General features: G+C 52.6%; 302 protein-coding genes across 302 annotated transcripts; 152 read left to right on the forward strand and 150 right to left on the reverse strand.

The window, feature by feature from the left end:
- Positions 1-10,519: 10,519 nt before the first annotated feature.
- CGGC5_v008661 (uncharacterized protein) lies at positions 10,520-14,315 on the reverse strand (the record flags this gene model as incomplete). The annotated part of the gene is made up of 5 exons (XM_066152048.1): positions 10,520-10,956; positions 11,013-13,668; positions 13,972-14,056; positions 14,111-14,135; positions 14,294-14,315. 5 exons carry the CDS (start codon positions 14,313-14,315, stop codon positions 10,520-10,522), a joined length of 3,225 nt encoding a protein of 1,074 aa, XP_066008437.1.
- Positions 14,316-14,799: 484 nt separating this feature from the next.
- CGGC5_v008662 (Uncharacterized protein) lies at positions 14,800-15,510 on the forward strand (the record flags this gene model as incomplete). The annotated part of the gene is made up of 1 exon (XM_032027818.1): positions 14,800-15,510. The coding sequence occupies one exon, from the start codon at positions 14,800-14,802 to the stop codon at positions 15,508-15,510; it is 711 nt and encodes a 236-aa protein (XP_031875827.1).
- Positions 15,511-16,698: 1,188 nt separating this feature from the next.
- On the forward strand, positions 16,699-18,505 carry CGGC5_v008663 (uncharacterized protein; the record flags this gene model as incomplete). Its single annotated transcript, XM_032027820.1, has 4 exons — positions 16,699-17,024; positions 17,088-17,151; positions 17,204-18,369; positions 18,421-18,505. The coding sequence occupies 4 exons, from the start codon at positions 16,699-16,701 to the stop codon at positions 18,503-18,505; spliced, it is 1,641 nt and encodes a 546-aa protein (XP_031875830.1).
- Positions 18,506-18,959: 454 nt separating this feature from the next.
- On the reverse strand, positions 18,960-21,706 carry OPT8 (Oligopeptide transporter 8; the record flags this gene model as incomplete). Its single annotated transcript, XM_032027821.1, has 7 exons — positions 18,960-19,298; positions 19,375-19,664; positions 19,717-19,894; positions 19,943-20,206; positions 20,268-20,549; positions 20,605-21,282; positions 21,353-21,706. The coding sequence occupies 7 exons, from the start codon at positions 21,704-21,706 to the stop codon at positions 18,960-18,962; spliced, it is 2,385 nt and encodes a 794-aa protein (XP_031875836.1).
- Positions 21,707-23,104: 1,398 nt separating this feature from the next.
- CGGC5_v008665 (uncharacterized protein) lies at positions 23,105-23,546 on the reverse strand (the record flags this gene model as incomplete). Its single annotated transcript, XM_032027822.1, has 3 exons — positions 23,105-23,109; positions 23,179-23,415; positions 23,507-23,546. 3 exons carry the CDS (start codon positions 23,544-23,546, stop codon positions 23,105-23,107), a joined length of 282 nt encoding a protein of 93 aa, XP_031875835.1.
- Positions 23,547-26,762: 3,216 nt separating this feature from the next.
- On the reverse strand, positions 26,763-28,115 carry CGGC5_v008666 (uncharacterized protein; the record flags this gene model as incomplete). Its single annotated transcript, XM_066152049.1, has 5 exons — positions 26,763-26,996; positions 27,056-27,142; positions 27,505-27,737; positions 27,794-27,965; positions 28,020-28,115. The coding sequence occupies 5 exons, from the start codon at positions 28,113-28,115 to the stop codon at positions 26,763-26,765; spliced, it is 822 nt and encodes a 273-aa protein (XP_066008485.1).
- A 457-nt stretch (positions 28,116-28,572) lies between these two features.
- Positions 28,573-29,950, reverse strand: SMP1 (Subtilisin-like proteinase Mp1; the record flags this gene model as incomplete). Its single annotated transcript, XM_066152050.1, has 4 exons — positions 28,573-29,027; positions 29,080-29,179; positions 29,232-29,606; positions 29,660-29,950. The coding sequence occupies 4 exons, from the start codon at positions 29,948-29,950 to the stop codon at positions 28,573-28,575; spliced, it is 1,221 nt and encodes a 406-aa protein (XP_066008484.1).
- Positions 29,951-30,440: 490 nt separating this feature from the next.
- On the reverse strand, positions 30,441-32,196 carry GIT1-2 (Glycerophosphoinositol permease 1; the record flags this gene model as incomplete). Its single annotated transcript, XM_032027826.1, has 4 exons — positions 30,441-30,695; positions 30,755-30,860; positions 30,924-31,898; positions 31,976-32,196. 4 exons carry the CDS (start codon positions 32,194-32,196, stop codon positions 30,441-30,443), a joined length of 1,557 nt encoding a protein of 518 aa, XP_031875829.1.
- Positions 32,197-32,834: 638 nt separating this feature from the next.
- Positions 32,835-34,357, forward strand: CGGC5_v008669 (putative peptidase; the record flags this gene model as incomplete). The annotated part of the gene is made up of 3 exons (XM_032027827.1): positions 32,835-33,094; positions 33,151-34,109; positions 34,164-34,357. 3 exons carry the CDS (start codon positions 32,835-32,837, stop codon positions 34,355-34,357), a joined length of 1,413 nt encoding a protein of 470 aa, XP_031875832.1.
- A 3,482-nt stretch (positions 34,358-37,839) lies between these two features.
- pdiA-0 (Protein disulfide-isomerase) lies at positions 37,840-39,155 on the reverse strand (the record flags this gene model as incomplete). The annotated part of the gene is made up of 7 exons (XM_032027828.1): positions 37,840-38,193; positions 38,246-38,356; positions 38,471-38,603; positions 38,657-38,845; positions 38,906-38,913; positions 38,974-38,981; positions 39,035-39,155. 7 exons carry the CDS (start codon positions 39,153-39,155, stop codon positions 37,840-37,842), a joined length of 924 nt encoding a protein of 307 aa, XP_031875831.1.
- Positions 39,156-39,554: 399 nt separating this feature from the next.
- Positions 39,555-40,396, forward strand: P4H10 (putative prolyl 4-hydroxylase 10; the record flags this gene model as incomplete). Its single annotated transcript, XM_032027829.1, has 2 exons — positions 39,555-39,757; positions 39,817-40,396. 2 exons carry the CDS (start codon positions 39,555-39,557, stop codon positions 40,394-40,396), a joined length of 783 nt encoding a protein of 260 aa, XP_031875828.1.
- Positions 40,397-44,283: 3,887 nt separating this feature from the next.
- Positions 44,284-45,892, forward strand: CGGC5_v008672 (uncharacterized protein; the record flags this gene model as incomplete). Its single annotated transcript, XM_032027831.1, has 2 exons — positions 44,284-45,261; positions 45,317-45,892. The coding sequence occupies 2 exons, from the start codon at positions 44,284-44,286 to the stop codon at positions 45,890-45,892; spliced, it is 1,554 nt and encodes a 517-aa protein (XP_031875843.1).
- Positions 45,893-46,942: 1,050 nt separating this feature from the next.
- On the reverse strand, positions 46,943-48,159 carry RFC3 (Replication factor C subunit 3; the record flags this gene model as incomplete). Its single annotated transcript, XM_032027832.1, has 2 exons — positions 46,943-47,337; positions 47,385-48,159. The coding sequence occupies 2 exons, from the start codon at positions 48,157-48,159 to the stop codon at positions 46,943-46,945; spliced, it is 1,170 nt and encodes a 389-aa protein (XP_031875824.1).
- A 1,208-nt stretch (positions 48,160-49,367) lies between these two features.
- On the forward strand, positions 49,368-50,236 carry CGGC5_v008674 (uncharacterized protein; the record flags this gene model as incomplete). The annotated part of the gene is made up of 3 exons (XM_032027833.1): positions 49,368-49,581; positions 49,738-49,914; positions 49,998-50,236. 3 exons carry the CDS (start codon positions 49,368-49,370, stop codon positions 50,234-50,236), a joined length of 630 nt encoding a protein of 209 aa, XP_031875826.1.
- A 193-nt stretch (positions 50,237-50,429) lies between these two features.
- On the reverse strand, positions 50,430-51,960 carry CGGC5_v008675 (uncharacterized protein; the record flags this gene model as incomplete). The annotated part of the gene is made up of 2 exons (XM_032027834.2): positions 50,430-51,537; positions 51,593-51,960. 2 exons carry the CDS (start codon positions 51,958-51,960, stop codon positions 50,430-50,432), a joined length of 1,476 nt encoding a protein of 491 aa, XP_031875825.2.
- A 5,907-nt stretch (positions 51,961-57,867) lies between these two features.
- Positions 57,868-59,798, forward strand: CGGC5_v008676 (Transcriptional regulatory protein moc3; the record flags this gene model as incomplete). Its single annotated transcript, XM_032027838.1, has 4 exons — positions 57,868-58,860; positions 58,912-59,658; positions 59,716-59,728; positions 59,794-59,798. 4 exons carry the CDS (start codon positions 57,868-57,870, stop codon positions 59,796-59,798), a joined length of 1,758 nt encoding a protein of 585 aa, XP_031875845.1.
- An 84-nt stretch (positions 59,799-59,882) lies between these two features.
- On the reverse strand, positions 59,883-61,622 carry CGGC5_v008677 (putative secreted lipase; the record flags this gene model as incomplete). The annotated part of the gene is made up of 1 exon (XM_032027839.1): positions 59,883-61,622. The coding sequence occupies one exon, from the start codon at positions 61,620-61,622 to the stop codon at positions 59,883-59,885; it is 1,740 nt and encodes a 579-aa protein (XP_031875844.1).
- A 1,180-nt stretch (positions 61,623-62,802) lies between these two features.
- Positions 62,803-64,477, reverse strand: CGGC5_v008678 (uncharacterized protein; the record flags this gene model as incomplete). The annotated part of the gene is made up of 3 exons (XM_032027840.1): positions 62,846-62,862; positions 62,909-64,344; positions 64,464-64,477. The coding sequence occupies 3 exons, from the start codon at positions 64,475-64,477 to the stop codon at positions 62,846-62,848; spliced, it is 1,467 nt and encodes a 488-aa protein (XP_031875837.1).
- Positions 64,478-65,803: 1,326 nt separating this feature from the next.
- On the forward strand, positions 65,804-66,585 carry ARC18 (Actin-related protein 2/3 complex subunit 3; the record flags this gene model as incomplete). The annotated part of the gene is made up of 3 exons (XM_032027842.1): positions 65,804-65,809; positions 65,951-66,346; positions 66,406-66,585. The coding sequence occupies 3 exons, from the start codon at positions 65,804-65,806 to the stop codon at positions 66,583-66,585; spliced, it is 582 nt and encodes a 193-aa protein (XP_031875820.1).
- A 248-nt stretch (positions 66,586-66,833) lies between these two features.
- trm6 (tRNA (adenine(58)-N(1))-methyltransferase non-catalytic subunit trm6) lies at positions 66,834-68,739 on the reverse strand (the record flags this gene model as incomplete). Its single annotated transcript, XM_032027844.1, has 2 exons — positions 66,834-68,598; positions 68,654-68,739. The coding sequence occupies 2 exons, from the start codon at positions 68,737-68,739 to the stop codon at positions 66,834-66,836; spliced, it is 1,851 nt and encodes a 616-aa protein (XP_031875839.1).
- Positions 68,740-69,165: 426 nt separating this feature from the next.
- Positions 69,166-71,376, reverse strand: FMO2 (Dimethylaniline monooxygenase [N-oxide-forming] 2; the record flags this gene model as incomplete). Its single annotated transcript, XM_066152051.1, has 5 exons — positions 69,166-69,323; positions 69,387-69,791; positions 69,846-70,239; positions 70,572-71,084; positions 71,203-71,376. The coding sequence occupies 5 exons, from the start codon at positions 71,374-71,376 to the stop codon at positions 69,166-69,168; spliced, it is 1,644 nt and encodes a 547-aa protein (XP_066008414.1).
- A 1,315-nt stretch (positions 71,377-72,691) lies between these two features.
- Positions 72,692-73,231, reverse strand: CGGC5_v008682 (uncharacterized protein; the record flags this gene model as incomplete). Its single annotated transcript, XM_032027846.1, has 1 exon — positions 72,692-73,231. One exon carries the CDS (start codon positions 73,229-73,231, stop codon positions 72,692-72,694), a length of 540 nt encoding a protein of 179 aa, XP_031875841.1.
- A 4,485-nt stretch (positions 73,232-77,716) lies between these two features.
- Positions 77,717-79,710, reverse strand: pho-4-3 (Phosphate-repressible phosphate permease pho-4; the record flags this gene model as incomplete). Its single annotated transcript, XM_032035008.1, has 3 exons — positions 77,717-78,000; positions 78,053-79,504; positions 79,632-79,710. The coding sequence occupies 3 exons, from the start codon at positions 79,708-79,710 to the stop codon at positions 77,717-77,719; spliced, it is 1,815 nt and encodes a 604-aa protein (XP_031886197.1).
- A 3,133-nt stretch (positions 79,711-82,843) lies between these two features.
- sirQ-4 (Short chain dehydrogenase sirQ) lies at positions 82,844-84,455 on the forward strand (the record flags this gene model as incomplete). The annotated part of the gene is made up of 4 exons (XM_032035007.2): positions 82,844-82,942; positions 83,092-83,134; positions 83,213-83,488; positions 83,545-84,455. 4 exons carry the CDS (start codon positions 82,844-82,846, stop codon positions 84,453-84,455), a joined length of 1,329 nt encoding a protein of 442 aa, XP_031886190.2.
- Positions 84,456-86,633: 2,178 nt separating this feature from the next.
- gluP-1 (Glucose/galactose transporter) lies at positions 86,634-88,377 on the forward strand (the record flags this gene model as incomplete). The annotated part of the gene is made up of 5 exons (XM_032035006.1): positions 86,634-86,778; positions 86,842-86,929; positions 87,094-87,663; positions 87,723-88,054; positions 88,112-88,377. 5 exons carry the CDS (start codon positions 86,634-86,636, stop codon positions 88,375-88,377), a joined length of 1,401 nt encoding a protein of 466 aa, XP_031886189.1.
- Positions 88,378-95,164: 6,787 nt separating this feature from the next.
- Positions 95,165-96,100, forward strand: CGGC5_v008686 (putative oxidoreductase; the record flags this gene model as incomplete). Its single annotated transcript, XM_032035003.1, has 1 exon — positions 95,165-96,100. One exon carries the CDS (start codon positions 95,165-95,167, stop codon positions 96,098-96,100), a length of 936 nt encoding a protein of 311 aa, XP_031886194.1.
- Positions 96,101-96,924: 824 nt separating this feature from the next.
- On the reverse strand, positions 96,925-98,079 carry bcpA-2 (Carboxyvinyl-carboxyphosphonate phosphorylmutase; the record flags this gene model as incomplete). Its single annotated transcript, XM_032035002.2, has 3 exons — positions 96,925-97,475; positions 97,535-97,590; positions 97,646-98,079. The coding sequence occupies 3 exons, from the start codon at positions 98,077-98,079 to the stop codon at positions 96,925-96,927; spliced, it is 1,041 nt and encodes a 346-aa protein (XP_031886193.1).
- Positions 98,080-101,696: 3,617 nt separating this feature from the next.
- On the forward strand, positions 101,697-102,855 carry CGGC5_v008688 (putative transporter; the record flags this gene model as incomplete). The annotated part of the gene is made up of 3 exons (XM_032035001.1): positions 101,697-101,887; positions 101,935-102,068; positions 102,113-102,855. 3 exons carry the CDS (start codon positions 101,697-101,699, stop codon positions 102,853-102,855), a joined length of 1,068 nt encoding a protein of 355 aa, XP_031886196.1.
- A 1,363-nt stretch (positions 102,856-104,218) lies between these two features.
- On the reverse strand, positions 104,219-105,250 carry CGGC5_v008689 (uncharacterized protein; the record flags this gene model as incomplete). Its single annotated transcript, XM_066152052.1, has 5 exons — positions 104,219-104,292; positions 104,328-104,626; positions 104,684-104,910; positions 104,974-105,090; positions 105,194-105,250. 5 exons carry the CDS (start codon positions 105,248-105,250, stop codon positions 104,219-104,221), a joined length of 774 nt encoding a protein of 257 aa, XP_066008335.1.
- Positions 105,251-107,032: 1,782 nt separating this feature from the next.
- Positions 107,033-107,725, forward strand: taf10 (Transcription initiation factor TFIID subunit 10; the record flags this gene model as incomplete). Its single annotated transcript, XM_032034998.1, has 2 exons — positions 107,033-107,257; positions 107,318-107,725. The coding sequence occupies 2 exons, from the start codon at positions 107,033-107,035 to the stop codon at positions 107,723-107,725; spliced, it is 633 nt and encodes a 210-aa protein (XP_031885921.1).
- A 315-nt stretch (positions 107,726-108,040) lies between these two features.
- Positions 108,041-108,493, reverse strand: CGGC5_v008691 (mitochondrial 37S ribosomal protein uS19m; the record flags this gene model as incomplete). Its single annotated transcript, XM_032034997.1, has 4 exons — positions 108,041-108,074; positions 108,132-108,311; positions 108,376-108,391; positions 108,451-108,493. 4 exons carry the CDS (start codon positions 108,491-108,493, stop codon positions 108,041-108,043), a joined length of 273 nt encoding a protein of 90 aa, XP_031885907.1.
- Positions 108,494-110,153: 1,660 nt separating this feature from the next.
- On the forward strand, positions 110,154-111,430 carry eglB (putative endo-beta-1,4-glucanase B; the record flags this gene model as incomplete). The annotated part of the gene is made up of 6 exons (XM_032034996.1): positions 110,154-110,354; positions 110,403-110,449; positions 110,500-110,566; positions 110,620-110,642; positions 110,694-111,274; positions 111,327-111,430. The coding sequence occupies 6 exons, from the start codon at positions 110,154-110,156 to the stop codon at positions 111,428-111,430; spliced, it is 1,023 nt and encodes a 340-aa protein (XP_031886107.1).
- A 1,224-nt stretch (positions 111,431-112,654) lies between these two features.
- Positions 112,655-113,394, forward strand: PHO88 (SRP-independent targeting protein 3; the record flags this gene model as incomplete). The annotated part of the gene is made up of 3 exons (XM_032034995.1): positions 112,655-112,671; positions 112,780-112,940; positions 113,000-113,394. 3 exons carry the CDS (start codon positions 112,655-112,657, stop codon positions 113,392-113,394), a joined length of 573 nt encoding a protein of 190 aa, XP_031885923.1.
- A 446-nt stretch (positions 113,395-113,840) lies between these two features.
- Positions 113,841-115,069, forward strand: rhp14 (DNA repair protein rad14; the record flags this gene model as incomplete). Its single annotated transcript, XM_032034994.1, has 2 exons — positions 113,841-113,927; positions 113,996-115,069. The coding sequence occupies 2 exons, from the start codon at positions 113,841-113,843 to the stop codon at positions 115,067-115,069; spliced, it is 1,161 nt and encodes a 386-aa protein (XP_031885924.1).
- Positions 115,070-115,543: 474 nt separating this feature from the next.
- pro11 (Striatin Pro11) lies at positions 115,544-118,211 on the reverse strand (the record flags this gene model as incomplete). Its single annotated transcript, XM_032034993.1, has 4 exons — positions 115,544-115,803; positions 115,853-117,715; positions 117,769-118,041; positions 118,115-118,211. 4 exons carry the CDS (start codon positions 118,209-118,211, stop codon positions 115,544-115,546), a joined length of 2,493 nt encoding a protein of 830 aa, XP_031885925.1.
- A 1,715-nt stretch (positions 118,212-119,926) lies between these two features.
- CGGC5_v008696 (Uncharacterized protein) lies at positions 119,927-124,769 on the reverse strand (the record flags this gene model as incomplete). The annotated part of the gene is made up of 2 exons (XM_032034992.1): positions 119,927-120,109; positions 120,165-124,769. 2 exons carry the CDS (start codon positions 124,767-124,769, stop codon positions 119,927-119,929), a joined length of 4,788 nt encoding a protein of 1,595 aa, XP_031886108.1.
- A 1,498-nt stretch (positions 124,770-126,267) lies between these two features.
- On the forward strand, positions 126,268-127,472 carry CGGC5_v008697 (Uncharacterized protein; the record flags this gene model as incomplete). The annotated part of the gene is made up of 5 exons (XM_032034991.2): positions 126,268-126,284; positions 126,342-126,761; positions 126,887-126,920; positions 127,389-127,399; positions 127,466-127,472. 5 exons carry the CDS (start codon positions 126,268-126,270, stop codon positions 127,470-127,472), a joined length of 489 nt encoding a protein of 162 aa, XP_031885927.2.
- A 7,271-nt stretch (positions 127,473-134,743) lies between these two features.
- Positions 134,744-135,634, forward strand: MNN4-1 (Protein MNN4; the record flags this gene model as incomplete). The annotated part of the gene is made up of 2 exons (XM_032034990.1): positions 134,744-135,504; positions 135,580-135,634. The coding sequence occupies 2 exons, from the start codon at positions 134,744-134,746 to the stop codon at positions 135,632-135,634; spliced, it is 816 nt and encodes a 271-aa protein (XP_031886109.1).
- A 642-nt stretch (positions 135,635-136,276) lies between these two features.
- CGGC5_v008699 (Ubiquitin and WLM domain-containing metalloprotease) lies at positions 136,277-137,317 on the reverse strand (the record flags this gene model as incomplete). Its single annotated transcript, XM_032034989.1, has 1 exon — positions 136,277-137,317. One exon carries the CDS (start codon positions 137,315-137,317, stop codon positions 136,277-136,279), a length of 1,041 nt encoding a protein of 346 aa, XP_031885928.1.
- Positions 137,318-138,480: 1,163 nt separating this feature from the next.
- On the forward strand, positions 138,481-139,332 carry erd2 (ER lumen protein-retaining receptor; the record flags this gene model as incomplete). Its single annotated transcript, XM_032034987.1, has 4 exons — positions 138,481-138,505; positions 138,591-138,649; positions 138,708-138,774; positions 138,839-139,332. 4 exons carry the CDS (start codon positions 138,481-138,483, stop codon positions 139,330-139,332), a joined length of 645 nt encoding a protein of 214 aa, XP_031885934.1.
- Positions 139,333-141,213: 1,881 nt separating this feature from the next.
- CGGC5_v008701 (uncharacterized protein) lies at positions 141,214-142,690 on the forward strand (the record flags this gene model as incomplete). The annotated part of the gene is made up of 2 exons (XM_066152053.1): positions 141,214-141,807; positions 141,866-142,690. 2 exons carry the CDS (start codon positions 141,214-141,216, stop codon positions 142,688-142,690), a joined length of 1,419 nt encoding a protein of 472 aa, XP_066008498.1.
- Positions 142,691-143,115: 425 nt separating this feature from the next.
- On the reverse strand, positions 143,116-144,146 carry CGGC5_v008702 (uncharacterized protein; the record flags this gene model as incomplete). The annotated part of the gene is made up of 2 exons (XM_066152054.1): positions 143,372-143,553; positions 143,609-144,146. The coding sequence occupies 2 exons, from the start codon at positions 144,144-144,146 to the stop codon at positions 143,372-143,374; spliced, it is 720 nt and encodes a 239-aa protein (XP_066008499.1).
- A 1,779-nt stretch (positions 144,147-145,925) lies between these two features.
- Positions 145,926-146,237, reverse strand: CGGC5_v008703 (uncharacterized protein; the record flags this gene model as incomplete). Its single annotated transcript, XM_032034984.1, has 2 exons — positions 145,926-146,148; positions 146,203-146,237. 2 exons carry the CDS (start codon positions 146,235-146,237, stop codon positions 145,926-145,928), a joined length of 258 nt encoding a protein of 85 aa, XP_031886084.1.
- A 3,213-nt stretch (positions 146,238-149,450) lies between these two features.
- Positions 149,451-151,658, forward strand: AGD3 (ADP-ribosylation factor GTPase-activating protein AGD3; the record flags this gene model as incomplete). Its single annotated transcript, XM_032034983.1, has 2 exons — positions 149,451-149,620; positions 149,678-151,658. The coding sequence occupies 2 exons, from the start codon at positions 149,451-149,453 to the stop codon at positions 151,656-151,658; spliced, it is 2,151 nt and encodes a 716-aa protein (XP_031885956.1).
- Positions 151,659-152,396: 738 nt separating this feature from the next.
- pelE (putative pectin lyase E) lies at positions 152,397-153,759 on the reverse strand (the record flags this gene model as incomplete). The annotated part of the gene is made up of 4 exons (XM_032034982.1): positions 152,397-152,765; positions 152,820-153,164; positions 153,213-153,546; positions 153,620-153,759. 4 exons carry the CDS (start codon positions 153,757-153,759, stop codon positions 152,397-152,399), a joined length of 1,188 nt encoding a protein of 395 aa, XP_031885955.1.
- A 2,214-nt stretch (positions 153,760-155,973) lies between these two features.
- On the reverse strand, positions 155,974-157,860 carry prlL-27 (MFS transporter prlL; the record flags this gene model as incomplete). Its single annotated transcript, XM_032034981.1, has 9 exons — positions 155,974-156,263; positions 156,315-156,503; positions 156,554-156,588; positions 156,653-156,937; positions 156,992-157,167; positions 157,221-157,372; positions 157,432-157,552; positions 157,612-157,644; positions 157,696-157,860. 9 exons carry the CDS (start codon positions 157,858-157,860, stop codon positions 155,974-155,976), a joined length of 1,446 nt encoding a protein of 481 aa, XP_031885954.1.
- A 637-nt stretch (positions 157,861-158,497) lies between these two features.
- On the forward strand, positions 158,498-160,014 carry TAD1 (Trans-aconitate decarboxylase 1; the record flags this gene model as incomplete). The annotated part of the gene is made up of 3 exons (XM_032034980.1): positions 158,498-158,795; positions 158,858-159,366; positions 159,424-160,014. The coding sequence occupies 3 exons, from the start codon at positions 158,498-158,500 to the stop codon at positions 160,012-160,014; spliced, it is 1,398 nt and encodes a 465-aa protein (XP_031885951.1).
- A 688-nt stretch (positions 160,015-160,702) lies between these two features.
- CGGC5_v008708 (Transcriptional activator protein acu-15) lies at positions 160,703-163,060 on the forward strand (the record flags this gene model as incomplete). The annotated part of the gene is made up of 6 exons (XM_032034979.1): positions 160,703-160,749; positions 160,801-160,815; positions 160,909-160,942; positions 161,016-161,089; positions 161,143-162,099; positions 162,151-163,060. The coding sequence occupies 6 exons, from the start codon at positions 160,703-160,705 to the stop codon at positions 163,058-163,060; spliced, it is 2,037 nt and encodes a 678-aa protein (XP_031886076.1).
- Positions 163,061-163,666: 606 nt separating this feature from the next.
- Positions 163,667-166,332, reverse strand: CGGC5_v008709 (uncharacterized protein; the record flags this gene model as incomplete). The annotated part of the gene is made up of 5 exons (XM_032034974.2): positions 163,667-163,997; positions 164,050-164,127; positions 164,468-164,476; positions 164,530-166,058; positions 166,273-166,332. 5 exons carry the CDS (start codon positions 166,330-166,332, stop codon positions 163,667-163,669), a joined length of 2,007 nt encoding a protein of 668 aa, XP_031886090.2.
- A 1,087-nt stretch (positions 166,333-167,419) lies between these two features.
- Positions 167,420-168,069, forward strand: CGGC5_v008710 (uncharacterized protein; the record flags this gene model as incomplete). Its single annotated transcript, XM_066152055.1, has 2 exons — positions 167,420-167,433; positions 167,484-168,069. 2 exons carry the CDS (start codon positions 167,420-167,422, stop codon positions 168,067-168,069), a joined length of 600 nt encoding a protein of 199 aa, XP_066008486.1.
- Positions 168,070-168,289: 220 nt separating this feature from the next.
- On the reverse strand, positions 168,290-170,223 carry LEU4-1 (2-isopropylmalate synthase; the record flags this gene model as incomplete). The annotated part of the gene is made up of 4 exons (XM_032034972.2): positions 168,290-168,394; positions 168,448-169,974; positions 170,028-170,132; positions 170,218-170,223. 4 exons carry the CDS (start codon positions 170,221-170,223, stop codon positions 168,290-168,292), a joined length of 1,743 nt encoding a protein of 580 aa, XP_031885931.2.
- Positions 170,224-171,177: 954 nt separating this feature from the next.
- ustD-1 (Cysteine desulfurase-like protein ustD) lies at positions 171,178-172,649 on the reverse strand (the record flags this gene model as incomplete). Its single annotated transcript, XM_032034971.1, has 5 exons — positions 171,178-171,233; positions 171,303-171,786; positions 171,873-172,285; positions 172,345-172,478; positions 172,534-172,649. 5 exons carry the CDS (start codon positions 172,647-172,649, stop codon positions 171,178-171,180), a joined length of 1,203 nt encoding a protein of 400 aa, XP_031886110.1.
- A 206-nt stretch (positions 172,650-172,855) lies between these two features.
- On the forward strand, positions 172,856-173,210 carry CGGC5_v008713 (uncharacterized protein; the record flags this gene model as incomplete). Its single annotated transcript, XM_032034970.1, has 2 exons — positions 172,856-173,134; positions 173,202-173,210. The coding sequence occupies 2 exons, from the start codon at positions 172,856-172,858 to the stop codon at positions 173,208-173,210; spliced, it is 288 nt and encodes a 95-aa protein (XP_031885972.1).
- A 2,054-nt stretch (positions 173,211-175,264) lies between these two features.
- acoC-1 (putative aconitate hydratase) lies at positions 175,265-177,584 on the forward strand (the record flags this gene model as incomplete). The annotated part of the gene is made up of 5 exons (XM_032034968.1): positions 175,265-175,384; positions 175,437-176,520; positions 176,585-176,907; positions 176,974-177,151; positions 177,229-177,584. 5 exons carry the CDS (start codon positions 175,265-175,267, stop codon positions 177,582-177,584), a joined length of 2,061 nt encoding a protein of 686 aa, XP_031885971.1.
- A 94-nt stretch (positions 177,585-177,678) lies between these two features.
- On the reverse strand, positions 177,679-178,810 carry CGGC5_v008715 (Glycerol 2-dehydrogenase; the record flags this gene model as incomplete). Its single annotated transcript, XM_032034967.1, has 4 exons — positions 177,679-178,039; positions 178,087-178,624; positions 178,676-178,714; positions 178,768-178,810. The coding sequence occupies 4 exons, from the start codon at positions 178,808-178,810 to the stop codon at positions 177,679-177,681; spliced, it is 981 nt and encodes a 326-aa protein (XP_031886051.1).
- A 516-nt stretch (positions 178,811-179,326) lies between these two features.
- CGGC5_v008716 (uncharacterized protein) lies at positions 179,327-180,153 on the reverse strand (the record flags this gene model as incomplete). The annotated part of the gene is made up of 2 exons (XM_032034966.2): positions 179,327-179,924; positions 179,996-180,153. The coding sequence occupies 2 exons, from the start codon at positions 180,151-180,153 to the stop codon at positions 179,327-179,329; spliced, it is 756 nt and encodes a 251-aa protein (XP_031885922.2).
- A 2,290-nt stretch (positions 180,154-182,443) lies between these two features.
- Positions 182,444-184,191, reverse strand: CGGC5_v008717 (Efflux pump FUS6; the record flags this gene model as incomplete). The annotated part of the gene is made up of 3 exons (XM_032034963.1): positions 182,444-183,529; positions 183,576-183,897; positions 183,953-184,191. The coding sequence occupies 3 exons, from the start codon at positions 184,189-184,191 to the stop codon at positions 182,444-182,446; spliced, it is 1,647 nt and encodes a 548-aa protein (XP_031885920.1).
- A 1,783-nt stretch (positions 184,192-185,974) lies between these two features.
- Positions 185,975-190,002, reverse strand: RDR1-1 (RNA-dependent RNA polymerase 1; the record flags this gene model as incomplete). The annotated part of the gene is made up of 3 exons (XM_032034961.1): positions 185,975-186,587; positions 186,640-186,960; positions 187,010-190,002. 3 exons carry the CDS (start codon positions 190,000-190,002, stop codon positions 185,975-185,977), a joined length of 3,927 nt encoding a protein of 1,308 aa, XP_031886096.1.
- A 1,685-nt stretch (positions 190,003-191,687) lies between these two features.
- On the forward strand, positions 191,688-193,301 carry catD-1 (3-oxoadipate enol-lactonase 2; the record flags this gene model as incomplete). Its single annotated transcript, XM_032034960.1, has 1 exon — positions 191,688-193,301. The coding sequence occupies one exon, from the start codon at positions 191,688-191,690 to the stop codon at positions 193,299-193,301; it is 1,614 nt and encodes a 537-aa protein (XP_031886095.1).
- A 2,206-nt stretch (positions 193,302-195,507) lies between these two features.
- On the forward strand, positions 195,508-196,419 carry cel61b-1 (Endoglucanase-7; the record flags this gene model as incomplete). The annotated part of the gene is made up of 1 exon (XM_032034959.1): positions 195,508-196,419. One exon carries the CDS (start codon positions 195,508-195,510, stop codon positions 196,417-196,419), a length of 912 nt encoding a protein of 303 aa, XP_031886097.1.
- Positions 196,420-197,696: 1,277 nt separating this feature from the next.
- Positions 197,697-199,006, reverse strand: CGGC5_v008721 (uncharacterized protein; the record flags this gene model as incomplete). Its single annotated transcript, XM_032034958.1, has 2 exons — positions 197,697-198,743; positions 198,797-199,006. 2 exons carry the CDS (start codon positions 199,004-199,006, stop codon positions 197,697-197,699), a joined length of 1,257 nt encoding a protein of 418 aa, XP_031886131.1.
- A 503-nt stretch (positions 199,007-199,509) lies between these two features.
- Positions 199,510-201,054, forward strand: CGGC5_v008722 (Bypass of stop codon protein 6; the record flags this gene model as incomplete). Its single annotated transcript, XM_032034957.1, has 3 exons — positions 199,510-199,761; positions 199,814-199,828; positions 199,882-201,054. 3 exons carry the CDS (start codon positions 199,510-199,512, stop codon positions 201,052-201,054), a joined length of 1,440 nt encoding a protein of 479 aa, XP_031886092.1.
- Positions 201,055-201,773: 719 nt separating this feature from the next.
- Positions 201,774-203,125, forward strand: CGGC5_v008723 (uncharacterized protein; the record flags this gene model as incomplete). Its single annotated transcript, XM_032034956.1, has 2 exons — positions 201,774-202,590; positions 202,647-203,125. 2 exons carry the CDS (start codon positions 201,774-201,776, stop codon positions 203,123-203,125), a joined length of 1,296 nt encoding a protein of 431 aa, XP_031886091.1.
- A 2,159-nt stretch (positions 203,126-205,284) lies between these two features.
- CGGC5_v008724 (uncharacterized protein) lies at positions 205,285-205,642 on the forward strand (the record flags this gene model as incomplete). The annotated part of the gene is made up of 2 exons (XM_032034955.1): positions 205,285-205,328; positions 205,390-205,642. The coding sequence occupies 2 exons, from the start codon at positions 205,285-205,287 to the stop codon at positions 205,640-205,642; spliced, it is 297 nt and encodes a 98-aa protein (XP_031886094.1).
- A 3,850-nt stretch (positions 205,643-209,492) lies between these two features.
- On the forward strand, positions 209,493-210,232 carry CGGC5_v008725 (Protein CAP22; the record flags this gene model as incomplete). The annotated part of the gene is made up of 2 exons (XM_032034954.1): positions 209,493-209,796; positions 209,856-210,232. The coding sequence occupies 2 exons, from the start codon at positions 209,493-209,495 to the stop codon at positions 210,230-210,232; spliced, it is 681 nt and encodes a 226-aa protein (XP_031886093.1).
- Positions 210,233-210,630: 398 nt separating this feature from the next.
- On the reverse strand, positions 210,631-212,442 carry ght2-1 (High-affinity glucose transporter ght2; the record flags this gene model as incomplete). Its single annotated transcript, XM_032034952.1, has 5 exons — positions 210,631-211,177; positions 211,268-211,644; positions 211,712-211,846; positions 211,896-212,146; positions 212,205-212,442. The coding sequence occupies 5 exons, from the start codon at positions 212,440-212,442 to the stop codon at positions 210,631-210,633; spliced, it is 1,548 nt and encodes a 515-aa protein (XP_031886073.1).
- Positions 212,443-213,482: 1,040 nt separating this feature from the next.
- On the forward strand, positions 213,483-215,442 carry CGGC5_v008727 (putative sulfatase; the record flags this gene model as incomplete). The annotated part of the gene is made up of 6 exons (XM_032034951.1): positions 213,483-213,693; positions 213,745-213,886; positions 213,951-214,303; positions 214,352-214,668; positions 214,727-214,823; positions 214,886-215,442. The coding sequence occupies 6 exons, from the start codon at positions 213,483-213,485 to the stop codon at positions 215,440-215,442; spliced, it is 1,677 nt and encodes a 558-aa protein (XP_031886074.1).
- Positions 215,443-216,021: 579 nt separating this feature from the next.
- CGGC5_v008728 (uncharacterized protein) lies at positions 216,022-216,336 on the reverse strand (the record flags this gene model as incomplete). Its single annotated transcript, XM_032034950.1, has 1 exon — positions 216,022-216,336. The coding sequence occupies one exon, from the start codon at positions 216,334-216,336 to the stop codon at positions 216,022-216,024; it is 315 nt and encodes a 104-aa protein (XP_031886115.1).
- Positions 216,337-217,029: 693 nt separating this feature from the next.
- Positions 217,030-218,727, reverse strand: CGGC5_v008729 (uncharacterized protein; the record flags this gene model as incomplete). The annotated part of the gene is made up of 1 exon (XM_032034949.1): positions 217,030-218,727. One exon carries the CDS (start codon positions 218,725-218,727, stop codon positions 217,030-217,032), a length of 1,698 nt encoding a protein of 565 aa, XP_031886116.1.
- Positions 218,728-220,200: 1,473 nt separating this feature from the next.
- CGGC5_v008730 (uncharacterized protein) lies at positions 220,201-221,528 on the reverse strand (the record flags this gene model as incomplete). The annotated part of the gene is made up of 6 exons (XM_066152056.1): positions 220,201-220,533; positions 220,614-220,689; positions 220,751-220,796; positions 220,946-221,006; positions 221,057-221,368; positions 221,424-221,528. 6 exons carry the CDS (start codon positions 221,526-221,528, stop codon positions 220,201-220,203), a joined length of 933 nt encoding a protein of 310 aa, XP_066008555.1.
- Positions 221,529-222,906: 1,378 nt separating this feature from the next.
- On the reverse strand, positions 222,907-224,403 carry fap2-3 (L-saccharopine oxidase; the record flags this gene model as incomplete). Its single annotated transcript, XM_032034947.1, has 2 exons — positions 222,907-224,162; positions 224,217-224,403. 2 exons carry the CDS (start codon positions 224,401-224,403, stop codon positions 222,907-222,909), a joined length of 1,443 nt encoding a protein of 480 aa, XP_031886118.1.
- Positions 224,404-225,321: 918 nt separating this feature from the next.
- On the forward strand, positions 225,322-227,205 carry CGGC5_v008732 (putative MFS-type transporter; the record flags this gene model as incomplete). Its single annotated transcript, XM_032034946.1, has 5 exons — positions 225,322-225,382; positions 225,447-225,511; positions 225,589-225,659; positions 225,718-226,894; positions 226,957-227,205. The coding sequence occupies 5 exons, from the start codon at positions 225,322-225,324 to the stop codon at positions 227,203-227,205; spliced, it is 1,623 nt and encodes a 540-aa protein (XP_031886111.1).
- Positions 227,206-234,689: 7,484 nt separating this feature from the next.
- Positions 234,690-236,102, reverse strand: CGGC5_v008733 (uncharacterized protein; the record flags this gene model as incomplete). The annotated part of the gene is made up of 1 exon (XM_032034943.2): positions 234,690-235,799. The coding sequence occupies one exon, from the start codon at positions 235,797-235,799 to the stop codon at positions 234,690-234,692; it is 1,110 nt and encodes a 369-aa protein (XP_031886114.2).
- Positions 236,103-236,853: 751 nt separating this feature from the next.
- On the reverse strand, positions 236,854-237,900 carry CGGC5_v008734 (Oxidoreductase BOA17; the record flags this gene model as incomplete). The annotated part of the gene is made up of 3 exons (XM_032034941.1): positions 236,854-237,317; positions 237,373-237,554; positions 237,611-237,900. 3 exons carry the CDS (start codon positions 237,898-237,900, stop codon positions 236,854-236,856), a joined length of 936 nt encoding a protein of 311 aa, XP_031885905.1.
- A 720-nt stretch (positions 237,901-238,620) lies between these two features.
- epoA-3 (putative epoxide hydrolase) lies at positions 238,621-239,470 on the reverse strand (the record flags this gene model as incomplete). The annotated part of the gene is made up of 4 exons (XM_066152057.1): positions 238,621-238,716; positions 238,767-239,052; positions 239,120-239,309; positions 239,365-239,470. 4 exons carry the CDS (start codon positions 239,468-239,470, stop codon positions 238,621-238,623), a joined length of 678 nt encoding a protein of 225 aa, XP_066008352.1.
- Positions 239,471-240,688: 1,218 nt separating this feature from the next.
- eqxH-0 (Cytochrome P450 monooxygenase eqxH) lies at positions 240,689-242,552 on the forward strand (the record flags this gene model as incomplete). The annotated part of the gene is made up of 5 exons (XM_032034940.1): positions 240,689-241,196; positions 241,266-241,334; positions 241,383-241,765; positions 241,825-242,038; positions 242,101-242,552. 5 exons carry the CDS (start codon positions 240,689-240,691, stop codon positions 242,550-242,552), a joined length of 1,626 nt encoding a protein of 541 aa, XP_031885904.1.
- A 1,017-nt stretch (positions 242,553-243,569) lies between these two features.
- Positions 243,570-244,670, forward strand: CGGC5_v008737 (uncharacterized protein; the record flags this gene model as incomplete). The annotated part of the gene is made up of 3 exons (XM_032034939.1): positions 243,570-243,852; positions 243,909-244,026; positions 244,076-244,670. 3 exons carry the CDS (start codon positions 243,570-243,572, stop codon positions 244,668-244,670), a joined length of 996 nt encoding a protein of 331 aa, XP_031885899.1.
- A 1,563-nt stretch (positions 244,671-246,233) lies between these two features.
- On the forward strand, positions 246,234-247,652 carry CGGC5_v008738 (uncharacterized protein; the record flags this gene model as incomplete). The annotated part of the gene is made up of 5 exons (XM_032034938.1): positions 246,234-246,428; positions 246,481-246,517; positions 246,572-246,639; positions 246,695-247,062; positions 247,112-247,652. 5 exons carry the CDS (start codon positions 246,234-246,236, stop codon positions 247,650-247,652), a joined length of 1,209 nt encoding a protein of 402 aa, XP_031885898.1.
- A 693-nt stretch (positions 247,653-248,345) lies between these two features.
- Positions 248,346-249,664, forward strand: CGGC5_v008739 (putative FAD synthase; the record flags this gene model as incomplete). Its single annotated transcript, XM_032034937.1, has 6 exons — positions 248,346-248,581; positions 248,651-248,691; positions 248,832-249,224; positions 249,323-249,336; positions 249,431-249,475; positions 249,527-249,664. 6 exons carry the CDS (start codon positions 248,346-248,348, stop codon positions 249,662-249,664), a joined length of 867 nt encoding a protein of 288 aa, XP_031885897.1.
- Positions 249,665-250,364: 700 nt separating this feature from the next.
- Positions 250,365-252,334, reverse strand: PTR2-1 (Peptide transporter PTR2; the record flags this gene model as incomplete). The annotated part of the gene is made up of 4 exons (XM_032034936.1): positions 250,365-250,764; positions 250,821-251,617; positions 251,674-252,272; positions 252,331-252,334. The coding sequence occupies 4 exons, from the start codon at positions 252,332-252,334 to the stop codon at positions 250,365-250,367; spliced, it is 1,800 nt and encodes a 599-aa protein (XP_031885896.1).
- Positions 252,335-255,477: 3,143 nt separating this feature from the next.
- LAP1-3 (Leucine aminopeptidase 1) lies at positions 255,478-256,887 on the reverse strand (the record flags this gene model as incomplete). The annotated part of the gene is made up of 5 exons (XM_032034935.1): positions 255,478-255,561; positions 255,616-255,680; positions 255,731-256,329; positions 256,395-256,567; positions 256,678-256,887. The coding sequence occupies 5 exons, from the start codon at positions 256,885-256,887 to the stop codon at positions 255,478-255,480; spliced, it is 1,131 nt and encodes a 376-aa protein (XP_031885903.1).
- A 1,127-nt stretch (positions 256,888-258,014) lies between these two features.
- CGGC5_v008742 (uncharacterized protein) lies at positions 258,015-258,371 on the reverse strand (the record flags this gene model as incomplete). Its single annotated transcript, XM_032034934.1, has 2 exons — positions 258,015-258,283; positions 258,338-258,371. 2 exons carry the CDS (start codon positions 258,369-258,371, stop codon positions 258,015-258,017), a joined length of 303 nt encoding a protein of 100 aa, XP_031885902.1.
- Positions 258,372-259,100: 729 nt separating this feature from the next.
- Positions 259,101-261,642, reverse strand: TDA9 (putative transcription factor TDA9; the record flags this gene model as incomplete). The annotated part of the gene is made up of 4 exons (XM_032034933.1): positions 259,101-259,402; positions 259,460-260,857; positions 260,917-261,483; positions 261,543-261,642. The coding sequence occupies 4 exons, from the start codon at positions 261,640-261,642 to the stop codon at positions 259,101-259,103; spliced, it is 2,367 nt and encodes a 788-aa protein (XP_031885901.1).
- Positions 261,643-262,670: 1,028 nt separating this feature from the next.
- CGGC5_v008744 (Arylacetonitrilase) lies at positions 262,671-263,769 on the forward strand (the record flags this gene model as incomplete). Its single annotated transcript, XM_032034932.1, has 3 exons — positions 262,671-262,840; positions 262,901-263,352; positions 263,411-263,769. 3 exons carry the CDS (start codon positions 262,671-262,673, stop codon positions 263,767-263,769), a joined length of 981 nt encoding a protein of 326 aa, XP_031885900.1.
- A 178-nt stretch (positions 263,770-263,947) lies between these two features.
- Positions 263,948-265,853, reverse strand: CGGC5_v008745 (Protein FMP42; the record flags this gene model as incomplete). The annotated part of the gene is made up of 3 exons (XM_032034930.1): positions 263,948-264,260; positions 264,319-265,558; positions 265,616-265,853. 3 exons carry the CDS (start codon positions 265,851-265,853, stop codon positions 263,948-263,950), a joined length of 1,791 nt encoding a protein of 596 aa, XP_031886052.1.
- A 399-nt stretch (positions 265,854-266,252) lies between these two features.
- atB-4 (Efflux pump atB) lies at positions 266,253-267,377 on the reverse strand (the record flags this gene model as incomplete). Its single annotated transcript, XM_032034929.2, has 1 exon — positions 266,253-267,377. The coding sequence occupies one exon, from the start codon at positions 267,375-267,377 to the stop codon at positions 266,253-266,255; it is 1,125 nt and encodes a 374-aa protein (XP_031886053.2).
- Positions 267,378-268,852: 1,475 nt separating this feature from the next.
- Positions 268,853-269,959, forward strand: fsr4-2 (Trans-enoyl reductase fsr4; the record flags this gene model as incomplete). The annotated part of the gene is made up of 2 exons (XM_032034928.1): positions 268,853-269,195; positions 269,256-269,959. The coding sequence occupies 2 exons, from the start codon at positions 268,853-268,855 to the stop codon at positions 269,957-269,959; spliced, it is 1,047 nt and encodes a 348-aa protein (XP_031886054.1).
- A 180-nt stretch (positions 269,960-270,139) lies between these two features.
- DEP4-3 (FAD-dependent monooxygenase DEP4) lies at positions 270,140-272,180 on the reverse strand (the record flags this gene model as incomplete). The annotated part of the gene is made up of 4 exons (XM_032034927.1): positions 270,140-271,239; positions 271,292-271,366; positions 271,420-272,028; positions 272,147-272,180. The coding sequence occupies 4 exons, from the start codon at positions 272,178-272,180 to the stop codon at positions 270,140-270,142; spliced, it is 1,818 nt and encodes a 605-aa protein (XP_031886055.1).
- A 1,516-nt stretch (positions 272,181-273,696) lies between these two features.
- CGGC5_v008749 (uncharacterized protein) lies at positions 273,697-275,345 on the forward strand (the record flags this gene model as incomplete). The annotated part of the gene is made up of 6 exons (XM_032034926.1): positions 273,697-273,900; positions 273,956-274,083; positions 274,138-274,237; positions 274,290-274,431; positions 274,490-274,698; positions 274,755-275,345. 6 exons carry the CDS (start codon positions 273,697-273,699, stop codon positions 275,343-275,345), a joined length of 1,374 nt encoding a protein of 457 aa, XP_031886067.1.
- A 1,083-nt stretch (positions 275,346-276,428) lies between these two features.
- DSK1 (Diatom spindle kinesin-1) lies at positions 276,429-278,446 on the forward strand (the record flags this gene model as incomplete). The annotated part of the gene is made up of 4 exons (XM_032034925.1): positions 276,429-276,704; positions 276,758-277,022; positions 277,082-277,752; positions 277,802-278,446. The coding sequence occupies 4 exons, from the start codon at positions 276,429-276,431 to the stop codon at positions 278,444-278,446; spliced, it is 1,857 nt and encodes a 618-aa protein (XP_031886068.1).
- A 511-nt stretch (positions 278,447-278,957) lies between these two features.
- CGGC5_v008751 (uncharacterized protein) lies at positions 278,958-280,940 on the forward strand (the record flags this gene model as incomplete). The annotated part of the gene is made up of 1 exon (XM_032034924.1): positions 278,958-280,940. The coding sequence occupies one exon, from the start codon at positions 278,958-278,960 to the stop codon at positions 280,938-280,940; it is 1,983 nt and encodes a 660-aa protein (XP_031886071.1).
- An 80-nt stretch (positions 280,941-281,020) lies between these two features.
- Positions 281,021-282,550, reverse strand: maoN-4 (Monoamine oxidase N; the record flags this gene model as incomplete). Its single annotated transcript, XM_032034923.1, has 2 exons — positions 281,021-282,429; positions 282,475-282,550. The coding sequence occupies 2 exons, from the start codon at positions 282,548-282,550 to the stop codon at positions 281,021-281,023; spliced, it is 1,485 nt and encodes a 494-aa protein (XP_031886072.1).
- Positions 282,551-283,136: 586 nt separating this feature from the next.
- CGGC5_v008753 (uncharacterized protein) lies at positions 283,137-283,758 on the reverse strand (the record flags this gene model as incomplete). The annotated part of the gene is made up of 2 exons (XM_032034922.1): positions 283,137-283,599; positions 283,655-283,758. The coding sequence occupies 2 exons, from the start codon at positions 283,756-283,758 to the stop codon at positions 283,137-283,139; spliced, it is 567 nt and encodes a 188-aa protein (XP_031886069.1).
- Positions 283,759-284,569: 811 nt separating this feature from the next.
- mus-23 (Double-strand break repair protein mus-23) lies at positions 284,570-286,834 on the forward strand (the record flags this gene model as incomplete). Its single annotated transcript, XM_032034921.1, has 4 exons — positions 284,570-284,585; positions 284,634-284,761; positions 284,817-285,906; positions 285,957-286,834. The coding sequence occupies 4 exons, from the start codon at positions 284,570-284,572 to the stop codon at positions 286,832-286,834; spliced, it is 2,112 nt and encodes a 703-aa protein (XP_031886070.1).
- A 506-nt stretch (positions 286,835-287,340) lies between these two features.
- actA (actin) lies at positions 287,341-288,773 on the forward strand (the record flags this gene model as incomplete). The annotated part of the gene is made up of 6 exons (XM_032034919.1): positions 287,341-287,372; positions 287,428-287,483; positions 287,538-287,602; positions 287,661-287,872; positions 287,933-288,494; positions 288,546-288,773. The coding sequence occupies 6 exons, from the start codon at positions 287,341-287,343 to the stop codon at positions 288,771-288,773; spliced, it is 1,155 nt and encodes a 384-aa protein (XP_031885888.1).
- A 355-nt stretch (positions 288,774-289,128) lies between these two features.
- CGGC5_v008756 (uncharacterized protein) lies at positions 289,129-291,106 on the reverse strand (the record flags this gene model as incomplete). Its single annotated transcript, XM_032034918.1, has 2 exons — positions 289,129-289,608; positions 289,661-291,106. The coding sequence occupies 2 exons, from the start codon at positions 291,104-291,106 to the stop codon at positions 289,129-289,131; spliced, it is 1,926 nt and encodes a 641-aa protein (XP_031885887.1).
- A 4,397-nt stretch (positions 291,107-295,503) lies between these two features.
- hH2Az (Histone H2A.Z) lies at positions 295,504-296,346 on the forward strand (the record flags this gene model as incomplete). Its single annotated transcript, XM_032034917.1, has 3 exons — positions 295,504-295,608; positions 295,950-296,081; positions 296,158-296,346. 3 exons carry the CDS (start codon positions 295,504-295,506, stop codon positions 296,344-296,346), a joined length of 426 nt encoding a protein of 141 aa, XP_031886078.1.
- A 690-nt stretch (positions 296,347-297,036) lies between these two features.
- On the reverse strand, positions 297,037-297,456 carry CGGC5_v008758 (uncharacterized protein; the record flags this gene model as incomplete). Its single annotated transcript, XM_032034916.1, has 1 exon — positions 297,037-297,456. The coding sequence occupies one exon, from the start codon at positions 297,454-297,456 to the stop codon at positions 297,037-297,039; it is 420 nt and encodes a 139-aa protein (XP_031886077.1).
- Positions 297,457-299,779: 2,323 nt separating this feature from the next.
- Positions 299,780-301,727, reverse strand: cip2 (RNA-binding post-transcriptional regulator cip2; the record flags this gene model as incomplete). Its single annotated transcript, XM_032034915.1, has 4 exons — positions 299,780-299,829; positions 299,884-300,744; positions 300,796-301,318; positions 301,377-301,727. 4 exons carry the CDS (start codon positions 301,725-301,727, stop codon positions 299,780-299,782), a joined length of 1,785 nt encoding a protein of 594 aa, XP_031886080.1.
- An 11,688-nt stretch (positions 301,728-313,415) lies between these two features.
- Positions 313,416-314,926, reverse strand: asaE-13 (MFS transporter asaE; the record flags this gene model as incomplete). The annotated part of the gene is made up of 4 exons (XM_032034913.1): positions 313,416-313,987; positions 314,040-314,243; positions 314,294-314,667; positions 314,736-314,926. 4 exons carry the CDS (start codon positions 314,924-314,926, stop codon positions 313,416-313,418), a joined length of 1,341 nt encoding a protein of 446 aa, XP_031886082.1.
- Positions 314,927-316,317: 1,391 nt separating this feature from the next.
- CGGC5_v008761 (uncharacterized protein) lies at positions 316,318-317,363 on the reverse strand (the record flags this gene model as incomplete). The annotated part of the gene is made up of 3 exons (XM_032034912.1): positions 316,318-316,683; positions 316,745-316,921; positions 316,998-317,363. The coding sequence occupies 3 exons, from the start codon at positions 317,361-317,363 to the stop codon at positions 316,318-316,320; spliced, it is 909 nt and encodes a 302-aa protein (XP_031886081.1).
- A 631-nt stretch (positions 317,364-317,994) lies between these two features.
- CGGC5_v008762 (Heterokaryon incompatibility protein 6, OR allele) lies at positions 317,995-320,064 on the reverse strand (the record flags this gene model as incomplete). The annotated part of the gene is made up of 1 exon (XM_032034911.2): positions 317,995-320,064. One exon carries the CDS (start codon positions 320,062-320,064, stop codon positions 317,995-317,997), a length of 2,070 nt encoding a protein of 689 aa, XP_031886083.2.
- Positions 320,065-320,674: 610 nt separating this feature from the next.
- Positions 320,675-322,343, reverse strand: Anapc10 (Anaphase-promoting complex subunit 10; the record flags this gene model as incomplete). The annotated part of the gene is made up of 4 exons (XM_032034910.1): positions 320,675-320,791; positions 320,845-321,235; positions 321,294-321,660; positions 322,148-322,343. The coding sequence occupies 4 exons, from the start codon at positions 322,341-322,343 to the stop codon at positions 320,675-320,677; spliced, it is 1,071 nt and encodes a 356-aa protein (XP_031886087.1).
- A 321-nt stretch (positions 322,344-322,664) lies between these two features.
- CGGC5_v008764 (uncharacterized protein) lies at positions 322,665-323,345 on the forward strand (the record flags this gene model as incomplete). The annotated part of the gene is made up of 5 exons (XM_066152058.1): positions 322,665-322,695; positions 322,773-322,833; positions 322,926-322,949; positions 323,164-323,223; positions 323,291-323,345. 5 exons carry the CDS (start codon positions 322,665-322,667, stop codon positions 323,343-323,345), a joined length of 231 nt encoding a protein of 76 aa, XP_066008483.1.
- Positions 323,346-323,404: 59 nt separating this feature from the next.
- CGGC5_v008765 (uncharacterized protein) lies at positions 323,405-323,956 on the forward strand (the record flags this gene model as incomplete). Its single annotated transcript, XM_032034907.1, has 4 exons — positions 323,405-323,485; positions 323,538-323,713; positions 323,796-323,826; positions 323,879-323,956. The coding sequence occupies 4 exons, from the start codon at positions 323,405-323,407 to the stop codon at positions 323,954-323,956; spliced, it is 366 nt and encodes a 121-aa protein (XP_031886066.1).
- Positions 323,957-324,612: 656 nt separating this feature from the next.
- On the reverse strand, positions 324,613-326,651 carry nop58 (Nucleolar protein 58; the record flags this gene model as incomplete). The annotated part of the gene is made up of 3 exons (XM_032034906.1): positions 324,613-326,314; positions 326,457-326,546; positions 326,617-326,651. The coding sequence occupies 3 exons, from the start codon at positions 326,649-326,651 to the stop codon at positions 324,613-324,615; spliced, it is 1,827 nt and encodes a 608-aa protein (XP_031886065.1).
- Positions 326,652-327,112: 461 nt separating this feature from the next.
- On the forward strand, positions 327,113-328,368 carry vma-6 (V-type proton ATPase subunit d; the record flags this gene model as incomplete). Its single annotated transcript, XM_032034905.1, has 4 exons — positions 327,113-327,144; positions 327,203-327,291; positions 327,342-328,234; positions 328,285-328,368. 4 exons carry the CDS (start codon positions 327,113-327,115, stop codon positions 328,366-328,368), a joined length of 1,098 nt encoding a protein of 365 aa, XP_031885942.1.
- A 191-nt stretch (positions 328,369-328,559) lies between these two features.
- Positions 328,560-329,585, reverse strand: rpsO (mitochondrial 37S ribosomal protein uS15m; the record flags this gene model as incomplete). Its single annotated transcript, XM_032034904.1, has 2 exons — positions 328,560-329,476; positions 329,540-329,585. 2 exons carry the CDS (start codon positions 329,583-329,585, stop codon positions 328,560-328,562), a joined length of 963 nt encoding a protein of 320 aa, XP_031885941.1.
- A 338-nt stretch (positions 329,586-329,923) lies between these two features.
- On the forward strand, positions 329,924-331,031 carry RPS0 (40S ribosomal protein uS2; the record flags this gene model as incomplete). The annotated part of the gene is made up of 3 exons (XM_032034903.1): positions 329,924-330,093; positions 330,235-330,683; positions 330,757-331,031. The coding sequence occupies 3 exons, from the start codon at positions 329,924-329,926 to the stop codon at positions 331,029-331,031; spliced, it is 894 nt and encodes a 297-aa protein (XP_031885940.1).
- Positions 331,032-332,561: 1,530 nt separating this feature from the next.
- Positions 332,562-338,180, reverse strand: LTE1 (Guanine nucleotide exchange factor LTE1; the record flags this gene model as incomplete). The annotated part of the gene is made up of 2 exons (XM_032034902.1): positions 332,562-337,605; positions 337,738-338,180. 2 exons carry the CDS (start codon positions 338,178-338,180, stop codon positions 332,562-332,564), a joined length of 5,487 nt encoding a protein of 1,828 aa, XP_031885939.1.
- An 11,864-nt stretch (positions 338,181-350,044) lies between these two features.
- Positions 350,045-352,432, reverse strand: sec18 (Vesicular-fusion protein sec18; the record flags this gene model as incomplete). The annotated part of the gene is made up of 3 exons (XM_032034900.1): positions 350,045-351,420; positions 351,473-352,317; positions 352,380-352,432. 3 exons carry the CDS (start codon positions 352,430-352,432, stop codon positions 350,045-350,047), a joined length of 2,274 nt encoding a protein of 757 aa, XP_031885937.1.
- Positions 352,433-353,246: 814 nt separating this feature from the next.
- On the forward strand, positions 353,247-354,482 carry CGGC5_v008772 (Uncharacterized protein; the record flags this gene model as incomplete). The annotated part of the gene is made up of 2 exons (XM_032034899.1): positions 353,247-353,254; positions 353,306-354,482. 2 exons carry the CDS (start codon positions 353,247-353,249, stop codon positions 354,480-354,482), a joined length of 1,185 nt encoding a protein of 394 aa, XP_031885936.1.
- A 131-nt stretch (positions 354,483-354,613) lies between these two features.
- On the reverse strand, positions 354,614-356,492 carry CGGC5_v008773 (FAD-linked oxidoreductase ZEB1; the record flags this gene model as incomplete). The annotated part of the gene is made up of 2 exons (XM_032034898.1): positions 354,614-355,958; positions 356,011-356,492. The coding sequence occupies 2 exons, from the start codon at positions 356,490-356,492 to the stop codon at positions 354,614-354,616; spliced, it is 1,827 nt and encodes a 608-aa protein (XP_031885935.1).
- A 932-nt stretch (positions 356,493-357,424) lies between these two features.
- CGGC5_v008774 (uncharacterized protein) lies at positions 357,425-357,946 on the forward strand (the record flags this gene model as incomplete). The annotated part of the gene is made up of 1 exon (XM_032034896.1): positions 357,425-357,946. One exon carries the CDS (start codon positions 357,425-357,427, stop codon positions 357,944-357,946), a length of 522 nt encoding a protein of 173 aa, XP_031885889.1.
- Positions 357,947-358,528: 582 nt separating this feature from the next.
- Positions 358,529-361,274, forward strand: UGT80B1-4 (Sterol 3-beta-glucosyltransferase UGT80B1; the record flags this gene model as incomplete). The annotated part of the gene is made up of 6 exons (XM_032034895.1): positions 358,529-358,613; positions 358,667-359,297; positions 359,347-359,507; positions 359,555-359,918; positions 359,972-360,322; positions 360,377-361,274. 6 exons carry the CDS (start codon positions 358,529-358,531, stop codon positions 361,272-361,274), a joined length of 2,490 nt encoding a protein of 829 aa, XP_031885890.1.
- A 3,093-nt stretch (positions 361,275-364,367) lies between these two features.
- MIMI_R614 (putative band 7 family protein R614) lies at positions 364,368-365,647 on the forward strand (the record flags this gene model as incomplete). The annotated part of the gene is made up of 4 exons (XM_032034894.1): positions 364,368-364,605; positions 364,661-365,244; positions 365,303-365,534; positions 365,634-365,647. 4 exons carry the CDS (start codon positions 364,368-364,370, stop codon positions 365,645-365,647), a joined length of 1,068 nt encoding a protein of 355 aa, XP_031885882.1.
- Positions 365,648-366,639: 992 nt separating this feature from the next.
- CGGC5_v008777 (uncharacterized protein) lies at positions 366,640-367,251 on the reverse strand (the record flags this gene model as incomplete). Its single annotated transcript, XM_032034893.1, has 1 exon — positions 366,640-367,251. The coding sequence occupies one exon, from the start codon at positions 367,249-367,251 to the stop codon at positions 366,640-366,642; it is 612 nt and encodes a 203-aa protein (XP_031886086.1).
- A 778-nt stretch (positions 367,252-368,029) lies between these two features.
- Positions 368,030-368,800, forward strand: CGGC5_v008778 (uncharacterized protein; the record flags this gene model as incomplete). Its single annotated transcript, XM_032034892.1, has 1 exon — positions 368,030-368,800. The coding sequence occupies one exon, from the start codon at positions 368,030-368,032 to the stop codon at positions 368,798-368,800; it is 771 nt and encodes a 256-aa protein (XP_031885891.1).
- Positions 368,801-370,299: 1,499 nt separating this feature from the next.
- On the reverse strand, positions 370,300-371,301 carry KXD1 (Biogenesis of lysosome-related organelles complex 1 subunit KXD1; the record flags this gene model as incomplete). The annotated part of the gene is made up of 3 exons (XM_032034891.1): positions 370,300-370,381; positions 370,660-370,812; positions 370,973-371,301. 3 exons carry the CDS (start codon positions 371,299-371,301, stop codon positions 370,300-370,302), a joined length of 564 nt encoding a protein of 187 aa, XP_031885892.1.
- A 7,480-nt stretch (positions 371,302-378,781) lies between these two features.
- ptp4 (CTP-dependent diacylglycerol kinase 1) lies at positions 378,782-379,990 on the reverse strand (the record flags this gene model as incomplete). Its single annotated transcript, XM_032034890.1, has 1 exon — positions 378,782-379,990. One exon carries the CDS (start codon positions 379,988-379,990, stop codon positions 378,782-378,784), a length of 1,209 nt encoding a protein of 402 aa, XP_031885883.1.
- Positions 379,991-381,584: 1,594 nt separating this feature from the next.
- On the forward strand, positions 381,585-383,583 carry SPB4 (ATP-dependent rRNA helicase SPB4; the record flags this gene model as incomplete). The annotated part of the gene is made up of 3 exons (XM_032034889.1): positions 381,585-381,649; positions 381,704-381,806; positions 381,856-383,583. 3 exons carry the CDS (start codon positions 381,585-381,587, stop codon positions 383,581-383,583), a joined length of 1,896 nt encoding a protein of 631 aa, XP_031885884.1.
- A 1,229-nt stretch (positions 383,584-384,812) lies between these two features.
- CGGC5_v008782 (uncharacterized protein) lies at positions 384,813-385,094 on the forward strand (the record flags this gene model as incomplete). Its single annotated transcript, XM_032034888.1, has 2 exons — positions 384,813-384,870; positions 384,925-385,094. 2 exons carry the CDS (start codon positions 384,813-384,815, stop codon positions 385,092-385,094), a joined length of 228 nt encoding a protein of 75 aa, XP_031885893.1.
- A 4-nt stretch (positions 385,095-385,098) lies between these two features.
- Positions 385,099-385,709, reverse strand: CGGC5_v008783 (uncharacterized protein; the record flags this gene model as incomplete). The annotated part of the gene is made up of 2 exons (XM_032034887.1): positions 385,099-385,101; positions 385,155-385,709. 2 exons carry the CDS (start codon positions 385,707-385,709, stop codon positions 385,099-385,101), a joined length of 558 nt encoding a protein of 185 aa, XP_031885953.1.
- Positions 385,710-386,590: 881 nt separating this feature from the next.
- Positions 386,591-388,088, reverse strand: CGGC5_v008784 (uncharacterized protein; the record flags this gene model as incomplete). The annotated part of the gene is made up of 7 exons (XM_066152059.1): positions 386,591-386,629; positions 386,712-387,008; positions 387,174-387,312; positions 387,407-387,439; positions 387,493-387,567; positions 387,699-387,902; positions 387,952-388,088. 7 exons carry the CDS (start codon positions 388,086-388,088, stop codon positions 386,591-386,593), a joined length of 924 nt encoding a protein of 307 aa, XP_066008473.1.
- A 1,056-nt stretch (positions 388,089-389,144) lies between these two features.
- CGGC5_v008785 (uncharacterized protein) lies at positions 389,145-389,539 on the forward strand (the record flags this gene model as incomplete). The annotated part of the gene is made up of 2 exons (XM_066152060.1): positions 389,145-389,259; positions 389,313-389,539. 2 exons carry the CDS (start codon positions 389,145-389,147, stop codon positions 389,537-389,539), a joined length of 342 nt encoding a protein of 113 aa, XP_066008474.1.
- Positions 389,540-389,906: 367 nt separating this feature from the next.
- Positions 389,907-390,530, forward strand: HUB1 (Ubiquitin-like modifier HUB1; the record flags this gene model as incomplete). Its single annotated transcript, XM_032034885.1, has 1 exon — positions 389,907-390,530. The coding sequence occupies one exon, from the start codon at positions 389,907-389,909 to the stop codon at positions 390,528-390,530; it is 624 nt and encodes a 207-aa protein (XP_031885944.1).
- An 851-nt stretch (positions 390,531-391,381) lies between these two features.
- Positions 391,382-391,822, forward strand: ogt (Methylated-DNA--protein-cysteine methyltransferase; the record flags this gene model as incomplete). The annotated part of the gene is made up of 1 exon (XM_032034884.1): positions 391,382-391,822. One exon carries the CDS (start codon positions 391,382-391,384, stop codon positions 391,820-391,822), a length of 441 nt encoding a protein of 146 aa, XP_031885943.1.
- Positions 391,823-392,449: 627 nt separating this feature from the next.
- On the forward strand, positions 392,450-393,070 carry CGGC5_v008788 (uncharacterized protein; the record flags this gene model as incomplete). Its single annotated transcript, XM_032034883.1, has 1 exon — positions 392,450-393,070. The coding sequence occupies one exon, from the start codon at positions 392,450-392,452 to the stop codon at positions 393,068-393,070; it is 621 nt and encodes a 206-aa protein (XP_031885946.1).
- A 618-nt stretch (positions 393,071-393,688) lies between these two features.
- On the forward strand, positions 393,689-394,109 carry CGGC5_v008789 (uncharacterized protein; the record flags this gene model as incomplete). The annotated part of the gene is made up of 2 exons (XM_032034882.1): positions 393,689-393,857; positions 393,928-394,109. 2 exons carry the CDS (start codon positions 393,689-393,691, stop codon positions 394,107-394,109), a joined length of 351 nt encoding a protein of 116 aa, XP_031885945.1.
- A 2,204-nt stretch (positions 394,110-396,313) lies between these two features.
- Positions 396,314-398,150, forward strand: CGGC5_v008790 (FAD-linked oxidoreductase ZEB1; the record flags this gene model as incomplete). The annotated part of the gene is made up of 3 exons (XM_032034881.1): positions 396,314-396,576; positions 396,636-396,836; positions 396,896-398,150. 3 exons carry the CDS (start codon positions 396,314-396,316, stop codon positions 398,148-398,150), a joined length of 1,719 nt encoding a protein of 572 aa, XP_031885948.1.
- A 297-nt stretch (positions 398,151-398,447) lies between these two features.
- On the reverse strand, positions 398,448-400,221 carry BOT1-2 (Cytochrome P450 monooxygenase BOT1; the record flags this gene model as incomplete). The annotated part of the gene is made up of 6 exons (XM_066152061.1): positions 398,448-398,598; positions 398,655-398,818; positions 398,874-399,142; positions 399,210-399,372; positions 399,426-399,949; positions 400,050-400,221. The coding sequence occupies 6 exons, from the start codon at positions 400,219-400,221 to the stop codon at positions 398,448-398,450; spliced, it is 1,443 nt and encodes a 480-aa protein (XP_066008332.1).
- Positions 400,222-402,777: 2,556 nt separating this feature from the next.
- CGGC5_v008792 (uncharacterized protein) lies at positions 402,778-404,356 on the reverse strand (the record flags this gene model as incomplete). The annotated part of the gene is made up of 5 exons (XM_032034879.1): positions 402,778-402,996; positions 403,048-403,448; positions 403,500-404,028; positions 404,089-404,116; positions 404,178-404,356. 5 exons carry the CDS (start codon positions 404,354-404,356, stop codon positions 402,778-402,780), a joined length of 1,356 nt encoding a protein of 451 aa, XP_031885950.1.
- Positions 404,357-405,659: 1,303 nt separating this feature from the next.
- wip1 (Inner kinetochore subunit wip1) lies at positions 405,660-406,063 on the reverse strand (the record flags this gene model as incomplete). The annotated part of the gene is made up of 4 exons (XM_032034878.1): positions 405,660-405,686; positions 405,750-405,831; positions 405,884-405,915; positions 405,968-406,063. The coding sequence occupies 4 exons, from the start codon at positions 406,061-406,063 to the stop codon at positions 405,660-405,662; spliced, it is 237 nt and encodes a 78-aa protein (XP_031885949.1).
- A 336-nt stretch (positions 406,064-406,399) lies between these two features.
- PFDN4 (Prefoldin subunit 4) lies at positions 406,400-406,985 on the forward strand (the record flags this gene model as incomplete). The annotated part of the gene is made up of 4 exons (XM_032034876.1): positions 406,400-406,417; positions 406,476-406,607; positions 406,666-406,733; positions 406,793-406,985. 4 exons carry the CDS (start codon positions 406,400-406,402, stop codon positions 406,983-406,985), a joined length of 411 nt encoding a protein of 136 aa, XP_031886129.1.
- An 817-nt stretch (positions 406,986-407,802) lies between these two features.
- On the forward strand, positions 407,803-409,701 carry mrr1-3 (Citrinin biosynthesis cluster MFS transporter mrr1; the record flags this gene model as incomplete). Its single annotated transcript, XM_032034875.1, has 5 exons — positions 407,803-407,860; positions 407,909-408,105; positions 408,154-408,315; positions 408,369-408,620; positions 408,673-409,701. 5 exons carry the CDS (start codon positions 407,803-407,805, stop codon positions 409,699-409,701), a joined length of 1,698 nt encoding a protein of 565 aa, XP_031886130.1.
- Positions 409,702-410,834: 1,133 nt separating this feature from the next.
- Positions 410,835-412,037, reverse strand: CGGC5_v008796 (uncharacterized protein; the record flags this gene model as incomplete). Its single annotated transcript, XM_032034874.1, has 1 exon — positions 410,835-412,037. The coding sequence occupies one exon, from the start codon at positions 412,035-412,037 to the stop codon at positions 410,835-410,837; it is 1,203 nt and encodes a 400-aa protein (XP_031886124.1).
- An 11,777-nt stretch (positions 412,038-423,814) lies between these two features.
- Positions 423,815-425,974, reverse strand: CGGC5_v008797 (uncharacterized protein; the record flags this gene model as incomplete). The annotated part of the gene is made up of 4 exons (XM_066152062.1): positions 423,815-424,000; positions 424,074-425,452; positions 425,519-425,921; positions 425,972-425,974. The coding sequence occupies 4 exons, from the start codon at positions 425,972-425,974 to the stop codon at positions 423,815-423,817; spliced, it is 1,971 nt and encodes a 656-aa protein (XP_066008331.1).
- A 796-nt stretch (positions 425,975-426,770) lies between these two features.
- On the forward strand, positions 426,771-427,621 carry CGGC5_v008798 (uncharacterized protein; the record flags this gene model as incomplete). Its single annotated transcript, XM_032034872.1, has 2 exons — positions 426,771-427,068; positions 427,125-427,621. 2 exons carry the CDS (start codon positions 426,771-426,773, stop codon positions 427,619-427,621), a joined length of 795 nt encoding a protein of 264 aa, XP_031886123.1.
- Positions 427,622-427,757: 136 nt separating this feature from the next.
- Positions 427,758-428,366, reverse strand: CGGC5_v008799 (uncharacterized protein; the record flags this gene model as incomplete). Its single annotated transcript, XM_032034871.1, has 2 exons — positions 427,758-428,012; positions 428,070-428,366. 2 exons carry the CDS (start codon positions 428,364-428,366, stop codon positions 427,758-427,760), a joined length of 552 nt encoding a protein of 183 aa, XP_031886127.1.
- Positions 428,367-428,715: 349 nt separating this feature from the next.
- On the reverse strand, positions 428,716-430,199 carry KTXA-4 (Killer toxin subunits alpha/beta; the record flags this gene model as incomplete). Its single annotated transcript, XM_066152063.1, has 8 exons — positions 428,716-428,863; positions 428,922-429,183; positions 429,245-429,368; positions 429,420-429,445; positions 429,500-429,587; positions 429,642-429,916; positions 429,976-430,119; positions 430,175-430,199. 8 exons carry the CDS (start codon positions 430,197-430,199, stop codon positions 428,716-428,718), a joined length of 1,092 nt encoding a protein of 363 aa, XP_066008350.1.
- A 1,300-nt stretch (positions 430,200-431,499) lies between these two features.
- On the forward strand, positions 431,500-432,725 carry CGGC5_v008801 (uncharacterized protein; the record flags this gene model as incomplete). The annotated part of the gene is made up of 2 exons (XM_032034869.1): positions 431,500-432,069; positions 432,141-432,725. The coding sequence occupies 2 exons, from the start codon at positions 431,500-431,502 to the stop codon at positions 432,723-432,725; spliced, it is 1,155 nt and encodes a 384-aa protein (XP_031886125.1).
- Positions 432,726-433,351: 626 nt separating this feature from the next.
- LIP-2 (Lipase) lies at positions 433,352-435,109 on the reverse strand (the record flags this gene model as incomplete). Its single annotated transcript, XM_032034868.2, has 4 exons — positions 433,352-433,520; positions 433,572-434,331; positions 434,383-434,782; positions 434,837-435,109. The coding sequence occupies 4 exons, from the start codon at positions 435,107-435,109 to the stop codon at positions 433,352-433,354; spliced, it is 1,602 nt and encodes a 533-aa protein (XP_031886126.2).
- Positions 435,110-436,425: 1,316 nt separating this feature from the next.
- Positions 436,426-438,474, forward strand: CGGC5_v008803 (LysM domain-containing protein; the record flags this gene model as incomplete). The annotated part of the gene is made up of 6 exons (XM_066152064.1): positions 436,426-436,988; positions 437,047-437,296; positions 437,350-437,831; positions 437,886-438,129; positions 438,198-438,289; positions 438,348-438,474. The coding sequence occupies 6 exons, from the start codon at positions 436,426-436,428 to the stop codon at positions 438,472-438,474; spliced, it is 1,758 nt and encodes a 585-aa protein (XP_066008394.1).
- A 39-nt stretch (positions 438,475-438,513) lies between these two features.
- CGGC5_v008804 (uncharacterized protein) lies at positions 438,514-439,283 on the reverse strand (the record flags this gene model as incomplete). The annotated part of the gene is made up of 2 exons (XM_032034865.1): positions 438,514-439,201; positions 439,255-439,283. 2 exons carry the CDS (start codon positions 439,281-439,283, stop codon positions 438,514-438,516), a joined length of 717 nt encoding a protein of 238 aa, XP_031885963.1.
- Positions 439,284-439,981: 698 nt separating this feature from the next.
- Positions 439,982-440,509, forward strand: CGGC5_v008805 (uncharacterized protein; the record flags this gene model as incomplete). The annotated part of the gene is made up of 3 exons (XM_066152065.1): positions 439,982-440,020; positions 440,168-440,322; positions 440,386-440,509. 3 exons carry the CDS (start codon positions 439,982-439,984, stop codon positions 440,507-440,509), a joined length of 318 nt encoding a protein of 105 aa, XP_066008393.1.
- Positions 440,510-440,697: 188 nt separating this feature from the next.
- On the forward strand, positions 440,698-442,636 carry eaf3-1 (Chromatin modification-related protein eaf3; the record flags this gene model as incomplete). Its single annotated transcript, XM_032034863.1, has 2 exons — positions 440,698-441,096; positions 441,695-442,636. The coding sequence occupies 2 exons, from the start codon at positions 440,698-440,700 to the stop codon at positions 442,634-442,636; spliced, it is 1,341 nt and encodes a 446-aa protein (XP_031885966.1).
- A 249-nt stretch (positions 442,637-442,885) lies between these two features.
- On the forward strand, positions 442,886-444,005 carry eaf3-0 (Chromatin modification-related protein eaf3; the record flags this gene model as incomplete). The annotated part of the gene is made up of 4 exons (XM_032034862.1): positions 442,886-443,215; positions 443,345-443,616; positions 443,669-443,784; positions 443,833-444,005. 4 exons carry the CDS (start codon positions 442,886-442,888, stop codon positions 444,003-444,005), a joined length of 891 nt encoding a protein of 296 aa, XP_031886179.1.
- A 665-nt stretch (positions 444,006-444,670) lies between these two features.
- On the reverse strand, positions 444,671-445,198 carry CGGC5_v008808 (mitochondrial 54S ribosomal protein uL30m; the record flags this gene model as incomplete). Its single annotated transcript, XM_032034861.1, has 2 exons — positions 444,671-445,037; positions 445,098-445,198. The coding sequence occupies 2 exons, from the start codon at positions 445,196-445,198 to the stop codon at positions 444,671-444,673; spliced, it is 468 nt and encodes a 155-aa protein (XP_031885965.1).
- A 1,099-nt stretch (positions 445,199-446,297) lies between these two features.
- CGGC5_v008809 (putative ATP-citrate synthase subunit 1) lies at positions 446,298-448,352 on the reverse strand (the record flags this gene model as incomplete). The annotated part of the gene is made up of 2 exons (XM_032034860.1): positions 446,298-447,827; positions 447,885-448,352. 2 exons carry the CDS (start codon positions 448,350-448,352, stop codon positions 446,298-446,300), a joined length of 1,998 nt encoding a protein of 665 aa, XP_031886180.1.
- Positions 448,353-454,109: 5,757 nt separating this feature from the next.
- CGGC5_v008810 (putative ATP-citrate synthase subunit 2) lies at positions 454,110-456,050 on the forward strand (the record flags this gene model as incomplete). Its single annotated transcript, XM_032034858.1, has 2 exons — positions 454,110-454,550; positions 455,022-456,050. The coding sequence occupies 2 exons, from the start codon at positions 454,110-454,112 to the stop codon at positions 456,048-456,050; spliced, it is 1,470 nt and encodes a 489-aa protein (XP_031885969.1).
- A 5,921-nt stretch (positions 456,051-461,971) lies between these two features.
- On the forward strand, positions 461,972-463,684 carry gel2 (1,3-beta-glucanosyltransferase gel2; the record flags this gene model as incomplete). The annotated part of the gene is made up of 2 exons (XM_032034857.1): positions 461,972-461,977; positions 462,248-463,684. The coding sequence occupies 2 exons, from the start codon at positions 461,972-461,974 to the stop codon at positions 463,682-463,684; spliced, it is 1,443 nt and encodes a 480-aa protein (XP_031885968.1).
- A 991-nt stretch (positions 463,685-464,675) lies between these two features.
- Positions 464,676-465,432, forward strand: CGGC5_v008812 (Guanylate kinase; the record flags this gene model as incomplete). Its single annotated transcript, XM_032034855.1, has 3 exons — positions 464,676-464,685; positions 464,793-465,112; positions 465,178-465,432. The coding sequence occupies 3 exons, from the start codon at positions 464,676-464,678 to the stop codon at positions 465,430-465,432; spliced, it is 585 nt and encodes a 194-aa protein (XP_031886140.1).
- Positions 465,433-466,145: 713 nt separating this feature from the next.
- CGGC5_v008813 (Septin-like protein spn2) lies at positions 466,146-467,324 on the reverse strand (the record flags this gene model as incomplete). The annotated part of the gene is made up of 3 exons (XM_032034854.1): positions 466,146-466,475; positions 466,534-467,096; positions 467,210-467,324. 3 exons carry the CDS (start codon positions 467,322-467,324, stop codon positions 466,146-466,148), a joined length of 1,008 nt encoding a protein of 335 aa, XP_031886141.1.
- Positions 467,325-468,071: 747 nt separating this feature from the next.
- CGGC5_v008814 (mitochondrial 54S ribosomal protein bL32m) lies at positions 468,072-468,524 on the forward strand (the record flags this gene model as incomplete). Its single annotated transcript, XM_032034853.1, has 2 exons — positions 468,072-468,420; positions 468,478-468,524. The coding sequence occupies 2 exons, from the start codon at positions 468,072-468,074 to the stop codon at positions 468,522-468,524; spliced, it is 396 nt and encodes a 131-aa protein (XP_031886136.1).
- Positions 468,525-469,155: 631 nt separating this feature from the next.
- On the forward strand, positions 469,156-469,877 carry CGGC5_v008815 (uncharacterized protein; the record flags this gene model as incomplete). The annotated part of the gene is made up of 2 exons (XM_066152066.1): positions 469,156-469,744; positions 469,819-469,877. The coding sequence occupies 2 exons, from the start codon at positions 469,156-469,158 to the stop codon at positions 469,875-469,877; spliced, it is 648 nt and encodes a 215-aa protein (XP_066008527.1).
- Positions 469,878-471,515: 1,638 nt separating this feature from the next.
- On the forward strand, positions 471,516-472,649 carry rec14 (Meiotic recombination protein rec14; the record flags this gene model as incomplete). The annotated part of the gene is made up of 4 exons (XM_032034851.1): positions 471,516-471,518; positions 471,569-471,605; positions 471,682-472,227; positions 472,279-472,649. The coding sequence occupies 4 exons, from the start codon at positions 471,516-471,518 to the stop codon at positions 472,647-472,649; spliced, it is 957 nt and encodes a 318-aa protein (XP_031886138.1).
- A 460-nt stretch (positions 472,650-473,109) lies between these two features.
- On the forward strand, positions 473,110-473,751 carry cdm1 (DNA polymerase delta subunit 4; the record flags this gene model as incomplete). Its single annotated transcript, XM_032034850.1, has 2 exons — positions 473,110-473,523; positions 473,578-473,751. The coding sequence occupies 2 exons, from the start codon at positions 473,110-473,112 to the stop codon at positions 473,749-473,751; spliced, it is 588 nt and encodes a 195-aa protein (XP_031886139.1).
- Positions 473,752-473,981: 230 nt separating this feature from the next.
- On the reverse strand, positions 473,982-475,135 carry CGGC5_v008818 (Queuosine salvage protein; the record flags this gene model as incomplete). The annotated part of the gene is made up of 2 exons (XM_032034849.1): positions 473,982-474,154; positions 474,208-475,135. 2 exons carry the CDS (start codon positions 475,133-475,135, stop codon positions 473,982-473,984), a joined length of 1,101 nt encoding a protein of 366 aa, XP_031886132.1.
- Positions 475,136-476,115: 980 nt separating this feature from the next.
- uba2 (Ubiquitin-activating enzyme E1-like) lies at positions 476,116-478,553 on the forward strand (the record flags this gene model as incomplete). The annotated part of the gene is made up of 5 exons (XM_032034848.2): positions 476,116-476,406; positions 476,563-476,733; positions 476,794-477,798; positions 477,854-478,200; positions 478,250-478,553. The coding sequence occupies 5 exons, from the start codon at positions 476,116-476,118 to the stop codon at positions 478,551-478,553; spliced, it is 2,118 nt and encodes a 705-aa protein (XP_031886133.2).
- Positions 478,554-478,618: 65 nt separating this feature from the next.
- On the reverse strand, positions 478,619-479,903 carry fabG-18 (3-oxoacyl-[acyl-carrier-protein] reductase FabG; the record flags this gene model as incomplete). The annotated part of the gene is made up of 5 exons (XM_066152067.1): positions 478,619-478,767; positions 478,872-478,964; positions 479,074-479,184; positions 479,267-479,444; positions 479,589-479,903. 5 exons carry the CDS (start codon positions 479,901-479,903, stop codon positions 478,619-478,621), a joined length of 846 nt encoding a protein of 281 aa, XP_066008342.1.
- Positions 479,904-481,839: 1,936 nt separating this feature from the next.
- Positions 481,840-483,870, forward strand: CGGC5_v008821 (Dihydrosphingosine 1-phosphate phosphatase; the record flags this gene model as incomplete). The annotated part of the gene is made up of 4 exons (XM_032034846.2): positions 481,840-482,053; positions 482,182-482,398; positions 482,455-483,713; positions 483,788-483,870. 4 exons carry the CDS (start codon positions 481,840-481,842, stop codon positions 483,868-483,870), a joined length of 1,773 nt encoding a protein of 590 aa, XP_031886135.2.
- A 930-nt stretch (positions 483,871-484,800) lies between these two features.
- Positions 484,801-485,460, forward strand: CGGC5_v008822 (uncharacterized protein; the record flags this gene model as incomplete). Its single annotated transcript, XM_066152068.1, has 4 exons — positions 484,801-484,828; positions 484,881-484,932; positions 485,210-485,215; positions 485,268-485,460. The coding sequence occupies 4 exons, from the start codon at positions 484,801-484,803 to the stop codon at positions 485,458-485,460; spliced, it is 279 nt and encodes a 92-aa protein (XP_066008343.1).
- Positions 485,461-486,913: 1,453 nt separating this feature from the next.
- Positions 486,914-491,920, forward strand: RPH1-1 (DNA damage-responsive transcriptional repressor RPH1; the record flags this gene model as incomplete). The annotated part of the gene is made up of 4 exons (XM_032034844.1): positions 486,914-487,249; positions 487,303-489,398; positions 489,447-491,040; positions 491,093-491,920. The coding sequence occupies 4 exons, from the start codon at positions 486,914-486,916 to the stop codon at positions 491,918-491,920; spliced, it is 4,854 nt and encodes a 1,617-aa protein (XP_031885974.1).
- Positions 491,921-497,309: 5,389 nt separating this feature from the next.
- CGGC5_v008824 (Aminopeptidase 2) lies at positions 497,310-501,026 on the reverse strand (the record flags this gene model as incomplete). Its single annotated transcript, XM_032034843.1, has 3 exons — positions 497,310-499,869; positions 499,958-500,161; positions 500,719-501,026. The coding sequence occupies 3 exons, from the start codon at positions 501,024-501,026 to the stop codon at positions 497,310-497,312; spliced, it is 3,072 nt and encodes a 1,023-aa protein (XP_031885973.1).
- Positions 501,027-501,735: 709 nt separating this feature from the next.
- TCP11L1 (T-complex protein 11-like protein 1) lies at positions 501,736-504,768 on the reverse strand (the record flags this gene model as incomplete). Its single annotated transcript, XM_032034842.1, has 2 exons — positions 501,736-503,640; positions 503,701-504,768. 2 exons carry the CDS (start codon positions 504,766-504,768, stop codon positions 501,736-501,738), a joined length of 2,973 nt encoding a protein of 990 aa, XP_031885979.1.
- Positions 504,769-509,997: 5,229 nt separating this feature from the next.
- Positions 509,998-512,944, reverse strand: pyp1 (Tyrosine-protein phosphatase 1; the record flags this gene model as incomplete). Its single annotated transcript, XM_032034840.1, has 2 exons — positions 509,998-511,032; positions 511,082-512,944. The coding sequence occupies 2 exons, from the start codon at positions 512,942-512,944 to the stop codon at positions 509,998-510,000; spliced, it is 2,898 nt and encodes a 965-aa protein (XP_031885981.1).
- A 14,082-nt stretch (positions 512,945-527,026) lies between these two features.
- On the reverse strand, positions 527,027-528,256 carry CGGC5_v008827 (26S proteasome regulatory subunit 8-like protein; the record flags this gene model as incomplete). The annotated part of the gene is made up of 2 exons (XM_032034838.1): positions 527,027-527,961; positions 528,022-528,256. The coding sequence occupies 2 exons, from the start codon at positions 528,254-528,256 to the stop codon at positions 527,027-527,029; spliced, it is 1,170 nt and encodes a 389-aa protein (XP_031885976.1).
- A 2,348-nt stretch (positions 528,257-530,604) lies between these two features.
- VNX1 (Low affinity vacuolar monovalent cation/H(+) antiporter) lies at positions 530,605-534,190 on the forward strand (the record flags this gene model as incomplete). The annotated part of the gene is made up of 3 exons (XM_032034837.1): positions 530,605-530,800; positions 530,911-533,711; positions 533,762-534,190. The coding sequence occupies 3 exons, from the start codon at positions 530,605-530,607 to the stop codon at positions 534,188-534,190; spliced, it is 3,426 nt and encodes a 1,141-aa protein (XP_031885975.1).
- Positions 534,191-535,097: 907 nt separating this feature from the next.
- atnG-11 (ABC transporter atnG) lies at positions 535,098-539,989 on the reverse strand (the record flags this gene model as incomplete). Its single annotated transcript, XM_066152069.1, has 13 exons — positions 535,098-535,290; positions 535,359-535,392; positions 535,480-536,648; positions 536,706-536,829; positions 536,909-537,217; positions 537,322-537,463; positions 537,524-538,084; positions 538,130-538,233; positions 538,290-538,523; positions 538,584-538,863; positions 538,918-539,135; positions 539,191-539,716; positions 539,783-539,989. The coding sequence occupies 13 exons, from the start codon at positions 539,987-539,989 to the stop codon at positions 535,098-535,100; spliced, it is 4,101 nt and encodes a 1,366-aa protein (XP_066008338.1).
- Positions 539,990-540,756: 767 nt separating this feature from the next.
- On the forward strand, positions 540,757-541,467 carry CGGC5_v008830 (uncharacterized protein; the record flags this gene model as incomplete). The annotated part of the gene is made up of 1 exon (XM_032034833.1): positions 540,757-541,467. One exon carries the CDS (start codon positions 540,757-540,759, stop codon positions 541,465-541,467), a length of 711 nt encoding a protein of 236 aa, XP_031886142.1.
- A 550-nt stretch (positions 541,468-542,017) lies between these two features.
- On the forward strand, positions 542,018-542,778 carry CGGC5_v008831 (uncharacterized protein; the record flags this gene model as incomplete). The annotated part of the gene is made up of 4 exons (XM_032034832.1): positions 542,018-542,081; positions 542,143-542,169; positions 542,267-542,496; positions 542,563-542,778. 4 exons carry the CDS (start codon positions 542,018-542,020, stop codon positions 542,776-542,778), a joined length of 537 nt encoding a protein of 178 aa, XP_031886143.1.
- Positions 542,779-545,158: 2,380 nt separating this feature from the next.
- ustM-1 (Methyltransferase ustM) lies at positions 545,159-546,154 on the reverse strand (the record flags this gene model as incomplete). Its single annotated transcript, XM_032034831.1, has 1 exon — positions 545,159-546,154. The coding sequence occupies one exon, from the start codon at positions 546,152-546,154 to the stop codon at positions 545,159-545,161; it is 996 nt and encodes a 331-aa protein (XP_031886149.1).
- A 537-nt stretch (positions 546,155-546,691) lies between these two features.
- Positions 546,692-548,456, forward strand: atnC-3 (MFS efflux pump atnC; the record flags this gene model as incomplete). Its single annotated transcript, XM_032034830.1, has 6 exons — positions 546,692-547,112; positions 547,175-547,301; positions 547,356-547,471; positions 547,516-547,802; positions 547,851-548,055; positions 548,113-548,456. 6 exons carry the CDS (start codon positions 546,692-546,694, stop codon positions 548,454-548,456), a joined length of 1,500 nt encoding a protein of 499 aa, XP_031885885.1.
- Positions 548,457-549,001: 545 nt separating this feature from the next.
- CGGC5_v008834 (uncharacterized protein) lies at positions 549,002-550,007 on the reverse strand (the record flags this gene model as incomplete). Its single annotated transcript, XM_032034829.1, has 2 exons — positions 549,002-549,666; positions 549,719-550,007. The coding sequence occupies 2 exons, from the start codon at positions 550,005-550,007 to the stop codon at positions 549,002-549,004; spliced, it is 954 nt and encodes a 317-aa protein (XP_031886147.1).
- A 1,084-nt stretch (positions 550,008-551,091) lies between these two features.
- Positions 551,092-551,691, forward strand: CGGC5_v008835 (uncharacterized protein; the record flags this gene model as incomplete). Its single annotated transcript, XM_032034828.1, has 1 exon — positions 551,092-551,691. One exon carries the CDS (start codon positions 551,092-551,094, stop codon positions 551,689-551,691), a length of 600 nt encoding a protein of 199 aa, XP_031886148.1.
- An 805-nt stretch (positions 551,692-552,496) lies between these two features.
- Positions 552,497-553,776, forward strand: ALD2-6 (Aldehyde reductase 2; the record flags this gene model as incomplete). The annotated part of the gene is made up of 4 exons (XM_032034827.1): positions 552,497-552,740; positions 552,804-553,169; positions 553,221-553,322; positions 553,400-553,776. The coding sequence occupies 4 exons, from the start codon at positions 552,497-552,499 to the stop codon at positions 553,774-553,776; spliced, it is 1,089 nt and encodes a 362-aa protein (XP_031886145.1).
- A 1,199-nt stretch (positions 553,777-554,975) lies between these two features.
- On the reverse strand, positions 554,976-557,838 carry CGGC5_v008837 (putative transcriptional regulatory protein; the record flags this gene model as incomplete). The annotated part of the gene is made up of 7 exons (XM_066152070.1): positions 554,976-555,996; positions 556,045-556,215; positions 556,269-556,900; positions 556,958-557,022; positions 557,080-557,369; positions 557,488-557,622; positions 557,756-557,838. 7 exons carry the CDS (start codon positions 557,836-557,838, stop codon positions 554,976-554,978), a joined length of 2,397 nt encoding a protein of 798 aa, XP_066008363.1.
- A 778-nt stretch (positions 557,839-558,616) lies between these two features.
- On the reverse strand, positions 558,617-559,481 carry CGGC5_v008838 (uncharacterized protein; the record flags this gene model as incomplete). Its single annotated transcript, XM_032034825.1, has 2 exons — positions 558,617-558,897; positions 558,971-559,481. 2 exons carry the CDS (start codon positions 559,479-559,481, stop codon positions 558,617-558,619), a joined length of 792 nt encoding a protein of 263 aa, XP_031886144.1.
- A 109-nt stretch (positions 559,482-559,590) lies between these two features.
- CGGC5_v008839 (Amino-acid acetyltransferase) lies at positions 559,591-560,148 on the reverse strand (the record flags this gene model as incomplete). Its single annotated transcript, XM_032034824.1, has 1 exon — positions 559,591-560,148. One exon carries the CDS (start codon positions 560,146-560,148, stop codon positions 559,591-559,593), a length of 558 nt encoding a protein of 185 aa, XP_031886119.1.
- Positions 560,149-560,738: 590 nt separating this feature from the next.
- CGGC5_v008840 (uncharacterized protein) lies at positions 560,739-561,470 on the reverse strand (the record flags this gene model as incomplete). Its single annotated transcript, XM_032034822.2, has 1 exon — positions 560,739-561,026. The coding sequence occupies one exon, from the start codon at positions 561,024-561,026 to the stop codon at positions 560,739-560,741; it is 288 nt and encodes a 95-aa protein (XP_031885983.2).
- A 945-nt stretch (positions 561,471-562,415) lies between these two features.
- gatA-0 (4-aminobutyrate aminotransferase) lies at positions 562,416-564,054 on the reverse strand (the record flags this gene model as incomplete). Its single annotated transcript, XM_032034821.1, has 5 exons — positions 562,416-562,462; positions 562,528-562,989; positions 563,047-563,741; positions 563,827-563,862; positions 563,915-564,054. The coding sequence occupies 5 exons, from the start codon at positions 564,052-564,054 to the stop codon at positions 562,416-562,418; spliced, it is 1,380 nt and encodes a 459-aa protein (XP_031885982.1).
- A 700-nt stretch (positions 564,055-564,754) lies between these two features.
- On the forward strand, positions 564,755-566,425 carry CGGC5_v008842 (putative succinate-semialdehyde dehydrogenase; the record flags this gene model as incomplete). Its single annotated transcript, XM_032034820.1, has 4 exons — positions 564,755-564,775; positions 564,858-564,945; positions 564,998-566,239; positions 566,301-566,425. 4 exons carry the CDS (start codon positions 564,755-564,757, stop codon positions 566,423-566,425), a joined length of 1,476 nt encoding a protein of 491 aa, XP_031885916.1.
- A 51-nt stretch (positions 566,426-566,476) lies between these two features.
- On the reverse strand, positions 566,477-567,514 carry CGGC5_v008843 (uncharacterized protein; the record flags this gene model as incomplete). The annotated part of the gene is made up of 2 exons (XM_032034819.1): positions 566,477-566,928; positions 567,007-567,514. 2 exons carry the CDS (start codon positions 567,512-567,514, stop codon positions 566,477-566,479), a joined length of 960 nt encoding a protein of 319 aa, XP_031885914.1.
- Positions 567,515-568,580: 1,066 nt separating this feature from the next.
- CGGC5_v008844 (uncharacterized protein) lies at positions 568,581-569,213 on the forward strand (the record flags this gene model as incomplete). Its single annotated transcript, XM_032034818.1, has 2 exons — positions 568,581-568,679; positions 568,785-569,213. 2 exons carry the CDS (start codon positions 568,581-568,583, stop codon positions 569,211-569,213), a joined length of 528 nt encoding a protein of 175 aa, XP_031885913.1.
- Positions 569,214-575,311: 6,098 nt separating this feature from the next.
- CGGC5_v008845 (putative transporter) lies at positions 575,312-577,089 on the forward strand (the record flags this gene model as incomplete). The annotated part of the gene is made up of 5 exons (XM_032034816.1): positions 575,312-575,486; positions 575,541-575,593; positions 575,646-575,697; positions 575,748-576,008; positions 576,128-577,089. 5 exons carry the CDS (start codon positions 575,312-575,314, stop codon positions 577,087-577,089), a joined length of 1,503 nt encoding a protein of 500 aa, XP_031886106.1.
- A 2,173-nt stretch (positions 577,090-579,262) lies between these two features.
- Positions 579,263-580,962, forward strand: PNLA (Pectin lyase; the record flags this gene model as incomplete). Its single annotated transcript, XM_032034815.1, has 7 exons — positions 579,263-579,567; positions 579,626-579,677; positions 579,726-579,848; positions 579,906-580,167; positions 580,235-580,286; positions 580,373-580,413; positions 580,655-580,962. 7 exons carry the CDS (start codon positions 579,263-579,265, stop codon positions 580,960-580,962), a joined length of 1,143 nt encoding a protein of 380 aa, XP_031885910.1.
- A 1,869-nt stretch (positions 580,963-582,831) lies between these two features.
- On the forward strand, positions 582,832-583,815 carry CGGC5_v008847 (uncharacterized protein; the record flags this gene model as incomplete). The annotated part of the gene is made up of 1 exon (XM_032034814.1): positions 582,832-583,815. One exon carries the CDS (start codon positions 582,832-582,834, stop codon positions 583,813-583,815), a length of 984 nt encoding a protein of 327 aa, XP_031885909.1.
- Positions 583,816-584,034: 219 nt separating this feature from the next.
- asaE-12 (MFS transporter asaE) lies at positions 584,035-585,401 on the reverse strand (the record flags this gene model as incomplete). The annotated part of the gene is made up of 3 exons (XM_032034813.1): positions 584,035-584,464; positions 584,520-585,094; positions 585,153-585,401. The coding sequence occupies 3 exons, from the start codon at positions 585,399-585,401 to the stop codon at positions 584,035-584,037; spliced, it is 1,254 nt and encodes a 417-aa protein (XP_031885908.1).
- A 603-nt stretch (positions 585,402-586,004) lies between these two features.
- Positions 586,005-587,414, reverse strand: CGGC5_v008849 (Uncharacterized protein; the record flags this gene model as incomplete). Its single annotated transcript, XM_032034811.1, has 2 exons — positions 586,005-586,491; positions 586,546-587,414. The coding sequence occupies 2 exons, from the start codon at positions 587,412-587,414 to the stop codon at positions 586,005-586,007; spliced, it is 1,356 nt and encodes a 451-aa protein (XP_031886158.1).
- Positions 587,415-587,972: 558 nt separating this feature from the next.
- dao1-0 (D-amino-acid oxidase) lies at positions 587,973-589,171 on the forward strand (the record flags this gene model as incomplete). The annotated part of the gene is made up of 3 exons (XM_032034810.1): positions 587,973-588,451; positions 588,506-589,042; positions 589,096-589,171. 3 exons carry the CDS (start codon positions 587,973-587,975, stop codon positions 589,169-589,171), a joined length of 1,092 nt encoding a protein of 363 aa, XP_031886159.1.
- Positions 589,172-589,695: 524 nt separating this feature from the next.
- On the forward strand, positions 589,696-590,662 carry CGGC5_v008851 (putative phosphoglycerate mutase; the record flags this gene model as incomplete). Its single annotated transcript, XM_032034809.1, has 2 exons — positions 589,696-590,022; positions 590,075-590,662. The coding sequence occupies 2 exons, from the start codon at positions 589,696-589,698 to the stop codon at positions 590,660-590,662; spliced, it is 915 nt and encodes a 304-aa protein (XP_031886098.1).
- A 402-nt stretch (positions 590,663-591,064) lies between these two features.
- het-6-1 (Heterokaryon incompatibility protein 6, OR allele) lies at positions 591,065-593,611 on the forward strand (the record flags this gene model as incomplete). Its single annotated transcript, XM_032034808.1, has 1 exon — positions 591,065-593,611. The coding sequence occupies one exon, from the start codon at positions 591,065-591,067 to the stop codon at positions 593,609-593,611; it is 2,547 nt and encodes an 848-aa protein (XP_031886099.1).
- Positions 593,612-594,514: 903 nt separating this feature from the next.
- Positions 594,515-596,319, forward strand: CYP7B1-1 (25-hydroxycholesterol 7-alpha-hydroxylase; the record flags this gene model as incomplete). Its single annotated transcript, XM_032034807.2, has 3 exons — positions 594,515-594,732; positions 594,817-595,266; positions 595,323-596,319. 3 exons carry the CDS (start codon positions 594,515-594,517, stop codon positions 596,317-596,319), a joined length of 1,665 nt encoding a protein of 554 aa, XP_031886100.2.
- A 1,183-nt stretch (positions 596,320-597,502) lies between these two features.
- On the reverse strand, positions 597,503-598,775 carry CGGC5_v008854 (uncharacterized protein; the record flags this gene model as incomplete). The annotated part of the gene is made up of 4 exons (XM_032034805.1): positions 597,503-597,897; positions 597,948-598,152; positions 598,203-598,610; positions 598,668-598,775. The coding sequence occupies 4 exons, from the start codon at positions 598,773-598,775 to the stop codon at positions 597,503-597,505; spliced, it is 1,116 nt and encodes a 371-aa protein (XP_031886102.1).
- A 1,284-nt stretch (positions 598,776-600,059) lies between these two features.
- CGGC5_v008855 (uncharacterized protein) lies at positions 600,060-600,319 on the forward strand (the record flags this gene model as incomplete). The annotated part of the gene is made up of 2 exons (XM_066152071.1): positions 600,060-600,182; positions 600,230-600,319. The coding sequence occupies 2 exons, from the start codon at positions 600,060-600,062 to the stop codon at positions 600,317-600,319; spliced, it is 213 nt and encodes a 70-aa protein (XP_066008540.1).
- Positions 600,320-600,613: 294 nt separating this feature from the next.
- Positions 600,614-602,257, reverse strand: stcS-0 (putative sterigmatocystin biosynthesis P450 monooxygenase stcS; the record flags this gene model as incomplete). Its single annotated transcript, XM_032034804.2, has 4 exons — positions 600,614-600,685; positions 600,746-601,761; positions 601,825-602,011; positions 602,069-602,257. 4 exons carry the CDS (start codon positions 602,255-602,257, stop codon positions 600,614-600,616), a joined length of 1,464 nt encoding a protein of 487 aa, XP_031886103.2.
- Positions 602,258-604,101: 1,844 nt separating this feature from the next.
- SAT3-0 (Short-chain dehydrogenase/reductase SAT3) lies at positions 604,102-605,092 on the reverse strand (the record flags this gene model as incomplete). The annotated part of the gene is made up of 3 exons (XM_032034803.1): positions 604,102-604,776; positions 604,844-604,944; positions 605,014-605,092. 3 exons carry the CDS (start codon positions 605,090-605,092, stop codon positions 604,102-604,104), a joined length of 855 nt encoding a protein of 284 aa, XP_031886104.1.
- Positions 605,093-605,541: 449 nt separating this feature from the next.
- On the reverse strand, positions 605,542-607,349 carry phacB-0 (3-hydroxyphenylacetate 6-hydroxylase; the record flags this gene model as incomplete). The annotated part of the gene is made up of 4 exons (XM_066152072.1): positions 605,542-605,882; positions 605,935-606,232; positions 606,315-607,106; positions 607,164-607,349. 4 exons carry the CDS (start codon positions 607,347-607,349, stop codon positions 605,542-605,544), a joined length of 1,617 nt encoding a protein of 538 aa, XP_066008569.1.
- Positions 607,350-609,120: 1,771 nt separating this feature from the next.
- On the reverse strand, positions 609,121-610,747 carry mtr-1 (N amino acid transport system protein; the record flags this gene model as incomplete). Its single annotated transcript, XM_032034799.1, has 5 exons — positions 609,121-609,543; positions 609,594-609,985; positions 610,038-610,229; positions 610,283-610,544; positions 610,604-610,747. The coding sequence occupies 5 exons, from the start codon at positions 610,745-610,747 to the stop codon at positions 609,121-609,123; spliced, it is 1,413 nt and encodes a 470-aa protein (XP_031886168.1).
- A 1,842-nt stretch (positions 610,748-612,589) lies between these two features.
- On the forward strand, positions 612,590-613,354 carry CGGC5_v008860 (putative oxidoreductase; the record flags this gene model as incomplete). The annotated part of the gene is made up of 1 exon (XM_032034798.1): positions 612,590-613,354. One exon carries the CDS (start codon positions 612,590-612,592, stop codon positions 613,352-613,354), a length of 765 nt encoding a protein of 254 aa, XP_031886024.1.
- Positions 613,355-613,506: 152 nt separating this feature from the next.
- Positions 613,507-614,861, reverse strand: CGGC5_v008861 (Satratoxin biosynthesis SC1 cluster protein 4; the record flags this gene model as incomplete). Its single annotated transcript, XM_066152073.1, has 5 exons — positions 613,507-613,874; positions 613,929-613,996; positions 614,051-614,421; positions 614,482-614,658; positions 614,715-614,861. 5 exons carry the CDS (start codon positions 614,859-614,861, stop codon positions 613,507-613,509), a joined length of 1,131 nt encoding a protein of 376 aa, XP_066008494.1.
- Positions 614,862-617,633: 2,772 nt separating this feature from the next.
- CGGC5_v008862 (uncharacterized protein) lies at positions 617,634-617,954 on the reverse strand (the record flags this gene model as incomplete). The annotated part of the gene is made up of 2 exons (XM_032034795.1): positions 617,634-617,761; positions 617,813-617,954. 2 exons carry the CDS (start codon positions 617,952-617,954, stop codon positions 617,634-617,636), a joined length of 270 nt encoding a protein of 89 aa, XP_031886162.1.
- Positions 617,955-620,060: 2,106 nt separating this feature from the next.
- On the reverse strand, positions 620,061-622,015 carry CGGC5_v008863 (Efflux pump FUS6; the record flags this gene model as incomplete). The annotated part of the gene is made up of 4 exons (XM_032034794.1): positions 620,061-620,155; positions 620,213-620,473; positions 620,548-621,724; positions 621,794-622,015. 4 exons carry the CDS (start codon positions 622,013-622,015, stop codon positions 620,061-620,063), a joined length of 1,755 nt encoding a protein of 584 aa, XP_031886163.1.
- A 1,149-nt stretch (positions 622,016-623,164) lies between these two features.
- CGGC5_v008864 (FAD-dependent monooxygenase OpS4) lies at positions 623,165-624,807 on the forward strand (the record flags this gene model as incomplete). Its single annotated transcript, XM_032034793.1, has 6 exons — positions 623,165-623,620; positions 623,674-623,954; positions 624,015-624,158; positions 624,213-624,322; positions 624,377-624,598; positions 624,665-624,807. 6 exons carry the CDS (start codon positions 623,165-623,167, stop codon positions 624,805-624,807), a joined length of 1,356 nt encoding a protein of 451 aa, XP_031886164.1.
- Positions 624,808-637,080: 12,273 nt separating this feature from the next.
- Positions 637,081-637,677, reverse strand: CGGC5_v008865 (uncharacterized protein; the record flags this gene model as incomplete). The annotated part of the gene is made up of 3 exons (XM_032019462.1): positions 637,081-637,166; positions 637,273-637,354; positions 637,405-637,677. 3 exons carry the CDS (start codon positions 637,675-637,677, stop codon positions 637,081-637,083), a joined length of 441 nt encoding a protein of 146 aa, XP_031883241.1.
- A 1,306-nt stretch (positions 637,678-638,983) lies between these two features.
- Positions 638,984-639,878, reverse strand: CGGC5_v008866 (Protein FDD123; the record flags this gene model as incomplete). Its single annotated transcript, XM_032019461.1, has 2 exons — positions 638,984-639,694; positions 639,750-639,878. 2 exons carry the CDS (start codon positions 639,876-639,878, stop codon positions 638,984-638,986), a joined length of 840 nt encoding a protein of 279 aa, XP_031883240.1.
- A 2,577-nt stretch (positions 639,879-642,455) lies between these two features.
- On the forward strand, positions 642,456-643,623 carry CGGC5_v008867 (uncharacterized protein; the record flags this gene model as incomplete). The annotated part of the gene is made up of 8 exons (XM_066152074.1): positions 642,456-642,459; positions 642,527-642,539; positions 642,637-642,641; positions 642,816-642,857; positions 643,017-643,075; positions 643,175-643,212; positions 643,281-643,418; positions 643,503-643,623. The coding sequence occupies 8 exons, from the start codon at positions 642,456-642,458 to the stop codon at positions 643,621-643,623; spliced, it is 420 nt and encodes a 139-aa protein (XP_066008435.1).
- A 22-nt stretch (positions 643,624-643,645) lies between these two features.
- CGGC5_v008868 (Uncharacterized protein) lies at positions 643,646-646,197 on the reverse strand (the record flags this gene model as incomplete). The annotated part of the gene is made up of 4 exons (XM_066152075.1): positions 643,646-643,684; positions 643,735-644,001; positions 644,054-645,843; positions 645,903-646,197. 4 exons carry the CDS (start codon positions 646,195-646,197, stop codon positions 643,646-643,648), a joined length of 2,391 nt encoding a protein of 796 aa, XP_066008487.1.
- A 3,356-nt stretch (positions 646,198-649,553) lies between these two features.
- On the forward strand, positions 649,554-650,623 carry preg (Nuc-1 negative regulatory protein preg; the record flags this gene model as incomplete). Its single annotated transcript, XM_032019459.1, has 2 exons — positions 649,554-650,023; positions 650,089-650,623. The coding sequence occupies 2 exons, from the start codon at positions 649,554-649,556 to the stop codon at positions 650,621-650,623; spliced, it is 1,005 nt and encodes a 334-aa protein (XP_031883245.1).
- Positions 650,624-651,102: 479 nt separating this feature from the next.
- CGGC5_v008870 (uncharacterized protein) lies at positions 651,103-651,739 on the forward strand (the record flags this gene model as incomplete). Its single annotated transcript, XM_032019457.1, has 2 exons — positions 651,103-651,620; positions 651,676-651,739. The coding sequence occupies 2 exons, from the start codon at positions 651,103-651,105 to the stop codon at positions 651,737-651,739; spliced, it is 582 nt and encodes a 193-aa protein (XP_031883343.1).
- A 755-nt stretch (positions 651,740-652,494) lies between these two features.
- CHZ1 (Histone H2A.Z-specific chaperone CHZ1) lies at positions 652,495-652,974 on the forward strand (the record flags this gene model as incomplete). Its single annotated transcript, XM_032019456.1, has 3 exons — positions 652,495-652,641; positions 652,704-652,716; positions 652,790-652,974. 3 exons carry the CDS (start codon positions 652,495-652,497, stop codon positions 652,972-652,974), a joined length of 345 nt encoding a protein of 114 aa, XP_031883344.1.
- A 1,622-nt stretch (positions 652,975-654,596) lies between these two features.
- BET1 (Protein transport protein BET1) lies at positions 654,597-655,603 on the forward strand (the record flags this gene model as incomplete). The annotated part of the gene is made up of 4 exons (XM_032019455.1): positions 654,597-654,607; positions 654,901-655,119; positions 655,198-655,291; positions 655,397-655,603. 4 exons carry the CDS (start codon positions 654,597-654,599, stop codon positions 655,601-655,603), a joined length of 531 nt encoding a protein of 176 aa, XP_031883348.1.
- Positions 655,604-656,413: 810 nt separating this feature from the next.
- On the reverse strand, positions 656,414-657,702 carry CGGC5_v008873 (uncharacterized protein; the record flags this gene model as incomplete). Its single annotated transcript, XM_032019454.1, has 2 exons — positions 656,414-657,586; positions 657,667-657,702. The coding sequence occupies 2 exons, from the start codon at positions 657,700-657,702 to the stop codon at positions 656,414-656,416; spliced, it is 1,209 nt and encodes a 402-aa protein (XP_031883349.1).
- An 8,201-nt stretch (positions 657,703-665,903) lies between these two features.
- CGGC5_v008874 (putative glutamate synthase) lies at positions 665,904-672,468 on the forward strand (the record flags this gene model as incomplete). The annotated part of the gene is made up of 5 exons (XM_032019452.1): positions 665,904-666,028; positions 666,083-666,136; positions 666,195-666,235; positions 666,289-672,268; positions 672,330-672,468. 5 exons carry the CDS (start codon positions 665,904-665,906, stop codon positions 672,466-672,468), a joined length of 6,339 nt encoding a protein of 2,112 aa, XP_031883351.1.
- Positions 672,469-677,882: 5,414 nt separating this feature from the next.
- Positions 677,883-680,407, forward strand: CGGC5_v008875 (uncharacterized protein; the record flags this gene model as incomplete). Its single annotated transcript, XM_032019450.1, has 6 exons — positions 677,883-677,987; positions 678,056-679,130; positions 679,181-679,362; positions 679,413-680,049; positions 680,119-680,257; positions 680,320-680,407. 6 exons carry the CDS (start codon positions 677,883-677,885, stop codon positions 680,405-680,407), a joined length of 2,226 nt encoding a protein of 741 aa, XP_031883346.1.
- Positions 680,408-680,790: 383 nt separating this feature from the next.
- On the reverse strand, positions 680,791-681,708 carry CGGC5_v008876 (9,11-endoperoxide prostaglandin H2 reductase; the record flags this gene model as incomplete). The annotated part of the gene is made up of 1 exon (XM_032019449.1): positions 680,791-681,708. The coding sequence occupies one exon, from the start codon at positions 681,706-681,708 to the stop codon at positions 680,791-680,793; it is 918 nt and encodes a 305-aa protein (XP_031883347.1).
- A 1,021-nt stretch (positions 681,709-682,729) lies between these two features.
- On the forward strand, positions 682,730-683,961 carry CGGC5_v008877 (D-xylose 1-dehydrogenase; the record flags this gene model as incomplete). Its single annotated transcript, XM_032019448.1, has 2 exons — positions 682,730-682,784; positions 682,844-683,961. The coding sequence occupies 2 exons, from the start codon at positions 682,730-682,732 to the stop codon at positions 683,959-683,961; spliced, it is 1,173 nt and encodes a 390-aa protein (XP_031883357.1).
- A 2,298-nt stretch (positions 683,962-686,259) lies between these two features.
- trm9 (tRNA (carboxymethyluridine(34)-5-O)-methyltransferase) lies at positions 686,260-687,264 on the forward strand (the record flags this gene model as incomplete). The annotated part of the gene is made up of 1 exon (XM_032019445.1): positions 686,260-687,264. The coding sequence occupies one exon, from the start codon at positions 686,260-686,262 to the stop codon at positions 687,262-687,264; it is 1,005 nt and encodes a 334-aa protein (XP_031883358.1).
- A 967-nt stretch (positions 687,265-688,231) lies between these two features.
- mybl1 (Myb-related protein A) lies at positions 688,232-689,256 on the reverse strand (the record flags this gene model as incomplete). Its single annotated transcript, XM_032019444.1, has 2 exons — positions 688,232-688,940; positions 689,027-689,256. The coding sequence occupies 2 exons, from the start codon at positions 689,254-689,256 to the stop codon at positions 688,232-688,234; spliced, it is 939 nt and encodes a 312-aa protein (XP_031883359.1).
- A 9,746-nt stretch (positions 689,257-699,002) lies between these two features.
- alp11 (Cell polarity protein alp11) lies at positions 699,003-699,998 on the forward strand (the record flags this gene model as incomplete). The annotated part of the gene is made up of 2 exons (XM_032019443.1): positions 699,003-699,236; positions 699,510-699,998. 2 exons carry the CDS (start codon positions 699,003-699,005, stop codon positions 699,996-699,998), a joined length of 723 nt encoding a protein of 240 aa, XP_031883365.1.
- Positions 699,999-705,922: 5,924 nt separating this feature from the next.
- On the forward strand, positions 705,923-707,586 carry SDIR1 (E3 ubiquitin-protein ligase SDIR1; the record flags this gene model as incomplete). The annotated part of the gene is made up of 3 exons (XM_032019441.1): positions 705,923-706,150; positions 706,222-707,201; positions 707,256-707,586. 3 exons carry the CDS (start codon positions 705,923-705,925, stop codon positions 707,584-707,586), a joined length of 1,539 nt encoding a protein of 512 aa, XP_031883363.1.
- Positions 707,587-714,726: 7,140 nt separating this feature from the next.
- CGGC5_v008882 (uncharacterized protein) lies at positions 714,727-716,394 on the forward strand (the record flags this gene model as incomplete). Its single annotated transcript, XM_032019440.1, has 8 exons — positions 714,727-714,841; positions 714,912-714,965; positions 715,031-715,203; positions 715,268-715,377; positions 715,429-715,556; positions 715,609-715,717; positions 715,772-715,842; positions 715,898-716,394. The coding sequence occupies 8 exons, from the start codon at positions 714,727-714,729 to the stop codon at positions 716,392-716,394; spliced, it is 1,257 nt and encodes a 418-aa protein (XP_031883364.1).
- Positions 716,395-723,568: 7,174 nt separating this feature from the next.
- Positions 723,569-724,738, reverse strand: asl1-4 (Alkali-sensitive linkage protein 1; the record flags this gene model as incomplete). The annotated part of the gene is made up of 1 exon (XM_032019438.1): positions 723,569-724,738. One exon carries the CDS (start codon positions 724,736-724,738, stop codon positions 723,569-723,571), a length of 1,170 nt encoding a protein of 389 aa, XP_031883242.1.
- A 5,877-nt stretch (positions 724,739-730,615) lies between these two features.
- On the forward strand, positions 730,616-732,446 carry CGGC5_v008884 (Sterol uptake control protein 2; the record flags this gene model as incomplete). The annotated part of the gene is made up of 7 exons (XM_066152076.1): positions 730,616-730,906; positions 730,962-731,048; positions 731,099-731,233; positions 731,288-731,792; positions 731,879-732,113; positions 732,310-732,335; positions 732,400-732,446. 7 exons carry the CDS (start codon positions 730,616-730,618, stop codon positions 732,444-732,446), a joined length of 1,326 nt encoding a protein of 441 aa, XP_066008426.1.
- Positions 732,447-735,035: 2,589 nt separating this feature from the next.
- On the reverse strand, positions 735,036-737,414 carry VTC3 (Vacuolar transporter chaperone 3; the record flags this gene model as incomplete). Its single annotated transcript, XM_032019434.1, has 2 exons — positions 735,036-735,128; positions 735,180-737,414. The coding sequence occupies 2 exons, from the start codon at positions 737,412-737,414 to the stop codon at positions 735,036-735,038; spliced, it is 2,328 nt and encodes a 775-aa protein (XP_031883248.1).
- Positions 737,415-738,178: 764 nt separating this feature from the next.
- Positions 738,179-740,303, reverse strand: CGGC5_v008886 (putative sugar kinase; the record flags this gene model as incomplete). Its single annotated transcript, XM_032019433.1, has 5 exons — positions 738,179-739,237; positions 739,289-739,861; positions 739,945-740,070; positions 740,149-740,164; positions 740,299-740,303. 5 exons carry the CDS (start codon positions 740,301-740,303, stop codon positions 738,179-738,181), a joined length of 1,779 nt encoding a protein of 592 aa, XP_031883247.1.
- A 3,090-nt stretch (positions 740,304-743,393) lies between these two features.
- On the reverse strand, positions 743,394-745,764 carry CGGC5_v008887 (Uncharacterized protein; the record flags this gene model as incomplete). The annotated part of the gene is made up of 6 exons (XM_032019432.1): positions 743,394-743,465; positions 743,524-743,862; positions 743,912-744,107; positions 744,157-744,998; positions 745,052-745,516; positions 745,597-745,764. The coding sequence occupies 6 exons, from the start codon at positions 745,762-745,764 to the stop codon at positions 743,394-743,396; spliced, it is 2,082 nt and encodes a 693-aa protein (XP_031883254.1).
- A 1,493-nt stretch (positions 745,765-747,257) lies between these two features.
- Positions 747,258-748,804, forward strand: CGGC5_v008888 (Succinate--CoA ligase [ADP-forming] subunit beta; the record flags this gene model as incomplete). The annotated part of the gene is made up of 4 exons (XM_032019431.2): positions 747,258-747,401; positions 747,490-748,639; positions 748,700-748,735; positions 748,800-748,804. 4 exons carry the CDS (start codon positions 747,258-747,260, stop codon positions 748,802-748,804), a joined length of 1,335 nt encoding a protein of 444 aa, XP_031883253.2.
- A 41-nt stretch (positions 748,805-748,845) lies between these two features.
- CGGC5_v008889 (uncharacterized protein) lies at positions 748,846-749,380 on the reverse strand (the record flags this gene model as incomplete). The annotated part of the gene is made up of 4 exons (XM_066152077.1): positions 748,846-748,916; positions 748,987-749,032; positions 749,179-749,287; positions 749,343-749,380. 4 exons carry the CDS (start codon positions 749,378-749,380, stop codon positions 748,846-748,848), a joined length of 264 nt encoding a protein of 87 aa, XP_066008439.1.
- Positions 749,381-751,102: 1,722 nt separating this feature from the next.
- CGGC5_v008890 (uncharacterized protein) lies at positions 751,103-752,817 on the forward strand (the record flags this gene model as incomplete). The annotated part of the gene is made up of 3 exons (XM_066152078.1): positions 751,103-751,133; positions 751,896-751,922; positions 751,979-752,817. The coding sequence occupies 3 exons, from the start codon at positions 751,103-751,105 to the stop codon at positions 752,815-752,817; spliced, it is 897 nt and encodes a 298-aa protein (XP_066008561.1).
- Positions 752,818-754,013: 1,196 nt separating this feature from the next.
- On the reverse strand, positions 754,014-754,977 carry rpl-15 (60S ribosomal protein eL15; the record flags this gene model as incomplete). Its single annotated transcript, XM_032019429.1, has 3 exons — positions 754,014-754,381; positions 754,513-754,669; positions 754,891-754,977. The coding sequence occupies 3 exons, from the start codon at positions 754,975-754,977 to the stop codon at positions 754,014-754,016; spliced, it is 612 nt and encodes a 203-aa protein (XP_031883255.1).
- A 1,166-nt stretch (positions 754,978-756,143) lies between these two features.
- On the reverse strand, positions 756,144-756,497 carry CGGC5_v008892 (uncharacterized protein; the record flags this gene model as incomplete). Its single annotated transcript, XM_032019428.1, has 1 exon — positions 756,144-756,497. The coding sequence occupies one exon, from the start codon at positions 756,495-756,497 to the stop codon at positions 756,144-756,146; it is 354 nt and encodes a 117-aa protein (XP_031883250.1).
- A 1,179-nt stretch (positions 756,498-757,676) lies between these two features.
- CGGC5_v008893 (Uncharacterized protein) lies at positions 757,677-760,463 on the reverse strand (the record flags this gene model as incomplete). Its single annotated transcript, XM_032019427.1, has 3 exons — positions 757,677-758,283; positions 758,335-759,004; positions 759,059-760,463. 3 exons carry the CDS (start codon positions 760,461-760,463, stop codon positions 757,677-757,679), a joined length of 2,682 nt encoding a protein of 893 aa, XP_031883249.1.
- Positions 760,464-760,566: 103 nt separating this feature from the next.
- On the reverse strand, positions 760,567-763,371 carry CGGC5_v008894 (uncharacterized protein; the record flags this gene model as incomplete). The annotated part of the gene is made up of 7 exons (XM_066152079.1): positions 760,567-760,679; positions 761,165-761,218; positions 761,575-761,752; positions 762,570-762,599; positions 762,655-762,700; positions 763,213-763,271; positions 763,333-763,371. The coding sequence occupies 7 exons, from the start codon at positions 763,369-763,371 to the stop codon at positions 760,567-760,569; spliced, it is 519 nt and encodes a 172-aa protein (XP_066008562.1).
- A 5,102-nt stretch (positions 763,372-768,473) lies between these two features.
- On the reverse strand, positions 768,474-769,469 carry CGGC5_v008895 (NifU-like protein; the record flags this gene model as incomplete). Its single annotated transcript, XM_032019425.1, has 2 exons — positions 768,474-768,593; positions 768,651-769,469. 2 exons carry the CDS (start codon positions 769,467-769,469, stop codon positions 768,474-768,476), a joined length of 939 nt encoding a protein of 312 aa, XP_031883251.1.
- Positions 769,470-770,658: 1,189 nt separating this feature from the next.
- CGGC5_v008896 (putative zinc-finger protein) lies at positions 770,659-771,687 on the forward strand (the record flags this gene model as incomplete). Its single annotated transcript, XM_032019423.1, has 2 exons — positions 770,659-771,068; positions 771,159-771,687. The coding sequence occupies 2 exons, from the start codon at positions 770,659-770,661 to the stop codon at positions 771,685-771,687; spliced, it is 939 nt and encodes a 312-aa protein (XP_031883395.1).
- Positions 771,688-771,848: 161 nt separating this feature from the next.
- CGGC5_v008897 (uncharacterized protein) lies at positions 771,849-772,934 on the reverse strand (the record flags this gene model as incomplete). Its single annotated transcript, XM_032019422.1, has 1 exon — positions 771,849-772,934. The coding sequence occupies one exon, from the start codon at positions 772,932-772,934 to the stop codon at positions 771,849-771,851; it is 1,086 nt and encodes a 361-aa protein (XP_031883355.1).
- Positions 772,935-779,798: 6,864 nt separating this feature from the next.
- Positions 779,799-780,642, forward strand: CGGC5_v008898 (uncharacterized protein; the record flags this gene model as incomplete). Its single annotated transcript, XM_066152080.1, has 3 exons — positions 779,799-779,811; positions 780,095-780,266; positions 780,510-780,642. 3 exons carry the CDS (start codon positions 779,799-779,801, stop codon positions 780,640-780,642), a joined length of 318 nt encoding a protein of 105 aa, XP_066008559.1.
- A 562-nt stretch (positions 780,643-781,204) lies between these two features.
- On the forward strand, positions 781,205-784,467 carry gefA-0 (Ras guanine nucleotide exchange factor A; the record flags this gene model as incomplete). The annotated part of the gene is made up of 6 exons (XM_066152081.1): positions 781,205-781,774; positions 781,852-782,197; positions 782,260-782,469; positions 782,525-782,716; positions 782,771-784,320; positions 784,378-784,467. The coding sequence occupies 6 exons, from the start codon at positions 781,205-781,207 to the stop codon at positions 784,465-784,467; spliced, it is 2,958 nt and encodes a 985-aa protein (XP_066008560.1).
- Positions 784,468-786,146: 1,679 nt separating this feature from the next.
- On the forward strand, positions 786,147-789,676 carry CGGC5_v008900 (Uncharacterized protein; the record flags this gene model as incomplete). The annotated part of the gene is made up of 7 exons (XM_032019420.1): positions 786,147-786,270; positions 786,332-786,370; positions 786,439-786,556; positions 786,611-786,707; positions 786,822-787,909; positions 787,966-789,210; positions 789,274-789,676. The coding sequence occupies 7 exons, from the start codon at positions 786,147-786,149 to the stop codon at positions 789,674-789,676; spliced, it is 3,114 nt and encodes a 1,037-aa protein (XP_031883353.1).
- Positions 789,677-791,263: 1,587 nt separating this feature from the next.
- Positions 791,264-792,441, reverse strand: CGGC5_v008901 (ATP synthase subunit 5; the record flags this gene model as incomplete). Its single annotated transcript, XM_032019419.1, has 4 exons — positions 791,264-791,377; positions 791,473-791,565; positions 791,782-792,096; positions 792,271-792,441. The coding sequence occupies 4 exons, from the start codon at positions 792,439-792,441 to the stop codon at positions 791,264-791,266; spliced, it is 693 nt and encodes a 230-aa protein (XP_031883391.1).
- A 682-nt stretch (positions 792,442-793,123) lies between these two features.
- Positions 793,124-794,127, reverse strand: mob1-1 (putative maintenance of ploidy protein mob1; the record flags this gene model as incomplete). Its single annotated transcript, XM_032019418.1, has 4 exons — positions 793,124-793,365; positions 793,419-793,646; positions 793,714-793,874; positions 794,102-794,127. 4 exons carry the CDS (start codon positions 794,125-794,127, stop codon positions 793,124-793,126), a joined length of 657 nt encoding a protein of 218 aa, XP_031883354.1.
- Positions 794,128-794,706: 579 nt separating this feature from the next.
- On the forward strand, positions 794,707-797,395 carry CGGC5_v008903 (uncharacterized protein; the record flags this gene model as incomplete). The annotated part of the gene is made up of 5 exons (XM_066152082.1): positions 794,707-794,777; positions 794,834-794,845; positions 795,065-795,122; positions 795,175-795,484; positions 795,540-797,395. The coding sequence occupies 5 exons, from the start codon at positions 794,707-794,709 to the stop codon at positions 797,393-797,395; spliced, it is 2,307 nt and encodes a 768-aa protein (XP_066008544.1).
- A 493-nt stretch (positions 797,396-797,888) lies between these two features.
- On the reverse strand, positions 797,889-798,567 carry lsm1 (U6 snRNA-associated Sm-like protein LSm1; the record flags this gene model as incomplete). Its single annotated transcript, XM_032019416.1, has 3 exons — positions 797,889-798,211; positions 798,275-798,343; positions 798,426-798,567. The coding sequence occupies 3 exons, from the start codon at positions 798,565-798,567 to the stop codon at positions 797,889-797,891; spliced, it is 534 nt and encodes a 177-aa protein (XP_031883393.1).
- A 1,437-nt stretch (positions 798,568-800,004) lies between these two features.
- Positions 800,005-800,603, reverse strand: aps1 (Diphosphoinositol polyphosphate phosphohydrolase aps1; the record flags this gene model as incomplete). Its single annotated transcript, XM_032019415.1, has 2 exons — positions 800,005-800,432; positions 800,546-800,603. 2 exons carry the CDS (start codon positions 800,601-800,603, stop codon positions 800,005-800,007), a joined length of 486 nt encoding a protein of 161 aa, XP_031883394.1.
- Positions 800,604-804,549: 3,946 nt separating this feature from the next.
- On the forward strand, positions 804,550-805,639 carry CGGC5_v008906 (uncharacterized protein; the record flags this gene model as incomplete). The annotated part of the gene is made up of 5 exons (XM_066152083.1): positions 804,550-804,563; positions 804,826-805,029; positions 805,232-805,300; positions 805,421-805,519; positions 805,615-805,639. The coding sequence occupies 5 exons, from the start codon at positions 804,550-804,552 to the stop codon at positions 805,637-805,639; spliced, it is 411 nt and encodes a 136-aa protein (XP_066008541.1).
- Positions 805,640-806,284: 645 nt separating this feature from the next.
- CGGC5_v008907 (Arginyl-tRNA--protein transferase 1) lies at positions 806,285-808,562 on the forward strand (the record flags this gene model as incomplete). Its single annotated transcript, XM_032019413.1, has 3 exons — positions 806,285-806,342; positions 806,970-807,017; positions 807,244-808,562. 3 exons carry the CDS (start codon positions 806,285-806,287, stop codon positions 808,560-808,562), a joined length of 1,425 nt encoding a protein of 474 aa, XP_031883413.1.
- Positions 808,563-809,854: 1,292 nt separating this feature from the next.
- RRP42 (Exosome complex component RRP42) lies at positions 809,855-811,014 on the forward strand (the record flags this gene model as incomplete). The annotated part of the gene is made up of 2 exons (XM_032019411.1): positions 809,855-810,319; positions 810,379-811,014. 2 exons carry the CDS (start codon positions 809,855-809,857, stop codon positions 811,012-811,014), a joined length of 1,101 nt encoding a protein of 366 aa, XP_031883278.1.
- Positions 811,015-811,236: 222 nt separating this feature from the next.
- CGGC5_v008909 (uncharacterized protein) lies at positions 811,237-812,044 on the reverse strand (the record flags this gene model as incomplete). The annotated part of the gene is made up of 2 exons (XM_032019410.1): positions 811,237-811,611; positions 811,673-812,044. The coding sequence occupies 2 exons, from the start codon at positions 812,042-812,044 to the stop codon at positions 811,237-811,239; spliced, it is 747 nt and encodes a 248-aa protein (XP_031883277.1).
- A 1,096-nt stretch (positions 812,045-813,140) lies between these two features.
- CGGC5_v008910 (Cytochrome c) lies at positions 813,141-814,083 on the forward strand (the record flags this gene model as incomplete). The annotated part of the gene is made up of 4 exons (XM_032019409.1): positions 813,141-813,150; positions 813,645-813,835; positions 813,894-813,988; positions 814,059-814,083. The coding sequence occupies 4 exons, from the start codon at positions 813,141-813,143 to the stop codon at positions 814,081-814,083; spliced, it is 321 nt and encodes a 106-aa protein (XP_031883286.1).
- A 757-nt stretch (positions 814,084-814,840) lies between these two features.
- CGGC5_v008911 (putative AAA domain-containing protein) lies at positions 814,841-817,256 on the reverse strand (the record flags this gene model as incomplete). Its single annotated transcript, XM_032019408.1, has 2 exons — positions 814,841-816,874; positions 816,951-817,256. 2 exons carry the CDS (start codon positions 817,254-817,256, stop codon positions 814,841-814,843), a joined length of 2,340 nt encoding a protein of 779 aa, XP_031883285.1.
- A 1,067-nt stretch (positions 817,257-818,323) lies between these two features.
- On the reverse strand, positions 818,324-822,006 carry xpo1 (Exportin-1; the record flags this gene model as incomplete). The annotated part of the gene is made up of 9 exons (XM_032019407.1): positions 818,324-818,561; positions 818,618-819,038; positions 819,087-819,935; positions 819,990-820,758; positions 820,809-821,518; positions 821,568-821,639; positions 821,696-821,768; positions 821,837-821,866; positions 821,941-822,006. The coding sequence occupies 9 exons, from the start codon at positions 822,004-822,006 to the stop codon at positions 818,324-818,326; spliced, it is 3,228 nt and encodes a 1,075-aa protein (XP_031883284.1).
- Positions 822,007-823,737: 1,731 nt separating this feature from the next.
- AGX1 (Alanine--glyoxylate aminotransferase 1) lies at positions 823,738-826,011 on the reverse strand (the record flags this gene model as incomplete). The annotated part of the gene is made up of 9 exons (XM_066152084.1): positions 823,738-823,821; positions 823,873-824,231; positions 824,284-824,909; positions 825,010-825,122; positions 825,185-825,355; positions 825,486-825,557; positions 825,621-825,634; positions 825,705-825,725; positions 825,987-826,011. The coding sequence occupies 9 exons, from the start codon at positions 826,009-826,011 to the stop codon at positions 823,738-823,740; spliced, it is 1,485 nt and encodes a 494-aa protein (XP_066008551.1).
- Positions 826,012-826,446: 435 nt separating this feature from the next.
- vps29 (Vacuolar protein sorting-associated protein 29) lies at positions 826,447-827,173 on the forward strand (the record flags this gene model as incomplete). Its single annotated transcript, XM_032019405.1, has 3 exons — positions 826,447-826,515; positions 826,585-826,995; positions 827,051-827,173. 3 exons carry the CDS (start codon positions 826,447-826,449, stop codon positions 827,171-827,173), a joined length of 603 nt encoding a protein of 200 aa, XP_031883282.1.
- Positions 827,174-827,506: 333 nt separating this feature from the next.
- Positions 827,507-829,816, reverse strand: sgo-1 (Shugoshin; the record flags this gene model as incomplete). Its single annotated transcript, XM_032019404.1, has 3 exons — positions 827,507-829,208; positions 829,267-829,711; positions 829,768-829,816. The coding sequence occupies 3 exons, from the start codon at positions 829,814-829,816 to the stop codon at positions 827,507-827,509; spliced, it is 2,196 nt and encodes a 731-aa protein (XP_031883281.1).
- A 454-nt stretch (positions 829,817-830,270) lies between these two features.
- Positions 830,271-830,830, forward strand: DAD2 (DASH complex subunit DAD2; the record flags this gene model as incomplete). Its single annotated transcript, XM_032019403.1, has 3 exons — positions 830,271-830,487; positions 830,550-830,609; positions 830,667-830,830. The coding sequence occupies 3 exons, from the start codon at positions 830,271-830,273 to the stop codon at positions 830,828-830,830; spliced, it is 441 nt and encodes a 146-aa protein (XP_031883280.1).
- A 1,168-nt stretch (positions 830,831-831,998) lies between these two features.
- CGGC5_v008917 (uncharacterized protein) lies at positions 831,999-834,297 on the forward strand (the record flags this gene model as incomplete). The annotated part of the gene is made up of 3 exons (XM_032019402.1): positions 831,999-832,503; positions 832,556-832,642; positions 832,823-834,297. 3 exons carry the CDS (start codon positions 831,999-832,001, stop codon positions 834,295-834,297), a joined length of 2,067 nt encoding a protein of 688 aa, XP_031883279.1.
- Positions 834,298-834,974: 677 nt separating this feature from the next.
- On the forward strand, positions 834,975-836,784 carry CGGC5_v008918 (Secreted lipase; the record flags this gene model as incomplete). Its single annotated transcript, XM_066152085.1, has 3 exons — positions 834,975-835,574; positions 835,639-835,669; positions 835,805-836,784. The coding sequence occupies 3 exons, from the start codon at positions 834,975-834,977 to the stop codon at positions 836,782-836,784; spliced, it is 1,611 nt and encodes a 536-aa protein (XP_066008497.1).
- A 668-nt stretch (positions 836,785-837,452) lies between these two features.
- On the reverse strand, positions 837,453-838,925 carry CGGC5_v008919 (putative serine-rich protein; the record flags this gene model as incomplete). Its single annotated transcript, XM_032019399.1, has 3 exons — positions 837,453-837,832; positions 837,887-838,671; positions 838,915-838,925. 3 exons carry the CDS (start codon positions 838,923-838,925, stop codon positions 837,453-837,455), a joined length of 1,176 nt encoding a protein of 391 aa, XP_031883382.1.
- A 2,317-nt stretch (positions 838,926-841,242) lies between these two features.
- CGGC5_v008920 (uncharacterized protein) lies at positions 841,243-841,720 on the forward strand (the record flags this gene model as incomplete). Its single annotated transcript, XM_066152086.1, has 2 exons — positions 841,243-841,390; positions 841,602-841,720. 2 exons carry the CDS (start codon positions 841,243-841,245, stop codon positions 841,718-841,720), a joined length of 267 nt encoding a protein of 88 aa, XP_066008449.1.
- A 2,984-nt stretch (positions 841,721-844,704) lies between these two features.
- CGGC5_v008921 (uncharacterized protein) lies at positions 844,705-848,140 on the reverse strand (the record flags this gene model as incomplete). The annotated part of the gene is made up of 7 exons (XM_032019397.2): positions 844,705-845,440; positions 845,496-846,847; positions 846,898-847,058; positions 847,122-847,149; positions 847,234-847,445; positions 847,938-848,032; positions 848,091-848,140. The coding sequence occupies 7 exons, from the start codon at positions 848,138-848,140 to the stop codon at positions 844,705-844,707; spliced, it is 2,634 nt and encodes an 877-aa protein (XP_031883385.2).
- A 2,738-nt stretch (positions 848,141-850,878) lies between these two features.
- SCS7 (Ceramide very long chain fatty acid hydroxylase SCS7) lies at positions 850,879-852,149 on the forward strand (the record flags this gene model as incomplete). The annotated part of the gene is made up of 2 exons (XM_032019396.1): positions 850,879-851,702; positions 851,759-852,149. The coding sequence occupies 2 exons, from the start codon at positions 850,879-850,881 to the stop codon at positions 852,147-852,149; spliced, it is 1,215 nt and encodes a 404-aa protein (XP_031883327.1).
- Positions 852,150-853,234: 1,085 nt separating this feature from the next.
- On the forward strand, positions 853,235-855,628 carry rsd1 (RNA-binding protein rsd1; the record flags this gene model as incomplete). Its single annotated transcript, XM_066152087.1, has 11 exons — positions 853,235-853,508; positions 853,564-853,745; positions 853,805-853,914; positions 853,964-854,275; positions 854,327-854,791; positions 854,843-855,072; positions 855,124-855,147; positions 855,201-855,312; positions 855,369-855,417; positions 855,481-855,507; positions 855,602-855,628. The coding sequence occupies 11 exons, from the start codon at positions 853,235-853,237 to the stop codon at positions 855,626-855,628; spliced, it is 1,812 nt and encodes a 603-aa protein (XP_066008452.1).
- A 1,600-nt stretch (positions 855,629-857,228) lies between these two features.
- On the forward strand, positions 857,229-859,701 carry CGGC5_v008924 (uncharacterized protein; the record flags this gene model as incomplete). The annotated part of the gene is made up of 3 exons (XM_032019394.1): positions 857,229-857,915; positions 858,078-858,512; positions 858,568-859,701. 3 exons carry the CDS (start codon positions 857,229-857,231, stop codon positions 859,699-859,701), a joined length of 2,256 nt encoding a protein of 751 aa, XP_031883388.1.
- Positions 859,702-859,737: 36 nt separating this feature from the next.
- Positions 859,738-860,509, forward strand: CGGC5_v008925 (uncharacterized protein; the record flags this gene model as incomplete). Its single annotated transcript, XM_032019393.1, has 2 exons — positions 859,738-859,987; positions 860,043-860,509. The coding sequence occupies 2 exons, from the start codon at positions 859,738-859,740 to the stop codon at positions 860,507-860,509; spliced, it is 717 nt and encodes a 238-aa protein (XP_031883389.1).
- A 1,314-nt stretch (positions 860,510-861,823) lies between these two features.
- Positions 861,824-862,687, reverse strand: prz1 (Transcriptional regulator prz1; the record flags this gene model as incomplete). Its single annotated transcript, XM_032019392.1, has 2 exons — positions 861,824-862,082; positions 862,140-862,687. 2 exons carry the CDS (start codon positions 862,685-862,687, stop codon positions 861,824-861,826), a joined length of 807 nt encoding a protein of 268 aa, XP_031883386.1.
- Positions 862,688-869,677: 6,990 nt separating this feature from the next.
- On the forward strand, positions 869,678-872,484 carry rad15 (General transcription and DNA repair factor IIH helicase subunit XPD; the record flags this gene model as incomplete). The annotated part of the gene is made up of 9 exons (XM_032019391.1): positions 869,678-869,694; positions 869,754-869,804; positions 869,863-869,882; positions 869,949-870,080; positions 870,128-870,381; positions 870,433-870,549; positions 870,599-870,929; positions 870,982-871,079; positions 871,129-872,484. 9 exons carry the CDS (start codon positions 869,678-869,680, stop codon positions 872,482-872,484), a joined length of 2,376 nt encoding a protein of 791 aa, XP_031883387.1.
- A 256-nt stretch (positions 872,485-872,740) lies between these two features.
- CGGC5_v008928 (putative phospholipase) lies at positions 872,741-874,884 on the reverse strand (the record flags this gene model as incomplete). The annotated part of the gene is made up of 2 exons (XM_032019389.1): positions 872,741-874,604; positions 874,664-874,884. 2 exons carry the CDS (start codon positions 874,882-874,884, stop codon positions 872,741-872,743), a joined length of 2,085 nt encoding a protein of 694 aa, XP_031883300.1.
- Positions 874,885-875,459: 575 nt separating this feature from the next.
- On the reverse strand, positions 875,460-875,880 carry CGGC5_v008929 (uncharacterized protein; the record flags this gene model as incomplete). The annotated part of the gene is made up of 3 exons (XM_066152088.1): positions 875,460-875,528; positions 875,605-875,738; positions 875,790-875,880. 3 exons carry the CDS (start codon positions 875,878-875,880, stop codon positions 875,460-875,462), a joined length of 294 nt encoding a protein of 97 aa, XP_066008377.1.
- A 4,418-nt stretch (positions 875,881-880,298) lies between these two features.
- PPS1 (Dual specificity protein phosphatase PPS1) lies at positions 880,299-882,431 on the forward strand (the record flags this gene model as incomplete). Its single annotated transcript, XM_032019388.1, has 2 exons — positions 880,299-882,072; positions 882,124-882,431. The coding sequence occupies 2 exons, from the start codon at positions 880,299-880,301 to the stop codon at positions 882,429-882,431; spliced, it is 2,082 nt and encodes a 693-aa protein (XP_031883268.1).
- Positions 882,432-883,355: 924 nt separating this feature from the next.
- ATG18 (Autophagy-related protein 18) lies at positions 883,356-884,940 on the reverse strand (the record flags this gene model as incomplete). Its single annotated transcript, XM_066152089.1, has 5 exons — positions 883,356-883,404; positions 883,460-883,750; positions 884,060-884,592; positions 884,642-884,796; positions 884,880-884,940. The coding sequence occupies 5 exons, from the start codon at positions 884,938-884,940 to the stop codon at positions 883,356-883,358; spliced, it is 1,089 nt and encodes a 362-aa protein (XP_066008513.1).
- Positions 884,941-886,191: 1,251 nt separating this feature from the next.
- Positions 886,192-889,726, forward strand: PPM2 (tRNA wybutosine-synthesizing protein 4; the record flags this gene model as incomplete). Its single annotated transcript, XM_066152090.1, has 10 exons — positions 886,192-886,251; positions 886,345-886,380; positions 886,437-886,621; positions 886,704-887,065; positions 887,119-887,629; positions 887,677-887,708; positions 888,133-888,140; positions 888,191-888,844; positions 888,914-889,204; positions 889,274-889,726. 10 exons carry the CDS (start codon positions 886,192-886,194, stop codon positions 889,724-889,726), a joined length of 2,592 nt encoding a protein of 863 aa, XP_066008512.1.
- A 37-nt stretch (positions 889,727-889,763) lies between these two features.
- CGGC5_v008933 (Bypass of stop codon protein 6) lies at positions 889,764-891,326 on the reverse strand (the record flags this gene model as incomplete). The annotated part of the gene is made up of 5 exons (XM_032019385.1): positions 889,764-890,268; positions 890,331-890,371; positions 890,420-891,007; positions 891,069-891,083; positions 891,147-891,326. The coding sequence occupies 5 exons, from the start codon at positions 891,324-891,326 to the stop codon at positions 889,764-889,766; spliced, it is 1,329 nt and encodes a 442-aa protein (XP_031883271.1).
- Positions 891,327-893,054: 1,728 nt separating this feature from the next.
- On the forward strand, positions 893,055-894,370 carry CGGC5_v008934 (uncharacterized protein; the record flags this gene model as incomplete). The annotated part of the gene is made up of 4 exons (XM_032019384.1): positions 893,055-893,067; positions 893,247-893,313; positions 893,362-893,392; positions 893,450-894,370. The coding sequence occupies 4 exons, from the start codon at positions 893,055-893,057 to the stop codon at positions 894,368-894,370; spliced, it is 1,032 nt and encodes a 343-aa protein (XP_031883270.1).
- Positions 894,371-894,880: 510 nt separating this feature from the next.
- On the reverse strand, positions 894,881-898,041 carry CGGC5_v008935 (uncharacterized protein; the record flags this gene model as incomplete). The annotated part of the gene is made up of 9 exons (XM_066152091.1): positions 894,881-895,588; positions 895,641-896,520; positions 896,568-897,060; positions 897,186-897,272; positions 897,354-897,455; positions 897,507-897,614; positions 897,725-897,758; positions 897,832-897,970; positions 898,037-898,041. 9 exons carry the CDS (start codon positions 898,039-898,041, stop codon positions 894,881-894,883), a joined length of 2,556 nt encoding a protein of 851 aa, XP_066008514.1.
- Positions 898,042-898,807: 766 nt separating this feature from the next.
- Positions 898,808-900,084, reverse strand: CGGC5_v008936 (uncharacterized protein; the record flags this gene model as incomplete). Its single annotated transcript, XM_066152092.1, has 5 exons — positions 898,808-899,324; positions 899,367-899,569; positions 899,623-899,772; positions 899,835-899,908; positions 899,979-900,084. 5 exons carry the CDS (start codon positions 900,082-900,084, stop codon positions 898,808-898,810), a joined length of 1,050 nt encoding a protein of 349 aa, XP_066008422.1.
- Positions 900,085-902,386: 2,302 nt separating this feature from the next.
- On the forward strand, positions 902,387-903,122 carry fmpF (Aromatic hydroxylase fmpF; the record flags this gene model as incomplete). The annotated part of the gene is made up of 2 exons (XM_032019380.2): positions 902,387-902,435; positions 902,488-903,122. 2 exons carry the CDS (start codon positions 902,387-902,389, stop codon positions 903,120-903,122), a joined length of 684 nt encoding a protein of 227 aa, XP_031883273.2.
- A 77-nt stretch (positions 903,123-903,199) lies between these two features.
- PHHY-3 (Phenol hydroxylase) lies at positions 903,200-904,469 on the forward strand (the record flags this gene model as incomplete). Its single annotated transcript, XM_066152093.1, has 2 exons — positions 903,200-903,457; positions 903,513-904,469. 2 exons carry the CDS (start codon positions 903,200-903,202, stop codon positions 904,467-904,469), a joined length of 1,215 nt encoding a protein of 404 aa, XP_066008421.1.
- A 475-nt stretch (positions 904,470-904,944) lies between these two features.
- On the forward strand, positions 904,945-908,761 carry ESD4 (Ubiquitin-like-specific protease ESD4; the record flags this gene model as incomplete). Its single annotated transcript, XM_032019378.1, has 5 exons — positions 904,945-904,982; positions 905,257-905,500; positions 905,635-906,228; positions 906,280-906,370; positions 906,423-908,761. The coding sequence occupies 5 exons, from the start codon at positions 904,945-904,947 to the stop codon at positions 908,759-908,761; spliced, it is 3,306 nt and encodes a 1,101-aa protein (XP_031883410.1).
- Positions 908,762-920,626: 11,865 nt separating this feature from the next.
- Positions 920,627-922,408, forward strand: CGGC5_v008940 (uncharacterized protein; the record flags this gene model as incomplete). Its single annotated transcript, XM_066152094.1, has 4 exons — positions 920,627-921,177; positions 921,235-921,442; positions 921,566-922,275; positions 922,345-922,408. The coding sequence occupies 4 exons, from the start codon at positions 920,627-920,629 to the stop codon at positions 922,406-922,408; spliced, it is 1,533 nt and encodes a 510-aa protein (XP_066008387.1).
- An 897-nt stretch (positions 922,409-923,305) lies between these two features.
- On the reverse strand, positions 923,306-929,261 carry CGGC5_v008941 (Glycerol-3-phosphate dehydrogenase; the record flags this gene model as incomplete). Its single annotated transcript, XM_032020331.2, has 11 exons — positions 923,306-923,448; positions 923,517-924,414; positions 924,473-925,547; positions 925,617-925,630; positions 925,672-925,701; positions 925,780-925,816; positions 926,286-926,623; positions 926,682-928,373; positions 928,433-928,939; positions 928,988-929,042; positions 929,095-929,261. 11 exons carry the CDS (start codon positions 929,259-929,261, stop codon positions 923,306-923,308), a joined length of 4,956 nt encoding a protein of 1,651 aa, XP_031882692.2.
- A 4,971-nt stretch (positions 929,262-934,232) lies between these two features.
- CIA1 (putative cytosolic iron-sulfur protein assembly protein 1) lies at positions 934,233-937,946 on the forward strand (the record flags this gene model as incomplete). The annotated part of the gene is made up of 5 exons (XM_066152095.1): positions 934,233-935,549; positions 936,051-936,184; positions 936,251-936,869; positions 936,983-937,360; positions 937,416-937,946. 5 exons carry the CDS (start codon positions 934,233-934,235, stop codon positions 937,944-937,946), a joined length of 2,979 nt encoding a protein of 992 aa, XP_066008386.1.
- Positions 937,947-938,294: 348 nt separating this feature from the next.
- Positions 938,295-939,061, reverse strand: CGGC5_v008943 (uncharacterized protein; the record flags this gene model as incomplete). The annotated part of the gene is made up of 2 exons (XM_032020334.2): positions 938,295-938,714; positions 938,768-939,061. The coding sequence occupies 2 exons, from the start codon at positions 939,059-939,061 to the stop codon at positions 938,295-938,297; spliced, it is 714 nt and encodes a 237-aa protein (XP_031882542.2).
- Positions 939,062-940,526: 1,465 nt separating this feature from the next.
- Positions 940,527-947,465, forward strand: TUBA (Tubulin alpha chain; the record flags this gene model as incomplete). Its single annotated transcript, XM_066152096.1, has 14 exons — positions 940,527-940,551; positions 940,733-940,773; positions 940,919-940,945; positions 941,008-941,083; positions 941,142-941,672; positions 941,729-942,152; positions 942,215-942,436; positions 943,243-943,271; positions 943,352-943,516; positions 943,597-943,748; positions 943,822-945,688; positions 945,732-945,782; positions 945,851-947,379; positions 947,436-947,465. The coding sequence occupies 14 exons, from the start codon at positions 940,527-940,529 to the stop codon at positions 947,463-947,465; spliced, it is 5,169 nt and encodes a 1,722-aa protein (XP_066008388.1).
- Positions 947,466-948,334: 869 nt separating this feature from the next.
- On the reverse strand, positions 948,335-952,222 carry PIRL (Pirin-like protein; the record flags this gene model as incomplete). The annotated part of the gene is made up of 4 exons (XM_032020338.2): positions 948,335-950,642; positions 950,852-950,875; positions 951,258-952,035; positions 952,096-952,222. The coding sequence occupies 4 exons, from the start codon at positions 952,220-952,222 to the stop codon at positions 948,335-948,337; spliced, it is 3,237 nt and encodes a 1,078-aa protein (XP_031882589.2).
- A 1,489-nt stretch (positions 952,223-953,711) lies between these two features.
- Positions 953,712-954,314, reverse strand: CGGC5_v008946 (uncharacterized protein; the record flags this gene model as incomplete). The annotated part of the gene is made up of 2 exons (XM_032020339.1): positions 953,712-954,203; positions 954,264-954,314. 2 exons carry the CDS (start codon positions 954,312-954,314, stop codon positions 953,712-953,714), a joined length of 543 nt encoding a protein of 180 aa, XP_031882640.1.
- Positions 954,315-957,415: 3,101 nt separating this feature from the next.
- CGGC5_v008947 (uncharacterized protein) lies at positions 957,416-957,756 on the forward strand (the record flags this gene model as incomplete). Its single annotated transcript, XM_066152097.1, has 2 exons — positions 957,416-957,517; positions 957,583-957,756. The coding sequence occupies 2 exons, from the start codon at positions 957,416-957,418 to the stop codon at positions 957,754-957,756; spliced, it is 276 nt and encodes a 91-aa protein (XP_066008502.1).
- A 4,160-nt stretch (positions 957,757-961,916) lies between these two features.
- DENND4A (C-myc promoter-binding protein) lies at positions 961,917-964,750 on the forward strand (the record flags this gene model as incomplete). Its single annotated transcript, XM_066152098.1, has 5 exons — positions 961,917-962,306; positions 962,365-963,621; positions 963,674-963,905; positions 963,964-964,001; positions 964,049-964,750. The coding sequence occupies 5 exons, from the start codon at positions 961,917-961,919 to the stop codon at positions 964,748-964,750; spliced, it is 2,619 nt and encodes an 872-aa protein (XP_066008389.1).
- Positions 964,751-965,581: 831 nt separating this feature from the next.
- Positions 965,582-967,108, forward strand: BCD1 (Box C/D snoRNA protein 1; the record flags this gene model as incomplete). The annotated part of the gene is made up of 1 exon (XM_032020341.1): positions 965,582-967,108. One exon carries the CDS (start codon positions 965,582-965,584, stop codon positions 967,106-967,108), a length of 1,527 nt encoding a protein of 508 aa, XP_031882590.1.
- Positions 967,109-967,763: 655 nt separating this feature from the next.
- On the reverse strand, positions 967,764-970,035 carry CGGC5_v008950 (GPI-anchored CFEM domain protein; the record flags this gene model as incomplete). Its single annotated transcript, XM_032020342.2, has 6 exons — positions 967,764-967,835; positions 967,889-968,415; positions 968,472-968,652; positions 968,861-968,981; positions 969,614-969,655; positions 969,971-970,035. 6 exons carry the CDS (start codon positions 970,033-970,035, stop codon positions 967,764-967,766), a joined length of 1,008 nt encoding a protein of 335 aa, XP_031882524.2.
- Positions 970,036-973,434: 3,399 nt separating this feature from the next.
- On the reverse strand, positions 973,435-976,295 carry rnr-1 (Ribonucleoside-diphosphate reductase large chain; the record flags this gene model as incomplete). Its single annotated transcript, XM_032020343.1, has 4 exons — positions 973,435-973,478; positions 973,529-976,004; positions 976,065-976,222; positions 976,277-976,295. 4 exons carry the CDS (start codon positions 976,293-976,295, stop codon positions 973,435-973,437), a joined length of 2,697 nt encoding a protein of 898 aa, XP_031882641.1.
- A 1,037-nt stretch (positions 976,296-977,332) lies between these two features.
- Positions 977,333-978,593, forward strand: CGGC5_v008952 (Deoxyribonuclease Tat-D; the record flags this gene model as incomplete). The annotated part of the gene is made up of 3 exons (XM_032020344.1): positions 977,333-977,383; positions 977,446-977,623; positions 977,680-978,593. 3 exons carry the CDS (start codon positions 977,333-977,335, stop codon positions 978,591-978,593), a joined length of 1,143 nt encoding a protein of 380 aa, XP_031882525.1.
- Positions 978,594-982,535: 3,942 nt separating this feature from the next.
- Positions 982,536-984,216, forward strand: cys-3 (Regulatory protein cys-3; the record flags this gene model as incomplete). Its single annotated transcript, XM_032020348.1, has 2 exons — positions 982,536-982,818; positions 983,672-984,216. The coding sequence occupies 2 exons, from the start codon at positions 982,536-982,538 to the stop codon at positions 984,214-984,216; spliced, it is 828 nt and encodes a 275-aa protein (XP_031882559.1).
- Positions 984,217-986,298: 2,082 nt separating this feature from the next.
- Positions 986,299-987,287, reverse strand: CGGC5_v008954 (uncharacterized protein; the record flags this gene model as incomplete). Its single annotated transcript, XM_032020350.1, has 2 exons — positions 986,299-987,176; positions 987,242-987,287. 2 exons carry the CDS (start codon positions 987,285-987,287, stop codon positions 986,299-986,301), a joined length of 924 nt encoding a protein of 307 aa, XP_031882557.1.
- A 2,013-nt stretch (positions 987,288-989,300) lies between these two features.
- On the forward strand, positions 989,301-991,365 carry aspC-2 (Aspartate aminotransferase; the record flags this gene model as incomplete). Its single annotated transcript, XM_032020351.1, has 8 exons — positions 989,301-989,385; positions 989,722-990,197; positions 990,252-990,615; positions 990,674-990,686; positions 990,743-990,866; positions 990,917-990,996; positions 991,056-991,286; positions 991,344-991,365. 8 exons carry the CDS (start codon positions 989,301-989,303, stop codon positions 991,363-991,365), a joined length of 1,395 nt encoding a protein of 464 aa, XP_031882556.1.
- A 622-nt stretch (positions 991,366-991,987) lies between these two features.
- On the reverse strand, positions 991,988-997,164 carry RPA190 (DNA-directed RNA polymerase I subunit RPA190; the record flags this gene model as incomplete). The annotated part of the gene is made up of 2 exons (XM_032020352.1): positions 991,988-996,920; positions 996,983-997,164. 2 exons carry the CDS (start codon positions 997,162-997,164, stop codon positions 991,988-991,990), a joined length of 5,115 nt encoding a protein of 1,704 aa, XP_031882563.1.
- A 647-nt stretch (positions 997,165-997,811) lies between these two features.
- On the forward strand, positions 997,812-999,188 carry prp3 (U4/U5/U6 small nuclear ribonucleoprotein prp3; the record flags this gene model as incomplete). Its single annotated transcript, XM_032020353.1, has 1 exon — positions 998,154-999,188. One exon carries the CDS (start codon positions 998,154-998,156, stop codon positions 999,186-999,188), a length of 1,035 nt encoding a protein of 344 aa, XP_031882562.1.
- A 680-nt stretch (positions 999,189-999,868) lies between these two features.
- On the reverse strand, positions 999,869-1,000,401 carry hh3 (histone H3; the record flags this gene model as incomplete). The annotated part of the gene is made up of 3 exons (XM_032020354.1): positions 999,869-1,000,066; positions 1,000,125-1,000,318; positions 1,000,383-1,000,401. The coding sequence occupies 3 exons, from the start codon at positions 1,000,399-1,000,401 to the stop codon at positions 999,869-999,871; spliced, it is 411 nt and encodes a 136-aa protein (XP_031882561.1).
- A 1,905-nt stretch (positions 1,000,402-1,002,306) lies between these two features.
- hH4-1-1 (Histone H4) lies at positions 1,002,307-1,002,744 on the forward strand (the record flags this gene model as incomplete). Its single annotated transcript, XM_032020355.1, has 3 exons — positions 1,002,307-1,002,316; positions 1,002,385-1,002,522; positions 1,002,581-1,002,744. The coding sequence occupies 3 exons, from the start codon at positions 1,002,307-1,002,309 to the stop codon at positions 1,002,742-1,002,744; spliced, it is 312 nt and encodes a 103-aa protein (XP_031882560.1).
- Positions 1,002,745-1,010,884: 8,140 nt separating this feature from the next.
- On the forward strand, positions 1,010,885-1,012,981 carry RPN4 (Transcriptional regulator RPN4; the record flags this gene model as incomplete). Its single annotated transcript, XM_032020357.2, has 3 exons — positions 1,010,885-1,011,208; positions 1,011,287-1,011,734; positions 1,011,801-1,012,981. 3 exons carry the CDS (start codon positions 1,010,885-1,010,887, stop codon positions 1,012,979-1,012,981), a joined length of 1,953 nt encoding a protein of 650 aa, XP_031882564.2.
- Positions 1,012,982-1,014,331: 1,350 nt separating this feature from the next.
- CGGC5_v008961 (Pentafunctional AROM polypeptide) lies at positions 1,014,332-1,019,134 on the reverse strand (the record flags this gene model as incomplete). Its single annotated transcript, XM_032020359.1, has 2 exons — positions 1,014,332-1,014,415; positions 1,014,485-1,019,134. 2 exons carry the CDS (start codon positions 1,019,132-1,019,134, stop codon positions 1,014,332-1,014,334), a joined length of 4,734 nt encoding a protein of 1,577 aa, XP_031882662.1.
- A 39,720-nt stretch (positions 1,019,135-1,058,854) lies between these two features.
- Positions 1,058,855-1,060,058, reverse strand: CGGC5_v008962 (PKS-NRPS hybrid synthetase; the record flags this gene model as incomplete). The annotated part of the gene is made up of 2 exons (XM_066152099.1): positions 1,058,855-1,059,002; positions 1,059,055-1,060,058. 2 exons carry the CDS (start codon positions 1,060,056-1,060,058, stop codon positions 1,058,855-1,058,857), a joined length of 1,152 nt encoding a protein of 383 aa, XP_066008404.1.
- Between the last annotated feature and the right edge of the window lie 1,099 nt (positions 1,060,059-1,061,157).

Below are 1,061,157 nucleotides of genomic sequence, written 5' to 3' on the forward strand. Positions count from 1 at the left end.
CCTCTGTCCCTAACCCTCTCCCTCTGTTGTAACCCTGACCTTTTATCTCTCTCCGACCTTCGTCTTAACCCTACCCCTAACTATCCCCTTCCGCTCTATATCCAATCTTTTTTCTTGAATCTATCCCAACCCCTCCCCTCTTGCTATAACCTTAACCTCTTATCTCTACTCTCTCTCTATCTCTTCTGTCTATATTCCATGTAAACTGTCCATTGAATCATTTCGCCTCCTTTCTTCTTATCTATTTTGCTTGCTTCTTTCTTCCTCATAACTCTTCTATCTGTTAATTTGTTCTTGCTTTTGTTTGCTGCTTCTCTTCTTTCCTTTTGACTGCTATTTCTATCTTCTATTGCTTTATTTATTTCCTTCCTTTGCGCCTCTCTTTATCCTCCTTGAACTGAACCTCTTCTTTAAACCTTTCCTTTCTATTGATTCTAAATAACCTTTATCTAAATTATCCCTAAATACTCTTGTTCTTTCTTTAATATTTCCTTTATATGTAAATATTACTGTTCTCTCTGCTCTATCTCTAACCTTTTTCTTTCTATCCATTTCTAACCCTTTTCCCCTATCTATCTCTATTCTACTTCTCTCCCCTTTATATTCAATTATAACCGTCTCTTTCTACTCTCTCCCTTTACTCTCCTAACCTTAACTTTCTATCTCTTATTTTCCTTATCTATCTCTAATCTTTCCCTCCACTCTATCCCTTCTCCGTTCCTCTACTCTTTAACCCTAACCCTTTGTTGCAATTTTCCTTCTCTGTCTCTATCCCCATCTGTTCCTGACTACTTCCTCTTGCTCTAACCTTAACCCTTTTTCTTTTTTATCTATTTCTGCCTGCTCCTCTCATAATAACTCTAACCTCATTTAAACTTTCCCTTGAACTTTTCTGTCTATATTAAATGTGAAATTGCAAATAAATAACGTAACCTGCTGAATAACTTATTTCTCTTACTCACCTCTTTATTTTAACTTCTCTATTTATTGATCTTTTTTCTTCCTTGCCTCTCTCTACTTTATTTCCTCTGTTCTAAAATTCCTTCTGGCTGGTAACTCTGAAACCCTCTTTTCTTATCTTTTATTCTCTCCCCCCCCCCCCCCCCCCCCCCCCCCTTCGCTATTTTTGCTACTCCTATCTTCTTATGGTTCTGATCTGCGGACTTCTTTATCTTTTAACGCATTCTATATAACCTCTGTTGTTAAAATCCTTTTATTTACTGTCGGATTTCTTTTCCTCTATTGCTACCTCTTAACCCTAACTTTTTCTCTTTGAATCTTTTGCTTATTTTACCTTATTACTCTACTTTTCCTTTTTTTATTGCTGCTTTGGTCCTTCTGATTCCCTCTGTTATTTTTCTTTCTTTATCTGTCTTTCGATATGAACCTATATGATCTCAAAATGCCTTGTACCTTTACTTATCTATCCTACTACTCTGATTATACACTATGTGCTATGGTATTATGGACACTTCTTAATACATAAACTATATCGTCTTTACTACTTATATCTCTAATGGTACCTGCTACTTACTAATTATTCTCATAATAACTATAATAACTTTGGAATATATATCGAAAACCATCTTGTATACTGCTATTGTTCTATCTTGACGTACTCTCTGGCTTGATATTACTTCCTCTGAACTTAATGTTGAATCATATTAAACTGGTTCTGTTTTTTTCTCTTGTTAATATGGCCTTACTAATGGATGATATGTCTATATATATGTTCTATATAACTTCGAACCTTTTAACTATTTCTTTCTTACTATTTCCTCTTATTACTCTTTTATACTATTCTGCCTTTGGCTTTAAACTGACGTTCCTTTTGCATTTCCTGGATGGTTATTATTGTTTTGGGGTCTATACCCTTATCATTGTATTATTTCATATCTAACCCTTGATTCTAATTAACCCTAATACATAACCCTAACTTTGGACGGTTAACTCCATCTGTTTTATCTTACCTTGCTACTTATACCATGTTTTTTATATGTGTGAATATCCCCCCTCTTCGCTTGTTGTTGTTCATATACCTCTGGCCTCATGCTATTTGATGCATCGTCTGTGTCTACTTTAAACCTCTTATCCTTACTTTTATGTTTCTTTTCCTTCATCTCTCTCTTTTCGTTTTGTTGTTTTTTTTCTTTCTCTTTTTTTTTTCTTCCTCCCGCATACCCTATGTACTACCCTATCCTCTTTAAAACTATTTGGTATAAATGCTTTATTCTCTCCCTTCTCCTTAATGGGTACGAACTAAATGCTATTTCACTTTGGGCAAATGCTTTGAACTTGACTGTGCACTATATTGCCCTGTTACTAACCTTAACCTTAATCTCTCTGCACTATCCCTAACCCTTTTCTTTCATCTGTCCCTAACTGTCTCCTTCTACTCTGACCCTAACCCTTTCCTTCCGTCCCTAACTATCTCTTTTTTGCTCTGACCCTACCCTTTTTCTTTCATTTATCCCTACCCCTCTCCCTCTACTATTATCCTAACCCTTTCGTCTCTACGTTTTCTTATCTAATCCTAACCTTGCTCTTTCCTCTGTCCCTAACCTTTTTCTTTTACCTGTCCCTAACCCTTTAAAATCTATCTGTCCCTAACTGTCTCTTTGTCCTCTGACCCTACCCCTTTCCTTTTGTCTATCCCTAACCTTTCTCTTTGATCTGTCCCCAACTTTTTTCTTTTATTTAACCTTAACCCTAAAAACTTTTGTATAACCCTACCCTTTTTGTCTTGTATAACCTTAACCTTTTGTCTTTACTTTCTCTCTTACCCCTCTATATATATAACTTGAACTTGTAAATAAATGTAAATTAATATGTTTCCCTCCTTCTCTATAAATTACTTTGCCTTCCTATCTCCCCGTCTTAACTATCCTATTTACTAACTTATCTTTATTTCTTTTCTTCTTATATTCTATATCACTCCTTACCCTAAACATACCTTATTATGCTTACCTCTTTTGTTTACTGTGGAATTGTGTTCCTTCTATTGCTACCTTTACTGTCTTACTACCTCTCTTCTTACTTTCTACTTACTTCACCCTATTCCTATTATTCTGCCTTTCTTTTCTGACTAACTTGTTATCTGACCTTAAAACTAACCTAAAACCCTAAAATCTTATGTCTATATGTTATACATATTGGTTTACCTTCTCTACTGCTTATCTGGACCTTTTGTACTATATCACTCTGGGTCTAAATTCCCTGGTCTCCTTACCTACTTACTATTTCTTTCTATATTATACCTCTTACTTTTCCTCTAACTCTCTCCTTCTGGCTGCTTCTTGACTGCTTATTCCCTCTGTTACTATCCCCTCTTTAACTCCCCTATAATATTAACCCTTATGGTGGTAAAATGCCTTATGCCCCATTGCATCTATCCTACTACTGTGATTGTGTGTAACCCTTGATGGCATTACGAATCACTTCTTGATACATGACCTGTATGTTATTTGCTGCTTGAACCCTGTAATAAAACCTGCATTCTGCTTATGTTTTATTGATTTATACTATAACCTTGAAATATATAAACCCTGATTATATCTTGAACTATACTCCTGTTATCTTATATTGACCTCCTCCTCCCCGCTTGACTTTGCTTTCTCTTAACTCTGTATGTAACTATATATGAACCGGCTCTTGTGTTTGTATTATGGATATTGCCTTACTAATGAATAAAACGTCTATCTATCTTATGTATCACTACGAACCTAAAAATTACATCTTTGTTATTGTTCTTCTTTTCTTTATTCTGGGATGCTTATCTCCTTTTGGCCCCCTGTTGAATATCCCTATTATATTTCCCGAATGATTATCATTACCTTGGCGTCTGTGTTGATACCCTTGTCGTTATTTATTCCATATGTAATCCTTAATCCTAACCATCTTTAACGAACAACTCTCACTTCGGACGGTTATCTCAATCTATCTTACCTTAACCTACTTATATTACGCTCTATTCCTGTATGAATCTTCCCTCTCTTTGCTCCTTTTTATTTACATGCCTCTGGCTTCGTATTGATATACCGTCTATATTTGCTTAAAACCTTCCATCTTTACCTTTGTGCTTTCGCTTCCCCCCCCTTTTCCCCCTTTTTTCTTTTCTCTTCTTCTCATGATTTCCTTATTTCTTCTTTCATTAACCCTAACCTTATATACCACCCGAACCTCTTCAAAACCATCTGGTATATATACTGTATCCTCTTCCTCCTCTGTGATATGCACGAACTGAATGCTGTTTCACCTTGTGGAAATGCTTCTAACCTGACTGTTTACTGTATTACCCTGTTATGTATGTATACCTTGTTTTCCTGCTCTTTTGACTTGACCTCCCCGCCCTTTCCCTGCCCTTTTTCTTTTAACTGTTACTAATCTTTTCCCTCCATCTATCCCGAACCTGTTTGTTTGATTTTATCTCTAACCCTAACTCTGTCCGCCCCTGCCTATTTCATTCTATGTGTCCCTAACCTTTTATTTCTCATCTATCCCTTACCTGTATTTCTATCTTCTTTCTCTACCCCTAACCCTAACCCTTTCTCTATCCCTAACCTTTTCCTTTCATCTGTCCCTAACCCTTTGCTTTTATCTACCCCTAACTATCTCCTTCTGCTCTATATCTTACCTTTTTCTTACATCTATCTCCACCCCTGTCCCCCCTGCCACCAACCTGACCTTTTATCTCTACCTTCTCCCCATCCCTCCTGCCTATATCGAACCTGAACTTGTCATTTAATCCCTTTTCCTCCTTCTTTGTTCCTTTTTTTGCTTAGCCTTATCCCTTTCCCCCTCTCAACTCCTCCACCTATTAACCTGTTTTTCTTTCTTCTTTTCTTTTTGATTTTATTTTTCCCTTTTCCTTTTTTTTGCTTTCCTTAACTCCTATCCCTATCTTCTAAACCATAAAACCGCCCCTCTCTCTGAAATATACTCCCTAACCCTAACACCTGCCTCTCTTGCTTCCATCCTATTCTCCTACTCTTATATGTCTTATGCGTTTTGCTGTGTAATTATGTCTGCGTAAACTATACTATTTACTTTGTCATCTTAACCACTTTATTTCTTCTCAACCTTTGCCCTCTTCCTTACTCTTTCCCTTATGTTCATTCTAAACCATCTTTATCCCTCTGGATTGACGCTAAATACGTCTGTTCTATCCTTAACGTTTTCTTCATATCTAACCCTAACTATCCCCTCTGCTCTATCCCTAACCTTTTCCCTTCATCTGTCCCTAACCTTGTTCTTTTCTCCGTCCTTAACCCTGTCCCTCTATTATAACCCTGACCTTCTATCTCTTCCTTCTGCATCTATCCCTAACCCTTTGCTTTTATCTTTCTTGAACCTTTGTCTTATCTCTACTTTTTCTCTAACTCTTCTGTCCATATTTGACGTGAACTTATCATGTAATCACTTTGCCTCCTTCTTTGTTTATTATTTTGCTTCCTTCCTTCCTCCTCTTAACTCTTCTACCTGTTAACCTGTTTTCGTTCTGCTTTTGTTTCTTTCTTTTCCTCTTCCATTTGACTGCTATTTCTATTTTCTATTGCTTTGTTTGTTTTGAACTTTTGCCCTTCTCCTCATGCTCCTTTGACTGAATCTCTTCCTTACTCTTTCCCTTATATTTATTATGAATCACCTTTCTCTGAATGAACGCTAAATACTTCTGTTCTATCTTTACCATTTCCTTCGTACTTGATCACTGCTATTTCCTCTGCTCTATTTTAACCTTTTTCTTTTTTCTTTTTTCTATCTAACCCTAACTAATATTTTCTTTATATTTAATTATCACTATTTCCTCTGCTCTATCTTAACCTTTTCCTTTTTCTTTTTTCTATCTAACCCTAAACCTTTTCCCTCTACCTATCCCGAATCCCTCTTCTCTTTATATTTAATTATAACTCTTTCCTCCTGCTCTCTCCCTCTACGCTTATAACCCTAACCTTTTGTTTCCAATCTTTCTCGTCTATCCCTGACCTCTCCTCTTATCTGTTCCTGACGACCTCTATCTGGATTAACGCTAAATACTTCTCTTCCATCTGTAACGTTTTCTTTCCATTTCATTCTCACCGTTCCCTCCGCTCCATCTCTACCCTTTTCCTCCTATCTATCCCTAACCGTTCCCCCCTATTTATCTCCTCTCCTGTCCTCTTTATATTGAATTGTGACTGTTTCCTTCTGCTCTCACCCTTAACCCCAAAAAAACCCTAACCTTTTGGCTCTCATCTTTCTTATGAATCCCTATCCTTTCTCTCTGCCCTATCCCTAACCTTTCTTCCCCATCTGTCCCTTCCCTATACCCCTCTCCTCTTCATATTCAATTATAACCCTAACCCTTCTGCTCCCCCCCTCTATTTTTATAACCCCAACCTTTTGTTTCTAATCTTTCCTATCTATCCCTAACCTTTTTCTTTTCTCTATCCCCTCCCCAATCCCTCTACTTTTTTAACCCTAACCATTTGTTTCTAATTTTCCTTGTCTATCTCTAACCTTTTCCTCTTACCTATTCCGACCTACTTCCTCCTGCCCCAACCTTAACCCTTTTCTTTTACCTATTTCTACCTACTCCTTCTATAACAACTCTAACCTTCCCTTTCTCCCTTTTGCTTAACTCTTCTGTCTGTATTCAAACGTGAACTTACGAATAAATAACCTAACCTGCTATATCACTTGCCTCTCTCACTCACCTCCTCATATTAACTTCTTTGTGAATTGATCTTTTTTGCTCCCTACCTCTCTCTACCTTATTTCCTCTCTTCTAAAATTCCTTCTGACCCGTAACTCTGAAACCTTCCCTTATCATCCCTTATTCTCTTCCCCCTCATCGCTATCTCTACTACTCCTGTATCATTATCGTCTTATCCCTAAACTCCGTTATCTTCCGACGCATTCTACATAACCTCTGTTGTCTTCATCCCTCTGTTCACCGTTGAATTTCCTCTCCTCTCTTAATATCTGCCTTCACCCTAAACTCTATTATTCCCCTCACTCCACTTGTCCTAAACTCTTTTGATTTGACTGGAACTCTTTGCCTACCCTTTCCCTTGTACTAACCCAAACCGACTCTCATCTGAATGAACCCTCCAAATTCGCCTCTTATCCTTGACCTTTTCTTCCCATCTATTCCCTACTATTCCCCTCTGTCCTGTCCCCACCCTTTTTCCTTCATCTATCCCTTCCCTTTTTCTTTTATCTGACCCTGACCCTTTTCTCTCACCTATCCCTAACCTTTTCAACCCTCTGTCCCGACCCGTCTCCCTCGTCTGTTCCTGACCATCTCCTCTAACCCTAAACCCCCACCTTTGTCTCTCCTCCATCCCCGACTCGCTCCTCCTGCGATAACCCCTACCTCCCCTCCCCTCTTTCTCTAACCCCCCCCTGTTTATGTTGGACTTGGACTTGTGAATAAATTACCTTACCCGCTGAATGAATCATTCCTCTCACTTACTTCCCCGTCTTACCTACCCTGGCAACTGAACCCTTTTGGTTTTTGTTTTTTCTGTTTTTTCTGTTTCTTTGTTTTGGCTTTTTTTTCTTTTCCCCTACTAACCCTCTCCATCTCCACATCCTTTCCTCCATCCCAAAACTCCTTCTGCCTGGCGACCCTGACCCGAAAAATATCCTTCATTCTCTCCCTCCTCCTCCCCTTCTTCTCCTCCCACTCTATCCTTGACCCTCTGCCCTGTTTTTCCATCTCATCCCTCAACCTCTACTCCTAATATCCTTGTTGGGCTGTTCAATGCCTTAACTTGCCCTTTCATCTGTCCCTAACTACCTTCTTTCGCCTGTCCCTAACCTTTTCTCTCATCTGTCCCTAACCTTTTGCTTCCATCTGTCCCTGAATATCTCTCTCTGCTCTGTCCCTAACTACCTTCTTTCGCCTGTCCCTAACCTTTTCTCTCATCTGTCCCTAATCTTTTCCCTCCATCTATCCCTAACCTTCTTTTTTATCTACCTCTAATTATCCCCTTCTGCCCTGCTCCTAACCTTTTTCTTTCATCTGCCCCTTCTCTCTCCCTCTACCGTCATAACCCTGACCTTCTGTTTCTTAATAACCCTAAAATCTATCCCTAACCCTTTCCTCTTATCTATCCCTGACTACCTCCTCCTGCTCTGACCTTGACCTGTTTCTTTTGTCCGTCTCTACCTGCCCCTCTTGCGATAATCCTACCCTTCTCTCTCTCTCCTCTTTCTTTAACTCTTCCGTCCATGTTGAACGTAAACTTCCCAATATATAACGTGACCTGCTATATGTAACTTCTTTGTCTTGCTCATCTCCTCGTCTTAACGGCTCTGTGTTTATTCATGACCCTAAAAACCTCCCTCTCTCCACTTGATTTCCTCCGTTCTAAAATCACTTCTGACTGGCTACTCTGAAACCTTCCTTCGTAACCCAAATTCTCTTCCCCCTCCTCGCTATCCCTGCTACTCCTATGTCATTATGGTCTTCATCTGTGGACTCCCTTATCTGCGTCGTCTTTATCCCTTCATTCACTGTTGAAATTCCTTTCTTCTGTTGCTACCTCCATCATCTCACTCCTTCTTTCTTAACTTTTTACCTGCTTCACCCTATTACTCTACCTTTTATTTAACCCTGGCTTATTATCCAACTGTGGAAATTGTGAACTGTACTTCCACCCTAACCCTAAAATCTTATACCGCTATTCTGGCTGTCCTGTATTATGTAACCTTGATATGTATCTCCTAACCCTTTTTACCTGCTTGGTCTCTCTTGCTCTGTTGGACCTCTTGCTCTCCCTCCTACTCTCTCCTTCTGCCTGCCTCTGGACTTTTCAACTCTCCCGTCAATCTTCTTTCTTCACCTCCTGTGTAACATTAAACCTTGTGATGTGGAAATGCCTTATACTTTGTTCTGCTTATCTTTCTACTGTTATTATATGCTGTGTGTCGTGGTATCATGAACCCTTCATCATATGTGGACTATATATTCTCTTTGCTGCCTGTGTTTTCTGATATAACCCTAACCTGCCTATCATTCTCTTAATAACTATCATAACCTTGAAATGCGCATCAAAAATCGACCTTTGAACTATACTATTATTATTCTATTTTGACGTCCTCTCTGGCTTGGTATTGCTTCTTCTGAACCTTATGTTAAATTATATATAAACTGATGTTGCTCTTTTCCTTTTCAATATCGCCTTACTGATGATTTTGTATACAACTGTGCATCTTTTGATAATATCCTAACCTAAATTTCCTCTTATTACTCTGTTATATTCAATCTTCTTTTGGCATTATACTGATGTCCCTGTTGTATTTCCCGGATGATTATGATTATCTTGGCTTTTGCGCTTATACGCTTATCGTTATGTGATTGTATATATAACTATACAATCTGACGATCTTCAATGTATAACCCTGACTTGGATGGTTATCTCCATCTATCCTACCTTAACTTACTTATACTACGTTCTATATATGTGTGGATGTTCTGTCTCTTTGCTCCTTCTTATTGGTATGCCTCTGCCCTCATTCTGTTTGATATATCGTCTGCATCTGCTCTCAACCTCCTATCCTCTACCTTTATGTCTCTCTCCTCTTTCTTTTCTCTTCTCCTTTTCATTTTGTTGTTTTTTCTTATACTCTATATATCTGGTATATATATACTGTGTCATCTTCCTTCTTTGTGATGTGGACGAACTGAATGCTTTTTAACCTTTGGAAAATGCTTTGAACCCGGCTGTGCACTTTATTGCCCTATTACGTACGTACACTACATTTTTCCGCTCTTTTGACTGACATCTCTGCGCTGTCCTTGACCCTTTTCTTCCATCTATCCCTAACCTTTTCCTTCGTCTATGACTCTGACCTTTTTCCCTTCTTTTAACCCTGCTCTATCTACTTACGCCTCATATATCTACTTATTGATAAATAAATCTCCCTCCTTCTTTACTAACTTGCTGTGTTTATTTCCGTTTCCTTACTGATTCCCCCGTCTCTTTACTAACTCTGAATTTCCTTATCCACACTCTCTCCTCTCTGTGAATCCCCGTTCTGCCTTATTGACTGAAATCTTCCTTCATCGCCCTCCATCGACCTCCATCGACCTTCATCGATCCCTATCGTCCTCTGTTGTCCTCTATCTTCTTTTCAACTTACTATCTATTTCTGATACTGGCCCCTGAAATATCTAACACTGCCTCTTTGCTATACTATGTTTGAATCCTTCCCCTGCTCCTCCGCTCCTCGTGACTTTCTATTCTACATCCCTTTTATATTTCTATCCCGCCCTTCGTATTCTTCCCTTCCTCACCTTTACTAACCCTGCTCCTCTGATTATCCTCTTCCTTCCCCTTACTAACCCTATGTCCCCTCCGTCACTCTTTGCTGTCTTCTTTCTGCCCTCACTTGTTATGCGAACTTATCCTGTGTGAAAACGTTTGATACTCCGTTTGCTATTCTGCTTCCCTGCTCTACTTCTCTACCCCTTACTGTCTAACTACAATACTCTTATATACTACCCTTACTCGCCCCGCCTTGCCCTGCCTGATCACCCCTCTGCTACGCCCTCCACTGCCCTCTGCCACAACTGACTCGTCAACCGGCACAACTTGCTTGACTGCACCCCTCCCCATTGGATCATCTGCCCTAACCACTTATATACCTCCTCCTCGCTCGATGCCCACTCCTCTAACCCGTCCGCCCTGCGCATCGCCCTCACCGTCTCCTCGTACACCCTCGACCCCACACCGATCGTTGCGACGGCGAACATCGCAACCATCATCCCTTGGTACTGGCATGAACCGCCCTCGACCTCCCTGAACCGCCCGCCGTCCTCGCCCAACGGCTCCCATCGCTGACACCAACCCTGCGGCAATCCGCAATGGAAACAACTGCTGAAATTCTCCATCCTCCGTCCGTCGAACATGGCCTCCTCCATCTGCCTCCTGTACTGCGCCGTCCACCCCCACGCCTGCTCCCCGCGGCCTGGGCAATCGTCCAACGTGTGCCCGTCGCTCTCTCTCCGGCGTATCCCGCAATACGTAACCGCCGCCGCCGCTGCCCCTCGAACTCCTCGTCCGCCGCCGTCGTCGCCGTCCGCCGCCGCTTGGTCGGTGCCCCGCCGCCCCGGTCCTCCGCCCCGAACCCCAACAACCGGTGCCACTGCCGGCTGACGGCCCGGAACCTGTCCCGCAACGCCGCCGTGCCGAACGGTGCCTCCTGGTACAACCGCCCGTATATCATCCCCGCCACGTGCGTGCCGTGCCCTGCCTGCAAATCCAATGCGCTGTCCTCGACCCCCACGTCGTCGTCGTCGTTGTCGTTGTTGTCGTTGTTTTTGTCGTCTGCCCGTCCGAACGCCTCGTTCAAATACCGGTTGGCGATGGCGACGGCCATGTGCCGCCACCCGCTGATGTTGATCTTGCTGCCGACCAACCGCTCGCTGTGCTGCTGCATGATCCGCCTTGCCTTGTCTGACGTCCACAACCGTTCGTCCGTCCACGGCGCCCGGCCGGGGGTGGCGTTGGCGCTCTCGTCTGTGATGGTGTTGTCACGGGCGTCGTCGTCCTCGGTGTTGTCACGGGCGTCGTTGTCCTTGGTGTTATTGCGGCGCTCGTCGCCCCTGGTGTTATCACGGCTCGCCTCGCCCGCCGCCCTGCCCCTTACAACCACGTCGTCCGCCCATAAAAATGCGCTCTTCCGGTCCGTCTGATGGATGATGCCTCCTACCTGCTGCCAAAACGGCAACACCAACCATAAATACCACACCAACAACTCGCCGACCTCGCGTGGCAGATACCGGTGTATCACCTTGGCTGTCCCCGTCTGGCGGTAATTCTTATGATACGACGTGACGAAACAAATCATGCCGTCGTGTGCAAACACGTTCCTGACCCCGCCGTTGGCCGTGTTGCTGTGTCTGATGCCTGCTAACTCGGGCGCCCGCGCCGGCTGCCCTGCCACCATGTGCATCAACATCCACAACCGCTCCCGGAACGATTCCAACGCTTGTCTGTATGCCTGCACCGTCCTCTCGCGGTATGGGTGGTGACTATTGCTGCGGTTGGACGTGGCCTCCTCCGTCCTCTCGCGGTACGGGTGTTGACTATGGCTGCGGTTGGACGTGCCCTCCTCCGCCTCTCCTGCTGCTGCCACTGCCGCCGCCGCCGCCGCCGTCCCTCGCGTCGGGTCTAACCACGCCCGCCGCCGTGCCTCCGACTCTGCGATGCGCCGTGCGATCCACCTCTTCCCCTTGCCCACCCACGCCTCGTTGCGGTCGTCGTGTAAAAACGAATACCCCGGCCGGTCCTGGCTGTGGTCGTCGTGCATGCTCTCCCACCTGATGGCGGGCAACGCTGCTGCCAACGCTGATCGGCCTCCATACCCATCGCCATGCTCATCGCCGTGCTCATTATCCCTATCCCCATCCCCGTCCACCACCGCCAACTGCGCCAACAACGACCGCGCCTCCTGCGCTACCCCGTGGAACATCTCGGCCAACTCGCACACCCGCACCCGCACCCGTCGGAACGATATCCGGTCGCCGCTCCAATCCACCATCCCCGGCGCCACCGTGTTGAACCGGATCTGCATCCCGTACGTGCGCGCGTCGTAAATCCAATTCATCACCCGGGGCTCGTCGTCCGGCCGCCCGGGCATCCGCGTCATGAACCGCCGCACCTTGTCGCGCACCAAATGGAACACGCTGCTGGCCTCCTCGTACGCCGCCTCGGCCCCTTTGGTCGCCGTCAACTCCGCCACCTCGTCCTGCCGCTCCAACCACGCCTGGTACACGACGAACATCTTGGCCACCTTGATCACGGCTGAATAATTCGTCGTGTACTCCGTCGCCTGGTGCCACCCGCCGTCCTCGCGGATGCCCAACACCGCCAACGCGCCGATCATCGCGCTCTCCTTCTGGCTCTGCTTGTACGGGTCCACGATGATGGCGATGATGGCGTCCAAACACATCCTCTCAACCTCCTCGACCTCCTCCGCCTGCGCGGCCTGCCTGCTGCCGACGTCCGCCTCGACACGGCTGGTGAACGCATCCCACAACGACCCCTGCCGCATGGTGAACCGGTACGGCGGCCGCTCGCGCTCCGGCCACTCGTCCATGCGGAACCATATGCTCACCATCTTACGCCAAACCTCCTTGTACCGCTGCCACGTGTCGTCCTCCATGCGGTTATCGAACGGCCGCACCGGCTTCTGGCCGATCTCCTTCCGCTCCGCCTCGAACAACGCGTCGTGCCCGACCTTGTGCGGTGCTGCTGTTGCGCGTGCCTTGTCGGCGACGCTGTTGAACACGGCCCACATATTTCGTAACGTCTCCTCGCCGTCCTCGATCGGTTGCGTGGCCTCCTGCAACTGCGTCCTGTTCAACCCTTCCAAATCCCTCGTCCACCCGACGCGGTATAACCACCCGTTCGGCTCCAACCTTTCGTCTACTATACTAACCTCCTCGCGCGCGTCGGCCTCGAACCGCTTCTCTTGGTTCTCATGCAACGCGACAAACCACGCCGTGTCGTCCGTCCCCGGCTCCGATGGCTCGCTTCGAACGGCTACCCCTAACCCCCGCCCGACCTCGAACCACCGGCTCCCGGCGCGCGATGGGAAAAACCGCTGGCACGGCACCTCCGTCGTCCACGGTAAATCCCTTGCTACCGTGGCCCTCTTACGCACATTGCCCCCCTTCTGCCAATCATTGTGCCATCCGTGCTCGGCCCGGCAATGCCTTTGGATGACTTGTGGCCGCCGGCACATATACGGACACTCTGCGCATCGTATGCCGTCCGCCTTCAGTGCCGCAATGTGTGGGATGGGTGGCGTGCTTGGGTCTGGATACTGTAATGTGGCTAAATCGGCTTGGGTGCGGACAATCCTTGGGATACTGCGGATGGCCTCTGCGATATGGGATCTGCTGGCGACGGGAATCTCTCGGTGATGTATCCTCAAATGTGACAATACTTCATCGGCAACCACGGCAAACTGGCATACCCTACAAATCACAACGGCATACTGGGGATTATGGACGAACGGCTCCATCCCAATGACTTGTGCTGGGGGATGAATAATGATGAATCTATTCTGCTGTTAATGGCTTGTTAAATGGCTTCCTCCTATGCTAAATACTAACATTACCTGCCTCCTGAAACTATTTACTTCTAACCTGTCTCTGCATCCTGCCCCCTTGAATCATCTTCTCCTGCTGGGTGGTGTGTTATCTGATTCGCTGGATGGCGCGCTCTTCCCAACTCGATGGGTCCGTGCGCGCCCAATCACCAACAACATCCCAATTTCCTCCTCATACGAAACCGACCTGTTCCTCCTTTTACATGCATCGAGTACCTTTGAAAATATACCTCTGACTGGATCTACATTATGGCTTTTGATGCATCCTACTTTCGTTTATTTTGGGGCTGAAAATCACTATGAACTCTACTACCCTATTTTCAATGAACCCTACCCTATGCCTTTGCGGACCCACTTTAATTTGGCTGGCCGTCTTGATGAACCCGACATCAGTTCATCGTGGACGTGATGTTAGGGTTAGGGTTAGGGTTAGGGTTTCATTTTGGAACGCGTCGAGATTTCAATTGATGGTGGAGACACTCAAGTCAATGCCAGCCAATCAGAGACCCTAGGGAACGTGTCGAGATTTCCAAGTCGGGCAGGGGGTGGCGGGTGGGGCTCCGGACGGGTCGGGCCAATGGCTGTACACGGATGGCCGTATCTCGACGCGTTCCGGCATGGAATAACTGAGTAAGAGGCCCAGAGTTTGCTGCGAAGAGCCTTAGTGTTATTCCCACGCAGATCAAGGCCATCATGGCGGCCACCTCTGTCAACGATCTGTTGAAGCGGCTGGAAGGAGCGCAGCATCTTATGCGCATCAACGACGACGTCTGGCCGACCATGTTTCGCTGTGCCAGCGTGTCCGTGGCCGAGTTCGAGCAGCTCAAGAAGATCACGAACATTGTCCGCCAGGGCCGGGTCATCAGCATTGGGCTTGATGAGGTCAAGTTCGACAACGGGAGCAGCTACCAGCCGCAGCCCGAAACCCTCTTTGTCGACTGCACGGCGGATGGACTGCAGAAGCGCGAGGCAATCCCCGTCTTCAATGGAAATCTGATCAAATTGCAGGCTGTCCGTGCCTGCCAGCAGGTCTTCAGCGCAGCCTTCATCGCCCATGTCGAGGCGGCTTACAGTGACGATGAGATGAAGAACAGGCTCCGCCGTCCAATTCCGCATCCGGATCAGGATTTCGACTGGTTGGTCATGACATGCCTGAATTTCGAGAACACCATGCGGTGGCACGCGCAGCCCGAAACCGTAAAGTGGCTTTGCCAGGCTCGTCTAGACTGGGTCGGGGCCATGTTAGCAACTGCCAGTACCGATGGTGACTCGGCGACAGACCAGGACCCGATGCAGGCTATGGCTCCGAAGATCTATGCCGCGTGCGAGAAGCTCAAGGATTTACTTGCTGAGCTCCCGCCGAAGGATGCGGAACGGGTCAAAGCGCAAACCATTGACGCGTAACTCTGGAAACGCTGAGAAGAACTCATGGCTTAGTTGATTTTCCGTCCGATCCTGTTGCCGCCTCTCTCATGCGGTGGGCAAACTCCTGACATCGGGATTGTGGACTATAGATACAGAAGAAGCATTAAAACATGAACCGAGTAACACGTACATAATTCTTCTCAGAATTGGCCAAACACCTCTCAGGTGGTTTGTAACAACCCGAGCTCACTGATTGTCTACTTCACCAGCTTGTATAGTATATCATGGTGGTGTTCACTTTTAAGGCCAAGGGGTTCAAACCTGTCATCTCACAGCAATGGTTGGGACCTCTAACACCTCTTGTTTCGGTCCGAGGTTCGGCTGGCTGGAGATTATTGAGAACAAGTCTGAGGGTCCCGCCATCGGCGACTCTCGATCCTGGGTTGAGCAGACTAAATCTCAAAGTACGACTATTATAGAGTTCCTGTGAGAGAAAGAGTTGTTTACAGGTTTGACCCTCATATATGCACTTCAACGTGGCTTAATTGACTTCTCACTATCTAGGAGAAAGATGGAGCAGATCATTCGCTTTGGGGGTTAAGTTTTGCCTCCACCCGTTGCGGGACTCTGAGACAAGAGACATACTTCTTCTTTGCCTACAGTGTATTATGGGCAGTGTTTTCTTTTCCTTTTTAGAGTCTTCTCTCTCGGCAAAGGCCACAGTGAAGACCGGTAAAAACCGGGTCCGGTCCGGTCGGAGGACAATCGTCGACATTCGTGCTTTCGCCGGGTTTGCCGTAGGAACCGCGGGCGGGGCACGGCTGATCGGCATCCCCACACTCTTCTTATCGGACGTCGGCGATCATACAATGCAGCCTCGCTCGGCAATTCTGCATCTATCATCACCTGACTCCCCGCACTGCTACCTAACAATGATACCGGATCTGCATAGTTACCAATGGAGTCAAATTGCGCGCGGGGAGATTTCCTGTAAACCGGCCATCCCCGGGACGTGATCATGCTGATCCAGAGCTGGCACCGGTCTTCGGCTGGTGGCTTCTAAACAAAGAACTTATCGGGGCTATAGTCAATAAGTCTGATAGTTCATAGGCTACTTATCGTGACAAGTACTACTTGATGTAAAAGCTGGCTTTCTGCTCCGTCTCGAGGTGCAGCGTTCACACGTTCAAACTCATTTTACGGAGGTAACGCAAACGACAACCCACCATGAATACCACATTGAAGAGTCTTCTTTCGTTTGGTCTGGTGGCCTGGTTTACTGCTGTGAAGCTAGCAGCTGCAGTCAAGCTATCGGATCACACTCAGGACCTGTTTGAAGAGTCGATGAACTTTCTGGACAAGATTTATGATCCTGCTGCTGGTTATCTTTACTTCTTCTACTTCCCGCTTGCCGCGGGCAAGCATGAAACCCGCTCCTCCGTCTGGTACGCAACAGGCCTTCTTCAGCGCAATGAGGGAGACGACGTGGAACAGGCCGTCAAGATCATTAAAAACGTCATCGCGGACCAGAAGAAAGTACCACAAGAACAATGGTAAGAGTGGCGGCGTGCTCCTTTCTGTATTCTGAGACTTGCTCATTGCTCCTTGCTGTCTAGGTATGGAGACTACACTGTATATCCCGAGGAACCAACTGTGGGATCCCCAGCATACCCTAAGAACGTATGTCTACTTTTTCGAAGCAACATCTCTTCGTCTGTTGACTTTATACCAGATCTTCAACTCCTGGGACCCAAATTGGCGAGGGTTCATCGGCAGTAACCTCATCGTCATTTATGAGGAGTTCAGGCACCTGATTTCCGAAGATATTCAGATGCTCATCCTCGAGAGCATGCGGAACAATACTGTTGGCGATAGTTATCGCGTCGGGGGCGTGGATGATGATGTCTTGTATCCATCTTACAGCAACCCAGCTCTTATGAGGGCTGTCGCTACTGGATGGACCGGCCGTATGCTCAACGACTCTAACATGACCGCAGCTGGAGAACTGTACGCTCGAGAAATTTTGGACCTTTTTGACCGCAACGACACGCTTTCTGAGTTCAATAGTCCAACATACGCAGGGGTCAGCCTCTACGCGCTAACAATGTGGACCAAGTACATGCCCGAATCGTCTCTCATGGGCCAGAACGGGGCACGCATGATTGAGGCAGTGTGGGAAACAATCGGAAACATGTACAACGCTAACCTTCGCAACATCGCGGGCCCATGGGATAGAACCTACGGGTTTGATATGAATCAATACGTCGCCATCCTCAACATATATATCTGGTCCCTCGTCGGCAAATCCCAAGCGCCTGGTATTGATCAGACCTGGAGCATGGCCCATGCTGACGATTTCGAGTACGCGCCGCTCATCTCTGTTCTGGCTCCATATCACGACGCACTCGTGCCAAAGTCCGTCATTCAAAAACTCGTGTCGTTTCCTGGAGAGCATATGTACGAGACCACGGCAATTTCCCCTCCTCACGACTTGACGCCTCGGAACGTTACAGCATGGCTTTCTGACAATGTCACCATTGGCGCTGAGTCATACGATGAGGATACTCTTGGTGGTCCCCGACAAGACTCTTTGCAGTGGTCACCTGCTGCAATTCAATGGGCACGAAATGACGGCAGCATCGGATACGTAGTCCTTCATGGGACTGAACAAGCGATGGAAGTGGAGGTTGGTCCAGGGCAGTTGACATTGGCTTACCCACGCGGCAATGCTTCAAGCATCTTTACGTTCATTGCCAGCTCCAACCCCATTGGCGGCAAACGTGATGTTCAAGGATTTGGGGATTTGGACGGTATTAATATTACCACCACTGGATCAGTTCTCCCAGATCCTGACATCAGTTTCTGTGGGCTCGTGGGCGGTACGTGCTCCATCATCCAGTAAGTAAACAAGGGTCTCCCATTTTGAAAGCATCATCTGACCAAGCACAGTGGCTTTGAGTTCTGGAACATTACCTACGCAATGCCTCCGAATGCTTCTGCAACTCCTTCCATCACATTCAACATCAATCCGTAGTTTGATACATAATTACAGAGCTGGCACACTGTACATAGACGTATTTGAAATTGACCAGCGGATACACTGGGCTAGGAGGCCCTGTTTCAGGATCAAGGCATCAGACAAGTCAGGTCCTTTCGACTTTTAGAGTTGTGTCATGAATTTTCATATTGAAGTGTCGTATGTGCACATTAACTTATCCATCAGTGTCGTTATAAGGGTTACGCGGCGTCATATTGCTAAGCCATGCTTCCAGTGATAGATAGCAAGGGCTACCCTACCATAGAAAGCCTCGGGGCTGATGGGGATTTATGTTTATAGTCACGTATTTACAGGCCCAACTGACATGTTATATCTTGGCCACACAGCAGGAGCCTATTAGACAGAGATGGGCGATGTATGGAACAAAAGTCCCCATAGCCTTGACCATCTTTGCCTAGTAGGTACCGATGCGTGTCCAAGAGATGCATACTTATTCCGATGACGGGCAAAGATCGTAGTAACCATCCGCATTGTTGCCCCACCACGTTGGGAAAGGCTTTGAAGAGCCTCCCGCCCCAAATACAGCAAATGACAGAATGAACAGAACAGTAAGGCTAGCGCCGTCCATTGCGCCAGTCACGAGATACGAGTAGTCTCTGAAAATTCGCGGGCGATAGTTCCTGAGATAGAACTGCGTGAAAAAGCCAGCGATGATTTGACTGAAGATGACGCAAGTCTGCGACTGATTATACGGAATGAATCCGGCATACTGGATGAACTGGGGAAAGTTGATCTCAGACAGCGAGAATCCACGGATTTTGGGGACGAACTGGTGCGTAGGTAAGCTCGTCAGTACTGTCTGTGACATGGGTGCCGATATCTCGGTGTCTTCTGGCATTACTCACGTGTACAACGAGCCTATGAACGGCAACAATGCCAAAACCGATTCCCAAGCCGATGGGCACCATTTCGTACTTGCCACCTATCTTGTACAGGTAATGCGCTAGCGCCCAGGAGGTTGCGTTGGTGTTGTATGACTGCATAGTCGCACCGCTCCAAGCGTTATTACCGTCGCTGTCGACAAGCAACTCCCGGTTACCGTTCACAATTGAAATCATGACAGCGTAGTTGATAAATCCGCCCAGTATAGTTCCATACACTTGGGTCAAGAACATAACGCGGGGAGGAATTTTAACTGTGGGAAACATCAGTGACACTGTCCACACATAAGTATTGTTGCGACTCACGATATTCGCCCATCTTCAAGTCATTCGACAGAGTGACGGCATTAGAAATCACGTTGTGCGACCAAGCCGCGAAATACATGTTTCCGATGGGACGTTCAGGCAGTAAAAGTCCAGCAAGCATCTTTGAGAGGTTGTTGGTCGCAATGCCATTACCATACCGAGAGTAGAGAATGGTACTCTAAGCACTTGTCAGCAACATGACTGCCACAATTTGAGTGCAACATACCAGAGGAGCAATAAAGATGCCCAGCAGCAACGCCACAATGTATGCCCATGCCGGAAGGGTGATATTCTGAGTTGTCACCACAACTATACCGAGGATGAAACTGAGAACAAGAACCACCACATACCACCACCACGGGGTCTCTTTGTAGTGCTTTGCCATGTGCGCATGATGCCTGTCGTCGTACCGTCCGCTTCGGGCGCTCTTATAAGCATTAACGACATCTCCGGCCCAGAACAGAAAGCAGTGAGCAATGAGAGCCCCAATCTACTAGTTATTAGCATCCTTCTAGATGGCTCGAACTTTCCCAGTCAACATTATGACTTACAGCAGCATTTGCCATGAACATTGCGTACGCAAAGCTACCTGTGAGCCTTGGAATGCCGTAAGTCGCCAACGCCTCCTTGTTGAGCACTCCACCAGTGAAAACCTTCGCGATTGGGTATGTCGATCCATCTTCAGACCTGAGACGAGTAGACATGAATGGCTGGGACTTCGCATCCCAGGCGTTGGAGTAGTAGATACCCAGCATCACAATAAAGCACACGAAATATCCGAGAGCCGCATGCGCCTGCAGCGCCAGAGGAAGGGAGGTATTGAAAGAGGTGATCTGGACCCAGTTAGAGATATGAATATGTTATAGCACAGGGAAAGTCTTCTCTTACGTATTGCCAGTCGAAGGATAGACTGAAAAGGCCAAGTCCTTCATTATTGATAGAACCGCCGAACAGGTTTGTCAAAGTAGCAGCTTTGGCACCAGTTGCGTGCATCGCGGCAAGGCAGGGAATTGAGACCGAGTTGAGCCAGGGCCAGATATACGCAGGCAAGAACTCATATGCAAACATGCCTGCAAAACTGTACCAGAACCACCTCAACGGTTTTGAATTCTTCAAGTCTTGCCAATGGAGTCCTTGAAGGGTCTTTACCGTAGGTAAAGTGCTCCAGTACACCGCATCAACATGCCATACAGCAATAGGTCGCATGATGCCGCAGATTCCGTAGCCAAAGAGTCCGATGGAAATGACGCTCAACACGACGGTCGCAGGGCTGAGAGGAAGGTCGTAGAAGAGGTCCTGAGCAGCGAACACGGTGATGCTAGCAGCAGCGTTGGACGCAGATGTTGCAGTAATGGCGCAAATGGCATGTTCCTTCAAGTTCCAAGGGCCATGGTTCAAGAATGAGACGGTCCGAATCCAGCGAGGAGGCGTTCCCTCCCCACCCTTCTCCCTCCACCGAGCTTCGAGCTTATCGCCTCGGGGGAGAAAGTTGGCCCATGCTTTGCCCATGAAATAGGCAATGAGAACGATGAAGGTTCCCGAGATGGTGACCTGGGTGGGTTTGAACTGGAACGAAGTAGCACTGTCAATACGTTTCGTCCACCGTCTTCAGAGGATATTGCACGACTAGACATACCGTGTAGATCTGACTCATGACAGCTTGAAAGGCCGACAAGCAAGTGGCCAGGAAGATGCTGCGAAATGTCAAAGAGGGTTGAAAGTCATCCCGGAGAGGCAACAGGTGCTGAGCAGCATCTGCTCCAGTTCTGATGATAACTTCTTCGCTGCCATTGTCCTTTTCATGACTACCACTCTCCGATTGGGGGGCCACAGCTTGAATTTCCGCTTCCAACTCTTTACCAGCAGCAGTATCATCAAAGCTGGCCTTCTCGTTGATGGCCGCGTGGTTTGGCACGGAGACAATCTTCCCTTCAACAGGGTTGAGAGCACCGGCGACGATGGTGTCACCAATTGGGTCTGGCGCTGGCATGGCTGCTGCGCCGAATCCTCCGAGGGACTGAGGCTCGAAAAGAATTTGAAAACCCCGCTATCTGGGGGAGCGAATGTAACCGTCTGATGTTCAGGAGAGTTGTGAGACCAAGATGATTCTCTAGTCGCATCGGCGACGGTCGAGTCTATAAAGGCTTTGAACCCCTTGCTGGTGGTTTCACAGACTACATGTACAGAGATGATACGGAACCTGTCGTTCTGGAACCTTTGTCTTGACAAGGTACAGACGTCTGGTGCGATAACTCGTCGAGCTGGGCGGCGACAGATGGTGCAATGGGAGGGGGGTGTTGTGCCATTGGATGTCTTGGGAGGTCCGCCCAGAATTGTCGGCGACACGTTGCGTTGGACAGGGGCGTCCGAGTTCCGACAGGGATCCTCATGCAAACCCAATGGCCCGGTAAATTGAAATGTCACTTCATAGACACACGAAGCTACACGCAATTAGGAAGGTGAATGTCTACGCGTACTGACGTGATAAGGAGTTTCCTGATGCAGGCTGTTCTTGTTGGTCGTTGATTTCCCTCTGCCCCAGCAAGTGGCGATGCGAAGCTGTTCCCACAATGCTCGAATCATATTCGGCGGCAATTCCAGGGTAAGTTACATGGTGGCACATACAAGCAAACGCCCAGCCGGGAAGGTTGTGCAGAAGCGTCGCCAAGGAAGTGTCGAGACCACCAGTCGAAGCTTTTCAGTGTGCTGGCCGACTTAGCGAGCCTCGGATTCGTGACGTGCCAATCACGAGTTGGGGACGAGGAACTTTTCGTCTCCTTGTCGATTAGTGTGGGGGTGGATCCTTAATCTGGACGAGTCGCAACAGCATCCTACACCTGACGTGCTCAGTCGTCAGCGGTCCGCATGTCTTCTGGGAAGATTTTTTTCGACTTTTACATCATTTCTTGTTCCTTTAGCAATCCCTTCAGTCGACTTGCCCGTGCACATCATAGGCAAAAGTTCCTCGCCAGTGGCGGAACTTGAGGGAATTGAGCGCAGTGGTTGCACACCCGCTTCATTTTGGGACAAGGGCTGAGCCGGAGTTCCGTCCTGGGAACACAACGCAAGAGATAAGCAATGTGATACCATAGCGATAAGGGCGGCTGGTGGGAAGAGGATGCCGAGAGATCCCGGGTCTCAGTGATCGGGACGTGGGGAGCATTGTAGCTGGAACTTTATCTCGGCCTCTCCCTCGGGGGCAGCCCAAAGTCGATTAGATCAGACGCCCAAATGGAATGGCAGCGCATTGCCAAGTTATCGGGGTCTTTTATCAAGCCGCACTGCGTTGATGGTCAGGTTGCTTCTGACTGAATGCCAGAGACTGGGCCAACGGAGTGTGTGACAAAGTCGTACGAACCATCTACGTATTTACGCCGTCACGCGTTGATCAAGCTGGCGCAGAGACATGTCAGTACTTCGAATGTCTGTTTTCAGTCCTGCGCCGGGCACCTTCGTACTCACGTGGAGGATAAGGCCCAGATATGCTAAGTAACGCGTGACCGTGGAGACTGGGGGCTGGAAGACGGGACACTGCCGTGCCCACAACCTGTGCAACGGTGCACTGATTGGGCCGCGGCACCTCCAGGTGAACCTGATAGCAGCAGTATCTTCTCTCGCTGAACATCGCCGCACTCAACGCAGTCAAGGGAATGAGAGAGGCCGCATCCGAAAAGGCTGGGGCTGGTAACTCCACCAAAGCTGAAGCAGCACATCAGCGTGTGAGGTCGAGAAGGGTCGTTGATGTTTGTCCACACACCTATGCCGAACAGTGGTTCGCTTACGTACGTACGTGGGCCCGCGAAGTAAGCACCTTGTATTTCCGAGACCATATTGGAACTGCGGGGTCTCGTCGTCGCATCGGGCGGCACCCTCCAGCGCGCTAATTAGTGCCGCAACCAAAGCGCCTGCATCCTGCTGTTTGTCTTTCAATTCTTGGGGGCCATTACTCAAATCGGGAAGAGTCAATCTTGAATCCTGTAGGTTATCAAAATTCGGTATCAAACGTCAGGGCACATTCTTTGAACGTTCTGTGTATTTCAACGGGATCCGCCTTTCCAACATGCAATGTTTTACCAGCGCCACATGCTTCCCTCCAGACATTCATTTTCCAGTGCATGCATCCCGCCTGAGTCATCAGATAACAAGCTGGTGCGTGGGGTCAATTCTCTATTTTTTGGGGAAGCGATTCTTGGGGTTGCCAGTTTCATCAGTGTTTTTCTTGACGTCCATGCCGCAGAAATTCAGCACAGTATATGGAACATTTGAACCCATCTTCCGGCTTGTCAGACACAGGACCGTTGCAGCTGCTTGTAGGCTCTGCGTCCTCGATTTTATGCACTACTCTATGTTTTCGGTATTTTTCCCAGCTATCTGCAAGTTGTGGGTCATTTCTCCGCTGGGCATGCGACTAGAATTGAATGTGTACCTTTCATTCTTGTTGATTTTCTTAAAACTACTCATTTTGCTAACCTTTATTTTTCAGCAATCCTTTGCGCGTATCTTTCCAGATCTCGTCTATGATTGGTGCTCTTCTTATACAACATTCCAGAAGGGCGAAGCCTTAGGTCTTACATAGTGTTCCCCTTTGTGTCCTGGGCCAGGGCCTCCAAATTTACCTCGTCAATATGCGTGGAGCTGGCCCCGCAAATGAGGCGTCTTTCATCGTCGCAAAGACGCTAGTTGAATTCGGCAAAGGGTTATATCAGACTGCAGTCCACGTTTGCATCCAGGCGGTGGTTGACCGGGATGACGTCGCCGTAGCTACAGGAGAGTTTTCTGCGAGCATGAATCTTGGTGGTGCTATTGGAACAAAGTACGTGACTTGCCAACCGTGATGGGGTACCCTTGGCCTGAGCTGTCCTCAGTATTTCCGGCCGGTGCCATTTGGCGTTCAAACCTTCTCACAAAATTTGAGAAATATCTCCCATCCACTTCCACATCCAAGGCAAGGTTCGTTCATCTTTGCGTATGTTCTCGTTGCACAGAAATTGGCCATCGGCACGACTGAGCGACAAGCAATCGACCTTGCATACAGAGAGACCCAGCAGCTGCTTGCTATTTCTGCTACATGCGCGCTAGCTCCGATGGTCATTATAATGTGGCTGGTCGAAAATATTGATTTAGTTCAGACGCAAGGATCGAGCGTACCGGAGTAGGCCAGGGACAAAGTCGAAAACGATAGGGGAGGTGACGTTGAAAGTGTCACTATTGAGGCTAACAAGACTTGCGGTGTTTAGATTTGTTTCTTCATAATTTGAGACGAGATTGAGTCTATACAAAGTGTCGTGATATACCATTCAGTCTTGTGCTGCAAAAGGCCAGTCCTCAAGGAACGTCGCTGAACCTCTACTTAATGAACATATAATGCTGGTGCCGCGACCCTCTCCGTTATGAATATGAGCGGCAAAGTACTTCAGCTTCCTAGATGCCTGAAGGCGTCTTTCCATAGTCAAAACGTTATCCACCATCTTTCGCCGCTGGTGACGATCTGCTATCTCTTTGTAATGACGATCGTCTTTACCTCGCTTTCTCCAGGGATCCCAATAGTAGCGCCACGCGTCTCCCGAAGCCTTCGTTCAACCACCGGATATTTCACCTTATCTTGAATCAGGTTGAGAAAAGCATCAGCTCCTCCCTCCAACGCGAACGTTCCTTCAGCAGGCGGGGTGAGGTTCGTTGTCCGCCGAAGACACATCACTGTCCTTGAGTCCGGAGAAAGAGGATATCCAATAGCAACGATCACTCCGTCGCTGAATGATTGTAGTATCAGGGAGAGGCGGCGATCCAGTGACTCGAGCGCGGTCAGAAAGACAGAGTTACCGTCCACGAGGTAGCTGCTACGAATTAGTCGTCTTTACGTTTTCGGCATTCTTCCCATCAACTTACAGGACTGGAACGCAAGGCTTGGCAAGGGTGGGCAAAGCTTGGACTCCGGTAGGTCCAATCTCGGGGATACCTAATTTGGATCGGATAATGCTCTCCCATAGCCGCGAGACTGTTTACATTCCATGATTCAGAGCAAATGTATGATCGATTAAACTCTGACTTAACATTGGATGCAGTCTGGATATTTTACTACTGAATCACCAAGTAATTTGGGATGACTGAAAAGTCTCAATCGTGCTTCTTTGAAGATGACCCTTCTCATTACCGAGGCACATGTGACTTATGCTTTTAGTGCGTAAGGATTCTGTATTCTTTCATGGCTTGAAGTGCACATTGCTGTTGTGCGCGATTACGGACGATACGGGCGACACGCCTAGGACAACACCGGCGCTGCCATCGACAGAAACCATGAGAATGATCGGGGTTAAATGAATTGCAGCACACCCACTTCGCAGTATGGTAATCCAGGCACAATTCTGGGGAGAAGTTTTGGAAAGTGGGACAGTGTAAGAATCGTCATGCCCCCGAAATCACAACAATCACCAGCGCCGCAGGTCCTGGATATCAATTGTACTTGCCTGTTAGCACGTGGTAAATAGTCTTTGCCACTCTATCATTGGCTAACGTCCGTTACCCTGCAATTAGTTGGGTCTCTTTTGACTTTCCCCTTCAGCAGTCCGTCATCCATCCCACTGGCAGCCATCTGTTGGGTGGGGGGCCCAAAGCGTGTCTAGCGTATCACCGCAATCCGCGTAAATGGCGTATCCCCAGCATCTAGATCTGGAATTGAGTGGGGTATCCGTACATAGTACCACCTCCGATGGACACTTGCTACAGACACGCCACCTTGCTCTTGCAGTTCTGCCAGCTATTTCCCCGCGTCTCTCCGTGTTCGCCTCTTCTGTGATTCAACTCCTGTTGAAGCCTGAACGAAGGATGTGTCAGTCCCATTAACGAAGTCATCTAATTCACACGAGCACGAGCACGAGCATCTGTTCCCCCAGAGTCTCAAGCCTCCCACATAATGTGTGTTTGACTAGAACGTCGCATAAAACTCCGGTCATCAACATCAAGGATGAAATTACGGTAGAAACTTGTCATTTACAATTTGAGTGCACAATAATAGTTTCAAGCTAGCGCGTTTCGATGCCATCATTAACTCAAGCACCGCGTAGGTACTCGCAAACCGGCTTTCCCCATCTGACAGCGCTTTTATACTTCCACATTCCTGGGCAGTTTCCTTTTTTCAGACCTTCAATTGCATCAGCAAGTGCAGAACCCATGCCCTCCGCCTTGATCTCTTTCAGGGGGTACAAGTATGTCTTGAAAGAAAAGAGAATGCTGTGTGACTTCGGGAGCCGGCTCAAAGTCTGCAATTCGCATCGCACAAATGCCTTTGCAATTGTTAGCTGGCTCATCTCATCCTCGGCCTCACAAGTCTTTCTATATCTACCTTTTCCGCATCAACATATTCTTCGGGATCCGCCTTGTATTCGCCGTGGATGTGGTTCCCTTTCGCATTATACAGACTTGTGTGAGTCTGAATTGTCCACTTGGGTTCTACTGCGTTAGCTTATACATTCTGAGCCTTTTTTGTGGCGAGATAGACTTTACATTGACACGTTTAACGCTCTCTCCAACTTTCAATTTTGTGAAGAAACGTTCCATGCTAGGTCCTATTTTTTCATACGCTGGAACAGTGGTGTGAATGGCATTCATATGTTTCCCAAGCTTCGAGGCAGGGTTCCACCCTGATGGGAAGCAGCACATGAATGCCACACACTGATGTCCACCAGGTGTTGGTTTCAGGATGAAAATGTCCTCTTCGACCGACGTGCCTACTGCACGTAGGGCAGCAAGTGTATCGATTGGGGTTTCGACTGAGTATTCATCTCGTGTTACCTGATTCCTGACAATGCTGCCGTTTTCCGCGAGTTCGAATAATGTGGGATATCGGGTGGGTAGGTATTCTGACATCAGGTAGCTGTACAGCTCTTGCACAGCATCCTGGCCGGATGGAATGTATCCATGAACTGTCTGGCCGTGTTTTTCGATGAGGGTTTTGCGAAGATTGATTCGTTCAAGATAGTCTTTGTCGATTGTGATAAGATCGGACGGCGTATCGGACTGCAGGGCTGTACTCAGAGCTGTCAGAACCAGTCTCGCCGGCATTCTTATGAATTACACGAACCCATGGTGATGTGATAAATTGGCTTGAAAGGTCTGAATTTCCTTGGTGATGCGGATTTCCAGTCGAAGTCTTCAAGCCGTTCCAAAGAGGCCTTAGTCGTTACGTTATGAGCGTGGTTCTCCGATTGTCTTATACCAGACTTGAGCTCGTTGGAAAGACGCCATTTCCTAATCTTCATGGTCGATGTCAGTCATGAATACAGGATGAGATATGAGCATAACCCTACCGTTGATGTAATCCAGGCAAAGAAACCAATGAAAAGTACAAGTGCTGCGGCTGGTGCCAGACTGAAACTGGCTTTGAACTCGTAGTTGAATGTCATTGTAGGTGGCGTATGGATTTGGCTGATGTATTTGTTGAGTATCTATGTCGACGACCAAGAAGCCCATCTTCTTTGGGGGTTCACTACTTTATATGGAAGCGAAAGAGCTGTAGTTGACCTCCCTGGGAGTGTGGGAGTGAATCTATTCAGTAGGACCCCACACCCCCCACCCCTTTTAGACCGGAGATGCACCCGTGTGACGGGTTATCAAGGCGGGGAAATGACACGACAAGACACCCGAAAGTCATCGAATCCAATCTTGTCTGGATCTAGACCAGAAAGTTCGGGGTTAGAGGTGAATTTCCTTCGGTGTTAAAGGAGTTGCACAGTCCGGTAGCGTTGAATTGTCTTTCCTCGTGATGCCCGCATGGCAGCGTGGGCTGGATCGTACGATGTACCTATTTTCTTTGCCTAAGATGGTTCACTAATGTCTCAGAGATTACCCTCGCCCTCTTTGCTACAAGCTTGCTTCGACTCCGTTGTATGCGAGCAGATTGGGCGTGTACTCCGGTACTCCATTAATGACGTCCGGCTTAGCCAGCTCCAAAATTCTGGCAGTCACTGCCTCAACAGACTCTAAGCCTCCTTCCAGGCTCTTCAGGTACAGCACCAGGCCAGAAACGTGGGGCGAGGCCATAGATGTGCCAGTCAACGCTACGTCTTTTCCTGCTTCTAATGAAAGCGAGTACACGTCAACTCCTGGAGCATATAAGTCAACTTTGGATCCGAAGTTGCTGTAGCTTAGAACAGTGTTGTTTGCAGCGCTAGCTGCGACCGTGATAGCACTGACTACTCCCGCAGGAGATACGCGGTTCACATCAACACCAGCGTTGCCGGCGGAGACAACTGACAAAATCCCCTGCTCAGATGCTGCGTGCACCAGGCTATCAAATGCGTAGTTGATTGGGCCGCCTTTTTTGGGGTCAGCTTATCCGAACCAAGTTTGCAGTCACATATGACTCACCCAGGCTCATATTGATAACTGACACTGCAGCACGACCAGGGATCGACGTGATGTTGTTCACAGCCCAAGAGAATCCATCCATAAAGTCCGACATGACACCCTGCAGATGTATGTGAGCCTCTGTGTCTCCGTCGTTCCACTTAGTTACTCACTCTACCAGGTGCAATTACTTTGACAGCAATGACACGCGCTTTCTTCGCAACTCCCCATGTCTTGGACGCAATAGTACCAGCAACATGCGTGCCATGGCCAGTGCTATCTTCGAAGGGGATGTCCGCGAATACAGTGTATCCTAGTTCGGCCCGCCCTTCAAAGTCGGGGTTGTCGATCCAGACACCGGTATCAATCACATACGCGAACGTACCTTCTCCTCCGTTTTCTTCGTGGCGATATTCGAATCCATCTCTAAGGTTGTCATTGGCATCAATGGGGGCCACGTGTGAAATAGTGCCCAAACCCCATGTCGCCTGCTGCTGGGACACAACATCAAACGGATAGATGGAAGTGTCTGGCTCCACACGCTCGACCTGTCACAGATGTCAAACATAATCCCACTATTCTCTTTTTTGACTTGACGTACGACTTCATCTGCTTGGATCTCCCTCAAGGTTTCTTCGTCGAAAGAACCCGTATAAGCGTGGAAAGAGCCGATACCAAAGGTCTTCTCAACTCCGACGAGGTCGCGGCGGGATAAATCCCGCTTGTTGTGGACTTCCTGCACCCATCTGAGATGGTTTTCAACAGCAGTCTCGGGTATACTCGTCTTCAGACTGATGATGTATTTATCTGGAATCACAATTTCTCGACCTGCCAAGATTTGGGCAAGGGCAAATGGAACGCCGTTCAAAAGAATAGAGAAATTGAACCTCATTTTGACGCAGCTGGTAATCTGAAATTGAAAGAAACTCCCTTTTCTGGCGGGAAATTTCACGTTTTATGCTCTGGCTTTGATCACGCAACAGCAATTGAAACTGATGGTTACCCGAGTCTATTTTCTTGGCTCTCGTATTTCTGGCTCGCTAACCCTCAATAGGTAGGTCAACAAGGATCATCGCAATGGGATCCTGACCGAATGGTACCTTGCCACGCCGCTTCACAAGATGCAATCACACAGCCAATCCACGTTGTCCAAGTGCCCCGGTCGGCCATCTCAACTTTTAAGGATAGAATCAGGACGCATTTCTCAATCTCTCGGACACGGGCCACACAGTAAATGTCGAGTGCTACGATTGTCAAACATATTTGAGCAGCAGCAGTAGAAAATTACCTCCCAGGCTCAGTAACTTAGCAAGCTCGGCCAGACAGACCTTTGGGTAACCATTAATTCAATCCCAGTTTTCATGGAACTGAGAAGCGCATTCTCAGGAGGCGGCCCTGTTCATAATTACTCCTGATGGATCTCGAGTAACCTCGTCACCCCACTGCGCCTCCCAGTTGTTCTCCTGCAGATATTTTTTCCAAGCCTCATCGTCATCGTTCAGCCGGCGAGACACGTCCGGAATAACAAACAGCGCGATTATGGCACCTAAAACAGCAAATCCTGAGCCAATTAAGAAAGCTACTTGGTTTCCTTTGGAGGGATCCGACGTGTAGGAGTTGAGAATGGCCGTAAATACCTTAGACGAGTCAGTTTGAGGAGCAAAGGCCACAATCTAGCGAGAAGAGACGAAGTTACCTGTGTCCCAATAGCCGCTCCAGCTTTTGAGAAAGCCGAAATAAGACCCATCATCTGTCCTCTGATGGACGTTGGAAAACACTCAGAAGCAGTCAAGACAACCGTACTGGGTAACTTGTTAGTCGAGCTTTTCCGCCGAATCTAGGCGACTCGTCCTCGTCTCACTTACCTTCCGGGTCCAACTTCGCCCAGCGTCAAGAAAATACCGTACAACACGACGAACAAGGGGAAGATGTTTTGAATAGGGTTCATCGCTCCACCAAGAACAAATCCAAGGATTGCCTGCAGTGTGAACCCCAAGGCCATAGTCTGACGTCGACCAATTTTGTCGGAGAGATATCCTCCGATAAAGGGACCGGGTACGTAAAAGCAGTTGATCACGACACCCCATCCAAGCGTTTTCACGAGGCTGTCACCGGCATTGGCTCGAGACATGATGGTAGAGCTGAAAATACCAAAAGGAATGCTGATCCAGTTGTATAGGAACCAGGTCGAAGCGGAGCCGATGAGAGGCCTCCAATACCTTTTCAAAGCCAGCCAGTAAGGTGTGCGCTGCTTACGCATTGCTGACTTGCGGTATGCTGTTGAAACGGCCATACGCATCCTGAACCAGAAAATGAGAAGCGGGGGTGCCATTCCGAGAGCAAAAGATGTTCGCCAGACGATGTCATACTTGGAAACTTGCTGACCAACACACAGTAAGAGAAGCAGGGGCACCAAAGCGCCCCAGATATATCCCAGACTGCTTGATAGATCCGCCAACATGGCGAACATGAAGCCTCGCCTCTTGCGATACTTGGCGTCTTCGTCTGTGGCTTCGGCTGCACCAGCGCCTGACACAGGATACTCTCCACCAGCACCAACGCCGGCTATACCGCGAGCCACAATCAACATCCAGAACATTCCAGTCGGGTTTGTTCCACTGGCCGCCGTGGAGAGCGTGATGCCCAGCACCAACAGAACTGTGGTTGCAACGGCGCCGGTCTTTCGTCCAAGTTGGTCAACTACCACGCCAAAAAGCAGCATGCCAACAATCATTCCGATGAGGAACGCATTTGACAGACGCTGGTAGATTGTGTCAGTTAATTCGTCGGGATATAGAATAGCGAGCAGCAGCTCCACATTGCCAATGACGGCGGCATTGCTGTAGAGACAACTGTTAGTTTCGGACGTCAAGAGGGATTAAGACTAGACATGACGAGAGTTCGGAAAGAGTCATACTATCCGTCAGAACCAATCGCCAAGCCAGAGAATAAGACCATAAGCCAGACAGAAACGGTGCTGTAATAGGTCTTCTCAGGCTCCTCCGTCATGATGTCTATTTCTCCTTTCCCCACGTTCGCAGCCGCCTTTGCATCATCGGTTGCAATCTTGTCGCTGCCCGCAAAAGTCGTCGGCACCTTTGCGGGCGCGTCGATGTCGTGTGTTGGTTCGGCGCTCATAATGCCGGTTCGCTGCAGTTCCACGGGCAAAACATAAGATTGATGGGCAAAACCGGGAGAGAAGAGGGTAACGACAATCCTCCCCAAACTCCGGCGGACCACCCATCCATTTTACTCATTACCACGGCTCGATATCTCACCCAACCCTCCGGACCGGGTTCCTCAGATCTTCGGCAAATAACAGGCAGCGATTGCATTCCTATCTGCTGGTCCGGTTCGGCGATGTAACCCGAGGGAAACACGCATCCGTTATCAACACCCTTGCGAATGATACGAGTTGGTCGCTGCAATTGTTGGTACCTGCTGCGTGGCTGGCATGACTCGTGTGGGGAACATTCCAAAGCCAGGAAATGATCCGCATCTGCTGCACCCCGGAGAGGGGTTGGTGCGCGAAGTCGGACAGCCCCCGACATCCGACCTCTCGGCAGTTCATCCTTCGTTGTCTCTGCATTTGCCTGTCATTTTCTCACTCGCGAAAAAATCAGAAAGACACAGATCCATTCGTCAGTTTGACTTGACAAATCTTACAATTGTCTGTTGAAGATACAAAACGACCGATGCCCAATCCAGAGAAGCATCCCAGAGGCGCTCCAGCCTTTCCGGCTCCGACGCCGCATCCAAAGGCGAGCCGCACCCGAATGGTTCCCCTTGTTGCGACTGCGCTCTTTCTTTTGGCTATCACCTTCTACAAATCTTCTTTATCCCACGTCAGCCAACAAACAGTCTTCCAAAAGGTTCAGCAGTGCGCCATCGACAACTTGAAGTCTGACTTGTCATTTCTCGACTCTGCTGTGCCCATTTCCAGCGACGAGTTCATTGAGCGACGGGATCGTCTCGCCAGGGCCTTAGCCGATACAGGTGTAGACGCCTTCGTACTTGAACCCGGCTACACTTTTCAGTAAGCTAGTCCGCCCTGTGAATCTAGCCTTTCTGTCCGTTCTGACGTTGGAAAAGATACTATGGCAATATTTCGCAGGTTGATTGGGAGCCATGGGAGCCTGAGGAGCGACCGTTTCTGATGTTGGTCTTGCCTCAGACCTCATCATCTGGTGAAGTCACTGCCAAAACAGCCTTTCTGTCCCCCCATTTCGAAGAGGGCCGAGTTCGCATGTTGGGAATTCCTTCTAGAGACGAGGATCTTGACATTGTGATCTGGGAAGAGCACTGGAATCCATATGATACACTACTTAAGTCGCGTCTCTTCGATGGCCACAAGGCCAAAGTCATGGTTGATGAGGAGATGCGTGATTACATCGTCCGTGGTCTGGGCTCCGTCGGATTTGAGACCGTCGGTCTGAACCCGGAAGTGGAGCTTGTGCGACAACAGAAGACTCCTGCAGAAGTAGAGCTGCTCCGCGCCGTCAACACCGGGACCGTGGTTGCGGTTAGGGCAATGCGGCCTTGCCTAGTTCCTGGTCTCACCGAAGATGAGGTAACCGAAATCCTGAACGATGCTCTTGTGTCCATCAACTTCCAACTCTTCTTTAACATTGTTTTGTTTGAAGAGCACGGAGCCTTACCCCATGGCGGCTTCGTCACTGGCTGGAAGACGTTGACGACCGAGAGCATGGTCGTCATTGATGTTGGCGCTCACTATTTGGGTTACAGCTCGGACATCTGTCGCAGTTTCTTCATTGACCCGCCCAAGATAGAAAGCCGCAGCATGATTAGCATGCTCCTGGGACTTCTCGGGAAGTCATCAACCATGCATACCTCTGAATTGACCTCCGAGCTCCGAGCGGAGAAGTTCAAGGTCTGGGACATTGTGTTGGAAGCACAGACTGCGGCTGCTGCTGCTTTCAAGCCGAACAACACGGCTGCCAGTGTTGACATTGCCGCGCGCACTGTTATTGAGGATGCAGGCTACGGTTACGGTTTTACTCACCGTCTGGGACATGGCATTGGTATCAAAGGTGAGTTTTCGTACCCGCCGCCGAGACCCACGTATGATTGCTAACGTTTCTTAGCCCACGAGTCCCCTTACTTGAATAAGTGGAACAACCAAATTTTGCTTCAGCCGGGCATGACCTTCACCAATGAGCCAGGCATCTACCTTGAGAACAGGTTTGGTGTAAGACATGAAGACATCTATCTCGTCAAAGAGTCTGGAGAAGCCGAACTACTCACAGGTCGCCGAGCTACAGGACCGTATGATCCGTAGCGTCTGTGCGGGTCTGAATGAGAAAGAAGGAAGGATATACACTTGAGACTTCCCTAGACAATAGATATTCTCTCAGTATGAGACAGATCAAAAGCGTCAAGTCCTGCCCCTGACTGCGGTGTAGAGAAGAATATCCCAACCCGGTAGAACTCTCCACTCACGAGCGTCGGGTAGACCACCAACCCATACGCCGTTCGATCCTTCTTTGCTATAGGTCTTAACGGCTGTTTTCCTTCAATGGGATGATGCACTCCACTCTGCTCACTGTGATCAATGCGGCATTCTATCCATTCGTCGCTCTCAGCATCGTCTTCACAGAACTCATTTGCCTTGGGCTCTTCGATCGTACTCCCAATGAGGATCAATCGAAGTCTTGAAGCCTCCACCCCCAAAGGAACCATTACGATATCATTTCGGAGACATTCAAAGTCCAACTGTATATCGATGGTGGTTGTTCCATCGCATTGAAGCCGGAAAATGCTTTCGTCGCACCACGCCGCCTGTTCCTGTGTCGTCGACATGCTGGATTTAAGAGAAAGCGATTTGGCGGTAATTTCCAATACGCCGTTGGATACTGCACCAAATTGATTGGGCCCGGATGGCGTAGCCTCGAAATGATGCAGATCATACTCTGGCTGACAGCGGGTGTGTGAAAACACAGCGTACTCTCCGACTTGATACATGGGGAAGGCAACTCCGTCGCACATGTGGGCAAGTCTGGCCCAGCTCCATGAGGGTCCCATGTAAGTCCTGAGGCTCAATAGCCCATCCAGCCAGACTCGGTCATCTGCTGCCTCAACGCGCATCCATACCAATGCCCGGTGGAGATCCCCTTTCCAGAGTCCTGCTACATATTCGTCACAAACTAGATCCTGGAATAGGCGAGCTGTACCCGCAAATGCTGGCAAAACGTCCGTTCCAACTGTCAGGGTTTTGGTCCGGTCCGTGTAAGAGGTGACAAGGCGGGAAGACCACCTATCATAAAGTTCAACGCGGTCATACTCCATATGCTTCGCTGATGGAAATTGAAATGTTTCGCTCCCAGCCCAGTGACGGCATTGCTTGGACACGTGAAATTCGGAGCAAGAGAAATGGATACTGCGCTTCCCGAATAGCAACATTCGTGTTGAAAGCACATTTTCCTGGAAGGTCCATCCTCTGTCGTCCCAGTTACTCTCTGCGACATCATAGTCCATTGACCAAGGGTCCAGACAGTGTCCTGTCTCGCGAATGACTGGCTGGTCAACTGCAAACGAGCCTGTGATGCTGGGATGAAGTCGGGATTGAAAAGGTAGAGTCATCTTTGCTCGTTTCTGCAGAAACCCTTGCCGGCAGCTGGCCGACCCTAACGCGCAGACAGTTACGTATGCATTGCGATAAATCTTGTCCATGATGGCGCACTGGATGGCCCAGTCGCTTCCAGCACCCTGTATGATACAGAGTGCGTCGACCCAGAGATATCTCAATCCAAGACCTCTGGTGACCATTATGGGGATTGAAATGGTGAGCTCCGAGAAATCAAAATTCTGAAGCCTTTGGGCCATGTTCGCCGTGGTCAGTTTTGCCTGAGCTAAGGCATCTTCTTTCTTTCCCCAACAGTAGCTCAGGGCCGCATATCTTCGGTCAAAGGTTTCGGGTCCCTGCCATATTTCCCTTTTTGGAATAATTTTGAGAGCATCATTGGAGACGTCTATGAGTCTGTCGGGAATGAAATGCTCTCGTGCCATGGGATGACAAACTTGTGTATGGTTTTCGCACAAGGAAAGCTTCTCTTCCATCCATTGAACGTATTCAGGATCCAGGTAAGAGATTGGGTCGCCAAGACTGAGCCATGAAGCAACGGGTTGTGCGCCTAGACTATCTACAAGGCCAGGGCATTAGTCTTCCTGCTTTTTCAATCCAGCGTCATGTTCAATAGTTACCCGATGATGTGTAGGTGGGAATTACTCTGCTAGACGTGATTCGAAAATCAACGGAAAGACTTTTTATCAAATTTGTGTAACTGGTCAATGTCTAACCATAAGAACTACGCCATTTCTTACTTTTGCTCTGGGAGTGAAAGTGGGCATTCATTACTAACGCCCGAAGCCAGCGTCTTGCAGCTCCAGGAGACAGGCCCCATGCGTAAGATAACGATGTCTTGACAAATCCTCTGATTTCATGCAACTCAAACATTCTTTCCGCACGAATCTCAGTGAGTGCGTCTTTAATCCAACGACAAATTGGGCAATAGAAACTTTGCAGACGAGCATGGAGTTGTTCGAGTGATGGCCAACTGATTTCGAAATGCCAGTTAATCGGAATCTCGAAAGATTCACACTCGCTGTCAAAGTCAAGATACTGTGACCCATCTGCTGCTACTGTTCCATGACTGCTGAGTTGGTCGTCGTTGAGAGGGATCGCCTGGCAGTGACTGCAGAGAATCGACATTGGAAGGATCATGTCATACCGGCATTGTTCCATTTTGACAGGCGGTTTGGTCTAAATCTTTCATGGTGACGGAGGGTAAAGATAACTTTTGGCCTTTTGCTCTGAAGCACTAAATGTTTGGATGAGTCAGATGGGAACTGTGCAGTAATTAGTCGCGACGACCTGTGCGTGAAGTGGCTTGATTAATCTAGCTATGAGCGCTAGGCGTAGCTAGCTATAAAGTAGTATAGCTAATCCCTTACGTAAAGATAGGATTTAGGCTAGGATTTAGGCCTTGGGCCTAGCTTAGTTAACTATTTTATACTCCCTTCTTAGCTAATACTTCTATGTTACGGTCAGCTATCCGACAGTAGGGTCTGCTAACAGAAGCTGGGGATTGACACGTTATAACAGTTCACTGAGGTCGTGGTCTGAGTCGTAGGTCGTAGGCTGATAGTAGATCGGTCGTCAGAGGCTAAGGTGATCAGTCTTAGGCTCAACAAGTAATTCGCAGTGAAGGTAAGCTGAGAGTATCCGTGAGGATGAATACTAAGTTGATTGCTGAAGAGCTATGGAAGTCTGACCATGAGCCAGGCTCAGGTCATACTATATACAAGTTCTGCACAGTATCTCCTGTGGTGGCTATGTAGGATATCCGTGCTATCCAACATATCCATGGATAGCTGGGATAGCGGACATATCCAACATATCCATCTTTGCCCTGTATCCGTGCTGTTCCCGAAGTCACGTGACCTGTACCATAGTTCTTCCTTCCCCGATGGTTCCTGGTTACACCTGTGTTACTGCTTACATATGTTCTGCGTTAGCCGCCGAGATGCCAGGCGGGGCTGTTCCAACGTGTCATGCCTGTCGGGTCGTAACAGTAACCTGCCACGCTGACGCCCCCACCTACTACGAACTTGAGTGGGCGACATGATCTGGTTCTGCCGAGGTTCGCATCGCAACGTATGGAAAACTAGTATGCTGTTATTCGACATCTCGAATTCTGTCTACTTCGTTGAGGCTTCCAGCTTAAATTATGGCCGGAGATATTTAGAGCTGGCAGCTAATGCCTACAATTCATTATGCACACTCTGGACCCCATCCTGCTCTGCCACTGGCGACTGACCATCCCAAGGCTGGACGTTGCCCTCGGAAATATCGACAATGAAACTTTCCACGCTTTTGGTGTCAAGTTTGCCAATGTACGGGAAAATCTGTCCAGTTTGGGAGTTCTGAAGCGCCAATGCTTCAGATACGTCTTTTGGAAGTCCTAGCCCTAATAGCATGTCGGAATACTCGCTAGAGTCCACAGTAACAAAGTTGAGGTACTCCCGAAAGTTTCTTGCGAGCTGTCTGATGTCGCTGGAATACTCTTCCCGTCGCTCGTGGTCAGAGGCAAAGAAGTATACAAGCGATTTGCCAGCCTGGTAGCAGTAAGAGCCCACTCAGATACATGTCTCGACTGTGAAAACTTACACTAAAGTGTTCCATCTCGTTCCTCCGCGTGAGCTGTGCCACGAGAGGCGTGGAGCACTGACGGATGAGCGACTGTAACGCATCAACTGCCGAAAGGTCGTTTGCATTGAACTGGAGGCTGTCAAGATTGTTATGGCAGCTCACGCTAGACGATGTATCTGAACCTTGCACCACACCAAATGAATATCGGTCATGGTAATGCTTTGCTAAATTGTCAAACCTTACTCGCAGACTGTCGTCGTTATTCGCCAGTCTGGCGACGAGAACAACATTGTCGCTCTTTGAGAAGTCACTTGCAGCATTTTGCGTGACATATGTGATTACTGGACGCGACAATCTCTTCACAAAAGCCGTGATACTGTCGGTAACCTTTAGCCATGAATCCCTCAGATTTCAAAATGGGACAAATACTCTTTAGTCCTGCGGGGCCCGCGGTATCTTTGCATGCTGCCGTCTTTAAGATACAGTCTGATGGCTGGGAAAGACGCTAGATCAGTCTCATCGCAGAGAGAATGGTCGTGGAGACAGTCGACTGCGATGGCGTTCGGGTGTTCTTGATGAACCTCTGCCCATTGGGGTTCGAGGCTGTCGCTTGCGGCGCTGCAATACGAATCAGTACAATGTGTTCGGCGTCGTCTTCCTGACAATGGCAGGCCATACCTTGAAGGCTAATGTAGATCAGAAAACGGGTTTCTGTAGTAGTTATCAAATCCAAGAGAAGAGCTCACTGCAACGACTGGGACAGGTCAGAACTCATGTTTGGGGCCAGATCAGGGATGATGCACTCACAAGCAACCAACGTGTCTTGGTTCCCCGTTAAGGCACTGCGAAACTCGTCCGCGGTCGCGAATTTCCAACAAGGCACGAGTTGTGCAGCGCCTAGCACCAAACCGACTGTGTTCAAAAACATTATAAAAGAATTGGATCCCGTGTCACCTCGTCAATGACTGAGAAGAGAATGAAAAACCAGACGACGTTGAAAAAGAGCTCGGGGGAGCTTCAGGTTCCAACGCGTTCCGGGGGATTACCCCAGTGCTTTGGGGGCCGCCGCCCCATAATCGCGCCGTTTTCACCCCTTGAGCCACGAAGATCAGACAAGGAAGCCCCTGAACTAGCCTCCGACTTGCTCAGAGAGTAAAGCCACCAGCCTGTGAACGCCAGCCCCAAAACACATTGAGTTTCATCAGCTCCTCCATCGGATCCGTCATCCGACTTTAGCTGTTGGCTTGAATGATTGATAAAAGGGATAACGTGAGACTCCCACTCCCGAACACCACTTTCCATATTCTGATACGTCGAAGTGAGCGAGATGGGGTTCCTAGCAGCAGCAAAAACGTTGGCCCTCGTGGCAGCACTGGCAACCCCAGTTGTCGGAGACGAGCAGAAGCCAATGACCAACTACCAATGCACTCATCCACCATACAAGATGCACATCGTCTCGAAATCGCCACTGGTCATTTACATCCCAGATTTCGTTACACCGGCCGAACGAAAACATCTCCTGGAGCTTGGGTGAGTGAACCGAGATATCTAATCCAATGCTTGCCTGCCAACCCGCTGACAATCCATAGAAGCGAGACCTTCACCCACTCCGGCGTCATCGACGCAGCCGGTGGAAAGACAACCCATCAAGTCCGCACCTCGCAGAGCACAGCTCTATGGCGAGATGATGTCGTTCGCTGTATCGAGGACCGTGCCATCGCGTTCCAAGGCTACAGCATGCCCAAGAGTCACATTGAACCCCTGCAACTAGTCAAGTATGGGCAGGGCCAGCGGTATCACTTCCACACCGACTGGTTCACAGATCCCAAGCACACCACGGCATATCAGGGCGGGAATCGGATATCGTCCTTCTTTGGATATGTCTCTGTTGTCAATGTGACGGGCGGGGGAACCAACTTCCCCATGTTAGATGCCCCTCACGACGAACGGTGGTGCGAATTTATCGACTGCGACGAGCCTTGGGAGAATGGGGTGACGTTCCGTCCGGTGGAAGGCAATTTTGTGTACTGGGAGAATCTTTTGTGGGATGGCACTGGAGACCAGCGAAATCTGCACGCCGGGCTGCCTGTGACCAGTGGGCAGAAGGTTGGCATGAACATTTGGACGCGACAGGCGCCTCTTAGCAAGGAACTCCGAGGAGAAGAATAACCGCAACCTGGTAAATAATTTCCATTTATGTATCCGTAATGGCAAGGAACCAAAATGTCATTCGTCGGGTGGCGGAGCAGAGTAAGATCATGTAAACAATCATCTCTAGTGAAAATAATAACTTGAACCTGGGGAGACCCCATTTCAAGCGTTGTTAACAGCGGCTTCTACTTTTGCGCTTGCACTTGTATGGAGGTTTCCGTAATTTGTGTGTTTCAACGGATGTACAGCTTCTACCACATCATCTCATCGGAGATCAGGAAGGAGCGTCTGGCGCGTAGGTAGAAGACACTTTCTGTAGAAGTTATCCACAATGCCCCGGACAAACCTCTATCAACAAAATCGTCACATAACTGCCTAACATCCTAAGGGAGTCCAAGCGATGACAACGAGAGCAACATGATAACATGGAGGCCAGGCGGTGCTGTTACCAAAACCAAAAGCGATTGCCGGCTTCAAGCGTAACAAGATTGGCCAACGTGCTGTATTTTAACACACAAGCTGCCTGGTGGCTCGAAACATTGTACCATGGCGGGAGAAGGAACAAACTAAGAAGAAGTTGAGAGACGTATCAATAGACGTGGGATGGCGTCGATGCGGGGTTATGCAACCCGAGCTGCTGGGAAGATGAGATGAACCTGGCAGCTCAAAACGGGAAGTTTCATGCAGGCGCATTAAGTCAAGCTAGAATTCTTTATCTAATGCGACGAGAGCGGCAATTTGTAGCTTGTTCCCTTCAAACAGCCACAGACATGCAGCTTAAGCAGCTGATGACAGAGTGTTGCGGCCCATGGTGGACCGGCCGGATTCTGAAATTTAATGAGGATAGTGGCAGCAGTACGCAAAGGAGCATTGAGTACGAGAGCGGATGAGCATTCTGATTGGCAACGAGTGGCGGGCGGGCTCGGGAGATGAGGTAGGACCCGAGTATGATGGCAATGGGGCGGCTTGAAGTCAAATAAAGTGAGATATCCGCGAGGGAAATTCGGGATTGAAACGGATGAATCGGCGTCGAGATTGGAGTCGTAGCCAGGCCGGGTGGCTGCGACGGGACGGCGGTCGACCAGGATGCTGGGTGATGAAGCGGCCGCGGAACCCGACTCAGGCGATGGGGAAACGGGGCCATCTGCATCAAAGACAAGTCTGGTGGACACATTTATGGGCTAGGAAGGTGGCTACGCGGTAACTAGGTAGTGGACATGAAAATGTGTCCGACAAGACTAGTCTGTGGTTGACATGCTCTTGGCTTGGGGATTGGAAGAAGAAGAGGTGCTCTGGACGTGGACAGCCAGAGATAGCAGAAGATGGCGGAATCCCGCAGCCGAGATCCAAAAATGGGGGGGGGGGAGGCGCCTTCCGCCCGGATTCGCGTGGCAAAGCAGGCTGGCGCAGAGCAGCTGAATGTCAGCTGCCAGCTCATGAGGCGGCAGACTGCGAAGCGACCCACTGCTATAAACGAGTTGTCAAGAGTTTGGATTATGTACTGCGTATCCATACTTCTTTTCCAAGGTTTTGGGCGCGAATGAAGACTGGAGTTTAGAGTTGATTGAGACAGGCGCGACGAATCTGTGGCAATTTCGCGGGTGCAGTCAGGATGAGGATAGGCGCATTTTCAGGGGCACTGAAGGCAGTTTCCTTTTCAGCAGGTGCGAACTCACAGAGTGGCGTCATGGTGGAGCGACAGGGACTCACTGCTGCACCTTCAAACCACCTAGTACTCAAGAGGTAACGAGGGAACATGGTTGACTACCTAGGCTAGAGGCTAGTACCTAAGCAAGATCATCCATAGTTGATGGGAAACTGGGAAAACGGCAGCAGCAGCAACAAGAAGCGAAACGAGAAAGAGAAAGCTAAAAAAGCTTGACTTCACTCGGGGACTTGTCGAGACTCTGTTTTTCTGGGCGCTTTGTAGCAGACATCCTGCCGTAGGGACCGTAGGTACGAATAGGCATGGGGGTTTCTCTCCTTTTGCCGTTTTCCATTTGCAGTGCAGTGCAGTGCAGCGTGATGTCGTTTGGCGCCGTTGGTCGGTCGGCTTGGCTTTCGGGAGGCTACAGATCAAAAGGAAGTTGGTGCGAGGATACGGCATGGAAACGCAAGGGGGGGCACAAAGGAGAGTCAAACGGCGCGGGCTTGGGTTGGGTTGGGTTGGGGCTACACGGCGTTGTGTAGCCGTTGGTGAAAGCAATGGAACGCTACAGAGTACACCTGTCGCGAATGCACATGCTCATCTTCTAGATTTTACGCAGTAGGTAGAGGGAGGGGTTCGTCTGACAGACGGTGCGGCGGCGCGCTTCTCCTTCTGCATCAGTCCCATTGTCCGGTCTGTCAAGTTGAGGCGAATTGCCAGCCTAGGTACCTTATGTTCCCTTACTTTGGGTGCCTGTGTCGTGTCGTATTGGCAGATTGCACCGTACTTGTACACTTTCCATCCATCGCGCCTGCCGTCTCGCCGTCTGTCCGTAATTAACCGAGCTCGCCTTACCGTCGCGAGCCAACCAAACGGCGCCAATCCAGCACAAGCACCGTCGCCCCTGTCGGTACGTACCTGCCAGGCGAAGGTCACAGTGGTCCTTCTTTTTCCATCGGGGTGTCCACATGCCCACAGTCCACAGTGCAGTGCCTTTCCCGCCCTGCTCGTGTTGGCAGTTTTAGGCCGCCAAGCTTCTCTGTGGCTTGCCCATTGGCCCATCCCGAGCATGGCTCTTTCCCTCCTTGATGCCAAGCGAGAGAAAACCGCATAGGAAGTGCAGGCACTTGAGATGGTCCCCACTTAAAAGTTAACATTGAATTCAAAGTTTCCCAAGCTCCTTTACCTCCAACACTGTGAGTATTCGTGGTGGGGGTCTCACTCTCACCTCTCACTCTCTCTCTACAGAGAGTCCTTGAGGCCTACATAGTAACGTCCGTGTATCAACCACGGAGCATCGACATCGTCAATTCTTGGCCCCCGGTCCCTGCCTGTTCCCATCAATGCGCGCGCCTGGCTCAACGCGTCAATGTGAAGCTGGATACCTACTTAGGTCCGTTTCGAAGGCAAACCCGAACGGACAGCGGGACCGAAGCATCCAGTACGGTGATATACCTGGGTAGGCAGCTGAAGCTAAACACTAAACCAAAGTATCCTGCCGTTTGGCCCGTCCACTCCCCCTTCTCAAGTTCTCCCTCTACACTCTACACATGCAGTGATAGCTCCCCACGCCATCCAAAACTCCAGTCCCGCCGCCCCGGTCCTTTTTATTCTAGCGCAGGCCTTGGCTTTGGTGGCTCTTTTTTCATCTCCAAGCGGCTGCCTGCCGTGCCTGCCTGCCTGCCATCCAAACCGTCTCAGTTCCTGCGTGTCATCCTCTTTTTCTCTTCCTTCGCTTCCGCCTCTTCGTCACTTTGGCTGGGTACCCTCTTCCTTGCTCACTCTCTCCCTCGCAAGCAAGGTTGGTTCAGCTCCAATCAATCCACTTGCGACGGCCCGTTTCCTCCTCCACGCATCTCGAGCTCGGCCGCACTCCTTGTCCGGGGCACCCTGTCTTCTTCTTGTCTCCGTCATCCATCCGTCCTCTCTTTTGGCTTTGCTGTTCTTTTTGCCCTCGACGTCCCTCGAACTTTCTCTTCCTCCTCTCCAACGTCCCTCTCCGATTGCGATCGCGCGCGCCACGAGTACGACCCGATACCTCACGCTCGCTGTCCGGCGCCATACATAGTACCTGCCGCGATACCTCCTGTCTCACGCAGCGCTTCCCGCGACCGACCGATCGACTTGCACCACCGACCTCCGTTGTGCCCGTCGTTCCCGTCGGTACACCGTCCTAGACCCTGGGCGACACAGACAGATCATGGGATTGACCCAAAGACGGCATGACGGTTTTGTAAATCCCATACTCGCATCCAAAATGTTATCCCGCCGTGCCCTCACCGTCCTGGCGCTCGTCACCGTCACCGCCGTCGTCTTCCTCATTTCCTCGCGGAGACTCGGCGCCGACTGGGCCATCGAGGGTCCCAACTACCATCCATTCCAACAAGGCCATGGCCCGCCTCCTCCACCAGGTCCGCCAGGAAGTTCACCAAGCGCCGGTCCCGGAGGGCGTCCTCCCCCACCCGGCCCGCCGCCTCCCGGAGGCAAGCCCGACAAGCCCAGCGCCGAAGATGACCGCCAAGCGCAGCACAACGTGACGAACCAAGACATCCCTTACCGTCCTCACGATCCCATCTGTGACACCTTCCCCGACACGAGCAACATTCTCGTCATCATGAAAACGGGCGCTACCGAGTCCTTCGACAAGGTTCCGACTCAGCTCATGACAATGCTCAAGTGCTTGCCCGAGTTCTTCATCTTCTCCGACCTCGACCAGACCATCGCCAACTACCACATCCGTGACAGTCTCGACAGCGTCCTGCCAGAGGCCATGGACGGCAACAAGGACTTTGACCTCTACCGCCGCCAGAAGGCCTGCCAAGCCGACCAGCAGAGCTGCAACAAGCTTGCCGTGTCCAAGGATGAGGGATGGAACCTCGACAAGTACAAGAACGTCCACATCGCCGAGAAGACATATCACATGCGCCCCAACTACGACTGGTACGTCTACATCGACGCCGACACCTACGTCCTGTGGCCCACGCTTGTTCAGTGGCTTAAGAAGCTCAACCCCGAGAACAAGCACTATCTCGGCAGTGTGACTATGATTCGCAACTTCATCTTTGGCCACGGTGGCTCCGGCTACATCATCTCTCAGGCTGCCCATCGCGACATGATTGCTGGCAAGGAAAAGGTCGGAAACCAGTGGGACGTCCGCGCCAGTAAGGAGTGCTGTGGTGACTACATCTTCGCCCTCGCCATGAAGGAAAACGCGGACGTGGACGTTCATAATGTGGTAAGTATTGACTTCCCGGTTTCAAGCGCGCGCGCAACCTTCTAACCCGTCGCAGTGGCCCACGATCAACGGCGAGAAGCCCTTCACGCTCCCCTACGGACCGACGCACTGGTGCCACCCCATCGTCACAATGCACCACATGAACGCCGAGGAGATTTCGACCTTTTGGGAATTCGAACACGAGCGCTACGCCGACCCAAGCCTGCCGAGTCCGCCCCCTGTCATGCGCATCAAGGACATTTACCACCGATTCTTCGCCCCGAAGATGATCCCCGAGCGCGCCGATTGGGACAACCTTGCCGACGATCGATTCTACCTCGACGAGGCAGCCAACAAGCACGACGATACACAGCTTAGCCGTGCCAAGCTGGACGACCTGTCGCCCGAAGAGAAGGAAGCGCACAAGTCCTTTGGCCAATGCCGCAAGGCATGCGAAGCCGATCAGAACTGCTTCTCCTTCCAATACAGGGACGGCGTCTGCGGCTTCAGCTGGGCCTTCAAGCTTGGCCACCCTGTCCGGAAAGAATCCCAGGAGGAGAAGCGCCGCATGTCCGGCTGGGACGTTCGCAAGATCAACTCCTGGATCGAGAAGCAAGGCGAGTGCGGACCCGTCAAGTGGCCCGATGTCTGAGAGATCAAAACTCGACGAACGAGACGTACGCCGATTGTCGCCGGAGATCATTCGTGAGGTTCGACGACGATGGGCTCAGATTGGCAGATTCGAGAGACGACTGCGAAGTTACGACTGCCATCCAAGGCTTGAGACGTGACGTATGTTTCACGTGGGTCCCTATACCATGTCTCAGGGCGCCAATGTCTTGGATACACCAAAGCGGACTGTCTTGGAAACGGCAGGGGGAAAGAAAACGGTTTCTTCCCCAATTCTGAATTTCCCTGGTCTCGCATTACGGTTTCCGTCAAAGAAACCGATCGACGACGAAAAAAAAAGCCACCCGGCTCGGCATATAGAATTTCCCAGCCCAAGCGTGTGTGTATGTGTGTTTTATTTTCTGTATGTACAACTATTACGAAGACGGCGGCAAGAGTTCTTGGAAATGCTCTGGCGTTCACATTGGAAAGACTTTTGTTTTTATTGGAGACGGTGTCTTTGGCTAGCAGACTGGAGCAGGGAGGGGGCCGGGTTCGTTCAGCTGGGCGCCAGACGCCGATGCTCCTGATAGAAAAGCTCTTTTGGGTACCGATTTACTATCTTACGTACATATATTCCGATTCGCATATCATATCCTCATTCTACCATGTCCTTCCTTTCTGCGTGCGTGCGTGCTGCCTGTCGTTCGACTTGACGTGTGAGCTCTCCCTGCTGACCGGCAAAGAGCGAAGGTTTCAGATGGCAACCGGCGACTTTCTTGACTCAGGCCTTGAGACACTAGACAAGGCGGCCGCGACCGAGATGGTACAACCTTGCACACGACTCTCTGCTCGCCCGCTGTTGACTCTGAAACGACGGTTCATCCGGCATTCTGTGTGCTATTTCTGGCTTCCGCTGGCTGGAATGCTGATCACTAGGAAAGAAGTTGCGGGGGTTTGATGCGGCACTGATTCAATCTGAGAAAGAATGACGACGGAACGAACGCAATCATGGTGGTGATCATAACATCATGAATTATCTATTCCTTGTTTTGCTTTTTTCTTCCTGTCTCCATCCCTGTAATATTTGGCCTTATTTGCTCATCAACTCTGCGCCGCTGCGAATGACGCCGACCACGGCACCCGTCTGCACGGCTTCGCTGCCTCCACCCGCAACGCGGTGCTCAATGTCCGCCAGCCCGTCAAGCCACTTGATCATCACCTCTGGCTTGACCTCCAACGTGGCCAGCTGCTCCGAAACCGCCGTGATAATGTCCGCCAGCGCCAGGCCCCGCGACACCTTGAGCGAGTTGATGGTCGTCAAACAAGTAGTCACGTCGGTTGTGCTCAGGAGGGTGTCGAGGATCTCTTGGATGGCATCGGGCTGCGGGGCGGCGATGCAGTTGTATATCGTCTCGGTCGTGATTGTCTCTCTGACGATCTCGCTGTCGGGGACCTTGGGCTCGTCCTTGGTCCGGAGTGGTGTACCTTGACATGTTAGCTTGCGAAGGATACCGTTGCACGCTACTGCTTACTTGATGCATGGCAGGCCTGAAGCACGTTCAGCGCCCGTCTCATGTCTCCTTTGCTCAGCTTTACCAGCGCCTCTGTCGCCTCGGACATGATTTTGACGTGCTCCTCCTCAATGACCTTGTCCACCAGCACCCTGATATCCCGCTCCTTCAACGGGCTGAACCTGAACCGCGTGCATCGCGACAGCAGCGCGGGCGACAGCTTGTGGGAGTAGTTTGCGATGATGCAGAACCGCGTGTTGACCGTGTACTTTTCCATGATGCGGCGAAGAGCCATCTGGGCCGTGTTGGTCATGGCGTCGGCTTCATCGAGGATGATGAGCTTGTACGACGCCATGCCGCCGGCCTTGGCGGCGGGGCCGAGGGTGAAGATCTGCTTTGTCGAGGCAAAAGTCTTGATCTGCTCGCGCACGACGTCGATACCACGGTCGTCGGAGGCGTTAAGCTCGAGGACCATCTGGCGCATGTTCTCGGCGCCGTAGATGCGTCGGGCGAGGGCGAGGATCGTGGAGGTCTTGCCCGTTCCCGGGGGCCCGTAGAGGAGGAGGTGGGGGAGGCGGTTGGAGTCCACAAACTTGTTTATCGTGGCGAGGATGTCTTGGTGGCCCGAGACGTCGTTCAGGTTGACCGGACGGTACTTTTCGACCCAAGGCAAGCTGTCTTCGGCTTCGACGGGGAGGTTGGCGGCGCTGCGTTTGCCCTGCTTGGCGTCGGACGAGAAGGTGATGTCTTTGGACGCCGGAGCGTCGACGTCCATTTCATCTTCGTAGTCGGACATGGCGACAATTTGAGATGGAAGATGGTCAATTTGGAGGTCCGGGGGTGTCGAGCGAGTACAGCAAAGGAGACCACCGTACCTACGGACGTAGCTGGGCGATTTGGTGCGTGATGCAATTGAAGCATGAGACGCGTTGCGACGCGTTAGGGAATTGGCGCGCACGTGACCACTTAAAGTGCTGGTCCCACCTACCACGACCGTGCGCGCGCTTGAGTAAACACCATACTATTCGCACTGTCATGGGCACTTTGCACAGCATCATGTCACGTCAAGCGCAGTTTCAGTCGCCCAAGGCATACTTCACGTCATTGTCCACCTGTGGAATCGCTCATCGGCGTTCCAAGTGTACAACTCTTCCTTCATTATATCTCAAGACTTTAGGACAAAATACTGGTGTCAAATGTGTGGACATATGGAACTACGTGCTTTCTGGCATGTTGAAGCTCTTCCTGCTTACCTAAACTTCCGCATGTTTGAAACCTAGGGGGTGCCGTGGTTGAGTTGGAAGACATGCTAGTGCTATATCATGAGTAGCGGTCTCACCAGCGGGATTTCGATAGTCATTCATCAGAGAGCTCACAGTTCCACGTCGTAATCCTCATTACGTAAACGATGTATGAACATCGGAGAGACAATGCCACGGGACGTTTACGAGTTCCCCCACTTTGAGGTATGGATGCCATTGCTCTTCACCCCTTCAAGAATCTCACCTCATACCCCATCCTGTAGGATTGAAGCTCGGCACCAGCGGACAGGTGCAGCTTCCTTTTTCGCAATGCTCGTATCCTCAACACTCAATTGAATAGTTCGGTTGAACGCGGACCGAGTAAGAGCCGTTCATAGCTTGCTTGTAGTTGGGGGGACCTAGGCCAAGGTGTCACGATGTCACATCCGCCACAAAGTTACCACTCAAGGCCCATTGAACCCTGTAAAACCAAGGCTTTGGTCCCTCAATTGTGTAAATGGCGGAGTCGGGCTCGGCCTCGCAGAACCCCTGGCCGACGGGACACCAAATATTCAAAGGGAAAAAAGTTTATGTCAACTCCCGCCCATCCTCCCACCGCCTTTCATCTCATTTCTCCCACCCGAACCGTCTCACTGCTTATACACAGTTCGCTCGCACCTCGAAAACCGAGGGTCTTACTCGTCAACTCCTCGTCCCATCTCATTCTTGCTTTCCACGCCATCCGCGGTAACCTCAGATTACAATGGCCACTCCCGTAGTAGAGGCTGCCCGGATTCAGGACGCGCCCGCGCTCGCCGAATTATTCCTCAAGTCTTTCAATGATGAGTTTTTCCAGACCCTGTTTCCTCAAAATGAGTTTGGACGAGACTACATGACCAAGGCGTATGAGATGTTCATGCGTTCCAAAGAGAACCATAGCCAAGAGGGTCAAGTCTACGTGATAAGAAACGATGAAGGTACGCGGATCTACGGGATATCCACTTGCCCCATCTCCGAATCCCGCTCCCGCTCCCGCTTCCTTCCCGCAACCCACCCCGCAAACGCGGGAGACTGGGGATGCCGAGTGCCCGCCAACAGGTACATCTCCAAAGACTGACAGCAGTCCGTCACAGGTGAAGTCGTCGCATCGTCCCTTGTGTGGATTATCCGTCCCGAGGACAACGGAACCTGGTCCTGGCGGAAGCGCTGGCCTGCCGCGAATGCAGGCCAGAAGGATGAGCTTCTCGATCAATTCTTCACCGACATGGCCCTTCAACATGACCAGAACATGGGAAAAGACGCACACGTCTGTAAGTTCATGAAACTCACCCCACACCTCACCCCACACATTCAGTTCAAACAGGGTATGAATGCTAATGACAAGGACCGGTAGACTTTGAATTGATCATGACGGACCCTGCTCACAAGCGGAGAGGTTGTGCTCTCGCACTCCTCCAACACGCCTCCGAAATTGCGGATCAGCTGGGTTATCGGATGTACCTCGACTCCGACCAGGATGTCGTGCCGCTCTACGAACGCGTCGGGTATGTTGTTCGCGGCAGTGCGGGCAAGGCTTCACTCATGGTTCCTATGGTGAGACCAGCGAAAGTACAAGTTTCTGCACAAGCATAGATCGACTCCGGAATCCGCGTGGCTGTTTTCCGTAAACCATTCTGTTCTGAGCTATGTGCCAAAGTGCCCGGCGTGTAGCTCCCCACACGGAGGGTACGTTCTGTGGCTAGTATACATCAGACGGAAGCCCAAACGGACTTCGATTTCATTCGCTCGCTATCGCTCCAATGCTTCGCTTTTCTCTTTGGACTTTTCATCTCAAGTCTACATTTTTCATCGCCTCCTTCTCGTTTCCATACGGAGGCGAGGCACCCCAGTACTGCTGGACTCGCTGATCCGGCCGGGAGTTGTTATACCCCTGGCCCGTCTCCATTGAAGAGTACATGGACGGCCTCATAGGGCGTCGGGGAGTCCTCCCGTCATCCATCTGAACATAGAAGTCCGTAATGTCCGGATACATCGTGGGCTCACGCTCAGGACGTGGAGGCGGTGGTCGGAAGGCGTCGATGAGTGTTTGCCGCCTAGTGATTCTCCTGGGTCTCTCCGGGAGAGGCGTCTGTCCTGGACGTGACCCATTCTCCGAGTCGCCGCCAGCCACCACGGTGGCATCATCCGAAGAGCCGTCTTTAAGGTCCTTCTTTTCGTCCTCCTCCTTCTTGGCTGCGAAGAAAATTGCGAACACCATCTCCATGTCTTCCGGGCCCTTCCTCTCGCGCATGATTTGATGTGGAACATCAAGATCATCGATGAGGCGCTCGATCTCTTCAACAGAGTAGTTGCCCTTGTCTCTGTCGCCGGAATAGTCTCCTGGTCCACTGGCACCGTTCGGAACATGAAATCGTAGGTCAACTCTGCCGAATGCATATACAGCCACAACAAGCAGCTCGAATAAGAAGCCCGTCGTGTAGAAGACCGCCTTGCCATAGATGACACTGTCCGTTCCAGGCGGCTCCTTGTTAACCAAAGCATAAACACGAATGGCATGTCCAGCCATCAGGAGAAATGAGCCACAGAAAAGCAATGCGACCTTGACACGCATCGATCCTGTACCAAACTTTTCCGGTTCGGGTCCCGGGATACAAAGACATCCTGCTACCACAATCACCGGAAAGGCGGCAAGGAACATGTTGTATCCAGACCCGAACTTGATCAGATCATCTGTCGCTTCAAGCCGATCAAGATTGCCAACGCTAAAGAAGCTGATGATCAAGTTGACGCCATTGAATAGGATGAAGACTGGCACAGAAAATAGCAACAGTAGGAACGTCTGGCTAGCTGCAGTACACCATCCCGCTTTTGGGTGTATGGAACGGAGCAGGCGCTGGGCAAAAAAGATGTTTACTGCAAAGAGCAGCGCAGCACTAACATTTTGTTAGTCATATTCTCACTCATCTCAGTGACAAAGTGAGTACTCACCCGCCGTTCTCGGTGATCAGCGCCACAAGAATGACACCACGTGTTGTGACAATTGACCATGTAATTCGAAAAATACAGGTCACAGTCCGGAGCATACAAAAATCGAAAATGATATCCGAGATCAAAAACTTATGTCCTCGCTTCGCGTTAGCTCTGTAGATGCTGATATGGACATATGCCCCTAGCATGAACAGAAGCATGAACATGATTGTGACAGGGAGGTCAAGATTCTTTGTTGGTACGCCACCCGGGAAAGCTCCGTTGGCTGGATCAGGAGGTCCCATTGGAGGACCTCCAGCAGGCGGGCCAGCCTGAGCCTGCGGATTCGGCGGCGGCCCTCCACCTCTTCCTGAACCAGGGCTGCTCATGACGGGAGCGAGCACCGGAGGTGGGGGGGTTTGGTTTATTAGGGTAGTCGCTGGAGGCGAGGATGACTCTTGAGCAGGAGGAGGGACAAGTCCAGGCGCCGGAGGAGGTTGAGGTACTGGTGATGCAGCTGCGAGCTGAGGAGTTGTCTTTGGAGTTACTGAGGACTGTGACAAAAGAATAGGCGCTGCTATTGAATCGGGATTGGCGGCAAGAGGGACTGCATTAGGAGGTCGAGGAGGTGATGGTGGCTCTTTTGGGGGCGGCGGTGGTACTGGAGGAGGAGGAGGAGGAGGCGGAGGTTGTTGTGTTTGTGTGACAGTTACGATGGCGGGCGGAAGTGTCTTTACCGTCGTATAGATGATGTAGTTTGTTTCGACGATGACTTGCGGAGGTTGGTTCTGCACAGCAGGTAACGGTGCACCATTAGGGCTAGAACCAGCTACTGTTGCTACGGCCGGCGCGACGAAGGCTCTCGAGGTTGCTGGTGAAAGTGCAGCTGGAATCAATGCAGGTCTGGATGTCGATGCGTCTGCTGGTCTTGCACCTTGCTGAGCAAGATTAAACCCTTGTGCGAGGAAAGGGGACACAGCAGATAATAACTCGGCAATGCCAGCCATGGTTGCGTGTAATACGAGACGTTCCCGTCCGTAGTTCCCGTTCGGTTGCCTGAATCAGGGATGCGGAAGAACGGCTGGATTGTGGAGACAGTCGGAGTTGGGATCGATGGGAAAGGAAGGAGGATTGCAGAAGCAAAACAAGAACGGACAGGCAGGGTCTCAGGTGAGAGAATATGGAACCCAGTGTCTATGTGCCGGTATGCGTGTTCCTAATGGTCGATGGTAACTGAACCCGGTGCTGCATGGCGCCTCATCTGTGATGACGAAGTGAATGCACCAAAGCAGTAAGCGGGTCCTCCTCGTAGTAGTAGACAGGTCCAGCTGAAAGGGCTCAAAAGGAGGTAGGTAGTGATGGAAGAGAATTCGGTCGACCGGACTGGCAAAAGTGCGATGGGTATACCGGAATGGGTAGAGTAGTCGTGGGGCTGAAGCCAGGCGAATACGGATCGTTGTAGGGCTGTTGAGGCTGTAAGGCTATGACGACAGCACGTATGTCGTAAATGGGACCTGTATTTGCTTGATCTGAGTTGATTGACTGGCAATTTTCTCAGCGTGCTCGCTTGTGGAAGCAATAAATCGTTACTGATGAGGCTTTGGATTGGAGTCGTTTCGTTAGCTAGTGGTGCTCTTGTTCGTTTTCTTTTTTGTCCAAAACTGCAAAAATGTAGACTGGCGCAAAGTGCCAGTGACACCCTTATTAGAGCCATTTCGATCCCATCTCATCAGCCTTTTGGCGCTCCATCCTTCTCCCTCTTCTCTTCATCCCACCCTCTCGCAGACCCATCGATGCCACTCAAGTACGACGATGGAACAGCGCCTCAGCGGCGGGCCGGTATTAGGAGTAGAAGTTGACTCTAGACTTTCCGCCGAGTTTCCCACTGAGGCAGGTCGAAGGAGGAGGTTCGGCGCCAAACCGTTTCAGGAGCCGTTGGGGAACGTCGAACCATTTCCACTTCGGGAGCAGAGGCGCGGGCTCCAGCCTCTTCTAATCGCAACGACTTGCCACCAAAGGGGTAATCAGCTCAAAAGCTCACTTTTCATCCCGTCTTTGCTGAACTGTCGTGTGCTTGTCCTGCCTGTCGCCGGGCTGTCTCTGCATGTGTCCTGGCTGTCTGGGGCGTCTGTTCGCACCCATGGAGGTTGCGAGCCAATGCGACCCATTCTGACGGGACTGTCAGCCTGATGCGGTAAGTTGCTGTCATTTTGACTCGAGTCCACAACGGTCGTCTCCCCTATTGTCAAAAGAGTCTCGGATAGTGCGAGGAATGCGAGCCCGATCATTGCGGCTGTTGCGGCTGATGTCCTGTCTACGGCCCGTCTTCTTGGGTACGATCTATCTTCCGTTCCACCGTGTGGCTCCTCTCTGGTGGCTCCCGATTCTCCCCATCATCCACCTGTTGTGGTAATCGTAAGCAGATGGCCAGTGTTTCGATCCATTTAGACGCCCGACATGCAATGCGATTCGCCTTTCAGAGAGCCAGCAGCTCCACGATCTAAGCAGGGAATGGACTCAAAGCTATGAGCTTCGCCTACACCCTCCAAAAACCACCACGCAAGGTGTGTTGATTGATAGGGAGAAAAACTACTGAAGCAGGAGCCAATCTTGCAGAAACGTCTTGCCATGTTGTCCGAGCTCTCTGGGGCCAATTGCGTAATGTGCATCTACTGCAGGCACGAACGCTGCCCTGCATACTTGTCAAGGACTGGCGATGATCCCGAAGCCATGAATGATGAATCGAATCCCGCTGTCTGAGACTTTTCAAAGGCGGGGTTGGATCTTTCTTTGGCCGCGGATATCGGATTTGCTTCTCGGCCGTTGCATACGTCTTTTACTCTGTTACCTCAGCCGCATCATGCGTCGGTCTCGGTGAACAATTATCTCCCACCGGAAGTGAACACACCTGTAAACATCCACTGGCGATGAGAATCACAACACCATGCCTGCGGCGATCTGCTTCTCGCTAGCTTCAAGCTTAAATCACGCCGCGTGTAGGATCGCAAGGTGGCCATTGCACCTTGTGCTGCAAGGCCCGCGCATATGCCGGGAGAGGGTGGGATTGCTGCCACTCCGTAATATGATCGCCCATTAAGGCCCCCTGATCCTGACGCGGATCGGCCCAATACCTCTCTACCAACGCTTTCGGTTTCGCACTACGATACTTGAAAGTGTTGTACAAGACATCAGATTTCTCTTCGGATTTTGGAACATCTTTGACATCTCCGCACAAACTCCTGTCAGCCCTCCTGGGCGGCCCGTGGAGGGGTTCACAGAATGATCTGGGGAAGCGGTGAGGACTTGTAACCCGAGCCAGGTATAGAGTTAGAGTGCCTAAGTGATACACATGCCATGCGAGGGGGACAGCCAGAGCCAAACTATGGCCCATTCATCGGAAGCAATCGGACTCAGGTTATCCTGGCAATAGCCCACATTCCGACAAGACCTCTGGGAACTCCTGCGGCAGAAAAACACCTGGACAGACCCGTCTAAGGTTACCCCGGACAATGGAGAAGAAACGTCAGGGTCCGACATCTGCCATCAGCGTGGCTTGCTCCCGCTGTCGAGTCCACTTCTCGAGTCCGAATTCCGCTTTTACGTACGCCTGAGACAGTCAGCCCCGGACTGATGTAAGGCGGAGCGGGTTTCGAAAGATTGCGCAGCTGAGGCTGCCTCGAACCGGCCGAACATCTATCCAGTGGAGACGGAATGACTTCAACACATATGTCGTTGGGAACGAGTATGAGGATCCAGCGGGCCGGGAAAACTGCTGAACCTGGAGGCCTTGCGTACTGACGAGGCTCACTAACAGCATCCTAGGCATATCATGTAGTTTGGATTGACATGTTCAGTCTTTCTCCCCGACCTTGTGTTCAGAAGGGCAGATCGCGTCGAACCCTGATCCTGGTATCTGGTCTCAGAAGGCACCACACCATCACCATAATTGACATGGGTAATGGCCTTCCGGCAGATCCCGCACAAAGGCAGGAATAGCCACAGCCACGCTTGTTTCCAGACTTGGTGATTCATTCGAGACTGTATCCAACACTATGCTTCCCTTCTGAGCGAAAAGGACGAGTCGCGATAGCTTCAGCGATTTATCAAATGTTTTGGGACAACAACCCGAGCGGTAAGTCACAAACATTTGTGTCTTGGAAGACGCAGCGTTGACCGGCCTGGCCATTTCGTAGCTATCCTACAATACTAGTACGAAATTACATGCTTTGAAAGATCATTTCGACGCATTATCTCAAGACGTCCAAGATGGTACGCGATTTGTCCAGTATCCTTTCGATGCGTTGGTCACAGCCGGTGTGATCACTGGATGTGTCCATTCTTTGTACAATGCGATACCGAGTTGGAGCCTACGGATTTTCCGATGCCAAAGACGGCAGTGGCATCTGCCTGCAAACGAAATCCTGAAGCGGAATTGGTATCGCTAGTCTCGAAGAGTCGGCTTTTTCAGTTGCTCACCACGGGGTGAACTTTGTGGCATCCACCGCAGACTGAGAAGGGATTCGGGATTCTCGGATTGTCCTCGCAGAATTATTCTGCCTGACAAGCCCGGCAACTGTTTTTCTGGTTATCTGTGCCGAGACCGAGTAGGTTATGTATCTTGTCATGTCTGTCAGTTCTTGTGGGTTCGAACGCGTCAACAAACAGCACCATCAGATGAATCGGCGAAACCGACAGCAACTGACTCTGACTTTAAGGAAGTTCCGTCATCTCACGTAAGTACGCAGTCTGAAGGTCTGAGAATATGACCACTGCCGCTCCTGCCTCGGGCCAACCCGAAAATGCCGAATAACATCCCGAACACGTGAAGCCGTATTCGGCCGCCGACCAGCATTAAACGCAGAGCATCTCATCATCTTTTTCTCCCATCGCCGCCGTTGGGCGAAAATCTTATTCGGGATGCGAACGCTTCATCGCGACTAACGAGACGAAAGATGATTGCCGTTCTAGGCCGGCAGCTGCACGAGCTTAACCCCGATGGGTGGTTTTGGCCCAAGAGACGGCCAAAGACTGAGCGCTTCAGTCTTGAACATAAGACAAAAGGACTGGGCACCTGAGCTACTAATGCGGCAGCCGTTAGCTCTATTGTCGGCGCGTCACTAGTGATTTGTGACACACAAACTGCCAAGTCTGTTGAGAAACGAGTTGCTGACAGCCGGCACGCTAATCCTACGACACTTGTGGAGGGAAGCACAGGAATAGGACGGAACTTCCCTCTAATGTCCCCCCTGCGAAGATCTTCAAATCAAAAATAAAACGTCACCTTCCTAGAATCCATAGAATTGGGAATAACACGTTCCGCTCCCAGCGTGATTCCAGAGAATAAGTGCCGCTCGTCCGCCGTTCCAAACCGGAAGGCTTCTAGAAAGCGTCCATACGAAAGGCGCCTTTCCTAAAACGGTGGTCTGTTGCGTTGGTTAATAGGTGACCAGGTTTCAGAAACACCTATCGTCTTCGCATGGAATTCCGGTTTCACGCTCTCAGTTAGGAGCGACGCTTGGGCTTACCGTTTCGTCTGATGTTCCTCTCTCGCATCTTGTCAACAACAATTCGCACTCGCAATGACCGCCGACGGGGACGTATGCCGAACTGCGTTGACAGCTTCCCAACCCAAGGTTCGACAGGCCGGGTTCGACGGCACGCCGAACAGACATGAGGTGGGCTCATCTGCCATAGCCTCCCTTCATGTCCCCTCCCCCCTTCATCCGCCAGCACATCATTCAGTTGTATGCTTTGATCGAGCTGTCTTCTGCTCCTCCTACACCTCAAGCTTCTCCAATTCTCCCCCAACCATGACTCGCAACGTCATCGCAGGTGCCATGTAACCCGGCGATGTCTCTCTCAATCAGCAGAATACCACCAACAAAACAAGCGGGGCAGTGGTTTTAGAGTTGAAACATATCATCGTTCACTTGCGGCTTCTTCCATCTTCTTCTGCCCACGAGGGGGACAGATCCGCCGGTTCCCACGCAGTCCACAGCTACAAGCGTCCTCGGCCGCTCTGACACATGTCTGGCCCTGGGTACCCATTTTCCTTTTATTGCCGTAGGGAAGCACGTCCGCCTCCTTATTCCTCCCAGAATTTCCTACTTTGATAGGGGTTTCGCCCACATGACACACGGTCTGTCAAAACTAAACCAGCACACGTCGACCGGCATTGGAAAGTTGGGGCCACTGCACAGAAGACTTTCCATCTTCCTCAACCCCACGCGCGAAGACGGACACAGAGACGCGCGTTACCACGGTACCATTGCATACTGCATCGCCCAAACAGAAACATGGTCAACACGGGACACCCGAGCAGGGCATGCAAGCTCTGCCGAGCGAGGAGAATCAAATGTGACGAGACCAAGCCGTTTTGCTTGAAGTGCGCAAAATCAAAGAGAGTGTGTCCTGGGTATCGCGACGCATTCGAGATCAATCTCCGCGATGAGACGCAATCAACTATTCGAAAAGCCAAGTCGGCAGCTTTGAGGAAAGCCATAAGGGAAGGACGCGCAACGGAACAGGACGCGGAGAATGAAAGTCCAAGTCACAGCCAGAGTCAGAGCCAGATCCAGAGCCAGAGCAAGGCGAAGGTACAGGAATGGACGCCGCCGGCACCACCACCGCCTCGAAAACAGCAAATTGTCGCCATCCCCGAAGACGACTGGTTCGACCGACACTCTATGTCTTCGGGGTCTTCCGACGTATCACCATCCATGTCCTACGCGTCTTCGCTTTCGTACATCAGTAACCAGGCACCAGATACGTTTGTGTCTTTCAAGGAATTGGAAGGTGGGACTTATGGGATGCCGCAAACGTTGCAGACACCGCTCGACCAACAGGCTACCTGCTTCTTCCTCGCGAACTACGTGCTCGCGCCTCCGACTGGTGTGGGCAGAGGAATCCTCACATTCGTGCTCCCGTTGTTGAATATCCCGAGTTACCAGTATTCTCCGCTACAATCGGCATTTTCCGCAGTGTCAATGGCAGCTTTGGCAGGAAGACCAAATTCGAGACGACTATTTTCGATGGCACATCTCCATTACAGCAAAGCACTCGAAGATTTGACGCGAGCAATGCAAGACAAGGTTGCTGTGAGACAAGACACGACTCTTGCGTCTGCAATCTTGCTTGCGTTTTATGAAGGTCTGGTGTCAGACGACGTGGAAATGTCGGGATTCAAGAAGCACATCTCGGGAGCAACAGCTATTGTGAAGCTCCGCGGACCTCAGCAGACAGCGACTGGGGTGGGGTTGAGCATGTTTGAATTTGTGCGAGCCACATCGGTAGGTTCTCTTACGTGAAAAGCTTTATGCCCCTTTTGCTGACACACTCAGGTCCGACAATACACATTCTTTGCAAACATTTCGCTGGAAGATTTGACGTGGTGGGCGCGGCAAGCAGTCTGCGATACCGTCGGTCACCAGGCTCTCGTCTTGAACCTCCAGACTACAATGATTCGTGCGGAAGCCGACAGTCTGCTGAAAGGCGCGAGGACAACCGACAAAATCGACAAAGCTCTGAAGCTGCTCCAACGAGCTCGGAAAATGGACGACGAACTAGGGATGTGGTTCGACAAGTGTCCGCCAGCTTGGAGAAAGGGCATCTCGGGCTCCGCGATTGACGTGCCTGATGACAAGATTGGCCTTGTTTCAGCGTTCCCCGGGCCTATTTACGATTATCCTAACGTTTGGGCTGCAGGAAAGCACATCAACACCCACGTCTCTAGGTTGCTGCTTAACCAAGTCATCGTTCGTTGCATCGCGTGGGTATGCGCACCGAGCGATCACACCTTGACCAAGGAGTACATCGACGCCAATAAGATTGGCAAGGAGCAAGTCGCAGACATCATCTCGAGCACACCGTACTTCTTCGGGTGGACGGGTGATGCCCTCAGCACCCCGTATTTTCCCTGTGGGACGTCAGAGATGCCCAAGGGTCTAGCCGGCATCTCTTGTATGTGGCCACTTTTGGCAACTGGTTCGAGCCGATTTGCCACCAGAAGGCAGCGCATGTACGTCAAGGCCCGTCTTGCAAAGATTGCAGAAGAGATGGGCATCCGCCAAGCCGATGTTTTTTCAAAGGTAAGAATCACGGGTTTCCCCCAAAGTTTGCTGTGACAAGCCAGCTAACAAAAACAGCAAATTATGCTAGGTGCGCCGGAACCAGACCCAGCCAACAGTTACTGCCCTGACACTTATCTTCATTTACGTACATAGCTTAGCGTTGAAGAATCATACCCCTTTTGCGATGTGAATGGGCTTCGTTCTTTTCTAGACCACTATTTTGCTGTCCACGGCTGGGATTTTCATAGCGTCCACCGAGGCAAGGTTGTTGAGTTGTCCCGGAAGTGCAGCGATGCCATGTCATTGTAGATAAGATTGAAGCTGTCGCCACGGAAGTCATCTTTCAAGTACTGCGTGCGATCGCTGAAGAACCAAAGAAGCTGGTGATCCTCGCTCCACTCTGGCCACTTCGCGTAGCCGCCTGTGCCGATGTTGGGATCCTGATTGTACAGAAAGTTGAGATAGTACGTCCTCGTACTTTGCCTCGCAAACGTCGGCAATACCCCGAGAAAAACCTGCACGATGTCCGACGCGTGAAAAGTGCCTAGAAGAGGAGTTCCGTAGCTGTAGCTATTGAGATACGACCAAACCGGAACAGAAGGATATCTTGTCTTGGCTGCGTACAAACACGAGCGTCGAGCTAGTGTAAATACGAGATCGCCCAGAATGGCCGCTCTTCGTTTGAATCCAGGGTAGATTTCGTTCAGGATACCTGTTCTGAACGGACTCCCCGACGAAATCCGGCGATCGTAGGTGCTGACAAGGGTATTTAATTGGTCTCTAGACGCGTTGTGGAAGTAAAGATCGGACAAGTAGTCGACTAGTTGGGAAGTTGTCGCGACTGTAGGCTGAAATAGGGCAAAAAGCGTGCCCTCATCCTCTTGGTTCCCGATGATCATGGGCACAGCCGCGTACCGCCCATCCCTAGCCAGAATGTCGGGACTATCTCTTAGAACGACACCATCCGGTCTTGGGACGTATGCGGAGGCGAGCGATTCGAACGACAGAATACTCGGTACAGAAGCAGCCGCTTTCAGGAAAGTTTCGTAGCTAACGGATCGAAGACACTCCAGTGTATTGACAAAATCAGAACAACCAGCAGCTCGCGCCACAGTATCGTAGACAAGCTGCCCTTTGGGGCAATCAACAGGGTCTGCTGGGACAACACTTCCGGAGTTCATGATTGCTCCACGAAACAACGGTCGTCCATTGTACTTGTTATCGCCATCGTACAGGGCCATCTGATCGAACACCGAAATTGCGCCGGCTGATTCGCCCCAGATAGTCACTCTGTCTGGATCACCCCCGAACGCATCGATATTAGTCGCGAGCCATTCCAGAGCCATCCGTTGATCCAGAAGCCCGAGATTCACGGCGCCGTCCTGGAGGATTTCTCTTCCGGGAAGAAAGCCGAAGCCTCCTAGACGATAGTTGACCCCAACGAACACGAAGGGCTGCTTCAAGTCGATCGCATCGCGAACAAAGCTAGCGCTGTTATAAGAAGCTGTCGATCCAAATTCGAAGCCTCCTCCAAAGATCCAGAACATTACGGGCAACTTAGAGTTTGGTGTAGTACCGGCTGGTCGTTGGACGGTCACCGTCAGACAGTCTTCCTGGCCGGTGATGGGCTGGAATATCGGAAGCGTGAGCAGCGATCCGAGGGCATCGAGGATGATATTGCGACTGTCGGTAGAGAGCACAAACTGTGGACAGGCGGCAGCGGTACCAGACGCGTCGAACGTCCCTAAAGAGCCGTTGAGCCTCTGAGGGGGCTTCAGCCGTAGCGGACCGATGGGCGGCTTGGCGTAGGGAATACCGGCAAATGTCTCAACAGAGCCAAACGTTCGTCCACGAAAAATGCCAGCCCCGGTATCGACGGCAGGTTGGGCAGCGCGTGGACTGTGTTTGTAGTTCTCGGGGTTGGCCGCAACCAGGGGCGAAAGCACAAAAGATGCCAGTATCAACATAGAGAAAGACTTCATCCTGGCGGCAGGTTGCAAGGGTAGCTAGAGATGGACAGGTGTCGCGATGTTGGATTTGGAGAGGAAACGTGCCGTATTTGAGCAAAGCAAAGGGCCAAGTATTCCAACAGAAGAAACATCATCGTCGGTCGTGGGTCGAGGAGCGGTCTCCCTCTCAAGGCCGCTGGTTCCCCGACCGCATAAGACATTGTCTTGTAGAGACAGCGTTGCAATGGTGCTTCCGCCCGCTGATTCGGCCACGGCTACTAAGGGCAAGCGCGGCGGGGGGTGAGGCTCAACTGGAGTAGTCTCGCGAAAGACAAGCACGTGAAGGGATCAAGTCCAATCGGCGGGCCGCTGATCGTGTGCCTCCCGAAGAATAAGAAAGCGCCTAGCGTGGGTGACGGCGCTGTCATCTTGTGATTTGCAGATCTGACAGGCGACTGGCTGCGCTCACACACCACCGCGGACAGCTGTGCAGTGCGGCCATGCATGTCGGGAAGACTGCGTGACCCACGAGGCGCATTTGTGCCGATTTGCGTCGTATCCTGACATCTCCAAACCCTGTCCCCCGGCGCTATTGCTTGAGGGCGCGGAACGGGCTAAGAGAACACTGAGATGTGATCAAACTTGAGCCAGATCTGGTCCCAAAGACAGGAACGCAGGCAGACGTTGCTCCAGCGGGAGCCGAGGGGGGACGATGCCGAATGCCCTTTTGGGACATGTGGGTGGCAGGCAGACACGGAGGCCGACTGCCTGGAAGGGGGCCGACGCCATGTCGCATACGGGAAAGCGCATGTCGGTACGCTGGATTCTGGTAAGGTAAGTGCACACAACGCACGAGGTTATTCACGGCTGTCCTGTCTAAGGGGGTTTTCAACTGTCATCGCAAAGTTTGTGTTATTGAATGCCAAGCGGCCGAGCACTTCTTCCAAGAGGATACCGAATCCTTTCCTCCCATCTGCCTGCGCACGTCTCGAAAAGCAAAACCACCATGACGCTAGCCGTAGCTGAATGCCCGATGCCTCTTCATCCGTCTATCCCAAACACAAGTTTGAATCGTAACCCTCATCAATGTACTGTACTGTTTTCCCACAACTCCGATTGCTGAATGAGCCAAATGTCCGTATCTTCGACCGGTTGCTGACCCTCAGCACTGGAGAAAATGCCATGCTCCATCTTTAAACGCCTCGTGGCTTCGTTATGCAGAGATCAAATTGCCGCCATGCAACGTCTCTAGACGACTACTCCCACCTGCCCGCTTTCCTCGTCAACTAAACATCTCCGTTTCCCACTGAGAGGCATACCGTCGGGTGCCTCTTCCTCGAAGCTGCCGTTAAACACTTCGGCGAGGGCTTCGCGATCTCGGCGTCGCTTAAGCTTGTCGCTGCTCTGTTCCGCTTCTTCCTCCCATGTCTCCATGTTGTCCTCGTCAAAGTGTCCCACAATGTCTTGCCCAAGAACCTTGCCCAGCCGCTCCTTGAGTCCCAAAATTGGCCAGACTGGCACTCTGGTGTACTCGATGCGAATACCGCCGCCCTCGTTGGCCGCCTCCCCCATCCTCTCAGCAAGCGTCTTGCCAGCCCCGGCGCTGGGGTTCTTGGTTGGCTCGTGGAACTTGCGCAGCAGCTCCGCTGTCACCACACCCTTGTACACAATGAACTCGGATGCATCGTTGTCGTTGGTCAAGATGTGAACCGTGACGTCGTGGAACTCTGGCTCTCCAAGCCCCAGAGACAGGGGCTTTGAGGGGAACCATTTATTCGCAGTAGGCTTGGGCTCTCCATAGAAGCGCCGCTGCGCCAGGGCAAGAATGATACCGACCAAAAGAGGATCGTGGTTCGGGTTGGGGGGGATGAACATCTTGGATCGCAGTTGTTGCAAACGCTCGACTGGTCCGTTGTACGCACGGTTGGGGCCGGGTATCACGCGATACATGTTACGCCGTGTTGCGGCAACCGACGCTTTGCCGATGTAAGCCAGAACTGGCTGAGTGAAAGGCGGTTGCTGGCTGGCATTTCCACTGCCGGCTCCGTTGCTGCCGTTCGTGCCTGTAGGGACACCGAAAGACTCGGCAGGACGCGTCGATGCTGATTCGAATGAGGCGATTGAGCCGCTACGCGACGGTGTCGCGTCCCAAGCCACTTGCACGCGGCAAGTATCACGATAGACCAGACCACCAAAATAATGGTGGAGGTCGAGCTGTGTCCTGGCGCGGGACAGCTTGCCGGGATAAAGGGTCGAAATGACGGTGCGTATCGAGTTGGTGTAGAAGGTTCTGTTGGATCCAGGGGCCAGCATGTTGGTGAGCTCGCGGCTCAAGGTTGTTGCCGCTGGAGAAGGCTTCATATGGCATCTTGAGGGCGAGACGGGGGTGCCGCGCGGTGACTGAGGGGGAACTGGAGTATTGGAAGGAGGAAGCTCGACGAATCGCGCATCGAGAAGGCGAACGTGCAAGTCGGTCCAGCAGATGGGGCGCACGAACAGAGAGATGCCGGCGTGTTCCCACATGAGATCGTAGAGGGAACCTTCGTCAGGACTGTAGACGCGACATGTTCGTTTGCGCTTCGCAGGCGCGGTCATGGTCGGAATGGGACTTGAGGAGGGAGGGGTGGCGTGGATGGGTTCTGGCGACGACATTGTCGAAACAGTCGGCGCGCTGCTGGGGAGATCCATCTTGGCGATGGGTAAATCGGCGGTGTTGCGCAGGTGTCCGAGGAAGCTGCTTCTATTGAACACTGATCTTTTCGCTTGTTAGCATACTAGTAAACGCAGAAAGGAGGGTTGTTGCAAGGGATGATAAAAACAACAGCGGCGAGTAGGAAAGGACGGCGGCGACAACAATGGAAAGGATAGTCTTACTCTAAAATGAGCATCGGTGTGTGGCGCACTCCCTTTCGTTCTTTTCGGGGCACTTGGGGGCCCTCTGTGCCTCTTGGGGGATCCCACGTTGGACGCGACTGTGGATGGTGGTTGTGGGTGATTGACGGGGCAGAAGCCGGGGGTTTAGTCGGCGGAACAGGGTGCGCGACGCGGTTTTTTGAGAGTCGCAGTGGGAAAGCGAAAGAGAAAAGAGGAGTCGATCCGCAAATGGTCGGAGAATACCCGTCTTGTATGCGACGTGACCAAGGTATTTGAGTAGCGTCGGTATGCGTCGCAAATCTGTTGAGATCGACGATGCGTTTGAAGCCGGCGCCGCAAAAAAGAAATTCTCGCAATCCGGGGTGGTGCTTCGCTCGGAGAGAAGAGGGGAGCGCACGACGGAGAGAGCAAGGGCGGGAGAAAGAGAAAAGAGGCGATGCGATCGATGCGCTGGTTGATGTGTGACGGAGTTGGTGGAGCTGAGGCGGTTGATGGGGGCTGAAGGTGGAATAACAGGGAAGCGGAATCCAGAGAAGGGGAAAGGGTTGATCGTGGGAGCAGTGACTGCTGAAACGCGGGATGCACGAGTCAAATAACAATCAATGGTGACCACGACTGACCACGACCACGTCAATCGCTCTTGCTGTTCCAGTTTGTGGGCGGTACAGAGTACGAATCCAGATTGAAGAAAAACTGGGAATGGCAGGAAGCACCTGGAGGTGAGGGTGCCAGTGGTGCCTGCCTGCCAAAAGCGCCCCCGAAAACGGGCCAGACTTGCCCTCTACAACGGTAGGAGACCTTGTTGGTGGTGACGGTGACAGCGTTGTCACCGCTTTGCTTGCAGCTACGCCCCGCTCCGCTGCAAGCACTGCTGGACGGGCAGCGAAAGGGCGCGACTTGCCACCCTGCCGCCAACAACCTGACACGCCGGATGAGCGAAGTCATGTGATCCCAGGCACCAGCCCCCTCGCTTAGATGGTGGCCGGTGCCTTGGCCCGTGAGGTGGCCCGTGTGGCGTCTGCTGACAGGGAGCAGCCTGAGTCATCATCAAGCGACAGTCCCGTGACTTATAAGTCACGTGATAGATATACAGCTGCGCCACCTCCCCCACGACTGATGGCTGAAGCAGTGAACAGTGTGAGGAAGCTGAGGTCAATGCACCGCTGGCGGTGCAGTGAGTGTGAGAGCACAGGTGCGGTGGACGTCAGTCAAGCCCCACCATTCCTCCATCGGCCGCTGCTTCGTGCCTCAGTTGACGTCTCCCCATATTGCGCCCAACCAACCATCACGACCAGCTTCATTCCCGACCTGACCAATCTCCTGGTCACGAAGCTGTCAAAATGCCGGTATGTCCAATGATCCTCCAACTGCCATCAAGCTCAAGCATGGTGGATGAAACGACACCGCTCCCCCATCATCCATCGATTGCTAGCTTGCTTGGAGCTCGGTCCCGGGCATGAACCGAAGCTGACGATACACCCATCCAGGCCTACAACTCCATGTTCAATGCCGACCCCAATGTCCCTCGATTAATAGGCAACTTTCCTCTGCTGCCGCTGCGAACAAAGACCCGCGGTCCTGCCTACACCCTCCCCTTCCCGAACCCTCCTCTGCCCGCCAACGAGTCTCCCGACCCGGACAGCGAGAGCTACGACATCCTCGACGAGGTCCTCGCCCTCTTCCGCGCCAACACCTTCTTCCGCAACTTCGAGATTCAGGGCCCCGCCGACCGTCTGCTTGTCTACGGAATCTGGTTCGTCAGTGACTGCCTGACCAAGATCAAGCCGAGCGCCGGTGTCCGCGATGCTACCAAGGATGTCCTGAACCTCGCCCTCGACACCAATTTTGCCATTCCGGGCGACCCGGCCTTTCCCCTCAACCAGGTGCGACGCACTGCTAACATGACCCACTCCCGCTTCGTCCACTGACAACTCACCGCTAGATGTACGAGCCTCCCCGCGACAGACAGGACGCCGAGCAGCTCCGACAGTACATGTCCCAGGTCCGTCAGGAGCTGGCGGCGCGCTTACTGGCGAGGGTCTTTGACGAGGGCGGTGATGGAAAGCCGAGCAAGTGGTGGCTGAGCTTCACCAAGAGAAAGTTCATGGGCAAGGCGCTGTAAAGAGACTGTTCAATATCAAAAAGTCCCAGGGGGATGACGACCATCAGGAAGAACTCATTTTACGTGTTTGACTTTGGAGCGACCGGGCCAAAGATGATGCCATTATACTCTTACGGCTCTGAAAGCCTCAATGGAGATGCCAGGGTATCTGTATGCAAGCTGCTATGTTTTCCCTGTTCGCCCCGCATCCACCGTGTTGCGTGTATTCTGTACTCCACGTAACCGTCACATTCTCGAGCCATGTCCCTCTATGCCTCAGTCTTTCTTCTCTTGAACTTTCCGCGGGCCTCGACCTTGCCCTCCGCTGGCACCGCCTTCCAGCCTGTAAACACGTAGCCCTCCGCTCCGCCACGACCCATCATCAACGGATGCGTACGCCCAGGGAGCACCTGCCAGCGCTTCGCGCGACTCGTCTGCACGTTGGCGCCCAGAAGTAGAGTCGGGTTGATCGGGAAGTCATCAGAGCCCTCCCAGCGCTCCAGCTCCTGAAGAGACTTGCCAACCGCCTCCGCAGGGGGGTTTGACGACCAACCCGCACGACGTGCGATGCTAAAGCAGTCGGCGAGCTCGGTCAAGGGCTCAATGCTCTGCGAGTATATCGCAATGGGAGCTCCGCCGGCCAAGAGGGGCAGAGTGTGGCGCAAGACGGAGACAATGTCCATCGTGGTAGCGATCACCAGGCCGGAGAAGCCGCCCGCACGTGTAGAGTCGACAATGTAGCGAGTGCGAGCCCAGCGTCTACGCTTGCGGTGGTAGTTTCCTCGGCGGTTAGCCTTCCAGGAGTGAAGCACCTCGTCAGAGACATCGGGGGGCGGCGTGGAATATGTGACGTCCTCCTCGGGCTCCAGCAACTGCAGCCAGGAGATGGGGAGCAAGTTGGTGGCCAGGGGGTGAAGGGGGTGCGGTGGGTTCGGATTTGTGCTGTCGAAGTTGTAGTACTTGAGGAGGGCGAGGTTCGGTTGGCTGTTGGGGTGGATGAGGGTCAGGGTGTTTGTCGGAGCGAAGATAGACTCGAAGTCGTCGCGGCGGGGCGGGTGCCTCTTGCGAGGAGCTTGTTGCTTCTGCTCCTCCCCATTGTTGACCGCAGATGCGTCGGGCATGGCCTCGTCGGGCTTCGCAGTGTCCACAGGGGCAGCATCTGCGCTCGTCTGCTCCGTATTTGTCGTGGTCTCTGCGGGCTTGTCTGCGGGTACGTTGGCGTCGGCGTCGGCGCCCTCCTTCTTCTCCTTGGAATTCTCGTCCTCTTCAGTTTCGCTCTGGTGCAAGATCCCCATCCTCTCAGCCATAGCAGCGGTAACAAGACCAGCAGTGTCATCCACCACGAGCCACCGGCCACAGATTTCTGACTTGTCCAGCATACCGGAGCCGTCAGCCGTCACCATTTCTGGCTTGTCTGTGGGAGGAAGCCCGCCGAAGTGGACGTTAGCCCAGCAGCCCAGCAGTCCCATCATCTCCTCTCTCATCTCAAGAACCTTGCCGGCATCCTTCTCCTCCAGCAACCACTTGCCCAGTGTCAAGGTGTCCAGCGGCTGTATCGTGAAGCGGCGGATGTACTTCTTCGTTTTCAAAAGCTTATACTTGGCCAGGGAGAACGACGTCTTCTGGTCAATGGCGGTATGCGACAAGAGCAGCTTCGCAATGATGTCCTTGCCGGCGTCGGTGTTGCCCTGCTTCAGCTGCTCAATCTCCTCGGTGGTCAAGGTCTGACGGGCAGTTTCGTCGATGATCTCGCGGCGGGATCGGGCGACGACATCGCCGCTCTCGTTATCAACGACGGCAAACTCGGCGCCGTCTGGGGCGGCGATCACGTTCTCGAGGTTGACGCCATCTTCTTCGGCAGGCTCTGCGGTCGTGTCGGCGAGGGCGTCGGCGTGGATCTCGCTCGGGGGAACAACTCGCAGTCTGCTGTAAGACTCGCCTTCGCGCTTGTCTTGAATCTCGTAGGTGAGGTGGTAAGGTCGATCAATTACGAGGTTTGTCGGGAAGGAGCCGAGTTTGCCCAGGGAGATGGTCCTGGAGGCCATTAGCTGAGGTCGGAGACGAGAGAGGCGGAAAGCTGAGGACGAACGTGTTCGGGACGATCTGCAAGACCTTTGTATCTTCCGATAAAAGTTTTATGGACACCCATTGGTTTGGCTTCACGAGGGAGTACATGATTGCGACACAGGTTCACCAGGCGAGGTGGTGGTGTTGGTGGTTCAGCCGACGGAAGCCTTTGCGAAAAGGAAAAAAAAAAAAAAAAAGTTGGTTGGGGTGAAGCGCCAATTGGGCTTATCGTTATCGGGAAAATCAGCAGAGGCCAATCGAAAGTTAGCAGTTCGTCCTTGTCACTCAGGTACCCCGCGCGGGGCAATTCTAGTGAGTGCGCCGCTGGAACCTGATGGGAGCCCCTGAACTAACACCCACCTACCTTACCTGGGCATCACCTACGATCGTCCGAACTGTCACACTTCACTTCAGACGCCGCCACGAAACGGACATGCAATGTTATTTATCAAGAGCATGTGTTTAATGCCCGGCTGTTTAACGAATTACGAGCGTCAGCATGATGGCATGCGCCGGTTCATTGGTCAATCCAACTCAATCATCGCCTTCGCGTCTGGGAACGTTTCCGGAACCCAAGACAACCTTCGCCCTTTCTTCCATGCCCATCAGCCGGAGAACGCCAGCGATCATGTGCAGAACAATCGTCAAAACTCCAAGAACAATTATCGGGAGCAATGTGTAGGTTGTGAAGACTAAGAGAGCAATAAGTTAGTGAAAAAATCAACACGAACGATGAGTCCGTCAGGATGACTTACACACTCCGCCTCCGGTCTGCTTCACCACATCGAACAGCTCTCCGCGCATGATGTCGAGAGCTCCCTTCTCCCACTTCCACGGACCAACAAGACGAAACTTGCTGTTAAAGTTGGATCCCATGGCCCATGTCAAGAACGCCTTGAAACCCTGGCGTCTCATGAAAGTGAACGTTGGGGCGGCACCCATATCGAGGGCAAGCTGGTACGCGTACGATTCCTGCTCAACTCCGTGCTTGGTCTTGAAGAAATCATGCCCGCCTCGTGCTTTGAGTGCATAGTCGATTTCGTAGTGAGCTACAGAATCCGCGTATTCAGAAGGCGAGGGAATCTGCTGCTGATACTTGTGACGAAGGAGATTGAAGACCCAAAGCTGTGCTTGCAACTCTGCGAGCGGGGGTATGGCGCCTGCATTCAAGTAAGCATCTTTTCGGGGCCTACGATGATTCCAGGATGACTTACCTATTCCAGGCCGTACAAACCCAATGAAGCCAGCCGTGACATCCCCACGTCTCCATATGCCACGAATGTTCAAATCATCTGGTTTCGGGTAGCCCTCCCCTAAGAAAATAAAGCGGCGAACATATCCTGTAGCGAGCACAAGCAGGTCCGGTCGCAACACCTTCGAAGTCGCTTCCTTCTGATCGAGTCTTTCACTGCGGGGAAAGATTGCAGTCCCGGATTTTGTGAACGAGATGGGCCAAGGTGCGGTCATAATCTTTCTTCCCCCGGTATCCTTCAGCTCAACATTCATCACAAATGCTCGAATGCGGGAGAGAAGGTCTGTTGCGCGATGACCTTCATTAAGATATGGGAGTGCGCGATCTGACTTGACAAGAAACACTAGTACAGTCAGCTGAGTTGTTAGGAGCTTCCGCTGGAGTAAACTCACGAGAATCGGCGTTATTCCGGTCTCCTTCTATTTGGCCAACCCATTGGTCAGGACCTGCGAGGGTCCCCCCCGATATGAAATGAAGAAATTTCAACGTCTTGTCATACAAGACCCATGGCAGTTGAGAATGCTGTAGTCTCTCTGGCAGGTATGCTGTATCAAGTACGCTGGCGATGGCCGTGTCTACTGGCTTCTGATAAGGAGCTGGTTTCACAACCCTCATCACTATCGGGATTGGCAGTACCTGGCAAAGTAAGCCAAATGAACAACTCTGCTTTTGGTTGCATGTTACGTACCTTCTTGGCGCAGTAAAACCCATCTTTGTGGCACATCACCACCTCCCTAGCGTTGGAGGTGACGGCCAAGTGAGCCAGATCCATGGCAGTCTCGCCCGCTCCCAGAATCATCACTGATGTGTTTTTGCCAAATTGACGTCCGCTCTTGACTTCCGAAGAATGGAGTACAGACGACACGTTTTCCAAGCCCTCGATGGCAGGTATCGACGGGATATTGTTCAAACCAGAACAGATAGCGACTGCGTCACAGTCCCAAGACAGCTCTTCAGGCCTGGGTTCGTTATCACCGCCAGACCTTCTGTCAACATGACGCTTGTAGAAGACTCTGTGGTTGCCCTGAGTAAGTCGTAACACTTGAACAATCTCAGTCTGCGTCTCGATCAAGTCCCAGAGTCCGAATTTCGTGCAGTACGCTTCAAGATAGCGCACATACTCTTCCATAGGAAGAAAATCTGGAAGCTCCTTGGCGACTCTGAAGTCCGAAAATGCCGTCAGATACTTGGACGAAACCATCTGTCTCCAAAGTCAGCCTATTGTGTGATTGATCCATACTCTCTCCGATGACGGGCGTCGCAATAGAATGAACCAAAGCTTGATATAAGGAGGTCAGAGTGACATATCATATACATACTTCTGCATCCTCGTATACCTTGTGTCTATACACGCCTCCTATGCTTTTCTCCCGCTCGAAGATCCGAATTTCAATCTCAGGCACGCCGAAATATTGCTTGGCCTGGCTTAGGTACTTGGCAGTAACAAGACCAGACGCACCGGCGCCTATGATGGCAACTTTCATCGACTTCATGCTGAGGATAGTCTACCGTTGAAAAAATATTGTTTTGGCGAAGAGATCTGCTTGCTGTGACTCTTGCTACTATTCAGATTTTCAAAGGTCAGGGGGCTGTGGTCGGGTAGTTGGACCAACAAGCACCAGAACAAAGCCTAATTATGTTGATGTTCCAGAATAGAACAGCCAATCAGAATGTGCAAGACCAGAAAGAATGATCGTTTGGTTGTCTCTTGGAATGGAAGCAGGGCGCTGTCAGCTCAGTAATATAGAACACCAGATGTTCCCGTGGTCGCAGAAAAATCTCGGTATTGATCGGTGCCTGGATGTTGTTCAGCGGTCATGTGGCGCGGATGGGCATACCCGGCTAAGAAACCCGATTGTATTGGGGGCCGAGGGGGCCATTCTTGGAGCGGATCTTACGGGGGGCAGAGGTAAGGAAAATTTGACATAAAAGACTTTCAGCAGAGTGATACATAATCAGCGGTGTGGTTTACACACAAAGATAGGGCGACCACGGTGTGGTACCAGACCTAAGAGAGGCCATTTCATTCATCGTGAACAGCTCCGTATGTTCGGTGATGAGGATAAGTGCCCGGCTTTGAGATAGAAATTTGGGACTCCACAAGAGACAATACCGCAGGCCTACTACAGCTCCAAGTGCCTCATTTCCGGGCGAATAAATGAGACACTATGCCCCTTACTCGAATGGTATGCTATCGAAATGTGTATGAAGGATCTGGGCTTACTACCATAGCGAATGACTCCTGCCTCTTACTTGCAAGCAGGGCTGACAGTAGCTGAACTTGATAATGTGCCAAGGTGGCGGAGCCAGCCCCCAACTGAATTCCGAGGTTTCGGTGAAGAGTTCAGTTGCGTAATTAGATTTCGGGCGAAGCTGAACCAACTTCTGGCCATGATTGGTCCGTCACATATTGCACTCAATCGGGCGCGGGAACAGCCAAAATGCTGTGAGTTCCTTTCCGACCTGTCATATCTCGATCATATTATGCATGTTTGCTGGAGTGGCGATGGCGACTCTCACAACGCGTAGTAAACAACGAAATGATTTCTGCATGGGTGCGAATTTCGCAGCGATTTGGGTTTACTGTGTGACGGATAATCGTTTGGCGGGTGTTACATCCTGTAGGGAAAACGCACTTTCATCCCTAGGACAACTCGTACCACAGAATGGCATATCATGACATATTCTTTGTTACTCTTCATACACTTAGACGTAAATCTGTTACTTGATGGCATTATATATGTTGTAATGACAGCCTGCAGTTGCGTGTAGAACATCCGACGATGCAACCAAATTGATATCATTGTATTATGCCGATGCTCTCCGTCTCTTTTCCTCATTCAACCTCTCTATTTCCTCCCTCGGCCACCGCAGAAAGTCTGCAAACTCTGGACCCAAGTACAAAGCGACCCCATGAAGAATGTGACTGGCCCAGCCATCCATGTACCATAGCCAGTCCAGTGTCTTGAGGAGAACAACGAAATGCGCCAAGATCAGAAGCGCGACGTGTTTCTTCTCCTTGAGACATTCCACAAACTCGTCCTCCATGCGATAAACCCACGCAATGATAATTTCCATCTTTCCATCAAAGGCATGTCGTGGCTTTTGCGCGGTGCCAAAGGTTTTGGCAAAGCACTCGGACAGACCGGTCACCACCTTCTCGTAAATCCGTGAGTTCTGGTCATTAGTCACAGCTATTAGGTCGGAGATCCTGCGTACAGCCGGTCCCCACTCGACAAGTCTCTCTGTCATCTTCTCTGCGGGTGGCTCCTCCTCAGGTTGCTCTGTCGGCATTGGTCCCAGGACACCAGCGAATATGGCATGGAAACCAATCGTTTCCACAACCATCCTAACTCCCCGCAAAAGTTCAAACCATGCTACTTCTGCGCCATCGGATATAATGAGAAGATGACCTGGGCTTGGCCGTTGTGCAAAACTATACGAGCAGACCAGTGTTGAGGCTATATACAGCGCCCCGGCATTCTCTGTGTTCAAGTTGGGTAGAATATCCATGATTTGGCGAAGACCGATAGAGTAATGCCCATCAGCAATTAATTCGAAACGAGCTGCTTCATCAGACCTTTGTCGCGCTAGGTGTAACGCAGACACTGCTAGCAGCAAATGCAGGACGCAGTGATTGCTGAACGCCAGGCGTGGTACCTTTTCTCGCCAGAGACGAAAATCACCAGGACAAAGATCATCCGAAGTCATATAGTGATGCTGCAGTTCCATATCATCAACTGTCCACATCCACATCGGACTTGGTAATGTTGGCGGGCAGTCTGTAGTGAGGGGCAAGTCGCAGGGCGTCGACCCCAAGCTCATGATATCTGGCAATTCTGAGTCGGCAACGCTAGAGTATGGAGGACTCGGCCCTTGAAGAACCGGGTCCCAGTTCTTGCGAGGGCGACCCCTTTTCCTCGGCTGGAGAGCAGCGTTTGCTTCGGGTGTTGTTTCTGGTATTGAATGAGGGTCCGGTTGAGTAGCGACAAGCGCGAACTCGCACGTAATGAGTGCTTTCAAGCACTGCCCGCATCTAGGTTTGACTTCGTCACACTACATGTATGTGAAGGTCAGGAAATGGTCAAAAAATATAAAGTGAAAAAAAAAAAAAAAAAAAAAAAAAAAAAAGAATTCCCCTTCCGCGGAGGATGTGTGCTTACCTTGATTCTTCTTCTTTTACAACTTTTGCAGCCGTTTCGTGATTTTTTGTGGGATCTCCTCTTCGCGACGTGACATGTCGTGCATGTGCAGCCCGGGTCGCCATGTTTTGGATTTGAGGCGCTGGTTTCGCTCATTTCAACTACTCAATATTGCAAAGATTTCTCAAGTTCGTATTGACATGGAAGAACGACACTTACTGCGCTGGTGGGCAGCAGGCAAGGAGAAAGACGGCGGTTGAAGAAACGACCTCATGGCAAAGCGGCGGTTGGCGCCGCTAAATAAGGCTCAACAGGCCTCTAGCTTCCCCTGAACGGCACTGCCACATGTGGTGCCAAACATGCCAAACAGGGTAGTCCCCACTGTGGAGGCGGCGGTTGGCCGCAATCGAACTTCGGCTCAGTGGGTGACTCTTCCACTAACAAATGCAACTTCGTTTTTGTTGAAGAGGTGCCATGCGGCCACAGAGACTTCCAGTGATGTATCCTTCTGCTGCATTGGAAATCAGTTCAACATCTGCCTCTCAAAGCAGGACAGACCTGTAGACTCTAGTCATATCGCTGGTTTGGCTGTTCCTTGTTTCAATGAGGACTGGGCCCAGTGAGTTCTGTTCGCTCTGTACGGATGTCGCGTTAAGAGTGTCGACGAAGCTCGGGAATAGCGATGACTGTGGGGTGAGGCAGATGACAATTCGGATCCACAGACTCCGAGCCATCGACCAGACCATTCGGCTTGACAAACTCCAGACGAGCTAGAAAAGAGAAGAGAAAGAAGTATTTATGTTCAGAAACAACTCTTCACTCATTGAAGAAAGTACCGTGAGATGCTCATGTCTGTAGCCTCCGTCTGCGGCGGGTCGTGCTGGAGCCTAGGCGCCTAGCGCATTCTTCTGGGGGAGAGCTGCGTAAACGAATGAAGCGTGAGAGATTTTCGTATTAATACGAAAATACGTCATGGCCTGGGTCCATCAATAACACACCCAGCCAAGCACGATCTTTCTTAACGAAAAGGCTTTGCGGTCTTCTATTACTCTCTTTCTTTATCAAACTAACACACTACCCCCTGTGCCCCTCCCGGAACTGACTATCCTTCACCCTGATAATAAGCAAGCATTCAATCCCCTTGATGCACGTACCCCGGCGGAACCCCACTGAGGCCTTGTACCGATGATTCAGTATTCAACTGCCGTAGTCGATCTGAACGTCTCGCAGAAACCATTTACATTCCTTGCATTTTCATACTGTCTCCCTGAGACTGGTAGCCTTCAGTAACAGGTGCGTATTGGGTTCGGCCTATCACCTCATTCTCATGCTGAATCAGGACGCAGCAAGGGCACCAGTACGCCGTACAGCAGTCGCCACACTCGCTGCCGTCGATTCCAAACTGCTGACGGATGTCGGTTCGCTTGCTCATAAGATATCTTTCATTTGGAAAAGAGAAGTTAGCAGCTGGTCAAGGCTTGCTCGGCATGTGGAAACCCGCAAATCTAACGGGAGGAGTCTGGGAAACGGGCATTACTTACAACCAGCCAAACCCAATAGAGCCTAGAGCGGATATCATAAAACATTCTCCATTGAGAGGTGAGTAGTTTGTTAGGTTGGGATCTCTCATGCGTTCGGATGTCTTTCCGAAAACTGCGCGCCAGGGTTCACGTCAGTACATTACATTGATGGACCCAACTGCGTTGAAGTCTACTGACCCAAGCATGGCAACCACGTGGCCATCATGCAAGTGCCGCATGGGGAACAATCCATGAGACTGCCGTTCCACTCTCGTTGCGCCATGATGCTCTTGCAGAAGAAGGATTCTGGTTGTATGGATGCGTGCCGCGTGTGGAGCCTGGCGTAGTTGGTACAGCACGACCGTAAGGTAGGTCTTGGAAAGAAGTCCGGGTAAAGATATGGAAACAAGTATAGATCGACTAAGAGGTGGTTTCGATTGTCAAATGAGTGAATTGGAACATAAAGGAGTGGCAGTCTGGAGCGACAGAGTTCGCTGGCTTGTGTCAGCGTCGACCTCCTTTATACGCTTGCTGGCCTCCGGCGAAAATTGACGATTCCGTCGAAGAACTCAAGCTTCTCGGTCAGTACGCATTGATATTACCTGGTTTTCAATTCTTTTTCCAATCAGCTTCTTGAAATGTCATCTTTGCGGAGTATCTACCAGGGTGTGTATCGCGGAAAGGGTACGATCAGTATCAAAAAGACCGTATCGAATACGAATTATTATGTCAGCAAAGTTTCGACCCTCAACACCACGACTCCTTTTGGACACTTGAGATAATCAATAGCCCGTGGAGGACATATTTTGCTTGAGCTAATTTAATTGAAACTCTTGTATTCAGGACTATGTATCTTCGAGTTCAAGAATTGCGTCACCTGCGCCGATGAATGCCACCGAGCCACCATCCGTTGGTACTGATGCCTCTGATGAAGACATAGCGACTGAGGTATGTTACTGTCGACCTCAGACGCTTGCCTCCATTGACTTTTCAATTTTGTATTACTTTGGAAGCGGAGGTAGGATTTCGATTCCCTTTAGACTGCAAAACTTCCAACAGGTATCAAGGCGATCTTCAAGACAGGAAACCAGGTGAAGCACGTGTGGGGATTACGCGAACATTCTTCCGTCATTCTTAACTACAATATTACGGCTTTGACACTCTAAATAGAGGCACTGGGTTCAATGGTAGGACGAATGTTCTGACTTCCTGTCAGTCCACGAGTGAAAAATGGACGCATCGCGTGTCTTCAACCCTCAGCGCAGGACGTACTTGTCGTGGTAATGTCGTGCCAAGAATTGCTGTCTCCCGAAGAGACATAGATCACGCGATCAAATGCCAATTGCGTCAACTGCCGCATACCGCCGAGAGAAGAACCCCCCAGAAGCTATATCTTTGATGTTCTTGGCAGTCTGATGCAAGAGCTTGGCAACTTCAGCTGGCAGGTGTCACCGTGTGAAGCCGTGACGCTGGCATAGCCACGACGAAAGCTTGGCGCTGAGCAATGCCTCCGAACAAGAACCATCCAACGTCCAATTGCATTTCAAAATGCTACTGACAGCTCTGCGGTTAGTTGCAGCGGTCCGAATCTAAGTTTGCCAAGCTTGTGCTATCTTGATTAAGATATCATTCCGGATGATGTGCACCACGATGCTCCCGGTGTTTCTTTAGTAGCATGGGCTGCGGTGCCAATGTTTCAAGTCAATCGGAGGAGTATCCAAACATCGACGCATCCTCAACAGCCAACGAAATGTCTTTTTGTTTTCTTGGCTGATTCTATTTCTATCTAAAATAAGTAAGCGACTGTTGCACCTGGCTTCACCAAGGCAGCTATCTACGGTTCATTCAGAGGCGCCGGAGTGAACGAAGTGTCGTGGGACGGCCCGTGTAGTAGCGCTAGCACCATGTGCAGTGGATCATGACCGGATCCATCACCGGAGAAGGGGGACTGCGTATATCACTTCTTCATATTCACTTCGCCAAGCACTTGGCCGTTGTCAATGTGACGATTCTTTGTCATTATTCTTCTGTTTGATGCTAGCGACATACTGCCATCCTGTCTATGCTATGCCAAATCCCCTTTTTGATGTACATTAAATCTAGTAAAACGTTGCGACGACACATGAGTCAAGTAAAGGTATTCCCTATAGTTGGGAATGGGTATAGTGCATTTAGAAGTGAGGAGCGTTGAGGAAAAGACCCATGAGGACACCACCAAGGGTACCAGCAACGGGGATGGTCATGATCCAGGAGAAGACCAAGAGGCCGACACGCTGGAAGTTGACGGCCTTGAGGGTGCCGTTGCAAAGACCAACACCGACGGTAGCTCCAGTAATGCACATGGAGGTGGAGACAGGCAGGGAAAACTGAGAGAAGACGAGGACGGTGATGGCGGCACCCATCTCCATGGAGCTGCCACGACTGGGGGAGTGGTAGGTAATCTTGTTGCCCATGACTGCTTCTTGTTAGTGAATGGTTCGAATATAGTGCTTGAATCGGTAGCTTACCCTTCATGATGTTGTAACCGTAGGTGATGAGACCGAGAGAGATAGTGGCAGAGAGGACAGCAAGCTGCCATACGGGGACGGGAGCCTTGGCGGCAGCGGCGTTACCAGTGCTCCAGGCAGAGTAGATGACAGCCCAGGGACCGACGGAGTTACCGATATCGTTGGCACCGTGGGCGAAAGAGGCAGTGCAGGCAGTGATGATCTGGACGAAAGAGTAGGTGTGCTCGACCTCGTTGGGGTACTTCTTGGCGGCGCCGTAGACGCGCTTCATGCGCTCACCCTCGGGAGTACCGGCAATACCAGTCTGGGCAGCGTGGATGTCGTAGTGGAGACCGTAGAGAGCACCGACAGTGATCATGGCGGGAATGCGCTTGAGCATAATCTTCATGTTGTGGAACTCGTAGATCTGGCCGGGGCCCATAGGGTTGTCGCGGAGGAGGCGCATGGCCCAGCCGAGAGGACCACGCTTCTTGAGGAGCTTTGCGTGCAGCTTGGCCTCACCTTCAGCCTGGAGTTGCTTGTAGGAAGGTCCCTGACCAATCTCAGCGGCGGCCAAAGACTTCTCGTGGGGGATGGAGGTCTCCTTGCTCTCCTTGAGAGGCTCGTCGCCAGAGTCGGAGGCCTGGGAAGACTCGTTGTGGCGGGGAAGCTGCTCGTCCTCCTCGTCCTCCTGGACGACGGCGTAGTTGGGAACCTTGGCCTGCTCAGCGTCGGCGGGAGCTGGGCGCTTGAACAGAAGGGGGCCCTGGATGAAGTGGTACCACTTGATGGTGTAGTCCTTCTTGATAACCTTGGCGTGGACGAAGGGGACGAAGAAGAGAGCGGCCATGACAGCGAGACCACCGCCGGTTCCCATTGTGACGGCGGCAACGTACCAAGAGGGCTTCTTGTTCAAGCCCAGGTTGGGAGATCCCTTGTAGACGATGGAAAGCGTGCAGACGGTACCGGCGATGAGGAAGAAGAAGGGCGAGGTGTAGACAGCCCAAGGGACCGGGTTCTTGCGGACGTGGACCACGAGCTTGATGAGCATGAAGATGATGGCACCGAAACATCCCGAGATGGCGGGAGCCATGCCCAGACCAGCGAAGATGGCACCGAGACCCTTTCCGTTGTTCCATCCCCATTGGACCTTGTCGGCGCCAGCGGTAGCAACACCGACACCAGCAACGGCGGAAATCAAGGAGTAGGTGGAGGAGACGTGGGCGGAGTGTCGCGTGCACCACATGACCCAGGAAGAAGCAGCGGCGAGGGCGCAGGTGAAGGCGAGCATCTGGACACCGGCATTGTCGTTGAAGGCGGAGTTGGGGATGATGCCGTTCTTAATGGTCTCGGCAGTACGGGCACCGACGGTGATGGCTCCTAGCATCTCGAAGATGGTGCCGAAGATCATGGCCTGTCTGTAGGTAATGGATCGCGACGACACACTGGTCGCCCAAGCGTTCGCAACATCGTCTGAAGGTTCATGCGAGTCAGCCTTTGAAAGTCTATCTCATCGCGTGCAGATCGGTGATGGAGGGGCACTGAGGCCACCTTCCGTTGCACAAGCAACTTGACCAGCCGGATCGGAGTTGTTACTTACTAGCACCGTTGTTGTATGCGTCAAGCATGGCAAAAAAAGTGCCAATGGCAAAGACATAGGTGTACTGATCGAGCGCCATTGTGACTGACTGCCGCTTGGCTGTGGCTTTGCGAGCAGAAGTGTTGTTGGTCTCGAGGAATGAGGGGAAGGGGGCGCTTGCTGAGGGACAGGACAGACATACAAGGCGATTACGATGAGGGACGAGCGCACACGATAGACCTTATATGTGTCTGCTTGGCGGATGCTGGTTTACCGCAGAACGAGGGCGTGGCGGCCATCAGCGGATGCAGAGACCAAACTCTGACTCCAAAGACTCTGCCCACACCCCATGCCCATGCCCCGCCCCATGTCTCTCCAGGTTCAGTTGCTGAACCATGTTCCCCTCTTCGTCTCGAGTTCTCAACTGCGGTATTCGTAAAGAGACGCCTCTCCCACATGGTTGTCCGTGGTCGATGAACCAGACCCGATGGACGGATGGCAGACTGGACGGGATGGATGCATCAAGGATGATAGATGGGGTTAGCGTGCCAAGATGTCGGTATCCCTAGCATACTAGTTCGGATCCACCCAGCAAGCTTTATTTGGGCGAAGAATCTCATCCCGCAAAGATTGGGGGCATCTGGAGTTGGCGAATCATGAGTCGTTGCCCCTCCACGTGTGGCATCTCTTCGCTACAGTTGTTTGACTTGGTCTCAACCCCCCTGCTCGTCGAGGAGCATATTAAGAGAGCGCCAAGCCCTCCTGGTCTTGGCTTGTTCGTCTCTGCTTGTTGCTACGCCGTCCTGTTGCTGATGTTGCACACGACTCTTCTGCTCAAAGTATGAGAAACAGCGTTACCACCGACGAAAGACCCCACGCACGCCTCCTCCGACCGACGCTCGACCTACCGATAAGGGTTTGCCTCTCCGGTCCTTTTGAGGCTTTCTCGTTTCTCCGTATCCACCAACATGAAATGTTTCTCCTTTGGATCGCAGCTAGGCCCTTCCTGAACGGGGTTTTCCCTTCCCACTCAGCCACTGTCGCCCAATACCCCTCCGATCAACGCTTAGCCCGGTGTCTCTCTTGACCACCCGGAATGCGTGTCCCAAGCACGTTGCGAAAAGTCTGTCGCCATACCTGCGCAAACAACTCTTGGCGCCTCGGTGCCCGGTTTGGTATAGCCCCGTAGTATGACCAACGACCGACGCCTCGACTCAGCAGAATAGGCAAACCCGGTGTCCGTATTGGCTGGCCGACGTTGCGATGCATTCTAGCTGAGGCCAAGAATGCCCAATCGTGACCGAGGACGCATGAGTTGTTCGGTTTGACAAATCCTTCGTCAGTGAGCTGATTTCCGCGAAATCCACGACCCGACTCGGTCCCATATGGAGAAAAAGCTGCCCGCCCGCAATGTCGCGGCCAAAGTGAACTATGGAGTAAAGCGTTGTCGCTCCAAGCCCATGACTAGTCTACCGCGGCAGGCCGGAGAGCTCCTAATTGCTCCGGCCCTCTGGGACACGTTATGGTTACATCCTGGTTCACGTCCATTTGCCTCCATTCGAAGCTGTCACACGTGTTTTTACCCTCATCTTCCACAAGGGCACAGTGACACCCGGCGAATTCTCTTCAGAATGCCATGCATTGACGTTGATAATTGCGACTCTCCAATATCCAATTTACGACTGACGTTGCAGAGACGATGAAAATAACACATCGCCAAGTCGGGTACGCGATGCCAGGACGCACCCAAGCCTCTCGAACCCGCCGATCGGGGCTGAAGGAACGAAATACATGCCACAGCAGTGGGAAAGGCCTGGCAAGGCTTGCTACAGGCTGCCAATCGAACCAAGCTTTCCGCCTCCCTGATGACAAGAATCTCGGCGCTCCAGTGTCAGGCGAAGATGGATGTGATGGCTGCATGCCGCAGTATTGGCAAAGCTTGACGCCTTCCAGCCGTGTCCAGACTCCCTGGAGATGACACGGCAAGTTCTCGGCGACCCGAGTTTTCGGATTGAAGTCCACACGCCATCCGTGACAATTTTCCTCTTCTTCCCCTCTGGGTCCAGGTCCAACCAAGACCGCGCCGTCTCCGAACCGCGTGCTAGACGGCCAAGACTCCGACGCCCACCCTCCCGGCTGGCCCGCCCACACCCGTTCGCCGCGACCGAACCCACGTGCTCGCTTCGTAGGCCAGGAGAGACCGCACCCGTTCGCGAGGCCAAGCCGGCTCATTTTGGCTGGGCGATGCCTCGGCGATGGCCCTGCAAGGGGGTTGCAAGCCGGCCCTGGCTTGGCTCAACAGCGCAATCGTCTGCAGCAGCGGCACGCCACATTCGCCTGCTCGCCTGCCAGATGAAGCGCGTGTCGAACAATCTCACGCGCTATTGGATCTTTTGACAATGGTGGCATTGGCCGTGGGCCAGCCTAGAAGCCTTTTCGAATCTTCTTCGTCCGCACAGCTGGGGTGCTGCATTGCTGTCTGCATCTGCGAGTTGCATCCGCTGTTGAGACACGTTCTGTTGCCCGACTTGGCGAGCATGACTGATGTTCATGTAAGTTTATCGCCACCCCGGATACGAGTGGTGTCCTGAAGGCTTCCCGATAGAGTTCGTAAGTATGTAGTATGGTTCCTTGGAGCCTTGGCATTCCTTCATAATGCTGTTGTTGGCCACCACTTTCGTAGACTGCTTCTCAACGGCGGGCGCAAGAATGGGAACTCTTTGATCCTCAAGAGACACCTGAACATGAGGAAAGCAACTGCCAATACCTGTATCTACAGACTGGGATAACGCTTGCTGCGGTCGAACACCACACGTGACGTCGCACCGCTTTTGACACCTACGTGCCCCCCAGAGAGGAACAAGGTTGCAGTAGTTCAAGACACATGGATCAGAGGGTCCCTGTGAGACCAAAGCAACATCGACATGCGAACCAGCTGCGGAGACCCAGTACGTGTTGCCGCTGTGCATATCAAGCACCCACAGGCATGGTCACCGCCAGCCGGGACCCGGCAGCCCGGCAGGGTTGTCCGTCCGGTCTGCCATGGTGGGTCGCCCATGCCGATGAGCCGACAGCTGGACCGCCTAGCGGCAGACCTATCTCTATGTTTGTTTCCACTTCGACTCTTTGAATACATGATTCGAAAGGCCGGGGTTCGTGCAGATGTGGCAGGCCAGTGATGCACCACTTGGGTGGGAATGCCTGCTTCGAATTCGACAACCGAGTACTTCGAAATGGGGCTTGTCAAGGCAGCACCTACCGTAGCAAGTATGCTCGTCACTGCACCCAGATGCATGCCCATTTTGCGGAGCGAGCAAGTTGGTGCCTTGTGTGTGAGTACATGTAGCTTCTCCGTGAAGCACGGCGAAAGATGTGGGGCGCGCGGGGAGGTTTCCCGGCCCGGAAAACCACTTCCCCCGCCGCAGCGGCCGTGACGGGTTCGGACCGTTTGTCTCTTGGCACGGCTCACGGTTTCCGGTAGCCAACGGTCGCGGGAAAAGAAAAAGGGTGTTTGGATAAATCAGGTCTGTTGCGCACTCTCCTCAAGACTTCTCAAGAGGTCCTTATGTAGGCGATTTATTTGACCCATCCCACAATGACAGGAAAGAAAACAGCACTTGTGTTTGGAGCCAGCGGCGTCTCCGGCTGGTCATTTGTCAACGAGATTCTCCATGACTACCCCACTACCGGCGTCTGGGACGGCTGCATCGCACTCACGAATAGGCCACTTGATCTCGAAAAGACGCTATGGCCCAAAGATGAGAGATTGTCTGTCGTCTCCGGCGTTGACTTGCTGGGAGGGGATCAAGATGAGTTGAATAAGATAATGAAGCAGAAGGTCAAAGGCATTGAGATGGTTACCCATGTTTTCTACCTAGGTGCGTTAACCAGAGTCTGCGATGGAGATATGGGAATACTCACAGACAACCGGTAGCTTACAAGGCTCACACGGACTGCAATTATGAGGCCGAGTATCACGAGAATATTGACATGTTCAAGAGGGCTGTCATCGCTGTAGATGGCCTCTCCCCGGCACTTGAGTTCGTCGTTCTACAGACAGGTTCCAAGGCCTACGGCTGTCACCTCCTTCGTAATCGACCAAGCAACATGGTTCCTCCAATGAAGGAGACGCTACCGCGAATGAGCCCGCCGCATGATGCAGGCCTCTTCTACTACCCGCAGCTGGATTGGATCGCCGAATATGCCAGCGACAGGTCTTGGTCGTGGTGCGAAACGAGACCCGATATTGTCGTCGGATTCGTCCCCAACGGCAACTGGTACTCTCTTGGGACCGTCTTGGGCATCTTCTTCAGCTTGTATCGCTACATCCATGGTGCCGGCGCTGAGTGTCCCTTTCCTGGATCCGAGGATAGCTGGAACGCGCTGAGTGTAGATGCTTCGGCGGACATGATTGCGAGGCAGACACTTCATTTGTCAACCACGGCCGCCGGGTCCATCAAGAAAGGGGATGCTTTCAACGTCGGCGATGCGAAAAGGGCGTCGTGCTGGCGAGAGAAATGGCCAGTGCTGTGCGAATATTTCGAGTTGAAAGGCGTAAAGAGCAAGCAGGACAACCCTATTGAGGTGCGCAAGTTCATCCGGGAAAACATATCGAGGTGGGATGAGCTGGAGACCAAGCATGGGCTTGAAAAGGGGCATGCCGACAATCCCATGATCTACCCCGGATTTGAGTACTTTCTCCTGACGCAGTTCGACACGGACCGGCAGTTTGACATGTCGAAAATGTACAGCACCGGCTTTGGCGAAGAGCGATCGACAATCGAGGCTTGGGGGAAGGTGTTTGATCGGATGAGGGTGGCCAGAATCATCCCGTCGGCGTTCTGAGCATCATGTCTGGTTGAAGGCGTGGGAGAAGACACGCGGCGCATTGATGACGCGACCACGACCTCTGTACTGGTATCCCCCATTTTTTGACCCTGAATTTCAATCAAAAGAGAGGATTCACCCTTTTACAACATCGTTGTAGAACTCATCGCAAGACAAGAGTCTTGGCCGATATGAAGCGTGCGCCCGATGCGGTATTTTCGACGTCCTTCGGTGACGGTTTGGGGAAAAGGGGTGCGCACCCTAGGCTGTCACGCCCAGTGTGCTCAAATTGACCAGCTTTTCACTGCGGCAATGATTCGAAACGCGCTGGATATCACTACGGCGCTAGCCATCGCCACTGCTTGTCAGATCTTGGCATCAGAGAGCTGTGTTGGTGCCAAGGAGACGCGATGGCTTCTCGTTGGTCATCGAGCGGCCGTCGCCGAAGTCAGCCTTGGCATAAAGAATCAGTGAACAGATGGAAGCAGCTGAGAGCAGCTGGCGATCTGGAGAGCAGGGATTGAGTCGCATTCAACGTGAGCGGCCGCCCACTTTCGCGCGCGCTGCGAGTCATGGCGCAAACTCCCGTCCGATCTCCAACGGCTTCGCGTTCGGCAGTTCATCCTCAGTCCGCTCAGGTCATATGGCTGTCCATGCTTGGCAAATTGACAAAAAAGATACCACAGAGTACTGTGAAAGGCTTAATTGATGATAAGATGCAGAATTTTCCTCACACTTTGGGAACTGGGTTCTACGGTCCGCATTCGCGCTGATTGCGAATGTGAGTGAAGGTTTGGCTGACGCGCAATCCACTATTGATTCTGCGCCCGAGACAAGTCTCAAAGGTAAGCTGTTGGCGCTGAGCTTGTCTTGCACTCATTTGCATGTTAGACCGGATCGCGATGTAAGTGGTCTTACGTCGGCTCGGTGAGACCCAGTCATCAGAGCCGGGCAGTAGGTTGAGCGCATAGCAGAGCATGCTAATTCTGTGGCATCAACACCTGACGATCGTCTACCTATGCTGTCACATGGATACTCAGATCTGTCAAACAAACATTCCAGCCTCTCGGGTCTTCTCCAATCTGACACATCGCGAATGCGACGATGTCAGACATGGACTTGGAGATGGTAGAGGGGAGTCTATTTTTGATGTGCTTGACTCCTCACGACGCGTTTCGCCAGAACCGGGGATCGGCATCGAGCACAAGCCTGCAGGTTGTCTCTGAAGTGCGGTATTCATTGGACCAGACCAGGGCACAACATCTACAGAGACGAATCAAACGTGATGGAAGAGGAGCAAACATCGAAGACTGCTGCAAGTGATGTCACCTTCTTCCCCAGACCTGGCGCGCGAGTCCTTCAGTTGCCCATGGCCGGACTGCTACGCGAACCGTGTGTCCGCCTTCGGGCCAACATTGTGTCGAGCCCCGGACTGTTCAAACCAGACCCCAGGAACTGCCGCTGATATCGCCCAATCATTGCCTTGAGGACTCGGCTCTGTTCCCACTCTCACTCACATGATGCCCGACCATCTTTGTCTTTCATCCGGGGGAATTCCAACTTTGGGCTTTCTGAATGGACATGCCAAGGATGCCATGCGAACTTCAAGGTCTCCAGAGATCCACCTCGTCTCTCTCAACTGGCTCCCCCAACCTTCACCCCGCACTTGAACCGAGATGGATGGGGGCACAACCAGCTTCCCCGGCGACTCAGAATCCGCCGTGTCCACCCCCGCAATCCTCTCCAAACACCCGTTACCCCAGACAGGCGCAACCGACTGCCTGTCCGTCGCCATTGACCTGAAGTTGTATGCGGGTTTTGCCCCCTTTGCGAGGGTTTGCTAGCCATGGCAAGCAAGGGGGGTGGACGTGTTCGTCAGCTTAGCGAATCGGCGCATGGGAGAATAAGGCTCGAAACGACCGAGAGTATGGCCGCCTCGACCTTTTATAAGCTTTCATCTGACCCGGTTCCCCTCGTTCCAGAAAACTTCAGCTCTGTCCAACGTGCGTTAAGACCCGAGCACCAACAAAAGCCCGAGCGACCAACGGCTGCTAGCGTCCGATTCCCGTGTCTCGCCCAGAGGCTCTGACACTACTGCAACTACAATCACCAACGTGCGACCGTCGTCGCTGTCTTATCCCGCATCCAGAGACAAGCCTGCCTTAGAACAACGCCGTCTCCCATCGACCGTCCGCGATGGGCGTAAAAGAATTCCTCAAGAAGCGGTCCCTGCGCCAAAAGGACAATGTGCGGACGAACGCGGCCGAGCTGACTCTGAAGGAGTCGCTCTTCCCCATCTTCTTGGTCACCATCCTGTTCTTCCTATGGGGCTTTTCCTATGGTACGAGTTCATTGTCATTCGACCCAGTCTTGGCTCGTACGATAGCTGACATTATTTGGACAGGCTTACTTGACACTCTGAACAAGCATTTCCAGGTTACACTTGGCATCACTAGGGCCAGATCGTCCGGCTTGCAAGCCGCTTACTTCGGGTACGTCCATCCGCACGCGAATTCCCGCATCTTTGGGCTCGGTACCACTTGGCAGTTCGCCAATCTCCCACACTACCTCGCCGCATGCCCGAAAGCGGCACGAAAGCTCGCCAAGTTTCTAGACAATGTTCAAGAGCTACCATGTACTGACTCTGCCTCCACAGTGCCTACCTCCTCGCCAGTTTGGGTCATGCAGCCTGGATTTTGAGACACTGGGGCTACAAGGCCACCTTTGTGTTCGGCTTGTTCCTCTATGGACTCGGCGCCGTCATCGCGATACCATGCATCATCGCAAAGAGCTTTGGTGGCTTCTGCGCCGCCATCTTCATCATCGGCAATGGTCTGGGATCCCTCGAGACGGCCGCAAACCCGTACATCACTGTGTGTGGCCCGCCGAAGCATAGCGAAATCCGAATCAATATCTCCCAAGCCTTCAACGGTATCGGCACCGTTGTGGCCCCCGTCATGGGATCATACGTCTTTTTTAACTTCGACGACGAACGTGCTTTATCGAACGTCCAATGGGTCTACCTTGCAATTGCCGTCTTCGTTTGGTCTCTAGCCATCGTCTTTTGGTTCTCCCACATCCCTGAGATCACTGATGCCGACATGGAGTTCCAAGCCTCCGAGACTCACGCCAACACCGATGTCAAGCCCTTCCGCAAGCAGTACCGCCTCTTCCATGCATCCTTCGCTCAGTTCTGCTACACCGGTGCTCAGGTTGCTATTGCTGGGTGAGCTTCTTCATCCCTTTGTACCATTGTGTTTGTCACCGCTGCTGACATCTTCTTAGCTTCTTTATCAACTATGTGACTGAGCGCCGAGCGGACACTGATGATGCGTTGGGTGCCAAGTTTCTGGCTGGTGCCCAAGCAGCTTTTGCAGTCGGACGTTTCGTCGGTGTCGGTATCATGCACTACCTCAAACCTCGCTTGGTCTTCATCGGCTTTCTCACCTGCTGTGTGATCTTCATCGCCCCCTCAATCACACAACACGGTAACACCGGTATGGCGATGCTTTACATTGTTCTCTTCTTCGAGTCAATCTGCTTCCCAACCATTGTGGCTCTGGGTATGAGAGGTCTTGGCAGACACTCGAAGCGAGGCAGTGGCTTCATCATTGCTGGTAAGTGACTTGTTTTATTCCTCACAAATGCACTAGGCTCTGACCCTTCTCTCACAGGTGTATCCGGTGGTGCAGTTGTCCCTCCTTTGCTTGGTGTTGTGGGCGATCACAAGGGCATGGGAATTGCCATGGTCATCCCCCTCATCTTTTTCGTCCTAGCATGGAGTTATGCTTTCGCCGTCAACTTCATTCCCGCCTACCGAAATGTCGTCGATGCTTTCACAGAGACCGAAGTCGGCATCCGACCCGTCGAGGAGGAGAAAGGAGGAATTGAGGCCATCGAGGAAAAGCAGACCAAGAACGCCACCCCCACGTTGCCGTGAATACGACTCGGAGACTGGAAGAAGGGGCTTGAAACAGACAAGATGATTGCCGGAGCAGTGTACTTTATTACCGAGATACCACTTGATTTTGAATTGAAGATCTGAAGAACATTTTGTCTAGGGAGGTTAGGAACGTCTGACGTTAGGACAAAGTGTCCCACCAATCGGCAATTACGTCAAAAGATTTAATTAGCATGGACAGATACCAGCTGCTGTAATTCGGAGTGGCCTCTTGGGAATGGCACTACCAAATGCTATGGTGATCATTTCTGTTACCCCGTTGCAAAGGCTGCATACAACTGGGAAACGCGCTCAATTCTTTTGATATAAACCGGTAGGTTGCGGTAAAGTTTTCAGGAAGCATATAATTTTTCATGACTAAGTTCCATGATGTTCTAAGACGATAGAGACTGTTGATATCATACTTAAACTGGGGCTAAAACAGAGAGGTGCGGTGTGATGTGGACTATATGTTGCCCTCACTTCCTTGATACTAGAGGCTGAAATGCTACTGTACCATCGCATTTGGTGAAGTTTTCATTCTCCTTCTACCATGATCAGTATGGTCATATTCGGCTGCAATACTCTGTGCAATACTTGAGAAAGCCGTACCACGGCCGCAGGACAATCAGGGTTCTGATGGGGTTTCATTGGGCGTAGCCGTGGTACAAGCCTTGTGAAGATCCTCTGAACCCGATCTCTTCTGAGTCATGCGATAGACTTGACATCGTAAGCTGTGGGCAGTTTCTGGGTAATTTGATATGTTAATCTCTGTAAATGCTGTAGAAATCCAGCAACCAGCTGTCGCCTGTCCATATAATCGGTCTACGAGGGCGATCATGCTGGATGCCCGACTGTCGCCGAACCAAGGCATTTCCGAGGTTTATGGGACATCTGCGATGAATCTATCGAAGAACTCAAAGGAAAAGTCATTATTCCAGAGAACATCAGGTTTATCCCATCAGCTGCCACATGACGCCAGAAACCCCCTGTGCGGAGTAAAACAAAATCAACGTATACGACGATACACTAAATTACTTTTTGACCTAATCAGAAAATTCATTTTCCCTAGATTTGGGGTAAAACTGGAGCTGCATTCGAGCCGTGTCTTTTGGCGTCATGTGGCATCCAATGGGATAGCCGTAGCGTCAGCTTTTCCAGAATATCCTCAACGCACCTTGAGAAAGACCTGCTCACCTGAGAAGCATTTATTTGCAAAGCAGTTGGTTATTGTTGAATGCATTCGACCCATTCTTGACGAAAAGTCACATTCTCGGCACAGGAAACTACGGCGCGGCTCATTGTGTCTTGCTAATGGCTCTTGCTGGTGTCATAGCAATGGAAGGTACCAGAGGTAAAGATCCGTGAATACTTACTATGGCTCTTTCTGTCAAATAACTACGACTGGTACTTCACTCTCTGGACTGATGCAAGTGTACCCAGCCAAATTTTGCTACTGATATTCAATAAATGCACTCTTCCAGGTCGAATCCTTTGCCAACACGCACAAATGAGAAAGCCTCCCCCAAACGCATGTCCTTCAAAGTCAACAGCCTATGGGTTTGTTTTGGGTCAAGATGGCGGCGCTGTTTGAGTTGAAATGGTGCTTCGGAACTCTTTGACCATCCACTAGCTCCAGTCTCCGGCCATGACGTCCCCGACCGCCGACGCCAGCCAACCTCTTTCGGAGCCGGCACCCCCACCCCCGGCCGAGCTCGGGCTCACGATCGACCAACTTTTCTGCCTGAAGGCTCCTAGGTCCACAGCCAAACGAACAACGTCGGCGCCCGACCAGATAAGAATTCCGCCACTCGCTTCTGCAGCAGCGGCGGGCCCGTGGCCGAAAGAAGAAAAGCCCCCAGGCCTTCCAGAACGCCTCGGCACCGCGGCCAGTGCCGAGTGCGGCGGGGGCACCAAGTCAACCACTTCCAAGATTTTCGAGACTTGAGGTCCCACCGGCGGCGTCACGATCCGCGCTGCGGCCCTCCTGCGAAAAACCAGGAATACGGTTGCCGCCGCAAAACCGCCGACGCGGCGAGTTTAGCGAGCTCGGTAGCCGCTGCGTATCGATCGGATCGTGATCGTCAGTACCAAGCTGGTTGACTCTGCTGTCAAAGGAGAAAAAACTGGTCTCGGGAACAGGTGTTTGCAGATCGATGTCACGGAGGATTTTGTTGGACAAGAATTGGCATTTTGAATCGTTGGGTCCCAAAACTGCAACCTGGTCGTTAAATCGACCTCAATTCTTTGGCATCACGACGGTCTTATCAGAACATGCCGATTTACTTGACGCAAAAGGGACCCCCCGAGATGTTGTTGATACAAAGCAATGCAGCAACAGTTCCGCTTCTCATCGGTGTTGAGTATTGACGTCATAGCCTTATCTACCTTGAATAACTCGCCCGCGGTGAAACCATTGACAAAAATCGTACTTTGTGACAGAGACTGGTACCAGTGGTTGCCAGACAATCACTGTGGAATCCTGTCTTGTTGGTGATGTACACAGTTGTAGATACTGCAAGAGGTTGTAGTTGCTTATTCATCCAAATACCAACCCAGATGTTCGGTTCGCAGCCGCTGTAGCATTATCGTGAGGCTTTCTTTGGGACCACTTATCCACACGATGTGGAGGTGGAGTTTTTCAACGACATGCGATGGCTGCGCGGCTACGAGGCCTTCGAAAAGAAGACGACTGATGCTCAGATATGCGAAATATTCAGTGATTTAAGTCTTTGGAGCAGCCTGTTCATTCTGAAACTCTCTAGCGTCGAACTTTGTGTTCTCCAGCAACAAGGCCAAAAAACACCGAGATGGCCGTTTAACGGTCTTGAAGCTGATAGTATGGGAGGATGTCTATCAAGACATGAGTTCTGATGCTGTCGACGTCGCGGTTTTCCAAGGCTTTGTGTTTTGACGTGTCGATATTTCGCGAGAGGTTTTGCAGTCGTGACCCATAAATGAAGCCATCGTGAGTTTTTTGATCATTGTGGGGTGCGAAACATTCGCGCTTTCTGGGGTTCGCAAAATGCAACTATATCGCATGTAAGTCAAGCTCCATTCCAGCATCCCTTCTCAATTTGCAACTTCATCAAACCCTCAGTGATTCCGACCGAAAGACTTTTTCATCGTTCATCAGAATTTTACCCTCATGAGGCCTCCACGCCATTCTGCGGAATCTTCCTCTCCTCCGACTTTTGACGCGAAGGCCGTTGGGGATCGGTGCTGATCAACATCTACGACTCGTGGCGCGACATGCGCAAAAACGACTTGATGTTACTCTACCTCGCCATTTTCTATTGGGATGCTCTCATCGACGTCTGCCCTGACTCGTGCCACGTCGGGCGTTGATTGCAACAATTCAGCGTTATCTTGCGCAGCTATCTACGTGTACGGTGTCGGCCACGGCATTTGATGACGAGTATGTCCGAGCTCAATGGCATTGTTGAATGCGTTGTTTTTTTTTTTTTCCCTATATGCGCTTGTAAGATTGACGGGCGCAGTGCGTCTCACTTTGCGCAGACTCGGTTCCATTCTTAGGATCGATCTTCTTCCACCTGGCCGTTTCGCCATTATTCTCGGCTACCTCGCGGGAGTCTTTTTTTCCTATCCCAGCCTCCCGCAAGAAACCTGCCTCATTGCCTGATCCCGATGCATTAAGACGTAATCTTACCGCAGCAACTTAGCTGTCGGCGTGAAATCCCTCATGAAACCAAGTTTGACTCTGCAGCCTCTCCAGGGATGATATCCAGCAGAGTTTGAAATTTAGATCATCATCCAATGAAGACGGGCGCTGCAACGAGCAAGAGGTCCTGAGAGGAAAATCCATTATCAATGTTATGCTGGCAAGGTGGACCCTTTTGCCCCATTATCGGTGTGTGAAGGTCAACACACCGCCAATAGCACCGAGTCCTATTGGGATTTTTGGTCTTCATGCACCGTGCTGAGAGGCTGAAGGGTGAGGGACATTTTTTCACCTTGCATCGGGGCTCCACCAGAGATCTGCCCTCCAGTCTGTGTGTTGATACCTCCCTATCATTGATCCTTTCACGGCGAGACGGGGGTTCCTTTGGGACTCTTGGCCTTAGCGCCAGCCAGTCCCAGTCCACATTACGAGGCATTTACCCAGTAATAAACTGTGTTTCGAGTCCACAATCACGCCAGGCAGGCTGGCAGAACGAGAATGTGCCTTGTTGCCTTGGACGAGATAATAGTAAACTGGAGAACGCGTGGGTCGTTGATAGGGCCTTGTCTCAGGGTGCACAAGCACAAGCACAAGCACTGCACTGCAAGCGCAATCACGTAGATAGATGCCTCTTCAGGCAGATAGGGGTCGGTATCGATAGTCGCCAGCAGGGATCTCGGGAAGGCTCTGCTTGGCTGCTTGCGTTGCCTGCAAGGCGGCGGCGCGGCTTCCTTTCGCGGCTTTGAGAAGATGTACAGGAAAATCCGGATATCTCCTGCCGATCTACTGCCTCGACAAGTCGTAGGCGCGTCCAATTTGCTGGGCTGGTGGCTTGGCGCACATGTGAAAAAATTCTTTTCTGTTTTTCTTCTTCTTGTCTTTTTTTGGTTGACAGCGAACATCGATAGGGCTCGCAAACTTGGTCAATCAGGGTCTCTCTGCAGAGAACATCCTTTCTCAATCCTTCGTCTCATGCTTTAGAGCCATGCAGAAGACGGCAAACAGGGACATACCACCCAAGGCCTCACCGACCGTGGGCATGAACACGGACACGGCACACAGGGAACCGATAGCGATACGGATGCTGGACGGAACAGAGGCCGATAAGGCTCAAACTTCCAATGGCTGTCAAGCTGTTGCAAACGCACAGATTGTCGAGTTCCCAAGAGGCAGCCAAGTCGTCCACCTCTTCGCCCAGGCTGGAGGAACAGCGGGCCCTTCCGAACACTCCCGATAGGACATAGGGGTCCTGCAGGCTACATGCCTCCATTCCGCCCTACATCGGACCCTCCAATGACATCACGGCGTGGCCTGAAACCACGTTCCTGAGTTTCGCAGGGGTGGAAGGCCAATCAACGATGTGAAGCAGGGATCAAGAGTTTCCTGAAAGGCCCCAGCGTTGTAAACGCTAGAACAACTTTTCACCGTCTTCTCCATTTCCCGTTCAGTTCAACCAAGTCAGGGAACGTACACGGTACGGGCTGAGTGGGAGTTCTGCAACACGGTGACAGCCTGCTCATCCCAAGGAGATGCCGATTGGAGGTGTACATCATACATGTGATGGCAAACTCGCGACTCGCATCACAACCCGTCCCGCATCGCGCTTGCCATCCGTTCATACGCCATACGCGCAGAACACCATTTCCGGGAACTTCTCAGGCTTCAGTATCCAGTTTAAGATGGAGCTTGAGAAGCACCACGTTTTAAAAGATCCACCACCACTGTGAGGGCCTCCGCGGCCTGACGTCATGGGCAGATGGAGTGTTGCCGTCGCTAAGGGCGCTTCATTTCAGACACCTTACCCAGAAACCCCGTACAAAGTCCCTCATTTGCGGGTTGCACTCCGGAGGAGAAGGAGGAGGAGGTGGTGGTGGTGGTGGTGGTGGACAGCCACCACTTCTGCCTCGGGTTTTACGGAGACCATCTACCTACGAATACGCATGTCTTTAGCTATCGCAAACGGCGACGGCTGAAACGGCGCCAAAGTGGCTGTCTGTCTGTCTGCAATGTCTCTGCAATGTGTCCTCGGGAAAAATAGACCGAACAATGTTCCTGGCTAAGGCTCCAGTTTAATTCTAGAAAACTTCTCGCGTCCGACCGTTGCGAGTTATGATTGAATGACAGATTCACGCTAGAGGCTGAATATCAATCTATTTGCCACCACCCGAAAAAAGCGATGGGAAAAAATAGAGCAAGGCACAAATTGAGGCTCAACAACCAAGATCTTGGCTGTGCTGAACCATACTTCAGCCTCATAACGGGCATAACCAGGACACCATTTCGTCTGATACAGCGCCCGTGCCGGTATCGATAAGCCATGAATCGCCCTTGTCAGGCTAGGCGGGATTCGGGATGGTCCATGGAGACGGAGGTGAGGGCCTCAGTCTACGTAGTACGCAGGCGGCAGTACATACGAGCGCGCTTGGCCGCCAGCCTTCAGGTAGGTATGTATGCGGGCACACCCTGACTCGGTCGTTGTCCATCGGCTCAGCACCGGCGGAGACACGGCACGTCATCGGCCCATTGCACGGCGGAGCAACGGCCCAACGCCGGCGGAGAAGTTCTACGTCATTGGCTCCAGTTGTGTGCGGGTCAGAGACTGAGAAGACCCCGTTATCGCTGGTCTAACGGGGCCTCAAGACGGTTCAACCCAGTACCGTCGAGACAACGGACGGAGACCGACTGGGGAACCGCCGGCACCGACTCGAAAAACAACATCGAGATACCGTCTCAACACCAACGAGGTACAGACCCAAATTCTACGGGGCACTGTCCCCAGCCTCAACGGGGCATCAACCTGGTAGGGACGGGACATTTACGGCGGGTCCGCCGCAGGCGACAGCAAGACGCCATCGGTCCGAAAAAGGAAACAGGAGGCCATCCACTGTTGTTCTTCAAAGAGACATCGAAAAGGATAAAAAGGACGAGATGAATCTGCTTCAATGGGTCTTTTTTCGATCCAGCATCACACACCACTCCAATCCAATCTCATCACATTCAAATAGTCTTCTCCGCGCCTCTCAACAGCTTCATCTGATACCCATCTCTCTCCAACATCAACAACTTCGACACTTTCGATTTACACCACCACCACACACATTCAAAATGGCCGCCGTTGAGTTCGCTTCCCGCAAGCCTGAGCTTGGTATGGAGAAGGTTATCAACCCTCGCCGCCAGGACTCTGGATACGCCTCTCCCTGCGACTCTCCCCGCCTCACCGTCCAGCTTAACGATGGCAACGAGATCCCCCAGATTGCCCTTGGTGTCTACAAGGCCCCCAACGGCCAGGAGACTGAGGAGGCTGTCATCGCCGCCCTCGATGCCGGATACCGCCACATCGACTCTGCTGCCAGATACGCCAACGAGGAGGCTTGCGGCCGCGCCCTGAAGAAGTGGCTCCAGAAGACTGGCACTCCCCGCAGCGAGGTCTTCATCACCACCAAGCTCTGGGATGCTGACCACGGCTACGAGGCTACCTTCAACGCCCTCTGCGACTCCCTGAAGAAGTTCCAGCTCGACTACTTCGACCTCTACCTCATCCACTCCCCCTCTGACGACAAGGAGAAGCGCATTGCCTCCTGGAGAGCTCTTGAGACTGCCCAGCGCCTCGGCAAGGTCCGCTCCATTGGTGTCTCCAACTTCGGTGTCAACCACCTCGAGGAGCTTATGGCCGAGACCTCTGTTGTCCCCGCTGTCAACCAGATTGAGGTCCACCCCTTCCTCCAGCGCCAGGACCTCGTCGACGTCTGTCGCCAGCACGGCATCGCCATCGAGGCTTACTCTCCTCTCGCACGTGGCAACAAGCTTGAGGACCCCGTCATTGGCAAGCTTGCTGAGAAGTACGGCAAGACCCCCGCGCAGATCCTCCTCAACTGGAACGCCGCCAAGGGCAACATCGTCCTCCCCAAGTCTTTGACCGCCCACCGCATCAAGTCCAACTTCGAGTCTTTTGACTTCGAACTCTCCCCTGAGGACGTCCAGGTCATTGACAACCTTGAGGAGGGCTACATCACCGGCTCTCTCCACAAGACCGAGGACTAAATGCCTTGAATGGCATGTGCTTTGACGCACCCCTTTCGTTCGGCACCCCCACCGCTGGATCCTCCAGCAACATGAGCTTTCCTCCATCCTGAGAGGCTACGGAACAGCCTTTACGATTGCCGACGACGAGCATCGCACGTCGTCCACCCAGGACATGATAAGGAGTTGATTGCTACTGGCGCCATTGCGCCCTCTTCCCCCGCCGAAGAGCATTTATTTCGGAGTATGGGTTTGGTTTTGGGATATCATAGAGATTGCATAGATCTTTGTCTAGACTAGCGTGCTAGGCATCAGTCAGGCTTGTTCTGATACGAATTTACGTCTTCATCTTTTACAACTTGAGCTTCAATCGTGATAGTGAGTAATGTACAAAGTGACAAAACGACGAGATCCCGGGTGTCTTGATGCTGCAACGGTTTCCTTGGCTGTGAATGGGTCCACAGTGCATTCATGCCTTCTGCCTGGAGGATGGCTTGACGAAAACTGGGTCACCCCAAGGCTTCATGTCCTGTCGTCTGAAGTTTCTTCCTAGCTGACGTCGATCACGAATTAGAGTCGGGAAAGCCGCTAGTCAGTCAAAGGAGCACACCGCAATTTCAAGGTCAATCAGTAGCCCGGGCCGCCTTTTTGAAAACGAAATTGAAACGAAATTCTGAGGCTGAAGATCAGCTTCTCAAGAATCGCCGATTCCGTTAAGCTCGAAGCAGGCCGAGCGTAGATTTCGCTTGGCATTCCCATGTGTGATCTTCCATGAACACCGTTCGCGAACTTGTCCGGATTGATATCAAACTCAAACTGCGCTGATGTACACAAGCTGCCAAAAGCTAGTTCTTCCACTGATGTCCGTTGGCTCCGTTTGTTCTGCCATCGTATTGGTACCGTTCCTCCAGCTCAAAGTACTTGTTGAATCCAACACCGTCGCACACTTCCGCATAGGAAAGAACGGTTGGTGGTTTGCCGACGGTGAGGGAACCCTTGAGTGCCTCCAGTGTTTCCCGAATGCTTCTCAATTTGGCTGCGACGAGTGTCCATGGATATGCCACTCCGCAATATCCGAGTTCACCCAGTTCCTTCGCGGAAAGGTTCTCGGTCTTTCCGCCCTCAATGATGTTGGCGAAAAGGGGGAAGTCGAGATCCTTCCGCAGGCGCGCCATGGTCTCACGATCGGGAAGGGCCTCTACAAAGACAGCGTCGACTCCAATCTCGATTGCCTTCTTGGCCCTGGCAAGCGCCTCATCATACCCGAGAATGAGACTGTCGGTTCGAGCCATGATCCAGATATCCAATCCTTCGTTCCTTGCATCCACTGCAGCCTGCCATCGGGCGTATGCCTCACTTCTGGAGACCACACTTTTGCCAGCGGTGTGACCGCATCCTGGAACACTTAGCCCCAGTTCATCATCAAATCATCAAGGGGGTGCTGAAATATCTTACTCTTCGGCCAAGTCTGGTCCTCAATCATGATGCCGGCAGCTCCTGCTGTTGCGAAGCTATTCAGAGTAGGTTAGCCTGTATAGAGTACCATTTGGCTAGATGTCACTGTACCCTTCCACAGTTCTTTTGACGTTCATAGGACCGCCGTATCCAGTGTCGCCATCCACAAGAATCGGGACGCTGGTCACTCGTGCAACTTCTTGGACCTTCGCTGCGACCTCCTGGAATGCAATGTATCCTGTATCAGGCAGGCCAAAAGCAGAAGCCATGGCGTAGCCAGCAAGGAAGACAATGGGAAATCCGGCTTCCTCGCAAAGTCGAGAGCTGAGAGCATCGTAGCTGCAGACGTGTGCAACAATTTTGGAAGGGTCATCATGAGCTTCCTGCATAAGGGAGCGGAGCTTGGACGCCTGCAGGGATGGAATCCGTCCGCGCGAGCTGTCTAAGCTTATGGTTGCGCGGTCGCCGCTCTTCTTGACATTTGGCAGGCTGTTTGTCTCGAAGTGAAAGGGATAAGGGTTCGTGTTCACAATTGATTTGGACATGGTGTGTGAGTTCGAAATGCTTGAATAAGTGAAACTGAGTCTGTGAATGTTGGGCTGAATGTCCACCTGCCCATACCAAGTTCATCACAGAAACTGGCATCTTATATACACGATTACGATTGATGATGGGTCCTGTGCACCAAAAATAATGTCTTCCCCGTCCGATTTTCGGAGTAGTGACGCGCAAACTGTGAACTTCGGCAACGTGTTTCCCTAAGGTCTTTGTAGATGCCTCTTGGCCAGGCCATCGTCAGCGCCGCTTCGTGCGGGGATCCAAGCACGGATGGTGCTGCGCGGCGGGGCATGCAAGGGCGGACCGACGCGGATAGTCGCGGAGCGTCGCGGGCATGATTTTCCTCCTCATCACTTTCTTCAACTGATCGTCAACAACGTCGGCTTACTGCTAATTGCATAGACTGGATACTTGGGTGATTCCACGAGGTAAGATCAGTCCTAATGACCCACAGCTCCTGGTTGACTCAAGCAGGGCCCCCATAGACCGTCTTTCATATTCAGGATTGACACTCATGATGAATGATGGATCAAGCGCCGACCTTGGGGATGACTCGGCACCGCAGGAGTCCCCACGGTACAGACGGACATATGTCGCTTGTGATTCTTGCCGAGCTCGAAAAGTAAGATGCAACATGGGAGAGAAGCCGCCTTGCGCGAAGTGCAAACGAGAGCATCGCGACTGCCGATTTGACCGTCGCCCCAGAACCGCGAAACATAGAGATGTCCCGGCCTGGGCAGGATCAACAACATCGCAACGTTCAACGACATCACCGGCACAGCAGAGTTCATCCGACGTAACCCAAGCGGTATCCTCGGCAGCATTGACTCAAGCCAATGTTCGACCTCATCAGCAAGAGGTCTCTCCTGAAGACACTATTCCATCAACCGATCCTGATAACCACTCCATCGCATGGCCTCAGAGCTCCCTTCCAGACAGCAGGTCAATCTCTGACAGAGTCATGTCGAGTCTTGTGACGGGTTCTAATGATGCGCTCGACGTGTTGTCTGACGCGGCAAACTTGCTTCATCACAATACGGCATCACCTGCTTCTGGGCCACCCACACAAACAACTCTGGCCATGCAAGATGTCCCGGTCGCTGTTCCTGCGGCTAGGAGTCCAGGCTGCCAGAGCGGAGCGGGGTTCAACATAATAACTCTGTCGGAGCCGACTGATGCCATCCTGGACATGTGGGATAAATGCAGATTTGTCAGACAAGGCTGGTTTACCTCACAAGAGGCCGTCACATATGTTGATCTGTGAGACCATAAACTGCAATGAAGAAGATTGACCACTGATCCTGAATCCAGATTTTACAAATACCTGTCTCCGTGGTCACCAGTCGTCGTTGATCAGTATTGGAATCACGAAGCACACACCGCTCTCATATGTGAAGAGTCCATGCTTTGTTGCACAATATTGATGATCTCTTCACGATTCTTCATGCTCCCAGGCGCAGGCGGAGTATCTAGAAGCCACCTTATACACAACCGTCTTTGGCAGTATTGCGAGTCCCTGATAAAGCGAATCATACTCGGCCAGGAGAAAGTCTCATCTGCCAAAATGAGAATTATTGGAACTATTGAAAGTTTATTACTGATATCAGATTGGCATCCCCGCGCTGTACATTTCCCACCAGATACAGAGGGTTGGGATGCCGTGCTAGTCGACACCGAATATGATCGCCAAAATCGCAAGCGTACAAATAATGAAGAACCACTCCTCCGGTGGCGTAAAGATGTATTCGAGCCAGCAAAAAGAGCCAGTCGGATGTCTTGGATGCTTCTTGGCTTGGCGACAAATCTCGCATATGAGCTTGGGATTTTGTCCAGCGACCATCAAGGAGACGCGTCTGGCCTCAACATAGCTGAGCGTCGGAAATTTCGAGCTCAAAAGCTTCTTTACACCTACATGACACAGACAGCGACACGACTTGGCTATCAAACCGTGTTCCCAGAAAGCATTTCAATTGTAGTCGCCCGATCATCAATGCGACATATAGACGACGAGGCACAGGTTTCATGGAACACTCACATGGATGCGTACCTGGAGCTTACCCGGCTTTCGAAAGTGGCATCGACAATGTTCTTTCAATCCAAAAATCACCTGGAGGCTGTTCTTCAAAATGATAACTACCCCGATCTTCTGGAGCACTTTCTCGCCTCGCTGTCGACCTGGAATAATACGTTCGGGTCGACTCTGACAGGTTTGAAACCCCACTCCCAGCTGACCAAATCGCCTTCTATGTCTAACTAGTTTCGTAAGATACTCACGGACCTCTCAAAGACTCGCTGCTCATTGAATTGTACCATCTAAAAGCCTGCATTGGTTCTATTTCCATACAGGCAGTAGTAAAACGGGCAACTGTTTCGGGGTCAGTGCGGCCACATCAAGACGGTCTGGCTTCGTACATGACCGTCCAAGACGCGAAATTTTTGCAAGGTGTCCTTTCAGATAGCTGTCAGGTGCTAGAAATGGTAACCGAGAGACCATTCAGGGAACATCTGGCATACGCTCCTGCCCGTATCAGACTGAACGTAATTTCAGCATCTGTTTTTCTGCTAAAGGCTATCAGCCTTGGATCACCAGCAACAGACGTGGACGGAGCTCTGCGTGCGCTGGATCGGTGTACTTCTACCCTGAAGAACTATCCGCCAGACGACATGGACTTCGCGATGAGATACGCTGATCTTATTGAAAGACATGCGTCAAGTCTCCGTGGCACGCTGTCATCGATGTCTCAACCTTTGAGAGAAGGAAGAGGGCCGACCCAAGCCTTACCAGATGGTCATATGAGCAGTCTCTGCGGCGGACTGGATCTCACTACTTCTCATTCAGAGACGACAGCGACAACTGAAGCAGCATTACTGGATCAGTCTGGGTTTTGGCGAACGTGGCAATTTGACTCCAGCATAGCTCCATTTGGCGATACAGCTGATCAGTTATCCCACGGTTTCGATGTTGATTCTCTCAACTTCTTATGGAACCTGCCAGATATTAGCTCGTGAAGCAACTAAGGGTCCTGTCTTGCAACTTGAAGAATACTTTGCCCTAGTCAAGTCGCCTTGCCGCCGCTGTGTCCGGAATCTTGCCCAGTATCGAGAAGAGCAGTCAGAGAAAACAGAAGTCAGGTACCAGTCAATGCCAACGCCATTTTGATCCGTGTCGATCCGCATCGGACCTCATAGGTCCGTGTCAATCCGTGTCAATCCGTGTCAATCCGATGGGCCCCACACCGGCCTGATGGCTGCTCCCGTCATCCGTGTAAGGCCGGACTGAACCTCAAAGAGGACATTCGGCATATGCTATAATTCGTCTGCAACCGAGCTTATTGAACCATACTTTGTCCGGTCTAAACGACAATCAATCGAGCCAGCGACAGTGTCACTGGAGCCACGGACGCTAGCGGACGGAAACGTGCAGGATCTCTGGGGTAGTCTGGGGTAAATCTGGGGAAACCTAGCATGCGATTGTCATCATCAGCAAAGATTTGTACAAATAGTTCACTCGATCTTCCGAGATTTTCAACTGTTTCTTGTTCAGATCGCCTCCGATTTGGAAATTTGCACGTATGACCAACGAAACCCAAGGCGAATTCATGAAATGGCCCCTATCGAGCTCAAGGAAGATACGCCTGCTTGCGATCATGTTGAGAAAGGCGAAGGCCTTGGGCCAGTAGCCAGCAATATTGGCCATACTGGCACAGGTAAAAAAGTCGGTCCAGCAGAGATCAAGCTTGTGAGGCGCCTAGATTGGACCATTCTCCCTGTTCTTTGGGTCATGTATTGGTTCAAGTAAGCAATGTTAGGACCAACTAAAGCGCCGCGGCTGATAACTACAGCTACCTCGACCGGAATGCTATCACTGTCGCTAGGTTAGACGGAATGGAAGAAGAGCTCAACATGACATCGACGGAGTACCAGACCTGTGTCTCCATTCTTTTCGTGGGGTACATCTTAGGGCAGATTCCAAGCAGTAAGGCCTCCCTCACAAGCCATTCCTAAGTCTGACTTTTACAGATATGCTCATAACAAGGGTCCGTCCTTCCTGGTTTATGGGAGGAGCGATGGCTCTATGGGCCATCGTTAGCACCCTCACAGCAGTGACCAAGGACTACAAGGGTCTTCTTCTCACACGCTTCTTCTTGGGGATTACGGAAGCCCCCTTCTACCCAGGAGCTTTGTACATCCTCGCCATGTTCTACGATCGACAGGAAATCGCCACTCGAATTTCTATTTTGTTTAGTGCTAATATTTGCGGCACGGCTTTTGCGGGTCTCATCGCCATTGGAGTCTTCCAAATGGAACAACTAGCCGGCCTGTCTGGCTGGAGATGGTTATTTATCATCCAAGGAGTCATTACATTCGTCATTTCTATTGCCTCCATATTCATTCTACCGAACGAGCCCCTTAACACGCGATGGTTGTCTGAAGATGACCAAAGACTTGCGCATGCCCGGGTAGCGAGAGACACCGTCGAACTTGAAGATAACACGAGCACTTGGGCTGGCCTGCTCCAAGCGACACGCGACCCGCGTCTTTGGGTTCTTGTCTGTTGTCAACACTGCCACATGGCTGCAAGCAACTTCAAAAACTTCTTCCCCACGATAGTTGAAACTCTGGGCTTCGATAGGAACGTCACTCTCGCTCTTACTTGCCCACCTTATCTAATCTCTGGTGTTATATCAGTGATTTGGGCGGCTAGCTCTGGTGAGCTTCTTGCGTACTCTTTCTTCGGTTTTATTTGGTTAACAATGAATTAACAAACTTAGGGCGTTTCAACGAAAGAGTGTGGCATATCACGATCGCCAAAGCTATTGCGGTCTTCGGGTTTGTCCTGGCCTGCAGTACGCTTAATACCGGGGCTCGTTACTTCGCAATGTGCGCGTTCGCAACCGGAGTCTATGCCTGCAACAGCGTGATCCTGGGATGGGTATCGAGTACTTGTGGGCAAACGAGAGAAAAGAAAGCTGTGTCTCTTGCGTTGGTAAATACCATCGCCACAATCGGACCCATATACACTCCTGTAAGTACACATACACATTGTCTCAAGGTTGCGTCCCTCAGGCTTGGCTCACAATTCTGAAGTACCTTTGGCCGGCCTCAGACGAACCCAGATATACTACTGCTATGGCCTCAAGTGCTGCATTTTCTGCGGCAGCTGCGGCCTTAGCATGGCTTCTGAGACGGATGCTGATCAAAGAGAATCAAAAGGTACTGCGCTCAGGGACAAGCAATGTGTTACTGTATAGTTATTAGTATTATAGCGGGCTAGTTACAATCTCTTCAAAACCCGTCGTTCGTTGCTCAAATCCATCTTCCCTTTCCACAGCTCGTGTATCTTTTGCCTGTCCGTGTTGCAACCAATAGCATATTCAATTTCATTTCGTCTTTCATCCTTTCGTGGCTCATGTACCGGGATCCACGGCTCGGTTTAGAGTGTTGCAGGAAATGCGATGTGCCCGAGGAACCCGCTACCAATGTTTCTGATTTCTCTCTACGCCGTCCATCTTTTGCGATTGGGCTCTGCTTGGAAGGTCCGTGAACGATTTCACCTTGATGAGCCGATGAGGTGTGCAAGATACCGGTGTCGCAGGGGTTGATGCTGAGAAGACTCTCTCGACAGGGTGAGATGATGGATGAAGGCTGTCCGAAGTTGCCCGGGTCAAAGTCGGGATGAAGAAGGATCCTTTGCCAGCGGAAGAAGTGACATCGTCGGAGTACGATGAGACACGCCGTGGAGGCTGGTTCGGGGTAATGACCAGACTCGGTCGTCTTTGAGTCTTCTCTTGCCGTTCCTGGTCTTGTTCAGCTCTTGAGTCGGAAGCAAGGTTGTAATCAAACCGGGTGATTGGCGACGAAAGATCACCAACAAATGATCCCGTTCTGGCTTCCTTGGCTGCTTCGTCTCCAAGTTCAGCTTTCCCGACCGAACGATACCAGTTTGCAACGCCGTCGTGCCCCGTTGTGCTCGAATACGGCGTGGAGCCTTGCGAGTGACTTCTAATGCGCCCAATCGAATTGTTATGTACCTGTAGATGGGTTGAAGGTATCATGGCAGACATCCTCCGTCCCCGATCAAAACCAACTCTTCCGGTTGCCATATCCGCCTCTCCCAATTCGTCGTCAAAAAAACGGCTGGCAGCATGCTTCTTCGGGGACTCTGGTCGGGGTGGGAGGCTCAATGACCCAAAGGACGTCTGTGAAAAGCTTAGGGCTTGATTCATGTTCCCACAGTTATCCTCTGCAATCCTAGATGATAGAGTTTCGTCTTGGTCTGGTCTCCCGCTGGCTTGCACGCCTCCATGCTGGTCAGTTGTCTCGTAAGGATGCTTCCGTTCATCGATCTCCTCGTCGAACATGTCGAAGTAGATGTAAGGAACGTTGCGAGCTGCGATCTCCATTTTCTTTTCCGCCTCGGACCCGGGTAGTTCTTGGTGTGCCTTTCGAAGGGATGTTTTGATCATGCCCTCCAGCTTGTTAAGCTCCTGGAATAACCTCTCTTGAGAAATATTGGTTCTGAAGCTGAGAGCACTAATAAATCGTCAATTTGAAGAAACCAAAGATCTTGTTCGGAACTAAAATGCTTACATGGTTACCAACTGCAAAGTCATCTGAATAGCCCAGTTTGAATTGAAAATCTTGACCTTGTAGTCTTGAATCTCTTCCTTGTGGATACTCAGGATGAAATAAAGGTTTGTTTTTCTGAGAAGCGTTGCAAGCGAATTGCCTTCAGCGTCGAAATGTACGCTGAGTTTTCGGAGAAGCTGATCGAGACCAGCGATGTTGGACTTGCAGTGTGCTAAGGTGTCTCCAATCTGTCCCCATATGTTGTGATAAAAGTAAGAAAGTGACGGTACGTGTGTCTGACACTGCCTCACTGTCTTGTCCACGGACACAAGGAGTCCAGACAGCTTTTGGACCTCTTCGCAAGTCTCTGATAGTTTGATGTCCACATTCTTGACCTTTTTGGCCAGTCGAATCAACACAATAGCAGTCTGCAAAACGTCAGCAAGCATGAATCGAACAGCAAGCGGGTATTCCTATGCTCTGCCTCTCTTCGCAGACCAATGAACCGAAGGACATGGAGAAACCACTCACACTTCCAGCAGCTCCTGCTAGTGACGCTGCAGTCGCAGCAATCGATATGGGGTCCATTTCAGATGTAATGAAGACCGAAGAGGCATTGAAATGAACACTCCTCGTGAAAGCTCAGAGTCTGTCAAGAAGAAAGACACCATGCTTCTAGAAACGATCAGATATAAAGGATTCTGGAGAACGATGAGCTATTCTAGTGCTGGTATTGCGGCTATCTGAGAACATTCCAGATCAAGTTTAAGCATATTAGTCGGATCTTGGAATGGGTGGCTGGCAACGTTAACCGTTGGCGCCACTGGGCGCGTCATACCGCTGAGGCTGAAGCAGGAGCTGACATCGGATTGGGACCACCAAAATATAGACCTGTCCGATTTGGGACACTTCAGACGTCTAGCACGATTGAACTAGAAGGCTTACTTGGTTTCAGACCACGCGCCAGCACACCAAACGGTTGGATAATAGACTAAGTAAAGGAGATAGGTGTGACATGTCGAGGCCAATCTCTCTTGGTGCACCAACCACTCTTAGTCCCTTACTCCTGAGGTTGCTTTAGACTCGAAATAGTCGAACAGAAAGACGATAGTTCCTCCTTTTCCGGAAGGACAGCCTTGCCTTTTCACAGCATACTAGTGTTAGTCGATGCTCAAGTACAACCGCCATATTTTCGACCACAATTCTATTGTTACACCGAAAGCAGCCACCATAGCCCCTGCAAACGTATAATTGACCGTTTAACATGCGCCTAACTGAGTTCTTGTCTCTCTGGCCCCCTTTTCTTCCGGCTCGATCAATTTGTTTCAGTCACCACTAAGGTAGTTCAACGCTCTTCACAACCACGAAAGAACCCCTGATGAGCCAAAATAGAGTTCACCCCTGGGAAAAGATGCAGCCACGCCAGATCTCCCGTAGATCTTAGGGGAGGGCGCTAAGCCCTAGGCTCTATGTAGCGCTCGGAAGATTGTTCCGGTCCATGAGAGATAGCCTGTAACATTCTCAAACGAATTTCGCGTTTCCAGCACCCGACTCAACAACGTGGTTGGGACACGTGTTGACGGGCACATTCACGAGTTTTCTGTAGCTCTCCCAAATGATCAACGCCATTCAATCAAGCCCGGGCCGTAAGACGTGTTGTGTGTCGGGATGCAATTCAAGTATGTCCCGAGCATCCTTCCATCATTCTTGGCTTGCAAACTACCAGGTGCTTTGATAAAGTATTCTTACGAGTGCATAATGCTCAAGACACGCAGTCATAAATACTCAACCAGCCGAATTTAGCAATCATGGACACGAAGTAATCTAAACTTCAGATAAGGAATATCACACAGACGGGGAAAAATGGGACTGTACAGGCTCGAGTGCAATTTAAGCACTAACTCATTCGCTGCATGGCATTCTGCAGCGAACTTCCACACCTTTATTCAATATTAATGCTAAGAAAGTGCTCTGATTTGCGCAGTGGACGTATTCAATTCTTGGCCTCGAACTTTGTTGTCGGATTCTTGGTCCCTTAGCTTTTATAACCTCGCTTGATAACGCTCAACAATTTCGATCATTGCCTGGTGATGTTCACCGCTGGTGAGAAGCACCTTCTCGGTGAGCATGCAAGAAGAAGGTGAGGAACACTGAGAAGGTACACTAACTGGGGTTCCCCATATTTCAAGCTCGGACACAGTGCATTCCTGAGTCTAGCCACATTGCACGTGACCTGCGCCACAGCTCTCACCAGTGAGCGAAGCCCGTGCCACTCCATCTTACATCACCAGCCTCATCAGCCTCGCGGACGTCGCGCGTCAACCAGATCTCGAAGTCTCATCTAGAACCTCATCGTCGCAGATCGCAACAATGTCCACCAACGCCCCCGAAGCAAACGCAGAGCAGGCGCCGACCGCGCCCAACTCGCAAGAGGCTCCTGCCCCGGGCGCCGCTCCGGCTGGCGGTGCCCCGGCGGCAGCCCCAGCTGCTGCTGTTCCGGAGGCAGTCGCGCCTGGCCCCGAACCGAAGGCGATCACTCGTAAGGACATGTCTCTGCGCGAGTTCCTGACCAAGATGGACGACTACGCTCCCATTGTATGACTCCTCGCCTCCCAGACTCAACGACGCATTTGAAGCTAACTACGATGGTCACAGATTCCCGATGCGGTTACAAACTACTACATGACCAAGGCCGGCCTACCCCCTCCGCCGCAGACCGATCCCCGCCTCGCGCGCCTGCTCGCTCTGGCGACGCAAAAGTTCATCGCAGATATTGCCGCCGACGCGTACCAATACAGCCGCATCCGCGCGTCCAACTCCAACGCCAATAACCCCATGGGCAACCTCGGCGCCGCCGCCGGCTTCCCCATCCCCGGCCAGCCGACAGGCCCCGCTGGCGCAAAAGACCAGGGCCGCGGTGGCCCGTTGGGTATTCAGCGTCCCGGCTACGGTGGCGGCGGTCAAGGAGGCAGCCAGAACCGCACGGTGTTGACGATGGAGGACCTCGGTATGGCCGTGGGCGAGTACGGTGTCAATGTCAAGAGGAGCGAGTTCTACCGGTAGAGGAGTGGGCTTCAACGAAGGTTTCTTTCCGGACGGGTGTATACATATCAAGGCGTTGGATGGTTTGCTTCGGCGTCGAGGGGCCAGGGAACATGGCAAAATGACTTTACAGTTTCAGCGGGCAAGTCACGCACGACCAAGAAAGAATGATACAATAGAGCCCATTTGTATATGAAGCAAAGGGTCATCATCGGCACATGGCCTGGCATTTTGATGCTACAATGCATCGCTGGTATCTTGACAGTGTTGTACAAATGTCGGTCGTCATTTTCCTCCTCTCGCCAGAACATCCCCGGCTCCTCAGCAAACGTCCTCTTACAATCTGGACCAGATGAAGGGCTTTCTCGTACTAGACAGGCGCGCATTAGTTCCTGCTCAAGTCGTTTGCAATGTATGTGTCACTCACGGCGCGAATTCTCCAAGCTTGTGTCCTACCATATCCTCCGTAATGACCACATCGAGGAAATATCTTCCGTTGTAGACCTGAAACTTGAGGCCGACAAAGTTGGGCAGAATAGTGGCCGATCGAGCCTGCGTTCTGATGGGAGGGACCTTCTTGCCAGGTGCTGGGCGGACGATGGCGAGACTGTTCGCATCAAGGTTAGGATCGAGGGGTGTCGGCCGAGGGGTATCGCAAAGGGTTCTCTTACGGGACGATGTTCGGTCCTGGAGGCGCAGCTGTCAGTTCACCATTTCCACATCAATGCAAGATGATTGCGACTTACCCTTCCACACCGATCTCTTCAGGAGGGCCAACGTGGGTTGCATTTTGGCGGCTGATGACCCTGTCTTGGGTTGATGGCGCTGCTGCTCTTTGCGATTCAACCAACGCCTTGCTGCTGCGGCGCGCGGGAGGAACTTTCCGAGCTTCGAGAATTTGTCCGTGTCACGTGATGAGTGACCGTCGCGGTACATCACCGCTGCCGCCCCCAACGGAGACCCACTTCAAGTGCCGTCCCTCGTGCTGCTTGGTTCAACACATGGGCCTGCAGATTGTCACCGAATTCAAAGTCGAACGCAACAACAGAAGTTTTAGTCGCATCACAAGTTCACCTGATGTTCATTACATTTCCTCCTCATCGCACAAATGGCCGAGCTACTGCGGTATAGCTGCAGCACACAATGCGCTGAATGGATACCTACCGATCGTTTCAGACGGCCAGAGAACGCTGGACTCGGTCAACTTTGTTTCCTGTCACGAACTGATGAAACGACTCAATCATAGTTTGGACTTCACACAAGGCCCACCCTGCTCCCATTTGGAATGCGCAAGTCGGCCAGCGGGCTCAAAAAGAGAAAATCGCCTGTGCTGGGAGCTCGCAGTCAGCCCAATATGGCATCTTCCCCTTGTCTCATATCCGTAAACCAACGTCATGGACAGGCAAGAGATCACATTGTCTCCTATTCACCACGAGCCGTCTCCCAACTTCTATATGGATGCCAATTATCTTGCAACCGTGCTAGCATCATCCTCCCGGCCTCGCGGCTCAGTCTGGGCCTCTATGTGCTCCCACTTGATGATCAATGTGGGGAAAGTAGTCAAGCTGGCGATCCCTTAATTCCAGCCCACTATACCACGCGGAGGGAGATTCCCCGGCCATGTGAAACCAGCCCAACTTAATTCCCCCTTTGGACCAACATCAGTCCATCACTCAACTAAATCCTGTCGCCGGGAAACTCTGCCAAACATGTCATTGCTTGCGCCATAGTTGCTTCTGTCAGGCCGTCACGGTACTTGGCTTGCTCAAATTTGCTCAAGTGCCGCTGCTGTCACTCCAACAAATTGCTCCGACGCCAGATATATGTACTCAGATGGTTACGCAGACAGACTGCATGTAATCTAACCCCGACGTGACTAGACCACCACGACCCGAGCAGCCGCAATTCTCGGCATTCTCGGCACCAATAACCACAACGTGACAAACCAGGAATGATGCAAGGTCCAGAGGGAAAAGCGCCCTAGGAGGTCCAGGTCTCGAGATCTGCTCTTCCCTGCCGGGACTACCCCACACGGCACATCACCCATGCCAAGCAAGCTTAGCCGGAGGAGGCTCTCTCTCTCTCTCTCTCTCCCTCTCGTCTTTATGTTACAGGCACACTAGCCAGGTTCCCAAATTTTCCTGCAAATTGCGTGCCTTTTTGGCTCTATACATGGGACGGAGCAAGGGACTCCGTCACGATGGGCCATGGACGAAGGCAGCCAGCCCCCAAAGTTCGAACCACACCCCCTAAAACTGTAAACGAGACGAAAAAGAAGAGGGGAACGATGGGCCACGAGGACAGCCGAGTATAAAGCCTACGGTGCCTCTGGGCTGATCTGGGGTGGTGGTCTTGGCTTTCTGGATCTCATCCGACCTTTACCTTCTTTTCTTAGTCTGAACCCCATTTTTTTGAGCTTCTTCCAAATTTCCATTCTTTCTTCGACAACATGAAGTTTTCCAACTTGGCTCTCGGAGCTGCGTCCGTCGCGTCGGTCCTGGCGGCCCCCGTCGACGGCTCTGCCAAGACGAAGCGTGCCGGCAAATTCACCTTCACCGGTGTCAACGAGTCTGGTGGCGAGTTCGGCCAGGCCAACCTGCCTGGACAGCTGGGCAAGGACTACACATGGCCCAACAAGACGGCTATTGATGTGAGTATTTGTGGTGAACGAGGTGAAGCAGGAGGCTGACTGAGAAAGACCCTGAGGGCGGCTGGCCTCAACACCTTCCGCATTGGAACTATGATGTAAGTGTCAGAGATGGGCTGTGAAGTTCCTGCTTATTGACATGCAATAGGGAGCGCATCATTCCTGACAAGTTGACGGGCACCATCAACGAGACCTACTTCTCTGGTCTTGAGGACGTAAGTGTTGCTCGTTGTCATTCAAACACCAGCGTAAGCTAACCCAGCCACAGCTCGTCAAGGACGTTACCTCGAAGTGAGCACCGAAAAGATTCTCGACCGAATCACAGCGAACTGACAATTTCAGGGGCTCCTACGCCGTCATCGATCCTCACAATTACGGCCGCTACTACGGCAACATCATCACCAGCAGCGCCGACTTTGGTGCCTGGTGGAAGACCGTTGCCGCTCGTTTCAAGGACAACGAAAAGGTCATCTTCGACACCAACAACGAGTACCACGACATGGACAACACGCTGGTTCATGACCTGAACCAGGCCGCCATCACCAACATCCGTGCTGCGGGTGCCACGACCCAAAACATCTGGATCGAGGGTAACTCGTACTCTGGTGCTTGGCACTGGATCGAGAGCGGCTCCGGCGACGCTCTCAAGAACCTGACTGATCCTTCCGATGCCACCGGCAAGAAGCTCTTCTACGAGATGCACCAGTACCTCGACACGGACGGCTCCGGCACCAACGAGGCTTGCGTCAGCACCACCATCGGTGCTGAGCGTCTCGCCGTTGCTACCAAGTGGCTCAAGGACAACAACAAGCAGGGTGTTCTCGGCGAGATCGGCGCTGGTGCCAACGACCAGTGCGTCACTGCCGTCAAGGGTGCCATCCAGCACCTTTCGGACAACTCGGACGTCTGGAAGGGTGCTCTCTGTAAGTTTCCAACCTCCTGACCTCCTTTTTTCACGATTCTAACCTTGAGAAGGGTGGGCTGCCGGCCCTTGGTGGGCTGACTACATGTACTCTATGGAGCCTACAACTGGTAAGGCTTTCGTCACATACCTTCCGGTTCTCAAGACATTTGCTTGAGACCGATCGCGATATTCGGATGTGGGGCCGTATTCGGCCGGCAGAGAGAGGGGCCGTGCCCCGTGCCCCGTGCGCCCGATATGTATGTTTTAGATGCATATCTACCATGGAAGCGCATAAGGTACTGGGCGCGTTCCCTCTGAATCAGTTTCAATGGTAGATATTTTCTCAAGAGGGGCAAACCCTGTGTACATATCTGGAATATGAAGGCATCCAATCTTGCCATTGAAGTGCAGCCACTTTGCCAACATGACAGACGATTGAAGGGACCAACCAACGCCAAAGCAGGCAACTGAATGCATGACCAAATTTAAGGTGCGAGATGAGGCACGGTGGAAGCTGTCTTGAACAGGCAGGTGGGTGGGTATCTGACAGGATTCCCCACGTTGCAATCAATGAACGTGTCCTCATCGCGTGCCTGAACTTTGGATCCTGGGTGTCGCCTCACCAACATGGAAGACTGAGAACCGCGGTACAGGGACCGGAGTTTTGGAGATGGGGGTGTGGCGTTGGTTCATCGGCCAGACGGACGATTCAAGCCACCGAGACACATGTCACGAAGACAGATGGTAGCGAGCCAACGGAGATTCTAGCCTAGCTCGCATGGCCCAAAGCCTGGCGTCTTTAGAGATCCATGGTTTGTTGCATCGAATGCGCCTGCGGTTAACATAGTGTATTCTCCGTTTGTGTAGGCAACCAACATACCGCGCAACAAGAGGCGACATGAGCCTCACTGCAACCCCTGCAGCTAGGCACCTTATGTGTCCTGAAGAAAGACGATGGTAGAAGGCTACAGAATCCCCAGGGCAGCGCTGAAAATTGTGCAATTCGCAATTCGCCATCCCGCTGGACCCCGAACTCTGGGCCAGACCTAAAGACCTAGCTGGGCACAGGTACCCTGAGCGGCCTCTCACCTCTGCAACCAAGCGCAAGCCGCGAATCGGACCGCGCTAAAAAAGCAGCCGGCCAGCAAGGCTCTCCACTAAAGCACCTCTCCACCTCCACCTAACCCAGCCGTTTCGACCACCTCACCCTCAGGGCTCTCTCTGCTGCCAGTACAAAAACTCGCAACCTCCACGTTCGCGCCTCTCGCACCCGACCTCATCCAACCAGCCAGCCACCCTCCTCCGTCTCTCTACATCAACCCTCGTTGCATCTGCAGAGGTCTCGGTTCAACTTCGTCCCTTTCGTCAATTCCAGGAGTCAATCGTCAACACCGCCAAAATGGTCAGCCCTCAGATGTGCGTTTGCCTGTCCCCTCCAAGGCCTCCCGCGCCGCGTCGCATGCAGACCCTGCGCGGAGGCAAAAAGGAAGCCATCACAAGATGCCAAAGCTAACAATGCCACAGCACCAACCTGATCATCATGCTCGGCATGGTCCAGGTCTCGCGCAAGGTCCCCTTCGATGACCCGAACGTCCTGAACATGTGCCGTGCCGGCTACATTGCCAGCAACGTCCTGATCGCCATCCTGTACCTCTACGTTCAGGCCCAGATCAACAAGAAGAAGGGTTCGTTGCCTCCCGTTTGCCGATGCCACCCACAAACCACTGACACAGCTCCTTGACAGACCTCACCACCCTCAAGTACGTCGAGCCCGCCCCAATGGGCTCCTCTGAGGAGGGCAAGCTCGTCACCACCACCATCCACGCCTACGACTCGACCCAGCTCCGCCAGGCCTTCCGCTCCCAGGCCATGGGCATCGCCATGATGGCCTTCATGCACATCTACATGAAGTACACCAACCCCCTCCTCATCCAGTCCATCATCCCCCTCAAGTCCGCCCTCGAGAGCAACCTCGTCAAGATCCACGTCTTCGGCCAGCCCGCCTCCGGCGACCTCAAGCGTCCCTTCAAGGCCCCCGCCGGCATCATGCAGGGTCTGCAGTCCGGCCCCGCCCAGAGCGACAAGAAGGCTGTCGAGGCCGCCGAGCGTTCCGGCCGTGGTGGTGCCAAGGAGGAGTAAACTGGTTACTACAAGCGGAGGGGGAAAACTGTGTGTGTTGGGATACAGGGTACTTTTTGCGTTGGCGCAATGCGCTTGCTTTTCGCCTGTTGCTGGGAATAGAGCCGCAAAACAGCTCACGGCATCCGTGTAGATGATAGTCCGAGATACTGCACATTAATCGCAACAATCCGTTGACCAACCCTTCCTTTCCCTTTCATCCTGCCGTAGCTACCCAGTAGTTTCTTTAGCGCATGTGGGTGGCAACCGCAGCTGCCGTCGGTGAGCTCGGTCAGCGCGGAAACGGCACGTGCGTTCGCGCTTCAATTGGTGACATAATCGACCCTGAGAACTTGCCCCTCCAAGATTCACGTTTCCCATCTTCAACACCCGCGTCTCACCACCACCGTCGCACAGCAGAAGCTCCCAGATACCCGAACCCGTTTCCTCATATTCTACCACCAAAAATGGAGCGACCCAAGACTCCTCCGGGGAATCCAAGGCCCGCTGTGCCTGCCGGAACACCCCCAACGCCAGCTGCAACTCGTCGCATGGTGCGTCGCCCTCTTACACCAATCTCCGTTGTCATTGTTGCCGCAAATATCACTAACTCCCAAATCAGGAAGAATCCCGTCTGAAATCAAAAGCCCTCCGCGACCGCCGCGAAGTCGAAGCACCCTCCGCCCCGGTCCCTACAACCTCGTCAGGCTTCATCGCAACAGACACAGTCCACATCACCAAGGCCGGCGCAGCAGCAGGCACCGGCGGCGGCGCGGGGACAAAACGCCCGCACTCTTCCATCTCGACGACGACAGCGTCCGAGACGAACCGCGATGCCCGCGACACCACCGCCCTGCGCCCGGCGCGCAACTTTGCCAAGTTCGTCGATTACAACATGTCCGCCATGACGGACACCAAAGGCGGTTTCCTCACGGCCGAGGACGACCCGCACAACACCGCCCTCGTCCCCAAGGTCAAACCGGGCGGGCCGCCGACGGAGGAGAAGCCGAAGGGCATGTCGAGCCAGGAGTGGGAGCGCCTGCAGCTCCTCCGGAAATTGCGCAGGCAAAAGGCCGGGCCGTTCGAGCCCGGGCTAAGCGTCCTCGCCGACGACGCCACGCGGAAAAAGTGCCGCGAGTGCTCCTCGGTTGAGATCGACTGGGTGTGGGACGAGGTGTTTGGGATACAGGTCTGCCACGCCTGCAAGGAGTCCATCCCGGACAAGTACTCCCTCCTCACCAAGACGGAGTGCAAGGAGGACTACCTCCTGACGGACGAGGAGCTCAAGGACGCGGACCTGCTGCCGCACCTGTCGAGGCCGAACCCGCACAAGTCGCACTGGCACGACATGATGCTGTTCCTGCGCTTCCAGGTGGAAGAGTACGCCTTCAATACGAAGTGGGGTTCGGCGGAGAAGCTGGACGCCGAGTTTGAGAAGCGGGAGGCGGACAAGAAGCGGCGGAAAGAGGCGAAGTTCCGGGACAAGCTGAATGACTTGAAGAGGAAAACGAGGACGGAGGCCATCCGGCGACAGCAAGCCACGCAAGCAGCCGGCGCCGGACCGAGGAAGTTTGGCGATTCCGTTGGTGGCGGGAAACACGTTCACGAATGGGGACGGGCGGTTGAGAACGAGGACGGGATGACGGTGAAGAAATGCAACGGCTGCGGGATGGAGGTTGAGGAGCTAGAATTCTAGCACCTTGTCTTTAGCTCCCAAGTCTTTAATTTTTCCGTAACAGCCAGTTTTCTCGAAGCCAAATAATACCCAGTCAATCATCTTCTCATTTATGGTAATTATATGTACGTCCCAACGATCAACATCAAAAGAAAAGTCACGACAGGCATAGCGGAGGGTATCGACAGTTATAATGAACAATGCCCCAGTACAATATTACAACAGGACGGCTGGCACCACAGTCACGCCCGTATCCTGTCCCCGTGCTTCTCAAAGGCGCCCCAGCCCACTGCCGGCCGCCCAGAGCTCACTCGTTTCCTCATGCTAAACGTCCTCGTTCCCAATCATCCCATTCGTCTGTCTTTCTTGCCAGGGTCTTGCATCAGAAGTCAAGCTCCGAGAGCATCCGCATCCGCATCCGACCCAAAGATAACGACGCCATTCAACGGACGCTATGCTGCTGTATATTTTTCTCCGTTTCTTCGTATACGCCGTCTACCGTGCAAACACCTTCACAACACCATCGCCGCCACCGCTGACAACCCACTTGCCGTCCTGGCTCCAGACCACGGAGCAAACTCCCTCGCCGCGCATGATGCGGTGGCTCGTAATCTCCTGCGTGCAGGATCGCTTCTCAAGACTCCAGAACCGCAGGGAGGCGTCGTGGCCGGCGCTGATGAGCTCACGGCCGTCTGGACTGAGAGAAAGGCTCGAGATCGATGCAGGGTGAGCGAGCATGTTGTACGTACATTGCCCTGACTTCATTAGCAAGTAGCCTTCTTCACAGGATCCGCCAGGACTTACCGCTGTTTGCATCAAAGAATCGCACGAACCGATCTTCGTGTCCAGAGATGATGACACCCTCGACGCCAGATCCCGCCATCGACCTGCCGCCTCCCGTAGGCCCGCCACCAGCACCACTGTCCTCTTCAGACATGCCGCTCTGGGGCTGCTCCAGGCCGACAGTGGTTGCCACAACAGCATTGACGCTCGTGTTGAACGTTCCGTCGTACGTCTCCAAGCTATCCATGGTTCCCGTCTGTTCACCTGTCCTGGTGTCGTAAACAAGAATTGCCGCGTCAGAGTAAGAAACGACGAATGATTCGCCATTAGGGCCAAGGGGTGTGATGCAAGTCGGGGTACCCGTGGCTCCCTCGGGTCTCTTGATGTTGTGCACCATAGTGTGGTTAAATGGGGAGTTGGTAGCCATGTTGGGCTGCGGAGTGCTCGAGAAAGCGCTGCCAGAGCTCATAGAATTGCCGCGAACACGACCTCTGCTACCCGTAGGCCCAGCCCTGTTCGTGCCTGGCTGAGGACTAGTCAGCTGAGGCGGTGCGCTGACCGCCCAGAGACGGACAGTTCCATCCGCACCTCCAGACACCAACATGATGCGATCAGGACTACCGTATTGGTTGTTCTGTCCAAAGACTGAGCCTAGAGTCGTAGGCAACACGCACAAGGCCCACACGGCATCAGTGTGTCCCTCGAGAGTCGCCTTCGGGTCGACCCTGCCACGCTCCCAGACTCTGATGGTGGCATCTTGGCCGCCAGAGAAGATCCAGCCATCACCTTGGGCGCGCCCGCCAGTCGAGAAGTTGGGGGATGGAGACCAGGATGTCAGACAGAGGACCGCTCCATTGTGACCACGGTGAGAAAAGTTGGCTGTTACATCGAGGTCAGAGGCGGCGTTGGTTTGGCCATGGCCGTCGACGCGGGGGATGTGGAAACGCTTGATCATGCCGTCGTCGCCTGCGGTGCAGATTTCAGGCTCACCAGGACTGCCGCCGCCGGAGAAGATGACCGTCCGCACGGTGTCGAGATGGCCTCGCAGACCGAAACGCAGCTTGAAGTTGCCCGTCTCCGCCTTCTGGGCGGCTGCGTTCAACGAAAGTTCGTGATCGGCACTGCGCCTCCTTGACATAGAGCCTTTGCGGCGATGAGATGCTGGCCCGCGGTTAGGCGACTTGGGAAGGTTATCTGCCGTAGGAAAAGCGTCCGTATCAGGTCGGTTGGTCAGTTGCTGTAGGGGCTGCGATGAATTTGACTCGGGGAACGCGCCCTCAGGGAACTCCCATCCGTCGGTCTCAGGGGCAGGTCGGCTAGTTTGCTGAGGCTCGTCTGTTGGTTCGACACTATTGACCGACTCAACGGCGTGGCTAGGCCGCTGCTGCAGGTTGTCGTCCAGCATACGGGCAGTCACGGACATGGGCTGCGGCCACTCGTTTCCGGCTGCGTACATGACGGGAGGAGCAGGCTCGGGGTTCGGAGGCGGCATTTGTTGCGGCGGCTGTTCGGCCGGCCTCATGGGGAGGCTCGTCGGCTGGCTTCTTTGCATAGGGGGCGCGTGATTAGGGGCGGGGGGTGGCCGATTGGCCTCGCGGACATGGTTCTGCGGCACGAGGGAAGAAGAAGCGAATGGGAAGGGCGGCTCCTGGAAGGGCTTGCCACCGGGAACACCGAAAGGCTCGCCCTCACGAAGATCTTCAAGAAGCGGCAGCGGCGGCGATTCGCGAGGAGGCAAAGGGTTGGCTGGAGTGATCATCAGGTAGGTGAATTCTGCTTGGCACTGATCCAGGAACGACTTGAGGTCGGCGCGCTGCGACTCGTCATCGCCCTTCTCGACATCGATTTCGTTGCCGTCGGCGTTGGTGGGCTTCTTGTTCGAGGCTGCGAGCACCTGTAAGCAAGTCTTTGATCCATATTGCGCATCCCGAACTCACGTCGAAGCTTCTCCTGGATCATGGCGGCGCGATCCTTCTCGGCCTTTGCAGCTTCCTCGGCTTTGGATCCTCCCTTGAGCTGCGCGGACTGATCCTTGACCTTCTTCTCGAGAATTGTGACGTATTTCTTGAGGGCCTTCTGGGTGGCATCGGCCCGTCGTGCCTGGCCTTCGAGGGCGGCTATCCTGGCCTTCATCTCCTGGCGCTCAATCTCCCACGCATTCCTGTCGCGTTCGTGACGGTGCCATTCGGTTTGGAGGAAGCGCATGACGCCTGTTTGAGGGTTGTGGTCAGCGGACGCATGCTCTCAACTCAGTGCCTAGGTAGGTCGGCGATGATAACGTACCCTGTAGCGTATACTCGGTCGCATGAGGCTGGCCAGAGCCGTTGCCCTGCATGGCGCCGCCCATCTCGTTTCCTCCAGGTCCCATGCCGTTTCCCATGTTCGTCCCCATGCCCGAGACCACCTGCCAGCTCATACGCGCGCAAGGGAAACTGGTCCCCAGCTAGCAGCTCAGCACTGCCGGCAGACGTCGATGTGGAAGGGTGTTTGATGGGTGTGGGTGATGATGGAGCTCGATCGAGGTCCTTCTTTGCTGGGCTCCCGCTGTTGCGGCCGCGCCTTTGATGTGCAAAGAAATAGAGACAGAGAAAGTGGTGATGTGTTGTCTATGGCATCTGCCGGGCGGGAAATGAACGGCGGCGACTGGTCGGGGTTTCGATGCTGGCGTGGGCTCGGTCGGCCGTCGTCGTCGTTCGTTCCTTCGTGTCGGCGTGTCGTCGTTGGCGAGTTCGTCAATTCCAAACCCCCCAAACCTGGCAGGATGGATGGTGGTTGAGAACCTGAGGTGGGTGTGGTGGCAGTCGAGTCGGAGCTGCGGCCCCCCTGGTCAATTGGAGCTTTCCGCTGTCCTGCTCCTGTCGCGTCGGTCAGGTCCAGTAGAAAGTATCTAGGTACCACCTCAGTCACCTAGTCAGTGGAGGGCTCTTGACACTGAACACTCTGCTCCACGCAATTGGCCCAGTGCTGTTGGGGTTTCTCAGGATCGTGGCAGACGTCGTGGGATCGCAGCTGCTCGCTTCAGATCAAGTCGAACGAAGAAAGCACACGGCCAAGGAAGAGGTCACACCAAGGAGGAAGCTATGCGCGGGAATGGGTGGCCGCAGAGATTTCGTCGATAAGTCGCGTTTTGGTGGCTTTTTCGCAGCGCAGACAGACACAAGCAAGAGAGACAGGCAGGCAGGGCTGAGTGAGGTACCGTACCTAGATAGGTGATCACTCCCGTCCAAAGTCAAGTCAGCGCTGTCACGCTGTACAACTGCACTGCACTGGCTGCCCTGCACTGCACTGTCCGTTTGTGACTGAGCTCCCCCAACCTGCGTTGCCGCCAATTTTTGGCCCAATCAGACGGAATTTGCACAACACTCACACCCTCAGGCATCAACATCAGCAAGGTTCCACCCTCTATTCAAGGGCACAGGCCACATTGCCTGAAGATTAGCTAATGTGCCTCCTTTATCTCTTATCGCAGCATTTGTGCAGCGTTGCATATCTTACCTACAGTACCTAGGTATGTCGACATTGTGCAGACCGTTGTGCATCATCCAAGAACCCAAATAGCCACAACACAAGGCACCGAGTAAGCTTCGCACTTGTTCATATCAACTGAAATCGTTCCTATCTAAGACGGCTATTCCCCCTGAATGGAACATCCAAACCCAAGAATAGTTATGGGCTGGCGTCCAAACGCACCCCCCTAATCTACACCCAAGCCATCTGACGGCACTTATTATAACTAAGGAAAAAAAGAGAAAAAAAGGAAAATTGGACTTTTATCCGCCCGGCCAGAGATCGATCAAAGCCCAAGCGACTCCATTCGCATGCCCATATCACGCCGCCCGACGAAACGCAACTCAATGAAACCAACCCCATTCTCCAAAGCCAAGCAGGGAAACGCGGCCACGAATGCACTCACTGCCCGACTGCCCTGCCTCTGGTATCATGTCTGCCGCCATCCCAAGCCCTATCCCCCCAACAATGTCGGCCCCGCATAGCAGCGAGGCCATCCTGCAGTGTATGATGTCGAAATGTCCTATGTACTTGATATCGTCATGTCGTCAAAGGCTCAATGCCAGAAATATGTCATCCTCCATCCCTTTAAGCGTAGTGAGGCTCGTCTTGGCAAGCGTCCATGACGCGCTTGGCGTTGTTGATGATCTGCGACAGGTTCTTGAGCACCGGGTCATTGCCGGCACTGCTGCTGATGCGAACGAAGAGCTGCTCCACACGAGCCACCAGCATACCCATAATCTTAGGTGTAACTGCGCGGGCATCCTCATCCTGGATCGTTGTTAGCATTCGCGAAACTATAAAGGTATTGTGGGTGGATGCCTACCATGTTGCCAAGAGATACCTGCAGGCTGTGAACAACCATCTCAAGCCAGGCAATTCTCTCGCGAGTGCATGACTCAAGATTCAAGCTGACGGTGGCAGTCACCGTCAAGAGAACCAAGTGAGGCAAGTTGCGGACAAACTCGGGACTATACTTCGACATGTACTTCTCAAACACCTCCTGCTCGCGGCCAGACTGCATCCAGCGGACAACAGCCTCCTCAGCTCTGCCTTCCTTCATTGACTGGTTGACAACAGCAATGCGAGCCTGCAGGTCCGCGTCATATCCAGAATCAGGCTTCGCAACAGTCAAAGCCTGCGAGTGACCGTAGCCCATGGACTGGTGCGAGGCGCGGTCGGGGCTTTGGACGTTGCTGTAGACCTGGCTTTGAGCTTGGCTATGAGCTTGGCTGTGGGCCTGGCTTGGAACCTGGCTAACGACAGATGGGGCGTACGAGGGAGCGGCGTGGTGATGGGGCACCTGCGCCTGCTGCTGGGCCTGCTGCTGCTGGGCCTGCTGTTGCTGTTGCTGTTGCTGCTGGGCCTGGGCCTGGGCGCGAATGATCTGCTGCTGAGATACGATGTGCTGCTGGAGCTTGACAAACTCGTTCTGGTACTGTTCCTGAGTAGCCGCCATGCTGGAGACCGTGCCCATGAGCTGAGTGACCACGTTGGTGAGCTGGTCAATCTTCTTAGTCTCGGCAAGGCGCTGGGCGTTGATGGCCTCCATCTCGGTGCGGTGCTGCTTCTGAAGCTCGCCAGCGACGCGCTGGCAAGCCTGGACAGCCATGTTGGTGAAGGACGGGCCGAGGCGGGCGGTCAACGTGTTGACAACCTCCTGCTGAACATTGGCTGCGACGGTCGATCCGACCCTGTCAGAGATGGCCTTCACAAAGTCGCCGTTCTGCAGCGCGTGCTGGGTCGCGGAAGGAAGGGCCTTATGAATCTCCTTCTGAACAGAGTGGGAGACCTGAGCATTCATGCTCTTGGAGAATTGGTCAGATACCGCCTTGGAGGCGACATCGGAAATGGCAGGAATGACGGCAGTGCTGAACTGCTCGTTGATGAGAGCGTGGAGCACCTTCTGGGTGTTCTCGTTCAGGACGTCAGACACCATGTTGAGGAGTTGACTCTGGCGCTCGGTGAAGTCAGCTTCGCGAGCACGAAGGCCATCCTCAATGCGGTTGTGCAGGGTCTTGAAGGATGTGTTGAGAAGACCGTTGAGACTGTTCTGCAGACGAGACTCCATGCTGCTGATTGCAGATTCAACCGACTCTTGCGTGATGGCGTTGGAAGATTGCTGCTGCTTGTCCTTCGAGTTGTTGTTGGAAGAACCGACGCGAGGAGATCCGTTGGATTGCGGGTCTGTAGAGGCGGCAGCAGCAGCAGCCGCGGCGGCGGCAGCGGCCTTCTTCTTACGGCTCTTGCGTTCCTGCTTCTCTTCCTTCACAGGCGGCACAGGAGCCGGCGTCTCCTCGTCCTTGGCCTCGGCCTTCGCGATCTTGACTGGGGTAACGGATTCGGGACCGCGGCGGGGGGTACCATCGTCCTGGGAAGGCGTGGTCTGGAGCAGAGATTCCTTGGCAATGTTACGGGCCGAAGGATGACCACCGTCGTTGTTCTGGTGGGAAGGCTCGGCGGGCTGAGCGGCAGGAGGCTTAAGCTTGGAGATGGTGACAACACCAGCTTCAACAGCATCGACAGGAGCCAGGACCTTGTTGTCTTTGGACCATCCGAGTTCAGCCTGCTTGATGAGAAGGCAGGCAACACCCTTGGAGTGCATGGCGTAGAGCTCGAAAAGGGTCGGCTCGTCGGTCTCTTGGCTCATGGCAGGGTTGCACAAAATGTCGAGACTGCGAAGAATGCCCCGGTTCGCAAACGAGTACTCACGCACGCCACTAATAACAGCAGTAGAGTCGGGTTGCGGGATGGAGGCATCCTGGGCCACCAGGCGCTGAATGTACTCAACCTGCGACACGCTCTTGAGGTTGTACTTAGGAGCCGAAAGATGCGCAAAGTAGATCGAGTTGCGGGTCGGGTGGCCGATGACCAGCATGCCAGTGGGAGGGTGGTACATGACACTGCAGACAGCGTCTGACTCCTTGCTGTGCGGCAGGTTGAACTCCTGGACCGGCTTACCGAGAGCAAGATCCCAAAGCTGCAGGGTGTGGTTCTGCTTCATGCCGATGATCATGTAGCGCAGGGCGCAACGCTTCTGGTAGGGGCGGAGCTTATCGACCAAGAGAACCGAGGTAGGCCACGCCTTCTCACCCTCAGGAGTGCTAGTCAGAGTCATGAGAGGCTCCTTGATCTCGAGCGAGGTATGCGCGGGCAAGGGCCAACGCGCGTCGCTCCCCTCCTCAGCGGCAGTGAGGTCGCGAACGTCCCAGAACTTGACGCGACCAGACTTGTCAAGAGACACTATCACGCTGTCATCCTGACTGAACGTGAAGTCTTTACCGGCCTTACCGGTATTGATCTTCAACGAGCATTGCTTGGCCAGCTTCTCTGTGTCGACGACGCGGTCATGACCAGGCTTGAAGAGGTTGTTCTGCATGATGTAGGTGGGCCAGATGATGTTGATCGACTTGCCGCGGCCAACAGCGAAGAACTCAGGGTGGATGGTCGAGGTGCGGGCGCGGGTCTTGAGGACACCACCAGGGGCGTCACCACCTTCGTGGGAAGCCATGGGGGGGAGAGCAAAGCCATACTGCTCGGGGTGGGCGTCTTCAATGTGGTCCTTCTCGCCACTCTTGATCTGAACCCAGTAGACGGTGCCGCTAATGCCAGTACCGATGATGGCCTCGCGGTGAGTGCCACTGTGGTCAGCGGGCGTAACCGACATGGCGACGTTGAAGATGCGATCCTTGGTGTCGGTAAAGATCTTTGCATCCTTGCCGTCGTCCTGTCGGATGACACGGAGACCTCCGGCCTTGGACATACCGTAGGCCATGTAGCTCTCCGTCGCGGTGTACAGGTTGCGATCGATCTGGTCGAATTCCTTCTTGAGACGAGCAATGTCCATGATGGCCTCGTCGCGGAACTGGGGACGGGGCTCGGTGGCACCATCCTGCAGGCCAATTGAGATCCAAGGCTTCATGGGAAAGTTGAAGACCTTGACGGGCGAGGGAGTTTCCTCCTCAATCACCACGATCTCATCCTGGTCGGCGCTCTCCCAGCTGTCGGCGACGGCGTGCGCAGCAGCCTCCTCGACAATCTCGCGAACCTCTTCGGCGACCTCGGCAGAGACGACCTTCTCGAGGAGATGTCTGTTCTCCTCGCGGTCCAGCTCCTTCTTGATGGCCTGGGCAGCATGGTGGGCGCTCGCCTCGAACTCTCTCTCAGTCCGGGCGGTGTCCATGTCTTCCAGATCCTGCAGGTACTCGGGCCGCGACTGCTCTTCCTCAGCGCGGGCCAGAGCCTGCTGAGCCTCGAAATCCGCCTGCTCGGCGATGTCGTGAACAGCTTCCGACACGGTCTCTTTGTTCTTCTCCGCGGCGGGAATGCTTGCAAACGAGGCAGTTGAGCCGGGGGTGGGGTTAGCAAGTTTATCGGCGGGGGAAGAACCGTGGCCAAGGTTGTGGCGGGCACGCTCGGGGGAGGCGAGAGGGCTACGCTCGTTGTTGATACGCTTGGATTCGCTTCCGTGATGAGAGCTCGGAGAGTCGTGGGTCTTTTTCAGGATCTGGAAAGCCGGGCCTGCAGGTGACTGGCCAGCAGAATGAGGTGGGGCGATACCCGAGATGGAACCAGACTTGGGGGTGCGGTTCTGTGGCGAAGTGATGTGAGGCTCATCGAAGCTGCTGCTGGCATTGTTGTAGCCATATTGCTGCTGCTGGTGTTGAGGCTGCTGCTGCTGCGAGTGAACAGGCGGCAGATTGGCCTCCTGCGTCGAAGGATAGGAATAGGTGCTGAAATTGCCACTGGATTGGGCGTAGGTGTTGGGGTCGTATTCGAAGGAGGAATTTGAGGGCAGGTGCGACAGGCTGGGGGGAGCTTGTCCAGCCTCGGCGAGGACTCTCTGGAGAATGTTTTCACCGCCCTGAGGCAGAGGAGAACGAGTCGACTCGATCAAGAGCATGTCGTTCTGGCTAGGCTTGGGGCGGTTCAGCAGATTCAGCAGGTAGGCGCGGGTGTCATCGGGGGGCGATGCGGCGGCGCCGAAGTTCGCGAAGGAGCCGTTCTGGGAAGGCTCCGGTCGCGATTCTTCGCCATCGTGTGCTCCTTTCATCAGAGCGGCGAGCAGACCGGTCGGGTCGGCGGGGGCGCGAGCCGGTGCAACGATCTGGGTCGGGATGGACGAAGGCATCGTCTGCTGTTGCAGCTGCTGATGGTGCTGCTGAGGCGACTGCTGGTACTGATCCGGCTGATGCTGGTGCTGGATCTGCTGAGACTGCTGGGAAGACTGCGAGGCATGCTGCTGATGCTGCTGGTAGCTCGGAGGGTCCTGGCGAGGCTGAGGCTGCGACTGCGACTGTGACTGCGAAGCTTGGCCACCACCTCCGGCACCACTGAACTTGAGCAAGTTCAACAAGTTGGTGGTGCGATCGCCGTTTGAAGGCGCGCTGCCTCCGGGGGGCGTCGGAGCCGGGGGCATGGGCGACACCATGATGGCGTCTGGGGCGGGGAGGGGAGGGAAGGGATTAATTCGACGAGGGAAACGAAGGACAAGTGACGCGATGACCCTTCCGTCGTGACGCTGAATTGATGGTGGTTGATTGGAGATGTAGAGAGAGTTGAAGGGGATGGAGGAAAGGAAGGCGAAAAAGAGGATCTGAAAATAATTTTGGGACGGGATCGATGACTTGGGAGGCTGGAATCTCAGCCCAACCTAACACAACCCTGTAGCGCCAGCGAAGGTGGTGCAGGGGGGTGACGTGGTTGAATTGAATGGGAAAGACCTACCGCAGGTGCAGGTGCAGGTTGTCCAGGTCAGTGTCAGTCGGTGTAGGTGCGTGTGGTGGTGCGGAGGGAAGGAAGGGCCGATGGGGAGCACCTCAGGGCAGCAGCTTCCACGGGGTTTACCTTAGCTTTGGCAGGGCAGCTTTGGCGTATGGATTGGCGCGTCCGCGTGCTGAAGAGAGGGCCGTTCAGTGGGTGGTGCAGCACTGGTGCGGATTTGGGATTTGGGGGGGAAGCGATGGGAGGAGGTTCCTGGACCAGGGCAATGGAGCTCAGGCACGCTGGGGGGCTGCTGCTGAAGCTGCTGCTGAAGCTGCTGAAGGTTGATGAAGCTCCTACTCCAGTAGGTACGGATACCTCCCGGTCGCCGGAGAAATGCAGAGGTGCCTGGTGATGCCTGGCCATAGCTCATTAGCCCGGGCGCGCCTCAGGTAAGCAACGAGCACCTTCTGTGTTGGTTGGCCAGGGACACTGGACAGTGGACACTGCTTGGAGTGGAGATGGTGGATGCTGGAACACTGAACCAGAGAGACGTGGACCGTGCGCCTGCTCCAGTCACAGTTCAAGTGTCGTGGTGCAGAGCAAGGGCCCCCCCCCCCACTTCACATTCGAGACTTCCATTTTCTGCCCGCTTGCAGAATCCGAACATCACAGTGTCCAGTGTCCTGGTCGTCGTGTCTGACATAAGCAAGTCTCCGGTGGGCTGGCTACCTGGTGCTGGTGCTGGTGCTGGTCCAAGAACAACCGCAGCGCAGCGCAGCACAGCACAGCGCAACGCAACCGCACGCATACAGCCGAGTCCATGAACCCACGTACTTTGCTCCCCTCTGCCTTACATTCCACCAGCTGTTGACGGCGTCGCTACAAGGCAACCGGCCATTGTCTGACACACACGCAAAGACTTTTTCGCTCTGCCCACGGTTGCGATCGGCTGGCATCCGTGATATTCCCCTCCAGCCTGTCGAAACCCACGAGACTCCGTTCGGCACGATACCGCAAACCACGGCACGAGGACCAGGGCGCAGTCCCTTTGCCATTCGGACGTCACTCACACATCCTCCTCATCGAGAGTTTGCGCCCTTCAGAGCCGCCACTCCCCCGTCCCGTCCTGCCCTGAGGATTGCCGGCCGGAGAAACCCAGCGAAACAATCCCGTCAAGGGACCACAACCCACCCTCTTCTACGTCACCACCTCAACCCTCCACCATGTTCTGCTTGCGAAGGTAAATCATCCATATCTACCCAGTCGCAAAGTCATGTCTGCTAACAGCGCAATTCAGCTGGCTCCCGCTCCTCTTCATCCCGACCAACGCTTCTCCCGCTTTCATCTTCCTCTTCTTCATCTGCACCTACTTCCTCAACCGACCCTGCGTCTACTGCAGCTTCCTGCTTCTCATCCTCTTCCTCACCTCGTGTAACTGGTCCGACCGTTGCTTCTTCGACTTCAGCAGCAACTGGTTCCAGCCCCGCCCGCCGACCTCCCTCTCCACCTCCCCGATACCCGACATCGATCCGAACGCGAGCTTCAATGCCACTGTCGTCGAGGTGATCAACTCGACTGCCAGCGCCCTGGCCGGTGCTGCTGCCGAAGAGCTGGCACGTCAAAGACAGGAGTGGACCGGCTTGGGCATCGAGTGGCTGCGCAGTCTCCTGGGACGGAGGGAATGGCGGGTCGAGTGTCTAGATATCAACATCCGACTGTAAGCGTGAGAAGAGCAAGAGGGGGAGAGTGCGTGCAAAGACTTATGGGTTTCAATGAGTTCGCGCGTTTGAGGGCAATGCCACGGCCGTAATGGGGCGGCCTAAAACAAATGTGCAATACCAGGCGGGTTTCGGATGCATACTACGGCGTTGTCATGGTGCGTGTATTCTTTTTGTACTGGATAGAGCAGAGTGAAAGACATGCTCGGGGATGATTTCTCGGTATCGCTGTCGAGCCAGTGTTATCATCGTTTGAGTACACTTATGGCTCGAATGTACAAACAACAGGTCTTTGGATCATTGGCCGAGTATGGCTCCTATGGGCGAGTCCACGGGCAGCTGAAAGGGCTTTCTCGCAAATACAAGCAGGTTTTATACTATGCCGGATATGCTTGATAGCCGAGTGGTCTTCCTCTCGCCGTGTTCAATGCTTGTGTCTGCTTACCGCAACAGACCTTCTGACCGCGCGTCTCCCGACTCTACGACTTTTAAAGGGTTGACGCCGGTAGTACAAACGAGTATGGTCTTCATACTAGTCTTCATACTGCCTTCCTCTCGTCCTTTAGTGTGAGATGGCACTAGTCAAGGTGCCAGTGCGGCATGTATGAATCGTGCCCACGTACCAGGTGAACTTGATGTAAGGTATTACTCTGGGCGGAGGTTGCTCCGTAACTTCGAGATCACATTCGGCTGACCAGGCCAGACGGTGAAGTGAAATGAGGACAAACGACCTTCCTGCGTGGCTCTGACAGCTTCTCTACATACCCAACGTAGAAAATTGGTTACATTGCCGAAGGGCTCTTGGCCGTCCTCCGCCATATCCTAGCCCAGGTATCTCGTCACCATGTATACCTCACGAAGAGCGAGGTTTCAACTGTCTGGGTTTCTACGCCATCCCTCCATATTGCCTACACAAGTACAATTATCTCGCATGGCATCTTCATCGCAAACGTTGTGTTAAAGAGCTATTTTGTTGAAGTCATGTAAAAATGGATGTAAAAATGGAGATCCCGCGCCATCTTGGCTTATCTCCTTCAACGTATGTTACCTTAAATACGTCCGTAACTAAATTATACTGAACCGATGGCTTTGATAACCGTGGATTATAGCTGTAAATGATATGAAAAGGATCGCAGTAGGGATCTAGGTGAATTGTTGTGTTTATAAACCCATACATACCTACCCCAAAAACTCAAGCCAGTTCGGAAAGAGCAATCAAATCTTGTATCGTCTCCAACACCAAAGTATTTCGATCTCCTTGAAAGTTGTAAGAAGAACAAAGTCTAAACATGGTCAAAATGATCATGATAGGCATATCAACAACACATAATATGCTGAACTAGAAGTCGAAATGTGAGGTCATGGTTCTGCAGCCAAAGCGCCCCATGACATGTTCATGATGTTCGACATCCGTTCAAGGCAAGGCCATCACATTCTCGCCGTGACCAGCCTGTCGCATCACGTTGCCATGTATCCATTCAAGGTTAAGATACTGGGTCTCAAAGGGTCTTCCCAGACCCATTCTGATGCCGATATTCCGACAAGCTCGCGATCCCAGACATGGCCGCTGCAGGGGAAACAAGCTTCTGGAGACACGTCGCTTGCGTCTCCGCTCACGTGGGCTGTGCCGATACGCCGCGCAAACCCTCGCATGAAGATGAAGAGGGTCCTAAATCAGCCTCATTGACGACACGCCGAACCAAGATGACGGAAGAGGGGCCGAGGCCTGGAACAAGCCGGCCGGCACTTGACACAGAGAGACATCAAGTTCGGCACTCAATTAAAGTTTGGCCTCGTTCCCGCGACAGGAAGTGTCCCCCGTCCAGTCCCCGGCGTCTAGCCCGGCGCGGCATATCCTCTATGAGCTTGGAGGCCGGATAGCATGACCCTGTCCGAGAATTCTCATCACGGCCGTGGCGGTGACGAAGGAGCGGAATCGCATCAGACCCACTCGACATGCCCGGGTGCGGAATCGAGGCGGTGCGGCCGCTGCGGCGGCTGTGCCCGAACCCCGGAGTAGTCATCCCAGCCAGCCCTGCCCACATTACGGGCACACGAGCGTAACCGTAACGGGAACACCGGGCAATTAATATCGAACTGCGGATCTTCGCGGTGGTTAATTTTTGTTTAATACCGCGATGGTGATGCAATCGGGTTGTGGCGTCAAAGACCCGGGAGGTGGTGTAAACGTTTGACAGCGCTTGCGATACGTGCGCACCGGGCCTTGATTACCATGTTTGTCATGATTCGGGCGAGTGACGAGGAAGCCACGAAGCTTGTTCGCCCTGCTTAACCACTTTGACTGTGGCTGCCACGATCAGGCCATGCGTGAACGAATGCGTACACTCGACCAGTGCACCGGACCAAGAACGGTCTCGACGACAACGTGACAGAACCATATTCGGGCTTCTACCTATTGTCTCGCTTCGGGATATAGCTATGCTTGGCGGAGCTAGCCTTCGCCATGACCAGGTTGAGCAAGAGATGGAAATGTTTTGGGAATGATGGCCTTCTCTTTTGCTTCCAAGGTGTGGTGAATTGAGGACGTTTACCCCGGCTCTTGGAGACCACGGGCAGAGCCACGAGGACATCAACGCTTCCGGCGAATGTCTCGCGACGCACTTCCCACAACTCGGTTCAGCCAACCACGAGCTCATGGCTCTATTCTTATTCCAGTGCAATATGATAAGGTTCTCCTCCAAAGGTCATGATAATCCTGAACCTCTGACGACTGATGGGAAATCGTCAGATGGCGTCTGAAGGAAGGTCCAGGCACGGCTCTGTTTTCATCAGGCAGCCTATGATAGATGGCTGGCTGAAGGAATTGAAACCACTCCTTCAGAGAAAAGAGATATCACAGTCCTAAATGGATGCTTGCAGAAGACAATAAAGTTGTCTTTTGCTGGCCGTGGTTTAACCGCTGCCATTGGCCCTGTTCGGATCCAAACCTCGAAAGCCATGGGCCAGCCAAAGATAGTATGGAGCATTCTTGGCCAGAAATGACTGCATCTCGAAGGATTCCGCGGCGGTCGTTGAGACATTCCACTTTACGCCCGACGGTCAATATGCATCGGTCGTTATGGTTGTATCCGAACATCAGAGTCGATGCACGACTTGAGCCGGGAGAGCGGCAAGAAGCCAAGACAATGCCAATCTCCAGCCGCCAACCACACTGTTTCCCCAGCCTTTCCTCGCGAAAGGAAGGCCAACACGCGACAAGGCGATCATGTCGATAAGGTGCGGTGAGCGGGGTGGAAAGGTTGCCCAGCAGGCTGCAGCTTTTCGAGTTGGTTGCCCCCGTCATGTCATCACCGCGGTGTTGTTACCAATCCGCCGGTTCGGTGCCGAACATGCGAGAGGTTGCCATGTTGAGATGCAGACATCGCATAGCCTTTCCCAGCTCTCTCTCCCTCCGTGCTCGCTGGTGGCATTGCTAGATCTGAATTGCTGCAGCTAGCTTGCAGCGTAGCGGTGCCGACTTCCTTCAATTGCGTGGCCAGTGACGAGTACCGAACAGTGACATTAGGACCTGAAACCATGTGCCACGAATGCGTCTGCTGCTAGCCGCCAGAGATGCCATGTTGCCGTGGACCTAACGACTAGGAGTGCTGGGAGAGCGTCACAGAGGCGGTAGCTCAAGCCCTGGAAGGCAGCTTGGGGCCACCGAAGCAGCCCAGAGAGCACTGTGGCACAGCCTTTCTCGATGCTGAAAGCTCCGGCAGGGAGCGCTACCCCGGAGGCGGACGATGGGCGGGCGGAGCGGAAGCGCTGTGTCGCGCCACAGGTACCTGGTGGAAAGTCAATCTGAGGAGTGTCGAGTTATGCATCAAACAGAGAGGAGCGATGGGCAGAAGGGCAGAAAAAGAAGAGACAAGATTGCATCGGACGTGCGCCGACCTGGGGCCAGACAGCCGTTGTCCCAAAGAAGGATAAGGGGTGCAGGGGGTAAGGGAGCAGGGCCACGCGTCTCTGTGGGACTGTGCAGCAGCCAACGGCCAATGGCACGAAACGGAGGCTGACGCTGAGAACGCTGGGAAGCAGCTGTGCCGGGGTTTTGGGTTTGGTTTTGCTGCTGCTGGCCATCCCAATTCCGTTCCAAACTTCCATCAGGCGCTGGCTGGTTGTTCTGGCTGTCTCGACTTGGGACGATTCAATCAAGCGGTGCGGTTCGTCAGCGGCCACCTCCTGTCTCGGGCGCCCATTTCCAGACGTTGCAGAGCTGCAGAGCCGCCCGCCGATCGCCAAAGGGGGATGTTCCCTGGGAGAGTACGGAGCTTCGCCTGCGAGTCTCTCGGATGGGCGTACGAAGACACACACGCTGCGTTCGGATGTTGCAGCATGGGATGAAATTTCGCGATTCACGAGGTGGCTGACGGGAGAGATGCAAGATGACGAGCGGCTCGTATTGCAAGACTCTGTGCTGTGCGTACTATGTACGGTATCTTGTCTGTGGTGGCCTCTCGCGCATAGGTGTTCCATGGGCAGAGTCCGAGGATGACAGAAGGCCAAGCGGCGGAACGGAGTTTGCATACATCGGTGATGTTGGGGAGGTTGAATCCGTTCGGTATGGTCAGCCTGGCGACGGGATTCTGCCAGCAAGCGACGCCGAGGATGGCCAAGATGAGGCCCCGGCGCAGGGACTCGGCTCATTGGCCCGGAGGCACAATGGCTGGAGTTGTGAAGGCAGCGCCAAACGTGCCAAGCGGGCGGATTCGCTTTCCCAAGGCCGTGCCAGTTTGCCAATTTCTGGGAAATGGCGTCGAGCTGGCGCTGGCAGACCGGCACCGTAGCCGTAGCCGTAGCTGTAGCCGCTTTCTCGCAGTCTCTGTCTCTCCCCGCGTACGTATCATATCTTAACCCGTTAAGCAGATATGCAATCATCGGGAGTGATCTTCGCTGTCAACCTTGAATAAGTTGCTCGCTGTGCTGCTGAATGAGATGGGATGGGTCGGGATCATGGATCACGGCTGCAAATGAGATGACGGGCACGCGACAGTCGCCAGCGGACGATGGACGGTCGACGGTCGACGGTCGATGTCCCATTCGCTGGGCATGGAAAATGCGCCCGTCATCGATATCTTGTCGGTCGCGGGAGCGAATCTCTGTTGATTACGCCCAGATTGGCTCGCAGGTAGGCGACAGGGGCAGCTTCCATTTGATGGGGGCCGGCTTTGAGAATGGAACTTCCATTGGGAGGAAGGCTTGGTTCCATTGTGACGTTGACGCCAATCCATGGCCGTGGACCGTGGTGGTGTGTGGTGGTGGTGCTTGACCTTGACCTTGACCCTCGGGAGGCAGGTCGGGTGCTCTCCTGCCAATTTCGATATCGGGAGCACCGTAAAGTCCGGGACCGGATTGATGCATATTCTGTGATGACGCATACCTTTAAGGCCATTTGTCCCGCGTATTGCTTCTCTCGTCTGAAGACTCTTCCGCTGACTGACTGCGGCTGATTGAGAGTTTATTTGTACGGGCTATACATAACGCATCTGCATCTGCACTCTGCGCCTGCATACGCAACGAAGCAACAGCTGATATATCAGATGATTCTATGTTATTATTGGGACAGACATGATGGCCAGTCTAACGGCACCAGAGCTTAGGCTAAGAGGGTTCGGGTAGCTAGAGACAACGGCGGTGCATGGGAAGATCGGCACGATAGTGAGCGCCTCCCGGGAGACATGCATGTACTTGATAAGGCAAGGTGAGGTATTGTATATCGGTTAAGTGCAAGGTGTCTCTTAGGTCGGTGCTGACGCCGGAGCCACTCCTTATGCTGCCAAGACCGCTAGCGGCTTATGCGGCGACCGGGACCAAGAAACACCAAGGAAGGAGAGCACACGACCACGACACCCTCCCCCTGGCCCCGTCCACCTTGTACTATGTAATCCCCCTCCCCTGTCCAGCCTGCCGTCTGCAAGTGCGACTGTCCAGTGGCTGTTCAGTGGATGAAAGGGGCCTTTCCGAGCGCTGTAGGCGGGAACCCTGCGACCTCACGCGATCATCTAGCACCTATCGAACCTCTTCTCCTTCTCAACCTTGACTGAGGGCAGTGAGGTGACTCGGGTCCATGACGGTCAACTGTGAGCCACAGGAATATCAAAATCTGCCGTCTCCATCCCGCCCCTCCGAGGGCCGGCCAGTCCAGCCCCAAGCTTCTTTTTTGGTCGCCTCTTTTAATTAACTCTATGTTCCGTAAATGGGTGTTTATCCACCCCCCGCTGGAGACTCGTCACCTTTTGCAGTCGAAAGCGCGGCTTGTCACTGGCTCCCGTGCGCTGGTTCAAGGCTCAAAGACTAGGGCCTCCTTTTCCTGCACGGGATTACGTATGCCACTAATCATGGCACATACGCGCAGACGTTGGAGTCGATTTTTTTTTTCTTCCTCCCCTACTGGTGCAAGCCAAGGAATGTGGGAGTACGTCTGACGAGGAGTGACACTGGGGACATTGGGGACACGGGTGGCACCACAGCAGCGGTGCCCTCACCAGTCACCACGAATAGACTACTTTACTCTCTCTAGGTACCTTATTGCTGCGGACTGACTGACTGACTGACACTGACCCTTATTACGAATGGAGGTATCCATCTGTCGGGGCTGGTGACGGTGGTACGTAGGCGCGAGTACGTACCACAGTTTATCTGGCGGCGGGAGACTCCCTGTTCCGCCCTGCCCTTGTCTTGTTGCGTACCTTGGTCCGATGTCTGGGCTGTTCAGTCCGATGTCTTGTCCTGGCCGTCTCGTCTTGTTTGGCAGACAATGTTTCTTTGGAGAAGGGGTCTCTGTATGTGTGTGAAGGATCCAATGTTGGAAAAAGTGCCATTCACTGTCTGGGTGTTCAAGATGCAGAGAAAAAAGGAACGAGTCTTCGGAAAGAATGGATCAAAAAAAAAAAAAAAAAAAAAGACGGCCCAGATCTTGGCAAGGCAAACAGGGTCGCAACAAGTCAAGAACTACCTACTGGGTATCCGTAGGGTATGCATCTACTGCGTACGGATAGGTAAGGTATTGGTAGGTTACCTCTGTAAGAAGGCGGGCCTCGGGAAGCAGAGGCAAAGGAAGGAACGGTGGACGCTAAGGCAGGATGATGCGGCAACACCCACGACGTGCAACAGCCCAACGCCTCCTCCCCAGAAAACGCCTCTCTCCCGTCCCTCGCTGCAGACACACCTCTCGGCGAATCCCTCTCCACCCCCATTGGGACGGGAGTCTACGTCCACGTCGGGAGGAGCTGGAGACTGCCCTGGACGTGGAGTTGGGGACTGGCCTTGGCCTCACTCACTCACTCACTTACTCCATGTACTCCTCCTCGCCATCCCATCCCACATTTACATATCAGTCTCTGCCTCGCCCTGCCCGCGCTTCACACAAGTCTACTCCGGTTCCTCCTTCTGCCTCTACTACTTCTTGGCATTCACCTACTTCAACGTCCCAGTTTCCTAAAAGCCTGGACTTGACATCGTCTGGACATCCTCCACATCAGGGTCCTCCTCCATCTCCATCTCGTCTTTCCTATCATTCCACGGCAGTCACCGCCTCCGCTCCCGCTGTCGACGCTTACACCGAACCGCCCACTCACATCAACAACTTACATCGCCTCACCTCACCTCACCTCACCGGCCTTACGATACCCACAACATCGAGACCGCGTCTACTACAAACAACCTCCCGTGCTTTTCAGTTATTACTGCGCAGTGATACCCCTCGGCAAGTTTGGTTATCAGTCGCCTTTGGAACCGCCCTCCTTCTCGTCTTGGCTTTGGACCTACCTCCTACCTCCATCGTCTCCTATCCACTCGACGACTTCTTGGCACTGCGAACCCTCCCACCCAAAATTCGAACAGACCCAAAAATCCAACAAACGGTCTTTCCTGTTTCTTGGATTGGCAACTCTTTTTCTTAATCACCCGTTCACGAGGTCGACAATTTGCTCAGCAACTTCACCACTCAACAGAGCAATACATTTTCACAGCCGCCACGATGCGCTTCAGCTTCGCCCTCCCCATCGCCCTGTTGGGCCTTACTGCCACAGTCGCCGCGGCGCCCTCACAACAATCACCCAACGCGGCATCACCGCCAGTCGTCGCTAAGCGCGCAGACACCAAGTACTTCCACGAACCCTGCTGCGGCGAGGAGCTGGGCCACTACGACATCCGCTACTTCACCGAGGCTGTCCCCTACGACGAGCACCGCGTCGTCCTGCGCAACCTCATCCGCTCTTACCTCACCATCACCAAGAAGCTCAACATCGAGACATGGCTCGCCCACGGCACCCTGCTCGGCTGGTGGTGGAATGGTAAGATCATGCCCTGGGACTACGATCTCGATGTTCAGGTCTCTACTGCAACTCTCTACTGGCTTGGCCAGAACATGAACCGTACCGAGCACGAGTACGAGTGGACCGACGCCGAGGGCAACCCCCAGAAGGACCGCTACCTGCTTGACGTCAACCCCCACGGCACCGACAAGGACCGTGGCGACGGCCAGAACATCATCGACGCCCGCTGGATCAACATGGCCAACGGTGCTTTTGTCGACATCACCGGTTTGGCTGAGCGCGATCCCTCTGGCATGCCCGGCGTCTGGAGCTGCAAGAACTACCACCGCTACCGCACCACCGATCTCTTCCCCATGCGCGAGACTGAATTCGAGGGTGTTCCCGCCATCATTCCCTACAGCTTCGAGCGCATCCTCTCCGAGGAGTACGGTACCAAGAGTCTGGTCACTACTGAATGGCAAGGGTAAGTCAAGATCCGCGCTGAATTCCGTCCGCCTATTTAAGCTTCTTATGTGCCGCGACTAACAATTACTTGCAGACACAGGTGGGAACCTGAACAGAAGGAGTGGCTCAAGGTGCAGCGGTCCTCCTAGAAGGCGACGGCGGAAGACGTTGCGGATGATCTCGAGTGGTCAAAGTAAGGATCGTATTGGATTTGGATCAGCACAAGCGATGGCCGCGACTTGTCTTTTTACCACAAAAGCACATGGGCGTATTTTTTTTAACGGCAGCATTTTGCGTTTTGCACGCTTACATGCATTGGTGGCGTTCCGGACAAGGTATGGCATGGCATGAGATTAAGGTGTTCCAGGGTCAGGGATTTTTGACAGGGAGGACACTCGGGCATTACCTCCCTTTTTTTCTTCCTTTTGTCACATCATGAAGATGGAGAGTATCGCTACGATGAGCATCGCCCGTTGGGTAGATATGGCGCGCGGGCTGGTTGCCATATGAAATGGAACCATCCGCAAAGCCACTTGAGGAGTCGCATGTGCACACTAGATACCCAAAGATACCGAGGTGCCAAGGACCTCGAATTGAACATTTCACAAACACTTTTGAGATTTCGTGTTGGATCGTGGTGAGATTATCTTTCCTCGCTATGGAAACCCCAAGCCAGCCAGTACAGCGACATCATACATAATAATTACCAACGCCATCGCAATGCCCAAACCCGACAACCAAAACAACCTAGGCTAATGTGTGTAAATGCAGACCATGACCAAAAGTAGAACTCAAGGTGATGCTCCTGAATCCGGCTTTCCGCCATCCCTCCTTTCCATATTCATCTTTTTCAGGCGTTCCTCTGCGGCTCTGGCTAGAATCTCCCGTCGGCTCAAGCCCTTATTGTCAGCGGCGCTTCCGCCGACAACAAAGTCGCCTCCCTCCCAGCCCCCGTGGTCCTCGAAACCTTCCTCCTCGTCCTCTCCAGCCGCATAATAGGATGATGATTGCCCGACGGTCTGCCCGCCGTGCTTCCAGTCCGCGGCGTCAACTTCGCGCTCGATCTGATGGCACAGGTCCCAGAAGTTCCTGTCGTGGGGGCCGTGGACGTTGTGTGCCAGCTCATGGCACAGCGTCTTTCGAATCGTCTTGTAGTCTCTATATCCGTCATGCGCGTCCGTCCTCAGGCGCAGCTCAATAACTTCTCCCTGGTTCCGGTTCAGTCCTAGCAGTCTCGTCGTGCCCTCGTGGCTCGACTGCGTGTTTGATAGCGGCTCCATCTCCGTCAGCAGGCCGACGCTGAACTTGTGCTTCACCATCGAGGCGCGGATCCCCGGGTCCTCCTTCAGCTTCTCCAGAAGCGCCAGCGACCGCTCCGGGTTCGGCAGCCCCGCCAGCGGCCTCACGGACAGGAAGGTATACGTGCTGTGCGCCTGCGACCGCGCCTGGTCCCGCCTCCGCGACGGGCGATTCGCCCTCCGCGCGGCGCTGCGGGCGGCGTTGCGGCGTGCGGCGAACTCGGACGCGGCCTGCAGGGAGGCAACCTCCTTCGCCTCGACGCCCATGAGCATGATCTTCTTGCCCTGCAGGTCGGCGAGGGACATGTCGGGGTCCTTGAACGGGGGCTTCAGCAGGCCGAGCTTCGGGACGATGAACTTTTGGTTGGAGGCCGGGATTGAGAGGGCGTCTTCAACATCTTCGGAGAGGTGGGTGATGTTGCCGTCGCTGGGGAACTTGAAGGTGTGCGGGGTGTTGCGGTGGGTGAGGGTGATTGTGATGGCTTCGTCGGCGGAGTCGTCGAAGTCGGACTCGTCGCGATGGGGTTCGGCCATGGTGGGTGGGTTGGTGGTTTCTTGGAGCTGTCGTGTTTGAGAGGCGCTACCGCGTAGATCGGTGTATATGCAAGTATCTGATGATGCTGTGGGTAGATGCGACAAGGTTATGAAGATTGAGAGATGCGCTAGAGATATATACAAACGAGATGACTGCGTAGAATGTGCACGAAGGCGGCGTTGGGGGCGCAGGCGCAAACGCAGACGGTCACCGGTGAGGCCGTCTGGAGCGTATTCGCAGTGTTTGTAATTCAGGCAGCTTTGTAATACGTCACTCGCTGGCAGGTGGACTCCGGGCCTTCGGGCTGGACTTAGGGGTGGGTCCGAAGGCACGAAGGGTTCTTCTTTCCCGTCAGTGCTCTCTTCGGAAGCCAAGACACCGGGAAAGCTTCGGGTAATCCGAGAGATTACCTCAGCAAGGACGGGCAACGGAGCAGAGAGAAACAGGGACGGCGTCACTGCTTCCGCGAGGCCATGGCTCGGGCTCTCATTGGTTCCTGGCTTGCTGAGGTAAGTGACCAGGAGACAGCTAGCGAAGTGGACCTACCTATGTATCCTCGCGGAAGCGGCAACTGGCGGGAATGCACCATCACACTAGCACCCAAGCACCTGCAGCGCTGCAACACGGCTGCAGCTGTCTCACAATACATTAGCTAAGCCGAAACCAGGGACCTGCCTTAGGTAAAACAGCCAGCAGCCAGCCAAACAGGACGCGGCGTCGCTGTCAGTGCTTCGCTGCCACTGGTCGAGAGAAGGGAGGTGCCCAAGTGCCCTACCGGGTTGTGGCTTGGCCTGTCGGTTCCAGCTTCCAATGAGCGTGCAATCGCGTTCGTGTCCTTTCGACCTCCTGGAACCACGGTCCCAAAAAAATAGCTGCCAGCTCTGCCGCACACACTTGAAGCTCCCTCCCTGGACACATCTCAACGCCAACGCCAACGCCAACTCATCGATCGCGACGACAGACGACACCGGTCACCACCACGACCACGACGACAACAAACACCACCCATCCGCGCACTGCGAGTCTACGCCGCTCCGAGGCTGCACCTGCTTGACCACAATCCCCGCTGTTGAGGCAGCTTTAAGCTCCGATCCGACTCGACTGAAGCTCCCGTCTCCCGTCCACTGCGACCGATCCCGCCGCCCCCCGCCAAGCCGCGACGATGCTCAACCTCTTCCGTATTCTCGGTACGTGTAGCCTTCACCCTGCGCAGCGTGCCGAAGCATGTCTGCCCCGTCTTGCGATGGCTCTGTCGACTAACACTGCTTCCAGGGGACTTGTCCCACCTTGCCAGTATTGGCATCCTCCTCCACAAGATGGTTCAGCTGAACGTGAGTGTTTGCGATGCCAACAATGCCGTCACCCGAGCCTTATCTAATCCTTCGGCAGAGCTGTTCCGGTATTTCGTTCAAATCACAAGCTCTCTACCTTTTGGTTTACATCACCAGATACCTTGGTATGTCGACCCTCATCGTCCTATTGCCGCCCGACCTCACTTAGCTGACATCTTCCGTCAACAGATCTATTCTCAACCAGCAGCCTTTGGAACCTGGTCTTCAAGATTCTCTTCATTACCTCCCAAGGCTACATCGTCTACCTGATGACGACCGCCTACAAGCCCACCAACGACCCCAACCAAGACACGTTCCGCGTCCAGTACCTGCTTGGAGGCGCCGCCGCCCTGGCCATCGTCTTCCCTTACTACTACACCTTCTGGGAGATCCTCTGGGCCTTCTCCATCTGGCTCGAGGCCGTCGCCATCCTGCCCCAGCTCTTCATGCTCCAGCGTACTGGCGAGGCCGAGACCATCACTACCCACTACCTCGCTGCTCTCGGTATCTACCGTGCCCTGTACATCCCCAACTGGATGTACCGTTACTTCACAGAGGTGAATCACAAGGTCGACTGGATCGCCATCGTCGCCGGCATTATCCAGACCATCCTGTACTCTGACTTCTTCTGGATTTACTACACCAAGGTGATGAAGGGCAAGAAGTTCAAGCTGCCCGTCTAAAGTCTCTTTACCTACTCTTAAAAGAGTTTTATTCGTGCGTTACCCTCGCGTGGAAACTTCCGCGACGGGCGACGTGACGGAGCGGAGAGTCATGGGCTGCACTAAATACTCCGAGAAACATTGGAGACTCAGTGTTGGGCATGACCTGATTTCTTTTCGTCCAGTCTCATCAAACACAACACATCGGATTTCAGGCACACACATACAAAAAGTTGGCCAGGTGCTAGGTACGGGATATCCTCTCCGTGCAGGATGGATGCATGACAGGCGTTGGGAGATATGGTTAGTTTTGCATGGGGCGTGCCACGCAGCCAGTCAGTCACGCCACGTTTTTGGGTGTTGGTTGGATGGCTGATTCTTCTCACAGATCGACGGAGATCGTGGACGAACAGGAAGAAAGGCCGGGACACCACTGGTATGTAGATGGTCAATGTGAAGAACGTTTCCAAATCTCTTCAGCCCGCTTTCTCAAGAACGTTTCCGCCGTTCCCCCCCCCCCCCTCCTCATCGTATGCCAGCCGCCCGCACGCGCCATGGGGCGGTTACCGCGTGCTGCGATGACTCGTTCTTTTTCGGTTAGTTCGCCGGCTTCCGAAAATCTTGATCTTGTTCTTGGGTCGCCGACTGAGGTCGGTCCCTGCTCAGTATTTGTCTCTCGTCGTCATTTCCCAACTAGGAGGGAGGGGGAAAGGAAAAGAAGCAGACCCTGAAGGAACACCTCCCTTCTTTTGAGTTAGGAGCGATTCAGGAACAGACTCTGCAGAAATCTTGTCAGTTCCCCTGGAGTTCCTCCGGCTACCCCGACCTTCGTGGTTTTGCCCGCACGCCGGGCCCGAGTCAAGTGACGCCGGACAGGGATATGCGACACCAGGAGCACGAGAGGATCGACGCTGGTTAGAGGGGCAATCCCGCCATTGCAACACCCCTCCTTCAAGAGCCTCAACCTGACCAGGGATCCAGACCAACTTTGGCTTTTGAGACAATACCAAGCTCGGAACGCAACCGAATATTGATGCCGCGAGGGTATAGCAAACCACTCCCGTTCGGCAGGCATAAACTTTTCTGTCGTTTCTGTCAGCTTTCTGTTTCCAAAGCCCCTTGTGAAACCATCTGTGCATTAACCACTAACTCGAGCCTGGGCGTCTGACCGAATGAGAAGATGGGACGGTTCGCGGCGGGCCCAAATCTGATCTATGGGAAAGGATACCATTTCACTTCAACTCCACTCCTCTGAGAGCGTCCGAAAGGCAACCAACCGGGCAACGGGCAGTTACCAGCTTCTGGCCCAACCCCGTCCGTCTCCGCCCCCGTCCATCTGCCAATGAAGCCGACTGGATAGCGACGGGCGTGATATCGAAGCGGAGTCAACCGCACGGAAGGGGAGGGATGATGGGGTCAAACCAAAGAGGAATGGTGCCGTAGGGCGGCGACAAGAGTCGTGGGACTGGGGCACAATTAGGACGAAGCGGTCCATAACATGGGCGAGGGCCGCCGACTAGGGACGTTTCGCGGAACCTTTGACTCTTTTCTTGGATTGGTCTTTTTTTTTTGTGTTTTCCTCTTTCCTTTTGTTCGTTTCTTGTGTTGACGTGAATCCAGGAATTATACATCTTTTGTGTGTTGTGTGTTTTATTACCCGTGGAAGAATAGGGATAATATGGTTACAGCAAAGAGGAGGCATACATAATCCGACATGAAATCATGGTGAAGGCTTGCCTCCCACGAATACTACTACTATCTGCTTGGGTCTGCTTCGTGTTAGCGGCGGTAGCAAAGGCAGACGGGGCCAAAGGACGGTGGGCACGATGGGTCGACGCGGGGGATCATCAGTCACCGGCACAGCCTCACCGGAGGCGAGGGGGAGCAGGAAGACATATCATGATGGACCTCTTGGGGAGGCGGGATATGGAGCCTCCAACGGCGTCGGTGGACATCAACAAGCCCATACCCCTCGAAGACCGCGTCGTGCTGGCAGTACCCACGCCGGCCGCCCTCTTTGGGAGACAAGATAGCTTCAACCCTATCGACCAGATCAACCAGGCGTCTCGGTCCGCCCAGCAGGCCATCGCCTCGGCATCGCAGTCGGCGGCACAGGCTGTTCAACAAGCCAACGACCAGGTACGACAGGCCCAAGACAGACAACGACAGGCAGAAGAACAGGCAAGACAGGCCAACGACGCCGCCACGAGGGCGTCCATCTCGGCGAACAACGCCGTAGTACAGGCACAGGCAAGCGCGAGGGAGGGCATTGCCAACGCGCAGCAGCAGGCGAGGGAGAGTGCGAGCAGGGACATTGCGGCGAATCTGGCGTCTGTGACGAGCAGTGCGAACCAGCAGCTGGCGTCGCAGATTGCGAGCATTCAGGCGAGCGCGAGTATCAGTGCTGCCCAGGCCATTGCATCTGCTACAGCTTCTGCGAGTGCTGCTATTCAGAGTGCTCAGCAGCAAGCGCAACAGCAGATTCAAGCTGCCAGGGTACGTCTTTACAACTCACTCACACTTTGCATCACTTACACGACTAACACATGAACAGGACGACGCCAACTTGAGAGTCTCGCAAGCACAGGGAGCAGCCGTCTCAGTCACGCAAGCAGCACTCGCAGTTGTGGGCGCGATCATCGGCTCTTCACTTCTCACCATCTTGGGCTTCTACATCTGGACACGCTACCGCCGGGGCAAACGCAAGGAAGCAAAGGAGAGGGAGTTACGACGGGAAATCAGCTACCCGAAACAGAACACGCTCATGACGACAAACGCATTAGCGGCCAACAACGGCTATCCGCCAGACTTAAAACGTTCTATATCACCGACGAGGCCAGACACGGCACGGACGACGGGGTCGGGCGGGATGGGGTACGCGGTGAGTGACTTTGGCGACGGGGCACCAAATTTTTCGAGAACGACGACGTTCGTCAGTCAGTCGGCACCTCAGATGCAGACGATACAGCGAGAGCCGTCGGTGAGTCGAAAGCCAGTGGTGCCGCCGTCGCCGAGGAAACAACCGCCGTACTCTCTCTTCCCGCCAAAGTCGAGAGACGGACCGCCGAATACGGCTCTGCCTCCAACTCCAGCCCCAGCTCGAAATAGAGAGCAACAACAGGAGCAGCCACCGGGAACAGGGGGATCACAAGGACCTCCTCCGCCCTTTGCTTCGGCCACCAACACCAATCCGTTCGCTTCGACCAACAACGAGAAGCTGAGCAAGGTAGACGAGGAAGGCGAGCTTGTGGAGGGGAGCAAGGGCTGGTTGAGACGGACGCAGACCGTGAGCCCGTTTGGGGACCTGGTCGACAGCCCGACAGGGGAGAAGGGTTCGGACTGGCCATTTAGGAGGTCAGATTCGCCGCCTCCCAAGTGAACAGGGAGGGAGGCCGAGAGGAGGGGGAGGAGGAGGAAAACACGCCTTTGGACGACTACCTATGATTAATGCGCTCAAAAATAACGTTCACTCTTTTGTTCTACTATTACTCTTCATGTTATTAATTACTGTTCTACAAGGGGGCCTTATGACACCCGTTATCAACACCACCAGCTCAATATAATACACAATGTATTATGACCCTTTGACATTCATGCCATCCAACGACCCCGCCCTCCAACATGCCATCACGTCACAACCCGTTGCTGCATTAACCAACCCCAACCATCGCTGTCTTGTGTGCTCGAATAATAATAATTACATGTGCTTGCTCCCCGTCTGTTCGGAAGCGTGTCGTGTCTTGGAAGTCAAAAAAGAGAAAAAAAAAAAGGCTTGGCAGAGCATGCAGCAAGCAAAGTTTGGTCTCAAGTCCGAGGCCTCCTCCACAGTCCCGCCGCTACTGGAGCCTCTCCCCCGGCGCCGCAACCACCGCTTACACCACGAACGACGGCACCACACCCAGTACCGACCTGCTGGTGCTGGTGCTGTCGCAGGTTCCTCTTGTCGTCTGCTGGTGCCGCTGCTGCACGACAGCTGCCGACGACGCCGGTGCCCGATTTGGCTTTCTTGGAATCCCACAGACACCCGGCGGGCGACGAACTGGATTCTGTGTGCAGGGTGTTAGATGGGATCTCTCATGTTTGATCGACGGCCAGGGAGGAGGGGTTTTGGGAGGTTCATGGGTCCAGTCATGTTGGTGGTGGTGGTCCCCCGGCTTCCCACTCTCAACTGCTGAGACAGGCACATGGCCAAGGAAGAAGAAAGAAAACGTGAGAAGAGGGCGAGGGCGAGGGCGAGTGAGTCTTGACTCGTCGTCACCGTTAGGATGGTTTGAGGGGTGGGTGTTCGTGACTTTACCTCTTTGTTCTGAACCTTGCGGCGAACGACTGGACCCGAGGTCGAGTTTGCGGTCAAAGTCTAAGGAGATGCCCAGGATGGAGGGGAGGGCCGCGTCGATCTGCACGTCCTCGAGTTCACGTCGCATTCTCTCGACCTCGTCGTCGTCCGCACCACGGGATGCCGCCTTGAGCCGTATGATGGCGATTTGCTGTTGCAGTTGCATGGCGAGATGGCGATCCAGTTCGCTTGGCGGCGGCGACGACGTCACCGAGATGGCACCCCGGCGCCTGCTGGTGCGCCTTGAGGAAGTCTCCGGCGGGAGCGAGAAGGAGCGCGGGAGGTTGAAGTCGCGGTGGTTGCTTTGGGTTCGGAATAGCCTCTCGGTGTCTGGCCAGAGACCCTGCGGTCGCGGTTCATCTGGATGTGGTGATGGCGCCCAGAGCCATTTGAAGGCGGCCGATCCAGCGCGGCCTCTCTTGTTAGGGGGGCTGTGATAAAATTCGTCTTCTTCATCGTCCTCTGCGACGCGCTTTCTGCGCATTTTCATCTCGGTCATGGCGTCGCATTTGGTGGTGAAGCGTCCCCTTTTAATTGATCGGGTGATGATCCCTGTTGGCGGTGGTGACAATTCGCGTTGAGACAACAAGAATTAAGTTGCGGATATCACATTCTGCAAATCAACGAACGCGATAAAGCCCACTTCCACTCTCAAAATCCGATAAGAAAAGAGCCAGCCAGCCAGAGAGAAAGTTCAGGTGAATAAAGGCAACGTGGTGGAGAAAACGTGTGGACGTGTGGTGTCAATGTGAGAAGTGAGCAATGAGCAGCGAGCATAATGAACAGCAAAACACTGCAAGGAGCAGCAAGTGTCTCGGTCGAGTTGAGGTTCGTGCGCCGGCGGGGTCTAATTGAAATCGAAAGGAATGTCCCCTGCCTCACTCCGGCCACGGTCTGGCGCGAGCTCTCTCTCCTTTTCTCTCTTGTTCAATCAATCAATCACACCTCCGGATCAAGACTAACTCGCCCCAAACACCACCGCCGCTAACAAGATCTAGGGTCTCGCTGAAAGATGCATAAGAACAAGTGTGCGGCCTGACAGCAACAACGCATGATTCCGCTCGGAAAATACATGAGACCTGTCACTTCGGCACCTCGGGAGTAATGACTGGTGATATTGCTGCTGGTATAGTTCCCTGAATTCCCCCCTCCACTTCCTCCGCTCATTACATCCTCCGTCCCAATTCTGTTGCGGATGACAGTTTCAGCCGCGCCAAGCTATCGAGGCTCACACAGACATGAGGATTGCAACTGCCGGGACTAGTCTTCCGACTACGGGAGGTCCCGGTTGGGAACCAGGCGATTAAGACCCAGAACGAAGGGCCTGGTTTCACTTCCGTTTGTCCTCACTCGCGCGCTATTGGTTTGTTCTGGTCCAAGAAGCAGCCCTACATATACGACCCTCCCCGGTCGGATGTCAACCGGAATCAGGTGCGGGGCTCTCGAAATTGTTTCTTTGTCGTCAATGGGCATAATGAACTCGACGTGCCACCGACACGGCCGGTCCATGGTGTGGCCTGCTCAGTCGATCTTGGCCTGTGTTGGGAGGCCACTTGGTGTCATCTGCGTCTGAAGCTATTCCAAGATCTGCTCGAGTGATCGGCCGACGGGCAGAAAAAGCCATATGCGCGCATCGTCGTCTCATATACGTATGATCTCCGGATGACAGGTCGGAATTCGAGCGAAACGCTAGCTTTGAACCTTCTCGCCCTCTCATGCTGACGATTATGGAGTTGCTTGCGCATATAGCTATATCATGCAGCCGACCAGAATCGTCCACTTCCCACGTCAGACTTTAAAGCCGATGGGATGACTACCGCTTGCGATCTACTCGGCAATCTCGCATTGCTATCAATATGCAAGGCCGGCAGTGGAGCTTCTGTCAAGAATGGCCCGCCCCGCGATCGACTTGATGTCATCTCTTGTACCGTGGAACCCGTCTGTTCAGTTGCCATCTTAACTTGCGTCCAACTTCTTGTGGCTCGAGACTCACAGTGGGAAGGAGCAAGAGATTCCATTCAGGACAGAAGACTTGACGTTGCCGTTTCTAATTCCTTCACCCACTTAGAACTCAGACTTTGAAGACTCACTCAGTTGGCGAAGATGAGGACTACACCAACAACTGGCTTCAGCTATCATGCACGCAAGAGCCTCATAAGAAATAATTCTCAGAAAAGTATTCCATTGGGGTATCGGCCGACTATGCACGCGTCAAGGAAATATAATACAAGGTGGGTTGCACGTCTGAGGCTGCAAACTCAGGTGCATATGCTGTTCATCAACGACGACCACCACTGCTGGCACTGCTCCACTGTCGGTCCCACGCATCCATCTGGCCGGCCATTGACTGAGATGATCTGCCTGTAGGCTGCCCGGTGGCGTAGAATCTGTCCGAGGGGCTGGACGATGAAGCATAGTAGGTGTAGCGTGTCTGACTGGATGAGCTGCTCGATGTGCGCCCTCCAGTGTTGGAAGACATGCTGTACGATGACTGCTGGTGTCTAGTCGATGTCAGAAAGGGACGGCCCGTTTGAGGGTGTGACGTGGTTGCCTACCTAGAAGAAGAAGCGCCGTACTTGGATCCTGACATGATTACGAGAGGTGGAGTAGTGGTAGGGTATGTGGATTGATGTTGGTGCGGTCTAGTTTGGGTCGCTGAGAGCAGGGGTAATGATCGTGGTGATGGGTGTGTTGGTGAGGTCTGAGATTCAAGGCCGACTAATCGTGGGTCTTATACTCACCTGGACATGATGAAGGAGAGAAGGGTAGGCAGTTCGACAAACTAGAAAAAAACAAATACAATACCAGTATCTAACAACTCCGTTGCGAATTCCCTATGTTGGATCATCACAATGTGTGGGGTTAGGATTCAATGGCGGCGCTTAGGAACATGAAGTCGAAATATCGCGTGTGCGATGTACGCAGACAGAAGCTGTGTGGCGGCGTCCAGTATCGTGGTCAACTTGCTGTCACTTGACCAGCTAGCGCGTTGGAGTTAGGAACAAAATTGGGGCCCCGGGACATCAGATCTTCTCTCCTGGACTCTAAAGAATGCAGACGACCAAAAAATGTGGGAGAAAGGCGATATGGAAATGCGCTGTTGAGCGAAAATAACATCAATTGTAAAAAGACGTGGCCAAGTCAAGGGGAGTGAATCCCTGAAGACAGGAGCGCGCGAGTGCGCGTTTGGAGCTTGGATATGATGCGATATTCGCCACCTCACCTAGAAATTGACGATTGTGAGCAACACATGAAACAAACGCCGCCCGCGAATCTGCGCACGAGAGAGTATTGGCTTCTGCCCCATCAAATTGTGGCGGTGGCATAGAAGATTCGAAGGTGGGATGGAATGGGAAGAGAGACGGACGGCCGGGGTTAAACGGGCGGGAGCATCAGGGCGCGGCCTAGCGCCGGAGCGGGACGGGAATGCGGACGAGAGGATCCTCTCAGATCGTTTGTGAAGTCGAAGAAGAGTCGGAGGAGATTCTGCGCTAGACGTTCGTTCAAGGGCGGTCAAGGTGAGGGGTTCAATGGGTGAAAGCTTGACTTCGAGACTGTTCCTGGCTTGGCTCTGGATGCTTCCCATCTTCAGTGAGGAGCAGGTGTTGCCACTGAATCTGACGATGTCCTGCCCCTAAAGGCGGGTCATCCCCAGGCCCTGGCCCTGGCCAACACGTTGGAACTGGGAATTATTAGCCAACATGCGTGTTGGCTCGGATGGGTGCAGGACGGGGAACCGAATGGAGGCACAAGCAGCGGGGAGGCATCCAGCGGCTGCCAGTGGTGCATAGGTTCAATGATGGGGATGGATCAAGGCAAGGGAAGGGAGGGTGTGGCTGAGATGGAAATCTTTTCACTACCAAGGTATGAAATGGCTACCCGAGGCCGCCAACCATGGAATATGAGTGCTCTCACTACCAAAATCAAGCTGTCTTCCAAGTTGATGAAACGAAAATGCAGAACCAGTGGCTGTGGCTGGCGGTGCAGCGGAAGGATTGAGGGGCAGAAAGGCATGCATGTCACAAGAGGCAGGGCATGGGTGGTCTCTTCCGCATCTTCTGGTTGAAATTCTCTTCCCTCTTGACATCCTCGGGAAGATTTGCCGTCCCATCGAGTAGTTGAGGCCAACAACTCATTTTCTCTGTCAACCAAGTTGATATTGGGCATTGAAATTTACAAGATCACGAAGAGGCTTGGTTGTACATCGTCTATGTTGGCTACACGAGAAGTGGAAAATACCCTTGTCTGAGGCCGACTTGGTGTAGACTGACGTGTCAACAACGCTATTGAATAGAACAAGAAGACTGAAGAGAATAACTTCTCTCTGATAAAACGACGCAGCTCTTTGTAATATCCAAAAGTGACAATCTATTGTCGTTGTTTACTTCAAAATCCAACATGAGCTTAATCATCTCAGATGGAGATGCCGCCAGACATGGGTCAGGGTAAGACGGATACGTATCTCTCGGTCTGGCCCAGCACAATCGAGAACGAACAGCACGGCACAGCACGTCATTCCTCCCCCCTTCAACTGAACTGCTTGCACGGTGCGCCCGGAGGCCTTTGGGGACACTGCCACACAGCGATTCCCCTCCTTCGACTCTGCCTGACAGGGCTGTTTTCTGTGTTCTTCCACTCATGCATCATTCTCGCACTCTCCCGAGTGACAGCAGACAAGCTGCGCCCATATCGATTCCACTGCGGCCCAAACGGCAGACCTCCCGCTCATGGTTCGTTGTACGGCGTCCAGGATGAAGTCATTTCTTGCAGTCGAGTCTGCCCCAGCAGAAACAAAGACCGTCCTCGTTCTTTCGACTGTAGCCGATGTCCAAATTACCGATGTCGTCTTGACGAGGGGTTGTTGCTGATGCCTTGAATTGTGGACGCTGGCAAGGATGGCCAAATGCTGGTGCCTTGAGCTGAACACACCAAAGAGCAATCATCACTCACACTCTGCCGGCGGTTGCTTCGCTACGCGGATGGCTTCATCGGACATGCTGCTGCTTCGAGCGCACGTGAGGGAGCTTCTTCGCGCGCGAATGCCCTCAGCGGGAGCCGCTTTCTAGCCTTCTGCAATCCTTCGGCGAGCTTGTTCTAGCCGCTCCCTTGTTCTGTGTGCCATGGCTGCGATAGGTGGTCTTGAAGTCACGACCTCATGCTCGCCAAACCCCGTCAATATCTCACCCGTATTGCCCAGAGTAGTCAAGTCTGGCTGCTCCAAGGCACACAGCTGAGCCCCCGTCCCCTGCAACCCAGCCTACCGGCGGCACCACCATCATTCTTCCACTTGGGAGACATGGAGAAGCCATTGGAGCACCCGACTCCGCCAGACCACCTTCGAGACCTCCCCTCCAGGCTCCAAGTGCTGTGCAACTGCAGACCCCGGTCATCTCTGGGGGCCGGCCAGTCAGTCTTATCGTTATTGGCGAGCTTCCTGGGCTGCATCTCTAGGCTCTAGCTGCGTTCCATCCTTGCGCCGTGCCGGCTCCCGTCTTCTCCAGCCTGAGCCGCCCATACCTCCTCTCGCACCACGGCGCCACGGCGGCGCGCGCCAATGTTCAGCTCCATTGAATAGCCTGCTTATCCCCTCACTTCCCATCGCAGAAGTCCATTTCGAACGCTCTTGTTCGCCCGTCATGTATCTGTCCATTTCCTGAGCCTTTTGCTTCAATCTTTCCCTTGGCTCTTGATCCGAAGCGAATCTCAACGTCCATCCGGTTGATTTACCCTCAGACGCTCACTTACACACTCTACACTGTCCAACACCACAAGGCTGTGGCCGCCGGCCTCACACCAGAGCGCAATGTCGGAGTCTCCCTCCAGTTCCCACGCCACTCAGACCGGTCGCCCTTCGTTGTGGACCGAGTCGGCCGAGCGCAAGCTGGCTAGATTATACGTTTACACTACTCTTCCTCTCGTCAAGATTGTAGAAGTCGTCCACAAAGCGACCCCAGGGAACCGGGACTGTCCAGGGTATGCGCGCTGACATTGCTGTTGCGCCGGCGCTTATGCTGACATTTGAGCTCGTAGAAAGGATTCTGCCAACAAGAAATTGAATGCGATCCTCGACAAAGAACCACGATGGCTTCACCCCCGAACCCGAACCGATATGGACCGTCGCATTGGTGCTCTCGATAGTTCCCCCACACGCCAAGCGCCCCCAGAGGATGCTTTTTCGCCAGACTACACGCGCTCCGCCTCCTCCGGCTCCAGATCGCACTTGAGCGTTAACCCAGAATTCAAGGTCGAGGCCGGCAACAGTCCGAACGTGAATGACTTCCAGTCCTTTGACCACTCCCGCGCTTCGTCCGCCGGGTGGAACCCCGCCGCCCCCGGCCCGCTGCCGACCCTTATGACCCCCGAATACGCCTCCGTTGCGCCGCCCGAAGCCGGGGGCCTTCGCCGCTCAGGCACCATGCACACCCTGGGAGACGTTTTGTCCGAGTATTCGACCGGTTTCATCCGCCAGGTCAACAAGTTATTGAAGCGCTACACGATGCCCAGCAATACGATGCTCAACCAGTCGCCGATGGATGACGACCGCCCCGGCACCGCCGACTCGAACCCGGCTTCATGGATTTTTGAGTACGACGCGCCGCAAAGGAGATCAGAGACCGAAGCCAGACCACTTCCCGGCGATTTCCTCAGCCTCCATTACCGCCTTCATACTCAGGGTGCCTGCTTACCAGGCCTACCCGAACACGACACCAGATCTTGCTACTGCCATGTGAAGGATGAGCTTCCGGAAGAGGCCTGGGTATCAGACAGGGGACCGGAACCCTTTGCCCAGCAAGTCCTCATGTATGGCAGACCCTCGGATGGCAACTTTGCGCGCCGCGACGCCTTTGGCAACACCATCCTTCACCTACTCGCAGCCGGCAATGCCCCTCACACCCATCTCTCCCACGCCTTGAAGCAGGAGCTGTCGCCCAACCCATCGGCGGTCAACAGTGCTGGACAGACCTTTATGCACGTTCTAAATGATTCTTGGTTTTCGTCGCCTGCCAATGATCTCTACCAGCTCATCGTATTCCTTAAACAACAACACTTCGAGTTGTATACGTGCGACGTCTATGGCCGCAATTTCTGCCACCTCATCCACAACAAAGACCCGCGAATCATGAACCAGGACACCAAAAACGCTCTTCTGGCACTGCTAGATCCTTTGGAGTATTGCCGTCGCGATGCGTTCGGAAGCATTCCCGAAACCGCAATTCCAGGCCACCTCCGCCGAGCCTACACCTCCGCCATCGGCCAAGAAATGTCTCCTACATGGGACGCAAGCACCCAGCGACAACTTTCCTCACCCATCGAACAGCAGGCCAGTCTTCTTCGAACCGTCAATGAATCATATAAGAACCCTCGTGTACAAGACTCCCAAGGCCGCAACGGTCTCCACTGCCTCGCCGACGCCATCCTCAGCCAAGAATCCCTCCTTGCCAAGTTCCCCGGTGCCGTTTCCGTTGAGCAACAAGAGCAAACATCACCCGTCAGCCGCAAGCGCAAGCACAACAAGCCGATCCTCCAAAAATCCCTCTCCGACTCCTCCAAAGAGCGCCTCACGGCTCGCGAAGGCGTCGTCAGAGACCTCATTGAGCTCGACGTGGACCCGAACCACTACGACAAGTACGGCAACACGGTTCTCATGGCCTTCGTTGCGCAGCTGCCTGAAGATGACGACTACAAGAAACCCGTCGCAATCCTCGAGTTCCTCATCCAAGCCGGAGCCAACGTCAACGCGCGCAACCGGTCTGGGGAGACGGCGCTGCACATTGCCGTGCGCAAGGGGAAGAAGCTGGCTATGCGCACATTGACGCAGAACGGTGCCAACGTACAGGCCCGAGATGTTGAGGGTCGCAGCGTGCTGGATGTCGCTGATCGTATGGTCGCCTCTGGTAAGCGTGGCATTGACCACCCGCGATACGAGGCCTGCCATGCTTGGCTATCAGGTCAGGGCAAGGCGGTGCAAAACCCGTCAATACAGCAAGAGTGGGATTTCAAGGAGTCATGAGGTGGACGAAAGTGGATTGGTAGAGGTTTGGTATACATAAAAGTTGTGGCTTTGAGTTTTGGACTTGCTACTACCATCAGTTTATGGCGTTTGGATAAGTGAACGATTAGAGCGGATTTGCGCTTACATGGATACCCGGGGCCAGTGGTACTTTTCTCTTCTTTCTCAGGATTGCACGAATCTGGCTTTTTATTATGAGACCGCCTATTTTTCCTGTGCTATACTGACTACGTTTCCTGTGGCTATACTCTACCTTACCGTCGTCACTTCTATCATTGTCGCTTCTATCATTGTCGCTTCTATCATTGTCGCTTCTATCGTGGTCGCCGTTTCTATCATCGTCGTTATCGTCGTCGTCGTCGTCATCGTCGTCGCTATCATCGTCTCCGACAGGAGTATTTAAGTAGACAGGACATATAGCCGCGCAGAGACAGGAAAATTAGGCGGTCTCTTTATCATTGTAGTTTGAAACAAAGACAATCAACGCTAGCCCTTCAGCCGGAATGCCAGCATGCCGAAACTTGCTGCAAATGCTTCTCCAACAACATAATTGTGCATGAACCCTGACAGTTCAATAAAATGCAGGCTTGATTGAGTGAGTTTCAAGTTAGTGGAAGTTTAAAGACAGCGTATGTACATGGCCAGTATATACAGCGAATGTAAGTATGTTCATAGCCCCCCTGAAGGGCTTGCAGCCCCCAACGGGGGAACAGAGTCATCGAACGCCAGCAAGACAACTTAAGAGTTGGTGCTAGTCGTCTTTCCAACACCGGCGTTGGCCTTGACCTTGGCGGGGACATCGGCAACACCAATGTGGCCGATGAGGGAGGACTTGAAGGCGCTCAGCTTGGTGAGAGCCGTGGTGCTGGTAAGGGAAGTAATTGCGCCAGAGCCGCTCGCACGGTTCCACTCGCAAATGTATCCAAGGTAAGAAGTGCAGCGGGAAGCCTCGTCCACGGTGTTGACAACGTAGATCTGTCCACCATTTGTGGAGCTGGCTGGCGTGATGGGCGTGGTGACGGAGTCGAAATAATTACCCTCCAGCAAAACCCAGGTATTTCCATCGATATCAAATGAATGTCCTGCTACGGCGCTTACAAAGTTGTTCTTTTGCGCCCGGATTAGCGTTGTTCTTCATCAACATCCCTAGGGTTCACTTACGACTCCGTGGAAGTAATTCTCAGTCACACCGTTAGTTGTGCCCATGTGGGGCGCTCTGCCGGACAAATCGTGCAAATAGTTGCCAGCGAAAGTATAGTAATCCTTTGCTCCGATGAGAAGAAGGGTCCAGTAGTGCTTGCCGTTGCAGCCAGCAGACCAGGTAGTTTTGCCGTCGAACTCGTTGTTGGAGATAGTGACCTTGCCGGCAGCACCCCACCCTGAAACAATAAACTGACGACCGATGAGAGAAATCTTGCAATGATCAATCCAGATCCTGTCGGCGCCGTCGAGGGTGATGGCATCACCTCCCCAGACGTATTGAGGGTTCAGGTTCGTGATATGAACCTAGGTGTGTCAGTGCGGTTTGGAGACGAGAGCGCACATTGGACTTACGTTCTGGATGATAACGTTGCTGTTTCCACCACGAACACGCAGACCCTTGCCGATGATGACACCAGAAGTGCCAACACCGACAATGCTCTTGTTGCTGCCAACATCGATCGGGGTCCGGGCCGCGTTGTCATAGGTGCAGGAAACCCAGGTACCACTGGCAGCATCACAGGTATCCTGAATCCAGGCCTGGCCTGCAGACGTGCCGCCAGGACACTTCGTGGTCCGGTTGTCACTGCAGCACTGGGTGGATGTCGTGCCCTCGGTGTTGCGGAAGTCCCAGGTGCGGTTGATCATGATGACACGCGGCGTGCTGTCTGTGAGCCATGTCTTGAGCCTTGTCGCTGTTAGTAATCGTTCCTCGAAACACGAATATAGCATTTCTAGATTGGATTCGCTTCGTTACTCACTCAGCAAGAGAGGACGGGTACTGAGGAGTGGCAGAGCCACCACCAGTGGTGCCGGCAGCGAAGCCGAAGGGCTTGCCCTGGACCTGAGCGTTCGCCGCGCTCGCGAAAGCGGCAACGAGAGAGAGGAACGAGACCTTCATGATGTCTTGCCAACCAAAGACTGGCAGATACAGCGGCGGAAAGCTATTCACAGAAGAGAATGAAGACAAAGACCAGACTAAGGACGGTATTTGGATTTGCGTCGGGGAAACCCAGTCTTAAAAGGACATCTATGAAGCTAAAGGCCATGCAATTTCGTCCTCTCAACACCATGATGGTGGGGTGACACGAGGAGGCTTCATCCCGACCTGCCTGGGCAGCAGCTCACTTCTCAGAGCCCTCATCTCTCAGCAATATGCAACGGTTCGTGCCAAGCGGCGCTATAGGGCTGGGCCGGCATCTCACAAGCGGCTTTTTGTGAGTCTATTCCCACCAAACAAGGGGTGAATATAGGTCTGTCTGGCCGCCGAGGTCACCACATTGTTCACCGATGGAGTGGTCCCTGGATCTTGGGAACCTCCGTGTGATGGGAATATTTAGGCCCGCAGCCCCGGCTCTTTACCCCAGCCGTCGGAGACAACTCCATTGGCGGGCGGGTCCGGCTAGTCTTCCCTCATCCGGGAGTTGAAGGCCGGGGGATATTCCAGACAGGGGACTGTCAAGCGGGCCACTCGGTTTAGGTTGCTCTAAATGACACACTGGAAAGGCTGTTTTCTCCGCTTCATTCCCAATTGTAGCTCAGTCGCAAGGATTCAATCAAATGAAAGGAGCACGGGATTGGGAATCAACGACGCTGTTGGATGGAATTTCCCGCTGCTTGCACCTCGCTTTCGCTCTTGAGCAACCACGTTCCGTCCCAACTCGGGCAAACACTTCGCCGCCACCTGTCAAAAGAAGGTTAAGCTTAACGTTGGCCCTCTCGGCCGATCTCCGTCGGACCTGAAGCGATTCTAGTCCGAAGGTGGAGCAGCGAAGGATCGTCGCACAGGACCGGACACCGAACTGCCATATGAAAGCTACGGTGACAACGATCCGAACCTCGAAATGGTCAAATTTGGATCGATCAGGTGCATACGCCTGCAAGGGGATACGACAAGTGTCCAAGACGCATGTACTCCTAAGAAAGGCGTAATCAACCGTCATTATGAGAGCCTTCAACTGCCCCGGCATTCACCGGCCCTCACTCGCTCGCGTGGAGAAATTGTCGGTGGCTGTAGACAGCCGTACTTTCTGTGTTTTCTAGAGGACACGACATGGGCATGGCAGCGATTGATGACTGGAAATTTGAGGGGCTCTGTTGTGCCAGACGTGCAGAGCGCCAAGCCAACAAGCTTTGGTAGCGGACCACTTCCGAAGGCAAGTCATCTCCTCAAGCTTTTGAGTTCCAAGTGTACTTCATTATCATTCATTTGAATGCCAAAGTCAGAAATTGCTTGATCGGTGTTGCGGAAAACAAAATTGCGGCTGTTTGAGCTCGCGATCATAAGGAGGTCTCTACCCATGGAGTAAGCTTTATCGTCCCGTCTAACCATCTGGGAACACTCCAACAGGTACCTTCCTCTTTTTCAAGCCCACACGGACGGCTCCGGAGTCCTCTCGCCCGATACATGCGCGCCACTGTTTGCGCATAGATTGCAGATGCATCTGACAGCTACACTACCGGCTAGCTTGGTCGACTTAAGCTTCACATTATCCAGGTTCGGGATTTCTGTCAAGCGGGGGTGACAACCGACCATGCAGATCTAGCACCCCTTTTCGAAGTCCAGGCATGCACCTAGATATGGCCCGAGGTCGCATTTCAAAACCAATAAAGTGACTGCCGCACCAGTCAGATACACGGAAAAGCGAAGGTACGCGTAAACACTCAGGGGATAAATTGATTAAAACTTGAGGAAAATCATCGTCCAGCGCCACTGAGGGGAATTCTATATTCATATTTGAACTCAAGCCGCTATGCTACCATTTTTGGTATCTTGCCCGGTGATAACGGTTTGCACTTTCCCCAACCATTGACTTTAGGAAAGTGAAGTCGGGAGTGGCGTCGTCAGGCACACTATTATGCTTTTGTTGGACTGCTGGCTTGAATTAAATAGTTCGCCAACTTATCTTCCCAAGCAGTCATTGAAATCCATGGAAGTCTTTGACCGACCACCATAACTCTCGAATGCGGCGGTTATTCTTCTCATTCAAGCAATGAGTGATTAAACGAGTATCTACTCAGAAACCCAATATTTCAAAAGTCGTAACTCAACTGCAAGAGGAGGCACAGCGACATTAATTTCAAAGCCATTCCTCTGATGCTTCAGACCGAAATTCTAGTAGGCGTAAAGCTTGACGTTCTCATCCTCACTCTCCCGGATCTTTTTGTTGACCCGGATCAGCCATACGCGCATAGCCCAGGCGCACATGATGCTGGTAGCGGCAAAAGCGATCATGCTTGAGAAGCCCATCATGTACTTAGGCCCGTCAGAGCTGGGCCAAAGATAAGCACAGTAGATGTATGCGAGATTAGCAGTGACGTTGACCAGCGAATACGCCACGGCCTTTTTCTCAGGAGTTTGAGAAAGCGTGTTGCTGACCCAACCGAGGATTACAGAACCAACACCTGATACCAAGTCAGCGGTGAAATTCTGGAGGAAACCACACAATGACTTACTGTAAGCTCCCGTTGCGTAGAGAAAGGTGGCCGTGTAGCGAACGGCATTGTTCTGGCTGCCGCAGGTCATGGCAAAACCAACAATAGCCAGGCTTAGGCCAGCAGTAATGTGCCAAGTCCTCTCGTTGAACCTGCCGCTAGACCATGCAAAGGGAATTCCTAGAAAGCCAGATACGAAGTAAGGTGGCGCTATTGTTCGTCAGTCCCGTATTCCAACGCAACAGGACATAAAGGCTTACCTGTGAGCAGAAGAGCGGTAGTAGATCGGAAGCCCCTAGCAAAGGTGTTAGCATTATCTTCGTCAATAAAAAGCCTTTTTCCGGTGCCAGATAACTTACATGCTGCGGACGATGGTAGGGAAAAAGTTGTTGAAAGAGCACGCTGAAATGTGCAAGTTCTGCATGAGGCAAAAGAGCCAGGTCTTCGGATCCTTGCAAGCTTGCTTAAGACCCTCCCAGGTCGATCCTCTTTCTTGATGGCCAACAGTGTCACGACGGATGCGCTCAACGGCCAGCTTGCGCTCTTCCTCGGTAAGCCAGCGCGTCTCGGATGGGTCGTCGGGGAGAAGGAAGAAGCCAAAGATGGCCACCAAGGCAGTGACGGAGCCTTCGATGATGAAGAGCCTTCAAGCGTGCTGTCAGTATATGCTTTACCATGAATGGAGCGAAAACTCGTACCATTGCCATCCAGCAATTCCCTTGACCTTATCAAGTGTTGCGAATGTAGCAGCAGCGATCAGACCTGAGCAACCAGTGCTGACCACCTGGCCTGTGTAGAGAAGTGAAATTCGAGTCGCTAGCTCCTTTCGGGTGTAGAAGATCGACAACATGTACAGCGCGCCGGGGTAGAATGGCTATGTAGTTGTCAGTATGGACGAAATTTTGCTTCTTCCTGATAAATACTTACTGCTTCGACAAAACCAAGGAAGAACCGACATGCGACGAGCCCAGAATAATTCTTGACGCCTGCGGTAGCAGCAGAGATGGCCGCCCAGCCAATCATGCAGATTGACATGTACGCGGAAGGCTTCGTGCGAGTCAAGAACATGTTTGAAGGGACTGATCCTGGTCAGCTATGTCGCTGGTATCATTGACAATAGTCTTCGGTAGCGACTAACCTTGCATCAGAAGATAGCCGACAAAGAGGATGGAGATGGCAGTGTTGTATTCGACACCTTTGAGGTTGAGGTCCTCTTCGAGAGTGTTCAGACGAGCTTGGGGCAGGGCGTTTCGGTCGAGCTGTTGGGACGAATGTTAGCAGAATAGCCTAGTGGAACGGTATAGGACGATCGACATACGTAGTTCAAGAAGTACATGGCCCAGAGAATTGGCTTGCAGAATGTTAGCGCTAGATCGTCTGATAGTTGGGGTACCATACTCACCATAATTCTTCTGTCAAGCTTTCGGACAAGTGCTATTTCGACAGGATCGGTCTTCTCAGCTGCGCCAGAGTAATCTCCAGAGACAACAGCATCCCCCTTGACCGACTTTTCGTCATGTTCGATTTCAAGGGGGCCGCCAGGCTTATGGTCCAAAGTGGTCGACATAGTGACAAAGGCAGAGAGTCTCGGAGGCCAGATTCCTTGTCGATAAGAAAATGAGAGAACAAAACAGGCGAGCTGGTCTCTTGGAGAAAAATCAGAAGAAACCAAGGAGAGACATGGCCATAATTATACCTCCAGATATCTACCTGTCGAATCGAGCCCCGGGTTTGCGGGGATGGTTCGACCACACTAAGCACACTAACCCCCAGAACTCCAGATTCCCCGCAACGAGCTTATCCCACGTTTGCGGTGGGTGGCAGCAGACCCGGGGCTGGGGATCGTACGGGGCCAAGACCAGTTCGCCGGGCCTTGGCCCGTGCTACGCCGTTACGCCGCTACTCCGCTACTCCGTGTGTGGTTGGCCGCCGTGCTTATCCCGCCCTCCGGCCCCCCGTTATCGCGTTATCCCGTGCCCCACCGCGGGGTTCGGTGTAAGACCGGAGCTGGCAGAAGGATTCCGTCTTGGGAAAAAATAAAAGTGTTCGAGGGGAACACTTGAATGTCATTGGGACATTTGAACCGCCGCGTCCTTCCTCCTGAAAACGAACGAGTCTCTTGCCTGTTGGCTTTCTCCACAAACATCCCTTGTTGCAGAACCAACAGCAATACCAAGACCTTTATCTCAACTCAGTCCTTCACCATGTCCGCCGCTACTGTCTTCGACTCCACGTTGTTCGGCAACATCTTCGGTATCGAGGAGGCTCGTCAAGCATTCTCCGAGAGATCTTATGTTGCCAACCTGATCAAGGCCGAGTGCGCTCTGGCTGAGGCCGAGGAAGCTGAGGGCATCGTGCCCTCTGGTACGGCTACTGTTCTCAGAGAGCACTGCGATGTCTCCAAGATTGACTGGCAGTTGCTTGCCGCCCGCACTGAGATTGTTGGCTACCCAGTTCTTCCCTTGGTTGAGCAGATGTCAAAATGGGTGCCCGAGGAGACCTGTAAGTCGGCCAGTGAGCTCGGTTGGGTGTTGTATACGGGAGCTAACACAAAGTCTTCTCAGCCGGATACATCCACTGGGGTGCGACGACTCAAGATATCATGGACCTTGCCTCAGTTTTGCAGATGAAGCATGGTCTTGAGATCGTCGAGCGCCTCCTCCGCAAGGTCACCTCCACCCTCGAAAATATGTCCGCCGCCTACCGCGACGTGCCGATGGCCGGCAGAACCCACTTGCAGCACGCCCTTCCCATCACCTTTGGATATAAGTGCGCCGTCTGGCTTGCTGGCTTCCGCCGTCACGTCAAGCGTCTCGAGCAGATCAAGGAGAGCTGCCTCCTTGTTCAATTCGGCGGTGCTGCTGGAACTCTGGCTTCTTTGGGTACTTCTGACAGCGGCATCCGCGTGCGCAAGCGTTTGGCGACCATTCTTGAGCTTCAGGACCCGGTTATCACCTGGCACGTCGCGCGCGACACTGTTGCGGAGATCATCAACTACCTTGCCCTGGTTGGCGGCAGCTTGGGCAAGATTGCTCTTGACTTGATTGTCATGTCCTCAAATGAGCTGAACGAGGTATGTCTATCATGACGTCATTTTCGATAGGTTCCATACTGACATGACTCTCTCCAGGTTGCAGAGCCCTACGTTCCTCACCGTGGCGCGTCCTCCACCATGCCTCAGAAGCGCAACCCAATCTCCAGCGAGGTCATCCTCGCGCAGTCCAAGATTCTTCGTGCCCAGGCTGGTCTGGTACTGGACGGCATGGTCTCCGATTTTGAGAGAGCATCTGGCCCTTGGCACTTGGAATGGGCTGCCATTCCCACTGCATTCATCTCTATTGTTGGTTCTCTTCACCAGGCTGAGTTCGCTCTTTCTGGCCTGCAAGTCAACAAGGATGCCATGTTGGCCAACCTGAAGTCTACACGTGGGTTGATCGTCGCTGAAGCTGTGATGATGGACCTGGCTAAGTACACTGGTCGCCAAGAGGCACATGAGATTGTCTACAAGGCCTGTGTCGAGGCTCATGAGAACAGTATTTCCCTGCAAGAGGCTTTGGAGAAGTCATCACAAGTCACAGCACACCTTGCCTCAACGGATCTCTCCAAGCTGTGCGATCCCACCAAGTACTTGGGATGCTGTCAACTGATGCTTGACGAGCTCCTGGGACAGAAGACTGTTCAAGTCAATGGCAATGGCAACGCCACAAATGGCACACATTAGTTAGTGGAAGGGAGATTGAAAGTAAAAAAGTGAGCATCAATTCATGGCGAAAGCGTATACCAACATAGAATCCATATCCATCAGTTGTCTTATACCGTCCAACGGTGTTTACACCATAAACGTGTTCGCGTCTTGAGACCGACTTCTGCTACACAATTCATGGGCTAGAACTACATTTGAAATATATCGAGAAACGGTTTGGATTGTTTCATTCATCTATGAAAACCTCTGGTTTGGAAAGATAGTCTCGTCCTTACTTTTGGACGCCTAGCGTTGCATCTCACCCCCCCTGTATTTATCTACGTACGTGGCGATTCTCTCATGGTTCTTGGAAACGCTCAACAACTTCCTTGCACATAAATGCGAAGTTCTTTTCCACTAAACTTGGAGAGATGAAGAGTCCGTCTGGACTATGAAAAGGACTATTTTGACGTTGCTCAATGGGGAATGGCCCTCTTAGGCGGGATGTGCTGTGTTGGGTCACCCAGCGGCATGCAACTAACCGAGTCATGCGGGAACACCACTGCAGAATTTCCGCTGTGGGCGGCGCATCCTGAATCTTCTCCACAACATCGCATCACCATCGACAGCTCATGCGCGCGCGACTCCTCTCATGCACTGTCGCTGGCATCTGGGCTTGAAAGAGTTTGAGACTCCTTAGACTGATGATGTCGACGGCGCCGGTAGCATGAATGGACAGGAAACCCCGGGCGGAGCGCAGTCTGGACAAGTTTGGTGAGAACTCCGCCCCTTGAGAAATTTACCGTCTGCTGACTTGCACCGCAGTGACCGCTGTCGGCGGTATGTATTTCACCAACTGTTGGATGCGTCTTTGATCGAAAGAGCGCCCATGGGCAATGGAACCAAACCACTGACATATATTCACACTTACAGAAGAAAAATACGCTGCTATGGGGATGGCGAGAAGGTGAGCTATTCCCTCGGACTGCTGCAGCAACCCGAGAGCCATCTGCCGATTCAACTGACGTATCCACCTGCAGTGCACGCCCTGCACCGTGGGCGGTGTCGCCTGCGTGGTATCAACCAAGCTCAAGCGCAACCGAAAGAGAAAAAGGTAACCAACAAGAAGTCTCTCATAGCTGCAGATTTCAGCTAATGGCTTTCAAGTTACTACGAGAATGAAGTTGTTGATGAAAGACGGAGCGGGTCGGCTCCGGTGAGAACCCCCGACTCAGCGGCCGGCGTGGTGGACTCGGCTTTGAATCCAACAGAACCTTCACAATCGCGAATGGTCGGGCAATCCCAGTCAAGCGTTTTAGTATCGAAGGCCTCTGACAGGTCGACATCAACATGGCCACGTCGTGCAGACCTGGTATCAATCGCGAGGTCAAGACAGGGCCCTGAGCCTGTGATTGGCCACATGGGCCGACTGGTCTCCAACGATGATCAGATCGCCATGTTCGCAGGGTCTTCGACTGGGGTTCACTTCATCAGTCAAGCTGAACAACAGTTGCAAATGCTCCGGATACACACCGACACGTTTCCAAGCAGTGTGTACAGCCTATACTTACACAATATCTGGGGTAACCCGCCGAAAGACTCCGAGGCGCACTTGATTGGTGCGATGGTTGCTCAGTTCCCTCGCAACGCTGCCGACATCCTCGAGGCCACGATTGATCGCTGGACACCGCTTTATCCTATCGTACACAAGCATTCGACTTTGGAAGCATTTCACAGACTTCGAGATGATCCAGAGAATTGCGATCTCAGTATTCTGCACCAGGTTCTAGGGCTTCTGGCTTTGGGAACTCTGGGTCTTCCGGGGACTTGCACTCAGGCCCACGAGCACTTCCTATGCTTGTCTGAGAAATACTACCACATGTCTGCAACTCTGACGAGCAAGCTGCATGAGAGACCCTCGTTACCAACGCTCCAGGGACTAGAGATTGCTCAGATTTACCTCCAGCTTTCGTCCCGGTACTCAGTCGCATCTCAACTTGGTGGCATGGCAACACGCATGGCGCAGAATCTCGGACTTCATCGACACTCTCAGCGATTTAAATTCGATCCCTTAGAGACAGAGCTGCGACGCCGCGTCTGGTGGTGCCAGTACTCTCTCGACGCGTTGGTAGCCCTCTCCCACTCATCTTCGCCAATCGCTAACACCTCCGTCAGATTCTCGAGTGCCTACCATGGAATGCCGCGACTAATACGGGACCAGGATGTGGACGCCGATCTTCCTTCACGCGTAGACCATGATCAAGTATCACGCGAAAGTGTTGCCTTCCCTCTTCCGGGGGAGCGTTCACAGGTTGACACAGCCTTGTGCATGTTCAAACTGGCAGTCATTGTCGGAGAAGCTTTGGAAAAGCTGTACACGACAACTCGTCGACGTGGTGGCGTAGCCAAAATCACGCAGTTGCAGGCCGAGCTCACCATGTGGGAGCGAATGTTGGCGACTGAGAAACTGACCGATGCGGACGACGATGGGGGAGACCTGCTTCCGGCAGTCAACATCGACACGTTTGAAGTTGCCTTCCTGCGCGCCGCCTTCTGCAACGCAACGGTTCACATTCATCGACCAGCACTGGCTTTCACGACGTCTGATCCGCAGTTTTCGGTCTCTCTTATTGCTTGTGGCCGTGCCTCCGCGGAGCTCATCCGTCTGTTTGCGATAGGAATTGGCGACGAGACCACCCCTCGAAGACTGGACGCCGTCACCATCGCACACCTTTATCCAAATGGCATGCACATGCTTTGGCAAGCTGGCTTGACTATTCTCTTCGCAAGATGGAAGGGCCAGCCAATTACCACGGACGAAGAGGACGAGGATTTAGTCAGGACATGCGCGACGACCTTGCGCCACCTAAGAGCGGACGATGCCAACGGCTACATTACACAATGCGCCGACGTACTAGACATGCTCCAAACAAAGACATTCTCGTCGAAAGAAGCCCAGCCACCGGTGCTTGACCAGTTGCAATGGAATGTTTGGGACTGGCCGATGGCATCGGCGTTGGAGCTCGCAAACACACTCGACGCCATGCCGTTGGATCTCCAGTTCGAGCCTGGCTTGGGACTTTGAACGACCCGCCCAAGGATTATAATAACCTAATGTTCTGTTCAGACGCCCAAAATATACTCTGATGGTCATGTCAAGCCTTCAGCTGCCCATCTCGACTCGCTGCGGGCTGTCGGAGTTCGGCCCTAAACGGCCTAGTGTCGCCACGATCGCCAGCATTCAGCCCCTCGCATGCTACCTGCGTTTTCTTTAATCACATTGGTCTCTTATAGAGACGAACAAAGTGGCACGAAGATGGCGCTGAATCTTCCATTTGATATAGAGACCGCGACGGTTGAGGACCTTAGGTGCCCCTTGCGGAACACGATAGCCCTCCTGCCAACTCAAAACTCCAAGAATACCCAACATTCCCACCACATTGCGCCCGAACCCTCCATTTGACTGTCGAGACCAGTCCAAGGAACTCCCGCAGCAGAATCGCTGATCATGGTTCCACAGGAAAGCCCTCGAATACCATCGTCGGCACCCTTGACGATGGCTAGTCTCCTCTTACTGGCTCCCCTCACCTTGGCCGCAACCACCACAAGTGCACTCGCAAGGGTCAGCATCTTTTCGGGGTATCAAGACCTCGGGATTGCTTTGCAATGCGATTGCCAATCCATCGGGCTGCTACTGCAACACTGGGCTGGGTAGCTCTGCCACCTCATACATCTCATCGTGCGTCAGCAGGGGATGCAGCAAAGTCGAGAACTGGTCAGTCGATCTGATAAGCATGCTGGATCTGTACAAATCGTACTGCGCGACCGCCAACGGGCAAGCAGCCAACGCACTGGATGCGCCAGCAACTCTGACGAGCGAGCGAACGTCCTTGAAGACCACGGCTAGTAACGGCGCAGGTGCCTCGAGTAATAGGCAGGCAACGCAGACCTCGAGGCTCGGCTCGAGCAGCACGTCGTCTGCCGAAGCACAACAGCCATCGGCAGCGGCGGAGAGCGGAGGGCTGAGCCGGTCAGATATTGTCGCACTTGCCGCGAGCTTGGGCGTCGGAATACCTAGCCTGCTTATAGCTGGCTTGACGCTTTACTTCCAGATCAAGAAGAAGCGCAGAAAGGCTGTTGGTGAGAGCTATCCTTCAGCGGAGCACAGCATCGCGCATCATAATGTGCCCGGTGGACACATGCACGGGAGCATATTGCCTCCCATACCTCAAGCAGCTCATCCCAAAGCCTGGCATTAGCCATAACGAGTGAGCATACAGTGAACCAGGAAGGGTGGCAGAGTCCACAGTTGTGGGCTGGAGATGGAGGCTGCCCCGGTTGTGCCTCAAGCTAGGTCGGCGCTGGGAGAGGATAGATGTAAATATGTCTGCTCGAAGCTGTTTGTCGCTGTAGACCGTTCTAATGAAGGTGTGAGATGATTTCAACAACCAGAAAAAATGCAATGATGCTTGAAAGTTATGCAAGGTGATACAAGTGAAGCCTGGGTGAAAACTCAACAAGGGCGACGTGCAGCTCGGCTAAATTGGTACATACCAGTCAGCTCCTTTAATTGACAGCAAGCTCGTCGTCATGTCAGCGGCTTTTGGGATTCGGCAGTCCCGTCCAAGCCGTTCAAGACAGTCGGTAGCAAACTGGCGCGCATCGGGCGGCGTGATGGAGACTTCAGCGATGACTGACAGCGGCCAGATCAAGCAGCGGGCTGAAACAGAGAACCTTTCTTCGGCCGGCTCGAGATACTCACCGCAACTGGCGAGTACCTCGACCACGAGCGTTGACATGTTTCTCTTGGCGGACGTCTGAAGCTCCTCATAGTCGGTCTCGTCGTCAAGGTCAGGGCCCTGCTGGAGAATCTTGGAAGACTGCACCCAGACAAGATCATTAAGGAACATGCGGATGATCCGAAGTGCGTTCCAATATCGAAGAGCTCGCAGAGACGGGTACCGAAGCGAAATGCCCTTGTATGTCAAGCGTGAACTCTGCCCCGGAAGCCTCGCTGTAAACTTCCAGTCCTCTGCAACACCTTGGCCAACCCTCAAAGTTTCGATGTCCAGATCAAGTGCCTCCCATACTAGGTCTCGTCTGTTTTGGTCATGGACGCGCTCTATCCTTGACCTCAAACTAGCCACCCGGTCGACAATCGGAGCTGTCATGAGAAACGGATCGCTGAGATCCAGCATCGGCTTCGCACTCTCAAAAAGCTGCAGGAGTCGAGGAGGAACCGCTCTCTTGGTATGCGCACAGCTGGTGCGGATGTTGCCACTTGAGTGGAGGAAGAGAGTGCGCCCGAGAGGCGTCTCCAGCTGCTTGGGTCCACGCAGGCGGAGAAGCTCCACGGCCCCGACGGTGTGGGCGTTCCAGCTGTCGAGAGACTGCTGGCCTGTGAAGACAATTGCCTCGAAAAGGCCCAGTAGAAGAACGGCAGCGAGCGTTGAGTCCTGGACGGCAAGGTCTGTGGAACTGAGACATTTGTTGGTTTGGCAGAGTGCTTTGGCGTAGTGCATTCGCGCTTGCTTCATGAGATTCCCATCAGAGCACTTGAGGGCAAGGCTAGCGAAGGAGGCGGCCATTATGGCGGCCGAAATGGCATTTTGCTCATTCAACCCGTGGGGATACAGTTTAGGTAGGTACTCGAAAGGCGAAGATGCGATGTATTCGACCATGAAATATGTGCGGGCAAGGTCTTCGATAGGGGTTGAAACATTCCGATAACGAACTACAGATACATCAACCTCGGAGGAGGGATCTGCGGGCGATCTGAAAGCGGTATTCAACTTCCGAGCGGCATGGGGAGCGGCGCCGGCCGCTTTCGCCCCCGCCGCCGACGTCGACGCGACCGCCTCTGCATGTTGCCGTTGAGGAAGTTTCAGCTGAGAGGACGACGCATCCGCCGACGGCTGCGGCCGAACCTTGGCCTCGTGGCGCCTTCTCGGCTTCCGGTTCTGTACCTTCAAGGCGGCGTTCGCTGTCTCATCCCGAAATAAGAAGTCTGAAAGATCCCTGTAGCCGGGGCAGGTGATGTTCTTGCGGGAGCACTGAGTACATCCGGGCTGGATCCGATCACACTGCGGAACGGGAACGAAAAAGGAACAACGTTAGCCTTGGCCCCCTTTGCGTCTCTCGGTCGGTTATGTGCGAAGCGCGGCGATGCGCACTGCGGAAGTGGTGCGTTGCCACCATCGTAGGGCTGGCCTGACCGGTTGAAGCCCGAGGATACGAGCGGACCAGTAGGCGAAAGGGGGGGTTTGGACGGGAAATGATGGGGGATGGAGTACGAACCCGGAGTCTTCCCTTGCGACAGGGGTAGCACGCGTCTGATGGCCGGCCGGAGAAGACCATGATCGGGACCTGGCCAGACAATATAATCTGAGTTTGGGCAACTGGCCGTGGGGGACTGTGGTCCGCCGGTCGAAAGTCCCTCACCGATGAATGTTCTCCTTGACTCGGCGCGGGGACTGGAGATAATGTCGAAGCAGACAGACCAAATGGCGGTGCGTCAGTGCTTTCTTTCTTGTTGGTGGCTGTGTTTGGGGGCCGTTGCTACGCCGAAAAGCGTCGGAAGAACGGCGTTGGCTCCAACATCCCGGCTCTTTCACAACCTGGGTTCCACGTCGAGACGCCCACCCCATTTGGTTTAGTCTTGTATTTATGCAGAGCATTAATGAACATCTTGAGTCTTTGTGAACGAAGACCCACCCGTATTGCTCCATATTTCATCCTTGCAAACACGACTTTGAACAAATCATTCCAACCTCTCTACGGCGGTACGCGGGAGGCCTTCTTGGTGTCGTGAAGCCCACTACATTCGGCGAAGACTTCAGCTGAGCTGGGGTTGCTGAGAAGCACTTACACGGCAATGGTAGTGAATCGAGCCCCATTTGCTACGGTATCAAGATAGAGGATTTTTTTTTGCAATCAATCCCTCCACTTGCTTACGATTTCAGGTAATGGTCGGATATCAGTGCCGGTCGACTGTAGCGAGCGCGAGCGGCGGGGGCCTCTTCATCAGTCCTGCTCTGCGGTCTTTGGCTGCCTTGGCGTATAAAGACCAACATGACCTCTTCAATATGGTGGCTCAATATGACTCATAAAGCCTGTTGAAGCCAAACTAATCACTTTTCTTCTCTTGCTGACTTTCCCAAAATCTTGCACAATAATGGGTCGCCCTTTTGACGGTAGAGGAGGGGTCTCAGTAGTAGAGGTGGCTATCTACGGCCCAAGTCTATTACTCGCAGCCTACATTTCTTCCAAACTTGGGTTCAATCGCTCCGCTGGCTGGATATATACCGTCATATTCTGTATCGCTCGATTTCTTGGTTCAATCATTCACCTAGCCACGTACGACAACTCGTCTGTTGGCTTGATGCAAGCTGCGCTTATTCTCAATGGGGTTGATATTTCGCCACTACTTCTGGCAACGCTCGGAATGGTTTCCAGACTGTATTGACCCCGAACACCAAGAACGTCTCAGGAAGCTCACACCTTGACAGCTTTGACTGGGTGAAGGCAACCAGAGGTTCTTCACTCAATACTAAGCACTTCAGAATTATCCAGGCCGTATTATTTGTCGGCCTAATCCTAAGCATCGTTGGTGGCACGAGTATGAGCTACTCCTCAGACGGCACGTACCAGCCCCATGCCATCACGAAAGCATCTATACTGCTATACCTTGCTGGCTTCATTGCAATCACGGCTGTCATAGTCGTCTCCCGACAAGCCTTCACGCCCCTCAGCCAAGTCCCTCATATCGAGCGACGCTTGCTTGTCGCGATACTTTTGGCATGGCCTTTTCTATTGACTCGAATCATTTGTTCGATTCTGGGTACCTTTCTGCACAACAAGACGTTTTCTATGGTCAGGGGCGATCTGGGCGTCTACGTGACCATGGCTGTCCTTGAAGAATTTGTTGTTATCGGCATATTTCTGGCACTTGGGTTCTTCTTGGTGAGAAACAACTCTCCTGCGACAGGAGAAATTGCCAATCGTGCATGGAAGAGTCGGGCCGCGGATTCCGTGGAACCGGAACGCATCCAACATGGCGAAGAAGCCGAGCAAGGTATGCCTCTTCGGCTGTGAGAGCGTGGGCCAGTAGTTCGAAATGACAGAGTTCTGTCCCTTATCAAGTACCTTAATAGTGGACATGGTAGTATCGTCTAGATTCGTTGTTTCTAAGAAGTCGTGAGATTATAGTGTTTCAGAATTATCTATGTATTGTGACGGCTACCCGGGAAGTAGAAACTGATTGATGGAAGCATCATATAGAACCCGACTGATTTTGTAGCATACTATACTGGTTCTATGCTTTGGTAATGGTTTGCGGAGGTGCTGCCTTTGCATCCATCCTAGTCGCAGCCCCATGCTTCTTCAACGGAAGAGTTGACAACTTGCGGCGATGGAGGTGCTGCAAAATGAGTTAGCCTAGGCTTACAAGTCACAGATTGATACGATACATACCAAAGCCGCCGCAGCAACTGCCATTGCCTGCGCTGTACGTTGGTTGTTGTCGATGGAGTAGCCCCAAGCTGTCTGCTCCCCTTCAGTACATGTCGCCAATGCACAAGTTTTGCCTTGATCGAAATCGGACGTAAGCTGTTGCGTGTGACAGACTTCGGCACCCACGTCCATTCCCTTCATGAAATGAAGCCCCCTAATGACTGCGGACGCAATACTGCTGCCGGATCCATTGACCCGTATCGTCAAGCCGTCCGCTGGATAGACTGTTCCAGTAACGTTCTCGAGGGTTCCGTCACTAAAAACGCTGATATTGCCGGTACCGTGTCTTTCTGACGAAAGTGCGTAGCTGGCGATGAACAGGTTGATGACCTCCTGATGACTGATCTCCCGAGCCAGGGCTTCGCACATCATTTGTACACGGCGACCGAAGTCAATCTGAAGGTCGACAGGAAGATCGAGCCCCCATCGTCGGCTGAGAATCCAAGTGGCGGCTGCCTTGCCGCTCTGCGAGTTCACGCGGATAACTTGATCCATCGGAATACCTAGATCCAGCGGGTCGAGAGGAAGATAGGGGATGTCCCAAACCGGCTGTTCCCCCCTTTCGAAAGCTTCGTTCCGCCACGCAAGCCCTTTACGGATGATATTCTGGTGGCTGCCACTGAATGCTTGTAGGGCAAACTCACCAGCGTACGGTGCACGCTGGGAGATTGTCAGTCCAGTGAGTCTTTCAAACTTTTCTCTGATCTGTGGAAGATTTGAAAAGTCCAGGCCAGGGTGAATACCCCTCGAGAAGAAGTTCAAAGCCAGAGCAACAAGATCCACGTTTCCACAGCGTTCACCATTGCCAAAAAGGCAGCCCTCAACCATACCAGCGCCGGCTAGCATGCCCATTTCCGCCGTAGCAATTCCGCATCCACGATCATTATGGGGATGAAGCGATATTCTGATCTTTTTAGGCTCAGATAAGGAAGCCTGAAAAAGTTCGACCTGGTCTGCAAACACATTTGGCGTGGCTACCTCTGTGCTGGTGGCTAGGACGGCAACCAACGGATCCTCTTCAGTCGCCCCCCAGGCCTCTTTAACAGCCTCTGTGATCAACAACGCAAATTTGGGGTCAGCTTCGTTGTAAGCTTCAAGACCAAAGGCGAGAGTCCAGTGGGTGACGGAGGCAGATTCCGGATCATCTTTCGTGAGAGACCGTAAGAATCGAACTGATCTCACAGCCTGTTCTACAGCCTTCTCGCGAGTGAAACCTTGGTACTTTAGTTGTTTGTCGCTGGTGCATATGTATGTGCAGATTGCGGATCGCTTGGCTCCCCGTAAGGCTTCGACCGTACGGGCCAAGAAGTCTTCACGCGTCGGAGAGAGTCCTCTGATCCGAACGTCATCTGGTACCGCCCCAGGAGTCTCGATGAGACGGCGCGTGAAGTCGAATTCGATCTGGGAAGCCGCAGGAAAGCTTACTTCGATCTCCTTGTAGCCAATTGAGACGAGCATCTGAAAGTATTCCCACTTCTGCTCCACAGTCTGTTTGAACGGGTAAGCACCACTTCTAGAGTCAAACCAGGCGTACCGCGTACCAATGGGTTGATGAGAGATTGGTTACCATCTCGAAGGTCTGTAGACAGCCATATAGGCGGTCTTTTCAATACTCTGTTGGGCCATTTCCGGTTTGGATTTTCAAACTGCAAAAACCCAGCATACTTATTTTGGGGATCTGATAACCTCCGTGAGAGTGAGTGTCAATTCATGTCTTAGAGAGTGACGGACGTACATCTTGACAACTGATATTTGGCGTCTTAACGCAGTAGAACCTTCAATACAGAATGTTGTTGACGCAGAGCACCCACTAGACCGAGGCGACGATGGCGGTTTTGAAGAAGCAAGAGGAATCATAGTTGCCGGTCCCACATCTATATGTCGTAACATCATAAGCCCTGCAAACCTTCTTTGAAATGGAGCTGATTCAGTATCTGTTGCATTTCCACAATGGCCCTACTAGGAAAGTTCGGACTGTGCAGCGTCACAGTGTGATTAGACGTCTACCAAAACCACCGCCAATGAGAGGGCTTCCTGAGACTGAACCCCATGGCAAAACAGACTATGTAGTTGTCTTCTCGATGCTTTCTCAATTGTCCGGCCCCTCGGCACACCGTGGTCCTGGACAACGCGGATGAACCTGATCAAGTCCAGATGAAACCTTTCGGTTGGCATCGAGGTGTGGAGTTTTCTCACCATTAGATCTGTCTAGCCCAGTTGCATGACTGGTATTTTTGAACTCTATTTCGATTTTCTACGTGCCCAACCCCAATGAAGAACTACGAATGTATCGCAAGCTTTCGGACCTGGGATGTCCCAAACGAGAAAGCACCGAAGATCATGAGTCAGGTCACTTGGTTCGTCCTTGGAGGTTACAACGTTACCCCAGGTGTAAGCATCGTAGGTTGTTGTGTCTTGCCGCGTGGCGTTCCATTCTATCGGATAACACCTCGGACCGGTAGTTTGCCTCGACGAACGCAGTCTGACTGAGGCAGGTGATGATATTTGGTTGACCTCACCTTCGCTACCTGTTCTAGATGGGACCTAATCTGACTACCCCGAAAGTCTCCGCATGGGTGAGAATGCGCCGGTGATCGGCACTCCTGCCCCTCATTCTGATCCCGTAGCTTGCGTGCACATAGCCACGTGCATCCTCGTCTGCATGCGTAGCCCCATCATTCTCCGACTTCGTTAAATTGGACTCAAAACCTTATCCAGAACCCTGACAATTGCCTCAACCTCGTCCACTAATACGTCTTGGTGTAAGCTCTCTGGGAAGCATGTCTGCAAAAGACAATAATCACGATGTTACTCACCGGTGTTGTAGTGCACCAGGCTGACCCGCACTACACCATCATCGTCTAGACCAAGAGCCTTTTCAGCCAGTCTCTTGGAGAAGAAGTGACCCCAGCGAATTCCGATATTCGAGTGTGTTTCGACGGCCTCTACTACGCTCTGTGAGGATCTTCCCCTCACCGTGAAACTCACAGTCGGTAGTCGAACTGCGGCCTCAGATGAAGTTTCTCCACGGATGGAAATGTCTGGTCTTGAGTCGAGGTACTCAATGAGGCGCTTCTGAAGCTTTTCTTCGTGCTGGGTGATCTCATCCCATGTCTTCTTGGGGTTCTTCCCAAAATAAGCGACAAGGGGTATGATAGATTGCGTCAGCTCATAGCTGGCACCGGCGAGCTCCAGTTTATCCATCAAACTTGCAGATGGATTGAAATAATGTCCTAGCGGCTTCAGTTGTTCCTGGGCCTTGCGTGAACCGTATAAAAGGGAGATATGAGGCCCATAGACCTGATTTTCCACGTGTCAACTCATGTGATACTGATGCCAGATGCTTTCATTCTCTATCAATAATCTCATAGACTCGGGGAGCTCACCTTGTACCAAGAAAAGGCATAAAAGTCTGCGCCAAGTTCTTTTACGTCAATCGCCCGGTGTGGAGCGTAGGCAACGCCGTCCACGCAAAGAAGGGCACCGGGAATCTCGTGCACCGTATCGGCAATGGCTTTGATGTCATGAATGCTACCAAGAATATTACTAGCATGTGTACAGGCCACAAGGCGTGTCTTGGTAGTCAATAGACTTTGAAGGGTCTTGGTATCAAGCTTCGGGTTCGATCGATCAGCTGGCGACCACCACTTAATGTTCGCGCCAGCAATTTGGGCGTAGTGAAGCCATGGATCAATATTCGACTCATGGTCAATTTCAGAGATAATGACCTCATCGCCAGCTTCGAGCTTGATGGAAGCGGCGAGATTCCGCAAGACCTGAGTGGTGGATGCTCCAATCACTCGAAGTGAAGAAAACCTATTAGTTTTCAGTTTTCTTGGATGACAGCGCCGGTCTCACCAATTTCGTCAATGCCAGCATTGATGTACTGAGATGCGATCCGATAGGCCTCATCAAACTTGGCGGTTGATGTGCGCGATGTGCTGTACGTTGCTCCAAGCTGGACATTGTTGGTTATGAGATACTCTGAGATACTGATCATGGTAAGCTCTTACACGATAGCACGTCGTCGTCAGAGACATCAATTACCTGTGGGCAACACTGCCTAGCACTTGACTGCCACCAGCGTTATCGCCAAAGATCTGGTCCTTCTGCAAAGATGGGAATTGCTCCCTGGCCTTCTCGACCGAGAATACCGAATCCATGGCACTTGCAGTAGAAAAGTGGAATCCTCCAGTTCCTATCGTTGGCTCTGATCAGCGTTGCTATTGGGTGACGATGCTCACGAACATCCGGCGGGGACCTGATTGATGAAGTAATGGTGGACTGGGGTAGTGCCGACCCCTCTTGTTCACACCGGATCGGTCTGGAGCCTGCGTTTGTGCTGTCGCAGAACCCGCTCTGACCGCCAATGAACACCACAGCAGTGGCCGGCCTCGGCTATCTTCTAGCTGCATATGCAGAAAGATGGCGACCAAATGAACCTGTACACCCGAAGTTTCTTCTTATCGACACCTCACCCCTCATTAGCAGCTCCAACTACCCCTCACTCCTCAGTATCTCTGTGGATAATGAGGCCTTTCGGCTGACCTTGAAAGCATATCTCCTTTCAAGTCAGCTTCAGAATACTTCGCGTCTCGCCATCTTACAGTTAGCTTTTGTACTGAAGAAAAATATCTTATGGAGCAGCGTAAGTAGACAATAATCCATGCACAAGAAGATGCTTGCAGCTTCCATGTCTAACCTAGGAAATCTAGTCGTCGTAGTAGGAGGAGTCCCCGTTCGGGTTGCTCCAAACGGAGATAGTCCTGAAGCAATCGCATCTTTTGAAGGTCTCATACGAAGATTGAAAACGACTTCAGTTGTTGCTCAGATTCCTCGAGCAATAAGTGCGCCATCTCGACACGTTCGAATACTACTATCGGTCGACTTTGATGCAGTCTCTGGATGGTTAGGCACAGGACAGCACCCACGTAACTGCTTGGCAGACTATTCCTCAGGCTTCTTCGCAGGCCATGTTGGAGTGAGCCGTCTGATCCGTCTTTTCAAACGATTGGATGTTGCCGACAAGATGACTTGGTTCATTCCGGGTCATTCAATGGAGACATTTCCCGTGGAAACCCAGTTGATCATTGATTCTGGAGCAGAGGTCGCGTTACACGGCTATTGTCACGAAGACTGTACGAGACTAAGCACACAACAAGAGAAGGACATCTTTGAGAAGTGCATCAAACTTGCTCAATCTCTCACCGGAAAGAAGCCTGTTGGATACCGAGCGCCCCTCTATCGACTACGAGAAGAAACGATTGAGTTGCTCGAGAGTGAAGGCTTCTTATATGACTCTTCACTAAGCGGTCACGATTCTCAGCTATATCAACTCACAAAAGGGCCGTCACCAGTACCGGTAGACTATTCACGGCCTGCACAGACTTGGATGCGACCCTGTGCTTTGCCAGAGCCTTCCAAAGTCGTTGAGATCCCCGCCAACTGGTACATGGAGGATATGACACCCTTGCAGTATCTACCGAACGTGGAAAACTCGCATGGATACGTGCCGTCTCAGTCGATTGAGAGGATGTGGCAAGACAGATTCACTTGGCTTTGGAATCATGGACCGGACGGCGAAGGTCCTGCGGATTTCGTGTTTCCGTTAGTCTTGCATCCTGATACATCTGGAATGGCACACATTATTGGAACTATTGAGAGCATGGTGCTGTGGATGAAAGGTCATGGAACGCAAGTTGAGTTCGTCACCTATGAGACGGTAGCGAGATCATATTTGAGTCGAAAGGGGCATGCATGATAATATCTGGTGCCTCTCATGGAGTCATGGTGGATAGCAGTACAGTTGTTTCCTTGTGTCGAGAGGGAAAAAATGTAATCCGCAAAAACGTTAATAGACGACTAGACACTTCAACTGAGGGCTCACCGAGCTTCGAGATTGAACAAGGAGAAAGTAATACTTACTATGATCGGAACCCCACGTCAATTGTGTGGAACGCACGGATGAGACTGCGTCGTATTCGCCCTGACTTGCGCATCCCAGGCACCCCGGATGCATGTGTTGTAATACGGGCCGAAGCATTGGTCCAGCCCAGCAAGTTTAAACTTTGACATATGACCCCAACCACTGAAAAGGCACCGGCTGGCCACCCCAGAGAGCATTTCCCCGGAGCAGACGTGAAGAACGCTGTGGAAGTGGGCAGTTTCTAAGTTGAACCCTCACGATTTTCGTCGATCTACCTTAGACTTTGCCAGTGACCACCGCGAAGCATCCTACTCCACGATGGCCGCGAATAGCTTCCAAACGCGGCTCCTAGAAATACTGAAAGCAACCAGAAATGTTGGCATCAATGCTGGCTGGGCTCCAGCAGGTCCGAAATCCCGTGCTTCCTGGCGAACCATTGCGGAATCGACGGTGGAAAGACCAAGTTCCTTGTGCTGACTATAAGTAGACCAGGGTATCAATGCTCTCTCAACTCTATCGTCGCTCTCAAAGAAGCTGCTTGAAGATGGAAATCCTAAAGAAGCAGGCGCAATCCAAGAGGTTCTCACTATCGCCACGGGATCTCCTGACTACGGAGGCATGGGACTTTCAACGGACATGAACTTATCAGAAAAAGACATAGATGAGGTGGTACTTTTGGCATCCGCATGTAGGGACTCTCACCCCCCCGTTTTGTTATGTAGTGCCAAGAACGTGGTTGCTGTTCGGGTCGTACTGAGAATCGGATCTGTAGGGCTTGAGTCTCTCAACTCAGCCGAAAGGTGCGGTGGACCAATCGTGCCCTTGGTCAATAGGCCCGCTGGCCGCCGTCCTATGAACGTCACGGAGAAGATATTCGCCTTGCACGATGTAAATCTTCCAGGATGGGTACGCACTGGGGACACCATCAGGATTTCCGTTGACTGGGTCATGGCCAGTGAAGCAACTTGGCACGTAAGTTTGGGCGCTTAGTTTCGTGGAGCGCAACCCCGATAACGTATGACAGGGCATGCTTCAAGCGTACAACAAGCTTGGAGATCCTGGTATTTTCTCGAACTCCAGGTTTTGGCTTGCAGGCGATCATGTTGTTGATCCCAGGATTATGGACACACCGCTTGTCCAGAAGCTTGTTGGCCAGATGGACTTTGCAAGAAAGAGGTTCAAAATGACCGAGTTCCAAGGCCACAACTACACCATCATGCATACAGAGTTCTACCGCGAGCGTGCACAGCCTGGACAGATAATCATCGGTTCTGATTCTCATACCTGTAGTGCGGGCGCTGATGGATGTCTTGCTATTGGCCTAGGCGCCACCGAAGTCACGATGGCGCTCGTCACTGGCGAGATCTGGTTCAAGGTTCCAGAGGTTGTTGAAATTCGCCTGATCGGCAAACCACGACGAGGTGTAGGCGGGAAGGACATTATCCTATATATACTGCAACAACTCAAGCGCAACACCGTTGCGGCGGACAGAGTTGTAGAGTACACTGGGCCAGGATGTCGATGGCTGAGCCCCGACGCCCGCTTCGCTGTTGCTAACATGACAACTGAATTTGGTGGCATCACAGGCATCTTCCATGCGGATGAAGTAACCAAGCAGTTCATCGATTCCCGAAAGACGGCTCATCACAAGACCGCTTCTTACTACTTCAAGCCGGACGAAGGTTGTTCATACGCTGAGTCTCACATCATTGACATATCTCTGGCGCAGCCATTCGTGGCTCGATATCCTAGTCCCGATGACGTTGTGCCCGTGTCAGAGGTTGCAGGCACACATCTCGATGGCGTATTCATCGGCGCATGCACAACGGCGGAGGAAGATCTCATAATGGGAGCATTGGTTCTGCAAGCTGGTCTCGAGGCAGGAAAGCAGCCCGTTGCGGGAGGAAACCGCCGAGTGGTGCCGGGAAGCCGTCCTATCGCGGACTACTTGCGAAAGTCCGGACTCGCAGAGATCTATGAACGTGCTGGCTTCACCATCGGTGTTCCAGGATGCAGCTATTGCGTGGGTATGGGTGCGGATATGGCCCAGCCAGGTGAGGTCTGGTTGAGCAGCCAAAACCGCAACTTTGAAAACCGAATGGGGAAGGGTAAGTGGTTTTGAAACACGGATATGTCTTTTTGATATTTACTAGAACTGATGGTGTGTTATAGGGGCTGTTGGAAGTTTGGCTTCCGCCGCAACGGTCGCTGCGTCGTCCTTTGACATGGTCGTGACATCGCCGCAGGAGCTCATCGATCTTGTTCCAGATGAGCGATGGAACAGCATCAAAGGCAAAGGCTCACTTCCCGAGGGACCTCTCACCCAACCGCTCTGGGTCGAGCCACCTGGACAAGATGCCGAGAAACAAGAGGGCGCAGAAGATGAGCAGGAATTCAGACTGACTGACGCCAGAGCGGGAGACAATGGGGCAACAGGATCTGGCACTATTAAGAGCAAAGTCTTTCGACTGGGAGACTTCATTGACACTGATGCGGTACGTCTCTGACCCTGCTTTTAAGACAGATATCAGACACTGACGTTACTGACTGCCGCTTATCAGCTTGCCCCGGCCCAATATCTCCTTACATCAAAGAATAACGAAGAGTTAGGAAGCCACTGTCTTGAGCACACCACTCCAGAGTTCCGACAGAAGGTCAAAGAAGGTTACGAGGTGGTCGTCGCCGGCAAGGCGTTTGGGTGCGGATCTAGCCGCCAGGAGTCTGTTCAATCACTGCTAGGTTTGTCTATCTTTGACTGGATGCAACGCGCTTCTCGGCCTGGAGTAGTAAGGACCATGCTGAATATTTGACAACAGGTGCTGGGGTGAAGTGTGTTATAGCCCAGAGTTTTGCCTTCATCTACAGCAGGAATCAGCCATCTTTGGGACTATGGGGGTTCATCATCAATGATGCTCAATTTTACGAGAAGGCAAACATGGGAGCGGACATCGAGATTGATCTTGACCGCAATGTTGTGACAGTTGATGGGATGTCTTTCGATTTCCAGCTTTCTGAGCTAGAGAAAAAGCTGACCAAGATGGGCGGTATGACAAATGCATTCAACCAATTTGGACAGCGAATCTACGACGTCTTGACTGGGCGAAGCTCTAAGAATGGCAGTGTTCTCAAGGAACCTAAGGTTAAGGCCCCACAGGACGCTATGGCTTGGTAAACTGGAAAGAGTTTTGGACGCCACTTTGAATCGGTATTTTCCTGGATTTCCCAGCCTTTTGTCTATCCCCTCTAGCACTTAGTTAGATGATGATTTAGACCAACCAGTTTCCATTCTCGTCCTCGTATCCCATGTCAACGTAAGTCCAGCCCTGCTGAGTCATAACGCCATCGATGACCATGTGCTGGGACTCGATGTTGTTAGAGAATCTTTCCTTCCTGATCGTCTTGTGGGCGTCGTTGATCTTGTTCATCTCCTCATCGGTGAGCGTGACCAAGCGGATGTTCTCCTCAATGCGCGATTTGTTCGCGCTCTTCGGGATGATGCTAGTTCCACGTTGGACAGCCCAGGATAGCGATACAACGCCAGTGGAACAGTCATGCGCCTTTGCGATGCTGGTGAAGAGTTCGTGAGTGAGGATTTCATTCTGCGCGGATCGCGATCCGCCCAGGGTACTAATGAAGTTAGTAATCTCTGGTGCCGAAGGAGCTGACGGTCTCACCTCCAGCCCATCACATGAATGCCCTTCTCTTGGCAGTAAGGCACCAGCTTCAGGTTAGGGTTGAATGCGTGCATCTCCACTTGGTTTATGGCAGGCACAATCTTGGCCTCAGCCAGGAGCTCATCCATGACCTTCGGCATGAAGTTGCTAACGCCAATGGTCCTGCACTTCTCCCCAACCAGAGGCTCCATCAACTTCCAGGTCGCGATGAAGGTAGGGCTCTCCCACTTCTTGAGAACCTTCTTCTCAGGGGCGGGTGTGGTGGCCCACGGCCAGTGCATCAGGAACACATCGATGTAGTCGAGGCCGAGAGCATCGAGAGAGATCTGCAAAGCTGCCGCCGGGTCGTGGTGCCACTCTCCCCAGAACTTGGTCACCACAATGATCTCAGACCTAGGAACCCCACTGTTGCGAATGGCCTTGCCGACGACCTCCTCGACACCATAAAGCTGGGCAGTATCGATAAGGCGGTAGCCGACCTTGAGGGCGTGAATGATGGACTCTTCTAGGGCCTTGGCGTCATCCGTTCCTTGACTGCCTGTAGCATGTCAATCCATTGTGTTTAAACAAGCCAAGGCTTTTTACTTACCTTGCCAAGTTCCCAATCCAACGGCAGGGAATTCGAGTCCTAGGATTTGCCCTGTCAGTTCGGCAACCTTTCCCTGGTAAGAAGCAGCGCACCATTATTGAGCTTAAACGTCTTAGTGCAAATTGGCGGCGCCATAGTGTCGCTGTAGATCTGTGAAAATCGACAGGTGATCTTGTAGTTCCTGTAATCGGAATATTTCGCGAGGCGTCAAGAGGTGGTAGTGGTAGATCGGTGCGTCTGCTGTGCGACCTCTACTGCGGGGAAGCAACGTGTTTGGGTATGACGTCATTCGAGCTAACGAGCAGCTTGTGCTGTCATTGGCTTGCATACAATGAATTAGTGGTTTTCAACACTCATTGAAATTGAAAAGCGGCTGGTTCTAGGGGAGAAGATTTACCCAGGCTGTAGATCTAACATCTAACATACATATCCATATCGGAAACGAAGTCAAGGGTGCGGTGTTGCAACGGGGATAAGCGCGATACCATGGGACCAAGCACAGGCCCCCGCAGCATCACTTTTTTACATGCCTATGCACGTTGGTTCTTGGACCTTGCGACGGCTTCTCATATTATTTCATATTTTCTTCGGGAACATGAAATCATGCAAGATTCCTCAATGTTTCCTCGGCCGATAGTTTAGTTCTCCGCATTAGCAGGTCGGACCGATGCTGCTGTCGTGTTGGGCCGCGTAATCCAACCCCCAGAGCAGCCTCATGTCACCCAACATCGACTCGGCGCAGGCAAATCCCTTTCCTGCGATGTCTGAGACCACAACTTCCACCCTCTTCTGATATTCCACCTGCCTGACCTCCATTGCAACACCCATCAAAATTACCAAGTAGCACCATGACTCAAGACCTAGCATAGGAACTCTTTGCTCTAGCCTTTCGAGAACAAAGACACCATGTGCTTCAAGATCAGGCATGTCGTGCATATGCGGGAGGTGCTCGTCGATGAGTTTCCATGTTGGGTCCCAGAAGGTTCGGGTGAGTCCCATGAGGGCAAAATGGTAGAAGACCTCTCTCATGCAACCAAAATCGTTCCCTTCCACGTCGTCGCTTGCATCGTCTCTGCCTCGAAACATCTCCATCACGTCGATCACTCTACCAGAGCTTTCGACAACCTCCTTTCCAGATTTCAGCAAACCATAGCTGGCTAGAGCCTCCTTAAGCTCGTCCTCCGTTGCTTCAGATTCGGTTTGACGGTCTGCGATGATCTGACGCGCTTGTCTCACCCATTTTGTGGCTCTGTATTCAATTTTCCCAGGCTTAACAACCCTCCAATACTCAGATATGTTGTTTATGATAGTGAGGCTTACCTGTGGTGCAGTCGAGCAAAGTTCACGACGTATTTGCAGTAATGATGGAGGATCGCGGCATTTGCGCGGATATTGCTGGTAGCTGAGTCAATGTCTGCGAATGGTGAAGGATCGTAGAGGTCAACATCGACGAGATATGTGTCTTCAAATGAGATCATGGCGTGGTAGCCAGCCATAAGAGAATAGTTGATGAGAAGGCCCCTATCGAAATACAGATGAGGGCCTCGTCGCTCTTTCTTTAGTTGATCCTGTATTTTGTCCGATAACTTGCGCAATACTGCTTGGAAAAGGAGCCATGAACGGGCTACCATGGCCTGGAGTTGTTAGTTAAACCAATTTTCCACATCCTAGCGCCGGGATCTCTTGACTTGCCTCCATGTAAGCGAGGAGAATGCCAAATACCAGCGTCAGATGTTGATCATGGCACTCTGGCGATGTGAGGATATCCAAGAAATCATTCAACTTGTGACGGTCTGAGGCAGCCACCGCAGCTGCAGCCGCCTGCTTTTTGCTCACGTCTCCCTCTTTTTGAAATTCGAGAAGAATTTTGCCGATGGTCATGACAACGGCCCTCACGGGTATGGATGTTTCCAGGTATGTTCTCAGAAATGAGAGTGAAAACACATCGGTGAGGGGCGATGGCGAATCTCCGACGAACGCAAAGAAAGCAGTCGTGATTTCATGCGGCAAAGGTTCCAATGCACCCGGCGTGGTGTTGAGATCTCCAGGTGTTGTAATTTTTGAGCCAACCGTAGCTGGAGATGAATGGCTCATTGGCGACGCTGAGGTGGAAGACGACAACGATCTCTTCCGTTGACGCATCCGTCGACACTCGCACTATAAGTCTGGTAAGTATTCTTCGTGTAACAACGAGTCAGAATATGACTGACCATTGCCCATAGCTGGCGGCAAGATGGACATTGTCGAGCAGCCGCGGCCGCTTTGCGATCGCGAGGTCCGGTCGGCTTTCGTATCCTGTATCCATCCATGGCCATCCTCTTCTCGCTCCTCTGCAGCCCAGGAAGACGTTGAAGGCGCGCGCACTTAAAGATGAAGTGCGAAGACCGATCACGATCGGCCAATTTCCGGAGCTGTAGTCAAGTGCCGAGAAGGAGCAACTCGTATCGGCAGCTTTCCCTGTACGCCGTAGGTCACAGGTGTTCATGAGATCCGGTCGACTTTCGGCTCAGAGGACAGGGTTCTGGACGTTCACATCGGCGTGGAAACTCCACGTGTGCATGAATCTCATGTTACCCTCAAAGTTTCCAGGTTGTGAAAGTCAATTATCATTGGGCGATTTGCTGGCGAGGCACCATAGGACGGCATGAGGACAGGGCGTCCGGACGGCCAAACCAGAATGTGAACAGAGAGACAGAAAAGACGGGGAAGAGATGACTGGGAGGAGGTGCGACGAACAACTGATTTTGAGTTTAGGCCCCATTTGCCGGGCCGCACCACGGGGCGAATTGCTCTTCGAAACGAATAAGGACCCCCCGCTGCGTTTGAGTTTTGAGTAGGGTAATGTTTGCCCGATCCGTGCTGTGACGCAGAGCAATGAAGTTGCCAAGCAAGGGGCGTGCGCTTTTGCCTTTGTCTTTAGTTCGCTGATGATGGCACCGCCTGCCGACGAGTATGTGCAGCCGATCTCCACGCCTTCAGCCTCAATTGTGCATCAATGCCAACATTCAACCCTACAACCGGAAAAGGTAAATGCGTTTCCGTCGGACTCCCACAGTTCTCCGTGAAGGCACAATCGCGTATTTCGTTCAACAGCCCAACGCAACCTGATGCACCTTAGAATACCCACTCTGTGACAGCAACTTTAGACGACCTGACTCAGAACTCTGGGTAATGGGGCCATGGCCATATCGCGGAAATAAACCCCAAACAAGAGGATGTCCAAGGCCTTGGCTGAATAAGGGATGCCGGTGCTGTCACCGGCTTAGTTGCACGGTACTGCGCCGGGCAGATAGGTAGACAGGGAAGACAAACAGACAAAAGCGAAAATAAGCATAATCTGGTTTCTAGATCTGGCGGCGGGTCAAGGTTGGTGAGCCAATACATTAGTCGTGTTTACGAACACGGAGCAGCCCGTAGCGCACGTTGCAGACAGTAATGTCTTGCTGAAGCTGATTCTAGCCTAGAGTCACACGACTCATATCATTGTTCGCTCTGTATTGACCCGTCGGAGTGCTCCATGCGCCGAAGCTAAGTTATTGAAAGCTTTTCCGCGTAGGAACTGCGAGATCTTTGTGTTACGTTTGGGGTAATAGCTACCGTGGAACAGACTCAACTTCCATGTCATTATGAAGAAATGAATTCGCTCAGACCTTGCTCAGCGCCGTTGTGAAGCTCACGAAGCTTGTTACTCCGGTATACTGCAAAAGTCGCGCGACTGTTGCGACTTAGTCTAACCGGCCACCCTGGTAGCTTGGTTGGCAATGTCAACTAAACCGACACCACTCCTTTCTCCGTCTGGTCCCTCTCCTCAAGTCCAAACTCAGTCTCCAATTCCTTCCTCAACTTGACCTCTCGCTCAAGAAAGCTCAGCAAGAAGGCGAGCCCCGCAAACGAAAGCGCAATAAAAAAGACCTTACTCAAAGCTTCAGTGAAAACCTCAATAATCTGATCTCTGACGGGTGTAGAGAAAATCTCAACGAACACCTTCGTCGCGCTCGCATAAGCATCTCCATGTCTCAGCACATCCCTCGCCTCAGCGTCATCAACAATCTCAGCAAACTTGGCGGTGTAGGTGTTGAAGATGGCAGCTGGAATAGCTACACCCCAGATCTGACCAAAGCTCCGGATAAACGACCAGCTCGCTGTTGCTGCCGCCTGGTCCTTCTCTTCTAAGCTAGCTTGAAATGCCGGCAGTAGCGTGTTGAGGAGCATCCCTGACCCCAGCGCTGGCACAACTTGGACCAACACCCATGCCGCTGTGCCGCTGTGTCGGTCTAGCAGGGTCCAAACGCCGAAGCCGACTGCAAGGAGCGCAAAGCCAGAGATGTGGAGGGCTTTATATCTTCCCCAGCGGCTGAGTACCACCGCAGATACAGCAGCCCCTGGAATGGCAATAAGGCAAACCGGTAGTAGCTGCACGCCGGACCGTGCAGGGGTTGATAGCTTCACGGCTTGGAAGTAGAGAGGGAGAAAGAAGAATGCCCAGTATACCATTGCCGAGTTGAGAAAGGTCGTGGCATAGACCACAGCTGAGGTGCGGTTGGCAAACAGGCGGAGGGGCATCACTGGCTCTGGGACGATTCCGGATCCTTCGAAGACGCAGAAGACAGACAGACCCAGAAGACCGAGAATCAGGGGGACGATGACCTTGTAGGAAGACCAGGGATGGACGGAGCCTGCCCAAGTAAGAGCAATGAGAACAGATACTGCCGAGGCTATCAAAATGGCGTTGCCAATCACGTCGATCCGGCGAAGTTTGTTTCCAGTTGTAGAGGTCCTATCCCACTTCACGTGGAGGAAGAGGTAAAGAAGGACAAGTGAGAAGCCGCCAACAGGCAGGTTGATGTAGAATACCTGCGTGAGTTAGCATTTGCCACAGAAAGACCAGGGGAAATATGACCCATCTCCAAGACGTCTTCTGCACAATGATTCCGCCCACGAAGGGGCCTATCGCGGTTCCGATCCCGTAAGTGACCAGGATGATTGCAATATAATTTCCTCTGTCTCTAAGCGGCACAAGATCTGAGATGATGATGTCAACAATCATGTTGATACCCCCACTTCCGGCTCCCTGAATCGCTCGGCCAGCGATGAGCATCGCAGGGCCATTTGCACCGCCACAGATGCCGCTTCCTAAGGTGAAAAGAGCTACGATGGCAATGGTGAGATATCTGCGACCAAAGAGGTTCGAAAGTTGGCCGAAAAGCGGTTGTACTGCTGCGCTACGTCTCGGGAGATTAGATATGTGTTGGCATGAATACGACTGGAAAGGTTTACCTCGTGAGGAAGAATATGTTGGCGACCCAAACGTAGCTGCTTCCAAAGTTGAGCTTTTCGACAATTGTGGGCAGCGAGGTGACGATGACTGTATTCTCCAGCGATGCGAGAAGGGAGGTGAAGCACAGCGCAAACAAGATGGCCCAGAAACGGTAGTCTTTCTTGTATGAATCTGATGCATTCAACCCAGCTACCTCGGGGGTGTCACCGGATTTCTCGTCGATGTGAGGCTCTGTCATGTTGACGAACGTGCTAATAGTTTTGTGGATGTGGTTCTCTGTGTCAGCTGCTGTAAGCTTCGCCGGCGGTTCTAAATCTTGTGAGCTTAAAATAGTTCACAATGAGCTTTCGAAGAAGATGTGTTCTGTCGTTGCAAGGGACAGCAGTGAATATTTCACCTCTAGTACCCCTGAGTATTTAGCATGGTAGCTATGTTAGCTGGAGAGTTTTAATCCCCCGACCACGATGATCGGAGGCTTCTTGATGATCAGGTTGCTGACGGGCTTACGACACGATCCTTCGACAAGCAGTCGGAGGCTTTCGCCAAATGTCTTACGCTTTTCATCGGGGCCCTATTGGACGGTCTTATTACATCAGCCATTGGTCACAAAAAGGACCAAGTCAGACCCCGTCTGGGCCATCTCATATGAATTTCCTGTATAGTGAGAGAATGCACATCTTTGTTAGTTGTAAAACGACACTATTCAGAACTCGAAAACCTAAATATCACTCTACTTATATTTCCAACTAATGGGCCAATAATTATGATCGCTTAGCAATGCCTTATGACTACTGGGCTCCCTTTATTGCCCCTTGGGGCCCCGCGCCCAAAGCAGTAGCGAGATCTCTTAGGTATCGGCAGATACATGCACATGCTTCCATTTCCGGGGTTTGCGTTGGCCGCAAGATTGAGAAAGTCTCTGTTCACTGGTATCTAGAACCATAATATTCGTCAATCTCCAGAGCCGGCATAAAAGGGTTTGAACAGAACATGAAAATCCAAACATACCCTGGAGCCACCCTCATTACACACAGTGAAGAAACTACCGCGGCAGGGCGAAGCGTAGCAGGTGGAATTCCGCAGAACAAGTGTATGAGTTCCAAAATGGTGCTTGAAAGCGTCGACGAGCTGTTGGAGGATGCGGCGGTCCCCGCCCCCAGTGGATCTGCCGCAAACCCATTCGTCCAAGGGGATGTAGTCTTGTCTATTGACTAGTTCGAAGTCATTTCCACTTTTTTCCGAGGGAGACATGTACCCTTCGTAGCCTTGTCACTCCAAGTCTTCATGGTAGGATGAAGCGTCTTTTGCCAGACGACTGCCACGAATGAAGGCCGCTCTAATATTGACCCATGGCTGCGATGGCAAGAGAGAAGATTAACTTGACAAGCTTATGGAAGAGGTGGTCGTTATGAGAGACTAAGGAGATACTCCAGGCTAGAGAATATACCATGTTCAGCGATGTTATAGCTGTGGGCGTGCGTTGTGTAGAGCAGTTGAGTGGAAAATAGCCTTTCGGGTCTCCTTTGGAGTCTGGGGGAAGGGGAGAAAGACTGTTGTCGCCCACATTCATCACTTGCGGCGTCCGGTACTTTTATCAGTTTCTAGTCAATGGAGAGTGGTCATGTCCATGTGTCTTAATTACCTCGAAAGCCTGGCAAGTCCACCCAGAGCGAGGCACACCGACGGTCACACGAACCCGAGACGTCATGAGGCTTCAATTGAAATCTCACCCAGTGCGTGCCATATTGTCTACGTTGGCAGCTTCAGCCAATCAATGCCTCCTTTTAAATCTGTCTTACAACACCATGGAGGATGCCATACCCAGAAGTGGGCAGTGAACTGGCCAAGGAAGACAGACATTCATTCCCTCTACAATTGGTGGCAAGACATCGCACCACCGCGATTCGTCGTTGAACAGACCGAAAGGTCACTGACCTTGGCGCAAATACCTCCTCATTGAATTATGACAAAAGTTGAGTTTTCTCCCGAGGAGTGCCAGCAAGATAAGCACTTTTCCTTATTCAAAGATACTCGCTATATCCATAATTGGTATATTGTCCAACATCCACATCGAATCCGTTATAAGCGTACGACATCGTCGGCCCGGAGCTGACTCCAACGAATCCGCCGCCCGCACCCTCGTAGCCATTGCCTGGGGCAACCATTCTGCCTCCTCTTATACGGTTGACAAGCTCCGTAAGCTCCTTGAGCAGAACACTTGCCGCAATCACCTTGAAGCTCTGCAGTTGCTTCCCGTCCTCGAGCTCGAAGCCCTCGTTGGGCACCAGGCCCACCATCAGGCAGGAATATGACATCTCTAAAGCCTCCCTGTTTGGCGCGAGCATGCGGGTGACAGGATCGTCCGACAGAAACGAGTACTGGTTGCTACTGCTGCTGTTGTAGATTGAGGAGGCTTCCTGGTCCACGGCGCGGAGCTTGCGTCGCATTTGACCCACGAGCCATTCCGAAAGACGGTCGAATTCGGCCTTGAGCTTTTTGGAGTTGTCTTTCTGGCGCCTCGTTTGGGCACCAGCCTTGTTAAAGATAGACCCGCAAAAGACCTCAATCTCAGTCATTCGTTTCACGTGATTGTCGGAGTACGTGCTCATAGCTTGTATAACGGTATCCTCGTATCTTGGGGGGTTCTGTCAGCAAGCTTTGAGGGGAATTTGATCGGGGTGCATACACATCACGAAGCCTCTTGGCCTCGGCTTGCCTTGTTCTCCACGTCACCCTTCCACCAGTGTAACCGTATATCTTTCGTTCAATTAGCCCGATAAACTGATCCCAGACCGAAGGACCAGCTCTGGTCACAACTCGCTGGATATCCTCGGTCCAGATGTGCTTCTCATCGACGTTGCGGTAGAGAATGCCAAGGATTTTCTCTGACTTGTAGTATTGATGCGGCGGCAGCATGTCTTCGTCGTCCTCTTCCAGGGTTTCATTTTTACCGATGAACTCGATCTCGTTTCGGTCAAAAATATGTGCGGGTGGAGCAGGCGCCAGACTAGGTCTCTGTCAGCAATGGTCATAATCGGCAAGCAGCTCTTACTTACAAGTCGGGGCGAAATCTGGGAGCCTTGGGGATCTCTTTCGTATCGACGGGAATACCGGTCTTGGAAAAGTCGACGGCTGTCGAGTGCAGCCCAGCGAGCGTCAGGCAGTCGTTGCCCAGCGTACCATTTGGATCTTGATCAGACACGACCAGATGTCTCGTCGCGATCAGGCCCAAACAGTCTGACTGCATGAAATCGACAAACCAGTTGGCCATGTCTTCTCTCTCCACCGTCCTGCCGAGAGCCGCCGGAGTCACTCGCGGGTAGTCGGCAGCTTTGTAAGTGACCTTTGGCATGGCGTCCCGATCCCAGATAATGTTGTAAAGGTCTCCATCCAGATCGCCACCACTCAATTGGCTGGGCAAGTCTCGCCTGCCGAACTGACTGAAAGCTATGCAATTGCGCAAGTTTCGTAGCGGGTGCCCTGCGGGCGGCGTCCGCATCTTGACCAGCTGGATGTCGCCGGGATGCAAAGCTGGAGATCTTGTGACGAGTACAGGACCGTCTCTCAACGATCCATCAATGGAAGTCCTGCCAGGTCGTCGGTATGTATCGTAAGCGATGTACACCTCCCCTTCTCTCAAGAAGCCGGTCTCATCCATGACTCCGAAGACAGTCACGCCTTTCGGGACAGGGATTCTGGCTTTGTGTTTGAGTAACCGCAGTTCTTGAAGCACGACATTCTGGACTACTGTCCGCAGGAAGTCATCTCGTCGATAGTCGATGCCATATTTATCGAGGCTCTTGATAAAGGATGGTAGGAAGCAGTTTAGTCCGATGCCTTGCATATGCAAGAAGGTTCCGGTGTTGTAGGCGTCCGCTGTGACAGCTCGAAGTCGATCTAGTTCTGTCTTTTGTAACCGAAGGAAGAAGTCGTTGCGCACTCCCAAGTCTTCCAAGATCTTAATCATCTGGCGATTGAGGACCAGCTTCAGTGGCTTGGATGCTCCGCCGCAAATCTCGAGGTTCTCGGTATCCTGACTTGGAAATTTCTCCATGGACTCTCTCCTGATACACATGACACGGCCTGGAAGACGCGTATCAAGCGACAGCATTCCTTTTACGCCTCCCCACCGAATTTGAAGGCAGGTAGGGATGAGAGAGCCCCTCGGCAGACGGGGCCAGATCAGTTCGAGGGCTTCCCTGGAAATGGTGCCCACCCCGTCGCTGAAGACGCGGTCGTCGCCCCCAATGGAAGACTTAATGTCGGGAATATTCCAGGCGCTGATGTCGCTATCAGTGAGAGAGATGAAGGCAGGTGTCTCAGAAAAGGTCTGCCCAATCCTAGCGGCACACTTGGCCGGAATTTGAATGTGTTCGAAATCACCGAGGGACTTGATGATATGTCTGTAGAGCTGCATTTCTCCGCTGTCGTCGACGAAAGGGGCCATGAACCAAGCTGCGTGTGATCGGAGAGAAGAGTGTGAGAAGCCGAGGAACTGGTAGATTCGTCCAGCAACCTGAATTCCTTTGTTCAGTACATTCTTGTAGCGCTCGAAAACATCTTCGTAATTGACCCTCGGATTGAACCAGAGGTCGGTGCCGTCCTCGTCACAGAATTGCACTCTCATGAAGTAGTCTGTGTGGTTTCGGTGTTTGCGAAGGATGCGGTTGAGTGGTTCCATCTCGGGTCCGTGAAGAGTGACTCTCGTGGGTGTCACCATGGCTTTGAACACCCATGCGTGGTGATTGGACACATCCGGACCGTACAGGGTACTCCTGTAGTCACCCTCCGCCTGTATTCTTCTTTCCATCTCGAGGAGGAACTTCAGAATCTCATCTGGATCCAAGACGTTCGGATGTATGTCGTGAGTGGGGAACGGTAAACATTCTCGAGGCCCATCACGTAGGCTTTGAAGCGCCTGGTCAGATAGCGGGTCTGGCCGTTTCGCCTTCCTTGCCTGCCTGAAGAGAATCTCGATCTTGAGAAGCAAGTCATAGGCTACCCGGGGATGCAGGTAATTGTTCCAGACCAGAGACTGCATGAGAAAGAGGATGCGAAAGGGTAAGGCCGTCTCTGTTCCTAAATGTGTCAAGTGCTTGTAGAAAACATCCCATGAGCTTTGATATTCAAGCGTCCAATGAGCCGGGCGTCCATCGTAAGAAATTTGAAAGTGGACGATGCTGAAAAGTTGCCTGTTCTTCAGCGACATCATTTTGTGGTCAAAATCAGTATCGAGAACACTGAGTTGGTAAACTAGACATTTCCCAGCGTAACCGGCATTCAGTGGAGCATCTGGTATATCGGTGCAGCGTACGAACTGTTTGTGTTGAGGCGCCGGTCTCGAAAGGGTGAGTTGTGAAAATTGGTCTTCCAGCTTGACCTTGTTGCGGTAGAATTTGGGAGGTTCGGATAATATGAAGGTAAAAGTGCATGGGGATGAGGAATGAATTAATTCAAAGACAGAGGAATACGGAATCTCAACCTTGAAATCATTTGTGAACTTGATGATAATCATCCTTCTGCCGAATGATGCCACAGCTCCAATATCAAGGCGATACTGCTCAACAAAGGTCAGGGTTTTGGATCCGTTTCGAAAAGAATTGTGACCGCAAGCCAAATGTCTGACTGGAAATGCGATGGCTTCCTCAGCAGAGAGAGCATCGAGTCGATCCCGATCTTTGACTTTCTCCTGGAGACGATGATGCAGGCTCTTGAGCATGAAGGGGTCCGGCGCCTTGTTTCCTGCTTGGACGAATATGGGGGTGTTCATGAGATAGAGCCTGGCCCTCTCCTTGGGACCCTTTCTGGCTTTGGACGAGAAGCCGCGGCCGTCTGTTGTGGCTGGATCAGCGATGATCTGTTTGCCATAGCGTTTGAGAAAGAAGACGCCATCCTTCTGGTTTAAAAAGGTGACCCAGCCGACGTTTTTGTTGAGTTTGGAATTACACGTCCATGCAGTGATGCCCAGGGCATTCATGTAAGGTTTGAGCTGTTTCTCCAAGGTGCGATCCGTCAACTGCTGAGGGACGTTGGTCATGAAGACCTCCATGATGATAGATGGGTCGCGGCTTTCGACCGGACTGCAATGGATGAGATAGAATAGCGGTGATGAGGGAATCCCGTGAATCCTATGTTGTTGAGACCGTCAACTTGGATGTAAGCATTGGCAGAGCAGACAGCTCGTGGCTCAATTCGGCATGTTGACGGGCGACTGCATCTAAGACGGATGTCAGTCTTGGTCTGAGTAAGGGTTCCTCTCGAACAAGAGATAAGGTACCTTAACAAGATGATGACCTATACGGTATGAGTGATGTCCCGTAGCCAGTCACATGAAAGGCTCGTAGAGGGACGTAAGATAAGATTTCAATTAAATGGTCAGCAGGCTGGACGAGCGGAAGCTTTTCAGGTGTAAATGACGGCGCTTGCTTCTGTGGTGACGGACGCGAGCTGGCAAACGACCACCCGAGCAGCAAACAAGCTGGGATGAGGAGCAAACAATGCTCTTCTGCAGGCCAATGAAGATGCCACTCGAGACTAACGGGAGCCACCGGGCAGTTGGCAGGATGGGAGCTTGATGGTGCGTCCCTTGGTAAGGTACTTGGAGTAGCTTCCGTTCGCCGTGTCGGGTCGCGTGCGATTAGCGAGCAAAAAGTGTCCTCCCTGCTGGGTGAGTGGCCCCTCCCTCCAACCTCCAAGTGTGCCCCTCCGTTGCTTTGAGCTCCCGATTCGGATTAGCGCAGGCTGCTGCACTCTGTCGTTGATTGGCTTGAGAGGCACATCTCCTCCACATAGCGGGGGCTTTTATGGTCAATGATTGGACGGCCTCCAGCGGAAGCGAGGGGCTGTCATTGGTCGTCAATTTAGCAGGAGGGTGTTCCGGTGCTGAAGCTGAGACAGGAGAGAGCGTCCATTGTGGCGATGGTCCTACCTTCCGATCAGGTAGTCTCTAACGGGAAAGAGCTCTTTACACCGCCTTCTTCACTCAAGATCTAGGAAGGCATCTTTGCCCAGGCTTGATTCGACATTCTCGCACAAAACAATCCGAGCAGGAAGACGTCTACCCGGAATGGGTCGCAGCAGTGTGTTCTTCAATGGACACCAACTCAGAAATGGATACCATCTCGCTTTCTCCAACTGGTCGAATTGTGACTGAAATCGGACATCAATCCCTTTTGTCGTTTTCGCAATGCTCTAAGCACAATTCCCAGGATCGAAAACCGAGTCAACAGATCTTCATGCGACCGACATCGCTTGAGTTGCCCAGCAGGAAAAACCATCAATCGCGGTCGCAAGACCCAAGATGTCCTGGCAGAACACTTTTCCGCCTGCCTCCGATTATTTATCTCGACGATGCCGAGCAGCAATGCCCCTCCTCCGCGCGAATGCTACCTCTGCTACACGAATACCCCAACCAAGTCGATAAACAGCACAACGGACGGTGACAGTTCAGCGTCGTTGACCCCTCACCACCGCTGTAATCAACCCTTTATCCCTGCTGCCACTGGCTCGTTGCGCTGCGCGAGGTGCCGTGCCATCATCCCGAACCTACCGACCCTCCCCCAAATTGACCCCGCGTTCGTCATCTGCCCCGCCCACTGCCGAACAGCACCACCGAAGTCGCCGCTGAAGATTCCGGCTTGTTTTTCTCGGCACTCTCCCAAGCCTCACTCCTTTTTGCTCTCTCCTCAAACCACAATTGAGTCCCGGGAATCATAATCGAGGCATTGAGATACAATGGCGACCCCTGGAATGCTCTACGTTACTATGCAGCCGAAGCCTACCCTGGCTGAGGAGCAATTCCACGAGTGGTACAACAACGAGCACGGCCCGACTCGCCTGCGTATTCCCCAAATCTTCACCAACGGCTTGCGGTACCGCGCCAACGACGGCAAGGAGCCAACCTACCTCGCGAGCTACGACGTGACCGACATGTCTCACTTGGAGACACCTACATACACCACGCTCAGAGCAAACAGATCTTCGCGCGAGGCCGAGACCATTGGCCAGGTCGCTGTCACCAGATACTTCTTCGACCTGGTTATCGAGCGCAAGGCCCCCTCTTTCCGCCCCATTGAAGAGCTTTCCGATAAGGAGGCTGAGGGTCTCGAGCTGGTCGCTATCGAGACAAACCTCAACGACGAGGCTGCCGAGGAAGAGTTCAAGAAGTGGTACGAGGAGGAGCACATTGACATGTTGTCAAAGGTCCCCGGGTGGCTGAGGACGAGAGTCTTCAAGATCTCCACCCTTGGCGACGGTGCCGGTGCCAAGTCCACTTTCTTCGTACTCCACGACTACGCCCGCGAGAATGGACTCGGCGGCCCCGAGCACAAGGCCTCCACCGCTACGAAACGCGCCGGCGAGATTGTCAAATACGTCAAGGGCATGAACCGCCGTACCTACTCACTCTTTTACGTTTTCGGCCCCGCGCCCCGCGATCTGAATAACCTCAAGAAGCAATCAGACTCGGTGGCCATCTGGGCGGCACCTGATGGCAAGACCAACACCGTCCCCGGCAAGGACGGATCTATCAGCTCTTACATCACCGCGGAGGATAGCCTTGCTATTCCCTACAGACTCGAGGGCAACCCCGCGGACGATGCCCCTACCGTCGCGTTCTGCAACTCCTTGTTGACCTCGCTGCACATGTGGGATCCTGTCGTCGAGATCTTGAAGGAGAAGCGTCCGGACCTGCGTATCCTGCGTTATGATAGCCGTGGAAGGCACTCCATTCCCAGCCCGCCCGTGCCGGCAACACTGGATTTGCTTGCATCCGACCTTCGCACCGTTCTCGATGCTCTGCGTATTCCCAAGTTGCACGCCTTGATTGGTGTATCAATGGGAGGTGCGACCACGACGAGCTTTTCCCTCAAGTATCCCGAGCGTCTGGAGAAGTTCATCGCTTGTGATTTCAATGCCACATCAAGCGCTGCCAACACCCAGGCGTGGAAGGATCGCATTGCCGTAGCGGAGGAGGATAGTGGAGCTGGCATCGCCAAGCTGGCGCAGCAAACGGTGGGCCGTTGGTTCCATCCTGCGACGATGGAAAAGGAGAGTGTTGTTAAGGCCATGACTGACATGGTAGCCGCCAACGACGTGGCCGGATTCAGGTACAGCTGTCAGGCGCTGTGGGACTACGACCTCACGCCAGCCCTCGGTTCTTGCAAAGTTCCCGGCCTGTTGGTCGTCGGTGATGGCGATGCCAAGGGCGCACTCGTGAAGGCGATGGACGGCTTTAAGGGCACGATCGGTGAGAAGGGCGCAGAGTTGAAGATTGTGCCGAATGCTGGCCACCTTCCCATGTGGGAGAGCCCTGCCGCATTCTGGGAGGCTATCCAGGGATTCCTTTAGAAGATAACATAAGTTTCGCCGAATGAATCCTCGCTATGGCAGCAACGGAAAGTCAGTCGCCAAGAATGTTCTCGGTTTGTCGAATGTCGACAGGTTTGGCCGTCGACCAGAAGGGGGACGTGATGCAATCTCAATCTGCCGTGATACACCGGCCTCGAGCCGAACAAAGATGTTCCCTGAAGTCATGGTCCAGGCAACTCAGACCACACTCACCGCCATCGTCGTCAACTCGGCACATTGAACTGTCGAGGAGCTGTCCGTTCTCAGCAAACATGACTGCCAGGAAGGCTTGACGACGACTGAAGTCTATCCAAAACAGACGCTAACCCCGGAAAGGTCGATGCTGGGGTTGAGATTCGCGGCGCTGGACTGTGTAAGCGACGACAGCCCTGTCAATGCAGGTGGTCCCAGGGATTCCGCGCCGTGACGCCGTCTGCAGCGCTGCAGGAGGTGTGGCCTCCTGTGTCACGGGAGGAGGGGGAGACCCGACGGCCGCAGGATGGCCAGCGCGAGCGGCGGCGGTTCGTTGGTTGGTGCTGATTGTGAATGATTCAATGCTGACTGTTGGCGACCGTTTGTTCGACGGCCATGCAGGCCCGTTTCATCGAAAGTGCCCTCGGACGACGGGTTCTCGACGACGAGATGAATTCGCAGTTGCCAAAGTCTCGGCGCATGAAGAAGAATCGGTCTGGCGGCTGTCGTGTTCATCTCGACTATGAGATCGACGCAAGGAAATGCCCGAAACGAGATCACATATTGCTGGGCGCGCCATGGAAAGGGGAAGAAGAAAATTCAATAAAAACGTGGGCGGCAAATGTGGAGCAATAATCCAGGGGTGAATGGCGCCAGGAACCACACCTTAATCATGAGTTCGGATTCTCTTACGCTTCTGTCCAGCTGTCTGTCTTTGCGCTCGCTGACTGACTGGCTGGCTGTAGAGACAAGAGGGATCATGCATAATTGAGTCCCGGCATCATCACCACCTTCAAATAACGGCACGACATTAACCACAACTCAACGACCAAGGAAAGCCAGGCGCTAACGAGATAGCGACAGCATGGGGGGATATGCATATTCCGTCGGGACCTGGCTCCGAAAATTCAATTCCAATCAATCACGCACAGGCCGGCGGCTCTTGGGTGGAGCACGATGCACACGCACATCTTCTTATGATCTACCTTGCCTTATTAAGGGCGCCATGAGGGGCTGTTTCATGGCCCGCGCTACGTCTGAGATTCCGGTGTGTTGCTGTGCTCTGCTGGAAACGGCAAGTCTGCAAGTCATGAATCCCCACGCGTCCCACGCTTCACGCGACCGACGCTCTATCAGCGACTCTTTCAGACGCTTTGCTGATGCCCAGCCGGGCTCGAGACGCCTTTACGGGATCCCCTGCCGCTGGCCAGGCACCAGTTCTGGGCAAAGCCGTCTTCGCTTGCCAGGGGCATCGCCATCATCAGCCAACAACGCTTGCCAACACCGCCTGCCAACCAGGCCAACGACTCCATCATGACCGTCACCTTCCCTGTGCCGCAGGACCCCGGCTGCGATCCCGGCTGAAGCCCCTGGGCCAGATCAATGATCCTCCTTTCCATGATTTCCATAACGGCTGAGCAACCGGAATCGACCACGACGCTGGAGGCGGCTGGAGCTGGGCGCCACGCCGCAGCCCGGGTGGAACAGTCCATCTCATCTTTGCAAGACCGGTCACCCTTCCAAATCGGAGTACATCCGACGACGTCGATGGTCCCCCGGCCTTGACCGGGTGCCACCCCCCAAAATTCCACCACTCTGGTTTGCATATTGGTGTTTCGGTCTTATGAAGTTTCTTCCATCTCCACCCGTCTCTCCTCCAGAGGCTCCAGGGTGAGCGCGGCTCAGTCGTCGGTGTCTGCGAGTCTATCTTGGCAGCGGCAAAGAGGAAGAGAGAGGTGTTGTGGAAAGGGGTGCCCTTCAGTATGGCCGGTGGGATAAATACAGCGACGACGCCCTCGCTTTTACATCTGCTTTCCTCTTGTTCAGCATCCAACATTGCAAGGTCGCACACACTCTTTGGTTCTTATCACCTTCATTCTTTTCCAATCGTCTAACCGTCAGTTCTTCACTGTGTGAAGCTGGGACATTCTTTTGCAACACTTTACATCCACGAACAAGCTCATTCATTCCACTTCAACCTCCTTTTTCAGGACCCATCCTTCTTTCATCCAAAATGCCTTCCATCAAGAACACCGTCGCCCTTGCTGGCGCTTTCGCCGCTTCCGCTCTTGCCCACGGTACCGTCACCGGCTACGAGATGGACGGCGCCTACGTCCAGGGCTACAAGCTCGACTACTACTACCTCAAGCAGAACGGCGGAACTCCCCCTTCCATCGCCGCCTGGTCCGCTGAGAACCTCGACAACGGCTTCATCGCCCCCGACGCCTACGGCACCGTCGACATCAACTGCCACAAGAACGCCGCTCCCGGTGCCTCCTCCGCCAAGGTCGCTGCCGGCGGCACTGTCGACTTCCAGTGGTCTGCCTGGCCCGAGTCTCACATCGGTCCCGTCCTGACCTACGCCGCCAAGTGCGACGGCGCCTGCACCTCTGCCGACCCCGCCACCCTCAAGTGGGTCAAGATCGATGAGGCCGGTATCGACCTGGACACCCAGGAGTGGGCTGCCACCAAGCTCATCAAGAACAACAACACCTGGACCTCCACCATCCCCTCTGACCTCGCCGCTGGCAACTACGTTCTCCGTCACGAGATCATTGCTATGCACGGTGCTGGCTCTGAGAACGGTGCCCAGAACTACCCCCAGTGCGTCAACGTTGAGATCACTGGCTCTGGTACCTCCAACCCCGAGGGCACCCTCGGCACTGCTCTGTACAAGAGCACCGACGCCGGTATCCTCTTCAACCCCTACACCACCCTCACCAGCTACGAGATCCCCGGCCCTGCTCTGTTCGGCTCCGGCTCCAGCTCTGGCGGCGGCTCTGCCACCCCCACCACCCCCTCCAACGGCACCGCCTCTGCTGTCCCTACCGCTGCTGCTTCCGCTTCCGCTTCTGCTGCTGCTGATGCCGGCTGCGCCAAGAAGCTCCGCCGTCACGCCCGTGACCTCTTCCACGCCCGCCACTAAGCGGAGAATCGCAGCATTCGCGATCTGATGGAGAAGAAGGAAAACACACATCCAAACTTTTGAATGAGCCTTTGTTCGTTTCTCGACCATGTAAATAGATTATACCCGGTGTATATATCGCTGCAAGCACCCACACCTTTTTTAGCCGACCTCCTAGGCGCCCAGCACACCTTTTTTGTTGCTGGGTGCTAACAAGCTTTGCAATGTATCAACTGTTCAGTCAATATCTTCTCTACTTGCCTCTGTGATCGTGACTGTCAATGCTGTAATCGCAATATGCCTCTGTTGGCTACTCTCAGAGTGGGATGTCTTTTGTCTCCATCCACTCCGTGCCTTGTTTTGACTCGACATCGCGTTGAGTTCGTTCCATGGTGTTAATCCGGTGGCTGACTCGAAACTGTGAGACGAACTTGACGTGAGGGCGGGCGTCAGAATGCCGGCGGCATGGATGTGGTGGGTGGTTGCGGTCGACTTTAAGCATTTTTCAGCTCTCTTCCAAGTCATTGGAGTTGGAAAATGTTTCATGAAATAAGTCTGAGCAGCGAACAGAGTTTTTTTGGACGTTGCGTTGAGGAAGGGCGCCCATGTCGGTTGATATACTTGGCGGACGATGTTATGGAGTGGGGCCAGTCTGAGCAGATTTGAGGTCAAAAGAGCAGTCTAAAACGGAACAAACTGCCGCGGGACGATGGGTGCCGCGTGCGCCCACTTGATATTCTCCGTGGGATGCCGAGTTATATTGAGCGGGTAAATCGGCCGATGCGAATGAGTCGAATGAGTTCGATGAACGGATGATGATGGAATATTTTTATGAAGCCGAGTATACGATGGCATCGGGGTTCCAGACATGGACTTGATGGCCCTGTCGCTTGGTGTTTGCGGTTTGTTTGTTTCATCAACCGGCGGTTGGGGGCGGTTGAGGCTTTGGGCTCCAGATGCTTCGACAGCAACCTGATCACTCGAGTTCGGGTCCGTCAACGCTCTCCGCGCACTTTCCATGTGTTAAAAAAGAGCGTTCTAGGTATGATGATGTCCCTGAACTCCCTGCTCCTAAGAGGGGCCAAGGACGCGAATGTGTCGTCAACATTCCCCGCCTTTTCATGGGCCACGAAGCCGACTTTCCGGACACGTCGGATATCCCACCGGAACCTCATGATCTTCGGCACCACGCGTGGGGCTTCATGGGTTGAGACCTCAAGTGATTTCCACTAGGGTCCGACGCGCATTGATCGCCAGATTTGATCCATTGATTTTCAACATTTAATGAGGCGCGAAGTCTAAGTGCTTACGGCTGATGCCTCCGTGAGACGTCTTCTCATGATTTCGAGGCTGTCTCTAAGCTTTTCTGTCCGCAACAGCGAGTCATCCGCCACTTCCTTGAGTTGGCCATGCAGTATATCGCGCTGGTTATTAGACAAGATTGCTTGATGCGGCGATGTGCCCCACCTCGAAGTATCATGGTCTTGCAGGCCGAGAAGACGATCAGCTCTCTCCAAGAGACTGGTGATGATTTGGGTGAAGATGATGCCTTGGAGATGTCCATCACCAATCCAGAAGGACCCGAATTTGAGACCCTCAATTGGCGTCAGGGGATCCACGGCGAGCGATTCGAGTCTTTTGTGGATGTGGAGGGTGATCGACTCAAAGAGGGTGATGATTTGGACGAAGCAGCTTGTGATGACGAGAGCCAAAGGCGGACCTACGGCTTCGGGCGCGGACGTTGCGGTTGACGGACTCATGATGTCCGGCGATGGGAAACCTTCCGACGGAACGATCCAGCCTAGAGCGGTCGGCAGCCCGCCAGAGTTATCCCACGGCAGAGATGGAACAGCGTCTTGGCTTGGCAGGATGGCCAAGTCAACTGCCGTCTGTTTCAATGGCTTGGCCAGAGTCGAAAGAACAGTCACGAAGTCTTGGAAAATGACGAGAGCGAGCTCAGCCAGTGTGACAGAATCAACGCTGAGCACGGAATCGGGGTAGATGAAGGAGCACAGATCCATATGCTGCCGGTGGTTATCGACCTTGGACAGGTGCAAGTGGAGGTCGACGTTGACCTTGGACAGCCTAACGAATGCTTCGTGCTGTATTGTCGCATCCAGCTGTGACAGCGGACGTGCAGCTGTCGCTTGCGAGCCCGTGAAGTGGCCGCCGACGTCAACGGCGAAGTCCGTTTCATCCCATTCAAAGTCGCAAAGAAGGGGGTCAATTTGAACGTCGACACCAACTTCGGCCACCTCCTCTCCAAATCTCGCAGCCACTGACGGCGTGGTCTCCGCGATCGCATTTTCAGCCAACAACAGGTTGTCCCCGCGGAGACCCGCAGCCTCATCCCCATCCCCATCTCCATCTCCTTCGTCCGCCTCCTGCGCTGCCTTACGATCGCAGCCTCGGTCTCGGTCATTCGAAACATTGTTTCCCTGGTTTTTGGCGCGCGAGGGCCGGCCGATCCGCCGTTGCTGGCCGGCGACACAAGGGAACCCCAGTCGCGCGCACCGCGAACAGCGGGCTTCTTCTTCCGTGTCTTGGCGGGAGCATCGAAGCTTTTGTCGGCGACACCTCTCGCACGCTGACCGTTTTTGGTTCGCATGGCGGGCGATGGTCATATTTTTTCTTTCTTTTGTTCTTCCAAGAACAGAGAAGGTGCTTTGCTTTTCTGGGTCAGTGATGAACGTTGTGCACAGTCGTCTGTTGCAAGACGCGAACCGCTCGTAAGACGCATTCGGAGGCTTTCCCTCCTTGCTGTTGGGGGCCGTTCGGAGGCTTTTGGTGGTCAGACGGCGGGGTCATGCGTCGGCTCCGAGCCGGATCCGGGGCGTCCGCACGTCCGGCCGTGGTTCGTTTGGGTCATCCTCGGAATTTAATACACGAGCGGAGAATACTTGAAAACGCGGGCTGTCGCACCGTTCAAAGGCTAACGTGCTCGGCCTCAGCAAACCTTGATGTTGGTGTGGGAGAACGGGCGCCGCGGCTGCGCTCCCGGCAGGCCAATCCGGCAAAGGCGACCCCGCATCCGGCTGCTGTTGATAATGCATGGGATATTAGGATATATGGGTTCTTCTGATCTCATCAGGAACACCTCCTCAACAAGAAATGCGCGCTCCGCCACTCAAGTCGATATCTTCCTCCGACGTCGGGTTATCAGACCCGGTCAACCCTCCCAACCTATCGCGAACCCCCTCGTCGCTCAGTCTCATGGAGACGGACGAGAAGCGTCAACCCAGCTGGAGCCATGAACACGAGCCGGAACTTGAGAAATGGAACGGGACTCGGACGAACACCTTCCGATATGTCGCCACATTGTACAGCTTCATCGTGATGGGCATGAATGATGGAGCCGTCGGTGTAAGATTCCCTCCTAAACGCTTATCCGAGACCATCGCTGATGATATCACAGGCCTTGCTGCCATATGTGGGCTGAACATTTCGTCAAGATGCCGTTGAGCTTTGCTGATCCGGTGACAGATTGAGAGCTACTACGACGTTTCATACACGGTCGTTTCTCTCCTTTTCCTAGCACCATTTGTCGGCTACATCATTGCCGCTCTCACGAACAACTTCATCCATCATCAACTGGGCCAGAGAGGCATTGCGATCATCGGGCCAATAGCCCGAACCATCGGCTTCCTCCCCCTGGCCCTACACCCACCGTACCCAGTCCTGCCGTTCGCCTTGTTGGTGACAGGATATGGCAATGGCCTCGAGGACAGCGGCTGGAACGCCTGGATCGGCAACATGCAGAACTCGAACGAGCTACTCGGGTTCCTCCACGGCGCGTACGGGCTCGGTGCGACCGTTGGTCCCCTCATCGCCTCTGCCATGGTTGCAAGGGCCGACCTGGAGTGGTTCAACTTCTACTACGTCATGACAGCCATGACGGCCCTCACCTTCATCCTCACCTCGACTGCATTCTGGAAAGCCACGGGCAAGGTGCACCGTGAGAAACACTCTTCGTCGACGGACGGCGCCAACCACACGTCGACGGTAGCAGTGATCCGTAAACCGATCACATGGCTTCTCGCGTTCTACCTGCTCGCATACGTGGGCATAGAAGTCGCACTGGGCGGCTGGATCGTGACCTTTATGCTGCGCGTGCGGCACGCCGAGCCGTTCCTCGCCGGCATCACCACGGTGCTGTTCTGGCTCGGTTTGACGCTCGGTCGACTGGTACTGGGCTTCGTCACAGGTCGCGTGGGAGAGAAGCGGGCCATCGCCGTGTACGTCCTCCTGTCTATTGTCCTGCAGCTGCTGTATTGGCTCGTTCCGAACTTTGTCGCATCGGTCATCTTCGTGATGCTGCTCGGTTTCTTCCTCGGCCCGCTGTTCCCAGCAGCCATCGTCGCGGCCGCGAAGCTACTGCCGAGGGATAACCACGTCAGCGTCATCGGGTTTGCTGCAGCATTCGGCGGGGCTGGCGGTGCCATCATTCCGTTTGGCATCGGAGCCATTGCGAACAGCCGAGGAGTTTGGGTGCTTCAGCCCATCGCGTTGTCGGTGCTGATTGTCCTCTTTCTTTTATGGTTGTGTTTTCCGGGCGGTTACCGGAAGGGCGGGTTAGAAGAGGCGAGGAGAAATCGGGAACCCATTGGAAACGATTTTCGGGCTGCTGTGCGTTGGGTTAAGAATCTTGCATCGTGAGAGACGCATAGCATACCATCCTGTCGTTGTCCTCTCTTCTAATAGAACATTTTCGCGGATGACGCCCGTCGGTCCCATGCGATGCAGTCTATGCTATGAAATGTGGCAGGTCATGGCATGCAGCATTAGCAACCAGGAACTTGCATGCTGATGACGAGCGTCGGTGAGATGGGATATTGGTGAGGCAGGCGATGAGATGTAAAGGCGACGTGTGAGGCAGTAAGGTTCTTGTTGGGATTTCCCATATTCACCAAAGAGGCAGGCAAGGCAAGGCAGGTACGGACCTTACCCACCCGTCTGAGTTGTTCCTGCCTAATAAACTACACGTGGCGTGGCGGGTTCGCATTCACTTTGGGCAGTGACAACTCATTCGGGTTCCCGCTTTCCCTTTCCAGTCTGCCGGACTTCATCCAGAACCGAGATGCAACTTCCCGTCCGCAACGTCGGGTCGAGGTTCACAAGGTGCCGTTGACCTCTTACCTTCCTTTCATTTCCGCTCACCTCCTTGAGGTTCCTTCCTTACGGAGTCATCGAAGCAACCACAAAGCAGAGTCATTCACCGAGGTCAAGACCGAGATCTGGACCTGCATCACTGACGTTCGCTTTCCGGCCCGGCTCCCGACTACATCTTCCACGTCTGCCAACACCATTATTGTATCGCTCCATAAAGTCTTTCGCTGATTACCCAAAAGATTAATCGAGTCACGGAAGCGTCCAGCATGGCATTCGCTCTCAAGTTCGACATTCCGCTTTCTGTCCGCTCGTTCGCTCCGTTTCCCAAACTCCCCACCGAGATTCGACAGCAAATTTGGGAGCATGCCATCTTTGAGCCTGGAATGCAATACCTCCGCATCGATACGAAAGCCCGCTCTTTTGTATCCCACGGGTCCGTCGCCCTTGGCCCCCCGGACAGCGATGACGAGGATGACGACGTTCTACCCGACTTTTCCCAGGAGAGACGCCATGGCCCCCTTGTACCAGCAGCGTTGAAGCCTCGATTCGCGGCGCCTCGAGCCAACCTGTCCAACCACGTCTCCGTCAACCAAATTATGGCCACTCTTTCTGTCACCTGCTCCGAGGCAAGGTCCGTGGTTCAGCGTCTGGCCAGCCATCCAAGAACTCTGAAGCTTGATGACGGCCGTGTGGTATCTCTGGGTGCCGCAGACGATGTAGTTTTGTTGGAATACATTCCGTTGAAGTCAATGGGAGCCGGCTGTCGCTTGGCTCTGAATATCAGCTGCGACCAGCTCGCCAACATCCGTCGAGTCGCCGTCCAGTACTGTCCTCAGTGGGAAGGCGCGACATCAGGCTACTACTGTCGACTATGCGGGGAACATCACTTTGGCAGCCGTAAGAGAACGTATCCCCTTCACCTGTACGAATTCCTGGCTCGACACCTTCCAAATCTCGAGGCTTTCTACTTCGTTGACTACATGATCCTGCGGAAACCTCGACCGGAGGACGATGACGACTTCGATATCCCCATGGCTGATTGCGACGACCCTCAATCGTGCCCGCGCGAGAGTGCCAGCAAAAGTAAGGAAGCCTACCAGGTTATCTGAGGCAAGTTGCTGACGAGTCTGTCTTTGTAGGCACAGGCAGATTGAAGGCTGTTGATGACGGGTCACCTCGAAGGTACAAGAGCGCGCGTCACCTGTTTGAGGAAGTGGACGAGGATGACTGGGTTGTCAGGGATAAGGTTCTCGATACGCTGTCCTGGGTCCGTAAGAGATTCAACCAGTACGCCACACAAAGCAAGTTCAGCAAGCACAAACATCCCAGCAAGGTCCGCTTCGGCGTCTTAGCTTGTGAATGGATCAAGAACAAGGAGGAAAATTTGATCTATTCGACCACACGAACGGCGCAGAACAAAAGACGAAAGATATCGGAGCCGACCGAAGCGAGCCGCAGTCGACCACCCCGAGGGACTCTCTCGACACAACATACAGGAGGGCGACAGCTTGCAGCGAACTTGCCTGTGCCCCTTCCTGTGCCTATGCCCACGGAAGCAAGCTTCGTGTTCGGACAGATGATGGATTTTGATTTCAGTTTCGGTGTTCATCCTCAATAGCCTGTGGGAAGTGCTGGACGAATAAGAGGTGGCCACGATGGCAGGCGCGCTTTGAGGAGGAGACGAGTGGAGGCAGCTTCTCCTTATTGCCCTACAGTACAAAATCCATAGCGAACCATCGATATTGATGGCATTCCCGACCCCCTAGATACCAACACAGTAGTAATGATAATACATGATGAGCACTTGGATCTTAGGGCGCATACTGCAGTGGTGTGGCCAAGACAGCGTGCTTGATTCCTAGAGGTACGGGGCAGTGCAGAGCCGGTGGCAGCGGAGGATTTCCGTGACGTCATCAGCTGAAAGACATTGGTTGCATCATAATCTTCAGAATCATCGCTCGTCGTTTGGTTGCCTTGCCTTGCCTTGCCAGAACAGGCTGCGACAAAACTCCATGGGAAAGGGAAGTCATACGACAAAAGGTGAAAGGACTGCACATCTCGGACAGCCCAGGGACTTAAAGACCGGCCTAGATTGCGCTGTTCGGTCGATCCCAGGGCTTGGAGGCGAGGCATCCGACAGATTGGGATTGGCGCCCTCTGCCCTGATTTTGAAAGCAGATTTCGGGGTGCCATGCGCCCGCTAAGCACCCCTGCACACCCCCAAATGCTCTTCTCAGGGTCCATCCACGACTGAACCGGATGGTAGATTGGCGACTTTTGATCATGGGAATTTTGTCAATCCCCGATTTCTCGAGTGCGCGATTTCGAAAGCCTTCTTCGTCGGAAAACGAACTGGATGGCTGGTCCTTTTCTGGAATAGGCATCGTGTCAGGAGCCCAATTCCGCGATCCAATGCACGGCGCTGGCAATATCTCCCCAGTAGCAGCAACATCACCGTCGCAAACCCCTTTGGCTTAGCATGGAGCTACATCTGTTTTCTCATGGCCATGAGAAGCAACACTCAGTTGAAGAAAATCGAGCAGCATACGTCATTGCTCAACAAGCCGTATGTTCCACGAAATCATCGGACCCGAAGGCGCAAGGCAGTGAGATCAACCAACCATCAACAGCCAATGGCTGCCGTGTCGGCGCAGGGGGGGCTGATGCCCAGGGTCCAGCCCCCAGTCTGGACCCTTTTTCTCCAGGACCCTTCCATCCAATTCAGACCACCTTTTGGTTGCCTTACTGCTTCGTTGCGACACTGAAGTCCTCCTCTTGCCGGACACAGCTCCGGATTTAATTGAGAGATCTCCGTGACGTCAGCGTTCCCATTCTGCACGTTGCTTGGCGATTACGAGAGAAAGGCCTGGACGGGTCTTTTTACACATTGCAAGCCGGATCCCGCTGCGGTGTGGTGTCTCATCTGCAGCGAGCCGGAGCTTGGTCCGCAGACACGCCGTTGTGGTTCCTCCATTAGGACGTGAGCGCAAGGGGCCGAGTCAGCTGTTGCAGTAACACTGCAGACCATTCATGGCATTCTCAGATTCCCTACCCCAGACAATCAAAATCGAAAAGTCCAGACCACAAGGGAGGGTGTAGATCTTTGTGAGATTCCCGGAGTTGTAGGGGCGGGTGACTGCTGAGTCCACGCTGTCGACGCCTCGCAGACTCAATTGAAGGGGCCGTGAAGCGAGTTCTTGTTGTCTGAGATAGGCCGCGACCCGTTCAACGGCTGTTCAAAGTGGAAGATTGCCTTGCCGGAGATCGTTGACATGGAGCCCGGCGCACGCAACGGCCTAGAACACGGCATCACGTCACTTGCTGAGAAAGCCACGATGTTCATCCCCCACGCCAACTCTGGCGGTGGTTGTCGATGGCAGGAGGCGTACCTTTAGCGCAAGGCTCCCTCCAAGTCCTCGGGTTTGGCTTTCTACCCACCATGAACAGCAGGTCCATCTATGCCTCTCTCGTCCGGGTGCGATGCTGATGACGTTTAAATACACCAACCCATCCTCTTTGGCTCGATCGTCGCGAACGATGGAGTTCAAGCTCATCGTGCATCTTCTTCAGTAAGTATCGCGAACGCCCTTGACATTACGGTGCTGGATCCTCCCTTGTCTTCCCTCCAGCTCGGTGCACGACAACCGGAACACTGTGAAGGTATTGAACCGGAAGACCCACTGTTCCCGGGGTCCACTCATTGGATGCCGCCGGCACCGCCCAGACGAACCACTGCTTCCCCCGAGCCCTACCCGAACAGGGTATGAAGCCATCAGCATGCCCACCTCATCAACAGCTGCAGTCTGCGGCTTCAATCAAAGGTTTGTACATCGCCACCTGTAGACAATGTTTGAGAGCGATTAGCTAACACTTGCCCCACAGGTCCGTTGAAGAACAGCCAACATCCCCGCCGCTCACTCCGACACGGCCGGAGGAACGCCCCGCAATTCCCGTCATGTCGGATCCGGCGTACTCCATCGGTCGGTTCTTGGGCTCACCAGCCTCACAGCAGCATGCTAGGTCACCGCTTTCCCAAGTGGCTACATCACCCACCACAACAGACGATGCCGAAAAAGCTGGTCGCGTCCGCATGGCGGGTATCCTGGCAGGAATTGGATTTCCAGCGTCGGATTGACAGATAATGAGGCGAAAGATGGTGCGCATCGAATGGGAAATCACACATCTGCATCTGCACGTGGTCTTGATTGCTTACCATAGAAATACATCACTTACTTTGGCAAACCTTCCGCAGTGCGCATGATGTACTGCATCATCTGCCTCGTCCTTCGCAGACGCGAGCTCGTGACGTCAATATGCTCTCATGTGCTTCGCTGCGTGAGGTGCTGCTCGAGAGGCGAGAGGCGAGACTGGATGATTCTTGGTCAGCAGCGGCGACGAAGCCTTGCCTTTGCATATCGGTCTTGGCCCCCTGGGAGTGATGTGGGAGAGGAGAAGAGAAGATCTCAGCGTGATGCGCACCTCAACGAAGACACTGGGGTCCTGCCGTCATACTCATAAGACGATGTACACGAATTGCTTTCAGCAGAACGGCTGACTTGATCATGTGCAGAACAAGATGAGCAGAAAATGGCAAATAATTCCTCAGTTACACGGCACCCAGCCCCATCAAAACCCGGAGGCAAATCACCGGACCTCTCCTCCTACGCTCCGGAAATACGCCGTGCACTACAAAGTCGCAATGACATTCTTCTTGGGGAACCGGTAATAGGCAGGTGATGCTAAAACTGCAGAAGCAACAGCACGGGCTGCCCTGACATGTTTCGACGCCGTGCAATCTCGGCGCGCAGACCGAGCCACACCTTTCCCCCTCCTCGTTCCCCTGGCAGGATTTGCCGCTAGAGGTTGGCCTCCCGGAGACGGTTGGTTGGGGGCACGGGCCGCTAGTTCGCGCGTTTTCTTTCGATGAGAGAGAAGACGATCTCATCGCTGTCGGATGTGAAGAGTTCCTGCAGAAAGTGCGTCAAGACCTGTTTTTTCTTGGCACTCTGGAGGTTTGGCCGGATGTTTCCTTGTCTTCATCCCTAGTCTTGTGGCCCTGAGATGCACATGGTGCATGGTCCAACTCTGAGCGCGCCGAGCTCTTTCTGCTGCTGCTGCTGTTCTGTTTCTGCAACCCCGTTGGTGAGGCACCATAGCGAACAGGAAAACAGCTCGCTTTCTCATAACACAAACGAGAGGCCCAAGAAACACACTTCTCGGCTTAACACATCCCTGTCGCCCCTCTCTGGTTCAAACGCGGGGTACAGCTTGCAGAGACACAATGCTTGGATTTCGGTTGATGTTTTGTGCTGCACAACGTCCTCCTGCATAAGCTCCTGTTTGGGGCTTTTAACCCTCACGAGCATGCACATCATGACATGCTCAGCCACAGCTTGCGAAGCATCTGCAGATATTGATGCGGACTCAGGGTTTGGATCGCCTGGCAGGCTTCACTGCAAGGCGGAAGAACCAGGCGCGTGGGAATGACTTTCGACCCCTTGCATCGTTGTCCGCAATCCTGGTCGCGAGAGTTGAGATGGCTGGAAGCTTGGGGCAGAAGGGATTTACCCGTCGACAAGGTACGTGATGGTTGGACCTTGGACGAACTCGCCATCAATGCCGTTAATGCATGCCTGCCCCTGGCCCCAGCTTTCAAATATTTTAGTACTCACGGCATGAACCCGTCTTTCGGAGACTGCAACTTTGCCCATGTGTCCGATGAGAACACGATGGCGGGATCCAAATAACATTGAGAGGTCTTCAGCTAAGAAGCTGCTCGGTCTCTTGATAACCGAGGTGGACGGACGAGAGAACTAGATCCCGGCCAGGGTCTTGGCTGGTCGAATTATCACGGCTAAACCGAGGTCTTGACAAATTGGTGGCGCCGGGCTAGAACTTGAATCGAAGCTTCTTGGGGGTTGGTCCATTGAGGGTGGCGTTCACGACGGACGCTACTAATTAAGAGTTGCCTAGGCAATCATCCGCCATGTTTCTCCGTGGCCAAGACTTAGTCTTAGTCTCAGCGGGAAGCTTGGAGAACACGAGAAGTCCCAACTCTTATTCTGCGATCACGATTCAAAAAAGAGATATGATGATTACTCAGTCAAAGGATGCAGTTCCTGTGGCCTTGCGGCTTTGCGGTGACTCACGGGTCTGTCTCCGGGCAGGTGTTGCCACAATTCGCAATGCCAAGTGAGTAATTGAGCCACACTGAAATGCGTAGCACAGACTGTTGTTGTTTCCTAGGGCCATTCGAGGCTCGGGCTAGCTCGGGACAGTTAGTCGTCTTGAATCATGCTACGCCTCAACGGGTGCCACAGATCTGGAGAAAGCTCCTTGAATCACCAAATCAGCAACGGTAAGCCGGCAACTCGGTGTGACACAGGTCGTGAAGTGGTCAATATCTGCATGGCACAGAAGCAGATTCAACGGATGAATTGGGGAAACGCAGTGCAGTGTTGAGGAGAGAGCAGACCGCAATATGGTCCTCGCGCGCACGGCCCGGTGCTACGGCGGCATGTGAAACTCGACAGCGGCTTACTACGGGGAGATCGTCGGGACAATGGGGAGGCTTGAGAGCCGCAGCGCGGATGTCCAGACTGAACCTGGTGGTTGGAACTAAGCCGAGCTGCGGAGGGAAGGGGGAAGTGGGCAAGTGGACGTCCTACAGTCAGCGCCATGCGCATCTGAGGCTCTGAGCTTAGCAGGGTAATGCCGAGGGCGGGCGGTGGCCCAAACCTCGCTCCTACAACAGACCGAAGCTCCGGAGGGAGTAAGAGAGAGCGGCCCTGGAGAGAGTTGAGCGCTGGCAGCTGTCCCTCGTCATTTCCCGCAACCTTGTAGCGATAAAGTATGCTCTAGGGGCAGGATGCGGAACTAGACGTGGCCAAGGCCACCCACGTACTCCGTGCCTGTTGGTCGGATACCTTCTCCAGGGTAACGGAGCATTGCTCAACCCTTGAATTATCTTGATCCCTTTTTACCAAGGAGGATTTCAACATGGACCTCAGACGGTCACCCTCAAGATGAAGACCAAACAATCAGTCCCAGCACCATGCCGTGGTAGGCCTCTGGACGAGCAGGACAGGACTGGGATCAGGGCAATGCGCCGCAGAATCTCTTCTGCTAAACCACGCCGTGCGTTGATTCTCCCTCTCCCTGCATGGTACCTCGCTCTCCCAGAAATGGCTGGCGAAGACCCTCAAGTCCCTTAGCTTAGAGGACTCAAGATAGACTACCGGGCCACGCTAACAACAAGGTTTGAGCAAAGGCACTAGTCCATGTCGGTTCACGTGGAGAACAGAGGCGACAGACACGGTTGACAAGCGAGAAAGACGTTTCACGATGCTATGCTTCGACAAGACGCTGCCTACAGCTGCAGATGCTCTTGGGCCGTCCTGTGCTGCACTGCGCCCTGCGCCTAGAACGCTGCAAAAGGTACTTCTCTGCCCCAGGAACGAGACACTATGCTCCTCTTTTGGCTGAACACTTCGGGTTCCCGATAGCGTCAATGACTTCTCGGTCTGAGGCTTGGACAGCTCGGGGCCTCTGCCATGCAGCTTGGCTACGCCCACCACCACAGCCCTGCCTGTGACCGGAGAACCTCTGTCTGCTTCCTTCCCCCATCAGTGCCACTCTTCGTCTTGTCATGGCACAAGCTGCCGGCTGTTTCGACGCCTAGGGGCCTCCCGTGTGATGCCGAAGCGGATCTCCGGCCCTGCAGTGTGGGAAGAGGAGGAGCAGAAGGAGCACCGTTCACGCAGGGCATGAACTGTTGACACCCAGAACATAAATATCCTATCACGATCCCGTCTCTACCCATCTTCTCTCTCACCTCATCACGCACCATCAGCTTCACTTCGCCTTCGACAGCTAGTCTCTCGCCCTTTACAACTCTTAGCAGCCTCGGCTCATTTCAACGCTCGCTCAGCATTTCCAACTTGTTCAACACCCTTCACCTCAACAACAACCCCCCAACCTTCAAAATGCAGGCCAAGATCGTCGCCCTCTCCGCCATTGCCGCGGTTGTCAACGCTGACCTCCGCCTCAACACCAACGACATCCCCTCCGACTGCACTGCCATCTGCCGCCCCATCCGCGACCTTGGCAACATCTGCACTGTCAACTTCATCCCCGGCCAGACCAACAACAACAGCGACCAGCTTCAGGATGAGCTCGACGCCCAGTGCGTCTGCACCAACAGCTCTTTCGATGTCAAGAACCTGGCTGCTCAGTGCTCTTCTTGCATGAACCAGAAGGTTGCCAGCGACCAGCAGCGCAGCCTTGAGGGTGAGCATTTTGAACATCTTCGCAAGCTTGTACACATATACTGACTCTTTCCATCACAGGTATCAACTCCATCATGAGCCAGTGCGGCTTCCAGTCCACTTCCTACGCCTCCTCCGCTACCTCTTCCGCCAACACCGTCATTGTCTTGGCCACCCGCCTGACTGCCAGCTCTCAGCTGACCACCACCATCGGCGGCGGTGCCACTCCCGCTCCTACCTCCGAGCGCTCCCGCACCTCCGAGGCTCGCACCACCACCTTCCTCACCTCCAACGGTGGCGGCTTCCCTTCCATCGCCACCTCCACCATCGGCGGTGGCCGCGAGACTGGCTCCCCCAACGCCGCTGCTGGCGTCGTTGCCCCCGGCAGCAACAGCGTCCTCGGCGCTGCTGGCCTTGCCGTTGCTGGCGCCTTCGCCCTCGGCGCTTTCATGCTCTAAACGCCTTGCCTGGCTGGGTCTTTGCCTACAAAGCGGTATACAATACACATATGCATGATTGGATGACTTGTTAAGATAGTGCGCTGCGATACACCGGGTAAAAGTGGAGGATAATGGTAGTCTGATTTAGTCTTATGATGTTACGGTTGATGCTTTGGAGTATTGAGGAAAGCGTCACTCCCTTGGTAGTTGGATCTGGCCTGTGTGGAAACATCTCTATACCGTTTAGGGAAGATTGCTATTGGATAGACGCCTTAATCAAACTGGTTTTGACTTATAAACACTTGCCTCCTGATTGATATGTGACTGAAATTTCATAAGTGATTTGCGAAAGTTATCTCATAGGTGATTGGCAAAAGCCATCTAGGCTAGGGATTCCTCCTCAAGGATTGTATGGATTAGTCCTTTCTTCCCACATGGAGGGCCGCGACAACATCTGACCCGGTCTCTACATCCTGCTTATGACTGCTGACGTGTGCATCCACCCGTGACAAGTCCATCTTTTGAAATTTTCGCAAAGGAACTTCCATTTCAAACAGCGTATCAATTTCCTCAAGCGTCCGGCCCTTGCACTCCGGGACGCACAAATAGACAAACACCAGAGACAGAAAACCGATACTGCCGAAGATCAGACCGACCTTTGACCCAAGGTTTGCATATGGTGCGTTCAGAAGATATGGCAGCGTAAACGCGATGGTGAACTGCATTACAATGTTGACCACGCTGGCGGTGCGATACGTGATATCACGAAGACGCATGCTCGGAATCTCGGCAGATAGGACGTGCGAAGTGGGCGCCCATCCCAGGGTGAAGCCAGTGGTCATGACAATCATCATGGCGACGATGGCAGACTTGACGGGAACGCTCGGGTTTTGGGTGAGTCCGAGACCACCCATGGCGAACAGACCGGCCGTCTGAATCGATCCGCCGAAGAAGATGACATTCCTGCGATGTTGGTGTCCGCGTCAGCCAATCGGTCTTGCAACTATCTGGGAGAATCCTTGCGGGGCGCAGCAGATGAGAGCACAAACTTACCTCCGTCCCATCTTGTCCAGCAAGACCATTGCGCACAGGCACATGAAGATGTTGATGATTGATGTAATGATCGTTACGGTGAAGGGGTTGATGAAGCCGAGTTGTTTGACAAAGATGGCGCCGTATACGCTGGCGAAGATGGAGCCTGTTGCCTGCATGAAGAAGTTGACGCCGATGACGGACATGGTGCGCTTGGTCATTTGCTTTCCATGGAACATGTCCTTGAATTTGCCCTTCTCGACTTCTCTGTCTATCCCGGCGCGAATGTGGGCCATTTCAGCGGCGATCTCGTCTTCGGTAAACTTGCCTTCGCGGAGGCGAGTGAGGGCGATGAGGGCTTCTTCGTTTCGACCTTGCATAGCAAGCCATCTGGGAGACTGGAGACGAGTAAGGTCAGCATTCCACTGGCTGCGAGACTCTAAAACGGGGGGTGGGGGCACACACCTCTGGGACGAACCAAATGCCAGCTATCACTATCAGCGGCACCAGATAGAAGAGTCCATATGGGATCAGGTACGCGGCCGACGAGTTCAGACTACCCACTCCCCGCGCAACAACATTGACGACCAAGCCCCCAACCTATCCACGTCAGTATTGTGTCCGTTCAATTTTGAGAACGAATACGTACTGCAAGACTTAGTTGGTATGTCCCGACGACAAACCCGCGGGCGCACTGGGGTGTGATCTCGGATTGGTAGATGGGTACCACGGCTAGCTCCATTCCGATGTAGATGTATGCCAGGATGCGAGCTGCCAGTATCTGATCTCGGCTCTTGGACGTCATGATGACCGTTGTCGCGATGCAAGACCATACGCTCATGGAGAACATGCACATGCGTCTGCCGAACCGTTTGCTTACGGAGCTTCCGATCAAGATGCCTATCAACATCCAGTGTCAATCTCAGCTTTGCCCCACACAGCCGCCAAATTCTCATACCTATCCCAAACCCAATGTAGGGCAAGCCTGCAAAGAGTGAGAGCCACCAGCTTTCCAGGTAGTACACCTTCTTCTGAGGGTTGTACCACCCAAACTGGCGTTCAAAGGCGTCCATGGCTTGGGTAGAGTTGAAGCCCTGTTGGTCGAAGCCGAAGTTGAACTGAGACACCGCGATCAACATGACCGTGGTGAACAATGACCTGTTGAAGGTCTTTCTCAACTTCAGATGGCCAAACATGATGAATGATTTTGCCGGAGAGATTGTCGTTGTCCAGCCCGGCTCAACTGCCTTACTCTCCGCGAGGAGTCGACCGAGCCGATTTTATACTGATCATCCCGCAGAGCTGGCATCTTACAACTTTCCGGGTTGCAATTGCGCCATAACGACTTCGATTGACGATTTGCCGGCCTCGAAGTCGAGAAAGTTGGATGCCGGAGAAGTTGACCCAGCATCAACGTGCGAAGTTGCGACTCGAGATGCCAAGCGAGCTGCCCTCGTGATGGGTCCGCGCCTCCACTAGTGTCAGGAGGAGGTCCTGGACTAAACCGAAATCGACATAGTGTCCGTGTCTCAGGGACATTTCTCCCCGTCCTTCCCCGTTGACACTGCCCGCCAGGAACGGGCAATGCTCAACCTTTGTCGAAGAATGATGGTTTACGCTTGCGGACAGTCAAAGAACACATTCGAATTTTCTATGGAGTAAGACATTCATCTGGGGACATTTCATTGGCAAGTTTGCGAGATTTGTGCTGGGCAAGACATGTTGTCTTTGATTTTCCCAGGGCCCCTAGGACGATGCTGATTGTCTGAATGTTGAATATGTGAAAGGCTTCTGAGCCACCCAAAGGTACGTCTCGACGGCATCTCAAGGGCAAACACAAGGATGATACAGCACGCTACATCACTGGTCACGATGTTGTTGCAGTTTCCACCCCCGGATCTCGGCGGATCTCGATTGTGGGGTTGATGCCACCACTTTTTGATCGTCAACGGGGAAGCACGGGGAGATAACTTTTGAATTACCCGCGGATTTGGAACGACTTGCGCAGACTCCATTTCCTTGCAGTTTCAGCCCCTCCAAAATCAGGAAAATAATTTCCAGATGAGAACTAGCAGTCATTGCGTCAGCTTAAAATGCGATTGCGACACGCTGTTTGGATTTGAATGTTCTAGTCGCCATTGATCTGGCCATGGTGAGAAGTTCTTGAGCAGCACCACCGCCAGTTCCCAACCCGCCATCTACTTACTCCGATTCTTGAACTCCCCGCACTTCCGAGATGACAAGCAAACGACCAAACTTCCTGGTCATCGTAGCCGATGACCTCGGGTTCTCTGATATCAGCCCCTATGGCGGAGAGATCAACACGCCCGTGTTGAAGAAACTATCGAAGGACGGCATTCGCATGACAAACTTTCACACGGCATCAGCATGTTCTCCCACTCGCTCAATGCTGTTCTCCGGAACCGACAATCACATCGCAGGACTCGGTGCGTTCTCAATTAGAGACTTCCCGACAATAAATGACTGACAGTGCGCAGGCCAAATGATGGAGCACATGCGGCATTTCGGCGACTACTTCAAGGACAAGCCCGGTTATGAGGGGTACCTGAATTGGAGAGTTGCAGCTCTGTCCGAGATTCTTCAAGACAATGGTTATCACACGATTATGTCTGGAAAATGGTTAGTGCGAACAAGCGTCAGTCGGTGCTGAAGACATCTGAATACATACTGATCAATGGCGTAGGCATCTCGGCTTGTCCAAAGAACTCGCCCCATGTAGCCGCGGGTTCACCAAGAGCTTTTCCTTTTTGCCCGGATCTGGGAATCACCACGCATACGAGCCTCAGCTTGATGACGACGAGTTTAAGATTCCATGTCTCAATACCGAAGGCCACTGGATGGACGGTGACAAGTTCATCAACCACAGAACGGACCTCCCTAAGGACTTTTACTCGACAAGGTATTTCACCGATCGCATGATAAAGTTCCTAGAAGAGAGGAATGAAAAGGAGAAAAAGGAGCCTTTCTTTGCCTACCTCCCATTCACTGCCCCTCATTGGCCCCTCCAAGCTCCTCGTGAGGTTGTCGAGAAGTATGGTAGGTTGAAGATCACCTTTCCCAGTTAATGGCTGCTAATGATCATAGCTGGAAAGTACGATGATGGCCCAGATGCTCTGACCCAACGGCGTTTGCAACGGCTCGTAGAGTTGGGCCTTGTGGACAAGGGCATCGAACACGCGCCCCCTACCGGCGTTTTGGGGAAGGATTGGAAGGACTTGTCGGACCTTGAGCGCAAGGAGTCAGCAAGGAAAATGGAAGTCTTTGCTGCGATGGTTGAGCTGATCGATGAGAATATTGGCCGCGTGATTGACCACCTCGAGTCCACTGGCGAACTCGACAACACGTTCGTGCTCTTCATGTCTGATAACGGAGCTGAAGGAGCGGCGCTGGAAGCAATTCCCGTAAGTCATTCAACATTCCCGCAAATTCGTCTTTTGATCACTCTGACAATTGTCGCAGATGATGGGCGGAGAAACAACTTTTGCCGGCGTGATTCAAAAGTACTACGACAACAGCCTTAATAACATCGGGGAGAAATCATCCTTCGCTTGGTACGGTGAGTGACGTGAACTTCCCTCAGCATCTTCCCCTCAAAAGCAGCGTCTAATGAGAACTAAGGAGCTCGATGGGCTTGCGCAGCGACCGCACCATCTAGAGGATCCAAGTGCTGGATTACCGAGGGCGGCATTCGATGCCCATGTCTCATCAGATACCCCCCTTTCCAAGCTAAGGAAGAAGCCATCACCCATCGTTTCACGACAGTCATGGACATTCTCCCTACCATCCTAGAAATGGCTCAAGTGCAGCATCCCGGAACCTCGTTCAGGGGCCGCGAAGTCGTCATACCCCGCGGCAAGTCCTGGGTGTCCCACCTGTCCTCCCCAGACTACTCCGCGGCCGACTCGACAGTGCATGGAGAGGTTGTTCATGTTCACGGTTGGGAGCTTTTCGGTCTTAGAGCCATTCGCGAGGGCAAGTGGAAGGCAGTCTGGCTCAACAAGCCCAGGGGAAAGGACGACTGGGAGCTGTATGACGTCGAGAAGGACCCGGCCGAGATGAACGATGTGTCAGACAAAGAGCCCGAAGTGATGCGACGGCTTGTCAATCACTGGGAGAGGTACTATGCGGAGACAGGGATGACCCAGACACCAGAGTTCCCCATCACTAAAGCTTAGCATACGGGTGAACATCAGACGACTCAGTTCAGATGAGTTCCGGATTGTGGGGTTTCCCCCTTCCAGCGTTTTGGTCCCTCGAGTTTACGGTCAGCGCCGAAGGGAAGGGGGGACTCTCTTCATGGACCATTAGAAGTGGCTCATTTGTGACAGATGTAACATCTGTAAAGAAGGAGTGTTTGAAGTATTCTTCCAGTCTACATTGAATCCAATGACGGCTTGCATCGCCGCACGTTTTCAAATCCATGCCAAGGACTCCGCATTGACCCTCATTATTTGCTTCGGTGAGGCCGTTGCCAAAAGAGCGAAAGAAGCACCGCGTACCCCATCCTCATTTTGTGACATGGGTCGCCAAGAAAGTCACTTTGATCATGAAGAAATGTCACGATTTGCACTGCGAATTGGTGCGTGGAAGTAATTTTCAATTTGTCGTGGGATATCTTGATGGGGGCCTTGCAATGCTGCCAACATGCGACGGTAATCGCGACCGATTTGTTGTTATGAGAAGACCGTCCAAAACGCCTCAACTCCGCTTGAAAAAGATGCCTGGAGATTCCGTGTGCCGCTCGAGAACAACCACTAGCAAACCCATTGCAGGCACGACTCCTCCGGCTTGGCGCAGACGCCGCAGGATGAGTTGCAGCAGGTCGTGCCGATAGGGCAGATGACGCTACCACACGCCTGGGACTCCTCCGATACGGTGCCGTTCGCCTGGCAAGCTACAGGCTTTTCGAGGCGGAAGTCAAAGACTTTGCAGTATGAGTTCTCAGGGCAGGTGACGCCTGAGCAGCGGTCCTCCGCCGGGGCGTCGGGGGTGCCGGAGGTTTGCGGAGCCGGGGCGGCAGAAGCGCCGAGGGCAGCGAGAGCGACGATGAAGGAGTGAATGAACATCATGTTGATGGATTGTTGTTGTGGGAAACGAGTGACTAAATGACTGACTGGTTGAGTTGGACTTTGGTTTAAAGAGAGTGAATGACCGATTGGAGTTGGGTGGCAAGCATCAACGACACTGATCAGTAAGGCGGGAGACCATTGGCCTTTATGGCTCAGAAAGGCCTTCGTAAGGCGCAGAGTTTGGAGCGACTCAGGTCCAGTGCCACTTGGCGGTTTGAGAGTAATTGCTAGGAGACGCCGTTGGCGCGCCCCAATAATATCATCAGGAGGGCCTAACTCTAAAACAACGTGAAAGACGGACTCTCGGACGACCGTATTACGGCCAGGGAATAGGGAACAGACCTTTTTGATGGGAGTCATGTGTAGTAATCACCGTGCGGCACGTTCGGGCGAAGATGATCAGCACGACTTGGCACATTTTCGTGGGCGATGATGGTTTTCAATTAGCTTCTAAGCAATTAATAGATTCATGCCTCAGGGGCTCCTTTAGAGTTTAACACTTTTCCCAATTACCAATTATTTCCCCCGCTAATTATAAGTTCACGTTCCTTAAGCGCCGATCCTATTAGTTCCCATTACCGCGGCCTCCCTTGTTTTCAATCTTTGTGTGGGGTACATCTGCCGGCCAAGCCACCCCCCGTCTCCTATTCTCCGGTGTTCGTCTTCCTTTTTGTCGAATAACTTGTTGACTGTTTACTGAGGAACAGCAGACAGGATTTCGTCGATCTTTCCCTGGACATCGCCGATAACTCCAGCGGTGGTGCGCTTGCCTGCGGTGAACTTGCCCTTCAACTCAGGGGTTTGGACAGCGGGCAGCTCGATGGTCTTGCTGATGGAAGGGACTTGAATGAGAGTGCTAAGCGGCAGGTCGATCGCGGTGCGGGCAGCAACGGGCACCAGCACGGGAACGGTTGCGGTGAAGGCAGGAACGTCAACACCGACAGCGACAACAGCGGGGGGGACCTCGGGGAGGGTGCCGCGAGCAGCCTTGATGGGCAGCCCAGTGCCTGCGGCGTTGCTCAAGACAGAAAGGGCAGAGCTGACAATAGGAAGCTCGACGGTGACGCTGGGAATGGTGACGCCAACGGTCGCGAGATCGCGAGAGTCGATGATGCTCTTCAAGACGGCCATGACAGTCTTGACAGCGGCGATGTCGACGGTGGTGCTGGGAACCTCAACTGGCAGCGCACGAGGAAGAAGCGAGGCCTTGATGTCGCCGACGACAGAGGCAACAGAGCTAACAATGGGGAGTGCGGCAGGAGTCTCGCGGGCGACAACGGGACCTTTGATGCCGCCAACAACCGAGCTGACGATGGAGAGCACCTCAGGAGTCTCGCGGGGAAGGACTCCGGCCTTGACACTGCTGAGAACCGAGCTGACGATGGGAAGGACCTCGGGAGTCTCACGAGGGACAGCCGCAGCCTTAATGCCGCTAACAGCCGAGCTGATGATTGGAAGGATCTCGGGAGTCTCGCGGGCAAAAACGGGAGCCTTGACACCGCTCAGAACCGAGCTCACAATGGGGAGCACCTCGGGAGTCTCGCGGGCAAAGATGCCGACCTTGACACCGCCAGCAACTGATGCAATAGAGCTGACAATAGGAAGCACATCGGGTGTCTGGCGAGGGATGATCGCGGCCTTGATGTCGCCGAAGACAGAGAGAACCGAGCTGACGACGGGAAGAGGCGTCAGGACCTCGCGAGCTGCAACGGAGGCCTTGATGTCGCCAAGAACAGAGAGAACACTGGTGGCTGCAGGAAGATCGAGCACCACATTCGCAGGCTGAGGCTCAGCGTTGCGGGCAGTGACGAGGCCACCCAGGGCTGAGATGATGCTGCTAATCGCTTGGAGATCTACGGACTGGGTGGGGATGACGGACTCGGGAATCTTGATGTTGCGGCGAGGCAGCTTGGGAACCTTTGGGTAGGGAATGGCGACGTCAGGGAGCTTGACAGACAGTGTCGGAGTGGAAACATTTGGGAGAACAGTCTTCGGTGGCTGGATCGCGTTGAGGTCGACTGGGAAGTCATCCTCGCGAGGAGCCAGTGCCGGAAGACCCGCGCCGGCGGTGGGCACGACGATGGGGGCGCTGACCGAGATCTCAAGGCCTTGCGGAGTGAGCTTGACCGGAAGGTCTCGTGCTACCTTCGGACCCTTCAACTCTACATTCGGCAAAGCCGGCTCGAGGATAAGGTCCTTGTTGATGTTGATCGGCGGGACAGTCGGGGCCGTGGGTTCAACCGTGGGGAATGCCGGAGGGGTGACATTGGGAGCGTGGACCTTCGGAACGTCGGGTTGGGGAGGCTGAACCGGAGTGAATTGAACAAGCTGAGGGGCTGCTGCGGCGCCAAGGGCGAGAGCAAGAGCGGTGATGCTGCGAATGGTAGACATTTTGAAGAGTTATAAAGGTATTGATTAAAATTAGGAATAAGAGGAGGTATTAGGAGTATTAAGTATTAATTAAGAGAGTAGAGGTGGTAGTAGTAATAGTAGTGAAGACCTGAGCTGGTTTGTTGCTGGTGAAGAAAAAAGAGCCCTTGAGAAGGGAATTCTCGTCCAATTTTATAACTGTTCCTCGTCGTGATTCTCACAATGAAGCTTAAGATATTCCCGTTGCAGGCAGCTTCAATGGCCGAAAACAGTCAATGTCTAGAAGTGAGCTTGACGTGATCACCAACTTCCAGCCCAGGCGTTTGTTCTATCACCAACTTGGCTGAAGCTGAAAGCTCAACAACCTTTGAGCTCTAAAACAGCTCCTCCCGGATGGCTGGGTCTGGTCCCGGAGATGGCTCACGGCCGAGACGGGAGGAGCACGCCAAGATCGCACATGGCCGTTGATGCTGGCTAGCCCACCAATCTGGAGTCCGTTTCCGAGACATGGCTCTGGACTTCTTTCTAGCAGATGGTCGGTAGATCCCGTTAGTAGTGGACGAGGCCTATAGCCGTGGCTTGCTTATGACGAAAGTGTAGTCAAATAGTCGCATGCAGCCATACCTTAAATTTCCTCATATTGCGCAAATCGGTTTCCAACTGTTTGAGAAAGTATCGCAATCATGTCTATGATAGAGTCCCTGTGCATTTTCGGTGATTTCCTTTGAACTCCTGGCAGAAAGGTCTTCTCTCGTGGACATCTCGTGGTGTGAGTGTGGCCTGCATGTTGCTGCCCGTTGTCGTGGAACGTGAGGTCAAACGTGGGAGTAAGCATTAGGACTGCCGATCACTCAGGAGAAAACCTTTTGATTTGCCGTCATTCTGAGGAAGCAGTGATCGACAGGACGTTCAACCGTATGCGTAAGTTCAGACCCTTGTTCCTTACTTGGCACCGCCTCCGAAGCGCCACTGACTGAGACAAGATGACCTAGATCAAGCCTTAGATCCCGCGGCGTCCAAGGGAGGGTTTTCTTCCGCCCATCTCCACACATCGGGTTTTCCCGCCGTCAAAGCAAGAAGATACCGTTCCCAGTATCCCGTCACAGGCTTCTGAGGTAAGACCTTTTCCAGAGACACAGCCCCACGGCGCTTATCAACAAGCACCCACCGCCATTGCCCGACCCTGTCCCCAACCGGACAGAGTTTTCCGTCGAACTCGCCCGTACCAAGATCCGACTCCCTGGGTCTGAAGCTTTTGATCTGATTTAGTTCGGAGGCGGTCAAGCCAGACCCGCGCTCTAGCTTCCAGAGCGCACTGCCGTCCGCCGCCCGGGTAAGGGGCTTGCAGTCCCAGATCTCTGCATCGTCAAGAGCAAGCCCTTGGCAGGCTAACCTGACGCGAACGCTGCTGTGGATTATTTGGTTGGTATTCAGCAGAGCCTCGCCGCTGTCTTGGTTTCTATCTGGGTCAGTACGCTTGAAGATTCCAGGATGTCAGATTGTGGTCCCGCCAATGGTTTGGAGGCGGCCGCCAGGGTCTCGCATTAGGCCTAGTCCCCAAGGTCGGGCAAGCTTCCAGAGATCTTCCTCGCTGCCTGCCGGATGAGAATCCTTGCCATTACGTTCAGCCGCATCGCGCTTCACACTGGAGATCTTCGCCGCACTGATCTCGGGCTTAGCCCATGGGAAGAACTTCTTCGCCGACAGCCATGAAACCCATGAGCCTTGAGGTACGCAAGAGAACGGATGACCTACAGAGTACCGAAGACCTTGATTGAAGATGGCCTCCATGCGGCGTGGGTCGAACTCAACGCCGACACTCGATAACTACCGTAGTCACACATCCCTGCGTATGTCAGCTGAATGTCTGCTCCACTCATTTCTCAATCACACAAAAAAGCACGTACAGGCGAGAGATATGTTGGGAATTTGCTGCTCGTGTCATCCGCCTCCAAAAGTGCTATGACTTTCGGGAAACCACACCTGTTCAAGATTTGTCTTGGTGTTGTCAAGCCTTTCCCAAAGAGCTGGCCTGAATGCATACCTGGGCTCATCAAGATGAAGGGCATGGAATGCATTCTCTACGTGATCTAAGATCTGAGTACTTGAGAGTTTCCATGTACATGAAGTCAGCAGAAGTCTCACGCTTAGTAAATGGGTAATTTATTGTTTGGAGGATCAGCATAAACCGATGACTGGCGCTGGGGAGATCCCCGGTGTTCCAACAGAATACACACACCGATCGCCTTGATTTTGATCTCCGTCGTACCATCTTGGTATTTGTGTCTAGTGTAGCCATTCTGTTGGTGTAAGCCACCATCTCGATTGCACTACTTTGGAGCACACCTACCTTTGTAAGCCACTCCTCATACTGCAGCTTTCGCTTCTTTTCCCACCCGCGCTTGGCTTTCACTTTCTCGCCGTCATATGGCAGAACCTGGGGATCCAGGAAGAGAGTGAGATCGCGATTCACGTCAGTCATGCTCTCATAATCTTCGAACACCGCGTAGAAGTGGCCTAGCCCCGATGGCGTCAGTAAGCTGACTGTAGCAATCATGTTGGCAACAGAGCGCGCAGTGAATGCCCCCCGAAGGAAGCCGATAAGGACTATATCGTCTCCGTCAACATAGTTGGCGCAGATGAAGTTGTCTTCTCTGATATTCTGGATGCTGGTCGTCAGAAGTGGAAACTTTTGATTCATAACGGAAAGGGCGTACCTGAGCAAGTCCAGTCCCCAGAAGGCCACCGGTGAACTTATCTACATAACTATCCGAACTCCCGACGCCTGGAATAATACATGATGATCTGGTGGGTGCCGTCATGGCAGGTTCTTCGGAGGACTCGTGAGATTCGCGTGACGTTGGATTGAGGCCCAGCCCTCTGTTTATTGCATGAGACTATCAAATCTAAATGGATTGAACGGCTCTTCTGGCTTACCCTTTCTTTCCCCGTGAGTCTATTCATTTTCCATCGGGGCAAATGATGAGCCGCTTGTGTGCTCCGTGTGTTGTCTGAGCCATTTTGGACGGGATGTACGGCTTTCTGACCGCGAGGCTTGATGAATGAGGATTCCTGGCGCAGTGAGGATTTGCCTCTCCATCGAGCTGATTTTATGTTTGGTGGCTCAGTGTTCAGGGATGCGTTATGGCCAGGAACGATTCAGCTTTCTGATGCCACATCACTAGTTGGGGTTGGTGGCTGCCTTCATGCAGGCAGCCGCATCACACACTACATCAGATGTAAGCATTTTGAGAAGTTGCGGTTTGGTTGAAGTCCCTTCCAAACAGCGCCATTTCACAAAAGTTATCCTCCCCGCTAAATGTATCTCTAACCCCCGCCCCCCTTACCGTCATCACATAGAAGGCGATAGTACCCACATTACGGTACAGAAACGTCCGTTGCTCGGAAGAATGCACGCGAAATACGCAATAAACTGTCGATTGTGTTCATATGGCGATCAAATTTGCACACACAGTCTGCTATACCATGCTGTATCCGAAGGGCGGGCTCTTGGCTTCGTATCCTTGTGGTCGTTCGTGAGCGGGTGCCGACTCAATCCAGCACGTCAATCTTGCAATACACGCTTCATTGAAGTAAATCAGAAACATTGCAGCCACTGCTGCTCTTCGTGAGTTAGTGCTTATGTTGCTCCCTTGCTGTGCCTCAGAAATGCTCTGCCTGCCAAACCCTGTAATTGTCCAGAGCTGAATGCGAAACCAGACCTGGACCACTGGAACAGAGAGGTCCACGGGGGCTAGTTGAGTTGAAACTTACGGCAATTCGCACTGCTCGTCATGTTGGATGCATCTTGGACGTGCACGACTATCATTATTGATTGTCCTCGTTGCGCTTGCTGTTGCCTATTCTTTATCTATCCATCATTTGTGTTATTTTGTCTTACTTTATATCATCTAGATAATTCAATGATATGTGAGCCAGAGATTGAAGAATACAGAATTCTGGAAGAGTTTTGCTTTCCGGACGGATACTTCTAGCTAACCGGGCGGGTAGTAGATGTATGACGATAGGGATAATACGACGAAGAAAATAACGACGACGACGACGACGATAATAATAGGGACAGAGAGAGGGACAGGAATAGCGACAAAGTGAATTGAGATCAAATTAACTCTCAGACCTATTATAGGTAGTTATCCGCCCGGATAGCAAGACTCTTCTGGAATTGGGTCCACCAAGTGCTCATAGCTTTGGCCCAGGAGGAGCAACACCTGGCGCCAGCTCTATGTTTTTAAGAGCACGACTACCACGAGAACCTTCCATGAGCTGGTTGACAGGCGTGTTGTCATCGTCTAGAGACCTCCATTTCCACGCCTTCACCGCCGGTCTGTCCAAACCCACTCCTTCAATAATGTCCACCACCCAGTTGCCAATTGTGGGCAGATATTTGAAGGCATGGCCGCTTCCAGCTGTGGCAACCATGAGGCCCTTCTTCTGGGACACTCGATCGATAATGAAATGGTTGTCAAATGAGTCAGTATACCAACACAAACGCGTTGCTAGGATGTCGATGCCTGATAACTCTTGAAGAAATTCGTTGATGAATCTTCGTATGACTTCGAGTGCCTGGGTAGGGATTTGACGGATTGTTTCATCTTCGGTCCATCGAGTAACTGGCATGCTGCGCTCTATGCCATCTGGTTGCATTCTCGGGTTGGTGTACTTAGTGCCGCGGTACCCAATTTTCAGTACACCATTCTCATCCACGGGGAAGCCGTACAGTCCGCCTTCTGCACCATCACCGATCTTGTATGACCAGGCTGGGAAGCGTGTAGGGGCAAAACGTCCACGAAGATGTTCTGGGACGCTCAACATGACGACAGACCCTGCAGTTGTCTCCGCAAGCCCATCTAGAGAAGGAACCAAGGTTGGAGTCCATCCGCCACTCGCAATGATCGTTAGGACAGCTTTATGTGACTTTCCATCCGTGGTGCGCACACCGATGATATCTGACCCCTGACCTTCCATCAAGGAATCCACCTTTCCAGCCGTTGGATCGAGAACAAGTCGAACACCAAGACGTTTTGCCTTATGCAAAGCAAAACGACAGGCTTTATCGGCCAAAGTAATACCGCCAGTGGTGTCCAGCACTCCCAGAAGGTTCTTGGAGAATGGGTGCATCATTGGAAGAAAGCCCCTTCTCGTTGCAGATTCCAAGTCCTGTGGACTGTTATTGACGAGTTGAGTATCTCCATGACCGGCCCTCTCCATGCTATCAATTGTCGCTTTGTCGGAGTCCGGCAAACCGTCGCCGTCGGTACACGAGAGATCGCCATTGTTGATCCAGAGGTCGTCCGTAGCGCTCATTCCCGGAGGCACAGCTTCTCCTCCTTGTCGAAGCTCTTCAGTCCAAGAGTTCCAACATTGAATTGCCTCAAAACTCAGGTTTTGGTAGATAGTCTGAGAGCCATAAGCGGAACGAATGATCTTGTTGATATCTAGAGTACAGGTTAACCAAGAAGAACGATCAAACGTATCCTCGCATATCTCACCTGCAGATGCAGCATCGCAGCCTTCGAAATAGGAATAATGAGTTTTTTCATACGGCTGTTTATCCAAGAGAGTGATGTTGGTGTATCCGCGCCCCGCTAGGTGGATAGAGGTACTGAGCCCAAAGATGCCAGCACCGACCACGACAACATGGTCGTCTTTGGCCAAAGGAGCGGTTTCAACAGACATAGTGTTCGTGTAGATCAGAACGAAAATCACGACATGGAAACGTCCATTAAATTCTTTGCAGGACATGAGCGTTTGTTATGAACTCGACCATCAGTCTTGATATCCTAGGGGATCATACCTATGACAATATCATCTGATTGATTGAACTTAGTCCGGTACCCACAGCGTCGAAGCGAAGCGGCAACATGTGGTGTTTTTGCCGATGCTTCCCCTACTGAACCTGCCACAAGTGACTCTTCTTGCAGTACTTGACCCGACTACTGCTCTTGAAGTGGGCACACTGGTCGTGACCGGTCGGGGGTCAGGACTGCCGCGCAACGTTCACGCATCGGAAATTGCGCCGGGAAGAACCGATGCACAAGACTAAGATCGCGGAATTCTATTGGTCGATGAAAACTGAACTGTCGTCCGAGTGCTCCATCATGATGCAGTATCTCCAATCCAAGCGTCATATTGCAACGAATCGGAAGCCGAGCTCGGGTACACCCGATAGCTACTTCGACTCTCCTCCAAGTGCCACCGGCCCGTCGGAAACATGTAACGAGATGTAGCGAACCTTCTACCTTTAGAGAGCGAGGATCAGCGTCACCCCGCGCTGTTCTGCGGGGCTAACATTCATCACAAGCGTTGCGATAGCGTCCGTCCGTCTTATCTCAATATTGACGGGGATGCCATCTTCTCTGACACAGGTTTCTTGGCGAGATATCATAATGCTTAATTCTACAACTGTCAGGCTGCTGATCATACCATGCATCGGGATATTTGTTTAAAGTCCGGCAATTACCCGTACAAAAGACTCATCCTCTTCGCTCCTTGGAGTTGACCTCGCCACACCACATCTAGAAACAACAAGTTATCAGACCTCTCGACATTCAGCAACCACAGCAGGGCATTATTGAGCAACTGTGTTACAGTCAAATGGCTTCTACTGAGGAACATGATGATCCCGCGTGGCCGCCCGGTACCGTACGACTGGAAGGTAAATCATCATCTTTCTTGTCGGTTCTAGACGTCCAGACAACAGACTAAAGCGTTTCCCCTAGAAGAAAGTGGCTCTATGGAGATCACTCCACAGCCGCTACCATCACGAGACCCTAACGACCCTCTGGTAAGTCGCCGCAGCTGAGTTCCACCTTACATTAGTTCAATCCCTGTTGACCCCTATATGACTTACCAAAATATCAGAATTGGCCCAGACCCTTGAAATATTGGAATTTTGGCCTGGCCGCCTTCTACACCTTGATGGTGTTTGCACTGTATGCTTGACATTCCCGGCTTTGACACGCTGCCGGCCCGCCACTAACAAAACCTTAGTATCGACGCGGCCACTCCGACTTGGGCTCCTATGCATGAGCAATTGGGCTTCAGCTACGACACTCTCAACACCAGCTATGCTGTAGGTTGTGGTGCTCTTGCCATAGGAGCTGTCATCTTGAATCCGTTCGCATTGAAGTATGGCCGGCGACCAGTCTACATCCTCAGCACAGCCATTCAGTTCGGTGTAACGATCTGGTCTGCACACCAGCAAACGGTGGCAGATTTGATGATGGTCAACATAATAAGCTGCTTCGTGGGCGCCCCCGCTGAAGTGGTTGTGCAAATGACCGTGGCCGACGTATTCTTCGTCAACCAGCGGGGCACCATGAATGCTTTGTTCTTTTGGTCAACTCGAATAGGGGCCTCACTCACGCCCTTGGCGGCTGGCTATGTGACAACGTCTCAAGGTTGGCGCTGGGTATGGTGGTGGATTGCCATCTTCTTTGGTTTGCTTTTGCTGGCCATGGTGTTTGGCTACGAGGAGACGAAGTTCATCTTGCCTCCAATTAGTGGCATTAGCCATTCTGATGGGGGTACAGGAAAAGTCGACGAGAACTCCAAAAGTCCTGACTTACATAGAAATGCTCCATCGAACAGGAGGACCAGCCTCAAGCCGAACGGCCAATCCATTGGCAACGAGATTCAACGTAAGAGCTACAGGCAGCGCCTGTCACTCACGACTTCATCACCCGGCTCATTTCGCACCTTTTCCCGTCATTGCTATCAACCATTTCAAATCTTGTTCTCGGTACCGGGCGTTTTGTACATGTCTCTCGTCTATGGTGCGATGATGATCTCATCCAACATTCTAGTCACAACAATGTCGAATTGGATGACGCGGGCACCATACAACTTCGATCCTGACCAAATAGGTTTGATGAGTCTGGCTCCCTTCACAGGGTCGACCCTGGGAACCTTACTTTGTGGTCCGCTCAGCGATTGGTGGATTCTGTTCGCTTCCAAACGCAATAAGGGAATCTATGAGCCAGAAATGCGACTCTGGGTTATGGCAGCATTTGCACCATTCGCGCCGATTGGCATTATATTGTTTGGTGTCGGGCTCAGCAACGGCTGGTCTTGGCCCGCCCTCGCTGTGAGCTATGCCATGTGCAGTTTCGGAACAGCTCCAGCAGGGACTATATCCTTGACGTACATAACAGATGCCCACACAGAAGTAAGCAAATTTCTTTCCTGCACGATGAGTGAAAACAACTGCTGACACACCCTACTTGCTAGATTGTTGGCGATGCTATGGTTGGAGTTACCTTCGTTCGGAACATATGCTCCTTCATCATCATCTTCGCTTTACCTCAGTGGATCGCTTCTTCAGGAGTTCAGACTGTGTACGTCACAATTGGCGTCTTAATCACTGCCATTCTGTTCGGAAGTGGGCTATTTATCGCCTTTGGGAAGAAGTGGAGGTTTCGCTTTCGCTTGATGTACCGTCACTTCGCCCGGAGACAGTTTGAGCCTCGAGCGCTGTGATATCCATGAATCTGTTTGGCATCATACCGAGACGTGTCGGCAAACTCAATGCGATGGGGACAGGTTCCTTTGAGGAGATATGAACCCAAATAAATGAGATCCACGGACACGATTGACCTTCAACTTTCGCCTACTAATTGCTACAAAGCGGAGGGATTCCACGTGGTTTCAATTCCTTATTTGCCCGCCTGGCGAAGTCAAAGTGCCGCGGTGGCCAGTGCTTAATGAATGCATGAACTCAGCTAAGAGCCGGATAAGCTAGCCGCCTATACGTGATCACAGCTAAGGCGCGACGGTGTCGGATGAACATTAGTTCTCGAAATTAAGGTTATCTGACACTTTAATTGAGTATTTACCGACTGCCATAACGAGCGTTGGCGTGACGTCCGGCCAATAGCAGCAGGACGAACCCCTGGAACTACTCTGATAAGCTTTGGCCCGTCAACTTCAGAATCAAAAGAGGGAGGTAGAATGCAACTGAATATGCACCAATCCTGACCTGCGGGCTTTCAGTCCATCTCGGCTCAGTCGGGATCTTCAGATACGAGAACTCTACTGCTAGTAATAGGGGCTTGTGCATTGGAAATGCGCTCACTCTCTTCTTGACGGGGCACCTGGTCCCGGAATGGGGGTCAATAGGAGTGAACTATATGTATTGAAGGTCTTTCCGAGCTGCATGTAACAGTTGCAGCTTCTGACCAGACTCTCGGGTCCAAACAACATCAGATTGTCGCGCACAAACACCATGGCGAGAACTTCTTGGCTGCTGCTCCTAAGCTCCCTCCTCACAGGGATTGCTTCAGGGGCTGAACTGAAGAAAACGTACATTGTCACGATGCGCGACACACAGGCAAGCGGCCTCCTCCGCAGGTCTCTCATTGACAATTCTTTACAATCTGTCTCTGCCGACCCTGCTTCGGTCATTTACACCTATGAACACACCATCAATGGGTATGCAGCCAAAATCACCGATGATCAAGCCAATGCGTTGAGGGCACAGCCAGATGTTCTCTCCGTCAGACCGGACAAGGTCTACCACCTCCACACCAGTCGTACTCCTGCGTTTCTAGGACTGCTTGACTTTGAAGCTTTGCTTGGTCGCAGCCCCGGCGTCGACACGGGCATGTATCTCGACGCGCGTGACGACGTGAACGGTACAAGCGCCGAGTCAAACTTGGTCGTCGGCATCTTTGACACTGGAGTCTGGCCTGAAAACCCAAGCTACAAGGACGACGGCATGCCTCCCGTTCCTTCCCGCTGGAAGGGCGAATGCGAGACTGGCCCAGACTTCCCGGCCACGAGCTGCAACAAGAAGCTTGTGGGCGCCAGGGCCTTCTACAAGGGATACGTTGCCGCTGTCACCAACGGAACTGGAGCTTTCAACTGGACTGGAGAATCTCAGTCTCCCAGGGATGACGACGGTCACGGAACCCACACTTCGACTACCTCTGCCGGCAATGAAGTCCCTAACGCCAGCTTGTTTGGACAAGCCTCCGGTACAGCTCGTGGCATGGCCAAGGATGCACGCATCGCCATGTATAAGGTTTGCTGGAAGGAGGGCTGTTTCGATTCTGATATTCTCTCGGCCTTCGACCAAGCGATCGCGGATGGAGTGAACGTCATGTCTTTGTCGCTGGGCCCCGACCAGCCAAGCTTCAACGAGGAGGAGGGTATCGTGGTTGGCAGCTATGCAGCCATGAAGAAGGGCATCTTTGTTGCCGTGTCGGCTGGAAACAGCGGCCCAGGACCCGGGACCGTCACGAACCTTGCCCCATGGGTTTTGAACGTCGCCGCCAGCACGCTGGACCGTGATTTCCCTGCCCACATCACACTTGGCAACGGCAAGAACTACACCGGCTTTTCTCTTTATAGCAACGGATCAGTGACAGACATCAAGCCGTTAGCCGACGGAGAGGTGCTTCCTCTGATTCACGGTAGTCAAGCGGGCAAAGGAAATGCCACAACAGCGTCACTCTGCCTGGCGGACAGTCTTGATCCTGCCAAGGTGGCCGGCAAGGCAGTTGTCTGCGTCAGGGGCCAGAACGGAAGGGCAGAGAAGGGCGGCGTTGTCAAATCTGCTGGAGGTCGTGCGATGGTACTTGTCAACTCCGAAACTGATGGCGATGGTACCATTGCTGATGCCCATATTCTTCCTGCTCTGCACCTTGGCTACTCAGACGGATCTGAAGTTGAAGCCTACGCAAAGACGGGCAATGGGACGGCAGTGATCGACTTTGAAGGTACCAGATTGGGTGTGCCGGCTCCTCTCATGGCATCTTTCAGCTCTAGAGGCCCTAACGTCGTGGTTCCCGGACTTCTCAAGCCGGATATCACTGGCCCAGGCGTCTCTATCCTGGCTGGGTGGTCTGGCACTGGTCCGACCGGACTTGACATTGACACAAGAAAGATTGACTGGAACGTGATTTCCGGTACAAGTATGAGTTGCCCGCATTTGTCTGGGATTGCTACTTTCATTCTTGCCCGGCGCCCTGAATGGAGCCCTGCAGCCATCCGGTCGGCCATCATGACTACTGCATACACCACGACGAAGGGCACTCAGTCTCCTCTTTTAGACTCTGCCAACGATAAGGCGGCCTCTGTCTTCGACTACGGAAGCGGCCACGTTGACCCCGTCGCAGCTCTGAACCCTGGCCTCATATACGACATTTCTCCGGATGACTACCTTGACTTTCTCTGTGCAGTCAACAGCACATCTGCCTTTACCAACGGCATCACAAGAAGCAACTTTACCTGCGCCTCCAACCAAACATACAGCGTCTACGACCTTAATTATCCTTCTTTCTCTGCCCTCTACGATAGTTCTACAAACGGGTCCTACACTGCCACGTTCAAGCGCACCGTTACCAACGTCGGAGGTGCTGGTACTTACAAGGTTGACGTCTCTCTCACTGACCCCGCACTGGTCAAGGTTGCTGTGACCCCTGAGACTCTCACTTTCAGCGAGGCGGGCGAGAAACAGAGCTTCGTCGTCTCCGCCACCTTGGGTTCATCGCCCGGTGCCGATGCTAAGTCTCAAGGAAGGCTTGTCTGGTCTGACGGGACACATGTGGTCGGAAGTTCGATGGCTTTCATTTGGGGGTAGTTGTACTTAGTGTCATGCTGAGTCAAGGACATTACCACGAGCTCGTGCTAGATTTAGTGTAGTCTGAACGCTGCAAGGCGCCAATTCAACGACCTGTGCCAAGTTAATAATCCCTGACATGGCGGCGAGATAAGGAAGATAGCACCAATCATGGCTCCAAATCCCTTATCAATGTATTGTGGATGACAGCGAATTGAGTCTCCCATTGCTGCGAAATATCTTCCTCCTCCAAAACCTCAGCGACCAACAGTCCTTCAGCCAGGATCCAGCTTTGAAAAGGTTGAACCCAAAACAAAAAAGCAAGTCTAGGCCAGTCAAGGGCCAAATGAATCTGACTATTGCGTACTCAGCTTGCGCAGCTTTTTGACTGGCCCCTCAGGCTAACCATTGCGCCAGATGAGCGATCGCCAAAGACGCCCAGCGCGTCCCCCGCGTCGAACACGCACCAGAGCCCAAGGAGCTTGCATCGGCTGTAAAGAAAGGAAACTGAAGGTAAACTCGATCAGGAATACTCTGCATCAGCATTTTCATCTGGATTTCCAGTGACTCAGATTACTAGTGCGATGACCAAGTGCCATCCTGCGCCAATTGCAGTCGTCTGGCCATTGGTAAGTCAAGTCCCCTGGACCGTCGATTTTTAGTGCATGCGAATGCTCAACAGCCGCTAGCATGTCTCGTGGAAGATTCCTCCACCAAGCGGCACCTCCCACGGAATTACGTTGAGACTTTAGAAGAGCGCATTCAGCTTCTGGAAGGCATGCTGCAACAGCAAGGTCAATCGTTTTCTGTGTCTGGGTTACCTTCCTCATCTGTCATCTCTGAGCAGTCTACGGATACTCAGAGCGGTAATCAGGGTGACCAGGATGATGCTGCTGATCTTGTTTCCAAGGCAGGCATCTTGAGTCTACATGCTTCCGGTGCCGAACCACAATACCTCGGTTCGTCGTCGATGTTTTCGTTGTCCCGGATAATTCACGCCTGCGTACGTCAGGTCGCACAGAGCAACCCTAATGACCATTTCGACTTACATACGGGTGAGATGAACTCGTCAGTATCACCGTGCCGGCTACCACGATACGAAGTGGGACTGCTATTGAGCAATGCTTATTTTGATAACGTTCATTTGCAATACCCATTCCTGCATGAACCTACTTTTAGGCAGTGGGAGAGAAATGCGGCGGGACTAGAGTCAAAGTCTCCGACTCCAAGCGAGCTGTTTTTCGTCAACATGGTGAGTGGTGTGGGACCAAATCATTGCATTGGCCTCTTCCCGTAGGCTGCATCACTAAGACTAGGCAGGTTTATGCTATTGGCGCGTTATTGAAGTCGAATCCCAAATTGCTCTCACAGGTCAGTCACCGATTCAAATGCGCCAACATCGCATAAATCTAAATAATATGCTGTTTTAGCAACTCTATGCCTCAGCACTATTGCACTTGGAAAGTGTGCTCTCACAGAAAACCCTTGAATCCATTCAGGCTTTGCTATGCTGTGCACTATTCTCTATCAGGTCTGCTACTGGCCCGTCAGTTTGGTCAGTTCACCAACAACCCTGGCCGGTCATAATCATGACTAAACCCTCTCAACAGGAATCTTTCAGGACTTGCTCTTCGCCAGTGCATTGAACTTGGCTATCACCGCAACGTCAAGAGGTTCCTTCTTCGGACCAACCTTCTGCGTTTAGAGTTGCGAAAGCGAGCCTTCTGGTGCGCATATCAGATGGACTGCGCTGCCTCCGTAAATCTTGGCCTCCCTCTCACTCTTCTAATCCAAGAGGTGGATGCCGAGGTGAGATCCCATAGATCTATGTGATACGTGTACTTTCTTACTGACCTGATAGCTTCCTCTTGATATCGACGATTCCGCGATAAGCGAAACAAAAATCCAAGGCACGCCGCGGATATCACCAAGTGGACCTTCCACCACCGTCTCGCATGCGCTCCACCAATTTGACATCAGATGCATCTGGGCGCGCATCTATGCTGTTTTCTTCTCCAATATCTCCATTGAAAACTCAGATAAAGATAAGCACCAAGCCCAAGTGCAGATGTTTCGCAGAGAACTCGATGATTGGATGGCACGTACGCCTCCAGAGCCGCGTCGAGCAACTGTTCCACTCACCGTGTTCTCCAACATGGAAGACTACAAGTTGACCTACTACGAAACTATTCTCTTTCTGTATCGCGGCCAGCTTACTGATAAAAATAATCAGGAAGACGATGTCTTTCTAGAGTGTGCTCAGGCAGCTGCAAGCATCTGCCAAGGCTGCAAACGCCTGTACATTGGCAAACCGATCAACTACACGTGGTCAACGCTACACCTTCTCTTTTTGGCAGGGTTGACCTACATGCACTGCCTTTGGACCTCTTCAGCCGTTCGAAGATCAATCAGAGTCGACAACGTTAGCAACATCTTCACGACTTGTACAATGCTCTTGGCTATCATGGCGGAGCGCTGGGAGGCTGCGGCACCATACCGAAACCTGTTCGAAGCGTTGTCTGCTAGAACTATGGCAATGGTGGTAGATCGGAATCAGGTTGACAGACCGGAGTTTCAGCCGTCTTCGTTGACCTCCAACGGCCCGAATGTGGAAGACATGGCAAATTGGGCGTCCCAAATTGCGGATGTCAATATGCCTGATGCATATGGGAGCCTTCTAAGTGGCATCATGGGCGACTTCAGCACAGAAGAGGAAGCAACCGAGTTTTATGATAGTCTTTGGAACTTCTGAAAGGAGTCTAGTCCCTTCAAGTCCTCTGCTTAGGTCCCAGAGTCGCTCTTTGGAACATCTACATCACAGAAGCGCAACATTGAGCCAACGGATGCTAGTTCTACTCGCCGTCTTTCTTTCGGCGATGACAACACTGCATGGAAGTAACTCGTGAGATTTGAGAAAATACAAGAATGAAGTTATGACTAGACGAGTTGCGGATCCGGGTGGTAAATACCTAGTTTTGGTGAGATTTTGCAACACCATCTGATCCAAATTCAAGAACCACTCTCGCGCGGGTTTGCATGCAAACTACTTTCAGTGTCTTCCGGGTTCACTGGCATCATGCATGTACCCAGGTGAGGTCGGTACGGCACCTGAGGTGCCTCGTAAATAGGCTTCAGGCGACCCACTCTGCTCTATCTGTAATTTCTTAGTGCGATCTCGGGGCGCTGAGTGGTCCGGCCAAGCCTTGGCTCACGACTCAGGGGCTTTAAAACCGAAAGAAGCCCAGCCCAACGCGGACGAGGTCGCTTTTTCTTCCACAACTCCACAATTGTTGGTCTGGTTAAAGAAATGTCGAATCCTACAGAATTGAGTGCATCGAGTAGCGCAAATCCGCCTACCAAGCTGGAGCTCGACTTAATACCCCATCAGCTGGAGATGAAGGATCCCGCAGACGATTGGACCGGGGTCTCATCAAGTAAAGAAAGGCGGAAGATACAAAATCGCCTTAACCAAAGGGCGCGTCGTTAGTGATCCCAAGGCTCTACGTAGATCGTCAACTTTGGTCGCTGACACTTTCCTTATGCGCACAGGAAGAAGAAAATTGAAAGAATTATGTAACAACTTAGAAAGTGGCGAAGGGGAGGGTGAGTCTTCAAGCTCACTCGATGGAGATGGAGGCTATGTGCTTCTTCCGTGTCCGAATAGGAGGGCCGAGATGATCATTCTCGCAAGAAGTGCCCAGACAAACTACTCGCTGGGAACCCCGCAACCAACCCAGCTCTATGCTCTTGTTGGCCTGAATCTACTGAATGCCTTGGCTAGAAACGCCCGGGTACTAGGATTCATCCCTCAATCTCTCTGCGAAGATCATTTCATTTCACCCTTCAACTTGGAGGGACCCAAGCTTCCTTGCGGCCCTCGGCAAGCATCATTGTGGCCTCCGTTCCTCCGACCCACGGAAGCCCAGTATCAAATAACTCACCACCCGTTCCTAGATCTGTTCCCAATTCCCTCGCTAAGGGAAAGTGCGATACGGGCTGAAGATCTTGGCTTCTTCGACGAGGACGAGTTCTGTGCCGATGTCTTTGGCGTTGGCCACAAGTCTAATGATGGCGATGAGCGACCTCGACTCTTGGTCTGGGGCGAGTCTTGGGACCCTCGGGGATGGGAGGCAAATGAAGCCTTCTTCAGAAAATGGGCATGGCTCATCCGCGGATGCCCTGAGATACTAGAAGGAACAAATTACTGGCGACAGAGGAGAGGAGAAAAGAAGTTGAACTTCGGACGGCTTGGGAGCTGACACGGTATGGCGATGAAATGAGATGTACGAAGGGTTTTACGTTAACTATATACATAGAAGTGATAGACTTGTCCTAGTCTGCATTGAATGGTAAACAGAAAGCGGACTATCAACTGCATCACTTTCCCAAGCATACTTGGCCTTTAGAAGGGCACAGCCGTGCCGTGCCAGAAAATATCACCAACAGCGTAGCGATCGGTGAAAGGCTTGACGTCTTCGTGGACGCAGGTCTTCTCAACGGGAACTCCTTCAAATCTCGCGGCGATCCAAGCAGCGATATCAGCCCTGGCAGCCTCCAAAACCTGACCGTGTCCCATATCCGGATACACGCGAGCATGTACTGGACTCTCAGGGAAGGTGGTGCATGTCTGGTTGAAGTCGTCCAATGTCAGGTTGGCCGGAGTGATTGTGTCTGTCGAGCCCTGGATAACAAGCATGGGAGCCGCAATAGCATGGGGCCCCTGACCGTTGTATCGGACGGCCCAGTCGTTTGTTGCGGGATGCGTAAGCCAACTAGTGTTCTTGTAAAGCTGATCAGGCGTAAAGCCACCGACAATGGCAAACCCTGTCTGGAAGCATGACTTATCCAGAGCTCCGAGTCTTTGCAGAGGAATCTCGCCGAGATAGTCCTCTACCTTGATCTGGTCTGGGTAGAGCCTTGAGAGAGACTGAAGGAAGTAGACGGAGAAGGGGTCCCGAGCGGCTTGGCCCTGAGCTCGTTCAAGCGTTGCTGGGATCAGCTTCTGGGGACGCAGGGCAGGGGCTGCCGCAACGGAACCGACGAACTCCCCGGCAGCCAAAAGGGCCTCTTGGTCAGGCATGGCCAAACGCTCGTTGGTTCGCCAAGCAGTCATTCCGCCTTCACTGTGGCCGTAAACCATCCACTTCTGGCTGAGAACATCTCCAAGACCCTTCCTCGCAGCAATGAGAGCATAGGCAACATCGGCAGCATGGAGGAATCCAGACTCGTACATAAATCCTTGGAGGATGTCGGACCCCTGACCAGCATAGTCCGGAGCAACAACAGCATATCCCGACTCGGCGAGAATGAATGGAGCCTTCCAGTCGTAGTAAAGACCCTTGTTGTTAGTGGGAGCGCAGAGTCTGCTGCGGCCTGCTGTTCCGTGCGTCCAGACAATGGTTCGCAGCTTGTTCTCCTCCGGCGTTCCCTGGGGTTTGGCAAACGGGTTGGTGAATGGTAAGAGAACCCAAGCCGAGGCCGGAATGGGCTTCCGATCGATATCTTCGGTCATGTACAGAACGCGTGAGAGCGATAGACTGGCCGGGAGTGTCCAATTGGAGGCCAGCTGAGCTGCAGGGACGTTCTCCCAGCGGAGAATATCTCCAGGTTTGGCTCCCGTGACGTTGGCAGGTGTCGAATAGAAAGGATTAGAGACAATGTCGCCGACCCAAAGTGCCGCTTCTGCTTCGTAGGTCGTCTGGATGGCAGTCTGGCATTCCGCGTCGCAGCTGGCCTGGCACTCGCTGTCGCATATAGGATCGAGGGCCATGGCAGCGCCAGCAAGGGCCGCCGATAGTGTGAATAGCAGATGCATGATGATAAGAACAACGAATGAATGAGATGGTTATCTGAATTTCAGATATGATGCTGAAGCGAGGATCGATGCTCATTATATACCTGTTGTACGAAAGGACTAACAGGGTCTTTTAGGGGGGCGAGGCCATAGTCTGCACGTCGTCCGTGACAGGTGTGAACCACGATCTGGTTCTCTATGGATCCAGAACTATTGGACGAAAACAGTCAGTTGAACTCTATTTTGACTGCTTGTTTGCAACCCATATGTTTATTGTGGTATTGATTATCAAGAAAGGGGTGATGGGTGGGTAGCATCTTCGGGGCGCATGTACCTTCCCAATCTGGTATAACTACCCGCCGATGGTTGTAGTTGAGGATCACTGCTGCGGGACCCTCGCGCATAGACTCTGTCATTTACTCAGATCTACTGCCAGAGAAGATGGACATGTAGAATCAGCTAACCGTAAGGATAACATTCGGAACCCTTCCGACGTGTTCCGAAACTCTTCAAGGCAGACGTCGCTCCAGCTGAACAATCGATGCTCTGTGGTGATGCGGATGTCCTGCGAGCAAGTAGGTATTGGAATCTTTTTGCGTACTTTACGTCCGGAAGCTCTGGGGCGTATCCCACCGGCATTGAAGCAAAGTGCAGTTCTCAGCGCACGTGATATTGATTAATCAAAAACAGCTATCATATGCCCCGGCGGTTCCTACTTAACAAAAGCTGAAATGCCAATTCCGTCACTCATTCCGAATCTCCCATTCGTGGCTTATTTGGCCAAGTTCATAATCGACATCTTTTCCAGGATATATTTGTTCGGGGTGGTATCCGCACCATCTTTTGTCGTGCTCAGGGCGACCTTCTCCCACTCATCGCACAGCCTGAGTTGTTCGTAGCACTTCTGTCTGACCACGGCCAACGCATCGAGGCCCAAGGGTACCCGAATAGGGAATGGCTTCCCCGCAGCCATACCCTCGCTTTTGACTACATCCCAAACAGCCGAAGGGAGCTTCTCGACGGTAGAAGGTATGCTTTCCGACATTTCCGGTGAGGAGAACTTTCCCATTATCTCCCCAAACAAGCCTTGATAGTCAGAGATGCTAGGTGCCCCTCCGAGACCCTCATCAGCCGCGGTCCTCGTCTGCCCGATGCCCGTCACGAAGGCTCCAGGCTCGAAAACAACGGCCCGCAGTCCCAAGTGGGCAGTTTCTCTTTGGAGATTCTCGGCAAAAACTTCGACAATCAGCCGTCTCGTGTACATTGATCAGAAACAATCTCTATGACTTACTAGAGAGGCCAGCTTTGGTGATACCATAATGGGTAAAGAACGGGAAGGTTTGCCAGCCCATTGCAGAGCCGATGAAGGCGAATGTACCGGCCTTCCTCTCTCTGAAATGAGGAAGCACGGCCTGCACAAGCCTAATTGCACCAATAAGATTGGTATCAAGCATCTTCTGGGTGAACGCGTCGCTGAGTAGAGTATCGGAGTCAACTTCACGTTACAATAAGGTCAAATAGGTACTTACTCTGCCTCTTCAATCGTCTGAGGAACTGAGATACCGGCATTATTGACAACGAAATCGATGTGACCGAAGACCTGGATGGCTTTTTCGATCCGTTCTTTCACAACAGCTAGTGGAGCAGTAGCATCCAGATCCAAAGGGAAAATGCTGCTCGACTTCTTGTCTGCGAGTCTGACGCTTGCGCTGCGCCCAGTTGCTATCACCCGGTCGCCTCGTGCGGCGAACTGCTCCATCATGGCAGCCCCCATGCCCGAGGTTGTCCCGGTGATCAGCCAAACCTTTGAGTCTGTCATATTGTTGTAGTTTTGGTAGGTATTATTTCCGGTTGGCTGGCTGATGCGGTGTCGTCTAGTTATCCGTTCTAGGGCTCGGACATTGAAGTTCTGATGCTGGTTTGGAATGGAATTGCATCAGTGAAGCAGAACAAGATGGCAATACATATATACACCCTGTGATTTATAATTCGGCACTTGGCACGGACCGAACCACCGATCTCAGCCGGTGGGATTGAGCTCGTCTGGGGCCGATTGGGGGTGGCCAAGGATCGCAGACCATTTTCGAACACTTCTTACAAATCTTACAGACATTTCCAAAAGGCGGTGAGAATATTAACGCGTTATCACTCTTAAGGGTCTAAAACGAGATAGACGGTTGCTCTGCCTCGGTGAGAGGGCGAAACAAATTGTCTTTTGCAACTTTTGCAACTTAATTGTGGGACTGCTGGTCTGTGGGGATGATTGTACACGAGCAGACGAGTACCATAAAATTCATTAGGTAGGTTAGGAGTTTGATGACCGCGAATGTTTTGAACATCTTTTAGTCTTTGTCTTCATCGTTTTAAGCACTTGTAAATGGCAGGCGTGATATGACATAGACAGGTTCTTGTACATAATTGAAGACTGCTTCCTTCGGACCTCAGGCACGACCATACCAAACATGAACAGATACTAGATAGTATTTCTAGCTAAGGGGTGTAGACTTTATGTATCTTAGGCAAAGCCTCTGAGGCTGCTTTACACGAAAATGCCCCTAGACCTTACCAGCTCAACAAATCTGAGCACATCGTCAAGGAAAATCTCAGGCTGCTCTAGAGCTGCAAAGTGCCCGCCCTAATCAAGATTTAGACCTATACACTAGCGTGACGTCATGTCTCTCTTACCTTGTCCTGTCTACTGTATTGGATTAAATTGGGATACACCTGATGTGCCCATGCCTTTGGCATGAGAACACACTCGAAGGGATATGCCGCATATCCGAACGGCTTTATTGTGGACTTGCTGATTGAAAGCGAGTCACCGGATGCTAGCACTGGGGCCAGGTGGCGATACGGATAAAGACTCCGTGGAAATGTTTCCGTCAACCAGTATAGTGTGGTGAGCTCGAGAATGGTTTGGATGCTTAGTCGGTGCAAGGGATCGGTCCAGTGGACGTATTTCTCACCAATCCTTCATGGCAATAATCAGCGGATGCTTCAGGTGGGATGGGCTTAAAGCCGCATAAAAAATGACTGACCAAGCTAGTAACGCAATTGGGCTCGACGCAATGCAGTGACCTATGGTTGCTGGTCTGAAACCGTGCTCGAAAACGTATGCAGAACCACTGAAAGCGAAGTTCTTCCCTCGTTCCATCTGCTCCCGTTCTTCCGAGGTTGGACTTTGGACAGTCGACAAATCGTCCCCAGGTTCGGGGCCTAAGAAGTTGACTGTGTGTGCATTAGTCCATGCCCATCTTGGTACTTCTTGGTTCTGTCTGTTTACGATGATACGCCTTGCATTCCTCGAATCTTGCGGACATCTGTCCAGCCAGATTGCTACCAACGTCGCCTCCCTGTGCGACGTACCCAGTACCAAAACCAAGCTCCATCATAAGTTGGTGCATCAGTCGCGGCGCTTGATCCAGAGTGAGTTCATTTTCCAGGTTGCCACTTGACGAAAGTCCGTAACCTGGTATCGAGGGCACGATAATGTGATAAGGAAGAGTTTCAGGAGTGAATCTTTGCGTGAGTAGTCGCAGCATTGGTCTGAATTCAAGGAAAGACCCAGGCCAACCGTGCATGAAGATAATCGGAACCGCATCATGCTTTTTTGAAAAGAGACCTACGAAGTGTATGGACACTGTACCATGGTCAGGGTCTTCGATGGGTATTCTGAAGTTGGGAAAAAGATTGATGTCGTTTTCGAATTGATGGAAGTTGAATTCGAGCCATTCATCTCTAGCCTCGATCATCCATCGGCGACTGAGGCCAAATTCAAGATCTTCTTGCCTGTTGTACCATGTTTCCGGGGCTATGGGACAAAGTCGAAGAAGCGTTGTAAGGATTTCGATTTGCAAATTGGAGATTTGAAAGTTGAACACTTCAGGCCTCTTGATGGCAAATGCCGGGACAACTCCAAACCCTGTATGCGACATGCCCGTCTGTGTCAAGTGCTCCTGGAACGACGACCTGGTGTTCTTTGACCTGGCTCTATCATATCAGACTGTGCGCAATTGGCAGTTTATCACTAGTTTGTGCCGTTTACTACCCCAGTTCGGCTACTATGCAGCGCTGCTTCATCGTGCGGTGGGTTTTCTCCGGTGGCTTACTTCCTCAGATCCATGCACCGGAGTCCTTCCAGCGGCCCGTGATGCATGTTTCGGTCTATCGAAGGAGCTGCCCGCGCCGGCAGTTGCTCCGCACTTGTCGGAGAAATCCTTGGTCTAGATGTCGGTTGGCTGCCGATCGAGGTTTTGGCTGAATCAGAACTTACGCAAGCTCACGATCTGCAAGCTTTGTCAGCGGGGACGGGCTTCTGAGTATGAGCGTAGCAAGTAGCCGGGGAAGATGCCTATTTCGGTATCGCATTCGGCGGAGCCCAGCGGCCGGACTCCGGTCTTTGCGGCGGCTGCATAGGGCGTAGAATACGACTCGACTTACAAGCGTATCGAATGAATCACTGTAGAGATTTTAGATAAAACGCTCAGTTAGTTCATTGAAAATAGGAGATTTAGAGCCCAGCCAGATTTACAACACGACTATTTCCTCTGCATCGCAACATTTGAACTCTTTGCCTGACACCTTACGGCCCCGAAAAGTTTACCAACATGAACTCTCGACCAACGTGGTGGGAGGAACTGAGGGTTGATATACCCTTTGCTGACCAGCCGGCCGTCTATATTCTGACTCTGGCAGTGTTGGTGTTTTTTGCGCGCGCCTTTGGTGACCAGAAGAGCAACCTGCCAGAGCTGAACCCTAAGAAGGCATTTGAATTCACCAACAGACGTCGGGTTTCCGAATTTTTCCCACGAAGTGCTGCACTGCTGGCTGAGGGAAGGTCTCGTTTCGGCAACAAACTTTATAAGGCGTACTGTGACTGGGGAGAGGTTATCGTACTGTCGCCTCAGCACATCGAAGAGCTTCGAAGTGATGCGCGACTGTCATTCCTTGTCCCAGCAAATGATGTATATCATATCTTCACAATGATGCCCGTCATTGATACGGTAGCTCACATGGACTCACAGGATACTCATGGGTATATCCCTGGCTTCGACGCTTTCTCGCTGGATGATAAGTTGGCCAAAATCGTCACGAAGTACTTAACCAAGGCTCTGAGTGGGTGGTTCAGGACTCGACAAATCACAATTTTGCAAGACTACTAACTAAAGTTGTCGTTGTTTACAGCCAAGCTCACGGCCCCAATTTCTCAGGAAGCAACGTTTGCGATGCGGGCAGTGTTGACAGACTCCCCAGGTACGATTGCCCTCCAATTTTGTAGCAGAAGCCAGCTAACCTTGTCAGAATGGCACGTTATGAGCCCCAAGGAAGACCTTGTTCGTGTTGTGTCGCAGATGTCTACAAGGATCTTCATGGGCGAGGAGCTCTGTAGGAATGAGGAATGGACAAAAGCATCCGGTGACTACACCATCACTGCCTTCAAAGCTACTGATAAAGTCAGAGCTTGGCCCCGACTCCTCAGGCCCATCGTTCACTGGGCCATGCCGGTTTGCCAGGACCTTCGGCAGCAGCTGGTCAAGGCCAATAATGCCCTCGAGCCTCACATCAAGAAGCGAAATGCCATCAAAGCTGCTGCTCTGGCCAAAGGACAGCCGAGCCCATTCGATGATCTGGTCGAGTGGTGGGAAACAGAGTACGGCCCATCCAATGAGCATGCCAGGCACCAGGTGAGTATCTCAGTTTAAAGAAGAGTAGCAGACTAGCAGACAACTAACCCTAAACCAAGCTCACACTAACTGTCGTTGCAATCCACACGACCTCTGATCTTCTTCAACAAACGATGATTGACATCGCCATGAATCCCGAAATATTAGCCCCCCTCCGAGAAGAGGTCATCACCGTCTTGGGATCTCAAGGATTGAAGAAGACGGCGTTGTACAACCTGAAGTTAATGGACAGTGTCATCAAGGAGTCTCAACGTATGAAGCCGGCACTACTAGGTAAGTCTCCGAGTGAACATGAAACTGCTTTCGAACGAAGGTTGCTGATAGATTTCATCAAGGACTCTGGAGTCGACAAGCACTTGCTGATGTCGAGCTTTCGGACGGCTTCGTGATCAAGAAGGGACAGAGGGTCCTTGGAGAAGGGACTCACATGTGGAATTCCGAGTATTGGAAGGATGCCGACAAGTTCGATGGCTATCGATTCTTGAGGCTGCGAGAGGCGGCGGAGGGTGAAAGGGATGAAGACAGCAAGACGGCGCACCTAGTGAGCACAAGTTCAAGGCATCTTGGATTCGGGCATGGTATTCACGCCTGTCCTGGTCGCTTCTTTGCCGCCAACGAGATCAAGATCGCCTTGTGCCATATCCTGCTCAAGTACGACTGGAAGCTTCCCGACGGCTTCCAGCCAAAGGCCACTACCTTTGGCATGTCAATCATTCCCGATCCGGCCACCAAGTTTCTCATCAGGCGACGGAAGGAGGAACTCGACCTGGACTCGCTTGAGTGTTAGATGACGCTCTTCAGGTTATTTATCTGCATGAAGCTTTTCGTCTCTTCTAGTTTCCCTTTTAGGCTCTCCTTTTCTTAAGGCTGTGTCTTGTTTTGCGCACTTTTCCACGGAACTTCGATTAGAAAGTAGATCAGGAGTGTTTCGTACAATAAAACTCCGCTCACTCTTGATACAAGTAGAGAATTCATGGGTGTATTGATAGACCAATTGAGCGATGGACGCTATCTGATGCTGATAACGGATACTGCTGCAGGTACGCGGGACTCCCGCACCTGTCAAGAATCAAATTCCATTCTCAACGCCAAAAGCCACCAATCGCAGAGTGCGGACTAGTAACTGACCCAGGTACCAGGTGCTTCGCTATTATGGGTGTGATTGGGTGGGCTGGACCGAGTCATCAAATAACGTTAGGCGGATGCGATCTCGCCATGAGGTAGCAAGAAGAGCAGAATTACGTGATGTGCGTTGGAGGTCATTGGCGCTTAAACCATGATTGCGCTGGCACGGCATGTGATGGCGGTTTTCTCCCTTGGGTGCGACCTTTCGCCCAAGTACCACAATCAAGGAAACAAGGTTGATGAGCGATTTCTCCAGATGCCAAACCCCACATGACATGGTGTGCCATGGGGTAAACTACCGGAAGAGTGCATCTTCCCCATACGCTAGTCCCGTTGACGGAGTCGATTACGCCGTTTGTGGAGTCGCCCATCCCCGCATCGCGAGAGAGCTCGGCAGGACGCTACCCCGACGGTGAACTAGAAGTCTAGCCGCGCCATAGAAATGCATTTCGTATATGAAGCTTCACGCCGGCTGACCTGAATTCTTCGGCGCAGTCAACTTGACTCGGCTCAAAGCCAATGCCAATATTGCCAAGGCCACAGAGCTCTGCGTGACTGCGAGACTACATCACCAAGACCGTGTGTATATAATGTCGATAATACCCAACAAATTGAGCATGACTCTTTTAATCTCTGACGAAGTGGAATCCGTGGACCCACCAGGCTGATTCGGTTCAAAATGCGCGTTCTCTCAATACTCACCGCCGTGGCCTCGGCCGCTCTCGTGGCAGCGAACCCTGTTCCCCGTCAGGCCACCAACTATGTTGGCTACCTTATTTCGACGTTCAGTGATGCCAACCCCAAGGTTCAATTTCACCTGTCAAACGGGAACAGCGCTTCGAGCTTCAAGTTCTTGAACAAGGGACAGCCAGTCCTCACTTCAACAGTCGGCACGAAGGCGGTCCGCGACGTGTTTCTGACGACCAATGCTGCTCGATCCGAATGGTACATCATTGCCACAGGTGAGTACTTCAATAGCACGCATTGCAAGAATGCAACTGATGGGTGGTGAACATAGATCTCGATATCAATGCCTCTGGCTTCAACTGGGACAAAGCCACGCGGACCGGCAGCCGTGGTATTGTTGTCTGGAAGTCGACTAACTTGGTTGACTGGTCTGCACCCACTCTGAGAATGTAAGTACTTCAGATGAAGTAATATAACCATTGCTCACACCTTTTTCAGCGTCGAAGCCGACACGGCTGGCATGGTTTGGGCGCCCTCTGCCGTCTGGGATGCCGACAAGGGCCACTGGTACGTCTTCTGGGCGTCTAGACACTACCGCTCAACCGACACCGGTCACACCGGCACCGCAACGCTTGATCGAATTCGCTACGCGGCCACGAAGGACTTTGTCACTTTCAGCGCCGCCCGAGACTACGTTGCCCTCGCCGACACCCCTCTCATTGACCAAGAGTTCCAGTATCTCGGCACACCTGGAAGCTTTGCTCGCTTCCTGAAGAACGAGACTACCAACCAAGTCTACCAGGAGGTTACCACCGGTGGTCTCTTTGGAACCTGGACGCGTATTCCGGGATATGTTCGGAACGAGAGCCCGCGTGAGGGCCCCGCAGCATTCGCGGACAACACGACGCCCGGCCTGTACCATCTCTTGCTCGACGATTACACACAATATGTGCCCTTCCAGACGAGCAACATCCAATCACCTAACTGGCAGGCTTCAAGTACCTCTGGGTTCCCAAGCGGATTGAAGCATGGATCAGTCACACCGTTAACGCAGACTGAGTGGAACGCGCTCAACTCTAGATTTCCCGCCTGAAAGAAAATAATATAAAGCGAAGACAGCTTGTATATATGAGCCATACAGAATGAATAATGAAAGAGCTATTTTCTCAAGAAAGCACTGGACCCAGTCCGATGGTGAACGGAGCATCTATCCTCTACTTCAACGAGAGCAAAGGCTCCTAGGCTAAAATGCCTGTCATTCCTGTCGAGTAAGAAACGCCAAGCGTGCTCTGTGGATTACCGGGCCTTGAATAACGGGCGATGATCTGTAGATCTTGTGAGCCATCGTCAACGTGTGAGAGGCAGCCCATCTCCATGTCATTGGGTGCGGGCGCTGACATATAACGTAGTTTTTGGTGCCGTTGATCTGCCGATTCCAGTATAGGCATTTCCGCCTCCTAGGTAAGGCCCCAGTTACGACATAATCGGACTTCTGTGTGGCGCATGTTCATTGTTGCCGGTGGCATACTTGGCCCCCTTTGAAAGCCATGGCTAGATCTTAGTGTGGGATCCGCAGCCACAGTCAGACTGTTGGTGCTTACGTTGAGTGGTTACCCAGGTCAACTCCGAAGCTATGATACTGGCTTGCACTTCCAGCACTCGTCCTTTTCAAAGTCATCCCTCAAACCATTGGATAGGAGAAGCTTTAAGATGTCCAGGTGTATTAGTTTTCATCGTCGTAAAGTCAATTTGAGCTGCTCAAATGGCTGCTATAGTAGCCGTATTTAAACAGCAATGATCGATAATTTTGCCCGAAACTGTCCCACTTGGATTCTGGCTAACCTTGCCACCGTTAGTAGCTCGAAAGAGACACTTGGTCGCCGCATGCTAATGGATGTGCCAGGCGATTTCGGGCAAATCGGAGTTGGCGCCATGAGCCGATAGTCCAGCCCCAACATCGATCCGGTGGGCCGGGTATCTGCTCCGGTAGACGGCTCAGGAGAACGAGATCGTTATGGAGTATCCTTTGGAGCACCATTGTCCCTTTGGCTCGAGGTTGAGCGCCCCTGCACATCAATCTGGGGCTAAGGTGTCTGCTCGGAAAGTTTGAGCTGGTCGAGTCTCGTGGTTGGCTGGTTCCTGTGCAACTGAACTTTTGACAGCAATGCCAAGTGTTTAGCGGCTTCTCAAATGCAAAATCTCGAATCAAGATCGAATTTTGCCCGTAAATATGACGCCCACCGATTCAGCTGCCCGTCCCTGATGGTGCTGGGATCGCTCGTGGCGTTTCCGCATGCGGTGAGACATACGATGCTCCCACGCCACGGGCAGAAAACTCGCTGAACACGGTCAAGTGCCTGATGACAGCCCCAGCCCCATGTTGTTCCAGATTTTCTTCTGCCCTCTTCATATACACGTGGTCGCGTCCTGCTCATGTCGCCGTTCAGCGGAGCACTTCCCCGGCTCCATCTTGCAGAAAGCACACAGTTTCGTCGCAGCCTGGCCGTCATCAACATCATTCGTGCGCAGCTTGCTGCACGGATTTCAAATCGGCTGCTTCCATATCTCCGCCTCAGACCTGTATTTGAAGGAGAGGGCTCGGGACGCATCGTTATTTCCACCAGGTAGTGGTGATTGGAGACGACACATGGCCACGATGCATAACGAGTCGGCAATCACGTCTGGCGACGGGACCCCGCCGTACACGGACGCCAGCCGAGCGAGCTGGCTCATTGTTTCGACTGCGGTATGCTTGTCGGTCACTTTGATGTTCGTCCTACTGCGGGTATACGTACGGGCAATAGTCATCAAGAGCTGGGGCGCCGACGATACTCTCGTTGTCATCTCATTTGTGAGTTTAGTCGATGGAATCGGAGTGAGCATAACCTCTGATAGGATCCCAGATACTTGCCATCTTGACTGGTGTTATTTTCTCCATATGTAAGTTTCGTTGAGATCTTTGCGGCAAGGATCATTGCTGATATCCATTGCAAGGCACGACCAAAGGACTTGGGATGCACATCTGGACCATCCCGATCGATGTTCAACAAGATGGCCGCAGGGTGAGATGATTGAAAGAGAGAACTCAAAGACTTTTACCCTAACATTCTGGGATAGATAACGATCGGGGCTACCTTGTGCTATAGCGCCACGTTCATTGCAGTCAAGATGGCAGTCCTGCTTCAGTTTCGACGGGTGTTCGCGGTACCGAAGTTTCGACTCGTCTGTAACATCATGTTCGGGTTTATCTGCTGCTTTGGAATCGCCGTAGTTGTGTCGTCCATCGTCATGGCAGCTCCAACTTGGAGGGGTGACACCTTTCAGGCAGAGAGATATGACCAATGCGCTTGGTGGCTGGCGACATCCTCCGTGCATCTGGCGACCGACGTCATCATCTTTTTGATGCCAATTCCAATGTTGCACAGACTGAAGCTCAGAGCAATGCTCAAAGTCGCGTTGATGGTGAGCTTCGGGCTTGGATTCATGTGAGTGAAGCTGGCACTGAGTGTTTGCGACAGAGCTGATGCGAAGCAGAACGACGGCGATCTCAATTGTGAGGATAGTGACAATCACGCACGTATTTACGGCGGATGTTACGTGGGATGTCATTCCAGCGCTGGTTTGGTCCCAGGTGGAGGTCTGCTGTGCCGTCATCTGCGTATGCATCCCAACTCTCCGCCCTCTACTACGCGTGATGGGTAGAAACACGGACAGCCAAAAGATCTCATACGAAAGCGGCACTCGACTCACTCGGAGGCCACTGAAGGCGACGACAACAGTCTCAAGCGAACAAACGATTACGAGCCCAGACTATCTGGATGTGATGGAGGTTGAGCCAAGGTCTAGGGTGGTTGAACATTCACCAGAAGGTGGCCTCATGGTCCGAACGGCGATCAGCCCGGCTTTGACAGCAGGAGGAGAGTCGGATGACGGGTCTGATGGGTTTGGTGAGGCGGATGAAGAGGTCGGCACGCCACTAAGCCCGCCGCCGAAGTCCTACTCCAGTCCGACGAGGAATCGATTTTCATTGCCTGAGACTCCGGAGGATGAGGAAAGTATTGGATCTCGAAGATGAGAATGGCAATGGATGGTGGTTGAGATTGCTTCTTAGCACGGCGTTTGGGGATACCAGGGCATCACAACACAGTAGGATGTGATGTGAAAACTCGTAATGAAAATCAATGCATAATACTCTGTGAAACTTTTGATGAGTTTGACGCGTTCGGGGTGATGACTTCATCCATGGATGTCTTAGAGACGCGTCTCAGGTCACCATCCTCCTCGGCAAACGGTGACACTTGTCCGTCTTTGGATGTTGAAAGCGGATGTTTGCTTTTGAAACATATGATTCATTGACGACTGAAAGGATTGGAGCGCGACTTCGCCTCCTTGATGAAGGGCGAGATGCAGGACAATGAGCCGACGCTGAAGAAAGAAGAAAAAGGAATGAATAATTGCCGAGTCAGGAACGGTTGGTCACGGCGTTACCTGCATTTTCGGGGTCTTTGGGCCGCTAGACCAAGTGGGGAATTTCACGTGCCGGACCTTCCCTCTTCCGGAAGGCGGTAGCCGCCTGATCCGGCAAAATGGGAAAGATGTCGCCCGCCGCACGTCCCCCGCCATCGCCGCCTCCGAGAGGACACCGAATGTCTTCCGTCTTATGCCTCCCCCGCCGCCGCCGCAAAAAGACACCACGCTCGACCTTTCTCCTCCCCCAGATACCCGTAATCGCGACGCGCATTCCTCTCGAGTATTGCCTGGAATCACCATGATTCACGCCCAAGGCCAGCACGCCGTCAGCGCTGCTCCCGCGGCCAACGGCTACCCCGCGAAACCCCACCTTTCCGAGTCGCCTCCCCGCTCCTTTCACGATGTCTGCGTCGAGCTCCGAGATAAGGTCGACGCTTTCCTGGCCGAGGACCCAAAGACAGATGTTCTGCGCAATGTACAGGAGCAGCTCCGCGTATCAATGGGCGTGGTAAACGAGGCGTTAGCGACCTACAGGTGTGTAACCCCCACCACGTGTGCCTCGGCACAGTCCGGGCAAGTTGCTGAGGCGCCGACGTGTGATAGTTTGGAACAGATCTCGCTCTCCTACAACGGAGGCAAGGACTGTAAGTGAATATATCCATTCGACGGGCCCTTCGCCTCAAATGCGCCGCTTTCGATGGCCCATTGCGGCGCATCGTCTCCCAAGTTTCCCGGTCGCAGGAAATCCTTTTCCGAATGGATGCTGACGTGTTCATGATCCCAGGTCTCGTCCTCCTTATCATGCTACTTGCCTGTCTTGCGCGTCGATTTCCCTCCTCTAAAACCAACGGTTCGAATGGCTCGAATGGCGCTGCGGATGCCAAGTCCTTCCCCGACGAATTCCAAGCCGTCTACATCGTTTCGAAGCACCCGTTCGCCGAGGTAGACGATTTTGTCGCCACGACTAGCTCAATATACCATTTGAATGTGAAGCGTTATGCAATGTCCATGAAGCAAGGACTGGAGGCTTATCTGGCAGACCGACCGAGCGTCAAGGCGATATTTGTTGGAACGAGGAGGACAGACCCGCACGGCGAGAAGCTGACACATTTCGACCCTACGGACTCGGGTTGGCCCGACTTCATGCGGGTGCACCCGGTGATTGATTGGCACTATGGTACGTCTCTTGTCCCCAGAATCCGGCTCTTCCGGATGTCGCAGACCTAGGGCGCATCGGCAGCCCACTTGGAGAAACAAAGCTAACCCGGTACGCAGCCGAAATCTGGGCAGTAAGTTTGATCTTAATCTAAGTTGATATGACGGGCCGACAACTTCGCTATCCGCTCCTCGGCCAAACCGAACGGCCGCTAATGACTTTCATAGTTTATCCGCCATTTGGGAATTCCGTACTGTCCACTATATGACCAGGTAAGTTCGGGACTCGAGCATGCTCTTGTCAGCACGCTTACTATATACCAGGGCTACACAAGTTTAGGCGGAACTCAAGATACCCATCCCAATCCTCAACTTAAGAAAGAAGGCCAGAATGGCGCGGGTTTCAGGCCTGCTTATGAGTTGACAGAAGACGACGAAGAAAGACTAGGCCGGGATAAATAGTGAAGAATACAGCGTCATGTTCTTCCTGTAAGTTGCGTCAAGAACATATATCTCAACACATATATCGCACAGCGACAATTTGTATAGACTTTTGAGCATAGATTTGCGGCGTTACCTCTCAATACTTCACTTCTCTCTGGGGTTGACTCCCCGTAAACCACCCTGTTCAAAGTCAATGGTCATTCAACTGAAAGCTTGGCGTCAAGTAAACTCAGTTAAAGCGGGAGCTTTAAGGCGGAAGGAAATGTTTCAAACGGCTTCTCCGGTGACGTCAGCGAGCAGCAATTTGTCGTGATTAGGTTCCCTAAGGTTATTGGTTTGGTTGACTGGATCCGGCGTGCGCTGAAATTATTGATAGTGCCCAGAAGTGCGACGACTCAAAACCCTGGTGCCAGTCGGCGGGGGTCGAGTCATTGCCAGGCAGTCGGTGAGATCAATATCTCAGCGTATGATTTGGTCTTGGCATTACCATACAGGATACGGAAGCACGATGCCTCAGGACACGGGAGCTTGAGAGGCTACACAATGCAGTATTCGGGTTCGCGCGCAATAGATCACTTGATAGGCAATGATGATGTAGATTTCCCTGTTCATTATTTCGTATTAACCAAGCGCAGGTGCGACGCTCGAATAGCTAACTCATAAGCATTGACGTGAGAGTTCTTCAACCGCCACAAAGCTGGACCTAGTCTCCAGATCCTCACTTCTCCTCCTTGTCGAGGCTCTTCTTCTCGATCGAGCTGGCGCTCTGGTAGTCCTCCTTGTACGTCATGAAGACCTCGTCGTTCATGTGACGGTGTCTAAACCAGAATACGACAGTCTGCACGGCCAGAGCGATTCCGGGAGCAGCCCAAGCCCACACCAAAGTCGGGTCAGCGATCGATGGAAGCAAGATCTGGCCCAGAGCACTGCTTAGCGCCGTCATGAAGAGGAAGAGGGCGACGACCGTCGAACGCATGTGCTCGGGAGCACGGGCGTAGGCCAGCTCGTACGCGGTGACGTTGACAAAGATCTCAGACATGGCGCCCAGAGCGACGTTGGGAATCTGCCACCAGATAGAAATGGGCGAGACGCCGTCGCAGTCGCTTGCGTAGTAGCCGCTGTCATATTGTGTTAGCAAAGTACTCGGCGAAGTGGGAAATACTTCAGGACTCACCAAGGGCTGGTCTCGTACACCTTCCATTGGACAATGGCACCGATGACGGACGAGATGGTGGCGAGGATGAAGCCAGTCGTCATGCGGCTGATGCGTCCATATTTGATACCCTTGCGCTTGAGGAAGGGGTAGACCACCTGCGCCATGAAAGGTGAGAAGACGATGATGACCAAGGGGTTGAAGTGGCTAAGCAGATCGTTGGGCGCACCATCAGAGGTCATGGCAGCTCCCTGGTTGCTCTGGACGTTGCCAACACCACCATCGTTCAGGTACCAAATAGGGATGTAGAGGAAGATCTGAACAGCTTCCCAGGTACGTCTCGCATCGTCGACGTCCTTCTCGGAGTAGCTGACGCGGAGGCTGGTCTCAGAGTAGATGGTGCTGGGCTGGACTTTGTGCCAGAAGTTCTTGGCCAAAATGTTGCCCTTGCTAGCCTTCAGCGCGGCGACAGTGATCTTGACAAAGCGGTTCAGGTCTGAACCCTGGGGCGGGAGCCTGACAGTGCGCTTATACGTAGCGGCCAACAAGACCGGAAGCAGGAAGTAGACGATTCCCGGGATGAGGTAAGCCAACCAGAAGCTGTGGTACTTCTCGATGTAGACGACAGCGATCGAGAAGAATGCGCCGACGTTGATGAAGGCGTAGAAGATAAGCATAATGTGGCTGATGGTCGTCTCGGGATCGACGATGACCTTCTCACCAGTCTTGAGAACCTTGGTGTACTCCTTCTGGTGCTTGTATTGGTCAATGACCGTTGGAGCCACGTTGGGCTTGAAGATACCGGCACCGATTGCAAGCTTCCCAAAGCCATTAGCTCCACGAACTGACGCCTTGTAGGTTACAAAGAACTTACCAGGAAGTAACTGATGAGGAAGGGAGCGACACCCCTGCCGGCTTGCAAAACGGCCGGAGCCGCGCCTCCAACCATGATGACGTGTGCTACACCACCAATGAAGACACCCCATCCGATAGCCTGGTATCTACCGATCTTGACATCTGCGATCCAGGCGCCGAAGATGGGGATGACATAGGCCAGGAAGGTGAACAAGAGACCAAGCGCCGAAGCAGTACGCAGACCGAGACCGAGAGCGCCAGCGTGAGAGTTGGGCTTGCTGGGGTCGATGGCACCTGTACCGGGTCCGCCCTCGGGGAGCGGAAACTGGAGGTAGTTGTTAAAGGCGGCCTTGACACCATAGAAGGAGGCTCGCTCGGCCATCTCAACGACACAGAGAGACCATGCGGTCAGAGGGATGGAGTCGTGGACCTTGCGCAGCGTCGAGCGCTCCTCCTCGGTCGGGAGTGGATAGGTCTCATAGTCGACGACGCTCGTTGCCTCGACGGAGTTGGTCTGGGCCTCCGGGTCGACTTTCTCTCGAGTCTTCTCGGGGTGAACGCCCTGGTCGGCGTCAGGTTCGACAACCTTCTGGACGTTGAGACCAACCACGTTCTCAGCTGTGAACTGCAGTGTCAGTGGGAAGCCGGACGACAGACGAATAACATCATGGCTTACACATGGTGTCAGACTTTCTATCTTGAGATTGTCAGTGAAGATAGCGAGAAAGAGCAAAAGTGAGTGAAGCGCACATCCAAGTCTCCGGGACTGCCTTTCAACCCCCTATATACAACAACCAACATTGCGCCAGCCGAGGTGCAGTGCGAGGCAGCCCCAGCCAGCGGGCTGGCCTGATCAACCCAGCAATGCCCAAATTCATCAACGGCAACTTTGCTCCCCCACGGAATCGATAACAACCCCGGACGACTCGAGACGAACACCGCGTACGATGCATCTCCTTTGGGAAGGGTTCCCTGGCTCGAGCGGCCAAGGCGGGGCCAAGGCGGGGCCAAGAGGCATCGCGAGCTTGGGAAAGCTTGTTGCGCCATTGCCATTTGATGGACCTCCCAACCCCTGGTCCCAGTAACCCCAACCTGAGCAGATAGCAGTGGGCGTGTTATCTTCCCCGTTGCCGACGTCTTCCATGATTCGGGAGAGATTGCGTGATAGGCAAAGTGGGCTCGCCTTCACCGTTGGACCAAAGAAATGCTCACTGCAATTTGTACGCAGACATCTTCGCCATAATCAGGCACAGGATGGGGCGCCCTGTGAAGCTTATTCTCAGGTTCTCTGAAAGCCAAGAAACACCATTCGGACCGGCCGTAAAGTCGCTGAAAAGTATGCCCATGACGATCTATCCCATGATGATGTCGCCGTTCTTCAGCCCACAAAACTTCCTGACATGAATAGATTTTAGCTAATAGCGCCCGTGGCATTTGAAAAAACGGGAAATGGCTGAACGCTAAGCTGTTCCAGATTGTCGTCGTGCTGTCAGGATGCAGGGCCGATTGACAATCCCCGCTCCCGCTCAATCTAGCGCGCTATTCACGGATGTTGCATCGGGATGTGGCTGGATGCTCCGTTTCATTGATAACAGCGCGTTCTCATCCTGGACTCTTGGCGATCTATCAACATTGCACTAGTGTATGCGTGATAAAGGCTTCGCAATCGCCTGCTCCCGATCTGCCAGTCTTGTGTCCGGCTTGTTACGCCGAAGAAAACTGATCTGCTAGAATGTCTAAGGTCTTCCCCCCGCCTGCCAAGTATAAGGCATCGGCCAACGGCGGGAAGGCGATCGACAGTAAAGTCTGAAGATCATTTGTCGTTGAGCCTTTGTCTGTATGTAAGGCGGTGCAGCTGAGAACTACGGTTTGTTCTAGAATGACCATAGAACCCTGCAACTGAATCCTTCCAGAATCCTTCGATCGGGCAAAGCACGCGACCGTAAATACCAGTGACTGCCACCTCGTGTTTTCTGCTGCCGCTTGACTATCAGCATGTCAATCTACACAAGCCTTGTAAGGATGTTGATGAATCACTATTAGATTAACTTAATATCGTTATTTAACGCTGAAGACAGCTTACCATTCACAAAGCTCTCCATCCTCCGGAGCTGACTTGAACCCAAAGTCCGATAAGGAACGTCAGCCAATAATTAGGCCGCGAGAGTCAAATACACCCATCAGTAGACCAATTTGATAAGCTTGAAGGATGGCGATAGTGGAGCTTGGGGGCCATGAATGGTGGCGAAGACATACCCGGCGCCGGAAGCACCGAAGTGCGCCTTTTGGTAGTCCGATTACGTGACGTGCTTCTCAGTCGTATAATGCTGATGTCCGGTCCGATGCAACTGAGACACTCATTTCGGACTTCACAAATACTGTGAACAGTCCTCGGTAGTGTTGGTGAATGGGCAATTCGATAACCGTTTTTGGGCGGGTCTTCCTGAGGGTTCCTAGGCAGACTCAACGGCAGCGGGAAATTGATTATGAATGTGTTGAACACGACTTCTTCATGTGTCCTGGTCTCAAATTGGCCACTCGATAATCCCGAGCAGGTCTGAACAGTCACAACGTTGATGTATGTACAAATACCGATTGACTCCTACGTGTACGTACGGCATTGATTCCACGCAAGGCGGCGAGAGGAGCACCCAAGATAAAAAGAGGTTCATGAACGCATACATTATCAGAAGCTTAAGCTTTTCGTAAGCTACTTTAATCTTCCTGCGCGATATTGATGTTTCCGCCGCGCCTCAAGTAGAGATGTTGTTGAAAACTGCAGAAATGCAGTCCGATATTGCACTTCACTTTTATTTAGAAATTTCACCGCCGCACATGCCGCCTCTACAGGAGGCTGTTTCTATGATATAAGGCCATCCTGACCCTCGATATTTCCCCGTCAGAGTCGTACCTCAGTCAGAAAGGTGCGCCTCCAGGCGGTAAACTGCGAAAAGTTAGAAGGGAAGAAGTTTGTATGATATAACCCTAAATTAACCTCAGACTGCCTGCTGAAGGTTGCAGATTACCGTTTGTTCAAGGCTTGTAAGGCGTTTTGAGAAGCAGGTTAAGGTTTTTTTTTTTTTTTTTTTGGTTCTTGTTTTTGGTCCACAATACATGTGGCTTCCGGTGACGCCCAGTACTTCCGTCGTTCATATCGTAGGAAGGCTTGTCGATTCTTGGCAGCAGAAATCCAAGATCAAGTTGCCCATTACCGCCCTACTGTGATGAGTTCAAGACGTATGCACCATCATCCCTCTTGAATTCAACACTGGGTCCAAGCCCTTGAGCTTACGACGAGTCAAAAGAGCATTCCTTGCTTTTGCCTCGGAAAACGAAGAACCTGAGAAACTACATGTGTATGACTCTGGAAGAAATTGCTTTCGTTGTCAAGGAAAGATTTCCTCAATTCCGTCAACAACACGCCCAGAGCAGTCTACATGTAATTGATGCCGCATGATAGGGGCACGAGATTCTGGGTAAACAGACTGTCTACCAACGTAGAGCATAATGCACATAGAATGCATGAAAAGGCAAAGATGTGTATGGGCATAAAAATGGCGTTAAATGACAAGACCAGAGGGCAACGCGTGAGGGTGGCTCGTGAATGTAATCAATCACGAAAACTGTGTTTGCGGTTAAATCAGAGCCTTTTGCCTCAACACAGCCGACGACGAAGCTTGGGCACCTCATTTTCACTGAAGATCACCTGTGATAAAGGGACTGTCTAGAACATCGACCGAATTCAATCAAAATAAACCGAGATGAAAGCGTATGTTCAATACTGAGTGGTAAATGTACATGCTGAATGCGTTCATCGTCGCATTTAGAGATAAGAAGCCTCCACCAAGAAGCCGACAGTAAGCTTGGAGTGACGCAGAACTGAGTTCCATTGGATGCTCTCGTATGTCTGTAACCGTACGTGTCAGTTGCGGATCTCAACCAATAGTGATTCATAACTCACGTCTCTGGAAGTGTGGATATTAGGGTTGGCAGTGCCGAAAGGCTCCTCGTTGACAAAGGCAGAAGCTGGGATTTGATTAGCTGCATTTCACTCCACAAACGCCTACAACACTTACGAAATCCGTTGGACCTAGCGCTAGCATGATCGGAACATCCGTAGCCGCAAGAGGAGCTAGCGGGTGTAGCACCGGTGTACTGAGTAGTAATAAGACGAACATAGGCCGTGAAGGCGGCGTCGACATAGTCGGTGTACACAGTAGCTTTACCACCGGGGGAGTAGCCAGTCATGTCCTGGTTCAGCATACCAAGAACACGCTTACCGGCAGACTTATAGTTAGAGAAGACACCAGCAGAGCCGAGAAGGCCACCCTCTTCTCCGGCGTAGAAGTGGAACTCGAGAGTGTTCTTGGGCTTGAAACCAGCAGCAACAAGCACGCGAAGGGCCTCGAGAACGACGACAGTGCCAGAGCCGTTATCATCAGCACCAGGGGAGCGAGCAGTCGAGGATCCAGCGGTAGAGTCCATGTGAGCTCCAACAATGACCAGATCGGAAGTAGTACCGGGGTACTTGACGATAATGGAAGGCTGGTTGAAAGAGTGGGTGAATCGAGACACGGTAATGGCAGAGTTGCCAGAAGCAATGCTCACAGCTTGGTTGTACAACCAGGTGGAAGCTTGAGTACCGGTCGTGGATCGGTAGTGACGGTTGTTGAAGCTTCAGGCACCGTTCATTAGTTTCGATTTGACATCCATACTCCAGTTTCTCTGCTTTTCACATACTCTGTCAAGGTCTTCAGCCAGGATTGAGGACCAGTGTTGCTCACGCGGCTGATGAGTGAGTTGGCCTCAGTGATATGGGTCAAAGTTGTGGGGTAGGTAACCGCCTGGCGGGCGGACAGCTTGGAGATCTGAACATCATCGGCGGTGGAGAGGGCGGCCAAGACTTCTTCGTCCTATGGTTTCATCAGCATTGCACGTCAAGTGAGACTACGTCGGAAAGACTATGTTTGAAGAATCATCGTCGCGCAGCCCGTTGTAAAAAATGACCAGCCAGTTGACGTACAGTGATATCGGTGATGTCGATGAAGCCAATCCCCTTTGAGGTGTACTTCTCGAACTTCTCGTCCTCAGTAACCCATGTGCCAGCGTCCTCTTCGGATGTCTTGATCAGCCTCAAGTCGGCCTTGTCCGCAACGGGGGCCTCGGTGGCAGGGGCGGCAGCCACCAAACCGAATGAGGCCGCGGTGAGAGCGAGGGTTGCAATGAAGCGCATCTTGTCTGTTCTTGAGCGTGCTCGACGTCGAGTATTGAAGGGCGGCGACAGTGAAGAGGCATTGCTAACTTCGTCTTTCTAGGGAATGCCAGCAAGCCTATATACCCTTCTGTGTTGGCCACAAGTCTGTGGCGTCGAACGACTGATTCACCCAAACTTTCCATAATGGTGCGGGGATTCAACGGCTCCATCGTCGGATGGTCCCGCCAGTGATCACCGCGATATTCCCCAGCTGCCAGATGAGGAATCTCGATTAGTCTCCGACGTTGCAACGCTTAGTAGCGCGCTCTGGGCAAACATCGGCATGGTGGCATTTGGCCGGAGCGAGGAGAAACATAGGGCAGGAGACGAGTTGTTTTTAAGCTTAAACGGGTCGCCAAGTGAACAAGCAACTTCTAGCTTCCAGATTCAGCATAGGCTCGGCTGTTCGTCATTTAAAGCTAAAAGACCGGCCAATGGAAAACTACTTCTCACGTACCTCATTGCTTTCTAGGGTACATCTGTGTCAAGTAACGAGGACGTCGTAAGATTTCAATCAAGTAACACAGACCCGAGAATTACAAAATGCCGCCTCGATTTAGGAAGTTCCCTCACAAGCTTGGCATGCCCTTCTCAACCTCAAACAGCAGTAGCGACTTGGCGGTTCGGCTCGCTTAGGGCCCATTCAGTTGTCAACTGCCTAAAATGTAATGCCGCTTATTATTGGTGGTACGGAGTACGAGCCAGTGCGACGGGGAGGGGGTTGAAAAGTTCCGCCATGCACTCAAGGCTCGGGCGAAGTAGCTAATAAACCTCGACAGGACATGAACGTTACCGGGTGTCTCCTAATCAGCGAGGTGTTTAACCCGCCGCCCGAGTATGAAGTATGAAGATGTGGCATTTCCGGAATGATATCCAGGTACTCATGACTGATGTATGCGTCCGATACTCTGTTAAGTAAGCTTCATATTGAGCGCTAATCACATGCCGGGGGTATTCTTCAATGGTTTCAACTGATTGTGTACTTTGGGCTTTATTGTTTTCGGTTGCTAAACCAAGGTTGTTGTGGCTTTCCTGCGTGGAGCTTCGCCTTCTCATGGCTCGACAGTGCGAAATCCACCAGCGGCCCTAGTTTCTGCATTTCCAGCTTAGAAACCTTGCTTCTTGGCTTGGGCCTGAGCAGCAGCAATGGTTGCAGCGGCGTTGGGGTCGTCGAAACCGCAGCCATTCTTGCCGTTCTGGAACTGCGCCGCCTCAGCGGAGCACACGCCGACACCGCTGGCGTTCGCGCAGCACGCGGAAGAGCAGTCGGCGTCACTGACGCATCCGCCCGTGATGAACTGAGAGCCGTCACCCTTGCCAACTTTGCTCGCACCAGCGTTGTTAGGCTTGATCTGCGCGAAGGCCGTCATGGCGACTGCATCGAGTTAGCTGTTGTTTCCTGAAGATGGTATAGACTGAGTGCACTCACGAGCGAGAGTGGTGAAGAGAGTGATGCGGACCATTTTCGCGGTAGTTGAGTGAAAGTTATTTAATAGTTGAAAATGATTGAATAGTAATAAGAAATATAATGACACCAGGTCGAAGAAGCGAAAGAGTTTGCACAGCAAAGTGAATGTTTGGAATTGTCGCGAAGTTGTCAGTGAAGGACTAGATGACAACATTGAAAACTCCGAGGATGTCAACACTTAAATACCTAGTAACCCGACATTCTCTGCCAAATTCAAAGTCGCAGCAGCTGTGGGATGCCGTTCTTTGGATGGGCCGGCGTGTTTTTCGCGGCTTTCGGTGAACTTGATACAGACCCGTATGACAGGAACCATAATTCTCGAGGCAATGCCGGGCTCACTGAAACTCGCCTCGGAAAAAGTCAAAGCTCTGGTCGAATCATGGTCACTTTTCGACGATCTTCTCCACGATGCATCTGATTCGGATGATGGCAGCTGCCATCCGAACGGGTTGGTCGGCCACTTGCGGTTTGATCGTCGTCTGATCCATGTTTGGCCCACGAATGTCAATGCAGAGACATCAGTTGCACCAGCTGTTCATCGGAAGACTAGATATAGGGATGGAAGGATCAGTATGATTCCCTTTTTATTAAGATCAACTAATGATCTACATAAGCTCGTCCTCTCGTCGTCCCATATCCTTCCGGATTGCTTGGCAACTTCATAGGTGCTTCGGCTTGGTCAATCCTGGTCTCGGTCGATCCAGTGCCGCGGAATAACCTGCGACTAATTCGAAACCGCACGACTAAAGCGGCCTGTCGAAGTCGAACTGTCCGGTCCGGAAATTCCGTCTAGCAATTTGGAGTACTCGTGGAGGCTTTCGCCAACGATCCTCATGATGGGCCAAGCGCTGTTGCATCTCTGGAACATTTTTGCGAATAACTTGATGACCATATTGCCAAGAAACCTCAAAGAATGCGCTGTTATCGGGCTATCAGGACTTTGGAGAGTGTCCTGTATTTCGTCGACGGAGGACAGTGCTTCATTTACGATGAATTCTAACCATCTGATTATTTGCCTTTCCTTGACTGAATCCAAGTGTTAGTGCCAGCGGGCTATTTGTCGCTGCATGAAATTCAACTTACAATGCATACTTCCAACATCGGGGCCATCGGCGAGTACCAAGAGCCACTTGCTGAGAAACACGGCTGCCTCAAATGAGCAAAAGCTATGTTGCAGGCTCCAGAAGAACGCTTGGCAATTGGCCAGGTAGTCAATGCCGAGCTGAACCGGTATGTTCAGGGCATGAACGGCGTGTAGGAGGGCAAACACAAGGCGTAGGCCACGTTCAGGTGGCCGAGCTTCAAATGCAGCTGCTGCGATAGATTGAGGGTCCCCAGAATAGATCTGTCTCTTGTTCCCAAGATCAAAGTGTAGGCGAATGTGAGCTAGCCCTAGCAAAGATGTTGCTGTCCAAGACAACGAGCCTTTGGTATTCCGGATGTCCAGGACGGATTCTGGAGCCTTGTACCACTGCTCTCGCCATCTATGCAGTGAAAGTTCAAACTTCGCTACTTCATGTGGAGACAGTCCTGGTCCTTGAGGATCTAGGCAAAGCTGTCGAGTCACGATGAGGCGCTGAAGAAGCGCGTGCATCAGGACAAAATTGCCGAACGGGGAGGTGGCTGGAATTTTCCCCGTATGGTTGTGAATCAGTGGAACAAACCCCTCTTGAAACGAGATCACCGGCGTTGCCTTAGAGCGAGCTTCACGCCACCTGGAAGGTCCCGGTGCTAGCCATTCATCGCAGGTCACTGGCAATCTGAGAAAGATCTCATTACCAAGCAGAACAGGCGGTACGTTGAACACTAGGCTTTGGAGGTTCAAAAAGCAAAAGGACGCCAGCTTCACCCTTCTGTCTGACTCGGTTTTTGCCCATATATGCCAGTCGTTACCATCGTTCGCAAGCGTCTCCGTCAATACGCTCTCACGGATGCATCTTGCCAGGAGGCTTTGGTACTCGAACGACTCCCGGACAAGACTTCGATCCTGCTGCCATGTTGCGAAAGTAGCGAGCAACAGTATACCCTTGATGCTCTCCATGCGGGCGCTTGGCGACTGGCAGTCTGTTCCTGTGTTGGCAGCTGCGAGGAACGATTCCTGATCGACAGCAGGAGCTGCTGGCTGGACGGAAAACTGCCCGGATTTGAGCCGGTGCAGTATAATTGCCCTTCCTGCACGGTATAGTGCAGCACCATTGCGAGACTCGTAGCGAAACTGCGCACCGATCGCCATCATAGCTAGCACCAGCTCTGGTGAGTCTTGATACTTGGTGACGCAGAAAGTGGGCATATGAATGAAAGGGTGGTGATTGCTGTAACCATCCACGAAACCGGCGATGTATCTTGACATAGATAGTCTCGAGGGCAGTCTAAAGGATTCAAGACAGGATGCGTAAGACCTGAGATACTCTTGAAACACAAGTCTTTGAGGCTCGCTGACTTTCCAGGGTTGTGATATGGGCTTCAGTTCACAGAAATCGTCTAGTTGAATCAAGCATGTAAGAATATGGTATCTGCAGAGAGGTGAAACTTTAGCCTACCCTCTCCTGTATCGCCATCCGGAATGCATTTACACAAATGCTCCGCAAGCGGCTCTTCTAAATTCGACCCTGAATTTGGAATCTCATTGTTCTCTTGTTGGCCGGGCTCACCAGTCGAGGCATTCTCCGTGGCCGACGACAGCCCTGCCGGCACGTGGTCGCCAGGGCCAAAGAAATCAAATCCGTATTCGAAGTCAAGTCCCACAGAATCGAAGAAATCGGATATGTCGAGCATGGCTTCCATAGGAGAAGGAGGGTTCAGAAGCTCGGCGTTGGCAATGAATGTGCTTGACCCGGTCGGTGTTGGAACTGGCAGCATGCGACTAGGTGGGTTGTTGGTGATGGTGCTGCGCTGGGGCTCGCTGTGCGAACTGGTGCTTGAATCATCGCCGCCGGGAAGCCAGACACCCGCGGTGCTCAGGTTGAGAGCCGAATCTAAAGGCGATGCGGGAGTCACCATATAAGTTCCAGGCACAGCAGAGTGGTAGAGTCGCTCATGTCTAGTGAGTAAGTCACGTCTTGCAAACGACTGACCGCAGTGACAGCCATACGGCTTCTCTTTGGTGTCTACGGCAGGTTCCTACGTTAATTCGGGTGAAAGGCAATAGAGTAAATAGAGCGCTCACGTGTTCGCAAATGTCGCCGTAAGTGCTCGCCTCTCACAAAGGTACGATGACAAATGTGGCATATCTTCGAAACATAGGGTCGTCCAGCTTCTGGTGGCATGGTGATGTGGTTGAACTGTTCAGTTGACTGTTTAGGTTCGAGCGACTGCTATCGAAGCTTCACTAGACAGAAATGCTTCACGGAGAAAACTCCTCACAGATTTCTCAGGGTGTCTGAGAGAATGATGAATCGCTATTACTAATCAACGCTAGAATGATTCAAGCAACTGGAACCTGGAAATAATTGCATGTACTTCCTCATCGTTCGAGCTCCCACTGCCCAGCCCGGGCTCTGGGTGCCCGCCCGTGCTGCGTGCATACAAAGTCTAGAGTCCAAGTCAGCACCTAACCTTCATTCAGTCACGAGGATAAAAGACTTCCTAAAGATGGCCTCATATCTAAGTTTTTGAAAGGCTACTCTTGGTCTTATATCAAGCATCAGGACATGGAAACATACTGCCGTCGAAGGAGAGGGTTTGAGCTGCTGAACATGCCTCCGAATACGCGTGCTAGTGGATGTGCCCTATGGTCCCCAACCTGTTTCGGGGCTGTTGGAGACCTCCACAGTGGAGTTGGAGTACCCCAACTCTTGCATGACCCGACGCCAATTGAATCTGGGGCCGATCTTGGTTGGGGACCAGGCTGTAGGCTAGGGTTCATTTCAGCTCACAGGGGATGCATTGGGATCGGGGTTTGAACCAAACCCGACCCGCAACTCCAGTAGGTTCTGACGTGTAGTCATTCACAGTTTCTTCAAACATGCTTATAATTCTTATCGTTTTTTATTTCAGAGTGGCGATCGCCGGGATGGTTGGTAATCTCCAAGCATTCGAATGTGTTATCTGCATCAGAATGGCTCAGTCGAGTGGGAACATGTCAAGTTCTGAAGCTCTTATCACTAACGGGGGCGTGGCGATGGAGCTTTGGGTCACAACTCGACATCAACAGGGAGATAAGAGATGTACTGTTCTATGAGCTTTGAAAGTATAAAATGCCAGGCCTTGTGGAATGTTGAGATCAACTCAAAGAGCCTCAAACTCATAGCTATTTCACACACCGTATCAATCCTGAAACTTCTTTCTGCTGAAAATGTCCGTCAAGCCCATTCGCGTCGCCGCCGTTCAGGCCGAAGGCTGCTACTTTGATTTGGAAGCTGCAGTCGAGAAGACATGCAAGCTCATAGAGGAAGCTGCTGGTAAAGGCTGCGACTTGATTGCCTTTCCTGAAGTCTGGATCCCGAACTATCCAGGATGGATCTGGTGAGCCATTTCAACACAATATCATTCCTGTGTCTACGTAGTGCTGAACGGATGCAACAGGCAGAGACCCATTGACTTTGACATGGTCAAGGAGTACATGAAGTCCTCCCTCAAACGAGACGGTCCAGAGATGGCTAGAATCTGTGCTTGCGCAGGCAAGAACAAAATTGCCGTTATGTTGGGATACTCGGAGAATGCAAATCATTCCTTGTACCTATCTCAATCTTTCATCGGCAAAGATGGAGAGATCAAAATGAACCGCCGCAAGATCAAGCCTACCCATGTCGAGCGAACCTTGTACGGTGACGGCAGCGGTGCTTCTCTTCGCAATGTTGTCGAAGAGCCTGGCATCGGCAAGGTCGGTGCCTTATCTTGCTGGGAACACTCTCAGCCTTTACTGCGCTACCACACTTACTCTCAGGGCGAGGAAATTCATGTGGCTGCTTGGCCCCCCATGAACTACTTCAACTCCTTCCCCGAGGGCTCGGCTCTTTGGTCTCAGTGCCGCGAAGGTATGTGCCTCAAGAACATTTATACCAACCTGAATCAGGCATCAACAATTTGTCATAGGGGCCCGCAACCTCTCCACTACACACGCCATCGAAGGTAACTGCTTCGTCGTTTTATCGTCTTCCTTTTACACCCAGACTGGCGTGGATCGCCAGAAGCTCGGCGATGGAAAGCTCTACCACATCGGCGGTGGCGGCTGCGCTTGCATCATCGCACCCGATGGTCGGAAGCTCACGGAGGATCTCGGGGAGGAAGAAGAGGGTCTTGTGATTGCCGACATTGATCTGGATGAAATCATGAAAGTCAAGGCTATGCTAGATGTTCACGGACACTACAGCCGACCCGATCTCTTGTGGTTGGGCGTAGACTCGCGCGAGAAGAAACAGGTTCGCAGGGAGGCTGAGCTGCTTGACGCTTGAGGGAGTCGGTAACCCCTAAATGATGGGTTGAGATGAACATGTTTAAATTGGCTGGTATGGTCATCAAATGAGTTCTGGTCTTACAAAGTACTAGGCGTCTATGGAAATTGCTCTGTCCAACCTTTTGTTCTCCACAATCTAGCAATGGCCTCTTTACCTGTGATACGAAAATGTGCCGTTATTCCCGGATTCCATAATCTTGTCCCGCAGTTGACAGCAATCTTTGCCTCTCCTCCATAGCATCCAAGGCAGGCTTTTCCTCCTTCACGAACGTCCGTCCCTTAATGGCCACAAACACGGTCAGAATGAGACCGACTACAGTACCTGCAGCGCCAAGAGTAATGTTGACGGGCGTTGGATCACCACCCAATGGGCCATGAGTGAGGGCATCGAGGCCGGATTGGGAGAAATTGATCAACCCAGAAACGCATACGATGGTGCCATAGATGCGGCCAAAGGTAGCGAAGCCAAAAACCTTCGTTGCGTAGTCGCTAAGCCTTGTAAGTGCCTCTGTCTATTTGTAAATAAGGAATTGTGCTCTGTACTTACGAAATAGCTGAGTAGTAGAGAGGTCGAAATACGACAAAAACGACAATAGTCGCATAGCCCGCCCATACGAACGGAAGGCAATTGAGAAGACCGATCGCCACAATGAGAACAGTCAAAACCCCAAATGTTGTGGGCACGCTAAGATTGTTGAGGAGAAAGCCGATGAACGGAGTTGACACCAGTCCTCCAACAGGCAGAGCGATGTCGAAGAAGTGATTGATTGCATCGGCTTCAACTTCAGAGCCCAGCATGAAGCGGTATTGAGCGCGGATGGTTGCGATGAAGTAGTTCATTCTCAACATCTGCACGATCGTCAAAAGGAGAATGAGAATGAACCATGGACTCTGAATCTGCTTGTGGGCAGGAACCCCGTGAAGTACACCCCATACACCACTCGCCTCTTGTCGCTCCTCATTGACTTTGACGCGCTCCTCACGAGCTTGTGCATCGCCGGCGACCTCTTCAATCTGGTCCAACTTGGACAGTCGCCGCTCGGCTCTGGCGCTTCGGACCTTTCTCAGCGCTCTGTCGTCGGAAATCTCGTTATCCGAGTCGTGGGCATCGCGTGTTTCATCTTGTGCCTTCTCAATTTTCTCTTCCAATTGCGTCATGGTATGATAAGATCGGGCTGGCATGTAGGCAATCTCAGCAATCAAGATGAGGACGGGGATGGCAATATATGCGTAGAAGAACTTTTCGAGGGACAGCTGTCCGTTAGTCGCGTCATACACCATCTGATAGATGAGGAAGACGGCAGCGGACGCGTCAAAAGCTCCGGTGACAAGGGCAATGATGAGCCCACTATACTTTGGGAATGCGTTGGCCAACTGAAAGCTGGAAACGAAAACAAATGTTCCGCCCAAAGCCAGGAAGATGTTGCCAAGGAAGTAACCATCGAAGTAGCCTTCAAAGTTGTGGGAGGCGGCCATCAGAACGCAACCAATGGTGAGGCAGATGGAGGATAGGATCCAGCAGGTCCGTCGACCGTAGCGATCAAGAACTGAACCAGCCAGAAGAGACGACACGTTGGCAGTGACAGATGCGACGACAAAGAAGAGATTGAGGCGCAAGTCCTGCTCCGTGCAGGGAATATACTCGCCGTCATCGGCAGTAATTAGGTCGTTGGCATCGCAAAGGTCGCTGTAGACTCCTTCGGCAATCAGAATGGGCTTGAGGGCAGCAAAGCCGAAGACGATGCCTGCAGCTAGCCAACACGCAACGATGCCAGTGGCCACCTGTGCTACACCGTGTTAGCGGCTTCACGTAAAACGGACCGAGCCTTTGGCACAGCGCTTACCCCATCTCTTTGCGTTGGAGACTTTGTATGCTGCAATGGGCTTTTCGACGTGAGTCTGCTCAACAGGTGCAAAGCTCAAGCGTCGCCATTGCGGATCATTGTTGTTGATGAGGCTGTCAGTCGACAAGGGTTGGAGTGTGCCGAAGACGGCCTCACTATCACCGGATTGGTCGGGCTGTTCTGCAGGACGTTCGTAGTCGAAGCCTTCGGCTTGGGTGACGTGCTGCGCGAGCGACATTGGCAGAACCTAGGCGGTTTGAAGGGACGGGCTGAAGGGACGGGCTGAAGGGACATGAACACGTAGGTCAGAGAGCATCCGGCACTCATGAAAGAGTGGAAGATTCAGTCAAGCAGAAGAGTATTTATTGCCATCGAGGAGTATCCTTGTGATTACATCGATTCGAACGCTCATGCATTTGCAACGTCCCCTGTCGTGCAACGCGCACACCGCCAGCGGGATACCGTGTCTGTGACGTAACCAAGCGTTAATGTTGAGGGGGGGCTGGCTAGTTCGACATTTCCAGCAAATTCCAAACTTCGGAGCTTGGGCCCATCGTCGCGGCTGTCGGAGCGGGGCGCCTCCGGGTCCCATCCCGTATCCGGCGCCGAGGAGTGGATCGCAACTCCGGATTCTGCTTCACTGATTCAATTTGCTGGCAAATCGACTCTTCGCCCGGATTGTCTCGCCATATCCGACAAGAATCCAAGGACCTGCGGTAAGCAATAGGCCGATCCCACCGAGCAGGCTAGATGCCGGTCCGTACCCGAGATTGGTGTACATCTGTACTGTAACAAGCGGGAAGATGCCGCCCAGGCAATTTCTGCAAAATGATTGTGCCGCCAAAGCAGAGCTAGCGTAAGCGTGGTAACTGTCCGCTAGATAGTTGAAAACAGCCAAGTAGATGGAGAATATCCCCAGAGTTGAGATGCCGAGGCCGATAGCCGGGACGATCCAGTGGACCTGCTCTCGAGCCGTCCAGCCCAAGATGAAGAGGCCGATCGGTAGACAGATACTCTCAACGCAACTAAAGTAGAGTCTTCTTTCTGGTCTGTCCAATGGAATCTTGGGATTGGATATCGTGTTCAACCAGCGTTCCTGGTATATGCTGATCGGAGTGGCGATGAGCGATGCGATACACGAACTTGTGAAGATGGTGTTAGCAGTTGAGAGATCGAAACCATAGACCGTAGTGAAGATGAGGGGAACCGCGGCAAAGCCAAGATACAGGATTGACCAGCTGAACGCTGCCCAGAGTGAGAAAAAGAAGACGATTGGCTCAGTGAAGAGCAGCACGAAGGGAAGGGTCATGGAAGCAGCAATCATCTGGCCGATTGATCCTCTTCCTTCATCGCCCTGGGTGCGCCACTTGATCTGTCGGGATAAAACGGTATGCTCTTCTCCGCTGATTGTCACCTCAAATCCGGACACCGATTCGGCTTCTGCCTTGTACCATTGGTTTAAAACGTCTGCTTTTCGTCGGAGCAGGACATTTTGTCGGGTTTCTGGCAGGAATAGGAGGAATGCTAGTGCATTGAGTGCATTGACAATGACTTGAACCCAGAATATCCATCTCCAATTCAGATACTGGACGATGAACCCGCAGAATAGGGGACCCAAGCCCGTCCCGAAAAGCGCTCCACCAGAAAAAACGGCCATGGGTGCATTGCGCTCATGAGGTCTGTAGATATCCGAAATCACGCCTCCGATCATGCTGGAGTATGTCGAGCTGCCCACGCCGGCGATGAAGCGCGCAACTAGCATCCTAGCTCAAAATGCAGTTAGATATCATAGATCCATCTGCGACGTCAAGAATTCCTTCAACATGCAAGACTTACCCTCCATACGACTGGGTAATGGCGCTACAAATTTGGCAGATGACAAACAGGGTACCAGTGAGCGTAAAAACCAGCTTCCTACCCCATATTTCGGACAAAGGTGCTAGTATCATGGGTGTTATGGCGAAACCCAGCGTAAAAGTCGTGATACCAACTGCGGCCGCTGTTTGACTGATGCCCCATTCCGCGGCAAGGGCATCCTTCGCAGAAGCGTAAGAGCTCGCCGCTACTGACGCGAATGCGGTAGCAACGCACAATAAACATAGCACAGAAATCTTTCGTAGTCTGCTCCAAGCTTCTGGCGATCTGAATTGGTCGTTTACATGGGTTGGAGGGGGGAGTCGGTGAAGGCATGTGCCATCCGTAGAAGCCCTAAAGGGGACCGGCAAAGTTGCGTCGAATGTGGCGTCCAACTCAAGACCGTTGATAAGTGGTTTGGAAACCGCTTCAGCTGTTTCGTACGAGTTTTCGCCAGGCATGGCTGTAATTTGTGCACATAAGACCAAAGAGAGGTCCCGGTTTTGGTCAAGAGGACACTAGAAAGGCTTTGTATCGGCTGAAAGGCGAAGTTAAGAAACGAAGTTCGGATGGGAAGATTCGAAAGTCTAGAATCGTCTACTTAGAGGAGTCGTGTTATTGAAAAGGAGTATTCTATTGTGCCTCTAGGTAATGGATTGACATTAGTCAGTCTCTGCGATGACACCATCGGTGCTGAATTTATCACCTTGGGGTAGATGGCCTCGCTTTCGCTTTTTTTAAAAAAAAAGTATTTGAGAAATCGAGATAAAGTGCAAATTATCGTCGATAATAGATTTAGGCGTGATCACTCGGACAAGACATCAATCTTCTCGGGTGTATGGAGATGGATCTGCAAATCAAGGAGAGGCAAGAGATGTGGGACCAACGTCTCCAAGTCTCCAACTCCTGCATATGTCCCCGACCCGAGCAGCCCCACGTTGAGCTGAACCCATGGGGACTGTTTGTAAGCGAAAACCCATTCAAGTTTGCTTTGGCCAGATGGTCACTGGTGTCTGGTGACACATTACAAGAAATGTTGTTGACGGGTGCTGTCTTTCGAGTGCCTTTCATCCATGAGCGGGAAGGTTCGAGCAAGTCTACCCGCAACATTTCGTCGGCAATACTTCAACTAGCTCGAGCGGACAGATTTTGGAACTTATAGCCATAACTCAGGATGAACCAAGCGCCCGAAATCTATCCCCAAGAATCAAGGATAAGGGTAAGTAATACACTGGCTTCCCATCGTTGAGAGCTGATATATATATGGGAAACGGCGCATTCGGAGTCGGAAAGATATTGCAGGTCTCTCAGTAAGATATTGCAGGTCTCTCATTAGAGAACTTAAGATCAAACCACCCAAGCTCCTTTGGAATCACGGAAAAAATGAAAGAGGCATTGATTGACAACACTCTTCGGGTCAAAGTTCACGATGTGCCCATTCCAACCCCTGGTTCTGGCCAGCTTTTGATACGGACAATTGTATCTGGAACCAACCCCAAGGACTGGAAAATGGCTAAACTTTGGGCCCCTCAAGCTTCACCTAGTAACTACGGTGATGACATTGCCGGCTACGTCGAGGCTGTCGGTGAGGGTGTATCAGGCTTCAGCAAGGGCGATCGCATGGCTGCTTTCCACGAAATGGGCGCACGGCATGGAAGTTACGCTGAATATTCAATTGCATGGGCTGACTCCGCTTTCCATATACCAGCCCACATCACTTTCGAAGGTGAGAGTGTAGAAGTTATATAACATCACCGACCCAGGGTCTAATAACATTGGATGACAGAAGCCGCAACAATTCCTCTGACTGCAATGACAGCTGCTCTAGGGCTCTACCAGAGACTCGGATTGCCACTGCCCTGGAGTACAACCACTGAACCACTACCATTGATCATTTATGGAGGTGCCACGGCCGTCGGATCATTTGCAATCAAGCTTGCAGCTCTCTCGAATATTCACCCTATTATTGCTTTTGCAGGCAATGGTACTTCTTATGTGAATACCTTACTCGACAAATCTAAGGGTGACACGGCGATCGACTATCGTCAAGGGGAAGCTCACACGCTGGAGAAAATCAAGGAAGCTGCCGGCGACTATCCGATCATCTACGCCCTTGACACCGTGTCTGAATTGAATACGATTCGAATGATTGATCGAGCGCTCGCACCCGGCAAAGGCAAAATCGCGAATCTTCTACCAAGTTCGCCTAAGAACGAGTTGTCTTCGGAGTTAATATTTACGATGGTAGGGACTATACACGCATCCAAGTCTACCAAATCTTGGCCAGCCCTCGGTGACAGAGAATTTGGAACACTGTTTTTCTCGTTTTTTGGGCGGGGGCTGCAAGAAGGCTGGTTCCATGGGCATCCCTACGAAGTGCGGACTGGAGGATTAAATGCCTTGGGGCAGGTTCTCAGAGATCTCGAGGCGGGCAAAAATTCGGCGAAGAAGTACTTGCTGAAAATTGCAGAAACCAAGGGCGTTATGTGATGGGCTTGGCTGGCTCATGACGAGATTCACGGTCACAAGTCTTTTTGTTTTTCTTTTTTTCAAGTAAAGATTCAGGGTTCAATGAGACTGCCTGTATTTTCCCATATACCAAAGCTCATTACACATCATTCCAAGATCCCACGATCAACAAAAGAAAGTTGCCCGGCACTAGCCACAAAATCAAGAGGCAGCCATCACAGCCTTTTGACTTCCGTACTTGCTCTCCCACTCATCGTTGACTTCACGATAGTCTTCGGGAGCGTATGGGTCATACCACTCAGCCAAGAACCCCTTCTTACGCCAGGGCGTAAGTCCCAAATCCTGCTGCAGCAAGTCAAGATATGGAACCGCATCGAAGACAAAGCTGGGGCATTTGTTGGAGCCCCAGTCGGTAGGGTAGCGCCAGTATCCGTACCGGTTCATGACAACAGTATCATACTTCAACTTCTGCATTGCGGCATCGTCGCCAACCGCTGCTGCAGGGTCTTTCGCCAGACGACCAGAGAAATAGGCGCTGATCCACAGACCCTGCATGTGTGCGGTGATCACATTGCTGAAGTTGCTGACCATGCCTACGAAGGCTGTATCACGACTTCGCAAGAAGCGTTCCGAGGCTGGGACGATAAAGTTGTGAAGCATGTATGGCGTGAGGGACTTATAAGGCGTGACCTCGTCTTCGCTGTCGATGCCCTTCATGTCAGTCATGGGGGTGTAGTCCTTGTTCCAGACCGGCTGGTTCTTCAGTCTTGGGAAACGCTCCAAGATTTCTTTGTCGGCCAACTCGATGAGATCTTTCTGGCCGGCCAGATCCTCACGTGGGGCATTGTCGATGGGTGTGTGAGGGATGCCGAGATCTTTCTCAATACCTTCAGGGAGGAACTTGATCGGCGGGACATGTTTCCAGCCAGTGTGAGCCAGCAGTGCGTCGGCGTCAAGCTCAGTCCCGTCCGAAAGATGGACCTTTCCAGGACTGAGATGATCAAGCTCACCGACATAAACCTTCACTGTACCATCCCTGATAAAGTCGAAGAAGTTCGTGTCGTAGTTGAGAATACTGAAACTGGTTGAAGTGAACATTGCTTCGGTCCATGGCTTGAGCTTAGCAGTATCTGGATGAGAGTCGTACTCCATTAGCGTCTTGGCGTCATCGCCGAGTACTTTCCAGAAGCCGTCAACGATAGTTCGTCCAGCCGCAGTACCGTGGAAGAAATTTCGAATGCCAGTGTAACCATCAGCATTTCCCCATACACAAGGGCTGAACCATGTCAACATCCGCGTATCTGTAGAAGCACGTTAAACTTGAGGTGTCTGAGAGGTCGTCAAAAAGCTTACTAGCAAGCTTCTCAAGCCACTTCTTGAGCGGTGTAACGAATGGAGGAGCCATCCAACACGGACCATGACCCTTGGCTACAACCGCAGTCAGCGATGAGAACAAGATGGAATGCATAATGACGACTCACATCGGACAATCCAATTCACCTTGACGCCTGCTGTTGCATAAGCATATGCAGCATCCCAAGCGAACTTTGTTGAACCAAAGATCGTGACAGTCTTCGCCGTTGTGAGAGTGTCAGCGTTCTTTTGGAAGTCCTTGCCATGGAAGATCTTGCCGCCGAACGACTCCTGGCCCTCAAAGTGAGGCAGCCATGGCTCAGATGTGAGCCCCGTCGCAATGATGAGGTGGCGAGCAAACACTTTTGACTCCTCTCCGCTCGCGTTCGACACAGTCAGAATCCATCCACCTTCGACCGTCTCCTGATGCTCAGCGGTAAGCACCTTGTGGCTGGAACGAATTTTGTCGGCAATGCGAAACTTTTCCGCATAGGCTTTGATGTACTTGTTGACCGTTTCCCCGGGAATATGCTGACGAGGGTGGATGTTGAAAGTCTCACTGTCCATGGGGAAATCAGGATACTCAAACATCCCCCATAGGTTATTGCTCTTCAGCCCAGGATACAGGCGACTTTCAGCCCATGTACCGCCAAGCGAGGGCTGGGAGTCGAAGACGACGAGCGAGGCTTCTGGCTGCGTGCAGTGAAACTGCTTCGCGGCACCCAAGCCATACCATCCTGCGGTGTTCTGTCAGCATCCCACGTCTTTGTGCGCGGTTTTCCGTGTCTCAGTGCCCTCAACATCTTCTAGAATGTCTCGGTAGCGTTGAGATTGACACGAGGGTCTGAGACCTACCGGCTCCCACAACGACGCAATCAAACTTCTCCATCTTTTCGGCAATGGATCAGCTTTCTCGAGAAAGACGAATTGCCGGATGACAGAAAGAGTAAGCAATCGGTCGGAGAAGTCATCCTGATGAATCTCTGCTTACTCTCTGTGCTTACTTTCTGTCAAGGGTGCGGAAGGATTTCGAGGTGCATCTGGCTAAATTAGAATGAGACGACCGCGGAAGCGGCATACCGGGGCCCCATGGCATGCTGATCTCCTCCCTTTGGAAGGTGAGCTGCTCTGCAAGACCTGGACACTTCCCATTTCGGCGTGGCGACAGGGTCTGCAGCCCCTGATCTCGACAGATGTTCGTGCCTTGGCCGCAAACCACTTTAATAAACTTCCAAAATACCAACCCCGGGTCCACCACCAACAGACGACATCTTCATCCCAATCCTGCCCGAACGCGTTGTCAAATTTGCTTACCGTTGCATCGGGGCGTTACTTATTGACTAGTCAGCGCGGGAAATCTGTCGGGGCTATCCGGGCGTTTCCTCAAGGTTCCCCGCGGCCGCAATCGTGATTGGATGTTGTCCCACGGGGTTACCTGCATTGAGGATCCAATAAACACGAGTGACCAATGATAACCTTTGTTCTCAGCAGTGTTACTATGAACAGGGTGTGAATATGTTGGCGCCAACAGACAGTCGTTCGCATGTCACCTTGAAGAGTCGAATGCTACCCTTCGATATGACGGCCGGCACTGAGCGAGTCATTCTGTAGGGCAATGGTTCGGGAAATGGCGACAAAATTGTGTCCAACGGGCACTTGTGTCCTGCGGATACATTTATTCAGAGGCAACTTTACCGAAAAGACAGCAGGTTGGAACTCTGCACATTTATTTACTTTCCACAATACGGCCCCTGAGCCCGACGGGCTCGTACTTCTCTTTTCTGGGGTGAGCTACGCTGACCGGTGTCATTTCCCCCCTTTGGGGCAATGATCCAACAGATGTTTCGTTTCTGGAAACCTTAAGAAAGACTTCCTTGGTGAGCACTCATCGAATTGAGCGAGAATTGAATGAGATGGCATGACATTTTGTGATCGCGATGCTTGGTGAGACTTGATTTGGATTAGACGGTAATGGCATTACGACCTCGGTGAAGTAGTACCAAATGGTTGCAATTCCCTAGCCGTCTTTCAGCCCGTATTCACTTACAACTCATCCGTCACCATGGCTTCGGATTCGCGCCCCTCTTGCCCGCCCGTCAACGACTCAGGCACAGACATCTCAAACGCCGTTCCAGGGTTAACTCCGCTAAATCAATGGCAGGGTGCCGGTGATGATGGACCTTGGAACCCCATGACAGTGGATCGACAGAACTCTTTGGGGCTGACATGCGTTGATCGAGAGCGCATTCGGACTCCGGTAGGAGCTGGGTTGCGCTCAGAACATTGTACAAATTGAAGACCCCGGAAGCCAACATCCTCGCCTGGAGTTTCTCTTTGGTGGTTTTGCTTTCTTAGTCTTTCGTTTGGTTCGTACACAAGTCGGTCGTTAATCATCCCTATTCAACATGTCCGACGCTGCAGCAATGGATCCCGCCGCGGCGGCGGCGGCTGCTGCTGCTGCCGCGGCAGCCATGAAGTCCTTCACGATTGAGGCGTGGACGCTTCTGGCTGTTGGCGTTCTCTTCACCATTCTCAGAACCTATGCCAGAGTAAGGGCAGTCGGTTTCAAAGGCCTCCAAGCTGACGACTACCTGGTTTGGGTCGGAGTGGTCAGTTTCTCCATCTCTTAGACTTTCGCTTACCCGCTGACTCCGAGATGGCCAGATCTTTTATGTCATAGAGACGGTCCTTGCACATTCTGTTGGTGCCATCGCGAAGGGCATGGCTAACAATGGCATTACTGACGAGCAACGGGCCGCACTCTCGCCAGATAGCGAGGAGTATCGCCTCAGGTAGGATGTCCTGCCCCACACGAGTATCGTTCTTGGCTAATGATCTTTGTGAAGGGTAATCGGCTCTATCATCCAAATCTGTGGATGGTCTAGTTATTCCGTTCTGTTGTGGTCACTGAAGGCCTCGTTGCTGGTATTCTACATCAGGTTAACAGTACGTTTACTCGCGTCTTCTTGCATACAAGTGATTTTCTAACATTTCATAGGCTGGTCTGGGAAAAGCCTTTAGGATGCGTATCTATGTCGGCTTTGGTTTCCTTATTGTTAGCTGGATCGTTGTCGTTGCAAACCTTTTCTTAGCGTGTCGACCCTTTCACAAGAACTGGCAGATTTACCCGGACCCCGGTAGTAAGTCATTGTCTTCCCGCGATGACATGTTGCCGTCTTGCTGACTTGCGCTATGTAGATGTCTGCCAGCCAGCAATTTCCAACCAGGTCGTCTGGGTCTACCTTTCATTCAATGTCTCGACGGACCTTTACCTGTTGTCGATTCCCCTTCCTATGCTTTGGCAGGCCAAGCTAAAGCCCCTGAAGAAATGGGGTCTGCTCTTTCTCTTCAGCGGTGGCCTCTTCGTCATTGTCTGCGCCACCCTTCGATGCGTTCTGATTGTGACTGTAAGTCGTTGCCCCCTGTCTGCGTTGGCAAATGCTGATCTTGGTCCCCTTTTCAGGATCCCCAAAATGGAGCACAACTTGCCGGCTCGTGGGCTGTTCGAGAAACCTTCGTCGCTGTCATTACAGCCAACCTGCCTATGGTCTTCTCGATCGTCAAGCAGTGGCTGACCCCGGTCTTCGGCTCCCTCATCACCTCGATACGTTCGTCGCAAAGACAGACCGAGAACACCCCAAGAGACGTGCGCACCTTTGGCGCCGGCAGCAATCAGAGCTGGCGCGGGCGCGGTCCTCCTTCAGCATTCCCGATCACCAACATCACCTTCAACGAAAGCGAGGAGCGCATGGTCAATGAGATCAAGATGCAAGACGTCAAGGCTTGGGGGGACCCGTACGCCGACGGAAGGCCGCCCACCAGGTCCCACAGCATGAGCAGAAGTGCGAGCACCGCCAGCAGGCATAGAAACGGCAATATCAGGAAGGATATCGAGGTCGCCATCACCACCGAGGTCCGCGAGCTGAAGCCTGATGCGAACGGCAACATCAAGAGCGTGTCGCCTCGAAGCTTTTCGTTTGCCAGAGGCCCGAAGAGGAACTCGAAGAGAGCATCGGCGCACAGCGCGGTGTTTGATGCTAATAACAGGATTTAATGGCCTAATTTTGTATGAGTAAATATGTAGAGTACCAAATAACAAATCGTGCGCAAGCAAGCTCGCTCCATTTCCCACATGAATGTTGTATTCTTGAACTTGATGAGTCAACTAGAGTCGGAAGCTATCACAACATAGGGCTCCGTCATACTCAAAAAAAGATAAGGTATTTTCGCGTGAATGAGTTCACACTGCATCTCCAAGAGGGGCAACGGAGCTTCGTTCGGGAAATTTTGCTTGTTTTTTGGGTCTAAGCAGATCCATAAGGGGGCATTGACGGTTGCCTGGGTTGCTCGGCCGAATTGAATGTTATGAATCGCGGGTTTTCCAGCGACTTGTAGACGTTACAAAACCTTTAAGCTTGTGTTTGATGGGAAGATGAGGAACTCGGTTGGTTTATTATGGCTACCTAGAACAGGCAGCCAAATTTCAGAGACATGCACACACAAACACGTGTGTCAACTGAGATTCCAGGCGTCCAGAAGATAGATAGATGTCTGACAGACGGCCTGCCTTGTGTGAACTGTCAGTTACCACTTTAGCGGCGTGTCCCAGTAAGCTGGGCGCCGAATGCATGGTTATCGACATCCCTGTCGGCGGTGTCCAGGCACCTATCGGCTGCGCTTCTTGCATGAAGTGGGCAACACGTTTGGTGAATAACTTTGCGGCCTCACTGAAGATGCTGTTTCACCGCGACTTCAAAATGTCTGTCTAGTTGCCTGGTGGACTAGTTAGGCATCCATTTGACGACAATCGTGTGTGATTTCTGTTCACCTCATGTTATCGATGTCAGTATGCACAACGCGTGGAGGACCTCTGTGCCAAACTGGACTCGCGGTATTTTGGAAGTGGAGGTACCCCCGCCCAGCGCCGTATCATGCCGGAAGAGGCAAGAACACGACCGCTGCAGCTATCTGAGGTGGGTCCCGTCGCCGTTCAGCGCTCCTGCTTCACGGCATCTCACTGACGGGAACAATTTCTTTCAAATACAAGACCGCGTCGCTTTGCAAACGAAGCAGAGAACGGAATCAGGCACAGAATTCTACATCATTGCGGTTTTTGTCTGAATTTTCTTCCCGAATCATGGACGAATACCACACCAAGCACACCCCCTGGTTCCAGGCCTCCGTTGAGGCCTTCGCGGCCAAAGCGGCCAAGGAAGACCTGGCCCGCGCCGATGATCCGAATATCACACCGAACCCGGACATGATTGTCGCCGCCCGGCTCCGACCCATGCTCGAGGACGAGGTCTCTGCCGGTCTCATTCGTGGTGTCTTTACGCGCGACAACACAGACGGAGCTGTCGATATCCACCAGATCCGAAAGCATATCAAGCCTCTTGGCCCTCCCACCCTGATCGTGAGAAGCAATCAACCCTCCTACAGTTTGAACAGCAATACTAATGGAAACAGACAACTTCGGTTGCCTTGGACCGCGCATATGGGCCGGAGGATACGTCCAAGAAGATCTACCAAGATTTGGTGGAACCCCTCGTCCCATGGGCCTGGAGCGGCGGTGTTAGTACCATGTTCGCCTACGGCCAGACAGGTTCGGGCAAGACCTTCACCGTCAGCGCCATTGAGAAGCTGGTCGCTCAGTCTCTGATGCGAGGAAATCTCGATGGCGAACGCAAGGTATACGCCTGCATCATCGAGCTGGCAGGCAATCGCGCCTTTGGTAAGGGCCTCTCCAATACGCAGCAGCAGTTCGATCACCACTAAACATAACATCCCCAGATCTACTCAATTCGCGCAAGCCTATTTCCGTCCTGGAAGACTCTTTCGGTGTTACCCAGCTGGCGGGTGCGCAGGAGTTTGAGGTGACCGAAGCGAGCACCCTGCTCGATCTGATCGAGAAAGCGGCAACTTACCGACGAACGGCAGCGACCGAGAAGAACGATGCATCGTCTCGATCTCACGCAATCTGTCGCATGCGCATCGAGAATCCCGCCATGCCCGCTGCCGAAGACGGGCTGCTGTACCTCGTCGACCTGGCCGGTTCGGAAGCTGCTAGAGACAGGGCTAACCACACAGCCGACCGGATGAAGGAAGCTCGCGAGATCAACACCAGTCTGTCCGTCCTGAAGGATTGCATTCGGGGCAGAGCGACGGTAGATGCAGCATCCTTGACGGGGAAGCCCAAGAAGCCAACACACATCCCCTTCCGCCAGAGCTCCCTCACCAAGATCCTCAAGCACGTCTTTGATCCCACCAGCCGTCGTAGCTGCAAGACCGTGGTCATGGCATGCGTCAACCCCTGTCTCCCGGACTGTCCCGCCGGCAAGAACACGCTCAAGTACGCCGAGATGCTGAGGGTCCTCTTGCCCAAAGCTAAGCCTTGGCCGTATGACTCGGATGTGCCCTTTACATGGAACAACAATCAGCTGAAGAAATGGATCGGTGAAAATGTGAGCAGTCCCTCTCTGTCCTTGGTCGCAGCGTTCTAATATCCAGCAGTCTGGGGCCCCTGCCATTTCGAGTGATCTCCTTGCACCGTCTGAGACGGGCGCTCAACTCCTCCGTCTTCCCACCCCAGAATTTCTCACTCGCTGCCTCAAGACTCCGGAAGTCACGCCGGATCAAGCCCGCGCTTTCCAAGCAAAGTTTTGGCGTCTTCACATAGACTCTCAAAAGTCGTCCGCTAAAAAGGTTGACACAGCTGGTGAAGAGGCGCCGCTGACCAAGGCTGAAGAAACCATCTCGAGGAACCAGAAGCTTGCTTCCAGTGCTGACCTCGACCCGAGTGCCGCAAAGTTGCCTTTTAAAGAGCGCATCCGTCCTGGTATGGTCGTTCGCTGGAATCCACCTGCTGGTTTCTCGGGTACCCTGCCCGGGTTGAACATGGTCGTCATCCTGTGCCCCCAGTTGGCCGCGGGGTCCAACGCCCGAGATCTTGACGGCAATCAGGTTAATGGAGAGATAGCCGATGTACAGGAGTCCAACGGCACGAAATATTTGTGTGCAATGGTTCTTCCTGGTTTCATGGCCGATTCCTACGAGATCAGCATGTGGCGTCAGGTGGTCGTAGACGTTGAACAAATGGAGGCCGAGGTGCTGCTGGAGTACGACTCGGCGACGAGATATTGTCATGTAACACTCTAAGTGATATAAAGACAAATTCCAATCTTACAGAGGTTAGAAACAGAAGTTGTAGCGATAAAAGTTGCCTTTTTGCCTATGGAGACCACTTCTTATCTCAAAGCAGTATCAGCGCTGCAACTCGGCATAGCAATTTTGATGTTGCGAAAATGAAATAAATATCGAAAATCTCGTTTGAATTTGGTGAGCAGATTCGAAACGAAGACCAAAACTTCCGCTGGCGTCGCCCAAGACATTCTCGTATTACATACGAGAATGTTACGCGGAAGGCGCGGAGGCAGCGCCGCAGCGATTCCCTTGACTTCGGTACGCTTTTGCCGTTTTCTCTCGTATATATTCCGACATGTCCTCTTAAACTCATTGCATTGCAGTGGTCGATCATTTGTTCAATCAAGATATTGAGCATCACCAGCGACGATTGAGCTTTCTCTGGACCCGTCACCGGCGCGCTTCCCAACCCCATCGTATTGTCGTATTCGCGGCCTTTTAATCTCTTCTTCAAACATCAACAACCATGGACCAGATATCTGGCTGCGAATACAGAAGTATATTGACCAAAGACTCTATCAACCCGATCTACGGCTGTCCCGTCGTCGACCGTGAGTCTCACCATACCTCGCCAGCAGCTCATATTCGAATCGCTGGGCATCTCGAGAATACGCGTATCCGGTTCAATTTCTACTTTCCACCAAAAGAGTTTTGGGATGGGAGATTCTTTCAGCTTGTCTTCCCTACCCAGTCAGAACACGCCACCCCCGAGACCATTGGCTTCGCATTAGCCAGCCGTGCCTATGCCGTCCAAGTTACTGGCGCACGTGGCTTCGAGGCAGAGGCTGCTGCTGCTGAGCTTTCGAGGGTAATCGCCAGAAGGTACTATGATGAACCTTTGCGTCGCATCTATGGCTACATCTACGGTGGAAGTGGCGGCTCTTTTCAAGTCATTGGTGCCATGGAGCGATCCAGGGGAATCTGGGACGGTGCTGTTCCTTTCGTCCAGGCGGTGCCGATTTCTGCCCCCAACAACCCCTCAATCAGAGCGATGGCTGGATTAGTTCTCCGGGAGAAGGCTGGCGACATTCAGAAAGCATTGAGACCCGGTGGCAGCGGCGATGTTCTTGCTGCACTTGACTCCGTCGAGAAAGATGTCCTTATCGAGGTGACAAGACTCGGGATCCCACTCGACACCTTCGAGGACTTTGCGGCAGCAACAGACGCATCAACATTAGCTCTTTTAACGAATCCAATTGTTAATATGTTAGATCCAACCTATGCAAACGATTTCTGGTCGAAAAAGGGGTATCTTGGCACCGAGCCGAGTCCCCTCGGGGATGTCTTCAGAAGGGCGCGGGTCAGCTTTGAAGCCACCGTCCGACATGTCACAGTTGACCTGGCAGGGGTTCCCATCAAAATTCATTTGCAAACTGTGCCCCCCTCATCTGCTACTCTTGACGAGTACTGGTACGACTTCACAGTCTATTCCTCGAGCAACGCCGTCCTTGGTATCTTGACGGGGACCTTCAACGTCATCACCAAGATGGCTACATTCGACCTCAAACTTGTGGGTCAAAACGACACTTCTCTTCTCAAATGTCTCTCCAGAGGAACGATACTCAATATCGATAACAGCCGATCGCTGGCAATGCGGGCCTACTATCGGTACCAAGTCCCTGAGCGGCCTGGTTTCTACGGATTTGACCATCTGCGTGGACTCAAGGGATCTTCGATATACCCCAGACGGACAGTGGATGTCTCTGCACGTCTCGCGGAAGGTGCCTCGGACTCAACTCACGACGGTGATATCAAAGGCAAAATCATTGTTGTCCAAAACCTGGCCGACAGCGATGCTTTTCCTTGGCACGCCGACTGGTACAGGGGCCAAGTCAAGCAAGTTCTGGGCGATCAGTTCGACAACGACTACCGACTTTGGTTCAACGAGAATTCCGAGCATGACTATGAAGGACCCAAAGACAGTCGAAGGTCACTGGTAGTGCCGTATCGCGGAATGGTTCAACAAGCACTGCGAGACTTGAGTGACTGGGTCGAGAAGGGGGTTCAGCCGCCGAATTCTACGTCTTACAACGTGGGCGAAGACAACTCGATTCAGATACCATCAGCCGCATATGAGCGAGGGGGCATTCAGCCCACGGTCAGCTTGACTGTTGAGGGCAAACAAAAGTTCGAAGCAAGGGTTGGACAGGCCGTCAACTTCCAAGCCAGCGTCGAAGTCCCTCCTGGGGCCGGAAAGGTGGTCTTCGTAGAGTGGGACTTTTTCGGAAAAGGGCGATTCACATATGGTCACCTCGGCGTTCCAAGCTCGAAGGTCCACGTCAATACCGCATTTGCCTACAATACCCCGGGTACCTTCATTGTTGGTCTACGGGTAACATCACAACGTGAAGGTGATCTCAGAACACCATACACAAAGATCATGAACCTGGCCCGTGTCTCGGTGGATGTAGTGCGGCCTCCAGAAATCGCAAACGCATTTCGATTATAGATTAAGAAGCATTGAATACTCAATACATATGTTAGACACTATTCCTTGTATCTGTGTCTGGAAATCGAAAAAGAAGTCATCTACTCGTTCAAATGCTGCAAAACCTCCCTTGTGACACGATAAGAGCTCTCGAAAGCACCAGAGATAAACCCTCGCCACCCGTCAGCAAAGTCGGAACCACAGAAATAGACCCTGCCATGCGGCCTGTGAGCCTCTTCATAATACTTTCTGAGAAATCCGGCCTTCCTCACAGGCATGATTCCCCCTGCAAGAGGATCCTCTGACCACAGGTGAGCTCTGGCAGACGTAAGTGTCAGCCCCTGAGGATGCAACGTCTCAATCAGACGCAACTTCTCCTCGTCAGAGTCCAGCTTGTGTCCAGGATGGGTAAGGAATGTGAGCAGCGGCTCGCCGTTCCTCGTGCCGTCGGCGAAAGCACTGGCAAAAGGCAGACTTCCGCCGTCGCATATGATGTTGTAACCGCCGGGAAGACTTGTCGAAGTTGTGGCAAGAAGCTTGCCCATCTTGGTCGGCACGACGCCTTCCTTAAACGCAGCTTGGCGCAAGAGAGACAGTGGCGGGTTGAACTCGGTTCTCGAGAGGATGGTCATCGGGATGGTTGTGATGATGGCTTTAGAGTTGAACTCCTTCCCAGACTCTAGCGTCACACTCACGCCGTACGGCTCATCCGTTTGAGAGATGGACTTGACCAGCGAGGAGAAGATCCGATGGCCTTTGAAATCATTCAGGATAGCCAGAGCTAGTGAAGTTGTGCCCTTGCTGAGCTTGTACCTCATGATTGCATCTTCGGTCGTCTTCGGATCGAAGCTGCAAAGAGCATACGTATAGAGCACCGCCGAGAATGCCGCGTCGTTCGAAGGTATCCCGAAGAAAGAAGACGCGTGGGCCTCGATCATAATCCGTTCCTCTTGTGATAAGTCCGTCATCTGAGCAACTCTGTCCTTGATGCTAAGCTCATCGATTTGCGAATACAGCGTGTTGTTCCGCATGCTGCTCCGTGTATCGAATGGGAAAGGGATGACGGTGCGGCCGCCTTTCCCATCGACATCTAACAGTCGTGCCATAAGCATCTCAATCTTGGCGAGAGTCTTGTTCGCCTCTTGTGAGCTTCGCGAGATAACTGGGTCAGTGGCGTTTGCTTTTGAGTAGATGGTACACCCTTCCGGGACAGCATTGGTTTCAATAAAGTCATCGAGACCGTATCGCTGAACTTCTGCAAAGACGTGTGGTTGTTGCCAGTGGATCCAAGTCCCGCCCATCTCGTACGACTCTCCTCTTTCGCTGTGTGCGGTCCACGTGCGACCACCAATGCGATCGCGAGCCTCGACGAGCAAGACACTCTTGCCAGCAAAGGCAAGATCCCGGGCTGCTGATAAGCCTGCGAAACCAGCTCCAATAACGATTACATCGTATTTGTCGGATAGTTCGCCGTGTGGGGTGGATGAGACGACAGCTGGAGTTCGAAGACCTACTCTTTGTTAGTGGGAGCACAACAAAAGTCCAGGATACACACCATATGAGAACCCAGATTGGGGGGTCCAGACGAACCCATCGCGAGAGCGAGACATTTCGGCAGTTTTGTCGATCATTTTGGCGAGAAGCTGATCAAGATGGCTACTTGGTCTGATAACCAGTGATATGACCAAGGATGGTGAGCGGACTTATGATGTGTAAATTATGATTCCAGACTACCGGCTGGCCGTTCGGTTTAAATAAACCAGCAGTGTCCTCAATAAAACGAAGAAATTCGCCGTCTGCGCGTGCCGTCCGAAATGTCCAAGCACTTGAACTTCACATCGCCACGACCTCGGTAGCGTCTGCCCGTGACGTCCCCGTTGCATAGTTGTCGGCTCCCACGCGGGATGCGCCCCTTTTGGAGACAAGCTTGCGGCTCACCACGATAATCTTTTAAGCATGTTGGGGAAGATGTCCCGCATCCCATGTCAAAAGAGCTTAACTCAACGTCTGTGGCTGTAGCGGAGGCGAGCTGTCAAGGCGTTGCATCTAGCGGTACGACCGGCCTCCGAAAGACCGCATTGGCATCAGATGACGGAGATTCTTGTGGAAGATATGTCCGCCTTTATTTAGTCATATTTCATAGGCACCAAAGCACTGTCCCTTACATATCAATATCTACGTCTCAACTCAAATCCCCAAGTTGTATGCTCGCGCACGTCACAAAGACGACGGCTGGGGCATGCCTGGCGTAGCATTGTACGAGATACGGCCAGCTGGAAGAAAGAACAACGCAACAAGAGCCCCCTTTCTGACCTCGGGGTAGTGGTGCGTCCCGGGACCTGGCGACGTCCAGCCTGCGCCCTGCCAACCTTGCATGCCCTTCAGCTCGGCGGTGGCGTCGAGCTGAATAACGCAGTTGATCTCCCCGTAAGGATGAGCATGGTACTGCCCAGTGTACTCTTCCTTACTCTCCATGTAGACAGTCGTGATACTAAAGTATCGCGTTTCCTCTGAGGGGAGAGCTATCTTGCCACGTCGGTACTTTGGCCCGTCGATCTCTGTCTGGGCCACCCAACCCTCCACTAGGCCCTGCTTTATATAGGTGCAGAAATCTTCATAAAACTTATTTCCCGGGCCATATTCTCTGTTCAGTCTCTCTTCTAGATCTTTCCCAGGTGTCCTATCATAAAGTTTCAGTTCTTGACGTCTAAGCGGCAGATGTCGTGATGACTAACAAGTCCTGCACTTCACTTAGGAATTCTCGGCATCGAGAGACGAATTTCTCGGCCGTAGGCCATGCAGAAAGGTCGAGGACGATGGCACTATCGGTCTTGTTCATTGCAGCGTATTGGGAAGAGGTTCAACAAGAGGGGCTCGGCATTGGGCACTAGATGCTGCCGGTATTTAAGGTCGGGATGAAGATGCGGGGAAAAGATCAACCCGTCAGATCTAAGAACAGCCACTGGCTTTGGTCGCATGACAAAGTAGCTGATGATTCTCAAAAATTTTCAGTTATTTGCCGATCGAAAGAAGCTTCATAAAGAAAAAGAATGATATTTACGAAAGTATTCAACGAGGGACTCGGTGAAGACATGGCTAACACGCCCTCTGTCGGCCAGTATCAGACCCCTTCCCGCTGTACCTTAGGTTATTGAAGCCAGTTCAGCGAAGATGGTTCGCAGCAGCCGTGCCTTAAAGTGGACTTGCTTCTATCCGTACAAATTCGCTTTGCCATTTTCCAGGCAAGATCAGCGTGACGTGCATCTAAGGTATGGTTAGTAAAAGGCTCTGGAAAGAAGCCGAGTGGAGGTGTTCGTGGCTCCGTCCCTCGAGTATCCAGGTCACCTTTGAGGGTCTCGCAGGCAGCTGCCCCCCAACACTGTGGAGGTCCAGGTGCACCCCGCCTGCTTCAGTGCACGAGCCACCTGGGAGCTCCCCACCACACGTGCCTACGAGGTGCAGCTTTGGGCAGTTTCGCGTCGCTGCCTGCTGCTGTGGCGCGCTCTGAGTTGCTCCACGCGACGACCACTTAAGCTGCTCCGTCAAGGTGCTGCTGTTTTGCGAACACACCTTCGTCGTCTCACAGCTTTTCCCAGCATCGCTAAGCAGACTCTCAATTGACAAGACTGGCTGTCGGTCTGCTCGCCAAGATGCCCGAATTTACAGGTATGCTCTACCGGTAGCCCCTTACAGCCGTTTGCTGACCCCATGCAGAGGCGGACACCATCCGCATCCTGGTTGCGACGGACAACCATGTCGGCTACGAAGAGCGCGATCCGATCCGAAAAGACGACAGCTGGAAGACGTTCGACGAGATCCTGAACATTGCCAAGGCCCAAGATGTACGCAAGCTTGCCTGACTACTACCGAGACTCGGCCCGCTAACCTGTATCGCAGGTCGACATGGTCCTCCTTGGCGGTGACCTGTTCCACGACAACAAGCCTTCGCGAAAGTCCATGTACCAGGTCATGCGCAGTCTGCGAAAGAACTGTCTCGGCATGAAACCTTGCGAGCTCGAGTTCCTCAGCGACGCGAACGAAGTTTTCGAGGGCGCATTCCCCAACGTCAACTACGAAGACCCCGATATCAACATCTCCATTCCCGTCTTCTCCATCCACGGCAACCACGACGACCCAAGCGGCGAGGGTCACTACTGCTCTCTGGACCTTCTCCAGGTAGCCGGTCTCGTCAACTACTTTGGTCGTATTGCAGAGGCCGACAATATCGAGGCGAAACCAGTCATGCTGCAGAAGGGTCAAACCAAGCTGGCCCTCTACGGACTGAGCAATGTGCGCGACGAGCGCATGTTCCGTACCTTCAGAGACAACAAGGTCAAGTGGTATCGCCCGGATATCCAGGAGGGGGACTGGTTCAACCTTCTTACCGTACATCAAAACCACCACGCCCACACCGCCACCTCATACCTCCCCGAGACCGTCCTGCCCAACTGGTTGGATCTTGTTGTCTGGGGCCACGAGCACGAGTGTCTCATCGATCCCTCGCAGAATCCCGAAACTGGTTTCCATGTCATGCAGCCTGGCTCTTCCGTCGCCACGTCGCTAGTACCAGGCGAGGCCGTCCCGAAGCATGTCGCCATCCTGAATGTATCTGGAAAGGAATTCAAGGTGGAGAAAGTTCCCCTCAAAACCGTCCGTCCTTTCATCACAAGGGAGATCGTCCTTTCCAGTGATTCGCGCTTTAAGGGTCTGCACGCCAAGAAGGACAACCGTCAAGAACTCACCAAGAGACTTATGGTGGTCGTCGAGGAGATGATTCAGGAGGCAAACGAGGATTGGGCTGCCATCCAGGAGGACGAAGAGGAAGAACCTCCGTTGCCTTTGATCCGTCTCAAGGTGGAGTACACCGCCCCGGAGGGTGGTAAATACGACTGCGAGAACCCACAGCGATTTTCCAACCGATTTATTGGCAAGGTTGCCAATACCAATGACGTCGTCTACTTCCACCGGAAGAAGGCCGGTGCCTCCAGTAAGTGTAGTTTACCCACGGATCACCAGATACAAGCTGACATTCCAAAGAACGCAACGCCGAGACAGATATCCCCGAGATGCTGGAAGAAGCCCTAGGATTGGACACAATCAAAGTAGAGGCCCTGGTTCAAGAGTTCCTAGCGGCGCAGTCCCTGAAGATTTTGCCTACGGCTCCTTTTGGAGACGCTGTCAACCAGTTCGTCAACAAAGACGACAAGCACGCAATGGAAGAGTTCGTTAGCGAGTCACTGGCTGGCCAGGTCAAGCAAATGCTTAGCCTCGACTCCGACGACGAGGACTATGACAAGCACATGGAGATGTACAGATCCAAGCTTGAGGAGCAGTTCTCCAAGGGACTGTTGAAGGAGCGTTCGAAGCGGAAGATCAAGCCCAAGCCAGACGACTGGGATTCTGATATGGACGGTCATTGGGAAGATCAGCCTGGCGTCATTGAGACAGAGACGGTCTCAGAGCCCGCTACGGCTAAGGTGAGATCGAGACGGGCGCAGACACAGGACGACGACGACATGATGGACCTGGAAGATGAGCCAGTTGCCCGTCAACCTGCGAAGCGTGGGGCAGCCGCTCGTACAACAAAGGCTGCTGCACCGAAGAAGGCCCCGGCGAAGAAGGCGGCGCCGGCAAAGAAGGCACCCGCCAGAGGCCGCAAAAAGCCCTTGTTTGAGGAGGAGGATGAAGAGGAAGAGGATGTGGTGATGGACGATGATGACTTTGAGGAAGTACCCGCCCCCACGCGCGGTAAGAGATCGCAACCGGCACGCGCAGCACCCAAGACGACGAGCCAGACGAAACTCAATTTTTCTCAGGCTGCTGCTTCGCAGAAGGCGGTGGAGATTAGCGACGACGAGATTTCCGAGGACGACGCTTTTGAGCCTGCTCCTACTACCCGGTCCAGACGGAGATGAGAAGATGCGCTAGAGCGAGACTCTTTGTCCCTACAGAGCTACAAAGCATGTGTAATAGGCCCTGAAAAGTTCATGATGTTTAGCTAGTCGGGCGGAGTCAGGGAGCGGCGTTTTGCTTTGACTAACCTCATGATTAAGAAGAATCAAGATACCACGCTTATGAGACGACTGGCATTTCCTTCCATATTGAAGTTGTGAGATGTAAGTCCGAGTACAAACCGCCTGAGGATCCCAAAGCATGCGCAAATTTGCTTATTCCAAAGCCTGACGTCAGGCCCGTCTGCATTTAATCCCGATTGCCCAACCTTTCTTTTTTTTGCTTGTCAGCTCGAAGCAAGCAAACAAACCTGTTGTGTGCTCCTGCATGAACGCCTAGCCTCCGCTGTCAGGCGGCACAAACTTAGCAAGCAGTGGAAGCTGAGATCTTGGCGCATATAAACCCGAGGATTCCCCTTGAGCTAGGTTCAGCTCGGTCTTACATCGATTGACTACACCTCTTTTGCAGGATGGGCGTGCCGGCGGTCGTAGTCGATAACGGGTATGTGCGATTCGGAGAGTATATGTATTTGAGGGCAGGCTCTGACTCTTGCTAGGTCCGGCTTCATCAAGGCTGGGTTCGGAGGCGATCAACATCCTTCAACCATATTTCGTAACTTTCCCATGGCAACATGTCTCCGTTGACTTCACTTCTGACATGTATCAGCGAGCGCCATTCAATATCCCACCAGGTCACCATTAGACGTGCAGCTTAACACTAGTGGATGGCAAGTACGTCAAATATTCCATTTCAGGGCCACTTGATACGAAAGAACCTAACATGGGCAAGTCAATCTACAACATCGGCCATGCAGTCAACCCAGATCCACCCATACCGGAATTCCAGCGTATCCGTCGACCTCTCGATCCATACGGCATGATCCAGACATGGGACGACATGGACAAGATATGGAGACACACTTACAAGGAAATCGGCGCTAACCCGTCGTCGCACCCGGTGGTTATGACCGAGCCGGGAGTCCACGCTCCCAAAGACCAACGGTTCCCAACACCCCACCCCTCCTCCCGGTCCGTTCTGCTGTGAATGTCTAACACGGCTAGCCTCCGCCAAACAACCTACGTCTTTGAAAGCCTCCACGCCCCCTCCTACTTCACCACAACCCCCGCCCTCCTATCTTCCTACGCCGCCAACCTGCCGACGGCCCTCGTGGTCGACTCAGGCCACACCGCGACCTCGATCCTCCCGGTCCGCGACTTCACCCCTCTCCACGCCCTCGCCCGGCGCTGCGAGGTCGCGGGCCAGGCGGTCGACGACTGGCTCGCGCACACGCTCCGCGCCGACGAGCACGTCCACTTCCCGTCCAACGGCGCCGCCGACGACTTTGTCCGGCTGGGCAAGTTCGAGCGCGTGCGCGTGGCGATGGACTTTGAGAAGGAGTACGTCGAGTGGGCCCTGCGCGCGCCCGACGACGAGAAGAGGTGGACGCTGCCGGACGGGAAGAGCGTGGTCCCCGGGCGGCCGGTGGAGATGATGGCGGGCGAGGTGATGTTCAACCACGCCATCTTGGGGCTCGATGTGCCCGAGTTCTACGCCGGGGTCTGTTCGAGCGTGGCGAACGCTGGGGAGGAGTTGGGAGGCACGCTGTTGAGGAACGTATTGCTGGTGAGTGTGCGCATCGACGCGTTGTTGGAGGAATCGCTGACGTAGATGTAGGCGGGTGGAAACACCATGATACCAGGCTACGGCGAGCGGCTTAAGAAGGAGCTGGGGAGGATGCTCCCGAAAGCCAAGGTTAACATCATTTCACCGCGCAACAGAATTTACTCCGCTTGGATAGGGGGCTCCATCGTCAGTCAGCTTTCCACGTTCAAAAACATGTGTATTTCTAGAGAGGAGTACGACGAGACGGGTCCTGAGGTGGTCAACAGGAAATGTCTCTAAATAAATTCTTTCTTTCAATTCGCCTCAATCTGCTGAGGCGCATCGTATCATGCTGCATCGTTTCATTACCAGCGCCGGTGTCGTGCTGTGAGATCCGACAGGCTGCTGTGGGTGTAGGTATCGTTAACAAGGGAAAGGAAATTTCAAGCACGCTTCCTTCCCCCGAGTCAGTTTCCTACGCCATGTTGAGCCCGTCGATATTCCTGGTGAAAAATAAAATGAAGAAAAAGTCTTTCCGTCCAAAGCACGCCCACCCATTACGCTTCTTGTATGAAACTCATTCGATATCGATGCGCCTTTCCGGTTTGAAACTCCCAATATCCGCCAAGCCCACCATTCTTTCCTTTCGTTTCGTCTAAATCATCATCGTAAGTTGCTGCTGTTGTCGCTGGTGGTTCCGCTCGGCGAGGATGCGTTTGATACGCCGGCGGCCGGTGTTGAAGAAATGGTACTGTGCGGGGTATTCCTGTTCGATGCTCTGGGGGTAGGTCCAATACACGAGTCCCGCGAGGACGAAGCTGAGCGCCTTCGTGATGGGCGTGGAGCGGGGTTTGTTTCTGGCAAAGTGTCGCCATTCGCATGCGAGAATGAGGTTGCCCAGCACGTTGAGCAGGCGGAAGAACATGTTGAGGACCACAAAGACCAAGGTGACGGTGACGCGTCTATCCTCGAGGCCCTTGAAATTCTCCTCGTTGAGGTTGATGAAGACGTAAAGAGGCATGCACCAGAGCCCGAGAATCGCGGCTTCGAGAATCAGAGATAGGTGGTATGTGCGCTTGTGCTCTCCTCTCGTGATGAGGAGCGCCAAGCACCACCATAATAGAATAAAGTTGACCTACGAGTGTTAGTGAGAGCGTTTCAAAATCAAGGGAGGCCGTGACACTCACAATAGAGGGCGCTAGAACCAACACTTTGTCCTTGAAATATCTCCAGCAGAGAGCGCCGGCGACGACGCCAAGGCAAAGCTGAATCCATCCCAATACAAAGTAAACCAAGAGCACGTTGTTGTAGTGCTCGTAGCAGCCCTTGTGGAACTCCGGCTGGTTCGGCGCGGAGGCATTAGTAACGGGATAGCCGCACCATCGGCAGATCCACACGCTGGCGTAGTTTCCCAGAGCAACCTTCTTTCCAACAGAAAGTTCGTTCTTTTGATAGGCGCAGTCGACACACTTGCTGGCAAGCGGATAGCGCGGGTGGTTGTAATCGGCCCATAGCAAACTGCCACGGGTGGGGTCGTACTTGAGACAGACGTAGCAGTGCGCAAGCAGAGCCAGGCGAAATTGCTCGCCGAAAAGGTCGCGGATAGTCTGTTTGGTGAGGAAGTTACGGTAAAAGCGACACGTGCGGCGCAGGTTTTCCAGTTCTCCGAACTCAAGGTGGTCGATGATGAGAAGCTGCAGCTCCGGGGGCAAGTCCATCAGACTGTTGCCCGTCTTGGGCCCGAGGATCCGTGAGCGCCGACGGGACAGCCGGGGGTCGAGGGAGGCCACTTTTTCAATGACTGAGTCGCGCCGGGAGCGGGACGTGCGGGGCCGGGCGCTCTGGGATCGGAGGGATACGGCATCCTTTTCTCTGGTGTGAAGTGATCGCGAAGATCGCTCAAGATCCAGCGGCAGCGGGGAGTTCAGTGGCGATGGTAGGTATTGACCGGAGGGCGAGGGTCCTGCAGATAGGTTGAGAGGCTGAGGAACGGGTGAGTTCGGGTGGACTTGAGGCGCAAACGAGATGGCAGACGGGATGAATGAGGGCGAAGCTGGCGAGTGTACAATGGCTGGAGGCAGTGGTGACAGCGGGGACACGGGCTGCGACAGGTCTGCCGGTACGTTGAGAGTCTGGATATGAGTATTGCTGTTGTTCAACGTCTGGGCATTTGACATGGCCGAGACGGTAGACCCGGCAGACTGAGGTGGATGCGAGTGATCAGATGCATCGTGGGTGGGGGCTTGGGCTGAGGGGCCCAGGGTAAGGGTAAGAGTTGGGAGCACATGCTGCGAGTGAGCTGCCGTGTGAGGTGGAGGTGATGTTGGCTGGTGGTGCGGTGTGGTAGGTGTGAAAGGCGGCGGTGAAGCCAGCGGGACGGCCTCATAGTGGTTTTGAGAAGAAGCCGTCTGAACAGGAGGAGGAATCTGAGCCTCAAGATCGGGCTGCTGGCCGGTCGGTGCGTGGTGCGGTTCCTCGGCGCTGGTGGATGAAGCGGACAGAGATGGGGCCGACGAGGTGGGGGAGCTTTCAGATGATGATGGTTGTCCGTCACGGCGCACCTTGTTGCGCATGCCGCGGGCAGCGCGATTGATGCCTCTGCCGAAAGAGCGGACAACCTCGAAGGCATCCATAGTGCGCCCGGCACGGGACTGCGAATGTCTGGAAGGTATGTTCACGGGCGGGTGTCTGCTGCCGTGAACGGCACGGTTGGAAGGGCAGATCTGATCTGGCGCGGGCGGTTTGGCGACCGGGGATTCCCTCGTCACGGACGGTTGAAACTTGCTGGAACCCGGCGTGCTGCAGAGAAGCCGATGTGAAACGGGCTTCCAATCCGCACCGGAAATCCTAGGCGACAGTTGGGGCAATGTCGACTGAGGTGTGAGGTTGACAAGAGTGTAAAATACTGAGGATGCGTATGCGCATGTGCCTGCTTAATGCGTATGAGGAGGTGCGATGCCGTGTGTGTAAGGTGTATTGCGTTGTGTAAGGTGGGTTTGTCTCTTCTCTGCGTAGCGTCTTGTGTTGGCTTGTTGGTTGGTCTTAGCCCACGTCTGCAAAGGCAGCCTCGGTGGCTGTAAACCGGCAGGACATGATTCTGGTTCAAGAGAAAACGGAAGTGAAAGGTAAGGGAGGGGAAGGGTGGAAAAGGAGACGTAGTAATAAGGTAGGGAAGAAGACGAAGAAGCGCCCTTGCGGAGGAGACGGACGGCGGAGGAGACGGATGATCGGTGATGATCGATGGTGATGTGGTAGCCCGCCCAGACCGATGACAGGGACCTTTTTGCTTTCTTCTTTCACAACAACTTGGTGTGCGCTGTGGTCAGGTCAGGTCAGGTCAAGCAACCCGTGTGCCTACCGACAGGCCTCATTCGACGTAAAGCAGGGTTTCTGTCGATTGTCCCCTTGATTTTTTGGGGATTCCGTTCGCTTCGGTTCGGATGTATGTATGCCAGCAAAAGTCGATGGGGGGACTGGGGAGTCGAGCGAGGGGCAGACCAGACCGCAAAAGCAGAGCAAGCACACAAACGCACACTCGCGTCCAGTCTTCTCGAAAGTGGTCTCACCTTTTTAGGGGCGGCCTGCAAGTTTGCAACGAACGGGCTGGAATGAGCAACCGCCACGCAGCGATCGCAAGGGGGTTGGGACCGCCCAAGTGGTGGTAGTGCGTCTTGGTTGCCCGCGAGGGAGGAGAAGGGGACGAGACGAGAGGAGAGGAGAGGAGAGAGGGAGCCAGCGGTGTGACATGCACGATACCCGCCAATCGTATGACGACGCCGTGGCGGCTGAGGTACCACGTGGGTCGTTGCTCGCGGCTTCGAGGTGGGGTTGTGCCCGTGTGAGCTTCCCGTCCGGCGTCAGTGTGTTTGGGCGTCAACAAGCGTCAGGGTCGAGGGGACGCTTGTTGGCTGGTGTCTGCCTGGTTCCTGTTCCTGTTCCTGGAGCGAACGGAGGAGGTGGAGGAGTTGGAGTGAAATAATAACAAGGAGAGGGCAGAAGCTCTGGTAGATAAAAAGACCACACAGCCAAAATACCGCTTGCTTGATTCAAGCGTACCTTCAGTGTTGGTTCAGCAAGGTTCTCCCGTCAGGGTAAGTTGTGTTTGTGTGATAGTAGTGGAAGAAAGTAGATGGATGCACACTGGTCATGTCAACCATCTCATGTCCACAGCAGGCAGCCCTTTCAACCCAAGACCAAAGACGACGAGACTGTTCTGGTCTTAAGAGTCCACGCAAGTAGAGGCAACGCCAAGCCAGGAGGCCTTCCTGCATGGTGCACCACTTTGAGGGTGCTCAGATCAGCCTCAGGCGGCATCAAAACGTGGCCAAGCATCTCCATGTCCATCTTTAGCAACTTTTGGCTGCTTGTTGCTGGCCACTCGTCTGCTGCTGCATGTTTCGAAAAACTAGGGGTTCCGCTCTCCCTGGGTCCCCGTCACCCATCATCCATGTGGCCTGCTGGCACGCTGGACGATGCCTCCCAAAAGGCTCTGGACCGCCCGTCTAGCTAGGGCTGTTGCAGGCCATTGCAGACCATGGCAGACTGCAGTGGTGGCTCGCATTGGCCAAGCCATCCCGGCTGTCGTCGAGGAACGTTTCAAGTGAGCTTGTCAACACCAGTGTCCAGCTTGCTGTGCAGCGAGTATTCGTAGTCGACCACCGAACGCGCAAGAAGCCATCCCCGCATTTCCGTCTGTCCTTTGCCTTCCATTCCCGCAAGCTTGTCGGCAGACAGCGAGGTAGAAGCTCCCGGAAGAAGCGTCCTGCCGCTGCTGCTGCTGCTTGACTAGGACCAATGACACGGAGAGCGCGGCCTCCAGCATTCCGGATCGCGGAAGGGTTGGCTGTGCCTGGTGTGGACATGCTGTGGTAGCCATCAATCAAGCTTTGTGAGCCGACGCGGCGGCTGCGTATCACACGAGGTTGTCTGGGCAAAGAGGAGATTGTATAGCTTGGCTAAATTGTGTTTCTGTTTCCAAAGTCGACTCAGCACGACGCGATGTAACCGGTGCATATGAGAGCTTCGCCAGAATGACTGTAAGTTGATGACTGATGAGATCACATGTTGGCCCGCGATGTGGCAGAGCCAAGGCAGAGGTCGACCAGCCAACCATTCGACAGGCAACGGCTGGTGAGGTGAGAGGTGAGGGTTCCATCGTCGTCTTTGCTGCGGTCGGTCCGCGCCATCAGCTGACTCAATCTAGGTTGGGCAAAGTTTCGAACTCGATCGGCAGCGCGTGATGATGCGCATTCAAAGTCAAGCTAGGAAGAGGGGACGGGAATTGATTGACGGGAGGGGACACCAGAGGGGGAAAGAAATGGGGGGCGGCGATGCACTGCACTGGACACTGGAGGAGGGGAAGATGTCACCTGGCACTTGGCCGCAGCTGGTCGACTTCCAGGAACAAGCACTTGGCACCTGCCCGGGCTGCGGCTTTCCAAGGAGACCAAGATCCAGTGTTGCCCATGACTGCCGAGCCCAGATTGGCTTGGGAGCCTTGGGAGCCTGGGGTACCTACACTGTAGGTTGCCGGCAAAAGTGTGGAGTCATCCGAACGGCCCGTGTGTTTACGGATAGGCACTTACATAAGACGAGAAGAGATCAAGCCACATCATGTGATCCGCGCCACACCACCAGCCTCGTGCGGGACGCTTGCCTTGGTCTGCGTTTTGCGTCGACACCAAGGCCAGCCTCAGCAACATCACTGTCGAGATGGCAACGCTCACGTCCTTGACCCGAGGCGGGCTGCATATGGTTGCAGACTGACGCAGACACCATTCACTCTATTCTCTGAGACTCTTTTCGCCGTCTCGCCCCAATGCAGCGGGCTGAGGCGAGGGCTGCTGCTGGCATCCGCCGCAGAGCCTCACCTTCAAGGTAGGTCAAGGTATGTGTCTCTCGACCGTTGTGTCCTCTCCTTGCTTCTACTTGGCTTGTTCGAGCTGAGTGAGCCCTTCTCTTTTGTCTGCTGCGACTTCGTCAACTCAGCGAGTTGCGGTTGCCAGAGCCGCCCCTTGGAGACACTGCAAGTGGCAGCCTCTTCCATGCGGCTCACCACCATCACCCGCACTCTCATCAGCCTCCACGCCTCTGCCCGCAGTGTCCACCTCGGCCATTGTGTTGGGTTGTGTGCAACGGACCGGGTTTACTTCGGGTGCCGTTGCATTCCGGCAATAACATTCTGTCAAGGAAGTCTGGGCACTTGCCGCTAGCGCCATAACATAGCCATCCACAGCTCAGCTCCCAGCAGCCAATCAGAGGACCGAAACACGAAAGCTCAGCAAACTCCCAAGCAAACTCTGCCCACCGTACCTTACCTTACACGGGGAAGAGCACCAGCCAGCCAGGCAGGCAGGCTTGGTTCAGCAAGGACGATAGCAGCAGCAGCAGCAGACGAGAAGGCAGCGACACCACCTGTTGGACCGTGGCAGGAAGCACTGGCCTCGCCTCGCCTCGCTTTGCCTTGCCATGGACGTCTACAGAACCACAGAGAGAGATTAGCACCCGAAGCACGACTGGAGGAGAAACCGACAAGAAAAAAAAAGGGCACTCGGGCACCAACCACACCGACTAGAACTCGAACCTGAAGAAGGTGCCCTGCGATTTTCCTGCAGCACCACGACCGCACTGCACCCGCACCCGCAACGCACCCGCACCTCTGCACCGCACCGCAGCAGCACCCACCGAAAAGCTCCCTCCCACTCACCACTCACCACTCACCACTCACCACTCGCCCTCCGCTCCCATTCGCCCCCCCTGTCCTTCCAAGTCCTGCCGTCACCGACGAACAACAACAATCACGGTCAGCCTTCTGCTAAATTTCTGCCACCTCCATCCACCTCCACCAAAGCTTCCCTCGACAACCCCTCCATCTACAACCACCACCCGAAACAGCTTCTTCGAGTAGAGCTCTTCTTTTTCCAACATTGCTTTCGATTCGCGCATCCCCACTTCGATCGAATCATCGATTTTATTCGCTTTTGAAAACCCTGTCGAATCTTTTCGCGCATCACTCGCATCACTATAAACAATGGCTGGCGGCAAGGGAAAGTCTGGCGGAAAGACATCTGGAGGCAAGGCCACCGCCGAGGCCCCCAAGAAGCAGCAGAGCCACTCTGCCCGCGCTGGGCTCCAGGTAAGTTTTGCGACCTGATGATGATGCGCCGCCTTTGCACGCCGATTCTGGGCCCCGATATCGATCATCGACCGACCACTCCTTTCCGACGCGTCCCAACGTCAATCCACGACAACCGCCTCTTTTATTCGTCGCTCTCGACCATACGGCGGCCTCTACCATCGACTTCTGCCGCGCGCCGCCGATTTTTCGTCGCCCACGCGGAGGCGGCATGATGGATACGGGAGCTGGTCGCGTGCACGATGCTTCGGGAGCTCAGACTCGACGGCGCAAACCCGGATGGCGCATCTGGCCATCATTCTGGCTGCGCAGCCTGCTGATCATAATCAAAAAAATTGCAGTTCCCCTGCGGTCGTGTCAAGCGTTTCTTGAAGGCCAACACGCAAAACAAGATGCGCGTTGGTGCCAAGGCAGCGGTCTACGTTACGGCCGTCCTCGAGTACCTGACTGCTGAAGTTCTCGAGCTTGCGGGCGTAAGTGCATCCTTCCCGACGTCCCGCGTTGACTCATCGCGGCGTCTGCCTAACGTGCAAACTAACACCGTGACAGAACGCCGCCAAGGACCTGAAGGTCAAGCGTATTACGCCCCGCCACCTTCAGCTCGCCATCCGCGGAGACGAGGAGCTCGACACCCTGATCCGCGCCACCATCGCTTTCGGTGGTGTTCTGCCACACATCAACCGCGCGCTTTTGCTCAAGGTTGAGCAGAAGAAGAAGGCCAAGGCCCTCGAGGCTTAAGAGATGGGAGACGAAGCACCAAGGCAAAGAGTTGTCATGATTTCCACCCTGCTCACTCCAATGTCTCTTGCAAACTGTTGGTATTCCCGGTTGTCTTATGTTTTTTCCTGGTAGTTTGGGGTGAGGTTGGTTTGAAGGGATGCTGTTCTGGCTTTCCTTATCCTGGTCAGGGACGACACTGTTGGAGAAAAATGTGCTCTGAATAACGTCTCGCAAGACGAGGCACACGCGACACAGCGTCTCGTGCGGGTGTTTTTGCGCTCGACGTATAATGGGCTACGATGCTTGACGGGGCCGTAGAGGAGCCGAGAGCGCCTCGTTCCCAAGGAATGAAGGGTACCTGCACACACACACGCACACTCACCCGGGGCCCGCGCAGATGCGCCCCGAATCTGGCACTCACATGTACAACAATTCAAGGTTCCTGTTTCGGTTCCTAAGAAGGCACGCGGATATGGCACTGGCTGATGGGCTTAGGTAGACGAATAAAAATTGTAATGGGGTGCACACTCATGATTGCAAACTCGGTGTGACTGACTGCTGCTTTTCCACTGCGTCTCTCCTGACGACTATCCGCGAATATCCTCATAGACCATGTCAACGTCTTCGTCCTCGGAAGCCGCTCCGTACCCACTGTCGTCATCCCACCAGTCCTCCCACTCTTGTCTCTCAGGCGCGTCTACATATACGTCAAACCCCAACCCTGAGTTTTTCGCCCTGATGAGCCCCAGCAAATCTGCTCTCCAGATAATCCGCTGCCGCGAAAACGCAATCCGCCTCCTCGACGCCCATTCTCAAGATCGACCTCGCGGCCTCCTCCATGGACGGTGAGTCCGGCGACAAAGCCAGCGGGCTAAGCGGCGAGACCTCACCACCGTCAACCACCGTGAATCGCTGCCACAACCCCGACCTGAGGTGGTGGCATTCGGAGGGATAGTCACAGTCGTCCCGACAGCTTCCCACGCGGTCGTATAGCCGCCTCTTGCGCTGCGCTTCCCGCTCACCCCAAGGCGGTTTCGTCTCTTGCCGCAAGGTGTCCTCCTCCTCTACTATGTGACGGAGTCGACGCCAGTCGCCCCACGCCGCCCAGCGCTCGTAGTCGAACTCCATGGCGCAGGGCCCGGCTCTGCTTCTGCGACGACTGCTGCTGTTGCTGCTTGGCTGGGGCGCAGGCGGGGTGGTGCACATTACGTGCCCGCAGTGGAGGCACCGGCGGGTGCAGGAGAGGCGGAAGGTTGCGTTGCAGATGTGGCAGCGCCAGATCCAGGCCTGGGGCGTTGGTGGTGGTGGCGGCGGCGGAGATGATGAGGCAGAGCGGGCGATGTTGATGCTGCTTTGGGAGCTCGTTGGTGAGATGGCCGTTAAGTCTCGTCGCTGAAGGATAGGCCCATCTGGAAGGGCTGTTCTTGCTTGCATATCGCTCCGCTCGATGGGGCGATGCTGGAGAAGTCGTGGTATCATCATGAGAGCCGGGAGATCTGGCTATTGGCAGAGCTTTGATCCAGCGAGGTCGTTGGTAGTTGAATTCCGCTGAAGGAGCTGACGTAGAAGAACCAAGCATCGGTTATCAAGAAGATGAAGATGTTATTCACCCCCTCCCGAGCTTGACAGGTGAATGAGTCCTCCCAAATGGGATGAGTGTCATACACATCCAGTGACTGTCGAACAAACCGAACGATCCAACCAAACCCGCTTGTCGTCGTCCATAGTCCATGACAGGATGAGAAAAACCAAACGTCTATTTAACCCACCGAGTTGTCACATCTCATCCTCACCCGATCAGAACACAGCATGGATTTCTTCCCACCTAGGCTCCGACACGTTGGTTCATCAAAGACATCCCTCACCGCCGAGGTGGTGCGAAACGTGCCCGGTTCAAAGACAGAATCTTTGTGTGGTTGAACATTGATACGTTTGGGGGCCGAGGAGGTCCGTCCACCCGTGGACGTTTAACAAAACGCCGTTAGGTCGAAGTACGGCGGCCGAGTACTCAGACCAGTCAGCCACCAGTCATCAGTGAGACAGCTTCGTTTCCAGAAAAGCAGCATACACATTCACTCATTCACTTATGACTAGGACCTCATGTATGAAATCAAACGCAGTATATTTGACAACGCGCAAAACGGCACAGCGGCCCAGTGTGTGCGGCTCTCCATACAATCATCCTCTGTCATCGTATTATCTCTCTCTCGCTCTCTGTGCCAATGCACATTACAAAACAGGTCTGGCCGTCCTCGCATTTCTGCCATCTCTCATCTCGTCTCTCCCATGTGTCTTCCGAAGACATCCACAAATGATCATTCGCTGATCTCGTCCTGTCATCCAACCTCGATGCTCGCAAATGCATATCAAAAAGATCCGACGGAAATAACAAAAAGCAGCAAACTCTGACAAGGTCCCTATGAAGACCCGAGTAAATAGAACACGACCAAGCAGCCCCAATGCAGCCTCAACGCCAATTTCCCAATCAAAGTTTCTCTTAGAGTGCCATCCCATAAGAGCCAGGCTCAGGCTGGGAGGCTCAGTCAAGTCTGAGAGAAGATCGATGGGGAAAAAATGGGACCCGAAATTGAAAACAGTAAAATGCCACATATGAGAAGAAACAACGCCCAGAATCAGATCAAACTTTTTTTCTTTTCTTCAATGACCCGCTCCTGGGTTTTTGGTACTTTGGGTAGAGGCTCAATCGAAAAGCTTGGCCGTGAGATGAGCCCATGAGAGGCTTGAAACATCCATCCTCAGTCGTCAATGGTGTGTGTGAAAATGATGCCGGACCGCGATATTAGGTGGGTATAGTCATGGTCGCCGAAGCATGGTCTCGTCATCCAAAAAACGGTTTTTGTCGAGCATGCTGGTACAGCTATCTAGACATAAAAAGGTCGTAACAGCGTATTCATCGTCAAAGGTGGTTCATATGCTTCCGCGCGCCATGAAAGGAGGTATGGCGGGGAAACAGGGAGAGGGGTATAGGGGACCGCCATGGGCGCCGTGCCATGTCGAAATGGTTGCCCATATCAAGTGTTTTTTTTCTTGTATCCAGGTTTCTTTTCCGTTCATCCTTCTCTGGTCGTGAAAACAGCGATGAGCCGAGGTTTCCGTTGCCGGGCGGGTGACGTGAATCCAACGAAGGATGCCGCCGCGACGTAGGAATCTTCTATCCACCAAATCCGAGACGGCCGAGCGAAACATCATGACGCTGCCAAAGGCTCGTGTCCAACAAATCATCATTATAAGCAGTATGGGTGGGAGAGTGTCCATAATGAAAGACAAATGGCATGAATAACACAGGGTTGCCGATAACCGAGCTGTGGGGGGGGGGCTGGGTGAACTCGTCGAATGTCGTTTGTAGTGGTCTATACGTCGCGAGTCATGAATCGTGTCCTCATTGTAGTGGTTGTCGTGGCAGTCTCGGCGAGGAAATTAGGGTTCTTGTCTAGTGGAATCGAGACGCGCTGCCAGCACGGGGAGCGTTGTCGGAGGAGTCTGTTGCTGTTTAGCCTCGAGCTCGTGTCAAGCATCACGGGCAGAAAAACTCACCGCTACCACGCTGCATGTGGCCGTTGGAGCGGTTGCGTCCGTTGAACCCGGCGGAGGGCTCCCACTCGGGGCCCCGAGGCTGTCTGTCAGGAGCGTTGCGGCTCGAGCCGTTGGCGCCAGGACGCTGGCTGCCAATAGCACCGGGAGTGCTGCGCGCCTGCGTGTGAGCTGAGGCGTCATAGGATCCCAGGTTCAAGCCACCGAGGGAGCTGAGCAGGCTGCTGTCGGTTCCAGGGGTGCCGACTGTGCCGGAAGTAGGAGTGAGGTTGGGGGTCGCGAGAGCGCCGGTCTGGTTGACACCGCCGTTGTAGTCGCCGAAGCGAGCACCCGGGTTGCCAGACTGGGGGATGTTGCCGATGCCGTTCATGGCCGTCAGGTAGCTCGAGGAAGACGCAGACGGGCTAGGGCTGAATGATCGCAGGTCGGCGAAGCTCTTGGCGGCACGCAGGTTGGCCAGGCCGCTGCCATCGGGGCTGCCGGGAAGCTCAAGGGTCGGGCCCTGACGGCCGATGGCATGGGAGTAGTTGGTGCTTGCGCTACGAGCCTCCCGATCAGCGGCGAAATCAAACGTGGCCGCTCTGCTCAGGCCCTTCTTGTGGTAATCCAATCCTACGGCAGGCAGATGGTTCTGGGTTGTGGGTGACGGCTGAGGACGCTTGAGAATGTGGATCTGTCGCGAATCGGCCTCTCCGATGGAGTTGTGCTCGAGTCCCATGTTGTGAGCCAAGATGTGAATCTGGCGACGCTGCTCAGGGGAGACGGAAGCAGGGAAGATGAGGATCTCCCGGCTACTGTCACGCTTGAACAGAGTGAGCTCGGTGTAGAACTCGAGCGTCTCAGGGTCGTTCAGGTTCACGTCTCCTGTCGCGACATTAGTGTGCGACACCGTATGGCTCGTGAGAGGCGACGTACCGAGCGCACTGCGGTTGCTGTTGCTGGACATGCTGTTCAACGTCTGGAGAGAAGGCTGCTGATGCAGCATGGGGGCGCGGTGCTGCTCCTCGAGCTGACCGCGTCGCTCCCTCTTTTCACGCTCGATGCGCTCGCGCTCGGCCTCGGGCAGCATCTTCTTGTACTCGACCCTGAGCTTCCGGCCGTGCACCTCCATGCCGTTCATGGCCTCAATGACAATCTTGGTATCCTCGGGCGACTGGAAGTTGGCAAAGGCCAAGCCACGGAAGACGCCATTGTCGAAGTGGTAGTTGAAGGCATAGGGTTGGGGAAGATGCATGTCCATCATGACGGCAGCGAGAGTCTCCTTGCGAACGGCGAAGGGAATGTTCTTGATTACAATCGCGGTGGGAATGAGCTGCTCCTCGGTCTGCGAGCTGGGTCGCATATCGGCGTGGCCGTCGTAACGCAGGCCGTTGGACATACCGCCGTTGAGGCTGGAGCCGTAAGAGTTCTGCATACCAAGGCCCTGATCGGTCCAATTCTACGAAATGTCAGATTACGTTGGGACGGATAGAGCGGCCGTGGTTGATGAAACTTACCGTAGGGAGAGCGGCACGGCGGTTTACGCTCCTCTGCCTGTTGGCACCGTTGATGGCACCGTTGACAGTCGCGACACCGCCGGCATTGTAACTCCAGGCCGCCTGGTTGTTGTCCAGCATGTATCCTCCCGGCATTCCGTTGGCAGACATCTGATCCATCGCTCTGGGGTTGTAACCGAGACGGTCGGAGGGGAAGAGGGCGGAAGAGCCCAGGCCATTGTCGAAGGGGCGCTGTGCCTGGCGGGGCAGGGACAAGCCGGACTGGAAGCTGCCGCCGTAGCCCCTCGATGAGCTCGGGGAGCGATTGGCGGGGGTTGAGTAGTCGAGATACATGTCGTGTTGCTGGCTCATTGTTGTCGTGATGGAGCTCTAGTCCCCGTGGTTGGCAGTTACTGGGGTGAGATCCAGCAACCGGCTCGTACCGTTGGGAGTGGAAAGGGAGAAAATTGCGGAAGTGGAGGGAGGGCGCAGGAGGGCTAGGGGCGGCAGCAGATGCAGAGCCCGCAAGCGAGAAAAGTGACGTGGAGGGGACGAGGTATGGTGGTGGTCGTCCTCTTGGTCTCCTTTTTCTTTCCCTTTCCTTGGGTCGTCTGGTGATGCAGCAGGTTGGGGATCACCGGATAGACGCCGTTTGATGCAACAAGAGGGAGAGAGAGGAGAAAAAATGGCCTCCAAGTCGCAACAAGGTTCTTCAGGGCGGCGGCGGCGGCCGTTCGTTTTCGATCCGTTCGGGTCGCTCTTGTTCGTGGGTAAAAAAGGGCCCCCCAAGAGTTGGGTCTCAAAAAATGGGAAGATGCAAGTAGCCGACAGTCGCACGCTGTGACGGGACAGAACTGGACCAGAACAAAATGCCGTGGCGGATGTTATGTAGGGGCGTGGGCGACGGAAGTAAAGGCACACACACAGGAGGGCGTGGGAGGGATTTGGAAGTGTGGTATGTGGCGGGCTGGGCTGCTACTGCTGCGGGACGGGCGCAGTCGGGCTGGTGCTTTTTTTTTTCTTGGTCCCTCTTCTCGCTCGCTCGTTTCTCCGCCGAAGACGCAGCGCAGGTTTTTTGTGTTTGGCAGTCAGTGCCGGTTGCCAGTGCCAGCAGGTGAGAGACTAGTCGCAATAGCAAAGTCGCAGTCGCAGACACGCGATCCAAGGGTGGTGCACCTTTTCGGACGGGGGGGAAGGGGGAGAGAGGGAGGGGGGAAGAGGATGTTGTAGGCGTGATGATTAGGACAGGCAGTGATGACGCCCGTTGTTGAGGCTGAAAATGCTCAATAAGATGTCGAGGATGAGAGGAGGGAGGGGAGGGAGGTTAATGAGGGAAAGGGAAAGGGCAGCAGGAGAGGGAAAAATTGTTGCAGCAAAAAAAAGAAGCTGGAGTGAGGAGGCTAAAAAGGGGAGCTTTTTTTTTTATTTTATTTTTTTAAACGGCAGTACTATGGTTCCCTCACCCACGACGATGGAACAAGAGTGGACAGCGGACGCAGCTGATGACTGGGGGCCCACCTTGGACGGGCCAGCCAACGGGGGTCCAGGAGAAGGGGTGTGGCAACGGCAGAAGGCGACGAGAAGACGAAGAGGGCACTGGGAGACAGGCAGGACAGGCCCCAAATCCAATCCCCCATGGAAGGTCAGCCAGGGGAGGGGGAGGGAGGGATCATTTGGGATGCGGACGGGTAAGACAGGGTATGGCGAGAAAGACGGTGGGCTTTTGGCAGACAGAAGGACGGGGCGGGGGGGCTACGGAAGGGAAATGGAAGGAAAGAAAGGACACTTTCGCTGAGAATGACAAGGGCTCCTTCTTCTTCATCTTCATCAGAGCAATGGAACCTCCACTAGAGGGGAGGGAAGGGGAGGGGGCCCAGGGAGCCCGGGGGGCCAGGGCCGGAACTGCCTGGCCTGGATGACTGACTGCCCAGCACAGCAGAAATACAGCGGTAAGAGAGGTGCTGGGCCTGGCGAATGCGGGCCGTCCATGTCCAGCATCAATCACCTCACCTCAGCCATGCCCTGTCATGGAATTCACAGAATGTCACCTTTGGGAGCCCTAGGTAGGTAAGGCACCTTGACAAGTATGTCAACGGCGCAGGACAGCGCAGCTAGATGGATAGAGGGCCTGGAGCATCCATCTCTTACAGTGTGCATGGACAGGAACGACAACCCGTGGCAGCACTGGCAGCGGGACCTACCAAGGTATCCTCCATCTACTTACTAGTCGATAGCACGGTATCTATGCTTGTGCGAAAGGCGATCTGAGGCGTGGGCGTGTGCGTGTCACTCCCGCCGACAGCTATCCAGAGGAACTGACTCCCGTCCAGTCTGTGCAGACCAAGGTACTCCGTAGCCACCTCAGGTACCCTTGATGAGGTATCAGAAGCACGGATGCTGTAGCAGTTGTATGATTTAATTCGTCTGGGCGCAGATGGCCTGCAGCAACTGCAGCAACAAGAACAACAAACCAAGCACCATCTTGCACCCGCCGTCCTCAGTTGGTCAGAGTATTGAAAATATTAGGAATTGGGGGTCCCGGAAGACCAGGACTTGCAACCAGTCGGATTGCACAGGCTCCAGTTCCCTCTCTCTTAGCTCAGTCCAGTGCGGTCAGTCATTGTCAGGGTTTGTTATTCGTGTGGACTGTGGACTCTGATGAACCTGTCGACGGGGGTTGGCTTTGGCTTTGGTCTGGCTCCGGCGCCGGTGCGGGTGCGGGTGCGACACCACGCAAGGTACTCTGGGTCTACTGTCTCTCTTTTTGCCTCTGCTTCTGCCCTAGGACCGTTGACCCGATGCGTGGATGAAAATGATGGGACGGAGAGTCAGGTGGCCATCCTCTCGAGACTCTCAAGAGGACCTAGGAAACGCGCATGCGGCTCACGCTGCCTGGGAGAAGAACGGCGATCAGCAGTCGGCTCCGCGATGAATGGATGCACCATGCAGATGCAGATACAGAAACGACTTCTTCCAGACTGGGATGGCAGCTCGCCAGCCGGCTGCATCGAACGGCGGGAAAGCAAGGTTTTGCGGTCGCCAGTACGTCGTATCTGCGCGTCCAGACTCTCTTACTCTGTGTCTGTCGGCCCTGTGTCGAGAAAAGAGAGTTGGGCTGTTGATGCGAGAAGGAGCCGCGAGTTGACGCTGGCACTGACTCTGTTGTCGCTAGCTTGGACGCCAACTGACTCTTTGATTTCTGCTGTTGTCGTCGTTGCTGTTGTTGGCTCGTCGTGGTTGCGTTGCCCTGTACAAGCCAAGTGCCTCGGCCAGGGTGCAAAGTAGCAGTGGCAGGTATGCACCTTGCGAATAGTAGGAAAGGAACTTTTACCGTGTTACCCAAGTACCTTACCCAGGGTAGGCAGGCCTCGTCAGGGAATACCCGTGTGCGGTGAGATAAGGCCGACTATCGAAACTGTTGTTGCCGGGTGGGCGGTGGGCGGCGGGAATAGGGAAGGGAAGGGCCGTCTCGTCTCGTGTCGTCTCGTGTCGTCTTGCCGCGTGCGAGCCTGCGAAGACTGTTTTGCCATGTGCCCGTAAATCTGTATGGAGGAGGGAGTATCCGTACCTTTCGGAGTAAGGTACTGAGGGTCTGAATACTTACTAAGATGAGGAGCGAGGCAAAAGAACGGTCAGCATTCTGCACCACCACCCATGGTTGTGGATGGACATGGCCGTGACCACCGCTCTTTGCTCTGCTTGCTCGGTGTCGCGTCTCCAGTAGTCTTCAAGGGTTTTCCAAATGCGCCCCATCGTCCATCGTCTCCGAGGAGGGCAAAGTAATAACCCGCAGGCAAGACCCGTAGGTGCTGGACCGTACCGTAGGCAAAATGCCATGTCCATGCCATGCCGGTCCCTTGTCGACGCCCATGCCAAAAGGCCCAGGCCAGAGCAGGGTACGACTCCAGAACCGTACCCGTAAAGTAGGTAATCCCTATATATAAAATTGGGTCCGTCTCTCCAGACTTTTTTTCCTTCTTTTTTTTTTCACATTCCTCTTTCCGTCCTCGCGACCATCCGCGGCCGGGTCACGAAATAATGTGGTCGGCTACGACGATGGTCCTGGACACCGCCGCTGGAGAAAGCCCACAGCCCACAGCGGGACGGGGATCCTCGACGGATATTTGAGCAGGAGCAGCAGGAGCTTTGGCTCTACAGACTGGAGACTGGAGTCTCTAGCAGCGTCTTTTACGGACACAGCAGGGGGGCAACGCATGGGCGACAGGCGACGGGCCTCGGGGCCGAGGGGAGAGGAGGCAAGACGTGGAGGTGATGAGAAAAGGGGCAAGTTGACTTGAGCAATGGAACGGAAGGAAAGTGGTGGCATGGTGCTCCATTTCCGTACCTTACTTACGAAGAAGTCAACCGTGGGTGGTCGTACACCAGAACCACGTAGGTATTTCGGGTATCGTCTTTTCTGACGGCAAACTTATTAAAAGTGGATGGCTTTGAGTGACTTGCGCCAGACACTGTAATAAACGGCGGGAGTTGGAATCGGAGAGGTGCGAATATGAGGAAATTACCAGGAAGCAGCGGATGCAGATGGAGATGGGCCTCGTTCAAACTTTGCTTTCCCACTTGCTGCAGCTTGATATTGTTTTGCGTCGCCCTACGTCCACTGCTGAGGCAACCTCGGTCACGGCAGGCATATCCTTCCACTTTCTGCAAGATCCATTTGAAAGTCGGGAAACAGGCAGTCGCAACTCGCATCGTCAATTCCTACCTTGTATGAAGCAAGGCACTTGCCCAGATAAGATAGGTAGTGTGGTCATGGCGAAGCGGAAGGAGGGACGGGAAGGTGGCACGGGGAAAGAAACAGACATGGCGCTAGCACAGTGTCAGCTGGACGGCGCCGGTTGTCACTGGCTGCTCCTGCGCACTGGCGCAGGGCTAACGACGCCAGGCGAATAAGAAAGAGCGTTGGCCCCAGTCTGTTCCTGCCTGTCACCAACAGAAAACCTCACCGATCACTCGCGCTCCTTGCTGCTTGCCTCCTCCCACCTCCAAACACTGAAGTAGGTAGTGGTAGTAGTCCGTCACCGTCCCGTGCGTTGCTGGGAAACACGCACAAATAATCCACCGCGCTTGCCGGATATGCTGGGCTGCATTGCCTTAGACATGGCAATCGCTGCTGGGAAGGCGCCATGACTAGCCTAGCACTGGGCCACCAGACAGGACAGTGCGGTCGCGGTTGCAACTGCCGCGAACTGACTGTGTCTTTCTTCCAGAATGCGAAGTTCCCGTCCGTGACTCTTGAGTTGACTGTTGACACCGCTAGCGTCCTTGAGGCTTGCCATCAGACGAACACATAATGACGGCCATGATTGCCCACCTGTTGACAGCAGTACTAATGCATCGAACCCCGTTGAAGCAGCTAGGTTTGCGCAAGATGGCGATCTGCTAGAACACCGTATCAACTCATTTCGCCGACAACATGCACCCCGTTCCGAATAGGGTTCCCGTGTTTCCAGTCGGCGTCAGGCCAAACAGATTGGCACTGCGGTTTGACGGCAACGAAACTGACTTTGATCGCATCCCATGTCTCTAACACAGTTACCAAAGCACTGTATAGCCAGCCAGCAGCCAATCACGACGGCCATGCTTGTGCCTGCATGAGAAGTGTATCCTGCGGTGAGTTGTGTTGTGCAGAAATGGAGGGAACCACGGCCGCGACCCCCAGACACATGATCGCCAGCCAATCGCAGCCGGGGAAATGCCGAGCCTCCCCACGTTGAAGCCGGTACTCACTCGCGACTCCAGCAGGGGCAGCCACCACCAGCGACCACCAACCACCAGTAAAGTGAATGCACCAATCCGAATCCATCTGGGGCAGCAGCGATGAGCGGCAGGTGCGAGACATTGCCATGTCGCCTGCCTTCACGCTTCCGACCTTTCAACTACGAATAGGTCGCTTAGGTAAGGCAGGTAAGATAAGTCAGCTTCTGTTCTGGACTTCCTCCTTGCCCGGGCTCGACACTTGCACTGCACTTTCGGGCAGGTTCCAGTTGGCTTCCATTCACCTCCGCGTCTTGTTCGTTCCTGGAGCAAACAAATACCCGGGCCTCGTGCATTCGTACTGGACGCACCTTAGCTGCCTCAATTTATGCTGCGGCACGCCAATCTCTTGGGTTGGTTCCATCTCTCCTGCACGCCCACGCAATCTCAATAAACACATCAAACATGCATGCGCATCCATTCCTCCACGATATGAAGACACTGCATCCACGTCTGAAGCTGTCACTGAGACATTGCCCCAAGAAGAACCCAGGGTACATCATCTACGGCTGCATGGACAGGCCCTTCGCGAGAAGCAACTTCAATGTCACCTTCTCACGGGCTGAAGCGCGCCGTCCTCCCCCCCAACTCACCGTGGCCGCCGTGGTCCATCGCCCACCTGGCCATCCGTCCGCCCTCCGCCATTTCCACCCGCCTTGTTCCCTGTCCGGTCCTGGACGCGGTTTCCTATTCGTACCAGACCCCTTTTCGGCACAGGCTCGCTTCCACCCTCGACTTCTTTTTCTCACCACAAACGTGCAAGCTGCCAAATATCAGGACATTGGCAGCACAAAGACTCCGCATCCCTCGCCCCCTTCCGTTTCACTAAAAGTGAGGAGCACACGGCTTGTCCGTCATGACGGGTCGATGAGATTGAGATTCGGATGCCTTGCGTTACCTGCCTCCATGTCTACTACCTACATACCACCATACGTACCTGGCCTAGGTACCACCCCGTCGCCGCCGCCCACCGATACCGATACCGCACCACATCGTTCGCAAGCCCATTGGCGATCCAGCACCTTGGTCGCGGAGTCGAATACGCGTGGCACGCTGGTCAAGGTTCTTGGACCCCGATTCCTGTTTCTTTTCTGTCTTGGGCTTCCACGGATAAGTGCTCGCACGCGCCGCACCGCCGAACCCACCGAAGATGGACATCCATGGATCACATCTGTCAATTGCCATTGCCATCCAAATCTGCTGATATTGCCCAACGAGAATCGACAAGGCAGATCTGTGGTCACGCAGCACTTCCGTGTGTCTGATACGGATCGCCGGGAACTTTTTTTTTTTTTTTTTTTTTTTTTTCTCCCTCGTCGCCTCACTCTACGCTGGTGTGACGACCCAACCCAAGCGCTGGGAAGCTAGCCGCTGTCACCTTCAAAAGCAACCATGAACAAGCAAAGAAGGCGACGATACGAATGGTTGAGTCGGTACCACCGCCACCTGGTAACTCACATTCTAGGTTGTCCTCGCACCAGAACCTGGCACTCCGGCCCTGACGTCTTCGGGCCGTCACGCTGGACCCAGATCTACACGCCTAGCATTCGCCGTTCCCTAAGCTGCCCCTAGCGGCCGTCGATTTCAAGGCAGGAGAAAACGTCTGACGGAGCGAGATCGACAAACGGATACAAACCCGGAGACGCTGGCTCTGCTCCACTGCTTCCAAAGTTCCATGCTACCGCCGTTGATTCCTTCGTAATCTTCTAGGGTTCAGGAACCCCTATTCTGGCCCCTGGAAGTCGCCGCGATAACTAGACAGGCTTGTTGAGGAGCCCCCTTTCCGCTGGATTAACGACTGGGTCTGCGAGGCTAGCAGCGCAATTTCCAACGCTTCGCTTGCTTTCAACGGCGGCAGGCCTTGCCTCCCTCAACCCTCCGAGTCTCCGACTGATCCAGAGATGCCGTCCTGTATAATCAATCGCATCCCAGCTAACCACGATCAGTACGCGATTAAGTCTGGCCTGAGCTTCCCGCGGCTTGAACTGTGCGTTGGATGGTGGGATGGAACACTGGGATGCACCGTCGCACAAATCGCCCACGCGCCATCGCGCGGCACTCACCTTTCATAAATGTGCCGGACCCTTGCGTCCCATGCTCCGCATCCCCGTCAAATATCCCTGCTCTTCACGAGATGCGAGATGGAGATGGAGCTTAATCTTACCCACCGACCGGTGCGCCGCCGCAGCAATGTCTCCGGAGCCACCCCGACTCGCTGGCTGATTGACCACTCTTATCATTGCCTTGCCTTCATCGACATTTGCGACCACTAACTCGAATCCGACAGGATCGTTGTATGGATTTCCGATTGGTTGTTCCTGTTGGCCACGAGATCCTGCGAAGAAATGTTGCGTCCTGTTCACAGTTGAGCTCGACGAATACACTTCAGCAAGGGTGTCATGGGTCACCAGTTCGCCCCCAAAACAGTCAGCTATGGTTGGGTCGCGCCCTCGATTGGGTAGTCCGGCAGCTAATGGCACAAGATGGCAAGTTGGCCCTGTCCAATGAGTTGCGCCGGCCGAGACGCAGCGGCTTCGCCAGGAGCCGGGTTGCTTACAACCGTTCCTAGATGGGTGTTGAAATCAAGCCCAATGGGCGTGTTTGCTTGCCTAGATGCGGCTATCTGCAAGCAAGAAAATATGCAACAACATCACCAAGAATCAGAAATGCGACGACACTCTCGGGGAGCGGCATGCCTCTTCGCTTCTTCGGACATCTTGCCAACAACAATTATTGCATCAAACGGCGCTTGCAAGCATTCATCCCGTTTTCACTCAACTCAGACATGCAGAACGCGTCTTTGTGTAAATGAACCTCCCTCTCAAGTTCCTCCACCCAAAGAGACTCTCATTCGTTCGATATTTTGTACCCAGGTTTCGAGACTTGGCTTGTCCAACATTCCACTCCAGCAATATTGCGCGCCGCTGACAATCACTGTCGTTTCTAAGCAGCTTGCCGTTTGATAGTCTCAAAATGGTTCCTCGAGCGAAGCGACCCATTTAGGCTGGTTCTCTGGACAAGCGCCTGATCATTGTCTCGGTCAAGGTCCTCCGTCACCGCTACCCAACCCCTACACTTACTGTCGTGAAGACCTGGCTTTTCTTTTATTGGGTCTTTAATAAGCTAGCCGCCCAGCGCTGGTCCTGGTCGAACATTTTCTGCAATGTTCCAGATCACTTCCTTGAGCGGAGCTCAAAAGGACATGATCGCTTCCAAACTACGTACCTCCTCCCCAAGATCGGTCGTAGCTACACCAGAGTCATTGTATAAATTTTCTGCCTTTGCGATCCTCTTTCGCCGATGCGAGTTGCAGAAGACATGGTCCGCTAGGATCGTAAGGCAACACAACGATGCAATGCCCCAGAACACAGGCATCCGGCGGGGCGGCACCGCTCTTTCTGTCAGGTCCGACGGAACTGGCACGAGGCGGTTCTCGAAGTCTCTGGAGTCGCCAGACGATCACTCTGCATTGGATAGCCCACGAGGAACAGGTGACCTCTTCATAGCATTTGCAGATCTGCGACGAGGTCCAGCGGCCTCTGGCGAAGTTGCGAGCTTCCCTCACCACGTGACCAATGTGACACGCGGAAGCGACCTACATATTCCGGTTATGCATGGCGGGAAGCAAACATAACATATGGGGCCGGCCTAGGGCCCATAACCACGGTTCGCTCGAAGCCTGGTGATCGATCCGGTATTACCTCCGGCGTGCGACGGACAGAACGCTACCTCAGACGTCTTGAAGCAAAATCCGGTCCGAGATTCCCAATACTCGCCTTCTCCGGAATCATGTTGCAGACGACAGGCCGTCGAGGCACTTCTCCAGCGGCGCAGAGCATGCCCCCCAGTGGTGGTCAAAATATCGTTCCGTTCAGGGATTGCAGATCGGTCATTCGGTAATTTGTGGCCGAGGCAACGTCAACCCCGAGATCATGCTTCTTATTCAGGGAGATGATGGCAGTTGGCTGCAAATTCCGAATAAGCAGTGTAATTGAGTATGTTCCAACGGCCTGGTGCCGGGGAGCCGGAATGCCCTCCACCTCCACCCCCTTGCGGGCCTTGGGTCTGAATCGCACGCTAGTGCCCAATACCTGTCGTTCCACGCACAATACTGGACGCTCCTTTGGGAATCACTTATGCTCAGTGGCATAAATCAAGCTTTATGGACATGATTCCTTGGAAATCCGACGCCTGATGATACGGCTCAGTATTTGGGATAGCCTTCAACCGACGATGGGTGAGATGCGTTGCGTCACCTCAAAATCTTCAGAGACGACCGTTTCCACATACACAATGGTCTCAGGCTAAAAATGGCAAAGCAGTTTCGTGGTAGCGAGTCTCGAGTATCTCGGCGAGCGCGCCGCCCTCTGCCGTCGTCGGATGACGATCGACCCCGAACCACGCCGTAAACTACGAGACTGCAAGCTTTTTTTTTTTTTTTTTAATACCCAGCACAGCGGCGCGAGAGAGTTCATTTCACGAGCCCCTCCCTTTTAAGGGTGACTCGCTTGTGCAGGGCACACATCTCCACTCCCACGCCCTCTTTCTTTGCGGTCTGCCTCGCCATCCGTTTTCCCGCGAAATGAGGATTCTGCGGCGCAGCGATGTCGCGAGGCTGGGCGACGCGGTGGCGATTATGGTTCTTGCAGAAGGACCGTGAGGGATCGGAGGGGGCTCCGGTGAGCTGCGGTGTATACCATAAGGGTGGGAAAGTGGTTGGTTCGAGGTTGGGAGCGGTGAAGAAACGCTTTTGCAAATCACCTCTGGTCGGCCCTTTTGGGGCCTTCGGCTGGGGGAATCCCTTGATGAAGTGATTTGTGAGTGATGAGAAATGTTTCGACGCTAGACGTAATTTTTGGACAACCAACATCTGTCCGGTAGACTAACTAGGCCGGTCCCTTCCCCCTTTCCAGGGCGGCAGGTGACGATGTGACTGCGCATTTTCCCAAAGACCGAAAGTTCTGAGCTTACGGGGTTCATCATTAGTCGGTTCCTCCGGTACCCATGTGACGACTGCTCGTTTCCCTCTGAAGTATCTGCAATGCAAACCATAGTCCAAAAGGTGCCAGAGCTGAGAAATACGAGGTAGTCCGAGATACTTGCCGAGAATCGCGTTGGTTGTCAGGAGGGAGAGCGTGGCAGTTTCACTTTCTCCTGAAAGTAGCTGTCACACGAAATGGCCATGAATACGCCCCTGAATCCCTCTTCAGCATTCGGACGCCCTGGTGATAGATGCCGCAGAGAGCTTTTGGGTTATCTAGCTTAGATCGACATAATGTGGTGTCATTATGACTCTCTTTCTGTGAGGCAGACGGTTCGAACGTTCGACTCTGAAATCACATTTGATGTTATATCAAGCCACGGTGATGAAGATTAAGTTTGCAACGTTGCTTCCCCATTTTAGGTCGCGACATGTCAGATCACAGCCTTTTCAAAACCTTATCTCTTACATGAGAGACATAGAGCTTTAAGGCCGATGACTGCCTTTTTCCTCCCTAAGCAAGCCTTGTGTCATTCGTCCATGAATCCTTCATCGCCGGCTCTTGTTGTAGCCGCGTGTGTGATATGACGTAGTTTTTGTTCAGCAGCCGATGTCTAGGTTTGTCCGGCGAGAACTCGATGGTCAGCCATAACGTCTTGAGAGCTGATAAAGTGTAAGAGATGGAGGCTCTGGGATGGGGAATGGCGGCCTTTGCGCAGTGTTTGACGACTTGTTGTAAGATTCAATCGTAACTTTGGCCCAATGTTGTCTTCGGATGCCTGGAATGACCACGTCCGCGATGAAGCGGTTTCTGTTCAAAACCCATCGTTTACCCAGCGTCATGACTTTCGTCTACTTGGTTTCAGGGGTATAAAATCATCACCTTGTCGTCATCGCCGTTGGAACATCGAAAAAGCCAGGTGTGTCTATTATGGAAGTCTTCTTTTGTAGGACGCTCGTCTCAAGGACCTGCTATTTTTCTGAAGTCGGTGAAGAAATTTCTCACCTTCAATCTTTCTAGAATCACTTTTGCTACTCCGAAACAGTTATTGTCCTCTGAGCTTAGAGAGGGCAGGTCGCCGATAGCGAGCTCACGGAAGCTCGGGCATTACCCCTGAAAGTGGGCAAGCCCGTTGGTACTGTCTTGACGGACACAGTGTAGAATAACACAAGTTCTTCCAGCTTCAGATGTTTGTTGATGTTTCTGTCGTCATTGTTTTCAAGCTCGATGCTGCATATTTCTTAGTCTTAAGAAGCCACTCGCGACCCAACGTCATTGCTGCAGACAGGGAGCGCTCAAAGCCTCAGCACTTCCCTCGCAAGACGGACCCTACTCTCAAATACTTTGAAAGGACCATCGAAATAACGGCCGCTAACATGAACCCACCAGCAAAGATCCAGGTCCCTTGAAACTCTCTTTGAACATCCGCAACCGAATCTCCCCGACGCTGTTGCGCAGCACCTCCGATGGGGTTACCGATCAGCGCTCCGATGCTCGCAATCGTGTACCCCATGCCCATCCTCGTCCCGTAGTCGGCCATGTCGTCCGTCAGGTTGGCAATCGTGGCCGGCGGCAACGAGACCATGCCCCCGGACACGAACCCGTAGACGACGGACACCGCGATCAGACCAGGCATGTCATGCGCGAAGCGCAGGAGAAATAAGACAACGGCAGATCCAAGGCAGCAGGGCATCATGATGCTGATACCGCCGTATTTGTCGGCAAGCCAGTTGGGCGCGAGACGCCCAAAGAGGCTGGCTGCGTTCATCGCACTGAGAATGTAGAAGGACGTGGACTCGTCGACGCCCAGGCGGATGGCATACGCATCCACGTAGAAGAAGGGGATGTACACGGAGCCGATCATCAGAGCGAAGGCTGGCATGAGTTAGGGATAGTCTTTAGGTGGGATCCTATGAGAGAGACCTACCGATGCAAAAGGTTACATAGGGAATGTCATGGAAATGCTTCAGTCGGAAGAGAGCACCGCGGCGCTTGCGGTTTGGCCGAAGACGCATTACGGCGATGCATACCAGGAGACTTGCCGTGACGATGAAGGCAAACACTCGGACGGCCCAAGGAAAGCCGCTAGAGGCGATGAGACGTCTTTCCATAATGGGATACACGATGCCAGCTAAATCAAAGTAAGACGACGAGTATCGCTAATGCCATGAGTGCACCTACCCAAGCTACTTCCTGTAGCCGCGATCCCCGTCGCGATCATCCTTCGCTTCTGGAAGTACAGCGGAATCACGGCAACGCAGGTCAATCCCAACAGCCCACTCCCGATTCCCACGCAGAAGGCCTGCGCCAGCAAAATCTGCCAGTACTTCGTACATAAGCTGAGCATGAATAGACCTAGGGACGTCATGGCGGTGCCGCAGACAAGGATGAAGCGGAGATATCCCGCGTCAAGCAGCCAGCCTGCGCAGACCCCGATCAGCATCATGAGGAAGATTTGGATAGATCCGATCCATGCAATCGTCGAAGGGTTCGTGTCGGGCAGGAGGTTCGTGGAGTAGTATGCCTGGAAGACGCCAAAAGAGTTGGAGAGACCCCTGATGTTGTCAGCGTACTTGAAAGGTGGTGTTGAAGCCGAATATGTATAGAGGGTTTGTTGTCTTACCATGTGTTGGCAAAAAGAATCCAACTTCCCAAGACTTGGAGCCAGGCGACGACACCGTGATCCATCTGAAGTTCCCCCGGATCATTCTTATCTGAGTTGTGGCTGCTAGTGTCAGATACTTTCTGTGCTTTCTCGCCGTCCACCATGACCGTGACGGTATCTATGTCTTCTTGATTTCTTAACACTGACATCTTGAGCCGGCTGATTTCGATGTTTCAGCAGAAAGAAGAACAAGAAGGTCTCAAATGAGTTTGGATAACGATCTCGTTTTATATTGTGTGATGATACAATAGGTAGCTATTTTCCGCCCAACCCCTCGCATGGGATTTTGAGCCGAGCATGGCATTTTCGAACCGAGAAGTCAGTCCGATGTGTCTCCACAACCAAAGTCCCCCAACAGTGGGCCAAGAATACAATGACAACATCACGATGACCATCGACTAACCAACGAGACACTGCATTGCCATGCTGCTCGCAGCTTATTGAATGGGGTCTGCTGCTTCCGCCGGCTGACTGGGGGCATGGAGCTCTACAAGGCGTGCTGTTCTGCACGATCCCACTGATACAGGCGAATAAACCTTCTTCTCTTTCAAACATTAAATCCCCTGCCGCCTGGTGAACTACCTAGAGCGATATGTACGACAGCTTACGGTCTTGTTCCGTCTAGCTGTTTTGTTTTCTGAGTGTAGAGCTTCTGAGAACCGTTAAGAAAGCCAAAAGACTTCCAGGGTCCTGTCTGTTTCGACGGGGGTGGAACCGCAGACCCCTGTACAGCCCGAAGGTTAGGGACTGAGGCAGGGGTTCGAATCCTACGAAGCCGTGAACTTTGAGACCCGATGCCGAATCGCTGGAATGCGATGCGCTTGTTCGATACGGTTAAGGGGATGAATTTCTTAAAAATATAATCTTAAACATAAATCAGTAGCAAGTCTACTTCATGTGATCAAATGAGTAAGAATAATTCGAGAGGGGAAAAAGGTTGAGATTTTAATAGATCAATCTTTCGGGAGGAATTGGAGTTCAGGAATGTCGGCTTCGGCTCCGGCTCGACGAATTGGGTCAATTTTCGGGAATGAGCAAAGCAAGACAAACAAACCTACCTGGAATGCAACAAAACCTTCTCGAAACCAAAAAAATATTGCACATATTCTGACTCACTCTGGACATCGCGCACTCGACATGCGGCATCAGACCTTCGAACCTCGTTCGGGCGGACGTGGCGCGATGGCTGTCAAGCTACGCATCATAGGCTGCCAAACGGCCTGTCACTCCAACAAATCAGCTGGGTCCAGTCGCCCGGCTAGCTCAATCGGTAGAGCGTGAGACTCTTAATCTCAAGGTTGTGGGTTCGACCCCCACGTCGGGCTCAATTCCCGTCCGCGATTGACATCCAGTTTCGTTTTTTGTTTTTTCCCCCTAGTATCTTTTTGGTCCATCTTTGTTTGTTGAACTTGAATTACACGATGCTTCCTGCTACCACTTGTGCGGTTTGACTTGCTCTGTACCTGTAGGCGTGGTCCGATGCTACATTTTCAATCAGTAGCCCCTACTAACATCGCCCTCACTAATTCGTTCGAGGACGCTACCCATTTCCACCCATCATCCTCTCAACAGCTTCACTTAGTGTCGTCTTTCCTCGTTGAACTCTTGCACCTTCCACAATCTCCTCGACCGCAACCCCGCCAGGCAAGAAGCTTCTCGTCATCTCCACAAACATGCCGGCCATTGGGGGCCGGAAGATCTCGCCAAAGAACTCCTCCAGCTGAACGCCCTCGATCAGCTTCGCCTCGACGCCGGTTCCTATCCTCCCCTCGAAAACCTTTCGCACGTCTTCCGTCGAATACGTGTCCGGTCCGTGGAGATCGAAGACGTAGGGATTTTCGCCGAGGGGAGATCCGGCCGCGAGCGCTTGCGCAGCGCAAGTCTTGCCGATGTCGTATACCGAGACCTGTAAGAAGATCATCAGCAACCATCAAATCAACCTTGGTGTATAAACCACGCTCACTCACCATGGGTATTTTGTATTCCGCAGGCGATATAACGGAGTGGAAGTAGTGCTTCTCGCTTTTGGCAGTCTCTAGCGCCGCCGCCCAGTTCTCCATAAAGTACGCGCATCTCACGAACACAACCTCCGGCGCGGAGCCAACAAGTGCCTGTTCAGCTTCGTAATTTGTTTTTATCTCGCCCTACACTCGCATCTTAGCAAAAATAGGCCCCTATCGCCCCAGTATCTTCCTGCTGCTCGTTCAGATCCCAGCTTACCGTGCCGTGTTCTAGCTGCGCCCCCACGCTTGAGATGTATACCAACCGCTTGACCGTGTCCCCAGCCATGCCAATGGCATACTTGACATTCGCCGCCATCTCTCGCGCTCTGGTCAACGGTTTCGATTCGGAATATGATGGCGGCGTGATGGTCACCACTGCGTCTGCTCCGGAAAACTTGAGACTCCCAACATTCGCGACATCGCCTTTGACAGCCCTGAACCGGGGATGCTCCCTGAATTCGGTTGGCACTCTTCCTGTATCCCGATAGACCCCTGTCACTGTCGGTTCCGATGGATCTTCCAACAACGCTCGTATCGTGGCTTGCCCAGTCTTGGGCGATGCGGGGACGACGACGATCTGCATCGTGCGCACTTTGTTTCTCTGCCTTCGGTTGTGATGTGACGGGAAGAACACGCCGGCGTCTCATCGGCCATATATCGCCCAATCTCCGAAATAAGCTCTACGGGAACTTCAAGATGGATATATATAAAAGATACAAGCTACTAAAATGACATCATGGGCCACGGTCTAGACGTGGCCGGGCGGCCCCGCATCGCAGTCCGTCGATGCGTCAGTGGCTGCGTTATGTTTCACGCTTAAAGCTTCACCAAAGGGCGTCTGCTTCATTGCCCAGTTTTCCTGTCAGCTGAGCCCGAAGCATGAACTTCGACTGCGTTCGAGACTCCTCCTCCACCTGCCAAAGCATGGTGGAGGGGCGACATCGGGGAATTTTCCCCCTCTGCTCGCCGGTTCCATGTGTCGTCCCAACTTCTCGACCTATCAAGCAACATATTTCGCGGCAGAGGCCCAAGCTCTTGCAATCTTGGCCAGAGCAACTTCGGCCCTTCCCGGCGCCGGATTCAGCGAGCTGTTGCTGTGTTACTCAACGCCCGCAGAGGGCTAGGCCGAGGGTCTGACTTGCCTCAACTCGCAGCAAAATCGTTCCGATATCGTCTTCCATCCAGCAGAGAATGTGTCTCTCTGCGAACGAGTGTCAATGAAACTCAAAAGTCACAGTCCGAGGACCGCCTCGGTTGTGCTTCACATTATCCGTGATTTTCCCCCAAATAAGCTCATCATCATTGACATAGCAACTTCCCACAAGAAGATGGTGATTCTCCCTTCGGCGTACAACAAAAGGCATGCGACCTCCAAACAACACAATGACCTCGTCCCCGGGTCGCATCATCTTGGGGCCGATCCCTACGCGCCCGTCTCGAGTCACAAAGACGCGGCGGTGGTTGGCAGCAACAGCGACCCCTACCAAGAAGCTCACAAGTTTTCTGTCGCGCTCGGGGTCTCCGAACGACTCTTGCACGGCTCCAGACTCGGCCAAGAAGGTTGTAAAGGCCAGGAAGTTCTCAGCAAGATCTTTGACCAGTGTATCCTGCTTTATTTCTTCGACCGACCCAAACAGGCTTTGGTCCAAGGCCATGGAGAACCCGCCATATTGCATCATCGAGGAGTAGTTGGATCCGATGGATGCCCCAAAGAAACTGCCCAAGACTGCCTTGCAAAACGCCATGTCGAGCAAACTTCCGTCGCGGTATAATGTTCCCCTCCTGGGATTGATGGGCAAGCCGTAGAGGTCAAACCAAGCCTTGATAACGGCAAACCCTGCGAGCCTTGACCCGGAAACAAACTCAAATACGTCGCTCATCCTGTCCACGACGTCCACATGGTATCCATCGACAGAGAGGACCCGTGGTCGCACTGGCTCAGCTACCGCGGGAATATCGTGCAGATCGGCCAGGTATGGATCAGTCCGGCCTTTCGAGTAGAACCCAGTAAAGAAGACTCCTCTGAAGACGAGACATGTTCTTTCCTCGAACCATTTGGGTACCCAAGACGGGTACTCTCCCGTCCCAGGCTCCTCGTTGTGCGAAACATGGTCAAGGACGTCCAGCACCCGCGGTGTCTTGCGGAGGAGAAACCTGGCCAAGTCGCAGTAGACCTCTACCGTCTCTCGCTTGTAGTCCGGCATCAGCGCATTGGGCGTGCCGAAAGTGCCTTGGGGGTGGAATTCGTTGATGAAATCAGATATTCGCTTCAACCCGCGACGGACCAGGCAGCCGCGCCAGCTCACCTGGCCACTCGCTGTCGCTGTCAAAGCCAGTATAGGATTGATCCCCTCGTCGCAGATTCCGAGCAAGGAAAATATCCTGTCGCGGTCATCAGTCGCCTGAAAGGTTCGTGTGAGTTCCAGAAGGTGCAGAAAGCCGCCCAGAGAACCTTGCACCTCTGTCTGATACACTGGATGATTGGGCTGCCGGACCATTAAGATGTTGTTCCATAGCTCCCATGGCGCGTTGACCGCCACTTCTTGTTTTAATTGTACGAGAAACAAGGATGATGCGATCAGGTCGAAAAACGACATCTCCAAATCCTCAATCTTGGCTATGGCCCAGGACGATGCCACAATCTCTTGAATGCACCAGCAGCGAGTGAAGTATGGCCGTTGGAATACCTCATCCAAATTCGTCATGGCAGACTCAGGGATATCTTCCATCATGCTAGAGACTAGAGCATGAAGAGTATCCGAGTCAGGCGGAGCACTATCCGCGCCGCTGCGAGCCGGGTCTGTGTATTCTCTGAGTCTAGCAATCCTCTCCGCAGCTTGCAATGCTTCATGAGTTCCACTAGTCTTGAGACCCAGCCAAACAACGACACGGGCGGCATGCTTGTAGACTAGCCTCATGTATTGAACCTGACGAGCGCGCTCGTCTAGGTTCGACTGGTCAATGCAGAGAGCATCAACCCAGAGACGCCGAGCCTGGTTCGGGAAACGCAGTGACCGTAACGCATCTTCGAGGTTTGGTTTGATGGGTAATGGATGGCCGTCGAGCCAGATGTAGTCTCTCGGTTGTTCTGTCGGCTTGCCCCATGTGTAGGACAAGGCTTCGTAGGGAGGAGCTTGCTCGATGTGGACAAGCTCTAGATGCGCCTCGAAAGGGTCTTCAGCTGACCCTGGTTTGAGCAACAGTAGCCGTGTGAAAGGCGGTGGACGATTTTGCTCAGCAACAGGTGGCAGAGGCTGATAACGATACGGCCCATCTTGGTCCATCATCGCAGGGTGTTGAGTATTGCAGACTTCGGTGCTTCGGATTAGAGTGTTCCAGGGATCAGCCTCGCGTCCGCCATTTCAAAGGCTGTGATGCGAGTAACTCCATCACCACATCACGTGGGCTTTGTTGTCGCAACCCAGTCTCGGTGTCAGACACGGGTTAATTTGTCCGGATCTGCAGGGATCACGATGAATGCAGAGAGTAAACCTGCCACACCAAAACTCAGCCGCTCGCGCTAAGCTCTCTGCATGCTGCTGCAACCTGCGGGGGTCGACCAGTCGTTGAACGCCGCCAAGACCATGGAGCAGGAATAGGATTCAACCTATCATATTGAGTAATCAGTGAATGAGTATAGATTCACATCATCGTGGTGGTGCGTGACTTGAACCGTCCGACGTTCGATCCTGACCTGCACCTCCCCATCCAACGCCTGATTCTCATCCGGTTCTTTTCCGTGTCCGATTTGGGTATCATTACAGTAAAACAAGAACTGATGCTACTAATATCCGTCACACTCGCATTTTCTCGTTCGTGAAATTCGTAAACCAGGCTTCCGGCACGACTCTCCTTTGTAATTTCAGGAGGCGGGGCTGCCGCGTGTCCCATCGCTCATCGAATCTCAGGCTCTTTCATGAAGTCGGGAATAGGAAGGCCAGCTTCAAGTACAGAGATGTCCCAGGGGTCGGCTGGCCTTTCATCCGCAGCAACATCCTCCATGGTGAGGTCCTTCGCATGAACTTGTCAGCAGGGCGATCTATAATGAGATTAATCATACTCACGCTGTGTACAGAGACGTTGTTAGAGTCCCGTTCCCGTTCGACATTCGCGCCATCTGTGTCCGCTGCGTAGATTTTGATAGAACGGAGATGCGTGTCTTTGCCGTTCTGGTGGTTCTCGAGTATCTGCATCTGGAACACATACGACACCAGGGTGTTGCCGTCAGGACCACCGCCGGAGCCAGCGATGGGAACCAGCTGCCATCCTGAAGGTGCTGACAGATCCATAGTGGCGAATTGAATGAGATTGTTCTCGCTGGTTCCTGACTTGAAGATGATCTTGGTGGGCGTGTAGGACTCGTCCTCGTTGTAGTCCACGTAGAAGCGGATGTCTCTGATGCCGACACGCTTGATGAAGTAGACGGTCAATTTGTGGGGCTGAGGCCCGTCGGATCTGCAAGCAGTCAGTCTCGTGCTGCCCTTGCCAAAACATTGTGTAGAGAGAGACAAACTGCCAGTAACTCTTAAGGCTGTCATGCCGGAGCTGATCAACGCCATTCCCCTGCTTGTGGCTGCTGACGGTGAACTTCCCCAGGTTTGAGATCTCCTTCAGACCGGCAGCAACAGGATCGAACTCGGGTTCTTCTTCTTGCTGGTCGATGTGATTCTCGCCGTCTTCGACACTGGTATCCTCGGCGGAGATGTCACCGAGGTCTTCCAGAGGACCGCTGCCGCCCTCTTCATCCGAGTACTCGGGAATCTGTGCATTTCGTAGATACTCTTCCATGCTTGCATCTGCTCTCATAGCAGCCCAATTGACGCGTTGTGGGGGGAATGCCTCGCCGTCATCAGAGGCGTCGTCGTCTGCATGCGAGCCACCTGGGTTGAGAGATGAGTCAGCAGCAGGGCCAATCTAATGCGTGGGTGAGGTGAAGATAAATTCGGATGTTGAAACAGGGACAGCTGCGTGACTGGGTTCTTGCTTGTTGAATCGTCCGAAACCGATGAAAGGGTCGCGTCAAAAGGTGCAGCTGGTTTGCAGTTGCCAGTCACTGCCCGTTTGTTTCTTTCCACCAGAAAGTAAGGTAGGTGTTTCCCAAGCTAGGTAGGTAGGTACCTATTGGAGGCGGTAGAGCAAAGTCAACCTCGCCTGCCGTTTTCAAGGCAGACCGCCATGCAGCGAAACCGTTGCCAGACGACGAGACAAAGACGTGGCGCTAGTTTTATGACGCCGATGAGGGAGGTACCCCTGGGCTGGTTACCTTACCTCAAGGTACGCGCTGCGGTCGCTGCTGGCGCGGTGGCAAAGACGACCCTGTTTCTGTCTTGCTGCATTGATTGGACACAATGAAACTGCCAGACCTACCATTTGGGCCGTGATTTCTGGTCGCCCTGCGATCATAATAATCGTTCATCCACTGTTCCTGACGCCCGGAGTCGAGGCCCAGGGAGCTCCGTCCGCTGCCGAAATCCTCAGCCCCTCCTGGAGAAGCATGAAGCGTTGGCCTGTTCAGAGTGGCACTCACGTTCGACCTCCTCTGGCCATCCATACCGCTGACCATTGCGAATGATGAATGCAGGGACTGATCGGGGTGCCAAATGTGATCTGAAATGGCGCTGTGATGGTGAGAGCACCAGCGACGGGCACTCCGTGGGGCCAACCAGAGTCACGTGCTCGCTTGTCGGTGAGGGATTGCTCACCGAGACATCGTCAACAGTACAGCAGTAGGCCATGGCATATTACAAGGTACAAAGCGTAACATTAGTCTGAGCGAGGTGACTTAGTGTCCCTTTGACTTCTTTAGATAGTCTTAGGGTTGCATGCGTTGACATACTTCGCAGGGTGGCTAGACTTGTCCCAGGTTGCAACATCCAAGTTCCAGATGTCGAGCAAGTTGACGGACCTCGGAGAGGGTTGGTTAAGGATATCCAAGAACACTCTAGCCAAGATTGACTGATTGGTGGAGTTGTTCTTAGCTAACAAGCTGCAGTTCAGCTGAAAGCCTCATTTGCTTCTTGTGTGGTCCAGGCCCAACTTTACCCCGACCCCGTGTAAGCCATCTATCCCGGTCTTGATGAACCAGCAGCACCTCCTTCCAATTCCGTCTCGCAATATCGAGAGGCTAATGCAACCCCTCTCTCAGGTTACTCAATCTATGGTACAAGAAGTATGTGAATTGCCTCAAACCAGCGACCTCAGCAAGGCTGCACCTGTCTAGGTCTGAGTCGTTGCCCAATCTGCCCATGGCCCGATCGACTAAGTTAACCAATGACAACATTTCGATTCACTCCAAGCAGTTAGCTGGAGTCACATCTGGTCTCAATGCCCGGGACTTTTGGCCTGCAGCCCTGGTGTCAATGGTGGCAAGGTGCATGTTCCAGTTACTACACGGCTCCAGAGCGGCACTTACAACATACAGACGATGGACGTAAGACCAGGCGGTTTGTACATTCCAGATGGCGTGTTAAGGGCGTGAGGGTTCATGTTGATAACAGTATCATTCGCCAGCTCTCGCAGAGGCTACCTGCTCGAAATCTATAAAAGCCAGTGCATTTCCTTCTAGGAAGCCTTCGTCATTCATCAACTCAGACTCCTTTCATGTAAACCTTAACATATATCACCATGAAGGCGTCTTTCCTCTTCTCAGCTCTACTCATATCCAGCGCTCTCGGAGCCATCGACGACTATTGCACCGACAGCAATGTAAGCGGGTTGAAATCGAGCCCGTTGTCTTTCTAACTCTGACACTCCCCAGGGCAACGTCGGGACCTGTCAAAAAACGTCGAAGTGCAACTCCCTCAATGGGCTCACTGTGAACAACAAATGCCCCAACGATCCAGCCAATGTCAAGTGCTGTCTCTATCCCGACTGCAAAACCGAAAGCGGCATCTGCAAGAAGGACAGTCTCTCCTGCCCCGGCGGCTACGTTACGTATGTGGACAGCGCCCTCTCTCTGTCGTTTTAAAAAATCATCAACTCTAAATGGAAACCTGCTAACCTCACGCTTTTGCAGTGGCGAGTGTCCAGGCAAGGCACACTACCGCGTAAGTCATTAGCTGCATCTCATCCGCGCCCATCTGTCTGACGTGACAACAGTGCTGCAAATGGGCCCAGAAGCCACCGATTTGTACCAGGGCAGACAAGGGCCGCCGCTGCATTCCCGTCGGATCATGAACAGAGAGTTGACACGGTTATGCAAGGGAAAACTTTGGGTTATCGTATCGAATTGACTACTTCTGCTGGTGTATCTTGATAGCTTCTGCGCATGTGAAGGGATGCGCTGCAACGTTGCCATCGGCGGTGATTCATGTTTCAACAGACGATCTTGCCACTGCCAGTCGACAGGTCGAAAGGATTGGATACCTATGTCTCAAGAAACACACATGTCTTAGCATGTGAGCCACGTTGGTGGACCTCGACTTCCATGGTGTAGTGGATGCCGCGGTGAGTATTGGGCTCTGCTCCGAAGAGCTGTTCATCTTCCTCGAAACAAAAATCGAAATAAACCATGGGGAGCGTGGTAGATCTCGGAGTGTAGTCGAGGGTTTGGTGCGCGATGTGCGCGCTGTACATGTCACGGGGGTTGGTTCACAGGACACGACGCGGGACGTCGGTCAAGCGAGCAATTACATTGCATTTTTCCTGCCAGTAAAAAGAGAAACTATGCCCATCCAATGATCAGACCATATAAAACCCCCAGGTCCATCCCATAACGCCGGCCAGAGAGATCAAGGTATCATACAGCGCATTGAAGAAGATTTTGATCCACATGAGGCCCAAGGTGCCGTCTATGAATAAGAAATGCGACGCCGCTTCTGCTTGGTCCCTTCCTAAGCACCAAGAGAGCTGCGCTTCTTCTTCAGCTTCTTCTCCTTCTTGGGCGTCTCGTCGTCCTCGTGCTTGCGCTTCTTCTTGCTCTCCTTGACTGGCGTCGCGTCGGCCTCCTCGCCGTCCTTGCGCAGCTTCTTGAGCTCCTTCTTGCTGAAGACGACGGGAGAGCCGTCCTCGCCGAGCTGGACGTCGCCGCGCTCGAACTTGCGCTTGAACTTGGACACGCTGATGCCGGCCTCCTCGGCCAGACGTTCGTAGTCCTTTTCGCTGAGCTTCGCGGGGGTGCCCTTGACGGTCTTGCTCTCCTTGACGGGGGTCTCGGCCGCGGCGATGGAGACGCGCTTCTTCTCCTTCTTCTCCTTCTTCTTGTCCTTTTTGCTCTTCTTCTCCTCTTCGCTCGCGTCGTTCATCTCCTCATCCTCGTCTTCGCTGTCGGCATCCTTCATCTCCTCGTCAACGACCTGGATAAGCTTGCCGTTGGTCTCGACACCATCGGCGTCGGCGTTGTACTTGCGGCTCTCCTTCAGGCTGAAGCCACCAGGGGCGGTGAGCTGACCGTCTGGGCCGACACCGACACCCTTGGGCAGGAGAGGCTTGCCCTCCAGTTTGCGGAGGAGGTTCTCGAGCTTGATGCGGTTGGTGAGGCCGAGGATGCTTCTCTCCTCCTCATCGTCCTGGTTCTCGGTATCGCCGAGGGCATCGACACGAAGACCGAGAGCAGTCTTGGCGGCGAGCGAACGGGCAATCTTTCCCTTGTTCTTGCCGGTGGCCTGGCCGACGAGGGAGGAGTGGTAGATGATACCGTACTTGGGTGTGTCGTGCTTGGTCTTCAGCGCACGGAACAGGGCCTTCTCGGCACCGAAAATCTGGATGGTGGAGGAGGGAGCCTTGGCCAGGTTGATGAGGGAACCGGCGTGGGCAATCAGACGGGCACCGACGAGGTAGCCGACCAGAGCGGTCAGGTTGGGAGCGAGAGCGCGCATACGGGTCTCAAGGTAGTTGGATAGCTGAGCGCGGTACTCGGAGTAGGTAATGGTCTGCTGGGCCAACAGTTGGATGTTGTCCAAATCTTCAGGGGTGATCTCAGTTCCCATGGAAATCTCTGCAGCAGTCTTGACAGGGCCCTCGAGCTCCTCGGGGAGGATGTCGGAGAGGTCGGTCTCCGCGAAGTTTTGACGCATGCCAACAGCGACAACGAGACGAGCGTAGACGAGGTTGTCGTTGAGGATCTTGGCCAACTCGGGGAAGTGCCAGCCGTACCATTCCTTCGTGCGCATGGCGTAGACGTTCAGCTCCTTGTCGAGGTCGTCCACCAGCTTGATAGCCTGAACAACCATCGCGTCGACCTTGTCGGCGGAGAACTTGAGCTTGTGGCGGGAGATGGAGTGGGACAGACCGAGGGCCATGCGGTCCATGGTCTCGGTGGTGAGGCCAGGCACCAAAGAAGACATGTTCTCACGAACAGCACGGAAGAGGTCCAGGGTGACGGCGTCGGAAACGGCCTGAATGTTCAACTCGGGGAGCTTTCCGATCGCAGTACCGAGCTTAATGTCGGCAACAGCGAGCGAGGCCTTCTTCTCGTCCTTGATCTCCTTGAGCAGGTTGGCGAGCAATGGGGGGACGCGACCCTCCTTGAGACCAGCGGCTTCCTCGACGGCGACGGCGGAGCTATCGAACTTGACGAAGGACTTGAGCTTGAGCCTATGCGACGGTCAGCTTTGCGTCCTTGTTTCGTGGTTATGCAGCCGTCTTCGCGGTCTCCAGCCCAGAGCTGCACCGCGAGGCGCGCCTTGGCTGGTCGGCGAGGGACGGTTAGCCATTGGCTTTTGTGGACGCGACTTACATCTCATTGATCTTCTCCGAAGAGGTAGGACCAGAAGTGAGCTCATCGCGCTTCAGGAGCTTCTTGTCAGCAGCCTTGAACAGACCGTAGCTGTGTCTCGTGTTAGCTCGCGGGTGTCCAACGCCATCTTTTTTTCTTGTTCTTGTTGTAGAAAACTTACCCTGCCGGCGTTTCGGCGAGAACGAAGAGAGACATTGTGAAATATTGTCGGATCCCTTCCAAGCAAGCCGTACAGATCCCTCGGGTAAAATCCTCCGCGCGTGGGTGTAAATGTTGTTGTCCGCGGAGGCAGGCTCGAGAAGCGAGTTGATGGGTTAGGAAATATTTTTTTTCTGAACCAAGCTCCACCTAATTTTTTTCCACGGCGGAACTGGGCGCCCCCACTCTAGACCAATTGGCAAGTGGGATGGCTCGGAGCGCGTAAAAACCGTTTCGCCGACTGGCTGAATGCGGTGGGCCCGTGCGCCACTCTCTGCACGGTAATGATGGGGACTGGGACGCCAGGCTGGGACCTGAATGCTACGAGTGCAGTGTTTGGCCGAGTCCTAAGCGTAATATCCACGACCGCAGCTGTCTCCGTTTGCGCCTCCACAACACCGGCGTCACCTCTACAGCTCTCTTGCATCGAGCATCAGCAAGCAATATCCAACGTCAAGATGGAGGGTCTTTTCTTCAACGTCAACAGCGGGTAGGTCACCAGCAGACCATTGCGTGTGGCGTTGCGCTCGTCGCTGATCATCATGCAGCTTCCTCGAGGGCATCGTCCGTGGCTACAGAAATGGCCTCCTTACAAGCTCCAGCTACAGCAACTTGACCCAGTGCGAGACCATCGATGGTCAGTATCATTACACCATCTGACGCGATGACATTCTGACTCGTTTCCAGACCTCAAGCTGCAGCTTGGCCCTGCCTACGGCGACTTCCTCGGCAACCTCCCTCCCAACCCCTCGACGTCAGCCCTGGCCGCGAAGACGACCGACAAGCTCGTCTCCGAGTTCCGTTATGTTCGAGCCAACGCTATCGGCACTCTTGCCAAGTTCATGGACTACCTCACCTACGGCTACATGATCGACAACGTCGCCCTGTTGATTACCGGCACCCTTCACGAGCGAGATACCCGTGAGCTTCTCGAGAGATGCCATCCCCTTGGCTGGTTCGAGACCATGCCCGTCCTGTGCGTCGCAACCAACATCGAGGAGCTGTACAACAGTGTCTTGATCGAGACGCCTCTTGCCGCCTACTTCAAGGGCAGTCTTAGCCACCAGGATCTCGACGAGCTCAACATCGAGATTGTCCGCAACACTCTGTACAAGAACTACCTCGAGGACTTCTACAACTTTGTCAACACGCACCCTGAGATGTCCGGCTCGCCCACTTCCGAGATCATGTCCGAAATCCTCGAGTTCGAGGCCGATCGCCGTGCCATTAACATCACCCTCAACTCCTTCGGTACCGAGCTGAACAAGTCCGACCGTAAGAAGCTCTACCCCAGCTTCGGCAAGCTGTACCCGGAGGGCACCTTGATGCTCTCTAGAGCAGATGACTTCGAAGGCGTCCGCCTGGCTGTTGATGGTGTCTCGGACTACAAGAGCTTCTTCGAGGCCGCCGGTCTTGGTGGTGGCCCCTCTGGACCCGGCAACATGGGTGGCGGCTCCAGCGCCGATGGCAGGAGCTTGGAGGATATGTTCTACCAGAAGGAGATGGAAATTTCCAAGAGCGCCTTCACCAGACAATTCACCTTTGCCATTGTTTACGCCTGGGTGAGGCTTCGTGAGCAGGTAAGATCTTCCGGTTACTTTCATCTAGAACCTCAACTGACGTACTACAGGAAATCCGAAACATTACTTGGATCGCTGAGTGCATAGCCCAGAACCAGAAGGACCGGATCGGCAACTACATCAGCGTTTTCTGAGTTTGGTGTTTCCAACTGTTCTGTTAAGTTTTGTAGAATACCAGTGTTTCATCGTTTCAATGGCAGGTTCATCACGGCGCAAGGAGGCAGCTCAGGTTCATGACGGGGAGATCAGCATCTGTACCGATCGCTATATTGTACATAGAGGACAATTACAAGTCTGAGTTTTACAAGTCTTCTATCTTCATTCCCTAGAAGCTGATCTGCTCCTGCCAGGTTGCTGGTGACAGACCCAGCTTCTCCAGCATGCTTGTCCACCTCTCACTGCCTCTCTCCTTCTTCTCCATGTACCTCATCAACCTCTGCCTCCGGTGGCACAGCACTCTCAAATTCCTCTTGTTGTGCTTGTCCTTGTATCCGCGGTTCTGGCCCAGCTCCTTGGCCAGCTTCCTGATCTTGGCCGTCAGGATCGCAATCTGCACCTCTGAGCTTCCCGTGTCGGGCCCGGCTCTCTCGGGCTTCGGGGGAGCGTTGGGGTCGGCGAGGGCCGACTTTGGCTTCTGTCTCAGGACCTTGTCGGTGTTGTGACGTCCAAACTCTTCCACGCATCTCTTGATGTTACTGTGCAGAAGGATCTTGGAGTTGGCGTTCTCCAGAGAGAGAATGCGGTTCAGAATCTCCACCACCTTGGCATGGTTCTTCTCGTGCTCCTGCTCCGCCTGTTGCTCTCTGATGGGGTCTGCCATCTCGGGGTTGTCGCTCTTCAACGGCTTCGTGAGGGTGTACGCCTTCTGTATCACTTGTTCCAGTTCGTCGCGGGTGACCAGGTGGTTGAGGAGTCCCGGTGTTGTCGGAAGCGCATGGCCTTCGGCGATGATTTTGCCCTTTCCGTCCTTGATATCGGGTGTCTTGGGCGCTTGGCCGGCCGAGTCGAACGATTCGACAAAGGGAGATGGGATGCCGTGGATCGGGTCGCCCCAGTTCGCGTCCTTCTCCGCCTGGATCTCAGCCTGCCTCTTCACGTTGGCGGCCTTGCGCTGCTGCGCCTGCTGGTATCGGTACGGGTCTGACTTCGCCTTGCGCTTCCGCTCTCTCAGTGAGAGGTTTGCGGTTTGGACGACGGGGAGGAAGCTTGGGGTTGCTGGCCTCACAGCTGGGCGCAGGCACACTATCTCGAGCAATTAGCCGTTGGTTCACTTCCTTCACACCTTCAATCGTAGCTGGAGCTTACGGCTAAGGGTGCCTAGCCGTTGCAGGCTCTGTAATCTGGGAGGCATGGCGGCGACAGTTCCCCTTCAACACGATCATCGGCGTGGAGGGTCGCCATAAAATTTCCAGCCTCAATGGCCCCGTCTTCCAATCGCTCGAAAAGGGTGGGGCCACAATCCACGTTCGGCCTAGCGCTTCCCGTCACGTGCGGCATGAAGCAGCTGCGACCCCAAGTCCGGCTAGTCCCGGTTCGGCTAGCGCGGTCAGGGCAGGCGAACGCGCACACTTCTCTGAATATTGCCTGGAACTTTTTTCCTCACGAGAAGCTCTTGATCGAAAATACTCCTCCATCACCACCAAGTCGCCCCTCGTCACCCCCGTGGAAGATCGACCCAAATCGCCCAAGATGGCTCCCGCTAACCTGCCCTCGGTCTTCAATGCCACTTCCCAGGACATTGAGATGCTGCTTGCAGCTCAAGCCCACCTGGGAAGCAAGAACCTCCAGACTCACATGGAGCCCTACCTCTGGAAGACCCGCGCCGACGGTGTCAACGTGATCAACGTTGGCAAGACCTGGTAAGAAGAAACCGATCCGAAACGACGAGCTTGCGGCGCAGGAGGGAAAATTATACACCAAAATCTTTTTCTTCGCCTGTTTGCGCGCGCATCAGCAGCGATTTTGCAGCAATTCGCTGACTTTTTTGCGCCAACCTACAGGGAGAAGATTGTCCTGGCCGCCCGCATCATCGCCGCCATTGACAACCCGGCCGACATTTGCGTCATCTCCGCCCGTCCCTACGGCCAGCGCGCTGTCCTCAAGTTCGCTTCCCACACCGGTGCCGTCGCCATCGCCGGTCGCTTCACCCCCGGTTCCTTCACCAACTACATCACCCGTTCCTTCAAGGAGCCCCGCCTGATTATCGTCACCGACCCCCGCACCGACGCCCAGGCTATCAAGGAGGCCAGCTACGTCAACATCCCCGTCATCGCCCTCTGCGACACCGACTCTCCCACCGAGTACGTCGACGTTGCCATCCCCACCAACAACAAGGGCCGTCACTCCATCGGTCTCGTCTGGTGGATGCTCGCCCGTGAGGTCCTCCGCCTCCGCGGCACCATCTACAACCGCGAGACCCCCTGGGACGTCATGGTCGATCTGTACTTCTGTATGTGTTTCCCGCTCCTTATGGCAGAGGTGCTGGACAATGGCTAACCGAGTGCGCGCTTGCGCCGTAACAGACCGCGACCCTGAGGCCGAGGCTGAGGACAAGGTTGAGGAGGAGAAGCTCCCCGGTGTTGAGGAGGAGGGCCCCGCCGCCATCGAGTCCGGCTTCCCCGCCGCCGGTGGTGACTGGGACGCTGCCCCTGCTGCCGCTGGCTTCACCGGTGCCCCCGCCGCCACCAACTGGGACGGTGCTGAGGGTGACTGGGCTGCCGCTGGCGCCGCCGGCACTGCTGGCGACTGGGCCGGCGAGGCCTCCGCCGCTGCTGCTCCCAAGGAGTCTCAGTGGTAAACTTCCTGATATTGCGGTGTCGGTCAGGTAGTGGACCAAACGAGAGAGGCTTCGGACATTGACAAACCAACAAAAAGACAAAACGAACACGAGAAAAAGATCCCTCCCATGAGCGTGGGATTGAAAAAAAGCGATTCGTCAAAACACTTGCAAAAATGGTCGGCGGGAAAACACAGCAATGGTCATGGAAAAATGGTAGATACGTCTTCCCGGAGTTGTTTATGATTGCTGGTAGCATCTTGGGGCAAAGGGTTCAAACTCGGCCGCACTAATGAGGGAAAGATACTCGAACCAAATCCGTGATATAGTCTATACTCTGGATTGTGCATGTATTGGGGGAGAGGGAAAGCCCTGTGGGCCCAGTAGGGGTGGACTTGATCGTTATCCCGCCCTTTTACTCTTTGAGGCTTCTGGTTGATGAAGAACTCGCATTGCAAAATACCACAACCGTCGTTGGTCTCTCACCTGCGCTTCCACACGTGTTTGAGTGGTGACGTGACCTCGGTGTCCTGCATGGACTGTCTTGAATGCCCATGTCCTGTCATCCATCTGCTGTTGCCTGTAAGCCATCTCAGTGCCGGTATAGGCATGCCAAACATTCATTCCATTGCATCGATCGTAAGAGTCTGCCGGGAAACAAAAAGATCAGACCAAAATCTGCCGATCTGGCAGAACGAGTTTTCCCAGCCCTTGGTTTGTCAAGCGGCATCTTGAAATCCGTTCCCAACCAAGACGGCTTAAAGGCAGCGGAAAGGCGAGCCCAAGGCGACTAGTCGTCTATGCTGGTCATCTCCTCGGTAGTCATCTCCTTAGTCGAGTTTCATGACTGGATAGTTGTGGAAGTAGCAATGGTTGATGGCGGGTGGTAACCGGATCACTTCACAGGCGTAGGACCTGCAGGAGCCACCAGAAGAGTCACGAATGGGAGTAGCATTATTCAATTTTCGAAACATTTCTCTGATTTACTCGCCTAGAGTATAAATCTAACATGCAAGGGGGTATTGAACGTTCGTTGCTCAAGAGACAAAGCCCTGAGCCTAGGAAGCCCGACATGTCCGTTCCGTCCCAAAAGTCCCATTTCCTAACAACTCCTGGTGCTTGCCTGATCGCTCGCTCGCTCGCTCAAATGACGCTGAGTTGGGGTATAGACAGCCATAAGTATCTATGTGCATGTTGGGCCTACCATGGCCACCTCTTGTTTCATCCTCCATTCCGAGCCGTGTATGCTCTTGATATCTTGTTAAAATTAACAGTACAGGGTATATTTCCACTACCTCGAGGATGCCACCTCGAGTAGGGTCGTGTAGAACGACGATCGCCGAAAGAAGCCTTAAACGAATGTGTAGTTTGGGTATGTGCTTGTTGTACAGGTTTGGGGAAGGAAACGTCAGCGAAGGTCGTGATCCGTAAGAAGCACATGTACAAAATCCGGGTATCTTTCGATGGTCGTAATTGCCTTATAGGCTCCGTCATTGTGAAAATGACGTAATTAAGTAATAGATGCCGCGAGCAGTGCCAATGTTGGTTGGCCTACTCTAGGCGGTGAGAGTGTTTGCGAATCTCTTCATCGCTCAAAGCACTCATCCAGAGGCAGCGCTCAGTGATGCCCTCAACAGGCTGGAATTCGTATAGGGTACTGGCCTCCAGTAGCCTAAGTAATGTCTTGACAATGGTAGCCGAGTACCTGCACCTCTCAAAGTTGACCAGAGGGGCGGTTGTCGGCGAGCTAGCAATCTCAGACGGCCGCTGCGCGTTGAATAGAAGATCATGGGTGTAGATGCCGACGAATGGGATGCAGCCATCGTCGGAGCCTCCCTCCATCTCCGCACGCAAGTTGTAGAAGTTTCGTGTAGGGGAGATGAGACCCTCGAGTTCTTGCAAAGTTTTCATATCGTAAGGCGGTACCATGGCCCAAGTCCTCGTCAACCGCGACACCTCCATCGACGTGAGAGCAATGGTGATTTGGCTCATGGTCGCAAAGTTGCGGTAGCGGCGGCAGTGAGCTGCGATGTGAATGAACTTGATGATACAGCGCGCCCGCTCTTCAATGTTCTGGGTTAGCACAATCTCGCTGCAGGCCCACTTGACCATGATGTTGAAGCGAGCGATGACTACTTCAACGCCATGAGCATCTGTGTTCCGGAGAAAGTCAACCCAAGACCTGGAGTCATTGTTGGTTGCGTTCTTCCAGCCCATCTCGATGAGCTCTTTCCAGTCGATCTCGTTCAGAGCGTCCTTTTCAATGAGAGTGAACTGCTGGGCCAAGATCTCTGAATCGAAGGCGAGGATGAAGGGCAGATGCACCGAGAATCTCAATGACGACTCTCGCTCTTCCTCGGGTATCTTTGGCTGCCCGCGCAAGGCCTCCCTCGTACCAGTGGGATCAGCGGGGGAGTTGAGGTACAAAGCATCAGTCGGAGTTGCGTCAGGAGTTAGCGGCAGGGGCTTCCGTTGGAAGACTTGACTCTCGCGAAGCTCCGGGATCATGGCAGCTTCAGGCGACATACGAAGAGCCTGGACGAGTGTCATTGGCGGCGAGGGAGGATTTTGGCTGTCTACAGGGCTAACGACTGATTCTCGCAGAGGACGAGGGTCGAACTCAAAAATCGAGGCGCTGCGATGTGACTTGGGCGCCTGCGGCTTCGGTGCCACGAATTCGTCTGCTTCGACAACCTCTGCCGAAAGCTCGGAAGATAAGTCGGAAACATTGTCGTCCTCTCCATCGCTGTCGTCTTCCAGGAATGACTGCTCGCTCGGCGGCGCCTTTGTGTCACCTGACTTGATCTTCTCCATACTCTCTGTCTTACGCACGAACTCGTAGGACGAATGATGAGATCCAGTGTCTTCCATGGGACGAGGTGTCACAGCCGGCGTGATATCGTCGTCTGGTCCCTGGAGAATGGACATATTGGTCCATTCGCGAACGCTTGCCTTGCTCTGGCCGTCATCTGAGAAATCTCGTTCCAAAAGGGGGATCGAACAATACGATCCTCCCGACTTTTCGGACAGGAATGAGCCTGTTTCTGTGGGCGGTCGTTGAGGAATATCAAGGAAACTTGCATGTGCATCGGGTCCCTCTTGATGCTGGTGAGTCGGGATCGCATCTCCAGGCAAGACATGCAAGTGCCGGTTTTGTCTGCCCTGCTTGGGTGATCCTTCCATATCGTTCTTTGCCACCATCTCTGCGATCATACCTGGAAGAGGGGTGTTGGCGGGTTCCATGGACAGCTTGAATGTCCTCTTCTCGTACTTGCCCTCCAGCTTAAGTAGAGCCGACTCAACTCCGCCGTCATCGTCAGCATCGTCTGGAATTTGTGCCAACTTTTGTGCCTCCGCCTCGAAAGACGGACGCATGATTGGTTTAGACGAGTGCGTGCTGAACAGAGAAACTTGACGTTTGGCCGACGGCTCTGCCAGGGCCCCGAGCGAGAAAGTTTCCGCGTTGTCCTGGTGGGAAAACTCGCTAGAAACGACATCGACAAAGGCACTGGTATCATGGTTCGAGCTTTGCAGATAGGAGCTTCGCATAGACTCTGAGTATGTCGTGAGGGAACCAACAGACCGCGACTTACGCAGTGGGAAGGCGTCCAAATCGCCGACATTGTTTACAGCTCGCAGGTCACCGCCGGGGCGTCGTCTCAGAATGCGGAGAGGTTCAGGCACAGGACTGGGCTCGTCCTCGTCAGAAACCGAGTTCTCCGAGTAAGTCGTCGCATCGAAGCTCTTCACTGTCGAGCGTGGGTTGAAAGCACTTCCGAAAGAGGCAGCACGTCGGGGAATTGTGGCAGAATCGAGGGAGCGATTGGTCCTGCTCGACTTTTGACGAATATGCCTCTTCGCGGATCTTCTGAGAGTGGGACGCCTTGAAATCGGTCCCACAGTGTCTGATGCGGGACGATCAGTGTCTACAGAGGGACGTGCCTGACTATCGCCCAGCGTTGCCAAGTCAGGAACGAATGGCGGTAAGGGGTCGGCAGATAGAGACGGTCTTATGACATGCTGATTAAGAAGATATGAAGACCGTCTAGGGGTACCCATCAGATGTCCGGGCGGCGTGTTCGGCGGTGTCGGATCAGCTGCAGGCGGCATGAAAGAATCGGCAAAGGCCTCCACGGAATCATTGACTGGAATTGCTCCATGCATTGCGGGAAGAGGGCTGGTCACCGTGTCGTCGACGATGACAATCGACTTGCTCCCGGTGGTAATGGCCATGTCGCTGACAGGTCTAAGGGTGTCATTGTCGTGGATGCTGCTGCCAAAGGCCGACGTGATATGGGCCGCGGAGTAATCCAGGGCTCCATCAGGAAGTGCACTATGCAGCGCTCCGATGGTCGGATTGAGATAGCCGCGTCGTTCAGCATCTGCCGCAGCCTCCACCGCGGCGTCTTCCCGAACAGCCTTCTTGAAGTCCTCCACAATCTCTGCACCCAATAGGTCGAGTCGAACAGGGGGCCGGGTGCCATTCAGTCGCGGTTGAGCTTGCGGGACGATGGCGGTCCCAGGGAGCCGGTTAGTGGTGGCTCCACGGGGTCCAATGGGCGAAATGTTGATGAAGTTGCCTTGGGTTGGGGAGACGTTCTGTCCTCGCGTGCTGAGCGCACGTCGTACGCTGCCGATCAGCTTCCTCATACCTTGTCCCGACATCGCCGATGCGGTGCTTCTGTGCTCAGGGGGCACTTGGAATAGGGTGGTCTGTCGCTGGTTTTCGCCACTAAGGCTAGGAGACATCATCTCAACGTACGGCTGGCCAGGAGGCATCAAGTTTCCCCTGACAAGGCTGCCAGCAAAAGGCAGCGACATGAGAAACTCGGTCTCCTGGTATATCGTCTTCTCCGCTGCATGCTGCTTTTCTCTAAGAGAATCAGTCAGGCTTCCGCTCCTCTTGTGTCCGTGGCTGGGCCTGACGCGCTTCCCGACCAGAGCTCTTGGTGTCGTTGCTACCGGACCAGCACTCGAGTAGACGGAGCTGCATGGCGCTACTGGGTGAGCACCCAATGTAGTATTGCCAGCCGGCTGAGCTCCTCGTGTGGTCTTACCAGGAAACGAGCAGGAAATGACGTCCATGCTCACAATACTAGTGGGTGATGCTGCTTGCGTCCTGTCAAATTCCTGGACATTTTGGTTTTCCGGCGTAGAGGGTCTCTCCAAAATGGGTTGAGAGTCCCCAAAGTGTCCAGCGCGGGAAACGTCTGCATAGAAGCTGGCTTGCTCCTTGTCCTCTATAATAGGGACGAAGAGAGAATCTAGCTGAGGAGCAGCACCGTCTTGCTCCCAAAATGAAGGGTCCAGGCTGGCGTTCCGATGACCCGCAATGCCACCCGGGGCGATGGGTACGTTCGGGCCCAGGGAGGAATCGAACTCAGGACCATCCCAAAACTGTGCGCACACACGTCGCCAGCACTTCTTCAGCTCCGCGAGAATCTTCAGTTGAACCTTTCGTCCTCGCGGATCGGTGGAAAGCTCATCAACCATATCGTTCAGCAAGTTGCAGAAAGTCACTCGAAGAGCATACTCGATGACAAAGTCGTCGATGAAGTAGTTGAGGATCCAGTGGCGCATTGCCACGAAGGTGCGAACTCGCACAACCATGCCGATCTCATCATCTCGGCCCAGTGCCCATCTTAGTCGAGCAAGCAACATCCTGAGCAAGTCGGCCGGCTCCAGAAAGGCCCGGTACGTGAGAAAGAAGTCGGATATAAGCTCATAGTCGAGGAAGCTGGGCGAAGTGATTTCAGCCACTAGACGGGGTGGCGTTGCAGCGGTCACGGCACCTGTAGACGGCGAGTAGCGAACCAAAGATCGGTCGTCGCATGCCGGCTTGAAAGTGAGAGCATCGAACATGGCCGGTTCAATGACCAGATGAGTGGACAGGTAGGTCGAGCGGATGGGGGGCAACCGGGGCGTTGTCATGGGAGCTGGACTGAAGGATACGGCCGGCCCCGTAGATTCCAAGGGTGGCAGTCGTATTTGAGGAATCGAAATGGGGGTGGGCTTCCTGGAAGAAAACGACTCTGGTATTCTCGGGGTAAGTTCGCCCGTGGGAGTTCGATGAAGGAAGGAAACGTTGCTCGAGCGGGGAAACTCTTCTGTCGGCGCATAACTCGATCCTCTGAAGAAAGCCGTGCCTCTAGCAGTAAACCGTGGGTTGCCCAATTTCCAGCTTGGAATCTCGATGTCTAGCAGAGGAATGTCGGGAGCGTCCAGATCCTCGGTGGTTTTTGATCGCTTCTCCTCTCCTGGTTTGGAAATGATGATTTTGAAGCCCTCGGCCTCGGAGTTCCTGCTCGTCGCGCCATCATGTGCCGTCGAGTCGGAATGTGCACGTCTATGCTGAGAAGGCCGTGGGGCGTGACTAGGGAAAAAGCGTTTGTTGTTCACCGTTGGGGGAGATGCGGCGGTTGCAGGCGTTGCGGGAGTAGGTGGCGTGGCTGTCCACTGGCTGAGATGAAGATCAGTTGCGTCTTGTTGTCTCTGCTTTTCGGTCAAGGCATCAAGGCCGGCTGTCCCAGGTGGCGTTATGGGAAAAACAAAATTTGGCTGAGGAAACCTCTGGTTGGCGGGCCGGACTGTCGGTCTGTATGTTGTCAGTACGTTTCCGGTCGAAATGCGAGATTACGCCCAGGTCCCATCATTCCTGCCGCGGCGTGCGGGACCAAATAAACAACGGTCACCGCAACCAGCAAAACAAACGCCAGGGGAAGCCCACCTCAAGTATATCCGTCCATTGTTCCCCACGTTGGCAACGGTAAACTGCCTTCCTTCCCGACCAGCGGAGCCTCCATCAGGGGTGATGTCGAACTTGTTGTCGTCGGCCGAACTGTCGGCCCTCAAACGGCGAGCGGGTGACTGATTCAGATTCCATTCTTCCGACTTCTTCTCAGTCACGGGGACCAATGGCTTCGCCGAGGCGCCTGGCATGCGCATCTTGCTGGTCCATTTCCCCCCGGTAATAGCGCCAGAACCTTCCTTTCCGCCAGCTGACTTGGGCGGCTTTCCAAACCTCGCGCTGCTGAAAATGGGACTTCTCGGACTCAGAGGGCTCTGGGGAGGCTGATCGCGATGGGTAGAGCGGGGAGAGTGAGGCGACTGGGGAGAGCGCACGCTGAAGCCGCGTCCAGTTGGCGAGGACAGCGGTTCGTTGGCCTCCATGGCCGCGGCCGGTATCGCGATGATGATTTACAGCTGCGAACAGCAGGTATTGCTCGCTGAAGTGACTAGTCGCAGAGGTGTTTTGGTCAGCATAACGGTGAGAACAAGGGTAGAATGTCGACGGAATGTGACGATGGGCCAGGCGGCGTAGAAAAAGGGTAGTAGATTGGAGGGAAGTCAAAGCGAAGGGCGGGTTTGTTTGCGTCAAGGCTCCAGGCTCTAGGCTCCAGACTCCGGACGACCGAGACGGGTTTTGAGCAGTGGTTCGAGACTTGATCCAAGGGCCCTCACGGGTCCGTGGTGTCCCAAGACCCGAGAGGCGAGTTTAGAGTAGAGGTGGAACGTGGAGGCAGACACAGACGGCGATAGGGAAAGATGGGATCAGGGCGGGTGTGGTGGTAACTCACGTTTTGACGCCATAAAGAAGCAACAACAGCGGCGAGATGGCAGGAGATACGCAAAGCAAAGCTCAAAGGCTGCAGGAGCAGAAACCGAGACCAAGACCAAGACCCAAGCACAGGCGTCCAACGGGCATAGTCCACCTCAGAGTAAGGTACCTTGAAGTCGGTCGGTGGAGGGCTGAGGGTTGAGGGCTGATGGGCGCCGGGGAATGGTGGTGCGCTTCGACAGTGACTGGAGGATGCAGATGCTGATGCAGATGGATGCAGATGCAAATGGGCGGGCTCGATCGCGCAACGGCCGTCGGTCTATCGGGTTCGTCGGGTGCTGCTGCTGAAGGTTGGATATTCGAGGGATTCGGAGAAGCAGATTTGAGGCTGGAAGGAAGGAGGAAATGAATTAGGATGCCACAGAAGAGTAAATTGGGTGAGGGAGGGTAAGGTAGGTGAGGCAGACCAACAAGCAATTCGGAATTGGAGGGAAGGGCAGAAGAATAAGCCAGGAATAAGGTAAGGTAAGGTACCTGTGTACAACGGGAAATGGGCAAGTCCAAGTTCAGCGCGAGGGTGGTGGTCCGTGGGCCTGGCCTGTTGGATGGGACTTGGGACTGCCCTGTCTTGCACTCGCACTTGCCTAGGTACCTACCGCAGGAGACCTGCAGCAGTGTGTGCTGCCCACTGCCCTGGAGAAGACTTGACTCTGAGGTGCCCGTTGTGAGGTTCCGTACCTAGGTAGGTAGGTACGTACGTACCGCCGACTGATTGCCAGGCCCAAGGTGCCCTGTTCCCTGTTCCTTGCCCTTGTTCCCCCACTGGCGGGTTCGGTGTCTCTCTGTCAGGCGGGAGATCAAGGACAGGGAACAGGAATAAGAAGATGCGGCGGAGGAGGTCTTGGGAGGCTGGAGGAGCTGATCAATGGGGTGGTCAATGGCATAATGTGATGGTTGGAAACAGCGTGTAATATTCCTTCTACTATTGCTCAATGCGCTGAGAGAAGCAACCGGATGATTGAGGTGGGAGGAACATGATCCGGGCGGGATGAATTGGTGCAGACACCACGGGGAGACCTGAGCAGGAGGAAGCAGGAGCCAGCCCGGGAGCCAGGAGCAACAACAAAGTGAGTTGAACATCAGCACAGGGAGCCGCTGGACTATCTAGGTACCTACGCAGTAAAGACAGGGTGGGAAACAGTCAGGACGGTGCGAACGGGGAACCCGGTGGACCCTCCCATCCATGGCAAGTGCGCTGCTCTTGCCCTTGCCCTTGCTCTTGCTCTTAATTGTGCCTATTTGGATTCAGCGGAAAGAACGTCAGATCTGAGGTGGTCTGGTCTGGTCTGGTCTGGAGCAGGAACTGCAGGTGCGCCTCCTAACGGCGGGCAGCAGCGGTTCGCGTGGTTGCTTGGTTGCCCAGTGGGCCACCGTGGTTAGCGGCTGCTAAATTGCACTCGAAGAACGGCACACCAGGTACGTACTCTGTCGGGCTGACCTTTTCGGACCCCACCAGCTAATTTTCCAAGCGTTGTGGCTGGTCGGCCACTGGTCCTGGGATGCCGAGCAGGGGCCAACAACGAGGCACCGCCAACGGGGAGGGGCCAGCCACCCTGTTCGGTGCTGAGAGTTTTGCTAGCGACGTACCGCGCGCACGGTTAGGGCCCCCGTGGCTCCAGTCTTGTGTTTGCAGGGGCTTGCGGTAGGTACAAAGATACACGGCAAGGATACTTGGCACTTGTACCTTCCACCATTTCCCCTTGGCCTGCAATGTTCCTGCTCCAGTTAGGTGACTCCTTCACAGTCATCCATCGCCGACTGGACGAGGTTACCATCACCACCATCACCACCACCACCACCACCAACGCACCAATCCAAAAAGACTACCGATGCAGACGCAGATGCAGTAACTACAACCTAGTTATGCCGTCTGACAAACCACATGGCATCGATGGCATGCACGACCACCACCTATTGCGTATTGCTTACCTTAAGTACGGATGCACCTTCTTTACAGGCCCTTTAACCTTGATTCTTACGATGCCGCTGCCGCCGTCGCCGCTGCCTCTTGTACGGGGATGAAGATGAAATCGGATCCGAGAAAGGAGAAACAAATCACGCGAGGTGCCTAGTCTGATCTAGGCCCATCATCTGAGGAAACAGCGACAATGCGCAATATGTGCACTGTTCGATGCCAGGCTTTGGACACCATCCCGTGACGAAATATCTCGCCCTGCCCCGAATGCTTCACCTTTTGCGAAATGCACTGTTCGGTGCCAGGCACCATGCCGACCGGGGTCCTCCAGAAACATCTGAAAAGAAGAAACGAGACGACAATGGCAGGCGGCTGATTGCCATCCTTCCACCTGTTCTCTGACGCAAGGAGTGTTTCCTGAGCCTGCCAATGGACCCCCAACGTCAACACCATCTGCAACCACACCATCAGTCGAGACTCGAGACCCTTCTTTTCGTCATTGCCTTCGCCCTCACTCTCCTTCGCCATCGCCCTCTCCTCTGCCATGGCCGCCACATCTTGGAATCTCCCATTGATGTCATCTTCTGCATCCAACCTCCCGGTCGCACGAAGCGAGGCGGCCGAGACCAAGCGAGACAAGAGGACGGCACAACCCCAGCATTTGACAGGGCAACCTCCAGATCCAGCACCCAGCCGATCAAAACTGGACGCCTCTTCGCTTCGCTCCCTTCACCAACACCAACCAATACACCAGTGCCCATGTCGCCATGCACCGCTCTCCCGGCCCTGTCTCTGTCTCACGCGAACCGACCGACGTCCTTTTCTCGCTGTCTCTTGCACCAAAATGGGGCTCAAGAACCTGCCCTGGGCCTCTGCAATTGAACCGCACTGAAACGCACACCACTCGTGCATCATCAAAAGCTCCTCCTTTCTCAACCAAAATGATCCATTCTGCGTCCGAGTCCTAATTAATCCACAGCAACAGACGCACATACCGCGGTCACCGTCCCCCAAAACCACGACCGTGTGTCAATCCACCTCGCTACGAGCCGCCGTGTTGCGCAATTGTCGTGGATGAATACCCTGCACCACGCCTAGACTGCTCGGTATTTACAGAGTACAAGTATTTCCTATTCGTGCCAGATTACAGCCATTGCTTCTGCTGCTGTGTGCCGAAATGGAGGGACGGCACAGAGGCACAGAAGAGGAAGACTCCGGATCACGATGCGCGTGAAACTCGCAGCATGCTGTAGCAACGCTACTCACCGGTCCTCTGCATTTGCCTGTGCCTCTGTCGTTCCCATGCACACTGCAGCGTCGTCAAGCCCTTCCCTGGCCAATCACCATCGCAATGTGCCCCTGGCCGTGATGGCTGCCCGCTTAACCGGCTCTGATTGACGGGCCACGCCGCCGCAAACAGCACAGATACGGGTACCTGAGATGGCTTCGACAGAAACCTCCCAGAACACTCACGGAATGTCCTCCAGTCAAGGATCTTGGTTAGGGCTGTGTGCCCAGAATCAGATGAAGGGGGGGCTCCAGAAAGGGGAAGGAGGCCTGCACGAGATGCACTCAGATCACATTGCCTGCAGCGCACACAACGCTCCTCTTGGTATTTGAGGTATCCAAGTATCTGCCGTCGTCATACCAAGTATTCGTACTCATCCTTCTGATGCGCGTCGCTTTGGTGCTATGCCACACCATTAGCAGGAACAAACAAAGCTCAACAATGGAAATCTGCCCGCGATTGCGGCTTCTCCGCAGAGAACTGTTCATCTGATGATGGACAGAAACGGGCTGGCGCCAGAGTCGCGCGCCAAAGATAATTAGCACGTATGCGATGTGAGCCATCTTCAGACGAGGCAATCGGGCATGGAGATCTGCAATCCCTCCCAGTACTTTGTCGCCGCTGCCACGAGTTTGTCGATCCATGATCACTCGCACAATACAAGGTTCTTTGGCTGGACCGGAATCCAAGACACGACGAACACTTGCAGATGAGACGCACAAAGGATTGCAGGGCTCGACGAATTTACCCCCTCAGTGTTTATCCCGAGGACGCACCCCGCCCTTCTGACACTGGTGATTCAAAAGGGCAAAAAGGGATGCTGAGCTACCCCTCAGGCACCCTGGACTGTCACTCCCAACCCGCGTGGCATCTGTCGGCCATCCACTGAGAGAGTCCGAAAGAAGGGACGGAAACACCCCGCAGACGCGCAGCAACGGGGTCGGCTAACAAACCTTTTCCCTGGTTTTCGGTCAATGATAACTGCAGTCTTGTCGACAACTTGACACACTGCAGAACACGACATCCACACCAGGGCACCATTGACATGGTGGTCTCAAACTCCAGTTGTCTTCCAAAGAAACCAATGGGCCACGACGAAGCTTCAATTGTTTGTCTCAGTGGGACTGACGACACCAACGCGTCGTCGGTCCAAACGTGCGTGGAGCTAAATAAGGAATGGCAGGGGTCATGGAAGGAGTTGGTCGCACCCACGACGTGTTCCAGAATACCTTTGAGCTTGGCCACGAGAATCCGTCGTCGATTTGTAGCGTGTCCTTTCACGACACAGGGCTCACAGCAGTGAGCAAAGCGCGTCTTGCAACTGGTTCACTGTTCGCCGGCTGTTGACGGGTCTCGAGAACGCAGTGCCCCCGCCTGCTGGGATTCCTTTAATATCACACTCTTAAATGACCAGAGACCAGGGTCGGAAATTGTTGCAGGGGTTGGCGACAACAGCCACTGGCAGCCACGCGAGAATCTCTTTTTCAGGTGGTCCCGTTCACCTTCACCGGGCTTGCCCTCCTCGTCATCCTTCCAGCTTCCCCGGCCTCTGGCCGTCCCAACCGCGGCGACCGGAGCGGAACACCAACCAACAACCCTGTGGCCTTGTGGGCTCGTTGCGAAAAAGCGTCTTTGCTGGGCTGACCGCTGAAGCTGCTGTACGTGACGGGCTTGAGATATGAAGACTTTGGATTCGAATTTCTCTGCTCTCCACCAGCGCCCGCCAGCGGACGCCAACAATCAACGGCTTCGCGCCATTGCAAATTCTGCGTTCCGGGAAGTGGATTAAGGCGGCGCCCGAATTTCGCACACTCCGACAAGACTGCTGACGTTCGCCACGCCTGTTGACGTCCAAATTTTGCCGTCTCAGACTGCACGGGTTTGCCAGCTGGGTCAACATTTGCTGCAGCATGCGTCGAAGAGGGTCGAAAAGAAATTCAGTCGTCTCCATCTAAGGGATCGGAGCCAAGGTTGCTTCCACCATCGACTGTTGTCAGTGCCATCAAGGCGTTGAGCACCTCGGCCCCGAAAGATCTTATTTTAGCAGCGTCTGCTAGCCGTTTGTTCATAGCTCGGTCTAGAAGCGCAATGAAGGGCACTACCGCCGTCCCGCTCCGCACTGCTGTAGCAACGCCATCGGTGCCAATGCCAACTTGAGTACGAGACTAAGAGGGTCTACAATTCTTTGCAGTCACTGCGGTACTCGACACCGATTTCCAGGAAAACGCCGGAGTTAAATCAGATACAAGTCGTAACTGGGCGGCGTGTTACCCGGTATTGAACCTCCGACTTCAACGGTCAAGAGGCGAGGAAAAGCAAGTTGCTGCAGGTCCCGGGGCTACGGCCAACAGCGACGTGCAAATAGAGTCGGTCGCAACTCTGTCATATGATCTCGCTACCGTGTCAAAAATATCACGCACATTATTTTCCCGGCACGTATGGGATTGCGATGCAGATAAGCCTAGAGCATCTGGCAGACTGTGCTAGTGACTCGCGCGAGAGCTTCGCGTTGCTGATCTCAATGCCCAACGCCCCAACCTGGAGAAAACACAGATGCTGCACAAGGATGAGGATCTCGTTTTTCTGGATCGCCTCTTGCATGCAGATATTTGCGATGATATGGCCCGAAGTGTTGGAGGCTGACCCTGACAGTGCCTTGTGGCGACCAATTCACTGGCTCGGATGTCTTCCAGAGACTCCAGCTGAGGTTTCCGCGAGTCAAGCATCATGAACATATGGAGAATGCTACATTCCGTTCAGCAGCTCTCGAATACAACTTTTCATGTATCTTGCTTGCATTGTCATCCATTTCATAACATCATTGCATAATCAAGAGAGCGATTGTCAATTTTTGATCGCCATACACTACGTCTTGAACCAACAACAACTGGGGTTCCGCCATCGACCGACTCACATCCCATAACCAGGATAGCGGGAACCATCACTAATTTCAATAGACTCATCGTTGCCTGGTTTGTCGCCAAGTCATCACATCTCATGTTGAAGCTTCATACGGCACAGATCCGGTCTTCCGCGGCCTCCAACGAGACGGACTTCGTTGCCAGGCCAAACATCCGTTGCTCGTCCCTACTAGACTCAGCAGGCTTCAAGTGCGTCTGCTCTCCGCTCAGTCATTGCACACAAAAAGGTTGAGCTGAAGGGCAAGGCAGGACCCTTGAAACCCGTAGCAAAAAAGCTGCGAACTGGTCGTTCCCCAAGGTTGAACCCCCCACCCGGAGGCTTCGGCATTGACCAGTGACTTCCATCCGGTCGCCTGGCGCCATCATGCCGTCTTTCGACTTCACATTGGCATCACAATCGTACTACGCGGCAGCGATAACCTCCTGGCTAATACAGGTGGCACATATTACCCCTCGACCCTGGGAACCAACCTTGATCCTGCTCCAAATCTGCACGTCGCAAACGAGTGTCACCCCGTCTCGATCCTCCGGCGAACATCAGCTCCGAAATCACCTCAGTCAGGTTCGTCGAAGTGATTCCTGCGGCACAGTGCTCTCTTGAAGCTGCCCTCGCTCAATCCTCGCTCGTCCAATTTCCGGATCCCGGAGCATTGGCCAACTGCCAAACCATCTTGTCACTCGGGTTTGAACGACATCAGGACTCCGCCTTCCCGGTATCCTGGATATGCCCTGGCGCTCGCCTACGAGCAGTGGCCCAATCTCATCTGTGAAGCCTGTCGGCAGGGGCAGCACCGACAGAAACCTATTTCTCAGGACCACAATTGCCGCAAGAACAAAGTACGCTCCGCTGAGTGATCCTGTCACTGGTGCGGCTTGCAACCACAAGTACTGGACGCGGGTCTTCGCGTTGCTTCCCTGACCAAAACATGGACAGAAATCCCTTGCCCAAAGCTTTCTCCTGCATGCTGCACACAAGTTGCTCCGTCTGCTGTCGCCCGTCGGTCACTATCCGAACGACAAGCGCGGCCGTACCGTTTCTTCAGCACTCCGACCCTACCACTGACTGACCAGTCGCTCTCACGGTGACATTCTCCATCCCGGCAGACTGCAGCTGAGTGGTAGCAACAGACGCAACACCCGCCCTCTGCGATGACAGGTGGGGGTATCGCGAAAGTATCAGCCAGCCGCGGGGTAAACGCACGTGTGAGCGAGAATGTGCTGATGCCAGTCACACAACCACACCGTCTTTCCTTTATCTCGTCCATCTAAGATCTTATATCAATCTCGAATATTGGTCCAGCGGCCCACCGTCGTGGCAACCGTGGCGGGAGAATGTGGCGGGCGGTCTTGTCTCTGCCCTGGTCACCGTTACAGCGAATGGCACGCAACAGCCACCGCGGAATGGAGGCCTTGCTAACCACGCGAGCCGAAGCATGGGATGCGTCAATCTGCCGCCCGCTGGATTGATTGGGGCCTATATGCCGCGTGCCTTGCTTTCTGTCTGTCTGTCAAGGACGGGTCCCCCGCCGCTGAAAACTCTAAACGAGACCTGTCAGGAAACTAATTCGGGGTTGCTGAAGGTCGAGCGGGTTGATATTGACACCTATATTCGCCGGCAGATCGCTTTAATAACGTCAAGGGCCGACGAGTCTATTCGAGACCCGGCCGGAGTCGACGACATTCGAGCAAATCACACAACTCGTTTCCGGCCGGCGGCGACGGCCTAAGCGGCGCATCCATCCATCTGCACGCGCGCTTTGACCCGGCCCTGCGCTGAACCCGCCTTGTCTCAACGGCCTGCTCATTGCCGGCATCACATATGCAAGGCCAGATGATTGCAGGTATGCTCACCAGAAGCGCTCCACCCTGTGGTAAGTCCTCGTGGTGGGCACAACCTGCATACGCCGTAATAAGAGCCGAAATCAAATAGATGGGGCGCGCTTCTGCGAGTCGACGACGTTGCGAAGACGGTTTAAGGTTGTCGTGTATGTTTCCCTAGTGTGATGGATTAGCCGCGAGTTGCACGCTTTTTACGGCTCACCGCTTGTGTGTCTTGCGCCCTTTCCCGGGCACTCAGAGGTCATGCTGGCGGCTGTTGCGGGTCTGCCGTGCATGAGCGATGGCACGCTTGCGTACTGGGACCTTCCGCTTGGGGTGCAAGGGTCCTGTCTAGACTCTGCGAAAACGGGGCTGTCGATGATCTCGACCTCATGGGAGAATGACTGGTTCAGATGCCGAGATGTTCGGATGCAAGATGCGGATAGTTGTTTGAGGTCTCGTCGTTGTTTCGAGTTCAAGGCGGGTCTCAGCATCGTCAGACCTCGCGATTGAATCTGGCCTGCTACCTTCATTCAAGTCTAGTCTAGCATGGTAGACTCAAAGGGCACCATTGATGTAACTCTTCTCACCGATGGGTTGTACTTCAGTAAGTACGGATAGAACACTACGATGCCGCGCAAGATGTAGAAACGACAATCGACCGTCAACTATCACAGCCAAAGATATGACTGACGTCTGTCGTCCTGTACCGCTTCTCGACTATCGGAGTGCTTATTCCTCAAGCCTATCTGCTGTGTCGTTGAAACAACACCGGAATTCGTTGGGTTATGGTGGAAATTGGACATTGATCATCGTGATGACCCCAGTCACCATGACGATGGCTCTTTCCACTGCTTTTTTGCCTTTTCCAATGAGAGCTTCTCTGTGTCATGCCCTTTTAAAGGCTGTCTGTTTGCAGCGTCGTATGAACTCGTCATGGAGACGAGTCCACAGGCTCGTGATACCAGCGCGAGATGTCAAACGTACTTATGGTTGTTGTGAAGGGCAACACTATGAACACCGAATGCCTGTATAATTACATAAGTCAGAAGGAACCAAAAAGGAAGCACCGCAAATGGGACGTTTTTCGAGATCACATTGGATCCTGTGGGACCGTCAGTTGCAGTCTCATGTGTCTTTGGCAAGCTAACCACATCGAGGTTCGCCTTCGGACAGGATTCCAGAAACCTGATGTGTTTTCCATCATCGCTATCTTATTCTCGACCGCATACGCGTCCATGACTGATAGAGCCAAGCGAGTGTGAATTGAGTCTATTCGAACAGGACAGTTCGCCACAGACATCTCCTTGGGCAACCTTTCTTTCTCCGGCTGGCCGTGTCCGTTCCAAAGTTCACGCAACTGGACGCCGTTATTGCTAGACTCTGGTTTGAGTCGGTATTGATCTTTTGTACTGATTACGGCTACCGGCATGACAACCTCAAGCCCTGGATGGATGACCACAAAGGGTTGGCTATACTCTCGGCACTCGACTAATAGGATACAGAGAATGTCCTATCGCTGTCTTTTCTATTTAAACCAGTCAGGAGCCTGTGTCTTTGCTGTAAGCCGGGAATCATGTAACAGGACTCTCCAATTCCGTTAAGGGCTATCGAGCAGGTCAATATCGGGCACTGTGACCAAGAGCCCTGTGGCAACTGAGCATGCTGACGCCGGACCTTTGTTTAGTTGGCTCTATCCTGAGGCTTTTCTGCGTCCTTATACGGGCGAATAGCCTGCCACGGATCACCGTCTAGCCGGTCTGATACTAATCAACGGAGCTTCCAGCCCTCAGGCGTCCTGTTCAACAATTCACGGCGCGGATCAAGGTCTAAACTCTACAGGCGAGAAGAGCGAGATATAGTTATATTGGTGTGAAGTCTCAAGGGGGGGTACTAGCGGCCCTTTGCTTCCATTTATATTGGTTCAGGGGGGCTAATTCGCCTCATATCTCCAGGCACGAGTTGTATCTGCACAGAGGACCCGATTCAACAGATCGGCCCCAGATTCTCCTACCAGGCAATGAACTGGTACTTGAGTAAATAATCGTGGCTAGCGTCGTGAATGTTCCAGCTGTTCGGGAAGGCATGATGTTGGCCAAAGAGCCGGTATGAGAGATCTGAGGCGTCTGTTGAAGGTTTGATTGACTTAGGACCTACATACCGGTAGACTTTCCTCCTGGCACGAGACTCAATGCTTCTGTCCGCCGTCTTCTCTCCCCTCGTATACGAAAGTGTACATCGCGTTAGGGCCTTTGCCTACGTGCTGTCTTTATAATAGACTGTGCTAATCTTCTCAGCCAGATTGTCGGTACTTTATCGCCCGCTATTCTCATCTCGTAGGCAGCTACGCCGAAAAAATGGCATTACACGAACTGGATGCTGACTCGTCGATATCTCATGTGTTTTTGCAGGAAGTAAGTGCTTTTCCCACCATTCCAAACTTCTACGGGGATAACTGTCTGAACTGGACTACTATTCGATAGGGGCCTTCGACACGCACTGGTAGTGTTCTTGTAAGAGGTCCCCGACCTTGACTTTCTGGTATGGGAGAGACACTATGAGTGTACATGATCCAACTGGTTTTAGATTCATTTGCGAGAAGAATAAGACCCAGAGCATAATGAGGGACTCGGAACGTCATACAACTGACGATGACAATTAGTTCACTATGTCATCTTCCTCGTTCAGCGGGGTTTGGCCATCCTTGAAAGACGACACAACCATAGCGATTTTGCTTTGGTTGAGGTTTCTGCTCATTGTAAAAATCAGGTAATTGTATGCCTAAAACGACTTGTTTCTTGTCTTGATACCTGAGCCACCACGATAGTAGTTCTGAGTATCATTGCTTCCAAGCCTGAGTCTCAAGACCATCTCTTCAACCAACTGCAGCATCCCATGTGGCCTGTAGCATGATGAACAGGCGGCCTCACGTCAAAGACACGTCATGGTTCGTAACTTGACATGATGAGACAAGACGACGGCGCTCTATCCTGTCTATAAACTTTGGAGCTATGAATAAAACAATGCTTATTAAGGGGCACTCTTATGTCCAACTTCAAAGCGCCACGTTCAATCCTTTTCATCGCTCCCCCTTTCTCCTTCCTTCACAGCAATTCTGGGTGTGCTATAATGCGTGCAGTTAGTCTATGAAAACAGAATGGAGATAGGGATGTTTACCGGGTAAAGTAGCACCGTGGAAGCGCAGTCGAAATGTAGCCTCGATGGTACTTCAACACCACTTCATTCAATGGCACAGACAGGTATGACTCCTCAATAGTCATCCCTCTTAAACGCAGGGGAGAGTTAGTATGGGTAAACATCGACGACATCACAAACTGAGATACGCAGAATGCCTGATTCACGGTGCTCCCTTGATTGGGAGCTTCGTCTTTGAAACTGGAAACATTAGGGTTCTTTTCCGCCCTCTCTATTTCTGTGTTTCTACTCTAACTCATAAACAACGAAACAGCCCTTTTACTGCGCGTCCAAAGCGTTGGAGGAAATGGCCGAAGAAAGTTTTGCGGCCAGACTGTCCAGCATGTTGATACCTTCCGATGCAGCCTCGATCTTCGATTCTTCGATTGACTCGAGGATAGTCTTGATACCCAGTCCAACCTTGTCTGACCTGGTATCGTTTTGCAGGTTGGAAATGAGTTGCTGGATGTCGCTCGAGTGGAACTTGCGAGTTTGTCCCATCACTTGTGCGAGCTCGCGGACGTCAGAGATGGCAGGTACAGGCACTTGACGACGGAAGTGCTTCAGGATACCCAAGTTTCCAAGGACGAAACGCTCCGACGTGGTGACCATAACGAGAATACGACGCCCCTTTGGTGGCTGAGTCTGGATCAGGGAGATGATTCGGTCCAAAATGGAGTTGGAGAAACGAGGTCCAATGGGGTTCCACTCGATCAACTGCTCAAAGTTGTCTAGAATGACGATACTCTTTTCTGACTTGTAAGCGTCCGTGAAAACCTTGGTCAGGTAATCCTTCTTTCCAAACTCGTCTCGGTAAGCGGTCAAATGCTGGGGAGAAACTAGCTTGACGAAGGGGAAGTCCGACATCGAGGCAGTGTGGGCTGCCAACGCAGTCTTTCCTGACTCGGGAGGACCGTGGAGAAGTACTGGTATCCTTGTGAGGACGTCTGACTCCTTGACGGTATCGATATAGCCCTTGATGGTGCGAATAATTGCCGGAATATTTTCGTTGTAGTGGAGAATGCCCATGGCCAAAGCATTAGACAGCTCATCCTCAGAAACGCCGTACGCAGGCCTCACTTCCGTCAAGGCGTTTTCGAAGTCTCCCATGGTAATCTTCATTGATGCGACGTCTCCCTTCATCTTGGCGCTGTTGCCGACTTCAGTGTGTCGGTTGAAGGCGAACGACGTCGCAGCCTTTACGACACCAGAAATCTCGGCACCAGAGTAGTTCTTTGTTTGGGCCGCCAGGGAATCGAGATTGACGTTGGGGTCCATAATGTTGTTGTCGCGCATCTTTGCTGTGTGAATCATGAAAATCTCCTTGCGGCCCTCCTCATTCGGCAAGCTGATCTCGAGCTGAACCTCCAGACGACCCGGACGCAGAAGAGCCTCGTCGATCATGTCCTTTCTGTTGGTCATACCGATGAGGAGAATGTTGTTAAGCTGGTCCACACCGTCGAGCTTGGTAAGAAGCTGGTTAACCACACTGTCACCAACGCCAGTGCCGCCTCCAGCGCCGGAACCTCTCTGTTTGCAGACAGCGTCCAACTCGTCGAAGATAATGATGTGAAGTCCACTCTGGTCACCCTTCTCCTTGTACTCCTTCTCGGCATCCGCAAACATCTTTCTGATGTTTTCTTCAGACTGACCGACTGTACTGTAGTCAGCACCATGATCAAACCACCAGAGTCAATCAAAACTCACCAAACTTGTTGAGAACTTCGGGACCGTTGATAATCTTTGGCTCGCGGGCGTTTAGCATCTTGCCGATTTGTCTGGCAATAAGCGTCTTTCCCGTTCCCGGGGGACCATACAGCAGGATACCCTTGACGTGCTGAATGCCAAGCTTCTGGACAAGAGCCGGAGGGAAGACGCGCGAAGCAAAAGCTCTGCGGAAAATGGTGGAGAACTCGTCATGAAGACCACCGATACCCATATCCTCAAACTTGAAGTCGGGGGAGATGATGGGCTCGGAATGCTGCTGGTGATCGGCAACCTCGAGCTTCATGGGAGAGTTGGAGTCCTTGAAGAGGCTCATCATGGTCTCCTGGGTGATGATTCCGCGAGCTCGGGGGTCGCTCGTGGTAATTGGGGCGTCGGCCTTGCTGCGGCCAGGCAGGGTAACGGACTTGACGGTCATCATGATCTTCCGGGACTCGATGTCTGCAAGGAAGGGCTGTCCCGGGGCCACAATAAAGCTGATGAACTGTTGGTAGACCAGGTTCTGGATGCGCTGGTAGTTGAACATGTAGTTGGGGTCGATCTTGGCAGAGGCCCAGGACAGCTCAAGGTCCATGGCCAGCAAGGGCGGAACACCTCGCTGGGCGGCATTGAAGGGTTCGGCATCGAAACGGTCGGTGAGAGCGATCTTCAGCCACTGCCTCTGGTGGTTGGAAAGACAAACGGCGCCAGACTCGATGTCGGGTCGGGGCCAGGCTCTGACAACGTACTCGGAGACGGATCGTCGGATGGGATCTTGGACGCGGAGGACTACGTCGCATTCGGCGACTTCTTTGCGGGGAGCAAAGTCTCTGTAGCTGACTCCGACGCTGTGGTTCCGGCAAACGTTAGTAGGGCCACCAAAGACAGAAGAGGCTTCCCGTGTACTCACACATTGGCGTAGATGAGCTCCTGCTCAGCTACCTTCTTCGGCACGAACGCCATGCTTCGTGCTGGCGGTGTCGATACTGGTCTGGGTGTGAGGGAAGGGTTGTCTGCTTGTTTTCTCGTCCTTCGTTGCCCGCGCAGTCGGAAGTCGTCAACGAAACGAACGAACGGGTGTTGTTATAGGATTGTCGAAGGATGTTGAGGTGTAGGAGTGGCGGAGTGCTTTATGTCCATCTGGTCCAGGTCCAACTTCGAACAGACGTCAGACACCCCCCCGGAAGGAGGGCCAATGACAGTCGCCGATGCGACGGGTCTGGCCAATGGGAAGGCGGGAATCATGGCTTCTTTGGAGAAAGGGTGGGGCCTGATGGAGGGATCGGTTGGGTAAGGTGAGAGATCTGTCTCTGGAAGGTACCTGCTGAAGGTTACGTGTACTGTGGCTGACTTCTGGTTTGTAGATGTGTTCAGTTTGCCTTCAAACACGTACTTCTTTCAATCGTGCTGCCTACTGAGAACATGTCGAACATATCCATTTGAGTTCCCTTGACGGTCTCTTTTTGCAGTGGTGGAACGTGTCCTCAGCGCACTGGAAAAGCTGGAACACGCGCATGTCACAGCGGTGTCTTCAGCTGGGCTGATGGGGGACGAGACGAAGCTTGAGTGGGGCAGCCGCAGCTGTGTCCCGTCCTGCAGCTGAATAACCCCACCAAGGCACTCAGGGACTGCCTGACTAATGCCGCCCAGCGCGCTAAGCCTGCCCTCTGTTACGCTGATCTGCCTGGACGTCACTGGAACGCCGTAGACAGCTTTGATTGATTCAATCTTCACAGCTGCACCATGTCATCTCATCGGACATAGGAAATATTTAATCATGCCTCTGTAAGCCGGCACATATCTCTCAAACCGATCGTATAAGCTAACTCTTTCTAGCCATTTGCTGGGTAAAAAGTCCTGGAACGTCTACAATACAGACAACATCGCCCGCGTCCGTCGCGATGAGGCCGCCGCAAAGGCCAAGGAGGAGGCTGAGGAGCAGCGCATGCAGGAGATCGATGCTGAGCGCCGTCTAGCTATCCTCCGCGGCGAGGTGCCACCCCCGTTGCCACCGGCTGAGGCCGATGACTCGGAGCCCAGAGCCAGAGACCGCGACGGGGAAGGCCGTCCCAGAGAGCGGAAGAAGCGCAAGCGCGCTGGTGAAGACGACACCGACTTCGAGTTACGCGTCGCGAAAGAGCGCTCCGATGTGGTGCAGGCAGCCAATGACACGCTGCGTAAGTCGATGAGCTCCGCGCCCATCGTCGACCGCATGGGGCACATTGACCTATTTGGTGAGGAGCGCAAGCAGGGCCGGCACCTCAAGAACGAAGAGGCCGAGAAGGAGGCCGCAAGGAAGAAGAAGGAGTTCGAGGACCAGTACACCATGCGCTTCTCCAATGCGGCAGGTAAGGACGGCCTGGGAGCTGCCTGGTACGCGAACTCTGGGTCGAGAGCGGAGCTCGCCGAGTCGGAACCACCAGGTAAAGATGCCTTTGGAAACGAGGACCCAGGGCGGAAGAAGCGGGATGCCGATAGGATCGTAGCTAGTGACCCACTGGCGATGATGAAAAGAGGTGCCGCCAAGGTCCGAGAGGTGAAGAAGGAGAGGCAGAAAGTCGAGGCCGAGCGGCAAAGGGATCTCGAACAGCTTCGTAGGGAGGAGAAGCGAAAGGAGAGGCACGAAAGGGAAAAGAGGGATCACAGAAGGCGCTCGGAGCGACAGGAGCGTGAGAGTAGCAGGGACGACAGGGAACATCGTCATCGCGGCAGGGAAAATGGCGACAGTGAACACCGTCAACGCGACCATCACAGATCCACGGGCGACCGCGACAAGCATCGTGGTGATGATCGTCACCGAGATGAGAGGAGCAGCAGACATGGCGAAGAAGGGAAAGGGCGCGAAAAGTCTCATCACAGAGATAGAAGCCGCGATGAGAGGGGCCACTCAAGACACAGGGAGCGACATGAGAAGGATTCAGCCTCCAGACGCCGTGACGACGGTCGAAGAAGAGACGATTCGACGGCAGGGGATGACAGGTCGAGAGATTACAAGAAACGAAGTGACGACTGAAGACGATACCGGCGTTGCTCGAAACTATTTCAATAACTTGTACACTGAAGCGAATTTATATACCCAGCACCAATCTCTATCGTTCAAGAGCAGCATCAGATTTGCCCAAGAAACATCATTCTTTGCAAAATTCAGGCCGTCTTGCAAAGCTTGCCGCTGTCGAGGTCGTACTTCCACGCGTCGCTCCCAACTCCAGCCAAAACGAAAAGGCTCTCCGTCGGATCATACTTGCGCTTGACCTCAAGAAGACGATCATAGCTTTCGCCGTAAAAGTCTTCTTTGAACTGACTATTGAACGCGTTGGCTTCGTTCATATAAGACCCCGAACCAGGCGCCCACTCCCTCCAAATAGGCTCCTTGGTCTCCTCCAACCACTTGGCCGCAACATCGAGCGCCTCCTGTGGCGAAGCGTTAGTGGTGTCAATTGACGCTCCATAACTCATCATGTGGATGTAGGTCGATCGCCACACGGGGTTCACGGCGCCGCGCATCTTCTCCGGCACGTTGCGCGGCCCGGAGCCACCCTGGAGCCCGATGACCATCATGCCTCCGCCCGTTGGGTTCTGAGTCTGCATAACCTGCTTCAAGTACGAGACCAAGGTGGGCTGCTCGATATCACTAAGGTGTTTGCGGCCCAGGAGGCGGCTGGTCATCAAGCTATAGGCTCCCGCCGCGCTGGACGCTCCGTTGACGGATTCGAAGAGGCTGATGAAGTCAGGCTGCACAGAGGGCTCGCCCAGCGTGACTGAGACGGAGCCATTGCCTCCTCCTGCAGCGAGCATACGGTCTCTGACGGGTTCTAGGAGTGAAGTCATCTTCTCGGCGGTGGTGTTGTACGCGAAGGATCCCAGCGAGCCCGAGACCTTATGCGTGACATTGGCGGCGAGCGAAGCGTTTGTCAGGGCATCGGTACTGAAGAGTGCGGACCCGGTCAAGCCCGCATCCATCAGATCAGGGATGCTCGCTAGGAGGACCGCGAAACTGCGCCAGGTCGCTTCCTTGGCGGCAGTGTCGTTCTTATCTGTGGATAGAGCGATGCTGAGGGAAACGACGTTGCCGGGAGGAGTGTGAGCCTTGAGGACGTACTCCGTAACGAGACCGTACTGACCGCCTCCGCCTCCGCGGACGGCGAAGAGGAGGTCCTGGTTCTGGGCGTCGTTGGCAACGAGAATCTGACCCTCTGTTGTAACCACACGAGCCTGCAGAATCTGGTCCGCCGCGAGTCCGAAGGTGCTGGAAAGGGGCCCGTGTCCGCCTCCTTGGATCTGGCCTCCCGTTCCTACGGACTCGACGGTGCCACCGACGAGAACCTTGTCGTACTTTGCCGCGCCGCGAGTGGCGGAACCCCAATTATTACCAGCGCCAACGATCATGGCGACTTCGGTAGTGTTGTCGGCGGGGTTTATCCACTCGGGTTGGAACTCGAGCTTGTTGAAGTTGGGAGTCCAGATAGACAGCGAGTAGGCGCCAGAAGAGCTATTCGTATCGTCAATAATAGTCTGCTAGAGATCAGAAGAGAGAGACGTACCGTCCGTTGAGGTCGTGGCCGGTTCCCTTGATCACGATGCGAATGTTCCGCTTGCTAGCCCAGCTCATGGCAGCCGCGACTTGCTCCTCCGTGGTGCCATTCACAACGTACTCTGGCAGACCACCCAGCTCGCAACCTTGGGCGGCTGAGTACCCCGTCGCCCCAGGAGGAAGACACGAGTTGTTGGCGTAAAGGGGGTAATCGATTGATTCGGGGAAGGCGGCGTGGAAATCAGAGCTCGCCCACCCCTTTTCGACATCTTCGCATGCCTCCGAGGAACCAAAGGGATTCCCAGAGTAACAGGAAGAAGCAACCGGGATAGTCTTGATGAGGGCACCGCTGATGGTGGTGTTCAGAGCAGCCCATTCGGCGTTGGACGGCCAAGCGGCATCCAACGGCGTGACCTTGCAGGATTGCTGCGCAGAAACACCGCCAACGGCAGACAAGAGTGTAAAGAACGAAACTACGGCAGAGCTTGCCATGGTTAATCTATCCCAAAGAAGTAAGGAGCGTGTGCTGTGCCTCTGTAAGGTAGTTCATGATTTCTAGTGACACATTTTATATTCCTAGACCTCGTCCGTTCCTGCACTGAATATTCGTATTCGAACCCGACGACTCTCGTTCGCTTAGCAATGAGGCTCAGCGGCTCTGGGGTAATAATCTCATACCGCCCCTCAGCTCAATCTCGTGCTCGATTCACAACACCGGGGTGACGTTTGCTGGGCTATGCTATAAACAATGGGGAAGCATGCCGAGGCTCCCTTTGGACCGGCATCGGTCTTTAAGTCACTAGGTAACAACACCAAGAGACTCGTATAAAAAATTCCAGGCGACCAAAACGGAATATTCTCCGTAAGTGTTTGGTTGAGTCCATCCGGGCGAGGGTCATCCGTAGTTGGGGTCCGTTCGGCAATGTCCCGGCAGATGCGAGCCACTCAACCATCCACCGCGCCAGCCATCTGCAGGAACCCTTGACTAAGATATGGATCTTTTCGAGACGACCATGCTTTTCGCAATGACATGAATAAAAAAGAGAGAGGCAAAAGGCTGAGGCTAAGCAGGGGCGGTGGGGACGAGACCGTCATCAGATACGACGAATATTCGTATTCAATACGAAAATTATGCGATTGGTTGGACTGCGCGAGTCGGAAGCCCCTGTTGACGACTTACACGTTCTCAGACGGCTGAAGACTCTTGCGATTGATTTTTCTTTACTTGTCCTTCTACACCTTCTTCTCCATCTTCTCCTTCTCCTCAAATTCAAAAACCTTCTTCTGGAAGGACTACCGAGGCCTAGCTCATCCTGCATCCACCTCCAGTCTCCTCCCCTGAAATCAACTCCCACATCCCCCACCAATACCACTACATCTTTTGCCATCCAACCACACAAAGTTCTTCCAAACAACAAAAAATCATGATCAGAGACTACTGGGACCTTGCAGGCCCCTTTGGCCTCGCAGTCCGCGCAACGCTCCGAATCCTCCAATTCATCCTCTCCATCGTCATCATCGGCCTCTACGCCGCGACCCTCGCCTCTTGGGATCAGTCCCCGGAAATCGGTCGCACGGATTGGATCTTTGCCCTCGTCCCGGCAGTCCTGTCGATTCTGACCTGCGCGTATCACGTTATTGCGACAGTCACTCACGCAGTCTGGTGCGTCTGGGACTTTGTCCTCGCCATCCTCTGGGCCGCACTCGCCGGCATTTCGGCCTCGGACGTCATAACAACAGGAGAAGGAAAAGAAGTCACCGGCGGAGCGAAATCAAGATTGACAGCGGGATCGTGGATCGCGGGCGTGCTTATGGTGTTGTACCTCTTCAACGCTGTTCACGGCTGCGCCTGGTGCTGCGCGTCTAGGAAGTTTACCAGGACAGTGCCGGAGAGGAACAAGACCAACTCGGAGGAGCTTCAGAGCAGAGACTCTCAGAATGCTTGAGATTTGAGTCATCATTGTAATACTAGATCCTGGAGTTTGGGACAGACTTTAGCCAGAAACGAGCGGAAGATAGACTCGGGCACCACGCAGCAGTAATAGATAGACTATGAAAAGGGGCGACTTCTTGAGTTCCCTAATACAATCATAATCGAAATTTTTCCAACAGCACAGTTGTGAATAGGGGTATTTTCGGGTGTTTGGAGGCACGGAGCGAAAATTTTCACGCCTCTATTCTGTCCGGGCAAACACAGCGACTCCAAACAGGCAACCCGCTCAACAAATGGGACACTTCTGGCAGAGCCACCACCTCAGCCTGGCAGGGTTGGGCCAACCAGACTCCACGGGCATCCCGAGCACCCCAGGGCTGCGTACTCAAGCGCGGATCTCGTATTTGTGACAGCCGCAGGCTAAGTAGAGCCGGCTTCCCTGCTTGTCAGGGCAGGGCGGCAGCTGTGTCGGCCCCTCTGTGGGCTGGCATGTCACCGTATGCTTAAGTATGGACATTGCCGCTGTCCTCCCACCCTCCATCCCTTCTCTGCCCTGGCAAACCTTCTCATACCAATCTCACACGTGATAGCCGCTATGGGCAACCAAGACAGAGAAACATTTGACTCTTCCCGGGCATCAAAGGCTTCAGCCTACGGCCTGGAGGACCTCTACATCGAAGGTAACGCTCATGACCCAGCCTGACCTTCTCCAAAAGAAAAACTAATCATCCAGATGAACCCTCAACATCCCAACCACCCCAAACACCACCCGCCTACACCCCGGAATACACCCCTCAAAAAATGTTTCCAATGCCCTTGAACATCGTGATCCAAGTGGTAGGATCCCGCGGCGACGTCCAGCCCTTCCTCGCTCTCGCCGCCACCCTCCTCAAATCAGGCCACCGCGTCCGCATCGCAACGCACCCCCAATTCTCCTCCTTCGTACTCGCCAACCCGAACCTCGAATTCTTCCCCGTGGGCGGCGACCCCGCCGACCTGATGGCCTATATGGTCGAGTCCCCTTCTCTGATCCCGAAAGTGTCCCAGATCCGCGCCGGCATCATCCAGCGGAAGCGCGACATGTACACCGAGATGCTCGACGGCTTCTGGCGCTCCTGCGTCCACCCGGACCCGCTGACCAACGTGCCCTTCGTGGCCGACGCCATCATCGCCAACCCGCCGAGCTTCGCGCATGTGCATTGTGCCCAGGCGCTCGGAATCCCGGTGCACCTGATGTTTACGATGCCGTGGAGCAGCACCAAGGCGTTTCCGCACCCGCTGGCGAACGTGGGGTACTCGAAGGAGGATAAGAAGAGCACAAACTTTGCGTCGTACGCTGCTGTGGAGTTCTTGACGTGGCAGGGGTGGGTTTGCGTGGCTTTCGATTATGTTCTGGCCGCTGACCATGGATAGATTGGGAGATTTGGTCAACGCGTGGAGAGTTGCATCACTAGGCTTGGAGCCGGTCCCCTCGACAGAAGGCCATCGCCTGCTGGAGGTTCTGCAAGTTCCGTTCACCTATTGCTGGTCGCCATCACTTGTTCCGAAACCCAGCGATTGGGGTTCGCACATAGGTTTGTCTGCCTTAGCTCGTACTGCCACTCAACTAACCGTCGCATAGACATCAGTGGCTTCTTTTTTCGAGATCCGGCACCGTATACACCAGACACAGACCTCGAAGCCTTCCTAAGGGCTGGCCCCCCGCCTATATACGTCGGATTCGGCAGCATCGTTGTTGGGGGAATTGAGGGCCTGATGACCATGGTTCTCAGCGCTATCAAGGCGACTGGCGTCAGAGCCATCATTTCGCGTGGATGGAGTAACTTGACGGGAGAAGAGTCTTCAGACGTGTTTTATGTGGGTGACTGTCCGCACGAGTGGCTCTTCCAGCAAGTTGCGGCGGTGGTTCATCACGGAGGGGCTGGCACCACAGCATGCGGTTTGCGATACGGGAAGCCGACGACCATCGTGCCGTTTTTTGGAGAGTGAGTAAGCCCTTGCTGAGATGACAACATCTAGACTGACATCTGAATCACAGTCAACCGTTCTGGGGCGCCGTCATAGCCAAGGCTGGCGCCGGCCCAGATCCGATTCCTTACCGTTCCCTCACCTCGCAGAAACTCATTCACGCGATTCGATACTGTCTATCCCCAGACGCCGTGACGGCCGCAAGGCAGCTCGCCGAGTCCATGGAGAAAGAGAACGGCGTGCAATCTGCAGTCGATTCGTTTCACAAGCACCTACCGCAGCCAAAGATGCAGTGCGACTTCTTCCCCGACCAGCCTGCGGCCCTCATGTACGGCAGGGGGAAGAAGCAGGTCAAGATGTGCCGGCCGATTGCTTCGATCTTGGTGAAGAATGGCAAGGTGGAGAGGAAGCAGCTCAAGTCGTGAGCATCGGCAATCCCCTTTTTGCAAGTTCTCCGCTGATATTTTCGGACCAGATACCGGTCGAAACCGACGAATATCGAGAACCAGAGATGGGACCCCCTGACGGCACTATCCGCGGCTTCAATCTCGACGATAGTCAAGATGGCCGGCGCCACGGCAGACATCATTGTCAAGCCGTTTGAAGAATACAAGCGAGGCAGCGAGTCTAATGATAAGCTGGCGGTGCCTGGTCGACCGTCGAACGGCGAGCTGGACAAAAAGGCCGAAGCCGATGCCGAAAATATTCGCAGACACAGTCAAGCACCGGCGTTCGCGATGCTTCCTCTGCCAGGCGTAGGCGTTCCAGAGGGCGGAGACCTCAAACCCATGAGTCGCCCGGCGTCATCCTCATCTCGAGGAGACAAGTCCTCCAGCAAGCCGGGGGCCATGGCAGTAGCAGCAGCGAACGGTGTTGGAAAGCTCGCGGGCAATGCGACGAAGGGTCTATTCGTGGACATCCCGCTCGCCGTCACGGAGGGTCTCAGAAATGTCCCAAACCTTTACGGAGATACCGTGAAGAAGCATGACGCTGTGGAGGACTTTCGCAGCGGGGTGTCCGTCGCCGGCAAGACCTTCTGTCACGACATGAAGGGCGGGTTTACGGACATCTTCGTGCACACTTACACTGGCAAAAAGGAGCAGGGCGCAGCCGGAGCCGTCAAGGGGTTGGGCAAGGGCGTCGTGAGCCTTGTCACGAAGAGCACGGCAGCCACGTTCGGCCTCGTGACCTACCCTGCTCAGGGGATTTACCGAAGCATATGGTCTGCCACGAACGACAAGACGCGAAGAAGCATCGAGGACGAGAAGCTACTGGAAGGTGATTGGATGGTGTCGATGAGCCCAACGTGGAAAATGGACCATGCCGCCATTGTCGAGGACTTTGACGGTCTACGTGGGGCGAGAGGCGGGTAATGTGTGTCCTGTCTGCCTTGTTGGTATTAGAAGGCTTCTCTTTCTTGGTAGCATCGGCGCTGGTAGGATTCAGGGGCACTGCAGTATGCAGCGCTAGGTTATCAGCAACTCAATTGCGATATTCTCCGACAACGTCATCATCATTCGAGCTTAGCTCCATATTTAATGCATTTCAGCGTTTCCAGAAAGATTCCTAGAAGGGTGAAACTCCTCTTATTTGGAACTTTGGTCGTGGCTTAGCCTAGTGATCCCCACGATCTGTGTGAGCGGCTCGGCCGAGATGGTGGAACGCGAGCCGGCAGGGTTGCGAGAGGGAACGTCAGTTGGAAGGCGCTGGTATTGGCCGCGGTCGTGGCCGTGGCCGTGTAAAAGATCCATGTGAGAGTGAGGATCTGCAGTGCCTGATGGAGATGGTGGAACTCCAGGCTTCAACGAGGTCCAGGATGACGGTGTTGTGTGGTTGGATGCGGAGGGGCGCAGGGGTGGCGGAACTGGAAGGCTTCTGGAAGGATTCGACGAGTGGGTTCCATGTGCTTGGCATCCGCTGCATCAGCTGATTGGAATTTGATGCGAAGAGAGCTCTCCCACGGGTACCTGTTCTTTTCGAGAGGGAAAGAACTCTAGAATTCTTCGAAAAGGTAATTCATTGCCACAGTGTCTGTAAAATTTGAGCCACGTGTCGACTGCGGAACTCAGAATGCCGTTTCGTGGACATCTTCAGTGACTGAAGCGGAGCCATGTGACCAAAACCCGGGGAGAACGTGTTGAGAACAGCATAACATAGATTAAGCCAGAATTGCATTTGGCACCATGTGGCACTCCTGATCGCCCTGGTGATCAGCCGGGATGTAGAATTGAGGCCCTTGAGAGATGATGTCAACAGCTGTTTGGTGTTGGAGATTGGGATTGTCAAAGACAAAAAGCCCTCTCCGAGGTCTGTCGGGCGCAAATATTGGCAGGCAGTGTCGGGTCACGCGTGTTGGCGTGCCGGCGAGACGCTACAGCCACATTCGGCAGTGTGGAGACCGGGCGCCGGCGAGCATTGGCCGACCCGGAGGCTGGTGGTCTCAATGGTGTTGCCTAAGAAGCTGGGCGCCGCAGCGGTCGGTAAGTAAAGCGGGGCGAGTAAGCGAGCCAAGAGACTTTGGAATTTGGCACAGTTGACGCTGGGAGCGTGGGAGCGAGTGTGAGGCGGATGCGGTCGGGAGGAGGCGCATTGCAGTAGTGAGGCTTTGGGGGATTGACAGTGAAGTCATCCATGCCGGTAGTCCTCGGAGTTGCGAGGAAGATTGACCATGGCATGGCATCTGGGCAGCCGAGAACGGCGCGGGGTTTGTCACGATGCCTTTGGAGCCGGGACGGAGCAAATGATGGCCGTAGGGTGGCATTCATTCTCGGCGTGTGGTTCCATGATATCATCCGATTTTGCCGTGCCCTCCCTTGGCGGAACTCGGCACCGAAAAGCAATGGTGATTGGCGGGTCGCATCGAGGAGGCGACAGGGCTCCGAATGTCATGACACAGAGATGAATGTTTTGTGAAACGTTTCCCGTTCGCAAAAGATGCTCTCCGATGATTGCGCAAATTGAGTAGAGACCCCTGGCAGGTACGTGGAGTCGAGATGGGATGGCGTTTGGATGTGGAGAGGCATGTCTGTCTGTTCCTCCCTGGCGGGTGACTGGCTCGCACGGGTTGTTGTGTAGCCAAGGCTGATTCGGATGGAATAAGCTAAAGTACCTCGCATTCGTTGTGATTTTGGTCGTCGATGGGGTCGTCGGGGTCGTGGTTGTCTAGGCAGCGAAGGATGAGCAGGGCTGAGCAGAAAATTGCCTCGCTCAAGATAATCGTGGCATGTGCCTTTTTCTTCTTTTTCCCACTAAGCCAACCAACACATTGGCCACAGCTAGGCGACCGTATTTCGTGATGGGCGCCACAGGCAGCTAAAGGTTGAAGGCAAATCTGCTCGGGTTGATCGGGCGCAGTGCTCGGTCTGCGGAAGAGACGAGCCGGAAGACACTGTCATTGATCAGTAAGACGGTCGATTGATGATTGGCGGCGGCACCAAAGTCAAGCCGTTGTATCGTCGTGATAAGGTATCGTCAATTTTGAGGCCCTTCCCCTCATGTCCGTGCCGAGTGGATGGCCTGCAGTGCGCAATGAAGCATCGCGGCTTCCCCAGAGCAAGGGGCAGCACGGGCCAGTCGCCCTACAGAAGTGAGAACTTCGGTGTTGGAATGGATTCGCAAAGTCTGACTCTGGTCGCAGTCGCAGGCATCGCTCCCATCGCGGGCTGTGTCTTGGATTTGGATGCTCACCTTGCTGATTCTCTCCACTGTCGGGCACTTTGGGGGTGGGCTCTGTAGCTCCCGGGCCTGCACCGTGGTCTCACAGTTCACTTTGTGGAATGAGCCCCGCAAGGTTAACGAGGGAGGTCCCACCCCAGGCCAACAGCACTAAGGTGCCTAGGTAGGTAACGTCTAGCTGGTATCCCTGCCAAACACACCACCTGCACGAGACCCCTGCTCCACTTTTGCCGGTTCCTTCTCCCTCCTTCCTCGCGCGCAGATGCAGCTGCCCATCAGCCTATCACCAGTGGCAATCGACGCTCAGTGTGACCAAAAAGACCAATGAGAACGATACTGGCGCAGTACGTACCGGCATTGCCTGTGGAAAAGGTAAGCTCTCCACACCCAAGAGGCAGCAGGCCCAAGACCCAAGAGACCAAAAGCTCCTGGGCGCAAACACAGCCCTCGTCCGCCCGATACCTTACCTTACCTTACCTTGAGGTGACACTCAAACCCCGGCACACGTTTCCCCATCTATGATCCTCCATTGTCACTCTCGCCCTAGTCGTGCCGTCTTCCATCCTCGAGACATCTGTTCCTCTGCCGTGACACATCTGCTACTTAAGACTCCCGTCCCCGTCTTCCCACATCCTTAAACCACTCCACACTCAATGGTTCAACGCTCCGATTCAATCCACGAAGCTTCCGACACCTCTCATCACAACCAAGCTTCATCATCTGATAACAACTCCGCACGCCGTCTGCTACAAGCAACCACTTCGTCCACCCGATCGCATTCCCCCGCCACAATGAGCGCTCCCACGCACAACCCCGAGCAGCACGAGAGCTCCTCCACCGGCAAGGGCCGCGCTCCCGACTACCAGGAACGCCATGGAGACACCACCAACGGCGGCAACAATGGCAACGTTGGATTCAAGGCCCACGGCGGCATGACCGTTCAACCTCCCACCAAGGAGGACCTCCAGCGCAGCTATGCCAGAATCGTCGAAAACGACGCCAACCCCAAGGGCTGGTACGGCACCATGAGTAAGCACCGCCCTCGTCGTCCAAATCTTTGCGCCTCATGCTAACAATCATTCAGTCAACGCTGTTGGTTCCTGCATCGGTACCATGGGAGCTATCCCCTGCTGCGTCGTCTGCCCGAACCCCTACAAGAACGTCCAGCAGGGTAACGTTGGTCTCGTTACCAAGTTTGGCAAGTTCTACAAGGCCGTCGACCCTGGTCTTGTCAAGGTCAACCCTCTCAGCGAGAAGCTCATCCAGGTCGATGTCAAGATTCAGACTGCCGAAGTCCCTCAGCAAACCTGTATGACCAAGGACAACGTCACCCTCCACCTGACCTCAGTCATCTACTACCACATTGTCGCTCCGCACCGAGCAGCCTTCGGCATCTCCAACGTCCGCCAGGCTCTGATGGAGCGCACCCAGACCACCCTTCGCCACGTCGTCGGTGCCCGCATCCTGCAGGATGTCATCGAGCGCCGCGAGGAGATTGCCCAGTCTATCGGAGAGATCATCGAGGATGTTGCTGCCGGGTGGGGTGTGCAGGTTGAGAGCATGCTTATCAAGGACATCATTTTCAGCCAGGAGTTGCAGGAATCGCTCTCCATGGCCGCTCAGAGCAAGCGTATTGGTGAGAGCAAGATCATTGCCGCCAAGGCCGAGGTAAGCTTCAGTCGAGAACCCTTTCCGCAATCCCGAACGTCACTAACACATCCTGCAGGTTGAATCCGCCAAGCTTATGCGCCAGGCCGCCGACATTCTGTCGTCCGCACCTGCCATGCAAATCCGCTACCTCGAGGCCATGCAGGCGATGGCCAAGTCTGCCAACAGCAAGGTCATTTTCCTGCCTGCTGCGAACCAGACCATGCCAGACATCCAGCAGGCCCTCGCCAAGAACACCACCGGCGAGTCGAGTGGCCATGGCGGTGACGCCAGCTACAATGACTTTGGAGGTCAGGACTCCGGCTTCCAGCAAGCCATCAACTCTCGTGTCATCGAAAACATTTGAGTTTGCCCCAGGTGCTGACTTGAGGTCGTCGTGTGTGGAACAGCTTGGTCCCATTGATTAAGCCGGCCCCTTTTCGGTTTCTGCGATGACACTCACCTACGGTGTCGACGACATGCTTTCTTGCGCTTTGACGTTTTCGACCCGATTGCTTTTGCTTTCCCAATACCCCTGCTTTCACGACATATACAACCCACAAAATCACACAAAAATACACGATGTACTTTTACGAAATTGGATGGCGGGGAGGACGTATGGCCTGTTCAGGAGACGATACCCAAGATCGGCATGACCAGGTTGGACAGGCTCGATATGTTTTGTAGAATACCCAACTCGTTCGCTTTGCGCTGGAGGACTTAATGGTAATGGCTCAGTAGTAATGAAACCATTTCATAAGCAATTTCCCCACATAAGCCTCATGTGTTGTGTGATGATGAAAGTCAACCAGCTTCATGCCCCCCTGTAGTATAAGTAAAGAGGTTACTCATCTTGCGTATAACACATTCCAATCAAATTTTCAAGTTTCTTGACAATAAATGGCAGTGTAACCGATGGCTCCTCTGCCTCGTTCTCGGCCTCATTGTGGTAGCTGCTCCACCCTAGGCCAACGTTCCCTTCGGTAGGTATCGCCAAAATGTCATCAACGTTGAACTGATTCCGGTGTTGCTGCCTAGTTGATAGGAAACAGAAATTTAGCAATCGCATGCTCCCACGTAGTGCTCATATGCTACTTTACATTCAACCTTGCGTTTCATACCTGCCACTTTCCTTGCCGAAAGATGTTGATAACGAAAAAGGAAGATATTGAGTAAGTAGATTAACAGAGCCTGTCCGGGCTCAGGATCTGACACTCCTAAGTGGGCATTTGCTCTAATGGTCTCAGAATATGTTCGAGCCAAAAAGATAAACGAGAAATCCGCCAATACGGTCGATAGCCTCCACATCAAACCTCGACATGAAGAAGAGGGGGGGAGCCCAACCTTGCTCTGCTCATCCCATCTGTATACTGTCTCTGCGCCACAACATTATGTCCAAACTCTTGCGCTGCCTCTTCAAGCCTCCTTCCACGGCAACAAAATCTCAACAGGCTTCATATCCTTCTCAACCATCTCGGCGACCTCCTTGGCCTCCAACCCCTTCAGCCCAGCCATGATCTCCTTGTACGTCCCCTCACTCAAGCCCTCTTTCCGATCGCAGTAGATGTCGACGCCCTCCTTCGTAAAGACGGTCGGCGCAAACCACGTAACAGCCCACCTCTCCGTCTCCCCTGCCGCCGTCTTCTTCTCCCCCCACCCGAGAACCTCCCAGTGGCTCCCCACAAAGAACAGCCACCCTTTGCCCCTCCAGTCCCACGCGCCCGTGTCGCCGCCGGGCCGGGACGCGGTGTCGACGCCCTTGACGGACTTGACGCCCGTCGAGGGGGTGCTCTTGTTGGACTCGTACTCGACCAGGTCGTCGATGCGCGCGGTGCCGTCGGGCTTCGCGGGGAGGGCGGCGTAGGTGATGCGCACGTTGCGGGCGTCGCGCCACATGGCGAGGGTGGAGTGCGTCACGGTCCAGGTGCGCAAGAGCCAGTCTATCGGGGGCGCGGAGGCGGAGGCGGGCGGGGAGGATGTGTATTTCGAGGGGGAGATGAGGGCGACATCGGTCGGAGGGGTGGCCATGATTGGCGGGCTGGCTCGCGGTGAACGAGGCCGGCTGGGGATTCAATTGAGGGCTTTGATGCGAAGTCGAAACGCCAAAGGTCTTGCGCGCGTATCCGTATGTATGTGATCAATCAAATAGGTGCAAAAATATCGCCGGTATGGGATGTTGTTCAGCGCAAGACGTGAGGTCAAACAAAGTCGCAAACCACCGCCCAACGCTCCCGAGATCCGCGCCAGGGGTCTCGCACCCCCTACGCGTTTCAAAAAATGACATCAGTGCATGGCCCGGACCACATGAGCTTCAACTGCGCGCCCTGAGACAATCAATTGACCCCAAAAGCCTCTCTGAGGGGTTGCAAAAAAGGGCACAGGAATGATTCGCGGAGAGTTGCACGTCTCTCATAGGTCGTCGCAGCAGCCGCAAATACCCGACCGCACTGCCAATCTCGCCATTTGCACGACAGTCGACCTGTTGGGGTTCGTCCCAGGTAAAACCTCGTCATCTCTTCGGACCCCTAATTCGGACTACCTTACCTTAATATAGAGAGCTCCCCACGAGGCTGGGATTAAGCGCCCCAGTGCCGAGCAAGGGTCTCCAGCTTATTTCGACCTTTTCCCGCTGCAATTTGCCACGGATCTAACCGCGCCCCAAGCTCCCATTCTTTTTTTTCTCGTGTTGCCAATTGATTGTTCGTCGAAACGACAGCTGTGTGCGACCTTCTCTCTCCGACCAACACACGACGAACAACCGTATCCTTTTCCCATCGTCCCATCCGTACCATTCCTCACCGCCACGATGGACGCCGCCGACATCGACCCCGAGATGGCTGCCTTCATGGGCTTCGCCTCCTTTGGAACCCAACCTGCCGCGAAGAAGCGCAAATACAACCACCGCACCGACGCCGTCGCCGCCTCCGACTCTGCAACCGGCGCGAACCAGGTCGCCCTCGCAACCCGCACATCCTCGTCTGCCCCGGCAGCAGTCAGCGCGACGAACACGGACGAGATCGCCCTCGACTCCGACGCCGAACCCGATACCACCACCGCCGTCGCAGCTGAGACCAAAGCGGACGAGCCGCGCCCCGCCGCCGCCGCAGACAACAACAACGACGACGACAACGAAGAAGGCGGCGCAAGCCTCTACTCAGACCCCACCGTCGCGCCCGCGCTGGCCCACGCGCAGTCGCTGATCGACGAGCTGACCGTCCGCGGCGGCGTCGGCAGCGCCGCCTCGCAAGCGCAGCAGGGCGGAGCCGGAGCTGGTGACGCGCTGCCCTCGGGCGCGAGCTTGCCTAGAAGGCCGGAGGCGTCGTGGGGGCGGGAGATGGGCGCCGCGCCGACGAGCATGCCGGGCTGGAACCAGGGCGATGCGCCGCACGGAGGACGGGGCGGACGCGGTGGCGCGAGGAACAACCACCACCACCACCAGAGGGACGACGGGAAGCCGTGGTGGGAGGGATACTACGATCACAAGTCCAACGAGAACCCGTGGGCGAAGCTTGAGAAGGCGGCTGGGGTTGAGCCAAGGGGGAGCTGGGCTTTGGAGGGACAGACGCAGACTGCTTAGGGACTTTCCTCCGAGGAACCATCGACATGAGGAAGGGCTGTATGGGTTGGGAGGTAGATGGACAAGGTTGTCAGCTACGTATCGGACTGCAATTGATACGTAGCCCCTCCCTTATTCACCCGTCTCTTGGCCATGCCAGCGTCACCTTCACCGGACCCAGACCGATATCACGTGATATCAACATCCCTGACCGGACAGGGGCAGACATCACAAGGCGTGGAAGGACTCTACGCTTCATCACATGATTCATCACTGGGTCTCGGAGATGCCCCACGACCAGGCCATCGTCGTGGGATTCGTTACGGGGGCATCACGGCATCGATGGAGCTGGACGGTACTGCTACGGGGGGAGGAGTATAGGGACCAGCGACCCCCCGTCCGCTGGCCCTTCAACCGAACAAGAAAGACGCTTACGATGTTACTATGGAAAAGCCCTATCGTCACTAGAGAACCGCCCGGGGTGTTATAGGAAACGCCAGCCCGCAAAAGAGATCCATCACCCTCTCCCTCGCCGCCTCCCCTTCCCGAAAGAGCAATATTCCACCGCCCCGAAAAGGACAAGCGCCTCCCTTACAGACGCCGCAATTTTCACCTCTCTCTCCTCGTCTCCGTCCCCGTGGTCTCCTCCCTGCGCCCCAGATCTCCACTGAACCGATCTCTCGGCTCTGAGGGCCTACTGCAGGCCATCCTGGACGCTTGCCCTGGGTCCCCAGGGAGGAAGAGGGGGAGGTGTGCTTTTAAACTACAAAAACCGCCCAAAATCATACCCATTTCATCCAATCATATCTCATCATGGTTCCGTGGAACAAAGCCTCCCCAAACAAGGTCCTGAAGAGCAGAGGAAATCCAACAGCCCGGGAAAGCCCACGAGGTTCGGCGAGAACGACGGGAGTGTGTGTGGAGGACGGATTAGTGGAGGGTCTACCACGCGGGCGGAATCCCTCCCCCCATCCATCTCCACGGCTCACACATTTACCTCGCTGCCGCCCTCCGCGAAGCTCGCAAAAGCAGCGTGAGATGGGCCGCTAGCAGGCCCCATGCTCGCCCCGCGCCGTGCCGCTGCGCGTCAACCGCGATCCCGACTGTCAGGCTCGCCTAAGAAGCTGGCCCCCCGCCCCCCTGTCTCTGCTTCTCGCCGCCCCTCACCTCCTTGACAGCCCAATATGTACCCAAGAAAAATAAACAAACAAGGTGGAGGAGGCGTGCGCTGATCAATTGTCGAGCAAAAAAATAGAGATGCAAAGTAAATCCGGGGATTTTTGGTATCTTGGTTCCTGCAGTTTCTGTGCAGGCAGGGATGTGTGTATGTCGTGCGTCGACTTTTGGTGTGGCGGGTGTGATGGAGGAGGTTGCTTTTGAAAATGACACGCTAGAAAAGACCGACACCCAACGGTAAGGCTGAAAGAAATGCTTTTGTCGCTTGCTCGTCTCTGCTTCTTCAACGTCCACGATGTCGCGCGGCTGACGAAGAGATGAGATAGCGCATCCGCAAGGTACGTCTAGTACTCGGGCGAAGGGTAGCGAGCGCGCGCCTTGTTGTACTCCTTGGTGTGCTTGCGGGAAGTCTTGCTCTTCAGCGATCTGCGCAGAGGTGTTAGCCCGGTTTTCTGTCTTGTCTCAGATCTCGCAGCCGCCGCCGCCGCCGGTTTTCTGTCGAACCAGCTTGCTTCTTTCCGATCCACCGAAACCCGCTTTTCCCGTGCCTCCATTTTCCCCGCCTGTTCGCGGGGAGAAGAGGGGAATTGCGAGATTGCCGGTAGATCGTCAGTCTTGACCATCGTTTTCTGCCGCTTGTTCTTTTTTCGAGGTCTCGGATCTCGCATTCGGAGATCGGGAGAGAAAAAATGATGCACACTTACGAGACTTTCTTCTGCGTCCACTCGAGGTCCGCGCGCACGTCCTGAGCGTCACGGTAGCCCTCGTTGAAGCGCTCGCGCGTCTTTGCGAGACGGGCTTGCGCCTTCTTCTGGAGTTCCAGCAGCTCACGGTGCTTTGCGTTGAGCTTGCCGGATCTATTTTTTGCGTTTTCCGGTCAGCCAAATGTTTTCTCTCTGCTTTCGTTTGTCTTTTCCGAATTGCTGCAGCGATCGGCCCCTGCGGCTTATGCAGGCACCGGCCGCCGGAACACCGCTCGGGGATTTTCTCGTAGTTCTTGATGGGTGGGGTACTCACGTTTGCGCCTGGACCGCAATGTTGCGATCCAGAGGGATGGGGTCAAAGGTCTGGGCGAAGCGGTCCTGCATGTAGTCGTTGAAGTCGACTCCGCTGGCCGAGTGGTGGCTGTCAAAGTCGCCGCTGTTGCTGCCGGCGTAGCTGGAGTTGGCAACCGAGTAGCCGCCAGAGTATCCGCTGTTGCTGTATGAGGCTCCGGTTCCTGAGCTGACGGACTCGTCCGTCTCTGGGGGCGAGACCGAGTAGGTGCTGCTGTAGCTTGGGTATTGTTGGCCCTTGTGGTTGGGGACGGGCATGGGGATGGCGTAGGAGTTGTAGTGGGCAGACATGATGGGCGATGGATATCCGGGTAGTCGACGAAGACGGTCAAGAGCTTGTGACGTGTTGCGTGTGTGCGATGTGGGAACTTGTTTGAAGCAAACAAGGGATGACTAAAGTTCTCTGTGTTGTGAACTGGGGATGGGCTTGCCACTTGGTATGACGGGGCGCAAGGAAGGTGCTTGCTTGGGTGAAGCTTGATGAAGAACGACTTGGAGAAGTTGGGCAGAAGCTTGCTGAGATAGTCCGAGATGGTGATGAGAAAGGAAGAAGAAGAATACAGATTCCAACCGCTCAAGTTGTGCCCTTTTATACTTTTTCCGAGACCCATTCCGGACTCCATCTCTTCTTCTTGCTCGGGGGAGGGGATAAGACATCAAGCCTCGATTCGTCCGATTGCAAGCCATGGCTTCATGACTGAACCCCGCCCGAGGGAGGGAACGGACGGAATGGCCCCTGGGCATGATGTGATGGGATGGTGAGAGTGGCCGCAGACACACGCAACGACATGGACGGACGTCGGCCATGAGCATGAGCAGCAGCAGCAACAGCCGGCCGACCTGTCTGGACCTGGGCTAGCCTGTGCGTTAGTGACAAGGAAGAGAAAGAGGCTAAACCCTGTCTTCGCCCGCTTGCTGCTTGCTTCAATGGCTGTTGCTCGCGGGGTGGGCAGTGATAATCAAAGACGAAGGCAACGGAGTGGTTGTCTCGAGGGTGTGGATAATGGAGACGTTGAGGGGGGCATGTGAAAGGGTGATGGACAGAGCCATTGGCCAAGGAGAAGACAGGGAAAACAGATTGCTACATCTGCAGGCCGAGTGTCCATTTCTCTCAAAGAATAGAAAAAAAAAACTCAAAAGGAATAGCTCAGTATCGAAGGCAAATAAAACAACCGAGCAAGGTGTCTGCATATGCCGAGGGGCGACTATCATGGGTCGTATTGGTGGAGAAGGACCACGATGGAGGATGGGTGGCCCAGATGAGGCAATGGATCTGTTTGGGACATCCGGGCTCGAGAAAGACGGCAACCGGGGCCAGGGAAGAAAAAAAGAGAAACGAAACAGACGCGTGGAAACTGGCACGGACTAGCCGGTGCAGACCGGCGAAGAGCAGCGAGACAGATGCGGGCTGGGAAGCCATGTAAGGCATGTCGTGTAAAACGGCGACGGAGGGCTCTGCAGACAGACAGAGACACATATTTTTTTGATGGACCGCCGGGCAAGAAAGGGCAGGGGAGGTACATCTCGACAGGTATCACGCCGAACTACTTTAACCAGCTAAGGTAAGGTAAGGCAAGGAGAGGGTGGATGCACCTGCAAGCCAGGGGCATGGGGCTCTGTGGGCAGGGACGGGGACGGCGGCCGTGGACCATGGACCATGGCGTGAAGGGTTCCTTTCCATGGGACCTCTTTCCGCCCACGCCCGTGCGGTGTCAAGATGGGAAGAGGTCGCTTTAGCTTGGGATGAGGGAGGTGGTGTTGAAGTGTGAGGCGTGGATCTAAGACATTTGGAGGGGGGAAGGTGAAGGCTTCGGAAGCAAGGCAAACGGAAGGTCGTCGAGGGCTTCCGGGTCGAACGACGACGGCCTTCCGGGGCCACGCCATGAGCCGTGGATGGGAGTATGACGGAGGCCGTGCGGGTCGAACGTTTCCATCGACCCAGTCAGACGCGAGCCGACGGGGGCTATGGAAAGTATTCCTACCGGGGAGGGGTACGTTCTGATTCGTGACGGATGGAGAGAGGGCGAGGAGGAAATGGAATCCTGTGGGTGAGGAATGTGGGTTGCAAAGAGACTGAGAGAGAGAGCAAGCAGGCAAGCAAGCAACCTCGGGCCTGGGGAGGTACAAGGCGGAAACGTCAGGATAGAGTCAAACAGAGCCAGGACCAACGGGGAAGGTATGGCCCGGCGTTGATCGAAACTCTGGCCCAACGAGAGTGGAGGCCACGAGGGCGGAGGATGGGCCGGGATGAAAGAGGATAGGACAGGATAAGGTAGAGTAGGGCAGGGCAGGGCGGGTTGGATCAGGACAGAAGTCGAGAAAAGACCGGCTTGGGATGAGAATGTAACGGGGGCAGCTCAGTGAGGCCCAGGGTATGTGTGTGCGCGCCCATGTGTGCCTGTCTGTTCTCTCCGTTTTCTTCGTTCGCAATTGCGAACGAACCTGGCGTTCCTGGCATGTATTTTCCAACGTGGCCGCCATGTCTTTTCTGTCTGCGTGCTTCGACGGTACGAAGGGTACAGAGAGAGGACAAGAGGTCAGAACAAACAAGGTAACAGAACCAGGTCGATGTCAAGCAATGCCAAGAAAAAAGTACCTTTTGACGACTCTAATTCCATTTGTAAAAGCAGCGTGGGATTTCCACTCCCACCCGGCTCGTGTCGTCGTCTCGTTGGACTGCAACAGAAACCACCTTGGAAGAATCGGGAATGCGGGAAAAATGATGGGGGCCCCCTTGTACTATGCTGATCGGACCTTGGGAAACCTGACTTTTTGCGAAGCCAAAATGTTCATTCAAAACGGCAATGTTGCGTTCTGCCGTGCGGATGCGCGTTGGAGTTGCAGACAAGGAGGGAGTGATGTATCCGGTGGTGGTTGACTTGATTGACCCTGGCGTCAGGTCAGGCAGAAGTGCAGCAGATTCGGGCATTTTCTGTGGTGATGCGTTGTCAAGATGAGAACCATGACCGTTTTTATTTAATTCCTTTTTTTTTTCTCTGTCTTCCCTGGGTCGGAAAAAAAGAACTATTAATTTTTCTTAGTTTCCCCCGCTCTAGCCAAATAATACATTTATTTCCATTTCCTTCGCCTCTACGGCATCCTGTTTGGTCGGCCGTTGGCTGCCTGTCCCAATCGGGCCTCCTGGCTCTTGGTCACCTTTCCCACCGACTCTTTGACACTCTACCTGTGACCTCCCCCCCCTCGCTGATTGACTCGATATCTGTTCATTTTCTGGATTTTCGATTGGCGCAAAAGAAAACAGACTCCCAGCTTTTGCCAGTCTTGGAACCCGTCCAGGGCTCCGGCAGGGCTCCCAGACACCCCTGCACCACCACCCCGGCCTGATGGAGATGCACTGATGCAGAAGGTTGACCAGGGCGTCCTTCGTCGGCTTAATCGACGGAGTTTTTGTATTTTCCATTGGTTAAAAATGCAGAAAAGCGGCGCCGACTTGCTGGATTTCGCCCCTCTGAGCATCCATCACTGATGCAAGGTGGGAGGGGGGCGATGGGGGGAACTCCATCCCCAAGTTTTCCCAAGTTCCTCGAAAGTTTCATATGACTGGGGGTGTGAATGCATCTCCAGAGGCAGATATGCGAGAAGATGGAGCTTCAGAGATGCCAACCTCGAAAACCCGAAATTACACAAGTCAGGACACGAACCGTTTTTTTTTTTTTTCTCTTTCTCTCTCCTCTCTTGTAGCAGGTTTGAAAGGCTGCCGCAGAACGGAGACGAAGACGCAAGCAAGCAACCTGGGGCAATCTTACACCTGCAAGTCCCAAGAGCGGCGGTGTAAGTCTTCAAGGTCTCTCTCTCTGGGCCCCCAACCAAGTCCCACATCCGTCATCGTCAGCCGTCAACGGTTGACAATCCGGCCGCGTGTGAGTGAGAAGAGGCAGCCCAAAAGTCGACCTTACCGTAAGGCAGAGGTACCCAAACCCAAGCCCCAAGAGGGAGGCCCAATGGTGAACCGGCATCATCACCACCTGCATCACCACCTGGGACTTCCCTCAACCACCAACGCCCCCCATCTGCCTAATGTCATGGGTTACGAGGCCAGGACAGGGCGACCAAGGGGGGCCCTTTTACTTTCCGATCTGATCTAGCGGCGCATTGATTTTGCATCACCCCATTTCATGTTGCTGCTGCTCCTGCTGCTGCTGCTGCTGCAACTGCATAGGTGTCGTGCTGCCATAATACGCCCGTACCTCGGATTAGAACTACTGGCGCCGGTACTGGCTATTTCTTCCTGTTCATCAATGGGACTTCTTTTCTGGACCTGGGACTTGCAGTTGACTGGGTCCAGGGTGGAACCTGAGATGCAACGACGATGGTGAGCGAGCATGGCAAGGCATCCAACGAGGCATACAAGTGACCACTTCCGAGGCCCGGCGTCGGCCATCAAGAGCCAAAAACGCCAAAACGCGCCCGCATCGGTCGAAAGTGGGATCGTCACTTGAAGACATGTATGTCCTAGAGTTATCCGTACGCATGTCTGTCTGGCGCAGGTGACGCGGGCGTGACAGACAACAGCCAAAACACTTCGACGACGCAGCTAACCCTACTTTACCTTACCAAGTGACCATGGCCAGTCAAGGAGAGGAGAGCGTCGTTCCTCATCCCGGCCCGCGGTTCGCCGTGTGTATCTCTGTCTCGTCTCTTGGCCGGCAGGGACCCGAGGTGCCCCACGCAAGGTATCCCCGGGATGACGAACGTCGTTCTGGAAACATGCCAAACGAACAGAGCGTGTGAATGGAGGGGGAACGGGCTGCATGAGGTCTCCAGCCGGGGCCACCCCGGAGCAAGCCAGTCTGACGTTTGAGCCTTCTCACAAAAGAAACAATCGTGCGAGAGAGAGAGAAGGAGGCAAAATTTGTCGTCCAAAAAACATCAGACCATGGGCTTGCCGGGGCCTTGGTCCGGAGCCGGAAGGGAGGTCCTTTTCGGTCTGAGGAGAAATACATCGAAATAGATACCTAGGCACCCTGACCTTGAAATTCGGGCGAGGAAGAAAAGGAGGGGGAGGGGCATGACTTGCCCTCCATGCACCGGGATCCACCGCCGACGACTTGGACTTGGCTACACCCATTTCTTCGTAGACTAAACGGCACTCACTCCTGACAGAAGGAATCGGCGTTTGGGCTTCGTTGACGACCATTCTCGAACTCGACTAGCCGGGTAGTGTTGCAGTAGACCTAGAGTTTGACATCGATGAGCGCCAATAGTCAGAGACGCACGTCAGGGACTTTGAGGTGAGGCACCGAGTGCCGGCCATAGGCCGAGACTCACCCTGGGATGACGGGGCTTCATTTTGCATGAGTGGTGGTTGACCAATACCTCTTTGGCGAGGCTTATCCGCATTCGAATGCGCCACTCTGCGGTTCTGGCATTCCGGTGGTGAATCGGAACGGCAACCGTAGGCACTGACCCAGAGCCAGAGCCATCATCGACTCCGAGATCCCGCTCAGTACATACCCGTACCGGTTCGGACAAGAGCGTGAGAGTGAGAGAGACTACGGCAAGCCATGTGAGGTGAGGTGAGACTAAAGAGGGGAGAAACGAGCGGTGACGGGTGAAACGAAAACGGTCTGTGCCACGGAAAACGAGCCCGCAAACCTTGTTTTGCCCGTTTGTCTCTCCCGTCCTGTTCTTCAACATTGGGATGCGAAAAGTGCCATCTGAGGACGTGAAAACACCAAAAAGTTGGACGCGGAACTCCAAACAGAATGACGGGGCCCTGCCTCGCCTCCGGGTCTGCTGTATCCCGGAACGCATGGCATGGCATGGCAAGCAAACGAGTCGTATAATTCTTGCTGCAAGACAGGGGGTGGGACAGCGCAACACATGCAACATGCCATGACATGAACCGCAATCGCAACCGCAACGCAAGCCCAGCAGCGAAAAGTGAGATTGGATGCAGATGCAGTCAAACACACTCACGCAGTACACACACTCTCACACACCTACATACCAGAGGAGGACGGGCAGGGCGAGACTACGGTAGACTTTTTGATGATGGGGCACACGCTCACTGGACAATTGCCCACGAGGGCGCCATCTCTCAACCCAACCAACATGGCCACAAATCCCGCTTCGCCGCCCTTCTTTTCCTTCCGTTCGCTGTCGACGTTACATTCGAACATCGCCCACGTCGTCGTCTCCCGTTCCCATCTCTCACTCCCCCTCCACCCACATCGCAAATCGCCCCCATCGCCAACAACACCCGCAGATACACTCGCATACCCCTCCGCATCACCCATTTCTCACCGCGTCGCTTCTCACCCAAGCAAATCTGCGATGCGATCCGCTCGCTCGCTCGCTCGCTCTCCTCCAAACAACACCCGTCCAACCGCACCGGGTACTGGCCGCCTCCTCTTCGCAAGGACGAAATGCAGTATGCAAGCCTCTTTGCCAACGCCGCACGCCGCACGCCATATGCTCATGCCCACGCCACGCCACGCTACGCCGCCGCCGTTCGCTCTCCCGGGACTTTGAACGAGAAAGGCGCACACGGCAAAGTCGACGCAACGCAGCACACTGCATTTCCTGCACGGATCGACCGTCGTGTAAGGTCAATCCAACATCCCACGTCCATCAACTCCGTCCGCCAACAAGAAAAAAAAGTCCGCGTGCGTGTTGTGTCGCCCGTCAGACGCCGCTCGCGTGTGTCTCCTTCGTAAACTTCGTGAGCTGCCAGATGTCGTGTCCCTCACATCTCTCGCTCGGGATAAAAACTCTCCATGAGATACGGCTGCAAGTAGGCAAATCATGGTTAGAGTGAGGTAACAAAACCACAACTCCCGACAGCTGCACGACATCACCAGCCCACGCAGAGCGCACGCAGCCTTCAGCCCCTCAGCCCCGGCCAAGGTCTGTGTTCTTGCCGCGGCTGCGCTGCCATGCAGTGTGACGAACACCACGTCGTCCTTCCATGCTTCCTCTGTCTCTGTCTGCCTGCTGGCTGGATATTATCCGAGATGTGGCGATGCAGACAGAGATCCTCTTCTGCGAGAATCTGCCAAATGCCCCTTCCATCCAGAATTCTCCCAGGCTTTTTCTTATCATTCGTGCGCTCTCCGCCATGACACGAGAGGATCAAACTTCACTGTTGCACCGGCGATCTCCCCTGTTCTTCTCCAGAACGCAGCGCTAGTAGACGAAAGCGTGACCGCATCTCAAAGGCCCCGGATCCTACGATAATCCCCAAAGCCTTGTCCTTGCAATCGGTGTCATCGCCCGAGAAAAGTTCGAATGCATGTCAGATAAGTGAGGGGGAACTAGAGTAAACTGCAAGAGAGAAGAGGGAAAGCTCTGTTTCGTTATCTTGTAATAGCAGCTAACATTATATACCCTCGGGGGCCTGGACGTCGCAGTCGTCCCATCAGCCGTGGTTTCCCATAGAATTTCCGATCCTGTATCGCGTCCCAAGGAGATTGAAAAAGAAAAAAGTACAGACTAAATACCTGTCGTTGATGATAAGTATGGTATGTTTCCTAGAACCCCTCCCCGACCGCCTTCCCCCGGTTCTTATCCCAACGGGCACGGTAAAAAACGCCGATGAATCATGCATGTATAACGCCATGCCAGCCATTTGCACGAGGCAGAGAGGGCGATCTTTTTCCCAGCCTCTCCCCCGTTGGAGGCTGGCGCCCCTTCCCCTCGCAGCCCATTGCCGTCGGTGTGCTAGTCGTCGTTGACGATGAAGCTAGCGATCGGTGAGCTTTAGTGTATAATTTTTTTGGTTTCCGCCCAATCTATTTCCCCGACCCTTCTAGCCAAAGATCTTGAGAAATCCCCAGATACCGGCTCCGCTGAGCACTGGAATCGTTAGGTTGTCGTCCCAGCCAAAGATGTCCACCACCTCACTGGCGGCCGCCACAAAGCCGGACCACAGACCCATGACACCAAGCGCTAGCGGTCCGGTGATGGTGGCCTGAGCATCCGAGAGCCCCACGGCGCTTGCGATGGCGCGGGGTAAGTGAAGTGCCCCGGTGAACATGAAGGGATACTGCTCGTCGCCGGGGAAAGGTCCCGTTCTCGGCGCGAGCCAGCCCCAGAAGAAGTAGGACGACGCAATGCCGACCAGGAAGGCCGCTGTCGATCCCGCAAGAGACTTGCCCTTGCGGATGCGCGGGGTGTATGCGCCGTACATGCGACCGAATGTGCTGGCAGCGGTATCGCACCAGCTGAGGAGCAGGACACCCATGACACCGACGTCCTTGGGAAAGAACTTGAGGACAGCCCAGGCGCCGAGCAGGTAGAAGATGACGCCGTTCCAGCCCGCATACTCGCTCTCGCGCATCAAGGCGCCGAGCACCGAGACGTAGAATCGGTTGAAAGAGGCGTAGTTGTGACGCAGGTAGTCGGCCGTCGCGATAGGCATCAGCGCAGCCATGAGCCACGGTGCAACTGAGCTTGTCTGAATACCCGAAATGTAGAGCCATAATGTGAAGAATCCGATCGAGACGTGAAGCACCTTTCTTGGCACCTCGTGCTTGTGCACAAACGTCCTCCATTTCCTGTGAATAGGTATCAAGCCCAGCGGACTCGGGCTTCGGCTGAAGTCTCGCCAGCTCCATCCTGTGGGAGCGGCTGAAGGAGGCGCCAGGTGGCCGTTGGCCATCGGTGCCTTGCCGTTGTTGTTCGCATCGCCGTTGAGAGCGACGCCATTCGAGATCGGTTCGCTCGGGATGACGGGTGTTTTGGGTGGTTTCGTCTGCGTCTTGACAGTCGTCATCGGTGTAATACGGCGAGACTCGATCGGGGAGCGGCTTCGTGTGCGCGATCTGCGCATGGTCGTCGGCTCATAGTCATCCTCTTCTGTCCTCTCCTCTACCGGCTGAGGAGTAGTGAGACGCTTTCTCGTTGCTGATCTCGTTGTAGGACCAAAGTAGTTGTCTTGTGACATTGCATCCATCTCAGACGGTGTCGGGCTGGGGGAGATGACACGCGGTGTCGAGGGCACGGCGCGGACAGACATGTTGTTGTACGGGAATGGGGGCAGAGGGGAGCAAGACACTGCCCCTGTCAATAGGCGTTGGAGGGGAAGGAGGAGCCTTTGTAGAGGCCAAGATGAGGACCGGAGATAGCTGTCTCTTCTCGAAAGGCGGTCGTGGGGGGCCAGGGCGTCGGCGGCGTAGTGGGAGGCTTGGGAGGCGCGGGCGTGGGTGCGGTACAGGTCGAAACGTGGATAACGTTTTTGATGGTTAAGGCTATGCTGGGCCTGGGGTTCGAGGAGGGAGGCGGGCGTGATTATCGGATCCAGGGTGATGTTTGAGGATGCAGCAGAGAAGGTCTCCGCCGCATGTTGAGCCGGGCTGGTAAGGGGAGGAAGAAGAAGACCACGCAGACATGCGGTCGGTCAGCAGACGGCGTGACATGTGTTTAAAACGAGGAGTTTGGACCGGATCGTCGGTGTCTTGTTGCGCTGCGAGTCCAGTGCCAATACATGGGCTTGTGCAGGTGAGGATTTTTCGCCGTAAGGTTAAGGTACCGAGTACCTGGGGCGAACTGTGTGCCGGGCCGGTGACACTGTCTGTTAGTAAGCCCACATGGTGCCTGGTAGTGGCATGTCCAGCCATTTGGTTTAATCGTTATGGTGGTTTATCTTTGGGATACTTTACTTTAGAATTACTTTAGAATAGATATGGTTATTTCTGACGGCATGAACCATGATGTGTTCATGGTTTTGGTCTTCAAGATGGATAACTATAACGTTCGAGACAGCCAAACAGCTACAGTCCCAATACCCCTCAGCACAGTGTGCCGAGGCCCGGATGACCACCGCCCCCGAAGCCCACTCCCCAAGTCCAACACCGTCCGGTGCACGCGACTAATACTAGGGACGGCCTGTCGGGTGGTGTCAAGTCCAGCGGCAGCGGGCAGTTTGCAGGGGTCCGCAGTGCGATCCAATTTGAATGGCAGCGCTTTTTACGGGCTGCCTCTGGCAAGCATGTGAGAAAAACCCACGAAGCCATCTCCGGCCATCCCGCCGCTTCCATGTCGTTCTTCGCAGGAGGATTCTGCTGCGGATATCGCCCTCCCAGTCTGCCATCGTGCATCACCACATCATGGACGCGAGAGACGCTGTCTTTCCTTGATTTTTCTTGACCGCCTAGTGCGGGTGTGCAAGTGCCAAGCGGGCGTTTGGCTGGCATCATGGCTGAGAGTTTTTGGGTGGCATGTCATAGGGCGATGACACTTTGTCTTGGTGCTTGTGCGACACTTGCACCCGCGAAATCTGAAATTGTGGCTCGGGGTGGCCCAGGACGGTTGGGCGGAGAGACGGGATGATATCACTAGTTTTGTCCGTGGACGGCGGTCGGAGCAGGCACTTGCGCCAAGAAATCCGGTTCTTGAATGGTCTGATAAGCAGCACACAGTCCACGTGAGCACCTCTTATCTCTTCTCAATCGATAACAGATTAGATCCGCTCTTATCGATAATCCAAAAAAAAATCTCGGCCCCTCCAGCTCGGACTGCAGACATCAGCCAGCCGCGACGACTTTCGCAGAGCCGAACTTGAGGCGCAAAATCTCCTGAACCGCCCAAGGCCCAATTGGACAATTGTCGCAATGGCGCCCGACGAGAAGAAGAAGGACCCTAGGTCCTGGCGTGGACTTACACCTCCCCTGGCCGAGTACGACTCTCAAGTCTAATCTGACGACGACGCGCTGCTAACCATTGCGCGCAGATGGATCCTCGATTTCGTCTCTAGTCAAGGCTTCCAGCGCATGACGCCTGTCCAGGCAGCATGTCTGCCGCAGTTCCTCGGAAACAAGGACGTCGTAGTAGAGGTATGAAAGAATACCTCAACACAATGCGATAGCAGACTAATTCTTGTAGGCCGTCACTGGTAGCGGCAAAACTCTTGCTTTCCTCCTCCCCCTAGTCCAGAAGCTCATGCGCCTTCCCGAGCCTACGAAGCGCGGCCATGTCTTTGCCATCATCGTGTCACCGACCCGCGAGCTTGCGATCCAGATTCACTCCGTTCTCCAGGCCCTCGTCGGCTTCCACCCACCCTCTGCCGAGATCCTCCCTCACCTCAAGGAGGACGAGAAGCGCCCCGACACCAACGTCCCGGTTATCGTTCCCCAGCTTCTCGTCGGAGGAAACACGACGACGCAGCAGGACCTCAGCTTCTTCGTGAGACATGCCCCCAATGTCCTCGTCTCTACACCCGGCAGACTTGTCGAGCTGCTGGCCTCTCCCCACGTCCACTGCACGCAAGCGACCTTCGAGTTGTTCATCATGGATGAGGCGGATCGTCTGTTGGATATGGGTTTCAAGCAGGATATTCAGAGGATTCTTGGGTATTTGCCGAAGCAGAGGAGAACGGGTCTGTTCAGCGCGTCGGTTTCGGAGGCTGTGTCCCAGATCATCACCGTCGGTCTAAGGAATCCCGTCAAGATCGCAGTCAGGGTCAAGAGCTTGAGGGATGGAGGAATTATCGAGGACCGGAAGACACCCATCAGTCTGCAAATGTCGTACCTCCTCACCCCAGCGAGCAAGAAGCTGCCAGCGCTTTGCAAGTTGCTGGAGAACCTCAACCCCCGCCCGCAACGGAGCATTGTCTTCCTGTCATCATGCGCGGCCGTGGACTACTTCCAACACGTCCTCCCAACCATTCTCCCCGACGGCTTTACACTCGTGCCGCTGCACGGAAAGCTTCCTCCCAAGGCTAGAGAAAAGAGTTTCGCCAAGTTCGTCAACTCAGTTTCACCTTCCATCCTCCTCTGCACAGATATCGCCGCCAGAGGTCTTGATATTCCTCAGGTTGATTTCGTCTGCCAAGTCGACCCTCCCGCAGACCCCAAGGTCTTCATCCACAGAAGCGGACGCGCAGGCAGAGCAGGCCGAAAGGGCTTGGCCGTGGTCTTCCTGCAGCCTGGCCATGAGGAGGACTATATCCCCTTCCTCGAAGTCCGCAAGACGCCCATTCACCCTCTCACGAAACCCGAAGTAGAGATCTCCGATGAAGAAGCAAACGAAACATCAGAAAAGTTCCGCGCCGTCTTGCGCAGCGATCGCGCTTACCACGACAAGGCCCAAAAAGCCTTCGTCAGCTGGGTGCGCAGCTACGGCGCCCACCAGACGACCTCCATCTTCCGCGTAAAGGACCTCGACTGGGCTGACCTCGGCAAGGGCTGGGGTCTGCTTCGTCTCCCGCGCATGCCCGAGACGAAGACCTGGGACGGCGACAAGTGGCTCGGCAACGAGGGCTTCGACTGGGACAACTTCACATACAAGGACAAGACCCGCGAAGCGGCACGACAGGCAGCGATCGAGGCGGAGAGGAACGGAGAGAAGGCAGCCGCGGCAGACGCGGTGAAGAAGAAGCGCAAGACCAACGAGGCATGGAGCAAACAGACTGACAGGGAAGATCTGAGAGTTGAGCGCCGGGAGAAGAGGAGACGCAAGAAGGAGGCCGAGAGGATGTCGACGATGACGGAGGAGGAGAAGATCAAGGCCATGGAGCTGAACGAGCTGATTGCCGAAGTGAGGAAACGGAACCAGGCCAAGGCAGCGAGCGGAAAGGACAAGGAGGACGAGTTTGAGGGGTTCGATGATTAAAGCGCTGTATCATACGGGGATACTATTTAAAAGTTTTTGGTATCGGAGATTTTGTGCATGGATGGGTTGGAGGTGTGGAGATACCCCAGATCTTGGTGGAGGACGAAATCTCACGAGACTCCCCCTTCCAGTGGCCCCATCGCTTTTCTCCAGTCGTTGCCGACCGTCCGCGTTCCCACAGCGGAGCCAGACTGAGGCCAAAGTGAAAAATGTGACTCATCCAATCCACTACCTTCATGGATTGGTAAACGCACGAAAACGTCACCATTCAACACAAGCACAATAGCTCAGGGGTAGAGCGCTGGGCTCATAACCCAGAGGTCCCTGGATCGAAACCAGGTTGTGCTATATTTCTTTTTCTTTTCTTGTACTCTGTTTGGGCAGATCGGGTCGTTCGTAACGTTTGAGTGCTCTGATGGCACCGTTTGACGCGGCAGACGCCTGTTTGCAAAAGTACAGACTGTGAAACAAAAGACTACATACATGCTTAGATTCTAGTCTCCATCGTGATCGAACCATGTCATATTCCAAAACGTAAAAGTGTCACTCGTCAATAACTCCAAGTCTTCGAATTCGGAGATGAATCCACCAACGGGGTTCGTCGTATCCAAGATCTCATCTTCAAGCACCTCGCCTACCAGTGTACCACCAAGATCAACGTTCTGAGAACAACCGCCTGCGCAGATGCCCCCGGGTAGGTCATTCTCCTGTTCTGACTCTGTACGCAACTGGTCCTCAATAAAATCCTCACACTCTTCTTTCGACATGGACTTCAATCTATTCCACAACGCATTGTCCTCTGCAGTCCAAGCACGCCACTTTTTGAGCAATCTCGCAGAAACCAGATGCCCTCTTAGCTCGGCGTATCTTATGGCTCTTAGGTATGAGACCTGTCCTTTGCCGTTTGTGTGCACCCCTTGACTAAGAAGGTACTGAATAGTATCGATTCTTCCATGTTCCGCAGCAGCTTCAAGAGCAGTGCGTCCGTGTTTCCGGGCGCCGGGGGCATTGATATCTGCCCCAAGATCGATTAGCATCTTGGCAAGTCCAAGATAGCCTCTGATTGTGGCGAGTTGCAAAGCGGTGGCACCGCCGGACCGAGCTGCCGGAGCATTAACATCTGCGCCCGCGTTCAAAAGCAACTTAACTGTATCCGGGCGGCTATACTCGACCGCTTTCTGGAGAGGAGTTCGACCAAATTCGACCGCATAGTTATCTTCGTCGACGCAATGATTTCCATCCAGAAGCAGTTTTACGATATCGATGTAGTCTTTCGCTACAGCCATCGTGAGTGTCCCTTCATAAATGTAATCCCCAGAGCCCGAAGATAACATCGGATAGCGCGCCAGCTTTCGTATGAGCCTCTCGCTGCCGATCTCGACCGCGACGGACATAGTGAGCCTATCAGGGAGGAACCCGTGATCAAGAAGGCGAGAAAGCGAAGTCTCGGAACCGAGGGCCATTACCAGTGGCGAACCGCAGATTACAGCCGTCTCTCGCCAAAACAATGATCCCTCACTTATGTAGGTGTTAAATTTACCATTGAAGAAACAATCAAGAAAGATACTGACCCGGTCATTTCCCATTGTCAGAGAACTTTCAACCATGAACTTAGGCAGCATGACCGGCGAGGGTTTGTGAAGTTTGGCCAATACTAAGTCGAGATAGTCTGCATTTTCTCTCCAGGCTGCTATTCCATTAGCCAGGCTCTCTAAGGGGTTCACATCTTCTAGTTGTGGGCGATTATCAAGTAAGTACTTGACGAGTCCAAGGCTGCAATCCTTGAAGAGAATGCTGGCACAAAGAGCCCCGGGGTCGTAGGCGTCCGGTAATTGCTCGAGAATCCGCGCAATCATTTGTTGGTTGCCTTTGATGACGGCGGCCTCAAGCATCAACATCGACTCGTGTCGTTGGCTGACAGACCAGTGATCCATCTTTATCAGCCGATCGGTCAAGGCCCAGTCGTCGAGCATGATAGCTTTGGGGATTTCGCCTCCATTCAAGACAGAGCCTGCATCGAGGAGTGCCATAGCTAGCTTAACGGTATCAGCCACTCGTCCCCTTCGCTCCAAAGCAATTTGGAGTGCAGAAACGCCATTTTTCGCCCAGTTTGGGTCAGCACCCATCTTGAGTGCCAGTTGCAAAAATCGAAGTCCCATGAAGTGGTCCACCCCGTGGTGAACAGCCCAAGATGGAAATCTTACTCCTTTCTCGGCGAAAAACTCGATAGCGCGATAATCATAGCTAAGTATCGCAGCCTCGACTGGGCTAGTTGTTCTCGGCATGGATACTGGTGACTTGGTCCATCGACAATACCATTCCTCGTCTTGCATGATGCATCTGGTCAAATCCGCTCCATGGCCATGCAGTAGCTTGACGATTTCAAAGTGGCGGTGGGTTGCTGCCAGATGCAAAGGAGATGGGAGGCGTAGGGGTCCAAGATGACTATATACTTTGACACCAAGTTGAAGAAGTTTTTGGCATGTGTCGAGGTGTCCATCTGCTGCGGCAACGTGTAAAGCAGTGACCCCTCCGTGTCCCGGTGATGTCAAATCGACCTCAAGTCCATGTAGGAGCTCAAGAACTTTGCTATAAACTTTGGAGGCCGCAAGCAAAACAACATCCGATGTGATCCGCTGGCCCAGAGGAAGAAATGGATTTGGTTTTTGAGCTCTGCTCAGTAAGTGTGATACACAGCTAATAGCTGCGCATTCGTCGTCGATCTGAGCCGCATAGCCCACAACGCTGTAGGTCGGGGTGGCCCAGTGTAATTCATCATCAGGGGGATTTTCCATTTGGTGCGTCAGCCAATCTTCCGCTGCGTTATCCAAGAGAATGTCGAACAACTCGAAAGCTGAAGCGGAGCAACAATATTCGAGGCCCGAAATAGCGGCTACTAATAGATGGCCTGGTTGCTCTTGGTTGAACAGACTGATGTAGGCTTCCAGGAAACGCTTCAGGAGCCGTAATTTATACACCCAGCTGCTTTTTCCGCAGAGAAGTCTGCTTAAGGGTGTATAGGGCACATCATAAACCAGAGTCGGGTCTGATTTCGCATCCAGCAACAAAGAGATTAGCGGCGGACATTCGATATCAACCGCCTTCTGTAGCGGCGTCATACACCCTACCTTTCCCACGAACGAGTCTTCCTGGTAAATCGGGGTGTTTGGGTTTTGCCCGGATGACAATAGCCAATCGATGATCCTCCAGCTCGGCAACTCTTTCAATTTGTCCCTGTCCCATTGGTCCCATCGTCCAGCCCGTTCTCGATCGCACTCTGCGTTCCTTTCTCGATCGCACTCTGCGTTCCGTTTTCCATCACACTCTGCGTTCCGTCCTCCGTCCTTTCTCCATTCTGAATAGAGGTTTGTCACAGGACGGTGGTATACGCACGAGTACTCATAGGCAAGATTCCTGAAAGCTTGCTGAAAGAGGGTCTCAGCTACTGACAGAAGGGTTGTATCCATCATCCTCTCTAACTGAAAAGGGACTCTCATAATGTTAGACTTTTCGAGTAGAGCAACAAGGGGAAACCACACATGAGAATGTAGGTCCTGCTCAGTTAGTTTATTTGATAACTGATAGAATACCATTTTCAAGTCCTCGGTGGTGACGTCGGCCGATCCATACAACAGCGATTGCGCGCGACTTGCATTCTCATATCCTTGAGCTTCTGGCATGATCATATCGAGACCAGCGGCTAGCCAAGATAGGTTGTATGTGTAGTGACTATCGAGGACAAGAGATACTAAATGAAAAGATACTCTTTTCGGGGAAAAAATGACATTAATTGGGTCTGAGACAATCTCGATTGGCGGATTACCAGAAGCCACTACGAGCCTGGGGAAATTCAAAGCTATACGCGATGGATTGGTGAATGGCGCAAAATTATTTGGTTGATGGACTTACATAGGAAAAGACTGTGCTGAGATTGTAGCCATGGGAGGCAAGTTGGCCACATAGATTGCATAGATGTTGTCGACGCTGGCGTACAGATGATCACCTCCGATGACTCAGGAGTTATCGGGCTCATCGTCACTGCAACCTGTCAGTTTTTTGAAGGAATAGTATGATATGGTGGCAAGAGCTTGCATTGTTTCAATTTGACCAGAGACCTTGGCTGATGCCGGTTGATCTCTTTGCGAACTTTCGCGGGGTCAAGAAGCCGTCCGTTGAGGAATACATCGCTGTCTTTGTTGTCTTGTCGCTTCCTCTTCTCGATGCGGTGGCCAACGTATTGCCAAATGTCGTCGCTCTTTTTCTTTGGAATTTTTTTCCTGAAACCCCAGGTCTTCAACTTATATTCGAGTTGCGCCTTGCTAAGTCGGCTTAGCAATATGCATTATGATCAGTACATAGCAGACGTACCTCACGAGAAGTCCACCGTCTTTAAGCCTCTGTCTCGCCTCTTCTTGAGACATATTCTGGTCAATGATCATGCGCTTAATGTTGGGCTTTTGCTGAAGCCATTCGGCCCCAGTCGGTCTAGTCCGGGAAGATGACATATTCCCAACAGCGGATAAAGGTAAGATGGTGGAGAACGGTAGCACGGCGTTCTACGGCTCAATCAAGCAGAATGATCAGGAAGTAGGGAAATAGGATGCAGAGCCTTAAATGAAAACTGTTGTTGGGGCCGCGGATGAGCCAAACTCCTAATGATTGGCTGTGGCCAATATCTGAACCGTCGAATGAGGCTGTGGCTGTTGCCAGATCTTCATTGGTCTAAATCCATATCTGAACACCTGCATTACATATTCTTGGCATTGGGTCGTCACAGGTACTCTGCAGTTCCTGCACACCCATTCTCAAGGACAGTGCCGGAGTGCGCCTGACAGATTCCATTGGTCAAGCCCGGTATCCGAAAGGATGATGCAACGGTGTCCACGCAAGTCTTCCACAATGCCTACCTTAGGCTCTCTCGAAGCACAACCTCCCTTGGTCTTGCCAACGCTCGCACAGGTCGTTGTGGTGGCATGAACCATGGCCTGTGCGAGCGTTGGCGAAATATGATGAGGTCGCCTGCTTGTGTCGCCCGATGGCAAGTGAGTGGGACAGCCGACGGCTCATCAAGTCCGACTTGACAACGGTAAGCGGTTCTCGTTGGCTCAATCCGTAGTCTGAAATGATTTTGTTGCCTGTATTGACATGAGAAAGCAGAACGCCTGTGCAGCCCTGCAAGATCACAATGCCTATAGTCTCCAGGGGCATCGCTTCCCCATTCGCTCATACCAATGTCTGAAAAGCAGGCAGCCCTCGACACTGTTATGATATCTTTCCCGCCAAGAGAAACTCCATGAAAATATAAGAGCATCGAATATTGCGGACCTTTCAACTTCCATCGCGTCTCGTGTTTCTAAGCTTGTTAGTCACATACAGCACTGTGACCGCAACTTGTTTATTCCTGGTGAAGTCGACGTTTCCAACAAGTTGTCATTGATTTCTTACTTCCTCAACGTATGCCAGCCCCTTTCGGAGCTCTTTTTACCGTCAATTCGCTCAAAATCAGTCTCAACTCGAACGACAATCTCTCCCTTGCAAAGAATTGTTATGGTATCGCTGAAATGGAGGTGACTATGGAGGCCATTATTGCAATCGTATCGCTCGTTGTGGGACTACCATCGACCATCTTCATCCTCTGGAAATGCTGCAGGCGCCGACGATACTGCTTCGGTCAGGGTATGTTGGACTGATCTCTAGCACTCGGACCGAAAAAGACTGACAGTCCTCAGCCACTCAACCCTTCAGGCCCTTCGCGAACGACACGTCGATGCAATTTGAGTCGTCACCTTATGAAGAGAGCTTCACACGACGGCAATCATACCCAAGCTTTCGTACTTGGACAGTCATAGGATTCCAGGTGGATGCGGCCCCGTGTCCAGATAGCTTCTACGGCATGCATCCACTCAGAGGCTGGCCGGCGTACGGGTCCAATGAGGTCGGATATGTAAGAACTTGAGGAAAGGAACGACGGAACAAGCTTCTATGTGAGCATAGAATGGAACTTCTATGTATAAATATGGCGCAAACATTGGAGTGTCTCTATTTTGAGATCCGGTTTGGTTTGATAGAAGAGTTCAATAGAAATGGAGGCTGCCAGTCCGATGTTAGTGAGATGAACGGAACAAGGATTTGACACTCGGCGGAACATGTTCAGGCCCTTTCGTTGTATTACATAAGCCGGGTTGGTCTACAGCGGCAAGCTTTGGCGGGTGGCTCGTGCATAATTACTGGGTACGTTCGCGTGGAACAGTGAAGTCACTGCTTCTTCGTCCAACGGTGCCAAATGTGCCCAACTCCAACACCACAACCCATCCGAGCTCGCCATGGCAGATAGCGAGCGGCCAAGATCGCGCTCGCCCCGGCGCGATCGCGACCGAGACAGAGACAGGCCCAAAAAGCAAGGAGGCTTCCGATGGAAGGACAAGAGCCGCAGAGACGACCGCGATGATCGCGACGACAGACGAGGCCTGGAGCGCGGCTACCGCAATCGATCCCGCTCTCCCCGCCGCGACCGAGACAGAGATCGCGACAGATACAACGACCGCGATCGTGATCGCAACGACAGCTACCGCCCGCGCGACCGCGACCGTGACCGCGATCGCGACTCAGGCCCAAGAGAAAGCAAAGCCGGCTCCTCGAGCTCAAAGGATACGACGAAGCCACCCAAGAGAGAGAAGCCCGCGCCCGCACCTGCTGCTGCCGGCGGCGAAGAGATGATTATCGTACACGTCAACGACCGACTCGGCACGAAGGCTGCGATTCCTTGCCTAGCCTCGGATCCCGTCAAGATGTTCAAGATCCTGGTGGCGCAGAGAGTCGGTCGGGAGCCCCACGAGATCCTGCTGAAGCGCCAGGGAGAGCGGCCATTCAAGGACCACCTTACGCTGGAGGACTACGGTGTCAGCAACGGTGTGCAGATCGACTTGGAGGTTGACACTGGTGATTAAGGAGCAAGCATTGCGGATAAAGCACGATTCAGGTGGATGGACCGAAAGTCGGGGCTGAGGCTGCCTGAGAGGCTTGGAACGTCTGGGCAAGCACCTCTACACGACTGATTTGACTTTGGCGTTATCGGAAGACCACGAAATCATGGGTTGAATGGTTGGAGATGAGGATACCCATTCTCGAACGACTTGCAAAGACTTGCGCAAAATGGCATTGTATACTCAGGTATTAAATTACGTGTAAAAAGCATTCCAACAACATTTATGCTCACATACTGCAAATTAGGCTGGGCCGTGTCGCGTCGAATTCCTTGAACTCCTGCCTGGGTAGCTCTAAAATATTGCCTCAATTCTAACGATGAGGCCGCCTGTGTTGCCTGCGGGTTTACTTCCATTTTTCATTACGATCGTCATCGTCGTTGCTGTTGTTATCTCTGCTGCCGTCGTCCTCGATCGAACTCATGAAATCCACAGGAAGTATTGCTGCGCAAACACAGAAAAACGTAGGCGGTCCCTTAATTACCCATTACATGAGCTGGGCATGAGCAAGACTTATGACACAGGCCGCCAGCCAGCACCATCGTAGACTGTTGCCATTGGTCACTTTGAAAGCAAGCGTCTCAATGAAGGTCACGTGGCTCGTGCAAGACTCGCGTTTTGCCCCGCCCGGGCCTTCGCGATTGCGACGCGCCCTTCACTTGACAATCCCCAAATCTTCGCCGTTGACTCAGAGAACGGAGCAGCTGCGTATTTATTCATCGAGTTATCCTTTCAACTTCCCTATATTGTATTGAAAGATCAACATCATCGACACACGGAACATCCCCAACACCCTTCTCCATCGCATCACCACAATGGCCAGAACCGCTGTCGCCCAAGCGTCGCCAGTAGCGCGCGACATCACTTCTTGCAAGATTCCCGAGGGCGAAGAGATGCAAATACAAATCAATCGCATCGCCGCCTCCCATCGAGGCACGCAATTCGAGAAGAGAGTCTGGACCGCCCTGTGCCAAGTACCCAGGGGTCACATCACGACATACGCCTTACTCGCCAACCATCTCAAGTCATCACCAAGAGCTGTTGGTAACGCGTTGCGCCGCAATCCGTACGCGCCACAAGTTCCATGCCACAGAGTCATTGCCACTGGTGGAGACCTTGGAGGCTTCAAGGGCAAGCGGCCAAAGAATGGAGAGGGCATCACTCTGGATGAGAAGAGGTCGCTTCTGCGGAAAGAAGGAATCAAGTTTGGGTCAAATGGCAGAATTTTGGGAACCCCATTCATGGCTTTCATTTGATTATTGATCAGTCTCCATTCAAACTCGATTGCTCCGATGGATTATGTGCAAATCGCGTGTAGCGATGACCTACGCACTCGTGCTCTTTCTTTGTCCCTTCTTATGAATGGCTCCGGATAAAGTACAACTTTTCCTCGCAAAAGTCAGCTAGTCGACAAAAGCACCAGCCAACCCCGGACTTTGAGTTGTCCGCATTGAGAGAGTTTCGGCGCTTTCCAGCGACCTGGAGGTGGGATTGCTTGCTTGATATGGCAAGTCATGAAGCAAGCTTCATGCAAGATCGCGGCGAGATTCCTTGGCGAAACGGCACAGGTTGGCCGTCACATACACACATCACCACTTATCGATCCTCCGATTGTCCGACTTCACCAAAGTTCTTCCTTCACTACAGTCAACTTCGTCGGCATGATTTCTGCACCAATGCCTTGCACTTGTTCAATTAGCCATTCCTTCCATGGCACCTTCGACTGTTAGCGGTATGCATCTTGATGGCATGCCCTCGTGAGCGGATTTTGGTCTCAAGCGCGAACGCATATGTTCCTCTCAGTAGAGGAAAATATAAAAGAGGCCATTTCTCAAGACAAGTTTTGATTTATCACAACCAACTCAGCTTTCTACATAGCAGGCATGCGCTTCGAAACCATTTTGACCATCTCCCTCCTGACGTCTGCCACGGCGGCAGTCACGTTGCCCAGGCGCGATGCGACCTTCGAATCCGGTACCCCGGTAACCAAAGAGATCACCCTCCCAGACGGCCACACTCGAACTGCCACCTTCTTCGCCGAATTCACGCCAGAAGACAGTGCCGACGCCCCGGCTCCGATTTCTCGCAACCTTAACGCGAAGCGTGGCTGGACACCAAGTTCGTCGTTCTACGATTTATGTGGCGGCAGCTCTTTTACCAATAACTGGAACTCCAACGCCCCTCTTGTAGATGATTGCCAGTTCTTGCAACAATACTTCGCGAGCACCGGCGGCTACTTTCGAGTGGAAAACTCCGACCTCGATGCCAATGGTGTTTCGTGGTCGCGCTTGGTTTCCATCAACACTTGCGGCTTCTCGGTGCGGGCGAACCCACGCCCAGCGACGGCAGGCTACATCGGCAACACCGATGTTGCTGACCTGGTTCGAGATTCCATCTTGGCATTCTCTCAGAACAGCCAAGTCTCAGTGGGCGGGAACACGGGATGTCAGGATGCTGACGGCAGCCAATGGCATCCGGATTGGCTCATTCAACGGTTCACTTAGGAGAAATGGATACTGTTCAAGAGGTGTCGTTGAACTGACGTCGTGATGAGTTACGAGTCAGCTTGGTTGCATCCTGTTTTAGTTTCTAAAAATCCGCGATTCAGTCCGAGGGTAATATATCATCAGTGTCACACCCCGCAAATTGGCACATCGCCCCGCAAGCGTCGTATGGAATTCCGCCCCCAAGAATGTCATGACCTCAATTCCATGTTGCATTGGCCTTACGGAGCGTGACTTTGCCAAGATGCGACTTTCGAACAGCTTCTTGTCCAGGCCACAATCACGTTGCTTGGTGAAAGTTGCCGGATGTCAACTTACGCATCTTAGTGGTGCTTGAAAGCCTACACAGCACCTGTGTTGGGTGCGCCGGTCACCGAATTGCTCTGAGAAACGACATCTGCGCTTTTCCAAGGGTGCAAGATCACATGATCAAGAAAATGGTGCGGACTTCCACCTAACTGCCCGCAAAGCGAACGAAAACAAGTGCTCGTATCGAGATGGCTCTCTGTCAGCATCATGGACAAGTGAGACTTTCAATCTCATATAATGAACCGGAAGCCTTGAGGTCTTGAACAATTTCCTGAAATTTTGCGACAAGCGCGCATATCAGGAGTCAAGATGAAGCTCACCGCCGCCCTCGCGAGTCTCCTCGCCACCCTCGCCGCCACAGCCCCTACCCCTCAGGAAGACGACCCCGCCGTTGTGTTCGGCATGTCGTTCACCTATGAGAATGGCACCTTTACCGACCTCTTTGACGTACCTGAGACGCTTTCAGGATATCCCGTCGGTGAGCCTACCTCAATCGAGCGCATTCCCGGAGCCGAGGCAAAGCGACCCCCTGCTGACACTTTTGACAGCCAGCAACGGCATCGTGACAAACGTCTTCATATACCCTCCAGGCAACAATCCCGCGCGCTGCGCGTTTCTCGAGCCAGAGCCCAGCAGACAGGGTCTCGGCGCGGTCTCGATCATTCATGCGACGACTATCGAGCTAAGTCCGGCGGGAGAAGTGGGCTTCGTGCAATGCAACAGGACGTAAGCCATTGGCTTGGCGCAGCACCGCGTCTTCCGTGACAGGGCCTGTGATAAGGGAACGCGAAGGCCTGCAGCAGAGCCTCAACTCTTTTGTGCGCCCACAACACACTTCGGACCCGAAGAAATCGGAAGGATAGATAGAACGATAGTCCCACCATCGGAATGAATAAGACATTGCGTCAGCCCAACAGACCGTCCACGTTGCGCACGAGCTCAAAACAGACCTCACCACCGAGATTTGATCCCGGCGCAGTTGTCCCCTCCAAGCCCACCAGCCCGCCGGCCCCTCATCCCGAACACACACACGTGCTGGCGTGGAGGAGGTGAGGGGGGGGCCCTTCTCGAAGCATGGGGCCGGGGTATTTTTTCTCTCCTGCAGAGCTCAGGTGTATCGGCAGCAACCGACTTCGGGACTCATCCGAGGCTAAGGAAGACGATACGGCGTGGTCGTACGCGGATTGACGGTTGTTGGTGACTCTGTTCGAGGGGTTAAACCAAATTTTTATCAATATCGCCGAAGTTATATGGTTCGATGTCGCCACCTGCAACGTTTGGACCTCCTCTTTCGCCCCGGGCCGGTGACATCGCGGCCCTGCTAAGCTTCGGAGCAAAAGTCTGGATGTTTAGACGTTGGAGCCATTTTAGGCCATGCAACGGTGACGCTAGTGGGTGCTATTGGCCGAGAAAAGAAATCCCATTCGAAAGATTGGTTTTCGTGGTGGTGTGGACGGGAGAGGCGGCAAAGCTGCCACCTGCATCTTGCATCGGCACATGTTGTCGTTGATGCTGCGAAAAACATGGCCGCCATCGCCGGAAGAAGGAACATGTCCCTGAGACTATCGAAAACCGACAGGAGAAAAAGAAAGGAGCGCACCTCTTCGTGGACCGAATGCACCCTACACGCTTACGGACTGACATGCACATGTCTTAGCCAACCTTGGCCTCTCCCTGCGTCAACTCAAAATAGACCACTCGATGACGACAAACGATTGAGATATTCGCGCCGCTAACACGAGCATGTTTGTGTGTGGCGTTCCGGCGGCGTAGGGCACAAACCGTCAGCCCTTCCCGTTGCCAACGTTAATTCGGCTCAGCTCAAACGTCGTTACGAAATTCTCGATGTTGGAAGCCAGTGCCCCGTTGAAGAAGGCTTGGAAGCCAGCATCAGGCCTGTGCTGCAGGAACAGGACGAACACCAGATGGAGATGGGGCCAGATCAGGGGGAAGGGCAAGGGTCGCATTCGCCGCCAACGACCTTTGCCAGGGCCGATTGGGGGCGCAACCGAGGTGAACTCCATGAGTCAGGGATCACTTATCGACATGTCTCCCACTTGCAGGGCAGAAGCTGCAGTGGCGGCCGAAAGAATTCAGCACCAACAGTGATTGAGTGAGCACACATCGAGTTGTTGCTGCGCATGTGTGTTGGACGTTGGGACCTGTCTTGTTCAGCTGTTCGTCCGATGCATACGATGCGCATCCCCTGACCAGCACCCCCGGCACTTGGCGAGATTCGAATTTATGCGACGCCCCCAATCATTTTCTTCCATAAGCCTTCCAGAAGGCTGCCCTATGGATCGAACGACTGACACGCACGACTCATTTCCAGCGCCGCCCAGCATCTAAGCCCCAAACCCGAACCGCTGGCCTCCAAATTGTCGGATTCCTTCAACCGCACGCACGAACCCGTCCAGAGAACCCTCGTGTCGATCTCCAGGATAAAGACCGAAGAACTCGAGAAAGGTGCAATGCCAAAGGACCCCGGACCTTGCTTCAAGGAGAAAACAATGGGGACTGTAGCTCCGCACACTTACCCCGTGGCCGCCACACAATGCCGGACAAGCTGCCGAAAAGGGGATAAACCTAGTCACGGCCCTGGCGCCGCGGATTGAGAGTCTGCGGCCGGGAGGGAGATTGACAGCGTCCCCTTCCCCTCTGGGCCTTCGTCTACACAGCCCGGTCCAGATGTTCGCAGCTCTTGCTCCTGTGCCTGTGCCTGTGCCGCAATCAAGGAAGAACCAGTGAACCAACTGCCAACTGTGCATTGCTCCTGGGTCATCCAAGAAAGCCGGACCGTCTTCAATATAAAGACCATCCCGTCATGGCCCTCTCGCTTCATCTCGCCGTCAGGAGTCTTCCCTGCAGCAGCCTAGTCATTCCTTTAAACACCCTCTCCTCAAGGCTCTCCGCTCCTCCTCCAGCCCTGCCAAGATGAAGTCCTCCATCATCGCCACGGCCCTCGCTGCCGCGCCCTTCGCCGCCGCCGGTGTCCTTCCCAAGCGCGCCGACGACACCTGCCGTGTCCTCCCCGGTGATGCCGCCTGGCCTTCTACCGACTCGTGGAACACCCTCAACACCACCGTCGGTGGCAAGCTCATCGCGACCGTGCCCATCGGCTCCGTCTGCCACGACCCCAACTACGATGAGGCCGCATGCACGGCGTTGCAAGATGCTTGGGTTCTTCCCGAGACCCAGTATGTCCAGGCCCCTCACAGTAAAACACCACAAAGGCGCAACCACTAACAAGCCCCAGCTTCCCCTCCTCGTCTTCCGTGATGCAGAGCTACTTCGCCAACCAGTCCTGCGACCCCTTCACGGACCGCACCCTTCCCTGCCTCATCGGCAACTACGTCTCGTACGCCGTCGAGGTCACCTCCGCCCAGGACGTCGTCGAGACCGTCAACTTCGCCCGGGACAACAACATCCGCTTCCTCGTCCGAAACACGGGTCATGAGTAAGCTTATTTCGTCCGGAAATCTCTCCCACACTCCCGCTAACCCACTTGTCCCCTAGCCACCTCGGCCGTTCAACCGGCGCCGGAGCCCTCGCCGCCTGGACCCACAAGCTCAAGGATATCGAGGTGACTACCTGGTCCGACGATCTCTGGTCCGGCCCCGCCATCAAGATGGGCGCCGGTGTTCTCGGCTACGAGATCACCGAGGCTGGCAAGTCCGCCGGCCTCGTCGTTGTCGGCGGCGAGTGCCCTACCGTCGGCCCTGCTGGTGGTTACATCCAGGGTGGTGGCCACTCCGCCCTCACCACCAACTTCGGTATGGCTGCCGACCAGACTCTTGAGTTTGAGGTCGTCACCGCCGACGGCAAGATCGTCACTGCCTCCCGCACGGAGAACTCTGATCTCTTCTGGGCCCTCAGCGGTGGTGGCCCCGGTACCTATGGCGTCGTCACCTCCGTCACCGTCCGTGCCTACCCCGATGCCAACATCGGCGGTGTCGGTCTGCAGACCGCCGCGTCCTACACTACCCAGGAGAAGTGGTGGCAGATGCTCGACTCCTTCCACTCCCTCCTCCCCAACATGACCGACCAGGGCGCCATGGTCGTCTTCCTCTACAGCAGCTCCATCTTCGCCATCAACCCCCTGACTGCCTACAACAAGACCGCCGAGGAGGCCAAGGCCATCCTCCAACCCTTCCTCGACGTCCTCGCCGACCTCTCCATCCCCTACTCCTCTGCCGCCACCAACTACTCCAGCTACCGCGACCACTACGACAAGTGGATGGGCCCCCTCCCCTACGGCCACGTCGAGGTCGAGTCCTACAACTTCGGCTCCCGCCTCGTCCCCCGCTCCGTCCTCTCCGACACCACATCCCGTGCCACTTACATCGACGCCATCCGCTACGGCGCCGACACCTACGGCGTTCTCTCCGCCGGTGTAGCCCTCAACGCCTCCGCCCCCGCCGGCGTCGACAACGCCGTCAACCCGCACTGGCGCGACGCCACCATCCACGTCCAGTACTCCACCGCCTGGAGCAACGACCCCGCCCAGTGGGACACAATGATCTCCGACCAGAAGCGCATGACGGACGACATCATGCCACCCATCGAGGCCGCGACCCCCGGCAGCGGCAACTACGTCAACGAGGTCGACTTCAGGATCGACGGCTGGAAGGAGAAGTTCTTCGGCAGCAAGTACGACAAGTTGCTGGAGATCAAGCAGAAGTGGGATTCCACGGGCGTGTTCTACGCGCTCAAGACCGTCGGTAGCGATGTTTGGGACGTTGCCGCTGATGGCAGGATGTGCCGTGCATGATTATGATGGGATTTTGGGAGGCGTATTTGGGTTGTAGTACATATATCTAATGCTTACAGGGGCTAAAATGCTCTCATTCACTCGTTCACAAAAAAGTCCTATTCATGCAAAACGTGGCCTCGCAAATAACGGTATTAGAGTAATTGAAATGAAAACCTAATGACGAAACAAAAACGCATCGAACTCTAGGACGTTGATCTATATGCATGACTGTATCGCTGATCCATCAAAGTACCTCATTCTCATCCCGACAAATCCATGATACTAAAATCTAAACCCTGAGGACGCCAATATCTCTTATTTAGGGATTTCAAGAACAACGCGAGCCAGCCCGTCTGGTGAGGTGATGCTGTGCGCGTGAAACTCGAGACCCTGGTCGACTGTTCTCCCCGGGTTCAGGTTCATCACAATCTGACTCAAGGCAATCTTCAACTCGATTTGGGCAAAACTAGAAAGTGTTAGTAGAGCTCTAGGCCATTGCGGTAAAGAAACTTGTAAACTTACTTTTGTCCGATGCAAGCCCTAGACCCGTGAGAAAACACGACGAGGTTGCGCTGCATGTCGTGGGCACTCCCAGCGTCAATCCAACGCTCTGGCTTGAACTTTTCGGGCTCCGGGAAGACAGTTGCGTCGTTACAGTAGAACGAAGCCGAGGAGCAGACATTGTACTATCGACCGTGTCAGACACGCTGCTAAGAAATTTCATGAGTTCTGGAAACTTACGCCTTCAGGAAGGTAACACCCGTGGGTGCTGAGGCCTCCCTTGGGCACCTCACGAGGCCATCTGCCCCTGATCGGAATACTGATCCTCATGGCCTCTTTGATGCATGCTTCCAGAAGGGGGATCTTCTCCAGTTGTACAATATCCGGCTGCTCATTAAGAGAATCGGGGAAGTTGCTCAGTAACTCTGTCTGGAGGTTGCTCCACAGGTCAGGCTGCTCGTTGAGGTGGTAAATGGCGGTGGTCAGGACCAAAGCAGTTGTCCCCGTGCCTGTGAACCCACATGGTCAGTGACATTTCTATAGATACAGCCTGACAAATGAAATGAGTTGACGTACCAGCGCCGAGCATCAAACTCCCGTTCTGCACCAAGCGTTGCGGTGTAATGTGAATACCGTTACTCTCAGCGCGGGCAACCATGCTGTCGAACATGATCATCCCAGATTCCTCTTCCTGTTGCTCCTTCTTCTCCTTGAGACGATCGAGGGCCTTCTCCGCTCCCTGTTCCTCAGAGTCAGCATATCAACATGAGCGTCTACGAGAAATCAACTCACTTGGTGAATTGGTCCAAACCCGAAGGACATGAACTTCTGAACCACGCCAAAGATGGGCTGCAGCAACGGAAACTGCTGGAAGAGCACTACCAGCGGTGCGAACGTCTCGAAACCGACAAACAAGGGATGATGGAAATCCTCCGACTCAAGCGCTCCCGCCTTGGATCCAAAACTGAACCCAGAGACGGTGTCGAGGGTAAGGCACTGTGTTGCATGCCACAAAGGAATGACACGACCTGCCTCCGCATAGCTCCGCAACTGTTTCACCCACGCAGCCACGTTCTCATACATGTTCTTCTGGTAGCCGACGAGGTTGGCGCTGGAGAAGGCGTGGGACATGAGGCGCTTCTCCTTTGCGTGGACCTCCTTGTTGGTCTCAGAGAAGACGCTCGAGTCCGGGCTGTGGAAGGCGTGGTAGTAGTACTTTGACTTTTGAAACTTTGTGTTTTGGGAGTAGATTTCTTTGTGGAAGATGTCGATGTCGTGGATGGAGACCTCGTCTGGTGAGATTCTGACTACTGGGCCTAAGAGTTGGGAATTAGTATGACGTTTAGACGCTGGGTGGCAGCGATGAGGACTTGCCGTATTGCTTGTGAAGCTTTGAGAGGTCGTTGCATGCGTGACCCTTGAAGTCGGAGCAGAAAAGCCATAAAGAGGTCGCCCCAGCGAGTTTGGGACCTGGGATCTTAGCCAGGGGGTGGAGGAAGATGTTGTAAATAGTGCGGAGGATGAGATATGATAGAGCCAACGCAGCACACCCACCGGCCAGCATAGAATGGGAACTTGTGAAATGCATTTTTGTTGAAATTATGAGAAAAGCTTGTGTGATTGCGGAAGCGTTTTGAGATGAGATGCTTTAGGTGTTCGAGTTCACTTGTGTTGATGATGCCTACTGTCAAAATCCAAGGGCGGAACGCCAAGCCTTTTATTTACAATTTTTGAGAGCAACTCAACGCACATTCTTGCTGTAGACGTCATCCAAGTGAATTATTCTGGATGTCGAAAGAAAGACGATGCAAAGCTCTTGAGATCGTCTTCAAGATGGTGCTGAGTGGCTTGCCTTCGGGCCGTGTGTAGTCCCCGGCGATAGAACATAGATCTCGCGGGCCGAACACGTCTTTCGGCCAACGGCCGCAGCTGCGGCCGTGTTTCCCTGCAACACTTCCTCTGCAAAAAGGATCGACGCCTCGACAATGGACCCGGGGGTCGGAGCTTGAGTGGCCGACCATGCAGTCGGAAACACCCTCATACTCTGGCGTCTGAGAGGCGCTGTCGCTATGAAGCCGCCAGCACGTCTAGTGCCCATCACGCGCAAGCGCCGCTGGCGATCAACGGGGAGTTGGAGGAATGCGAACTCTTAGTCAGCGGCGAAACTGTGATATGCTTAAGCAGTTGCAGCTTTGGTGTCGGGATGAGTTCGAGACCGTCTGCTCTGACGTTATCTAGAGATGGCAGTGTATTTGTTGTATGAAGTCTAACTTGACAACATCGGACCGTGAATCCGAACTCGCTTATCTGATGTCTCTAGGCAAGGACATGATAGAATCGCGGCTGTGTATTAGCAGCGGCATTGTGCAGTGCCCATGTGATGACCAGCAACTTGTATCTTGTTTGAAGTTCTGCAGATGTCTTTTGTGAACCTAATGCTCTCGTCAGTATTCGAAGCAGTTTTGCTTTGCAAGTCCCCGTATCTCCGTGTGGAACTCCGCGAAGACTTCCAATAAATTGTTTTCTCCCCTTCTAACCAAAGAGCCTCGTATAAACCCCAATTACATCAAAAGCAATCACTTACACTCACCTGGTGCCCCTCGATCTTCGGTAGCCAGCAGCAATTGCACGATCTCCATAGAGCCTCATGCAGTGCACCGAACACCTCGACAAACACATACTATTCATGATCACCCGTCCCGCCCGCAATCGTCATCTCACCTCACCTCAAACACTGCTTACGGCTGTCCAGGCTCACCGAGTGCCCAGACAGGCTTGCTGCATATCGTCCCCGCACGTCAGACGAGCAGAACGGCCACCCCAACCCACCCAATCCAGAATCGTCGTGCAGTCCCAGGCGTTTCCCCCCCGTTTCCCCCCGTAAGCCGCCCGCCAAGGGTGCCGGCGAACCAGTCAGCAACTCCCGGAAACGAGCCCGGCAGCCTTGGTGAGAATGTCGGTATGCTTAACAGCAACCACTCGTCCTCGACCTCACCCGTAGCCTGGTCGGGCGGCTGACATGCACGTTGCCTTGATTACGTGTTTCATGATGCGGATACAGCGGAACGTGATGTGAGCGTAACGTGGTAAAAAGGGGGGAACGGAAGGAGCTACTTATACAACCAGAGACATGCACGGTCTGAGAGAGAAAGGATCCGGTTGACTATGACATTCCCACCTCGCATTTTCTTCAAGATGAGCAGCTGCACCCAATCTCATAGCTTCTTCTTCGGGCACTTCACCCGGCGCCTCTGCACTCGCTGCATGGAGCCCTTCACTTCGCAACATGTCTGCCTCCAGGAGCAGAGCTTTGTGTGCGGGAGCAAGTTGACCCGCCGCAACTGCTGAACGATTCAGTAAGTTTGTCTCCGAGACTGAGGAGTGTGGGGTTTAACTCACTGACGTTGAAGTTTGTCTTTGCTGCGGGCGCCGTCAAAACTTTCACATCGGTAACGACCAACCTCTGACTGGTTTGCACAACTCTGTCTCGTATCGTTCTACACTGGCGTCTAGGTGTGTCAGTCCTGAGTCTTGAACTGTTAGCTGGGACTGATTTCCAGTGTCAAGTACCGGATGTGATTCTTCCACTTGGGAGCAGCAACAGCAGGTTCTGTGCGCACAATTATAATGTCGGGGGTAGTTTCTCTTGTTTGGGGGAGTTCATCAAGCAACATGAGGCTTAATGGGAGCTCCATCGTTTCTGTTGACTTGCCTTCAGTTACCCATGCCATGCTCCTAGGCAGGTAGCAGTCTTCATCACATCATCTATACCAGCATATGGTCTCTCTCAATTCAAATCGTGGGTATTATCGTCTCATTCCAGGTTTTTTTGTATGCCGGCCCAAAGTCATGCTATGTATTGTACAAGCGTAAGCCACGCCACCCGACACCCCAGACCATGCCAACCGCCCGTAAACCGCAAAACCATAGGGGAACCGAATGCCTATATGTTCATTAACAACATCCCCCTACCCAATACCCTAGGCCTTGACACCGATCAAAGCACTTGCAGTAAATCACGTTGCGTAGGGCGTCGCCATGCCTCATTCATAAGATTTCGTCGGGAGACACGCGGCGACGCGTAGGAATAAGACCCCATTGACTGTCGCCGGGATGCCCGAAGACGCCGTCGAACAGAGCGCCTCTACGACTCCTCGTTGCGACGAGGTCCGCGCATCGAAACGGAACCTCCACGCTGGCCGCCGCGACCACGTCCACCACGACCCTCGCCGCGGAAGCCACCACGGCCGCGCCACTCGCCACGGCCACGACCACGGTGACCAGAACCACCCTCACGACCGCGGTTGCGTCCCTGAACCTGATGGAAGCCATCGTTAGGGTCAGCAGCGGCGGGGGCAGGAGCCTGGATAGAGTTAGTCAAACCCGTCAGGGCACGGCTGGGCAATCCACAAACCTCGGGCTGAGCCTCCTGGTGCTCGGGCTGGTCGTCAGCCCAGGACTGGGTGTTGGACACGGCAGCAGGGGTGGCCTCGACGCCAGTCTCCGTCTCAGCGGGGTCGCGGGGAACGGAGACCCATTCTTGGGACTCGGAGAGGCTGTTGTCGTTCTGGTCCCATCTCTCGCCGGCAGCGTTGCCAGAGCCGCTGGTGATGTTAGCGTTGGCAGGGCTCTCGATGTTCTGCTCGGGGTGGCCGTTGGTCAGGGCAACATCATCGCCAGCCTCGATCTCGTTCACGGTAGCGTTGGCGACGGTGGGATCGGTAGCAGCCTCGGCGGCAGCGGTTTCGGCCTCGACAGCGGCGGCCTCGTCGTAGGTGACCTTGAAGGCCAGAGAGGCCTGCTTGACCTGCGCAACTTGGAAGGGTTAGCATGATCAGCAAGGGCTCATCTCGGCGAGAGGCTTACAAGTGGTGTTCAGCTCCTCGCCAGCGACTCCGTAGGTCTTGTCGTCGGTGCCATCAATCAGCTTCAACATGGCGGCAACGGCGTTATCGTCACCGGCATAGATAGCCAACAGAGTTCCCTCAAGAGCTGCGTTCTCGTCGATAGTGGCGTCGGCCTCCTCAGATCGGCGGGCAGCGGCGAGGCGAAGGAATTGCGACAGAATCAGGAGCTTGCTGTGAATAGACTGAGAGGAGTCGCCCTCGAGCTTGGCCTTGACCTCGGCAACGGCCTCGGCCTTCTCCTTCTCCAGCTTCTCTGCAAAGGCCTTCTCCAGCTCAGCCTTCTCGTTAGCAGCACGAGTACGGTACTCCTGGTCGATCTTCTTGTACTGAGCAAGCTGCTCCTCGTATTGTTGGGCCTGAGCCTGGAGAGCCGGCTTCTTCAAGTACTGAGCCTTCTGGTCGGCGTTAATAACGCGCGACGCGACAAGCTCGTCAAGGGTCTTGTTGGCATTCTCAGCGATCAGGCTGTCAATCTTGGAGGCATTGGTCTGTAGGAGAGGGTGTTAGCGGGGAGGCTTGGCGCAGAGAGGGGAAGGAGAGGCACGAACAAGCTTCTTGTTGGTGTTGCGGAGGTTCCTGAACACGGTAAAGAGTTAGAATATTAGACCAGAAGCATCAATTGACGGGTAGTGCGCACTTCTGGAGCTCGCGAATGTAGGGGCTCTCGCCGGACTCATCGGAGCCATCAGCCTTCTCGGGAGCGGGAGAGGCAGTAGGAGCAGGAGACTCGGTGCGCTCAATGGCCTTCGCCTTCTTCTTCTTGGCGGATTTGGATTCGGACTGAACCGCGGGGTTCTGGACGGGAGAGGCGGCCATGTTGAAGCTGGGTGGTATGGCAGTCAACAACACGGTCGGGGTCGCGTGAGCTCGAGCTTGGTGGGATTTTTTCCGGGTGACGTGGTAGCCAGCTATAATAGCAGGCGTGCGCAGGTAAGATGGATGAACAGGTTATTCGATGGGTGATGATGGAAGGCCGACCCTAGGATCGAAAAAGATACTTAGGGTGAAGGGATGGTGATGGGGAGAAGTGCAGGTCAGGTCAGGTAGAGCTGTAGGTGAGGTGAGCAAGATTTGGTCGGGTGCGATTTTTGGATGTTTGCGAGAGCTAGGTGACCTGGAGAGCGGGACGGGAGGCTAAGGCCGATTCCGTGAGGCCAGGTAGGTAGTGAGGTCAGGTCCGGTAAGGCAGCTGAGGTGCGCTGAGGCTAAGTGGGCTCTAGGGGCCCGACTGACACTGAGACCCCTGCACGGCGGCCGGCTGCGGGCTCCTTCCCTCCTCCTTCCCTTACGCTCCCCTGCATCCACTGTCTCCAGCTGGGTTCTAGAACTGAGAGGAAGAAAAGGTACATGATGAAGTACCGACGGCAAGACGGGTGCCTGGTTTCAGCAGCAATTATCAGACCAGCAGATAAGATGGTTTGAATGGAATTTGGTTGCCGTCTCACTTGGTACAATCGCTGTTGAAGGAAACGCGGAGCACTATTGCGGCACTCAATTGCATCAATTGGATGACGTACGAGACAGGGCAGCTAACCAACGCCCATGGGTAAAAAGTAAAGTGACTTCCTTGCCCGTTTTTAATCCGTACATGGGCGCTAATCCCCCGCATTTCATCTGCGCCAACTGCTCTGAGCGCATCTCGTGACTGGGAGCACCCGCCCAGCGTTTGTTTTCATTGCACGCAACTGCCCATTTTCCAACCATCTCCTCCCCTAGAGATGGTCTGATTTCAAAGCCATGCAGTGCAGCCGTCCAAGGTTGACGAGACTATTACTCGTCTTTTCGGATGAACCGACGCTTACCGGCCTTTGTTGATGGATGTTTTGCCAACGGACATGGTGGTTCCGAAACAGAACAAACGCCCAATCATAGGCATGCGGCTTGCCGGTTCATGGATTTTCTCCGACTCACCACGCAGCAACCAATCCGGACGCGCCTGCAGCATGCTACCCCCAAGCGTGGCATTTGCTGCGCTCAATAATCCTGACTGCTGTGCAGCGCTCAAATGAAAAGCTGCTCCGGGCGACGTCAAACGCGCCGATTGTTTATACGTATATAGTGCCACGCGACACTCGGTCGGGCAATTTCTGGGATCGGTTCTCGATGGGTTAAGACTGATTCAGCCCTTGAATTTGGTCAAAGTGTCCTATTGAACCTATGTCAGCCTCTGTGTGAAACCCGTAGATGGTTGGCGCCTGAATGAACTTACCGCGGTGACCTTCTTGACGCTTCTAGCGGTGATGCCTCTTTCCCCGGACTTCTTGGACTCGATGGCCGCTTCTTTGACGAGACTGGCAAATGTGAGCAAGTCAGATTTTCTCAGCGATTGCAGGGTATGCTCACGTCTGCATGAAGAGGACGTAGTCGAGATAAATCTGCCAGCAAGTCAGCGGCGCGTCGCGACGCGTCGGAAAGCAGTCAACCGACCATGACGTCCACATTCTTGCTGAGGTTGCAGTTCGAATGCGCCTTGACAATCTTCTTGACCGTACCGCGAGGATAAGCCTTCTGGCCGGGCGCCATTATGACTGTCGACGAGCGAGGGTATTGCGTTGTTGTGAAGATGTCAAAGTAAGGTAGATTCGCTGAGGTGAGCTCTGTGTCGCAGTTCGGTGTGACGTTCCGAGGGTGGGGGGACGCTGTTTGTTTTGTTTGGGGGCGGCAGTTCCCGAGGTGAAGACACGAGCTCGGAGCACACACCTGGTGCTGAGAAGCAGTGCATGACCCCGCCGCACTGTGTGCAGCTACTGTGACCCTCCTTTTGAGCTTTTTGGGAGCTCCTGCGTCAGTCGTCAACCGCCAGGAGCATCGCCAGCACCTTTCCGACCGTAACGACGAGTCGCATCACATACCACAAAGATGCTGTCAAGGCGCATGGTGAGCCTCGATATCTAGAAGATGTTTGACAGAGTTTCACGCTGACTTCATCTCACAGCTTAGCAAGGCCGACGAGGAGGCCATCGGCGACGAGGTCGAGGTCCGCAGGGAGGACCAGGACAAGATCAACAAGTTCAGCCGTCTGCACTCGCGCGAGCTCGGTATTGAAGATGAGCTGAAGAACAAGAGTGTCAGTGGTGTTATCCTGTGGTATCGGTGACCCCAGCTAATCTCGAGCCGACATGCAGAAGGAGAAGGAGGAACTCGACGACCTCAACACAGAACTGGAGCTCGCCGACGAGGACGAGGCCGTGCCGTACGCAAACGAACCCTTCCGGCGAGCACATCAAACGCATGCACTGACACGAGCGACAGATACAAGATTGGCGACGCCTACTTCCACGTCCCGCAACCCCAGGCACTCGAGATGCTTGAGAAGGCATCGTCCAAGATCGAGGAGGAGGTTGAGGAGCTGGAATCCAAGCTGGAGACAATCAAGGAGGAGATGACCCAACTCAAGGTCGAGCTATACGCCAGGTTCGGGAAGAGCATCAACCTCGAGACATGAATCAAGCACAAATTGGACGACCAACAAGGCCTTTCGCACACATGACCCCGCCCATCTACAGGCACAGACAGCCAACGTTGAATTTGATGGGACACGCAAGTAGTCCGCTGCTGCAATAGCCAGCCATTGCAGAAAACCCTGCACCAACAGACGATTCGCGAGCACACCGCTCCGAGGCCCAAGGGCCGGGCCAGGCTTCCCGCTGCAACATTTTACGAAGCGCGGACCTAGCAGCTGCATATTCTAGACCCGGTCTCGTGTGTGACGGCATCAAATGGGCTACTGCGAATCGGCCCAAAACCATCGGGCTACCTAAAAGATGCCGAGTGACCGCCAAATGGAGGGGCGGCCCCGGGGAATACGCCGGAAAAGACCCTCCACCAGCACGGCCGGATGAGGCATGCTGTGGGTCAGACACTTGCGGTTCGGCTCCGATGTGGTCGATGACCCAATGAATTGCCACGCCCTTTGCGCCATCTAGCCTCTCCCCCCATTCCGTCAGCGATGACGGGGATAACGATTCAATTTGTTCTGTTACACCCGGCCCACTCACGATGCGCCCTCAGTTGCTTGAGTCTGAAAAGGTGGTAGAAACAAAGGCTAAAACGTCTCAGTCCACAAGTCTAGAAGGGTGATCACCCACATGCAGCATGCAGACACCCGATCTTCGGGCCCCATGTTCCCCTCGGGCTCATTATTCATCCATTTGCATCTTAATAATGGCCTCGAGCCCTCCCCCTCAGTGCCCTTACTATGAAAACCCCAACGCACACTTGAGGCCATTGCCAAGAGGTTGCGTATTCACCAACGGTTCGTAATGTCACATAGCAGCGAACCCAGAGAGGACGTAGAAAGCGGACTTCCGTCTCTTGAACGTGAGTCTAAGAATGCGTGACCATTGCTGCCAAATCTGATCTTCGTAGGGAACCGCTCGTCCTTGACCGACGCCGTCAGGAGGATAGACGAGTATGATGCCCGTGAGAGATACGAGGCTCGCTGCGAAGAGCAGGGTCTTGACGACGAGAAAGGCGGCAGTCCAAATTCATCGAGCGACGAAGATGAAAAGACGATAGTGTCGTGGGAGGAGAACGACCCTGAGAACCCATACAACTGGTCAAATGTAAGGTGCTGCATCTTGGCTCAACTACACTGCTAACGCAGATTCTAGAAGAAAAAGTTCTTCATCCTCTGCTTGACAATGATGCAAGTCATCAACAGCACGCTGGGCTCAGCACTCCCTTCCAACGCCATCCCCTTCATTACCGCAGAATTCGGCATCACAAATCAACAGGCACAAGTTCTCCCCATCTCGGTCTACCTGATCGGCTATGTACGTAAAATCCATCAGCTGTCCCAAAACTGTGGCTAAGTGAGGAATGGCAGGTTTTTGGCCCCGTCCTCTGGGCTCCTCTGAGCGAACACATCGGCCGCCGTACCCTCACAATCGTCACCTTTGTAATGTTCACCATCTGGACAATGGCCTGCGCTTTAGCCCCGAACTGGCCCTCTCTTCTCGTCTTTCGCCTTTTCGTCGGTGTCTTCGCCAGTTCTCCCATCGCAATCGTGACAGGCATTCTGGCTGACGTCTATGGCAACCACGAAACCCGCGGCCGTGCAATGACGGCATTCATGGTGGTATGTTTCCCTCAACCCCCCCTATTCGAGGCTTTTTCCAATGCTTTCCCAGATGACCACTTTCGGCCCTCTCTTCGCACCCATAGTCTCGGGCTTCTGTTCCACGTCAATCGGCTGGCGATGGTCATTCTGGGTCGCGCTCATCTACGCCGGCCTCACCCTCCTCCCGCTCGTCTTCCTCCCCGAAACCTACGGCCCCGTCCTCCTCGTCCGCCGGGCTCGCAGGATCCGCAAAGCAGACCCCTCGCTCGCCGCCTCCGTTGTCGCCCCGTCGGAGCTCGAGAGGACAGACTTCAAGCAGCTCGCGACCGTCGTCCTCACCCGCCCGCTGCGCATGATCTTCTTCGAGCCCATCGTCAGCTGCACCTGCGCCTACCTCGCCCTCGTCTACACAATCTTCTACATGTCCTTCCAGGCCTTCCCCATCATCTTCCAGAAGCTCTACGGCCTCTCCCCCGGCGTCGCGGGCCTCGCCTACCTCCCCATCGGCGGCGGCGCCCTCCTCGCCGTGCCCGTCTTCCTCGCCTGGGAGCGGTGGCACCTGCGCGCGCAGGCCGACGGCCACACCTGGGCCAAGCAGGAGGAGTACCGCCGCCTGCCGCTCGCCTGCGTCGGCGGCCCGCTCTTCTTCGTCTCCCTCTTCTGGCTCGGCTGGTCCGCGCGCGACGGCGTCAGCTACGTCGTGCCCATGCTCGCCGGCCTGCCCTTCGGCGCGGGGTTCATGCTCATCTTCATCGCGCTGCTCAACTACCTCACCGACGCGTACGAGGTCTTTGCCGCGTCCGCCAACGCCGCGGCGTCGACGAGCCGCTCGCTGCTTGCCGTGGTGCTCCCGCTGGCGACGACGCCCATGTTCAACAGGCTGGGCATCGCGGGGGCGTGCAGCCTCCTCGGTGGGCTGAGCGCCGTCATGTGCGTCATCCCGTTTGTGTTCATATGGAAGGGCGAGGAGATCCGTGCCGGGTCGAGATTCTGTATCGCGCTGAGGGAGAGGAAGGAGGAGATGGAGCGGAAGGTCGAGGCGCAGCGGCGGCGGGAGGAGATTAGGAGGGGAGCTCTGAGGATGAAAGAGGAGGTATGATCTACGGGTGGATTGGACTGCAAAGCATCGAAGCGAGTGCGGTACTCAGCCGCAGAAGAATGGCCATGATCCTGAGCGATGGCATATCGACTGGGTACATAATAGGGCTCTCGAAGGGCATTGGGACTCACAATCCAGGAACAGGATGCTCCAAAATCCACAGTAATACAAAGGGCGGAGTCACACCAATAAGCTGCCACCAGACAGCTGGAAAGACCATGATACTTCGTCATGAGTAGGATGATGAACCAATATTTGGAACAACATAACAGACATTAAGAGCTTTCAAAAAAGAAGACATGCAAAACAGACAGTTAGACAAGGAACGACCCTATGAACGATTTCATCAAGTTTAAGAATTGACGGGAGCAGCCGAGGTGACATGCTCTCGGAACCAGTCACTCCATTCCAGTTGCAGGACAAACGCCGGGTTGCTTGCAGACTGTGCCTGCCCAAACAGGCAACTCATGTTTCATGTCTCAGAAGTCAAATCTCACTTCACCTCAATTGACCCGGCTCACTTACAAGCAAACATCTCACATTCGCTCAGACTCGAAAGCAAACTTCATGTCGGCATCAAACAGATATCTCATTCATGGAGGGAGAGAGAGCATGATTTCACCAAACCTCATCCCCATTGATAGCAAAAGTATATACAAAAGAACTGAAATTTTCTGGATTCTTCTTTGCAAAATCGGACACACACGACGCACGCATAATGCAAAAAAAAAGCGAGAAAAATGCAAAATGCTTTCCTTCCCTCTCGATGGATTCGAAAAGACCCGTTTGATAAAAATACCAGAAACACCCCAAAAGACACGTGGACTGGCCACGCCCGGTGTCGTCCCTTTTTGTCCGCCCCCCTCTCTTCTAAAAAGGATTGTCGCAACCACAGAGGAACAGCCGAAATGTAAGCAGAAAGTTCTTCTCCCCCCCATATATGTATATCGTGTGAAACATTGGTGTACACTTGTTTTTGAAAAAGAACTTTCGCTTTGTTTTTCACGGCCCCAAAGAATTGTATACAAGACAAATGTGGTGAAGAAGGATAAAAATGTGTTTGTTCATGAATCATAGATTCTTCTCATAAAAATGATAACTTGACATGCGGGGGGGAATCTACATCAAACACTTTAGAAGAGCTTGTTGGAGCGGCGGTAGGCGGGAGCGGCGGTGGGCTTGGCGCTGCCGGCGCCGGGGGCGGTGCCGTTGGTGGGGAAGGGGGCAACGGTGACGGTGGTGGAGAGGGTGACAACCTCCTCCTCATCGGCGGGGCACTCATCGTCGTCCTCACCGTCATCAGCGGTCTCGGTGGTGGTGGGGGCAGAGGCAGAGGCGGTCTTGCTGGGCTCAGCAGCACCGCCGTTGTTGCCAGAGCCAGCGCCGTTGACGGGGGCGGAGGGGGTGGCAGAGGCACCACCGATGGTAACGTAGACGGTGGAGGCGGGGACGGTCACGGTGACCTGGGCGGGGCAAGAGCACTCGGCGTCAGCGTTGTCAGAGCCGGAGCCAGAGCCGGGGGTGCCGGAAGCACCAGGGCGCTTGATGGTGACAGTGCGGGTGCCAGTGGAGGTGGCAGTGGTGGTAGTAGTGGGCTCCTCAGAGCCGACGGCACCAGTGACGGAGCCGGCAGCGGGGACAGAGGCGGAGGGCTTGACGGCACCATCGGTGGCAGGCTTGGTGACGAGAACGGTGGACTCGATGGTGGTGGGGACGGCGGTGGTGACGACGGAAGCGGTAGAGCCCTTGCCAACGGTCATGGTGAGGGTCTTGGTAGTGACGATCTGAGTGACGGTGGTCTCGACCTCGCCATCGGCGGGGCAGTCATCGTCCTCATCCTCATCGTCGCCAGCGGGAGGGCTGGTGATAGTAGGGTCCTGGGCAGAGTTGGTCTGCGAAGGGACGCCGGCGGCGGGGGGAGCACCGCCAGTGGTAAGAGGAACACCGGCCGGGCCAGTGGGGGTGGCACTGACGGCGGGAGCGGTGCGGGTAACACCGGGGAGGGAGCCGGTGGAGTGCTCCTGGACGAGGGACTTGGAGATGCTCTCGGCCTCGGAGACGGGACAGACGGTCTCGGTCAGGTGGACGACGTTGGTGACGACGTAGGTCTGGAGGTCAGAGGCAGAGAGGGTGGCGCTGCGGGCAGGGCAGTTGGTAACGGTAGGGGCGCAAGAGGTGATGGTAGCGACCTCGGTGACCTCGACGGTAAGGGTGGTGTAGCCGGGCTGAGCGGAAGCGGTGGAGTTGTCGCGGCGCCAGTGGAAGTGGCGGGGCTGGTGAGCGCTGGCGCTGGCGAGGGTGGCCATGAGGCCGACGGCGGCAACGGTAGACTTCATCTTGAATGCTTGGATTTGAGGGTTTCTCGGATAAATCTCCAACGGGATAGATATGTTCGGTATCGAGGGGGTTCGTAAAGGGGCGAAAGATCAATTCCGCGAATGCTGGTTTTTCAAGGTTGTGGCTGCAAGACTCAGTTGCGCTAAAGAACGAATGGGATACTCGATAGTGAGCGTCGGTTTGTGTGAAGGAATGTAAGGTGTCCGAGGACTGACAACGAAAGACTGTGGAGAGTAGAGAAAAGAGCAAAATCGCGGGTGAGGGAGGGAAGGGAAAGAAGATATTTAGAAGGGGAGGAGGAGGCCAGAGTCCTTTTAGCCCGTGGAGCAGCATGTGGATGGACGGTGGTGGATGTGAGTGAAGTGACATGGGGGTGTGAGCAAGCTGGACCAGGGTCAAGGGGGCGCGCGGACGTGGACAGCGAACGGTGGTGGACTGGACTGTAGGCTGTGGATAGGATCTCAATCCTCGGAGGAGGAGGAAGCTAGGGTGCCTAGCAGGAGGGAGGGGCCTTGCTGGAGCCAGCTTAGAGCCGTGGGCCCTTCATCTTGGGGACCGCGAATGCCAGGAGTGACAAGGCCAGAGAGTTGGATGGACTTTTGGAATTGCAGGTCCAGGGTCGCCTTTGAGCAGGCAGGCCGAGGCCACTCACACCTCGACTCGCATGCCAGGTTCAGGTTCTGGTTCTCGCCAGGCACCGCGGCGCAGGCGCATCGCACCGCATTAGGGGTGGGCCGAATATGGAGCCAAACGCTTGCTTGGCCCGCATAGAACGACATGGGTTTTTGGCTGTGGAAGCAGGGCAGGCAGAGACGGACCTACTGCGTAGGGGCCGCACCAAGCAAGCACACGACGGGGAGGAGAAAAGAGGGCAGGAGTGAGACTGTGAGACTTGGGGTCGAGGACGCCAACCGGGGAAACGGTGGTGGTGGTGGTGGGTGTGGCGGCACGTCTCACCCTCACTCTCTCTCTGTTCATGGGAGAAGCTAAGAAAGACGCGATGTGCGGCCACCGCACGCACAGCCCTCGCATGGGACGAGAGATGAAGCCGCCTCCCCCAGCCCACAGACGGAGCCCTCTTCATTAAATCCAGGAGTGTCCGGGCTCCACCCGCGCCGGTGATGACGGCACGGCATTCGACGACGTGTGAGTGGTAGTGGTGGTGGTGGTAATTGCGGTGATAGCTGCGGTGATAATGACAATGATGTTGGCAGGCAAGGCAGCGAGCGGTAAGGAGGTAAAAAGTCAATGGGATTATGTGGTTGTGTTAAGGCTCTGGGAGAAGTTTGTTGTTGCCATGAAGTTGGGGCGAACCCCTTTACCGCTCGATAGGAGGAGGGGTTCGTTTACACGGACATTCAGGTACGGAGAGGTACGTACCCTGACATGCTTTCCTCCCATTCGCAGCTGGCTGGGTAGCGCCTGGCTCGGACGGTTGTTTGCACCTGTCACCGCACCCGCGCCTGCTTGTTGCCTGCACCGTTCCCTCAAGCGCGGGCACCTTCCTCGCGATTTCCCAGCGCTCCGCTCCTGCTGCTGCTGCTGCCAGGTCCACTGCAGTTGGCAGTCGTAGTCCTGCCCTGGCAGTCCAGCACCAGCACCAGCACACCCCTATCGGGGCTAACCCCCCTGGGCTGTTATCCGCCCCTCATATGCAGGTACCGCCCAACATGAGACACGCTTATGGCCAATCGTCCGATCCACCCACCCCACCGCGAGCCGAACACTCAATCCCGGCACCAGATCGCGGCGCCCCTGAGCTTCTGTCGTGCAAAGACGGAAAGAGCAAAAAATCAGCAGTGATGGGGATGGGATGACATTCTGCAGGCCGCCAAAACATGAGATCTTCCAGCATCTCGGCGCAGTCCAGAACCTGCAACTCATCCAGTGGGCTCTGATGGAGACCGATGGGCGTTGATAGACACGGATAATCGTCGCGCGGGATGATGAGCCTCTTTCTCGAGTCTCGCCTTACCTCACTCCCCCATCTCCGTCTCATCTCACCTCACAACCTGCCGGCTGCTGCTCGTTCATCGTTTTCGCATCCAAGAAGGAGGAAAACACACAAGTTGTTGTGGAGATGCTCTGTTGTTCCTGTTGCCGTGTCCCGAGCCGGATCCGCGAGCCTTATTTTTATGTAAGGTCCGACTCTAAAGTAAGACGGTGACACCAACATGTGCTCGTATGCGCCTAAATCTGTGCGCGTATGCAGAGCATAGGTGAGTGAGCATCGTTCTGGGCTGACGGCTGAACACATTGCACCCGTATCGCCTCACCGACAGTAGATATCGTATTTCGTGCAGCCCGATGCGATGCAAGTAAGTAACTCTCGGTTGGATCCGTTGTCCGCCGTTTGATTCACGTTGCCCTTCATGATGTGTAATTCTTTCCAGCCCTTTTAATACTACCAGCCCCCTCTTCACTGCTGAATCTCTCTTTTCTCGCAGCTAATAACAAGAAAAAACGCCATCTCCAACGGTTGGCTACAAAAAGTCTCACCCGGCGCCAAAAAAGAGCGCAACCCCCAAACCTGCTAAAATTGTCCACCTGCCGCTTAGCCGGGGGCACCGTCGTGACCGTTTGCTTGACGTCTGTCTCTTCGTCCCATCGCAGCGTGCCCTGCCGTCCGCCAACAGAGCGTAAGGTAGGTAAAATAAGCGACCGACCTTAACTCGCTTTACCTCAATCGCTCTTAGCCCGACCGTTTTGACCCTGCGCTTCGAGATGTGACGTGAGATGCAAAGATGCAAAGGGGGGAGGGTTGCAGCCAGCGCGTGCCGGAGTGGCTGAAGGCTTTTTTTTGCTTAACGCCCACCAGAAATATCTGCGACGCACCCGCAGCCAGTCGATCCTATGACGCCGTTGGACGCCCCAAAAAGCACTTGCAGCATCGTAAGGGAAGCGCCCTTCAACTCTCTCGCGCATCTCCACATTACTCGCATCGCAGTCTCACCGGCATCTCTGCCATGCCGATGGTAGGGTCCGGCATCAGATGAGTGCCGCAGAGGAATACCGCACATACGAATACCATCATCGCTTCGAGTCATAACAGGAGTTGTGCATCGCGGCTGTCGTCTATCTGTCGGTAATAGTCCGACAAAGCCTGCCTATACCACCTCTGCAATACCGAATGTCGTGCAATGTCGTGTAGGTAGTGTATTAGTCTGCTGTGACCCGGGTCCGTCGCTCGGGGATTGGGAATTACAGCATTTCGGCAGTGTCACGATTCCCTTTCATTATTAGGCGCTGCTAAGGACGAAAAAGCAGGTCGGGTACCTTGCTTTAGCCCAGGAACCGACCCTTGCAGCACCGACCAGCATGAAGCCTGCGCTCAGCCCCTGACGCCCCTTTGGCCCCCTCCTCCATCTCTCCAACAGCAAGTCTCCAGACGGATCGTACCTACATAGTAGCAAAAGACAGCCGTCAAAATCGTCGTCCCTTTTTTTTCCTCCTTCAGGCTCTCGCTACGCAGGTGCATCATCAAGGGGTCGCGGCGGCGATGTGGCGCCGGCTCTTGAGGGGAATGAGATCGGCGCGCTGTGGGTGGTCCTGAAATGGTTCATTGAGTGCGACGCTGCTGTGCGCTGGGTGCAGCATGCGCTCTCACTCTCTCCTCCCGAGTCCCATCTTCATCTACGAAGTACTGTGCGCACGCAAACTACTGCGAATCACTTTTGCTGGATGCAACCTCTAAGCTTCCCGGATGCCCACGAGAAGCCGTAGAGCCAAGACGTGTCCCGTGGAGTCGAGAAATCTCCGTTTCTCCATGATCGCCAGCGGTGATCGAGATGAAGGGCGGTCTAGGCTTTTTTTCAAAGCGGGTTGCTTTGCTTTGTTGTCTGGTCTTCGATTGTTGTTTTGTTTTTGGTGGTTTTGTTCCCTCTGAGCGCATTTGAGTTTGCTGTCGGGGCTTTTTCGTCTGAGAATGCCGTCAATTGACTTTTGTTTTTTCGTCCCTTTTTCAGCCCTTGCGCTCAGCTGGCCTGGGCAGAGAGAACAGAGGTCTGCTGAACAGATTTTTGTAATGTCCTGCTGTGAAACGGTCGCCTGCTGCGCGCTCTCTCAATCTCGCTGCTCTTTCGTGCGACGCTGACTGGCACAGACGAAAAGCCCGGGATGGCCCTGGCTGCGAAAACACCCAGCAGGAAAACGTGAGATCGAAACAGCGGGATGATCTGACGAGAAATTGACCATCATCAGACGGAAGCACTTTGCTTGACAGGACCTGCTCATCCAGGTACCGTTGCCCAGCAAGCCACAGAGCCTGGCATCTCTCGGGGGCCAAGCATTGAACCCCCGAGAGGGGCCGTTTCAGACCCCCGAGGCGATCCCCTTTTTCTTCTTCTCCCCTGTTCCCCCCTCCACCACCACCTTCTGCTCTCCCAACGACCTCGACCTCGACCTTGACGACGGCCCCGTTGGACGGCCCATCGGAATGGGGGCCTTTTTCCTTGACAATGGAACAATGAACGGGACCTCTTCCAAGTCGCAGGCTGCTGTCGACTTCTTCTCCCCGGAATTGACGGCGGGGACCTCATCTGGGATTCTGGGAAAGCTTCCAGGTTGCGGGAAAACAGCGCAGTTGGCCCTTCCTCTCCCCCCTCTGATATCTCTGCAGGGATCAGGACAACAAATCTCTCCCCTCAGGGTTCGCCCCAGAAGTGGTGTCACAGACTGATTGTGCAGAGATTATGTCAACGACATGCGTCTCCAGAGCTTCAGGCGACCGTATTCCAGCTCACCAGTTCACTACTGCATCTTCACCCACTTGATTAAATGAAGCCGACCGCGTCCCTTATCCCAGCTTCCCGGCACTTACCCCAACTCTCTGGTCCATGATCCATCTGCCCTACATTTTGCAGATTCTGCGCCTCTGCCAACTGCTCATGCTGGGTCAATTAGACGTGATTAATCTCGCAGGTAATTCGCGCTGGAAATTGCCCTGCCGAGGAGCTGACATGGCCTTCGCGCTTCACCTGAACACCCCGGACAGGCCTTTATGAAGGATTCGTACGCCTTCACTTCGGCTGATTTCGCTCTGTAGGCGCTACGTTGGATGATTGCGTGAGCCCTTACGGATACGCCTTGGGTTCGGTCCTTTGTTGGGTCGCTTCGATTTTTGATCGATTGATTGACAGATGAGCTATCACCGCCTGCGGCCTGAGCCCCCGGCTGCCAGCGGAAACACGGCCCAGCTGGTGCTCTCGGTGGTGCCTGTCTCTCGCTCGCCTACGAGCGAACACCATCGCGGACCACCGCCTGGGGGCGCGTAAGTTGCTTGAAATGAGACGAGCCCGCTTTCAAGGCACAATTGCCCGAGAGTGAGATGTCTGGCTCAAACTGCCGCTGCATTTTTCGTATCTCGCGCGCGCGAGGTACAATTTGCCTGCCCCGCCCGCTATCGTCGTTGTCCTCGTCGCCACCTACCTATTGACTTTCAAAGACAATCCCCGCCTTTATCGTTGCTTCTTCCAACTTCTAGCCACCTCACCTCCCTCACACCGCATCTCGCAGCTCATCGTATTCAAGGCTGCAGCTCTGCCGTCCGTTCCTTCCTTCATCCGATGTCTTGACAGCGTCTTGATCAAAAGATGCCCGACCGGGCGATCCAGGCCGGCGCAGCCGTCGCAGACTTCAAACACGGTAGCTCCCTGGCGCTGTCTCCTCCTTCGAGGCTTGGATTGCTTACCTAGTAGAGAAGGGGGGTTGGTTTGCCCTTCTCCTGTCTGGCCCCCTCTCTCACCTCAATCACCCCTTCTCCGTGTTGTTTGTTGAACACACAATCGGGTCGCTCACCCGAACCCTGTCGGCCAAGTTCATGCGGAAGCTCCGTTGCCCCATAAAACACCCGGCAACGACATCCCAAGCTCGCCGCACCGCACCTCCAACTCGAACAATTCAGGAGCTCGGGTTTCTCAAAAAGGCTGAAGGAGGAAGGAGAGTCCAGACTGCGACACTCAACCTGCAACATGAGGCTTGGGATTTTTCTTTCTTGCCCACATCTTCTGACATCGCTTCCGCATTGCCGTCCGCATGCGAGGAAGCCGCCCCGTGTGCCAAGTGGCATGCGCCACAGGGTTCGCACCGCATCGTCCTCGTAGGGCGGACGGGTGGCCGCGTCTTGGCTGGGCCAAAGACTGGACCTGGTGGAATTGGCCCACCGACTAGAGGCTCTGTTGCTAACTTCATCTGTCGACGACGCTGGTAGAGATGACTGCAAGTCTGGCGAGTTGCTTCCGAACCGAGTGGTTGGGATTATGTACGGTATTCCATGGCGTCTCTACTTGGTGAGCAAAAGTCGCTTAGTAGAGGACTTTGTCTCGACCCCGTTGAGACTTGCTATATCGAGCGACGGTACGGACTACATTTTCCTGTCATCATCCATTGAAGAAGCTTGTATGTGTTTATCTCGAGACTACTATATGGATAGCTCGAGAGCCTCAAAATGGACGAAATCACTCGAAATTGATCCTCGGAAGTCTAGGATGATTTACGTTGCACAAGACGCAAGCTTTGCAATGACGCTCAAGGCGCAAGAGTTGCAACCTATGTTCTTTTAACTTGAACCCCTTTTATGACGATTTGGCTCGGATACTGGGTGTCGGATGATGAGGAGACTTCCAACATGGTCAATTTACCGGGACTACCACTCAAAAGTCCGAGTCTATCATGTTTCGACAAGTGCTACTACGCACATCAAATTTGACGGCGCGGTTACAATAATACTACCATGGACGCAGCTCGTTGTCAAAGGCTTTTATCATCACCGGCTTAACTCCCGGCCTCAGTCACTTCACGACACGACATGTGATGACTCTGATAGCATGATCTCGGCACGTCGAACTTCAACAAGCGCAGATTTATAGCGTTCAAATAACGCTCGAGTTCATTACGATCACCAGTGCAGCTCCAATTTGCGAAATGTTTCAAACAATGTTTGCAACCTGCACTCCCGCTATGTTTCGGATCCGAAGACGTGCGTTTGAATGGGAAAGGCATTCAGAACGTGCAGGCTCGGGACAGACTACACTGGATCACAGAGTCTATGGTCGCGCCAGAGCAAACGTTCAGCTGCAACACCACGACAGAGGACTACTCACTGGATATCACAATGTCTTTGATACCCGCTTTCACCAACTGCAAAGCATCGAGGGGGGAGGAAGGTGCTTGCCTTTGAGGGATGTCCAGCCTCCTTGGTGCCCGCCTTTTGGGATGCTGTCGCCCCTGGTGACTGCCACAAATGCAAAAAGAGAAGCCATCGAGAAGGACCTCCCACTGGCTCTCGCCCTTTTCCCTCCCATGAAACCAAGGTATGACATCGTCGAGCCACCTCAACCCCTCGCCTTCTGGCCTCAGAGTTTTCCCTCTGCCCTACCTCTGCCTTTCCCTCTTCCCTCCTGCTGCCTCAATCTCCCCCAGCAGACCTCGCCAAGATTTTGACAACTCTCACTTTTGGCTTCTTGGCCTCCCAAGACACTCTTTTTTTCGTTCGCTCGATACCTTCATTGCATTATCTCATCTCCTTGGGCCGTTGAGCAATTATCTTTGGATTGGTTTTCGGTATTTTGCTACCCATCCGATTATCACCACCTCACGTTCGCTTGGAGATCAGCGCAAGTAAGGCAAACAAACCACAACGACAGCTTCGAGCCGCGATGAAGAAGCTCGCCTGTTGCGGCTTCGTGCCGTATCGATGGAACGCAAAGAAGGCCGAGTCGGACACTCCCAAGACCGACACTGTGCCGAGCTCGCGTCCTGTTTCTGCGTCTAATGTGTCGCTCCCGGTGCCCCCCGGTCCCCATCACTACCCCCCGGCCGCCCCGATGAACAGAGCTAACACGGGTTCATTTTCATCGCGCGGCAATGCCCGAACTCCCGACTCTTTTTTCGATGGGGATATCAACCTTGCTGAATACGCTGACGATGCGGAGGATGACGACAACGGACCCAACCCGCGCGATGGACCCATCGTCAGATTGGTTCGACGTTTGTCCACAGACAACAAGAACGTCACTGGCTCGAACCCCCCGGCCAACCAAAACCCTGAGGCTCTTAAGGAACTTAAGAGAAGGAAGGCGGCGGAGGATTATCGGGCATCAGTGAGGCTCCAAAACCATGCGCGGATTCAGGCCGAAATTAGGAGCGAGAACAGCGGTTCTCGGTCTGTGTCTACGCGTGGAAGTAAGAGAGTCCGCGAGTTGGCAACAGTTATGGAAGACGCCAACGACCAGGGCGCCAACGATCGGACAAGCAGCATTACCAGTCACCACAGCCAGCAATGGCGAAAGGGACTCGAGTTCTATGTTGCTACTAGCGAAGGAGTTAGAGGCGTCGGATATCAGCCACCTAGAACTCCCCACCACCCGATCACGAGGCCCCCTGCTGCGAGACTTAGGAACGACCACACCGGCAACATCAGAGGTGACCGCCGTCGAGGCAGCTTCCCGAGACCCGACCTCGGTAGGGCCTCCGCGTCTCAGATCGTGCTGCGCGAGCGCGGTTCACTGCCTGCCATGCCCCCTCCTCCAGTCTTGACTGCCAGACAGACTCCCGATGGCCAGGATGACGCTTCTTTCAGAAGCTGGAACCTTTCCCAGAACACCGTTCAGGGTGACAGCCAGGCCACAATTTCCAACCGCACTGGAGATGTCTCTACCGGAACCACACAGAACACCTCCATTTCCGACATCCAAGGCACTTCGCAGTCGAAGACTCGTCGCGGTGAGCCCAGCCAAGGAAACAAGCAGGCAGCATGCACCCCTGACAGCGTCACCGCTTCCAACTACTCTCGCGCTTCAGAGTCTTCGCAATCTCAAGAAGGCGAGGCTTTGAATATCTGGCTTCTTACTCAGGACTCCCAAGAGACCTCAGCTCCCGCTAATGAACAGCCTGCGAAGGGCGAGCCCGTGTCTCGCCAGACTGTCTGCAACGGAAATTTGCCCAACACTGACAAGGAGAACACCCACTCCCCGATTTCCGCTGGCCTGCCTGCCTCTGGAACTTCTGGCGAACTCACAATCAAGGCTTTCCCAAGAGATGAAAGCTCCTCTACCGATCTCGAGAGTGCCTTGGCCATGAACTTGGACATGGAAGACGAGATGGATCGGAACACTCGCACGTCAGAGGAAATGAGTGTTCGCGTTCAAGAGCCCGACCAGGAGCAAGTCTCCAAGCAGACTTCTGAGAACAACGAACATGAGCCCAAGGACAAGGCGCTTCCCGCACAGGAGGATCCTATCCACCACGACAACAACGAGGAGAAGGGCAAGATCATCCTCGCTACCAACTTGGCTGCCATTCCTCGGTATCAGTCTTCTTCTGTTTACTCTTCGACGCAGAATACTCGTCAGCCATCCCCCGACGGCTCCAAAGAACCCAGCAGCGATGAAGGTGCGAGATACAGTCTGGAAAGTTTCAAGGGGCTTGAGTTGTCCCCATTCAGCGGTAGGGACTTTGCATGATGATCCATAAAACACAATCAGCTAACAAAGACACAGTCCCTAAAGACGTCCGCCAGGAGGGCTCCGACGATACCTACCGGACGGCCGCAAGCAAGCGTTCTGGATCAGACCCAGTGATCCCCCCCATTGCAGTCAAGCAAATTGTTTCGGACAGCGTTGAGAAGTCCCAGAACAAGCTTGCTCCCGCAACCTCTACGTCTACTGCCTCCAACACCCACAGTCGGAAGTCGTCATTCCTCAACCTCTTGCTTCATCGCGCTGAGTCAAGCTCTATTGGCCATAGAAAGTCGAAGAGCCAGCCGTCCGCGAAGCTCACTCCCCTGAACAATTCGTCGGAGGCGCTGGATATTCCCAAGCGGCTCAGCCATGCCAAGAAGCTCTCCAACTTGAGCATCAGATCCCATATGCAACCGATCTCAGCCGCTGATGATTTCCTTGCACCCCCGCTGAAGGAGAGTGCTACTGTTGTCTGGAAACGTGCCTTCGAGCTTGAGCAGAATCTGCGCGACAAATCTGTCGGACCGGCTCACTCAGAAACCACAGTTGTCAGTCCAGTCCCTGATGATGATGCGGATGAAGATATTGCAGTCAAGGACAACGGAGACATCAACAGAGGCAACGACGCAGTCACTGCAGGTACCCAGTAGAACTCGGGCCCGGCAAAGCGCGCAACACCTCCTGCCTCTTGGGCTAGATTCGCATCTCACACTCGTGAGGAGCGCAACGCCGCTGCTGGCTCTACCGACCTTGTCAAGCAGAAAGACTTCGCTCTCGCCAGCACAACCGATCAGCAAAGCTGGGTTACAGACAGGAAGATGGGTGTCAATGGCGACAAGGACGAGGAAGCAGCTCACTCGCTCTCAAAGAAATTCGGCAAGGCGATGAAGACCGGTCTGACCAAGATGGTGCAGTCCAAGCCGAAGGGCAAGTCTGCTGAGCTGGAGTATCCCGAACTCGAGATTCTGCCGACCAAGGGTGGATACAAGGACGTCGAGGCCATCCAGCGAAGCGTCGCGACGCTGAGTCCCAGGCTACGGGCCAAGATGGCCACTCATCCGGCCCAAGCGCTCGCTGATATGGAGAACGAATCGAGACAATACGGAGGAGCCCACCACACTAGCGACGGCTCTGCTGACAACGCTGCTCTTAGAAACGACAAGAGCAAGGATGTTGGCACATCCGCCAAAGTTGCCTTGTCTATTCGTCCGGTCACGCCGGCCAGCCTGGCCATTGCCCCCAACGGTGATTTGACGACCCCGACCACAACGGAGCACTGGGCTACTCCAGCTAGCCGGTTGTCTTTTAGCTCTACCTCCCACACTGAGGAGGGATACATTTCGGCGGTGGACGACATCGAGTCCATTGGCAAATTGTAGTGAGACCTGAGGGCCACTCAATATTGGTTGTCTTGTTTCTTGAGGGCGAGAAAGGAGATCGCAAGACGAGATTGAAATTCAGCTGCAAGATGAAAATTGGGCAAGTCTTGCTTTGCAATGTGGCAATTGGATGAACCTGCTGACATGACATATTAGGAACTTGAACAGTGAAGCTGAAGTTCAACGCTTTGGTTTCTTCATGTTTGGCCAGACTGAGATTTGGCAAAAGAATTGGTACCAGTCGCTACCAAACGAGAGTGTGTTTCTGGTCAGTCAGTCTTGTCAGCTCGAGGCTATTTGTATTTTGCTAATTCATTCAGGTTGACGACAGTTTCAACCCTCGCACCAACGATAATGCCCATTGAGGGCTCTTAATGTCATGAGTAAACGGAGTGATTTTGTGGCTTGGAGGTCTCGTACGCGAGAAATCAACAGGGCATGAATCACGGTTTTTGTACGGTATAGATTGGGGTCGAAGGATGGAATTTGGAATTTCCCCACGTGTATAGTTTCATAGACAACGAATTCTAGTGGTAGCTCAAACTGAGCATGGCAAGGCTCTCGCCTTTCTGCCGTTCTCTTTCCAGTGACGTGCTGAGGTTCCACGGGACGTCCTCAAGATGGCCGATAAAGCAGGTGAAGCAAGAGTAAGCTAGCTGACACGTAGTGCGGATAGAAATACCAAAGCGGTATTGGGCGGGCTCACGATGACGCCAAATCTGCCGGATCAGACGATGCGGCTCCCATTGCCGAGTCTGTGTAGTCATGAATCATTAAATAAAGGTCTTGCCGAGCACACCCAGAAGTGCCGAAGACCTGCATAAGATGTCCGTCCATAATTTCCAATACACCAACACACCCATACTCCGCATACAGACACAACCGCCCAAAAGCCCACTCGAAATGAAATACAAGAGCCTTAATAAGGATTCTTGTACCTTAACCAAACAAGACGTTCTCGTAAGCCTGCTGATCGAGATGCCTGAACAGCACATCCTGGAGCGCGGCCCTGCTCTTTCCGATCTGCGGGACAACGCCCTCGATCTGTTGGAGGTTGTTCCGCATGCTCTCCATGTGATTGCCCACTTGACTGGCCAGCCCTTGGAGCTCCTCGTCCTCGAGATCCTGAAGAAAAGTTAGCTTCTGTAGTCATATAGAAGAGACATTCGCTATGCAGGGTGGAAGGCTGCTTGCTTACCTTGAAAAGACCGTCGCCCACGTTTTCGTCAGGGACGAACTTAAAGTCTTCATCCCCCACGGCCCAGTCTTTGGCGCCCTTGTTCTGCTCTGGAACAAGAACGTGCGTCTTGCGCAGGTTGTCCTTGAAGTTCCTCGCCTCGGACTTGGCGTTGGCCTCCAGGGTGCTGAGAGTCTTGTAGTCCTCCTCGAGAGCGCGCTCCTCGCGCTCCTTCTCGGTTTCGAGCAGCCGCACGGCGTGCAGCAGCGGATCGAGCTGTCTCTCGAGCGACCGCACGCTGTCGACGACGCGCTCAAAGTCGAGCTCCTCCGCGCGCCCGGCGTCGTCGTTCTGACTCTTCCTGCCTGCGCGGGGCGGCGCCGAGGCCGGCGGGAAGGGGAGGCCGCGGGAGAGTTTCTTGTTGAGGCGGTTCGTGACGAGGCGTAGGGCGGAGGAAGCCTGGTCGCGGCGTTTCTCGTTGGAGGCGAGGCGCTGGAGGACGGGGCGTTCTGCGAGGCGGAGCATGCTGGAGATGAGGGACAGAGAAGGGGGGAGGAGGGGAGACCATTTTTCCTCGATTGTCGAGCGGGGGATCTGGCGGACGCGTTCGGCGATGTGACGGTATTTCGCAGGCGGGCGGCGGGGTTTGGGAGTTGGGGCTACTTCTTTCTGTTTTTGTTGTTGCTGTTGCTGTTCTTGTTGCTCGTCGGATGTGCGGCGGCGACGTTTCTTTGGTTGCTCAGGGGCTTCTTCAGAGGGTTCTGCGGGGCGCTTCTTAGATTTGCGAGGTTTTGCAGGTTGATCTTCCTGGTCCACTGATGCGTCGGAGGTGCGCGGGCGACCTCTGCGACGGCGTGCTGTGTCTGGCGAGGGCTCCTCAGGTTCTTCCTCTTGGGAGGGCTTGTTACGCCGCTTCTTAGTCGGCTTCTCTGTGGGCTGCTCCTCAGCCTGAGTCGGTTGCTTGGGTTTGCGCCTGCGGCCTTCCTTTGGTTCAGGTTGTGAGGCTTCTTGAGAATCCTCCTGAGATTGAAGAGAGGGACGACCACGCTTCTTCTTCGCAGGTGCTTCCTTCTCGGGTGCTTCTCTTTCGGGCGAGGCTTGTTCTTTGTCACCCGCAGCTGGACGTCCGCGCCTCTTCTTCGGGACTGCTTCAGGTGATGCTTCCTCCTCAGGGGCGTTCTCTTCAGCTTCAACTGCCCTTTCTTTGGGCTTTCTTCCACGCTTCTTAGGGGCTGCCTCCTCCTCTGCAGCATCCGGCTCTTCTGCAGCTTCAACGGCCTGCTTATTCAGTGACGGACGACCACGTTTCCGCTTGGTAGCTGGGTCCGGCGCCGGCTCTTCCTCTTGTTGCTCTTCGGCGACCTTAGCTGGCCGTCCGCGCCTCTTCTTGCCCGCATTTACTGCGTCCGCTTGTTCAACCTCGACTTCCTCTTGAGACTCCTTTGCGGCTCGTCGGCCGGCCTTACCTTTGCCTGGCTTCTCTGCAGGAGCTGGCTCTTGGTCCTCAGGCTCGTTATGTTCTTCCGTTGCAGCGTTTCTCTTTTTCCTCTTCGCTTGAGACGGCTCTGAAGGCTCGGGACTCTCAGCCGTAGCTTCGTTGACCTCTTCGCGCCGAGGCCTGCCCCGCTTCTTAGGCTTGGAGGCGTCTGTAGGTGATGGCTCTGGCTCGGGTTCAGGTTCGACTGGCTCTGCTTCCTTTCTTTTGCTTGGTCTCCCTCGTCGTGCTGGTTTTGGGGTCTCGTCGGCACCCTCGGCCTGGGTGGTGGGCTCAGCATCCGCAGCGCTTGGGGATACTGCCGACGCGTCGTCGACCTTGGACGCGTTGGAAGGACGACCGCGTTTCTTCTTTTGGTCTGCGGGTTTTGGAGGCTTCGGGGGTGTCAGAAATATGTCAGAACATCATGCTCAGGGGCACATACCATTGTGATGGGATGCGCTCCTATCCGGGTTGCGCAATGGTGGTTGCTCTAAAAATCACCAAGTCGGTCCGGAGCTTCAGACGCGTTCCCCTCCACCTTAGACAATGGAACTGCACCAGGTACGTATCTGATGCAGCTTTCAGCCACGACTTGATAGACACATGTGGCTGTGTGACACGGAATGTGGCTGCTTCCCCGGACCGCTGTCCCAGCTGGCCAAGGACGCTACACCTCTTTGGGTTAGGGGCTACGGAGGCAGCAAACGGGCAGGGTTCCATTTTCCATCGGCGTTCCAGCGACTGGCCCAGTGGTTCTGCAGCTGCTGGTCTCCCGGCCAGTGGGTTTCACAGTGTTCTGGTCCCTCCAGGCGCCCCAAGCTCCTTGCACCGTGATTTCGTCAGGTAGCCGGATCACCAAAGGCAAGCACACCACAGCGGAAGTGGGCAAGGTTCAGGAGGTGCCAAAGGGTCATTTCAGCATTTGCACCTCTGCGCCCCTTCCACTTTTTTTTCGTCCCGACTCTGTGTCCTCTTTGTCTCCAACCGGATCCCATTACAGATAATACTTCTTCTCTCCTTCCCTCAAACCCCCATCCCGTTCATCGTCCCTCCCTTGGCCTCCGGCAGCGTGTGTAATCGGCGTCATCTCCGTTTACCCTGTTTCTTGCACACCCGTTAGTTCGCGTCGTTTCCCCTCACGCCAACTTCCGCATACCCAGCATCCCGTCGCTTGGACGCTCAACCGCGACACCTGTCTCAAACAGCTCACAACTCCTTTCAACCACACCACAACCGACAACATGCGCGTGTCTGCCACCACAATCCTCGCCCTGCCGCTCCTCGCGGCCGCGGCTGAGTCGCCATTTGAGCAGTACAAGGCCCAGTTCCAAAACTTCCTCAGCTCCTTCGGTGCCTCTGCGCCCAGCGCGACCAAGCAGGACACACCCGAGGCTGCGGCTCCCGACGCCGTCGCAAAGTCCGTCTCAGTTCTGACTGTTGACAACTGGAAGGATGTCCTCTATGCCCCCGTCAAGGCCGAAGCCACAACACCTGAGGAGTGGTGGGTTCTGATCACTGGTCGCAACAAGACCTGCTTCGGTACGTCGCTTTCGCATTTTGCCTCCAGGCTACATTGGGTGCTAACTCTATTCTAGGTCACTGCGATAAGATCGAGACTGCCTTCAACGAGTCCGCGTCCAAGTTCGCAAAGCTGCCCGAGTCACCCCACCTGGGTCTCCTGAACTGCGACGACGAGCCCGTTCTCTGCAACGCCTTCTCCGCCAGCTCTGCCTCCATCTGGTCTATCGGCATGTTGCCCCCCGGAGCGCAGGTCGATATCTGGAGGAAGCGTCTCAACGTTACGACCACCACGTCTGACGATATCATTGACCTGTGGAAGAAGGGCAACAAGGAGGACTGGATTCTGACCGAGAACATCTTCCACCCCTTCAACAGCTGGGTCGCCCAGAACAACCTGTCTATCCCCGTCGGCTACTTCTTCTGGGCCTTCAACCTGATCCCCAACTGGCTCTTCATGCTCCTCGTCTCCTTCGGTAGCCGCACCCTTATGAACCGCCGCATGAACAACACCCTCGACGGCCGCCAGGCTGCCGCCGGTGGCGCCGCCCCTGCTGCCGGTGCTGCACGATAAACGATGCCACTTGGGGCCGGGGAGCGAGTGAGAGGATGGGTCTGGTAGGCATGACAGGCGATATAGACACCTGGGTGGCCAGGAAAGGGTTACGTCCCTTTGGACCAGGTAGTGCCAAATAGTAATTATAGTTGGATCAGCTTTTCCCTTCACATGCATCTTGCACGCTTTTGAGACCTTCGATGACGTCCTCCTTTAGCCGGGGATTGGAGAGTTTGCCGTAGCGGAGGTCGCTCATGGTGCCGACCGTTTGCTTGACGGATTCGAGCAGCGCGGCCTCTTGCGCCTCGAGCTGCTGAATCTCCGCCTTCAAATCTGCAATGGCGGTATCCATCTCCGGGATTATGGAATTGAGCGTGTGCTTGGGGTCCGCGCCCACCGAACCAAAAAGCTGCCTTTCGCGTCAGTAGACCGCCCACCTCTTGCCACCGTAACGCATGCGACGTACCGCTCTTTCGATCTCAAGTTCTTGGTCCGCATCCTCATTCTTTTCCTTGCGTCGAGCAATCGCGATGTCGCGTCTGATGTACTTTCCTCGCTTCTCCTCAACGGCGATGTTCTCCGTGACTGTGTCGACGAGCGCCCTCCTCTGGTGTTGAAGGTCGCGATACAGCAGGCGAATCTGCGGATTTGTCCGCTGCGCCTTTGGGAAAAGCTCTGTGAACTCCTCTAGGCTGATGACGGACGGGAGCTGGGCCGGTACCGTGAGGTAGTTGTGCAGGATGGCAGACTCGGTGGGCGCCATGGTGGAATGCAGGACGTTGGCTCGGTGAGGGATGTGATGTAGTGAGTACAAGTTGGATGACCACAGAAGGACTCGATGATCGCCGGCGCGTATCGGGGTTCAACATGCTTGTACGCGACAGAAGGAAAGTGCTGAAGGCACCCCGCGTTAAGGGCACTTTAGGCTGCCCCACAGTGCTTGCCCGGTTTAGGCCACGGGCAGCAATACAAACGGGTCACTCGTGCTGCGTGGAGCTCCGGCGTCATCGCAGCCATGGAATGTCACTCTTGCATTTACAACAACTAGGACTGCCTTGCCTGCTACCACTAGGCTACTTTGAATGGAAGCCACCTGACTTTCACAACTAAGATTACAACTCGTCTTTTGGCTGCTCCGTTCCAAGACAAGGAAACACCAAAGGCCACTCATCGATAGTATCCTGTTTCGGTCGTCCAATGTTCTCGCCCAAAGCATCAATGAGCGTACCATCGTCCAGATCGATCGCCCATACCATCGTCCTGCAATCCAGTTAGCTCGAACCCAGTCATCGTGTTCCCACCTCAGTGCAAGACTCACCCTCCCAAGCAACGCCGATTCGCAAAATCAACCTTCATCCCCAGAGTCTTGGCATCGTCCCAGCTGACCCATTGATCCGTGTCCCAAGTCACAATCATGACGGCCGCTTTCTCATCAAACGTGAGCGTCGCGCCGTTGTCGATGATTTTCACAATCTCGGCAGCGGAAAGGACACCAGGGGTTCCGGTGCATTCGCCTCCCTTGGCACCTTCTGTGAACTCACAGCCTGCCGACATGCAGTTGGGATCCTTCATTGTGAAACCTGACGGGCTCGTGTTAGCTACCTAGGACACCACGTCTTGAAATTTGAGAGGGCCACTTACTTCTTCCGTAGAAACCCAAGCCAAGGTTGATGCGCTCCGGGTTGATATTGTTTCTCCAGAACAACTCAAGGCCGAGCTCGATCTCAGTCAAGTTGGTGTGGGCTAATGCATAAGGTCCCAGAGCCTATGTGAACGGTCAGTTGCGGATTTGAATCCAGTCGATTGATAGACTCACATCAATAGTCTTGTCCCATACGCCGTCTGAAAAAAGATGGAAACGTCAGCGAACGTCATGACCTTGGAAAATCAACTTACGGATGTCATATGTCATGATGTTGAACCAGCTCACATACTGCTCCATCTCTTGCAGATTGAAGCCTCTAAGATACCAGTAAGAGGCGGGCTGCACACAAGGTTAGAGCTTTATGCTTGTTGGCCAGTTACTCCGTGAACTTACCACAGCCAGACTGATGCCGTACTTGCGCCCAGAGGCGTTGAGGCGTTGTCTCAACCTTCGAAGCAGGTTCACATAGTTGTCAAAGTCTTCCGGAATGCCTCCGCGGTCGTCTGCCACGGGATACTCCCAGTCAAGGTCAACGCCATCAAGGTCGTGCTTCTTCATGAAGGTGAGGAGGGAATCAAAGAAGGCGTCTTGGTTGGCCTCTGAGCCGGCCATGTCTGAGAATGCAGTTTGGTACGGGCCTGGGTCGTTCATGGCCCAGCCTCCAATCGCTAAGAGCATGCATGTTAGAATTTACTTGCTCGGTCATCTGCAAAGGACTCATCCTCACCGATCCAAACCTCCAAATCGGGTTGCCTGAGCTTCAGCGCTGCAACGTCTCCATACAGCGATGCAGTCCCGGCGTCCATATCATCCAGCCGGAAGGTTTTCGGGTTCAGAAGAGCAAAGGCGAAGTTGATGTGCGTGTAGATACCTGTCTACGCGTAAGCAAAGCAGATTTACCATACTCGGAAACACATGCAACTTACCCAACGGAATGTCCTTGGGTGCCATTCCTGTTCATAATTAGTCTTGTTCAACTCCCCAAATACTGTGAAAGCATGGGAGCGCTTACTGCCACAGGGCCTCGCCAAGTTCCAACCCTCATAGTACCCGATCGTCCTGCCATCGGAAGACCTCGCACCAGCATCGCACTGAGGCTGAGGCGGGATGTTGCTACCGCAAAAGAGGGCCGTCGTGCCGCAGAATCCATATTTGCTGCAGCAGACATTCAACGGGCATTCAACAAGTTCCGACCACTCCATTCCCCAGCCAGGATCGCACTCGCTCTTCTGATCGCATTGCGACGTACAGCCCTCCCCACAGTATTCAGGGCCGAGACCACAGACTCCTTTGCCAGTCTCCGCGTTGCTTTTATCAATGCCCAGGTCAGCGTCTTGCCGTCAATGTAGGTGATGAAGGGCCGCGATTTGTAGGTTTACTCACAGTGGGCCGCAGCATCCAACATCACAACCCTCGCTTGCTGAGCATTGGTACTTCTCATCGTCCTGGCATTGAACAACGCTCATTGACGAGAGGATGAAGAGCCACAAACAGCTCCATAATCTTGCGAACATGGTGAAGAATCGATGTGTTTTTCCAGCGACCAGGCCTGAAGGTTGGTTGTGATGAACCAGAAGCAGTTGCAAAATGTAATCCACGAGTTGAAGGAAGGTTTTCAGCGCAAAAGACTCAGAACCCAAGAGGCAAACTCGTTAACGTAACTTTTCACTGGCCAGATCCCCCTAGGGAGCTTGGAAAGAAGCCTCGGACGTCATATTGACTCGAGTTGATGATATCCTCGATAAGTTGCATAAGAATACTATTACCAAAGGTCCTTTCGCTGTGATGCCAGAAATAGGAAGGATTCCGCTGTAACCTTGCGAGAATTGTCATCTGATGAAGTTGGTCCGGTTGAGAGGGCTGATGAAGGCCAAGATTCAGCGTCACATCGTCTACCAACGAGATGAATAGGTACTGGTACAGACAGGAATATAGGTACACTAATGCTGAACCCCTTACAGTAGCATCGGTAGGCTTACATATCTTTATGTAAATGATATCAACCTGTGATCAACATGGGGCCGGCCTGAGAGACACTGAGGTCACATCGACGAACGGGACTTATGTGAAGGGCTGCCTGGTGGTAATTACCTAGGTATTCGCGAGAGGCAAATCGACTTGTAATGCTTGAGACTGGGAGACTGGGTATTCTGCAGTGTCCCGTCCAAGATCTACTCGTTTCTGTCCCGTCTTCACGTCTTCACTTTCTTCCAAAGAAGCCAGAGCAGGTTGGACAAGTTGCTCAGTCGTCATGTATAGACTACGCTCTTTGATCTTCGCCGCAGTGTTGGCCCACGGGGTCATCGCGGGCTCTCGTATGTGGGAGGCGCCTCTTCACTACCCCTCTGTGGACGCTCCTGTTGAAATCACCCTGAGCCTCGAAGGCGTCAACGTCACTCAAGTCGGCACCCAATCGTTCAACAGCACAGAGAAGCGATGGGTCACCATCAAAGACGGCGGCGCACAAGGAGAAAGTCGCTTGCTGAGCCATTTCAAATGGCCAGACAAGAAGATCCGCTTCCACTTCGAGACAGAAGAGGCCAAGCAGAAACTGGAAGTCTATCTTGATGCCGCCAAAGCTCTTTGGTCAGCGGCCGGTCTCCCTGATGAGTTCACCTACGAAGAAGTAACCAGCGAAGCGGATTATCAGGCGAAAAAGGGAAAGATTCTCCTGGTCAAGTACAATGACCGCAATTATCTCGGCACCTCCCTTGGCCTTCCAACCCAAGACGACGACGGCCCGAGTCCAGTGATGGATCTCTGTGATTCAGAAAAGATTGGCACTCTCAATATTGTGGCCAATTTTGCTCATGAGTTGGGTGTAAGTTCAAATGCCTCATGCTCGCGCCTGCGGCATCTCAAAACACCCATGAAGCTAATCATACATCACAGCACGCTTGGGGATTGCACCATGAACATCAGAACCCTCAGTTCTGGACCAGTCCCTACACGACGACTAAAGGCGACCGGGTTCAATTCGGCTCAGGGTACGGCGAGTTTCACTGTGAGAGCCTGTCCGATTACGAGGCGACCAAGACCAGACTTATCGCACAATATGGAGAGGGCGAAGGCAACGCGAGATTGAGGCAGTCTTGCGAGAAACGTATACACGCTATCCAGAACGACTTCAGAGGCGCGATGGAGTGGCTGCCTCTCCACTCTTCGGAAGATTTCGTCGGTAGCGTCAAGGAATTTGACGAACGCTCCATTATGCTCTATCCATCTCGAGCAGGCGGCTCGGGGACGGCCACCGGGCAGGGCGCTGATGACGGACGCGCCGTGATTCTCACGCGCGCCGGCGGTAAGGAATTGGACTACAACACGGCGCCTTCTGAGCAAGACGTTCAGGGCATTAGGAAGCTTTATGGAGTGCCGAGGAAGACCTACAAGTCGCTCTTCAGTGAGTTGAAGGATCCCAACAACAGCAGATTCACGGAAGAACGCCGGAAGGATGAAGGCACCGGCTGTAACACATAAAGGAGGTATAGGATGGAATCGGGCACTCAGCTGTTTTTCATTTCGACGATATTACCGACAATATGTCCATTTCTAGTCTTTCAGAGTCTTAAAACATTCAATTCAATTCTCATACCGCGGTCTTTTTTCTTTCGTTCGTCTGCCTCTTTAAATTCACTTTGGAATAGCATTCGAATTTTGACTGTTATTCATACATGATTTGATGGATTCATGGACATAACGCAAAGCTACCATAAATGTACGAAAGAGATGACATGATGGTTGATAACTCACCGAAGCAGGGGAGCTAAAAGAATCGACTGCTTCAACATCCGTCACTCAATTAAAATACATCTGTCCCGCTGCAACCGTTGGTTAATCCGCCGGCTGCCTTCTGAACTCCTTCATTCTTGAAGCAACGTCCAACCCAGACTACAGTCCGGAAGGACGACTCCCATTCCATGCCATCCTCATCTGGCTCGTCATAATAATCGAATTTCCATTGGGTCAGGCCGCCACCAACGCAACTTTTTGCGTTGCTAAGGAGAGTCTTTTGCCCCCAGTCCCAAGTGCTCCATCCAGCACCTGCGATTCCAATGTCAGCCACGATTTTCATCTTCATTTCATCACACTTGGAGAGTATTTAACTAGCCTTTGAGCTTGTACACGCTGCTGGCCTCGAAAGGATACCAGGTCCCAAAGCAGGAGCCATAGGGCTCCTTGATCAGCGGTGGGCGATTGTCGCGCTTGATGTTGATTTGGTACGTGAACAGCCCTTGCTGGTATTCGCCGCCATACTTCCAATTCAATGGGTTGCTATCAAAGTCAGCTCTGTATCTGTAGGGAAGAAAAAGACAGATTACTCACTGGTCTCCGCCATCACAACCATGTATGATCCGCGCGAACGCTTCTTTGCAAAGAGCCTTGTCAAAGTTACCCGCACCTTCGGCGAGCTTGACAACGAATTCGTGTTCGTCAGGCGTCCCTTTGTCATAAGACTCCTTAGAGGTCCACTCCCCAGACCCAGTCGAAGGACTGACTCCGTCGCAGAACTTGCCGTAGTGTTCGTCGAGGCGTTTCACCGAAGCATACCCCTTGCTACCTGTGCCAGACCAACAGGTGAACTTCTCCGACGGCGTGCAGGTATCGCTCTTAACCCCAAGAATCTCAGCGCGCAGATCAACAATCTTCGCCATGGCAAAGGACGCGATGGTCCGGTGTCCTTCTTCGTTGGGATGGAACAGCTTGCCCATGGAGTCAGGGGCACCGAGACCAAAGTAGTCCCAAAGCTTGTTGTAAGGGAAGGGCAGTGTATCGGGGTTATCGTCACCAGGACAACCAGGAGGCTCAGGAGCACGAGCATCAAGTTTGGAGCGCGCGATTGCTCGAGGATCAGGCGACTTGTACAGGACGCTCTCGTAGATGCTTCGTGTTTTCAAGGCCTCTACCTTGCGTCTGACTTCTTCTGACTGGAGGGCCTCTGCAGCTTCTGCCTCTCTGCGACGGAGCTCATCATGAAGATAAGGTTCGACGTGAGTATCAAGCTTGAAGAACTGCAGGTCCGGTTGTTTCTTGTCGGGATACTCTCCAGTGGAGCTGGGACTACAGTATTGCCCGTCAACGCCATCTATGGCTGTTAGCCAAAACCTTTATGCCGTATGGAAACTTGTCATCTTACTCCGTGGCCAAGGATCCCAGTTTGAGAACCCGATCTTGTAGCTGACGCTGTCTTTCACCTCTTCGATCGCCGTCTTGATCTTATAGTTTATGCCTCTGACCAGAGCGTTGAACTTCTTCCGGCGCTCTTTGGTGAGTTTAAGGCCGGTGAAGGGCCCCTTCTTGGGAATGTACCAAATCTCATCGTCCGTACACGCGTCCGTTTCTTCGTTGAAGTACTCGGCATAGCCATTATAGACTACAATTCCATCCTCAGCCATCTTGGCGTCAAGAGCCTCCAAGATCTGCTTGAGATTGTCTTTGAGAATGGTGTCAATGTTTTCCTGGGCCTTTGCAATGACCTGGTTGCATTGGTCTTCCGAGTAGAAAGGGATCATGATGCACATCTTGATCATTTGTGCCTAAATCCAAATTAGCACTCCTAAGCTTTCATGATCACGAAACAACTGACTCACAAGACAAAGATCGTTTCCTCCGGCAGTCATAATAACCAGGTCAATATCATTGTTGTGCAGGTTATTCGCCTGGTCGAAGATGTGCATGGACCGATCACCACTGCAGGCATGGTATTGAAACTTGTCGATGCTGCTCCCGATCTTGTCCAGCACCATCATAGGATATGTGCCGTCGTAGCGGGAGCAAACCCAGTCGTTGTGTCTGTGGATAAGGTCTCCAAGCTGCTCCCCTGCCCCAATTCCAGCTGTGAAGCTGTCTCCAATCGCAGCCATGTGATTAACCCAATTGAAATCAGTTGGGTCGTCATCTCGTCGAACAAGCTCGACTGAAGATGGAGCGAAAGGCGACGTCCCATTTTGACGACTGACACTGCCTTGGCAGAGCCCAACGAATGTAAATAGTAACAATAACCCCTTCATCACAGAAGAGGCCATCTTTAACTCCCGGAAAAGATTATTGAAGTGGAGGACAAGACTGAAACTAGAAGTTCGAGAACAACCGTGATTCAAAGAGAGAAAACCCAAACTTCTCAAGAATATTTCGATGCATACCGGGGCCTCCGAGTGCCACGAGTTGCTCTTGGCCCTAACCTGTTCAACTTGATCCCGTCGACATCGCCATGTCATCCAAATTAACGCCGGCCTTCCTTCCAGATGGCTCGTTCCGGCCCCCAAAGACTCCTTTCCTGCAGTGTTACACTATGTCATTCGGGAGCAACCGCCAAGGCGCGAAGGATGTTAAGGTGGCATGCATATCTGGTCCTGTGCATGGCATGAAGGAATACTTGAGAACCCTTACTAGTCAGGGGCTCATGCAAGGTTGCCTCTCTCCCGAGTAATTTCCACGGAATATATCGTATGTTTTGCTGTTGGCAATTGGAGGACTGTGCCAAAGTCCCTCCGAGACGATTCTTGGCCCGATACAATTCTTGGCGCGGTGTGGTGATGAGTTTCAATGCAACTTGATGCTGACAGTACCGGTACTTGAACCTCAAAAATCCGTCCCCTCATAACGAATCCTTGTTCATCGTTTCAATGTCTTAGTTGAAGAACCAACTGTGAATATTGCAGCCTTACGAGTTTCCTGATCCAAGATTCGCCTTGGCAGCAAGGCAAGATGCTACCATGATCTTGAACTATTGTCCAACGGCATGTTGATAACCGGTTCAAATGTCTTGAGGTCTTTTTCTTACTGGCTCTTGTGACTGAAGGTCTAATTTCAAGCGGGCGCATGCTAATTAGGCTGCACACCACCAGGGGTGATGATGAGCGGCTGAAGTGATGAGTCTTACAGTTGTTCTCGTGAAAGTCTATGCATTTACCAGACGTAGGATTCTGTCCGGAGGTATCAATATCTAGTTCCCGGATATGTGAAAGCTCATCAAGGGTTCCTTACTTGGGCGTGATCACGGACAGATGGCTTTCCAGCTTAGCCAACGACCGACACTTCCGAAGGCTCTAAGGTGTCTGTGGACTCATCGAAGATCGACTTGTAAGTTATTCTGTTCTTCCGAGGCGCGAGAGGGCTAAACGAGAATTTCAGAATATCTCAACTTCCCACCTTCAGAGACAACCCTGAGAACTTGTCCATGGGCGTTGCGATGATGCTTTCACGAAGCCTTCTCGCCGTCTCTGTCGGAGTGCTGCTGGGAACAGTTGGTGCTCAAGACCCAACGCCGGGCGGCCCAACGCATCCAAACATTGCGCCGAATTGCAACGCCTTTCACACCGTCGTAGATGGTGACGGCTGCTGGTCTATTCAGCAAAAGTACGGCATCAGCGCCGAGGACTTTCTAGCCTGGAATCCTGACGTCTCTGAGGACTGTCTGACGAACTTCTGGCTCGGAAATGCCTACTGTGTTGGCGTTGGTGCAGCGGTGACGACCTCATTGACGAGTTCAGTCGTGAGCACCAGCAGCGGGCCGATAACCCAGACCACGGTTGTCACAACGCCGAACGCGACATATTCAACTCGAGTGCCCGTAACCGAGTGGAATATCACCGGCACAACCATCGGCACAACGTTCCCGCCGCAGAAGACCCAGGCTGGACAGCACGCTGACTGCATTGACTGGCACTACGTGGGCGATGCCCATACCTGTGCCTACATCGTTGAGTCGTACGGAGGGCCGGAGCTCACAATGAGCAATTTGTATGTTACGCTCCCCATTCCTTGAACTGTTTGACTGCTCTAACACTCGATTCTGCAGTCTATCGTGGAACCCGGCAATCGGTTCTGATTGTGGTGGTTTGATCTGGGACACATGGGTCTGTGTCAGTATCAAGCCACAGACATCCACCTTCTCATACAACTTTCCCACTGCAAATGGTTCGACAACGCCCATTCCGGAGCCAACTGAATACACTCCTACATCTCTCCCGCCTATTGAGACACTTACGCCTTCGCCAACTCAGCCTGGTCTGTCACCAAGCTGTCGGGCATTCTACAAGGCGCAGGCAGTATGTGTCCCTCGATCCATCTTTTCTAGTGTTGCTCACACGAAACCCGACAGGATGACAACTGTCAAGTGATCCTTGGCTTTGGCGTCTCAACCGAAGAACAATTCTTCGAATGGAACCCGGCCCTCGATGGCGACTGCAACGGTCTCTGGCTCGACTACTTTTACTGCATAGCAGCATACGATCCACTGGACACCGACAACCTGCCACCTCTGGCCACCGTCACCTCGCGGCCTTCCAATGTTGCCGGCGGCACCACAGGCCTGTGTACCATCTGGTATCAAGCATCTAAAGTCGATACCTGTGACAGTATTGTTGGACGATTCGGACGCTTCTCACTCGCCGAGTTTCTAGAGTGGAATCTCGGCGTTGGAAGCGACTGTTCTGGCATCCAGGCTGGGTGGTCGTACTGTGTTGCCATTCCTGGCACGCCGACCGACCCCACGAGCGACCCTGATCAGCCGTCCATTCCGACGGGGACGCCTACCCAGACAGGCATCGCCACGGATTGCAGTAACTTCTGGCTTGTCTCCAGGTGAGCTCGTAATCCGTATTGCTAGCTGGACTCGATGCGCTAACGTCTTTGTAGTGAAGATACTTGTGCCAGCATTGCCGACCACAACGGCATCACTGTCGAGCAGCTCTTGACCTGGAACACTGCCCTCGGTACAACGTCATGCAGTGGCCTCAAGGCAGACGTCTATGTTTGCGTTGCCACTGGAGGATCTAGCGGGAGTGCCACTTTGACTGCACCGCCCATCACTGCTACGACATCTTCGGCGCCTCCAACAACCACGACGGAGGCTACGATCCAGACGCCGTCTCCAGTTCAGGTAAGAGCGGCCCTCCTTGCCTTTTTTAAACTCCCTTTAGGATAGAAATGGCTGACTCCGTGTAATAGGAGGGCATGGTGTCTGGTTGCCGCAGGTTTTACTTCACTCTAGACGGCGACGGCTGCTGGGCTATGGCCAACGCCGCTGGCATAGACCTCAAGTACGCAACTGAATCCCTCCTACCATCCAGTGTGCTGCTGACCTTGAACTTCCCTCAGTGACTTCTATGCTTGGAATCCGGCAGTTGGTACAGATTGTTTGAACCTCTGGAGAGACACTTGGTACTGCATTGGTATTAGCGGTCCAGCGACGACAATCTCTGGCGGACCACCCATGCCAACTTAAGTGATAATGGTGTGCTCAAAGGAGTTCCTATTCATATGATTATAGCCAGTGTAGCCCGTAGATAATGAGATCTTCGTCCTTAACGTTCATGTCGTCTCTCCAATTTCGACCTGCGCCACTTCCAAAGCAGTAATTAGGTAGGATGGCTTCGGCCGACAAGTCCGTCTTTCCAAGCTGGAGCCAGTATCCGTTTATCCCTTTGTTTGGACCAGATAACTCACACCAATGCCGCTCTTTTTGCTTCTTGTAGAAGTGCTCAACAGTACGGCCATCCTCTTTCGCCTTGTCGCGGCTCTGCCAAAAAAGGGAGCTAGGGACGGCGACGGTGCACTCACGAACTGTCGGAGGCAGTTGCCGCAGCATATTCTCGACAGGCTTCATGAGCTCTTGCAAATGAGTATAGGCAATTTTCCAAGGAGAGAACGCCCTCGCGGTCGTGCTTCTCAAGGAAAGGTGGAGGGTCTGCAAGTTACGGAAAGCGTCTGGCAGGTGGCCCATCAGGTCGTAGAAGGGCTCCTTCTGGCAGTACAGAGGTAATGGATTAACAGAGGGCGTGTTTTCGGCAGGCAACATCCAGCCGTATGGAGAGAAGAAACACTGTATTTCCAGCCGAGGAATAGCGGCCCAACGATGCGGTAGGAAGAGCTGCTGTGCATGGCGGAGGATCACCATGTCTTGGATGCGGAACGTGTTGGTTCCAAACAGCACATCCAGGCCCTCGGCGTAGCTGCAACACATGTTAAGGGAAGGCCTCCAGATGGGGACGGATCCACGGCTTACGCTTGACGACAACTGAGCAGCCAGCCCATGATGCCCAAAGAGCATTTCGAGGGAGCTTCACCGGGCCAATGTTCACAGACATGGTCGTTGCTCGCGCAAGAATCATCACAAGGCTCACTAAAACGTGACCAGCTAGATGTACCCGAGGGGAATTTAGCATGGCAGACGCAGCTGTACCACTGCCATCGCTTCGTTTTGAGCTTGTACAAGGCAGCCGCGTCTGCTAGTTCTTTCCCGGTGGGCCGCGGTGCTCGACGAAAACGATGTTCCTTGTTTGGTGCATCCCGCTGCTCAATCCTAGGGCGGTCGTAGACGAGATCAATGTGGACGATTTGCTCTCCAAACGCTTCAATGAGGATCTGCCGGCGGATCTCGAGGGGGATGCGCTCGAAGAGTCCAAAGTTGCCGCTTGGTTCACAGGAAGGAGGCGTAATCGGTCGCGACCGAGGCGTTGAGATTGCCGGGATTGCTGGAATCACTGGAAGGTCTGCTTCTGGAGCTGAGGGGGACGAATCTGGCTGTGGCTGCCTGGATGCCGACGAGCCAGGCCTGTGAAGTTTCCGAGCCAATTTAGCCAACATCGTGAGGAAAGAACCGTGCGACGGGTTGAGTTGCAGAACGAGAGCCGAGGAGCCTCGTAGCCGGGTGTTTCGCAGCCATAGGAGCGAACACCTGCATTTAAGTACTTTTGTCTAGCATCCGACTCCTCCTACCTCCAGAAAGCAACATGAGATGCAAGTCGAGCGAGGCAAGTGAGCGTGCATGGGTACGGTTCCTACCCAAGGTACCCCTGATCCTTCCTCATGTCTTAGCTGCATAGGATAGGTATATGCATTTAAGGCGGGTAGGCAGTCCATCAGGGAAGTGCCGGACAACACGCGCTTGCTCCAGCGGGACGCGTTAACGAGCCCAGCGCGTTTCACTCCGTGCTCCGTGGCACATTTTACCCTTCAAGTGCCTCTCTTCTGCCATCTTCATCCCATACAAGCACGAGACCACCTCAAGCCAAAAACTCCAACAACAGCTCTTTTCGTGGATAGTAATACTCCGCATATCTGGTAATCAACGGTGAGATTCTGCTTTCTTTCATGATCCTTTTTGAAAATGACAAATAACTGACCCAAGAGATAGGCATACCGTGCTAGCGACTCAGCAAACACTGTCGTCCGGATCTGTCCAAGCTGCCGCGTCAAGTGGACATCTCGTACTGTGCCAGTGGCCGAGGCCCCAGAAGACTGCCTGCAAGGTCGTCTAATCTCATCGTCGACTGTGCATCTTCGTCCTGCACACTGTCCGAGAATTTAACCTCATCGCCCCCTTGACCGAGCATTCAGTCAACCACGTACGCCATCAAGCTCCGGTTCAAACAAGGGTTTCCGGCCTAGCAAAACAGCTTTTCCATCAGCTGAACCTAAACACATCACCAAACACTCTGCAGTAGTAATGGCGCCCGCACGCCAACCGCCCCAGCCGTTCGCGAAGGACGAAAAGGTCCTCTGCTTCCACGGCGAGATGCTGTATGAGGCAAAAATTCTCGACATCCAGACCGCTGAATCTGGTGAAGGCTTCCAGTACCGCATCCATTACAAGGGATGGAAGAACACTTGGGACGACTGGGTTTCTATCGACCGCATTCGTAAATTCACTGAGGAGAATAAGGAGCTGGCCAGCCAGTTGCACGCCCAGATGAAGGATCTCCGCCAGAAGAGCAGTGCCAAGGCCCCAAAGAAGGGAGCTCGCGCCAACGGAACCGACTCAGCCCGCGGTAGTGAGGAGCGGACTGCGGGAGTTGCTGCCAGCGGTCGTGGCCCTCGACGGGCGAGAGATTTTGATCTGGAACAGGTGAGTTTGAAACGTCCTTTCCTTCTGTATTGTCCCTTTGTCTGCGTTCTTCGGGCCTCGATTTCTCCCGCCTGGGTCATATCTGGGTGTCTGCAAGGTCTGGGCACGTCATGATGTTTCGTGAAACGACACGATAAAGAGGAAACAAATTGGGGGACAACAAGGGGTGAATAGCTTCAGGTCGGGTGGGGCCATCAAGGTCGGCGTGCAGACCTGGAGGGCATGCAGAACCACTCACCTTGGGCCTTTGTGCGAAGGCCTTGATCTTTCGAGGTGGCTGGGTCGCTTTTCGTCTGAAGGACTGCAAAAGCGGAAGGCGAAAGGGTCTTTACTTCCCTCGACGTTCTTGCCCACGAGCACTTTTCCCTCGACAAAATTCTTTTCGCCAACCATCTTTACAACCAAATGCTTTCTCCAATACCTTGGTCGCTGGTCTCGACAAATTTTCAACGCCAAAACATACAACCCGCTGGCTTCGGGTCTTCTTTTCTCAGTAATTCCTTTCTTCCATAATTTCGTCCACACCGAAATTCCCATCGCCAACATGAGTGTGTCTTGGGTATCGGCCGATTGCCAGCGTGGCTGGAGGCACGAACAGCAAAGAAATCCTCATACCCGCGAACCTTCACCAGAGGTTTTCGCTCGATTCTCGACTTACTACCGCGCCCCTGTCATGGCCGGCCAACAGCAGGTCGTGGAAGAGAATGAGAACGAGGGCGAAGAGAAGGATTGCGACTATCGTCGGCCCGAATCATCTACAGACGAAGAGGAAGAGGACTACGTGTACAGGCGTCAGCAGTGGTTGGTTGGCGCCGGCAGCCCCTCTATTGGCGAGGACGATTGGGCCGGATACGCAGAGGACGGCGAAGCCGAGTCGAGCCAGCCCGCCGGCCTCAGAGAGGGCGGAAACGACACCTCAAGCCACTTGAAAATTGACCCTCACGACCTTCTCAGAGAACTAACTGACGAATACTCTGGCTACGACGGTGTCTATGAGAACGCTCTTCGCCCAGCCTCCGTCCAAGACGATCATTACGACGGAGACTGCGAGGATAACGAGTCCTGGTGGTACGATGATATTAGCGATAACGAGGTTCTGGACGACAATGCATACCGCCACGATGAATTTCTCGAGCGTTGGGGAGCTGTTGACTGGCACCAAGAGCCAAGGCAACGGGAGGATACGCCCATCTCGCCCCGAACCAGAGCTGGTCCTCCTGGCAGCCCTGCCAGTGTTGTCGATGACTGGAATGACCTTAGCGATTCCAGTGAATCTAGCGTTGAGTTCCTCTTTGAATGTCAAGCCTGGGATTCGTCAACAAACAGCAGTGGTAGCAGCATCGACACTCAGCTGTCTTCCTTTTCCGACACTTCAAAGCGTGAGAGGTCGGTAGAGACCCTGCAAGATTCAGTCCAGGTGGACTCGCTACGTCGCGCAGTCATTCAGCCCGAGAGCAACAAGCGAAAGCGGGAGGACAGCGTCGAATTTCTCTTCGAATTTGAACGCAACGTCAGACGGAAATTCAACAATTCGATCTAAATCCTTCACAAGCAATTTGCACAACGGGTACTGCGCGGCTGGTTCCGCACCGGCTTCGACGCTTTGGCAGGAACTACCCAAGAACGCACTTGCCCAAGCCACACCTCACATCTCCGAAGCCTCCAAAACACACTGGTTCTCCTTCCCGGCCTTTCACAATACAACAATCTGCCGCCTCGACTAAGTGCAAGTTACTCTTTTCAACTTCATTCGCCATCCATATTTAATACCTTCTCAATCTTACACATCATGGCGACTAGCACCACGGGCAAAAGACGCACCCGCAAACCACGACCAGCGGATGCCACAAGGCGGCGAGCACGCGATTCCAAAAACACTTGCTGGAAGGAACCACGCCTGGCTGCGGACTACTTGTGCCAGCCGGCTCCTCGCACCAAGACATATGTCACCAAGGATGGAAGGACCAACTTCGACGGTCGCTATGCTCTCAAGCCCAAGCCCTGCAAGAGGGAACAGCCTGTCCGTCAGAAGCGAGGTGCCAACTCACCGCCGGAAAAGCCAAAGGAAGAAGTCAACTCAGAGCATTATGACCTTGCAACCCCACGGCTACCAGAAACCGTATGTTGGACGACAGGCAACTGGGAGAAGTCGCACGGCCAGGAGCCCAGTGGCTACGGCATTTTGTTTTGTTTTTCCCATGCTGCCATTGCCAGATTACACCTGGTGAAAATACTAATAGGTCTACAGGAGGATAGTTTTCATGCTCGTCCATCCATCAAGTTGCCCATTCCTGATCACATCAAGGCGATGCTCGTGGACGACTGGGAGAACATCACCAAGAACAATCAGCTGGTTCCTCTTCCCCATCCTCATCCTGTCGATGAGATCCTGAACGACTACTTGGCTTTCGAGAAGCCCAACAGAGAGGACGGCTCAGCCAACATGGACATCCTCGAGGAAGTCCTCGCTGGTCTCCGCGAGTACTTTGAGAAGTCACTCAGCCGCATTCTTCTGTACCGGTAAGTCCTGCTGATAAGTGACAATTGACACACCAAGCTAATATCACCCAAGCTTTGAGCGCCCCCAATACCACGAGATCCGCAAGGTATGGGAGAAGGCCGGTGAGAATGACAAGAACAAGTCTGTGTGCGACACCTATGGTTCCGAGCACTTGTGCCGCCTGATGGGTAAGTTCACCGAATTCCCCACCGAGTACCAGCACTAACAAGAAGCAGTTTCCTTACCTGAGCTGGTTGCCCAGACAAACATGGATTCTCAGTCCGTTGGCCGTCTTCGCGAGGAGCTCTCCAAGTTCACTGTCTGGCTTGGCAAGCACGCGAAGAACTACTTCGTCAGCGAGTACGAGACGCCCTCCCAGGAGTACATCGATAAGGCACGGGGTTTCTAGAGAAAGGACGTACCTGCCATCGATGTGCTCAACGGGCGTAAGCCTCACTGATAGCATTCGATTTGCCAACTTGTTACACGCCCTTCATATCATTTTGGGCCCTGCTCTCAATCTTCGAGGGGAAGTGTTTTTTTGAGAGTAGAAGAAGGGACATCATGAGAGGAGACTGCTAGTCTCAGGTTCGCTCAACCGATATGGAGGCTGAGAAAATACGTAATTACTTTCCGCGGAGCTTTGTTTGCTCAGGGAACCTCTGCGATGGGAGAGGGAAATCGGTCATGGTTCTTAGCATAAGTCTTTTCAGTCACTTTTTTGTTGATTCCCCGCAAACGGTCAACCAGTCAGGTAGCCTTGGTCATTAATAGCAACCCCAGGCTCAATAGAACAGATGAATCAGAGAATCATGGAATTGAGTGAACTTTTACTTCTTGTGTTAAAGACTGCGCCGATTCTCAAGTCGCAGGTGTTGTACATGCCGCCATGTTTTGTACAGATCGTGATGCTAGTACACGACTGGACTTTCCAAAGTCCCATAACCAGAGCAACGACATCTGGCCACCCTCCTCCCCCGCAGTATCCTCTACGATGTTTCTCGCATGTCGGTTTTGATCCCCATCTCATCACTCCTCTCTCTCCCCTCCGTTGGCGCCCATTCGTCCAATATCTCACCGCGCAACAGCCTTCTCGACGTAGAACCCGGGATCCGGCCTCCTCGCCTCCTTCATCTCGAACTTGCTCAGCGGGCGGTCGACCTCGTCGACCTTGACCAGCTCCTTGACCTTCATGATCATACCGGCGAACTCGGGCTTGACGGGGTGGAAGACGGTCTGCGAGCGGCGGTGGAGGCCGAGGGCCTCGAGGACGCCGCGGGTGTTCTTGGGCAGGCCGATGGCCGAGCGGTGCAGGGTGATGCGGAAGAAGGACATTGCGATCGCGCGACTTTGGTAGCTGTGTGTCGTGCGTGGGTGGGTAGATGGGTGGACGATTTGCGCCTCGGTCGCTGGCGTCGTTGGTCGTGGGGTGGTGGTGTTTCTGTGACGGGGAGAGTTAGCTCGGCCAGGTCATCCGAATTTGGTATAAAGGAGAGCATACAATTGACTACCTGCCGTGGCAGTTCCGTTCGTCCCGTCGTAACTGTCGTGAGGCTCAAGCACCCTGTCGCTGATGCTGATCTGGAGGGATCCAAAAATCATTGAAGCTCCCGTTGGAATTTCGATGGTCCGTGCACCGATCGGACGGAGTTTCCCGGTGAGGTGGGTCCAGCTTTGCTCCCTCGGGGTGGGTGAAAATCGCAGTGAAATACACTTGCTGCGACCATAACGCTCAGTAAGAGCCTCAGAAGCGTCGAAATCGGGTCACAGACGGCGCAGGCACGCAGGCAGGATGCGACTCGTATTTTCCGATATTATCATTTCGAGAAGAAATATATTTTGCCAATAACTAACGATTCTCACTTGAACCTAGAATAATGCGTCATATTCTGGAATCACTTGGTACCTGAAATTAACACAATCCGTTCGCAAATTCCACGCAAATTTTGATCGCAGTTAAGTTGTGATGTCCGCTGTCGGCAATTATTCGACCCATCATGCTTCCTTCTACAGGTATTTCGGAAGCATGAAAATGGACAACATATCTTTTTGTCCCCTGCAAACAGGCACAGTTGGAATGAGTTGCATGGCTTCAATTGTGACGTCCATATCCAAAAGATGCACTTCAAAGCCAGTAACCTCAGTGTCAAGTGGTGCTTATTCAAGTAAAGGTCACCTTTCCTTAGCTTCGGAAAGTCCAGCAATACGGTACGTATGCTTTCCAATATGCCAACACGGCTACGACGACTGACGCTATCACTCGTCCATACCTGTGTATGTTGGCCTCTAGCCACGCTTTGTTTTGGTATTAGCAGCCTGGCTAATACCAAAAACGCCTTTTCAAGAAGCCTAGCACTTAAACTGGCCGAGGCAAGTTGTATTGCGCACGCGACACTCACAATGAGCCAATGCTGTAACCGCTTTTTGGTCCAACAGAGGCCCCGCCGGAGCCAACTCCGACCGGGCATAACTACAGCCAATGCAAATTCAAGTCACCGGAAGAAGACCACTGGATGATGAAAACGGGCAAAACCATTAATGCAGTCCTTTAAGGACCACCAGCACTACACGTATATAGCTTGTCGTACAAGACGCCATTTAGCACACCATCATCCCTCGCATGACGTTAAAATCATTTACTCCATTTCTATAGCCACATCCCGTGGCGACCCATGATCCTCCCCCGCTAACCTTAAATCCCTTACATCTGAACCTCCACTCTGCCCTCGGTGCCTGGCGGGCCGGAGCCAAGCTGGGGGAGGATGTAGGTAATGTCATCCCACGGGTGACGGTACAGACCAGTGCGCAGTCTCTTCTGGTCGAGGTAGTGGGCAATAAGACCGATGGAACGGCCGAGGACGAACAGACCGTTGAGGACACCCATCTTAAGGTAGTCCTCGGCCTCTTCGGAGGAGAAGGCGCCGCAGTTACGCATGAGGTCGACGAAGCAGACAGCGATGCAGCCGTCGACGTTGAGGATAAGGTTGTCCTTCTTGGAGGTGGTGACGGTCTCGACAGCCAGGGCGTAGTCGAGGAGCTTGTGGCTGGGGAACTTGGCCAGGACGTACTCCTTGACAAGCTCGACACGGAGATCAGGGTTGTTACGGGACTTGACACGGTGACCAATACCGGGGATGAGCTTGTTCGCCTTGCGCATGTTGTCGACGAACTCACGGGGGCTCAGGCCCTTGTCGAAAGCCTTGGTGAACTCCTCAGCGGCACCGTCAAGGGCACCACCGAAACGAGAACCAATGGTCAACAGACCAGCGACGAGCGAGGAGATGAGATCCTTGCCGGCACGGGTGGTGATGATGGTGTTCATGGCACCGGACACGGCAGGACCGTGGTCGGCAGTGAGCATCAGAACCATCTCGAGGAACTTGGAGGCGTAGGGGGGAAGGCGGCGACGGAACCACAGGAGAGACATGACACCACCAATGCCGATCTCCTCCTTGAAGACGTCCGAGATGGGCATGCCAGCGTACAGGAGCTCCTGGCCACGGTCGTCGGAGATGGTGGAGATGAAGGCAGCGGGCTTACGGATGAGACCAAGCTCCTGGGCCCAGGAGTAGTCAATGGGGATCTTGGGAACGACGGGCTCAGGCTGGGGCTTGATGGTGCCGTTCTTGACGAGGGTGTCGTAGACACCCTTGAGGGTCTGGGGCATGTCCTCGAAGGTGTCGGGGACGAAGAAGCCAGCCTCCTTCATCTTCTCGTTCTTGGTCTTGGCCGTCTCCAGGGTAGAGTTGGCGAAGGCACCGGCGTGACCGAACTGAACCTCAGTCTTGAACATGCTGGCGCAAGTACCAATGGCCCAGGCAACAATGGGCTTGGTGATGATACCGTCCTCGACGGCCTTGATGACCTTGTACTCCTCAACACCACCAACCTCACCGAGCAGGACGAGGATCTTGCAGTCGGGGTCGGCCTGGTATCTGAGCAAGTGGTCGATGAAGGTGGTTCCGGGGTATCTGTCACCACCGATGGCAACACCCTCGTAGACACCGTCGGTGTTGTTGGCGATAATGTTGTTCAGCTCGTTGGACATACCACCAGACTTGGAGACGTAACCAACGGAACCCTTGCGGTAGAGCTTGGAGGCAACAATGTTGTCCATCATACCACCGGTGTTACCGATCTTGAAGCAACCGGGCTTGATGCCACCGACGGTGGCGGGGCCAATAATGGTGACACCCTTCTGCTGGGCCTTGTGGGCAATCTCACGGGCACGCTGGGAGATTTGTTAGTCTTGTGCGAGCAATTGGCCGGGACAATGGCAGAAACTTACGCGCTCAGGAACACCCTCAGCAATGATGGCAATGGTCTTGATCTGAGGGTTCTCCATCAGCTCCATGGTGGAGCTGTAGACACTACGGGAGGAAGCGAAGTTGACAACGACGTCAACGTCGGGGTGCTTGGCCATGGCCTTGTTGACCTCCTGGTAGACGGGCAGGAGAGTCTCGCTGGTTCCCCAGTACATCTTGCTGACGAACTGGCCGCCGAAGGTGTAGATGATACCGGCAACAGAGGGGGTCTTGCGCTTGCAGATGAAGTCGAAGTCCAGCATGCCCTGGACGGCGCGGGGCTGCAGACCGTAGACGAAGCATCTGGTCTTGTCGTTGAACAGAGCGTGTTCGGGGAGGGGGCTCAAAGGACGGCTGGGAGCGCTGAAGCGTGTGATGTTGTCGTTGGCAGACAGGCCGCTGGCTGCCTTGGCGCCATTGGCACCGTTAGCGGAGGGAGTGGCCGCAGGCATTGTGAGAGTCGAGCTTCGTCGGTGGGGGAAATCTCAACAATAGGAGGGGAAAGGGAAAAAAAAAAGTCTGGCGAGGGGTAAATCGGTCAGCAAGCTTGTCAAAGCAGACAATGGACGCCAGAAGCAACGAAGAAGATGTCTGCCCGCGAGAGGAAGTTGCTCCAAGTGAGGATTTCAAGGTGTAGGTGGAGGAGGAGGAAGTGTGGCAGAAAACAAACGAGTCGGAATTGTGGTGGGGAGTAGGTGAGATTTCAGGAGGGAGTCGGAGGACGACGTTCGCAGAAGCTGGAATCGTTGGATCTGCGAGGCTACTGCTCATCGGCAGCTGGGGACACCACCAGACAAATAGTGGACCTTTGAATTGGCGAAGCCCCAGCTCCTTGGGGGAGACGAGTAGTGCGACCGGGTGCGTATGTCGATCGAAGCGGGTGCGAAGGCGGCGGAGGTGGTGGCAGAAAGGCGGGCGGAAAGGCAGAATGACACGACAGGGGTGGTGTGGTGGGATGGATTCTGGTGACGGTGTTACTGACCTGGCAATGAGCGATGTTGGTGATGGCGGCACAACAGCAAAGTCCAGCTTCTTTCTTTTGTCGAGCTGACGGAGGGTTCGAGAGGTTCGAGGACGTCGGGGGAGGAGAGTTGGCGAGAGGAAGGAGAAGAAGAGGGAAGAAAAGAGAGTCGGAGATGCGAAGGGAGGGGATGAAGACGGCGGTCGAGGGCGTAAGTAGTTGAGTCGACGACAGCAGGGTGTGTGGGATCTTTTTTTTCTTTCTTCTCCAGCGGGAATCGGCAGGGAGGGTACGGTGTGAGGCGTGAGCGCAGGAGGACGGGTACTTCACTGCGACGGACGTATGCGTGGTGTGCGGTTTGTGTGAGGTGATGATGAGCAGGGATTGTTGACGGCGTCGTTCGGTGGTCGAGATGTATCTTTGGGCGGTATCTCTGGTCAGGGAGACAGGCCCAAGCCAAAAAGCAGGTACTTGAGACCAACGGAGCAGACCAGGCCACGCCGAAAAAAAAGGTCCAATCCCAATCCAGTCCCAATGCTTGAGACGCGGGCAAGGTTATTTCCCCAAACAATGCCCAGCGGCGGCAGGAACAGGCGGGCAGATTGACTGACGGATGACGGACCTGGCGTGTGAGGTTCGCTGCGCTGTGCTGTGCTGTCGGGTGTTGCTGGTGCTGCTGGTGCTGCTGGTGCTGGTGCTGGCACTGATGCTGAATTTGGCGCAGTGACCACAAAAAAGTCTCTGGGGGTGTGTGGAATGGGGGATGATGGGGAGGGGAATGGAGACTTCCGTCATGCGACGGCCGAAAGAGTTGGGGAAGTTCAGGCTGAATGGGGCGTTCTGATTGGCCGTGTTATTGTTGAAGTGTTGAATTCCAGCGGGCAGGGAAGGGAGGGAGCGATGGGACGGGCAGGGAAGCGGCAAGCAAACGACAAACGGTACCGGTTGGACCCTTGGTCCCCGCTTCTTTTTTGGCGGACCCCAGGACGCTGGAACACTTTGCACAGGGTGAGGAGCTACCTTGGACCTGGACAATTGGAAATGTGAGCTGCCCTGCCTGCACTTGGCAGCCCTGCGAGCAATGCCCGGGACGCCCTGTGAAGATGGACTTTTCCATGCCACAGCTGCACAGCGCAGCTTCCGGGGCATTTCACAGGGCGGCCACGCATGTACCGATACCTGCCCCGTCCGCGGTGCCGCAGTGGTGTCCGCACCCCGTCTCACGGCGTACCTGCACAAGCCTAGCTTACGCCCATGCCTATCGTAGGTAGCTTATGCCCATGCCTAGCTGAGAGCGACACCTCATCCTCACCGGGGACGGCGAGCCTGCAAGAGAAGAATACGGGAAAGAGAGAAATCGACCCCAGCCCAGCGCTACTGAGCTCCAAAACTCCAGAGCTCCAAAGCTTCTAAACGGAGCAAACCCGCCTACCTAGTGTGCATCGACGGACTAAACCCGAACGAACGAACAGACGACCTGCACCCACTAAGGCCAAGGTACCATGCCACCAAAGTAGGACTGGCGTGGTCTGAGGGATTGAATGAGACTCGAAAGAAAGGAATAGCAGACTTGCATGCTTGCAAGGCAATAAGCAGGACTGAGAGGCATCGACAAGTCCAAACCGCCCGCCCGCCAGTCACCGCAATGTGGTGTGTCGGTGTTGTAGGTAGCCCTCCTCCCGTGGGTTCCCCGCCCCGACCAGTCCAAGTTGAGACCAACCGGCTGGCGCTTGACCGCAACAATGGCCGGGAGGCGCGTGCCAGTCAGTGCTACCCTGGCTGGTTTGTCTCGAAAAGCGTGCGGCATGGCGGCAGGGCGGCAGATTCAAGGTTTGGTTTGACCGCATCTCTTGTCTGCATCTGCTGCTGCGCGATGCTTCCCCTTCCTTTCGTGACCTTCGTCTCTCGACCAATACCCTCGGACTGGATTGTCAGGGAGGATCGACATTCGACAGCTTCGGGGCCTGCGTCGCCACGACGGTGACCAGGTAGGCCGGTGTCAGGGCCAGCCATCCCATCCAGCCAAGCCGAGTTGATGGGCAGGCAGGCCGATAGTCACTCAATCAATCTGAACACTTGTTCATGCTAGTCTTCGTACTTCTCCTCCAGGCTCCAAGAAAACACACTCGTCTTGTGAGGCGCTCAGCTGTATTAGTGGGGGCGAAGCGGTCACTAGAACAGCCTCCTTCCTGGTCCTTTTGCGACATGCGATTGGGGGTGGTATCCGTCAGCTAAGGTATTTTGTGTGTGTAAGAGAGTTGCAGAGGGTGCCCGAGTGTGCGTGTAAGTCCTGCATGTACGAATACATGACAAGAGTATTGGGCCACTCGCTGCCGCAGGAAACTAGTTAGGTAGAGAAAACTGGACGCATCTGCCCCTCTGCGCGAGAAAAAAATTCAAGCATGGGAGAAGAAAAAAAATCGACAAAACCTGAAAATGCAGCGGAACAAGGCGGCGATAATCGTAACTGCGAAGCACAACACTGCAAAACCACGGCCGAAACAGACGCGGACGGAGGCGAGGGCCACTTTCGCACTTGCTTAACAAGGACGAGGGCCCTCTACCTGACACTCGACGCTGGAGATTTGATTTTTTTTTTTTGAAGCCGCCGATGATCGAAGTTTTCGATTCCAGCCCATGTCCACATCTTGCAGACCAGCAGCCCAAACGGGCATGATATCGATTCGCATCCATGTTTGTTCAAACCTCGCATGCCCCGAAACCCGGCGTGCCGCGTCCACCTCCGCCGGTTTTCGGTGCTCCCCATCATGACTCCGACCACCGGGCATTGCGCCCTGCACCCTCACTGAGGAAATGCACCGCACACATTTCCCATCGGATCGGTCCTACACACAGTCGGCCAGACTTGCGAGGGCTCCATCGTGGCTTGGGCACCTTGCTGGAGGATATTGATTGGAATGCCCAACCATCAAGCATGCCCATGCCATGCCACGCCATGCCACGCCATGCCATTCATTGCCAGGCCTTGTAATGCCATGGCATGCCACACCATCTCTTTTTTAGGGAGTCTGACTGTGCCACTGGTCGGTCCAAGGTCTCACTCGGAACTTGGATGACTGTACCTGTGCCACCTCACCGGTCCTCGTCCCCTTGGGAATTGTCCAGTGATTCCCATCGGATCCCGTTCCAACGCCATGGGCAGCAGACACACTGACTGGGAAAGGGACGGGACTTGACACAGCCGGGCCACCGTCGCCGTCCGTTGTGCCACAGCGAGGAGAAACGTCCGAAGTCCAACTGCTTATCGCGCGCAGCGCACGAGTCCAAACGAAACGGCGGTCCTCATCACTGGGATTCCATTGTGTCAACGGCCGGTGCAAGTGCGCGGTGCAAAGACAGGTTTCGGGAATGGGACGACGGAGGGCTTCGGATCTGAGATGAGAGAATCGTCTGGAACCGCAATAGCCATCATCTGCGAGATTGCCGCGCTCCATCTTGTCTCCTCTTCCCGTCCCGTCGCTCGGTTGTGTGTGTCTGTCGTGGAGTGGTGCCCGGCGTGGTGTGTCCAATTGTTGTTGTCCACAGTCCCTAGGTAGACTCGCACTCGCCGGGTCCCGTTCCGTTGCGTTGTCGTTGCGAAATTCGGCGGGCTTTTTGGCGTTGCATCCAAGGCCAGTGTGGTCCAACACTTGCTGCAAAAAATACCGCCCTGGTTCCTGGTTCCCAGTCGTCACCTCTTCCAGACAAGCAGGCCAGCCCACCTCAAATTCTCGCCCTCTCACAGAAGCCAGAAGTGAATCCAGTGAGTGACTTGGAAAGGTGCGAGGTCCACTTAAACCTCTCAACAACCAGTGCCTGTTGTCCCCCCAGACAATTTTTTTTCCCTTGCTGGCTTCCCCCTTCCTTTCCTGTTCCATCCTCACGCGAGAACTGAGAGAGACCTTCGGCCGGGTGCAGGAATTGCCAGCTTCAGGTACAGGTACTTGCCCCCCCTTTCCTAGCCCTTCCCGCCGCCTCCTCCTTTTTTTTTCTTTTTCTTTTTTTGGTGGTGTTTTTCTGTGTGCACCGCCTGTTCCGTTGCTTGCCCAGCTAGCCGCCCAGCTTTGGGCTACCGCTGTTGTTGCTTGGAGCTGTTGCCGTCGTTGCTGCTGCTGCGTGCAGTGAAAGTGCAGGTGCTGTTGAAAGCTCACCCGGCCCAAGCTGCTGCTGGTGCTGCTGCTGGTGCTGCCCCTCGTTGGTGCCGTCACTTTCACCGCCCGCCATTGCCCCCCTCCCAAAAATAAAAATTGCCCTGCCCAAAGTACCTGGGCCCGCCCCAAATTCCCCCTCAAGGTCCGAAAAAGAAGAGCTCCCTCCCCTCCTCCCCTCCTTCGGCGGGATTCCCACAGTGCCACACTCCGCCAGATACCCCACCCTGTGCGCATGCACGTACCACCTCGCACCTCACCCCAAAACTTTTTGGCGTGGTCCCCTAGCTTCCAAAAGGTGAATCCACCGTCCACCCGATTTCCCACTCACACCCCCGGTCGGTACCTGGCGGCGCTGCGTGCCCCCAATCATGTACCTCATCCTTTCACCCCTCCTCCCACCCCTCCCCTCCCCTTCCCCTCCAACCCGTCGCCGGTCCTCTCCCAGCAACAAATAATCCCTGGGAGCTTCGTCGAGTCCAAATTTTTGTGTGAAAGGCTGACGATCTCTCCCTCCCGCAGCTCCCTCTTACCACTCGCTCCATCCCTCCCCATCCATACTTCTCCTTCAACGTCGCCGCTTCTCTTCTTCCTCTCACCGCCCGCCTCGATTCGACTCGACCCGTCTTGATCTGCTTCCTGACTCTCACTTGATCTCAGGACTTCTTCACCTTCCTTCCCCCAGACTTTGACATCCTCGTCGTCCGGTGCTCTAGCTCTCGCGCTCTCACGGTATGTTGCTGCGCTGCCCCCCTCCTCCCCGATCCCAAATCTCCCAATTGCAGTCCCGGTGCCGCCGGTGTGTCTCCATCCCACCCGGGCTCCAATTAGCCCCTCCAAGCTCAACTCGAGCGCTCGTTGAAGTGTTCCGCTTGCGGTGTCACTCGCCCACCCAGCAAGCAAAAAGGCCGCCTTCCCCCCAAGCTCCGTTCTGCCCAAAATCCTGCGGCTGCCGGCAGCATACTCCCGACTCGACCTCTTCACAAATACCACCACGTTCCCGACGCAATTGCTGACGAGTGCGTTTCCAATCCAGGCCAGAATAAAGCAGGGAAAACACCAAAGAAACCTCACCTCATTCTCACCTCACAACCGCCAGAATGTCCGCCAAGTCCATCCTCGAGGCCGACGGCAAGGCCATCCTCAACTACCACCTCACCCGCGCCCCCGTCATCAAGCCCACTCCTCTCCCCAACCCCTCCAAGCACAACCCTCCCCCCAGGTTGTGCTCTCTGCACTTTGCTGAGGATGCCGACGTCGAGGGTGTTCTGAACCAGGCTGAGGTCACCTACCCTTGGCTCCTCCAGTCCGGCGCCAAGTTCGTCGCGAAGCCCGATCAATTGATCAAGCGCCGTGGCAAGAGCGGTCTCCTGGCCCTCAACAAGACCTGGCCCGAGGCCAAGGCCTGGATCGCTGAGCGCGCCGGCAAGGAGCAGAAGGTCGAGCACACCACCGGTGTTCTGCGCCAGTTCCTCGTCGAGCCCTTCGTTCCTCACCCCCAAGACACCGAGTACTACATCAACATCATGTCCGTCAGAGATGTAAGTTTGCCGTGATTTCCTGAGCTGTTTTGTTGGTTGGTTGCCAGTCGTGGTGGATGTTCGGCGGGTCGTCGTTTCTCCAACGTGGTAGGCGGGGCCCAGGGGGGGCAGTCCATCGGTGAGCTGTGAATAGCATCACGCACATACCCACAACTCAGCAAAGTCGACTTGTCGATTGCTGAAAGTGAGAGGCGAAAGGAGGAAACTTGGTTTGGCAACGTTGGAAGGAATTTGCATGCTTTATGGCAATTCCTGCCCATGGGTCAAATAAGTGGATTCTGGCCGCTGGACTGCCTTTTCCGGTAATTTCCCACCCGAACCGGACGAACGGATGCCACGAGAAAGGGCCTGTGACCCGTCCACCTCCGTCCACCCATGCCCGTTGCAGAAGGCCCGTATGCACGCGGCGGGCACAACGCCGCATTGCTTCAACACCATGATAGACGATGCTAATTAGTCATGATGTGATAGGGCGACTGGATTCTCTTCACCCACGAGGGTGGTGTTGATGTCGGTGATGTTGACGCCAAGGCTGAGAAGCTCTTGATCCCCGTTGACCTCTCACAATACCCTTCCAACGAGGAGATCGCCTCTACCCTGTTGAAGAAGGTTCCCCAGGGTGTCCACAACGTCCTGATCGACTTCATCAGCCGCCTTTACGCCGTCTACGTTGACTGCCAGTTCACCTACCTCGAGATCAACCCCCTCGTTGTCATCCCTAACGAGGATGCCACCTCCGCCTCCGTGCACTTCCTGGATCTTGCTGCCAAGCTCGACCAGACCGCCGACTTCGAGTGCGGTGTCAAGTGGGCCATTGCCCGCTCTCCCGCCGCTCTCGGCCTCACCAACGTTGCCTCTACCAACGGCGAGAAGGTCAACATCGACGCCGGCCCGCCGATGGAGTTCCCTGCTCCCTTCGGTCGTGAGCTGACCAAGGAGGAGGCTTACATTGCCGACCTTGACGCCAAGACCGGTGCCTCCCTCAAGCTCACTGTCCTGAACGGCAACGGCCGCATCTGGACTCTCGTCGCTGGTGGTGGTGCTTCCGTCGTCTACGCCGATGCCATCGCTTCTGCTGGCTTCGCCGATGAGCTCGCCAACTACGGTGAGTACTCTGGTGCTCCCACCGAGTCTCAGACCTACCACTACGCCCGCACCGTGCTCGACCTCATGCTCCGCGCACCTGTGTCGGACAAGGGCAAGGTTCTCTTCATCGGTGGTGGTATTGCCAACTTCACCAACGTCGCCAGCACATTCAAGGGTGTCATCAGGGCGCTCCGCGACTACTCCAAGCAGCTCAACGAGCACAACGTCCAGATCTGGGTCCGTCGTGCCGGCCCCAACTACCAGGAGGGTCTTAAGAACATGAAGGCCGCGACACAGGAGCTCGGCCTGAACGCCAAGATCTTCGGCCCCGAGATGCACGTCTCCGGTATCGTCCCTCTGGCTCTCGTCCCCGGCAAGTGGGAGGCGGCCGGAATCCAGGAGTTCCAGGGTTAAAGGAGTGATGAAGATATAAACGTGTGTTTGGCGGGCGGAAGAAAGAAGTTACCCAAAGGGTTAGATGAAAGGAAGGTTTGCCTGGTGCTCGAGACGGCATCTTGCCTACTTTCTTGTACGCTTGCAAGTTTACGGTGTTTATGACGGCTGGTGCACAATACCTTTTGACGGGGAAGTCGAAGGTCGGGTCCTTGTATCGTATGTATGGAGGGCATGGTCGACGATCAGATGAGCAAATAATTAGACGCTCTATAATGTGATGTTGACTTCGGTTACCAAACAATGATTGAATGCGTTTGATGTCATTTGTTCCTTGATATGAGGCCGTTCTTGGGGTGCAAATCATCCAGCTTCGTCTCTCGAGGTGCTGCTCGAGTGTTGGTTCAAGTTGACTCGCCCCAAACCATCGTCCGTGAGCACGTCTTACTTTGCGTTTAACCGAGAAATCTTCCAGCTCCTAACTGCAAATAATGATGAAGTTTCTCATATAACGCTCGCACCGTACCCTCCACACGCCCAAATATTCGCTACCCAGCCCCGGGGACTCTCATGCCCGAAACCCACGCAAGATGTGCTCAGGAGGTTTGGTAGGTACTCAACTGCCACTACTAGGTCGACAACCTTTGGGGTTGCAGTCTTGTAAGATGGGGATGGGACGGGTTCCCTTCCCCCATGATATCGACCTGCTGTTTGCCCACTCCATGTACTTGCCTTGTGCGAAAGGCTGCACCACTCGAGCTAAACCAGCAGCCACTTCTCGACAGCTGACCTGGGTGTTACGTTATGGATCAGCAACAATACCTGCTAACTTGGACTTTATTCAAAACCTTACTGGTGACCTTTCTGTCTCTATTGATGCCCCCGTTACCGCCTTCTACGGTCTCTGTGTCTCTGCCCGGGTAGTGTTATGGTTTTGTACACTGTCACTTCATCTATAATTATATCGCGACCAGACCAACAGGATACGAGCTAGTTGTATCCCGTGGTTTTCAATAGTGCCTTACGTTTGCTCGTCATAGTACGTGATTACCAGCATGCGATCAGGGTTATCTTCGATGAAGTAAGACGGAGGAAAAAGACCGTGAAATGGTAAGAGCTTGACTATTATCGCTTGTCTAGTTTGGTATACAGATCCTACGCGAAGCTATCCAACAACATGCGTCTTTACGCTCATGTACGGTCACATGTTTCCTATGCACGTTACAGTCAGCAAGAAAGCCATGGAAGGCAAGTTATGTATGTCGCCAAACATGTCAAAATATTATGGAGATACATTCAGAGACGAGTGATTGGCCTTTCTTTGGGTTTGCTGGACAGCATAGCCATCGCACATCCGAGCTAGCTTCTTCGCGGCTTTTTTTGATGTCCAGGTGCCATTAAACCGGACGGGCCGTTCTCGTCACTGCCGGTATGCCGTGGTCGTCATAGACGGCGGCTCATGAATGCCGTGTCCTGGAAACGCAAGCCAATGAGGACCGGGACCCAGCACTGCCGACGAATAATCACAATGGGTGTTGCAGTGAGTGAGTCCCATGCAAGTCGTGCTGGAATATATGCCTCAAAAACAGTCCATGCTACTTCTGACAGCATGAGGAAGTCTTCGTCTTCTGAGCTCGTGAGAAGACTCTCGTCACAGAAGAACCTGTAACTCCATGTCGGGCATTCTTGGGGCAAGATAACTTAGCCCCCAGGTGAGCTCAACTTACGAGCCTCTGTCTTACAATTATAAGCAGGCACAATTGTAGGAAGCATTGCAACATATCCAGGAAAAGCCACAGCTTATTTACCATTGCGTCTGCCGAGGCCGTCTTCTACGTGTCCGCGGAGCACGAAAGTTGTCACATCACGAACCGAGATAGGCAAGATACCCCGACAACTCTAGAACTTCCACCTTTTAAGCCAGCCACATCCAATTTGTGGAGGTTTACGCCACACTATGGGAAAATTCCATTTATGCTTCGATAAATGCCGACTAAGCATCGTGACGCTGTTTACCGAAAACTCTGTGATCAAGTCTAGCCAAACCGTGCTCCGTCAACTTGATCGACGTTTGCTCGCCGAGTCATTTTTGGGCAAATATGGGTGATGAGCAGCAAAGCCCCGAATTGAGGCAAAGCATGTGGTTCTTGCAACTTGATCAGCGGTCTGCCGGAGTGGTCCTTCTTGGGCCCATACTGCGGCAGAATACGAGTTGCGGGATTTTGCATTGGTCCGCAGCCTGATTGAGTTGGCTTCTAGTCGGCAGTTGCTGCTGATCTCCTCCTTACGATTGCTCGTGAAAGGCTTGGTTCAGAGGCAAGGAGGCAGATTCTGCTGTGCGCTGGCGTTTCTTCGACATCCGAAAGCATTTTCATCGAGATCTTCACGAAGTGAAAAGGCTGTGCTTGGATTGCGGCAAAGAGGCACTTGGTCTACGAACCGAGCGGTGCCTGGACATACCAAAATAATCGAACGTCTCCAAAGGGTCATGGTTTTGCGAGTATAACGCGATTGACACTTCTCTCTTACGTCAATCAGCGGCTCTCAGCCCGCGGAGGTCATATTCGTAGCATCCTCTTGTCGAAGCCCGCTTATCATGGACAAAGGTGATACGTCTGGCGATGATACGTGCTTCACAGAACTTGATCGGGGATTCACGATTCCCTCGCCATGGGGTCTTCCTAGCTCGTGATAGACATGTGCCCCGTCTAGGGACTCTATCCGATCAGCAGAAACCATGGCTTTGGTGCAGGGGAGAGGGTCGCATCTTGGCGAGAAGCTGGCGATATGGCCAAGCGGACCAGTTGTTTGCTGTAGCCACCTAAATTTGCATTTGAGCTTGGCGCAATGACCAGTCTTGCGGAAAGATGCTTGGCGGTGCTACGCCGAAGAAAGCCCCTTTTCACGAGCCGATTGACGGAAACTGAGTTGCCGTGACGGCGTTGCAGACCCGATCATCCAAAGAACCAGTTCGTGTCAAGAGGTTCTGGTGCACTGAGCGTGAGAAAAGCAGAACTCGGGATGCGGCAAGAAAAGGTGGCTTAGAAGACTTAATATCTCTCACCTACCATAACTAGGCTGAGAAGGATCGCCACCGAGCCACGCACCGCCCCGGGAACTGTTTGTGTTTATTGAAACGTCCGGGACGGTTCAAGTCGGACGGTGGACGGGTGCGACGGTGGCACGGAGGAGTGCCGTCGGAGCCGATGACGTCTCGGATGCAGGCTGCCGGCCGGGGGTGGCAGTGTCGCGGTGATCATGAAAAATGGATCCCGCCTATCTCACTGTCTCGTGTAATTCGTATGGGGGCGAAAAGTGGAATACGAAGCCCATCGCAATTATCTGCACCCGACCTGAGGTCATTCGGGCAGAAAGACCTCAGAAGAGGGGGAAGAAAGAGGACCCTGGGCGAATACGATAACTTCCAATCTGGTGCACCCATAGGAACGAGCCGGCGACGACGGTTCAGAGCTGGCGCGATGGGGGCATCGTTAGGCTTTGCGGGGACTGGGTAGGAGAATTTCGTTTTACGGTTCCTCGGCACGCGAAGTCTTCCGCGTTTTCCAGACCATCGGTGGCACAAGGCTTGCGCTAGTACCTGACAGCACGGTGAGCTGAGAAGGGGTTGAAGACCATCGGCGGCGTTTGATTTGCGCCCTGGATTTGTGTTCTCTTTGCGGCTCGGTCCAGCAACCGGCGTGGCTTACTCGAGCTTGTGAAGTCGACCATACCGCTTTCTGGGCATCATCGACTTCGGAGGCTTAATCATCTCCACTTAAATCAGCCCGAAAGTCAGTTAGGCCAGTTGAGGGTGGTTCACGTGGTTCAGAGTGCAAGAACAAAGGGCTGGACTCAGCAACGAGCCCAGCAACAGTCTTTTGGCTCAAAGTCCAAACCATCTTGGAAGAGAGTTGCGAAGACAGCGGGTTGCCCGAGGGGCATGGCCCAGGACGAGTTGACAAAGAGGGTCTTCGCAGGCGAACCCTGGCAATAGTGAGGGACATGACACCATTTCGAGGTGAGATTATCGGATTTTTTGTGCGCTGCGGTCGGCATGGGCAGCGTTGGTGGGCTGGAGACTTTGCGACTGCGGTTGTGTCGTTCGTCTGTGCCGTCAATCACTCCGACTTGTCCCCTCTGCACCCCGGTCTCGCTAGCCTGGCGCATTGTCCTGTAAAGCTTGTCTATAGTGTCTCAAGGTGTTTCGCAAGGAGAAAGGGGGTATTCTTCTGTTGGCTGTGACGTCTTGCTGCGATCAGAGAGATTATTCCACGGCTTGGACTCTGAGGGGGGGAATAGAAATCAATTTTCAAGAACCGACAAACAAAACAAAACCAACCAACGGACAGACCTTGAAAAGAGCATGTCGTCCGTTCAGAGGATTAAGGCACAAGGCTAGGGGAAACGGGCCTGCATGCTAGACCTGCAGATAAACGAGGGGCCACAATGGAGAACGGCGGCGAGAGAGATTAGTCGGACCGGGGTGAGGTAATTAGACATGTAGCCAAGCTTTGAAGGACCTGCAGGACGACTAGTCAGCACCCATCACCCTCAAGTCAGAGAGATGTGAGAGGCCAGCGCGGGGCAGGCCGTTGCCCGAGCCATCCCATGCTGTCAGGCAAAAGTCCCCTTTCCCGTTTCTCTCTGCCTGTGATGGTGCGCGAAAAGAAGCAACAGCGAAGCGAGAAGCGAAAGTAGCGGGATAATGCAGTGGGAAAGCCAAGAGGCCCCTCCGGTCTGCTACGGGCCCCAAGCCTCAACCCTGTAGGCCGGTGTCCCCTCAAACCCTCAGAGGGCCTTGCGTCAGAAATCGAGATCCCGGGAGGCTGTGTCTGTGTCTGTGTCGTTCGCGAAGGTGGTCTCTGTTTGCGAAGGAGGGGCAGCGCTGGAGTTGAGGAAACGGAGCGGCATCCGGCAAAGGTAAAGAGACTTCGAGGCAGTGGTGACGCGCTACGGGAGCGACGGCGAGACTGCCTACGGATTGATCCAAGGCCAGGAAGGGTCGGCAGCAGGGGAGGGACCCGACGTGAGGTGGTGCTGTGGTAGAGGGGGTTTGGAAGAAAGTAGCTGCGAGCTGGAAACCAATTCAACTTTCTCTTGGCACCGTGGGCTGTCCAAAGGGGCGGCGGTGCAGCGGCGGCCAATAGCTGGCTTTCAAGAGTTGAGACGACTGGGCTGATGAGGGCGGCAAGTGCTCGGTGCGGTGAGGGAAGGAAAGAAAAGTCGCCGCCGCACAGGGCCCGACGTCGAGAAAGAAGGTTGATTCGCCGTGGTAGTCGGATGTATCCAATTTGTTAGGGAAGGCACAAACCACGGACTGGAGATGATGTGTGTGACGCTAAGCCGAGATGAGACAAATCAAGTGAGCATCGTATCCAGCAGGCGGGAGCCCAGGAGGAGGGGAGGAGCCATGCACTTGCCTTTTCCATTTTTAATTTACATGTCACGATTCGGCCTATTCTTGTTGGCGCCGTTTCCCCTTCCTCTTCTTTTTCTACGAACTCCCCCTCCTACTCCTGCCTGGGCTCCTTTTCCCGTCTCTCTCACACCTTACCTTAATTCATACCACTCGCTGACAGACAGTGTCACTCGCCCGACCGCGTCGCGCCTGTGCCTGTGCCTCTTGCCTGCTTCTCGTATCCAAACCACGCCTGCCTACTTTACGGAAGGTGCGAATACTGATCGAGAACACCGATTATCCCGGCATTCACCACCATACTTCTCTTCTTGTCACTCTCTCACCACGCCAACAAAAGTGTCTCACTTCTCGTCTTTGGCTTACCCCATAACCAACCTTCATCTTCACGTCACTCCTTGGATTCGCACTAGCGAACTATACGAATATCGCCGTACGGTACGACTTCTACGACAGAGTCTAATATCCCGATACCCTTCAGCAAACAACAGAACAACGTCGCATTCACCCTGCGCATACTGCAACCATGCTTGTAAGTAAAAATCCGACCTCTCTGACGCCTTCCCCTCTCCATTGGCTCGGTTGGCGCACCCGAGGAGGTTGTCTCTTGTCGCAGCCATCCATCGCGGCGACGATCAGGGCGCAAGAGACTCAGCCAACACCTGTCGTGCCACGAGCACATAGCCAACCCCATCGATTGGATCTTGCAACCTGCAAACGCCTCCTCGTCGATCACCCTCCACCACTACCAGCCCTACGTCGTCGACCTGCAGAACGCCCAAATCTAACGTGACTTCAATAGGTTCACTCTGCCCTCATCGCACTTAGTGCGACCCTGGCTGCTGCCGTCAAGCCCCTCTCCGTCAAGGGCAATGCCTTTGTCACCGAGGGCGGCGAGAAGTTCCAGATCGTTGGTCTCGACTACCAGATTGGCGGCAGCGCTGGCTACGATCCGAAGCACAACAAGGATCCCCTCAGCGACGCTGATGTCTGCATGCGCGATGCTGCCCTCCTCCAGCGTCTCGGTGCCAACACCATCCGTGTCTACAACTTGGACCCCAACCTGAACCACGATGCTTGCGCCTCCATCTTCAACGCCGCTGGCATGTACATGGTCCTCGACGTCAACTCTCCCCTGGTTGGCGAGAGTATCTCCAGCTTCGAGCCCTGGACCAGCTACTACGCCGCTTACATGAACCGCACCTTCGCCATCGTCGAGGCTTTCAAGAACTACCCCAACACCCTGGCCTTCTTCTCCGGTAACGAGGTTATGAACAACGTTGAGACCGCCAGGGATGTGCCTCCTTACCTGCGCGCCATCACCCGTGACTTGAAGAACTACATCTCCAAGCACTCCGACCGCAAGATTCCCGTCGGCTACTCCGCTGCTGACGTTCGCTCCATTCTCGTTGACTCCTTCAACTACCTGACCTGCGCCGAGAACGGTGACGCCAACGACCCCAGCAAGGCCGACCTCTTCGGCCTCAACTCCTACTCTTGGTGCGGTGAATCCAGCTTCAAGACGTCCACCTACGACCAGCTCGTTGCCGACCTGAAGGATACCTCTGTACCCGTCTTCTTCTCTGAGTTTGGCTGCAACAAGGTTACCCCTCGCGTCTTCACCGAGATTCAGTCTATCTACGGCTCTGACATGAACTCCGTCTTCTCTGGTGGTCTCGTCTACGAGTACAGCCAGGAGGACAACAACTACGGTATTGTCAAGGTCAACGCCGACAAGTCTGTTAAGCTTCTCGTCGACTACGACAACCTAGCCACTCAGTACAAGAAGGTCGACTTTAAGACGCTCCAGGCTACCAAGGCTTCCTCTTCCTCGCCCAAGGCTCCCAAGTGCGACTCTTCTCTCATCACCGAGAAGGGCTTCAACAACAACTTCACCCTGCCTGCCGTCCCCCCTGGCGGTCAGGATCTGATCGACAACGGCATCAGCCCCAAGCCCTCCGGCAAGATCATCACCATCTCTGACTGGTCCGTCAAGTACAAGGTCTACGCTTCCGACGGCACCACCGAGCTCACCAACCTCGCTGTCTCTCCTCTGTCTGGCGATGACTCCAACACTCCCGGTACCAACACCGCCGGCGGAACCCAGGCCGCCACTGGCACTGGTGCCGCTGCTACCAGCACCCCTACCTCTACCGGCGGCGCTACCAGCGCGGGAATTTCCCTGCGTCCTGAGGTCATGGCCTTGGCCGCCCCTCTTCTTGCTCTTCTTTTCTTGTAAAGTTTTCATGAGTACAGGATTTGGTACTTGGCTTAATGGTCAGCTTGGAGGTTATGAATTGGTTTCTTTCTGGCGACATAGATTCCCCGCGGTTTGTGTATAAACCTGAATAGATGCGAATGCGTCATTGATAACATTGTCTTCTGTACCCCTTGATGTGACGTGAGTTGAATGTGTCGGGGTCAATAGCTCCTAAGCGACTCGAGCCATTCCGCATTTGTATATTGGTTGGCAGAAGACTCGGTAAAGTTGCCAGTCATAGACGACGCGCGCAGACCCTGTCTATCCCGTAAGGCTGGATTTTCGCAAAATGAGAGGTGATTTATGGGGAAAACCTTCAGCCCGATCGATATCTTTACTGCATTTTAAGCCCACCGCAAGCGCTCATCAACTTCCCCAGGGAAGAGACCTCTTACTTACTGTCCCACAGCGTTATTGGACTTTGAAGACGGGCATTTGAGCGATTTGACATTTCGTTCTCCATGGCCTGGTGCATGGAGGACATCAAGTTAGAGTAAAATGCATCTTGAATTGTCACACTATTCTCAATATCAGATGCGTAGTCTCAACCACGCTCAACTAACCGTAGGGGTTCATCCCTCAACGGCTTTCACTCACCGCCCGCTGACTCAACGTCCTGAGTCTTCAGCGGCACCTAATTTCTGCCGGCGTTAAGGCCAAGCTAGAGTCAGACCCCCACCACAGCGATGGGGGTGCCGTACCTCCCAATAGGTAGTATCAGGTACTCGACCCCAAGGGATGGATGAGAGGGGTGACTCTTTGTGCGACTGACCGCCCGCCCGCACCGCCCACCGCCCCTCCGTCCCCGAATCCGTGGACCTGACTTTCGAAACTCTAAGGCCTCCTTCCCCCCCCCTCCATCGCCTACATCTCCGCCTCCCTTATGCTGCCCCGCCTCCGACCGGTCGCCCGCGCAATCCCACGTCAACCTCCCGTTCCCAGCTTCTCAAGAAGACAGCATCTAGGCACAATGGCTCCCGGTACGTCGCGTGCACCATCGCAATCCACAGCCCGCCCTCCTCCCTGATCGCCGCACGGGGTGCGGAAACAGACGAGAAAAGAAGACTAACACTCTCGAAAACACTAGTCCCCCCCTCCGACCGCCGTCCCCTCGTCATCTCCGGCCCCTCGGGCGTCGGCAAGGGAACCCTCTACAAGCGCCTCTTCGAGAGCCACCCGGACACCTTCGCCCTCTCCGTCTCGCACACCACCCGTGCCCCGCGCCCGGGCGAGGCCGATGGCGTCGACTACCACTTCGTCACCCGCGAAGCTTTCGCCGACCTCGTCTCCAAGGACGGCTTCGTCGAGCACGCCACCTTTGGTAGCAACTCGTACGGGACCTCCAAGGCCACCATTGAGGAGCAGTCCGCCAAGGGCAAGGTCGTCGTGCTCGACATTGAGATGGAGGTACGTTTACACAGCTCGCCTGTATTTCCGAGGCGGAGGTATGCTAATAGGAGTGTCACAAATAGGGCGTCAAGCAGATCAAGAACAGCTCCATCTCCGCGCGCTACGTCTTCATCGCCCCGCCCTCCGAGGACGAGCTCGAGAAGCGCCTCCGCGGCCGTGGGACCGAGAAGGAGGAGAGCATCCAGAAGCGTCTGGCCCAGGCCAAGGTCGAGCTCGAGTTCGCCAAGACGCCTGGCGTCCACGACATCACCATTGTCAACGACGACCTCGACAAGGCTTACAAGCAGCTCGAGGACTTTGTCTACAAGTCTTCTTGAAAGGGGTAAAAACTACAAAACTACAAACCGGGCTAGGAGCGGAATCGGACGGGTATATACCGAGGCGTTGGGACTGAATACGAAATTCAGGAAAAAAGAACTATGGGCTTCTTCGACATAGCATGGCGGTCTTTTGTGTGTGCATTTTAGACTAAAAGCATTCTTATAGAGCCGAGATAGGCAATATATACTGGTCCATTTTGAGGTCACATATCACGTTGCTTGAGGGATCATAAGCCATGTCAGGTGTATTCTCCATGAGGTATCGAAACGAACTCTCTATTAGAGTACGATTGGATTAAAACGTAAGAAAGTGTGAAGTCGAGCAAAGTGCTGCTAAAAGTCGAAGTAAGAAAATAGAAAGTTGCGTCCAGCTGTAAGATGGAAAGGGGGGAATAATGGACTATTTCGCCAGCACAAGTACTTAAACAACGACCACAGGGCCAGAGGGGGTATGACTTATATCCGCGCGCAACGCCGGCATCTTCATTCATCCCACGCAAACTTCTCCCATGTCTTCCGGCGGAGATAGCTGCTGCTGACTCTGCCCTGAGAATTATCGGTCGATGCAGCCTCCGCTTGCTGCCGGGGCCGTGCCGTGCCTTTTATCTGCGCATAACACCATGAGATTGAAAAGTCGTCAGAAAATCCGGCCGCCCAAGAATATCATTGCCTGCTGGCTCCTCGAGTGCGCGGGTGGGGATGTTCGTCAACTAGTATCCGTTCATGGTCATTCGTTGCGAGCTCCGGCTAATTTCCCGGTCGGCGGCAGGGCTGATGGGTCTGCTGCCACCGCCGTGTGCGCTGCTCTCCTTCAGGGCCAGAAGCTGCTTGGCACGGAAAGTCTCGTAGTGGATCTGAGATGTGGTCTCAATGAGGTCCTGGAGATGGGTGCGGAGCAGGAAGTTTCTCAGATAGGTGAACTCGCAGTGGTTCTCGTCCTCGACGTTGATCACGCCCCAGCGGTTCTGGCGGCCACGGACCTGCTTGCCGTTGACGATGATGGACTTCTCGGAGCCAACAACAGCGAAGGGGACCAGGTCCTGCAAGCAGGTTAGCCAATCGATATACAGGGTCTTTGTCTTGAAGGAGATTTCCCACCTTGATCTGAGTGTTGAGACCACGCTCCTCCTCATCAAACTCATCGTTGTCGTAGGGGTACATCTTGAGGTTGTGGAAGGCGAACTCCTCCTTGATGCGCTCCTTGAACTCCTGGCGCTCCTCGAGGGTGAGGGTGTCGGACTTGGCAATAACGGGAACGACGTTGACGACATCGGAGAGCTTCTTCAGGACGACGATATCAATGGGCTTCAGGGAGTGGCCTGAGGGCTGGATGAAGAAGAGGCAGCAGTGGATGCGGGTGTCCTGAATGTAGCGCTCACGCTGGGCGGTGAGCTCCTTGCGCAAGTACGCGGAGTGTTGATCCTTGATGTACTTGACAATGGGGTCCCAGCAGCGGTCGTTGTTGACCAGGTCTCCGTAACCGGGGGTGTCGACAATGTTGAGGCGCAGACGGACGCCGTTCTCCTCGATCATGTGAGACACGGCCTGGATCTCGGTGGTGGAGCGGACGGGCTCATCGGGCATCATGCGACCCTTGGAGTCGATGAGGTGGGAGGCGAAGATGGTGTTGATCAGGGTGGACTTGCCCAAACCTGTCTGGCCTGTAATGTCGAGCGTCAGTCGACTGCACCTATGGTTGACGCGACATCGCGAGGCACGCCAGCCCACCGAGCGGTAGAGAGCAGCGCGGGGACAATTGCACAGAGGAACTCACCGACGCAGATGACATTGAACTGGAAGCCACGCTTCAACAGCTTCTTCTCGATCTGGGACGTGATGCTGTCGAAACCGACGTGGGACTGAGGGTAGATGGTCTGGGGCTGCGCCATCGTGTCTGCTTTTCCCGTGGGGAGTGAAAGTGGTACGGAAAGGTAAGGAGTGAAGCTGAGATACGTTTCTGTATTCCAAGAAAAGTATTCGTCTCGAATTGGGGGCCGAGTCGAGGGTCGGAATGGCAGTGGGCAGGGAGAGGGAAGAAAGAGATCACGAGGTTGCGGTTGGAGAAGGACTCAGGATGTTTCGAAGGAGAACAAGCCGGTGAAGGGCAAAAGGGTAGCGTAATTTCTCTGTGCTGGCACTTGGAGGTGCTTTGCTACCCGTTCCCCCGTGTCTCTCAGTCAGGCACTGGCCGTTGGCTGCAGCTAATAGGCTGTTCCTTCCACCTCCAGCAAACAATAATTTCCCTGCAGGGAGTGTCGACAGGGGTTGGAGGGAAAGGGGGAAAGGGGTCCTCGCCGCGTTGATTGGTTGGGTGGCGTCCGTGCGTGACGTGAGCTGTGATTGGTTGGGGAATCTCAATTGACAGCTCCCCCGGTCGCACGTCTTTTTTTTCCCGGCTTGGACGACAGAGCGAAGCCTCAAATCGTGAAGTGGTGACACTATTGCGCTCGCTACTGCCCTGCTGCCGCGACACCAACTACACCGACCGCCGCCCAAGGCCCAGCAGTACTCTCCAGCTGGAGCGGACGACCGAACACCGACTATCTGGTTGCTCTTCTCTGCAACAGGCCGCCGAAGCGACTGCCATTTCCGAACACCCTCGCCTGCGAGACGAATTCGAGCCGCACGATATCGAAATGGCCGCCATTGCGATGACCGCGCAGCCCCTGCGCATTCTTCCCCAGATCTCCGCGCCAGCCTTCTCCAGGTCTGCAAGGATATTCTCTCTCTACACCCGCCAGCTCGTCCAGCCCATGTTCCCGACGCTCGCCGCCCTCCCCGCAATCAACCTCAACATCCCCGCATGGCTCGGCGGCATCTGGGAGTCCGTACTCCGGGCAGTACCGAAGAAGAAGACGTCTCACTCCAAGAAGAGGCACAGGCAGATGGCTGGAAAGGCGCTGCAGGATGTGAAGTCTTTGTGCAAGTGTCCTGGATGTGGCCAGGTCAAGAGGCAGCACGTCTTATGCCCCACCTGTACGAAATGTGAGTTGCCAAATTGGGACCTCTCTGGAGGTGTCTTACTGACATTTGGTGGTATAGCGATCCAAAACCAGTGGAAGGACTTTGAAGCGGGAAAGTACTTCTAAGTTGCCAAAGGGCTGTGTAACTTTTTAAAAGACGTGTATATTCAAGTGTACGACTGGTAGCACCATGCGGCGTTCGGGACAATCCATCACCTTAAGACGATACATCAGAATCGCAGTGACTGCTTGGCGACTTGCCAACTTGTTGCAGAACTTCTCTGGGCTGGTCTCCGATCGAGCCGGCTTTCTGGGGCCCCATCAGCTTGTCGAGACCATCAAACCCGAACTCTCACATTACAAGGAGGGTAGTTCACGCTGAAACGACTGAGACGACATCTTCAAAGGACTTTTGAGCCACGGTGGACCGTCTTCGGGTCATTCAGGGCAACAAACAGGTGTCTGTTACCTCGGAGGTGTTCCGTCACTTCCAACGAGCCAACTTGAAGGAAAATGTACAAGACAGGTCTTTGTCCGACCAACAATGCTTTGGTCGACACAACTGCCTTTGAGGTGCTGGAAACAATGCAAACATTTCTCACAAAGGCATTGTACAAGTGAGAAACTATGCTGTCCTGGATATAAGATTATTGACTTGGTCGACTCCCGATGTGAACAGGAAGTTCAACGGCAGTATCGATTATCAACACACACCTTCTTTGCCAAGCCCACACCTTAGACAATACAGTTGTACACCATGTTCACTGCTCAAACTGCGACGAAGTATCCATATACCGGCTTGGTAGACCTTCCGGTTGAGATTATTCTCCAAATCGTCACTTACATCAGCCCTCCCAGTAAGTCGCATCTGCGGTTGCCTTTTGGCTACACACTCCACAGGACAAATCTTCGAGACGGCATTCGAGACCTCAAAAACCTGAAGCTATCATGCACGAGGCTATACGACATTCTCCAGCCGACCCTGTACACCCAGAGTGGTCAAGATGACTGGTACGCTCTTCGTTGGGGCGCTTTCCACGGCCTGACCCGGACGATGGAAGACGCATTCCTGGCCGGAGCACCGTTAAACTGGGTGTACGATGATGTCGACGACTATCATGCCAACAGCTACTGTCGATGTGGCCGCTTCGACGGCGGCACTGCTTGGTCGAACAACTCCGTATGCTGCACGCTCTTCTATGAGAAAAAGCCCGTACGCAGTGCCTGGACGCCATTACTGACTGCCATTCGCGGCGGGCATCCTGAAGCTGTCGAATGGCTTCTTTCAAAAGGAGCTGATGCTGACTGGGCTGCCAGACCGGAACCCGGACTGGGAGAAATACTCTGTAAGTCTTGCTCTCACAGAGTTGACTGTCCAAGTCTCTTGACTTGCGATGAGTGTGGAATTACCCCAATGCAGGGAGCGCTCGACTACTTTACTCACAGCGCGTTTGGGGGATCCCTTTTGACGGAACATAATCGCGTCAAGGTTCTCAGGAGCCTCATCCAACACGGCGCAAGCGTCAACCAGAAATTCGGATTCATACACTGCCCCAGCCAAGACCTTCACCTACCTTTCTTGCCCGTACAACACTGGAACCCTCTCGGCCTCGCCCTGTGTACACAGACGGTAGGTCCAGCAACTGTGAAGTTTCTCCTCGACAATCGAGCGCACTTTGAGATGGGACCAGAGTCACTCCTAAATCCAGTACTGGCACACATGTCGCATTGCAGAGTTCCACGGCTCAACTGGAAGGTACCCATTAAACTTCCCCTTTTCGAGTGCCATACGAAGGCGCGCGTTCTTCTTTCGAAGCATCAGAGGCACGACAACTGCCATTGCATCCCAAGCTTTGACTCCCTGAACCCGGTCGACCCGCAATCCAGACTTGACTGTGACGAGATACCATACGCTAGCTACAGAATCCGGGAAGTCTTCGACTTTTTGCACGAGCATAGACTGCCCATCCTCTCTTCCCACCTTGACGCGGAGACATCTATGAGAGTGCCTCCGGTGATCAAGGCCGTTCGAGGGCTGAACCCAGAAGCAGTGAGCTTGATCGTCCAAGAGGGCGCGGACCCGAATGCTCGCTGTTGGTTAGGACCAGTTCCCCAAGGCTTTAGATCTGATAGAAGATTAGATGGGCACCTTCCACTGACCTATGCATGTTCCATGGTCGATGATGAGGATGGCCTATACGAAATCGTCCTGGAACTGCTCAAGGGGGGCGCCAGCCCGATGCTGGGAGATCTGCAGGGCCTCACGCCGCTACATGAGCTGTCGCGCAACACTTACGACGAAGCAACTGCAAGACTGCTCATCAATTTCGGGGCGAACGCCAATGGCCTGGACGCCAATGGATGGACTCCATTACACCATGTTTGTGCACAGGCACCGCCGCAGCACCCACCGTTTCGCGCGTTTGCGAGCGTTTGCGTTCAAAAGAGAACACCATTAGTCAAGCTTTTGCTGAGCAGAGGAGCTGACATAGAAGCCAGAACCCGCCAGTGTGGCCAGGAGCAGGGTAAAACTCCCTCTGAGCTAGCCTTGGCCAACAAGCTGCCTTTTCCGTGGGAGCGTCTTCTGGAAGAGGCATGCAACCGCTCAGGGTCGGGGTTCCATCAAGGACTTGATCCATATTAGTCGAGGACGTTAAGCCAGCTGATTACTATCAGTAGCCTTAAAGGGTTCTGATGATTTTGGAGGAATTGTCGAGATGGTCGAAGTAGTCCTTTAATATTTCGTCAACTCCCTACCTATTTAGATCTATAACAAAAGAAGGATCGGATGGTTAACATGGTTTACTACTTGCATGAGTTTAATAGTAATTGGTTTTCGGAAGTGTTCTATTGTCACTATACAAAATGAAGAGAATATTCTTTGGATGGTAACTCAATGGACATGAGGTTGTTGCGGTTGAGCATGCATGGGTCGTGGTGTTCGTTGGTGGCGCCCCTCAATTGCCCCCCTCCCTGCCAAAAAGCCCACTGCAGGGGTCTTTCTTCGCAAATGTGTGATGTCAGCCCCCACCTTCCTATTCACATCGCGGTCGCAACTTTCCCATACGCAACCGCGTACCCTCCACAGCGGCACAAGCTTCACATGGACTGGCAGCCATGGTAGGCGAACTCTGAACGAACATCTGCCAAACTTGAGCTGACTGAGATAGTCTAAACAATACCTGACCACACACACTGTGGACAATGGTGCGACATCCGTGGAGCTTGAAGCTCTGAGGAGCTTCCACCTGTTCGTCACGCAGCCTAGCTAACACACTCTCAGCCCACATAACCGACATCTTCGGGCTCGCTGCTACACCCCGAGCCGTTCTCTCGGCCAGCGGTTCTTCGACCCTTCATGTCCACAACACCGCCGACCCTGCGATCCCCATCACACAGTCCATCAGCGGTGCCCACAAGCTCGGCTGTCACCACATCTGCACCTCGCGCGATGGCCGTGTAGCTGCCAGCGCGGGCTTTGCCGGCGAGCTGAAGGTCTGGGTCATCGACAAGGACACGGGTGAGTGGAAGCTTCACTCGGAGGTCACCGATCAGAACTCCAAGGCGGGCGAGACATGGGCCATTGCGCTCAGCGAGGACGGCAAGTTCCTGGCAGGCACAACATACGACGGCCGGATAAACGTGTGGGATATTGGCGAAGAGGGAACGCCCAAGATCCGGGAGTATGAGACGGGAAGCCCTGGCTCGGGCAGCTTCGGCATGTCGGTCGACTTGAGCAGAGACGGAAAGTTCACTGCGAGCGGACACCAGAACGGTTCCGTGTACCTCTTCAATAATGACACCGGTCGGCTTGCGTCCTCTCTGCCTGGTATGGACCCATATGTTCTCCTTCGAGACCTCCCAGCTGACCCATGAACAGGATTGGCCAAGCCCGTTCGCGCAGTGGCATTCTCTCCAGGCAACACGAGACTGGCGGCCGCTGGCGACTCTTCCATCATTGCCATCTACGATCTCAAGCATGGCGAACAAGTCGGTAACCTGACGGGCCATTCTTCATGGATCACGTCCATTGACTGGAGCGACACCGGCGAATACCTTCTGAGCGGAGCGATGGACGGCAAGGTCAAGGTTTGGTCAGTCGAGCGCTATGCCTGCGTAGCTACGCACAGCGAGACGGATAAGGCACTGTGGTCTGTCAAGTGGCTTCCCAAGACCGGAAGGAGTGAGATGTTCTGCACTGCCGGAGCAAACAGGAGCATCTCGTTTTACAGAGAGGCCACTGGAGCGTAGAGGGGCAGTGGGACGATACAAAAGGCTGGTGTGCATCTCAGATACCCCGGCAAGCTATGCAGTTTCTGCGATATATAGCGTTAAATGGCAAAGACAGACAATAGACATGCTGAAATGAAGACAGAGAGGACAGTGTCAAATACAGTGATCATCGCCTTTGGGCACCGTAGAAGGGATGGCGCGCACGTGCCTTCGTACCAGTCTCGCGTTGCCCCGCCAAAATTTAGGCCCCTGTCTCCTTCCCTCTTTCGTCATTCACTTTCACATCCGGATGAGATCAACGAGCGCATTGCGACGACTGCGATTGGTGACATTATTTGAAGTGATCTCTATCGGAACTATCATACATCTGTCTCTGCAACATTAAGAGCATCATTACGACGAATACCCGACCCCCCGCGCCCACACGACTTCGACAACCACTCACTACCCCGGTCACCAGTGACAACCAACATCCACAATGCCCACAACTCGGAGATCAACAGGCGGCGCCCGAGCCCGACCCGGTCCGGCTCGGGGCCAGTCGACCATCAGCTTCTCTCACAAGGTCTCGAAGCCGGTCCCGAAGGATCTGAAGAAGGCGGCCGTCCTCGGCTCCGCTGTCGAGAGGGCCGAGCAGGCCAAGAAGGAGGAAGCTGTGCAGGTCGATGAGATCCAGGTTGACGAGCCCGAGACCAAGGAGGAAGAGGAAGTCAAGGAAGAGGTCCCCGAGAAGTCGGAGGCTGTCATCCGCGCTGAGAAGATTAGCGATGCGCAGATCAACAAGTACTGGAAGTCGATCGAGGCTGAGCGCATCGCGCCCCGGGTTCACCAGAAGGATGTGACCTTGGCGGAGAAGGTGCTGCGGTACTTTGATGTGAGCTCGCAGTATGGTGTAAGTCGTTTCTTGAGCTGGTGTGTTGGAGTGGGAACGCTGACAATTGTGTAGCCGTGTATTGGTCTGCAGCGCATGAAGCGTTGGGAGCGGGCCGACAGGCTTGGCTTGAACCCGCCTATCGAGGTGCTCGCGGTCCTGCTCAAGGAGGAGAAGAAGGGCACTTCTAACATTGAGCTGGCTCACATGGATGAGCTCATGAACTCGACTGCAGTTGGATCTGTGTGAGCAAGTGGGTGCTCCAGGTCAGGCAAGACCGATTTATTATTACGAAGCTACTGGCGTTTGGAGTTGAACTGGCTTGAGAACCGTCTCGCATCACGAGTATACGAGGCATGGGAATGAGAATTAAGCTGTAGAATAGTCAAAGAAAACGTGCTCGGCACGAAAGTCAACGTCTGTAATTAAACCTCCACTGAAGGTGCATCAGAAGTCTTCTCCATATGGTCTGAAGTAGCTCAGTACCAAATGCTCCTCGTTCTGTGATGGTTCACCGTCTCGGTGCCTGCAGCCTCCAACTCTTTCATGGTATCATACAAAAAGAAATCAATCAAAATGGCGTTGACACTCGTACCGGGGTGGTCTTTCTGGATCTCCCGCTTGATCAACTCGACACACCAGATACTGCATGCTATTCCAGAGTTAGCATCTGAGCCCTCGGGCTAGTAGCGTATTTCAACTGACCTCTCATCTGCAGCTCCCATCTCGCTCCGCTCTCCAAAACCCGCTTAGAGTTGATAGCCGTCGCCAGCGAAGGGCTATAGTACAGGCAGCCCATGGTGTTGAGGATCTGCGGGACGCGGTAGTCGGCAAACATAGTGATCTTGTCAATATCCCGGAAGGCGCCGATGCCTTCACCGCCAAAGCAGGCCCAGATATCCGCTACGAGGATTTGGGCCCTCTTGAGGAATCGCACCGGCTTCCGGCGGCCCTCAAAGACGTGCTCATCACGGAAGCAGTCGAAATCGCGGGCGAGAAGGTTGACGAGCCTTACCGCAGAGCCGTTGGCGGCCTCGATGAGTTTTGTGACGCTGCAGTTGTACCTCTCATACAAGACGGTGCCAGCCTCACGGAGGCAAGTCAGGCGCTCCTCGAGCAGAGGCATCTCCTCCTCCGTCTTGGATCTGAACACGTGCCTCATGAGCTCCATGTTACACTCATCCTCGCTCTGCCAAAAGTCAGAGCTCGTGATGGGGATGCCCTCATCGAGAGCCCTCTGCAGCGAAGCGACCATGCTCCAGTAGCCAGTCCAGGTCTTGCCACGGTACTCGACGGCGAACCGCTCATCCTCTGGCTTCTCGGACCAGAAGCAGAAGTTAAGCAGATCCATGGTGAAGATGAAGGCGGCGGTGCTGTCGTCCTTGGTCTTGGGATGCAGCTCGTGCTCGGCCCAGGTGGCCGTCGAGTACTGCTTCTGCTCCATCTGGGCGTAGATTGTGGCAGCAGCACGCTTGGTCGCCCTCATGTCGATGCAGACATCGATGGAGTTGTCGTAGACGTACTCGGCTCCCTCGAGGACGCCCGTCTCAGGCTCGTCGTCGACGTTGAGCTTCTTCTGAAAGTGCTGGCGGAGGAGAGCCAGAAGCTCCGGGTCGGCCTCGTCGTCAGACATGGCTGCGATGTTTCTGCCCCTGACTTGTCCCGGCGTGGCTGGTGCCTCTTGCAGATGCGGCTTCTCCTTTGACTCAAATGCGACTTGCCTTTTTCGTATGCTGCACGAATACGGCCGCCGTGGATGCTGCACCTGGGTGATCCTGATTCTGGGCGACGACTCTGCAATTCTTTCACTGAGGGGACGACGCAGGTTTGAACCTTGGCCTAGGCGGTAGAGGCAGAGAGCCCACGCCCCATACAGCTGCACTGACCCGTTTGTTTTTTGTTGGATCACCGCTCTATTGCAGGCGACGATCATCCTAGGAGTGAGGGCCTTGGAGGGGTCTCGTACAATCCCATCGTCCAGTTATTTTCCAACACCGTATATTCGCTGCGCAGAATGGGAAACCCGCGCAATCGGCTGATTGCCATGTGAAAGGGGCTGTACACCAGCTTCCAAAGGCACTGCCAGGAACCGGTGGAGGCCTGACGAACGATCAGTGGTGGGCACCTAAGGCAAGGTGCCGTGTCAGGGCAGCCCTGGAGGCATCAGTCCAGCGTTTCACAGGGGACAGAGGATGCACCAAGCCGCTGAGGTTACAGCGCTCGTCAGTGAGCTCACCTCAGAGTGCAAGCGACGACGCGGGAGGGATCCGCTTAATGTTCTCATCCAGACCAATCACAGCACGAGCGCGGCAATTCCCCAAGGAAGCTACAGCTCGAATCCCTGCACGATCTCGTCACCGGCTGCCGGTATTGGCTGGAACCTTGATCTGGGCGATCGCTCCTCCCGCTGACCTCTGGGAAAACCTCAACCTGCCTTCCTCTGTGCAGCCTTGCTTCGCACTGAAACCGCCCTCATCCCATCCCACCTAGCGCGGCTGCAAGCTTACACCCACCTTCGCGCTTGCTACCGCACCTCCGATCTCGTCCTTTTCTTCATCATCTCCATTGACTCTTTCCCGACCGAAAAACGACCAGCACCATCGCGCGGAAACGATGGATTCCAACACTGCAGCAGACGCAGCAGCTGCACCTGCGGCAACCACCGCGGAACCGACCGCGCCCCTCGCGACGGCCACAGCAACGGCAACGGCGACAGCGACAGAGATGACCACCGCACCACAACCTCAAGAGCAGCAGCAGCCCGCACAACAGCAACAGCAACCCGCCGCCGCACCTGCAGCGCAGCCTCCCGCGCAAACAGCTCAGAAACCGATTGCCGTTCCCCGGCGTGATAAGTTCTACCAGCAGTCGCTCGGCGGCTCGCTCAACGCAAACGTCAAGAAGGTACGTCGCGGCCCCGGCGCATCAGACCACGCGATCCTTCCTTTCATCGCAACGCCCATCCCGCGATTTCATATTTGTCCCATAAACTTGCCGGATCATGCAAAAGTGCTGTCGGATGAAATTGAAATGACAATTGAGCTAATCATGGCTACGCAGGCGCGCGTGTTGATGGTCGGAGCTGGTGGCATCGGGTGCGAACTCCTCAAGAACCTCGTGCTCACCGGTTACGGCGAGATCCATGTTGTCGACCTGGACACCATCGACTTGAGCAATCTCAACCGTCAATTTCTCTTCAGACACGAGCACATCAAGAAGTCCAAGGCTTTGGTAGGTTTCCTGGCGTAGCAGCCAAATGTCAGGTGTGTCGCGGTGCTGACAGGTCGATAGGTTGCCAAAGATGCTGCGCAGGCCTTCAACCCCAAGGTCAAGATCGTCGCGCACCATGCGAACATCAAAGACTCACAGTTCAACACCCGATGGTTCAAAGACTTCAACATCGTCTTCAATGCGCTCGACAATCTCGAGGCCAGACGGCACGTGAACAGGATGTGCTTAGCGGCGGATGTGCCCCTGATTGAGAGTGGTACCACAGGATTCAACGGCAATGTCCAGGTCATCAAGAAGGGTGTTACGGCATGCTACGACTGCACCCCAAAGGAGACGCCAAAGTCCTTCCCCGTCTGCACGATTCGAAGCACGCCGAGCCAGCCCATCCACTGCATCGTGTGGGGCAAGAGCTATCTTCTCAGCGAGATCTTTGGCGCCAGCGAGGACGAGTCCGCGTTCGACAATTCAGCCGATGCCGACAACGCCAAGGAAATCGAGGAGCTGAAGAAGGAGGCCGCTGCCCTGCGCGCCATTCGCGACGCTTTGGGTACTGAGGCCTTCCCTCAACTTCTCTTCGACAAGGTCTACAACAGCGACATTGTGCGACTGGCATCGATGGAGGACATGTGGAAGTCGAGGAGAAAGCCTGAGCCGCTTGACTACAAGAAGCTGTTGGAGCAATCTACTGAAGCTTCGGGTGCGAAGGCGTCGATCCTGCAGGAGGGCCAGAAGGTGTGGAGCTTGGAGGAGAACTTTGCCGTCTTCGTCGACAGCTTGGATCGTCTTAGCAAGCGTATGCAAGAGCTGAAGAAGGCGCACCAAAACGGAGGAGCCGAACCTCTGATCACCTTTGACAAGGATGACGAGGACACCTTGGACTTCGTGACAGCAAGCGCCAACATCCGCTCTTCCATTTTCGGCATCGAGCGCAAGTCTCGTTTTGACATCAAGCAAATGGCAGGCAACATCATCCCAGCGATTGCCACGACTAATGCCATCGTTGCTGGTCTGTGTGTCCTTCAGTCGTTTAAAGTCCTGAAGGGTGAATACACTAATACTAAGGAGGTAAAGTTTTGTCTTCTCCAGCGGTGATTGGAGTTGCGGTCTAATGTCTGTATAGGTGTTCATCTCCCCTCACAACCCTGCTCGTCTGCTCAATGCGACCAAGTACCGGGCCCCTAACCCGGAATGCCCAGTCTGCAGCGTTTACCAGACGACTGTCTCCGTCGACATGTCTAGAGCCACATTGAAGGACCTCGTTGAAGACTTTGTGCGCCTGGAGCTTGGATATGGCGACAAGGAGTTCGCCCTGAACAACGATGCTGGCCCCCTTTACGATCCTGATGAGACCGAAAACCTGTCCAAGAAGCTCAGCGAGCTTGGAATCACGGAAGACACCTTTCTTACTGTCATTGATGAGGATGACGATGAGCCTTTCGTCAATGTTGTCATCAGCATACAAGAATCGTGCGCCCCCCTGATGCAATTGCCTTGAATCTTAGCTAACCCCTTGCAGCAAGGAGCCTCTCGAGGATAAGCCCGTCAAGGGCATGACCGCGGATCAAAAACCCGAGATCCCTCGTAAGCCAAAGAAGGAGACACCTGCGCCGGCGACGGCAGAGTCCAACGGTACAAGCCAGCAGAACGGCAAGCATTCGCTGGATGTCTCGGAGGAATCGCCAAACCTCAAGCGGCCGCGGCCTGACGATGGAGATGAGCCGATCGAGGCTAAGAAAGCCAAGGTCGCAACGACGAGCAGCAGTGATGATGTGGTCCTCGTAGATGATTCTACGGGTGGAGCCATCGTCATTGACGACTGATATTGCAAGGGTCTGTTGAATTGAAGCCAGGGGTGTCCCTCCACAACCTAGGGAGCTCTAGCTCGTCAGACTGCACTTAGCCCACCGTCCAGGTTGAGGACGCAGTTATTGGCGTAGGTGTTTTGGGCCAGGAAGACGGCGGCGTCTGCTACCTCATCAGGTCTACCCAGCCGCCCAAGTGGGATTCGCTTTTCGAGGGGTTCTCTCGACATTGCTGTAATTTGTATATTAGCACCGTTCTGATCAAGAACATTGGCTTACTGGGGTTTCGGAAGCCTAGCTTGCGGATAAGAAATAGGGCGAGGATATGTTTCTTACAGGCAAGCATATTGGTTTCTATGTAGCCGGGAACTATGGCGTTGGTCCTGATTCGCAGTGGCCCCAGCTCAACGGAGAGAGCGTGGGTGAGACCTTTCGGCAGATTAGATTTGGTCCACGACAAACGGGGCAAGGAGGCAACAGATAGACCTCTCGGAGACGTGCGATGAGGAACGAAGCCAAAGAGAAAAATAAAACATACCAATAATGCCAGCTTTCGACGCTGCGTATACGCTGGTGCCGGGGCTGCCCTTTTCGGCGAGCAAGCTCGCAACGTTGATAATGCATGCTAAAAGGTTCAGGAGCAAGTCAGCTGGGTTGCTCAGTGCTTTGCAAAGGCACACTCTGTGCGGGTGCGATCGGATCGATTATGTGGCAAGTATGCCATGACTTACCATCCCTGTCTGCGCGCCTGCGCTTCATGCGTTGGGCCATGTACCTCGACATGAAGATGGTTCCCATGAGGTTGGTGTCGAGGAGCTCGCTGGCGGCTTGGGGTGAGGTGTTCTGTAACAGCTGGAATTGCGCAATACCCGCGGCGTTGACAAGGACGTCTGTCTGGCCCGTCCGTTTCTGTGGGCGACCCATTTTCCTCTGTTAGTGGATGACGACACGCGGATAAGGCTGTCTAGCTAGCTAGTGAAGCAAGATATATATATGGCTTCTGCCATGATGCATTGAAAGGAAAGAAATAAGAAAGAGAGGGGGAGGTCGAACCCAGATGTCGTCCAGTACGGCTTCATCGCGGCCTTGGGCGGATACATCCATGACGGCGTACGAGTGCGCCGGGGGCTTCTCATCCAGAGATGGACGGGTGTTGGTGTTGGGTGCGGCGGTGAGGGGGGCGAGTCGGGTGTCCCGGAAGGGTGGGAGCTGGGAGCAGAGCTCGCGCAGCTTGTCTTCCTTGCGGCCGAGCAGGGTCACAAGGGCGCCCTCGGCGGCGAAGCGGGCGGCGATCGCGGCGCCGATGCCGCCGTATGCGCCGGTGATGAGGGCATGGCGGGCGCGGAGGGGGAGGAGGGCGCCGGACATTGCTGTTGGAGGGATGGGTGGATGCGTCAATAGTACGCGGCGCGTGAGTTTGCCGTTTGGGATGGTTGAGGTTGCCAGTATACTACGCAGTACTCGGGATGTTGGGGGTTACGGGTTGCGTGTGTGAATGAGTTGGTTTGGTTTGATGGATATGGAGACGTTTACGAAGACGGGGGGGAGCTCTCTGGGTTGAGGCGGGACACGGCACTAGATGGAGGTGTGGGGTGTGTGTCTGAGTCTAATTTTTGGCTGTTGGTGTTGGTGGGGTGGAAGCGAGGAAGGGATGGAAGAATATCCCGAGGTGGAAGATGGACAAGGTTGAACGGCTGAAGATGTGCGAAGTCAGAATGTCGTATTGGCCGTTTTCGGTTTGTTCACCAGCACCCAAGGTTGGGCGGGGAGTGGAAGAAAGCAAGAGGGACAGCAAGAGAGCTCTTGTTGACCCTTCATGAAGCTCTCGGACGTCGAAGCTGATTCAATGCAACATGCGCAATCTGAAATCGCAGGGTGGGGGGGAAAGAGACACGAGTAGCAACAAGACAGGAGGCTTTCAGCTTCTCCAAGAGACTGGGATGGACCTGGTTTCGGGGGTCTTGCTTGGCCGGGCGTTGAGGGGGAGTTTGGGCGGAGGATGATAATGGCATTATTTGCGTGTCTCAATTCTGGCATTGCTGGAGAAGGAATCTGATTCCGAGGTCTTTGTGGCTTTCCGTCTGGATTCTTCGATCCCATGTTTCTAGCTCTCAGATGGTGAGACAGACGTCTGCTGAGGTGACCGTCATTGTACTCCACCTCGCCTCGAGTACTCGAGGTCTAATCTGTTCATGGTGTTGGAAAGATAGAAATGAGGATATCTTTTTGTTGATCTCTTGGAGATTGTGTGAAGCGGGGGGCGGAGTGTGGAATGAGTACCTCCTCGGGCTACCCAGATAGACAGTGAAAAGTAAGTGAGGCACATGTCTGGCGCGGATGAGGCTTGAAGCTCCCGTCTCGCGTCCACATGCGCCCACCCGCAACGGTTAGACGGACCATTTCTACTCAGTACGGACACCTCTTGGGAGGTTAAAGTCTTCTGGAGTGATCCCTGTGTGGCCTCCCAAAGTAGATACCTTGGGGAAAAGTACCGTCGACTTTGCATCTGAATCTGCCAAAGACGATTGGCAACAGCGGGCTGGGAAGCTAAGATAGACCCCGCTGTCGTTGTCGATTCTAGGACGTGGAGCGATGCAGCGAATGACAATGGGGCCCGTCGCATCGCTGTGCCTGTCGCTAGTTAGCGGATTGGATGCAACCTGATTGATTGATTGTTCTTCTGTGACGTCTAAGAGAGCTGCGTCTGCGGTCGTAGTCGCCGCTAACGCTAGAAGCCGTTTCGCATATGATTGCTGTACCTCTCCAAGGTAAGGTACCTTGGGCACCCGTGTAACGAACCTAGATAGGTCAGGTATGCAGACGACAACCCGGCGCCTCGGTTGGTTCCAACGAACGTTGGAGGTGTCGAGGTACCTTGCGGCAAGTACCTTCCACACCACCACGCCAGTGGTTCCAGCTCAGGTTCCAGTTACAGTTCCACGTCCTGTCCATTATGGTGCGAACGCAACATCGCAATCCCACCACTACTGCAGCTGCAAATTTCCCTTTCCTCTTTTTCCTGCTCTGCATGCCTCACACGTCTTTCTCTCTTCCATCTGCGCCCAAAACTGCCACTCCTCGGTACGCTGGTCACCTTCTTACCACGCTCGTTTCCCGGAGCAAATGCAAAGTCTCCTGCCGAGGCGTCGTGCAATCGCAGAAGCATCACCTCCGAGTCCTCGTCCACCACCACCCTAGGTAGCCAGACTGCCCGTCGCCGCCCGCCTAATACCGACCCCGAACAACCACGATCCACACCGAACGCCTGCCAGCTCAACCCGCCGACCCAGAGTCGAATGGCCGTATGCCTCACGATCGCGACATCCGACAACGCCTGATGTCTGGTCATACCAATGGCGCCGCATCGGCGCCAAACCCCGCCTCGCCCAGAGACCCGTATGCCGAGAAGCTCGACGCCTTCCCCGAGTTGCCTGCTGCGCCGCCGCCGCCACCTACAATCAACATCGTCAAGAGCCCCAGCGACGCGCCCGACGCCGGACTGAGGAGCCTGGATCACTGTACGCTACACTCTGTCGTCTGGTTCAGCTGTCTGCCGTGGCCAGGAGTCTTGCGACCGGCCTGGAGAGAGCGGGGCTGTTGGATCGCGAGTAATGACGGCCTGAGCTGACATTATGCTTCTTCACAGATAAGAGGGCGCTGCCGACATGGCGATACCGACTGCGCCAGTGGATGCTGCCGCTGATCCGATGGGAGACGCCGTACTTGGCTTACTTGCAAGAGACGATGCGCACGCCTTGGCTCGATAGTTATTTTGCGATCACTGCGAACCTCGGTACCCATACCTTCTTCATGATCGGCCTGCCCATGCTCTTCTGGTGCGGCTACGCCTCCTTCGGCAAAGGGTGAGGATATCCCAAGTTTCTATACAACGGATGCAGTTAACTGACTATTTTGACAGTGTTATTCACATTCTCGCCGAGGGCGTCTTCTTCACCGGTTTCATCAAGGATCTGTTCTCTCTCCCGCGACCTCTGTCCCCGCCCTTACATCGAATCACCATGTCCGGTTCCGCTGCTCTAGAATATGGATTCCCTTCGACGCACAGCGCAAATGCTGTGTCCGTGGCTGTATATGGAATTCTGGTGCTTCGAAGCCCTGATACAGTGCTACCAGACACAACCAAGAACCTCCTCGAAGGCTTGTCGTACTTTTACGCGATCTCCATCGTCTTCGGTCGTCTGTACTGCGGCATGCATGGATTCACCGACGTCGTTGTGGGATCCGTCCTGGGCGCCGCCATTTCTCTGGTTGAGTTCCACTACGGCCCGGCTTTGGATGCGTATATGCACAGCAGCTCCTGGTGGGCACCCGCCATTGCTGCTCTGATCATCATTGCGCTCGTCAGAATACACCCCGAGCCAGCGGACGACTGTCCCTGCTTCGACGACAGTGTGGCCTTTGCCGGTGTCGTGATTGGCCTGGAAATCGGAACCTGGATGTACGGCCGTACCTCGCTGGACTCGTTTGGGGGTAATGCTCACAGCGTCCAATCCATTGACCTCAATGCTCTGGGCTGGCACGTCGTCCTCGCTCGGGTCATCTTTGGTGTACTAGTCATTTTCGTCTGGCGAGAGGTCATGAAACCTACGTTGCTCAAGGGCCTGCCACACATCTTCCGTCTCCTGGAAAAGGTTGACATGAATCTTCCCAGACGATTCTTCACCCCTGCGTCCAAGTACGAGACTGTCGACCCAGGATCTCGTATGGATACCCTCATCCCCTCAGTCAGGGACTTTCCCCGTGTTGTCCAGTCCATCCGTCACCCGACCACGCGCGGTCGGTCCGTATCAATCGGTCCGCAGAGTGCTGCTGACGCCTACGAGACGCTCGCCTACCGCGAGCGTAGGCGGCGGGAGAGCATCGGCAGCAATGGTAGTGTTAAAAGCAAGGGTAGCATGTTCGAGCTTCGGGAGAAAAACGGGGACTGGGAGGGGAAGGGAGCCGCTTCGGGCGTGCAGGGCCACAATACGCTCAACGACTTTGAGCGGATGATGGGCACTGGCAGCGTGTTGGCGAGTCCAAACGAGGAGAAGGAAGGGATGGATTTGGCGGTCGGCCAGCAGGACGAGCTCAGCGAGAAGGAAATGTTCTTGCGTCTTATCCGGCCTCGAGTGCGTTACGATGTCGAGGTCGTAACAAAATTGGTGGTTTACACAGGTACGTTGCTGCAACCCTCTTCCGCAAGATCCGGATATCCTGGTGTCATGTGCAGGTGCTGACAGCTGGCATAGGTATCGCGTGGCTGGGCGTTGGCCTGATCCCCATCATGTTCGAGTTGGTCGGCATGGGATCTGCCCATCTTCGCAATCCGTAATTCGGACAATTCTTTCCGGGTTATCTTGGACGCGGAGAGCTTGCGTTTGTGTTTCTCACCGAAAAGATACCATCTCTGAAACCTTTCTTTTCTCCTTGCATGATGCATCGGCAGATAGGTGCTTGACTCACCACGCCCAAAGCTGGAAAAGGGGGCGGTTTGCCTCGCGAAGCTGTTTGATGACGAGAAAAGGGGACGGCATAGAATTTTTTTATTTTGACGAAAGCACGACCGTATCTATATTCTTCTGCGTCTACCCCGGGCGGTTTTTGATATTTTGAGGGACTTTGTTGACAGAGGGAGGTTGGCCTTTGTGCGCATATCCTGTTCTAGGCGTTTTTCTGGGAAACCTGTTCTTGGGGAGATGGTGCCGGGATCAGGTAATAATCGAGTGTGTATCAGTAGAGATATCAAAGCCGAATGGAAAGCCTCTTTTTATCTCGAGTTACATCGGGTGGTCTGCCTCGTCAACCTGTAGGTTCTGGAGGATCGCTGGCTGTGAGACGTGCGTTTGGATGCCTGAGAGAGTGAGAATGGATAGGTGAGACCCACGACCGCCACGTTGACTTGCCAGTTGTAGCGCGTGCTTTTTGCATATCCCCTCACTTTTTGTCTCCTTCATCTACCGTCGTCGTCACCCGCCTGCCCATCGTCGATGGCACAAGCTGGGGAGAATCATGCCAATCAGATGTGTCTCCTTATTTACGAGGGCACTGCCACGCCATATCCCAGTACCTTGATGGCCCCAGATGAGAGATAACATCTTTGTTCCTCGAGTCTGATCTCACCTCCTCGGTGCTGGCCTCTTTGCACCCCTCGAAGAGACGATACTGGACCGATATCCTGGATGTACCGTTGCGTTATTTCCATCTTTCTCGTCACTTAAGTTCACATCTAAAGAGGGCTTTTCACAAATTTGGGCCACTCGCGATGCTGGAGAGGAGGACTTTGAAGCCAGGTATTTCTTATCGCCTGTCCATCACTTCGCAACGGAAACTAACCCTAGAGAGGTAGACTGCTGGGCGGCGTACATCATCATCTTTCGGGCATCATCATGACTTAGTCGGTGAACACGCAGGCTCTGAGGGGTCGCTGGCCTGCGTGGAGCACGAGGTCCACGTCTGGGACACTGGAGTTGACGCCATAACCATGGTCAGATACGACAATGTGGGGTTCCAGCGGCCCAGCAGATCACCCCGTTGATTCCCCCTCACGCAGGATGAGGTGCGGAGCTGGCGATGGGTGTCTGGCGGGTTGGTCCGCCTCAGGGGGTTACGACCAAGACAAAGAGACTCTGGGACCGGGACCACGAAGTTTGCTTTTTCTCATCGTAACCTAGCAACAGGTGCGTTCGGGACGAAACCGATGATGGGCGGCACCTCCTAAAAACGAAGCAGCAGCAAGGCCACCGCCAAAACCCACGGATTCCGAGGGAACATGCCCAGCAGCCTACTCGGCCCCCAAGACAGCTGGGGAAGATCATCGGACGATCCGCTGCGGGTGATCCAGTCCGTAGGGCTGGACTGGGGGGTGCCGAGCCTCCGTGCCATGCCAGATTATCAGATCCCGATGCTTGGTTCCATTGGATGAAGCTTTTCGCGAGGTTCGATTGGGTTCCCGGCGCGATGTTTCCCACAGGCGGTGACTTACCCCTGGCTAATGTTTGCCGCGGTACCACTGCGCCTGGGACGGAACACCGACGCCGCGACAGCAGCTATCCAGACAAAGCATGCTCACGACATTGATGGCAGCTGTCAGAACAGAACAATGATGCGCGGAATGGAACGGCGGGCTTGGCGATATTGACACCCACGAGGACATAACCGCAGAAGTATTCGTTTCCAAATGGGACTTTTGCAGAGATCTGAATCGCCAACCGCCTTTTGAGAAACCGACAACAGCGAAGCAAGTTGGCGACCAATCCTGCCAGCGACTGTCTACACCACTTTCACCCTCTTCGACATCCTCTCTCTCGCTTCTTCCCTCTGGTCCCCCCTCTCGTCCTCTTCTCTGAGCTTTATGGTACCTCTGAAGTTGGGGGGCCTTTACTGAGGACCATCGCTTCGCGTCTTCCTTGAAATGGGGCACTTGCAACCCATTATATTGACTTGTCGTTGTGGCCTCGAAAATAGAGGCGGCGCATAAAACTGCAATCAAACGGTCTGCGAAAGCTGCAGTTGGTTTTCAAATTTGCGGGCTTCTGACCCAAAAGGGCGACGTCATTTGGGCTTCCGGTGCCGGATTCTGCAAGTGCCTTATCGCCTAAGGCACGCAGAGGCCTGCCAGCTTTGGTCTAGCGCAGATCTAATCGGGACAAGCGAGGAATTTATCGAGGTAAGCGAAGAGGGAGGAGGTTCCAGGGGAAGCGCCCAAGGGGGGGCCACCACCAGCACCTCACTGACTGATGACTGTTCGTTTGGACGGTTCATGGGCTCGGTCAGGTACCTTGAGGCAGGATAATCGGGGAGCGAAGGCGCAACCTCTTTCTCCCCACTGCAGCAGCCGCATCTGCCCGATGATGTGTAGCTTTCTCGACGTCTTCGAATCGGGCCAGAAAGTCGACTCATTTCCTACCCAAGTTTCCGTCTTTTGACGACAGTATTCGAAGGCATCCATCGACCTGCATCTCAAATTCACGGATCTAAAATTTTCATTCGCCCTTGGAACTAGTCTGGAGCTCTTTTCCCCCAAGGTGCGCTGCAGAGTCGCACCAACCAACACCTCGGAGGTGCACCTGCACCCCTTCGCCCTTCCTGCCAGCCCAGCCCTGGCTCATCAGCCCAGATCCGCCAGAAATCGACCCATTTAGCGAGGTGACCCGGGCAGAAGTAGCTCTTGCCGGTTCCCTTACAGTGGCCAACCCCCCGCAGGATCTGATAACCAAACGAACGAATCTATTCTCCGCACTCCACGAGACCTCTGCACCTCACATTTTCGGCGACTTGACCGCACCGTCCTGCGCATCCCATCCCGACTCTCATCCTCTCCCCAGGGATTGCCATTCTCGTCGCCGCATGCACGGTCGCATGTAGTCCTCTCCATCATGTCGACCGACGCTGTCAGCGCTCCAGTCCCGGAGCCTGCACCTTTGCCGGCGCAATCGACCGCCGATGGCGACAAGGAAGAGCCTACGATTGAATGTGCGACGAAGCCTGCCTTCCTTCACTCCCCGCCTGATAGCAACAATGCACCCAAATCCGACGGCAGCGACTCGGAGCTCAGCGACCTTGACGACGATGCTGTTGAAGCGCCCCAAAAACAGGACGAGGCGCAACCCGAGGTCGAGGATGACATCGGCGAGGTCCTCCCCGACCATTGGTCTGGAACCGTGCCTGTCTTCAAGCCGACCATGCACCAGTTCAAGGATTTCAAGCTATTCGTGCGCCATCCCATCTTTCTCGCCGTCTCACTCTTTGCTAATGTGATCTGTAGATGACGAAGGTCGATAAATATGGAATGAAGTCCGGAATCATCAAGATCATTCCTCCCTCCGAATGGAAAGAAAACCTCCCGAAACTCGATGACCTCGTGAAGCAGATCAGAGTCAGAGAACCGATCAAACAGGATATCATGGGATCGAATGGAACCTATCGACAGGTCAACATCGTTCACGGAAGATCGTATAACCTCCCGCAGTGGCGACAACTTTGCGATCAGAGCGAGCATCAGCCCCCGGCAAGGCGAGGCGAGCGCCGAGCGAACGTTGAAAAGCCGAAGCCTCGATCCGCCCCCAGACCACGACCTGCCGCAAAGTCAACGCCGTCCGGTTCTAAGAAGCGCGGCCGCGGCCGACCAGCGAGGGGCAAGGCCAAGATCCAAGAAGAAGAGGAGGCCAACGAAGAGGGAAACCGACCTATGACGCCGGTATCACCGAAGGCCGACGCCGAGGTCGAAATCAAAAAGGAAGAAGTCGTTGACTCAGTCGAGGACCCCGGAATGGATATCGATGACGATGAGCCGCCTGCAGTCGGTAGAATGGGTCGCATGGGCGGGATCAAGCCTTCAAAGCCAAAGACTCAGTCAGTATCGGCTCGCCGGAAGTACAGCAGAAGGGAAGGCTCCGCCATGATTGATGAAGAGGCTTTCAAGGATTTCAACTACCAGATGGACGTCTCAGATTATACACCTGAACGCTGCGAGGAGCTTGAAAGGATATACTGGAAGACACTAACGTACGCACCGCCACTCTACGGTGCAGATCTGATGGGCACTCTCTTCGACGAGTCAACGGAAATGTGGAACTTGAACAAGCTGCCCAATCTCTTGGATGTTCTCGGCACCAAGGTTCCTGGTGTGAACACCGCCTACCTCTATCTCGGCATGTGGAAGGCTACTTTCGCCTGGCATTTGGAAGACGTCGACTTGTACAGCATCAACTACCTCCATTTTGGTGCTCCGAAGCAGTGGTACAGCATCTCTCAAGCCGATGCCCGTCGGTTTGAAGCGGCAATGAAGAATATCTGGCCTACCGACGCCAAGGCGTGTGATCAGTTCCTCCGGCACAAGGGATTTTTGATCTCGCCGTCGCATCTCAAGCAACACTACAACATCACGGTCAACAAATGTGTTTCCTATCCTGGAGAGTTTGTTGTTACATACCCTTACGGTTACCACTCGGGATACAACCTGGGCTACAACTGCGCTGAAGCTGTCAACTTTGCGCTCGAATCGTGGCTTCCCATGGGCAAGATTGCCAAGCGATGCGAATGCGCACAGGCGCAGGACAGTGTGTGGGTTGATGTTTATGATATTGAGCGAAAGCTCCGCGGCGAAGAAACCGAGTACGAAGAAACGGACGATGACGATGATGAGGAGGACGAAGATGAAGACGAAGACGCCAGCGGCCTTCTTTCACCGCCCAACAGCAACACTGTCGTCATCAAGACCAGTCGGAAGCGGAAGCGTGCAGGAGACAAGGGTGGAAAGACAAAGGTCAAGAAGATTCGTCTCAAGGTTAAGACTCGCGCCGAGCCGATCTGCTGCCTGTGCCCCAGCGACATCCCTGGCGCAGAAATCCTTCCGACGGACGACGGCCGCAAGGCCCACCGCATGTGTGCCCTTTACTTGCCCGAGACGTACATCGATACAGTGGACGACAAGGAGATCATTGCCAACGTTGCCAACATCAACAAGGAACGCCTGGATCTCAAGTGCCTGTATTGCCGATCCAAGAAGGGCGCTTGCTTCCAGTGCTCTCAAAAGAAGTGTGCCCGTGCGTACCATGCTACCTGCGCCGCAGCGGCGGGTGTCTTTGTTGAGGAGGCCGAAGTCCCTGTGTTTGGCGAAGATGGAACCGAGTACAAGGAGCAGGCTTTCGAGTTCAGTTGTCGGTTCCACCGTACGAAGAGAGACCGCAAGTTTGACGGCGACTCCCTCGAGGAAGATGAGCGAATTCGTAAAGCTGCTGCCGCTCTTAAGCAGGGCGAGATCTGCCAAATGCAGTACTATAAGGGCGACATCTTTGCAGGTGTTGTGGTGGAGAACCGCGCAGACGAGCAGATGCTTCTACTGGACATCGTTCCTAATGGGTACGATTCTCCTGTTGGTGTTGAGAAAAATCGACTAACGTGCACTAGTGATCGTCTGGAAGTCGAGTGGAAATGGCTCTTATTGCCCGATCCTTCAGATTACCACCTTCCGAAAGCCTCGGCAAAGGCCATCCCGATGCCCTCTTCGCAAAAGGCGAAGGACAAGCTCAATGCGAAACGGCCTGCTGATGAGGTGCCCAGGAAAGATGCTCCCTTCGTTGAGGGCTACACATGGGCAGAATTCCACCCATGCGATGAGTGTGCCAACCCGAACCAAGTCAAGATCGATCTGTCGAAAGACAATCAGGTATGGCATTACTTGGGCAAGACGTCAACAGAGGCCAAGGCGCAGTACTCTGAGGATCCTGCAAAAGAGCAGCATAATCCCAAGAGTAACTATCTTGACACCATTCCGAAGCCGCCGAAGCCTGTCTCCGCGACTGCAGCTCAGCGGCGCCCCTCAAATATTCCGCCACAACCGATTCCCATGGCCAGCCCTAGTGTCGCTATTCAGTCGGGACTTAAGACAGAGAAGCCTTACGTGTACAAGCCGCGGAAGCCCGTCGAGCCATCTTACGCTGGGCCAGGAACATTCACGACCCAACAGTTCACACCAAAGGCCTCCCCTTCTCCCTCTCCCATGGGCCAGCAGCTCTACTTTGGCTCAGACCCACGTTATCAAATGCAACAAGGCCATTACGCGCAGCAAAGGTTTACGCCCAACATCCACCAGCCGTACAACCCTGCAGGCCCTGGACAGTATGCAGCATCGAATAACACGCAGCGGCAAAGTCCTTATGCCACCCCGGTACAACCGCCGGGAGGCCCCGCAAAACAGGCACAGCAGATATGGCCAACGCCATCACAAAGCCCGCGACCTCCACCGCCGCCAGCAGGGTACTCGCAAGCGTCCACGCCTCAGAATCACAGAAGGTATTCAGCTGCGCCATCTCCTTCGGTCGCTATGAAGTATGCTTTCTTCCAAGTGCACCACAACCGGGACTCTAAGACATACCGAACTCCATACGCACCGTGGAGAGGCTTCACGAATGGCTACGAGGGCAACCTGAGGGCCCATTTGATGCGGATATCACCTGAAGCCTTCTTTAAGAATAACCGGCAGGGCTCTGTTCAAAGCGCATCGCCAGCATCCAGCTCCGCTAGTCGTCCTCCGGCTCCTGCGCACAGCAGTCCATACTATAACACGTTCACAACTGCCGCACCGCAAGGCTCTATTGGTGTGTACGGTCAGAAGACCACCACGCCGTCGTACTCTTCGCCGGTTCCCAGGCCGACACACGACCCTGCGAGAACGCAGTATACTTCGATGTCTCCCAGCCCGGTGCCCAACGGCGCGCAGCAAAGCCCGCATGGCTATAACAACGCATGGAACGCGCAACAGCAGCCGCCGTCTACACCTCTCCATCCAGCCATTCGACCGCAGTACGGAGCTTGGGTGAACCAGCCTCAGCAACCTCAACCGCACAACCAGGCCACACCACCGCATCACCAGCAGGCGCAACAGCAGCAGCAGACACCACAGCAGCCTACTGCTCCCCAGCCCGCCGCTAGCCATTCACAGTCGGCCGAGAAGAAGGCAGAGGCTGCACCAAAACCGGCTGCGCCAAAGGTGCAGTACAAGGTACACCTGAATCAGCCTCTACCTCCTCAACTTCAAACTAATCAAATAACAGATCCCCGAAAAGCAAACCCCGGTCCCGCTACCCGCCAAGTACCTCGCAGCTATGGGCAAAATGGCACCGACTCCTACCAAGGCCAGCCCGCAGTCCAACGGAGCACCCTCGCAGGACAAGTCATCCCCGACTTCTGCTTCGGCAAACTCAACCCGTACGCCGCAGGTGGTCGGCACACAAAATTCTTCGGCTCAAGCCAGCTCCCCTTCTCGGCCATCGACAGCCTCAAAGAAGACCGCTGTGCCCGTCTCGCAGACACCCGTGCCCCTGCCGCAAACAGCAGTACCGGCGCCGCCTCAGCGGATGCCATTCACAAACCAATTCTCTGCCAATCGTCCATCACAACCGACTTACCAGCCTCAAACGCAGGCACATACGGGTCAGCCAAACCCGCGGCCGTTTCAATCTGTGGGACAGCCCCGTACAGAACACCACTCTCTGAACCCGGCGGAGATTCTGGCGCAGATTGCCACACAGCCTCGCATGAACCCTCCTACCCCTACAACTCCTCACCAGCCAATGCCTTCAGCGGCACCACAGCAAGCACCCGGTCCTCATTATTATGCTGGGCAGCAGGTGCCGCAGGCACACAATGGAGTGATGCCTCAACAGCAGTATTTCCAACACTACGCGCCGGCGCCCCAGGGCCAATATCCTCCGCCTCAGCCTCAGTACGCTCATCAATACCCGCCGCAAAATACGGCCCCTAGCTACCCTCCGCAACCTGTTCCGGCGGGTGATGTACCTCTGCCGGAAGTACCCGCAGATTCTACAGCGCTGGTGGAGAGGATGATGCAGAACCTGCGTCGTGCGGCCTCTAATGGCTGAAGCTCTACCTGCCGCAAGTCTTCAGTTGTAACAATAGTCATACACACAAAATTGGTCTCCAGCGCGACACAGGCGCCTTACGGCTGGAGACTAGGGAAAAGTACGCATGCACGGAATTCATGAGTTCTTTCGGAAACGGCGTTTAACGGGTTGTTTGAAAGCGCGAGTTTCCTAGTTTTAATTATTCACGAGAATCATGGACAACATGGCATTGGGTGGTAGGAATCCCTTTCTCTGCGACACAGGCGCAGACACGATCTTCGGTCGTCTGAAGAATGGCCGACACCTCCGATGTATATAATATGATTGTTTCATCGCGAAGAAAATCACTGCATTCCATGCTCAAAACAAGCATCGTGTCTTGTGATTTTTTGAAGTGAGCGTATTGAGTTTTTCCAAGGGGTGGTCGATGGGTGTCATACAGTGGCACTTGCCGTTCTAATCGTAGACCTTGAGAGACTCCATGGAAAATTTCGTGCGGCAGGTGGACGTTGCCACAGGTGTATATAAGGCAAGAGCAGCCCGCTTGATCTTCCAGATGACATCTCACCTTTCACATGCTGGTATCATCCTCCCTCCACCAAATTCCTCTCACAACCAAAATGTTCAGACGTATCCTCAACGCTGTCGGCAACAAGACGTCCTTCTATCGCGGCCAGCGTTTCCCGCCATGAAGTACACGACTCACCGCAGCGCGTTGATAATACACACAGGGCAAGATCCGTCCATTCAATAAACCTTCCCAAGGCCGCAGAGTTGCGCTTCAGCCTCTCAGACACGGACGTCACTAAAATTCTCAACGGCTTCCACCCCAGGGATATGGAAGAGCGTTGGCTCATCCTCTCAGACGGGCCAGACGACATGGGCAACATCGTGTCCCACTTGTATCGGAGCTGGACGGGGTGCGAGATGTATCGGCTCAAGATTACCGCTCCTAGGTTTGGAAGTAGCGGTGATAGCAGCAGCACGGCCCGAGCTGCCGAGGAAGGGGAGGACGGGGATGCACATCAGGCGCATGTCACGGAAGTTATTTGGGAGAGCCGAGAAGATTATAATGCCTATGGTGGATTAAAGATGGGTGAAAGCGAGGCGAAGAGGGCTGCAATCAGCATCTGCAGAGGCGTCTTGGGATGTAAGCTGGAGAATGCGCCCAAGGTAGGATGGGATTGATCATGATAGCTGGCACGGCTTCAGTTGGCAAACATCGACTTGCGGGTACATACGGAGTAGTCAATACATAACACCCATTTCCGCTCTCAAAAGTCACCATGGGTTTGTATCATGCTATAAGAAATGCCCATGTAAAAAGGCGCAGGGTAGCTGAGACTGATGGATAGCCTGGCATGTTGTTGCTTGGGTTTCATATCAGATCTTCTACTCTATATATACCTTCCCAAATGTGGCACCACATAAACCGCTGGAAGAGAAGACGGCGGACCTGGTTCTGGGAACTGGAGCTGTGTGCTGAACAGATTTGATCTCTCTCTTACTGTCGTTCAGTTCGGGGGCTGAACTCTTGTCCTTTGAGAACTGAAGGAGCCACGAGGAAGCTCTTTTACATTGTGAATCCAAAATTAGCACCGGATGGCCCCCAAACCACGTTATAACGGGACACTCTTGATTGCGGACAGCCTCATGCTGCGACAGCAGGCCATGGAATGGTTGTCGGGGCATCCAGCATCCGATATGACTTGATTCCCTCATCCCTCCCAGCACTCTGATGAAGAGACAACGGATCAACTATTCACGTAGCCGTAGAGAAGCGTCAGAACCGAAGTTACAATGTAACATCCTCCGCCGGGGCTATAATCATTTGAATCGAATAAGCGTGGAGCGATGATTAGCAGGAGTAACAACGAGGCTGTGGTGGCTACGTAGGCACTCTGACCACTTCATCACTAACAGCCTCTGGCCGCCTTTTTTGAGAGGGCCAGAAGTGAGGTGCTTTAATCCAAAGAAGATTGATTTTTTCGAGAGAGAAACATAGAAGCATTACTCCCTGAATCTGATAAATATACACAGACCGTGTGTAGTCCGCAGTGTGAAGATGTTCTCGGCATGGGCACGTCTCTGCCAATGCCCTAGTATAAATGCAGCTTGAACCGAGCATGACTTCTCATGGCCCGTTCAGCAATTCTGGTCCCATGCTGTGATTCATCATTTGAACAGCGCCAGCACTGGGAAGGGTTAGCTAGAAAAAGCCAAGATCACAGAGCTAGTTCAACGATTTTCAACATACCTATGTGCGTTGCTGTCTGCCTCTATTGTCGTCAGTATTTTCGCATCCATTGAGAAGAACTATCTTTGAATACAACAATCTTGTTAGTCACTATGTCTCTGCTTGAATAGCCGTCACTTCTGGCATTTGAGTTTCAGCTTTCTGCCCATACGAAACTCATAAGATATGCGGACGGGAGAACTTCAACTATGAAATCTGTGCCCCCCAAATACACCTGCCCGCCTGTGGCCCTTCTTATATGATTTTACTGACTTTTTCGGATCCCACAAAGCTTCAACCTAATCATCGGCCGTCATCCCGGCTAAGGTCGCCGTGTGGAATTTCGACCCTCCGGACCGTGTCATCCCCGGCTGCAGGCTTTCTGTTCGTCCGTGGCAGCTCTATAAAGCATTATCTCACGCCATAGACAGCAAACATATAGCAATAATGCAGGATCCTTACTTTTTTTCACACAGACGATAAATCGAACGTTGATCACCATGAGGTACGAAGTGCATAGGTACGAACTGCATCTTTATCCTCGTAAGAACCGGCACAAATCCTCCACGTATACTGATCCATCCCTTTTGGATAAGCAGGGAATCACGAGCGGTGGTGACGAGTAGCCCTTAGGAGGTAGCATCTTGAGTGCTGGACTTTCCGGCGCTGTCGAGGAATGCTGCGTTCTAGGATGTGTACATACTCCCGGTCTGCAGTAAAGGGAGTAAATGCCATTGAGTCCGGTCCCGAATATTTCATTACAAGTCTTGTTAGAACAAGACTGGTACATACGTGTTGTATTTAAACACGTTAACGAGCCGTCCTACGAGGCAGTGGGGAGTGCTAGAGCTGAGGTGAAATCGTCTCTTGCAGTTGACAGAGCATCATCGTACGCGTCTACTCGAAAACTTTTCAGGGATGAACTCATTTGCAAGGTATATAAATTGCCTACTTGATATAAGCAAGACTGGCCCAGACATTCTTTTCTCCCTCCCATGTTGTTGCTGTGAACAATGCGCAAGTTTGAGCGCGCTTGGTTCATCATAAATTCTAGCCTCGCTACTTTGGGCCACACTCTTTAGCCTCTCTGCTCATAGATTCCTCATGCAGTTCTCATCGTCTCTATCGTATGCTGTGTATTCATAGATTCGTCTTTAAGTAGTTCCAGTTAGAAAAGTCTTGGCACATGCTCATGCGTTTAAAGGTTCACTTTCCTGCGGCGGCTTTTTCATAGTGACATCCGCGGATATTACGCCTGCGAATAAGCAGATAGCAACAGTAACCACAAGGTACTGCATGACACATGCCTGGGTGGTAAGTTCACGTCCTTTGGCCTCTGTCCACCGGCTTGATTAGTCCCCACGAGATAGGTAGATACTCTCCAGAGGCAATGCCCGGAAGATACCCGACGATTGGTGTCGAGAATAAAAGATGTGGAAGATGTTACGATTTATATCACCGCAACATCTTCATTATGAAGGTCTGAGCATCTCACGACGGGAGTACCGGCTCACTGACGGTCAATTACCTTAACTGATGCATGAAATGGGGTATAAAACTTCGCGCTTATGTTTCCTAACTTTTGAAAAGACAATGCGGAGGCCATGACATATCTCATGATAGCATGGAGTCGATGTATACCCGGTTTCTAGAAGCGCCTGATCCAATACTCCTACGTGAAGTCCACGCTGACGGATTTCCACCGCTGTCTCTGGTGTTCCTCAACTCTGCCATAGATCACTTATTCATAGGAAATACATACCGATACCTACAGCTTCGGATTGTTTACATTGAACGAAGCTCCCCCTTATCGAGGTTCACACGAGAGAGGGGATGGGAGACATACGGGTCCTCATAATGCCTGGAACCAACCACTTGGCCATAATCGCTGGCTTATTCGCTCTGCTGAGAGTCTTTATGATATGTTATCCTCATCTTATATATGCCTTCGATGGATCAGTCAGCAGCTCGGACTGACTGGTTCGGGCGGCTCTCAGGCGTATATGAATTGCGAATGGGACGGGACGTTCCTTGAATCAGCGAGAGACAGAGCAATGTATTGTTATCCTTGGATCGTTCCAGAATGGGAAATGGCCTTGTAGTATGCTCTCAGCGGTCCTATCTCCAAAGAAGGCTCGGTGTAGTCGGTCTGGCTGCCTGCTGTCAGGCGGATGTGATTTCTGGTGAAAGTGTCTCAAAAACCTGGCTCTGTCGATTGCCAATCTTCTTTTTGTATTAGCCATGTATACTCGTGTGATCTACCCCAGATCTGCCCCAAGTTCATCTGTCATATTGACATGATGGTGCATTTCTATGAGACGGCCTGAATGTTGCCCCCTTCCGGAGCAAGTAACCAAGCTGGTAGACTGCGCAGAATTGCTGCGCTGAAAGAGCCCTCAAGCAGAAAGAGACGATCGCATATATACTCCTGGGGGAACCCTCCAGCACTCGCGCAGACGAGATGAAGCATGAATTCCCTTGGCTGCTGAGCCTTCAGAATGCTGCTGTTCACAGTATAGAAACTCAAAAGCCGGATGCTGCTCATCCATCGAGACACTATGCAGCCGCAAAACCACACTTGACGCCGTCACCGTAAACACTGCTCGAATGAGTATATATATCATAGATTTTCCGTTAGTTCCAGTCTCGGCAGACAATGCTTCCCTTACTTGCCAAATGAAGCAGCCAATGATAAGCAGCATCTCGAACCAGCTCATCGGCTGGAAGCAGTCGAAAAGGAGGCTTTTCGCATTCGACTGACTTCCATCTCACCTTCGCTGGTCATCGTCTTTTCTTTCTTATTCTATATCTTCAAGAAGAATACGTGAGATCGAGGTGGTCTGTGGTGAGCTAATGCAGCTCATTATAGGTAGTAGGAGATGACGCATATCGTGTGAGAAGATACAGGGGAGCCAGACGAGCCATAATCGTGGCACGAACGACTAATTTGGGGGTTGCGAAGCCCAACGGTCACACACTGGGAATTTATACTTGGACTGAGGCATCTGGCAGTAGAAGCACTCACATCACGCTACGTCTGAGAACCAAGAATGACGACAAAAACAAAATTGGTATGGCTTTTCTACAAGCTAGCATAAACATCACTAGCTACAACTTGGCCGGGATATTAGACATTGCTATCCCGCCAACTGAATTCCCACTTCCTTGGATTCACGCGTACTTGTTGGCGACGAGCCACTCCTTCAGAGAAGCGGCATCACGCTCGCGGTAAGCGGCGCGACCGCGCACCTTATCCTTGACAGTCTCGAGGGTACGGCTGAAGGCGCTGGTGTCCTTGTCGGCGAAGAAGGACTCGATGTCCTTGACGGAGTCAAAGTCGGTGAACTTGCCGAGCGAGACCTGGATGAAGCGGTCGACGACGATGGGGTTGCTGAGCTTCTCGACGCAGGCCTCCCAGTTGTTCTTGAGGTAGTCCCACTGCAGCTGGCGGGCGACGGAGTTGCCGGCAAAGGCGGAGCCGAGCATGTGCATGTCGGCCGAGGGGATGGAGTCGGAGGCGGGGGCCGGGGGAGACTTGTTCCAGAGGAAGGGGAGGAGGGTCTTCTTGATGATTTCGGTGTCACGGACGAAGCCGAGGTTGGAGAGGCAGACCTCCTTGCCGTCGATGGCGGGGGTGGTGAACCACTCCTTCTTCAGGACCTCGACGGCGCGGGCGGTGTCGTTCTTGACAGCGACGCGGAAGACGGGGGTACGGAGAGCGGGGTGCAGGGGGTTGGCCTTAGGGTCCTCAACCCAGGCATTGAAGCGCTTGGTAGCCTCCTCGGTGACGGCGGCGTGGCCGTTGACACCGGCGGTGAGGAGGAGCCTCTTGCGGAGGAGGCCGTCGAGGTAGCTCTCGCTCTCGGGGAACTCCCAACCGTACTTGGCAACAGCGTCGTTGATGAGCTTGAGGGTGAAGGTCTCGAGGCCCTTCTTGATGGTCTCGTCATCGGCAAAGATGGACTTGACGAGAGCGATGGAGTCGAGGATCTGGCTCCAGACGAGGTAGTTGTCCTCCTTGGCGAAGCCCTGGACGAAGGACAGGAGGGCGGCGGTGGTGCCGTAGCCGGAGAAGGCAAGGTCAGCGGCGGAGCCGATGATGGAGATCTTGTCCTCGGTGCTGAGGCGGTCGAGCTGCTGGCCGAGCTTCAGGAGACGCTCAGGGGGGTAGTTGACACGGTAGAATCCGGAGGCGCCAGAGTTGAGCTTGTAGAAGTCGGTGTCGACGTCACGGATGGTGTCCTCCTTGGTCTCTAGGGAGAGGGAGGTGACGCCCTTGGCGCCAACCTTGCCCTCGAGCTCAAGAGGAATCCACCAGGTGGTCTCGTCGTCCTCGGGCTTGACGTCACCAGTGGACAGGAAACGAGACTGCTTGACGGAGATCTGGCCGGGCTCCTCAGCAACCGTCAAGACGGGGTGGCCGATCTTGGAGATCCAGGGACCCATAAGCTTGTTGACGTCCTTGCCGGAAGCCTCGCTGAGGGCATCCCAGAGAGCCTTGGTCTTGGCGTTGCCGTACTGGTTGGCGATCAGGTAGTTAGAGACACCCTTAAGGAAGGTGTCGACGCCCAAGTGGTTGGCAAGCATGCGAATGGCAGAGCAGCCCTTGAGGTAGCTGATGTGGTCGAAAATCTGGTTGACGTCCAAGGCGTCCTTGACAGGGACGTGGATAGCGTGAGAAGCGCGGATACCGTCGAGCTTGAAAGCCATCTCCATGCCCTCGTTGACGAACTGGGACCAAACCTGCCACTCGGGGTGCAGGTAATCGGTCGCGTGCCATCCAACCCAGGTGGCGAAACCCTCGTTGAGCCAGAGCTCATCCCACCAGTCCATAGTGACCAGGTTGCCGAACCATTGATGAGCCAGCTCGTGGGCGACGACGTAAGCGACGCGGTTGCGGTAGCGGGCTTCGGAGGTCTTCTCATCGAAGAGAACGGCGGTCGTGCGGTAGGTGACGAGACCCCAGTTCTCCATGGCTCCGTGGGTGAACTCGTGGACGGCGAGGAGATCGGCCTTGGGCAGGGGGTACTCGATGCCGAAGATGTCGGAGAAGAAGTCGATGATGCGGGGGGCGTGCCACAGGGCCCAGCGACCCTGCTCCTTGAGACCACGGGTGGTGTAGACGCGGACGGGGAGCTGCTTGCCGTTGTAGCGGCGCTCGGTGAAGTCCTCAACGTACTCAAAGTCACCGACGGCCCAGGCGAGCAGGTAGGTGCTCATCTTGGGGCTGGTCTCGAAGGAGATCATTTGCCAGCCGTCGCGGGTCTTCTTGGTCTCCTTGACGGGCATGTTGCTAAGCGCGACCTGGTCCTCGGGAACCTCAATCTCAAAGTCGAAGGTGGCCTTCAGGTTGGGCTCGTCGAAGCAGGGGAACGCACGGCGGGCATCGCACGACTCGAACTGGGTGCTGAACATGTAGTGCCACTCATCGTCGCGGGGAACGGACTTAGCGGGCTCGACGGTGGGCTTGTACTTGCTGCGGTAGAAGCCGGCCATGTCATTGTTGATGATACCCTCGAACTCGATGGTCAGGACAGCCTTCTGGGCCTGGGGGATCTCCTCGTCGAAGGTAATGGTGGCGCGCTGCTGCTTCTCGCCGTAGCTAAAGTTTTTGGACTCCCATGATTGCGTGGACTTGGTGTGGCCGACGGCGATCTTTGCGTCGAGGAGCTTGATCTCGAGGGCGTTGAGTACGATTTCCTTGGTGGGCTTCACAACTTCGGCGTCGATGCTGTTCGGGGGCAGAGCAATCATCAGCACGTGCTCGGGGATGGAAGCTCGAGCTGGAGCGGGGTGAGGGGCAGGGGACAGTTACTTACGTCACGGTTCCCTTGTAAGTCCAGTCCTTGAAGTTCAAGTCGCGGAGCGACAGAACGTAGTGGGAGGGCTTGATGGAGTCGGGGAGCACTTCGCGGTCCGCCATGTTGCCGACTCTGCTGGCGAAGAGGGCCTTGTCTGAGGTGGTGATGGTCGAGCAGTAGGAGCGAGCAGAGGATGCGGGGAAGAGAGGTCGAGAGCTGTTGCTGTTTGGGGCGCGGAAAGTCAGTCGACTTTAAAGGGCGTCTGGGTGATTAGATGAAGGGAAGCAAAGGAAATGAAACAAGGGCAATAGATCGAGCAGAAGCTGTAGCTCCACTAAGCGTCCTTCCTACTTGGGAGCTGGCGAGCGGCAAGCGGCAATGGAACTTCTGGAACGGTGATGATGTGGGTTCAGTGTTGCTGCAATGGTTGGCGATGCATTTGGTAACAGAGTTCCAGAGTGGGACCTGCCTGATGCTCCGAGGTGAGGGGCACAACGAGGGGCAACAAAAGGTCCCTGCATGGGTAAGGTTCCCTTCCCTTGGCCGACCTCACCCGCTGCTCAGCACCTTAAGGTACCGTAGGTAACCTAACACCACCTACGGCGAGCCACACAGCTGCTCTAGCGCCGCCACTGGTGGGCTCATGGGGGGAGCTCTCGGTTACCTAACGCGACCAGAGGAATGCGACAATCTAAGGAACCCGGAATTGGGACCCAAGAAAGACGGAGACGCGGGATCAAGAGCCTCGGGACACACAAAGAAACGATGGGATAACGTACCGAGAGTAGACGGGGCCATTGCGGGCAGCCTTCCACACATTCGGGGTTGACCAGAGAGAATTATCCATAGCAGTGGCGGCAGTCTTCTTGAAGACCGAGGGAGTGCTGGAAAAGTGGCGTCTGAGGCCTATGTTATACAAATATGATGTGAAAGACGGGACGGGTGAAGCAAACGAAGAGAATAACACTGAGTTGCGGGCGAAACCTGGGGTAGCAGAAGGGCTGGTGTAGGACGCCGAGATGGCGCTCGCCTTCAGCTCCAACCCGCGTGCCCAGCTTCGCCCGACCAGCTGCCCGATCGGGTTCATCCTGTGCCGGTCGACAGGGTAGACGGACGACTCTAGAGCTGATCAATAAGAGGCAGGTCGTGGCCGGTGTCTCCAACCATCGTCTGTCTGGCCTGTTGGTCGTGAAAATCTCTGATGAGACCTTCCCAGGAGACACACAGTCCACTCGGCCGGGTCGCCGCGGACGAAGCCCCTTTGGGAAGAAACCGGGGACTTTCTGGGTACCAAGCGAGGCTGTGGTGGCTAGTGCTCCCTACGCCGATGACAAGCGAGATGGATACCGGGGTCGTATCCAAAAGTGCCATGCCGTTCAGACAAGTTCCGTTCATGTGTGAATGTCGTTCATCACATAATTAGTCAAACCTTTGAGTAATCACGAGGATGATGATGTGTGTATGATCATGATAATGCCCCATTCTGGCCATCTCTGTGTACCAAGACTACGCTGGCCCAATAAGCTCTAGTGAACGCTTCCCAAGCACATCGTCTTCCGACATGCAAACCCTCCCGTAAGAATAGTTCCTTCCCGACAATGACTGCGCTCTTCAACCCAAATGCTTCGTCCCATGCCTGTGGAAAATGTCGAAATCAACCGATCCTCATCCTGTAACGCCGGTCCCAGTCGAGCCAAGTAAGTACATCATCATGTCATCAAGAAGAGTCTTGAAGAATGCGTCCTCCTCTACCCATATATCGTACCATGCGTATGTTCCATCCCCTCATTGCAATCTTAGGAAGAAGATCCGAGGGCTGTCTCAGTCTCAGCAGCGACCTTGGCTGCTACTTCGTTCCACCAGGAACCATGAGCCGCCTTATCCACGGCCCCGACCTTGGATATCTCGTCGAGCATTTCTCGGACTTGTACTGCAAATTCGGCCAACCCCAGCCCGGCCAATTTCTCCTGCGCGGTCGTAGCCGCATTCACCTTCTCCTTGGCTGACCCTGCTGCCAATCTCGTGTTGAGGTGGCCACGGAGGCGAGCAAGCAGGAGACGAAGCACTGGCTCTGTGGGCTCGACTCCCTTCCTGATGGAGTCCTGGCTGGCGTTGACCACCTTAGTGACCAGCGCTTTGAGATGCGTCTTGGTTGCTGCTGGCATGGACCTGCCGCCCTCAAGAGCCGCCATCACGCCCTGCACTGTGGATTCGATCTTTTCGTGGTCTGATTCCAGAACTGTCATGATTCGCGTGGCCTCCGTTTTCCATGGCGCGCGCACATCTCGCTTCAGAAGGTTCTTGCACTGCAGCAAGATGGCGCCGGTGGTAACGATCCGCTGCGAGGCAAGCGAAAGCCGCGTCATCCGCTTGTAGTCTAGGAGCAGCATCTCAGGGACCTTGTCCTTGGGGATTGGCGCTGGCTGGGTGAATGCGTCTACAAGCATCTGGGCGTAAAACTTGTCATCCGTCGGTCGAGATTTCGGGTGGTTGATGCCCTCAGGGTCACGCTTGCGAACCTCGGCCAGAACCTTTGAACGAGCCGCACGCCACGCTGCCTCCGCTGTCTCCAAGCCGTGCTCGCCGTTCTCTAAAGCAGACCCGAACCTCTTCTTCTCATATTCTGGGGCAGACTCGATGAGTTGCGGTGCTGCCGTGGAGAAGATATAGTTGACATAATCGCAAAGCATCAAGTCCACAAACTCCGTCAACGCTTCAACGCGGTCGACCAAGGTTCCTTGATGAAGTTTATTGTTGACCAGATCCTTTGCCTCCTCGTCGCGGAAAGGAGCACACAGCTTCGGCAGGAGAGATGCCATGGAGGCAAAGAACTTCTCATAAGAAAAGCTGCCCATCTGGAACTGGCGCTCGGCGACCTCAACATCGAGTATCTCGCCTATGGTATTATGCATGTAGGCGCCGGGCTTCACAAGCCTCTGCAGGTTGTCCTTGAAGTACCTCATCATAATGATGAAGATTTCGAAGCTGCCGTCCAGATTATTCTGTTCCATGTTGTATCGCATGCCAGCAAACAGAGGAACCTGCTGTAAAGTCCGGTGTTCCCGGAACTCGGTGGCAGGAATGCGATATTCACGGTTGATGGCAAGCTCATGAACCACAATTCGGTTGTCTGGAAGCAGGCCGCTCAGCCCAGGCTTCATCTCGATAGGCTGTGGCTTAACATGGCCCTTGGCAGGAGTTGGCGGCGGCGTTAACGTCTGCGACACCGGGGACACAAGGCTTTCTGCTGTAGCGGAAGCTTCTCCTGGTGCGTTCTCGGCCACGCGAGGCTTCATGTCGCCAGTAGGCTTCTTGGCTGCTCGCGCCTTTCGTGCTTTGCGAACAGCATCGGCAATCATCTTTTTGCCCTTCTCTTGACCGGCCAGCTTCTTGATTCGGACAATCAACTGAATCTGATTGCTCTTGATACTTTCCCGGTACTGATCAGCAGCCGCAACATCCGTGCTCTCCTGAACTGTCTGCAAAATCTGGTCTAGCTCCACGAACTGCATCAGCATGACTTGCACAAGCGACTCCGAGTCGCGCGACTTCCAAGAGAGGAACGCGTTGGCAAAAGTGGCGTAGATCTCGGGCAGAGCACTCCGCAGGCTAGGCGGAGGCGTGTAGTTGTTGGCAGCTGTCAAGCGTGACAGGATGTTCTCGAAGGAAATGAGGAGGTCTCGGGCTTTGGTCACGAGGTCCTGCAACTGGGGATTAGCCAGGTCATCACGGGGTATCGGTTGAGGCTGCAGCAGTCCAACCTGTTCCGGTTCCCCCGTGCCGTCCTTGTTGCTAAGGACCTGAGTGGGATGGCCTAGGATGAGAAAGGCGCTGAGGAAGGTCCTCACGGCCGCCATTTCGTCAACCGATCCCGGGTCACCCTCCTGCAAACCACAGATGCGAAGGATGCGAGCAGTTCCAACAACAACTTTCTCCTGGGCCAGCAGCTCGAGGACCTGATCGAAGGACGTGTCCCGCACGCCGTCGATGGTGAGGCCCAACTCGGAAAAGGCGGCCACAGCCTTCTTCCTGATGTGGCTCCTGTACCACCACTGCAGCCTTGACGCAGCAGCAGCCTCGGTCAACGCCGGAGTCTCTTTCTCGACGACTTGCGGGAGGGTCTCGGTCGGTCTCCGAGATACCAGGCTCTGACCGCGAACTCTCTTGGTCGCAGCGGTTCTGTTTTTCAGCTCCTCCCTCCTCCGCTCCGCTTCGGCCAAGCGCTCCTCCATCTGGACGCGGAGCTTGACCAGCTCGCGCTCCCTCTTCTCCTTCATAGTTTCGGCGACAGCCTTGGCCCTCTTGACCTCTTCAGCGCAAGATGCCACGATCTCTGCCAGGTTGCGCTCCCGCGCCTGCTGGGCAGCGATGGCGCGCTCCTCAGACACTGAGGTATCGCGGTGGGTGGCCTTGGCCATGGCGGCTCTCAGACGAACCTTCTCCGCATGGGCAGCTCGGTCGGCGAGGCGCGCTTTTCGGTCTTCCAGGAAGGACGTGCGCCGGAGGTGCTGTGCGACATGCTTGCTCTGTGGAGCCCCAAGACGGGTGAAGGTCTGGGTGGAGGAGCAGCGGGAATGGGCAGAGGAGATGGAGTTGCGGCGGGAGGAGGCAGCTGAGTCCTTGCGACGAGTGTGCGACGGTCGGTAGAAGCGGGCGGCGATGTGTGGAGGCGGGGTGAAGATGCGGCCATCGCCATCTTCTACCTCCTCGTCAGAGTTTGGTGGCATAGAGAGGTCGACATCTGCGGCGTCGAAATCTGACGAGGGAGAGCCGACTGATTCCTCCAGATTGTACGATGGGTCGGTGAGGTCTGCCGAAGGGCGACGCATGCTGACGGCGTGCCTGGCTTCGATGGTATGGGGTTCGAGCGGTTGTTGTGTCGCAGTCGCAGGGGTAGACGATAAACAATGTCTAAGGGGGTATGTAACGTCGAGGGCGTCGGAGAGCAAGAAGGAGTTGCTTGAAACTGGACAAGTCTAGTGATATCGGCTTGCTGGCTGAGGGAAACTGTCGAGCAGTGTTTCTGTCGGTGGTGGTGGTAGTCACGGTGGAAGGCGAGGCGTTGGCCCAACACGGTAAAAAGGTGATTGATTGATTGAAGCCTGTATTGAGGGGAGGAGCGAGTGTGCGACCAGAGTCGATAACAACGGCGAAATGCGCTGAATAAGAGGAACGCTCTACAGGCAGAACTCGAAGAATACAGACGAGGTATACGAGCGAAACCAAAAAAAGGTTGGGGGATGTGGTGTCTTGGTCGACAGACCGTGGGATGGGAAATCGAGATGGTTCAGGTCGGAGGGTGGTAAATCATGGCTGGAGCTGGTGCAGGTGCAGGTGCAAGTGCGGGTGCGGGTGCTTGGTGCGGGCGGATGCGTTGGGTGTGGGTTGCAGGTGCAGCAGGGCCAGTATCAGCCTTCATTCAGCAAGGGCGACCAAACACCGTCAATCAAGTTTCGAACTTTTTTTTGGGGCGGCTGGGCTTCGTTTGGACTGGGCTGGCTTGAGGGTGCTGGGCCGGGCTCACTCGGCAGGGCGGGCTGGTAGTGCGTGCCTACCTATCCTACCCAGTACCTTAGTGGAAGGTGCAGCAGCGGCAGAATGACCTCCTACGGATACCTAGGTACCTACCCAACACACCGCGCCAATGAGGAAAAGTCTGAGGTGCTGCTAGCCAAAAGGGACGAACCCACGGCGCTGGAATGACGGAAGCTTCCAGTCGCATTTGCCCACTGTAGAGTATGCTCTCCATTCCGCTGCTCTGCCTGCTGACCGAGCACACCTCAACTTCCTTGCCGCTCCACTGGATTGTGAATGGCGGCATTGAATTGCACAGGATCTGCAGGTATGACAAACATTGCGCTATCCACCAGACGGCTCTAGCGGCCCTTCCATCTTTGGCGAAGCAAGTGCCTCTCGTGTCCCACCATCTCCGTCCCCTGTGAAGGAGAAGTCCCGGTCTTGTGTTGAGGTGAGTGAGCATTTTGTTCCATTCGAGGCATGGGCGGAACAACCGGGGGCTTGCTTATCCCTGGTCTCCCATCTGACATTGCAAAGGGGCTGATACTCGCCTTTGAATCATCCAGGACTCGTCCCCTTGGCCTTCTGATCACAAATGACGTGCCTTCTCTCCACATCCCCGAAAACTCTCAGGAGCTGAGTAGCCGTGCTGTCGCATCGCACGCAGTGTCGCGTCTCGTCGCATCGCAGGATTCTGAATTCTACTTTACCTCAGGTTAACTTACTCTAGGGTGCAAGATCGTGAGCCAGTCCGCTTTAGGAAAGGCGCTGGCGTCATAGGACGCCGATAATACGACTCGAGTCACGTGGGAGGCCCGGCCCCGTGGTCGACGACCACCGACCGCCACCTCACGGGCACTCCCAAGCGGCTGTGGCGCGGTCCGACGAACCTTGCCCCTCTTCCAGAAACCCCACGGCCGTCCGGTCCGTCGCAGCGACTCCGATAGCCACCACTACCACCAACACTTCGTGTGCCGTAGTTCCAACGGTTTTGGCGCTCTTAGGGACACCCATACTTATAGCACCAGTATCGCATCGTACTCGGGAGCCAGCCTTGTCGCTAGACTCGGCACTACTCCGAGGACATGATCATCCTGCGTGAGACCGTCCTAACCAAGGACTGGTATAAACCGGTGCCATGTGGTCTTCGGCTCGGTGGCTTGAACTACAACCCCTCGTGAGCTATCGCATCCTTGGCAACATGTTTATCAAGCACGGTATTGAAGCTCGGCTTGCCGATCATCCTTTGCATGGCCGTAGGATTCGCCATCTTTACCAATGTTTCACACGACTCAACGATGGCGTTCAGAGACAAAAGATAGCGTCGGAGAGGCCATCCATGGGAGTAAGACACCAGCCTCCTCATTTTCTGTTATCAGAACGGCACAGCCTACGAAGCTCCAAACTTCTGTCACTCAGAAGGTCTCTGCTATTTCGGACACAATGCCAATGCTATTTCTTAGTATCAATTGTCTTGCACAGCAGCAACTCCTCGCCCCGCAGTTCCCATCACTCCCTTGCTCCTCACAGCAAACATACTATGAAGTCTTGAAAATGTTGACAGCGCTGATACCACCACCTGCTGCTGATTGTTGCTCGGTCAATCTTGCTGCGAAAATGAGTACTGCGTATAAGGATCACTGCTTTTGCGACACTCCACTCAGCCTCTCTACCTTCGAGGGTAGCACAAGCGTGAGATAGATAGCACAAGCTGTTGGATTTTTAAAAAGGCCCTTTTCCCAATGCTATCAGAATATTTATTGTAGCAGAGACTCGCCATGGATGAAACTCAAGTACATGTCCCTACGGGTGTTTTATTAGTTTCGAGTTTGACTATTCCCTCGAGTTGTGATCCCAGTATCATAGCTGGCCGTGAGCCCCTGCAAGTATCCCAGACTGTTGCCAATAGCTCAGGTTCGGTGAAATACGGGAAAAGGAGCTATAGAGCATTCATAGTAAAGACATGAACCACTAGATTCCAGTCTATCGAGGGTCCTCCAGTCGAGGCTTAGGCAATGCTAGGAAGGGAAAACGGGACACTCAGTTGAGGCCGGAATATCAGGAGGAGCGTTGCTGAGAACAGAATCATGGGACGCGTGTTGTTGGTAAAGTGTCGGAACGCTCAAACTGCCTGCCCCATGACCTTTCTCGACGTCTGGCTCTTTTTACATTGACGAGGGTTCACTGCGCGCGTCCGATAGTTGAGGACGAGAAATCACCTGCGTATCATTTCACGCAACGAAACTTCGAATCTCGGTCTTATTTAACTCGTAATTCTGAGCCCCCAAGATCGACTCCTGGGACAAGATTCAGCCTGGGCTTCAGACGATCAGCCAAGTGTGCGATGCTAAGCTGGCTTCGGCATAGTCTCGGGGTGAGATGTTGAAGCCGGAGATAGCCATGCCTAATAGTAGTTTCTTTCGCATGCCTCTGTATTTCTCATCACTTTCGTCTCTTGAAGTTACAAAAGTGGAATACTCTACAAAGAGTCCCTGTCGAGTCACTAATCAGCTATTTCACACAAGCAAGCGAATCAAATCTTCGATATGGACCAAAACTTCCATCAAACGGAAATCTCTCGTACTCCGACACCCAAATGATTTACACAATCGAATAGTGTTTGCAAGTTCCATAGCTAATATACCGACTTCAGAAACGGCGAAATCCGTGTCGTGAATTCTATCACGTACGGGCGGCCCCGATGCTATGCCGCTGAGATCGAAAGGATTGAGACGCCCACGGGGGACAAGTACACAGAAGCCCGAAGACGAGGTGCGCATGTGGCATAAACCAGTGAGTCGGTCCTATATAAAGCACACCTTGGTCGGATATCACCGAGGAACCACAAATTTGTAAGTTGAGAGATTCACATCTTCCAGCATGTGGCAGCCGTGCTGACGCAGGGAGCACTCATCAGACTCTTGTTAAGCCTGCTCCGTTAATTGTCTTCCTCCTAACACCAATATGATCCACAGAAGCACTAGCAACTGGATAAGACAGCGACCAAAATAAATGAAGGACGCCAGCAATGCGCAGGTTGTTTGGAGACTCGGGATCGGTCAGTTCGAGGCGAGTCTCAGACGTATTCGCGATGGATGATGCCGTTTCTACCTCAAGCATTGAATCCCTAACGACTTACCGGGGCGGACTTCGATAGATAGGATTTGCCGATCCCATGTCAGCACCGGATGAGCCGATCTTTATATAATCATCGCAATGGGCGTATCCAACCTTTACGACGGCAATCTCTGGCCGAGCTCGGAGGTCATCTCATATCGACTTTTGCGGATACGATGCTCTCACACACTGGTTTATAAGGCGACAGTCCAGCATTAAAAAACTTCCAATGCAAAATGAAAGCTTCGTATCTCATCAAGTTATCTCTGACCGATACATCGGATAGGAAGGCAGTCTAGCTGCCCAAGGCCCCGATACTCCCGTCTCAAAAGCGAGTGCCCAGCTCCAGGCAATCATCATCTCTTCTTTATTCAGCCACATCACCTAGGAGAGATGATGGATACCTAAAAAAGGTTCCACTCAGGAACTCGAGAACCCCCATATCAGTCAGCCTCGTGATCCTCCCGGAAGCCCGCCGCCGCCAAAAGCCAGAAGACGTCAGTTCTAATGCAACGGAGAATGGATCAAAATTGTCTCGTTGGCTTCCAAACACGCTAGGCATCTCCTTATAAAGCTATCTGCCTGCTCATTCAATCGTATATAATCCACGCCAACATCCTGAACCTTCAACTCCAGGAGACAGAGATGTTCGCTCGGTGTACTCTCGCATTCCAAATATCCACCAACTCCCATCATTTCTTCCATGAGTGTTTTACCGCGAGCTTCCTTACGTCGGTGGGCATTTGCAATTCGCTCGCACAGGCGAGCGTCCGTGGGAGATTGTTCGACTGGAGATATCCATATCGTCAACAGACGAGGGACGTCGGCGAAGAAAGGTAGCCACGCCGAGCATAAGGACCTGAAATCTTCGAGATGCTTGTGCCTCTCAATACAAGGTCATTCAAGATATCGCCGCTCCAGTAACATCCAACGTACAAACCGCTCACTTGTCGCATGAAAACTCAAGCGGCTGGTGATCTGGCACAACCGCATCACTGGCACAGCTCACGTCACACATCAGTAGCGCCGAGATTCATGGATGCAACATAAGTTCGTCAGTTCAAGAGGGCAGCTGCGTGCGCCGTCCGCTCTATGCTCATATTCGGTCAACGCCTCTAGTATACAAAGTTCAAGGACCGACCGCAGCCTGATCCAAACATGCCATTGCCAATGTAGGTAGGCACACAATAAACCCATGTATCATACGGGATGCGGTTCGAATGCCCCAACGCCGTTCCTCATGCCCTCAGCCCGATCCCCGAGCTATTATGTCCGTGTTGCCTGTTGCCGTGAAGAAAATCAAAATGCAAAAGATGCTCCCATTACTCGCTGATGCTGGCACCTTCCGCCATCCAGGGGTATCGCATTACGATTCCGCACGAGTCCAATCGTTTCCCCGACCATTTACTCTAGTCGGGTCATCATTAATTGTCGCTCCTCAGTTGTAAACTTCCACTTCGAGCCCGCCCCCCTTTTGTCTCTTCGTGCAGTCTCCACACATACTCGACAATAGTTTCGTAGCAAAGAACATACTGCCGCAAGCTTTGCACCATGCTGAGTCGCTGTTGTCGAAAATCCTCAACGGTCTTCTGGATCAAATCCATCGTGTCGCCATCCTCATTCAACCAAGCAGTGTCCAACGGGGTGATGTCAGGGGATCCACGGCGCCCCTCAGCACTGGATCGGCGACTGCTGGGGTTGAAGTCGAACGTCTTTTCGCGCGGAGACACCTCCTCAGCCTGCCCGCTCATCTTGATGTCACCATCCGAGTCTCTCTTTCTAACCGGCCTCGAGTTTGATTTGGCGTGTCGCTGTCGCTTCAGCATGTCGATAACACTGTCCACAGTACAGAAAGTTCCCGTTCGTCCGCAACCTGCGGAGCAGTGAACAAGCATTGGCCTGGACCTCGAGTTCATCTCTGGCTCGTCCGCAGACTCGGGCTCTGGTGAAGCTCTGACAGCAGCCACAGTGTCGACAGGCTTGGCGGAGCTCTGCATTGAGTTCGCCAGCCTGACGAGTCCGAGGAGGTGGGAGGGCTGTGCCGGGGCGCCGAAATCGGGCCAGGATGGGTAGTGAAGGTGGGTGATCTCACGCATCGGCGCGAAGGGGTGTGCTGCGTGGGACAGAACAAACTTGCGAACAATGACATGAGGAGTCTCGCCTTGAGGCGGCGCGGGTGATGCAGCAGCGGCAAGACCGGTCATCGTGGTGTTAGCACGTCGACGACCAGCTTCCGCAGCCGCCGCGGCAGCCGCAGCTGAAGGCGCCGCCGAGCCTTGATTGTTGCGGTGCTTGTCAATGTCAAGGGACACCTTCTTTTCCGAGAGAAGCTTCAATTTGAGCAGGCCAAAGTCCCGGCCTTGCCAGTAGGGATGGCATTTGAGTTGACCGCCTTCCGATTCGGCGGTCAACATGACAATAACGCGCACATCCTGCTCCCAGATGACTGACCAGAAGTCCTGTGAAAATTAGCTTCCAACTCGGTAATTGTAAGGGCTGGATACTTACATCGAATGTTGCCGGCAGCGGGCCTTGGGTCGCAATGTACCTCTTGTTACTCCTCGACGCTTTGATGTGGCTGGCGTTGACATAATCGCACGCTCCTTCGGGGCGGCCTTGGAGTTTCACCCGCGCATGCTCGAACGGCAGAATGTCCTTGTAGCGGTTCTTGCCGCCCTTCTCAATACCGCAAAGCTGGGGTACTTTCTTGTCCTTCTGGTCCCCGCCAAACATGGAGTATGCTGCCTTCATCCGCGACTGCTCCTCCTTCTCAATGCTCAAGAACTTATTCGAAACTTGCTTGCCGTGGTCGTTAGGCTTTGAGGCATCTCGGAGCCATCGAGGCAAAGTAGGTGACTCCAGGCCACTCGGCCGAGCGATGTCCAGTTGGCCCACACCATCGGCGAGATCCATGTTCTGGCGGATATTCGAGAAGAAAGGGTTGGGGTTGTTGCTGGCCATGGGTAGCATCACGCCTCCAATGACGGGCGCAATGCCGGGCCGGTTTCCCCCTTGATTGGCCATTGATGGAGAGACACTGTCGCCCTGAGGTCCATACCCCTCATCCACAAGGTCGGGATACTCATCTGCGAATGCTTTAAATCCGCCGCGCAGGATGTATGAGCCGCCCGTGTACCCCTCGTTGGTGAACTTCTTGATCATGTTCATGCATGACACAGCATCACGCTTTTCCGCCGAGTGAGCATCATACACAACCAGGTTCTTGGTATCTTTCCACTTTGAGAACCGCTCTTCATTGGTAGAGTTCTGGAAAGTCTGTTGCAGCTTGGTCAAGTTGAAGGTGGCCCGCTTCAAAAGCGTCGTCGGAATGCAGAGGTTGAGAGCGCCCTCGATACGCGCGTTGGCGTATTGCTGAGAGACTCTAAGATCCAAAAGCAGAAGCTCCGTATCAGAACCGCCGGCCTCGATCAGGCCCTTTAATTGCGCAGGCGAGATCAGTGACGGGCCAGACTCTATAGTCGGCGGCAGAGTCTCGGCTCTTGGATGCTTCGCCGCTGTGCCCCGTGGTGATGGCGGATCAACCTTGTTCTCGGAAATGGACATTCTCTGGTGGCGATCATCAACTTTTGACAGTGTCGTTCTACGCTCAAAAGGCGAGGGCGAATCAGTCGGCCTGGGTGACTCGAATCTCGGCAAGTTCAGGTTCAGCATCATTGGAGGCGGGTTTATCGACGCCTCAGAGTTGCGCTTCGAGTCCGCCGAGACGTAGGCCGAATCGGGGCCGTTCTCCTGCTCGACATCCATCCGCCCAGTGGGCCTCTCCTTGCTCGCCCGCGGGATCGAAAAGTCGGAAGCCGTGTCGCTTGCGTGGGTATTCCATCTTGGCGGGCGAGGGCGGAGGGTCGTAGGGTTCGGCGGTGCTTGCGGGAAGTGAGAAGAGGACAGACTGAAGCCCTTGCCGCGGTTCAAGTCGGCCTGGCGCTTGAAGGCCTCATAGTCGGGGTTAGCATCGATGGGGACCTGCTTGGGCAGGGCGGCGGCGAAAGACTTGACGGATGACGTCGGGGAGCTCCAGTTGTCTCGTGGCATCACAGAGGAGTCTCTGGGGTCAGCAGATTGGTCGACGACGAGGCCGAAGTAGTTGGGACTCGCAGCTCTGGGCTCGGCAGGTCGTGCTGGTGACAGCTTTTGAGGAGGGAGAGTCTGGCCAACGGAGTATGGCATTCTAGGAGAAGCAGCTGGTGTCGTTGGCTTTGGGCTCTTGGCGGCTGCTGAGACGGAGAGCTTTGATTGTGAGTGGGAGTGGCTATGTGTCTGGCGTAGGCCAGGCGACGGCCTGCTCGCGGAATGGGGGGTCTTCATGGTGTAGTGGACGGATGTTGTCCCGTCAGTGCTCCTCTTGTCGAGCATGGTTAGTGTGGTTGAAGGAGGTGACGTTTGGAATCAGGGTACGGTAGGATAGGTAGGCAGGTTGTCGAGGGGGGACGGAAGGTGCTTTGATGTGAGCCACGGATGCGCAGAGGGAGATGCTTCCGACGGCGGCCAAGTGATCAGGCCTTGAATCAATTATAGCGCCATTGCGGTATGGCGTTTGGCCGGGACGGTAAGTTGGTAGTGTAGAGGAAGGATAGGGTTCAGATAGATCGGAGGGATTGGGAAGGGAAAGGGAGGGAGGGTGTGCGGAGGAGGCTCTTCTCTTTCAACAAAAGGAAGGAGGGAAGGCAGTGGGGGGGTCTTTTAGGGAGGAAAGAAGGTTGCGCGGGGGGGGGGGGGGGGGGGGGTTCTGACGTGACGGCACAAGTGGCGATCTGAACCCGGTACGGTAGAGGGAGGAGTGAGTGAGCAAGGGCAAGAGGCAAGGTAGGTATGGTAGGGTAGGGAAGGTAGTAGGTAGATAATAATAATAATAAGCAGCAGAAAGGCAGTAGTTGAACAGAGCAGAGGCCGACTGAGTGACTGACTCCTCCCACCGCAGTATTCGCAAGAGGGTAGGTAGACGGAGCAGACAGACAGACACCACCAGAGACTGAAGAGAGAGTAAGAGATGCTTGCTCACTGGGGACACGGGATGGGGGTCCCAGGATGAATGTGACTTTTGACCGCGGCTGGGCTGAGCTGACAAGGAGTGTCGAGGACAGCGACGGACGGGGACAGGACCAGGCCGGGACAGGGTGGTGGCGTTCGGCGTCCCGAGATCCAGTTGTATGGGAAACCAAGAGACAGAGGCTCCTCCTCACTGCGCGATTGAGCGCGCAATTCAATGTCAATGGACGGTAAGGTTCAGGATCTGGTTCAGCGCAGAGGCCAATTCAACGGCTGCTACTTGGGTTTGGAACCTGACAGTGGGCAAGTGGCCAAGGCAAACCAGGCCAGAAGGCGCAGTGGGGAAATGGAAGAACAAGCAACCAAGACAGACACGAGGGAAAAGGAGGGCCTGGTTGAGTACGCAGTAGGTGCTGTCTGCGTGTCTGGGGGGTGTGGTGGCAGGCAAGGCGGACAGCACAGGTTGAGCAGAAAAAAAGGGTCCTTCCTGCTGGGAAAAACACTACTGCGTAGTAGAGCTAGGGAAGGAACAAGAAGGGGAGGGGGGCCCTGGCGACAGACAGGGAGGGAAGGATCCTTGGGGGTGGGCGCAAAGACGGAGGGGAGAGGGGAGGCACGAGGAAGAAAAAAAAAAAGAAAAAAAAAAAAAAAAAAGGCAGGTGTGGTTGTGGTGTCGCCAGCCGGGGCTCTCTTTCTCACGATGGGTTGGCGTGGTTCTGTTTTTGGAATCGTTTATCGTTGTGGTTTCTTTTTTTCTTCTCTCCCTACTACCTATGTATGGGATGGTGGACAGTTCTGGCCGTTGATGGTTTGGTTGTTCTCACCAGGTAAGACAACGGCAACAAAATATGATGTTCTAATCTGTTCCTCCCGGGTTGCTAAGGTATGAGAGGGTGTGGTGGGAGAAACGCAGGTGGTTGAACAAGCTCTGCCAAAGGTCTCCCACAGCTCTCGCTGAATACGCGCTCTACACTCTGGATAGGCAGGTACCCAAGGTCGATACTAACCAGAGACATGAGAGGGTGCGAGGCGAGGCATGGTACCTGTTGCCGTGGTAGCTCTGGTCCAATGCCAGTCACAGAGTTCCATGCCCTGAGCCCTGAGAAACCGACTGAACTGCGGCGGAAAGACCACACAGAACAGAGAACAGAGGCGAAAGAGGCACATTCAGCGCGGCGAGAGAGAAACCGTGGGTGGAGAGAGGAAAGGGCAAAAAAGAGGGTGTCATGTCCGATGAGGTCGTGTGTCGTCCCGGACAGGAATGATCGGCGCCTTGGGGTTAGTTTGTGGAGACCCTGACCTCAGACCTGTTCAATACCTGAGGCTGGGGGGTGAAAAACGAGCAGTGAATACCGTGCTGAAGTAAGTGCTGACTGTGCACTTGCCGCCACTTGTTAGTCTCAAATGATTACCTCAGCCAGCCACACACTGTCCGGCTACTTCCAGATTTGCACAGGGCGTCGTCCCATCCACGTCGTCATAGAATGGGGGCGCCTCCTTTGACCGGGTCAGCTTCGCACCCTCTGAGTGGCTGCTCTTTCGGTTGTGCGTCCCAGGAGGTAAAGCATGGCGCAAAGCTGGGCATCTGGACCCGTCGATTGTCGCGACCAAGTCGCGCCGGTGTACCTTTTCTTCTCTCTGTATTTTTACCACTATTTCCGAGCACACCTAGGTAAGTCGGTTTTTGAACAGATGGATTGTCTGCTGAAAGTTTATTAGAGGCGTCGTGACGAAGACGGCGCGTTGGCGACGGAGTGGCCCGTTGAGATCGTGAGATTCGCGCCAAAAGCAAGAAAAGGATTCCCAATGAACCGCCAGACCACTCGTGCAGACGCCAATCGACGGCGGGCAGCTGCCAAACGGACTTGCAGGAACCTAGCACTCCAAAAGCAAGGCAGCGCAGGGACAGGCAGACGATGGATTTGTTGGAGGCGGCGCGCGTGAGACTGAGATCGGTAAGCTGGCAAGGTAGGGTCCAGGGCATAACATACCACACCGCGCCGCCCACACGCACCAAGAATTACCTGGCCATGTGCTATATTGCTTGATTACTTGCTTGCTTGCATGCACCACACTTATTTGCCAGTATCTAGGTCTCCTCACATTTAGTTGCGCCGTGTTTTGCATTCAGAACGAACAGCGCTGTGAACGGGCGTCTCCAGTGTCGTTGCAAAGAGCACTGCAACGATGGATACTTTGGCTGTACCTGCCCGGACTCTATCTGGCGGGTGGGTCCGCATTCAGTCGACGTCATACGGCCCATGTCCATTAGAAATCTAGCATCATCATCTCAATGTCGACCAGTCTGGACCCCTTTTCGACGCAAGCCCCCAGCCAATCGCGCCCTCCCATCCGTCCAGTGTGGGAGCACTGGCCGCCCGCCATACTGAGTACCTTCCCAGGAGCACCTCCTAGGGAGCGCGATCAGCAGCACCTCTGTCGACATACCTAACACAGGCGACCACCAGCCCAGCCATTCACTTCCTTTACCGAGTCCAGGACATATGGGGTTCGGGGCACGCACATTGTTAGTTTCGTTTGCCTCTCTCGCCTCTCCATCACAGCGGATGGTGATCGTTACAAAAGAGGCGGCCGTTGGAACAAGACGACGACAGGCAGCAATGAGGAGCAAACCCTCGACAGCTACCAACTAACAGCAGCTCAGAGCTTCGTCTTCTGCTTTTTCTGCCCCCCAACTCGCCGCCCCCTGTTGCCGGGCTTACTCTCGGGAATGACGTAGTCGAGCATTACGAACGGTCAGGTACCCGTCATCAATTCAGCTGACGTCTTGGGCTGGGGCTCCCGGCCGAATCGCACTGCGCAAACCCGCCAAAACTCTACTCTACGGGCCACAACTTTCGCGTCTCCAACTCTCTGCTTCTTTTGCTGTGCTGCGCTGTGCTGCGCTGCGCTGTGCCGCGTGCACTGGAGAGCTTCTTCGAGAGAGAGGGGGGCCGGGGGGGACGCGATTCGCGGCATCATGTTCATCGAGGGCCTAGAACTATTCCATCAACTCTGTTCGAGTCGTGTACCTGGGCCGTGAGGCGGTAACGCACGCTGGAAACCAACTGACCTTGACACATTCTGCCTTTCAACCTGCTTTTTTCTGCCCGTTACCACCAACTTGGGACATTTGAGCAGCACATCCACGTTGTATTGCGAGGGTTCATGCCGGATCACCGCCGCCGCCGCCGCCCATCCAAGACAACCTTTTTTTTGGTTTTGGTTTTGTCTTCCGGGGTGCAAAGTACGCGCAATTGGAGAACAACATCGGGCAATGGAACATGCATACGCACATAGGTAGTGTACTTCTCTTAGTACGCATATACGCCAGCCAGGGTTGCCACAACTTGTTTCGCAGACCAGCGCGGCTGCCGTCAAGACCGGACGACAACAATCAGGCACACTTGAAACTTGGGGAGACGCGGCCGCCGCCGCCGCTGGACGGTGAACATTCTTCCTTCCCAGGTGAACCCCCGAGCCCGAGCTTGGGGATGGAGCTGGAAAGCTGGCAGCTGGAGGCGTCAAGTTTCCAAGTTTTTTTTTTTGTTCCTCTCGGAGCTTCATCACGGAATTTGTTGGCACGCTGGGTTTTGGTTCCGCACCCTTAGTGCCCCCCGACTAAAACAATGCATCCATCTACCCGTCGTGAAGTTCGAGGAGTGCCGTTAGCCAGCAGGCGTTGACAGGTAACGACATGAACGGGCAAGACGGATCCCCTTAGTGAAGCACGCTATTACTATTGAGCATAGGACCAGGAGCGCTCCAGTTCAGGATAGGAAAATGCTAAAAGTGTGGTGGAATGGGCCTGAATGAGTCGGGCGTCGGAGCCAGTTCCTGCTATGCCTGGTGTTCCGGGAAATTGCATTGGCTTTCCTTCCAAGGCGCGCAAGTGGGTGAGCGATCTTGGTGGTCTTGTCTTGTCTTGAATGTCTTGCCGTGTCTCTCCCGAGGAGACCTGACCTGACCTGACCTGACCTGGATTTTGGATCGAGTCCAACCAAGTACACGCACACCGCACAATTCTCATGTTCCTTGCCGCGATCTCCCAAGTTTCGAGTACCAGAGGCGCTAGTGGGAATGCGCGCAGAAAAACAAGTATCGGATGAGGAGAAGGTACAGATAGATGCTGATGAGGGGCAAGTCCAAGGGCGAAGGGACTCGCGCCTCCGGTGGCTGTCGTCGGGGCTCCTCCGAAGTCCCGTAGTGTGCTTCAGGGACTTTGCGGAAGCCAATGTGCTGCTGCTGATCACCTTCCAAAGTATCCCAAGCTCGTCAAAAGACTGTCCCATCTGAATTCTCCCATGTTACATTCCGCATCTTTCGCATTTCTCACCATCTTTCCCATCCTGCCCCCGTCTCCTCCCTTTCGAATCGCTGCTCCTCCCCCCGTTGCCGTTGTCCTTGCCGTTGCCGTTTCCATTCCATCGGCTTTGGCTTCTGCCCGGGCATCCATCCGTGCACGCATCGCATGCCGTCCCATCCCATCCCATCCCATCCCATCCCATCCCATCCCACTTTGCTGCTGTTCCATTCTCCATGTCCATCTTTCTGTCTGTCCATCTGTCTCTCCTGCTTCACGCCCTCTTCTGCCACACCTGCCCGGTGGGTTTCTCCCGGACGGAGTATTACTTCCTGCTTGCCGCGGAAGAGGACCCCCCCTCCCCCTCCCCTCCATGCCAATCTCATCCCATCCTAACGCATTGCATCCAACCCACGCTATTGAGTCTCCCGCCTTGTTTTCCCCCTTCACCGACACGAACATGGCCAGTTTTCCTCCCATTATTCCCCATGGAAATCTTCTTTCCATGGGCTGGGAATCCTCATCCCCACCGGACTTAGCTTGGACGTTATCGTCCATGTGTCTTGCTTGTTGTTCATGTGCCATTCCTGCAACGCGGCACGACCACGGAAAAAAAACATGGAAGAAAGCACACAGCTGGCTCCTTCGGCGGACGTGCTAAAGCTGCTAGCCGGGGACACGAGGATGCCTGCCTTCGGACGTCGCTCCGTGGTTTGGATAGGATGTGGTCTCTCTCCCACCACCATTGCACTAATTTCAGACTACCCAATCCCCCCAGTCCCTCGCAACCACCCTTTCCGCTGCTATTCTTGCGCCGGCTCGCAGAAAATCAGGGTCCTGGGGTCCAATGTCCCGCTGCCACAACCCCCGACGGGAAAGGGGGACCGGAGGCGAGAGGAACCTCACGCGGGCAAGGGACGCCCTCATCACGCCAGCACCACCACCCTTCGGCCGGTCGTCCCACCAGATTGAGAATCGCCCACGATCCATCGTGAATGCCGTGTGTCTTGGGTGCCAGCGCATGCCCTTCCTTCCATTCGGCTTTCCTACCGCTCCCCGTGACCGAGCCCGGACGCCTCTTTTTTGTTCCTTTTCGTTTCCCACTTGCCCACCTGTTCGTTCAACATGGATGAATGATGACTAGACGACTTTTTTCGTCTCCCCTCCCCCTTCACCCTCGTCTAACGAGACACACACTTCTGACTGGCTGGCTGGCTGGCTACTCACTAGCAACTTTCGGATACAGAATCCCCATGCTTTTCATAGACGACTAACACGATGGATCATCAGATGGTGGGATGGTGTCAGCTTCGCAGACTCGTCTCGACCATTTGATATGCGCCTTCCCATTTGCTGGGGAGCCATGCAGAATTCACGCCCGTCTTCGGGGCTGCATAGCGTTTAACTCTACCAAGGGACGTCGGCCTCGTCTGCAGGGTTCTTGATTGCTAACTTGCTGTGTTGGGCAAGTGAAGATGCCGACAAGTGGTTCTAAGTTGCCGCCCCAATGGCTCTCGCCAGGAGGGTATCCACGCACTTGCGTCTGCTGCTTCGTCTTCCTCCAAATCCAAGCTTGGACATGGTCTCGGGTATTCGTACCATCCATCGTCAGGCTCATCCCCCTTCCCTTCCCATCCGCCTGGCCGGTGTCTCGAAACGCCCTACAGAGCTGGGCGTTTTGCCTGTCAAATCTCTCGTCTCCCACACGCACACTCACACACATGCACCTCTACCCGAAGGGCTGGACCCTTATTTCTCGTCCTCACTCTGTTGCTGCTACCCGCATTCCGTTACATGGCCTTATTCTTTCGTCATACATCCAGCTATTATCAACCTTGAGCCCTGTGGCCCCCTTTTTTTATCATCTTCAGCACTATCGACGTTACCAACAAAGTTTCCCATGCTCTCTTGTTTCTGCGAGGGGCCGGTAATCTCAACGTCATCATTCTAACAAGCTGCTCGTTGGGGCGTATCTGGCTCTCTGCGTCTTGGCATCACTATCAAGATACCCATGTGTGGAGGATTTTCGGGAGCGTGTTACTTGGGCTGAAAGAGAAGGGGGGAAGTTGTCTTTGTCTCGATCGAGACGGACCAGCACGCCGTCGCCTGTCGGCGGCGCGCCACGTTTCGCAAACCATGCATCCAGCGAACGGGACGTCTTGCTCCCCGCCAGTCAGCTCTCACGCAACTGTCGATCTCGTCTATCGGTAAAACAAGCGAAGATATCGATACCGCACATCTCTGTGTATCAACTATCGAAAAAAAGTTGGCCGAACCGGCAAATGGCGATTCGCGAAAGCTTCAGGTCGTCCATCCCCAAATTTCGCGCCCTGCAACTTGATCTTCCCCGCACCGGTCGTCTCACCACGGCGCTCATCGCAACCCACCCCTTGGCTGATAATCGCCAGCTGCAGAAAACCCGAACCCCACCTCTTGTCGATTTCCCATTGCTCTTGGGGAATGAGGGGGGTGGGAGGGCTTCCAGTTCCAGGGAAGATGGCTCCAAAACTCACCGCAAACTCGCGACGGACAGCGTCCATAGCGATCTAGAACGTCTCTGGTGTGGTGTCCACCGCCCCATTTCCCCCCCTTCAACCACAGGCTGAGGTGCCCTTTTTCTCTCCGGCAGGGTCCCGGGCTCTGTGTTTTTTCTGCCCGGCTACTGCCAAGGTGACACAGCGGGCAGCATGCCGCGGCGACAGGCCGGACCTTGTCTCCGGGTCCTTTGCGCCTTTTACCGCTGTGCATGGCGCCGCTAGATGGACCTTGGCTGATTGTGTCGCAGGCCAGTTTCTCCGGTCCGGCGGTAAATCTTGAAATGATAGGGCGTTCCGCTGCAGCTGCTGCGCATCGGAAGTCTCTCCGTCAGAGACAGAGTCGATTTGAACAGCTCGACCCGAGTCAATCGTCTGTCTCGGCTCATGTTTTGTATTTTTGGCTTTGTATTCTGTCTCCTAGTCCCGAAGGTCATCTCGAACCTAGCTGAGGCTATCGTTATTCCTAACCCAGAGGTTAAACCCTCCTCATGGTCGATCGCGGGGTTGTGAAGTCTAGCACAGCTAAGCTCAGCTAAGCTTCAACCCATCAGCTTCGAGAAGCGTCTCCGCCGTGTCTTCGCCGTGTCATGTCATTGTTGAGCTCGCAACTACTGCTAGTGAGCAGCAACGAGCGCCCGCATCTCAGAGGCCGCCCGGGACCCAAAGAGATTGTCATCGCTGAGCTCAGCAACCTCATGCGACCAACCTCAGTTGATCAATAATACCAGTCCCCATATCCATTGCTGCCCCATCTTCATATTGACCTCCAATTATCGAGCCTCGGCTTCTTCAAGGCAAAGGCAGCCTTTACTCCTCGGACTATGCAATCGGAGCGGGCTTGCCTTGCCTGCTTCAGCCTCATTGTGCATATGTGGCTCTCATTTCTTCGGCCCCGTCAAGTCGGCTATGCAAGTCATGACACGGACGGAGACACGCAACGAACAACGCGCACACGACGCAGAGCTGTGCTGTGTTGCGTGGTTGCCAACAAGGGCTCCACCCCGAGCAATGTGCGGATGAAGAAGGAGAAGAAAAAAAAAGGGTCACATTCAGATGAGACATGGGACTCCATGAGTCGTCGGCGAAGGCCGTTGCAACGATTCGCCCATTAAGAAAGGACTGTTTGGACACCCCGCCGTCCGCAGTTGCGCCCCCAAATGCCCCCGACACAGGGCACACTGTTTTCCTGAAATAGGGTAGGGGGGGTCGCCGGGTTGAGGTGTGGTCACGATGGTCCTTGCTTGAGGTGCCTATGATGTCACCAGTTTTTACTGCGTGGGTCTTGGAGCTTTGTTCCGATTCAGGATTTCTCTTTTCGCATTTTTGCTTGGCTTTTCTGGGGTTGAGTGGATTGATGCGAAGTGCGTTGTTATTGTTGTTGTTCGACGGGTATTGCGATCATGTGAATAAAGTTTTTTTTCTCCTCGGAGGTGGCTCCGGTGGCTAGGGGTTCTGTGTTGTTGTTGGGGTGTCAGTGAGAGGTTGGTGTGGTGATTTCGGGAGACCGCGCGGGAGAGTCATGCAGGGGCGTTTAGGTACGAGTCGGAGCGAACAACCCTTGCCTAGCCTCGAAATGGCCGTGTTCAATCAAGATCGTGAAGGGCTTCGATTACGTCACTGGTCGTCGCGGCTGTGGCGGCTTTAATGTGATGATGGGTTTGTGGAATGTTCTGTGATTGTCACGAGGTCTGGGAATCTTGATCTTGTGCTGACTGGCCAAGTTGTCGCCTCTGGCGTGAAGAGGTTTTCTGCCAGGGTCAAATATCAAGCGTGTTTTGATTCAGGGTTTCTTCGGTCGTGGTCTGCGGCGAGATCGGGAGGGCTCGGCGGCGTTGCTCCCGGTGTTGTTGTTTTTGAGGCCCGGCGGATGGTTATTTGCCACGGCCGGGAGTTGCGGCCTTGGCTTGGAGGTGATAGTGCCAGGCCTCCTTCGCTGCTCTGAACACTCGTGGGTCTCACCCGGTTATCGCATTTCCACGCAGCGTTTCCCAGCGAGCGGACAGATGAGATGCCTAGAGGATGTGTGAAGTCGAGGTTGCGGCCTCTACATCTTGCTTCGTATCAAGAATTGGAGCACCGGTGATAGTGGAAGACGTCCGTCGTCTTGAGTTGAAGATTCAAGATGAGATGTGTGTCGCCGGCGATCTACTCGAGCTGTTAGAGTTGGGTATATAAAGGAGATAGCCAACACCGGCAAAGGCTAACGCAACCCAAATCCTCCTTTGCATCCTCTTTATAGAAGCGTCGATTGCGTATCCTGCTGGCTCCGCCCTAGGCGAAGATTTCCTTCCATCTTGGAAACAGATATTGGTCGCTCTCAAGTTCCTGAGCCTAGCTATTCTCTGGTGTCCATCATCTCTGTTGGGTGATATGACGGAATAAACAAAAGATGATGGTTTGTCTGATTGAGCTTAGTAGTCATTGTGAGAACCAAGACATAAGGACTGAGTTACTTGATAGCATTTGCTAAGCTATGGCTCGACAGTGAGATGCCACAAGTGATACAGAGCGACAAATTCGTGCGGAGATAGCTAGAAGGCTGTCTGTTACCATGTGTTTTATACCTGAGAACAGCCTTCCCCAGAAATAGGACGTGAGATTTTCTGAGAACCAACGTCTGTAGTCCGCAATCATGGGGATGAGATCCGTCAATTCCGATGCCTATGTAAAGACGGGGCTGATGTCGACACGGAGTTGATGGACCACATCGCAATGGCCGGGTTTGCAGCTATGTTATCTCAAAGCCAAGGACACCATCCATCATGAGTGTAATCATGGGGGCACCTGAATTCGAACGGCCCTGATGAGGAGAGATTTCTCTTCGTGACGTCCTTCAATTCTTTTAATTCCGGCCTTATTCACCAGCTGCAGTAATTGAATACATGCCAACAATGACAACTGCGAGACCGGGCTGGCTGATGGAGTAATTCCTCCGATACTGGTACGCCTGTGAATTGGTTGAGGAACACAAGCACTGCGACCCAAACATTTGCGGATTTGCTCTGGCATCTGAGCAAGACACTGTTTATGTACTGAGCCAAGCGTTGACAATCAAAGCGTCTGATTTTGGGCCTCCTGTGTAGTTGTCTTTATGAGCGTCTCGAAGGCTGTGTGTGATTGAGTCCATAAAGTAGGCTTTGCGTATTCAAAGTTACTATATAAGTCGCGCAACTCGTAGTCCAACGATGGCGAACAACCAATACGAAAACGTGAATCATCGATGATTGGGCGTGAGGGTGTCTCATAAGAGATGTTGTTCACGTCGAATGTTTGAGTTGGTTGTGCATAGCAGCTGTAAAATGTGATTCACCTACAACCTCCTCCGCAGTATTCCTTTATCGTAACTGCAGGCCAGGACAGAGAAGATGGAAAGAAAGTAAAGGAATACGAATGTGATATACCAACCTCTCGGCAAGTTGGTACCACTAAGAACATTTCTCAAGACCGGGGCAGTGATCCTTTCCCGAGGTAGGAGATCGCAAGTTGAAGCAAGATGACATTGCTAGAACACCCAAACTTCGCCCCTTTCGTGCGTCTACGAATTTTATTGGAGTGTTTTTTTCCTAGTTCTAAAGCAAGAGGAACAATTGCCTACCTCCACAAGTTTCCCAGCTCCGGCACGTCTTCATAGGAGCTCCCACCTTGGAGACTGCTCAGGTACAAAGCAGGGCTCCCCAAGGCCATCAAAATGAACACCCGCATGACTTTGTGTGTGTGAAGCACGGGACCTTACCGAACCAACGCTGGTCAAGTGGCCCTTCGCTTTTGCTAGGTACGCGGAGTGATCTCATGAAAATTTACTATAAAGTCTGTGAACACCGTAGCAAGAAGCATGTCTCGCAACGAAAAGTCCAGCGTCTTGATGACTTTTGCACGTTCAAGTTAGCAAATCTTTGGCGAACGTTCTGTCTCAGTGGTCGACGTTACATCTCAGATAGTGCTGAAGAGATCTTCTCATAAGCCTAAACCAAGTCTAACGAGTATCTTCTGACTATCGCGCGCCGGTAAAGTCAAGGAATGGAAGAGATGAGGGACGTCCGCGACGTCGTCGGCACACTGATGAGTCACAATGTCGATCGACGTTTGGTCTTCCATAGGGAGGTTACCTTAAATGGGCTCTTCTCGAGCACAGCAAGCAACAGCCTCATCACCGAATGACCGAAGATATGAACCCACTCTCCCGCCATTTCCTGCAAATATTCACTGCCAAATTTCGCGTGGAGGACGAGGACGGAGTGGCACAAGGACCTGGTGATTCGAGACATCATCTTTAGAAGCGTCGGGGCAACGATGACGACGATGCTCACGACTCTGGCATCGACCCCTGGATTATGAGCTGCCTCAATGCAATGTTTCATTGTGGAGGGGACTTCTGTGACTGCGCCTGCGAAATATATCAAATATATAGCTCCAGCAGATTGAGCGCGGCGGAGGCTTGGCGGAGGCTTGGCCGGAATACGAAAATCGAGGAAGTGCTACGTGCCCGAGGTCTGATATGGCTGAGAACTACACCAAAGAATACAAAAGACTGGGGTCAAGGATCGGAAAACGTTCCGTCGAGCAATGGAAATCTCTCCATCCTCTCGTGTAGTTAATCTGAGGACATGGTACTCTCGCCGAGGTCAACACTTTGTGATGACGTGATAGCATCTTCTTCACGCAAAGCACATGAAAAACGCTCATGTGAGGTCTCTGGTGTCGTCCGCCACTGGCTGATGATTGGTTAGGACGAATGAGCCGGAATCGAAATTGACCAAGTGGAAGCTCAACAGATTGAACTCAAGCCCAACTTCGAGATGGACTGTCGACCTTGATCAGACGACTGCGAGATCTTGTGTAAAATGAACAAATAACCATAATGGCCACATTGTGTGGGAGAGCATCTTACCCGTTGTAAGCACATATTCATTCAGATTGCAGTGACTGTTCTTCGAAGGAGTAAGCAGCTGCTAGACCCGCGGAACCAAGCGCACAAGCATAGCTCCTACTCCAAAGGTATATGAACTATAAGCTATTTGCATACGTAGCCCAAGTCTCTGCAAATGTAGTCGATGTGAGTTTCCTTGACACTGGTGACAGATCGAGAGAAAACGAGATGGAGTGACCTTATTGCACACAGTGAGTACCACAACACGAGGATTTGCAGCTTCAGCTTTAAGGGATGACGGTTGCTGGCTTTCTATGTAGGTAGAGTCCTTGATATGTCATCACCGAATACTCTGACACTAACAAAGGCTAATCAGACTGATGAATCGCCGTGTCTCTAGGCTTATGAAAGCCGTAGACACGATTTTGGCGAGCTATGAAAGATAAGTTCTCTTGCTAGTAGAATGTGGTTCTCGCTATACCGATATTGTTTTAGAGGACCGAGATCAGGCAGTATTGAGGCTGTATATATATATAGTGATGAGAGCTTGAGTCTGACAAAGCCGGCTAAACTTCTCACTATTGTACAGACAGCTGTTGACTGTAACTAGTCCTTTTCTGTAATATCTATAAAGTGGCAAGTCAATTAGATTTGAAAGTTTGCCACGCAATTAAATCCCATGTAGTATGCCTCCATTGAAAACAGATCTCTGAAGATGAAGAAAGTATCATGTTAGCATAGATAAAACTCCAATAACCCCAAGGTACAGGTTAGATAACCCCAGTCCGTAGTATTCTGCGCGAATATCCAGAGACGAACACTGCTGATGAATGACAAGCAGACATCTCACACACATGAGGAAACCCGGATGTGACATCGCTACCAGCGTAGTCCTTTCTATCCTGCTCGAAGCAGCAAGCCCTTGATCAGGACGTGCAATCATGAAATCGCCAAGCATTACCTGGTTTGAACTTTTTCGCTCCTCCAGCAGGAGCTTTAAATATGGCCTAGCAAAGGAATGAACGGCGAGGCTGGCTGACGCGCGAGGGAATTGGCAGAATCAAAAAGCAAAGTCCAAAAGCAAAAGCAAAAGCTCGGGTGCGGGATCGAACCGCAGACCCTACGAAACCAGCAATCGGATTTCATACCAAGTTCTCACTAACGGACCAGAGCGTTATACCTCTAGACCACTTGGCCTGTCGGGCTTGGTTGACGGTGATGGGACGAAAGCTCGCCAAGAAGGGCTCTCTCTGGGGGACAGGAGGCAGGAACAGGTAGGTAGGTGGTGGGAGGGTCCCGCCTTCCTCACTCGTATAGGCTTCAGACAGGCACCGCAAATCCAGCTTCACGACCGTCAACCAGCAGAACAGCTTTGAGCGCAGGACGGGACTATTGGCTGGCCAGACAGTCTTGACTTCGAAAATCTATCGATACCGACGTGCCGTCCCGAAAGAACACACCCATCGTCTGTATGTAGGTCCATCTCCCCTGAGACTCCCATCACCAACGCAAAGTACGAACACAGCGCGAATAGACGCCGGGGACCAGTTAGTGGAAAGGGTAATCGTGGCTGATTCCATGTTCTATGTAGTCGTACATATTAGCCGTACAAGCGGCCACTGCATAATCGCGGGCGCTGTTTCCCACCCCCGCCATTCCCAACTCCCGCCAACCCAAAAAGAAGCCGTCGTGCTGCTGCTGCCACCGTACCACTTCTGCTCCAAACCCCCTTTTCGTGTCGCTTACTTCCAGAGCTTGCCCAGGGACACTTCCTTGTCGTCGTGCTTGTTGAGAATCTTGGCGGTAGCAAGCTCAAAGTCCTCCTGGGTGACGTGGACTCTGCGCTCACGAAGGGCGTACATGCCAGCCTCTGTGCAGACACCCTTCAGCTCGGCACCAGAGCAACCATTCATCTTCTCGGCAATCTTGGTGAGGTTGATGCCTCTCGTCAGGTTCATCTTGCGGCTGTGGATACGGAGAATGTCGGCACGGGCCTCAACGGATGGCGGGGGGAACTCGATCTTTCGGTCGATACGTCCGGGACGCAGCAATGCGGGGTCGAGAATGTCGAGACGGTTCGTGGCCATGATGACCTTGATGTTCTTAGTAGGCTCGAAACCATCGAGCTGGTTGAGAAGCTCCAACATGGTGCGCTGGACTTCGGAATCGCCTCCTGAGGAACCCTCGACACGGGAAGAACCAATGGAATCGATTTCGTCCATGAAGATAATGGAGGGGGCGTGCTCACGGGCCATGACGAACAGCTCGCGAACCATACGGGAACCCTCTCCGATGTACTTTTGCACCAACTCGGAACCGGAGACACGGATAAACTTGCAGTCGGTGTGGTGGGCAACAGCTCTGGCGAGAAGGGTCTTGCCCGTACCGGGGGGACCGTAGAGGAGGACACCCTTCGGCTGGGCGATACCCAGAGACTCGAACAGCTCGGGGTGCTTGAGACCGAGCTCGATAACCTCCTTGATTTCCTTGATCTGCTGATCCAGACCACCAATCATGTCGTATGTGCTGTCGGGGACCTTCTCGACCATCATGAGGGAGACGAGGGGATCGACTGATGAGGGGAGCATCTTCTCGAGCTTGTAGCTGTCGGACAGGAGCGTTACACGCTTGCCGACGGTGAGCTTTGTGATGTCGACATTGTCGGAGATATCGACGACTGAGGGTATTGATTAGCATTGGACCAGGAGGATGGTGGGGTGTGCATCATCAAACTTACCGTATTTGCCTTCCGGATGCACCTTGACCAGGACCTTCTTCGTGCTCATGACCTTCACAACTTCACCGACGTAGGAACCGGGCTGCTGCAACAGACCAAGCTCTTCTCTCAGTAGACGCACCCGCGAGTTGTAGTCGTTTCTCTGGGCCTCGAGACGGCGGAGGACAGCTTGACCCTTGAGGATCTCGAGCTTCATGGCCTCGATCTTGTTCTGGTAGTACGAATCGAGCGCCATCTTGATGGATGCCCCGAGGGAGGAATTAATCGGGCGGGTGTTTGTTCGATGTTCTCTGAGATGCGGGAGGGTCAATCGGGGTCGTCAAGGTGTAATTCGTGCGTAGGATCGGTTGACGGTCGCCGGGGGTTGGATGTGGTGATGGAAGCTTGTCGTTGTGGAAGCTCACAGATGGGTTCGGAGTGACAGGGCTGTAGGTCTGGCTGGCTCCGTCGGTCGGTCCAGTCAGCCGCAGGCAAACCACCGTCGACGCGTTCGCCAGGTCCGGGTCACGTGAAAGCTTCCTTCCGGAAATGTCAAGCTTGCGGGGGCTTAGTCAGGGTATTCGGAGAGCAGGATGTTCCAGAGGCCGACATCTTTGGAAGGTCCACTCTGGAAAAGGGTCGGGTCCGTGCGCGCTGTCTTGTAGCGGCTGCAAGAGAAAAGAGGCGGAAAGCGCAACGCGCAGTGACGTTAGCACGCCCCAGTTGGGAAAGTGGAGTGCAGCACGAGATGTGCGATGTCGAGCACCTCGACATCGTGACATGCAACGGTGGGGCTCTGCATCGAATCATGGGCGGTGGGACATGCCAGTGCAACACATGGAACCTATGGAAGACTGCAGAGATACGCAGTAGATATGCGCCGATAAGATCTACGGCCTCGGCGACGGGCTGCAGACCGCCCAACAGGCAAAAAACCTCGCCAGACGCGGCTCTCTTGATGTTGCACCCTGCTTGCCCATCCACCTTACCTTCCTTACCTTAGGTCCTACCTTACTATGGGTAAGTTAGGCAGTCCTCGGGCCTTGGGATTGTGGCTCTCCCGCCGTTCTGCTCGGGCACTAAGCTGATTGGGGAGGAAGCTCTGGCGGTCCTGTCTGGGCGATAGCACCATCATCCATGTTGCTAGCAGCAGTTGCACTCCACCATGGGCGCACCGCGGGCCCCCACTAGTCCTCCACTAAATTGCGTTCCTACCTATCATCAGTGCGCCACAGGTAACAATCGCTGGATGTAAACACCAAGCACCTGGGTGCGAGACATTGTGCAGGCCTTTCTTCCTCTCTACGTATTCGTACTGCGTACGGCTGCTTGAATTGTCGAGGGAGGCACATCAGATACCGGGGATAAGAAGATAAAGACCAACGATGGAGGCACGGGTCGAATCAAGAGCCCGGGAATAGGAATCCTGATCAAATGGAAGAGTCACACAGTAGCAATTGCCTCTCATCATGCTTCTGAGAAACAGCACCTTCCATGCTGTTCCGCACCCTCTGAGGCTTGCAACACCTTGCGAAGTGGCTGCACATGACCCGGGGGTTGCACACACAAACGCCATCGACAGTGGGAGTGGGCAGCTCCTGACTCAGACATTCTGAGGTGAGCCAGGTGCACCGTGATTGCGCCGGGAAGGCGGGATTGCGAATCTGGGGAGCAGCAATCATCACTCGACCGATGGACAAGGCAGCCTCGAATACTTGAGAAGACGGAGGCACACGCAGAAAACTCAACAACATCGGACGAGCAGCGGCACCCGCTCCGCCGCCAGCCAAGGGAACTTTCCTCACCCTCCCATCCAATAAATAATACATTAGTAGAGATCCTGCACTTTTGTATGGGCAGCATCGCACACATCCATCCAGTGGACATCCTCGCCGCCAGATCAGGAAAGGAGAGTCGTCCTCACCAGCAGCCAGGAATGGGCAACACTCATCGCTGCCATTGTCTTCGTCGCTGAATTGCATACGGCCTCGCCCCGTCTCGCCATCGCATCATCTCTCCCCCTACCCTCATCCTCACATTTTCTTGTCTTACTCTTTTCTTTGGTCTTTTTTTGTGTCTCGTCCATCGTGTGTTTGTTGTTTACTCAACTCTACACCACACACCACACCCACGGATACCTACGCACCTCACCTCATCTCGTCTTGCTTACCGATCCCGTCTGGCTTCGCTCATTTCTTCTCTTCGTCAGCTGTTTATCAGTGAAGCAAGGTAGATAGCGAAAGCTCACCACCACCACTTCGACCCATCTGCAGGGCCCCCGTGGAATCCTCGAAATCTTACCGAGACCCAACACAAGCACTAAACCTACACCTACAACGCTCTCGGTAACGGCGGTACGAGCTTTCGAGAAAAAAAGCCTGTTTCCACCCTTCTTTTCGAACCTGTTGCTGCTGTTTCAACACACAACACACGCGCGACACCTGAGAAATTCCAAGCAGGCCCGAAGCCACCCAACGCGCGCCCGACGCTTCCACCCCCGTTGCCGTCCGCACTAATAACCCACATCTCCGGCACCTGCCATTCTCTCCACCGATCATTCTCCATCGTTCTCCAAAAACGTCGCGCGCTCCATTGTCGCCCACCATGGATCCCTCCCCGGGGCCTGATACGTCCGCCGACCAGTCTCGCGATAACTCGACTGCCGCCTCGCCAACAGACACCCGACACCAGCCCTCGAGATTCGAGTCCTATTCGGGTTCTCGCGACGACGGCCTGTCCGAGAGCTTTCAGTCCTTTCAGTCCACCGATACGGTGCGGAGACGCCCAGAAGCTGGCTACGGTACGTACGACCCGCTGCATGCCCAGAAACCTAATGCGTCTTGGTCGTCCGAGTTGCCGACTGGTCCAAGAGAAAATCCCTGGCTAACATCAATCCCGTGCGCGACACAGGTTCCATACAAGGCCAACCTTCCGCTTCCCAATACCTCCCCGACTCCTCAGCTCACGACCGTTCCCATTCTCGTTCCACCCAAGCTACAAGATCTCCCATGATGGCTCCTGAACGCCCCAAAGCGAATAATCGATCGCGAAAGCCCCCCATGACCCGTCGACCCTCGACGAACCCTTCTGCACCTCATCGTGGTGAGGTTTTCTCCGTCGACGATGACATCTTCGAAGTCGAGGCCGACGCCGTCGGACGCCAACAAGAACAACAACGGGGGTACAGCACGCGCCGCCGGCCTCAGCTAGCGACCACCCTGTCCCGCGTCCAGTCCTCTAGAAGCGAGCACGGCGATGATGAGGACAACGATGACGAGGCACCTCGTACACCGAGACCCGAGGACAACGTCCCTGACCGCTCCGAGCACGACCCGTCGGTTCACGAAGATGAGGATGCGGAAGCCGAAGATGACGGCGACGTTAGCGATGCCGAGAGCTTCACGCTCAAGGATCGTCAACAAGCCATCAACGAAACCCATCCTTTCGGTATCAGGTTATGGAAGCCTGCTCTGTACAAGAAAGACCGCTCCGTGCAGAAGAATGCGGAAGGTGATATCCATTCGTCGCCGGGCGGAAGGGTCAACAACTGGTTGTTGTTTTTCAACCTTTTGTGGACTTTGCTGTTTGGATGGTGGATGGCAACATTCGCAGCCCTCGGTGCGATCATCTGCTTCTTGTTCGCGGCGACTGTTAGTGGCAGGGAGTACGGCAGAGTTCTTTGGGGACTTGCTAGCTATCTTTTCTACCCCTTTGGCAAGTACGTGCGCTTGGAGCAGGACGACGCCTACCTGGACGAGGATCAAGGCGAGGGACGAAGCATTTCCGAGTACGAGCAATGGCAAAGCGGTGACTTGGAGTATGGTCGACTATTCTTCGGTCCGGACGGATCGGAGCACAACCGATCCATCGTCGGCCGCTCACGGCGAAGCATCGACTCGCAGCCGAGCGAGACTGACAGCCTGTTGGGCCGGACTCGACGCGGCGAGCGGAGTGAGACACCCCCGAGACTCAAGCGCCGCTTGTTTGGACGAGGCGAATGGAATATCGGAAGGATTGTCTTCTTTCTGTTCTTCTATCTTCTGCTCACGCCCTCTCTCATCCTGGTTTCCTTGATCTGCTGGTTCTTGGTGTTTACCATCCCCATGGGCAAGGTTACTATGCTACTCTTCGACCACCTTCGACGACATCCTTTGGCGCTCTCATTCGAATCCGACATGGTTCTCGCCCGAATCGCCGATGCACCTCACTCGTCCATCCTGCTCTGCACCTACCGCGCTGTGGGCACCAAGTACTGGAAATACACTATCGACGGAACGAACGTTTTCCTGATCAATCTTATGGGTGTGGTGTTCTTCGTCATCTTTGACTGGCTTGTTCTCGACCGGATTATGGGCCTGCACATTCTCATCACTTCACCGGCGTTCCTCTTCATCGCAGGCTTGTTCTCAATCATCCCCCTCGCCTACTTCATCGGCCAGGCCGTTGCCTCGATTTCTGCGCAGTCATCCATGGGAGTAGGTGCGGCCATCAACGCCTTCTTCTCCACGATTGTCGAGGTTTTCCTTTACTGCGTGGCTCTCAGCCAAGGCAAGGGCCAGCTTGTTGAAGGCAGTATCGTTGGAAGTATCTTCGCCGGTATTCTCTTCCTCCCTGGCCTCTCCATGTGCTTCGGTGCTATCAAGCGCAAGACTCAGCGTTTCAATGCGAGATCCGCTGGTGTCACGTCCACCATGCTTCTGTTTGCCGTCATTGGCGCCTTCGGCCCGACTTTGTTCTACCAAATCTACGGCACTCACGAGCTTAACTGCCTGGACTGCGTAAACCACAGCGGGGTTGGAGATGGACTTTCCCCGGTTGGAGACGGTCGTGACTGCCGCAGGTGCTTCTTCTCTCAGACCCCGACTCTTGACGACCGCTTCTACCTCGAGGCTGTCAGGCCGTTCTGCTACTTCTGCGCCGCCCTCCTGTTCCTCTCTTACATTGTGGGCCTCTGGTTCACTCTGAGGACTCACGCAGCTGTCATCTGGAACTCCGAGATTGATGAGAAGAGGCACGAGGAAGCTCACGCACATGCACATGCTGCTGCTAGGCAATCCGGACTTCACTCCTTTGCCGAGACTACTGGCACCTCCATTGATGTTCGCGATTCTCACCTGTACAAGCGCATTCTTGGTCAGTCACTGAAGCAGGTTGGCTTGAATGCCAAGGGAGAAGACATCTCGCGTCAAGGGTCTGTCTCTGGATTGGGTCTCACACCCGGCAATGGCAGTGTTAGCATTCCGCATGTGGTTCCACCAAAGACGAGTGGCAGCGACACCATCCGCTCGGTTGTCCATATTCCGGGCTTTTCAGAGGCGGAGAATAACGCCCTGGTTCGTGAAGTCGCGGAGATGGCCGCCACTGCCGCCACCCTTGCTGCGCGCGAACGCATGCCTCGCAGAACTTCTAACCAGCCCGGAGCCTCTACAGCACCGACCCCTAGGCCCCCGGCCTTGCGCACCGCAACGCTTGCCGAGAATGAAGATCTCGCCGCTGCCAGTGCCGCCCAAGTTCCTCACGGTGGCCATGATGCACCCAACTGGAGCCGAGGCAAGAGTGCTTTCATTCTCATGGGAGCCACGGTGCTTTATGCCATTATTGCAGAGATTCTCGTCGACACTGTAGATGTTGTTCTGGAGGGCTTCGCTATTGACGAGAAATTCCTCGGCATTACCCTTTTTGCCCTGGTTCCCAACACTACGGAATTCTTGGTGAGTCTTGATATACAAGCTTCCTCATGGATTATACTGACATTTTATAGAACGCCATCTCCTTCGCTATGAACGGCAACATTGCGCTGTCCATGGAAATCGGTTCTGCATACGCTCTCCAAGTCTGTTTGTTGCAGGTTCCGGCCCTCGTCCTGTACTCGGCTCTCTACGCTACCAGTAACGGTGTTGAAGACATCGGCAACCACACTTTCTCGCTTCTGTTCCCCCAGTGGGACATGGTTACTGTTATCCTCTGCGTTTTCCTGCTCAGCTACATGTACGGAGAAGGAAAGAGCAACTACTTCAAGGGCAGCATTCTATTGCTGAGCTACCTTGTAGTCATCGTAGGCTACTACTTGTCTGGTTACACCGACGACATCATGAGCGTGAGCCGCTTTGATATCATGGGTGCCGACGGCCAGTTTTCGTCATTCAAGACCGTGGGCCGCAAGCGCAGCGGCGTTGCCTTCCAGGTCTAAAGAGAGGAGTTGTGGATTCAGGGGTTGTGATACCCAACGAGCGCGAACATTATTATGGCATTGTTGACTAATTTGAGTTGAAAAGGGTGGCCGCGCGTTATCTGAATGGGTTGACGGTCTGTTCAAAGAGGGACTTGGACCATGGCATTGCATTTCTGTTTACCTGCTCTTACGACGGGACTGACGGAGTTACGGAGAAGAGCACATACTTAGATTACTATTCGTTCCATCACTGAATATACATCCCTAATGCGCAAGCCATACTTTTGTGTCGACCCTAAAACTGAACTGTCACTAGATTGAATCTTGATATGATGCGCCTACTCGAGGCATAACTTATCCCAATTGAAGACTTCAACGCTTGACCCAAAGAGTCAAAAAGTGGTGGAAGGAGGCAAATTCTTCAAATGGACCATCCGCAGTTTCACTTCTCTGCAATATGAGCCATCTTTAGCCTCGGCGCATGGAGAAGCATCTACTCAGGTAATTTGTCTATGATGACACGCAGAGCATCCGTAAGATGCGCTCTAACCAATCGCGGTGGGGGTGTTTCTAGACCGTAACGACTGGAATGGAGGAGCTGAAGATTGTGGAGTCTCCGGGGTGACTGAGTGTCTGGAATGGTGGAAAGGAGAGGGGTGGTCTGGGGATAGAGTTGGTGGGGTGACGCATTCCAGAGGTTATTTCCACGACAACAGCCAGGAATCGTGAGATGGGCACTTGATGGTGTTCGTTCCTATTCATGGGTAAACTGATATTCCATGGAATACTACACACCCAAAGACCTCGCCCGGCCTTGGATAACACGTGAAATGATGTATCCACCAAATCGCATCGCAGCACTCGCCAGTCACAGTATTCCAGCGTTCGTGAAGTAGCGCCCGAACGTCTATCCCAGCCATGGCCATCACTTGAAGAGTTTACACCTAGCCTTCACATCTCCGACATCCCCAAAGTCGACCAGAACGCCCTTATCAAGAACAGCAACCTTGTCATATGTGGATACCGCCTCAAGTCGATGCATAACTGCAATGACAGTTGCGTTCTGCAGTCTCGCAGACATGACTTTTTCAATGTACTCCTCCGTCTCTCGGTCCAAGCTACATGACAAGAAGCCGCTGGTCAGCGATAATTTCGCGCAATGCATGAGAAATACCAGTGCACTCACCTGCTTGAAGCTTCATCAAGAATAATGATACCCCCTTACTCCGTTGGATTTTGGAGCAGCAGTCTCGCGATGGACAAGAGTTGGGCCTCACCCGCCGAGAGCTTCGCATCTGATCTCTTACCGTCGAGACCGCCTGATGCTGCAACTGTCTCCCAAACTCGACACTCTCTAAGGATTTCCCTTATATCATCATCCGAAATTTTGCCGCTGGGGTCAAGGTCTTGTCGAAATGTCGATGTCGGCTCGAAAAAGCTGTCTTGAGAAACCACTTTGAAGCGACGGCGGAGAATGGTCATCTGCAGTGCAGATATGTCGATACCGTCTACGCGGACACTGCCAACAGGCATATGGAGCATTCCCAAGAGGGCGAGAAGCAGCGTAGACTTCCCTGAACCTGTCCGGCCACAAACGGCAACTCGCTCGCCTGGCTTCACTGTAAGGGTGACGCCACTGAGTCTCCAGCTGGAGCCGCCATCTTTGTCGTCGTATGTGGCCCAGACATTCTCGAAGGTGACTTGACCCGGTTTAGGCCAGTCGTCGGGTACGTCTACATTTGACTGCTCCTCACGCTCGCGTGGTGTATCCTGCTCAAACATGCTAACGCGGGCGATGGCTCCGAGCGAGGTTTCGAGCGATGTCCAGGAAATGATGAAGTTGGTCAGTGTCTCGCCGAGGGTCGTGGTGTTCAGGAACGCCACACCCACGGCCCCAACAGCAACCTTGTCTCTCATTCCGATGGCAACGCCGGCAATCGTGATGGCGAGTCCCGCCACCACAAGGTTCAGTACAAGCTGAAGCCATCTTTGGACCATATAAAGCAGATAGAACGGTTCTTGCGATCGATCCAGCTTCTCCAAGAACTTCTCTCTCATGGGGTTCAGCCAGCCGTTAGCGCGGATCACAGAAAGCCCCGAGACCGTCTCGCCGAATTTGGTGTGTAGGACTGCTTTCCAGCTGAGGTCCAGCAGACGCAGCTGCTTGGATGACCGAAGATAGACTCTCTGTATGAAGTACAACACAGCAAATAGGACTGGAAGTATTGCAAGCGCCTGCTTGGAGACTATGGCGACCAGGATCAACTGGAATGTGGATGTGAACAGCTCTGCGCACGTGTTGAAGAGATCCAGAGGCAGGAAAGCGTCTACGAACATCAGGTCCTGGTTGAAACGATTCATAAGGCTGCCGGTGTCGACGCGGCTAATGAACGCGAACGGCGCCAGGAGGACTGTTCGGAGGAGACTAGCGTGCAGTGTAGAAGCTGAAGTAGGTACGATAAAGAACATTAGGTGGCTGAAACACAAAGTCAGCGATAATGAAGATTCGAAACGATCGAGTCGTCCATCTTACAATATGCAGAGACATAATACCAGCAAAGGAAGGACTTCTAGTAGCGCAAACATGCCAATCCAATAGTTGTTGCCGCGTGTGTCTCCCTGTTGAAGCGCGGTGGACCACCATTGTACCCAAAGGTCTGTAAACGGTCAGGGATGAAGCGCGGAAAAAGACTTGACAATATTAGGTCAAGCCTAGGATGTAGTAACTTGACATACCTGGAAGCTTGAGACAGATCGCGAAGGCGATCACCAGAAATAGGAAGATTCCGGCGTTCTTGAAGCCCATAGCACGAACGTATCTTAAGTATACTTGCCTATCCGAAACCTTCGTATCCTTTTCATTTTGGTCATCCTTAACGTTCTGTACGGTGGCATTAATCGCCTGATCTGATGCCGTGATATCCTTCTCATCGAAGCCTTTCTCTGTTGTTTCTCCTTGCGCAATCCTATTTTCTATTGCGTCACCGTTGGCCGGCTTCTGTAACGATAATGGTGCGAGGATTCTGTCGACAGTGATCTCGTATACTTGATCAGCTAGCATTGCTATTGAGGCTTTGTTCGCTTCGATGAGCCCGCGTTCTCACACACAGCACAGCAGTGCAACCTACAGTCGTGAGTTGTAAACAAACCTGTTGTTCCCAGTCTGCGCAACAGCCCCTCGGGTCCAAGAAGCCGTGTTGAGATCTGCTGTCTCGTGGCACGGTCCAGTGCACTAAAAACGTCGTCCAACAAGACGATTTCTTTGCGAAGTGCTATCGCTCTAGCCAAGGCCTAAACAGGAAAGATTATGAGAATGAGGGCAGTGTCACAGGATAAAAAGATCTAACTTACTAAACGCTGTCGTTGACCTCCACTAAGGCGAACACCGCCGCTTCCGACCTGGCCCGTTCTGTAGTCGGGTAAGCTGATAATATCATCCAAGAAACAAGCCTCAAGGACTTCTGCGAGCGATTTTGGATCGCCACCTCCGTACTGTGTCCACGTCTGCTCGGCTGACATGTTCTCCAACCAGGGCGTCTGGCTGCAGTATGAAACCTTGTCAAGAGGAAGTTCAATAGAGCCTGATACGTGCTTAACCTCCCCAAGTGCCGACTTCAACAACAGCGACTTGCCAGACCCAGTTTTTCCGACAAGGGCAACGAAAGAGCCCCTAGCGACCTCAAGATTGATGTTTTCTAGCACGGTCTCATCTGACGACCATCCGAGAGAAGCATTGCGAATAGAGATTGCTGGCTGGTTACTACCTGAGGGGTTCGAAGACAGTCTGGTGTCTCCGCGGTGCATCCGTGTACGTTGAAGATCGACGCCTGCGTTTTGGAACATCTCAGGCGTTTCTAGAAACGCGTGGATGCGTCCAAAACAGCCCTGAGCCGACCCTAGAGCCGGCATAGCCTGAAATTAGTGTATCAACGGAGACCCGAGAAGTGCAATAAGCACAAGTGAGGAGAACATCGTAGCCGAGTCGAGGTCGCTATCGGCGCCGTTGACACCAATATAAGCTGCAAAAACGAGCAAAGGAGAGAGTGTGACAGTGCTGTAAGCTAACATGGAAGTTAAGCGTATGCTCATAACGAAGATTAGATGGCCTAATACTTACACAGAAACACAGATACGGTGATCAAAGCACGGAAGAGCCTTGCCGCTTGTATCTCTAATCGTCTCAGCTCGTTCACCACTTGGCCGACTCTGTCCTCTGCCCCGCGCATCTTGACAGCTTTGAGAGAATCCAAAAGTCGCTTCGTGGCATCAATACGCTGCTCCATCGCCTTCAACCAGTTCCTCTGTTGTACGCTGATTTTGCTGGCAACGAAAGACGAAATAGCACCGCAGGCTGTCCGGAACGCATTATTAGCGGCGTCACAATGCGAGATTTGAATGCCATGCAGCTTACCAAGAGCGAGACCCAGCATGGCCATCGAAGAAACACCCATGATTCGTTGAAGAAGATACGTCGCCAGCGCGGTTTCCAGGATACCTGCCCATACTTCGTGAATGAAAGCAAGACCGCTCACGATGCGCTGTACATCGGATATCATGAGCGTAGTTGCCTTGGCTTCGGTACCGCCATCTTCAGGTAGTCGTAACACCTTTTCAAAGATTGATACTACCAAGCCTCCGCGAATGATTGATACGGACTTGTACATGTGGCGCCAATACCAGCTGTTGGAAACCTGAATGAATATCAGCCACAAGATTCACAAAACGATAGTATCGGCTCGAAGTACAGCTATGCCAATGTAAACGAAGGCACATGCTCCAAGAAGACCGTAGCCGTGGCTCGCTGGTCTCTGCTCTCCATGTTCTAGATATTTCAGCAAAGCTGTGACCAGGAAAGACTGCGAAAATGTGAAGCCGGTCACTGCCAGTCTTGGAATCACTGGTGCGAGCGCGTAAAATCCCAGGGAAGTGAATGTTTGGAGGGCGAAGCCGTTGCCGGAAGAGGCTATCAATGTTTAGAGAGGTTACAAATTTAGGGTAAGTGACCAGAAATGCCTTACCTATGTGACCATTCGCTATGTTACTGAATTTAGCAAGAATACTCTTGGCATACAAAGGGCTGCTAATCATGCCAAGGTCCGTTGTGGTGAAGGCGCGTTTGTATCCAGTGAGGAACAGGCTGTTCAACCAGAGAAAAAAGGTTTGGCTAATAGGCCCTGCTAGATCTTCTGGTGCTTTGCTATCGAAATCCACGCTGAGTGCTTTCTTCTGACATTCCAAGATCAGTAGCGTGAGCTTTATGGCACAATTTAAAGTTGTAATCGCAGCGATGACATTTTGATCTTCAAGGTAATATGTTCTCGCGCGGGTGGCCTCCGTCAATATAACGACGAACAAGTAGGCAATGCTCAGAGATGGTGGACGGCATGATCTCCCATGCTCAATGAATAATAGAGCCAACAGGACACATGCTGAGGCAAGTCCAAGAGCGGCTGACGGAATGGCAGCTGCGGTTTTCAGATCTTCGATACGGCATCGTTGAACGAGTATGGCCACTTGTAGTGCGACTGACAAAAGATTGACACCCTGTGCCGTGTCAATTATGCCCTGACCACCCCGTCACCTTCTTGCCGTGGATGTGTAGCTACTCACGAGCTTGGAACGATACAGCCAGCCGAGACGTGCGATGACAGGCCGGTGGAATAGGACTGTCAGTCTAACTGATGCCAGCACGATCAGTACTGACGATGGGACGATGCTGAGTACAGAGTCTTGAAAGAGGAGTGTGAAGTCGAAATCAGAACGGCAGCCCTGGATTGCGGGCCCAAACGCCCTGTCTGCGTCGACCGAACATTCCATCATGAAACGATGCTCTGCTCCTGCCTGCTTTCATGAAGAGAAAGGTTAGAAAAGGCAAAACTACAGTACGAGGCCGATGCAATGGGGAATGAAGAATCAGGTTAGTCCTAAGGGCCACGTGCCAGAGGGGGGGCTAGATCAATATGGTCGAGCCGAGTAGTCTCACCGACCGTAAGAAATCTTCCCAGAAATCTTCCCAATCAGAATGGTCTGTTGGAACTTTGGCTCGGTGAAGCATTAACTGGCAACGAGGGAATGTAGAATGATAAGACTTAACCTTGAACAGCAGGTCAAAACACAGCACTGCCATCCCGCAGACACCCCTGCAATAGGACAATAACACGGCAGCATGGTCAGCTTACCCGGTCAGCCCACCTGGCAGGACTGGGAGCAAGCGGGGGAAAAGACCCTGCATGAAGACCCTGCGTCAAGAGTCTTTCGCTTCTTTGCGAGAATCTGCAATGGATGAATATTGTTTATCTAGAAGGATGACTGCTGAGATGACGGTTGCGATCGGTCATCTTCTCTTCAAGAATTCACCCAGGCAAGCATTGAGCCAGTCATGCATAGAGGTCATCTGCTCTCTAGGCAAGTATCCAGGTGCTACCAGGCAATAAGTTCAGAAATCCTTCCGCTCTGCAGCAGGCGGCAAAGACGAACGTACATTCGAGAACGTAGGGAACTCAAACAGGTGCATCAAAATTTCCATCGCGAGACCGACCGAACCTCGAACGAGAAGCTTCAACCATTCACCCCCTGATAACAAGATGGACTACGGATACAGTAATGTGCCAGCAAACGAGGAAGCATCGCAGGCGGAATCCGGATCGGCGAAGGCAAACAAGCTACGCTATCCCAAGGCAGCTGCGGGCTTGCGCTGGACGATGCCCCGCTCTCCATGCGTGATAGCCGTAGCGGCCGCAACGCTCACGATCGTTGCCTTGGCGGGGTTCGTTCTGGGATCGACAGCAACGAGAATAGCCATGCCGACCGCCGTTTCGACCGTTGACGAAATAGGAGGCCAGATTGACGACTGCGGCGAAACGCCGGCGCAAGCGAGGGCCAACGGATGCAGATACGACCCCATGATCCAGCAGTGGGTACCAACAGCATGCTACGACGAGGAACATTCGGAGATGTACCTCTCGACATACAAGTGGAAGTGGTATTACGACCTCGACGCCAAACATGAGATGCCAGATGAAGTGATGAGGCGTGGAGAGCACAACGTGGCCTTCATGGTTGACGACTATCACCGCCGTCATTGTGCGTACGTCTGGGAGATTTCGGCGCGGGCTTTACAACAGCAGAAGCCCATGCTGGATGAATGGCTTTCGTACAAGCACGTCCACCATTGCAATCGACTTTTGCTCTCCCCGCCGTGGAACTCCACGAAGCACCCCACTGCCGTTGAGACGCACTCGGGGTTCGGGAGGTGCGCCCCGTACCGTCTGTGGGCTAGGGACATGCCAGAGTAAGCCGCTACCTCCGTCGAATTTGGAAAAGTTGCCAGGGTCCTGCCTTGCTAGCTATGCAGCAGGTTCTGGGCATGGTCTGAGGATTCGCGGAGAAAGCTGAGGGCTTAGGTCCGGATGGATTGGGCGTCTTATGAGTATCCTATCAAGTGGCTTGCATACCTCCTGCAGACACAATTCAGGTATTTTTGCCGAGGCGCCGCTCATTCCTTGCCTTTGGCAGCGTGATACCTCTTACAGTCTAGGAGTGAAGAGACGATTCAGTTACAAGCAATTGTGAGGCACAGTTTAGTGGGGTCAAGAGAGGGACTTCTGTGTTGCTTCTTTCAAACCACGCAGAGAGTGCCATGGAATTTGTCGGGCTTAGGGACTTCTGTTGGTGTTGGTGCCAACAATCATTGTCCTTCCAAAGATGCCGAAAGGATGATTAACCAACATCATGCAGAAGCCCTTCCGGCGGGAGAATATATGTACGAAGCTTTCCCACCCCAGTTGTCTGCATGCAAATAGATCATAACTGCCCCGTTCTCATTCGCATTGTCAGTACCTTGCAATGGAGCTCTCAGACTACGAAGCTCGACGGAAGGTCCAGAACAGGGAAGCCCAGCGGCGCTACAGTGAGTTGATCAGACCTTGAGCGGCCAAACCAGGATGTCACCCACTGAAAATAGCGGATAGTGACGCAACCCAACTCTTCCCGCTTCTGTAGGACAGAAACAAAAACAGCGAGGGTCTTCGTCGAACAGTGGCAACAGCAGCAGTAACAATACCAGTAACAATGGAAACACTGAAGCCATTACAGCCAGCTCCATCGACTTGCACTCAGTCGTGGAAGCGCATGGCTCACTGGACGTTGATTTCTCGGATTTCTTTCAGGGTTCATCTCTAGACCTAACACCCGGGATGGTGTCCTCCATGGCGGCCGAGAACAACAACTTCGACGATTTCAGTGTGGGTGAAGGCTACTCGACCCATCACACATTGCCTGACCACGACGGCTACCATCGTCACGCATCGAGTTCTTCTTGCTCTGTATGTAATGACATGAATTCGGGAAGAACATTCACAAGTGCTAATATGACGTGGAACAATAACCAGGCGCCAAGAAGCCGAAAACACTCTTTGCCCGAGAGACATGATTTGATCCTGACCAAGGCCGATCGCATGGTCCACGACCTAGACCGGCTCTACGAGTTTGGTGTAGACATGCAACTGATAACCCCCAGCGGCGAACTGAAAACATCACTGGCCAATATCGAGAGATTATTTCGTAAATCAATCCACAAGGCTGCGGAGAACGAATATCATGATTGACTACTGTTTTTGACCAACCTTTCTTCATGTATTAGAGCGTGTTAGTGTCAGCAGCTACCAATGACCACAATTTCCACACTGCATCCTACCTACTGTTGCACAGCAGCTATCCAGCATGAATCTTAGCTGGTCGATCTAGCATGGCACACGCACGACCTAAGATCACTGCGACCGCCCATTGCTTATTGGTAAAGTTTGTTCCCTTTCTTCTTTTTCTACGGGAATCTACTGGGTACAATGCGACGAAGCGTTCAACGCCATGTTGTTCCACAAATACATGACTACGGGGTCTTGAATTTCTAAAGGGCAGTGTTCGTCCCTTATTTACCATCCTCGTCACTGTCCTCGTCACTGTCCTCGTCACTGTCATCGTCTAGCGCAAAGCTTGAGCCTCTCCACGAAGTGGCTGCACGAACATCCGGGCCAGAGATTGACTGCAGCATTCTCAAGCGACGCCTTGCGAGGTAAACCCACGTGGTGAGTGATGCTGTTACAAGGATTATCAGGGCGGATACCAACCAAAAGACCGCGCTCTTTGCGTGACCAGCCATCACAATACCGCTAAGAATGTTACCCAAACCGCCTACCACAACGCATCGCCCCAACCAGACATGTGCTTGAGAGACCCATGTTCGATGGCTCACACGAAGAAAGATTACATGATGCCGCAATCCCAACACCACTTGGACTGACAACGCCAGCACGATGGCAATGCCGACTATCTGATGAACCGCAGCAAAAGGCTGTCTGCCACTCATGATTAGCCCTACGATCGCACCTAGGCCCGCGAACATTGTTGCTGTTGCCTGCAGGACCCAGTGGAACCGAAACGCATTACGCGACCAAGAAAGAATCGCCACCACACCCATGGGGAACAGGAACAAGAATGCCGTCCCCATTAGAAACGCATGCAAGTGAACAAGACCAAGGCTGAGGCCGAATTCACCAAGCGCAATGAGGAAGTTTGAGCTGCCCGAGGACGAATCTGGAGCAGTCGAAGTGAATTTGGATGCCGCGACAGGGAACGTTGAAGATCCAATGGCTGCAACGCCCTGCTTCAGTTGAGGTAGAGAAGCTTCGTGGCTCGTCGAACTCTTCATGTCGACGTAGAAAAGCCCCCAACCACCGGCACCAAAGTTGTGGACTTCGAGACTGGCTTCCTTATAATATTCGACGCGGGCCATATCTTGGTGGTCATTCCATGCCCATATCCATGGCTGCGATGTGTCCGAGATGTCGATTCGCGACCCCGGCCATAACGAACATCCGTAGCAGACGGCACCCATGGAGGCAACGAAGGTGGGCTCATTCTTCGCATTATCGACTTGCAGCCATTGCGATCGCATGATTCGAACATCCGCTTGTCCAGCATCATCGGCCATCACAGGTCGTGGCGGTGTATGGCCATGGCCCGGCACGGTACGTATGCTCACAGTTGGGCTTCGCCCTGACACAGGGTCACCATAGACAACGAACATCAACGCACCGGCCATAGTTGGACCTGTCCCAATGGCATTCCAACCCTTTCTGGAGGAATGCCAGGTCACCTGAAGGTTGACATATAGGTCGTGGGAGCCTGTTGAGTGGTTGTGGAAGACGTTGACGCCGACGCAAAAGTCGACTTCACCGGTGTCATTTCCGAAGCGACAATATTGAGATGCTCCAGCGACAGTCAATGATAAACTTTGGAGTAAGAGAAAAAGTAGAGTGCCATTGAAAAATGTAGAATGATTCATATTGCGCAGCCGAGGCAACTAACACGTGGGAGGATTGTGCTGTTGATGAGGCCTAGTGATGGTATTGTTGCGAATTGTTCTCATGAGAATTCCTCGGCCATTCGTCTGTAACTGGGACGATGATTAAGAGGCGACCATTAGTTTCCAGTCAGTGACTTGTTCATAAGACCAATTGATCCTGCACAGTGATACCGAAAGAGATCGAGCAAATCCTCCGCGGCGTTCTGTATGTGGTTAAGCTGACTGCCCAAGAGCTTACTATTAGCTTACCTTGGCATGATGCACCCAGGGTCCTGCGATCAAGTAAGCTAGGGTTATCAATCTTCTGGACGCGATGCAGGCTTACATTGCATGTCTTTTGTATCTCCTGCTGACTTCTTTCCATTTGCAAAAGCTTGAATCGACCTTACTCTTGATTCTCAGTAGCCTTATCTAGACTTGAGGTGGCTCTCGGTAACAGAGCCGGCGGCCTTGACGATCTCCTCAGAGTATCATTTACCAGTGTCTTCAGCTCACATAAGTCAAAAGAATGGTTTCTCGGCCATTACGCAAGGCATCGAGACTTTTGTCATCTCACATGATGAAAGGCGTATTAAAACGAAGATCGGCAAGACAAATGATGCACGGCTTTCTTCAACCTAAGCTTAGTTCCTTTCCAACACGACCCATACAGTATCCATGCACTCCACATTGCCTCTATTCGCTTCCAAGGCCTCGATAGCTGACGCGACTTGCTCCCGGCATTTCATCATTTCCTCTCTGTCGGCCGCGCCTTTCACTGCTTGTTCGACATCCTGTGTGAATCTACCTCGAAGCAGATATTGAGCTTCCCAGTACCCATCACGGATAGCCAAGGGTGTTGGAAGCGAGCCCTGTCTGGTAACACACCAGCCAACCTGTCGTGCCAGGGCCACCAGTTCGTCAGGGAGCAAAGCCCCGCCCCGGATATTCTGTTCGTCGAGCCGGGGCATGTAGTCAGCGGGCCGCAGGGAATAAAGCTTCTTTTCTGCTGCTGCCGCCAAAGCATGAGGCTCCTGCGATGCCGATCTAGCCTGCCCGCTCCATTCGGCTACGTAAATGCGCGGAACACCCGCTGCGGCCAAAGCCTCCAAAAGGTCGCGAACAGCAGTGGTTGAAGGGAAGTACCACATGCTGTAGCAGAAGACGGCGCCGTCGAATTCGACCGAGGGCTGCTGCTGGTTTTCGACAGGCGAGTTCAAATCTTCGAGCGGCGCTTCGACAGAACACAAGGAGGCAGGTGGAGACGTTTCAGAAAGCGACTTGTAACGTGCTCTCAGCCATTCAGTCGTATCGCTGCGCTGAAAGACAATTCGATTGCCAAGGGTCGAAGACAGAATGTGGTTCTGAGCTTGGCCTACAGTGAAGGGTCCGCCGTAGTCTGGGGGCGCATTGTCGATCCCTGTCACGCTGCCTAACGGACCAACAGCTGTTGCAAGGACGAGCGATGAGTCTCCTTGACCACAGCCAACATCGAGCAGCCGTGATCCTTGGGGTATCGACCAAGCCTCGCAAATGCTTAGCCGGTGAGCAAATCGTGGCACAACGTTGGCTCTTTGACTACTGGCATGCAGGTAGCATGACAGGATGATTTCAAGAGAGTCCGAATCTGGAGTATTCATTGTGGGATGGGAAAGTGTTGATATTTTCGTTCCCTACTGTCAATTTTCATGTGGCGATGGGTCATTGCTATATTATTCCCATGATGAGCCTTCTGGTCCTCATACTAAGCGGGGGACCCATTGCGTGGCATATCTACTGTTTGAAAACCCCTTGCGTTTACCATCTGATAGAAGAGGCCTGTTAACATCCAAATCCGCTACGGATAAGTTTTCGTCTAGGCTGTGGAGCCTTTCTGTTTGATAACATGCACCGTCAGCTTACCATGCAGCATCAGCTCACCTTCCGTTGGTTCCGAGTCGCCTCGGTTCGCCGTCAGTGAATTACCAACACAACGAGCCCTGTTTTCTTAATCAGTCATTAGCTAAGCTTGTATCCATGTCGCCAAGGCGGCCGCTCTCATAGCTTTTATCCCGGCATCCCTCCGCAAAAGGCCGGCAAGAGTGCTTCCACTTGCACGCCAAAGTACTCATCGGCAACCGGTAGACACCACAACCATACTCTCAAGGTTCTTCAGCCAAACAAAATCACATTGAAACATGGGCTGTACAGATAGAAAGCGCAAATCCGGATCTTCAACAGAGTCCACTGCTGGATATGGGGACACCATCTATTGGAGACCCATCGTCGTTGTTGCAATGATGCTCTTCATTGATGGCCTTGGATACTGCATGTCTACTGCTCCACAGACGCGATTGTTCGAGGACATCGTCTGCCGACAGTACTACAAGGTTGACAGCAACACCCCCGGCGGCGGACCTTCTGAGGAGATGTGCAAGGACCCTGCAGTTCAAGACGTCGTGGCGGAGCTCTTTGGCTGGCAGACGTTCTTTGACGGCATTCCTGGCTTGATACTAGCTATGTGGTTTGGTGTGCTTGCAGACAAGCAAGGCCGGAGACGAGTCTTCCTCCTCAGCGTTGTAGGACAGGTGCTGGGTGCTTGCTGGGTGCTTTTCATTTGTGAGTGAAAACGCAGATGAGATTTGATTCACTTGCCATCATTTTACTGACAATTATTACAGCCTGGCTGGAATTGCCCCTTAAACTTGTGTGGCTGTCTTCATTCTTTCTCGTCATTGGCGGTGGAAGCACAGTCACTGGCGCTGTGGCCATGATGATCATTACAGATGCGTCGCCTGAAAAGTACAGGTAAGTAAACGCGACATCGAGCAAGCGTTCCTTAGAATACTAATGCGGAAACAGGTCAAATATCTTTTTCTATGCTCAAGCTGCTCTGATTGTCGCGGAGCTGATCGGACCAGCGATCGGTTCTGCCTTGATGACCAACAGTCTTTGGCTCCCTTTGCTATTGGGATTGGGTAAGACTGCAGCACCACTGCCTAGACCTAAGCTAATATTGCAGCTTGTACGATAATCACGGCCATTCTCGCAGGTACCATCCCGGAAACACTGCCTCAAGGCGAAGATGACTCGATCGAGTCAGATAGGGAGGGCCTTTCAGAAGACTTGAGTCTTCGAAGAACACTGAAAAACCTGCTCAGACATGTTCACAAGACTTTAGGATTTATCCTTCGCCACCGTAGTGTCCTGTTCCTTGTGTTGACATTTCTAGTCGTCGACTTCTCTCGACAATCTCTCGGTGTTCTTCTACAGTACCTATCAACGAGATACGCTATTCCAATTGCCAAGGTATCTACTTCGCAAGGTTCAAATGACGCTTCGACTGACAATTTCCAGGCCAACCTTCTGCTCTCATTCCGGGCTTTTGCGCAGCTTGTAACCTTCGTCGCCATTCTGCCTGTGCTGGATCTTTTCATTTCCAAGAAACTGGGCTTCTCCGCTCGAGTCAAAGACTTTCTCCTTTCCAGGCTCAGTATTGCATTTATCATGATATGCTTTGCAGTCCTGGTTCTTGCGCCAAGCATACCTGTGGTTGTCGTCGGTAAGCACTATGCACGACACTGGAGACTAGAGGGAGTTTACTGAAGCGTATTTCTAGGCCTGGCGTTCTATACCCTTGGAAATGGTTTTAGTTCATTTGCCAGATCGCTTCTCAGTTCATTGGTTGAGAAAAACATGGTCGGGACCTTGTTTACAACGCTATCCATGATGGATACCTTGGGCTCCTTACTCGCGGGCCCCATTGTTGCTAGGACCTTCAGCTGGAGCATGAGGCTTGATGGAATTTGGAAAGGTATGCCTTATGTCATGTCTTTCGCCATGTGTGGCCTGGCGTCCTTGGCGCTTTCTCGGGCAGGCCACGCAGACCTGCCAGAGGAACACCTTGAAAGTCATGACGATGAGGAGAGTAGATCGTTTCTCGCCCAAGAAAACTCTGCCTAGCAATCACAGAACTAGCTCCGGGTCCAGTATATGAACCTATGCATCAAGATATTCACTTTACCACCGAAGCACTCTTTTTTATACAAGATGACGCTCGACTGACTGTCATAAATTCTAGCTAGTAAGACAAGTATGCTCATCGTTTCTACTTTTTAACCTAAGCTCATTGCTGCTTTTTACGTGTGGAACTCAATTAGCTGTGTAACAAAGTGCTTGCGTGAAAAACGTGTAACTTGCTTCTACTTTTTGAAGACTATTAAACTCCACACATGATTTCATACTCTTGCGTTCCTGTTTTGTACGAATTGCGGTGAAAATTGTGAAGTAAAACTGTTTCCAATCTCGCTGCCGAATAAAGTAAATCAAGACCTATAATAATCAACTCACATATCCACTACTTTTGTCAACATGAGTAAGTCATTCCATAATACATCAGTAGATCATACGCAACTGCCTCTAAATTACAAAACGCCTTCGTCTTTCGTCAATTTCCAGCCATAACATATGCTGCTTGAACGGCTTGACAGTATTAGAATGGCCAATGGTCAATGTCCGTGACTATGACCAGCTGTACTGTGAAGATGTGACCCAAACATGCGGTGGAACTCGTCTGACATCGGCACGGGTTTCTGCCCTTGAGGAATGCGCATCTCAGCGAAGCGTGCGGTGTCCGTGATCATGGTGTCCTCATGCCACGCCAGTATAGCGTCAAAATCGTTGCACTTTTTGTTGATGCTGAAGTCCGGAAAGGGGTGCAGCTGTCCATCGACCCAAGGCTGGGTGATGATATCCGGTGTCGCGCTGCACATCAGATTTTGCAGTACGACGTAGATGCAGTGATCCGTATGGACACGGTGAAGCTCGGGAAAGACACCGTCCGGGTAGTCTTCGATAAAGTAATGCCTCCAGTGAACGTCGCGTCGAATAGCGTTGAGACAATGAATTGTGTGAAGGACGTCCAGCTCTGCAACATGTGCCTCGGGCCCAAAACCCCAATCTTGAGGAAATCTCGCCGTCGTAGATGGGTCTTTTCCAAGTCTGATGACATCTTCTGTGCTTATTGCGTGTGGCATGAGACTACTGATGCGCTCCCATGCTTCGTCTACTTCGGGGGAAGGTGCCCGCCGAAAGATACTATTGTCCAAGTTCAGGAGTGATCCGTTAACTCTTTTATCGACGATTCCGATCTGCGTCTGATCGAACACCGGCGCTATAAAGGTGTCAGATCAATGAACATGCCAAAATAGTATCTAATTTCTTACAGTACCAACTAGTCAGACGCAGAAGCGCATTGTCGTGATTGTGCTGAATTGCATATTTCCAGCGAAAAGCTGATACGGCGCAGACGAGAGACAGCGGAAATAGTATCGCATTGAAACAGGTGACCACCCAGAAGAGAGATCCAAAGCCTTTTGTCTTCTGCCGTCGAGCAGAATATGGTACAGTGCCGTCTTTTTCGTTGGGCAGAAAATCCTGTGTTTCCTCTAGTGTTGCCTCCGATTCATCGGACAGTCTCGATTCGAACATGTCATTTGGGCCGCGTAATCCCATATTGGCAAGAGACCTGAAAGAATATTTATATGGATAAAAGAAAAGATTGAATATAGTGGCGATAATGAGTAGAGGTTTATTAAACCTGAGATGCAGGCAGTTTCTAGGCACCTTCAGGACAGAGCGTTGTTGACAATGCCGCGGCGCTTTGAAGAGTAAAAATGTGGTGTAAAGGGACATCAATAGCACATGCAACCCCAAATTTCCTTTCGTCGAACAAGCAGTGATATCGAGAGGTTGAATGGTTCATTACTATTACTGTGTATGTGTTGGCGTTAATGTGGGTTCAGCTGGTGAGATTACGGGTGAGCTGACCCGTGAGCATGCATGCTGGGCCTGTTACTATCGTGCACGTATCGCCATGAACATCAGCACAATGCTTTCATTAACATTAACAGGAATGATGACTTTTTTTCAGATAAGGTGTGATAGGTGCATTTTAACTATGCGCATCTATGCATGATCCTAGTATCACAAACTTGTGGTTTGCGCAAGTGGGCATACTCATGAGTACTTACCTAGAATGATGCGGCATCATCTCAAGAAATACGCCTGTCATCATTTTGAGAGTAATTCCGTGAGATACTTGCTCAGGGGACAGCTGACATTACCAAATGTGACTTTGTGAGAGAGTGGACCAATGCTTCGAGTTGGCTTGGGTAGTACTCGTGGAGGTCTCAAAGGAGTCAGAAGCCAATAGCCGCAGGTGAAAGTGAGGTAAGCACGAACAGCCAGTATGAGCGTAATATTGATGGATCACGGTATCGCAATGAAGGGATCACAGTCAGAGGAATACCCTGGTGCACTCTCAGCTGTGGCTTGATGGATGAGCAGTGGGCCGCAGCTTCACTCTATCGTTAAGCTGACCCATCAGTCTAGTCAATGCGATAAGTAAATCGACAGAAACATCGAATTAATGAAGTATAAAGCATTGCAGGAGATGCCGCTGAATACGATCTTACAACTCACCATCACAAAGCATCTACAAGAAGCATCCACTTCAGACCAATACAACCGACTTTTATCAAAAGCTCTTGCATACACAGACCTGCGTCTTCAACCAACCCAGACAACAACCGCAAACATGAAGTTCACCAACACTGCCGCTCTCATCATCCTCGCCCCTATGGTGGCCGCTGCTCCAGTCGAATCTACGGAGAAGCGCAACCCCGAAGCTGCCAAGCAGTATTTCCACGTTGCTGGAGACGTTCTCGACAAGAGAGACCCCGAGGCTGCTAAGCAGTACTTCCACGTTGCTGGCGATGTCCTTGATAAGCGTGAGCCCGAGGCTGCAAAGCAGTATTTCCACGTCGCCGGTGACGTGCTTGATAAGCGCGAGCCTGAAGCTGCTAAGCAATACTTTCACGTTGCTGGCGACGTCCTTGACAAGCGAGAGGCTGCCAAGCAATACTTCCACGTTGCTGGCGACGTTCTCGACAAGAGAGACCCTGAGGCTGCCAAGCAGTATTTTCACGTGGCCGGCGACGTTCTTGACAAGCGTGAGCCTGAGGCTGCTAAGCAGTACTTCCATGTCGCCGGTGACGTGCTCGATAAGCGCGAGCCTGAAGCTGCTAAGCAATATTTTCACGTTGCTGGCGACGTCCTTGACAAGCGAGAGGCTGCCAAGCAGTACTTCCACGTGGCTGGCGATGTTCTCGACAAGCGCACTGAGACTTCCGAGTAATCCAGTGTCACCTTCAAGCCCTCTGATTCAACCCATGACAACTCAGGCAATCTTTCGAAGAAAACAACCTTAATGGTCTCAATACAAGACGGAGTGACTCAAAGACACTGCAGAGTTACTACGCTTGAAAGCAGGATGGGTACTTAGAGACGCCTTTGGTTTCATGACTAGCCTCGTTTCTGTGCGATGGTTGTTGGGTCAGACCTCAGGTTGGCAATCAGACTGTTGACAAGTTTTCCTGGAGACATTCCTTTTATATTAGTGAATTGGAATTTATGATGTGCGATTTGCATCGATTTGCAACGTGAACGTGAACTTGTGAGAATTCGTATTTTCTTCCACCGTGAGCCAAAAAGTGCACCGGAGTCAATTTGAAATTTATGGTCCACCCAACTCCTCACTGTCCAAAGTGATTTCCCTCGAATTGCAGCGAGGTATTTTGAAATGACCGTTAGCTTTGTTGTATGTAGACATGCGATTAGAAGTGCACATTGACGCCATTCTTCAACATTGGTTCCATGGCGCTAACTCATCCCCTGCAAGTTTACTCGTCCTGTTGGAACCTTCATGGTGGATCCGTCCTAGATACAGAAGTCCGCCCGCCAAGTGGAATGTCCGCAGCGGAAGTTGCAGTAACTGCAGGTATGACCCCAGGATTTGTAATCGGATGGAGTCAAGCATCGTGTGATGGCACAATCCGTTCGAGCCACCTGTTAAAACCACGGTACTCACATACATAAATCCTCAAAACTTACTTACATCTTGAGAATTGTACCTCGAACCCACCGTTACACTCTTAACAATCATGGCAAACCTTGCAGTCCCCAAAGGCTCGACAGTTCTTGTGACTGGAGTCAACGGCCTCTTGGGCTCCCACGTTGCGAAACAGTTCCTCGAATATGGATACAAAGTTCGCGGCACAGTTCGTAACCCGGACAAGGTTGCATGGCTTCCGGCGGCATTTGAAAAGCAGTTTGGCCAAGGCCACTTCGAGCTTGTCCAAGTCTCGGATATGGCAGCGGAAGGCGCTTTCGATGAAGCCACGAAAGGTGTGCCGAGAGTAACCCTCAGGACTTCAGCATACAAGTTACGGGGCTGACATTCAATCCCAGGCGTCGCCGTAGTTGTGCACACAGCTTCCATCATGACGCTAGACCCAAATCCCAACAATGTCATTCCCGTCGCCATCAAGGGCGCCCTGAGTGCATTGAAGTCGGCTTACGCGCAGCCGAGCGTGAAGCGCTTTGTGTTCACTTCATCGTCAGCTGCCGCTGGTCCGAAAGACGACTCACCAGACTCGGTGATTACCGAAGATAGCTGGAACGAGAGCGCAGTGAACATCGCATGGGCCGATCCTCCTTACAGCCCGGAAAGATCTGGCGCCGTCTATGCGGCGAGCAAGACGCAGGCAGAGCAGGAAGTGTGGAAGTACCACAAGGAGCACCGCAGCGAGCGCCCTGACCTCGTTGTCAACACTGGTAAAACCCGTCTTCGATATAAAGACTGACTCGGACTAAAAAATCAAACAGTACTCCCCAACTTCAATTTTGGCGGCTCCATCGACCCGATCAACCAAGGATTTCCCAGCAGCTCTGGACTCCCGGTCATACTCTACAACGGGGAGATTGCGGGTGTTCACCGCGTCATATCTAAGCGCAAGTTTTATGCTACCTGAGCGAGCAGGGCGTGACTAATTAGTCTTTCGTAGAATACTTCATCGACAACGACGACACGGGCAGATTGCATGTTGCTGGAGCCATTCTCGAGCATGTGAAAGATCAGCGCATCTTCGGTCTCGCCCACACTTTCAGCTGGGACTTGATCCTGGAGATCTTCCGCAAGAACGAGCCTGGGAAGCAGTTCCCGGAGAACTTCTCTAACGAGCCGAGCCAGCACCCCGTCGAAGCGCGCGACAAAGCCGAGCAGTACTTGCGAGAGCTGGGACGTCCGGGCTGGACCCCCTTGGAAGAGTCCATTTTGGAAACTGTGAAGGGTATTCAGGAAGCGGGCGATAAGCTTCAGTTCGAGTCGTACTCCCGGATGGGTCCCCGGAAAGACACTGAGACGGCAGCCAAGTCGGCCTAGTCACCTGGAGCCATAGATAGGGACCAATGCGTGCTCGCCAACTGGGCAATTGATACTGAAGTGTAAGGATTGTAGAACACTTCAAGGTCTATCTACATGTCAAATAACATAACACGAACAAAGAACATGAGAAAGCCAGGCTTGCATTCCACGGGTTATACGACTATCGCGCACCATGGACGCTAATTCAACGCAACAAGTGATTTCCACTGTTCTAAATGAAGGGATTTTAGCCCCTGCGGAAGCGAGTAGACAATGGTAATGTATTAATCGCCGCAATCTCTTCTCGGAATGCATTACCGAAGCTTTCCCCTAGCCGTGTTCCGCGGCCCGGGCCCGGAGTACTCGGGCTCCCGCATTCTCCGCACCCGCCCGGAGGCCAGCTCGCAGGGCGCCCGAAGTCTCGAAAACTCCGCCAATTTCCTGCAGTCTTTACGGGATATAATTGTCCTAACTGAACGACAAAACTCCGCCGAATCCCTGCAGTCCCTGCGCGATATAATCGATTTGTCCTCCGCCGAGACCAGCAGTCAGCCAATCATTCACGTGGCTTAGTCACGTTCTCTCCGAATGGTGTAGTTGGTTCATCACGTTCGACTGTAATGGTTCTACCAAGATTATCGAAAGGTCCCTAGTTCGATTCTGGGTTCGGAGAACGATTCCTTTTTGTCGCTTAATGCACTGCTTTTTGATGTCCTATGGTATTCGGTCCTCGTTTCCAACCTGTGAAAGGGGGCCGGCCATTTTCTCACCTCCGTAAACGAGCACTTGCTGCATGCAATCACACCACTTCTGAAAATCCTGTCACGCCATGTTGACAGCTCGTCCTCTCACCGCTCCAGCCCGAATTGATCCAATTCGTGCTTTGCTGCCGCCCCGAGATTGCAGCTAGCCGCCATGACTTCACCGGCTGCCTGTGCTTGACCTGCGCTGATATGTCTTCGCCTCTAGAGCGTCTTTGGCGGGTATTCATTGGATCGGCCTCAAGCTCGTTATATGAATCAGATCATGTATGATCTATTGGTATGGACAAACAAAACCGCCCGTGACTTAGACGGTGCATACAAAAATATTGCCTCTTCCCATAGCCGGCTGTTCGCGGCGCATGGTCATTTCTTTTCATCCAAGAAAGTCCCTCCTCAAAAGCCAAAAAAGTTTACCAGAAACGCCTCCCTTCGTTCAATGTATTGCTTGTCGCTTTACAAACCCATCCAGTTCCCGTTCACACTACCGCCCATGCCCTCGAACCCCGGCACGTACCCATTCCCAAACATGGCTGAAAACTCATCCAGCGCCGGCGGCATCGGCGACAGGCTCCCGTCGAGCCCGAAGAACGGCATCGCCGGCGGCAGCGACGCCGTCCCCTGCCTCCCGGTCCCAGGCGCCACATGACCGCCGCCGCCGCCGCTACCACCACCATGCCCGTGGCCGCCGCCGGTCCGCCAGAACGCCGCGGGGTGCGGCGGGATCGGCAGCCCGGCATCGTGGCTCCGCTCGCTGCGCGCGTCGTGCGCAGGCGTGTCCGTCTTCCACAGCATCTCCCACTTCTTGAAGCGCGCGTAGTCGGACTCCTTGGCGGAGCTCGACGCGGCGTCGTCGTTGGCGTCGAGGCGGGAGATGGCGCGCTCGAAGGCCTCGATGAGGGACATCTCTGACTTTGCGGACTCGCCGCCGGTGGACATCTCCTTGAGCATGGCGAGGCCGTCGCGGAGGGCCTCGCGCAGGCGGTCGGTCTTCTTCTGGAGACACTGCGTGATGATGACGAGGAGGGCGGCGCGGCAGGAGGAGAACTCGGTGTAGGAGGCGCGGGCGAGGCCGATGCTGTTGCGGAGGAGGCGGCAGGTCTCGACGACGCAGAGGGCAGCGTCGACGCAGTCTGCGACGAGGACGGAGCGCGGGTGGGCTTTGCCGGCGGCGGCGGCGGCGGCGGAGCCGGTGCGCGGGGGTACGGCAGAGTCGGCGGGCGAGCCGGAGGAGGAGGCGGTGCTGCGGGTGGATTCGCGGGGGAAAATGAAGGGGCGGCCGGCGAACATGCGGACGAGGCAGTATTCGAGGCGGAGATGCATGTCGGGGCGGAAGACGGCGGATCCGGGGCTCGGGTCTTTGCAGAAGGTGGTTTCTGGGAGGTTGTTCCACCAGGTGTGCAGCTGCGCCTTCATTTCGACTAGTTTGGTTATGCCGTCTGGGATTTCGTGCTTTTCAAAGGTCTTGAAGAGGGAGCTGGACGCTTGTTAGCTGTGAAGAGGAGAAGCAGATTAGAGTACTAACATCTGATGGCTGATCCGGCTTAATGCTTGGTTTAGCTGGAGGGTGGCCAGCATGTGTGCGGTGTTTGGTGGCGGTGAGCCGGCCCATATGTTTGGTCGGTCGACCGGCATCTCGGCGTCGACATCTGCGGCGGCGATGGAGAGTGGTCGGCCGTGGAATATGCCGATGCGCCTGGGAGTTGTCAGTACTACTGCAGATGAAGGCTTCGCGACTCCCGCGCTTACTTTTCTGTTGTGTAGGCCGTCCACCACACGCGGTTCCTCGTCTCGCGGATGACGGGGTCAATGAGGTCTCCTGGATACTTGCGGTGCATGCCGTTCTGTATGGCAAGCTTCACGGCAAGGTTGAGGTACACGTATGACAGTCCGGATGCATCAAGAGGGAGGGTGTAGAGGCCGATGAGCAGGCAGGCTTGCACACTCTCCAGGCTGGATATCGTGATGACATCTGGTACGAGCCTGCACGCCTGCTGATAGAACATGATGCCAATGGTGTCCTCGGAGAACGGGCTCGACTCGGCAGGGGCAGTCGGCACCCTGCCCCTCTCATCGCGCGAGTCGAGATACGCATATTGCGTGCCGATGGCGAACACAATCAGAATGATGCACATGGTCCCAACATCTCGGCGTGTGAGAGACCCTGGGTTCTCATACACAACGTCCAGCTTCTCTTGCAGCCAGTGCCGCTCAACGTAGAAGTAGCTGGTCTCGGCATGGTTGAAGAACGCATGGACGAGGAAGTCAGCCACGTAGCGCGGAGGCAGTGACGAGAGCGAAGCGACAGTGTTGGATGTTGACTGCAGCTCCTCGGGGCGATAGTACTCCTTGAACTGTGTCTTGGGACCGTCTGGGGTATCCTGAACGATGTAAGCCCTTTGTGATCCAAGTCAATGCCGAGGTGGACATGCATTTACACACTGCTCTATCCACTGCTTTATCCGCATGGAAAAGTTCCAGTGTGAGAACTCGCCGGAGTAGTCTAGCCACAGTCAGTTCCGGGGGGCGCCATGAACCTCATGTCCGGGGCCCATCTTACGGGTGATGTTATTCTCCAATGGCTGCACGGTAATCTCATCCACCTGGAACGAATCGGAGCTTTGCGACTTCACCTCGACCTCGGCGCCGACGTCCGGGTCCATGGTAGCGTCCGGATCTGGTTGCGGTCCCGGGGCTTCCGGGCCGGCTCGTCCTTTCTCTACGGAATCGGCCAAGGTCTTTAAGGTCTCGGCATCGAGTCTACTCTGGCCGGTGTAGTGGGCGAGCAGACGCTCCATATAGGCCATCCGCTGCCTCAACTCCGAGTCCTCCTGCTGCGACGGGCGGGGTCTATTGATATCCGCCAAACGGTTGCCTCGTCAGCCACGTGTTGAAGCACTTGATGGAGATCCATGGCATCTCGCGACTCATGACAAAGCGTGGATTACAAAAAGAAAGTTTAGTTTACCTTGCCGCACTCTCAGCGCCGGGCTCTTCTCTGGTGGTGGGCGTGAGAAACTCACACTGCCGGCGGAGGCGGGTGCACCGCCGGCAGGGGACTCCGCCGTCGCATTTCTCCTTGAGTCTCCGGCATCCGTCGCAGCTTGGTCGCGTCAGCATGGAAGGCACTTTTCACGGGGCCACAGTGACGGCGACGAGCTGGGAGGGGAGGGGAGATGGGCTTAGAGGGAGGGACCGAGGGACTGGGGAAGGGGAAGGGGAGGGCCTCATCGTACGCTCGAACAGCCCGCTTTCGCTCCTTATCCGCGACGCGGCGCTGCTTGTGTCGTTGCAGACGCAGACCGTCGTCGGGATCCATCGACGTTCGGGTCGCGATAGCCGATAAGGGGTGTGAGAAAGACGGCGGCGGCGGAAAAGTCAAGGCAAGGCCAGATAGGGAGCCGCACGCCGATCAGCCAGCGCAAAGGCAAGGCTCCCGGGCCGGTTCGCGGTTCCAGGTCTCGGGGGGCGGGCGGTGCGTGTAACTTGAGACCCCGGGAGCGGAATGCTTGTGTGCAGTGGCGGAGAATGGAGGGAGGGAGGGAGACAGGTCTGGTCTCGGCCTCACAGACAACGCATTGAGTCTCTCTCCCTTGCAACTAGGTAAGGTAAGGCAGGTAGAGTTCGCGGTGTGCGGCTGGCGTGCGTGCGGGTGTGAGCAAGGTATGCGGGTGGGTAAAGGGAGGATTTGTTGGCCGGCTCCAAGATTGTGTGTGAGGAGAGCTAAGATAGGCTGGAGCTGGATGAAGTCCCGCGCCTTTCCTGAGAGGGGAGAGAGGGGCTGAATTTCGGCGAAACCTGCGCCGCGGTCGGGGCTTCGGGGACCCACTCTTTTCTGCTGACAGGACGCGGGAAGCCGGCATGCACCCGGTCGGAGCCGAACACGCATCCCTGTGCCTATCCGCACACGCTCCCAAGGTAGTAAGTATCTGGAGATGCTGACTCGTGCCTCTTTTTCCTCTATTTCACATTCCAGATCGCACTCTGCCTGACGATAGATACATGAGCAAACTTCATTAACCCCCGGATAGGTACCCCACGAACAGTGACAGGCCAGCTATTCCCTGCCATGCACCTTATCTCTTAAGTAACCCCCATTAAAGCTTCGCCTTGACCTCTCCCTCTCCCTTCCAAACCGACTTCAATCCCTCCTCCAGCGGGCTGTCCTTGCGCGAGATCCTCGCCTCTGACGTCTCCATGATGCTGGGCAAACCCGTCTCCGCGAACGCAACCCCATCCCTTACCATGGCCGCAACCCCCTTGCTGGACAGGAGAATCTCAGGCATACCGTGACCCGAGAACCCAGCGATGATGAACTGCCCGGGCTTGCCAGGCACCGCCCCAAGATGCGGCATGAAGTCAGAGCTGTACCCCATAACTGTCGCATTCACTTGTCAACAATCACCTGCCTCATTCGGACACACGGGGGACGGAATGCCATGCACACTCACTGCCAGTCCACACCCGATCGACCTCAGCCCCGCTATCCTCCCAGCCCCGGAATAGCCTCTGCATGTAGCCGTCAAAATACGGCGCCGCGCCCCGCACCAGCTCGTCGTCGCGGACGTTGTCGAACCACTCCGCGCGCTTGTGCCAGAACATCTGCCGCGCCCCGCCCACGACGATGCTCCCGTCTGCCCGCGGGATGAGGTAGTCGTTGTTCACGGCGTCGAAGCGGATGCCGTACGTGTTGACCAGGTGCGGCGTGCGGATGCCCTTGGGCGACGTGATGCGGCTGCAGATACCGCGGACGGGCACGATGCGGTTTTCGTACTGCGGGAGGACCTGCGCGGTGTAGCCGTTGGCCGCGACGACGACTTTGCCGGCCGTGATGGCGCCGCGGGGGGTCTGCACCGTCCACTTGCCGTCTGCGTCTGGCGTCTCGGAGACGCTGCTCACGGGCGTGTTGGCTTGTAAGTTGACGTCCTTTTCGAGAAGACGGTGCAGGATCTGGTGGACCATTTTGGCGGGCCAGAGGTGGGCGGCCGTGAAGGAGAAGCAGCATTTAGCGCCCTTCACCCCGGATACCTGGGAACGTAACGTCAGCGACCATTCGAGCTGTGAGTTTCCATCAACGACTTGCCCTTTCGGCATCCTGTTCAGGCGTGAAAGCCACATCCTTCAGGTTGACCTTGCCCGCTTTCAATAGCTCGCGATAGGCTGCTTCGGTTTGCTTGGCATGCTCCGGGTCAAGATATACATCCACAGCCCGCGTGAGGTCGAAATCGCAGTCCAGGCCCTCGCTCCCAACGAGCTCCTTCACTGCATACACATTAGATGCCTCGAACGCTGCGAGTTTTGCAGCCTCACCGGCCCCGTAGAGCTTGGTATACTTGGGGACGTTGAAGTATGTGTCGGGCTTGACGTGTCCGCCGTTCCGTCCCGACGCGCCGGAGCAGACTTTCCTGGCCTCTAGAATCGTGATAGAAGGTGGAGACGGGTTGTCTTTCAGGATATGATACGTCGTAGCCACTCCTGCAAAACCAGCGCCGATAATGACCACATCGCTGGAAGCGGGTAGGTCTGGAGTAGTGCGATGGTCGTCCAGCGCCCGCGGGGAAGAGTTCCAGAAGGGGGTGACGGGGTTGGCGACAGGGGCCCGCATGTGTGTCGGCTTCTGGGTAGCCATCATGAGCGACTGTAATTGATCCGGGGTAGATGTCACGAAAGGAGCTAAGCATCAAACGGCGAAAACGATCACAATCAATTGATAAGCGATCCGTTTCGAGTTTCTATATACGAAATATGTGCAAATCCAAAGCACTGCTGCATTGGTCGCCGCATACGAGTGTTGCAGTATCATGAACCGACAACCGGCACAGATTTGATGAGCACGAAGCTGCAGACCGATGACAATCGGAGTTGTCGTTCGATTGCAAGAGATAAGACGCCGGCATGTTGATGATTCCCCGCCGATACCCCCAGAGGTCGAGTCCGCCTCGTTGCCAACCCTCCTCACGCTTCAGGCGGGGAACACGGAGGTTCTCCGAGACCGGAGGCCGACCCGGCCACGGACGACACGGAACCGGCAACTAGCCGGTACGCCAGACCTCGGCCACTCAAACTCAAGATAAGGAAATGTCCTCCCGACGCAGGGATAAATGGCGTATCAAGCGTATCACTTCACCACCGGCATATGCTTGCTCAATAAAAACGTTGAATAATATTAATGACGTAGTCTTCGTTGGATGGTCTTCAATTGCGAAAGCGGGCTCCTAATCACGCTTTCTTGCCTTCTGACGCGGCTATGATCTTCCGCGCCATCTCCGGCAACTCGTCCGCCATCACGTCCATTTCGCCAAACAAATCCACGCACGGCTCCTTCTCGTAGATGCTGCACCACGCGCCCTTGAACCCGCACCCCTTGGCCGCGCTCGCATCCCACATGTGCGCCGCGGCGAACCACGCCTCCTCCCCGCCGAAGCTCTCCAGCTGCGTCTTGTACGCCCGCGGATCCGGCTTGCCCAGCCCGTCAAAGTCGCAGCTGCGCAGGTTCTCCGCGGGCATGTCGATGCCCGCCCTCGCAAAGTAGCCTCCCACGCGCTTGGCGTCGCCCGCTGTGAACGCCCACACGGTGAACCCGGCCTCGCGCAGGAGGGTGAAGCACTCCTTGATGCCGGGGCGGGCCTCGAGCTCCATGAAGCGCTCCATGATGAAGGCGACGTCGTCGTCGGTGGCGAGCTGGCGGGGCTCCGGCACGCCGGCCTGGTAGAGCATGCGGTAGAAGAGGCTGCGGAAGATGTCGTAGAAGCGGCGGTAGCGGCCCTGGATGCTGAGGTAGGTGTACTCTCGCTCGGCGGCCTCGATCCAGGCGAAGCCCAGGAGGGCGGGCTTGATCTGGTACTCGGCGAGCTTGGGGCCGAGGCGGGTGTCGATTGCGCGGTGGATCGCGTCGTAGGACATGCAGGTGCCTACGATGTCGAAGACGACGTGTTTCCTTGGGGCTGACATGGTGTTCTCTTGGTTGTGAAGGGCTGGGATAATTATTGGATGATAGTGACGTATGCTGTAAGGGGTGATGTCCTGCTTCCTGAGGCCTGATCCGGGAATATGTGCTTGACGATTTATACGTCCTCTTCGCCCGACCTGAAGCTTCATTAACGTTGTGATATCAAACGCTAGCGCAGACCCCATCACCGGTGCATCATTATCTTATCTCGGTGACTTGGGGCCGCGGGGATGAGCGGGGTACCGCAGGACCCCTCATCCCCAGCCGGCTTCCTTTTGCGGGCCCGAAGACCCGGCTGCGTATCTCTCGGCGGAGATCTGTCTGAGCAGGGTTGTCCTGATCTAGGCGAAGGGTTTTCCGGGGATGGTTGATAACGTGCCGGTTGGGGGACGCGTTGACTACCGTTCCCGGTCCGCGTGGACGTCAACTCCCGGCGTGCTCACATGGGCCCGGCCGGCCGGCAGTTGACGCGAGAGAGGGAGCTGACGGAGTTCTGTTCATCCAGCATCATCTGGATGTATCCGAAGGCTGCTCACTCGGAAGAATCCGTGGAAGCCGCGGCCTGGGGCCACACCAGCGGCCGGCCGTGGTCCATTTGACAGCAAGCTATTTTCAGTCACGAGATCGTAATCGTATTGTAGTGCTGCCAATTTTTGAGAGACTGTTGTTTGGCAGGCCCGCTACACCGCGCATTCCAAGAGCGGCAGGTGAAGACATGAAGACAGTGACCAATATCACTCATGATAAACTCCAGATTGGTTTGATTATCAAATGTTTTTCAATTGTATTTCGTCGCCTTTTGTGGCGGTGTCATTATGGTATCAGTGCAAAATCAACTTCAAAGAGGGCAAAGCCGCATCTCGGCATGCCCTCCGAGCTCAAACCAATGCTATGCTTTGTCCACCCAATCAACTTTTCCGTCCATGCCATGCTTTTTGCGCTTAAATTTACAGAGATGAGAAGGTCTTCTCGAATGCAGAAATCAGGAGAGGAACTGCAAAATAAAAGGTCAGTGAAATGTCCTCGGCTTCCCAGTTTCAGGTTTCAATATCAACTTACTGTGAGCCTCCTCAAAGATCAACATGGGGCGGAGACGGATGGTCTCCTTGCCGCAGGCACCAATGTTAACGCCAAGGCGCTTCATGGAGCCGGTGACAGCCGCCGCACTCTGGGTGTCGAAGGCGATGTAGTGGCCCTGGCCCTTGCCGCGCAGGTTCTGGACATGATCGGGGAACTTCTGGGCGAGCTTCTCCATCTCGGCGTAGAGCGCGGCGCCGACGCGCGCGGTCTGCTCGACCAGGTTGCGCTTGCTGATCTCGTCGACGACGGCCTTGCTGACGATGACGCGGGCCGGGTCGCCGATCCAGGTGTTGAACTGGCGGTAGGCCTTGTCGGGGACCAGCATGCGGTCGCCAAAGTAGTAGCCGGCCGTCTGGGCCTTCTTGGAGAAGGTGACGATGTCGGGAGGGGAGGTGAGGTTCCAGTGGGCGTGGCCCCAGAACTTGCCAGTGGCGCCGAAGCCTGAGTCGTGTCAGTGGGGGTCTGTCTTGGAGGAGTACAAATACCGGGGGAACCTACCAGTCTGGACCTCGTCGACAATCAGGACAACGTCGTTGTTCTTGGTGATGTCACGCAGGCCCTGGAAGAAAGCGGGCGAGGCATGGTTGTCACCGCCCTCGCTCTGAATAGGCTCGACGATGATGGCGGCAACGGGGCAGTGCCAGCTCTTAATAAGCTCCTCAACCTCCTTCAAGCAGCGCTTCTCCTCGGCATCGTTCTCGGCGGCATACTTCTCAAGGGGGTACTTGAGGGCAGGGAACGAGGCCTGGGGCCAGTTGAAAGAAGGAATATCCAGCTTGTGAACGGCCTTGGAGCGGGTGGTGGACAGACTACCGAAGCCACGGCCGTGGAAGGAGTTCTTGAAGCTCATGATGGCCAGCTCGGGCGAGCCGGGGGAGGTGTTGTGCAGGCAGGAGTGGATCTCCTCGTGGGACCACTCGGCCTCGCCACGCTCGCGGCGGCGGTAGAGCATGAAGGCGGCCTTGTAGGCCAGCTCGTTGGCCTCGGAGCCGGACTGGGCGGTGAAGATGTGGTTCATGCCCTCCGGGGCGACCTTGAGCAGGCCGTCCTGGAGGATGTCGTGCCAGTAGGCGGAGGGGAAATTGCCGATGGCCGGGCGGTTGACCAGGGCGGAGATCATCTCGGGCGACTTGGCGGCCTCGATGAGGGTGGGGTTGTTGTAGCCAACCGGGATGGACGCGATCTGGGAGTAGCTGTTGGGGTGGTCTAAGATTAGCGAGCTGCGGGGGACAAGGTGGGATGCCGAGGATCTGCGGTGACCTCAGGAGGGGCACATACACATCGAGGAACTTGTTTCCATCAACGTCAACGATGCTTTTGTGTGTTAGTAACTGCTAAAAAGGCGTCTTCTAGCCATGACACATACTAGTTGTCGTGGCTCTTCTCGTAGTCGACGACGAAGTGAACGGCACGAGCGTCAAAGACAGCGTCAAGCTTCTTCTGGCTGGCCTTGGACATGGGTCCAGGGACCTCCGTGGTGACCGAGTGCTCGACGAAGGAAGGCATCTTGTCGGTCTTACTTTCAAGACAATCGGTGATCTCGGGTGTTGTCAAGGTCGAGTCTCAAGCGTAGAAGTAGAGTATCGTGATGAGATGTGACTCTGTGATGAGATTGGCGAACAAGAGCAGAATCCATCAACGAGTTGAAGAAGAACGTCTATTTATCTCCCAGAATCTCGCAACACCCGAGAGCTTCCGATCGCCTCTCGAAGACAGACAGCCGGGGACGAAGCCGGCCGGTCCCGAGCCGGCCCCATCCGGGCCCAGAACGGCTTCAGAAAAGTCCCCACCATCTCCATCGGAGCTAGCATGATCCCCCGATTGCGGCTCGTTATGACCACCAGAAACTCACCTTGAGGCGTTTTCTGTCCCGTGCGTTTCTTTTCCCACGTGGAATTGGTCCGATTCTTTACCATATCTAGCGGGTTGATATGTGTCATTGTCCCCCCTCCGCTGTCGACCCCACCCCGTGGCCCCGGGCCGGTCCCACTTTCGTTTCGCTATCGCTGGGTTTTCTGAGGCACACCGGCATCGCGACGGCGCGCGCGGTCCTGTGATAACATCGTGAGTGAGTGAGGGGTTCATATAAACCGCCGGACCGCGAAGGCTATATGCTGCAATTGCCGCGGTTCACACTAAGACATCAGACCACTTTGCTGCAGGGTTTCTTGACGTGCATTGTTTCTGCTAGCAACTGTTATTCAAAATGGCGTCAGGCGCACACCAGGTGAGTGCTCATGCATGCGAGGAAACCGCGGTCTTCCGGTCTGCCCGCAACACCGTCCCGGGAGCTGACTTGGGAGGATTAGTTGAAAGATGCTTCACTCTTGAAGACGGCGTGTTATGTGAATGGAGAATGGGTTGGCGCAGCCTCGAGCAAGGTGTTTTCTGTCGAGAGTGAGTCGCCTCCTGTTTCCAAGACCTCAATTCATCCTGACACTGAATGCAGACCCTTCCACTCTTGCCGAGGTGGCCACATGCCCTGAATTTGATGAGAAGGACACTGAAGCTTCAATCCTCGCCGCTCATGAAGCCTTCAAATCTTACCGCAAGACTCCCGCGCGAGCGAGGGCCCGCTACCTGCGCAAGTGGTACGACCTCATGATGGAAAACGCAGAGGATCTGGCCGCCATCATCACCCTCGAGAACGGCAAGCCCCTGGCCGACGCCAGAACAGAGGTCGCCTACGCCGCATCCTTCTTCGAGTGGTTCTCCGAGGAGGCCCCCAGGATATACGGCGATACCATCCAGGCGAGCAACCCAAGCTGCAGACTCGTCACCCTCAAGGAGCCCGTTGGCGTCTGCGGACTGATCGCCCCCTGGAACTTCCCCGCTGCTATGATCACGCGCAAGGCCGGTCCTGCGCTGGCTGCTGGCTGCACTGTGGTCGTCAAGGCCCCCGCCGAGGCGCCTCTGACGGCCTTGGCTCTGGCTGAGCTCGCTCATCGGGCTGGTATCCCCAAGGGCGTGGTGAACATCATCACTGCTCTGGATAACACTGTTTCCGTGGGCAAGGTCCTGACGACTCACCCGATCATCAAGAAGGTGTCTTTCACAGGCTCGACCGGCGTTGGAAAACTCTTGATGAACCAGTGCTCATCGACCCTGAAGAAGCTGTCTTTTGAACTCGGCGGAAACGCCCCCTTTATCGTCTTCGAGGATGCGGATCTTGATGCTGCTGTGAAGGGCTTGATTGCGTCCAAGTTCAGGATATCGGGCCAAACGTGCGTGTGCGCTAACCGCATCCTGGTTCACCGCGCTGTTTACGACAAGTTCACCAAGATGCTCGTCGACGCTATCAAGGGCTTTGTTATTGGGGATGGATTCGGCGAGAAGACGACACACGGCCCCCTGATTCACGGCCGCGCGGTGGCCAAGGTGGATGAGCACGTTAAGGATGCCGTTTCCAAGGGCGCGCGGGTACTTCTCGGCGGTAAGCCACTGACGGAGCTTGGCCCCAACTTCTTCGACATCACGGTGCTGGCCGATATGAAGCCTGGCATGAAGGTCTGCTCCGAGGAGACGTTCGGCCCGGTCGCCGCTTTCTTTGCCTTTGACACGGAGGAAGAGGCTATTGCGCTTGCCAACGATGCGGATGTTGGTCTTGCCGGGTACTTCTTCAGCAAGGATGTGTCGAGGTGTTGGAGGGTAGCGGAGGCGTTGGAGGTTGGTATGGTTGGAGTCAATATCGGTAAGAACCCCAAAAAAGAGACAAGAATCGTGAAAAGAGAAGTCGCTGACATTATTCACAGGCGCTATCAGCGACCCTGCGGCACCTTTTGGTGGTGTGAAGCAGAGTGGTTTCGGTAGAGAGGGTAGCAAGTACGGCATTGACGAGTTCTTGGTTACGAAGATGGTCATGACTGGCATCGAATAATGACACGAACTTAGATTTAGAGCTTTTAGACCAAGAAGAGCGATCTAATTACTAGACGGATTTATCTTCCTCCTCATAGCCTATCATTTGCTCCCTCGATAGCTTGGCTGCTACGCGGGCTTTGGGAGTGAGCCTCTCGTCTCCAGCGATGAATGCGAACTGTTCCTTCCACACTTCCCATCTCTCTTGGCTCCACATGGCCCTAGGCCCAGTTTCATGAAGCTTCTTGCACTGCTGATACACGAATCGACCCTCGTCGGGCCACATGATCCACTGCGCAGCAGCAATAGCATCTCCCGAGACCCTGTTGGGGCCGCCGATCTTTCGCTTCTCGAGATCAGGGTAGGTACTGCTTAATGGCATTATGTCGCCAAGCGCGGACAGAAATCCGCAATTGATGAGCCCGAGAGTGGTGATACGCGCAATCGCCGATTGGAAGTTGCGCCAGCGAACTTGTGTCTCGCTTCCAGGCGTTTCGATATCTGAATATGGATACGAATATTCTAGACCGCGTTGTTAGTAACAGTGAGCAGTGAGAACTGCCAGCTATTTCGGGAGTTTGCACAGACGAGCACACATACCTTCCGCTTCTCGGCGAAAGATTTCCGTTAACGCCATCCAATCGTCTCCGAACGGCCACAGCGTGATGAAATGGCTGTCGTCTCCATCGCCATTTGGAATGCCGTCGGGGACTTGGTGCTCGGGCATAGCCCGGAGTGCCTCGAGAAATTGAACAATAGTATCTTGACCAGGGTGGAAGGGAGGGAATGCGGAGCACAACTTGGCGATGGTCGGAAACACAAGGTCGATACTTCCGCTGGCATTCGGTGCTATCGCGCGCAAGGACATGCCCTTTGCTTCTTCCTCAGAGGTCAGGTTCTTGGGGTCAGGTCTCTTTAAGAGCTCTTTCAGGCGATTGTTGGCGTCTTGAACCACCCATGCGTCAAAATCAGCCGCTGCTTCACTCGGTGTCACGGTGCCGTCGATCAAATTCTGCAGCTTCCGTTTGTAGAGGATGTCTTCTTCGTCGTCATCGTCAGCAAACAGATTCAGACTCAGAACTCTTGAGTCTAGGTCTTCAGTGGCCATTCTGAGTTGTATTTTGTGAAGAGCGTGCAAAGTGATTGGTGCGGTCGGGCCTATCAGTAGGGAAAGAGCAAAGATGATGAGAAATTCTCGGTGAAGGGCAGAGCGGCACGCTCTCAGCAGAACGAGCAGATGTTTGTAGGTGCCTGTCCTGCAGGTTCCAGCGAAAAGCGTGCGACTTGGCGAACCATAACATAGTTTAATGAAGGATCAAGAAGAATTGAACTGCCTCAACTTGCCTCGATGTAAGTTGCCGTAAGGTAGGTGAGATGTGATGCCCCACACGAGATACCAATTTAACTAGCGCCGTGTGTGACTAGGATCAGTTCCGGTCTTCCGATGCTGAGGCTGAAGTTGTGTCTCTCGCTGACTCTCTCGCTGGTTCTGACTGGTCCCACGCCTGGCCCTCTTTTCGCACAATTCGCTGATTATCTCGCTGGCCCTGTCGCTCGTCAGAGTACCCCAGGCTCAGCCAGGGTCGATCTACAGAAACAGTCTAAAATAAGAAGAACGGAGTGCCGTCCGGGGGACGGAAACGGGTACATCTAGGGATTCAAGATGGGCGGCGGGTCGGTCGAAGTTTAATAGAACGCCGCGAGACCAAGAGGGACCAGGAAGACCTGCTCCACTAACCTGTACTGCGAGAATAACCCACCACAGAAGCATATTTGAACGTCTCTCCTCGGGTCCTCGGGTATCTAATCGCTCGATCTCTGGCGGATGGTCTATTTTCGTGATCGGTGAGTCCGACGTTCTTTCCCATACGGTAAACATGCTCTTCGCATCAATATACACATTACGTGCTGAGAGTAACATATCGGTATTCGGAATCACCTCTACATGGCCGAAAAGCTGCGTTCACAGCAAACGTCTGAGTAGCTGTACCCCTGTGCAAGATGAATCAACACATCTTGGTAAGAAACGATGCGTGCGCGTGAAAAAGAATATAAGCTGTGAAACAGCCTGTTCAAAATAGGCCATGTCGCATCACAACAATCAACACCTTCAACAAGCACTCCTTCACACTCTCTAGATCAAGTTCATTGGAAAACACTCCTTTACAGTCAAAATGCACTTCATCAAGACTCTGATCCCCGTCGCCCTCCTCATGGCTCCTATTTTGGCCGTCCCGACTCCTGCCACTGAGAATGATCTGGAAGCTCGTGCGGTATGTATAGCGACCTTCTTTTCTTCAGCTACCTCTGTAACGCTCGGAGTGTTACACTCCAATTGCCTGTGTACCACCCACTAACCTACATTGCCTATCAAACAGCCTCCCAAGTCAGCTCCTAAGCAAGCCCCCAAAAAGCCTGCTACTGTGACTTGCACGCCTACCAAGAGCGAGGCGAAGGAGAAGAAGTTTGTCGTGGAGATCGAAAAAGTCAAGATCGAAGCTACGAATGCCGGATTTGCCGCTGGCAAGAGCAGCTACCCGCACGTCTTCGGAAACCAGGAAAAGATCAACTGGGGTGTTGAGGCCTGCACCAACGGCAAACCCACCTTGTACGAGTATCCCGTGTTCTGGCAGGGCTACAAAGGTGCCGTGTGGCAGAAGGATGAGAAGGTCAAGAACCAGAACGTCTCTCCCCTGCGCGTCGTTTACGCGAACAGCAAGGGATCGGTCGTTTACTGCGGTGTGATGACCCATGTGGAGGTGTCGAAGGATTACCGTGGCAGCAAGGAGTTTAAGAAGTGTGTCTAAGCCGTGCTGGTGGGTTATCTACCGGTACAAATACGTCTTACCTTGGCAAGGAGGTTGAAAACTTTGGGCAGGGATGGACTTTTGCATTTTATCATCGACATAGACATAGACATAGAGTTTAAAAGCCTATCCATTTTGTACACAGACTATTCCATTTTACATTGGTTTTCCTCATTGCTTTTGGGAGACAATGGTATGACGAAATGCACATCTCATGGCCTTCGTACCTAGTTGCCAACGACACGGTGATTGCTCTTTGGTCACCAAACATCTGTCCCAATCCCTGCGAGATGCCCAAAAGCCCTTGCGAGAACTCTACTATCGGACCTCGATGAACCGCTTCTTATCCTTGAAGTGGTTGACCACTCTGGCAAGCCAAGGGGTGTAGGTTTTGCGGAGAGTATTGGTGTTGACCAATATAATCATGCATGAATTGGCACGAGAAAGGGTGGATATCATCAAACTCCTGTCGCCCGTGTTTCCAGAGTCGTCGGATCTCACGAGGTCAACCATAACGAAATCTCTTTCAGGCATCGTGACTGGTGTGTGTGCCTCCACATGACGGATCCCCTCATCTTGAAAGGCCTTTTCCCATTCAGTGACGCTGGAATTGTAAGGAGTCACCACTCCCGCAGAAAATTGGTGAGTCGAATCGATGTGGTTCCGGAGGGACTTTTCGCGAAGAGGCTTCAGGATGGTTTGCAGAAGCTGACATCCCTCATCGATGTGCTTGGGGTTGTAGTATCCCTCTGCCGAACTGATCTCTTTGGAATCCTTACATCGATCATGATGGCAAATCCAGACAGCTGTTGGCCGTACCTTTGCGCAACCAGGTCCCTGAATAGAGCCTGTGTTGGCGACGGAGAAGGGTTCTTCTGCACTGCCGTGATGCGATTGCCGTAAAAGACCTTTGAAACGACGTCGCTTACCAGACCGTTTGACCTATGATCGGCACACAGGTATTCATCGTGAGGGATCATGAACGACGCCACCATCCTTTGCAACAGCGACGTTTGGAGCTGGCTTGCGAAAGGATTGCTCTCTTGTATGGCGTTGAACCTGGCATCCCCACTTGCTCTTTTCGAAAAGAAGGCCCATTCCTGCTGATCAGGGTCGCCAACGAGGAAACAAGCTAGCGGGTCTTACTCCGCAATCAGGCACATAGTGTCGACTTCGCTAGATGAGCCAGCATCTTCGTGGACACAAATGTCTGCCCGAAAAAGCTGTCGAAATATCGGCGAAGCGCAAACTGCTGCAGGGGTGCCGACGACGACTTGAGTGGAGGACACAATCTCATATGCCAACGAGTATATAGAGTCCGCACAGAGCATGAAATAGTCTTCCTTTTCCATGCATTTCACGATTCCACTCCGCAGCTCGGCGTCTCTTTTGTTCAGCTTTTCAATTGGCTGTCTAAGTCGTTTTGCTATCATTTTGCTATCAGGCCTTCCAAAGTGAGCTCAGGTACCCGAGTTTGGTGACTGCTGTTGGCTGTCTTGAAATGAAACCCGTCCGGGTCTCCAACTGTAGCGATACTGCGACCAGGGGGGCTCCCTGGTGTGGTTGGGGATGACACTTTGCAATGTTCTTGACGTTTCCGTTCTTGACATATTCGCCGGATCATCGCACATTGACGTCTCTGCTGCTCTTGATGCCAATCCGCTCGTAGTGTCTCCTGCATGTCCGAATCATGGTACGGCTTATACTTTGGATATTCATCCCAGCCAAGAATGTCCCTGATATCGAATAGGCGTAAGACTTGAAAGCTTTTCTGAGGGTTGTACTCCTTTGCCATATTCACATATCGTGCGCAGATGTTGTCGCAGGTCGAGTTGGTGCCCGCCTGTACCAAGACTTGCGCGAATGGCTTGTTGAGTGTCTTCGCTTGGGAAATAGGACGAGATAGAGGTTCCATGGCTGCTAGCATAGTCTGGAAGACCATGATGGTCGTCTTCCCTGTTCCAGGCCCACCAACGATTGGTATATAGAAATGAGGCGACTGAGAGATTTTCTGAATGAGTCGTACTTGTCCGTATGATGGTGTATCGTGAGTTGCTCTAGACCATAGTACATTTTGTTGGCTCCTTGCCTCCGAAGTAAAACCAGCGAGTGCAGGAAACCGTGACCCAACGGTGGTGAAGTGCCGAGGAGACATCATTCGGTAGTCCTCCACTGCATCCCGAGACATTCGACTTGCAGAAGGTCCGATTCCAAAGCCGAAGAGTTTCTGAAGCACTCTGATCCGAAAATCCCATTCCGTCTTATGATCTATGATGATCTTGATATCGTAGTCCCCTGACATGACCTTCTCCTTCACTTAGTCATCAGTGAGGTCAAGTGGAAGTTCTGGGAACTTCAGCTTCACCGGGATATCTTTATCCTTCCAAGGGCAAGGCAAATCCGAAATGGGCAGCTTCATTTGGTAGATGTGACAAGAAGAATCCCACTTGGAAGACGGGTGAGAGATGCGCTCGGCGCTGCACCATATGCCCTTATTCTGCGCATGAAAAGGTTATCGAGTAAATCCACGTAGCACGAGGTCTTCAATGAAGGTTTCGATAAGACACCATACTCTGGGGCGGTCCCAGGTTTCGTAGCCGGTCTTCGGAGGTTTAGTTGCTGCCAGTAGCTGATCGAACATCTCTCGCACGAGATCTTGGTGTTCCTCAGCGACCAATTGCATCATAAAGTCAACGCAGTCGATTCTGTATATAACGGAGCCACCTCCGTAACATACCAACAGCTGCGATATCCAATCAAAAAGATATCGCAGGCCGTCTTGAACACCCAGTTCGAAGCGTATGAGTTTTGCGGTTTTCCCTGGTTTGTGGTATTCTTGCTGCATGGTTTTAAGCTGATTACCTCTGGAGGGACTTGTATCACGGCCAACAACTGCTGAAGCAGCAGAGGTGCACACGTGTCGCAGATCACGTCCGCATTCACTCGAATCCAAGTCCACAACTTCCGAAGAAGCGGAACTTCGGAAACCGTACTCGTCGCGGAGGAAAACACCGCGTGTAACTTCGACGGTGGCTTGAATGCGAACCTTCGAACGAAGTCGGGGTAATCGACGCCGCGAATCGTGATCTAGATTGGCGGTTTTAACAACAAGGATGTACTCGGTGGGATCGCCTGAGGTATCATGAAACCTTGAGGGAATGGCAACAGCATTTGGGGACATGGAGAGCCCAACAGCCTCGTCTCGACCGCTTTTCCGTTCCCAGTTGGTGGCGATGCCGTACCTGAGGTAGATAATTTGCTGCTCCTTCGACCAGAATCGAGGGGTAGCCCTGGTTGAAACAATGTGTGGTCGGCGTGAGGGTCTTAAAAGATCTCGACTTTTGGGTTTTTAGAGCTTGAATGGTCCACCCTTTTGCTTGTTGCGAGAATAAGCTTCCAAGAGGAGCGCTATCCATACCTCGATTGGATGGCTGTTTTCGGTCTTGGGCACGGGAAGCAAAAGCCGAATAGTGAAGCCAGTTTGGTCCGTCTTCTTGACGCACGATATGTGCTCTTTGATCCGTTGCACTAGGGATTTGGCAGAAGCTGAGAGCTGGATATCGTAGCGTCCCAACCGGCAGCGTAGGAAAACCTGCTTGACTTCGACTTCGATTATTTTAGCGCTGAGTGTTGCCTCGGTATTTTGGCCACACTCTTGATAGATATGTGTGATTTCGCCAGTGCTCAGGTAACTGTGACGGATACTAGCTACTTCGGTGTCTGGAATGTCGATGCTGAGCAAAACTGTGTTCACCCCTTTCCCGCCACAGCCGCCTTTTGTCATGCAAAGATCGAGGTGCAAGACTGAATGATCGAAATTTGGGACCGAGAGAGAGAAACGCCAGGAAAAGCTTTCGCGGGCATCCCCAGCGGCGACGTTGCTGCTAAGAGTATCGGCACCAGGAAAGCCGAGAAAATCGGGTTTGTCCGTCTCGAGCAAGACGATCGCCGGGAACGCATCGGAATGGGGATTTCGGGATGAACACTTGCGATCCTTCTTCGTCAATTTGTACTGCTTCAAGTCAGAAAAAAGAACACCTCAATTGGACGGAGCGATAGTAATGACGTACTGACGGCGGGGACGCCTGAGATGGAAATGGCTCCATATTATGGGCATTCCTTTCGAAGAGGAGTGGCAGTCCAGATCTGAGGCGACTATCGTGTAATCGGCAGGAAGCTCATCAATGCGGATGGCAAGATTTGGGTAGAACCAGTCTCGTAGAATATTTCCGTCGGGTATTTGTATGCCTGCAAATCAGACACGAAGCCTGCGGGTAGAATTTTGTTTTTTGAGGGTGAAAGCAAACGGTGAAATTCGGGAGTTCACCTTTCAAGTGGGGCGGGCGGAGGGTGAGAACTCACCTTCGATGCATAGGAGGAAGGAACGATCTTGAGGTGCCCTCCTAGGCCGGCGCCTGCCCAATCTTCCCTCATCGGCGTCATCAAGTCCGGCCTTCACAGGAAACCTCATCTTTAGCAAGTGTTTGACTCGGTGTTTGATCTCGTTCTGTTGATTTTGAAATTCTATCATTTGAGCAAACAACGTGAATTAATCAATGAGCACAAACATCACTAATTAACATTTCAAACTTGTAACTCGATCATCGCCGGGCCGACATTACTGAACAACGAATATCCGATCTCTTCCACGGATTCTCTTATTTCTCTATGGGATAGACTGATTCATTGCGGCGAACATCTAGAAAAAGGGAAAACAAAAAGAGGAAAGAAAAAGAATGTTGCAGAATCTGATTACAATTTCGAGATGCTAAGACTAGCTTGCTAATATTTTCATAGACTGGAAGCTCAATGAGCCAAGTAACACTCCAGCTGACTCTTTGTAGAGAAATCGGTTCCCTTGCCAATTGCATCTCTCTTACTTCACGAGTCTGATATTTCTTTCGTTCACTTTTGACATCTGGCTCTCGTCCGAGAAGTACCCTCTCCCTTCTCTCCGTCAGATTTCTCCTTCAAACTCGGACGGCTTAAGCTGATATTCAATACAATACAGGCTTTGACTGACCCATGAAACATTAACAATTGGTCCGGGAATTTGACATAGCATACTTCATCATTCCCAAGAAACTTCTTAGTCTTTTGATTAAAGGACAAATGAATTCGACATCCATGTCGACTAGCGGTCACCTTTTGAATGACAACAAAAATCGCTCATAAATGATTTGAAACCCCGTCAAGGTAAGATCTGGTTGCTTCAACACTTTCCGAGGTCAATCTAAGGACTGCAGAGCTCTCTTGAGCCGTACGAAGTCTGGGCACCCAAGATAACGATGACTTGTGTGTCCAGGCGTTTCAGTCTTGATAACCCAAGCCGGATGAAGTCGAGATAACATACCGGTCTTTACGGAAAAGTCTAGGCGTTCGTAGACTTGCAGTAGTTCGCATTCAATCTTGCATGCATACCGCAACAACCGTTAACGCCGGTTGGATGACAGCTCTTGGCATCCCACACGAACCGGGCCGGTCAAGACACGGGGCACAGACCAGCCGGGATGCCGCCCCGGGCCCACTTTGAGTCGCTGGTTGTCGATATCCGGGCAGAATTGCACGAATCGTGACTCGCCGCGCGAAGGAAAAAAAAGCACGGAAACAGCAGTATGTCTGCCCGGCACGCAGATAAACCCACCGCTGATCACGACCGTATCTCTGGAATGTGGAAACGCGGGGGTGATGAGCTGTGGGACTCGAGATACGGACGTTGTTTGAACGTTCGCCGGTCGCCCAGCCAAGGCATCTGTTGGTCCCCCCCGAGGTTGAAGATAACGCCGCTTGTCTTGGGTTATCCCGGCACCTGTGCGCCGCTGGTTTTCTGAGTTTGGAGGAGTCGCATTCGCGAAGATAACAGAGCGGGGTTGCAGATACGCCAACTACGACGGCTTGCGGGCAAGATGTTCAGAGGTGCACGGTGGCAGAAGAAATGCCGAGACGATCGCCCATAATTAGGATCGATAAGGGAATATAACATAAGGATGCTCCCGTTCCTCCTTTTCTTGAACTGCATTACTTAGCCGGCTCTGTGACTGGTCGAGTTGTGCACCTTCCCCGAACTGTTTTCCGACCACAGCCATCCGTTGCCCGCCATGGCCGACATCAAGACAACGAAGGATGCTACCGATAACGCCGATATGGCGGAGGCGTACACGGCCAAGTTCAACCTTTCCGAGCACGAATTGGAATTGGAGCAGGCGTTGCAGAACTATGTGCCAGACTCTGCGGCTGAGAAGGCCTTGGTTAGGAAGTTGGACATGTACATGGGTAAGGCGTGATTAGCTGGAGCCCAGGCCGCACCTTAACTCTAACGAACGATAGGTCCTACGCTATGGTTCATGTACATTCTAGCGTATATTGACAGGCAGAATATCGTACGTTCGTCCTATCAAACTCTACAAGGATGTTGTTGACAATTACCTCTAGGGAAATGCCAAAGTTGCGGGCATGGGAACCGATCTCAACCTCAGTGACGACCGTAAGTGTCTAGGGACTTTCAAACCAGCGCGGACTTCTAATACCACGCAGAGTATGCCATGCTGCTTTCCATCTTCTTCATTGGCTACCTAGTCTGTGAAGTGCCGTCGAACATGATTCTCACAAGATCCCGACCGTCGTGGTACCTTCCCGGCATCATGATTGTCTGGGGCTCTATCTGCGCCGTCATGTCTGTGGTCAAGAACTACGAAGGAATGCTGGCACTGCGATTCTTCCTTGGTTGCATCGAGGCTGGATTCTTTCCCGGTGTTTTATATGTCATGACTTGCTGGTACAAGAAGGCTGAAATTGGTAAGTACTCTCACCGGTGTCGTCGGGAAGAGCAATCTGCCGCGGCGGAAACGCTCCAAACAAGACCCACCAAACCCAGCCCACGTCATCTTCGGTACTAATGTGAAATTGCAATCTAGGAAAGCGGTTCTCGATCTTTTACACCGCCTCCGTTTGCTCGGGCGCCATGAGCGGCCTCCTGGCTGGAGCAATCACTGGAAATATGGAAGGTGTCCGGGGTATGCGCGGATGGAGATGGCTCTACCTGATTGAAGGCGTCTGCACCATCGGATTCGCTATCGGCCTCAAGTTCATCTTGCTCGACTTCCCCGAGACCACGAAGCGGTTCTCATTGGAGGAACGTCAGCTTGCCGTGGTCCGAATGATCCACGACCGTAATACCACCGCGGCCAGACATGGGCAAAAGCTCACCCACTGGCAGTCGCTCAAGGCGGCTCTGGCGGACCCCCGGACGTACATCTTCATGGTTCTGTTCACCATGGACCTAGGTTCTTGCACCATCTCCTACTTCATCCCCACAATTGTCAAGCAGATGGGATACACCTCGGTCATGGCCCAGTACATGACGATTCCTATCTGGATGGTCGGCGCAGTGTTCTTGGTCGTCCTCTCATACACTGCGGATAAGACCAGGGACCGCCGATGGCACATTACAGGATGCATGGGTCTCAGCTTCATCTGCACCATTGTCTGCGTGACAGTCTCCAACCCCAAGGTGGTCTACGCCATGCTGTGCTTCTACATTGCAGGCCTGTACACGTCTCTGCCGCTGATGCTTAATTGGACCTCGGAAACCATCGCCCTCCCTGCGGAAAAGCGCGCAGTTGTCGTGGCCCTGGTCAACTCCGTCGGCAATCTCTCGGCGGTCTATGGAAGCCGACTGTGGCCTTCCTCGGACGGGCCCCGCTTCGTCAAGGGGTTCGCGACCACCGGTGCCTTCACCGGCTTCGGAACCATTTTGGCCGCGCTCATCCCGATCATTTTCTCGTATCTCCCCAAGGAGGGCCGCACCAAGGCAGAGCGTGAGATTCTGGACCGCGAGAGAGAGTTTGTCGAGAATCGAGTCCCCGGCGAAGTCTAAAAGAATTAAAATCGTATGAGCCCAGGAATTGCGAGATGGTCCGGACTGTGGGGGACATTGCTTTTTCTTCCCACAAAAAGGGTGGTAGGGCGGAGGAAGAAGGGGTTCTGGCCAAATAGGCAATATAAATATATGAACTGCAACTTTGAGTGCAATTGACGCAGTCCTGACAAAGCCGTATTTTATGGGACTGTCTTTCCGTCAGCGGAATGTTACATGCTGATCGCAAAAGCCAAGCAGCAGCTGGCCGGCCTTGATTTCTGGAGCTGACACTCGCTTCTATCCGTCTATCTGACCGCTGGTGACTGTTGCGGTCGGCACTCTGAGCCGAGATCTCATTCCTTGAAGAAAGGGGAACAGCCCGGGAATACTGGGTTTTGGGGGCGTTAATGGGATTTTATGGGATTTTATGGGTTTGCGTTCCCACAACAGGTGCCCACGGGTTCCGTCTCACCGGCTCGCGCGATCCTTTGAAGAATTGAAGAATTTTGGACGTCGCCACCACGGCATCCACAATTTCAGGGACGCATCATTTTCTTGTGGCTTGATAATTCTCCTTGGACTGCTCGAGATGTGGCTCCCAACCGGGCTCGCTCAGTGGGCTGGGCTTTGAGGCTCAATCTATTCCTTGGCATGCATATCCTGGCTTGGGAACCTCGGGCAATTCGTCCCGGCATGGCACACCCCTGAAAGCTTGAAAAGGGCGTCGTATGCGAAATGCAATCACGCCGCTTCCCTCACCAGACTACAGACCGCTTTAACCCCATCCAGCAAGTCAGCCTTTCCGTGCCACTCTGACTCGAAACAGGCCAGGGGAGACTCGCGCGGATAAGCATGAAAAAAAGTCTGCAATCTCTTTTACTTTTCTTTCATCATCCCCTATCCGCAGCCCATGCCCTTGGCAGTCCTTTCGTTTAAACATGGCTCACGCCTGCTGAGCACACGTGCGACGCGTAAAGCAACGCCCAAAGTCAAGGGAGAGCTTGAGCTTGGGCCAGGGGTGATGAACTGGAGCCCTTGACATGTGTGTGATGCGCCAACCGCGGGTTTATGCTTAACAGATCATATCCATCTTCGAGAAGACATAATGACAACGGAGAGCGACCGAGCCTAGAAGCTTCTTAGCTTATTCCCACATCCCCGTTCGCTTGGGTTTTCCATGCCCACCACTCACCGTCGAAGGCGCCCCCATGCCAGGTGCCGAATTGCGCGGAAGGATGCGAGAAGACACCACCCAACAAATGCGCCGTGGCGGGAAATTCGAACCGTTTCATCGGTACGACTTTTGGGAATGCCAAGAACCAGCTACGATGACCTCGGATGCAGCAGAGGAACATTTCGCCTGCGTTACCCCATGTTGAGTGGCGGAAATACCTACGAGGAGAGACATTGCAGACGGGGCAATCTTCTGCATGCGCTACGTGCGAACTGCCGCTGATGGTACCGCGTGACAACGCACCCAGGCACCTGGGCTCCTCGGCTCCATCGATGGCAGTCTCTAGCCCCGGCTTTGGCCCCTACACGTGCCCTACCGGCGGAGACGTGCAATCCGCTCCCTTACATCTCATTGATGGAAGTCGCTGGCGGTGCGTTTGCGAGGCTTGTTGTTGATGCTCGATTCGGTTGGTGCCGCCGGTGCTATCACCAAACAACCCCGGCGCCAACGTACGTGGTAGATGAAGGGGTTTCGGAGCGCAGTAAAACCCCACGAATCAGTGGAGAGGCTCCACCACTCTATCCCTCGAACAAGTCGGCTCCGGCACCCACGCCATGGGATTTTCGGAAAGTAGTGTGGGTGGTTTTTGCTTTGCGCCCTCGGCCGATTACAGATTTTGAGGCCTTGGAGGGCTAGAGCCTAGACAGCTTGTCAGTAAGATGAGGTTGTCTGTCGTCTTCGTCCCTGTTGGTGGGGGTTTGTGCAGGGCAGCTCAGGGGGCGGAGAGGAACGGCGGAAGGAAAGACGAGACGAGACTAAGATGGAGCTGAGAAACAGAGGGAGGGACGATGAACCAACAGAATGTATATATCGTCGACATCAGCCGGCTGTTCTTGACTTGGGAAGATCCTTTCTTCAGCAGCTTTCGCTCTTCAACATTCTCTCTTTATTCGACTACCGACTCCACATTCATTCTTTTGTACCTACTACTTCTGTTCGTTCCGAAAGCTTAGCACAATGAGATCTGCATCTATCCTCTCCGCGGCACTGGCTGCCTTTGCTCCCCTGGCCTCGGCCGCGGACGCCGTTTCTGGCGCCGCTGAAGGCTTTGCCAAGGGCGTCACTGGCGGTGGCAGCGCCACTCCCGTCTACCCTTCCACCACTGCCGAGCTTGCCTCCTACCTCAAGGACTCTTCCGCTCGCGTCATTGTCCTGACCAAGACCTTTGACTTCACCGGTACCGAGGGAACTACCACCGAGACCGGCTGTGCACCCTACGGCACTGCTGCTGCCTGCCAGGTTGCTATCAACAAGGACAACTGGTTCGTAAACAGTCTGAAACATTGTTTCTTGCATTGTCACTGATATCGAGGTTGTCAGGTGCACCAACTACCAGCCCAACGCCCCCAAGGTCTCTGTCAGCTACGACAAGGTAGGAAATCGAACAGGAATTGTTTCTAAGCTTCTCTAACACAGCCAGGCCCCGTTCAATCCCCTCATTGTCGGCAGCAACAAGTCTCTGATCGGCCAAGGATCTAAGGGTGTCATTAAGGGCAAGGGTCTTCGCATCACCAACTCAGCGAAGAACGTCATTATCCAGAACGTATGTTGAGTCTGTGACTAGGACTCAGTTCTCGGAACTCTCAGCTAATGAAACTAGATCCACATCACGAACCTGAACCCCAAGTACGTCTGGGGAGGTGATGCTATCTCTCTGGACGGCACCGACCTTGTCTGGATCGACCACGTCAAGACCTCCCTGATCGGTCGTCAGCACATCGTTCTCGGCAACGGTGCTTCTAACCGTGTCACCATCTCCAACAACGAGATTGACGGCTCCACCTCCTGGTCTGCCACCTGCGACAACCACCACTACTGGGGTGTCTACCTGACCGGCAGCAACGACATGGTCACCTTCAGCAGTAAGACACTCCTCACCACAATACCCACCAGCCTAAGTTGTACAAGTACTAACGTCATTTCCCGCAGAGAACTACATCCACCACACCTCCGGCCGCTCCCCCAAGATCGCTGGCAACTCGTACGTCCAACTTTGATATCCCGATTTGACACAGCGTCATCATCGTGCCCTAAGATGTCTAAACTAACGTTTTTTGCCCGAAACAGCCTCGTCCACATCTCTGGCAATTATTTCTACGCCAACTCCGGTATGTACTAGTCTATATCTCAAGCTTTTGAAGCATTTCATGATGTTGTGGTCGTTCTACAACGTCTGCGCTTGATTTCTGTACCTCCGGGCCCCGTGCCAGACCCGTCTCGGCGAAGTGGGTCAATTGGTGCACGGACCACCTAGTCCAGCCGAGTGCCACCGGACGGGCAGCGACAGTGCCCCTTCCCATGTGGATTCATTCAGGAGACAAACTACAGATGGCTAATATTCTTTTACAGGTCACGCCATGGAGGCCGATGCTGGTGCCAAGGTTGTCCTCGAGGGAAACGTCTTCCAGAACGTCGTTGCTGCCATGCAGTCTGGTCTGGCCGGCAAGGTCTTCTCCAGCCCCGATGCCAACACCAACGCTCAGTGCTCCAGCTACCTGGGCCACACCTGCCAGCTCAACGCCTACGGCAGCTCTGGCTCGCTCTCTGGCTCCGACACCAGCATTCTCTCCAGCTTCTCTGGCAAGAACGTTGCCGCCACTGTCACCGCCAACGACGCCAAGAACGTCCCCAACACCGCTGGCTTTGGAAAGATCTAAGCTTTGGGTGATGGGATTGTCTCTGGCCGGGATGAGGCTCTGGAGGAGTCGCCTGGTTTCAGTTGAAGTAGTTGAGAGGAAGAAAGGGGGTTGAGTCAAGGCACACGAGTGACCGACGACAGATTCATGTACATATCTTACTTTTTACCGTCGAGGACGTAAATACTATGCTTGATGCATCAATTTCTTCATCTGTCGTCTAATTTTCTTAATCTTTTGAAACCATCTTGAAACAGCATCGGTATAATTGGAGTAGAGACCACAACATCCTGCTGTGCATAGCTAGATTCTCTGTGTCATGATTTCAATCGAAGACGACAACAGCAGAGACCATAATAGGATAATATTGCGTAAACAATATAATCGATGATAGAGACTAAGACAATAAGAAACATGATAGCGAGGAAGACGACAGGCACGATGACAGGTACGACGACAGAACCTTAAGATAGTCAGACCCATTCAATCACGCCGGGATCAACTGCTCATGACGTATACAAATCCCTTCATGGACAAAAGCACAATGAAACTTGATCTTTTGACTCATGTTTTCAGAAATTGGCGTGAAGTGCATGTGCAGCAGGTGTCAGGGTACTTGAGTGACGCAGCCGCTAAATGTAAGGGTCTCAGACTTGTAACCCTTTTTGATAGTTCGACAATACGTCGACGAGATCAGAATGAGTCAAGATCCATGCCAACTGTTAGGCGATGGAAAACTAAGCGCAGCCTGCTGTAGACGTATCTAAGCACTGGCTATAGGGTTGGAGAAACGCCAGGCTAATTGAGGAAGGCTCAGGCCAGACAGTCGGAGAGAGGAAAAAAAACAACACTTATTATTCAATTGGCTCATGTGAGTAACATACGAATACTGCTTTGAAGCACGATATTGCATCTGAAATCAGCGAATGACCTTTGTGATTATCTAGCCTGCACACTTTAAGACGAGAGGTTTGGGTCTTAGAAACACGCATTCACAGACAAATGAATAGAAATCTACTTTTGACCACTCTTAGAAAAAAAGTAAAATTGCACACATTACCCTTTCGTGGAACAGTCACGCAACGCATGAGGGTACATGAGTTACCTAACTTATTCAGAAGAAAGGTCTTGAGGCTGGCAACTTTCAAAAGTTTCTCAAGGCAAATGTTTAGATAATTGGGTACATGAGGAAAGTAACCTCTCGGTCTGCTCCTTCCGTATCTGAAATTACCAAAATGCTTCAGCTGTAAGGAGGGCCATTCGACTCCAATCAGGAAAGACCGCGTCCACTGAGGAACTTCTACCTGCAGTTTCTTGTGTTTAAAAACAGAAAAAAATACTCGCTCTTCTTTTCAGACCTCTCAAATACAACCCTGCGATCCTTCAGTCACCAAGCCAGATCATAAGCAGATAAGGCCAACAGAAATCTCAACCTTTCCGTTCTACGAAGATACCATTCACGAGTAAGTCTTTTACCGGCATACTTTATTGCACTGATCGACGCTGACCACAGTGAAAACTTAGCCGCAACGAAGAGCAAGCTCTCCTCTTTCCCAGCCCCAGAGTGGCTGGGGAGCAAAGATCAAGAAACCACCTCGGAAATGATATCAGAGATCCGACGTGGTGTCCACACAGTCTGGGGAGGGATCGGCGCAAGCGAGGAGCGAAAGCTGAGAAACGTTCTACAGAAACTGGTTGATGATGTTGGTACGCTGGAGAAAATGTTATCGAGCACGACGAAGCGGCGCAGAGAGGGCTATGATTCAGTCATCGATACGAAGCGCCACAAGACGCATCGCTCCTCAGAAGAACCCTCCCATCACAACAAGAACTCCGTTTCTCCACCTCACATCGCAGCAGATGCCTATTGCAAGACCGAGAAGACAGAGGATGACGTCCTTCAACCCCGTCGTTGACCTCACCTCGAATACTACATCAGACGAAGAGAGCCATCAGGCTTCCATGACCTCCGGGGTCGATGCTTTTTTGGCTTCCGCTGCGACAGTAAATGAGCAGTGTGGTCATGAAAACGACACATACGCTACCCGGAGACGGCTCATCAAGAAAGAAGATGACGATAGCAGTGAAGAGGAGGCCTGTGATGCTACGGTCAAGCCACAAGGGGCTCACCAAGATGAAAGCCCCAACGCCATCGAAGTTTGGTTTCGAGACAAGGTTCACCGCGGGCACGAAATTTTGGGCCTGCTAGCACTGCTTGACTTTCACGAGTCTGATCCTGCCAACTGCAAGGCTGGCAGTGAAAGTTGCCGGAATGTCCGAAGAAAAGTCGAAGCAGCTGAGCATTTGATGGGGTATGATTGGGAGAAAACTGTTGGCCCACTGGCTCGCGTCGTTTCTTGGCACCTGAAAGATACAGGCGAGGACTTGGAGGATGTCTTGGAAAAGTTCCAAGACCACGCAAAGAAGATTGAACCTCAGCCCGACTGGGACGACCTATTACTTGACAACGCGAAGTGTATCGACCGTTTCAGACCCTTGCAGAAACACCACATCTACGGCACCGGCGTTGAACGCCTGCCTACCTCCTCGTCAGAGCTTTTCCTGCCAGACCGCCAAACGACACTCTGCAGCTCTAGCAGCCGTTCTCGTCTCTCCCCTCGGATCGTGGCCGGGACACCCAACAAAACCGAGCAAAGCCAATACATCTCCCACCTCAGTAACGCATCGACCGTGTCCCGGGGCCACCAAACCATCTACACGCCAGGCAGTAGCTGTCAGAAAGAGGCGATGGGTACTTCACGCATTGTCTCCAAAAAGGTGCACTGGCCTACTGGCAAGGAGACTGTTGCCGACACTGGGAAGAACTTTACCAGGGACAGACGCGAAGCGAGACGACAGCGACGAGGAGCCTGATCAAGAGTCTAGGAGCGATGGCGACGAGTACAGCGACGAAGACCATAGCGGAGAGAACGGGCCTCTTCCACTTGGGCCGGAGAGGACAGGACAAGGATGGGTTGACAAAGCTCAACACAGTCACAGGTCATTGGAAGCGAGACAAGCGACAGGAAACCAGAGTATTGACCACCAATGCATTTACGGATTCATAGCTTGCTTGAAGAATCGACCTGACCTTCAAACCTTTTGTAGCTTGAATCCACCACTCTGAAAATACCGCGCCGATGCAAAAACACCTGCTGATGCAAATATGGCCAACCCGCAAAACAGTTGCAAGCCGAGATAGTCACCCCGGCGAGCATCCACAATCGCACTAGCTATAGGACTGCCTGTAAGAGCACCAAAAGACTGAAACGCAAACGCTGTGCCCGTACGAGCTCCAATCTCCCTGATATCCGAGATTTGAGCTATGAGAGTAGGTCCGATAGATGTAAGCCCCGATGAACAGAAGCCGAATGCTGCTGTAAAGATAAGAGTTCCGGCGTCAGTTTTGATTGGGATCCAGAGTGCTAGACAAGCAATTCCTGTGAGAGTCGCGATCGTGATCATGATATTGTAGCGGCCAACTCTATCTGCCAACAAGCCTGGGACGATGCGCCCGACGATTCTATTTCCACTCATTAGTAATCAGAGTTATCCAGTGACCGAGATTGGCGACATACCCAACGGCGTGCATGATAGGCAGCAGGTAAATGACCAATTCCTCGTCCATGCCCTGAGCTCTAGCTTGTAGAATCACAAAGTTGTACGGAACAAACAGACCGAGAAAGACCAAGAAGAGCCCGAAGACTGTCGACATCATGGTTGGTTCTCGAATACCCCGGAAGTACTCCTTCATGTCTACTGGCTTTTGTTCTGGCTTAAGGCGAGATCTGACTGTGCAGTTGGCGATGATGAGGAGGAAGAGAAACATGAAACCAACGCAGCGTATCGCCCAGCCGAAACCGACACTATCAATCAACTTGGGAATCATGATGGGCAAGATGATGCCACCGCAGGAGGATCCAGACATCATAATGCCAAAGGCCATCCCGCGTCGACGATGGAACCAGGTGACGAGGCAAGACATGGCGGCGCTGGTCACTGCGCTCGCGCCGATGGGACAGACGATGCCCTGAGCGAGGAAGAAATGATAGTATTTGGTGCCCAAAGACTCCATCATCATGCCAAACACATATGTGATGGTACCGCCGAAGAGAATCCATCGCGGCCCGTACTTGTCGAAGACAAATCCCCACTAGTCTTCACGTCAGCTGAAAGTTCAATTGGTATTGTGAATCAAAGTAGCGACGTACAATGATGGGCAAGAAGTTCATGGTCCATTGCATGAAACTGGTGATCCATGATACAGTGGATGAAGAATACTCTCGAAGCGCATCGTTCACGTAGTATGTCTGGAAAACGCCGATGCTGTTGCCCAGACCGTAGGTACATAAGAGGACGCACCAGCTGCCAAACAGCACCGTGAGAGCTTCTCGTCCACCTTCAGGAAACCCGTCGGCAGCCGCATCGGTCTCAGGAATCGTGGTCACGCCTTGTTCCATGGTTCTCGGGTCAAGATGGCGCTCATGTTCCCCACCGGTATTCGGACCCGATGCGGGCGGCATTCGGGGCTCATCAACTGACTCACCGGCCCCATTTCCCGGACCTGGAATCGTCGCTTTCTCCATCATACAGAACACGGATATCCGGAAAAATCACCGGACAATTCAGAAACCGGCGGGGAGATGTTACCTCTAAAATTGAATTTGGCAAAGGAGCCTTAAATACCCCAGGTTAGTCTCGAGCAGACGGCGCTTGGAGTGGAGCCCCACGGGGAAGCTCCTCCAACGTTATTTCCATTACCTAAATGTGGACTGCAGGGTGAACGAATTTCCACCATACATACGGGGGGCACTTTCGCTTCGCTCACCATGCCAACCCCGAATGACGCGAGCTTAAGACCAGAAAAGTTCGGGCCGAGCCCATGGACGCGTCCGGAGGTGTTGTCCGAGGCGGCGACTCGCGCATCGGGCGAAGTAACGGGCCGGAGCCCCGAACCGAAACAGGTGGTCTTTGTCAGAATTTGATTATTCTGATTCTCGATTCTTGATTCTTGAGGGGACGATTGGAACTTCAATCATGTCCAACTCGCCTTTAACAACGATCTATCTCAGCGCCTTTTGAACGCCCTTGATCACAACCGCCAATCGCTCGATGCCTTCAACAATTTCCTCCTCCTCATGCCACGCCCAGCAAAGTCTTGCGCCGCTGTAGTATGATTGCCTACCCCTTTGCTCACTGTAAGGGTCATCAGGCACGCCGAATATCTGGCCTGGCCCAATCTTCAAGTTGAAGTCTTCAAAAGAAACCCGCGAAATTTCCGACGCAAAGTCGGCGCCGCCATCGCCAAAGGTTATGTAGAGGAAGAAGCCACCAGCGACACCGCTCTCTTGCGCGGCCTCCTCCGCAGCAATTCTCACGCCCAGCGGATAGAGAACACGTTTGATTGTGTTGACCATGGCATAGTAGCGCTTCTGGTAGGTAGGAATCAGTACTTCGTTGATGTGCCGAGTCAGAGCTCCCTCTGCGAGCACGTTTTCCACGAAGAGAGAGGAAAAGTGAGCTTGCCCGCCACCTGAAGCCGTAGCGCCGCTGCAAGCAAGTCAGCCTTCTTGTCAAGCGTGAGAGCATGGGCGAAGCGCTTACACAGTACGAATGTTGGTGCAGAAAACGGGAGTTGCTTCAATCCAGCCAAGCCTCATGCCAGGCGCGACGATTTTGGAGAAGGAGCCATTACTGACCGCATTCCCAAACGTTGATGTGCCCTCTAGCTCTCTGTCCACATCTACCAAGCGTGGGCTAGGCTTTGGAAGAGCTTCAGCCGAGACACCCTCCTTCGCCGGCCACCGGAGCACGTCGTAGACATCGTCAGATATCAGTAGAGCATCATGCTTTCTCGCCAACTGCACAAGTCTCTTCCTGTTTTCCAAAGTCATGGTTTTCCCACTAGGGTTCGAAAAAGTTGGGATAAGATAGACCACATGTCGATACACCTTGGGATATCCCAACTTCGCCGACTTGCTCGGTCCTGAAGTCTTGTCCGGCCAGGTCTCATCGACGTGTTGTAGCTCGCTTGCGAGAAAGTCGAGATCCACGCCGTCTGGCCCTTCTGGTGCGCCTCGGATGCGACCTGCGAGACCTGCATCTCTGAAGATGGGGCATGCGAGGAAATATGTAGGCTCGACCATCCAGACCGCGCGGGTGTAGACTGGGTCTGTAAACTTTTGAAGAATTGTCGCTAAGCCATTTGATGCACCATTTGTCTCGCCGATTCGAACGCCTGAAATAGAGCCGGCAGCCGGCTGGTAAAAGTCATTCAGCCATTTTCCGATCAGATCTCGCAAAGACGGCCTCCCAAGTCCAGCTCCATATCTAAGAAGCTCTTTCGCAACATCTTCTTGACGGAACAAGGAGGAAGAAGCAGCCTCAAGGTCTTTCACCGGGTGCAAGCGGGGAGTCGGCCATCCTCCTTGGAGATTAATGAACGAGTGCGGCTCAGAGTTGGTGATTCTCATGTTAGGCAGGTGGAGAGGTGTTGATTCTAAGTTGATGGTGCTCCTCCCAGGCCCAATCCATGTTCATAAAGGGGAGCTGGCGTTTTATCGCGGGGCTGGGATTCGTCGGTGAGAATGACGAACAGCGGGTCCTGATATGCGAAATACCGACTTTAAAAGACGATAGCGCATCCCAAGATTGGCAGGTCGCATGAAGCCGACCTAGGTCGGGGGCTCCCCGACGCTGCATTCTTTCGAGCCCGCGGTCACGAGGATATCTGACAGCGTGTTTAATTGAGAGATACTAAACTTACGGAGTTCATTCTTCCGACATATGATGGAATTGCCACAACGGGCCCGATGCTTTCATCCGCGGAAATGTGGACCCAAGAAGGCCGGTGACGCCCGCAACCGGAGTCAACTTCCGGTCGAAGAACGCCGATCTCGGACTTGTCCTTGACGCGACCCCACAGCTATGACCGGACCATATCGCGGTCTTTCCGGAACGGCAGTGGCATCTCAACTTTCCTGTCTCGTCGCATGTTTGGTCTAGCTACCTCAACACCGAGAAACTGCATCATGGCTACGACGTCTTCGGACAATAGGCACTTTGTGGTGCTTGGAGCCGGCGTAATCGGCCTCTCAACAGCGATTACCCTCCGAAGTAAATATCCATCAGCGCGCATCACCATTCTAGCAGAATACTTCCCCGGCGACTACCATATCGACTATTGTTCCCCGTGGGCCGGCGCAAACTGGTGTTCCTCAGCAAGCGACAATGGGCTCCTCGAGTCATTCGACCGCGTTACCTTTGAGAGGTTCAAGGAAATTGCCAAGCACACCCCCGAAGCAGGAATCAAGACTTCACCTCTTAGAATGATTTTTGACCAGAAGATTGAGGATGCCGAGATACTCAGCGAAGGAACTGGCAAATTGTGGTATGATGATTTGGTCGGTGGCGCAGTCTCGCTGAACGAGAATGAGCTGCCTAAGGGGGCTGTGTTTGGACTAGACTTGCCCTCCACCTTTGTGATCAATTCCCAGATTTACCTTCAGTGGTTGGTGTTACCCATCTCGAACTCAGATTGACTTCTGTGATTAACTCGGCCCAGGCTTTTGGAACAATGTAGGCAAGGAGGCGTGTCTCTGCTCCGGCGTCAGATTACCCACATCAAAGAGGCTCGCATTTCTGCCGACGTCGTCGCTGTCTTCAACTGCACTGGCTTAGGATCATATCATCTTGGCGGAGTTGAAGACAAAGCTATGTACCCAACTCGAGGGCAAACGGTCCTGGTCGAACAGCCCATTCAGCCACTGGAGCGGATGTACTTTCGATCGCCTCGTCGTGTCGACAACGACACTACGTATGTCTTCCAGCGTCCTCTTGCTGGAGGCATCGTTCTTGGTGGTTGCCGCGAGGACGGTAACTGGGACAAGAACGTGGATCCCGAGTTGGCGAAAAGGATTATGGAAAGATGCTGTGCTTTGGCTCCTGAGCTCGGCAGGCCTGAGGATCTAAAGGTAATAAAGCATGGTGTGGGCTTAAGACCAAATCGCAAGGGCGGCCCTAGAATTGAGGCCGAGAAGGGCGGGGATGGTCTGGTAATACATAATTACGGTGCCTCTGGTGCAGGATATCAGGCATCATGGTGAGTTGATCCCCAACAGCAAGAAACTGTGAACATGGCTGACATCAAGACAGGGGCATGGCAGCACATGCAGTGGAGTTGGCACAAGAGCAGCTGGAAGCCGCGTCACAATTGGTATCGAAGTTGTGAAGCAACCTTTCTTCCCTTCTTGGATGCCTTCGTAAATATCCCCAGCGGAAGGAAGGAAGTGCGGGGTACACTGCGAGGGGAGCCAGCGATTGAGCATCGTTATTCTTCTCATCCATTGTGACTAGCTTTCATTTTTCTGATCGTGGAGGACGGAATTAGACCTGGACAAAATAGCATATTCTGTCAGCAGACGATATACCAAACCACAAAAACCGGGCTTTGGAAATCCCGTTTGAGACTAGATCCTTGCGCAGATGGCGACACTGTGTGGGTGAGATAAAAAGCGCCACGACAGCGAGCATTGTAGCTCCAGCCGGATGTGCGCCTAGCACAGCCTCGATGAGACTAAGTATTTCCCGCAAATGCCATGACGAACATGACTGAGTCATCCAGATAAATCAGTGCCAAGTCAGCCTTCTTCGTTGCTTATCTTCCATACAACTTGTCCTTTCCATGTCTCAGCATCCGCCCTTCAAGTTTGAATTTCATAGGGCATCTTCCCCGCACCCCGTGCAGCGACAAAAATGAACGCACCTGCGAACCCCATCTCTCGGTACAAATTCACGATTCTGCCGGAATATTTTATAGACTACTATAAAACAGCCGATGACAGTCCCGGAGGCAAAGCGATGACGCAAGCCGGCCTAGGTCTGCTTCACAAACCCTTTGGAGACACGGCACAACGTCAAGAAAGCGGGGATACTAAGCCGTGGGACCGTTTCGCGGCACACATCAACCGACTCAACGATGAAAGTCCCGATGGGGTTAATTACAAAGTGCTCTACCTAACCAGACACGGCCTCGGGTACCACAATGTCCAGGCGGCCAAGGTTGGGACGGCAGAGTGGGATGTGAGCAGCCTCTTCTGGTGACGGCGGCATGGGCCTTTCTAACACGTAATAGAGATATTGGTCACGACTCGACGGCGATGGGGTCGTCACGTGGCTCGATGCAGAGCTTGTCGATACAGGCATCACTCAGGCCAGAGATCTGGGTGCTTTCTGGAAGGCTGCTACGGCTGCTGAAGGAGTTCCCTTTTCAGAGTCATTCTACACGAGTCCCCTTCGGCGTTGCCTCGAGACCAGCAAGCTTGTCTTTGGCGATCTAGTCGAGGGCAGAGGCCAGGAGTTCAGACCTGTTATCAAAGAAGGACTGAGAGAGCGCATGACTGATCATACTTGTGACAAGAGGAGTTCGAAGACATGGATCGAAGGGGCCTATCCCAAGTACATCATCGAACCTGGCTTCACCGAGGAAGACCAGCTCTGGAAGGCGGACCAGTTTGAGACCACGGAGAGTCATGTCGCAAGAAAGCAGCAAGTTCTGAATGAGATCTTCTCCACCGATCCCAGCCAATTTGTGTCATTGACCGTTCACTCTTATGCCATAGCTGCCATCTTGCGGGTTGGGGGACAGGAAGAGTTCCGGGTTCGAGAGGGCTCCAGCATCGCAGTGCTTGTCAGAGGAGAAAGACTTACGACTTCAACATAAAGTATCCTATTTTGGTCGAAGATCACAGACAACCAGGTAAACTTCAAACTTCGTCTTGACTCTGCTGCCGGAGAAAATGTATGATAAATTGGAGCATCGCCTCAATTCTTTTACTTACTCTCTCAATCATGCACTATTCAGAGATGACTCCTCACCCTTTTAATGAAAGTGATAATTCTTCTACTACTCACAGCACCTGTTGGTACAAAAGTACCTTCACGTCTGGGGTGGATCAGGTCATGGCTGTGAGTCGCGGGAGGCCGCCTATGTTGTTGCCTAAACCCCACAATCAGGATTCTTACCTTTGATTACCGACAATCTGTTGATTTGCAATATAATCGACTTCAAATTTACAAAAGCATTTGACCTTCTTGAAGGTTACAAACATTTGAGCTGGAAAGAATGGAGAACCAAACCCACGACATTGCCACCAGGCCGTACCAGTACGAATCTCTGAACCACGATCAGTTGGAGTTTCGACTACTTCACCTCCTACCCGCGAACGATTCCACCGAGCCGCTTGCATGCCGACTAGAGATTGTAAGTGGTCGCACTCGTCCACATTTTGAGACGCTGTCGTACACTTGGGGAGGGGAAGCACCATGCGAACCTGTGCTAGTCAACGAGGCATACCTTTTGAATATCACGCCAAACCTAGCAAGCTTCCTTCGAGAGCGCCGAGACCCAATTGCAGAGATTACAATCTGGGTTGATGCAGTGTGCATCAATCAGAATGACGTCGCCGAAAAGAACCAACAGGTGTCTGTCATGAGTGTCCTCTACATCGCTTCTCGCGCTGTCACTATATGGCTTGGACCAGCAGCCGACGATAGTGACGTCGCGATGGAGAAGCTAGCGGTACTCTCAAGGACAACTGTCTACAGCAGAATGCCTTCTGTTCCGCCGGAGACTGCGGCTGCGATCGAGGTTCTTCTCAAAAGGCCTTGGTGGACCAGGGTCTGGATCGTTCAAGAAGTCTGCTGGGGCGCTCTCGGGGAGGGGCTGATGACAGCTACAGTTCGTTGCGGTAGCAAATCTATCAGCTGGCATGACCTTGTCCTCGCATGCGGGCGGATCAAAGTCCATAAAACCAGCCTTCACCAGTCGATTCCTCATGTTGAACGCGTTCTGCATCTCGAGTCGGTCCGCTGGGGTGGCGAGAAGATCTATACGAAAGGTAACACCACGGGATTCGACCAGAACGACTTCTTGCAACTAGTTTCCAAGTATCGGCATTTTGACGCAACTGATCCGAGGGACAAGATCTACGCTCTGCAGGGAATGTTGAGGAACAGACCCGGGCTGGACACGACGCAGCTGCGTGTGGATTATGGCATCGATGCGGAGGAATTGTACCACAGATTTGCCATTATCACAGCGGTCAGAGCCCCTGGGCTAGGTATACTGCAACACTGTTCCGGGTCACTGGATGACGACTTCAGTGGCAGACCATCTTGGGTTCCTGACTGGTCTCTCAAGCGTCGAGAAACACCTCTGCCCAACCGGGAATCCGAGGTCAAGGAAGCAATCCCTTGGTGGGCTGTACCGCAGCAGAACGGCAACACCATTGGCTACCCCACCACGCACAGCAAAGCGAGAGACATGGCACAAGAGGCTCTAGAAGACACAAGAGGTGTAGCGGTCGCCCTATCTCAAGCAGAGATATTTAGCGAACTACCACCATATCCACCAGATGCCAAAAATACCATACAAGACCTCATTCGGCGAGGGGAAGTTGTGCTGACGTGCTTGCCAAGTGAGCCTCGCGTCGATGCCGAAGCTGGAACAAGCATGTCTGAGATCTTCGATCGAATCATGACATCCAACGAGAGAATAACCCAGCGAGCATTCCTCCGGGATTGGCTTGACGAGACAGAAGAGAAACTACCGCCATACTCTGCAGGAATAAGTCAAGCCACCAGCAGTACGCCGACATTTTCGCATGATCTCAGAAGCATGACTGTCGATGGAATTCTTTGGGACACCATCGAGTCAACACACGAACCATTCCCTGAGGATTTAGACTCAAACTGGGAGGCTTCCACTCACTTCGTGATCGCTGTCGCTCAGTGTAAGAGTATGGCAATGATTCAAAACCATGACTTGAATCCATACGGAAGTAAGGATGCCAGAGAGAGCGCATTCTGGGACGCTTTGTTCGCTGGACAAGCCGTTGATTTATCCACAAGCCCTGACGAATGGCTTCCTCACCTGCCGCCAGCATGGAACAGTGCGAACCCACCGTTGACATCAACTAAGCCAGGTCAAGTGGAATTGGCTGAGATATCTGAAATCTTCAATAAAAAGTCTCGGCGCACGAGAGGTGCTGGCGAGGATAAAGACTGGCTGGCTGTAGGATTTGAAACGTCTTTTGACCCACAGAATTGGACAGAAGCAGAACGGCTTCAAAAAATGGAGCGATTCCAGGAGCTGGGGAGCTTGTGGCAATCGCAGCCATACGATCTCTATCACCGCCCCTTCAAGCTTCCAGCAGTCGTGCCGGATGCTTACTGGACTTGTCGCGTCCGAGACGATAAACGAGCGCGAGCGCTGAGCGCCGCATCGCGCTGCAAAAAATGGATTAACGGCATCATAAGTCCCGATGAACAGAGCGCCAAACGCAGGAGGAAACAAGCTCTTAAAACCTTTGCCAAGACACCATCAATCATTCCTCAGGAAACAGTAGACTTTCCTGTGGAGAAGTATGCTCTAGGACGTCGATTCTTTGTCACGACGCGCGGATATCTGGGCATTGGTCCTGCAAACGCTCATCCGGGTGATCATGTTGCTATTTTGATCAGTTCACAAGTGCCGTTTATCCTCCGTGGATGCAAGGACAATGGCTACAGAATTGTGGGTGAGACATATGTGTCCGGTATCATGAATGGAGAGGCTGTAGAATTGCTTGTCAAAGAAGAGCAGGCGCTGGGTCGCATCAATTTAGTCTGATAGTCACATTTCACAGTCAACTTCCTTAACAATTCAAGCTTTGCTTCCAAAACATCAGTAACACCGTCGGTTTGGTTGAGACAGCAGCCGTATTTATCGCTGTCATGCGTGGGGCGCAATCCTCCCGGGTGCAAGAGAGAGTCCGAGGATCCGAATGTAAATAAGTGACGGATCGAGGAACCAAGACTCGGACTCTATAACCAGAATTCGGGGCATCTCGTCTTCCTGAAGATCGTCTTTGTCATATGCTTCTACGCTGGCTTTGAAAGTTTCGACATCATCTTGCGGGCCTTCTTTCAGGGTGAGGAGGGGGGAAAAGGACCAAACAACCAAGGGGGAAAATAAAGGAAGAAAAACAAAACTCGAAACAGCAGCATGGTACTTGTTGTGAATAGGGTGTTTTAAGCAGGCAGCAGTAGCGTTGTGCCATAAGACAAATTGGTGCGATCATCTGCACTGATCCGGCTTCATGATGCACCAGCCCGGTCCCGAACTCGGCCCCGGAGTAGAAATTGGCGAATATCCCACCAGATTTTGCTCTGGCGACCTCTAGGTGAACCTCAACATAGACTTCTTGTCGGTGTGAAACTCCGACAAGAATGAGGACATACAGCAAACGCCATCGTGCCGACCCACGCCGCTCCCCTTGATTCGTACAGCGTTTACAGTGACTGTAAGGTTTGCCTTCGGCTAGTATGTGCCTAGTGTAACTTCAATGTTGATAGCATGCGGGCCTGGACAAGTACGATCAACAAATTTCCGGTTGCTCCACCGCAAGCACTGACCAATGCACCTCCTTTTAATAGTAAACATACCACACTGAATCGCACAACGCGTCGTCTTCAAGGACGTGCAGACTAATCGTCCCATTGTGTTCTGTGAGCCTGGCTGTGCCTCAACAAGATGGCTTCCATCAGTCTGGCAGGGACCTTTTTCGCTAGCCACGGCTATGATTCATGGTTGCTTCTTCTCTTGGCCGCTATTCTCCTCGCCGGCGGATCCCAGCTTCGAGGTAATTCTCAAGATCCGAGGGAGCCGCCGGCGTTGAAGCCGAAGATACCAGTTGTCGGCCACATTATTGGTCTACTAGGACTGAGACAGTATTACTATCGCCAACTCGGGTACGTTGAAAGCCATATCCTGGGGTTTAAATCACGGCCATCAGAAACACAACAGCTGACGCGGAGAGTGTGTGATCGCTGCAGTCATGAAAATTCCAACCTGCCAGTCTTTTCAATCTCAATGGGTGGTTCCCAGAAGATGTACATCATCAAAGATCCCCAACTGAGCCAAGTCGCTATGAGGAACAAGGCTCTAAGTCTGATTCCTTTTATGGCAGAGTTCGCAGAAAAGATGGTCGGCTTTGGGCCCAATATCATGAACTTGTTTCATCATCCTCCTACAGACGGTTCACTTCCGTGGACTGACGATCAGCATCGTTCTTATGCACCGCTATCTCCTGGGCCTGATCTACTGGAGATGAATACTTACGTCTTGAAAAGAATCTCACGAATCATCAACTCCTTTGGCCCGGAATTTGAAAACAAAACTCTGTATTTGTGGTTACGAGATGCTTTCACCAAGGCGACCTTGGGCTCTCTCTTCGGCGACGAAAACTCCCTGGCAGCCAGCCCGACATTAATACAAGATCTCTGGTTAGTATGACATCCACCTTCTGTTAAGGACAAGCCCTAACATATCCATACGATAGGGACTACGATGCAGGCCAGTCACAGCTTCTGATGCAGCCGTTCCCTTCCGTCACGGCACGCCAAGCCTATGGTGGCCGTTCCAGGGTTCAGCAAGCCCTCAGGAAGTACTTTCGCGAGGAATTTGATCAAATCCCCAATGCCAGCGCGGTTGTCAAGCGGCGCGTGGCGGTCAATCGCAAATGGGGCTTGCCCAGCGATGACGTTGCCGATCACGAATTCGGAATGCTTTTTGCTAGTGTCACAAACGCAATCCCCACGCTTTTCTGGATGACATGCTACGTCTTTCGCGACCCGAAGCTTGTTGAGGAACTGCGAAGGGAGCTGTTGGACATCGCGGTCATCCAGAACCAAGACGAAACGGCCGTGGAGGGACAGAATGGCTTACAGCCTCACTGGCCTCGCAAATGTACCTTCACCGTGGCGAAGCTCAATTCGTCATCTCCCCTTCTATTGTCAACATACAAAGAGGTCATGCGTTTGACTAACCGCAACGCCGGCACGCGCAGGGTTGTCGAGGATACTGTAATCACTTACACACCCACTCCGGCGGTTGGAGAAACGGCGACTACACAGTCATATCTGTTGAAGAAGGGTGCCAACGTCCAGGTTCCCTCCATCATCACCAACTTTGATCCGGCTATATGGGGACCAAATGCACACGAGTTTGACGCCAGACGGTTCTTGGCTGTAGACAAAGAACGAGAGCGCGCGCAAAGTCGTGCCTTCAACCCCTTTGGCAGTGGCAAGCACCTCTGCCCCGGTCGCTTCTTCGCCGACGCGGAGATTCTGGGAGCACTGGCTGCTTTGATCCTTGGATTTGAGATAGAGACGCCCGAAGGCGGCCGAGTTCAAGTGCCGCCTATCAAAAATAACCTAGCCGAAGCGGTGCCCAAGCCATTGCAGACTGTTCAGGACACCATGATGGTGAGAATTAGACGAAGGCCTGGCTGGGAAGATGTTGAATGGGCCTTTGTTGCGAGCAACGGGAAAAGCTGAGGGATTCTCAAACTAGGTGTTCAAACTGGATGCATCCCGGCATCGTCCCTCTCCTTGTCATTCTCGAGTGCCCAAATCCTTTCGTATGGACCAAGCTTGATGGATTGGATACAAGAAATATGATCTTACCTGGCCGATGTTCTTAGTTGTCGAATTATATACATCGGCATTGTTCTGTCTAATGCCTGAGCTTTGTAGACGTGCCACAAATGCTAATGTAATTGTTGAAACATGACTGCTCCTCGGACTCGACGCCTTGTTATCGCGTGCTTTGCTCCAGGATACAAAGAACTGTTTCAATCATAGTTCGAGAACAACAAAACAGATGTATTATCTGGTGAATGCTTTGTTGCTAGCCCAAGGGCAAAATAGGTCAAAAGGCGGCTTGTCGCCGGCCTGCTGGACCTTTCTATTCACAACCATCTTCATCATTAAGCAACATTCTATCTCAACATCAGTCGACACCCGAGTAGGTCTATCGGAAACAGAAGCCTAAGGACCCGTCATACAGAAGCCATGTGTCAACTTGCCAAAGCCACTTGCGAGACCTGCCAGGAACCTCAGACAGTCCTGGTGGAGCGAAAGCCTTCAAATTCCCACCCTAACGCAGTCAACTACATAACCGATGAGTTCCATTTTCCCTGTGAGAATGCAAAGCTGACCGGCAACGATTGCGGCTGGGTCCGTACGAAGCATTTCCGAACAACTGTGCCTGATTCTCTCTGCAAGAAATGCCAGGCATATCCCGGCGGATCCAATTACCGCGACTGGCTCGAGACTGACATTAAGCGACGAGAGAACTTGGCGCAGTTCATTTTGACTATAAAGCAGCGAAAGACTTGGTGGAAGGTCTATCTATGCTGAGCTTTTTGGAATGATGCTATGGAAGTTGACGATGCGAAAGGGCTTCGCTTGACAACCCAAAGTCGCAATCAAGCGTGTTCAAGACCAAACACTTTCTTCGTCATGGATTGAAAATAGTAGTTGTTGCAGGAACGGTGCATAAAGGTAACAAGGAAATCATCATTATCTAGACTCAAATACATAGGGCTCGAAATAAAAGCATTCTAAAACTCGTCTATCTTTCAAAGAATGTGATCAAATGATCCCCTAGGCACCATAAGCATATCAATCAATGCCCAGAATACAGGCCACTGCCAATCCAACTTTTAGGGCGATGTCATTAGATGTGACCAGGGTCCTGGGGGTTGAGGGTCCAGCCGTAGCTGGAGGAGACGGAGTAGTAGTCGTTGCCGCGGTACTGGCCGTAGTTGGTGCTGTATTTCTTGTCCCAAGACTTGGTGTACAAGCCGCAGTAAGTTCCTTGAGGCGCGTTGTTCTCGCTAAGGACGTAGGAGTTGACGAAGTTGCAGGCGTCATAGGTGCCGTCAGCATTAGGGTGATCACGGTCATATTGGGTCGTTCCCTGGCAAGCAGCGGTGCACTGACTGGCGTCGTAAGGACCGGGAAAGTACTTGGAGCCGATGAAAGATTTGTCGGGGGCGTTAATTGCACCACCAAACGCAGTAGGGCCGTCAAAGCCGGGAGCCGCGTCAGGCTTAACGTTCTTGACGTAGCCTATTGTTTCGTTAGATTGATGTTCTGGGCTTGGAAGCAAGGTAACATACCGTTGGATGCCGTGATACCGACGTGGAATTGCTGTCTCCACTGGCCATTGTTGGTAGCAGTATCTGAGGTGACCGCCAGTCCCCAGAGCGTGCACTTGTAGTTGATGGTGCTGGGGGGGTTCTGACAGGCAGAGGTTGGAGTGTACTTGGGATCTCTTTGGATGTAGAGATTGAAGGCAGTGCAAGCTGTAGCAGCATCGCATTTCTTGGTACTGTCAGCTCCAATCATGGATTGCGTTTCAGAATCCAACATACCTGTTGACAGAGAATAGTGTCGAAGGACTTCAAGGTGTAAAGCCCCAAGTAACCGTTCTGGCTGGTGGAGCCCTGTTTCCCCGAGAAGGATAGTTGGTATCCCTGGGGAACCGGGGCGTTGTTGCCAATGTCTTTCAACGTCTGGTTGACCATAAATGCGTTATAGCTGTCGGTGGTTTGTACGCCGCCGGATCCAGCGGGCTCCAGTGTAGAGCAACCGCTAGGGTCGCCGATGGCCGCGTCACCGGCAGCGGAACGGGCCTTGAGAGTCGAGTTGTTGGCGGAGGAAGAGATCGGGTTTTCGATCGCGTCCGCAACAGCGGCGGCCGACGCGGCAGCTTTGTTGTAGGACGGCGTCTCGCTCACAGCACCAACCGCCGGCCCGGTCTTGGTAACCGCGGGTGCAGCCTATGTAATGGGTCAGCTCAAGTATGGAGATTTTTGAAATGTGGCTGAGTATCTCACATCGAAGACGCTCAGGTCGATACCGTCCTGGAAAGTAGCTTCGCGGACAACGACGGGGTTGGCCGTGGCCATGCTAGCCACGGCAGCGATGATGACGGCGGAACGCATTGTGATGGTGACAAAGAGTTTCGAAGCTGTGATGAAAATCCCAGAAGTGAAAATGCCGATGATAAAGCTGGAGATGCTAGGGAAGTTGAGAGTGAGGGTGAAGAGTGAGACAGATGAGCAAAAGGCCGGAACCTCCAAGGGTTTATATCAAATCCAACAGCGCGGGCATGAATGCATTCAGCTCTTGTTTTGCCGCTTGTGTCCGTCAGTGTTCGCTGCAACTGGAGTCTCCATGTCAACAGAGTCCCGGCGGTGCAAGTTCGGGATAGGGCCTAAATGGTGAGTAGCTCAGCTCAATAAGCCACCGGACGCGCCGCGCGAACGTTGGCGCCCTTTCGACTAACCGCCCTTGTCTGTGCATCCGGCAAGGCACTCTCAGCTCACAGTCTACCGGGCATCATGCCATTTTGGACAGAAATTCCAGCCTCTCCCGGACACTCGTCGTAATTTAAGGAGTCTCGTCATCAACTGTCGATGCATCGTGGGAGCCTCAAAATAGCATGTCGACTTTCTGCGTGGAGATGCAAAATGGTTATGTGGACTTGGTGATGAGACATCCTTGCTCTCGCCGGACAGAACCAGAGATCGACGATACATAACCGTAAAACAAGCGTAAATCAACGGGGTTCTGAGCCCACATCTTTCCCGATGTTCTTTGTTTGCCGCCTGCCAAATCCCATCAAGCATCGGCTAGTCTGGAAGGTTCCTGGCTCTCGGGATCGTTCCACATTGCTGGGACGGGCAGCCTGCCGTTCTTCCGCGACCAGATTCTGTGTGGCAGCCAGCTAGCGATCCTTACGGTTAATGATACCTAAATCTGTCGTCCTCACGTGGTTGGTAGACCCTGCGCTCAGGCGAGGGTGGACGGGATTTCCAATATCAACAAAGGCCCAGCCATGCGTTATGCTAGGAGAAAAAGAATGGGGGCCGACTCCTGGTCCGCAGGCTACCTTCGATAGTCTCGCGGTTTTGGCGACTAGATGTCAGGTCAGGCCGGCGACTCGTGTACGTCTTAACCATCTTCAGAGCTAGTGTGGCACGGGGAACAGACTTCACGCCCAATTCGTCTCCTCTTGCCCCGACCCTTGCTTGTGCGGCTGGACTGCAGCACCAATGTAGCCATATCAGATTGTTGTTTTTGGGGAGAGGAATACCGAAATCTTCCCCCATTGGCTAAAATCCGATATCGCATTGACCGCGGTCCCGTCGCATCTTTTTAACGCCCGAGACGTGCACTCTTTAGCTCCCGTCAGGGGGTAGCCCTGCCGGAAATTCAACAGCTTCATGCACGATACACCGCCGAAGAGACAATATTTTGAATGCAGGGAACAATATTCCTGCAGCGTCGGCCGCGATGAGAATCTGGCCATCTTCGGCCGCTCGACAGCGCCCATTCTTGGCATTGAGGTATTTCTTTTTATTTCTTTTTTGCAGCTGGCCGCTAATTGGGCTAGCTGATCGTTGGTGGCTTAACGACGTCCGTTGGAACAATAACAAACAAAGGAAAGAACATGGGAATCAACCGTTCGAGGCTACATCTTTGACGTGATCTAGTGACAAAGAGAACACGCGAGAAACGGGCGTCAAAGGAGGAAAGCCTCCAGCCTCCCTCGTATGTCAAGGAACTTGAAACGTCGAGACCAGAGAGAAAATGCGCTAGCTAGATTGGCTGGGATGTTTACTTCAGCTCAAGCGAAAGGCCTCGATGCCGAAGCTTCAACCATTCTACTGACCACACAGAAATCAAGCTCATCGCGATCCCCATGCTCCTCCTGCCACGCGGTTCCAATTACACTTGTCCATGTTTTTGTCTCCACCAGTGGCCAAGACCCCGCAAACTATGAAGAACGGTCTCGACTCTTCACCCTTACTTTCATGCAATCCACTGGCCGAGCTGTGACCTGTCGCGTCTGCCCCAGTTCGTTAGCATTGTTTACTAGTGAAAACCTGCATGCCAGGCAAAGACTCACATTATAGAGCTGTGTGTTGGACCGGTGCTGGCCCTTCTCATTGATGATTGGCTTCCCGTCGACACCAAGCGTCGCCTCACCCAACCCAACCTTCTCAAAATCATACCCGCCAACAACGCATGCCAGAATTACTCTGGCCTCAATATTCGCTAACTCCTGCCCAATGCAGTTCCTCGGACCCCTCTCAAAGGGCCGCCAGGCTGCCGCCGGAATCTCACTCTCGCCGGCTTTTCCGATGCCAGCCTTCTCGTCGTCGTTCGTTGCCATGGACGTATCGGTGTTCCCGAGCCACCTCTCCGGCACGAAGTCGTCCTTGGTGCTCCCGTAGACCTCAACATCACGCTGGATCAGGGTTGCGCAGTTGTACAGTATCATTCCATCTGCACAGAGGCTGCTGCCATCTCGAAGCTGGATGTGGAAATTTGATCCTGGAGGGCATAAGCGTGCTGACCCAGCAGGAGGGTAGAGACGCAGGGTCTCTTTGATGACGGCAGACGTGTACGTCATCCTCTGCGTAACCTCATCTCCTTTCAGTGACAAGGCCTTGCGGATAGCTTCGGGGCTGAGATCTGGACCGAAGAGACCTTGCAGCTCCGCACGAAGCGTCTTCATGGCTCGCGGGGTCCGGGACAGCTCATATATCGCCCATTGCAGAAGGATACTGGTGGTGTCATGGCCTGCGAACATGAAGGTCTTGAGCTGGTCTTTTGTGCCGTCAATGATCTCCTGGGTCAGAACATCGGTGTCGCTGAGGCTCAATGCCAAGATGCTCCGACTGGATACTGCCTTGGTTTTCTTCATGTCATCGAACTTGCCTCGAATGACATTTGTGAGGAAGCCGTCCACCTTCTCGGCGAGAGCCTTGCGCCGTCTGTCTGAGAACAGGTTCTCGCACCACTTGAGCATGCCGCCTTTCTCTCTGTAAGAGAGAAGGAACTCTTTGTAGCTCTTGATAAAGTCCCCTTGCTGCTCTTCGGGGAGCTGGGCGCCTAGTTCAACATCCATGGTCACGGCACCTATGGGGAAATCGTAAGTCATCATATCGAGAATGTCATGATCAGCAACCAAACCAAACCTACCTATAATATCAAATGTGAGATTGGTACAAAGCGGCTCAAGTTCAAAGACTTCGCCTGTCATTGCAAGCCTGTCAAGCTTAGCAACAAACGTCTGAGTATTTTCCAGAATCACGGGCATCAGGCTCATTAAGTGCTGTGGAGCAAACCCGGGGTTGAAGTGTTTTCTCATATCTTTCCAACCTGGACCCTGAATCATCATTGGTAAATTTCATCACAGTAGTTGAATGGCAAGATCCGAACTCACATTTGTCAACACAATTGACTTCTTTCCAACTAGGGGCCAGAGGTATGCCATAGTATCAGACTTCGGCGTACTATACGGCCACATTTTGGACTGTCTTGAGATCTGCTCGGCCACATAGTGGCTACGAATGAGAAGCATTGGTCGGCTGATGGGGCGGAGGTCGTAGAGCATGACTGGGGGGTTTCCCATTGTCTCACACATATCCCCAAGAGCGTGATCTAGCGGTCAAATTGTATCAGATGAAATGTTTTGCGGCTTCAGAATAGTTCACAGTCGCAACGAGGGGCTGGTACCGATTTGACATCCTTTCTCGTCGCGTCGCTGATGGAACTCATTGGTAATCTTCAGATGGCCCCATACTAACGATGGTTTCACCTGCGGGTAGTTCGCAAACTGCTTGAAGCGGCGGTAGTAAACAGCCGAGTAGAGGTAGAGTAGAAGAGCCGGAAGCGCTAGAAGCGCAATGGAAGGGAGATTGTTGAACATGATAGAAGACTAAACCCAAACAAAATGTAGCAACGCACAACTACAACTGCTCGCACGCGAAGTCTGTGGCGGGTAGCCGCGTACTTAAAAACCAATCCACCTGATTTGCATCGGGGTTAAAGTCTTCCGTTTCAGCTGGCGCATGGACGAGCCGCCCACCATCTCCAAACACGACCCCATCAGACATGGCGATGCAAGACACTCCAGCTGGGTAACGTAACCTAAGGATCGTGGTTGGCTAGAAGCGACTCTCGTTGGCGCACCAGAGTGTGACATGCAGATAGACGATCTACGCTAACACAAAAAGCTCGTCATGGAATTTGGACACCGGCTTGACTGAGGGGTTGCCATTCGCATGGCTAGGACGTTCTGAGAAAACATCCTCTGGGATTGGTCGGTCTTTTTGAGCCGGGTCGAACACACCATCTTTCACTGGCAGGTCGCATGATGGACCGAGCCAAGAATTTCTGTCAGAACCTTGAGCGCGGGAAGGATGGCAGCCACACCCTTGGTTCCCGCCAAGCATTCCATTAGCACTCGCACGATGCTGAGGGGCTCCTCTAAAAAGCAAACAATCTAGTGAGGTGACACCATGCACTTCAGCTTTCGTCAAGTACAGGATGATCTGTGGGGTAGCCCTTCAGACCGGTGTGAGCTGCTCCAACCAACTCCAAACCTCGGCTTGGGCCGACTAACCGACTAACACGAATACGACGGATTTCAATCAATCAAAATTGCTAGTTTGCGACATTGATAATTGTTCCGTAGATCGTGTGTTGGAGTCCTTCTTGTCGGTTTCGGTCCTTGCAAGGATGTAAGGATGTATGTGTGCCTATCTATTAAGAGAGACAACAGAAACTCTCGTACTCGGACGGTAACGCTAATTTCTCAGTGAAGACGCGTAAGAATGTCAACAATTGGCTTCGAACTTGCAGTAATGTACTAAAAAGTCGCCCTCGTCACCTGCTGGACTTAGTCTAGTCCATGAATGCGGGTCTAGTAGTGAACCTACAGATTTCTCGCACTTTGAAACCCGAGACCCGAGTACGGTCAATATCCCTCCATCACTTCCAAGTCTCAACTTTGGATTTGGACTGTATTAAGAGCCGTAATTGGTGGACAAGACCGAGAAGTTGATGCTTCTTCGACGAAAGTACTACGAGCTGATCTCAGTAACTGATTTCCAGGTTTCAATGCTCAATGTGAGTATCTCATCACCATATCACTAATCCACTCTGGGACACGAACAGTTTATCGGGCCTGCCCCATTTGGGTCTCTAAGCGCCAACAACAAGACACATGGAATTTAGAACAGACACCGTCGCATTACACTCGCTTTCGGAATTCTCGCAAATGTCTAATGTATATTTCCACTTCATCGGAGTACGGAGAGGTGTCCTAAAATGCAACCTCATCTTCTCCGAAACACTGAGCTGGCACCCATGGGAAAATTGAGTCTGACATGAAAAGTCGATCAGCATTTTCATCTGTTTTCAAGCTGGCTAAATCTTTTCGCACATGAAATCATGCTTATATGTACGTCCATCTCAGTATGACGATGGCACGACGGCGAGTCTGCCACCATCTGAAATGAGCACGTTGCCGTTGGTGTAAGCGCCGGCCCTGCTGACCAAGTACAGCACCGCACCGACCATATCCTCTGCATCACCAGCTCTCTCCTCAGGGATCGTTGCCTTTGGCCATCCGTCCTTGTGCTGCTCGACCGTTGCTGTCGTCATCTCACTCGGATAGAAGCCGGGTGCGATGACGTTAGACCTGATGTTATACGGGACCAGGACCGTGGAGAGCTGCTTCATCATGTGAACCACCGCCGACTTGGACGCCCCATACGCGAAACCCATGGGCTGCCGGTTAAACGCCCCAATGCTGCTGGTTGCGATAACCTGGCTTCGCTGCTTGAAGTTGCTGCGTTTGTTTCCCTCGTCCAACAGTTCGAGAAACGCCGCCACAGTGAAGAAGACACCAGTAGCGTTTACTGCGAAAGTCTTGGTGAACTCTTCGGGATCCCAGTTCCAGACGAAGTCGCGCCACTGAGAGATGGAGGGGTTTGCCGGCATGCCCTTCAGCGCTGGGCCACCAATACCTGAGTTTGCGATGACGACATTAACGTAGCCGTGTGCCGACTTGATCTGCGAAACAGCCTTCTCAAGATCTGACTTGGAGGTAACATCCCCCTGAATGGTGCGAATGTTTCCATGCTTCTGTGCCATGGATAGCACGTCAGACGCGGTCACATGCAGTGGTTGAGAGAGAGGTGCGAGTACATACAGCGGTGCTGGCGGCTTTATCCAGGGCCTCCTGTCTTCTTCCGATGATATACACAATGGCTCCATTGGCTTCAAGACCCTGTGCAATCATGAGTCCGATGCCTGTATTGGTGGTTCAGAGGTGAGCTTCAGGGTCCCGTGATGACGTAAACATGAACGACGATGGCATACCTGTTCCACCGCCTGTAACCACGACAATGAGGTCCTTGACGCTGAACAAGTCAGCAGCTTGCAGAGATGCTGAGGCCATTTTTCGATATTTTTCATGCGATTCTTCTCTAGAGACTAAGTGGTGTATGACATGTGGTGGTGTAGTTACTGAATAAAGGCTGCCTCGTAGGTCGATGACCTCAGCTTTTAATGATGATCGTTAGGTGGGGCAAAAGACGGCCCGCACAAACTATGGCGACATCCGGCTTCTATCTCGCCCGACCGTCGCAAAGTGTGCTTACGAATTGCTGCAGTATTCGGGGCTCATGCACCTTATCTGCAGGCTACCTCCGAAGTTGGGATGTTCCCCATCTCACTGGACGGTTTACCACTGAGGCGTTTTTTGGGCGCTTGGACATCGGTAAATCAACCAGCGGGATAATATGCGACATCTCAAGAACTTGATACGGGGACAAAGAGTTATACCCTCTTCTACCACTGAATCGTGCTTGATATGGTGCCCACAACCGCTAGCTGAGCCACTGGTCATCAACCTGTGCCATCTTCGCGGCTGTTGAGCAGACTTTCCAACTCCATGTCCCTTCTTGGCACGAACCGGGCCCGAGAGCCCTTAGGCGTCGCCACAAACGCCAGTCCCTTCAAGCCTTTGATTGGATCTATCTCATCGGAAGATTGCCCATCGGCGGGATAGATCTCAAAGTGTGCAATCAGATGAAGAAACGCTGTGTACAGGGCGTTGTGCGCTAGATGAGATGCAACGCACATGCGCCCGCCGATGCCGAAAGCAAATTGATGAGCGTACTGGTCAGGTGCGTCGGGGAGCCAGCGCTCAGGGGCGAAGACATCGGGCTCGGCAAACAAATCTGAATCTAAGACCACATTAGATGAACGCCACCACATCTGTATCGTAATGAAGCTCACCTCTATTGCAAGCCCAGCTATTCAGAAACACGAGGGTGTCAGCAGGAATTGTTGCGGAGCCCCAAGTGACGTCGGCGTATGTTGCCTTCGGCAAGGCGAGCTTCAGGACAACGAAATAGCGACCGATCTCTTTCGTCAGAGCATCTATGTAATCAATTTTGGTAGACGCATAAGAATTGGACGGCTTCTGCAAGACTCCCGAGTCTTTAATGGCTTCGTATGCCTTGCTCTGGATGTCGGGACGGTGAGCCAGGAGGAGAATGGCCCAAGCCAGGGTCGGTTGATTGGAATCGGCACCCTACGAGATCTTAGTTTTTGAACATCAAGAACGCCAGGTGGAAACCGAGCCTAGCCTAACCCATTGCTTCAAGATTACTTACTGCCATCATACTCAAGCTAACGCTGATCAACTCCTGCCGAGTAAGTGTTGCAGACTCCGGGTCTCTCAGCACAGCCCCTTGGATGCAAGGCTTGTCGTCTCCTCGTTCGACCTCTCCTCTCAGCTTGTCCAGTAGAACATCATTGTACTCTAGCCTTCGACGTCCAATATCAGTAGCATGGTCCTTAGGGCTGGAATTGAGACCAAAAGCGTTGGCGACTGGTTCCCAATACCGAAGAAGAGGGATGTAGTTGGCATAGTTCTTCCCGGTGTCTCGGAACTTAGATATCTCTGACTCTACGTAAATGATTTCGGCCAGCAAGGGATCATCTTTGAGAGATGTCACGTTGGACACGCGGGTGCCGTAGTTGAGGGTCAAACTAAGGTTGAGCGCGAATCTGCGGACAGCTGGGCGAAAATCGATCGCTATTGAGCCATCTCTACTTTCCGAGTAGATATCTCCGAGGAACTCTCTTGCCTCTAGGTTAAGAATCGGTGCATAGCTCTCTACACGCGGACGGTTCAGTGCACCAGCAGCAGCCTTCCGACGACGCTTGCAAGATTCGTCCCAAGGGCTTGTACCGATACTTGTCACAGCTTTGCTGACTTTCTTGTGGAAGATGTAAAATGTTGGTCTGGAGTTCATCGCATGGCGCTGGCCTAGAAAGAGTTGCTTTGCAGACTCGGCCGTGTTAACGACCACGCCGGTGGTGTTGCCAAGTTGGATTTGGAAGACGGGTCCGTATATCCCTGCCCACTTCCGATATGTCTCAGCAGGAGCCTCTTTGGAGTTCTGGTATGAAGTTAGAACCCAATTTAGCACTGTTTTCGGGAGGAGCTTGGCAGATACTTGAAATAGATTCCCGACTACAGGCCAGCCCGGAGGTCCCGGGAGACCTTTGATTCGGCTTCGGAAGCGTGCAAACTCATTTTGGATCAGATATGTAATCAAAAGTGACAGAAGTGCGACGATAGAAATCTTCAGCGTTGAAATCGCCCAGCTGAGCATCCTTGAGGTGACATCTGCAGTACTCATTTTATGACAGCAGCGCGGCCAGACTCCTGGTGTTGATCATGGGGAAAGCAATCTCACGTTTATCAGACCACGGAGAATTTTCGAGAACATAGCTTGGAGCTGCTTGTGCTGTCATCATTAACCCCGCCATGTCGCAATTGCTCGTCCTTGTCCGAGTGATGTCAAGCCATCCTTTCTAAAGCAATTGCGAGCTTGAAAGCCACGCGTATACGAATGGCGAATTTGCCGTCTGCATTATCCCATGCATATGCATTTATGCATTCATGGTAAGCCTACCACAAGAAGCAGTTGTCGGGATGCGAGGTGATTTATGCACTTTCTCGGGTACATTCTGTAAGCAAATCCAATCACGCCATTCCTTAATACGATGACGGAGCTATTACATTAGACATGGTTCTCAGGGCATCACGGAGAACCCGGGCTGTTGCCGAAGGCCAAGGCAGCCGGTCGGAGATGGAGATAGAGGAGACATAAGGAGTTTTGCTATCCGGGCGGATACTTCTGGCTAACTGGGCGGGTAGTAGATGTTTAAGAGATAATCAACGATAACAACGACGACGAAGATAACGATGATAGCGACGATAACGACAAGGATAGAGAGAGGGATAGGAAAAGCGACAATAATAGTAAAAGTAGAGTAAGATAAAATCAACTATTAGACCTAATATAGGTAGTGATCCGCCCGATTAGCTAGAAGTCTCCACCCGGATGGCAAGACTCATTATAAGTATCGAACGCATTATCGAAGTGGATGGAAATGACACTCAAAATCGTCTTTTGCCTTCGGCCATGCTCTAGCATCGAGTGCCCTCCCAATTGGAATGGGTTGCGGTATGAGACAGATAGGGCCCTCGCCTCCCGCACCATAGGTGTATTTGCGCTATGGTTCATACATCTGGGATACTAGCTTTTGTGAAATCCGTTCGGAATTTCCGTGTCCTCGGGGTTATTTTGCCGCATGGAAGATTCAATGTTCCAATGTGCCAGGGCCGTCGGCGAGCCTCGGTCAAGAATGTCGGGTTCAAGCAGTCGGCCTGATGAAAAAGCGCAACACCAATCCGAGCAAACGCAACTTGGGCTGGAGTGATCACGAATAGTGAATGAACGGTCTCAGAGAAGAGAATAAACTTCATCATTTATACTTAGCATAGCCTTCTTCGGAGCCTTTGTTACTTCGTTCATGCTTTCTTAATCTTATCAGATAGGCATTTCAAAACTTGAGAAATCAAATTCATGAAAGCCATTGACATCGTGACGCGGCGTATCCGGCGTAATTGGCGTATTGCACTGTCTCATTATGTGGGCAAGCAGGCGTGCTCACCTTGTCTCTGAAGAACGGATTAGGAGACAGCATAGTTCGAAGAGGAATGTGTCCGCGACGAGGTGGAGATTCTGTGAGTTAGTGTCTGGGGACACGCCAGAGTTAATCGGAAAACCTGATGAAGCAGGTACAGCAAGGTGGAGCGTAACATTTTCTGGGGTAGGTACGGGGAAGACAGGCATTTGCACAATCTATCGTATCGGGCATGTCATGTTTTGACGTTTGTTATCTTCCGAGCTATCATCAAGCCCCCTAACTTGGTTGACCACGCGTTAGCCCAGCCCCTTGCTATCCCTTCACGATAAGGACCTAATGTCATAGCCTACTGTCAGCCATCAGACCGATTCTGGACAACCTTGTCAAATATCATTCGAGTGAATAGCTGTATGTTTCAACGAGGTTGAACGGAATTTTTCGGCTAATTGTCTCTGTCGTCTTGATCCCTGGACACTAGACTGTACCTGAATTGTCGGCACAAGACCACACTGAAGAACCACCTGTCTGTTTGTAGTCGTCCACAATACCAAGAATTGTGCTGTAAGTTCCGGCAACCATTAGGAAGGTTCCGGATGCGATGACAAATACACTCCAAACCACCATCAGTCTCCACCGCAACGTTGGTTCGACCTTCCCCTTGCTCCAGTTGTCGTAAAGCCACATGCAACCCATCGGCTGGAATGACATGAAAGTGCCCAAGAGTGCACCGACGAGAGAGATAAGACTGTTGAAGACGGGAATGCCACTAGCAACAAGATATGCTACGAGAGTGACTCCAAAGGTAGACCCAAGCCAGGTGAGCCAATGAACAGCGGTATTAGCAGTGAGATGCCTCGATCCACGGAGGATGCGGACGAAAACATGCTTGCTAGCCAACTATGAAAATGTCAGTAAGACATCCAAGGACTTGAACATATGTTTCTTACGTGAGTTACGAGGGTTGACGAGACCAAGAGCCCAGCAAGACCAAGACCATACGCGACCTTCTTAACCAAGGGTCCAGCAGAGCCAAGGGCAGGCGAAGAGACATAAGAGCCGCAGAAGTAGTACACGACGACCCCCACAGCCACATAAACAGAAGTCACCACGCCCTGGCAAAGGAGCAAAGCACGGGTGTAGTATCGAGGATCCCTCATCTCTGCCGCAATCGGGAAGAAGGCACCAGTTCCAGCGTAGGAAAAGACGATTGATGAGATGGCCGAGATGGCCTTTGTAAAGGTAGGGTTGTTGATTATTTTGAAGTCAGACACGAATGCGCCGTCGGTAGGCGCTGCGGCAGGGCGGTCCTGGAGGCCAACAGCGATAGTCACGGTGAAGACTTTGTGGACGTTAGATTTCTTCGTGTATGGTCTGAAAGGGTGGCAACCTACCCGCAACCATAATACTGGTGACTCCCACCCATGCGAGCCATGTAATGCGGCCCAGAGTTCTTATGCTGGCTAACGAGAAACTAGCAATTGCGGCCACAGCAACAAATATGGCAGTGCAAGCTCCATGATGGGAGACGGCATTCAAGGCAGTAGAAACACCAATCATGGCAGAACTAGCAGTAAAGGTGAAGACTTGTGCTGTCAGAAGGATTCTCGAAAGTTTAGTTCTGACGACGACAACTTACAAAGTACGAAGAATGCACCAAAGACTTCGCGTCCGATACGACCGAACAACAGCTCTCCTACATCGTCCATTCCGTATACTTGTGGATGGCGAAGCTTGAAGACTCCAACCATGTAATCTGACCACGTAGTGATTCCTGCAATGGTGCAGAGAATGATGACGCCCGGGACGATTCCAAGAACGTCGAAGATGGAAGGCATCGAAAGAACGCCGAGACCGATTTGTGTCTTCATCATCAAGACCGATGTCCCTAGCCACCCGACCTAGAAGCTGTCAGCATGACCTATCTCTCAAAATGATAATCGCAACTCAGAGTACTGACGTTGCGATAATTGGGTCCATCTGCTGTGATCTCGCCAAAGACAGCATCGTGCGTCAACGAGTGGTCTTCGAGGACCTGTCCGACATGAGATGGTACGGGAGCCATCTCATGCGAGCCATTGGCTGATTTCGATGATTTTGCCATGGTAATATTTGAGGAAGAGAAACAGGAAGTCGTAAAGGGAGACTGTCAGGCAGTCGAAGCCAAGCCGGGTGTCAAAATGGCTGTTATTTATCTACGAGCGCCCCTGATAGCGACGCGGACAGCTTTGCCACTGGTCTGGGTGGTTTCCCGCGTGGTTTTGCGGGGATAGTTCCTGACACAACCCCGGACTTGCCGCACTAAGTTGGTCTCACGAGGACGCCGCGAGTCGTCAAGTAAGCTCATATCCCGGAGACCTGGTTGTTGTTCAGGATAACAGCTCTATGAATAGAGTGATGGGTTTTTGTGATTATGAGAAACCATTCCAGTCCCCCCCATATTTTGCATCTGCAGACCATCTATTTCAATGACTCTTCTCTCAATCTTGGATAGCTGACAACACGAAAACTCTTATCTAGCTGCCCCCCGCAAAGCGGCATCGCAGCGGACAATCGAACCCACCGTGGTCCGGGGAAGTGGAACGGCGCGCACGTTCCTCAATTGTGAGTCGTCGAGGACTTCCTGATTCAAAAAAGGCTCTCGACAAGACATTCCTAATCCAACCAGCTGTGAGGAAACAGCGGACCTTTTGATGAATTATAAATAAGGGTGACACCCAGGGCCCGCCAGTATCATTAACATTACCCAACCTGAACAGCAAGTGTCGCCGACCTCGGCCTGAGTGGAGTCCCATGCTCACAAGGTATCAAAGGGCCGATTCTCCTTCCTGAGATCCAATTGATTTCCCTGCGGTATGCCTATGCCCTTGGAGAATCTATCCTTTCTATCTTTGAGATATTTTGCGCGTTTTTGTTTCGTCAAAGAATCACCAATTTGGGGCTAAATCGTGTGTGGGAAGAATCTGCGTGAGCGCATGGGTCTGTCTGCAAGGTCCACCAGACATCCATGGGTACCGTTATTCTCATGACACACGTACCTTCGTGCAGATTATTATGCCACCTGAGCTCGCACAGTCAGCATTTGGGTTCAAAGAAAGTCTTGAATTGGACAAACAAAAAGCAAACATTCAATTTGGTGATGGTATGATCTGTGAATGTCCTGAGTTGAAGCGCATTCCGCCCACGGTTAGACATAATCGTAGATAAATGATAAATGAAGAGACCCCAATTGTAGTGAGTAAGAATGTTCTTGCGATGGGTGTGAGCATGTTTTGTCATCTGATATTCTGGTGCGGGCCCCGTGAGTGCGGCTTCCGGTTTACCAATTCGAGATCCGGAATACCGCACAGAGTCCCACAAAATCACCGGGCCCGGGTCCGGGCGGTGCTCCACGATTCGAATTTCAAGCCGAATTGGCACCGCGCGGGTGCCTGGAAAGCCTTCAGGCGTTGTGAGAGTACTGACGGTAGTTTCAAAGCCGGTTGTCCCGGAGACCACTCCTGGGCTCCGTTGCCTCACGCAGAAACCACTCAAAGAAACATGGATCATTGCTCAAGGTGTTCCACAGTCCCAGAAGGCGTGCTTATCCGGAGACAATTTCAAATCGTTCCATTCCTAAGAACAAAACCATGTGACCTTGATGGGTTAGCTGCGAGCGCCTCCGCTCTGTCAGCAGGTTGCAGAGACTCTTTCGGGCATAGGCTGTTCAACGTCAGGATGATGTCTTATCCCCGAATGGTGCTGATCTCTCCCACCGGCAAATATGGAGCGCCACAGTAGCACCGATCGGATGATCGATGACGTTCTTCAGGCCAGCCGAATGTTTTATACTGAACAGGTCTCAATAAAAGGTTCATTCGAATACTTTAAATTTTGCATTGGCATGTGTACTTAATTCTATGCAAAGCTCAAGTTCTAAAATCTCAAAATATCTTCATTCAGCGCAATGGCACCCAAAGGTCTTGCAATCTTGATTGGCGCTGGGCCGACTTCAGGCGCGGGTATTGCCCGTGTACTTGCCAGCCCACAACATGGCAACCTCGCAGTTGCACTGCTAGCTCGTAATGCGGACAACCTCCAGAACCTTGCCTCTGATCTGAGAAACTCGTCTAATGGCATTCTACACCCTTTCCCGACGGACACTCAGCCGGACAATCTCAAGCGTGCCTTTCAGCAAATCGCTGATCACCCGGACTTCAAGGATCTCAAGCTGAAGCTTGCCATTTACCATGTCAAAAACTCGAGCCGGAAGCCATTTCTGGAAGAGACGGCTGAAGCTTTCAACGACAGCATGAGTACCTACACTACGGGCGCCGTTGTCTTCGCTCAGGAGGCAATGAAGCTCATGTACGCTCAGAACGGCGGCCAGACGTTGCTTGCCGACACGAATGGCGAAAAGAAGGGAACCCTCATCTTCACGGGCACTCTCGGGGCCATGCGCACGAATCAGCAATACGCTGCCTACGGTGCTTCCCGTGCGGCGGCGAGGATGGTGGCACAGGCTATTGCAAAGGAGCACAGCAAGTTTGGTGTCCACTGTATCCATGCTATCGCCAATGGCGGGATCATTGACGAAGTCAACGAAGACACGAAGACCGGCAAGAGAATGAAGGCGGAAGATGTTGGTGAACTGTACCTTTGGCTGTCACAGCAGCCAAGTTCTCTCTGGACGCATGAGTTGGACATGAGACCGGCGCAAGAGACCTTCTAGACGTGCGGGAGCAAGTAGGGGCCATGGTAGATACTCAAAAAAGAGACCGATGACACCTTATGTGACACATTGCTTTATTAATTCTAAATCTTTTAAGCTCTGCAAACTGCATTTTGGATCCTTTTGGCTTTGACTTGGCACGCTATGATAGTCTAAACCATGCTTCGGCCCTGTGCTGGTGGACGCTCCTCGGTTGAGTAGCACTCTGCCACTGTGGTGTTCCCACCTGTCCTGACCAGGTCCATCTGACTCCCATTGTGGCTCATGACTTCAATCTTCGTCTCGATCGCGATGTTGTGGCTAGGCTTCTTGCCCGTGCGGCTCTTCATGGATTGCATGTGATGGGACTCGCCACCGGTCCTTCCGTAGAGCTGGCCAGATCGCATGTTGCTGCGTTGTGTACTGGCTAATAACTTGGGGAATGCCTTGGCGATGAGCGGCTTGAGTGCCGGAGCGGAAGCACAGATAATGGCGACATTGATCTCGATCCCAGACCATGTGGCGATGTGGACTCCATCTCCTGGTTCCGACTGTTAATAGGCAATGGGATGAGCAATAATCAGAGCCTTCTTACTTGAAGTGTCCGGAGAGATAGAGATCTCATACAAAGACCGGAGGCGGATGATGGAGGTAATGCAGACACTAAGAAAACGTCAGCCATGCTTCGGTATGAAGCTGTGAGTTGATGGTACTTACAAGCCACCAACGGCGAAGACCATGATGAGCGCAATCTTTTGCTTCCTTGAAATCTGCAAAGTTCTGATCAAGGGGATTGGAATAACGACAATGATTATATCCGTTGCGATATTCAATGCCGCGTTTGAGAACCAGAAGGCCAAACGATCCATGCACCTGCCAGTGCCATCACCCCAGAAAGCCTGTACAGGAACGCACATGAAGATGGATCCAAAGACAGTCCATGCTCCGTAAACGGCGAGGACGACAAGCATTGCCTTGCAGATCTTCTGCGTCGTCGCGACCTTGAAGACTCTTAGATATGAGAAAATGATAGAAAGCTTGCAGAACAGGAGCGCCAAGTTGTATGTGGGGATTGTTGCCCACAGACACTGATATCAATGGTCAGATGCTTGGACGTGTCATACTACGAAAGACTGGAAGGGGATTACCTGAAGAAATCTCACAAGATTGTCTGGCGTAATTGTTGCCATCGGCATGCCTAAACCAAACTTGATCTCTGTCGTGCTGTAGGTAAGCACGTGTCTTCCATGTCGCTTTGCGTTTTCTAGTCGAAGGGGAGGCAACTTACGATGCATAACAACCACTGAGAATCCAATAGATGCGGCCTGTTTCAGTAGTGTGAGCAAAGGCCATCGTTCAACGTCTTAGAAGGCCGACTTACCAAAGCTGCAGGAATCAAGTAATCGTCTACTCCAACATTTCCTACAACAATGATTCTGGTGTACAACCTCAACGCAACAACAATGAAAGAAAGACTCGTAAAAACGATGCTTGTCACGAAAGCCGAGACGGCCGGTCCGGCGACCATCTTTAGAAGCTTTTTACAAGACGCCTGGCGTAATCAGGGGCAAGGAATGAGTGACTGGAATCGAAGAAGCGAGGGGAGAAGCAAACTTTCCGCAATGATCATGGAGTCGACTGCGGGATCCCGAGAACATATGCATGCGAGGGGCGTTCGACCAGCATCATATTGAAATTCTTCAGCCAAGCGCATCTGCTGCTGCATGCAGTCACACACCCGCATGCTGAAGATTCGGATGAGGGCTTTCCTTGTTCGCATCGCCCGCATCAAGGGGTCCCAGCCTCAAAATGTCGGCAGGGTCCCTGTGCCTGGCTAGGTTGCCCGGGATGTGGAACCGGATCACCCGCCGGTCGAAGCCAGGGTGAGCTTGTTCCGGGGTCAACACCAAAAACAGGGGTACTGCCCCCATATGAACAAGGGAGTTTTCCTGCGCGAGGAGGGCTTCGTCTCCCAACCAGGTTGCAAATCCAACCTTGGCGCTGAGGAAGTTGGCCAACCGCCTCCCAGGAAGTAGGTTCGATGCAGCAATGCGTTTGATGGTGCGACACATAACGAACGATCGCAGGATCTTGTTTCTAACTCCGTGTTCTTGGGACTTCTCGAAGCTTTTGAATTCCGGTCGGGCTTTACAGATTGCTTTGGGATACTTCCTAGCTTGGATCGTAGCCCAGATGCCCAGCAATCTCCAAACTCCTCTGGAGATGATCACACCAGCTCGAGGATGTTGTGATCTGAGCTTGGGGGCCCCTAGTACGCTATCCACTTCTCAGATTTGTAAATGCGCCTTGGAAGTGGACCTCCCTGAGTAGACTGGTATGGGACCGGCGGAAGGGTCGTGGACTTTGACAGGTGAGTGAACCATGGTTCTTGTGCAAACGGCTCTTATTTGTGAAACTGTCTGCTCCTGCCAAAATCAAGAAGTTTGGGCGTTTGTCTGAATCATGAGCAGAGTAGTTGGTTCGGTTTGCTCCGCACCAACCACACCTTCGCCTCTTTTGGTCCATCATAAGGCTTAGGCGACCCCTTTTAGCCAGTTCTGACTTTGGCTCCATCCCCTCCTTGCGATTGCCAGACCTCGCCCTGAACGCTGCCTTGGTATAAAGTGGAAGACCTACCACCTGCTACGTCGGGGTATTCCAAAAGATATCAATCATGGCGATGAGGCATAAAGCTTCGGCATATGATATGAGAAAGACGCTATAGTCCGCTATAGCAATTGAAGGATTGATGGAGTGCCTGTACCACCGGCGTGGGCCGCCATCCAATATTGTGCCAACTGCGACCACCTTGGTTTTGGCCATACCCAATCTTGACCCCTGACTCCGCAAAAAGAAAATCTGGGAATACAAGGAAGTCGGCACGGAGTTGTGTCCGTCTGTGCAAGAAAGCGCCCCCAAACAGTCTCGCCTACGACACCACCGAATGCTACTCTACCAGCCCAGTTACGTGTTGCACTCAACACCATGATCGCGCTTTCCAGCCACTCTTCAAAGGTCAACCTTGCGAACGCCGACATTAGGCACACGCAGGGATGGGGGTCCAAAGGAATAGAATCCCTGAAAATGTCCGCATAGAGCTCAAATGTTTGCGCCGAAGCACTCAGTGAAGGGCTTCGCGCCGTCTAAGCGCATCGTGTAGTACCAGCTGGTTTCGATATCAAGCCCTTTGTTACCGAGATGCATTAAGGTCTCCGCGGCATGGCCATGAGGATCCCCCTGCGTCCACCTCTGGAGTACGAGCAGGAAACATCATCTGCTGTCAATGTCCGAGGCTTATTACATTGATATCGGATTAGATACTTTTTCAGATCGCAGTCGCTGTGGTGCTTTGGTAGTTTCCGTTTCTAATGGAGAGTGAGTCGACAGTATTACTCCACGTCAGGAACTTATCCGCCATTGCTAGGCGGTCATTAAGGAACTCGATGACACCCGATGACTGTTCGGTGTAGAGTGGGCCGGTTAACAGGATGCTCTCAGTATTCTACCAAATACTCTCCTAATCTGGGGTGCGAGAACGAAGTCGCCGGTGGTAATTACTAAGAAAGATCGAAATCGAAAAACGGCAACTGAAGCTCATGGAGAAACAACTTTTCGTTGAGATTGACATGAAGATACAATAACACTCTTAAAAGCTGTTGTCCAAATTAAGCTCGTCAAAGAGGGTACTCTGGGCGCGAGTCGGCCTTCCCGCATACTCTGGGGCAAGTCGAAGCCAAGGCGGCTGATACCGACAGCGCGAGGTCACGGGGCTCACGTCTCTGCAATCATTACTCGTGAGGAGCTGTAGCTGCGTGTAAGTACGATTTGTAGAACCAGATGCCCTCGGAAAAAGGATCTGCATACTATACGTGCTGGTGACTGGTACAGAGCGAACATTTGGGCCAAAGATAAGTTGAGGACTGTGCCGGCTCATCGTCAAAGCAAGTTGGGAAGAATGCGGTAGATACTGCGGATAGTTTGTCCTAAACTAAAGTTTGCGTAAAGCTCTAGCCTCATATGACAATCCATCTACAAAGTGTGACGAAATAGGAATTCAGAATAAACGTCTTACAATCCCGCCATATGTTAGAGGAAATACTCACTATTTTGACTTTTGAAGGCAAAGCCATATGTCACAATGAATTTTGTAATTCGAGAGACAAATTTATAATGGTTCAATCCAAGTGATCAGTTTTGGGGATGCATGGTTGTGTGTTTGACCGGAGATCTTTGTATTATAATCCTCGCTACGCCATGCAGCTCTCAATTCTGTCTACAAAAGAATTTCGTTGTCAATCCTCTATTTCTTCGCCGGGTTCCTGGGTCCATCGACAGCCTTCTCGACGGTGCCCGCAATGCCGCCCTTGCTGGCGTTGAACTGGCTTCCAATGGCACCGTCCTTGGAGAAGGGACCACCAATCTTCTCGCCTGTAATCCTATCAGTCATTATCCTCGTGGTAAGTGATGCTGCTTTCTTACCAATCTGGCCGATGTTACCATCGGGGTTGAATTGCTTGCCAATAGCGCCCTCAGATGAGATGATGCTAGGGTTGGAAGGACTTGTGTCCTTTTTCTCGCCAGCGGCGGAGGCAACGTTGTGGATGGGGTTGTTGGAGGCCATTTTGAAGTGTTTTAAGAATTCGATGTTGACTTGAGGTTGTATTTGGGCGGTGCGATGTGATGTTAAGCAGGTACGAGTATTCTAACAGTTTCCAGGGACGCTTCAAGATCATATAAACAGATTTCCTGCATTCTACAAGAAAGCATCTGCTTCTGATGCGCGTCATCTTTGACGTACTATCCGTCTGTATGTGGTGATGACGCCTTGATCGCTCAGAGAATGATGACATCATCAGATCGGATTCACAACCACAATCCTCTCGGGACCGGCTTAGAGCTGCACAGAACTAAGGCCATACGCTAATCCAGACGGAGTCGGAGAAACCACTGCATGCAGGAATGTCCATTCCATATTCGAGGTCAAGAGCACGTGCATCCTGATGCGTCTCCTTCAAGAGTTCAGGAACGGGATTAGCGCGCCGCCAAAAGCCGAAAAACTTGTCAATGATGATTTCAATGATCTCGGTATTGCGATCGATTCCATGAAGGGCCGTTTTTGAGTATCATTGCACAATTGAGGAGAGAATTGTACAATACTCTCGGTTGGCGTGTTTCATGACACATCTACTGAGTTGCTCTAGGAGTGATCCTAAGGGGAGTCTGCCAACGCTGGTCGAGCAGCACTCCAGGACATCTACTGCGTCTCATTTACGTATGCACTGTTACGTCCCTGTGGCTGTGTACACTCAGCTGCAAGGTGCATTCTGAAATCTCGGGGTTCAAGTTTGCCCGAAGGACAGGGAAACCATCCGTCAACGCGATGATGCCCTGCAGAGACGTTTCACCCAGCTGTCGCCTGCCGGCATTCTTCCGTAGGTCATCGACCAGTTCATCATGACTACTTCACATGAATGCGAAGTACGAGAACCCGAGCCATGAGGCTTGCCTCTGGCCTCCATCGGCCCTGTGCGGCAAATATTCCATCCGAGTAAATCCAGGAACGGTTCTTGTAAAACCAAGGACACTCTCCGGCCCCTGCATCAGAACATCCTCCCCGGCGGGTCGTCAACACACGAGATCCTGTGAACCAGTCGTTGGCAGCTCCCTTGCCGACCAAAAGGTCACAGATGGAGCCGATGGGATAGCCGAAATACCCACCGTGCCAGCCCAAAGTCCAACTCTGAGAGACCCCGGTCAGCATCTCCAGGTCGCATTGCTGCCCCCCCGATATTCTCCCTCCCACAAGGAAATCATTTCCTCTCCTGTCTTCTTCTTCTACCTTTGAACATGAGACGACGCAAGTTGTGCCTGCGTGATGATCGCAACATGACAGTTCTAGAACAGCAATTGCCGGGCAGAAAATTCCCAAGAGATAAAGTTTCGCGCTTCCCCAGACCATGGAAATCAGGCTAGCGAGGATCCCCTGCTCTCGGCAGTCCACTGATCTCAGGACAACATGCCTGGGCGAACTCTCACGGTTGTACCTGTAGCAGGACGCCATCTCAACGACGACCGTACAGGCGTACAAAAATGATAAACACAAATACCGTCCATTCTCAAGTTGAATGCTCCCAGAGGCACATTGCTTGTGGTGGGTGATGGGCCATGGCGGCATCCCTACGAGGACGCGGGACCAAGGCAGCAAAGGAGGGGCCACTTTCCGATCTCAGAAATATCCACATCTCTCGCAACATGCATCCCGGCCCCTGCTCTTGCTTCTTCCTCGCTGGCCTCTTGCTCAACCTGGCACCAACAGCGATAAAAGTACGGATACGGTTCCACCCTGCCCCGACATTGGTATATGCAACCTCGTACGATGTCTGCAGGACTGGGAACTTGGAAATGCGACTTGGTGTTGGTCACCGAGTTGCAGAATTTGCTACGCGATATTGGCATGGGTTCGACGGTTTTGGGGCGAAGGCGGAATGCTTTTGTGTTTGGCTGTCGTTCTCTTGCATGAACGAACTGGATCTTCTCGGACGAGTCAGTAGTCAAGTTGTGCAAGGTACGGCGCCGGGTGGTGCAAACTCCGCTTCATCGTTCTCGTAACTATCTCAACCGTCGTATCTAAGTCTCGTGACAATCTAATTAATGATTAGTAGCTCGTGGCTGTAGTTCCAAGCGCGGCTCGGACTTTCTTTTGTGATGTAATGTCCGTAGAAACACCTCACGACTTGTTGGAATACAAGTCATCATCCTTCTCCGCCGGCGCATCAATGTGCATGTTAAATTCGTTCTCGAGCTCCACCAGGAAGAAAGCCCCTAAATGATTGACATTAGCGCACGTGAATCAATAGTTTGAATGGGATTGCAACGTACCAATGGCAGCGGCCACGGTGATGGACCCGGCCGCGATCCAAACGAAACGGAAACTGAGGCTGTACGTCTTCAGCAGAGCACCCGCTCCGGCCTGGATGATGTCGACCGTGACGCCCTCGACCTGCGCCAGCGCGGCAGTGTCTTGCGCGGCCAGGAGGCCGATGAACTGCGGCAGAGATGACTGGGGAAGGCCGAGCGGGAGGACGGCGGCGGCGATGTTGTTTCCCATGTGTGACATTTGGTCCGTGAAGATCGCGTTGTCTGTAACAGCGCGTGTTAGCAACCCCTTCAACTTCAAGTTGTTGTGTCTTGCAGACGTATTGGGGGAAACTTACAAACTGCAAGACCAATAGAGCCGCCTAGCGACCTGACCCCGATCATCAGACCGCTCGTGATGGCAATCAGCTCAGGGGGCGTGGACAGTTGCGCTACTGTGACCAGCGTACACAAACAGATTCCGAGACCGATGCCCAGGAACACAGGGTACCCCCAAACGGGTTCCGAGGTCGTCGGTGTCGTCGTCGCCATGCACACAAAAAAGATGATCATGGACACAAACGCCACGACAGTGGGCCAGCGCACGTTTCTCGTCTTGGAGCACCACAGCCCGGCCAACACGGCCGCGACGCCGTACACGATCATCGTCACGCCGTACCGCAGCCCCGTGCGCAGCGCGTCCGTCTCGTAGAGCACGCCGACCTGGAAGGCGAAGTAGTTGTTCGCTGCGAAGAAGACGAGGCCCTCGACAAAAACGCAGACCAGCGCGATGGGGAAGTTGCGCCCGCGGTGGAAGAGGCCGTGATGGAACATGCCGTCCGTCTTGAAGCGCGTCTCGTAGAGCGCGAGGGCGGCGCACAGCGCGCAGCCGACGACGAAGGGGGCGACGGTGTGCGCGTCGGTCCAGGGGTACGGGTTCTGCGACCACGAGAGGCCCATGCAGAAGAGGACGAGCCCCGAGGAGAGGAGCGCGTAGCCGACCCAGTCGAGCTTGGCGAGCTTCTGCGAGAAGGTGAATTGCGTCTGCTTGGCCGTCTTGGGCGGGTTGTACAGCGCGAGGACGAGGAGAGTGGCGGCGGCGTAGACGGCGGTGGCCATGTGCCAGTAGTTGCGGACACCGACGGCGGCGTTGCCGTTGCGGGTGAAGGCGCCGCCGGCGAGCAGCGCGACGAGGCCGCCCAGGGCGGCGGAGAGGTTGTCAGCGGCCTGGGCCCAGGGGCGGTAGCGGCGCGGGAGGACCTCAGAGGCGACGGCGTGCAGGAGGGGCTGGGCGCCGTAGGAGCAGCCGGTGATAGTGAAGCCTGCGATGGCCATGGCCATGGAGGTGGCGCGGGCGACGACGATGGAGCCGACGATGCCGCAGGCCGTGAGGCCGATGAGGAACCACCGGCGGCCCCAGTAGTCTGCGGCCTGGGAGACGATGGGGGAGAGAACGACGGTCATGATGGCGATTGTGGAGGTCAGCCAGACGCTGTTTGAGCTGTCGCCCAGGACGGCGGCGAGGTTTTGGGTTTGCTTGAGGAGTTGGGAGTGTTAGATTTTCGATCTCGAGATTTGGTCTGGGAAACGATGTTGAAGACGTACTGCTCCTGCGCCGACGACATTGATGAGCTGGGCAAAGTAGATAACACAGACGGCGAAGACGGTCAAGAAGGTCTTTGCGTGGAGGTGAGGTACGGGCTCGTTGGCATCCTCGATGCTCTCCTTTGGCTCATCGCGGTTAGAGGGCGCAACTGGGTTTGGTGTTTGGTTGGGGGAGGGAGTTTCCTGGACGTTGTCCGAGACAACTTCCTTCGGGGATGACATTTTTGGTGTTTGATAACGACTGAATCAGAGTTGGTGGTGAGAATGAAAGTTGTGAAGGACGAAGAATCAAGAGAAAGTTGAAGAGTTCACCGAGATGTGGTTGTCGATCAAGCGACTTTGACCAATATCGTTCGTCCCCTTTCCAACCCCGATCAGACTTTGACAACAGGGCTTCAACAACACGCGCATTTGGCAATTGCCAAACTCAGGCTTTTCGCTCACTTCATCGCCCGTTGTATTCTCGTGCGTCGGAGGTTGGACAAAGTGCTCGACAGGGATGCGAACCCTTCTTCCAACCAAGGGGTGGTGTCCAGGACCCCAGAAACGGGTCCATAACCCATGATCCCGGTCATATATCTTCAACGGCGCAGCAACCACCCCGTCTTCTCTGCACAATTCCACTCAGCAACCCCTTCTTCCAGTATGTACCACGGGATGTCTTCTTGTCCCTCCACCAGTTTCAACCAACAAGCTTCCACCCAAGGGCAATACTGCAACACTCCCAGGGCAGCAATTTGCATCCGTAAAGGGGCTTACGTACGGGCATCCCACCAACCGTCCGATGCGATGCAACACCAAAGTCCCCGCCGTATGCGGCACAGACTGGATCGAATGCTTGTTCACTGGGGCCCGGACGACTGGGTTCGCTGGCCCCCGGCCGACTGGTCCCTGTTCCGCGCAGAATGGCTGCCCCAATAAGGACCCCTTCTGCTGCTTCATGGTCTCCGGACCTTGTCATCTTTGTGAGGGTGAACCCCTCCTCTCCCAATCGCACACAGGCTGGGACGCGCCACCCGTTGACGGGTGCATTCTTGGCTGCAAAGGGCATCGTGGGCCGATGGGGGGCTGAGAGAAGTCAGGTCCATGGCCGTGTCGCTCTCCGGGAACCCCTCCGACATGCAAAGATGGGTTGAGAGCCATATCGACCCGCTTCGGCGATAGTGACACCAAATCAGGTCTTTGGCCCCAAGCACAGCTTAGTTCTCCCCGTCGGCCGAACTATTTCCACGTCGTCGCTGGACTAGCCACCTCCCACCCATCGTCTGTGCTGTATACAACGCCAGACCTCGGATCAACCTCCCCTTGGAAAGTTGTGTCGATCAACGACTCTAATTTTCATCCCATCCCACTCGCTTCCCCCGCGCCACAATGGCTCCTCTCAAGATCCTCATCGCCGGTGGCGGCATCGCAGGCCTCTCCGCCGCCGTGGGCCTCCGCCGCGCAGGGCACGAGGTGCACGTCTACGAGCGCTCGGCGCTCAACAACGAGATCGGCGCCGCAATCCACGTGTGCCCCAACGCGGCACGCGCGCTGCTCGCCTGGGGCCTGGACCCCGTGAAGGCCAAGTTCGTGCTGGTGCGGTGCAGCTTCCGGGCCAAGGGCGACACGCTGGAGAAGTTCCACGTCGGGACTGAGGACTATATCGAGGAGAGGTACGGCGCGCCGTGGTACTTTGCGCATCGGGTTGATTTGCATGAGGAGTTGAAGAGGCTGGCGACGGAGGTTGTTGAGTCGGGGAACGGGACGAACGGCGTGAATGGGCACGCGAAGGGCGGGTTTGGGATGCCTGCCACTGTGCACTTGCAAAGTGAGGTAGTGAAATATGTGAGTCCTCCTTGCGCTCGCCTTTGGGAAGACAAGATTAACATGACCCGCAGGACCCCGAGGGAGCGTCAATAACGTTGGCCTCCGGCGAGGTCGTCACTGGAGATGTTGTCATTGCCGCTGACGGCGTACACACGATTGGCGTGGAATCTGTCCTCGGCCACTCCAACCCGGCGGTGCCGCAAGGCTATTACAACTTTTGCTTCCGCTTCCTCATCCCGGCCGCGGATATCGAGGCGGACCCGGTGACCAAGTTCTGGACTGAAGGCGACGATGGACGGATGAAGTTCCTGGTGGGAGACAAGAAGCGTCTCGTTTCCTACCCTTGCAGAAAGTGAGTGGGATATTCTGAGATGAGGGCAGAAGGAGGGAATGGAGCGCTGACTCTGCGCAGCAACGAGGAGCACAACTTTGTGGCCATCTTCCACAACGACGACATCGAGTCCACTAAGAAAGAAGACTGGCATGCGTCTGTGGGCAAGGAGAAGCTTCTCGAGAGATATTCTGACTTCCACCCGAGTGTGCTTGCCATCTTGGAGTAAGCGATCCCTCTGACTCTGCACCAGGGTCTTAGAAACTGACATCCTCATAGCAAGGCCACCGAGGTGAAGCAGTGGGCTTTGCTGTACCGAGCCCCCATTCCTTCATGGACGAAGGGAAAGATGACTTTGGCGGGCGACGCTGCCCATCCCATGTTGCCGCGTAAGTAGCGACCCTACTAAGGATCCATGGGACAGACACTGACGACAGCGACAGACCAGGGCCAAGGAGGAGCCCAGGGCATCGAGGACGGAGTTGCCCTCGGCATCGCACTTGCCTCTGCGGAAGCCAAAGACGTCGAGACCAGACTGCGGGTGTACGAGGACATTCGCAGAAACCGCGCCAGCGTGATGCAGATTTTCAGCAACGCTGGCCAGGAGGAGCCGGAGCTCATCCGGGAGGAAGCGTCCAAGTTTATCCCAGCGGACAGGGTGCCGAGTAAGTTGAGCCACAAGCCTCTGCTAGTTGGAGCAACGGACCAAACCATTCTGACTCATATTGCAGAAAACCCCGAGGAGTTCTTTGCATACAATTTTGGATACGACATCATCCGAGACAGTGTCCAGCAGGTACAAAAGGTAGACGCGTCGTTTGAGCTCCCGGCGTCGTTCTTCCAGAAGGCGCCCGGAAAGGGTGTTTATCCGTGAGAGTCGGTCTGAATGCAAGCGTGGACATAATGATGTCGCAAGGTTAAGGTTCTTGCCGAGCGGTGTGGTGCATTAGACGATTTCCTTGGATACCACGAGGCCTGGGACCACCTGGGAGGCTTTTCGTCTGTCAAACTTCTGGCCGTCCCGCCCGTCTGGTTCAAGTAATAGTAACATGCTATATAGGAGTCAATTCAGAGTACAGGAACAGATAGAAGTCTTCCAGAAATGCAGATCAGATTCCTGGTGCAGTGGGTTGGCCCAAAGAAACATTGCCAGGGCCTCAAACTTACCTCAGTATGGCACCTCGTACAGACTTTTCTGCCGCTATCGGGCGAAACACGGCACCGGGCTCGACCGGGTATGGGTAGTATGCCAGGACTGGGGACATGGGTGGAGGGGATGAAAACTGGGTCCAGTGGATAATGGATGGCCCCAGGACAGTGAAAGCTGTATCGTTCACTGTGGACTGGGGAGACACACACTGGACGTGCTGAGTGAGTGTGTACCATGGAAACCTGGGAGGAAGGCCAGGTATCCGTAGGTAGGGGTGGGGTTTGGCTAGGTTTGGCCTGGCCTGGGCTGGCATGACACTGGCGCACTGCCAAACTTGGTCTTGGAGTGAACCCAGACACCCAGAGACCTCACATTTCCCGTCTCTCTGGCACACTGTGAATCTGGAAAAGTGCCCCGATCGCCTCTGGTCTAGTGCAAACTCAAGGGGGGGTGTGGGTGTGAAGAGGAAGAACAGAGCCAGCACCATAACTCAGAAAGGGACCCAACGCCTCGGACTGGGGCCCAGCTGACTCGGCGGTAATTGGTAGGGACGAAATTTGACAATGATGGCGGCCGCTCCTGGCTCCGGGCTGCGCTGCGCTGCCTTGTTGCTCCTGCTCCTGCTCCTGCTCATGCTGCTGCTGCTGAATGACCTATGCGTAATTGTCTCCCTGTCGTTTTCTCTGGACCAAAGGTTGTGTGCGACAAACATTTTGGTGTATTGTCGCGGGACGCACAGCAACGTAGTGAGCGGCCTCCCCGCCCGACAGCCCATAAACCATAAGTACATACCTGTCCTCGGTGGACTTCGTATCAAGCCAACTCAACGTATCCGTACCTACGTCGATATCGTTCGGTGGGCGGCGCCCCAAAAACTCCACATGCCATTGCGGCGTCACTGGCCATCGCTGTGAGGTGACGGAAGAGGACGACGCGGCAGGAATAGCTCTGCGTCCCCGTGGTGGATGAGGACGTGAATGGCCAGGGGGCAGAGTGCGAGCAAGCACGACTTCGTTAAGCGGCAGGGACCAGCAGCAGAGACTGAGCGTCGGGCAGGGGGCGGGGACACAGGAAAGAGGACCACACCGGTGATACTGTGGAAATGGGTGGGAAGCGAGCCCCCCAGGACATCTGCAGACTGCGAGCATGCTGCGTCCAGATGCTGCGGTACTTCCCACTCCTGCTCATCTCTCTGCAATCTGGCGCGTACCCAGTGTCCGCCATGTCGTGAACCGCGAGAGAGTGAGAGGGCGAGAGGTCTTCCACGTCTAACTGACGGCGATAAACGATGGGCGCACAAGGCAGCGGACGCTAGATCCAGAATCAGAAGCTCAGAAGCCCAGAACCTACACCTGCTAGTCCATAATTGTGCTGCACTTCGTCGTGCGCACATGGGACCGGCAAGCCAGACACAAGCTAGAGCTTTTAGCGCTGGTTGGCTCCCCCATTCCCTTGTTGGCGGTTCGCTCGAAACCCGTGTCTCCTGTCCAGTGAGCAACTGCGAATGCAAGAGGTGGAGATCGGTATTATGAGCCGACGCAATCGAGTTAGCAACAAGCCACCGTCCGTTCCAGCGCCAGCACTTCAGGAGCCGAGGTACAATATACAGCAAGGTACAGATATGGAAAAGGACTAAGTAACCCTAGTAGATATAACCTAAGGTATAAATATAGAAGTACTATACTTAGTACTAGAAAATGTAGAAGTCTTTAGAGAAATAAAAATAAAGTAAATAAAGTATAAATAACTTTTCTTTTACTATAATAACTTTAATTACTAAAATTATAAGAACTTTACTTTATATAAAGAAAGTAGTAGTAACGTAAGTAATTAATACTTTCCATTTATTAAATAATATAATGATAAATTAATAACTTTAATAACTTTAATAATAATTTTAATTTAGAGAGTATTATATGTACTGTTAACACAGGTATAAGCGTATTCAGGGGCGTAGTATATGCGCCTATATAGTATAGGGTTATAGATGGGCTTATGTTATGATAAAATGTGATAATCCTGAGCATTTATAGGCATTTAATCGTATAGAGAATAATAAAGGAAGTGATGTATTGTGATGACTCTTGTTGATGTAGTTGGCAGGTTGCATCCTCTAGTAGGGAAAAGTGAGGGGAAAGATAATCTGAAACGTAACCTACTAAACTGCTAATTACATAAGGTGCTTACGTAACTATATGTATTACATAATCAATATTTTATTTATAAGTTGTAATAAATAGAGTATTTTTATATAAGGTTTATGCCTTAAATGTTATTAGTTTATTTTATATAGAATATTAAAGTAAGTTAAGCGTTATTATTATTCTTATATTATTATTATTATTATTATTATAAAAAATGTTATATATTAGCAAATTAAATAAAGTATAAGTTTACTAAAGTTCTTAAAAGTAATAAATATACTACTTATAGAACTACTCTACTAAAAGCTTTATTAATTACTTAAATCGTATAAAGAGGGTAAGATAAAGAGTTAAGGGATAAAGTAGCATACTAAGACTGATATAAGAAATTCAAATAAATAATAGGCTACTCACACCCTAGGGTGGGGGGAGGGTCAGCACTTTAGGAGCGAAACCTATACGGGCAAAGAATCTGGAGCCGCGAAGAGCGTAGGGGAACCTTTGGAGCTTCTAACCAACGCCACGCCTGCCGCAATACCTTTGCGAGACCCAGGATATTTGGAAGGTTTAGCTGATTCTTGATTCCAGGCGACTTGAGCGATGATCACTGACCATCCTTTTCCAGCCGGGTGGTTCGTCCAGCGTGCGTACCGGGCAACTGTTGGCTGTGTCCCAGCCAAAAGGTCCTCGGGTGCTTTGGGGCTGCTCCTCCACTCCCCATGAAATTCCCTTTTGCCCGTGCGTGCTCACTGCCTGCTGCCCACTTGCCAGTGCGAACCCAAACCCAAACCCAAACGCACACGTACAAAGAGCCGGAGACTCGGGCTCATCGTTCCAAGTCCTGTTAGGCTGGTTTTGCTGGCACTGCGGTCCCGTCCTGCGAGCAGGCGGACTGAATCCGAGTTGTGCTGTTGTTCGTGTGGACTTGCCTCAGGCCATCTGCGTCGCGGCTACGGATACATGCTCTGGAGCCAAGAGAGACGGGCAGGCCTCTCTGTCCATTCACCAGAGCACTTCAGAATGAAGGCCTGCACAGAACCAACCAGGCGAGGATAAAAAAGGACTCGTCCCTCTCTGGACTGGCCACCTGCGTACGCGGGCCCGGCTGTCGCCCGCCAAACCCGCCCATCCATCATCCGTTCAGCCAGCAAGCAAGCCCAGGGATCTCTCTCCTGTGACGCCCCCGTCCCTGCTGCTGCATCGCCATCTGCAGCCGCCTTCTGTTAGCTGCAGCTTGCGGTCCCCTCGATGCGCCTTGGGTTCTTTGTGCGTGCCTCGTACCGCTCTCGGCCTTCGCGCGATGTGGCTCATCTCATTGACCCGGCCTATCACTCGTTATTCCCGATCCCACCCCTCTCCACTTCCACCTCGGAAGGGCCAATCCCGTCTCGTCGTCCGTCCCAGCCCTTTCGTCGCTCCCCTGTCCACACCACTGTCCCATGCCCCGGTCCATGCCCAGGACCTATCCAAGCCGGAAGTGCCCAGATGCCAGCATCTCCAGAACCGCTGCCAATGGGAGATGAGATTCTGGAGACGAGCCCTGCCCGTTGGGTTGCGTCCAAGTCACAGTGCGAAAGTCCGGCCCACATCCAAGGGTATGGGAAAAGATATGCTTGTTGCCTCTGATGGGTAGTGGGTGCCACACGGACACTTAGTACAGTTGCCGCCTTATGTAAGATGGGTTGAGCCTACAGAATGCCTTCTGTGCTGATTCCCATCGTTCGAAATGCGACTGACCTGACGAGGGAGGTGGAAGAAAACGCCCGTCGTTGTGAGACATTCCGCACACATTGCGAGGCATCTGCTCGTGGACATGGAGACGTGCTTCAGCGGCATTGCGTCGGCTGGATTGTTCGACTTCCAAACCGTTCCACCCGTACTCTGGCTGCTGCAGACATTCGCCAGATGTCTGCTGGTTTCAATGTGCGTTCTTGATATGCAGCCCAGAGGGCGGCAATAAGAAAGCCGCTGCCATTGTTCGGTGCACGTGAACCGTCTCACCCAGTCGGCAAGTCACCACTCGGTGCGGCTTCTACCATGCACTAAATTCATGTGCCGAGCCGTCGAGATGCAAGATCTGCGTGTCGAGAGGCTCAAGTCTGTGGTGGCCAGATCTCCTCACGGCCTCGTCGGTAGGAAACAAGCTCTTCTGATATGCGAGCGCCAAAATGAAATCAAGCACCTTCGTTCCTTGTCCATTCATCTCTGAGGAGAACGACAAGGCTAGGAGGATTTGCGTACAGCAGCATGGGCAACGAGATGAAGGTCCGTTTTGGCCTGCTTGCCTGCCGCACCAACAAGAGACGTCTGCTGGAACCTTGAAGAGGGGAAAGTCGAACCATGGTGCTCAAAACGGGCGTCCTGTAAAGTGCGCCTGCAAGGCATCGGATGGCCTTGCCCTCAATTTTCTACTTTCCCCCCCTCGGTGGACAGCAGACCCTGTACGACGGGGTCTGAAGAGCTGAAATCCCCTTGCTGCGGTAAGCAGTATCCGTCTCATCGGCACAGCCCGCAAAAAGGCCAAACCCCAGCATCCGGACGTCATATCTTCTCCTCTGCTTCAGATTAGGCTTGGCTCCGGTCTGAGTCGGCCAAAGTTTAGAAACAACATCTATCGGGGCCCAGAGAAACGCCGTAGCACCCGAGCAGCCGTTCCCGGTCCTCATGCGAAGAGAAATGGGATTTTTCGTTCGCACTTGGAAACTAGGAACCTAGGACGACCGCCGACGTGGGTGTCGCGCCTCGTGTCCGTGACGCTCGTCATAGGGCACAGAATAGAGTTTCTGACGGATCTCACAAGTTGTCGTGAATACCGATAACGCGTGACCTTGTTGGCTGTAGCGGGTAGCCACCCGAGCTTCTCGGCCGGGCGCCGCTTCTTGGTATCCCTTTGATAGTGCTCTCTGGATTCCTCAAGGCTTGAAAAACGCGATTAAGCCAACAAGGAGTGTCCGAAGAAGACTGAATCAGTTACGCTCCTGGGCAAGGACGATTCCGAGTGATCAGCATCTACCGAATCCCCTAGACCCCACACAGGAGATTTATTTATATTGGTATTGGCCGGGCTAAGAGGTCAAAATGAGAATGGTCCAGTGTCAGGGTCAGGGCAGACGGGGGGCTGTGGGGGACGGGCAGACGGGAATGAGGGACGATTTGAGCCAACGTACCAGGACAAGTACTCCGTGCCAGATGGGCTTTTGAACGGACAAGTTTGTACGGCCGTGGATCTATGAGCGTCGCGGGCTGGCGGGTAGCACTCGTAAGGTTGAGAGTCTCGACCACGCTCGGGTGGGGTTGATCGTTTCCCATGTTGAATGCTGGAGGAAATGGAGCCAAGGCTCGATGAATGTTGCGGCGTTGTGAAGCGTCGTCGTTGCACAATTGATACCCAGGCTGGATCGGCAATGCAGATGCTTGCCAACGAATCATACACAATCCGGGCTGGGGTTGACTTGACTTGACGAGCACACGATTTGGCTTGTCTGCCCTGGTACTCTGCATTATCGTGTGCCTCTGACTGTGTCGTCTCAATGCATCCGTACCATCAATTCCGCGCCGCGATGTCGTAGCATTGCGGAGACGAGTGGATATGTCGGGACCGAACGTTTAAGTTGCCAAGGCCCTGGAAGAGATTCATCCCGTCTTTTTTCTCTCTCTCTCTCTCGGGCTTCGACCGGGCGGCGCTTTGGGGATGGAATGCCAATGCAATGCGCTGCAGCCGCGAATCCTAAGTGCCATTCCAGACGTGTGATCTTATGACGGGTGTGAGAGAAGCGTGACAGAAGGAGGAGAGAAGAGAGACAGCCACAGCGTATCCGTAAGGTATTGTTGGCAGCCTCGTGCTTAGGGCGTGGAGGCAGGGAAGGGCAGGCGGCGGGAGGGAGCTAGCGAGGATTGTGAGGGAAACGTCTCGTCGGGATCTGAGTGAGATGAAAGCAGCTGGCATCAGATCCCGAGTCTGGGTGTGTTTGCCACTTCCAGCATGCGTACGGTACCGCAGGCATGGATGAACGGCGGCGCTTTGTCCACTGTGTCGAAGAGGGGAGACTGGACTGAGAGGAGCCTGACTACAGACTCCAGACTCCAGGACCGCAGCTCCGGGTGTGCTGAGTGAGAAAATGGGACGAGGTGAGTGGTCAGAGTGTGTGAGGAGGTGTCTTGGATTCGTTATGCAATCCATAGCATCGGGTAACTGCCATCTCCAAGGGACGGGGGAGGTGATGACATGCTATTGGCAGCCCGGCCTGTCGCAGGTGTGGTGCTGACGTTTGAGCGTGGCCTTGTCCGCCTATCACAGTAAAAAAAAAATCCCCCAAAGCAGTGCCTTCTCCGTTAGCCTCCCCACTCTCTTGCACCCAACGTGAACGAGAACCGTCCCAAGTCCCAACACAGGCAACGCCAGCGGGCAGCGCAGCGGGCAAGCGGCCCAGCGACCCAGCGACGAAGCAGTGGTCAAGGGCCTTGCCATGGGCCTGGGTGCCTTGCCCTGTCGAGGGAGCTGCAAACTCCCTGAATTTGGGGGGAGTTTTGTCGCTGCAATGCCCCAGTTGGCAATGAATGGGTGGCCAGTGGAGTTTGGTGGAGCACTGCGAATTCTGGGAACTGGAGCTGGACGGGAGACATAAAGACGGAACGGATGCGCTACGGGAATCGTCGCTCACCCGGCGGCCTGAGCGTCCCAAGCCAACCGACGCGGAACAGGAAGTGAACTGCTGCCCTGAGATGGAAACCGGGCAGTGAACCACCAAAAGGTGGGTCCATTTTACCTTATGTAAGGCGGGTTACTCCAAAGGAGCACGACCTCCCGTCTGGGACTTCGCGCCTTCGCCTTTTGTCCCCATTGGCCCTTGAGGGGGAGGAGAGGGGGAGGAGAGATGAGGAAGCCGCCATCCAGATCCATCACACTGTGACTGCCCTGGACCTTGACACCCGACGGGATTGCTCGGGCGGTCCCCACCTCCAACTGCCCCCACCTGCCAGAACCTGCCCTGTCCTCGCATGTTCGTCTACCCGCCCAATCAGCCTCTCCTGCTCGTTCAGTTCAGACCAGACCAGACCAGAGAGCCTTGCGTTGCGGCCCTTGCCAGTGCCTGCCGGCTAAACAGTATCGACACTGTACCTGCATCCCCCCTGCTTCCTGCCTTGCAACCCATCCTCCCTCACGAACCCACTCCAGAAGCAACTTCGACCCGCATTTTGCTTAAGCGAGCAAAACGTGAATCCACCTCATGATCTGATTCCACCGTGCCTCCTCACTGACGCATCCGGTGCCCATCACGGCCGCCCCCAAAATCAAACTCTAATGGACGACGTGTCTATGAATATGTAAAAGAGGCGCCTTCTTATTCATCCTCTCGACCCATCGTAATATCATCCGATGCCTTTGCTAACGCGACGCTCCTGATGAGGGGTCTCCAATATCCAATATCCAGAGTGAAGAGAGAACTTACCACGCAGTAGAGGGATCACTAACCGTCGAAGCGATGCGAATCCGTCAGTTCTTGCTTCATCCCCCAAACACCCACCGTCCGATTCATTACCAACCAAACCTGTCAAAGAAGGCATGGACAGGGACGCCCGCGAAGCTAGAGATCCGCACCTCGCCCCGTTGCGAGATGACTGACTGCGCCAAATATCAAATCCGACGGAAAGGTTCACCCTCTACTGTACAGATACCCAAGCCGCCGGCATGGGAAAACGCCTCTCGAGACACACACTCTCTCGTTTTCATCACGCACTCCTGCGGCACAGGCGGCGAGAGCCCATGCTTGTTTTTGGCAATGTTTGCCTGTCTGGCTGTAAATAATTCACCCGCATACTTCGGTTCTGCTCATGGCAAAGTGAGCCACCGCCGCCCGCAATTCGACAAGATGCCAATGATCGGCCGTGATCACAGACTCATCCAGAAGGCCACGGGGAACCTTTTTACCACGCGTGATTGTTCCGTTTGCCCACATCGAGCCTGGTCCAGGTTCTTTCTCTCAATAGCGCTGCAACGTACGGTGGGCAAAGTAGCAACCAGCCTTCACTCTGTGAGACACGGCACGCAAGGGAAGAGAAACTCATCGCCAAAGAGCAAATGTCAAGTCTGCCAGCTGGGTACACCTTCGAAATCCGCCAGGGACATACCAATCGAAAGCCATCTCGCATGTCAGCCACACCATCTCGATTTGCCATCCTCTCTTACCGCCCCCATCAGCTGGTCCAATTCGCCAGTGGACTGCCGCTGCTGCCATGTAACGCGACACATAATGGAAGTGTAAAGGGTAAGGAAGCTGCTGTCGAATTCACTGGTGGTAGTGAGGCTGTGAACTGGCTGAGTGGTTGACTGTATTGTTGGTTGGTCCCTTGGTTGGTCGCGTTCACTGCTGTCTACCGTTGGACGACATGTCCCAGATCACCCATTCCCATCCAACCATCTCGTATTCCCCTATACCATGTCGCGGCGTGCGTTGACCGTCCTGCCTCATCGAAGCTTCAAGACGTTTGGTCGCCGGTCGCACGACATGAGGAAAACCCACCCCGGTCGGAGAGCTCCTACGCAGAAAGGGCAAACAGGTAGGAAAATGGGCTAGGTGAGATGTGATGCCTGCCGTCATCAACCACACCGGATCTCTACCTGCGTCCTGCACGTGTTTATCGTCAGCCATGCAAGCCGGGAGCCTCCATGCGCATGCAACAGCGCTTGCACTTGCAGCCTTTCATCTCTGCTGCTCTATCTTTCTCACACACATACACACACAGGCCCCGTCTCGTCTGTCTTCTTTCTACAACGGTTGAGGCTGAAGCATTCCTTGATATCTCCACGCCGAGAATTAACGGGGGCGCAGACGTCGAGACACACGTACCGCCGCCCCTACATGGGAAGGGATGACTTGACCTTTGCCCTCCGCCGTCACAGGCATAGGCATGCAACGCCATGTCGAGAAAGAGAAGCTGCACGAACCCGTGCCTTTAACCAAGGGTTCCCCGAGCAGAGCCGGGCCTTCTCATCCCACGATTGCCCAGTCGTTCCTTAACCCACCTAGCCTCATGAAACCTCCATGGCCCCCCAAAGGAATTCTCAGCTCAGCTATCCTCGCCGGCGCCCTCCTCACTGGGTCATCCACACACACACACACACACACACACACACACACACACAAACACACATATACATACAAACAAGGATCCGAAGCTGTGGTGCAGAGAAACCAGAAACATGTCCGGCGCACATATCTCTGTCAAGACAAGACACCATCAATGACATATGCTCTCCAGCTTTTTCCTCCTGCGGGCCTAATTCGGGCGCGCTGCATAGAACACCACCATACGCCTTCAAATGCCGAAGCCGGGGAGAGGGAGGGTGCGAGGGTTCACGCCTTCCTGTTGTCTTAGAATCATTCGTTTTTGCCGGGTAGTAGCAGGCGTGGGCAATGGTTCCACGAGAGGGCAAAGACGGTCCAAGTCCAGAGCCAGAATGGCATCATGGTTCCCTATCCTCGTTATTCTAGACGTTCGAGTTCGCTGTGATACCTGCTGGTGCCGGAGCGCTTCTTCAACCACCGCCTCTACCAGCCTTTATTTTTCTCCTCTCTGCACCGTGTGACGTGATCTTTCACAAATGCCTCCCTTAAACCCAAGATGCTACTTGCTTACAAACCATTCTCCTCTCGTCAGGGTTCTCTTGTTCGCGCCAGTAACAGAAATCGGTTGACGCGAAAGAGCGAAGGCGTGTGAGTGAGTGGGTTGGGTCGGGTGTGTGTGTGCGCGTGTGTGTGTGTGTGCGTGTGCGTGTGTGTGTGTGTGTGTGTGTGTCCCCCGTCTCAACCTATTTACCCCCATCCCATAATTCAAAACGTAAAACGGCCCTCTTTGCAAAAAAGACATCTCATCCCAGACACCCGTCGCGTTTCTCCAAGTTTTAGCCCGCCCAGTGACACCAAACGAACTTGTCGCAATTACTCGTTCATGGCTTTCGAAAGAGGGATCCAGGGGGGTTTCTCTGTTAGCCTTCTCGCAGTGTATGTGTGTACGTATTATCGGCGACACTGCATGAATTCCTGTACTGTGCCAACACATGAGACTCTCTTATTCTCTCACTCTCTACCTGCAGTCCTGCCCCGGGTCTGCGGCTGCGGGCTCTAAATTGTCTTTTTCTTGGTCTTCTATCTTGAGGGAAACTCTGTACCTTATTCCCGTAACCTGTGTTGCAGTATCTGTACGCTGTACGCCAGTATGTGTCCTCGACTAGACTTGCCGCCGAGAATCAGAAAACCGAAAAAGAGTTCGCCGAGACAGAAACACGCATACTCTCATTTTCTTTTCTTGGGGTTTCTGCTCCTAGACGTGAGCCAGTTGTGCTTATCCTATACATGTGCGATGCGGCATGCGCCATGGTCTGTTCATTTTTTGATACTGCAGTATAACTCAGCGCGTGGCGCGACGGTCATGTGGCCAGGCGTAACATACGAACATTCCTCCCTGCAGCTCGCGGAAGACAGGAAGAAGGATTTAGGGGCTGAAAACAATCTTAGACCCGGAGACATATTGGCCACGTGGTGAGGATTGAAGGATTGAAGGAGGACGAGAATGAGGCTTGCCGCCAACGACCAGGTTGCGGTTTTGAGAAGCTGTCCCCGGACTCATCGGATCGGTCAGAAAATAGAGACAGAATGCCTTTCGTACGAGCATTGCAGCATCTCGATTTGTGACTGCAGCAGGTCATGTATTGGATTTTTCTTTTTCGTGAACGTGACGCATGTCTTGGTGATGTTTGGGCCACCTCGGTGTTTGCTTCTAGTTGCTTCTCGCTACTGCATGTCTTGCTTCGAGAGGCGGGTCCTCGGGGAGTTTGACGTTCCCGTTGATTCTGGCGGCGGGCAGCAACGGGATATGGACAGGTGTCCGGCGTTTGGGTTTCTGGATGTTGGCTTGGTATATCCTCATTGTCGATCATTGATTGTTTCTCTGATAAAGGGGGAGTGTTTGATTTGCTCTCTCGCGGAGTTCCGCTGTGATATATTTGCTTCTTCCCTGTGCGTTTCGTCAATGCGCTCGTTCATTGAAGTCGGGAGTGTAGAGGTTTTATTGCTTTTCGGCCCCGTAGGCTGGTTCTACCCAATATCTTCCTGTGTCAGGAAGGCTTGTTATTTGGCGCCCTTGGGGCATCTTGTGACGTTCAGAGGACAGACAGTCTCCATTTTATAATGTGCGTTGACATTGCCGAAGCCGAGTGTCGACCCCAAGGTGTGACGCCAAGGACCGTAGATCAGCAGCAGGACGAGTTGTCAAAAGCACTCAGATGAAATTAGAAGTCAGTCTCAAGTCTCATGTGTGGTGCCTCATGACATTGTAATTCACGCAATTCAGGGCTTAAGGATACCAGAGGCAGTCAGGGTGATGAAGCCACCAGACATAGTTCATTCCTCGTGACTTTGGGGTCGATATCTTACATGTTATCTTCATTTGGGAGCATGTTTATGACATGAGAATCTTGTTCATGTAATTTCGAATGAGTGTGAGATGTTTGGCTCATCGCACCACTCGCGTAGTTTTGTTCCTGAATATCGAGCCATGACTCCATGGTATCTGCCCCCAACGAGGCTGATTTCAACCAAACGAACGCTCAGTTGTATCTTCCGGCCATCGATGTTGAACAGGATCTCACGCGTGGATAGTAGTCTCATTTCTTATAGGATAGATAGCAATTGTTGGTCAGGCACACATATGTGAAATTTGTTTGATAAGACAAGATACTGCAGAGCGGCCAATAGCGCTGTAATTATGACTTAATACTTGTTTGCAATGACTCCTTTGAGACTCCTTCAGGTATTGAACAAGTTTCCGTTTTGAAAGTTTTCATCTAAAGCTCTCAATCGTCATCGGGGTTGGGCGCTGAGGTCTGGTCAGGCTCGCTGTCATCTAAAGGCTGAACATTATGCGACTGAAGTCGAACGACTGAATGCAGTTAGCCAACAAGTCTCCAAAAAGGTATACCTCGTTCCGTCTCAACCCTATCATGGCAGATGAGACCTAGAAACGGGAGCATATCGTACGCACTTACCCTTCCTAGCACACTCACAAGCCTGCCCCTCGGTGAGTGAATTTTGATGCACCAGGGCCGTGGTTCCTTCAAAGAACAGTTGCTTTCCAAATCATCAGCAATTGGACCCGGATGACTAAGGCCGTAACTTACATAGAAAAATGTTTCCATCTTCTCCAGCTCTAGTTCGAATCGCCGGACGATGGCCTCGTCGACGCTGCTGTTTTTGAGCTGTGTGATGAAGGCGGCCAGCTTCTGGGCATCGCCCTGGCTATACCGCGTCACATTACGAATGCTGTCGAGTACGACCTGTTTAGCGTGGATGTTGTCTCGCAAGTCGTGGAGGCATGTGTTGATTTGATCCTGGTCAAGTTCCCGGGAGGGATATCTCGGGCGGGCGATTCGGATAGGGCAGTAGCCGTGCATGATGACTCTCTGTGTGTTGACTAGGAGGCTACGTGAGTTGTTCTGGAGATCTGTTGGTGACTACTGATGCGCTGAATCCCACGATGCGAGAGATCCCCTATATACCGAAAGGTCCAAGGAAGAGGATTTGTCTCCGGGGTCTTTGGAGGAAGAGAAAGATGAGGCTCCGCTGCCCTGGTCGTCCTTACGATATTGCTCCTTTGTTCAAGGCTATCTTTTCATAAGCCGCGACTCTCAAAGTTGAGGTTCTTTGGCAGCGAGGACATCACCATCGACCTTTGATGAAACAAGGCAAAGGGTTGTCACTTGTCAATTTGACAACAGTTTCATTCGAAACATGAAGCAGAAGAACTACTATCAAACTCAGGGTTTACAGTTTCATCCGAGGACCTTAACAACCCTAGAGTGCAACCGGGAAGTCCCAGGAGCTGCTTGGTTCTCTATTTACCTTGATATGGCCAAAAGTTCTGCTTCCTGAGACTCTTTGCTGTGGATTCGTCGCATTGCGATTGCGATACAGCAACAACGAGAACTGAACAGTCAGAAGCAATGAAAGCTTTGAATCATAAAAGACCACCGTCATACAAAGACAACAATATGGAAGGTGACGGCATTATAGACACAAGGAGCACAACCAACCAGATGCTTGTATAATACAACCAGCGCTACAAAGAGTCCACGTGAATACGATATTCATTTTGAATGTAAGGGACTACCATTTTCCATAAGACCGCCTAACTTTCCTATGTCTGAGCGGCTATATTTCCTGTACACTTGATTACTCCTATAGAGAGCGAAAGTAGCGACAGCGACGATGAGGACGGGGACGAGGATAAAGACGACTATAACGATAACGACAATAACAGAAGCGACGACAACAACAACGAAAGTAAATAATTAGAGTATAGTCATAAGAAAAGTAGTCGCTCTAGCACAGGAAAAATAGGCGGTTGTTTTTCAATCTATTACACATTAATGGGTCTTTCCTCCAAGCGCTCCCACCCTTCTGCCACCTCTTCAAAATGGAATGGGAATATTTGAACGATCAAGCGAGTGAGGGTATTTCCAAACGATACTCCGTCCAGTCTATGCGCCTGTCCGCACAGTCAACTCCTGTTTCAAAAGAGTGTGCTCCCTTCTTCTAATGGAAATTTACGTTTTCGACCGTGTAACATCGGAGCGTCGAAATACTCGTGTCGTCCATGGCGACTTGATGCCACATGCGTCGGTGACTCCTTGATATGACTGGGCTCATCCTCGTCATTTGACACCGACAAGCCCTCACATCGGAGAATCCATATGTCATTTAGACAGCAGCCGTAGCGGAAGGTGCCGCCGGGGCAGCAGCGGCAGACTTCTCAGGGAAGTGTCCTCCCTGAGGAACGCGGCCGTACTGAGTAAAGTAGAGGTTCAAGGCGTTGTAGTCCCACTTCCTGGACAGCATGAGGAAGAGCACGGAGCCAAAGGGGATCATGAAAACGTCCAAGATGCCGAAGAAGATGAAGTGAGGGGTGACGCCAATCTTGTTGCCGCCCTCAGAGACACCAAAGGCGATGGGGTAGAGCAGCCACAGGAGGTTGAAGTAGCCGGCGAGAATGAGGTAGTCGCCCGTAGTACCGACGCGCTTGGCGCCGACGGTGCCCTCGGTGAAGGTCGAGGCGGCCATGGCGAGATAGGCGATGGTGCCGAAGACGAAGAAACCCCACTTGTAGACGGAGGGCGTATAGGCGGAAACGAGGTAGCTGATGACCCAGACCCAGGAGAGGAAGATGTGCCAGGCAATGGTGGCCCAGGAAGAGTTGGATACAAGGCCGAGGAGAATGTTGACGATGGGGAAAGAGACGACCCAGTTGATGTACTTGTTGAAGAAGATTTGGCGATCCGAGACGAGTGACCATCCCAGGTCGGAGGCATTCGAGAAGTAGGTGATTGCACCGACGAGCAGGGCGATGTTGAGGAGATAGTGAAAGATCTTCTCACCGCTTCTAGGCTTGAAGGATAGTGCGAAAACGCCGAGCTGCGGTCATCTTAGTGGGTTGTTGAGGTTTGCAGATTCATGTTGGCCGACTTACGAAGACGAAGGAGTAGATGGCCACGCAGGCCCAGAGCCAGTTTGAGCCGTTTAGACTGAGACGCTGCTCGACCGCAGGCGGCGGATTGATGTCGAGAGCCTCGTTTACGCGCTTTAGGAGAACACCCATGGCTGGTTGCGGTGGTAATTCTGCGGACAGCGTCTAGATTGAGCGGGATAAGAGAAGGACGGTTTATGTTGCTGTAAGATCCGAATGAGATTGATTCTCACGGTGCTTGATGATGTTGTGATGAGACATAACAATGTGCGAAAGGCGGGAGAGGCGGAATGGTCTTATACTTTTCGTCGTGCAAAACTTCTCCCATCCTACAGGCACTGAAGTCACCATGAGGTTCCAGAACATGAAGCACACATCACTCCTGCAAGTTCACCGTCACATCAAACTCCGAACCCGCCGACATCTCCCTCCACCCGAAAAAAAAACCTACGATTCGAGGCCGAACTACAAGATCCCCCGTCCAATGATCTAGGCGAGCAGCACAGGTCAAAGCCTCCCAGACGGATGAGACGGGCAGAAGCTAGGTGAACCATAGAAGGTTCCGTTACCGTCAGAAATCTGAGAAAGTCAGAAGACCTTCTGACTGAAGTCAGCCAAGGTCGGGGTCTGGATGCAACGGTCCTGCACGAGGGAAGAAGACGAAGTGGGCCATTGTGGGTTCCAACGAGAGGCCCGCTCTCAGGGCTGCCGGGGAGCGACCCTGGACCAGAGTCGTAGCTTGTTTATCGTTGTTCCAATCCAGTGCGTCCAGGTGTGAAGGTGCCGTGGGGAGGTGCGATGAGTCGATGATGGGACCAGAAGTGACAAGGGGTTTTGTGAGCGCCAGAGCCGCTTGCACCGGAGATATCCCGGTACTCACCTGCGGGAGTGCCTGACCATGACACCGAGAAGGGTGATGGCAGGGGTCAGGCAGTCAGGCTAGGCAAATTGTATCGTTACTTCATCTCAACCTTACGCAGTACACAGCAAAGGTCTCAATTCTTAGATGAAAGGCGTGGTCATAATCGAAAGCTAGTATTGAACGGTAGTTGTCGCAGAGGTGTGGCACGCCGGCTCTCGAGTACAAGCGCACCTTGGAACTTCATGACATGTAGGGGTCCTTGGATTGTCAATCAGACTTCAGACTACTTGCTTGGTAACTTGAGTTTTGAAGCCGACAGGAGGTCTAGTGTGTACCGTAGTAGTCATATTGCTTCGAAGTGTGGGGGACGAAACCAAATGCCGACCTATGGAGGTGAATGCACAGACGCACCGTTCGCCATTTGCCACCCAAGACAAGAGAGACGACCCTTGTCGCTACTCGGGAGTGACCTGATGTTCGTGACAACGGAAAGTGAGGGAAACCTTGCGATGGGAAAAACTGCAGAATGGCGCTTCCCGAGACCCAATTACTGCGTATTTCCCGCGTGGTTCGGCATTGGTGGGAGGTGCCGCTACTGGAAAGATTGATAATCCTAGAGGACAAATGAGAAAGATTTTCCAAGAGGAAGCTATGACATCGTTTTGATGCCACACTGCATGCCAATCGCACGTGGTGCTCGGTATCCAAAGGATGACCCGCTCCGGGATCCCCGGCCGGCCTCAGCCGGCGGACGTTCGGGACTATCGGAACTAGCCCACGTCCTCTTTGTCCGATGACTAAAGGGTGCATTTTCTATACTCATACGATTCATTGCCCTCGGTCGGTGAACCAGCGGCGTCTGCCTCCATCTGAGACGAGGCTTCAAAGTTGAATTCTATGATGGGGGGTCGACGTTGCCTTCCACCATCTCACCTCACGAAACTCGTCCCACCACTGCCACCCACCAATAGTCTCTCATTCCCCTCTGGCCTGGACACTGATTGTTTAATTGCCTTGTAACATGCGACCTCGAGCTCAGAGCCCTCGAGTCAACACATAAAAGTTTCAAGATGATAGCGGGGTATCAACGAACCCAAGAGAGTCTGTCAGATGAAGGTATCGCGGCGCACCTTCAAGCCAAACCATCTCTATCTCGCGCGCTTATTCATTTCTTGTAACCGGGTAGCACACGGGAAGCTACACCACCAAGCGCCATGGCGGCCGGTAGTTGGGACGCAGCGAGCGAGGCACCACAGATTCAGCAGGCGGTTTCTCGATGAGTCGCTCCTCGTTCGCATGCAACCATCCCTGTCTGTGATGGGAGGTCCACACCCTCACGTCATGCCACCAAGACCCCTGCGCACCCCGAACGGCGACCCTGCCGTCGATCGTTGGCCCGGTTTGGACCCTTGCACATGCAGCGGCGCCCACTGAACCTCTGGTGGATCCCCCACCCAACGGCTCGAATCCCACTACCGAAACTTCTTGATTGTCGGCGGGCTTTTCCAGAGCTTTCTTCTCTAGATCCTCTCGTGATCCTCAGATCACATGGAGATGAACTTATCCGGGGCTTCCGGCACACCGATCGTCGAATAGCATCTTGTCACCAGTGGCAGCTTGGGTTGCTAACAGCGATTATTAGCATACACATCGGCTGATATGCTCAATGAACGTCTCTCGGCAGTCACCGAAGGGACCACGAAGTATATCTTGCAATTCTATGGTCTCGGAGTTGTTGGTCAGAGAACTCCTTCACCTACGGGCGTTGACGTCCGAAACTCCGCTACCAAGTGAGACAGCAGCCGAGATCCTCCGCAAGACGTAACCTCGCCGTACTATGCAGTAAGATGAGTAAGAACTCAATCCACCCACACCCAGCGTCTCTCGGAGAATTGTTTTCTGAGACTTTCTGATGTAGGTTTGGATAGCTCGTCAAAATGACGAAGAAACTCCGAGATACGCAGCAGGGCTGGGGCATGGATACTAAATTTCATTACCCTACCCTGTCTTCGTGACCATACTATGCAGTACCAGTACGTGGGAAGGAAATCTCTTGGTAGCAACCACCTCAAACTCAAGCGAACGTCAGGATATAAGGCTTATGTCCTGTGGCACGTCTGACAACAACGTCAGCAACAAGTTCACGTTCCTTAGTGGTCGAAGATGGTCTCATCTCAGTGCTGAGAGTGACTGACGAAAGGCACCAGTTATCCTACACCATGGACCGAGGAATGTTTGCAGAATCCGAAGTATGCCTGTGCTTCATTCATCATGTACTGTTGTACCGTATACAGTATCCCTGCAGCAAAAATCTCCATGTACAGTCTATCGTACATTCATATGAATCGGCCGATCCAACACCCTTTCCTACTTCTAATAACTGCTGACCTGCTTCATTTGCCAAACAGCGCTCTTAGCCCTTTCCCTCACGTCTAGTTCACAGTCGTCCTCTAAGCCCTCAAGTTTGGTAAGGAAACCTAATTTCTTCAGCTCGTAAGCTCTCTGCGCGCATGCGCGCGCATCGCTCTCATCATCCTGCCATGTCAGGTTGCTGATCAGATGGCAGAGAGCCACCCGTACTTCCTTGTCCTTGCTGTTAAAATGGTTCGCAAGGAGTTTGAGCAGATCTGTCTGGGCGATCACCAGCTGCCGATGCTTTGGGATACTCGCAGCCATATGAACCAGAATGAATACAACTGCTTCGATGATCTTTGCCTGAGGGTAGAGCACTCGGGCCTCGCGTCCCGCGGCAGATCCTACCGCGCGCCTCGACGTGGGATGGAGGACCTTAGCCTGAAGTTTTCTGGCCAGTATGTCGAAGAACCTGTCCTGCCCAAGCTCGCTGAACAGGTAGTCAATCATCTCCGTGGTCTCGTTCGCCGACTCTGTGCTAGAGCCAGAACCAGCCGCCCCGATCAGGTTTCTGATGAAATCAAGTCCCTGCTCCTGGATGGCGAGATCGTCATTCCGTGCTTTTCTGAGTGGGTTGAGTTCAGCCTCGCGCAAGGCTGCTAGCCTGGCTTCTGTTTGCCGGAACTTAGCGGGACGCTTCCCATCTACGTCTTGTGGTGGGATGCTGGAGCTCAACCAAGACCGAGATAATGAATCCGGCTGATCCATCTCCACATCGCCATCCATGTCGTCGCCGACGTCTATAGCATTCTGCTTGTCCATCTTTGACCTCGCGAGGAACAGTGCATCGTCCTCGGTATCATCGCAGATGAGCTGCACGAGCCAACCGGATTCAAGCTCCTCTAGACATTGCTTTTTGGTCTCGGGATCAACGGCATGGACGAAGTGCTTCAATGCCCATAGAGCGTTGAGTCGTAACGCAGCGTTGAGCGAGTGTGCGTGCTCACACAATATTTTCATTACGCCCTTGTCGGCCAGGACCTAGAACGACCATTAACACCGACCTTCTTAAATGTTTCGGCTTGCAACTTACTTCTCTCATTGGACTCACTTCGGTGACCAAATTGCAAATCGCAGCGGTTGCAGCAATTTGGACGTCCACGTTCGGGTGCCTGAGGAAACGGTATAGGGGGACGGCGACTGCGTAATCGACCAGGGAAGTCCTCAAAATACTCACGGAACGCGACAGCATTCTGACTGCATGACAGCCAGCAATCAGCACAGACAGGGGATTGCTTCCGTATCCAGAGTTATGATCTGATGCAGAGGCGTCGGGTACAAGTCCATCTGGCTCGCTATTCTTCGAACGATCCTTTGGATTTGAGGGCTTTCCAGGTGTCGGCGAAAGCGACTGAACAATATGGGCTACGACGTCCTGTTCAACAAAGGCTTTGCGATACTCGTCCTTGCCCGCCGCAAGTGCTCCAATCGCCTTGAGTGCGCTTTCACGCATTCTTACTTTGTGCGCCAGGAGCGGAGGTTGTCCTTCTGGCCCTAGGGCACACGTCGGATAGGTACTTTCCAACTCCATGCCCGTGTCCGCCTGGGGTGACCATAACTTAGCGTACGCTGACGGTGGAATCGGCTCATACGCATCTTTCAGAAGCTTGCTGAAGGACTTGACAGCGCCGCAATCATAGGCCGCTTTCTGGAGGTGTTCGCTATCCGTGATCATGCGAGCCAGTATCGCCGGTGTCCGCTCCAGGATCGTCCATTTCATAGCCGTGTCCGCGTCAACCAAAGGAGACTTAACCACTGGTGGCGATGCCTGAAGTTGATCTAGCATGTCCATAAGCACAGGGACCACGAGGAGGCCGAGACTGGTTTCTCTTAGATGCTTGCTGCCAAAACCGGATCTGAAGAGCGTTGTCAGAAGGTTGGCGGCCATCAATCGTTCCACGTTCTGACGTGTCCTGACCAAGAGAATGAGCCATGGGATGAGTGGAGTCTCCTGATCCTCCTCGGGTTCACCTTCGTTGCCAAACAGCTCAAACCGTGAAGCCTCCCAAACTGACGCAGTTGAACTGTACTTGCTCGCCGCAGAGCGGGCGCGCTCTCGGGCATCGGAAACTCCCAGAGAGGGAAAATGTGACTGCTGAGAGCCAGAGAGTCGCCCCTGGAGTATTGGAATAGCAGGAAGGAGATAATCCATAGCACTAAGACTTTGCTGGCGCGCATACCCGAGGCCGCCGATTTCGAGCGAGTTCCAAGGAGCTCGAATCTCCTTGGACGGTGTGAACTTCAGAGACGGGAAAATAGCCATAATGGCCGGAGAGCACAAAAGCATACAAGCCCTAAAGCGTGAGTCCGAAATGATGGTAGCTAAAGCCTCCAAGATAGGTACCAAATTAGAAGTCGAAGGTTCCGGTTCGGGGAAGAAATCAGACGTGTGATCCACTCGCCCGAATACTTCAGCGTATGGAATAACATGCCCTTGGCCAACAGCGATACTCGCCAGTCTTGTTGCGAGTGAGTCGAGAACATCAGAATTCGCCAGGGCAAGCTGATGCCTCTCCTCTCGACAAAGTTTACTGATTATGTTCGCTACCAACGCGATCTGGGTCTGTTGTGCCGCGGTGTTAGACGCGCCTGACAATATCGCATTCAAAGACTCGATGTGTTCGGGCGCAAAGACGGCCTCGGCCAAGGCCTGTGTATCCACTGGCGAGTCGGGCGTTGCAAGTGCAGAAGACTCGACGATGTTGAGCAGCGCGCGGAGGGCCGTGGTAACGAGCAAGGGAGCATTCGAAATCGGGCAGACGTTCGCTAGCAAAGCAGGTAGGGCACCGGCAGCCAGGATTGGCTCGACAAACGCAGTTCCTCCTGAAAACATTCAAGTTAGCATGCGATTAGAAGAAGACCGTGTCAGGACGAAAACGCACCATTGGCGAAGCTTGCCAGAAGCTGGAGAGCCTGGAACCTTACGGTCTCCTCCTCACTTATCGATCGCGGGCTGGCATGGGGGCCACCGTCCTTGCCATTCACCTTGGCTGGTGACCGGGCAGCATTGAGTATCTTGACGATGGGTTCCAACACGCCGCGCCGAGCCCACTGCTCCTTCTTTTGCGCATGGCCAACAATGTCATTCTTGAGGGCCCGCAGCGCACTTGTCTGTTCGATATAGCTCCTCGCGCTGAGGATCTGGGAAAGAATCGGAGGACTCGAGGACCGGGCCATGATGGAAGAACTTGGTGATGATGTGGGGAAAGGACCTCGGCTCTCTGCTGTCAACTTCAACCAGCACGTCGTGTGCTTGCAAGGACGAAGTGGTGCGGCGGCGACGGAGCTTGCGTCAGAGGCCAAGGTCCATGCAAATGGTCGAGTGTCAAGCAGAAGCGGTTTGAGCTTCGCACAGCGTTGCCAAGCGTTTTCTCAGAGCGCCTAGAAATGCAAAAATCGATGATGTCCTCGAACGGAGGGGAGGGGATGTCGTGAGAGAGTCGTTGGCAGTGGTTACTCAAGATGCAGATGAGCCGGGAAGTCGCCCGCAAGATGGACCACGATTAATCACGTCAAGGTCGATAGGTATCGGTAGGCTGGGAGACTGACTGGGTACCAGTGCCAGTTGGCGGCACCGGGGATGGCCAAGGCACGTGCACTGTACATCGCAACCAACCGTTTTCAGAATCCTCACATGCTAGCTGAAGCTTGGGGCAGCGTGGCAGCGTTGGTCAACACCGGTCCATCGTCAATGCAACGATTCCTGCCACCACCTTTCGACTCATACCGGATCGGTGCTAATGGAGCATGATTCTCAGAACGAACTTGCAGGAGGTTGGAAGCTTATGGGGATTTCATCTTGACAATATGCACCCTCTCGCAAGCTCCATTGAACCACGACTTTTATTAGATGTTGTATGCAGTCCCCAATCTGTCTCACTCTTGAAGTGTCTATCCACTGTTATGATTCACACAGAGAATGTTTCCGGAAGAAGACGAATTAAAGTTTACTGGCACGTCCCCAACTGCCCAGAGTGAGTAGGCCAATATAAGTGAGCAAAAAGATTCGAGGGCCATCACGTGATGGAGTTGTGTCCTGTCGTCCTCATTGGCGCAATCGGTTTAGCGCGTCCGACTTTTACGGCTGATTCTCGGTCGGTGAAATCGGAAGGTTGTGGGTTCGAGTCCCACATGAGGAGAACATGTTCCCTTTTGTGTGTTTAACAGCTGTCATCTTGAAGGTTTTTGCTCCTTTTTGCCTGATTTTGGTTCTCTCTTCTCTCAATAGTTAATCAGCCTCGAAATATGATCTCATTTAATGAGCAAATATAGCGTAGAGAGGTTATTTAAGTTCTAGTAGCAGACACGCAGTTCAGATGAGAAAAGTGTGAGGAGCGATTTGTTATCAAGCCCTCAGCGGAAGCTAAGTCGCACAATACAACGGTTACCGCGATGCGTCTTCCTGGTGCAGAGAGCAGAAGTCGATGGCCAATATAGTTTGTGAGCCGCGCTGGTAAGCGTGGCCCTTTACGAGGCACTGTTCAACCCACGCGGAACGGAGCGAGTAATTAACTTCCACACAGCGGAGTTGCCAATTCCTCTAGGTGTGTGAGACCATGAGAAGCAGCGCTGGAGCGGGGCATTCCACAGCATCGGATGTTGTGTGGCTAGTCTCATTGAGACAACCTGGTCTGGACGTTGTCAGGGTTCCGTCATCATGAGAAAAGAGAAATATCGAGCCTATGTGTCACTGAATAGCGCGTGTGCAATATGCTACTGCGTACAAGCCGTTCACTTGAGCGGGCAGACGCGTTGGCCGCCGCTTAACTAAGGTCAAGCAGATTGAGAGTAGGTAAAGTTGTTCTCGGGTCCCATCGTGTCACCCGAGGCGGCGCATCGCGGCACTCAGCCAAAAGCACCGGGATATCTGACGCAAGATAACTGACATCTGACGACTTTACAGTGATTTTGGGACCAGGGACTCCGTGACAGCGGCAAGCAAAGCTGGGGCATCGGAGATCAGCAGCAGGGGTGTACATGATAAGGAGAGAGCGCGAAAAAAATCGCAGCGGCAGCTGACGGCACGTTGTGTCGGTGAGGGTTCCCATACGTTCAGTCGGGTCTCCCTTACCACAGGGCAGATACGAAGAGGAAGAAGTTTAATCCAGAGAGATTCTCCTCCATGGAACCATATGTCAATGCAGATGGACGTATAATAGAATGCACAGTGTTATTGTATTAGTAAGGTACCTTGACTGGCATCTTGTTGTGCCCCAGGTAGAGAACACTAGACAACTTCTTCTGTTGTTCGAGGAAGGTGAGAAGAAAAGGGCAAAGAAGATTGAGCCTCCCAAACGGCGCTTCCGGCTCCAGACCAGGCATCGCAAGCAGCCAGAACCTTGTCAGCACCTGGCCGGGAGGCTGTAGAAGGGTTGCACCGCTGGCCTAAAAGCGACTTTAGCGGCGTCTCTCGGTGTCCAGAACCAGAAGGGCGGCCCACCATTATGGCTTCAGTGCAAAAATGGTACAATCAGCGGCCCTCAAAAATTAGAGAAAAAATCCTCAGAGGTGTCTTTTACCTCAATTGTCCCCTCCCCCTTCCCCCCTCTTCCATGCTGCATGGCGCAGATAAGTAGGTACTACCTAAGGTACCCAAGGCAGCGAATACCAGTAGCACCACTGGCACGTTTTTGCGTGTCCAGGTGTCAAATCCCCCCACCAAACCCACCACAGACGACTGGTTGGCACCAGAGGCGTCAATGTAAGTCTTGGCTCCGGTGCCGAGACCGCAGAAAATCAGATTCGCGCGTCCTCCTCCTCCACACATGGCATGCCAATCCCACTGACTGACGGCGACCAGTCCAGTTTCCCGACATTTGGGGCCTTGCCTCACTGTTCCACTGGTACCTTGCCTGTTACTGCTGGTGCCGAATGCCGTCGACACCTAAGGGATCTTAGCTGCCTCTGATGGTCTGAACCATTCACGCGATTCAATCCAGTGCATCCGCGGAACCTGGATCTGGAACCCAATGAACCACCAAACTACCTACCGCGGCGGCGAATACCAAGCGTCGACTACTTACTAAACCATCCCAGTTCCATGTGGGCAAACGATGCGCCCCTCGTCCCGATTTTTCGACGTGTGGTAATCTGATCTTGGCTTTGACAATCCGCAAATCTGAGCCGACCCCAGCCAAACCTATCCAACCCAGCCCGTTAAACTATCAACCTAACCTTACCTACCTTACCTTCCTACCACTGGCGAACACACCCCCTCGGCCTGCCTCCTCAGTATCCATCGACTGGCGACTACGGCTGTCGACCCTCGCCCGCCCGCTTCTTCGACCCACGATGCGCCCGAGACCATGTTGACAACATCTCCCATCGTGGCCAGCTCCGCCAATGCGTCGCCCAGCAGCTTTCATTATGCCCCTACGCGCTCCTCCCCGCACTCGTCTCCTGCCCGGCTTTCGGCCCCTTTGCCGCGGCGGCACTCTGCATCCAGATCCTCCCCGTCCACCTCAATGACCTCACCCTCCCAACCACGCCCACGACAATATGTAGCTGTCGATGCCGGCACTCAATACTCTCCCATGGAGTCTCCGAATCACCAGCCCCAGGCACACCCGACAGAAGATGTCGCCGATGCCCCGCGCACCTCAGTGCCCGCCACGCCCGCCGAACCCCCACCAGCGCCGCGTCCTCAACCGATAGACCCTTCCGCGCCTCTGCCGCGACCCCAACCTCAGCCGACAACGCAAACGCAGACTGTCGTGCCTCCTGCCGTACGGCAGTCATCAGTCACCATTGCCTCACCTGGCAAGCGACGGAACTCCCAAGACCCCGCCATCGCGCAAGCGAGCGCATCCGGTGCCGGCGAATCTTCGAGCGCGGCTAAGCGCCCCAAGCCAACAGCTGGGCCGGCCAAGGTACTGCCACTGCGGTATGAGCTGTGCGGTGTCGAGGATATGGTTGTATTGATATCACACATGCTATCTGAACTCATCGAGACCAATGACGCCCTGGCTCTTCGCTCTGGCAGCCTGACTCGGTTCCACTCGAGGTAAGCAAAAAAAGGCGCTTCCTATCCTTTTGATATCTATGTATGCTTACTGATATGGTGCGCAGGACGACACCGAGCATTTCTGTACTTGACTACCTGAACAGACTAGCGAAACACGCGACACTGACACCGCCGCTGCTGCTGTCCATGGTCTACTACATTGATCGACTATGTGCCTTATATCCAGAATTCACCATCAACACGCTCACTGTACATCGCTTCCTGATTACGGCGGCCACAGTCGCGGCCAAGGGCTTATCGGACTTGTTCTGGAACAACACTACATATGCGCGAGTGGGAGGCGTTAGGGTCGCCGAACTCAAGCTGCTGGAACTAGAGTTTCTTTACAGGGTAGACTGGAAGATCGTCCCAAACCCCGAAGTACTCGTCGCATACTATCGGGGCCTGGTTGAACGCTGCCCCGGGTATGCTCTGCAGGATGAGGATGCGGTCGTCGAGGATGAAGACTCTGACGAGGTTGACGACGAGGATGGGTCAACCGAAATTTCAGATGGCGGCGGTGACGACAGTGGGGACTCGCCCGATGATGAGAGCCCCGCGAAGTCGCCGCCGCCCGACGCAGCAGGTGCGGCATCATAAGCTGCTTACGGGATGTCGGGGGTTCTGATCTACAACATGAGGCGTGGTTTTCTTTGGTTGTTCCTTAAAAAGGGGTGGGCAGCTGCCCTTAGAGGCATAGCAAAGTGGCGTTTGGACAGGCGGTATCATTTTAACGCTCAATGAGTGATAGCGGTAATGAAATACCACACTTTTCTGATTTCATATGAGAATGCTTGGGGCGTGTCGAATTCTTCAGATTGTGCATGGGACTGCTTTCCCGTGGTATTTCTTAAAATATTCCCCGTGTCTTGGCCACAAATTCGATGCGGCCATCGGTCGTTCGTCTAGGTGCTCATTTCTGTGCTGCGTTAGGTAGCGTAAATCTGCCGGACTAATCCCGCATCCGAAGCTGGGTCCCCCGGAACCTCTCCTCCAACAACCCCCGTCTCCTTCAATCAGCGCCATCACCCAGGCCACCGAATCCGACGACTGAACGGGTGCAGAGAAACCGAAAAATCATGCGCGCGACATCGTTCCTGTTGGCGCTCTTCGCGGCGACCCTCGCCGCCGCAGCTGAGGCGCGCCTCGCCAAGATCTACGTCGAGCCAGTCTCTCTCGCCGCGAGCAAGTCGCCCTCCTTCCTCGCCGAGGTCGAATACGACGCAAAGCAACCCGCCGAGGCGACCGTCTCGTCTTTCGAGTTTCCCGAGCTGCCCGAGGACGGCGCGAAGCTCGTGCGCGTAGGCGTCTACGATACCGCGACGAAGCAATGGACGTCCTCCGTGTCGGTGGCCTCGACGGAGAACTTTGCCAAGGGTTACCAGCCCAACATCCTCCTGAGCGTGGACGCTGAGGGCAACGTGGTTGGAGCGGGCTTGAAGGGCGTCAGGATCGATGCGGGCGCGACGAGGGACTTCGGGCCGCAGGCTGTTGTTCGGGTTACGGGACAGGGCAAGACACCGGAGCTGAATAAGCCTGTTGTACTGAGTCCTGAGGGAAGGAAGGTCGTCCAAGAGGAGAAGACCCTCTTCCAAAAGTATACCATTCCTCACAATCGGGTGTTCTTGAGCTTAAGGCTAACGTCGGCACAGGTACTGGTGGCTGATTGCGATCGTTGTCCTCATGACGGTCACGGGCGGCGGCGATGGAAAATAGACGACGATATAGAGGATGGCAGCATTGATGAATACCCATTAATTGATGTTTTATTACTGCATTAGACCGCGAGGTCTGTTCACGCGAAGCTGTGCTTAGGTGTCCCGGCGGTGTTCTCACCCGATTCGAATCCTTAACCTCCCCCCTTCTGTCACTGTAAACTGGCTGACTTGACGCATCGGCGGGTGCAGAAGGTATCCTTCTTCCTAAGTCTAGCGGTGTACTCTTATCGGGAACCTTGGACTCAGAGCCCAGGCTATAGAGACTTGCGTGCACTAGATATGGGGACGTCTACAAGTCCAATTGCCAATGATTGGACAGGAAACAGAGCTTTAATCCTGTCTGATGCCGCATCTCATATCGATCGCTCAGCCTGGAGCCTTCAGTTGACAGCCTATCGCAAGCCTTCTATCGCCTTCCGTCTTCCAGACAGCTCTGACAGGGACTGACACGGCACGTGTGGTATGGCTTTTGTGGCGCTAATCCTGGCCGGGACTAGCGCGGCTGCTAAGAGACATGCAAACCACTGCTAAAAGCTGGGACCTGCTGGGGAAGGTACGATCGAATTGATAAAATCCGCCGCCTACCTTACCTTGACCGGCGCAGCTTCACCTCCACTTTCCATCTACACCCACGCTATCCCACCCGATCCTTTCCACAACCCCAACACTTACGTTAGGTCAACGGCAATCGCCTTTTCGTCGCCTAAGCTTTACTTGACAATCTTCCCTCTCTAACACTTTCAAACAAACACAATGGCCGCCGAGAACTCCGTCACCGACCCTACCACCGAGCTCGAGAACAAGGGCAAGGGCAAGGCCGTCGCCAGCGAGGAGCCCGTCGAGCAGAGCGAGGCCATGGACGAGGATGATGACTCTAGCGAAGAGGAGGAGGCTAACGAGGTACTTACTTCCCAATCCTCCCCCTCAGTGTTTGCGCGCAAGCTAACGTTAAAAAAAAACAGACCGCTGAGCCTGGTAAGAGCTGATTACCGCGTCGCCTACAGCGCAAGACTCTTCCCACGACCACGACTAACGATTGGGTTTACAGTTGACGAGGACGATGGTATGGACGAGATCGACCTGAACAACATCGTTGAGGGTGGTCGCCGCACCCGCGGCCGTGTCATCGACTTCGCCAAGGCCGCCGAGGAGAACCCTGCCGACGACGAGGACGACGAGGAGGACGATGACTTCCAGGCGCCTGCCGACGACTCCAAGATGGAGGAGGACTAAGCGATTCCTCGCCACGCCTCGACTCGTCTTGCTTGCAGCCACCAACACACAAGGTGGCACGGTTACGGTTATGGAAACGAACAGCACATCAGAAAACGGAATGGGGGGTTATGCAAAAGTTTTACGTGGGCTTAAGGGTTTTCTCGCTTTTGATGACGGCGTGTCCGGTGATTGGACACATGCAGCAGGCAACGGTGGATGGATATTGCCCGTTTGGACGGCGTTTAGAGACGAGTTGGTCTGCTGTCTCGCCCGCCCAGGGGACCTTAGGTGGGATGGAATGTCTCTTATCCCACCTACGCTGCTCTGCCCGCGGGCGTCAATACCCCGACCATGAGTGCTATGGAAACGAATACATGCAAACACTGTGCGGCCATGTGCGAAGTAGACGTGATCAGATCAACAGTGATGCTAGTAGTCAATGCTGGTGTGAAGGAGGTAACCGGCGTTATGCGTTGATGCAGGTCCCAGTAGCCGTCCCTCGCAGCAGTTTTTCATTAGCTGTCCAACGGGGATTTATCCACATGAAAGCTGCCAGCTCGATCGCTGATTCATGCATGAAGCGGCCTAGATCCGATCGAGGGACCAGCACTGCCTTGGCAAATGGCAAGTACGTAGTCACGTAGCTTTCCTTTCTGCGAATAATTCTGCAAGGCACCGCAAAGCAGACAGGACGAACCGATTCATCCTTTGCAGGTCGAGTTTGGCACAGCTGACGGTACGGACCATTAAGACGTATTTCTAAGCTCTAGGGTCGTCGGGACCCGACGAAACGCGGTGCGGCCACTTACTGCGCTAGAACCACTTCAACATCTTGGACGAGTGCTGCTGAATGTAGGCAGCGGGGGGAAGCTGGCCGGTGTCAGACGGCGTGCAATTTAGGGGACTTTACCACAGACGGCGGTTCAAGGAACCCGCCCGCCGCTTGCACGTTCTGGCCCTTCCGCCATCTTTTAGGTTATTGTCACTGCTTTCGATTGGACAACGGGACGACACGTACAAGAGCCTGGAAAGCACTTACGTTTTGCCTCCGAGAACAGGACCTCTCGCAGCAGGACAAATAGGTCGCATCCAAATTGACCACCTTACACGCCTGCTTATTTCTCCGTTCCCACGACGGTTTCTTACAACTGAACATACTTGAGCTACTCATCTCCCTCGTCGATCTCGATTCCACGACCCGGGCCATCTCTCGTCATATTTCCCCTTTCCCACACATTGGCTTGCCTTTCTCAACAGGGGTGTTGACGGACCAAGAGAAAAGCCAAAGACGTCAGTGGACAGGACTGCCGCTACGGAAGTCTTGCCAAATAAAATTAAAGATCGCCCAGCCGTCATAAACATACCCCGGCACGCACCGAAGCGACGACCCAGGCCGACCGGGCCCTTCGACATAGCAACGACCAGCCTTTTTTTCTTCGACGGCTGGAAGACGCGGGCAAGGACTTCTTGAAATTTTCCCCTTGTTTGACACAAGACACCCCTTTTGGCATTCCGCCTAGAGGCAACCCGCGATCCGAACGACGGCGCCCGGATTTCCGTGTTGCACGCGCGACACATAGGTTTCCAGTAGCTTAGGGGGTCCTCTGGACACGCCGCGACAAGGCGACGGTTTGGACACCATGGCTTCAAGGTTAGTACCTAACGGTTGATACATCTGCGCCCCTTGCTTCGTACCCTGGCATCACGAGCTTGCGCATACATCTCGAGGTCATCTCTTCTGCTTCGGAATCGTTCTGGCGGCCGTCATGGTTCGAGTCCGTCAGCCGAAGCGTTGCGGATGAGACAATGGCGCCTCCCCCCACCAACGTCTTTCAGATCGCCAGACGAGCATGTCACGATGCGACTGCGAAGACCGCCATGGATCACCTACAACACGAAAGAACGTTGATCGAGCTTCTGCTAATGTTCATGCGTGAATGACAGATTCGGCGCGTCCTCGCTCCACCAGCGCGACTCCCGCAGCGCCTTGTTCGAGGGCTACACCGGCGACAACGCAAGGAGGCCAGTCAGCGCCTCGCCATCGCGTCTTGGCGGGTATGGCTATGGCTACGCCGGCGGTAGTGCCTCCCCCGCGCCCACGGGGAGCCACCTCGGCGTCGACAACGGCGCCCGGGGGTTCCGCCCGGCGACGCCCAACTCGAGGTACGCTCCCTCCAACGCCGATTGCATGATGGCGGACGCTCCGGAAGCAGGACCGATTTGCTGATGGATGTTCATTAGGGGTCAATACAGCGATGCAGTCCTCAACGAGCTCGAGAGCCAGAACGATGAGCAGGTGGAGGGCATCATGGGCAAGGTCAAGATGCTGAAGAGTGTACGTGACATCCTGGCGACAGCCTCCGGCCGGCGCGTCGTGAATTACAAGCCGCAAGATGGTGAACCGGCAGATGCGAGACCAGCCGCTGACGAGACCCTTTAGATGACGGTAGCCATTGGTGACGAGATCCGCGAATCCTCCGCCCTCGCCGAGAAGATGAACGACACCTTCGACTCGACCCGGCTGCGCCTTCGCGGCACCATGAACCGCATGCTGGTCATGGCTCAGCGCACCGGCGTGGGCTGGAAGGTCTGGCTCGGCTTCTTCGCTGCTGTCTGCTTCCTCTTCATGTACGTGTGGCTATTCTAAAACTTGAAAGAGTTGGGAATACCACACCCCCCTTATGGGTCACGGTGTGAGGGCTTGACAAAGGCCAATGAGTTGACCTTGAAAAATGGCATGCTCAGAGACGAAGTTACGGCAAGCGGGAGGAGTTTTGCGAGAGAGACGTTCGGATTACAAACCTGGTCCACAAGGGCACAGGAAATGGCGTCTTTTCTCGCGAGGTTGTGCTTGATCTTGCATTGCCCAGGGTCGGCCGCGACTGATTGATCTCGCATCGCTCGGCGTTACTAGGAGTACTTCATTCACAGGCTCTCTTATATCTCAACCTGTTTATATTCATCACAGGCACGCAAAGATTGGAAATTGCGAGCAAGAGCGATGCATTTGAATCACTGCCGATGAGAGACGCGACGAAGAGAAGAACCCCCCCAAAACGGCAGGCCTTTTGTGTGTCTTGCATGTGTCTACGTTTGAAAGGACGGGAAACGAAATGAAGGAGTTTGTTGCCTTTGGCCAGTATAATAAACACTTTTTGTAATAACGGGGCATACCGACTAATGCTACCACTTTTTTTGCCGCCCCTCGATAGAGCAGGTTCGTTTTGTTTTTCGGACTTTGTGACTGATACATTACTGTGTCTCCTCCATCCCCGTGATAGGATTGTGAAGAAAGGGGGAGGATTTCTATAAATGAATATCCACTTCTTGCTCCGTTCGCCTCGTCGTTCGTCGCCATCCGTGATGTGAATAGCTTCGTTGTGTTTCAAAGGGTATCTACCGTTCATGAATCTGTCCTATTCGTCCGTCTCCCCCAGCCTGCAATGTAGGAACGCATCTAACGCCTCTGGGCCCTGACGTTGGGACTGCTATGCAACATGCTGCTGTCCATCATGCTGCTGTCCGCAGACAGCAGCCCGCTCAGATCCATGCTGCTCCTGGGCCCGCGCTCCCTCGTTGGGCTCAGCGGCGCCCTCAACGGCGCGGCAACCCTCGGCGCGAAGCTGATGTCCCCGTCGTCCTCCTCCTCGTCGCTGCTGGCCCCGCCGCGTCCGTCATCGCTGCTGCTGCTCAGGTTCACCTCGGAATCCGTCTGCTCGTACACACCGCTGAGCTCGCCCGCCTCGGGGATGTCGTCGTCCAGGTCCGCGTCCATGTCCATGCCCATGCCCATGCCCATGTCGTCCTCGTCGCCGGCCGCCAGGAGGTCTTCCTCGTCGAGCATGCGGCCCCCGCCCTCGGCCTCGAGCTCCTCCTCGCCGCCGTAGATGTCCTCGCCATCCGCGTCACCACGGGCCATGGCTTGCCGGTACGCATCATCCGCCATGCGCATGCGCGCCTCGACGAGGTCCTCCCGTCTTTCCTCCTCGTCTTCGTCCCCGCCGCCGCCGCCGCCGGGGCCTTGCGTGGTATCGTCGTCATCCTCCTCCTCAGAAGCTTCCTCGACGCTGCTCGTCATTCCGCTAAGACCATCCTCGTCAGAGTCCTCTCCGCCGTCGAAGCCGAAACTGCCCTCCGCGTCGGGGATCTCGTCATCCAAGTCGCGCGGCTCGTCGTCGCCGTCGGGAACCTCGGCGTCCAGGTCCGGACCGAGGTCGTCCCCGCCATCCTCAAGCACATCCTGCCCCGCACCGCCGGCCTCGGCGAGCTCCTGCACGAGCGCCTCGCGACGCATGGCCTCGGCGTGCTCCTTCTGCTCCTTCTCCTCCTCGCGCATCTGGTGCAGCGTCTTGGGGATGCCGGGGGGCTTGAGCCAGCCGCTGCCAAAGTTGCGCACGTTCAGCCTGCGCCGGTCCATATACTGCTCGTCGGCGCGTAGGCGCGCGAGGGCGGAGCGCTCGATGAGGAGCTGGCCCGCGCGGCGGGATGACGAGCCATGTTGTTGTGCTTGCTGCTGCTGCTGCTGCTGCTGCTGCTGTTGTTGGGTCTGCTCGCCCGACTGTTCGTGGGCTTCGAGGAGGGCGGCCTGGGCCAGAGGGTTGCGGGACGAGGTGTACCAGATGGAATGCGACTGTTTTGGTTGTCCTCGCCTTAGAAGACGTCACGATGGCGGGGTACCCTTTAAAAGCTTGGTAGGGGGGGGGGGCTTACATCTCGTGGTGTCAGGTCGGGTAGGAGGCCGAACATGATGGATACTTTTCTGACCGGCGGGAGGGCGGTCGAGTGTACGTAGGTTGGGTTCGCCTAGGTTCGTCAACGTCGTTGTGTGCGGGTATCACACATGATCAGGTGCTGTTGAAAGCGAGCTGTCTCCCCTATTGCGTAGCTATACCTAGCTGCAGGCACGCCAGAGTGGTTGCGAGTGTAAACATTTGACAGAGTACGTACTGGCAGCAGCGACGGGGGTTAGGGGACTTACCCCACACTCGCAGACGCGCCGCGCCTAGCGCGCTTGATCCCTGTCGCAAGAGTTCACGATGCTTCACTGTGGGCGCCAGAAAATGTGGTTAACTACGTATTTATTCAACGACATCCCGTCTCGTCACACGCGGTCTTCACGATGTCCCAACGCGCACGACGAGGTGTGTGTGGCACAAGCCTGGGGAAAGTCGTGTCCCCGCCCCTCCTACAGCAGCAGCAGCTGCCAGCAGACAAACAGTCGGTCAAAAGGGTGCATCGGCCGTCGCCCACCGCCAAATTGCTCTCGCCTCAATTTCTGACCGAGGCGTCGAGCCTGTCTGCTCTGCCCTGGCCTGGATGCCAGGTTTCACTGAGAGTGAAGTGTCCGTGGTTACCCACGGCGCCTACGTCTCCTTGGGTTCCAATATTTCTAGTTTTTGTGAGGTAACAAAAACAAGGGTCCGGTACCGCTGCCGCCTGGCTCCCGCCTCCCGCCACGGCCCACGAATGCTGCGTTTCTCTCGCATTCTCGACCCATCCGCAGCGGACGGGGAAACGAGGACCAAACGCTCCCTCGCGCCCCGCGACGGACGCTCTGATGTGTCTCATCGGGAAAAGTCGGAACCACCGCTGACATCGGAGTTATTGGCATTGGTTGTGTGTGCTCTAGTGGAGGTTTCAAATGCCATATTTCCGCAAAGTGGGATCTCTTCCCCTTCCTTGCGCGGCCATGGGCTGACTCGAGTGGACACTTTTTTTTTCTGCCGCCTTTTTTCTCTCGCTCCGATGTCCCTGCATCAACGGTCTGGACAGTTTGTGGCCGCTCCGATATAGGGCGGTCTGAGAAACCGCAGTCCAAGACCGCTCCGCCAGGGGTTACATCCGCCCGGCCCTAGTTGGGAGGAACCACCGAGCCGACTTCGGCGGGGCTCTGCTAGCGCTATGGAAATGGTAGAAGCATGCTATGCAGGACATAGGTCCGCTTCCGTTGTCGTGCTCCACACAGCGGTGCGGAATTCGTTCAAAGAAAGCCGTTACCAGAAAAGACGCAGCTATTTCTAATTGCAATTGATCGAGTTGCTGGTCTGACAGTAGCCGGTGACACAGGCCAGGCATGGGGCTAAATAGGCTCAGTCTGACCATCTTGTTTGACAGCATTTAACGTGTTGTTGATTCGCCCGTGCCGTCATGCCCAAATAATTCGCCGGTGGCGCTGCAGAGACCTGCACCAGGACTGAGGTAGTGAATCCGAGCCTGTGTCATACCTCGAGACCTGAGTTGGAGGGTGGCCTCGAGAGGGCATAGGTGATCAGCCGCTCCCAGCATATTGGGCACATTTACATATGCGTCCATCCAGATCCAGGATGCTAACACGTGCTTGCTGCCAGGGATGATCTGGGAAACCCTAATTGCCTCCCCGAGTTCAAAATTTATCAGGGTCGGAAAATGCCTTTCCGGGTGCGCGTTCTGACAGGCATTCGGCTTATGCACCTCGACAGCATCTGTGACGTAGGAACTGCGTGGCGCCTAGGCGGTTCATCACCGAGGCGTGAGTCTCTCGTCTGGCAGCTGTGCCGTCCATGCCTGTGCCTCTCGTCTTCGGCAGGCTAAGCGTTTGATTCCCTGGGACGAGAAAGGCCCCTCTCCTCTCCTCTCCTCCCCTCCAGCTCCAATAGCCAAGAGCGAGAAACGTCTGTGCGTAGACGCCAGCAGGGGTCACACCAGCAGGGAGCTGTGAGATCTCGAACGCCTCCGGCCGGCGGGGTTGCATTTAGCATGGGTGAGACTAGGGGATGCCTAGCTTTGCTGTAGCTCAGATACAGATGCAACAAGTCGCCGTCGTGGTTGGGCCGAGATAAGACGGTTGAAGATGCGGCTACCATTGTGATTGGCCGGCTTCTCCAATTTCACGTTGTCGATTTTTTGACAGCGACCCTTTCTGCTCTGGGCGACAACATCTCTCGATGCTGCACTGCAGTCCGGTCACGCGCCAACTTCGTTTCCTTGGGCTGGATATGCCGGACGACGAAGAGACTTGTCGCCTTATCCGTATGTCACTCTGTGCGGCAAAAGAATACGTTCCCTCCATCCATCTCATCTTATTACAGCAAGCCTTCCCTTCGTGCTGCCCTTGACGCATGTGCTCGGTGCTGCCCGCCATTGGCCAGCCTTCCCATTGAACCCGTATTGTTTGCATTTGTGATGCATCTCATCGGGAATCTCGCTCTTCTGGGCCACGCGCAACGCTGCTTTTCTGACGAGCAGCGCAGGCTTGTCTCTGTCAGAGCTTTTGTCCGTACATTCCCGCCACTACCCATGATTGATGACGCCTCCGGCGCTTTTGAGAAATGTGAGAGGTTGCGCTGCTGACCGGTCCCCTGATTTCCCGTCGGCCTCTGCCGCCGCCCAGCCATCGACACCACCAACTTCCGTAGATCGGAGGGGGTGATAGGCAGAGGATAAACACCATCCATTCTAATTCGCGCTTGATCTTCGGAGTGAAATCGGGACATGCATTCTTGTCGTTCCATGACGCAACAGACTGAGATTATCGGACGTTGCTTGGTGCCTTGAGCCTGCTGCCGCCACCACCGCCAAATGGCGTACGCACCCGCGAGAGATGGATTGAAGGACCCTAGTCGTACACACTAGGCAAAGCTTTCGGCATCAACGCGCCCCCCAGCAGCAGTAGCATGTGCAAGCGCAGTTGTAGATGAACGATGTTGTAGTGTACACCCTCACCCCGTATCCCCAAACTCCATCCCCCAAATCACCCGCATCGGTGCTGGATTCGCCCTGGTAAGGGTCCGGGTCCAATTTCTTGGGGGGTTACTGCGGCCTGTCAGGGGCCCCCAAGCGGAGGCGACATCGGCCAAGGCCTCTTTGAAATGCATCAAGGTGATTGGCCGATGCCGAAAGCTTGCTCGTCGATGACATTAACCTTTCAGCTATTCAGTTTCGCAAGATGCGTAGGTCAACTGGGTGCCCCCTGCTTAGCCTGCATGCGGTGTGTGGGGTGCATCTCTGTCGCTGGATTTGGCCGAAGCGCTGGGTTTCTCTGCTGAATTTCTCTTACACCAAGTTATTGTCGCAAACAACACTTGACTGGAAGACAGCTCGCCTGGGGACACCAAACGAAGATTATCAGGCAATTGCTCTGCCGCCGGGGAAGAACGCGAGAGGCTGGCTAAATCGGTAGACCCTTGGCATGCGTAGCCAAAAGCCAGGTTGCTGGCGGTCACGAACAGAATTGTGCGAATTGTACGTAGTTTGAAAGTCGACTGAAGAGGACGGTAGGAACGAGCTGGGCGTTGGTTGTCTCGACCTTCAGCATCAGCCCACGGGAAATCTTAGCCACTGCCAAAACACGCGGTCAGAATTATTCCTCGTGTCGACGGCTGAGATGGCAGACAATGCGGTCTAGCTGATTTACCACTAGCTCGACCTGTCGAGTTGTCGAACCAAGCCGCCGGCGGCCCGCGGGTAAACGAAGACCAGGGAAAGAAAACGGCATAACCGCCCATTAAGGACCCTAGCGAGCGGCTGTGGGAATTGCTAGCAAGTGACAGATCTTTTCTTGCTGATTTGAATTGGCGACGTCTCCAATGGCGACGGAGTCTCGGAGGGCAGGCGGCGACGTGAGGAGGCGAAATGGCTCCCGAAAGATACTATGTGCCGAGTCCAGTGTACAGTGCCGGTGCGGACGACGTCGCAAAACGAAGCAGAATCAGAAGAAACGACTGTCGGTCTAGGGGCTGGCTGTGGATCGGGCATTATTGCAAGACGAGTCTAGCAACATCGACCTGGCGGGATTGGGCGCGTTGCGGACAACATCCATGTTCCCCCAGACGAGGCGGCGAGGTAGTACGTCAGGCAGTCAGTGTTGTGCTGGTGTTATGCCTCGTGGTTGCGGTTAGGCCCCGTGTCGTTCAACTGATGAGAAAAAGGGGAGTAGTAGAATATGGGGCCAAGCGCTGCGAGACTGGCACGTAGCACGGCGTGAGGGAACCTCAAACGGTCAGGGTTGGACCCCGCAGAGCAACGTTGGCACGTCCGTTGTGGTGGGTGAGCCATTTGTGGTTGGGGACGTTGTTGCGGCGCATGGGGACACAAATTACCGAGACGTGTTGTCTATGGAGGCGTCTGGGGACGAAGGTTTTCGGAACTCGTGTATTGTTGGAGAGGAGAGCATCGACAGAGAGGGTAAGACATGGCGAAGATGGTAAGTCGAATCGAACGAGTGGATGTTGTCGGCCAATAGATGATGGGTGAGTCGACGCGGAGGAAAGTCGATCGAGGTTGACGTGGCCGGAGATGAGCAGAATGTATGCTGAATGGTGGTGCACCGGTATGTGTGGTGTCGTTCCGTTCCTAGCCATCCGCGGCAAGAGTCTGAACCTTTGAGAAGGAGGGAAGCAAGAGCATCCCGGCGTGCAGGTTGTTGCTGCGTCCAATACGGCGGTACGTGTGCTGCGTACGCAGTACAGACGTAAGGTAGTAGGGCATCTGCGGGATGATGGGCAGAGGTGTGATGCTTGCTTCGTGTCGATGAAGAGCGCCTCCCAGCCGATGTGCGCTGTTTTCTGGCATGTGGTTAACAGTAGTGTCCTCCTCCTCTTTCCTCAGCACTGCACAGCGCCGAACAGCACCATGGAGGGGCAAATCGTGCGCTGGACGGTCCACCTGCAGGCCGTCCTCGCCATGGACAGGCCACTCGAGAGGGAGAAATTCCAAGGTTCATTGCAGGGTGGCAGTTCAGCAGCCCTGGATTGTCTGGGCAGTCCATGGCAGACAGGGAAAGCTAGCAGGGTAACATGGGCAAAAATGGCAACATCAGAGGCAGGGGAGCGAAGAGAGTGGAACAGCCCACTGAAGAGACATGGACCGAAAAACGGAGCATTGAAGATGGAAGCGACGCAGCCACCGACCGGAGGCGGGGCGGAGAGGAAGAGTCAGAGATGCTGTTTGGACCCCACCAATGAGAGACGATGCTGTTGGATTGAGCCCATGGCTGATTGGCTGGCTCCGTCCCCACCGACGCGGCAGTCTGGAGGAGAGTGAATCAGAGAAAGACCGACTCGCCCGAGTGGGAGGAACAGCACCACAGCAGCTGCAGCGCACAGACGTCAAGCGCCGTCCACGGAGCCTTACCCAGCGTGTACGTACCACACCCTTCAGTCCCCCTCCCCCCATCCCATCCCGTCCCATCTCTGTCGCTTTCGCAGCATTCTGCAGAAGATACGTACCGTTTCCATCCCACCCACGCACGCTGCAAACCCCCACTGCCCACCATTTCGGCCCCTCTTGCCAGTATCCAGCGAAAACGAAAGCCGCAGCATATCTACACTGGCACACTCAGTAGAAAGCATGAGCCTGTGCTGGCTCCATCTTCCGTCTCGTCTCGTCTGCACCGCAAATTGGGAGGGGATGAGGTATATGGACACTCCAGGAGGCGGACGTTCCGTTGCACTACGCCTCTAGAGTCCTCTCAGTCTACTTGCAGCAGCGGACCAGTTCGGTTTGCATTGCCACGGCCCATTCTGATTCCGAATTAACCCCCCAAATAGCCATCTTGCGCTGGGTTGAAGAAGAAAAAAAATTGGTATCCAATATCCCGAGAAATGGCCTACTCTTTGCCGGGTGTTGTCGTTCTTGTTCGGCGCCTCATCCGTGGCTCGGCTCTTAGTCCGCATCTTGCTCTCGCTCTCTCTTTCCCTCCTTCTCGTGCTCACTCTGTGCCTCCGCTCGCCAGGCTCCAGAATCGACAGTGTCCACCCATTGTCTCCATCGACAACCGTCTTATTCATCCAATTTACCTTAGCTCCGTCTGGTCTGTGATCCCTTGTGGTCTTCGTCGGGTGGCCGCTGGCGAGTGAGAGTCCTTCCCTTTCCAATCCGCTCCCCTCCCGTCCAGTCCAACCACCCCCGGCTTGGACCCAGCGTTGCCAGCGCCGACTCAGGACTCCATCAACTCCTGTTCTGTCCATCCCACCTTGCACTCACACACACCCTCTTGGGCTAGGACCGTCCCTTTCATAAAAGGTTGCTCTTTTCCCTCCTCCCACCTCTGCCCTCCTTCCCTCTCTCTTTCGCCCTCCCATTCCTCTCGCGCGGTGCCTCGACGGTAGTAAAATAAACCCTCTCGATACCATTGCGCATCCAGCTTGACCATTTGGTCCTTTCAAATACACAACGCTCGCCGGTAAGTGATAAGTGCTCACAGATAGATACGCGGAACTCAAGCCCAGCCTTGATATCCGAGCCCGTTTCCATGCCACTTCCACGTTCATCCTACCTGCCCTTCAAACACACAAACACAATCGGTCGAATAAACCAGCACCGAAGGTCGCGTAGAGCAAGAGAACGATGCCAGAGAGGAGACACCACACAGACAGAGACCGACAGATTCGGAGAGAACGACGACAGAGACAGAGACACACGGCATAGGACCTAGGACCAAGACATAGAGTTCCACAGAGACACAGCTCCCGAGACGAAAACGGCGGTTTACACAGCGATGCCCAACAGTCCCGCGCAAGCAGCAGCAACAACAGCAACAATAGCAACAGCAACAGCGGCAGCAACATCGGCAGCACCCACTCCAGCCATGGCAATCAGATAGCAGCAATCCCAATCGCGTGCCATCCCCATCGGTTTGGGCATCTCCGTCCGCACTTTTCTGCACGGCGCCTGTTTCCACACGCTCTTTTTTGGGGGGGCTTGCGCTTGCGACTGCGAGACGACCCCACACACCCCCAGGTCCAGACGTCGACCCCTGGTCGCAATCCCTGTGGCAGTGATGTAAGGTCACCGCGGGAATGGAGCTTGCAGTCGCCTATCAGCCGAAGCCAAAACAACACCAAAGGAGAGAGAAAAAAATTCTTGGAGGGGCAGTCGGCCGGTGGCGGCCTAGCACGCAGCTAGCGCAGCTCCATGGGCATGGGCAATTTGGGTGTGTCGCCTGTCGGGTGTGTGCGATGCTTGTCCGTCTCTGATAGACGGGCACTGGCGTCACGCATCGTTAGCCGCACACTCCTTTTTCCCATTAGCCCGCCTGCCATTGGCCACTGGCTCATCAGCGCCGCGGGGCCCGGTCGGCACCGCGGTCTGCATTCTGCAATCATCCCAATGTCTCTATGCAGTCCGCTGCAGTCGGCCTGGTCCAGTGTAGGGATGCGCAGCTTTGCCTGCTCTCCTCTGCTCTGCGACCTTGTCTGAGCTGAGTTGTCTTGCGGATGCTGCCGATTGTGGCTTGCTCTGGAGCTTGCCCCTCCCCCTCAATCCTGGTCCGGCTTGCATATCAACAATGCTTCGATGCTTGCTCCCGCTGCTTGCTGCTGGCGCCGTCATTCCTGAGGCCATTGTCTGCTTGCTTGGGTACAAGTGCGACTTGCTGCTTCTGCCTTGCGTCTGTCGGAAATTCCGTCCGGAAGCCCTGAGCTTACGGCGATATCGACTAGCACCATTACAGGCACCCTCATGACCCGGAGCTGCCTCTTCTCGGGAGACGTTGCACAAACGCCGGTTCGAGAGTAGAGTTTCCGCTACTCAGAAAAAAAAAACCCGACTCCTATCTTTCACCGTGCGTCCCTGGATCAGCTCGAGCTTAATTGAAAGAAATCACCCCGCATTCGATCTCTCCAACATTACCCTCCGCCATCACCCTTCTCTGTCGCCAAAATCTCTGTCAAGCAATCGCATTGGCTGTCTGCTACCTACCTCTGTCTCTCGCACACGCGAACGTCTTTTCGCTTCCTCTGTGCGATCCTCCTGCTCAGCATCGGATATTGCCCTTCACTTCGTCTCTTCGAGCTTACCAAAAGTGTCGACTTCGTTTTTCACCTTGCTGACTTGCGTTCGCTGCTTTGAACAGATCAGTAACCGAGCCTCTGCTCCTGCCGATCGCCTGCCGACGACTGGAATAGTCGCTCCCTCGCCGACCTATACCAGCCTTTTCATTGATACACAGGCTCGAATCCTCGCCTAGCATGGGCCTGCCCGAGGATTTCGACGACCGACAAATCCACATCGAATCTGAAAAAGAGCAATACACTCCCTATGAGTATCAGACAGAGAACAACGACTCATGGGCGGGTGCTCTGCCGGTGAAGCAGTATGTGCGACCACTCGAGGTACAACTTGGATAGAGACTGACACGAGATTGCAGAGGATTGTATGATCCGAGCTTAGAAAAAGATGCATGCGGTGTCGGCTTTGCTTGGTATGTTCATGGTCATGACTACTGACTTTCTTGGAACGTTGCAGCTGACCTTCTGCAGCCACATCAAGGGCAAGCCTAGCCACAAGATCGTCAGCGATGGTAAGCTTGACGCTTCAGACATCCCCAGAATTTCCAGCTAACCGCTCCTACAGCGCGCAACCTGCTTTGCAACATGACCCACAGAGGTGCTGTGGGATCTGATGCACGAGACGGTGATGGCGCTGGCGTCATGACTTCGATCCCCCACAGGTTCTTCATCAAGAATTTTGAAAAGGAGGAGGGCATTAAGCTGCCCCCTCTGGGACAATATGCTACGGGAAACCTGTTCTTTAAGCCAGACGAGGAGACTCTGCAAGAGTCCAAGAGGCAGTTGGAAGATATTGCCGAATCGTTAGGCCTGCGTGTCTTGGGATGGCGAAGGCCTCCCGTTGACTCGACTCTGCTTGGCCCTGCTGCCAAGTCTCGTGAGCCCATTATCATGCAGCCCTTCGTCGTCTTGACCTCCGCCTACGGCGAGGGCAACGCTCCCGAGAACACCGACCCCGAGCAATTTGATGACAGACTATTCGAAAGACAATTGTATGTCCTCAGAAAGCGAGCCACCCACACTATCGGTCTCCAGAACTGGTTTTACCTCTGCTCCCTCTCCAACAAGAACATTGTTTACAAGGGACAGCTGGCCCCCGTCCAGGTCTACCAGTACTACTATGATCTGGTCAACGCCGACTACGAGGCTCACTTTGCCCTTGTCCACTCTCGTTTTTCGACCAACACTTTCCCCTCATGGGATCGTGCTCAGCCTTTGAGATGGGCTGCCCACAACGGTGAGATCAACACCCTTCGTGGTAACAAGAACTGGATGAGAGCTCGTGAGGGTGTCATGCAGTCTGACATTTTCCGCGAGGAGCTCGAGGGGCTCTACCCCATTGTTGAGGACGGCGGCTCCGATTCCGCTGCTTTCGACAACGTTTTGGAACTCCTGACCATCAACGGTGTTCTGTCCCTCCCTGAGGCTGTCATGCTCATGGTTCCCGAGGCTTGGCAAGGCAACACCCACATGGACCCCAAGAAGGCTGCTTTCTACGAGTGGGCTGCTTGCCAAATGGAGCCTTGGGACGGTCCCGCGCTCTTCACCTTCGCCGACGGCCGTTACTGCGGTGCCAACCTCGACCGTAACGGTCTTCGTCCTTGCCGTTTCTACGTCATGGACGACGACCGCATCATTTGCGCCTCTGAGGTCGGCACTATCCCCGTCGAGCCTGAGAAGGTCATTCAGAAGGGTCGCCTCCAGCCCGGTCGTATGCTTCTCGTTGACACTCTTGCCGGTCGCATCATCGACGACAAGGAGCTCAAGGAGGCTGTTTCCAGCCGCCAAGACTTCCGCGCCTGGATTGACCAGGAGCTCATCACCTTGCCCAAGGTTCTCGAGATTGTGGGCCAGACCGTGGATGTTGCGGCCAAGCCCGACGCTACGCGTCTGCAGGAGGATCCTCTTCTCCTGGCCTTCGGTTACACTCACGAGCAGGTGAGCTTGTTGCTGGCTCCTATGGCTTCTGACGAGAAGGAAGCCCTTGGATCCATGGGTAACGATGCCCCTCTGGCCTGCTTGTCTCAGGCTCCTCGCCTTCTGTACGAGTACTTCCGTCAGCTCTTCGCCCAGGTCACCAACCCTCCAATTGACCCCATCCGTGAGTCGATCGTCATGTCTCTGGAGTGCTACGTTGGTCCTCAGGGCAACCTCCTTGAGATGGACAGCTCTCAGTGCGGCCGTCTCCTTCTGCCCAGCCCCATTCTCTCCATCCCCGAGTTCAACTCGCTCAAGAACATGGCCAGCATCCACCCCGAGTGGACTGTCAAGGTCATCGACCTGACCTTCCCCAAGAGCGAGGGCACTGAGGGTTACCTGCGCCACCTCGACTACATTTGCAACGAGACCACCGCAGCCATCGAGAACAAGGACCGCATCATTGTCCTCTCTGACCGCGCCACCTCCAAGGACCGCATCCCCGTCTCCGCCCTTCTTGCCTCTGGTATGGTCCACCATCACCTGGTCAGCAACAAGTGGCGTTCCATGGCTGCGATTGTCGTCGAGACTGCCGAGGCTCGTGAGGTGCACCACATGTGTGTCCTTCTCGGCTACGGTGCCGATGCTGTCAACCCGTACCTGGCCATGGAGTGCATTCTTAAGCTGAACCGCGAGAAGCTTATTAAGAAGAAGCTCTCTGATGAGGCTCTCATCCACAACTACAAGCACTCTTGCGATGGTGGTATCCTCAAGGTCATGAGTAAGATGGGTATCTCCACCCTCGCTTCTTACAAGGGTGCTCAGATTTTCGAGGCTCTCGGTCTCGACGAGACAGTCATTGAGCGCTGCTTCAAGGGCACTGCTTCCCGTATCCAGGGCTCCACTTTTGAGCTCATTGCTGAGGATGGTTTCCGCTTCCACGAGCGTGGTTTCCCCTCTCGCTACACCGTTGGTGTCTCTGGTCTCCCTGAGTCTGGCGAATACCACTGGCGTGACGGTGGTGAGGCTCACATGAACGACCCTACCTGCATTGCCAACATCCAGGATGCCGTTCGCACCAAGAACGACAAGTCCTACGAGGCCTACTCCAAGTCCCAGTACGAGCAGATCAAGGCTTGCACCCTCCGTGGCATGCTTGACTTCAAGTTTGAAGACTGCACTCCCGTCCCCATTGAGCAGGTTGAGCCGTGGACCGAGATTGTCCGTCGCTTCTGCACGGGTGCCATGTCTTACGGCTCCATCTCCATGGAGTCTCACTCCACCTTGGCTGTTGCCATGAACAGACTCGGCGGCAAGTCCAACACTGGTGAGGGTGGTGAGGATCCTGAGCGTTCTCAGCGCTTGGCCAACGGTGACACTATGCGCTCTGCCATCAAGCAGGTCGCCTCTGGCCGTTTCGGTGTCACCTCTGCCTACCTCGCCGACTCTGACGAGCTTCAGATCAAGATGGCCCAGGGAGCTAAGCCCGGTGAGGGTGGTGAGCTTCCTGGACACAAGGTGTCCAAGTCCATTGCTCGCACTCGTCACTCCACCCCTGGTGTCGGTCTCATTTCTCCTCCTCCCCACCACGACATTTACTCCATTGAGGACTTGAAGCAGTTGATTTACGACCTCAAGTGCTCCAGCCCTCGCTCTCGTGTCTCAGTCAAGCTCGTCTCCGAGGTTGGTGTCGGTATCGTCGCCTCCGGTGTCGCCAAGGCCAAGGCCGACCACATCCTGATCTCCGGCCATGATGGTGGTACCGGTGCCTCCCGCTGGACTGGTATCAAGTACGCCGGTCTTCCCTGGGAGCTTGGTCTTGCTGAGACTCATCAGACTCTGGTCCTCAACGACCTCCGTGGTCGTGTTGTTGTGCAGACTGATGGTCAGCTCCGCACTGGTCGTGATGTTGCCATGGCTTGCTTGCTCGGTGCCGAGGAATGGGGCTTCGCCACCACTCCTTTGATCGCCATGGGCTGCATCTTCATGCGCAAGTGCCACCTGAACTCCTGCCCTGTCGGTATTGCTACCCAGGATCCTGAGCTTCGCAAGAAGTTCACCGGTACTCCCGAGCACGTCATCAACTTCTTCTACTACGTCGCCAACGAGCTCCGTGCTATCATGGCCAGGCTCGGTTTCCGCACCATCAACGAGATGGTTGGCCATGTTGAGGTTCTCAAGGTTCGCGATGACCTCCGCACGAAGAAGACCTCCAACATCGACCTCTCCCTGCTCCTGACTCCCGCTCACAAGCTCCGCCCGGGTGTTGCCACCTTCAACGTTCGCAAGCAGGATCACAAGCTCTACGTCCGCTTGGACAACAAGCTTATCTCGGAGGCCGAGTTGACTCTGGACAAGGGCCTGCCTTCCAGAATCGAGTGTGACATTGTCAACACCGACCGTGCCATGGGTACCTCGCTCTCGTACCATATCTCCAAGCGCTACGGCGAGGATGGTCTGCCTCTGGACACCGTTCACGTCAATATCAAGGGCTCCGCTGGTCAGTCCTTCGGTGCGTTCCTCGCTCCTGGTGTGACTCTGGAGCTTGAGGGTGATGCCAACGACTACGTCGGTAAGGGCCTGTCTGGCGGTCGCTTGATCGTCTACCCTCCCCGTTCTGCCGTCTTCAAGGCCGAGGAGAATATCATTGTCGGTAATGTCTGCTTGTACGGTGCTACCAAGGGTACCTGCTTCTTCCGCGGTGTTGCCGCTGAGCGTTTCGCTGTCCGTAACTCCGGTGCCACCGCCGTTGTCGAGGGTGTCGGTGACCATGGTTGCGAGTACATGACTGGTGGCCGCATCGTCATTCTTGGCAGCACTGGTCGCAACTTCGCTGCCGGTATGTCTGGCGGTATCGCCTACGTTCTCGACATTCACAAGGACTTCCTTTCCAAGCTCAACACTGAGATGGTTGAGGCCGAAGCCGTCGAGGAGCCTACTGAGATTGCCTACCTGCGCGGTCTCATTGAGGACCACCACCACTACACCGGATCCGAGCTTGCTGCCCGCATCTTGGTCGACTTCAACCGCGCTCTGCCCCGCTTCGTCAAGGTCATGCCCGTTGACTACAAGCGTGTCCTGGCTGAGGAGGCCGCCAAGGCCGCTGAGGCCAAGCGTGCCGAGTACAACCTTCCCGTCATCTCTGGCGTTCCCGCCAAGAAGGAGGAGAAGGCCGCTAAGCTCCAGGACATCGAGGAGACCATTGGCGACAACGCTGCCGAGAAGAAGCGCGCTCTGGTCCTCGACAAAACCAAGGGTTTCATGAAGTACCAGCGCCGTGCTGAGAAGTACAGGAACCCCAAGACTCGTACCAAGGATTGGGCCGAGCTCTCCTCCCGTCTCGACGAGGACGAGCTCAAGTACCAGTCTGCTCGTTGCATGGACTGCGGTGTCCCCTTCTGCCAGTCAGAGACGGGTTGCCCCATCTCTAACATCATCCCCAAATGGAACGAATTGGTCTTTCAAAATCAATGGCAAGACGCTCTCAACCGTCTTCTCATGACCAACAACTTCCCCGAGTTCACTGGCCGTGTCTGCCCTGCTCCTTGCGAGGGTGCCTGTGTCCTTGGTATCAATGAGGACCCCGTTGGTATCAAGTCAATTGAGTGCGCCATCATTGACCGTGGTTTCGAGATGGGCTGGATGATTCCTCGTCCTCCGGATGTCCGCACCGGCAAGAAGGTTGCCATCATCGGTTCCGGACCCGCCGGTCTGGCCGCTGCCGACCAGCTGAACCGTGCCGGCCACACCGTCACCGTCTACGAGCGTGCCGACCGCCCCGGTGGTCTCCTCATGTACGGTATTCCCAACATGAAGCTTGACAAGCGCATTGTCAAGCGCCGTACCGACTTCATGGCAGCCGAGGGCGTCAACTTCAAGTGCGGTGTTGCTGTCGGCGAGGACATCCAGCTCATGGACCTCAAGGCTGAGAACGACGCCGTTGTCATCGCCACTGGTGCCACCGTCGCCCGTGACCTCCCCATCAAGGGCCGTGAGCTCGAGGGCATCCACTACGCCATGGAGTTCCTTCACAAGAACACCAAGTCCCTCCTCGACTCCGAGCTCGCCGACGGCTCTTACATCTCCGCCAAGGGCAAGGACGTCATCGTCATCGGCGGTGGTGACACCGGTAACGACTGTATCGGTACCTCCGTCCGCCACGGTGCCAAGTCCGTGATCAACTTCGAGCTGCTGCCCCAGCCTCCCCCGGAGCGTGCCCGTGACAACCCGTGGCCCCAATGGCCCCGCATCTACCGTGTGGACTACGGCCACACTGAGGTCAAGCAGCACATGGGCAAGGACCCCCGTGAGTACTGCATCATGTCTGAGGAGTTCGTCGACGACGGCTCTGGCAAGGTCAAGGGTATCAACACCATTCGCGTTGAGTGGACTCGCTCCGCCTCTGGTGGTTGGGACATGAAGAAGATCGATGGCTCTCAGCAGTTCTTCCCTGCCGACCTCGTCCTCCTGTCCATGGGTTTCCTCGGCCCCGAGGCCCGCATCCTCGGTGACGACATTGAGAAGGACGCTCGCAAGAACGTCAAGACTCCTCCCGGCAAGTACAGCACCAACATTCCCGGCGTCTTCGCCGCTGGTGACTGCCGTCGCGGCCAGTCCCTTATTGTCTGGTAAGTTTTATCTCGTCCTGCATCCAGGTCAGTCTCGATCAGTCAGCTAACAAATCTGCAGGGGTATCAACGAAGGTCGCCAGGCTGCTCGCGAGATTGATCTGTTCCTCGAGCAGTGCACCAGTCTCCCCGTCACCGGTGGTATCGTCAAGCGCACCGCCGGCGAGATCTTCAGCCGGGTGAAGCCTGCCCAGGCTTAAACTCTCCCCAAAAAAGCATAAAAGTTGACGCAGTCGTTGAATTTGAGGAGTACGAAGAAATGATTCAGAATGACCGCGAGGTCGGGTGGCACAACAGCGGCGCGGAAGCGGGAAACCGGAAAGGGTTCTTTCATGATACCCGATTTACTACAAAACATGCCTTTTCAGCGATCCTTTTTCGTGCGGGAATGTTCTCCTTTGGTTTTTAGAGTGGTTGCTTGGATTATACCATATTTGTACATATCTGAAATATTAACAGTGTGCATACGTACATCTTCACTTGTGATTTTGGATGTTGTTATTGTCGAATCTTACAACCAAAATTGTGATACTCACGTAACAGCTCTTGTTGATGTAGTATTCGATACTGATGCGTTCTAGGTAGGAGTGCATCCACGACAAGTTATTTCGAGCAAGAGTGGTATTGCTGTCGCCGCCGTTGTCGTCGTCGTCGTCGTGCTTACTGTCGCTCATGTAGTCTCCTCTGCCTACGTCGTCCTCAATCGAACTATAGCATTATTCACTAAAAAACAGAGCCAAAGGACTAACAACTTGGATGCCGGCAGCGTTTTTTTAAGAGTTTGGGTCCGATGAAGGCAGCGGAAGCTCATCCCGATCCCGATCCCGTGTTACTCTCTCAAGCGATCCAGCTCACGCCCTCAAGGTGTCGTTCACCCTAACACAACAGAGAGCCCGCTCGCGAGTCAAGGCAACTCTCACCGCGGCTTTTCAGCCCTAGTCTGATGGCAACTCTCCCCGACAAAAATACCATCAAAGAGCCCAGACGACTTACGCCGCTGGCCCACCTCCTATCGTTTGCTTACGGATCCGAAGCCCACGCCGTAAGCTTATCGGGTGCATTCGCGTTGGGGGCCATGTACGGCCATGGAACCCACAAAGCCCCATAGCGTCCTCCCTTGCTAGCCCCCATCCTCCACCATCATGCCCATGCCCGATTGAGCATCGAGGGGTACCCTACTTAAGATGATTGTTTGCGTCCCGAGTCATCAATCCGGCATAGTGTAATGGTTAACATACTCCGCTTTCATCAGTTCGCATCTGAAGATCCGGAGAGCTCCGAGTTCGATTCTCGGTGTCGGAACACGCACTTCTTTTTGCAATCTTTTCGCATTGTCATTGAAATCATCAGTTTCAAGGGTGGTTAGTCGAGCGCTTTCCATGCTTTTGAAGACCAGCACGGGTGGAGTGCCAACACATGTGGTTTGATGTATCCGAGTGTCCTCTGATGATCAGTGCTTTGAGAAGTGAGTTGATGAAGGATGATGGGTTTGGTGTTGATGATTTCGCCAATCTCCATTATGGCCATTGATCATAACTGAAGCAGAAGGGAAGCTCCTAATGATCGAGGTCTTGACACCGAACCAATCCATGTAATTTCGTAAGTTGATCCATAACAACATCCCTAGGAAAATGCAAGATCGTGAGTGTAAGCGCGTATTTCCCCGCCTGTATTTTGTCTCGAGGTATTGAAGAAGGCTGAATAAACTACAGCTAATTGCATTCTTCCGAGAAATCACCTGTTGTGGGGACTTCGCGAGACCGACTTGCTCTTTTTTTTCCGTGACTTGTCCTGTCGCGTTTGTATCTCAAGGTTCGATACTATGGTCATAGAATAGAGAACTTGCCGCTGTGCCTCTCAGAAGCCTAGCGCAGCTGCAAACCCAGAACGGGGTGATCCAAGGGCTTTCGCTAGTAATTTCAATAGCTTGTACTGTTTTTCGGACAGCTCACCGACCAAAAGATCAACTAGCCCACTCCCGTTCTCCATCATGACATGCTTCTCAGCCAAACCACCCTATGACAAAACATGTTCCGCCATGGACACCATCAAAAATTGAAAGCTCCAAAATACGGATGGTAGACTACACACACACACACACACACACAAACACAGAAGGAGGAGGCATATTTAGACTCAAAGCTTACCAGCCGCGTGTGATTCAGCCACCGAAAGATATCATGTAAGCTTCATCTGAACGCTTCCTACCGCGCTTGGTAGATATCGTTGGTTTGGTGGTCGTGTCGGGGGGTGCAACCGGAGCACCGAATGGCATGCCTGAGTACAGTCTACGCTTTCCTGTGCCTCGAGGTATCAAAAGCAACGCGGTCCAGCTTTGGGCGTAAGTTTGCAGAGGCAAGGCTCTCACCGAAACCACGTTAGAGACTATCCAGCGAGGCGGCGTAGACCGGATGAGAGGCATCTGCCATGCGAGTCCGAGCAGACGGTGGGATAGCAGGTTCGCTTTGGGGAGGTCGAGCCTCGTCTATTCCATAACGTACCCAGTATCTCATAGATACGATCCGGCCGCACTTCGCCGAACGCACCCACGGCTACGTTGAGTTCCGTAGGTCTAGTGACTTTCTGCTCTAGAAGTGATGTTCGCGACCGCTACACCTTGGGTATAAGAGGGCGCTTGTTATATAGCTCAGTTCAAGGCATGAACTGCATGCTTGGTATTATATCTGAGGGCATGAACTTGGCGGCATGTCGCTGAGCTGTGGATCCCCACCGGAACAAGCTCCGGGCAAGCTTGGGTCATGGCAGAGGGGAAAAGAGACCTCCGGGCAAACCTCGTGAGCTGAGGGGAACGGACGCAGCACATGCGAGGATTGCTATTATCGTCAGTAAGGTAAAGCTCAGGGTCCAAGTGCCTGCCCACCGGTTATCTAGACTGCGTTGCAAAACGAGCATCCTAGAGGGTCCAGTGCGCACAGAGAGTTGCGCTGATGTTCAACCCAGGTTAATTAGCGTGTAAGCCAGCCGCGTATTTCGGGGCTGTTCTGGGGACTTTCAAGATTATCTCCGGCAGTAAATGCCAACTTCGATGATGCCCATATTCTTCGGTTCTCTACATTGAACAATGGCCTTGGGCGACGTACTCTATCGGGGACATCAAAGGGACCGTCCAAATATACCGCAGTAGTGTGCAGAGCTATTAAGCGACGCCAACTCGCGGTTGAGCATTGGAGGTATACCAGACCACCGATATGGGCTTTAGAAGATCAGCATCCAAAATACCATGGACCCTGAACCTGGCTGTCACACCACCTGAGCGACAGGTTGAAACACCAGATCCAGAGTTACACCAGGAACATCCATCAGATCGAGGAACCGGTCAGGCCACTGGTCCACTGAGGGGAGTCACATCGTTAGGTCGCAAGAACACGTCAAAGCCAGACGCGTATATTAGCCGCGGAGTTAATATTTGGAGATGGCGAGGGGCAGAAGATTGCGGTTTTCCATGACGTAAAAGCCGTTCCTGATAGTCTGAGGCAATGGACGTAGGGCGGCTTGGGCTATGCGGACGGGGCGGGAGTCGGAAGTGTCGGATGTTGGTTTCTGGGAGCGAGAGAGTTGTAGTCCGGTGGCGGGCATCCGAGTGAGTTTGGACGGATAGCGGGTATGGCGACATGGAGGTTGACTCTGGGCCGTTGTTTCGTCCGTGATGGCTGTACCTGAGCGGCCTGCGCAGGTCTTGGGAGGAGGTAGGTAGAATGCTGGAACCGGCTCCGAAGACTGAGGAGGAAGACTGATTGGCTAGGCGGTGGTTCAGCAAGACGGGGGCTCGATCTCGATCGAACAGTGGTTTATCGGGCGTCGAACTCCCAGAGTGTCATCGGACGGTGGATTCGATTAGTGACGTGCATGGACGAGGGTGACAAGAGACCGGGCAGGGCGGTTTGTTGTTGGCGGGAACGTTGGCCAAAGCCAGGGTTAGGGTCCCAATATCGGGAGTGAGCCGGGTGTCATGTCATCCAGGCCATGGGGCAGAAATAAGAAATGAAGGCCAAAAAATGAGAGACGAAGAAGCTCGGGTAGAAGCCAGGCCCTCAAGTTGGTGGTATGCGAGTCAGAGAACGTGGAGAGCGCGGGATGACATACGACGTGGCAGGTTTGGATTTCTTGCATGCCGGTAAGGGAGACTGGGGTATTCCTTCCTGGACGGCCGAAGATGCAGGCTCTCCCATTCTTTTGGTTTCGGTCGTTGCGGCGCCGCGTCCTATCACAACGGGCCTTCCGCCTGCAGGCGCAGCAGCATGCTTTTGGCCACAGCCACCCGATGCTGATCCCCCTCGCCATACTTGGTGCTGAATGCTGCTGTAAAAGGATAACTGCAGCTGTTCAAGCCACCTTTCCTTAGCTGAGGCGATTCGATGTGGGAAACCAACCGCGGAAGGCACCGCCCTGCTTGAATGAAAGTGAGGCAGGCAGCACCCACAGCATTAGTGGCACCTGCCGGTCTGGCCAGCCCACCAGCACCGGGCAAAGACAAGGAAGGCAGGCCGTGTTGGCGGCGATGGAAGGCGTAGAACGAACTATGAAGCAAGGGACCGACGACTAAAAAACGAAGAACAGCGAGACCTGCTGCAGCAGCAACGCGACGTGGAACCGCAACTGCACCTGGCGATTGCAACTGCTACTGCTACTGCAGCCCTGCTGAGAAAATTTGACAGGACGGGCAGGACAGACTAAGTGCCATTGCAGCAAGAACCTAGGTGCACTAATAAGAGCCTGGAAACGTTCAATGGGCGGTGCAGCATTCGGGTTCTAAACTGGCCCCGTTCAGTCCCTTCCTCTTCCGTACGAATACCGTGCCGTGCCTGCCTTACCTGTCCACCCACCACTATCATCACCACCACCACTACCACAACTACCTCAACGACGCCTGTCCACGTCCCGCATTCGCCCAAACCCAAACACCCGCCCAAGAGACCCGCCGCCCGCCGCCCGAGCTCACTCCGTCATCTCATGCCGTTGCGACACGTGAACGACCACCTTGGATTGAGGTGAGCGCCATCACTGGTTCATATTTCTCAACTCAACCTTACGACCTTACTGAGCACTCTGTTGCGTACGGGCCACTGCATTTCTGTTCTGCAGCAGTCAACGGTTACGGTTACGGCTACGATTACTCCAGCCCGTCCCACGGCCCTTACCCCAACTCTACCTGACCTTCCCTTGTCATTCTCGACTTTGAGATGCATCTCTGATTTTCGGACAACTCACGGACGTTCACACACAGACACCCGTTTCTCATCCCTCCGACGACAACGGCTGGGCTTGATTGATCCATCCTCACCGTCACTAATAAACAACCACCGCCTCGGAATCCCAAAAAATGCGTCAATCGCTGCCTTGAGCCCCCATATCCTTATCGACCGTCCCGACATCCATTTCTGTCAGACACGAGCTGATGCCGGGCGGCTTGCTCTGTCTGCGACAGGCGCATTCCCCGTGACACACTTGTTGCGCAGCCACGCGACTGACGAATTCATTTACGCTCGCCCTCGCCCGGACCTCATCGCATTCCCAAATTTTGTTCTTCTTTCGCATCGCAATCTTTACCTAGGCCTCCTTATCGGGTTCCTCAATCCTAATTCATCAATGAGACATGGCCGACGTCAAGGAGGGGAGGGATCGAGAAAGCCGACCCGAGAAGAAAAGTTTCTGGGGTAGCATCTTCAGGAACAGGAGCCTCGCGAGGAAGGGAGCACTGGTGCGCTCGCAACCGTCGCGTTCATCGCGCGCTTCACTCCCGCGTTTGTTGGGCTGACTTTATCACAGGATAACCCCGAATCGCGCAGGGCGAGTGATGGAGATGTCATTCCACGGAGGCGTCGGTCGTTACCCGACATGTCCGGCGGCACTAGAACTGTCGAGTCTCCAAACGGCCATCCACCGCAGCCCAGCTCTCGTCGCAGGCCAAAGAGACCTGATCCGGCGCGAGCCAAGGGCAAAGGCCGCGCCCATCCAAACGGCAATACTTTTGAACAGGGACCACTGACTGAATGGCCACCGTCCGGCATGTCAAGTAATGAAGAGCTCACTCTCGGTGATGCTGTCGCCCTCGTATCGCGAGGTGTGCCTGCTCACAAGGGACACAAGCGCCCTGTTCCTCACGCTTCAGATCATTACTACGCTCTCTTTACGACGTCTTCCAACGGAGACCCAACCGAGGAATCCGATGTGGTCAACTTACACGACTCCATGACCCAACTCATGACTCTCCGTATGCAGGGTCCTGGTCTCGCCGATTACCCTTGGGAGACATTGGAACAACCCAGTTATGCCTTCTTTCACGGTCAACGCCCTGGCACCATTACCCTTAACCAATGGGCTGCCATGTCGAGCATACTGCCACCGAGGATTGCCTTGAGAGATTCCGGGGTGACGCCTCGGGAGGTCGACTTGGGCCACATATTCAGGCGTCTGAAAGAGCTCGAGTCCGGCCTTGAGGATGACGACGAAGAGTTCATGTACAGAAGTCTATACCGCCGCTTTCTTCGCGATCCCGACAAGCTGCTGAGTCCGCACAAGACGCTTGACAAGCAGATTACTGATCTGATCATGGTTTTAACACGGCCGGATTGGATTGACTTTACAAACCCCAAAAACCAAGTCGTCACGCGGTTTATCTTCGACCCAAGTCACTCCAGCCAGGCTCAGTACCTCAAGTTCTGCCAGCAACTCCTGCTCAGCATGGAGCTTGACCTCCGCATCAACTCGAGTCTTCATGCTGACTCGGCAAAAGACAAGTTGGTACTGCAACTTCCACCTACCATTCAATGGAATCTCGCACTTGCGAGACGTTGGCGGGAGCACGTTAGGGTCGAGAGCTATGGGAAGACGGTCGATCAGAGTAAGTCAATGAGCGCAGCACTTTGACGGCATACGCTCACGATGTCGCAGTAAGCCTCCGCTTCAGATTGAAGAAGCGGCAGATCAAGATGCTTCGACGATTCGCTCAGATGATGAAGTGGCCAAACCTTGGCCAAACCCTGGACAGCATGAAGCAGCGGGACATCGAGGCGAGTCTCGACATCATCAGCTCTGATGCATTGGCCTTCTTCAGCGGGCTTGTGCTGCCAGGTGTAAGTCTCCCATTTCCCACGTCATCGCGCTTGAGCTAACCTTCGACCAGCCAACATTCCCGTTTCTGATTATGAATACCCTGATCGACATCGATCCTGACAAGGCTACCGATTCGCTTGCCCTCCTCACACATCTCCATCCTCACTGTGGATTTCAGTACAGGAACAGTTACACGTACTGGACTGCTTCATCCATTGTTGGCAAGGTCCTTGCTCCCACTTGCAGGTCTTTGGCTGGCTGGGTTGGGCCCGCTCGACCAACGGCAGACCTCGGCCGTTCTCAGATCGCGAGAGTGCGGTCGCGCCGACCCCGTCAACGAATGACGCCTGAAGATGTCCAGTCCATGAGCGAGCGATCCGACCCTCTTGGCCCTCCGGCTGAGGTGTTCCCCGTCAAGGAGTACAAACTTGTGGGGCCGGATGCCGACGACATTGTCGACACGGTGCGCATTGAGCTCCTCAGCTTCAAAGCTATCCCAGACCGATTCCAGGAACCACCGCCTGCGCCGAAGGTGTATGATGCCACGATCCAATTCGCTGTTGATGGGGTTTCGTGGCCAATGCGTCTTACCTACGACGTGTCCTTCATTTCGGCATGGCCTTGTTCAGACGGGCCGCACCCATTGTTTTTCGACTACGTCTACCAAACTGTACGGGCGGACGACATCATGAGCATCAAAGACTGGGGTGGGTTATACGGACAGTCTCAAAGTGCGCGCAGCTCCCGGACCAGTTCTAATCCGGGCCCTCATACAGCTTCAAGCCAGGAACAGATTGATGAGGAGCAAGTCTTGGTTGTGGAAGCATTCGGGGTAAGGGATAACGAGGTATTGGCCAGAGCTTGGTGTTCCCACTGGGGCCTCAGCGCCATCGTTGCTGATCTTCGCAAGACTTGGTTAGTTCTACTTGCCGTCCCATATTCTTTGTTTGAACGAGGGAAAGCTGACCTTTGAACAGTATGGCTTGCGCCATTCGAGAGGCGTATGCAGCAACTTTGACGGTTGTGATTCTGGTCGACAGTCGAGAATACAACGACGACGATTAATGACAATTGATGAGCCACGTTTGTTATAATGGCGACCAGGCAGGATAGAAGGGAAAAGTCGAGGGATAATCTGGCCGTCATTGATTAAAGCTTTCTTTCAAGTTTCAAGATACCACTGCGAGTATACTTTACGAGGGCGCCAACTTCATAGTGGGACGCCGGGATGACGTCGAGGAAGGAGGATGTATTTTGCATGAGGGCTGGCTGGCAGCTCTGGCGCGTTTCTGCGAATTACGAAATACCCCGTGGCAGAATGCATTCTTGGGCGTTTCGTCATGAATGCGGGAGAGGTACCTTGCTCTCCCTATGAATACACTATTACCGGATAGTCTTTGCGTATGATTCTCTCTGTCATTCTTCTTCTCTCTGCCATTCTTCTTCATTCACTTGGTCTCTCTAAGAATAAGCTTGAAGGCTTCCAAGCTTTGCTCCCAAAGTGCTGATCCCTCGCCGGCAGCCCAAGCCGTCACCTTCTCCACGCCCTCCAAGTCACCCTTCATCCGAGATTCGTTCGTTGTGCCGTCCAGAACACTTACGCCTCCTAAGCCTAGCACGAGTCCGTACATGGCGACCTCGTTGCTCACCCCCACCGCTGCAGCAATCCCCCCCACCAGTTCACTCTTGACAATACCTGGATTCGCCGTCAAGGTCCAGAAAGACTGAAAATTGATACCGCGCTCGCGGCAAAAGACGCGCACGGGGGTGTTGTAGGCCTCCTTTGGGTTCAGGCGATTCTGGACGACGACGGGCTTGACGGCGGCATCTTGACAGAGGGCCTGCAGCTCTTCCAGGTCGACGTTGGATATGCCGATGGTGCGGATGCGATGGGGCACGTAGGACTCCAGGGCACGCCAGGCGAGGAGGGTGTCCTCATGTTCTCGGAATGGCGAGTGTAGCAGCACGCAGTCTAGGTAGAATTCGTCCTCCGCCGTGGCGGGCTCTTTGGCTGCGTCTGCCGACTCGGCTACCGTCTCCTTGAAAAGAGACTTGGAAACAGACAGGCGCTTGAATGAGGTGGCGACTTGCTCGTGGACCTGGTCCGGGATGGGAAGCTCGGACGGGGCCGGAGAGAACTTGGTCTGGAGGTAGAGGGATGAACGGGGGATGGTCTTTGGGTTCTGCGTAAGCCAGGTGCGCAGGCCGGCGCCGACGCCCTCTTCGTAGTAGTGGTGGGACGCCGCCGTGTCGAGGCCGCGGAAGCCGGCCGAGAGGGCGGAGACCACGAGAGGGGCCGTCTGGGCCTTCTTCCAGGCCGTGCCGTAGATTAAGCGGGGAATCGGAGCGACGGTGTTTGATGCCATGGTAGTCAATAACGCCGGTGAGTCAGGCGGTGAAGAACGACAGCTGTTGCTTGGCAAATTGACTGGGGAAAGGGAGATTACGCCGTGTTGTTACACCTTGGTGAGTGGTTGGCTTGCTTGAGGAGATGCAATCAAGCAATGGGGCTCAAGCGGCGTGGGTCACGGTCGGTTCGCAAGGCATGAAACCCTTGCCTTCCAAAAAATGCAAGACTGTCGTTGAGATATGTAGCAGCCGGGCTTCTAGAAGTTCGATATCGCAGGAATAGCCTCATGCAAACGGCCGACACTCCGCGGTGTTAGTTTCGGCACGCCCATTCCCGCCAACGCGCGGGATTAATACCCCGCCGGAGCTCGTTTATGACGTCTTATCAGTGGCCGATAAAAGATGGAAGACCCCGCCGCGGGGTAAGTCCCGACTTTCCCCCGTGCGAAACCCCCAAGCTCTCTGAGAGCTCTCGCTCAGTAAACTCCTAGCTGGCCCAAAGGGGAAAGTCTAGGAGTTGAACCTGTACATTTCTAACGTCTCATAGTGGGAATCCTCGTCACCCAAGGCGCGTATATAGGGCGTCATCCATGATGTTTCGAGACTCGGGGTTTGCACAGGTCCAATTTCTAAGCATCACCCGCCGAGCAATTTAGCCGGTGCTTGGGCGGGACTGGCGGAAACTCCGCCCGCTGGACTTGAGCATCGTCGCTTGCTGCCATGTTCTAGTACCTAGATATTTCCAGAGGCAGGTAGTTTCGTGTTCAAGAAGGTACCCATGTTTTCCCGCTCTCGTACCCCGCAGCAGCTCCCTCCGAGGACTACTGCGCCTGGTGGTGTGGAGGGGCGCGTATCGACGTGCAATTGAAAAAGGAAAAGACACCCTCGCCGATTCGCACCTTTTTACCGTCCCGTGTTCCTCAGTCAGCTGTCGTTTCCTCTCTCTATATAGAGTGCTACTCGACTTCCTTCGATTCTAGTTGTACCCCCAGTCTGATTCAGCTCCCAAGCACTGTCAGCACCCGTATCGACTTCACAATGGCGCCGCACACTGTCAAATGGGGCATCATGGCCACCGGCTGGATCGCCGAGAGTAAGCCCTCCTTTACCACAGGCAAACAAACATTGGCCATTGACGACTGATCACTCCAGCCTTCTGCAAGGATCTCTTGACCAACCCTGCCGCCCGCGATGTGACCGATGTCGCCCACAAGATCGTCGCCGTCTCCTCCTCCCGCGACGCCCAAAAGGCCCGCGACTTCATCAAGAAGGTTGACGGCCCCTCGGACGCTGCCACCTACGGCTCGTACGCCGAACTTGTCGCGGACCCCAACGTCGATATCATCTACGTCGCGACTCCGCACAGCCACCACTTCCAGAACGCCATGCTGGCCCTCGATGCCGGCAAGAATGTGCTCTGCGAGAAGGCCCTGACCGTCACCGCCGACCAAACCCGCCGCCTCGTCGAGACCGCTCGCGCCAAGAAGCTCTTCTTCATGGAGGCCGTCTGGACCCGTTACTTCCCCCTCAGCATCAAGATCCGCGAGCTCATCGCTACCGGCGCCATCGGCAAGGTCTACCGCGCCACCGCCGACCTGTCCTTCAACAACAACACCGAGGACCCCAACAAGCTGTCTTTCCCTGACTCCCATCGCATGGTCAACCCAGAGCTGGCTGGCGGCGCTCTGCTGGATCTGGGCATCTACTCTTTGACGTGGATCTTCCAGACCCTGTACCACCTGCAGGAGGGTGAGAAGGAGTCCCCCCAGGTTCTCGCGGCCGTGCAGAAGTACCCCGTCACCGGCGCCGACGAGTCCACCAGCATGATCCTCAACTTCCCCAAGCACCAGATGACCGGTATCGCGACGACCTCGATGCGCGTGGCAACCGACCCAGATGGCGCTGGCAAGTCTGCACCCGCCATCCGCGTCCAGGGCTCCGAGGGTGAAATCCAGGTCGCCCACCCCGCCTTCAGGCCGCTGTCGTACAAGTTCATCAAGAAGGACGGCACGGTCGAGGCCGTCGACTGCCCCATCCCCACGGACCCGGGCCGCAACAACTGGGGCCACGGTATGTTCTGGGAGGCCGACGAGTGCGCGCGCTGCTTGCGCGACGGCAAACTCGAGAGCTCAACGCTGCCGCTTTCGGAGAGTCTCGTCATCATGGAGACGATGGACAGCGCCATCAAGCAGGGCGGCATCAAGTACCCCGAACTCATCACCACCGACAAGTTTGACCCCAAGAGCCCGCTGAACCTCGGAAACGCCTGAGCCAGTCAAAGTGTAGCAGAGTGGAGCGAAAATGTGTAAGTAGATGCAAGACGGCAGATGAGGTACACAAGGTTCGGAGTCGGCGGCCGCCTCCGCGGATCCGGGACCGGCGCCCAGATCCGCCATCTCGGAACGGGACGGAGGCAGCCGTCCAAGAATCTTTCTAATAGATGAAATAAGCAATTGGCCTACTCCGTCTTCCTTCGTGACCCCAAAGTCGTGTACGTACTCGCCGTAGAAACCTGGCAAGCAAGCAGGAACCGGTTCGTCAGTTTGATTCTACTCTCACACCCACCCCCTGCCGCTATGCATCCCTCCTTCCCGAAGAACCCTGATGAGGCAGGCTTCCTTCCAAAATAACGTCAGCGCCCGGCCAGGCAAGGTGTGGGAACTTGGAAGGAACCATTCGTCCCAAATGAGGCGCTCCGTGCAACTCTGGATCTGCTACAGCTAACACTCTGCGAGCCTCACCTCACCCTACACACTCATGCAATTACCACACGTGGCCTCGGAGACAACTGTGTGACTCGGCCAGCGGTACAGCGCAGACATAATCTCGCCTGGCAGCACAATTCTGGTGCTGATCGGAGATTAAGCAGGTCCCAAGGACTCGGCGGCGCCCTTGGTCTCTTCGACAGTGGTTCCGGCTGCATGTGACGACATGGTCCGACGAGAAAGGAAACGGCGCGATGCAGCGATTAAAGTGACGTCCCTTTTCCTGGTGTAAGTGAAGCGTTACGAATAGAGACTTAATTAACCCAGGGATGCGGAGACCCATCGTTCACCGATCGAAGCAAACATCGGAATCACACACTGATCCCCTGGTTACCACTTGCCCGCCTTGCTCTCTTTCTCCTATTCTGTGTCCCGATGCATCAGGGGGGAAGAGGTGTGTATTTCCCGGAATGGACTCCGGTCAGCAACCTTGCCGTTCGGGGGGCGTTCGCAGGAACCCCAAGGAGGGCTACCAAGATCCCTGGTGGCAATCACGCAAGAAACCATCCAGGGTGGTTCTCCATCCGTTCATACCGAGTGATCGGAATTCCAAATTTCGTTTCGAGCCCCGGTCGAGCAATGCAACGTCTACTCTTTCCTGGACGTCTCCTTTTGAAAGCTTTCGTGTCTCGATCTGGGTTGCTCACACGCCGCACCACACACCCCTCTCACCCCCTTTTTTTTTCTCAATCAATCGCCAAAGCGGCTGAAGAGTATGCAGGAGGACCAGGGTGAAAATAAGACGACAAGCAAACACACGATCCATGGGTCGAATGCCGGCGGTTCTCTCAGCCCCTCAAATGCCGCTTCTTCATCAATGCACGAACGAACGAGGGAGGAATGCCGTCATTGGAAGCCGTTGCCGTTCAAACACGGGCACACAACGGGCATTGTTTAGGCGGTAGGTTCGTGATCAAGTACGACCCCGGAGCAATACTCGGCGTACCCCGAGCCGGGGATTAAAGGGCCCTAATCCCGGAACGCAACCCCCGTTCGAGGCGCGCCGTTCGTAGCGCTAGTTCTGAGGTGTGCCGCACCGTACCTATCCGTGCCGCATTGCCCATTCTGCGTCGAGGACCCACCGCACACAACGCCTACACGTTTTTTTTTTCTTTCTTCCTGTCTTTCCCTACCTACGGATACCTGACCTTACCTACGTTAGTGTCCTCCAGTGTCAGCAGCCAGCGCAAACTGGCGGGGTGGTGCAGTGCAGGAAGGCAGACAGACGCCACAGACGCACGCTCAGACTGGTTCCTTTTCTCCTCTGGCTCCCAGTCGCCTCATCGTCTCTTGGTTCCATCCCACGTCCCTTCTGCAACCACACCCGGCGAAGGAAAACCATCTTCCAAGTCCTGCAGTCCGCGGCGCACGAACCCTCCGCAGTCCACCCATTTTTCTGCGTCCATTTTTGTCTTCGAAACCTGCTCCCTTGCATTAATTATATTGGCACCAAAAGCCTGCGCGCAGCCGCCCGGACGAATAGAACACACGCCCAGACAACGGGCGCTATATTAACGCATACCAACCTTAACGGGACCGCAGACCAGGGCCCTGGCTGAGATTGCACCACCTCACCTCCTCTGCTTCTGTCCCACCCAGGACGGAAACTTGCCTCGGCGTGGGTGTGTGACTACAACACTTCCTTGCCACACTACACCGGCTACCTAGACAAGGGGAGAGAGCTTTGTTTTCGCTCTCGCCGCAAACACTGCCCTGTGAAGCTCGAACCTCCTGAAAAGGGAAATCAGCTGTAGCATACCTTGCTGCAACAGCTCTCAGCCCAGAGATTAGCTAGCCGCCCACATGGGAGCGTCATCCGGCCCCCAACCCGGCGCCGGCACGGCCGTGCCCGCCGCCGATCCCCATTCGCCGGAGCCCCCTTCTGCTCTCGGCGACTCCTCCGCCGCCGCCGCAGCCCCGTCATCAACGCCAACAGCCCAAACTCAGACCGACGGTCAGCAGGAAGACGCTGAGTCCTACGAGTCCCGCCACGTCCACACCGTCTACGAGGCCATCGCCCCGCACTTCTCATCCACCCGCTACAAGCCCTGGCCCCTCGTCTCTTCCTTCCTTCTGTCCCTCGCCCCGGGCTCCGTCGGCCTCGACGCCGGCTGCGGCAACGGCAAGTACATCGGCGTCAACCCATCCCTCTACATCATCGCCTCAGACCGGAGCGCGAACCTCGTCTCCCTCGCACGGGACTACCAGCCCCCGTTCTACAATGAGAACGCGCCCAAAGGGGCGAAGAAGAAGGGCGGGAGCAAAAAGTCCACCACTACCGCTGCCGCTGCTGCGGCTCCCGTCGAGACTGCTGCTCCTCCTCCGCTAGTAGCAACCCCCAAAAACCAGGTGCTAGTCGCCGACTCGCTGGCCCTCCCCTACCGCCCCTCCGCCTTTGACTTTGCCATCTCCATCGCCGTCATCCACCACATGTCAACCCGCGAGCGCCGCTGTGCCGCCGTCGCCGCGTTGCTGTCCTCCGTCCGGCCGGGCGGCCAAGGCCAACAAGGAGGGGGCAAAGTTCTCGTCATGGTCTGGGCCCTCGAGCAGGGGAACAGCCGGCGAGGATGGGACGCCGGCGCGGACCAGGACCAGCTCGTTTCGTGGGTCACCAAGGGCAGCAAGACCACTGACACCGAGGCCGCCACCGAGGAGGATAAGAAGCCCAAGGACACGACCTACCAGCGCTATTACCACCTCTACCGCGAGGGCGAGCTGGAAGAAGACGTCGTGGCTGTGGGCGGCAGAGTTCTCGAGAGCGGCTACGAAAGAGACAACTGGTGGGCCATATTCTGCCGGGACTCATAGTTCAACCAAAATGAAGCAGCAAAAACAAAAGGGAGGGCGTCACATTGGAAATGATAGGACTGGTGACAAAGAGGCAAGGGAAAACAAGTGATCTAGGGACCTGCAATTCTATCATGACCATATCCCATCTCTTCATATCAAGTGACATCTTTCGTTTCTCCTCCCCCTCCTCTCCCCGATACCCAAGGAGACAATACATACAGACGAAGTTTCACCCACGCGGCCACACATACACACACACACCCCCAACCCGACAACACCAAACCCACCGAGCTATTCACCCATGTTTCCTTGTGACACAAAAATACCAATGACGATAAACTCCCTTGGTTCCGTTCCATCTCCCCCTTGACCCGTTCCTCACTCCGCCCCCGCCCACCCCACCTGCCGGGTACCGTGGAAACCCAACGGCAAATAAAAAAAAAGGTTTGTTTTCTCTTCGCATACCACGTCGCCGGCTCAGAACATGTGTGTTTCGAACATGAGAAAAAGGAGAAATAAAAGTTAAATGACATGAAGTAGAAGAAAAGAGGCGGGGTAGGGGAAGGTAGATAGTGGTGAAGGACACACGAAATTCCTCCTCGCTTGGAGCGAAGGCGGGGCCCGATTACCGAGAATTTTGACTGACTGACGTGGAATTGGGGAAAGCTTGTCAAGCCCGCCGCGTGTGCGTGATGGTAACGATGTTGTTGTGTATGAGAAGAAGTAAAGAAGATGAAGACAAGATTTTTGCTCCGATCCCGATGCAACATGCCAGTGCTTCCCATTTCTCGTGCCTCTCACAACACCACGAGCAGATGAGAGAAAAAATCAACACAAACCCCGGAAGTTCCCCATGCTACCATGAAAAAGAGGAAAAGGGGGTGCCGCACACGATGGCCATGCCGAACCCCTCTACCCCTTGAAATAAAACAGGTTTTTTTTTCCCAACTCCAAGTTCGCCTCGCCACCTTTGCTTGCCCTACTGTCATGCCATACGTCGCCTTTCCATCTCCTCCTGACGAGGATCCAAGTGCCGTCGTCGGCTCGTCTCTCGTGCGCCCATCTCGGTACCTGGGCTCGCTCTTCTCTTGGAGCCGGCAGGCTCGTGAGGAGGGTAGTGGAGGGCTGGCAGCAGCGGGCCTGGACTGGCCCTCGCGCTGGGTACGGGGCTAGCTGTAGGCATGCCGCCCATCGCGTACGCTGGGGTGCTGTACGGGCTCACGCCGGTTGTCAGTTCGGCTACTCCCGGAAGCATCCCTGCACCTCGGCCCGGCGGCAGGCCTTGGATCGGAGCCAGGCCGGGGCCGCCCGGCGGTCCAATGCCCGCCAGTTGTACGCCCTCGTTCGGATCCGGACCCATAGGTGGCCGTCCAGGAATGCTCTCACGCCTGGCAGCAATGACTCGGCCGCCGGGGATCGGTGATATGCCGGGAGGCGGTCGGCTGTATCGTGGGGAAGGTCCGCCAATGTCCCGAGGTAAACTGCCCTGGGATTGCGAGTGCATGTGGCCGCGAGAGGGCGAGTGTCGGTGGCTGCCGCCTGGTTGATCGACGTTGACCGCTGTGAGGGAGAAAGGCACCACGCCAGCACGCCGGGCCATGTCCGCTTCGCCCAGCTGCCAGTGCATAGCTTCCGCAGCACGCCAAGGAACTGCCATCTCCTCTGCAACTTTCGCCCACATCTCCGGTTTGAATCTGGACACCAGGTTAGTTCAGCTCTCCGCGTTGTCAGGTGATGGAAGACCGCATTTCTTCCACGATCTCAACGGGGCGATTCGTACCTCTCGTACAACCGTGCGAGCTTGTTCTTGCGCTCCTCGTCCCATTCGCTTCGTCTCTCAAGGTAGTTCTGGTAATGAAGTCTACAGCTGATGGCACTCCGTCCCGGCAGGCGTTTCGAAATGTCCTCCCACTTCATCCCGCTCCCCCGAAGCTCGATGATTAGCGCATCCTCCTCCGGCGACCACTTGCTCTGCTTCTTTGCCGGAGACTCCGCGACGTGCGGCGGCATGGCGCGCTTGCCGCTCGCAGCCAAGCCCGGTGCTACGGGTGGCGGGACATACGGAGGTAGTCCGCTGACAGGCGCCGTGGCCGCCGTGGTTGCGGTTGTGGAGGGGACTGACGAAGATCGAGCGTGTTGAGGAGCAGCGGAGGACTCATCTGAGTCGGGGGCCTTCAGGAGAGACGCGATATCCACGGTGACGGTTTTGCCGCCTAAGTAAGTGGGATACGGCCTTGTGTCATGGGCGCGATAGACGCGCGCCAGCTTTTCGGTTTGCGGAACGCCACCCAGGAGGCGGCCGGATTTTTCTTAAAAATGGAGCTGGAGGGGCGATGGTCGGTGAGATGTTCCGACCTTTCTGAGGGGCGTATCGAGTACTCGTGGGCTCGTTGGGAAGTGCTCCCAGCTTCGCAGGCAGAGATCTGGGCAAGGTCGACTCGCTGGAGAAGGCAGCAGGATGGAGTTGGAGATGTACCGGAGAGTCGTTGACGAGTGGGTATTAGTGACAAAGGAGCCCGTAGCTGCGGACGAGAGGAGCAGTGGAGGTATCGTGAGCGTGTTGTATCAGGACAATGGACGGCTCTGGCCTCGTGAGATGGGAAACGTCCCGTGTATCCTGGTGGAGAGTGAAAAGGGGAAAAAGATCTGAAAAGGAAGGAGGACCTGAGCTCAGATCAAGACGGGTGCGTAGCTGGCGGTGTTTTTGAAGGAAGTCATCAACATGATTGGGCCAGTCCGAGAGGCTGGTGACCAATGATCGGGGAAATGAGCTTGCCTGGTGATGAGGCAAGCAGGCAGGCAGGCGGGCAGGCGGGCAGGGCAGGGCAGGACGGGAGGGCGTCGGCGTAAGTATACGTCAGTCAAACTAGGCTGCTAGAAGTCTTCATCAGAAAGCGAAGCTTTGCCAGAGTCATCGTTCTCCTACGGAAAGTCGGTAGAGGCCAACGAAACAAGGTACAAGCCAGTCTACGTCGGGAACTTGCGGTGCTGCAGATTGTGAATGGAAGAGAAAAGAATTAAAATGGACCAAGGAAGCAGTAGTTGGAGGGACGGTGATGGGTTGAAGAGGTAGTGGAGGTAGAGAGGTAGAGGTGGGGGACGGAGACCGGGGTCTGATTAACAAAGTGACAGCCAGGGCCAGAAAGACTTCTCTTAAACTGACGAGAGGAAAGTCATCGAAGAAGAAACGAGAGGAGACTTGAGTGGGAGCAAGGGAGGGGCGTGTGGAAGGGCGTGAGTTGAGGAAAGAAAAAAAGAAGAAGACGGCGGGATGAGGTTGACGAGCCCAGCGGCGGCACCACAGCGGCAGCAACCCAGCAAGCAGTCCAGCAGGAGCGCGTGAGAGTATGTGTGAGAGAGGGCCACCGAGGCTGTGGAGAAGGGAAAGAGACGACGAGGAGCGGTAGCGTAGCGTGTGTGTGTGTGCGTGTGTGGTGTGTATGGTAGGTATGTGTGTGTGCGTGTGTGCGCTGTGTGAAAAGAGGTTTAAGAAGAAGAAGAAGGAGAAGTGTGTGTGGTGTCTGCTGCTGTGTGTTTGGCAAGGGCAAAGGTTGGGTAGGTTTTGGAAAGCAGTTCCCAGCGTGAGAAGAGCAGAAACACCAGCAGCAGTCAGTAGCAGCAGCGGCAGCGGCAGCGGCAGCAGTAGCAGACAATACGGTAGCTAGCCGGCAGACGCAGTGCCAGCTCCAGTAAGAGTGTACGTAGCAATAGGGCAGAGCATATATGTCAAGGTCGCATATAGGGAGGTACTGCGTGAGTGCTGGTAGATGATGGGATCTTGTTGGTGCCGCCGGTCCCTTGCCTTGCCTGGGCCAACCCGTCTTTTGCCCTGCCCTCATTGAAGAATGCGATGCGGTGGAGGTTGTCGAATAAGGCTCAGGAAGTTGACCTCACCCAGGCATAGTTTGGGAACCTACATGGATGGGCTAGTTGAGCACATGTTTGAAAGACACACGCCCCCCCTTCCCGCTGCGCACACACAGACACCAGGTGGCTTCCATGCTTTCTTTTCCAACACACACCCCCCTGCCCAATGCCTTGTCTAGCGGCAGGCCTGGTGCTGATGTTCTCCCGCACGTCGACACCCTGGACGCTGTAGCTTAAGAGGGGTCTTGAATAGGAGACGGGGACGGTGAGGGATTGAGAGAAATGCAATGAGAGGAAAATACCAAAGAGACTGCCTAATTTGTTGGACACTGCAATCCCATGAGCAACCAATACTCTAGCTGCTGGTAGTATGAGTACAAAGTCATGCAAGTGGCATTTGCGCCGTAGTCGAATAGACAGTCCGCCGCCCATGGCCAACGCGTGTAATGCGAAGCCCAAGCCAAATTCACTGGTGGGCCTGGCTGGCTGGATGACAGCTCCGAAAGACGGAATCCGAGAAACGCAGACAATGGGATTTGCCTGGATAAAGGTATGTTCGTGTCCGTGTCTGATGGGCAGGCTTGGTCACAGCTCCTCGCAGGTCGCAGGGCATCAGTTCCGAGATGGAGGCGGGTGAAAATCTCATCAATGTGGGCGGGAAAAGTTCAGAGACAGATGGAGGAGGGGGGGGGGGGGGGGGGGGGGGGGGGGAAACGAGAGGTCGTCAAAGGTGCAGGGCCCATCCATCTTCCTAGAACCCGACAGGGCCGAGCGACTGGCGGCGAGAGTGTGTTTAGGGCAAGACAAGCGTAGCGTGGGAGAGAGGAGAGACTGCGTGGGCGGGATGTGGTGGGAAAAGACGCAGGTGTCACAAAACCGCATACAGGTGCTGTGGAGTCTTTGTTTGAAACCTGCGGTTGCTGATGCAGTGAAGAGTCGAGTGGACTTTGGCTACTAGGTTGGTTGGTTGGTAGGCAAGCTTGGTGGGTTGTCTTGTGTCTTGTGGATGGGATCCTCCTCGCGCCCGGCTGACGATCTGGCTGGCAGCTGGCGGGGGGAAACCTCGCAACGTTGATTCTTATGACTCTCCGGAGGCGACGGGTAGCTTCGTACTCGCGGTCCCGTGGTTGGTTGGTGCCCTGAATCCGGCACGCGGTCGTAGAAGTCAAAAAGCGAAAGTATGACGGCGCGCATAGTCGAGCAGCGAAGAAGGCGAGAGCTAAGAAACACCTAACGAACCGGAGACTGGGACACCGGCGGGAGCTGTCGAACAAGAGGGATGGGCCAGTCGGCCGAGGGGGAAGAACGCCAGTAGGCTCGCGAGGGTTCCGATGCTTGTTGGTGGCCGGGGGGACAAGCTTGAGGAACCGAACCTGAAGAGAAGGTGAGCTGCGCGCTGAGGCCTTGATGCCACCGCTGTTGATGTTGTGGTTGTTGCAGCTGCTGCTCCGCCATTTGGGTGCTTCCTGCTTGCTTCGCTTTGGTTTGGATGGTCCCGCCGTTACCAGTGCCTGAGCCTGTACGGATGATACCTGCGCCTGTGCGTGTTTTGGCAGCTTGCTGAACTAGGCGGTACCAATCCCCATCTCAATCCCAATCCCAAATGCGCATGCCGTTCGATGCCGATCCTAACGACGGGGCCCTGCTCGATCAAGCAATCAGGCTGCATGTCTGTCCTTGTGTTGTCTTGGGCGGCTCCTCTTCCGCGGGTTAGCGCCTGGAGCCACTGACACTCGACGGTGCGATTCGGTTTGATGAGCTGAGCTGGGCAGTCTGAAAAAAGCGCCGGCAGTGCACTTGAGTGCTGTGCTCTGCATATGGCAGCGGCAACGGCAGCGGGAGAACAAGAAGGAAGAACAGTTGCAGTGAGCCCCGACGTCTGTGCGGTTGACAATGGGCGGCGTAAGATGAGGCTTGTCTCGACAAGGCCGGACAGCCAACAAACCACGTTGACAATGCGCCACTGCCGAGCGAGTCGTCGAGAGCCGTCGACAGTCCACAGGACGGGCTGAAAGGGCTGGGCTGGCTCGAGAAACATTCATCAATGCCCTTCATGCTCTCATCGAAATTTTCTGTACACGTCCCAGTTCGACGAGCCTTGGAACATCCATGACCTTGGCCACAAGCCAGGGACAGCCCTCACGAAGCCGGTCTGTCTTGTCTTGTGTTGTCTTGAGGAGGGGGCCTGCTCGCTCGCCCTTCCGCTGCGTTGTCCGGTCCTTGGCCTGCCCTGCTTCTTCTCTGTCTGTTTTTTTTTTCTGTTTTTTTTTTTTGTGATGCTTTTCGGCTTGGCCCTTGGTCTGATGATGAACTGGCGGTCAGATATGCAGCGCAGCGCAGCTTGCAGCGTCCAGCGTCTGTCCAGCAAAAAGAGTTCCAGGACCGGGGCGGTAACGTTTTTCCCGTGGCGGCAATCCAGGTTGCGAGCTTGTGCAGAGACCTGGCTGCATCAAGTTGCCATGAACCATGATCGCCATGCAAGCCTGGGACATGCTTGCTGGGTGCTGTGTTGGCTAGCGGCTTTTCCAGCAGCCCTTTTTTTGCGGTCGTCGCATCCTTGAAGCTTGCTGTTCCCTTTTGCCGCACCACCATCACCCATGATGATCAACCCAGAACCACCCACCATGTGGACAGGGCGGCGGCCACGACGTCTTCCTGGTGGTTCGGTGTCCGCAAGCCACATATGGCTGGATTGGGCCGTTTGACGTTTGTCTGTTGTCTCCCGAAGCCTTGAACTGCATCAGCCACACGGTATCGGTGCCTGACATGACGACGGGGCGGTACATAAGGGAGCAACTAAGGCCAGCGAAAGGGAAAAGAAGTAATATCGCGGCCATTCGGGTTCGAAGGCGTGTACAAGGAGAGACACTCTGTTGTACAACAGCACCGATAGCGAGGACGCGGAGCTCTTTTGGGTCTTTGGAACCGACATGCAAGATTGAACATTGGCTGCTGGGACGGAATCGTCTTCCCCGGGGACAGGTTCCCAGTAGGGCGATGTACCTCAAGAGCGGCGCGGTGTGAGATTAGAAAATCGATATTTTCTCACTTGTTCTGTCGTCGTTTCTTTTTCTTTTTTGCTTCCTTCCTCCCTCCCAAATCTAGAGCACCTTCCGAGTAAATGTCCCGATAGGCAGGCAAGGACTAGACCTCAGGCTGTCCGGGTACGTACCGCGCAACGTACGCAGCAAGGCAGGTAGCTAGCTACCTTACCTACCTTACCTACCTGCCGAAGCTACATGTCTACCTCATCTTACCTAAGCCGGTTGTCCGCGGTGCTACGACATCGACATCCTCTGCTGCACGTACCGTACTTGTTTCGCGGCATTTCCTCCTTGCGCGTGCCCGTCCCACTGCTGACGGAGACCTGGTTCTGGTAAGGCAGGGCAGAAACGCTAAGACAACATAAATCCTCATAAAGTTCCGCTAAACTAGCACACAGGTAAGGTTAGGTAAGTTCGTCTTGGTCTCAGTCTGCCGTCTTGCTCGTGGTCTTGGAATGAGGGATGCACACGGAGACGGAGGCGGAGGCGGAGGCGGACGGTCCACGGCATCCATACACCACGACTTGTGTAACTAGGGTCGCAAGCAGCGTCCGTCTGGCTTCCCGCCCCAAGCTGTACAAGAAAGCGTACGTCGCAGAATGCCATACAAGCCACCTCGTGTGCCTCAACTCCCGGAAGGTCGCAGCCAGAATACTCTCACGCTGCCTGGCCCAAGGCCCGGTGTCGAACTAAGTCAAGGTAGCTTCGTGATTAGCTGACGACGGCTGGTACCCAACGGCATGGCTAGTAACATGGACACCACTAGGAGATGTCGGTCAGCCATCAGCCCTGATCTGTGGGTGGGCGAACATGGAGATTGCTCTAATGCTGCCTTGTCCTGACCTAAACGCTCGTTTCTCTACACCGACGCAAATTATATGCGTCCAGCTTGAATCGTCTCAAGGCCGTCGACGACATGACTAAGACAGCTCACCGCTGCTTTGATCAGGCATTGACTTTCTCATTGCCTTGACTCGAAAGAAGGAGCATATCGCCCTCCCTCACGAAAGCATCGTGACACGCGCAGCCGGTGCTAATGATATGCGCCTGCATCCCCAAACATACATCAGAGCCTCGTCGCATCCCCTGGCTCAGCTCCAGACTCTGCCTATCACTCGGTAGATGACATACATACGGCTGTGGATAGAGCGGCCGGCCTAGTGCCCGACCAGCCATCCGCTGTCTGCCGCCAGCCAGCTTCGGCGTCCAAATACTCATTATTCAGGGACCGGGGCTCCATTGCGCGGGGGGAAGGGGGGGCAGCAGCGCCGAGACCTTCATTCTACGCATCTAGACATCGCCATACAATGGCAGCAAGATGAAAAGATCGCCGACACCGGGCGGGCGACCCGGCATGTTTGGTCTGTCGTTGTCCGAACAAAGCAATTAAGAACACGACCTTGTCCCCACGCACGTGTCATCGTCTTGTCTTTCGTTTGCATTTCCAATGTGGCTAAACACCTCCCCAGCCGCTCGTAAAGTAGCCAGATCTGATATAATGCCATTTTATCGTCATTTGGGCCCGCCAAGTTCTGCAAGCCCTGTTCATATTGAGCCTGTCGCCCTTATCTGCGCGAGGGCTACGGGCATACCCAACACAGCCGCCACATTGTCGTCGACGAGTAAGCAGGTCAAGTGAGCTGGAGCGTATGTATGTCGGTTTCCTTGTTGGTGGTGCCGAGTGAACTCAGAGCCTATCAAACAGCTCTCGACGTACTTAGCAACCGCCTGCCAATCCACCAGGCACCACTCGGCTGGGGTCGCATCCCATTTCGGGGCTGACGTTTAAAGAAATACTTTCATTGGAAATTCTCCTTGCTGCACATGCACCCCCTCAGAATAATATTTTTTCATTCACTCGCGGGCCTTGCATCGTGGCTTCGCGCGATGAGAGCGTCGTCTCAGGGGAACCCAGCCTCGGGGTTCTCATCCCATCAACAAGGCGAGACACCAGACTTTGCTGCATTTGCAATGGTAGTCTGGCAATAGACTGGAAACAAGGGCCAGGGTAACAACGGGCGATAGGACTTCCATCTTTGTCGTCGGTAGGTCTGCCGACCACCTTAACACCCTGTGCTATAGCCAGACCAGACGCGCTGTGCTGGCTATGCGCCTGGCCAGATCCCTGCCCCGGAGCTGCCTCACCAGTTATCCCGCGCCATGACTGGTGCCGACGTCATGAGGGGATCTGCGAGAACGAACAGATTGACGGGCATGTCCACAACAACTGTGCGGATGGCACATTGCCAATTGTTCAGGTTGCGAGCGTTGTGAGAAGCTCGTACGGCTCTGGGGCAGAAAAGCTGCCCCATTGATGTATGCACTCCGCATATCCCTGTCATCATCATGCCCATCCTAGGGCCGACCTAGCTAAAACAACATCTCGTCTTCTGCTTCTTCTTGTTCTTCGTTTTCTGTCACTAGTGCTTCCTTCCGCGTCGGGGCGAGTGCCAGAGATCGGATTCGCACTACTCGACCAGAACAACGAATTGTCGGTGACACAAAGAAAACCCAACGTGGCGGTGAACGGCAGCCAACATTGCAGAACCGGATCTTCCTTGGGCATAGCGGCAGGCCATCGGCGGATCGGGTAGCTAGGATAGATCTGGCGTGTGGTGGAGGCAGTTTGCCCGTGACGGATCAAACATCCAGCATCGTCCAAGGATTTGTCGGTTGTCACTGCAGTCTGGGGCTGAGCTACCCTGAGCTGACGGCCAGTGAGCAGCAATCTGACGTCGCTAATATGTCGTTTTTCCTTCTTCCCCAGGCCCTCACAATAATAATTCCACGAGAAATACTATAATGTCGATTGCTCTGGGCTATTGTCGAGTTCGGACCGACAAGTGATTTGTGACGATGTTGCATAGACGATTAGGAAGGATTTTCCTTTCCCAGAACGAGTGCCAGGATTGTTCTGGAAAAGCAAGCCCTTCACATCAAAGGGTTTGTCCATCCCGAGTCGAACAGAGAACGTGCTCCTTGCCGTGCCCGTCCGCGAGCGACTGTCCCATGCTCGCCTAACTAACCAAACTGGAGCCCGAAGAATGTGTGCGTGTGTGTGTGTGTGTGTGCGCGCGCGCGCGGTCTCGCAGGTGTGTGTGTGGGTTATCATGATTCTGCAACGAACATGATCGTGGATGTTTCATCTTATCCGTTTGTGCTGCGCGCGCTCTTACTGGCTGGACTTCTGGTTGCTTGTTGGCCCTGCACACAGGGTGGTGCATCTTTTGGGGTCGATGAAATCATGAACGAATATGCACTGTGGTGATTTGTCGCTGCTGGCCGGTTACACACACCAAAAAACTAGGATCGCGAGGGGCTCTCTGGTTGTATCCGAATGGTTGCGATATGCCTTGTGTGTCTGCCCCATTCCACACACCCACCTTGGGCTCTTCCAGGAAGTCCCGGGCGAAATCCGTTTGTTGCGGGTTGGTGACTGACATGCTTGATGATACTGCATACCTTAGCACATGTAGACAGGCCAGGATTGGGGCGTAGGCCTGGCTTTGTCAGACAGACAGACCAGAAGACCAGACCAGACCAGACCAGACGGGGCTTTGCATGCGCGAAATCTGGCGTTTGACTGCATCGATGCCGCTGTTGTCATGCTGTGGTTCCCGACCAAACGGTTCCCGTAGATTGTGGTCTGCAAACGGAGACTCGCCAATCATTGTCAATAGCGTTGTTCCCATCGGCCGAAGGTTAAACTTGTCTGAAGCGGCCTCGGACGATTGCACCTGGATTTTGTACGACTGTGCCACAAAGCCAGATTCTTATTTTCGCGGGACGAGCTACCCGTCAATGAGGAACCGGGCTGACATGTTTCGATCTCGTTGTATCGTGGATACCCAGCTTCAGACTCGCGTCGAGCAGCCGCCTGGTAGGCCCCTGGGCAGGAATGAAGCAAGGCGGGATTCAGGTTCGGATACCTGCCAGAGGTTGGCGTGCCGCAGTTGCGCATGGTACAGTCCTCATTCTCTTCCCCTTCCCGTTTCTCTCCCTCGCCTTCTCGTACTTGCATCGATAGTTGTCATCTAGCGGTGTACAGCCAGAGATCGGGTGAGGATGAGAGGGTGAGAGGGTGAAGTGTGGATGGGTTGACAAGTCATCACCGCAGAGAGACGTACCCTTTCCATCCAAGTTTGGGGGCGGGAGGCACCAAGCTACCTAAGCTACGTACTGTGGCTGGAGCCTGAGTTGGCGTGTGGGGCTGAAACCACGTAGCTGCACCAATAAGAGAAGCTCTGAGGTGCGCTAGGTGCACGCCCCCTCCGTTACCCACTTCCTGGGTAGTGAGGCTTGAACCGCCTCCACGTTCTCGACCGATTTTCGCCCATTTCACTCATTTCAGGCACACGACAAGTCAACCACACCTCGTCAACTCATCGAGCCCGAACCCGACTGGACCTTCGCTTTGCAACAACACCCAACGTCACCGGACAGGTTTCCATACCCTCCCTCCCTGATTAAACCCGTGACAAAAGCACCACAAGCATCAAAGTGCCTACAACAGCCCAACAACCGACTGGGTCGTGCGTCTGACTTGCATACAACGGGACTATCCAGCCCTACTGTGCATTGCTCTCGCCCCAGCCAACGAAAGAATTGGCCGGTTGACACCCAAGACGCTTGGTTCCTGAACCCTGTTGCGCCGTCACAACTCCTTCGGCAACTTCTATCGACCAACTTTGCCGCCCTCTCCCCCTACTGCCTACCTACCTCACCTTGTCTTACGCTACGCCAGAACCTCCGAGGAACTCAACCCGCCCCACGTGTTCCTTGCAGCCGACCATTAGCCCGAATTCCATTCCACTCGGACCAGGAAACCAGACCAAGTCATCCACCATGGCCGACGTTCCTCTGCAAGTCATTTCGGAAAACTCCTCGTCAGAGCGCCGTATCACCCCATCATGGACCATCAGCCAGCTGAGGTCCAAGCTGGAGCCCATCACGGGTATTCCCCCTTCGTCCCAGAGAATCAGCCTCAAGACCGCTTCGGCGAGTATTCCGATTGAGGCTGCCGATGAGGACAACGCGCATTTGACAGCTTTCCCGCTCGCCCCCTATGCAGAGCTGCATGTAAGTAGGGCTGTGTTCTGCTACCTGTACCCCTTCTCAGCTCGCCTATGGCGGCTCGCTGGCGCTTCTCCCTGCCCCGTCTGCCTCGCCACCACTGTTCAGTACACATATCCTCACTAGCCGCCTCGCCAAATTCAGTGACGCGGATAAGGCGGCGAAGTTGCCATTCGGGCCCTCGCCCAAATCATCTTGAGGCCTCCCATGGCGATGCCCGACTGGATGCCTGGCGTTTTGTTTCTCTGGAGTATACTGTGCTAACAACATCTCTCTTAGGTGGCCGACACACGGCCGGCAGGAGCCCGCCCGAACTTCACAGACACTACGGGTGTTGAGAAGTATGTCATGCCGGAGGAGGAGTATGCCAAAAAGACCGACTCCGTCCTAGCATGGAAGAAGGCCCAAAAGCTGGGTCGGTTCGATCCTGACGCGCCAAGCATTGAGGAGGCCAAGATCGCGGCTTTCCAGCAGGAAATTGACCAGCGGGGCATTGCGGTAGGCAAGCGTTGCCGAGTTGGAGGCGAGGATTCTCGCAGAGGTGTCGTCAAATACGTTGGAGATGTGAGAGAGATCCCCGGAGGCTTGGGTCCCTGGATCGGAGTTCACCTTGATGAACCCGTTGGAAAGAATGACGGCAGCATCAGTGGAACTAGGTATTGGGGCGAGGATTCGACCTTGAAGCATGGCGTCTTCGTGAGGCCCGAGCGGGTTGAGGTTGGCGATTGGCCGGTTCTGGACGACTTGGAAGACATGGAGGAAATTTGAAGAAAGGAACACTCGGCGCCATCGTTGCCGCGCTTGGAGTCCGTGGCGACGGACTGACCAGGTGGTCGCGTGGCTACGCGAAGACAACGAACCCCTTTTCTTCTCTGGAACGTTCCCCAGGTCAAGTCCGAACACATATTTCAGACGAACGCGAACGTGGAAGTTCGATCATGCACTGATCGAAAAATTCCAACTTGTTCGCGGAGAACGCTGGCCCAGAAAGGCCGTTGACCAAACGGCAAAGGGGCGTTGGTGCAGTAATGACAAGATTCGATGCTTTCTCCCGTTTCGAGTATTTCGCCCTGTGTGTAAGATGATCAGCTAAACACTATCGTCAAATACCAGACCAAATCTGTGTCAGCGATATCGGACGACGTCCAAGTCTCGCTCTCGAGTTCTCGATGCTTTCTCCTGTTTTCGGCACATGTTTGGATGAACCGTCTGCCATGACATGGTTCGTTTCTCACCTCCAAACATCAGACTTGACGTTCTTGTTCCAAAGAACCAACTCTCGTTCCCGCCGGGCAGAAAGTCTCCGAGTCGGACCCGGCGGCATAACAAAGCCTTGCTCTGTGACCGGCTGCTTCCCGAGCCATGTCGTTGCGTACAATGCTCGCCCACTGGTTTCTACGTCCGAAACCCGGGAGTCTTTGGCAAACTCCCACGATTCCCAGTCCGATGACTTTAGGGTCGGACGAGTCGTCCACATGTTCAGCAAGCTCGCGGGCTTCTTACCGGACTGAGGGCTTGTATGACAGCATATGGAGATCCACCTCCTCGAAGCACTCCATGCTGGTGCAGCGCTGAGCCTTCTTGTGCTTGATCGCTTCGCCAGTCTCTATGGATATGGAGTGCCTTTGGCGTTGACTGGTTTTAATTTTATCCTGGCAAAGGCAGGCGATCGCTAAACTTCATAAACGAAAGTCTTCTCCTCATCCCCTCCATCGAACCATCACAACGCCCCTTTTGGCAGTGACTTCATCCGACAGGGTCCGTTCCCTCGACGTGACTCGATCGTGGCAAGAAACATAAAGGCTCGTTCTCGGTGCCTGAACTCCTGACGATGGGCCAAAGGCAAAAGTTGAGAGGGAGTAGGGGGAGAGTTTGTGGTGTGTAGGAGAGTCTACCAAGAAAAGCTTTGGTCGGGGACCAGCATGAAGAAGCCAGCATCATCATCAGCTCCGAGACTTTGTGAACCTTGAAGCATTCACATACAACTGCATGAATGACAGGCAACTGCCGACCTCGCCCTGGGAGATGTTTGCGGCTCAACAAAGCGGGTAAGAGACGGGACTGTCTGGGGAAGGTTCGGTAGTCAGAATGCTGGTCGGCAGCCAAGGATCCAGGATCAGCAGACTTCTCAGACATAGGCTGTGTCTGAGCCAGCTCCACGACCGCCTGGTCCAGGTCCTGCAGAGGTCATAAGCGTCGCTCGCGACCGACAAGTTGCCTTTCCTCACTCTAGGCACCTCCCTTCTTCTCTCCTAAAATGGAACCCTGGACAGCACCACGAAGTCCGTAGGAGAATCAACTTTGCCCGTGGGAGTGGTAAATCTACTGCAATTCTATGATGACCCATGAACATCGGTTTTGAAAGTGGTTGAGGCTACGTTGATCAGCCCAACCTCATCGAGAGTTTGCAGAAGAAGGCGGGGATGAAAAGAAGAAAGAAAGGACGTCGACATGCAGCGGGATATGGGGTTTCCTGTCACGCGGAAGGCATGGGGACAAGTTTGGCATCTGAGACTAAACGATGGTCGATCACCAAGCAGAGATGCGAAGAAAGTTCCGAGGGAGCCGAATGGGGGGGCGGGCGAACCGCAAACAATGTTTGCATTGGCATGGCGTTCGTCAACTTGAACTGGATGACGAGCGAGTAGAGCGCAGCAGTGTTGGACGAGATCAATGCAGATAATGCAACGGCAAAGGCTATACTATCTGATGGGACAAGCGTTCCATCCCTACCTGCCCGAATCCTCTAGAGTTCATCTTTCGAATGACGAAGGAAGCTTGAAGTTTGACGTCGGAGGCGGGTGCCGGACGGTGAGTTAAGGACACCGGGGTCCGGGTGTTTGATGAAGAGGGTTTGTTACTGTTTCTGTTCTCGTCTTGATGCGCCAACGAGGAACAGCCCAGCAGACCGCGCCGGAGTCAGAGCCGGGCATGCTGGTCTCGTAGCGGAAGACAGATTTGGGGTAAGTTGTCCAGGAGGGTTTTCCCTTCGCCCTGTGAACTCGCGAGAAAGTATGGGCGGTTGAGGGATGTGGCCCCCCTGCAGCTAGCTGACTGGCCAGTAACACGCACAAAAGGAGGGTTTTGCTGATCACACAACCTCGGAGCGGTGTTGAGAATGGACAAAGTGGCAGCATCATGACAGGCAATTCGGCCGAACTGGCCCAATAACTGATCAAACGGACAGCTTCTTTCGATCGGTTCGGGATTGCAGCGCAGTCCGAAGAACGCACGGCGGAGAACAATCGCGTGGCGACGCGTAGCGAAGGTGTACAGTTGCGTGGCCAGACACCACATGCGCGGGACAATTGGACGGGCAAACACACGTTACTTATCAACGGTAAGCCGAGGAAGCCGCCCCTGAACAGACGTGAGAAGTCCGAACCGACCGGAGTGCCGACATCACCTGATGTTCTGAACCCAGAAGTGGCGAAGAAGCCAACGAGCCCCAGGTAGCCTGAGTCTGTGATGAATCTGGACCCGGGCTCGAACACGACCTGGCCGAACTGTATCACAAGTCGGACACGTCCACAAGATAATATGGGATGTCCTTGAAGGCAGATCCGAACTGCCGAACTGGTAAGAACAACGGCGGCAAATTGAGGGCTCGACCTAGACGAGCTCGCTTGTCGACGACGATTTTGCCGCGCAAGGCTGAAGTTCTAGAGGCGAGCTTTCTGTTAATAGTGACAGCTGCGTGTGAGGTAGAAAGGGGCGGCGGCTGTGAGGTGAGGATGCTGCTTGTTGCAGTGTGTCGGGTGCGGGATGAAGGCATGAGAAACGAGAGAAGGAAGATTTCTGATGCGGCGGCGAGATGGGGCCACGAGCGGGCAGAGGTTTGAAGGCAGGGAGGCAGAGGCAGAGCAGCGCAGAGAATGGCGGGTGCTGCAATATAGCATTGAGCTTTATCGGTTTGGGTTGCGCTCAAACGGGGCTCGCCGTCTCAGCGTGTCGGAGGTTCGCGATCGCTGACGCCCAGCTGGGCAATCTACCGCACACACATCGGTTTCTCTTACAGGACACTCAACGTCAGGAACAGGCAAAGCGAACCAACCCCGGACTCCTGACAGGGGATGGACGGGGATTTGTTCGGGTGCTGGGCTGAAGATGGGGAAAAGATCTGACTGCGTTCCCTATTCTTCCGCCCGAGGTGGGAGTGGGAAAGGGGGCCGGGGCCGGGGCCGTGGGTGCGCGTCAATTCGGAAACCCGTGAGAGATGTCACAAGGCAGTCTCGAAGCCTGCCAAGACCGGGTCCAACGGTTGCATCAGATGCGTTAGCGATCGGTGCAGGTCCTCTGAGTGGCGGCAGATGAGGCTCGCCTTGTCCAAGGGATGCAATGCAGATGGATACCATCAGCCCTGATTGCTGCGGCCTGCCACACACGCACAGGACAAGCAAAAAGAACAATAACAACAACAACAACAACAACAACACGACCGTGGCCTATGGCGAGCGTTCCATATGTTCCTTCACCTCAAGGGGGGGGGGGGATGGGGGCTTCGGCAAGCTCCCGGCGCCTCCGTATTGGACGCGAGGCTCTTCGCGACACGTCTCGTATTTCAAGCCAGAGGCAGTTTGAGGCCCGGGTCTCTTCTGCGTTGCGGCTGTGTTGTGTATCGGGCGCCTATATTGTTATTGTTGTTATGTGGCCTTGCGCAGTCAGTGATTCTGTGCGGTGCAGTGCAACGGTTCTTCTGATGATCAGGATTGGCCCCGGATGACTCGAAACTCTCGGGTGCGGTGCGAGGTCGGGTCGGCTAGTTTGGAAATTTGGGCATGGTTCAATTCGCAGGGCGCCCAAGTGACTGGAAACGAGAGAATGCTTCTTCAATGTCGCCAATTGATGCCCGTTTCGCGGCAGATGGACGGGCAAACATCAGATACATGAGCTCACATCAGTCGAAGGCGTACGTGTTGGCTACTGTATCTCGAACAAACAGAGGTTCACTTCGGAGACTTTTCCCAGCGGAATCTGTTTGGTGCAGCGAATGTGGGCGACACGGCACGGCGCATTTATCCATGGTGACCCCACCCGACCTTGCCCGGAAAGGCATCTGAAGCCTGAAGCCTGAAGCCTAGGTGGAGTCCGGGGCCCTGTTAGAAGGGCGGGCTGGAACCTGAGAGGCCTGATGGTGATCACGGCAGCGTCTCGCAAGTGAGAAAGTCTGAAGCCAAGCCTCACTCATCCGTCTCCAGAAACCTGGCAATGTACATGGTATTCGTAGGTGAGCTGTGAAATACCTGCCTTGGGTACTTGGGAGTGATGTGATAGGCGCTGGAGAATTTCCGCGGCGAAACTCTGGTGTTGATTCCCCGGGGGCCAACGGGCCAGTCAGATGCGGGGGAATAAGAAAAACAGCGGCGACGTTGATGATTGCTGTCCGGTAGAGTTCCCGTCTTCCTTGCGCGCGCCTGGCAATCGGACCAGGTTCATCTCAGGTCTCGACGTGTGAGTTAAGGTGCGCCAACGGACGGCATGGCGACTCGCGGTAGGGATTGCGGGATTGCGGGATTGCGGGATTGCGGGATGGGGGGATTCTGAGATTCTGCATCTAAATCTGCTTGCGCCCCGTCTGCGTCTGGTCTGCTGCGACTTTGCGGCTCTGTCCTTCGTCGTCGTCGTTGTCATCGTCATCTGTCATCTCCAGTGAAGGACACAGACGAAAAGAACGTGCTCTTCTCTGTTCGAAACTGCCGCCGGAGCGCCGTCTCGTCGACAGCCAGCACATCGATTCTCACGGCATCCCCGTCGTGCTGCTGCAGCTGACCCGAACTTGCCTGAGGTCCCGGGCTGACCTGTGGCCTGTGTCGCTGCGACTGAGACTGGCCTCCGCCGTCACTCCTCCACATTCGTCTTGGCGTTGGCACATCCTCCACTGGAGCCAGCACCCAGTCGCTTGCACCAGGTACTTGGCTCTCCCTGCTGTCCACCACCAAACCGCCGTGTACCTTGACCTTGCGCCTGCCTGCGTGCCGCCGCTACCGTTCCCTTCCTTTCCGGCGGCTGACTTTTGTCTTCGTCGCTCCCGCCTTTCAACCACTTCACCACACCACTCCAACCACAAACCACTGCCGACCTTTCCATCTCCGACCCGGCCGTTCCTGTCGTCCAACTTTATCAACGACATCACCACCAGAGCACCGCAACAAGAAGAAGACGTCCAACCGCCCGTCTGTTCGTCGACGACACACATTAAGCGCGCTCATCCATCGGACGCATTACACTCGGCGCGACGACCACTTCTTTGCGGATACCGGAATCCAGAGAAGATGACCATCTGATATTGGCGGTTCCGAGGAGATGTGACACGCCAATCCCCCCATCTTCCTCACAAGTCCAGTCCTGCAACCGAGCGATCCCGACCACCCACGTCCTACCGTCTTCCAGCACCTCCTGCCGTGCAACTACCCGCCTGACCGCATCGACCGCATCGCACCGCACCGCACCGCACTGCATGCCCATTCGCAACCGCACTACGCTTCTTCCATCGTCGTCCCTTTTGCCTTTGGCTCAAGGTTTCCACCTTTCCCTCGATTGACATCTGTGTCGACCCCGCCAATCTTACCGACATCTTAACCTCGCCTGTCATCCGAATTTCGACTTCTGTTTTCCTCCGTCCGCACCAAGCGACGTCGACCGTCGCGCGAACGTGAGAGAAGGGAGAGAGAGCATCGACACCCCGAGGCGACATGGCTCGTTCGTTGCTTCGCGGCTTGGCCTGTGCCGCTGCCGCTGCCGCCCTCGCCACGGTAAACGCCGCCACCATCGCTGCCCAAAATGACATTCCCTCATGGAGCGAGAAGTCTGCCATGCAGCTGTCGCTGTCTTCTGCTGGCGGCGATGTCGTGCCTCTGACGTTCATCGTCATGCCCTCTACCGAGAGTCTGGGCCTGAATCAATCAGACGTCGCCCGAGGAGTACGCATCAAGTCACCGTCTCGATGGGTGTTCTCGTCAAGACAAAGTGAACATCGCTAACGTATCAACAGACAATCAAGATCGAGGGCACCATGGTTGCCGCCACCTCTTCAAACTACAACTCAATCAACCAGAACTCACAGATTGCATACCTGTCTTGCGACGACAATGATGGCAGCGGCTTCATCAACCCAAACATGATGCTATCCACGTTGATGGAGAACAAGCCAAGGGCTATTGTGTTGTACAGCACCGTTGGGAACTGGTGCCAATTATCCGGGGACGTCTCGTACGGCTCCATTCTCACCATGGCGGATGCCGGAGACGCGTCGCAGGCCCTGCACATTCTCAACGGCACAAATGAGGTGGATGTAATCAAGGTCACCATCACTGGAAACGCCACGTCTGCCAACGAAGGGTCTGGCAACGGCGGAGGCGGTAACAACTCAGCGGTCGCTATGAGCATCCTTTATAGTATAACGGGTCTCATCACGCTGCTTTTCCTCATCATCATCGCTACGGGTGCTGTAAGGGCACACCGTTACCCCGAGAGGTACGGACCCCGCAGCGCGTTCAATGGCCGTCCACGCCAGAGCCGTGCCAAGGGCCTTGCTCGCGCTGTTCTGGATACCCTTCCCATTGTCAAGTTTGGCGAGAGACAAGAGGGTATCGCTAAGCCCGACCCAAACATCGAGTTGGAGAGCGCTTCAATTCAGAATGAAAGAGGGCCTGAGAGCCGCAATGAGCAAAGGCAGCAGGATACCGCCCCAGCAAATAAGAGCGCAGCAGCCACAACCACCACGGCCATCGCCGCAGAGGCAACAGGTGCGTCAGCCGCAGCTGCAGTTGCCACTGGAGCTACGGCCAAGACGGCTGCCTCTGATAGCAAACCCAAGACCGCGGCTCAAGATGAAGAGAACTTGGGTTGCTCCATTTGCACAGACGACTTCACCGTCGGCGAAGATGTTCGTGTGTTACCCTGCAATCACAAGTTCCACCCCAACTGCGTTGACCCATGGCTGGTCAACGTCTCGGGCACCTGCCCCCTCTGGTGAGTTTCTGTCTTTGAACCTTGTCGAACGGAGCACTTTCTAACATATTGCAGTCGTCTCGACCTGAGACCTCAGGGTGAGAACACTGAAAACCCCAGCGATGAACTTCCTCCGCCACTGGACCTCGACGGTCACGAGAGTGACGGCTCATCAACCACACAGAGACGGCGGACCCGGCTGTTCGACCTCAACCGGTTGAGACACGCTTCCGCCGAAGAGCGTATCCAGGCCCTGCGGCAGTATAGAACACAGCAGCAAGGCCAGGACGTGTCCGACGAGCCCGCTGGCGCAAACGGTGACGAGAGACAAGAGAGAAGTCGCAGAGCGAGGATGGCCGACAAGCTGCGGGAGAAGTTTCGCATTAGAACAAACCCCCAGTCTTAAACCTAATTGCCTCCGACATGAGCATATCAACTAGGTGATGGGCGCATAAGGCATATCGAACTTGCAGTTGCAGAGGCTGCAACAAAATTGACGAAGGAGAGAACGACATTGAAAGCAGCATATTGACAACACACTGCGATGATCCAGGGGGCCTTGTTCAAGCGCAAAAGCGGGCAAGTACCCCTTTTTCACTTCTTCGACGGATAGAATTTGGCGTTACAGGAATAAAGTCATACCGGCGGACACTTTCAGCATTGTACGGCGTTTAGCGGACATGGAACCACGACGGACTGGTGGTCACTGGCGAACCCTAATACTTTCGACCGGGAGACGGAGGGCGACTGTATGTTTGGTGGACTGGGAGGACTCAACGTTCATGGCATTGAATACGAATCACAATGGGCTACGTTGGCCAGGAAAGGCAGGTTCGAGGAAAGCAGAGGCCCCGACATGGAGGGTCATGAAGCATCTCATCCACGATTGATCACGAAGCAAGCACACGTTCTTGGTGGCATTCACGACGGTACATAGATAGAAGAATGGTGAATGAAGATTTGAATTACTTGACTCGAGTAGCGGCAGTGACTTTTGCTTGACCTCGGCAGGCTGGGCCACTAGGGCCGGCGTTTTGGACATGCTTGTTCGTTTTGATGGAGGATGGAGGAAACGCCGAGACAACGATGGACAAGCCACAAAGGCGCGGCCAGTCAATGGGAAGCCAAACCGACTCAGCCGGCGTTTTGATTCGAGAGAGGCCGAAAGGATTCGTTGCCTTTGGTTTTCCCCCCTGTGTCTCTCTGTCTCTGTGTCTCTCTCGCACTGCATCTTTGAGCGGGGGGATCTACCTCACCCACTCTCACTCCTCAGCCTGCTAGCCTCGTTACGTGTTGGTGCCCTTCCCTCTCTCTGTTGCCCGGCTGGCAATAGAACTGGCGGCGGCGGAGTGGTGCTGGAGGAGGAGGAGGAGGAGGAGGAGGAGGAGGAGGAGGAGGAGGAGGAGGAGAGGAATGCTGAGCTGGAGCTAGCCTCGACTTGGTAATCCAGCCCACCGGAGGGGGAGGGACGGGACGGGATGGGATTTTGCCGTTTCTTTTGCTTTCGCTGGGGGCTAGTCTGGGCGATAGTCAGGGGAGGCCACGGGAGGCTAGAGGCGTTCATCATGGCGGTTGTTGTGTGCTTCGTCGCTGTCCCGTCCTCCCCCAAGTGCCGATCTGTCTGGATTTGGGGGGCATGGTGAAGGACCGGTTGTTCATTCCGCTGGCTTGGCATTTCCGAGGCATCGTGACGGACTCTTGTGGCGAGTGGGGGAGGCAGCAGTGGACAATCACAATATCTGCAGGTTGATTGTGATGTTCCAAAAGGCTTGATTCAGGCTGTCAGGTCACGCACAACGGTCTTGAACTGGCCGAATGGCCTTGCACTTCTTTTGCTGGAGAATGCCGGCACGACGAGAGAATTCAATCACCGGGTTCCTGGGCTCCGGGCGAGGCGGCGTCTGAATCCACAATGCCAAGTCGGGAGTGAGATGCCTTGCCAACCTCTCTGGAATGCAGAAGCTCAAAGGACGGTACCGCCCTCTATAGGGCTGTGGCGCGTTGATTCAATGCCATTCGACTGCGGAAACCTGGAATTGTCTTGGGATCTTTCTGATTCCCCAAACCGTCACTACCGAAAATGCGACTCTTTAGGGTCGGCGAAGTCTGTTTTCAGAAGTGCTCACGGCGTATCTGGGTGTGGCTGTTGTGGGCTTAGCATCACGCGGATCCCAGGTAGACTCCGGCCATGTCTCAGAGGTTAAACAACAAGCTTGAAGTCCTTTTGATCTTCGATAAATTTGTCAAGGGCGTGTTTTCGAATTCCATTGCTTCTCTGTCGACTGGCAACGTGAACGCCTCGAAGAACGGGGCTGGCGGCATCTTCCACACGTTGCGCGCGTGTGCAAATCCACGCAGTTCAGCCCGCACGTCTATCAGCTGGGGAACAAAACGTGTCGTGAGCGTGGGCGTATCCTTCAGGTAGGCGTTTGGGTTTGCGCCAAAGGAAGCCCTCAGAATCGTTGGAATGTCAGGTGTCTTGGTGAGAGTTGGGGACTACGAGGCAGCCTCCAGGTCTCAGACACGGACGCTTCCGTGAATGAAACTAATCGAAATATCGATCGCTGAGAGGCGTCTCGGAGATCTAAGGCTGATCGAGGAGTGTTCTGCGTCGCATCGAAATACTACGGTGGGTTCGCGAAAAAGGGGGCGGGCGAAGCAGAAACAACTAGCTCACGGTGCCGTCGTACGTAATAAACCAAGAGTGTGAGACTGCCGAAGAGAAGGGCGTGCCGGTCTAGTTGAAAACGAGGCAAGCCGGCGATGCTAGCCCTTAAAGCAGTCTGGCGTGTGGGCGTCGTGGTGTATCATCGTGTTCCCGACGTGGCTGACGATGTGTGGCTAAACGGTGATGACATGGGTGGTGGTTGATGTCGGGCCAATCAACCGCCTGTGGACCCCTTTTTTTGTCCTTCCTTGGTTGAGGCCGCACTTTCCCCAGACAAGTGAAGTCGAGGTCGAGGTGTGGCACGGTCCCTCCGTTCCCGCCGAGGCGAGCAGGAACAACCAGCAATTCCGGCAGGATGCTGTCCGTGAGAGCTTCGGAGATGTGGCTTGCGCTCACGGGCCCTTCTCAGCGGGGCGGGATCCCGCAGAAGCCGCTGTCATTGGATGTTTGGGGTTGGGCAAAAGTGGGGTTTCGTTCTTCCGAGAAAATCGTCCACCAAAAAAAGGTTTGGTCCCTGCGCCGTCGTCCAGCTGGGGCCGGATGAATTGGCGCAATTGTCCAATGGCAACACGACGTTCTCTCCTCGGGCTGCTTGTCTCATTGCTTGCTTATCCTGTCTTCTTGTCAACCGCTTGTTTCTCCCTGATACCCGGGGCCTGGGAATACCTTTCTGTCTAGTCGCACCTCGCATATTCTCCTCGGGTCCTCGTGATCCAGCGTCGGGCGCCCCAGATCTTCGTTCTTCAGTTCGCTTATCTTCTGGCATGGGCAACTGCAGCCGCAGGCTCGCAGACTTGGCTAGATTCTGTATGGTCGCGTTTTTGGGTTGGATTGCATTACGGGATTTGCGTCCGCCGCCGTCGCACACCATCTAGCGCATAATGGCCAACATGGAGAGTGCAACCTCAGCTCGGGTGTCGTTTCTGGGACTGCAGGCCCTGCTCTCGCAACATGTTGAATGGTACAGCGCAGCGTGCAAACGGGAGACAAACGCCTCGACGACGACGACATCTCCTCGGCCAAGGCCACGCGCCTGACGTACATACTGCAACGCAGGCGAGCTTTGAGACCGGCTGCACGAAAGCGAGGGCGGGGAGAGGAGGGTGAATGGCAAGCAAGACGGGGTCTAGCAGGTGTCGGTGCCACGCATCTATCTGCATGGCGTTTCTGTCCATCTGCACGAACTGAGTGCACGGTGGTGTCCTGCCTCCTTCCCAAATCCAACCCACGAGAGGTTTTCCGGCTGGCAGCCACATCTCAGCCACCAGACCGAGCACGACACTGGACTTGCCTGCCGGACAACTGATCCCTCCGGCCTCGGGTATTTCCTCATCAGACAGACCTGCTGGCGTTATGAAGAGGAAATGCACTATGGAGCAAGCGTCCGCGGAAGGTCCCCCGCTGCACAAAACACACAAAAGTCTGGACGACGATCTTACACGACACTTTGCGGATTATGCCTCCCTTTCCTAGACGGCCATTGCGACATCCGTGGCTCGCAAAGCTCTCAAGCTCCAACCAGCCCCGGTAACCTCCGCGTCTCACCATCTGCCTAGCCTCTGCCCAATCTCTCCTTTCCGTCAACGCGGTTGGCTGGCTGCCATCTGGATGTCCTCCGACAACGCTCGACCCGCTAGCTGACGATGAGGAAGATCTACCCTTCGTGCCTCCTGCAGCTCCGTGAGTTGTCTCGGTGTTAGGTGCTAAGGTCAGCCGCACCCTCGAGCACACAATTGCCTTGGGCTGTTTGGCGTAGCGCGCATGAGCTTGAACGAGGAGGAAACCGCGGATTCGCATATCGAGGGGCACAGTCTCAACGCAGATTCAATAAGCTCAGCGACCGTTTGTTCTGGCTTCTTGGCCCTCGTTGAACCACTGCTTAGTGGTTCTCATGGTCCCCTTTTCCTTCGATTATGGGCGCTGGCAATGGCACGCCAGATGACCCGGCTCAAACGTTCGACCGAACTCTAGATCGTGACGATGATGCAAGATTGCCCGCATGTCCCGCCCACCCACAGACTCGAAAAGCCAGAAACAACTATATTGCACAAAGACTTCTCAATCAAACGCTAAACCGATCGTGCATCGAAGGTATGGCATTTGGGATTTGCGGAGGTGCGGCGAGGGCGCCGAGGACTCGAACAACGGTCAAAAAAGAAAGAAAAACATAAATCAAAGATGAAAGCGAAGCGAGCGATCTGACATCTTGGCCGTGAGTGCTGCTCGCCGGTCAGCCGGCGCTCTGCCACTTTCTTCCATCCATCTCGTGTTCTTCCTTTCCCTCAGGTTCATTTGCAGTCATTTAACCCCAATCGCAGAGTTGAACTTTCAAACCTTCTTTTTTGGATCGTCCATCCTTCTAGCAGATACCGCTCGAGGCTGTGAGGTCACCGTCGGCCGTAAGACTTTTCTTAGTCGGCCTTTTCGGCGAATACTTGAATCTACATGGCCAGGCGGCTATAGTGCTCTTTCTTGGAGTCTTTCCCGCCGGATGAGGCGTGGAAGATCCAGGCAGGTCTCACATCGGTAGCTCGCCCACATCGGGATCCATTTAGTCCCAACTACCTGAAATGCGGATACGCTTGTCGATCTCTCCGTTCCCCAGGAATGCGTCTGTTTTAGTTGCGGGAATGGGTCTCACAGATCCGCCGTGCGTACAGCTCTTCTTTGTTGCTGCTGCTGCTGCTGCGCAAGAACCAAATGGAGACCCCGTCCGTCGTTCGGCCGCGCAACCGCGGAGCCGTGACGATGCGAAAGCCCACAGCCTCAAAATCAGCAAAAGAAGGGACCCAATATGCCAGGGGGTCAGGGCTGGCGGCGTCCCGTGTGCCGCAGACTAGATTGCTCGCGCAGCTCGAACAATATCCTCAGCGGAACATTAATCGTCAGAGGCGCTCGGTGGAGGAAGATGAGCAGCAGTGGCAGCAAGTCACGGGGAAAGGTCCATGCTACAGACGTCCAGCCATGTTTCTAGCCTGCCGTCTTTTCTTTGTGGCGGACAGCTCCTGAAGCGAAACTACGCCAATGCTGGTGCTGGCTAGCGCGGGACGTCCGCATGTCCGCACTTCTTCCCGCAGTAGTCGATATCTGTCAAGGAGTGTGGATGGCGGTGGTGGTGGACAGACGGTGAAGCCTGCCTGTGCCTAACGATGCAAATAATACGTCGTTAGGTTGCCTTGAGGCGAGATAGGGCTTCTTCGTTGGACCTGGTCAACATGGTGATTTAGCCCGGCGGACCGTCGATAGTGGACCGCGCTGGTTGGTTGCTGGACGGGATCGGCAGCCAGGTTCGACCATGGTCCCCTGTCGCCCCGTTGCAGAAGCTGTTGCGTCGTCTGGTTGGAGGCATGCTTGGTAGCTTCTGCTAGGCCAGCGTGCACACACAGCAGAACAGCTGCAAAGCCAACGGAAGCTCCCACCACCATCACCGCTCGGTGGATGGGCCTTCTTGTCGCGGATTTCTACTTTGTGCCTTTGACCTGCAGGCGAGAAACCCAGAGACACCCGACGAGAGCGAGAGAGAGACGGGAAAACACACATCGGATTAGAGTTTATCTCTCGTAACGATGTGCCCCTCCACCTCGACTCAGGCACCCTGTCCCCCGTCCCGTCACCGTGACATGAGCTTGGCCACGAAACAGCCTTTGGCTGCTGTGTTTCCTGTCGTCACCTGTGTCTGGGGTGCTGCAGTCTTCAACCCGATGAGGTCCTTGTTCCTACCTTTTGCCTCACCGTTTTCTCCGAGGGCTGGAACCTGACCCGACGGAATGTGCTTCCCTGCTGTCTTTACCATGTATTGTATGAGAGAACTCTGTCTCTGCCTACAGTACGTAAATGCTCTTTTGTGTATGTATGTGTGCACGAGCACACGTCTTCTCCGAGCCGTCACCACCTCTCCCTTGCATCCTCATTTCCGTTTCTCACGAGACTGCGGCTGGGTACCGCGGTACGTGTACAAACCGTTTCTCCTCATTATTAGCCCCAAAAGAATCCATCAGAGTCTGTCTGTCGCTTTGGAATCCCCTTCCTTGTGGCTTGCATCAGGGGCCGCTAGCTATCCCAATGATACTCGTCGTACCTACATGCTACTAAGCGGTAGCACATTTTCACTGTTCAACGCCGTCACTTGTTTAAAACACCAAGATCGTACTAGCATTTCTTGGCCGGTGGCTTGCTCCGAGTCAACCAGCTGCAGCCGGACCTAGACCGGTAGCTGCCACAAAAAAAGAAGAAGAAACCGAGCAGAAACGCCTTTTTTTTTCTTCTCATGCTAAGTGGGCTTGAGTCTTACTTACTATTGACCATTCAGCTGGGCATCACGTACGTCTCTGGATGGATGCGCCCCTCCCCCCCTCCCCTGCCTTCACATTACCCACCAGGAGGAGGAGGAAGACGAAGGAAAGAGACGTAGCCACGGATAAGTTTATTCCTCTTCGCCTGCAAGTCTGCTTTCCCACCCCTTGCCTCTAGCGCATCGGAACTCCTCCATCCTTGTAGCAGCACTGGCTTTTTGGGCTGTCTGTACCGTACCGCACTTTAGCTTGCCCCTCTTACCCGTCCGTCCTTGCACGTACGCTTCGATCACCTGTTGGACGAAACTTAAAGACGGTTGTGTCCCCCTCCCAGACATTGCGAGACGAAGGTAGCTCGGACACCCAAACCGTCGATCTCCTGCCTATAGCGTTCCCGGTTTGTCTTTGGTATATAGTTCTTCTGGCCCTTTTACACCTCTGCTCGGAGCCTCTCGTTACTTCCCCATGTACGAAAGATCGTGACACCGAAAAACGAATCCCTCGACATCGCCTTTTCCGTCACCTCCCTCCCCTTGCGACGACCACCCGAGGGCATCAACACAGATATCGGGACATGATGGCTCCAATGGTGCTCCCCCGAGCGGACCCCGCCGGGCTGCACACGGTAGAGCCTTTGGCGGGCACGGTGATGAGCGTCATCATCTGTCTGGTTTCCATCAGTATCATCTCAGGCTTCATTGGTATGTGGATATCGCGGGAAGCGGGTGGATCAGTGGGGGCCACGACCGGGATGCTAATGAGACCTTGCAGCCCAAAGAAGTTCTGCGATAAAACAGTGGAGGAGGATACCGTTCGTGGTGTGGTGTAAGTCGAATACACGGCAAACCAGTAATACAGGGAGGACAACACATACTAACGACAGCCTCAAGTGGTGCTATTAATCTACCTCGACTCATACCTATTCGTCTTCGTCACCGCGGTTCTACAATTCGCCCTCGGCGTCAACACGAACATCCAAATTTGCGACGGCGCCATTCTGCTATGCCTCGTTTGCTACATCACGACGAAAGTGTTGATTTACCTGTTCCTGGTTGAGAAAGCAGTGCGTACCCTGTGTTTCGGGAAAGGAGGTTGAAGGATGGGAAATTGGCTAACAGTCTGCGAAGCACATTATTCGAGGCGCGACGAAGCCACGGCTCAAGTCGAAGCTTTACATTTTCAACTCGTTTGGCATGCTGGGCGTCTACGCAGTTATTGCCATTCTCAACTTTATCTTGTACGCGATCCGGAAACAACTCCAGATGGACGACAGCTAACAACGCTACAGCCGAATTACGAGGATAGACGACGGCCAGTGCTACATTGGTATGCAGAAGGTCTCGATGATACCTCTCATCTCTTTTGACGCCGTCGTCAACGTTTACCTGACTATCCTCTTCCTCATCCCCCTCAAGAGTAAGTCTTATCTACCCAGTCTACAAAAGCGCACCAACTAATCCAAGAACAGGTCTCTACTCTTTCAAAAACTTCCCCAAGACTCCTGCCAACGTCCGCTTGAGGACTGTCGCGTTGCGGACGTTCGTTGGTGCCCTGTGCACGCTTACCAGCAGCATCGTGTAAGTCGCGGGCAGATAACATGATTTAAGCTCAAAGTTTCTGACTCGCTCCAGGAACCTGACTGTATTGATGGCTCTTGACGGTGAGCCCGGCTGGGTTTGCCTCATGTGCTGCAACAGCGATAGTATGCTTCCCACACAACCATATCCCTGCTTTTCATCGGCTGACTCCATCCCCAGTCCTCTTCTCTGCTGTTGTCGTCCAGTGGGTTACAAACAAGGATAACGCTGCCACGCAAGGCTCCTCAGGAGGTGCATCGCGCAGCAACGATGCGAATCCGTTCGTGGTCGATGACTTCCGTGGTGGACCTGAAGGCGGCTACTCACCTCACATCGCCCCGAGCCAGAAGCACGTCATGGATGACATGGGAGAGATCTCGCTCGACAGCAGCACCCGTTCCGAGTTCGCCAACAGCGACAAGGGTTCGAGCGAAGCGGAACGCCAACGCCACGCCTCTTCGGCGAGCACGATACCATCGACCGGCGCCGTGATGGTGACGACGACTATCAAGCGCGAATCGAAGCCCGGGCCGGCTCTTTTCGAGGAGATGCAAATCGAGGACGGGTACACAGCACCGCCCAGTAATGCATCATCTAGACCGATGAGCGGCAGGGATCAGGAATTTGATAACTACACCAGGGGATCGCGGACGAAAATCACGGCCGGCAAGCGTTGATTGAGGACGATCGAGAAAAGGGCATTCCCACTGCTTTTGGTTTGTCACAGGCGGCATCATATCCAGGGATCGCTTTCCTCATTTCCCGGCGCGCAACGGTTCCAAACTTACACACAACATCATTGGCGTCACAACGGTTGCTTTTTCTTTTCTTTTTGGGGGATCGGACTGCCCTCACGGGGGTTCTAGGACGAAAGACACCACCGGAGTCAACATATTTCTTTTTTCTTGATATCACGACATTATGAGCTCTACGATGGGCTGGATGTCTTGTCTTTGTTTCTTTTTTCTATCTCCATCTATATACACGGGCAATATGGTTGTTATTGGGTGACGGGCTTGGTTGGTATTGGATAAGGTTACTGGGACATACACGAGGATAACCGGAAATGACGAATCTCTACGGCTCATATGAACTCTTTTGGTGTTTTGGCAAGAGAACAGGCTCACTCTCAAGAGGACGTGGGAATTTTCAGAACATGGGGTCATTTTCCGCATGAAGAGACAGTGAAAATGGCGATGGGTAGGAAAATGGGGTTTCTTGCACCAGTCACGAAAACCAACAGGGTTGGACGGATCAGCGATCCGCAACGTTACGCCGCGAGCATTACCAGCAGCACCGGCTGCAATAGTCGAGACCAAAAAGTCTTATCAGAATAAAGTATCACAACACGTGTGAGAGAAACAGATCCAAGAACCTCGTGTCCTGCAGTGTTCGTCGCGCATTACGTGGGCCAGGAATGGGACCCTTCGCCACAATCTCGATCGAATAAGCTCACATCTAGTGACTGAACATTTGCCTTTTGGAACTTTGGGACGTGATTTGCTCTCCAGAGAAGAGGAGCCAAGGCGGCGCCATTCACTAACCACAACTGACGCCAGACCGATGGACTGCTGCAGCTGCTGCAGAATCCGCCACCCAAGTTTAGTCCGGATTTCCCACGTGCTTGATGTTTTCGCCTCCTCCTTTCACATCTGCCGAACGTGCTTCTACGGCTCTTCTAGCGAACCTTGGACGTTTTGTTGCACCTGGAAATCGTGTCGAGCGGCGGCGGGACGCCATGTGTCACACGTCGTACAACATGTACCCGAGTGCGCGGGCGTCGGAACTTGACTTCCATGCCACGTTTTATTCGTTTTTGCCCTCTTTTCTATGTATTCATGTACTGCTTTTGACCCTAGTGTCTCGTAATCTCAGATATCGCCCATCCTATGAACGGGGATGAATGCGACCAGGGAGGCAGGGGGCCCAGGGTCAACACGCGCTTTCGGGACGTTGATTGTAATGCGAAAGGAGGACTCAACGCATACACGTGGCTCAGAGATCCTCCGAAATCTTCGCTCTCTCATATCGGTCAGACCCTTGCTACTACTACTACATCTACGAAGCGATTTACCTCATGGAGTAGGTATGTAGTCAGTTGGTCGAATAAGCCAAATAAAGAAAAAAGAAGCTCCGGAACTCGAGACTCGGGTCTTCTTCATCGGGAGCTGAAAACAATGCGATATTGCGGCCTTCTTGTCCGCTCCCAAAGCGAAAGCGCCCGTTCACCCATCAAAGACCAGCCACATGAAGGGCTGCCCTGACCTGCCCTTCAGAATTACTCCCATGACTCTGCTCGTTGTCGTTTTCTCTACGAGCTTTCTGTCCGCCCAAGTCATGTAGGTGAAGCTGGGGGCTTGAGCTGCGCCGTAGCAATCGTCCCAGCCCCCAAGGCCAGGAAAGCCTGTCGTTTCCCCGGTCTTGGCTACCTTTGCGGCCCCTCTGTTCCGTTTACCTTGCCGCTGCTCCACTCTGCGTACGGGCTGTTGAAAACGGAGGGTCCTTCGGGGGAGGAGGAGGCATCACCCATGGAGCTTATCCGCAGTCGACGAATGTCGAGTCACCAGAAGCAAACAAAGTTGCATTCCTGACTCTGGACGCTTGGGCGCCTCAGCCTGCTATCTCTCTCCCTTCTTCACCGGTGTTTGCTTGAGCTGCGCAAGAGCCAAGAATTGGCCCCTCGAGCTGTAAGTGTTGTATGATTTTAACTCGGACTACCGCTTCTCGGGATTTGCTACCGTAGCAGAGAAGAGCACGTAAGCGCCGGTCTCGTCTAACAAGACCCCTTGTTTATCTCTGAGGCCTGTCTTCCGGGCAACGTGCATGCTTGTATATAGTCGGTTACATTGCTGCGTAAACATGATTGAAAACAGCGGCTGCGTTGGTTTTGAGAGAAGGGTGCGGGCCCATCAAAAAAAAGCACTGCACCGGGCTGGGCAGACTCTCTGCAAGAGCAGAGATGGTGACATCTTGCGCATTGTCCTGTTGAAGCATGGGCATGAAGCATTGGGCAAGGCCCGGGCAGCAGCTATTCTGCGGGCATTGGCCCTCTTGATGGGGACTCCCCCGGATCATTCAAACCGCATGCAGGGCGTCCGTGTTAATCCTCGCGAATTCTTCGCTCTTTCTTGCGTCTTGACAGCTGACTTGGAGCATTTCACAGGATGCATTGGCTCTCTCTCTCGGCAGACGTTCCGAACCGGCGCTTATTCGTTTCCTACGTGCCGAAGAGAAGAAAGGCACTTTATATTACACATGTCAGGGAGGAGGAAGCAGTGTGTGCTTGGCTGGCAAAGCGCACCCAAAAAAAAAAAAAAGAAGAAGTATGTTCTTGTTTGCATCTCATTCGGTCAGAACTTCTACCTTGCACGCGCCGTTGGATTACGAAAGAGTAGCAGAAGCAGCGACCACTCAGAACGAAGAAGCACTGGCGTGGTGGCGGGCACCTTGTCCAATCTTTTCTCCCTCCCCCCAAGCAAGCGAGGCGCAATACAAAAAGATGAGATAAAGTGTAGTGGGAGGGAGGGTTGATGCGTCAAACCCTAGCACTGCGGGCAAAAAGCGTACCGCCCTCGCAGTGTCCGCGCATCATCACGCAATAACATCCCAAAACGGCAAGTCGATGGAAAACCACATGGAACGGTTTGTATCTTCGCGTGTTGGAAAAGTTCAAGGGTAGCATTACAGAAGGACAAACCAAACGAAGAGGAGGGGGGGAGGAGTGAGGAGGAGGTGGGAGGCGAAACGAAGATGAGAGTAGAGATCTATCTACCGAGAAACCCAGATCTGCCGTATCCCGCAGCGTAGCTTCGCTTCTTCGTACTAGGCAGCCAGCACCACGTGTTGCGGTTTGCATGTAGCCAGTCGGAAGCCATGTTTGTGGTGTTACCGTGGCCAAAAGGTCGAGGAGGAGGAGGAGTAGCCAAAAGGCTAAGAAGCTCATCCTCCGCCCAATAAGCCATTGAGTGCGGCGAATACGGTCCCAACCGTAGGATGATACTATGTAAGCAAGTATGCGGCGCTAGGGATGCATGGAAGAAGGATAAATAGAAGCAAGCTCGGAAAAGTGTAGGGTTGGGTTCTTGATGAACCGGTTGTTATGGAGGTGAGAGCTGATACCACGTCAAGACGGAAAAGTCAGGCTACAGCAGACGTCAGGTCAGCATACTATGACATCTGAAAGCTACCGTCGCCCTCCAATGTGTCGCTGCGCCAAGGAGGCGTTATCTCGTATGTCTCGCCAGAGCCGCACCACGTCTCGTGGACCTTCCTCTGATATGCCGCCGCATTGAAGAGCCGGACGGAAGCGGTGTGGGAAAGAAAGATGGCAGGACTCGACAGTGGTATCAACTTACACCAGCCACAGACACCAGCCACAGACACTGCCATCTCTTCAGCTCGCGTGACATGCCGGGTTCATCTGCAACGCAGCGTTGTCAATGGGGAGACCACACGAAAGCCGCTTCTACCGCCGGCCTATCCCCACATCACCGACTCAGGACCGGGGGAAGTTGTGTACAATGTCTCCAGACTTCAGCCCCTCCCCCGGTCCAGCTCGGAGCGCTGCGACGTATCCACACCGAGAAATGTCCCAAGCTCCCTCCCCCCCCCCCGCCTTCCCCTCCATCAGCCGGGGAATAGCGGTCGGTTCGACGTGTGCAAAAAGTATCCCTACTTTTCGTCTCATCGAAGAAAGCCAAGAGGCCAAAGAGACGGGAGAAACATCCTTCTTCATGCACCGTCCACCCCTGCTACGACGTGCTTCCCCTCACGAGTCATGTATCAAAACCAGCTTCTACGCTACGCTTGCCTTCCATTCTCTCCTTCTCTGGCTCACTTACATGTGCCTCCATCCCCGTCCTCCGCACACACACTTACACACACTTACACACACACACACACACACACACACGCACTCATCGACCAACCCCACCAGCCCAACCAACAAGAACGCAAACACAGCCCAACGCAACTCTACTCGACCTTTCCGCCCCCGGCCTCCCTGTCTTTCGACTGATTTTTACATCATTCCTGCCTTCAGTCTTTTTCGTCCGTACGTGAAGGTTGCGTCGGAAACCCTCTCCGGGAACGAAGCTTCGAACTGGTTTTGAGGCAGTTTTTCTACTAGTCTACCGCGCCGCTACCTTGCCTTCGCCTTGCCCTGCCCCGTTGTCTAGCTGGCTGCCTGCATTGCGTGCGCGCAGCTGGATCTTGCCCATGCCCAAAGACATACAACTGTAGAGGTCTATCTTATGTATCCGAACGGCATAACTTGGAGACCGGACATCGGCTGAGTTTCCTGCAAGTGCGGAACCGCATCAAACTTGACCCCCTCTCCGTCTGGCTGACCACTAACAAAACGGTATGTGTTATTTACGATTCTTGTTGCATACTCTTTTTTAGCTGTTGGCCAGAATATGTATCTACAACACATCCGAAGCTAGCATGCAATAGACAGTTGGCCGGCTCTGGCTCGAGGGTCTATGTTTACACACAATCCGCCCTCGTTGGTAGATTACAGACACACGCGACGACAGCAGCCACCAATTTCACACAGAGTTTTGGACAATGTCAGACATCGAGACGTCCCATCATCGGCATGCCGTTCAGTCGTCCGGCGCAATGGTGACACACACACACACACACTCATTCACTCACACACTCACTCCGGCAGACCACTCGTTCGGTCGGCAATATCACCATTGGTGAGAATTCACCATCAACATGATAATGGGCAAATTTGACCAGAAATTCTCGGCCGTGGCGACAAACTGCCATTGTCAAACACATGGCAAATGGCACAATGCCGTCGATCACGATCGGATTTTTCCTCTTCGTCCTCAACACCATCTTTTCCATCGCTCTCTCCCTGACCGGATTGGACGCAGGTCACACTAGTTCTCTGCACGTAGCGTGTCAAACACGTGTGTAGAATACCAAACCGGCGGTGAAGAAGAACATGGCCCGGCGTGATGGCACCCTCAGGCGGCGGCCATTCTCATCTCCTTCCTCCGTCCGACGAGTCTTTGACCTCTGCTACACCATCACGACTGCCGTACTATGCATCCCATCGGTCTCCCCTTTCAAATTTTGAGATGTGGATTCGTGACAGGTAAAGCACGGAAAGAGCGGCACACCGGCGCCGAAGCTCTGTCTCTCTCGTACTTCCTCAGCATCGCCGAAAGGTAAGATCTGAAAACGCCGAAAACTGCACCCCTTTCCTTCCCTCTCATGTCCAGTCAGCACACCATGATCTGCGCACCATCAGATTCATCTCTTGAACCTGCGTCGGCCTGAACCATAGCGGACGTTGTCAAAACGTCTAAATTATCCCCACTACGTGACGTGAAATCGTGTACACGGGGTGGTTTATCCTATTCTGGCATTCTTTCGCCCCACGAGAGCATCATGATCTGCAGACATGTACATCATAGCCACCAACCCTGAAACCTAATTGAAGACGGATGACAGTTCTCACGAACTCTTCCGCCCTCCCCCACAAACCTCGCTGCCTTCCATACATAGTCCAACCCACCAAGACGGCGGCCATGGAAGGCGTTTGTCAGCAAGGAAGCGGCCCACGCAGGGCAGTCTCCATATATGGAAGAATATGCGTAATGCCACAACTCTAACGAGTCTCTTGAGTTTTGCATTTCTCCTACGTATGACCCCATACAAGCATCGCTGCGACTGCTTAGACGGCTCCCCACCTCGGGCCTTTATCCCGGAAAGCTAGAATAATGGAGAAGAAAGATGGAAGTCAGCATACAGTCATGGCCAATGAGACAACAAAGGCATACAAGGCTTACCTGCTGTAGGATCACAGGTGACACAGCGGTCCCCCCAACAACAAAGCTGTACGTCAAATTCAGAGGGCCTTCCTTCATCTTGCCTTGGCCCTACCTTCACTCTAGTCTTCACTGTGTGTCCACCACCACTAAAGGAAATGTCTCGTACGGCCCGATCAACGCACGGGCTCGTGACATCCGGCGGAAGTTTAAAGTGTGTACTCGCGCACACAAGCTGTTTGTGTCACCTCTCCCCAGTGCTCTAAAGACTCGGAGCGGCTGGTACGGGCCACGGCAGACAGTGGGCCTTGTGTCTGTGTGTCTTCGCGGGAAGGAACAGGGACTCGGAACAGCTTGTGACTTCGGGACCGAACCGTTTTTGTTGCCAGTGGCAATTACCCGTTGGTTGGCGGATCGCACACCTCTTCCTTCTACTGTCACCGTTTGACCAAAAGATCAACACCGTTTTCCCCCTCTACGGTAGCAGCAGGGCCCAGCTGCACGGGTCCAGGACAACAGAGTTCAAAGCATCGTCACAGCAAGGTCTTATGGAATAGGACAGCAGTTATTCCGTGCTTCTTCGGCGGAGTTAGTTTGCACATGGCGCGGACTACAATGGGGTTCAATGGTTGTGGACGAATGACGTGGTCTTGGCGTAATGCCTGGTATTCCATTCCATGATTGTTTGTCTGATCGTAGCTCGTGAGTCTATCCTTTTGGTTCCTCGTAGGATCGTCCAAGAGCCAGTTTCCCTTTTCTATGCCTCAAAAAGTCCGCAAACTCCTTGCGTCGGGTATCCCATGTTCTTGAGCCAACCCCGAACCGAAAAAAGAAGCATCCTGTGGGAAAATATCCAGCGAGTGACCACCCCCAGATGTGAAAAACGAGAGTCCCGAAAAGGAAGAAAAGTAACTGTATGTACAGTAGAAGAAGAAGAAGAAGAGAGAAAGTGCCATCCACTTTCAGAAAGTTGTCCACCCTGAACCCCAGAAACCGAAGAAATGCCTGCCCATCCCAAAAGTGAAGCGCGCTCAAGAATCAAGTGATGCTGACTTGGAACTCCTTAAGCGGCAGAGGCGTAGGTCTTGCCGAGGGCGCTCAGGCCGGTGCCGGAGGTCAGGACACCATCGCTAACCATGAAGTAGGAGTAGCGGTCAAGGTAAGAGACGGCATCCAGCTTGGGGACGTTGGTCTGGACGAAGCTGGAGATCTGGTCGTCGCTGCCGAGAGGAGCGAACTCGGTGAGCCAGACAGGCTTGTTGCCGCAGATCTCGTGGACGGACTGGAGGTGAGAGAAGAGGGTGTCGGCAGCGTCGGAGGGAGAGTACCAGTGGGTGACGCAGAAGTCGTAGGCGCAGCCAGCAGTGTCGCAGGCAGAGACCCAGGCCTTGAGCCAGTCCAGACCCTGGCCGGCGATGTTGCTGTTGGTGATGGCAGGAGAGCCGATCTTGACCTTGCCGGAGTAGGGGTTCATGTACTTGACGTGGGCAGTGGCGGCGGTAGCAGCGTCCAGGTTGGCCTGAGCGGGAAGGTCAGGCTCGTTGAAGCTCAGGATGTGGGTAGAGCCGGCCTTGATGGCGGCGTCGGCGTTGGCGGTCCAGCGGGCAGTGTGGGTGTCAATGGGTCCCCACAGCATGGGGACGTAGTTGAGGCTCTCGGAGAGACCGTTAGAGGAAGAGTCCCAGTTGTAAGCCCAAGAGCACTGCTCGCAGCTGTTGCCGCTGGAGAAGAAGTTGCTGACCAGGCTGGCCGAGTTGTAAGCGAGACCACGCTTGCCGCCAGTGCTCGAGGTGCTGACGGTGCTAGCGGCAGCGGCCTTTGAGGAAGTGGCAGAGGTGGCAGCGACGTTGACCTCAGCAGCCTGGAAGACAGCAGCGGAGGAGGAAGCCGGAGCAGACTGCTGGACCTTGGGGGCATAGGAGGTGACCAAGGTGGTGGTAAGGGCAGGAGCAACGGGGGTGGGGGTAGGGACCACGACGATGCTGGTGGAAGTGGTGGTAGAGGGAAGGGGCGAGGAGGCAAGCTCAGCAACGGGCTGCTGGGCAGCAGGAGTGGGAGTAGGAGTGCTGGGGGGAGCGTTGCCCTCGGTCTCGGTGACGGTGACCCAGGAGGTGACGATGTCGTACTGCATGGCACGCTTGTCCTGGTGGGCGTGACGGTGAGCGTTGAAGCCCATGGCCTGCTCGGCAAGAGCCAGAGTGGCGGCGAGGGAAAGAGCCTTCTTGGTGTACATCTTGAAAGTCGTCGATGGAGTATCGGGTTTGGTGTTTTGTGTTTCGAGGGGGCGTTTGCGTGAGTAGTGTCTATCGAGAGGTAGGTGCTTGTGAAAATAAGCTGTTGACTGTTTCTTTCCCGAAGATAACAAAGACGCGCGAAGTGCCAGCCGCTAGAAGGAGTGGTGGGTATATCGAAAGTTGATATCCGTACTCAGAAGGAGTGGTTATTGCTGTTTTGGTTTTCGGTCTGTCAAAGACGCGAATAATGAAAGTGATGCGGTCGTTGTTGGAATTGTTAGCTGGACAACGGACTGCGAAAGCAAGGTCGAGGCTGGCGACCGAAGCTGAAGGAATGTGTTGTTGGCTTGGGAAAGGGAAGGACGAGCCGGTTGATGGTGAGGTGAAGAAGGGGAAACAAGAAGAGAGTGTGGGGGAAGGAGGGCAGTTTAAGAAGACTCGGGAACTGGGTACTGGGGGGAAACAAAAACAGGCAAAGCAGGGACGAGGAGGTGGAACGAAGGAAACAACTGGTGAAGTCGACGGGGAGGAGAAGGAGCGAGCGAACGATCTGTGGGTGTGCCAATGCTGGCTAGACGCAGGAGCGACACGGGAGGAGGTGCGGGCTGTGGGTCCCGATGGGTCGGGGCTGCAGGACAACGGGGCTGATTCACGATTCACCACGAGGGATTCGGGAAGGAGCTGGGAGGGGTGGGCACCGGCACTGACTCTGGACTCTGGACCTGCCTATCCGCGCAACTCCAGGAAGCAGGGGGTAGTTTACGACGGCCCGGACGTATCGCGCTTTCCAGGAAAGGAATCATGGTGCGGTAGTGGTTGCGTACCGCAGGGAATTGTGGATGCGCCAGGACGCCAGCACACGCAATTCGCCAGTCGCGACTTCCTCAGCTTTGGTTCACTGATTTTTCATCCTGCCATTGACCTCTACCTACCACACACCAAAATACCCGAACGCCTCAGTGACTGGCAGGTGGAGCATCCGCCGTCACTGTCGTGGTGGTCGATGGAAGGTCAATGGTGGTGGTCTTGGAACTTGGAGTGGTGGCACAGATGGGACGGAATTGGATTGTGGAAACTCCCTTGCGCCCCCGTGGTCCCCCCCTGGCAGTTCATCAGGTCTTTCTTCGTCCGATTTTTCTTTGAGTCTTTTTTATTTTTTTTCTTCGTTTTTGGGAGGGGGGATCAGCGCCTCCGAGCAGGCCCATGCTTTTTCTTTTTGTGGCACCCGTCATGGGCCTCAGGGTCTGGACAGTCTGGACTGACTCTCTGGCAACCGCTCAATGGCAGCCGAGAGGGCGGGACGCATCCGCGAATGCTGCTGGGGTGGCGTACCGACGCAACGACCTGATGACAGAAGATTACCCAGGGCTTCCTCGACTGTTGCATTGGAGTTGCTGCCCAGAGCGGAGACTTCAGAAACTGCCGCGGTGAATCACGGTATCACAGATAGCAGGTTCCCCGTGCAGACGGACACTCGGGAGCCCACAGTGACATAACTCGCTGGAATTCTGCGTCCTAGTCACCGTCAACGGCCAACCAAATGTATGGATACCGAGACAGAAGGGCGCAGGCAATGAACAATCCCTTTCTTCTTTGGTTATTTGCCTCTATTCCTTAATAGTTGGAGTCTCGGTTTCACTGGTCTTCGATAATCCAGATCCCCGGGCTAATTACGGCTGCTCGGCGTCAAACGAGGGAGAAACAAACAGTCGCTTTTTTGGCTTGTTTTACATTGCCGCCTACAGAGTGCCTTCACACCATCACGTCCATACTTTATCCTTCCATACCTAGGTGCTCAACATGCTTCCTTCCTTCCGTGCTTCCCTCGCCGCCAGCACGAGCCCGGCGCATGCAGCAAGAAGAGGGGAAAGAAGCAAAACTTGGCAGGGTCGAAAACTCGTTCCCGTCAACCTCAGTGGCCAACCAGGAGGCGAATCGAGCAAGAAGCGCCATTTTCACCCCTGGCTTATGCAGGAACGGGGGGCAAAATGCTGCAGGAACCGGAACCGCGGCGCAACCTTGGAACACCGGGCGCCAAGGATACCTCGGTGAGAGCTGCTCGCCAAGGTACACCTCGGCCCTGTCGTCCGCCAAAAGATACGAGCCAGCAGCCTGCACCACAAGTCGTCTGAATCAGCCAGTTCCTTGTTTATCCCCTCAACCGTCCCTGTACTATGCAGTAGTCCCCACCAAGTCCAGTCGGCGGCTGCCAGACCATGATGCACCGCACAGGCTGGCAACACGTACAGGTGGCAGTCGATGGTAGGTAGACATGTCAGAGCCGGTGCGTGTTGTAAGCGTGATGCAGGTAAGAATCATCATCAGCACTCTCGACCGTCTGTTTCCCGTGTGCGCTACACTGAGGTGCTTGACTTAGCTCGTTGTACCTGCATCTTCGCAACTAATTAGGTTCTTGCAACCCTAACGTTTGTTTTTAGGCCCGTTGCTGAGTGCAACTCGATTGAGCCTTGACCTTAGGTCTGGACGGATACTCAGCAAAAGACTCTGCAAGTCTGCATGTGAAATCCTACTCTAGCGAACGGCCTCCACCACTTTCTTAGTTGTCCAGCTATTGCTCACAGCAGTTGCTCGGAAATCCCTTTGTTTTCGCCTCCCTCCTCCCTCACCCAACAAACTTCTGCTTGGCTGCTTGGACTCGTCAGCATTGCCTTGGCTCCGCTCCCTCTCCTCCCCTCTCCTCACCCATCTTGGTCCTTCTGCGCCATCACCAGGGAGACGTAGACGTAGACGTGTGCAAACAAACGACGAGAGCCACCGCCGTTTCCGGACATTACCGCCTCTTCGTCCCTTGCCAGGCTCAAGGCGAAGCCTCATCGTCGACGAGTCACCTACCTCGAGGCTTCGACCATTACGCGAGAACCTCAATCCTCGCTGACGAAGCCTTCAACGGCTCAGCTGGCCTGGCCCCGGGTTGAAGGGCCCGCCCTACGGCGCACACAACCTGGTGTGCTTTCGTATCGGTCCCGCAGCTGCCAGCATCGGATGAACAAAGGATGACAGAAACGACAACATTGGACGGCAGCCCCGCGCTTGGGGCAACCGACAAAACTGATGCCATCTGCGAGGGAAATGGGACGAATGCGAGGCCACTGAGAGCACGATCAAGCCCGCCCTTTGGACCCGTTTCACCACTTTGGGTTGGCTCCACGTTGTCGTCTTCCTCTTTCTCTTGAGCCTATCCCCTTTTGCGTTTAGTACGTTACGTGGAACCAGATGGATCAACTGGGACCAGGCCCAGCTCGTCCACGTCCCAGCCCTTGCCCGGGACTTGGGCGACTCGACTTGGAGTTGGACACGGCCGACTCTTCCAGTCCCCGACAACGTCAGTTCCGGCAGGGCCAACCCGCAAGCCCCAGGGTGCCGGCTGTGAAACCCTAAGCGAGATGAGCTTCCGCCGCCACGGGGCAGTTGTCGACCGCATCCCATCGATTATCCCCGAAACTTGGCGCCCATTCTGGCATCTCTCTCACTTTTGTCTGGTCCTCTCTCCACGGCGCCCAGAGCCGCCCACATCCCTCGCCCAGTCCGACCCGGTGCCTCCCCTGCCTGCCGTGCTGCCCTGGCAAAGGAAGCTGATGATGACCAGCTCTCTGGATCAACCAAAGCTTGGTGGTCCAACGGGAGTTCGACCTCGTCCCCAACTCCCAGCAGGACCTACCGGGAAGCGACAACCTGGACACCACTGCGCCAACCTGGACACCACTGCGCCACGCCGAAGCTACACTAGAGCCTCGGAATGTCACCCGGGTCCATCATCCGGGACTGCCATGCCGGCCGCTGTTCTTGATCAGGCCAATTACCACCGGGCTGGACGCTCGGATCACTGTGGTTGATAAAGGCTGAAGCCGACGTCGACGGAAGCACGACTCAGAGCCCTGGGCTGCGCAACGCAATTCATTATGAGGAACACGAGGCTTTTCACCGTTCAGCAGTTCAACCATCGCGGCGTACGTAATCACTCGAGCTGGGCCTCTTGCCGCAAACAGCTGCCGCACTCAAACACACAGTACTTTCGTTCGACGCTGAGGGCATTTTCCAAGCCGATAAACTTTGTTGATTCCCAAGGTGACCTGGCTTGCCTGGCAGCGCCCTAATCAAGCAGGCAACCATCCGCGCCAATGTCTTACAATCATAGGCTTAAGGCCTTGGTATTGTTCTCCATTCTCTAGGCTGGAATCTGTCGGTTGGTGTCCGTCATCTGCGCTTGTCCAAACAGGCTGTCTTACTTGCATGCTGCACGCCGCACGGGAAGGTTGCCTGTAGACACCCTAAAATACCGGCATTCCTTCAAAGTGTCATTCTCGTCGTTTCCTCGCCGTACTACCACATGGAACATGATTCCTCCCAGCTGCATGCATTTATATTTATTCAAGTCTTCCCTTGCAGGACCAGCCTCCCTCTGGCTGACGGTGGCTATGATGCGGGCGTTCGCAACGTGTCAGACACTGCAAACCGGAAGTCGGCAGGCATCATCTGATCTCATCTACTGATACAAAGAATGCCATCCATAGCATAGGATGCTGAAATTATTAAGGAGTCCTCCAGTGACGTTGTCGGCAGCATGATGCCGAGAGAACGGGCCCCACTAAATGTCAAAGAAAGGAATGAGTTGGCTCGCGGTACAACTCCAGGGTCTTAGGAGATCAGGTGAGTTTGGGGAGAGCAAACCAGCTGCGTCGCACCGCTGCTTTCGTCGTCGCCAACAATCAGGGTAATGAGACTTTTGCAAACCCTCGAAGATACGGCTGAAGCCTAGGCTAGAGTCGTCCTTCTGCTCAACCTTCGGCGGCCCTTCTAGTCCTCTTGTGAGTGTTTAGCAAGGACAGCTTTCCACTTCCATCAGGGTGGGAGGCGGCTCTAGCTAAGGCTATTTCGATGCTATCCTGAATCCGCATCCGTCGCATCGAAGACTAACATTGGCATGTCAATAATTCCGAAGTAGCGCCTGGCCTTTCTACAAGCCTCGGGATATAACACCACCATCGTGTATGGTTAACTGATTTTGAGTACAAGTCTGTGTTGGGACCGACCGACCCCAGAAAGTGAATAACTATGGCAGAGCACAAACACGCTTAAATTTAAGCGGGTGCGCCATGGCCACGCACACAAAATGAAACCTTGCATTTCTTACAACTCAAGTGAGGAGATTGACTACACAAGCAAAAATCGTCAAAAGAAAAGGGCATCCATCACCAGGATCGAAGTGCAAAACTGAAAGGACCGACCGCGGTTCGAACGCGGGGCCTAGAGATAACTGCATAGAACTGCAATCTCTCGCTCTACCACTGAGCTATCGATCCAGCTGCGTCTGCGATTTTGTGGACCCTGGGGCGCTTACGGAGCGCACGCGCATGGCGAAGCGGGTCTTCCGTGTACCTACACGGAAGGGAACCTCACGATATTTGCACCGCCGCGACGATGCGTGAGGTCGCACATAATGTACCGTTTCCAAGACTCGTTCGGTGAGCAGCGAGCCATATCACTGGTTCTGTCGCAAGGCAACTTGAAAGGCTTCATCGCGCACAGCCTCCACAAGACAGCCACCAAAGCTGAGTGACGATCTGAAGGGGCCAATGAACGCTTAGGAATGATGCATCTAAGACCTGTAGCGGGCTGAAAGTCACTCCGACACCCTGCCACGATGACAATCTTGGACGCTGTCACACGTGACTTGACTTGGCTTTCTTGGGTGCTCTTCAGGTGATGGGTTCAGCGTCAGCCTGTTGTCGACGAGCCGTTGAGGCGATGGAACAAGCTTCTTAAAACGTCTAGCACGGCGATTCGTTTCTAGCTGTCAGGCTCTCTGAAAACGAGACATCCATCACTAACTCCCCCCGAAATTGAGAAACGAGAACATGGACGTCACACACCAAGGCATCCCGATTCAACCTGTCTTCAGTCTCAATGAGTATGACCTCGGGTCGGCCTTCCCGGACGAGGACCTGCTTCTCGGAGACGGGGCCGCGTACTCTAGTGAGACGCTGTCCGCCTCTTCCCCGACGGGCGCCTCTTCGGCAGTGGCTGCCAATAACTCACGTCCCGAAATTAGCACGTCAAACGCACCGGTTCAGAAGCAGAGGCTTGAACGAAGAGGACATACGAAGAGCCGAAGAGGATGCTTTAACTGCAAAAGAAGGCGGATCAAGGTACACCATCCGTCTTTGAATTATCTGGGGCCGGTTGACCTGACCGCTTCCGCAGTGCCAGGAAACGCGCCCATCTTGTGGTCATTGTGTCAAGACCGGTTTGAAGTGCGAATATCCAAGCACGCCAACCATCACACACCAGGTACGCCAGGCGTCAATATTTCGAGTACGGCAGCTGATAATATTTTCCAGCCTCACCACCAAGTTCCGCTCTTTAGCTTGCAGGACATGAGGTTCTTCCAGCACTTCATGCTCCAATGCTACCCGCACCACCCCATCGGCAACGAGAACATTTGGACCCACGAGATTCCATGCTTGTCTCAAAGCGTACGACCCTGCTCGCTCCCGAGGCATTTGCCACGTTCGCTAACGCCTCCACAGCACGAGTTTTTAATGCACGCCATCCTCGGCATGGCGGCCTGCGATCTAATGGCCCAAGACCCGAGCCTATTGGCCTTCGCCATGGCACACCGTGTCAAGGCCATCAAGGCAATCAAGAAGTCTCTGGCCGGGCTTCCGACCAAGGGGACCAACACGGAGCACGCCAACGCGCTCGTAGCCACGTGCTTCGCACTGACGTTCCAGTCGACCAGCTTCGAGGATGGCATGGGCGAGTTCATGACCTTCATCAGAGGCATTCTCATCATCGGCGCGCAGATGATGTGCAAAGGGATCAAGCCCGTCTTCGTCAACATGCTTGACCAGGATTCGCGGGCGGTCTTGGAGCCGAAGATGGTGAATCTTCCATTGATACGGCAGGAGTGGGCTGACGGTGCGGTTGAAGCCATTGGTGCGTTACGACATCTGTGCCGAGACGAGGTTGAGATTCAGTACTATGATATCATATACGAGTTGGCGTGCAAGATGCATACATCATCCTGGGAAGGTACCGCAAAGTCTCTCTATCTGCCCCAATGTTGAAGAGTTCGCCAAAAGAAGAAGAAGAAGCTGACCTGAGCGAACCCTCGAAAGCATACAGAATGATCTCGAAGCACTACGGCTGGTGGATCCAGCTGCCGCATGTCAAGTTCCAGCGGGTCATCGACATGTCTAACATGACGATGGTTCTCCTGGCTACTCACTGGATCGCCGCTCAGCTAGTAATGGCATCGGTTACCAAGGCCGAGCATGAATGCCGCGAGAAAGCGCCGCCGAAGACGGAGACGGACAACCCGGAGGACACGGGCAGCATTGTCCGCTGGCTGAGGTATCTGAACAGGCAGATAGACCATGAGCACCTCATATACAACCAGTGGCCGGTGTGGGTGGAGGACCAGATGAGTCGGGATCACTTCTTCTTTACAAAGATAGAATGAATGACCCGGTGCTCCCTCAGATACAATGGCGGATAGTAATCACAACTTTGGTGCTATAATCTTACATCTCCTCTCGTGTGCTTGCAGCCCGCAAGACGTGCTCGAATTCGCCGGTAAGAAGCCAGCCCTACAAAGATTGCAAACTCCACTGGATCACTCACGCGTGCAGACGGGTAGATCAATCACGCAAACTCAAGTTCCCATACGGCGAAAATGACATGTGAGCAAGACAAGGTTTGTTCTTCCAGGACCATGGCAACAATACCGCCGATCCTCATTACCGCTCTAGTCGTCGGTGCGGGTACCCGAGGCAGGATGGGCCCCACCCGGCCCGGCACCGCCTCCACCATCATCTTGACGCACCGCCCGGACGCCCGGCTTCTCATTGGCTGAAGTGAGCAAAACGAGCAATACGACGGCCGAAAGTGGGGCCGCTGGAGAACGAGACTTCAACCATCTCACGTTTGCATTTCTGATGACCAAGGCGACCTGTAGAAAAGCTTGATTTTCTGCAATTTGGCCAGCGTTCCAGGAGGCAATTGGAAGACATACGATCAAAACGCTTCGGTGACCAAGCACGTGGCGGGAAGGCGCATAGAGTTCTCCCTGCCACTTTCAGCTCTGAAAGCTGGGACGATGAGGTGGCTAGGCAGCTGCGCCCCCGGGGACGCTCGTGGAATCTCATGGGACACTATGTGCTTCCTGCCCCAAGTGGGTGAGGAAGCGAATGGGCAATGTCGGATGGACGATTGCAGAGTGTGAGGCGCTTCCGTTCACCGTATTTCTCGTTCTTTCTTCACGGAGTCCAACCTTTTGAAATCAAGCATACCTCGGAGAGAAAGGCCAGCTCATTTAAGGCGTGCTTCCCCGTGTCCTGAACAACCTCGTGTCAAGAGGCTTTGCATGTCTATCATCCAAGTCTTTTCAAAGACCCAACAACACTAGTACATTACACCGTCATTTGAAATTTCCCACCCTCTTCAATAGCAAAGTTAACCATGTCTACGCTAACCGAAACACCGCAACCCGTTTTGCGCACATCTTCCCTCCCGTCGTATTGTTCAGCGACAGAGCTGCCGTCTTCTTCTGTGGTGAACCTGACCGAACTATCGCCGGGAACACGGCTCTCAAACTCGCCGCCAACCTACGATGATGCCACAGCACGTTCCTTTTCCAATGCTAGCATCAGACCTCCTCCAAACACCCCAGATTCTCGCTCCTCTGACAGCTCTCCATCTCGAGCCGGCGAGTGCTTCACACCCACAGTGCAATTTCAGATCGAGTCCTCGGGAAAGCATTGGCTTTCTTTGCCGAGAGGGACAAGGCCAGACCCCATCCCAGTCTTCCGAGTCGAGGAGGGGCGCTGGAACTGCTCCACGCCAGCGTATAGGTCCCTCCGCTTCTCACGCAGCGACAACAGCTGTATCCTGATACGGGGAGACGATACGGCTCAGATGCCCGTTTGTACAACGCTCTACCGCTTCGGACCAGGGAAGCCTCCAGTCTTTCGCTTGCCAAACGAGAATTCGTCACTGCATGGCTCTGCAGTAGTGACAGAGATATGCGAGGAAGATTCGGACCTCCAAATACGCTCAAAATCCTTGACCTCCCGCACCCAGGTCCTCAAAACCCCATGCGGAACTTTTCGATGGCGCTACGCTTCCCGCAAAGAGCGCGCCGCCATCGACGGTGCGGACACGCTACTCATCTGTGAGCTTGTCCAGCAGGCCATTCCTGCGAATGGGATGAAGACAGAGGAGAAGGCTTCGCGCGTCGCTCAGCTCGTACGCGGGGAGAAAACAAGAACGCCGGGGACCGGAAGGACTACGGCCGGCAACGGGGGCCGGCTGATGATGGACTTGTTCAGGTGGACGGATTTGAAGAATGGTGGCAAGGACACTGTAGAATGCCTCATCGTTGCAAGCTGTATTTGTATGCTGAAGAAGGAGGTCGACAGGAGAAGAATGCATCAGCTGATGGCTGTTGGAGCTGGTGTTGCCATTATAGCCTGAACCTGAGGGAACTTTAGTATTCATATAATTGGTCGTCCTAATAAAGAGGCCTCCTGTCCATTTGAAGAAGTCGAACCGGATGTGAAGGATAGCATAATGCAGCTGTTATTAACTCGACATTTACGTAGAACAATGCTCACTTGGGCATATCAACTAGTAAAAAGTATTTTTACATAGAATTTGTAGCAGCTAGACAGACAAGAGTATAGCCAGCGTCAAAGTCTGCGACTACTTCGAGGCGTACTCTCTGTGGTCAGAGACCACTAATCACATTCTGCAATTGATTCTAAGTAAGCGGCAAGGAATAATGCGATAGATGACAGTGTCTTCAAAGCATCCCTTAATATTTGAAGCTGGAGTCGAAGCTTGCAACATAGCAGTCCTCATTATTTCAATGTGGCTACAGTGAGACGCGCTGCTTGACGAGATATGGCCGGTCTATACTTACTCCGCACCATCGTCATCGCATACGGAAACGCTGAGAGACTTGCCCAAACACCATAGAGCCTGAACAGAGAAAAGCCAAGAGTCCCGAAAGCAGAAGCTCGTGTCGCCAGTTTGGTGCAGTATGATTCTACTTGACCGACAAAGAAAATGTATTTTTTTGATGCACAGTCCTATCCCATAAACATTTACACGATGCTTCTACATCCGCCTCCGACTGAGGTATCACGCATTATACCAAAAAAAGAGCCAAAGCAGCACCCGGCCCAAAGCCATGTTCATCACCAAACGAAATCTACGCGAGACATCTACACAGGGTTCACCCACACAATCTACACTTGTCGAGTTTCTCGTCACTTAGATGAGCTCCTGGCGGATAGGCTCACTGGTGCCGTTGATAATTTCCCAGGCCATCTTCTCCCCGTTCAGCCTCTCCATAGCACCGCGGTACTAACATTTCGTTAGCTTTCTGTCACAGTTCAAAGATCGGCGTCAACTTACAGCGAACACAAAGTTCAACACAAGCGCAATCATCATCGCGACGCTGATAATCAACGGCCCGACGAGGTTATCAAAGTCCTTTCCGCTGCGGTCGATAATCATCTTTCTCCGGCTGTGCATCATGAAGTATCCCCACATGCCGGCAAAAACGGCGATCAAGATGTAGGCAATACCCATGACCTCGGCGAGGAAGTTCTCCCCAGCGGCGGTGTACAGCGAGACGGCCAATGCACCCAGAAGAATGCAGATGTGCTGCCACTTGAGGAACGTGCGCTCGTTGGCCAGCCACACCTTGGGCTCGATCTTGAGCTCGCCCGAGTTCTTGAGCCACTGAACCGGCTCGACAACACCTTCGGGCAGCTGCACCTGGTTCTTTTGTGCTCTCTTGGCCTTGGAGTACTTGGACAGCGAGAAACCGGGGAGGACGGATGACAGCGTGCCATAGCTGTGCGGCTGTTGGTCGCCATTCTCCTGGTTCGAGCCAGCTTGCTGGTTCTCGGTAGTGCCCGCTTGCCTCGAGCGAGCGCTCGCCTCGGCCGCCATGCGGTTGGCGAGATAGGACGCGCCGGCCGGCGAGCTCTTGGAGACCTTGTAGGAACTGACTTTGTTGCCCAAAAAGCTGCCGACGGCCTGCTCATCCTCGGCACGCTGGGCCCGACGCTGCTCCTCAGCCTCGAACGCCTTCTGAGGATCCTTGCGGATATCGGCTTCCAGATCGCTTAGCCAGAAAGGAAGGCTGTTGACGTAGTCTTCAAAAAGAGAGGCAACGCCGTGAACGAACTTGGAGAATCGTGGAGTGGGATGAACCAAGTGGGAACCCATGAGATCCGCGACCCACGCAGGACGCTTTCGGTTGGGGTCTTCCTTGAGCTTGATCTCCAGGATGGCGTAGGGGAAGCGAGAGACCTCGCTCTGGTTGATGGCCTTGAACGGGTAGGTCACGTTTGAACCGTCAATATCGGTGCGGTGCCACTCGGAAGGGTCACGGCAAGGCCTATCGCGATCCAAGGTGTCCTCACGAATGAAGGCAACCTCGGTGTCGATCGAGATACGGACGCGGTCGTCAGCGGGTTTCTGAAAGGCGGTGCGGGCGTAGTTGGCGCGAAGTACGGGCTGGAGCTTGTTCTCTTGAACGAAAGCCTGAAGCGCCTGGACGGTGTTTTTGAAGTTTTCAATTTCCTCGGCCTGGACGCCTTGTCGCTCCATCTTTTGCACCGTCTTCTCCATCTTGTATGTTCCGTCGATGAACGGCTTGATGTACTTGTCTTTGATCGTGAACTTGCGCTCCTCGCTGGATCCCTGCTCTCCGACAATCTTTTGCTCGATGAACAGGTCAGGCTTAGAGCTCAACTGTCCGTACCAACGCACGCGCAGTGAAGAGGCCTCGGCCTTGCGCTCCACCTTCTTTCCATAGAGGTCGAACTTGGGGCTGTCGAAGTAGAGCGACGTAATCGTAGGGTCGCTGGAGCCGTCGAGTTCCCTGGCCGACTGTTCGCTGTAGACAAGCGCGGGAAGCCGTCTCATGATGTACGTCTTCACCTCCAGCAGGTTGTCCGGATGCACCCAGAACTTGTGGGCAGTGTACCTCTCTCCGTTATGCGTCTCGCCTTGGCTTTCCAGGTCCAAGGGCTGCTGATCGGCGCTGCCCTCGTCAAGTTGTTGACGGATAGCGTAGTACATGATGGATAGCTTGTTGAGCAATGGCGAGTAGCCCTGCTCGGAGTTGAAGGGCCGCTGCGACAGGCTCAGCTGCATCATCGGGCGCACCTTGTAGCGGTCGCCTCTCTTGCGATCGTGCTTCTTGACGATCTTGAGGAAGCCCGTGTAGTTGATATTGCTGTACTTCTTGAGCTCCGAGATCTCGGTCGTGATCTTGTCCAGCTCCGCTTCAATGTCCTTCAGCTTCTGGGCTGTCGCGGCGTCGGGCTTCTTGGCTTCGGACCCGTCCTGTTCCTCCCCCTCGCTGGCCGGCGGCGCCAGATCCTTGAGTTTCTCGAACGCGGCATCGATGCGATCCTTCAGCGCGTTGAATGTCTCCTCCTGAAACTGCGCGACTTTCTCGAGTTGGGTGTTGAAGATCTCGTCGCAGAATCGGTTCTCGTCCTCCTCGGTCCACGCGACATCCTCGTCGTCGTACTTGTCCTCTCGCAGAAGGGACTTGAGCTTCGCGTAGTCAATGTACCTGTCTTTCCAAGGCGCATAGATGGCCTGCCGCAAAGTCTTTCCGAATCGCATGGTGGGCTCGTGGCAGCAGCGGCTGCAATTGCTGCTAGGGGCTCTTCGGGAGGGATTGTTGGTGAAGCTGGCGAGCTGTGAAACGTGCGCTTTGTTTATCGGTCGTCGAGGGATTGAAACGGGCCAGTGCACGTCACGAATTTGCCTAGATTTTGTTCTCGATCAACTAGATCCGAGCCGGCAGGCCTAGGAGGAGGAAATTTAAAGAGGCAAAAGTACAACGGAGAAAGAGAATAGATAAACAAGCTTCGGCCGTTGCAAGGTGATGTCTGTCGCCTTGGTCCGTGGCAGCTGAGGCGCGGCCCCACACGCCTCTCCCCGTTGCAGCATCACAACTCCACCGTCCCGCTACCTACACTGCTAGCGCAGAGGCCATTGCCCTATCAGCTGCTATGCTCATAGGCACGTGTATTCGCTACAGATGCAGACGTGCAGCAACGAAACCCGCAGCTACCCCTGCTTCACTGCGGCATCCTCGCTGTTCGCCTCAAAACATTCGCGAGCCGCAATGCGACCGAGCCACGGTTCCACGTCGGATTAGTATGAAATCTCTTTTGTATGTGAAGAACTTCTATGTTCGTAATGAACGACTATTATCATTATCGTCGAAAACCCCTCGAAACAAGCCATCCAGAGGGTGACCGCAATCCATGGTCTGAAAGCCGCAAATCCCCTGAGCCAAGCCGTCTAACCCACGCCGAAAGATTCCGTTTCCCCTTTTTTATCTCGTCAATCCGTCGTCAGTCCGTGAAAAAGAAAATGCCCTAGTTCTGCAGCCACTGGTCAACGGCGACATCAACCTGCTTGCGGTACTCTTGCTGCGTCTTGCACTGCTCGAGGAAGACCTTGTACTTGGCGTCAAAGAGGAACTTCTCGCCCTTCAGAGTGCCGGGCTTGACAAGCTTGCCAGGCTTGCTCATGCGATCCATGATGGACCACAGGTTCTCCGTGGTGCCGTCCTCGGACGCGGTGGCCGCCTTGGCACCCAGCATGGCGGCGCCGTGGACGACGGCAGCGTTGACGTAGCGGGGCACCAGGACGGGCATGTCGCAGATGGTGGCCATCAGGTCCATGAGCAGCGGGTTTTGGCACTGGCTGCCGGACATGAAGATGGTGTTGAGGACGTGACCGGCGTTGTTCATCGACTCGACGATCTGGCGCGTCTGCATGGCAATGAACTCCATCGTCGCGTAGTACCATAGCGCGAGGTTGTCTGTCGTCTTGTCGCTGCTCAGGCCAATGACGGCACCCTTCATGTTGGGGTCGGCGACGGGTGATCGGTTGCCCCAGAGGTCGCCATAGAAGAAGAAGTGGCGACCCAAGTAGGAGATGGAAGGAGCGTTCGCCTTCTCTCGCATGTACTCCAGATGAGCGTTCAGGAAGTCGTAAATGTTCTTCGACTCGGCCGTGGCAAGCGCCTGGGTCTCGACGTATGCGGGATGGATATCGAGAATGTGACGGAGGAGCTCGCCGGTGGCGGACTGACCACCTTCAGCCATCCAGAACTCGGGCAGAAGCACATCACGGTAAGGACCCCAAACGCCGGGCACGAACACAGCTTCTCGGGACATGGCCAAGTGGCACGTGGATGTTCCGGCAACCGCCGCCAACCTATGGAAAGCCTGGGACAGGTCGTTCTTGGGCGCCTCCTCATCGAGATGATCAGGAGGGAGCTCGACCTTGGCTCCGACGGTGCCGATCCATCCAGCGTAGGCGTCAATGACACCACCACCGACGGCGATGCCCTCGGGAAGTCCCAGCTCCCGGGCAGCCTTCTTGCTGAGAGTTCCGACGAGCTCGCCGGCACTCTGGTACTTTCCGTTCTGCGATTCTTGTTAGCCAAATGTCCTCGATCCACGGGAACCGGCGCTCACCACCCCGTTGACGCCGCCCATGCGCTTGAAGTTATCGTTGCAAAGGTCTTCCAGACCGATTGTTGTAAGGAAATCCTCCTGCCAACCCTTGACGCTGCCGTCGACACCAACAGGGACGTAGCCCTGCTTGCAAACGGTGCTGCAGAAGCTCCGCGTCTCGTTGCCGGTGGCCATGTGCGTGAGGGCATCCGCGAGGTCGTAGAACTTGCAGCGGTCGAAGAGCTCCTTGGGCATGTGGTTCTTGAGCCAGAGCACCTTGGGTATCTCCATCTCGATGCTCATGGTGCCGCCGACGTACTTGAGCAGGTTGTGGCCAGTGGCGTTGATCTTCTCCGTCTCCTCGACGGGACGGTGGTCCAGCCAAAGGATGACGTTGCGGTCATTGCCATCGGCGTTATCGAAGTCGGGGCCTGTGACAGGGACGGGAACATCGGTGTCGTCTCTGAAGACGGCGAGGGAGCAGGTGGCATCGAAGCCGATTCCCTTGATCTTAGCAGGGTCAACCGAGGAGTCGATGAGGACCTGCTTGACGCAGAGGCAAATGCATGCCCAGATGTCTGTGGTCGATTGTTCCTGCCGATAGTCAGCCTACTTTGTCTCGGTGGCGGAGGCTGTCGTAAAGCTAGAGAATACAATGGAAGGATCGGGAGACTCACGTAGAATCCGGTCTCTGGCTGCCAGAGCTTGATGGGCTCGGTGGCCAGGGCCTTGATATCGCCGGTCTCATCAATGATGCAAGCTCTGGCGGAGCCAGTGCCCACATCAATTCCGATGTAATGATCCTATCGATTGCTTCAGTCAGTGGCCCGCGCTCGTGTCGAGGGAGAGATGAGCTGGTGAGCTCTCGGTTGGCAACTCACGAGAAGTTGGGGAGGCCTGGAGGGAGGATTATTAGCCATTCTGAAGCTGTTTTGTTAAGCCAATGTGAAGCCAAAGGATCAGGATACTGTTGTGAGCGCGATCAATAGCTTCACAAAGGGAAAAGAAAACACCATAGAGATAAAACTTACTCCATCTGTGGCAGATATTCACCCATTCACGCGGTATTGTATGACGTAGTGCAAAGTTGGGAAGGTGAGACTTTGGGGTCTCGTTTGTTTTTGTCGACTGGTGAAAGATTTTAGCACGAGTGGGAAGGCAGTAGAAGTTTTGGGTCCTCCAGGTCCATTGATCAATGGCACCCAGAGAAAAAAAAGAGGAGTGAAGAGGAGCTTTCTTAAGAAGGGAGCTGGACCTCAACACGAGCTGGAGGGGCGGCTGGAGACAAGACAGACACACACACACACACACACACACCCCACGACCGTCAACGTCTGGACCACCACCTTCAACACTTCTACGACGGGGATTGAGCTTGGTGCTCGCGCCGCCTGCCCAGGACCTGGACCCCTTTTGCGCCTCCACTGGGTGGGGTAAGTAGGTAAGGTACAAGAGCTACCCTGCGCATTTGTAGGCCATCGCTTGTACACGATGCGGAAGAGGGCCAAGCTAGAATCCAGCAGACTGGCAGAAATCAGAGACTCAAAGTAGCCAAACCACAAAAAAAAAAAAAATGATGGCAAGCTCGGGATGGATCCGCGGCCTGTGTCAGCTGCAATTCCAAGCGCTATCGGGGGCCGGCCAGGCTCACCCTCGTACCGGGGGCAACACCGATGGGATGGAGGGGTGTGGAGGGGGGCATCCACCTTCGATATGCGGGCACCCACCCAGCCCGCAGCACCGACCACAAGCCGCGCCGCAAGGGACCTTCGGGGAACCTGAACCTGACCTCCACTGAATTTGGGTGTGTCCAGCCGCCTGTCGGGAGCCAAGCAACCATGGAAGGAGCCCAGTCCATTGCCAGCTCTGCCCGTCGAATCGAATCTGCTGGTCGCTGGACTGCGGCAAGGGGGGTTACACCGTGGGATTTCCGGGGCTCGGGGAAGCAGCCACGACGTCTGGGAAGGTCCCTGAATGGCCAGGCCCCCAACCTAATGCTCTAGAACTGGTATGCTCCGGGAGAGCTCATCCATCGCCTCTTCTCTCCCCAGTCGCTCTGGTCTCGCCCCAAGTGCCTACCTACCTACACCAAGTCCAGAACAGAGCTCTTTGGGTAACTGGAGGCAAAGTCGAAGGCCATGGAAAGGAAGCATAACCCCGCCAAATGACAGCATTCTCCACATGCTTCCAGAAGGGGTTGCGACGCCATCCATGAACAGGCGGGCTACTTTAATTTTAGCAAGACCTGGAGAAACACTTGGCTAGGTGGTGACGGCTGACGGGAGTTGTGTGTCAACCCAATGCTCGCTCGCTCGCTCGCTCAGAAACGAACTTGGGACCTCCCTCCACAATTATGATGTTGCTTTTGTTTGAATTTCAATGTTATTTCGTCCCGTCTCCGTCACCGCCACCACACCCGTTGGGCCCCAATGCTACCTAGCATCTACACCACTGACTACCTTACATCCTAAATACACTGCCCATGTAACAGCTATTCAGCATTTTGACATTCGAATCAGGCTAATTCAACCCAATGGGTTTCAATGTAGAACATCGTGCTTGTAGGAGTCTTTGTGGTATAATCAAACAACACAATGGCTCGCTAGATAGCAAAGCAACTTCTTCTATCAAGAGACGGTCAGACAGCGGTACTTACTTACACACGGAGATCTGCATACACCAGCAAGAAAACAATGAGGCACCAAGCCCCGAAAGAAGCAAAAAGAAGGCGAGACACAAAAGAGACAAGGGCGCCACGTCGGGAAGCCCAAAAAGGATGGTCCGGCTGCCATCCGCCGCCTCCCGTCCCAAGCCACCAGTGTCTTCGACCTTGCCAGTGTGCTCATGGACTGCCACCGACGTCGTCGTGGGGTGCTGAGCGAGTCCATCCTGCACTATCCCCTTACTATTTCCTTCTCCGTCCTTTCCGCCTCCATGCGACCCAATCGTGGCCCGACGCCTCCAGTTTCTCTCTCTCCCGCTCCCCCTCCAAGCTCACACCAATCTACGAGTGCCTCTTGTGACCGATCTAAACGGAGGTCGGAAACATTGCCAGGAACCAGCCGCAAGAGAGCATCGCAGCAGGCCGCGTTCCAGCCCGCTCCGGCAATATTTCCATGCGCCTACACCATATCGGAGTCGCCCACGCGCTGCAATACAATGAAAAAGGGTTGACATGCAAGGATTCCTACAGATGCGCGCTGCGTTCCCTTGCAACCCTCCTCCCAACTAGCGCAGAGTCAAGACTGTGGGGAGTGGGACGTGGGATGCGATGTAACGGCAAAATCCATGATCACAAGAGCTCATGTGGAGAAGCGTCGAGAAGTTTCATGGGGCGCGACTGGATTTTGCATGGCTTCGAGATTCCAATAGAAGAGGTTGCTTGTCATCGCCATCACGATTTCCACGGAATCTTGCATGTTTTCGGCATTTCATTATTTAAGGCCAAGGTGGTATCTGACCCCCCAGAAGCACGATAAACACGAATTGTCACGATACGTGAAAAAAGTGTCTGCCCGCCATGTGAGCATCAAACCCCTGATGCCTGCTGCGCTGTCACCCGTCTGGATTTGCGGTGTGTCTTGGTTGCTTTCTCAGCCCTCGTCTCTTCCCCCTTGCGCATCGCCTATAAACATTATCTCCGCTCATGTAGCCATAGCCTAGCCTTGCCGAGCATGTAGGTTGACCGCGATACCAAGGAGCTCGTCCGCCGATCCCCTGCCCGGCAACTCCGACGAACGGAGGAGCTTCGAGAATCACCACTACAAATGCGTCTTCCCACCTGGCGCCCGCACCTCTGCTGTTCCGTATGTGCCGATCCCACGATCGACTCTCATCTCTTCCACCCGGGCCTTAGTCCATGGATCCCTTTTTTTTCTTATTCTCTATTGTCGGATGCGTTGGCGTTTTTGCTTGTGTGACAAGTGTTTCGATTCGCCCACACCGCCTTCCAATCAATTGTTTCGTAAATGTCAACGACTCGCTTGGCAACGCGTAATGCCACCAGAAAGTGTGCCTCGTGTGTTCAAGATGCAGATATGGTGTCTTCTAGACCTCCCCTGAATGATCTGACGCCGCCCCACGAGGCCCTGTCAATATGCCGCTTCCCACTGGTTCGATGCAATCGCTAGTAATCGAGCTCTGTTTCCCATTTTCTGTTCTCTGCCTTCACTCTTCCTCGATGAGATTTGTGGTCACCCTGTTATGGATGTCAGCGAATGTTGGCCGATAAACCTTCTTGGTTGCGCACTGCTTACCTCCGCCTTCCGCTTGCGGTGCACCGGCTCGGGGGTACTCCTCGAGTATGTCGGGGTGCTCCCCCGGGCTTGTGTTGCCTCCGCATGGCAGCTGTAATGGTATGCCCGGTTGCCGACTAGAATTGTATCCAGCCAAACCCATTCCTGCGCCGTATCCAGCCACTTGTTCTCGAACTTTTCTTGACATATAGGGCAGACACTGTTGATTCTGCTTGACGCATCTGGCACAGGGATGTACTTGGGCTTGGCTTCCTTCTTCTCCTTGCCGGGGCTAGACGAGGCATCGCCCGTAGATGGCGGGTGGTCGACATCGATTGCCTCTCGTGACTTAAGCCAGTCCTGTGAAATATTAGATACTGCCACACCTCAAACCAGACAAGAGACTTACGTTATTGTCGACATACCAGCTGCGATGCTGGCCTCGCTTCTCTGCTTCTGCAAGCCGTTGGTGAGCTTTGAAATGCCAATCCATGTGCGCCATCTTCTTCTTTCTGCCCTCCTCATCTGTCTTGAATCGTCTGCCGCATTGCGTGCATTGCGGTCCTAATTGCTCATAGATTGACGCAATCAAATGCGGCTGGTATCTACAGAAGAGTGAGTCCAGTGACATCCATAGTCACGAGGAAAACTTACTGCTGTTTGAGCGCTGTGGCGTCTAGCTGGTTCGCGTTCATATTCGGCATGGGAGGTCGCGGCATGCCAGCTAGCAAGCTGGCAATGTTCGGAGGCAGCAAGCCGGGCGGCAGCATAGGCATTCCCGGAGGGGGAACTGGCGCGGGAGCCGGCGGTGCTGGTGTTGGCGTAGCGCTTGGCACACCTCCAGACAGCAATCCCGCTTGCCGCAATCCTGCAAGCAAGGCCATAGGGTCCGCAGCGGGCGGAGCGCTACTTTGCCGTTGAGGCTCGGCTCTTTGTGGTGGAGGAGATCGGATCGCCATGTTCGGGAACGGCGGAGGCGGCGTTGGTGTTGGTGCTTGTGGGGTAGCTGACTGACGGGTCAACAGAGCAGCAAGAGCCCCTTGGCCGAAGAGAGCGTCAAGTGTCACGCCTCCTGACTGCTGAGGAGGTCCGGACTGCGGTACTACAGGTGCCGCAGCAGCGGGCGGTGGATGATGGGGGACAGGCGTAGCAGCAGGGGCATGACCCTGGGCCGCGAACGGCCTCACTTTTACAGCAAGATCGGCTACTTGATTCTTTAGAAGGACCAATTGGTCCTGAGGCAAGTTCTGATGCTGGAGCAAGTTCTGCACATCCAACAATGCCTTAAGTCTTTGATGAACACTATGATCATGTGGGTTCTGCGCAAACTCCAACTTCGACGCATCGATCAACTTCTGGATATCTTGACCCAGAGAATCTTTGCTTATCACACCAGTCTGAGCACCCGCGAGCCCAGCGTGTGGCATTTGTGGAGGGGGCTGGTAGGGACCAGGGGCCGCTGAAGGCGGCTGAGCACTGTACGATGCTGGCGGGGGCTGTAAGTGAAGTTAGCATGAGTGACGGATACCCAACGATCGGATTGACGTACTGCATATGGCGCCATTTGCGGATGATGTGGGAGCGGAGCACTTGGAGGTCGGTTTCCGTTTGGCTGTTGCATAGGAGGCGGCTGGCCGTAGGGTCCTTGGTGATTCGATCCAGGTCGCACACCTGGAGGCGTGGGCGTCTCGCGATAGGGCGCACCAGGTCGTCCACGGCCGCGGCCTTGTTGAGCTTGAAGAGCCGACGTCCGGGCTTTCATGAGTGCGCTCTCGATGGGCTGGGTGACTTCCGGAGCAAAGACTGGACGCTTGTCCAAAGATCCGGGGACAGGTTCCTTCCATGTGCGCAACATCTCATCCATCTTGCGGCGTACTTGGCCGTCGACTGCGGCATACGCTTCCATGAACGTTTGGTATAGCTTGGCTCCGAAGAAAAGGGTGTACGGAGTTCCGACATTCTTGACGATCGAATCGAGGACGTAAAGGGCTGGCAGCTTCTTGTGTGCAGGGGCCTGGGGAATATGTCAGATGTTATATAGCGATGCAGATGGACGGTGGCTCGTCAATCGAGAGCAAGGGAGGCTCAACCTACCTTCAAGATGTGGTCCTGCAGCACTTCAGAGATGACCTGTGCATGTTCGGTCTGTTCTCTTGCAATCATCGTAAGATTGCTAATTTCGAAGCGCACGTTGGTAGTCAGGTCCTCAAGAGCCTGGCGGTAATCTTCCGCCACTTCGGCGGCGGAGGATTCGTATGACATTGTTGTGAAAGTCCCCTTGGGTTGCGAGATTTGATATTGTGTTTGATCTGTCAAGAGCACGCGAGCAAAAGCGAGCAAAAATTGCAGAAAAGCGTAGGGGCGACAGGAAACACCTCAAGTCCTTGTCGGCCCTTCACCGTGAGCACTGGAAAGCACGAGTGAACCACCGTTATTTGAGAAGCACAGCACTGTCGTTCTGATGGGAAAAAGACGACGCTGGTAACCTAAACTGGGAGGGCCGAAGTGCAGTTTCCAACTCTTGCGTCCAGGCTTCCTCCTGCTCAATCCCCCACACCAAGCCAACCAGATCCAAGCAGATGGCGCGGTAACCTCTACAACATCATCCGACGGGAGCTATCGCATCCACTTGAAGTATGCAATGGTGTCTCTGTGTGATGTATGTGGACGTAGGGGAGTGTCGCGACGACGCGCGGAGCGGGTGGCTTTGGCGGTTGGGCGATCACGAGGGTATCGTTGTGGCGATACTCTGTCAGGAAGTCAATCAATATGAAGGCGTTTTCGATGGATGTTCGCGTCGTCAGCGACCAAGGTCGTCTTTGCAAGGTATTGTTGAAGGAAAGTTGATGGATTAGGCGGGACCTCGGACGTGATTGACGTGCTAAATGAGGCGTCGGAGTGCAACAATGCCAGCCAAAAACCTAAGGTACCTGCCCAAGCCCATGTCCTACCGAGCTCACGTGTTTTGGCAGTGCACGGTCCAGGAGCTGTGGCTGGAAGCAGGAACCAGGAGTCCCAGTTTTGGACTGGATGACAACCAACGAGTCAAAGTACGCTTCAAGGTGGTTGCTATCTCTTATCTAATCGCTGGAATCAAGTCTCTTCTGGATGCAACAGCCCGGTACATATAGCACAGCTACTTTCAGGCCCTTGATGCAATGCCACTCAAATGCAGGAATGCTTGGGATGCGTATTTAAGGACGGAAACATTGCAACTCTGACTTTTTGGCGCCTGCTCCATGGGAAGGGTTTCTTTTCTACCTGATGGTTTTGGCTGATTGCACTTCGATAAAAGGTCACTTATCTTAGGTGGTCGCCTTAGGTAAGCAGGCGTCCCATCCCACCTAGCTGACCTGCTGCACCGTCTGAGCGGCGGTGCATCCTTTTACCGGGTGCTCGGTCCAGCGTTCCCTTTGCAGGACACAGGACAGCTGTCTCGCTTCGGTTGAAGCTTTGTTCCGGGCGAAAAACAGCCAGTCGGGGCCGGGAATTCCCGCGGACCAGCAGACACACCTCTGGTTTTCTGCATTGCTGTGATAGCGCTTTTCCCGTGAAGTCCCCGATTGCATCACATTACATCCGCCTTGGACTTTTTGGTCCTTTTCTTCCCTTTTTGGCCCTTTCGTCACTGAAAGCGCCTTTTCCATTCTCCCACTTGGACCCTCTCCCCTCTACGGTTTCGATTTCCTCGAAAAGGTCCCCTCTCCTTTTTCCTCACCCCTCGTCGCTCCACGCTTCAATACACATCTTCGACAATGTTCAAGCTCGGACGTAGCCGTTTGGCTTCCGCCATCCCCTCGAGGCTCGCTGCCCCGGCCGCCAGATTCCCCGGTGTTGCTCAGCAACAAAGGAGAAACCTGAGCATCCACGAGTACCTCTCCGCCGACCTCCTGCGCCAGGTAAAACGTCCCGCGATTGCGCCCCCCTCTCCTCAAGCCAGGTTTTCAGGAGCTCCCTATCAACTAACATCTGTCGCATTCTCGATAGTATGGAGTCGGTGTTCCCAAGGGCTCCAATGCGAAGACCGCCGCCGAGGCCAAGGCCATTGCGAAGGAGATTGGTGGTGAGGACATGGTTATCAAGGCCCAGGTTCTCGCTGGTGGACGTGGAAAGGGTACTTTCGACAACGGCCTGAAGGGCGGTGTTCGCGTCATCTACTCGGCTCACGAGGCCGAGATGTTCGCTGAGCAGATGATCGGCCACAAGCTCATCACCAAGCAGACCGGCGCTGGCGGCCGCCTCTGCAGCTCCGTCTACATCTGCGAGCGCAAGTTCGCCCGTCGCGAGTTCTACCTCGCCATCCTGATGGACCGCGCCACCCAGGCCCCCGTTATCGTTTCCTCTTCCCAGGGCGGTATGGATATCGAGACTGTCGCGAAGGAGAACCCTGAGGCCATCATCACCACCAACATTGACATCAACAAGGGTGTCACCGATGAGATCGCCCGCGACATCGCAGTTAAGCTCGGTTTCTCCGAGCAGTGCATCGAGGATGCCAAGGACACCATCCAGAAGCTCTACAAGATCTTCGTCGAGAAGGACGCTACCCAGATCGAGATCAACCCCCTCTCCGAGACCTCTGACCACAAGGTTCTGTGCATGGACGCCAAGTTCGGCTTCGACGACAACGCCGACTACCGCCAGAAGGAGATCTTCACCTGGCGCGACACCACCCAGGAGGACGCCGACGAGGTCCGCGCCGCCCAGTCCGGCCTGAACTTCATCAAGCTCGACGGTGACATCGGCTGCCTCGTCAACGGTGCCGGCCTGGCCATGGCCACCATGGACATCATCAAGCTCAACAAGGGCGCCCCGGCCAACTTCCTCGACGTCGGTGGTGGTGCCACCCCCGCTGCCATCAAGGAGGCTTTCGAGCTCATCACCAGCGACCCCAAGGTCACTGCCATCTTCGTCAACATCTTCGGTGGTATCGTCCGCTGCGACCTGATCGCCCACGGTCTCATCAACACCGTTAAGGAGCTTAACCTCAAGATCCCCATCATTGCCCGTCTGCAGGGCACCAACATGGAGGCCGCCCACGAGATCATCAACAACTCCGGCATGAAGATCTTCTCCATCGACGACCTCCAGACTGCCGCCGAGAAGGCCGTACAGCTGTCCAAGGTTGTGAAGATGGGTAAGTTAATCCAGCCTTCGTGATGTGTCTGAAATGAATTGTGCTAACTGGGACTTTCAGCTCGTGATATTGACGTCGGCGTCGAGTTCACCCTTGGTATCTAACTCTAGCGTTGTGTTTAGACTGGCCTCGCCCTGTACATTAATTAACATAGCCCTAGGTTGATGGCGCTAGCACTGGGAGCCAAATTCAAACTGTGTTCAATGTCATCTCGAAGTCTCTCGTTGTTCAGTGTGATGGTGACCCTTCTTATTTCCGCTGTGCTGCGCATGTAGTCCTGTCCACGGATAGAGTGACCAGCCTAAATCGTGCCCCATCCTGAATGTGAAACATGCAATTCAACATACCAACAGGTTCTACAAAGGGCGAAGTTCCTCTTACTAATTCGGTGAACTAGATCTTGGTTAGTCGTCATCAAGGCGACCTGTAAGCAACTGGGACAAGTGACGGTGAGGAAACCTCGGGATGAAAATAAGCAGCTCATCACACAAGTGTCTCATTCAAAGACAGGCACGTCAGGGTATGATTCAATTTCTGACCTTTTTGGCGCCACATGGTCGCGGCAATGGCCCAGGAGGCAGTGCTGGCGCTTCTAGACAGTGTTCGTGATTAAGCGAAGAGGGAGCGCGGCTGGCCGTGTAAATGGCCCTGGATTGCTTGTGTTAAGAAAAAGAAAATGGAAGCGCGGAAGACGGCAGCATACAAGAGATGTGGTGGAGTTTGACAACTAAATTTGGGCATCGCGAAATGAGGTGCAACGCGAGCGGGCGCTTATTAGGCGACCTCGGTGGGCCATATGCAGAAAGAATCTGGACTCGGAGCCGACTTCATTGGAATTCTGTATGCATTTTATGGCGCTTGAGGCACGGTCAATTTGTCATTCTTCTTCCGTCGAGGGCATGCCCAATCCTGCGGTTTCATGCTCAGGTTTCATGCGATGAAGGTGCGTCGTGATCATTGCGCAGGCCGTGAGGCATCGTATGTGTGACGAGCTAGGGTCGGGAGCTTGGGCCGACCACTCAGCTTGCCAAGAAGAAGAACGGAACCGAAATCATGAAGGAATCGAGGGTATTCGATTAGCATTCGAGTGATTGACATCATCGCGGGGATGCCTCGGCTTACTGCAGTGCCTGGGGCAAGCCGCCAGACTCATGAAGCAATAATGACTGAGGTGTAGACGAAATATATTCGAAATATATTCAGCACAGGGCTACCTTCAGCCACACATACTTTGCTGTCATGACCAAATGATTGATTGTGAATCGAGCAACCATCCGAATATGTCTGCACACACAAACCTCGTGAGGCGGATGCTCCATGTAAGCCATCATCAGCTTGGTGGAGTGGCTTAGAGGCTGTCGGTATTGTAGTGGGGATTCCGTATCGTATCGCTCGGAGGTGGTTGCCAACCGGTGCTGTGAAGGTCCATCGCACTCGGGACAGCCAACACAATAGCGTCTGTTCTCAGTTGGCTCAGCTGCAGCACGGCAGGGGCTGCTTTGCCGCTCGCACTTCAATGCCCTCTCGACTGGCAGCCTATCGGCAGTTCTGGCGCCTGCAGGGGTCGCCCAGCGGGTCTTTGTGCCTGACATTCGGCCGGCGGCTGTCTCTGCTAAACTCGCATGAAACAAAGTCTGGTCGCCCGTCATCCAATCAATCCGTCTTCGACGCCAACAACTGAGAACATACCATGTTCCTTCAACCCATTGCCATGCACTAGTTCTATCTGTTTGCAACTTCTCAACTGCAGCCCACCCCTATTCACGTTACTTCTGCTATCTCTGTATCCATGTCTACACCGTTGGCCTCGCTCTCAGGCCCTGTCTTTTTGCCTCCCTCTGGCCTGGTCTATCGCCTCATCCCACCTCGAAGCGCCCCTTCATATGTTCGCTTGCTATTCTTTACAGGCCCCGCCAGCCGTCTGTGACTGGTCCATGATGGCAACGATGGTGGCCAGTGACTTTCAATGCAGGATTGGATGAAAGCGGCCCACGCCACTCATGCCACACCCATGGTCTCTGCTTCCCGGGGCCCTGCTTCGTCTCGTCTTATCAGCCCGGGGGATCTTCAACAAAGCTGAACGTTCACAGGCCATCAGCAGCTCCGGCTCGAGTATGGGCTCACGCACATGCTGCAGGTCCCCGCTGCCCGACCCGTAAGATGGAAAGCAGAGGCCCGGACGAAAGACACCCGCCTAGACGCCTTGGACTTGTGGTTCAGCTGGTGCTGCGAGTGCTCGACCAGGGGACCTCATTGAAACCACGTCTGCTCGCAGGAGCACGGCAACGTCTGGAACGTCAACCGCAGGTACAGCAAAGCAAGGCATCTCCTCACGTTGCCGCCACCTCCACCGCTCTAGTGCCCGTCCACATGCCCACAAGCGTGGTGTTCCCATCCCATAATCCTGGTCGTGCTTCGTGCCGCTGCTGGGATGCGAGAGAGAAAGAGAGAGAGAAAGTAGAGATGGAGGAGGAAATGCTAGATCGTCTAAGCCGTTCGTGAGAGAACCCTTGGAGGTCTCCTCATCCCTCCTCATCGACCATCCCCCACCGACGCATCCCGGCCCTGAGGGTCCCTTCGCGCTGCTGAATCGATTGGTTGATGGCTGCGCGAAACTTTTACCTGCATTTCGAAACGGCGAATAGGGAGGGTCACCGGGCAGGCACCCTCGGTCAAACCATACCTGCCCTACCTGACTTGACTTTGCTCTTGTGTTCCCGTTCAAATAAGAAATTCCTAGTGACGCGCAGGAGGAACAATACACTGTTTCTGCTCTGCATTATTTTTTCTTATGCTGTCACCCAATCTTTCCCAGAGCTTAACAAAAAAAGGCCAGGCACTCGGAGCAACAAGTCCTTGTCCGTATTAAAGGAAGGAACTCCCCGTCCCTCCTTCCTTTGACATCGACTTCACCCACCGGTCCTTTGGCAGGCGCTTCCTCACCCCTCCTTCCCCATTGAACAGCTGTGGACAATCCTGTTCTTGGGTCTCAACTAATCCTGTTCACGTTCAGTCTTTCCTCTCTTCTACCCACAACTCTGTGTGAAGCTCTCCGTTGCACCACCCCACTCTCCCTATATCAACGCACCTTCTGGACTGGCTTCCAGAAAAATTGTCCATCAGCCTCATAATCATCTCACATTCTCTCGACAATCTTGCGACAGATCACTAGTCACAATATTTTGGATTGCTCAGTCTGATTGACTCGACTGTTTTGCTACGCCACGGCTCTCGTCACCCACAAACTCACAAACAGCTATCGACAGCCAGGCATCGGCCTCTCGTACGTATATATACACACACACCATCGCGGTCTCAACACACCACTAACCATGCCAGTCAACATTTGCGACGTCCCGATCGTCAAAAAGACCGTTAGGATGTTCAACATCGCCGAGAACCAACGCCTCGCCGGCTCGAGCCATGTGGTTCTGAACGTTTTCCGCGCCTTCAACATTATCGGCCTGTCGGCTGTCTGCGCCTCGAGCTGGGTCATGATTGTCATGTCCATCCTCAAGGGCAACTTTGCCTTTTTCGACTCTGTCTCTCACTTCTTCACCTTCTGCATCGCAGTTTTCCTCATCGTCTCCGAGCTCCCCGTCTTCGAGGGGTACTTTCAGCGTAACTGGCCGGTCCTCTCACTCAACCATGGTCTCAGCTGGCTGGGTATTGCCATGATTGTCATGGGTTGCCAGGTCCTCGCTAACACCTCCGAACCCGCCTTCTCTGCCGAGACACTTGGCCTTCCGCTTTGGCGTCTTATTCTTGCCTCGGGCATCCTGGCCATTACCTTTGGCTTCTTCAACATCATCTCCGCCATCATCTTCCGCGATGGTGACCTCAACTCCCGCAACTTCCGCGCCGACGGCTCTCTCGCTTCGGCCAAGAGCGTTGACGGGTACTCGTTCCGCAGCAACTCCGTCCGCGAGGAGAAGCCATCCAAGTTCAAGCGCCTGACACAAATGACTCCCTGGGGCAGAAACGAGAACGGCCGGCCTGAGATCAGCCATCCGATTCCGGACATGGAGCGTGGATACACACCTCAACAGCCGCACGACTACGATGAGGACCGCCGCAGCCCCATCATTCCCAACATCGAGCGGCCGCTGACCACGCTGCATCCCGCTCACCGGGCCCGAGCCACCAATTACAGCGTCGCTTCAATGAGCCAGTTCTAGGGGCACTACGTACGGAGTCGTCAGTAAAGAAGAGTTAGATGGGCAAATGAATTGGCCTGAAAAGCATTGGTCACTAGGGAGTCGGCGTCGCGAGTCTTTTTCTTTTGTCACTGGAAAACAAAATACCCGGGTATGGAAGGAAGGTCTTTAGCGAGGGACATGAGATTTAGGGATCTTTCTTCATGAGCGCCATCGGTACCCACTCTATTACAAGATGACAGATAATCTGGGAAGATAGAACCAGTAATTACAGTTTGATATACAGGAGATCAAAAACCTTGCAGTCGCATGTTATGGTAGTAGACGTGTATCTGCATTGCCAGTCGGTATTGCGTCCGGCCACGAAATCAATGGCCCTTGTCCTGCTTCATATTTCCTTCCAGTGCATGTGTAGACGCGGTGCTGGTTCCACATGAAAAGAGGAGTGAAATTCGAATCGGAGCAAGGAAATGTAGCTGAAACCGTGTGGCAGACGAGGACAAATTGCTTTGGCTCGTCAGCCCGGCCGTGATGAGGCCCTCGACTGATGAGACTCCCGTGCCGTGCACATCTTATCGGGATGTCTCCTGTCGATCACGCCTGCCGGGGGGTTGCCCGCTTGCAAAACCCCCACCTATTGGAGCCCTGGTCGAAATTTTCACTGCTTTGCTTGGAAGAACCACTACGACCGAGAAGGCGACTGTGAGCACATATCAAGGCCACTTAGAGCCCGTAAGCCTGATTCTAGAGGTGTCTCTGACATGAAGACATTCAGGGGCACACACACACGAAGCACACCACAGCCAGAGAGGACTTTACGAGGGAGAAATCGGGGAGTTGAAGTGTGTCATCACAAAAATCACATTTTGATCATTACGCCCGCCCAAAAGTTATGTAAAAGCTCTTTCAGAGAGTCTGTTTCCATTTTCGTATCGTAATTGAAATTCCCTGGTCAGACCAGAATACTCCAGCGCATGATACCAAGTGCGTCGCGCAAACGCGCGGCGGCAGTCCCGAATACCACCCAGAAACCACACCTGACGGCAGCAGGGCCCGATAGTACGCCAGCCGTCTTTTTCTTGTCGTCGTCGTTAAAGTCCCCAGTTGTAGTAGAAACAGTAGCAGCAGCAACAGCAACAGCAACAGCGCCAACACGACGACGACCGCCCTTCTCAGAGCGGTGCCGCCTATGTTGACATTGATGGTGGGCGAGCCGCTTACCGGTAGCGCCAGAGGGAGAGGGTGTTGTGGCGCTTCCAGGTCTTTCTGCGGCCGGCGCGGGTCTTGTTGTAGCGGTGGCCCTTGTTGAGGCCGCGGGACTTCTTGCCGGTGGCGGTGAGGCCGCGAGACTCGCGGTGCTTGTGGACGGGGTTGACGATCCAGTTGATGCGGGGGTCGGTGCGGATGGCCTTGTGCTGGGGGTCGACGAGGATGACCTCGTAGTACTTGTAGGTCGAGTCCTGGTTGATCCAGTAGGAGTTGAGGACACGCAAGTTAGCGCAGCGGCGGCCGACACGCTCCTCGGCGGTGGCAGCGAGGGAGCGCTGGTACTTGAGCTGGTTGACTCCCTGGTTGGTGGGCTTGCCTGTTGGTGAAGCGTCATGTTAGCGGTCTGTGACGAGACAAAATTTTCTTCTGCCCTCATCTTCATCACTCCCATTCCCGAACATCTCTTCCTTCCACCGGCAATCCTTTCTCTCGAGGGACAAAACGTACCGAAGGTGGCACCCTTGGCGACGGGCTTCTTGCGGCCTCCACGGCGGACGCGGACACGGTAGATAACGTAGCCCTGCTTGGCCTTGTAACCGAGGCGGCGAGCCTTGTCGGGGCGCGAGGGACGCGAGGCGCGGTGGATGACGTTCAACTGACGGAGCTATATTGATGCACTCTCAGCAAAAAGTTCAACGAGTGTATAGCAGGAACGCAAAGTTCTCCCAATCCTCCCGAGTCCCCGCACTCCCAGACCGACTTGTGCTTCTCAATCAGATTCTTTCACCAAATCCCATTGAGAGCCGTCGGCAGGAAGATAGGTCGTCGGAGGAGAGTGAAAAAGTCTTTGGCGTCCACATTTTCGGATTGGGTGATTCAACGTACTTCCCAGCAGCGAACGCGCAGAAGGAAGCGCATCACATCGGACTGCTTCTTCTTCTGGAGCTCTTCGACATACTTGAGGGCACCCATTTTGACTGCAACAGCGAGACAAGAGGTTAGCCGCTCGGTTTGATTGAGGAAATAGTAGAAAAGAAAGTCAAGCCGACGTCAATCAGGCTGTCGAGGGGATCGCAGGGGAACAAACCAGCTTTTCACGTAAAATCCGGCTGCCGAGGTTTTGGTGAGGGTGGTGGTTGGAGTTGAAAAAAATGGCTACGAAGAGAAAGTTCAATCGGGCAGTGAAATTTCGAAGTTCACAATGTGGGTGCTAGCCCCAAGCGAGATGCGCTAGTCCCGAAGCGGACAGAAAAACGGGACCATACCCCGCTCACCGACAGGGCTCGGTGAGCTCCAGGGCAAAGCAGGGCTTCTCGGTGAGGCCAGGTGCCCCACCAGGCAGACGCTCGCCGCCTCTGTCGTAGTCTGTAACTTATCGTCGGACGTTGTCTCTGCTATCGTTGCCAGTAGCTGTGCTATGCTCATCATAGTCCATTCAGTGTTATCGTGCTATTTATATCCGATATGTTCAACCCCCAATCCCCAAGAACCATGGGTTCTTGAACTACCACTCTCCTTATCGACAGCACCCCTTTTTATACTGATACCAATGCAAGTTTTGCGCCCGCCCAGTTTGAAAACCACAAGCTCCAAGTCTTGGTGAACACCGCATTGAAAGGATTGCACCAATTCCATGTCAATATTGAACCAATACCGACGTACTCTGCTCCATGGACATCGGTTTCACCTCCTCCGTTCGCCGTCAGGTGCAGAGAACAGCAATCAATCAATCGTCTGTCAGGCCCAGCCACTTCACCAGGCAAGCTTCTTCCAGTTTACTTCGATGATCTCGACCCTTTCTGTTTGGTGCCGCCGGGTTTTTTCACGCGGCCGGAGGAACTCAACCGCTTGGATAGTCTTGTCCTTGGAATATGATCAGCAAGTAGGTACTGAAACATGTCTTGGCTTGGAAATCTCACCCATCGTGGCCGGGCTTCGCATTCTCTGGATCCAAGGGTTGGTCCTCGCTTGGCACAGTCTTTCCCTCAGGCGGGGAGACTTTCTTCGAGGCGCTGTGAGTTGGAGATTCACTTTTCTTTGCTCCAGTCTCAACAGTTCCAGCAGCCTTCTTATCAAGACTCGGGTTCCCCGAAGAATCCTCGTCAATAACAAGGGGGTTTGATTCGGTTGTGGGAAGTTTATACTTCGATCTGCCACGTCTTGACGGTGCTCTTGATTTGATTTGTTGCCGCCCATCTATTCCAGGTCAGATATCCAGTTACATGTATGGGGACCACGAGCAACTTGCCTGGACCTCTCCATGTGCGGTTCTTACCGTACTTGGACAGGCTGACTTTTCTCCTTTGATCCTGGCTCCCGTCCCTTACCGGGCTGCTCCCTGTTTTCGCTGGGCTGCTCAGGGTGTTTGTTGTAGTAGTCAGGGTGTCTGTTGTGGCAGGTGTGCGGCTCTTCTCAGGCGCCGCGGTAGCTCTGGGGGCCTTATTGTCTTCGGGGGCCATGGTGGCTTCAGCGCCGGTGATGGCTTCCTCCATCGTCGCCAACCGGCCGACACGTGTTTAAGGATGCGAGCACTGAGGCGAAATATGCACACAAAAGAAGAATGGTTGATTGGATATCCTAACAATGGGGGATGTTGCTCTTTGGACGCGATGCCGAATTTGGAAAACGAACATCTGTTGGCATGAGATGATGGAAAGCTGCACCTCTCCAGCAGGCGTGGCATCTACCTACCTACCATGCTGTTAGGAAAAATAGAGGAAGGAGGTGACGACACCCATGCAAAGCAGCGCTTTCCCGATTCCATTGTATTACAGGAGTAGAAGTCGCCACCCAGTCAGGGAGGGCAGCTGACCAGCCAAGGAAGCAACTGCCTTCCTGAACATTGCTATATGTCAGAAATACCTCTTAACCAAGGAATTAAGGAGGACACAGCAACATAGGCAAGAACATCAATACAGACGATAAATATTCCAAGGATATAAGAACATCCTCAAGATCGCGTATCAATTCACGTGTGACCCCTCTCAGACGGCATGATTGATACCTGGACATCGGCACCACCATCTCCAAGGTCTCCTGCGAACTCGTCAACCAAATTGTGTAATCCTTATATTCTCAAAACCCAATGGAAAAGCAAAATCTTTCGTACAAGAATCCCACCGAGCCATTAACCAGAAACAAGTCCCTTTTTTGATTCTCAGGTTACACCATGCTCGTGCTAAAAAGTCTCTCTGTCTATGACGGTAGTGCCCTGAGTAGTAGTGAAAGTCTCTCTCAATCTCCTCTTGAATCTCTCATCATCATGAATGGGGGAGGCCGTGGTCCCTGCATCGCGAAACGCAAGCAAACAAAACAAGAATGAAAGTGGTGTGTAGTTCAACGTGTCTTCCTTTCCTTTTTAAGCCTTCTTTTGTCTTCCCAAAGAAGCACAAAAAGGTCCCGCCGTTTTGACAATTTAAGCAGAAAATGAGAACCATTCCAACGCCAAAAGTGAGAGAAATGCCGCCGGGCCTCTCAGCCACGGCCATGCTTATAATGCCTCGGCCATGCCAACCAGATTCGGATGCGTGGGTTCGATGTGGCAGCAACGCGTGAAGAAGTGGAATGGAAGAAAAAGATTAAATCTCGGTGCGAGAATCGACGAGTCGTAGATGAATGAGGTTGCGCGTCCAATATCGATAACTTTTCAACCGGAGGAAGAACAAGTCTCATCAGCGGCTGTTCAGAGACAGACCCTGGAAGGCAGCCGCCCAATCGTTTTGGGAGTTCATTGGAGCACCCGTATCGTGAGGGCCAGGTCCTTCCGGGGCCGGAGCAAAACGCGTGCGCATCTGATAGTCACCCGCTCCCTGGAAGCTGTAGCTGTCAAGCGAAGGCATGACTCCAGGTACGTAGGGCATGTTTCCAGGCCGAGGGGCGCTGCTCAATCCACCACCCATGTGGGAATAAGGGTAGTTTGGCTGGCCGTAGCCAGCGCCAGGGCCGGGCCTGTCCCCTCCGAAAGGAGGCGTGAACGAGTTCTGGAATCCACGGCCGGCAGGCCCAGCCCCGTTGAACCCTACAGGCTGCTGTTCCTGCTGCTGCTGTTGCTGCTGGTTGGATCGTCTTTCCGAGTTGTTTGAACCACGACCAACGCCGACAGCGCCTGGGCCAACGCCACTTGGTGCCTGAATGCCGAGAGTCGGGCTGGCGAAGGACGCCGGGTTGATGGCCGACATCCAGATCCTGGTCTTGTAGATCTTGAACAAGTCCGTAACAAGGGAGTTGAAGTTGATGTAGGAGTCGGCGAAGTAATAAAAAGTCAACTTCTTCCAATCCCTGTGGCCGCTTAGTTAGTTGTCCCAACAAAGAGAAGTACAAATCACTTACATTTGGAACTCGGCATCGAGGATCTCCATATTGAGCCCATGCTCCTTGACCTTCTGCATGCAAACACGCTTGGCCTTGGCCTCGTTGCCCTCCTTGTCCCGCAAGGCATGGATCTCGTGGCTTTGTGCAAGGCGTTTGATCAGTTTCGGCTTGAGCTCTCCCGCGTTGGGCTCTTGCATATGATGCTGGTTCGGGGGACCCATGCCGCCAACAGCACTGCCTTGGAGGCCGTTTGCGGCCGCCATCAGGCCGGCGCCTGTGCCGTCCTGAGCGGCAGCGGCATTCTGCGAGTACATCATCAACCACTTGTACTGCTCCTCAGCGTAGTGCTCTTTCAGCTCCTTGGCAGTTTGCCAGTCAACATTGTCTCGCGCAACGGTTCCCAAATCAGTTCCTCGATCCGCCTCGACAATCACGAGATCGCCTGGTTTCACCGTGAGACCGGTGCCCTCCTGAATGTAGAATACATCGGCTCTGGCGCACTTGAACAAGACTATGTGCAGTAATTGGTTATGGCGCGGCTGTGACATGGCATAGACGTTACGATGAGGCGAGGGCGCTCGGTTGCCGTACTGGGTGGGGTGCATCTGAGGGTAAGGTGAGGAGAACGGGTTGCTGAACATGCTCGCTGGGGGGGCCTGGAGGCTGCCACCAGGTGTGAAATACGATGCTATATCGCAGAGTCAGTCGTGTCAAATCCAAAGCGACGTAGTGATGGACTCACCGGTATTGACAGGAAAATTCGGATTCTCACCATAAGCAGCGGAGAAATCCACGGGCTGTTGCGGTTCTGCCACTGGCGTATCGAGCCCGGTGACGGTCTCACTGATGGAGCTGATGGAACCTTGACGTGTCGGGATATCTGCAAATGAGTGTCTCCGACTCTGCTGCCCTTCGGGACCTCCAAATCCGAGCGAGCTATGCCAGTATGCCTTCTTAACGTTTTCCAGCTTGCGATTCTCGTATGGGGAACGGAACGCGGAGACTCCAAACTCGCTCATCCTGCGCCCCATGGCCCTCTTTGCTGCCAAGTCAGCTCCTTCGTTAGCCTCGTCAAGCTCGTCAATAGCATAGTCGGATTCCTCTGGCACAGTCTCTCGGAGTGAGTAGCCGTTGCCAAGCCCGTACGCGGCACCAGTTGAAGCCCTAGGCCTGAGTCGGTTCTGATATTGCTGCTGTTGCTGCTGCTGTTGTTGCTGTTGCCGGAGCATGGCATTCTCACGCGCAAGAAGCTCAATCGTCTTCGCTTCGGCAGATTGATGCATCGAGCTTTGCATAGACTCGCTTGCGCTCTCGTCATCATCGTCGTCCACCTCCTTGACCTTGCCAAGCAGACCTCCATCATTTGACATCTCACTCAGCATGCTGGGTCGGGAGGGACGGTGCTGCAGACCAGAGTGACCATGAGCGCGACCACGGCCAAGGATCGTCGAGCTACTCATAGATGCGGGCGGCGCATCGGGTTCGAGCTGGCCGACAGAGTACGACTGGGAGCGGTAAGTCTTCGGTGTTGGGTGCAGAGGAATCGCAAACGGGATCTGAGCGTTAGGGGCGGAGTCTCGCGGGGCGGGCGAAGTCTGTCCGTAGCTGCTCTCGCTGAAAAAAGAGCCTCCAGCTGAACCAGGAGGCATCGTCGAGGTAGGCGAGGGCAGAACCTCGCTCAGGCGCGAAGGTGGATCCTTCCTGTCGTTGTTCCAAATACCAGTCCCCCAAGTGAAAGTAGATCCTGGCACCGGGGCCCGGCCCATGACGCCGGAAGACTGTGAATGAGAGCCCCAAGGCGCGTTGCCCTCCGCCGATGGGGTGCTCGGGTGGGAAGCCGTAGGAGACATAGAGCTGCTGGCGAAAGAACCCTTGCGTGGCCGAGGCAGAGGTTGTGTGGTATCGTTAAGCCAAGAGGCGCGCCTGACTGGTTTCTGAGGTTGAGACACCGGCTGAGGAAGGTCTTGACGGTGAGCGTCGGCCTCGTCGTCTGAGCTCGCCAGAGCTTCGGAATCAGGAGTCGAGCGACGATTAAGCTTATCAAGAAGGATGGCGTGGCTACTTGGAGCGACCGCCGAGAAGGTGCCCTGGCCCGGTTTGGAAGGCGGGCCGGGTTTGGCGGGGTTAGCACTTCCTCCAGAGCTCATTGTCCTACTACTTTAGTCAAGTGAGACCCGGACCCTGAAACCAACTCAGACAACAGCTTCCTCGTCGAAAGAAATGGCAGTCGAACCACCTGCTGTGTGAGTGTCAGAAGAGCAATATCTTCAAACGAAAGAATGAGTTCAGTGAGATGATGAGAGGACCCTGTTTCGGCCGGAAGTAGTAGAACAAGGATGAAAGGCGGTCAAGGCCGAACGAGCCTAGAATTTGTGTTAGCAGCTATGTCATTAAACGTTAAAAGGCAAGCGCTGTGAGACAAGATGAAAGAGACGAGTTTCGCCGCAAGCAGCTTGGGGTGTCACGGGAGCTGCGGCTCAGCTCTCGGGGGGTCCAAGCTGGCAGCCACTGGCATAGGGCAATTGGAATGCGCCACGAGGTCCGAGCAAGAGTCATTCAGAGGCTAGAAGGCCGAGGCGACTGAATGACAAAAATTGCTGAGTCCTCGAACGAGCCTCTTTAGCTACTCGTTCAACGATGAGCTGAGCCGAGGTGGAGCTGGTGACACGCGCGAGGATAGACAAGACCGTCAAGTCAGACAGACGATGGCGCCGCGCAGCTATTGGACCAACGAGAGGAGTGAACCCGGTCCTCGGAGGATTTATCGCCTGGCAGCAGCAGCAGCAGCAGCAGCCTTGCGACATAGGTGTGTGATTCGCACAGCAAACGATTGAAAGCAGTAACGTACCAGACAGCAGGGATTTGGGTGGATCTATCGGCGGGGTATCAAAAGGCGCAACTTCTAGATATTGAGAAACGTGGATGATGAATCAATGAGATTGAAGCGGCAACAGTGGCGCGAGGTGTTGTGTTGTGTGTCGGTCGTGGGCGCAGTCGAGCTGGGAGCCTGGCCGAGGCGAGATGGAGGCAGCAGCGGCAACAGTTCTGACGATGTGGCAGTGGGCCAACGCAACTGTAGATGTAGGTGCAGGGAGCGAGAAAAAGGGCGTGTCCTAGAAGATGGTAGGCCTCTGAACAGTGTACGGTTTGGTTTGGGCGAGATGCGACTCGACGGGAAAGAGATAGAAGATGATTATGGCGCGCGCGAAATGGGAACCGAAAAAAATCGCCAATGTCGTCTAAACCAGTTCGTCTAACCCAGACCCCAAGTGCCGAAAGGAAATATAACGTTTTGTTTGACGGGATTGTTGCGCAGCGCAAGGTCGCCGGGTGCCCAAAGGTACCGTGTAGTGTGAGCGAGCGCGAGTGCGCGGTTGCCGTCTAGAATGGAGATGCGGTGCGGTCGTTGGTCGAGAGCGAGGTAATGCGACAAGAGCTACGCGCATCCCATGGCAGGCGCGTAGGGTAGTGATCGCAAGGCGGGATGCGGTTGGAGATGGCGAGATGTCTGTGAGGGATGTAGAAGGGAGAGAAAGAAGAAAAAAGAGGCTTGGGACGGCGCCCTCGATCCTTGAAGTGGTGGTCCTTGATGGAAGAAGGAGGTAGAGCAGCAGCTTGTGAGGAGAAGGGGAACGGACGAGAAGAGAGTTGGAGTGGTTTGAGAAGGCGATGGGAAGAGGTTGTAGTACGTCGACGGAAGCGGGGGAGGAGAAGACGTTGCGACACGAGACCAGAGCTTGTCCAAGTGGCTGGTGCGTAGCTACGGGACGGGTAGGTACGAAGTAAGGTAAGGCAGGAGGTATGGGGGCAGGTAGGTACTAGGTAGGTAAGGTAGGTAAGTAAAATGGGACTGGACTGTGCAGTGAGGTGGAAGGGTCCCGGTACAGGGTTGTTGGTAAGGTAAGGGTAGTATGTATGTATATAGCCTGTAGGTATGTAGTCAAGTATGTAGGTATGTATGTATGTATGTAGGTAGTGTAGGTGGCAATCTGGAACGTATGGAAGCTACCTACCTGACGACAGAAGCGCCGAAGAGGTCAGGTCAGGTCAGGTTCAGGTACGTTGCGACGGCGTCAGGCAGAGTGGTGGTGGGTGGCTAAGGCGGGAAAGGATGGGAGAGAAACGTGGAGTGGAGGAGGGGCGAGACGCTCAGCGGATGGATGGGTTGGGACTGCGGGAATGGAAGATGCCGTCAGGAAACGAGGTCAGCCAGGGCCGGGTTCCTGAGGTATTGGATTCGCAGATTTTCGTACGTCGTTGGGGGGAAAGACGGCGCACAGAGACTGAGCAAAATAAGGTGAGATGGAGCTAAGGTGAAGGGTAAGAGTCGAGACTGACTGACTGGACGGAGAAGAAGGCACAGCAATCCGTGAAGACCAGGCGTCTGTCGGTTGTCTGTCTGTGTGCTTTGCCGTATGCACTGCGCTACGCTTCGCTTCAAGCCGCGAACACCATGCGCACTGTACGAATACCACTCGAAGAAGCACACTATCCGTACAGGCGCACGAGTCTGCCCAGGCTGGCCTAGGTAAGGTACCTAGGTTAGGGATCCGGGCAGGGCAAGGTGGCACGGGAGTTGGGTCTGGTAGGCAGATTGTCAGGGACGGGAATGTGCGGCGGGCGGACGCGGGCAGTGGATCGAATCGACTAATATCGGTGGAGAGGACAAGTGGGCAGGTCCCAGTTGATCATCGTACGGGATAGTGGGAACGCGTCGGAACGGTGAAGCACGACACACAACGGCGATGCTTCGAGATGGAGATGGCGGAGGGCCGAGAAGAAAAAGAAAAAGGAAACGGATGGGCTTGCTGACGAGCAAAGACGGGACGGGGTAGGGTATTCGTAGGAAGCTCGAAAGCACTACTAGCGTAGCTACCTACATAGACACGCACGTACGCACACTCACGCACACACCAGACATCCATCAAGTGAGAGAGAGCGTAGGCAAGCTCCAGCTAGGGGCATTTGCAACGTTATTAGGTAAGGTGAGGTGTTGATGTACGCAACTCAACTCACGTAGTAGGCAAAGCAAGGCAGGGGAAGGTTGTCAAGCATGGGCGTCTGCATCTACGACTACCTGGCCAAGGTGGTGAGGAGACTTGGAGGATGAGGAGTAACAGACATGGCCCTGAATGAGGGGACTGGCGATGCAGGCCGGGCTGCCGTGCAGAGAATGATACCTGCGACCCTCAGGTACCGACAAGGACCACCTACGTTCATTGGAGGAGGGCATTTTATCTGGCAAGGAGACTACATTGCTTTGCCTGCAAGACACGGGATTCGGTTGACGCGGAGAAGCAGACCAACGGCAGTCGTAAAATCGACACGACCGCTGTCTGAAGACATAGACACAGACTCACTGCCCGGCTACTCTAGAAGACCGGACCACTTGGAATCCCTGGAACCCGTAAAGATCGAGCAAAGTGAAATGTTCTACATAGTAGTGACTAGACCGGTGGCCAAATCTTCAGACAACATAATATCCAGTTTCCGGCCCAAGGATTGGATGAGTTTGCCAGGTTGCGGTCCATAGGCTGTAAGAACGTCCGGGGAAACATGAAGCATGCATCTCGCTGAGGGTACGGCAGCTAGGTCACTTACGGCAAGGTTGGCACTGAGTGTGCTGCTGGATGGTTCCCCCCTCCTTGTCAAACGCCGCTCTATGGCTCAAGCTGGACTGCGAGAGGGTGTGCACCAGAAAGCGAGACAGAAAGAGAGAGAGAGAGAGAGAGGCGACATGGCAGATCAGAAACCCCTTTTCACGGGGCCCAGCCAGCGATGAGAACCATAGTACGCAGGAAGTTGTCCAAGACTGCCGCTGGAGCCCAGAGGAGCTTGAAGTGGTGTACTGCACCTAGCTTCCGCGGCTGCCAGGGAACTCGCCAACTCAGGCTGAGGCCTCTCTGATGGACCAATGAGCAACGTGCCATTAATACATGAAGCATAAGAAGTCGACTAAAGAGCAGGCAGGTTGCCCAAGAGCAGACTGGACGGGACGGTTGAGAAGACGGATCTCGGACAAGCTCAGGCTAAGGTACCCTTCTGCCCTGGGCCCTGACACCTGCTATTCAAAAAGAAGGAAAAATAACGATGGGCGCTACTCAGTCGGCTGGTGTCCATACAGTGCAAGCAAGATGTCCGCCCTGCGTGATGGAGTCGCGCTAACCACACTTGTGAGCAAGCAGGTACGTATCGCTCAGCATCGTTCCGATTCCCCACACTTTTCTCCAGGTAAAGGCCCGCTTCATGTCCTGTGCCACTGCCAGTCAGAGCCAAGCTAGGCTGGGCTGGGCTGGTCAGGGGTGCTGGCTAGTGGGGCCGTCCCTCTCTGATGCGCCAATCACGTTAGCCCCTCCCCGACCCCCGTCCACGTCCTCTTTGTTCCTCACGGAAGGAGGAACTGGGAGCTGCCTCGACACATCTAGGATTCTAGACCAAGAGAGAAAGAAGCGGGGAAACACAGCCAGAAGGAGGCCAGACGAGAGGGAGAAAAACCCACTGAGATGTGTTCTGGCCGTGGCGAGCAGCCTGTCCCCAAAATCCCCAATTTGCCAACCGGGTTTTTTCAGGGTTACCTCATCTTACTCTTCATCGACTTGACTGCACCTCGTGTGCCCTGGACAGCTGCATCTCTGATCCGTTTCTTGTTCGTCAACCCGCACTTTCTTCAGATTCCAGCTTTGTCCCGTTCTCAATCAAGGCCAGGAAGATACCCAAACTTCTTTTTTGGCCGGGCCGCGATGGATACCAATTCCGTGTCCCAGCAGCTTTCAATTAATTGATTGGGAAACTCGCATAAGATTCTTCCCATTGCAACGAGACCCCGGCATCTCAACCACTTCTGTTCTGAGCCCATGCCATAACATGCCTGTGTACTACGCCGTACAATGTTGCTGCGATCGACACGTCTACAGCCATGCACCCCAAGCTATTCACCACCCTTCCATCTGCTGCCGGTGCGGCCTTCACCGATAAAGCTTACCTACACGACTTCCGAGCTCCGACATCTCTCTTCTGCCGGATCAGGACGTTTACAAAGAGACTTGATAGTAACTCACGGCCAAGCCCCGCGCGCCAAATAAACATTCTGACCGTGGCCCCGCCTGAGAGACGGACAAAAAATTGGCCAACACGAAATCGAACAGGGCCATCACCGGATGGAAACCCCATGGGATGGGCCCGACGATGCCGTCAGTCTCGCAGCTCTGTTCTTGCATGCTTTCCCTCAGCCTCCCAGCATGGAGTGGGCATCTGACCCAAATGCGGCTGTAACAGGCGGAGCCCATTCGCCCATCGCCGATCCTCCAACCTTAGCTGCCTTTCGCCCCCCGATTAACGCTGGGCCAAGTCCACCTCGGTCAGCGGTGGCATTGCGCAAACAATCGACAAGGTATCATCGTCGCAATTCGCGACTTTCACTCGACCCGTTCCTCGTTTCCATGTTCCGTCCTATGTGCAGTCATGCAGACCCGCCGTTGTAGGGTCTCTCCCCCCGCTCACATCACATCGCTCTGGCCGCGGACGTACGTGAGACGCCGTATCGATCCAAACACGTTTGTTTCTTGAAAGCTACATGACGCACACGCCGCCATCGTGCCCTATCAGCGAAAACAGAGGAGCTCTGGTCCAGTCTTGCAGGGCCTCTCCTTGCAAGTGTATTGTTTCTGCCGTTGGGGGGTTGCGACTGTGTTCGGGAATCTGCAGCTGGTCACCGGCTTTCATCCAACACCCCGCATCGAATCCATGTTCCTCGAATGTCCGTGTGTTCCAGCTCCAACACACGAGGACGGTCTATCCCTCTGCAATGGTTCATTCCATAGCTTATGGCGACCTTGCTGATCAACTGCTTCTTTTTCTTACAAGCCGCAAGATTAATTGAAAGGTCAATTGAAACCCAGAAGTAACAGCATTTGCAGCCATCGCCACATGCCCCAGCTACTTCGGCAACCGCCTTACTGAAGAAAAGCAATGGAACTGGGTAGAGGCATCCGTGACGTCGAAAGGACCAGCCACTACAGGCGAACGTGCATGTGCAGACGCTGGCACAAGGTTTGGTGTTGAGGGTCTGGGTACAGGGCACCTCTCCGAGACCAAGAGGGGTAAGGATCCGTGGAGCAGACGGGCTGCTGCAGCTTGTCACGCGCGCCGTTCTCCACCTAACCTCCTTCATTCTGCAGAAGCCCTCCTCAATGGGGTTTCCTTCTTCACTGACCTCACTGTGGCATCATCCAGACTTGTGGCATATAACACTTTTTGGAGGGACGATATGTCGAATGAAGGTATATCATCGAGGTCCGCGTGCGAGCGTACTGCCGGCAGCCGACGTGTTTGGCGAACGTGCGCTGAAGAGATACATGCAACCCTGGATTCCTGCATACCGATGCGCTGATGTATCTGTATGTGTAAGCTGGCTAGCCTATCCAGGTTGGACTTTTCCTACCCGGGACTGGAGCGAGAAATGCTGCCGCTTCTGATCTGAACAACCAAGGGCAATACTAAGCTCACGAGAGATAAGTTGGAGGTCGGATTCACCGCTGCATCTTAATGGCTTCATCAACAATCAACAATGGCATCGTCCCTGAGACCGGCTCACCGTCGAATGGATGTGATGTAAGGAACCGAAACGCGACGTACCGCACCGCAGCCCAGATCGACATAACCCCGAGCCGATGGAGGGCGAAAGTCAAATGTCAGCCAGGGGCTTTACCCCGGATTCTCATCTCGTCATTAAACTCAACCTTGGCTCTAGCTGCTCTAACGGGTGGATGGGCGAGAAAACCACAGGAAATACTCAAGCGGCGCCAGCCATTGACCAACAGCATCCATGCTCACTCTCGCTGGACGTGAGAAGATCAGTTCAACCCAAGGCTCACTTACGGCAAGCGATACTTTGATAAGTTACAAAGCGACCCTCTCAACGCGCGCTAGCGCATCTAACATCCTAAGGCGCCCAGGGTCAGTTCGCCAGCACCACCACATCTTTCTGCTGCGCCGGCTGCCCCTCATCCTCTGTGCCCTGCAAGCCTTTGCTCGGACGGCCTCTGTTCACATTGTGGTCTTTGGAACAAAGCTTGCTTAGGACGTGACCGTTGCTTGTCAGAAAGCATCCAGTTGTATTCGGTGCGGAGACGGGACAGGCATGTACCCGGAATGGCTGGCATGATGATGAGGAGATGCGGCACAAGATCAGCGGAAGTCAAGGAAGCTAAACTTGACCGAGGGGGAAAAGCAAGTTACCCCCAAGTGGATTGGTTTTCCCCTCGTCCACATATGCGAGGACAAGAGGGGTGGGAAACAAGCCGGACGTGGCCGTGTCGTGGAACGGATCGTTGGCCTGCTTTGCTCGCTGGGTGGCCTTACGACGACGTAGGCGAGGGAGGGCAAGGAGTGCACTCCGGTCGGCGGTTGCGACTCTACACCACGGCGAAAAGCGTGGAGATGGATGCCCGCCCACCCTCTTCACCCAAGCGGATTGAGGGGTTCACTCTCACTTGAGGGGTTCCTGCACGGCGACCAGCTACCCCGGCTCCCCGCCCTGATCCGCTGCAGCAACCCTTGGCTGGACAAGTGAGCCCAATCAACGTTGAAGAACAAAAAACCCTCCGCCAACCCTGACGGTTGTGAAGGCGAAGACGGTCTCGAACGCTCATGTCTATAGGAATAATGACGATCTTTTCCCGCCTCGTCTACGGACGTTGTCTGGCTCTTCATCAGGCCAGCGCCGGCCCGAGGGGGTCTCGTGCACCCCGCGCATAGGCTGGCACGCACTTGGACCGGTCTCGCCCTGGAACACGAGTCTATGTGATGGAAAGCCAAAGTTGCATAGTTGGCGAATTGGCGAGGCTCGCTCAATTTGCAGCCGAACACGAGCCATCGCGAGCCTGATCAGACAGACGCTGGCAACCAGCCGAAGCGGTGACGGCATGCGTGAAGCATGCCACTGGCGATGGCGAGGCTGTACGGGCGACGTAGACGAGGCTTTGATGAACAGCGATGTGATGGGTATTGCCTCGGTCACCAGCCTTGTTTTTGGCCTGGTGAGTCCTGAGGATGTAATGATACAGCATTTTCTACAGGATCCATACCGCGCCCCCGAACTCCTTTTTTTCCCGTCTCTTCCCAAAGTCATAATCGCGCAAAGACTCTATTCCCAGCTCTTAGGCGATGGCCTCGACGCCCTTTTGCGCCTTGAGCTTCTCTTCGAACTTGGCAAACTCCTTGAGGGCAACCTCTTCTTCCTCGTCCATGATCTGCTCGACACCCTTGACTTCCTCAATCTGGCAATAAGGATTAGCACACAGAGCCAGACAGGCACAAGATTTTCGAATACTCACGTAGTGCATCAGCATACTCTCGATGCCGTTCTTCAGGGTGGCGGTACTGGAGTCGCACGTGCGGCAGGCACCGCGAAGCTTCAGCAGAACGACGCCCTCGTCCGTGAAGCCACGGAAGTCAATGTCGCCACCGTCCTCCTGAATCGCGGGTCGTATCCTCGTCTCGAGCAACTCCTTGATCATACCGACCACCTCGCTGTCGTTTTCGTCGTACGCGAGACTGTCCTCCTCCTCGGCCTCGGGCGCCGCGGCGCCGTCCTTCTTTTCCGCGACGTTGACGATCGTCTGGCCAGAAGTGATGGCCTCGGTGATGAGCGCGAAGATCTCGGGACGGATGTGTGCCCAATTGGCATCGGCGGCCTTGGTCACCGTGATGAAGTCGGCGCCGTAGAAGACGGAGGTGACGCCGTCAATATTCATCAGCTGGGCGGCCAGCGGGGAGGGGTACGGCGGGGCGATGGTCGAGCGCGGGTTCATGTACTCGATGAAGGGGCTCGAGATCGTCTCGGGGAGGATGCGGTGGTTCGGGAGGAATTTGATGGCGTCCGGGTTCGGGGTCGACTCCGTCTGTATGAAGATTGTGCGGACGGCGCCCTGACGCCCGGCGAAGGGCGATTGTCTTTGTTGGGGCTGCTGGTGAGTCGGACTGCGAGGCAGTCGACTCTGCTGCAGAAGGCCGGAGGATACGGCCGCGGGCAGGCTGGAGGGGTGATGGCTCGCGAAATGTCTCGATTGCTGCGCGGAGGGGGCGGATCTGATTTGCCTCGTGGAGCGCGCAATGGCGCGGAGCGCTGTCCTCGACGTCCTGAAGGATGACATTGTGTGTGTGTGTGTATGTGTGAACGTGTGTATAATTATGTTCGTCGTCGTCAAGTGCGTACTTGGCGGCAGCGGCGTCGTTGTTATTCAGGTTTGGCTCCTAAGTTGGTTTGCAGGGTGGAAGTTTACATCAAAATGATGACTGCGGTCGCCATGTACAAATTTACCCCAGGGTTCGAACGCTCTGCTCCTCGGCATTACTCAACGCAGGGCGCAACCGCCAGATGGAGCTAAATCGGCTTTTCGAGCACAGTTTTGACAGAGGGATCCTCTTTTTTCCCCTTCGCCGCTCAATTCCGAGGCCTTGTATTACCAATCATGGGTCTTGCGGCTGCGGGCCTTGTCAGGATGACGCAAAGCCTTTTTCCCTCACTAATAATCGCTTGCCTTCGTCCGTAGAATTCCCGACTCGCCCGAACACAGTGGGACTGGGTAGGCACGCAAATGGACACTCGGACGAGCTCCAGAATAATTCGATACTGGCACGAATGCACTTCTCACAGTGTTCGAGTTACATACATCTGGTGGGGAAGAGCCAAAGTCATCCCGGGTCCCCAGAGTACTCTGTACATGGCGGGCAGACATTCGACTCGGGCTTTTGGCGGTCAGGCCCAGCTGCCCAGTCGACTGCGGTGCGGACCTCTGCACTGAGGTTAGGACTGACCGCCTAAAAGCTCAGGCCCCACTAGGAATTTCTCGAGAGCTCCGGCGCTTGGGTCTGCGAGCCCGTTGAGCGGCAGAAAAAATAAAACGATGTGAGGGAAACAACAGCAAGCAACGTTCCCGAACAAAAAGGAAAGCGCGGGATGAACCACAACGGCTGAACCTCCGTTTGCGACCAAAAAGTTTTTCCCGTCTGCTTTTTTCTTTGCTTCCCCTATCTCTGACATCTCCTACTCGACATTCTTGTCCAAAGCCAGCACCTTGTTCATATTAGCGACGCAGACGAGGTCGAACCACTCTCTACCGAACAGGACGCTTCTCAAGCACCGAGGCGAGAAAGATCCAACGCCCGGATCTTTGCGAGAAACGGAGCCACCCAGCGAAGACTTCAATTGCGGCCCTTGCAGACATAGCTACTCGGAGAGCTGCTTAGAGACTGCTCACGGAGCGGAGAAAGTACTTCGGGAGGAAACGGGCGAAACACTTTGTGGCGGCGCGCGAATCGATCCGAGAGAGAAGCGAAACAATGTCCGCCGATAACGACGGCCCTCCGCCGCAGCCGGTCGTCCCTCGGTCCCCCAAGCGCTCGCAAGATGTGCTGGAGGAGCTGATTGAGCATGCGAACAAGAGGTCGAGGACTGTGAGCCCCCACGAGAACCAACAAGAGGCGGAGGGGGCCGCGGCGAAGAGCGGGGAGAAAGATGCGCCGGCTGCCAACGGAACGACGAGCAAGGACGCGACAGGCGAGGCCGTTGACGAGAGCAGAAAACAAGAGGTGTCACAAAATCTTGCCAAAGAGCCTGCGCCAACAACAGCACCGCAAACCCAAGAACCCGAAGCAGTACCCGAGCCAAAGGCGGCGCCCAAGACTAAGATGTGTGGCATTTGCAACGAGAAGGAAGGCAAATACAAGTGCACACGTTGTCCTTTGCCATTGTACGTCTCACCGTGGGGACATTTTGTCTACATTATACATTCTCTGTTGTCGTGTGCATTATTTACTAACATTAATGGGTATGAAAATAGTTGCTCGGTGCAATGTAGTAAGATCCACCGCGAGAACCACCCACCAGATCCCGAACCCGTTCCCAAACCGCCCGTCGAGGCGCCTAAGCAGCCAGGGGCAAAAAAAGCCTTTGATCCAAAGAACCCCTTCAGCGTCCTCGACGACTCGCCCCAGCTGCGCTACCTTTTCAAGCGCTACCCGAGTCTAAAATCGCGTCTGCTGGGTATCCTCGCCGCCACCGAACCACCGCCGGAGTTGCAGGGAACCGGAAACAGCCTGAACGACACGATGAAGGCGAGGGCCTTGGCGGCCGCGAATCCCAAGAAGGAACAGTGGTCGCATGATGTGGGTATCCGCAACGGCAAGGAGGCATTGCGGAAGGCGAGGACCGCGGCGGGGGAGGACGGCGAGGGAGTGCGGGAGTACGTTGAGCTCATCAACCATCTAATCCTCAAGGGCGAGGACGCCGCTGCTGAGGAGGCGATCCGGAAGAGTGCAGCGGAGAAGGATACGGATCTCATTAGGAAGCTCTTGGAGGAGGGTAGGTAAATAGCCCGGCGGGAGACAGATGGGCTTGACGCCATGGTTTGGATTAGGCGTACACATTCGAAAGGTGTGCTGTGAACCACCGTGTACGTGTAGAAGTATTCGTATAGCAGTAATATTGTTGGACAACGGTAAGCCGACCCCCCTCTGTATTGCCGCGGGGATCAATGGTTGACCTTGAATCTAGCAAAGAATCCACTCTTGGGTGACCTGAGCGTGGTGTCAGACGGCGGGCTGCCATCCCTGGATCTCTGCTGCTGATCATCCTGCTTGTGCTTGGTCAACGCGCTCAGCTTATTCCTCAGCGCCCAGATGGAATCTGCGCTGCGCAAGGAGGGCCTGGACTTTTGCCGTTGTGCCTGCTGCTCTGGCTGGTGGGGAGGAGCTTCGTCCCTTTGCGTCCAGTCGGCACGGCGGTCATAGGGATCCTGGTCGGGCACTTCGGGGCTGTCGCCGTCCGGGTTCGGTGACGAGGTGCCGGATTCCCACGACATCAGCAGGTCTGCAGCCCCTGTGCTCGCGCGCCTCGCAGCGCGGGCGCGGCGGTCTTCCGCATGATGTCCGGCGGGTGCACCTTCGATGGTGTGCCTGTGGTGATTCCTGTCGCGATGTGGACGTTCAATCGGCTGCGTCTCATCCTCCGGGATGCGGTCCGAGTAGAAGTTCTTGCGCTCCTGCTGATGCCGCTCCCGGTGAGCCTGCGCGATCCTCAGAGCGGTGCGGGACAGCTTGTGGACGAGCCCCTTGCCCTCCGGCATGCTGTCTGATGTTGTCGTCCTTGCAAATTGCGAGGCGGCGAACTGCGGGATGTAGTGGTGCTTGCTCTTGGAGGAGTCCTTTGACTTGGAGCTCGAGATCCGGCTGTCGTCGGACATCTTGGACTTTGGCCGCGCCGCGCTGGTTTCGGGTCTCTCCTTGGGTGCCGTGGGCTTCTTCGCTGCTGGCTCGGTGCGTGGCCTGACGGGGTTGATCACGGTTCGACGTTCTCCGGGCTTGAGAGTGCCTTGTTCAAATATTTCCCTGGCCACGCTAGCGTGTGGTGGTGGTTGAGTAGCTGAGGATAGGTTCATCGGCGCTGCGTTGCCGCTGGCTGCTCCCTCGGCCCTGGCTCTCCTCCTTCTCTCGGAATAAGCCTGGCGATCAGCAATGACTTTGTTGAGTTTCTGTGAGAGCTCCTCCGGGTCGAAGGGCATCGGCTGGGAGCACCGCTGTTTCGGCGGCCGGATGGCGGCGACGCCCACGGGTGCCATTGTGGGTTTGATGGGTTGCTGCCCCGCTACCGCCGCCGGAGGTGCCCCCGCGTGGTCGTGAGGGTAGCTCATGTTGTATAACATGTCGATGACGTGCAAGTACCCCACTGGGGATTTCTCCAAGTGAGGCTGTCTAGAGGTGAAAGTGTTCCAGAGTTTTTGGCGACCCTTGGTGGGAATATGTGAGAGCCCTTAAAAAAATTGTATACACAATGTGAGGCGATGCTATTTGTCGTGTGTTCGTAAGAAGTTTCGCCGGGTCAATCGGTTGATCGAGGACGGTGGGTTGACGACAAGAAGAAAATAAGTAGCGAGATCTTTGGTGGTTTGTACAACAGGGTTCCGTTGATATGTCACATCCGGAGAACCCACCACCCTTGATGTACGAAACGGAGAGGTGGACGGCGAAATGCGAACGAAAAAAGGTGACTGCTGACTTTTGGTTACGCTGCTTGCTGCCCTGGAAATGCGACAAACTGCCCTGGAAGTGAGAACGATACAGCCGCCAGTCTTGGGTCCTGTGTGGGCTATGTATATGTCATACGACCCGGCGCAGAACCACGGTTCGAAGCAGGTCACAAGCGACCCGAGTGTGTGTTCCTTTGGCTCGATCGTCCCAGGCCCAGGCCGAACGGAAGTGGGGTCGAAAGCGTTTCCCCCCGTCCTGCTCTTCTGTCACTCTCCCGCGGCGCGGCACGGCGGGCGCACAGGGGTCCTTGTGAAATCCTGTCGGCTGTTCGTCTGGTGCAAGGCACCGTAGCGGAGCGAGCTGGGCTTGCGTCGTGTGTCCTGCGTGCGGACTGAGAGGGGGATGGATGGGTGGATGGATGGATGGATGGGACGCAAGCCAAGGAGGTGAGAGGTGAGTTTGCGTATGCGTGGTTGCGTCTTCTTGCTGCTTCGTCCTCTCTTTTGGTCCGGCAGGGTCCCAGACAATATGTACCTCACGGGCGAACACACACACTTTCAAACTGCGCTTAGTCCCTCCCGGTTCCTTCTACTCGGATGCTGATGTGTGTGTTTTGGGACGGGAGAGCGGAGATAAAGCGTAGGTATGATGACTGTGTGTGCAAGAAGGTGCAGGAATAGGAGGAGAGAAGAATGTGTTTTGCTTATATGTAAAGTTATCGTTGTGTTGTTGGTGTGTGTGTGTGTGTATGTATGTTTGGTCGAGGCGAGAACGGACGCTCTCTCTTCCTCTCTCTCTCTTTGCAGCGTGCAAGGATGAGGAGGGCAGGAGGAGAGACAGTTGACTGAGAATGCTCCGTGTGCTAGTGGTCGAGAACACAACCGCACCAGGAATAGTACAGAGACAAGACCCAAGAGAACCAGAGACAGAGGAGACAAAAATAAAGTGTTGTTTTTGTGGTGGGAAAAGATGAAGAATTAAGAGCCACAAGGGGGGGAGGAGGGGGTCACGGATGTCTTGAAGGACGAGCGTTCCATAGGTTGCATTTTTAGACAAGCTCGCCTGGTCAGGTCTGGTCAGGTCTCTCTTTTTCTCTCGTTCGTCGAGTGTGAGTGAGTGAGTGAGCGAGAGAGAGAGAGAGAGAGAGAGAGAGAGAGAGAGAGATGGCTGGCTCATTATGGCTCAATGCTTGCATGGGGTTGGGTTGTAGGAGCTCAGCACTACTACTACTACTGACTTACTTGCTTGGAGGCTTTATTTCCCGTCCATTTCATGTCTTCAAGCGGGTGGGGGTTGGGAATTGCGCCGCCATACGCAGTAACGCAGTAGGGGAAGAAGGGTAGGTACTTTTCAAAAGTCCATGGATGAAGAGGTATGGGGAACCTTGGGACGGGCGACGGACGACGGACGACGCCAGACTCGGGGCGCCATCTGGCTCCTCCTCTGCTTCTCTGCCTCTCGCCGGCACGCGGCGCATGAGGGAAGCCATCAAACTCGCATGCCTCTCTCTGGATTTTCTTGCCCCTCGGGCCAATCGATAGTGATGGCGCTTGTGACTGGCAACTGGGGGGTTTTGGTGCTAGCAAGATGTGATTTAATTAATTAGCAGCGTCGTAGTAGCATGCTGGGCGAGTAAGGTGCATGAAGGCTGCTTCCCCGCTGGGGGCAGAACGGATGACCGATGGCAGCAAAACCAGGGCGACCATTCCCGAACCGATCAAGATCGTGACCTGCAATGGGGAGAAAGAGGGTAGGACGGGGTGGGCGAAGCGAGAAAAATTAAGGCCAGGAAGCATAACCAGCCAAGGGCTTCAGACTATCTTAGCAGATGAACCGATCAACGAACCAACTCGGGATAGTCTCCAGACTTCAAGGGGTTCCTAGGACGCCCCGTTGGTCGGTCGAGTTGCACTGGGCCAGTGGTCGGATACCGCTTTGGGACACACTCTCCGCCGCTTCACCGACACACATGCGGAGGAGAAGGAGTTGAGGAAGCCGGTTGGAGGCGGTTGCATGGGCTTTTTTGGACGACCATCGTTTGTTACTGTGCTTCTCCCTGGTGCTGGCTGTCGTCCCAGCTTTTTCTGATCTCACACATCGGTGGCGCTGCGGCACTCGACCCTTGGCGGCCCTCCCTCCAGCCCGTAGGAAGAGGCAACATGGCTTGGACGCCTCTGCTGCTGCATAATCAAGGAAAAAGCAAACGTTCCCTTGGATAGGGTGAATCAGTCAAAAGGTGTGGTGAGCTTTTTGAGTGTGTATGGTGAGTAGCACCCTTGGGTTGGTGGGGATGATCCACGGCGGGCATCAGTCTACTGCAGTGCACTCACACGACAAAGTGTCAGCGCCCCGTGAAGGACCTACGAGAAGCAACTGGTGCAGACAAGCTCCTTGACAAGTCCGATGGGCCGTCTCCATTGGCCATAGTGTCCGCAGTCCAGCATCTGTACGGCGTAGTAGTCTGACCTCCGGTCTCTTGAATGTGGTTGGTTTCGTCATGTCGGAGGCGGTGGAGGGGGCATGCCACGTTCCCAACGCCTCCGTCCCTTGTTCACGTTTACCGCCTGAGGTGCGGCAAAGAAAGAACTAACCCAAGGAAAAGGCTGGATAGCGAGCCTCAAGGCACGGTTGTTGTTTTTATGGTGGTCCTCAGCCATCAGGCGGGTTAGGGCTTCGCCGGCTGTCTCAGAACAGCCATTAAATCGCCGACTAAGAAGCAGACCAGCGGCCGGCCTTGGCAGTCGACGATGGCGGATCTGCTAGCGTTGAGCTTCACTCCTCCCACTCGCACTTACCCCATGGAAACGCGAACAATGGACAATGGTCGATCATGGGATCAATAAGTTGGCTGGCCGTCATACCTCGACAACCGCGTCGCGTCGGGGTCGGCTTTCTTGTGGTCCGTCGTTTCCTCGTTTCTCACCAGTAGCCACGGCAAAGAAGCAATCCGACGACGGCCATCTCCTCCATCGCAAACCGCCCTCACCGTCTCAACACAGGTGCGGCGGCGGCGGCGGCGGCTCGTCGATTGTTGAATGCGTTTCTCGGTCAATAGGGCCCGTCCAATCTCGACACGTACCAGGCCGAACCTCCTGTCTCGGTTGACGGACACCTTACCGCCAGTGCTGTGCGCAACTCGCGTGCCATCCAGAGGCCTCGGCAGGCAGAGCAAGCGTCTGTCTCTGATTGCGTTTGTCCCATGCCTGCGATGCGAGTCCAACAACACTCCGATCTAGGACGAAACAAAGACGACGTGGGTTTCGGCAATGAGCAATATCTCCTGCTGCTGCGTGCAGTGCTGCAGTGCAGTGCATTGGCAGTGGCAGTGGCAGTGGCAGTGGCAGTGGCCTGCCTCTTGCAGTTTGCTGCTGCACGTCTGCATGTCTTGTCCTCGTATCCCAAATCCATGTAACCCAAAGACGACGCTTTTTACGAAGGGTCTCGTCGTCGTCTTGCCATATCATGCGGCTTGGCGATGCAGCCACAACCCCATCCTCCCCTCTGCGCATCTGAGTGGCACCAAAAGCTGCATGCACCTCCAGAAGGATCGCCCTTTAGCTTATGTCGCCAATGGAAATAAGGCTTTGTGACGCCACAGCTGCACGCTGATATCCATAACACTCTCGCGGGCTGGGGTTTGCGGAGGATGTTCTGGAAATTCGATGTTCGTGCGGTCAATTCTGGCCATCCCAAAGTAAGGTCGCCAGCCTTCCGAATCCTGTGCTCCGCCATTGTTTCCCATCGTCTGCTGGACTGAATGGCCATTCTTCGCCCAGATGCTGGTGCTGTCACTCGTGGCCTCAAGCCGTTCACGGATACAAACTTGCGCACAGTCTGCACAAGCCCTTTTTTGCAAAGAAAACAAGCCGTTCTTCAAATTAGCACCCGGCCAATCCCCGGTAGTTGTGATCTCTGGAATGCATGAGGTGAGCACACTAGGCCGCCACAATGCTCAGCATTTCCAATCTATTGAGCACGTCCATGCCTCGCTTGATCCGCCGGTCAAGCTGGTAAGGTGAGATGTTGCTGACGACGACTCGAGGCGGGCAAACTCAAAGTCCAATTGCACACTGACTTTGTAAAGATTTTGATGATGAGGACGGTGAAATTGTGAAGGTCGATTTCCGGATCCCGGAATCAGACGACGGTCGGGTTCAGGCTCGTCAATTGCTGCAAGATGATTCGATGGCCACTCGTTTTGTGCAGGCACGCGACGAAGAAGTGGCCAAGACCAGGGGTCCGCGGCGGAATGCCAAGAAAGCGGCCAGAAGTTAGTCCACGACGTTATTTCCACCACGCCCTGACGACGCCTGCGGCCGGTTGGTTGCTTCAGTGATGGCCTGAGAATATTCCATAGTCAAGCGAAGGAATGGCTAAGAGTCGTAGCGCAATGAGCTGGAGCTGACAGAATGTCGGGCGGTAGCTCATAATTAGCTGCTTCAATGTCCAGTGCTGGTTGACTCTGACAATCCGAAACTTCGTTTCGGACCATCACAAAATTGCACCGTTCAGACAGGGCAATTTCAAGACGAATCGTGATCGAAATTGACAGAAGTTTATTATCCGAGGCAGAAGCTTGGCGCCGTTTATGGAATGCGGTTTCGAGATCCGAGTGTCCGGGACGGCAAGTGAGAAGGGCCGTTTGCACGAGGCCGACAATCTGTGGATGGGTGTCGCGTGTCCCCGTTCCGCGAGATGAGGGAGTGACAAAGTCAGATCATGCTGCCGGATCCGACATGGGCTAATTGGGAGTTTCCCAAGACCCAAGCTACTGGAGCTTGATGGGCAACGCCAAGCTCCAAGTTCTGGAGGATCATCCATGGACGACGGGTCTTAATTTGGTCAAGGATCATCAGTCAGAAGATGAGTGAGGCGCACAACGTGAGGCGCCCGTCCGTAGAAAAGGAGCCGGTGCATGAGGAAGGTCCGTCGACGAAGGCATGGATGGCACAGAATAAAGTGCCGACGATGAGGCGTCGCAAGCTTCTTGTGGTGAGCAAGTAATACATTTTACATGGGTGTCCGGGGCTGGAGCCAACGGTTCTTGGTAATTAGTTGCTGATGGCAGAATAACAGTCCTGAACCTTGACAGAGTATCCATACGGACACTTAAAGTAAAGTAAGGTAGAACGGATACTTAGCTAGTTACCTTAGTATACCATGGTAAACTAGGTAGCCAAGAGGTGTGATTCGCTCCGCGGCCACGTGTTGATGCGACTCTGAGCTGATTAGGGCGCTTGAAGATCATGGCACCAGCCGGGCTGCTTCATCTTGAGACATCAACGGTGTCCGTACGCGCGCTCACGGCAGGTTTGCTGTGATGTGCGGTGACATTAGCTTGCTTGGTGCTACGCGGATCTTGTAGAGGAGAGGAGATGTTGCGACTGATTAAATCCTAAAGAGGAAGGGAGCTCGACGTTGGAGCTTGGTACGTCATGCGGAGAGAGGACATGTTGTGGTGCTGTCTGACGCGAGGCGCATATCGTACCTACCTAGGTAGTTGGAGTGGGCTCTGCAAGATGCCAAGGTCGCGCAATCCAGACGGCAAACCTCGGCGTACGTGCTTATGAATACGTAGGTTTATGACAATGGATTGAATTGACGATTGCGTGGTCCGCCTCGTGCGCATTTCGGGATGGCCAGACCGCCATTTGATGTTTGCTTGCATGCCATTTGACTGCAACGTTCGAGGTGGAAGTGGCTGGAGGGGAAGAAGGAAAGTGAAGCCCGGGAATCAGAGCAGACCTGCACCTGCCTGCACTGTGAGCCGGAGTTGACCCCGGTTGACGGGCCTGACGGTGCCTGAGCACAGGTCAGGTACGAAAACTCGGGCTACGAATAGCCGCACTTGTTGGTCCACGTCCTGTCCGGAAAGACTGACAAGCACCAAACCACACACACGCTCCACTGACAGCTGGGTCCGCGGCGCTGGGCTCAGGGTGGCCTGGGTGCCTGGGTGCAGCGGCCCACTGAACAGACAGGGCCATCTGTGCCGTATCCACCACTTGTACCTGCAGCCCCAGCAGCTAAGTGTGCCTGTCTTAGGTGCCTAGGTATGTACTTGAGGACCACCTCAAGAGGGGGCAGTTCCCAGGCGTGATTGATCGGGTGCGGTCCGGACGTTGCGGCTCCCAGTCTCTGGGATACGGTGCCGGGTCCCCGAGCGCTCACGGTGCAGTCGGCTGCTGCCAGCTTGTTGCCCATCCAGTGCTGCTCCACGGCCAGCGTCCCGTCCCATTCGTTCCATGCCGCGCACTAGAACCACCCGAGCCGAAAGGCCCCCATTGTCGTTTGCTGCATTGGGGTCTTGAAATCCACACCAAACGACACACAATTTCGTAGAGTTTTCAGACGGACTGCGCGGAAGAAAGGGAGCATTAGCATTCGCTGCGTATTGTTCCGGCTCTATTGCTCTACCTATTGTGCCTTTCAATGCATGCGAATGAATGTCTGCAATGGCATCCATCTGTATGTGACTGAGTATTTGCCTACCTCAGGTACGGGCAGGTACGGATACTTACCTCACTTACCTTACCTCATGCCCACTAGCAAGAGGTAACTAGGTAACACTCCCGCCGCACAGTCGCGTTCGCGCTCCAAGGCCCCCCCCCCCCCCCCCCCCCCCCCCTTCCCCCCTTTCCCCTCTGATCATCAGGTCCAGGTCGCGGCTATATCCCGCTCTGCCGTTAGTCTCTCTGCTGCTCTTCGTCTCGTCCTCTTCCTGCTGCTGGTCCCCTAATTAACCCTTCAGCAATCATTCTCTCCTCCACACCCCTTTCTCTCATCTTACTCGACCAGTCCGGCCCAGACCAGCGCGGCCCAGGAACGACCATTCTTCACACTACCTATTCGTACCTTACCTCACCTACCGACGAAGCAGACTTGTTGCTCCTGCATCGCACAACTTTGACGAATCTCAAGAGGTAGGTAACGCAACGTCCCGTCCTGCTGTCTCTCGCCCCCCTCCCCGTTCCCCAGCCCGCTGTACCAATCCCAGCCTAAAGGTTGCGCACCATCACAACCGGTCCTGGTCCTGCACATGCGCCGCCAAATGTCCACAAAGTCCACCTTGCCGTATTTCACTCGTCCAAGGGGGTCGTGCCCTTGGCTTGGAACGAGTTTGCCCTGGATCTGGATCCGCGACTGACCTCATTTGCTGTGCCTAGCATCGTCGTCGACCGCCGTGCCGTGCTTCCCCTTCCCTTCCCCCTTCCTAGCGTGCCGGCCCCCTTCCCCATCAAGCAGCTTCCAGTCCTGGCCTCTGCCCTCCGGACATCTGCGTCGTGGTGGAGCGCCTAGCGAGGAAAAGGGCCCCTTTTTGCAACCCCTGGTCCGCCGCACCACGAAGCTCCAGAGTCAACACTAGGACAACCGCGTACTGCGTACAGAAAAGAGTACAGAGTACAGAGTACGAAGTTGGGTCTACCAAGTACAGTACAGTGTACGAGAATCCTCCCCTCTCCCCCCCTGCCCTGCCCTGCCGTGAGATGATCCATCCTGCTCCCGTTCCTGTTCCTGTTCATGTCCTTGACCCTTCCCGTTCGTTCGTCTCGCCAGCCAGTATCCGTCGCGTACCTGACCCTACCGCTCCCTTGTTCGCACTAAGTACGGTGCCTGTGGGTTTGCCATGCCTTCCTTGAGCCTCGACAATCCCGACTTTTAGTCAGTGCATCCACTGTCCCAAAAGTTTGGTTTGGACAAGGCTTGGATTTTTTTGGCCCTGCTCATACATTGCCTGCCTGTTCTCCTGCACTCCGTCGCTGTCGGTTTTCCATCTTTTGTCCCTTACACGTCGCATGTTCGTTTTCTCCGAATAGCCTCTGCCGCAGTGCTGCCTTCCCCCCTGCTCGTGGTCGTGGCCATGGCGTCAGATCGAATAGGAGCTCGAAAGGCTCACAGGAGTTCAGAAGGCTCTCACATCCCTCCGAATCACTTCCACCGCTCCGGAACCCCGTCCTCTCTCGCCTCCGCCTCCGAGACAGCAGCCGCAGCGAGGAGGGCCGAACGCGAGACCGCCCACCGCTCCGCGCCCGCGGCCTCGAAGCAGTACCAACCGCACTACGCCCTCCACCGAGACGAACCCTTCTTGCCTCCCAGATTCCCGACCGAACAGCCGGCCAACTACCGCGACTCGATTGTGTCGATTGTGGACGACCCGTTCTTCCAGCGCTTCGACGACTACGCAGAGGAGGGTGCGCATGGATTTGAGCCGCTTCGGACTCCCACACTCCACGACCCTAACCCCGAAGACGATAACGAACAAGACGACGAGCACGAGGAGATAGGCGCGACGCAAAAATACGAAATCACGCAGGAATTCGATTTCGACTTCGACTTCGGATACTTTGAGCTCCGCGATGACGACAACCCCAACGAGCGCTGGCCGCCCCCAAGAAGAGAGTCGTTGATAATAGGACCTTCCTTGTCCTGGGTAAATGCCCCACCAAACACAGACTGCGGGGTAGCTGATGAGACGGGAAGTGGAAAAAAAGGGGCTGACGATCATAGCAACAACCAACCTCCGCCGCCGCTGTCGCCGCCGCCATCATGGAGAGCCTCAACATCGCCGTCATTGGCGCATCCGGCGTCGGCAAGTCGTCCTTCGTCCAACGAGTCCTCGGTCTGTCGCGCCCTCCCATAACAAACGCCTCCAGCGTGCGCATGGTCGTCGACAACGTCACCTACGGCGTAACCCTGATCGAGCTCGACCTCGAATACTTCGAATTGAATCCTCTGCAGCCTATCCAGTGGCCCAAGCAGATTAACGGCCACATTGTACCTCGCGTAGACGGCGCATTGATTATTTACGATGTTATGAACAAGGAGAGCATGAAAGAGTTGCCACAGGCCACAGGTGAGCGATAATCTTGTTGGTTCTCCGTCTGACGCGTCGCGCCTTGCTGACGAGACCGCAAGCCGCCCTGACGAAATCCGGTCTCCCCGCGGTCCTCGTCGCCAACAAGTGCGATCACCCCGAGAGCGAACGACAAATTGACGCCGCCCGTGTCGCCAACCACGAATATTTCAAGTCCTGCGTCGGCCAGTTCAATCTGTCGACGAGTAGTCCCGAACGGGCGCGAGCCTGCCTGAATGCCATGCTGAAAGCCGCCATCGCTTATCGCAAGGGTACGTGAACACGAGTTCCAACTGCATAAGCCAATGCATGCTGATGAACCGTCAGAAACGCAAGCGTCGGAAGGGGGCTTGTCCCGCCGTCGTGCAGCCTCGGCAGCCAATCTCGAGGCCCACGACAGCTCCAACGGCCGCCCGCTAAGTCAGCACAGCAAACATAGCCGAGCGAGCTCTGATTTGTCGCTCCTTCGAGGTGTCCCCCCTCCCATCCCCGACCACCTACGCGGCCCACCAGCTCCAGGTAGTCCCCGACTGGCCAACTTCAGCGCGCCATCAACTTCAACTTTTGGAACAGAGACCATCGAAGAAGAAACACAACAACAAACCGTATCGAGCCAGCTGCGGACCCCGGGCATCCGCCTCGATCGCGGGCCAACCGACTCATTCCTCGACATGGAGGAATCAGACGCCGAGTCCTTCAGGTATTCGGAGGACATCCCGATCCTGCAGCGGAGCGAAGAAACTTTCCTCGAAAAGCCCAAGCCAACGGGTGTGGCGTTTGACGAATTGGTTGACCGCCTCATCGCCCCACGCATGACCAAAGCAGATAACAACTTCTCGGATGTATTCCTCTGTCTGTATCGAAAATTCGCCGCACCAGGCGAGCTCTTCTCAGCCATCCTCACGCGACTCGATCGCGTCCGGGACGACAAGTCAGCACACTATCTGTCAAAGACGGCCACCCAACTCAGGATCATTGAAGTAGTTGCCAAGTGGGTGTCATTGTATCCCGGCGACTTTGCGCGGCCAGGAACGAGACGGAATTTGGAGGAGTTTATCAAGCACCTGTCCACTGAGCCAATCTTTTCCATCGCTGCGCAGCAGATCAAGCGCCATCTTGAATTCAGCGTTGTGGAAGACGACGACACGGGCTGGGCGAAATCAGATGAATTGGCGGACCAAGAGGGCAGCAAAGTCTTGTCCAAGGACAAGACGCGCTCAACATCAGATTTGTCCAATGGGATGATCACACTCACTGTTGACGATGCGATCGATGAGAGGCCATCCAACAGCTCTGATCTGTCACACGTGGACAGGACGAGTAGCGTTGGTACACACGTCTCCTTCCATTCTTATGATGAGTACGAAAGGGAGGCTGCCAACATGGAGCCGACAGATGTTTTGCCCATGAACAAGTTCCGCTACCACATCTTCATGGACATTACAGACGATGACATTGCTGATGAGATGACACGTATCGATTGGGTCATGTTTTCGTCTATTCGTATAAGAGACTTCGTACGGCACGTCAGCCTCTCATTGGAACTTCGATCCAAGTGCAAGAGTCTCAAGAATGTTAACCGCATGATCAATCATTTCAATCATGTGGCGAAGTGGGTGGCCAACCTCATCCTGCTCCGGGACAAGGCGAAGCATCGCGCCCAGATGCTGGAGAAGTTCATGAACATTGCGCAGAAGCTTCGGCGACTGAACAATTACAACGGGCTGGCAGCTGTGCTTGCCGGCATTAACGGCACTGCAGTTCACCGGTTGGCGCAGACATGGGCGCTGGTGCCACCGGAGGCGCAAAAGTCGTTTGCCAAATTGGGCATTCTTATGGGCACCCAAAAAAGTCACTTTGCGTATCGACTGGCATGGGAAAACTCACCGTTGCCCCGGATACCATACATACCACTCCATCGGAGAGACTTGGTTTCGGCCGAAGAGGGAAGTAAGACATTCGTGGGGCCCGACGGCGACAGAGTAAATTGGAAGAAGTTCGAGGTGCTCGGCGAAGTGCTCCTCCCTCTTATGAAGAGTCAAGGGACCGCCTATCCGAATCTCACAAAGCACGAGGCGGCTCGAGAACTTATTTTGGACTGCAGGATGCCAACAGATGAAGAGGTAAGTCTAGGGAAGACAGTCTGAGACAGGCATGTGATGCTAATGGTGGTCCTCCAGGAAATTTACCAGCGGAGTGTGCAGCTCGAGAGCACGGCAGGAGGCGGTGGTGACATCAGCAAGAAGAAGTTCCCCTGGTTCGCCAAATAGAATTTGGCAGTCCGGCGGTGCATATCGATGGAGAGACTCTGTCTAACGAGGCGACAGCAACAGTGGCAAAGACCAGCGATGGCGTGACGCGCGAATGGAGGGGCAGGCCAGAAGCTGGCGTGAGACATGCCGGTGCATGCAGGCGTATATATAAACAAGTCGGGTTCATACGACGTTGCGGGAGGGATTGGTGAATGGCGATTTGGGTCGATTTCCGCGATATAGATATCCTCTTCAGCAATTGACGTCGGGGCCACAGAAGGCCTCGAATTCCTCACGATATCCAGACCATTCCCGACACGGACGTCTTGGCTGATGTGCGGTCCTGGTCCTGGTCCTGGTCCTGGTCCTGGTCTTGGTGGCATACTATCTCATCTCCGTCGCAGGACAATTCGCCCGTTCGAGAGACGAGAAGGTCCAACATAACGGCGGAAGAAGAACGGCCAAGCACCGGTACGGCGGCAGCTATATCAAAAACAGAGGCTCATCGGCGATCCTCAAGGCCGTCCGTTCGTCCCCTGTCGGTCGGTGCGGTCCAGGCCTACTCGGGGCCTGCGGCGGCCCAATGCAGTGCGATGTGGTCGGTGAACAGCTTGCCCCGCTAGGTTGGATTCAGGTGCGCTAGAGCTGGTTGACGTCATGCCTCTGAAAGCTCTGATTTTAGCGTTTCAAGGAGAGGGGCAACAAGGGGCAGAAACCGGGAGCCAGCGAGCTGCAAGAGAGAGGACGAAATCACAATGGAGAGCGCATGTTCTGCAGGAATAACTGTCAATACCTAGCTAGGTATGTGATGGGCATGTGGGTATGGGGCAGTGGACAACACACTCAGTTGTGTACCTCTTGATAAGGGCCCCATTCGTTGTTGTTGTTGGGGCGGGGAGACGGCCATTCCACATGGAAAAGAGAATAGCATACTGATGAATGCCCCGCGCTGTCGCCCCCTCAACCTTGAACCTGGGCAGGCCGGGATTGTCACCGTCGCCGTCGCCGTCAACTACAGCGCCCCGTGTGACAGAAGCAGGCACCTGCTTGCCGGTGCTGACACTTTGCGCACAGTCTCTAGAATGGAAGAAAGAGCCAGATAGGTAGCTTCCTCGAGCTAATCTTGCTGTCATTTGGTTGGCCGACCGGCGCTTGAAGCGTACCTAAGGTACCTTACCTTAGGTAGTCAGTTACCTTAGCCCGAGTTCCTTGTTCGGGGCTGAGGTGCCCGGAGTAGAGCTCCCGTTGACGCCCGTCTCCCGACACATTGGTCGTTTCTCTGGCCGCTCATCAGTAAAAAAAGAAGAAGCACACAACACGGCGAAAGCCTCTTTCCGCCAACGTCCCCTCCAACCTCCGCCATTCATCAATCTACATCGCCAGCCCTCCATTGGCCAGCAAGACCAACTTGTCCGACTTTTTCCTAAGCTGACCGCCTGCCGCTGAAGCTATCGTGATACGTGACGTCGCCTACTGAGTCGTTGTGGTGGTATTTGCTAGGGTGTCGGTGTCTGGCTCTTACTAAAGCCAGCTCCTCCCAAGGCCTGCAGCCTCTCGCTCTTTTCGCCGCAGCAACCCACAAGTTTCTTCCCTTCTTCAACTCTCGCAACCCCCTCAAGCTCACCCGCTTGTCGTTGTCGTGACCGGCGTCCTGCCAGCCACTGTACCCAGCTCCTCACGGTGCCAATTCGCCCGCCATGGTTATCCATGACAAACACGAGTTCCTCACCGAGGAGGAGAGGCGCCTGAGGGAAGACCGCCATCGCGAGAAGTACTGGAAGAAATGGGGTCCCTATGTCGCCGAGCGACAATGGGCAACCGGTGAGCCAGCGGCTGTCTCCCAATCATGACAAGAAGCCATCTAACCAGAGTTGTGTCGCAGTGCGAGAGGACTACAGTCCCGACGGAGACGCGTGGAGTCGTGAGGATCTCCCCCCGCCTGCTTGCTCCACGAGCTCCAATTGCAGCCCGCTGACAGACCAACCCCAGACTTTACCCACGACGATGCACGATCCCGAGCTTACAGATGGGGTGAAGACGGAATTGCTGGCGTTTCCGACACCCACGGTTTCCAAAACATCGCATTCGCCTTCTGGAACGAGGAAGAGTAGGTCGGCGTAGAAAATCATATCGATCAGCTCAATTGCTGATGATACGATAGCGATTTTCTCAAGGAGAGGCTCTTTGGTCTCTCTAATCCTCAGGGCAACCATGGCGAGAGCGTCAAGGAAGCTCATTTCCACGTCGATAACACACCCGTGAGTAACCATTCCAACAATCTTCCAGAATAGGAACAAAGCTAACAACTTCGGCAGACGGTAAGCCCAAAGAAGGATCCAACTGAGATCATTGATGCTTACGAACAGACGTAGCACTCTTACATGAAGTTCCTGTACAAATACCCCCAGAAGAAGTTTCCGTACAAGGATCTCCTTGACGAGAACGCGAAAAGAGGCAAGACAGACAAGGAATACCAGATTATCGACACTGGTGTTTTCGAGGAAGACAGATACTGGGATATTTTTATCGAAACTGCCAAGGCGACCGACGACCCTGAGGAAATTCTGTTCCGTGTGACGGCATGGAACAGAGGTCCCGATCCGGCACCCCTCCACATTATCCCGCACATGTGGTTCCGCAATACCTGGGCCTGGGGCCGCGAGCCCGAGGACAAGAAACCGTCCGTTGAGGCATACGCGGAGAGCATGGTCAAGTCCAAGCATCACAAGCTTGGCGACCGGTATCTTCTCATGTCGCCCTCGCCTGGTGTCGGCTCTAGCGGCGACGACGTCCTTCCCAAGATGATGTTCACAGACAATGACACCAACTATGAACTGTTGTACAAGCAAGAGAACAAGACTCCCTATGTCAAGGATGCATTCCACAGGTACATTGTCGATGGCGAGAAGGAAGCAATCAATCCCGAGCAGAAGGGAACCAAGAGCGCCGCATGGTTCAGTTTCAACGAGGACGGCGGTGTTGACCCTGGCGAGTGCGCGGTTGTGCGTTTCCGCCTTTCCAAGCGGAATGAGACATATTTCGACGAAGGCGAGTTTGATGACTTGATCGACCTCAGAATCGCCGAAGCCGATGACTTTTACTACCGCCTCAGCCCGTTGCCGATGGCTGACGACCTCCGCAACATCCAGCGTCAGGCGTTCTCTGGCATGATGTGGACCAAACAGCACTACCTGTTCATTTGGGACCAGTGGGCGAATGGGGACCCAACTCAGCCACCGCCGCCGCCAAGCAGGAAGGACATCCGCAATAATCAGTGGAAGCACATGCATTGCGACGATATCTTGTCCATGCCTGATTCTTGGGAATACCCTTTCTTCGCCGCTTGGGACAGTGCCTTCCACTGCATCACGCTCGCCATGCTGGATCCTGACTTTGCAAAGAAACAGTTGGATCTCTTCACTCGCGAGTGGTACTGTCATCCGAACGGTCAACTGCCAGCGTGAGCTGCCTACCATATGCGTTGAAACAAAGACGGTGTTTGCTGACTGGGAACAGATATGAATGGAACTTTGGCGATGTCAACCCCCCCGTCCATGCGTGGGCCACCTTCCGCACGTTCAAAATTGAGCGCAAGCTGTACGGAAGGCAGGATCTGGACTTCCTTGAGCGAGTTTTCCAGAAACTGTTGTTAAACTTCACTTGGTGGGTTAACCGCAAGGATGCCGACGGCAAGAACGTCTTCGAGGGAGGTTTCCTCGGCCTCGACAACATCGGCCTCTTCAACCGATCTGAGCCGTTGCCGACTGGCGGCTCCCTGGAGCAGGCCGACAGTACCGGCTGGATGGCTTTCTACTGTCTCAGCATGCTGAACATTGCCCTTGAGCTTGCCAAGCACAGGCGCACCTACGAGGATATTGCGTCCAAGTTCTTTGAGCACTTCATCTTCATCAGTGACGCCATGACCTTCAGGACTGGCCAGAAGGACGAGAAGTCCCTGTGGAACGACGAGGATGGCTTCTACTACGATGCCATTTCTTGGGGTGGCCCCTGGATTCAGCAGCTCCCTGTCCGATCTTTGGTCGGCCTAATTCCACTCTACGCCACCATGACTCTGGAGCCTGAGCTGATTAACAAGCTGCCCTCGTTCAAGAAGAGAGTGGATTGGTTTATAGAGAACCGCTGTGACTTGGCCGAGAGAAACATGGCCAGTATCGCTAAGCGTGGCGAGGGCAACAGAATCCTGCTGTCTATCGTGAGCAAGGACAGGCTCGAGAAGATTCTCAAGCGCATGCTTGACGAGGATGAATTCTTTTCCGAGCACGGCATTCGATCTCTTTCCAAGTTCCACGAGAAGAATCCCTTCTCAATGGACGTCAACGGGCAGACCTTCTCCGTCGGATACGTACCAGGCGATTCTGACAGTGGCTTATTCGGAGGCAACAGCAACTGGAGAGGACCCATCTGGCTGTGTGTCAACTTCCTCTTGGTTGAGTCCCTCCAGCGCTTCTATTTGTTCTACGGCCATGAGTTCCAGGTCGAGTGTCCCACAGGCAGCGGCGACTACATGCATCTCGGCCACGTCTCGAGAGAGATCCAGCACCGTCTGCAGCACTTGATGTCTCTCAACGACGACGGTCGTCGCAGCATCAACGCCGGAAACGACTTGCTCGACTTTGACCCTTACTGGAAGGACTACCTCTGGTTCTACGAGTTCTTCGACGGCGACTCCGGCCGTGGTCTCGGTGCCACCCACCAGTGCGGTTGGACTGGCCTGATGGCCAAAATCATTCACGACACTGGGTAAGCTTCCTAGTTTTGATGCTTGTTCTTTTCTCCTTGTATGCGTGCTAACAACGATCACAGTATCACCTGCCGCCTTCCACAGACTCCCCGCACTCCTTCTGCTGGCATGTCGCACTACTTCGACGACATCCTCACTCGCTCGATCAAGCGCCGCGACTCTACCGCCCCAGGCACCCCGGGACCTAACGGCAAGCCACGCATGCGCAGATCTTCTACCGCACGCTCCATCGGCGCACGTAGCGACTTCGACTCCGAGATGAACGGACAGGACGGCGGCGACGATTCGCTCGGCAACTCGGTCACTTTGGAGGATCCGGACAAGCTGCGAGAGAGGATGAGGGAGCGCTCGGAGGCGGACGCGCACATGCATCGCTACATCTCAGATCAGCTCCAGCGCTACAAGGATGACAAGGAGGATAAGGAGTATGTCAACGGCGGCGACGAGTACGAGACCAGAGCCTAAGTGATTTATGTGACTTGTAAGTATCGTCCTGTCTGGTTAGTACAATCGTCATTTGATGCTTATCCGAGTGTGAGAGAGCGAGAGAATGGCTTGAAATGTAATGGCGACCAAGGTACCGGGCGAGAAAACATTTATGTGAGAGAGCGTGGGAGGGGGGCTTCAGAAGAATAGAGATTGCAAACGGGAAACTTTCCTTGGTTACGAATCCGAATATTACTGCCATCAGTGCATATAGAGCCACAGACAGAACTGTTAGAATGTGGAACAGATAGATTTCAATTATTTCAGGCTTCTGATAAGTACACGGAGAGTCCAGCTCATCTACTTTGTTTGTCGCCCAGACCTGGCTCGTCTCAGCATGGTCCTTTGTGCGTGAATCACTCAAGTAGCCAGCCTCTCTGCCTTCCCAATTCAAGAATGTTCTCTCACCCGCCTGCCTGCCTGGCTGCCTTACCTCCCCTCAACGCATGAACCCCTCTCCCACTCCTTCCATTTTACCCAACCTGTTGCCTCGTCACCGTCAACCAGGCCTGATGAAGGGCCCAGTGGCCCAGAGGTATAACGCTGAGAGTCGTTAGTTTGAACTTGGTATGAAATCCGATTGCTGGTTTCGTAGGGTCTGCGGTTCGAGCCCGCACCTGAGCTTTTGTCTTTCAAGTTGCTCGAGCTCTTCTTACCACCCCTCCTCTATTCCACTTTTAGTTTCTCCTTTCTACCTTTCTAGGCCCCCTTTCCGCCCTCTGGCTGATTCCATACGTTCATTACTAGGCTCTCTGTATCCAAAGGCGACTTTACCCCAGCGGGACAAGGCTCGGCCCGCAACATGCGCAGCATCTTGAACCAACTCGTAGTCGGGCTTGATCAAAAGCGGGCATTTTTCTTTTGTGACGACCAAACGAGAATACCACATGTGCCCTCGGCCTTTGATGACTCCTTGTCTGAACGAAAGTCTGGTTTTAAATGAGAATTGACAAACCAGGGTCATTGGAACTGTGTCCAAGGGGCCAAGTCGAGGAACGCCCCAATGTTGTTGAACGCGACTATTGCTCATCATGCAACGCCATCGTGTCAGCCTGCGAGAACGCTTATGTAGTCCTTATCGGTAGACAGCAGCGGGTTCGTAGTGCATGGGTGTCACTGGCGTCATTTACCAGCTACTCACGCTACCTACACAAACACGACGTCTACTCGCTTGACTCGCAGTCTAGATCATATCACCAAAATCAGAGTACCGTGAATGCTTCTATTGTAGACTATGCACAGCTCGTCTCATGGCCTGGAATAGGATCCCTCCCATCTCTCTCTCACCCAGTCGAGGCCGAAGGACCCAACGACAGTTTCTAGAGAAAGATGACGTCTTTTCAGAAGAAACATTTCCCGTTTCCCCCCTTTCACAAGCCACCTCCCACCCCATGGCCAAAGTTTACAAGAAACACGCACACAAAGAGAAATCAGTTCGGCGGGGAGGTGTGGGAAGGGGATTAGATGAGTCATGGAGATATGCTAGTCGGTTGCTTCATCTTTTACTCTTCTCTTCTCTCATAAAAAAGGGAGGGGCTTGATGGTTTTGTTATGGTAAGAATTGTTTTACAAAGTGTCGGTAAGGAGCTTGTTGAGCTTGGCGATCTTGGAGGAGACGCTAAGGTCAATGGTACGGTCGCCGACCTCAACGATGAGGCCACCGACGATCTCGGGGTTGACCTGGATATTGTGTCAGTCCATGTTGCGCTGTAGAGCGCAGAGCTTCGCCCGGTCCGAGGTGATCTCGGGGACTCGGCCGAGGTGAAGTGACGTACCTGGTTGGTGACCTTGAGCTTCTTGCCCTGGCCGACGTAGGAGGACTTGGTGATGGCAGACTCCAGTCTGTTGAGAGTCTTGTTGTCGAGTTGCTGCAATGATGTCAGTCGCAATTTTCGTGTAAGTCATCATCCGCTCTGAAATCTGCTTGTTGAGAACCGCACATATGCGCGGTATTTCTGTTCGTCGAGAAAGTTCCGCCGCCAGACCCTCAATCAAGCTTCGTCTTCTTGATTCACTGAATGCTCATGCCCTCCTCAAAGCAGAAAACACAATGCAACATTCCCTCAGCATAGTGTGAGACGTACCGTAGCGCTGGTGACAATAAGCTCAACCTCACCACGAGCAGCGCTCATGATCTCGCCGAACTTCTGGCAGACACCAGGGAGGAGGCCGAGGCGGTTGTTCTCGGCGAGGGCGGCAAGGAAGTTCTTGACGGTCTCCTGGGAGCCGGCGCCGGCCTGCTTGGTGAGCTCGGCGACGATGGCGGTCTTGTCCTCGGCGCTCAGGGTAGGCGCGGCCAGGATGGTGGACAGCTTGGCATCCTTGCTGACGAGGGCCTCGAGGCTGGACAGAGCCTTGGCCGTGGGGTCGAGGGCGGAGGTCTTGACAGCGGCGGTGTACTGTGGTAAGTGAACGCAGTTAGCGATTGTGTCGCTCGATTGTTATCCAACTTTTTTTTTATCCCTCCATTTCGCTTCCTTCAACGGAGGGGACCCCTCGATGTTTCGAGCTGCTTCAATTGAATGACAGAACCCAATTGAGCCCGGGAAAACATGACAGCAGGATATTCGTACCAGGGCAGTGGCGTAGGTGCCATCGAGGCCAAAGACGGCGACTGGGGGCTTGACGTTCTCGGTGGCAGCAGCGGCAGCGGCGTAGGTTCGGACGGCCGGGACACGGGGAGCAACGAGGCGCGACGCGGGAGCCGCCGCACGAACTGCGCGGGTAGCCGATCTCGAGAACATGGTGAACGGTCGGGTGGGAGTGTTCGTTTGATGGGAGTCGGACGGGGGGGCGTCGAGGCGGGGAGGGAGGGATGCTGCTGATTTGAGGAGCAGTGGTGGTAGCTGTCGGTTTTCGAGGATGAGGTTTGAACTTCGGCAATTTGGGATGTTGATGCCTTGGGGCTGGCGCTGTGTCGTGCGCTGTTTCTGTGAGGCATCAACTTAGGTAAGCTGGATCTCCACACTAGGGTGGTCGGGTCGGTGGAAATCGGAGCTGGAATTCCACTACGTGCTGTGTCCCGTCATTACGTTACAGGCACCGGCCAACCAACAGCACGGAGCCTAAACAGACGCAAGCCCCACACCAATTGAGTTCCCTGTAAGCGATGATACGAATTGAGATGAACCATGAGTCCTTGGCGACACATTCGCCCGTGGCCAAAAGCGCGAAAACAGAGTTGGTCATGTCTGATGCTCGAATTCTCAAACCCATAGCCGGGTCGTCCGTAACCCTGTGTGTAGTCTACAGTAATATCACATATGTCGCTACGACGCCCCGTCTCGGGGCGCTGCAACGGTCTCAAAGCCCAACGCGCCCAGTCATTAGCACTTCCCTCATTGCAAGCCAGCCCGCGTCCCTATTTATCCCCAACGCCTAGACAATGCAGTTTACTCATCGGCGCAAACATCGTCATTACTGCGCTCAATCGCTCTCAATCATCTTTTCGGCAAGGTCGTTCAAAGGCCCGTAAAAATCCTTGCCGCTCGCGAGCTTGTGCTCGTCGACAAACAGCACGTACTGCTTGAAGCTCGTGTTGAGATGGGGCTCAAGACCGAGCTCTCTGATGATGCTGTAGTGGTGGCAGTAGACGTGGGCGTAGACTCGGTACATGCGCTTGAAGATTTGTCGAACGTGCGACGGGAAGTTCTTGGGGAAGGGAACGCCTGAGCCTTGCTGTCAATACCACGTCCTCGCATGCAGGGGGGAGTATACGTACCAATCCTACTCGGCATCATCGTCTCGTTGTCGATGGTGCTTTGCACCCAGGTCATGAGGTGCTCAATGTAGTCCGGGGCTGACATGTGGGTTGGTTTCTTATACTGGTCACTATCCTGCCACAGATACTCGAATTCGTCCGTTGCCTTCATCTCGGGGCACGACTTGGGTGAGCAAAACTCGGTGATGGCGCCGTAGAGGAGATTGATCTGGTTGTAAAAGTCGACCACTATGCATTGCAAATGTCAGCCAGAACGGTACGCCGCTGCTGTCTTTCAACGCCTGGGATGCCTTACTGTTTACCGCCAACCACTCGTTCTCGTCCTCGCCCTCCGGCAGCTTCACGACCTTCCTCAGACTTCCTCCTCCCAGGGTCGCTTCGGCATACTGTCGCAGCGCAACACCATTGTTGCCTCCCTTGACGGTGCGCGCACGGAACTGGTTCCTACCGGCCTTACTGTTCCCGTCGCAGTCGTCGTCAGCGCTTGTCTCAATAACTTCGGGTTCATACGTCTTGATGACGGTCACGTCGCGAGTGACAGCATTGCTGCGCAGAGGGTCTGGTGCCGCTGGCGGGGGCGAAGGCATCGGCAGCGATGGAATGCCTCCCGCCAGCAGCCCAGTCCTCACGCTGAGGTACTGCAAAAGGGACATCATCGGGGCCGCTGTTGTGGTGGTACTGACACTGTCATTCCCGGCACCGCGCTCATGTTTGCGGCTTGTCGAGAAGCGCTTTAGAATTCGGATGCGTTTTAATACTGTCGTCGTTTCGTTTGGGATCCTGCATTCCATTCCAACGGTTAGCGGGGTAATGGAACAGATAGAATCCACAAGATGTACGCCGAGATGTTGTTTGGAGCATGCCTACCTGCTGACGTCGGCGGACTTATGTGGTGGATGTAGGGGTTCGGTCGGTGGGAAAATGTAATGTTGGGGCTGAGGGTCAACCTGGGATCGCAAAGGTTGCAGGTTAAGCAAGAGATGCGGTGCAGGTTGTTGTTTTGGGATATCAGTAAGGTGCTGGTCAAAGGGTCCTTCCTCCCTATTGTGTTGGTGGTGTTTATGCGCTTGCCCAATCGGTGTGGTTGCTGGGCTGCAAGGGCCGGCTTTATGGGTACTTCAGCCACATTGCCCCTTGTCTCTGTGGCTAGAGCGCGGGGTCATCTCCGTTGCTATTCCGCAATGACGGGCAGCCGGACGCGGTCCCATCTACGGAGTACTTCGCAGCTGTAAGACCCATTTTACCAAACCCAAACGTTCGGAAGCCGATCCGTCTCTCGTGTCGAGCCATGCTTTACGGCGTCACTCCGGTCGAAAATCCAAAGCTTTGCAGACCGGGTCCTTACTCGTGTCTATCCATGTAAATCCATCACGCTCAGCCCCCTATTGAGTTCTACCGGCCGCTCATTTGAATAGCCTCAATACAAAGTGGGGAACAAGTCATCCCCGCACTCTCTGTTCCTGTTTCCCCTCTTTATCCCTTCCTCTGGGTCCAGGTAATGCCGGTCTGTTTTGCAACTACACTTGGGTGTCTTCGGTTGAGAAATGCCCGAGATTGTTCATTTTACGAAGGAAGCGCCAGACAGAGGCTAGAAATGCTCGTGACCCCAACCTTTAGTCGTCATGGGTTGGGTGTCGATCTCCCAGGGTTCTGGTCGTGACAGGCCTTCCCCGCGCAGACGGAAATCCGGAGACGACGACGCGAGTTAGTTTACAAATAGTCATCAGACCCGTTCTTGTATCTAATAGATCTCTAGCTCTCAACAAGTTTTGGAAGCTGTACTTGGAAGTTCTGGGACTTGTCTGTCGCCATGCGTGCCTTAGACATCGTGCCACTACTATGTACCCTGGTTGAGGCCAGGATAGACCGGCAGAGGGTCGTTCAGGCTTTCAATCCTCGCCGTACTGCCAGTTCTCCTGAGACGCCGCTGCAGGTAGGCAATGGCAACTTTGCATTCGGGGCCGACATCACTGGTCTCCAAACCTTCAGTCCCTTCGCGACTATGTCAACGTGGGGATGGCACAACTTCAGCTTGCCCACAGCTCCGGGTCAGACGTCGATCGATGGTTCGTTCGCTGAAGATATTGACCTCTAGAAACCAGACACTGATTACCTTCGCAGACTACCATGGCACTGAGTGGTGGACCCATGGCCGGCTCGTCCAGTACAACATGGCCAACCCGACAAACAGTGAGATTGCCGACTGGCTCCGCGAGAACCCTCATCGAATCAACCTTGGCACAATCGGCTTCTCTTTCAACGGCGGGAACATCACCACGGTCACGGAGAGCATGCTGGGCGACAAGGAACAGACCCTCGATATGTGGTCGGGTGTTATTCACTCGAGTTTCACACACAAGAACGCTTCTGTCAAGGTCGAAACCTGGGCCGATCCTAACTCTGACACCGTCGCTGTGGCCGTTGAATCAAAGCTTCTGTCATCCGGGGATTTGGCCATCTTTTTCGACTTTCCCTATCCGACGAACGACAAGTTTGGGGCGCCCTTCGTAGGTGCATTCAACTTGACTGACCAACACACGACCACTCTCGGGGAATGTGGAAAGAGCTATGCTACGATTCACCATAACCTGGCCACCGCAGAATACGACCTGCGTCTTGGATGGGACAGCGGCAGAGGTGATGGAAAGTTGGCATCACCAACCGACGGGAGCCATCGGTATGTCTTGTCCGCAAGTGGCACTGACAAGCTCCGCTTCACGGCGAACTTCGCACCTTCCAAGCTAGCAAGCCAACCCAGCTTCGACGAGATTGCGAAAGCGTCCCAAATTTGGTGGCCGACATACTGGTCTAGTGGCGCCTTCATCGACATGACCGCCACCGCAAACGCAAACGCAACCGAGCTCCAGAGGCGGACGATCCAGTCCCAGTATCTGGTAGCTGTGAACTCGGCATCGAACTACCCTCCGCAGGAATCTGGCCTCGTTAATAACGGCTGGTTCGGCAAGTTTCACGTGGAGATGGTCCTCTGGCACAACCTCCAGTTCGCCCGTTGGAACCACTTCCCTCTTCTATCCCGCTCTCTGCCCCAAACCTATACACGTCTCCTCCCTTCCTCGGTCTCCCGCGCCTTGACGCAAGGGTATGCTGGTGCCCGCTGGGGCAAGATGACAGACCCCTCGACTATCGATGCCCCGGGTGAGATCAACACCCTCCTCATCTGGCAGCAGCCTCACCCAATGTACTTCGCCGAGATGGAGTACCGCCACGCGCCAACCATGGAGACCCTGGAGAAGTGGAACGAGATCTTGACAGCAACGGCCGACTTCATGGCATCCTTTGCCTTCTTCAACGAGTCGACTGGAGTGTATGACCTGGGGCCGCCAATGTACCCCGTCTCGGAGAACACAAATCCAAATGCCACCGTTAACCCGACGTTCGAGCTGGCATACTGGCGCTTCGGGCTCGATATCGCGTTATCCTGGAAATCTCGTCTTGGGGAGCAGGCCCCTAGCACTTGGGAAACTGTCAGAGACAAGTTAGCACCACTACCCATTGTTGATGACACATACCCCGTCTACGAAGGCATTCAGGGAATGTGGACCAACATATCCACTGTACAAGACCACCCAGCAATGTCGGGTATCTTCGGCCTCCTCCCACCACCAAGATCAGGCCCTGCTTTGAACCGGACCACTCTGGAAAACACAGCCGCCAAGATCTGGGATCTTTGGGATCTCGACGAGTCTTTCGGCTGGGATTTCCCCATGCTTGCGATGAACAGCCTGCGGTTGGGTGACTCGCAACGAGCGGCTGAGTATCTTTTGCACTCGACTTTTCAATTCGACGATGCGGGTTACCCCGTCGGAGGGACTAGAGTGCCCACGCCGTATTTCCCCAGCTCAAGCAGTTTGCTCTTAGCAATGGCTATGATGGCGGGCGGCTGGGACGATGCTGAAGGCCCACACTTTCCGGAAAGTTGGAATGTTGTCGTAGAAGATTTCGTGCCGGGTTTGTAGATTAATCAGGATGGTTAGCCTAGAGATTTTTAAAGTTAGACATCCTCTCTAGTTGAACTCCCCACCAAGTCTGCATGACCAACTCGTCTCTTCTACAGTCCCTTTCAGCGTGGGTTAGCTTAGATGCAATGTCAAAGTCGACCAAAGCTATTGCACGGGACAATCCACTCATTGATAAAACACTGGCTGGAATCCGAAATGTTTGATTTCCCTATGCTGGCGTCCCTCATAACAACCAGACCCAGGATGGCGAGCATTTCACAATATTCTGCTCCCCATCCAACCAGCCGTTTGCTGCGGCGTCGAACGACAAATATGAAGGGGTGCCGGTACGCCGTATCCTGGCGCTCATCCCACCAGCACCTGAAACTCCGCCTTTCCATCCTCTCGTCTTTCAAGTTGATATTCACTCCCTGATGCGATTCAGGCGTTTTGCCATTTGATCTTCCAAGGGCTGCAGAGTAAAAGAAGCTCCGGTGCGGTAGAGCAGAGCTTAGAGCAGAATTTCGCCCATATTCTCGCCTTCGAAGCCTAGCTTGCTCAACTTCTTGATGCGACTCTTGTCACGCGCCTTGTCTTGCTCCTTCTTCTCAGCGGCCAGCTTGTGCACCAGCTTAAGGTCAGCCGGCTCGTAGCCCGGGGGTGGGTCGTCGTCCTTGTCAAGGTCGATCTCGCCCAGCAGGAGCACATTCTCGCCGCGAACGAGGAAGATGCCTCTCTTTATGTCGGCAAAGAGCCCCGAGGGGCGGGGCGGGTTCGCCTCCGGATCAGGGTGGGCAAAGACACGTTCGATGGTGTCTTGAAGGACGAGGTTTGCTGGTGACGCGGAGAGTGTCAGTCATTGCGTCTATGCCACGCATCTGTATGCGATGCACATACCGAACTGATCCCAGCTGCGAAGGACACCGATCAGTTTGCGACCGTCACGGAGGGCGACCATAAGCTTTTCTACATTCTGGCGTTAGCCAGCTACGTCAATTGCGCCTGCCTCAAGTCAAGCAGGCAACGGCAGTCGCGTGTTTTGCCTTACTGTCAGTAAGATCCAGCAACTGGGCGGCGGTGGTGAACATCTGCGGCGGAAGTTGAGTCTGTTGGGGAGGAGGCGGCGCGCGGCCGCCGAGAGCGGATTGGCCCCCCTGTGCAGGAGCGTCGGAGATTGTGAGGTTTTCCATGATTTTTTTTCCCCTCGTTATCTGGTTGGCATTGGTATTTGAGAATTATTGCATTCGGACCAGTCCCAGTCCATCGATTATGGGCCAGGGGAGAAAATGCGAAAAGAACAAGCAAGAGCTTATGCGAGGGCGCCAAAAAGCATCATCGAGGTGGGAGCGTGCGTGTCGGTCTTGTCTAGTTCGATGGCAGTAGCCTTGCGATTCTGCCCCGTTTCGCTGCTGAGATACGGGCTGGATGGAGTGTGGTGGGTAGGTAGTGTGGTGTTCGATCAAGCCATCATCATCGTGGGTCCACCCTGGTCACCTCAGCTCTTGTGGGCGACGGCGTTGGCAGGCGGTGCTTCAATGAGGTTGAGGTGGGTCCAGTCCCAGCCGTCGTCGGAGGGATTGTTTTTGCGGCATCCGAAAAGAAAACCCGACTCCCCTGAATGGATCCCGCCTGGACGGCAGCTGACACTTTTGGGCGCAAACCCCGGCTGGAACTCCGAGCACGGATCGTCGGGTGACAGGCGTTTGGGCGGCTGGGGCACGTGAAAGGCGGGGCATGAGTCAATCCCCTGCTGTCAAAAATTCTGATGATCTCAGATGCATGCGGGGCATATAGTCGCTGATGTTCCTCCAGCACCAGTCACTGCTCTTGCCCTTGGAGGGGTATCAGCTTGACCTTTTTTTTTCCCCCCCCCCGCCCTTCTTCTGTCAGTGAAGGACCATAACGTGAGCGCTTGACCTCTGGTAGCGTGCTGCGCAACTGCAGGATATGGATGGAGGACGACCAGTCTTGGATCCTCGTGTCACACGAACCTCCAGAGCTGGAAGCTTACTTTTACCTCTAGCTTTTTTGTTTCTTTCTCGCCTCTGTGGAGACTACTTGCGCTCTGTCTAATAAGCAGTGATGGGGCCCTTTTTTTGGTGTGTGTATGTAAAAGCAGAACCGACAGATCCGAAAAGCACTCATTCGGGTCATGGACGAAGAAGACTACGACAAACTGTGAATTCAAGCCTTCCGCTTCGCCCGGTTGTAACGACCAAATACCTTCTTACGCACCAAAGCCATGCTGGTTCATAGCCGCCCCCTTTTCCCACCATCTATAGCAAGCCAGCCGATAACGCCCATTCGTGATGCAATTGTTTGTTTCCCCCATATTCTTGGTTAATGAAAAATAATGATGTTTCGTTTGTAAAGCAGGCAACGTCGCTAATTGACTTTACGTCCAACAAGTTCAGAATCTCCGTTCCGAGATTGATTACGAGGGGCCATTGGGGCTTGTGTGGTCTGCGTTTCGTGAGACAAAGTGTATAGCAGCGGCGAGGCGTAATCCGGGCGGCTCGCGGTGAATAAAGACCTTGCAGTAATGCTCGCGCAGGAAAGGTGCATGCGTCGCTTTCATATCATGAGCAAGGGACGAGGGACCAAGACGCCAACGCGCCCATTGCGTATCATGACTTTTTCATAGTGCATCTAGTCAAGGCTTCAAGAAGCTCTGGCCGTGCCGCCAACGCTTCCTTGGCCTGGGTGTATGTCATCCACTGACGCTCCCTCTTGTGCTTCTCGGGCCAGTTGTCCTCTTGGCGAACGACTGTCGCTTCGTAGAATCGGTACAGGGACTTTGACGAGTCCTTGCTGGAGTGCTTCGGCGGGCGAGTCTCGACGATATCTCCCAAGTCATAGTTGATCTCGATGCTGATGCCTGCTTCTTCCCAGGCCTCGCGGGCCGCTGCCTCGGTGCACTCTTCGTCCGTCTCCCAACCGCCTTTGGGCAACACCCAGCCTTTCCTACGAGTAGACTGGATGAGGAGAACGTAGTGCTTGTCCTCTGTGAGGGGAACAACGCCGGCAACCAGACGCTCGCCTTTGGAGTTGTAACCTGCAGGACAAGGTGTTAGTGGGTCCCGCGCTGCAAGCAGGCGCACCAGGGTTTGAGGGGAGAGACATGGAGAATGGGAAAGGGAAAGCCTCTGCCCGCAATTGCGCACTTACGCTGCTTGCTTCTTCCCGTGCGCGACTCCATCGTCCGCTCCTTATGAGAGGAAGACATGCTAGGCAGCCTGTTGTTGTTGAATTCGCGGGAATTTGAAGTGGTGGGAGGGGTGTCGGAGGAGCAGACTAGGTAGTTGTGGGCTGCAGAGCTGCTCTGATATGTAGTCGCGGTAGCGTGGCGGTAGCGGTAGGTACGGCAACAACTTTTTTTTTTTTTGGCTCCTTTCTCGCGGTTGATGTGCAAGTCAAAAAGGTGCCGGGGCGTCGGGGTTTGGCGAGGGCTCAAAGGCTTTTCAGCGACATGATCGCGTATTCAGCAGAGCAGTTTCTTGTTCTAAACGGCAGTCGTTCGCTCTCTGAATCAAAGGTTGTTGCGAGATTTGGACAAGTGAATGGCGTGGTGATGGCGCGCGCTCTGTAGCTTCGGATGGAGTCGGTTGTGAGCTTCCAGATTTCGCTGGAGGCCAGGACCTGGTCTTGCCTGAACAGGGCACCACTCCCACACGGTGTGATCGTAGGCGCGGCAGAGCAAGAGGGAACGCTCGGATGGATTTGATTCACCACCGCTGGAGAAACGAGTGGGACCAGCCTGAGGTGTGATGGGCCAGCAAGTCGCACGCTTCCGGCCGGAGGGCAGATTTTGGCTGAACCGACGAGTCACTCGGGCGGCGGAAGTAACAAGCGGACGTAGGCGCAAAGTCGAGTTGAGCGGCGAGAAAAGCAGGCAGCAAGAGTTGTATGCTCAGCCTTGGCAAGCAGCTGGTACACCAGAGGCGAAGTACGGATGGAGGCGAGGTAGACACAAGGGCAGCGTCAGATATGACTGAGGCACCACCGACTGACGACAGACCGCACCTTGGTGAGAGGGTGAGGGCGAGTGTCGGGTAGAGCGTCTGGCTTACGACCTGGCCGGCAACGGCACAAGACTAAAAAGACTACTAAAAAAACCGAAAGGGTTCAACGTGGGAGAAGAAAGAGGTTGAAGCCGGGAAGGGCCAGGAAGGTTGAGGGAAGCTGTTGTAGCAGTGGCTGTAGTAATAGCTGGGAGCTCTGGTGCAGACCAGAGGGTGGCATGTCTCGTGCCATAGCAGCAGAATGGGGGAACGGGCTTCAGGGGAAATTAAAGTTGATTTATATACTTAACCCTTTGAAGATGGAGCTTGTGCTCGAACAGCCCACGCGTGCTAGGGAACGACTATGGAAGTGGCCCAGCTAGCACGTCCGGCCCAAAGAAAGGGAAGGGGGGGGAAAATTAAAAGAGAGGTCAGGGTATGATGCCAGACCAGGTTGGTAGCGGTAGGGAGTGCGTTGTGTGGCTGCGGCGTGTGAGTGAGATGCGAGTGTGTGTGGGAGAGGAAGTGGGCAATGGGAGGTGTGGGCTGAGCGTAAAAAACCGAGAGAAGATAAACACGGGCAAACGGTGCACCGTACCAAGCAGTATGTACTGCATAGGTAAGGTAAGGTAAGGTAAGGTAGGTAAGAAACGAGAGAGGGAAAGGGAATGGGGGGAGGTGTGTGTTGTGTTGTGGGAGCGAGCAAGCATTGGGAAAGGACGGCGAGATGGGGTGAGAAAGAGAAAGTGAGTGAGTGACATGCATAGGAAAGCTTCCTGTTGGTCTCTGGGAGTGGGAGCCAGGGCTGGAGCAGGGACAGCTCCGGTTCTGAACAATGGAACCCCCGCCGGCCCAGCAAGCTGACGATCGATGGGGGTCCTGGGTCCCAGGTCCCAGGCTGGTCCAGCTACTTAGTAGACCCAGTGTTCCAGCGCTTTCTCGCGGTGCTCGGCGTGTCAGTGTCAGGCCTGCATCCCGTTCATACGACCTGGAAGATCACTCATCTTGGTTAGGTACGAGCAGGACATGGAACATGGAACCCGGTCTTCCAATTCGCACCTTGCCAAGTCCTTCACTCACTTCACTGGACAATCCATCCCGCGCCCTCGTCGCCGCCAGCTCTGCCCCTCCCACCAAACGCCAAACGCCAAACACCAAACAACGCAGAGCACAACGCTTAAGCATTGGGTGCCAAATGTGCCGCATGTCCTGCAGGCTCGGCATCCACTGCACTTGCGGCAGGGCATGTTCCCAAAAATGCGTTAGAGTGGTGGGGTGCTGCAGTCGGGTTTTGATGCGACTGGAAGACCGTTCCGGCAGTAATAGTAGGTAGGTAGGTAGGTAGGTAGGCAGGCACCTTGGACCTATCCACGGGCCAATGGAAGGGTCGGGTGCCTGAGGTGGTTACCAACCACCACGACACTGCAGTGTGTCCAGCAAACCCCCGCCGTCGACCAGCGGCACGGGCTGCTTTCCCACCAGAACTGCCTTCCTGAGTCCTCCCCCTGAGGAGCCAACTCGTCGCGAGGTAAGGTGCCTACCTAAGGTACCTACCCACCTGTATCCGCAAGGTACCCAGCCAGGCCTGCCACCGTTTTGCCGCTCCCGTCCCCGTGTCCATAGGTACTCCCTGATTCTTTCCTTCCATTCTCTCAGGTTTTGGTTTCGCACCGTTTCCGAAGCTCTGCAACACTAACAGACATTCTTCGGCCTCAAGACCCTGCAACTCTCTCGCGTCATCAACCACTTTTCCCAGTGCTGTCGCCAGACGGCAAGAGATCCATCATCTTCGAAACCTGCGGGTGAACGGGCGTGATTAAGACCTCTCTATTTCGCCGAGGTCTTGTCCAAAGAGGTTTAGAAGCCCAGAGTCAGGATAGCGTATTCTTTGAGTTTGCCTCGCGCCTCTGAAGGTTGCGTTGCGGCTTGCCAGAAAGAAGACTAAAAACCCTTCTGCCCAGTAACTATTAGCTACCTACCTACACACAGCGACTCTCTCAACCTCGCCTGTTCTTGCTCCAATGACTCTCCCCACCAGACAACACCGCGCACGATCACGCCCTTCTGCTTCAAATCCACGCCCCCTTGTTTCCCTCTCTTGGCACGAACCCTGCCGTTCCGTTTCCGTTTGTCAGTCGCCTCAATTGAGAAGGCAGAGCCGGTGATGAGACTGGAGCAAATGATGATGCTCTCAAGAGCCCATCATGAGCTTCATGTCTTGGCGCCCTCCTCTCAGCCAAGCGATGCAACGAACAAGCATATCGCTGGGAGATGTGTCCAATGCAAGCCATACCTTGCCGCTGCTAAAACAAACGAGGGCAAGAGCGTCGGTTTGAACAGCCGTTGTCTGCACCTTCATCCATGGCCCGAGAACCAACGAGCGTGACCCTGCAGCGAGTACACCACCGCCTACAACGCGAATCTGTGTCAGCCAGCGAAGAATGACCTTCAAACCGGCATGCAAGCAAAGATCCTTCTGACCCCATCAACCCCCTCTTCAAAGTTCAAGCAGGGACTTGGCAACCGCCGCTGGGGCTGCTGCACTAAAGGACTAATTAAGATCGGGTGCAAAAGAGACCGGTCAGTGGACCCGAGGAACTTAGGCGCCTCCTTTGACATGCGGACAGCGTGGCAGATGGAGATATCGGCCTGCATCTCTGCTTGATGATCGCCTGTGGACGGACGACTTTGGTGTTGCATCCAAGTCATCAATGAAGACAGAGCCCAGACTCGACCCGTCCACGCGGGCCAGTTCGGTTCAAACAACGAGACAGGTCTAGAGGTTGCTTCAAGACACGGCATTGATCAGCCGCTCGCTTCACTGTTATTCTGTGTGGAATCCGGAACCTTCTTGAGCCCAGGCTTCCAAGATGAACCGTCGTTCATCTTTGGCGTCTTCCAGAAGCGGTTCCACTGATCCGGTTCTCCCCTCGGGGGGCATGCAGCCAACCATCCACTGCAGTCCGTCCAAAGTAGAATTGGAGAGGCTACCGGAATGCATGCCACCACACTCCGTTGCCTCTCTGCACCACTGAAGGGGGTCCGGCCTCTCAAACGACGACATGAGAATAGACCAATCCAGTCTTCCGGCTGTGTTCTGATGACGGCTCATTGTGGGGGTTTCGCATGTGCCCAAGGCATTCTGAAGATTCGATTCTGTAAGTCATCCTCATGTTCATGGAGGAGTAAGGCACACTGCCATCCCACGCAACAATAACACAGCATCAATCCATGTACCCGTGCCTACCTCCCTTACCTACCTTACGTGCTTACCTGCCTAATTATATTCCAGGTTCCAGTGCCAGGTAGGTACCGATAGGTACCTAGGTAGGTAATCATGGATCGCCCACTATTGGAGGGGTTTCACAGCGTTCATACCTAAAAAAGCTTACTGGACCACACTACGCTCACTGAAGTTGCGTCGGTAGGTACTTTACGGTGGTGCAGCACGCCTCCCGCCAAGGTCTGGGCAGCTGTGCTTCATCTCAACGGCCTTGCGGGAAAGGAATACTTGTACTTTGTCAAGCTACCTTATCTACCGGCTGCACCGATCCCAAATCATACTCAACAACACCACATCGTCACAGTCAATCCCCACGAGATCGACGAGTTGCGTCGCAATTTGCACGTCGATACAGTCTTTGTGCAACTGTCAGTTTCTCGGCACCCTCTCTGATGGTGCGCCTCTCCTCCTCGTGTTGCGTCCCGCCTTCTCTTCCGCCATCGCATCTCAACTCCTGGTCAGGTCCATCTCTCGGGTCATTCCAGATCCGACAGAGCCGCCGCCACCATACCCTGGCTCGCTTGTCTTAAGTGCAATTCCTTGAACCAAACAGAACCTGATTTTACTCAGTAATCAGTCGGGAGGTAACGCTGGCAGCTCGCATCACACGTCCTCCAAGCTCCGAGCTCCTGCATATCCGTGCCTCCATCTCTGTTCCGAAAGACTTGCAAACGGGCGTCTTCCAAGCAGAACGCGGTGCAAAGCAATACCGAGAGAGGGCCAAGGGCAAGTACTCGAATCAGACTCACACACCTACAGGCCCTGCCGCGCTGGCAAGGCAAGACGATCCAAGACGTTGGGCTGGCAGTTGACGGTATATCGTACGCCACGGATGAGTGCCTACTGGCTGCAGCTAAGGTAAGGTAGTCAGGATAACGGCCAGGCAGAGATCAAGGTCGTCACACTTTGGGGATTCATGGCCCCATGTATTCGACGTTAATTGGCCGGTGCAGACTACAAATACAGACGGGCCCGTGATACTAGCAAGCTTCTTTGGTCATCCTAGAGCGAGCCTCATCGCAGCACGGCAAATTGTATCACACCTGCGCGCATTCCTTTGCTTCGCCTCGCCTCTCGCCTTGCCTCGCAGCGCAAATTGCTGAACAGGGCAATAGTGTGCAGTCACACTTACAACCAACCAGCTGCACTTTACAGCGCTGCATCTCTCAGCAACGACGACGGGAGACAGCCAAACCCCCAAATCCCGTCCAGGCCGGGTCTGACGACAACACAACTGCCCCTCCATCCCAGGCTTCCCCGAGCCCCGCCATCCGAATTTCCCTCCGCTCCATGACCTGACGGCAGCGTGTTCCAGTCCGACGGGTTCCATTCGCAGGAATCTGTCCATCCACAACCCGCGACTCGACTACTGCAGCAAATCTGTCGGTTTACCAAACATCGCCATCCGCTAAAAGCGGCTCCCGGAAACCCCAATCCTCGATCCTCGTCATCCCCAGGAAGAAAGGACCCCAGCCCTCTCTCTCGGGCGATGCGCGCTGCTACCTCCCGGATACCTGATTCACTTTTACAACGACCATCAGCCAACGTTCCGTGCTTGTCTAGCGCTAGTCCAGCTGGCTGCTTCCCTGGTGCGTTAGAGCGCGCAAGTTGCAGCAGACAGTCATGGACGCAACGAGCATGCAAACCCCTGGTGATGCATTGTCCTATATAACTCCAATCGGTGAGTCGTTCATCCTATTCTCTCCTCCAACCATCCGCCCCCGTGCAGTCTTTCCAGCCTGCCGTTGGCTCGTGGCATTTTATGGGGAAGCCCCCAAACGACCTCCCGTCACCTGCACATCTGCCTTAGTTGCTTTTGCCCTCTTTTTTTTTTTCCTTTTTTTTTTCTCCTTCTCATCATTTCCCCTCGAGTCTCTGCGACCGTCAATGTCACTCCGTTATCATTTCTTGTGTCACACACCACCGTACAGGGCTTCGCTGTAACTCTGGCCTGACTACGGAGACGTCAACTTGGCGACGTCAACGTTGAGGGGGGCAGGCTGTGCGATCGATGCGCAAGTCTGACTGAGGGAGTCCATTTCACGCTCGCTCAGCTAGCTGCTATCAATGTTGGAGCCGCGTTCCCTACAGTGGTTTCTCCATAATCACTCGAATGTTCTTCGTTTCTTGGCCGTCGCTGCAGAGACAACAAGTCATGTCGTCCAAGAAGACAATGAGATGTAATCTAGCAACGTAACATATCACGAGCAAGTGCCCATGTTGAGGGACTAGCTTTGAATGATTTCTGTCATCTGAGGAACAGGAGTTCAAAGCCATTAGCCTTGCTCTTTTACTGACGTAGGTCTAGGATATTCGAACTCGTCCCGTTGTGGTTATTGTGGCCGCCAAGGCAAGAGTCAGTCAAAACGTGAATTGCATCCCACGTCCCCCTTGCTCTCCCCTCGTGATAAGCCCGAGACTTCGGGTCGCTATGTCACATCTTGCAATGATATGGCGTGTTGTTTTGCGTTGTGGCATACCACTCTCACGTGGGCTGCACGTGGGCTGGTGTTGTCGGCGACTTGCAGAAATAACTGAGAAAGATGATTTGATCAGCACTAACATGAACGTCGACCTCTCAGGCTTCTCCTACTACGCCAAGGCCACATCACTCACGCCGGAATACTATCAGACGTTATTGGATCATTACTGGAGGCGTTCGGGAACTACTCTGTATCGGCCAGACCAACTCCACGCGTGCTGTGTTCACTACACTCTGCGCCTCGACTCCACTCAGTTCAAGCCAACCCGGGATCAGCGCCAAACGGTCAACCGTTTCAACAAGTACGTGACTGGCGAGGCTTATACGACGGAAGCGGCCCGCCTCCACCCTCGGTCACGCGAGCAGGCCAAGAAACGGGATGCAGAGTTTGACCTGATCGAGAGGATCCATGAAGCGGAGCATGAGACCCTGCAGGTACCGCCCGAACCCGCTCACAAGTTTACTGTAACTTTGGAGGAAGATGACTTCACCGAGGAGAAATACATCGTGTACGAGAACTATCAACGTATCGTGCACAAGGAGGGCCCCGCAGACATCACAAGGCGTGGGTTCAGGCGCTTCCTTTGCGAGTCTCCTGTTCAACGCAAAACCGTCAAGACGGCCGACGGCAAGGACCAGGTTCTGGGCTCGTTCCACCAATGCTACCGGCTGGATGGCAAGTTGGTGGCTATCGGTGTATTGGATCTGCTTCCTCACTGCGTCAGCGCCGTATACTTTCTCTACCACGAGTCTATCCACAAGCACGCTCCTGGAAAGCTCGGTGCCATTCGCGAGATCGCTTTGGCTCGGGAGGCTGGATATCGTTACTGGTACCCAGGTTTCTACATCCATACCTGCCCGAAGATGCGATACAAGATGGACTACAACCCTCAGTACATCTTGGACCCAGAGACACTGACATGGGACCCCATGGACAAACGCGTGATGGATTTGCTCGACAAAAAGGCTTACCTGAGTCTTTCCAGGGAAGCAAAGGGACGCCCGTCGGCTGAAGGCCAAGGTCGGGGGTCTGCAAAAGGGAATGACGGTGGTGAAGCGAAAGTCAGCTCTGATAGCATGGATGAGGACAACGACAAACTTGATAATGAAAACGACGACGATGATGACGACAACGACGACGACGATGATGGTGGTGAAGACGACACATTTTTGTTCAACACCGGCATGCCAGGCATCATGACACTGGACGAGATTCGTGCTTTGATCGAGATGGACCACCTTAAGCTACGCATAGACGGGTCCGGTATACTCTTTGAGACGGGCGACCTAGTGGCATGGCATCGCCAGGACATCGGAACGAGTGGCTGTCTGAAGGCCGGCATTGCAGAATTGATTGCGGCCCTTGGGCCTGATCTGCTGGAAGGACTTGTCATCGACTTCTGGAATCCGAATTTCTAGGTCAAGGGCATGCAGCAGCAAACAGCATTGCAGCATGACTATTCAGCATGATGTTGCCGCTATGGGCTAGATAGCGAGTAGCGTCTATTATGACTTTGCGAGGACACCCAAGGCTTCTTGACGTCTGCACATGAACAAATTTCAATAATTCAGCTGATTGACTCGTCTTAGTAGTCGCAAAGCTGGTGATAACAGGTATATGTCTCGTTTGCATGCCGTGAACATCACATATGGGTCCTGTAGAACGAAACAGCATATGTGCTAGCTGAGTAACCATATGTGTTGGTATGCAGCTTTCAACCAGAGTGTATGACTGGCCACATGGGCAACTTTTCTCTTCGTTTTATGTCAACTGTAAAGTTCTAACCATCTAATTTCAAGCTTCTCAAGGACTTTCAACGGTTTTTTCATACCTACTCTGAATTGTTCAGTTTTCTTCAAAGTGATCGTCACACACTGTGCCATCGGTGCAGGAGACGTACGTTTCCACGCTCCACCAATCGAGTGCAGGAAAGCCCAGGAAGAAGAGACAAGAATACTGTCTCGGTCCGAAGGGGAATGTGTCTTGGCAGATGCTGCTTAGCCAGTTCAAATTGCTCAAATGGTATTGCGTGAAATACCCCATCCTGTAAACAATTGTGAAGGCAAAGGTCAAGTTCAATATAGATGTAGTCACCATTTTTTTTTTTTTTTTGCCATTTTCGTCTAATGTGTTTGTGGTTACATCCAAGTAAACCTACGATTTACAAGGACATAGCCAGCGACGTCCAAAGCCAAGCAGACAATATCTTGTTTCACTCCATCTACGCCACGTTAAGTTGACTACCTCAACGTACCAATTCAATTGGAACAGCATATGGTGGCCCTTTACTATCACAGTTGAGGTAGTGGAACGCATCCGTCACCATATAATAAGAAAATAGAGTTGTCCACATAGCGTTTGAATCACCAGTGACCCCGGAAGAAAGCCAACCATCTCAATAGCTTGTCGTTCCAGAGCCGCACGTAAGCCACAAGCACCGATCCGGACAGCTCGCGCCGGTCGGCCCCACACCCCGCGGACCCCACCATCCCAAATCCCTGCAGTGTCCCTGCTGAACATTTGCTTGGTGAAATCCAATCACGGTCTACGCAACTTTTTGCGACGACTACCTGCCGCGATTCGAACCCGAAACTCCCCAACAACTCGCTACGGAGCCAGCAATTCAAAATTGCAGGAGGTTCCCGGACCAGGACGCCAGAAGAAAGAGCAATATAGTCAGAGTAGCGAGCCAGCATTCTCAAAAGAAGCCATGGCGTCGGCCCAGCAGGTTCTGCTCTCCCCGGCAGAGCTTGCCTACCTTCACTCGACGCTCTCTCTCACGCCGCCAATTCGCCCAGACGGCCGGAAAGCGAACCAGTTCCGCCCTCTCACTGCTGAGACGGGCATTCTCCCCGGCACCAATGGCAGCGCACGTGTGTGCTTCGCCGACGGCACCGAAGCAATCGTGGGCGCCAAGGCTGAAATCGAAAAGACGCCCAGCCCCTTCGGCAGCGAAGGCGACAGCGAGGAAACGAAAAAGCTGAGAGAGGCGGGCGAGGAGGCAAGAGGTCGCAATGACTGGCTCGAGATCGCGGTTGAGATTCCCGGATCGAGAGACGATGACGCCGCGACCGTTTTTCTGGCAAACATGCTGAGCGAGGCGCTGCTCGCCGACGGAGAGTTCTCAAAGAAGCTGCGCATCAACAACCGATTTCATTGGAAGCTCTATCTTGATGTTTGTAGTCCCCTCATACAATTCTGGGTCACTATCGCTGACTTGTTTTTGCCCTGCAGATTCTCCTGATCTCGCCGCCCCTGTCCTATCCGCTACCTCTGCTCTCCCTCACAACCCACATCGCGCTGCTGGCGACCCGCCTGCCGCGTCTCAAGTCAGAGGGTGACGAAGACCCGATGTTTGATGACGATTGGGAAGCCTCGACATTCCTGTATCCTCGCGACGGTGGCGGCGTTTCGACCACGCGGCCACCCATCACACTGCTCGTTATCGCTGTGGGAGGAAACATCATATTCGACCCTGCGCGCGAGGAATTGGCGGTCGCCGAGTCAGCGTTGGCGGTGTCTGTCGCGGAGGAGAGGAGGGCGACCGATGCCGGAGCTGGAGGCATGGAAGTGGATGGTGCGGGCAGAGAGCTGAAGCTGCTTGCCGTCAGGACCGTTGACCCGCCCTCGAGACTGACGGCGCCGGGTGAGCTCAACTCAAACAATCCTGCAACCGGTCTCGCTGGCACGCCTTCGATGCAGCCGCCAACTCCGCCACCTGCGGACGGCCAAGCTGCAGAAGGCGTCTGGAAGCCGCCGATAGGAGGTACCAAGCTCAACGTACTCGAAGCTATGATTGCCAAGGTGCTGGAGAAGGGAGGCATTGTAGACGAGGTGCTGGATGGCGTCGCTGGAGTGGATTTGTCCTAGAGCGGAGGATACTATGGGGGTAATTGGACCGGTATTTGTTTACGTTTTGAATGTGCATCAGGAAGGCATGGGGGGAAGACAAAAAGTCATGATACCAACTGGTGGTTCTGGTTTGAGAGAGGCCATGTTGTACAGATTTCTTTTACGAGGGTATATCACAAAGTGGTCCTCCACCTTTTACACTGACTGACTGGCATTGGTGATACCTCAGAAGATGCCAAATCACTTCTTCCTCGGCTCGCCCTCCGCGGGCGTCGTTTCAACAGCTCGGGATACAGGTGGAGCGTCAGCGACAGGCGCCGGCTCGTCAGCACCCTCCTTCATGCCCAAGAAGTTGGCAATAGGGTTCTGCTTGTCCAGCCCGTGCTCCTTGCGGTAGTATTGACGTTTGGCAACGTCGTCGGTGTGGCGCGTGTGCATGGCAATGGCCTTCTCATTGCGGTCGCGCTCGTGCAGTTGGAGGACTCTGATCCAGGTCTGGACAAAGTCGACCGGATGACTCCAGAATTCGGACGCTGGCGGGAGCAGGTGCTTGAATGGGGATGTGTGGGTGAAGTTAAGGTACAAGCTCGTGACGGCTAATATTGTGAGGGTTCCCTGTTGGTCCCAGGATTAATTGATGCCTGTTACAGGGTCCGTGGAGGGGTCATGATCATACCATGGTAATGAACAAGTGAATGGCCTTGTTGTTCACGAACCAATGCGCCCACGTTCCCTCAGGGGCTGGCATGCCCGGATACTCCTTCACACGCTGCGCGCGCACCTCCTGAGAGCTCAGCCGGCCGCCATAATGCTTCGGGAGACCCTTCTTGGGCAAGCGAGAGCCGTGCGAGGGTGGGTTGAACTTCTCGGGCTTCTCAAGGACGATAGAGCCCTTCGCGCCCCCGGTCGAGGCATACCGGACAATCCAAACGGCATTGCCACGGAAGGCCGCCGGAGCTGCGCCGCCGGTCGCTCTCACTGCCCCGGCGCGCCACATGGGGCTCAGGGCCGGGAGGAGGAACCTGGGGAGGATGGTTGAGGCCGTCATTGATGTGTCGTGTGCTGAGATGTCCGCCACACAAGATATTTTCCCGGGAGCCGCAGGTTTGAGAGACGTGGTCAGCTGGACATATGAGACTTTTTTGGGTTCCAGGCTAGTGAAAGCGTTTCACGGCGTCATTGAGGCTCTGGGCTGGATCGGCGGGATCATCAGGTGCGCGGTCGGGCGGTGGGTTATGTGTCGGGCCTTGGAAAAAAGAAGCTCCAGGAAGAATTTCTTCGCGGCCGGCGACGTGTGGAGCTGCGTCCGTCCGAAGCCAAGCTAGAGTCTAAGGCGCACTAACAACAACGGGTCGCCGAACTTCCACCGCGTTGGGTACGTATCCCGGGGTGCAACCTCCCCCCACTACACTGTATCGGTGAGGTCCACGATTCGACTGCGAGATTGACTCGCCCGGGCTCTGCGGTATCAGACGCCGAGGGAAAATACGCAGGAATTGCTGGGAATATTCAGGAATCCTAGTCGAAGCTCGGGAAACGGGATGGACGGGGCGGGTTACCTACGACATCCAACAAGCGGCGGCGGCGGGCTCTAAAAAATTTCGTCAACTGGCAGGGAAGCGACTGCAAAAAAGTCCCCGCTGGCCCGCCCAGTTCACCAGCGCACCAGGCCAACCACTGGGCTGGAAACACCGAAGCGCAGCGGACCAAGTGATGTTCCGGCTGAGTATCCGGTTTTGCCCGGGTAAGCGACCCCAGTCGCATGACCATCTTAGCAATGCTGCACATCTGATTGGCGGGCGCGTTGCCACAGCTGTGGCTTGTGCACTGTGGGAGAGCGAGTGAGTGAGCTCATTCCAGGCGCAGGTGCCTTGCTGCCGGCTGTTGTCATAATTAAAATCGGATAGTCTTAGGTTGAGCGTGGTGGCCGTAGCCGTGGCCGTGGCTGTCGTCTCGTCTTTTTCCCTGGCCCGATCCTCTCTCAAAACTTTTTTCTTTTCCTTTTTTCCCTCCCAACACTCCTGAACATCTATCAACCTCAACGACCTTGACGACTTTGCAAAAGACTTCTTCTCTTTTGCATCTCATTACCTGATACCCCCTTTCGACCTTCTTCTCCATAATAACACTTTTAATCCGTCAAAATGGCCGGTGGTAAGTTCTCTTCCTGCGGCGCGCGCATCTTCATGCTTCCCCTTTGAGCCGTGTGTGGTTGGCGAATCCCCGAAATCCCACGCCGAGGTGTTTCTTGTCTGTCGCCGACGAGCCATTGAGCAGCAGCACGCTTTTCGATGAGCCCAAAACGACACGGACTTGTTTCCCGGGTCTTTTCCGCTTCGAATCGACCACCTGCGAACCCTCTATCGTGTGCGACGTGATCTCGATCACATCCCAATCTCATGCGCCATTTTCCCGGGGCCCTTCGCTTGCAGGGGAGTCACCGGCAACTGGGTGGGAATGGGGCTGCACGACAAGTCAATTGGCAGCTGGTGACGATCGCCCTCCATCGGTGAGCGAATTTCGCCCACGAGAGACGTTGGTCTCCAGCGCAGACACACCTTGGCGGTTTTCTTTTGGGATTTCCTGCCTTAAAAACGCATGGAAGCAACACAGCATGTGAGCAGATTTTACTGACCTCGGCAATGCAGGTGATCTCAAGAAGGGTGCCAACCTCTTCAAGACCCGTTGCGCTCAGTGTCACACCGTCGACAAGGACGGCGGCAACAAGATCGGCCCTGCTCTGCACGGCCTCTGGGGCCGTAAGACCGGTTCCGTCGAGGGTTACTCCTACACCGACGCCAACAAGCAGAAGGGCATCGAGTGGAACGACAAGACTCTGGTATGCGACTTCGGCTTTTCTCTCGACCTGCGACATTCATTAACGCTATCCCTTACAGTTCGACTACCTCGAGAACCCCAAGAAGTACATCCCCGGTACCAAGATGGCCTTCGGTGGTCTCAAGAAGGAGAAGGACCGCAACGACCTCATTGCGTACGTTCACCACCCGGAACTATCCCTAAATCAACACAATTGGACTCGATTGCTAACATGTGCTGTACAGCTACCTCAAGGATGCTACGAAATAAATTGGGTGACGTGTAACGATAGGACTGCATTAGACGGATTGGCGATTTGCGAATTGTATCATAGATCACTAGAACAGTGTGTTTTGGGGCTTCATCAATAGCCCCCATTTCATCTCGAACATTCTCCTCTTTCAAAACAATGAAGATGTAATACCACCAAACAACTTTTTTTTTCTTCCCTCGCTTGCGATCGGCAGACTCGTCCATGATGTAATCCGCTTAGCTAGTCCCGAAATCGAGTCGCACGCGGAATCCAGATCAAGGAACGAAAAAAGAAAAAAAAACACCTGCTTACTCATGTGATGCGAACAGCATTTCTCCTTTGTCTCGAGCCAATCAGATGACTCGTCTTGCATCGATATCCCAGCAATGATCAGTGGAACTTTTCCAGGCACAGGTTACAGAAAAGGAGCCGCCGTTTTCAAAAATAGCTGGCGAGACAAAGGGACTTAATTATGGCATTGAGAGGATGCGGCTTGAGTTGTCGTTTTGCCATGTTTCTTCCCCGATTCATGGTAAGTGATTGTCACTTCTCCACTCTCAATGGCCAATCGCCGTCGCATCGCATACGCCTTGTATGCAAAGAAACTCTCGCTCCCCCATCCTGGGATCCTCAGGGCATCGCATGATGTCTTACTCATCGTGATGTAGGTGCTTGAGAAAGTATTGCTAGGAACTATCGGGGCGTATATACCCATCATTATCATCATTGCTCGAACTGCTGTCTATGCAGGTCTACCTTGCATCAAATCCCACTTTAACTCTGATGGTGCAATTTCGCAGCCAGCTTCCTGTACGTCTCCGGGTTCGGCACGCTGGGCTTCGTCTTGTTCAGCGCAGCCTCCCAGTCGTCGCGCGTAAGGGCCGGCTCTCCGCCCTCATACCGTAACACGCACTCGTCAAGAGCGTTTTTGTACAAACCGTACAGATCGGCGCCGCTGAAGCCCCTGCAACGGGCGTCTCTCGCGATGCTCTCAATCTCTGCCCCATCCGTGCCGCCGATGCCATTTCGGACAATCGTGCGGAGGATATCCACGCGCTCGTCCTCGGTAGGGAGGTCGACGAACAGGAGCTTGTCGAGACGCCCGGGACGCAGGATGGCGGGGTCGATCATGTCGGGCCGGTTACTGGTACCAATGACGTAGACCTCGCCTCTATCGCCGGCGCCGTCGAGCTCAGCGAGCAGTGCGTTGACGACACGGGCGCCGGCCTCCGTGGTGGTGTTCTCTCTCTTGGGCACCAACGAGTCCATCTCGTCAAAAAAGAGGATACACGGCGCGCAGGACTTGGCGCGCGTGAACAGCTCGCGGATGGCCCGCTCCGACTCTCCCACGTACTTGTTGAGCAGCTCGGGGCCCTTGATGAGGATGAAGCTTGCCTGGGCATCGTTGGCGACAGCCTTTGCGACGAGCGTCTTTCCGCAACCCGGGGGACCGAAGAGGAGGACGCCTGCGGGGCGCTGCTTGCCGAACTTCTGGAAGAGGAGAGGTTCCTTGATGCGGCGAACGATGGAGACCTGGAACGCGGCACGGACGGAGTGCAGGGCACCCACCTCGGACCAGCTTGTGCTGGGGATGGAGGAGAAACCTTCCCGGCGCATGTAAGGGGTGTGTTCTGCGATGGCATCGACGAAATCTTGCTGGCTGACGTGTACGCGGGTGGGATTTGAGTAGGCGGGGTGTTCAATGTAGTCGTGGTACAGGCAAGTGTCATCGTAGACTCTGTCCCAGGTTTTCACGTCGTTTCCGTCCGTCATGTCCATCCTGTCCGCCTCGAGAGTGTTCCTCGCTCTCGCATCCTCCAGGTCCAAGAAGCGATCGCTCGCCTTTCGGTTCGCGACCTGGACCACGGCACGGATGTCGTCTCCCACGAAGCCGTGGGTGCGGACAGCCAAGGCCTTGAAGTCAACTTCTGGGGGGATCTCGAGCTCTCGCGTCAATACCCTGAAAATCTCCTCGCGGGAATCCGTATCGGGCACCTTGACCGTGATGGTCTGGGCGAAATAATCCGGTCTCCTGAGAGTAGGATCAATCAACTCGAGCTTGCTCGTCGTGGCCACAACCACGACCCGCGGCCCACCCCCAATCTCCTCTCCCTCTCGTAGACGTCGCATGTTCAGCTTCAGCTGTGTGATGACCTCATGATCGAATTCGCTCTGATTGCTGCCCTTCGCCATGTACTCATCCAAGTGCTCGATCAAGAGGATGCACGGCGCAACCTTCTTCGCTTCGTCTATCACGTCTGTTATGATCTTGGCGACCTTCTCTGGGGACCGGGTCTCGGCCAGGTATCGTCCTAGGGAGACGACGGGCGTCCTCGTTCTCCATGACAACGAGCGAACAAGGGACTGCTTTCCAGTACCTGGCGGGCCGGAGACGAGAATTCCGACCGGTTGCTCGCCAAAGGGCAGGAAATCTTCTGGTTTGCGGGCACGCGCAAATACGTAACGACTTAGTTCCCGTAGGATGCCTCCGACCCCCCCGAGAACAACGGAGCCATGCGGGATCTGCTCGGGGCCATACTTGCTTGCCTTCAGTGCCTTCTTTGTCGTCGTCGTCGTCGTCCTTGCCTCGGCTCCGTTAGCCTTGGCCTTGGAGTTTACAATGGCCGAAGCATCGCTGACCGCTCCTGCTTCCACTCCCGCGCCATTTGTGTCAGGCTCTGGAGACAGGCGCCGCTTCTTCGTGCTCTTGCCCTCGGAGCCCTGTGCCGTAACTGCCGGCGCAGGACTCGCCGGGGTCACATTCCAATGTTTCGTCATCTGCCTGTTCAGCAAAAAGCGGTCCTCTTCCTGTTGTATCGATCAGCGAGTCGCTCATTCCATAGGGGGGGGGGGGGGGGGGGGGGGGGGAGGGATGAGCGCTCACCTTATACGCCTTCTCTGCCAGTTCTTGGGCTTCGAGAAGGTCGTCGCTGTCGTCACCCTGCTCCATCTCCTCTTTCCGAAAATCTAGAACCCTCTCAATGGCATCCTCGAGTGGTCTTCGCTTCTGTCGGCTCAGACTACTGTTACTCCTCTTGATGCTCTCGTAGATGCCCGTCACTGTCAGTTTCGCTGGCTTCTTCTTCCCTTCGGCCTTCTTGGAGTGTTCGCTTTGGCGCTCATCCTCCAGCTTCTTGACTATTTGATATACATCGCGATCGAGGCCTGTTCTCAGGCTTATTCGGGCCATGGTGTCTTGAAGCTGAGCTGGATACAGGATGAGATTCCATCCTCACGCTTGCTTTCGAGGACCCAAGAAAAAAAGTTGCGATCAGAGTCTTTATAGCGTTTTAATTGGCCGAGAGTCATTGGATCTCCACTAAAAAGTTGAGCAGTGGGGATACCTCCGAAGCTACGAGCTTATGCCGACTTCGTCTGCTGCCGTCGTCGTCCTTGTCGTCCATGGTCAGCACCGGGAAGTGTACCTGTCTTCGCCGAATACAATTCATATAATTCGCATGGATTGGCCATAGGTTTCCCTGTGACTCTTTTATGACTCTTCATCTTCACCAATACCTTAAGCCTAGAAAGGTGCGCAAGCAGGCAGTAAAAAGCTGCACTGAAAGTTCGAAAGGGAAAGAAAAAACAAAAACACGATCTGAGCATCCCAATGACAATAATGAGCGTCTTCTCATTTAAATTGCATGGATTTCAATGTCTTCAACAGAAGTCATGGGTTGAGGACTTTGTCATCGGAGATGCGAAAGGCGGCGGTAATCATGCAATCTATCTGCTGAAATTGCCTACATAGAAAGCTGTCTACCACTACATCCGGCTTTTCGCCGTTCTTGTTGTATAGCTTTTTCTTTTGATTTAACCACCCGTTATCATAAACCTCCTCTCGCCACTTGGTGGGCTCCACGAGTGACGGCACCTTTCCTCCGAGAAAACACTCAGAGGAAGGTGGTGCGCAATCTGCAGATACCCTCCTCACCATTTTCCGTTGCCAGATGGATGAAAGGAAATAAGTCGGCCCTGTCTGTATCAATGCCAGGGGGCCCAAAGCGGCGAAAGGTTATCCTGCAATCATCAGGTCATCTATCCATGGTATCACTACAGAATGAGAGGGCTAGAATGGGCCGCAGAGCCAGGGATTGGCGAGTCGTGCTCAAGTCCATGACGCTTGGCATCTGGTCAGAGCCCGTACAGCTCCCACTCATCAAAATCGGTTCCTTGCCCCTGAGAATCCTTCGGCGTCGTGTCCACGTTCTCGGGCTTCCATGTCGGGGCATACTCAGTTCGTAACTCTTGGGCAAGTCACAACTCGTCATCTTCGAGCTCAGATGGCTTGAGAAGACCGCCAACCTTGCCTCGGCGCTCAAGGTCGGCTGCCTTAGCATCCCGTTCCTGCTGCTCCTTCTCCACCAAGAAAAGCTCAGCATTGTCGCCAGCAAACTCCTTCAGAGAGATAAGGAAATCGCGCAAGTTCAGGCGGAACTTATCATACTGAACGTTGAGCGTGAATAATCCCTCGACGAAGGTCTGAATTTGGGCACTGAACACTGTTGTTAGCACGATCTCTGGGTTATCTGATCAAACGGTGTTGCGTACGGTTGCAGGTTGGGGAAAGCACCACGGAGCAAGTTGGCCACGAAGTTAGCGAGGAATTCCTTGTTTGAGGTGCCGGCAGCAGCCTGATCAGGGCTGTAGATGGGACCCTGGATCTTGGGCGCAGATCCGTCAGCGGGCTGCACAAAGTAGAACATGCGCATCAAGACCATGGACTGGGTCTTGAAACCGGCCTTGTGGTCGCTGTCGGTAAGAACGAAGAACACATCCTGCAGGATCGTGATGAAGAACTGCTGGAAGAAGGCATTGGAGGTCTGGACATCTGTCTTGTCCGCAATGTTGTTAATAAGCTCAAGGCACATGTTAAGACCAGCAGCCTCAACGTCACGGTTATCGTGCTTGAACGCCCAGGAACAAGAGTCAATGACGAACTTGAACTGGCGGTTGTCCAATTTTAACAGAGCTAGGCGAATTAGTTTTGAGTCTTCGAGGCAAAGGAGGTTGCACATACCAGGGAAGCAGTGAAGGTTGATGGCGCGGAGGAGGTTGAAGAACTCGACACGGTGCTCGGGGAACTCAGAGAAATCCTTGTTGATCATGTCCAGCGTACATTCAAACACATTCTCCATGATGTTAGGAACCTGATCTTCCATCAAGGCAGAGAGCTTCGTGATGATGGCAGACATGGCCTTCAGCACTTCGGCGTCGCGAGCTCCGGGAACGTTGCGGTTGTAGTCGACGAGAACTGACTCCAACAGGGGAGGGACCATCTGCTGACGTACAGACTGCAAGTCCTCAGCCTTCTCGACATAGGTCTCGACCAGCTTGAGGATTTCCTTCTTGATGGTTCGCAGGCCACGGACATTGGGCATCTTGGTTGCAATTTCACCCTGCTTCTGAACAGCCTCACTGATCAGCTCGCTGGTAGCTCGGTACATCTGCAACATGTCAAGGAAGATGCGGCCGATCTGGGGGTAGAAGTAGGGGCCGATAGACGTGCAGGCTGAGACGTTCGTCTTCATGATGTTGCCGATGACTTTGATAGTCTCAGCATCCTGCAAAATGACCGGGTTCATCCGCGCCTGCTTAATGATCTCGTCCCACGCAGCATTGGGGATAGCCATCAGGTCACTCAAGAGCCGCTCCTGCTGGTGCTTGTTGCCCTGAGCTGCCACCATGTAGCCGCACGCCTCGTAGAAAGTGTGAACCTGCTGGGGGGACAGATCGCAAGTGATCTTGTGCATGTTGCGGACAATCTCCTCGATGAATGGCTCCTGTTCAGACGGCTGAAGAGCAACGAAGTGACGACGGCACTGTCTCGCAATCTTGATGAACGTGTCACAAGCCATGTCCTGAACACCTATAATGAGTTAGCAAGAGAAGGCCAATGCGACTGTGCATGGTTCCAACTTACCCTCGTGGGACTCGTGCATGAACTCGAAGAGCTTGTTGACAACCGTCTTAAGAAATTTCCAGTGAGCCTTCAGGAAACGCGGGTATTGTCCAACAATGTACATAATGTTGGACGCAACCACAGCCTTGTTGTCCTTGCCACGCTTCATCTCCGTGAGACCAAGGAGATCCTTAATGACCGTAACCAAGAAGCGCTTCTCGGTATCTTCATTCATAGCCAAAGAAATAGAACCAATGGCCCAGCAGAGCACATTACAGTTGTGCCATGACCATTCGCTACCGTCGACTTGACGGGCGAGTTTCTCCGTCATGATGTTCTCGGTATCGACGACGTCCAAGTGCGTCAGGTACACCAAGCACTCTCTGATAGTCTTGTAGAGTTGTACCGTGTCACTCTCCTTGACGAATTCACGAACAATCTCTCCCTCGTCGTTTTCGACAATGAGAACCTCCTCGGGACGGACCATCTTCTCAATCATGACTGTACGCAGGTTCGACAAGACCTCGTTGTACTTGTGCTTGCGCAGCGGATAGTTGTTCAGCATGTCCGGACTCGGCGCGCCGGCTCCAGTGATTCCTCCAGCCATGCCCATCAAGGGATTCACTTCCGTCATAGGGAGCTGCTGCATCTCCGAGAAGAGCTCCTGAACGAGCTTGAGCCAGTAGTCGAGGCAGATCTTGAAGATCTCGCGGTCGTCGATCTGGGATATGCGGATCAAGTAGTAGTGGCCATGCGTAAGGAAGTCCCGGTTGGGCAAGTTCTCGATAAGCTGCTAGAGTGTCAGCTTGGATCTATCAGCAGCTATGCAGCGATTCTTACGTTGAGGTGCATCCCGAAGAAATTGCACAAAAACAGAGCCAAGTTCTGAATGAACTCTTGGTCTCTAGAGTTACTATTCGGGTATGTCGACTTCAGATCCAGGCTAATGGGGATAATCGTTGCGATGGTAGTCAAGACCTCAGTGAACATCTTGACCAACTGCTCGTCATAAGTGTTTCCACCGGTCGGCAGACCGCCAATCTCCGTCAAGCATTGCAGAGTAACGTTGCGGAACTCGGGAACAGGCAAGAATCGGGTTCGCAAAGTGTCAATCAGGGGGGTCTCGAAGATGTAGCCGAGGGGGATCCAGTTGCAGAAGCGCAATAATGTCTCGAGGGTAGCCTTGACGAGACTCGGTTGGTCGGCGGTGTTAAGGACCTCCTGGCAGAGGGTAAAAATCTGAGAAAACTCGGCGCACATGGTGGTTTTGAGGTTTCGAGTCTTGGCGGAAGTCATTTGCTCGGCGGAGTAGTCGAAGACCTCTTCGGACAGCAGGCGGAGAATGACCATGTTGTTCTCGCAGATGGATAGACTCGAGTGGCACGACGTGATGATCTCGTTGATGAAGGTAGGCCAGTTATGGGGCCATTCCTGCTTGAGGATGGAAATCAGGACGAGGTTGAGCTTGTTGAGCAGGGTGCGCTCAGCCTTCATAGTCTCTTCGGAGCTGGAGCACTGGATGATGAACTGCACAACAAAGTTACGGATACCTGGTTGGGTCAGTCGCGGTGTAAAAGCGCGGTGTAGCAAGCTCCAAACCTTGACACTGATCTCTTGGGAGAACCTTCCATCTCGTCATGATCACGTTGTCGAGCACCTGCAAGCCCAAGTCTGTATCCGTCAGCTGGTCTGCAAGACCAGAAAAGGGTAATTTATGCTGGACATACACTTCGTTTGGGGGTAGGTCGCTTCGGAGAGGATCTTGTCGACGAGGAGCCAAGCATCTTGATCTTCCTTGAACTGCAAGAAGGGTATATAGTCAGAGACTTGAAATAGGATACGATGGCGGGAGGGGATTGGGTTCGTACCTGGTTGAGTGCAGCTTGCGCTTGCTTTTGCTGTATGGGACAAATGGTCGGTCAGCCTCGGGCCAAAAATCTCTATTTATTCGAATGTGTAAAAAGCTGCGCACCTGTTCGCCACGGCCCTCGTAGAAGGAGCGGACGAGGTCGTCCAGCTCCGGGATCGTAATAGCCATCGCGTGTGGTGCGGTACGGCGGGCGGGGTGGTCGAAGGTCGATCTCGATCGCAAGAGGCAGCGGATGAGGGGGAACTGGTCGCAGGCTCTCTATGAGGAGGAGGGGAAACAATAGAGAGCGCGGCGCAAGAGTGCTGCGAGCACTACGTTAAATACAGCAAGGAACGAGGCCAGCTGGTGATGATTCGGGAGATTGTTGCAATGGGGGGGAGAGAGAAGGAAAAGAGGAGAGAGAAGGTAGAGGTCGCAGAGGAGAATATGTGGTGAGGAAAGTCTGCCTGGCGTGAAGGCGAGGATAGGTTGGTTATCTAGAGAGCGAAAGAGGCGGATGGCGGGGGACAACCAATTTTGTCAGCCGCCCGCTAACTCCACCAGCCACAGGTATCGATACCTGCCATAGGTCTGGTTTTGGGCCACTGGGACCGGAGCCAAGGGCACCTAAAGACCGCCAGCACAGAGCACTGAGGTGAGCAGCCTACCTAGGTGCCTTCCCTGGGTACCTTAGGTGCCTACCTGGGTAGCCTGACAGCAGCAGAACGGGAACTCGCGAATGGGCTAGAAGCTTGGGCCGGACCACGTTACCGTCTGGCCTTGAAGACTTTCTTTCCCCTTTGGCATTGGATCGTTTCTTTCCACATCATCCACTCGGCCTGCGTTACCCAGGCACCCCTCTTCCCCTCTTTTCCACCGGGCCTGTTGCTGCAATCACTTGGCGCGGTGAACCCTGCGACCGCCAACTGCAACAACCGAGCTGGGCTGCAGCTGAGCTCCGGGTTCCCCTTCCTCTGATATTGGCCCGTCTGCTGTGAGGCTGCCCTCCTGCTGGTGTGCCACGCCCACGGCCACCCACTGCACCCGCCTCAAGATAACACCCGACTGTGTGGATGCGCGTCATAGGCAGGCAGGACTCACCTTGCTCACCTTGCTCACCTTGTTCACCGAGCTCTTGCCTCGTGCATCCCTCGGACTCTCCGACAACACGGCCGACCTGTCCAGTCCCGTCGCATCGACACTTGAACAGCCGTGACAGCATACCTCAAGGCGTCTCCAAATTGGAGTATCGGATGGCATCGGAGCATCCTCGCCCAATTACTACCCTGCGCCTGAGAATATTGTCCAGCTAAGGCACCATGTACTGATACATCGCGTCACACATTCAGGTAGACTTCCCAGCCTTCTACTCATCCCCTCCTCACCCCACCTTTTCGGCGATAATCACAGTACATGCTTTCATCGGACAACAATGCGCCCAGCACACCGAGGAGGTCGCCGGATCGCTATTAGTAATAGATCATGTCAATGGACGCAGGCATACATGCACGTATGCGGTCGTTCTCGCATCACACCAGATGCCACATTATGGTTTCCTCAAACCCCGCCAACAGGAGACTCGGCCGAAATCCTCTATCGTCCGATCATGGGGCTGATTCGACAACGTTCAAGGTGATTCATTACCTACCATGCCAGTCTGAGGGGCGAACCTCATCCGCTACCGCGCGGCTCTGAGCAGACCCCTGTTGCGATTGAGTCCGGACAAGGCACTCGTTCCCACGTAACTATCACAACCTATCACCTTAAGCGCTGGTTGAGTCTTACTTCACCAAACGTTTCAAAGGCAACCATAGTCTTTCACAAAATGAATCGTGATTCTTTTTCTTTCTTTCTATACTGCCTTAGGGAAAATCGTCTAGTTGAGATGTACAAAATGCAAACCCTTCTATAAACCACCGCTTACGGCTTCTGGTAGCCAACCTCGAAAAGGCTGTCCTGCAGCGCCTTGATGGCGTTGTCGATGTCCTTGCGGTTGGGATCCGTCTGTGTTTATTAGTATACCATTGTCCAAGTATCCGTACAGTGAGAACTTACAACGCTGACGCCCATGTGTCCAAAGCGAATGTACTTGGGCGCAATCTCCTTGTGAATACCACCGGCAAACACGATACCCTTCTTGGCCAAGCTGGGAAGAATATCAGTAGCCTTGACGCTCTCAGGGAGGTAGACGGCGGTCATGCCATGGGCTTGGTCTTCGGGCTTCGCGGCAACCTGCTTCAGTCCAAGATCGGCGACGGCCTTCTTGACCTTGTCGGAAACCTCCTTGTGCCTGGCGAAGCGCTCAGACAGAGGCTTGGCGAGAATCTGGGTAAGACCGGTGTGCAGAGCGTGGATCAGTTGAGGAGAGGGTGTCGCAAAGTAGGAAGGCTTCTTCGCCTCGTAGTTTTGCATGACTACGCATGGTCAACAATGGACTCGCAACCGACTTCTACATCTGTGGCTTACCAGGAGTCCAGTTCTTGAAGGAGGCAAAGTAAGACGCCGGCGGGGTCTTGCGGTTCTGGAAAGACTGCATCGCCTTGCCGCTGAACATGGATATCGACAGACCAGCGGGAACGCCAATGGCCTTCTGCGAAGCGGTAATGACACCATCGAGCTTCCATTCGTCGAACTTGATTTCCTCAACGCCGACACTGCAGACACCGTCGACGATGATGAGGGTTTCGGGAGACACCTTCTTGACGACAGCAGCCAAGTCCTTGAGCTCGCTGAGCACAGCAGTGGAGGTATCGACGTGGGTCACGGTCAGAACCTTGTACTTCTTCTCGGACAGGGCCTTCTCGATCTCGGGCAACTGAGGGCGGGAGCCAACGGGGGCTCTGAGCTCGGTAACGTTGGCGCCGTAGGTCTTGAAACAGTCGGTGAAGCCATTGCTGAAGTAGCCGGTGGCTAGCACGAGGACGTCCTCGCCGGCCTCGACGAGGTTGGCAGCGACGAGATCCCAGCCAAGGGTGCCGGAGCCGGAGATGACGAAGGGTTGCGACGAAGAATCGGTAGTCTGGAAGAGCTGGCGCAGCATGGACAACGCCTCGCCGAAGGTGTTGACGAAGCCAGGGCCGACGTGGCTCTCACTGTGCAAGTCGACTTCTGGTCAGCAATGGATCATCGCGAGCTGGAGGTCAGTTCAGGTGGAGCTCCACCTGGGAAATGGGCATATCTGATAACACGGACCTGTAGTGGCTCATGGACTGCAGGACAGCATCATCGAACTCGATGGGCCCGGGGATGAGGAGCGTGGGGTGGGGTGGTTGAGTAGACATGGTGGAATGTAGTCTTTGTTGCTGCTGCTGAACCAGATATGGATGAGAAAAGAGGTGATCAACTGAAGGTTGTGAGGTGGACTTACAGGAGTTGAAGTAGTCTGCGGTTCCGGCTGTCGCAAGTGCCTCGAGATGAGAGATACCCGGGCTGATGAGGGGTTGTTAAGGTTATGGAGGGGCATTCTGCCCCCCTTTGCCAGAGTGCGGAGAGGCAGGAGCGGGAGCTGGAGCCGCCGTAGGGGAACGTGCATGTGTGCCTATGGCGTCAGAGGTCGGAACGTAAGCCGAGCGTCGCTTTCAGACGGGACGGAACCGAGATATGGAGGTTTGGATTGGGACCAGACGGGATTGGGCAAGATAGACACGTTTTGGAATGGTTACGCTTACAACTTTGCTCAGTTTATTCCCGTGGCAGCGGGAGAAGATGAAAAAAAAAGAGGAGAAGGACAGAAGATTACACTGAGTTTAAGCGGGCGGAAATCGGAGCTGGATCCCTCTGAAGGATCTTTTTCCCTCTCTCACTTTCCCCTGTCCTGCTAGCAAAAAGCAATTGAGCACAAAGGATGCTGCTGCAAGTCCTGCCGTCTAAAGAAAAGGGGTCCTTACAGTATGTCTTCAGACAATGGGCTGGTGAACACTATTAACGCGAAGACTAAATCACAATGTGATATGGTCGTATTGGAGGTAACTCGGGATTCGAGTCAGGGCGGATGCCGTCGTTCGTTGGTGTCGGAAAGTGGAGGCCACCGTTCAAAGCGCTGGAGGAGCATCAGTCCACGACACACAAACAAGCTGGCTGGAATCAGACTGAGAGCTTCTTCGCAGGGGCTGGTTTGGCGGCGTACACCGGACGACATCGGCGGTCTTCCGAGTCCCCCGAGCACTAACCCCATCGGGCAGACATCCGAACCATGGCCAGCCACAGATGAAGTGGTGCTTCGACCGATAGTGTGGCTTGACTATACGTACCTACACTGTCGCATGGAGGTCCCCACTTGCAACTGAGGCTAAGGTAGGAGAGTGGTCGCAGCAAGCTACCAAGTGCCTCCGACAAGCAGCCAAGCTGCGACCTTACCTGCCTGGAGATCCGCAAGATATTACGTCGCCCGCCTGAACAGCAACACGCCCGACCATCGACCGTCGCGAATATAATCTGCCGCTCAGCGTGTCGATATCAGACGTTCTCCGAAGAGGAACTGTGTCCGGCCCTCGGCCTCCCAATCGGCCGCGCGACCCTCCTGCGCAACCACCGACCTCCCGACGTCCCAACCAGCGTCCCACGCGCCGCCGCTACGACTTCATCACCATCGTAAGACCCAATCGATAACTATACACACCCCTAACGACCATGGCTTTCTTAATACTGGTCATTGGCGACCTGCACATCCCAGACCGCGCTCTTGATATCCCCCAAAAGGTATGCGCAGCTCGTCTAATGTATTGCAAGCTACTATCAACCTTGGACTAACACCAACAACCACTGCAGTTCAAGAAGCTTCTTGCTCCAGGCAAGATCGGCCAAACTCTCTGCCTGGGCAACCTGACCGACAAGCACACGTACGAGTACCTCCGTACCATCGCTCCGGACCTCAAGATCGTCAAGGGCCGTTACGATGTCGAGGCCACAAGCCTGCCCCTAACCCAGGTAGTCACTCACGGCTCTCTACGCATTGGCTTCCTCGAGGGGTTCACTCTTGTCTCCAACGAACCCGATCTGCTCCTCGCCGAGGCCAATAAGCTCGATGTCGACGTTCTCTGTTGGGGTGGCACCCACAAGTTCGATGCCTTCGAGTACATGGACAAGTTCTTCGTCAACCCCGGTAGTGCTACTGGCGCCTTTACCGCAGGCTGGGGCAAGGACGGCGAGGAGCCCGTCCCAAGTTTCTGCCTGATGGATGTACGTATCTGTGGAATTCGCCCGTTGCGGGAACGTTTGCTGATTGTCAACATAGGTTCAAGGCATTTCGCTGACTCTATATGTTTACCAACTACGTAAGGACGACAAGGGAAATGAGAATGTTGCGGTGGAAAAGGTGACTTACACGAAGCCCGTGGAGCCGTCTGCAACATCATGAGCCGTCATCATGCAAGACGAGCTGCTGCAGGAGACATTGAATTTAACCAAAACGGGAGGTTCAGCCACCGATGGCTGATATCATGAATCAAGACCACACGAATTCTTAGGCGAATGATGATCATTATAATAATATCGGTTTCAGCCAAACATATCCATGGACTCATGTTTGATGCTCTCGCCAATATGCACAGGAATCCATTCGTTTCCCCTCTCGGTAACCAGACAATGAAGCCACTGAAACACTAATACAGAACAGTAACCCAACAATCAGAGTGGTATCTGCGATGGTGTCCAACTCCAAAAACACCGGTGCTTGCCAACCGTCAAGTCATTATAACATCATGCTCCTCCTCCTTCTCACAGAGATTTTCGACGACTCCTGAATGTCACCGTCCAGGCTCTCGAAGCTGCTATCTTCGGAGCCCTCCGTATCCGCTCGGGTCCTCTTTGGCAGGACCATCGAAGCCCTCTTCCTAGATACGCCAGTCTTTGCTCGCTCGGCCCCCTCAAGGCTTTCAATCTTCAAGTCCTCTCTCACGACGGACGAGAGCCGTCTCGAAGACTTGGATTGTCTTGCTGGCGGCGCGCTTTCCTTCATTTCAATGATGCGCGAACTGTCACTTCCCGGGGTCGAGGTGGTGAAATCGTAAGGATCGACGACCTTGGTGGACGATGATGAAGTGGAACGACCCGGAGAAGCGATTTGAGCCTGTCGGGCCGATGTCTCTTCTTCAGTCTCGGATATGGACCTCGACATCATCGATGATGTTCGCTTCTTACGGTCAGGCCTTGCTGGGCCAGGTTCGGTGTCCAACGATCGCATGCTTGTCATCTCAGCAGGGCTTGACGTTCTTTGTGGGTTATCAACTGTGGATGGCGCAAGAGATGGAATATGCCTTAGCGTATCGCCGTCGGCAGACTCGCGCTTGATCGTGACAGTGGCGTCTGGCGTGGCACTGTCCGATTTGGCGCTCCCACCGCGCTGCAGATATCTAGTCTGCCCAGACACTGCGTCATAAAGCTCCTTGGTCGGACGTCTCATTTTGTCTCGCAAGTTGGGCTCAGCATAACTGACGGCGGATCGAGCTCGCCTGCTTGGTCGTGATGTCTCCCCATGAGAGGATATTTCGGCAGGCGGTGGAGTGTCCCTGACACTAGACAGGCTCATTCTGGACGTCTGCTCTGGGGAAGCCGGTGAAAGCAAAGCAGCTTCGAGGGGAACAGCTTCTGTGCTAGGGAGAACATTGACAACTGAAGTCGGGGACAATGGGGCTGTCATGGGTATTTCAACAGGCGCATTATCGACGTCGTTCTCCCCAGCCTCAGTCTCCTTGATCTTTTGCGCCGCTCGTTCTCTTGCTGCCCGCGGCTTTGCCTTCTCAACTCCGATTTTGCCCTCTGCCGCTGCAGCCTTTGCGATCTTGATCGGAGAAGTCACGTCATCGTTCGTGCTTTTTGCTGACAAAGGCTTCCTTGGGTTGACGGGTGGAGCGATACGTTCCCTCGCCTCACGTCGGATGCTTGCCAGCTCCTTCAATGTTTTCCCGGTCTGATGATCTCGTCCGATGAGCGGACGTTCCGAAATGTTCTTCGACTTTTGCGGTTCAGCTGTTTGCTGCCCTGTTTTACTCGTATCCTCCCCAACACTGTACTTCCGCTTGGAGCCTGTCTTGGCAGATACACTGGGCACGACAGGAGGCAAGATGGGGCTTTCTTTCTGAAGCACTCTCTGGGGTTCAGATGTCTCAGTGGTAGGTACAGGGTCGGGGCGGACGATGAGGTTCTTCTCCATCCTTGGTGTTGATTTGGTCGCCGAGACTGGCGCCGGTGCTGGTGATGGGATCGGTGAAACTGCTGGAGAGCTGTGCGCGAGTGGCTCCGGCTCAACGTACTCGATGGATTTGCTGGGTGCTCCAATATCGACAGTTTCGCCGTCAACAAATCGAGACACAGGCGGGGGCCCGAGCTCTGGCGAGTCTGTTGTGTCGGTCGTATCTGCAGCTTCGGAGCAAAGGGCCAAGATTTGTTCGCGACTTGCGAGACGCGTCAGCAAAAAGGATTTTCTGCGAATGCGGACGTTGCTTGACTTACTCCAAAGTTGCTCTTGGGTAGGATTTGTTTTCTGCGATCGTTGGCAGCTTATCATCCTCCGGCGCTCGGGCCCCTGCCTCCCTCATCAACTCGCGTGGCGGACGTCTTCGAGGGGGGCTTTGAAGCGGCAGACTTGCTCGTGATGATCTTCTGCCCCTGGGACTCGCGTGCCTCTTCGTGGGGGGCTCCTGGCCAAGGCTGGAAAGAACAGACATGCATTCTGAGAGCTGTGCCTCGAGTCTGGACCTGATGTCCAGAGCGTGGTCGGCTATCCTTCTGGCATTATTGTCCTCCAGCTCCTTTTCTAATTCAATAATGCGGCTTTCTAGTCGAAGATTGTCGGACAGAGACCGCGAGAAGTCGGCTTCGATGGTACGGATGCGGAGTAAGTGGACGGCGTTTGCTTTTGCGAGATCTCTATTCTGGCGCAATAGCTTCCTGCGCACTACAGGACATTAGTTGATGGGCTCCGACAATATTGAAGAAATCAACAGAACATACATATGTCGATGCTATCTGCAGATACGGGAGGTTCGTTGAGTCGAGCCATGGTGCATTCTGGGTGAGGGAGCGGCGGTTGCGTGACGAGTCCAGAAACTGAGGAATGAAAAGCTGAGAAACGAAGCGAAGCTCGATACGGTGGAGGCTGGGACAGTGACGCTGGGGGGTCTGAGTGAGAGAAAATTTACCGAGTGTCATTTATTTACACTCGGCCTGATTTGGACTAGTGTAAACAAAGTCCAGGATGAGGGGTTGCTGGGGGCGCATTCGCAGGGCCAGAGACCCCACTAAACATGCTCCAGTTTCCCACTGCCCAGCTGTGTGCAATTCTTACATGTGCATCTACGAACATCTCACCTCACATAACTTTTTGTGAGGAAGCCGCATTCGACGAGATAACAACCCCGCCACCACACGCACTTTGCAGAGTTTCTCGGGACAGCAGCAGTCTGATTCTGGAGAGCCATCAGGTCGACTCTTTCAATCTCATCGACGGAATCACGATGTCGTACCCAACTAGATCGCTTTCGACTCGACTGCCCGGCACGGGGTCGCAGAACGCCTCGTCGGCCGGTCCCTCGCCCATGTTGGTTGCGCGCATTACAGAGAAGAAGGCAGAGCTAGAACACTTGAGAGAGCTTCGCGACCTGAGCGCCGCAGTTGCAGGCCAGATGGAAGCTCTGGAGCAGAAGCTGTCTACGCTGTCAGACGGAACGGAAGGTGCGCATTAGCACGCTTTCTACAGCCCTGTGGAATCGAATGTCAGGGCTAACCAGCATTAGCGATCGCCATGGTCATTGGGAACTGGCATAACGTGTTGGGTGCCATCAACATGGCTTCTGGTATGTGCCGTCCGCAAGCAATTGGTGATGTCCGATAAAGCTCACGAACCTGCCTAGCCAAACTTGCAAAACCACCTGCAGACGAACCATCAGAGAATGAAGATCACAGCATGCCTCTTCCACAAACGTTGGTTCGCATTCCAACGGAGCATGCACCGACGTTGCAGGCGCAGGCCGAGAACGCGGCAGAGAGCGCAGAGAACACGTCGACCTTGTCATGATGGCGACACACCAATCCGGACGAATCAACCCAAAAAGCAACCATGTCTTACGCCGCATCATCCTCCTAGATGCCCAACGCCCTGACTGTTACCGTACAACGTTGGCCAACCTATGCTTTTCCGGATAGAGTATTCAATCAGGTCAACTCCCATTTCACGCCTAGCACGTGTGCCAATGGCGGTCATCCACTACGTCCTGTTGGACAATATGGCTGTACTGATATTGTCACGAAAGCGTAACTCTGCATGGAGGGTGCCACCATAGCGTACCCAGTCTGCTATCTGGAGGTAGCATGCCCTGCTTTATCTGAAGCTGACGGAAAGCAATGTGTTGGCGCCGCTTAGCGTCCAGCTCCTGCATGTCTGGAATGACATTGGATTGGGCGGAAAGGCCCCACCGAAGTCAACAAATGCGTGCGGGGTCCAAACGGAAAGACGCGTCTGAGGGCAGACACGCGTTTCCTGCACTTACGGATGCTCTGTACAGTCACATGAGTCGTCGCACTTGCACGTTGCTACAGCGAGATGGACTAGGTAGCTGCCTCATCCCTCGGGGGCCTTGCCTTGTGGTTTGGGCATGCCACCCTTCCCTAGCAAGCCAAACGAGCTTGCCGCAGCCCAATATCCGTCATGTCACGCCGGCGCCTGCGCCTGTGCACACACACTGGCGCTGTCCTGTCCTGTTCTGGCTGGTGTGATGGGAACTGACGGTTAGGTAGAAGAGGAAAGTGCAGTATTGATTACAATTTCCGCCGACTTCTTGGCCAATTGATCATTGCCTGTGTTTATTTGTCCCTCCCAGCCGCGACCCCAGACTTCTTCAGTCTCTCCCAACATCAACTCCCTCTCATCTTGGTTTCCCATCAAACTCAGCTAAAGGTATACGCCCAAATACGCATTGTCTTGGTTTTTCCATCCTCTCTTCCAGCTGATAATCCCGAACACTTCATCGACATCCCCTCCGCCTTACGCTGTCCCAAGTTCACGAGGGCAAATAACCCCGCCAATATTACACGCACCCCGGCTGTCCCGAAGCGAGATTGCCTGCGAATTCCAGATAGCCAACTGGTCCCCAAAGTCGCCATTCCCTTGCCCGTCCAATTGCCTGGGTTGGCAGCTCCCTGCCACGTTCAGGTCGGATCCGGAGGTTGGTCTGGCTGCTGGCACGATGGCTCGCGGTGCACCTCGATCCAGGGCCCGGGCCCACGCCCACGAGTTCGTCGTCGTTGAAGACGACACAGCCACCACGGATATTTCCAAGCAACATGCTTCAATAGACGCAAACATTGCTCTCCTTGACAGACATGACACTAATACTGAGAGAAGCCCCCACGACTTCATTGACCACTTGACCGACAAACTTAAGGAGCTGCATATCTATAGCCCTAAGAAGAATCGCGGCGACAGATCGTTACTTCCCATTTCCAACAGCCGTCCAACTCGATTGTCTGTTCACAGTGTTGACACCGAGATCTTCCCACTCCTCGAGGTTGTCAAGGAAGAAGCCGAAGACTGCGACAATTGCCCAGCTGAGACCATTTACGCGCAAGGACCAATCCCTGCACAGCCGCCTCGAGTGATCGAGGGTGTCCCCTCGTTGGCTGAAACAAACGCATTAACGGCGTCTGCTAGCCAGGCACAGGACTCATTTGAAGCCAGCGTCCCCTCTGAAGGTTTGCTCAATTTGTGCTTTTCCTCATGTACCATCGATCCTAACCGCCGCAGTCTTCTCTGCCCTTAACATTCCTGATCACCAACGGTCGCTGAGTATTGATTTACATACTCAGTCGAGTATCGCACGACACAAGGCAGGTCAGTATGACTACATACTTTCGGTTCCTGGCCTAGACGGGCCAGCCTCGCGAATTGGTCCGCCCAGTCGGGTTCAGGATGAATCGCAGAGCTTTGGCTGCAACGTTTTGGCACAGAACCAAGGCTCGACCTCTCATGTCTGCAGTCAGGGCAAACCGACTAATACCTACCGAATTCTAGCCACTCCTTTAGGGCATGAGGAAGTCGTGTCACAGCCCGCACATCGTTACTCAGAGGTGGAAGAAGCCATGGCCATCGCCGAGCCCGTCGTTCGACTTCTTTCTCCGACGCCTGTGGGGAACGACACCGCATCGAACAAGACATCGCAGTCAGGTATCACGGTCACCATTGTTGAACAGACCCGGCCGAACCAGATGGAGCCTTCAGCCAAGGCAACTGAAAACAGGAAGGAGTCCTCAGTTGATGTACTTGAGCATTCAAAGGACAGAGTCATTTCCGTATCTACAGACGACAGCAGTTTTCAGGCTCCGCGTACGCCCTCACGATCGACTTCTGCAAGTTCGCAGTCGCGCATAGAGGACTCCTTAGAAGCCATTGATAGACTCGAAGAGCAATTGGAGCTTGTCGATGCTGCCATCACACCACCTAGCAAAACCCGGCGACACCAAGCAGCAAACGATGGGTCGCTTGCTTTGAACAATCCCGCCGTCCGGCGCAACGGCTCCTTACTGAATCATGGCCCAAGCAGTGCCGGGCCAAAACCTGTGACCTCTAAAACCCGCCCAAATCAGAGAAAGTCTGTCTCAATCGTTGACGACAAGAGAGCTACGGGGTCTCCGGCCAAAGCAACTCCGACCCGATCTTCTGTTTCCCGGCCAACGAGCTTGCTGCCACCAATCAAATCCACCAAGCCCCCAACAAAGCCATCGTTTGAGCTGCCGGGAGAGGCCGTCGCCAGGCGTCTAAAGGAGCAGCGCGAAGCCCGTCAAGCGCAGCAAGCACAGGACAAGGCTGCAGCCGCAGCAGCAGAAGCGCCTCAAAGAAGGAAATCAACTAAAGCACTGACTCGACCCACGTTTGAGCTTCCGGGAGAGGCAATCTCCAAGCGCAAGAGGGAGGATCGTGAAGCCAGGCTCAGACAACAGGAGGAGGACGAGCGCAAGCGTCGCGAGTTCAAGGCGCGTCCTATCAGGGCGAAACTGAATTCAGCTTCGTACCCCCGCGAGACTGCTACTAGTCGTGCTCGCCAGGGCAAAGCCTCTGAGTCGAGTGAGGCAGCCCAGGTTGAGCAAAGCCCTTCCAAGCGCTCATCGATTATTATGACTCCGCGAACGCAAGTTACAAGGACCACATCAAACAGATCCCCACAGGCTCGAGGCAGAGGCCTGTCCCAAGCTACCATCACTTCCCAAATCAGCCGTGGTACTTCTACTTCTACTACCAGCATGGGCAAGCGTAGCACGCTATCTGCTGAGGACTTGGAGCAGCAAAAGATGAAGGGCAGGGAGGTTTTTGAGCGGGACAACGGTTACCTTGAGGATAAGGAGCGGGAACGTCGTGAACGTGAACTCAATGCCAAGCTTGCTCGCGAGCAGGCCGCCGAGCGCTCCCGACAAGCGAGCAGAGAGTGGGCTGAGAAGCAGCGACGCAAGCAGCTGGCAGCAGCTAATGCGGCGGCCCGTCAAGCGGTTTAGCCCGTGTTGAGTTTTGTAGCATTGGATTGTTTGGAGTTTTTGGAGTCAGAAAGGCCTGTAGTTTTAAAGCCTACCGTGTAAGAGAACCTGTTACCACCTCATGTCAATTTCCAACGTGTGTGACCAGTGGCCTATCATAGCGGCTCTGAGAACACTAGCGAGTATGGTGAGGCAAAGAACATCAGTGAGAGCTGTCGAACAAAGCAACAATACCAGTCGCCCAGTCTCGAACTTGGTTTCAACTTCAACCGTTCGGCAGTCCGGTTTGCTGTTAATGAGATCTCCTATAAATATGATACAGCCAGCTAGCACGTGTCTTCCCCCGAGTTTCAGCTACAACACAAATTCTGCGGCTGGGACCGCCCAGCTCGCTTGGCCGACCAGGCGGTTCCGGCGTGCCGGACCGGGGAGAAAAACGGACAGAGCCGCTCGGTCGGACTAGCGCCGGGTGATAGCGGAGCCCGCCAACGACATCCCGCAAACTTGGTCTCGGTCCTCTTGTCGCCTGGTTTCAAATTCCCACAAGCTTTGTGAGGGAGACGTACCTGGATCCTTCAATACAACAAAATATCGATCAAATACCTGATTCGATCGACGCTTACGAATTGGGAGACAGTCCACATCACCGCAATCCGTTATACATACGAGCAGGGGCATCGTATTCCTCTTGCTCCGCCATGATCATGAGAAGTTTTGAAGGCCGACAGCCTACCGTCCGCCTGACCCAGGGCATCTACACTGGAAAGATAGTCGATGATGAGGACTTTCCGCGTGAAATAGAGGCCTTTCTTGGCATCCCCTACGCGGAGGCCCAACGCCTCCAACGCGCATCGCACCCGCCGGCATCCTCGGAGACCTTTGACGCTTCCGAATACGGCCCCGTCTGTCCAACGGCAGACCCTTCTATCCCTTCTCATGAGGCTTGTCTAAGCACAAACGTCTTTCGGCCCTTCTCAAAAGGTTCGGGAGAGATCACGAAGAAGGCCCCGGTGTTGGTCTATGTCCACGGCGGGGCCTTCAACTTTGGACGAGGAGCAGACAGAAATCTCGGTGCTTTCGTGGCCTTCGCTAAGAAGGACATCATCGCTGTGAGCTTCAACTACCGTCTTGGACCGCTTGGCTTTCTGCCGTGTGGCATCGCAGCGAATGAGGGCATCTCCAATCTGGGGCTCCATGATCAGAGGTCCCTCCTGGATTGGGTCCACCAGAACATCGCTCAGTTCGGGGGCGACGCAGAAGATGTCACGGTGATGGGTTTCAGTGCCGGCGCACATTCAGTACGCCACCCCTCGTTCATCTCTTCGCAATCTCACACCTAGAAGGCTTCACTGACACCCACAGCTTGGCCATCACCTCCTCTCGACACCCTCGCGTAAGCTCTTTCGCCGCGCGATTCTGGAATCAGGCGCGGCAACAGCCCGCTCCGTTCTCGCAGCAACGCATCCTCGCCACGAAGCCCAATTTGCGCAATTTCTGTCATACGCCTCCCTCTCTCATCTCCCAAAAGACCAAATCCTCCCCGCCCTCCGCTCCCTACCGCTGCCAAAGCTCCTCCAAGCTTCAGTGGCCGTTTGGACGGAAAACGCGCCGTCGGTCCAATGGCCCTTTCAGCCATCCATCGACGGCAACGCAGATACCGGGGCCGCAATCATCCCAGGCATGCCCATCCGTACATGGGCGACACTGTCTCCGGACTTTCCCTCGCCTCCACCTCTCATCACAGGCTTCAACTCCTCCGAGGGCACAACCTTCGTCCCGGCGTCCGCATCGTCTCCCACCTCCCTAAAAGACTTCTTCGCCGCCCTGATACCCTCCTTGACGCACTCCGACTTGGAGACACTGGACTCCCTCTACCCTCCCGCCTCAAGCTACCCGCCCCCGCCAACGCCCGGCCACGGCGCCCAGTTCCGCCGCCTGGCGCACGCATACGGCCACTACGGCTATATTGCGCCGCTGATCCATTCAGCTCACTTTGCGTCTCGCAAGGGCGGGCCGGTGTGGGTGTATGAATACGCCGCGCACGCGGACCTCGGCGCCGCGAACCACGGAGACCACGTCCCCGCCGCCACTCGCGACAGTGACATACTCTCGCCGCACCGGACGCCCGGGTTGTGGGCTACGAGCGAGGCCATGCACGGATTCTGGTCGTCTTTCGTCACCAGCAAGGATTCCGAGGAAGGGCCCAACGAATTGGTCAACTCGAGCGGTATCACCTGGCCGAGGTTCGTGTCCCCGTTCGGCGATTCACTGGGAGGCGCGGACGATCACGTTCCCAAGGATGATGAAGATGAGGTGAGAGGGAAGATTGTCGTCTTTGGGGAGGGGAATGATGAGTTCATGGGCCGTCGTGGGCAGCGAAGGCCTGGTACTGTCGCACGGGTGAGGGCGCTGACAGAGGCGGAAGTGCGGCAATTCCGATTCTGGTGGGATCGCGTTGGGTTGAGCGAGGGCATGGGGCTTGCCGGTGAGGACGGAACATGGTTGTAATTGTCTACCTAGAGCGACACCCATTAAGAGGAACAGGTACTCATGACAATAAGACATGTTGCATCCACGAAATGTCATGCCGGTCTACGACAGAATTATTCAGACTCGACAAAGGAACATCATTTCATACGTATCTAGAAAACTAATTGCCCATACGATATATCTGGGTTGACCTAACGTCCATTTTAAATCAATACTTCAGAAACTTTTGCTGCGCGACAATGCCTTGCATTCAAAACAGGCAAAACATGCTTCTCTGTGAGCAACAACAAGTCATAGCGCCTGTGTGCCTTCATTCTCTCTATGTACACCGATTAAAGTGAAGCAACATGGCTGCGACCGTGGAGGATTTGACCGGAACAACCCCAGATGGTGTATGTATATAAAGAAATGAATCATGTGCGTCGAACGAGTGATTATAAGCTCCGTGCAAGCGATATGGTGCAAGCTGTAGATGGCAGGCAAATGGCAGCGGAGATGGCCGATATTAATAGTGTAGTTCTCTGAGCAGCAAAGGTGCTGTCGCATGCCATGATTTCCGTGAATCCGTAACGCCGTTTTAACTTCCCGACTTGGGCATCGTTTGCCTGGTGGGGACGGTGGGTATCTTCAGAACAAAACCCCAGCAGACTGGTTATCAACAAAGTTTTAGCGTGACTCGCTAGATTTCAAAAGTTCTGCGAGATGCCCGCATTTTGTTGTTGTGGGTAGTGAGAGGGGTTTTCGATCCTGGTGTTACGACGAGCCGGGTTGTCACGGATTACGGGTTGGCCGGGAAGCTCGGTGGGTCGCTGATCGCCGTACGGGTTATCGGAGTAAGGATTGTTGCCGTACTGATCGTAGTAGGCATTGCCTCCTCCTCCTCCGGTGTAGGCCATGCCGATGCCACCATCAGACGTATCGGAGTGGTTGCCAGCACTGTAGGAGGACGATGCGTTTGATGGGCCACGCTGGACACCAGGTCCACGATTCAGAGCGGCCGAAGGGCCCATGGCGCCAAGGATCTCGCCGTCGGGTGAGTATGAGCCGTCGTTGATCAGAGGCTCTCCTGAACGGGTGTCAGTGCCGCGAGTTGGTGATGTTGTGTCCGAATGAGCCGCACCTGTGTTGCCTCCAGACATGGTCGTAGATGCCTTGCGTCCGGTGGATCCGGCCAGAGTGGTGGTGCCCCATCCGCGGTATCCAGCAGAACCATCCTCTTTCATCTCATAAGAGCCGCCATCACCAAGAGATGGGATCGTGGGGTCCGCGTTAGGGTTGTAGGCGTAATCTTCAACCTCCTTCCGGCGTTCCTCCTCGGCATGCTTGCGCTGCTTCCTCTTGCGCCAAAAGTAAATACCGGCCAAAATGAGCAGCGCCACAGCTGCGATGGGAACAACCACAGCGACAGCGATTTTACCTCCATCTGTGAGACCGCCTTTCGAATCGCTACCAGAGTTGGAAGCGCCGTTCGTTGAAGATGCAGATGCAGAGGTGCTCCCTGTCGTCTTGGAGGGGTTGGCAGCCTCGGTCTGTGTGATGATTTGGATGACTGTGCTGGTCTGGCCCCCGGGCACAGTTGGGGTAATCACAACAGTAGTTGCGACAACCGATGTTGCTGGCTGTGTGGTTTCAGCAGCAGCCGTGGTTGTCTGCGGGGTGGTCTGCTGTGTCGTGGTCGTCGGAACCTGTTGCTGCGTTGTTGTCTGGACTTGAGATGTAGCCGCAGGTGCAGTTGTGGTAATCAGCGTTGTAGGAGCAGCTGTGGTGGTCTCAGCAGCAGGGGTTGTTGTCGCCGCAGCAGGTGTGGTTTGCTGCTGAGTCGTTTGAGTCGTTGCAGCAGGCGTGGTGGCGGCTACGGTCCCATTGGAAGATGATTCCTGCCTCAAGAAGAGGTGCGGAAACCGACTGGGAAACGACATGTTAGTGATGGTTCTAGGAAGTGGTGAGGTCGCATCGCCAAGTGCATGAGTAGGAGAGATGATGCGAATTGAAGCCGCGGGGAGACGGCATGCAGATTTCAAGAACAGAATGGCAGTTGGGTGCCACGGCTGCAGGATCCCTCCGCTCAGAAAGCGAGCTGGCTATCTGCAAAGGTGCCGTAGTTGGCTCGGCAAAATGGAGAGGAAACACAAAAGTTGGACAACTCACCCCCAATACATCTTGGCGCAAAGTGCAGACTGCAGGGCCAAGTACGGTGTGTTTCAACGCGCAGGCGACTAGAAACAGCGCGCTGTCGATTTCAATCGGCTTCAATCGGCGGGCGGCCAACGATAGGGTTCAATGAGGCCGCTGAGAAGAAAGTTGGCGACACGCACGTGGAACAGGCGGCAACGAAGGGCCTGATTCGCAAGTGGCACGGTGCGGCAGGTTGTCAATTGTTTGGAGTTCGTGCTGGAAGGGGAAGAAAAAGGGAGATGTTTCGCGTTTGAGTCGCAGTCTGCTCAGACAAGACGAACGGGCGATAATTGGCGCGGGTGGCTGAGTCAGGTTCAGGTGGTGCCTGCGAAAGCGACCAAGTGCAGACGGTTCGGCTGCGCGTAGCCTAGGTACTACACTACTGCGCGGGTCGGCGGAAAAGGTCGGGCGGTTGGCAGGGCCGAAGTCGAGTTGGGCGAAGCAGCAAGCGCCGCGGAGGTTGCGACTTGTCGATCGCGGTGACACAAGGAGTGATCAATTGGACAGGAGTAAAAGACCAAAAAAAGGAAGAAACGGATTAGACAATTACCAGGGAAGAAGAAAGCGAGGGGATATGAGGAGCAGTTGGGCAGAGGGGAAAGGGAGGATGTAATAGAACGGGTGGGTGGAAGGACTATCGAATTATTCGTAGCAGGTCGTGGATTTCTTGGAAGCGTGTCGACTAACTTGTTACTGCTGCTGCTGCTGCTGCCGCCAATTGGAAGGGCAAGGGCAGGGGTTGACGGAGGCGGGAAGGGACACGGGAGGGGAAAAGCAGCGAAAGGGAGGAGGAGGGAGAGGGAGAAACGCTCCAAAGGAGCAGGACAGGAAGCCGGGAATATGTATGTTTTGAGCAAGTGAGATCGCAGGTGGAGCTGCCCGTCCGTCCCTCGCCCTTCCGTGTACGAATACAGGAACGGGCAGTGAACACGGGCAACGAGGTAAGGTAGGTAAGGTAGCTACTACTGCCTACTACTGCAATTGCACTGCACTGCAGGCGCCATACCAAACCACACACCATCGTCCTCGCATTGCACTCAAACGCACATGGAATCCGAAGCAATTGCAAATGCGGACGCAGAGGTAGACGCGCAGGCGCAGCTACATTGGCTTCCCTTCTGCTTCCACAGCCCAGCACAACCCAGCCAGCCATCTTGCCTGGGCAAGTACCTAACGTAATGTAGGTAAGGTAGGTAAGGTAATAGCAGGCATCTCATCCCATCCCATCCATCCCATCCTGTTCCATCCTGTCCCCTGCTATCCCATTGTCAGCCGTTTGGGGTGCCAGTGGCTCAGCAGCAACGGGCGATGGTTCCAATGGCAGGTTACAGCATGAGGTCACCCCCGCAGTCATGTCGCCGGCGTGCCTGGCAAGCGACCTATATCGACTTGTCCGATCTGCAGCTCGGGCGCCGACTGCACGGCACCTTACAGCGGATACCTACTTCATTCTACATAGGTAGGTAGCCCAGGTGAGGTACTCGACCAAGCCCTTTCCTCCCTCCCTCAACGCTCTTGAACAAGTTTGACCTCTTTCAGAACCATCATGTTTGTCTCTTGACCAAAATGAACACTCGAGTCTCGAGACGTGCCGCCAATATCACATCCCGATGTCTCTGTCATCTCGCAGAAAGTGCGGCACATGCCCGTCGAAATTGCGAATCGCTGCAACCACTGCCTTCTTTGGCTGCCCTGCACCACAAAGTCCCCGAGGTACTCTGTACCCTGGCCAGCACAAAAGCCTAAAGGGCTTAGACGCGCGAAGGGAATGCACCTGGACTTGGTCCCTTCACTAGGCCACGGCAAGCAGTTGTCCGTCATTAAAATCCCGGGAATGTTCAGTCCTGAATGTCATCTAGTTGAATGCCCGTTGGCGCCCGCCTCCTCTGCGTTTACGAATACCTGACAAGCACTTGCGGCTTGACTCGTCTCGACTCGAGTCCCGTCCCGCCGCCCTTGACAGTCGCTCACAACGTGCTGCGCGTTCCAGACCTTGCCACATGTCGGCCGACAACGAGAAACAGGAGACAAATCAATAAGCTTGGAAATGCACGACACGACTTCTCAAACGCGACACGCCAGGCGAGTACGCAAGCGACGAAGGCAAAGCACGATGGTAAGGTTTCACTTGGGGGACAGAAAGACCAGACGAAGAAGCACCCTGGAAGTCATCCCCGGACTCCGTTAACAGTTGGACTGCCCTGAGTCCGTCCTCCAATAGCACGGTACAGCACAGCACCCGACTGCAATGCACGGATCTCGTTCCTTTTGGAGGCCCTCGAATAATAGCAAATTGAGCTCATGATTGGGATTCGCGATTTGCTTCGCTACGCCGCGACGGGGACACCAGAGGGTCTGTCCGCCCTGCTCGTATCCAGAGTGACTGCGACTTGCGCCGGCCTGGCCCAATTTCTCCTCGTCGTCCGACCTACCAACCTACGTAAGCTGGGTAAGTTGCAGGCCTCCTCCTGGCAAACCACGCCGGATGCCGGGGCCAACAGCCCAGCCCAGCCCAGCCCAGTACCCGTACCCGTCATCATCGTTCCCGACCATGTCCACAGTTCGTCGGGCCATTCATCCACCCGCTACTATCCGTTTCCTCGGGTCTTGTCCTCTTTCCTCGTTCCGTGGAGGAAGAAGTCAAACTGACGCCCTGTCAGGAATGATGAGCAATTGCCAACAACGCGTCCTGATTCCTAGAGTCCAGCCTTTGACTCTCAATCTCTTCCTCATTACCCGCAGCCCAGGCAATACTGTTACTGTGCACATACACAAATAACCCTTCCCGGTGTTTATTTTGCCGCCCGTAGCTGTCCCCACGTCGACATTTCAGCAAGCGCCAATTATTGCTAAAACTAGCCGATTTGCCTCACTGTGGGATTTTGCTTGTGGACCGCTTCGTATCCTGTTGGCACAAAAAAAGGCTGCTGATCTCCAGCGCGTGCCTGTTCGTGTGCAGCCAAGGCAGCGTGGATACAACTGATCTCTTGTGTCCGTACGTACGATCCCGCCGATCGACGATGGTAACGATATGGCGTCAAGCCCACGCTTCTCTGGTCAGATCGGCAGGAGTTGACCCGCTTGACCAAGCGCAGAGGTTGCGCCCATCCAAGCGCGAAGGCGGACAAGGAGGGAATAGGACAGCCAAGCAACACGGCAACAGAACCGATTCTGTGAATGATCGGCAGCCGCACCGGCAGACCTCCTCGGTTCAAGAAACCCACACTGTGTTCTGCGTTCTGGAAGTCGAGACCGCAGACAGTAACAGGGTCTTGTTGGCGCAAACTTTTGGAGCCAGCTAACGTTCAGAGCCGCCAGGCGAATTGGCGACTCACCGCTGCTCCGTTATCCGCTGTTGACGTTATTGGTGTAACCTTGGTTTACATCCGACAGCTTATTCAAGCCCCCAAGTCCCGTATTGAGGGGCCGGCGCTTTCGAGATCGGGGTCACATCTGCTGGACTGCCTACCGTCCGCACTTTACATCCGAAGGCCGATCATTTAGACCTCATATCTGCATGCGGCCCGTATCAACCATCAGATTTCGTAGCATTGCTTACATGCGACTTGCAACCTACGGATAGATGGTCTTTCGAACTGCCTCACCTGACCTGTACGCTGTTTCCTTTCCTGCAAGCTGACAACAAGGACGAGCCTTTGTTCATTCGCAGACAACCGCGTTGTGGAGGCCATCAGTAGTGTCAGTTCTCCGTTATTACCACTGCGTTGGCACATATACCCTTGACCCCCCAGATGACGTCTGGAGTTGGCAAATCACGGCCAGAGACAGCGGCCAGGATTGCCCCGACGTGTCAAGATCTGAGGAGGGATAATTGCAATAACATCAAGATGAGTATAACGTCCCGGCGGCATCTCCTTTTTCAAGCAAGGGATCAACACCACCAGCCCACCAGGCAAAACGTCATGTCTCCTGTAAACCCCTCCACAGCCTTTGGGCACTGACCATATCCCCTTGCCATTTCGCCTCGACCTATCCATGGAAACCTCTCAAACAAGCAGCAGTCAATTTGCTTTCATTGCATCATCCCATCTTTTGCAAACAAGACCCAACATGGGCATCTGTCCTAGACCATACAGCCCAGAACTCAATCGCTCCTACGCAACCCCGGTCTTTGCTCCAGGAGATGACGGCGGCCATGCGGTGCTCACATTACAGTTCCAGTGCCGTTGTCGATGGACAATGCGGCAAGTCAACCGACTACGCTTACGTGATCCTGAACCTTTTTTATGTTGGAAACTTTGAAGCATTCCCTCCTTTGATTGGTCTCATCCTCTATTCAGAAGCATACGGCTGGCACCATGCAAAGATTGGTCTGGCAACGTCACATGAATCAGGAACAAGCAAAGCAGGTGGGCGCCGGTAAGCTAACATGCTAGATTCGCCCACGCGCAGCTTTGCTGCAGATATCAATCCAGAAGTTCTTCAGCAGCGTGGAACTCCGCACACGCGTACGCCGCACACGAGGACGCCTCAAGCTTGCCTCTCCAGTCTCGAAAGAGACAGAGATAAGCTGTTGGTCCCCTCTCTCCTCACCAATGGAGGGAAATCTTTGTCCAACGGTGTCGTCCCGAAACTAGCTTACTCTTAAGCTAAGTTACCGAGCCCAAGCTCGTTTTCCCAGCCGCCTCACACACACACACACACACACACACACACACACACACACACACACACACGCATGGCTGCGCCCTCCTTTGAAAATCCAAAACTCATCCCAGCTTCGTACCGACAGCTTCCCATTGGCTGCGGCCCGCGCTCCTCGCCAGTAGAAACGCCACCGAGTGCTCCATCGACTGCTAGGCGCAAACAAGAACCACGCCGCTCCACAGCATCTGACAAGTGTCCGGATGGTAATAAAAAATACCTTTCTAGTCAAACCTGCTGTCATCGGTGCCGAAAACGCCTGGGAGGGACTCGCCGCCGACGACATACGCTGCCGATGAGAGGGGCCGCCGGTTCGGGTTCAGTAGAATCGCGAGAGGCGTTGGGCCGTGATGGGTGTTTGATACTGACTCGCAGAAGGGGGTGATCTATTGCGAGTCCACGCACCACGACAGTCAGCAACTTCATCAGCGGACGTCAGTGAAGACAGTGGAGCGGTTGGAGTGTTTCTGCAGTGAACGGCGGAGCGATGGCGGTGTCTGCGTCTGCACATGTCCCGCCGGCTGCAATCGGAGGTCAGCACGGAGCGTCTTACTCCTCGTCGGAGCTTACCCGGCCCTGCTCGCATCATCATATCCTCTGAAGCCCACGTCTCGCTGGAGCGTGGCTGGAAAAGAGCGAGCAGGAACGACTTGGCCGTTCGATCCCATATTATGAAAAGTCCAGCCTCCACTGTCGTTCCCGACCCTTTGGTCAGATCTGTGCCTCGCCTTGGTCAAATGCTTGCCAAATTATTGCTGCAAAGGGGCTCTGTTGACTGTTTAAAAACAAAGCGGTAGCAGGATACTTTCGGTCGTTTTGATGCTTTCCATGTGTTCTCATCGTTAACCCAAACAAACGTGAGTTGTGTATAGGTCTTCATCCCGATTTTGCTTCTCTCGCTTCTCTCCCAGACATGCCACTGGTTGGTTGCGAAATGAAATAAATAATGTTACTCATGGTCTGTGGGAATCATTCTACATCGTGCCCATTGCGACGAACCCCCTATTGCCAGTCATCCGCCGAGCCCCTTACAAGCCTTAGCCCGCCTGTCAAGTCCCGATGACCCTCAGAACCTTCCCAATCTACAACGCATCGCGACTAGTAGCGGTGTTGGCCTGGGTATTGTCCCCAGCCACCACCACCACCACTCTGCGGATGATGGGGGTGATGCGGTTGCTGATAAGGAGGATACTGGCCCGGCGGTGGTCCACCGTATCCAGGGCCGCCATAGCCTGGTCCGCCATACCCCTGAGGAGGTTGCGGAGGCCCCCACTGTCCCTGAGGAGGGGGAGGCGGCTGGTGACCATAGCCTTGCGGTTCAGGCTGACTGTGATAGCCGGAGGCGTGGCCTTGAGAAGATTCGTAGCCTCCACTTGGGTACGGCTGGCTGCTCGCTCTATGGTCTTGGTCATAGCCGTAGTTTGTATTCTGCGGTGGCAGAGGAGAGCTGGACAGAGGCTTTTTGTCGTCTCCATCCATTGAGTTGAGATCTCTCGTCCGGATTTGGCTCCAAAGCGATCCCTTGTTCTTCCCATGACCCAACTCGCCAAAGCTGTCCCAAGCGCCGTGAGAGTGGCCGGGACCATCGTGGCCTCTGGAGGCCTCGCCGCTCAGAATATGGTTCTTACCGGCCTTGACAGACTCAGACGACAGAAGGCGGGACAGCTCATGCTTGTGAGGGCTTTCGTCGACCCACTTGCGAACCGTCTCGAACATACTTCTTTGAATCTCAATTCTCTCGTCTCGGATAGCCGGGTGGTGGAAGGCCCGAAGGACATCGTTGACAACCTCGTCAACAGGCACTCCGGGATTCTCCCAAGCATAAAGAACTCGGCTGCCTTCTGTTAGCAACTTATTCAATATGTCGTTGTCCCCACGGGGGCACTTACGGAACAACATATTGCAGAACAGTCGCGGCAACTCTGCCGGCGCACGAGTTGAGAATGTTAGTGAAGTGGTCCTTGGACAGCATTGAGTGAGTTGGGTCATCGCAGCTCGGATTTTTCCAAGGCTCCAGCTGTGAGTTGGAACTCGCACTGATGACGGTTGAGGAGCCATCCTTGAGGACCTTGGAGACTTGGTTGATGATCGGTCTCACGAAAGGTGCCAGCAGCCCGAGGATGAAGGCTGTTAGTGTCTCACTAATATGGTCCAATAACTTCTCCAGGCCAGGAACCTTGGATATGAGGTTGCTGATAGACTTGACGATCTTATCCCTGAACTGGAGGATAGGGTAGATGTTCTTCGCCGTCTTGACAGGGTCGAAGTTTGTACTCATGCCGGGTACTTGATTGGCGCTGTCGCGAGACAAGTCACCACGACTGCCTGAGTAGTTGCCGACATTCTGGTTTTCCCGCTCTTGTTCAGCCGATCGGGCTTGTAGCTCCTTGGCTTGTTTAGCCAAGCCGCCACCAATACCCGGAAGCTGGTCAACAAGGGAGATGAAGTCATTTGACTTATTTGAAGACGAGCTGGAACCAAGTCCAAAAAGTCCACGGCTGCCGCTGCTACTGTTGCCGCCGAGGCCGGCAAGATTGCCCAGGCTTCCCAGTCCGGGTATGCTTCCCAGACCACTTGAGGAGCCTCCAGAAGAACCACCTCCTATGTTCCCAGTCAGGCCTTCGGCGTTCTGAAGCGCTACGTTCATCTCGTCGACCTCGGATTGTGTGAAGTGATCAGTAGCCTCGCCCAAGACCGAGTGGAGGAAGTCTACAGCTCCAAAAGTTCCGGTAACAAGAGGGAACACTCGACGGCCGTGAAGATCGATCTCCGTGGCGGCGCCACAATGGGGGTAGACTTGATGATAACCGAGTTCGCGAAGGGCGAGCTCGCAGTAGTTGCTATGGGCGCTGAAGTCCTCCATGCAGTGTAGGGCTTGGCCGAGACACCGCAGGGCCTCGCAAAGATCGTCCTCCTTGCCCGAGCCACGGGAGCCGTTCGTGTAAACTCGACCGTAGTGGATGCTGCGAGCAAAGCTGAAGCGAAGGTAGCCAGCGCTGGTTGCCCAACCGCCTGATTCGTTGGCAATATAGTTCTTCATGCCGGTGCGAGAATCGATTTTGGTCTCAACAGGGTCTACAGGACCTCGCAGACGAGGATCAAACTTGCGTGCGTCCATGCCGTCAGCGTACCCAAGGGGGTTGTCGATATGCTCCTCGGGACGGTAGACGCCGAGGCGCTCCTCAGTGACCTCGAATTCCTCAGTCGCATAGCCAAACGCCATGAAGGAAAGCACCCAGACCTAATTGAACGGTAAGAAGCGAGGGGGACAACATTGCGCGAGAGACGAACCAAGATTCTGATTGTGGGAGCATTGACTCCCTTCAAGCTTCCAACATCGACAGCCTGAGAGTAGTCACGCAGCCAGTTGCCGAAGTAGACCCTTGAAACCAGCATCGACGTCCACTTCTTGCCTTTCAAGAAGGCGATGGTCTTGAGCATATCCTCGATATCTGCATGCGACCACGTCAGCGAATCAGTAATTATGAGAAGCAGAGGAGCAAGAAGGAACGCACCTCCATGACGCCAATTGACACCCTCGACCTGAAAAATCGTCCAGTGGTCAGTAGTTGCAACATGTGGTAGATAAAGAGCATCAGCTAAACAGTGCTCGGGTAAAGCGCCTACCTGCGCGATGGAGGGAATGTTGCCGGCGCCAAAAGCTGCGGCGCGCCCTGGTAAAAGCACCAGGAGAAGGCAGAGGGCAAGGAGAAGAGACCCTCTCCCAAGACCGGATGACGCCATGTCCAGGGGAATGAGGTTCAGGTTGTGCGAAAGAAGGGAAGTGAGGTTCGATCGCAGAGGCGCGTCGGATGTTCGGTAAACAGCGGAGGGGTCGCCTTGTTATCGGGTGTTGTTGGCCCACGAGGTTGGGAATCAGCCTTGGAGGGGTAAAAGGTGAGAAAGCAACGTAAGGTAGGATGACGAAGGAAAGTTCAGGTCCGAGTAGGACAGATGAGCTAAGCTCAGCTAAGAAACGGCGAGCTGAACTGTCTCGCCAGGGAGGGGAGCTTGAGTAAGATGGACTGGGTGAAGGTTTTAGCTGGACAAAGGAAGATTGGGTTTGGCTACCCCGGCTGTCTGAAGCAACACTGGATTATTAGCTCTTGCTGGTGCCTCTTGCCCAGATATCTAGTCTTCGCAAACAACCTAACAGTGTGATGTAAGGTAGGATGGTAGGGTCGTACGTCAACGGCAAAGCCGTGCCGCGCAAAAGATTGTGGAAGCTTGGGTGCTTGGCTACGGAACCTGGGGCTTGGGAAATGGTAGTCTTAGATAATACGTGAGGCACAAGCGGGGCAACATCTCTAGCATGAGATACCTCGCATTACTACCCAGCTTGCTGCCCCGCCACACGTCAGGATCACTGCTGACGACGACCTCGTCCCGCACCGCACTGCACCACACTCTCGCCCTTCCAGTGCGGCTATGCTCTAGGGTCAGACGGAGGACTGCCCCAACAGAAGAGCTGAACAATTGATTACTTGGCTGTGAAGCTGAGCAAGCCATTGGCCTGCGCCACACGGGTAGCCATCCCTGGCTGTTGTCCAATGGTTGACGTGGGCTTGGTTTTGCTTGGTCTTGCTGTAGGGTAACGTAAAGTGAAATAAGGTATGCGACTGAGGGGCTCCCTCGCGGCAATCGGTCAATGCTCTAAGCTCAAGCGCCGAGCGACAAATTTGTGCTGGGGGGCAAATCTTTTCAAAATGGTCCCTGCTCATGCGCCCCCTTAGATAGTTATGTATCTATTAAGTATAGTCATGTACCCGGTGTCAAGGCAGCCGGGCATTGCATAAGAAGATATGTTGTTCAGAAGAATTCCGTTGTGGCAGGTAGACGCATATGGGTTTCATGATGACGTCTTCTGATGGTGAAAACGTACCGCATGATGCCAACGAACAAATGTGCCTGACAATGTAAAACTTCCGGGGGCCACATACCGCATAGAATGATGCGTGGCTGGAAGAAACTTCCTGTTTCTTTAAGCGTGCCACCGCAGCTGCAAGGTTGATGGTGCTGAGCTCAGCGCCAAAGGTATTCGTAGGGCAGGGCTGTCTTTGTACGGCAGCTGGTGAGACGGTCTCCTCTCCAAGCACATCGCGTCTGGTAGGTTAGGCCTGGGTGTGCCCGGCAGCTAGTCGGAGGGTGCCTGGCAATGTCCAGGCTTCTTCCCAGCTCGACAGCCAGCCCAGTGAGGTGATCAAGCATGTTTGGCAGTCAAGGTTGGTTGGTCTAGCCGCCGTGTTCGTTTCCTCATCCATTTCCTCCAAAAGTTGGGCGCGACTTGACTTTCAACTCAATTTGACAGCGACTTGTGCAGCTCAAGTGCGGGGGAGTTGTGCGTAAGTACACTACCTTATGTAGGTAGGTAGACCGCCAACCGGGTTCACAGCTTCAATTTACACACAAGTGAATGCTCTGTCAGGGTGAGTAGTTACCTCAGCAGATACAGAATGGAGCCAACGATGGACGTCGATATAGACGAATACAACGCGTGGCTTTCAGCTACCACGCAGGCGGAGCCACAGTGTGCCCTGGCAAAGGCCTGGAGGCCACATGCACGTGTGAGAGATTGAGGTCGCCACTATCACGCATCTCCTCAAGAGAGGGACTATGTCCAATGCATCAACAAGTCACAAGTCGCATCTTGCAAGCCAAGCGCATTGCATGTGCGCTGCAAGACACCGGCTGCTTCTGCTGCAAAGCAGAGTGCTAGAGTGCCGCCCCCAACAATGCTCTAAGAAGACCACAGACCGCCGCTGCTGCCAGAGGGCGCCGCGGCACTCGCTGCGATCTTGCTCATTGGGGGTCACGGCCCATTGCCGATGGTGCTAAGATGTAGAGGCGACCATGATAGGTGTAGGTAGGTAAGACCAAGAGCCCCAAGCCCCAAGACTACCCCTCGTTTCCAAGCCACGGCCCGCATGTGAGAACTCTACGCCGTCTACTGTGTCCATCTACCCAAGGTACGAGGTGTAGAGGCCTCACACCGCATCGACATCCTTCATCCTCTACTGCGTAGATGTGCCCAATCCACGACCCCGTCCAACAAAACCACAAGGTCGCAGAAGCATTTCCTGCACGGACCCGTCAGCCCGGGACGATCCAGCGGCGCCGACACTCGGCTGCTTTTGCATTGCTGTGACCTGGAGGCTCGGTGATTATCGTTGTTTAATGGCACGGCCGAGGCGTGCTCTTAGCGTCGCCATCTCCCGAGTCCTGTCTCAAAGGTCCAAACTGCCATGCAACTCTTTCTTCTGCCAATGCCCATCGCCGTTTGCCCTCTCAGAATCCACATATCCACACCAACTTTTGCAGATGCTCATTGACATTTCATTCACCATTTGTTTCTGCGAACCCACTCCCGTCACCGTCCATTCCCTCCCCTCATCCCTATGTCCCCGGGCCTTCGTACCTGTACCTGTATCTATCTGTATCTGTACCTGTACCGGCACCCTTACGAACACCGCTGCTCCTGCACACTCACACCCCCCGCCGCTCATTGCCCGTTTGGGAACGTGTTCGACTGTTGCTGAGCTGAGGCAGGCACAGCTTTCCACCAGCCTACTGCGTGGCTCCTGGTGGGAATCTCGGGGTTTGCATCCAAGCAACACAGTGCAAAGTAAACCCTGAATGATGAGAGGAAGCAAAATCGACGGAGGAAAAAAAAACGCCAGAGGTTGTCGAGCAGTGGAACCACAAATCGGCTGTCCAAGCTTCCGCAAGGTGCCAGAGTAACGCCACCACGCCGTAAATTTTCGGTCTAGAGAGATTGGCAATCGCGTAGAGAGCTTCTCCCTGACCTGCCCGTCCACTCATCCCCCCAAATCAAACGCACCCCCTAATTAATTCTTCCCCCGTCTCCGTTCGTCTCTCACCACCCTGTTCCACCGATCCTCAGTCCCGGCCTCTCTTGCCTACCTCCGGCCCTCCCGGCTTTTGGCTCCTTTTTTTCGCATTAGATCGCCTTTTATCTGTACTACACACACCTGTCAAGGTGCCACGGTTACCACCTTAATACCCTCTCTCTCCCGCGTCGTCGGTCCTGCTCTTGTCCCTTCTTTTTCCGTCCTCGCCAGCGCCTGCGACTGCCTGCTGCGACTCCAAACCGTCCACTCTCTTTGTTCTGCCACCGCTACTCTGCACTCCGTCCTGTTTGGACCCGGCCAACCGCTTAACCACCTAATCGGCCGTCGCAATCAGTCTGCATCAACCGAGTCGTTTCACCTCCAGGCCTACGTTGCAGCGTATTCACGATCGCCACCTGCAGCTATGCCGTCGAGAACTCTCCCTACCTTCACCCGCGCCGAGGTCGAGGCACATAATTCGAAGAAGTCCTGTTATGTTACGATTGGCAAAAATGTCTACGACGTAACCGACTTCGCCCAGGACCATCCCGGTGGCGCTGACCTCGTCTTCGACTACGGCGGCAAGGACATCGAATCCATCCTGCGCGATCCGACATCCCACCCCCACTCCGAGGCTGCGTACGAAGTTCTCGACGACTCCTTGGTTGGATTCGTCATTTCTCAAAAGTCAATCAATGGGACGGCCAACAAGCCGAACGGGAAAGCGAATGGACATGTGAACGGGAATGCGAATGGCAATGGCAACAGCGTTGCCAAGACCCAGGAGCATGAGGACGAGCCAAAGATGAATGAGAATGGCGAGCTCTGGGATGGTGAGCGATGGGTTCATCCTCGAACTGGCATGGCTAGCGAGGAGGATTTGAGCAAGGAGACGGATTACACCAATGACTACAAGAAACACAAGTTCCTCGACTTGAGCCGCCCACTGTTCCCTCAGATCTGGTACGGGGGCTTCAGCAAGGAGTTCTACCTTGATCAGGTTCATCGCCCTCGCCATTACAAGGGCGGCGAGTCTGCACCACTTTTTGGAAACTTCCTCGAGCCCCTTTCCAAGACGCCTTGGTGGGTTGTGCCTGTGGCGTGGCTCCCCCCAGTTGCATACGGTACCTATTTGGCTAGAGAGGGCATGGACAGCACCTTCCAGGAGGTCTGCTATTGGGGGCTCGGCTTCTTTCTCTGGAGCTTGATCGAGTACATCCTGCACCGCTTCCTCTTCCACCTTGACAAGTAAGCTGCCCCTATGATGTGCCATGCAACTCCAGATAACCAACAGCGAAAACCAGGTGGCTTCCGGACAACCGAGTTGGCATTACCATGCATTTCCTCCTCCACGGCATCCATCATTACCTGCCTATGGACAAGTATCGCCTCGTCATGCCTCCTACACTTTTTGTAGTTCTCGCCACGCCGTTCTACAAGCTGGCTCATTGGGTTTTTTCGTACAGCTGGCACGCCGCTACCGCTGTTTATTGCGGAGGCATCTTTGGTTACATCTGCTACGACTTGACGCACTACTTCCTTCACCACCAGAACTTGCCGCTCTGGTACAAGGAATTGAAGAAGTACCACCTTCAGCACCACTTCCTTGACTATGAGCTTGGCTTTGGCGTCACCAGCCGGTTCTGGGATAGCATTTTCGGCACCGAACTGCCTCCCATTGTCAAGACGCAATAATTCATCGACCAACGTTCATACATCTTGTCACGATGACGATCCGGGGGACTATTCTAATGCCCAAGAGAGCGACTTTTGCTCATTCTTTATCAACATGTGCCCCCATGTATATACGCTCGCAGGAGTGCCTAACGCAGTAATGGGGTCTTTTCGCCAGGCGTTTTGAGGAGACGGTTTCAAGGTGGTTGTCGCGTATTATAACGCCCCAGGCAGTTATGATACCGCCATGGGAAGAGTCGTCATCTTGTCATGGCGACTGGTTCAGTACAGAATATTTTTGAATGATACCACAACTCAGTAGGCCATGCCTTAATTAGAAAAGCACGTTCTACATCTTTCAAACCATGTCCTTGGCCACTACCGCTGCGTTGACAAGCTTGATATCTGCCTCCACGCGAAAGTTCAGTGCTCCAACCAGCGAGGCAACCTTAACGACGCCATGATCGCAGCCCACGGCGAACCGTTAAAGCGGACTAGTTCACGGGCAGTCGTAAAGGGGGTCTGGTCGGGCCTCCGGTTGGAAGTCAGTTCGACAACACAAACACTTCGGAAGCATGGGACGGGTAATGATTACTCTGCATAGCCACGTGACTAACGAGATCCTGGAGCACAGGTTTGACCTCAGACCGTGCGGCTCGGTCTGGACTCTGGTCGATTGTGCAGGCCTGGTCGCTTAGGTAAGGCACCCGAATGACCGCATGTAGCCAGTGCTTGGTAGGGTAAGCATGTAGGAAGGTAAGTAAGAAGGTCGGGTAGGCACCTAGTGGAACTACCAGGCACCTACCCAAGGTACCTACCCAAGGTACCTACGAATACCTACCTTAATGCTTGGCCAAAAGTGCCGTAGTCCCTAAACCCGACTCATGAGCCACGCCTGCCTGGCCGCCCAAAGGTTTTCTGGTGAATCCGCTGCGCTAGTTACTTCTGACACTAAGCCAGCCTCCCCCATCCTACGGAATCTCGTTGTCTCCTTCCCCCTCCATCACCACTGCGACAAAACTCTGCTCCTGGCCCCGTAGAGAGCAGCTTCCCCATCGAAACAGGAAACATAGTCGCCTTTCTCTCTGATCACAATTCCAGTCAACATGTCCGGCCTAGACGTCGAAGCTTTGCTTGACGCCACGGCGAAAAGCTCGACCGAAAGCAAGCCAAAGACCACCGAGGTGGAAGATCGTCCTAATGGAGATCGCCCAGAGCGCCGAGACCGCGACCGTGGCCGCGATGGAAGCCGCGACCGCGACTACGACCGTCGACGCCGAGACCGCGACCGCCGCGAACGCAGTTCGACTCGAAGCCGCCGTGGCACACCGGAAGAACACAAGGCATCCACCCCTCGGAGCGACGCTGGCAGCCACAAGAGTAGGCGGAGAAGCCGAAGCCGCGATGATGACCGCCGTCACTCACGTCGTCACAGAGGAGATGGTGACTACTACAGAGGCGGACGCAGACACTCTCGTTCTCGTTCTCGCTCACCCCACCGCTCTTACCGCTCGTCGCGTGACGACCGTGACTACCGCGACCGTCGGGATCGCTCTGATCGCTACTCGGGGGACCATCGCCGGGCAAGGGACGACGATCGTAATGAGAATTCCAAGCGTGAGGCAACACCACAACTTACTGAAGATGAACGGGACCGCCGCACTGTCTTTGTCCAGCAGCTCGCCGCCCGTCTTCGCACTCGCGACCTGAAGGCATTTTTCGAAAAGGTCGGCCCTGTCAACGAGGCCCAGATTGTCAAGGACCGCATCAGCCAAAGATCCAAGGGGTAAGTCTTCACTCTACACTACAGACCCTGATACTAATGATTCATCCAGAGTTGGTTACGTTGAATTCAAGAACGAGGAATCTGTCACTCAAGCTCTTCAACTTACTGGGCAGAAACTGCTAGGTATCCCTATCATAGTTCAGCTCACAGAGGCCGAGAAGAACCGCCAAGTCCGCAACTCCGAGACCGCTACCGGCGCACACCCAAACTCGATCCCCTTCCATCGACTCTACGTTGGCAACATTCACTTCAACGTCACCGAACAGGATTTGCAGGCTGTTTTTGAACCCTTTGGTGAACTTGAATTTGTCCAGCTCCAAAAGGATGACAATGGACGCAGCCGAGGCTATGGTTTCGTGCAGTAAGCTTTTCGTATCCTTGCCTGCAAATTCCCATGCTAACCATTCTTCAGGTACCGGGAAGCTAGCCAAGCCAGAGAGGCACTCGAAAAGATGAACGGGTTCGACCTCGCTGGTCGCCCGATCCGTGTTGGCCTCGGAAACGATAAGTTCACCCCTGAGAGCACTGCCAACATGTTGCAGAGATTCCCTGGTCAGAACCAAGCGTATCAAGGCTCTGCATTCTCGGGTGCTGGCGGACGTGGCCCGCAGACATCAGCATTTGACCGTGCCGGTGGACGAGACAGCGAAAAGTCTGGTGGTGCCAGCGCCCTGGATGACACCGATGTTGCCGGAGTCAACTTTAACAACTACAGCCGTGATGCCCTGATGAGAAAACTTGCCAGGACTGATGAAGCTTCGAACGGAGCAGATGAGCGACAGGTTCTGAAGCCCAAGACCGAGATTAAGCCCTTACCGGTCAACGTTAGCATGGCTAGCCGATGCGTTGTGCTGCACAACATGTTTGATCCCGAAGAGTACGTTCCACCACCGTCAATCCAGGATAATTTATGCTAACTCGATGACAGGGAGGATGGTGACGACTGGGCTAAAGAGCTGGAAGACGATGTGCGACAAGAAGCCGAAAAGAAATATGGTCGTGTTGTACACATCGCAGTCGATCCTAACTCCAAGGGTGACATCTACCTCAAATTCGACAAGGTCCAGGGCGGCGAGAACGCCATCAGGGGTCTCAACGGTCGCTACTTCGGAGGCAGGATGATCGACGCGTCACCTGTTGTAGATGCCGTCTACAGCAGTTTGTTCTCTCGCACACGAGCGATCTGAAAGCTAATTCATGGCGTCGAAGAAATATTGTCTAGGATTCCTCACTGTAAGCATTGGTACACATGATCCTCAATTTCTTTTTCTGACCGTACTATTAAGGCGACGCTCCGCGACTCCAAATAGATCCTCGAGACAGACGAGCCCACTCTGGTCTCCATCGAAGGCCACCAAACGAGCGGTGGCCAAGTCGCCGTCTGGCCAGAGAGCAAAGGTCTACCCATCATCACCACAGGAGAAAAGATCGACACCACACTGATTCTCCAGCAGAAACACGTTACATTACATATTCGATCGCCAACTACTTATGGCTGATTCTGTACCTTAAGTTTTTTTCTTTCTTTCTTTTACCCTCCATCGCCCTCCACTACGTGTGGAGCAGGTATCAGGCTACCGTGTTGGCGTCCGGGTAAGGTTTAGGGAGGCATAGTTCAAATTAAATTTCGCGTATTAGAACACGAATTCATAGGAAATGTGTCACATATCTTCTGACAAAGTTGCAGATAGAACTGGTCTCTGCGATCTGCTGAGCATTCTGTGCCTCAACGCTCTCGGGTGAGATTGCAGCCCTTGATGAACCTGCCTTTGTATGTTTCACAGTCAGATTTGGTTTTCTATCATGATGTGCTCCATCTCTTCTTTCTGTGCGTTGTTTAGTGTGAGCACCCACTATCTTCACTGCTCCTACATGTTTTTGTACGTCTCTTTACTAGACTGCTTACTTCACTTGCTTATTCTGAGCAGCGCTCTCTGAAGGCCTGCTGGTCTGCCAGCTTATATAGAACAGATGGTGTTTGTTTTTGCTGCAACACTCCATGAACAAAATACCTGTAATTTCATGTCCAGACCTGTAGACCTAGTGCAGCGTCATTAATAGCATGCTGATATCTATTCCCACACGTTTGTTCTGCAAGTTAGGCACAAGACTAGATCTCGTGTGCTCATAGCTCCTGCCTCTTGGAATACCTTTGTTGTCGACGTCCTCCATCACCCACGTCATCATTCCGTTCCTTCCTCACTACCTTACTCCTCTCCCCCCACCATAGGTCTCTCCTGTTATTGCCCTTCTGTGCCCCGAGACGAGGATCCACGCTCTCGCAGCAAGTCTTAAGCGCCAGCAAATACAACCAAAAGTTTCCATCCGGAAAGCGTGGCCTATCGGGAAACGTCGGCAGTGCACTCCTGGAAGAACAGTACAGATTTACTCTGCCGCCGTAGGTTTGCGCATTTTGCTCGCCACTTTGCAAACAATAGGAAATCTCAAACTTCGCAAACGTACCTTTGAAAGGGTTCCGAGAGTAATTTGATCGATAAGTCTCGCTCCTGCTCCCAAGTTCGGTCGTGCTTTCCACGATTGCCCCCAAGACGCCGGGCTGGCATAGATAGTCCTGGTACTGGCTTCGGGGCTATTTCGATCAGCCTCCTTGGACCTCGGCTACCCTAGCAAGATTCAACAACAGCATTTGGTACATTTGACCAACAAAAACTACCCGCCCAAAGCAAAGGTCTTGTGTGCTGGACTCGGTACGCGAGCTCAACTTGTATGTATGTTTTCTTTTCTCTGCCAAAAGCCCCAGTCTTCCCTAGCCTCCTTCTCATTCCACCAGATCCTTATGGTGGAGGTCCATGAGGCATGCTGCTCTCTTGCCCTCTGAAATCTTTGCTTTCATATAGTATACGGAAGGAACCTATCTGTTTTTGCCACAGGGCTTTAAGTGAAGAGCTGGTGCACGCCTATTCCTCTTGCTTCCCTCCCCCCCTTTCTTTTTTTTTTTTTTTTTTTTCATCTTCACTTCTAGTAAGTGAATTTGATGCAACTCCCGCAAAGGCTAGCGTCAATTGTTTTGTCTGAAGGCGCGCCTTTCTTTCTCTACTTCCCCCTTGCTATCTCTCTCCATCCACAACTCGAAAAAATCATCAACAATCTCTCACCTCCCGCATGTGAGGTTTTCTCCCACCCATATCCCTTTCCCACCAAGACATCCTTTGATTACCTCCTTTCCGCACATCGTCGTTATTGTTCTTCCCCTTCCGACATACACCTGTGAAGTGGTTCTACTGTGCTATAGGATCACCCACCCTGTCCTCGCGGTGCCCTCGTTGTGACGGCCACAAAGGAAGGAAACCAAAATGGCTAACTTGAGACACAACAGTAACAGCTCCGGAGAGGATCGAGGCGGTGTGCGCCTTTCCGACCACTCACCTCCTGGTAATTCTTCGTCGCGCCACCAGTACCATCACTCAACCCCAAGCTCATCGGCCAGTACTATTGTGTACGAGAAGTCGCCTCCTGACGTTTTTGGCCCCGAACTTTGCCAGGGCAGAGTTGGCCAGCTCTATCAACAGGACTACCATCAAAACTACCAGCTTCCTGTCCCGCCAAAATTTCATACTACTCCCAGCCAAGGCAGTGCCAAACGCAGCGGTCCTTCTCACTCGCAGAATTCGACAAGCTTTTCTGCGGGTAAGTTGTCTACTCGCTCCGACGGAACAATTCTGGCAACTCCTACCGGTCGCCCAACTGCCGAGCCTTCCTCCGCTGGATATCGGCCGGCCTTTACGACGCTCCAAAGCGGCTTTGGGCTAACCCCTCCTGCTGTAAAGGCACCTGGCAACACTCCCAACGCTCCTGACAGCGAGGTTCGACGTGCCCAACGAGCTCTTCCTACAATTTCCGAGGAGAAGGGAAAACTTGCAGCAAACAATCTCGCTCACTCCAAGCCAGTTGTCGCAGAGATGGCTGCCCACTGCCAGATCGACGGCCCTTTGGCCGGTCCTATCCGAGACAATCGCCGTTCTGAGCTCGCCCGAAACCACGTATGTCGACTTCCCCTTCTGGTTGCTGCCTCTTCCTGATTTACCCATCCTCCCCTCTTCACCCCCTTCGGATTTCAAGTCCCTCAATGTTTTTCCTTTTCGTCTTGAGTACCCCAAACGTCGTTCTTGTTTGAAAACATGACTGATTTTTGAGATGAAAAGCCGGCCTGGATCCCTGCCCGTCAGGTTCAGGCGGGTATCATGACCACGCAGCAGGCCATTCGTCGCACTCCAGGAATCCCCAGCAAAATCGCCAACGATCTTTGTGATGGCCTCCAGAAGTATGCACAAGATGTCAACAACATGCTTCGCCAGGCGATCAACGAGGTCGCTGACTATCGTCTCGATATTGAGTACAACGAGAAGGTCCTTTGCTCCACGAAGCTGGAGGCAAGTATCATGCTTGAGGAGCGCGACAACCTCAAGCGTGAATATGCCGAGCTCCACAGCAAGCATGATGAGGTCGAGAATCGGCTCGCTTGCTATCACGTGGAGACTGAGAAGTACAAGAACAAGTTGCGCGAGTATCAAGCCAGACTTGATCATGAGAACAACGGAGAAGATACCACTCAGGAAATCATGCGGGATTTGGTGGAGGTATGTGCTATTCAGAACTGCCCAATCTGTAAGCAAACTAATAAGTGAATCTTAGACTGTCAAGGAGTTCTTATCTCGTCCTACTTCCCAGTGGCTGGGTACGCGAAACGAGGAAGGCTCACCTGGCAAGGTTATCACCGCCCTGAGCGCTTCCAGTATCGCTGCCCTGGAGCAGCAGGGAAATGAGACTCCTCGCTCTCAGAATGTGCAGAAGCAGCTGGTTCCCACACGCGCTACCATCAAGTCAGAGCACAGTGAGATAATGCCTTCTATGGACAATGCGCTGCAGCCATTCAACTACCAGCAGCAGAATGCAGAGACGTCTCAAATCTCCGGAATGCCCAACGCATCTTCTCGCAACGGGCCGCCCACTTCTTATCCCGGCATGTTCAGTAATTCTCGTCGCCCTGCCGACAACAGAACCACTTCTTCCGCCGGTTGGACTCGTGCTTCAAGTGGCGCTTCTATGCAGCAACAGATGCTGCCAGCTCGCTCCTACTCGCGATCTGGAGATGCTCGCAGCTCTTTCAATGGTGATTACAAACAGCCAAACGAGTTTGACCTTTCTTGTGGTTATGGTGCTCAGTTTACCATGCAAGCTCGCCCTGGTACTGCCATTGGTCACCGAGGATTCAACCAGCAGCAGTCTTCTTTCCGTCCCAATGCTCCAGAGTTTCATCCCGGACATAGCAGCAGCAATGGCGGTTTTGACAATGCCGAAAGCTCCTACAGCTACAGCTATGGACCTGGATCAAATGCTCGTCGTGGCCTCAACACCAGTACTGGCCCCTTTGAGAGCCCAACGCCTCGCTCCGTTAGCCGTACTGGATTTGGCAACTTCGAGGGCCCTTCATCTGGCTTCACGGGTGCTTCTCCTTTGATCCCGAGAACCCCTGGTTTCGGTTCCTCTCAGCAGTACGATAGTGCTCCCACCCACCGTGGTTCCCAATCTCAGCGGAATCACCCCTCCAGATCTTCGGGTCAGAACTACCACGCAGTTGAGTACAATCACGGAGGCTTCACCCCTGGCCCCTTCAGCCATGGCAGCAACGGCCCCAGATCAGTCGGCAAGCCCGCAAGTGTCACCGGGACCTTGGCTTCTGGAGCAGCTTTCGGCCAAGACGACAGCGGCGATAACGAGCGCTATGCTCGTGCCTTCGAAGGGGTTTGGGGTCTGGCCCGGAGCTAGGTGCTCCGATTTGCCTCCTCAATCGACCCAAGTGTCATGTTGCATCTCTCGGAAGTTCAGATTGCCCGCTACATGACTACACTGTACTCTCCTTTTAGCGAGCACCAAGCCTGGTCCTACATTCGACAGCACATGAACGACAGCATGACCCGCGCTTGCCTCATCTCTCGCGCAATTATCGACTTGCTTGTTCATCGCATCTTCGTCTTTGAGGCTTGGCAGGGCTTCTCTGTTGACGCTGATCGCCAGATTGGTGAGATACGCTATGAGATGAACAACCTCCCTGGTAAGTTTTTATTTTTGCCTGCTACTTGATATTGACGCTGACTTAGAAGTCACAGCCGGCCAAGGCGGTGCCCTCCAGGTTTGCATTGACCGTGTCGCGGCGATCGTCAACTCATGCATCAACCATGAGCGCTACGACGCCTATCGCAGCCACCGTATCGAGTACTTCCAAGCCGAACTGCGCGAGATGCTCGCTCCCCTCATGCTGCCTGAGTCCGAGGGTGGTCCCAACTTGGATGATGCCGATGATGCTCTTCGTGACATGATCGAAAAGGCCTGGTCCATCTCTGCGAAAATGTTCACGTCACGCTGCACCTTCGAGTTTCGCTTTCCCGATGCTGGCGCTCGCTTCAGCACTCAGACCATGGTCGGTGTTGCACCCAACATTGACCCTCACATCCTCCAGGCTGAGCACTGGCGTGTTCAGTTGGTCGTTACACCTGTCATCACCGTTCGCAACGACACAGGCGCGACTATCTCAGTCGCTTCTATTACAAGGGCCCACGTCATCTGCATGAAATGATGATAGCGGCCTCGCAATTGCTCTCTCAATTCTCTCTTTACTCCACCTTCGCGACCTCCACGGACTGATTCCGACATTCACGGCGGACCGCAACCTTTTGGGGCTTGGAGCCTTGTATGATCATGAGGTTCACGAAATTTACGACTTCCGCTTTCCAGTTTTTGCGACGGACCACTCGTTGGTCATTAATGACGAGCAGGCGGATGGGCTGCTTGGTAACAATCAGGGTGAAGAAGAAAAAGAAGAAGAAGAAGCGGCAATTCTCATTGGAATCGCGGTTTGGGTTGAACGTGTTTGGGGACAGACGCACTTGGTTTCAGGATGGTAACGGCCACGTTTTTTCTTTCTTTTTTTCTTGTTTTTGCAGAGTTCTTGGAAGGGAGGAAGTTCCGGGCTTCTGTATCGACGATCAAAAGGATATGGGTGATAAGGAACCGGATGGAAATGGAAAACGAAGGTAGCAGAGACACGATTCGCAAAATAGTATCTGGAAAACCCCACCGTCCCAACCTACCGTGATTGTCCAGTACACCGACTACTTTTGTCAAAAGCATGATATCCGACCCCGGGGTAAGGCGGTTTGTCTCTTGAGGGATGGATAGAGACAAATATCTTGACCTGTGCAGCCGAGTGGCTCCATTTGGTAGCGCAAAACGCAAATCCAAGCTCACCAGAAACGAGCGTATAAGACAGACCGCCGAGCGCCTAAAATTGACATAATATCTTGTTGGGATGAAAGGAGACAGGCATGCAGAATACCTACATATCCAAAGGAAATGGTAGGGATGAGTCACCGCGTGCTCTCATGCGGATCTTTTAGGCACATCTCATGAGCGAGGAGGGTTTATACAGGCAACGGCTTGGGCGCCGCTTGCCAAGCTGGTCACCGTCGTCGTTTAGCCGGTACCAGAAACTTCTCCAGCACTTGAGGATTCTGAGGCCAGGGAAATGTCGTGCCTTCACTGTTGCGGCGCCGATGAAGCTGGGCCATTCTCGGAAAGTCTCGTACGTGCGTGCAGAATCTCAGTATCGGAGCACGAGACGATGTCCTGCGCAAGGCGCCGTTTTGGATACTTGCTGCTGTGTGCATTCCGTCATTTACCTCTGCAGTCCTTCATTATCGCCAACCCACTACCAAAACGCCGTTGCCTACAGGTATCTACCCTAGAAAGATGGTCATAAATCCATCCCAACCGCCCATATAATGATACAGATATGTTCTTAATATATACCATGCCACGTGTTATATAGCTTGCGCACGCATGTGTGTTCGTTCGTCGTACTTCCCGTAACTGGCCTACACCCAGCCATACATCATCGTGGCCAGTGGTCGCTGTGGGCGTCGCTCGTGCCGGATATGACACTCCTACCCCTGCTCGAGGAGGCCACCGGATGCAGCAAACCACCGTTGTTGCCTATGGGCATCGTGATCGGTGGCAGAGTACCTTGGCCTAGACCCATCGGATGCATAGACCCTCCCATGTTACGGTTGACGCTCATCCCTTCATAGCCATCGATGCGAAGGTCACAAGTGCCCACGTCGAATCGCTTGGAACACCCGTCTTCCATGTGTCTGGTACGAACCTCAGTATACGCTCCCCTGGAACACGATTCTTGCACTTCAACTTACCTCCGAAGAGTGTCTTTGCGAGCAAATAGACGACCACAGTAGTCACACTTGTGGTTTCGCTCCTTCATGTGAACGCTCTGGTTGTGCCTCTGAAGGTCTGTCTTCCGGACGAACTTCTTGTTGCAGTCGGCGACTGGACAGGGGAATGGGTATTCTCTCTTCTCGTCATGCGTCTCCAGGTGGGCTTTGTAGTTGTAACTACGACTGAACAGTTTTCCGCAGCCCTTGACCTCGCATTGGTAGTTGGCGTCCGCTACGGTCGTCATCCGCCGCGCTGACCTCTTTGGCCGGTTTGGTTTGATCTCCGCGCGCTTTGAGCCATGATGACTGCCAGATGCACTCGAATCCCCCAATGGAGTTTGATGTTGGTAGTAATGTTCGGCATCCAGCTCTGTCTTGGACCATGCAGGAGAGCTGGTGTCTGACAGGTAGGCCTGATGTGGGCTTACATACTGGCTGGGCTCCGTCATGTACGGGACTTGCATCGAGCGTGGTGACGGGTAATGGGAAACATCGATTCCGGATCCGTAGTCGTTGGTGTTTTCCATCTTGATCCTGGGACCTGTGGGGTGGCCGCCGCCGTGCGGATAAGAGAACGAGCTTCTTGGAGAAGATGGTGCTGGCGAGCGTCCGGTTACATCTGCGAGAGTATGCGGTTGGTTGACAACCGATGACGGTTGTGAGGGTGGCGGGGGGTACGTCTCAGATCCGTACGGGGCCGGATCATACTCAGAAAAGGGATCGTATTCTGAGGACAGAACGTTTGGAATGGACAGTGAAGAAGAGGCCGGTGCCATGATGCTGGCCGAGGTCCAGTCAGCTGTCGTCGTGGGATCTAAAGGCGGCAAAGAGGAATCGGCGTCAGGTGTTTGTCCGAGAGAGCAGAGTTGGCCAGCAGCGTACAAAGAAGCAAGTTTGTACTGCTGAGTTGCGAGATCTGGTGATGGATAGTCCAGGGAGGATTCCGACGGGCAGTAGGTGTGAGTTGAAGACGCCGGAGACCTTGTTAATGAGGGTGGTGTGAGATCCATGACTGGCGTGGGCGGCACCCTTTTTTTGTTGGCGTTCTTGTGTTTCCCTTTTCTCCCCCCGGACGCTTTGTTGGACGCAAAAGATGAACTTATATACCAACAGGGCTGTTGGAACAAGACGCAATCAGGCCCTGAAGGGGGGGTGGAGGGTGCTGAGTTGGGACTTGTTGGAGGGATGCGCGTGAATGGGAGGAGTGTGTGGATAGGACGGATCGGGGTGCGTATCTGATTAGCAACCTTGCCCAGGAAGGCTGAAAAGCAGGAGGTAAGATGGGGAAGGAGACACTTATAAAGAACGTGCTCGAATTGAGGAGAGGAGCAAGACAAGGCAGCAGGACGACATAGGACAGGGGCAACTGGACTGTACCTTACTTTACCTTACATCCGACGAGCAACGGAAGGTAGGCAAGCAAGTAATCAGGCAGTGTGCTGGGAAGGGAACGCAAGAGAGGAAAAGAGAGGGCGCGGGCGCGTGTGTTGGGGCCAAGACAAGGGAAGGAAGTAAGGTAAGCCAGGTACGGTATCCGGAAGACGGGAAGAAAGACCCAGTTTGCCTCGTTCTGTAGGGGACCCAATGGGGGTGGGCAAGTTGACCGGGACCACACGCGATGACTTTGATCGTCACTTGCAGGGTTGATCAACACAGAGGAGGGAGAGATGGATAGAGAGACAAGGAAGCAGGGCAGACCGCGAGCGCTTCATACATTGATTGCATGGGGCAGACTGAGCCAATTTTTATACAGACCTTGAGACGGGACGCCCATCTCTTTCTGCCTGGTCATGCTTGGGACCAAAGCGGTTCAGTCGCAGAGCAAGGTAGTATGGGCAATTTAGGGTGTATGTATGTGTATAAGTTTAGCACGGGTGAGATATACGGTACGGGGGGTAATTGAAGACAGCCGGGGGCGGAGACTGACAGCACAGAGTGTATTTACGGCATCATTCAATAGAGACTTGCGTGCATGCCATAGAGTCAGAGAAGCAGAAGCAGTGTGGGAGCGAGATAGAGCAAGTGAGAGCAAGGCCAAGATGGAGAAAGCATGAGCCAGAACGTCGATAGCAACAGGCAATGCACGGTAGCCCTGTATTACGTGCAAGGTGATGGAGAACATGGGGGCAGGGTGGGCAGCTGGACGAAATTGGTGGAGACTGGAGTAAGATGGTGCTTTCTGAGAGGGTCCAGCATCCAGCAGGGCAAGGGGACCTTTGATTTTGTTGGAGCAGCATGTTGGAACATGTTGGTAGTGGTTGGACCGTCCCGCGAAGGATTCAACCAGCCCAGGATGGGTGGCATTGGGGGCTGCTGCGAGAGGTGGAGGAGGAGAGTTGGAGCGAGGGGTGTGAGACGAAGAAGAGGAGGACATGGAAAAGGACTGATGAGGGTGCGGAGGTTTGTGCAGAATTCAAGTCTGTCTGCTGTTAGGACGGCTGACATCTGAGAGGAGGTTGCAGTGGGATGAAGAAAACTCTGAAGCAACATTGCGATCAAGGTCGAGTATGCGTCGGTCTCTCTTTTCCTCCTCATCTGCCTGTATCTGTGTCTATGTCTGTGTCTGTGTCTGTGTCTGTCGGCGCGGTGCTCGTGTTCTTCCTCGTCTGGTTGGTTTAGCAAGTCGACGACCCTGGCTCTTGTTTGGCCGGGCGTGTTGTTGGTGGTGGTTCTAGCCGACTTGGGTGAGTAAAAACAGCTTGGTGGTACGATAAATGCTTGCACCAACGCAGCCGATGCACATTCATCCGTAGGGTTTCCGTGCCATGAGTGGCCAGTCCAACAACTTGGGAATGAAAGAGGGCCTTGCCTGGAGACTAGACTGGGATACTGAGCGTAAAGCCCTGGCTATGGACGAGTCCTTGGCCGGTGGCCCAGCATCATCTGCGCCAGGGGTCCGGGGAAGGGAAGGGGCGAGGAAGACAGGCGGACAAGAGGAGTTCGGATACAGAGAGGAGAAGGGTCGGAAGGTACAGACAGGACAGGGCTGTGGGAGGGCATTGAGCGAGAAGGGGATGGGATGATGTGGGTTGTGACAAGAGCAACAGCGAGAGTGGAAATGGAATAGGTAGGCAAGTAGGCAGGTAGGTAGGTAGGCAAGGTGACGAGCCGCGACAATGACAGAGTAATGACTGTGACGGACAACCAACAAGACTTGTTGGTAGTTGGAAGACCGACAGCCAACCGTTTAATTAAGACTCGCCGGGAAGCCACCCAGACCGGAGAGCGCCCGTGCTTTGGGTGGAGCCCTATCGATCGATTGAGCCACATCGGCCGTGGTGGACACCAGGGGAGGAGCGCAGGACCGGTGAAGGTACGTACCCCGCAGCTCACCTACTAGGTAGGTAAGGTAGGTAAGGTAGTGTGAGGCCCTCCTGTCACAGTCACTTACCCTACCTACCTACCACTACCTACCTAATACCTTGGCGTCAATACGGATAGTGAGCACCGAGACTCCAGCTGCCTGGTCCTTTTAACCAAGCTGCTGCGCGTGCTGTGGGTAGGGCAGCCTAATGACACCTTAAAGTGACATGCAAGATGCTTGCGTGCGTTACCGCGCCCGTTGCAATTCTCCAGTTTCTCTCACCTCACGTCGCGAACCGGCGAATGACGGGCCGCACTTTAAACTTCGTGGCATCGACCTGGTCTGTCGCTCAAAGTACTCCCGCCGTCTCTGAGCCTGGTGGACCGTATAAATCGTTCACAACCGGGCGGAATACCTACTATGTACGCAGCGAGAGGCAGCGAGAGGAGAACATTATCTCACCTCCGTCTTGCCTGCTTCACCCAATTGGCCGCCAACCGCGCCAGCACGCCCGTTTCCGAGGCGTCAACGTTGAGTGTGGGATGCCTGTGGCCAATGACACCGCATTGCTCTCCCCCCCCCCCCCGCCCCCCCCCCCCCCCCCCTTTTCCGAATCTGAGCATCCATAGGGCAGGCCAATCCACGGATGCCATCCAAAAGTCCTGGTCTTGGTCTTTGGGCTGAGGCGGCAGGTCAGAGTTGGGGTCGCAATGGGCCCTTGGTGTGCGGTGCACTGCAGTGCAGCCCAAGGTACAGCGCAGTACATCGGTAGGGCTTCCCAAGTCGGCCGGGCAAACTGTGGAGTCAGTCACCGGGCTTGCCTCTATGTCGTCTCTCTTTCAAACACAAACACACACACACTCTCACACACTCTCTCTCTCCTTTGCCCATCACCCAGACTCCTCGTCATACTCCTCGTGAGAGGAAGAATGAGGTGGCCAAAACTCCAAGCTAAAACTATTTGATGTCGTCGTTTGTCAAGGTTCCAGGTGAATTAGTTTAGACGCTGTACCTGCCATTTCACGGTGCTATCCCACCCAAATGCTCAAATTAGCACACAGCCCTGCAGAGTAAGCACTGGAGATGCGGATACGACAGATTCCAGGGTCATGCTATGGACCTTAAGGCATCGCATCGTATGTGAGCAGTGTCTCAGAAATCCATCACTGGCAGAAACACACACAACTCGACTTCTCGAGGGGCATCTTTCCGCAGATAGGCTAGATAAGATGGGCAGAGTCACGTCCATATCGTCGTGCCGTCATAAGCATATAGGGGCATTCCCATAATCGTCAACACTTCCTGATCCAGGGGCCGTGGAGGAATCGCCGCATGAATGCGGCACAGACAACGTGGTTCCTGGAGGCCGGAATGCCCCTGGAGCAAGAGTACAGATGGGGCAGAGGAATCTGCCTTAAGGCCCGCCATCTTTCCATCTTCACAGCAATCTTACTGTGACTATCATTGCGCTTCCTTCCCTGCCCATCTGCCTGCCTGCCCGCCCATGCGTTCGTACGTAGACTACGTGGTACGGTAGCATAAGATTTGACAGCCTATGGTGCGTGCACACTTTGTATGCGCAAAGTGTTCGCAGTGGCTTTTCTCTCCGCCGTTGGTGCCCGTCTGCCTAGGCCGTTCTCTGGCTGGCTATTTCCAACGGTGTTGACGGTTCGGTCCATACCCCAGTACATTGATCCCAGGCCAGGACCCTTACGGATGCTGCAACGTCGCAAGGTAGGCAGTGGGGGGAACACTGTCACTCCAGCGGCCACCATCCCTCCCATTCAGCCCTCATCTTCGCCTGTTGGAACGTCAATCTCCATGGAGTTCTCATGCAGCAAGCAAGGGGCATGGTGGTGGTGATGATGGTGGTGATGCAACCAAGAGCGCCCAATAAAGATTGAAGTGTTTTCTGTGCTATTCCTTTTGGTCTTTTGTTCGTGGCCCCCAGAACATGAGCTAGCTGCTGCATCCTCTCAAATTTTCGGTGATTTTTGACTGCAACGATTGGGACGCATCTTGCTTTATCGCGGGTGCATGTAGTTATTAGATGTCTGCGGCCAGACCAGACCAGACCTCATCTTGCAGAGCCTCTGACTTGCATGCTTCCCACTCCTTCGACCGACTCCCGTCTGTGGCGAGGGCATTTATCGCGGCCCTGCCCGTGCCCACCGGCTCGTTTCCTCTGCTCCCTATGCCTTGTCTTGCTTCCATCTGGTTGAGTGAGCATATCCGTCAAGCGCTAGATGCACTAGAATCCAAATAAAACCGGCCCTACGAGACCCTGCGATCTCCCACCCCCAACCAGCCACCGGCGTCTGTATGCCCACGAAGAAATACACTACTGCAGAGCAGGTGTAGAAGACTACGAGAACATCCCTGTACTCGGTCGGCTTCCCAAGGAGCCGGGGCAGGGGTATCTCTGAAGCGAGACCGCAGTCGGGCGTAACCTGCGCCATGGTGGGCTGGAAATGGGGACTTTGGCAAAGTAAAAAAGTACTGTGCTTTTGCTCATTCCCCGTTGTTGGTGCAGGTGTACACTACCACTCCGCAGTGTACCTCTCTATCCGAACTCGCGAACCAAGTGTCTGGAGCCCGTCGGTCAGTCGGTGCTCAACCGTTCCTCGGGCAGGCAGGCGGTCCCGCTCGTCCCATGGTCTGTTTCTTTACTTTCTTGCTTTCTACGTCAAGATAGCTGCGATGAGATGGGACGGTCCCGCCTGTGTACTTGTGCGCGTACATGTGCCAAAGGCGCGCTCGCATCAGTCACACCGGGATTTTCCAAGCCAGGCCATCTGATTAAGTGCTGACTACCGCGAAGGATTACTCGGTCACAGGCCTGTAGAGCATCCATTTGCAGACGGTGATTGTGTGCTAGTTCATCGCTGCAGGCCCATCCCAGCGCAGTGAGTCTACTTACTACCTAGCAGTACCTATTATTTCCCCGCGGCGGCCGCCCTTAGACCCGGCCCCCGATTCGCTAATTAGTCGGCGGATCAATCCCGCGCAGTCCTTGTAGGCGCCACCAACTTGTCGACTTATTGGCTGTCATAGGCGAGTCGTCAAGGCAGAGCATAGCATCAGAAAAATGAACTCAATCGAGAGACTGCCTCGCGGGCTGTGAATGCTGTGAAATCAGTAAACGAGGCCCGGTAGCGCGTGATGCGGCGAGATTCAAGAGTGTCGATGGCCAGGACATACCAAAGGCAATGACGGAGCACTCACTTGATTCTCCTGATCTTTGAATAACCCTTGACTGGCTCGGTTTTGGCCTCGGCCTCTCTCATCTTATGCCTCCATTTGTAGTCCGTTTATGCGGTAAGCATACCTCGCTCGTATACTTCGTCACCAATCTTGCCTGAAGACTGGGAGATATGTAACGTCGTGGACTATAGATTGTCTGGAACATTTAGGGACTCGCAAGGCGAAGAAAAGATATGGCTGGCAAGGTTTCCGTGTGTTGCTTCCAACGGGCCCGACGGCCCCCATTGCATGTGCGTGTATATTGGTGCCTTGGGTTGGCAGAAGTAGGTCATCTGCAACTTGCTGGATTATCAACTTAGATGGCTCCTCCTGCCGGGATGATTTACAAAATTGGAATTCGGGAAAACGATGGGATTCGAAGAGAATCATTGCCCTTATGCGCACCTAGCCGGTCTATTTCTGAAAGATCAGCCATCAATAGTTGGACCTCTTCTCACGGAGGTCAGCGCGCTTCACACCGAGAATCGTAAAGGTGAAGGTGATGGTCACCGAAGGTCACGTGAAACCGCGACGCTTTGGCTCCACAGCTCCCCCTGCCTTTGAAAGCTCCCCCTGCCTATTCAAAGGCAAGAGCTGTCTCACGTCACCGATTTTCAGGCACAGCACAGCAACGCGCATCACATTTTTTCATCGTCGCGAATCGCGACATGCAGAAGACTGGCTAGAATAGCTGATACTGATTCACCTAGATGCATGCAGTATCTGATTGCTTGAATACAGCAAACCTGCCCAAATTTCTGCTTTTCTTGCCTCTATCGCGGTGGGCCTTTCGCTCAACCTCGACCAACCACCAAAGTCCACCGCAACTTCCACACCTGGCGAGCCTCACATCGTCACCCATATCCTTCCCTCATCTTTGACAACCGTCCCTTACAAACTTCCAAGTCTCAAACAGAGCTCATCGAAGTGTAGCTGATCGGCGGGCTTTGGGCCCCTTATCGCCTTCACAATGAAGTTCTTCATCGAGTAAGCCTTGGTCGACCTTCCACGGTCCTCAAAGCCCACAACTAACATCGCCTTCCCAGTGATCTGCCGATTCTTTTCCCCTACCCTAGGATATATCCTGAGCAGTATGCGTAAGTCACCACGCTCCGCAACCTGAGCCCTATGAGTGCTGACTTCGTCGGTGTTTAGCTATATGTGCGACCTCAAGAGTGTGTTCGCTAGACATTGCCCCTCGAATATCAAACGTCTTACTGACTAGTTAATTCATCCACTAGAGACTCTGGACGCGGGTGGTCACTGCGTCCTAGAGATGCCTTCAGGAACAGGAAAGACGGTATCGCTGCTCTCACTTATTGTGGCCTATCAACAACATAACCCAGAGCATCGCAAGCTCATCTACTGCTCACGTATGTCTGAATCCTCCAGAAGCTTTGACTATATCTAACCATATCAGGTACCATGTCTGAGATCGAAAAGGCCCTCGCAGAGTTGAAAGCTCTCATGAAGTACCGCGCTCAAGAGCTTGGAGAGGAGGAAGAGTTCAGAGGCCTCGGGCTGACAAGTCGAAAGAACCTGTGTCTTCACCCGTCAGTCAAGCAGGAAAAGAGTGGTGCCATCGTCGACGCTCGTTGCCGAAGCCTCACGGCTGGATTTGTCAAGGAGAAAAAGGATCGAGGCGAGAATGTCGACCTATGCGTTTACCATGATGTGGGTATTGCTTCAGTCGTGGCTTCTCATTTGGCTAAAGATTCGACATAGAACCTGGATCTCCTCGAGCCGCACAATCTCATTCCAAACGGAGTTTGGACCTTTGAGGGCCTTCTGAGATACGGCGAACAGCACAAGCAGTGTCCATATTTCACTGCAAGACGCATGGTAAGGATTGAAAGATCACTTTGTTGTTTCTTGTGCTGAGCACGAACAGATGCAATTTTGCAACGTCATCATCTACTCTTACCACTATTTACTTGATCCCAAGATCGCAGAGAGAGTATCGAAAGAGCTCTCAAAAGACTGCATCGTCGTCTTTGACGAAGCCCACAATATTGACAACGTCTGCATCGAGTCCCTAAGCACAGATATCACCGAGGACTCTCTACGAAAAGCAACAAGGGGCGCACAGAACTTGGAGAAGAAGATCTCGGAGATGAGAGACACCGACCAGGAGCAGTTGCAGAATGAATACCAGAAGCTTGTGGAAGGGTTGCGGGATGCCGACGAAGCGCGACAGGAGGACGCATTCATGGCCAACCCAGGTATACGATGCCCCGATTTCTCGCTTCCTTATCGTTCACTGACAGTCAGCAGCCTTGCCAGACGACTTGCTGAAGGAGGCGGTACCAGGCAACATCAGAAGGGCCGAACATTTCGTGTCTTTTCTGAAGAGGTTCATCGAGTATCTCAAGGTGAGCAACTCTGACAGAAACAGAAAGCCGGATGCTAACGACATACCAGACACGGATGAAGGTCAGACACACCATTTCAGAGACACCTCCGTCTTTCCTTGCTCATTTGAGGGAGTACACCTTCATTGAGAAGAAGCCTCTGCGATTTTGTGCCGAACGATTGACGTCCTTGGTGAGGACTCTCGAGCTCACGAATATTGAAGACTACCAGCCTTTGCAAGAGGTAGCTACCTTCGCGACGCTGGTAGCAACATACGAGAAGGGGTTTCTCCTGATCCTAGAACCATTCGAGTCGGAGACAGCAGAGGTGCCAAACCCTGTCTTGCACTTCACTTGTTTGGACGCCGCAATCGCAATCCGACCCGTTTTTGACAGGTTCAGTTCTGTCATCATCACTTCAGGAACGATCTCCCCTCTTGAGATGTACCCGAAGATGCTTGGCTTCTCGACCGTGGTACAGGAGTCATACAGCATGACGTTGGCGCGAAGGTCGTTCTTGCCCATGATTGTGACACGTGGAAGTGACCAAGCGAGTGTTTCCACGAGTTTCCAGGTCAGGAACGAGCCTAGCGTGGTGCGAAACTACGGCACGCTGCTAACCGAGTTTGCCAAAATCACACCGGATGGCATGGTGGTTTTCTTCCCCTCCTATCTTTACATGGAGTCCATCATCAGCATGTGGCAGGGAATGAACATCCTCGAAGAGGTCTGGAAGTACAAACTCATCCTCGTCGAGACACCCGATGCGCAGGAAACCTCGCTGGCGCTGGAAACGTACCGAACGGCGTGCTGCAACGGCCGCGGCGCCGTTCTCCTGTGTGTCGCTCGAGGCAAGGTCTCTGAGGGTATCGATTTCGACCACCAATACGGCCGTACTGTGTTGTGCATCGGCGTGCCATTTCAGTACACTGAGTCCCGAATCCTCAAGGCGAGACTCGAGTTCCTTCGCGAGACGTACCGCATCCGTGAGAACGACTTCCTGTCATTCGACGCCATGCGACACGCTGCCCAGTGTCTGGGTCGTGTTTTGAGAGGCAAGGACGACTACGGTATCATGGTACTGGCCGACCGCAGATTCCAAAAGAAGCGAGTGCAGCTGCCCAAATGGATCAACCAAGGTCTTCTCGACGCCGACACCAACCTCAGCACCGACATGGCTGTGAGCAGCGCTCGCCGCTTCCTCAAGCAGATGGCTCAACCGTTCCGGGCTAAGGACCAGGAGGGTGTGAGCACATGGAGCTACGACGATTTGATGAAGCACAAGGAGAAGATGGATATGGAACGGATTCAACAGCTTGAAGCTGCCGGGGTTGATAGCATGCAGTTGGGAGCTGACGAGGGCGACGAATACGGCATGGACGATGACCTTGACCAGGACATGATGGAGATCGACGATGGATTCTGAGGTTCTCGATGAACCAGCTCATTGACTGCAGCTGGTACCTTAGCTGGAGCCCGTCAGCGTCTGGATGAGAAGCGAAAACAGCCATGTACATTAATTGTTTTGTCTGATAGAGACCTTAATCTGGTGCTTCATCCACGATCCAGTCGCACTGTCTACGCATCATGCGAGAATGACTTTGTGTCACGACTCTGCGTCTATGTTTGATTCTTGTAAACCTCATTTCAAATCGTCCGCCCATCCGTCCGGCATAAGTCACCTAGTTAACGATGATCCTTTTGGTTGCCTTCTGAGCCCTCATGGCGGGAATCGTGTTTTGTCTCCCAGGCTTCCTCCCAACCTCCATGCACAGCATACGAATGAAATCCTGGCTCGTCCAGTAGCACGTATGGGCGCTCAGCATATTGAGGTACTGGATCTCCAGAGGCCCACCGCCATATCTGAGATAGTAATCAATTTGGCCATTGTCGTTCAACAAGTACGCCTTTCTCTCTGCAATCTCCTCACGCGTGAAATCGTGTACCTCCAACTCGAGCTGCGATGGCAAACGCACGACGGAGGGCTTGGGCGTGACCTCTGGCTCGATAGTCGCGGGGCTTGGGGTTGCGCCTGGCACAAGACTTCGCATGGCGTTGCCAACGTACTTGAAGATGGAACTGGTGGTCGAGGGAACATGAGCCGTCTTGAGACTTGAAGCATATACCGGGTCTATTGTGCCGTTGAGTAGGTAGGCGATTGGGTCCTCCTTAGCCAGCACGTTGTAGATGTTGTCTACCGCAATGCACCCGAACCGGCCAACTTGTCCCGTAACATCCGGTGCGTGTATATCGCTCGGATCAGCGCCAGGTTTGACCCGGCCACGTCGAGGTTGGAGCATGCCTCTCTCGAGAAGCAGGAAGAATCCGGCCGGGCTTCCGACGAGGAACAAGTTATTGGTGTCAAACTCGAAGAAATCAGCTCCGGGCAATTTGATGGACATGTCCAGTCTAGGAACTTGTGTGGGTTGTCGGGACAAGATGTCAATCGCCATGGCACTGCCAAGAGAATGCCCGATTAGATGGACACGCCCCTTCTCAGCAAAACCAGGGTTGTTGCGACACCACAGCCGGTATACGCGGTTGGCCTCCGTAACAAGCGCCTTGATCATTTTGCCCTTGTGATGGGACATGTAGAATGGAATATCGAACATGACATCAGAGATCATGCTTCTCACGGCCGGGATGCTGCCAGGTTCGATGTCCTTGAGGCTGAATCCATCAGGCACGTGGGTTGCCTTGTCCTCCTCCGTCATCGGACCACCGTCTTCAAATGACAAAGTGTGGCGCCAGTTTATCGGAAGTACCATGATTCCGTTCTGGTCGTCTCTCAAGACTCCCTTAACCACGGGATTGCACAGTTCCATATTGACTTCCCGGCGAAATGCGTTGATGGCGTGCGTGAAGTGAAAGCTTTCGACTCGCTCAGCAAACTTCTGACCTATGCCATGTACAACCATCACAAGGTCGGTAACCTGGCCCTGCTCCTTTTCTGCCTTACAAGCTGGACATAAAACGTCCTGCCCGACGCTTTCAGCAGAGTCGCTCGTAGAAGATTCTGACTGAGAATTTGTGTCGCGCCTACCCTTCTTGTCGTGGATGCGTTCCCACGTCTCCCGATCAAAGCCACGAACTACAGGGATGCCGATAGTCATTCCCTTCATAATCTTGGCTACTGGCCGTCTCCCATAGTAGGCCGATGGTTTTAAACTGGGTTTCAAGAGGAAGGCTCGGGAAGCGTCTTTATAAATGACGTGGTAGCTGGCATAGCTTCGATGCGGCATCGTGCTGGAAGACTTTGGAGTTGGATCGACGGATCCTTCAGCCGCAGCTTCTCCACGATAGCAGCTAGCAGCACAGAACGGATCTGTTGAGATTCTGGGGTCTGAGACGGTCTGCTTGTCGCCATCGCTCATATTTTCCACATCTTCCGGCCAGAGACGATGCGACACTTTTTCTTCGCCGAGCGGACCAACTTCAATCGCACAGCGAAGCTCATCGCTCCAGGTCTCAGTATGCGGTTGCAGCTCTCGGTATCCAGCTTCTAGTTGATTCGCTACTGCTGGCGGAATCGGAAGCATTGTATCTCTAGGATCGCTGTCAGACCCAACCCACAACCACTCATATCTTGATTAACATTCACGAACCTGTAGAACCATGTAGCACGGAGTACCACGGCGATGTCATTCACAGGGGACCAGTAAATCGGTTTCATCTGTAGAGCAGGAATGGACACCATGTGAAGCCTAGATACGCCAACGACGACGTCAATGGCTTCTCTTCTGTAGCTCGCGTCGCTCAGTGTGGCGATTTGTACTGTACTTGCCCTCGGCCTCGTTGGTTCTTGTGCTTTGGGCGGAGTTCGCATTTCGCGTTCATCTCCATTGGCACTAGGAGTCTCGATAGGGGGGAATGAATTAGCAAAGGCGTCTTGTGGTCTTTGCCTTATTCCCGCTCTGACGAAAGGCTTCCCGGATATCCCATCATCCATAGACGGCCGGAATGAGGTACTCGTGCCGGGGGTCGATGGGCGAGACGCTTGCTTACTCGCGCGCGAATCAGATCTTGGTCTCGCTTTGGTGTCGGCTCCATATGTGATCCCGTCCTTTTGAGAACGAGATAATTCATTGGCGGCTTCACGGCGGGGGCTGAAAGAGCCCACAATTCCCATTTGTCTTGAGCGCGCCGAATCTGCCCTAGGTCTCGAGGAGGGAACGCTCCCGGCTGTTGACCGGGAGTCATCGGCGGCTGGATTTGTACTAAGTTGGCGTCGCAGTTCCATCATGACCTCTTGAACCACATTGTCCTGGCCCAGAGAGGGTTGTTGTTTTCTCGCAAGGGCACAAAATGTGTTTTGCAGTTCGGTGGACACGTCAAAAAAAAGGTCGGGACAGCAAACTGTAGCTGGAGTGTCGGGGAGGATATCCGAGTCTTCGCCTGCGACTACGGATGCCTGAAATATCCCCCCATGCTTTCGGCCATGTTTTGCGGCCAGGTGCCGAACCAGAAGCTCTAGCTTTTTTATGTTCGCCTTCTCAACATCGGGACTCAGGGTGCCATTCCGTACTAAATGCTCATGAGCTTTTACGTTATCCTCGGAGAGGAAACTGAGCCAAGCCTTCTCCAGAGCGTTGTTGTCGCCTAACGAAAAGGGACGGATTTGACCTCGAGTAGTCCGCGCATCGGACGCACCAGCGATCGTGCCAGGCGACAAGGGGTCGTCTATTGGCATCAACGACAAGTAGAAGAATTGCGCGGGAACAAGGGGCACACCGTTGTCCTGCCCGGTCGGGGTCGGGTGCGCCACAGGAGTAAGGCGACACTTGGGGCCGTACGTGTGTACTTGTGCCGGGGCAGACATCATGGTTTCTCCTTAGTCAAGCAGGCAGTGTCTGTCTGTTACGTGTTTTGGTCTGACGGTGGCGGGAGTCGATCGCTGCGGACGAGCAAGAGCAACAGGCAGCCAGGTGAGCAAGAGCGGATTTTGTGGCTTCGAGAGGAGTGTTTGTCGTGGAGTCGGGCCTCTATCATGAACGGCTTTCAGCAAGCCGGACAAGCGAGATGGACTTGATCATGTTTTGCGAGTCGTCAAGAGGGATTGCAGGATCGGGGTCGCGAGAAGACCTCTTTGAGGTGGAGATGGTAGAGTGTGTCTGTGAAACCAAGTCGGTATTAGCAACCTAAGTCACACGGGCGGATGAAAGGGCTACGCATGCCGAAGAAGACGGAAGAACAGCGACTGATATGTAAAGCCTGCCTGATGACATTAGCTGTACGCGCAAGACAGCATTAGGTCCGAACGGTGTCTCAAGTTGGCAGGGCGAGACCAGAGCTCTGCATGAGATGCGCTTGTTGCCTTATCGCTAGATCAGGTACCAAGTAAGGAATTGCGCAGGCACGCATAAAACGTGGACCAAATAGTCCAAAGTGCCGGATTAAAAAAACAAAAAAAACAAAGGAAGGTCCGCTGTTTGCACATGGGTGCCTTATGTAAGGCAGATGATGTGCTCCAGATTCAACAGAACTTTGAGGGCGAGCGAAGCACGCTGGTCAGTGCATGGGCGTAGCTGAATCTACGATTGTTATCGAGCGATTGTCAATGACGTATGTACCAGAGCTCATGTACTAAGATGCCTGCCTACCTACCTTACCCAGTACGTTCGCGTTTGGGAGCGGACCAGCCACATGAGGCACAGAGCGGGAATGGAAGTCTGTAACGGTGGCTGAGGTGATAGGACTCGGCATGGGCCTCAGACACACTGCCCCGTAGGTAGGTAGGTACGGTACCGGAGCTGCCCGCAAGACTGTACCTAAGGTACACGCTCATACACTTACGCATTAGGGACCCTCTACCCCGCCCCCGCCTTTCAGCGGGACGTGAAGTGAAGGGAATGTGCTTTCCACTCTCAACTCTCGGCAGACAAATAATACAAACACTTTGAGATGCTGGAGGGCGTGAGGGCTTAGTTGTTTGTGGGCATGATGTAGAGTATCCGCCGCTAATAACTTCATCTAGGAGGGCATGCAACGCAGACGCAAGACTCCGCCCTGTCCTGTCGCTCTCTGGCCCATGGGCTGCAGAACCGGATGTATGTTTGGTTACACGATTCTCAAATATACATAGCTTGCGATCTTTGAAGCTGGAAATAGCTGCAACACGCACTATATTGATTGATATTCGCTTGAGAGTTGGAGAACTTTCTAGAAAATTGATACAGGGCGCATGTAAACAAGGTAATCTCGGGTGCGTGGAATTCGTCCTCGTTGCTCAAGATATCATGTAAAGGCAGATGTTGGGAACAAGCAGATCTGACGTGGAGTGGACGGGTCTGGACACTGCCCCTGGGGGGGCGCTTGTCGTCGGGGAATATCAAGAACCGAGATCCATAGAGCCGGATCCCTGACCGGACCCTTTCTTTCTACCTACCTTAGGTTTACTCTGTATCCGTAAGGTAGCTAGGCCATGTCCACAGGTGCATCTGCTGGGAGCAACTGTTGCGGATGTGATGCGGCAACGATAGACCTTGACGCGGTGCCGTGTGCAGACAAGGGTTCGTGCTGGAGGAAAAGAATCCAATTACACCCATCGCAAACAGGGCCAATGTACTATGCAGCACATAGTTATCTTACTGCGAGTTTTGTAGGGAGCCATTCGCACGCGGCGGAATGATTGTGGGGGCGCGTGGTTGTGGAGCGGGAAGGGAACGCTTCCATATGGTCGTCAACTGACGTCCCCCATTCCAACCACTGTTCACTTGCGCCCCCAAAGTCCTCGTACTGCATGGTAGACGCTTGCTTCGAAAATGGCAGCGCAGTAAGGTGCAGACGACATATAAGTCCAGATGCAAGTGCAAATGCTGAGTCTCTGCTGCCACTCGTCTTGTTTCAAGGTCGGCAGACAGGCAGGGATGAATAGCCTTTTGAAGTTGTGAATGGGCGGGCGATCCACCAAACCCCGCTTGAACCGTGCTCAAGCCGTGTGGTTTGGCACCGTGATCTACCTCTCTACCTTCTTACCTACTACTATTGTACTCGTTTTGCCAATTGCCCATCTGTCCGCTCACCCAACACGTCGGGGCTTGAGCAGTCAAACAGTTCATTGCCTAAATACGGCTACCTCAAGAGGTAAGATAGGTAGGTAGGTAGGTAGTAGGTATGAATGGTCTGTCACCTCACCCCGCGCTTCACTTTTTTTTTTTTGGAGAGGACTGGGGCCACCACTGGATGGATGCGGATGCAGCACCTACCTACAGCACTGAGTGTACCTGGTGCTGTGTCCGTGGTGCTAGCGCCGACGCCCGTCCCCACCTGGATGTGGCACCAACTGCAACCCCAGTACGGTAGCCAGTAGTGTACACTACCTTACGGATACACTAGGTAGGTCTCCATGCGTCCGTCCTGCTCCCCGTCGTCACTCGCCCGTCTCCTCTTGGGTCGTCTAGGTTTGCCCCGGCATCTCCCTGTCTTGTCCTGACCAGTGTTAGTCCACTATAGTGTCGTTATCTTGGCTGATCTTGCGACACTCGATGCCGTGCGGCGCTGCCCATCCGCCTTGGTCACGAAATATGGCAGGCGGAAAGGCAATGGTAGAACTACCTGAGGTGCCTAGTATGATGGCAACAGTGGCAGCAGCAGCAGCAGCAGCAATCAGCAGAGAAAGCGCTGCCTCTGTAACCAGGCAGCGTATCGCGTGCCCGCCCCTCGACCACGCACACTGTACGTCTTGTACGCCCGAGTCTCCCGCTGTCGCCGTCGTCTGTTCTTTGTATGAAGCCATGAAGCAATGCTTTTCAGTTGAGGGTTGGTGATGGGGGAGCCCAGACCAGATCGGCACTAGAGATGGGCGACCCCAGGTCTCCAGTGGCGCGCCACGCCATTCCCCATTGCTGCGTGCTCTACATGAGGTAGTACCTAGGTTACCTTCCAGAGCTAAGGTAGCTAAGGTACCTCAGGTGCAACGTGTACCTCCAGGAGACATGAGTGCTTAACATGGGCCATGTGCCGCGTCTTGAAAACCATCCCACAGGAGCTGTTGGTGACGCTACCGTTCGCAGTAGCTCAGAAGATGCTGTAACCGTGCTCGCTCCAATTCCAACCCACCCACCCTTCTTCAGTCCTTCTCTTGCCTTTCTCCTCCCTACTACTTCACCAAGGTAACGAAGGTACAACCCTCACCCTCACCCTCCCATTCATTCAGCCATTCTGTTGGCCTGTCCTGTCCTGCATGGCTGTCTTTCCCTCCCTCGTTCCCTCCCTGCCTTACTAGGTACAGGTAGGCTTAGGCTGGGTCTTGGTCCTGTCCTTGGTGGCGGTAGTCTCTCGCGCATCCATGTCGAATTGACGGTACTGCGTACGGTACGGTGTTGTACCTCACCAATCGCAATCACCTGCCATACTGTGCGCTGTGCTCCTTCCCTTCTCCTCATCTTCTCCTCGTTGACCTTCTTCTTGGCCTATCTTATGCAGAGTTATATTCTTCTGCTAAACGCTGCTGCTTGACACTCTCCATCATATCATACGCCTTTCTACTCCCTTTCCACCGCCAGTCTTAATGAGGCCGTCTTTGCACTAGCCGTCCCTCGTCGTTGGTATTGGCTGTACAGAGTATCTTTGCCGTCTGCCGACGATAAATCTCCACCACCGGGCGCCGCTTCTGCCGTTGACGTTATCACCGTTGCAGCAAGATAACTCGTCTGCCTTCCTACCTCACGCAGCCCATCACCGCAGCTCCCCAGATACCCCTCGCCGCCTATCACGAACCGAGCTGGCGTTGCTGCTACCGTTATTGCTTTTGGGCATGTGCGACAAGGATCGCCCGCCACCCCCAGCCGACGCCAACACGCCAAACCCAGTCCATTCGAGTGCGTACTCTATTCATTACCACTCACTACCTCTCCCCGACCCAGGCTTCCGGTGTGACAAACCCTCTTCTCTCACACACGCCGCTTTTCACCCAGTACGAGGCGCGATTGGCATCGTCTTCCATCTCTAAATCGCCTTGAAGCCAGCCCGTAGACAGTGTCGTCCGAGGCAGAAGCTCCAGGACGACAACCGTCTGAGTCTACGGATACTGTCGAGCGACCTCGTAGTGGCTTAGCTGCAACACCAGCTCACTACCTTCTACTCCCGCCCCGACCACCGACCAACGACCCCAACACAACATCGACCACCCCCTATTACCGCTGATAAGCTGCCAACCCCGACGTCGAATCAACTGTTCAACACATCTCACGTTAATTGCGACTTCCAGTCCGTCGCAATAAGAAAGTTCGCCTTTGAAAAATGGCCACAATTGCTCTCCCGAGGCCTATACCCCCTCATCGCCCTTCGTCTGCAGTGGGCTCCGTCTCGTCCATATCGCTCGAGTCCATCGGCGCAGCCCAAGTCCCAGTACCAAACAAGCATCTTCCTGTCTGCCCTCCGGGGCCAGTTCCAGCGGAGGAGCCCAACACTCCTCCTCCCTCTCCCCCACGCGATGAGGAACAGGCTCAACAATCATCGCTGCTCTATCCTCCTGACAAGTTCAATAGACAAGATTCCGCACCATCGACCTTGTACACGATAAGCCCCGCAGACGTCGCTGCTGCCGTTGACTACGTCTCCCGCCAGCCGTTACCGGATCCGAATCAAGTCTTCCCCTGGTTCCACGGGCTCCACCCCCACAACCATATCCAGCAAGCTTTCTTCATTGCCCGTCATCGCTCCCTGAGGAAAACGCCCACATGTGTGCGCGGCGTCACTCTCGTCAAAGCCGACGGTGATGTTGCCGTGGCACGTCTCAAGGGCGCCATCGCCCCTCAAGAGTTCATGTATTTGGGCGCTTCTCCCGAATTCATTGACATCGACCCACGTGACGGTTTCTGTGTAAGAAACTTCCAGATCCAGGCAGCCAAGTCGGCCATGATGTCCGACATCATCGTCTATGGAGAGGACGAAGCCACTGTGCAGAGGACCGGACTGGATATTGCTACAGCTCAATCACGGTGGCGCCAAAAACACGAGGCACAGGGCCACCCACTGCCAGCGTACAACACATTTCTCTGCGTTTCCCCCTTCAGCGAATTCGAAACGAAGCACAAGGACATCGTTGCCATCGATCACCAGGGTGAATTGACGGGAAATGTTCTCGACTTCTTCCAGCAGGAGAGGAAAGAGATGTACGAAATGACCAAGGCCTCAGAGATATCCCACAATGTTTGGCTAGGCCCAACACCAGATCCCACTTCTGGAGAAGAGTACAAGTACGACGTTTTGATCGAGTGCAGCGATGTTGGTCGTTTGAACCCGTCGACACTACGCGCTCTAGCCGAGTCCAAGATCAAGCCAGCCGTGCGCCCGTACATTGACTTTCCATCCTCTGGCAGCATTCTGCCACCGACTTGGTCACAAGTTGAAGCCGACGGCATTCTAGAAACCTGCAAATGGATATATCACTTGGCACACGGCACCCTACCACCCTCTGAACAGTCCAGCTTTGACTTTGACGGAGATGTAGGAATGGACGAACCAGCGGAAGGTGAGGAGCCTGTAGGTTCTCATCCCATGAAGATACTTATTCACTGTGCCGACGGATACACTGAATCTACGATGCTGGGGATCGCCTATTTCAGCTACAGCACTGGACGAGGTATTGCTGATGCCTGGCTACACTTGCACACAGTCAAGCAACGCAACTTCTTTGCATATCCAACCGATGTGGCTCTTTTGACGTGCATTGAAGCTCGTCTACTCCATGAGTCGCCAGTTCATGCTGGAAAGGGATTACGCGAGGTGACAGCCCTGATCAAGGAGCCTGCGTGGCTGCCTGGTCTCGATGGTTCTCTGCCCAGCCGGGTGCTGGACTACATGTACCTCGGAAACCTCGGGCACGCCAACAACCCGGATTTGCTCAGGGCTCTCGGAATTGGCCAGATTCTCAGCGTGGGTGAGACTTCAATGTGGAGAGAAGGCGAGTTGGAGGAATGGGGCCCAGAGAATGTATGCGTGGTCCAGGGCGTTCAAGACAACGGCATTGATCCGTTGACTGATGAGTTCGAGCGGTGCCTCGAATTCATTGGTGAGTTTTACCAGTCTCGGAGTGTTGAGAAGTTTCTAAATGTGCTCCTAGACCACGGCCGGCGCAGCGGAACAGCCACATTGGTACACTGTAGGGTTGGTGTATCCCGCAGTGCCACCATCTGTATTGCGGAAGTGATGCGGGCCATGAACCTATCGTTTCCCCGGGCGTATTGCTTCGTCCGAGCCCGCCGACTCAATGTCATCATCCAGCCTCACCTACGATTCGCATACGAGCTCCTAAAGTGGGAAGAGCTGAACCAGGTCAAGCAGTGCGGACCTTCTGGGATCAAACGGGAATTAGAGTGGGGAGAGATTGCCAGGGAGATTGCCCTGATGAACAGACCTTACGCTCGATAATGTGTCCTCGTGGATCGTTGGATGTTACTCAATTCTTTGGTTCTTCTATCCTTGGTAAGGATTTCTGGGAGTTCTATGAGGTGTTTGGCCCGGGTTTTTGCTTTCATTTTCATCTTTTTTTCCCTCTTTTCAAAATGGCATGACGGATGCACGGAGACAGGCGTCTATAACTGTCTTGCCATGGCAGGATTTGTTGGAGATAGTAGTTTCTTCCGATGGGTCATGGTTCGCGCGGCACTGTTGTTCCAAATGGTCGGCGTTGTTGATTTCACGCTCCCCCCTCTTCTTCTTCTCTCCCCACTCCCCCCCTTTTTGCGACCGCTCGTTGGGGTCTTGTGGTGACGGAGGGCGTATGACTTTCTTAGCCATCTCCAATGTTCTCGGTCTTGTTATTGCACAATCGTTGGGGACGAGTATTTAAAAGGGTTCAGCCACGGTCGATGGCAACGGGTGATGATGCCACGATTTACTCAGCTAAGCCTGCTGATCGAGAACCTATACTTCCCGATGAGCAGAGATACGACTGCTGATAATCCATATACTATGAACAAGTTTTCGCGCTATCGTGCGCTACCGCACACCAACTATTTCATGTTCGGAGGTTGCTCGTCTTCGGGTATCGTGATTTCACAACAGCATCCGTTCCTGAGTCTTTCATGTGGCCAACCATGTGCAAGCGCAGAAATGGGTTTTTATGAATTAGCGGCCTCGTAATGACCAAGCGGCAAGCAGTGTTCGCTTCATATTAGATCAAGAATGCAAGGTGCTGGAGCCTCCTAGTCACCCCTAGGAAGAAAGTATGTAGCCAAACGCCTCCGAATGCAGCTGTCTTCTTCCGATATCAACAATGCGCAGAGCGCACGCGTTGAGGCCTGACCCCGATAACTCCCGTCGCCCACAGCGGAACTACTACGAAAAAAAAGACTACGTGCCGTAGGCCGACGAGTCCAATTTGTCGTCGCCGTCAAGAACCCTACAAATTATGCTTCGTTAGCTCTCGTCCGGGAACAATATGGACGAAGACTTACGAGAGCTGCTTGACCAGGTAGCCCTCACCGCCGTGCTCCATATCGATATTGTAAACGTAAAACCCTCCGTCGCTGGTCACAACCATCACTTGCGGGCTACTACTGCTCATGGCTACAACGCTCCTCAGCGGGCCGTTGGGAAGCTGTGACCCGCCTGAGAGCCCGCCGCCTCGAGTCGATGCTGTCGGCGAATTCGAAGACTTCGGGATCTTAATGTAGGCAAAGTCGCGAAGGGGCTCCCACATTTCCGTCACTGTCTGAGGCAGGTAAGAGCCAACGACACCGGCCACGCTACGACCCATTATCTGTGACGACCGTCGGAGTATGCTGCTGAATGAGCCACTTTGCCGCCGATTTATCTGCTGCTGGCTGCCACCGCCCCCATTGCTAGGTCCGACCGGCTCAACTAGGTCGCTTCTAGGGGACCCTGCTGCGCTGCCTGCAGGTGATTCATTACTGCTGTCGTAACTCCTGGATCGCGACCATCGATCCTGCCTCGGCGACCCGGGTGTTTCTGCAGCAGCCGAAGCCGAGTTGTTTCCTGGGGGAGGAGCACCGAGACGAAATATATGAACGGTATCGGATGTCGAAGAAACGCACAGCAACGTCGAGCTGAGATTGAAAGACATGCTGTAGATTGTGGATGGGTAAGTTCCACGGCGGAACTGGTACAGCTTCTGTCCTCCGGGGACAGAGAACACACGGATGATGGTGCCGGTCTCACTAGCAGTGGCAAGCAGTGTGCCCTCGCTGTTCAACGAGATGCTACAGAGAGGTGATCTATGGGCCTCGATAACGTTAACAGCTTTGAGGGTAATTGTATCGAATACTAGGACCTCCCCTGATGTAGGAGCAACGTAGGTCGAGAGGGGTGGGGCATGAGCCGGTCTCTTGTCTCCGTTATCCTCGCGGGGCTTTGGCAGCGGATATGCAATGTAGCAATTTTCCGAGGATGGTGACAGGGCACAGATGGCGCCTGGGTTCGGCGAAGTAGGGATTGTATAGAGTAGGCTCATGTTGGAAATGTCGTAGAGATAGATTTCAGACTCAAGCACGACTGCGAGACGTTTGCGATTCAGGCGGACGGCAAGAACGGCGGAGGGAAAGGTAAGCTCGCATATGACTGAAGACCTCTTTCTCAGAGTTAGTATTCTGGCAGAACAGGAACGAAAGACGACCAACTTTGGTGTTCTGTATGATCAAGTGTCGTGGAGAAAGGATCAGCGCAACCAGTGAGGTCGAGAACAGCATCTCGATAATGGCAATATTCCCGTCATCGCTGCTGAAGATTTTTGAAAAGGGATCGGTGTGGTAGATGCGGAAACCTTTTGATGTGCCTATGTGGGCGAGGCAGCCAGTCAGTGAAAGATGTTCAGCAACCAAATGGGGACCGCGGGTGCGGTGGCGGGGAACCCGTTACCGACTGCGAGACAGCTATGGTCCTGATTGAAAGTAATGAAATTAAGGGAAGCGTTCGCCATGGTGTACGACCGAAGCCGGGGCCTTCGGCAGGATGTATGCGCCGTGATGCGACGGACACCGAAGATGCACTATCGCCGGGACAGCGCCGGCGGTGGGAAACTACCAGACGGAGATGATGTTTAGTCGACGACGGCGGTTCGAGGAGCCGAAGAGTTTTGTATTTCGCCAGTCACAGCGATGATAGAAGTCCAGTATCTCGACCGAAGACTGAGGAAGGTAGGAGGATTTGCTGTCGAAGGCAGCAGCGCAAATTGGTAGTCGCCAGGAGGCTGGAGTGCTTTGGTGTTGGTCGGTGGACGGTGGTCGGCGGTCGGGTCAAGGTTCGGACAAAGCCAAACCGTCAAGCCTTTGATGAGCTGGTGATTGTCGGGATAAGCTGAGGTTTCGCTGCAGCGCCCGGCAGCGGAGCACCTTTTAACTTGAGGTACCTTAGAGGAAAAGTGACGATAGATGTGGAGGGTGAGATATCGAGTCTGGACGGTACCGGCAAGGTAAGGTAAGGTAAGGTAAGGTGAGGTCCGGACACTGAACGTGAACCTGGTGGCCCCCAATGGCAAGGTGGACTGGAACCCTGGCAGCGGGGAAGCTATGTAATCCGTCGGCCGGGTGGTCCCAGCGCCTGGATGGTAGTACCTAGGTACCTTGCGCTGAACATGGGGTGCGTTTGTGGCACGTGTGGCTGTGTTTGGCTCGGGCACTTGTACCTAGGTCTGTTTAATTATTAGGTGGGCTCCCCGTGCCCGTGAGTAAATGGCAGGTGCCTGACCTACCTGCTTACGTACCTAGGTACCTAGGTAAGGCAAGGCACCTGAGGTAAGGTGTGGACGATAAGATAAGAGTCCAGGATGGCACTAGAAGCCACACACACACACCCTCCATACGATGACTGAGCATTCGGCAGTCTGGTCATGGAGCTGGAATAACTTGGAGGCAAGTGCTTTGCTTGGATCACATCAATACACAAACGAGTTTCATGAAGCATTTCCATTATTCATCGGGAACCTAAATGAGGCTTTGTCGTGAACTGCAAGATGGCGCACTGAGCCCAAGAATAGTAATAAATGAGGGCTCTAGACGGGAAACCCCGTAAACAACGTAGCTGAGCTCTCCCGCGGGTCGTTTTGGGAGAGGTGGAAAGGGGGGGGGGGGGAAAAAACTGCACACCAGTGTCGGAAAAGCAAAGGCACAGAACTGTGACTCGGCAACAATTCTTCACCACTTTTTAGAAAGTCCGTCAACTGCCACTCAGCATGGCGCCCTCGGTGCAAAATGCCCGCAGGGGTCAGGCTCTGGACGACCTCATCATGGCAGTGAGTCAATATTGAGTTCCATCCCAGCCTACGACTCACCTCGGTTCTTCGGTCCCTTGCTGATCAACGTGTCTCTCGTTTGCTACCTATCAGACAAACAGCAGTTCCATAGTTTCAAAACGGAGTGTTGTAAGTTAGCCAAGCATGTTCTCCCTTCTCTATTCATCAGTCACTCATTTAATCAGGAACGCCTATATTACCCCGACGAGCCGCATTACTTTCGGTTCTTCGTCAAGAAGTTCCAGCGACGAGCTCCTCTTATCAACAGGGGTTATCATTTACGACTGAAGGTCATTGACACGCTCGTCCGCCGTTTTCTCCAGAGGCCTTCGTATCGCAAGAAGGTAGTCGTCAACCTTGGTTGTGGAAGGTAAGTTGAGGATCCTTCTGGATTTGCGTTGCTAGACTTGTCCAATGCCGAATGTTGGTGGCGCTCACTAAACTCTCATCAGTGATGTCTTGCCGTGGCAGTGCGAGGTGCGCTACCCGGACGCCTGCCGAGATGTCACATTCATCGACGTCGACTATCCAGACCTCATCCAGAAGAAGCGCCGTATTGTTCTCGACACGCCCGAACTGCATGCTCTTCTTGGAACTTGGGAGGTCAACGACAAGTCCCCCATCGTTCTCCAAAGCCAGAAATACTGCCAAATCGCCTGCGATCTTCGACAACTCTCCGCCCTGGAAAATGCTTTATCCAAGCTGTTTGACCTATCCGCAACTGAATTTCTCTTTGTGGCTGAGGTGTCTATTACATACATGGACACGGAGGGTGCTGATTGTGTCATCAATTGGGCTGGTTCCCTTCAGCATGGTACTGCACTGTTGAACACTCCCTATCTTCTATGTTTCTAATTACCGATGCAGCCGAGTTTTGCTTGCTGGAGCAGATTCTGCCGGACGGACCGGATCATCCTTTCGCTCATACGATGCTCAAGCACTTCAACAAGTTGAATACACCAATCAAGTCTGTTCATCGCTACCCAAGCGTCGCTAGCCAAGAGGCCCGCTTTGAGACATTGGGATGGTCCGCGGCGGAGAGTTGGACGCTTTGGGAGGCTTGGGCCGACGACCTGTTCATGACTTCTGAAGAGAGGCGAGCTCTTGATGTTGTTGAGCCCTTTGATGAGTGGGAGGAGTTCGCTCTCTTCGCTAGTCACTATGTTGTCATCCTTGCCTCAACTTTTGGGTCTGACAACGGCAGACATATCTCTCAAAAGCCAGGGGATTCCACCATTCCATCCTATCAAACGCACATGAACTTGTCCAAGTATGAAGCTAATCGAGGACACCGCCGATTTGGCGCAGCCATGCTCGTCGAGAACCCCAATGGTCAGGTTGTTGTCTCACACATGCAAGGCCAGGGGCCAAATGGAAGGTTGACCTCAGTGGACTTGTACCGAATCTCGGCTGATCGCCCGCCAGCTTCTTCTTCTCAGAAGGGCCCGTCCGGCAGGGTTTGTCACACACTCACAGATCTAGGAAATGCCGGTGTACTCCTCGTTGGTGGACGTGCTTCTCCGTCAACAGCCTTCAAAGATTGCTGGCTTTACAGAAAAGTATTCAATACCTGGGAACGGGTACAAGACCTTCCGGTCCCCCTATTCCGCCATTCAGTGACTCGGTTGGGAACCTCATCATTGGCATTGCTTGCTGGCGGACGGCCTAATCACACACAGACCTCTGCAGATTATCTACTCTTTAATCCCATCAACGGCTGGACAAGGTGTAAGACACAGGGCTCTCCACCTCCACTTTACGGCGCAACCTTCACGTGTATAAGCAGCATGCTGGGAGAATTTGAGGGAATCATTGCCGGGGGACTACTTGAAGACGGCCTCGTAAACCAGAGAACGTACAGATGGACATTGAAAACTTCAGATCCCGAAGTAAGAGCTCATTCCGATGCCCTTGATTATCAGCTGACCAGCAAATACAGCCTGTTGTTTCATTTGAGATGGTCGATGCACTGATTCAGAGGAACCAGACGAGCTTGTTGTCTAGATTTGGGGCAACAGCCATCAACTCTGGGGAGTACTCCTTTGTGTTTGGTGGCGTAATTAAGGACGTCCAATTGCCTGCGGCATTGGACATGATTATCGTCAAAGAGGTCAATGCCGGACTAGAAATCGTTGCGAGCCTCGATGGATTTGGCGAGTCTGGCAGCCTTCGTCCTTTCTTGATTGGAGCTTCGGTTATTCCTCACGCCGACGGAGAGTTCGCCGTCGTCGGCGGCGGTGCCACTTGCTTTTCGATGGGAACCTACTGGACACAAGGAAGTTACAACTTCGCTTTCGACACTCAACGACTAGTTTCCGGGCAAAAGAAGCTACCACTTCTAGCTTCCCAGATTGCGCCAGTCGAGTACTCTGAGACTGTCGAAATCATAGCGGACGAGACAAAAGCGAGTACACAGATTTTGCCGCCGGTTTCTCTCCATTGTCTGCCTCGTATCAAGGTTGAGTCTAAAGATCAGTTCCATACAATCTTGGATGCGGGGAAACCGGTTATCATTGAGTCTGCAAATTTGGGCCCATGCGTATCTGAATGGTCACAGGAATATCTCGTCAAGACCGTCGGCGCAGACCGTGAGGTTCGTACACCGAGTCCTCCACATCCCCGCCGTTTGATCTCCTGGCATCGCTAATATCCTGCTCCTTAGGTCTCAGTTCACGAATCTACGGTCGAAAATATGGATTTCAACGCCAAGAATTTTCGTTACGTTACCAAGAATTTCGGCGAATTCATCAAAGAGATTGGAGAAGGGAAGCGGCTTTACTTGAGAGCTCTGTCGAAGGATGAGCCATCAAATCTTCCTACACAATTGGCCACCGACTATCCGTCCTTGGCAAAGGACTTCATACTCCCCTCCCAACTCGCCTATGTTCAAGACAACACCTTCAGTTCCGTGTTGCGCATCTCTGGCCCGGTCAACATGTGGTTGCACTATGACGTAAGCTCACATCTTCTATGGTTTCTTGCGCGCAAGATCTCTCAAGATAGTGCTGACTCTCTAACAAAGGTCATGGCCAACGTGTACGCACAGGTCAGAGGATCGAAACGTCTCATACTGTTCCCGCCTACGGACGTTAATTACCTCTCCTTTTCCCCAGGTGCGTCAAGCTCCAGCGTGGATGTCTTTTCCGCACTGGGTGCGGGCTCACTGCGCGGCGTACAGCCATACGAGGCCGTCGTGGAGCCAGGCGACATTCTCTTCTTGCCGCCCCTCTGGCTCCATACTGCCGCTCCAACTTCGGACATGAGCGTGGCCGTCAATATATTCTTTCGCAATCTGGAGAAGGGATACTCTTCGGGAAGAGACGTCTATGGCAACCGCGACTTGGCCGCTTACGAAAAGGGGCGCCAGGACGTTTCACGCATCGCAAATAACTTCAGCAAGCTGCCATCAGATGCTCGGGAGTTCTACATGAGGCGCCTTGCAGATGAGCTACTGCAATCAACAATGAACGTGTAGTGCAACGAATGTTTATAGCAGAACCCAGTGTAACCTGTTACTGAGGTCCGCGAACCTTCTGCGTCATCCAGCGGAAAATTCCGAGCACGTCATTTCCAAGTCCTTCATTGTTCTCTCGCGCCCTCTCAAGCCCGCCACGTCTGAAACCTCCAGGGAGGCAGAGCCATAATGCGAGGATGAAGACGAGTATAGCCATAATGATGGGCTGGAGCACTTGAACTCCCTTGCTTTGGGCAATGGCCCCGATGGCAAACGGGAATATTGCTGCACCGCCGCCGCCGAAAGCGGCCGCGAAACCGATCGCGCTCACGTGGTAGTCGTTGGGCAAGAGTTTGGTGGCGGCAACAATGACGGCGGGGAACAGCGGCCCGAGAAAGAAGCCTAAGAAGGTGACAAAAATAATGGAAGCTACGAAGCTAGGCACCAACCAGTAGAGCAACTCCAGGGCCACGGAGAGCACAAGGTAGATGGCAATAGCACGTTTCTCTCCGATTCTTCCTGTGATAAAACCTAGTATCACTCGACCGATCGTCAGTCCAAGCCTATATGAAACCCGGTCAGTGAGATTTCGATAGCAGCAACAGAAAATGGGGCAACGTCTTACCAGAACAGGACCACAGTAACGCCAGCCAAGAAGGGTTCCGCCTGTCTTACACGAAGCATAAATGTGACGAGCCAACCTCCTAGGCTTACCTCAGCTCCAACGTAACCAAGCAGGAAAAGAGCAAGAAGCCAAGTGATTGGTTTCTTCAGAACTGTCCGGGTTGTCGTTCTCCCGCCGTTCGTGGATGGCTGATGAGTTTGTCGATGAACTGCGCCGGTTGCCCCCCAAAACGCCGTCAGTGCCACGGCAAACTCAACGACCGTGACTCCTATCATCACGTAGTAAAAGGCATACCACGGCAATTTCTGACCCTTGGTAACCATAGCAGAGGCAATGAGTGGGCCGATAGTTCCCCCAACCCCGTAAGCGCCATGAGGAATGCCCAAGAGTTCGTTCGCATTTTGCATATTACCAACCCAGGCGTTCCAAGCGTTGTCCTCAAGCCCGTTCCCTAGGCCGGTGAATAATAGAACAACGGGGAGTACAGGGTACGGCGGGTGTAAGGCCAAAGGTATATAGCCAACGATGCGACTCAAGGGGCCTAGCACGGCGACACCACGTTGACCAAAGTGGTTGTGAATCAGGTTGTTAGAAAGCGCGGCAATGACATATCCAACGAATGGCGAGAGCAACAGCAAGGCCACAACGGTGTACGTGACGTTGTAGTAGGTTTCTATCTGGGTAACCCGATCAGTGAGGCTGCATACAAGGGGTCTTGCGGCATGCCCCCGTACTTACATATGGGATTAAGGCCTGTGGTGAATGGCGTTAAGCTTGGTGATAATGCACCGGACGAGAGTTTTGGCAGAGACATACCCCTATTGCCGCATCATTCATCCCCATGATCGTGAAGCTCAGCAGCGTCACGCAGAAGCGGAAAGCATTGGTACGAGTTCCGTTCCACCTTTCTAAAGGGCTCTCAGGGGTTGTTGAAGCCAAAACCTTCTTATGCCCGTCGATGACAACGTCAAGCGGCCGAGCTATCTTTTCGTCCATAACAGGCGACTCGCGCGGGCTATAATGTAGTAGATTTGAGATGATGATGAGGGCAAAGTAGACGAGAGAAGGTGTAGTGTGAACTGCAGCAAGCACAGTATTATTTCGTTTGATAGCAGTATGGCCGGGGCATGGCCCGCAATGACGGCTACGGTACCAGAGCTCTCATCCCGAAGCCGGCATGCTACAGAGAGATGAACCAACGGGCTGCGGGGCCGATACCTGAGCGAAGACATCCAATAACATCGCGGACTTGGGGAAGAGGTGGCGAGAGGATTGAGTATCATTCTACCGAGAAGCGATGTGCAGCCGATATGTAGCCATCTCCACGCCGGCTGGTGCTCACTCTTATTCTCACCGCCGGCCCTTATCAACAACTCATCCAGTAAGTCATGACCGGATTCGGCATTATTATCTCACTGTGGAACCGGGTGGGCGCGTCGGAGCCGGTGATGACCCGAAAGTGCTGAGTTCCGGTCGGACTAATGTAAGCCGTCTGCAGATGTTAATTCGACGAGGTCCGTAATACAGCAAAGAAATTTGTGTGCGAGTCTGTCCAGTTTTCTTGGGTCTACGCGGCTATGTTTTCTTTAGACTTCCGATAACTAAAGCAATACCATGACCATGATGGTTTAGAGACAACGGTAGGCACAGGCGACCATAACAACGATGTTGACGACGATATCCAGCTACAGCGACGACGAAGAAAACTGCAGTAAAATATGAGTACGCCTACCGAGCACCGTGCGATGTCGTGCCGCAGCTTGTGTGATTACCTATTTAGTACACCCTTACATGGCAGCAATAGCGCAGTCGGTGGCCAATAGCGGAGCGTCTCACAGGGTCATGCGGCCTTGTATAGGTGGGATTAAGGTGCTTTTAGCGTCCGGCATTTTCATTCTCCGGCGTGCCCTCTTGCTGCTGCGTCCAACCTTTAGCTTCCAGCCCTCTGCACGTATCTTTGGACGATTTCATGCCCTTTCAATAAATGAACTGGGGTGAGAAGCAACTAAAAAGAAGAAGAAAAATATCAAAAACAATGCACGGCGGATGAGTCAATGCGGCTCAACTCAGGACGTGACGGTATTCCAGCCACCAGCATGCCGCAATACGCCGTTATTGACACCGATTTTGATACTGATGCTGATATGGATATGCGGCACGAGGCACGGCCACTCTGATCCCTTGGCCACCTTCCCCTCTTCATCCCGCCTGACCCGTGCTCGCTGCGAAGGTGGCCGAGTGTCATGCACTTGCTTCGGCCATTCTCATCGTGTGACACCATAATTCCTCACAGCTTCCCTAAGCCGTACCGACACACTGGCATCTCCTGGGTACAGCAGGGAACGGCTACCCCGCCCGTTTCTTTCGCCGAAAAAGCCGCAGCTCTACAGTCCTAACAATCCAGCCGCTGTACATCAGTTTCTTTTCTACCTATTTGTACATCTCATATCTGGAAGCAGATAGGCTAAAGTGTGCGATACTGCGACAAAGACGCGCAAGGCTCTAGCTGGGGTATTTCAACGGCTGCCCAGATACCATTCCTTTTTGGGTGACCTCACCTTGCATATGTGGCCTTGCCCCCTTCTCTCCTAAAACCACTAAGACTCTTTGACCTGTCTACACATCATCTGCTGTCTTACTTGCCCGAGCTGATGCTGGCTGTGAGCTAGTGTACAAGAAAAACAGACAGGAGGGGGAAGAGGGAGGGAGTGTGTGAGTGAGAGAATGGTGGACGCTAGTGCTTTGGCTACCTAGCCTGCTTACTCGTTCAACTCTGACCTTGGTGAAGAGAAAGCCAACCGAGCCTCAAAGATAGCCTCACTTATTTTTTTTGCCTGCGAGACTCGCTCTCAGGCCCTGCAAGTTCAACCCGGGACTGAGTTGATAAAGAAGGCAGAGACCTCCTTTCTCACAAAGATCACGTCTCGGCTGCCCTTCCACCACTCATCCAGACAACCCCTTTCTTCTTCTTCCAAAACCTCAAGTTGGTCGATTCAGTCTGACGCAGATCAATTATCGTCTGACCCTGCAGAAAATCCGACGCCAAGCAGTCAAACACTTCCGTACGACACGCCGACATCTCCCCTCTGCTCGATCTCAGCCTACTTATGTCTAGGCAGTACGGAGAAGCCCGCGAGGACTTTGTCCGTAGTCCAAACCATCGTCGCGGAGAGCCACCTCCGGTATCCAGAGATCATTCGCCCGAATACTACTCCGGAGGGGGCGGGGATCCTTTGGTTCACTCCAAAGGTCCAGCGCCTGAAACCGGTCCTTATGTATCTGGTGCCATCCCCCCCGAAGTAGCCAACGGTGCCGCGCGTTCATATTACGAACTGGACTCACCACTCTCACCTCGCGATACCAATGCTCTGCAACTACCGCAGCCACCGCAATACCGCCCACGTTCCGTCCCCCCAGCAGCTTTCGCCGTATCAAGAGGTCGTCCGCGCCCGCGATCACGCTCCCGCTCCCGCTCCCGCTCCCGTTCCCGTTCTCGCCACCGTCCCCGAACTCCGCTAGGCAAGGCGCGCCATGCTGTCGACCATACGTTCTCGAACTCTTCCTCGGGGATCGGTGTCGGTCTTCTCGGTGCCGTCGTTGGTGGTCTCGCTGCGCGGGAGGTTTCGGATGCGGCTTTGCGCAATCGCACCCGCAAAGAGATAGAGAAGGGAACATATCATCCGCGATCACCACACGACACCGAGAAGGCGCGGGTGATGTCTACGGTTGTCGGTGCTCTTGTCGGCGGGCTTGGAGCTAACGCACTTGAGAGGCGATTCGAATCTGCTCGTGAACGGGATCGTGTACAGCAAGCAGCTTGGGAAAGGAGATGGGGAAGGGACCGAGATCTTCCGCATCACGACACGAGCAGAGAACACGAACGCGATCATGGTAGGGGACGTCCACGTGCCCGACGCCACGATGACTGGGATGATGACTACTACTGCGATCATGGTAGGGGACGTCCACGTGCCCGACGCCACGATGACTGGGATGATGACTACTACTGCGATTATGACGGCCGCGTCCGGCGCGGTTGAGAACTTAGGATCTTTACCCCCAGAGGAATTGGTTCGTCTTGGTTAACCAATCTCTTGGGACGTTACTTTTCACGACGTAATGCATAATGACGATACTTTCTTTTGCTCTGGAAATGAGACGTTCGCTTGGTTCTCATTTTGTTACAAATTACTGAAAATCACATATCCTCACTAGCCCCCTTTCCGTATTTCTTCCTTCTTACCGGGTGTAAGTTTTTGAGAAATCTTTGTGCCGCGCCGTCGTGCGCTCAATTACGCAGAACTATCCGTACATCGTTTCTTCATTTGTCATAGCCTCAGCGGCTTGCAGTAACGTGTTGCCGCCGCGATAATGTGAGGGGAACCATATGATGAAACTTCCATTCTGGCACGTCTTCAGCCATGTCACTTTCCACCTGCTGAGGAAACCGCAGCCCATCATCGCCTGATTTTCTCTTCTCGTACCGCTTCGATGTACTCGTGCAGTTCTTGCCATAAGGACAAGGCTCGAGTGCGCTCCGCCAAACACGTTTAGTTATCGAACCGCAGTGCCTCGGAGTTGACATCGTAGCCATCAGGAATCAAATGAAGCCTACCGTATGGATCCATCCCCTCGGCCAGATCTTTCGAAGGCTCCCACTGTCTGTCTCCCTGCCCGTGGGGCAATGTCTTGGGTGTGTTGTCGCGGGCTAGCTTCTCTCGATAAGCTTGCTCCCTCTCCACGATGACTTTGAAGAATTGGGCTATCTCCGCAATCGCAATTTGCTGGGCTTCGGAGCATCCGATTGTATTGCATAGAGACTGCGAGTCAACCAACTGCTTCGCGATTACGGAATCTGGCTGGCAGAAAGTGCGAATACGGAGGGCTCGGGCGTTGACCTTCATCGCATGAAGAAGGCCTGCGATCTCCAAGTGATTGCCTTGGCGACGTCCAAAGAAGCGGAACTCATCAATATGCAGATGAACAAGATCGAGCTGTGTCTCGAGGTCGTAGCGAAAGCCGACGACTCTGGGACGGCCCTTCTGGTTCCACCCATCTGCGATCTTTTTCAGCTTGTCCGGGTTCAGGCGGCCGTGGTTGAGCTCGTTCGTGATGTAGGAATGGAGGGCATTGCTGATGTGAAACTCGAGCTCGCAGTACAGAAGACTCTGCTCGCGAGGATCCAATGAAATTGTGATTCTCTTGACCTTCCCCTCTCTCTCTACATCTCGGACTTTGCGACTGGGCTTGCTCTCAGTCTATTCACATCTTAGCCAACATGCATACACTTGTAGAAGGCATCGCACTCACCATCTCTTTGGCAATCTTCTTGAGGCTGTCGAGCAGACCCGGCTTCTTGGGAGAGGTGTCCTTCTTCTTGCGGTCCGGAGATTTTTGGTCTGAAGATTCGTTCGGTCTCTCGAGCCATCCTTGCTCTCCAATCAGGGTCTTACCGGCAATCTTCTGCACGGGCAGGTCTTTGTAAGCAAAATAGGGTCTCAGAGGAGAATATAGCTGGCCAGCATCCATTGCAGGCTGTCTGAGGGCCTCAAGTCTACCCTTGGGGGGCGCCTGTCTCTGAGAAGCTACTCCACGACTATCGACATCAGACGCACCAGTAGGGACGGTGGTGGTGTGCGGGTTCGAATTCTTCCAGCCGCTGTATGACTGCAAGACGCTATCGACTTGTTGAGAGGTATTCTTATGGATCCGCAGAGGACTAGGTTGTTCTGCGTCCCTCGAGTAGATTGATGAAGATTCTTCCTCGTCAGGAGTTGCTGGAGACGGGTTGTCTGAGGTTGGGGAAGATGCAGCAACCATGTCGTCACCATGGCCGACAAGAGTAGCGTACTGACGGCGATCCTCAATGTTGATCGGAGTAAGTGTATTCTGTCTACGACGCTCCGCAATGTTTGACGACATAGAACTCTTGGCCTTGTGAGTCTTGTGAGGTGATCGGGGCATCAGCTCCGAGAAAGTCGTGGAATCACTGTCATGACCCTTCTGTGCCATTTGATTAGTCGCCTGGCCGCTCTTAGCATACGCATGTGGCTCCTCCTGGTCGAGTGCTGCATGTGCTCGAGACGTGGCATGGGTGCTGGCGAAGTTGTTGTTACGTTCGGGTGACCCGGTTCTGGCTGTGTTACCAGCCCTGGCGCGACGAGAGGGCGACTCGCTCTTGCTCGCAAATCTAGCGATGTGTCAGTAGGGAGAAAGATATCGCATTGCGACACCTACACGTCTGTTAATCTCTCGACCTGGTTCTCCGTCAAATTCAGATTGATCTGGACAGATTTGTTTGGTTTATGTCGCATAGGCGACGGAGATCCACGCTTCCTCGGTGATACCGGAATGAAGGTGCCCTGGATAGCAGAGGGAATCATCGTGCGGCCCTTCTTCTCCAGTTTGTCCGAATTGTGTGTCATGATGGGAAGATTGGTGGATGATGTGGTTGATGTTGTCGACCTCGCGTCTTTTTTGTGTAGTGTGCTGGTTAGAAAAGCCTCAGACCGAGGTCGAGACTCTTTTTGTTTGGTGAGGTTTTCGATCCGCGATCGAAAGGAGTCTTCGCGAAATTGGGAACCGCCCTGTTTGTCAAGCTGCGCAGGCGTCAAAGGCGCCTGTGGGGTGAAAGACCCAGGAAATGGCCCTACAAGTTCGGGATCCTCGAATCGACTGGTTCGAAGGTCTGCAATCCAAGCTTCTATCCGTTCTTGGAAAGATGATGGTTCTGACCAGATAGCTTTAGCAGGGGTCTGAAGCTAGAAAGGGCGTTGTGGACGGGATTTTGCAGACGTGATTTTCTTTCACACCAGATTTTTCGGAGCTGGTGAATATGTCGTTTTGTTTACGTACCTCGCTGTGGAAATACCGTCTCTAGTTCGACATACTTGCTCACAGTGTTTTCTGCGGACCCCAACGTTTCTTTCAGGGGACCAAGGCCTTGGGTGAATGAGCACGAGTCCGTCCAGGAGTTGCGGAAAGAGCAAGTCGCTGTCACAATAAGCTTCAGCCTCTACGTACCTTCCAAAACTGGCTCGTCTTCATGGCCGGCGGCACCGTTGTCCCAAAATGACTGTTCGTCACTGTAGTTTGAGCTAGTTCCTATCTCAGGCGATTTCTCATCTAAGCATATTTAGCTACAGTAGGCAGGCATGTACCTCTTCTATGACCTACGGCGAAATCTGCCTGTCTGTAAATTTGCACCACCAATGCCTTCTTGAGGTGAACCCTCAGCCTCCTTAAAGCTGTCCTCGGACGGAGCGTAGACCTGAATGCCATGTGCTGCAGGGGTATGACAGTCGCTCACAGGAGCTTGCGGTCTTGGCATGCTGTGTGCTCTTTGAGAACCGGAAGGAACGCGTCCTGATAGTGAACAATCGCTTGGCACGTACGTATAAAATTCGGATAATGATGGTTGGCGGTGTGCTATGTCTCAGGTATCAGCACTTCCTCATGCCTAAGTAAATATCAGCCGGGAGCGACAAGAAGCACAACTCACCGGACTTAGTAGCTGTCTGATGCGACCACAGGCTCCGAAGGGAAGAAGTTCGAGCGTGAGATATCTTCTCTGATTGGTCACTTGAAGCCATCCCGCTCGACCGGGACGGTCGCCCAACGTCACGGAGGACGGGCTGCTGCTTTGTGAACGTCAGCTCTCGAGCTTTTCCAAGCATCACTCCGGTAGGGAGACGTGAGAATCTCACATCATCGAGAGCACTATGAGATTGAAAGAGGCTCGAGTCGGCGGGTTTTGTCAAACGTGTTGGGCAGCGAAGTTGATCGAGCGATGGAGCATGCCGTAGTTTGTGGGTCTGGACTTCGACGATGCCGACAGGGTGTATCCTTGGATTCTCTGGCACCAGCCATCGACAACCAGGAACACGACGCTTTTCCTCGCCGTTGGCGTAGCCGACCGAGTCCTGCCACTTCTTGGGTCCTTGTCTAGGAGACAAGATAGCATGGAAGGCCGAACGAAAATTTGTTGGCGCTTGGGATTCGTCGACATTAGTGGCAGCCCCGCATTGCCTACGCACCATCCTCCGATGACCCGCGCGATTTGGCTCTGATGTCTTCAAGCTATTCCCATCGGCCATGCTATCGTCCATGGCACCGTCTAGTCCAAACCAATTGTTGCTTGACGGAAAACTGTGCTTCCCTTCGCGTCTGACCGGATCGCTATGCGCAATTCTGGGAAGCCTATCAACCATGGCGCTAACAACTGGAGGACTTGTATTTGGTGAGCCGGGCCCAGATATGGGGGTATCTAGCCCGAACCAATCATGGCCTCGTTGAGACCCTGGTGTTCTGACCGTTGAAGGAGTTTTCATGGCGACATAATGATGAGGGCTCGGAGCTTGGCAGGAAATCGACCGGCCGTTTGTACGGGTTTTGGCAGGCGTGGAATCCATGAAGATCCAACGATAATCAAGCCCACCATCAAAGCCAAGCTGAGGCGTAAACGGACCCCTAAACTCCTAGGATGGATCCATGAAACCCTCCGCCGCAGCTTCCACGAGCACTTTCCTGGCCTTTATGTCTGCCGTTGGCATGAGCTCACTGGATAAAGACGACGGCAAAGGTAATCCGTCAGCTACCAAGGAAAATTTCCGGGCGAAGATGGCGTGCGGTGTCATGCAGCCATCGGGAAGCGGCACCTGCTTTGGCTCGACAAAGTCGCGAATTGTTAGGACGGTATCAAGGCCAAAAATGTTGGTAAGCCAGCTGCGGCGTTTGTTGTCTAGCCGCGCTTCGGTACCACTAGGTACGTGGGCAATGTGGTTCTTCCTGAAAGCTCGCAATAGAAGGCCTGCTTTGCTGTTCTTCGAGGCTTTGGCTTGACTTGTATCGGCGTCGACTATGTCATTGCTGTTTCTGTGATCTGACATTGGAAATGAAGCGGTTGTTGGTGTGACCTCCTCCTCTTTGATGAAACGACCAGCTTGGATGGTTCCCATATCCCATTGCATTTCGTGCAGCTCTTTGGGCTTTGGACTGCGAAAGGCACATGTACCACCCTCGCGAGTTGAAACGTACATGGTATGATCAATCATCCAGGCCTTACGACTGCGTATGCAGCTTGGTTCAATTGAGCTGGCGCGAGCCGAGAAACAGTGGTCTGAAAGTCTGATGGGATAGCGGCTTGAATGTTTCTGGCGCCATTCCACAAGTGTAAGGGTCGGACGTATGGACGTAGTGATTGTGGACATGTGTGGTATGTGAGGTAACTCGAGATTGGACTGCATGAGAATTGTCAGCATGAGAGCCACTTGTCCCTGAGCTGTTGACTCACATGTCGGTTAAGATGGTCGTATTTCCAACGCTGGAATTCGGCTCCTGGATCATCGGAATGCTGGCAATCGATTTCGATCAATTCGTACAATACTCCCCCTGCAAGATCCAGATTTTCGTCTCCGAGGTGCTCGCGCAGAACTAGGAAAACCTGCAGATCATGAGTTTGTTAACAATTCGTAACGGCGTTGACTTCGGATTCTGGTGAATTACAAGTTGAACACCGTCGCGATACTGATAGTTGCGAGGGATATGTGCACAATATCTGACAAGGACATTGCGGCATTCTGGGACGATATGAGTATACGGCAACGTACAAGAGCGAGGTCCTGGAGAGATCAGTGGCCCAATGCTTACTTCCCTCGTCGTATCCATTTCGAGACAGGGTATCCTGAGTAAAGGCACTTGTCATGGCCTCCAACCTGTGCCGCCAGTCATCCTCGTCGGGCTCGGACTGCGGCATTGTCGGAGTCGAATCGACCCATGTCTGGAGACTGAGGCGATTTCGCATCTTTCGAGGCCGGCGAGATCTCCGAGAGTGGCCTAGGAAGCTCGGAGAATCTGCAATAAGAAGAATGCCCAGGACGAGGCAAGAGGCCTAGGTAAGCTGCCCGGGTAGGACTCAATTCCAGCCTTAGTAGCGCAGACAACTGCGGGTGCTGTGTTTAGGAGAAGCCCGCAGATGTGGTGTAAGGAGTGACTAGCGCAGAGCGAGTCCGATGTCCACGACATGGTCCGGACTACCTGCCTTAGAATATGTACGTGAACCAGGAAGGGCCGTGGCACTTTATGGTAACCTCCTTTGGGCAAGAGCGCCTCACCGTACCTAGGTAAGGTAGGCAGTCCACTAAACCAGGAAGGTCCACGTGTGTGGGAAAAAGAGCCTTTCCAGACGGGTCTTTCTGACTTGGTGAATCTAGTCTACATAACATTAAGGAGGACTTCTTTGAAAAGGATCATGATAAAACAGACGCTCCAAGTACTGTGCCGATGGTGACACTGGAATTCTTCGGTTGGTCCGGTCACTTGGCAGAAAGTCTTGGTCCGAGATGAGGTTCACCCGGCCAGGTCCAGCCCGGGTGACCGAACCGACCTGGTTTTCAAAGGTTCAAAGCCGGCGCCCCCGAGTAGTCGGATGTCCGATCATGATGACCGGCCGGTTGTCTTGGTTCACTTGACATTTCCGGCGCGCCATCTCATCGGTGGTGCATCCGTAGCTCGAGAGATGGCGTACGTACGTGTACGTGCCTTTCGGCTGGCCATTGTGCCAGGTAGATCCCGTCTCTGGATGAGAGGCTAGCGCGCCCTGGCACCGGCCCAGTGCAAAATCTTCTGCGACGTTGGCGGGGCAAGGACAAAGATACCACAGACGTTGTCAGGAGCCCAGAAAAGTGCGCAATTGGAGGGCTGCTGACCTGAATACGGACTTGGAAGGCTGTTGGTCTGTGGAAAGATAACGGGGACGTATTGGTGGGTGCTCGTGGGTGGCGGCATCGTGAGATGAGTAAGGCAGAGTAAACTGAAGTTGAGGCACCCGGACCACACCTACGGATGTACGGCGGTAAGGGAAGCGACACCGGAGACAGAGACATACATACGTGCTGGTCTACTACCCCCCCCCCCTCTTTCCTACTTTACGTACTACCTTATGTATGAGTGTTTTGGTCGGCATCGTTGAGCGGGAAGCAAAGAGGGAAGACTCATTGGGCACTCGTGTCCGGACATGGTACGGGAATGGTTTTTCTTTTGTTTTTTTGTTCCACCTCGTGCCTGTGGACCCTTAAGGCCAGTGCAAATGACAGCGGACGGATTATAGATTCGGATTCGCTACGTCCATTTCTCCACGTACCTTCCATTCTCAGTGCCAGCGTGGCGGCCAGGCAGGGTAGGCTCGGTTCGGCGCATTCACAGCCGCAGCGTTTCCGGGCACTTTGGGGTGCAGCCCCCTTCCCCGCACTTGCCTGCTTCTCCAACTTCCGGGAACCCCAAATGACTTGGCCCACACATGACTGTTGGGGCCTATCAAGCTGCTCCCATCGGCCTTCGCGGACGGCATCTCTCAGGGCAGTCCAGTGTCAAAGATCGGAGGTGGACAAAAGATACCTCCCGTGGACCTTCCCAAAGCACACGGCCCCACCACCGACTTGCCGACTCGACTTCCCGAGTCCCTTTTGTCTGGGCTGCGTTGCCCCAGGCAGGGATAAGCACCCAGCCAAAGTATCGAGACTCAATCTCATCCCCCAAATGCGCCACCCAGGCGCCCCTCCCTTTCCCCCATGACGTGCCCTTTCCTGACTCTAGAGTCTCCATACCTACACGGATCGAATGAACGGCATGCCCTTTACCACTGCGAGCACTGCCCAACGAGATACTTCTGTTGCCTCAATGTGGGGATTTGGAGTTCCCGGCCTGTCTTGCCGTCCCCGTTCTGCTTACCGACTCTCTGTGCCGGCGAGCTTTTAGCATCTCGGTCCCCTTCGGATGAGTCTCACTGGATCCAGATCTCCCCGCGGGTCGTCAGTTACCCTAGTCGTCCATTGATGTGGAAATTCTGCGCCAATCGGCCGGCTGCCATATATAACCTACATTCTTGCCTCCACGACTTCCTGTGCGTGTATTCTCGCGTGAATGCGTTCGTCCCTAAGTTCCTCTTCTCTTTTTTTACATCGCTTCTCCAAGTGCGTGCCACAGGCATCTGAGTACACAGTAAACTCTTGATAAGACCCCTACAACAGCACCACCCTACCTCTCAACTAATTCACATCATGGAAACCCAACCAGATCGCCAGTCGGGCTCGATGCTCTACGATATCGGTAAGGCCGACACTGTTTCCATCTCTAAAAGCGTATCTTCTGACAGAGAAAGTCATCGTTGGGGCAGGGCCCGTAGGACTCATGCTGTCGACTTGCTTGGCCAGATGGGGTTACAAGATCAAGCACATTGACAATCGAGCTGAGCCGACACCGACCGGAAGAGCGGACGGCATTCAGCCTCGTTCCTTGGATTTGCTCCGGAACATGGGTCTCAAATCAGCCATCATGGCCCACAAGCCAGCCAGAGTATACGAGGTTGCGTTCTGGGATCCCCCAAAGAATGGCACTGGAATCGCAAGAACGGGCACCTGGGCCAGTTGTCCAAGCTTTATCGACGCCAGGTATCCCTTCACAACTCTGTTGCACCAGGGCCACATCGAGCGAGTCTTCATCTCTGACCTCAACAAGAACGGCACTCAAATCCAGCGACCATGGACAATTACGGGGTTCACCTCCAATGAGGCAGAGAACCCAGAGTATCCTGTCGAAGTCCAGTTGGAGCACGTCGATGGTACTGCTCATGAAACTGTGCGCGCCAAGTATCTGTTTGGAGGTGAAGGCGCGCGTTCATTCATCAGAAACCAGTTGCAGATTGGCATAAAGCACAAGGACCCCATCTCCCACGTATGGGGCGTCATGGACGGCGTGGTCAAGACCGATTTCCCTGATATCAAGGCACGCTTCTAGGCATCATCATGCTCGATAGAACGCTGGCTAACCGAAGTTAGATGAAATGCACCATTCACAGCAAGCATGGTTCTATCATGGTCATCCCTCGAGAAGACAACATGGTGCGCCTCTATATCCAGATTGCCTCCTCGACGGATCCCGATTTCGATCCCAGAAAGACAGCTACAGAAGAAGAAGTTCAGGAATCTGCGAAGCGAATCCTCCAGCCGTACAGCATCGAATGGGAGAGGACTGAGTGGTATTCAGTCTACCCCATCGGCCAAGGCATCTCAGACCGTTACACCTTGGATCATCGAGTTTTCCTAGGGGGCGATGCTTGCCACACCCACAGCGTACGTCGGACTGTATCTGGGTTGCGTGACTGAAGTTACTGACAAATTACTGCAGCCCAAGGCTGGCCAGGGCATGAACACAGCATTTCTGGACGCCCAGAACCTGGCCTGGAAGATTCATGCAGTAGAAGCTGGTTTCGCCCATCGGGATATTCTCAAGACTTACGAGACCGAGCGCAGAGATGTCGCCGAGACGCTGCTCAACTTTGACAACAAGTATGCAGCACTGTTCTCGAAACGACCGCCGGCTGCCAGCGAAGTCGAGGCTGCTTCGGACAAGGCTATTACCGACGGCTCAGACAACGAATTCATTCAGACCTTCAAGGAGTCTTGCGAATTTACCAGTGGCTATGGTGTAGCATACAAGCCCAACTCTCTAAACTGGTCCGAATCACACCCGGCGAAATCACCTCTGATTCACCGCGAAGGCACTAAGCTTCGCACGGGACGGCTCTTCATGAATGCCGACGTGACAAGAGTTGTCGATGCCAATGTTGTTCACCTGGAGCAAGAGGTCCCTTTAAACGGTTCGTTCCGTATCTTCATATTTGCTGGCAAGCCTTCGGTCACGAAGGCTGCCCTGAAGGACTTCGCCAGCCACATGAACAACAAGCGGTCGTTTTATGCCGCATACGTCAGAGACGACGTTGACAGCGTCTCTCATCACGAGAAGCACAACCCACACAGTCTTTTCTTCACCATTTGTACCATATTTGCCGCCAGCAGAAGCAGCATCGAGATTTCGCGCGATGTCCCGGATGTAATCGGACGTTACCGCGAGCACGTCTACGCAGACGACAGATGGGACCGCCGTCACTTGGACGCCAAGGCAGCGGCCCACGCCAAGATGGGGTTGGACGAGGAAAGGGGTGGTGTTGTTGTCGTGCGCCCAGACGGATACGTAGGCATGGTTGCAAAGTTGGTGGAGGGTAGCGGCACGGTTGACGCACTAAACGAGTACTTCAGCACCTTCTGCACGAAGAAGCTAGGAGAGACTCTTGCCCAGCTTTGATTCATGTAGAGGCCGGCGGCGTTTGTATGAGGAGGAATTCTTGATTGTTGTAAATAACTCGGAGCAGCGACATGCTGCCCTTGATGAGGGGCGAGAACCCGTGAGGTGCGCAGTCGGGACACTTGGATGAATATGTGGCCTGCGATCAGTATTAATTAGAATTTTGTATCTCTACTAGACCCTTCGACTCTTTTCCAACTCGTGCATGTTCTTATCCGCGTGCACTGCAGTTGCTTTGGTCTCTATCTTAATTGTTGTCGGGATGCAATCAAGTCACTGCAGCACCTATCTATATCTGGTAGGTAAGGTGTAAGGTGATCGAATAAACCTAAGGTACACTGTAGGTACCTAACCGCGTGGGCCGACCCCACGCATCTGCATGCCACGGGGCACCGGTTGAAGGTTGAAGGACGGAAACACTGAAGCTGCGTCGGAGCGTTCAGTGAACAGCACCCCGGTAATCCATCCCCGAGCCATGCGCAGCCTAGGAACCTACCTAGACACTTCCATTAGGTAGGTACGCTGTACCTTCTGTATGGGAGGTACCTAAATAGGTCAGTGGAGGTCTTTGACTCTCAGCGTAGGTAAGGCTACCTGCCTAGGTACCTTTCCACAAGCAGGAAGGCACCTAGGTGGTCATCTAGGTAGGCAGGGAACCTAGGTAGCACCTACTTTACCTTTCTCTACCTAGGTACCTAAGGTAGGCCTGGTGGTTTCCTGAGCTACCAAAAAATGTAAGTTGCACCCAGTGGTGACTCTTTCCTCAAATCACCAACTTCATCACCAGGCTGTCCTCCGATGGGGATTTCGCAACTGCTGTTCCTTCCCCAACCGCGACCGCACCCTCTTCCGACGAACTTTCAGAAGACATCAATCATCTTTCAATTCCTCAGCCCGTGCGCTTGCCCTCCATTTCGCGATCCACCACCGCCATCTCCAATAATTCCGACGCAGACAACAATAACAACACAAGCCTCAACTCGCCGCCGCCCCTACTCTCCGGTCTTACCAGACGCCGCGCCAAATTTATTGTAAAGCTCCGGCGTTTCTTTCGCCCCTCACACCTTTCACGTTTTCATTTCCTCGCATCTTTGGCCCTTCCCATGACACCATGTCTCCTGCTCAGCCATTCTGTCATGCTACCTGCAAGCTAACAGCCATGAAGCAAGACAACTCTCAGCATCGTCGTCGCCGCCCTCGTCCTCACGGTTTCTTGCGAAAACCAACCGATTTCCTCGAGCGCTGTGCTTCACGGGCGCAGATCCAACCTTCCGCATTCGAATACCTCTGGCACCCATACCCGGTTCCCGGTTCTGCTCTTCTCTACAACCCTGGTCTTGACTCCCGCGACCCCCTCGCTGGCTGCGTAATTCCTAGCCAGCTGAAAAGCTACGTTGGCGGCCGCTATAAAACAGAACGAACGGGTCAACCCAGCTTGCGCAGAGGTGCAACATTAGCGAATCTCACGGTCCGGAAGACTGGCTGCGATACCGAGCGCACACCAGACGAACCAAAAAGCGCCGAGTCAAAGTCCTTTGAGGGCCACGAACAGCCGAGACGTGGTCGGAATAGGTTGATTCTTTTACCGCCTTCCAGGAGGAAAAGCATTTTCCGCTCTGCGGCAACACCGACGAGCACGTCGCGCAAGCGCCGGGCTCAAGACTCCGAGTGGGATTTGATCGCAGGCATTGCCGACCAGGCCCAATTTGAGGAGGACTCACCCAATCGACAAAGTCCCCTAGACCCGAACAAGCAGGGCGTTGGTCACTCCTCCACCTTCAGCCCGTGGATAGTGGTTAACAAAGCGCAGAGAGCCACTGGCCATACGGCTTGGCTGCTTGATACCATGACATCAGTTCGCGGTGCAGTAACCAAAGTTTCCAACAGCATTACTGGCTACGGTACGCTGCCGATCAAGACTATTGCTTGTACTGGAGTCTGACCCGTACTTAGTTTATCCCCGCAACTATAATGCAGTCGAACTTCGCTCCCGCGACGAACAGAGTGGCAGCATCACCACCAAACGGATAAAACTGGAATCTCATACGGACTCAGCTAGCACCGAGAGCTCACGAGAGGAGCAGCGAGGGGCCGAACCGCAATCTCCAAAGACAAACCTTGTTTGGGTTGACGAATCGACAAGAACGGCGAATTGGCATCAAGTTGCTCTGCTCGTACGAGCGTTAAGAGATATCGACCGCCGTATCCAGAAAGGCCGTGCGAGAGAGAGGACCAGCTCACCTAGCTCTCGACCGGATGACGAACCCCGCTCCCGACGACTTTACGCTCTAAGCGCTAATCTGAGGACTCTTCAGCAGACTGCGGCGATTCTTGAGCATATTTACTCCCATACGTTCCTGGTCAGGTTGAAGGAGATGTCAAGGCTTCCGCAACCGACAATGGACTACGCAACAAACCCGGATGAGTACCTCGCCATCTCAGCAGCAAAGCTATTTCTCGATGACTTGCCTGACGAGTGTGCCTCGTCTTTAATCGAGGCAGGGGTTACACCAAGGGTCATCAAAGGGGTCAGCGCTGACTTGAATGCCATCGTAACGCAGAAACCAATGCCTGGGCTAGTTCACAAAGCCGGCTTTGTTGGCAAGATGATGAAGTTCTTTCGAGGGCGCGATAGTTTCGGCGTCGACTCTACGGATTATGTCATGCCTGGCAGTTTCCCCAGCAACTTTCCAGATACACGGAAGAAGGAGCCGGCAGTCTCGGAGGCGAGTAACACTGCGGTTGGTTCTGAGGAGCGGCAATCGAAGGGAAACCCGCCAAAGGCATTTATTCCGGTCACGGAAACGGATACCTACGCTTACATTCGAGAGCACCTTGCTGAGATGGAAACGAAAGGAAAGCCTTCGCACACGCAAACGACGATTGAAGGGACTTCTGAGGATCCTGTACCCAAGGGGATCATAAGTCCAATCTCCAAGAGAGACAAGTCGTCACCAGCATTGAAGCGCTTACAGAAATCGCGAGGATTGAAGAGGGTGCACTTCTCTTCCCCATCGAAGCAATCCTTGCCGTCTCCAGGCAAGCCCACTGGCTTCCTCTCCAAGTTCTTTCGCTCTCGCGCCGAAGCAAGCATAGGCTCTCAAGTTCGGAAGGATGAAGCTGAGAGTTTCCTCGGTGGGACACAGGCTGACGGATCACCCGACAGTCGAAGGTCTGAGGTCACAACCCAGGATCCAGAGACTGAAGCGGAGTCAGACAACACTTCCGAAGACACCGAAAGCGAGGATACCATGGCTAGATATAGGCCCAGGCTTGTGCAACATCTAAACTCGTCCATCAGAGGCCACAAGTTGAGAGCTCTCTCCGATGACAGCGAGCCCCCAAGAGTTCCTACAAGATCGCCGAGCCCCCCGACATTGGCTGGGTTGAGAATTTCGGATGATAAGGAAGGAGAATTAGATGACCTGAGCGCTGCCTTGCAGTTGATGCTTGATGAGGGCGAAGCACAACGACGTGCCGAGGAAGGCAGGAAAGCCAAGGAGGCGGAGGAAGAAAGGCTGCAACGAACGGGAGGCCTTCGCGTCCCCAAGAAGCGATTAGTCAAGTCGCTGTCGACATATTGGGCGGCAAAAGTGCAAGACAGTATTCATGCAGACCCCCAGCAGGTGCTCGCTAAAACGGCCGAAAATGTGGAACTCAGGCGACACGACTTCCTCAAGGTCGTTCCGGAAACCGAATGGCTTAACGACGAAATCGTTAACGGCTCGCTGCTGTGGCTGGATCGATATGTCAATGAAGCGGCCGGCGCAACCGATGTCAAGTCGACGAAGAGGGTATGCCTCGCCATGAACTCATTCTTCTATAAGAGACTAGTGGACAACGGTGTTCAGAATACTGAAAGGGCGCTGCGACGGTACGGGGTTACGAAGGCTACTTTTCTCAGCCTTGAGACGATCCTCATGCCCATCTGCAGCGGCAATCATTGGACATTGCTGGTTGTTCGGCCACAAAAGCGAACAGTTTCACACATGGATTCACTCAACCCGCGAGGCACATCGACACATACCAAGAGAGGTCTAGCATGGGTGCAGGCGGTTCTTGGAGACGACTTCAAGGCAGACGAGTGGCGCGTTGTAAAGCACGAGGCGCCAGAGCAAGACAACGGGTACGACTGCGGCGTGTTCACCATCACCAATGGCATATGTTTGGCGTTGGGCCTCAACGCCATCGACGCATACTCGAAGGATGAGCTACCACTTCAGCGCCGTAGAATCGCAGCGATGCTATTGAACAAAGGGTTCAAGGGCGACTTTGATCTAGCCGACCTCTGAGTTCTTACTAACAGGTTTAGAGTCCCGGTCGTTTGACTGGACTGGATGGAGGGGTGGTCAGTATTTTGAATGTGTTGAGGACCAAACTGTTGTGTCGTCAAACGGACGGGTAGAGAGAAGATGGAAATGATGAGGGGCGACATGGGGGTGCCGTCTTTTTGCTTCTGACAAGTTGGTCAAAGGGACAGGCCAAATGGCGTTGAAAAAGCTGCTTGGAGTTCTTGGGATACCACATAGAAACCGATTCACGTTTCTCCTGCAATGTTTCGAATCGAATTTCATGGCCTTTCGCATTCCACCCTCGCCTGTAGCGGACTGGAGGTTAAATTTGATCAGTTGCTTGGTTATAACCGTCCTGAATCACGTGAATGATGGGCTAACAAACTAGTGCCGCCGATACAGATAACCAATGCTCTCTACGGTCCCCTTCCACCTTGTTTACCATACACAATCCATGGAAGCTCGAGCATTGAGCGGGACGCAAAAGCTCGGCTGGCAAATACTGGACCACTTTGAGACGGCTTCGAGCCGACGAATGCAACAGAGATTGGGTGTGTTTGTTTGCAGGGCAGGCGGTTTCAGGTGCGGAAGCTAAGCGACGACCAATACATCTCTGCGCGACCAACGGCTGCAACGCTGTCCCTCAACGAGCTGGGCTCATTGGGACGGACCATGGGCTGGCCGCAAGAGAATTCCGTCGTGTTCGCCAAGCGTGACCCACGATCTGCCCAGGGTTCAGATGTTCCGTCGGCCGTCTTGACACAAGTCGAGGCAGCTGCCAAGAGGCGGGAAGAGGTGGGCTCGGGTTCCGAAGATTCAGCGACTCAGGCAGGTGCATTGTTGAAGCGTTTGGCGCTCCCGAGGTGGCGACATGTAAGTCAGAGATGAGAGACGCGGAACGAGAAGAAGGGACTGGCCGAGAGGGGAGGGAAAAAAAAAAGTGAAAAAAAGGAAGAAGAAAAACAGGGGCCGTTGGGAGGCACGGCAAGGGCAGCTGGTGGAGTGTTGCGCGGCGGCCACTCCGCGCCGGAGAGGGAAGATGATGTTTTTTACGTCTTGGACAGATGTTCGCAGTTATTGACGGCTATTCTCTCGAGACAGGATCAGGTACGGAGAGGGACGGAAGAAAGGCGGATCTCTGGGGATGCGCATGGGGGGGATCTGCTTGATGTTGCTGCAGATCGTGTTGAATATACTACTCCGTCTCAACCCGGCGTGGGAAAGATTGGGAGGACAGGGCAGGGCGCAGATGGAGTCTGCGCAATGGGTGGCCCGCGCCCGCGTGATGAGGTTATCGTCGGAGGCGGGCGGGCCGAGGACCACAACCAACATGGACTCGATTGAGGTGGACCTTGCAAACCGAGCCGAGGGATTCGGTTCACGAAACGACGACACATTCCAGCGACGGCAACAACTGACAGTTGTTCAGAAAAAAATCAGGTTGAGAGTGGGGAAAAGCGGATGGGAATGGAGACGAAAGTGAGGTCAACAAGCGACGGACAGGCAGCGGTGCGGTGTTGGCGAGTCGCGCGGGCTGCTACTGTTGGACGACAAGACGGCGTTGGACGAGAATGATATGCTGACTATCAACTCAGGTAAGCGGCGGGAGCATTACCTTAAGAGTCAATGCGCGGGGAATACAGGATTTGACTGGCCAAGTTTGCGGCAGGCAGGACCTTTTTCTGAAGGGATGGCTTGAGATGAAGAGTCAGAAGGGTCGCTGTCAGAGGCAGAATATTCTGCTTGGGCAAATGATACTTGTCGCGGGCCCGTCCATCATCATCGGTCGGGCATCCCTGAGAAGCCCTCACATCCAGCATGGCAAACATGGCATGAACAGATTTTGCTCGTTTGCTGCACTGAATCGGACGGGAATGCTGAACCGCGCGGGCGGATGCGGATATTGCGAGGGTGAGGTGAGAGCGCAACGTGGCGCGGTCCCAGATTCGGGTTCCCGGCGAGGCCGTGGGCGCTACGGGAAATTTCCAAAGTGGTGAGTGTGACCGTGGTCGTCGTCGCTGGGCCCTGGTCTGGTTGCATCACCCAGGGATTTCCCCGTCTGAGCGGCAACGAGTGACTGCACCGCATGGCTCGTCTTGCCCACAACTCCTGGTCCATGTTGCCGTTCCCTTGGTCAGTCGGAGGAGGTGGTGGTCGTGGCGGTTGTGAACTTGTGGTGGTCGTGGTCATGGGCGTGAGAGTGGGCTGAGTGCGCGCGCGTGTGTTTGGCGCTGCGTCAGTGAAGTTGTGTTCCACCCGCAGCGACCCGGGCACCGTTCCAGCAGGGAGTGCCTGGCCGCTCCAGAGGAGGGTTCAGTGGGAGGCAGCTGCAGGACAGGGGTTCCGCACTAGACCGAGAGGGGCAGGGTTCTAGAAGCATGGAAGCCTTCCACCCGTGGCACCCATCCACACTGTTCCCCCCCCCCTTCCAACCCGACAGACGGGACTTGTGTTGCTGACGGGCAGATGCATGGAAGATTCTTTACGTGTTCCTTCCTTCGCACCACGGCGATGTCAAGCAGAGCAGCAAGTACGTTTCTTACATACGATACATACATGGATACCATAGTAGATAGATAGATACTACATCCCTTCCGTCGGTCGTTGTCCGGCTGGCCATCCTTGGCGCAAAGGCTCTGATGGTCATGGCCTGGACTCTGCCACTCCAATTTTCACTTTGGCATTTCTGCGTCTGTGAATCAGATGGTGCGGTGTAGCTTAGAGCCCCTCTAAACAGCGTTTGTTGATCGTCTGAGGGAGCCCAGTCCCGCACACCGATCCGTTTGCTTGCTTAGGTAGGTGGAATCAAGCCGACCTTCTGCTGTCGTCGTCGTCCAGGTCGTCGTCGTCGTCGTCGTCGTCGAGACTCGGGCAGGCTCAGTCAAACCCGGAATCGCGTCAAGAACCCTTCCGACACGCAGTCTGAACCAGAACCAGAAGCCCCAAAGTGACGGGCCGGGTGACGCTTGTAAACGTGGAACCCACCCAAGGTCGTCCGTTAGGTACGGAATCGCCGTTGGGCTGCGCCGCATCCCGTTCACGACTGCAGCGAACCACCACGCAGCCCTTTGCATGCATGGCCTGGGCATTCGACATGCACAACATACCTCAACGTCGACGCCTGAACCTCGCCGAGCGCTTTGCCATACATACCTGTACCCAAGATTATACGCCAGTGAAGCGGTCCTACGGATGCACACAGCATGCCTGCCATCGGGTAGCCCTGCTTACCTCACTTCGCCATCCATCTGTGTTCCAGCAGATCCCGTAGCCCGCGCCAAGGACTGTGCTCAGCGCCCGCAGAAACTTGACCACATTCTCATCTCAATCTGGCGTCGTGAAGCAATTCCCGACTCCAGCCATCTCTGAACCCTGGCATTGCATTCATTCATTGTCCGCCACAAACAAGGCCAGCTTGCACCCATCCATCACCGCAACATGTCCACAAAACGTGACTGTCCGACGGTGGCAAGCCTCGTCGCAAACGGTCGGCAGATGGCATGATCAAGGCCCTAGCTCGTACACGTGGATACAGCCACAGTAGCTGACTGTTTTGTTAACCTGCCCGAGGTGAGCTGTGTGGCGGGGGGGAAACCGAAACCCCGCCAACGTTGACCACCATAATTGTACCTAACATCGCAATCATACCAGCACAATGTGGGGTACAGCGTGGCCTTGATACGGACTACGCAAGTGCTTGCATAGAGTCAGCCAAAGAGACTTGGACGCCAAGATTGAATCAAGCCCAAACTATCTCGTACACGGTCTCCGAAAACAGGTAGATGACCATCCATCGTGCCAGGTTTATTGTCGTCTTGTCTCGGGCTGATCAACGCAGAAACCAGTATGCCAACCAGACCCAGGAAGCAGATACCCTACTAGCCTTTTCCTCCACGTTCCTCGAATGTCTTTGCTTATCTCACAGTCTGCCATTGGCCTCGTTGTAATGATCGACGGCTTATTGCATTCGGACGGCTGCAACTGCTACTGCAACTGCACCTGCAACTACAGATGCAACCCTCCGGTAGTACGGCAATCTACATTTGAGTCGCGCAGAAGAGGAAAACGGCTGGCTACACTCCTTTTCCTTCTGCCATGCATGTTAAGCCTGATGAAGGGCCTTACAAAGCCTCCATAGGTTTGGGCGGCCTCTGGACTTTGCTTGTTCACCGTGTTTACTACTCGCCCAATCATTATTCTCATTGAGTGCGTGGAGAACAAGCCGGGTTTGATGTGGCATGAAGTTGCCACGGCGTGTGTACTGCGATGTATGCGGACTAGTGACATGCCAGTCCGAACGATCGTCGTTTAACAGGTTATGTGTTGTATCAAGCCTAGAGGTGGATGTCGGTCTCACCAGCCACATCTTCTGTCATATTCGCTCCTTGTTTGCGACCAACGATACCACACCAATGCAATTCCCCCCCTTTTTGTTAAGCGCCAACGCCCGCCGCCACCACTGCTGATGAGTGTCGTCTTTCCTGCCCAAAGAGTGGCTGAACCCAGATACTACCCTCCGTCTGCGTCCGACCCTACATCATCGTCACTGCCCCATGCTATCACCGTAAACCCTTGCCAAGCCCTTGCGTACGTATATTGCGACCGCAGACGGCCGGGGGTGATCTGTCGATTTCTTTTGGCGAGAGAGACGAAGAGAGAGAGGGGGAGGGACAGAGAAAGACCAGATGGTTCGTAGAGCCGATACAATGAACCCCGCGACGGCAGTGGTTCTGACTTGTCGCTTCCACACAAATCTCCGCGAACTATATGTCATACCCGCAGACCATGATGTGAGGGACCCGTCTCCTTCGTCCGATGATGTGACGACCATGATTTCATGGCACATGTTCATGTTGAGCCCGTGAGACAGCGCTTCAGCCACAACACCTTCTCGAAGCTTTCCGTTGCCTTTTCCCCCCTGCAAATGCCGTCATTTTGTCTGTGAACAGAACGTCTCAAATCATCTGGACCCGTCACAAACAACTGTCACTCCCCATCTCATCGTTGGTCTCGTCAACTTTATTCACATCCGAGGTTCCACTCTGATCTCCGTCTTGGCCGCTGCTGGTGCCATGATTCGGATGAATCGCCGCGGCGGCCGTAACTCTAATCCTTTTTTTTTCTGTTCTTTATTTTTTTTCCTCTTTTGGTCTCTCCCCATCCCCTCGGCTGTACACATGCTGGGGGCAGGGGGTAAGGAGGGGATATGCAGTATCCGTAGACACTCTGACCTTTGAGGCTCAGCGTTACTTCCGCTGCTCTCAAGAGCCAGTTTAATGGGGGTGCCCCTGGTTAGCCCCCAACTTCCTTCGCGGGCCTCTTTCCCCATCATAACTTGACCCCGGCACATCTGGCTCAGGTGATTTGCCATATCCGAATACTGTATGTTACAACACGCGGTCATCGCATGGGCGATCCCTCAACTGCCGTGTCTCTATGTCGTCTCATAACAGATCTGTGGGCACTTCCTAGCAAGCGTGCTGGCTCGCAGGGTCTGATGAAGAAGAAGACGGAGAGGCTGGCTCATGGAGAGGAAGCCCAACCCTCCGCGTGTTCCTGAAGATTGCCAAGCTGACTCACAACTGAAGAAAGGCAGAAAGTGTGATGTGATTTGGTGGACGGCTCCGCAAAGCAACGGTGGCTTGACGAACTAGCACACCAGCAGAGATTATGACCCGTGGAGGGGTAACAACTGTCACTTTCTGCTTTCGGTAAGCGGCTGAAGGTCATGCTGCACAAGGGCTCCTGCCTCCCTCGCAGTGCATGGACTGTATTAACTTGGAAACGGCAAGGCCCTGTCGGTTATTGAATGCTATATGCTGAACGGCAAGTAACATGTTGCGGAATGAGGTTATTACATCCAACAACGCAAGAAGGGATTGTTGACACCCTGAGAGCGGAACTACAATAAAACCGAGACGGGAACACCATAGATCAATTACGGTTCGTACTTCGAGGGCATTGGGACGGGATTGCAGTATAACGGCACCTACTGAAATATGGATGTGCGTCCGGCAAAAAGCGGCACGGCTTCACAGCAGGCCGAGGACGAGTCTGTGTGGCTCTTGGACTGCCGCATCATTGTCACATGGCGTTATGCCGCAATCGGAAAGTTGAAAGAGTACTGGCTTTTCGCTAAGCACGAGACTGGTGGCATATTCGTGGCATATTCGTGGCATGGCATGTGTAATTGCTGATCCATTGACGGTAGTGCCAGCGCACGACCTGGGAATTTAAGTGTTATTTAAGCGTGATCACCTCAACGGACCGGGCGGAGAGGAGAGGCAATTTTTGTCGTACGTCTGCATCACGGCCTTTTGATAGGACACTAGCAGACTCATGGCTTCATGCATTGCACCCATGGCCCTTGAGCCTATGTAGAGCCTAGCGCATGTATCTAGATCTGGGGTGGTGCCTGGAAAATGACGGCAAAGAGAAGGAGAATCCGGAGCAGAGCCGACGAGACGAGAAACAAATTGCGTGCGTATGTGGTAAATTAGCAGACGTGGAGCTTTCACGCCGGCAGGAAACAACGCCAAGTTAGGAATGCCCGGGGAAGGTGATAACGAAACATGAACACACCTTGCGACGTGTTAATCTGGGGGAGGAGCATGACAGCTTGGCTTGTATTGCGTAAGCACCCGTACGTGACAACTTCATACTACTTGTTGCAGGGGTTTTGAAGATAGATGAAGCCGATGGCGAGGAGGAAACACCGGGAAAGGCCGGCCTGGGACGGTGGATGGTGTCCACCCGGATGCTTCTCCGTCTGAGTGATGGCCGGAGAAACTATGCACTTTGAAAACATCGATCGCGGTCAAACATGCCAAAACGACATACAGGTTGCTTAGCAGCCGTGCCAGGCCCAGCAGTCCCCGTCAACACCAGGCGGCCGCTGAAGCGCTGAGGGGGACACTAGCTTGTCGGATGTTTCTCTTGCGGTGGGTCGGAGCAGAGACGCTGTGGATGTGGATGTGGATAGGATGTGCGACGCGCGACGCCGAGGGAGAGTGAGGATTTGTTACTGGCACGGAAACAAAGCAACTGGTATGCCGTGGTTGTTTGGTTCATGGCGACGCGGGCTGAGTGAGGGCAGAAGACGGGATAGCAGCCGACGATTATGGCGAGATGTTCAGCAAGATGCGACGAAACACCGGCGATGGAGAGATGACCGAGCACACGAGAATTGGTCACATCACAGTCATGGCCGAGGTGAAGTACAAGCAAGATAGGGCGCGAGTCAGAGAGCGAGCGAGCGAGAGCGGGAAAGAGACGAAGACGACAACCACAGGCCTGGGACCGACCGTTACCACTGCCACTGCCACTGCCACTGCCACGGCGACGGCCACCACTACCACTACCACTACCGCAACCCCGACAGCTCCAACCTGCCCAACAGCGTCGCCTCAATCACGGGCGCCTTCGCCGTAGGAATGTGCCAACCAAGCCTGAGGGTACTGGTAGACTGATGACATGCCGTCTGGTGGAATCCGTGACATCAAATTACATCCATTGGCACGCGTTGTGAAGACCATGCGTCAATGTGTCACGCCCACGTCCGCACCCACTCCGACGCCCGACAGCGCCGGGCGAGGAAGAGGGCGAGAGTGAGAAGGGTGCTACCACTGGAGCATTGCGGATGGGATGGGGATGGGACGGAGGAGAGGAGAATTTGTGGACAGCGGACAAGTGTGCCGTCGTTGATTGGACGAGCGGGCATTAAACGGAGAAGACGAGCATGAGCCAAGGGAGGGGGGCCGGCAGCCGGCACCAGGGCTGCAGGCTACCTTACCTTCTTACCATCACGATGACGGTTGCTGATGTGTTGCTCTACACTAGTGAGACGGATGTTTGACAACGGCGTGAAGAAAACGATGGAGAGGCTCAGACTTGATGCATGCATTGAGCCAAGCGACGATAGTTATCCGTACGCAGCAGAAAGAAAGGGAGAGAAGTTGGACGTTGCCGCATCCAGCCCGAGACCGGATGGACTCGTCCAGACGGGACGGGGACGGCAAGGCCGTACTATGTACCCTACGTCTCTCATGTATCGCGCGTCGCGGGCGCTGTCTCGTGGCGGACAGCATAAAATAAGGCGCGGCACAATCTCCGTACCAAACGGGGGCGCTGGGAGTGTCCCTTCTTTTTGGGGTTGTTTTTTCATTTTCTTGAGAGACGGGGGACAGCAAGAAAACCCCAAGCCAGACTAGACCACGACCTACTATGTACTATGTAGACCACCGCGACCCAAGGACCCGCCACCATGCTTCATCCTAGGTAGGTAGGTAGATACCTACGGATACGTACCTCTCACCTCCTGAACAACCCTGACCCTGGTCCCCTCCAGGTGTGAGGTCGGGCCCTCCCTGCCTTGCGTTCTTACCATCCTTCTTCGAAAGTTCCACAGCTTCCATTTTCCATCTCTGTTTTTTCTACTGACTTTCCCTATTCGGGCCCTATCAGCAGACACCAAAGCGCTATTGGATCACTCGGCCCCGCCTTCGAAGCCTTCTAGCGCGCTCTAGTCCATGCTCCACTCACACCTTTCTCACGCCTTTCTTCTTCTTCTTCTTCTTCTTTTTTCCTTCACGTCCTTCCAGTCACCACTGACCGTGCAGTGTCACTCTCAGAATGGCCCCACCAACTTCCGGTTGTGTTGCCAACTTGCCAGTGGCCACTCGCACTATGGCGCTATCCGTACATTCCATTCCGCGTTGCCTTCCTGCGACGGTGCGATTTGTCCCAGCTTCCATCCACCTTCCATTGTGCCTTCTTTTCCACTTATATTATGCTCTCATGTTGTGCCACCTCAATTGTGAATAGTCGTCTGCCACGACGATTTTGAATTTGCCCAGCCAGGGCCCCATCGCAACCGCGTACCTACCTACCCTAGGCGGCCCCGGTTGCCAAAAGGGGGTCCAAAGGGGTTCAAGCCCCTTGACTTCCCTGATGGCGATGCGACCACACGGGAGATGGAGGACGGGGTGAGAGGATGGGAAAGACCAGGCCAGCGTGCTCGGCTTCCTCAGCAGACCGAATAACCCGCCTGGGGCCTAACCTAGGTAGAATTGCTACGGCGGAAGGAGCCTATTCGTAGGTCCTACCTAAGGTAGGTATCTAGATCACTCCCGTTATCGCCTCAACGTCCAGTCCAGGTGCGCGCCCGGCCGCCGGCGACACTGACCGATGTGAAGACTGTCCCCGTCTTTGTGCCACTATGTCGTCGCAAGAGCAACGCGTCCTGCCGCTCGTTAGTCACGGCGTGCCTCCACCGATATCCCACTGGTCTCCGCCTCGGGTGTCTGTTTGTATAGGTATTTATGGTGTTTGTCAGGCAGCTGCTCGCAGGCATGGGTCGTATCTATCCGCAAGGTAGTCAGTCCATCATCGAGTGGAAGGGATCTCTCAAGCCCGTCCCGTCTCACTCTGGAGGGCCAAGTGCCGTACCGTGCAAATGTGCCCCTCGCTCCTTCAGCCTAGATGCCTTTCTACATAGGTAGTAGACTCTCCCATCTGCCTCGCCTCGTCTTCTTTGCCTACCTATCTAATGAAACCTTGTCCACAGCCTGTAATTCTTTCCGCACAGGGTGGGCCAGCGCCGTGATGGAGTGGCTCGCTATCTGAGTGGATGCTTGCCAGCGATGAGGTATCGCCACAGCCAGCCAGCGCTGCTCCCGCTGCCTCTTTTGCGGCCTTGTCCCGTATGCGGGTACATTCGCCCTGAACTTCCCATATGCACTCAGACGGGGGGTGAATCCTCTTGGTTTTTTTTTTTTTTTTTTTTTTTTTTTTTTTTTTTTTTTTAATAATTGTACTCTACCTTAGGCGCTTCAGCAGATTTCTCTGTCCGCTTCTTCCAACTCCCCTCGAGCTCACTCGACGTTTCGCTCTCTCAATCCGGCGTCCAAGTCTCCTCTCTCCTCGCGGACCAGAGCGACTGGATGATTGACTGATTGATTTGGACCGAGAAAGCTGCGTGGATCGCGTCGGCTTGGTAGTTGGTCGATGGCATGGTCTGTTGCTGGTGGATGGGGAACGGGCATGGGTGGCAAGGAGAAGTAGAAGGCATCTGATTTGATGTCACTCCCCGGTCCAAGTCCCTTGGTGTTCGACCCCTGCCGCGACCACCTACCGCAGTACGCAGCACTGGCGGTACGTTCCCTCCCAAATGGGCAAGTGAGGTGAGGCGAGGCAAAAGGTTTTGGGTACGTACCTCCCCTTAGATCCCTTGCCGACCTGCTAGAAGCTCGCGCTAAAGCGGAGGTTCCTCAGGTACCTGCCCAGCTACGGTACCTCACGGGCCACACTCCCTGCCTGGTGGCCCCCTCAATGTCCATACCTACGCCTACCATTCCTTGCCTTACGGTACGGTACGGCCGTCGCCGCCAGCAAGTACGGATACCTGGATGAGGTGCCTCCCTCCACCTGAGCGACACGACTTATGGGAACCGACTGCTTCTAGCTTCCTCATGTTCCTCTCTCTCTCAGTCTCTCTCTTCTCCCACCACGACCCATCCACATCATTCCTGCCGTTCATGCTTCACCATCCCTCTACTTGTCAATCAATAATTCGGACCCGCTCGACATCACGCTGTTACCATTTCTTCTTCTTCTTCTTCTTCTTCTTCTTCTTCTTCCTCTCTCTCCCAATCTATCGCTCGATCCCATCTTCGACATCACCCGTCCCGCCTGATTGACACTATTGGAGAAACCACATTCCGCATCCGCCGAACGCCATCGTCCTCGCCGCCACCACTGTCCGGCTCAAACCTCAAGTCTCTGTCACTCGTTCGCTGTTGCATAACCACACCCATCTTGTCCTCCTGTCCCAGTACTTCGATACCGGGCGCCTTTTCTTGTCTCGTACAGTATCGACGAATTCGACCGCCCAACGCGTCCCCCTCCTGCTTCGATCAGCATCCACCACGCCCCCGAACAGCCCAGCGATCAAGACGTCACATCGCCATACTGCAAGCCACGAACTACTCAGGACCCGTTTCCTACCGCGATCGGTACTCATCCGCAAAGTCTGTTGGTCCGCAGTCGAACGTGTGGCTTGGTCGCATTCCGCATAGATCTCCTCGAGCATTCTGCCAGCCGGCTACCTTCGCAGTTGGCGCATTCTTGCCGTCCAACTACTGCTCTCCACTTTCTGCAAGCAGCATTGCGCTCACCTATTGACGATTGCAACGAGTCAATTCCATTCCCGTCACCAAGACACTTCTAGCGTCTCCAGCGCTGCCTTAGTGCAAGCCTCTTTGCAAAGCCCACCCCAAGGAAATCGTTCTTATCTGCAACGCTCCCTGGGCTATTTACCTCGCGTGGGCCCCGTCTGTTCCAGCACGTCGCCGGTTCTCCCGCCCACAGCTGTCTCTCTCCTCTGGTTAGACGCCTTGACATAGCCACTTCACCACAACGCTCAATCATACGATCAACACTCTCAACGCCTACTAGCGACGAAGAACAAATTCGGTAGTGTCTTCGCTTACAAGAACTTTGGTATAGGACGGCAGCATTTGGACGACCGAAAATCGACCTTGGATGAGTTGCCGGCGTTGAGCAACACCATCCTATTGGCAAACTATCCGCATATTTCTAATACTCGTCGACCGGGTCAACGGCCTTCTATGGGGTTCTTGAAGCAGATCTAAGCAAGCCAGGCTACCCCGTCTTCCAGGTCATCTACCCTTCCTCGGAGTGGGACAATTGGCACCTTTCATTCCTGAATAACACCTTTGCGTGGAAATGAAAAGGTCCAGGATACGGAGACACTCCCCCATCTACCTGAGTCCATCACCATCTCCCGAGAGGGAGTTGTCACCACCCAGTCCAGCCTCAACTACGGGCTGGGAAACCAACATAGTCATGTCGAGATCCAGGCCCACCAGCGGGTCCTTGATGCCCGGCGCTGTCATTGTCACGCCACCTTCACTTTCCGAAATTCTTGCCAACACGTCTTCTCCTCCGTGGACCTTGGCCGCTTTCATGGCCTACCTTTCTCAGAACCATTGCTTGGAAACGCTAGAGTTTACTATGGATGCGGAGCGATACCGAAAGGATTACGACAAGTTCATCACCAACAAGGATTGGGCTGGGGAGGGTGGAAACGACCATGTCTGTCAACTATGGGAGAAACTGATGCAAGCCTACATCATCCCCTACTCTCCCCGGGAAGTCAATCTCCCCTCTCCCGTGCGAGATCGTCTCATTGCCCAGACCTGCTCGACGAGCCCTCCATCGCCATCCGAGCTCGATGAGGCCGTGAGGATTGTGTACGAGTTGATGAATGATTCCGTTCTCCTTCCATTCATCGAATCAGCATTGCCGAATCACAGCGATGTGCGCATGGACGAAGACCCGATTGATAGTCGCCAGGGCCGCTCGCGCGCTCGTGGAGCAGATGAAGTAGGAGCCAGGTTAGAAGAACCCAGGCGATCTCCTAAGTTTCTTCCTAAACTGACTATTGGGCGCAGCGGAGCTACCAGCCGATCCGCTTCGGCATCGGGTGAGCACATAGAGCGTGAAGGATTGACAGACGACAGTGGAAGTGCTGTTTCCCCTGGTACCGAACCCATGACGCCTCCCACCACGCCGCCAACTTCAGATTGGACGTTCAGCAGCACATCACCCGGTGGTGGCTTTCAGCGAGCACTGACGGCTCATAACAACGGCTGGAAAAAGGTCGGCGCGAAGCTGGGATTGCACCGCAAGTCACGCTCAAACCGGCGAAATAACCCTACGTCATCCGCTCCTTTGGACGGAGACATCAGCATGGCTGAAACTAGCCAGAGCAACACCTTATAGGAATCAGAGGTCATGCTGCCATCTACATCCACCACTCCCGCAACATCCACTTCTCACCTCCCTTTGGACAGTCTCTCCCGCGTCCGTCATCTTTTCAACCCTTGGGAGGAGCCTCATCCTGGCAAACGGCTGCCTCTTGCCGGGGCTAACCAGGAGACTGAGAAGGTTGCCAACGCTGGTTCATACCACTTGAATGGTGGACGTAGAGGTGGCATGGCCGCGAAAGAACTTACTCCGTACAACCCCAATCGTCCGTGGCTGGTGCGACGACCAATTCGTGTCCGAGCTCGAACCAATACGCCGGTTCCACTCAAAATTACCACCGAGATATCCGAAGATCACGATGCGAAATCCGCACCGAGACCGGCGGTTCGCGACATCCACGTTCACTCTGCAATGGAAACAACAGCTACTGTCAATGATGAGTGTGAATCGGGAACCGAGAAGACGGATGCCCACATTGTGAATGTTTCCGGCAAAGCAGACATGAAACCGAGCGACCTGCCGCTGCCTGCTTCTCCACCAATCGACTGTCAATTCACCGACTTATCCAACCTCCTTGGGATCAATGTTCATTCCGAAGAGAATATTGCTGTAGACAACGCGGAGCCCGGAACATACTGCCATGTTGCCCCGGATGAGGATCTTTACGGATGGGACGCTGAACTCGACCGGCAGAGTAAGCAAAGCAGTCCCCCTCTGCCCTGCCAGTACGATCACGAATATCAATACCGGCGAACGAGTTTGACAAAACGCAGCCTCTTGCACCGTGTTTTCAGCATGGGGCCTATACCCAAGGACATTGACATCGAGGTTCGTCGCGCAAGCAGCACCTCTAGTTAACGCGCCATCATTACAACGTTCGTGAGCGTCTCCGGCTTCTAGGCGATGCCTTGACAAAGTTGCCGCGAGGTCTCAACAACTCTTTTTTGCACATTTTATCGGCGTTCAGTTCCTTACCTTCGACATCTGTATTCAAATTTTGGTGGCAAGAAAGATATCACGACTGCATTTTGGAAAACAAAAAGGGATGGATCATAGACATGGGTTCGGACACATGGATGAGGAGTTATTGTGGCATTTAAAGGCTTGGCCTGGAAAATATCATGATGCATTGCGAGGAGCTGGTTGGAGCGGTCTATTTGGTTTGATTTTTGCTTTATTACACCAGAAATGGTTGAGTAAAGAAGGCCCTTTTTTCTTCTGAGGTCTACAGTTCGTCAACTTCTCTCATATGCATTGGCACGCAACGGTCGGATGAGGCATATGACTTCCTTCTTGTTTCTGCCGGTTTTTTATTTTATTTTAAAGAGCAGTCAGGGCACGCAAACAGGTCATGCATTTAGACCCTGTCAATGTGTAAAACATGTCCGATCTAAGCTCCTACTTTTCACCCTATGATTGTGACTTTGTGACGCGGCAAGTATGGATGTTGACGAATGGCGCAAGAGTAACTGGGATCACTAGGCACGTCATATATTTGCCTCCTGAGGCATCGCACAGTGGCAGCCAACAATTACGTGTCATTCTGTGGTATTTTCTGAGATAGTTGCGTCGTGTAACAAAGAGGCAAACAGATCCCCCAAGCCAGACGCGAAAGAAGATCCGCAATCCTCTGACTAGTGCGATTTAATTCTTTGCGAGTGTTCTTATTGCCGTTTTGTTGAATTCTATCTTGAAATCTTGGAATTTCTCATGGGTTTGACACACCGCGGGGTAACCCTTCGACCGCAATACCTCTTACTCGTCGGCAGTGCCATCGTGCCTAGAATACATTTTGTACTCCAACGAGTTGGCAAAGTCAATCTTGCCCTGTTCGACCTGGGTCCTGGTGGCCGAAAGCATGGGTTTTGGCAGCCCCATAGACTCGAGGAAGGCGACCGCTAATGAGAATGAGCAGAGCACAGCAGCGGCGTGAAGGGAAGGCCGGTTTGAAATTAGTTTTACTCACTCTCTCTCCATTCAAGCTCCTGGCGCTGCCTATCCCACGCCAACTCCTCCGACATGATGTCAATGATCCGGGGCAGAGCTTCAAGGGAAGCTTGGGCGTTGAGGAAGGCCAAGCGCATCCGTCGAGCCAGCACGTCCACAGCTGTTTGAGCGTACTCGTGTCTGGCTGCATATCTCACTTCTCCATCAACGAAAGGGTACAATTGAGAAATTCGCTCGCCTCGGGCAGGGAAGCGATTGTTGGTTGGTCGACACAGGGAAGCGACAGTCCATGCACGATCACCGTAGCTCTCAGTAAGATGCTTTGCTACTTCGGTCTCGATGCCGAAATGCTGAATAATGTTGATGAACAACGTTTTGCTGAATCCATGTGCTCCAATAAGGCGGACCTGATGGGATTTGCAGCTTCCATCGAGAATGGCGCCGTCATCGATGATATCAGTGCCACTCATTCGCGGAGGATCCCTCAAAGGCTTTGGTTGGAGGTTGAACTCGGCAATGGCAGCGTCGACACATTCTTCGGCCATTTGTCGATATGTGGTCCATTTCCCGCCCGCGCATGTAAGCAGACCAGAGGCTGATATGTCAACGAGATGGTTTCGGACCAACGATTCCGTGTTTTTGGCCTTGGGGTCCTTGACGAGAGGGCGGATGCCGGACCAAGCAGCGAGAACGTCACCACGTCTGACCTTAATGTCGGGAGAGAGGTAATGGCTGATTTCTTTAAGGATCCACTCAATGGACTTTTCATCGGGCAACGGATTTTGTGAGATGGACGAGGGCTCATCGGTGGTTCCGGCGATTGTGTTGCCTTGCCACGGCAAAAAGAAAATGACACGGCCATCAGAGGTGGAGGGGTCGATGAGTCCCATATTGGAGGGACTGTAGTAACCAGGAAGCTACGACAACAACTTAGTGGCCAAGAAGAGAGAGATGGAAGAGTCTAAATGTACTTACAATAATATGAACTCCAGAAGCCGGGCTCACGATAGCTTTGCAGTCGGGCTGATCCATCTTGCGAATCGAGTCTGTGAAGGGACCCGTGCAGTTGACGACGCATTTTGCTTTCACAGGCACATCTTGTGTCTTTTGGCCATTTTTACTGGCCACAAGATCCCTGACAGTAGCACCACACAGTCTCCCACTGGCATCTTTCTGCAGACTAAGAACCTCCATGTAATTGACTACAGTGGCTCCGTACAGAGCCGCCGTCATGCCGATGGACACATTCATACGGGAGTCGTTATGAGCGCCGTCGTAGTAGACAAGGGCGCCGACAAGATCCGTTCGCTTCAGCATGGGAAAAGCCTCGAGAGCTTTGGATCGGGTAAGGAAGTAAGAACTTTCTATACCCTCACTCCCAGCCAGGAAGTCGTAGGCTTTTGTGCCGGCCCAATAGTACGGAGCCTTCCACCAGCGGTCGATGGGCAGCATGATAGGTAGCCACATGCTCAGATGCGGCGCGGTTTGCAAAAAGTATTTGCGCTCTTTGAGAGCTTCCATGACCAATTGAAGCTGGCTGTAATCCAACTGCCAGAAGGCCTTTTCCAAGTATCGTACACCGCCATGGACGAGTTTCGTGCTCTTGGATGAGGTGCCCGAGGCGAAGTCATCTCTTTCGACCAGAGCGACTTTTAACCCACGAGTGGCCGCGTCGAGAGCGACTCCCGTGCCGGTGGCGCCGCCGCCAACGATCAAGATATCATATTCCCCATCTGGCAAAGCGCTGCGTTTCAATTCTCTGATCTGTTCATCTCGAGATTTGACTTTGGGGAAGCGCGGAAGCTTGAAAGTACCGTCGGCACCGTAGATGGGAGGTGGAACAGCGGCAGCTTCAAAGCCAGGGATGTTCCGGGGCCGGTAGGTGTAGTAGATGATGGCACCACCGGCTGTCAGTACACCAGCAACTGGGGCGATTCGGCGCAGAAGCCCGGCGCCAGACCTAGGCACGGGTGCCATGCCGCCGTCGTCTCGGTGGCGGAGGATGAGGAGATGGAAGCTATCGGGCGAGACTGAAGGCGGGCGAGTGCTTCTGCTTCGTATAGGTGAACTCCAGTGGAAGCGGAAACCAAAATGGAAGGCATTGATTGGTTTGCCTTACTTGTTAATCGGACTCTATTCTCTTCAAGAGACCGTCAAGCGTCAAGCACGTGGACCTGAAAGCACATGGAAGGTGACGCGGACGGCTACAGGCAACATCAATACCGAGATTAGTAGAAGCGTTGATTGGAAATAGGTAAGTTGGGGACGTGGAAGCTGCCTACCTTACCAAGGCACCAAGTGGTAAATTGCGGATTGAGGCTTGTTTAAATACATGCCCACATGTGCCTTGGCTTCCCAGGCACTGATCATCCACGCTCTGTTCACGTCCAGTAGCCTCAATACGGACCAGAGGCACGCAGACATGCATGCATGCCTCACTCACATTCCAGCTCCAGGTCTGGCTCAGCTCCCCTCAAGTTGCCTCATAAGAGCCTAATGCGGGAGAATTGACGTCAATGGAGGGTAGCGGTCCGACAGATATCAACCAATTAAAAGTAACGAAGCAGCCTCCGAGCGGGGCCATCCTGATCCGGATTGGAATGAATGCATGATGCAGATAACCTGGTTAAGTAAGGTATCCGGGTCTGGCTCATTCAATAGGTAGGGTATCTTGATTCACTACATACATACATACAAGTGCTTTCGGTACTCGTTCATAACCAACACGCTTCCATCGTGAACCCGTCAACTTCTCTCAACACAGATCGTGAACAACTCATCGACAAACGTGGGAATATCGTTTGATCTCTCCGCTTCGACATTAGAGATCTGAACGCCGCCCCCGGCGTGGACTTTGGTTCTTATTTCGGCCACTGGCAACGTCCTCATCTCGATCGCGCCATCGCTATTAGAAGAGGCCTTGCCTCGTGCCTCTTCCATTGCGGGCGCCGCCGTTTCGCCTCCAACTCCGACTCCGATCCCGCCACCCGTCGTTGATGGGTTGTCGCTTGCCCTTCTACCAATCAGAGTTTGGGGCCTTCGGCTTGTCTTATCTGTGTCCTGAATTTCCGCCTCGGCGACCTCTCCTGCCGAGTGCACCTCCACCCGGATTTCCTCGCTCACCATCTGCAATTTCTGTTAGTACGGGACACTCAACCATTCTCACGATGATATCTCAACTTACTATACCGCCAAACGGCGAAGACTGAATTGCGGCTTCATGGGTTGGGTATGCCGGGGGCGCATCGAAGCTTCCGCCCCCTGGTGACAGGGCGTCGCTGCTGCGGCGTCCTGGCCACAGCTTAAGCGTCGAACTCGATCCATGCGAATTCGTTGCCGACGATGATCGATTCAGCACCGTAGGTATCGGGTTCCCTTCAGAGTCGACGGGGTATGATTGCCCAAGCCGTCCAAGCCTGCGCAGGGCGGACGGCAGACGAGACTGTCGCTTGCTCTGCACTGTAGGCCTGGGCTTTTCCAATGGGACGGACTGGATGACGGGTGCCATCTCGCGATGAACTGATTGGGTAAATGCAAGATGCCGAGACGCGTCGCGACCAACGAGCTGGTGGACTTTGAAGAAATTCAGCGGTACGAACTCGCATTTGCTACTGGATACGTTGACGTGGATTGGGATCACCAAGCGAAAGGTGACGAGGCTTGTTGGCTGAGACGGAGACCCCTCCACCTTGTTTCCTGGAAGATTGACCACAGTGCTTGTCAAAATCGCCTCGTTAAATATCGAGTCGTTCATCCACGTTCGAAGCGCGTCGATACTGTCTGTCAGCTGTTGTGCGAAGAGAATCTCTCTGGCGCCCAGACTACTCAATGATGCCAACCGTCTGCTGACACCGAGCGGTGTTAAGCGGTCAACCTGGCGGAGCAAATCCACCTGCCACGGCTCGATACGATCAATGGGCATGTGTACGCTGGGAAGCAAGTTCCGAGCACCTTTGCGCACCAAAACATCGAACCCATAACCACCGACACGAGCGCGAATGCCAAAGAAGCTCACGTGTACGCCAGGTTCGAGTTGGCTGTTGTCATCTGCATAAGCAGCCATGTTACGCAGTTTTGATTCGAGATCTTGTGACTTGATCTGCATGCTGGAACCGATAATATTACCGACCTGTCGCAGTTCAGCGAAGCGATAGCCAGCTGCCTCGAGTCTTTCGATTTCTCGGTCGGTATGGACCCGGCGTACCAAGAACATAAGCGAACCGCGACCAAATTCGTGAGGCCGACGACGGCTGAGACCTTTCTCAGCGAGGTCTTCGGCCCTGCCAGATGCTTCAACCTTGCGGGCTGTTCCGTCGGGGTTCAAGATCGTATCGGGTTCTTGAGACGGATCCGCTTCCAGTCCCGGACGCTCCCCTCCTGCCCCGGTTGGCAGAATTTCATCCCACAGAAGACCGGCGGAGGTTATGTGTTCCTTCATCTTCTCAGCCAGGCCGGCGGCGGCAACGCAAAAGAGCTCCCGAAAAATCACGTCATAATTCTCAATCAGCTCGCCGTGCTCGTTGATTAGCTGGATCCCAGCTCGAGAGTCGCGGTCCCGGCCTCGACGAGGAAGGTGCGCAAGGTGGTTCATCATTCCACCAACCAACGTCGAAATACCTGACCAGTTCCTGGATGCTTGAAACATCCACAGAAAAAGAGGGTGGGATATGCTGAAGTTGTCGCTCGCGTTCTTCTCCAGGAACGTGTCGGTGATCTTCTCGGTAGGTACTAGGCCGTCAGGGTTGACGAGAATCCGGTTGTGCCTGTCAAATACGGCAGCGGCAAGCACAACTTGTTGAGCTTTACTCGCATAGCGCCTCATAATCCTGGCCGTATAGATGGCTGTTCCGCCCATGATGAAGCATGCGCCGATAGACTAGCCACAACGTCAGTGACGACGATTCAGCGACCGCAGATAACGTTTGGAGAACCTACCAGGCAAATAACGACGATGACGGTAGTGTTGCGAGAAAGCTCATTGCTGCCGGTGTTGAGACGAACAAGCTGATATTCTGTGCCAGTCGCTGCACACCAATGCATTCCCGAAACAGCACCAGCCAATACAACGGCGCATGTAGCTCGCTTCCACCAAGAGTTCGTCCATGCCGCGCGAAACACAAAAAAGAGAGACAAGGCCACGATACTGGCTGCTACAGCGATGAGAGCTGCACCGATGACGTTTACTGGGTTGTAGATACAGATGTAATTGTCGATGGAGTTGTTGCCAAGATAGTGCATCCCACATATGGCGGCACCAGCCAGGACACCTCCGACAGCAACTCGCCACCAAGATACAGTATTGTTGATACCGACAGCGACGAAAGCAGCGAGAAGGACAGCAATTGGGACGAAGAAAGACAAGGCCGTAAAGCCACTCGAGTAGGCGATTTGCAGCTCTGCCTCCCCATCCGCCAAGTCGATTGCTCGGTTTCCGATGAAATGCTGTCTTGATGTCAGATAGGAATCAGCAACCACCACTGCTCTGCGTACCATGCACCAAATTGCAATTCCTCCCATGGTTACGGCAGCGCTGACCAAGAGCAAACTGCGCTATGTGAGCGAAATAGCGCCGTGATCAAGGGGCGAAAGCAACATACTGGTTGAACTTTCCTTTGGGCGAAGTTCTTCGATTCAACAACTCAAGCGTTGAGGCAGCACCGATCAAGCTGACGGCGAAGCTCAGTGTAATGAAGCCGCCATTGAAGGCTCGCGGTACGATGTGCCCGTGATACTTGGCGAACAGATCTTCTGTCGTTGCAGACATGTTGGCGAAAATAGGCTGGGAGGGTCCACCCAGGGTTGACTCGTTCGCTAATGTCTCTCTTGACCGCGACGGGCTATCGACTCAATGATATATATTCCAGCTCGCGTGGCAAGCTCGAGGACGAGCGGCCGTTAACCAACTTAAGGGGAGGGGGGCTTGGAGCGGCGTGCTTCCTCAGGAAAGACTGCGGGCCTGTCCAAGACATATCAAGGATGCCAGAGTAAGACATAAGTGGCGGTACGGGACCTGCGGACGCTCTGGCGCGACAGTGATTAATCTCACGACGTATCCCCACCCACCATGGAGAATTGTATTCGGAAAAGACAGGCTGGAGGACCTTCTTCACGGCTGATTGTCTGTACTGGGCGCAGCAGTGATGGCTAGTGTTCAAGCTACGACTTAGTACATTAGGAAGTACTGGAGTCCTGACCGATGTGCCTATACCTCGCCTGGGCAAGGGCCGGGTGTTCCTGAGCTGGTCTGAGCTGATCGACCTCAGAGGATCGGAGAAAAGGTGGTCGCCGGTAAAGGGCAGCCGCGCCGATCAAGATCAGAGCAAGCCTCTTTTCCACCCACACCTACATAACCAAGGTCGGCGACCCTACCTATTTCCAGGCTGCTCGGACCTCCCATTCACGGTGACTCGCTGGTTCTGACGACTTAGCGCACGCACGATGGGCTTCTTTTTTTGCCCATAGCGTGATGTTTTTCCGGGACGGCAACGTAGTTGGGTCTGGGCTGATCCAAAGAAAGAGCTGGTCCTATCACTTCTCTCACAGCCGGCACGAAGTTTGACAGTAGAGACGCAGGTTTAACATCAATGGATCTCCACCCGAGTCCTATAAAACATGGGAAAAGAAACGGCATTCAGCCGAGCTTGGTTAGGTCAACGCAGGGAAGGACGAGCTTTTCAGCTTGCCAGCCCGATGCATGACAATGTCGTAGACATACACAAGAAAGAGCCAATCATAACGTGATGCATATTGCCACGTACGGCTGGGCTGCAAGATTTTACGGCAACATCATACAGCTCTAGAGACCCGCCAGGATCAAGGGAGACGGCTAGTGAAGATTTCTACCCGTCCCTGATTGCTTGCAAAGAAGCACATCGGAACGTCAGACACGTCCAACAATGACTTCCACGAGTCTTCAAGAGGCGTAGGCTAATAAATAGCCTCAACGCCACTACTTAATGTGTAAGGGCAACGGCTGGTCGAGGAATGCTAGCTGGAGCGCCGTTCCATCCCGCACGCCCGAATTCCGAGGCGAGAAACAAGTAGGAACGAAGGAACCCTTTCTGCAGCGACAAACCGCAGTGCCCAACGGTCTATTCGTTGAAAGGAGTATCGCGGAGGCGTTCGTCTGAATTTTCCCAACCAAGCATTTCGATGCAGATTGGCTGGGGATGCTGCGTTACCCCATGCCCAAACAACTTCGGGCGATGATTGGATGATCTGCGCTCATCCCTGCGGACGGGCACAAGGGGGAATGCAGGGTTGCCGGCACCAGGCTCTATAGAAAACCCCAGCTTCGTCGGTTTGAGACATGATACTTGGGCGAAAGCTCTCAGTTTCCAGCCGTCAAACTCGCTTAGCCCGGCTTAGTTTCTTCTTCTGCCTCTGCTTCTGCTGCTTCTTCTTCTTTTTCTTATCCCACTAGCCTACGGCGTCGCCAACCTGAGTTGCCGAGCTTCAGCTGCACGTTGAACCTTGCGAGCATGTGGAATTGTGACGGCCACCAAAAGATTACGAATATGTCAATGTGACTAGTTTCGATCGCATCGTTTCATACATCAAGCCAAGGTGGGGCCAAAATTCCTATGTCTTTCTACGACACCCTCAAATCTTTCCCTCTCTCACGACCAGCCAGGATGCTGAACTCTAATTCTTCCATTTCCGCCATGGAACACCTTCGTGCGGGCTTCGACAGAGATCTCGGTGACCGGTCCGAAGACAATATCTATTTTCTGGTGATACACAGATGCGAATTGGTGCAAGTCATGCGCCAACAAGACGCTAGTGAGCGCCTTGGATGCACACTTGGCTAGCTACATCCTACAAGCTGCGCACAGGGCTGCCGAGGTGCCTGTGAGGTATCCGAGTTCCGCCAAAGCATTCAGCCTACAACTAGTTGGCGGCATATCCTGCTCGGGAGCCTCTCACAGGTTTCGCCAATCATGGACTCGAACCTGGTCTTGGGAAACACCAGATGCTCGCGGATTACTGCCGCATTGCTGACTTCTAGCTCGGCCTGGCTCGGCCGTCTAGTCCCTGCTCTTCTAGGGAAAGGGATGAGAGCCCCGTCACCCCGCTACCACTACACGTTCCTCCGAAAGTTGCAGTTGCATGGCATATGCCAGCTCGTCTCGTTTACTCGGCAACCTTTATCAGTGCAGTGTCCTAACGCACCGGACACTCACGACGCAGCGGTGACGTGGGCCCGTCGCTGAGTTCATTCGTGAGCCATCACGATCCAGCCAATTCAACTCGTATTCACCAAGGGCGATTGAGGTTTAGTTTCGTCATGAGCCGGGGAAAGGAGGCGGGGGGATGCAGAAGTAAGGGTTTGGAAGAAACAAGAATTATGTTGTGTATCACCAAGCACAATGTCGCTCAAATGGCTTGGTTGTCCCAATGTCTCGGCTGCTGGGCCCTCACCCGTCATCACACAAGTACGGCGACCCCAATAATACGATAGCCGGCAGGATCTTCGGCTGTGTTCCACTGTCATGTGTGGCCTCCATTCCCTGTTTTGCTCCAGTCTGGCTGCCAACCTGGGCTAGGAGCTCTCATTAGGATATATCATACAACATGCTGGCTATTTCACCTGAGCAAGGAGAATCCTCGGCACATCACACAGCTCATCGAATAGATCACCGCCGCGATTGCTACCATGATGATTCTTGCAATGTAAAGCTGTGGGAAGACCTCCTGCATAAACCGAATCGAATTTAGTCAATTACTCATTGTCTGTCAGTCATTCATGCTTCCTTTCTCATGCTACGCTAATAATTTGATGGGTGGTTCAAAAGACGGTCGGTCTGTTCTCTGCCGCGTGGTTCTCATTAATCCGTTCTTTAAACCTGAGGGGATCTATTCAACCTCGCGCCACACTTCTCAATGATTTGTTTTGGGGGTGCACCAAAAGCTGCGACGTAACTTTTGCGTGCCACATAGTGTTATTGCTGTTTCCTCGCCGGTGCGGGCGAAAAGTCTGCGGCGATCTCATAGGTGAGATGGCAGCTGTGGCTAGCCACATTTGAGCAATGCGAGTTAATGCTGCAAGCAGCTAATGTTGCATTGGTTTTCACTCGTTCATCTCGAGCCCCCGTTGCCACGATGTGAAGTCAGCATCTGTAGGCACCGCTACGCTAGCTCTGGAGAATTTTCAGCCCCTGAGCTAACGGAAGCCCGGCGCCAACCAACGGCGCAGGCGATGATGGTCTCAAGGCGATCTTTTGCATACAGTCGACTTCTCATACGACTTTTCTTTCCAGATCGTCATCCGACAAGTGACAGCCACCGGCTGCAGAAACCACACGCATGTGGGGTCAGTTTTGCTAGGTTGAACTCGAGCATTTGTCTCTAGGCTGGGCTGAAGGCCCCTCCTAAGTGACCTTTAAACCATGTTTGCTCAGGTGGGAGCTAACGGAGGTCCTCCATAAATGAAGAAATGCCCGACACGGCTGGGGATACGGAACGACTGGTTCTCAGTTGAGTCGGACAATGCCGCTTTTTCTGACCCTACATGCAACATGCGGTCTTTGACGACATCGGGTCCCGAAGCCAAGGCATGGTTCCGTCGTCCATTAGATCAGCGAGCAATGCGCAGAATGAGTCGGGCAACCTGAAGTCTCGGTCTGTTCATGTTGTAGAAACCATGCTGCGGCAGTTTTTTCACCTACTAGACAATATAACACGCTGGCGGTGAAGGCGTTCATTATTTCCTATGAACCCCGACGGATAGCAGCCGCGAACGTGACAGCTTTTACTGCAAGAGAAGGAAAGGAAAAAAAAAGATCACGTAGGTGATATAAAATCGTGGCCCGCCACTCCTTCGATTGCAAAAAAATTGCATTTACTTGGCTGATGGCAACATATCACAGTTCTTGGTCATGGTTCTCCGCCGGGTTCGACTATGCCACCGGAATAGCATCGGCCCAGTCACCATCTGAACGATGAGCGGAGAGTTTGGTTCGGGGGTCGATGGTTGGCAATGGAATATGCGTGTAACATCTCAAATTGTCTCCACCGATGTAAATTGAGATGGTGGTTGAACTTCCCCTTCTCCTTCAAGTTATGGCTTCGCTTTCCAAACGCACCAGGATCAACCCCCACCCGCAACAGTTTGTGCACCTGCACGGAGTGTCCCGTCCTGCTTCTGAAATCCACTGCTTCCCTCATGAAACTGCATATTGGAAGAATGTCTTGGTGCCTCTCTCCTTTTTTTTTTCCATTGCTGAATCAATATCGTGTACGGTCTGGCGGCAAATGTCGATGTGGGGCCGGCAACTCCGGCTGACGGCGATCCATAGGCGGTATAGGGCTTTATCGGAGATTAAAGGTTGCTGGAAGAAAGATTGCCCGTTGTAGTAGCGATACGGCCCGACCTAAAGGAAGAACGGGACTCCCGTCACCTCATAGCCTGACCGGGTGGAGTGTAGTGAATCCCAGCGACGCACCGACCGCGGGGTAGAATTCACTACTCTGCTATCTGTACTGTGAAAACATTGCGCATGCTACAGGGCATGGTGGGGCATCTAGTTGCATCACCAGATGTCCTGCGCTCTTACCCATACTTATCTGCGCTGTCAGCACTGCCGCGTCCACTCTCGCAACCGGCATTGCAAAGCAAACAACAGTCTCTACTGTGGGTAGATACAGAAATTTTGTGTGAATCTTGAGCAGCCGATTGTTCCGTCCGCACAGTCAGTTGTGCGACACCGCCTTCGCTGCGACTACCCCCATAACAATGCCCGCGTCAACGGATGTGCCGCCATCTTTGGCGATCCGCATCAGTCCGCTCCCGCCCTTCAAGCCTGATCTCTACGAACGCGCATGGTGCTCGGTGCCGCACCCGACGCTGCCTCTAATTGCGACCGCCCACTCTAAATCGGTCACAATCTACTCGCTATCCTCGCTGTCCTCGCACAGCAGCCTCTCCGGCGGCCACACACGCTCCGTTCGTTCAGTTGCCTGGAAGCCCAATCTCCCACCTCAACAGCTCTGCCTAGTCACCGGCAGCTTCGATTCTACTGCTGGCCTGTGGCGATGGGATGGCGAGCTACCTTTTTCCGGCCACGACACTGCCAGCGATTCCCTCGAGATCGACCTTAATTCGTCGCAGCGAGCCAACAGCAATGGAAACAGCGACGATGATGGGGACAAGGACTGGGAGTTCACCCTGGTGCTGGAAGGTCATGATTCGGAGATCAAGGGGGTCTCATTTGCGCCTTCAGGCGCCTACCTCGCCACGTGTAGCAGAGACCAGACTGTGTGGATATGGGAAGATGTGGGCGCTTCCGAAGGGGATGACGAGTGGGAGACGGTTGCCGTGCTCAACGAACATAACGGAGATATGAAGGGCATCGCATGGTGTCCCGATGTGCCCGGGAGAAACTCGCGTAGAAGGTACAGCGCTGATGTTCTTGCGAGCGCGAGTTACGACAACACGGTCCGGATATGGCGCGAAGATGGCGATGGAGAATGGGTTTGTGTGGCGGTACTGGAGGGCCATGACGGCACCATTTGGGGTGTGCAGTGGGAACAGAAGCCGCGTGCGGACAATGGATTCCCGAGGCTGATGACCTATTCGGCGGACCAGACCATACGGTTATGGAGTCTACAAGAGGAGGACGAGGAGGACGGGGCGAGTGTAGGTTCGGGTTTCCGTCCAGGACTTGGGGGCATTCCCAACACCATGCGAAGGTCGCTTCGTGAGGAGTGGGGATGCGACGCCATCCTTCCAAAGGCGCATACGAGGGACATCTACTCGGTGACCTGGAGTGCCGATACAGGATTGATGGCCAGCACTGGCAGTGACGGTGTCATTGCCGTGTACCGGGAGTATGATGATACAAGGGTCGGAATGGGAAACGACGACGAAGAAGCACCTGAGAAAGCCAGCGAGCGACCGGGTCAATCAGGGAGGTGGAGGGTGGAAGCGACGGTACCGAACGCTCACGGTCCATACGAGATCAACCATATTACCTGGTGCAAGAGGTACGACGCGGGATCAGAGAGAAAAGGGACGGAGGAGATGCTTGTCACAACTGGTGATGAGGGCATGGTGCGTCCCTGGCAGGTCATTTGCTCGGAAATGAAGTCCATCTGAAAGCCAAACAATATAATGCATAGGGATCAGATCCACAGTCTGAGTCTGAACATGATGACTTACAAGTTGCAGATAATGTTGACACTTGCCAAGCCACAACATGATGCGGCAATAGGGCCCAGGCTGTGGCTAAGCGGAACATCCATTGGCCGAGGTGTTTGAGGCCGCCTCCCGTCCTGTCCCGTCCTGTCCCGTCCTGGTCCTGATCCCCTGTCACTGGACAGAAACACTTGAAACCTCTGGGTCGCGTTGTCGGATAAGGTGCTGAGATGAAGGCCGGGTGGACATAAGGGCGCAAGGCGGCGTGGCAGCGCAAGCGTGCAGTTCAGCAACATGGTCAGCAACTTGGTTGGGGCAGTGCTAAAAGCTGTCGTCACCAGCCCTTCAAATTGGCACACAGACAGTGAAACAGGGTCTTCTTCAGCACGTCTGTTATTCTGACTGCAGTAACTTCAGGCGGCTCTTGTCCAATTCTTCTCCTTCCTACCTACCTATCTAGGCGTGCTAGGTAATATACAGAGCACCTTACCAAGAATCTGGACACTCCCGTCGGCTTCAATTCAAAATCTGGACCTGGGTCCTACCTTGAGGTAAGGTAGGTGAGATACCTACCTACCTACGTTACTTGCTAAGCTCCCGGGGCCATCCAATTGCAGAGCCAATACGTGCAGCCAATATCCATCCATACCTAATTACCTTCCACTTCAACACCGCACGAACAGGTACCTAAAGAACGTACCTGGCTGCAACGCACCGCACAGCACCTCACCCGCGTCCACCCTCCAACCGTCCCCGCCGTCCTTTGCACCCAACACCACTTTCTCTCGACCCTCGACAACCTCCACACTCCATCCTCGCCGCCTCACCGAATACTATTACCCTCCGTTCGCCTACGACCAGACGACGCCGTTTTACTCTCTGATGGCAGGTCCGACCTCGCCGGGCACCGAAGGCCCCACGTTTGCCCCGCCCCATCTCCCTGCTGGCTGGATCGCCCAGTGGGATGGCTCAAGCAAGAAGTACTACTTCGTGCAGCTTTCCACCGGTGTCTCGCAATGGGAGGTTCCGACCGACGCCGCTCCCACAGGCGCAACTCCTGCCCAACCCTCTGATCATCCTTACGGCGTTCCTCAACCCGAACTCATCACCCATCCCGACGGTAGCCAGACCGTGCGACACGCCGATGGCACCCTGGAGCCCGTCAACCCTCCCATGCCACCCGACAATACAAACACGAGAGGTCTTGATGGTCCGACGGGCGACCGTGGCCTAGGTGTACGTCTGCCCGTCGTCCTTATCGTCTTCAAGATCTTATGCTCGCCTCCTTGCGTCTTCTTTGTTGCTATGTTTCTCTGCTCACATCATGCTGACCTGCCGTCTGTCCACAGAGCATGGCTATGAACGCGCTGCTTGGCAAGAACTCCAGCCATAACAACTCATCAGGCTCCCATGGGAATTCTTCAAGTCCTCTCGGTGGGCTTGCAAGTCAGCTAATCAGTGGGATTGGAGGTCATGGAAATAACAACACCAACACTAGTAGTGGGGGAAAGAGCTCTCTAGGCAAACTCGGAGGTGCACTGGCTTCCAGTTTCCTCAACAAACCGCAACAGCAGCAGCAGCAACAGGGGCAACAAGGCCATCAGGGACAGCAGCAAAACTACCACGGCAGCCAGTCTACGGGACACCAGCAGCAGCATGGAGGTCTCGCAGGTTCTCTCATGGGCGGTGTCGCCAATATGTTTGGTGGTAATAAGCCAGCTCACGGCGTAGGTTCTAGAGCACGCGCAGACGCCCATGTGACATTACTGATTGTCTTTCTAGAGCAACGATTACGGATACTCCAACAGCGCTTCTGGCGGCGGCGGTTACTCTGGCCAGGCTCCTCCTACCTCTTACCAGCCGTCGGGCTCGACGCATACCCAGCACTCATCCCCACCGGCAGGTGCCTCTTCCTACCACTCGCCCGCTTCCAACCAGGGTCACAACCAACAGTCGTATCCTCCGCCGCCGACTCAAGCCCAGAATCACAACCAGTCATTTCCTCCACCGCCTAACCAGTACTCCACGCCGAACCAGGGCCAGACGCATCACAACACCGCTTATGGGGCGCCGCCTCAGCAATCTCATAACCAGTACCCTCCTCCGCCTTCTGGCGGACCCCCTTCATCATATGGCCAGCAACCCAGTTACGCCGCTCAGTCTAACCAACAACAGCAACAGCAGTACAGCGGATACAACCCGGCAACCTACGGTGGTGGGACCCCCCAAGGCTCCCAGCCTGGTGGCTACCCCAGCCAACCCTCGTATGCTGGCAATTCTTCTCAGCAGGGTGGCTACAACACCCACTACTGAGTGCCATGAGGAATGGACTGTTCCATGACCAGACAGGAGCGTGACATGGCATGGGGCTGCATTTTGTGCCTTTCACGTCCAGGAAGGCGCTTCTTGCTATTCGCTCCACTAGTTCGTCAGGCTAGGAGGTTTGTTGGACAAGCCAGAAACAGAAGCCAGCCAGAAATTGTACCGTCTCGCTTCGGGAGGCTAACTATGTCGAGACGAGAGCGAGGAGGAGTCTAGAGGCCGTGACGCAAACTGGTGCGGTCCCGATTTGTAGGCAGTCGATGTTTGTCGTTAGAACTCCCTTCATTTTGAGCAAGACATGAATGCATGGAGAGGGGGATAGATGCGGTAGTTTCGTGCTTAAATGTTTTTCTTCCTCTCAGGCTTGCCTTCAGAGGCAAGTACTGGCTGAATCCAAATCAGAATGACCCTAGATAGAAGCCAGGCCATGATGGACACCCCCTTGATGTAGAAGACGGTTGGAAGTAGTGACCTCGGCAAAGCATTCAGTAGCAATGGATCGAGTATGAGGTCGGCGCGAACGTGTTCAACATTGGCCATGAGCATGGCGTTGTCAGTGTAGTAATCCGCCGCAGTCAAGATCCTGAGGAACAAAAGGGAAGTTTCTTGCTCCATGGGCGTTGAGTACGAGGCCGAAGAGCTATCCGCCTCACGGTTTGCGATGCGAGAGGAGGCATATTTCGCAAGGGAAGAGATGAGCTCGGGGGTGTCCCAAACAACGGGCAGCTCAAACACATCGAGGGTGAAAGCTGTAGGTTGCTACTTGGTCGTCAATGGTGAGATGATCATGAACAGGGTGTGAAGCATCTTACAGTAGCCGCCCAGCACACTCTCAGCTCATACCGCTGGTCTTGTGTGAGGTTCTTGAGTAGCAACCAGGTTGGGCTCCCAAAGGGAGACGCAGGGGCCGGGAAAGAAGCTGGCAGATCAATCCTCTTGGACCAGTGGTCTGGTGTGAGCATGTCTAGGCGGAGGTCGCCGAGGTTGGGCGATGTATTCGGAACATTGATAGTCTCTGGCGCTTGGAAAATGACCTTCTCGGTATTCGCACCAGCGAAGTTGGAAAAAATGGCCATGGAAAGGCCATGCTGTAGGGAGAGGCGCATGTGACAAGCGCGGCACAGAGCCCGAGGGGGGTTGTGGTCTGAGGTGAAGCAGATTGCGGTCGGAATATTCCCGTGGTAGAGAAATCAGGGAGAGAGGTGGCATATATCTTGTTCGATGGTAAACAGCAAGTCTGTCCTTCGAACCTACTCGATGTGGTGTTGGAGACAAGGATGCATGGAGGTGACGAAAGATGGATGTTGTCCCCGCCGCCGCGACGGTTCTCGGATGGGTCCGTTTCCACTGTCCGTTCCGTGTGCCGACCGCGGTGCAGACATGTACCTCACACTGATGGATGCGAGATACTTACGTCTATTGCGGCGCCCCGTGATCTACTTCGAGCTGGGAGAGCGCCTGAAATGGCGTCCGGGACAGACTCGTTAGAATGAAATGATGGTATTGCGATCTAAGGCAGCTTTCCTACCAAAGGTTGTAAGTAGGCAGGGTGGCAGGCAGGAAAAAGCGCAATTTGGCGATGCTATCGTCCATGTCCGTGCCCCTGCTCTGCCTTTATTTGATATCAGAAGTGAATGCAGCGTGCCTCATCTTGCAAGCCCGAATGGCTGGTCCCTCGGCTCTGGGGATCTTCGACGGGTTTCTCTTTCTCCGTAGGTATGTGCATGCCCTTCGTGTCCTCTCTCCCTCTCTCTCTCGTCCTGCCTGTTACCTTTATGCTTGCACAACTGCTGCTTCTGCCTCTACCTATACAGCGCAGCTCGCTCCTACCTAGACACCTCAGATAGGTACCTACTTACCTAGTTCTCATGTAAACAATCTAGAACGCGTTAAACCACTTGTGCTTTTGTAAAGCACTTCACCTAAGATGAGGCAGCTGTGCACAGTCAAGCTACCTCAGGCAGCTGAAGGTTGAAAACTATGGAGAGGAATTGTCACCGGCGTTGCCTTTCCCAGCGAAGTGCGGTGTACTGGGCTTCGGCCCAGGGCCCTTGCTCACCTGTCAAACCAATCACTGACTGGCCTGTACCTGCCAGAAGATCTCCACCACGGGGCCAATAGGCAAGACCCCACGCCCCGGGAGGACCGCGACTCGATGCGGCCATTGGCCAGTAGTCCTTTGGACGGTTGTCTGAGAGAGACGTGGACAGACGCGCTTACCAATTCGGGGAGGCTCATATCAACAAAAACTGTAGCACGGCCCCTGTTGCGCACCAAATTTCCCATCCCACCCCACCCCGACTTTGACCACCTGAGGAACCCAGTCGAGGACTCCAGCAGCACCACCAAAAACGAGGAGCACGAGCCCGGCACCTAGCACAACCTATTATTCTTTCCCTTGTACTTGCCAGGCCTAACCTAACCTTTTCAACCTCCTGTCGACATCCTCTCGCGATAGCTGCAAAAACAACTTTTTTTTTTTCTGCTTGCTCGACACTCCCGACGCTCCTGATCCTGCTCCCTACCTCTACTCTCAGTCGCTTGTCTCATTTTCCTCTCGTCGCCGCAATCATGCGTGAGGTCATTAGCATCAACGGTAAGTTGCCGCCTGTTTTTTTTTTGTTTTGATCTCCCCTGACCCCACGCGTCGGCTGTCTTCACCGCATTCTCACTTCCGTTTCCTTCGCAAGCTGCCTTTCGGTCGCTGATATCTCCTGTCACGAACATCCTTATTCTGCTACTTGAAAACACACGGTTGCTGACTTGTCTCCCTATAGTCGGTCAGGCTGGTTGCCAGATTGCCAACTCCTGCTGGGAGGTACGTCTGGACTTGTGCTGATTCCGTTCCGCCGTGCCGCCGAGTCAACTCGCGGTACGAAGCTCTGCTGGCCCAATCAGTGGCCATACTTGATGATGACCTGCTTCTTCATGCGTCTGATGGCTGACCTTGATTTCTTCTGCAGCTCTACTGTCTCGAGCACGGTATCCAGGTACGTTGGCAACCCGCCGCTCCTATCCAGTCCACAGAATGCTAACCCGATGCCCTTTCCAGCCCGATGGATACTTGACCGAGGAGCGTAAGCAGGCCGATCCCGACCATGGCTTCAGCACCTTCTTCTCCGAGACTGGTATGCTTCGTCCTGAAGTATTCTCGCCTCCGCTGTGAGTGCTGACCAAATCTTCTAGGCCAGGGAAAGTATGTCCCCCGCGCCATCTACTGCGATCTTGAGCCCAACGTCGTCGACGAGGTCCGCACCGGCCCCTACCGCGGCCTCTTCCACCCCGAGCACATGATCACCGGCAAGGAGGATGCCTCTAACAACTACGCTCGTGGCCATTACACCGTTGGCAAGGAGCTTATCGATCAGGTTCTCGACAAGGTCCGCCGCGTTGCCGACAACTGCGTTGGCCTGCAGGGCTTCCTCGTCTTCCACTCCTTCGGTGGTGGTACTGGCTCTGGTTTCGGCGCTCTCCTGATGGAGCGTCTGTCCGTCGACTACGGCAAGAAGAGCAAGCTCGAGTTCTGTGTCTACCCCGCCCCGCAGACCGCCACCTCTGTCGTCGAGCCTTACAACTCCATCCTCACCACCCACACCACCCTCGAGCATTCCGACTGCTCCTTCATGGTCGACAACGAGGCCATCTACGACATTTGCCGTCGTAACCTGGGTCTTGAGCGCCCCAACTACGAGAACCTCAACCGCTTGATTGCCCAGGGTAAGCCTTCAGATACGATCGTGCAATATGCGAGCTTGCATCTGACTTTTACTTAGTTGTCTCGTCCATTACCGCTTCCCTCCGTTTCGATGGCTCCCTGAACGTCGACTTGAACGAGTTCCAGACCAACCTTGTGCCTTACCCTCGCATCCACTTCCCTTTGGTCGCTTACGCGCCCATGATCTCTGCCGCCAAGGCCGCCCACGAGGCCAACTCTGTCCAGGAGATGACCATGTCTTGCTTCGAGCCCAACAACCAGATGGTCAAGTGCGACCCCCGTCACGGCAAGTACATGGCAACTTGCTTGCTGTACCGTGGAGATGTCGTCCCCAACGATGCCCACGCAGCTGTCGCTACTCTCAAGACCAAGCGTACCATCCAGTTTGTTGATTGGTGCCCCACTGGTTTCAAGCTTGGTATCTGCTACCAGGCTCCTCAGATGGTGCCCAACGGTGACCTCGCCAAGGTCAGCCGCGCTGTGTAAGTCACATCCTCATCCCTCCATGCCTAGCGGTATAACAGTCTACTGACAATGCGAATAGCTGCATGCTCTCCAACACAACTGCGATTGCGGAGGCCTGGTCCGCCCTGTCGACTAAGTTCGATCTCATGTACTCCAAGCGTGCCTTCGTCCACTGGTACGTTGGTGAAGGTATGGAGGAGGGCGAGTTCTCTGAGGCTCGTGAGGATCTTGCTGCCCTCGAGCGTGATTATGAGGAGGTTGCGGCCGACTCTCTTGAAGGCGAGGAGGGCCTTGAGGCAGAGTATTAAGATGTGTATATCGCGGCGTTTGGATGCGGAAGAAGTCGCCCTCCATTCTTCTCAGGGTGCAGGCTCCGTTGCCATGGGTCTTTGCACTTGATGAGTCCGTTGAGCCGGTGGCGTGTTTACTTCAGTTGTTAGAGTGAGAAAAAGAATAGCCAACTTTAATGCTACCGAGGATAAATAAATTGTGCTCCTCAGGCTACGTGACACCTGGTCTCAGTCAGCATCCTTTTCTTTCGCAGATCTGCATTGTGCATGCGTGTGTTGTGCCACTGTGCATATATATTCAAAGATAAAGCTGCACACTGCAAGGTCTGCAGAGTGAGTCTCTTCCAGCCAGATTTAATCATCTTAACTGATGGATGTATTCGAGTTCAATGGAATGAAACTGATAGAGCGGAGCGGGCCTTTCGGATGTTCAAGCAACCTTGGGTGCAGGTACCTCTGTGTACCTTAGGTGCTTCTTTGTCCAGTGTAGGTAACTACCTACCTTACCTACCTTACACTGGACTCAGAGCTGCAACAGGACGTGGAGTGCCCGAGCTTTATTATGGGGCATATGTGTGTTCTCATTACACCTTCACACAGGTGGCTGAACACGCCTGGCCTGGGTACGTACTTGTTTGCGTATCCGTAAGGTAGGTACCTAGGTAAGGCAGGTGGCGCGGCCTGCCAGTTACCAGCCCGACGACCTTTGAACCAAACTAAACCCCCAGCCAGTCCACGGTCCGCAGTCCACAGTCCACGAACAGCATCAACACAAGCCACCTCCTCTCCTTCCAAGGCTGATCCTTTGGGACTAAAGGGCTATCCGGGCCATCATCTGTGTACAAGGTATGATCCTGCCGTCCATCCATTTCAATAGCAACACTTTACTTGCCGTGAAATCTAACCTGCAGTTTCCCGATCGTCAGACTCACGCTTCTTTCACCCCAGCCCCCCGGAGGCCGCCGTATTGAACCAACAAACAACTTCCATCACCTCTAGATACACTTGGAAACAGCCCGTCTTGATTGCTAGTAGCACCCCGAGGCAGGAGTTCCACGCCGCCATCATGTCTGCTGACGGCGTCGATGCGGGTAAGTGGACTCTTTCGATGGTGACAGCGCGTTGCGCGGCAATGAGTGATAGCTAGATGCTGACGACAATTGTCTAACAGCTGTGCCGAATTTAAATCTCAACGCCGAAGAGAAGCGCCTGTACGGTCAACTCTTTCGCCAGGCTGACTCGGACAGCGTCGGTGTTGTCACCGGAGAGACGGCAGTGAAGTTCTTCGAGAAAACAAGACTCGATTCGAGAATACTGGGAGAGGTGAGGGCCGATTGATACTTGCTGCTCGCTACTGCCCGAATCCAGCGCAAGTGGCTAACGACACATACGATAGATATGGCAGATCGCAGACAAGGAAAACCGAGGCTTCCTAACTCCTGCCGGCTTCGGTCTGGTGCTGCGGCTCATTGGTCACGCCCAGGCTGGAAGAGAACCGACGCCAGAGTTGGCCCTACAGCAGGGACCACTACCACGCTTCGATGGCTTGCCCCCTCCCGCAGGTCCTCTTACATCTCCGACTCCTCCCCCTGCCGCTGCTGCTCTTCAGGCGCAAGGCACCGGAGGAGGCCCCATCCGAATCCCCCCTTTGACCCCTGAGAAGGTCAATCAGTATGCCGGCTTGTTCGAGCGCCAGCCGCTTCAAGCTGGCAACCTGCTTCCCGGTGACCAGGCCAAATCTATATTTGAAAAGTCGGGCCTGCCGAACGAGGTTTTGGGTAGAATCTGGCAGTTGGCCGATACCGAGCAGCGCGGGGCCTTGGTTCTGACAGAATTTGTAATTGCTATGCATTTGCTCACGTCTATGAAGACCGGCGCGCTAAGAGGTCTTCCCAATATTCTTCCCGCCGCCCTCTACGAAGCTGCGACCCGTCGTGGACCTGCCGCGCCTACGGGCACCGGACCAATATCTGCAATCCCCCGGCAAATGAGTGGTTCGGCCCAGTTTCGCGCAGGCAGTCCTCTTGGACGCCCACCGATTACTGCCCAGACGACTGGTACTCCGGGAAGCGACTGGCTGATCACTTCGGCTGACAAGGCCCGATTTGACGCACTTTACAATGACCTTGACAAGTCTCAAAAGGGCTTCATCACCGGCGAAGAGGCTGTCCCCTTTCTAAGCCAATCCAATCTCCCAGAGGATGCACTGGCCCAGATCTGGGATCTCTCAGACATCAACTCAGAGGGTCGACTGAACCGGGATACTTTTGCAGTCGCGATGTATCTGATCCGCCAGCAAAGGATCAGACGAGATGGCTCGACTGCTCTGCCAACAGCGCTTCCTTCTAACTTGATTCCTCCCAGCTTCCGAACACAGCCGCGACCTACAACGTCAAGCTCGCCATTTGACGCGCCGCCTCAGGCCCAGCCCCAACCACCAGCCCCAGCGCCGGCCCCGGCGCCGGCCCCGGCTCCTCCGAAATCTGCCCTTGATGACTTGTTTGGCCTAGACACCCCGCCCGCTCCGGCACCCGCTCAAGTCGCCCTTTCAACTGGCGGATCAACAGCTAATGACCCATTTGGGTCTGGTTCGGCAGTTCTGGCCCCATCTTCCCCCATCCGGCCCTCTCCCACCGGCAACCAGTTCAAGCCTTTTGTGCCGTCCTCTTCTTTTGGCCGCGGCCTCACAGCGCAGCCTACAGGAGACTCGAATTCTGGCAAGCCCTCCGCTGTGTCCGCAGCTGAGGATCTTCTCGGCGATGGTGACCCTGAAGTCAGCAAAAAGCTGACGAATGAAACTGCTGAATTGGCGAATCTGTCAAATCAGGTCGGCTCGCTTTCTAAGCAAATGCAGGAGGTTCAGGGCCAGCGTACCTCCACACAGAATGATCTCAACCAAGCCAATTCGCAGAAGAAGAATTTCGAGCAACGGCTGGCTCAACTTCGCACAATGTACGAGAAAGAAGCAAAGGACGTGGAGGCGTTGCAGGTGCAGCTCAACACGTCGAGAAACGAAACAAAGAAGCTCCAAGCCGAGTGTATGACGCTGGACGGGACTTACAGAGACCTGCAGAACCAGCACCAGCAAGTTTTGGCTGGATTCCAGGCTGACCAGCAAGAGAACGCCAATCTCAAGGAGAAGATCCGCGCCATCAACGCTGAGATCGCCCAGTTGAAGCCTCAGATTGAGAAGCTCAAATCTGAAGCTCGACAGCAGAAAGGACTCGTCGCTATAAACAAGAAACAACTGATTACGAACGAGGGTGAGCGCGACAAGCTTCAGTCAGAAGTCGCTGATCTTTCCAGGAGCAACGAGGACTTGTCTCGACAAATCAACACCAGCTCCCCAGTGGCAACGTCTGCTCAAGTCGCAAGCCCTGCGCCCTCGACCGCGAGCGGAAACAATCCCTTTTTCCGTAGAACAGGAAGTACTGACATTATGGGTACCTTCACCTCGCCGCCGCCAGCCAAGCCATTCAGCGGCGATAAGTCTTTTGACGATGTCTTTGGCCCGGCGTTCCCTCCTCCCACATCGACAAGCACACCACCACCTGCGCCATCATTCAAGCCCCAGCACACGGGGGCGTCGACTGCTAGCTTGGGCTCGTACTCAAATCCCCCTATCCCCACGTCACCCATTGCCAGCCGCCAGGCTACTCTCACAAGTGAACCTCCCGCCCCGCCTGAATCACGACAGATTAGCTCGAGCTTCCTTCCGTTCCCGGAGGCCTCCGAATCCCTTACGTCTTCTCGGGCCGTGTCACCCCCTGCCTCTCGTGCCGATGGGTCTGGAGACACCCCCACTGCGGCCTCATTGCCCGGAGCATTCCCCGTCGAGCCTACAACAACGGGACAGAGCACCGCCTCGACTTCTACCGCAAGCAACGCTGAGCCACAGGAGCCTGCGGCTCAAAGTGGTGCGCAGCCGTCAGGCGAGGGCGCGACAGCTGGAACTGAAGTCGGTGCAGTCGACGCATCGAACCGAGACCCATTCGCCGCAATGGATCAGGACAAGGCGAAGGCTGACTTCGACAATGCTTTTGCAAGCTTCACAAACGCGCATAAGAGCTCAGACAAGCCTGGTGCTGACGGCGCCAAATCATTTTCGGCATTCGATTCTGAATTCCCTCCAATTTCTGAGCTTGACCGCGACGATGACGAATCTGATAGTGCAAGCGAGCGTGGCGGTTTCGACGACGACTTCGCACCAGCGTCTCCTCAAGCCAAAAAGGTCGATGATCCTAAGGGTGCGACGTCCCCTCCACCGACGGCTACTGCTGTTGCTCCTGCTCCCACGGGTGAAAGCTCCGCGCCCACTGCATCGTCTGCCGAGCCCCAAGCCGCCCCCGTTGATACGTCTACACTCCCGGAGGCCCCGGTGACATCGGAAGCGGAAGCTGTTGAGACGACTGCTCCTGCCGCCTCCGCTGCACAACCATCCGCCGCACCCAAGCCGCTGTCCTCCTTTGATGACCTCGATGATGATTTCGAGGGTCTCGAGGATGCCAAGGAAGGCTCTGCCGATGATGACTTCCAGACAATCTCCAGATCTGGTCTCGATGACTTCAACCCTGTCTTCGACAGCAGCCCCCCTCCAAGCCAGGTCAAGACAGAATCCACTGCTTTTGGGCACGAAAGTAGTTACGACTTTGGCGCTGTGTCCCCTAATGCTGCCACTGGCAGCACTAACGGTGCGGGCACGAAGAGTGCGACGGTGCCGGATGCGCAGGACTGGGATGCCATTTTTGCTAGCCTGGACTCTCCCAGTGCCGCCAACGCAGACAAGGGTGCAGAAGTCCCTCCTGCGACTTCAGACTCCCGACCTACACCTGGCCGTGCTTTGACCAGAGATGGGGAGCATGACGACCCCATCTTGAAGAACCTCACGAGCATGGGCTACTCAAGAGAAGATTCCCTTCTCGCACTCGAGAAGTATGATTACAACCTGGAGAGGGTATGTCATAGTCACAGAAACTCGTTTGAAACTTTCGGCTGCTAATTCTCTAACAGGCCGCCAACTTCCTCGCCAGCCAATCATAAACCTGATCTAGAAGTGTTGAGGGCACAAAAGCGCAACTGGATTTCCTCATGGGAGGCAAGGTGGCATTAAATCGACAACAGCAGGCATTATATTTCTCCCCCCTTTCACTTGGTCTACAAGAGATACCTTCGTGTTCGGCAGTTCTTAACCTTCCATTCCCGCCATGTCCCTCGCGTCTCACGATCGGAGCACGTCGGACCTCGGCACCTAATATATATGTATGTATGTAGGATATGCATGGTTGACTCAAAGCTCACAATGCTCGGCCCTCTTGATTTTTTACTAAGCTTGCGTGTTGTCATCATGAGTCTGGACTCAAAACAAATAATATTGAAGACTGGTAGGTTCCACCTGTGAACTGCTCGTAGCTCGAGCATTCATGTGTCTAGGTATGGCGGGCCAAATTACATGTGAGATCAGAGAGTCTCCCCAGTCTACTGAGCCCAACAGCTTTGGGTCAGTGCTGAGTTACTACTCAGAGAAACCCAGCTTCGCTACAATCACTTATGGTCCTGTGAAGGCCGTATTCTTCGTCCCATGTTCGCCTTTGTAAAGGGGACCGTGTGCAGCATTTCGAAGTGTCCATACATCAGCAAGCAAAGGCATCTTATCTTCTAACCACCTCATATTTTCCCATCCAATACCTCCAGCAGCCGTACTCTGGATCGTCGTCTTCGCCGAGTGCAGCAGTTGTCTTGATATTCATTATCGTCTAACCCAACCCTCGTTGAGCAGCTCCATCGTCATCTCTCGAGGATCCGGATCCCCAGTATCACTCGCTTTTCGCTCTTTTCATCAGCCTGCTCGGCCGCCTCAGCGCAGCTCTGCCTGCCTGACAATGATACTACGTGCAGCCGGCATGGCTTGATCACTTGACCTTGCTCATGATTGTCTCTGGACCCCTGACCACATCAATCTGCGCCGCTCGTGCCTTGACGGCGTTGAGCATGCTCCTTTCAAAGTCATCGCGCGACCGCAGCGCTGCCTCCACCCACGTCATCTGCAAATCCCAGTAAGCCATCTTGAAGCCCTCAAAGGTGTCTGGGAGCGCGTCCTTCTCGACGGTAAGCAGTTGCAGAAAGTACTCGGTAACACGCCACGTCTGCTTGACGGAGTTGCCGACGTCCGGATTAGGAAGGGCACCAAAGTACTCGAATGCCGTCGAAATGTCGTTGAACAGCTTGTCCTGGAAGGGATCGGTGCGGCGAAACTTGGCTCCTTTGTTGCGAACTGATGTAAGGTAGCGGACGAGCAACTCGTCGGCGAAGATTTCTGTGAAGATGTCGACAAGAGAGTGGTGCAGAACTTGGCTATAGTCGTTGACGTATTCCTCAAACGTTACCACCATCTGTTTCATGGCTGTGCTTGTGTACCACTTGGGCGTGAAGAAGTCGGGCATGACCAACTTGAAGTCGACGGAGAAAATCAGCTGAACAAACTTGGTGATGCACCACGTGCTGAAATCCACATAGCCATCCCGTAGCAGCTCAACTTCACCCTCGGCGCGCTCCATGTACGCCGGCGATACGAGGGGCTCAAACTTTTGCTTGAAATTGGACAGGTACGCTAGCCTGCCTTCTTCCTCATTGTCGTCAACGCAGGCAATCTGGTCGTTTGCCGTGGCCACAAGCCAATCTTGAAGTGGCTGGAATCCTTCGAGCTCAGGCATCTTCCCAGTCTCGTACCTGATGGCCTCTTCGTCGAGCATCTTCTGCCACGACTGCTGCCTGCCACGTAATCGCAGAAACATGGCGTCGATGACTCCCTCAATAACATCCATACGCTTTGAGTTGGCAGCAGCATCAATCTGCTCACGCAGCATACGCCACATGTCGACGAGGTTCTTGGTTCGGAAGTAGCCATACTCATCCTGATCCAGGTTAGAGCCTTCAACATTGCGCTCGGCAAAGTCCTTAAGCTCTGCATTGAATATTCGCTCGATCCATTCATCCAGGAACTTGATGATGAGCTGGCGGAAGTCGCGCACCAGTTCCGTTTCTCTTGAGTCGATGACATGAGGCGCTAGGTCCTCCTGCTTGAATCCCAGCTTCTTCATCTTTTTATAGTACTTTTCGGGCCAGTTGATGATCTCCAAGGTATTGGCAGAACTAGAGTCCTGGTCATCGATCATTCCCACCAAGAAGTCGTGCATTGTTTGGTGGTAAATGTCCCCATAGGTCTTGAGAATCTTCCATTTCTTAGGCATCAAGGGGGCCATGCCCATTTTAACGGCGTTGAGGTCGTTGAAATACCATTTGAGAATCTTATCAAGTGCCGAAGGGTCGTCCAAGAATTCGCCTCTTGCCTCCGCGAACTGTCCTTCGACACTGATCTTGATGGCTTGTGTGAATTTGTCCTTGTAACCTCGGACCTTTTTTGCACCGTCGGTTATACTCTGGAACCTTGTCGCCATCTCCTTGTGGTCTCTCAACGCTTCTTGCAGTGCCAGCACTCGTTGATCGCTCTTCTCTTCCGCCTCAATCACGACAGCAAAACGTACCACCAGGCCATTGTTGTCATTAACGACCAAATTAATAAGGTTCAGAGCTAGAATACCGATATGCTCGTCAAACCAGTCGATCATGGTATCCAGTCTCTGAAAGTAGTCCTCGAGTGTTGACTCCAGACTTGGGTCCTCCGCTCTTTGAATTTGCTCCATGGCATCATCTCGAATATTCCTCAGTTGTGTCAGCTCGTAGTGTATCGGCAAGAGGTTCGGCATGTTCTCCTTGTCGCTCTCATCCTCGCTCAACATTCGCTCGACGATCTCTAGACGCTCGTTGAAAGTCTCCAGGTTCTTGCGCATCGCCTCGACAGCGCCGAAATTGCGATGTGCCTGAGACACCAAGTTGATGCTGGCGAAATCCTTGATCATGTTCTGCGACTCTGAACACAGGCGGTCGATCTTGATCATCTCCTCCTTGATCTGCTGCACCGTCTTCTGCCCGTCCGTGAGGCCAGTCATGCCTGACTGTGTCGTCTCCAGCTGCTCGCGAAGGCCGCCACGGAGTTGTGAGTCGACAGCAGCCTTCTTTCGGGAAAATTCCTGCTTCAGGCCGGCGATCTTGTCGAGGTCATCGGGATGACGGAGGAGCTCGGCGAGCTTTGGCACGGGCGCATCCATAGTGAATGAACTATGTCGGTAGTTGACTGAGGTTGGCAGGTCAATAGGGGCTCTTGATAGTCGTCAATCGATCGGTCAGATAGTCAATCGTTCGTGCAGTCGGATGAAAGAGGCTCGGGTGTTTATGCTGCTCCCATAATCGTTTCGTGGTGACGGTAGGGTACGAGAATCATGGCATTGCGCGCGGCAGCTTGGGTTTCGTGTACATACATGGATGCCACCTAAGGTAGGAAGGGGGGAAGAGAGCGAGAGCTACCTTACCTTGTACCTAGGTAGAGCACGTAGCTGCGCAGCGGAAGTGGGCCGGGTCAGTACGCTCCAGGTACTCCGCTCCCTACTATGCAGTACATAAGTGTTCGTAGGGGCTTGGGCCTACGTAAGGTAGGTAAGGTGTACAGAGTACCGACTGACTGGAGGGAATAAGCATCAGGGTCCGTGCACATGAAGCTGGACTCTAGTCGTCGTCGACCTCAATCAACTAATCATGCAACTAAGTATTGCTGATTGTTCGTCTTGCATCTATCTTGCGATCTGCCAGATCATCATTTTACATTGTCTAGAAACCAATTGACCATGATTAGACGGAGAAACATCCGACTATACGCTGCATTGCGTGACTGCATAACACGAGTGCCAAATCTGGAAACGGACCCGAAAGATTAGTTACTGTATCATTGACTTCCCAATCTCACTCTGCCAGCCCTCGGCTCGCTCGAAACCATTGGAATGAGTCTGATAGTCCATCAAGGCCTGGTAAACCTCGGCCTTGGAGCTGAGGACAAATGGTCCGTACTGAACAACCTCCTGATCAAGGGGTGTTCCAGCGATGAGCACAAGGCGAGCGTTCTTCTCTGCGCTCGCATCAACCTCAACATTGATCACTTCCCCGTCTAGCTCAAACACGACATTGTGGAACTGGTCGACCACACGCTTCTGAGCTCCTGTTCCGAAAATGCTCTGTCCGTCGAGCGTGTACGCGAAGGCATTCCAACCCTTGGGCAGAGGCTGTGCGACTTTGCCACCAGGCTTGATGTTGATGTCCAGAATCCAGACCGGCGTGTAGGCGAGATCGCGCACGGAGTCGACGCCGTGACTCTGGCCGGAGATGATCTTGATGTGGACCTTACCATCATCGACGTCGACGGAGGGAATCTCTTTGGCGCGCAGGTCGCGGTAGCGCGGCTCGCAGGACTTCAGATGCTTGGGCAGGTCAACCCAAAGCTGGAGGCCGACATTGGCGCTGCCATCCGGGTTCTGTTTGGGCATCTCGGCATGCATTATGCCTCGACCCGCTGTCATGAATTGCAGGTCGCCCGTCTCAATGGTGCCCTTGTTGCCGGCAAAATCCTCGTGGTCGACTCCGCCATGGAGCAGGTAGGTGATGGTTTCCTGGCCTCTGTGAGGGTGGTCGGGGAAGCCCGCCCCCGGGGAGATACGGAAATGGTCTTTCAATAAGCAATGTGTTTTTTTCTCCTTGTTTTTTATGTTGCGGAAACCTTACTCACCAAGCATCAAAAATGGAGAGAAATTTCGTAGCTGGGGAGTCCCGATAGAGCGGCGGACACGAGCCCCGGCACCTTCTGCTTGTTCAACGGCCAGGAAGACCTTGCGAATTGCACGAGGAATGGACATATCGCTCGCGTACAGGTGATGGTCTATATGTGGCTTTGGGGTCTGGTTTCCTCTTCTGAATGCGGAAGACGTCAGATTGAAGAAAGTCTCGGTGGTAACGAGTGCAATGTTGCGTAAGCCTTGTCTGAAGAGAACAATCGATGCGATTCCCACGATGATGGACAAGAAAATCGAGAAGGGCTTCATTGACGAGAAGCACGCGCGGTATTTACGCAGAAAATTGGAATGGTTCTCGTTGGGCAACCGGAGGGCAGATGAACAAGACTCCTATATTCTAGAAGCGCGATTGGCAAATGGCATACACATGCACCTTTTTGTTTCCTGGTCTATTTCTTCGCCCTTTTCGCTTTCTCTCCACCTGAGGCAGGTTACCTAGCATCGTGAGGGTGTCTCTGCCACATTCTGGCCAGCGACTAGGCTTAGTCAAATTTACATCAGCAATTATCAGTATGGGACTTGCTGACACAGTCAGTCGTGGCCGGGCGCTATGACGTTGATGGCCGGAGGCACCGAGCTGGGTGCCTGAGGTCACAGATTGCTTTGGAGAAACCCACCCTAGCCCAATCAGCAGGCGGCAATTCTCCCCAGTTTCCCTCTCTCGTCCAGGTCGTCCTCCAGCTGCTTGCTGCTCGTAATTGATCCGATCTCACGTCAAAATTGAGTTGCTAAAAGCAAGCTATAATACCTACCTACCTTACCACAGGGTACACTCATGCCTGGACGTGGACGTAAGACAACAGAACAGGGAGCTTAAGCAGCACTGTCAGATTATTGCATCGCGCTCGTGCTTGTCAGTTGTCTTAGTGCACGTCCGTGACTGACTAAGGCGTCGTTTCTCCTGTCTTACCCCTTCCTATGCATCTCTACCTGTTATCCTCATATCAGTGTCAAAATCCTCTGTAGCCGGCGTGACGGCGACTCAGATATCACCCGGCTCGTGCCTGGACACGCGGCATGAACCGCGGCACGTGCGGTCATGCCAACAGAGGTTTGATGGTTAAATCTTTAGAGCTCCTGAGAGCAGGGGTCAAGAGAAACGCGCACATCTATTAATTTTGGGTCTCATCTCGTTCCATGACCAACACCAGCACTGGCAAAGCCTCGCTCCCCCGTCGCACACCTGCAACCAATTACGGATCCATTCAAACTCCGTAGTGAGGGAAGCGCCCTATTTTCTACGGAACCCATCAACGTTGAGAGAGGTTCCGCAATCAGTTGGTCCCAAAACTCAGGACTGGGGTGACGGGCGGCAAGCCTTCCATCTCGTACACCAACATGGGAAACAGACATAAGAGAGCAGAACATGACAAGTACAAATAAAAGCTCTTTATCCGAGGTATAAATTCCGTTCCTTGCTGTATGTCGTTGGGGCGTCCGCCATCATGACTGCGATACAAGAATCAAGGATAGTTCGAGTCGCATGAGAAGGGTATATGAAGTGGAGGGAAGGGAACTAGCCGGCGGTACGAATGCCAGTACAGGTACAGGCTTAGTTGTTGACCTTTTCGTTCACGACGTCCTTGGCCTCCTCCTTCTTGTAGTGCATGACATCTCCAACCCAGATGATGATTTCGCTAGTAGTGATGAGAGTAGTGCTGACAATGGCCTTGCCGTAAGTCACCAGGTTCTCACCACCAACCTTCTTCTTCTCCTGGGCATACGTCTTGAAGACGTGGTCCTTGGCCTCGAAGCCGGTACGAATCGGCAAAGCGATGATGCCCTTGGCCCCGGCATAAAGTTCCTCGGTGGGCTTCTTGATGACGGGGACGCGCTCCTCGACCTTGGTCAGGGTCTGGTCGCCAAGAGCGTCGGCCTTCTCCGCGTAAGGGCGCAGGTAGCCCCAGGGACGGGCCAGATAGGGAAGGAGAGGGGCGGCAAAGGTTTGGTAGGCAGAGTCACCAATGGCGATCGACTTCTTGCCGAAAGGGTTGTTCCTGAAGGCGACAACGCCGTCGTGAATCACGGGAATGTCCAGCAGATGCTGTGTCATTGGGTCAGCGCCGACAGTACAAAGCTTCGGGTGAATTGCGAAGCTTCTTACCTGAGCAGTGGCTGAGTTAACAGCCGGGAGGTCTCCGTTGACTTGGGCCATTTTGGACATGTAGGCGGCTGTTTGATGGTGAGAGCGGTAGTTCAGGGCAAGTGTCCAGATGGGGGTGAAGTCGATTGAGGCTCAACAGTCAGGGAGTCGTGGATGTAAGCAGGTGGTTGCTAGAGCAAGAGTGCAGAGCGGAGTAGAGCAGATGTTGAACAAGAAGTTTGGAAAAAGGAAAGGACGGCCGGAAGGTTTTGGGTAATGGGAGGGGGAGGGGGCAGCGAGTTGGAGGGAGTAGGCAGAGCTAAAAGGGAGGGAACAGCTGGAACGAGAAGACGAGCTTGTCTGTAATGGACGGGACGGGATGGGATGGGATGGGACGGGATGCAATGGGTGATGACGAGGTTAACGCCACAGACGGGCATGGACAGAAATGAAAAAGTAAAGTAAGGTATTTATCTACCCAGATAGTACCATTGCATGTCAGTAGCAAGGCATGTCTGGGCTGACCTTGCTTGAACCCCTTAGAAGTTAGGATGCAGACTAGGTAGAGCTAGAGCGAGAGCGATTAGCATGTGCTTTCCTTCTCATCCACCACCACCACGTCTTGTCGCGACCATGTCAAAGGCTGAGGGAAAGGAAAACCAACGAGACGCGCAGGAATGCCACTGGTGGCGGGGCTTGGACCAAGTATCCCTACCCGCGAGGTACATTGGATGCACTGGTTCAGGACATGCATCTCCACGTCCCTCCACACGGCCGCATGCCAGCGGGAGATGGTGCTCCTGCTGCTGCACCATCAGGAACGGTTGCTCCTCGAGATTCAAGCTTGCTTCCTGTGTGTGAATTCCTTTTTCCGTGTCTCGAACGTCGCCACCCCTGCGAAGATCTGTCTTCGTTTTTCGTCCCTTGCCCTTCTCCCTCTGCCTTCCCAGCGTTCCTCCATGTCGCCGTTCTTTCGTTGACCGGCAGTGGAGCCCAAAGTTCACCAGGTAAGGTCAGGTAAGGTGAGGTGAGGCGAGGTGAGATGAGGTCGAGGTGAGGTATGGCCGAATTGCGTGCCTTATCTCGCTCTCACTCTCTTGCCCTCCCTCGTATGACATACAGCAGCCCCGTCTCGAAGCTGGTCACTGCAGGATATAATGCAAGAAGATGAGGTACGACTTGGTCATTGGTACAGTCGTTCATCAGAAGCAAGAGCAGCCTCAACGCAGTCTCGATGCATCCCTATCATGACCCCGGGCTTTTGACATGTGAAAGTGAGGTGGTTTGTTGCCCCGCCCGCTGGTGGTCGAGCTGCACAAGAAATCGGAGGGGAAAAGAGGGGCGCAGCGGCGGTATCGGTAATGTGCCCGGCTCACTTCCCTTGGTAGGGCTCTGGGCTTTTTCGTCCTTCCTGTAACGATCCGGTCATGGATTGCACCTCAATGCCCATCTAGGTCCGCAGTGTGAATATGGTCTCGAGCTTTCCACTCGCTCGTGGTCGAGTCGCTGCTCAACACGTACGCGTGCTTCACATGGCCGTGCCTTATCTGCCAGCCCATCCTGGGAGCAGTTGTCGATCTGTGTTCCGAAGAGTGGGCTGCTGCTCGGGCTTTGGTCTGTGAGTAACTTACCTCTACACTGTAGGCTCTGGGTGAGGTGGGTTGAGCATGGCAGGTGGTACCTACCTAACCTGGAAGCAAGTGAAAGGTTGCATCCGTGTGCTCCTTACCTTAAGGTACCTTGGGTGGGTAGGCACCTAGTGTTAGGCACGCCGCGCTTGGGGCTGGTGATGGGCCAACCTCATTTTACCTTACCAGAGGATCTGAGGTGAGCTGATGCGCTGCCCAATTACCTCACCTTACGCTGTGGCTGAGGCGTCCCGGTACCTTTCCCCGGGGAGGCACGATACCTTGACCCAATTGGCCCACTGTGAGTGAGCTTATCACTTTACATTTCTCAAACTTCATCACGGGGAAATTCCAAGCCAACCGCTGCGCTGGGCCGCGCTACTACACAATAGCGTAACACTGAGGAGGCGTTGCCTCTATCACGAAGTCAGGGTGAGGTCGTTCCCATGTACCGCGTTACCTGCCGTTCAGTGTCGCTGGCTTGTGACTTTTGGACCTTTTGACATTTGCCTGCTTCGCCATCTCTTGGGACATGAGACCACGGCCCTTACCCTGCGGCTATTTCTCCTACTCCCTCTCCCTTTCGCCATCTGCATCATGTTTGACCGGAACGCTCCGCCGAGCTACCAGTCCGAGAGATTGGGTATAATATCCGCCGCGATGCGCCGCTAAGCACCATAGCCTCCCAATGACTCCCTTCCTCTTTTCTCACAAGCCTTCCCGTGCCGTCCCTGAGCAGGAACCCGGCTTCACGAGCCTCGGACTTTGATGCTGCAGGTTCTTTTACGCTCACTTCGATCCATCAATGGTTGTCGAAGCGGTGCATATCATTGACCCTGCCCTCGTTCGCCCATAGCGATCAACCTGATTCTCTTCGCCACGACAATACGACCGGAAAATTTTGCCGTGGTAGTGGCTCTTTCCGCTGCGAACCCTGCCGTCCTGTCCTCCCTTGATGGCGTTCGCTGGCAATCCTCTCGCGGCACTGCACTGGCCACATATGCCCACATTCACATGTCAGACATGGCTCAACGTAAGTATCATGCAAGTTTGCTCCCGACTGCCTACGGCGTACTCAACAGTGGAATCCTCGAATAGTGATGCCTGCGTCTAGTGGATGTAGATTCTCGTCAATCGTGACTTGCCGACACGGCAGAGTGAGCATCGTCGTCCATCACCTTCGTCAAAAACACGGACGTTGACGTCGCTTTTCGCGCTACAGCGACCACGGCCGCGAAGGCCAGAATAAGGGGGGGGCGGACGTAAAAGTCCTTGCGTCTTGCGCAACCGTTCAGTGAAAAGCGGGGTTTTAGCCGTGTGTCATCTCTCAAGACACAGTAAATTTTTCTTAAATTTTTTTTATAAATATTTTAGCTACTGGGTTGGAATGTCGCCATTTGCGCGAGCGCGACGAGAAACTCCACTGAGTGATTCTCCACCGCAAGACCGTGCCGAACTTCGGATCAGCAGCCTCGGGCTGCCATTATATGCCTGGCGACAGAATGAAGCTTACGTCGGCACGGAGTCGTTGTCGCCGTTCCCGCCATGGGGACGGCGTACCTAATGCGGCGAAGAGCCCCACCCGCTCTACCGTCCCGCTGGCGGCTCCGATGGTGCTTTGCCGGCATCCCGGAGGCTTACCATCTGGTGTGTACATACAAACATAGTTAACAGACCAATGAGAGAGGGAAAGAGCGTTTACCCATTCGTAGGTAACATACACAACAAACACAACTTGCTTGCCAGTCAGCCAGCGCATCGACAAAGAATGGAACCGTCATGCACGCTTCGCCGCCGGGGAGATCGGCACTCTTCATTTTCGGGACGGTAGAGCAAACCTGCCCGGCTACGGCGCCGTGACAGACTTGTCAGGCAACGCTACCTGAGAAACAACCGCAATCCTCCCGCCTGTCCTCCGGCAAGTTGATCTCAATGCATTCGCCATACAGGTTTGTCTTGGTACAGGGCAACACTGGATAGGTGCAATGGGGCTGATGCGCAAGAGTTGTAAGCAGCAGATGGAACCTATGTACGCAGTAGAGAAGATTACGGATACTTCATGGAAACCCCGACCTTAGATAAAGGCACTATGGCACGGGCAGCGCCCGAGAATGCATGCAGGTCGACAATCAATCTTGCGAATCATTCGTCCAAGAGCGGCACGCCTGAACAACGATCAGGGCTTCGGGACTGGCGCTCAGATCGTGACAGGGTCCAGCCCGCGACACTTGGGCCATGAAGTCACAGTGCTAGTGATACCGTACACATTCGGAGTTCTCTGCATGGATAAAGCAGACAGAGATGATGGAGCAGAATGCCCAGGGAGTGAGCACGAAGGACGACCAACTGCACCGACCTTTTGGCCTGGCTTCACGCAGATATGTACTGGTGTATGATGCGAATGAGTGCGAACATGTGCAATGCGTTCCAGCATTGAGGCACTGCAACAAGGCCGAATCGTATCCGTACAGTCCCACATCCAAGATTCGGAAGAGTGAGGAACTTGGTACTCAACCCCGGGCCGTTGGGGGGGGGGGGGGCACGGGTTGCAGGTCCACGGCTGGCTTCTTTTTGTGCGGAGCGGAGCATTATCTGTGTTATAGAAGAACTGGTTTGGTATACTACTACTATGGATAGTATAGTACGGGGGAGGTATCCAAAGCTGCCTTGTGCTCCGCGTCTTCAACCCAGAACATCGGGTCAAAGCGCTAGCCGGTGGCAACTGTTTTTGTCAGCAAGTCGGACCGCGGTCGTTCATCGCTCGGCGCTACTGGACCGTAGGTTTGTGACAGGTTATATGGGTGTTGGGACTGTCGCCCACAGTCCGAACCTGAGGATTCATTGACAACGCTACCAAAACAAACTCGACACTCCCTGCTGGCACACAGTCTGCCGTGCTGCCAGTGTCGAAAGGATTCGACGGATGTTTCGGTACCCAACACCTTATCTAAATAAAGTAGGGAGCATCATTCCACTCCGCAACAGATTGGACGACTCGAGAGTCGAAATAAGCCCGGCGTTCGTTGGTTGGCGCGATTGGCGCTTTGGTTCTGGCAGCGATCGCCAGTCAGTGGACGGGTGAGAAATCTGCAGATACCAAGGTAGCTCGGGGGTTCTTCGCGTGGACCCATCGCTTATTGTCTTGTTTCTTTTCTCCTTATCCCACAGCCACAGATGCTCCCCGTTACAAGTAGTGTATGCGTACTTTGTTATAAATCTTGGGCTCTGCGGCTACTTGTCCCTGGGACGACCCCTGATGAAGCCCTCGATGAACTTGTGAAGTGCGTCAGGATGAGAGGTACGAATACATAAGTAGTAGTCCGGGAGTGGGAGGGAAAGGGCACCGAGCAGCCGGTGGGTTCCACTTACACTAGTGACTGGCTCTGGTGCCACGGATTATCGCACTACCATATGCACTGCGTATTATCAATACCTGCTCGTGTCTGTCATGGCTTGCGTCGGGGATGACTAGTTTCTTTATCGGTCGCACAGTAATCGGCAGCGATATGAGCCGGGGCGAGGGTCGTCACAAGACGCGACGACACGGATCTGTCCCCTCCCCAAACACTTCAGGCTCTGTTTATGTGGGATGCGATGCAGAAGCGGCGATCCGGGTTCTTCGTGGTTCCTGAGCGGTGCCCTCACGCGCAGGAGCGGGCTTCAGGGACAAGCCGTTTGCACGCAGTATCCGTACTATGCTGCCATGGGAAATATGGCAGTATGGTTGGCATTGTATGTATCGGGGGTGGGTGATGGAGAAAGAGGAGGGGGGAGGGGGCGGGCGGCTTGAGCGCTCTTCGGCAGATGATGTATTCTGAGCCCGAATTCGTCATCCATCTACTATGGTAGAGGGGCATGTCGGAAGGTTACATTGTTGCGCGTATCCAACATTTTGGACGACCGTGACCCTGTTTATAGAGCAGACAAAAATTCGGCGAGGATTCCGTCTCAAGTCTGGAAGGCGTTCGTTTCTGCGGAGGTTGGAAGCGTCCCCCACCGTCCAACGTCTTCAGTGGCGTGTAGGTATGAGAAACGGACAGGTCGGACGGACCTACCTACCTACGTCGAATACTAGGTAGTCAAGTAGTGTAGGGAAGGGCAATCAGGTTCAAGGACCAAAACAGACAGCCGCAATCATTTTAGGTCCAATATTCTGGCACAGATGTGACCAAGAGACGACAGAATTTCCAAACGAGACTGGTAATTTCCCTCGTCAGCGACCGGTCTTGAAGGGCGGCGTCTGTCATTGGCTGTGATCTGGTTGCTGCATAGGAGATGGGCGCAGAGGGCGGGGCTCAAATTTGGTAGGGCGACCAGGTGCACCGGATGGCCCTGCAAGTGATGGTCCACTACCGTGACTACTGCATACCTAGTACACTAAGGTAAGGTACCTACCTAAGGTACCTTAGGTAGGTAAGGTAGCTTGACGAGATGGAGGGGCCCCTGCGTCAGTGAATGGGTGAGGTGGTGGTGTACGGATACTTGCATCTTACCACAGGTCCAAGTCGTTGAGCGTGTTTCTTTCTCTCGTCGGGACCAACGGGCGGCGGACGGTGGACGGGACGGCAGACATGGCGAGACAGAGACACAAAGACAAGGTGGAACTAGAAAACGACACCGTCGACACGACAAAGTCCGTTTCAACGGACCATTTGGCAGTTGGGATGCGAACCTATGTCTGTGTCGGTGCCTCCTACACTAGGTCAGTACTGCACTTTACTCCAGGCCAGGCCAAGTCCGTGCGGACCCGCCTTTGTTCTTCTTGAGGAGAAAGTCGAGTCTTGGAGACCAGGCCGCTCCCGATGGTCGTTGCTTGTATCCCGTCCTTGCAGATCGACTGGCGCCTGTAAACGAATCACCAAACACCTTCTCCTTTGAAGCCATATCACATCGCCGTGTTCGCGGTCCAGACCCAAACACTAGGGCGCTGCGGAAGAGTCTCAAGTCATACACTCCCGCCCAGGTTGCAACAGCAAGAGTCAAGGCTGTTACTGCGTACTTGCCTGGCCAGGAACATGACGGTTCCCTCCCCTGTTACAAGGTTACCTGGCTACGGATGGCCTGCGAGCCTGTCACCCTGGCCCAGTGCCCTGAGCATCACCCCCCTGTTCTTTTCCTGAAGCTGCATACTGCCCCCTGCACATCCGTCCCCCAATTCTCTGTCAATCCTCTGTGCTGTTGTGGCCCCTCTCCTCTCCTGTCTTCTCTTTCTCTCTTCTGTGCCTGCTGTGTCCGCATGTACCACACTCACCTAGGCACCTGCGGATACCTCCTGCATGCTTACAGCTGCAGTTGGCTCCAGACCTTAATTCCCCGGCACGCCGTCTGTCCTGCCACTTTACAATGGTGCCTTAAGTGCCTCCCTAAGGTACTCACCTTCACCTGCTGGGCCCATCCCTCTTACTCGTCGTTCACCTCATCTTGGACCTTACTGCGTGCCGACCTACCTACTCTACCTACCTACCTACCTTTCCTACTGCCCAAAGCACCTGCACCTACCTAGGAGGCGCTTGGTCCTCTTTTGCTTCATCTTAGCCCGCCCGCCAGTGGCACACCCTCGCTTTCTTGTCGTCTGCATCTCCACGCTCACGCCCTCGCCTTTCCTAACTTGACACCCCCCCGGCCAGTCCTCTCCTTTTACCTGAACCGCCTCTTCTTGTCTCGTCTCCAATTTCTCGTCTTTCTCTCTCTTTCTCTCTCTCCCTCTTTTCTTGTTCTTTCTCTCCCCCACCTGTCACCGAACAGTCTATCAGTCAAGCAATCTGTCGGTGCCTGAGCCACAACTCTTGCTTGACCAGACCGACCGGACAATCGTTGTTGCTGTACACTCGGCCTCTTCGAATGGCGGCCTTCTGAGCAACACCTCGTCCCCGACTCCTTCCTCGACGAGAGCTTGCTCTCCTGGTAGCTTGATCGTCGCCTAATTCACGGTTCCGAATTTCCTTGCGCGTTTATTCCAGCACGCTGGACACGTCGTGGCGACCCGGATTGCCACCCGCTAGATCGCACTTCCAATCTCTCGATATCCTCCACGACAATCCTCGAAATGGCGCCTTCATTGAACGCACATTCGTCCTTCACCCGGCCCCGGACCGGTGACCGTGATGGTCGGCCCGTCACCCGCGACCAGGCCGACAATAATCTTATCATTCCGAGTCGTACCTCCTCCCTTCACTCACGCATCACCCAGCCGATTCCCTCAACCCTAAACGCAAAGCCCCAGCAGCGAACGCCCAAGACTCTGACCCACGCCTACATGGTCTGCGGTGTTGGCAGGGAGCCTTCACAATGGGTAAAGGCTCCTGCCCCTGCTCAGGGCAAGATAGGTCACATGAAGGGCGCGGTTGGACAATTTTGGCTGCCCGAGATCCTTGGAAGCAGTCCTAGACTTGAGCAAGACAATGAGATCGCCAGGTCGTTGCACGCCGCCATGCGGGTAAGTCGCCGTTCGCGACCCTGGTTGCATGAATCTTGGTGTGGCTTACGCGAAGCAGGCTTGCTTTCCCCACGACGTTGAGATTTGTACCGGCCGCAGTCAACCTCACTGCGTCCATCACGCATTCGTCCTGCAGCAAGATTCCTCCCATACACTGTACGGCATCTGCCTTCGTGTGTGGTCCAGGGCCGACGAGAAAAGAGCCGAAACCATTCGGGATCTGCGCAAGAGGACCGAACCTGACTACTATGATAACCCGGATGAGACTTATTGGATTCCCTACTGCCTGTCCTTCTTGTCTCGGTACCCGCTCTATAATCTGCTCGGAGACTATCTGCGCGGCATGTGGATCCACTGGAACAAAGCCACCAACTTGTTTCATGCCGAAGAGGTCTCGCGCATTCTGAGCTTTCCTGCCCCGAGGCTGAACGACTTGGTTCGAATCGACATGAAAGATTATGCTTTGTGTTATCAATTCCCCTCTTCGCCGACTGGCTTCCAGAATTTCGCGATGTGGCCATTGTTTTGCTGTTTGTCTATCCCGAACATTGTCGGCGTTGTTGAGGCTGCCATTTCACCCACTCGCCGCATCATTTTTGTCAGCCACTACCCTGCCATGCTTACCATGGCCGCAGAGACCGTCCGATACTGCGTTCGCGTCTATGAGTGGAGCGGTCTTTACGTTCCCGTCGTACACGCACGCCATGCCAAGGATCTGGTCCAGGAACCAGGCCCGTACATCCTCGGTATCACTGCTGAGTGTCGCTCTCTCTTTACTGCGCCCACCGACGCATTGGTCGTCGATCTCGACCGCAATTTTGTTCTCACATCCAGCCCTCCGACCGCATTGAACCCTGGTCAGCGCAACAAGTTTGTGACCCGCCTCACTCAATCTCTCAACGGCGATGTCACGCCTTCCGGAGTCCCCCCGCATCTCCGATCGGCTTACGGAGGAGGAAAGCTGGTCCCGGCCGGTCAGATTATCGTTATGCGCGGCGAAGTCGAGTCAATCCAGGACCCCGAATGGTGGAACCAGGACGCGGTGATGACGGTCATGGATCACGTTTGCGAGAAGATGGGTCGAAACACTGGCATCAAGGCTGTCTTTGGGGGCTCTGTAAAGAAGCCTCTTATGACCAAGGTTTCTATGAGACATCTGAATGAAATAGTTCGGGAGAGAAACCAGTACTCCCGTGATGCTCTTGAGGCCTGGCAGGATTTCATCAACCTCAAGGGTCGCATGGACACCGAGCTGAATAAGGTCACGAAGCGCAACAACTATCTCAATGAAGAGTTGGAGAGTTGGAAACAGCAGGTGAGTTTGACTTTCGGATCATTCACGATGCGCACATGCTAACTATTTGCAGTTTCTCAAGTTCCAGGCCTTTGCCGAGCAGCTTACCAAAGAGACACAGGATCTCAAGGTCAAGATCGAAACTCATAAGAGGGAGAACAGACGCCTTGCCGGTCTCATCGACCAGCAGAAAGACGACAACTCGCGACTCAACGTCCGCCTCGGTGCGACCGAGAAGCAGCGTGATGATGCACTAGAGGCTTTGGTTCTCCAGCAGGAGATTGCCGAGGAGCTCGAGCGAGAGCGTAAGCGCAACAAAAAGGAGCTTGCTGCACTTCAACACACCAACGTTACCATCCTTAGGCAGCGTGACGAGGCTCGCCGTGTGGTGCTTCACCTGCGTAGTCTTATTGGGGGCCAGAGCCATCACATGGAGCATCTCGTTCAGTCTCTTACCAAGCCTGATGACCTGGAGCGCGAGATCGAGGAGGGCTACGACCCTGAGGAGGTCGATGGTGAGGCGCCTAGAGATGCTGATGCCAACCAGGCGCGCCTTCTCTCTGCTGCCGCACAGGCCAACAAAAGACTCTCAACGTCTAGCTTCAAGGACGTGGCCGATCGCCATCTGAAGGACAAAACTGATGCGATCGCGCACATCATCAGAAACATTGCTGAGCAGTGTCAGGCAGCTGTTGAAGGTCTGCAGTTGGCTCAGGATGCCGAGATTGACGAACGCGCCGCGAAACTTCGCGCCCAGCGCCGTCGTAGCAACCTCTCCGCCGCCGGTCAGAGTGACGATGGCCACGACACGCAGTCGAATGCCACGTCTGAGATGGGTGAGGACAGCCTCTTGCATCCTGTATCTGGCAGGACATCTAGCATCCCACCCACCCCCGATCTGGTCCCCAACAGGAGCAGCACGGCGATGTCCTTCGCTTCTAGCGCTGCCACCCCTGAGCGGTCAAGTCAGCAGTACATGATCCGGGATGATATTCCAACGAAAATCGTTGAGGACGATGAGGACTTCGAGGACGAGCGCAGCGAGTCCGAATCCATGCCGCCACAGCACGGCGTCGTCGGCAAGCATAATGACGGTCTTATCCACCGGCCGTCGGGCGCCCGCATCAGCGCTCTGGGTGGAACCCGCTGATGAACAAAAATTGTTCAATCCCCTGGGGCGCAATTTATCTGCGAGGGGGGGATAATAAGCGGCTTGGGGGAGGAGGTTTGTGTCTCTCCTCCCCAAGCCGACGGGGAGGATGATTTACCGATTGTGCATATACCTTTTTTGCCTTATACCTTTTTGCGACTGGCCGTCGTGGACAAAATTTTCTTAGTGTCCGGCGTTATATTTGATATTTTCTTTGTTTCACTTGGCGAGACAATCGCTGCTCGTTTTACTGAGTTCTCTTCCTTCTTGAGGTTAACCGACAGTGCTCGCCGGGGGACGGGTTACATGTGCTCACGATGTTACATCATCCGTAGGCTACGAGCCGATACTTAGTTCAGTTCTTGTCACTCCCTGCTAAAAGATTCAATACAGCGAGTGTAAATGTACCAATTCTGCTACAATCAAAAGCAAATTAATGACAGGCGATGCTGATTGTGTAGACAATGACATATGCGGAGAGTACAGAGGTGACAGAAGGCCAAAGTTTTCAGTGGTTTGACGTCCTCGTGATGCGCCTAGCTATCCTGAGATTGGTCGCACATAGTTGGTGACCGTACCCCTGAGCATCTTATCGGCGGACATAATCTCAGATAAGCCAGTGGAAACAACAGCCAATGATAACAACAGATGGATGGGTTAGGGTGGAGAAAAAAAAACTTACCTGACAGGCGACTGACATCAGCTAGCTACCTGTAGGACTTCGACAAGCATCTGAACTCAATCACACCTTCGGCTTGGGAGGAATTTATCAACTGTAGGCGTCTGGTTCACGCTTACGGCGATCGAATCAACCTTCCGCAAGTCGCGGCTATGGCCGACCCTCTCCTCACAAGCCTTTGCGCCATCTGCCACGTCAACCCTCCAAAGTACAAGTGCCCTCGATGCACGATTCAGACATGTTCAGCGGGCTGTAACAAGCGGCACAAGACGTGGTACTCATGCAATGGCATTCGCGACGCGACCGCCTACATTCCTCCCTCGAAGCTCAAAACTCCCGCAGGTGTCGATCACGACTACAACTTTTTATCGAGCATCGAGCGCGCCGTTCAGCGGTCCGAGAAGGAGATTGTTGAGGAGCGCCGGCTTCTTCGTCCTGAGGATTTGCGTCCTCTCGAAGTCAGAAGCGTCAAGTGGAAGACGGGCAAGGACGGGCGAAAGAGGAGGGTACTTGTGACGGAATTGCTGCGTGGTGAGAATGCTGTCGTTTTGGATTCCAAGAGTGCGGAGGTGCTGTCTTCTCCGGCTTTCAGGAAGAGGCTGGGCAAGTTTGCCATCCTTCTTAGGCGTGCGCCCATGGGCATGACGAGGCAGAAGGAGAATGGCACAACATTTAGCAAGGCCTCAGGTCGGATTAACTGGCAGGTTGAGTGGATGCTTGTGCAATCCAATACCAAGGAAAGTAGGGAAATATTGCCGCAGCAAGAAGAGATGGATGCCGACAATACTGCACACCAGGCAACGAAGAGGATCATGGCCAAGGCATTCGACGACATACCACTTTACAGGGCCTTCATTGCAGGCCAGAAGAATTCCGACGATGAATTTGCGAGGAAGGAGGAGGTGGCGATGCAGCAGCAGCAACGACAACAAAACCATCAAGACGACTTCCAATATGTTGACGAGATTCGAGACGCGAATTCGAGTGGCCGCGCCAAGAGGCGTCGCAAATACCCTCATAAGCCTGGCCAGTCGATGGCCACTGCTCAAGATACGGAGACGGGCGCCTGGCACCCGGGGAGATACTGCTTGCAGAACCCTATCGTTGGTAGCTGGGTGCCCTACACAGGAGTGTCCGCCTTCACTGGAACGACGGAAGAGGAGGAGGCGCAGAGAAGGAGGTACAGCTTCTTCCTCGTAGGAACAACCTCCGCGGCCGCAGCTGCCGCAGGGCAAACGGTGGTTCACAGTGTCGACGCGACGCTGCCACTAGGCGAGGCACTCCGCGATATGACGGTTCTCGAATTCCCTACCGTCTATGTTGTCGAACCAGGGACATCACTACCCTCGTCATTGATATCGGAACAGAAGCCGGTCCGTCTCACTCCAAAACGGAAGCGGGACGACCAGCTCCTCGGTAGGAAGGGCGGCAAGGGCTACAAGATGATACGACGTAAGCTAGAGGAGGGTGAGTTGCCTAGCAACGAGGATGACGACCACGGGAGCGATGACATGGGCGCTGGGGGGAGGATAGATGCCTTGACAAATGTCATTGCCGAGGAAAGTCTCGGCGAGGACGACGACGAGACTGCGACAAGTAGCTCCGGATCCGATTCGGATGAAGATGACAGTGTGAGTGCTAGCCTTGCGGCCAAGTTGGCCTTGTTGCGAAAGAAATAGTCATCTGCTATGGATGCCTATGTAGCATTAGCTTTACATTCAAAATACCCTGGGCGTCATTCGGCCTCTTGAGTAAATCATTAATTACATCTTCAAGTGGCGACATGGCAAATCGGCCTATTCCTTTAATGATACCGTTACTGATTGAGCCTATCCGGCGAGAGGTCTCAAGCGCTCCGATGTCGTTATGTGTTTTATTATGGCGGCGTCCCTACCTTGTACTATGATTTTCACTCGGGTTGTCCATCACCGTCAGTGACTTACGGATGGGCGAGTCGAAGACCACGTCCTGGTGAGTCTACGCAGCCTACAAATCGATACCCGCCAATTACACCATTAAATCCTTATCAGAAGAAAACCGTGTGTATCATGCATCATCCATTGATTGCCATCTCAAAACGAAGACGGGAAATAACTCATTATGCCTGTCCCCCCAGGAAATCCCATCCCCAATGTTTTTCTCCATCTGACCTTTCCATCCCTATCTACCAAATATGTACCCGACACAGCCGTGTCTGGTTCAAACCTGGTAATAAAGTAAGAATGATCCGAATGTGGAGCAAGATTGGGGGGCCAGGCGGGTATTTGCGGTTAACATGCGCATATTGTAACCGAGGAGCAAGGAAAGAGGCCAAACACATCCAGGCAGAAGACATTAGATGAGCATGGCAGCAAGACCGGCGGCAGCCAGAATGCCAACAGCGGATCCAGCAGTCTGCTTGGGAGCCTGAATAGGGTGTTAGTAACTGCGGCCAGCTTGCAGCGGAAACGAGTACTTACAAGACCGGTGGAGGAGGCGCTGGCGGCGCTGCCAGTCTCGGACTGGGTCTCCTGCTGGGTAGCAGTCGCAGACGCAGTCTCGCTCACCTCAGAAGGGGCGGTGGTGACATCAGTCTCACCAGTGAGAATGGTGGTGGGACCGACAGTCGAGAGAATGGTGCTGTCGCCGTTGGTGATGGTGCTAACAACAGGCGCCGTGACAGACGACTGGGGAAGGCCAGTAGCACCAGGAACTCCACCAACGCCGAGGAGAGTAGTCTCACCGGTGGTGGTGAAGGTGGACTCGCCGCTGGTGACGACAGTAGTGAATGTAGAAGTCGAGACAGGGCTGGGGACCACTGTCTGGCCACCGCCAGTGCCGACAGAGGGGACAATCGTGGTCTCTCCAATGAGGGTTGAGAAGGTGCTGCCACCAGAGGTGATGGCCGAGAAGACGCTGGAGACGATAGGGGAAGCAACGACCGTCTCAGTGCCAGTGGGCTTGGTGACAGTGGCCTCAGGAGTGGCAGTGATGGCGACTCCAGCCTCTGGGATAAAGTTAGTCTACGTGCCATAACATTGTGCTTAGTCGATAGACACTCACGACGGCAGATCTCAACACCGTAGTCGATGGCCTGCTTGGCGATGGCATCATCACCGCAGGACTGGTAGGAGCAGTCGCGGATGCCGTAGGTGAAGTCCACGTTGCGGCAGAGGCAGGCCTTGTCGTTGGCGACGCAGCCGAGAGACTGAGCCTTACCCAGCATGCTCTCAATGCATTTGGTCTGTATCATCGTTAGATAACTCGAATCTCTCAGAGGCATGCGCACACCGCCCTGGGGGCGTTGGATAGACACTGGTGCCCAATTGCATGCAACAAGCGCATGGTCGGCAAGCATCGAGCCGCTTGTTTCCGCAGTGTCGAATGCAGCCAGAAAACTATCCGCAAAAAGCAAGGGCAATTAGATAAAGGTAGGGAAAAACAACACTTACACCGCACTCAGGAAGGTCGTTGCCCTGGGCCACAACGAAAGAGGCCAGGAGCAGGCCAGAGCCAATATACTTGACAGAGTACTTCATCGTGAACGACTGTTGGGTTGGTGGATTCTGTAGACTGTGGCGTGTGAGTTTCGGAAGACGGCAAGTTTGCGTAAGGTGAAAGGCCTATGCAAGCAAGTTAGAGATATTCGAACAGCACAAGGAAGCAGCGACAAAAGAACGTGATGAGGTACAAAGCTGGATGGAGGTTTTTTCTTTTTTGACAGCAAGTTGGGGAAAAAAAAAACACAATACCTCTTGGTGAATAGCGCTGACTTGGTCGATTGGACAGCTTGTGAAGATTTTGCAGGTGGTGCGCAAGTGGGAGTGTGAGGTGGGAGTAGAAGAGAAAGAAAGTTGGTGGGTGATGGAGGGAAGAAAAGGTAAACAGGTTGCTGCCAGGAGGTGGCAAGGGAAATGAGGGTGTTACTCCAATTAGGGAAGCTGCAACTGGAGGAAGGTGCAGTGTGACGGGAAGGAGGGAGATCAGTAGGCCTCAAATTGCACAAGAGCACCGTGGGCAGGTGAGTGTTGCAAGTCCACTTCTTGGATCACCTCCACTCCAAACTGGGAAAGAAATGGGCAAGACTCCGAATTGCCAGGCAGGATAGAACATCGTATGGTGCTGTGGTGAGGAAGGTGCAAAGGGAGTGTGGCCAATAGATGGAAGGGCAAAGCCATGTAAATCCCAGTATCTCAGTAACTTACCTACTGAAGTTATTGTGGTGCCTCGTGAGGCAACTTGTGATCCTTAGGATTGTTGTGAGGGTGAAAGTGGAGGGAGGAATCTGAGGCTGTTGTTGAAGATGGACAAGTGTACGAGACGGTCAAATATCTCGGTAAAGGTCGTGAGGGTCGACCGCTTAGGTATCTACGCGTTTCTGAGGAAGCAAGGCCACGCAGAGTTAAGCGAGATGGGGGAGACCAGAGCAGGGCAAGACAAGAGGAAGGAGCTGCCTCAGTGTTTAATAAGTTGCAGATGGCAGGTGGGCGTGGGAAGCTGCGAGTGGCATGCCACCACGCATGGCCATGGCCATCCCACACCCTGGCACCGTACATCATTACGCCTCATGAAGGTCCTTTCCCACATTCGCCCCGAAGACCTGCCCGTCTTGCTCATACTCAACCATGTTTACCCACCTGTCTCGGGCTTGCTTCGCCCAAGACGCCTTCGCACGCCTGCCCTGGTGCGCACGATGCACTAAGGTAGCCAACGAATAGAAGCTGAAGGAAGCTGAATATGAAAGGCCCAGCAGTCGAGGAGCGTCCCGAAGAGGGGTGGTGCCGCTTGATCCGCACCTTATCTTAGTGCAATGTAGACATCCCGGCCAAGCTGGACCTGGCAGTACCGTGCCCAAGTCGTCAGCTACGGTCAAACTCGGCTCAACCTTCCTGGACTCGACTCTAACGCTTACAAGGCCCTAGGCCCATCGATCCGGTGCCTGACAGCTCTAGTCCAGTATTTCTGACCGCCTGGCTACTTTCACTGACTTCACCGACTGCGACTCTACGGTTCCTAACCCCTTGGGATCTCGACGCAAAAACAGTGAGCAGCTGGTTGTGCAAGTCAAACATCGTCAGGATGTGGCCAATGGGCGTCTGTGCCTTTGTTTGTCGCACTCCCATCCAAAAAAGCTCAGGCACAGCTTGACTTCCTCTGTCCCGCGCCAACGCTGTCAAAGCCAGTCGCTCCCGAGAGATAATTGAAGGGCCGGGGCCACGTTCTAGACTACCACTCTGGAGCTTCCAACTGAGCTAACGAGACCAGCATAGGCCCATGTCCTGGTCGGGGAATGATGCGGTATCTAAGGGGAAGAAGATGTTACCTGCCGGCGGTGACGATACCGCATGCCTGTAGAACTGTTTGTCTGTTTTCCTGGCCCCGGGGGAACTACTTTTGTCGCATTCTCTGCCTACGTCAGAAAAATGGAGATTATCAGCCCATCTGAGGTTGGATTAAAATTGGCAGTGACACTCCCGACTGCAGAAGTGTGTTTTCATACGCCCGAAAGGAAGAGGCAGAGGTCAACAATACCCAGATTGAGGGTGAGCCTGATTCTCAGTAGATGACTTCCTTTGCAAATAAGCAATGTCCGTCGGTACTTTACCTAGTCGACGGGAAGTATGGTTCAGAATCAGGGAAAGGAAAGCTACTACGTAGTGCGCAAGGTCAGGGGCGTAGTACTTATTATCGCTCTTGCACAAGGGCATGAGGTCAATCACTGGAGGCCACTTCTCTGTGATTGGCCAATGGCCCAGCATCCGCATCGTGATGTTGTGTTGTCTCTGCGACCCCCCGTTTGTACATTCTCATGTGATTGGACGAACCTAGGCGAAAAGGAAAGACAGGGAGGATGCATCAATTTGAGGTGGACAGGGAGACTGGAGTTGCACCGCACGGCGCACATGGAGCCAAGGGCCCACTCACACCAGAGCTTGAGAATTATCGCTGCACTTCTTCTACTGCGTATATGAGCTAATCCAAGCCTAGATGCGTCTTGATCGATGCCTTCAGGACACACCTCCTCTAAGCTTTGGACGACACGTCGGCGGCGCGTTGGATGGAGAACTGTGTAGCAGTACGGGCAATATATCCGTACCGAGGTAGTCACGCACGTAGGTATACTAAGCATGTCAGCTCACCTAGGTAGCATAAGGTAGTAAGGGAACACTGTACCTGAGGTAGTGTGTCGGCAAGGCCGCCAGGTCCCCACCCACCCGCACCACCTGTTCTTCCACCGTTGCGCTCGTCCAGCTCAGTACAAGGGCTGGGTTCGATACCAAGAGTTTTCTCTACATACGCAGTAGTACTTGAATGTAAACACTGAACCGACACAACCCCAGCCCTGATGATCCACGTTCAGCTTGCCAGGGGCCATTCCGACCAAGCGAGCCTTTCTCGATTCGACATCTTCACTCTCGAGGGCCCTGGTCTAAGTACCCTGCATTTCCTTGGCCTGATCTGGGTGCGGCATAGATCGCAGGCTGTACCGGGAGAAAACTTCGTCAATCCGACAAGAGAACCGCGCTGTCAGTCATCGCCCTGGCTAGCTCACCGTGGCCTCCTGCGCATCACAATCAAATCAGATCCTTTAGTATCCCGGTTTGATCAAGAGAGAATAAGGCTGGCATATGACCATGCCTATCAGGGGCACATCTACGTGGCGCTATTGAACCTCCAGCCGTTTTCCAAGCCACAAAGGGAACATCTGACGTCTTCAACTCTACTATGGTTGGTTTTCCCATACGTCCTTCCGACATGACTCAATTTGCGGCGCTTGCGGCATCGACATCGGCAGTCACTGTATCTACCTTACATATTTCGGCGCGGTGATGATTCTCGACGACTGAACTAATCGGCATCATACATCATATCGTGTCAGTCTACCAAGACAGGCGACCAACACGGTACAAATGGAGATCGTCAAGCCCCCCAAGCCCCTCAAGCCCCATTCACCGTACCTTATTTTTACCTCCCTGACACCTTGGGCTTCGCGAATCGACAGGAACGTGTTATCCCTGCACACCTCGCCCAATCACTTGACACCCCATGTGCTGATCGTTGCGCCCCTGCTTTCCCCACTTGAGAAAGGTCGCCTTTCGAAGGTGGTGTTTGCATCTGCGGCCTTCCATTCAAAAGCACTTTTGAGCGCCGTATGCCTTCATATAGGCGCTGGCGCCAATCAACTGACTAACCTAGCTTGTATCATCTACACAGTCAAATCAATTCTGTCTCTGCCCGTGACACTTCTCATACTATCATGGGTAAGAGCTTGAAACAAACAAGAAATGAGCGGCCCATGGCACGCTAGTAATTGAGAAAGACGTGCGCTTTACGGAAAGCCAGCAACGAAACATGAAACGAGCAGGGTGGAACAGCAGATTTCGGCCCCGAGAACAATTTTCGTAGTCTACGTACCTTACGGTCCGGAATAACTGCTCGCGCTAACCTCGACACGCTAAGCGAAAGTATCTAGGTTAGACGTATATGCTATTATAGCTATCAGCCTCGTTAACGATGGCTTCGTTGCTAGCAAAGTCGATAGCCTCGCCCGCGTAACTCACGTTGCGTAGAGACAGCTTCACTAGGTCTTCGGCCACGGAAAAGCTTTTCTTGGCCACGTACTTGAGACGCCGATGGCGATGATCATAAAAAGAACCCTCGCAGAGAACAGCGAAGGGTTGCAGGCTTCTAAAGCAGGGACATTGGCATAGACACTCGTAAATTATGCTACTTGAGGCGACTGGCCCAGTTCTCATCCAACGCCGGAAAACTTTGCAACAAGATGCCTACGCACTCGATGAAAAACGAACAACATGGTCTAGGGTAAGAAGCTGTGATCCCTGCAAACCATCAGAGCACCCCAAACCCGACATAATATGCAAAGGGTGGAAATCACCAATGCCACCCTTGAGCCCGCAAAGTAAAATACCCCCGTGATCCTGATACCCAAATGCTGCAAACCTCTTGTATACCATCAAAGCGTGTCATCAACCGTCAGATCCATCAAGTCCACTGCATTCGTGTTTCAACCGCTGCACATGACGCAAGACTCAGGGTTCTCAATGCTGCCTGTCGGGATGTCAGAATCTGTCTGGGGTACGGTGTAGCAAACAACTCACATGCAAGAACAGCTTCAGAATAGATATCCATCTCACGTTCCTTGCTGTCTTCTGCCTTATCCTCGGCATCGGGGGTCTTGCTACCGGGGGTCTGAAGCTCCTCTATCTTGAGCTTATCGGCAGGCTCCATAGGGAGAGCGCGGGGGCTACCGCCCTCTTCAATATCAGCCTTCATGTTGTCGGGCTTCTGGGCAGGCGCCGTCCGAGGAGGAGGCGTGACGCTAGGCGTAGGAATGCCGTTGTCTTGGGAAGAACCCTCTTCTTTCTTTGCATACATAGGCCTCGGGCCCAGGTTCGTGGAAGGAGATGAAATATGACCTGGCGGCGGCGCGCGCTTCTTGTTGAGGACCTTACTGCTGATATTGCTGTCGGCAATTTTCAGCGCCTCCTGGTCGACGGTAAACTGAATGGGGGCAGCAGCAGCTTGCGTGCGCAGGTAGTACATGCCGGTCTTCAGCCCTAGCTTCCAGCCTGCGAAATGCATGCTAGTGATCTTGCCCATGGTCGGGTCTTTCATGTGAATGTTGAGGGACTGGGACTGGTCGATAAAGGCGCCACGGTCGGCGGCCATCTGAACGACGGTACGTTGGGAAATTTCCCAGACGGTTTTGTACAGGGCCTTGACCTCGGCGGGAATGTTGGGAATGTTCTGCACGGAGCCATTCTCAGCAATAATGCGGTTCTTCATGGCATCAGACCACAAGCCCATGTCGACGAGGTCCTTGAGGAGCCAAGGGTTGACAACCTGAAACTCACCAGCCAAGACGCGACGCTGGTAGATGTTGGAGGTGTAAGGCTCAAAGCATTCGTTGTTGCCCAGAATCTGGGAAGTACTGGCGGTTGGCATGGGGGCGACGAGCAAGCTGTTACGCACACCATGCTGCTTGATCTGTTCCTTGAGAGAATCCCAGTCCCAGAGGTCGGAGGGCTTGACTCCCCACATGTCATATTGAAGGACGCCCTGTGAGACTGGGGAGCCTTCATAAGACGAATAGGTGCCCTCCTCCTTGGCTAGCTGCACTGACATGGTGAGAGCAGCGTGGTAGATGGTCTCGAAGATCTTCTTGTTCAGTTCACGAGCCTCAGGCGACTCGAACGGCAGTCGCAAAGCCAAGAATGCATCAGCAAGACCCTGGACACCGAGGCCAATGGGCCGATGGCGCATGTTGCTGTTGCGAGCCTCCGGGACGGGATAGTGGTTGACGTCGATGATCCTATTCAGGTTGCGAACAACAACCTGGGTGACATCGTGTAGCTTCTGGAAGTCATAGATTCCGTCGCTGTAGTTCACGAAAGAAGGGAGAGCAAGGGACGCCAAGTTGCAGACGGCGACCTCGTCAGGGGCCGAGTACTCAATGATTTCCGTGCAAAGGTTGGAGCTTCGAATGGTGCCGAGATTCTTCTGGTTGCTCTTGCGGTTGGCATGATCCTTGTAGAGCATGAAAGGGTTGCCGGTCTCAGTCTGGGCCTCGAGAATGGCATACCAGAGCTTCTGGGCCTTCATGGTCTTTCGACCCTTGCCTTCGCGCTCGTACTTCTCGTACAAGGCTTCGAATTCCTCGCCATAGCAGTCGGCAAGACCCGGGCACTCGTTGGGACACATCAGTGTCCAGTCACCGTTCTTCTCCACTCGCTTCATGAAGAGATCAGGGATCCAAAGGGCGAGGAAAAGGTCACGGGCACGGACCTCCTCCTTGCCGTGGTTCTTGCGGAGGTCCAAAAACTCGAAGACGTCGGCATGCCAGGGCTCGAGGTAGATGGCAAAGGCACCGGGGCGCTTGTTGCCACCCTGGTCGACATAGCGGGCGGTGTTGTTGAAGACGCGGAGCATAGGGGTAACACCGTTGGAGGTGCCATTGGTGCCGGCGATGTAGGAGCCAGTGGCACGGATGCGGTGGACATTTAGACCAATGCCGCCGGCCATTTTTGATATCATGGCGCAGGTCTTCAGAGTGTCGTAGATGCCCTCAATAGAGTCTTCCTTCATGTCGACGAGAAAGCAGGACGACAGCTGTGCCTGGGGAGTACCGGCGTTGAACAATGTGGGCGAAGCGTGGGTGAAGCACTTGCTCGACATCAAGTTGTATGTCTCAATGACGCGCTCAACATCGTCGCCCCAGATGCCAACGGCAACGCGCATGATCATGTGCTGTGGTCTCTCGGCAATCTTGCCATCAAGCTTGAGAAGATAGGATCTCTCCAAGGTCTTAAAGCCGAAGTATTGGTAGTTGAAGTCGCGGTCGTAAACGATGGCAGAATCAAGCTCCTCCTTGTGCCTCATGACACAATCGTACGTCTCCTTCGCAATCATCGGGGACAAGCGGCCATTCTTGGGGTTCACATAGTGGTAGAGATCGCTGACGACTGAAGACCATTGCTTCTTCGTCTGCTTGTGGAGGTTGGAGACTGCAATACGGGCAGCAAGGATGGCATAGTCGGGATGTGTGACAGTCATGTAGGCGGCAGTTTCGGCGGCCTGGTGATGACCACGTTAGCGATTGACAAGCGAGCGGGAATATCAGGTGTAAGATCTCACCAAATCATCAAGTTGCACAGTTGTAACGCCTCCGTACACACCAGAGATGACCTTTTGGGTAATGGCGACCGGGTCAACGTGGTCCATGTCGAGGCCATAGCATAGCCTCGACACTCTGGCCGTGATCTTGTCGAACTGGACGCGCTCCTGGCGCCCATCTGTATTCCGTTAGAAGACTAAAGATTCATGGTACGCGTCTGCGATGGACGTACCGCGCTTCCTCACGAACATGGCGCCTGAATTCGGCAGTGAGGATAAAGGGGGAGGTAGCGTTTGTTGTTGGAGCCGTCAAAGCGGTGGACATGCAACACGGGAGCAAGAAGATAAATCGAATGAGGGAGTGTCGAGAACACCAGGGTATCAGAGGCCTCTGTCCAAGACGTCAAGAAAGGGTGGTGGTTTTGTTGCTTGTAGGAGGGTGAAAAAAGATGAGAGGGTCAGGAAGTGCTGCAGATTTATTGTCGTTGCCAGACGGCACAGTCCATGCTAAATTCGCGCTCGCGTACGCGCGACGCGCCTGAGCCAGAGAGGGGCAGCACGCTCTTACGAACATGATTCGCTAAAAACACCGTCCGACCTCCTTACACTGTTCCTTAGTCAGAGTTCCGCCCCTCGGTTTTGCGGTCTTGGCCCTCGCATCCGACTCCCCAGCCAACCTGGGAGACAACAACAACAGCTTGACTAATCCTACCTAGCCTTCGAAATAAGTCCCGAGACGACTAAACTCCACTGAGGGTGCTCGTGCCAGAGTCGGGTTGCCGCTTGCAACGTGCGAGATGACTTCAGTTCAGCGTCTTGCTTAATTTCTTGCATCTGCGTCAGATTTTTGATCAAGAAATGAAAAGTTGAAGTGGCGGGACTGGAGATCCTGTGAAAACATGCAACAGGTGCTCATGTGTCCTCCAAGCGGCTATGTACCATTTTCTTTAATTGATTTTTTTCGTCAAAGCTGCAGGCACTTAACGCGTGTCGCTAGAGTGGACAATGCTTGCAGCGTATCACGCACTCACGTGATCTGGTGAGGCCGAGTGGTGAGGCCAAATAGCGAGGCAAGCTCTGACTACGGAATTACCTAGTAATTTGCCTTGGTGTGGTATAAATTCCAGGAAAACTGGTGCTCAGGGTCGAACTTGTCTCAGTGCCGTGTTCTTTCCTGGCTCCCCATGAGGCTCCATGCGCCTGCAATAGCACCATCACGGCCCAACCATTGGATCATACCCCTCCTTCAACAACGACGAGCCTTTCTCAAGTCAGCTTCCATCGTCACCATGGCGGCCGCAGACGCGCCCAAGTCGGCTTTTCAGCCAAGGTACATTGATGTGTGTAACCTCACTCGCACTTGATAGCTTTTGAGCATGACCTGACCGTAGTTGATAATTAGATCGGCATCAACTTGGCCGATCCCATTTTCCGCGGCATGCATCATGGGAAGAGACGCCATCCTGATGACTTGGACGCGGTCATCCGCAGGGCACAGCAAGTCGGCTGCTCCAAGCTAATTGTCACCGGGTCCGACTTTACCAGTTGCCGAGATGCCCTCGAGATCGCCAAGCAGTATCGTGCGTAAATGACGGATAACACGCACTATGTTGAGCCATGCTGACATACAGCTCAGCCAGCATCGTTTACACCACCATCGGCATCCATCCGTGCAGTAGTGCAATCTTCAGCACTTTAGATGAGGGTGCCGAGGGTGCACATTCCGATCCTGATCCAGCTCAGGCTATCCCCGAGCACCATCAGCCAGACCCTGCCAAGACAGAGGCCATAATCTCCGAGCTGCGAGGCCTCATCAATCATGCGGCTGCCTCCAACGCCGGTCTCGTTGCCTTAGGCGAGTTTGGTCTTGACTATGACCGTCTGCACTACTGTTCAAGGTCCATTCAATTGCATTCATTCGCTGCACAACTCGATCTCGTTCTAGAAATCAAGCCTCAGCTGCCTCTTTTCTTACACTCCAGAGCCGCACACCAAGACTTTGTGAGCCTGCTCAAGCAGAAGTTTGGCGAGAGACTTGAGAAGCTCGAGAAAGGCGGCGTTGTTCACAGTTTCACCGGCACTATCGAGGAGGCCATGGAACTGATGGATCTAGGTCTTTATATCGGCATCAATGGCTGCAGCTTCAAGACCGAAGAGAACTGCAAAGTCGTCAAAGAGATAGCTTTAGATAAGATGATGTTGGAGACCGACGGCCCTTGGTGCGAGATTCGGCGTAGTCACTTTGGCTACAAGTACTTGATCGAGAGGAAGCCAGATGTGAATGGTCTCAGTACCACTGCAGGCACGGATATTGCTGCGCAGCCCCATACGAAGAAGAAAAACCAAAAGAAAGAGTCCGAGGTGCCGGAACGCTTCAAGGTCGTCAAGAAGGAGAAGTGGGAAGAAGGTGCGATGATCAAGGGCCGCAATGAACCGTGTACCATCGAGCGAGTTGCCAAGGCTGTGGCCGGCATTAAGGAAGTAGATGTTGAGCAAGTCTGCGAGGTAGCTTGGAGTAACACGGTCAAGGTTTTTGGCGTAGACCAATAGACGATGTTGATTGCATCAAGGGGACTGGCAATGGGGGGTATAGAAATGCGACAGGGCGCTACGCTAATCGTGACAAGACAGGCCCTTCTCCAGATGCTCCGATCTAAGCCTCGGCCGTCTATCTCGTCTTATAATCCAGACCCTCTGTGCCCTCTGATTCTTCCGTGCCGCACAGCCCCAAGGGTGACTCCTTCTTCGCCTGTTAACCATCCCGGCATCCGCTGTCCCTCTACAATACCGTTCTCAACCAGCCGTCGTACGCCAGCGAACACGTGGGCCCCATACAGAGTGACTTTCACATTGGGAATCCAACCCGATACTTCGTCGTTTGAGACATGACTACCCATTTCCTCGTCATCCACACCATATATTCGTCGAACAGGAAAAGGGTCTTCGATGACAACATCCACGCGCTCGATACCCAAGCCGTCATCCAGCCTGGCAGCGCTACTGAACCTCGCCTGAGCGCAAAGCCGAGCCCGTTTCAACGAACAGTGACTGTCATAGAGTGCGTCACCGTTCCTTTTGTTAGCCGTCCTTTTCGTCGGGTTCGAGCTTTCGTCGGACGATTCTTCAGACAACGGCGGAGTGGGCAGCGTGTTGTCAAGCGGTGACTCGTTCTTCTTTTTGTCGGCATAGAGATTCCATCCGCCGCCAGCCGAGTTTGCACGACCGACACCTCTTGCATGTAGGAGGGCCGAAATATTCTTGGTCGAGATGTTTGTGGGTTTCAGCATGTACCTCTCTCGTGGCCGAGACAACGCCTTGGGAATCCCCTCAATAACTAGGTTGCGGAAGCTTTTGGACTCTGCTGCGCCTAGCGACCCTATGGTCTGTGATTTTGACAAGTAAATGTAGTGTGAAGCATCTGGAAATGCCATGTAGAGTGTCCTCGAGCAATCAACATCGGAGTCTGGGGGCGCGAGACTATCTCCAAGGTGGGCCATGCTAGTGTTGTAAGGGGATTCGATGATGAAAATGCGCAAGACTGACATGGCGAGGCCCTGCGGTCGATGGATATGATAGTGAGCTTTGACGTCTGGTAAGACGTGAGTTTGAAGGTTTTGTATGAAGGTCGAGGGATGAAAGCGTGGTAGTTTCAATGACTCTCTATCCAGGTCGGGGGGACGCTGCTCGTCGTCCACGGTAGAGATGTCCTTAAGAGGCAAAATGCGATAGGCAGTCCATCTCTGCGAATAAGGGTGATCCTGAAGGTACTGTGCGTCTGCCATGGCTAATTGATACAGAGTTAGGCCATGCTGCCAATCGCCCTCTGTCACCCGGTCGAGAACCTCCCTCTTGGAACCATTCCTGCATTGCCAATCTTTGTAGATAGCGCGCAGTTCCTCGAGTGACGTGGCGGGCTGGTATGACCCGTCCTCATCAACATCGTCGCCTAAAAGCGGTACACATAAAGAGACATTCTCATCGCTGATCCAATCCAAGGCCAGCGTGAGAAGAGAAGGGCGTGAAAGCCTGGTAAGAGCTTTCTGGACTGCGGCACTGGAGGTCGGAAGTCGAACATCTGAAGACAGGGACCGTTTGGTGGGAATCGAAAATCGAGCCATGACCCTCAAATGACTGTCAATTGAAGGGACGACGGTTTTGAGCCGATGCGAGAATTGAATGTTGTTGGTGAGGCTGAACGAGGCGGGCAACGACGCGCTCTGAAGTGTCCATGGTCTATTGCTCGGGGACGCGTCGTGCATGCGAAACGCTGAAGGGACAAGGGTGCTAGGTATGGCTGGGCTGCTTACCCGCCCGTTCTACCTACCTACTACCTTACATAAGGTAGGTACCTGGACGGGAACCTAAGGCACCTTCCCAGGCATCATACCGCTTAGGTTGTGAAGGTGCCTACCTACGTCGCTACGTACTCAATCAAGTTCCAGGCAAGGTCAGAACACGCATAGGGAAGGACTTTGCCGCTCTGAGAGCTGTCTAGGATCTCACCTCACCTCGGACTTCGTTTTCACTACTAGGCACTCCATATCAACGTTCGCTTGGGGCTGGGGACGTTGAGGTGCTGCAGGCCGGCGGCGGGCACTGGGCCGGCGGGGTGCAATGCACCTACACTAACTGGGACGACACAAGGGGACGTTGGTTGCAGTTTGCATAGCAATATTGAACATGGCGCACGCCCTGTCGTGTTCCGAGCGTCGGAGCTGCTTATAAATTCGGATTTTCAGGGCCCTTGGCTTCCTTCCCAAAGGACCTACGGGAAAGAACGCAGATCGCCCAGCCAAGCCGCGAAAGAATGGTTGGGTACTAGGGTATAGTGTGTGCAGTCCATCGAGTCATGCCTTCCGGGATTTCATCTTTAGGGTCAGGCTCGTCTGTCGCTGACTAAGGTAAGGAGGTTGGTTGGTTTGTTGGTCGGAGAGAGGCTTGGCGCCGGGGCGCTGGCATGTGCGATAGTAGGCAGCGCGGATGTGGCCTTTACCTTCAGGATATCGAGCCATTTTCAGCAGAATAGGTCCATCGAAGTGCTAGCCAGTGACGGCGCGAAAAAACCGCACGCGCAAAACTCTCAAGTTTTGGAGGAATTATTAATACTCCTCACTGATCCATCTCAACGACATTTTTGTTACTCCGCCGTACTGGGCGCAGGAACATCCTGAAAACTGCCCGTAGTGTTGAACACTGTTTCGTGTGGCCCAAAATCTAGTCTCTCGTTTCCGTGCTGATGCAGCAGACCTGGAGAAATGGCTCAGAATGACGCCCTCCGTCTGACTTGCCGATTAGCAAACATTGCAAGCAGAAGACGTCAAGCGAAAGCATCCCAGAATCGAGGATTGTCAGGTTAGAGATGCGCAATTACCGCGAGGGAGGGAGGGGGGCAAAGCTTCTCCCGGGCGATGATTCGTTGTTTTGTGTTCATGACGGATGGACGCTGGCCCAGAACCCGAAGACACGTTATGGGAGTACGTAGATCTCACGGCCCTACTATATGTACTTGGCCGCGTCGTCGCTGCCGTGCCGTGTAGAAGCTTAGCACATGTCGCCAGAAGCTGCCCTTTGCTATTAGCCTTGTCGTTGCCGGATATCGACCCGTTCATCGGCGGGTGGGGGGCGTCATCGCGGTAAGAGTGAAGTACCTACGGTGGTGAAGTCTCCGCCTGGGTACCTATCCGGAGCGGTGTCGGCCGCGCCTCCCTCTGTACTTAGTCTGTAATGCGTTGGGTCTAGGTGCCCACCTAAGGTAGGATAGGTACCTCACCTCTACCTCAAGAGTAAGTGTCTTCCCTGCAGTGGCGCGCAGCTGCGTGGGGTGCTCTCAAGGACATGGACACACTGCCAGCCAATTACTTCAGCGAGCCAACAGTGCAGTGCTTGTTCCGGGCCCCTCCCTGGATGCTGGGAAGGCGCGCTGTCGGGTAAAGAACTTGACTAATACAATCCACTCGGCCTGTGTCCGCAGCCGGGACCTCCACGAACAAAGGCTTCATTTTCTCATTTTCGACTTCTCCTCCCCCATTTCACCCACTTTCCTAAACTCCCCAGCATCGGATTCACCACCCGTCCAGCACTCGCAAAGCATTCGCTACTTGCCTCGCCCGACATCCCATTCATCGATTGACGAGGCGACAATTACCTCTGGCGTCGACGTCTCATCGCCACCGATACTTCTCGCAATTGTGGTAAAAGACCCGGAAACTTGGAACTCGAAGCCGGCTGGCCATTTCCCGCATTGGTTGGTCCGCGCATAGCACGTCGCACTTTAGTTGCTTGGGGGTCCAGCATCCAAAAACAGCCCACTGCCCCTCCAAACTCCATCGCCGCCGTCCCTTACTTGAGGCCCCAAGTTCTCGCAACCACAAAACAACTCGACGTCCGCGCCATAGGCCTGGCTTCGACCGAGCCACTTCGCTCCTCTGTCATCTTGCAGACCTGAACAACCACCCCGGATTCGCTTCGCCGCGAGCCGCGCCGGCCTTCGACATGTCGCCTTACAGCAGTGGTGGGCGTGCCCCCAACGTCTCTCATTTCTTGCGAGATCTCAACACCGTAAAGGAGTCCAGCCACGAGGACAACTTCACTTTCGAAGAGGATCTGGCCGTCTTCACCAACTCCTCTTTTTTCGACTTTGAGACCGGCCAGCAAACCGATTATCAGGCACAGCCCGCGAAGCCAGAGACGGAGACACAGGCCCCGTCCAGCGCCGCCGCCGAGGATTTGACTTCTCCTCTCGGCGAGTTTGGCAATGTCGATTTTTCTTTGCCAGGTGAGCCGGTGTTTTCTTCGTTCTGGCATGGGATTTTCCCGTTGTCTCTTTTTGAAGCCGCCGCTCCTGCACATCGCCAGTCCCTGGATTTAGTCGCTCAAAACTCGCTCGTACTCACCAGATTGATGCCTTGGAGTCATGTCAAGCGACTATGGCACAAAGGGGCTTTTCTGTACTTCTGATGGCTATGTCAATGTTGTTCTACACGCTCTCTGGGTTGCGGCAGAAACTGGGCCGAGTGGCTACAGTTCTTCCACTACCTGATGGCTTCTATTCACTTTCTGTGCAGACGACCACTAGGGGGCAGAGTGGTGATCCAGATTTGCATGAGTCAAGCGGCTTTTGTGTGTAAACTCTAACTGCCGAGGTTGAGGAGAAAACCGATTCGATTTATCTTCAGGGTCGCAGCGAAGCACATTAGAATGCCTTATCTCAAGGCTTCAAACCTTTTGTTTCTACCCCACCCAGTTCATGCGCGGCCCATGTTTCAACGAGACGTCTTGATTGGGAGTTTTAGCAGCTCCTTATGCAGCTTGCCGGCCTGCGGTGTTGAGAGAGAGCCGCGACTCCAGATGACAAATTGTCTGGGGAATGGTGCAATACCCCGTGACTTGCCGTCATCGACCCTAGCAGGGGGGCATCGACCATCTGGGCAGCCGCCATCACAGACGGATAGAGCAAGTGCTCGCAGGAGAAGGCCCTGTTATACCAGCACTAAGACTCGCGGATGCAAATGCTCCTGCGAAGACCTCTGCCCGTCCGTCTTCCCCCTCATCCCGTTGTCTCGCCGACGCCACGATGCTAGGAACCGATAACCTGCCTTGAACACCCATCTGACCATGAACAATGACAGGCGACTTCAGCTTCACCGATTTTACCAACCACTACCCTGCTTCGGGTGTCCCCCCCTTTGCCGAAGGTCTGGGTAATCTTCAACCTCTTCAGCCCAATCCGCAAACCACCTATGCTCCGCCTCCGGTTTCTCAGCAGCCGCAAAACCATCACTATGGCGCGCCCGCTCCGCGTCCAGCCGAGAACAGTACCCCTGAGTCTTTGACCAGTGGCAGACCTGGCCAAAGCTTTGAAGAGCAGTCCCGTCTCGCCGCCGAGGAGGACAAGCGCAGGAGAAACACAGCCGCTAGCGCTCGTTTCCGTATCAAGAAGAAGCAGCGCGAGCAGGCTCTCGAAAAGAGCGCGAAGGAAATGTCCGACAAGGTTTCTCAGCTAGAGGCACGCATCAATTTGCTCGAAACCGAAAACCGCTGGCTCAAGAACCTTGTAATGGAGAAGAATGAGGGCAATGAGGATATTGCATCCATGTTGAAGGACTTCCAGAATAAATCCAAGACGGCCACAAAGCCCACGACAACCTTGGACGCGCCGAAGGAGGAAAAATAGCCAGCAGACCTTTTCACCACTTACGGGCTGATTCTATGATGGTCGCTTGCGGGCGTTACGCTTCATGCTGACGATCTTGGTATTTTTCCCGGCACCAGATGGCGTGCGATCAAAGGAACACTAGGAGACTATCAAGGGACAGGTGATGGCTGTGGGAAGTAGAGGGCGGGCTTGGATGGGCGTATTATGTTTCAATTCGGCTCTAATTGGGAACATGTGACGAAATCTATATACACCGACACGGACTCATGATCAGGACTCGTGGTAGAGTATCTCGCCAATGAATTGTATGAGACTGTTGATAGCTATTCGCTATGACAAACCCAGTTCGAAGAATGTATAGGTGACTGGGAGAATGAGCAGCGACTGGTTCATACATGACCTTCGGTGAGTTCGACCGGGAATCAGAGTGCTTGGGTGCATGTCCCCGGTCTCCCTACTCATTGGATTTCTACTTTTCTTCCATGCCGTCCCTGCTTCTTTAAATCACCGCGAGCTTCCCCATCTGCCAACCAAGCCGATCTGATAGTCATCAAGGCCAAGGGAAAAAACTTGTATATGTATTTCCGACACATGGCCTAAAGGATTTGGCACCTCTGCTGATAACTCCGCCACCAGAAATGCTTCCGCGTCGGAAGTTCACTGGCAGGTAGGCCGGCCAGGAGGTGGCCACAGACGCGATAAAGTAGGGGCGGAGACGGTGGTTGCGACGAAAGCTCCAGCGGGACGGAAGGCAAAATTGGCGACACGAACATGATCAATATTCAGTGAAACCGTAGACCCTCAATTCTCATCGTCTCTCGTTGCTGCTGCTCTCGGCCTTTCCTTCCTGTCGCTGTCGACGCTGTCCCTAAGACTGGCCAGGCGAGTCTGATTCCGCCGGCCAATGATCCTCATCGTGCTTTCCCTCTCGATCTTAGTCATCTCACCCCAGTTCTTTATTCGCGACATCGTACCGTCCTGGTGAACCACGAGGGGGCCCAGGTGATCCAGCTTGGTCGATGCGCCGCCTCCTACTTGACCCCCCAAGTCAAGGGTGATAGACTCAGCGTTAGACCGCGCCCCGGGAAGCGGCGGCAAAGCCAGATGACTATGGGAATGAGGCTGGCTAGAACCGGAAGAATTATTGGTGCTAGAGCTTTCTGCCTGAGGGTTGGATGTCGTGTTTTCAGGGGCCGGTGACGTGCTTTCCGTGGGGTGGTGTTGGCAGTGGTCCTCGCCCGGGAGAATTTGCTGTTGTTGGTTGACGCTGGCTCTCGTCACCTCCGCCTCCACGCGGTTGGCTTCTTGCGAGGCTGGTTTCGATTTCGACTGAGATGTCGATGATGTGATCATTCTTGTATTTAATCCAATAGGTCTGGTGGTGGTGGCGGCGTAAACAGTGATCAGGGCGGGTGATGGTATGGAGGCTTGGCGTGTCTGGTTTCGCATTGGCGCGTACCCACGTGGAATGATTCTGTGAAACGGTCCCATCCGGGCGTTTGGCTTTCAGATTTCGAAGGAGTTGAGCGTGTACTAGTCAGGCCTTGGGAAACCGAACGTCCTATGTAGTGGTGGTGAACGACTGCTGCGAGGGTAAGTATGTCTGTCGTTCGTCGAACAAAGGTAAGACGTCTGTGAAGTGGGTCAGGTCACTCACTTCTGGCAGTTTCCATGCCCCATGCTTATCGTGTCAGTGTCTAGTCTTTTGAACATCATGTACATGAATTCTCCCCCTCCTCCCTCGGCACGCATATTGCTGGTCAAGGCTCTCCAGGCCTGCGACTTTTCCTTATTTTTTCCCTTATCTTTTTGAAGAAAATTAAATTTCCTTTTTCATTTAATTCCGGTTTTCTAATTCTTGCAGGCGCAAACTGATGATGGCTGGTTCACATAACCGAACGCGACATGAGGTACGTGGGTATAACTGACTTCTATTTCTAAATATCAAACAGAGAGAACCTCCTGTTTGGGTATCAATTGGTTTGCACCGTCCGGTCTAAAACAAAACGGACTCTTCTATCCACCGTACCTAACGCCGTTGATGCCAAGGGTGCTAAAAAGAGGCAACAGAAAAGAGAAGAACAAATAACCTCATCTGTCTCAGCGATGGACCTCTCCACTAGTCCTGCGACGATCAAGCCGTCTCACTACCGCACCCAAAACCACCTTCAGGATGCTGTCTGCCGTCAGAACACCCCTGGTACCATTCTCCCAAGTGACAGTGTCGACCATGTCGCGAAGATCGCCGTCAACTCTGTCAAAAAGATCGTCATCAAGCTCGCGCAAGGCCTCCCGGGCGCCGGGCTCGTTGCCAACTTGGAAGAATTGTATGCCGATCTGGTGAAGAGGGGCATCAAGTTTGTCGAGCTTTTTGGCGGCAGTGATGATAGTAGACTCGACATCGTCGGAGGGAGCGCCATCAGTGATGACGATGATGTTGATGGGCTTTACGCTCTCAACGTCGTGCTTCTTGGAGTCCAACAGTTGCAGATATGGCTTGAGAATGCTGTGAAGACGCTGGCCGGTAGGGGTAGCGCCACGGGGACGGACTGATGTGAAGATGCCCTCGACCGTGTCGGCACGCTTGATGCCGTAGTATCCACCAGCGGCTTTGCCTTCCCTGGCACTACCGCTGGCAGTGGTCTTGTGGTTTAGGAAGTAAAGGTCAATGCCATCAGCATCGTGAGCGGTGCAGACGGGGGTGACGGCGCGCAGAACACCCTGAACCTCGGGCCAAGATCGGCCAGACATAGAGCCGGAATCGTCAACAACGAAGATGGTATCGAAGGAGGACAGGAAGGCATAGGGGTCTTCGGGGGTCGAAACACTCATGCCAGAGACAGAGCTGATGGAGCCAGCATTGGAGGGGGCAGGCGAGGGGCTTCTAACCGGACCGCCGTTGGGCCCCAGGAAGCTGGTGGCTGGTGGAGCCGGAGCAGAAACCGAGTAGGCAGGGGGCGGCTGATCGACAGATGCGCCTGTTCATTGGTCAATGGGTGCTTGAGAAATCTCAGGCGTTTTGTGAGCGAGGATCATGACTTACCATTTCCCGGTTGAGCCTGAGTAAAGGGGTTATGACTGCTCGGCATGGTTGTGGGAGGTGCGGAGGATTTGGTCTTTTGCGAAGAGGACGACGAATTGCGGGTGAGTTTATCCTTCACACAACCAAAGATGGATTTGCGCATTTTTTTTTGGTGCTCGTCGCAAGATGTCGGGGAGTAGAGGTCTGCAGTGAAGTGAGGCATTGTGAAGGTGCTGGAGGTCTGGCCGTTGGATTGATATAAGAAGGCAGGTGGGGCCGTTGGTCGGTGTCGTCGGTCTCGAAAGGTAGGGTCCTCAAGGAACTCACAAAGCAAAAACAGAGTTCGAGTTTTTGCTTTTCAGGTCTCCTTGTTTGTCACTCAAGGTTGTAAAAGAAGATTACTAGTATGGCTCAGACTGCTTCGACTCTTGGTTGGTTCCTTATGGGGTTGGCGTTTGAGATGACAGACAACGTTCTGTGTCAATGCTGAACTCAATCATTCATCTTATACCACCGTCTTTCAACTTGAAAAGCCCAGCCAGTATGCCTTGATGGCGCTGAGTTTGAGAAGTTGAAATATTTGTCAATGTGTTGGTTGTTCCTCCAAGAGGGACCTATGCTGTCTATGGTTGTGGTTCAGTCATTCACAATGCACCCAAGGTACCTACCTACCTACCTAGGTACCTTAGTGTCCGACCATGGTGGCGGTGCTGTGGTCATCTGGGAGGCGGCTGGGCTCGTGCGATCCTATTGGTGAACGCATTCAGTGGCTGCGCCCCAGGCTGAGCGACCGCGCCTCAGATGTAGTAGATTTTGCTCAATCCGCCTGTCGCGCCTTATGGCTTCGTATCGTTCATGCCGCTCGATGGCACCAATGGCACCACGTGACCGGTACCTTTTCTGGGGGGGCCGTCAGTGCCTCCGAAACGCGGTAAGAGGGAAAGGGCTGACTCAATAACCAAATCCCCTGACCCACGACGAAAATCTAAGCGCCCTAAAAGACCCGGGCGAGGTCGGTAGGGTTTTGGACCTTTTGCGGTGCTGCACCTGGCCGAAAACGACAGCAGATGTCCTGAATCCCTCTCATGGTATTATTGCGCAGCAGAACTCTCAAGGGCGTCTGTAGCTACACAGTGTCCTCAACAAGAAGTAACAAGCTGTGCAAATTCTTTAGGTCTATCGCACTCTATCTCAGCGGAGTACAGGAATGCCAACTTTTCCCGGTCCGGTTGGGCACGGCAGCACGGATAGGTAATGAGTGGACGTACAGATTGGCGATGCAGAGATCCGCTTCTGACCATGGATAGTGGACACCGCTATTTCCCTTCGTGCAATCAGTTGAATCAAAGGCCGAATGAAAATACTGAAAAGAAAGCTTCAGTGCTGTTCCGTTCTGCTCCAGCTTTGCCCAGCCTCGACCAACGTTCGGAACGCAGCCTGTTGGCTATCGAGACAGCAGGATCGGCGCGGGGACTATGCTCTCCTGGTCTCCAGCCTTCTTCGATTGCTCAGGCTTGTTTTAAACCCCCTTTCTGATCTCTGCTCGAAGAACATCTGCCCTTTATTGCAACTTCGTCAAGTGATAGTCCCGCTGCCATCTTCAGCGTGGGAAACACTCGCCAGCAACTAGCCTATCATCTTCCCTCCACGCCCAACGAAATCCACAATTGGAAGAGCCTGCATGAAAGCTGCATTCCTGACCTACAGGGATCCCTTAGCCAACTCCAGGGCCCAAGTGCCGGTGAAGAGAAGAACCTAAGCCGTTCGTAGCTTGCCCGTATAAGATTGTTTGTGTGCCCCTCGCTGCTTCACCTTGACCATGGTGGGCAGCTGACCTTCTATCCGGATCTTGCTCTTTTTTCTCCCGTCCCCTTCTGCCCGATCTACCAGGCCTGCGAATCGCACAACGTCGATTTCCCCGGGAAAACAGACGGGGCGGCAACCAACTGCAACCTGACTGGAGTCCTAGCTAGGCACTTACTTGCCTTTTCCCCCTCCTTCAAGCAGCAAATTGCCCACAACCTCACCCTCTCGACGTCAACAACCAAAATAACGACAAACTGCGTTGTCTACCGCCATCATGTTCAACCGCAAATTCTCCATCAATCGGCACACCGGTGTGCCTAAGCCCAGGCGCTTCAGTGTCGGCGAGAGTAGCGCCAATGGTAAGCAAGCATTCATTGATCCGTCTCCCTCCCGGATCGCGGCTAGAGCTGCGTGTTCTTCGCCTTTTGATGCTGCCGCACTTATCAGAACGAGACCAAGCTGTCAGCAAGAGGCAGACAGTAGGGGAAAAGCTTGTCCTCCAGCTTTGGTGCTGGTGCGGGGTATGAGCTGAACTGGTGCCCTCAGCTCCAAATTCTTGTCCCCAGCAAAGCTGCCCCTCGTTCCCCACATTGCTCCAACTCGAGCTCAGTGACATTTTTAGCATCTCAATGGGCGGCGGTTACAGGAGGAACCTTTTGTATTCTGATCTCAAGCTAATTTCAGCGACCTCTCAGAGGTTCAATCCAAGACTCATAGACAATTTCGCAATGCTCACGAAGGCCACCAAGCCCACGCTGGTCTCGACGCCTCCCGCTCCTCTACCGGTGTTGTCTGGTGTACTGAGCGCGCTGCCGAGTACGGTTTCCTTGAGGACCCCGACTCATGGGCCAATCTGGGCCAGGGCGCCCCCGAAGTCGAGGACGATATCGCCGGCTGCTTTCCTCGTCCTACAACTATCGACATCTCCATGGCCGGTCGTGAGTATGGTCCCACAGCCGGCATCAAGCCTCTTCGCGAGGCTGTCGCCAACCTGTACAACGTCATGCATCGCCAGGGCAAGCAGAGCCAATACACCTGGGAGAACGTCGCCATCGTCCCTGGAGGCCGTGCCGGCCTGATCCGCATTGCCGCCATTCTCGGAAACTCCTACTTGTCTTTTTTCTTGCCTGACTACACGGCGTACAACGAGATGCTCTCCCTATTCAAGAACGTGCGTCCCCCTCTCCACACGGATAAAAATCGTATAATCTAACGGTTCTCCTAGTTCTCTGCCATTCCTGTTCCTCTTGCGGAGGAGGACGGCTATCATATCCATCCTGATCGTATCTCTGAAGAGATTTCCCGCGGCTCCTCCGTCATTCTGACCTCGAATCCCCGCAACCCCACTGGTCGCGTCGTTGCGAACCCCGAGCTGGCTGAGATCCAAGATATCTGCCGTGGTCGTGCCACCTTCATCAGTGATGAATTCTATTCCGGGTACAACTATACTAGCAACTGCGACGGCAGCACGATCTCCGCGGCGGAGAACGTAGAGGACGTCGATGAGGATGATGTCCTTATTATTGATGGTTTGACCAAGCGCTTCAGACTTCCAGGCTGGCGTATTGCTTGGATTCTTGGTCCCAAGGGTATGCCATCGCAATCAAACAATTGAAACGACACATGCTAACGGAAGTTACCCCACAGAGTACATCAAAGCGTAAGACCAAAAGTTCCTAGATCCAAAAGGACATGCTTACTTACATATGTCTCTAGTATCGGGTCCTGTGGGAGTTACCTTGATGGTGGCGCGAACCACCCTTTCCAAGAGGCTGCCATTCCCATGCTTGACCCGACGCTCGTGAAGGAGGAAATGGTCTTCCTTCAGAAGCATTTCCGCGTATGTATGGTGATCTGACTGTACCAAACATGTACTGATGGAATGAGCAGGACAAGCGTGACTACGTTGTTCGCAGACTGCGCGAGATGGGGTTCGTCATCAAATACGTGCCCGATTCCACTTTCTATCTGTAAGTCCCCGCTCCTCCTACCACCAAATACAGAGCAAGCTGAGAACTGACATGCCTAGTTGGCTAAATTTGGAGGGCCTCCCTGACGCCATCTCGGACGGCCTCAACTTTTTCCAGGCTTGCTTGGAGGAGAAGGTCATCGTCGTCCCTGGCATCTTCTTTGACTTGAACCCTTCCAGACGCCGTGACCTTTTTGACAGCCCCTGCCACCATTTTGTCCGTTTCTCGTACGGCCCGAAGATGGAGACCCTCAAGAACGGCCTCGACGGCATCGAGCGCGTGGTTAACAAGTAAGTATTGATAATGCCGGTCGGCGACCCAAATTCAATTAACTAACGTTCATTCAGGTTCAAGAAGTCTAGCGGCTAGACTGGAAGTTGCTATGGAAGAATGGTTCGTATTGATTACACGACACGACGATCACGCCGCGACGCGACTCTGCTTGGGAGGTGCAAGAGGGAACGGCAGAAGCATGCGCGCGCTTAGGGCTACTGGGCGATAGATTCATAAATCATTGACCACCGACTTGTCTGCTCCCTGATGCTTGTCAACTTCGGAAACCTCTGTCATCTTCCTATTTCCTCCCAACTTATCTCCACAAAGTCATCGTGCTGTCTGCTGTCCTAGGCTGCGCATGCACTGAGAACACGAATTATCTCCCCCACGAGCAATGCACAACCGAGATTATAGTCCCCGCCCTAAGCATCCGCCCAGCCCAGGCCGTTGGCGCATACAACCGGAGGATAGATAGTTGCACCACGTGCGATTCGAAGATGTTGTTTTTCAAGCTACAAGTCACCAACAGAATTGCACCGCAGGCGCTTACCTATTTCAATCCGTCAAAGCCTCTGAAAATTCCATTTTGATTACTTTTGCAGCCACGTTGCCTCTCTATCGATTCCAGATGAAAAAAATACAATTATCAGCCGAGGGCTTCTGTGAGCAAACCCAGAAGAACGCGAAACATAGACCAAACACCTTCGCATGTCGGCTACTCCGCATGAGACGACATGTGATGCGTCGGCAGAGCAGTAAGGACATCGAATGCACCCGTTCCAATCCTGCCCAAACGGCCCATCACGATGCGACTGCTTGGCGTCCTGAGGTCATCCCAATCACCGTCGAGCACAGCATCCTTCAGGAATGAAAGAGTTGTTTCGAAACTCATTTTGGTGAATGGGCTAATGTTGCCGCGCAGGCCGTTGCGGTTGAAGGGTGTGAAGTCACCGTTGCGGGTCATATAGTCGGCAATGAGGTTCAAATGGCGGTTGTCGACGCTAATTCCGTGACCTCCGAAAACGCCGGCCAGTTCCGAGACAATATTGGTCCGGCACGCCTCGACACCATACACGTCCAGGACGGCAGCAATATCGTTCGTTGCGATCTTGTTCGGGTTGATGAAGTCGCCGTACTTTTGCATCGCCCTGAGGTTGGCCCCAGAGGTGTAAATGGCTGGCACTGAAATATCCTTGCCTGTGATGGGGTCCGTCGTCTTGTGGTCCGCAGTGAAGGTACACGAGCCGACACCAGGTATTTGCTGGATAACTGACTTCTTGACTGCCGCTTGCACGATATTGAGCATCAACACCTTGGGAGTATCTGCCTCAAATTCGAGCGTGAACTCGCACCATTCTCCGGCCTCGTCGCTGCTGAAACGCGTGACACGAAGGTACCGTTCTTTCACACGCTCAGCTCTCCAGGCGCCCTCGCTTTCCGACTCATCGTCTTCTGCCTCCTCCTCCTCCTCGTCTGAAGCCTCCTGCCGAGTCTCGGGGACTGGGCTGCCGCCAAAGCCTTCATCTTCTTCCACTGACTCCTCGCGCTCCATCTGTCGCTGGATGGCGTCGTCTTCGTCATCATTGGGTCCGTAGGATACGGCTTCTTCTCGATTTGCCTTGTTCTTAGCGTTTGTCGCATCGCCATCACCGTCATCGTCGTCATCGTCGTTGTCGTCCCCGCCACCTCTTGTCTCTCCATTGCCTGTCGCCATCTCGACAACGCCGGCCTTGGCACCGATATCAGGCGTGGCTGAGTTGGACTCACTTCGCCGTTTCTTGATCTCCTTGGTCATGGTCTTCAAAAGATGATCCAAGAACCTCTTCTCCACGGTATCCATGACATCAGAGGCATCGATCGCGTAGGTCTTGGTGTATTCCTCCGAGGGAAAAAAGTTTAGTCGGACATCGTAAAGTTTAGCCAGCGCGCTATTTTGCCCCTTTCCAATGCGTTCATTGACGCTTGCGGTGTCAAGCACATCGGCCAGAGGCAACACACTGATGGACTTTGCAAAGATTTCTCCCTCAGTTGCGGAGAGCTCCTCGTGAAGAAGGAGAGTCATCGACGGCGTGGAGATAGATCGACTCGCAGTCATGAGAATCTCGCGAAGACGGGGAATACCAAGCGTGACGTTCTTCGCTGAATGACCGGCCAAATGGAATGTGTTCAGCGTCATCTGTGTAGAAGGCTCACCGACACTCTGGCCAGCTACGATGCCGACACCTTCTCCAGCCTCGACGAGTGAACGCATGTATTTAGCGGCGAGTACGAGCTCAGCTGACTTTCTGTTCACGGCAGGAGCGTTGATAAGACCAGAGACATCCTTAGACTTGTCGCGAATCAGGCCATCCTCATTGTTCTTGATATACTGGGACATCTTCTCGTAGAACTGCTCGGACGTGGCGAAAGCCACCCTGGCAGGGTTGACGAGAGAAATGATTGGGTCTTTGGCGGCGATGTCGACCTTGGCGTGCTTGATGGCGCTCTTCATGTGTTTCAAAACGTCGTCCTTGTTGCCGGCAAACCTGTCCTTGAACTCGCTTCCGAAATTCAACTGAGCCGTTTCGGAACCGATGTTGCGGAGAACGAAGCCAAAGTCGGTGAGATACTTCTGCTTGGTAGGATCCAGCCCGTCTTCGCCATACAAGCATTGCACCAATGTGCCGTCGGCGTCGCGAACAGTAGAGTCGTACGAAACCGTCAGTCCTTCCATGCCCTTGATGATACACCTCTGCAGGTAACCAGAACGAGATGTCTTAACAGCGGTGTCGATAAGGCCTTCACGGCCTGCCATGTGATGGAAGTAATACTCTTGCGGCCGGATACCCGTCAAGAAACGCTGGACAATGTAGCCACCAGCGCGAACATCTGTCTCGAACGGCCGGAAGCAAGGCAAAGACTTTCCACTGACCATGAGAGGAACTCTTCGACCCTCAAGGACTTGTTGTCCCAAATTGCACGAAATGAGGTTAGCATTGACTTGGCCACCCTTGGCGCCAGATGTTGTCATCGACTGCATCTGGTTCTTCGGGAATTGCTTAACCAAACCGACCGGCAGACAAGCAGCTGTCACCATGCTAGAAACCTTCGCAGAGCTCTGGTTCATGAGCATATCGAGACCTTCCTGCTTGCTGTCGTCGCGCATAACCTCTTCTAGGCGAGTGAGAAGTTCTGGGTCATCGCTGCCGGGCTTATTGTCCTCCAGAGACACGTACCTGGCCGCAACCTCAAGACCGATACCCTTAGCAGCCTTGAGAGTTTCTTTTCGAGATACTTCGCCTTGAGGTGTGAGCCTCAGATCATCCATGCCGCAAGTAAATGCCCGCATGTTCAGGTATCTCGTAAGAAGTCGGCCAATGCCACTCAGCAACTTGCCTGCAACCGCAGGACCGTAGATTTCATGAATAGCATGAATCAGGCCGCCTGAACTGGGACCGAGTTGGGCCTTGTCGAGGATGCCGGAAAGGAACTGGCCATCCTGGAATAGTACAGTACCCTCCTCCGAGCCTTTACCCCACTGCTCGCCCTTAACCTGGCTTTTGCCGGTCATCCACAGTCCCTCGCCATTTGGCGGCTTAATGTTCTTCAGGATGGTGGTTACAACCTGCTTGCCAGTCCACCTGGGAATCGGCTTGATGATGGCGGGTGGGATAAGCTCAATCCTCTCACCGAGAATGTGGCCACTCTCCGGGCGTAACGCTGAGTAAATAAGCTGTTGATACGAGTCGCGATCAAAGAAAGTATCCTTGTTGCAGAGCGCCACGGATACCGAAAGATGGTCCTGAATTAATCCGCGAAGGGGCTTGCCTGCAGTTCCAGACAGATACTGATGGTCCGTGTCGGCGATCTGAAGAGCCTCGGCTCTAGCCACCTCATTCTGGGGAAAGTGCATATTCATTTCATCGCCGTCGAAGTCGGCGTTGTACGTATTGCAGTTGGCGTAATGCATTCGAATTGTCTTCTCACCAGGCAGCACCCGCACCCTGTGGCCCATGATGGAGGGCTTATGCAGGGTTGGTTGGCGGTTCATCAAGACCACATCACCGTTTGTCAAGTGGCGATAAACCTTCTTGCTTTTCACGCCACTCATCTGGTTGTTGGTAGGGGCGAGAAGCTGGTTGGCGAGCGATACACGGTCATCAGTCGACTTGGACCGCAAGTTGACAATCTGGCCATTCTCGTACTCGATTGCCGCAGCGCCTGGCCACTTATCGACACCATTGATGACTGCTTGCTGCATATCTCTGAAATTGTGGCTTGTGACTGGCTCGGGGTAAGTCAGCTTCCGTGCAAAAACAGGAGGCACGCCGATTTCGTTTGTTTCGATGTTCGGATCCGGAGAGATAACACTTCGCGCAGCGAAGTTGACTCGCTTTCCCATCATGTTCTTTCTGAAAAGACCTTCCTTCTTCTCCAGCTTTTGTTTGATACCGTCTTCATTTCTCTTGGCCGCTGCGCCCTGCACAGGGTTTTTGCTCTTGTCGATTAGGGAATTGACGGACTCTTGTAATTCTGTCCATATCTGGTGCAGGTCGCTGATGTCTCTCGCTCTTCCATACTGATCCGTACCTCCGACGTTCTGGTGTATCCTAGCAATACTGACACAGTTCCGCAGAATGTTCTTGTACAGAGAGTTTTGCTGAGCCTCAGAGATCGAGTCGCCGGTACGAGCTTCAGGTCGGAACTTGTTTGGGGGAACAAGGATTGTGCGGAGAAAGAACATATCAGCCGTGATCTTAGCGACCTTCTTAGTCACTGGCTTTGAGTTGTAGATCAGAGACATAATTTCCTGCTCTTTTTCGAATAGCTCTCGCAGACGAGCACGAACTTCCATGGCGCTGATGTATCGCTGCTGTCCCGGGGAGACATTGGTGGCGTCTTCGTCTCCTTTGTCCATAGGGCGATGCTCGTCACTGCTGCTGGCATCGCGCATCTCGACGTCGTTCTCTTCAGACGAGGCCAGGTCGACATCAGCAACGCCTTCGTCGGCGTGATCAGAGCCTCGCGTCGTCTTAGACTTCGATGTCATGGCAGTGGTTGCCATCGAGTCCTTCATGTGCAGGTTCCTTTGAGCCATGTGTGCAAGGTCTCTCTCGCTGAGGGCCTTTTCAAAGATTTTGACGAAACGGTCCTTTCGATAGGCCGGGGAAATGCCACCGCAGTTGTCGCACTTTCTGGGCTTGGTTATTTGCACCATAAACTCCTTGATGAGCTCCCTTCGCATTTCAATAGACCCTTCGTGCTTGCCCTTGCTCACCTCTCCCAGGCTTAGCTTGTGAGCCTTCAAACTTTGGCGAACGAAGGCCTCGCGTGCGCCAATGACGTTGTCGACAGTGGAAGTGCCTTCTTCCTCGGCCTCACTGTCGTAATCGGTGGGGACGCCGGGCATCGCAAGGCTCTTGAGCTCCTCACCAATGGCATCAACAAGATGAGCCTCATGCAGCAAGCCATGTTGGAGAAGTCGAAGTTTGCACGAGAAGCGGTTGCTTTCGCGGTGGCGCATGCGAAAACCTTTGCAATAAGCGCACTGTGACCTCAAGAGCCGAAGGACTTGATCGAGGAAGATCGGATGGTATACAGGGACGGGGAGCTCGATATGGCCGGCGTGGCCAGGACAGGAAGACTGGTTGAGATTGCAGGTCGCGCAACTTTGGCAGGGTTTTTGTTAGTCAATTGAAGCGAGTAGAGTCGATTGCAGTGACAAACATACAGAGCATCGCCCCAGGAGCCGAGCGCGGGGTCGTATAGACCACCGGGGACAGGATTGAGAAGATTATCGAAAGTGCTGTCGTTCTCAATACGTTTGACGGAAACGGCTCTGATTTCCTCCTCGGTAAGAAAAGTGAACTCGACTGTCTCCACGGACGACGAGATAGGTTGTGAGATATTCATGCTGCCAATGAGGCTTCAGGAACTAGCCTGACACCGATCTGAGTCTATACAGAGGGTGAGGCGGAGGGAAACAAATTTTCCATTCAGTGTCTTGTCGGTTGGGTTCGTACAGGCAGCTCGGTCGCAAAATCAACTAGACTGGTGGGTGATCAAGTCTCGGCGGAAGGCAGGCAGAGGGGAACTTTTTTTGGCGGTGGTTCGCGGCAGAAAAAAAGACCCGCCAATAGTGGAGCTGTCGAGAGGTGTCGCGGCAACATCGAAATAAGGTAGTGAGAAGATGCCTACGAAATCCTCGGCAATCACCCTTATGTAAGAACTGTTTACACCAGCCTGCAGGCCTGCGACGCCATACACGAGGCATCGCATGCATATGCATTACCCCTTGCCCATCAAAGCACGCTCGTTACTTTGATTTCGTCCGTCCAGCCGATTCAGAAATCACAGCCGACGACTGTACTACTCGCTCGCCGACCCCCGTTGCCTTCTCGAAAGGGAAGCCCGCACCTCTAGACTAGATCCCCAACGCGCAACAACAAATATCTCCGTCATAACGAATTACGATGGATCGACGTTCCGACTCAAGCGGCCTAGGGCCTCGTCACGATCCAAACTCTCGAGTGCACAAGCCCGAAACCGCTGCCGACAAAATGGCTGCGTTGAAAGCAAGGGTGGCAGCGGCGATTGGGGGCAGCAAAGCCAAAGGCGTCCCTGAGGCTGGACTGCATCCTGCCCTTCAAGGTCTTGGGCAGGTTCAGTCTTCGGGCCGTGGAAGTGATAGAGCTCCTCCATATCGATCTCAGGTTGACTCCAGCTCATCGTCTTTGGCTGGCGCTAGGTCGTCGATCCCTTCAGCGCGTAGCCAAGACAATACAAGACCAAACCCCTACTTCAACGACCAACAGGCGGGTCCACCCACAGGAAGCCGGCAGCGACAGTCTCGCCCCCTTAACTTCCATCCAAGGGGCAGATTCATCCAGCAGGGCAATGCGATGCGACGACAGGCTGCGCTGGAGGAACTGAAGAAGAAGATCGCCGCGCAGACCAGAAAGGCTGGCATCGACGAGGAATTAGATTTGGAGAAGAACCTTGTGGTTGAAGCACCTCCGGACATCGAATGGTTTGATGAAGGGCTCGTCGATGGCGGTAACTATGACAACATCGACGATGAAATTCACCTCAAGATCACATCGGAGGACACAATCGTCACCGAGTATATTCAGCATCCCGTTGCATTAGAGCCACCGCAAGAGCGAAACAAACCTACACCGAAACCCATGTTTCTTACGTCGAAGGAGAAAGCCAAAGTACGGAGGCAGGGGAGGATGGCCGAACTGAAAGAGCAACAAGCAAAGATCCGGCTTGGCCTTGTGCCAGCACCGCCGCCCAAGGTTAAGAAGAGCAACATGATGCGAGTCTATGCAGACTCGGCAGTCAAGGACCCCACGGCGGTTGAGAATCTAGTTAATCGCCAGATTGCGGAACGGCAACAGAAGCACCTAGAGGCCAATGAGGAACGGAAGCTCACCAAGGAGGAAAAACACGACAAGCTTGCCGCCAACCAGGAGAAGGATGCTGCCAAAGGCATCCACGTTCTGGTGTTCAAGATCAACAGCCTTGCGAATGGACAGCACAGATTCAAGATTGGGAAGAACGCTGAGCAACACTCTCTCACTGGCGTCTGCATCATGCACCCAAAGATGAATCTGGTTATTGTAGAGGGGGGGGAGCATAGTATCGGAAAGTACAAGAAACTGATGCTTAATCGAATCGACTGGACAGAGAACTCGCCATCGCGCGAGGGCGCCACACGGCAACAGGCGCGAGACTGGTTACTTCCGGAGAATGAGAATGGGGACTTGAGAGACATGTCGCAAAACGAATGCAAGCTTGTCTTTGAAGGAGAAGAAAAGACACGGGCGTTTCGCAAATGGGGAAGTAAGGTGTGCGAATCTGATGCCGAGGCCAAAGAAATTTTAACCAGATCGAAGATGGACAACTTTTGGGCCCTGGCGAGGACCATGTAGAAGTAGAACGGAAGAGGGGCATTAGGTCTCAATGCAGTCAAGTCAGGGCTTAGCCCAAGCCTTTCTCATCGTTGTAGCGGCAGAATTATGTTCATCGGACGAACACGAGTTACTATCACATCTCAGTTACCCCCAGGTGAAGCTACGTTATCAGGGTGCAGACAAGTTGCAAGTCTCGTCAGACGGGTAAGGATCCGCTTCGGCAGGGAACTTTGCTGACGATCGGGCACTGGCTCTGCATCAGGTAGGTCAGTATCGTTCAGTCGAAGAGGACATAATCATACTCTACACGCAAGAGCACGAAAATGAGTCACAGTAGTGCGGTAAGGCGCGGATCCCTCTGTAAAGAGACAGAGGCCCCACCGACCGGGGATGCGATCGCGGCACATCTATTGTTTATCTCATGCGCGACGCGTAGCGAGGCGAGTTCTGGCCCGCAATCGGAAACATTATCATAACGAGCACGTCACAGTAGGCACGAAACAAAAGGTATAGATCGTGAAGTGTTTGGCATTCCTTGCAGCCATCCTTTGCTGCTGTTTAATTGTACAACCCTTGCGTTGTTATCAAACGCATTCGTAACGCCAGATTACCCCCAAAAACCAAAGACGGTCCCTTCGTCAAGCATTCCCAAAGCGCGAGTCATGAACCACCCATAAGAGAAAATCGAAAGACAATGTTTAGTTGCGCTCACCGCGGAGGCGGCGGGCGAGCTGGATGTCCTTGGACTGGATGGTGACACGCTTGGCGTGAATGGCGCAGAGGTTGGTGTCCTCAAAGAGGGAGACGAGGTAAGACTCGACGGACTCCTGAAGGGCACCGATGGCGGAAGACTGGAAGCGGAGATCGGACTTGAAGTCCTGGGCAATCTCACGAACCTGGGAGGGTGTTGGTTAGTTACCTTCATAGCGTGTGAAGCGAGCGCATGGGACTTACCAGGCGCTGGAAGGGGAGCTTGCGGATCAGAAGCTCGGTGGACTTCTGGTAGCGACGGATCTCACGGAGAGCGACGGTACCAGGCTTGTAGCGGTGAGGCTTCTTGACACCTCCGGTGGAGGGGGCGCTCTTGCGGGCGGCCTTGGAAGCAAGCTGCTTGCGGGGAGCCTTGCCACCGGTGGACTTACGGGCGGCTGTGGGGAAGGAGTCAGCGCTGTGCGAGTGGTTGGCAGGTTGGGCCAGGAAAGAAGTGCGTACTCTGCTTGGTGCGGGCCATTGCGACTGATGTTGATGGTGATGAAGTTGATGGTTGAGATGTTGGTTGGTGTGTTGATTGAAGGCGGTGGGTGTGAGTGGATGAGGAGAGAAAAGGTTGGAGTTGGTGGAGGGCAGAGGGAAATAAATAGGTAGGAAACTGGGCTGGCTGCGGAGGGGAGTGATTGTGTGCCAGACGGGAGGTGGCCTGTGCGTCTGCGTGCGACGGTTCGAAAAACCCCGTTTCTGCAGGTGCGATTACTTGGAAAAAGGCAGGCGCAGCTGGCGGGATTCTACGCTTTGCTGTCGAAGTGTGGATGGCTGATTTTTGATTGGCTGGAAATCTGGCATCTGCGACGCCACCCCATCTTTCAAGGTCCCACTCCCACGGCCCAAGACCCGGAAGGTAGGTAGGTGTTAATACGTACCGGTCCACAGGCATTCTACCCAGAGTTAGTATCCTCACTTTTCCCCATCAAACGCTACCTTGCGACTTCCCTGTCACTCTGTCCGTGGGACATGCGGGATGCGGCAGCAGGCCCTATGGCGCTTCAATCACGCCTCACCTTGTCTGACGCGGTAGCAAGTACGTAGAAGCAGTAGGACGCGACCTAATACCTGCTGCCCGCTGTCACGCGTCTACGTCAGTCGTGGCATTCTTGCTGCAAGCGCAGAGGTCACCATTTTAATGGCAAGCAAATTACGTGCACTTTCATACCGAAAGTTACCGCGTTTGGGTCAAGCGAACAATAGCTTGTTCATTGAATCATCTGGGCGCTTTGTACCGCGGCCGCTGAACATCGAACACTGAAACGCACCGAACAAACAGTAAGAAGAGAGATCACTAGGTATTCTATCTGCTGCAGACCACTGCGCGATGAGCTTGAAGGGAACCAAGCGTGCGTGGGCGAAGGCTCTTACCCCGAAGTTCCACAACCTAACCGCCGCGTCGCGTGAAGGGAACCTTGGGGAGGCGCGTAGTAGACCGTATGTACTGTGTCGCACTCACAAGAGGTTTCCACAGTTCGTCTAAACTGCCAGATGGCAGAAGCAGACCCATACTTCTGCGTCTGCCCATTTGAAAAGTCGATGGCGCCTGTGCAGCGGCATACGAGCTTGGAATTTTAACTCGTTTTCTCATAAGCTCGTGCTAAATCCATCACCCATGCGGCGGGGGCGATAATACTCTTCCGCTTCGACGTTGAATCCATTCGCATGCATCTGGCGTTGACCTTGGAGTGAGTCCCCACTGTCCAAACGCAAAGACACAGGAGACGTGCAAGTCGCCGCTGTCGCATGCAGTCATGGCTCTAGGATAGGCATCTGAATACTGTAGCCCTGTACCAATAACGCAGCTTTGGCATAATGCAGCATAGAAATAAAGATGTGAGACATCTGTACGATATCTCTCATCGCCAGAGGTGTATTTATCCCCGAAATATCCTGACAGTCCACTGTTTCTACGCGCGTGTTGAACGCGTGCAAAACTCGTTTAGCAGTGCGAGGCGGCCGCATTCACTAGCACACTACCTTGGTACCTAGAGCAGATCGATGTGGATGGAGTAAGGGATGGCTTCTGGTTGGCTAAGTACAGTGTAATTGTCCCGTGCTGCCCCAGCTGGTCTGTGCACAGAGAAAAAGGCAGTTGTTGTTTTTGATTTTCGCGTCCAGCCCGCATCGGGAGCACTGCTCGGAGTACGTACCATGGCCTTTTTTTTTTTTTTTTTTTTGGCTGATCCCGAATCTCATCAAGCCCGCGACCTGCTGATATAAATCCCGTTCCCCCTCTTCGCGTCACTCACCACGTTCCTTCCCAATTCAGCCCCACGTTATCTCACGCAACCACTTTCGCATCCCTCCCATTACATCTCTCTCAGAGCCTCACTATCAACATTACACTTACAAACCCCCAACCACTTTACACACAATGACTGGACGTGAGTACATCCATGTGCTGCCATTGATGCAGTCTATATCCGGGTTCTCATGCTAATTCCTCTACTAGGCGGCAAGGGCGGCAAGGGCCTCGGAAAGGGAGGCGCCAAGCGTCACCGCAAGATTCTTCGTGACAACATTCAGGGTATCACCAAGCCTGCTATCCGTCGTCTCGCTCGTCGTGGCGGTGTCAAGCGTATCTCTGCCAGTAAGCTGCTCTTACTTCGTCAGGCATCAACAGCTCATACTAACTTGGTCCTCCCTAGTGATCTACGAGGAGACCCGTGGTGTCCTTAAGTCTTTCCTTGAAGGTGTCATTCGTGACGCCGTCACCTACACTGAGCACGCCAAGCGCAAGACTGTCACTTCTCTGGATGTCGTCTACGCGCTGAAGCGCCAAGGCCGCACCCTGTACGGTTTCGGTGGTTAAGCGTGTTTGTTCTTGCATGTCGGTTACGAATCTTTCTGGGGCCACGACGCGATCCACCTTGAGGCGCGGTGGCACAAACGGACTTTGGGAGTGGCGTGTTTTGTCACGAATGAATATGGGTTTGGCTGGTTTTGGGTGTTCTACTGTACCATACGGGAAACAACGGGGTTCTACATGGATGGCTTGATTGGCTTGAGACATAATCGATCACTCGCCGAGACACGTTCTAGTTATTGTTGTGATTCTTTGCTCCTGTGTCCTGTGATGCTGTGCATAAGATGATGCTCGGCACGATTTATACTCCACAGTGTTTGCTCGTGATCTTCTCTGTTTCCTTGGCTTGCCAACACAGTTGGCAGCCTACCTCTACCTTATCCACTGCCTCGGCAGGCCATGCCACGGTATCACGCGTTTGCTCCACAGCTTACGAAATGACACGCTTTCTTTCAATCGGCGTCAACCTATGTGAAAGGGAAATCTTCGCGAGTCCCGTGCTATAGGACTCATTATGTTAGCAGCTATAGGACTCATTATGTTAGCAGAGTTAATAATGAATTTGGTGGGCTAGAGATTTCCTGGACATAAACGGGCTACGCTTTTAGAATGATGAGTGAGGACTGGGTCTCTGTACATGCTGGTTTGGTGTAGATGTTCGCCCACGTGATTGCCGTTTTCCTTCAAGGAGTTATCCTGGCGTCAGTCTCGACGAACCTAGTCGCGATAGGCGTGTCTTCCAATTCTGATGGTTCATCTTGGTCTAGAGTTGAATGTAGCTCCATTTGGATCCAGCTGCCGCTTGATCTCATGAGAAGTATACTTTTGCAGCGATGTGAATAATGCAATATTTATCACTCTCATATGATGGAGATATACGAAGACTGGCTGATCACGAAGGCGAAAGGCAAAGCCCGGAGATTCCTCGTGAGATAGTCATCACAGCTCGATTTTCCCCAGTAGTGCTTTCGAGGCGTAAATACCGCACAAGTAAAATATTCAATTTGTGTGGTTTGGCCATTGTGGACTCGTTTGGAATCCTGCATCTACGGATCGAATGATTACTATTATTCGTTGACATCAGCGCCATCGACACAACCATCAATGGCATGGGTATGTGTGATATTAATAGCGCGCCTTGCCATCAAGCCGAATGGAAAAGCCAGGGGAAGCCGTGCCGGACGAGCAAGCAACATGAATAGTAGTCGGCGCGCACTTCATCGATTGGAAAGCTACCCAGTGTGTTGAGGATGTTCGGGTAATGAAATGATGGGATATGACTAGACAAGGGGACCGCCAGTAGGAATTAACCGCCAGTAGGAATGATTTACAGACTGCTGGTAGCATCACGGTTCACACGAACACCTCACAAGGACATCATCGCATGTTTGGCAAGAAGCTGAAAGTTACCGCACTTCGTCGTGCGTATCAAACCGGGCTGGTCGGTCTTACTACCAACATGCCGACTAAGTTCGTTTTATTCCGTGCTTCTGCAAGCAGTGGATTTACTTTCACTACATTGACCAGGATACCGGCGCAAACGGGTCCTTCGTGTTTACATCAGGACGGCCAAGAAGTGAGCGGCAAGCATACCACAACTGGGTTCAAACCTCGCTCGAATCAAGGCGCTGGTCGCTGGAGTTATGCTAACGGTCGCACACCAAGACATGATGACCCTCGTGACTCGCAACACCCATGAAGCGGTGGCACTTCAGACCTGGCATGTCCGTATCTCGGGCATCATGTGTCCAGAACATTGGCAATAGTTTCACTAAGAGTATAATTCCAGGCGTATAATAGTTCTGGAGGGTTGTAGGAATATTTAGTCGCTAATAAATATATCTCTAAGAAATTAGGTCCGAATCCGCATCAAGACGGTGCAGATACCTCGAAAGATCATGATCACGCAAGCTACTGTGGTGAACGGATATGCTACAGGAAGACATGTTGCACTTTGACGAAGAGACATCATGGGCATGACTGAGCCACAAAGACTCGTGGGACCTCGGACGGAAGGTCGAGTTACGAGCCAAGGTAGGAGAGGCCTAGCGACAGTTGGTTTCCCGTCATGAGTGACGACGATAAACGCGCACCGCCGCAGAACAGCACCCAGCGGAGCGTAGAAGCGCGAACAAGTAGAGCCACCCAACCAGGCTCTTCGGAGATCGCTAGCGAAGGAAGACAGTTGAATAAGGCAGGCATGCAGGGTTGATGATGCTACTTTCGCGGAAGGCAAAGTGCGGCTGAAGCTCGGACAGAGACATTCAGGGACGAGTGAGACGAGGGCCAAGCCACACCTTGGGTTCAATTGGAAGGACCAGGGTTTACAGCAGAAATATGCATCAATTTTCGCATTTTGAAGAGACGGATCAAAGCACACAAATGCAGGGACGCGGTTGGAGGCAGTTGACAAAAGCTCAACGGCCAAGGCTTGAGACATTCATAGGCCTTGTGCCTTCCAGCAGCAGCAGGGCTTGACTTCGGATGGCGCCGGCCGGTACTGTTAAGGGGATGCATGCGCCACCCCCATATTCCTGCTGGAGACTTCTAACTTCTAGGAGCGGATACGGATACCTGCACCAAAGCTGGCTCGCCGACAAGCCACAGTCCACACGCAAAGACCGAGGCCGCCAACACCAACCAACACCTGCCGACACCGGTACCTTATCTTGTAGGGCTTGAGCCAGTCGAGTAAGGTTTGTCTCTGCTGCGATGTAAACACACCAGTCGGGAACCCACTAATTTTAGATCTCCACGGAACAGGCCCCAGCCCCTTGGGCCAGGCCAAGGGATCGACGGGAAATTCTGACGTTTTTTTCTCCATCGCTGTTTGTGCTGTCAGCTAGCGGGGCGGGAATGCCATTGTCCACTATGTGTAATGGTGTAAGAAGAATACCATTCTGGAAAAGCCCACAGCTCCCAGGTGTGTGTGATTTTGCCACCCGACTTGAGTCGTGCCTTACAGCCCTCTTCGACGCAGGTGTTCAAAATTATTGCTCAGGTTGTTGGGCAATCTCCCTCTCGACAACGAAGCGCGTAAGGTGACGAGTCCGATGACAGGCGCTGTGCACTCCGGACGTAAGGCGAGTGCGCGGCGCCGCCCGTGGTGAGTCAAGCCCATGAGTTTGTACCATTATGCACACGCACACATGTGTAGCGATCCGCACCCTGAGAATGGAACGATTGGAAAACGCAGTATCCATGATAGTTGCATTTCGCCCGGGTGAGGTGGACTACCGACCGGCAAAAGCGGATGGGCCGGGGTAATAAACCAAAATACGTGTGCGATACGTAGGATTTCGGTCCAAGGTTGTCAACTCAGCGGAAAGAATCCGTGCCTCTACCAAGTCGGATGGAAAACCAGAAACCCCATCCAAGCGCGGAATGCGGAATAGGTGGGCAAGCTGGTCCGGGGTGCGCTTCGTACGTAGACTGATGTGCCGGAGCTACCGACGCTGCATGCCGCGGCTTTGAATGTCAAAATGTTGGGGCCGCTCGCTGAGCTTAATTTGTAAGCGCGGCCTTCGCTGCGCGTCTGTCAAACCGGCTGTGGCACCCATGGACCAACAGAGGAAATCAATCCGTAAGGTTCCCGATGCTCCTGAGTGTGGCTTGTTAACCGAGATCGGTCAGTCGGATTCGGGTTGTGGGATGTCATTCCGATGCCTACACTTCCCGTCCCATCAAAGGCTGAGCCACATAGATGCGCATTTCAATTGGTTAAGCCGCGGAGGCGCAGTCAGGCCAGGGGAACCACGAAGACCGCAGAGAAGGACACATGAGAAATTCACCCTACCTAATCGTCGCTTTTACTCAGTCCGAGGCGCTTGTCCGGTGTGCATGGGCCTGTATTCGGTACGAAAATCAATTGGATGCCACCAACTCGAAAATTCAGAGCATGGGAAAGCCGAAGACCAGAACGTACCCGACCTACAGGCCCGGACTCTTGGCTGCATGACAGAAAGGATCGAGAGTCCCCCATCCCGTAGTAGTTTAGGACTTTAAGGATTTTTTTTTTCTTTTTATTTTTCTTTTTTTCCTCTCCCTCTAGACTCTGACACAGTGACACCTGCAGCGCCAAGCGTACTACGGATGATTCCTTGCACTAGGTATGGATCAATCAACGACGGCACTGCATCGCTATCGGCAATGGCTCCATCAGTCTGTACGTGTGCGGTGCTTGATCTGGATTGCTGCGTTGGCGGAAACAATCCGGCGCGGCGGACATATCCTCAAATAGAAAATGTATGTATTCAGCTTGCATCGTCTATGCGGGGAAAAAAAAAAAAAAGAGTGATACGCGAGTCAACCAGACCAGGGCTCACATCTAAACCACGATCAGAGAGAGCTAAGAAATGCAATTCGATAAACCGATGTGGAAGTTAGAAGGCTTTGCTACGGAAACTTGAAGTGCAAGTGCAGCCCCCTTACCGGCGCGTACCAAGGACTGAACATCTACAGTCCGTTGCATGTCAATTCCTACTTCCGACTTCAACCGTGGCCGTGGGGTCCAACAAACATGAACGCTGCCTGCCAGCTTGGCCAGACCGGCCGACCGACCTAGCGACCCACATCACCACCGGCTGCCGACGGTCGAGACCGCTGTGAGGTCTTCCCGGCCGATCCTCCTCCATTCTCACAAACCGGCAAGGCTGTGATGCGACGGATCGGGAACACGAACATGTGTAGGGAGCGCAGCTCAAAGATGAGGATGACTCACTCGAGTGGTCGCTACCTACGACTTACTATGGTACGCACCAAAGCATCAAACCCTAGCCGGCGGCAACGCAGAATGTATGCGTCCGCATGACAATTTGTTTACTGTGACTCCCCGAACAGAACGCATAAGGTCGGCTTCTCAGCGGAAAAACTACGGATGAGATTGAAGTCGGCCAGGAAGCCTGCGTCAAGCTCAGCCTGCGTCCGCTCAGTTGGGTCGGCTAGAGCCACAACTACGGCAACTAGTAAGGGTAGATCACCCGACAATTAAGTGTGGCTGATATCCCAGATCCTTGGGTAGGGGCACGGATACCCTGCACTCAGCAGGTCTTGGGTTTGGGTTGCCTCGGGAGCGTCATCCGTATCCTGCGCGGAAAGCTGAGGATGAGTTTCTAGTTGCCTCCGGAAGTTGAATTCGGGAGGCTTGTGTCAATCGCTCACATGCGTGGCAGAAATTTTCCAGAGGTTGGGGAATGCCAGAAAGCATGAGGTGAGTTGGGCACGACGGACTGTTGACCGACCGACGGCAACGGCGACGGCGACGGCGGGAGGCAACGGGCACCACCTCACCTTACCTACCTACCTAGCCACAGGTTCCCTCTACTGCGTAGGCGCCGTACGACCACCCCATCTGCTACCTAGGTAGGCTGGTAGCCAATGTTCCCGGACCAGGCCACTCAAGCCACCCCCAAAACCAATGGAACACACTAACACACCACCACACCACCCCAGCCTAGCCCAATGACGATGATTAGCCGAACACCAATACTGAGCAAACGTGGTATGAGTAATGTGCACCTGAAGCGCGAGAAAGAGAAGGGGGGGGAAAAAAAAAGGAAAAAAAAAGGGGGGGCAGTGGTCTTGCATTTGGAAGTCAGCAAAAAGAGCGGGAGACGAATCATCAAGAACGATACTTTGCGGACCCCATCGAATATTCTTCGAGTCCATAATCGTATTCAAAAGTCGCTCAACGGATGACGAAGCAGAGGGTCGCGCGGAGAACTCCTAAGCCCGATGTTCGTGCGGCGTAAGACAGAACGAAGGTTGGAGGCCTGTGGGCGGAGTCCGGACAGGCCAGGAGGGGACGACGAGATGGTTATGTAAGCCACAACGGTCTCGAAACAGATCCCGAGCCTCTGCCGAGGCACGGGCAAAGCGCATCTGCTCATGCGCAGAGCTTGCCCTTGACTCTTTCAAAACCCTGAACTGAAGTGAGGTGGCTTTAGGGAGACCCATTAAGAGCCTGGTTAACCATTTTTCTTCCCACCTAAATCCTGTACAGGAACGGAGCCTTGGCTGCTGTTGGGCATGCCACGAGGTCGTGTGCAGCTGGTAGAACGCTTATTGGCGTCGGACCTGCACACTGCACTCCAAGTGGAAGGTCACCTTTACTGATGGGTTCATGGCTTGCTTCGGCTTGTGCGTCTGGCCTGGACCCTCAGCGCATTACGCTTAGCCACACAAAGACCTGGGTAGGCATCCTATTGGCGGGGTGCCACTGATATTCTGCTATTCATTGCTCGGCGGGGAAACGTTACCACGGAGCGGCCTTTGCCCCGCCGATGCAGCCACAGACACAGAGCAACAGTCCAGCGTGGCCTGGGCCGCTCTCGGCCCGTACTCGCTTTTCATGGCATCTAAGTACGGATAAGGCACCTCTAAACAGACAGCGAGCAGCAAAAGCGATTGGTGCAGCGAGCATGGTCGCGATTTGCTCTCCACATCACCGTCCCGTCCTCAGCCAGCCAAACTGCGTCAGACAGCAGTACAGCTAGGCAGGGCTGCCTTGGTGCAGCAAGTCAGCTTCGATTGCGTGCGAACGTTCAACAGACCCCTACTACCCTCAGGTGCGGCGGAGACCATGTTGGTAACCAGTCGACATTGCAAGGCACGGTAAAGTACGTATGTGGTGAACTTGCAGAGCTAAGGTGTAGGGCAGCGTGAGTACCTGCAGTACGACCGCGGCGGAGGGTGGGCCCACTCCTCCAAACATTCCAGTGCATCGATTCCACCTACCGTCCATGCCCGTCTTTGACTACTGCGTACCTACGCAGTACTCATGCTGTGAGGGTGTGCCGCCGAGGTGTCAGTGCACAGCGACCTTACGTCACTCCACCTGGCAACGACGGGATGATCGATGCCCCTATCGCTGAAATGGAGTCACCTACGTCTTGATCGCTGGCCCAAGCAGAACCGGAGTGTTTCCGACGCAATCGCAGGTCTAGAAGGTCATTTCGACAACGTTTTCCCAACCTGCGTGCCTGGTGCCCCAAGATCAGGTAAGATGCCCCAGATAACTTGGCTAGGATTGATACTGTAGCGAGGACCAAGGGCGGTTGAGAACCACGCAGAAGCTTCGAGCGAGCACCAGCATCTGTAGCGACCATTTGAATACCAAGCTATTAAGATATGGAGTGCAGCCCATTACTCATTATTTGAATTGTGGTATGACCAATTTTGTGTCATCTGCCACTGCCGCCGGCGCTGGTTACATGCCGCAACTTTGCCTGTAGCCATTCGCGCTTGGTTATATGAGCCAACCAGTGTCGAACAGGTCGTGCGTGATATCAGGCCAAAAATCGGCTCCATCAAGCTCCTTTTCCGTCTGTCTCCATCACTAGCAGTCCGGCAGAGTTGGTAAGAATGCAAAAATAAGTCAAGTAGAAGGCCTTCACACTTGAAATCTGTCGGCCATGTGGCTTCGAAGTCGCATGTCATCGTAAGCCGTATATTTTATGGGGAAGAAAAATCATCATAAGCCGACTTGCTCAGCACAAATTACTGAACATCAGATAACCTTACCCTCTCTTTGGTGGTGCTCGACATGGTGGGGGGAGAGGGAGAAAAGTCAAAACAGGCAGGACCGTCATCGGTCTTGGGTATTCCCCGAATTTCCAAACGAAGTGTTGGTCATCCATCCTAAGGTGGGAAGCGAGGAACGGAGATAGAGGGGGGAAAAAAGAAAGAAAAAAAAAGCATCCCCCCCTCCTTCCCGTCACCTTCTGCATCATCCCCACGCACCCTGGTCCCGATCCCTATTACCTTGCACCCTGCTCCCCTGATGATGCTCCCTCTCTGGGCATCAGTCCAAGCCTCGGGTATCCAGCCGGTACCTCCGCTCCGCTCTCCAAATAAGTGAGAGACGGTACGTACATATTATTCCACAATGTCTAAGCCCGGCAGGCTATTGCATGCCTCAACCATGTTCACTAACACCCCACACCGGTACGTATACACTGCCTTACCTCACTCAGTCGCTAGTCAGCATGGGCCTGCAAGCCCACTACCAAGCCCATACGTAGGTTGTGCAGCTAAGAACCTGCTCGATGCGCATTTAGTCTTCCATATAAGCCGCCGTCCCTCCGACGTTTGCCACCTTCACACCTTGCTTCTACAAATCTACAATATCTTTCTCAATAAACACATCATGCTGTTAAACCGACCCGCTACTACGCAACCTCTTCAGCAACAACGCTTTTATCGCCATCAGCCACAGCCACACCGCCAGCCCCAAGGCCACCACTTCTATCCTCACCCACTTGACGTCGACAACGACACCAACCCAGACGACTCGACAAACGACATAAACATTTCGAGTATATCTTCCTCGCCCCTCTCGACTCAGTCGTTCACGTCCCAGCACTATTCACTCGGGGCTCACCCGTCCTCCTCGTTTCCCAACTTTAACTCCTCTCATCTTGCTGTCCCAAGAAGAGTGGCGCCCGTCTCTGCAGTTTTTGACGACTCACCTGTAAGCGTCGACTTGAGCAATCCCAGCCAACTTCCACACGACCTGATGCAGTCCGACGCCTGGGTTCTTGCAAACCAGTACAATACCAAGCCCATTGGTCGATTCTCCCACCAACGGGAGTCATCGCTGTCGTCACTGGGTTCCGCTGGTCCTGCATCGCCCTTCAGCCACAACACATCGAACCCCCAGATTGCAGTCACTGATTCTACTCCCGACGGCCTTTACGACATGCAAACTCAGGACAGCCACTCGTTCTATCAGTTGGCCAAGGCCATGCCATCTCATGACAACGTTTACCCCAATTACAACGGTCTTGCCGCGATACCCTCTGACATGAGTGGGTATACATCGGCGCTTAATATTCAGAGGCCTAGGTCCGATCGCAGCGGCCTTTTGCCTGCACCCGAGCTTTCCGTGGCAGGCAGCAGCAGGTCACACCCAAATTCGGTGGCAAGCTCGGTAGCTGGTGACTCACCCGCAACGCCGTCCGCAGGCGATCACGAAGATGATAGAAGACGCAAAGCTGGTACGTCTACCCCGTCCTATTCTTCCCAATTTCCGTATCTCAGCTCACACCTTTTGAACGATGCAGTTTTCAGCAGCGTGCCCAAGTTGGACCGCACAATGACAGACATCTACAACGACGAGCTTTACAGCCCCAACTTCACTATTACATCAGCGTCGCCGGCTCACAGTCAAATGGCAATGTCACCAAACAACGACGTCTTTGCTCAACGGCTGAACGCTGCCAATAATCAACACCTCAGCGCTGCGCAATCCCCAGCCTCAAGTGGTTCTCGAGACCGATCACCGTTTCGCCAAGGCTCGCCACTGGCACCTGTCGCAAATCATGAGTTTGGTGCAAATCTGGCAGGATCTCGCCTGAGATTTAATTCCGCACGCCAAATGAGGGAGCAGAAGAAGGCTGAGAGGGATGCGCAGATCTTGAGACAGCAACTATCCATGAAGTCTGAACCGGAGACGCCCAAAACGATATCGCCTAAAGACGCCATGCTGGAGTTTCATGATGCGGAGGGGGATGATTCTTTCCCGTTGTTTCCCTCCCAGAATGCAGCGGACTTTGATGATCTCGTCAAGTCGGCGGTCCCCCAAGACCACAGTAGCACATACGTGAGAACGCCTGTGCCAAGTGCCGCTGCTTTCCCGTACGTGGCGATGCAATTCCCCAATGGCGTCCAGATACCCCAACAATATCCTTTCATTGCACATTCTCGACAGTCACACGAGCAAACACCGCGCTTGAGCTCAGCCGAGTCCAGTTCTGGAACGTCTGAAGGAACATCCAGTTCGACCGGCGGTCCCTTGGTTAAGCCAGTTGGCGCCGCCGCCGATGGTGGCACATACACCTGTACCTATCACGGCTGTACGCTGCGTTTCGAGACGCCTGCACTGCTGCAAAAGCACAAGCGCGAGGGCCATAGGCAAACGCAAACTCTCGGCGGTCCTCGAAGACCTGATGCCAGCATTGTCCCCACACCAAACAGCTTGCTTAACAGCCAGGCGGGCCCACACCGATGTGATCGGATCAATCCTAGTACTGGTAAACCATGCCATACCATCTTTTCCAGACCTTACGACCTCACCCGCCACGAAGACACAATTCACAACGCGCGAAAACAGAAAGTCCGTTGCAACTTGTGCACGGAAGAAAAGACCTTCAGCCGTGCGGACGCCCTCACAAGACATTACCGCGTCTGCCATCCCGATGTCGAATTTCCTGGGAAACACCGCAGACGTGGACAGCTGTCATGAGCGGATGATTGCGGCGCACGCCTACACACTTGCCATGGTCATTTGAGGTGCAGCAACTGCAAAAGTAGCTGCGCGACAATGGACGATTGACAGGGCAACTTTGTGGATACGGAACTCGATGCTCGACAAGTCGTCACGAACCCCAAAGCATGCGAGATGATGTTAGGCAACGTTCTGCCAATCCCAACGTCGAGACAACTTCGGATGTTGTTACCAAGGACTGTCCCCGAAGCTGTTGGAATAAGCGGGGTTGGTGGACACTACGGTGGGGATTCAGGGTCCTCACACTGCAGCAAGGGTCGCGTAGTATGACATCACAATGGTCTGTGCGGCACGACCCTGACGATCTGGATGTTCCACAATGACATCATCCACATGGACAATCCTGCGCCTATCCATGCGACCCTGCTGGTCCGAACTCCCACATCCGCTCGACGACATCATCACCAGGCTTGGCATGATCATTTGTCTACGCTAAGAACCTTTGTCTCACTTGCGAGGCGACATGAGCAAGGGCATCATTACATCCTGCTTGGATGTGGATCCCATGGTTCCGTCAGCGACCATCATCCGCACCCAATTGGCATTCCCTCAGCGGTCGCACGCTTTGCCATCGCGTGCGTATCACACTCTCTTTTTCTCTTTTCTCATTGTTGTAGCACAATGTATGATAGTACGGAAGTGAGATGGATTAAGCTCAGAAAACCGTGTGCTCAATATCTGATACGGGCCATTGATCGAGTCCCTAAGTTGTACATTATCTCGCATTTCCTTCTTGACTGGACTGGATTTCGGTTCTTCACAGCGTCACCGTCATGCGTAACGGTTTTATGTATACTATACTACTCAACATTTGATGACATGGACTAGACAAAATTACAACGAGCGTTATTACACATTAGCTTTTATGGCAGGACGGGGAATGTATGTCAAGGGGGGAGATGATAATATAGAGTACGATTATCGCAAACCATTCTGTACATGACGCACATTTTCATTGCTGCAAACCATTTTCTTAGACTAAATGAGTAGAACAACAGTATCGTAACGACATCCGAGTCTGCCGAGCATGGCGGTTGTGTGGTAACTGACCCAAACTCAAGCGGAAAGGAATGTCGGTACGCGCGCATGATTTGCTGTCTTCGCCAATTTGAACGCACCATGCGTGCCGACGGGTTCAATATTCCATCTGGTTCTACTCTACTGTCTAGTATGCATCGTGGTCAAACCGAAATACCACAAATCCCGCGTACTTTGTCTCCTCCACCTGCCAGGCCAGTAGACGAAGACATAGCGGCTCTGCTTTTACCGGAGAAACTATCCCTTCTGTGATTCTTCCATTCACCACCGTCATGCCTCGGTCTTGCTTGATTCACCAAGTACGGCTTCCCGAGCGGTTTCATACTGGGGAACGATATCGGTCCATCTCTGGAACTATAATCAGAGTCAGTCTAGGCCTTCATCTCAATCATCATTGCGATACTGAGATAGGAGCATGCGTACCTGATACCATCCCTGGGCTGCGAGTACTTCAAGGCCTGGAATAGTCGTCCATCCAGCATCTTCGGCAAGTTGCATCAACGGGGTATGGCGAGGCTGATACGCCATTTCGAGAAGAACGCGAGTCACATCACCTACGTTCTCGTGGCGAAGCACTGCCATGAGTGTCTCTCGAAGCGACGGGTCAACTGGCTTGTCAGCGGGGATCGTGCTGACTACAACAGTAGGTGACGATGCCAGCATGGGTACTTGGTCAGCACTTTTCAGTGCTTCGATGCGGAACTCAGGAGGGAATGAGGCTTTGAGGGTCTCAAGGCCGTTGGTGTTGCGCGCAAGTGCGTAAATGGGCCCGAAGCCTAGCGAGTGCAAGGCGAAAATGGCCGCTCTCGTCGTCCCACCAGAACCAATTACCATAGCAGCATGTTGGACCCCCGAGGATGAGCGAGCAGTTGTCCCCTCCGATTGAAGAGCGTAAACCATCCCCAACCAGTCAGTATTATCGCCGACAAGTTTGGCTCCATCCTGGCCGCTGCCAGACACGGGGATGATGGTATTGACAGCTCCAATAACCCGAGCAGCTTCCGAAACCTCGTCAATTTCGTTCATGATGTCTAGCTTAAGAGGAATTGTGACAGATGCGCCGCCGAAATCTGGAGCGCGAATGATGTCACGTAGATCGGCGGCGACATCGGTCTCCTTCCGCCAATACTTGTGCGGTAGACCGACCAGGTCGAAAAGTGAGTTATGCAGTGCGGGAGATCTCGAGGCTGAGATAGGTTTGCCAAACAGGTAGAAAGACTTGGGATCGATGCCCCCTAGGAGCGACAACGCCTTCCGTATCTCGGCGGCCGATAGTTGCCCCGGAGCGGCCTTGAAGGGCAAGTCGGGATGCGAAACTGGGGTGAGACAGCCATTCAGAACACGGCTCAATTTGCCGGCACTCCCCATATTGAGCGCAATAATGGGCGTCCTGTGGGAAGCAAGCATCTCCGACTTGAAGCGTGCCAAGTCGTAATTATCCTCAAGGCTTTGGGCAGTGCCAACCAACTTGATAACGTCTCCCCATTGAAGAGCTTTGTTGTAGAACGGAGTCCAAGAGCCGTTTTTCCAGGAAAGGGTACCGTGGGGATCATGGTGTGACGCGATTATGCGGGAACGTCCCTTCCTTTCCACCACGGCCTGGATAACCTTCTCTGGAAGGGTCATCTCAACGTCAATGAACTCCACGCCCATGCGGCTAGCCTTTTGGTACAACTCAAGACCTTGATCAAACGCTTCATCCGGGAATTTGCCTCCCTGAGCCATTGTTCGCAGGGTAAAGATGATGGGCACATCGGCGACGGATCTGAGAAGTGCCACTTGACGAGCTACGAATTCTGGGGAGTAGTCCTGCAGCAAGTCGGCGCGAAGCTCCACCGCATCTGACCCGACAATGACAGTCGGGATCAGAGCCAAAGATGATGCGACTTCCGGCACGGTAAGTGAGACAAAGAAGCTGAGGTCCTTAGACAATGCCCGTGTCACCTGACTGCTCTCGCCACACAAGGCCATGACGAAACGACGGAAGTCCAATGGAGGCTCGCGGGTAGCCACGGTGCCAGGAGGATGAGGGCTGAAGTATTCGAAATTGCTGCACTCATCGAAGAAAGGCTTACGGCGATAGTAAACATCCTCGATGTCTTCTCTGTAAGCCGGCCTTGTCTTGTCCAGAAGAAGGTAATCGACAACTTCCTTGGTGTTGCGGTGAACCAACAGAACGATGCCTCCATTCTGGCGGTGAGCGACAAGAAGTTTGCGAGCCTCGGGAGTCTCTACAATGCCACCACCGCAAGAGAAGATGCGACCGTGCCCCTGCTTCTCCATGACGTCCCGAAGAAGATCCACTTCGTCTTTTCTGAACCCCTCCCAACCCCTGGAGCCCCTGATCATTTCAGGAATGGTCATACCAGCACGTCCCTCTAACTCTTCATCAAGGTCGATGAAGGCCCTCTTCAACGTATCAGCCATCCATCGGCCTGCGGTAGTCTTACCGGCACCACGCATGCCAATGATGAACACCGACTTGTTTTTGTGAGAATTGATGTGAGAGACAATCGGTTCTGTCTTGGGATGTTGATCGACACCGTCCAATCTGACGTTGAAGTACTGGGACATAGTATCCCACCAACCTGGCCATGTCTTGCCAGTGCAGTCTCTCTCAAGGATAGTCACCGGCGTTGGCGACACAGTCGACAACACACTGAAACTCATGGCAACGCGGTGATCGTCGTAGCAGAACACACCTTCCGTAGGCTCCTGGAGCTTCTGGTAGGACCGCCCAGTAATAATGATGCCGTCGTCAAACTCATCCGTCTCAACGCCAAACTTGGCTAACTGTTCACGCATGGCCCCAATGCGATTGCACTCCTTGACGCGCTGGTTGGCGATTCCACTGATTTTGGTGGTTCCAGAGGCCACAGCAGCGAGAACAGACGCCGTGAGGAAGGCATCGGTCATTGGCTCCATGTCAACGTGCTCGATTGCCTTGAGGGTACCAATTGCCGGTCCCGTGACAGTGGTGGAGGTGCCAGTTTGCTCAACTGCGCAACCCATAGGTTTGAGTACGTCAACGGCGAAGCAAGAGTCTCCCTGCAGCGACTCTGAGCCAATGTTAGGTACGGTGCAGGTGGTTCCAGTGATCGCGGCGATGGCCAGAGGATAAGTTGCAGAGCTCGCGTCGCTCTCGACGACGTACTCGGCCGGGTTCTGGTAGACTGCTCTCGGAATGTGATAGGTGTTGGGTTCCTCGCTCGATCTGATCACATCAACGCCAAAAGTCCGCATCATCGCGATGGTCATGTCGATGTAGGGCTGAGAAATTGGCTTTCCGCCTACAAGCCGTAACGTAACGGGGCTTTTGGCGTACGGGGCAGCCATGAGAATGGATGAAACGTATTGCGACGATATGGTAGCTGCCAGTTCAATGACGCCGCCTTCGAATCCGCCAGCGGCATCGACTTGCAATGGAAGACTCTTTTCCTGGCCCAAGTATTTTATCCCCAAACCGTTGGCTCGTAGGGCGTCGACAAGAGGTCCGATCGGGCGAACCTTCATGCGGGCGTTCCCAGTCAGTACTGTTGACGAAACGTCTGAAGGGTTACACAAGGCCACAACAGTAGTTAGGAAACGAGACGCAGTGCCGGCATTGCCCAAGTACAGTGCTTCTTTGCTGGCATTGAGCTTGCCGCCCTTGCCCTCCACAGCCAGAACTTCGCCTGCCTCTTCCCAGACATAGGTTGCACCGCCGAGCTTGGAAATAGCAGACAGCATATACTCAGTGTCATCAGAATGCAGCAAGTTTTTGATACGGCAAGTCCCCTGGCCCAGAGCAGCGAGAACGAGAGCGCGGTTCGAGATGCTCTTGGAGCCAGGAGGGGTCACCGTGGTATTGTGAGATTGAGGTACGCCAGGAAATACGCGGGTCGCCGGTGACAGGACAACCCTTATAGCACTATCCTCAACCACGCTGGCCTTCTGCTCGTAGGTTTTACCGATAGCCGACAACAGCACGATCTTCTTGTTTGCTCCATCATTCTTCTTGTCCACGGCCATTTTGTCCAATAGAACGTCCACGGGACACTTCTTACCCGCTGTCAACTTCACGATCCGCTTGTCGTGTAGAGTGGTGGGCAGATCGTAGCTAGCAATGCACTTGACCAGCCGGGCCACTGCGCCAGGCCGAAGGACGCCGAGGAAGCGAGCCAACTCGGCCTCTTTGACCATGCCAATGGCGACAGCTTCGCCGTGTAGGAGTTGAGGAGTAAGCAAAGCCTCAAAGGCATGTCCGATAGAATGTCCAAAGTTGAGCAAGTTGCGAAGACCTCCTTCTCTTTCGTCGCTGGAAACCACTTGGGCTTTGACTCGGGCAGAGCCCAGCACAATCCGCTTAAGTATATCTCGGATGGGTGCAAGCCTTTGCGAAGGCTCGGCATTCGACTTGATTGCGGTGAGGATGGTGGATGCGTTGGCTTCAAGTGCTGCGAACTCGTTCTCGTCCCAGATCGCGGCGGTTTTGATGACCTCAGCCATGCCGTTGATGAACTCTCGTTTCGGCAATGTCTCGAGAAATGCTAGGTCAATGTAGATTCGGAAAGGTTGCCAGAAAGCCCCAATGAGATTCTTTCCCATAGGCGTGTCAATCGCAGTCTTGCCACCGATAGATGAGTCAACCATTGAGAGCAAAGTCGTCGGCACCTGGACAAATCGAATGCCGCGCATGAAAGTTGCCGCAACGTAGCCTATCATATCTCCAATCACTCCACCCCCAAGCGCAATGATGACCGTGTCTCTTGTGCATTTTTGCGACAGCATCCAATCCTCGATGGCAGCTTTCGTTTGGCGGCTCTTCGAAACCTCTCCCGGCGGGATGGCGTAGGTGAGCAACCGCGTAGTCGCCGGGGAAGCCGCATTGAAAACTTTTTGGAACGATGGTACGTAAGTGTCGAAGAGGTTTGTGTCGGTAATCAAGACATATGTTGACGTCTTGAGGTTCTGGAGGAGGTCATGAGTCACAAAATCGAGCCAGATGCCGTGGTCGACGATGATGTCGTCTTTGCCTAGGATGGTTATGCGGGTAGGGTTTGACCCCGATCCCGAGCCATTGACCAGTCCCATGATCAAAAGCAAGTGCGACGTGTTCACACTGGGCTTTGGTGCATCGATTCGTGACGGTCAATTCTCTGCGCTGTTAGTTGATAAATCGAAAGCTGACGATGGCGTATGAATTATTTTTCTGGGGAACATGAAGAGGGGGAGGGGCAGCCGACGCGCCTATACCGGAGCCCTGAAAAGTATGACTCTTATCTGGTCACAATTGGCCAGGGGATTGTCTAACGTCCGCCCCCATTTTTTATTACTTCAGGGGGGGTTGAGCTGCCGGTGCAGCCTCGCAGCACAAGGCTGGGAGGCTTACACAGGTAATACATCCAGTTGTATTGCAGATATTAGGAGGGGTTAGAGTTCTTAGGATTTTTAGTAATTTTAATTTAGAACTGAGAGGTTAAATAGGCGTTTTTATAGGCATTAAGTATTATTATAAAAGGAAATAGCTTATATAAATAAATAGAAGTTTAGTTAGTTTATAAAGAAAATTAAAGAAATAAAAAAGATTATATTTTTATATAGTTCTTATCTTTTTAGATAGTTTAAAACTAATAAAAAGTAAAACAATAGTATTAAATTTATTTTTTATAATTTATTTTCTTTCAAAACCTATATAATTTAAAATATTAAAATAAAAAATATTAACGTGGTTCATCAGTGAGTGGGCCACCATCAGTGACCGGGCCACTTTTCCCACCTTCATCACTCACAACTCCTATATCCCAACTAAAATCAACTGAATCAATTGCAACTACTCAGAATCACTTGAACTATTTATTTCCACAGCCTCTGGACAGGTTCTTGCGTTGTGGCCGGTCTTGCGACAGATACCACAATGTCGTGAACCTGTCCGACGACGCTTTGACGACCCCTCGTTTTCCTCCTGTTCACACCCTTCCTCCTCAACAACACCCTTTTCGGCCATGACTTCCCTTGCCTGAGACCCATCTAGTGCCCCTCCGTCTTGTAGTCTAGTTTTTTTTAGCTCTCCGACGCTTACTAAGGGCCGTATTTGCTTCTCGAAGATGGCGTAGCTCTTCCTCCATAAGGGCAGCTGCATGGGAAATATACTGCAGACCTTTTTCAAGCTTATCAGCAGCTTCACAAATTGGAGTTGGCGAGCTTCCCTGATGTCTAGAGATTCTTTCCTTTATAAGTGAAGACTGAGAAATAGCCTCATTAGTGGTTTGAGGCGTCTTAGAAACCCAAGGGTCGGGTAGCCTGTTAGGAGTGTTCGGGGCTGTTGGTGTCCGTAACTGCACATCCAGCTTAGAAAGAACAGTCTGAGGGCTATAGGGAATAAGCCCAGCCCCTTTGAAACCCCCATGGACGTTTTCATGGGTAAAGGTTTGAAGGAATGCGGCCTTGAATGCGAGGAAGAACTCGGGTTTAGTGATGTGGGTAATCCGGGCCTTGATGAAGTGCTCAATCTGTGAGCCATATCTCAACTTCAAGACACTATAGCAGCCAACGTCGAGAGGCTGGGTTAGATGTGATGAATGAGCTGGTAGACAGATAGTTATAATTTTGTTCTCCTTGCAATAGTCCTCGAAATCGCTGCTAACGTGGCTTTCATGGCCATCGACGACTAGCATCCGATATGTGCCTCTCAGTCGTGGTTTTGAGTATTTATCGAAATGACAAAGCCATTCCAGGGCAGTCTCGTTATCGGTCCATCCATTAGAAGTTGCTTTGACTGCCCAGCTGTCCGGAATCTGGGCCTCAGAGTACCAACTCGCGAGGTGGAAGCGGCCCTGAACCACCAAAAAAGGCGGCATCGCGTAACCATTACCAGCAACACAACAAATCGCGGTAGCCCATTCTCGATTACCAGGCTGAACCTTTTTTGGCTTCCCAATCCGATCGGAACGTGTAACAACCATTGCAGGCCGGATCATACCCATCATAAAGCCGGTCTCATCAAAGTTGTAAAAATCATCGTCCGTAATACCGTATTTCGATCGCATATTGGCCACAAGTCGGAACCAAGGCTCGATAATTGTACGATCTTCGCAGAGGCCCCTCTGATAGTCATAGACGCGAGAAAATCGCGTCTTGAGCTCTGGGCGACGCTGGACGAAGCGTTCCGTCCAGCGCTTCCCGACCGGTCGGCCATCACGCTTCCGGAGCAGTGTATTGGCCATATCTCCCACATCCACGCGTCTGGGCGAGAATCCTCGAGAATCCAGGTCAATAATGTATCGAAAAATTGCCTCTTCTTCGGTCTCTGTCAAATTCAGCTGGGCATTCCTGCTATCGACCTTCGCACTTTGACCCTTCATTCTGGACTGGAGGGTAGTTCTCGGAACGTTGTAGATGGTCGCTGCACGTCGGATACTTAATCCCGGTGTCAATCGGATCGCATCAATTGCTAGAATGATCCTGTGTTCGGGCGAGGTTTTAGACATTGTTTTGTGGAAGAAAGGACGTATTAAAGCTAGAAGGTGATGAAGGTGGGAAAAGTGGCCCGGTCACTGATGGTGGCCCACTCACTGATGAACCACGTTAGATACTTTTTAAATAAGAAGTAGGAGTAGTTATTAAGAGCGGTTTAAGTGAAATAAACTATTTCTTAAGTTATATTATAACTATTTCTATTTTATATAAGATTAAAAACTATAAGAAACTATTATTATAATCTTACTACTATTAATACTATAAAGAGATATTACTTGATTTTATTAATATTAGTAATATTAGTAATATTAGTATTAATATACTCTTCTTAGAGATTTAAGAAGGGTAAGTTTATAGTAGCTTAAGTAATATAGGCTATCTTTTCTAAAGTTATAACTACCTTACTAATATAAGTTAATTAATTAAGCGTTTATAAGTAGAATAAATCTAAATAAATATTGATAAGACTACTTTTTCTAAAGCTTTATTAATCTATACTTAATTAATATATTAAATAGTAATAACTATAAAATTAACTACTAATTAGTATCAATCTTATAGGACTAGCTAGCTAATAAAGTATTATAAGTAGTAAATATTATATTATGTTAACTATGTTGAAAGTAGTAGCTATAACTATAGCGTTAATTATAGAAGCTAGCACTTTACATAATTACTAATTATATAAAGTATTAAGTTTATACTCTACTTAACTTATATAAATAGGTATTATAGTTTACTTAATACTTTTTTTCCCTAATACTTTAAACCTAATAGTAATACTTTAACTGATACTTAATCTTAATAAAGTAAATAAATAAATCTTAATATAACTAGTTATTAATATTTAGCTTAACTTATTCCTAATAAAAGAGAGTAAGTAGATAGATAATAAAGTAGTAAAATATACCAATAAGAGTATTATTCATAGTATCATAAAAGTATTATCTATAATATAATAGAAACTTAGTAATAGCTTAAACCTATACTTCAAAGTATAAACTTAATAGTATAATTCTTTATATAGCTAAAAAAGTTCTTATAGCTATAATATAAGAACTTAGCTATTTAAATAAAGCTTTAAACTTATTTTTGATATCCTCTTATTATATAGTAACTATAATATCCTTCTCCCTCTCTAAATATATATATAAGCTAAATAAAGCTAAACTGAATAACTTAATCTATAAAACTAATATTCAAGATGTTAAAAGCTTTAGCTATAGCTTACTTACTTATATTAATAAGAAAACTTTTTTAAAATTTATTTAGCTATACTTACTTAAAGCTATAGCTAATAAAGATAATCTATAGTAGTTATATAGCTTTGAAATTAATACAAATATAGTTAAAGCTACTAATAATAATCTTAACGCCTATAGATACCTTATAAGCTTCCTTAAGATAGCTAAAGTAGCTTAAAGGTTTAAATATTAATAAGTTAGAGAGGGTGAATTTAATATTAAGAGTATAGCTAATAGTAATAAAGCTTTTTATTAAGACTACGTAGTAAGGTAGAAAATATCATTTAGGCATAGATATTTAAATAGCAGAAGACAGAGAGAGAGATAGAGGAGACTAATAGAGATAGAGGTAGCTAGAGGAAGATGGTTAAAGCTTATTATAATATTTAAAGTTAAGTTTTACTAGTTAGGTAGTATTATTTGCTTATCTAAGTAGTATCCCCTATAATCTAGAAATATAGAGAGAATAATAGTTACTAGTTATAATGAAAATAATAACAAAAGATAATAATAATAATAGTAATAAAAATAATAAAAATAGTAGACGATAATAATATTAATAATAATAATAAAGGTGAGAATAGGAAATATAGTTACTTTAGAACTAGGCTATAGAATATATATATATATATATACTACCTAGATAGCTAAATAATACTGCCTAACTAGTAAAGCTCTTAAAGTTAGTGAAGCATAAAGGTAAAGATAATATCTAAGTCTAAAAGTTATTAGTAAAAGGCATAAGGACTAGTCTAGCTTTTATAATTAATACTAGTTAAATTTCATAATATAAGACTAGCAGCTTATTATATAAAATATAGTTAGCTTAATTAATACTATAATAAATATATATTACTAATATTATAAAGTTTAATATTATTTAAAAATAAGCCTAATTTATTTATGAATATAAAATTATATTCTATTCATATAAATAAAACTAGTTTATTTATAAAAATATTCTTATTTCTTATAAAACTACTATTTTTAAATTTATTTAAAAGCTTATCTTTATTTTTATCTATACTCTTAAGAGGATTAATATTACTAATTATAAATGTAAATAAACTATTTTAATACTAAATAAAAAGAAAGATAAGCTTAAGAATAAAAATCTTTCTATTTATAAGATAATATCATATTTATTCTTTTTTTTAAAGAAATTAAAAACCTTAATTTTAAGTATTATTTTTATAGTTATAATAAAGGAAACTCTCTTGATAAGTAGTATATATAAAACTTTATAAATAATATTTACCATCTAAAAGTCTTTATTTATATAAAATTCACTATTATAATTTCCATAAGTATATAAACTATAATTCTTATAAACTTACTCTATAAAAGCCTTAATAATATTTTTATAAAATGTATAATATTACTTAGTATTAGACTAATATATAAATAAAAAGTTTATTAAAGTTATTAATAATATAAAAATACTTATAAATTCTTATTTATTATCTCTATTAATTTATAAATAGTGTTAGTTAACGTTAATTCAAATTAATATTTAAGAAAATATTAATCAATAATATAAATATAACTAAAGATTTATAAGTATTAGTAAAAGCTTAACTTCTTATAAAAAGGTTTATATAAAAAGGATACCAATAAGTAAATACTTATAAGTATATTTAAAAGTATTTCTAATAAAGTTATTTATTCTAAAAAATCCTTTAATATAAGTATATCTTTATTTCTTATAATAATTATTATTAATATAACTCCTTCTTATTTTACTATAAATACTTTTAGTTATATTAAGGAAGTTAAATAGCCTACCCTATAAGAAGGTCTATAGCAGATAAATCTAATAAGAGCACTTTAGCTAGTGCTTTATCTAATAAGAAGATCGCAGTATATACCTAAAGGCCTAGAATAACTACCTATATTAAACCTAACTATAGCTACTTATTATAGCTCTTAGTATTATAGTAAAAATAGGTTTATTACTAATAAGGTTAATAGCCTTACTTATATAACTTACTATATAGAGATAGCCTTATAAGGTTAGCTATATAAAAGCTTATCTTAGCTATATACTTAAAATACTACTCACGCTAAGCTGTAAGCTTATTTCTTATCTTTAATCTTAAGTTAATACTACTAATATAAACTACTTAGATTCCTATAAGTAAACCACTTAGATTCCTTTATAATATATTCTATTTTGTTTAATCTATACAGCTTTATACTACAGAGCTTTATTTAAAGTATACTTTAAGACGTTAGAATTAATACTAACTATAAAGCTAGCTTTATTATAATTAGTGAGATAATACTTTTTAATATATAAAGCCTTATAAATAAGATAACTATAGCTATATCCTACTTAAAAGCTAATATTATAGCTATAGCTTATACCTATTTACTTCAGTAAATCTCACTAGAGGAGGTAGCTATATTTACTACTAATCTTAGCTATTACGCCTATTTTAATAATATTTTTAGTAGAGCAGTATAGCTAGTAAGTTAACTAAGCCTAACTAATTAAGGATATTGCTAATAACTATACAATAGTAACAGCATAATACCCTCTAAAAATATCATAATAGATATTAGCCTTAGAGGGCGTAATATAAGCTATAAAGAAGATAGCTAAATCTAATAATAGAAGGCATATATAAAAGTTAGAAGAAAAGTTAAAAGGTCAAAGAAAGTTTATAGTAATTAAACTAAGTTAAAGTTATAAAGTTATTATTAAAGTGATATTAAAAGTAATAAGATTATCTAATAAATAGTGTATATAACTATATATATAGGAGGAAATAGGACTAAAGGGTGATAATTACATAACTAGTAGGCTATTAGCTAAAGGGGTAAGTTAGAGGTTGTTACAGTATATGTTCTAAGTAAAAATTATAGTAAGTAGCTAGAGGCTAAATACTTTTAGTTATTAAGTTTTTTTTAAATAGTTTTATATGAAACTTATTATAAATATTTAGTATTTTAATATTAATACTTTTAGTTTAATTCTTTTTTCTCTTTTTATAAGTATTTTCAACTTTTAAAATTATATTCTACTTATATACCTTTTTTTTATTTTTAATTAAAAGTATTTTTAGTATTTATTAAGAAATTAAAATAGAAAGAAAATAATAAATAGGATTATTTAAAAAATATTTAAGAAAATAAAAAGAATAATTTAAATAAAATGATTACTAAAAATCAAAACAAGTTTTTTAATTTATTTTAACTTTTATATTTCTATTATTAATATTTAGGTTCTTTAAACCTTTACTCTTAATATTATAAATATTTAATATCTCTTTTTTTCTTTTAATATTTTAAATCTTTACTAAAAATATCTTAATAAGATTTTTAAGATATACTTACTTAAATTAATTCTTATTAATATATAAAAGAACTTTAAAGAGACTATTTATTATAAATAAGAAAAAACTTTAGAAGAAGCTAAAACTAAAAAAGAAACAATTTTTTAAATATTAAACTAAAAGTATTTTTTTAAAGTTTATAATTAAATACTTCTTATAATAAAAACTTAATAGCTATAATTTTTATAACTTTAAATATTTTTAACTTCATTTCTATAAATATTTTTAATATGGTTTTATTATATATATATATATAACTTATAAAGGAACTCTTATATTATACTTTATATTTAAACTATTATTATTATAAATATATTTATTTATTAAACTTCTATCATTATAAATATTCTTTATGCTTTTAATTTTAATATAGTCTTTAGTTTTATCTTTTCTATTATTAATTATATAATTATTTTTTAAAAGTATTTCTAGCTTTAAACTTATTTATAAAGATATTTTTATTACTTATTTTATTAATATATAATATATTTATAAATATATAAATATAGCCTCTAGCTACTTACTATAATTTCTTTTACAACTTATACTATAATAACCTCTAACTTACTTTTTTAGCTAATAGCCTATTAGTTATATAATTTCAGCTTTAGTCTTATTTCCCCTTATATATATAGTTATATATGCTATCTATTAGATAATCTTACTACTTTTAATATCACTTTAATAATAACTTTACAACTTTAACTTAGTTTAATTATTAGAGTAGACTTTTTTTTAACCTTTTAACCTTTCTTTTAACTCTTATATATACCTTTTATTATTAGACTTAGCTATCTTCTTTATAGCTTATATTATACCTTTTGAGGCTAATATCTATTATAATGTTTTTAGAAGCTATTATGCTATCACTATAGTTTACGCTTTTTATTAACTAGGCTAATATCTTTATAGTTTTATAGTTATTAGTAATATCTTTATTATTATAGTTAGGCTTAGTTAACTTATTAGCTATACTACCTTACTAAAGATGTTATTAAAGTAAGCATAATAGCTAGGATTAGTAGTAAATATAGCAACCTTTTCTAGTGAGATTTATTAAATAGATAGGTATAAGGTATAGCTATAATATTAGCTTTTAGGACTAAAAAATGAGATATAGCTATAGTTATCCTATCTATAAAGCTTGATATATTAAAAGGTGTTATTTTACTAATTATAATAAAGCTAGTTTTATAGTTAGTATTAATTCTAATATCTTAAGGCGTGCTTTAAGTAAAGCTTTATAGTATAAAGCTCTATAGATTAAGTAAAATAGAATATATTATGAAGGAATCTAAGTAGTTTACTTATAAGTTATAGGAATCTAAGTAGTTTATATATAGAATAAGGAATAAGCTTATAGCTTGGCGTAAGCAGTATCTTAAGTATATAGCTAAGATAAGCTTTTATATAGCTAACCTTATAAGGCTATCTCTATAAGTTATATAGGTAAAGCTATTAACTTTACTAGGAGTAAAGCTATTATTAATATAATACTAAGAGCTATAATAAGCAGCTATAGTTAGGTTTAGCGTAGGTAGTTATTTTAGACTTCTAGGTATATACTATAATCTTCTTATTAGATAAAGTATTAGCTAAAGTGCTCCTATTAGATTTATCTATTATAGACCCTCTTATAGGGTAGGCTATAAAACTTCCTTAATATAAAAAATAGCTATACATAAGATAGATCTTATTATTCTTTTGAAATAATTTTATGAATTTAAAAGTTATTTACTTTTTATTTTTTATAAATCCTTTTAGTAGAAATAATATAAAAAAATAAGTTCTAGTATAAAAATTAAAATAAATAATAATTTTTATATATAAGTTATAAATAAAATAGATTTTATAAGCTTTATAATTTCGTATAATTTATACTTTAAAGTATTAGTTTAAAAAGCTTTACTTTTTAGTTGTATAAACTTTAATTATTTTATAAACTACTCTTTTTAAAAGCTATCTATTATTATTATAAAAAAGTATAAAAGTATTATTAATAAAGAAATAATAAAAACTTTTTAATTTAAGTTTTAAAAAGAAATATAAATCCTTTTTAAAAACTTTAAGCTTAAAACTTTAAAATACTAAGTAAAACTCTTTATATAATAAAAATAATGTATTATAAAGTTTACAAAATATTTTTTTAAGTTTAATATAATTATTATTGAAGCTCTTAGTAATATAATTTATAAAAAGTATTATATTTCTAAAACAAACTAATAGATAATTAATATTTTATTTATAAGTATATTTATATAAAGAGATAGATTAATAATACTATATTAAAATATTTCTAAGTTAAACTTTATTATAAATATGATAATAACTTCAATATATATGCTAGTTATAGAAACTATTATATATATCTCTTTTAGTCTTTTTTTTAAAAAAAATCTCTTTTTATATAAATTTTTACTTTATATTAATTTAGATAACTATTCTTATTAAATTTATAAATAAATATTTATTTTCAAAGAAAGTTTTAAATCCATATATCTACAGTTTATTAACCTTTATATTTCCTTATAAAACAACTTTTTAATCTCTTCTTAAGTCGCTATGTAGAATAATACTTCTATATTTTTAGATACTTTCTCTAAATTATTTTAACTTTTTAAAAAAGTTAAAAATATAATATAATATAATTTAGTTTCTTTTTTAAAAAAACAAACTTTATTTCTTATTTTTATAGATTTATTTTATAAAACAAATCTTTCTTTTAGAATCTTTATATAATATTTTATATTATTAAATATAATATGTTATACTATAAGCTCTTTTTATTTTTCTTTATTAAAATAGTATGAAAGTAATAAAAAAGAGATCTTTTATTTACTTTATAGTAATTAAAGTATAAATAGTATATTAGTTATAAATATAAAAGCTTTTTTCTTAATAGAAATAATTTACGAATTTAAATATAACTTTTTTTATACTTTATAAGTATATAAGTATTTTTATAGTAGTTACAAAGCTTTTATGTTAATATTCTCTAGGCTAAGTTAATCTTAAAATCAAAAAGAGCTTTTTTTAAAACTATTAATTAAACATAAGAAGGTTTATTTTTCAAATAACTTTTTAATTCATTTTAACCTACCTTTATTTATAATTAAAAGCTTTTCTTTATTTAATATATTTAACTTCTCTATTATTTTAAAGGTAATAATAAGAGTATTAGTTTGGAGATATTTTTAACTAAATAGATTAAATATATACTTAAATATAAATAAACCTTAAGTTTTTTAAATTAAGCTTTTATTTCTTATATTTTAGTATAATATTTATATAATAACTTCTTCTCTTAAACTAAGGTCATTTTCTATGAAGATATTAAATTTTATTAAAATCAAACTAAAGAAGTTAATTAGCTTTTTAATAAAGGTTATAATTACTTTAGTTTCTCTAATTTAAAAAGCTTTTTTAAAGTTTTCTTTTCAATAAAACTTATTTTCTTAAATATAATATTATAAATAATAATTACTTTTTTAAAAGTTAAGATTTATACTTTATAAAGATTATATATATTTAGTATATATTTTAAGTTTATAGTTATAATATAGCCCCCCTGTAAAAAGACTATAGTAAAACTCACTCTATGTATAGATATAATATTAGAAACAATATATAGGTATTTTAACTTATACTTTCTACTAATTAAAGAAAATAGTATAGAAACCCTATATGTTCTTACTAATAGGTAAACGTTTTAAATATCACTATATAAAGTTAAACGCAAACTTTAGCTAAATAAACTAGCAGAATAGTAATAATACTAGCTATTTAGTATAAGGCTAGTAGTGCTATATATAGTAAAGCTAATTATATTAAGGCTAAAAAGGTCATTAAAGCTCTTATAGCTTAATAATACTATTAAATAGAGACAACTCCTTAACTAAAGAGGTTATTATAAGAGGTTTTTATAGCTAGAAGTATAAAAAACTCTATTTTAAATAAAGCTTTATACTTATCCCTCTTCTTTTTCCTCACCTTATAACTTATAAACAACATTTATAATATTAGCACCTAACTCTATATATAGATACCTTGAGCTTAATATACTTATTAATATAAATAATATATAAAACCTTATTATAGAGTTTAATGTTAATTAGATTAATAAAACCTACTCTTTCTTTATATAATTTAAGATATATAGAGAGTATATAGTTAGAATAACGCTTAAGAGAGCTCTTATTAATACCTTTATAAGAGACTTTATAACGTATAACTTAATTAATAATAAGTATATAAACTTAATAGTAGAGGTAGATAGAGTAGTTATATACCCTATAGAGTAGCCTTTTCTTCAATAGGCCTTTTATAATATTAAGGTAAAAACAGCCCGCTTAGTATATATTTTATTATATATTTAATATACTTATATAAAGCTATTTTCACTTCTCTCTTTTTTATCTCTTTTTTTCTTTTTTCAAAAAAAGAATATACTTTGTAACTCTTAAGTTTATAGTTATAACGCAGCCCCCCTATAAGAAAACCATAGTAAAATTCACCTTATATATAAGTATAATTCTACAAACACTATATAGATACTTTAACTTATACCTTCTACGAATTAAGGAAAATAACATAGAAACCCTATATATTCCTACTAATAGGTAAACCCTCTAAATATTACAAAGTTAAACGCGCGCCTTAGCTAGATAGACTAATAGAATAGTAATAGCGCTAGCTATATAGCATAAGGCTAATAATAGTAGCACTATATCTAATAAGGCTGATTATATTAAAGCTAAATAGGTTACTAAGGCTCTTATAGCTTAGCTAATAATAGCTTTATTAAACCTTTTAGTGAGGTGCTATAAATACTACTACAAGAGAGATAACTCCTTAACTAAAGAGGTTATTATAAGAGGTTGTTATAGCTAGAAATATAAAAACTCTACTACTATATATAAAGCTTTATACTTTTCCCTCTTTTTTTTTTTACTTTATAACCTATAATAAATCCTTAATAATATCTATACTATGTAAAGTACTTATAGTAAAGGCACTTTAATCAGTGCTTAGTTTAATAGCTTTATAGTATATATACTTAAGGGTTTAGAATAACTACCTATGCTAACTATAAATTATCTATTATAGCTATTAGCCTTATTAAAAAAAGCTTTATTACTAGTAAGGTTAATAGCCTTACTTATATAGCTTATGCTATATAAAAATAGCTGCTAAAGAGATAGCGATCTATAGGAGATTATATAACTAATAGGCTGTTAGCTAAAAGGGGAAGTTAGAGGGTTTTAGTATTTTAGTAAAGCTAAGAGTATTTTAGTCTTTTAGTTATATATTTCTAAAGCTTTTAGCTAATATCTACTATAAAAATAGTAAGGTTATCTTTTAGTATTTCTACTTTTACTATATTAATAAACTTAGCTACAGTATTAGTATATAAGTAGAGATACTCTTATTACTTATATTTTTTTTTAAATTAGTTAACTACTCTTTTAATACTAAATTTGATTAGCTTTACTTTTATTAATTTTATTATTTATATTATCTAACTATTTAGTATTATAGCTTAGTTAGTTTAGAAAGTCTAAGGTGTATAGTTTTATATTTATTATAATACTTATAATAAATAATAAGGAAGGGGGTATTTAATATAATTTAATAATTATAGAATCTACTAAAGGGAGCTATTAAAGGTCTTTATCTTTAGTTTTATTAATAACTAAGATAGAGGATATAGAATTATAAGGATAGTAAAGTTAGTAATAAAGCGAAATTTAGTTATATATATTATAGTCTAGGTACTAATAATTAAAAGTCAGCTACTTAGAGTATTTATTTCAACGCTAGAGCTATCTTTATACTTGAATATACTTTATGCTTTTAGTCTTAGTTATATTAGGAAAGTAGGATTATTATTAGACTAGTTTATTTATAAACTTCTCTTTAAATAGTAGTATTTTTAGTATTACTGTTAAGTAATATATTAATATAGTAATTATAGCTTTATAGTTCTTTATATTGAATAGATAATAAAGATAAGGTTTAGTAAAGTATTATAAGATATAAGCTTAAGCTATGATTAGTATATAGAAGGTAGTAAAGAAGAAGTTAGTAAGTTATAGAAGTATTAAAAGTTATAGTAATATAGTAAGGTATATAAGATAGTTTTTTTAAGAAAGTATAGGTTTTATATAATATATAGAAGGAAGGAGGTATATTATTAAGTATATATAGTTCCTTTCATAGCTACTATTTATATAAAATTATAGTATTTAGTATTATTAATTTTATAATCTAATAATTATATTTTAATATTAGTTTATTTTAAAATCTTATAGTTATAATAGAAGTATTTACTCTCTCTTTTATAGGTTTAATAGTTATAATAAGTTTTTTAATTTATTCTTTTATAAGCTTAATATGTTTTATTAGCTTATATACATTAAATATAGTAATTAGGTTATTAGTATGTCATATTAGCAGTCTAATTAACTTATATTAACAGTCTAATTAACTTATATTAAAAGTCTAGTTAACCTATATAAGTAAGTATTATAATTCACTCTATACTTATTTTCATAATATTAGAACCTAATAGTAGCACTTTAACTTATGCTTAGTTTTAATAAAGCAAATAAATAACTACATCTTAATATAACTAGTTATTAACGCTTAGCTTAACTTATCCCTAGCTGTATAGAAGAAAGTAAGTAGGTAAGCAGTAGAGCAGCAAAATATACTAATAAAAGCGTTATTTATATTATTATAAAGGTGTTATTTATAACATAAAACGTTAATAATACTCAAAGCTAAAGCTTAGTAATGACTTAAACCTATACTTAAGGGTATAAACTTAATAGTAAAACTTTTTACTATTATAGCTAAAAAGGTTTTTATAGCTATAGTATAAAAACTTAATTATTTAAATAAAGCCTTAAGTTTATTCTTTATATCTTCCTATATAGATAGTAACTATAATATCTTTCCCCCTTATTATAACTATATATATGCTAAATAAGGCTATATCAGATAACTTAATCTATAAAACTGAAGTTAATAAAATTAAAAGCTCTGAATATAGTAATTTTCTCTATATTAATAAAATGACTACTTAAACTTACTTAGAAGTACTTACTTAAGATAGCTAATAAGTATAAGATATTAAAGTTATATAGCTTTAAGGTTAATATAGAGATAACTAGTTAAAGTTATTAATAATAATTCTAATACTTATAACTACCTTATAGCCTTCCTTAAAATAGCTAAAGTAGCTTAAAAACTTCTTAATAAGTTAAGAAGGGTAAATATATTAAGAGTATAACTAATAGTAATAAGGCTATTAAGACTGTATGGTAAGGTAGAAGATATTATCTAAATAGTATAATAGTATAGAGGCTTTAGAGCTTTTGTACTTAGTAGAGTAGTATAGACGTCTGAATAGTAGAGAAGATAATAGAAGATAAGTATAGATTAAATATAGTGTAAAAGGTAAGTGCAGGTTAGAGGAGTAGAGATAGAGGCAGCTAGAGGAAGATAGTTAAGGCTTATTATAATATTTAAAGTCCTAATAAACTAATAGAGGAGCATAGAGGTAAAGATAATATCTAAGTTTGAAAGTTATATAACCTAAAGGTTATTAGCAGAGGGTGAGGGAATTAATTTAGCTTTTATAGTTAATACTAGTTAAATTTTATAATATAAGGCAGGCAGCCTATCTAATTAACCTATATAAGTAAGTATTATAGTTTACTTAATACTTTTTTTCTAATACTTTAAACTTAAGAATAATACTTTAACTAATACTAAATCTTAGTAAAGTAAATAAATAAATCTTAATATAACTAGTAAGTAACGCTCAGCTTAACTTATCCTTAATAAAAGAGGATAGGTAAGTAGGTAGTAAAGTAGCAAAACATACTAGCGAGAGCATTGTTTATAACATCATAAGAACGTTATTTACAACATTATAAAAGCATTATTTATAATATAAAACGCTAATAATACCTATAATAGTTAAAGCTTAATAATAGCTGAAATTTATATTTAAAGGTATAAACTTAATAGTATAACTATTTATTACTATAGCTAAAAAGGTTCTTATAACTATAGTATAAGAACTTAGCTATTTAAATAAAGCCTTAACCTTATTCTTTATATCCTCTTATACGTATAATAACTATAATATCTTTCCTTTTTATTATACTTATATATAAACTAAGTAAAGTAATTCTAAGTAAATTAATCTACAAACCTAAAATAAATAACATTCAAAGTTCTAAGCATAGTAACTTTCTCTATACTAATAAGAAGATTTTATTTAAATTTATTTAGAAATACTTACTTAAAATAGCTAATACGTATAAGATATTAAAGTTATATAGCTTTAAAGTTAATATAAAGATAGTTAAAGCTACTAATAATGATCTTAATATTTATAAATACTTTATAGACTTCCTTAAAATACCTAAAGTAGCTTAAGATATTAGTAAGTTAAGAAGAGAAATATAGTAGGAGTATAGCTAATAGTAATAAGGCTCTTCTTATATTAAAACTATATAGTAGGGTAGAAGATATTTTAATAGTATAATAGTGAGCTTTTATGCTTAATAGAGTAGTATAGATGTCTAAATAGTAGAGGAGACTTAAGAGATAGAGGAAACTAATAGAGATAGAGGTAGCTAGAAGAAGATAGTTAACTTAGCTTATTATAATAGTTAAAGTCTAATAGAGGAGCATAGAGGTAAAGATAATATCTAAGTCTAAAAGTCATATAACCTAAAGGTTATTTGTAGAAGGTGAGAAGACTAGTGTAGCTTTTGCAGTTAATACTAGTTAAACTTTATAATATAAGGCTAGCAGCCTTCATATATATCTTATTTTTACTTATTTAGCTTTTATAATATTATATTTATAGAAGAGTATATAATTAAATTAATATTATTAGAAGTAATTATATTATATAATATAGTAAATAGGGGAGACTATTTAACTTTATAGTTATAACGTAGCCTCTATATAAAAAGAATATAGTAAAATTTACTTCATATATAAGTATAATTTTAGAAACACTATATAAGTATTTTAACTTATACTTTCTTCTTATTAAGAAAGTAATATCCAAACTTTACATATTCCTATTAATAAGTAAACACTCTAAATATTAGAATGTTAAATATATACTTTAACTAAATAAACTAATAGAATAGTAATAATATTAGCTATACTATATAAAGCTAGTAATATTATATATAGTAAAGCTAATTATATTAAAGCTAAATAAGTTACTAAAGCTGTTATAGCTTAATAACAGTTTTATTAAAACTTTTAACGTGGTTCACCACTCCGCGGGCCACCCCACTCCGCGGGCCACTTTTCACCAAAACCATGACATCGACTTTGCGACTGCATTTTCCACACAACGATCATGCCGGTGCACGTTCTCGAGTCCCGAATCATTCTTGCGATGGAGGCGAAGCGAACGAACCCTCAATTGAGTATCAGACGCCTTGCCTCGCAGTTTGACGTGCCTCGATCGACACTGCAGTACAGAATGACCGGTCGGACTACTAGAAGCGACAAGACCAACGGATCACCAACTTTGACATTAGACGAAGAGGAAGCCATTGTCCAGTACATACTTGATCTGGATTCCAGAGGATTCTCGCCCCGGAGATGCGATGTGGAAGATATGGCCAATCTTCTAACCGCGAAGCGCAACTCGCGACGCGTCGGGAAGAATTGGACAGATCGGTTTATTAAACGACGATCAGAGCTCCAGACGCGTTTTACTCGCGTCTATGATTATCAAAGGGCCTTACAAGAAGATCCAAACGTGTTGAACGCGTGGTTCCAACTTATTATCAACATGCGTGCCAAATACAGTATCCAAGACGGCGACTTTTATAACTTTGACGAAACTGGCTTTATGATGGGTATGATTCGCGCCCAAATGGTAGTTACACGATCAGAACGTGTTGGAAAAGCAAAGGCTATTCAGCCTGGCAATCGAGAATGGGCGACAGCGATTTGCAGCATCGCAGCAGATGGTTACGTGGTGCCGCCTTTTCTGTGTGTTGCAGGACGATTTCACCTTGCTGCTTGGTACTCTGGTGGCCACGTCCCGTCCAACTGGGTGGTCAAGACAACTCCAAATGGCTGGACCGACCATGATACTGGTCTCGAATGGCTTCAGCATTTCAATCGCTGCACAAAAACGCGTCAAAAGGGCCTATTTCGGATGTTGGTGCTTGATGGTCACGAAAGTCACATCAACGCCGAATTTGACGAATACTGCAAGGCAAACAACATTATTCCACTCTGTCTACCTGCTCATTCTTCACATCTTACCCAGCCACTCGATGTCGGAGTTTTTAGTCCGTTGAAAAAGGCATATGGTGCCGAGATTTCGTTTCTTGCGCGAGCCAACATTACACACATCACGAAGGATGATTTCTTTCCTGCTTTTAAATTGGCATACCAAGCTGTTTTCACGGAACAAAATGTCAAGCGTGGTTTCCGAGGGTCTGGTCTAGTTCCTCTTGATCCAGAAGCAGTGATTTCCAAGCTGGATATCAGGTTACGGACACCATCACCCCCAGAGACCCCCAATCAGCTACCTCGCCTTTGGACATCTCAAACACCAAGGACCGCCACTGAAGCCATAGAACAGTCCACTCTTATTAAGAATCGAATTGTTAGACATCATGGAAGCTCACCGACACCGATTTTAACCTCTGTTGATCAACTTGCAAAAGCAACAGTGGCTATTAATCACCAGTTGATACTTTTGACTGGAGAGGTTAAAGCACTTCGGGAGGCCAATGAGATACTTTCGAAACGTCGGAGAGCCAAAAGAACCCGATTACAGGATTCAAGACCTCTTACTGGACAAGAGGCTTCTCAGCTTTTGGTGGAAAAGGGTGTTGTTGAGGAGGAAGCCTGTGATAAAGGTCCGGAGGAGGGGTCATCAAAACGTCGCAGAAGGACTTTGCGGTTATGTAGTATCTGTCGCAAAAGTGGACATAATGCGAGAACCTGTCCGGAAGCAGAGGACATGTCTACTTGTTCAGAATCCGAGTTGACCGAGTAAATTTAAATGTGTTTTCATAGAGATACTGGGCCGACAGGATGAAGGGTGGTGAAAAGTGGCCCGCGGAGTGGGGTGGCCCGCGGAGTGGTGAACCACGTTAGTCAAATATTATAAATACTATTATATAAGAGATAACTTTTTAACTGAAGAGGTTATTAAAAGAGGTTTTTATAGCTAAAAGTATAAAAGCTATACTATATATAAAGCTTTATACTTTTTTTTTTCCTGATTAATTTATAAGAAACTTTTATAATACCTATACTATATAAAAATATAAAAATACTAACTTTATACTAAGTATACCTTTCTTTAAAGAGATACTTAAAGCTATTACTATTTAATATAATATTTATATATTAGTTGTTTAGTTAAATCTATATAAATAGGTATTATAGTTCTTTCTATATACTTTTTTTATAATACTAAAACCTAATAGTAGTACTTTAATTTATACTTAATCTTAATAAAGTAAATAAATAAATCTTAATATAAGTAGTTATCAATATTTAGCTTAGCTTATCTCTAGCTATATAAAAGAAAGTAAATAGATAAGTAGTAAAATAGTAAAACATATTAATAAGAGCGTTATTTATCATATTATTATCTATAAAGGTGTTATCTATAATATAGTAAAAGCTTAGTACTAGTTTAAGTATATACTTAAAAATAGGCCTCTAGCTGTTTACTATAATTTTTATTTACTTAGAGCAATAGACCTCCTAACTCTACACCTCCTAATAATATATATAGCTTTTAGTTATATAATTATAACTTAATAACCTCTTAAGTTTTCAACTATATCCCTCTCTTACCTTCAGTTATACTTATATATATATATATATTAGTTAATAACCTTATAATTTTTAACTTCACTTTAGTAATAATATAATTTATAATTACTTAATTACTAAACTATTGACCTATCCTCTCTCTTATATATTACTTATACTACTAATACTATCTCTATTACTAATTTACTATTTACTATTAAGTTATTAGTATTATTTTATTTAATCTTGTTATTTAATTAAGCTAGCTAATATTTTAATAGCTATATTATTATTAATAATACTTTCTCTATTTAATATAAGCTATACTTACTAATATTTAAGCTTTAGAGAGCTACCTCCACTTTAGTGTTATAAAGGGCTTATTCAAAGAAGGGTTACTTTGTAAAGTATATGAATACCCTATTTACTTTTATTACTAAGTTTACATACTTACTATTAATTAAATTACGCGTTATAAAGTTCCTTATAGAGGTATTTATAAGAGCTCTCTTAAGTATTATTCTAATTATATACTCTCTATATATTTTAGATTAAATAAAGAAAGAATAGGTTTTATTAATCTAATTAATATTAAACTCTATAGTAAATGTTTATATATTATTTATATCAATAGCTATACTAAGCTTAAGATATCTATGTATAAAGTTAGGTGCTAATATTATAAAGGTTTCTTATAGGTTAAGAAGAGAGATGGACGTAAAGCTTTATATATAAAGCTTTTTATATTTCTAGGTATAAGAACCTCTTATAATAACCTCTTTAGTTAAAAAGTTATCTCTATTTAGTAGTATTTATAGCACCTTACTAAAAGGCTTAGTAAAGCTACTATTAGCTAAGCTATAAGAGCCTTAATAACCATTTTAACTTTAATATAATTAGCTCTACTATATATAGCACTACTAGCTTTATACTATATAGCTAGTGTTATTACTATTCTATTAATCTATTTAGCTAAGATATATATTTAACTTCATAATATTTAGAGGGTTTACTTATTAGTAAGAACGTATAGGGTTTCTATATTATTTTCCTTAATTAGTAGAGAGTATAAGTTAAAATACTTATATAGTCTTTTTAAAATTACATCTATATATAAGGTGAATTTTACTATAACTTTTTTTATAGGGGGGCTGTATTATAACTATAAACTTAATAAGTAGAATAATACTTTATATACTTATAATAAACTATTTAACTAATTAAATAGCTTATTAACTATATTAAAAATCCTTAAGTAAAGAGGAAAGCTATTAAAAGCTTTATTTTAAAATATATAAAAAGAGGATAAAGGAGATAATATTTAATTATAAATAGATCTAAATAAATAGCTTCACTTATACTTACTAAAGCGTTAGCTAAAAGAAGTAGTTAATAAAATATATAAGATTACTTATTTACTTTTTTAAAGGAATATATTAAGTTATTATTTATAGTAAAAATCTTATTTATATATTACTTTATAGTATATTACTTATTAATATATCTTTTATTAAAGTATTACTCATTATCTTTTCTTTTTCTTCGTATAATAATACCTTCTTATAAGCCATATATTATTTATTAATACTAACTATTATAAATATACTACTACATCTTTACTTTGTTATTACTATTATCTCTATTTATATCTATCTATATAACTGTTAAGAATACTATTAATAAAGCTATTAGAATACTATTATTAAAGCTATTTATTCCTTTGAGTAAAAGCTATTAAAATTACTATTAATAAGGCTAATAGATATATTATTACTAATGTTTACTACATGCCTACTTTTAAAAGCTATTACTAACTTATACCTACTTTAAATAAAAAGTATTATAAATATAACTATAATAGATATTTTTCTATCTTTAATATAAACTTATTTCTACTTTTACTTATATTATCTCTAATAATAGCTCTTATAACTTTAGCTGATAGTAGGTATATTTATAATAATACTACTAAACAGCTAGTTATTAACTTAATTAATAGCTATATTTATATTAATAGTAACTAGTTCTAGTAGTTTAATAACACCTTTATATCTAAATTATTTTACCACTCTATTATTTTAGTAAATAGAAGAAGTATTCTCTTTAATAGTATCCTTATTAACTTTAATACTTTTTAAGAAATATATAACGCTTATAAAGTAGATTAAAAATCTTACTAAGTTACTAGCTAGTCTTTTAACATTAGATATTCTATTAACTATTTAGATAATATATTAATCTTTAATATTTTATCTAGCTATTAGAAGGTCTTAACTTCTAAATTTAAAAGTTAGTATTAAGCTTAAAGTAATACTTAAAGCTTTAGCTAAGTTTCTACTTAAAATAATAGCTATAGAAATAGCTATCGTAGTAACTATAGAGATAGCTATATTAAACTTCAAAGAGATAGTTTTTATTTTAGCTAGTAAATTAATTAATTTATATTCAAGCTAGCTAACTTTATTATTAGACTTTTTATTATAATAAAGATAGCTAAAAAGGTTTAGTTTAGTAATATAATAACTTAAAAGGTTTATAATAATATAGTAAAATAGAAAGCTAAACTAGCTTTTTATATATAATTAGTTATTATATATAATAAATATATTTAATAGCTAACTAAGCTTTCTCTAACTAAAGTGTATAATTTAGATAAGCTTACTATTATTAAGCTTATATTAAGTAGATAGCTTATTTTTACTATAAGTAGTTTAAAAACTAATCTCTTTATTATAAATAACTTTAAAGTTAATATTAAAATCATTCTTATTTACTTTCTAAAGCTTCTTAATAACTATAAAAAGGTTATTATTAGTATTACTAAAAGATTAAATAGAAATCTTTATAACTTAATAGTTTAATAAGCTTATATTAATATTCTCTATCTATAAGTCTTTATATATAAAAAGATTATTCATAATTTAGTTTATTAAGTTTAAAAAGAAAGATATACTATACGTATTAAAATAAATAACTTTAATAAGGATTAGATATTTATTAAATAATACTACTAAGTAGCTATATTTTCTAATATTATTACTTGTATACTTATTTATTTTATAACTAAGAAGTTTAATCATAAATATGATAATAAAATAACTCTAAATAAGGTTTTCTTATTTTATAACTTTACTATTAACTTAGTTATAACTATTAAGATAGCTAATAAATTAAATTACACTTTATATTATAAACTTATTATTACTAATATTTTAGAAGTAGTTAAAGTAGTTTAATTTATTAAATAATAGTTTTTAATAGAAAAAGCTTATAATACTTTAATAGTACTAGCTTTAATAGCTAAATATAAAAGTAGTATTAATAATATCTATTATTACTATTAAGTAGTTATATGTTTTATTATTCATAGTATTACTAAATACTAATCATTATAATATATATATACATATAGCGGGCTGCTAGCCTTATATTATGAAATTTAACTAGTATTAACTACGAAAGCTAGACTAGTCCCCTCACCCTCTACTAACAACCTTCAGGTCACATAACTTTCAGACTTAGACATCTTCTTCACCTCTACACTCCTCTATTAGACTTTAAACATCATAATAAGCTAAGTTAACTATCTTCCTCTAGCCGCCTCTATCTCTATCAGTCTCCTCTATCTCTCACTCCTCTAAGCTACACCTACCTTTCACGCTATATTTAATCTATACCTATCTTCTATTATCTCCTCTACTATTTAGACGTCTACGCTATAAGCTCTAATAGGCGTAGGAGCCTTAAGGCCTCTATACTATTACGCTATTTAAATAACATCTTCTGCCCTACTATCTAGTTTTAATAGCCTTATTACTATGAGCTATACTCTTAATATTAGATTTACCCTTCCTAACTTACTAACCCCTTAAACTACTTTAGCTATTTTAAGGAAGTCTATAAAGTATTTATAAGTATTAAGATTAATAAGGGGAAAAAATATTATATAGGGTTATTATATATATAAGAGGATATAAAGAATAAGCTTAAAGCTTTATTTAAAGTAGTAGTTAAGTTCTTATATTATAGCTAAAAAAACCCTTTTAGCTATAGTAGTAAAGAGTTATATTATTAAGTTTATGTTCTTAAGTATAGGTTTAAGCTATTACTAAGCTCTAGCTACTATAAGTACTATTAGTATTCTATATTATAAATGGTACTCTTACTAGTACGTTTTGCTACTCTACTAGTTACTTACCTACTTTCTTCTATATAGCTAGTGATAAGTTAAACTAAGCGTTAATAACTAGTTATACTAAGATTTATTTACTTACTTTATTGAGATTGAGCATAAGTTAAAGTGCTATTATTAGGTTTAAAGTATAGAGGAAAAAAAGTATAGAGTAAACTACAATACGTACTTATATAGGCTAACTAGACTACTAATATATATATATATATATATAGCGTTTAGTTTGATATATAGATATAGTATTCAATAAGCTATAATATAGTATTATAATTAAATAGGTATAAGTTAAAAAATAGATATTAATAAAAATATAATTATAAGGTTTTAAACTTATAAGTAGTATTTTTAGTTATTTTTATTTTTAAGCTTATATTTACTTTAGCTGTAGCTATTATACTTACTTTATTATAAGTAGTTATTTTAAATTATTTAGTTCTAGCTTTTACTTTATATAAGATATAGTAATTAGAGATAGTTAGATTTTCTTTTATTTAGTTTATTTAATACGCCTAATTAATAGCCTTACTTATAAGTATTAATATAAGTATTATATTAGCTATAAATATAACTTTCTCTATAGCTATAAGTATAGCTATTAAGAAGGTATCTTTATCTTATAATATATCTTCTACTTTGCGTAGGCTCCTTAGTAAGCTTTATAAGCTTATAATTTAAAGATATTTAAGAAGGTAACTTCTTCTCAAGTAATATGTACTTTTTTATAAACTCTTTAGTTTCTTCTAACTATTAGCTCTTAGTAGTTATAAACTTAGTTTATTGGAATTTTGATTTTACTTTTTTATTATTACTAAAATATTCTATAGAATAAATAGGTCTCTCTCTTTTCTTTTTATATTTATATATAACTACCTTATAAAATATTTTACTTTTTTAGAATAGATTTTTATTTTAAGAGTAATTAAATGAAATGAAAGATTTATAAAGATTAATTAGTTTAGTTTAACTATTTTAAAGTTATATATATTATATATAGTATTTAAGATTTAGTTAATCTTAATAAGCTTAATATACCTATTTTTAGAAATACTAATAAGATAGATATCCTTTCTCTTAAAGATCATATTAAATAGATTAATAAAGAGAAAAAAGATACTAATAAAAACGATTTCATAAAATAGAAAAAGATAAAGCTTAAAAAGGAGAGTGAACAAATATAGCTAATTCTTAATAAAAAGCTAATAAAGATAAAGTTATTTAAGTTTTAGCGATTTTTATATTTATATATATTTAACTTCTTCTTAAGCTAATGAAGCTTATATTTATTTTATTTAGAGATCTATTTTTCTAAGTTAAATATGAAATATTTATTAAATAATAGTATATTTTAGTAGATAAAGTTTAAAATAATTAAAAAACTAAAAACTAGCTCTTAAGATATATTTAAAATTAGCTCTTTATAAGTATTAATAAGAAACTTATAAATATAATGAAGTTTTAAATCTTAAACAAGCTTAATAAAAATTATGTTTTATTTAAGTTTATCTTAAGATATAAAGCTCTGTTTCTATTAAGTTATATATTTTAGATAATTTTAAGTTAGATAATAATATAGATTTTACTTTAATATTTATATATTTATAAAAACTTATAAACTAAACTATTTTAAATATTAAGAGTAATAGATTATTTTCTCTCTAAATAATAATTAAATTATTTAAAAGTAAGTTTATAAGAAGTAATTTAGTTATATGAACTCTTATAAAAGAGAACTATTTCAACATTTTTTTCTAAAGCTATTCATTGAAATATTAATTTAATAGAGTTTTATAGCTAATAAATCAATCATTATTACTAAACATTGACTTATAAGATTTTAGATATCTAGAGAGCTTTTATAGTTAAATATTCTCTATAAGCTATTGAAGTTTAAATTACTTTTAATTAAGTATAATAAATAATTTAAGATCTTATTACTCATAAAGAATTATCTAAACTATTTCTTAAACTAAAAGAATATAAAAAGATCTTTATTAGAATTATCTAATTAAACTTTTATTAGAAGAAACTTGAAATTAATAAAGTATTAATAACAATTAGTAATAAATCTAATAACTTATAAGTTTTAAGATTAATTTTAAGAGGATTTAAATTGAAAGGATTAAAATCTAAAAATAAAAGAGTCTTAAGAGTTTAAAAATACTTTTAAAAAAGTTAAAAAATATTTATATTATAAATTTATTAATAAGGAATAATCTTTATAATATATTTCATCTCTTAAGGATTATATAAGAATTAAATTTATATTAATTAGTAAAATATCTTACTAACCAGCTTTAAAAGTTATTATAGAAATTTAAAATAATATTAAAACTAAACTATTTTTAAAAAAGTAAAAACTAACCCATTAAAACCTTATAAATAAAGGATAGCTTAAACTAGAAAATATTATAAAAGTAAAAAGATCTATTACTAAAAGTATTATATATTTTAATAATATAATTACTATTATATTTATATTATTATATAGTTATAAGTTTAATTACTCTTAAAATATTTAGAGAAAGATTTAAATCTATTTTTAATATAAATAGAGAAAATAATAACTTCTTACAGCTCTCTATAGTTCATAATATTATAGTTTTAAATTATATGATTAATAACTTAAACTATTTGTAAAATTATAAACTACTTAAAAAGCTTGAAAAAGTTACTATAAAAATTTGAATTCTAATAGTTTTTATAAAGCTTTTTATAAGCTTAATAGGGAATAAATAGAAGATCTTATTTTTAAAAATATTTTCTATGTTAAAGGTTTTAAGATTAATATTATTTTAAAATCTTCCTTTAAAATATTAATATCTAATTAAACAGATATATTAATAAGATCTATTATAAAGAAGTTAAAACTTTATTTTAAGTAACCTATTTCTAGTTATTTTATTTTATTTTTATCATAAGCTTATTTTAATAACGTGGTTCATCAGTCAGCCGGCCGGACCAGTCAGCCGGACGTTTTTTCCCACGTACACAACAACATCTAGTATTTCTCAACCACAACGCATTAAATCAACTATTAGTTGTCGCTATAAGAATCTCCTGAGGGTTCGACATCTTTGGAACAGGTTCGCGCGTTATGCCCAGTCTCACCACACATACCACAGCGTCTCCGAGCTGGCTGGGCTCTCTTTGATGGACCCCCCTCGTCGTCCTCTTGAGGTGCTGGACGTTTCCCTTTTTGTTTCCCTTCAAGCAAAACCTGAGATTCCTCTATACTAAGTGCCCCTCCAAGCTGGACCCGCGTTCTTTTAGCCCTCCGGCGCTTAGCAAGTGCTACATTCGCATCCTCAAGGGTACGAAGCCGATCAGTCAAAATAGTGATTGAGTGCGCCATTGCCTGCGCACCCTTTGACAATTGCTCAACTGCAGCAATAATTAGTGTCAGTGAGCTTCCTTGATGAGCAGAGATGCGACTTTTGACAAAGTTGGACTGTGAGACGGTTTGTTGTGGGTTAGAGGGCGTTTGCGACTGCCAAGGTGGAGGTGTTGAAGGGTTGGCTATAAGAGGTGTAGGCGTCCGTAAATGCACATCAAGCTTTTTGATGACATGGTCTGGGTCCCATGGTGAAATTCCAGCGCCTTGGAAAGCAGACCTGATGTTTTCCTCATTAAAAACCTTGTTGTGGGCCTGGTGGAAGGCAATAAAGAACTCAGACTTGGTGATGTGATTTATGGAGGCTCTGATGAATTGGTTGATTTCATCACCGTATGCGCGTTTCAAAGGCGAATAAAGGGCAATGTCTAATGGCTGTAGTAGATGCGATGAATGTGCAGGCATACCGACGGTTATAATATTGTTCTGCTTGCAGTAATCGTCGAATTCGGCCGACAAATGGCTCTCGTGGCCGTCGATAATAAGCATCCGGTAGACGCCCTTCGTTCGGTTCTTAGTGTGTTTGTCGAAGTGTTTAATCCAGTCAAGACCTATCTGATTGTCCGTCCATCCATTAGCCGTGGGTTTGATCACCTAGTTGCCCGGAAAACCTAATTCCATGGTCTAACTGGTAAAGTGATATACGCCTTTAATAATTACAAACAGAGGGATGCACCACCCTCCCAAATTAACACATTTAATAACTGTAGCCTATTTACGATTGCTAGGCTGGACAGACTTTGCTTTGCCGCGTCGATCAGCGCGTGTTACCACCATTGACGCGGTGATCATGCCCATCATGAAGCCAGTTTCGTCAAAATTGTATAGGTCCCCCTCTTGGATGCCATACTTGGCCATCATGTTGCGTAATAGCGCAAACCACTTTGATATAACCTCAGGATCTTCTTGAAGAGCCCTTTGATAATCGTATGGACGATTAAACTTGGTTTTCAGAGCAGGCTGTGAGTCCACAAACCGCCTGGCCCATCGCTTGCCAACAGGCTTGCCATTACGCGCTCGCAGCAGGAGATTGGCCATATCTTCCACACCGCTGAGGCGCAAAGGAAATCCTCTGGAATCCTGTTCAATAACGTATTGGAGAAGTGTTTTCTCTTGGATCGGATCGAGTTTATGTCGTTGGGGTTGAGCTTGTTCGCGTCGCGGTCGGTTGTTCATTCTATTGGCTTAGGTGCTCTTTGGGATACCGTAGGCCTTTGCAGCACGCGAAATGCTTAAGTTATTACCTGCAGCGCGTGTCGATCGGATCGCTTCAATCGCGAGAATGACTTTGTCTTCTTGGGTGTAGATTGGCATTATGGTTGTTGAGATTTTACGCGTCAAAGGTTTAAGTGATTTGGACGTAAGAGTGTTTAGAAAAAAACGTCCGGCTGACTGGTCCGGCCGGCTGACTGATGAACCACGTTATAAACTATTTAAAAGTTATAAATACTATATAATTAAGAGCTATAGCTTTTTAAAAGTAATTATTTTATAACTTTAAACTTATATAAAAAGACAATATTTATTTTTAGTATTTATAAACTAAATATTTTAACTCAAAAGCTCTTAAATATTTAGTTTAAAATACTTAAAAAGTAAAAATTAAGAAGCTAGTTAACTTATTTACAATATAAAGATTATTTTATAGCTTATTTATAAGAAGTTATTTTATAAGGAGTTTTTAAATCTAAAAATAGATATTTGTATTAATATATCTCTTAAGATCTATTTAACTACTTAGAAACTTATTTAGAAGCTTTATAGCTTCTTATAATCAAGGATAAATATATAAAAAGGCCTTTTAGGTTTTATTTTGAAATAGAACTTATTATGAAATCTTCTAAATACTATAAACTTTTAAGAATTAGGTTTTTAGATAGAAATGACTTCTTATATATAAAATGAGATAGAATATTAATAAATCTATTATTATAATTTAAAGAGTAACTAAATACTAATAATAAGTTTAAGAGAATAATATTAATATTAAGCTTCCCTCTCTTTATATAAAAAAAACTAGTTAATAAGAGAGAGAAAATAAGAAAAGAAGTAGTTATATAAAATATATAGATATTAAACTTAATGAAACTTTTATTTAAGTTATAAAATAAATTAATTCTTATAGAGATTTTTTTATATGATATAAGTCTTTATATATTAATAAACTAAAAGTCCTTTAATAAAGTTAAGAAAGAATAATGTAAAAGATATTTTAATATATAAGTATTAATTTATAATATACTATAAAACTTAAAAACTTAACTTTATTAAGGAGGGATATATACTTATAGTTATAAAGTATATATCTTAAGACAGAAAGAGAGAAAAAAATAAAAAGAAGAAAATTTAAAGTAGTTTTATATAGCTATATTAAATACTTTGTAAAATATATACTTGATATATATAACCTCTATAAGATTGAAATTCTAATACTTAAGAGAGTAATTATTTTATAAGATATTATTTTTAATAAAAATAATTTTTTTTTAAAGAAGGATACTAAAAAAAGCTTAAAACTTATAGTTATTAAAGCTATAGTTAAAAAAATCAAAGAACTACTTTTAGCTTTTAATATATTTATAAGTTTTAATATTTTAAATAAAAATAATCTTATAATTAATAAAAGAATTATAGTATTACAGTTACTATAAAATATAAAAAATATAAAAACTATATTTAAAACTATTTAGTATAACTTTCCTATTCTTAAGTAATCTTTTAAACTTAATAATTAAGTATTTAGAAATAACCTTTTTGAATAAACTTTAGAACTTTCTAATAATAAAAATCTTAAGAGTAATATTACTACTATTACTCTAAAATCTTAAAAAGAGGTAGAATTAATTAATAGAATAAAATAAAAGTTCTTATTAAAAAATATAAGAAATTTTAAATTAATAGATACAAATAGTTTTTATAAGAACTTACTTTTTCTTAAAAATTAATTTAACTTTAGAGATATATAAGAAGGAACCTCTGAGCTAAAGAAAAAATACTTATATATAAAAAAAAAACTTATACTTAAATTTATTCTTATAATAGGAGTAATCTTTAGAATAAACTTAAAAATACTTTTTATTTATTACATTAATAGTATTACTAATATAAAAAATAAAGACTTAATATTGAATGAATAAAAATAAAGTAATTTTTTTATAACCTTTATACTAAAAATATAAAACGTTATAGAAAAAAGTAAAAAACTTTATTATATATTTTATAAAATAGTAAAAACTAAATTTAATAAACCTCTAAGAGATAATATCTATAAAAACCTAATCTTAAAACCTCTTCTTAATTCTTTTTTATAATCTAATAAGATATATTATATTTAATTATTATTACTTTTAAAAACTTAAAAAGAAATTAAGAAGCTTTTTGATTAGTTTTAGAAGTTATTTATTATTATATATATATTATAAAGAGCTTAGAAAGATTATTAACTTTAAAATATAAAACGTTTTAAATTATCTAATAGTATATTTAAAACCCCTTTTTCTAAAATAAGTCTTTATTTATAAACTTAATATAAATAGACATTTTATAGATATAAAAGCTAAAATTATTATAAGAGAGGACTTCTAACTAAAAGATCTTAAAAATATTTATATTATAAATTTTATTCTATAGATTTTTCAAGTCATAATAATAATTACTATATAATTTAACTATAAAATATATTAATATAATATTATTAATATATTCTTAAATATACAGATATTAAAAAGAGGGAATTTAGTTATTTATAAGATACTATAAAGAATTAAAAAACTTATAAGATATTTAGATTCCCCTATTAAATATATTATTAAGCTAAATAAAGCTTTATATAGCTTTCAAAATATACCTCTCTTATAGTATAAAGAATTCATTTTTATTCTTAAGAGATTCAGTTTATAAAGTTTAAAAGAGGACCTTTATTTCTTTTTAAAATATTAACTAAAAAGTTGCAGTCATTTTCTATGTTAATAACTTTTTTATTTTATTTTATAAAAGTAATGAAAATAAAGCTTAAAGCTTATTAATAAAATTAAAAAGAAATATAAAATTAAACAATAAAGAGATATTAAATAATATTTAAGAGTAAAAGTTATAAAGGATTAAAAAATTTAAAAGATCTTTTTAGTTTATAATTTATATATTAAAAAAGTTACTTAGAAGTTTAACTTATAAGATACTACTTATTTATTAACTTTTCTTTTTTAAGTAAAGCTAAAAAAATAAGAGGTAAATATTATTATAAGAAGTTAAAACTTTCTAAAAAATAGTTAAATTACTACTTTATATAACTATACTTATAAGAGTAGATACTATATTTACTATAATACTTTTATCTTAATTCTCTATAAATCTATTTTGAGAGTATTTAGTTAGTATAAGATATATTACATAATATTTATATAAAACTTAATACTTTATAATTTATTTTAATATTTCAGAAAATAAAACTGTAAGTATTTAAATCTTATTTATAGCTATAGATGCTTTATTTATAGATAATAAAGTAACATATTAGTCCCAATAAAGATACTTTGTAATACTATTTAGAGGATTAATTGAATAAAAAATAACTAAATAAGTAATAATTATAATATTAACTACTAAAATAGAACTTTCAAGCTTAATAGAAATAATAAAAGAGATAATAGCTTTTTAGAAGTTATTTGAAGATATTAAATTTAAACTTAATAATATTTATAAATCTTTGTTATTTTTGATAATTATATTATATTTATTGAAAATTAAGAACTAACTTCTTAAGAGTTCCTTTAATTATTTATAAACATCTAATATATTTTATTTAGAGAAATTATAGTATTGAAAAATCTAATGTAATATATAAGTAGATCTCTAGAGAAAAATAACTTTAGAACTAAAATAAAAAGTTTATAAAGTTAGAAGTAATAGAAACTTTATATTAAGAAGCTAGAAGAAAGTATTAGTTTAAAAATAGCTAAAATAAGCTATTAAGAAGTAGGGGAGGTATTTTTAGTAATAGAGGTTAAAAATATATAAATAAGCTTATGAAAAGCTTAATATTTTTAAGAAGAACTTATATAAGCTTTTTTATTAAATATTATAAAAGTTAGAACTTGTTTTTAAGAACGCTTAAAAAGAACTTTTTATTAAATAGAAGTAATAAGAGGAATATTTATAAAAAAAAGAAATAACTCTAGAGGAGTAATTAGTATATTTAGTAAAAATAGCTTTTTAATATATAATAAAAAGAGAGCACTTTTTATTATTAAATAGCTTATTAATAAACAGAAAATCTCTTAAAAAAGCTAAGAAATATATTATTTACAAGACAGTTTAAAGCTAAAAAGACTTATAAATAAGAGAGTAGCTTCATAAAGTATTAAGAAAAGAGGAAACTTAATAGATATTTAGTTTAAAAGCTTTACTTTAACTTTTATAAGAAATAGAGATATAATAAGTTTATAAAGAGTAGTAATCTTAAGAGTATTTACTTTCTTCTTATAAGTTTTCTTCTTAGCTAAATTATCTATAATAAGCTATTTATTATATAATAAAATATTTATAAGTAATAAGATAATTTTAAACTTTTAAACTTTTATAATATTTAAATAGAAATAAAAAAGCTTTATTATTTTATTAAGTATGTTACTAAATATTATAAGCCTATAAGAAGAAGTATTATTACTTATTAGCTAGAAAATAGTTTTATAAATAAAAGTAAAACATATATCTCTTAAAGTACTAATTTTAGAATAACTACAAATAGTATTTAACTTATTAGTTTCTTAAGAGATCTTAAATAAAATAATTATATATTTATTATAGCTAAAATAGAGATATTAATTATAATATCTTAAGTTAGAAGAGTATTTATAGAAATAAAGCTCCTTATTATAAAACATTTCTAATAGTATATTTAAAGTATTTTATTTTATTACTTTTATTAATCTTATTATTATATTTATTATTACTAAAAATAATAATATAAATTCTTAAGAAATATGAGGTTATAAGAAAGAAAAGAGGACTAAAGAGATATATTGTTCTTCTTATTATATTAAATAGAGTTAATATTATTATTGCTATTTTAATAAAACTTAGTTTTAGTAGAAATATAAAAAATATATTTTAGAGAGGTATTAATAAAGTATTTTAATGGAGATAAAAATTATACTCTTAATATTTATAAGAAGCTTATTATTATTATTATCTTTAAAAAAGTTAATATTCTCTTAGACTTTGATTAATTTGTTTTAGTTTATAAATAGAAGTTTTAATTAATACTCTTATTTAGAAAAAAGAGTAATATTAATTTTAGATTACTTATAAGTTTTAAGAATTAGAAAGATATTATAATCTTTAGTTATAAAGGAATTAATAGAAATAAAAGAATTATTCTTCTTATTTTAAAGTTTCTTATTAATAAGAATAAGCTATTTGTAAATAATTTTTATTTCTTTATTCTACTTATTTTATAATAGTTAAATCTTTAGGAGTAAAGGTAAAATTCTTAATAAGTTTATTGAAAATAGTTTTAGAAATATATTAGTAAGAATATTAATATAAATAAATAGATATAGAATAATCTTTATAAGCTTTTTTAATAAGATTAAAAGCTATAATAAAAATAGATAAATAGTAATAATAAAAGATAAGATATAAAATACTTATTAAGTTTATTAAGAGACTTTTAAGTAATACTAAGTATATAAATAGCTTAGTTTTTTTTAAAAAAGTATCCTATTTAGTTCATAACTAGAGATAATATTTATAAATAAAAAAATAAGTTATTATAAATAGCTATATAATAATAACTTATGAAATATTACTTAATATAATATATAAAATTATAAAAGTTATTATATTATTATAAATAAAAAAGTAAGATCTTATAAAAATATAAAAAGTTATATAAGAGAAGAAAAATTCTTATAACTATATATTTTAAGACAAATCTTCTATTTTATTTACTTTTTAATTAGTTAACTATTTTTACTTATAAATATAAGTATATAAGTTAATATATTATATATATTTATAAAGCTAACTAAATACATTATAGATTAAAAAAGCTTATTAAAGTTCTTTTAATTATACTATAAAGAGTAAACTTCTAAGCTATTCTTTTTTAAGACAGTATTTTTAGTTCTATATATATAATTAATCTTTATATAATATTCTTAGTTTATAAGTATTTTTATATATATATAAGATATTTTTAGCTATTTTTATAGCTAAGGGGGTATATAACAGTTTATTTTATAATATATCTTCTACTTTATATAGCTTTTTTAGTAAGCTTTATTAAGAGAGTAGGTTATATAACTAGTATAAGCTTTATAAGCTTATAATTTAAGGATATTTAGGAGGGTAAGTTCTTCTTAAGTAATATATACCTTTTTATAACTCTTTAATCTCTTCTAACTATTAGCTCTTAGTAGTTTAAGATATAAAATATTATATAAAAATACTTTATTTATTATCACTTATAACTATAGTATTAATTTTATAATATGTATAGTTATATAAGTATTTTATATAATTAGTAGTTTAAGAGGTTATATTTTAAGTTATTTTTCCCTTTATTTTTCCCTATTAAAAATATAATCTATAAACTATAGTAATAAGAATTATTATAATATATCACTTCCCTTATTATTATCTATAGTTAAATATCTATAAATACTTAAAATTATTACTTCTTATTATAATATAAGTTTATTCATAACTTTATACTATATAAATATATATCTTATACTTGAAAATATATTTATACTTATATTAATAAATTATAAACTTAATTTAGAAATAACTTCTATTCTTTCTACTTTTTTACTTCTCTTCTATTTTTTTATAAAGCTGTACTTCTACTTAAAAGTTATATATACTAAAAATTAATCTTTTAAACACTTTTCTATCTATATTACTTTTATAGAAGTTAATATACTAACTAAATTAGTTATTTAGACCTATAAAATATTTTTTTTCCAGATTTATATCTCTAATATCATATAAATTAACTATATTTCTATTAATTATTTTTTAAATAAATAGTTTCTTATTACTAATTTATTTAATTGATATCTCTTAAATTATCTCTTTAAACTATTTTCTAGTTTATTTAAAATCTAGTTTAAATTTATACTGATAATATAATGAGCTTCTTCTTAACTAATTTATTATATAAGATATATATCTTTTTAGCTAAATAGAAGTCTAACTAGAAAAAATATTAATTAAAGAAAAAGAATAGAAATTACTTTTTTACTAATTAAACTTTAACTTTTTAAGTAATAACTATTATAATATTACTTTAAAAACTATTATATTATATATATAATAGCTTTTTAGTTAATAATTTTATTATTATTTATCCTTTATAAAACTTATAACTATATATTATATCTTATTCAAGTAATAATAATTAGGCTTAAAGTTTCATTTCTTAAGTTTATAAGTTTTAAGAACTATAATATATAACTTATATATATAAAAGTTTCATTATATAGTAAAGATATTACTATAAACTTCATTAACTTTATTTCTTTTATTAAAAAAAAATAAAAACTATAAAATTTTAAATTATATATAGTTATTCTATAATAATAAACCTCTAAAAGTTATAAAAAATAATAAAAATACTTATGTAGCTTAAAAATATGTAAAAATCTTATATAAACTTATAGGTTTTATAAGTAAGTTTTTAATTTACAGAAAGTTCTTTAATACTTTTTTTGACAATTTTAACTTTATAGAAAACTATATAAATAAAATAAAATAACTTATAAATAACTTATTTTATAATTAGCTAAAACTATTAAATTAAATAGTTATAGTTTATATACTTAATAATTTAAATAAAACTTATAAAGCTTTTATAACTTTTATAATTTAATTTCTTAAAACTAACCTTTTTACTTATAACTTAAATTCTTTATATATTAGTTTTAGTAACAAATATAAGAGAAAAATAAGTAAAGAACTAGTTAATAATATTACTATTAACAGTAATAAGAAAAATAAAAAACTAAATAAAAACTAAGAAAATAATAGAAAAAAAAAAAAAAAGTAAAAAATCCTAAAACAAATAGAAAGGTTTATACTATAAAAATAAAAAAAAAATAAACTATACTAAGGAAAACTATACTTTTTAAAATCTTAAAAAAGCACTTAATTGATAAGAAAAACCCTCTATTAGTATTATTAATACTAAGAATAAAGAAAAAAAGTAGTTAGTATAACTACTATAGATAATATTAGTAGTTTAGTTAATTTATATAAGTAAGTATTATAGTTTACTCTATATTTTTTTTATAATATTAAAACTTAATAGTAGTATTTTAACTTATATTTAATTTTAATAAAATAAATAAATAAATCTTAATATAACTAGTTATTAATACTTAGTTTAACTTATCTTTAGCTATTTAGAAGAAGGTAAGTAGGTAAGTAGTAGAGTAATAAGTTATATTAGTAAGAGCGTTATTTATAATATTATTATTTATAAAAGTATTATTTATATTATTATAAAGGTGTTATTTATAACATAGATTACTAATAGTATTTATAATAGAAGTTTAATAATAATTTAAACTTATACTTAAAGGTATAAACTTAATAGTATAATTCTTTATATAGCTAAAAAGGTTCTTATAGCTATAATATAAAACTTAACTACTATTTTAAATAAAGCTTTGAGCTTATTCTTTATATCTTCTTATATATATAATAACTATAATAACTTTCTTATTTTTCTTGTTTATTATAACTTTATATAAACTAAATAAAGTTATATTAGATAACTAACTTAATTATAAAACTAATATTAATAAAATTAAAAGCTTTAAGTATAATAACTTTCTTTTTACTAATAAAAAACTCTCTTTAAATTTACTTAGAAGTATTTATTTAAGATAGTTAATAAAAGCTATATAATAGAGTTATATAGTCTTAAAATTAATATAGAGATAGTTAAAACTATTAATGATAATCTTGATATTTATAACTACTTTATAAGCTTCTTTAAAATATCTAAAGTAGTTTAAATACTTAAATATTAATAAATTAGAAAAGGTAAATATATTAAGAGTACAATTAATAATAATGAAGCTTTATATTGAAACTATATAGTAAAATAGAAGATATTATTTGAATAGTATAATAGTATACACGTTTTAAAGCTTTTATGTTTAGTAGAGCTTATAGTATAAATATCTAAATAGTAGAAGAAATAATAGAAAATAAATATAAATTAAATATAATATAAGACATAAAAAAGACTAATAGCAATAAAAGTAACTAAAAGAAAATAGTTAATTTAGCTTATTATAATACTTAAAGTTAGAGGAATATAGAAATAAAGATAATATCTAAGTTTAAATTATAGTTATTTAACTTAAAGGTTATTAATAGAAAGTAAGAGGATTAGTCTAGCTTTTATAGTTAATGTTAGTTAAATTTTATAATATAAAGCTAGTAGCTTATGACTATAGATAATATTACCCCCTATATGTCTCTTAGTAACTTTAAAAATCCTATAGACTTAATAGATTTATCTTCTAATTTATCTTCTAATAAAAGGAAAAGAAGCTATTCTCTTTAAGAAATAAGCTATATTACTCTTATTAATAATACAAATAATAATACTAATAATCCTTCTTTAAGTTATTTAATTAACTAGTCTATTATTAAAGAAAAAAGAAAAGTAAAGAGTTATAATAAAAAGAATAGAAATAGAGTTAATTTTTATATTAGTACTATAGCTATTATTTATATAATTAATAATTATAACCTTATAAAAAGTCCTATAAAAATAAACAAAATAGTAAAATAAAGATAAGTAAAAACTTTTACTTTTATAATAAAAAGTAATTTAATAATATATTCTAATAATAATAATATTATATTAAAAGATATTTATTATATACTTAAACTAAATATTAATCTACTTAGCTAATTTAAGTTAAGTTCTTTAAGTATTACTTTTATTATATAGAAATAACTTATCTTATAAGTTATAATATTAATGAAGATTATATTATTACTATAAAAGTAAAAAAAAATAACTTATATTTCTTTTAATTTCCTACTAATAATAATAATAACTATATATATAATATAATAAATAATAATATAATAAACAATAGTAATAATAGCTTCTGATTATAATATAAATATCTAAGATATATATATATTTATAAACTCTTTCAAAAATAAAAGATAATATAACTATAAACATAAATATAAATAATACAAATAATAATAAATTATAGCTTTATAAAGCTTATTTTTGAAGGAAATTTATAATAAAAGCTAGTAAAGCTTAAGTTTATAATAAAAATCTAAATCATTTAGATTATATTACTTTAGATTTATATAAACTTATAATACTTATTATATATAATAAATATAAGTATTTTATTATCTTTATAGTTAAATATTTCTATTTTATATAAGGAAAATTATTAAAAGATAACGCTAAAGAAATTATTCTTAGTATTTTTTAAAAAGTTTAAGCTAAAGTTAATAATAATAATAATAATAATAGACTAAAAGAAATATCTACTAATAGAAGTAGAGAATTTATTAATAAATATATTAAGTTTACATATATAAGTAATAGTATTATTTATAATATAAAACCTTTTCTTAACATAAAACCTCTTTATATATATAACCCTAATAAATTTATAACGCGTATTATATATATCTTATAATTAATAAAATAAAAACTATACTATATAATATAAGTTTATTATACTACTTATAAGATATAGCTTTTTATATTACTCTTTATATATATAATAAAACTCTTTATAGCTTTATCAAATATAAAACGCTTTATAAAATAAAGAATAAAATAAAACCTAATATTAATAATATAAAAATATAAAGTAATGTATATAATTATAAAAATAAAGATTTTAAAATAAAGAAACTAAATATATAAATATATTAAAGTTATATAATTAATTATAGATCTAATAAGTATAAGATCTAAGATACATAACTTAAAAGAGCTTTATAGTTTAAGATATTAAAATCCTAGAAAATACCTTTATTTCTCATTATAAAAAGTTTTTTATAAATATAAATACTTATTTTAAAAATACCAATAGTAATATTATACTAAATAATAATAGATATAATACTATTTATAATAATTTATTTAAAGATATTTCTAGTTAATCTATCTTTTATAGTAATAATCCTATTTTAAGTAGTTAGAAATATTACTATAATTAATAATACTTTTAAGAATCTGAATAATAAGACTAATATTAATAGAGATAATAATAAGTAAGAATAATAATACTAATATAATTAGTTTATATAATAATAATATAAAAACTATTAATATTAATAATAAAGAAATAAATAAAGAAAAATCTAAGTTATTAATAGAGATTCCCTCTCTATTAGAAGAAATTAAAAAAAAAACCATTAATAAGTTAATAATTTAGTTAGTAATACTATAATATATATTACTATTTGTTATTTAGAACTACTTTATTTTGAATATTTATAAGATAATTAAAAATATTTTAACTAATAATAATAAGATTACTAAAATTAATACTATAAATAACTAATAGTTAAATAAATTATTATAAACTTATTTTAACTTAGTTATAATAATTAATCTAAGTTTAAACTTATATTAAAACACTTTAAATATATTTATATCTTTAAATAAATAATTTACTTTATTTAAAAATGGGAATTGATAGAGAGGCATGACGAATTGATACAGAGGCATGACTCTTACAGCGGCATGACTTTCCCGCCCCCTTATTGGCCCAAAACTTTAGTGCCCTACAAGGACTTCCAGCCAAAGGCGGTGAAGCCATTTGCCTTAACACGGCCACCTTCTCTATACTGTCACTTTTCTTCGCCCCAATTGAGATGTGCAAAGTGTTAGGCAATTGACTTTATAAATCTCAATTGCCTTATACTTTCAGTTGCTGCTAGAGAGTGGCATAGAAATATACAATACATTAAAACTGTATCTAGATCACTTTTGAGATGACCTTGTGCGGCGTCTTGTATTATCCTCACTGCTGCTACTGAGTAGCTCCCATTGACTCTTATTCCGGCGAATACTAGCTTGCAACTGTCGTCCACTCATGCGCACACCTGTAGTCCTCCCTGCCCCAAGCCTACTAACCTGGCTTCGCGTCTGCCGCTGGGACAAGCTTGTGTCCTGACTACTCGCTGGTGTAGTTGTCCCCCGAGTAAGTGTCGCTAGGGTAGTCCTGTTTCGGCTTCCAGGAGGCCTACCTCGTCTACGCCCTGATGAGGTCTGTTGGGCTGGCTGCCTTCCCGTTGTGTGAGACGGTTGGGTATCCTCTTGGACTGCTAAACGGGCTGGGTCTGGCTGTGTGGCATTCTTTGGTCGACCACGTAGAGATGTCGCAATCTTGGGGTCAAGGATCCGACGGTATGGATCCTGTGACGAGGATTCGCGTAATCGCCATCGTGGGTGGACATCCCACTTAGTGAATACCTCTAAGCTTATAAGCTTGAGATATATCTTGTGGTAACATGGGATACCATACTCAACTGAGACAGAGCAGTCATCCGTACAGTTACCAAGTGGGTCTGGTCTTGGGTTCCTGCCAGTGGGCAATGCTGACTTGGCTAGACGATGCTGCCTTGTAATCAGACCTAAGGCTTTTGATGAAAGCATTGACCGCAGCTCGCCTAAGTATTCTGAGCGTGTGGTCATATACTCTCGCCCAGAAAGGACCTCGTCTGCAGCACAAGCTTGTGTGAAGCTAAGCTCTTGGTCTTGGATCATATCCTGCATAACATCGACCAGTCGATACAGGTGGCTAAGACCATTCAGAAGGTAGCTCTTGATGTTGTTGTTGCTTGCTTCTGTGCCAGAGGTAACACGGGTGCCAAAGTTCCGATAGTGCCGGATAAAGCAGCGGGCCCACTGTGCTCTCATAGGCATGTATGTCCCATAAAGATACCGCAGAATCGGCCGTTGGTCATCGAACTCTTTACAGAGGTCTGCCCATGCTTTCTCGTGGGCCTCTTCTGTTTCAGAAAACACCACAAGCTTCCACATCTCGAGGACTCCACGGTAGGTGTGGGGAAAGGTTTGATCTGCTGGGGCGAGAATGCATCCTTTGTCTACCTTACTGAGTTGGGCTGTAGCACCTGGTTCCTCATCATCAGGCTCACTCGTATCACTGTGATCCTGGTGTTTAGACCACTTCTGCTTGGCCTTCAGCATGACATTAGAGTTGATATGGTGGATGCAGAGTTGCTGTTGGACCTCGGGGAACTGCTCGTTCAAGGTAGCCTTCATCTGCTTGTCGTAATCGGTAATGATGACGTCAGGCTCCCGGATGGAGTGTTGCGCTACAAGCTGCCGGATACTCTCGGAAAGAAACTGGAAACCCTCTATTCTCTCGTTGTCGATCAGGCCAAATGCTGCATTGTAAACCGAACCAAGACAGGTCTGTCCTGTTACTTGGAACAATGGTAACTTGAAGCGGTTGGTGTTGTATGTATTGTCGAAGCTGATGACCTCAGGGAAACGTTTCCACATCTGGAGGCAGAAGGGGAATGTCCAAACAAGCCCAACGAGTCGGCTAGGCTCATCATCTGCCCACTTGACGACATAAGGAACCTCTCGCTCATCAAAGAGTTTAATCAATGCGGCAGTTGATGAGTACCCATCTAGTTTTTCGCGATTGATTAGGGCCCTGGCGTTGTAGATGTCTCGTTGTGTAAAGGTAGAGTCAGGGTACTGGTCTTGGACAACTGCACGTACATCGCGAGCCCGAATACCAACACGACGACTAGTGGTTTCAATAGCAGCCTTAACAGGTTCTCTAAGGCGCCGATGGGAAGGGTGTGCAGAGGGATCAAGGCTAGGTCCATGGTTGTGTTGGCTATGTTCAGAGTTTGGGTGGTGCCGTAACAGCCACTTTCCCTCTTCTAAAGCCTCTGCAATTACCATCCATTTACAGCCACATTTTCGAGACTTCCGTTGACGTATACCAGCACCCTTCGCTGGTCCAGGCTCCCCAAACCGATCACACTGGAATGAGTATCTCATCTTTCGGCCTTTATAGGTATAGGCTTGCCGTTTGACAATACCAAACCCATTGGCTTTTGCAAATATATTGACTCGATCGAAGAGGGATTCGGCTGTCGGTTCTAGGTCGCCAGGTATAGGTGGGTTAGGGATTTGCTCGGGTGGGGGGGACGAGGAGTCTTCGCTTAGAGGGTGTGATGGACGTGTGGGCGGTGATGAAGCTAGTCCTTGAGAGTGGTTCGGCCTTGAGGGTCTGATGGGGAGTATGGTGGAGGGGATCCGATAGGTGTTGATACAGCTGATGAGTGAGGAGAGTAACCCCACATCTCTCGCCATTGACGGCATCGTTCCTGGGCTCGGAGTGCCTCAAGGTCTAACCTTCGACCAGCCCCAAGGACCCTTCGGACTAGCTTTAAGGCAGAGCGAAACTCTCTCCGTTCAGTATGGGATGGGCGTTGGAGCTGTTGCTCAGGCTGCCCAAGTTGTGGATCGATATTAGCAAAGTGGGAGGGTAGTGTGCCATACTTTGGTCCAATAATAGGCATTACAGTTCGATAATACGATGATGTGTTGGGACCAGGATGGAAACTATTATCGAGAAAGAGTT

Source organism: Colletotrichum fructicola (genome assembly GCF_000319635.2).
Source record: "Colletotrichum fructicola Nara gc5 chromosome Unknown KSG_Nara_v1_contig05, whole genome shotgun sequence".
In the NCBI taxonomy this organism is placed as follows: Eukaryota; Fungi; Ascomycota; class Sordariomycetes; order Glomerellales; family Glomerellaceae; genus Colletotrichum; species Colletotrichum fructicola.